The sequence below is a fragment of the Acartia tonsa genome, chromosome 6 (assembly GCF_053477335.1).
Source record: "Acartia tonsa isolate MP-2025a chromosome 6, ASM5347733v1, whole genome shotgun sequence".
NCBI classification, from domain to species: domain Eukaryota; kingdom Metazoa; phylum Arthropoda; class Copepoda; order Calanoida; family Acartiidae; genus Acartia; species Acartia tonsa.
Window position 1 is genome coordinate 35,892,880 of NC_137265.1, and position 1,153,433 is coordinate 37,046,312.

Sequence of the window (1,153,433 nt, forward strand, 5' to 3'; positions counted from 1 at the left end):
TAATCTTTGCTTTAATTTTATTCTAAATTGATAGATTTCTATGACATAAAAAGAAAGTTATCATTTACAAATAAGGCTAACGGGCATTAAAACTATTAAAGTAAAACCTTACTTGAAGTTTTTTAAAAGCGAAGCTTTTCTATAATTAGGGTCGGACGGATAGCTCTTTTCGTTAATTTAGGCATGTTAGAATTGTCCTATCGATTTCAAACTTTGCGTGATGATTCCTTTAGGAGTTAAGTACGATTTAGAAAGTGAAGCAACTCTATAATCGTTACCAGAAAGTACGTACGTTCATTTTAAACATGCTGCTTTTTAACTTTTTTAACAACAAATTTTTATGTGATAAAATTATCCGATTGTTCTGATTTTTTTAATACTGATTCCTATGACAACAAAGGACATTGTTATAAGGGAAGCATCTCTATAATTAAGTCCTAAAAATGTAAGTATGTCCTTAAACAATATCCTGTATTTAAACAGTTTTTCAACAGACTTACTTACAATTTTGTTTCGTTCGACTTTTATTCATTTTTATTCTGATTAATCAGTTCTGATACTCTACAAGTGTTAATGTTCTTTTGTCCTACTGTTTCAGAGCTTTGCTTTTATGGATGTTGTCATCCTTGTTTTTTCTGAAAATGCATAAAAATTTAGGAAGAACTTATGTACTTACAGGGATATTATTTCAATATTGTACGTTATTATACCAAGAATATTTAAGCTAAGTTTAAATCTGCGATGCTAGGACGATTCTAACTTGCTTAAATTTAGAGAAAGACTAAACTACATATCTTTTGTGTCACTTTTTAGGAAGACGATTCCTATATGACGTCATATTAAGGGAAAAGAAAAAGGGAAGGGGGGAAGAAAATCTCTTCAAAAAAGAGATGGGAGAAAAGGGAATCGTCTTCCTCAAAATTGACACAAAAGTTCCCTTAAATTTACTGTGAGAGCAGTGGCGTGCGAACCGAAGGGGGCGTTTGGGGCAATCGCCCCCCCCTAGCGACCAAAACGCCCCCCCCTGCCCCCCCCTAGCGACCGCCCCCCCTGCCCCCCCCTAAATGTTGAAAAATGCCCCGTTTTGCCCCCCCCTGGTAAACAAAAATGCCCCTTTTTGCCCCCTACCCTACAAAAAGCAAAACTCTCCCAACTTCCAAAAAAAAGATCAAGAAAAACTCAACAAAAAAAAATTTTTGGCGCTTCGCGCCAAACAGACAGTTACTATTCATTTAACCTTAATAGGAAGTATCTTTTTTTGTATAATATAAACTTTTTACCAAAGAAATTTTGTACATCCCCAATGATGATACACAAAATTACCCCTTATATAGATTACAATTAGTGGATGAAACATATGGAAACTCAACTTAATTAACCAACCAATCAATATTCCATTTAAGTCCCAAAAGATGTTGAGCTAACGAATAAGAAAATGTTTATATGAAATATTGGGGACTAGTGTAATAAATAGCCCAAAACACCTTCCCTCCTCCCTGCATATTTGAAGAAAAAAATTTGCGCTTCGCGCCCTTCCAATTGGTTTCTGCTTTTTATCACATTGTATAAAAACATTTGTAAAAATCAAATATTTAATCAAAAAGTTATTTAAATAAAAATGAAACAGCGTTGATATTTATCTAAGCCTTTTTTTCAACATTGTATGTCTGTCTAAATTAATAATTATATATGATGTCATATGACGTTCAGGATAAGTTTATAATTTTTTTGTGTACATACCCTTACAAAAAGACATGTTTTTTTTGGCAATTTTCATTAAAGAGCCTTAAAACTAACTACACTCTATATTCCTAACTTGTTAAAATACGTCACTCTTGTTGTAGTTAATTGATTTTAGTTCAAAGAGGAAATAAATATTTTTTTTCGGTGCGCTTTGCACACTGCCCTAATAAATCCTTGAAAACACCACTTCATGAAAAATTGACATATTGTTAAATTGCCATTTGAAGAGGGTAGGATATGTTGATATAACTTTTTATCTTCTCTATAATAACTATGGCTGTCAGTTTGTAATGCTAATGGGCAAATGTAATTTTCTTAACTGCAATTAAAGATAGAAGGCTAAAACTTAATGTTAACACTCCCAACATTATGGAGTATAATTAAATATTAGAAATTTCTGGAGGTCGGACTGCTTTTTAGGACGTTTTTGTCAATTTTGTATCTTTCACAATTCCCCCATTGTTTGGTCCAATTCACAAAATTTTTGTAGCTAAGGGTATCAAAATCAAATTTCGGGTATAGTCCCTTTTGTGACATTGCCTCTTAATTTCTTCATATTTTCACAGTAGCTTTTCCCCTATTTATAGCCCCTGTGGGGCCAATTGCCTAACCCTGCGGGAAAATCACCTAACCTAACTTAACCTATAATAAACTATTAAAAGCTACTATGAAAATATGACGAAATGCCCCTTAAGAGGCGTTGCCACAAAAGAGACTATACCCCAAAGTTTTCCATATTTCTAAGAGATTTTCATATCTGTAGATGAAAGGACAAGTATTTTTTTTTATTTTTTACAAAGTTCTTTATATCTTTGGATTTTATAGCACAATAAATTTTTTGTGGATTATAATATCAAAAAAATAAAATCTCTCGTTGTTTCGAGCATCTAGTATGTAATTTACTTTGACTGTCATCACACAACATACAAGAAAAAGGATATGTGACTTTTTCTACCTAAAATATATATTTATTTAAACTAATGCTCTTTAAATCTTCTTGTCTATATTATTATTAATGATTTTTTGTGCTTTGCTACTTATAGATGTTGTCATCCTTGTTGTCATACAATAAAGAAATATTTAAAATCAGTTCTACATATTAGGTTTATTTTTGGTAAATTATTTCCAAAATGAGTGTTTTTATCTCCCCCCTCAAAATTTTTTTTAATGGGGTTATTCATCCTTCCTGCTGAGATTTTATAACATCCCCTTCCTCCCATAAAAAATGTTTTGTGGTGGGGGGGGGGGGGGGGGTTGGAGGTTAAATTATCTTCTGTATTTTTTTTTCGAAGATGCTTTCTAGCTCCCTTCCCTTCGGTCATTGCAGGGTGGGGAGAAGGGATGGGGGAGAAGAGAGGGGGGAAGAGATGGGGGATATAAATGGGAAATAGGGATGGGGAAGAAGGGATAAGGACTAGAAGGCCCATAATCAAATAATCCCACCCCTTAAAACGCCCTTATTTAAAATTAGTATATATAATTAAAATGCCCCCCCCTAAAGCAAAGTGCCCCCCCGGGGCACTTTGATTTAGGGGGGGGCAAAATTTTACAAAATCTTCAAAATGCCCCCCCCTAGACAAAGTGCTTCGCACGCCACTGTGTGAGAGTAAGCCGCACAGATCCGGCCCTGACTATAGAGAAGCTGCGCTACTAGGAAACAAGATTTTGCTTCGGTAATTATCACCCCTCCCCCACCCCCTTAAAAAAGTTTTCCTGAAAAGCACAAGCTATTCAGAATATATCGATTATTTATTACATACGACCCTTATCTCTAAGCAAACAAGGATAGGTCTATAGAAGATAGATTAATCTTAAAGCTTTTAAAGATTAGAGGAAGATTAGTTTATCTCTCAGTATCTATTTTTGTAACCCTAAATTATGTTTCTTTATTTTCTTATTCATTTCTAAAGCGAAGCTTTTCTGTAATTAGGGTCTGTACGTTCGTAAATAGAGGCATATTAAAATTTTCCTATCGGTTATAGAATTTGGATGGTAATTCCTGTAACAGTTATGTATAATTTAGAAAGCGTAACAACTCTATAATCGTTTACAGAAAGTCTGTACGTCCATTAAAAACATGCTGATTTAAAATTTTTATATCCAACTTTTTGTATGATATAATTATTCTATTTAACCGATTTTTAAACTCATAGAACAACAAAGTAAAATATTTCTCTCTCTCTCTCTTTCTATCTCTTTCTCCTCTCTCTCTTTCTATCCCTATCTTTCTCTCTCTGTCTCTCTTTCTCTCCCCTTATCTCTCTCTTTTCCTTCTCTTTCTCTCTCTCACACTTTCTCTTTTCCTTTTCTCTCTCTATCTCTCTTCTCTCTTTACCATAAAAGTCCTTCCTTGCTGTGCTTCTGTCTTTTCTTCTTTCTTTAAACTGTTTGTAAAGTCTACTATCTAAGACTATATATGAAAACATTTTTATGCCTTTCCTCAAACTCGTAACAATGGACATTTTGTCCTTGTTTTCTTTAAATTTCAGAATCCCAAGCAGATACTCTTGGTTGAGTGAAGTGAAGCAACAATATATCGAGGTAGGTTTTATTAGGGAGGGAGGGGACATTTGGCTGTTTATTATATTAGTCCCCAAAGCTTTATGATAACTTTTCCTTATATATTCTTTGGCTTAAAAACTTTTAAGTGTAATTTTATTGAATTTTGATTGGTTGGTTAATTAAGTTGAGTGTTTAAACGTTTCAACTAATAAGTAGTTTACTACAGAAGGGGAAATTTTGTGTATCATCATTGGGGATGTACAATACATCTATTTATTGGCCATTTTCTTATCCCCTTAGATCCCTTGGTTTTATAACTTGTATGGCGATTCGGCGAAGCTATCCTATAGTTCTTCTTTGTTTGTCTTGGTTTTACAGCAAAGCTTTTCTACAATTCACTTTGTCTGTCCGTCTGTCAGTCTGTAACACTACATTATGGAAACGAAAACGGCTCTTATTCAAGATAGACAGTTGAATTTTTAGGGATTGAATAAGCAAGTTTACATATTTAAACAAAGTTTCATCGATCAAGTTGCCGATTAATGGGGGTGCTAGATCGACTTTTAGATTTTCAAGTTTTCTTTTTTCAACTCCTTTTCAGGAAGGGCTAAAATGTTAAGGGATGCTAGATTTTTAGGTTTCAGTGATTTTCTCAACTCCTCTACAAGATATACAGCTGAAATTTTCAGGAATTGAAAATGTTTACATTCTACATAAATATTTTAAATAAGTTTCATTAAGATTTGCTAATTGGTTGGGGCACAGTTTTGCAACAAATTTATTTACTTACAATTTTTTTAGACATATACATTTTCGTTCTGCTTTTTCAGGTCTGACACTCTACAAGTGATAATATTCGTTTATCATAGCGTTTTAGAGCATCGCTTTTATGGATGTTGTCATCCTTGTTTTTGTATAGATTTTCAAATTTGAAACCTATGCGTCCATTCTATATATAATATCTTGGAAGATTTTCCGCCCCTATGAAAATTAACAGCCTTGTTCTATTATTCATTCTAATTTTGCTCTCGTTTTAGTTATGTAATAATATTTTCTAAGAATCCCGTTTTCTTATTTTTCTCCTCACGAGAGTGAAGATGCGAGTTATCAAAATTAATTAATATTTTTCTCTTACATAACATAAATACGAAATTATCTAAATTTTTGAGAAAAATTTAATTTAAAAAAAAATACTTTTAATATAATAACAAACAAATTATGTAACACATTAACAAACATTTTTAAGTTTAAGGGCCAAAAGATTAATTTATATCAAAGTTAGAATTTTAATTTTAAAAAATCAAAAACTTATTCGTCGACATTATTTTACTGCTCCCAAAATGTAAGGTCTTACATATTCGTTATGCGAGCTTTCTATGTCTCTGCCAAAGGACTGTACAACTAAAAAATAAAAATAAGTTTAAATTGACTCGATATTAAAATAATTTTAATTGATTAAGGTTTCTTTTAGTTGGATTTGAAGATATTTTTGATAATGTTAATGAAATCTTTAGTAATAAAAATTTAAGATTGTACAGTCTTTCTAAATCCGCGGAAGATCCGCAACATGTCTCTGCTTGTCTGCTGAGAGATTATACAACCACAACACAACAAAACTATCTCTCTATCAACAACTGAATTTTTTCTCTGTTTTTTAATCGTCAGTTATTTTGTCTCTTATTTCAAATGATATTTTTTGTGAATCAAAACTTTTAAATATTGAAAGCAAGCATTTTAGGGAATAATTAACTAGCTAGCTTTTAGAAAATGACTGTTTTGTAGTAAAAAAAATGCTGGTATTTATATAACTCCAGTTTAAGTGATATTAGTTGCTTTTGCAGTCCAGAATTTAGTTATATTATGAACTTATGAATGTTCCTTACGGGCATTTATCAGCCAGTAAAAATAAAATAACATGTTTCAACCAAAGAATAGTTGTTGGTTTAAGTTAAAATGCTGTTAAAATCATCACAAAAAAGCTGTAGTTCAATATTGTTACGTAACTGTGATGTAAAAATTAAAAAAATAAACGTGAAGTGTTATTGAATAGTTATCACTAATGATTGCTGAGAAATTGAAGTACCTGAAATCTTAATGCTCAAATGAAATTACTCGAAGACTGCCCAAGAAATAAAGTAAACCAGCGTAGACCCTTAGATTGTATTTATTTTTACAATTATTTAAGCATTTATACTAGGTACGTAATTAATTTAATAGTTTTTAAAGCTAAGCTTTTCTATAATTTCAAACTTTGCATGATGATTCCTAGAACAGTTGGGTACTATTTAGAAAGCGTAGCAACTCTATAATATTTACTAAAATGTCCAACCGTCCATTTAAAACAGGTTGAGTTTTAAAATTTTTGACTACAACTATTTATGTGATAAAAATTAGGTATCCTAGGGTCCAGGGATCTGATTTTGGAATACTGATTCCGGCTCACATGAAGGAGACTAGCACCGGTGCTAGTTTCCTTCATTCTACACCATTTGGTTACGCCCCTAGAAGCCTTTAGGGGCACTGCACTGGTGGGAGAAGGAAAAGTCGACCTCATCCTATTTTAAATTTGAGTTTCCAAAAAGTTATAAAAATTATTTTTTGGGGGAGAGGGGGGTTAAGACACCCTCTCAAAAAATAGTTTAAAACCTTCCCAGGACCTATAAGAAGCTTTACTGTAAAGGAGAACAATATCGGTTCAGCGGTTAGCGAGATCCTTCGGGACAGACAAAAAACGCTTACTACTTTATATAATAGGATTAATACATAATACAATTAAGAAGGGTCAAAACATTAGGTACTAGCTTTCTTCACTTTAAGACATTTGGTGCTAGCTTTCTTCATTCTTCGATTTCGGTGCTAGTCTCCTTCATGTGAGCCCTGATTCCTATTACAACAAGTATAATGTTATAATCGAAGCATATCTATGATCAAGTCCTAATATGTTAATATTTCCTTAAGCAGAATCCTTTATTTAAGCAGGTTTGTTACATGCAAATTTAGTTACAATTTTGTTTAGACTTTTACATTTATAATTATATTATGCTTAATCAGATCTGACACTCTTCAAGTTTTAATGTCCGATTGTCCTACCATTTCAGAGCAGGTTGTTGTCATCCTTGTTTTTATATGATAACGTGAAATATATTATTTATTGGATGCGATAAACTTTAATTTCTTTTAAAAAAAATCCTTTTTGACTGTCTTTTCGTAAAAATCGGTAAATTGTTTTTAAACTCTCAATGTTGGCTCTGCCATAAAAGACGGGATTTCTGGAATAAGACAATGCAGGACGATAAATGAATGAACATCCTTATTGACTTGATTAACCAATGATGATTAACAGATACCTACAGTTATTTCTACTAAGGATAGTTTTTTTTTATAGAAATTTGACACTGTTACTGTTTATTAAGACACTGTTACTGTTTGAATGAAGACTTAACAAAAAAAGTACCCAAAGTTTTTAAGCCAACGTACATGTGACGTACTAATGTCCCTCCCCCTTCTTAACAGAGATAAAACTCTTTTTAGAGGATCCTAGCAAATCAACTTTTTACTTAAAATGACAAAAAAAGGTGAAGTTCTTAAGTGCTTTAAAACAGAGTTATAATTTATATTTGGCACTATCGAACAAAGTACCCGACTTATTTTGAAGAAATTAAAAAGGAGGGAAGGGTTTAATCACTATAAGTGCTTAACCGGCACTTTTTATAACCAAAGTATCATTTCAATATCTGTGAAAATTACGAGTTACGAATTGGGTGAAATATACCTAGGTATGCTAGCCAGATGTCATTATCATTGAATGAAGAGACCAAAAATACAAAATTAGAAAAAAGTTCATAAAAATCTTATTAATTGAATATTTTAGGTTGGCCAAAGAAAGACAAAGCAATACAGTAGTTGTGACCTGTTCTTGACAATGGAGTTGTATGTGAAGGCGGGGCCAGATGGCGAGTCCATCGGTGACTGCCCGTTTGCCCACTTTGTCAGGGCGGTTATTCATGCCAAGGGTCTGGAGTGCAAGGTGAATTTTATGTTTTTTTTCTTTTAATTTTATTCTGCACGTTGACAATATTTTAGCATAAGAAAAAAGGGATCATGGAAAGAAATCGAAGTAGCTGGTTTGGTCGTATTTTCACCGTAGCTTTTCTCCTATTTTCTATTTCTGAGGGTCCAATTTCCTAACACTGCGGCCCTGCGGGGCAATCATTAACGTTTACCTAACCTAAAACAACCTAGGTATTTAAAGCTACTATCAAAATATAACGATAATAATAATAATACCTAAAAAATTTAAATCTTTTACATTTATTTTACATTAATATTAGGTAGGTATTCTCTAATTGTTGTCAAAAACAAAAACTTAATATTTCTGATCTAGGTTATACCTCGAACGAAGGACAATAAACCCGACTGGTTAGTCAATGATTATGATGGAAAGATGCCTTGTCTAAAGTAAGTTTTGAAATTATTTTTACTCCATTCCAAATGAACATGTATCAAATATCTCATGAAAGCATGGTTGATTATAAATGTATTCAGCTTAGATTCTATGTATTATCAAAGAGTATCAGTCATTGAATTCAATGACCTTACTACAATTCATTAAATTGCACGTGTTGTTACTGACATTTTTATTTTCTAGTCATTGTCGCTAATAATTTTTACAGATTTTAACGTCTTTAGTTATGACGTGGTTTTGACCGAAAAAAACTCATCACCTTGTTAACACCTATCGGAACTATTTCGTACTAAAAATCACGTGATAGCTTTCCTTATTTTTAAGTAAATTTTTTAACACGTTTGTGCCGTTTTAAAGACTGTATCTTACAGGAATGGAGATACCATAGTAACTGAGAGCTCAACCATAGTCAACTACCTGGAGAATTCCTTCACTGATGTGCAGGTGGAGTGTGACCAGGACCAGTCTGTCCTTCACCTCACACAGGGATTCTTTCCCGCGTTTGCAGCTTTTATGAAGAAGGTAAAAATTAAAAAAGACAAATGCCATATATTATTACCTAGACTTTCTCAGGGAGGATTGGGACATTAGGGTTACCTATTAAACACAAAAAGTTTTATACAAAGTTTTATAACAACTTTTTCTTTTTTATTCATTGGCTTAACAAATTTGGTGACTTATTGAATTTTGATTGGTTGGTTCATTAAGTTGAGTGTCTAAATTTTTTAACCACTAACTACAAACTACTGAAGGGTTAATTTTGTGAATGATATTGATCAAAGGGGAGGTACATCGATTTATCGGTCATTGTCTAATCCATTTAGATCCCTTGTAAAAATTAAAGGGACGCATGCCATAAAATATTAAACTTTTTACAGTAAGACTTTTATTATTTTTTTTTAATGGAAACCTTTTATTGTTTTGTAATTGTTGCGCTACTTTTGGCAAAATAATCAACATAAAATTATTACTTAGGAAGAGTATGATCAGAAATTATGGAATTGTTTGAACGAGGAGCTGGGAAAACTTGACCGTCACATGGAAACCTCGGGAGGTACCTAAGTTTTGTAAATTAATTGATATTTAACTAGCGGCTACGCCCCTAGAGGCCTCTGGGGACACTTGAAGTTAAGGAGGCGGGATGAGTTGACCATTCCCTTTCAATTTTAGTTTTCAAAATGAAAAAGAAAGAATTTTTTTTCGGGGGGGGGGGAGGGGTGTTGGGGACAATTTCTCTTGGGAGGGTGGGGGTACCCCTCCTTCAAAATTGTATACTGGTGTCCGTCCTAAATTCTAACCGAAATCATGTTTTAGGTCCATTTTTGTGTAAGATGTTCCCAACCCTGGCAGATTTGAACCTTGGTCCTAAGCTCTATCACCTCAAGATTACTCTCGCACATTTCTATCCCAACAAAGTCAACCAGGTACCTTATACTAAATTATATACTAGCAGATATGCCTTTAGGCTTTAGGGGTACTTAAGGTGCGAGTTTGGGGGTTGTGTGGAAAGTCGACTTTGCTATTTTCATTTTTAGTTGAAAAAAATTGTTGCGGGTCAATTTTTTTCAAAGGCCGATTTCTCTTGGGACGGTTGTGGTACCCTACCCCTAAATAAATATTTACCTTCCCTGGACCTATGAGAAGTTACATTGTGAAGGAGAATCGTATCAGTTCAGGGGTTGACGAAATCCTTCACTACAAACACAAACAACTTAGAGACAGTCTCATAGACATCCTGTTACTTTTACACAAGAATTGTTTTTGCCGGTCAGTTTAATTTATAATGATGTGTGTAAATGACATTAAAAGATTATTACTAATCCCTTTGACTTTTGTACTGTTTAATACCTAATTATATAATTGAATCTTGACTTTGTAAGAAGTAACATCGTTTACAAATGATTTTTAAATCATTTAAGGAGTGATTTTTTTTATTATAATTTGGTGATAACTTGATAAGGTACACATATTTATCACCTATTAGATGCTGCCTCCGCGAGTCAAAGCTTACATGGAAGAGGTGCTAGCCTGCCCGCCCATTGCAGAGTGCTCTTATCCTGCTGAACACGTCATTGCCGGATGGACAGCCGCCAGAAAATAGGAACATTATTCATTAATTGTATAGAAGCTCATAATGGAAGGGGACAATGTGCCTAATCCCCAAAGTTTTATAATAACGTTTTCGTATTCGTTGGCATAACAACTTTGGGGACTTTTTATGAAATTGATTTATTAAATTGAGTGTCCAAACGTTTCAACCACTAATTATAATCTACAGAAGGGGTAATTTTGTGTTTCACCATTGGGGATGTTCATCAATTTATCAGCTATTGTCTTATCCCTCTAGATCCCTGATAGATGCTGCTTTTTAGGCCTAGTGAAACAGGATAGTTTTATTCATAAGTAGTTCGATAGTAACAAGATTAAAAACAGTAGACTGTAATGCAGAAATAATATGGTAATTGTGTCTCTATGTATCTAAATGTGAAACTACTTATCCAACGAATGTTTATTGACCATAATAGACAAACCAGCCTTACTTATAGAGTAGCTGTGTTTCTAAAAAAATTAACGCCTTAGATGCTTTTATTTCTAAGAAAATTAATGAATCATGTTTTAAAATAATAGGATACATTACTCATCATAAGCTCTCTCACACTACTGGAAAACCTCCCCAACTGTGCTACGAATAGGATTATGATTTAACCAAGAAATATAAAAAAAATATTGTAGGAGCCTGGCTCAAATAGTCCCCAGATTTTGTTGGTCAACTGGCTCTGTTTTTAAACCTGGCTAATCAATATTAAATTTGTCTATTTTGAGCCATGCTACTGACACGGCCTTCCAGTTAAACCTGAATTGGATGGCATGAACTGAGAATCCCCCAAAACCCCAAAAATCCTTCCTTTACACTAGAACTAGATCCTAAAGTCATTAAAATTGAAGTTTTACAGTTAAAATTTTCTGCTAGCCTCATAACTACTAATAAAAATAAATATCATCCCAAATTCCTTTCATAACCATGAATGCCTCAATAGAATAAGGCAATATGCACAAATGTTATAGGTATTTTGAAATAGGTTTTAATTTATTTTTCAATTTTCTTCATTTTGTACATAGAAAATTTATGGGTTTAATACTTAGCTTACCTATACATTTTTAAAATACTAAAGTTTAAATCATTCTGAAAAATTCTTTAAAAATCACAATTTTTATACACATTCATTATGTGATTTATATAAGAGCTTATATATTTTTTATCTGTCAAAATATTTATATGAATTTCTACTTTTTATCCTAATTTTTATGAATATTTTTCCTTATTATTGATTCTCATTAAAAAAAATGATTAACTCACAAACAACTGAGCTTTTTAATTGTGACTCAAACACAGTGAGGTATAGGACAATTAAAGATATATTAATCCTTCCCCACTTATTGTAAACAAGATTCTGCTTTTAGTAGCTTGAAAATGGTGGGGTAATGTTTAAGGAGTGGGAAAAAATATTTCTGTCTTCAAATATGTAAGTTGACATGTTCAAACAAGGCAGAATTAAATTATACTAATTGGGGGTGAAGTTTAATATATCTTGTATTGCCCCAGCCACCCAATAACAAAAAAAAAATGAATAATTTTTGCTACCAACCAAGTCTAAAATAATTAAAATGAAAATTATATCTTTTAAATGTTCTTTCTAAAAACAATTTAATTGTAAATATCAAATTTTTAAATCAATGTTAGATTTAATCTAAATTGTTTATTTGTCTTAGGATAATTACCTATGTATCTTAAGATTGCTAAAAGGGATATTTCCATGAAAGTAGAAAGTCTAGCTTTTCTAGACACATTAATGTTAGGTGTAGATTTGTAGCTAAATAACACACCTACAAGTGCTTTACAAAGGTGCAATTCTTTAATTTAACTGAAAAATTAAAAGTTATGATAAATCACTAAGTAACATTTTTGATATACTTCACCACATGGAACTTTCCCTTTTAAAAACTTCAGAGAAAATGTATAAAAAGCATTTTGAATAAGCTTCTCCTCCAAAACTAAATTAAAGAGGATGACATAAGTTTACAATTGAAGGATATTTTGAAATTAATATTGCTTTAATATCCAAACCTCTGAATATAAATGAACCTATTATCTCTAATCATTATAAATTTATTAGTAGCGAAGCTACTCTATAATTCACTATGTCCGTCCGTCCGTCTGTCCGTCCGTCCGTCCGTCTGTCCGTCTGTCCGTCCGTCTGTCCGTCTGTCCGTCCGTCCGTCCGTCTGTCCGTCCGTCTGTCCGTCCGTCCGTCCGTCTGTCCGTCCGTCCGTCCGTAATTAATGAATTGGGGGAAACGTGATTTTCTCGGCTCCTATAAAAGATAGAGAGCTGAAATTTTTTGACAACATTCCCATCATTAAGGAGCACAATTAACTATAAAACATAAATGGCGGTCGGACTGCTTTTTAGCAGGTTTTAGGCTATTTTTTATATTTTCTAAATTTTCCCCATATCTTTGGTGTTTATGGTCCGATTTTCAAATTTTTTTAAGTTAAAGATATCAAAATTAAATTTCCCATCATTTGAAGAAAACAAAAATGACGGTCAGACTGCCTTTTTGCAGGTTTTTGGCTATTTTTATATTTTTCACAATTTTCCCCATATCTTTGGTGTTTATGGTCCGATTTTCGAAATTTTTTCAGTTAAAGATATCAAAATTAAATTTCCTGTTGTTTGAAGAAAACAACAATGACAGTCAGACTGCCTTTTTGCAGGTTTTTTGGCTATTTTTATATTTTTCACATTTTTACCCATATCTTTGGTGTGTATGGTCCAATTTTAAAAAAATTTTCAGTTAAAGATATTAAAATTAAATTTCTGGCGTTTTAAGAAAAGAAACAATGGCAGCCAAAGTACCTTTTAGCAAGTTTTGGGCTATTTTTATATGTTTGACATATTTCCCCATATCTTTTTTGGTCCAATTGGTATTTTTGGTCCAATTTTAAAACTTTTTTGCATTAACAGTTTCAAAATATTTTTTCCCATTGTTATGTGCATCTAGTATGTAATTTATCATACATAATAATACAAGGTTTCGTGTTTATATTCTCCAATAAATCTATTCTTGATTTTAATAAATACACGTTAAATCTACTTCTACGTATTCCCATCCACAATTTTTGTGCTTCGCTACTTATGGATGTTGTCATTCTTGTTTTAATGAATATTTTATACATATGTTCATCCAGATGATTTTTATATTTATAATTATCTTTTTAAAAATTAATTTATTATAGATATGTCTTATTTATCTATTTTTGGCAGATTTTTTATTTGTAATGGATAAGTTTATTATAAAGATTTATTTTCAGAATTAAGAATGGATTAGAAATATATTTTTATATCTTTATTGAATTAGAATTAATCCAAAATATATTTATATATGTGAGTTTTAAATGGTGAAAAATCTTGATTTTGTGAATTTATTGAAATAAACTAGGTACCTTTTTTTTATGTGACAAATTGTTGGTGACTAATGAAAATGTTGGGTGACTGTTTACGCTGAAGTTGTCAGCTCGTGACAATGCTGCAAGTTCGTCCTATTGATAAGGGCTGACAATAGGCTGACTGCAAGTGCTGACAATTATCTAAATTTAGCTGACAAAAAATATTTACAACATCTGACTTCATTTTTATAGGTAGGTCTATTTATAGATTTTTAAGCACCTATATATGTCACTATGTACCTTACGACAACAATATCTTAATTTAAACTGCAAAACAGTTAGCTAGAAAGTAGAAAGAATATTTTTGACAATTACAATTTACTTTTATGTAAACTAGCGATTACGCCCTGAGTGGCATCTAGGGGCACTAAAGAAGGAGAGTTGGGGTGGGGGGGGGGGGGTGGGAGTGGTGTTTGGTCGACCACCCCTGCCCCCCCCCCCCCCCCAAACACTTTCAATTTTATTTTTCAAAAATATTCTCTCGTTTTTTTTTTTTTGGGGGGGGGGGTATTATTTTCTAGGTTTCATTTATTTTTCCAAAAATTTCTATAAACCTTCCCAGGATCTAAGAATAAGAGCATTCCACTGTAAAGGAGAATTATAACGTTTCAGGGATCTTTCGTGTTATATTAAGATGATGATTATCTTAATACTATTAGATACTTTTTTGATGCTCATAAAAAATTTATGTTTAGGACAAATTTACTGAAAGTGCGAATCCTGTGCAAAAGTACCAAATGTGGCGAAAAAGTAGTATGTCAGTGGATGGGACTATTGACGACGTGGATAATGACGAAAAGGAACAGATTTTTTTATTGTATTTCTAAAAATTGATTCTTATATTTATGGTATTTAAAGGCTAATAGCGGCTCTGCCCACTAGAGGCTTCTAGGGGCCCTTGTGTGTGTGTGTGTGGGGGGGGGGGGGGTAGTCGACCTTCCCCCCTTATAATTGTAGTTTTAAAAGAAAATGTGAAGAAATTTTTTTTAATAAATTATAAATTATTAATATTTATTTTGGCACAACGAAAATAAAAAAAATCTGGGCCATTAGGATGAATGTAAACGAAAGTCCCGAAATCTTTTGGAGAAGAAAAGGCGAGACCAGTTTAATACTCTTGTTACGGAACTGGGGGTTATGGTCAATCCTGCCAGTAACAGGTAACCAGATTAATAGAAGATACCTATAAAGACTAAATACTTTTTTGGCCGGATACCGGATATCCTGCTGATATATAATGCCGGATATCCAGTTCCGACCGGATATCTGGCCAACGTTCGATATCCAGCAAATTACCAGATATCCGGCCGGATAACCGGATATCCGGCGTCAAAAATCAGGCGGATATAATGTAACCTGATAGTTTTTATATCCGATATCCGGCCGGATATTGAAAATGACAGGATGGATATTGAAAATGACAGGATATCCGGCCGGATAACCTGCCAGACCGGATATCCGGCCCAACCCTAATAAAGACATCTAGATAGAAAGATAGTTAGATATCAAGTCTGATACTATTGTTTAAAAACTGGGCAATCAAGAAAAGGTTGATAGATAGGTAAAAGGATATCTAAATAGGTATTTATGGCAAGTTACAGGTGGGCAGATAAATAGATACCTATTCATTAATGGGTTTTAATAAACACATTCTTTTGTTACATCAGACAAATAACATGCCCTGGTCAATTAAAATTCGTCGAAACCTGTTGGGTATTATATTAATACTCGGGTCTTTAGGACAAAGGATGTACAATTAATGGGTTATTTAATTGTATAATAATACCTTGAACTTTGTTATGTTTAGGAAAATGGACAAAACGACCGTATTGAAGACAACTATATCATTTCTCAAACAACACAATGAACAAACAGCAAGATCTCAGGAACTGCAAAGAATTCACATTTTCAGTTTGTTTTTACAAGAGTTGAGCAGCTTCTCCAAATACATGTTTGTATAACTGTCCTTTCCCATTGAACGCATTTCCAAGTGCAAGAAGCTTTTTATTTTATTTAAGGAGAGGGAAGGGGGTTACACACATATTTTAGGAGTGAAATATAAAAAAAAATCCTTTTGGGTAGGTAACAATTTCTGGGGGGGGGGGGGTATTGTCAAATCTGAAATCTTTTAAAAATTTAGGGTTGCCTGAACTTTGAGGGGAGGGCAGGCATCCCTTTACTCCGCCACCCCCTCCCCATAGCCCCTTTTCCAAACATAATTGATAGCGGTTGAATTTGTGGTGGAATTTGTTCCACTGGCAAGAAATTTTGGTATTTTGATAACCCGTTTACCCCATCCCTTATCCTCCTTCCCCACTTTTGCTTTCATTACAAAATTCTTCCATCCAATCTTAACAATGCTACTCAATAACGCTACACCAAATTTAAACATGAGCTATTCGGCTATTCCTTGTCCGATTTAGGCTTTTAATTATATCCTGTCCAAGACAAATTTAGATCCGTTGACTAATCAAAAATCGTTTCAGTTAGAGGTGTACCCAACGTCTCATTTTATTGCTACCCAAAGTCTTATAACTACGTTGCAATTATATAAGAAACCCTAAATTAAGTTTAACAAAAGGAGTATACTACACATTTAAATCACGCCCCCACCGCGTGGTTTAGTTTGGCACTAGTTTGTTAACAACCGAATTTGTTCCACTGGCAAGAAATTTTGGTTTTTTGATAACCCGTTTTACCCCATCCCTTATCCTCTACCCCACTTTCGCTTTCATTACAAAATTCTTCCATCCTAACTTAACAACGCTACTCAATAATGTAGCTCACCAAATTTACACATAAGGTGACGTTAACATGGGAAATACATATAATTAATTATGAAAATAATATATCCAAGTGCGTCTGTCGATAAAAAGAGAAAGACGCAATCAATCATTTAGCTCTTTATTTTTAATTTTTTAAGTTTAAAAATATTGTACTCGGCTATTCCTTGGCCGATTTAGGCTTATAATCATATCCTGGCCGAGACAAATTTAGACCATTGACTAATCAAAAATCGGTTCAGTTATAGGGATACCCAACGTCTCATTTTATTGCTACCCAAGTCTTATAACTACGTTGTAATAATATGTAACCCCCTAAATTAAGTTAAGATAAATGTGTACTATATATATTTAAATCACGCCCCTACCGCGTGGGTTAGTTTGGCACTCCTTTGTCAACAACCTTGATAGCAAATGTACTTTAGATGTACTTTAGCAATTATTTTGAAAAAACCTTTACGAACTTCAACTTTTACGATAATAGTGAATGTTTGTATTGTGGTTGAAGGCTGAGGAAATCAAAGAGGACTGGAAGCCGCCGTTCCTAAGCAACGAGGAGTTCACCCACCTCATGTTGGAGTCTCTGGACGGGTTCATAATCGTCCTTGGGACGGACGGCCACATCCTGTACACCTCCGAGAGTCTTTCTAGCCTTCTGGGTTATATGCCATCCAGGTATTGTTGACTTTTGATAACAATTGAACAAAGGGGGTATATTTTCTTCCCCCACCCTTTGTATACCTTTCCTCAATTTATGTAGGTAGTAGAAATACGGGGGGGGGGGGGGGGATTTATGGAGAGTTTGAACCCCTCTAATTAAATAAAGTTGGATAATAATTAGGTATTTGATGGCAATAACAATAAGCTCAGAGCCGGTTTGGATTAATTTTGAAGATTTAACATCTTTTCTGTAATTGTAACTCCTCAATTTACATGAAAACTTTATTGTACGAAAATCGACTAACATCAACAGGGATTATGAATGGAAATATAATAGAAGTGGATATTATGACAGAGGAAAAATTGGCGTCAATTTAGGTTACTAACATGGACATCCCTTATTGGTCAGTTCGTTCATCTAGTAGGTCGGATGGGGTAAAATGGATAGAAGGAGGTATCGTAAATTTAGCCAGCTATAAGTTTTACTTTATTAGAGTACATGACAATCTGGTGTAAGAACAAGTAATATTAAATCCATTGTTTTATGACATTATATTACTATTTTTAAGAACAAACCAAAAAATCTTTATTGTCCTAACTAACTAAATAATTTACCTTTTTATCTGGAACATTTAAAACATTTCTTTGCGTTCAAGTTTTCTTGTTTTGGTAAAATGATGCAATACCTTGCTAAACAACTAAAATATTAGGTTAATATTATAGGATGACTGACTGATACAAATGGATTTTATAAACAATGAATAAACTAAGAGATAGTGGGGAATTCAAATAGTCAGAAAAAGTTATGACTTTAAAATTATGATTTCAATTACAGGGTCGGTTGTCTTAAGGTCGTAAAGGCGTTCGGTGGTCATTTGATTTTAATAACTGACCAGAGCTTGTTAATGACATCTTTTACATCTAGTTCTAGAGCAATCGAAAATAATGGAATCGCATAAAAGTTAAAACTATCTCTTATGGTAGGTATTTAATGCTATATAATGAAGGAATCATACCTTTTTGAATTAGAATTATAGGTAAACTAATATTAAGAAAGATTTACCTGCATATTTTAATATGATTCCAGCAAAATCACTGCTATGACTATATCCATAAAAAAAAACATATTGTATCCATTGTAGAATGTACTTTTATTTGTTTGTTGCACTCTATAACCTTCTCTTTTTCCTTTCACCCCCACCCAAAACACACCCACTAACCCCTTCTCCTACATAATGCACCGTTGCATTTCAAAATACAGGGTTTCTCAGGGAGGGAAGTAACACAAGTCCCCAAAGTTTTCATTTTCCAAATAACGTTGGCTTAATAACTTTGGGGACTTTTCATAAATATTGATTGGTTCATTAAGTTGTGTGTCCAAACGTTTCAACTACTAAATTTAATACACAAATGGGGGAATTTTGTGTATCATCATTGGGGATGTATATCAATTCATCGGCTATTGTCTTATACTTTTAGATCCCTGGAAATATTAGCTCACAGTTGAATGTACTTTGGGTTATGTAAACTTTTCCCTACGGAGTTAAATCTTCATTTAAGTTGGATGATTATTTATTTTACGGATGGACGATTTAATAACCTTAGCATGTTTATATATCATAGTCAGGAATTTAGATTTATTTCATAGTTGTAGATCTTTGAAATCAAAATTTATAAGATAATGAAAAATAAATTGATATAAATGCAGCCCCAATGATTATAAACAATATTACCCCATCTTCACATAAAAATTATTGACTAATAGTTTGAACTAACCAATCAATATTCAAGCACCCAAAGTTTTAAAGCCAACAAGTGATTTATTTTCAAAAAAATTAATAGCTTCGCAAACTTAGCCTAATATATGTTTTAATTTAGATTAACTTTTCTATATTTACTTACCATGTTGTACGTTTAAAATTAGTTTTATAAATTAAAATAATTGGATGTCAGTGTTTAAAAAGAAAATAAACGATTCTTAGTATGATAAGGTTTGATATATACGTTCTGTAATTTATGGAAAGGAAAATGTACTATTTTATAACTGTTGTCTGTTTGTTTGTATGTATGTGTGTTTGTTTGAGTCTTTGTCATTTTGAAACAGAAATGGATGCAGAATACGGGGATATTGTGATAAGGAAATTTTTTCCCCAATTTAGGTTGCTAATATATTCCTCAGATATTGGTAATTGCATGCCTCCATCGTCAAGGGAGGGAAGGTGGTGGTAAAATCATAAGGGGGGATTGGTAGTATAATTATATTAGCCAGCTGGAAAAACATTTTTTTCGGGGTATGCGAATATTCCTCACAATATCCACGTGTTCTATATCCATTGAAACAGCTTGGTCCTACACATAGACAGATAGTTTGCACAGTATCCTGGTAATTAATAGATAGATAGAAGATAGATGTAGAGAGGGAGGGGACATTGGGCTGATTATTATACAAGTCTCCAAAGTTTTATAATAGCGTCGTTTTCTTATTGGATGGCTTAACAACTTTTGGGACTTTTAAAAAAATTTTATTGGTTGGTCAATAATTTGAGTGTCCAAACGTTTCAACCACTTTTTGTAATCTACAGAAGGAAAATTTTGTGTATCATCAATGGAGATGTGCATCAATTCATCGGCCATTGTCGTATCCCTTTAGATTCCTGATATAGATGACAGCTGTCTAGAATGTACTTTGTGCAAATGCAGCCAGCTGTATAGTGCACTCAGCAGCATTAACAACTGTCCAGTGCTGCACACAGAAGCTGTTATGAACTTATATAACCTTTGTTGGGCAGTTGGGAGATTTTATTTCAATTCCTTTACAAATATTTTCTAACTTTTGTCAGCTAAGTTATTGAATTTTTAACTTAACACATAACTTTTATATTTCTATGTTTTAAATCACTTACCTATTAATATGACGGACGGACGTGTCATAGTTTTATATAATAACAGTGGTACTTAACATTAATATTAAAGTTTAATGATTTTAAACAGGGTGTCGGAGCCGTATAATTTTGATGCGGCTCCGGCTTCGTCTCCGGCTCCCGCTCCTACCTTTTTCATTATTGAATTTGGTAAAATAAAATAAATAATATAAAATATTTTGCTTCTATTTGATTAAAGCTATATAAAAGTAGAAGGATGTGTGTCTATTTGTTAAGTAACAATAGTTTTTCAGTTTATTATATGGAAATAGATCGTTGCCAAATTATAACATTACCTAAAAATCATTTTTAGCTAATCCGGAGCCGGAGCCGTTTTTAACGAAAAATACGGCTCCGGCTTCGGCTTCACCAAAAATGTTGCTTCTCCCGGCTCCCGGCTCCGGCTCCGAAACACTGATTTTAAAAGCTATAAGGTACAGAAACTCTAAGGTACGAAAAGTCATTTTTATTGACAAAATTCCATATATTGCAATTGAGCTATTCATGGGACATTGGGCTGTTTATTGCACTAGTCCCCAAACGTCTTCTTATAATGTTTTCTTATTTTTTGGCTCAACAATTTTGGGGACTATTATTGAATTTTAATTGGTTTATTCATTAAGTGAGTGTCCAAACTTTAAAATAACTAATTGTAATCTAATTGAAGGGTTAAATTGTATATCTGCATTGGGGATGTACTGTACATCAATTTATCGGCCATTTTCACATTTGTCTTAAGTTTCCTGTCTTTTATGTCCCCCTAATTTAAATTTTAAGTCAGACTACGTTTTAATTGAGAAAAGGAATATACAAATTTTTTGGGAGAGGGGGAAGGAGGCTTGAATTTATTTTCTTACTTTCAAAAAAATGAAATATTCTTAGAGACGTACTAGGTAACTTTTAAAATTAAAATATATATTAGTTTCTTGATTAGATCCTAAAATTAAAACAGTATAAAATTAAATACCTACCTAGTACAAAAATTTTATGAAAACCAAACTCATAAAAATTCAAAATTCAAAATCAATCATCAATATTGAATCCTTACTACTTTGCTTATTTTATGAAATATCACTAACCAAATGCCTCTGTAACCTAAATGTAAAGGCCTCTTATATCTAAGTCTTCAATTATTATATAATAATAATTAATATTTCCTTTTTTTCTGCAGCTTAAGATTTCAAGGTCTCCTAAACCGATTGATTTCTCCAGTTTATGGAAGCTTCACATATGTCTAGGGGTGGTTTTAGGCAATTTATTTATAGATAGTGTTTTCAAATGGTTTTAAGATATTTTTCTGCTTTTCCCTACTAATCCCTACTAAAGAGTCCCTAGATGCTAGGGGGCGCAACCCCTAGTATTATTGAAAGGGTTGTGTAGAGAGCAAAATATATTTTGTAGAGGTTATGAAATACAACTTTTATTTGCTGCTTCCCAAACGTACTTTGCAAAACAGCTGTTTGCAGAATATCTTACCAAACTGCAAAAATATACCTACAAAATATTAAAATATTATAAATTTAAAACTTCGGAAAATAGCAAACGTGAATTTTTGTAAAATTACATTTTGATACCTTAGATCTGTCAGGGATCTAAATTAATGTACATCCCCAATGGTAATACACAAAATTACCCCTTCTTTAGATTATAATCAGTGGTTGGAAAGTTTGGACACTCAACTAAATGAATCAGCCAATCAAAATTCAATGAAAGTCCCCAAGGTTGCTAAGCCAACGAATTAGACAACTTTTTGGACTAGTTTAATAAACGGCCCAAAGTCTCCTCCCTCTCTGGTTGTAAGCCTTCTTCAAATTGGGATAATACAGGATATCTTTCACTGTCCTATCCTTGTATCTCTTGTTTCATTGTTTGAGTCAGGTTTTGACCAATGTTCGAACCCTTACCTGATGAAAGGATGAGAGAACAATATAGATCCCTTAAAAGTAACTGTTTAGTATATGCCTAGACAGCTAAATATAAATATATAGCCTCAAAAATATATCTTTTAGAAAATTAATCAATATAAATAAAAATCTGATTTTTATCCTCAAATATCGTTATTTGTTATATTTTATTACTAATTTATAAACATCAAACGCTTTAGAAAGTCGCACAAATTTACATAAATATTGGGATAAACAAGGATGACAACATCCATAAAAGCGAAGCACTGAAACGGTAGGACAAACGGACATTAATACTTGTATAGTGTCTAAACTGAATAATCAGAATATAAAAGTATAAGAGTCAAAGCAAAATCGTAAGTAAATTTGTTGAAAAACTGCTTGATTCATGATAATGTTTATGGACATACTTACCTTTTTTGGACTTGATTATAGAGTTGCTTCGCTTATTATATTATACTTTGTTGTCCCAGGACTCAATATACCAAAAACCAGATCAAGTGTCGAAGCAAAATTGTAAGTAAAGGGGGGGTTTTTTAATGCAACCATCTCGTAATCAGTGAGCAAATGACACTTAGAATTCGAATTTCGATCTGAACTTTTGCATGAGTAATCCTTGGTAGGTCTATTTTCCCTAAATCGAACAAAAAGTTGGAAAAGTAACGGCTAGCGGCTCAGCCGTTCAGCCGTTTTTTGCCTATTTTTAGGGTAAATCCATCATCAATTACTTAGGAATCGACTTTTTAAAACATATTTTTGGTTTAATTCATGTTAAATGATAGCAATAACCAATTTTAACTTCTAGTACCAACAGTTACCGTCTAGAACCGTTTGATAGCGTTTTAGAGTAGAAAAGAGTATTGTGTTGAGAGAGGTTTCGTGACTAATTTGCAATATAGATATCAAAAAAATGGCGAAACAGCTGAGCCGCCAGCCGTTAGCTGTTACTTTTCCAACTTTTTGTTCGATTTAGGGAAAATAGACCTACCAAGGATTACTCATGCAAAATTATAAATGGAAATTCGAATTCTAAGTGCCATTTGCTCACTGATTACGAGATGGTTGCATTAAAAACCCCCCCCTTTGTTGAAAAACTGCTTGATACAGGATAATGTTTATGGACATACTTACATTTTTAGGACTTGATTGTAGAGTTGCTTTGCTTAAAATGTTGTTCTTTGTTGTCCCAGGAATCAATATACCAAAAATCAGATCAAAAGGATAATTAGATCACATAAAAATTTGTTGTTAAAAAAGTAGAAAAATCAACATGTTTAAAATGGATATACAGACATTCTGGTAATGATTATAGAGTTGCTACGCTTTCTAAATCGTACCTAACTACTACAGGAATCATCGTGCAAAGTTTGAAATTGATAGGACAATTCTAACATGCCTAAATTAATGAACAAAAGCTATCTATCTCGGACGGACGGACGTACGGACCGACCCTAATTATAGAAAAGCTTCGCTTTTAAAAATTATGAGTTTTGTTTTGATTTAAACCAATCTGGGTTTATCTGTTTTTCAACCATTCTTATATATTCATAAAAAAAACTTTAATTTAATAGATCAGATAATTAAAAAACTAACATTCTTTAGATTTTGCAAATTTTTGTATAGGAGCTCAGTTACAATTTTGCATGATTGTATGAAAATTGCAAATGATTCGCATAGCAACACAGCTTATATATATACAGGGTGGGGCAAATAAGACCGGACAAATTCTAACTTCTAAACAAATAAACATAAAATCGTCAATTTTAAAGATTTTATTGAATTTTAAAAACTGGCAAGCAAAATAGGTATATGACTAGTAGATAATTCAACAAAATCGCCGCCAGCCTCAATCACCGCCTCTACCGGCCTCCTCAACCGCCGGCAGGTCCAGGTCAAAATGTACCTGTCCAAGCTGGCGTAGTTCTCCTTGACAGTGGCAATGAGGGAGGTCTTTGTGGTATGGGCACGTCTATTGGTGCATGCTTCAAAGTAGCCCTAGGCCCAAGAGTCCATTGAATTAAGATCGGGCTGCTGGGAGGCCACATTTCCTTAGGAACATGAGTAACCGCAAAATTGACAAAATCCATGTTTTTGCTCTCATTTGGGCTAGGATTTAGCTACAGTGGACTTTAAGTAATCAAAATGCGTGTCTCGATGAGCTTAAGACACACAAAAAATTTTGGGTCAAATTTCCAACTCCTTCCCTGTCGGTCTCTACTGTTTGTGATTTCTTAAGGCTCAAAATCTTGAAAAATCGATCTCATTTCGGCTAGGATTGAGCTAAAATGGATTTAAACACGGCAAAATGTGTGTCTCAATGAGCCTAAGACACCCACAAAATTTGGGGTCAAGATTCCAACTCCTTCCCTATCGGACCCTACGTTATGTGATTTTGCGCATTAACCACCGGCGCATTTGGAATCTGCCTTGTTGAACATATGCGCGGCCAGCTCGGTGTACACGTCTATCTTCCTCCAAATTTTTTTTTGTGCTAAAAGGTCATTACCTAAGCTTTTTATAGTGTGGTTTAACGTCCTGATTGGTCAAGTAGTTTTGGCGCTATGGCCGTTTAAAGTTTGTCCGGTCTTATTTGCCCCACCCTGTATATACCAGTTGGCAAATCTCTATCTTATGGATTTGAGAAGTAGGAGAAAGGAGGAGTGGGGGAGATAAAATTAAGGAAGTGTAAAGAAGATAAAGTATATGTTGCCAGGGAAGAAGGGAGGGGACAAGTGGCTGTAAATTACACTAGTCCCCAAAGTCTTAAAATCGCGTTTTCTTATTCGTTGGATTAACAACCTTATGTACATTTATTGAATTTTGGTTAGCCGGTTCATATATTTCGGTGTCTAACTTTTCCAACCACTAATTGTAATCTACAGAAGGGGTATTTGGGAATGTACATTAATTTATCGGCGATTGTCTTATCCCTTTATTTCTTTAGATACCTGATAGGTTGCTCTGGGTAAGGTTTTGAGGGAGTATGATTTTAATTCTTAAACAAAAGTTCAAAATTTATATTTTACGGTTTACAACCTTTATCTATATTTATTATGGAGGGAGGGGACATTGGACTGTAACTTATACTGGTACCTAAAGTTTTATTTCCACATTTTCTTACATGTTGGTTCCAAACTTTTCAACAAATAATTTTAATCATCATTTGGTACATTAACTAAACGTCCATTGACTTATCCCTTCTGATCCCTGATATTTATACTCAATTTTTTTTTCAGTTTGCACAATACGACGTTGTACGAGATACTGGGAGATGGCGACAAAATTCCTCTTTACAATCATCTGAATATGAGCAATACTTGTGATACTAATAGTGATAATCAGGTGGGTAGATTGACGGATAGACAGACAGACATACAGAACGATGGACGGACAGACTGATGAACAGACAAAATTTCTCTATCTGGGTATACATACAACAATCTTACTATGAGCAATACATGTTTTTTTAATAATGATAAACTGAAGGGTGGGGGGTAAATAAACATATAGAAAGACGGACGGACAGACAGACAGAAAGACAGACGGATAGACGGACGGACAAACGGACAAACAGACGGACGGACAGACAGACAGTAAATAAAGTAATAAGGGTTTTCGTCTGAATTTTAAGATCTCAATCACTGAACTGATTGGGTTCTCTATTTTAGGTAATCTTCACATAGGTCCCGTGATGGTTTTAAGCTATTTAATTTTCTGATTTAAGTCTTTGTTTGATTATAAGCTGTTATTCTAGCCCCTCTACAGAGCAGCTAGAGAGACAGCCACTAAAAAGTTAAAAAGTGTTGGTTTTATAAAAAAATAAGATAATATAAAAGTTAAATAAATCCTAACTTTTAAACAAGTTTAAAAAAATTCTCACACGTGAAGCAACTCAACTATGACCAATCCATTTATGCAGTGGCCTTCAAACTTGTCTTATGATGTCATTCAAAATATTAAACTTAAAATGAACTTAATTTTCTAGCTGTTTTTTTCTGTCTTTCATGAAAGGATTTTTGATAGGGGTTGGATCAGTTGAGATACATTATTTGGGTCAACCTAAAGATTGCCTTATCCGCTGACCTGTTTTAATTGTATTTTTTTTCTTTTGTATATTAAAAAAGCACATATTTTTGGGTTTCTTTCTGGGGCGATATCTCTTTGGAGGGTTGTGAAAAATATTATAAATCTTTCCTGGAACTATAAGAAGATTTACTGTAAAGGAGAAATGTAACTGCCCAATGGTTACAGAGATGAAAAAAAAACAGGTTTTTTTAAAAAAAGAACAAACCAGTTTGTTTTTTTTGGTTTAAACCAGGTTTTTTTTTGTTTTTTTTTAAATAAAAACCAGGTTTTTTTTTGGTTTTTTCAATAATATCCAAATTATAGGCCTGCCCCCCCCGTTTTTTTACCCCCTCCCCCTTTTTCTCACCCCCGAAACGGGGGAGTGCCCAAAAGGACCCGAAAAAGGGCAGCCCAAAACCGCCCGCCCAAAAGCGCCCGCCCGATTTGACAACTCTGACTGACAGTTATTTACTGTATTATTTACGTTATGAAAAGATATAACTGGAAAGATAGGCCTTTGTATAAATATTTTTTTTAAAACCATTTAAACCATCCCACCTTGTTTTTTTTAAGCTTTTTGGTTTAAACCACGTGGTTTTTTATGCCATCTCTGAATGGTTAGCAAGATCTTACAGACAGACCTCATGTTACGTTTTTTAAGATGATTTGTTGCATTTTGTATTTTTTAGTTGCATATCCAGCTGCATATTCGGCGGAGTGCTCCAATAGAAAGATTAAGAGAAAATGAAGATGAGGTCCCGGTTCTAGAACTAGTGCAGCTTTCTGGATATTTCAGGTAGGTTCTAGAACTAGTACAGCTTTCTGGATATTTTTTTGGGTAGGTTCTAGAACTAGTCCAGATTTCTGGATATTTTTTAGGTAGGTTTTAGAACTAGTCCAGCTTTCTGGATATTTTGAGGTAGGTTCTAGAACTAATCCAGCTTTCTGGATATTTTAGGTAGGTTCTAGAACTAGTCCAGCTTTCTGGATATTTCAGGTAGGTTCTAGAACTAGTCCATTTTTCTGGATATTTCAGTTAGATAGATAGAAAGACAATAAATTTAGATAAATTTTAATCTACAGACGGGGTAATTTTGTGTATCACCATTGGGAATGTACATCAATTTATAGGCCATTGTCTTATCTTAACCCTATAGATTCCTGATTTTAAATTTTGTTTTAGGAAATGGGTAAATCCTGAGAGTTGTGGTGGAAGTGGACAAGAGGATTTATACAACAACTCAGACGACGACATTTCTGTACAATCCGGCTTTTCAGTACAAAGTAGTAAGGTCTCAGCATTTATCTATCTTTTCCACCAATCTTAAAAAAATAATGCTTTATAAAACTTTGGTCAACAGTTTGATTTACTGCCTAAAAACTACATCTTTAGAAAATAGGAAATCTAAAAGGCACAAATCAAGACCTAATTTAGAGTTGTATTTAATTATACCTTCTATTCTTTTAAATTCCTTGAACTAGCTGCTGTGTCCACATTTGTATATTATGTGGGGTAGAAAAATAGCCTTAAGCCATTCCAAGACTTAGATTTTAAAACATAATACCTAGCCTAAAACTATCACGGGACCTATATAGAACTCCCGTAAAATAGAGAACCCAATTGGTTTGAACATTAGAATAAAACAATTAAGTGGGGTGGGTTAAATAACTGTATGTCCCCTTCCCTAGGAAGGAATTAGGTCTTTGAAAATCAACCAATAGCGTCGGGAATATTAACAGCCAAGTCGCTACAAAAGAGCAGAAAGCTAGTTGCTAACAGACGAAAAAGGTCCTTGACAGGGGGATCCAGGTACCTACTACTTCATATAATTCTTATCATAATTTAATTTCATTTGTTCAGATGGTTAACCAGACCAGATCTAGATCCTTTCATTCAGACAAAACAGTTTTTGTGGCCACAGGTACAATATTTACCCTGCGGGGCTTTCATAATCCCTTATTAACCTAACTTAATGAAACCCTAGGGGAATTGAAATACGAAACAATTCAAGGATTGATGTGCGCAATGCTGACCTAGCGAATACTTTTAGTTCTGATATTATATTAATAACTATCGGCTACGCCCCTAGAGGCCTTTATGGGCACTTGAGGGGGGAGTTGTATTCGTTAAAAATTTTTATTCCGGGGGGATCACACCGCCCTCCCTTTTTTAGTTTTAGGTAAAAAACATAAATTTCTCTTTGGAAAGTGGTGGTACACTCCCCCTATGAGAATGTACCCTGTAAAGGAGAACCATATCGAACCAGCGGTTAGCGAGAACCTTCGATACAAACAAACAGACATCCTGTTACCTTATTATTCTTATTTTTAGTAGCGAAGCTACTCTATAATTCACTTTGTCCGTCCGTCCGTCAGTCCGTCAGTCCGTCAGTCCGTCAGTCCGTCAGTCCGTAACGCTATGGGGGAAATGGGATTTACTCAGCTCCTATAAAAGTTAGAATGCTGAAATTTTTTGACAACATTCCCACCATTAAGGAGCACAATTAACTATAAAACATCATTGGCGGTCGGACCGATTTTTAGCAGGTTTTAGGCTATTTTTATATTTTTCACATTTTTCTCCATATCTCCAGTGTTTATGGTCCGATTTTCAAAATTTTTTCAGTTACAGATATCAAAATTAAATTTCCCGTCGTTTAAAGACACAACCATGAAGGCCAGACTGACTTTTTAGCAGGTTTTAGGCTATTTTTATATATTTCACATTTTTCTCCATATCTTCAGTGTTTATGGTCCGATTTTCAAAATTTTTTCAGTTATAGATATCAAAATTAAATTTCCCGTCTTTTAAAGAAAACAACCATGATGGCAGGACTGCCTTTTTAGCAGGTTTTAGGCTGTTTTTTTTTATATTTTTAACATTTTTCTCCATATCTTCAGTGTTTATAGTCCGATTTTCAAAAATTTTTCAGTTATAGATATCAAAATTAAATTTCCTGTCTTTTAAAGAAAATAACCATGACAGCCAGACTACCTTTTTGGCAGGTTTTAGGCTATTTTTTTATATTTTACACTTTTTTCCATGTCTTCAGTATATATGGTCCAATTTTCTCAATTTTTTAAGTTAAGGATTTAAAAATTATTTTTTTTGTCGTTTTAAGTAAACAACCAGACTGCCTTTTATCAGGTTTTTGGCTATTTTTATATGTTTTACATATTTCCCCATATCTTTGTCTATTTTGATCCAATTTTCAAACTTTTATGGGATATCCGTATCAAAATAATTTTTCCCATTGTTATGAGCATCTTTAATATAATTTACTTTGACCATCGTCATCATACAAAATAAAACAAGGTTTCATGTTTATTTTATCCAATAAATCTTTTCTTGATTTTAGTAAAAACCTTTTAAATCTACCTGTACGTATTCCCATCTACGATTTGTTGTGCTTCGCTACTTATGGATGTTGTCATCCTTGTTTTCTCAGTATTTCAAAAGTTTATAATATAATTCGCCTGACATAGCAGCGGCACATGTATATTTTAACGTCTTTTATGTTACCCAGGTCGACTGTTGACACCTCAATTAATCCGTGAGTTACCTGTTGTTCATCAAAGAGATACAGGTATGCCAGGGATGCGGGGATAGGATAAAAGAAGGATCAAATATGATATAATACATACAAAGTGTTTTTTTTGTGTTTAACTTTAGATAACCAAAGAAACATGTTTGGATCTACTGCACTTCACGGTATAGTAGAATATTGCTGGTAAGCAATATTTCCAAAAATCTATGAATTTTAAAGGCTGCCAAACGGCTAAACGTACAAGATCATGCCCGCACACTGTTTTAAGCGGCATAAGAAGGCCTACAAATAATCTGGAATAGCCATAAATCAATAATGCATATTTATTTCGCAGTGCAGAGAAATGCGCGAAAAAGACCTATTTTACGCGTTTTTTCTTCAGTGAAGCTTTCCCTGTGCATAATTGAATCTTGGCTATTCCAGATTATTTGTAGGCCTTCTTATGCCGCTTAAAATGGTGTGCGGGTATGATCTGTACGATCAGCCGTTTGGCAGCTAGCAGCCTTTAAAATTCATAGATTTTTGGAAATATTGCTTACCAGCAATATTTTACCGTGAACTGCAGTAGATCCACATGTTTAAATTAATTTGTGTTGATCACTCTATATGATATCGATAAATGCTAAACATGTTTAAATTAATTTGTGTTGATCACTCTATATGATATCGATAAATGCTAAACATGTTTAAATTAATTTGTGTTGATCACTCTATATGATATCGATAAATGCTAAACAGATTCAGTTATAATTTAGACTGAAGCTGAATATAGGTCAAAGGATAGTTTTATTTCAGGTTTTGGCTATATTTCTGCCCTTTAACACATTATATAGGCCTTCTCCAAGATAGTTTTAATTTGTCTTGCGGAAAAGTTGGACGCAAAAAAATTTTTGTAAAATTTTTATTTTTATTTTAGAATTTACGTCACGGCACAGTTTAGAGTGGAAATTTTTATTCATTGACCACAGAGCACCTCCTATTATAGGTAGGTCTTGTTTTGGAGCATAGCTTACTACTCTATAACTAGGGCCACAATGTGTCCGTACGTCTGTCATTAAAATCACTATAAGGATAGGACAATGGCCGATAAATTGTTGTACATCCCTAAACGTTTAGACACTATACTTAATGAACCAACCAATCAAAATTCAATTCCCCAAATTTAATAATTCAACGAATAAAAAATACTTAACAGTTAGTATTAAATGTTAATGAACTATATCGTAAATTTTCTTGAAATGTAAAAAAATTCCATTTTGAACGAACGTCCATTTCTATCTATTATCTTTCTTATATAAGGACTTCATTTAAATAATTGTTATATAATATTTTATTTAATATTTATGAAATTCTTTATATAGAATTTAACGTCAAAATTCCTAAGTTTTTTTTGAAATATTAACATTTCACTATTAAAAAATTTGGCTTCCAATGATTAAGAAGAATTTTTGGTTTTAAAATGGTCGTTTATTTTTGTCTATGTTTCGTAATAAGGGGTGATTTATCTCAGGAGGTTGGTGGTACCCTCCCCAAAATAGTTACAAAACCTACCCAGGACCTATGAGTAGCTACACTCTTATAGCAGAATAATGATATCGGTTTAGCGGTTAGCAAGATCCTTCTGTACAGACAGACAGACATCCTGTTACTTTTATATAAGGATATTAATGTAAAATATTCTACAACGTAGTTTTATATTTATGATAAAGCATATATACTTACTAGCGGCTGCGCCCCTAGAAGCCTCTAGGGGCACTGCTAGGAAGGGGGAAAATCAACCTCATCCCATTTTAAATTTGAGTTTCAAAAGAGTTTAAAACCTTCCAATGACCTATAAGAAGCTTCACTGTAATGGAGATCAATATCGGTTTAGCGGTTAGCGAGATCCTTTGGGACAGACAAAAAACGCTTTAAAAAATTAAGTAAAAGAATCTCTGGCTGTGTGTCTGTTTGTGTACCACATCGCTAACTACTGAACCGATATGGTTTTCCTTTAAGTTTACAGGTTACTTCTCATAGGTCCTGGGAAGGTTTATAGATGTTTTAGGGGAGGGTAACATAATCTTCCTAAGATAAAGCGCAAAAAAAAAAAAAATAACTAACCCCATCTAGCACCGAAAAAATATTTTTTGGTAAACAGCTGATCTTAACATAGATTGAAAAGAAAACATTTTACATGGCCCTAGAGGCTTATAGGGGCATAGCGGCTAGTATATCAAACCTACCTCATTTCCTTAAATATGATCATTTTCTACCACGTAATTTTATATTTAGGATATTTATCTTTTGAACTACTTGGTACCTCTGGTTACGATTACTACCACGTAGATGATCTTGACCAAGTGGCGGCTTGCCATGAATCCCTCAGACAGGTCAGTCAGCTGTGGTTGTGTGTGTGTCTGTGTGTGTGTGTGTGGGTGTTAGGGTGGGTGCGTTTGTGTACGTGTGAGTTTGTGTGTGTGTGTAGAGCCTTAGCCATAGCTCTTTAGTAGGTCAGTCAGCTTATTTTAATTATTGCAATTGTTCTGCAAGCCAAACCATTGTGGACGATCAGTTATTTCAGCTTGTTACCACAAAGACAAATGTTTACGATTAGGTTAGGTGATGAAATATTGAAAGATTAAAGAGAGCCTCACGAGACGATTAAGTGTTCTGTCCCACTGCACTGGGGAGAAAGCTTTAAAATAAAAAAAGTCTCAAACGATTATGATTGATAATCTTGAATGGGAATGGGTCTCCTTGATCCCAAAAGATCTAGACCAGAGGTGGATTCTTTAAAAGAATTATGATCGCTGCCTCACCAAAATTATTTTTGTAAAAAATCCTCCAAAATCACACAAAAAATCTACAAAAATTAAATAAAACCATAGAGGAGTTATTAACACAAGGTATTATTTAATTTTTGTAGATTTTACATCTGATTTTGGAGGATTTTTCACAAAAACCATGTTGGTGATGGAGCGACCCTAATTTAAAAAAAAGAATCCACCTCAGATCACTATGATCGTACTCCACTAGGCGAGTGACCACCGTTTAACGTTGTATTTGTTACATACTTAGACTGCTTCTCATTTAAAAATATTTTATATAACACCATATAAGTAAATTGATACATCTATTAGTCAACTTTCTGATTATTTTCATTTAAACAAAATATTTATATTTAAGAGGTTTAACTTTATTTTCAATACCTTCTAATTACTTCTTATATTTCAATATTTATGTATAATATTATATAACAAAAATCTTATTTTTAAACAGAGTATAAATTTTGTACATTTCACCCATTTTCCATGATAAGTATCAAATTATCCATAAAAATAAAATAAAATCTGTAATTTACTCTAAAAATATGGATCATGGAAAGAAAACGAAGTAGCGGGTTTCGTTGTATTTTCACAGAAACGCTTGATAGGTTATTTAGGCAAGGGGCTAGAAATAGGTGAAAAGCTGCAGTGAAAATACGACGAAACCCGCTACTTAAAATTTATTATAGTCACACTTTTTCTAATAAATTTTGTGGATATAAAACTAATAGGATTAAATTTGTAATCTTACGGAGTTTTGAAAATATGGAGGGCTCAAGGTACCTTGTTTTTACCTCATTCTCGTCTCTGAGATCTTAAGTGACAAACATTGTATCGCCCCCCGCTAGGGCTGGAAATAGGAGAAAAGTTACTGTCAAAATAAGAGGCTTTGCTACGAAAGGGACTATACCCGTATGCTATGTTTAGACTGGTGAATGTACCTCCTGTTTTTATCGTTTCCTGACAAAAGGCCAACAGTGGATTTGGTTGCAATCTAGGTAACTTTTAAATTATCAGGGAGGAAAGGGACATTGGGCTGATTGTTGCACTGGTCCCCAAAGTTTTTAATTAACATTTGCTTATTTCTTTCAACATTTTTTGAGTATGATAAGCCAGAGAGAGAATGGACAATAGGCTGTTTATTACACTAGTCCCCAAATTTTTATAGTGACGTTTTCTTATTCGTTGGCTTAACAACTTTAGGGACATCTATTTAATTTTAATTGGTTGATTCCGTAACGTTTCAACCACTAATTGTAATCTACAAAAGGGGTAATTTTGTTTTTCATTATTAGTGTTTTACAAGGGGGGGGGGGGGGGGGGAAGTTTGTACACTTATAGGAAATGAAATTCAGTACCAAAGTTTGGGAGGGTCGTATGGGCTTGTTTTTAAAGTTATCAACCTAATTCTTTTTGTAGGCTCTCTTATATGACTTGATATACACGTATTTCTTTGAAAATTGAATTTCGGTACTTTCCTTTTAGGGGCTTGTGGAGCAAAAGACCCCCCAAAACACTAAAAATATGAGTTCTGACCTTATTTTTAAAGATATCGACCTGATTTTTTCTTTATAATACTTTTTTAACATACCCGAATCAACGAACCATTACAGATTTCATTTTGGGACTTTCCTTCTAGGGGCTTGTGGAGCAAGAGACCCCCAAAACACAAAAATATGAGTACTGGGCTTATTTTTGAAGATATCGACCTGATTTTTTTTATAATACTTTTTTAACTTAACCGAATTAACGAACCATTACAGATTTCATTTTAGGACTTTCCTCTTAGGGGCTTTTGGAGCAAGAGACCCCCAAAACACAAAAATATGAGTACTGGGCTTATTTTTGAAGATATCAACCTGCTTTTTTTATATAAAAATAATATTTAAACATAACCGAATCTACGAACCATTACAGATTTCATTTTAAGACTTTCCTTCTAGGGGCTTGTGGAGCAAGAGACCCCCAAAAATCATAAAAATATGAGTTGTGGGCTTCTTTTTTAAGATATCAACCTGATTTTTTATATAAAAATACTATTTTAATATAACCGAATCTACGAACCATTACAGATTTCATTTTGGGACTTTCCTTCTACGGGCTTGTGGAGCAAAAGACCCCAAAAACACTAAAAATATGAGTTCTGAGCTTCTGAGTTCAAACATGTGAAAAAAGTTTTCACGAAAAAAATCGGCTCAATATCTCTAAAAATATTTTTTGGGGGTCTTTTGCCCCACTAGCTTCTAGAAGGAAAGTCCCTAAATGAAATCTGTAATGGTTTCTTAGTTCGGTTATGTTAAAAAAGTGTTCCTAAAAAAATCAGGTTGATATATTTAAAAATAAGGTTAGAACTCATATTTTTAGTGTTTTTGGGGTCTTTTGCTCCACAAGCCCCTAGAAGGAAAGTCCCAAAATGAAATCTATAATGGTTCGTAGATTCGGTTATGTTAAAATAGTAATTTTATATAAAAAATCAGGTTGATATCTTTAAAAATAAGCTCAGAACTCATATTTTTAGTGTTTTTGGGGTCTTTTGCTCCACAAGCCCATAGAAGGAAAGTCCCAAAATGAAATCTGTAATGGTTCGTAGATTCGGTTATGTTAAAATAGTATTTTTTTATTATTTAAAACAATAAGGTTGATATCTTAAAAGAGAAGCCCACAACTCATATTTTTATGATTTTTGGGGGTCTCTTGCTCCACAAGCCCCTAGAAGGAAAGTCCCAAAATGAAATCTGTAATGGTTCGTAGATTCGGTTATGTTTAAATATTATTTTTATATAAAAAAAAAAGGCAGGTTGATATCTTCAAAAATAAGCCCAGTACTCATATTTTTGTGTTTTGGGGGTCTCTTGCTCCAAAAGCCCCTAAGAGGAAAGTCCCAAAATGAAATCTGTAATGGTTCGTTAATTCGGTTAAGTTAAAAAAGTATTATAAAAAAAATCAGGTCGATATCTTCAAAAATAAGCCCAGTACTCATATTTTTGTGTTTTGGGGGTCTCTTGCTCCACAAGCCCCTAGAAGGAAAGTCACAAAATGAAATCTGTAATGGTTCGTTGATTCGGGTATGTTAAAAAAGTATTATAAAGAAAAAATCAGGTCGATATCTTTAAAAATAAGGTCAGAACTCATATTTTTAGTGTTTTGGGGGGTCTTTTGCTCCACAAGCCCCTAAAAGGAAAGTACCGAAATTCAATTTTCAAAGAAATACGTGTATATCAAGTCATATAAGAGAGCCTACAAAAAGAATTAGGTTGATAACTTTAAAAACAAGCCCATACGACCCTCCCAAACATTGGTACTGAATTTCATTTCCTATAAGTGTACAAACTTCCCCCCCCCCCCCCCCCCTTACCTTATCCCTTTATATTCCAGAAATTACTATTTTTGACGGAAATACGGACGGACATTTGCATACCTATAGAGTATCTGCGCTACTAAAAAGCATCTTTTTTAGGTATTATATAACTTATCATCAGTGGAACTCGAAACCTGAATTTATAGTTGCAACCCACAAGGAAATTCCATTCATTTTTTTTACACGCGACGACTGCAGAAGTGTATCATAGTGTTTAATTAAGCTTAGATCTCGTCACACTAAAGATGTTAACATTTTATTAAGTGTAGATACTTCTGTACTTACTTACTTACTAGAGTCTTCTATGGGCGTATCTGCTAGTGTCAACTAAGACAATAAACAACTTTTGAATATCAAGTCAATAAATTCCTTCGATCTCTAACTGGATTGACAGAATTCAAGGAACTTTAGTTATTTATCGCATCGTATTAAAGACAGCTCTCATAGAATATTCTAATGAAAAATTACAAATCGAAGGCCCGGGCTAACAAAACGGGTGCTAAGTTTATGATTGTTATTTTGATATTCGTTGAAAATTGTCTGAAATACGATGCTATACATGATTTTTCAATATGGCTAAAAACTAGTACTAATTGGTTTCAAAGCCATACAGGAAGAAAATATTCCACTGTTAAAGTGAAAGATGAAAAACTATTGTTATTTAGATGAATTCTACAGGGTGCGCCACATAAATCCGGACTTTTTTTAAACGGCCATAGCGCCAAAACTACTTGACCAATCAGGACGTTTGACCCCACTATAAAAAACTTAGGTAATGACCTTTTTGCCCATGAAAATCTTTGGACGATGGAGGACGTGTTCGCCGAGCTGGCCGCGCATATGTTCAACATGGCAGATTCGAATCGCGCAGATAAATTACCGTGGATTTATGACTTGGGCCTACTAAATTTGACCCCAGCCAATCTGAAGATGAGATGGACTAATGAAACTTGCTGGAGATACTATCAGATACCTAGTGAAAACACTAGAAAAGACTAGAGCTCTCTATCCCAGCTGACTTGGCTGTAGTACTCCGACAAAGTGGATCGTGGTAGATTTTAAGATGTCAAAAACGTCAAAAATCTTGAAAATTTCTCGGTTCTTGACTTCATCGGCCCATATGGAACCTTGAAACTCGTTTTAGACTATGTATTGCGCTGATAACCCTATCTTAATCTTCATGCCATTTTTAAAAAGGTATAAAACGTTGTTCTAGCTTAACTGTGGCCCAAATGAGAGCCGCCGTGTCAAAGGGTAGCTTTAAAGATGGGTTAATTTGGATCCTGCTGTTACTCACTCCTTAAGGAGATGTGGCTTCCCAGCAGCCCCAATCTTAATCCAATGGACTTTTGGGCCTGGAGCGCAGTTAAAGCATGAACCAATAGACGCGCCCATATAAAAAAGACCTCTCTCATTGCTCCTATCATGGAGAACTTCGCCTGCTCGGACAGGGACATGGTAACCAGGGTCGGCGGGCGTTTCAGGGGGCGGGTAGAGGCGGTGATTGAGGCTGGTGGCGATTTTATTAAATAATCTAATAGTCATATACCTAGGTTACTTCCCAGTTTTTAAAATTCAATAAAATCTTTAAAATTGACGATTTTATGTTTATTTATTTAAAAATAAGAAAAAGTCCGGATTTATGTGGTGCACCCTGTACAATGTTGTGTTTTCATTAAGTTATAAATTAAGATTACATGAAGTTTACTCAGCAAATGTAAGCATGTATGGAATGGCAGAAATCTTTACAAATAAGAAATCGATAAAAAAAATTTTGAAACCGATTAAGATTTGTTGGATTATAACCGGTTCTGAGCCTTACTGAAATATTACGAATTAAGTATTAATAGTAATACAGAATCACTTAATAACCTTGGTTACGGAATGGAGCTAATCTAAATTAAAGCTATTGTTAAATGGGCCCAATTTTATGTTTAATAAGATGATCAAAATTATTAAATGTATTTAAGAAAATCCTCGGAACTTATTTGCTGTTTTATTTATCCCTAAATCAAAGATATAAAAAATAATCAGTGAAGATAGGTTACAAAAATACTCAGCATTTAAGATTAAAATTAGATTAATAGTAATTTATTATTTATAGAAATTAGGGGTGCTAAGATATAATAATTTATATTATAATATCAATGTTGAATATCTTTTATATTAATTGGACCCAATTAAAGTTTTTGCATTATGATGTTCTAATAGCTTAAAGTATGAACAAAAACTGAACTGGCCCCCAAAGTTTTATATAAAAAACCGGTTCTTTCTCTCATCCGTTGGCCTAAAAACTTTGGGCACTTTTATTAGATCTTGATAGCGTTGTGTCCAATTACAAGTGTCCAATCTTTTTAACTATAATTTTTACCAAGAGAAGGGGTACTTTTAATTCTTATCGTTTGTGAATTAAACAACAATTTATCGTCGATTGTCTTATCTCTTTAGATCTTTGGCTATAATAATGATTGTTGAAATTTCTTTCATGTTTTGTGTTTAGAAATAACTCATTTTAACATTTGGACACTAAAAATATCAACTTTTAAGATATTTGAACACCCTTAGTATGATTAAGCATTGCATTATAAAACTGTTTACCCTACATTTATATGCTATGAAATTATGTAATTGTATAAACTTTAGGCTATCCTAGAAAAATATGTCCGCTAGTTGTCTTGGATTCAAAGATTTTCATGGGAGAGGGAGGGTTGAATACCCCGACCCCATTAAAAAGCTTTGGCGTCCTTGTTTGGACATAATAGATTTCAGTCAAATTCATACTGAAAGTAATTTTTATTTGAGAGTGTCTGTTCCACCTCCCTAGAAAATAGCCCAAAACCATCGTATGACCAGTATTTTTATTGTCCGAAAAGAAATACTTAATGTGTACAGACGGACATAATTATTAATATTATTTGGCGAATCCCAAAAAAGCATGAATTTACAAACGGACTAAGACTGTGTGTGTGTGTGTCGCTGAACCGATATGAGTTTCCTTTTTAATGTAGCTTCTCATAGGTCAAGACAATGACCCCCCCCCCCCCACCCCACAAAAAATGTTTAAAACTAAAATTCCTTTTAATCTCAATTGCACTTAGAGGCCTCAAGGTAACAAAAAATAATGGAATCACATGGCACCAGGTTGTGAATTACAAAGAAGTTCAGGAAAATGCAGACAAACTGGAAAAGGTAAGAATAGTTATTTCTCGTATCGTATTATAAACGGTTTTCCGCGGATATAGAATGTACAATTATAAGCTTAAAACTAGTTTTTTTAGCCCCGTGGTGCCGAAGGCACCGGCTAAAAAAACTAGTTTTAATCTTATTATTGTACATTTCTATATTCGTAGAAAACTGGATATAATACGATGCTAGACATAGTTTTTTCGTATGGATGAGAACCGGTTCCTATCCACCGGATTCGAATGAATACGAGAAAACAAATTTTAAAACTAGTTGATAATACCTATTCGATTTATGAAATTTTATAAAGCTTAGTTTCTATCTACTAATAGATTTTTATGAAGACTATCTGTGAATGTATTGCATATTCGAAAAATAAAGTAACAGGTCCTGTGTCTATCGGTGTGAGAGTAACAAAAGATCTTGCTAACCACTGAATTGATATGGTTCTCCTTAACAATGTAGCTTCCAATTGGTCCTAAACTTTATCAATCTACTTGGGGAGCTAGGGTACAATAATCTCCCAAGAGAAATCGCCTTAGAAAATGAAATTAATAAGGGGTCTTAAATTAACCCCCTTACCTCCAGTGACCCTAGGGGCCTCTAGGGGCGTATCCGTTAGTACAACATATTATAAGAAAAAAAGTTTCATGGGTTAAAAAATGTAACTGACTAACATACTTAGTTATCAGGGAGGGGGCATTGGATATAAATAATATTGGTACCTTAAGTGTTTCAACCATGTTATCTTATTCGTTGGCTCAATACATTTTGCTATTTCTATTGACTTTTGATAGTTTGGTTTTAAATTTGTGGTATCCAAACTTTTCCACAAATAATTTCATCTGCAGAATGGGTAATTTCATCATTGGAGATGTACATATTGATTTATTGTCCATTGTCTAATCCTTTGAGATCACTTATAGATGTATTAGGCATTATGTTTTAACAGTAGTAAGATAGATGAAAGTTCGCTGAAAATATGTTAGAAATAATTCAACCCCGCTGATTTTTTTGTATTCAATAATCGTTTTATTGTATAGAAGTTTTCTAAAACTGTACAAAAATTATCATGTACTATCACATTTTACATATTTAGATAGGTATGTATTCTAAAAAGGTCGTTTTACACTGTTTTTTTTAGTAAACTACCACTGAGCTCTTTTATACCTAAAAAAATCTTTCTTTTAAGTAACAGGATGTATAATATATCTGCTTGTTTGTACCGAATGAGCTCGCTAACCATTGGACTGACATGGCTACCCTTTTCTAATATGTGTGGGGACTCGGGGAGTATACCACTCTCTTAACCCCCCCCCCCCTATTCCCAGAAGAATCCCATATATTCGCCACCCCCCCCCCCCTATAAAAAAAATTGTTTTGTCCAAACCAAAAAGATAGGTAATTGGTCGAAACAACTAGAAATTTAATTCTACATATATCTTTGTTTTTTTTTGTTTTTATTAAAAACATTCCCAATCTATTTTTGATCGTATCGCTTCACTGAAAGAAGGACAAAGCATTAAAGTATAAACGTAAAAAAATCATATTTAAATTGTACAGAAGAAAGTTTTGAAAACAAGGTTAAAATCTCCCGAAAAACCAAATGCTCCACATTTATTGTTGACTTGTTAGAGTAACACGATGCCTGTTGTCTGTCTGTATTGTAAATATGCCGGACCAATCAATCCACAATTTCATTAGGAAATTTTTTTATGAGTCCAAGGTATGTTTTATTGAGGATGTGTGCGCGATTTCTCCTTGCAGAGAAAAAAAATACCTTTATTTTTTCGGGTATAGTCCTTTCCACGACATCCCTCCATAAGGGGCGATTTGTCGTATTTTGAAAATGGCTTTTTATAGGTTATTTTAGGTTAGGTTAGGTTGTATTGGGTTAGGTGATTGCCCCACAGGGTTAGGTAATTGGCCCCGCAGGGTTAGAGCCCCCCGCAGGGGCTAGAAATAGGAGAAAACTTACTGTGAAAAATACGAAGAATCGCCCCTTATGGAGGGATGTCGTGGAAAGGACTATACCCATTTTTTCTTTTAAGTGGGGGTTCACAACCCAGGGAATTAAAGGGATAAGACAATTGCCGATGTAACCCCCAATAATGATAAACGAAATTATCCCTACAGTAGATTAATATTAGTGGTTGAAATGTTTAGACACTCAATTTGATGAACCAACTAATCAAATTTCAATAAAAGTCCCCAAAGTTATTAAAGCAAAGAATAAGAAAACGTTATTATAAAACTTTGTAGACTAGTGTATTAAGCAGTCCATTGTTCACTTCCTTCCTGGGACTTTAGGTTGGGTTGATATTTGTTAAAGCTTATCAAATTGGATACTATGATTAAAATTCTAGACTCGAACACAATTTTTCAACCTTCTATTTAAAATTCTATTATTTACGATTGTAATCAAGAAAATGTTGCTTCTTCCTTAGCCTTATGGGGTGGGGGATTTTCCCTTGATGATATTTTTTTTCTTTAAAATAGAACATCTTTTTCTGGAGAGGGGGGGGGGTTGATTTTAATATTTAATCCACATATTAAAAAGATAGCCAAAAACGTGCCAACGATAAATACAGAAGTTACCTTCAATGCACATAAACACAAAAATATAGGGAGGGGGGTGCAGGAATGGTGAAATTGCTACTTTAATGTAAAATTGAAATAAAAATGCAAAATTTGTATACTTAATTTAGCCAGACAAAAAAACTGCATTAAAACTTGACAAAAGCGTTTAGAACTTGTAGGCCGGTGAAAAAAAAGTATGATATTATATCTTTATCCTAAATCAAATAGTATTTACTTTCGGAGAATCATAAATTGTTTAACAATAGATGTGGATATTCTAAGAGATTTTCGCATATTTTGATAAAATGTTTCTCCTAGCTGGCTAATATAACGATACCCACACCCCTTCACATCGCATAACCATGGAGAAACGTATTGTCCAATATTTGAAGACTTGATTGTCTACCTAAATTGAGGACAAAATTCCCCTGTCACAATATCTACTTACTAACGGCTACGCCCCCTAGAGGCCTCTAGGGGCACTTGAGGAGGGGGAAGTCGAATTTGATAACCCAATTTCTTTTTTAGATTTTAAAAGGAAAGGTAAAAAAAAATATTTTAGGGGGTGGAAAATTTTTTTGTGGGGGGGTTGGTATTTTTCATTTTTAGGGGGGTTGTGGGTGTCCTACCCCCCCCCCAAGAAAATAGTTATAAACCTTCCCAGGACCTATGAGAAGCTACCCTGTTAAGGAGAACCCGATCGGTTCAGCGGTTAGCGAGATTCTTCGGTACAGACACACAGATACACAAACAGACAAAGATCCTGTTACTTTGGTATAAGGATTCTATATCCATTTGAACATAGATTTTCAGCAGTTTTGGTACAATGCAATGTAAGTGTTGATCTCAAATTTAAAATGATGTTTTCAGTCTACGTAAATTTAGAATTAGGATGCAAACATCATTTTTGACTCAAAATTTCTCGGCAAAATATATTTTTTAGATGAAGTAATCATAAAATTTATAAATATAAAACCGCATTGCAAAAGAGCAATAAAATAAAATATAACTCTTTACTTTTGGTGCCGTGCATCGGGCATGATTTCATATCATTGTTCACGGTAGAGATCAACTTAGTTTTTACAGACATAATAGTACATTTATAGTTTTTATTTGTTAGACAATTATAATTTAAGCTCATCTTTTTATTCAGAATTCCTAAATGTGTAGCATGTATAAAACTAAAATTGTAAAAAATCAAAGAATAGAATATAACTGTAATGTTTTATAATTTTATTTATTTTTAGATTAGCCCTAAAGAAACAACATTTAAAATATTTCCTTTTTAATTAATTGGGTCACAATTTATACGAATAAATGGGTAAAAAATCCCTGTCATTACAGAAAAAAATCATGTAAAGAACATGAAATCTGTCATGTTATTCTCACATGTTCTATCACCATCTAGTCTAACTATGAACATTCTCCCTTATTCTCTTCAATTCTCTTCTAGCAGATGGAAGTGGGGAGGAGGGGCATAATCCTCCATCCCCCTCCCTCAGTTTAACTATTGGACTACGCCTTATCAAGGGTGAATACAATTATTATTGTGATTCCTTATTCTAGCAAATTTTATTTTTAGCAAAGAGACAAAAAAAAAATTTTTATGGCAGAAAATAATGTTTTAAGGATGGAGGGGACATAATAATGTTTTCTTACTCGCTAACTTACCAATTTTGGGGACTTTGAGTAAATTTTGATTGGTTGATTTTTTAAGTTAACGTTTCAACCATTTATTTTATCTAGAGAAGGATTAATTATGTGTATCAGCATTGGGGATGTACATCATTTATCGCCCATTGTCTTATACATTTGGATTCCTGCTTAGATACAGAGAAAGCATCCGCCCCTATTTTTTTGGTTGGATTAAGGGAACTCCGCAAAGTATTCTCGAACCTTCCCGGTTTATCCCGAAGCTGACCCAACAGAGTATATATATACAGCCAGGGAGGGTTGCTTCACAGAGAAATAATATTATACGGACTCGGCGCAAATATTATGGACACAAAAGTCTACTGCAAAAGTTTTCCAAAATTTATTCACCAGTGATTGGAAAACTGCATTTGTGACCATTTCAGAGTAATTCCAGATCTTGAAAGATCTAGTTTAAAGTTTAAAACAGCAAAAAAAACAAATATGTGTGACACAAACTATCGTGATAACTTGGGGGTGATATCAAAAATAAAGCTGAAAAAAATGGTAAGAAGGTGACTTTATTTGCCGTTTTTTTTGGGCGGCTAACTGCGCAGCCGCTATGATATTTTTTGTCATTTATGTGCATAATAAGATGTGTGTGTGCCGGGGTTTTAATCTTTTCTTTAGTGGATTCCACGTTAAAGAGGTAAGTTACAGAGTAGCCGCGCTCCAAGATTTATGAAATTTGGAGGGGAAAGGTCTTTGAAGCTAGAAAATTACCGTAAAAAAATTGTATATTCTAAACCTGAAGAAAACTATTCTGTCAATTCTTTTTTGGGCCAAATGTACTGCTTTTCAAACGTTAGTTTTAGCTTTTTCCAGAATGTGATAAATTCACTGAGTGAAAAAGTCTTTGATACTTCTTAGTTATTTATTGAAATATATTTCGGTGGACATTGCACCCTCTTCAGTCTAAATGACATAAATCATATTAATTTAATTTACATATTAAAAGATAAGTAAAAATAAATTTGTAGAACTATAAAGGCAGAAAATGTTTTTCCAGGATGTTACTATGGGCTTTTCATGAAAAAAAATAGAGGCAAATTAGTTTTACTTTGTATAAAATATCCCAACTTTCAGAATCTAGGAAAATCTGCAATACGCATAAAAAGAGTAAAAATATTAGGAATATAAGAATAGACCTATCATTGCAATTTATGACAAAACAAAACTACCCTTTCTATAAATTAAAACTATTGGTAGAAAATTTTGGTCACTGCTATCTTGTATAACCTTATCAAGTAAGCTCATAAAGTTTTTAAGCTAATAAATGCGAAAACGTTTTTTTTAAACTTTGGGTTCAAGAATTATAAAATTATACGATAATTGATGAAACTTCGTCCTCAAGATTATATATTCCGTTTAATGGAAATTATATTTAAGTCTTATTCCAAACGGAACTTAAAATTAACAAAAAAAATATTGATCTTACATTATCTAGGTTTCGTGATTATTAATTTATTTAGTTAATATAAAGAGTTTCAAAATAAAAGTTTATTGAAATTTTAAAGTTGTTTTCTTCAAATAAAACAATATTTTTATAGTTCATATTGTTTTTAAGTTTATCTGGTAGATAAAGAATTACAAAACCCTTAGCAAAATATCCAATTGTGTAATATTATCAGGTATCTAAAGGGATAATACAAAGGTCGATAAATGGTTGTGCATCCCAATGATTATACAAAACATTATTCTTTCTATTGATTGCAAATAGTAGTTAAAACGTTTGGAAACTCAACCTAATGTACCAACCAATCAAATTCAATAAAAGTCCCCAAAGTTGTTGAGCCAACGAATAAGAAAACGTTATTTTAAAACTTTGGGGACTAGTGTTATTAACAGCCAAATGTCTCCTCCCTCCCTGATTATATTACTTGCTTTACTTAAGTGGATTCCTTCCTTAAAAGCATTATAGAAAAGGCATAGTTAGATTTTTAGTAGTGTCAATGGGATAGATACACGGACCGAGGGACACTTTACCTTAAATTACAACTTTCTGTCTCGTTTTAGTAAAAAATATTATCTTATTATAGGATGTAGTAAGATTCTTTTTCCTGTCGTAACATCTTACTAAACCAAGTTTAAACCGATTGAGTTTGCTAGAATGGGGTTTTTATACCCCTAGACTATTTCCTTATTGAAGCTTGACTCGTATATTAATATGTAATATATAAATCTTTTACAAGTATAGATTTCTGTATGTAAAAATAAAGGATATGGTACATACATTTCTATATCTCATTATATCTAGTTTTTTTAGAGAATCTCAAGGGGAAGATTGTTATTTATCTATCTTTCCAACTACAACCCAATATAATTATCTATCTTTTTTTTCTATTTTTAGATGGAATCCCAAAAGGGAGACGAGAGTAAATCTGGCAAAACTCATTCTTTCAGGTAAAACTTTTAAATTAATATACAACCCTTTTTTTCTCCCAATATTTACAAGCTATTTTTCCATAATAAATAGATGTAAATAAGAGCAGTACGGGAAACAGACGGACCAATTGTATAGAGAATATGCCCACTAATCATCTAAAAAATCACTGTCTATCTAGAATACAGCTGATTGTCAAAAAAACATAGAGGATTTTAGGTGTCTTCTCTTAAGTAATAGCAAAGAAATAATTCAGGAGGTTCCTTCAAAATTTAGAATGACAGGTTCGCAAAAGACAATTAGGTGTTATGCTTTCCACCCAGAAATAATCATTTACAATATAATAATAATTAAATTAAGCCTATAGCTTAAGCAGTTTAAGAGATCTATTGTTTCAGATCTGTTCTTCGTTGTTACCCTCAAAAACAATTCCTTGCGAAGCATTGTAAAGTTCCAGTATTATGATTATTTTTAAAACTATAACATATTGATGAAACCGTTTAAGAGATATATTTTTTATCAGATCTGGGACTCCAACCTGGTCGAGTAAATCCTCTGTGTGTGGCTCCACGGGAACAGGATTTGCCTCCTCCAGTAGAATGTCACAAGAAATAAATACAAATCAACAATTGGTAAGAGGAATATAGTTTTAAGTAATATGATTGTCCATAACAAGCGCAGCAATAACAGGCTACACATCAGTAGATCAAATTTATGCCCCAAATAGCATCTAGGAGCAATTAAGTTGAATATCTACACGCTTTAAATGGACTTACGGACATTCTGGTAGTGATCAAGATCATAGAATTACCATGCTTTCTAAATTGTACCTCCTGTTATAGGAATCATCATGCAAAGCTTGAAATCGATAGTGCAATTCTAACATGTCTAAATTAACAAAATTAGCTAACTGTTAGGTACGGACCGACCCTTATAACTGAAAAGCTTCGCTTTTAAAAGGAAACAAAGCATTACTAAATAGCAAATCCAAATCATCTTTAATGACGCATTTCTATTTTATATAAGTATGAACTATGGATTTTGAAATATTGCACTTTTGATATCTTGATTAATAGTTTGTTATTGATACTAATTAAGATAATTATGATAATAAAACATCTATATTTACATCCACGTGGATAAAAGCATGGCAAAAAATTATCATTTAAAATAAAACCAGTCCAAAGCCAGATTGAAAAAATATGTATAGTCTCATAGTATAGACGATTGTCTGCGGAAAAAGAAATTTTAATGTGCAGTAAGTATTACTTTTCAAATACTGAGATTAATAAAATCGTAGCAACTCGACAAAATAAGATTTACAGGTTTAACATTCTTATATGATAACAGTCTTTCTTGTTCTGTCTACATCTTTGTCTATAAATAAACTAAATGCACAAAATGAGCGACTTATTTATATATTTAGCAACTCTACAGTTGTTTTCTAATGCTTATTTTTCATCCCATTATTTAAATTACTACCTAATGTTTTGGTCTGAAGCTAAAGATCTGAGAAATAGTTGGTCCGATTAGTTTGTGCATCTTCGGGGTCATTCAGTTTTGTTGAAGTGTTAATGTTTGTTTGTCTTACCATCTAAGAGGCTAGCTTTTATGGATGTTGCCATCCTTGTTATTGTGATAAGAGTTGCTAATATGATAGTGCAAGATTTTCCAAGAAATATATAATTTATTTATTTATAGTCTGTTATTTTAGAAAATTAATCACATCTTAGCTTCTCTTAAATTTAATAATATCGTGTTTTTCAAAATTAGGTAAACAAATACCTCCCCCCTTCATTTATTTAATAAATTGAAAATAAGGGGGGGGGGTTCTTCGTTTGTTTATTATTATTTTAGGTGAGGTTAAGATAGGTTTTATTGGATTACGGGGTCGCCTTGCATGGCTAGGCCCACACGCAGGGGCTAGGCACAGGATAAAAACTACCTCCACTTATTTTTAATTCATTTTAAAATAGGGTTGACAATCCGAATCCGGGATCCGCCCAATTTTTGGCCAATTTTGGAATCCGAATCCGTAATCTGTTTTTTAATAGCGGATTCGGATTCTTAATTGGTAGGCTAAAATTAGCGTTTTTTTTTCTTTCAACTCCCCCTTTTTGAAGGCAAAGATTATCATCATTATATATAATATCTTCTAAAATCTGGTTCGATTATCGGAAGTGAAATATAGAGACCACCAAGAACATTAATTTTTGGACATATGTAGCACTTAAATTTTTAATAAAAGCTTTTTAAAATTTTGCTAGAATCCGGAATCCGCCAAAAATAAGAATCAGGAATCCGCGGGAATTTTGGACGGATTCTTGTAAGAATCTGAATCCGGTCCAAAAATTTGACGGATTGCCATCCCTATTTTAAAATGTCAGTGGGGGTGGGGGGGGGGGGGCTGGTTATCAGTTTAGATTGGTAAAACACATTCTGAAACCTACTTGGTACCAAAATAAAGCTTCACAGAAAAACACGCATCATCCTATTACATAAAGTAGTAAGCTTTTTGTCTGAAGCCAACCACTGAACCGATTTGGTTATCCTTTACAGTGAAGCTTCTTATAGGTCCCGAAATGGTTTTAGGCTACTATTTATACATAAGTCTGGGTATGGTTTTAGGTTATTTTTCTGTTCTCTCATATCCCTTCGAATATAGAGTCCTAATATGCTAGAGGCGCAGTCGTTGGTTTAGTTTTAAGTAGTAGTAAAAATACAGACACTGATTGAAAAAATTTCAATTTAAGATAAACTTTTATGAATATTGCTATTCTTGTAAAAATTACTAGGCCAGCGACAGATTTAATTTTTCAGGCTAATTTTGCGTATTACAGAAAATCCGTCAAAAAATTGCGTCACTTTTTTAGTTTCCTTGAGGAAGTGACATAAAGTATTTGTTTTTTTTTTCTAGTGTTCAAAGTAATAGATAATTTTGGTCAACAATAATATGTTTTGTAGCATCATTATAAATAATTATTTTAATTATATAATTTTCAAATCCTGAGCTGGATCTTTAAATCATTTTAGTTGTGAGCCAGATCGGGGTGAGCCAATTTTCCACCAATGAGAGCAAAGCATTTTAGGAAATGTCTTTTGTATCTATCTATCTGTCTATCTATCTATCTATCTATGTAACTATATGTCTATCTATCTATTCAGAGTAGTTACCGGAGCCTTTACTCCGGGAGCGAGGCTAGTATGAGCAACCAGGAAATGTCTTTTGTATCTATCTATCTGTCTATCTATATATCTATCTATCTATCTATCTATGTAACTATATGTCTATCTATATATTCAGAGTAGTTACCGGAGCCGTTACTCCGGGAGTGGAGCTAGTATGAGCAACCAGGAAATGTCTGGCCTACAAATCCAACAGGATCTTGCCATTTCTGAATCACTTTCAGGTAAACAGAATCAGCAGAATAGTGGAATAGGAAGGGATCTAAAGGGATAGGACAATTTCCGATAAATTGATCCCCAATGATAATACACAAAATTACGCCTTTTGTAGATCACAATTAGTGGTTGGAATAAACTAAGTGAACCAACCAATCAAAATTCAGTGAAACCCCCCCAAGGTTGTTAAGCCATATCATGATATTACACATGACATAAAATATTTGTTTACTTTTTTCAGTCTCTGGCATGGACGAGGGAAGCATAGAGAATTGTGTGGTGGGTGGCCTAGGTCCGGGAGGGGGCGGCGGGGGTGTCAACACTCAGGATGTTGTTCCCGGAGGTGTAGGAGATCTTGGGGCGGCGGAATCCCCCCTCGTTCTGACTCCAGCTCAACAGTTACTTCAAAGACAGCTCAGGTACGAGTAATAAGAAAGTAAAAAGATGCAACAAAAAAAATATAACATTTCTAGTGCAGTGGTTTAACTCCAAGCTGTAACCAACCACTTAATTATGTCTATATCTAGCAATGGTATTTTTTTTCTGGAGACAAAGATGACTGAAATTTCGGATTAAGTTTTTCTTTAGAAGTAAAATTCATAGTTTGCTAAGAATGGTTGGTATAAAGATATTTTTTTTTCAATGTCATCAGAAAAAAACCACAAGTACATGGGGTGGTCCCAATGATAATACTTAATATTTAAAAATATTTATGTAGGTAGTAAAACAACAACTTTTTTAACTTCAATTTTGTTTTTTAATAAATAGGCATTTTTTTTTATTTAGATCTAAACACCTGGAATTGAGCCGACGAATAGCAGAACAGCAGCGGGAACTAAACAGACTAGATCAACAGCTTCTACTCACCACTCAGGTATGTTGTTGTTGTTGTAGAACAACTGCTGGTATTAAACAGACTAGATCAACAGCTTTTACTAACCAACTCAGGTATGTTGTTGTTGTTGTTAAGTTGAATAACTGCTGGAATTGAACACGCTAGATCCTACTCACCACTCAGGTATGTTGTTGTTGTTGTTGTTGTTAGGTAGAACAACTGCTGGAATTAAACAGACTAGATCAACAGCTTCTACTCACCACTCAGGTATGTTGTTGTTGTTAGGTAGAACAACTGCTGGAGTTAAACAGACTAGATCAACAGCTTTTACTAACCAACTCAGGTATGTTGTTGTTGTTGTTAAGTTGAATAACTGCTGGAATTAAACACGCTAGATCAACAGCTTCTACTCACCACTCAGGTATGTTGTTGTTGTTAGGTAGAACAACTGCTGGAGTTAAACAGGCTAGGTCATTAGCTTCTTTTCACAACATTCTTCTGAATTCTACTAATCTAAGACTTAATTTTAGAATAAATTTATTTCTAAGTTATTTGTTTTAAGTTAAATTTATATTTTTTGTATCTTTTCAGCTATCTAAGAAATGTACCTAGTTGTTAGGCAAAAAAATACATTCTAATGAATATTAGATCTACAGGAATAAAGAAGAATTATTAAAATATTGTAATTATGTTAACACTTTGATTTAAACAAAGCATTTGATAAATATAAATAGTTTTAAATAAAAACAGTATGTCTTTTTCTGTGTGTATCGGAACTGAAAGATATCTCAAACCACTAGAACGATATGACTCTCATTTATATCTTAGGTAGGTTTTTTTTCGGGGGGAGTAAATTTACCCTCACTAGAATAAATTACTTCCCCCATTATGAAAGATTTTCTTTCATTGGCGTATGCCAGTATCCCTGTTTAGTGTGTACAGGTAGTGGTGTCACGTTGGTGTAACAACTTTGTTGTCCACCAAATTAACTCATTCCAAGGAGTGAATATCATTGAAATTTATCCGTCAAGAGACTCTCCTACATTTCAATTTTTCAATTCAATTTATCAGCAAAGCTTTTCCTACTTGTACATGTACAACCATCCATCCTACCCAGACAGAGAGGGGGGATAATAGGCTGTTATTACCCTAGTCCCCAAAGTTTTATAGTAACATTTTTTTATTGGTTGGCTTTACAATTTTGGGGACTTCTAATGAATTTTGATTGGTTTGTCCCTAAATTTAAGTGTCCAAACGTTCAACCACTAAATGTTATCTACAGTAGGGGTAATTTTGTGTATCATCACTGGGAATGTACCACTATCAGATGGATATTTTCTACCCATTGATTTCCTTCTGTCATATAAACAGAAGTGTTTACTGTATGATATTATATCTCACTTTTTTTATAGTTTGCCAAGAGTTTACAGTAACTGATAACTCTATTTAATCAACTCAACACCAGTAAACAAACAAACATTGAACATCATACGAATGATATGTCTTCAATAATTTCAATATCCAATAAAAGAAACTGATACACCCACTAATTTAAGTTCTACCAATCAAACATCAAATCCTAGCTATATATTACCTTATTAAATCACCTCGATTAAAATTTTACCTTTTACTCATATTATGCTTTCTTCATTTAAAAAATTCCGCTTTTTTAAAAATTCTTTAAGTTCAATCATGATTTTGTGCAAATATTTTGTAAGTCCAGTAAAAGAAAGCAAAATGTTATGAATGTAATTTAGATTTTATTGCTCCTATTTGTTAATCAGATTACATATAAGCATCTTTGTTGAATAAATTTTTTTGTTATGTCTTGTATTTTGTTAAATAAATGTTCTAAAATTAAATTATACTGTCTTAACATTTGAGTTGACTTTGATTCCAAATCCTCCTGTAGTGGTGAATGATAGTAATGTTGGAGTAATTATGTAATAAATTAAAAGTAGATCTAGTAATAACTTTGATTACTTGACAAACAAAATCATTTCAAGTTAAAGTGAATATAGAATAAGTTTAGAAAAATAGCACATTATTTCAAAGCGTGCAGAAGACAGAAACGTTTTCTTTACTGTATACGTCTATCTAAATTTGTCTCCTTTTTTATATCTATCTATTTATTGTAGCTCATACCGAAAAATATATAAAGTAGTAAGGTTATTTTGTCTGTAGCTCAAGGTTTTGATCACTACCGAAACGTTTTCGGAAATCTTGATATAGGTCATGGAGTAGTTTAAGGCTGTTTTATCTTTATAATAGAGTCTTGGAGTGGTTTTATGTCCATACCTACACATTCGAATACATAGTCCTTGTATGCTATGGGCGCAGCCGCCAGTATTATCACTATGCACGAAAACCCAACACAACAATAAATCTATCTTGCAAAAAATCTATTAGGTATACCTTTAGTTATCTTAATGTCTATATTAATATGTATATTTAGGTGACAGATGCGAGTCCGTACCTACTGCCATCCCACCTGCCCCCCACCCCCCGACGCCCCCAGCAGAGTATCGGTGGACCGGTAACTGTTGCAGTACCTACAGCTGCCATCATTGGCACCCACCAACAATCCATTATGTCACAACCAGGTACACAAATTGAATAATTAAATTATAATAATTTGTGTAAAATTAGCAGTTTAGGATAATGTTTTATCGATTACACAATGCGATGAAAAAAAACTTACTTTTATATTGACTAGCGGCTACGCCCCTAGAAGCCTTTAGTGGCACTTTAAATGTTTGGTTTTTTGTTGCGTTCAAGTTTCTACGATATGTTGCGTAAGAGTCTCTTTATACGATACCTCGCAATGTTACGTAAGAGTCTCTTTATACGATACCTCGCAATGTTACGTAGGAGTATCTATACTTAAAATAAAAATTTCGATTTATTATTATTTCTCTGGGGAGGGTTCTCTAGGGAGGGTGGTGGTACCCTCCCCCAAAAAGTTATAAACCTTCCCGGGACCTATGAGAAGCTATCCTGTTAAGGAGAACCGGATCGGTTCAGCGGTTAGCTAGATCCTTTGGTACAAACAAACACACAGACACACAAACATCCTGTTACTTATAAGGATTATAATTATTGGTGAAAATATTTGGACACTGCTAGTTAGCACAAACAATCTACATTTTAATAAATATTAAGTATTAATTTTACCTATTACTAAATATAAAAGCAGCCAAAAAGCTTCTTATGTGCTCTTCGTACGCCATGGATATTTCATAGTTTAGTATGCTCAATAATAATGGGAATGTTAAATAGAATTTTCAGCTGTCTATCTTGAATAACAGCCGAGAAAATCGCGATTCCCCATAAACGTGTATTGTATAAAGACTGACGTACATTTCGAATTATAGAGTAGCTTCGCTAATAAAAAGCTACACGAAGTTATCCTGCGAAAGAGAGAACGTCCTTTAAATCTATTTTTCCATCAATTATTTGGATCAAGATAAAAATAACTGTTATGATTTAGGTATTGGCGGGCTAGTGAACACCAGCAACACGCCTACCAGCCTCGTGGGACCCCGCATGGTGACGAGCATGGATCTGGACGCAGCCGCCAATGGTCTTGTCGGTGGTGGTGGTCCGGGAGACGGCGGGAACGGTGGGACTGGACATCTTGTGTCAGGGATGTTCATAACATGATTCTTGTTTTATGTTTATTGCAGCAAAACATTAGAAGGGAAAGGGTTTAGATGATTGTAAGTTCTTACCCCCGAGGAACCTGTGCCGACTTTCAATTGGGTCTTTGAAAATCAATAGCGTCAGGAATATTAATACAGCCAAGGCGCTACAACAGAACAGAAATCAATTTGTTAGCAGACGCAAAAGGTCCCCAACAGGGGATCCAGGTATTTGTCATGTTATACAACTATATTTATAGATTCATATCAGCAAAAACAAGCTAATGGCATCTCAAATGAAAATATTATAGTGTGTAGAACATACAGATTATTTTAATACTAACTAATTTATAAAAATTTTATGAACATTTTCTGTGTAGGGGTTCAGCTGCTAATGACCGATCTTAACCAGTTACAATGAAATTAAATTTATATATATATTGTACATAAATATATTAACTAATTTAATTAGTGAGTCAAATGGGTATAAACAATACAATGCAAGCTATATAAAAAAAAGTATAAAAATCATGCATATATTTATCAAAAAAGATCATTTCAAAAATACACAAAGCAATTTAAAGTGTATTTAAGAGCCAGAAAATGCATGTTTATAAAAGTAAGTACAAGAAAATAAGTTGAATTAAATATAAAAAGCAATTATAATCAAAAATAAAGAGCTTTGCAACAATAAGAAAATTATAATAGATAAAAAATAAACTTCTCAAAGTTGACTTTAAGTGCCAAGCCAGTCATTTTGGTAATTAAAAAGTGATGTGAAAGGGAGGGGTGATAGTTGTTTTAAGATCTCGTAATTAAGTTATGAAGAATACTGAAAAATAATAAATCTTTCACAGCTCTCTAGAAACAAATCTAAAAAATTCAGATATTTTAGGCAATTTGTTTCCTTTTTCTATAAAACATGATTTTTTGCCGCTAAACAGATATTTTTTCAGTGGGGCTTTTTCTTTGAAGCTATATATGAATTTTGGGGTTTATTACATATCGTCAAGTGTCCTTTATACCTTAAATACGAGATCTATACAACAATCCCCCTTCCTTTGTTAATAATAAAAATGTCCTTGTTTAATAATAATTTCTAGAGAATTCATTCAGAATCAATGATATGTTGTAGTAATGTATAATAATAATAAATGTCATCAGATTATTAAATGTTATTGTAAAATTTATCAACTATAAAGCTAAAATTAATTATTTAAAGAAAATATTTAATCATTTAAGTTGTTATTTTTGATTTCTAAATCTATTTTAACTAAAAATAAGGTGTGTTTTCAAGATTAAGTGGGACTCTATCTATGACACAGTTCCGTAATACTATGTACTTAGTTCATTTAAAAACATTCTGAAAAGCTTAAAATCAATTATAGTTAAACATAGAAAATCAGTTAAAATCAACACAATAATCGTAATTTCTTTTTCTAATGTTTACATTTTTTTTAACAACGTTTCTATGAAGTTCATAAAAGACTTAAGAAAACGACAAATTATGATATTTTAACGGTCAAAATGAGATTTTTATTGGTTTATATTCCTGATAAGATTTCTAACATCAGTATATTATAAAAAGATATCCTATAAATTTTGTTAGGTAATGTATATATAATATTTTCATAATATCTATATAAAAAAAATATTCAAAGACATATTTTTCAATTTCATGTCTCATCTAAAGTTTATTTTTTACCAAACTTAAAAATCAAAGTCAATTCAAATAAAATGATATAATAAATAGGTAGAATTATCAATTTAGGTTTTATAGGTTTAATGTTAAATGTTACTAGTTCAGGAAAAATATAATTAATGTAAAATACAAAATAGAAATACTTTCCATTCAAAATATATTAATACCTACCCATAAAAGATATTTTTTATAAAATACATAAAAAAAGTGCTAAATAACAGAATTATTAACTTCTAAATTACCTACAAAAAAATGATTTACTTCCTCAATGAAAAAAGACTTAATTATTTTTTATGTTAAATAAAGACTGATTCATAAATCTGGTTTATTCAAAAGTTAAATAGTATATTTCAGGGAGGGATATTTTATCTGAAGATTTTTGTTTTGTCTCCAAAATTTTACTATAGATTTGGTATAAACATTCATAACAAGTTGTACACTGAAATCATTATATTTCAGTATTTATTTTGGATGGTAGAAAAGTTGGAGCAAAAATATTTTTTTTTCAAATGAAATATCTCTCTTAATTTAAATTTGTCAATATATATTTTTAGATAAATTTAAAATCCCTCATTAGTTGAGATCATATATTTTTAATGTAAATCATTTTCTGAAATAAAAACAGTATATTTTTTCAATAAATAAACTTACATTTTTTGCTGGATCCCTAAAATCTGTAATATTTACTAAAGGAAACTTTCATTAACGATTCTAAGAGTGTAAGCAAATTAATTTAACGTTAGCTAAAGGAAGCCTGCAAGAAATACACCGTTCAAACTGCTTAAAGACTGTCCACAATGATTTCGAAGGTGCTTTGACTTTTGTGTCAGAACCTAAATTGGGACATAGTTCATTTCATTACCCTAGGTTAGGTAACTTCATTTCACTTTTCAATAAAATCTAAAATGCAGCGGTTTTTGAGAAAACTAGATTTGAAAATTTCAAGTTTAATTTTTATCCCCTAGGCATTATCGCATAATAATGACAAGAAAAGCAAAGATTTCATTATTTATTTAAAATTTTGAACAACTTTGCTTTTATAAAGTTCTTCATAAAACCACTCCTGAAGGGAGTTAATTAATGGCCATTTTTATCAGTTGCTTTGCTAAGGTCACGGAAATTCAGCCTTAAATAAATCATATATAAAGAGGTTTTATGAAAGACTTTATAAAAGCAAAGTTGTTAAAAATTTGAAATAAAAATCTTTGCTTTTCTTGTCATGATTATGCGATAACTCCTAGGGGATGAAAATTTAACTTGAAATTTTCAAATCTAATTTTCTTAAAATCCGCTGCATTTTAGATTTTATTGAAAAGTGAAATAAAGTTACCAAACCTAGGGCAATGAAATGCACTATGTCCCAATTTAGGTTCTGACACAAAAGTCAAAGCACCTTCGAAATCATTGTGTGTCACAAGTAGACCAAATACCCCAATTTTGAAGCCTTAACCTTTAATAACAAAAAAGTAATACATGGGCATTTTAAAATGACATTTATGTCGATGAAAAAGTTTTGAAAGTTTTCCAGCGCTCATGAAGTGGTGTATTTTTGTAGGATTAGTTTAATGTGAATTTCTCATTTAAATAATACTTTATTTATATACTAGTGTTCTTAGGTAAAATTATTTAGAACTCTTTCGTGAAAGTTGCCTTTTAAATATTTTTTTAATGTATTTTCTTTCTTGTTGTCTGTCGACTATAGTTGTTGTAACTTAGATAAGGCATAGAGAAGGAATTTTTAACTTAGAAAGAACAATGTCAATGTATTACGAGTTTCTAGGATTCATTTAAAGCAGAGGTAGTGGACATTGGACTTAAACTGGTATTAAAAGTCATCAGCTCAAAAGCATTAGTATTTTTAAAATTTTGATTGGTTAGTACAAACTTTTCCAACAATGATATTAATATTATGATTTACATCAATTTATCGTCCATTGTCTTATCCCTGAAAAATCCAGAAACTTCTTTTACGTAAGCATATTTCAATTTCTCTTAAAAAAATAATTATGTACATGTTTCTAAATAAACTTGTGTCTTAGTTTAAGAAATATAAATGGATGTAGAATATACGTGGATATTATGACAGGAGAAAAATTGTCTTCAATTTAGCTTGCGATTTCCCCTGTAATTTATTGGTCTGTTCGTTTATCCAGTAGGGGGGGAGGTGGTGGAAATGGAAATTGTTATTTTATATTATATGGATTGTGTGTCTCACATTAATAGAAAACATGAAAATCTGGTGTAAGATCCAAGTAATAATATATCCATTGAAATAGAATTTCCGATTAAATTATTAACAATCAAGGCTTATTCATAATTATAATAGAAATATCTGTTTAAAGGTTTATTTTATTAAGAATATCATATGTCTTTCTCTAGTCCATAGTTTAAAAGAATATCTTATTACAGACAACTTTCGACGGATATTGAAATGAAAAATTTTAAGATTAAAACCAGTTTAGTTAGTCCGACTAACAATTTCACGAATGATTGTTATTATAATAATCGCAGAAAATTGTCAGTGATACGATGCTATATATGATTTTTCAGCACAGCCGAGAACTGGTTCTAATCCAGCGGATATTAATCGGTTTGAAATCTACACTGGAAAAAGTTATTTTTCTTTGCACTTCTATATTTCCATAAAATTTAATCAAACTGAAAAGGAAATTATATAAACAAAATTATGTTTAAATGCCACGGTTTTATAATTAGAAAAAGTATTAATTGTGATAACCTCTTGTTTCAAAATATATACAAATATTATTTTTTTTTCTTGTTATGTTTTACTCAAATCACAATCGTCCTGAAATCAATCAAGACAAATTGAGTTCTCAAAAAAATGGCATGAAACCAACATCAATAAAATTTTCAGTCTTTCAATATTAATAATTTACTACAAAACTAGGCTATACTCAGAAATGGAGTGGACATAGGGATTATTATTTTTTAGATTTTTATTGGATGGTTAATTAAGTTGAGTGTCCTAGCGTTTCAACCACTAATTGTAATCTACTGAAGAGGTAATGTTGTGTATCTTCATTAATTTATCTGCCATTGTCTTATCCCTTTAGATACCTGTATTTACTAGATTTCTTGTAATATTTAAAAAACTAACAATGCTTCTTTAATAGTCCTAATGGAGCTTAAGGGTTACATCCCCAATTTATCTCTTATTTAATTTAAAGGTTTGGACACCTCAAGTTTGAACCAATCTATCAAGATTCAAGAATAAAAGATTTACAGTCCAATGGTCCTTAACTTTCCTTTGAGAATAATCGTCTAAATTATCTCATTTAAAAGTTTTTTTTTATGCTGGTTTGGTCCTCATTTATTAATCTCAATTTGTCTTGATTCAATTCAGGACTATCGTGTAAATGTTATAATTTACGTTTGTTTTATTAAAAAATATGTATAGTTATTTATCTTATCGTATTATAGACAGCTTTCCGTGGATTTTAAAATCAAAAAATAAGCTTAAAATCAGATTTGTTAGTCCGAGGGGTCAAAGACCAGGGCTAAAAAATCTGGTATTAATTTTATGATTTTTATGTTAATATTCGTGAGAAATTGTGTATTATACGATGCTATATGTCAGTGTGACTGAGAACCGGTTCTAATCCAGCGGATGTTAATCGGTTTCGAAGCCATACTGGGAACTTTATTCTCATTATGTTTGCCTAATTCTACCAGTTAAAGTCACCTATTATTAATTGTGGATTTGTTGTTATCAATAAAGAATCAAATATATAAAATAAAAATATCAAATAAAATAATACAATAAATATAGAAAGTATAGATGATTAACCCCTTTTTTTGGACTTATAGGAGTAAAGTGTAGGAAATTCCTATTTAGAGATAACCTAGAGATATATCAGCCAATAGGAGAATACTTGACGCTACTTTTAAGACATCTTATTGGTTGAAACATTTTTCAGACCTTGGTACTTAAGGCAATATTTTTTTCATTGCGTTCGCATTTTGAGTCAGGCCTCATTTGTAGCATATTTTAGGAGACGGCTTTTCTTAGGTAAATTGATTCGTGTATAAATTTCTTCCCTATTGTACTGTAAAACATATGACAAAACTTTAACCCTTAACGGTCGGGGGAAGGCGTTGTATCCCCCCCCCCCCCTCCAGTTTTTTATATCTTATGTTCTGTGTGTAAATGATAGAGGACCATATCTGAGTTACTTTTAAATATGGGTATGACACATAACTGAAAGTCGAAAATTATGGAATATCTCCATCCTGGCAGGCATAGTATGCCAGAAAACCTGGCATGGTCATCAGGGTAAAAGGCAAAAATATTTTTTGACTCAAACAAATCATTTTACTTTACCAAATACTAAGATATCCTATAATCGTACATCCTCATATAAAATATAGGTGTCAATTTCAGGTTCCAGGTATGATCCTTCAGGTCTCTAGAAATCTTTAAAAGGCTCCTGTGACCACAATTTTTGACTAAGATACTTCAAATTTTAAACCTAAGCTTTTCTAATGTCTTCATGGCATATTAAAATTTCTTCAAAAATCCGCCACAGTTAACGGCTGACAACTGCCGCCAACAAATGTTATGTTATGATATTTCTATTATAAATTATATACTTTTTTTGAAAAAATTGTTCTTCTAACTTAAAAAATAAAAAAAATACAGCCATGATTTTAAAAAGCAGGGGTTTTTGTTGTATGATTTAAAAGATTATATTGCTGGATGATATCCAGCTGAATAGTTTCAAAATCCGGTATCCGGCCAGATATTGGAAAAGGCCGGAATTGTTTATGGGAATACGTCTTATTTATGTATTTAATAGTATCTCCAGCAAGTCTTTTTTAAAGTCTATCCCACCTACAGATTGACTGTCATTTTTAGTGGGCCCAAGCAGAGAATCCAAGGTAAGCTTCGTGTACATTTTGATCTGCCTTGAAAAATAAGAAGGACCAAGGATATCTCATACAAAAAAAAATGGGGGGGGGGGGTTTGTTTTTGGGGGAGTTTGGGGTGTCCCAACCCCCAAGAAAATAGCTTAAAACAACCACAGGACCAAGAAGAGTACAAATCCTCCATCACCCTAAAAATTTTTTGTGCAAAAAGGACATAACATAAGCTTATTGTAGTGGGGTCAAACGTCCTGTTTAAAAAAGCCCGTTTTTATTTGGTGCACCGAAAGAAGAAAAAGTATCATCTTTGGGTGCACCCTGTAGGTCAGGAGAAGTATTAAAACAAATCAGCTATCCATCTGAGAAGGGCCTTTAACAAATGATTAATTTGAAATTATATACAAACAAATAAAAAAAAACAATTACAAAGTTAATTCAACACCTTTTAAGCTTTTTATCCTACAAGGTTAATCAAATACATAAATTAGAGGCATATACAGGAATTTTAAAGCAGTTACTTATGACTGTTAAAGCTGATAAATTAATAAGGGTGCTTTCCCTAAACGTGAGAAGAAAATTATTTATTTCTCAGCTGTTACAAAAGATAGTTATTTTGTTTTTAAGATTCTGCTGACCAATGAACACTGCTCCATAACTCACTTTTAATCGCGTTATTTTATCAGCGAAATATTTTGAATTATATGATTTGATTCTTATAGGGATGTTTTCTAAACTTGTACAGAGTATACATATAACAGACTCAGACAGCTCCTAAACGCGCCTCTGGCATAAATCCTTTGCAATTACAATGCCATGGGCACCACGTCATGGAGGTTGGGAACAATGTGTTTTAAATTATATTAAATATTTGGATCAAGTCAAGCTGAGTGTGCCAATGGCAACAGTTAAAACAGAGCGTGCCAATATTCCCCCTAGTCAAGTAGAGTATGCCAATATTCCCCCAAGTAAAACATAGTATGCCAATATTTCATCAAGTAAAGCATAGTATGCCAATAGTTTATCAAACAAAGCAACATGACAAAAAAAAGATGAATTTAATACAAAGTAGAACGATGTCTGTCTGTTTGTCTGTCTGTTTGTTTGTTTGTAGCAAAGGATCTCGCTAATCGATGGACTGTTATGGTTCTTCTTTCAATGAAGCTTCTTATTGGTCCTTTAAAATACTATGATTTTGTTACAATAGTTTTTCTTTTTAAAACTTAAATGTAAAACAGATTTTCAGCTCTCTCCTTCCCTCAAATTCCCCTAGAGATATCGAAGGGGGGGGGGGGCGGGGGTGGAGCCGCTATTATATATACATAAATTATTTCAAAATTTTAGAAAAAGCATATCTTGACAAGTAAAGCAGAGTATGCTAATATTACGCCAAGTAAAGCAGAGTGTGCCAATTTTCCCCCTAGTCAAGTATTGTATGCCAATATACCCCAAGTCAAGTAGCGTGTGCCAAAACAGGCTATTGGCATACTCAGCTTGACTTGATCCAAATATTTATTTCTTTGCCACTCCCCAAGAGGTTTTAAAATTCACTTTGACATCAAGGAGCGGGTGAGGTAGAGGGAGATCGACCAATATCCCTGTTTAAGTTTTAAAAAGAAAATCAAAATATTTTTTTGGGAGGTGGAATCAAATATGTTTCTTTGGAGGGTAAAAGTACTCTTTCTAAAATATAAATGGAACCTTCCCGAGGACTCTAAGAAGTCTCACTGTAAAGGAGAACCAAATCAGTCCAGTGGTTAGTGAGATAGTTCGGTAAAGGCACACAGAAAATAGTTTCTTTTAAATAAGGGTTGTTCTATCCCTATATTCCTGGCTTCATCTACAGAAGGAATTACCATTTTATATTTAGATTCAATTTGAGATAATTCAAGTTTTATTGTCGCCTCTTTATCCGACAACACCAAAAACTAGGGGGCCGCAAGTAACTATCATTTTTATTAGAACCTCTACTATTAAATAATAAAGGTACTAAGAAAGAGTGGTAATGTCTGATTGAGCCAATAGGAGAATCGCATTGGTACATACATTTAATCTCAATGGTTGAAATTATATACACATTTTGTTACGAACGCATGTTTTTTTTTTCATTTCATACATAGATAAAAGTCAGCTGTAAACAGTATATTTTCTTAGTAGAAAGCTTTGCGGAATCAGAATTAATTGCTCAAAAATTTCGTATTAAAGCTTCAAACAGAGGTGGATTCTTTAAAAAAGTTAGGCTGGCTACTCGTTGGTGAGGCAAAATTTTTTTTCTGAAAAATCCTCCAAAATCGAATAAAAAAATTAACAAAAATTAAATAAAATCTTAAAACGTTATTAACGTATGATTTTGTTTAATTTTTGTAGATTTTTAATGTGCTTTTGGATGATTTTTCACAAAAATAATTTTGCCTCACTATTGAGTAGCGAGTCTATCATTTTTTAAGAATCCACATTAGCTTGTGTCGAAAGTAAACAATACTTTTGTCTGCTAGAAATGTTCCTTCTTAGATTTGACGAAAAAAGGGTTCAGAATATGCTTCTATTCTTATATTTCTATTTATTAAATATTTCATGGGAACTGACGTCAATTATTGTCACTGTCAACTGCCCTGTCGAAACGTATTATTAAATCAACGTTTTTGTCTATTAAATAAACATTGACATTTATCATGAACATACTGCTTTGAAAATAAAATCAAATATACATAGTCATTAAGATGTAGAAGTTGGAAGGAATTTTAATGTTAGAGTGAGATTTGAAATCTGCATCAAATTTTAAGGATTTTTTTCTCATAAAATTCGTTTTTTGTATAATTCTTTATCTAAAAGCGGAAATACAATTTAAGTTTATAAATTTTGACCAATAGGATAGGTGGATTGGAAACTACCTGCGCTCTAATTGGTTAAATGATGTGCGACACTTAAGCTTCTCCAATCAGAGCGCAGATAATTTTCAATCCACCAATCACAGATGTCAAAATTAATTAACTTAAATTGTATTTCCGCTTTATATAAAGAATTATACAAAAAACGAATTTTATAAAAAAAATCCTAAAAATTTGATGCAGATTTTAAATCTCCCTCTAACATTAAAATTCTTTCCAACTTATATATCTTAGTTGTCATGGCTGACTCATTAACGACTTTCTAAGATGATGATTCAACTAGATGATGTTGACAGGAGTTGTCAACAAATCTTTTTTTTTGTTAGAGGAGAGTGATTTTTTTTTGGGGTGGGGGAATGTTATTTTTCTAAGAGTGATTGCTCGTTTGATGGTTTGAAGTATCCATCTGAAAATAGATAAACATTTCAAGGACTAACAAAAAGTTTCATTGAAAAGTGGAGTCATATTGATTCAGTGGTTAGCAATATCTTTCGGTACATAAATAAGTGCCTTTTTTTGTATGACACTTGACAAAGAAACATTTATTTTGTTGTTCTAACAGGGCTCCATATACACCTTACACTTGCGAATAAGACCGTGGATCTAAAGGGATAAGACAATGTCCGATAAATTAATGTACATCCCCAATGATTATACACAAATTTGCTCCTTATGTAATAGTGGTTGAAACGTTTGGACACTCCACTTAACGAACCTACCAATCAAAATTCGAGAAAAGTCCCAGACGTTGTTAAGTCAACGAATAAGCAAACACTTTTTTAAAACTTTGGGGACTAGTATAATAAATAGCCCAATGTCTCCTCTCACCCTGGAATCAGACAGACAGACGTATAAACGGTTCGTGTAAAGAAATGATTATGGAACGAATTAAATCAAATCTTTATTCTTTAGGGTAGGGCATATAGGGAAGATGTGTTAATATCCACGGATAACAAGGGATGGGATAATGGACGATAAATTAATGTACCATACCCCCTATCCTATCATATAAATTATTAGGCTTTTTTGTCTGTAGCGAAGGAAATGATATGGTTCTTCTTTACAGTGAAGCTGCTTACAGGTTCTGAGATAGTTTTAGGCTATATTATTACTATTAATAAGTCTTGGTATGGTTCGAGGGTATTTTTTGCATACCAAATTACCATATCCATTCGAATTTTGAGCTGCTAGTTTATGAAAAACAAAATTACCCCTTATCTAGATTAGAATTATTAGTGGAATAAATTGGATACTGATACTTTGTACAACCCAATCAAGACTCAATTCGTCCCCCCCTCCTCCTGAAATTTTTAGCTAACAAAGGGCATAACGAGTTCATAAACTTTTAAGTATAATTTATACAGTCCATCACAGCCCCTCCCTCCCGGCCCTGGTTAATATAAAAGTTTTAATGTTGTATGAATCATAGAATAATGTAGTGGAAGAATTGGGTAGCAAATTTTCCTAGGACAAATTGAATAAAGCAATGGAAGAGAATAATTATTCAATCGTTTATTTATTGTATTTTAATTCTTGTACAAGGAATTTTCATCGAATTTTTAAAAATACTTATATGCTTTATGTTCTTATCTTTTTTTATCTTGCAATAATGTTCTATGGTAATTGTATGTTACAAATGTTTAAAAATCATAATAATAACGGCTGCGCCCTTTGTAATCTAAAATATATCTCATACTGGGCAAGAAGGTAATTTAATATGTTTTTAAATTATTTCCTTGTTGTCTTAAATCCCATACTGAAAGCACATTTAGACTTCTTTTGACCTCTAAAAGCTTCCCTAAATATTACTATTTCAATATAGAGTGAGATTATTTGAGATTTGCATTGTTTAATAAAATAGTAAGTTTTTTTTGTCTGAAGCTAAAGATCAGAAAAATTCCTAGTCTGACTGGGTTGTACTTTTCAAGGAAGCTTTATAAACATCTTAGGTTGGTTTCAGACTATTTCCCTGATCTCCCCTACCCTCCCTTATAGGCTGGGGCGAAGCAGCTAATAAAATGCATAGTAAGACTTACTTAATTTTTTTTTTTACACGCAAAGCTTAGTTATTTAAAGCTCCGCAATCGGTTCAGCTGTTAAGAAATTAACGGAAAGATAAACAAACATCGTTCTAAATACTTTACATTAATTCGTCAATTATCATCAAGTTTTTCAAACTTTTATGTTACAACTTAATATGTAATAACAAATGTTGGTTATGTTATCAAGAATGAAATGAAGATATATTTAAAGTCAGAAGGACACCATGCTCCAAGTACCAGATACTTCTGGTGCCAGGAAAAACGGTCAACGATAATTGATAAATGTGTAAACTTTAATAACAAAATCTTTGAATTTTATGATCATATTTAAATTATTTCGAATATTTATTCATCCAAATAATGATTTGATACAAGTTTACAACTCTTATAATTATATGTTAGTCTGTCTGTATGTAATGCCCATTTGTTTGACGTATATTGATAACTTTTTTGACCAATGTTTCTTATAAAAAAAAGGGTAATATCCTCTTCGAAATTTTTTTTTCAATTTTGAAAAATTTTATTACCGATAAATTGATGTACATCCCCAGTGATAATGCACAAATTACTCCATCTGTAGATTACGATTAGTGGTTGAAACGTTTGGACACTCAACTTAACGAACCAACCAATCAAAATTAATTAAAGTCTCCAAATTTATTAAGCCAACTAATAAGAAACGTTATTAATTACCAAACTTTAGGGACTAGTGTAATAACCACCCCAATGTCCCCTCCCTCCCTGTATAGAGACACTATTTCATAAGGAAAAAGTTAAATATAGAGAAGCCACAAAACTGCAAACAACAGAGTGTCATTTTAATTCTATACAAAAAAACATTATGCAAATTTGGAAAGAAAGAATGGAAAGGTAAAACAACAGGGATCTAAAGGGATAAGACAATGGTCTATAAATTGAAGTACATTAAACTTCCAATGAAACTTACGCCTTCTGTAGATTAAAATTAGTGGTTTCAAAAGGTAACGTTATTGGAAAACTTTGGGGACTATCGTAATAAACAGCCCATTGTCCTCTCTGGTATAGCACACTATATTTATTGTTTTGTTACAATTTTTAGCTGCAATTTTTCAGTGTGATGAAACTGCAGTCGCCCCTGTAATGGCCAGGGCTCGGCAGCTGCACCACAGCCGTCCCTGTAATATTCAGGGCTCGGCAGCTGCACCACAAACACCCTGTAATAATTAGGGCTCGGCAGCTGCACCACAGCCGCCCCTGTAATAACCAGGGCTCGGCAGCTGCACCACAACCACCCCTGTAATAACCAGGGCTCGGCAGCTGCACCACAGTCGCCCCTCTATTAACCAGAACTCGGCAGCTGAACCACAGCCACGCATAAGCCTCAAATTGAAACTTAATTCAATTTAAAAAAAAATTCTGAAAAGATGAATTTCTGTTCAGGAACAGATTTAGCAACCAGCTAAATTTTAAAGTCTTACGCACCGGTTACCGAGTCCTGCAAATAACACTCTGCAGTTGATAATAAACATTAAAAAAATTAATGGGTGTTCTTGAAATCTTAATTAACCCTCAAACTAATTCAGACAAGTTTATCTCTTTCTCTCTGTTAAAAACTGTTTTAAAACATCTTTTGTTAAAGATTATGTATCTAATTATTTATCTAAAGCTATTATTCTAATTGTTTATTGAGATAGTGTTTTCCAGTATGGCTTCGAAACCGATAAATATCCGCTGGATTAGAACCGTTTCTCAGCCATACTGAAAAATTATTTTTAGCATCGTATTAAAGACAATTTTCATGTAATATTAAAATCATAAAATTAATACCAGTTTTTAACGTTAGCCCAGGCCATGGCCCCTTGGGGCTAACAGAGGTGGTTTAAATCTTAAATTTTTTCAATTTGATTTCCACGGAAAGCTGTCTATAATACGATGCAATAAATAATTAATATACAATAAAGTAATCAAGAAACTGCAATATACAATTTCATGCAAAAAATATCAGGCATAATCCCTTTAATCGGTAGTGGACAGTCAAAATGCAAGGGAGGAAGGGGATATTGGACTGTTTATTACACTGGCCCCCAAAGTTTTATTATAAAGTTTTCTTAGTTGGCTAAATAACTTTGGGGACTTCTATTGAATGTTGATTGGTTGGTGCATTAGTTATATTTCTATACGTTTCAACCACTATTTTTAATCAACAAACGGGGTAATTTTGTGCATCATCAGTGGGGATATACATACATTTATTAGCTCTTTTCTTATCCCTTTAGATCCCTACAAAAGAACCCTATTTTTTAAAACTCTGTACATATTGGTGATGCATTGTATACTGTTAAAAGTTAAGTAATTCTATAAGAGACCCCTTAGAGCCATAGCCTAAGAAAATAGATTTAGCTTCCTTGTTTATTTACAGATATTAAAAATTTATTTATTAGAAGAAATAAAATTACTAAAATAATCACAAAACCTTGTAAGGAACACAGTAATAGTGTCTGACTGATTATGACGTAACAAAAAAAATTAGCCAATGAGAGGCCGTTATTGACCAATGGTAAAATTTATAGTGGCCTCTCATTAGCTAATTTTTTTTTTTTACGTCATAATCAGTCAGACACTATTACTGTGTTCCCTTGTAAGGCACGACATACAGATTGACGGCTGGAATTGCGAATGTACCCTTATTACTTAGCAATTTTTAAAAGCAAAGTGTATCTATAATTATTAACTTATCAGTTTAGACATGTTAGAATTGTCCTATCGATTTCAAACTTTAGATTTCCCATTTTCGTTTTGACATAATTGCAATATGCATGTTTGGAATATATGTATGCAAATTTAAATTAATATTTTTATACAAATATTCTTTAAAATCATTCGTATGGACATATATATTTTCAAAAGTAGCAAAATTGCATAAAAATCAAGATCTGCTTACAATATTTACGCAAATTACCTGCTGCGATTCACGGAGGGAGGGGACATCGGGCTGTTTATTACACTAGTCCACAAAGTTTTATAATAACGTTTTCTAACAGTTTTAGGTTTGGATTGGTTGGTTCATTAAGTTAATTGTCCAATCGTTTCAACCACTAATGAAATCTACAGAAGGGAAAAAAATGTGTATCATCAATGCTTTTTTATATCAATTTGATGGCTATTGTCTTATCCCTTTAGATCCCTGCCTGCGATTACAGAGAAGTAAACTGCAAAGCCACAACTCTAAAAATATAAATCCATCAAGGGGCTTCTAGAGAGAGAGAGAGAGAGAAAGAGAGAGAGCCTAAAGGATTTATTATAACTTGGATGTTACACCAGATTTTTATGTACTACAACAATACAATGAAACTCAAACCGTCCACCCTCTTTATCCCATATCCTCCCTTCCTACTGGATGAAAAAACTGACCAATAAATGAGTTCCATGTTAGCAACCTAAATTGACTACAATTTTCCCCTATAATAATATCCACGTATATTCTATATCCATTGAGAGCCTTAATAAATAGGCGCGTCCAGGGAAGGAGGTAGGGGGGGGGGGGAGGGGGTGAAGGGGGTTTTCTTATAATATATTCCCTTCCCCCTTACGTCTTGTAACCACCTCTCTCTCTCGCGTCGTCGCTTCAAACCATTCGTCGACTACGTCTCTCCTCTCGTAACACTTCAGTAAGCGTAGATTCTTTGCATTAAGAGGATACACGTTGTTTTATTTTTCAAAATCAGTTACAAATAAGATATAGTGATTTTTTAAATTATAAAAGTGATTTTTAACGTTAAAAATAAATGGAAATTTGAATATTATTCATTTAAAATGATTTAGTCAAGTTTAAATAGTGATAAAACTGAAGATTATAAATTTAAATAGAATTATAGATATAGGGTGTTGTCCCTAATTTAGATTTAATTCCTCAAAATTAGTGAAAATTGGGGGAAATCTTCCAATCAACGATTGATAATAATAATTTATCTCTAAATTATATTCAATAAATACACTTTAATAAAGGTAAGACAATTTTATTTATAAACTTTTTTTTATAAAATATAAGCATTAAAATATTAAGATTAAGATTAAGAATAAAAGGCAGAACTGAAATTTTGAGATTAAATGTAAGTTATAAAAAGTGAACCAATTTTACATTAATTAGTTTGGGGTGACATGGAATATTTTGCCTAGCAAAAAGTTATTATTTTTTTATATTTGTATGATAAGATTCAATTATATTCAGGGATCTAAAGGGATAAGACAATTAAGCATATATATTGATATACATCCCCAATGATGATACGCAAAATTACCCATTCTGTAGATTTCAATTATTGTTTGCAACGTTTGGACACTCAGCTTAATAAAGCAACCGATCAAAATTCATTAAACGTCCCCAAAGTTGTTAAGCCAACGAATATGGCGTTGCTACAAAAGACCTACTCTACAAAAGACCTACTTTAAACTTTAGACTGGAAATAAACAGCCCAATGTCCCCTCCTTCCCTTAGTTTATATTATCAAAAATATTTGAAAAAATATATATACATATAGCCTAGTTAAAAAGAAAATGAAAGTAGTACTAGAGTAATTTTGTGTGAGAGATTTAAAATGCAGATAAATTACATCAAAATAAATCAATCATATAAAAATGGATACATTATTACTTGGATCTTACAAAAGATTTTCATGTTCTATAATAAAGTTAAACTTGCAGCGGGCTTAAATAACGACCCCCTTTCTATTTTCTCCACCTTAAATGGGTAAACGAACTGACCAATAAATGAGTTCCATGTTAGCAAGCTAAATTGACGACAATTTTTTCGGTGTCATAATATCCAAGTATATTCTACATCAATTCAAATGAATTATTTTCACTTTCGTTTAATAATAAAAATACATAGAAATCAATGATCTTTGAAATCACACGATCTTTATCTGAAAGTCCCTCTGTGCATGGTAATAAGTTGCGCCTATTTTGGGGAAAAGGTATTTCCTCTTACCCTAACTATTTATATCTTGGACCTGACACAGCAGAAGTAGGAACTGTTATTAGAGTCTTCAATTTTTTCCGGGCCAAGGTAGGGCCGAGATTCGAACCTATTTCTTTGCAATTATATGTACCTAATAATCAGGGGTCAAGACATCAAGAGTCCCTTAAGTTTTTTTTTAACAAAGAATTTGATATCGAGGTTATAAAACTTTGGGTACAAGTAAAAATAAATATTACAGTCACATGTCCCCTACCTCCCTGGCTGGCACAAAGTAGTAAGCTGTGTTGAGAATTATTACAGGCAAACTAAACTTGTACGGCAAATAAAATTACAATCCTTAGATTTCGCAAATCATTTTCAACAGCCGACAAGGACAATCATCTGTAGGCAGAGGGGACATTGGGCTGTTTATTACACTAGTCCCCAAAGTTTTATGATAACTTTTTCTTGTATCAATAACTTTGGAGACTTGCATTATTTTTTTTGGTTGGTTCACTAAGTTTAGTGTCTAATAGTTTCACCAACTAATTGTAACCTACAGAAAGGAAAACTTTGTGTATTATAATTGGAGATTTATATCAATTTATTGGCAATTGTATTATCCCTTTAAATCCCTGTGAAAAAACAAAACCATAATTTTTGGAAAAAGAAACTTTAAGGCAGTTTTTAGAAAATATTAGAACTAAAATCTTAATAAGATGATAAGTTAGCAAGTTATGTTTTCTTTAATAAACAAAGAACTCACATTCTGCTTAGATAACGGTTGGCCACAAGGACATTCGGACATACTTAGAATATAAAGTAGCTGCGCTACTACAAAAATTGCAAATTATAGCAACAACAAAAACCTAAAAGAAAATTGGTCAAATTTTATAAATTTATACCACCAATTTTAATTTACTTTTTGGCAAGAAAGCCAAAGAAAACAAGGTTGACAACATCCATAAAAGCGAAGCACTGAAACGGTAGGACAAACGGACATTAACACTTGTATAGTGTCATAACTGAATAATCATAATATAAATATATAAGAGTCAAAGCAAAATTGTAAGTAAATTTGTTGAAAAACTGCTTGATTCAGGATAATGTTTATGGACATACTTACATTTATAGGATTTGATTATAGAGTTGCTTCGCTTATTAAATTATACTTTGTTGTCCCAGGAATTAATATACCAAAAATCAGATCAATCGGATGATTAGATCACATAAAAATTTGTTGTTAAAAAAGTAAAAAAATCAACATGTTTAAAATGGACGTACGGACATTTTGGTGATGATTATAGAGTTGCTACGCTTTCTAAATCGTACCTAACTACTAAAGGAATCACCATGCAAAATTTGAAATCGATAGGACAATTCTAACATGCCAAAATTAACAAAAAAGCTATCCGTTACGGACGTACGGACGGACGTACGGACGGACCGACCCTAATTATAGAAAAGCTTCGCTTTTAAAAATGAGCTTGGGTTAGCCAGGGATATTTAGGGGTTAAGACACTAAACGATAAATTGATTAAAAATATACTGTAGGTTTTTACAACCCAATCAAGGATTAATAAAATTGCACAAAGTTATTAGGCCAACGAATGAGAGACCAACATAATTATCCAATATTCCCCCCATATCTGGTAAACAACCAAAAATAAACATTTGTATGACATTTTTTTCTAAAGATTTAAATAATTATTGAACCGATTGAGCTCTCTACTTTAAGTTACTCACATAGGTCCAGTGTTGTTTTTGGCTATTTTATTTCTAAGTCTTCGCATGGTTTTAAGCTACTTTTTGCCCCCACCCCCCCTTCCCCTTCAAATACAAAGTCCGTAGATGCTACGAACACAACCGCTGAAGAATTGAAGTAATAGTTTTTCTCCTAAAGAAGTATCCTCCCCTAAATAGAGGGGTTGATTTTGGCAAATTGTGCAGATAAATGATGAAAATATGGAGAAAAATAAATAAATTGAGGGGATAGGTTAATTTGTATGTAAGGTGTGCTTTCCCAGTAAATTTTGGCCCTGCCAGTAAAAAGATTATGGTAAATCGTAAAATCTTATCATTACTGGTGTTTCCATAAAACAAAACAGAAAAAATCTTCTATAAATATTATTTTCGTAACGCATCTATTCTTTATATATAGTATGTTCGTATGTATAGCTAACCGTCAAATTGTTGACAGATTTATAGAATTTAAATAATAACCAAGACAAATTTAAGCCATTCAATGAAAATTTTATTGGTTTGTGAACAATACCTTTCAAAAGTTAAATTAACGTATATGGCCTTGCTAATTGAAATACTTTTCTGCTATGTGATATCTGTATTTGAATTATAATTGCTCCAATGAATATAATCTGATAATCTGATTAAAAGTTTGGACAATACAACAATTCAAGATTTTATAAAAAAAATCCAAAGTTTTTGAGCCAACTAATGAGAGACAGTGTTTACAAATCTGTGGCCGATAAATTAATTCCATCCCCAATGATTACACATAAAATTCCACTTCTGTATATTAAAATTTGTGGTTGAAATGTTTTGACACTCAACCAATCAAAATTCAAGAAAGGTCCCCAAAGGTGTAAGGCCTACGAATAAGAAAACGTTATTATAATACTTTTGGAATTAGTATAATAAACAGCCGAATGTCCCCTCCATCCCTTTTCATCTTCCTCATTTTGAGAATACCTTTATACCAGCTGTAAACTTGTCAGGTTTTGAGTTATGTTTAACAGTCCAGCAGAAGCCTTCTTCCCCCATCTGTCTATCTTTCTATCTATTTTTATCTATAGGGATGTGGGTATAGGATAATGGACAAATAGTTTGTTTATTCCACCTGTTAACTTGTCAGGTTTTGAGTTATGTTTAACAGTCCAGCAGAAGCCTTCTTCCCCCATCTGTCTATCTTTCTATCTATTTTTATCTATAGGGATGTGGGTATAGGATAATGGACAAATAGTTTGTTTATTCCACCTGTTAACTTGTCAGGTTTTGAGTTATGTTTAACAGTCCAGCAAATGATTAAAAACCAGTTATCTTAGCCCGGTGGGCTTCGGCCTCTTAGGGTTAACAAAACTGGTTTAAATGTTATAATTTTTTATTTCAATATCTGCGGGGAAAGCTGTCTATAATACGATTTGATAAATGAATATTCTCTTCTCTTGGTATACAGGGATAGGAGAACGAAATTCATTTAGATAAAGTTACAGTATTTAAACGTTTAATATTTACATATCCCTAAATTTATGTTCATATGTGAGTACTCATGCTTTAAGGATAAGCTGAAATAATTTTATTACACATGCATACACCTACCTACACAATTACAATAAATATATTACAAAGTATAGATGAACAATCCATACACCTGCCTATACAATTACAATAAATATACACAGTCTAGATGAACAATCCCTAAATTGAATGAACACTTCAAACATATTATTGTACTAAAAGGCAATTTTTTTTCATATCATTCAAACACATAGTTTAATTTGTTAAGATTGAGCTTTGCTTTGGGGAAATTTAGATAAATGTTAAGAAATTTTAGCTCCATTAGTGAACAACAATGTGTTCTTGTAGCTTACTACTGACTCATGTATAAAGGTTTCCTTTTCAAGTTTCCCTTAATGGTTAAATCAAGGTTTCTTCTGAGATATGCAGGGATATTAAGGGATAAGACAATTCAAGATGTCTTCATTTACACCCTAAATTATGACAAACAAAATTGCCCGTTCTGTAGATTAAAATTATTGGTGGAAAAGTTGGAACACTTCTAGTTTTTTACCTACGAATCAGGATTTAATAGAAGCCTTCAAAGCTTTTACATGAACAAATGATATATGAAATATAAAACTTTGGGTACCACTGCAATTTACAGTCCAATATCTCCGGAAATATGTATAGGGATGTATTTTTGAGCTTTACTATGAGCAAAAATTAATTGCTCTGTTTAAATGTGTTAGATTAGCTGCGCTACACTATAATTTCCATCGGCTTTCTCAGCTGCTACAAAAGATAGAGGTCACATTTTTTATTATAAATCTATATGCATTCTATGAAATTGATTGCTACTTGTCTGCTTTGGCTGCTTTTCTCAGCTTAAAATAATAAAATTAAGTCAACAAATTAATTTAATTGTATTACCTTCAAAAACAAATACATATTAAATTTTACTGTTAGGCCATGTTATGAGTTAATAAATGTAATTTAAATGACCAGTATTAGTAAACTCATCAATCTGGGTAACCTATAATTACGGATGTTCATACAAATCCGCATATCTTTACATCTGCATAAGGAATCTATAGGGATAAGACAATAGCCGATGAATTGATGTACATCCCCAATGATTATGTACATAATTCTGTGGATTATAATTAGAAGTTGAAACGTTTGGACACTCAACTTACTAAACCAACCAATCAAAATTCCATAAAAGTCCCCAAGCTGTTAAGCCAACAAATAAGAAAAGGTTATTATTAACTTTGGGGACTAGTGTATTATATAGCCCAATGTCCACTCCCTCCCTGCATCTGCATAGCGTTTTATATTCGCAAAGACACACTAGCAAATAACATAAAAAGGGCTTTAGATTTTATGCTTGCTTTTAAAAATTCCTATTTTCATTGAATTTGTTGAAAATCTTTAGTTCATCTGTGTTGTTTTTGTTATTTTTCTATAATAATTTTTTTATTAATAATGAACAGATGAAACGTATTTTAAACATATTTGTATTTTCATTGAATTTTAGCCAAACTTTGGCAACATTGTTGAAACACTGGTCTAGTGTGTAATAAAGGGGGAGCTAAATTGTAGCCTGGTATAATTGAGTAGTTGCTAATTGGTTAATCAGTCTTATACGGGTGGTCAACCTTTCAGTATTTACTTAGGGATGGACCTTTAGACCATTCTCAATTCATGACAATAAAATTAAAGGGTTACATCATTTAAAATTGACCAAAAACTAGGAAGAAACAATAATTATACAGGTACCCAAAGTTTTAGAAACAAGTTTTATCATTTATTGGCTTTTAAACTTTGGGTACAGCTCCACCAATTTTCTGAATTTACCTAGGGATGAACTGTTGGACCATTCCTTATTCATGACAATAAAATTAAAGGGTTACATCATTTGAAATTGACCAGAACCAGGGCGAAACAATAATTATACAGGTACCCAAAGTTTTAGAAACAAGTTCTATATTTCATTGGCTTTAAAACCTTGAGGACTTTGATTTAATCTTGATTGATTGGTACAAACTAGCAGTGTCGAAACTTTTCGACCAATAACTTTTATCTACAAAAGGGGCATTTGTTATCATAATTGTTAGCGTTCATCAATTTATCGTTATTTTATGATTTAAAAAGTCAATGATTCGTCATCAGCGACTTTGACAGATGTACAAATAGACGTATAGACGATCCCTTGTTATAAAGTAGCTACGCTACTAAGAATCTAGGGTAGATGAAGAAATGGTTTGGTTCTAATAAACAACCCATTATTCAGATTACAATATTTCTTTGTTAAAAACATTTCTATCTTAAAGTTAAATAAAAGGACAGGTACTATTATACCAAAAAAGATTTATAAGTAAATATGATAGCCTCTGGGGGAGGGCGTGTAGGTCAGAAAAATAGCATAAAACCACGCCCAGTTATCTATAAAGCTTCCTTGAAAAGCAATTGTTGAGATATTTAGCTTTAGAAAAAAAACTTTATTACTTTATATGATAGGTAGTATATTAAGGTGTATTTATATAGTCTATAAAAATTGAAAATATTTTTTTTGAATCCTTATTACAACCCTTGAAAAACAGAACTCATAGCCTATCTTTAAGTTTGAAAAACACACCCCTTTTTAAAATAGCTTTTTAACATTTGATGACTTATATTGCCTTTTTGCAGGCCTAAAAACTTTGAAAGAAAATTAAAATGCAATAATTTTAAGAACAATGTTAGATAAAATTCAACTAGAACGAACAAACCTACGGACGTACGGACAGAGCCTAGTTGTATAGAAAGATGTAAAAAAATTAAATGCAGGGAGGGCTAATTCTATTTATCATAATTGGGGATGTACATCAATTTATCATTCATTGTCTTATCCCTTTAGCTCTCTGCTAGATATTATTCTTGATTTTGTACATTTTAACCAAGAAAAGTTATTTATCTTATCGTAGTATGAAAAATTATGAAGGGCTAAAGCCTTGGCTGACAAAACTAGTATAAATTTTATAATTTTAATTTAACATTCAATGAAAATTGTCTGTAATACGATGCTATACACGATTATTCATTATGACTAAGAACCGGTTCTAATCTAGCTGATATTAATCGGTTTTAAAGCCATACTGGAAAATTGTCTCACACCTGTTTTTAACTGAAACCTAAAATTATCTCAAAATTTGTGGAATAAAATTTGTGTAAACATTATAATATACATAAATACATGGATTAGAAAATCAACAAAAATGTTCATCATTGACGAAATATTTCTATTCTTGGCAATTTATTTAAAATTTTATATTTTAAGTAGCACATCTCATGGATCTGAAGGGATAAGACATTGGCCGATAAATTGATGTGCATTCGCAATGACGATACACAAAATTACCCCTTATGTTGATTTCAATTAGTGGTTGAAACGTTTGGACAATCAACCCAAATAACCAACCAATGAAATGTCAATAAAAGTCCCCAAAGTTGTTAAGCCGACGAATAAAAAAAAGTTATAATAAAAAATTGGGGATTAGTGTAAAAAACAGCCCAATGTCCCCTCCCTCCCCAAGCACTGCTACATTAAGACTAACGTATTTCACATAAAATGAAAACTACTTGATCTGAAGAAAAAAGACAATGGGCGGTTTTTTGATCTACACCCCCAAATATGATAAACTAAATTACCCCTTTTGTAGATGAAAATCATTGGTAAAAAAGTTTGGACAATGCTAGATTGTAAATCAAATCAAGATTTAGTAAAAGTACCCAGAGTTTCCAACAAGTAAAACTTTGGGTACCAGTACATTTTACAGACCGATGTCCCCTCCATCCCATTATTAGTGAATGGTATGACTAAGCTTAAAATGAGGTGTGTGCCTAGCTGTGCCTATCTATAAGAAAAATCGTGTTTACATATTCATGGCCCTTTTTTTCTACAAGATTTCTCTAAATTTGAGACCATTCGTGCAGGGAGGGTGATGTCAGTGACGATTAGATTGATATTTAACTCTTTTTTCCAAAAGACAAATTTAAAAAATTACCTAAAAGATAGGTATATTATTACTTGGATGATGCACCATATTTTCATATACTCTGATAAAGTGATGCTGCAGCTAGCTAAAATATCCCCCATACACTTCCTTTATCCTATCCTCTTCACGTCTATTGAATGAATGAACTGAACAATAAATGAGGTCCATATTAGCAAGCTAAGTTGACGATAATTTTCCACTGTCAATATATCTAGATCCACGTATATCCTAAATCAAGTTGGCTAATCCCTTTCATTTTTGATAAGATTTTTTTAGGATTTAAAAAAAAGTTTTACAAATTAAATGAAAAAAACAAAACAAGGATATTCATATCCATAAGAAGCGTAGAAACAATATGACAAAAAAGGAAAGCTCAGTAATGGGTTATACTTTAATAATATAATAGAAAAAAAAGGTAATATGCAATCAAAATGCGAAGGAAAATAAATCAAAAATTTGCCCTGGTAGTATTATCCTAATATATAAAGTAATAAGGGTTTTTGTTTTAAGCTTAAGACCTCATTAACTAAAGGAAAGATTAAGTTCTATTTTTTAGGTAAGCTTCATATAGATCCTGCGGTGGTTTTAGGCCATTCTTATTTCAGATTAAAGTCTTGGAATGTTTTAATGCTATTTTTAGAGCAACCCTAAACCTTTTTAAATACAGAGCCCCTAGAGGCTAGGGGCGTAGCCACTAGTCTATTTATAGAGTAGCTGCGCTACTTAAGATAAGTCTTTTTTGTAAGTGCATTTGGGTAGGACAAGTTTTTACGATAACCTTTTAAGCAATCTTTTATTGCATTTTACACATTTTTTTCTAAATTTGATTTTTATCACAAAATTGCTTCTTCAAATGGTGATCTTTCCTTTTTATAGAAATTTTATTTTCTATAGAAAACGGGAGGAATGGGACATTTGGCTGTTTATTATAATCTACAGAAGGGGTGATTTTGTGTAATATCATTGTCATCAATTTATCGGCCATTATTTTATCCCTTTAGATTAGATCCCCGACAAAAAATGTTTTTAATCCAAAAAAAGTCATAGATAAAGTTAAAAACGTGATTTTAAATTTAAAATGTATGTACTATTTATTTATAAAATTCTATAGTGTAGGAAGCCATACCTATATAATAACTAGTTTCTGAAACAAAAATTTTAAAATATACAAATCAACCCTAGCAAAAAAGATAGATGAAATTGAAATTGTACTTTAGTATTAAAATAAATATGAACCTAGGATCTTAAAAGTCGGTAGATTTATCAAACCCAAATATTATTTATTGTAAACTTCCACATAGTTACACCCAGTTTTTATTCCAGTATGGCTTCTATCCAATTAATATCCGTTGGATTAGAACCGGTTCCATGCCGTAATAGTGGCATCGTATTACAGACAATTTTCCACAAAAAAACATAGGATTAATACCACTTTTGTAGCCCCTCGAGGCTGTCAAAACTGGTTAAATCTTATTTTAATATCCGCGGAATATTGCATTTGATAGGGATTGCAATATTTACCAGAAATATTAATAAGCAAAATAAAACATTCTTTTATGAAATTAAAAAAAAAACAATATATGTATTGACAAAGAAGCCTTACAGTTGCAAGAATTTCAATTTATTTAGAATTAATTTCAATATTAAAGAATATCATCAAATAATATTATCCAATGACTTTGAAAATTGTCTAATATTTTATGAAAATAAAGTTTTATTTTGAGAATTATCTCTATTAATCAGCTTGTAATAGGATTTTAGGTTAAGTAACATCCAAAAGACAATCAACCCTTTAATTGCAAGACCGTGGTCTGAAAATCTTAACTGTGTATGGGTCATTGCATTTCACCTTCTTTGACTGTTAGTTTCACGTGCTAGACATAGCAGCAGAATTTACCATTTTATTACGTCTATATATGACGTGTTGTCTAGAAATCCAACCTGTGCATGGGTAAAGGCATTTCCCCTACTCTAAATTTTTAAAAGAATCTTTAAATCTGTAAATAAACAAGTAAGATAACGTTTTTTATATTAAAAAAATAAATTTAACACACAAGGATATGCATACGTACAGATCCTAGTTATATAGTAGCTGTGCTACTAAAATAACGATCTAAAAAATGAATTTAAACTATTGACGATGGTTTTGCATGTCTATTTGTATTTAACCTCTTCCAATACGCGCAGGGATATTAAGGGATAAGACAATGGACGATAAATTTATATACATCTCAAATGATACGCCATAAAACTATTTCTCGTATTCATTCGAATCCGGTGGATAGAAACCAGTTCTCATCCATTAAAAAAACTATGTCTAGCATTGTATTATATCCAGCTTTCTACAAATATAAAAATGTACAATCATAAGATGAAAACTAGTTTTTTAGCCGGTGCCTTCGGCACCTCGGGGTTTTAATATCATAATTGTACTTTCTATATCCGCGGAAAGCCGTTTATAATACGATGCAAGAAATAACTATTAACAGTTTCGAAACAACCAATGAAAATTCAATATAATTACCAAATGTGTGAGTCAACTAATAAGTACCTAATACTTATAAACTTTGGGTACCAGTGTAATTAGCTGTGCAATGTCCTCTCCCTCCCTGATTGCAAGCATCTCTTTCCTGTATTTCTAAACCAATCATTGTTAAGAAACATGAAAATAGATATTTTGCAATAGTTTTGAAAGCGTAGCGACTCTAGAATGTCGGTTAGAACGTCTTTGATAGGTCGGATTAAAAAACTATAAAGTCAATTATAGAGTTTTTGTCAATAAATTACATTATTTGATATAAGTGTGTTTTTAGTAGCGAAGCTACTCTATAACTTGCAATGTCCGTCTGTCTGTATGTCCGTATGTCCGTATGCCTTAGTTTGGGGGAAACGTGATTTTCTCGGCTCCTATAAAAGATAAAAGGCTGAAATTTTTTGACAACATTCCCATTATTAAGGAGCACAATTAACTATAAAACATCAATGGCGGTTGGACCGCTTTTTAGCAGGTTTTAGACTATTTTTGTATTTTTCACATTTTTGTCCATATCTTTGGTGTTTATGGTCCGATTTCCAAAGTTTTTTTCAGTTATAGTATCAAAATTACGTTTCCTGTTTTTTCAATTAAACAATTATGACAGTCAGACTGCCTTTAAGCAGGTTTTAGGCTATTTTTTTATTTTTTTTTATTTTTCTCCATACCTTTGGTGTTTATGGTCCGATTTCCAAAGTTTTTCAGTTTATCAAAATTTAATTTCCTGTTGTTTCAAGAAAACATCAATGGCGGTCAGACTGCCTTTTTGCAGGTTTTTGGCTATTTTCATATTTTTCACATTTTTCCTCACATCTTTGGTGTTTATGGTCCGATTTTTAAAATTTTTGTAGTTAAAAATATTAAAATTAAATTTCCCGTTGTTTTGAGCATCCATTTACTTTGACTGACAGTCTGTTAGTCATAGTACTGAAATATAAATATCAAGAAATTAAAAACAAATGTTAAAAAGGTTTCGTGATTTTTTTCCTAATATACATGCTTTTGGCAACTAATCTTTAAATTCTTATACATATTTTTTCTGCTTCGCTACTTATGGATGTTGTCATCCTTGTTTAAAGATTCAACCACACCATAATACCAGGCATACCATAATCATAGAATAGCCTCGCTACTAAAAACAATATGGGTTGATGTTCTAGATTTCTGATTTGAAATCTATCAAAATGAAATGTTTAAAATTAAAATATTGGGCAGTGGGAGAGAGTTTGAGAGAGAGAGAGAGATAGAGAGAGAGAGAGAGAGAGAGAGAGAGAGAGAGAGAGAGAGAGAGAGAGAGAGAGAGAGAGAGAGAGAGAGAGAGAGAGAGAGAGAGAGAGAGAGAGAGAGAGAGAGAGAGAGAGAGAGAGAGAGAGAGAGAGAGAGAGAGAGAGGGAGAGAGAGAGAGAGAGAGAGAGAGAGAGGCTGAGAAAGAGAGAGAGATGGGAAGAAACAAATTGAAAATTAAAATATCCAAGGTTGGGCCAATTTTATGCCAATCTTAAATTTTCTACCTCTGGGAACCTTGAATTTTTAAAATAGCTGAGCAGATACTCTATAACTAGGGCATATCCCTACCTCTGTTTGACTCTGTGTAACTCTGTAAAATTAAGAAACTAACATAAAATAGCATGAAACCCTCGTAAGGCTCAAATATAAAAACAAAATTGCCTAAAACTTTATGCTAACTCACTATGGAAAACCAATGGTTTCAATAGTTATCGAAAAGTCTTCCAAAGAAAACTAGTAATATCAAACTTTGTCCATATTTTAAATATTTAAAATTTCCTATTTTTTAAATCCTGACTTTTATGCTTTCTTTAGCCTTAGGTTTATAGGCGTTTACTTTTATTTCAAAATTATCTATAAAAAAAATATAAAATTTATATTTCTAAAAATCAAACAGAAAAATTTCATTATTATGACTATTAAAGTATTATAATGTATTAATTTAACCTAATCTATTAAAATTTCATTAAACACTCTGCACACTGGAATTAATTAAAGAAATAATTAAAGTTTCAACAGGGCTAAGGGGATGGGACAATGGATCTGAAATCACATTTTCTTGACTGTCTTGGGCTTTGGGTACTGGAACTAATGTATTGGGCTCTTGATTACACTAGTCCCCAAAGTTGAAAAATAACAATTTCTTATGCGTTGGCTTAACAAATTTGGGGGCTTATATTGAAAATTAATTGGTTAGTTCACTAATATTCACACATTTTTAACAATATTTATAATCAATAAATGGGGTAATTTTTTGTAATATCATTAGGATGAACATCGATGTACAGGCCATTGTCTTATCCCTTTTGCTAATTTTAAAGATTTTGGGGACTATCGCACATAATGCCGCTGATTGAAGAACTCTAAACTTGAATATATTGCCCAGTGTCCCATCCCTTTATCCCTGAGTTTCAGCCACATTCTTGACCTTCACAAGTTTAGCTGAAATATTTTCATAATATTGTTCAATGTTGATTTTAATTATACAAATATTAACATACTTTCAGAGAATCTTAATAATTTAATTAAAATATAAATCCTTTTAACTAAGGATCTCCCTAACCGCTAACAGTGTAGCTTCTAATTGGTTGAGGGAAGGTTTATAACTATTAAGGTGGAGGTTACAATCAAAGTAAAGAAGGTGTATCAACTTTTTTTTTATAGCTAGCCGGTTCTTTTAGTAAGTAGTAGATGTAAAATTTTTCATAGAATTCAGATATGCAATCGGTTTTTTTGTAGACCTCTTATTTTTTAAGTAATTTAAGTTTAAAAAAAAAAATTAAGTCGACTTTAAGGTACTAAAATGCAACAAAAAAAAGAAAGAAAATGGCCATTATGAACAAAAATAGTAAGATCTTTAATTTGACACCTTACTTTTTCAATTCTGTCAGGTAATTATTGAAAAAATCGATTTTTTTAAACCCACGAGAATAAAAACTTTGACATTAATTTTATTATTTCACAGGTAAAAAAATATGGGTTCATATATACCTTTAGAATCAGAAAAATATTACGAATTCATTGTAAGCAAAATTGAAAAAAAAAGTTTACAATATAGTATATAAACTACAATAAAAGGAATTATATGAAAATATCATATTATATTGTACAGGCAACGTCTTAATTCTTGAATTGAGTATAAAAATGGGAAGGGGGTAAAGAGGGGGTAAAAAAGGGAAGACGATAGTGTTGCCTGAACAAAAAATACAATTGGCCATTTGTTCAATTTTTAATTTTTTTACTTTTTTTCAATTTTGCTTACAATGGATTCGTAATATTTTTCTGATTCTAAAGGTATATATGAACCCATGTTTTTTATGTCTGTTTGAGAAAATATTTAGGTCTAAAGTTTTTATTAAACCGAGGTTAAAAAAATAGATTTTTTCAATAATTACACAACAGAATTTTAAAAGTAAGGTGTCAAATTAAAGATCTTACTATTTTTGTTCTTACTGGCCATTTTCTTCTTTTATTTTGTTGCGTTTTAGTACCTTAAAACCGACTTAATTATTTTTTTAAAAAACTTAAATTACTTAAAAAATAAGAGGTCTACAAAAAAACCGATTGCATATCTGAATTCTATGAAAAATTTTACATCTACTACTTACTAAAAGAACCGGATAGCTATAAAAAAAAAAGTTGATACACCTTCTTTGAAAATAGGCAGTGTTCGATTTTAAACCCCTTTACACAATACTTCATGTGCCCCTTTTTGTTAGTGGAACAGTTTGGACACTGCTGGTTTGTACAACCCAATCTATAATCCAAAAGTTTTTAAATGCTAAAAATGAGAAAACGTGTATATTAAACTTTGGGTACCAGAATAATTTGGAGTCCATTGTCCCCTTCCTCCCTGGGTACAAGGTAAGCGAAGGTTAATGGGATCGAGAATTATTACAAGAAATCAATAACTCTCAATCCTGTCAGGGATCTAAAGGAATAAGACAATGGCCGATACATTGATGTACATCCATATAATGATATAAAACAAAATTACACCTTCTATTGATTACAATTAGTTGGTAAAACATTTGGACAGTAAACTTAATGAACCAACCAATCAAAATTCAATAAAAGTCCGTAAAGTTGTTAAATTATAGAAGAAGCTATACAGATAAAAGTGTACAATCAAAGTTCTGCATGTAATTCTTCTTTTGGTAGCTAGACCATATTTGAGGAAAAGAAAGAGTTGTAGATTAATTCAACTGCCATTATCCTCGGCCTCCCTGATTTATATGGTACTGTAAACCATAGACATACTGGTACCCAAAGTTTTATAAACACGTTCTCTCATTTGCTGCCTCAAAACCTTGGGGGACTGTTCATTATATCTTGGTAGTAGTATTCAAACTTTTAAATTAAAAATCATATTTACATAAGGGATAATTTTGTTTATCATCATTGGCAGCGCGGGGTTGTACATCAATTTATCTTACATTGTTTTATTCATTAAGATCTTTGTGAATTCCTATTAGACTAATTATTAAATATTTTTTTTATTCTAAATAAGAGGGTAATTTTGTTTACATAATATTGGGTGTACAATTACACTGTCCTTTGTCTTCTCCATTGGTTCTTGCAGATTCCCAGCAGAAGTTGTATAGCAAATTGATTCGCGAAAATAAGTTGCCCGTGAAATCTCTTTTTAAACTTTCAGGGTTGCAAAAATACAAGAAAAAATTTGCACGGTAATAATTCATGTTTATTTATCCTCCTGGCGAATTCAGGGTTGTCACGAGTGCTCTAGTCATTTTGTTAAAACAGCAAATATAATTTTGATACAATTTTAGGTATGTAAGAATTGTATGATCTACTTGAAACTTAGTGAAATGCAGAATTACCTTTGTCAAATCAAAATCTATTTTGCATAGCAACTTTAATCAAATTAATACTTAATAGATATAGAGCCTAAAACCTGGCAAGGACCAAAGTAAGGTTCTTTGTAACTTGTTGATTATGAAATTCAGTAGTGTTTACTTTTAGTACATAAATTTAGTTACTTTTATATACAAGTAGCGGCTTTGCCCCTAGCATCTAAGGACTCTGTATTTAAAGAGGCAGAGATGATATAGAAAAATAGCTAAAAAGCATTCCAAGATTTAAATCTGCAGATGAATTTGTCTAAAACCATTACAGGAGAACCATATCGGTTCAACGGTCAACAGATCCTTTGCTACAGACATAAAAGCTTACTATATAAAATTGATATTTGAATTTTATTTAAAGGTTTTGTGAAAACACCAAGTTGTCACGTATACGTCTTAAGGATTACACTTCAACACTCGGCTAATATCACATTCACAACCTTACATTTTCATGTAGTTGTACTTTTGACATTTACTCCAGAGAAAGAGGGGACAATGGGCTGTTTATTACACTAGTCCCAAAACTTTTATTATAACGTTTTCTCATTCGTTGGCTTATCAACTTTGATGACTTTAGTGAATTTTTATTGGTTGATTCATTAAGTTGAGTGTTCAAACGTTGCAACCACTAATTTAATCTAAAGAAGGGAAAATTTTAAGAATCATTATTTGGAATTTTTCGTCCATTGTCAAATCCCGTTAGATCCATGCTGTTGTTTGCTGTTATTATGTAAATCGAGCAAATGCCATTGAAAATTGTCGATAATATGTCAGTCAATCGATTTATTGTGTTAAGATGTCAATATAATGCTTCTTACTTAACAGGGGCGAGTGCGCATAAAAATATTTATTCAAGCTAATTCAAAACCATAAATTTCGCCAATAATTTTGGCAGCTTAGGGAATAGTCTGCATATAAATTTTCTATATGTATGTGTGTGTGTGTCTGTGTATTAAGACTCAAGAGCCTACACAACGATTAAAAGGTCAAGAGCTAAAAGATTTCCAGAGACATAAGAATTAACAAAAAAATAGGCTCTAAAATTTCTCTAATTTGTGACATGCATAACAATTAATAAGTAACCCTACACATACAAAATTAAAGCACATTAAGTACCCAAAGTTTTATTCACATCATATATCATTTGTTGGCTTACTAATTTTTTTCTACTTTCATTGATTGGTTGGCATAAACTTTTCAGCCAATATTCTTAATCTACAAAATGGGCAATTTTGTTCATCATAATTAAATGTGTATATCAATTTGTTGTCCATTACCTCATCCCTAACTTTTTTTTTATACAATTACACCTATTTTTACTAAATGGATGTATTTTTAAACATGGAATTTTTGGCTGATCTACCAACGACCTTAGCCCTGAAAGTTGACAAACTCCCACCTCCTGTAATAGAAGCCTTTATATGGGAAATCAAATTTACCTTTTACCACCTTAAGTACTTAAAACGTATACGTCTACCAATGTTGCAAGGCTGCTCTATAATTTACTACATTTTTAAAGTTATTATTTGTTAAAGGAATTATCAATTCCAGAGTTGTTCTATCTTCGCATCGTATTATAGACTATGCTATACATGATTTTGCAGTTTGGCTGAGATCTGATTCCAATGCACCGGATATTAATAGGTTTCGATGCAATACCTGAAATATTTATATTAAAGCCATTCTTTTCTTTAAAGTTTGCTATGTTGTTTTCAAAAGTGTCATTCTTGTTTAAAAGTATTCATGATTGAATGAGTGAAAATTCGTCAAGGGGTTAATAAGTGACCATTATATGTTGACTAACATTACAACACTATTTTAAAGATATGTTGGAATGTTGAATCATTTTTCCAGTATGGCTTCAAAACCGCTTATTAACTGCTGGATTAGAAATGGTTCTCAGCCATACTAAAAAATTATGTATAGCATAGTATTTCAGACAATATTCCCCAAATGTTTAAAAAAACATAAATTTAATACTGGTTTTGTAAGCCCAGGGCTTTAGCCCCTCGGGTCTAACAAAGATAGTTTTAACTTTAAATCTTACAATTTTAAGTTTTGATATTCTCGGAAAGCTGTCTATTACATGATGCGATAAATAACTATTACAGCCAAGCTTTTTACAAGTAGGATTTATCCGTCTGTTTTTTAACTTTATGGCATAATGGACACCTTTTGTTAAAATTGTCTAATAAATTTCAAACCTTTCAAAAAGATCCATAATTTTCTATCTCTACTATTCCTTTTTTAAAGAAACAATTTTATATATAAATTGCAAAATATTGGCAAAACTAGCTGGTGTAAAAATTAGTTCTCCTGTTTACTTTTAGCTTCTGGGCTTTTTTAGACAAGATATTAGCACAGTTTTATTCTAATTTTCAAGGTTTCCTTAAACAATTTGCATTTTAGATGAAAAGGAAAGTTTTACAGAATTTTTAACAAATGTTGGAAAACATTAATTATAGAATAAATAACATTGGTGAAAAAGTATAGACACAGTTGGTTTGAACCAAGCAATCATTATTTAAAATTTTTAATTAAACAAAAAACATATCACTAAAACTTAAGGACAATTACATTTTAAAGGCTAATGTCCCCTCCCTCCAAGCAATATCCTGTTTTAGTAAAAACTTTGAAGTGAAGGTGTTTCAATTCTTTCTGTGTATGCAAAATTTATGGCCAAGAGTTTTAAACTGATTTTGAAAATTTTCATATTGAAGAAAAACAAAGCTGTACCCCTCCCCCCTCTCATTTAGTCAATTAATTTTTAAGTTTAGTATGTTATTTCTGTATGTATGTTCATCCGTCCGAAAATGTTAATTAAAAAAGGAATGGGGTATAGTAGAAAATACTTCTTGTTCGTAATACGTATTCAAATGCAATCTACATTTCCTTGCTATTTCGAATTTGCTCAGTTCATGTTACTTTCGAAATCTCCTACTTAGATCTTAAATATGTGATAATAGGGGGCGATTTCAAAGGCTTTTCAACTTGTAATTATTTTGCATATTTAAGCACATACTATTCGCGCACATTTTATGTATTTTCTCACTCATTTTCTATCAAAAAACGGCCATTTTTTTTGGCTTAAAATTGCATATCTTAGCTCAAGGATTAGGAATTTAGAAGTTTTGTTATTGATAATTATATCAACAAGTAGCGAAACACTGAAAAGTATCGTAAGTTTTTATGAGGTATCGTCAATAAATCACCAAACACGACATTTTTGTTACTTGATTGCCTGTCTGTACCAAATGATCTCGCTAGCGTCTAGTTTCAATATTTATCATTCACAGAGAAGCTTCTCATAAGTTTTATAGTTAAAATGGTAAATGAAAAATCTCCCCCATCCTATATAAAGCTTACAAATTTCTTAAGAACATTTTTTATGAAAAGTTGGTAATATTCCAAATACATATTTAATGATGAAAAATTTCACTGAAGAAAAATGAGCCCAAGGTCTCTGTTATGATTAAGCATTTCTTGGCATAATAAAAGTATTTTTTTCGTTAAAATGACTGTTAGCAAATTAAATTTTTATTTTAAAAATAATAAAAATCTCCAAGCAATTTCATTCTGAATTTGACAAGAAAAATTGCTGACAAAAAAATATTAATATGTTTACAGCAGTAAAATTTGTATTCATAATTTCTTTTATGCTTACAAATTGAAAATTCCTTTCTTGGAGGATTTTGTATTTTCTCCAAGTTCAATCAAGTTGAAGGATTATTTACTAAACAGTTGAATATAGTCTTGTTCAAATTATCGACAATGGACAATAAAATTATTTCCAATATTGCTTCGAAACCGAATAATAGCCGCTGGATTAAAACCAGTTCGAAGCCTTACATAAATATCATGTATCGTATCCTATTATATCCAGTTTTCTCCATATGTTAATCTTATAATTGTACATTTTTTATTTGCAGAAAGCTGTATGTAATACGATCTGATAAATAACTAAAACATCCCCAATTTTCTATATTAAAATTATTGGTTAAAAATACTGATTGATTTTAACCTCCAACTAAGTTTTAATAAAAGTAATAAAAGATATTAAATCCAAGGACTGAGAGAAGGTGTTTACCTTGAGTACCAGTAAAAATTTATAGTCCTATGTCCACTCCCTCCCTGGCTTAAAGGGAACTCCTGAAAAATTTAGTAAAATTCGCTTAAAGTTCAAAAGTCAGATCCTATAGGGTTAAAGATTATATTTTGGGGTTTATTTGACTTTGTGCGTGTGTGTGTATGTGTATGTGTGTGTTTGTGTGTGTGTGTGTGTGTGTGTGTATTGTGTATGGTAAGAAATTAAGACTAGGGTTAACAAAAGGAACAGCGCAACCAAAGAAAATTCAAATTTTAAGGCGGTTTCTTAAATCATTAGATTCACATAAGAATTGATATATCAGAAAAACAGAAATTGTATTGTAATGTTATGATATATTTAGTTATAAGAACCAGCTTATTAAAAGTTGTATCTTATACTGTGATTCCTCCTTCCCTTTAGAAACCATTATTATTATTGTTGTGAAACTTGAAAGGCCTATAAGTTATGCCTTCCCCCCCCCCCCCTCCCTCCGCTTAACCCAACATACTTTTGTATTTATTCATAAATTAACCAAGGGTGACTTAAAAAAATCTTTCCTTTAAATCAACAAATAAGTGTATTACATTTTTTTCAAAATAAGAAACTGACTTAAAATGACTGTAACGTACAACTTTTAAAAAAAATGTTTATAACAACTTGTTATTGAATTTTGATTGGTTGTCTCATTAAGTTGGGCGTCTAAACGTTTCGACCACTAATTGTAATCTTTAGCAAGGGTATTTTTGGGTATCATCATTGAGGATGTACATCAATTTATTGGCCATTGTCTTATCCCTTTAGACCCCTTGTTTATTAAAACATATATTGTTCTTGTTATTTATATAATTATAAAATATTTTTATGGTAAAAATTATTTTTGAAATCACCCTATGCATACCTACTCTATAACTTACGCTACATTTCTCTGGAATTCGCCAACACACATGCCTTCAAGGTTTGGGCTTCCACCAGGGATATTAAGGGATAAGACAATTGGACGATAAATTGATGTACATCCCCAATAATAATAAACAAAATTACAATTTATGTAGATTAAAATTATTGTTTTAAACATTTGGAGTTAATATTTTTGTAACCAAGCATTCAAAATTTGAGGACCCAACGTTTCTTAGCCAACGAATAAAATAACGTGATTATAAGACTTTGGGTACCAGTGTAATATTTAGTCCAAAGTCACTTCCCTCCCTGTGTTCCACATAGTAGGTGTCTGTGTCGACATACAGTAATATAGGGATTCATTTAAAAACTAAAAAAAAAATAATTGTTAAACTCTTTAACTTTGGTTTGTCTGTTCGATTGTCACTCTAAGAAAGATATAACAAAAAAACTGATGCTCTGTTCAATTAAAAAAAAAACTTTTTTAATGTTTTAACATTGTATTTAAATTATTATGCTAATTGATTTCTGTTTTTTACTGAATTATTATTAGAATTATTTTTTTTTACTAGAAAAATGTTTGAACTATATTTATGAAATTTTTACTTATCACTTAAAATTCTTACTGCAATGTGTATTATATGTGCATTTATTATTATGCATGTGTGTGTGTGTCTGTGTATGTGTATATGTGTGTGTGTGTGTGTGTGTATGTGTAAGTGGTTCTGTGATAAATTGAAATCTTAACCCTGTTTGGAAGTCAACCACAGCCCCCCCTCCCCCCTGCTGATGGGTAAATTATGTTGGCATAGAATCTGTGCATATTTTTGTGTGTGTATGTGTGTTTGTGTCTGTGTGTGTGTGTGTGAGTGTGTGTAGGCTAGAACAAGGTCAGGGTGGGAAGAGTTAAATAATAACACCCCCCCCCATCCCTCCCCCAAATATGATCTATAACATATTCTGAATTTTTGAAGGGTTAAATTAAGAATATGAAAATCAAAATATTTGTTTCAAGATATGCTTAATGAAATATATTATTTCGCCAATTTGACATTTTAAAAAAGATCATGGAAAACTAAATTCGCACCAACAATTTTAACCTAAAGAAGGGGATATTTTTTTAATCATAATTGATGATGTGTATCAATTATCGTTCATTGTCTCATCCCCGTATAACATAATTTATTTGCTTGATTTGATGAAACCTATATCTACATGTATATACTAAACTCTTATTTATATTTAGGTAAGTCTTTTTAAACAATCAGTTTGATATTCGTTATTATGAATGTTGTCTTTCTTGTTATTTTATAAAATAATTAAGAAAACAATTAAGTTAAAACTGCTGTATTTATTAAGACTAATTGTCCTACATTTTATAATTACACAGATGATTTAGTAATTAATAAAAAGTACAAAGTTATTGTCTTAGGTGTATTTATATACACTTGTAGCTTCTCTTTAAGTAGAACATACATTTTTGTTTTATAATGAACGTCAGAGAGAATTATTATTTCTTATTTGTTGGCGGATTCGAAAAAATACAAAGTTATATTTTATTTTAACTAGAGGCCTCTAGAGGCACTTGAAGAGAGCGACCTTTTACTTTTAATTTTACAAAGAAAGACTTTTTTAAAGAGGGAGGGCCATGAGAAGCTTTACCAAAAAAAAGAACCTAATTTGTTCAGCGGTTAGAGAGATTCTTCGGTACACACAGACAACCACATATCATGTTAATTTTGTATAGTAATATTTTAGCTAATTATGAACATTTTTGTTTTTGTGTTTTATAACTGTTTGTTGTAAATAAACCCATAAAGTTACACAATTTTAAAATTAATGGAACTACTCAAGGTTCTGATAAAGCAATATTTCGATTCAACTCATTTATTTGGTCGAAATTCTGCCTGTGGAAGCAAGTATTTAAGTGTTAGTGCCTCTCCCCTCCCTAGGAATTATCAGGGAGGGAGAGGACATTGGAGTGTAAATTTTACTGGTACCCAACGTTTTATTAACACGTTCTTCAGTTTTTTTTTGGCTTAACAACCATCATGATTGGGTTGTACAAACCAGCAGTTTCAACCAATAATTGTAAATGTCCCTTAAGATCCCTGGGAAAGGTAAGATAGACAGAAATCTAAAGCAATAAGACAATGGCCGATAAATTGATGTACAGTACATCCCCAACTTTGGGGACTAGTGTAACAAATAGTCTAATGTTAACTTCCTCCTTGTAAGATAGGTATAACTGTTTAGTAGATTAGTACACCTATAATTTTATGTGATCCATGCTTTAATACTTAATTAATATTATGTCATAGGTTAGGTATATATAATTATATCTTAATTGTTTAATTTTACAAGCTTTTTCCTTATAATTAATTGTAAAAAATAATAGATATTAATCTTAACGTTTTGAACTTTTTTACGGTTATATTAAATAAGGCATGATTTAAACAAAAAAGATATATAATATACGTGGATATTATGACAGATGAAAATTTTTCGTCAATTTAGCTTGCTGGCATGGAACTCGTTTATTGTTCGTTCATCCAGGAGGATAGGGGATCGGGTGATGGGGATGGATTAGGGGTATCATTATTTTAGCCCGCTGTAAGTTTTACTCTACTAGAGAACATAAAAATTTGGTATAACATCCAAGTAATAATATATAATTGGATAATATTTGACTAAATCAATAATTTTAGCGGGCACCTTAAATACTCAGATAACTTTGTTAACCTCAATTACGATGTTTGTTTGTTCATAGTTGAGCTCCCTAATACCATTTTACTTTAGAAACCCCTTTTCTTTAAATAAAATGGTTTAAAACCATCCTAAGTGATCTATGTAAAGCTTTCCTAATAATTAGGACATCAATGATTTATGAGATCTTAACGAACAAACAAAAAGAACCTACTTTTGCAATACTAGCGGAAACGCCCTAGAATTTAGGGGCTCTATATTCAAAGGGATATGGAAGGGTAGAAAAATAGCCTAAAACCATACCCATACCTATTTATAATAATAGAAAAGCTTTATACCATCTCAGGACCTACAAGAAGCTGTAAAGGAGAACCATATCCGTTCAGTGGTTAGCGAGATCCTTCGCTCCAGACAAAAAAAAGCTTGCAACTTAAAATAACAGGATAATAAATTTAATAATTATGTTATTCAATGTACTACAGATTGAAAAACAAAATAAGTTAGATGGATGTTAAAAATAAACTATTTATTTTATCCCGTTGTTTTGTGTTATATCATTGTGTTGGTTACAATGATAGTGTGTGATCAATCTTCCATATTCATTACAATATTTGTACACTATAGTAATTGTACTCAAGGATTAATATATTATTTATTGGAGTTCCAAGCCAGATGACTGTAAATTCAGCTGGTATCCAAAGATTTATATACACTTTCACTGATCCATTGGTTTAAAAACATTGGGGACTTTTATAAATCTTATTGGTTGATATATATCAGAACATTTCTACCAATAATTTTAATCTATTTGGGAATTAGATCAATTAATTGTCCATTGTCTTATCCCTTAATATTTCAGTGGCTCCTCCCATAGCTTTTATGGGATCTATATGCAAAGGGATAGAAGCAAATTATAGTTATTGATGGCATCGTATTACAGACATTTTGGCAGAGCTATTATAAAACTAACTATGTCCGTATTTCTTACAATTGTAATTTGCTATACTTTAATTGTGTTCTTTGTCTATTGACGGATTTTATTCAATCTGTACAAAACTTGGAATTAATCACTTTGAACCCCGAAGACCTCATATCCTTATATACTAAAATACTCAGCGGAGTTTTTATTGTCTTTTATATGCCTCAAATAAGATATTTAATTGTACCCAAAAAATAAGGTTCACTATAACAAGGATGACAGCTTGCATATGTAAAGATAACTTTTTAAAGAACTTTCCAAGCTTATGTAAGGGATAGCGGAAAGTGTCATGTGTGACGTCATAAAAATACGTTTAAAAGGGAAGGACGAGAAGAGAAGTGGGAAAAGAAACCCTAAAAAAGAGATGGATAATAGATGTATTTTTATGGCGTTAAACATGACACTTTCTGCTGTCCTCTGAATTAACCTCTAAATAATATTGACACTATACTATACATTGATACCATTTAAACAAAAATAATTTTTGTAGTTTTTAGTTAATATAAACATCATCAGACAGATAGACAGATGGAAGGACAGACATGCACAAATAACTGTAGAGTAGCTTCGCTACTAAAAAACCTTGGGTTTAGGTTGACATTACGGGTCTTATCAGGGAGGGAGGGGACATTGGACTTTAAATTACACTGGTAACCAAAGTTTTATAATCAAGTTTTCTTATTCATTGACTTAAAGACTTTGGTACTTTAATTTAATTTCGGTAGGTTAATTCCAAACTAGAAGTGCCCAAACTTTCAAATAATAATTTAAATCTACCAAAGGGTTAATTTTGTTTAATAATCTAGTGGATGTAAATCACTTTAACATCTGTTCTCTTATCCCTTAAGATCCCTGAGTTATTTAGGGTGAGCATCTAAATAACTGTCATACCAGACTAATTTTATGTGTAACCCAACTGTCTTTTTAATTGTCTATATCATTATATTTCAATTTATTTAGCTCATTAAATCCAGGGATCTAAAGGGATAAGACAATGACCGATAAATTCATGTACATCCTCAATGATGATACACAAAATTAACCCGTCTTTAGATTAAAATTATTGATTGAAACGTTTGAACCAGCAACGTAATGAATAAACCAATTAAAATTCACTGCAGTCTCAAAGTTGTTAACGAATAAGAAAACGCTATTTTAAACTTTTGGGAATAGCGTAATAAACAGTCTTTACCATCTTTATTTATTAGTTTGTAGCATGATGGGATGGACTCTAAAATTAAACTGGTCCCCAAAGTTTTTTTCATTTATAGTAATTGGGTGTGTGTATCAATTTATCGTCCATTGTCTTATCCCTTAAGAATCCTAACTTATAAACTAGTAGAATAGTATAGTATTAAAGCTTTTTTTGGCCATTGAGTAGATTGTTTGAATTCCATGACAACTAGCGGATACTTCTATTTGTTCCAGAGAGTGACAAGAAAGGTCTAAATATTACACGAAACAAGAAAAACATTGTCTTTTGGCAGCGCAACAACTACAAATCTCAAAAAAATCTGCAGCCAAAATGTATTTTAAAATGAGGGTTATAGATTATTTGATTAAAATCAAGCAACTAAATTTTAAAATCTGCCAATAGGCAAATTAATACAAATAAAGTAACTCGGTCATACGGACTGACAGACAGATCCTAGTTATAGAGTAGCTGCGTTACTCTCAAATCCTGGGATTTTAGGTAATTTTACAAGGAAGTTGGAAAGACGTACTGACATGCTAGCAGCTACACACATAGAATAGCTGCGCTTCTATCCGGGGATATTAGGTAGTTTTACAAGGAAGTTGGACAGACGTACAGACATGCTAGCAGCTACACAAATAGAGTAGCTGCGCTTCTTTCCTGGGATATTAGGTAATTTTACAAGGAAGTTGGAAAGACGTACAGACATGCTAGCTGCAAGCACACATGCATGGCACTCTTAAAAATATTTTCAATTTAAATTTTACAATTTTGTGGTTTTAAATCAGTATGGTTCTGTAGATTACAATTAGCAGTATAAACGTTTGGACACTCAACTGAATAAACCATCCAATCAAAATTCAATAACAGTTATGAAGCCAACGAATTAGAAAACGTTATTACAATACTTTTGGGACTAGTGTAATAAACAGCTCAATGTCGCCTTCCTCCCTGGTATTATTAAGTTTTTTGGTTATATAAGATCTGCAGATTTGAATTTAACTTTTTAGAGTGTTTACTTCACACACACATATTGCATAGAAAATCAGTTGTCATATTCAGTTAGATACACACACACACACACATACACGCATATTCACTCACACATACTCACACACACACCCACATACTCACACACACATACGCATACACACCCATTGACTCTTACATATGCATCTAGGCTATAGTTTCAGCAGGGATAAGACAATGAACTATAAGTATAGATTGATGTATATTATCAATAATAAACATTTGGGTACCAGTATAAATTACAGTCCAATATCCCCACCCTCCAAGGTTCAGTTTTAATCAGTCAAAAATAAGAACACAAACAAAAATTGAATTTTCGTCATTTATGGCATCAACTTATAGATTATTAGACTCAAAATAGATTATAGAGTTGCTACACTTTTTAAACTGTACCTAATTGTTACTGGAATCATCATACTAAGTTTTTTATTCATAGGAATATTCTTATATGACTAAATTAACAATCTAGCCGTTATGGTCGTACGGACAGACCTACCTTAATTAGAGAAAAGCTTCACATTGAAAATTATTTATTCGAGTCATCATCGATGTTGCTAGTTAAACTTTAATCATGTTAGATAATCATTTTTTATAACAGATGTCGAGGTTAAACCTTTAGCTTCAAATAAACCCGTGTTCAACTTTTTAGCTGTTATTATATCAACAAAAAGGACTGTTGTCATAATAACATCTTTTGTATGTTATCCAAAGTTTTATTTTTTTCTAACAGTGTCCAAACTTTTCAACCAATAATTTTGAATCTACAGATGGGGTAATTTTGAATTATATTTCATTTTCATACTTGATAGTTTTATAGGGAAACAAACCGTCTTTAATTCATTAATCATAGTTAATTAAGATTTTTTTTTGTAAAATCAAATTCTTTGATAAAAAAAATCGTATTATTTCAAGAATGCCCCAAAAGCAGAAATGTAAATTGAAAGATTATATTGAAGACACAAATAAAAATGTTAAAAATGCCTCAAAGACATGAATTTTATTCCAGTGCCCTTATTTTTGTTAATATATCACGCTTCGTTTTTTATTAAATGAATAAGTTGGGGTACAATGTTTGGCACTTTCGATATAAGTAAATGATAATAAAAAACCCATAGAATGCGATAATAACTTCAGAAAAATCGAAGAAAATAGTTTTCATACTTAATTAACGTTTTTAAGTTTTTCTTCAAAAAGTTTAGATAAGATGCCTTTAAAAGTCGTCTATGATTTTGTCAGGGATAAAAATGTAACTTTAAAATAAGAATTACAACATATTTTTTCAATTAGTACAACGTAAAATTTTGAACATTTTATTGATCAGTATATTTTTTTAAATGTGAAGTAGAAACCTGAATATTTTATCATGAAAATTGTGTTATGATTTGATTGTCTGCTAGATTACAAGAAAAAAGATACTGACAGTACTTGTTGGTTCTTTTAAAAAAATTAGGTAGATTACTTTCAGAACCCCTCTTTTTGCAACGTTATTTCATAAGAACAGAGCCGTAGTCTTAGTGTTCTCAATATCTAGACAGCCAACCATTGTTTTAGAATTGTTAAATTTTTTTAACTTCTGATAAAAACAGAATTAATGGTATTTTTGTAAATATTATACCTCCAAGAAATGGCTATACTTCCCAATCATATGTTGTGTGATATTTAAGAGGAATTATTTTGATATAATGTCATTAAAATATTCGTTGAAAAAAGTGCTATTCTAGCTTATACTTCACATTTTAATGTGTATGATAATTCAAATAAAAGATAATGAAGATTTATATTATATTTAATTGTTAAAATTATAAAGAAAAACCTGGAAACAGTAAAAAACTGACTTTATTTTATTGACGTAGGGAAAATTTTGTCAAATATTTGAATATAAAATCAATATAAAACAAAATAAATTATTTTTAATATAGTCACAAAAAGGCTTAATGAGTTTAGGAAATATTTCATTCACTAATCTTGTCATTTAAACTCTATTTCACAGAATACAGTGTAAAAAGATGTTCTCGTTTTAATTTTAAGTAATTTCAAATGCATTTTAATACCTTTTAATGATTTATTTTTTGAAACATCTTTTTATAAAATGTTATTGATTTTTGAAGTTATATGTTAGAATGTTTTTAAATTTTGTTAACATTTTGTTTTAAATGTAGAAAATTGGTAATTCTAAACATTCAAAAAATGATTTTATTAAATTTTCATCACTTAAATTGCATGTTTGATGAAATTTTCAACTGATAATTCAAGAAAAATCGTTTAAGTTTTATTATATTTTACTTTGAATTGTTAAAAAAATATATTATTGTCAAAAAAGGAGAAGTTATGTTTTCCTCAAAAAAAGACCTAAAACATGAAAATTAACACGTGTAATGAGAATTTTTTTCTTTCAGGTTTAATTTTAAGTAATTATTGATATTTTTTGTAAAAAGGATTTTATATAAAAAGTTTTAAAACTCGAGTTATGTAGTGGTTCTAAAAAAGGTTGCGAATTTATGCAATTTTCTTGCAAAAAAATTTTTCTAGGATTTTGAAAATAGCAAAGGGTGTTATTAGACGTACTTACAGATACAATTGCTAAGTCATTTTGGCCAAACACTAAAATAAAGTTTTGACATCTGAGGGCCCAACCGTGATATTCAAAACAATGCGGTCCAATAGGCTCATGACGCTCTAAAAAATCCGTTCAGTTTTGTTTATTAATCACCTTGGAGTAATATTAAAGAGGAGAAGATATGGTAATAATTTTTCAAATACCAAGTGTAGTAATTTTCATGGATCTGAAAAGACAATGGATGGTAAATTGATGAATATTTCAAATTATGATAAACAAATTTTCCCCAGTAGAATTAATATAGATTAGACACTAATAGTTTGTATCACCCAATTAAGATGTAATAATTGTCCTTTAAATGTGAAACTCATTTAAAAGTGTTGTAAAAAAACTAGTATTTCCAATAAAAAAATATAAAGATTTATATTCTGATCTTTAAAATTACTCCATGCTATTTTTATGCATAAAAATAACATAAAGCAATGAAAGATATGAAAAGTGTAGATGATCAATCCCTTAATTAGACCTAATGGTAATACAGTGAAAGAACAATGAGACCACATTATTGGTTAAAGTTTTGATAACAAAGGGTATCTTATCATAAGCCAGCTATTAGCTCATGAGGTTGAATCTTGTGTGACTAAATTTAAGAATAGCTTTCTACGTATATTAAAATGAAAAATGATAAGATTAAAACCTATTTTTTTGGATCCAAGGGGCCGAAGGCCTAGTCTAAGAGAACCTTTATCAATTTTATTTTTTTCTAATTTTAGTTATCGTGGAAAATTGTCTGTAATACTGATTTTTCAGTATGACTGAGAATCGGTTCTTATCCAGCGGATATTAGTCGGTTTCGAAGCCATAATGAGCTGGATCTTTGAATCATTTCAATGGTGCGCCAAATCGGGGTGCGCCGAATTTCAGCCAATCACAGCGCGGCATTTCGTAAAATGCTGTGCTCTCATTAGTGGAAAGTTGGCTCACCCCGATTTTGCGCACCATTGAAATGATTTAAAGATCCAGCTCTGGAAAAACATCTTCGCAAATTGAACATCTAGGATAATACATCTAATAACGTAACAACAGTTGAAGCTGTAGGGCTGTTGTAGTATGATGTAGCTGTTGACATTCAAAATATTATTCCATTGTTCTGATAATTATTCTACAGTTAGGGAGTTGAATCCATTTTTATAGAAGCAGAAATATAATCTATAATTATGGTTTGGACCCTCTAAAACTGTAATCTACCTTTCCACTTTCCCCTCTCTTGGTGAAGATATCTTCAACGCCGATACGATTTTTGAAATGTAAGATTCTACTTTCCCTTCTCTTGGTGAAGATATCTTCAACGCCGATACGATTTTTGAAATGTAAGATTCCACTTTCCCCTCTCTTGGTGAAGATATCTTCAACGCCGATACGATTTTTAAAATTTAAGATTCCACTTTTGCCTCTCTTGGTGAAGATATCTTCAACAAGAGAGACAAAAGTGGAATCTTATATATCAAAAATCGTATCGGCGTTGAAGATATCTTCACCAAGAGAGGGGAAAGTGGAAGGGTAGATTACAGTTTTAGAGGGTCCAAACCATAATCATAGATTATATTTCTGCTTCTATAAAAATGGATTCAACTCCCTAACTGTTCTAATAAAATATTTATACATATATTCGTATGTTATCAGGAATTTAAGGATAGGGATCTAGTATTCAAATGTTACAAAGACAAGTAGAGCAGTAATCCTTGTAGTAAAGTAACAGGATGTATGTTTGTTTGTCTGATGTTTGTACAGAATGATCTCGCTAATGGCTGAACCGATCGGGTTCTCCTTTACAAGGTAGCTTCTTTTTGGTCCCGGGAAGGTTTATAACTATTTTGGGGGAGGGTACCACCGGCCATCCTCCCAAGAGAAATCACACAAAAAAAACATTTAAATTGCCTAGTGGCGTAGCTGCTAGTACTATTATATAAAGAAGTAAGGTCTTTTTTTTGTCTGAAGGTTAGGATCTCGATATCTATAAAAACCGATTGAGTTAACTTTTTTTTAGATAAGATTTACTTAGGTCCGTTAAAAATTTAACGTCCATTTTAAGGAAATTTTTTTTTGTAGGAAGAGAGGAGATAATGATAATGATAATGAGACTTACATAAATAGCAGAGTCCAAACTTTTCCATCAATCATTTTTATCCACAGAATCAGTTTTGGTATTTTTTTACATCAATTTATTGACCATTGTCTTATCCCTTAAGAACCCTGACAATCTCCGTATTAAAAGTAGACATTGTTTATGTATTTACAATATAAATATCATTACATATGTACACATATAAGAATAGAATAATTTAGGATATAAACAAAAATAATAATTACACAGTCACGCGCAAATACTCTTTGTTTTTTTAGAAGCGAGGCTAGTGTACACTTGTGGTATGTCCATACGTCTGTCTTTTTGTCCTTCTTTATGATACACTTAATGATAGATTAATTTTACCAAATGTACTGTGCATAGTTTAAAATAAGTATAAAAAATCAAATTCTTTAAAAAGAACTTGAATTTGAAAGGCTAAAATTATATCTGGATTTGAATGATGACAAAATATTGTATCTCGTCAGTTTAAAACCCTGCCCCCCCCCCCCCCAATCCCCCTCTCTATACTTTTTTGCTAGATTAGGCTAAGATAGATTTGATTTAGATTTAGGTCTTTAAAAAGGTCCACTGGTAATAAAGGTTATTCTCCTTCAATGACCTTTGAAGCCTACATAATTGCACTTATCCTATTATTGTATATAATTTTAATCATTAAAGTACATTTGTTATATTAAACACATGTCCAATTTGGATAACCTATAATCAAACAAGAACGAAAATGTGCAAATGTTTATAAGTAGCGAAGCAAAAACCTAGATTACTGTCCAAAGTTTTTTTTAAACATCTTAAAACTTTTAATTTAGCTTAAAAACTTCGAAGTAATTGTATTAAATCTTGATTGGTTGGTTCAAACTAGTATTGTTTTATCTGTTCCGCCAATAATTTTATCTACTAAAGAGACTTTAATTTTAAATTCACATCGATTAATCTTCTATTGTCCTATCCCTTAGGATTCCAGAGTTTAAGAGGCCATAATATAATTAATATTAAGTATTGGTAAACCTTCATAATAGGTATACCTACCTTACACATTGGTCAACGAATACATAAGTAGATATGATTAACATTTATTGCAATTTATTTAAATCTTAAAAAGTTGGAAAATGACCTTTTCACCATTTATTGTTGAAATGATTTATATAAATTTTGGGGCAATGTTTTGGCCCTTCTGAAAGTTTGATAAATGTGAGATTAAAGCAGGAGAGAAGATATAGATGAGGTACTAGAAATAGAGGTTTCCAAAGCGAAGCTACATTTATTATTAGGGTCTGTCTGTTCATCACCAAATCATTCTGTAAGTTAAATATGATTAATAAATGTTCCTTTTGATAAAATTTGAAAAAAAACATCGTACAATGCTTATAATGACACTATGACCTTACATGTTTTCAAGGGTTTCTTGAAGTTACGATAAATGTTGGATATGATGTCGATGTAAATATAAGACACATTTTTTTTTTCATCAGAGCATATTGTCTCTATATCTAATATATCTTAATAATTTTGTATTATTTGGTTGTTGAATGTTGGCTACTCTGTGCCTCAGGCATTTTTGCACCCTTAGCAGGGTTACCAAACAGTTGAAATTCAAGTTTTAGAAAATTTTCTTTCAAATCTTGGTGGATTTTTGATAAAAGATAAACAAAACTGGCAAAACAAAACCTAGGATGTACCTTACTTTTTGTTTTTCTTCAATTGATTAAATGATTTTAATGAAAGCTTTCACGTAAAACTTCAAAGGTTAAAGTAATTATAAAATTGTGGTGGCAACCCTGTATAGCCACCCACACACATTTTCAAGATTCAAGGGCTAGGCAGATGTTGGATCAGTAATAGGCACTAAGCAATTACACATTTTGTTCACCTAACCAAAATAATTGTATATTCACAGAAAATGCAAACTTACAGCATTTTCGATAAAAAAGAGCAGTAAAATGTAATGTATTATTGAAATATGAAAGTGTAATGTTTAATTATATATATACTAGTTGCTTCGCACCTAGACTCCAGGGGAGGGTGGTGGAGACCTGGAAAATAGCCTAAACCAACACTTAGTCATTTACAACGTTTTCTTAAAAAGTATAATACATTTGCGCTAGAAATATGCCAGATCTTAAACTTCAGACAAAAAAAACTTATTGCTTTATGTAAGAGGATACAGAAAATGTGTCAAAACTGTTTTTATTCGGTTAGACTATGTGCATACTAATTGAAGAATAACTTCGCTTTTTTGGGGTGATTTCTTTAATTGAATGTTTTAAATCTTAATGTTCATTATTGTTCTTTTTTTAGGTAAGAACGACTACAAGTGGATAGAACCAGTGATATGACAATAGACATAAAATCAATCTTCCCCCAAAATTCAACTACAATAAATTTTACAATTGGTAGCTGATATATATTAGAGTGAACACAAGTTGTTTAATAAATTAACCGCCATTGTCCCCTCCCTTCCTGAATAATATAAGGTGATGGCATATTTAATCATTAATTTATTAACTTCGTCAAATTTAAATTCTGTTGGTATGTTGGTAAAATCGTTACAGAACTTGTTAAATGCGCAGCTTCTATATAACTAAGGTATGTCCGTCCGTTTGCCCGTATTTTTGTTTGGTTGAGCAACGTTTTAAGGAGCCTTTAGGTTCAAAAACGTACTTGTATAAGAGATAGACATCCTGTTACTTTTACAAGGATAACTGCAAAATTTGTAATGATTTTGCTGTACATTAAACACTATTAAATCTAAATACATTTTAAAACTGAACCAAAATTAGAATATTTAAGGACAGTTAGTGGCATAATTACATATAATATTCATCCCAAAATTGAAGATTATTAAAACTTGACCAAAAATGTGTTTAAAAACAGTTTTATCATTGCAAATCTAGTTGCGTAGCGAATAGCAAAGTATTTTGCCAATTTCCTTCTAATATACTATTGAAACATAGCACCCCACCCATCCCTGCTCCATTTTGGTTCTAGTTTTAGAAGTCTTACTCTAAAAACTACTTTACGTCGACATGAATTATTAGAATTATTAACAATATTCTATTTTTACCAGGGACCTAAAATGAAAAATTGGGGACAGTGCAATAAACAACCTATGTCTTCGTCCTCCATGATTATGACGCTTTCTCATTACAATATTAATCGTACAAAATATAAGCACAAAATATAAACAAGTAAGAATCTAACTCTCTCATTACAAATATGTTCTTTTTTAAAAATTGGAGAAATTAGGGGGGGGGGAGGGTTTTGCACACTGGAGGGATATTGTAAGAACTTTTTGCACTAACCAACTTCCCTGGTCCACTATTTACCCCTCCCCCAGACCCCTTCTACTTTTTTTTTGCCCCCGAACCATTTGCAATTTCCACCATCACTCCCCCTCCCCCCGCATTTTTTTAGCCTGTTGCTTCCTTCAAAAATAAAAATAAGACAAGAAGAAAAAGATTTTTAGTAAGTTTTTTTTCTGTAAGTCAAAATAAGTAAATCCTTAGGAAAAAAATAACTTACTGGGGATACTTAAATATAATTGTTGACCCTTTACTTTTGATGTTAAATTTAAAATTTTTTTCTACCCTCTCAAATATAAATAGAAAACTTTCCTTGGAAATTTAAGGAGAACTATATCGGTTCAGCGGATCTTAATCTACAGTCAGAGAAATACACAACATATAACTTTAAATAAGGATTTAGAAAATTATATATTTTTAACCACAAAATGTTAAAGAATAATAGCTTAAATGATAATGGTTGTATTGCTCTAAATTTTGTGTAAACATTAATGATTTATTACCTGTGAAATTATAAATGCCAAGCATTTAAAGGATTAGGGATCTTAAAAAACATTTACTGAAGTGGTCTATATCAGGGATCTATAGGGATAAGACAAAAGCCGATAAATCAATGTACATCCCCAAGGATTATAAACTTTCCCTTCTGTAGTTTACAATAAGAAGTTGAAACATTTGGACACTAAACTGAGAATGACTGAAATGCTGCTAAAATGTCACGTGTGACGTCATAAAAATCCATCTCTTTTTTGGATGTTTCCTTTCCCACTTCTCTTCTCATTCTTCCCTTTTTATGACGTCACACTTGACATTTTAGCAGCATTTTAGGCTTTCTCACTAAACTTAATGAACCAACCAATCACAAGTCAATAAATCCCCCTATGTTGTTAAACCAACGGAAAAGATCTTAATAACAATAACTCCAAAATGTTTTACAATAAAATACAAACTTAATAATGGTTTTTATGTTAAACAATCTAATATGTGGAAAGCAATATTTTTCTTCATATGAAATATCCCTCCATAAAGTTTTATGTCCTCTTCAGCATTGCACTTTTCTACTTTATTTTTTCTTTAATGCCTTGGGTTATAATTGATATATATCCTTTCTTCAATTATTATCACAAGTCGTGCTTTACAGGAGCGCAGCTACTATATAGTTTGTAGTTATTTGCAATATTTACCTCAAGAGATTGAAACTGAAAAATTTTAGAACGACCGGCCATGGAAGTTGTTTTGAAAAATGGGTCTTGCTACATTGCAAATTTATAAAAGGTGCTACTGCCAATAATTTCAATACAAGTGAATAAGAAAGTAACAACTACGTTTTTTTCCCAGCTCCTATCAACTTGCTCATTACGGCTTGATTTATATTAATTTGTATATATGGATTTATAGAATATACGTTGATATTATGACAGGGGGAAAATTGTCCTCAATTTAGGTTGTTAACATAGAAATCACGTATTGGTCAGTTGTTTCATCCAGTAGGAGAGGAAGGGTATGGGTGTGTGGGATCATTATTTTAGTCAGCTGCAAGTTTTACAAATATTTACAAAAAAAATCTTCGAAATTTAATTTGTTCGTTGTACCCAAACTGTCCTTGTCTGGCCCCCATACCAGGCATGGAAAGTGAAATTAAACAAAAAAGATTTATGTTTTTCTTTTCGTGTAACATAGCTGTCTAAGATCAAACCAAAGGATTGGTAAATTTTCTAAAGTCAGTAGCGCAGTTACTTTATAATAAGGATAGAATACCTGTCCGTCATTCAGAATTTGCGTTTATTGTATGTATCTTCCTTATTTATTGAATGATTTAAAAATAAGATACTCATAATACCGCTCTTTTTATTGTGATACTTATGGGCAAATTCGAAGCTTTTCTACATTTAGGGTCGGTCCGTCCATCTGGTTAGCACTGCTTCTATACATTGGTACAATTAACATCATTACAATAAAAAAAAAACATCTATATTTGGGCTATTTTGACTTATTTTTTGTATATGATAAAATTTTTTTTAGATATTAATTCCATGAAATTTTTTGTCTTGAAAATAATATTAAATTATTTATCCCTAATCCATGAATCTATACTATTGTGTCAACAAAAATAATAATGAAATGAAAGCAAATGTGTATTATAGTGTAAGCTTATGGCCAGTTTATTTAGGGGACTGGCATTCGCTGTTTGAATTAAACTGCTGGGGATAAGACAATGGGTGATAAATTGAGGTACACCCCAAAATATGATATTGTCATTTATCGCATCTTATTATTGACAGTTTTCTGCGGAAGGTAGAATAAAAAACTACAAGATTATTATATAAGTTTTGTTGACCCTGATGGGCTGAACAAGTTCTAAAACATGTTCCCTATTCGTTGGCTAAAAAAAGACGTGATTGTAATATTTAAACATTTCTAAGATTTAATAATTAAATAATCGTAAGTGAGTGTATTATCAATTTATCGTCCAATGGCTTATCCCTTAATACCCCTTCGATTTTATTATTACTTAAAAGAAACCATTATCTACCACACAACATTATTCTATAAATGATGACCAGCAATTAGACTGATTTTATAACAGCAAAGAAATTGCTAACGTCGGTTAACGATCCTTTTTAAAGTTGTATTAAATTGGTCATTTTTTTTATAAATTATTGTTTAGAAAGCTTTAATAACAACTATAAGCTATAAATTCTTGAGGCTGTGCGTTCACTTCCGCATGTGTATCACACCATTAAATTAGCATAACCCCATATTATTACAACAGTATAAAATTCCCTGTTCTATTCCTTCATTTTTACTTTTGTAAACATTTCCTTTTATTTACATCTTTTAAATGTGTCGTTTTTAGAACGAAGCCTTTCTATGATTAAGGTCGATCGTTCGTCCGTCCATAGCGGTTTTTGGGATGACAATTTCTAGGACATCAATGTTCGTTATTCTAAGCGAGACATCTCTATAATCGAATCCTAAATATCAAAGTATATCGTCTTACTCTATCCTATATTTAAGCAATTTCACAACAAATTTATTTACAATTTTGTTTAAAAATTAAAGTTCTGACACTTTACAAGAGTTTTTGTTCGTTTGTCCTTTCTTTTGGTTGTCGAGCTTTGATTTTAATGATGTTGTCATTTTTTTGCGAATATGAACCACCATGCGTATGTAATAATATCAAGGATATAAAGGGATAAGACATTGGCCGATTATTTCATGTACATTCCCAATGATGATTTACAAAATTACATTTTCTGTAGATTAAAACTATTGGTTGAAACGTTTGAACACACAACTAAATGAAACAATCAATTAAAATTAATAAAAGTCCCCATAGTTGCTAAACCATCAATAAGAAAACGTTAACATTAAACTTTGGAGACTAATGTAATGAACAGCCGAATGTCCCCTCCCTCCCTGAATATTATGCGGAGGTGAATGCACATAATTCTTGTTTGCTGAGTGAAAATTTTCTTAATGGTCGGACGGACAATAAGAACAATTTGTCAGGAAGGGAGAGGACAACTACATTCAGTTTTACGGCCCATTTTCACACATGTTATCTTAGCATTAAAAGCTACATGAAAAGAATTTTACTTAAGAGTTTGAGGGTAGAATTGTCATTTTTTTCCATTGCCCTATACCTAACACCCCGGAAGTTTGTCCACTTAAAAAGATTGTTATTTTAAATAAAAGAATTAAACGGTATAAAATGATTTGTTCTAAATCCGGAAAATAGCTAAAAACATAAAGTTTTAAAGCCAACGAATGAGTAAATTTTTTATTGGGTATAATTTACGTCCCTATAAATGGAAAGTGTTTGTGTGTGTGGGGGGGGGGCTGGTCGGGGGTATAACCAGCCCGCTCTTGGTGGTGAAGTCGATCTAGTGTACCTAAAAAAGCATTAAAAGCAATTATTTTAGAAAATGTGTTAAGGATATGGAAATGAAGTTGGATTAAAGGAAATTGTGAAATTTTCACTTCACTAATGTTTTTCTAGATTCATATACAGGGAGGGATAGGACAAATAAAGTTGAATTAATATATTACATATCTTTCTTTATCCTGTTTCAAGGTATTAAAAAAAGATTATTTTATTTTGTATGGTAAATTTTAGAACTGCCATTTCTATTCCTTGGACAAGGGCCTGGGATAGAAACATTGGACTTTGAATTACACTAACTCATTTATTGTTATGGAAACCTAGAAGCTTTTATTAAATCTTAATTGGTTGCTACAAACTACAATGTTCAAACTTTTTCACTAATATTCTTATTCTACAGAAGGCGAAAGTTTGTCTTTCACATTTGAAGTTTAAAATCAATTTATCGTTTTTGGTCATATCCCTTAAAATCCATGGAAACTTCTTGTCAGTTTGCATGATTTTCACTTAACCTTTTCAAAGCAACAAAAAAATACATTTATGTTCATCTTATGAAAATATTTTTTGGTTGAGGTACTTTTCAGATACCTGTCCAAATGGTGAATCAAAAAATTTGGGGGTGTAAATCAACATCTCATAAATTTTTTAAAATAAAAATATAAGAATTTTTAACCCCAAATAAATTAGTTTTTTCCATTTTATTAAAAAAAGGGCAAGAGGGCGCGGGTTTTGCAATAGTAATATCAATATGCAACATGTATTGTTTATAAAAACAGTTTTAAATATGTGTGCGCTCTCCCCCTTTTTTTTTTTTTTTTTGCATTATTGAGCATTTTATATCGTATGGTTTTAATAATTTCTTTCGTTCTTGTTAATTTCTAATTTTCTCTTGTTAGAGGGAAAATAGCATTTAGGAGCCAAAGATCCATGGTTTTGATACACAAATTAATGGCTATTGAAATATGGTTTCAACAAGGACAATTATTTTGATTAGTAGTGCAGCATTAACATAATATTATAAGAAATTCAAACATTAAAGATAATGTCAATAAATAGGTGTTTTTAAATGGGTTTTATTTTCTTTAAACTCTCACAATAATTAAGAAAGTTAAAGAATATACATGCTAACAAAGTGACGGATTGACAGACAGACGGACAGACATACCCTTGCAGTAGCAGTGCAACCAAAAAACTAGATGACTAATGCATGAAGCAGCAGCCATCACCTAATCTGCTTACTATCTTAAAAGTCATGCCCAAAATTTAATCAACAATAATAAAAAAGGAGTTAAGTTGAAGGGATAAAGGGATGAGACAATTAACGATAAATTGATGTACGTCCTCATTGATGACTCACAAATTTACAAATTCTGTAGATTATAATTAGTGGTTGAAAGGTTTGGACACTCAACTAAATGAACCAACCTATCAAAATTCAATAAAAGTCACCGAGGCTGTAAAACCAACGAATAAGAAAACGTTTTCATAAGACTTTTGGAACTAGTGTAATAAACAGCCCAATGTCCCCTCCCTCCTTGGTTAATTTGCTTGGTTAATTCAACAATTAGCTTTTCACTACAGTGTCTATACAATTTCTACGCAGTTTTTCCCTCTAAACACACAAAAACTTACTCGCAGAAGTAGGTGTTATTGGAAATTTCAATAAATCTTTGGGCATTATATACTATACCTTAAGTTTTCAAGCTTTTCCAATAATAATTTTAATCTTGATCTTGATAACAATATTAGAACTGCAATTAAAAATCTTTAAAATACATTTTGAAATCTTACTTAAATGTAGTCACCCTAACAATGTTGCCCTTGCCCAATTTATGTCTTATCAAATGTTTATTTCAACTTAATCGTTGTCATTCCTAACATAAAGAACTTAATTTAATAGAAAATTTGCTTATAATTCATTATCTGGCGTAAGCAACCTGTTAGTCCCAACATTACGTTGCAGATGTTACAATCAAGGATGAAAACATACATAAGTAGCGAAGCTCAATTAAGACAGTAGGACAAACGTACATAAACATTTGCACTTAATTTGTAATTTTAATCTTTAAATGATAATTTGAGAGATGCTTCGCTTAAAATATAGCATCTGATTGTCCTAGGAATCATCATTTAAAAATCATGAGATGAATAGGATAATTGGATCATATAAAAAGTTATTGTATAATTATGATTATGGAAAAGCTTCGCTTTTAACAAGATTTATTCTGATACTTAGCGAACCTTTTAGCGGCGCGTAGCTACTATTTAAATTATTTTCTAAATATTAATAAGCAATATGCTCTTATTTGTAGTAAAAGTCATGTAACATAGAGCCTAACCGTTTTAGAAATCTTCAAACATCAAATAAAAAAGTGATAATAAGACTCAAACGATCTTTAAAAAAACTAAATTCTGCCTTTTTTTGCCTGACTTTGGTCGTTCATGCTCTTGTTTTTATCTGTATGCGTTTATGTATAGTGGGGGTAAGTTTTGGTCATCTCTGCTTTTAGAGATGGCTACAAACACTGTTAAACCTGCAACAATTTGTTGATATTCGAATTCAATATCCAAAAACCGCGTCTTAACCTAAGACTTTGATAGTGGTAACTACTGCTGCTATGTCAGATGCTAGACATTGATAGTAAGATGATTGGGAAATGACTTGGCCATATACAGGCGCAACTCATGACCATGCAAAGTTTAGACTTCCAGTAAAGAGTTGGTTGTCTGCAATAGTTGAGATGTTAGAGCATTGGGACCTACTGTAAAGGCATGTCCTTCGTTGTTATTAACCTTTTCCCAGATTTTTTTAACGTCGACATCAAGTCGAAAATAAAACAATTGCATTTTCCATAAAACGTTATTCTAATAATGACACACTGACTACTACTAGGGTCTTAATTCTGTCGATATAGTTACAGCGACTTAGTAATACATAGCAGATTTCTGATTTAGCCATAGACTCAGGGAGAGAGGGGACATTGGGCTGTTTATTACACTAGTACCCATAGTTTTATAATAAGTTTTTCTTATTCGTTGAAGGATTTTGTTGAATTTTGATTGGTTGGGTCATTAAGTTGAGTGTCCAAACGTTTCAACTAATAATTGTAATTACAGAAGGTGTAGTTTTTATATCATCATTGGGAATGTTTAATGTTCATAAATTTATCGGTCATTGTCTTGTCCCTTTAGAAACTTGGATTTAGCCATAGACTTGAGTTGATTGGTTTATTATGTAAATTATTCTTGACCAAGGCTTCAAATGTTCTGAAACCATTTTTGATTATATTCAGGGACTTTAAGGGATAAGACAATTGATGATGAATTGACTTTCATCGATAAATATGATAACACAATGACATCTTCCGTAGATGAAAATTATTGATAAAATTCTTCGGACCCGACATATAACTTTGGGTACCAGTGTAATTTATAATTTCATCTGCTCTCCCTCTCTCTAGGTTAATTATAAACTCTAAACAGATGCAGTGCTAGACAGGGATGGAAAGGGAAATAGCAAATAAAATATATTGCCAAGATTAGAATTATTTGTAATTCCAACAGGGATCTTGAGGGGTGAGACAAATGGCGATTTATTATTGAGGTGAATTTAAGGCTCCTCCAATTTATCAACAGAATTGATAAATAAGAATAGTTGGAAAACTACATAAATCGACTGCTATATTTAGTTATTTATTTTCAATCTCATGTTTAATGTGCATTTAACATTTTTTTCTGTTAATCTTGCAAAAAAAGCTTTTATTTGATGATATAGTTTTTAACACTTTGTTTCAATGACAGTGGGGTATGTGAAACTTATTTTGTAGCGTTTAATTTTTGTTGCACAGTTGCTTAATAATTATGTACGTCCGACAGTTTAAAGTTTTAAATTTAAATCACCTTTAGGTCAATATTGCTGCGCTTATTATATTATGCTTATAAATATCACTTTTAATTTATCAATAATTATTTTTGTAGACCAAGTTGTCTTTTTTATATTTTGATTATAAAATAAACTGTGTGAGAACCATCTATTACACCGATTTTAAAGTGATAGTCTTTTAATCTAAGGCTTCAAGATATAATATTGCAGAAAGGGCGAGTATAGGGGTGTCAACACCACCCTAAAGATTGAAATCGAGGAGGCTTGCATTTCTCCTTTTTTATCCCATACGCCTCTGGTGAATCTTTATAAGATACACAATTTTAAACAAATCCAATAAATTGTTGGAAATTTCTTCAAATTATTAAAAGTAAAAGAAAATGATAATCATAAAGACTATATCATATGATTATAATTATAATTTATATGCATACTAAACACAATTTTTAAAATTATTAGGTTAGGTAAAAAAGTAAATTATCAGTTGCTTTATAATGCTGTTGTTTTGTATATATTGTTGTTAGAGGCAAGTGTAAATTCCGTTTAGCAAAAAATCTAAATATTTCTACATGTAGAAAAGAATAAAGCAATAATTTTAACTTTAGAATTGATTGGTTGGCACAAGCTTTTAGTGCCAAATTGTGGATATTGTGACATGGGAATTTTTGTCCTCAATCTAGGGATCTAAAGGGATAAGAAAATGGCAGACAAATTGTTGTACATCCCTAAAGATACATGAAATTACCTCTTTTGTAGATTACAATTAGTGGTTAAACCTTTTTTACACTCAGTTTAATCAATCAACCAAAATTCAATAAAAGTTCCCAAAGTTTTTAAGCCAACAAATAAGAAAACGTTATAATAAAACTTTGGGAACTAGTGTAATAAAGAGCCCATTGTCCCCTCCCCCCCTGTCGTGAAATAGTAATATGTTATGTTGGAATGACTGAACACCCTAGGTGCCTGCCTAGCTGCCTTCTATTTTATGCGGGAATGCATGACACCCCAGGTGCCTGCCTAGCTGCCAACTATTATATGCTGAATTTATACTCTATTGTATTCAAATAGAAAATTACATTCTCAAAAAAAAACTTCCTGGACTTTTTGATGTATCAAATATGATAAGATAAACATATAAAGTTGAGAATCATATTCATATACATACAATAACAAGTCAGAGACAAAGGGGACAATGGGCTGTTTATTACACTAGTCCCCAAAGTTTTATACAAACTTTGGGGATTTGTACTGAATTTGGATTTGTAAGTTTATTAATTTGAGTATTCAAAGGTTTCAACCACTAATTTTAATCTACAGAATTGGTAATTTTGTTCAGCATCATTGGGGATGTATATAAATTTATCGGTCATTGTCTTATCCATTTAAGTGCATCGATTTTTGTTTGTTGCCACTGCTGTATGAGTAAAATAACCCAGCTAATTTGCAGAAACACTTTTTAGCTCATAACTTAAAATTGTTTGCTATTACCCTTTTTAGATTAAACCCTCTGACCCGAGCTTAGCTTAATTTTGTATGGGATAATTTGCGAGCCACTTTGTAATTAAGTCTTTTTAAGATAGTTGGGTGTAGTTACTAGATATTTTCTTATAATTACAACAAAATAGCTTTATTTAGAGCATGGCAGCCAAAGCTGCTAGACTTTGGTCTGAGCCGCAATTCTATTGACCAGCTGCAACTAACCTAGTATATAAAGTAGTAAGGTTTTTCACGTTTGTCAGTTAAGATCTTGATTACCGTTAAACCAATCGCGTTCTCCATCTTAGGAAAGCTGCACACAAGCATGGTTTTAGGCTATTTTATTCCTTAATTTTGATCGTGGGATAGTTTTAAACTTTTAGGGAAGTAATGATTTTTTTCCTGCAAAATATACAGAATTCTCAAAAAATTTGCGGAAGATAAGCTTTGGTTTCATTTTACAATTTGTCCTTTTTAAACGAATTTTTAACAAAATCTTCAACGCACAATTATTATCTAAAAGTGTATTTTAGATTATTTTTTTTACAATTTTTGTTGGTAAAATTATCAAAAAATTTTACAAAGCAAATGTTTTATTTTTTTTTGTGAAATTTCACGCCTAATTTGTAGCAAAAAAATATGCATTTTTTGAGGAAAATAAACAACAATCCCGTCCACTATTTACAGATTAAAATTTGGTTTTGGAGGATTTTTAAAAATAATAATTTTGCTTTTGTTAAAAACTATCCAGCGTATTATCTGATACTGATATCTTAGTCCATTAAAAGTTAAAACAACAGCCTTTTTTATGCTAAATAAAATTAATAAAAAAGAAATTTTTACAATTTAAAAATAAAACTTTATGTTTCTTTATTTTAGGTAATTTTAAAGAAAATAATACGTGCTTCTTAATCAAAAAGGTAATATTAAACAATAAAAGAAACTGAAAGCATTTGACAAGGATGACAACATCCAAAAAAGAGAAGTTCTTAAACTAACTTTACCACTTGTATATTGTCAGAATTTAAACAGCAGAATATAAATTTATAAGTCTAAACAAAAATGCAAGAAAATTTATAGCAAAACTGCTTAGATATAGGATACTGTTTAATACAAACATAACAATGTGCTATCCGTTACAGTCGGACTTACGGACGGACCGACTCTCCTAATTATAAAAAGCAACAACAATGATTAAGATAATTATGTGGCACTTTTACTTGTTGACCTTTTTCCCATGGTTTCTTTTTTTTCTGATACAGTTTTGATAATTGCTTTTTCCTATATGATATATTGGCAGGGAGGATGGGGAACATTAATCTGTAATGGTCTTCAAGGTTTTATAAATACGTTCTTTTGTAGCTTAAAAACTTTGGGGACTTAAATCAAATCTTGATTGATTGGTTCAAAATAGCAGTGTCTCATCTCTTAAGATCCCTTATTATTAGGTACCCACAGATTATGCCATGTTAAACCAAAGAAACTAGAAGTACTTAAAATATATTTAAGGACTTTTAATTAGACATTATACTCTTATATCATTAAATTTAGTTTGACATAAAAAAGATATAAAGCTTCTAATTAAGAACACCTCAAATGTTCAAATTGATTTTTTAAAAAGGAAATTGTCTTGTTTCTTTACTTTTACACGCTAAATTCCGTGGCTCTCGTAATTATACTTATCTATATCTATAACACCTGTATTTCCTGTCTGAAAGCAAGTTGTCATTCAAACTTACCAACATAAATACATAAGCAAATAGGTGTTTATTTGATTATACTAAAATTAAGATTTGCCAGGGGTTGTGAGGCTTATTTATTATCGTCCATTGTCTCATCCTTTATGATATCTAAACTACAGAAACAAAAGGACAATTTAATTATGATTTGCTAAAATGAAAAAAGGTTCGAATATAACAATAACAATTTTATGATTTGCTTAAATGAAAGAACGTTCCAATATAAAACTAACAATTTTATGATTTGCTTAAATGAAAAAACGTTCCAATATAAAACTAACAATTTTATGATTTGCTTAAATGAAAAAACGTTCCAATATAAAGCTAACAATTTTATGATTTGCTTAAATGAAAAAACGTTCCAATATAAAACTAACAATTGACATATTATCTGCTTTTCAGTGGAAATCGTTGGGAAAATTAGGTTTCTCCCTTTCATATTGATATCTATATTTCCTTTTGAAGAACTTTCGCACGAATTGTATTGTTTCAAAAGTTTTATTTAAAGTGTTGCTTTTTTTATACTGCATGCATGTAACTCCAGTTTTCTTTTAATATTTCAAGAAAATCTTTATGGGGCATATAAAAAATGACGTTATAATACAATACAAATGATCAATAAAAGGCCAATACACAGAGTAAATTACCAATTGCAGACCATTAAACATTTTGATTGACCAGGGGTAGGCAAGTATGACGTCATTATTTATAGGCACTAATTATACTAAAAGCTTCATATTTCAGACTATGTAATTTTGTATTTGGACGTTATAGGTTCGAACCTAGCAAAATAAGATAATAAATGCAACAAACAAAATTATTTTCCTAAGAAGTGTAAGCGTTATAACCGAATAATATATTGTTTAAGCTGTAACTAATAATTTAAGTTTTTGATATATTAAGCTTGTTTACAGTTTTAAATAAGAGATGTATTTTTTGTTGAATCATGGTTATCAATAAGGCAATTCGTTAATGAATAAAAACTCAGAAGTTTTATTGAAAAGATTGAAAGCCCTGAGGCCGGTTAGCCTCGCCTTATTTTCATATATCACCAGGGAATAAGTCTTGTGTAAAATTAAATTTTTTAGTGGATTTTTATTGAAAATGGTGGTGGGGTTATCTATGATTGTATTTTTTATAATTATGCTGGGTTTCGAACACTAAACTTCATTGTAAAATATTTTTGCTGACCTATGATTGACCTGCTAATTTGCTGAATGTTGATAGTCCTTATATAGATTAAGATTATTGGTTGAAAAGTTTGGACACTACACTACTAGTTTGAAACCAACCAATCAAAATTTTAATAATAGGTTTTAAGCGAAATAATAATATGTCGCCGTTATAAAACTTTGGGTACCAGTGTAATTTACAGTTGAATGTTCCCACCCTACTAGACAAAAGTTTTACACATTTCAATCCCCCCCCCCCCAAAAAAAAAAAAAATATGTTTCAGCTATTCCTTTTAGTCCTGCTTTTCACAAAGACAAAGAAACATTCTTCATTTTAATCTATCAATAAAAATGATGTACGCCGTACATATTCTTATTTTGTGTAAAGAACTGTATAATATATAACTGTTGATTTAACACATTAGTTAGATAATCTGTCTATATATGTGTATTGGAGGTCCGGAGGAATTGGGTCTTGTTCGAGTACAATAACCTGACCATAGAATGATTCTCAGAATTTTGCCGTCCCAAAACAGGAATTACACTATTCCCCAAAGATTTATGATAACGTTTTCTTATATGTTGACTTAGTAACTTTGGGAAATTTCTTTGAATTTTGATTAGTTGGTTCATTAAGTTGATTGTCCGAGCCTTTCAACAACTAATTCATTAATGATCATTGAGAATGTACATGAAAATATCGGCCATTGTCTTATCCCTTTAGATCCCTAGCAGCCCAAAGCAATAACCAAAAAACACCCTAAGACTTTAATTAAAGAAATAAAATAGCCTAAAACTATCCCGTTACATGAGTAAAGCTTCCCTAAAATATAAAATCCAAATTAAAAGGGTACTTTTTTTATGTGCTGTTTTTTTTTACTCGACTATGGCCAAATGCCAAGATCCTCTAATGTGTATATGTTTATATGTATGTATGTATATAATATTAGCTTGACTGCCCTATATGGTGAAAATAGCCCCTCTTTATGTATATAGGCAGGCCGAGCCTTTTAGCGCAGTCAGAATACTTACTAACATTTTTTTCAACCAAGAAAATTTTTATCCTAATATATAAAGTGGCAGCTAGGGTTAGAAGCTTGAGATTTCGATAACTACTAAACCGATTCTTTCTTTCTTCATTTTATGGAAGCCTTACATAAGTCCTGGGATAGTTTTTAGGCAAATTTATTTTTAGATTTAAGTCTTGTGATGGTTCTACCCTAATTTCTGCCCACTCCCTACCCCTTCGAATACAGATCCCCAAGATGCTAAGGGAGCAACCGCTAGTATTTTAATAAGTAACTAAAATGAACATGTTATTTAAATGCTAAATTGTCTGATATTCATGTCTACATTACTTGTAAAAATATATATTGACCATATAACGCTATTCCTATAATGATGTTATGGCAGACTTGTAAAAACATAAGATTTAAAATCATATAAAAATGTACATTGCTTTTCCATCATTTCTGTATCTTGTTTAATAAGTCATTGAGTTATTTAGTTTAGAAGCGTGGCATCTCTACAATGCAATGGATGTAGAATTTACGTGGATATTATGACAGGGAAAAAATTGTCGTCAATTTAGATAGCAATTTACCCTGTCACTTATCGGTCAGTTCGTTTATCCAGTAAGAGGGGAGGGGATGGGGTAAAGGAAGGGGGATTGGGAATATTTTAGCCCGCTACAAGGTTCACTTTATTGAAGTACATGATAATCTGGTGTAAGATCCAAGTAATGATAAATCCATTAAAATATTACTATCAGAGAGGGAGTGGACATTGGACTGTTGATTATACTGGTACCCAAAGTTTTATAACCACTTTTTCTCATCCATCAGCTTGAACATCATTCACTCTTGAATTGGTTGTACAACAAGCGGTGTCCAAGCTTTCCCCCTAATAATTTTAATCTACAGAAGGGGGTAATTTTGTTTTTGATTATTGGGGATGTACATCATTTTATCGTCCATTGTCTTATCCCTTAAGACTCTGTACAGTTGAAATTAAATATAAACAAAACGCTTAGTTTTAAAATGATTTTAATATCTATCTTTTTATGGGATAGATGCTTCTACGGACGTTTTCATCCTTGTTTATTGTTATTTTTATTAGGAATCTAATTTCAAATTTTGGACATTTTCAATTTAAAAACTGATTTAGCAAAAAAGAAAAAAAAGGTGGGTTTTTATTTTTGATTCATCAGTCATTCTATCAAATGTTATAAAACAAATATGTTTTTTGTTGACTTAATTTTTATCTTTAAATAAAAATCTATAAAATAAAATTAAAATTATCATATTCAAAGGACAAAATAATGATTGAAACTGCTAGTATGCAAAACCCTAATAAGTTGTAATGAATTCCAAACGTTTTAGCTCTAGAATGTAGTTATAAAACTTTGGGTACCAGTATGCTTTACAGTCCAATGTTCCAAGGATCTAAAGGGATAAGACAATGGTCGAGGAATTGATGTACATCCCCAATGACGATACACAAAATTACCCCTTGTGTAGAATACAATCAATGGTTTAAACGTTTGGACACTCAACTAAATGAAACAAAAGCCCCCAAAGTTGGTAAGCCAACCAATAAGAAAATGTTCGGGGCCTAGTGTAATAAACAGCCCAATGTCCCATTCCCTCCCTGCTAATTAAGCACTGTACATAAAAAGAAACTTAAACCTAGCTCCATGATACAAGTCTCTTGTTATCTCGTAAATTATGGTACCCTTGAATTAAACACGAGCTTTTTAAACCACAGAGCTTCTACAAAAATGCATAATTTAATTAAAATCTATAAATTAAACTGGTACTTAAAGTTTTATTAACCCGTTCTCTAATTAGTTGGCTTAGAAATTTTAGTGCTTTAATCAAAACGTTATTTATTGGTAGAAACATAGAAACTAATCATTTAATCTACAGAAGGAGTAATTTGTTTTATCATCATTGGGTATATACATCAATTTACTAATATGACTTATAGAGTAGCTTTACAATGTAATAATTTTTCTACAAAATAACTTTTATTTTTAATTTTTTTATATGTTACAAAGCAATATTTTAGTTGCTTCATTTTGGCATGAGTCGCTATGTGTAGATGGATATATGTACACATACATATTCTTATTTCTCTTACAAGCCACCACCTTTGGGTGGGTTTAACCCCAGGGAGGGAGGGGACATTAAGCTGTTTGTTACACTGGTACACAAAGTTTTACAATAACGTTTTCTTATTCTTTGGCTCAACAACTTTGGGGACTATTTTATTTTTATTGGCTTGTTCATTAACTTGAGTGTTTCAACCACTAATTGTAATCTAAAGAAGAGGTATTGGATTTTAGTGTATCATCATTTTGAATGTACATAAATTATTGAGATCATTGTCTTTTGCCTTTAAATCCCTGGTTTAACTTGTTTAATTATATACATAGAGCCATTAGGCACGCACTTCAAAATACACACATACATCCCCTCTCTATAAATGAATTAAGATCATTATTTAGTTTAAAGATAAGGCGCTTTCACTTATAGTACCTTGTTAAGCATTGAACTGATAATTTGAAAATTAGGGGAGGGGGGGGTGGGTGTTAGGTTATTTTGGGTAATGGGTAGCTCTGCAAGTTGAGGGCCCCCTGCAAGAGTTAGGAATAGGGAAAAAATGAATATTTACTTATTTCAAGCAGTAAATGTGAAGGTAGTTTAATTAATTTTTTAAAAAGTTGAATACTTCTTTTAATTAATATCTTCACATTATAATATTCACTTAGAAACATTATTTTGATGAAATTCTTAGATCTTATTGTATGTTTTTTATTTAATACCATAAAAGAGTTAACCATTATTTTTGAAACCCCTTTGTTGTTAAGCAATGACAGCTCTCAAATTGGCATACAGCACGAAAATAAACAAAGAAAAACAATAGATGTATTATCCAAGATAGTCAATCACAATAATTCAATTGAACAAAACTTTTTATTGCTGACTTATTATAAGGATGAAAATAAAAAATCCTGCTTTTTGTTCCTTTAAATATTATCTAATAGCGTCGTAAATATTAACACAGCCAAGTCGCTACAAAAGAGCAGAAAGCAATTTGCCAGCCGGCGAAAAAGGTCCCCAAAACTGTATCCTAGTAGTTATCTGGATTATATATCTATACTTATGCATTTGTTTGCTTTCTAACCAATAATGTGGTCGAATTGTTCCTTCACTATGTTAATATGAGTCAAACTAAGAAAGTGTTCATCTAATCTTTCTATATATATTGGCAAAGCTTTCTTGAATTTCATTTTATGCGCTCATAAAACATTTATACTTGGAGCTACTTTGAGAAGTGTTTATACGTTTACGTGGAAAGCATTGTTGTAGAGTAGCTACTCTTCAATTATCTTGATATATATTGTATATGTTTATATTTTGTTGTGTATTTTAAGAGTAATATTGCTCTAAAATCCAAAATCATAAACTACAATTAAATTTTGACCGTTAAGTTCTCCATTTTATAGAAACTTTATATGGGCATTTTATTTTCAGACAAAATAATTGTAAAAACTCCTTTTCTTTAAATAGAGAATAAACAATATGTGCAAAAACATTGCTACTTTGTAAGGAATATTTTCAAGGATTTAAAGGACTAAGACAATGGCCGATAAATTAATGTGAATACCCCAATGATGATACACAAAATTATTGGTTTAAATTCTTGGATACTCAACTTAATAAACCAACCAATCAAATCTAATAAAAGTCCCCATAGTTGTTAAGTTAATAAATAAATTATAAAACTTTGGGGACTTGTGTAATGTAACATTCCATTATTCCCAAACTTTGAAAAGACAAATGCGGTTTCACTTATTTACACTCAAATCTTCTCTTCAAAATTTACAAGCTATCAAAGACAGAATTTTCCACATTAAGATTGGGGAAAGATTAATTTATTGTTCATTATTCTCTCCCTGTATCCCTGGCAAAGATATAACCATGACGAAGTGACTGACTCCATTTTACGACCAACGATAAAACAATACCAAAATTTTGATAGATTTTTATCAATGACATGCGAATTTTGGATCCGTTTTAGTACAGTACATATTCTGTACATTTGGTTTTTACAAAGTTTATCCTTTAATATAATGTAATAAGGATTTTTTTTCTACCTTTAAGCTTAAGATTGGGTTTTCTATTTTAGGTAAGTCCTGTGATGGTTAGATTTTTTCAGATGGTTCTAAGCTATTTTTGAGCCTCCTTGTCCTTTCGAATACAGAGCTTGTAGGTTGTTAAAAAGCGTACTTTCTCTGACTACTGGGTATTTGCCACCCTTCTTATCTTTAGCGATAATGTAGGGAGGGATATCTTTTTATTTAAAACTTGGGGTCTTGATTGGTTGATACATACTAGCAAAGGGTAATCTTTTCCATCAATAATTATAATCTACTAAGGCGTAAATTTCTTAATTTGGGATGTACTTAAATTTATCGCCTTTTGTCATAACCCTTAAGTAAGATGTTGTACCTCACACTAATGGTTAGTGAGAAATTCAAAATAAAAATAAGAATTTAATATGAAAGGCGTGACTGTAAAATAGTGAGATGCTACATGAAAAAGAGACAACAATATTGGGATGTGCAATCATTTCCGCATAGTTTCACATCCACAATTTTCAAGGGATCTAAAGGGCTCAATGTCCCCTCCTCCCCTGTGAATTAGTAGAATAAAGCAAGGAAGAAGGAAGAATTTGTGCTGTTGTACTAATATGCAGTTCTGATAATTTTTATAATATGATACATTTGCGTAAGGGATTGCAACAAATAAGCAAAGGCAGCAAATAAATTAGAATTTACCAATGTAGTTGTTTGCTTTTCTAGATAGAAAGAAATCATTTCATGCATTTGTGATACATATTCAATTTACATTTTATGGAATAAAGGTTAAAATTATCTGTTATACGATGCTATACATGATTTTTCAGTATGGCCGAGAACTAGTTCTAATCGAGCGAATAATAATCGGTTTGAAAGCCTTTCTGAAAAAAGCAAGAAAGAGAAATATCTTCACATTTAAAATAAACATGGTCACCTAGTAATACTGATATACGGACAGACAGACTGAAGGAATGACACTTGAAGAGTTGCTTCGCTTCCTAAAGGTACAAGCTATACAAGATTCCAATTTAAGAATTGATGGTCAAAATATAAGCATATAATATAAGTTCGTGTATCTTCATTTCAAAGATTAATTTATTGCTTACTTTGAAATAAAAGTCATAGTGAAAAAATAAAATATAAAAAGAGAGAAAGAAACAAAGAAAGAGAGAGAGATAGAGAGAGATAGAGAGAGATAGAGAGAGAGAGAGAGAGAGAGAGAGAGAGAGAGAGAGAGAGAGAGAGAGAGAGAGAGAGAGAGAGAGAGAGAGAGAGAGAGAGAGAGAGAGAGAGAGAGAGAGAGAGAGAGAGAGAGAGAAAGAGAGAGAGAGAGAGAGAGAGAGAGAGAGAGAGAGAGAGAGAGAGAGAGAGAGAGAGAGAGAGAGAGAGAATGAGAGAGATAATATAGATAGTGGGTATATGGGTAATAAGTTTGTCTACTTAATGACCTGTAACTTCGAAACTTATATCGTAAAACAGTTCTATGGCGCACGACCAAACCAAAGACAGGGCTCGACAGACGCGCGTAAGCAGCGCATAACCCGCATATTTTAACCTATTTAGGTGCTTAAAAAATACTTTAAAATCCCTGGAATTGCCATATTAGTATTACGAATAGGTTTAGACATCCAGCTGATTTTCCATCAATTTCCCTGCTACTTACAAGTCTTACAAGTGACTGGCGCGCGGCTGCCGAGCCCTGACCAAAAGGGGATAGTAGAAACATATTCATTTGTTTATCTTCCGGAAAACTCAGGGAGGAAGGAGACAATGGCAGTTAAATTAATCTACAATCCTTTCTTCCTCCAATAATTAAAATTTCGCATTATCCAAGTCCAATTTCTTAGATTAAATGCAGGGATATAAAGGGATAAGACAATGACCGATAAATTGGTGTACATCCCCAATGATGAAACACAAAAATTCACTTTTTGTAGATTAAAATTAGTGGTTGAAACGTTTGAACACGCAACTTATATATCTAACCAATCAATATTTACTAAGGTCCCCAAAGGTGTTTAGCCAACGAATAATGAACGTTATATATACTACAGTACACATACTTATCATATTCAATGATTTATTGACAATGAAACTAGCCTACTCTTGGATATCATTGCTCTGGTTGTTGATTATGTTTTTTCAAATTGCTTTTGCAGTTTAATGCAGAAAAAATAAGATCTAATTAATTCTACTTGTCTAAATTTTGACTTCCCTGTCTTCAGGGATATTAAGGCATAAGACAATGGACGATAAACTGGTTTTCCCAATGGTGATAGATATAATTACCCCTTTTCGTAGAATTCGTATTATTAGTAGAAAACTTTCACCTAACCCATCATAAATCAATTAAAGTATCTAATGTTTTTATAAAACTTTAGATACCAACCAGTAAAATTTGAAGTCCAATGGTCCCCTCCCTCCCTGACTAAACAAGGTGGTTTAATGTAACAAGGGCGGGGCCAGACTATTCTATATTAAACATACATTTCTTGTAATTAAATTAATTTCAAGTTCTTTCAGTTATATTTAGCATCAAGCTGATATGATTTGACTTTTGAAAAATAATTCTTTTTAATTATGATTTAAATTAACATTCGTCCTGAAAATAAATATTTTTTAAAATTTAAATGTTAAGAGTCCTATTATACCAAAAACATTAATTTTTTGATTACACGACCTTTGTCTTAAGGTTTTAATTGTTTTGGCTGATAGATTCAAAAGCAAAAATTTCAACATGAAGGACGGGAATCGAACTCTTTACATCCATAAAAAAAGAAAAAAATACAATTATTGTCAAGATTTAAGTTTTCTTAACAATAAAATATTCATAACCAAGCTTCTTCTTAAAACCATAACATACTTATTTTTTTTTATAAAAATAAAATAATGAGACCTTTAAAAATCTTTACAGCAATCTTGCACATTCTAAAAGTCCAAAACTGCCGCAAATGAAACCGCGCGACAGCACTTCCTAATTTTTTGGTGGCAACTGGCAACAAACCAATATGTGGCACCCTCCCTGTGGCATAGGATGACGGACACACAGTAGACAAAGAATGTACACAAGCTTAATAAGTTCAATGGCAAATAACTAATAAGATACTCAGGGATCTAAAGGCTGAAGGGATACGACAATGACCGATAATTTAATGTTCATCTCCAATGGTAATAGACAGAATTACCTCTTCTGAAAATTAGAATTAGCGGTTGAAACATATGGACATTCAACTTAATAAACCAACCAATCAAAGTTCATTAAAAATCCCCAAAGTTATTTAGCCAATGAATAAGAAAACGTTATTATAAAACTTTGGGGACTAGTGTAATAAAAAGCACACTGTCAATTAGATACTACTTCTAAAAGTCCTAAAATATTTTAGTTAAAATTTCGTTTGTTTTTATTATTTTAGTTTTAAAATATCAAAATCAAGGAAACCCATATGTACTGTACAAAATCAGACCCTTGATTATCCCTATATCTAGCCCTGCCCTGGTTAAACAGTTCAATTTTGGTTTGCTATGTTTTCGTTTATGGTTCTCTTTTAAGCAGGGGCTGGCTAATAATACAACCGTCCAAAGTTTGAATTTGAACTATTGTAATAACTTTATATTAGAACTCTTTAACCTATGAATTTAGTACTTGGCCATACATATCTTATTAAAGGGATACCTATTAAAAAGTAGAAAAAATCTATATAGGTTGTGAATGCAGCTTTAAAGTTTTGACTTAATTTTTTTCAACCAAAGAAGTAAATGTTGTCTTTTTGTCAGTTACAGTTGGATTGACACCCATTCTTTGATCTGTTAAGGTGTTCTTGCAGACTGTTATAAAAAGAATTAAGTTGGTATGGCTATTTTCAAAATTAAGTTTACTTATCTTTACAAGGGGTTTCTCTCAATTGATGTTAAACTTTTGATATAAATTAAGAGAGAGAGCGGATATTGAACTGTAGTTTGGTGTTCCTGAAACTCGTCTTCTTATTCGTTGGCTCATAATACAGAAGTGGTAATTAAGTTCATCATTATTGGAATGTAGTTCAATTAATCGTTCATTGTCTTATCCTCTAAGATCTCTAGCAAAAAAGATTTAATATTTTTTTTGCATTTTTACATGGTCACCGTTTGGCAGTGGCTTGGCTCCACCCTTTTGACGAATGTTCTTGTGTCCAAAGGGATCAAGGAAAAAATATATATAATGGTACCTCCCTCTTTTTATCTGGGGTGTATTCAGTAGTTCTAACGTTGGAATGATTCAATTAAGAAAGCCTAATATATTGTTTTATTTTCTTTGATGATTATAAAAATATTTTAAGAAAACAGAATATGACTGCCTTTCTTTTTTTTGTTTGAGGATTTTAAAATCACAATTGCCTAAATTTGAACTAATTATTAATTCAATATTTACAGAACTTGCTCGTCAAGAACAATATTTTAGGTGAAAAAGAAAATGTTTTTAATAATAAAAAAGGCCTTTTAAAACACCCCTCCATGTGCGCCAATGTATTCCTTTCAGGGGTTTATTCAGATTATAACGCTGCTTTTTCTAGATGTTTTGTTGAATCAAAATTGATTAAAATGTATAGTGAACTTTGTATAACATATATTTATTTATATACAATGAATGGTACAAGGGCACTTAAAGTCTAGGACAATGGACGGTAGTTTGATATTAACCCCCAATTTCGATAAACATATCAACCCATCTTTAGATTAGAATTACTGATGAAAAAGTTTTGATACTGAAGTAATTACAGAGAGAAGGTCAAGCAGGGTTAAAAATGGATTTTCCCACTGTGGTAGAAATTGTAAAATGTGTCACAATTCCCCCCGGTTTTGTAAAAGTGTCATAAACACTAAAACCAATGAAATCTTCCCTATTTTAAGCACTCTAGACTGTACTAGTAAAAACGTTATATATCTTATTACTTGTAGGAAAAACAGTGGATCCTGTGCAGTTAGGAGACCTCAGTATGTGGGCCAAACAAGTAGAATGATCTCCAGCCGTTTTAACGAGCACAGCCACACAATCAGCACTGGATCAACTACAGTTGGAAGTCATTTCAAGGCCCAAGGACACAATCTACAGGACTTGGAAATTGTCCCAATAGAGAAAATAAGAAGCACAGACCCCTGGATACGCCTAGCTAGGGAAAAACTTTTGATTAGGTCTTTTGATTCTGCTCTCAATAAAATTGTGTAATTTGCTTCACCCAACAAACATTTAATCATCAATCAAACAAAAAAATCCTGTTTTCAAACAAGACCCATCTTTCCAACAAATTTCTTTTTCAACACATAACATTTGTTTGCAGTTTCAGAGATCTACTAAAAAACCCTCATCATTTAGTTTGTAAAAAACATTTTATTTCTGAACATTTCTTGAAACTCAAATTAACTGTGTGCATTTGCAAATTTTTATAAAAAAAACTTTTAAAACACAGTTAACATTTCAAAGGATTAAGCTTCTTTGATATTCAGGTTATCTTTTAACTCAAATCAATTGTTTGCATCATCAAATTATACTTCCAAAATTCTCAAATAAGTCAACATTTTATACCATGTAGTTTTCATTTCATGTTTTATCAAAAAAATGTACACATTTTTTCACTTTTTTGGTTAATTCAAAAGAACACCAATTCTTCCTCCATCCTAAAATCTAAACAAAGCAGGATATCATAAAGATTAAAATTTTTCCCATCTCAGGAATAACTCCACCCATTTTTTTAACAGATTTCAAAATCCAAATCTCCTCCCATAAACAACCAAGGACAAAGATAAATCCACAACCTTTTCATAACCCCCCCACTCCTCCCACTTTTTTGTCTCCTCCCAGGTTTTTTTCTGTCTCCGCCTTCAACCAAACTCACCATCCAAAACTCCGCCTATTTCCTAACCATCAAAAAAATTCCTCTAATAAAAACTATGCCCCGCCCCATAACTCAAACAAGGCCAAGAATTATTCCCTACTCCTCCTTTTTAAAAAACTAATGTTTTAATCTTTTATTTCAAACTTTATCAGTAGTCATCTGTATTTTATGGTGATACCTAAGATTCAAAATAATTTGTGACATGTTCTATATAAATGTATGTTTAATATCTTTGATCATATTTGCTGTTATCTAATGTCTCATGCCTATATTTTTTAGACAAAATGAATTGAAAATGATTGCTAAAATCGAAATATATCTTCATGTCTTAGAATAGTGTAATTTTTTTAAAAATAGGTTGAAAAACATACTAACTTTAAAATATTAATTATAGCCCCCAAAGTTTTTATAAATTTTCGGGGATTCGTTAAATTCATATTTTTGTTTACAGAAGCACTGTTATTGTATAACTAGGATATGTCTGTACGTTCATTTAGTCTTTATTTTGATAAGGAACCCACCCACTGTCTCTTAAAGTATCATTTGATTAAAATCCTGTAATCAAATTATAAAAACTCCTTTCTTCAAATATCAAAGAACATTATAACATTAAACAAATAAAGAGCCCTTTCAAAAGCAAATGACCATTATCATAATCTTTATAAAAAAAAGAAAATACACAATAGCACTTAGAACTTTCTTTCAAGATGACTTTTTCAATTACTTTCATAGTAGTCGGTGGTTTATTGAATTTCATCTAGGATAAATCACTTTATAATTTACTGATTTGTACAAAGTTTTTTTTTAGATTTTCTGTAACTATTCTTGAAATTAGTTTGGTAGGGTTATTGAATGAAGGGTTTGGACACTCAGCTTAATGTTCCCCAATAAGTCCCACACGAATAAGAAAACATTATTATAAAACTTTGAAGATTTGTGAAAAAAAACGGCCCTCTTTGACGCTTATGGCTATGATTATCCTTAGTTTCACATTTAAGTAAAGTAAAAATGTTCCAATTGCATCTAAGCTCAAGCAATAAAGCCTTTGAGCATTGTTAACTGATTATGAACAAGGATGGGAATATTCATAGATTTCAAAAAATAAAAATATCTGGTTTTTTTATGGTCATCTGAAGAGAGCAAACAATTTGTAATATCTAAATAAATATGTAAAATTTATATTTGTTTGTGATTTAACCTCAATTAAATATCTGCAGGGATAAGGGATGGGAAACGTAGGAAAATATTATTTCAGGCCTATTTCAAGCCTAGGCCTATTTCTAGCCTAATAAACCAGTTTTGGGATGGCGCAGTGCTTCGTATAAAACGCTAATAAAAAAGCTGTGTGTGTGTGTGTAGATAAAGTATAGAATCAAATTCAGGTAGCTAGTTTAAAGTAAAAAACATAACTTTTTATAAACCTATATATTAATGGCTTTTGTTAAAATGAAGTTTTTTCTCTCCCAAATTTTTTTTATCTTTTACTTTGGTAATTTGAATTGTCAGAAAGCTATTGTTGGGTTTCCCTCAGACAGATTTTAGTTTGTATTATTTGCATTTTTATTAATGAGTAAAGATTTTATTTGAAAATTTCATTGCTAATTAAAATTCAAAATAAATAAATTAATATGCACTTGGGTAACATTCTATCAAGTATTCTTTGGATACTATATGTAGTGATATATTTGTACTGTGTTGTATTGTGTATTGTACATATATTAGGGTTAAAGTGTTGTATCAATTCCGTATTAAATTTTTAAAATTCAAAATACAACATCTAATTTATAAACTACCAAATGAAAATTCGTAGCTACCTCCTTTCCAAAAAATAATCCCGTTATTTTTGTTTTTTCTATATGGCCCTTTTTTAATGTTTAACTCTAAGCAGATTTAATAATTAAGCTAATGTGATCTAACACCATTTATATTTATTTTTTAGTAGCAGACGAAATCATTATTTTTTCAAGAATTGTCTGCTTCTAAAATTTTCGCCAATTGGTGATTGGTTGTTAAAAACAGGCCGATTCTTATTGGTTTAGAGCTATAGCTACTTGGGAGCGTCCGCCAGTTTGATAGTAATTTGTAATAGTTGCAATATCCCTTTAGAATCTAGGCCGGGACCTAATTAATGGCCAGGTTTCCTATCCCTTATCCCTGAATATCTGTATATATGTATATAATTCTAAGCATTTGATGTATTAAATTATAAGTTAGTATTTTTGATAACATTGAAACAAACTGTTGGCTTCGCATCTGGCATCTAGGGTATTAAATTCTATGCGTGGATAACCTAGACATAACCTGTAAATATGTGAAGCTTCCCTATAATGGAGAACTCAATTGGTTGAGTGAATCTTAATGAACAACAAAAACCTTACTACTTTACATAATAGTATACCAAACTACATGTACATCATCTATTGTAAAATGGCAGTGCTTCCTATAAAAAGATTGAATAAAATATTATCGAATAGAACAATTTTTGACATTTGTACCAATTTTTTTTATAAACTTGTACTAGTAAAAAATAAAAAAGTTTTGTATTATTTGACTTTGGAAGGTTAATAAAAGTTTTATACTTTGAGTCAACATTTATAGTTTTTTGTTGCTTCGCTCCTGACCTCTAGGAACTTCGCCCCATGAAAAGATAGAGGGATTCCCTCTCTTGCTAAAAAACCATTACAAGACCAGTGAATATATTTCTTGAAAAGAAGAGCTAAAACGTTTCTGTAGTTACCAAAACCTTAAGCTTTAAACGGATACATAGAAAACGTTTTACTTTGTATTATAGTTTATTACAGCTGTACAAATCTGTGAAATAATTTTGTGTCAGCAGCTTGATGAAATTTTCTCCGCCCCGTTTGTTAAGAATACTTGAGCAAAAACTTGACAACTTCTTTGCCAAAAACCATTTTTTCCCAGTGATCCACCCCTCACCCCTTTTATTTCATCTCATTTTTATTTCCAAACATTTATTCTTTTAACATCTAAATGATCCTTACATAAAAGTACAATGATGTTTGTTTGCCTATAGCGAAGGATCTTGCTAACCGCTGTAACGATATTGTAAAATTAAAAATCAGGAGGGATCGTCTTCCATGATCCATCCCTCAAGTTCCTCTAGAGGCGTTGCCGCTAGTCTAACACAAAGTAAAAGAACTTTTAAAAGGGACATGTAGTAGGGTGGGGGGAAGTAATAAATTGTTCTTTTCAAGGGATTTTACCACTTATTTTAATCTGAACAAAATTCTTTTCATTTTATAACACAGGCAGGCATCTTTATTATTTACTCACCATTGTGGGTTAGAATCAAGGGATCTTAAGGGATAAGACAACGGCAATAGATTAATTTACAACGCAAATGGCGATAAACAAAATAATCCCGTTTTAAGTTTGAACACTTGTAATCAAGATTTGTTAAAAGTTTTTATGTCAATTAAATATAATAAGTGTTTACATAACTTTGGATACTTTCTCATCCTAAAACTTTTAGAATTATCATCGCTGCGCTACTTTTGGATATACATAATTATCCTTGTTTTTAAAATGATTGAATTTTAAGGAATTTATAATTTTCTATAGGCCCAACTAGGTGCTTATTATCGCCTGGTTGTACATTTGAGATTTTATCAAATGATTAATATGCTATAATGGCCATTTTTCAAACATTAATTTATTCCAGAAAATAGGATAGTAAAAGTTTTAAGGAAAATTAAGAATTTATTTCAAGAACCTAAAAAATTATTTATTTAAATTATTATGTTTTTTGGTTTGCCTCTAAGAATACATTAACCACTGAACCGATTGAGGTCTTCAACCTAGGGAAATTTCACCGAGCTCTTTGAATAGTTTTAGGCTATTTAAAAAATAGCATATTTTAAGGGATAAGGAAGGGAAGAAAAATAGCCTAAAACCACCTAAGGACCTATAAGAAGCTTCACTGTAAAGGAGAACCATATTGATTTAGTGGTTAGCGAGATCCTCTGCTACAGACTTACTGCGCCATAGAATACTACTTTGTTACAAAGATATATTTCTAATACACAGCCCCCAGATGGCTGAGGCTAAGCCTCTAGTATGTAATAAGACACTGCATTTAAAGTTTAAAAGACCTTTAGTAATTTTAATGTATATTGTTTTATTCTTATTTTTCCCTTATTATTTTAGGTAAGAAAACTATTTTGTTTGATGGATTGCTTAACCCTTACAGCTCGGGCCCCAATTCCCACCTTAATAGATCGGGGGGGGGGGGGGCTCCAAGAGCCCCCCCCTCTATCTCGGCTCCTGTTACAGATAAAGACGTAAAATTTTTTTCTTGTGGTTCATGTGTATTTTTAGAGAAAATTACTTTTTCTAGTCATAGCAGCCAGGCCGCTCCTTAGCCGCTTTTTAGCGGCCAGCCGCTAAATTTTAAAACAGCTGTAGAGCGGCCAATTTTGCAGCTAGGATGACCAAATTTTAGGACGAACTTTTATTTTTCATAACAAAAAAATTACTTTTTCTGATCATCGCCAAAAAACGGCAAATAACGGAAACCGCCATTTTCGGCGGTTACGGCGGTAAAACGGCGGTTGGCGGCGCCGATTAATATTTTTATCTGTTTGATGTTGCTCAAGGATTTACCAAAAAAATTTATAGGACTCTAGCTGTAATAGAAGCCACGATATTCATGATATATGTCTGTAGTAAAAGCCGGACAAAAATCGGTCATAAAGTCGGTCAGGGAGCGGTCAAACGGTCATAACACATTTTTCTCAGAAGGTCATTGATATCTAAGTATTCACCAAAAAAATTTTAGGTTTCTCCTTATACACAAAAGTCATAATGTAGAAATTAAGATTTTTTTAGAATTTTTTTCTAATTTTGGTGCTACCCAACCGACTTTGACCGGACACCACGACCGACACAGACCAGATATCCTAATAAAATCAACTCTTGCCGACGTATAATTACTAAACTTAAAAAGTCATGAAGTCACAGCACTCCATCTTACCTACAAAAAAAATGAGATTGAAAAAACTAGAGGGGGGGGCTCTTGGAGCCCCCCCCCCCCGATCTGTAAGGGTTAAAAGAACTGACAAAGTAAGTAAAAAACTAGCCACACTTACCTTAAAATCAAGGATTTTAAGGGATACGTTAATAGATTAAAAATTGATTTACAACTCCATGATGGTTAAAAAAATTGCCTCTTCTGTAGATTAAAATTATCAGTAGAAAAGTTTGTATAGTGGATGCTGTGAGTATTGGTTTAAAAAATATGACGTAACAAAAAAAATTAGCCAATGAGAGTCCACTACGCATGCCGCCATTGGTCAATAACGGCCTCTCATTGGCAAATTTTTTTTGTTACGTCATATTTTTTAAACCAATACTCACAGCATCTGTATAGTGCCTTTTGGAACCAACCAATCAAAAATTAATCATTTAAACCAACGAATAAGAGATCTTGTTAGTAAAACTTTGGGTACCACTATGATTTAAAGTCCATTGTCCCTGGCTTGAAATCCTCAAAGTTTTAAATTGATTTTTAGGTTTTTAAATCTGAAAACGTGTATTATATAATGTAGTCAAAATTTTAACAATTGTTTTAAGAACAGTTTTATACTGAGGGGTCAACCAAGTGAATAATGAATTAGTATAGTAGGTATATTGTATTTTGCCCCAAAATATTCTAAATTATCTTAAAACATTTTTATTTAGACGGGCATACTATAAATAAAGAGTAGATGCGTTATTAACAAAATTTGCGGGAATATAAAAACGCCTGGCTGAAAATATCCCTAAAACACCAATCTGTCATCATTCATTTCTTATTATAATATTGAGAATTTACTGTCTCACTATAATTGATTTACATACAAGTTTTAACTTTAAATTGTTTCATATTTCTTTCACTTTTTCTTTTCACTATTTAAAATTGGTAGAAGAACCCTTTAACTTCAAAGTAACATTCTTTTTTTACCCTTCTATTTTAATCATCCCCTCCATATATCATCCATCCCCTGGCAAAAATCTGCTATGCAAATTTTGACAATATTATTAAATCTTGATTGAGTTGCACAAACTAGCAGCATCTAAGCATTTACACCAATAATATTCTTATCTACAAAATCGAATATTTTTATTGTGGGGGGGGGGGGGAGTGGTACATTAATTCAATATATAATGTCTTATCCCTCTGGATTTTTGCTACCAAATAAAAATATTTTGTATTAAAGGCTTTATTCCCAACCCTCAAAACACATTCCTTGGTTTGACCGCGAAATAAACAGCTGATTTTTTAGTTTGTGTGAGTGTGTGTGTTTGGGCACTCCTATTCATTAATTTTCATGAGAATTTTTTCTCCTTGTTTCCTTTTTTTGGGATGCATTGGGTTTGAATCATTCACTCATTTTGTATTTGTAGTGCAGCTATTCTATAAATGGCATATTAATTCTGCAGTAACTACTTTAATATATTGAAGAATAAGATATCAAAAATGAATCTTTACTGTCTACTTACTTTTTCTAACATGTAATAGTATGCTTTTCTAATATTAACTGTATAATACCTTACTGTTCCTTTTCCAGAAATATTGTCTTTTCTTGCTGCGCAACCTATGGACATAATTTTTGTATATTCTTTAATTTTCCATACCCTAATGGATTTATTATTACATGGATCTACACCAGATTATCATGTACTCTAATAAAATAAAACTTTAGAGGGCTGAATTAACGATCCCCTCCCCACCTACTTGATGAACCAACTGACCAATACATGACAGAGGAAATAACAATTTTTCCAATGTCATTATATCCACTTATATTCTACATCCATTTATACCCCATGATAACCTGGTTATGAACGCGTGGTCAGGCAGCAATATTTAAGGTTTGTGGGGGGTAATTACTGCCTAATTTAGGCCCCAGAGTGAACAAAATTAACTTGTCCCATAAATTCCGCCAAAATTTCAAGAGTGCAAATCGATAATAAAGCAAAAATCACACAAAGAGAGACATAGGACTACAGACTTTACTGGTATCCAAAAAATTGTGTACTTAATTATGTAATCTTAATTGGTCAGTGATACAAACTAGCAGTGTCCAAACTTTTCCACCAATTATTTTATTGTAATTATATCAATTATTGTCCATTGTCTTATCCTTTTAGATCATTGTTAATATCAAAATACCTAGAAACACAACTATTTCAGAATGCCTAATCTGATTTTAGCGGTTCTATTACTTGTTTTTTTTTTTTAGCGAAGATGAGGGGACACAAAATAATTTAGGCCTTCTTGTTTATGCATAATTTTTTAGGCCCTTGTTCATATACACCATATTTTTATGAGGTATTTACATGCATAACATAGGAAAGGAAATTCAAGATTAGGAAATAAGCATTAATGGCAATCAGGGATCTTAAGGGAAAAGACAACAAATTAATGTATAATACATCCCTAATTGACCATTTCTGTACATTTTAATCATTGGTGTAAAAGTTGGGACACTAAAGTTTTTACAGTAAAAATTTTTAAAGTTTTTGAGCCAGCGAATTAAATATCGTGAAACTTTAGGGGCCTCTCCCTCAAAGATATATAGCTTTTTTTGCAAGTATCATAAGTTTAACCTATCTTAGTATAACTATCAGCTAATAATTCTTTTTAAATTATGACTTATAATTGTCAATAGGTGGCTAATTAAATTATCTAGTTTTATTTCCCGTATTATGAATAGTTTGTAAGGGTGTGTACACTTTATAGTACACCTATAGTGCGATGTTATATGTGCACGATGGGGACATTGGTATGAAAATTATACTGGTCCCCAAAGTTTTTAAAATATGCTATCTCATTTGTTGACTTTAAATCATAGGGGATTTTATTAAAATCTTGATTGGTTGGTTCAAATTAGCAGGATTCGAACATTTAGACCAATGACTTGAACCTACATCATAATTGATGGTGTCTTTCGTTGTCTTATACCTTGAGATCCCTGTTTTTTGATGAAGACTATAGAACGGCCTTGGAAGGTGCATTTGCGCGCACATTCCATAACTTTTATTCAATACCAATAATTCCAGGGATATAGGCATATTTATCTTTTTATTAATGGCTGATAAATTAATGTACATCCCTAATGATGATACACAAATTAACCCTTCTGTAGATTACAATTAACTGTCGAAACTTTTAGACCCTCAACATAATGAATCAACCAATCAAAATTCAATAAAAGTCCCCAAAATTGTTAAGCGAACGAATAAGAAAATGTTATCATGAAACTTTGGGGACTAGTGTAATAAACAGTCCATTGTCCCCTCCCTCTCTGATTAAGAATAAGATTTACAATTGTATGTAAAAATTAAAGCATCCGATTAAAATTAAATAAAAGTCTCCAAAGTTTCAACGAATAAGAGATTATGAGTATGATACTTTGGGTACCAATATAAATTTACATTGAATTCTGGGAATATTGATATATCCTCCATTATCCTATCCCTGTAGTCCTGAGTATTATGCTTATTGTCAAAGTGCTGAAGGCGGGGCACGTATAAACCAATCAATTCTTTTTAAGTTTTTCATTCCATTATGTTGAATCACAGATATTTGTAAGTTAGGTGTACTTATCTACCCTATCTAGGTGCTAGATAGATAAACCTAATAAAAAGCTTTTCTGGAAATTTCAAAAATATGACAATGGATGATGAATTGATATATATCCCCAATTATGACAAACAAACTTCTTAATTGTTTGGAATTATGCAATCAAAATCTAATAATAGGTCTCAAAGTTTTCGAGGAAAAAAAATTAGAAAACTTTGGGTACCAGTGTAATTAACAGCAAAAACTTTAAAATATGTATGTATTATAATCGTATATGAATCTTTTTTTTGCTTCTAAGAGGGCTTTTTACGTTATGGTTGAATTCACTTACTACACACTGTTTGGAGTTTTTATAGCTGATGATCAATATTTAGGTATAAGGTTTTGTGCTTATTTTGCACTTATAATATAGACTTTATTCTTTAGCATTTTATTGAATTTTATGAAAGTTTCGTATTCTTTTTCAACAATTCCATTAAATGTACAAAACCTTAAAGTTGGCCATTATATTACTTTATCTCAAACTTATACATACATACAAAATCATAAAACTAATGTTGATCATCTATTTCATAGATATATAGATATTCCCTATGGCTTAAGAAAATGTACAAAATCCAAGTCCTAATGTTGGTCATCTAATCACTATTAATTCATCCCCAAAGCTTGATAAAATGTACAAAACCTGAAAACGGAAGTTGATCATCTAATTACTATTATTTCATACATATATAAATATCACTTTTAGCTTGAGGGAGAGGATACAGCTAGTTATATCTTTATCAAAATACAAACACTTATTTCCAGAAGTTGTACAGTCAAAAATTGTACTTTAACACAATTTTGCTGCTTAATGCAAAGAATTTTTACAAACAAAATTAATGATAATAAAAAAAACATATAGGATATTCTCATGGAGGGGTAGAGTAGTGCTAAGGAGGGATAAGACACTGGACTGTGAATTATACTGGTACCCAAAGTTTTACAAACACGTTTCTTATTTATTTGCTTCAAAACTTTGGGTACTTTTGTCTGAATTGTTTGGTACAAACTAGAAGTCTCTTTAACAAAGAATTCTGATAATTAGAAACAGTAATTTTGATTATTATAATTGGGGTTACATTAATTTTTCCGTCATTGTCTAATCCCTCAAGATCTAATCCTGGTGTTTATAAAAATATTATAGCCAACACAACAATAGTAATTTAAATAGTACATGTTTAGTCTATATACAAATATTGAAAGTTAAATCTTGAATTCTAGTTATAATGAAGCGCTTATTCATTAACAAAGAATCATTTATTCATGCTTATGCACACAGACATATACACACACACATATATACACATATACACTCACACACACACACACACACACACACACACACACACACACACACACACACACATACATAGATAGACAAGGATAACATGATTCATAAGTCGGCAGATGTAATCTAGAATCTGACTATCCTTTCATGCATGGTACTCATATAAGAAGGTTGACTGGCTACTTTAGAATTTTATAAACATAGTTTTCTAAACTTTGTTACTTTCTAGTTTTGCTAGTATGGTCATAGTTATCCTTGGTTATAAATTTTATAATGTATGCTTCATACAAAATAATAATAATCATAAAATAGTTTTGATAAAAAAATATCTTTTTTATTTAGTTATTAGTTTGTATTAGGTATAAATTTTATTATGATGCCTAAAATTTGTAATTTTTCAGGGAGGGAGAGGACATTTGACTGTAAAAAGTTACATGGCTTAAAACTTAGATTTTTTTCTCTGGCTGGTTCATACTTGCATTGTCCAAACTTTTCAACAAATAACTTTAATCTACAGAAGGGTTAATTTTGTTTATAAATTTTGAAATGTTCATCAATGTTCATCGTCAATTGTCTTATCCCTTAAGATCTCTGTAATTGGTTAAAAAAGTGTTTAAGAATCCACTCATAAATCACTTGGACCCAAATGTTGTAACAAATTCAATTAAAAAGACAATAGAATGAATAAAGATGAGCCTACAGCCACTAGCAGGGTACCAGCTAGGCAGGTATCTAAAGGGATAAGACAATGACCGATTAATTGATGTGCACCCCCAATGATGATTCACAAAACTATCACTTATGTTGATTACGATTAGTGTTTGAAACGTTTGGACACTTGCCTTAATGAACCAACAAATCAAAATTCAAAAGTCTTTAAAGTTGTTAAGCAAACAAATAAGGAAACGTTATTATAAATCTTTTGGGATTATAAATAGCCAAATGTCCCCTCCCTCCCTGCAACTAGGCCTTATTTTAAGGCAGCAGCAGGCTTTATTAAAAATATGTACTAAGGGGTGACAAATTAAGTGTGTTCAAAAAAATTTGTTATTTAAAGTGTATATGTTTATAATATGGTAGTCTTAATATTTCAATACATAATAAATGTATAAGTGTAGATAGATAATCCAGACAATACCAGCCTAAAGTGGCAGAGATCCATTTTGTCTGCAAGCAAATTACTTTTAATTCTTTTGTATGGATTTGGCTGTGTTTAAATTTCTGACGCTATTAGCTGATTTCAAAGACCCAATACAAAATCCCTGCCCTTTTATTTTACAAACGGCTGGCTGTCTGTTGGATTTTCTTTATGACACCTTAAATAAAACTATCCATGGATGGACATGGGGGGCAGCAGGCATGAAGCAAAATAATTGGGTAGATTAGTCAACAATACAAATTTAATTAAAAATTTATCATGCAAAATTGTGCACACACAAAAGAATAGCTACATGGAGACATTATAAGTAGCGTAGCTACTCTGTAATTTAAAATATATGTCTGTATGTGCATTTCTGTTCTATATTGTAGGTACAGGATTGAAGGTCTACTTGAAGGGCATCTAATCTAGAACTCAAATTGTCCGTACTTTCGACTAATATACTGTTGATATACAACTCAAATTATGATAAACAAAAATACCCCTCTGTAGTGACACCGATCAAGATTTGATAAAAGTCACCAAAGTCAATATTTTTTCAAAAACACAAAAGTAAAAATTCTATTTTTAGAAAGTTTTTTAAAATAAAAAAAAAATTTTAAAGATAAAAAGATTATAGTTTATCTTTGGTTATCAGTTATATGTATAGTTGGTTTTATGCTATTTTTAGTGGTTCCTTCAACTGTATGATCTTATTAAAAAAAGGTTAAAATATAAAGTAATAGTGTTTAAATTTATATCCTCAAGACCAGCCAAAGATCTGTATATGACACCATTATGATTGAAATGTAGGGTGGTGCCTTTTAAAAAAATATCTCACACACTTTAATATCTTTGAAAGATTTTATTTCTTCATATTTTCCTTAAAACCAAAAGTTTTGATGTTATTTGACATGCAAAGCTTAACTTTCACATGTCTGTTTGACTGTCCAAATGCTCGGTTTCTTTAACTGTCTTATTTTTTAGGTTGTTAGTTTTAAAACTGAAATCTAGAAATTTATTAATTAGTCAAAAATGTTCCTTTTTAATGGTTAGCAATACCTACCTTTTTAATCTTTCTGCCGCTTGTTATTGTTGTTGCTGCGCTTCTTATGGTCATACTTGTTCATGTTTATTGTTTAATGATAAAAAAGTAATGTTATTGTGTCTGTAATACGAGAAACCATGTTCTGTGGTTTGATAGTAACCATACAGGCATAAAATGAATAGTAAATTAAAACACCAAAATTTGCAGATAAATTAATATACATCTCCAATTATGGTGCACAAAATTAGATTACAATTAGTGTTTTAAGCGTTTGTAAACCCAATTTAATAAACCAAACAATTAAAATTCAATAAAGTCACCCAAGTTTATTAATAAGAAAACTTTACTATAAAACTTTGGGGACTAGCGTAATAAAAAGCCCAAGCTGAATTGATCTACAACACTTTCATCCCTCAAAATTTTATTATTTCTATAATTTATATGAAGATTAATTCATCATTCATTACATTATCTGTGTTTATTTTATTTAAATAATACTATTTTACTTAAAGTTTTCAACAAAAAGAATCATTATTTAGACAAAATGTCCGATTTTCTGGTGAAATAACATATTTCTTTATCCAGTGGTAACCGCATAAAATACTTGTATTATGTATTTTCTCCCAACCTAATGTTAATGTAAATGTTGGTGTGTGATTAATTCCACGCATTTTTAAATCATTTGTATTATTAGAAAAGTACAATAATATCTTTCAATTTTTCTTCACCCTAATCAATAAACAACATTTATTATTAGGGAAGCTACTCTATAATTCCAAATGTTCGTTAGTCAGTCTGTTCTTAAGCTATGGTCAATGACAAATATGATTATCACGACTGCTATTTAATATATTTAGAAGCATCCAGTGTATAATTAAATGGTCCAGTAATAGAATTTTCTCAGCTGCTATTTAGGGTAGACGGCTGATTTTTGTTGATACTCTAATCAACGAACATCTAATCTTCAACTAAAATTGTCTGTCTGTCCTTCGATAATCCAAAAATAGAAATAGGCGGTATTGAATGTGCACCAAATGTTGAATTTCATTAAATTTTCAATCATGGTCAAGGGTAACCAAGAAAGATGGTCAAACAAATCTGCACAGTTTAATTTAAAGCCTTGGAGGGAAGAGACATTGGACTATAAATTTTGATGGTACCAAATGTTTGAAAAACACGTTATCCCATTTGTTTGCTTTAAACCGTTAGGGATTAACACTTGATTTGTTGGTTTAAACGAGCAGATTCTACACTTTTTCACTATTAGTTTTAATCTACAAAAGGGATGATCTTGTTCATCATAATTGGGGGTATTTTTATGGTTCTATTTGATGCTGTAGCAATAGATTTGTGGTTCTGATTGTTGTGCATATATTCAGACAAAATTTGTTGGAAAACTAATGAATGAAAAATGTTTGATTACACAATTCTAAGATTTTTCTATGTAAAATGTATATATAGTCTGAGATGTTAAAAAGACACAAATTACAGATCTTCTTTGTTTTTAAACGGTTAGATTTCCTTCTTGGATCTTCATTGGTGGAAAAGTTTTTTAAGCCTAAGAATGAGAGAACGTGTTTTTTAAAACTTTGGGGACCAGTATAATATACAGAATAATGTCTTCTCCCTTCCTATATGCATTTGTAATTAAGTATGTATGTCTAGTATGATCTCTAAAAGTACAGGACTAATATTTTTTAAGGAAGCATAATTAATACTGAAAGTGCAAATAAATTAAACATTGCCAAAAAACACTTTTCAGTTTCAAAGAAATGAATAAAAAATCAGGGAAGCAGAGGATGGTGTCCAATAAATTAATAAAAATGATCAATTCCTTGTTTCTTTTGTCCATTGTCCAGTCCCGAAGTCAGGGGCGTCCAAGCTTTTTTTTTTTGGGGGGGGGGGAAGGTAAAATTTTGAGAATAAAAATTTTGGGGGGTTAATCTTTAATTGATATAGGCATTTTTTTTATTTTTTTGGGGGGGGTAATTACCCCTTTAACCCCCCCCCCTTGGACGTCCATGCCCTAAGTTACTAGAATTTAAGAGGAACTTGGTAAAATCAAAAGGATTAGATGAGATTATGAGAAAAAAGACAAGAAAGTCTAATAAACTCTTTCTCCCTCTCTTAGCCTTAAAAAATTTGGGTACTTGATTGGTTGAGATGTGAAAAATGGGTAATTTTAGGGTTATAGATTAATATATTGTCTATTGTCTTATGCCTTAAGATTCCTGGTGAAAAAAGGATTGGTTTAGATTGAGAGAGAGTAAGAAAGAAAGAGAAAAGATACATAAACGAAGGAAGAGAGAGACAGAGGGAAGTAAAGAGATAGTACAATGGACGATGAATGAGTATCATTTTAAAATTCTTGAATTGGTGAATTTTTTAGGGGAAGAATGGGTAGTGAGTTAAACCGGAATTGCTATGTTCCCTCATCCCTGCACTACCCAAAACTCAGGGAAGGAAGGGATATTGGACTGTAAATTAAACTAAAATTGTATAAACACAATCTCTTACTCGTTGGCCTAAAAACTTTAGGTACTTTTATTAATTCTTGATTGTTTTGCACAAACCTTTAGAGTTCAAACGTTTTCACCATTAATGTAGTTTTTAAGGGTAATATTGAATATCATATTTGGGAATGTACTCGATTGTCTTATCCCTTAATATCCCTGCCAGCTCTCCTTAATTATTGGTCTCTCTGCGCCTACATCAGTAATTAACTTGAAAAAATGCAATGATTAGAATTTTTATCTAAATTATTAGAATTCTCATGTAGTGCAAAATTTTTACAAGCGCAAAGTAACTCGAAATTTCATCTCATCATTTTATTATGCAGGTTTAAATTATTGGTTGAAAAGTTTGAGAACTAATCAGAATTCAACAAGGTACCCAAAGGTTTTGAGCCAACTAATAAGAGAACGTGGTTAGAAAACTTTGGGCACCATTGTAATTTTCAATCCAATGTGCCCTTCCTCCCTGACCAATATTGTGAATTTTGCCTCTTGGCTAGGGGGATCTACTCAAGAAATTTATTATTGTATTAATTTATGTATTAATTGTATATCTATGACGCGACGGACTAACAGGCAGATTTACAGATTGGTGTACAAACTTTAATCATAGAGTAGATTCGCTACATTATATAAATAAGCCTAAACAAATACCAAATTTAGAAAAGGGTCCGAAATAATCTTTGTTTAAATTCCTGAATACTTTTGTCCAAGTTTTTTTTGTGACAGCTTGGGAGATTTTTAGCCCCGTTTTTAGGGATTTTTAAACTTGTAAAACTTTTTGCAAGGTTTTTGCTGGGATTAGAATGATTAAGCAAAGAAAAATATTTTAGATTTTGTAGGGGTGTATAGAGTCTTAGGAGATTGAGCCTTGTGATGGTTTTAGGCTATTTTTTGTTCTTTTCTACCCTTTTAAATACAGAGCCCCTGGAGGTTGGGGGCACAAGCCGCTAGTTCTTAGATATAAAAAAGAATATTCGTTCTAAAAGAAATTATTCTAATTTGATTTTGCTTTTCAGGTAAGTGAGATGTAACTCAATTTATTGTCCATTGTCTTATCCATTTTGGACTCTGTTAATCAAGTAAACAATAGTGTGCACAAATTCCACACTGTTCAAGGTGCAAAAAGTCAACTTTGGCATTTGTTAAGCTTAACAGCAAAAAAGCATAAATTAAGTTGAGGAATATAACGGGGTAAAAAATTTGTCACGCTAACCAATGAATAAGTGCTTGGGCAGGGAGGGGACATTGGGCTGGATATCAAACTAGTCCCCTAAAGTTTCCTGTTTGTTTGCTTAACAATTTGAGGACCATTGAATTTTGATTGGTTTAGTTGATTGTCCAAACAGTTCAACCACTAATTGTAATCTACAGAAGGAATAATTTTGTGTTTCATCATTAGGAATGTACAGTACATCAATTTATTGGACATTGTCTTATCCCTTTAGATCCCTGGAATAAGGGCTTGGGCACTGGTTAGAGATGCTGAATAGTATTAGAATAGTTAATTATCGTATTATAGACACCCCTCTGCGGATATTAAAATGAAAAATTAAAAGATTAAACCGAGTTTTATTTGGTATTAATCTTATGATTTTTATTTTAGTATAGTCTGTAATATGATGCTGTACACGATTTTTCATGATGGCTGAGAACCAGTTCTACTCCAGCGGATAATAATCGGTTTGAAGCCAAAGTAGAAATCATTTTGTCGAAGAAGAGGTGATAACTTCTTTTGTACCGACAAGTTTATCAATAATAAGGTATGATTTTGTAATTATGAAAAAAATAAAAACTCAAGAAAAATAATCCTTTATTAATTTTAAAATTTTGATTCTGCTAAATACTTTTTGTATCCTATAATATGCATTTTAGTTTTGTCGAATAATTCATTAGAAATAATCGTATTTTAACTAATAACTCAATAAATGAAAACATATACATATGAATATGTGTTCTAAGGAAATGGGACCCTATAATTTTACTTGTCTCCTAGTCACCCTCCCGCCTCCTTCCCACCCCCCTTAAACTATTTTTTTGGTCTCCTGCTCATCCCCCCCCCCCTCCAATCCCTATCTCTCTTTAATTCATCTTTAGACTTGAAATAATTAGATAGGTAAATCAACAACAACTTCATACAGTAATACATCAATTTAAAATTTAGTAAATTTTAGTGGTTTCAATTTAAAGCAACAAGATTCATTCAACTAACCTAACCCAAGCAATTTATCAATTCTGTCTTTGAAAGCTGATGGTTTTTAGGGGAAAGAAGGGTTTGTAAATCAAGTAATCAATCTGACATTATCCCTCTTTGAGTGCTATCTATCCCATTAGGTTTAAATTGCAAGACCTCATATTTTTCTACTAAATTTACATGTCTTTTATTTCCATATTTTTTGACACCCTCCTAGAGCTTGGAGCAATGACCTCTTATATTAAGCAGGGATCTAAAGGGATAAGACAATGACCGATAAATTGATGTACATCCCTAATGATGATACACAAAATAAGCCCTTCTGTAGAGAACAATTAGGGGTTGAAACGTTTGGACACTCAACTTTATGAACCATCTAATCAAAATTCATTAAAAGTCCCCAAAGTTGTTGAGCCAACGAATAAGAAAACGTTATTATAAAACTTTGGGGATTAGTGTAATAAACAGCCAATTGTCCACTCCCTCCCTGCCTCATATACATAATTTTTACTACACATGTGAAGCAAATTTTTAAACCAACAAGGATGACAACATTTCAAGCTTACAATAATATTGGGCAGCCGTACAAACGAACATTAACATTTCAATTATATTAGAGTGGATACACTTAAAAGAAAAAGATTATTACTGAAAAGCCAGAAAAGAGTCCTATGTTGCATCAATGCTTTTTAAGGCTTCCAATTATCCGAGGAATTCCAAAGCATCAATAACGTTTTAAAAAAAAGAAGATAAAAGTTTTATAAAGGTCAACATACTAAAGTTATCAATAACTGACCTAATTTAGAATTATAATATAAATCTACATATATACAATTATATGACCTACGTGTATGAATTTATGTAAAATGTATGCATATTACATATATGTAGACATATTTCATATTAGAATGTGTTATTATGTATATATATATGCAAACCATGCTCCTTGGAAAAAGAAAAATTAAAGTGGACTAAAAAATAGTTTAAAAAATCTTAGTTTTGTTTAAGGGGGAATAGTAGTTTTCAGTATGGCTTCAAAACCGATTAATATCCGCTGGATTGTAACTGGTTCTCAACCATACTGAAAAACTATGTATAGCATTATACTACATTTTCAACGAACACAAAAAATCATAAGATTAACACCAGTTTTGTTAGACCATACCTTCTGCCCGTCGGTAGCCTTAATCTTATAATGTTTCATTTTTATATCCTTGGTAAGCTGTCTATAATACAATGCGATAAATAACTGTTCTACTTTTTTTCCCAGCACATTTGCCAATAATTTTCTCCCTAGATAATATGATAATCTTGTTAGCATATGATTAAGTAGAAACTTAAACCTAAAATTTAAGGCAATTTTTTGGCTTGTTATGAATAAGGCATAATCATTTTCTTCACAGTTATTTCATTAGTTTTATATAAAATGAATAGAAAAGGCCAGGTCAAATAAAATAAACTTTTATTAAAAAGCAACAAAATCCAAAGACTTAAAAAAAAAACATTTATTGAATTGGGTTGTTAAATTCAACGAGGAATTTTGATTGGATAGTTTAAACTAGCACAGTTCAAACTTTTCAACCGATAATTTTAATTTACAGAGGACCTTATCATGATTTGAGGAGTTCATCAATTTATCGTCCATTGTCTTATCCCTTGAGATCCCTGGAGTAAAACTAACCCACTCAGATAAAGCAAGGGCGTGTTTAGAAATCTGAATTAGACGATATAAAAACTTGTCCTGTGTGATTAAAGGCGGCAGTTTTTTTAGTGCTTATCTGATTGGTGTAATTTCTTATGTGTGTGTGTGTGTGTGTATTTGTGTATGGGTGTTTTTCTGTGAGTGTGTAAAAAGCCCTTCATTTAGACATACAGTTTTACACAAACAGAATAAATAAATCCAGAAGAAAAATTAAAAAATTACGTTAACTTAAAGATTTGTGAATTATAATACATTTATAATTGTCAATAAATCACAATATATGACATTTTAGCAATTCTGAATTGGAAACAAGGGATCTAAGGGGATAAGACAATGGCCAATGAATTGATGAACATCCCAATGATCATATACTAAATTACCCCTTCTGTAGATTACAGTTAGGGGCTGAAACGTGTAGACACTCAACTTAATGAACATACCAATCAAAATTAAATAAAAGTCCCTAAAGTTGTTACGCCAACGGACATACCCCAATTATATAGTTTTTAAAAAACTGATTCTGCATTCTTTGTTGATTAAGTTTAGTTTACTCATTATTTCTAGAATTTTTTTCTAAGCATATAAAAACACGCCTTTTTAAAAGGATTTTCTTGTTAAGTTTTTGGGAGAATCCTTAAAAGTGGCCAACGTACCAAAAATTCCCTCCTGCAGCGATTAAACTGTAAATTATCAGAGAGGGAGGGGACATTGGGCTGTTTATTACACTAGTCCCCAAAGTTTTATATTAAAATTTCTTATTTGGATTAACAACTTTGGAACTTAAATTTTTATTATTGGTTCTATAACTTGAGTGTCCAAACGTTTCAACCACTTATGTCTTCTACAGAAGGGGTAATTTTGTGAATCATTATGTGGGATATACATCATTTTTATCGGCCATTGTCTTATCCCTTTAGATCCCTGCATTAGTGTTCTACTGTTGATTATAAGGATGTTGCTTTTTTATTGTTTGTATATGTTAACAACCACGTTAATTAAACAACCCAACATAATTAAAACATTTGTTTGCAAAACACCCTTTTTCTCAAAGCGATTTTTTTCTATATATATATTTGTGTTCAGTACCTAAAACCATCACAACACTAAAAACATCTGCAAATAGAATTAGCCTAAATCCTTCCTGGGTCCCATGTAAAGCTTCAATAAACTGGAGAACTCGGTTTAGAAGTTTTCCAAATTTTAGGTAGGGAACATGGGACTGAAAATTATACTGGTACTTAGAGTTTTATAAACAAGATCTTTCATCCATTAGAAACTTTTAATACTTTTATTAAATCACACTTGGTTCGGTACTGTCAGGGATAATAGTGTATATCATAATTTGGGGTTTATATAAATTTATCATCCATTGTCTTATTCTTTAAGATTCTGGTGTTAAGCATTTATCCTAGTGAAAAAGGCAAGGGACAAATGTAAATTGAACTCTCCAAATTAGGTAAGATTACATTTCAATTTTTATTACTTTCTCTCCCTAATATTCAAATCAGGGAGGGAGGTGACATTGGGCTGCTTATTACACTGATCCCCAAAGTCTTATATTAACAACTTTGGGGAATATTTATAATTTTTTGGTTGGTTCATTAAATTGAGTGTCCAAACGTTTCAACCACTAATTGTGATCTATATAAGGGTTAATTTTGTGTATAATCATTGGGATGTATCTAAATATATCGACCATTGTCTTATCCCTTTAGATAAATTAAATATGGTAAATTTGTTCGACAAACAAAATTTATTTATTCTAAAATGGTGGTAAGGTATTTTTTTTAGAAATTCCTTACGGTTTATTTGATTATTTTATTTTTACAATGATAGTGCTTTTTGTTCATTTTTACCAGGGGGGAGTGGCAATTGGAATGTAGATTATATTGGTACCCAAATATTTATATACACGTTCTTTCATTCGGTGGATAAACATTTTTATTATATTTTAATTGGCCTTTACAAACAAACATTGTATATTGTATATACTATATTTAGATCTTCAAATGGGTAATTTTGTTAAGCATGTTGAATAATTTTATTGTCCATTGTCTTATTTCTTAAGACCCCCAAATAACATTGTTTTTATTTTCATAGGTAAGTCAAGATGAAAAACAGTCAAATATAAACAAAGATAAATGAATGAAGGATAATAGTTTTTCTTCCATTAATGTATCCCTTTTGATTATGATTAGTTGAGTATTATTGAGTTTCCTACTTTGAACGACTAATTACCCTGTTATTTGTCAATTTATGAGGAGAGTTGCAGGGAAGTGGGGGGGGGGGGGGCCATTAGACTGTTAATAGTACTCGTATCCAAATTTATATAATAACGTGTTCTTATTCGTTGGCTAAAAACTATGTATATTTTTAATTTTGATTTGTTTTTTCATTAGGTAAGTTAGGTGTCCAAACGTTTTAGTTAATAGTTTTAAACTACAGAAGGGATATTTATGTTTGTCATCATTGGGGATGTATTTAAATTTATCGTCCATTGTCTTATCCTTTTAGATCCCTGGGAGGGAAGGGTAATTACTACTTAATATCATTAAACTTTGGGGGAGCACTAGGAAACTTTCTCATTTTAGGAGTACAGCTTCTCTATAATTGAGTGTGATCGATTAATTTTATCAATTAATAAGGAGGGAAAGGTAATTAGTACTTATAATAATAAAACTAAGGTAGAACAAAGTGAAATTTCCAATTTTTAGTATTGCAGCTATGGATATAGAATATGCATGGATATTATGACAGGGGAAAAATTGTCGTCGACATTGAACTCATATATTGGTCATTTCGTTCATCCAGTAGGATGGTAAAGATAGGGTAAAATTGTGGATGGGGGTATCGTTATTTTAGCCCGCTGCGAGTTTCACTTAATTAGAGAAAGAAATTCTGGTGTAACATCCGAGAAATCCATTTTTTTCGTTTTAATATAATTCAAACGTAAGAGAGGAAGAATTTCTTTTAAAATATATTACTCATTGTCTTATCCCTGAATGATATGTTGGGTTTCTCCCATTGTAAAACCATTAATTTTCATCATTAAGACATTACTTTAAAGGGAAACTTTTTTTGATAAAAAAATAGTTAAAATAAGTAAGAAAAATAATAACTATTTTGTGATATATTTACAATTCCACCCATAAATTTTTTTTTCCTTCAAAAAATTAGTTTTTAATTTCGTGTATTTTTGTTGATGTATTTACATGCTTATTAATCCTATAAAAATCTTCTAAAACCCTGGAAGGTGACTTTGAACTGTAAATTACACTGGTACTCAAAGTTTTATAAACATTTTATAACATTAGTTGGCTTTAAATCTCTCCAAATTCTGATTGGGTGGTTCAAACTTTTCAACTAAAATTTTAAGATACAAAAGTATAATTTCATCCATTGTCTTATCCCATAAGTATCCATGCTTAAATCATGAACAAAAATAAATTGAGAGCTTCCCTTTAAAGCATTATTGTACGGGTATGGTTCACAGACTATTAGGCACACACACATAGTTATTATAGTTATTGGTTCCTATCAGGGAGGGAGGGTACATTGGGCTTTTTAGTGCACTAGTCCTCAAAGTTTTTTAATAACGTTCTTAATAGTCGGCTTACCAACTTTGGGGACGTAAATGAATATTAATTAGTTGGTTCTTTAAGTGTCCAAACGTTTCAACTACTAATTGTAATCTACAAAAGGTTTAATTTTGTGTATAATCATTGGGGATATACTTAAATTTTTTGGTCATTGTCTCATCCCTTTATATCCCTGGTTATTATAGTTATTGGTTCCTACACTTTAACTCAAACTTTACTACTTTCACCTTCTAAGCTTTTTTAAAGCGAAGCTTTTCTATAATTTAGGTCCGTCCATCCGTCTGTGAGCTCTTCAATATAGACATGTTTTGTATGATATAATTATCCTATTTATCTGATTTTTGTAATAATGATTCCTAGGACAAGAAACTATTTTTCATGGGTAGATTTCTCTTGGGTGTATAGAAACACTCTTACACAAAATAATAATAAACCTTCCCTGGACCTATAAAAAGCTTCACTGCAATGAATAGCCCTTTCAGTCCAGTGGTTACCGAGATCCTTTGGTAAAAACACACAGAACACCTTTCTTCTTTATATAATTCTACAAAGCTTAACCTACTTGTTTTAAAATCCTACAACAAAATCTTGAGCTTTTTATGCATTATTTTTCAAAGATACAGGGACAGAACAATGAAAGATAAAATAATGTGTTCCTCTAATTATTTTCTTGGGCCTTGGATACCTGTATATTTCTAATGGGGGGGGGGGGGTAGGAAGTGTTAGTTGTCCCCATTGTCCTATTCCTCTCTGATAATTTGCATGAGCATATTTGCAAACAAATTATAACTAAAACAAGAGAGTTTTTTTTTTTTTGGGGGGGGTATATTTAATATATGGGGTCTAATCAGGGATCTTAAGGGATAAGACAATGGACGAAAAATTGATGCACATCCGAAATTATGATATACAAAATTATTAGTCAAATTACTACTAAAAAATGTGTTAATAAAACTTTGGGGACAAATTTAATTTAAAATCTTATGTCCCCTCCTACCCTGGACCTAACAGTCTTTAGTCTGACACCTTAAGTGAGGGGGCTTGTATTATTTTTCAGGGAAGGGGGGAGGTTATAGAGGGTTAAAGGTGGCAAAAGTTGGGGCGGATGTTCAGATTTCTCCTATGCCTACTCAGGGATTAAAGGAAAGGCTAATAAAAATAAATGTCCATCAATTATTCTAGGGTTCTTGGATAAACGTATAATGTTAAGTTAATATAATAATTTTTATGTCGACTGCATGATATACAATAAAAAAGTGTCAATTGCTGACATATCATCGACATGACCTTTTCAATGTTAGATCTATTGTTTTGCATTAGTTAAAAGTGGTCCTTACTTTTTACTATCTAAAAATCTAATATTCGAATTAGTAAAAAAGGCAGCTCCGTTTTTTTAACCCATTTGCAAGGTGCTTTCACCCTTTGGTTACTACACAAGCACTGTTAGTGTTCACATGATATGCGAGATTATTGTTTAATACTTACACTGTGCATTCAATGTGTTAAAAGATTTTTTTTAGCAAATGTTCTCATTTTGTGTTTTTTTTGAGCAAAATTATTAGATTCTTGGGCATTTATGCCATGTCATAAGAATATACATAGATTCCTAGACGGTTTTAGGCTATTTCTTAAAATTTAAGCCTTGGGATGGTTTTAGCCTTTTTTTAGCCCCTCCTTCCCTTTATATTGAAGCTATATTCTAGGGGCGCGGCCGCTAGTTTACGATAAAGTCATTAAAACTATTGTTTATTATCTTTGAGTTAGTTTATATGATGAGCTGATTTCCTCACACTTCCTGTTAACCAAGATAATTCACCACCAAGTGTGTGTGTGTGTGTGTATGTGTGTGTGTGTGTGTATGTTTATGTGTGTGTGTATGTGTGTGTGTGTGTGTGTGTATGTTTATGTGTGTGTGTATGTGTGTATCATAATGGGTTACTTTATACCCTCTTAAGAAACCCACTCACTGCTATGAAACTTATAAAGAAAGAGTAAACACAAAGACAGTAAAATTAATCTAAAACCAGTTCTTTCTATCAATTTCTATTATTCTCTAAAGACAGAATTTTACTCATAAGAAGGGGTAGATTAATCTTCAAGTATTATATCACTGTATCTCCACATGAAATTTTAATTCTATCTCCTTTCAATTTGTCGATTTCTTCTAAACCTTAAATTTTGTAGTTTTTAGAAGTTTCATACAAAAAAATGGCATGACCATATATTAGAAGAACCTAATGTATTATTCAAACCCCCCTTAAACAATAAATATACATCCCTATTTTAGAGATAGATGAACCTACATATGTTTGATGAAATTATTCGTTGCTCGATTATTTAAACACTTCTTGATAAATTGAAACCTTAGACCTCTATTCATGAATTTAAGTTTTGTCCTACAAATCCTTAAAAACATTTTGTTGACTTACATTTTCATTAAATTTTATTGACTATATCCTATTTTACGTCGACATTGTGTCCAATAAAAATATTTCTTTATTGTAACAGTAAAAAACAATTTCTGGGAGGTAGGAACAAAGATTTGTAGATTGTACTGATACTCAAAGTTTTATTATCACGTTCTTTCATTCGTTGACTTAATAAGTTCCAGTGTTGCGGAGCCGGAGCCGGGAGCCGTGGAGCCGCCATATTTTGCTGGATCCGGAGCCGTAATTTTCGTTAAAAAACGGCTCCGGACTATATAAAGAGATTTTTTATAAATTATAATTTGGTAACTCTGTTTTGTCATGTGCAAAAAATGCTCCTATTAAGTTTTTAAAGTCCATTTTTATCAAAAGTTGAACTTTTTAAACCTTTAAAAGTCAAAAATAGACATGGGAAAAAAATATGTCGAGTTTTTTCTTGATTTTAGGTCGGCGCAGGAGCTGGAGCTGGATCCGGAGCCGCACCAAAATCAAACGGCTCCGCAACGCTGTTAATAACTTTAATCAAATCTTGATTTACTGATTGAAACTAACAGTGTCCAAACTTTTTGATTTAAAGAAGTTTAAACTTTGTTAATCATCATTGGGAATGTACATCATTTATCTTTAATTATCTTATCCCTTTAGACTTTTTAAGTAAAACTTTAGTCAAAGGCTGCTATAATATTAAGTACCTAAGTTCCTTCAAGCATAAACTGTTAAGCAGTTAAAACATTAATTTTAATTTTATATACCTACACACAAAAAATCTTTGAAACTTCAAGGACGGCAAATAATTTCTATTTACCGCAAATATGAAAGGGCCCATCAAATAAATATAGAAAGTCTAGGTAACCAATTAGAAGTAAGGCCAATACGAACACAGTGTAGGAACAACCCGACCAATTTATTAGCTAGAAAGTGTACTTATTTGGTTTTTAGCTATTAATAGTTAAATTTCGTAGGATAAAGCTTTGCTTGGGGAATTTTTACCGTCTTATAATAGAAATTTTAACAAAACAATCTTCGTCTACCAAAACTTTTTTTATTGGACGAAATATTTTGTCTGATTGACTGTCTATCGTATTAAATCTATTGCAAAAGGGCTTCTAAAATTTGCCTTTGTAAACAATACAGGGAATTGTATATGTCTTCAATTTAAACAACTAGGTTTTAGACACAAAACATCTTTTTAGTATCTTCCTATTTTCTTGAATAAAGTAAGGTAAAATCGCTTTATTACTAGTGAATTATTCAGAACCCCTACCTACTTTAATCTACCAAGGAGTATTACTTTTAGTAACACCCAATAGACAACCAATTATTTCAATGCATGTTTACAAGTTTTTTCATTAGTTGGGTTACACATTAGGAGATTCTTGATTGAAACATATTTTCAACCACTGATTGTAATAAACAGAATGTCTAATTTTGTGTATCATCATTGGGGATGTACATCAATTAATCTTCCATTGTCTTATCCCCTGTAATCCGTGGTAAATGTAACCCTTGTTGAATGCCTGGGAATTGAACACCCTTTACCTTTTATTCTTAGAATTGTAGTAGTAGCATAATGGATATAGAATACGTGGATATTGGGACAGATTCTCGCATACCCTGATAATATGCTTCTCCAAGCTTGCTAATATAATGATACCCCCCTCCTCTTATGAATTTACAACATTTTCTCACTTGACCATGGAGGAACATATTAACTAATATCTAAGAACTATATGAGCAATAAGATAAATAAGTTGGAAAGAATTTAAATGTTAGAGGGAGATTTGAAATCTGCATCAAATTTAAAGGATTTTTTATAAAATTCGTTTTTTGTATAATTCTTTATCTAAAAGCGGAAATACAATTTAAGTTAATTAATTTTGACATCTGTGATTGGTTGATGGAAAACTATCTGCGCTCTGATTGGAGAAGCTTAAGTGTCGTACATCATTCAACCATGCCAATTAGAGCGCATGTACTTTCCAATCCACCTATCCTATTAGTCAAAATTAATTAACTTAAATTGTATTTCCGTTTTTAGATAAAGAATCATACAAAAAACGAATTTTATAAAAAATCCTTAAAATTTAATGCAGATTTCAAATCTCCCTCTAACATTAATATTCCTTCCAACTTATTGTATATCTTAATCAGCAACCATAATGTTTGACAAAACTCCCCCTGTTACAATATCCACGTATTCTATATCCATTATTCTAAGAATTGTAGTAGTATCATGATATACGTGTACACTTCCTGCAGTAGAAGAATACAGGTTGCCAGGAATACGACAATTAACATCAAATTAATCTTCCCCAAAATTCTTATTCTGCTTTTGGCAGTTTTATGAATATTTTTATGGAGAATGAATTATGAAAGAGTTATTTTCTGATTTTATGACCTATAATACAAAGCATTAATACTGAACCCTTTTGCTTGATTTTAATCTTATATTTAAATATTTAAGAAAAAATTATATTTTAGAAATATTTATGTAAAACTCTGTTTTATAAAGTAGGTTAAATACTGTGGGGAGTTGTAGATCATATTATTTTCCATTGTACTCTCCTTCCCTGCACTAAGTTTGCAAATCTGAAACAAGTTAAGCCTTTTACATACAAAAACACACACACTCACACACAAAAAAACCCACAAAAATTAGTTAAAGGACACATCTGTTAAGTTATTGACCAACTCAAATCTTTACTTAATCTTTATTTTTATTAACGAAATTTTTCTAGAATTTAGGTCTCTACGACACAGTTTGTCTATTTATAGAATGGATTCAATTCTGTATGATTAGAACCGGTTCTTAGCCATACTGAATGTCCTGTATCGTATCTTATTACAGATTATTTTCAACGAATTTGCACTGTTAAAATTATGTATAACGCAAAAACCCAATTAGGTAACCTAAATAATAAACATATGCGCCTAAATTTACGATATCTCTATACCTATCGTTAAAGTCTCTTTTTATTGAGTTTCTAAGGATTAATTTATTAAATGTAATATGAATGTGAAAACTATTATCCAATAACAATTTGTTTAAAGATGGGGTATTTTTTGGTCGTGTCCCCATTTGCTCTTTAAGTCAACCCCCCCCCCTCTCCTCTCTTCATATGTGAAAGTTTGGGAGGGGGGGGGGGGGGTAAAGTATCCTTACTCTTCCCACCATGCTATCATCCTATCGCCTTTCTTATCTAATCCCCGTATCTCAGGCAGAAAGGGATAGAAGAATAGATAGATCTTCCTCCTTTTTACATAATAATATTTTAGTATTTTTAATATCAAAACTTCGTCCATTTATTTACCTCCCAATAATTATCATCTACCAAAAGCAAAATCCAAAATTAGAATAGGAATGTCGGAGAAGAAATATTTTCATTGTCTATTGTTCGATCCCTGACACCATATCCTACTCTCATATGACCCGTATAAGAATATTTATGTATATTTTATACCCCCCCCCCTTTCTCCTAGTTTTTTGGCCCATTCATTTCCCCTTCGCCATCTCTCTCGATCTCTATCTCTCTCTCTACCTCTCATTCTCTCCGTATCTTATCTATTTTTTCCCCTACTTTCTTTACCCAATATTTTTTATTCAAGCAAATAAACTTCAAATCTGAAGCTTTAACGAAGCTTCTATTTAAATAAGGAATTTGTCCAGATGTGTAAGTGACTTCATTAATTTTTAATGAATTTTTAGAATAACGAATTTTCGTCATTAAAAGATATTAGTGGTTTTTTTTCTGAAATATGTTTTAAAAATCCCTTTTTTTCGCTAGTTTTTTCGTGTTTATTAAGGAAATAATTGTCTTTTTTTAGCCTATAAAAACATTGAAACATTTCCTTACTTTTTCTTATGTTTTTTTGCTGTTTCGCTAGCACTTTTTTCTCCCCCATTTATTTGATTTTCTTAGCGTGCTTTATCTCTGTCCTTTTTTACCCATCCCGAATAGTGGGTCAAAAGTGGCCAAAAAATGAATTAACAAAGACAATTGTCACAAGTAGCGCAGCAATACCAGAAGTATAACATAAAGATGAACAAATTTAGAAAATGATAAAAATATGGCCTACCATCATGGCTAATACTATTGAGTAGGTGCACTAACAAAGAAGTTTTGTCCACTTTATATTTAGGATAGGCCAAAGTTAATGGGCATTTATGCATATAAGGCACACAATACAGTGTGCACTCACTTACGCATACTATCACAATTTGGCGTTCACAATGTTTAGCAGGGGGTTTTCCAGGCACACCTAGAAAATTTTGTCACCCCACTCAATCCAAAATCTAGGGGATGTAAGAAAAATGACAACATAATTATTTTATTGTCAAGGGGTGATTATACCTTTGTTAATGGGGGGTGTAGAGGTTCTGAAGATTGATAATGTGATATATATGCGGAAGTTAAAACACTTTACTGAATACTGCTGTGTACCTTTACTTTATCTACCAGAATTAATTACGGGCAATGTACAGCTTGCAATATGTGCCTGTTAAATTTAAAATATTGTTGTTGAAATATAATTTTATAAAGGAAATCTTATATCACATAAAGAATATCTTTTATGTCTTTGATTGATCATTGAAAGGACAAAATGTATTATTTATTTCAGATAATATAGTTTGTTTAGACTGTACAATAGTTGGAAATAATTCTTTAATTTATTTTACAGACTACATACATTCTTAACTTATCTTTTAGTAAAATAAGAGATATTGTTTTACCCCACACATACATACATACATAAATAGATATATAATTATAGATGTATAACCCATACAACTACCCGGATCTAGTATTGGGGAACTTTTTCGTCGGCTAGCAAATTACTTTCTGCTCTTTTCTAGCGACTTGGCGATAGTATGTATATAAATTAAGCAGTGTTTAATCACATATGCCGATAATTGTAAAACTAATTTATGAATTTTAAAAGAAAAAACAATTGTTACTAGCCCTTGTATGGTTATAACCCCACGGAGTTCTCCTTACCCTTACCCTTACTTAACTTAAGATATAAAAATTTTCGTATTTATAAAAAAAGGTACATTTATGATATTATAATAGGCAGAAATCCTTAAATCATCGCTATCAAAGCATTTGTATAAGATAATATATATATGTATTATGTATATTTGTATTTATAAGGAGATGGGACATGGAAATTTGTACGCTTGCGGTTTTTATATACGATAAAAACAGGCATTATATGATATGTAATTAGCCTCGAAAATTTATAGAAAATTTTGATTTTAAAGGATTTTTATCTAGATTTAGTAAGATTGGTATAAAAGCTGTCTCTACGCAGTTTAAGTTTCCTCGTAGTTTCTCTACAATTCACAGTCTAAAGTCCCAGAGTTAAGCTAGAAATTTGTGTAATTATCAAATTATTTTCTATTGTATATTTCAAATGCTTTTCTGCCTATTGAAATACTGTCAATAATTACATGTCTTTCTGTGTAAGAGTATATATTTTTATTTATAGTAAAAAAGTGTAAGAATGTCTTTGCTACGATATTTATGCAGAAACTTGACAATATGAATTGTACATAAAATCATTTTATTTAGATTTTATTAATTCCTTTTCCTCACTGAAAAGATTTAACATATTGCTTCCCAAAGTTACATCATAGCTTGGGGCATTTTCATAGAGAAATATGTATGACTTATTTTCATAGATAAAAAAAACCAAAACATTAGAAAAGGACAGATAAAGATTAAAAAATAGTTATTTATTGCATTGAGTTATCCGCGGAAATCAAGATAAAATTTATAAGATTTAAACCAATTTTATGATTTCCATTTTTATTCTCGTGGAAAATTGTCTCTAATACGATTCTATTTTTAGTATGTCTGACTTCCTAATCGAGCGGATATTAATCGGGTTTTTTAAAACATAAAAACATTTTAAAGAAAAATCGAACAAATTGTAGTTGTAAGTGGCTTTGATTGACAAGCTGACGTTCATACCTAAGAGCAGGGACAAACAGACAGACCTTAATGATATAGTAGCTAGCTTTATTTTAAAATGTGGAAAACTAACAAATAAATTAATTGAAATTAGTTTCGCTTGTGAACTCTCAGTTGATCTCTGGTTGTTCTGCTTTACAACTAAATTTTATCAAGTGATAAACCAATGGACGATAAATTGATATACATTTATAACAAAATTACTTACCCCTTATTACTAATCAAGATTTAATATAAAATGCCCAAAGTTTTTAACCAGCAAATAAAATGCCGTGTTTATAAAACTTTGGGTACCATTTTAGATTACAGCACTATTAGACATTAATCTACAAAGACTTCAAAAAAAAGGTCTTGCAAATGGTTGTTTGTCCGTATTGATTAGAATACTATTGAAAAAAACACTTTAACAGAGGCCAACATAACTTTGTAAAGAAAGTTTTTTGTTATAAATATATTTTCTCGCATTCATTCGAATCCGGTGGATAGGAACCGGTTCTCATCCATACGAAAAAACTATGTCTAGCATCGTATTATATCCAGTTTTCTACGAATATAGAAATGTACAATCAAATGATTAAAACCAGTTTTTTTAGCCGGTGCCTTCGGCACCACGGGGCTAAAAAAACTAGTTTTAATCTTATAACTGTACATTCTATATCCGCGGAAAGCCGTTTATAATACGATACGAGAAATAACTATTAGCGCATTTCTCGTGTTTGTGTCATTGCAAGCACACCAATCTAGAGATGCCTCAGTCAAAATTTTTATTTAAAAAAAACAGGAAAAATAACGTGTGTCAGGAGAGTACAAGAATTCACAGTGAAATAATCCTTTAGTTTACAAGTTATATGAATTTTATTATTTTTATTTTAATATTCGAACAAAATTATCTGTAATACGAGGCTATATATGATTTTTTAGTATGGATGAGAACCGGTTCTAATCCAGCGAATATTAATCTGTTTTGAAGCCATGCTGGAAAATGAGTTGAAATATTGTTTTTAAACGTCCATAATTTTATAAGTTTTTCACATTAAGATGCATTAGTTAAAAAATTAAAATGCATGTTTTATGGATATGATGTAAACCAGTAAATTTATGATAAAACCATTCTAATATATTATGTGATTTCACATCGTTATACAACTTTAAGATCAGCTTAAACTCAAAATGTAAAAGATATAAAACTTGGAGAGAAAGAGTTATTAAATTTCTATTTCATTTCACCCATAAAATAAGAATTAGGTTGCATTAGGGAATGCAGGGATTTGTTTTTGGAAGATAAATTCATTTTTACCTCAATGTTTAAAATTCTGAACTTTTAATCTTAAATTTAAATTTTAGGTAAGTAGAATAGAACTAGTTGTCCATGAAGCAGTGATGATAAACAAAAACAACCCTTAGGAAATTATTGGTTAAAAGATGGGACAGTTCTAGTTTGTACAAAACAATAAGGATTTAATAGAAGTACCTAAAAATTAAAACTTTGGGTACCATAATAATTTACAGTCCAATGTCTCCTCCTCCATGGCGTACTGATATACAAATTATAACTGTAGAAAATACTTGCTTTTTAAAAAAGCAATAAAGGGAGGATTTGCTTTTGGGTTGTCTTTGTGTATGTGTGTTTTGTGTGTATGTGTATGTGTGAGCGTATGGGGGCGTGTTTGTGTGTGTATGCAGGTTGGGAGGGGACATTGAACTGTCTATTACACTAGTCCCCAAAGTTTTAAAATATCGTTTTCTAATTTGTTGGTTGAATAACCTTGGTGACTTTTATGGAATTTGTTCATCGAGTTCAATCTCCAAACGTTTCAACCACTAATTTTAATCTATATTGGGGATTTACATCACTTTATTAACGATTGTCTGATCCCTTTGGAACCCTGACTTGTGTGTGATTATTTGATTGATCATTTTTTTTGAAAAATTGTGTCCAAAAATAGAAGTGCCACAAGATCGATCATAACTTTTCTTAACACACACTATATTCAAATGGTGTGCAGTCAATTCTGCAGATGCTTCTCATTATAAGACTGTCCAAAAGAAAAAATTGCCAATATCCCTTTGTTTACCTCTCAATATGATACATAACCAAAAATTTGTTATATTTTGGATTTTGCGATTATAAAACACTATACGAAAATACAGAAGGAAATGCACACCTTTCAATGCTAGAGAGGCATGACAATAACATGATAATAACATTAACACTCTTTCTTCCCCCCCCCCCCCCCCAATATATACATGATTCAGAGGGGCGGATATTTATCATCCATAGTCCTATCCATATACCCCTGATACAAACAAACAACTATTAACTGTTCATTGGAAAAAAGTTTTTATCTTAAATAAAAAAAAACTTTTAAAATTCTTTAAATGAATTTTAAAATTACTTATCACCTAAAAATCTTCATATTCATGTCCATAAAAATGTATTTTCTTATGATTTGTTAATGACGATTTTGTCAATAGTGGCGCATCTACAAACATAATTTAATTTTAAATTAAATAGTAATGTACGTACTTGCCTCAGGGTAGCTTCGCTAATGAACAAGGATGACAACGTCTTCAAGTAGCAAAGCACAAACATATCATGGATGGAAAAAGGACAAATTGAATTATAGATTTAATATTTAGACTGACGGACCAATTAGGTTTTATGTTGGATGCTCTCTGGTAAGTGGACGGACTTAATGTCGGACAAACAAAGTGAATTATAGATTAGCTTCGCTACAAAAAATTCTTATCGAATTTACAAATGAAGAAAGAATAATATAAAAATTGTTATATCATTCTCCATATACATTCATATCTGCAGTAAGGTATGCGAATGTATGTATGAACTGTACTATCTGAAAAGTTTTGACACTGCTATTGGGAACCACCCAATCAAGAATTTATAAAAGTACCCAATGATTTTAATCCAAGTCATGAGATAATGTGTTTACAAATCTTTGGGAACCAGGAAGATCTACAGTCCAATGTTCCCTCCTCCCTTATAAAGATAGAGTTTACAGCTATTATTTCTTGGATCTAACTGCTTTATACCGTATTTCCAAAATATCAAACATTAAATATTTTATGTTGATCGATAAAAACTAATAAAAAACGGTGAAACAAGAAAATCAATCAATTCTTTAGAATAAAATATAGAATTAGGTCAATTATGAGGAGGCTGAAGGAATCCCCAATTTTTTTTTTGAGGTGGGGGGGGGGAGGTGGGTTATATTTTGACCGGGATCAATGTAAAACTTCCCTGAAAATTATTATTGTTCCAGTCATTTGCAAGATAAAAGCCGATACACAAATAGATAGGCCTCCTGTTACTTTAATATATAGGACATAACTGGCGAGACGTCAGTACATGATGTTTAAAAAGCGATAGTTTTAATTGAAAGAATAACATTTGTTAGAGGAAGAATTTGGGTAGTTTTTTGTTTGAATGAGTTACACAAATTGGCTTTGTCTAAACTTTTCCACCAATGTTTTTTTTATCTACACAACGGATTTTTGTTTATTATAATTAGGAGTATACAGCAATTTATCGTTTATTGTCTTATCACTTATGATCCCTGCAATATGACCGATAGAAAGAAATGATCTAATGTATAAGATTTTTTTTCCTTCGCTACAATGTTAACAATAAACCTCATTCTTGATTATTAAATTGCTAAACAAGGCTTTTAACAGTTTCTAATTGAGAACACATGAGTTGACAAAATCAACAATTTTAACCAACAAAAGAATTTTAAAGAACCAGCTTATAGAACAATACATGCTTTAAAACCCTAAATTTATAGCATCAAAGCTATTCTACAAGTGTTGATGTTTGTCTGTTGGTGTTTTAGTCTAGCAAGAAATTAATAGAACAGGCGTATAGTACAATAAATCCAATTACAGCAAAGCCAAATCTACAAGTTTGCCTCTTTTAATTTAAAATTGTGCAAAATATATAAGAAAATGTATCTTCAAAATGCTAACATAGCCCATATGGGGATTTTCAACCCCAAAATGCCTGAAAGGGGTTATACATGTGGTCAACTGTCTATTTAATGGATTTTGCCGACCCCCTATATCTGTTGTAATTAATTGAAATTGTTAAATTGAATAACAAGACTGACTTACTTCCGTATACACAAAGCCATTGGGACAATTATGCTTAAAATAAAAAGGCCATAAAAGAATAAATTAGTTCTAAAATTAGATATGCTACGAAATAGTCGAAAATCTTCAAAGAATCTATAATAGGCTTCACTGTAAAGAAAAAAAGTAAAAAAAAATTTAGGGTGATTTTTTCTATGGTTGATTCCTCTTTTGGGGGTTGTGGCATCCTCCCCCAAAGTAGTTATCGACCCTCCCAGTACCTATGAGAAGCTATATTGTAAAGAAGAACCGACAGACTGACAAACAGACATCCTTTCACTTTTTAAAGTTACTATGTTTTACCTATATACAAGATTGTCCCAGTAATCACTATTTCAATTTTCACTCCAAATTAATTCAGGTATCTAAAGGGATAAGACAATGAACGATATATTTATGTACATCCCGAATAAAGATACACACCCCTTTTGTAGATTACAATTAGTGGTTGAAATGTTTGGATACTCAACTTAATGAACCAACCAATAAAAAGATAACCAATAAAAAAAAACTATATTATTCGACGTTGGGGACTAGTATAATGAACAGCCCAATGTCCCCTACCTCCCTGAGTTTAATTCTTTTGTAATAAAACCTGTCCATGGTCCTGATTTTAATTTGGTTGAAGGCGATTGTTTCTAATCAAAAGGATAAGTACCCATAATTATTTCAGTAGCTTGTAAACATTTATAAACAATCACCTCACATACAAGTGTTACAAGTTTAATCAATTATTTCAGAATGGCTTAGTAGGCTTAGGACCGATTTTAAAACAAAACGGATAAGAATCGGATTCGATGCCATTTCGCATTGTATTATAGACAAATTTTCGTGGATAAAAATCGGATTTGGAGCCAACCTGGAATAGTTATTTCTCGAATCGTATTATAAACGGCTTTCCGCGGATATAGAATGTACAATTTTAAGATTAAAACTATTTTTTTAGCCCCGAGGTTCCGAAGGCACCGGCTAAAAACTGGTTTTAATCTTTTGATTGTACATTTTTATATTCGTAGTAAGCTGGATATAATACGATGCTAGACATAGTTTTTTCGTATGGATGAGAACCGGTTTCTATCCACCGGATTCTAATGAATACGAGAAAAATAATTAATTTATTTATTTTTATTATTTAATTAAAAAGTTATAAAATAATCTTAAGTCGGCCTTGGGTAGATAATAAAGTTTGTTTACTTCTTAATAAACAATTTCAAAAGTTGTTTTTCTTGGCGAGTAAAAAAACAAGCTTAAAATTTGCTTTGTCTAGGGGCGCTTTATTATATTTGTAATTTTTTTGCAGTGTTTTTACGTACTCACTAAAATTTAGATTTAGTTTTATTGAAAAAAGAACAGTAAAGTTATTTTTGCAGTTATTTAAATAAATTTTATAAGATATAGTTATTTTTATAAAGTTACTGACAGATAAACAGACAAAAAGACAATCAGACAGATAGACAGACGTTCTATATTTATTAGCGGCTACGCCCCTAGTTTCGAGGGGCTCTATTTTGAAGGGGTAGATAGGCTGATAAAAATAACTTAAAATCAACCCAAGATAAAAGAGCCTAAAACCATCACAGGACCTATGTGAAAGTTATCTGAAATATATAACCCAATTGGTTCAGAAGTTATTTATATCTTTGTCTGCAGACAAAAAAATTTCACTACTTTATATAAGAATGCATTAAACTTTAACAAAAATTAAAATGGATACATTTTATTTACTGCTGATAAAAAAATGATAAAAAGATTTACTAATCTAAAAATCCTTGCAAGTCTACTTCCTCTTTTTGCAAATCAGGGAAAGCGGGAAAAAGATCGGTTTCTTTGATTTACAACCCTTTATTCCCCCATAAAGTTTACCATCTAACAAATGCAGAATTTCACCCATTTGACTTTGGAGGGAAGATTTTTTATCGGCCATTGTCCTTTCCCTGAATGTGAGATGTAAAATACAGGTTTGAAATACAACAAAAATGGATATAGAATATATGTGAATATTATGACAGGGGAAATATTGTGGTTAATTTAGTTTGCTAACATGGAACTTAATTAATTGGTCAGTTTTTCTTTATCCAGAAGGAGGGGATAGAATAGGGTAAAAAGGGTTGATGGCTGCGTGTTTCACTTTATTAGAAAACATGAGAATCTAGGGTAAGATCCATGTAATAATATATCCATTCAGCATATATAAAAAGTTTACTATATCTTAGGTTCCAACGAAAAATTCACATAGAAAAAAACAAGAATAATTATTTCCATAAAAGCTAATAATCCTTGTTTAAAAAAGAGAGAATTTCTGACAGTATTTTTGTTTGTAAAGAAAGATCTCTCTAACTGCTAACTTATCTCCTTTAAAACAAAGATTCTTAAACGAGTAGGTTTATATCTATTTTGGGTAAGGGTTTTTCAACGCATTTAGAAAATAATCTCCGCCCCTCCCTCCCCTCCCCCTCCTCCTTGAATTAAGCCCAGGGTTACATAGACCTTTTATATTTTTATGGTTTTTTTGCTGTTTCCATTTAATGGTAAGGAATCCTAGTGCAGAATAAGCTACTTTGCCATTGATCTAAATTATTCGATGGTAAGCTCTCATTGCATTAGCACAAATATGCGTAATGAGTATTTATATGCAACAAAAAAAACGGCTGGTCAAATTTTTTTTCGCGGCACAAAGCTACTCTTGAAGTTAATATTATATTAATATGTCTTTATTAAAGTTTAATATATTTGGTAGGTTGTGACCTTCCAAAAGGAGAAAAAAACCTGGCCTGGACCTATATAAAGAAATCTCTGGAATTAGTAGACGCTTTACTTACTGAGATTTTTAGAGAGAGAAAGAGGAGTTTTATGATAACGTTTTCTTATTCCTTGGCTTAACAACTTTGGGGATTTTATTGAATTTTGGTTGGTTGGTTAATTTATTTGGTTGTTCGAACATTTCAGCCATTAGCTTTAATCTACAGAACGGGTAATTTTGAGCATAATCAATAGGGCTGAACAATGAAAATCAATTTATCGACCATTGCCTTATCCCTTAAGATCCCTAGAGATCTTTGAGGACACTTAAAAACAGTCAGACAACTTGCTAATTAGGTTAATATAGTTTTTAAAAATCCGCAAATCTTGTACTTTGCATTGTAGCTCTAAAACAAAAATACATCCTAAATCCATTGTCATATTCCTAAAATGTAAAAATAAGTGTAAAAATAACATTACATTTATCTTTATTGTGCTATCCATGTATCCCTGACGGAAACATAAGTGTAAAAATAACATTACATTTATCCTGATTGTGCTATCCCTGTATCCCTAGTGCGTAAATATAAGTGTAAAAATAACATTACATTTATCCTTATTGTGCTATACCTGTATCCCTGAAACGTAAACATAAGTGTCAAAATAACATTACATTTATCCTCATTGTGCTATACCTGTATCCCTGGTACGTAAACATAAGTGTCAAAATAAAATTACATTTATCCTCATTGTGCTATCCCTGTATTCCTGAGACGTAAACATAAGTGTAAAAATAACATTACATTTATCTTCATTGTGCTATACCTGTATCCCTGGTACGTAAACATAAGTGTCAAAATAACATTACATTTATCTTCATTGTGCTATACCTGTATCCCTGGTACGTAAACATAAGTGTCAAAATAACATTACATTTATCCTCATTGTGCTATACCTGTATCCCTGGTACGTAAACATAAGTGTAAAAATAACATTACATTTATCTTCATTGTGCTATACCTGTATCCCTGGTACGTAAACATAAGTGTCAAAATAACATTACATTTATCCTCATTGTGCTATACCTGTATCCCTGAGACGTAAACATAAGTGTCAAAATAACATTACATTTATCCTCATTGTTCTATACCTGTATCTCTGGTACGTAAACATAAGGTTCAAAATAACATTACATTAATCCTCATTGTGCTATACCTGTATCCCTGGTACGTAAACATAAGTGTCAAAATAGCATTACATTTATCCTCATTGTGCTATACCTGTATCCCTGGTACGTAAACATAAGTGTAAAAATAACATTACATTTATCCTCATTGTTCTATACCTGTATCTCTGGTACGTAAACATAAGTGTCAAAATAACATTACATTTATCCTCATTGTGCTATACCTGTATCCCTGGTACGTAAACATAAGTGTAAAAATAACATTACATTTATCCTCATTGTTCTATACCTGTATCTCTGGTACGTAAACATAAGTGTCAAAATAACATTACATTTATCCTCATTGTTCTATACCTGTATCCCTGGTACGTAAACATAAGTGTCAAAATAACATTACATTTATCTTCATTGTGCTATCCCTGTATCCCTGGTACGTAAACATAAGTGTAAAAATAACATTACATTTATCCTCATTGTTCTATACCTGTATCCCTGGTACGTAAACATAAGTGTCAAAATAACATTACATTAATCCTCATTGTGCTATACCTGTATCCCAAGTACGTAAACATAAGTGTCAAAATAACATTACATTTATCCTCATTGTTCTATACCTGTATCCCTGGTACGTAAACATAAGTGTCAAAATAACATTACATTTATCCTCATTGTGCTATACCTGTATCCCTGGTACGTAAACATAAGTGTCAAAATAACATTACATTTATCCTCATTGTTCTATACCTGTATCCCTGGTACGTAAACATAAGTGTCAAAATAACATTACATTTATCCTCATTGTGCTATACCTGTATCCCTGGTACGTAAACATAAGTGTCAAAATAACATTACATTTATCCTCATTGTTCTATACCTGTATCCCTGGTACGTAAACATAAGTGTCAAAATAACATTACATTTATCCTCATTGTGCTATACCTGTATCCCTGGTACGTAAACATAAGTGTCAAAATAACATTACATTTATCCTCATTGTTCTATACCTGTATCCCTGGTACGTAAACATAAGTGTCAAAATAACATTACATTTATCCTCATTGTGCTATACCTGTATCCCTGGTACGTAAACATAAGTGTAAAAATAACATTACATTTATCCTCATTGTTCTATACCTGTATCTCTGGTACGTAAACATAAGTGTCAAAATAACATTACATTAATCCTCATTGTGCTATACCTGTATCCCTGGTACGTAAACATAAGTGTCAAAATAACATTACATTTATCTTCATTGTGCTATACCTGTATCCCTGGTACGTAAACATAAGTGTCAAAATAACATTACATTTATCTTCATTGTGCTATCCCTGTATCCCTGGTACGTAAACATAAGTGTCAAAATAACATTACATTTATCTTCATTGTGCTATACCTGTATCCCTGGTACGTAAACATAAGTGTCAAAATAACATTACATTTATCTTCATTGTGCTATCCCTGTATCCCTGGTACGTAAACATAAGTGTCAAAATAACATTACATTTATCGACATTAGATACCTTCTATTCTGAATACTTATAGGCCTTAAAGGGATACTATTTTTCATCAAAAGTATTCCAATATGAATACCTAGTGGCTGAACTCCTAGCATCTAGGAGCTATGTATTCCACAAAGTAAGGAAAGTAGGAAAATAGCCTAAAACCAAACTTACACATATGAATTAAATAGCCTAAAACCCTTCAGGGACCAATAAGAAGCTTCCATAGAATGGAGAACTTAATTGTAATCTTAAGTTACAGACAAAATAAAACTCTACTACTTTATATATTAGGATATGCAAGTAAATATTTGCTGTTGTTTACAGTAACACTTTCAAAAGATTGCCTTAAGAGAACTTTAAAACTCTTTAATATACAAAGAAATTTCTATTTTAGGGAATTTTCAAAAGCTATCTTGCGGGCGACTCAAGATTTTATCATAGTTTCAGAGTAGCTGCGTTATCAAAAATTAGATTCAGGTCAAAATAAAATATCTGAAGTTTTTATCTTTTATTAAAAGGTATTGGAGAAGATCCTTTTAAAGCAATAAAGTTAAGATATTCAAATAGCTGGGCTATCCCATGTGAAAGATACCGTAAATATTAAAGGCTATCTATTCGGGGATCCACGGAATTTACCATGTACCAGAATAGATACCGGACCACCAAATAATTATAGAAAATGAAACTCTTTAAAGTTGATGCCATAGTTTTGATAAGCAAGTTTAAGGAATAAGTGTTCGGAATTTTAACTCTAACACCACAAATTCCGTGGAACTCTAGATAAGATGCATTTTATAGATACTTGTCAGGGAAAGGATAAAGATTTCAAAAAAATTCTATAAATCCCAATGGCTTGAAAACTTTTATTTTACTTTGTTATTATATCAATATAAACCTTTAGTGCCCAAACTTTTCCACAAAACTTTTTTTTTATCTACATAAGTGGATATTTTGTTTATCATAATTGAGGATATACATCAATGTATCCGCTATTGTCTTATCCCTTAGGATCCCTGGAGCTAGTGCACTACACATAGTTTCCTTATTAGTTTATTGCATAATGAAGATGAGTTCAACAGTGGTCGTATTTTAAGTTCTGTCAGCTCACGGGAACCAGGGAGGGAGGGGATATTGGGATGTTTATTACACTGGTCCCAAAAGTTTTATAATAATATTCTTTAAGTCGTTGGTGCATCAAATTTGGGAACTATATTGAGTTTTGATTGGTTGGATTATTATTAAGTTGGGTGTTCAAACGTTTCAATTACTAAATTTAATATATAGACGGGGTAATTTTGTATATCATCGTTGGGGATGTGCATCAATTTTTCGGCCATAGTCTTGGCATACATTTTCACAAAATCATTGTCGACAAAATAAATGTTTCTACCAGAAAATAACGCAATTCTGATCAACAAAGGCCTAACTTCAACACGGAATTAATTTTAAAATATCTTTTTTAACATATGGGTTATGCTTTTAAATATATTAAAATTCTAAACCAAACCCAGTTCATTAAAAAGGATCTTTTATGGCAACTGGGTGAAGTTCAATGGAATATTTACTACAGGGATTTTTGGGGATAGGAAAATGGACGTTGAACTGATGTACAATTATATTTCCCAATTATAATAAACAAAATTAACATTTGTGTTGATTAAAATCAACTGGGTGAGGTTTAATGGAATATTTACACAGGCGATAATTTAATCTATAACCCTAATTATGATTAATAAAATTACTAATTTTTGTATGTAAAAACTATTGGTGCTAAAGTTTGAATACAACCCAATTAATATTGATTAATGAACTTAAAGTTTTTAATCGGACGAATAAAATAACGTATTTATAAAACTTTTGAAACAAATACAATTTGATGCCAAATGACCAATCCATCTCTTTTTAGCTTGATTCTGTATTTGTTTATTTGTTACTCTACTTGATGTTTGATAAATCTATTACTGGAATCAAATACAGGAGGGTGAAGCTGTCCAGTCCCTGGTAAACATGCAGATATTGTATTGACATACAATTTCAATTGTTTTTGTCGACATTATAGCATGAAAGAGATGGTTATTCTATCGATATAGGACTGTGTGTGTGTACATAATAACATTAGAATAATTAAATGTCGATGATATGTCAGTAAGTGGTAAAAACTGACAAAAGTAGTTATTTACTTGATATTAATTTCAGGTATCTTAGGGGCTAATATAATGGATGATTGTTTTACATCCCCAATTTTGATAAACAAAACTTATATTCTTAAAATTATTGGTAGAAAAGTCCTGACACTGAATGTTTGTTATTATTCTCTACAATTGAATATACAAGTAACGCCATTCTAAAAATGACGTAATACAAGCGGATAAGTTCAACTGGGAAGTCCCTGCAAGGGGTGGGCAAAATGATATTTCTATCATGCAATGTGTATTTAAATTGTATAAAAGGTTTATATCAGGGATACAGGGATAGGACAATGGCGATTGAATTATTCTACACCCCCTATCCATCTACACAATCGGATGTTTTCTACACTAGTTCCCAAAGTTTTACAATAATGTTTTCTTATTTGTTGGCTTTACAACTATGGGGACTTTAGTGAATTGTGATTGATTGCTTCATTAAGTTGAGTTTTCAAACGTTTCAACCACTAAATGTAATCTATAGTAGGGGTAATTTTGTTTATCATCATTAGAGATGTACATCAATTTATCGGCCATTGTCGAATCCCTTGAAATCAAGGGGAACAAATAGATTTATCATCCATTGTTCTACCCCTTTATCCCTGGGTTCTTACTGATCTTTCCTCAAGGTCTTATCTCCTCCCTTTCCTTCTTAACCACGGATAAAGAAATAAGTGTATCAACTTATTTGATTTGAATCCATCTAAAGCAGAATCTAAAGGGATAAGACAATAGATGAGGAATTGATGTACACCCGCAATTATGATATTATGAAATTACCCCCTTCTTTAGATTAAAATCATAGGTGGAAAAGTTTGAAAGTTGCTAGTTTTTACCAACCAATCAAGAAACAATAAGTCCGCAAGCGAATTAAAGATATCTTCGGATCTATATAAGTATTTGTATCATTTTTAATTTTTGTCATGACAGCAAATTTGCTTTTGCTTTTATCTCAGCCACCCTTACTTAAAGATCACAAACACACACACAGACAGACAAACAGTACTCACACACACAAACACACACACAGACAAACAGTACACACACACACACTGACACACAGACAAAATGTTGGTCAAATTTTCATGTATCAAACTCGCAAATCTTATATTGCACAATGGTCTGCAGTTTGGCAAATTGGCTAAAATTAAAAGATTTTTAAAAATAAGACAATTTTTTAAAAACTGTTAAGTGGAAAATAAACCCAAAAACTTTGGGTACCAAAATCCAAAAATTGGAATTCTTATTGATTTTTATGGAATTTTCACCCAGTCCTAAGCCAATGTGGACAATTGACCATTGCAAAAAAGGGGGCACTGATATGTACTACGTGTTGTTTTCAAAACTATGCACCTTGGGTCCTAGGTCTCTATTAAGGCGTCTCTTGACCTAAACCTTTTATAAACATGGTGAGGTGTGGCCATTTAAGAGCATTTAAATGCTAAACTATTGTATACCCTGGATTATAAATTATTGGAGGAATAAAGGATTTAATTTCAGCTCTATTGTCCTTTCTTTCTTAATAATTTTAAAGTAAAATGAGCTGGATGAATGTCTAAATCTCTGTTTTTCCCATAAGAACCATAAAACGGCAGTAAAGCTTATATATATATCACAAATTTTGGCTATTTTAAGAAGAACTCTTAAATAGAAGTAGCCAAAGGTTCGGAGCAGATTTTTATATGCCATCGAAGTGCCATACACAACTGATAGATTTATTCCAATCCTAATTTTGTCTTCCAAATACGAAGTGTACATCAAAACACAAACTAAAGTTGTATCAAATTCTAATTAAAAAATATAAAGATAAGTCAGCTATGACCACTTGTGTAAAACGTTACCTTCTCGACTTAAGTTCGAATGCCAACAAGTTAGCTGTTTGTCCAACAGGGGTAGTTAAAAATACCTGTACTTTACATATTCTAAATATGTATTGTTTTAAAACATATGATGGCGTAGTAGTGCACTTTCACTTCCGCATATCATCACATCCTCATAGTGTATCATATCAGGAAGAGAGGGGACATGGGGTTGTTTATTACACTAGTCCCTTAAGTTTTTTAATAACTTTTTCTTTTTCGTTGACATAACAACTTTGGTGACTTTTATTCAATTTGATTGGATGGTTCATTAAGTAAAGCTTCCAAATGTTTCAACCACTAATTACACTCGTTGTATCATCATTGAAGATGTACATCAATTCATCGGTTATTGTCTTATCCCTTTAGATCACTAGTTTCACTTTCGCTAAAAGACAAAATAGCAATTAGATTAGATGGGGTATTTAATGACGTAACTTAATATTTGTGCGGAAATGATTGAACACCAATGGCTTTGCATTTATTTGGTTTCCTCACATCACAGTAAGGTTATAAGTTCTTACTTTTATTGTTTTATCATAAGTAGCGCAGCTCCTCTATAGCTTTGCTGTATCCGTACGTCCTTGCGTCACTCAGTTAAACTTACTTGCCAATTCACAACATTTAGACATTGTGTAATAATCTTACAAAATGACTTAAAAGGGTTTGAATGGCAATACCTTTTAAAATTTTGCTATCATTTTGATTTTAATGATTTTACCGTTTACATTGCTATGCATTGCTAAGTATTGACTTTATTGTCCTTGTTTAATATTAATTATTTTCGTGCTATAAATATTACTTTTGACAATAATACGGAAATATTTATGAAAAATTAATTAAAATGATTTTAAAAAATAATATTTATAACTAGATTATTTATTATGTCATTTGTTGATTAAGATCTCTATAACAGCTGTTCAATAAACTTGTTCTGTTCGGGGCAGATTTATTTTTAAAAGATCTTAATAATAAAAAAGATTGTGACCACTTTAAAACAATTTTAAGATTACCGAAGATTTTGTTGAAAAAAGAACATTTAAGTAAAACTTAGTTGAGAATTAGTTATGAACGATTAATTGAATTACAATCCTAACTAAGGACAAATGAACAGAAATATACTTATTATAGATAAGCTGCACTACAAAAAAAAACAAAAAAAAACATTTCTTAAAATATTGGGGCAATTTTTCATTTCATTTTGGCTTCACATGTGTTTATATTTATATTTTTTTCTTTTATTCATTTTTTTGTGTTCTACAATAAAAATATAACCGTTTCTTTCTTTCTTGTTGTACTAAAACTAATCAGAAACTAATTTGTGTAGAATTTTTTGTTCAGGGTTAAATGGATTTATCCAATTTTTTAAAAAGTAGTATATATACTAAGTTAGATTATGATCATTGACAATATGAGGGGTTGGTAGTTTTACTTTAAATCGTGTTATATTAGGTACTGGGCAGCCCTATAAGGTAAGACCACATTAGGCCTAAGCCCCGTAGGGTAAGGGCCCTCTTTTGGGGTTTTGTACAGAGAAAAACACCCCTGCGTCACTTTGAGAGAAAGTCCCATTGATTAATATTTTGGGGTATAGTCCCTTTCGTAACATCGCTCCTTATGGGTCGATTCTTCGTATTTTCACAGTAGCTTTTCTACTATTTCTAGCCCCTGCGGGGCCAATCAACTAACCCTGTGGGGCAATCACCTAACCCAATATAACCTAACCTAACCTAAAGTAACCTATAAAAAGCCATTTAAAAATACAACGAATCGCCCCGTATGGGGCGATGTTATGAAAGGGACTATTCCCATATTTTGTCCTATATTTAACTTTAATCCCTGATAATTTTGCTTCGTTTTATAAAGAATCAACCAACAACTAGCAAACATGAATAAAGAGTTCTTACATTCTACCCTTTTTAAAATCTTACTATCAGTTATGTCCCTATTGGCCTCTAATGCGCCTGAGTTGACAAAGGCTTGAATTCGACCCCCCTCCCCCCCAACAAAAAAATAGCTATAAACCTTCTTATGACCTATGAGAAGCTACACCCTAAAGGAGAACCGTTTTGTTATAATTTTTGATGTTTTCTCATGTTTAATGAAATTGCTGGTTTGTTATGATACCAAAATAGAGCAATAGAAAAATGGCCTTTGGGCGTAAATTAGGACTTTTGAATGTAAATTACTTTGTAATAGAAACAAATCTGCAGGGATCTTAAGGGATAAGACAGTGGACGATAAATTAAGTTATATCTCCAATGATAAAAACAAAATCATTCCTTTTCTGATTTAAATTAGTGATAGACAATTCTCGACGTTGCTGGTTTGAATCAACCAATGAATATTCGATAAAAGTACCCAAAGTTTTTAAGCCCAAAAAAGAAAGAGTTTTAAAACTTTGGGTACCCTCCCTCCCTGTAAATGTAACATGTAGGAGTCTTTTTATTAGAAACGTAGCAACATTTATATGTGTAGTAACGGAGTGGTTAATTGTTTCTGAAAGTCAGGGAGGAAGGGGTTATCCTAATACTAAAGTAACAGGATGTTTGTCGATCGGGTTCTCCTTAACAGGGTAGCTTCTCATAGGCCCCGGGAAGGTTTATAACTATTCTTGGGGGGTGGGACACCCCAAACCTCCCCCCCCAAAAAATGAAAAATACCCTCCCCCCAAAAAAATTTTCAAATTTTTTAACTAAAATTATAATTTTTTTTTACTTTTTCTTTTAAAATCTAAAATAAGAAATTAGGTTATCAAATTCGACTCCCCCCTCCACAAGTGCCCCTAGAGGCCTCTAGGGGGCGTAGCCGCTAGTAGGATTATAAATTGTTCTGGTACCCAAAGTTTTATAAACACGTTGTCTTATTCGTGGTTTAAAAACTTTGGATACTTTTATTCAATCTTGATTAGTTGTTTTAAACGAGCAACGTATAAATTTTTCAACCAATAATTTCAATGTATAGAAGTGGCAATTTTCTTTATCATCAATTGAAATTCCCTTAATTTTTTGGTCTATTGTCTTATCCCCTAAGATCCCTGCTGAAATGTAACAGTAGAGTATTTTACATTGTGTAAAAATAAATGGATGTTTCATCACAATAAAATATTCAATTTAATTATCAACTGTTTTTGGTTCTAAATTCTTAATCTAAAACATTCTTTAGTTATTTGATACCATAGTCTTAGAGTAGCTTGATAATTTTGAAAACAACGATTTTAACAAAATCGAAGCTTATATTATTAAAGATATTTTGGTCTTAACCAAACCCAAATATTTAAAAATTAATAAGAAATTAAAGTCTCCCACGCATCTGTGTGCTGTTTGTATTTAAAACATTTTAAAGATGAAGAAAGGCAGAGATCTGAGGGATATGACAATGAACAAATGAATTATGTACACCTCAATTTCGATTAACAAAATTACCACTTATGTAGTTTAAAGTAATTTATATAAAAGTTTGGACACCGAGATTTTAACCAATTAAGATTTAATAAATTGCTAAGTAGTGTTTAAGCCAACAAATGAAAGACCATGTTTATAAATAATCAGAATAATTTATCCTAGATTTAATTGTCCCCTCCCTCCCTGAAAAAGAAGAAAATTATTCACAATTTTAAAAGCGCAGCAACTTCATTTTTTAGTAAATATGTATGTTGAAGATGATTAAAGTCCCTCCACAGATTATGAGTCATACGATAAAATGGCCTCTCATTGGCTATTCTATCGTATGACGTTATAATCTGTGGAAAGACTTTAATCATCTTCTGTATGTTGTTTATTGACGGGGGTTAATTTGTATTGAGAAACTTAAATTTATAAAATTTAATAAATGATTTTTTTATGTTTTAGATAATTATTGCTGCGCTACCTAAAAACTTGATTTTCTTGTTTTAAAGATGCTTTGATTTTATATTTAAATTGTAACCTTCAGAAACGAGAACCTTTTTTTCACACTTTAAAATGTAAAATATAGCCTTTGCTTGAAAGGATAAAAAGGCCAAACTACCATAACCATTTTGGAGGCCTAACAAAAATATTGCATGAAAGACAAGTAAATACTTTTAAAATTTTAATGTAGTTTTTTACAATTGTATGCCAGTTTTGTATTGAATTTCGTAAAATAGGAATAAAAACTAAATTTGCAATATATGCTGAAAAATATATCCCCTTGTATCCTACTGGATGAACGAACTGTCAAATAAATATGTACCATTTTAGCAAGCTAAATTGACGACAATTTTTCCACTATCATAATATCCTTGTATATTCTACATTGGATATTATAGTGAATAAATAACTGTTTATTTACCTTTTCCTTTATCCCCGGTGCAAAACGTTGTACCACCCACCCTGCAATTCATTGTTCTATGGATCTTTTAAATGTATTAATCACAATAAAACCCTTACTCGACTGAGTCCTATAATGTTATGTGATATTTATCACTTAAAAATCTTCCAAACTGCTCCCAATGCTCAATCTACTTGAAGCAAATAATAAAACAATATGCCTAATTTCTCAGGGAAAGGGATTACTTATCAAAGAAAATTGAAAAAAAAGATCCTAGACTTAATATGTATATTTACAAGATTTTAAATAAAACGGTCTACTTTATTGGTTAAGCTATTTTATTAGATAAGTATATGTACAATGTACATAACCTTTTTTTTATAATTCTTCAATTTTGTTCCAGGAAACGAATAAATCACAATACAGAAAAAGTTCAAGTATACTTTTTGTGTTAATTTACAAAAACGTTAGGTTTTTAAAAGCGAAGCTTTTCTATTATTGGGATTTGCACGTCCATACTTAACGGTTAGCTCTTTTGTTGATTTAGGCATGTAAACATTGTCCTAACTATTTCAAACTTAAAATAATGATTACTGTAATAATTCAGTACAGTTTCAAAAGCTTATATAAAATCAATTCCTAAAAATGTAAGTATGTACTTAAACAGCATCCTGTATTTACGCATTTTTGCAACAAGTTTATGTACAATTTAAATTATTCTTAATTAAAAGTCTGCTTATTAAGTTTTGACTTTTGACAATCTAAAGTATATAATAAAACTTCATTTAAGCCATTAACGTGTAATTAAATACAAAATTCTTTGTCTTTAACATAATAAATTTTGAATAAATTTATGGTTTATATGTAACTTACACAAAGAAAACTAAACATGTTAATAGGCGATTACATAAAGTGATGTCAATAATTTGAACACGATATTAAACATATTTTTGGCATACGCCACGTACAATTATTAGATAACTATTATGTGATGATAACGGGCCACCCTACGTCTAACAGTGCCTGCTAAACGTCGGTGCTGATATTTTGTCAACAAAGGAATAAAATGGTAGGAAAATAGCCTAAAACCATCCCAAGACTTAGATTTACAGCTACCATTAATTAATTTCCTTAATTGGTTAAGTGGTTATTAAGAACTGAAAAAAATCTTACTACTTTATATGATTGTACTAGTTGCTTCGCTTGAGGGGTTGGAGGTACCCCCCCCCCCCTCCCAAAGAAAATAGCCTAAAACCACCACAGGGCCAGTAGGTATATTCTCTAAAAAGTAGAAACCAATCGGTTTAGCGGTTACGAAGATCTTAAGCTTCAGACAGACGGACAGACATCATTATTTTAGATATCGAAAATATCTGTTTTTAAATCTTTATTCAACGACATACATTCGACACATAAACCAAGAGGATTAAATGTCAGTAAATGTCTCGAGTGTTAACTGGAATCGTCGTGCTGTCACACCTTTACAAAAATAGTTTTTTTTTCTAAAATGGAAAGCTAGAAAATACTCGGTGCCAATTTTTGGGTGTCCTACTTTTTGTACTTTTTCTGTTACGGTTTTTTTTGCTTCGGTGTGTTTCTTAAATTTGTATTTTAACTTCGGATTGCTTTAAATTAAGAGCGATATTTGATAAGAAGAGAAATTGATCTTTTTACAACTTTTCAAGTACATTCTAATTAAATTTTTACCCATTTTAAGTATTTGGGTTGTATAAACCTTCATGAGTGTTTAAATTTTGTAATCATTAACCTTAATTTACAAAAGAGGTAATTTTTCTATCTTAATTGGGATGTACATCAATTTATCCTCCGTTGTCTTATCCCCAAAAATCTTCGAATCCGACATTGTTTTATGAGGAAATTTTTTATAGAAAATCAAAAACATTTTTAACGCCGAAAAGAGGAAAGATAATTTTCACCTTTCCTAAGATAATTACAATTCTCTAGCTGCGATGCTAATGACTAATATTATACTTGTATAATATTATACTCCTAAAAGATATGATTTAGGTTATATGTGCTATATATGGCACATTTTAAAGATGGTATAATAGAACACTATAACAGTTTTTTTTCAGGCATAAAATTACTGTGCTGTGACTCTCATGGTTATTTCTAAAACCCTGCAATGGTGTTCAGGGATAGTAAGGGATAAGACAATGGACAATAATTTAAATACATCCAAATGATTAAAATTATTGATTGAGAATTTTGGACATCAATCAAAATTCAATAAAAGTACCCAATGTTTTTGAGCCAACGAAAATATTGGGCATCGGGGTATTTTACAGTCCAATATCCCATCCCTCCCTTACCGAGTTTAGCCATTGCCAAAAGTGAGCCCACGAACCAATTTGCTTTAACAAGATTAGATTATTTTTTCCAGGGCAGATATTTTTAAAATATATACCATTGATTGTTAATTATTTCTATTTAAAACTAGCGGCTGTGCTTAAATGGCTGAAAAAAAGCCTAAAACCATCCTAAGTTAAATCTAAAAAAATAGTAAAGTAAAGCATCATTAAAAAAAGGAAAACTGAATCAGTTCATTAATTATTGAGATCTTAAGCTTCAGACAAAAAACCTACTACTTTATATTATAGATTATTATTAATGAAAACCTACCTATGATTTCTTAGAAAATTCTTGTATAAAATCCATGAAAAAAAATGTTCCAAAATATTCACAATTAGTGGAAACTGTGCGCTAACACCTGATAATAATTTAGAAACAAACAGATCTAGAAAGTTGAAATAATCATCCAACCCTTGTAAAACATCTTCAGAACTAGAAAGAATAATCTCATTATAATTTTTGGGTATAGTCCCTTTCGTAACATCGCACCTTATGGGGCGATTATAAGTATTTTTCACAGTAGCTTTTCTCCTATTTCTAGCCCCTGCGGGGGGCTCTAACTCTGCGGGGCCAATTACCTAACCCTGTGGGGCAATCACCTAACCCAATATAACCTAACCTAAACTAAAATAACCTATAAAAAGCCATTTTAAAAATACGACTAATCGCCCCTTATGGGGCGATGTTACGGAAGGTACTATTCCCTAATTTTTTTAAAAAGACCATTTTCTTTTACTCGTTTTTGTATATTTGACCTGCGGATATTAATAATTAAGAATGGCATATATGAAATATATCATGCTAATTAATAATATTTTAACAAGACTCTCGTTACTCTAGCTGCTTAATTTTCAATTACAACTGCATGAAGTTAGGTACAACGATATAGTTCCTAAAAAATATCAATTTCCCATCAACCTTTTCGCAATTCAATATTGTTTTTGGTTTTAATGTAATATGATATGCTGTAACTGTAATTCAAGATCATTTTCCAAAAAAAAAACTGGTAGAAAAAGGTAAAATAGGTTTATTAAAAACTATTATGCCTTCACAGAATTTAAAGTTAAATTATCATACTTTTAATTGGTGGAAGGTCAGGGCCAAAATTGTTTTTATTCAGAGTAATTATCCACCCCCATATTGCAACAAAATTTATTGAAAATGTTCTAACTATTTTTTATTATATTTCAGGTATTTAGAAATCAAATATACGGAAGAAAACTCCTCTAAAGATGAATCTAGACCTTATTGAACAATTGTTGCATAACTGATAAAAAGTGACTGAGCCCATTATTATCTATTTCTTGCACACATTAATGGCACGATAGCAGTGACAGTAATATTGTAATCATTATGATGCACTCAGTTGATATCAGACATATAGATCATACCAGGGCTCGGCAGCCGCGCGTCAGCCGGGACAAACCTCAGACTTAAAGTCTTTTGGGTACTGTGAACAATTTATTGAAAAGAGGATTTTTCATATTTGTGACTGATTTATACTTCCAGCTGATTTTTATAATTGTTAAAGGTTGATTTCCCTGAGTCTTGCAGGCGGCTGACGCGCGTCTGCTGAGCCCTGGTTCATACTATCCTGGCCATTACACATATATCATACAGGATTTAGACGTTAAAACTAGGCATGTACTGGTTACATTTTAGTTTTTATTGTTGATTTATTATTAATTGGATCTTACATTAGATTTTCATGTATTCAATAGTGAAACTTGTAGCTGGCTAAAATAACGATCCCACATTCTACCCCTTTACCCAATCCCCTTCCCAATTCCTACTGGATGAACGAACTGACTTTTACTTTTAAGTAATTCCACTAAATTTCCTAAGTGCATCTACACTACAATTTCAAGCATTAATTGCCAGTACGTCTACTTTCTTTTTGATGCTCTGATGAACAGTATATTGGTCTTTTTGTTAATAATGTAAATGTACTAAATAAGATTCAGATAAACATTGCAAATCAACCTATATAATTATTTTTCAGAACCCTAAAAAAATGAGTGTATGAATCACGCGCATCAGTCAAGATAATGCCGCGTTTTATTTTGTTGCTGCACAGTACCGCCACCCCAACTAACAATTGCCCCATTCACCAATAATACAATTTAGATCAGAGATTAGGCAAAAAGGATACAAGAGGCTTTTTGTGCATTATACATATGTACATGCTTTAGAGTCCAGTGATTCAGTAATTTAAATAGTGCAATAAGTCTCTAGTGATAACATTCAACAGTGAAAGGTTTTATCAAAGCACTGTGCAGGACATGAGTTTAAAAAGTGGCGGATCATTTTAACAAGGAATTGATGTTGCAAAGATGCGGCGCCACGGCGGAGTTCCTTACTATGAGTATCATGGCAAGGAGACGTACTATGGCATTCCCATCAGATCTACGGTAAGTCATGATTTCTCTTAGTTTTTTCCAGGGCTCGGCAGTTGTTCATAGTCCGCCAATATAATTTAAACCAGTTTGAATGCTTAGAAATCTTTATGTGAACGTACGGATTGCCAAGAAAATGATTTGTATAGTTGTATGATTAGAGTTAATAGTTGGTAGATAATAATCTAGACATTGTCTTATCCCTCTATCCCTGACTATAAATTAGAGTTGATAGTTGGTAGATAACAATCTAGACATTGTCTTATCCATATATCCCTGACTATAAATTAGAGTTGATAGGTGGTAGATAATAATCTAGACAATGTCTTATCCCTCTATCCCTGACTATAAATTAGAGTTGATAGGTGGTAGATAATAATCTAGACAATGTCTTATCCCTCTATCCCTGACTATAAATTAGAGTTGATAGGTGGTAGATAATAATATGGATAATATCTTATCCCTATATTCCTGACTATAAATTAGAGTTGATAGTTGGTAGATAATTATCTGGACAAGTTGTGGAACATGGTAGGTACATGAATATTTTGTCAGACAACAAAATTCCGCCTTATTCACTAAATGATTGTCACATTTTTTTACTCTTTTGTACTTTTAAAAAAATGGATTTATATTAGCTAGATCTTAACTGTTAAAGCTTTAATGCTGATATTGCAATTAAGCCAAGAATATGTCTGTTGTGACATTCTTTAGAAAGACTCATATAGTCGACATAAATCATTGACATTGTATGTCATTACACACTTCCTAAGTCAACAGATGAATTTTCAACGTACAATCTAGAATTTTATGTACATAAAAGTAAATTTTTACTACTATCACGAATGAGACGTGTAAATGTCTTAGATTTTAATCTAATACAAAAATACAACCGTTTAAAAAAGTAAGGGTTATGTTCCTTAAATAATTTTTTATTAAAATTCTGTTCATTATTTTAAAGCTACATTATTGGATCTACAACTTTTTTTGATAATTTATGTCGAATTTAGATGATGACATAATGTATGTATTAAGGTAAAAGGTCTAATAGCAATGTCGACAAAATACAGGAAAAGACCATGGACGATAAATTTATATACATCCCAAATGATGATAAACAAATTTTAAATTACCTCATCTGTAGATTACAAATTATTGGGTTTAAGATAACTTTTAGTATTAATGTAATGTTGAGTAAATCATGCAATTAAAATAGAATTAAACGCGGGAGGATTTTCAAGAGAATCTTATGTAAGATATAATATTACAGCTTCCCTGAAAGTATTAAATTACAAGAAAATGAATGAATTATTAGCTTCACTAACTTACTGTAAATTTAGATGACGGGCACCCGGTAGACCAAGAATGTACATAAGTTTTAAAAGTACAAGGTCCAGTATACAAAATGTTTGTTGTACAAAATCGGATTATGATATATCCCCAAGAGAAAATGGGCTGTTTATTGCACTAGTCCCCAAAGTTTTATAATAAAGTTTTCTTATTTGTTGGACTAACAATTTTGGCGACTGTTATTAAATTTTGTAGGTTGGTTCATTAATTTGAGTATTCTAACGTTTTAGCCACTAATTGTAATATACAGAAATTTTGTGTATTTATTTGGGAAGGACGTCAATTTATCAGCTATTGTCTTATCCCTTTAGATCCCAGAGTCTGATGTCGATATAATGGCAGCAACAAAGCTGTACAGGGCAACCAACTTTATTGTTTCATATGCATATCTTTTCATGATAAAAAAGGTTTGAATCAATCATTCTAGAGAAAGTATCTAGGAAGGGATAGTTTGTCTGAATAAAAAAAGATAATTTTCCAAGAAGTTGTTTTAAAGGGGTTTAAGATATTTCTAATGTACGTACAACAGAGGTGGATTCTTGAAAAAATTGCCCCACTAATCGCTTAGTGGGGCAAAATTGTTTTCGTGAACAATCCACCAAAATCACATAAAAAATCTACAAAAATTAAATAAAATCTTATGTTAATAACTCTTCTATGATTTTGTTTAGGTAATTTTTGTAGATTTTTAATGTGATTTTGGTGGATTTTTCACGAAAATATTTTTCCCTACTAAGCGATTAGTGGGGCAAATTTTTTTAAAGAATCCACCTCAGGTCTAAAAAAGTGTGAATTAAAACATGCATTAAAAATGAAAGCTGAACTTAAATTACTTTGATCCCTTCTAGATAGAAGCAAAGCCTATCTTGAAAAAACTTTTTGGTGTAAAAACTGCTAAAAAAAACTACAAATGTCCGTCTGTCTATCTGTCATATTTTCCAGTTGAAAAGGAAATTTACTCGGAATCTATTAGATATAGAAAGCTTAAATGTCTCTTGACGGTTATCTTGATCAAATACTGAAGTTACTTGGGAATAAAATTATCATTTTTGTCTATGTTTCTCTTTACTTTGAGTAAGATTTCGCTACTTATGGATGTTGTCATCCTTGTTTTTTTTCTGATAGCAAGCAGACATATTATCATCTGAACGTAATGGATCCTTTCATAATCACACTTTTTGCCATTATACAATATCTAGCAAATTAATTTTATATTTGGAATGTTATAGGGGATGTGCCAATTATTTCAAACTTTTACTCCATAGGCAACTAATCGATTGATTGCAAGATCTTTTTCTGGAAGTTCTAACAAATTGCCCGTGTTTATGGTTCAATTTATTCAATCTATGTATTAACTATTATCATCATGAATCTGATTTAGCAGCAGTAGGAATTATCAGAAGTTTTTTTTTTATTGCACATATAGGGCTGGTAAAATTGAAAATGCCTTCCTCTCACTCATCCCCTTATGGCTTTACACACCCCTTAGACAATCGCTGTGCACGCCACTGTTTTTTAAGTATGTCAATCTATATGAGTGTGTGTGTGTGTCTGGCCGCCACATCTTTAGAAGAATCTAATCTTTGTACTGAAAATTGACCTTATACATCAAGATCATGCTATCTCTGTCTCTCTACACATCTTTTTTAGTAGCGCAGCTACTCTATAATTCCAAATATCCGTCTGTGTATTAATATATTAATTGGGCTTTAGGGGAAATGTCAAAGAGGGAGAGGACGATGAGCTGTTTATTGCACTAGTCCCCAAAGTTTAACTTAACACCTGTGGGGGCTTTTCTTGAATTTTGATTGGATGGCTGATATAGTTGAGTGTTCAAATGCTTTAACCACTATTCATAATCTACATAAAGGGGTTATTTTGTGTATCATCATTTGGGATGTACACCGATTTATCAGCCATTGTCCTATCCCTTTTCTTAGCTGATATATATGACAGTTAATATACTTAACAATTCATTATGACTGTCTGTCTTTTTTCTTCAACTTGCTTGGCTGTTATTCTAACTTTTATGTTCATGAGCTTCGCTACTAATTGATGTCGTCATCCATGTTTTCCTAAATTCTCACTTCTCACACTCTCATAAAACAAGGAAGAAAAAGTCACAAAAAGCCAATCAGGGAGGAGAAAATTATCTGTTAATTACACTGGTACCCAAAGTTTTAGAAATACTTGTAATTTTTCAAATGCTTCAAATTTTGATAGTGTTAGAGAATTTTCACTTTTTCACAAATAATTTCAACCTGCAGAGGGTTAATTTGTTTATCATAATAGGAAATTTACATCAATTTATCGTCCATTGTTTCATCCCTTCAAATAATTTTAAAGGAACAATTTAATTTTGACATAATTAATTTATTAATTTACAATGCTTTTAATATTTGAAAGATCATAATGATTTAGCTTAAAGAGATGCTACGCACCAAAATCGTTCCATAAAGAAACCATCTTAATATCATAACATAAGACATATGTTAATACTTCAAACCATTTATCATATTAGGGTGTTAAATTTTTTTGGTTTATATTCATGCTAAATATAATGAAGGATTTATTCTGTCTTATGAAGAACTGAAAAGTGTCATGTGTGACGTCATAAAAAATACGTTTAAAAAGAATTATGATTTGAAGATATTCAAAACTAGGTTAAATCATATTGCAAGAATTTTTATGTTCTCAAAAAGACTTTACATATTTGAAATAAATATTAAGTTTTAGTTTATAAAACCTACAATATCCAAAATTTGGCAACCAATAAGCTCAATGTAATTGAACAGAAAGGTAAATTTTGTTTATCATAACTACCCCCTGAGTAGACATAATTTATTTGTTCATTGTCTTATCTCCTAACATCCTTAATAAAACTGAAATAAAATATTGCTATATTTACCATTTGTTCTGCAATTTATGTAACAAGCTTAGAATTTTAAATGCTAGATGATTTATTTTTAGAATAGTGTTATAAAGCAAAGATATAGGCCTGACTAAATCTAGTACAAATTATTAAATTATTTGTGGAGTCATCTTAAAAACCATTCATAGCTTTTCATTGCAGTGAAACATCACTTCCGCAGTTACACAAATTATTACTAGAGCATAAACAGCTGTTCTTCATCATTGAACATTATGGACTTGTCATTTTGCCGATATAAAAACACTTCAGGGACCTTAATGAATAAAACATTGCACGATGAATTGATGCACACCCCCAATTGAAATAAATGAGATTCCCCCTTTTGTATATTAAATATAGTAGTGAAAAAGTTTAGACACTGCACACTGGTCTGCACTGCATTGCTCGTTTTACGACCCAACAGTAGATCCCAAAGTTTTTAAGCCAATGAATAATAAAACTTTGGGAACCAGTATAATAGGGACCTGTAGTCATGACACCCTAGCGGACGCCATGGCACACCTTTCATCACACAGCCTTCAATTCAATCAAATATCCACAACAATTATTGAGGCGCGAACACAAGAAATATAAAAAATTGAAAAAATGTGCCAAATCCGTTTTCTTGATGGACGGGCATGAAGGAGATCTTATTGTGTGTGTGTGTATGTGTGTTTTCTGTGTATTTGTTAGTGTGTGTGTGTGTGTTTTAAAAGATATATAATAATATAAAAAAAACTTTCATTAAAATGTAAATATAAATGTAGAGCTACTAAGATTGGTTTTAAGCTATTCTTATTTTTTATTTGTGTGTTTGGAAAGTTCTTAGCTATCCCAATTCAGTTACAGAGTTTTTAAAACCGTATCCACTAAAATATCATAAAAGGTGTACTTTTTGTTCTATAACTTGAAGGGAAGCTTTGTATAAGTCCATGACTTATATAGTCCCATAAAAACCACATTAATTTTTGGTATTTTTAAAAATTAAATATTTTGCTTAAAACCCTAGATTTTTTTATGAATGAATGTTTAAGTTAGATTTGAAATACATTAGCCATCAATCTTTATTTTCCATCATTTTTCAGTCTAGGCCTTTATACGCAGTTTTTGGACTTAAATCATCATCGATGATGGGGGTATTATATTTTATTGGTCTTTGTTGAACTTGAAGGCAGGGAGGATAGGGACATTGGAATGTTAATTTTAATGGTCCCATATTGGTATCCGTTTTTTCAATCGTTCGGTTTAAAACTTTGGGAACAATTATATATTTCAAAGAATCATAATTAGTACATCAATTTATCTTCGATTGTCTTATCCCTGATTAAATGTTATATTAATGTTGATCTAAAAATGGCAAATAATCATTTATAGTCTGCCAGTTATAATAGGTTATTATCAAATAAATTTATTTTGTATTCTTATGTGAATTATTTAAATTTATTGAAATAATGTTAATATAAGGCGACTGAAACGTATTAATGCACAATAGTCCCTTCTGTTGTAGACTAAATTATTGGTGGAAAAGTTTGAACACTGCTAGTTTAAACCAACCAATGAAAATTAATCCAAAGAATAATAGATCTTGTTCATAAAATTTTGGGTACCAGTATAATTGAGAGTGTAATGTCTGCTAGTTCCCAGATATTAAGAGACTTCAACGCAATAATGCAAATGTAGCGCAATTATAAAACACCGATTCATAAATTGATATACAATGGGACACATTAAGTTACACTGGTACCCAAAGTTTTAGAAACTCTTACTCTCATTCGTTGGCTATAAACTTTGATAATATCTTAGTTGGTCAAAATTTTCCACCATTAATTTTGACATGAAGAAAAATAATTTAGGGTGTACGTACATCAATTAACCATCCATTGTCTTATCCTTAATTTTCCTGTGTATTTAATGTCAACTCGAGTTCCTAAATTCAACAGGGAAAATAGCTACCATATCCATAAAAAAATTAAGCAGCATGAAAACTAAATGGACACTTTGGCCTCTCTCTTTTACTTCAAAGGAATCTTGGTGCAATATCTCAATATTTCAAGTATTTATAAAGAGATGTCTAAAAAATTTGGCGCGGCTGCACTTCCGCATATGTATTATATTATCAAATCATCAGAACTGCATATTATTGCAACAGTTCAAACTTACATATTAAACACCTCTACTAATTATTGAGCATCGTATATATTTGTGAATTTAAACACTATACGGATGCCTGTAGGGAGGGGACATTGGGGTGTTTATTACATTAGTCCCCAAAGTTTTATTAAAAACGTTAACTTATTCTTCGAATTTGATTGGATGATTCATTAAGTTAAGTTTCCAAACGTTTCAACCACTAATTGTAATATACAGACAAGGGGTTATTTTTGAATATCATTATTGGGGATCAATTTAACGACATTTTGTTATCCCTTTAGAACCCTGATATGCATGTGATAATATGCGGAAGTGGTTGACCACCATAAAAAAAAAATTACGGTTTACTTTGAAGATGGTCAAATTCCTTTAGATACGGGAGGTAATTTTAAACAGGGAGGGATGTAACACATGAAGAAAATGTTTTTCCATCAGCCATAAGATTATACCAATAATATTTGTATTTAGTTTCACTTGAGAAAAAGTTAATTAATGCTTTATTGTTTTTTGGCTTATTTAGCAATACCGACATATCATCACAAAAAAATCTGCAGTCTATCTTAAACAGTAGCCGAGAAAATCACATTGCTCACAAAGCTTTGCGGACAGACTTACGGATAGAGAGAAAAGTTAAATTATGTAGAAGTTTCGCTACAAAATAGGTGTAATGTATCACAAATAAGTGTACCTATCTATGAAATACGGAGGCTTATTCTACACCATATATTTTTGTAAATATACCTATGATATAACTCTTATTGACTAGTATTCCTAAATTATGCTCAAACCACAACCCCACAGCATTATTACAACAGCCAATATTGATTGCTGTTGTAACAGAAATCAGTGAAATCCATAAAAATCTTCAAGTTTTGGTCAAAACATTGATTTTTTTACGGCACCATAATTGGGTATCATGATTCTTGATTTCACAGATTTATTTCCAGTCAATGTACAGTTTAGAAAACGTACAATACTAAATAAATGATTACACCTACATTTATGTGCACAGTTATTCTAAAACAAGTAAAGGTTGTCCGTCAGATAGGGAGGGGCCAATGGACTGTTAATCACACTTATTTTGGCTTTAAAACCTGATCAATTTATTAAATTTTGAATGGTGGTTCATTTAGTATAGTATCCAAATATTTCAGCCAATAGTTTTACAGAAGGGGTAATTTTGTTTATCATCAATGGATAAGTACATTGATTTATCGTCACTTATCTTATCCTTTAAGATCCATTTGAAAAATTAAATTTTTAAGAACATACAGTACAAGTTTTGTATCTTTTTGGGTTTGTATCAAGTTTCCAAATGTCTTTCAAGAATGAAATCCATAAATCAGCGGCAACACAAAAATTACATAAAGAAACAAGGATGACATCATCCATAAAAGCAAAGGTTTCGGTTAGGTCACATTCTCTCATTTTTAGATTAAAACTTTGTGGACTATTATTAATTCTTGAATAGTTAGTACAAACCTATCAACCAATGATTTTAGTATGATTATTGGGAGTGTACGTCAATTTATCGTCCATTGTCTTATCCCTGAAGAATGATCCCTAAATTATAAAAATAGTGATGACTTACAGAGTTGCTATGCTTTCATATAATGGCGTGCACAGGCATATGCTAGGTTAAGTTATTTACAATTTAAAGGGGTGTTGACCCCTTCCGCACGCCTCTGCTTTCAAAGAAAGAGTAAATAAAAACGGCTGGAAGGAAAGGGGTAGAACACAACTTTTAACAAACAGCCTAATTTTCGTTTGTTTACTGTTTGCAATTTTTTATGGCTCGTAAAACAATAGGCATTTCTTTGCTTATCTAGAAACCAAAAATATAGTAATAGGTAAATGGAGTAAAAATTATGTTGATATGGGAGTCTTAAGGGATAACATCATGGCTGATAATTCATCATGATGAACAAAATTATTTCTCTAAGATTAAAGTTATTGTTTGAACAATGAACAAATTAATCAAGAATTAATATAAGTCCCAAAAGATTTTAAGTCCATGAATAAAGAAATATTTTTTTTGTAATTTTGAGTTTTATCAATGGGGATGTGCACCAATTTATCGGTCATTGTCTTATCCTTTTATGTCCCTGAATAGTATTTTGATAAAATAGCTTATTTACATATCCTATGATCCGTGTGTATTTTAAGGCCCATAGTAAAGTGACCATAGAACAATAAATTAGAAAGCAGATATAGGTATTCAAAATAAAGTTAACTTTTATAGAGGAACATCTTTGCGGTTGTTTCAGGCAGGGAGAGGGCATTTGACTGTAGATTACAATGGTACCTAAAGCTTTCCTCTCATTTTGGGTACTTTTATTATATCTTGAAGTAGCAGTTGCCAAACTTTTCAAGCTATTACTTTAATCTACAGAAGGGTTAATTTTGTTAATCATCGTTGGGGATGTACATAAATTTATCGGCCATTGTCTTATCCCTTAAAATCTCTAGGTTTTAAAACTTATAAAACAACTATAATTGTAATTTGAACGGTTATTTTGGACTAGTAGGTACCGGTCGCCCATTTTATGACATAAGAATGATATTTTAGACTTCTATTTTTAATACCTTAATTTTACAATCTTGACAAATGACATTTTCAGATTTGGGTAAGGGGAGAGGGGGAGGGTATTTGTTGTACCTTATTGTTTTTAGTAAAATTTCAAGCATAAATCTTGCGCTTTAAAACTTAATTAATCAGTATTAGTTTTCAAATTTCAAAGTTCATAAATTTTGACCAATAGGATAGGTGGATTGGAAACTACCTATGTTCTAATTGGTTGTATGATGTGCGACACTTAAGCTTCTCCAATCAGAGCGCAGATAATTTGCAATCCACCAATCACAGATGTCAAAATTAATTAACTTAAATTGTATTTCCGCTTTTAGATAAAGAATTATACAAAAAACGAATTTTATAAATAAAAAATCCTTAAAATTTGATGCAGATTTCAAATCTCCCTCTAACATTAAAATTCTTTCCAACTTATATATCTTAGTGTGTATCTTAAATGGTGTACTTTTGCCGTTGCTGCGCTCCTTATAGACATAATTGTCCTTGGTATTACCGTAATATATTTGTTATTTTATTTTTGCAATGCCAATTTAATATAATCCATCGGTATCGTGTGAAATCAGGGTCAATTAGATGCGTCAAAGCAGGGAGGGAGGAGATATTTGACAGTAAATTATAATGGTACCCAAAGTTTTGCAAACATGCCCTCTCATTCATTGGTTGAAGACTTTAGATATTTTTGTTAGATCATAATTTTTAGGTTGAAACTCTTCAAACCATATAATATTTAAATCTACAGAACGATTAATTTTGTTTACCATAATTGGGGATGTACTTTAATTTATTGTCCATTGTCTTATCCCTTAAGATCCCTGACGTCCAAGCCAAGTTTTCTATGTTTTTACCTCAATTTTTCATAAGTATGATATCATATCAAAGATTTATCAAATTTTCGACATAATTTGATGTATACTTCAAATAAGAGAAAATTTTAAATTTCTAAATAAGATTTGAAAAATTTAAACCTTAATGTCCTTTAAGATCCTAAAAACAGCTCAACAAACCATGAAACATTGCGTTTATTTGCTGAAGCTTAGGCTCTCTTCAATAACTTTTAAAAATGATTGGGTTCTCTTTTTTTTAGGTTTTTTATCGTCACATTAGTCCTCTAATGGTATTAAACTATTTAATTTTCAGTTTTAAGTCTTTGCGTTAAGCTATTCTTCTAAGTTCTAGCCCCTCTATGCCCCTTCAAATACAGAGCCCCTAGATACTGTTTCATACTGACGAAGTTGCAAACAGACATTGCATTGCTATATATTGTAATTCTGCATTTAGACATTTGTAATATATTACTTATTTTGATTTCTTTAAAATTTAGAAAATTTCGTAATGTCTGAAGATGACTTAATTATCAGGGTCAGGGGAATAGGGCGATTAAATAATCTTCTCCCCAATACTTAGGTGATATATTATGCCCTTTGTAGTCTTGTAGGTTGTGATATAGAGATATAAATTTATTTTTATACCCTTGTCCTCTTTCTCCCTGCTTGATTACGGATGAATTGTGAGAATTTTTTGGAAAAAAATATGCCATCATTCTTGAAATGTACATTTTGGATGGACGACAATTAACACCAATATTTGCACAGGATGTACTTTGATAAATACAATACCTGTTTAAATTAACACGAATTTGCTCTTTCTATCCTATTATATAAAGATTTTTCTTTGTATGACCCATAAGATATTGCTAGCCATTGAACCGATAGAGTTCTCTATTTTAAGAGAACCTTAACATAGCCCCTTGGATAGTCTAAGGTTTTAGGCTATTTTGTTTCTAAATTAAAGTCTTTTGGTGGTTTTAGGTTATTTTCTGCCCCTTCTGCTCCCCTATTAGAACAGAGCCTAGCTCTGAAATGTTTATAGAATCAGAGCATTAATGTATAAAATCTTTTAAAGGATAAAACCAGACCTTGATTACTAAAAGCTTACTAGCAAAACAATATTATATAAGAACTTAAAAGTAAACATATATGAATAGAGAGGGCATAATAATAAAGATAAAATCTTAAAACAATTGAAAGACAGGACAAAGGATGTTTTTATCATATGTACAGCTAATGAGTCATTTAAAAGCCTCTTGTTGACCTAACTCAAAAAAGACAATTTTAAATAAGGCGCCATAAAATTTTAGTTCACTAAAAACACGCTTTCAAAGGTAAATTTTTAAACAAAAAGTTAAGAATACCTATCTTAATCTACAAGTTTAGCAATGAAATTAATATTTATTTTAGAGCAATACTTCAATTTGCTTAAAAGACAATTTATGTTGCGCATTTTTTGAGATAGGCCTAGTTTTTTTCCCCGCTGATTATTGTGTATTGATTTGGTGAGACCACAAAAGATGCCCAAAGGTCTTTTTATTTGGTTTTGCACGTCCAAACGACACGGATATAGGGATTCGAGAATTTTTAATGGTTCACTAGTAGATTTTTAAATAATCATCTTTTAAATAATCATGATGTTATTAGTTACCTAATAAGCCCCTAAATTTTCTGCCATTTAAAAACATATAATTAATCTAAAATTAAACTTTATTGATGTTATTGTTAGGCAAACATGTCAGTTACAACAGTTTTGTTGTCTAAATAAACATTTTTTGTAGAATCCTTTTTTCCTGGAGTAAGTAATCACAAGTAGGGGGTTATTGTTTGTGTTTTTATTCAGGGATCTAGTATGGGCCAATGTCGATAAATCTATCTATCTTTCCCATCAATCAAGGATCTAGAGAGATAGGACAATAGCCGATAAATACAACCCTGATGATGATACACAAAATAACCCCTTCTGTAGATTACAATTAGTGTTTGTTAAATATTAAGTTGTTATATTTAATTCGTCAGTGATCTCTCAACCCTGGAATTTAATATTAATAGATTCTTTTGTTTTAAAACTGTGTAGATTATTTATCAACGTCGCAGTCAGACTAAGTACAATATTTGTTTTTAAGCTTTATTTCTTTAGTTTTTTAGAGAGGGAGGGGACATTGGCTTGTAAATTATACTGATACCTAAAGTTTTATTTATACGTTTTCTCATTCACTGCCTTAGACATTTTGGGAACTTTTATCAAATCTTTATTTCATTTTTAAAACTAGTAGGTAGTACTCAAACGTTTCCACCAATATTTTTAACCCAAAGAAGGGATAAATTTGATTAACATATTGAGGGTATACATCAATTTATAGTCCATTGCCCTAACCCTTAAGATTCCTAATCCATAGCTGAACCAAAAAGGATATTTTGAATGCACAAAATTAGTATCAGAATTTTTGGTGTTCCATAAAATCCGCTAAATTGCAAATTTTCAATTAAATAAATCCAAAAATGTCATATTATTAAAGTTTTATATATCCGCTAAAGCTCAAAATCATTTTGTTTATTCCAAGTTCATAGCTAGAAATTTAGAAATTTATTGTTTTGATTACTAAATTTCAGAATATCATCATTAATAAAACAGTGTTTTTGCGACGGTAATTGAGCACTTAAATATAAATTTTATAAGGATTGCTTTCTAACAAATTATCTAGAAAAAAGTGCAAAAATTTGGCTTCAGCAAAAAAAAGGTGCAGAACTTCTAATTCAAGCCTGACGCATAAATTCGTAGAAAAATAAGCTGGTAAAAATTAGGATTTTCTAGGCATTGTCGAGAAATCAATTGGTTGCATAAAGCAACAATATATTGAATATATCCCAAGCTCCTCTGCGGAGAGCGTCATTCATTACGGTGACTTAATTTGGGACACCTGCCATACTCGGCGAGGGTGAGGTAATAATGAGTAGCTCTCATGAGACAGCGGGTCAAGTCATAATGTGCTTGAACGTGGAGCTTGATAGCCCTAATGGCTATACAAAAGTGTCTCAGCTTACTCCATGACTACTTAGGTCCAAACCCTAAGAGACTTTGGCTAATCAATCAATCAATGAAGGCCTTATTTATCGCATTTTATTATAGATAACTTGCCACGGATACAAAACGATGAATTATAGGTTAATACCGGTTTTGTTAGTCCCGAGGGGCCGAAAAAGAGAGTATTACTCAGTTTCGAAGCAATACTTGAAATATTTTTTGAGTAGTATATATTCTGAAAATTTCATGCCTTAGAATTAAATGAAAAATTTTAGGTTGTACACCCTTTAAATTTGTGTGAATGTCTTTATGTTTCGAGTCATTCAAGTGTAAGAGTCGTGAATTAAATCTTTTTCTTAAACAGCCGCTGTAAAAGTTACACACTCTGCGCCATTTTAACTTCCAAAAGCCTGGGATAGAAGGGGGTAAGGTGCATGAATCTTAAGGGTTAAGATAATGGAGGATAAATTGATATAGATACCAAATGATGACCAAATTATCAATTATTGGTTGAAAAGTTTGTACACCAGCCAATTAAGATCTTGAAACTATTTAATTTTTTAAACCAACAAGAGAGTATGTTTTAAACTTTTGGGTATCATTCATAATCCAATATACCCTCCATACCTGGGTTCATGATCACTTGTCAAGGAATCCTCGGGAAGGGAATGGACTTTAGTCGAAGAGTTAGTCTTCAACCTGTCTTTTTTCAATTATTCCAAACTTTTAAAAGTCTTATTATCTTACAAAAGTTATAGTAGTAAAGATTAGTTCATAGGCTATTGTCCTATCTTTAATTCAATAAAAATCTTTAGAAAAAGCCTACAATTGCCCCAACTTACCCAACCAAAAGTTGTATTTTAGTACTTAATTTCCGCACAGATGTTGCAAAGCGTCAAATTTTTTAATGTATCCAAAACATGAAAATAAAGAATTAATTTAAATAATAATTTTGATTCATTTTAGAGTTTGTAAAATTTTTATAAAATGTTTTAGGCATTATTTCATTTTTATTTTATTTTCCTAATATCACCATATGAAATTTTGCAGATGTATTAATAATAGATTAACAAAAAAAGCAAAATATAAGAAAATATTCAACTTCTAAATTCAACAGAATAAACAGTCAGGGACTTAAAGGGATAATACAATGACTGACAAATTGATGTACATCCCCAATGATAATGCACAAAATTAGTTATCTGTAGATTAAAATTAATGGTTGAAACGTTTGAACACTTAACTTAATAAACCAACCAACTAAAAACTAAATAAAAGTCCCCAAAGTTGTTAAGCCAACGTTATTTTAAAATTTGGGGACTAGTGTCAGCCCAGTGTCCCCTCTCTCTCTCTCTCTCTCTCTCTCTCTCTCTAATAAATAGTACAGAATATTCCATAGAAGAAAAAGAAACACTTATTTATATTTATAGCACAAAAAAAATGCAAAATTGCCTTGTGCAGTGCATGTTAACTTACAATTCTTCATTTTAAATGTGCTGTAAAAGAAAGTTTATTCGTTTATGTATTTTTAAAGAAATTAGCAAAAAATCAAACAGTGTTTCAAAGTGCTTAGAATAAATGACGTCATACTGGCCTACCGTTGGTCAATTAAATGTATAATGGCCTTCCATTGGCCTATCACTGGTCATTTGTATTGTAAGACATAATTTTTTATAGGCACAATTAAGAGCTAAAATAGGCCAAAATAGAGAAAAATAAAGAAATGAAAACAATGTTATATGAAAGGGCATTTGTCAAAACTCTTTTTTGCTGCTTTACAAAAGCACCTCATAAATGCTTTTTTTCCAAAGGTGTTAGATTGTGTGCGTGCATGTTTGTGTGTGTGTGCAGGGATAAAGGGATAAGACAATGGCCGATTAAGTGATGTACATAAAAAAATTCCCCTTCTGTAGATTACAAATAGTGGCCGACACTCAACTAAATGAACCAACCAAAAAAATACAATGTAAGTCCCCAAGGTTGTTAAGCCAACAAATAAGAAAACGTTTGGGGATAGTGTAATAATCAATCCAATGTCCCACTGTTCCTTTTGTGTGTAAGTGTGTGTGTAAATATTTCAGTTTGCAATTATGTTTGACAGAATGTATGATTTATAGATGTACATACAAGCTATTATATCATTATCATAAAAGTTCACATCAGTGTTGATTAGTGATATTTTCTTCATTTACTCAGAGAAGGAGAGGACAATGGGCTGTTCATTGAAAAGTCCCCAAAGTTTTACAGTAACTTTGTCCCGTGACTTTTGTTGAGTTGTCATTGGTTGGTGTATTAATTTGAGTGTCCAAAAACGTTTCAATCACTAAATTTTATAGACAGAAGGGTTGATATTGTGTATCATCATTGGAGATGGACATCAATTCATACACCATTGTCTTATTCCTTTAGATCCCTGTCATTTACTACAAGCCTTGGTGACATTTTAATTGCTAAAAAAATAAATTCAAATCTAATTAGTGGATTTAGGAAGGCGGGGGATAATGAACTGTAAATTAGTCTTGGACCCAAGATTCTCTGATTAGTTTCTTAAATTCTTAAATATTTTGGGGACTTTTATAAATCTTAATTAGTTGGTACAAACAATCATTAATTTAATCTTCTTAAGGGTTAATTTTGTTTATCATCATTGGGAATGTACATCAATTTATCGGCCATTGTCTTATCCCTTTAGATCCCTGATAGTATTAAACTTCACTCTATCTAATTTTGAACCTAAAAAATAATGAAAGTAAAATCCAAGATAATTGTATTTTAAATAGGTTATTAAATCTAAACAACAAGAACCATTTTCTCCAAAAATGGCGCAAATAATTCAATTTAAATAAAAATTCTTTTTAAGCAGAAGAAAGAGAACTTCATTTTGCGTCACTTACTTGACGTACTGACGGACGTTTGTTTAAACCTATCCTAATTATAGAGTAGCTTCGCTACTAAAACAATACGAGGCCTATTTCACCATTTTAACTTTCTTTCTCACTTATAATTGTTATTTAAGAAGATTATAAACAAAGGTACATTATATGCTGGGTGTGAACTCAGTTCCGCAAATGTGTGAGAATATTAGAAATGCATTTTATTACAAGAGCACAAACTATACCCATCCCTTTTCCTCACTCTTATATTTAATTAGTCACAGTTACATATTATTTGTTACTTGCGGATACACCGTTAGAGGCCTCTAGGAGCACTTGAGCGGTAAGGAATTTATTTTTGAAGCGTCATATTTCTTGAGATGTTTGTGGTACCCTACCCCATTATTGTTGTAAACCTTCCTTGGACCTATACAGAGCTACATTGCAAGGATCAGCAGTTAGCGAGATTCTTCGTTACAGTCAGACAGACAAACAGAAAGACAGGTATCCTGTTACTTTTACATAAGGATCTTGCGAACATAAAACATTATGCTGATGTGACTATATGCGAAAGTGAAGCCACACCTAAGCTGAACTGGTTACTCCCTTCTAACTTTTCACTCTTTTTAGTAGCACAGCTACTCTATACTTAGGTTGTGTTAGTACGACTGTTCATAATATGATTTTAACTTCCTTGTTTGTTGCTCATATTTAAACAATCAAAATATAACTTGCTGAAAAAGTAATCCAATAAAATAAAATATAAATTATTAGCTGTTAATTAATTCTTTTTTAATTATTCTTTTAATTAAATCCATTTATTTTTTACTGTTATAATGGATATAGAATACGTGGATATTGTGAGAGGTTTTCGCATAACGGGATGATATATTTCTCTCAGCTGGCTAATATAACGATCCACAACTCACCTATACTTTACCCCTCCCCTGACCATAAATGTACGTATTGACTAATATCTAAGGACTATATTATCAACCTAAATTGAGGGGAAAAAATTCTATATCTATTACTGTTTTATTCTTTTTTATCCAAAATTATGCTGTTATACTTATTAACATAATTATCCTTGTTTTTACCTACATAAATCTTTTAAAAACAAGGTTACGAGTTTCATAATTATCCAATTACTGCTTTTTTTCTTCGTAAAATTAATAAATTCACGCCCCAAAATTTTTACAGAAAAAGTTCCTTTTTTAAAAGTTTAAAATTAAAAGTAATACAAAAATTGTCTTTTCGTGTTTAAATTGAAAGATTATTTTTCTCTCCAAATTTTAATTAAAATCTCCTTAACCTTATCAATGACCCCATAATTGTTAAAAATTTTCTCAATATAAATCCTGTTAAACTTAGTAACGTTGCATTGACGTATATTTAGAATAGTAAATGTTGACTAAATGCAGGAAGAGAGGGGACATTTGGATGTTAAATACATTAGTCCACAAAGTTCCATAATAGTTATTTCTCGTATCGTATTATAAACGGCTTTCCGCGGATATAGAATGTACAATTATAAGATTAAAACTAGTTTTAATCTTATGATTGTACATTTCTATATTCGTAGAAAACTGGATATAATACGATGCTAGACATAGTTTTTTCGTATGGATGAGAACCGGTTCCTATCCACCGGATTCGAATGAATACGAGAAAAACGTTTACTTATTCATTAGCTGAACAAAACTTTGTGTACTTGTATTGATCTCGATACAAACTAGCAGAGTCCAAACTTTTTTTCCATATAAATATCAATCTAAAGAAAGGGTAATTTATCGTCTATTGTCTTAAAATCTCTAAATTGTCTTAGATTATCTTATTCACTAAGTAATAGTACTAAAATAGAATATATCTACTGTAACAATTAACATTTAAAGTTCTGAATATCTCAATACATTCGATAATATAATATGCCATAAACTTAAACACATACACTTGAGTCGACATAAACCATTTTTGTTTTAAGTCAGCACGATATTTCCAAGTTTCACATGGTAAGCTTGAGCTATTTAGTATTTAACCTATAAAAAGTAATGATCTGTTAATGATGGTTAGAACAAGTATTTGCTTTTGTTGCAAAAGTGTTTAAATTTTGATTTATTGGTTTGTCGTGATCTTGGAGGGATCTCTTTGTTTTAATTTTTCAGGGATAAAGGAATAGGACAACAGACAAATGATTATTCTGTCTTGAAACCAGTGTTTCGGAGCCGGAGCCAGGAGCCGGGAGCAGCAACATTTTTGGTGGAGCCGGAGCCGGATCCGGAGCCGTATTTTTCGTTAAAAACGGCTCCGGTTCCAGATTGGCTAAAAATGATTTTTTAAAGTAATATTATAATTTGGCAACAGTCTATTTCCATATAGTAAACTGAAAAACTAATGTTACTTAACAAGTAGACACACATCCTTCTACTTTTATATAGCTTTAATCAAATAAAAGCAAAATATTTTATATTAATTATTTTACTTTATCAAATTCAATACTGAAAAAAAAATTTTAGGTAGGAGCCGGAGCCGTATTTCCAGATACGGCTCTGCGGAGCCGGAGCTGCATCAAAATTAAACGGCTCCGACACCCTGCTTAAAACAATTAATACTTTGATAGTTTATAACCTTGTGGGAAGATATGGGTGTAGATTAAATTGACTACCACTCTCCACTCTTAGTTAAAGAGTTGATTCAATTAAGCTATATTTTTTAATGACTTTAATGTACGAAATTTTACTTTTGGGAGTTAAAAATATTCTAGGCTTCTGTATTTCTTTAATACTATTTTCAATACAATATTTTTAAATACTTTTAAAAATAATGTTTCATATTTTCTTATTTTATCTCTTTAGTTTAATTGTAAAATTGCACTAATAAGCTCATGAATAATTTTGTTAATTGGCCATTTAGAATTTTTTTGCTGAAAAATTGATTTTCATGTTGTTAGAAGAAACTGTCTGTTATGCTTAATGCTTATAATTTATATCATTGGAACGCAGCTACTCTATAAGTAGATTATGACTAAAAGTATCAAAGCATGTTTCTACTACCTTGATTATTGACAGACTTTTTAATTAAAAATATCAATGTAAAGTTTCAAAAAATGGAGAATTCAATCGGTTCAGTGGTTAGCGACAAACAAACAAAAGGCCTACTACGTTATAGAAAAAGATTTTTAAAGGTTTTTTCTTTATACTGATATAAAGTACTCTCTTAACCATTTTCATTAAAATCTTATTAAACCTAAGTAAATTAAAGATTATTCGCTTGAATAGATATTGAATTAAAACATTTTAAATAATTTATAGTCAATACCGCACCGTGCCATTAAAGCTAAGAGACATTTTGTTGGCATAAAATGCTATTGGTTTATGTCGACTTTATATTGACTATGGTTGGCCAATTCTTATTCTTATATAAAAGTAGTAGTAGGGTGTCTGTCTGTGTGTGTAGCTATGTATAATGTATATAAAATAACAACAGTCAAGTTGGAAGGGTAATTTTCAGAATTTGAAACCTGCGCAATTGTGGGGTCATACTTACAATTTTCAAATGTGTTATGCTTATGCAAAATATCGTTGCCAAATTTATGAAAACTAGTTCTTTGGTCGTTATGCACGATTTCATTTTTTACTGCAAAAAAATTAGCAGATATATTTTAACAATGAATATTTTGTGTTTTGTCAAATTTGATAACTTTTTTTGTTGTACAAGTATATAACAAAGTAATTTTGTGTTCAATTTTATTTTATTCAATAAAGAATAAAAAAAAAATGTAATCAACTATGACCAAAATATTATTTGAACAAGGTCAGTGTTTTAAAGAAGCGCAGCAATAAAAAAAATTTAGGTTTACAAAATTGATTGCTTTTTTTATTAAGTAAAAAAATTGCTCATAGTAGTTCTAAATCTAATTTAAAAATTTAAAACACTGTTAGAATCAGGGATCTTAAGGGATAAGACAATAGACAATACATTGATGAAAATTCTCAATTATGACTGACAAAAGTATCACTTCTGTATATTTTAATAATTTGGACGGTTCTAGGACAAACCCAGGAGTCCCAAACGTCGGAGTGGACAAACGAAGGAGTGTTAAAATATTAATTTTATTAAGTATTTCTTAACAGATTAGGTTAGGTTAAGATTTGAATGAACAAATAAGCCCCCCGCAGGGGTTTAGCATTTGAAAAACCTCTAAGATGGTCTAAAATAGGTTAGGTTAGGTTAAGTGTCAACTCCGACGTTTGGGACTCCTGCGTTTGTCGAAGGACCGTTTGAAAACTGATTAAATCAACCAATTAACACTTCATATAAAATTTACTGCCCAGTGTACACTTCCTCCCTGGTTAGATTGAAAACAGTTTTTTTGTTCCATTTGAATAGAAAATTATGTTGAATACGAGGCTAAGATTTATAAATGATAATTTTTCATGAATATACATTTTACTTCTTTTTATTGAATAAAGGAATAAGTAACTAGAAATATATTGTATGTAGTGAACATTTTATTTTTAAATTACATTAATTTGCGGCCGGATACAAAATGACTCCAAAATATAAAAAATTATATATCTATTATTATTTTCAAAATTGCCCAAGGAAACGTAAATAAATATCATAGGATTTAGCACTTTTGGTTAGCATTATTATTTTAAAAAAGAAAAGATTAACTACTTTTTCTTTAATTCCTGCAATTTTTTTTACATTTTTTTTCAGATACCCTAACCCCCTATAACAGCCAGGGAGGGAGGGAATGTTTTCTTATTAATTGGCTTACCAACTCTGGGGACTTTTCTTGAATTTTGATTGGTTGGCGCATTAAGTTGAGTGTTCAAACGTTACAACTACTAATTTTAATTTACAGAAGTGAAATTCTGTGTATCATCATTGAGGATGTAAATCAATTTATCGGTCATTTTAATATCCCTGTATACCAGCAAAATTTTGCCAGCTCTGGCTGCCTGCCAGCTATTTAAAAGATTTAATTGAATAATTTCATGCAATTTTCTAATCTATATATTTCAAGGTCTTTTTTATAATTCCATTATTTTCATGTTTAAACACATGAAATCGAATTTGAAAAAAGTTGTTTTGGTTATAAATAATTGAAATTGATTTTGAAAGAAAAAGTACATATTGGTTCATATGTGAAATGGTTTTAATTTAATTTCAAACTCAAAAAGTGTTTTCCATTAGCTAATCCCTGATCACTAATTAAGCGGTCTGTAAATTATATTGGTACCCAAAGTTTTATCAAATCCAGTCTGGATAATCCTTACTTTATTTGGGTCTTTAAATAAATATTGATTGGTTGGTAAAAACTAACAATGTTCATATTTTTCTTTATTATTCAAATTTTTTAAACACTGGAATTCATTTCCATTGTCTTATCCTTTAAGATCCCTGTTATTATTTTTAAATTCCCTATTTAACAAGAAAATTATTTTGCAGGTGCAGCGAAGCTCCTTCATGTCAAAGCGCCCCAAGAAGAGCCTGACAGAGAAACTGTCGGATAAACTTGACAAGCTTGGAAATCAAAAATCTAAGGTAATTCATTTTTTCACAGATTTAGGGAGGTGAAGATTTGCAGAACACTAGCGGCTTCGCCCCTAGCCTCTAGGGGCTTTTCCCCAAGAGGTTTGATCAAACTAATTTTTTGTATTTTAGATTTAAAAAGAAAAAGTAAACAAAAAAAAAAATTTTTATTTGGGGGGGGGGGTATTTTTCATTTTTTGGGGGGGTTGGGGGTGTCCCACCCTCCAAGAAAATAGTTTAAAACCATCACAGGACCAGTAGGTACATTCCCTGAAGAGTAGAGCCCAATCGGTTCAGTGGTTACTGAGATCTTAAGCTTCAGACGGACAGACAGACGGACAGACGGACAGACAGACAGACAGACAGACATCGTTCTACTTTGTATTATAGATAGTTGAAATACTTTTTTTGTCTACAAAATTTTTGCGAATAACCTGGTAGATAGTATTGGACTGTAATCAAAGGTACCCAAAGTCTTAAAACCTTTGGGTACGATTTTCAAATATTGATTGGTTGGTACAAACTAGCAATGTGTAAACTTTCCATTTATAGTTCAATTTACAGAAGGGTTAATTTTGTTAATCATAATTGAGTGTGTGTATCAATATATTATTTGACCATTGTCTTATGCCTTAAGATTCCTAAAAAAAAGTTTTTTAACATACAATAAAAAATATATTTACTTATAATGGTTTTGGGACATGAAAGTAAATTGTTTTAATTTTTATTACTACATATATCATTAACTCTAATTAAAGTAAATTCAAATTATCTAAAAAAGATTGCCCTAATAACATTCTATAAAAAAAAGATAAAGGTATAATTCAGTTTTGTATTTGACTTAGCTGGTATGGTAGCCCCTTAAATTTCAATAATTGAAAATGTCACAAAACGTCATAGAATTAGAAGGTAAAAAAAATTCCTAAGATAAAATATGTCAATTTTCTTTTCTTTTTTTGCCTGGCACTAATCAATTATAGTCACCACCATATAGTGCCTATTTAAACAGCCATATTGTACGTGCCTTCTTGTCCACTAATTAAAATTTCTTTACTTTACTTTGGTATGGAAATGTTTTTTTTTCTCTTGTTTAAATCTGTTAAAATACTACTCCCCAAAGTTTTATAATTTCATTTTCTTTTCATTTGTTTAACAATGATTGGTTGGTTCCTTAAGTCGAGTGTTCAAACATTTTAACCACTAATTATAATCTACATAAGAGGTGATTTAATGTATCAATATTTGGGATGTACATTAATTTATCGGCCTTTACTTACCTCTTCAGATCCTGCCCTCTGTAGAGTAAAATTAATTGTCTCGATTTTTTGTTTGCACAATTTTAGCCCACAGTGGATCTACTTTAGATAAGCAACTGGTGAGAAATTATGTCATTTACACACTTTTTAAACGTTTGACAGGGCAGGGAATTAAATGGATAAGAAAATGGTCATTAAATTTATGTATATTGTACATCTTTAATGATGACAAACAAAATTACCTTACCCATATTGGATTATAATTAATGGTTTTAATGTTTAGTCACTGCTAGATTTAATTTTTGTATATTTTTTTTGTAATTGTAAATGATCAATATTGGGAAAAAATTTAAAGTTATTCTGCATCTATACTTTTGTTTTACTATAATTTTTAAAAGCGAAGCTTTTCTATAATTAGGGTCGGTCCGTCCGTACGTCCGTACGTCCGAACGTCCGTACGTCCGTCCGTCCGTAACGGATAGCTTTTTTCGTTAATTTAGGCATGTTAGAATTGTCCTATCGATTTCAAATTTTGCATGGTGATTCCTTTAGTAGTTAGGTACGATTTAGAAAGCGTAGCAATTCTATAATCATTACCAAAATGTCCGTACGTGCATCTTAAACATGTTGATTTTTTTACTTTTTCAACAATAAAGTTTTACGTGATCTAATCATCCGATTGATCTGATTTTTGGTATATTGATTCCTGGGACAACAAAGTATAATGTAATAAGCGAAGCAACTCTATAATCAAGTCCTTAAAGTATGTCCATAAACATTATCCTGTATCAAGCAGTTTTTCAACAAATTTACTTACAGTTTTGCTTTGACTCTTATACATTTATATTCTGATTATTCAGTTCTGACACTATACACGTGATAATGTCCGTTTGTCCTACCGTTTCAGTGCTTCGCTTTTATGGATGTTGTCATCCTTGTTATTCAAAAAATCCATGAAATTGTAAAATGAATGTCATATTATTGTAGGATAAGGACCGAAGTTACAACCGCGCATATCATGAGGTTTATAGAGACCATTATGGTAACATTCTTCTCCCAAGAATACAAGGCGGCAATTCTGGCAGTCCTGCCGAGGCGTGGAACCACCGCCTTCAACCATCCTCTGGCGGCGGCGGTCTAAACAATGCAAGCAGCTCATCACCGCCGGTGCCCCGCCGCCACTTTCAAAATGTTCTTCCGCGAAAGCCGCCTGGAATCGGCGGCCGTAGTAATTCCACTTCGGCGGCTTATTGGGATCCCGCGTATTCGCCGACAAGACAACCAGTTGGCGGCGAGCATTTGCTCTACGGCGAGATGATTCCCGGTGAGTTTGGCGAGCGGCTTATCGGTGGCGAGTTTGTGGAGCGCCTTGGCGGTGTTTCTGGCGGGGAATATCATAACTTTGCCATCAACAGCAACGTCTGCTTGTGTGAGGATAATGTTGGTAAGTAAATCAGGTTCTAAATCAGGACAGTTATGTTTATAAATAGCGTAATAAAAATAATCTAATTATATAATAATTACAAAATATTGTAGATCTTCATGTAAGATTTTAGGCTCTCTAAACTACTTTTCATACGATTTTGGTTAAAGCTTTAGAAAATAATCCCGTCGTTTTGTGAAAATGTCTATATGCCAAAGTAGTAGGATGTATGTATATGTGTCTAACATAATGTGTATCTTGGCGGTTTTTATAGAATTTTTAAATTTATTAGCTTAGCATTAGTATTTTCAAGACGTTCTTTTTGGTGTGTATGTCAGTATGAGAAGGACATTATTCTTGTTTTTAAAATAATGCGTTTTCATGAAAACTATTATTTTTTATTTGTTTAGCTGGTTCAAGCCGCGGTAAAAAGAGCGGAAAGCAGTGTAAAAAGTGCGGCTTCAACCGTCCCGGCTCCGAGACATACAGAAACAACCTGCGGAGATCTCTGTCGGAGGAGAGTCTTGGCGGTCAGATGGACAGGGGAGCCCCTTCTAGGTCCCAGGACCCCTATAGCTATATGAGAAAGAGAAGAGTCGTCTACCCAAAACCAGTTTTCTATGATGAACAGGTGAATTATTTCATTTTTTAACATTTTGCCTAACAATTTCCGCCGTAGTATAACATTGTATATGTGTGTACCATTTGATCTCACTAACCACTGGACCAATTAGGTTCTCCTTTTTAAGTCTTTCAAAGGGTCTTTGGTAGGCTTCCATCTATTTTTAAAAAAATATATTTAATATGATTTAGAGATGATATTAAAGCCGCTAGTAATCATTAAAAAATGTTTGAAAGCCACTGTTAGAAGAGAGCAAATTTAATTCCAAAAAGACCATTATATCTAACAAATGCTTTTAAATTGGGCTGAATTTAACAAATGTGTTCTCACCGCAATAAATATATGGATTATATCAGGACAATTTATAAATATTCCAAATTTGGAATCAAACGTCCCATTTAAAGGCCCCCGCTTTTAGGTGTGGGTAGAAAATAGCTTAATTGTTACTAGCACAATAACTGTATATATCCACTTGCGGTTACACTCCTAGAGACCTCTAGGTGTACTTGAGGGAAAAAGAAGGGGGTGGGGGAGTCGAACCTTCATTTTAAATTTATTTTTAAAAAGAAGAAGTAAAAACTTGGGAGATCTAGTGTGATATCTTTTGAGAGGGTTGAGATAACCTATGCCTATAAGGAGCTTTACTGTAAAGGAGAACCATATTAGTAAAGCGGAATGTTAATTTTATATAAGGATAACTACATGATATCTCATTATATTTATCCGTTTAGTGGTAAAAGTAAGGTATGAGGATTATTTTAATTTTTAAAAGTTAGAACTTTATAAAAAAAATGTTATTGATTTATTGACAATACCTACTACACTATAATATTAGCTTTCTTAATATTATTTTGAAAGAGAGGTATCAAAATATTGGGAAAGATTTCAGACGAATACAAATAAAAGTCGGCTTTTCTTACATTAAACAAAAGCATCCTTGACTATACGCTATTATTTTATTGTTATCATAGCTCCTAACCTTCATCTAGTTAAACAGCAATCTAGACTAAACCAGGGAGGGAGTGGACAATAACAATGAATTGATTTTTACATTTTCTTACTGCAAAACTTAAAGGAATACTACACTTGAAAGCAGGGGTAAAGATTAATTTATCGTCCATTGTCATATCCCTGTATCCATGGACTGAAGCCAAATCTACAATTTAACAGCTAAAATATTTTCAATCTGATTAATAGGATCATCAATTCTAAAGCAAAATAGTTTTTATCCAATTTGAATTAAAATTTTATGAAATATCATTTGATTTTTTTCTTAATTTATGTCAAATTTGTCAAAAATAATTTTCATTTTATTCAAACTGTAATAGAAAACAAGAAAGTCCAAATTAAACCTAATTTTATTTTCAAAAATTTTTATATTTATTTTATTTTAGCTAACTAGATGTAAAGATTATCACTTAATTTAAAATAATTTACTGTGGAATATAAAAGGAAGTTTTATCAAATTTTGTATGTCTTGATTAACTTAAATTTCATTTTATATAACTGTTATAAATAATTACATTTAAAGTAGGATCTAAAATAATTTTTCTTCAAATTCAATACCCATTTAACCTTAAAAACAACTTTTAAAACGCGTTATTTTGACATAACTTTTCCACAGTGATATGAATAAAGTCTGGTTTGGGTCATGTCCCATCAGATAAAGCTGAACTATGTTGGAAATGTGAGACTTAAATCTATTGTTTGTTGACAAATCTTTTAATTGGCAAAATGGCGCGGACAAACTTAGCAGCCAATAGATCTACAAGATATAGACGTCCATTACAACCATGTGTTCAAAAATCTGATTTTCTATTTATTTCTATTATTTCTAACTTGATGACCAATAGATATAATAGATATGACATGACAAACATGTGTTTTCTCTTTCTCCAAATAATGCAACCAAATTTAGCTGGCAATAAATATATGAAATATTTAAAATGCGCTCAATGTCTTATTAAAAGTAATTAAATAAAAATAAAGAAAGAGGGAAATCACATGATTGTTGTCATTTTATTCATTTAATATGTATAGGAATGAGATACCTTCATGTTAATAATTCCGGGATCCTAGATTGTTAATCTTTAGATATTATTCTTGTTTTTCTTAGTTAATAAATGCCATCTAACATAAATGAATTGTTAAAATATGACTTTTTTTGTTCAGGATGAGTATGAAGACATTATGTATGACATGTCCCACCTCCCCAGTGAATCAGGGGGTGGTCATCACTACCACAGAGAAAACAGGACTGAGGTCATTCATGATGATGATGACTTCTCCAATTCTGGCTTTCATAGGAAAATATGTGTTTTTGTCAGCAATTATTATGTTTTAAAAATTGTATGGCTTTTCATTTTTAATTATGGTTAATTTTATACTTACTTTTTACGTTAAGTTTCACCATTTCAAAATCTATTGAACATTTTACAAATATTATGAATAACATATTGTAACATATGAAATCCAAACACATTTTCCCCCCAGAACATTGAGTATGAATTTAAATACACGAAGAAAGCTTAGAACAAACAGTACCAAAGAAAGCAGCTACTCAAAGGAATGATAACTATTCTGTAAAAATTGATTGCAAAAACTTATTAACAGTCTTCATTTATATTTTTAGAATAAATTAATGATAGAGCGTTCCAAAATTATTTTTCTTGGAGTTGGTTAAGGAATGTAATTTGATTAGAATAGAAAATAAAGTTTCCTGAAAAGTATAAAGTCCAGCTAGTGAATAGTTAGAAACATCCAACTACTTTAAATGCCAAAAAAAAAAATTTTATATTTATCTCTTACAAATAATAAATTTCTGGTTTAAACCTCTACATCCTGTATCTCTATTTTATTATCATTTAAACACCTGCAATCAAATAATGGAATAGTAAACATTCTTCAAATTATAGGATGGGGGAAACATTATGATGACCAACAGTACAACAAGCCCAGTACGAAGTCAGTCTAACAGGACTAGCCCCTTGAGACCTGTTGTTCACCACCATAGCCCTGCGGGCTACCATCAACACCATAACAACAGAAATATTTCAAGAAACCACAGCTCTCCACATTCAATAGTGCCACAGCATGTTGTATCTAGCGGGGCTGGGTTAAGTTCGCCCCGCCGGGTTACCCCCTCGCGGCGTAACTCAACAAATGGTAACATGGATGTTGGCAACAATTCTTACAATAAAAATATTGTGGTTTCAAATCCTAGTTTGACGTCTCCCCGCACCTCGCCTAACCGTAATATAGTCACAGTTAACGGCAAGAATAACAGTTCAATAATATACTTAACGGCCGCGGCTAGTCCACTTGCCAACGATGGCAGTGGCCGGGATAGTTCGGCGTCCACGACAAACCGCCGCCAGCGGCGGTCAAACTCGCAAGAAGTGACAAAGAAAAATCATAGTATAACAATTTCTAACATGGCGGGAGGAGGCGCGGATAGCGAGTCTGGCGGTAGCGGCGGTAATTATTCTGTGAAAAGCTTTGCTACAAGTACACCTGTTAAGGGTGCAGCCACTCTTTCACCTTCTCTGTCTCAGGCAATTAAACAAGCATTATATTTTCTTTTAGCGGCTGTTACCCTAGAATTTAGAAGCCCTGTAATAAAATAAAGGTAAAAATAAGACCTTAACAATAGACTATAAAAGTTGGAAAGTTTTTTAATTAATATAATAGATTTGAAATCTGCATAAAATTTTAAGGTTTTTTTTATAAAATTCGTTTTTTATATAATTCTTTATTTAAAGGCGCAAATACAAATTAAGTTAAATAATTTTAAGATCTGTGATTGGTGGATTGAAAACTATCTGCGCTCTGATTGGAGAAGCTTAAGTGACGTACATCATTCAACCAATTAGAGCGTAGGTAGTTTCCAATCCAGCTATCCTATTGGTCAAAATTTATCAACTTAAATCATATTTGCGCCTTTAAATAAAGAATTATATAAAAAACGAATTTTATAAAAAATCCTTAAAATTTTATGCAGATTTCAAATCTATTATATTGATTAAAAATCTTTCCAACTTTTATAGTCTACTTAACAATGATATAGCTTTAAACTATGTTAACCTTCTCTAAATAAGTGGTAAGCGAGATCTTAACTGACCAGCATAAAACATTACTACTTTCGCTTCTTATCTCAAGGGAAATGCGTGGGAGGGGGGAGGGGTTGTCAGAAAAGTGGCCAAAACCATATCAATATATTTATAAGGCTTTCCTGAAAAGGGCAACTCATTCGGACCAGCAATTTCCAAGATCTTTAACTTCTGACTAAAACGATTTACTGCTTCATACAATTAATAGGATATTCTTAGTATTTTAAGGAAAATACTCATTTTATTTTTGGAAATATCAAACTTACACTTTAAAGATTGATTGAAAATAATAAAATACAAATATTTATTAAAATTCTACAGAAAATAATTATTTCCTTAATAACATCTCACCTCTTGTATATTAATTTTTAAACTTGATGTATGTGCACCTTTTTAAGTCTATTAAGATCTCTAAATCGGCTGAAAATGTAAGTTTCTGCTTTATTGCAGGGAGGGAGTGGACTTTCGGCTGATTATAGCACTAGTCCCCAAAGTTTTTTAATAACGTTTTCTTATTCGTTAGCCTACCAACTTTGTTTTTTTATTCAATCTTGATTGGTTGGTTCATTTAGTTAAGAGTAAACGTTTCAACTACTAATTGTAATATACAGAAGTGGTAATTATGTGTATGTGGATGTACATCATTTTATCTCCATTATCCCTTTAGATCCCTCTAACTCGACTCTCCAAGACCCCTTGAGGCTATATCTAAAGCCACTGGTGTTAGAAAGGTTGAAATTATTGTCATTCCTCAATACTATGTTTGTGCGTCTTCTGTTAGAACTGTCCAGAATTATAAAATTTTAAAAATATGCAGGGAGTGAGGACAGGAGTCCCCAAAATTTCAGAATAACGTTTCTTTTTGGTTGGCTTAACAAATTTGGGGACTTGTATTGACATTTGATGAGTTGATTCATTTAGTTAAGTGTTCAACCACTAATTGTAATTTACAAAAAGGATAATTTTGTGTATCATTATTGGGGGGTGTACATCAATTAATCTGCCATTGGCTTATCCCTTGAGATCCCTTAAAATTTCAAATTTGTAATATTGAACATGGCTATTATGAGTATAGTGTATTTGTGAAGTATATTTGTATGACTAATGATCATATTCCGGCACACCCGTACAGAATGGCCATACAATGCGCCCATTAAAATCTAAGGAATGGCTAAGACAAATGTTCTTTGATATAATGGAAAGCTTTATATACCTATACCACGACCATAACAAAATTTGATATTAGAAATTGATAAAAGAAATATAAATTAGAAATAAGTTTACCCAGCGCTAATAATTTTTATGAAATCTTTACATTTTAAAAGTAGCCTAAACCCTGCTCAATAAGATCAATAAGGCCACTTGATTTTGATAAACAATACACACACACATACGCACATCTATCTACTTAATATTAGAGTGAAACACTAGAGGGTGGAAGGGGTTAAATGACTGTTTTTGCCCATCCCGAGGACCTCGTGACGACTCTTAAGTGGGTCTTTGAAAATCAACCAATATTGTCGGGAAAATAAACAATTTTCTAGCAGACGAAAAAGGTCCTTGGAAAAGGGAGGCAGGTTGTTATATGTGTATACATCTATACTGATTTACTGATTACTTAATAGCTAAATGGTGTGGCTTGCTTATTTTTAGAATTATTTTTTGGGATTGTGAAAACACCACTCTTTTATTCCTCGTTGACCCTCTCCCCATTTTAAAATTGAACGAGAATAACTTTGTCCAATTCCATGTTTATCCGTAGAATTAAAATAACCAACTTTTTATAAATACTGGTACCCAAAGTTTTTTATCAAACACTCTCTCTCATTCGTTGAATTAATAACTTTGGGGGTCTTTTATGATATCTTGATTGGTTGGTATAAACTAGCAGTTTCTTACTTTTCCACTAAAAAAATTTATGAACAGAAAGGGAAATTTTGTTATTAAAATTGGGAATGTATGTATCGGCTTATTGTCTCTTGACAAAATGAAGGACCTACGTCTTAGATCATACCATAGTTAATGTTTTAGGGTAGCTGCGCTACCAGCAACACCGTCCAAAAAAGCATTTCCTACAACATTTAAATTCTAGGCAGGGAATTACAATTAGAATCAACACTGAACAGTACCCGTGCACCTTTTTTTGTCCATTTTGGTATTGACCAGGGTTACGGGACGTTTTTAACCATTTTTTCAAAGAAAAATCTTTAACCCTGCGGGATCCAATCCTTTTTTAATCTTAGTTTAGGTTTTCAAGAGAATATATTTAGATTTCAATGCTAAGAAGTTGTGTAAAAAGTTTATTTACTTATTTTTTACTTGGACTAATACTTATCATAGTTTTAAGGAATTAAAAATTTTGGTATAGCCCCTTTCGTGACATCGCACCTTTAGGGGTGATTCTTCGTATTTTTCACAGTAGGTTTTCTCCTTTTTCTGGCCCCTGCGGGGGCTCTAACCCTGCGGGGCCAATTACCTAACCATGTGGGGCAATCACCTAACCCAATATAACCTAACCGAACCTAAAATAATCTATAAAAAGCCATTTAAAAAAAAACCACAAATCGCCCCTTAAGGTGCGATGTCACAAAAGGGACTATTCCCAAAAATTTTAACCTATCCCCAAACCTGCGGATTCTCCGCTACCCTAAAGTAAATGCAGTCTTTGAGTTTTGTTGTCATTTATCAAGTGACTTTTTTTAATGATAAATTAATGTTAATTTTAGAGTTGCGTTAGATTTTTGTAGATTTGAATTTAATTCAAATTTAGTTTTTGCTTAGCACCGTTGTTTGTTATATACAAGTTATGTTTTATCCATAACTAGCAGCTACGACCCTAGAGGCCTCTAGGGACAACTTAAAATAGTAATAAACTTCACAGGACCTACGAGAGGATATAATGTAAAGGAGAATCATATCTGTCAAGCGGTTAGCGTGATCCTTTGGTACAGACAGACACACACATTCATTAAATTTTACATAACTTTTAGAAGAACCGTGAATTTGGAAATTGATTGTAATATTTTTATATATTTTCGAGAACTTTTTTACCAGGAACTACAAACTCACAAACAAGCAGTTGAATTTAAATTTATATTAAGATGGGGAGTTTATTTAGGGTCTGATTTTGTACAGTACATATTGTTTTGACCATGGAGGAAGGGGTCATTTGAATGTTTATTACACTAGTTTCCAAAGTTTTATATTAACGTTTTCTTATTAGTTAGCTTATCAACATTGAGGACTTTTATTGTATTTTGATTGGTTGGTTCAATAAGTGTCCAAACCTTTCAACCACTAGTTTTAATCTATTGGAGGGTTGTGTATTATCATTGGGGATGTATATCAGTTTATCGTCCATTGTCTTATCCCTTTATATCCCTGGTTTTTACAAATATCCCTTAAAAAGTTTTTTTTTATAAAATGAAAAAAAAGAGATTCATAGAGCTAAATTTTTGTCAAACTTATAAATGCAATATTTTGGTGAACATTTGCCCTTTTAAATTTTATTGTACAATATCGGTCTACTGGGTGGCTATTATCTATATTAAGATCCTGAGTTTGAACTAGGAATGGTAATCATATGTTTTGTTGGATAGTTCAATTGGTTAACTTTCATTTTAGTAAATTTTTTGCCATAATTTATTAAAGATATTGTGGTTGCAAAGATCTCGCAAATTGCTGGAATAATAAGGCTATTCTTTGTAAGGAATTTTCATTTAAGTCCCATTGATCATGTAATACTACTTTGGGGGTGGATAGGTAAACCCTATTCAGAAATATTGCCCCTGGAAATATTGTTTGCCCCCCCCCCCCCCCCCCCGCCATTATGATACTTTATATTACAGCTAATTTGGATTTTTTTGTAATTTTGTGGAAATCCTATATTTTTTGATAGTTTGATTCATATGCACATCAGGGGGGGTTGTTCTTCATGAATGTTATATTATTAGAGTATTTAAATGCCTGTATTTTATTTGTCCGCCTCCAATCTAACCCACCCTTAACTTAAGGGATAAGACAATGGAAGATAAATTGATGTACATACATAAAAAATGCCCCTTCTGTAGATTAAAATAATTAGTGGAAAGATTTAGACCCTGCTATTTTGTGCAACCAAATAAATGTCCTCAAAGTTAAGGAAAACGGAAGAGGGGAAGTGTTTATAAAACTTTGAGGACCAGTATAATTTTCAGTCCTTGTCTCTTCTCTCCCTATAATTATACTCTAAGAATTTTACCTAGTTTAAAACCATTTTTTCATTCATAATTATGATTTTCTGTTATTAATTCTCATATACGCACTAACATATAAAAGCTTTATATAGTTCCCTTGGTCAATTCAATCATTTTATTAAAGCAAAGCTACTCAATAATTTTATCTAGCAAAGTCAGGCAATTCATTTTACTTTTAAATTGATAGTGTAAAATAAAATAAAGCACCTTTAAAAAAACTGGAATTTTGCTCTAAAAGGCTTGTCAAGCACAGAAATCAACCATTGATTTAGAATCATTTGAAAATAAAGAGAGCGGAGTTTATCGTGTGTTTGTGTTTTCTTTAGATCAGATTAAGTTAAGTTATGGGGACTAGCCTAACAGGGGTCAGGCAGAAAGATGAAAAGTTTCCTTATTTTCAATATTATTCAAATATAAGTGGTAGAGGTTCTGTGGTCCCTGGGCACTTTAAAGTAAAGTCCTTCAAACTTTGATTTTTAAGCAAAACAAGAATGCCATTTAAGAAACAACACCCACACATTGTTTAACCAAAAGTTTGTACTGCTTTTAAGGACAATTAATTAAGGGCGCAAAAAAATCAAGGAAGATTTTTTGTAATTATGGCGGTGATTTTTAAAGAAATCTAGAAACAGCTGAAAAAATAACTGTGATACAAAGAGAAAATGTATTTCAGATGATCTCTTATTCATTGTCTTTTATTTTGAATACTTTTATTAAACACTAGTTTATTGGTACACGCTAGCAGTGTTTTAAATTATCTAGCAATAAATTAAATCTACAGATGTTTACCATAATTAGGAATGTACATCAATTTATCATCCATTGTCTTATCATTTAAGATCCTTACTTAAAATATTATTTTATTTTAACTTTGATATTAATTAAAAATAATGCTTGTGGTATGACCCTAGTCTGAGCAGCCCTACCACCCTCTCATTGAAGATGTTGATGACCAATACGTTGATCCTGACACTCTACATACCAGAGCAACAGTAGATACTCTGCACACGCGAGGCGGAGTTGTGGATAACACTGCTACAAGAAGCAGACGGAGGGGCGGGGTGACTAAATATTCCAGATCCAATTCCCTGTCCGATTCCAACTTATCCAGTGATGGGGTTCCTATTCTACAGGTCTGTATTTTGAGAAGAAGCCTACAGTCCCTTTTAAAAAATGACGTCATTCAATACAAATCACCATTGATAGGCAGTATACCTTTTGATTGACCAATGGTTGGCCAGTATGGCGTCATTTTTATGTGCACTATAAGCTGCTTCTAGTTTTATTTGTTGTCGCGTAGTCAATAAATATGTAGGGTCTGTTTGGACGTATGTATGAGAGATGCTATTTTTTAAGCATAAAGAAACTAAAATTTCTCTTGTATGCTGTCTAAATCCTGAGTTTTTCACATTTTTTTTGCTGCATTGCAGAATAAATATTTATTTTTTTATTGTCCCTTTTTTTAAAAAGAAGGCATCTAGTATTTACTTCCTCCACCAGTTCAAACAAATTTTCAATGCATCCTAGTCATTTCTATGGCCTTTGGGACTTCTGATTTGATGGTCCCCAATATGTTATTAAATATTGTTAGCAACTAAAATACATTTTATTTTTATTTGAAATATTAATAAATATGTGTATTACTTTATGTTGTTTAGGAGGACAACTTTTCCAAATCCGAGTCCGACCTAACTGACCTGGATTCTGATGCTGATGGCTCCAGCACAGGCGGACGACCGTCCGCGGCCAGGTACAACAGCTTTAAGATATCCGGCCAAAAGATCCAGATCTACAGTGACTGCAGTGTCCGCAGGGGTAGTAATAACAGCAGTGCTGGCACCAGAGAGGAGGGGGAGCTAAGTGATTCTAGTCGTGATAATCACGAGCAGGATAACATTTACAGTGATAAGAGTGATAAAAACAATGATGATGATGTTTACAGCACTTGTGAATCTAATAATGATGACAGAGACAATGATATATGTGAAAATAATGATAGTGATATTGACAGCAATTATTCCTATGATGCGGATTGTAGCGTCGTAGAATCCCCAAGATTCTCCGGCTACCCACGTGTCCCAGAACCCGTGCTGCCTCCGCAACGGCCGAAAAGTCCGTCCCCGCCGCAAAAGCCGCCGCGCCGTAAAAGCAGCTGCGAAAAGGAGATACGGCGTAGTGTAAGCATGCGCTATGATATACTCAGCAGCAATGTTATAGTTGGGGAGGATAATTCTACCACTATCAAAACCGGAACTGATGACAACACATCCAATACGGTTATTGTTAAAACTGGTTCTCATCAAAATGATGCAACAGGAGACAAAGGTCCCAAAAGAAAATCCCCAGCAAGAACAAAATCGTCTGCAGCTGCGTCGTCCATTGCAAGCAAAGGCGTTACGGTTGTCCCCCTTTCCCGCGAGGACAAACTCTCGCCACGTGTATTCCTGCCAAACCAAATAAAGCTTACCAATTCTAGTCAAGTAGTTGGGTCGAGAAACGCGGGAACTTTGGATGTGAAAATCCGCGGATTAACCACTGGAGGCATTGCCATGCGCAGCCAAAGCTTTTCAGATTCGCGTGACAGTTTACTCGGCTCATGTAGTGATTTTAGACATCATGCTATCAGCAAAGATTTCTCAAATGAGATTATCACCGAGCTCTATGGATCGAAAACGTCCTTGTTGGAGGAATTATTGCGACGTAAGAGCTCTGCTGAAAGTGATAGCAATAAATCTGGTGATGATTTAAAGATTCCTAAAGACAAGCCTATTGACAATGCTATTAAAATTACTAAAGGTGATAACAAGGAAGTTACTGCTGTAGAAGATGATCCTTTTAGTCCTATGGCCTCTCTGCAGGACGAATCTGAGGATTTCCAGCCAATTTCCAGACAGAAACTGGTAGAACGATGGCAAAACGATGCAGGTAGGATTGATTTGAATTTTTTACACATTTTTTAGAAGTCATTAGACGGATTTTTTTGCTGAAAAGAAATAGTTGTGAGTTTAAAGCCTAATGGCTCCTTTCGTTGTTCTACACTAACCCTAAAAATTCCATTACCTAATTTCCATTATTCATTTATGCTGTTACAATTTTATTTAAACGGTATGGATATATAGGAGGAGGGGTTTTTGTGCAACAAAAATATTTAAAGTTTGGTTTTGATTGTGTTATAAATGCAATTTTTATTATGATATACAAATATATAAATGCACAAACCACAGACAGATGTTCATGATAACATTCTAAACATACCGAGAAGATGTTTATTTTACAAAAAAATATATATATGTTAATAGAGAAATATGTTTTTTTAAATATAAAGTTTTTAATTGATACTACTGAACATTTTGTAACTCAAAAAATAAATTACTTAGTCTTCAAACAAATTATATCAATACCCGAACCTAGGTATATCTATCTATCACACTTGGGTTAAAGTATCTTATATGACAAATTTACTTTTTTTAATGTAATTCTGCTATGTAAAATTATTAGATCTCAGTTGATAGGATTCTATTTTGTATATGTTGATGATCTATAACTGTATTGTAAGGTTGGGATAGAGGGATAGATCAATGGAAAGAAATAACCTTCTACCATCTTTAAACCTATTGTGTGAATGGTTTCATTGGTTTGTGGTAAATTCTTGAAGAAAAAGATTTTGTAGATTAATTTAACCACCATGGTTGTTTACCTCCCAAGAATCAACGTTTCTGTCAAAGATGGTTGCATGGCATTTAAACTTTTTTTACAATCAGTACAACAATAGTAATGCTAAGAATAAACGTATTGAATTGAAAGGTACAACTGTAATAATTTACATAGGTTTTTATTGTACATTGTTTTTTGGACACCCTGTAAACTAAATATATTGTGAATAATCTTAGGACACCCTATATACAACAATAGTAATGCTAAAAGAATAAATTTATTGAATTTAAAGGTACAATTGTAATAATTAACATATGTTTTATTGTACGTTGTTTTTTGGGACACTCTGTCATATAAATGTATTATAAAAATTCTTGAGACACACAGTGTACAACAATAGTAATGCTAAAAGAATTGAATTGAAAGGTACAACTGTTATAATTTACATAGGTTTTTCTCATACATTGTTTTTTGGACACCCCTTAAAATAAATGTATTGTAAATACTCTTGAGACACCCTGTGTACAACAATAGTAATGCTAAAAGAATAAACGTATTGAATTGTGCTGTAGTACAACTGTAATAATTTACACAGGTTGTTGTGTAGTAAAATGTTTTGAATGAGAATGACCATCGAGAGGTCAACCATATACGTACGCAGAAAGAATTTAGTATATTAGTCATGGTGGTAAAGGAGAATTTTAGGCATATTTCTCCTACATATACACTAGTTGTTTCGCCCCTAGGGTAGGAGATATATTTTAAGCTTACCTGAAAAGTACCACAAATTCGGACTAGTAATTGTTTAGATCTTTAGCTTCAGACAAAAAAAAATTTCACTACTTTGTATAATAGGAGGATATTTAGTCAGACTTAGGTAAACTAATCTTAAAAGGTTTACCTGTAGACCTCATAGGTCATATAGGTATACTAACCTAATGATTTCCTCCTTTTAAATTTCCAAAAACTTTGTTAGGGGGATTGAGGTGCTTTTTTAGTATTGACATGTTGTCAGATTAAACTTCAAAGCCCTTTTTTTACGACTTTGTACTCTAAACTTGAAAAGTATATGTAAAAAGATCAACAGAAATTTACAGAATAGTTATTTATCGTATTGTATTATAAACAGCTTTCCGCGGAGATTGAAATAAAAATCATCAGATTAAAACTAGTTTTGTCAGCACTTAGGGCCGTAGTAATTAGCTGGTATTAATTTTATGATATTCATTTCAATATTCATGGAAAATTGTCTGTAATAAGATGCTATACTTGATTTTTCAGTTTGGAAGCTACACTGTAAATCTATTTTTAGTTAAAGCTTTTTATAGTTAACAATAAATCATTAAAATAGAATAGTAAAGTAATAATAATGATAGGCCACTCTCACTAACAAAGATTTCCATGAAATAAAAAAAAACATGATTGAAATGAGCATTAATAATTATCATGGATAATTTTGTTAAGCTACACTCCTTAAAAGTCGCTTAGAATAAGTTAAGCTACTTGTACAGTTTACTCTGATTGGTAGTACAAATCCAAAAGACCTAAACAAACATTATTTTAAACAACATGATAGTATTATCAATATTATTTTACGGTTTTATAGTAGCTAGGGGTCTCTAGATGTAATATTTAGAGTTAGTTATTAAGATGGTCAAGTCAGTCTTTCCAAAACTCAAACTGAGAATTGCAGTAAAACTTTTTTTTCACATGAATCTTACGGGATAAGACGTTGGACGATTAATTTATGTACATCACCAAGAATATTATAAACAAAATAACCCTTTCTTAAAGTTGATTTTATTGGTAAAAAACTTTGTACCACCTAATTAAGATTTATAATTTACAGTCCCCTCCCTCCATGATTTTAAGTCCTGGTAATATTGTAATGAATGTACAAATCTTGCAACAAATTTTGTTGATCAAATGTAACTGTTCTGTTATCCCGTACTAATTATAATTTTCATCTCAAGTGGTGGTGGGATTCAGATTTAATTACATATTTTTAGCTCATTTCTTTGGAGAACCTTTTAAAGTAAGCTATAAAAGGTGGTCATTTTAAAAATATGTTTTTCGATTAAAAAATGATAAAAATAACCAAGCAAAAATAGACAAGTTAGTTACTTTAAGAGACGCAATTTCATTGATTTCGACTACTCTTTTCGATAAAAGCAGACATTTTATTGATAATCTAGTATAAGAGTTATTTTTTTTTATTTATCAAATATTAATTGTGAAAATAAGAGGCAACATTACCCCTGTAGATTACAATTAGTGGTTGAAATCAAACAATCAAAATGCAATAAGAGTCCCCAAAATTGTTAAGCATACGTATAAGAAAACGTAATAATAAACTTTTGGGACAATTGTAATAAACTGCTCAATGTCCCCTCCCTCCCTGTTAATGACTGTAAGGTTTTATTTTGATATAATACCAGTACTAACGTTTAACTGGGTAACAAATGTATATTTGCATCCATTGGTTAGAATTATTTTGATCTAATTATACTTGTATTTCTCTCTTTTTAAACGATGACAGTTAAAAATATTTTGCAATTATTTTGGTGTGCCAATAATCCTCCAAAAATTATAGTTATGTGTCAGTTAGGGAGGGGACATTAGGCTGTTTATTACACTAGTCCTTAACGTATTATAATAACGTTTTCTTATTGGTTGACCTAACAACTTTGTGCACTTTTATTGAATTCTGATTTGTTAGTTCATTAAGTTGTGTGTCCACTCTTTTAAACCTTTAATTATATTCTACATAAGGGGTATTTTTTTATATCATCATTGGGGATGAACATCAATTTATTTGCCATTGTCTTATCCCTTTAGATCCCTGGTTATCTGTAACAAGCATGTTAAATCTTAGCGTTGTCATTTTATTAACATAAGAATGTAGACAAATTTCATAATAATCTCTCTTTAATGAAATTTCAATATAATATATCTAATTAAGTTCAATAGAGTTATAAGTTTGCTATATATCATTTTTTTAAATTGCGTAAATGGACAAACACACCAATTATTTCATTGAAATAGTATTCACAAAAGAACTTAGTGGTACTAATACTAAAATATTTGAAGGGATCTTTTGGTATAAGACAATGGACAATAAATTGATGTACACACTACACACCCAATGGTTTTTAATATATGTTGAAAAGTACCCAACGTTTTTAAGCTGCGAATGAGAGAACTTACTTATCAAACTGTTGGTACCAGAACACATTTACAGTCCAATGAAAATACACAATATTCGGTCTTTACCAAATTTAAGTGTTAAATTATATAGTTAATTTTTTTATGAATGCTTCTCTTTGAAAACTACATGTGATCATGCTGTTATAGGCAACAACGACAGTACACACAAACAAACAATACCTTTTATCATTAGAAATAGAAATACAGATAAGGATACTTAATAACTAGGAAGGGATGGGGCATTGGACTGTAAATTTATTGATAAAAAAAGTTCTGTTTTGGGTACTTATTTCAATTATGATTGGATGGTACAACTAGCAGTATCTTTAAATATTCGCCTATTAAAAAGACAGGCTTCCTAAATGATTGAAGCTCGCCACCAGTTTTGTCTTTCTTTATAAAGGATTCTTATGATATTTTAATTAAATTTGAACTGCTTAACATAAAAAAAAATATTTATTTTTCTATTTAATAAGTATTATCCAGCCCCTGTACATGAATGGCTCTGGCTAAGAAAAATAATTATAGGGGCCTTACTCTAGTTTGCCTTTAATTACTCACAACAAATAATTTACAAGGATCTAAAGGGTAATACAATGGCCAATAAATTTATGTACATCCCCAATGATGATAGACAGAATTACCCTTTCTGTAAAATACAACTAGTGGTTGAAACGTTCTCGAACACTCTACTTAATCAACCAACCAATCAAAATTCAATAAAAGTCTCCAAAGTTGTTAGGCCAACAAATAAGAAAACGTTGTTACAAAACTTTGGGGACTAGTTTAATAAACAGCCCAATGTCCCCTCCCTCCCTGAATAATTTGTTTCATTTAGTTAATTATAATTGAAAATACAAAAACACATTTCTTCTACATTGTTTGTTGGCAGGGAGGGAGAGGACATTTTGCTATTTATTAAACTAGTACCCAAAGTTTTATAATAACGGTTCCTTATTTATTGTCTTAAAAAACTTTGGGGACTTTTGATTTGCTGATTCATTAAGTTGAATAATTGAAATCTACGTAAGAGGTGTATTTGTGTATAATCATTGGGGATTTACATCAGTTTATCGGCCATTGTCTCATCCCTTTACATCCCGGATTTATTGGAATACAGTTGGAGTTTGACAAAATTGTAAAATTAATTATACCAGTTTTTTGTCTTCGTTTATCAAATTCATATATATATCATTTTGAAATATTTGCATTACAAGATCGAACAACAAATAGTTACTACATGTTGATTTTTCATCATGGCTTCGAAACCAATCAATATCTGCTGGATTAAACCAGGTTCTCAACTATTCTGAAAAATCAGGCCCAGCGGATTTTTTCGTTTTAATAACCGCGGAAAGCTGTCCTTAATACGAAGTGATAAATACCTATTATATTTTTCCTTATTGTTATTTTATTGCTGATATATTTATCAAACTATGATTTATCAATTATAAATCATAAGAAAGGACTTTTTTATTACTTCTTGTTTTGAAAACAATAAAAATAGTTTGATAATGCATGGAAATATTGGTAGATCTTAACAACCACTATTTTAATCTAAAACAGGGGTAATTCTGTTTATCATCATTAGTGACGTACTTCGATTTATCGTTCATTGTCTTATCACTCAAGATCGCTGTTTTATCTGTGAAGTATAAATGTAAGTAAACTCAGGGATCTAAAGGGATAAGGCAATGAACAATAAATCTATGTGCATCACCAATGATTACTGCACAAAATTATCCCTTCTGTTGATTACAGTTAGTGGCTGAAACGTTTGGACACTCAACCTTAATGAACCATCCAATCCAAATTAAATAACAGTCCCAAATGTTGTTATACAAAACTTTGGGGATTAATATAATAAACAGCTTAATGTCCCCTCCCTTCCTCCCTGAAGTAAAATAAATATGCGTCATCCTATTAAGTCTGTTCGTGCAAATTTCATTCCAAGCCTTCAATAATTGACCTTGCCAACTCAGAGAGGATGGGATTGGGGATTCCTGCCAATTTTCAGTGCTGTTTTTGTATCAAATTAATTTATTTGCTTTCTAGAAATGTTTAATTTTAAACAGCCCATTTAGATTCAATTTAGTATTTGGTGATGATAGCTACGTAGCTTTGGAGATTACCCTGAAGGTTTATAGTCAAACATAGACACCCCCCCCCCCCTCATTTTGAAATAAATTGAAAATGTAGGAAGTTTTGTTTATTACTTAAATCTGGTTAGGTTAGTTTATATTGGGTACTAGATGGTCCTTTAGGGTTTGAAAGCCTACGCAACGGTTAGATATAGGAAAAAACTAAACCCCCACCCCTAAATTTTTAGTAAGGTTTAAAATTTATTATTTTTTCTTCCTTTTGGTATCTCTGTATTCTGGTTTAGTTGTTTAAAACATAAATCAACGTTTCATCCTTCATTTACTCTGCAGCTAATTTGTTTCATCTCAAGCTACTCAGTAACTCACTTTGTATATTTGTCTTTAAGCATGTTCTTTCTCATGTCATTAATTCAGGGCGGGTAAGGGCATTAAACTTTGAATTACTCTGGTACTAAAATCACAATGTCTTATTCGTTGGTTCAAAACCTTTACTTTTTAAAATAATATATTATTGATTCCAAACTAGTAATGTTCAAACTTTTCAACCAATAATTTTAATCTACAGAAAGGGATTATTTTGAGTTGAAGATATTATGTTGTCCATTGTCTTATCCCTTAAGATTTTTGCATTCATTTGAGTTGAATGAGGGAGGGGGGGGGGACATTGGCTTGATGAATTGGTTCATCCTAAAAGGTCCAAACTTGTTAATAAATAATTTTAATCTACAGAAGGAATATTTTTTTTTTCATTATGACATTGGGTAAAAAGGTTCTTTAAATATATATATTCTTAATTTCTGCTTTAAGATTGTATCCTTTAATTTTGAAAGGTATAAAAGTCAATTGCTTTGATAGTTTTACTGTCTATAATATGCCTAAACTATCAAATATAATGTAAGATAGTAAAATGTAGTATATAAAATGTAAAATCATGGTTGTAAGATGTGTAAATAACATTGCATTACACAAAGTTGAAAAACAATTCAATGATTTTTATTATTTTTACAAGCACAATATACATTTCTATTTAAAATATGTTCTCTCAGTTCAGCATATTTTAAAATTTTTAGGATATCGTTACTTGGAAGATATAGGTTTTTAGCCTTAAAATTCTTGATTACCGTAATGATTGACCAAAGTGGGATCTAATAGATGTATATTCCAATGATTATAAACAAAATTACCCCTTCAGTAGATCCCAATTAGTTGTTAAACACATTTGGATACTCAACTTTATAAACCAACCAATCAAAAATCTGTCAAAAAAGTCCCCAAAGATGTTAAGCCAACGAATAAGAAAACATGACTATAAAACTTTGGGGACTAGTGTCATAAACAGCCCAATGTATATTTTGTTGGTTTTAAAGATTTTTTCCTTCTATAGATTAATTGAAACTTATAAATCTAAGAAACATAATTTTTCGAAGAAACTTCAATTTAATAAAAAATCACCTATGAAAAATCGTGGTTTTTATACTGCACTGTTTGTATAATACTTTCAACAATTTTGCTAATGGTTTTTATTAGTGTTTATATTTACTTCATGCAGATTTTCAGGGATCTTAAGGGATAGGACAATGGAAGATAAATATATATACATCCCAATGATGATAATAGAAATTAAACCTTTTGAAAATTAAAGTATTGGTTGAAAAGTTTGGAATTAACCATCAGAATTCAATGAAAGTACCCAAAGTTTTTTAGCCAACGAATGAGAAACTTTGTGCAATAGTGTAATTTACAGTCCAATGTCCCTTTTCTTCCTGCAGATTTTACAATCATTTTAATTTCACGAATTTCATTATTTTAATTTATTCTGAGATGTATGATAAATATTATTATCATAGCTCAACTTAAGTAAACTAAATTAGATTCGAAAGGAAACAGTATGAGTAAATTATTATGCAGTAATATATTATCCAGAAAATTATTTTTTTTATTAGTTCAAAACAAGAAACAAAAAATGACAAAAAAGCAGTCAATTACCAGTAAGGCAGTCATTTCTCAAAATGGCAAAAAAACTAGCTACTCTTAAAGATATTCTATCATATCAAGTAATAAAGTTTTTGCAATTAAGCTTAATATTTTATTAACTACTTTAAAATCGAGTTCTCCTTTTTAGGAAGGCTTCAAACACTTAGATCCCAATATGGCTTTAGGCTATTTTTCTGCTTCCTTTCTTCCCTTCGAATAGAGAGCCCATTGACACAAGAATGCCAAAAAAGCATTAAAAAAAAAGATGGTAATAGTAAAACAAAATATTAATCTTATACATAAGGAAGAATAAAAAGCTGACACACAGAGACACAGATAGAGAACTCAGCCAAGCATCCTATATACATATAACATGCAAATTTTTTACCAGAAGGGCAAAAAATTGTTTCTAGAGATTGCATGAAAAGCATGAAATTTTGTAGGATAACTGTAAATCGGGGATGCAGGGTTAGGACAATGGACCATGAAATAAATCTCCCGGAACCCTATTTCCTCTGATGTTAACATTTCCCTCCCTGGCAACAAATAAATATTATGTATTAAAAGGTAAAAATAAGGTTAATACATGGAGGGAGGAAATATTGGGCTGTTTATTACACCAGTCCCCAAAGTCTTATATTTACATTTTCTTATTTAATAACCTTTGGACTTTTATTAAATTTTCAGTGGTTGGTATTTAGTTAAGTATCCAAAAGTTTCAACAACTAATTGTAACTTACACAAGGGTTAAATTTGTGTATGAACATTGGGGATGTACATTAATTTTAGGCTTTTTCTAATTGAAATGTGATAAAGTTTAGGTACAGAAAACACCTAAATTTGGGTAAATATTAATTACTCATCTATTGCCCTATCCCCGTATCCCTGCAGAGATATAAACGCTTAAAGAAGCGAGCATATAGAATGATAAAAAATTTAAATTGGTTACGTTTTAATTACTGCTTCTAGGTTGTTCTAACATGAAAAGACCTCCCGGCAAGAATATTTTTATATACCAGATTATATTTACATCAGACTTACATACATACATCCTTGATTTCAAATAAACAAGGAAAAAAATTCATAAAATCGAAGCTGAACAAATAATTATAGCATAGATGTTTAGTTTTTTTTTAAACTTAAAAACTTTGGGTACTTTTTATTGAATCTTGATTTGGTTGTACTAAACTTTAGTGGTCAAACTTTCACACCAATTATTTTAATCTACATAAGGAGTAATTTTGGTTAATTGTAATTGGGTTTGTCATCAATTTATTGACCATTGTCTTATCACTTAAGATACCATATTAAGAGTGTAAGTTTCTTAATCTGAACGAACACTTTTCGTGAGATTCATTTTTATAGGCAATCGCAAAATCCATTTTTTGAATAATTCGTATGATTCTATTAACCTTAATAGCTCTAAGAAACTCTTAATGTAGAAAATATTGGCTTTAGAAGCATATTTATAATATCCTGTATATAAGTTGAAATTAATAACTACATTTCTTAAGATAAGAAGCCCTAGTTTTCAAATTATCAACCACTTCCTTTTAGATTGCATAACCCTTTGTCTTCAGGGATCTACAGGGATAAGACAATGGCCAATAAATTGATGTACATCCCTAATCATGATACAATAAATTACCTCTTCTGTGGATTACTATCAATGGTTGAAACCTTTGGACACTCAACTTAATAAACCAACCAATCAAAATTCAATAAAAGTTTCCAAAGTTGTTAAGCCAACTATTATAAAACTTTGGGGTCTAGTCTAATAAACAGCTCAATGTCCCCTCCCTCCCAGGTCTACTATAGTCGTATGTTGACATAATATCAGTATAAAAGTTTAATAGGGAACCTATTGCCTAGCAACTGATAAGTTTCTCATGATGACAACTAATCCAAGGTCTATTGCAGAGAAAATTGGATATTTTTCCTTTTATTTGTTTTGATCTATTTAAAAGCCCTCTTAGTCTATAATAGCTGTTATATCATGTTTGGAACTATGTAGTTAAAATATGCTTTTCTAAAATAGGTCTCTATAACTCTATTTCATTTGAATTTTTTAAATTTGGAAATCCGTCAAAATATAAGAAAGCCAAACGAGCAGGCCATAGACATTTAACCATTGGCGTGTATTTCTTAATAAGATGAAAAAAGGATGGTGTGTTTTTCCTATTTCAATTACAAGAAGGGCATTGACACACTCCTTCTACACTCTTATGTATTTTATAGTTGTGCCAATAATATAAAAAATTGAAAAGTAGGGTCGGTGATGAGGGGGGTTAAAATTAATCTTCCAGGGAAAATGCGCATAAAAATTTGGGCGGATGAGAGAATCAGAAAGACAAATTATTATTCAACATAAAAAATGGAAATTCTTTCGCTTGGATTTAGGAAATTCGCAGGGTTACATTGATATGAAAATAGCAAATAAATATACTTTCCTCCAATTGTAATTTCAAGTTACTGCCTTTATGTTAACTATTAAAACTACGGGAAGGTCATTGTACCGATTAATTTTTCTGCCAGTATCCCCAACATACCTGATGCATTTTCATGATTGTCCAGAACAAATTAAAATAATATTGGAGCAGTTTTGAAATTATAGATATTTTTAAAATATCTACTTGTCTATTTGGTCTTAAAAAGAAATATTTTAATGTATATTTGACTTTGTAAAAATCAGGGATCAAAAGGGATAAGACAACGGCTGATAGATTGTTGTACATCCCCAATTATGATACACAACACTACCCCTTCTGTAGATTACCATTAGTGGTTAAAAGTTTGGACACTCTTAATTAACCAACCAATTGAATAAAATTCATTAAAAGACCTTAAAGTTATTAAACCAACGAATAAGAAACCGTTATTATAAAACTTCGTGGACTAGTCTATCAAACGTCCCAATGTCCCCTCCCTCCAAAACTTTACAAAATGTAGTGTCTTAATGCATTATTTTTCGAAATAATAATATTTTTTTAAAGAGTACCTTAGTTTTGACTGGGGGAAAATTAATTTTCCCTGAGATAAAATATCCCTTCCTGAATCCTGTGTATATATTTCTTTGTATGCTTCCAAATATGGTCATACTCAGATAAAGACGAGGATGTAATTTCGCAATAATACCCAGGGAGGCAGGGGACAGTGGGCTGTTTATTTAACTAGTCCCCAAAATTTTATAATATAATTTTATTATTCGTTGGCCCAACTACATTAGGGACTTTATTTAATTTTTAATTTTAAGCTGAGTGTTTAAACGTTTCAACCACAAATTATGATATTAGAGGATAATTTTGTGTATTATCATTGGAGATGTTCATCAATTAATCGACCATATTGTCTTATCCATTTAGATCCCTGCAAATATCTTGTATAGATTGTAGTATAGTTCGCATACTTTTTAACTGACAGCGCTTTTAGAATAAAGCTGCTCTTTAGCTCATTTGCCACCAACTTTTCTGTTAGTAACGTTTTTTACATTACAATTACTGCATGCTATTCATACATTTTAAAGTAACATTGGTTAAATTAACACTAACAATTAATACTCACTAGTGAAGAAATTCGAGGCAAATGATTTTTTTCCAAGTTGTATATCCCCCCTTCTATGATATAGTTATTATTAAGTTTTTGAAAATGGTTAAGAAGCTATGAATAAGTTTTTCCTTGTTGTAATGTATGGGTCAAAGAAAATTAGGTTGGATTAAGTTATCATTCTTCATGTTTTCGTTTTATATTAAATTTCATTGTCATAACTCAGGGATGTAAAGGGATAAGACAATGAATGATAAATTAATGTACAACCCTAAGTTTAATAATTCTGTTAAACTATTAAAACTATTAATGGAAAAGTTTGGACACTGATGGTATGAACCAACCAATATAAAAGTACTCAAAGTTTTTTGGCCAACGAATGATATAACTGTGGGGACCATTATAATTTACAGTCTAAACTCACTTTCTATACCTTAAAGCATAAACTCGTTATGATAAAATCATCTTGTTGATTTCAAACTTTACTTCATGATTCTCAAGGATTGGTAATGACGTTATAAGCAAAGCAACCTTATAAAAATGATCTTAAAAGGCTCGTATGTAATTCATTGAAAATTTCTTTAATAAAATAATTTTTATTGTTATAATTTGTCAACCCTGTGTACGCAAAAAAATTGTCCATTGCCAAATTTGCGTAATTAAATCCGCAAAAGTAATTTTTAACACAGTGAATACATTTTTGTTACCGTTAATTTTACTAATTTACAGTAGTGGTTCCATGACTGTTGCCTTGTTACAATATAGAAACAGGACCATATTCATTGGAGTACAATAAAAAAGATATAAGATTATGTCCAAAAATGTAACTTCAAGGGCTTAAAGGGAGTCTTAATATCTAAAAAAAACTTTGGGGACTTTAATAAACCTTGGTTGGTTGATACAAACTGCCAGGGTTCAAACTTTTTCACCAATAAATTTAAAGTCAGGGTATTTCTGTTCATCATAATCGGGGGTGTACGTCAATTTATCGTGAATTGTCTTATCCCAAAAAATATTTGATGATTTATTGACTTATTTTCATATTATCTTTTTTGTATCTGTATTTTTTAACATAGCAAAATCCATGGGTTCCCTCCTATGTAGATTGTAGATTGTGAACAGAAATTGTCAATCAACATAATTTTTGTTGCAAGCCTTATCAATTAAATCTATTCAACGACTAAATTGCAAGAACAATTTGTGCATTGGTAGCGCAGCAATAACATATTAAAAATATTTCTGATCTTTTATACAATTGAAAAGGATTAATGATAAATCTTTATATAAAAGTAACAGGATTTCTATAGAATTATTACCCTCCTAAAACTTTATTTTTTTAAACGTGAGGTAGTCGACTTTCCATCCCCTCACTTTAAGTGCCACTAGAGACCTCTAGGGGCGTTACCGCTAGTAGTATATATATTATAGTAGTAAATAAATTTAAATTTTCGCATTCTTAAATCCTGCAATTTGTTAATTTTCATTAATGACCATGACGGACCTACCTAGGTTTTATAATAGCTACGCTACTAAAAAGTCCTAATCCGATTAGGAAGTACATTGTTACAGAAACATAAAAAAAACCTGCTAAATACAAAGCAGAAATTATTAACAAAGCAAAAATTCGGAGCTAATTTTTTCTTCTCTCTCTCTCGTACATTGTTCTTAATTCAAGCAATTATATGTGTGTGTGTGTTTGTGTGTGTGTGTATATATGTGTGTGTATTAAGGTCCTTAATAGAATTTTCGGGTATAGTCCTTTCCACGACATATCTCCATAAGGAGCGATTCTTCGTAATTTTAAAATGGCTTTTTATAGGTTATTTTAGGTTAGGTTAGGTTATATTGTGTTAGGTGATTGCCCCACAGGGTTAGGTAAATGGCCCCGCAGGGTTAGAGCCCCCCGCAGGGGCTAGAAATAGGAGAAAAGCTACTGTGAAAAATACGAAGAATCGCTCCTTATGGAGATATGTCGTGGAAAGGAATATACCCGAATTTTCTTTTTTCTTATTTGATTCTTTTAAAGGAGGTTTGTTACACTAGTCCCCAAAGTCTTATAATAACATTTTCTTTGGCTTAACGATCTTGGGAACTATTATTTGTTGGTTCATTTATTTGAATGTCCAAACTTTTCAACCACTAATTGTAATCTATTGAAGGGGTAATTTTGTGCAGCATCATTGGGATGTAAATTAATTTACTGGCCATTGTCTTATTCCTTTAGATTCCTGTGTATATATGAATGAATTTATTCTATTCTGTAAGGGCCCCTGTGTGCGGCAATTATGTCATTAGGTAATTGAAGATAATTTTTGTCAATCAAGACATAATGTGTGGTTCCTATAGATACGAAATATTAATGTATAACTAAGAAATTTATGCATTGTCAAGGTTGTAAGCGTTATGTAATACTAAAAAGGATCTAGTATAAGGAACAGCCTAATGAAAGAATGAACTGGTCGAATTTTACTAATGACCAGCGGACGTTGTATAACCCCACTTTTTTTTACCTATTACATGTCCTTATGTTAAACCTTAATCTACGGGGCCTTCCTGAAATTTACATAACCTAACCTATATCTGTATATATTTTATACTTTAGGAAACATCCCAAATTCGTGTAAAATTCAATTAGATTGAAGTAAGTCTTTTAAAGAACATTTCATATTCGTCTTTTTTATGAAGTCTGTAAAAAGTTTACTCTAGAATGCTTTACTTATTTATTCTAAAAAAACAGAATGTCTGCCTGACATGTGCTTCTTTTAGGTCCAGGGAAAGTTCATAACTATTTTGGGTAAGGGGGTACCTTATACACGATCTCAAAAGAAATCGCCGTTGGAATAATACAAGCACTCAAATACAAAATAGGGGGGGGGGGGGGGGGTTAGAGGGATTCCTCTTGCGTTTATTAGAATATTGCTGATTAGTTTGTGAAGCAGGCAACATGCTATGCTTATAGAATATTATATGTAAAATAAATTCTTTTCAACGTCTTATTATCTACCAGTAATTATATGCTTACCCTATCCCAGCAGGAAAAATACCTAATGTATTGTCATTTTATAGTCCAATCTAGGAACCTTTTTCTGTGTTTAAATATCTCAGAAACGGCTGAATCTTGTTTTCAGGAAATTATATTTTAATTAATAAAATGTAATTTGGTCCCAACTTTGCCACCAATGAATATTTAAAGTCATGTGAAGGAACAGTTTCTTTTATTGTTAAGATTTCTTAAACGGCTGTATAGTTGTTTTCATGGTAGCTAATATAGGAAAGAAGATATTAGCTAAAGATAAATAATTTTAGTTAAAACTTTATCCAATCGGATAGTTCAATAAACAGCTAGAATAAAAGTATGATGACATTCTGTTCTTCCAAATTTACTGGGATGAAATATTCAAATTCTGTCCCCCTTTCTAAAAATACCAAATGTGCCTTTGTTAATGAATAGTCATATCGTGATGTCCACTGCGTTCTAAATTAAATCATTTTGAAACAATTGAATTATAAACAAAATATCTATTTTGCTTTTTATAATTATTTTTTAATTCATATCAAATTTTAAATTGGCTTGTGTTATATGAAAACTAAAAGGATTTTTTAGGGACACTTAAAGTGGTAGGGGGTCGAATTTGACCCCCCCCCCCCCCCTCATTTTTAATTTTAGTTTTAAAGAGAAAAAGTAAATCACCCCTCCTCTAAAAAAATAGCTATAAACCTTCCTAAGCCCTATGAAAGGCTACATTGTAAAAGAGAACTATATCGGTTCAGCGGTTAGCGAGATCCTTTGGCACAAACACACAGAGATCCTGTTACTTTACACAAGGATAAGCGTTAAATATTTAATTGCAGTTATTTTATTTATGTAATATTTTAAATTAAATCTATAATTTCAGTGTTTTGTTAAGTTGATATTATGCAAATGAGAATAATGTTAGATGCTATGCTACTGATTGTTGGGTGGAGTACAGATACAATTGTAGTAGAATATGGGGTAGGGCGGGGAGGGTTTTTAGAGGTTTTTAGGCCTAGTAAATATTAAGGGGGGGGGGAGTTGACCTAAAAGACAGGTCATAACTCTGATCATCTTCCTTTTTTAGACACATAATAATTCATACAATTAAAACAAAATGCCTATGATAACAAAATACATTTATCAATAACTCAAAAAGTTTAAATCAAATCACAACAAGTAAGGCCAAGGCAATTTCTCTTAGCAGTTTTATAATTTTTCAATGATAAAATATCAAAAATCCTCACAGGAAGTTACTACTAAGGGACATAATCGTCCTTGTGTATATACATTTTTTTTGTACATCTGTAGCATCACTTGAACAATTTGATAGCGCAAAATTTCATAGTAAATTAAATAGTAAACTTTTGGTACTTTTACATCAAAAACTACAATATCAAACTAGCATTTTATATGTCCTACATTAAAAAAAATGTATTTTGTAATGGTTTTCGTGAATAATAAGTTTTCTTTTACATAAAAAGTGGTGGGTCAATAAAAGTGAAATCTGTGCACAATTTATATGTAAAAAAGTAGTGAAACTTTTGAATTCTGTGAAATTGGGACACCAAGCCTTTATTATTCTGAAAAACTAGTCTTCATTTTGTTTTTTGTCATTTAAAATATAGTAAATCAAAATTAAAGGTAAGTATAATTTTTACTTATCCTATTCTTTATTTAATTCATTGAAAATAAGGGGGGGGGAGTGGTAGTTTTTTTTCCCTTTGCCTAACCCTTGCGAAGGGTCCTAATAGTAAATTGGTGTTGTCATCCTTGTTTATATTATTTTTAAAAAAGCTTTGGAGGCTAAGGACGAAGCATCACAAGAAATCCTAATTTTAAAATTAAATTTCATTGAAAATATTTCAATTCGACCTTTTTTTATACTTTTGTACTTCATGGTTTAATTAAATAAATCTTAAATGTAATGAACCATAAAGACGTTAATTACAAAATTTCTGCTATACTTTAAAATGATAATTTATTATGGCAACTATTATTTTGGTATTTTTTTGCAATTCAAATATAATAATTCCTATTTAATACAAATTTATTTCTTTGTTGATAGCAATTAAAACATAATATTTACTTAAAATGTAGAAAATCTAAATATCAGATAGATTTCTAATAAGAGTGATGTTTTTGGGGTGAAAAAGGCATGCAAATTAAATGAATTTTTCCCCTATCTCCCTGGTAAATTGACCATTTAAAAAGTAACTTTGTTTACACCTATAATTGTCTAATCTTTTATTGCTTTCCCAGCCATAAATAACCAGATGTTACAAATAAAACATCAAGCAGGGGTTTAAATAATTTATTTCCCTTAAAAGTTTTGCAGTGTTTTGTTGTTTTGACTTTTGTGGTATTTTGCAAAGATGGAGGGGACATTGGACTGTAAATTATGCTGATCCCCAATATTGTTTCATCTACACAAAATCTCATTCTTTGTTATACAAGCTTTAAATAGTTTTTTATATCTTGATTTGTTACTTTATACTTTTAAATTTTCTAAAAGGCTAATTTAGTTTATCATCATTGGGCATTTTACATCAATTTATTATCGTCCATTGTCTTATTCCAAATGTTGGGTTTATCTTGTTTTTCTAGGGTGTACCTATCTTTTGCATAGATTAGTCTATTTTATTATAAAGGTACATCAATCATATTCGTTTGTAAATTTATTGATAACAATATCCTTTTTGGGCGCCTTTTAGAGTTTTAGCTAGAGTAGTACTGCATTTTACTAGTAAAAGTTTATTGTTTTTTTTTAAAGAAAGAAATTAGCGTAACTAGTCTAAACTATAAAGTCTATAAAATAGTTAATTAGTAATTAGCAAATTACCATCTCAATTAGCCATTAAAAAAAACTCCAGTAATGACCCCTTATAAAAATTACTTTTTGCATGAACGATTGTTAAATTCCTGTTATTCAAATTTTTCTTCAACGATCATATAATCAAAAGGCATTAAACAATAGAGGGAGAAAAAAAGTAAGAAGGGTGGGAGAGAGAGGGGAATTAAAGGTGTGTTTTTAGAAAGGGGGATTAGTACCTTAAGGGCACGGCAGCTGCAATCGTGATAAGGACGGCTAGCTGCGAATTATCAATTACTGGTGGCTGAAATTAAAGAATAGCTACAGCAAAAAAGGCAGAAGGGGGGATATTTTATTAAAAGTTGCGGCTTTGAGTTTAAATATTCAACAAATAAGCATGGTACGGCGGTTTTCTAAGGCACTATTGATGGCTGCGGCTCCATTAAAAGTGGCTGCGGCCGCTAAGCCCTAGTAAATGGAGAGGTGTGATAAAAAAATTAATTTTTGTAAATATTTTTTTTCTGAAATGCTGACTTGTAAATGCATTAAGCTGAATTATTCAACTATGTGGGAACCAGGAATAAAGGAATAAGCAGATTAGAATAAAAAATATTCTAGTCAAAGCTAAGGATTAAGGGAACATTGATATGTAATTTATACTAATACTTAAAACGTTCCGTCATTCTTTCGTTAAAAATCTTTGGATAGATTTATGAAATCTTGATTGGTTGGTACAAACTAGCTGTAGTTCAACATTTTTACCAATGATTTTTATCTACAGAAGGGGTAATTTTGTTTTTCATATTTGGGAATGTACCTCCCGAGTTAAAAAATTTTTTCGTATTCATTCGAATCCGGTGGATAGGAACCGGTTCTCATCCATACGAAAAAAACTATGTCTAGCCATATGTCTATAACCAGTTTTCTACGAATATAAAAATGTACAATCATAAGATTAAAACCAGTTTTTTTAGCCCGTGCCTTCGGCATCTCGGTGCTAAAAAACTGGTTTTAATCTTATAATTTTACATTTTATATCCGCGGAAAACCGTTTATAATACGATACGAGAAATAACTATTATCTTCCTTTTAAAAACTTACTACACCTTTTGAGTATAGCTACTCCTTGAGTAGAAAGTATGTTCAAATAGGTATGTCGTCTCCAATTATTTGAATATTCCTACATACTTAAAAATCAACGAGACGTATGTGGATTGTTGATACGTATATCATACCACCATAAATATGTTTAATATTTAACAAAAAATAAACTTTACAAGCGGAGCTATCGAGATGCTTCATTTATGAAAACATGTTGACCCTATAATTCTTAATAATTCTTAAATCATAATGTGCATACATAACTGTCAACCATGCGGGGGTAGTGTTCTTCAAATGTTGCTAAGGAATGTTAATAGCATAAAGTTAAACTTAGAGTATTGTATTAACCTACATTTATAGTTGTTTTGATGACCGAAAGTGTTTTAATAAAAGGAATAAATTTGTCATTGATTAAAACTAACAAGACAGTTAACAACATTCTAATAATGAATTTATTGATATAGTTTCTGTTGATATTTCAATTTGCAATTTTTCAGCGACATTAAAGGAACAGCATAAAAATATTATCTATAAATATATTTTGAAAATAGAACTTGGTACGGTCTAATTTTTTGAAAAGCATGACAAAAACTGTTTTGGTCCAGCAAAGTAAAAGGTTAAAAAGCTTGCTTTGTTGATAAAGAGCCGCGACAAAAATAGGATTTTAAAATGTTTAAACAGGATCAAGCAGCCGCCGCTATTAAGGAAGCAGCTGCAGCCAGCCCCCTTTGTTTTTTTGCATTAACCATTCCTATATTTTATACTATCGAATACGCCCCCTGGAGGCCTCTACTTAAGGGTGATTGTATGGGCAATTTTCTTGGGAGAGAGGTGGTATTCTCCCCCAAAATGTTTATAAACCCAACGATCTATGAAAAGCTACATAGTAATGGAGAACTATATCGGTTCAGCGGTTAGCGGGATTCTTAGCTACGGACAAAAAAAAACTTACTTCATTACATAGTAGGATTTATTTTTTCCCCTGTTTTAAAGTTAATGTCTAATGTTTTACGGAAATGTTTTTTGAGGATGAATCGTTTATTGTGTAAATGTATGCATAATTCATAACAACTAAATAATCACTAAAATTGTTTCTACAAAATCTGGCAAAAATTAGTAAGTTTCATATTACCCATGGATCTTAAGGGATAACAATGAATGATAAACTGATGTTCGCCCCCAATTACAATAAATAAAATGTGCATTTTTGAATGTCAAATTTATTGGTGGACAAGTTCGGACATTTCTGGCTCTAAAAACCCAATCAAGATTTAAGAGGCCATAAAATTAACAAAAACTTTCATTTTAAAAGCTTAAAAAGTATATATTTGGCTGAATTTGCTAACCAAATTGTTTTTTTCTTTTTTTTCAACGAATAAACACCTGAACAATTGTGAGGGAGTTGACCATTAGTAATAGTTAGGCATACCCGGAGAGCAACTACAAAACTACATTAGTAATAGTTAGACATACCCGGAGAGCAACTACAAAACTGCAAAATTATTTCATATAACTGTTCTGTATAGGTATGCAGGGGTCTACAGGGATAAGACAATGGCCAATTAAATGATGTACAGTACCATTGATGATACACAAAATTACACTTTTGTAGTGGTTGAAACGGTTGGTTACTCAACTTAATGAACAAACCAATGAAAGTCTTCAAGGTTGTTAAGCCAACAAATAAAAAAAGTTACTATAAGACTTTGGGGAGTAGTTAATAAACAGACCAATGTCCCCTCCCTCCCAGATAACTACGTATGTCTAATTGTATAAGGAAAAAAACATTTAATTTTCTATTGATGTATCCATGGTCAACTATTTTTAAAACTATGATATGTTTGATAATGTCGTCTTTTTTTCATCTGCTTAATTGGAGTTGCTTTTTTGTAGGTGGGGTTTATGCATGTTTAGTAAAAAGAAAAAAATACAGAAAAATATGTATGTTGGTGTTAAAATAAATGCATAATTCGTTAGAAGATAGTTATGCCCATATGGAAGATAGGTATACCTAATACATGTTTTTGTTATAAAAATGTAAGTAAACAATAGCATGTACAGTTTTGTAACTAATTTACTTACAATTTTGTTTAGACTTATAAATTTATTTTTCTGCTTTTTTAGTTCTGACACTCTATACGTGTTAATGTTTGTATGTCCTACTGTTTCAGAGCTTTGCTTTTATAAATGTTATCATCATTCTTTTATTTTACCCTTTTTTATCAAAAGTCTCTTACTATATCGCTTTTATATTATTTTTTTTTCGCTTGTTTAAAGCCATTTAAAAAGAATAATTATAGATATAAAATCTCCACCCCAAATTAATTGATACTAATTTATAACTAATCATGCAGTACTTAATATTTATGATTTAAAGCTTCTTATAACTCCTTATGTAATTGATTAAATGGTTTAGAAACGGTATTTGGCAGCTCAGATTTGCCAAGCCACTGGATTTGTGCACAGCTTAAAGGGATAGGCAAATTGGCGGGAATTGCATAAAATCTAAAAAGTATACTTATCATTTAGATTTTTATTTTTTAAAATCAAATTTAAAAACATTTCTACCCAGGGAGGGAGAGGACATAGCAAATTAAACTGGAACCCAAAGTTTTATAAACACTTTCTCTTAGTTGGCCTCAAAACTTTAGAATCTTTTAGATATGGAGGGGACATTGGACTGTAAATTACACTGGTACCCAAAGTTTATATTTTTTTTATTTTCTCGTTAGTTCAAAAAGTTTGGGTACTTTCATAAAATTTTGATTGGTTGCTCATCATCATTGGAAATATATACAAATTTATCTCATATTGTCTTATACCTCATTAAGATATCTGGTACAAAGTAAAATGTAGTATACATTACAGAAGGGAGGGAGGGGACTGTGGGCTGTTTATTACACTAGTACCCATTGTTTTATAATAACGTCTTCTTATGCATTGGATTAAAATCTTTGGGGACTTTAATGAGTTTTGATTGGTTCGTTTATTAAGTTGAGTGTCCTAACGTTTCAATCACTAATTGTTCTTTACAGAAGTGGTAATTTGGTGTATAATCTTTGGGTATGTCATTGTCTTATTCCTTTAGATCCCTGACATTACATAATTTTTGGTGAATATTACAAATTATAGAGTAGTTGCACTATTAATAAAATTTATATTTTAATTTAAGTCATTGGATTATTTATTCTCATGATAAGGAAAAATAATAAGGAAATAATAACAAACATTTGTTTTTGTTTTGTTATAGGATAGTTCGGGGTTATCATTAGATGCGCAGATAATTTATCAAAGGTCATGTTTAGGTGGCTATAATGTAACTTTAAAAACTTCTGATAAAGAAAATAATGTTTTGATATTTATAAGCTCCTGTATTTTTTTCCTCTGTTTTAAATTGACATCTGAAACAATTTGTAATGTTTAGTAAATATGTAAAATTCATAATTTGGTTGTAAGTTAAACTTTTATATTATAAGTATTTTTGGTCAACCCATTTTTTAAAATTTTGATGAAATATAATCTAGCCTTCAGAGCCCTATCCTTACGAGATACAATCCTTGCAGGCCTTACTTAACCTAATCTTACCTAAAATAAACGTCCATAAACGATGCAAGGAAAACCACCTTATTTTGATTGGTATAAGTTAGTTCCTTTCTTTCCTACCTATAATATAAAGTAATAAGGTTTTTTTGTCTTTAGCTTAAGATTTCGATAACTACTGAACCGATTGTGTTCTCCAGTTAAGGGAAGCTTCACAAAGATCTTGGGATGGTTTTAGGCTATTAAATATACTTATTATTTTTAAGTCAGGGAATTGATTATGCTATTTTTATCCTCTTTATCTATCCCTTCGAATTCAAAAATCCTAGATGCTAGGGGCATAGTCGCTAGTATAGTATAATTCATATTCCGGAATGAACATCAAAAGCAAATTAAGTTTGTTATTGCTGCGCTAATTATGGACATACTTGTCCCAGTAGAACTGTATGAAGTAAACTTTGACACTGTGATCAGAAGTGTATTGGTAATGACACACTTTAATAGGGAGGATTACAACTTAAATCATGCTCCAGTAATAAAAAATCAGAGCTCGGCAGCCGCGCGTCAGACGCGTGTAAGCTTCAGTGAAAACGCCGTATTATAACTTTAATATTCAGCTGGATGTCTAAACCTGTCCCTTAACAGGCAATGCACCTTTCCTGAATTTTATTTTTTGCACGCAAGCGGGTTTTATTTGAGGCTTATGCGCGGCTGCCGAGTCATGATCAAAATGTATGAATCATGGTTTGCCAGCCGTACATTTTCAATGCGACTTGGCTGCAGATTGTTAGCTGCTGCAGCTTCTTCTTTCATCGGCTGTGGAATACTGTATTATTGGCTTGCTTTTCACGAGAGATAAAAATGCAAATTAAAACCCCAAAACTATTAATGTTATAAAACTAATAACGAGGACCTTAACATTGCAACATTGACTCTAAAATGAAATAGCCTAAAACTATTCCCGGACCTTTATAAAGATTTCTTAAAAAGGTGAGTCCAATTGGTTCATTTGTTATTGAAATCTAAAACTTCAGACATAAAATACTTTATTTGTAAGGATTAAGATCTACGTTTAAATATATGAAAGCTTAAACAGTAAATCTACCAAACGCACACACATCCTTACACCCCCCCCCCCCCCCCTCTCACACACACATACACGCACACATGTTCATAACACTATCATCATTCTTTTTTTAATATAAAAAATGTAATCTAATGGTATTCTCATTTAAATGTGGGTTCCCTATTAACCTCTGAGACCTACGACTATGCTTTACCTCGTATAATACAGGCAACATGCCTTAGTTACAGATTAACAAACCCTTGAAAAAGACACAAGTCAAGTATAATTCTTATATAAAAGTAACAGGATGTGTGTGTGTATGTGTGTAATGAAGGATCTCGCTAACCGCTGATCCGATATGATTCTCCTTTACATTGTAGTTTCTCATTGGTTCTAGTAAGGTTTTTGGGGAGGGTACAACAATCCTCCAAAAAGAAACCACACTCAGAAAAAACGACATATTCCAATAAATAATTTTTTACTTTTTCTTTTTAAAACTAAATTAAAAATGGGGATTGGGGGTTTATCAACTAGATTAGTTAATTCTTTATCAATTTAGATAATTTATAATGAGTTGATTAGATATCTCTAAATTAAAAAATGTATGATTTAGGCGTCTATAAATAGTATGTTATTTATGAGGATGGCTTGGAATGTGTTTGACAATGCTTCCTTACTTATCTTATAATGCTCACATTTGATTTTTTAAAATAATTTTATCTATTTTTAGCAGGGAGAGATGACATTGGATTGTAAATTATACTTGTACCAAAATTTTATAAACTATCATTTGTTGACCTAAATACATTTTGTATTGTAATTATTTTAAATCTTGATTAATGGGGATATTTGGTTTATCATCATTGGTCATTTACTTTATACTAGCGTCTAATGTCTTAGCTATTTCATTTTAAAGCTTGTTTTAGTTCTTTAAGTGATAAACGATTTTGTTTATAATTTGAATTATTTAAAAACTAAACTTTTTCTGCATAAGATGATTGAATAACCTCAACATTGACTCACACTTATAAAACAAATATATAAAATAAAATTGCATAATGCATATTTCCATACAAGGTTGGATTGTCGAAATATGACCTTAATTTATGCTGGTACCCAAAGTTTTAAAAACAAGATCGTTGGCTTGAAAACTTTTATCAAATTTTAATTGGGTTGTATAAACCTGAGACATGGATTCTTTAAAACAAATTTTCCCCACTAATCGCTTAGTGGGGCAAAATTGTTTTCATGAAAAATCCACCAAAATCATTTAAAAATCTACAAAAATTAAACAAAATCATATGTTTAAAAATTTATTGCAAAAGAAAATATACAAAATAACTATTTTCCTTTACATTCTAATATTTGTTTTAAATTTCAAAATTATCAGATATAACTTTAATTAATCTGTATCATCTTTATATAAAAGTAGGAAGTATAAATGATATCTCCTTCAACCACAAATTTATTTATTATTGCTTCAATGATTTCAAATATTAATAAATTGTTGATACCCTGATTGTAAAATCAAACATGGCTCTTCAGGGATTAGACAATTGAAGATAATTTTGTGTACACTCCCATCTAATGACAACTAAGCTTTTTTTTAAAGAGCAGGTAGGTAAAATGAGGGGTTTCAAAGGTTTGGAGGGCGGAAAAATTACCCCTTTACCCCCAATTATGATAAACAATTCATTTCTTTAGTTTTTTATATGCTTTTTATTAGCGTGATTGGATAACAATTTGCATATAAATATCTAAAAATTGATATCTAATAATTGTAAACAACTATTTATTTATGGAATATTTATGGATAAAGGTCCCTGATAGATAAACATATCTTTAGAAATATAGGAATTTTTACTTCTTAAGGGATAAGACAATGGGTAACAAAATTATATACACTCCAAAATTACCTTTTAAGTACATTAGAAATATTGGTGTAAACGTGTGGACACTGCTATTTTGTACAACCTAATAAAGATATATTAAATGTTTTAAGCCAACAAAGAAATACTTTTTATAAAACATTGGGGACTAATAGAATATACAGTTAAATATTCCCACCCTTGTTGAATTATGTTAGATTTATTTAGAAGTTAGCCTAAATCAAAAGTTTAAAAATTTATGAGTAATGTTAGGGATCTTTAGGATATCTCTGTAGTAGCCCTACGGCTAAACTCATGGACATTCTGTGTTCTATACTTGATCTAGCGCCTAGAAGATATGTCAGGGACGCAGGGATGGGATGATGAAAGATAAATTAATCCCCAACTACCACCTCTCCATTTATGTACATCATATTTTGCTTTTGAAAGATTAAAATATTTCGGGAGAAATTCATATAACATTTTTTCATTCCTTATTAATCCCTCTCTCCGTGGAAGAATTGAAGGATGGGAATTTTTGTGTAAAACGCTCATCTTTTTAATCCTATGTAGTCACGCAAACAAGGAATTTTATTGGCGTATTTCAGCAGGGAATATATTTATTTGTTTTTACAAGAACTTTTCTGGTCCCCAAAGTTCACTTATTTGTTATTTTAAGAACTTTAGGGAAGGACATTAAATAAATGTTGATGTGGTATAAACTTTTCCACCAATTATTTGTACAATTAAAGATGTATATGAATTTATCATCCATTGTCTTTTCCCATTAGGTCCATAAGTTTAGGATGAAGATATCTCTTAGTCAGATTGTCTCTCTATACCTACTAAGACCTTTATTTAATCTTTTTAAAATTTGTATTAAATGATACTATTTTAATGATTTCAATTAAACTTAGAATTGGCACAGTCAAAAAAAAATTAGCATAAACATTGAGACGTCTTACACTTTACTATTATTTTCTAGACTATTTAGTATTATTTAATTCTCAGATTAGGTTAAGTGTGCCATTTCATCTTTGCAAACTTTCATTTCTTGAAGATTTAATTTTAGATATTTTTATTGGCCTCAATATGCCAATTTAAATTATTCAGGGTTAAGGTGGATTATGGGACAGTAGAAAAGCTAAAATGAACAAGACAGTGAAGTTGGTGTTCACTTTGAATTACATTAAACAAAATTACATTGTAAGAAATGTTTTACCACTGATAGTTAGTACAACCCAATCAATGTTTTTTAAAAAAATTTGGGGACCAGTATAATGTATAATTGGTACGTTCAGCTCTTGCAACGGCCAACCCAGAATATGAAAGTACCAAACTATGCATAAAATTATGTAAATATGTGTAATAATATTATTATCATTTTGTATGCTTATGTTGAAATACATTTCTAAATATCTAATGTAGAGTCCAATGTCCGAAATTTCAAACAAATGAAACTATTTTTTTTTATTTTCAAATGATATTCAGTTATCTCATCATTGTCGATACTTGAAATTCTTGAAACCTATTGCTTACAGGCCCAAGTCAGCTTGTATTCTAATTTTAGATAGTATTTATTGGGCCTTTGTGATTATTCACAGTGAAAGGGGAAAATTTTAAAAGCAAAGATGGGGACTTTACTTAATTTTGATTGGATGGTTCATTAACTTGAGTTCAGACGTTCCAACCACTAATTGTAATCTACAGAAGGGGTTACTTTGTGTATCACCATCGGGGTTGTACATCAATTTATCAGCCATTGTCTTATCCCATTAGATCCCCGGGTAAAATTATTAAGTAGAAGTTTTAAAGTTTCCTTATAACTTAGCCAATAAACAGAAAATATACTTCCGGTAGTAAAAATTAAGAAAAAGAATGAACAATTACTTTCAAAAGCAGTGAAACGCTTTTTAAGATATGCGTCTTCCTATAAAAACAGAGAGAGGAGAAGACACTGAACTGTAAATCAAATTGGTACCCAAAGTTTGCCTAAAAACTTTGGGTACTATTATTAGATATTGGTTGGTTAAATCTAGCAGCTTTTCAAACAGTATATTGATATACAGACTGGATAATTTTATATAATTTCCTCGGTTTAGTACATTAAATTATCCTCCATTGTCTTATCTCTTAAGATCCCTGAAAAGACTTATAGAATAGCTTTGCTACCTAAGATGCATCTTCCTCTCTTATATAGAATTAATACTTGCATGGCACGAAACAACAACATTAAACCCTTTCAAAGAGAGACTCTTTTATTTTTAAAATTAGTTTTAACTGTGGATTCCTCAAAAAGAACAATCTTAAGGAATAAGACAATGGTCGTTGAATTAATGTACTATTATACATCCTAAATGATTGTAAACAATATTACCTATGCAGTAATTATTGGTTGAAAACTTGTTACACTGCTAGTTTAAACCATTAAATCAAGTTTTAATAAGAAAATCCTGTATGGCTTCCAAACTAATTAATATCCGCTGGAATAGAACCGGTTCTCATCCATTATAAAAAATCATGTATAGCATCGCATTACAGACAATTTTCAACGTATATTAAAATAAAAATGCAAAAAAAAGTTATGTCAGCCCGAGACTTCGGACCCTCGGGTTTCAATCTTACAATTTTTTCATTTTAATATCCACAGAAAACTGTCTATAATACGATGCGATAGATAACTATTATCATTGAGGCATTCTATTTTAATCAAATTTAAACCAATATAAACTAAATACAATAGTTTTTCTCATAAAAAAACTATATTAAGAGTTTACTTTGAAAATGATTAAAATGGTGCATAATTTTAGTTTTTACCACAAGGACTAACCAAATGTTCACACACTAAACTCATTAAATATTTTCCAGGTGGAAATTATTCGGATTTAGAATAAATTAGCAAAGACATAGTTTATTTGGGTTTTTCAGTTCAATGTTCATATAAACATTAGGTCTAATGATTAAAATTATTGGTATGTTTGTAATTTACTAGTTTGTAATATTGTACTAAGTTTCCAAAGTTTTTAAGTAAACTAATTCAAAAATATTTTTGTAAAACTCAAGGAATTATAATCCAGTGTCCCCTCCCTCCCATAATTTGTATTTATTACTCCTTCAAATGTATTATATCAAATATAAATATTATTACTCCAGTTCACTAGATCTAGTGTATATTCAAAATTGTTGTTATAAGCTATTTTTTTCCATGAAATGAATATGCTGTCTAATATTATTATAGTTGTACATAACGAGTATGACATAAAACAAATTAGAAACAAAACTTTTAAACAATTTATTGCAATATTTGTTGCAAACATAAGTATGTGCAATAATAAATAAACGATAAATTGGCTAAACCCTCAATGATGATACAAAAATTTACTTTAGATTACTTTTAGTGGTTGAAACGTTTGGAAACTTAACTTATTGAACCAACCAATAAAAAATCAATAGAAGTCACCAAAGTTGTCAAGCCAGTGAATAAGAAAATTTTATTTTACAACATTGGGGACAAGTGTAATAAACAGCCCAATGCTCCCCCCCCCCTGACTTAATCCTCACTTCTTTGATTATTTTATACAAATAACACCCATGTAGAGGACTGAGGACTTCTTTTGTTTGTTTTTTAGTTTGTGTGTGGCCGATACACGAATGGATGTATTATTACTTGGATGTTACACCAGATTTTCATGTTCTTTAATGAAGTGATACTTGTAGCTGGCTAAAATAACTATCACCCCCATCCTACCCCTTTACCCCATCCCCTTCTATCATTCCTGACAGAACTGTCCAGTAAGTGATGTCCTTGTTAGCAACCTAAATTGACGACAATTTTTCCCCTGTCCCAGAATCCACGTATATTCTATATCCATTAATACACGACAATAGAATACCTAATCAGTATAACATGCAAACCTACCAAATATTGGCTATTATAAAATAGCATAATCCTTATAGAAAAGTAGTAGGATGTGTCTCTGCCTGTCTTTGATCCTTTGTTTCTTTCATGACCTCTGGTCTGATATGGCTTTCTTTTACAGTGGAGCTTCATTTATGTCCTTGGAAGGTTTTTATATATAAGATTATTTTTCCTTTTAAATCTTTGAAGTAAAATTTCCTTAGTGTAGATAATTCAAAGTTTATAAAGAATTCAGTTTTTTTGTAAATAGGAAAAACCTTAAGGATTCATTGTAAGTTTTTGCTGTTTTAGTGATACTAATTGAAGTAAGACTTTTATGTCTCCTCCGGGCACATACCATGATCTAAGTTATGTGTCTTTTTTGGAACTTGGAGGGCTTTTCTATCCTCACAGGGATAGTTGAATGGCTGCAAGAATCAAAATATAAGTTTATATTTATATTTCATAGTGCCTATATTAAAAAAGCATTGAATGCTGTACCTTATTTTGGAAGGGATCAAAAGGGACAAGACAATTGACTTTATCCCAATACACAAAATTACACCTTCAGTAACACCTTAGAATTAGTGGTTGAAACGTTTGAACACTAGCCAATCAAAATTCACTAAGTCCCCAAAGTTGTCAGCCAACAAATAAGGAAATGACTTTGGGGACCATTTACCAGCCCAGTGTTCCCTCTCACTTTCTGTAATTTTGGTCATAATGCTGAAGTAAAACATTTAAAAGTGTCTTTTAACCTAATATAATTTTTTTAAAACTTATTTAGCGCCATTTTTTCTTGACCATGAACACATCCTTTTATCCCTGTCCAATACAAAGGATTTAAAAATAGTTTGGCTTCCTTTATTCTAACTCTGCTATGCAGACAGGAATTTAACTTCCTAATTTTTGTACAAAATCTGAATAAAACAATGAGAATGAAAAAGAAACACGGGATTGTTAAATTCTATAAAAGTTTTAGGTTTGTATGCATAAGATCTTGTAAACGACCTTAGGTCTACAATTAAGCTAACATAGCTTTGAAGTGGTGATTTAAATCTTACATATAACTATTCCTCCCATTTTTTTTCATTTTTCAAAAAATCCTTTATTTATTTACCTTTTTAATCCCCATGTAGACTCTGCATTCAAATTGTCCGCGGATATTTAAATGAAAAATTATAAGATAAACACCAGCTTTGTTAGCCCTGAGGGGACGAATGGCCGGGCTAATATAATTGTCCATGATTCAATAATATCCAGGGTTCTTAAGTGATATGAAAATTGAAAATAAAATAATGTAAACCCCCAATCATGATAAATAAAATAAATGCTCGTTGTGTATTTGAAAAATTATTAGTTGTACAACCCAATCAATATTTATTAGGAGTCCCCAAAGTTTTTTAAGCTACGAATAAAACTATGGGTACCAATATGATTCACAGCTAAATGTCCCCCTTCTCTCTGGTAGGGCCTGAAAAATTAGATAATACTTATCTTTTCCCATCTTTAACTATATATGTACTTCCCCCTTTACTAAGTTAAGAATAGTGAAAAGAATCTATTTAAGGATATTCAAACCCAGGTATCTAGAGGGATAAGACAAGGGCCTATAATTTGATAACATGTTCAATGGTGATACACAAACCTATCCTTCTACATATTACAATTAGTGGTTAAAACGTTTGGACACTCAACTTAATGAACCAATCAAAATTCAACAAAAGTCAAAATAAATTTTTCTCAATAAAACTTATTTATATTATTTTGTTTCAGAAACGAACGGGGTTGCCGGCACTAAGAGTTCAAACAGGGATGACAACTTAGAAAATAACAAACAAGTTTCTAGAGAAAAGGTGAGTTCATCATATTTTTGAAAACATTTACGCATACGATGTTGTTCTAAAAGGCATTAAGCTCTTTTTATCATTTAAAAAAAATAACACTTTGAGATGATGACGGTTCAATATAGTATTTTTTTGTAAGACCTCGCTAATTAGTTAGCCGATTGAGTTTTCCATTTCAGGGAATCTTCAAAAAAGTCTTATGATGGTTTATTTTAATTTACGTCCCTGGATTACTTGAATACAAAACCCCTAGATGCTAGAGGCGTAGGATACAAAAAAAAACATTTCTATATATTATTTTGGTTTTCAAAATTTTTAAAAACATTTACAGTTAAATTCAATTGATTTAAAAAAAATGTATTTTTAAGGTTTGTTTCTAATTTTTATTCAATGCTTAACAATAGCTGCACCAATTGTTTAAAAATCAAAATATTGTGTCTCAGAGAAAACAGCAAATATTTCAATATAGAAATAGCCCATTTAAATTGTGATTAATGTTTTTTTAAACTTCGGGTACTTTAGTCGCTCTAGTGTTTCCTTTGTGTACTTTAGTGTTGACTTTGGGTACTTTAGTGTTTCCTTTGTTGGCTTTTGGTACTTAAGTGTTTGTTTGGGTATTTTAGTGTTTGTTTTGGATAATTTAGTGTTTTCTTTGGGTACTTTAGTGTTTGCTTTGGGTACTTTAGTATTTGCTTTTGCTTCTTTAGTGTTTGCTTTGGTTCCTTTACTGTTTGCTTTTGGTTCTTTAGTGTTTGCGTTTGGGTACTTTGGTGTTTTCTTTTTGTACTTTAGTGTTTGTTTTGGGTACTTTAGTGTTTGTTTTGGTATTTTAGTGTTTGTTTTTTTACCCAAATATTATGATGAATATATTCTTTTTTTGTGGGATCATATTAACACCAAGAACGCGTAGCGTAGTAAAAAAAATACATTTGTATTGATATATGTGTAACATATAACTGTAACCAGGGAGGGAGGGGACATTGGGCTGTTTATTATTCTAGTCCCCAAAGTTTTATAATTATATTTTCTCTTTCGTTAACTTAGCAACTTTGGGGACTTTAGGTGAATTTTGATCGGTTGGTTCAACTTACCGAAGGGTATTTTTGTGTATCATCATTGGGGATGTACAACAATCTATATGCCATTGTCATATCCCTTTATATCCCTGAACTGTAACAGAGTTCAAAATATGTTAAACATAACAATAACATCGCAGCATATTTATTAACATGACAAGGCAGCCGCTTATATTTGGATGACTCAGCCGCAGCTTGCAGAAAAAGGCTCGGATAATAAAAAAAGAACAAGTCGGCTGCAGATTGCTAAGTTTCTGTCGGCTGTGGGTAAACAAACATTTAGACTGCTACAATATTAAAGTTTCAGCAAATATATTTCTCAGTTGCGACAGTAAAAGAACAGTAAAATGCAGTTGGCCTGCGGCTGTGGATTGTCCAAAAGATCAGCAGCCGCCGATTTTTAGGCGGAAGCAGCTGCCAAACCATGCAATTACACATAACAGAACATTCTTTATGATGTTGTAGTGTTAGATAGGTTTAAACTATAATTAATTAAGGGAGAGAGAAGACAAAAATTAGCCAATGAGAGGCGATTATTGACCCATAGGCGTCCAAGGGGGGGGTAATGGGGCGATTACCCCCCCCCCCCCCCCATTTAAAATTTACCCCTACCCTGGGGGTGCCGTAGCCACCCCCAACCATTTAGGAGAGGGTATTTACCCTCCCCCAAAATAAAAAGCTTGGACGCCCCTGTATTGACCAATGGTAAAATTTATAGTGGCCTCTCATTGGCTAATTTTTTTTTACGTCATAGTCCGTCAGACACTTTTACTGTGTTCCTTTGTTTCCCAAAAAATTAATTAGCCACTAAAAGGCATATTTACCCAAATAAGAATTTTAGTAAAGGTTAGATTATTGTCATCTTTCCTATTCCTAACACGGTTGGACCCTCAGATGTCAAAACTTTATTTTAGTGTTTGGCCAAAATGACTTTGCAATTGTATCTGTAAGTACGTCTAATAACACCCTTTGCTATTTTTAAAATCCTAGAAATTTTTTTTGCAAGAAAATTGCATAAATTCGCAACCTTTTTTAGAACCACTACATAACTCGAGTTTTAAAACTTTTTATATAAAATCCTTTTTACAAAAAATATCAATAATTACTTAAAATTAAACCTGAAAGAAAAAAAATCTCATTACACGTGTTAATTTGCATGTTTTAGGTCTTTTTTTGAGGAAAGTATAACTTCCACATTTTTGACAATAATCATATTTTTTTAACATTTCATAGTAAAATATAATAAAACTTAAACGATTTTTCTTGAATTATCAGTTGAAAATTTCATCAAACATGCAATTTAAGTGATGAAAATTTAATAAAATCATTTTTTGAATGTTTAGAATTACCAATTTTCTACATTTAAAACAAAATGTTAACAAAATTTAAAAACATTTTAACATATAACTTCAAAAATCAATAACATTTTATAAAAAGATGTTTCAAAAAATAAATCATTAAAAGGTATTAAAATGCATTTCAAATTACTTAAAATTAAAACGAGAACATCTTTTTACACTGTATTCTGTGAAATAGAGTTTAAATGACATGATTAGAAAATGAAATATTTCCTAAACTCATTAAGCCTTTTTGTGACTATATTAAAAATAATTTATTTTGTTTTATATTGTTTTTTTATTCAAATATTTGACAAAATTTTCCCTACGTCAATAAAATAAAGTCAGTTTTTTACTGTTTCCAGGTTTTTCTTTATAATTATAACAATTAAATATAATTTAAATCTTCATTATCTTTTATTTGAATTATCATACACATTAAAATGTAAAGTATAAGCTAGAATAGCACTTTTTTTAACGAATATTTTAATGACATTATATCAAAATAATTCCTCTTAAATATCACACAACATATGATTGCGAAGTATAGCCATTTCTTGGAGGTATAATATTTACAAAAATACCATTAATTCTGTTTTTATCAGAAGTTAAAAAAATTGAACAATTCTAAAACAATGGTTGGCTGTCTAGATATTGAGTACACTAAGACTACGGCTCTGTTCTATTGAAATAACGTTGCAAAAAGAGGGGTTCTGAAAGTAATCTACCTAATTATTTTTAAAGGACCAACAAGTACTGTCAGTATCTTTTTTCTTGTAATCTAGCAGACAATCAAATCATAACACAATTTTCATGATAAAATATTCAGGTTTCTACTTCACATTTTAAAAAATATACTGATCAATAAAATGTTCAAAATTTTACTTTGTACTAATCGAAAAAATATGTTGTAATTCTTATTTTAAAGTTACATTTTTATCCCTGACAAAATCATAGACGACTTTTAAAGGCATCTTATCTAAACTTTTTGAAGAAAAACTTAAAAACGTTAATTAAGTATTAAAACTATTTTCTTCGATTTTTCTGAAGTTATTATCGCATTCTATGGGTTTTTTATTATCATTTACTTATATCGAAAGTGCCAAACATTGTACCCTAACTTATTCATTTAATAAAAAACCAAGCGTGCTAAATTAACGACAAATATATAAAACACACCTCTTTAAAATGGCCGATAAACTGTTACCCCAACGATGATTCACAAAATCACCCTTTTGTAGCTAGATTACAAATTGTGCTGAAAACGTTAGAAAACTCAACTTAAAGAACCAATAATCAAAATTCAACTAACGCCCCAAGAGTTGTGAAGCCGACGAAAAAGAAAATGTTATTATAAAACTTTGGGGACTAGTGTAATAAATAGCTCTATGTCCCCTCTCTCCCTTCGAATAGTAGAGATATTATATTATTATAGCAAGTGTAATGTTATAAACTTATTTTCAAACCGTGAAATAACCATTTCTTACCAAAATAACACAGTGGTCTAAAAATTTGTATTTTTGGTCGGATTTTAAACAATCATAATAATTTTTATTGAGTTACAAAAACTAGATTAAGAATATAATAGTTATTTATCGCATCGTAGTATAGACAGCCTTCCTTGGATATTAAAATAAAAAAAAAATTAAACTAGTTGTGAAATTTTTGTGAAATATAAAAAAAAAATTATTTTGTCCATATTTTGACTTTTTGTGTTTATGTTTATTTTTATGTTTGAAATTGCATTGCACTGGAACTGTTATAAAATTTGCATCATACAATTATTTACCTTTATATCTATCTATCTATCTTATATAGGCATTTAAATCTTTATTTTTACTAGAGGTTGCGCCCCTTCAGTATTTATTTTATGTTTTTAAAGGATCAAAAATTGGCAGAAAGATAGCCTAAAACCATCCTGGATCTTTTTGAAGCTACTCTAAAATTGTGAATTCAATCAGATTCAAACGGACAAACACACAAAAAAAACTTTTTAATGTTTATAGAAGGATTAATAAAAATTTATTGGTTTTTTTCAGATCTTAAGTGCGGCAGCCGCAGATTTCTTCTCCAGCCTAGAAACCAACCCTCCTTCCCTTCTACCTGAGGATCACCGAGCCCTGTTAACCCTGCGGGACTCCAGTGGCAACCATCGTCCATTCTTCCAGGATACCACACGTCTGCGGCAAATTTCTCGGCCATCCCTAAAGGATGCTTTTAATAACGGCCCGGGAGGGGCTGAAAATGGCGGTGATAATATTTTTGTCGGAGCGACTGGCGCAAAGTTAGGTCGGCTGGGCATGTCGCATTCTTTCAGAGAGCGACTCTCATCACCCCCACGGCCCCCGCTTGAACCGCCCCCACTTCCACCCTCCTTAATGCCTGGAGGGCTGCAATCGAACCCTGCAGGACCCCCATCCGAGACTTCAACCCGCTCGTTGACAAAACGAATTTTCTCCTTCAACAAAAGTGAGCTTAAAAAGATAAACAAGCTGCTGGGTATTGGCAAAAGTGATGCTAAAAAGGATGATAACCATAGTGAAAATATTTATGATATTGCTCAAGAACCGGAGGACGTTAAAAAGGTGAAAATAGTAGACAACTCCAGGTTTTACTCACAGGACGTTGTTGTCACGCCGTTGACAGCCTCGACGGTTAGCTTAACGGGAAGCGAGGCCACCAGCGGCTACAATAACGGTTATCCCGACCTTAAACTAAAAACAAGCAACGGTCAAGAAGCTAGCGGCAGCGGCGGTTGGAAAGACTATGTCAAACCATCGTCTAGCGCCAACGGTGGTGGTAAACCAAAACGGTCTCGGTCAAAATCATTCACACCACGAACACGCTCTCTCCACAAGTCATTCCTGTTCAACCGTTCCCTCGGTCAAATCCCAAAATTAGGCGGCGGTAATAGCAACGTTCATCGCTCAGAAAGCTGTAGAAAGTTTAGTTTCTACGGCGGCGGTTCCAATGCCTCTGGTTCGTCTGTTCAAATAAACGCAGGCGGTCACTCAACAAACTCGTCGGAGACAGACATTTCCAAGCCGCGCACTCTCTCCTCGTCAGATCTTGTCACAATATTCCCAGAGGAGGAGGAGATTCACCGCGGATTCAAGGACATCCGCAAGATCCTGTCATCTCCGTCAATTTCTGTGGGAAGCGGCGGCAGCCAGACTGGCGGCAACGGCGGTATATACCGTCCAAAGAGTCAGTTGTCGTCTTCCTCCTCTGTGATTAATGCTATTAAGGTAGGATTTATATTTTCCAATATGGCTTTGCAACTGATTAATATCCGTTGGATTAGAACCGGTTCGCAGCAATACTGAAAAAAAATATGTATAGCATCTAATTATAAACAATTTTTTCACGAATATTTATATAGATATAATAATTTCAATACCAGTTTTTTAGCCCGGGCCTACAGTCTCTAGGGGCTAACAAAACTGGTTATAATATTATAATATCCGCGGAAAGCTGCAATAAATAACTATTCCATTATTTTCTGGGAAGGATATTTCATTTGCAATTAAATCTTTTCTACTTCCACCAGGGAGGGATGGGACAATGGACTTTAAATCATAATGGTTACCAAAGTTTTATATACATACATGATCCTTTATTTATCAACTTTGAACTCGGGAGACTTATATTGAATCTTGATTGGGTAGCTCAACCCTGCAGTGTTAAAATTTTGTCACCAATAATTTTAATCTACAGAATGGGTAGTTTAGTTCAAAATTGGGGTTGTACATTAAATTATCATCCATTGCCTTATCTCATAAGATCCCTGAGCTGAAACAATACTTATCTTGTTTTCATAAATTAGGTTTTTCAAAAACTATCATTGTTTAGTTTTTCAAAATTTCTCTGAGAAAACATTTCAAGTGTTGCCTCTTATATTTTGCACTTTCTGTATTTGGTCAGGAATTATGAGTATTTTGAGTAATTTATATTGTAACAAGGATGACAAAATTCTAAAATAAATGGTGAACTTTATATCATTGCAAACATCCGTTGCAATTTTTTCACTAAAAAGGAACAGATAGGATTTTAGTTTTGACAGATTATGAATCTAGACCCATAATGACTTAAGAAAGTACTTGTTGTTGAAAGAAATTCAAAGTTAAATGGTACTACATCATATTGTGTCCAATGTCCCCTCCCTTCCTCATCTAAATATATCGGAAGTTCTGATAATTCTTTCAGTTGACCTTTTCACCTTATTAATTCTGGAAAATATTCTCTTTGATTGTTTAAAACTTTAAATCATTTATAATTAATTTAGGAGGAGCAGTTGGATAGCTTGCCAGGGACTCGAACCACAGCCGCTAGGGAAATGTCATGTGAACATATTTATGAAGAAATTAATAATCAGGTAAAGTATTAACTAATAAGTATATCCTATGATGCATTAAAAAATCTTCCAATTAATTTTGAAAAAATCCGCGAATTAAAAAATTTAGCATTAACTAATGTAAAACATATTTAGGATTTAAATTCTGGTCCATTGGCTACTTCCAGCCGACCTCTACCTCCTTTACCTGGCTCTTCCAGCGGTCAACAGCTTTCAACAAGCTCCAGTCAACCGCCACAGCAGTCACCAACCTCAACGTCGTCGAGGGTGCAACAGCACTCCCCTTCCAATTCATCAACAAGGTAATGTTTAATAATTGAATCCAAGGGGTTAATTATAAGATAAAAATTTCAAAATAATAGAAAAATGGATTAATTCATCTTTTGTAGTTTATTATGATAATTATATATCAAAACTATATTTTTGTTTTCCTTATATAGGCCACATACGAACTTCAAAAAGAGCGTATTTTTGATGGCTTCTTTAGGTTAGGCTAGGTTAAGTAAAGTTTATTGGAGTCCCGAAGGGATAGCACCTCATATAGTAAGAGCTCCACTATTTGATTGAGAGCACCCTATGTATTTGCAGAACCACGAGCTACCCGCACCGGCGGATAACTCCACCAACCACAACAACTGGAATAGTTTCCCGCAGAACCACGCCAACAGGTGGCAGCACTAGTGTCACCAGCTCATCAGAGAATAGCTCCCCGCAGAAAAGTATTTTTGAGGGGGCAACTAAATATGATATTCTCAACTATTTAGAAGATGCTAGGTAACATTTCACTTTTAAATATAAGTCAACCTACTCTATAACAAGTGTATTTCTTTGTCTAGTGTACGTCCATAAGTTCAGAAGTAAGTAAATAAACGTTAAACATTTCTAAAGATTCTTTACATCAACTGTATTATAATTTAATGTCATTTTCCCTCTAAATCTAGCCACTTCTAAAATGAATAGCGGATACGCCCCTAGAGGCCTCTAGGGCTGTTTGAGGCAAAGGGGGAGGGGTTAAGAAGATTAGTTTTTGTTTTAGATTTTAAAAGAAATAAGACAGGCATCCTGTTTTTTTTTATATGATAATTATTTTCACTGGATAAAACAATATAATAATGTTCAGGGAACGTGGGTTGACCGACTGTGACCTGGATGACCTGTCAGACGACCAGGACGTGGACGCAATTGATCCTGACCCACCAGAACCTCTGGTCATTGGCACACATAAATTATCCAATACTGGCAGCTTAACTAGCCGTAGCAGCACCACCAGGTAAACTCCGAAAGAGGATAGGCTCATACCACGTCATAACTAAAGACGTTTAAATAATTTACAAATATGCTATGAGGAAGGGGTATATCTTGGAAGGGTGGAGGTTCCCTCCTCAAAATAAAAATAAAACTTCCGGGGACCTATAAGAAGCTTCACTGTAAAGGTGAACAATATCTGTCCAGCAAGATCTTGAGTTACTAACACACAGATATACTGACATCCTGCTACTTGAATATAATCATTACAATATTTTTTTGTTCTCTGTACTAACGAATATTTCATGCTTATTAAATTCTCATATTCTCTTAGCACAAGCAGCAGCAGTTCTGGAAGTAGCAGCTGTGAGGACCAGCTGCCAACTGCTCATACCAGTAAGCAGTTATCTGGCGGTTCCTGTGATAAACAAGGCAGCTCTGTTGATATCGAGAGAAACGATAGCGGCTTAGGTAAGCCTATCTTAATTTCAACTAATATTTAGAAATGTAAATTGAAATGAATAGAAATTATAATATGTATAGGGGGGAGGTCGACCCGCAACTCTATATTTTAGTTTTATAAAAGAACAAGTTTTCAAAAATTTAATTGGAGGGATATTTTTTGCGGGGATGATTCTCTTGAGAGGTTAGTGGTACCCTCACCACATATACTTAAAAATCTTCCCTAGACCTAGACTTCCTTCGGCAGAAAGAGACTGATACACAAAAAGACACATATCCTGTTACTTTTATATAAGAATTCCATCCATTAATTTTGTTTCTAAATCATTTTATCTTTGATTAAAATTTTGAAATCAAGATTGGCGCCTTATAATTTGTATCAGCTGTGTTTGAATGCAATCTTTGGTGTGCATTTACTTCCGCATAATCGCAAATAGACAACTGGCTATAGCAAATAAACGTGAGGGGTCGTTTAATACAGGGAAATAGAAAGTTGGTAATCCAGGGGCTCTATCTTCAAAGAAGGGAGGGTGTAGAAAATAGCATAAAACCACTCCAATACTTAGATTTAATTTTAAAAATTATAGCATAAAAAAATGCCGAAACCTATGTGAAGCTTATCTAAAATTGAGAACCCAATTGGTTTTGTGGCTGGCGAGATCTTAATGGGTGAGCAAAGGGAACTTTATTCAATAAGATATGCGATAATGATAACTTAAATTTTGATAAATGCGCGGAAAAGTATTCACAACTCAACTTTGTAAGAAAGATTTACCGAAATCAATATCTTTAGATGCAAAAACATGATCAACTAACAAAAATTTTAAAAGGACATTCTTTTTTAATTTTTTAGGGAAGGAGGTGACATTAGACTGTCAAATGGTACCAAAATTTGTATTAACACGACCTCTCATTCATTGCCTTATAAACTTTCGGGTAATCAATAGGCTTTACTTAGGGATTCTAAGAGATAAGCCAATATATGATAATTGAATGTACAATTACAATAAACAAAATAACACCTTCTATATATTTGGAAGTAATTGGTTAAATAGTTTCAACCAACCAATCAAAGTTCATTTAAAGTTTACCAATTTGTTATCCAACAAATGATGATCCAATCAAACGAGTGCAGACTCGCCTAACCATTCATCAACCAAATCTCCAATTTAATTCGACTTTTAAAATTTTTAATTCGACTATTATTCAAGTACAAGATTGTCCTTTAAATGCTTTAAATGATTGCATTGTTGTCAGAAAGAGATGAATTATTTTTGCTTTCACATAAAATTTAGAAAGAATAAAAGAATTTAATCCCAAGCAATTTTTAGAAAAACTAATCATTACTCAGCCATTTTCCCTCTTTTTTAAACATGCAAAATAATAGGGATTTAAAATAGATTAATTTGCATTTAAATTTCCATCAAATATTTTCTAACGTCTTGTGTTTTTGGTTCTTACTTCATGGGTAAAAATTACAAAAAATAAAGGAATAAACAAAAACACAGCGTGTTTTTGTGCAGATGGCCAGTTATCATAACAAAGAAAAGAAAGAGAAATTTAAAAATAAGTTTATGTCTTTTGAAGCATTAAGAACAGGCTTACATAAAGAACTACTAGATGTGCATATGTCTTCACTAAATATTTTAATAGAAGCTTTATAGCGGTAGGGACTTACTGACTGACGAACAGACAAAGTGAATTATAGAGTACCTTCGTTATAAAAATGAAAGGTAAATTCAAAATGGAGACATTTTTTTAAATTTTTGTGCTGCTTCAATGAACATTTCAAATTGGCATATGTTTCTACATACCTAAATTACTAAATAATTTTAAAATCAACATTAATTGTTTAATTGTTTACATAGGTGAGATTGTACCCAGGGATGGAGGTGGCAATGGTCTTTTTATTACACTGGTCTCCAAAGTTTTTTAATAACGTTTTCTTATTGTTGGGGACTTCTGATTAATTTTGTTGGTTGGTTCATTCAGTTGAGTTTTCAAACGTTTCAACAACTATTTAACCCACGGAAGGGGTAATTTTGTGCATCACTTTTGGGGATGTGAACCAATTTATTGACCATTGTCTTATCCTTTAGGATCCCTGCATTGTACTAATGTGTCTAATTAAAGAAAGATTAATTAGAAAAGCCTTGGTATGCCTTTGGAATTTATCTATAATGTATATGACAACTTTTAAGTGAATCTTTAAAATTTGTCTGTAATTTTAAAAATGTCTTCTTCTAAATTCTTAAAACAATTTATTAAAACCATTTTAAAACAGTTATTTAATTTTCAATCAATTTTTTTCTTTCTTGTATTATTCTTTCTTAAAGTTTCGGTCTACTGAGATTTATTTAAATATCTAAAGATTTTTTTTAAATTGCTGGTTTAAACACATTAAAAACATTATTTACACCGGGGTATGATATAATTTCAAAGATCACCTTTTTTGATTTAGCTTTTTGGTCATTTACTAGTATTCTCTTCTTTTAAATAGTGTATAACAGCTAATCTAAATCAATACATACATAATGTCTCAATGTTATCATTTCTAAAAAGAGAATAAGTCAAATTTATTCTCAGAACTAGATAATTCAAAATAAACCTACAAAGATTTTTAACTTTTTTAAGCATGATAAAAGTAATCTCTTGATTGGTCGTTCATAGATATCCAATTACTCATTAAAACGGGATTAAAATCACCTTTGCAGAAGTTTATTTTAATCTAATTAAAATATATATTTAAAAAGATTTTGATTGTTGTGGAAAAAAATGCATACTATCGTTATGTAAATTTAATTCAAAACTGTTTGTGTCATTATAAGCAAGGATCTAAGGGGATAAGACAATGGCTGATAAATTGGTATTCATTCCATTTGATGATGCACAAAATTACTTCTACTGTAAATTGCAATTAGTGGTTGAAACGTTTGGACACTCAACTTAATCAACCAACCAGTCAAAATTATATAAATTCCTACAAAGTCTTAAAACAACAAATAAGAAAACGCTATCATAAAATTTTGGGGACTTTTGTCCCCTCCCTCCCTGCCTTATAGGAATCTTTACCAAACAAGGATGACAACATTTATAAAAGCTAAACTTGAAATAAGTAGTTGAATTGATAAATTATAATACAAACATTATAAGATTGTACCTAATCGTTTCAGTGATCACCTTAAATATTTTTAACAGGATTTTATTGTGTATTTTTTAAAATTCAAAATCAACCAGGTTTTAAATGAACCTATATATAAACTTTATCTAAATTGCTCTATATGTATCTATATTGAGGACAAAGTTACTGACAGACATGAACTTAACATTGAGAAGCATCGCAAATAAAAATGTATGCCAATGCATATACAAAACTTGCAGTAGCATATATTATTTTAGCAAGCTCATAGTTGGAGTTTTATTTATATGGGCGGGTGGGGCTGGAACTATTTAGATTTGGAGTTGCAACACCATTACAATTAATAGATTCGCACATTTATTTTTGCCAAAACAGTAGTTTGTGCAATGTGATTGTTTGAGTGGGTGTGTTCTCTGTGTATGTGTGTGTATGTAGGGATCTAAAGGGATAAGACAAATGGCCGATAAATTGATGTAAATCGCCAATGATAAAACACAAAATTATCCTTTCTGTAGATTACAATTAGTAGTTAAAACGTTTGAATAATCAACTATCAAACCTTCCAATCAAAATTTAATAAGTCCCCAAGGTTGTTACACCAACGAATAAGAAAACCTTATTTTAAGGATGTGTGGACTAGTGTAATAAACAGCCCAATGTCCCCTCCCTCCCTGGTGTGTATGTGTGCTATAAAAGTATTCTTTATGCTTTTTAGTTATTTATTTGTAATTTTTTTTATAATCGTTTACAAAATTTCCTTTTTTAATATTTGGACACGTAAATTATTTATATTCTTTACCCCTATATTTTTTTAAATAGGTTTTTACGGTTTTTTATTGGTTTATTTCCTGTTAATATAAAAGAATTTAATTAAAAGAGGATATTTATCGTAAATAATCTTTTGCATAACTTTACTTATTACTACTTAAAACCTATATCAACAATTGTTAATGTCATTACCAAGAGTTTAATAGCATGGGTCAGAGGTCGCGCATTAATACCTCAAATCGTAGAATATAGGAAAATCTAAATTTTGCATAAATACTGAAGAGTAATAATGGATATAGAATACGTGGATATTGTGAAAGATTCTTGCATACCAAGATAAAATGTTTCTCCCAACTGGCTAATATAACGTTACCCCTCACCACCCAACCCATATTATTTTACCCCATCCCCTCCCCTGACCATGGAGAACCGTATTGTCCAATAACTGAGGGTTATATTAGCAACCTAAAAATTCCCCCAGTACAATGTCCACATATTATATATCCATGAAGCTAGGGTAATACATCAATGTCATGTTGTTTTGCACCTTTCACAGAATCTTTAATTAACATTCAGCAGATTTTAACATTTAATTCAATAATCTTTAATTTCAACTAGTTTTTTTTAAGTTGCGCAGCGACTCTATCATCTTACAATTCTTACGCTTCCATTTTCTACCATTTCTTCTAACAATTTAAAGGGATAAGACAATTGACGATAAATTAACGTAGACCCCTATAATGGGAAACAAAATTCTGTAGATTAAAGATGTAGATTAAGATTTTGGGTGGAAAGGTTTTCCCCTTCATGTTTAAAACATTCAATTATAAAGTTCACAAAACTTTAATTTTCAGTCCAATGTCAATTTTTTTGGGCTCAACACTTATTATTTTAGAGTTTAACACTTTACTGTTCCTTACACCATGTAAAAACATAATAACCTTATATTGCTACAAAAGTTATGTACACGAAGGTCCTTGGTCAACACAAAAGAACTAGATTTTTTTCAATAGTCAATTTTAATTTAAAAAGTTAATTAATTAAATAACATTTATTAATTACTCAATCAACATTTTAAACGATTACAGATAATGATAATGGCTTTAGTTAAAAATGTGTAGGAATGACGGACGAAATGGACCTAGTTATTTTATATCTGCGATACTAAAACTCGGGGATATGAAGGGATAAGACAATGGCTGATAAATTTATTGGCATCCCCAATTATGATACATAAAATTAATCCTTCTGTAGATTATAATAAATGGTTGAGACGTTATTGAGCCAACGTTTAAAAAAACTCTATTCTAAAACTTTGGGGACTATAGTGTAATAAACAGCCAAATGTCTCCTCCCTTCCTGGGTACTAAAACTGGTGTCAATTGCATCCAATAAAATGTGCATACTTCATAGCCCGCAATTATTTTATCTATTGTAACATCTATATTGAGGGCTTTATGGATTTGGGGTTTCACTTTTTAGGAGCGCAGCTTCTTTCTAAAAAAATAAATACGTATGTTCTTATGTTTGTAGTATTTCATACAGTTCAGATATAGAGTACGCAAAGAATTATCATAAAAATAGACTTTATTTAGCTCTATTTATGGAGCTGCTCACTTTTACGTTGTCGATCATTGAACTTTTCTATCTTCTGTATTATAAATTACTATTCTTTTATGCTTTGCTACTCTTGGACAGAATTGACATTGTTAGCTTTTAGAATATATAAGATTTTGCTGATAGATTTTTAGATTTCTAAACAGTGGTGTTCCAGGGCATTTTATCCTTTGAGGGTCGAAAATAAGGCTTTGACACCCCCCAACAGCACGCCCATGTATGTAAATTCAGATTGATAAGATTTTTACAGTCGAAACAAAAGATAAATATTTGTAAAAACTTGCAGCAAAAACTTTGTAATTTAATCTTTGGACTGATATTTGTTCGAACAGCGCGGCTGTTTCATAATTTATGCCCGTCTGTCCGTCCGTCCAAAATTAGACTATTGTATATATTTAAACTCCAAACCCTAGTGAACACCCAAACTCAACTGTATAAAAACTTGCCTTTTTTCATCTACAATTCATTACACTTCTAAAATAGCTTATTGTAGGAATCTGAAGGGATAAGACAATGGCCGATAAATTGATATACATTATACATCCCCAATTATAATGCACAAAATTACCCTTCTGTAGTTTACACCTAGTGGTTGAAACGTTTGAACACTCAATTTATTGAACCAACCAATTAAAATTCACTGAAGTCCCCAAACTATATGAGCCATCTAATTAGAAAACGTGATTACAAAACTTTGGTGACTATTGTATTAAACAGCCTATTGTCCTCACGCTCTGTGGCTTCCAATGTAGATTATTGTCCTTGTTTTTGTGTGATGAGGCAAGATTACCCCCTTAATCCAACACCTTTTTTACTTACTAAGGGTACCCAATTATATTCATAGAAGGGTGTGGCGACAATCCAACAAATTATTTAGGATTTCAATTTAATCTTAATTCCTAATTTGATGTTGAATCTCAATTTTATAATACATACATAGGGATGGTCACAATTTGATCTTCAACCGTCCGTTTGACATTTAATCATATCGGTCATGGCCGACATAATATTATCTTTTTACCATATGGATTATGCCGTGCTAATTATTTCTTTGGGACAGAGAGAACCCAATTGTATCAATCGTTTGAATGGGGATGCGATATCAATACTCTAACGCCTAAATAGAAAACTAGGGTTAGTAACTTTCAACAGACAAACAACCCTTTTAGTAATATCTACGTTGATTTAAGAAATTGATCGACCATTTAACGGTTTATGCCATTATGAGAAAAGTTTCATGTCGATTTAAAAAAAAAAATTCATTTTTTGCTTTTTCCAAGCCACCCTGATCCCCCCAACTTTCACTTAGTTAGGAAATTTAGAATTTGTTTACACAAGAAAAGACTGGAAGGGTTTTTGTGGATGTTCCCTTACTTACACATTAAGGATCTTAAGGGATAAGACAATGGTCCATAAATTGATATAAACTCCCAATGATAATAATTAAATTACCCTTTTGTAGATGAAAGTTAATGGTTTTTAACAAACCAATCCAAATTCAATTAAAGTGTCCAAAGTTTTGATAAAGTGGTTATAAAACTTTGGGTACAAAAGTAATTTACTGCCAATGTCCCATCTCTCCCTTGCTATAATAGAACACTCGTAGTTATGAAATTTTGGTGGAAATTATGGGACACTTTTTTTGTGCCTCTCCTGACTAATTCCTAGGACTTGTCATTTGGCTAAACATTTTTTTTGAACATATTCGTTCTACAGCCATAATAGTTTAGTATAGTTTTGGTATGTATTTTATAAATGCTTTAGATAGCTCATTTGATTTCAAGTAAGTTATGTTTTTTTGTATTTTAAATCCTGCAATAAAGTAAGAAATACAATATTATTATAAGTATAGCTCATTGGTATATCAAGGAGATAATCATAATCTTTCTGAAATTAGTCCTGGTGGTCTTTTAATCAGCTCAGATACTCTACAAAATACTGGTCCTCGATGTTTTATAAAAACACTTCTCTCATTCGTTGGTTAAAAACTTTGGGGACTTTAATTGGCAATAAAATTAGAGGTGTCCCAATTTTTATTCCAATTAATCTTAATCTTCAAAAGGGTCAATTCTGTCTATCGTAATTTGATGTCCATTGTCTTATCCCTTAAGATTCCTGAGATATGTAGTACACTACTTTCTTTTTTGTCTACGGGAGGTATATTTGGCTTTGATAAATATGATAAGGATATTATATTGCCAATAAAATTTCTCATTACCATTCGCTTTCTAATACCCCCGTTTTAACAGCATGGCTTCTATATAGTAAGTTTTTACCCTACATACCCATATAGGACAGTTAACCTATATGAAGAAAAAATCCTTCGTTTGGAAATTTAACGAAATATAACTAAATTTCATTACTCTTTCATAAATAATCTTTCAGAATAGACATTTTAGAGATCTTTACAAACATACTGAATTATCTTTCTGTAAATGAAATTTATTGGTTAAATTGTTTATACATTTCTGGTACTTTGAACCAACAATGTATAATTCAATAAAAGCGCCCAAAGCCAACGAATAAGATAATGTGTTTTTTAAAACTTTGGGTACCAGTATAATTTACTTTCATATGTCCCCTCCCTCAGAGATAGTTCTATTATTTTCATGGAAGCTTTATATGTAAATTCAGCAGTTACATTGGTATACTTCTTTATGCAAGTGTGCATTCAGTTCTGCACGGTGTATTAATTTAGCAAATCTCCAGAGTCGTAATCAACAGCACAAACTATCCTATTCCAATTGGCTTCACTAAGAACTGTTCTTATCCAGAAAAGGGGGACATTGAGCTGTTTATTACACTAGTCCTAAAAGTTTTATAATAACGTTTTCTTATTAACAACTCCGGAGACTTTAAAAATTTGATTGATTTGTTCTTTAGTATCCAATCGTTTCAACAAATTACTGTAATCTACAGAAGGGGTTAATTTTGATTATCATCATTGGGGATGTACATAAATTTATTGACCATTGTCTTAATCCTTGAAATTTCTGGTTCTTAACAAAAACCTAATGTTTTTTTTGTTATTAATATGCAGAATGAAATGCACACCTTTCACGAGAGTGAAAGTTGCCTATAAAGTTTTTATGGCCTATAAAAGTAAGGTAAACCTCAATGGGATAACAAAGGAAGTAAGTTTTATATCATTTTTCTTTGTTAGTCACTTAGTTACATAAAGATAGGGTTTCTTTTTTACATTTAGGATACTTCAATATGAATCATGACTTATAGATTTTAGATGATTTTATCTTTAGATATTTTCATCCATAACAGAAAGTTATGGAAAATTTTAGAAATTTTAATTCTTTCTAGGAGCTAAAACGATTCTGCTCGATTTTAATAAACTTCTCTTTTGTGGTAATATGAATTTATGTTTTAATATTTTTAAATGTTAATCTAATTTCAACACGGTCTTTATGTTTTCACCTTCATAGCCACTATTCTTATCTTAAATCAATTTCTGACACACACACAAATATTATTAATAGAGAAGCTTTACTACTAAAAATTAAAGAAATATGGGCTGTTTCCCACAGCAATCCTCCTCCCATTCTCTTATTAAACACAAATTGAAAATGGGGAAAAGGGTATTTTTCGCATATTTTTTTTAGGTCAGTTTAGGTTAGGTTATATTGGGTGCAGGGTAACCCCGCCGAAAAAAATACCACTTCTTTATCTTTAATTTAATAAAGGGGGGGGGAGAAGAGTTCGATGGGCACTTTGAGGGAAAGCACCAAAATTTGGCTGTGGAATGAGATGAATGACCATAAATTAAAGTTGATAATGATCTGAACAATAATATTTTTTAATATTTTTCCATCACAGATTAAATTGTTTTTCTTCACTTTTAATTTGGCCACGCCCTCGCTGTTTCAGAGATAGAGGGATGTACAATTTTGCTATCCCTGTTGGTCTTAATGTATTATGTTGACCTTCCTTTTCTGTGTTATAGATCGGATACAAAGCACGTAATAAAAGTATTTATAACGGACTTAGGGTTATTTATTTATTTAATAACTTAAAGCTTTAGTTTTAAATGATTTTGAATGACTTCCAAGCTTTTTATTGGGGAAATGAAGGGGCTTAACTTCTTTGGAAACTTTTATTGAATTTTGATTGATTGAATTTTGATTGTTGAGTGTACAAAAGGGTGATTTTGTGTGTCATCATTAGGGATGAACGTTAATTTATCAGCCTTTGTCTTATCCCTTTAGATCCCTGACTTATTATCCTTTTTGCACTATTTACCTATATCCTAAATCCCTGGTTATCGATCTAATTTTATAAGTATTTATTGTTGTTTCATGATCGTTTAGTTCATTTAAAAATGAATCTATTGCCTAATAAATGGTCATAATGTATAGTAATTTCATGAAAACTTAATTAGTGGCTCTTATAGTTTATTAACAACTTACTTAGGCTTTGTTAAAAAAAATAAAGTTAGATAAAATATATTTCTTTGAAAACTAGGTTTCTTGGGAAAGGAATTACAGTAAAACACTAGAGCGAGAAAGGGTTAAATAACTTTATCTCCCCATCGCAACCACCTTGTGCATCTCTTCTATTGGGTCATTAAAAATCAACCAATGGTGTCGCTTATATTAACACAGCTAAGTAGCAGAAAACAATTTAGAAGCAGACGAAAGAGGTATAAAAAAAGAAAGGGAGGTAGTTGTCTGTATATACATCTATACTATAGATCTGTTGGAAAGGAAAAGCAATTTGATCCATGGACCTAAAGGGATAAGAGAATGACCGTTAGATTGATGTACATCTCCAGTGATGATATATAAATTCACTGTAGATTACAAATGGTGGTTGAAACGTTTGAACACTCAATTTAATGAACCAAACCAATCAAAATTTAATAAAAGTTCCCAAAGTTGTTAGGCCAACGATTAAGAAAACATTATCATAAATCTTTGGAGACTAGTGTAATTAACAGGCCAATGTCCTCTTCCTCCCTTGGTATTGGTCAGTAAAAGCAGGCATGTAGATGATATTTACACTTCTGATTTACAAACGGACAGACATAGTAAGTTATAGAGTAGCTTACCACTAAAAAATCTTGGTTTTGTTCATGCTAATTGTAAATGCATATTAATCAAATTTACATAGAATTTTATTTTGTCAGTCAGTCAACCATATATGTTATTATGTAAGACAATTTTTTATACAAAAATAGTTTAGGCAAAAACAAAGCATATTGCGACAGGGATCTAAAGGGATAAGACAATGGCCGAATTAATGTACATCCCAATGATGATACACAAAATTACCTTTTCTGTAAATTATAAATAGTGGTTAAAACATTTCGATACTCAATTTAATGAACCAACCAATCATAATTTAATAAAATCCCCCAAAGTTTTAAGCCAACAAATAAGAAAACGTTATTATAAAACTTTGGGGACTAATGCATCCAAAAACTCAATGTCCCCTCCGTCTCTGATATTGCAAACAAAAAGCTAAAATAGTTGACAGTCTAAAATTTAAAATTGTCCAGAAATATTTACGCCGTCATGAATATCAACTTAACCATAAAATTGGAGCAAAAATTTCGTACGCAAAATTATACGCATATTTTGCGACAAACAAAGGATTTTTTCATAAAGATATGGTTATGCCTACATAAAGAATTAAAAACTGTTTCTGTATTTTTTCAACATGCAAAGTTTGTTTTTCTATTTGATATAGATTTAACTTATATTTATAAAATATTTCAAGAAAACAATTCAAAAATGCAATTTTAATTGCAATGTTAAATTCTAGCAATAGTGTACAATGTAGGTCATTACGTCGACGTAAACATCTAGGTTTGAAAGGATCCTGCCGTTTTAGTGATCTTAACAGATATACAAACAGAAACCTTATAGACTAACCCCAACCACACTAAATTTTAGTTTTATAATAAATTTGTATCTGTCAAGAGCCGTTAATAAGATCTTAAGTAAGAAATTTAAATTAATATTTTTTTGTTTTTAGGGAGTGAGCGAGGCGTAGGTCGACGTGAAGGCGGGAAAATCTTGATACGGAAGCGTACCTCAGAACTTACAGACCTGGACACACTCTGTATTGACTGTGATCAAACTATTGAAACCAACTCAGAAAGGTATGTAAATAATAAGTTTCCAGTATTGCTTCGAAACCGATTAATATCCGCTGGATTAGAACTGGTTCTCAGTCATACTTAAAAATCATGTATATCATCGTATTACAGATAATTCTAAGAGTATTTTTTTAAAATCATAACATTAATACGTACCAGCTTTGTCTAAAATACGATGCATAAATAACTATTATTTTTTTAGCAGGGAAAAATGGGAAGGAAGGGGACACTGTTACCTACCCCAAGTTTATACTTATATTATCTCATTCGTCGATTAAAAAACTTTGGATACTTTTAAAGAAATTTGATTTTTGAGTGTCCAAACATTTCAACCAATAATTGTAACAGAAGGGGGCGGTTTTGTTTATAATAATTTGGGATGTACTCCATATCCTTGAAGTTCCCTGTGATGTTTTATTTGGTTTAAAATCTTATAAAAATTACATAATTTAAGTTCTATATTTTTGGGTCATAATTCTTTGAATAGAATTCATTCTTGTAAGAAATGCGTAACCAAGGATTTAAGAGGATAAGATAATGGCCGATAAATCTATGTACATCTCCAATGATTATATACAGATTTTTATTTCCTCTTTTGTAGATTAAAATTAGTCATTGAAACATTTTGACACTCAACTTATAGAACCAATTTATCAAAATTTCTTAAAAGTCCCTAACGAATAAGAAAACGTTATTATCAAACTTTGAAGGACTAGTGTAATAAACAGTCCATTGACCCCTTCCTTCCTGGTGTGTAACGGTTGGAATTATGAAATGAAAGCTTTTATAATTATAGTAATACTTGTATTACATGAGGTAGCAACATTATTCAAAGTCATCAGAATATAATACATAAATGTAAGTATTAATAAAAACACAAATAGGAATTCTTAAGAAAAAATAGCATTAATCTTGTCATAAGTGGCTGAACCCCTTGCATATAAAGGCGCTGTATTCGAAGGGGAGCCTTATACTTAATCTTAAATAAAATAAAACTCAATCGGTACACTGTTTAGCGAGACTCAATAAACCTCATTCCATTTCAATTTTTAATGGTCTTCTTTGACTCACAAAAATGTTTTTATCCAATGTTTTTTTTCAATTATTTTGAGCACAATCCATTTTTATCCCATTCATGCAAAAAGATGTAATATAAAATGTTTACAAAAAAATGTGAACTAAATTCTTTTTTAAAGATTATCATTTTGAATTGTATAGATGACATTGATTTTCCCTTTTACATAAGTTTACATTTTTAGTCTGGCTTGGTTACTTTTCTGTCTCTTTTCACACACTCGTTTTGCTAAAATTATATATTTGCTGACTGGAGGGAACACCTGCCATATTTTACTAGTCATTGATTTTGATGGTATTCATAATGCAGTCATATAGGCCCGAGTAATGCTTTCTGCAGATTTAAATCTCATACATTTTCCTATTAACAAAATTGAGGACTAGTTTTTATGCAAGTAGAGCTTGTCCGTATGTCCGTCACGAAATTCAATTACTTTACATGGAAAAGAAAATTGACGAAAATTTGACGAACACATACAAATATGAAAGATCATACTTTTACCTTATGTAAATCAATATTATTGCTGGAAAAGTTTGGACACTTCTAGTTTGATCAAGATTTAATCCAAGTTCCCAAAGTTTTATAACAAGGTGTTTGGGTACCAATTTTTTAAAACTGGGTGGGCTACAAAATGTAGACCTTACTTAAAGGATTACACCAAAAATTTAGCTTTCACCATTTCTCAGAGTTGATTGTATTTTCATTAAAATCATAATAAGGGTTTCTATTCAAATGTCACTTTATTTCTCCTTATATGGGAGGATATGGCACTCGAAGAAAACTATTTTTTTTTTTTTAAATTTCAATATTGAAAAAAAGGTATTATTTGGTTTTATGCATATGCATTTTGAAATTTTTTTTCAATATCAATTAATAACATCAAAATTAAAATATGTTACTTACGGGAAAAAGTATATGCTTCATATATTTAGCAAATTAAGTACCATTAATTGTTTTAAAAATGTGATTGATTGACTACTTGTGGATTTCATTGTTCCTGTCCACGATTTAAGATAACTTATTTTCCAGGGATTTTAAGGGATAAGACAATGGACGATAAATTGTTGTACAACCCATATTATGATAAACAAAATTACCGCTTTTATTGTAAACTGCTACTTTTCATCAACCAATCAAGATTAGAAACAAAATTTTGGGATTAACAAATGAAAGATCGTGCTTTTAAAACTTTGGAAACCAATATAAATTTAAAGTCCAATATTCCCACATCCCTGCATATTGTGCTAATTCTGCAACGATGAATGGTAAATTTTTACTTGTACAAAAGACAAAGGCACTGCCTTCATTTAAGGGATAAGGATATTGCAACTGAAAAAATTATTTCACCTCCAACATTTCCGCCAGTTTTACTTAGCATTTATTTTTAATGACTAAAATTCCATGGAGGGAGGGGACATTGGACTGTTTATTATATATGTATTTTATTATTAATATTTTATTATTCGTTTTCTTAACAATTTTTGGGGACTTTTATTGAATTTTAATTGATTGATTCATTAAGTTTAGTGTCTAAACATTTTAACCACTAATTGTAATCTACAACAGGGGTAATTTTGTGTATCATCGTTGTGGATGTAAATCAATTTATTGGCCATTGTCTTATCCCTTTAGATTCCTGCTAATATTCCCTTGTTAATCACAGAATTGTATTTTGCCCTTAATATCAAATTCAAAAGACAATAAAATTCTTCTTGTGCCCTACCCCTGTCCCTGTCTTTATTTCAATACAAAGCAAACTTGGAATGCGAGCAAATTTGTCCATGGATATAATAAAGGGATAATACAATGGCCGATAAAATGATGTACATTCCCAATGATGATACACCTCTTCTGCAGATTACAAATATTGAGTGAAAGCAACCAAAACGTTTTTATAAGACTTTGGGGACTAATGTAATAAACAGCTCGATGTCCTCTCCCTTCCTGAATTTGAGCACAATCTTTTATTACAACAAACAACATAACGTCTTTGTAAAACTTTGGACCTGTACAGAGGAGCTTCTCTTTATAAGAAAACTAAGCATATTTAAACTGTATGGTGGGGTATAATCTGTTTAAACCTCTGATCAGGAGCCAGTGAACAAGGGAAATAAACTCACGACCAACTCAATGACAAGGCAATGTGATCATTTACAGGAAACAAGGGTTTAGTAAATGATATTTCAAAAGTGATGGTTTTGATTAAGTGTTATCCAGGAGGGAGGGGAAACTGGATTATAAATAATACTCATTCTTAAAGTTTATTGAAAATGTTCCCTCATTCATTGGCATATGAACTTTAGAAGATTATGTTAAATCTTGGTATGTAAAAATCAGAAGTGATCAAACTTTTCAACCAATAATTTTAATCTACAGAAGCTGTAATTAGTAACTAGTAACATTGATTTGAATTTTAAAGTAGCAGGATTTATAGAATAACTCATCCCTAAATATGATAAATTAAAAATTGATTGCCTATTTCTTCCCTAATTTCCGAAGTTGTACAGCAGATAAAAATTGCAAAACCTATTTTCAGCTACTTTCAGAGAAATGCGATTTAATGTATAAAAAAAATTATACATTATACTTTAAAAATTATAATTTTTCAAATTTAGATTTTTTTGGAAGTTTTAAGCTTTTTTTTGCTAGCAGTAAATATTGAGATAGGATGAGGAAACTATGTACACAATCGGAAACTCAAATTCAGCTGACCCTAAATATTCCATGTCAATGTTTAAAGTTACCCTTTTAAAAAAAGATTCTGTTTTTTTTTTGTATTTGCAAAATTGACTTTTTAAAATTCTTAAAAAAAGACAATTTCTAAATTCCTTGATGCCTGAATAGAAACAACACCTTTTACTTAAACTTCAGCGTTTCCTTCTTAATTTTAGCCCTCGTCATACAAACAACAATTAGATACCTTTTAATTCAAATAACTCCTCGACCTTTGACTTTGAAAACTGACATGGATACAGCACCTCAACAAAAACTATTTATCACCAAATTTTACAGGTCCATCAAGTAATTTTTAAACTATAGAAAGCTGTAACTGATAATGTAAACATTTTTAACAGTATTCAAAATGTGCCATCATTTTGGCGGTGGACAAAATGCAACAGGCACAAAATATCACAGGACCAATATATAGCTTTACTGTAGATTTATCAGTCCAACTGTTCTAGTGATAATTGATAAAAAGAAACCCACAACCAACCTCTTCAGTATTTAACCTAAAATTGATAATTCTTTTTATTTCCTGCTTATGTTTGAATCTACTTTTTGGCCAGTTTTACAAATCTCTTGGGAATAGAAGGATAATGAAAAAGAAATCCCCCCCTTTTTTTTTTAAATGAACTGATTATGCATAGAGTAAGTATAAATTTGTATTTCATTGTGCTATCTCTGTGTTTTGTAGACATGTCTATGTTTATACTTCAGGAACTACATAGTTGTTTTTCTGACATCTTACTTGGCATTTGAAAACTTTTATACACAGCTTTTTTTTACAATTATTTGTAGTAAAGCTCCTCAATGACCAGTAGTTTCAGAATAATATGTAAAACATCATGATAGTAAATAGAGACGTTAAAATTTTGTAAGACATATAAAATAGATATTCCAGTATGGCTTCGAAAGCAATCAATATCCGCTGGATAAGAACTGATTCTCAGTCAGACTGGAGAATCATGAATAGCATCCTATTACAGACATTTTTCCACGAATATTAATACAGAAATTATAAAATTAATACCAGTTTTGTTACCCCAGGCCTTCGGCCATTTGGGGCTATCAAATATGGTTTTAATCTTATATTTTTTTATATAAATATCCGCTGAAAGCTGTTTATAATGCGATGCAATAAATAACTATTATATGAATAAGGTTAAGTTTGTTCAGTTATTGTTTTGCGGTTAAGCTTTCATTTAGGGTGCATACCCGCTAGAGTAAGGTACCCCGCATGGGCTTAGAGCTTTGATTAAACTTATTAAATAAAAACAACGTAAAAGATTTATGTTTAAGCAGTTTTAAAAATGAATAAACTCATGAATTATATAACTTTTTTGAGTACTCATTCATAATGTACATGAATTTAGAAATAAATGGATAAGACAATGCTTACAAATTTATATCTCCCCAATTGCTATGTTTAAAGTTATGCCTTTGATAGCTGATAATATTAGAGGGAAGAAAGGGTTGTATATTGGTTCAGCCGCCATTGTTCCCTCCCTCCCAAAGAAGAAGGTATAGTTGCTTTAAATATGTAGTCATGAAAATGAGTTGAAAATGCTTTGAAAAGGTTTTTGAAAGATCATGTAGCTATATTCTAGGGTGTGTATTCACTTCCGAATTTTATCTCATCTGTATAGTGTTTCATTTTAGCAAAATACACAATAGCAATAAAAAGGATGGTTTATAATCACAATCAGGGAGGGAAGGGACATTGGGATGTTTATTACACTAGTCCCCATAGTTTTATATTAATGTTTTCTTATTCGTTGGCTTAACAACTTTGGGGACATTTATGGAATTTTGATTGGTTGGTTTTTTTAAGTTGAGTTTCCAAACGTTTAAATCACTTATTCTAATCTACAAAAGGGGTAATTTTGTGAAATATCATTGGGGATGTAAGTACATCAATTATCCATGTTAATATTATGTAATTCGGATGGTTTTATGTTATGATTTATGTATTTATGTGGAAATGATTGCACAATCTTTATTCTATGTGGCTTAATACAGGAAGATATAATTCTTATCTACCCTTGCAACATTCTATGGGGGCGCGGCTTCTATTTAACATGTCTTAAAATTCATTTGACCAAGTAGAGAGGGGATTTTGGTCTATAAATTACACTGGTCCCCAAAGTTTTATCATTCGTTGGCTTAAAAACATTTGGGCTCTAAATTTTGAAGTGTCCAAACTTTATACAAATAATTTTAATCCACAAATTGGGCATTTTTGTTTATTATCATTGTCTTTCCCTTAAGATCCCTGCATGTATTTAATTTTTTACATAAAGGCAAATACATTCACAAAAAGCTATAAACATATTTTTTATATAAATAAATCAGTAAAGTATTATAGTATGAAAATCAGGACTATTGTAATCAAAATCATTAATTATTTGGTAGGTAATGTAAATAAATTGTAAAATGTAATATTTTTATCTGATAAGCTTTGCTTTTTATGAATTAGTTGTCCTTGTTTTCCATTTGTATATGACTAGTGAAAAAAAACTTGTAAAGGCTTTCTAGGAATTATTACAAAATATTAAAACAAGATCAAAACTTTAAAAACATGCCAAATTCTTTTAAAATCGATGAGGGAGGGGACATTGAGTTGTTTATTACACTAGTCTCCAAAGTTTTATAATTAGGTTTTCTTTGTTAACTTCCCAACTTTGGGGACTTTTATTTAATTTTGATTGCTTGGTTCATGAAGTAGAGTGTCCAAAAGTTTCAACCTCGAATTGTAATCAAAAAACCCTTTCTGGAAGTCAAAACAATAGTTCCTTATTTTGATTTTGATTACTGAAAAAAATAACAGTAAGCTAATAAATTAAGCCCAATAATAAAATATCAAAACAACAAGATATTAAATATTAATTTATGGCTGATTTAAATTGTTGTTTCTTAGAAGTAAGTTTAAAAATAAATCTAAGTATGCTGTATTTTATAAGTTGGGCGTTAATACAATTAAGCTTAAAGTTTAAATAGCACATTCATGTCTAAATTAATTAAAGAGATAACACGTAGTGTACTAGGTAAAGAAAAACTTGCTAGACATCCAACATCACAATTACATAGGAGTCTATGGGAAGGTAGAAAACATTGGACTGCAAATTAAACCAGTCCCCAAAGTTTTGTATATTTGGTCTTTCATTCGTTGGATTACAAACTTTTGGTACTTGATTGTTTGGTTTTCAACCTGTCCTATCTCTTAGATCATTTATGCGTCTTATTCTAGGAGTTCTAAACATTTTTTTCTGATAAATCACAGTAAAAATTATATTAATTTAAATTTCAAGAAAAAAAGAATTGTTATTATAAAAATGGAAAATACCAATATTTGTATGTTTTGTGAGTACATACCCTATCCAAGATGTATATGGCATGTCCAAATTCTAAACACATTACTGTAAAGGGACCTTTGTATTGTCAATACGGCAACTTCAAGCTCGCAGTAACCAGTTAGGGAACTCAATACTAGGCAACTTCAAGCCCGCAGTAACCAGTTAGGGAACTCAATACTAGGCAACTTCAAGCCCACAGTAACCAGTTAGGGAACTTAATACTAGGCGCCTGCAGTAACCAGTTAGGGAGCTTAATACTATGCAGCTTCAAGCACGCAGTATAGTAGGCAGTTAGGTATATGAATACTACATTCTGCAATTGATATATTATTACTTGGATGTTGCCCCAGATTCTCATGTTCTCTAATAAAGCAATACTCGCAGCTAACTAGAATAATGATTCTACCTATCCACCTCCTTTACCCCCTCCCCTTCCCCCCTAATTTGAATGAATCCTCTTTTAACAAAACAAACATCGAAGAACTTTGGTTTTTTTACTTAGGGATTAGAAGAAAATGGGAAAATGTAAGAAGTTAAATTGAAGTCCCTAACTGTTGCTAGGCAGAAAAGGAATAAGACGTATTTAAAAGGACACTTTATCATTACTTTTTTTTGATAAAAAAATCTGTTTAAAGTTCTGTTTTTGTATATTTTTAAAATTTTAAACAATTAGCTTTCTGAATTGTACCTAACTCATATACATATAATTTCGTGCTAAAATTTAAATCGATTAGACAATTCTAAATTTTCAATAAGTGCTTCCCGTTCAATGTAGAAAAGTTGTACAATATGATAAATAGACTTATTTAAGAGATGAATTTTTTTATCATTTTGGGATATTATTTTATGTAGTTATTTTTATTTCATTTTTGAAAGAACAATATTAAAGCTTGAAGTATCTTTTAAAGACTTATGTTTATAAGGATGGGCAGGATAGTTAAAGTAACTGAACAAGTATTAAATGATGATCAATAGTTATTACTAGCTGTTCTTACATTATTTGTGTAACTTGTGTAAACATACAGATACAAGTAGTTTATGTCTGGTAGATTACATCAAAACAATTGGCAATTGATTGCATATTATTAATTGACTTGCTTATAAGGGGTTATTTTTCTGAAAATTATGTCTACATAAAAACAAAAAATATTAATTCCAGATTACGTATTTTACACTTAACCTTTAAAATAAAATAGCCAAAAACCATCCCATGATCTATGTAAAGCTTCCCTAAAATGATGAACACAATCGGCTCAGTAATTCTAAAATCTTCAGACTAAAACAAAATGTACACAAAAAGTTATCAGTGTTGTTCACCCACATATGTGATTTATCATTAATTATTCGTTCTTTCAGTAAAAATAAAATACAGAATCGAGTAGATTATGTACATTTGATATTTAAATAGCAAGGATACTACACAATTCTTTTTGTTAGTAGTTCAGTTTTTACCTATCTTGGCCAGTTTTCTTGGTTCTGATTATAGAAAGATATCTTGTTTCTTAACTTCTTTGGTAATTTCCCCCTAAACACCTGACAAGCACTCCCCCCCTCCCCCCCCCCCCATCACATATTTTTTTTAATAAATTGAAATAATAGAGGTAGTTCTTAGTTTTTTCTCATTTGTCTGTTTAACAATGTTTACCAAGTACCCAATAAGACCTGACCTGACCTAAAGTAAGAAACAAACAAACGTTAACCCCCCCCCCCCTAATTTTTATTTTTTTTAACCGGGGAGGGGGGTAGATTTATGCCTTATGCCTAACAAGGCACTTTAAGGGAAAACATATAAACACACACAATATAATCTTCAGTATTCTTCTTTTACATAAAAATTTAAAGATTTTACCTTGGTATACCAAAATTTTATTTCAAAAATTAATTTTAAGCATAAAAATTATGCTTTTTGGGGGGCGGTAGGTATGTTTGAATAAGGACAGGAATTTTTAATCAGAAAAGCCAGTAGCATTTTTTAAATATATTTACAATATCCTAAATAGACTAAAATGACGTCTTGCCAAGTAATTCGATAAAATTTTTAACAAGATATTTTATTTAATATTGACAGTCTAAATTATCTCTAAAATAAGCATTCTTTTTAAAACAATTCAAAAGTAGTTTTTGGATATAGAGTACTTATAGATTATCATAAAAACAACAACTAAAGTATTCAAATATTTTTTTTTAATTCTGCACTTTTGTTTTCAAAGTATTTATCTATGTTCTTTTAATAGTATTTTTTTGAATAATTTGAAAACATGTATCTTGAATGTTGTTGTATTGAATGTACATAGTTTTGTGTTGTATTATCAGGGATCTAAAGGGATAAGGGAATGGTAGATTAATTGATGTGAATCCCCAATGATGATAGTCCTTCTTTAGATTACTATAAGTGGTTGAAAATTTAGATACTCAACTTAATAAACCAACCAATTAAAATTCAATATAAGACCCCAAAGTTTTTGAGCCAACGAGTAAGAAAACATCATCTTAAAACTTTAGGGTCCAGTGTAACTAACAGCCCAATGTCCCCTCCTTCCCTGGTTGTGTTGTATTATGCATATATTATTACAATCTCTTGTAGGTTTGAATAACTTTTAAAGGGCGGAAACGTATTTTTAAACAACTTTTGTTCTTGTTCGTTTGTGTGTGTGTTTTAAAATTGTGTGGGGGCGAAGATTTTTAGTTAAAGGGTGGGCCTAAGTTTTATTCTTAGCATTTAAAGTTTAATTTTAAGATTTAAAACCTCACAATATATGAGAAGCTTTTAATATTGCTTATAGAAAATGATGTCATAATGGCCTACCATTGGTCAATCAAAATGTATACTGAGCTGGATCTTTCAATTATTTCAATGATGCGCCAAATCGGAGTGCGCTGAATTTCAGCCAATCACAGCGCGGCATTTCGTAAAATGCTGTGCTCTCATTGGTGGAAAGTTGGCACACCCTATCATTGGTCATTTGTATTTATGGCGTCATATTTTTATAGGCACTATAAAGAGCTTCAATATGTGATCTTTACATATTTATTCCATATCTTTTCAAAACTTATTTATTTAAATATCAACAAGAAAAGATTTCAATGCGTTATGAACAAACATCGTTTTAAATGTTAAGATCTCTCTAACCAATAGGACCGATATGGTTCTCCTTTACAGTAAAGCATCTTACAAGTCCCGAAAAAGGGTTATACCTATCTAATGAATGTGTACATTCACCCCTCACTCCTTGATTTTTTTTACTTTTCCTTTTTAAAACTAAAAATAAATTTTTCTTGAATCCATATCCTCTAAAGGTGCAGTCGCTAGTTATACATGAAAATATTAATGATTTATGCCAAAATTTGAAATACAATTATAATAGTTACAGAGTTGCTTTGCCTAACATTGAACAAAATATCTCACACACAAAACCCATAAAAGAAATTTCTGGGCTAGATGAAAAGATAAATATTCATCAGAGAATAAAGAAATCAGCAAATTGTCTTTTATTTTACATTTCATATAAAAGTATGTAAATGTATCTGTCTTATAAGGAGAAGATTAATTAATCTGCTATTGTCCAATCTCTGAATTTCGAGAGATAGGAATTTATTTCTGAAAAGGAAAGGGAATATTAAATAATTAACATTGTCCTATCCCCTAAATTCCTGAAGAAAAGAAAAGAAAATAATTAACATTGCCCTATTCCCTCCTTCCCTGGAGAAAAGGAAAGAGAATCTCATTTAGGCAAATAATTAACATGCATTTCAAGGTGACTCAAATTCTTTCCCCCATTACCCAGGCCCATTTACTAGAGAATAATATATGTAGTTTTTAAAGTTTTATTTTGATTATTATTATTGTAACTTTTTCTGCTTCTATATCAGATGTATGACATTTACATTAAATATAGAGGGAATATCTTAGCGCCTAAACAGGCACAACTTCTTGCGGTGCACATTTTGTACATTCAAAAGGTTGCTTGCTTTGAAAATTTTAAATATTTGGATCTACTTAAGAATTTGGCTTTAAAATCTCTGAAAACTATAATGAATATTTTTATGTTACAATTAAATAAAAACAGTATGCTTTTAGATAACTATATAATACTAATACGTTTCTTTTAAAGTTTTACATTTTCTAAATATGTCTGAAAATTGTTCACTGTGGATGGTTTATCTGTTGTGCATACTTGAATATTCAGAGTTAGTGTGTAAGTGTAATTCAACACGGGTTTTAAACATTATTAATTACATAGAATAACATTAGAAATCCTACAATATTACTATTATGTTCTACTGGTATTGTGTTAACAAAGTAGTTCTTAGGAATGTTTATTAGAGTAAAGGGAGGAAATGTGAAAATGAGATCTCTCATGAGCTTAAAAGGGAATCAGAGATAGGTCACCCCAAAAAAGAAAAAAATTACTTAATAAAATTATTATAATTCTTGCTGACTTTTTAAAGACGTTTCCAGTATGGCATCTAAACATTATTATATCTGCTGGATTAAAACCGGTTCTGAGCCATACTAAAAAATCATGCTTCGCATCGTGGACAACGTTCTACGAATAATAAAATCAAAATCAAACAATTAATGGCAATTGGTTTTCACCAGCCTTCAGCTCTCGGGGCCAACAAACCTGGAATTATCGTATATACAATGACGTAGAAGTTGTAGCCGAATTTTGCTAATTTTGTGTTTTATTTTCAGTCGACTGGATGACTCGCTGTCTGTATGTGATGGCTGTGCAAACCGACGGTCAGAACGCAAGGAGATCATCACAGAGATCATTGAGACTGAGATGAAGTATGGCAGAGATCTCAGGATCATTGTGGATCAGTTCTACAGACCAATGCAGGTATACATTTACATTACCTAGTTAAATAATAGTAAGTAAATAGACCATCAAATCTGGGGTGAGTTCAAAAAGAGTATCGCTGATTCGGCTATGGGTAGCTAAATCACCAAATTATATTTTGTACAGATTTCAAAAATGTTCTATAATCAATAACGGAAGATATTGTATATTTTTAAATGATTTCCATATTATTTTGGAAGATTTTTTTTTGTTGATTTGCTACTCAGAACCTATTTAGCGTGGAGATAATTGCATTTAAAAGAACCCACATCTGATATTTACATCGACATTGTAAGCTTTAATAATAGAATCAGATATAACCTAAAATTCTTTTTATTGATTTCTTATATATATGGCTACAATAAAAGCTATCAAGATTACAGATTTACGATAAAAGAAATGAAAAACTTTATTTAAGAATATGTGTTGTGATAATTTGCATTTTAAAATTCTAATAATATTTAGAATTAGACAGGGACAAGGGATTGTTCATCTTAAGAAAAACTATTTTATTTCATACTCTAACACTAAAAAATAGCTACCATAATAAAGTTAAATTTAGAATTTAAAAGAAAATCGTACGTTTTCTTATGATTTCTCCCTTTATGGATTACAAGAAAAATGCAACTTAAATGATTAATGATAGAAAAATAAAAGTATGCATTAAATTAAGCCCTTTAAGATAAATTATACATCCTTTTATGTAACTTAAATGTTTTCTAAAATGATAATTACAAGCAAAAATTAATTTAAAATTAAATGCAGTATATATTGTATGGTTCCACGAATCCACAGGGATCTAAAGCGATAAGACAATGGACAATAAATTGATGTTCATACCAAATGATAAAAAAAAATCTTCTGTAGAGCAAAATTATTGATGGAAAAGTTTTGACACTGTTAGTTTATACTATCCTAAAGTTTTTAAGCCAACGGATAATATAACGCATTGATTTTTTAAATTCGAGAAAACTTATACATACAAAATATTCCCTGTATAAAATCGGATCCTGGATCAATGGATTTATTGAAATAATTTTACATTTTAAATAGAAAATTTAGCATCGCATATTTTCTAAACAAATGATCCTTCGATTAATAATCCATTATTATTTTTTATTAACAATGCAGGTTTAAATATTCAACAATTTTCTTTGAACCGTTGAAGCACTTTAAAAAGTTGCATATAACCGTTATATTGTTTTAATTAGTATCAATTACTATGCGCTGTGCCTAATCACTGGAAAGTAAAAGCTTGTTAGTATTAGCTTGTTAAATATTATAGCTACTCTGTGAAAAATAGACACATTGATATGTTCATTGTTTATTTTTAGAGTATAGTCGCGCCGAAAGGTTAGGGTGCCCCATATATAGACCCCGCAGTGGTTAGTCATAGCGAAAAGAACTCCTCCCTCCCCATTATTTTCAATTTATTTTACAAAGAGGGTGTTCTGTAACTATAAGGAAAATTCTCATTAGAGCAATAATTATATATGGTCTTACTAGTGTTTTTACTAGTGGAATATAAATATGAAGTAAAAATTGTTTTTCTTTTCTTGTGAAGTTTTTATTCTTGTTGCTTTTTTCGTTTGCATGAAAAGTTTTCCCAGAATTTTGAGAAGCAAATACAATAGAAATTGTCTTCTCTCTCTCTTTATACATCCTTATTTTTCTCTTTTTTCATTCGTCTCTCTCTCTCTCTTTTTATCTCCTTTTGAAAAGTCATGCTTCATTCATTTTTTGTTAAAGAAGTTGCTTTAAGCATATATTTAGATTTTTAGGGTACTCTCCAAAAAAGACAAAACTGTAAAAAATCCTTGTAAATTTCTTAAAAATTTGATTATGCTTTTAATTACAGGCAAAATAAGGGTCCGTACATATTCTAAAACTAATAAAGTTTTGAATTTAAAACCAATTTTAATTTATCTTTTTGAAGCAGTATTTTACTGGTTACTTGCTTTTGTATCATTAAAACCTACATACATTATCAGAATACTGAGTATTTATTACCAGCTTTACTGACGTATAGAACCTTCTTTCAAAATAGCATCGCTTCCAAAATATATTTTGGTTATTGAATTTTTTCTTCATAATTGTATATTAGTGATAAATATACAGTTTTGCCAGTTTTGGCACTGCAACCATTATAAATAGAAAAGTAAAAATAACCAAAAAACCGCAAATTTGGTTTTATAGTCAAAGTTAAGATATAACAGTCCTACTTTTTCACTCTTTAGAGAGGGAGGGACACTGGAATCTAAATATTTACAAACCCATTCTATCATTAACTCGCTAAAACTTAATTTTTTTGGTAGTAACTGAAAGTGCTCAAACCGTTCCACCAATTTTTTTAATCTTGAGAAGGGATGATTTTGTTAACCACATGTAAATTTAAAACTGCAACAGTTAATCTGTGTTACTAAAGAGGCTTTTTTACCTCTTTCCTTTGATGAAACATTCAGTAAAAGTCCCCAAAGTTTTTAGGCAAACAAATAAGAAAACTTTATTATAAAACTTTAAGGACGAGTTTTATAAATAGCCCAATGTCCACTCCCTCCCAGTCTAAAATGTCTAGACTTGAATTTCTACACAAATTTGGTTTTATTTTGATTGTAAACACATGAGCTGGTTAACAAGAAGGGGGGGGGGGTAGCAAGGGACAGAGAAAATAGCAGGGAGGGAGGAGACATTGGGCTGTTTATTACCCTAGTCCCCAAAGTTTTACAATAAAGTTTTCTTATTCGTTGCCTTAACAACTTTTATTGAATTTTGATTGGTTGGTTTATTAAGTTGAGTGTCCAAACGTTGCATGCACTAATTGTATTCTACTAATCTAATTAGAAATTTTTGTATATCATAATTGGAGATTTAAATTTTTCGGTTTTATCCCTTTAGATCCCTGGAAAATATGAAAATTTGGCATCCTCTGCACAAACACATTATTTCATGTCAACAAAGATTATAATTTCACTTTCATTTCTAAATATTTTCATCATTAAAATAAGGGAAATTATCTTATTTTTCCATATGTGATATCCCCCCCCTTCCCCCCAGAACTTTCTTTCTTTCTTTCGGCCTGTCTGTCTTATCTATTTATCTTTCCAGATGTCCTATTTATTAGTATAATTTTTTCTAACTATTTTTAAAATTTGTAACCAGGGGCGTGAAGGCGGGGGGTGTATCCACCCATACACCCACTAAAACAACCAAGTGGGTGTAAAGGTAAAAAAGTAAAAGGAGACTTTTCGACTTTTGACTATGATTATGTAGGGGGTGGACATCCCCTTCTTCCCACCCTCTAGCAGTCTACCTACCCCTTCACCCCCCCCCCCCACCCTATATTTTGATTTAATCAGGGGCTGTGATTCAGACAATTAATTCAGTTTGAAATTGCCGAAAATTAAATAATTTGTTGGCGTAAAACTTGTTTTTTGAAGTAACTGAAGGGAAGTAAGAAGGAAAGAAATAAGGGAAGGGGGAAGTGGGGAAATTTTTACTTAGAATTATTTGTCAGTATAGCATTCCCTAGTCCCCTTTTCAAGAGATTGTCAAAATTTTCTATTTATCTCTCTAACGCTATGCCAGTTTCAATTAAATAAAAAGGTATGATACGCGTATAATTTTTATGACATATAATTGGACTTTACAATTAAATTGATGATATATTAATTAAATACATTTGAAAATAGTAGTTACAACCAGAGATCTAAAGAGATAAGACAATGGCTAAATAATTGATGTATATACATAAAATTTTCCCTTCTGTGTATTTCAATTATTGGTTGAAACGTTAAAACACTCAACTTGAGAAATAACCAATCAAAATTCGAAAAAAGTGCCCAAATTTTTTCTCTTAGTAAAACTAAATAAATATACCCTATAAGCCTATTATTCATACAACATAGGTATACATACATATCAAAATAGAAGAATTGCTTAATTTCTTGGAATTTTACCAAATATCTACGCGTAAATGATTAATTCATAAACCAAATTAATGTTACATGTCTTAAGGTGTGCTATTCTTGTGTTATATAGATAAGATTTCGTAATCTTAACCTAGCAAATTTAAATTATGTAAGATTATAAGGTTTCTAATCTTTTTGCTTAAAAATTGAAAATTCTTTTTAATCAATTTTTATATATGGTAATCTGTCTATATAAGTATAGGGACATTGTACTAGCTTCCAAAGTGGTTTCTCTCATGTGTTGACTTTTAAACTTTGGGGACTGATTGAATCTTGATTGGGCAATACAAACTTGTAGTGTACAAACTTTTCCACCAATAACCAATCATAATTGGAGATGTGCATAAATTTAAAGAATCTCTGGGAAACTTTAATATAATAATTTATTTTTTTTAGATTGCTGGATTGTTAGCAGTTGATCAACTGGCGAATGTTTTCCTCAATGTGGAAGAGCTTGTTCAAGTTAATGAAAGGTGAGTATGTCATTTCATTTATATTTTGAAGCACAAGTAGAAAGCTTCACTGAAAGGTATAATTTAAAGAGGGTAGGGACATTGGCCTGTTTATTACACTAGTCTTTAAAGTTTTATAATTATATAGTCGAAAGCTTAACAACGATGGGGACTTCTATTGAATTTTGATTGGTTGGTTCATGAAGATGATTGTCCAAACGTTTATATCACTAATTCTAATCAACAAAAGTGGTGATTTTGTTAATCATCATTGGAGATGTAGTACATCAATTTATCGGCCATTGTCTTATCGCTTTATATTCCTGAGTATAATTGCTTTCTAAATTAGTTTGATACCTAATATAAATTATGATATTGTAAAAACAGGTCGTTTTGCATATGTGATAGAACACCTACTTACGCTCATAACTATATGGTTTACATTTAGTGTCTATGTAATAGGGGGTGTGTCTACAATTCCGTATATTATCGTAAATTCAAGTATTTAACATTCGTAAAAGTGGTATGCTTATAGATATCAAGGGATAAGACAATAGACGATAGATTGATTCACACCACCAATAATAAGAAACAAGATTAATCCTTCTGTAGTAAAAAATCATTGATTGAAAAGCTTTGACATTATTTTTTACCAACTAATCAAGATTTGATAAGAGTTCTAAAGTTTTAAGTCAACGAATAAGAGAACATGCGTATGATACGTTGGATGCCAATATAATTTACATTCCAATGTCCCCTCCCTTCTTGAGTTTCTAGCTAATATGACATTTTTATGTGGAACTTAAAACCCACCAATGTAATGGGCGGTTATGATAAATAATGCCTCCATTCTGAACTTCATGTACACTGTCAACTGCGTGACAAATGGACATGTATCATTAGTCCATGTGGATACAAGGATATGCCAATTGCAATTGTAATTAGCATAATAGATAAACAATGTATGATAAATGGATGTGCACCCAAATTATGATAATCAAAATTGCACCTTTTGTTATCAAAATTATTAGTGGAAAAGTCTGGAGTCTGCTTGTTTGTACAAACCAATCAAAATGTAATAAAAGTCTCCAAAGATTTTAAGTCATCGAATGAAAGAACGTGTTTATCAAATCGGTAAAATCCATAAGTTTTACTTTATCTCCAAAGCAATAAAAAAAATAATAGTATGTGATATAATTTTTAGCACCAACCTTAAAAAACTTGAAAATCATTCTTTAACCAAACTTTTGTAACTTATTATGACATACTAATATTTATTACATGTAAAATGAACATACAAGTTTCTTATCCAATAAAATATTACACAAAGCCCCAGAGAGGGAAAGGACATTTTAAATTTGTATTTATATTTTATACCTCGTTGGAAAAAAAACTTTGGGAACTTTTATTAACTCTGTTTTTTTTAGAAGTAGATTTTTTCCCATTAATAATGTTTATCTACGATTGTTTATTTACAATTGTCTTATCCCCTAAGATCCCTGCAGAGGCGCCCCCTGTCAAAGCCAAACCGACTTCATATATTTCCTATTCTATAAAATTAACCTCACATATATTTATTATTGACATCATTGGGAAAGTGAAATAAATGTCTTTTTCATTATCAAAACTCTCTCTCTATTTCTTAAATAATTTTGAAAATTTGTCATTTAAAATTTTGAAAGTTTTTCTCAATCAAGTTATTAAAGAAAGAGTTGTTTTGTTCGTTTGTCAATCATTTATTATTAAAAGAAAGGAAGGGAGAAGACAACTATTTTTTTCGTTTGAATTTCATATTAAATTTTCTAGCATGGCTTCGAAACAGATTAATATCCGCTGGATTAGAAGCGGTTCTCAGCCATACTGAAAAATCATATATAGCATCGTATTACAGACAATTTTACAATTTTCCAAGAATATCAAAATAAAATTATAAAAGTTTTTAGCCAGGGCCTTTGGCCCCTTAGCTCTAACAAAACTGGTTTTATTTTTTTATTTTTAATCCGCATAAAGCTTTCTATAATACGATGCGATAAATAACTATTATTGAATTTGTATTGAACTTTTTTTAGATTATAAGATTTTTTAAAAATCTGTCAATTCATAAATTTTCTATTGATTTTAATAGCTATTTATATGACAGGCTAATTATGATTTTTTTGTGGGAAATAAAAATAACAGATTTTCCTATTTTTTTAAAATTCTAAATATCACATAAAACACTTGAAATTGGAACAAAAATGCATTTTAACTGTAAGATAATAGGTTTTATAAAAAAAATACGTTAAGACAGATATGTTAAAAAGTCTTAATGTATGTAAATCATTTGTAACTTTCTCGTTTAATTATGGAAACTATTTGATATCAGGGAGGGAGGGGACATTATGCTGTTTATTTCACTAGTCCCCAATGTTTTATAATAACGTTTTCTTATTCGTTGGATTAACAACTTTGGGGACTTTTATTGAATTGTAATTAGTTGGTTCGTTTAGTTGGGTGTCAGAACGTAATCACTAATTGTAATCTACAGAAGGAGTAATTTAGTATATCATCATTTAGGATGTACACCAATTTATCGTTATTGTATCATCCCTTTAGATGCCTGATTTGATAAGAATTGTTAGCCTGGGGATATTGTAGTAGGAGTTGTCATTTCTCAAAATATTCATTTCTAAATTCAGAAACAATTATTCAAATTATTTCTTCTTCTCAGTCCAATACTTAAAAACATAATTGTGTTCTTTTGAATTATTTAATTTTGAACAAATTGTCTATTGTTTAATACTACAGTAGCGGCTATGTCTCTTGAGGCCTCCAGGGCACTTAAGGTGGGGGAGGGGGAAGTTAAATTTTTTTCCAAATTAGCTAGAAACCTTCTAAGTACCTAAGAGTAGCTACATTGTAAAGGAGACACATATCTGTTAAGCGGTTATCAAGATCCTTCGGTACAAAACAAACAGGCAGACTCATAGACATCATGTTACTTTTATAAAAGGATGATTGCTTTTTATAAATACCTAATTTTGTTTGGTTAAGAAAACAAAAAGAACTGGTGCCATTGGATTATTGATTTACCAAAGGATTAATTTTGTTTATCATAGTTTGGGAGATATTAAATCATTACCATTGTCTTATCCCTATACTTTATGTTCAAAATTAATCATATAGTAAAATTCAATCAGTAAATGTTATACGTAAAAATTATTTTTAAGTATCGGACTATTGTTTGACTTGACAGGGATAATGAGACCAAATTATCCATCAACTCAAAAAAAAAACATGATTTCAATATGGCTAACAGTTAATTTTAGAAAGCTATGGTAGAAAATAATTTCTTTTTTATTCATCAGAGAAATATTTAAATTTGTTTGATTGATTTCTATTTTAAATTGATGCGTTTTACTTTTATATTCAAATTTTATTTCTCACAGAAGAAATTACACTAAAATAATCTTCAATATTAGTCTCTCCTAGTATTAGGGACCTCTTCCACGTATAAAATTTATATAGGTTTGAAATCAGTGGCGTGAACAGGGTTTTGCTGGGGGGTTGCGCGAAGCTTCTTTGATTTTTTCACAACCCCTTAAATTTATGGATGTATGACTTTTTACCTTGACACCATCTTGGCTCTCGTATCAGAGGGTATAGAGGGGTGTAGCCACCTCCCCTTAATTTTTCAGGGGGTTTTATACACCCCTTCTTTGCATGCCTCGGGGTAAAATACTTTCTTGTCAAGAATAGTTATTTCTCGCATCGTATTATAAACGGCTTTCCGCGGATATAGAATGTACAATTATGAGATTAAAACTAGTTTTTTTTAGCCCCGTGGTGCCGAAGGCACCGGCTAAAAAAACTGGTTTTAATCTTATGATTGTACATTTTTATATTCGTAGAAAGCTGGATATAATACGATGCTAGACATAGTTTTTTCGTATAGATGAGAACCGGTTCCTATCCACCGGATTCGAATGAATACGAGAAATTTTCTTACGAATAGACAGACACACATCTTGATCCTTTAATAATAAAATAAATATATTTATTTCAGGTTTACAGAAAATTTACGGGACGCGATAGAGATAGCTCTGGACCAGGGTGATGAAGACTTGAGTACAGTCAGCATTGGAAAACTTTTCATACAAGCTTCATACATGCTCGGAGCTTTCAAATCATACTGTACCAGACAGGTATGGTTATTTATCGCATCGTATTATAGACAGTTTTCCGCGGATATTAAAATAAAAAATTCTAAGATTTGCACTAGTTTGGTTAGCCCCCTCGGGCCGAAGGTCCGGACTAACAAAACTGGTATCCATCTTATAATTTTTATTTAAATATTTGAGGAAAATTTTCAGTAATACGATGCTATACATGATTTTTCAGTATGGCTGAGAACAGGTTCTAATCTATTTCGAAGCCATACTAGTTAAAACATTCTTATTTTTGGGCGTCATACAGAAAAGGGAAAGAGAATTGCTTGTCCAATAAGCAGGTGCGGCGCATAACAAATCACACTAAACATGCAGATAAAGGTTGTGCAATAAAAGAAATGTTTTCTGCAGATTTATCACCTTTTATGCAAACAGTCGGACAGACATCAAAATACTTTAAGGTAGATATAAAATATTGAACAAGTTTAAAACATTTTAATTATCAAACTCTTAACCGATCCAAATATTTTTAGGGCTCGGCCTCTGCCTTGCTGGGAAGCTTAGAAAGAGAGAAGGAATTATTGAGAATCTTTCTGCGAGTTTCTCAGATGGAAAATACAATGCTTAGACGAATGAATCTCTCATCCTTTCTAATGGTAAGTCAATATTTAAAATAAATATTTTACCCCTAGAGGCTTTTAGGGGCACATTAGTAGGGAGGAAAGTATATGTTTTTTTGTTTTTAAATTTGGGTTTTTTCCAGGGGCGATTTCTAAAAAGGGTTTGAAGATACCCTCCCATGTTGATCCATTGGTTAGCGGGATCTTTCACTACAAACATAAAGAAAGACACACAAACATCGTGTTACTTTTAAATACGGATCACATACATACATTCAGCTACGCAAAGAAATAAATAACACAATAATAAATTAAAATGACCAAATTATTATATACCTTGTTTTTGAAAATAATAAGAGTATGAAAAATGGCATAATTTGTGTAAAAATATCTATGAAAGCGGAAATATAACTTGCAATACGTCTTAAATCAATCATCATTTTAGAAACATTTCACACGGTAAAAAATATATCTCCAAATTTCAACTTTTGATGTTAAAGTTTATTTTTATAGTTTGATATTTCATTATTGAAGGCAAAGGCTTAAAATTCGTTTATTAACAACTTAAAAATAGTGAAAATTTAATTTTTTATAAAAAGGCATCTAGTGTTCGGTTCTTCCACCAATTAAAAAAATTGTCAATGCTTTTTCTTAATTTTTATTGCATTGAGGACTTATTTTATATAGGTCCCCCAAAAAAACTGTCAGTATGTGTGTATCTTCTCAAAAAAATGTTCGTTACGACAATAGAGACACTAATCTGTACTAAAAATTATCTAGTTTTTAAAAGAAGATAAAATTTTTAGAGTGAACTCTACTTTCTCTGTCTCCAACGGTCACATATATAATGATAAATACAACAACAAAAATTGAAGGGGGGGGGGGGGCTATTTGTTTTAATAAAAATCTTTTAACTTCAATTTTATATTGGTAAAAAAAATCATAATTAAGGAATAATATTTCAAAGTTATGAATTAAGAAGTTGAATAAAAAAGTGATTTTTTCAAACTGACAATAATATACTCGTTTTATTTGTGGTTTCCTACAAATGGACTTGTCAATCACAGAAATACCACCCTCAAATACAAAGAAAAAAAACTACGACTCCCATTACTTTTAATTTAATTCTAAAATAAGCATGGAGGGGGATCTTTGCACATTAGATACTTTGAGGGAAAGCACCGTCTTACTTTCTCTTATGATTAACCCTTTCAGAGCCATGCCTTATAGTTTAAAATTAGGTATTTGAATATTGTGGTCAGCGGGTTCAATAGACGTCACACATATATATATAATCCTCGAAAATTAGGTTTTCTTAAAGAGTTTTCGGCTTTATGAGAAAAAAAAGTTTGGAAAGCTTTATCTTGGTCTATACACAAAATTTACCTTTCTGTAGTAGCAATTCATTGGTTGAAAAGTTTGATCAATTAAGGTTTGTGCTTCTTAATCAACATTTACTTAAAGTAACCAAAGTTTTTAAGCCAAAGAATAAGAGACAGTACAATAATCTCTCCATCACCGGACATTTATATTTTCCCTACTGCCTAAGAAACTAGCCTTCTAATAATAACATTATGAGTATAACATATGCCACTTTTTAGCATGCCAAAAATTTCCCCAAATTTACATACAAGTACACCTTCATACAAAGAATGGAGGGCAATTTATAAAAACCGAAAAATTGTTTTTCAAGCAGTATTTTTTAGTTTTTTCACATTTCAATAAAAAATATACAATCCAACAATCCCCATTTTTGGTTTTTGAGTATATTATCAAGATAGTACAAAATAAGTTTTTTTTCTATGGGAAACCAAAAAATTCTAAATATAGCTATTTTAGAAAAAAAATTTGTTACAGAGGTAATTTTTTTCTAGGGGTAAATGAGAAACATATCGGTTTAGGGGTTGGCGAGATCCTTCTGTACACATAGACACACATCCTGTTACTTTTATATAAGCATAGCATTACATTTTTTTCTTTGAGTACAATAAAATACAAAAAAAGATGCCAATTTAATAATAATTATGCTTTTTTATGAAAATAAGATGTATTAAAAAGTTGCAACTTGCAATAACACAATAGTATAATGTGTGGGTTATTATTTATTCAGAAGTCATGGTAGAAAATTATACTTCTTTTTGATATTGTCTACATACATCTATAATACAAACTTGAGCCACGTCTGACTGTCCGTCTGTCTATCTGAAGCTTAAGATCTCGGTAACCGCTGAACCGATTTGGCTCTACTCCTCAGGGAATATTGTTACTGGTCCTGCATTGTCCCCAAAAAAAAAAAAATCCTCTCCACCATATTTTTAAAAATAACAACTATCCTTGATTTCTCCTGTCTTGGGGACAAAGCCAATAGTATATTTATGATATAATATATTCTTACTATTGTTTAATTATCTTAACTTTTAGAAATAAGCCCAGACAAACATAAAAACTTACTATTTAATAGGATAAATTTCTAAATTTACAGGTATTTATATTTAATTTAGCTTACATTAAAGTTTAAAAGATTAACATGTTGCATTCATAATGGGATAAAAATTACATGAATAACATTTGCAAAAACAATTAGGAATTAGGTTAATATGCCCGTTGTTAAATTGGGTGTGCAATTACCTCCACAAATGTATCCAAGGAGTAAAAAAAGAAAGAAAAATAACAAAATCCTAAGACTTATATCTCGAAATAAAATAGCATAAAATCATTCTGGGACCAATGTGAAGCTTCCTTAAAATAAGATCCCATTGGTTCAGTAGTCAAAATCAAAATCTTGAGGTTTAGACCCTTACTATTTTATATAATAGGAGTATGAAATTATCAGAACTGCATATTATTACAAAGGCATTAACTTCCCCTTCCCTTTTCACTCTTATCATGTTTATTCCTTCTGATTTAAATGCTGTTATTTTTTTTGCAATATAGAACACTTAATGGATGTAATAATTAGCGGAAGTGAACGCACACCCTAAAATTGCAGTGCAATATATCTTTTGAGGCTTTCTTTACCATCATTATTATCAAGACATGTTTATTATAATAGGAATATACAGTTTGACCAGGGATCTAAAGGGATAGGACAATGGCCGATAAATTGATGTTTATCTTCAATGATGACACACAAAATTACCCATTATGTAGATTACTATCAGTGGTTGAAAAGTTTGGACACTCAACTTAATGAACTCAACCAATCGAATATAATAAAAGTCCCCAAAGTTGTTAAGCCAATGAAAAATAAAATGTATTATAAAACTTTTGGGACTATTGTAATAAACAGCCAATTGTCCATTTCCATCCTGCAGTTTGCATGTCTGTGTGTGTTTTATAGTGTGGCATTTAAATTGGTTTCTGTTTAATTAGGCTATCAAAATACCCATGGAGGGAAGGAACATTAAATTGTATCAATTTTTTTTCCTTTTCTGCCTTTATAGTTTTACAAATTTCTTTATTTTTACTTATCTTTTAATATGAAAGTTATATTAATATGATTTATGTCATTTAAAATGAAGAGGGTGCCATGCTCATCGAAATATATTTCAATAAATAACTAAGAAGTATCAGACTTTTTTCACACAGTGAATTTTCATTAAATTGTAAATTGAACTGGGTGCCAAAGTTTTTGATGCAACGAATAAAACTATTATTGAATATTATTGGGGTTTTAGGGAACCTTCAGTGTTTAAACTTTGCCACCAATAATTTAAATTTACAGAAGGAGTAATTAGTCATGTACATTAATTTATCTTCGATTGCCTTTCCTTAAAGAACTCTTTTGATGATGTTAAAATATGAAAATTAGGTATAAAGGTCGTGCAATCAAAGCGTTGCATACAGGACATATTTTTATTTTCATAACATAGTTATGAAAATGCTTTACTTATAAATATAGAATAGTTTCTTAGGAAAAACAGGAGTCCACTCAAATGCCATACTCTGTAATAATGTAGAAAAATGGGGCACCGCATCTAACAGATTGTTAGAGAATTTTTTTATCCACTTTAAAAAATATAACAACAAATAACATAATCAGAAGCTGAAAAAAGAGCCTCGTAAAAAAGTGGAAAAAAGACGACATATAAAAAGATAATATGACGTCAATCGGAATATTTCGGCCAAGGTTTTTTATTTGTCCCCTTATATACAAGGCACTTTTACTAGCTTTTATATCATTTTAATTTCAAATTTTAAAAAATTGAAGGCATTTTTAAGAGTACCTTAGCTGTCGCCTTGTTGGTGGTCTAACAGTAGTTTGGCATAATTTACCCAGACATGCCCCATCATACCCAGGGAGGGAGTGGGCATTGGACTGTAAATCATACTGGCACCCAATGTTTTATAAACATTTTCTCTCAATTGTTGACTTAAAAACTATAGCTGCTTTTACAAAAACTAATAGGTTGATATTTTCATTTCCATCTAAAATCTTAATCTGCAGAAGTGTCAATTTTGTTTATCATAATTGGGGCGTTATACCAATTTTTCGTTTATTTTCCTATACCTTATTTTCCTGGATCATATCATGCACTGTTAAGCCCATGTAATTATTTCCAAATATGATAAATTATCATAATATGCTTTTTCAGGCAAGTGAAAGCCTTTTTTTCTTTCTCTCTCTCTCCTTCTCTCTATCTTTATCATTTTCATCTTTCTCTCTCTCTCTCTCTCTCTCTCTCTCTCTCTCTCATTCTCTCTCTCTCTCATTCTCTCTCTCTCTCTCTCTCTCTCTCTCTCTCTCTCTCTCTCTCTCTCTCTCTCTCTCTCTCTCTCTCTCTCATTCTCTCTCTCTCTCATTCTCTCTCTCTCTCTCTCTCTCTCTCTCTCTCTCTCTCTCTCTCTCTCTCTCTCTCTCTCTCTCTCTCTCTCTCTCCTTCTCTCTATCTTTATCATTTTCATCTTTCTCTCTCTCTTGTATTTAAATTAATGTTCAGTCATCTTGCTAATTATTTTCAGTGGCATTTTTAATTTTTAATTTGGCAGATATTCTATAAATAGTGTTTTTCCGTTTGCATTTTTTTTGAGGCAAAGGAATAATACTTATTTATCTCATCGTATTACAAACAGCTTTCCGATGATTTTAAAATGAAAAATTTTAAGATTAGCCCCGAAGGGCCTAGCTCGGATAACAAAACTACCATTAGTATTATGATTTTTTTATTCTAGTATAGATGGAAAATTGTCTGTAATTCCATGTTATACATGATTTTTCAGTATATTTATGTATGTACATAACTGCAAGAAACATCTAACTACTCATCTCATAGGAAGCCTGCTGGTTTTCTTAAGCTTGGTGTAGCTTTAAAGCACTTTAAACTGTAACCCTGTAATTTTAACCTGGTCAACAGTAAGACTCCACTGATTGAAGCATATCATAGGAGGGTGTTGACCATGGTCTGCATGTTATATAAATTATAAATTTTTAAAAAATTGTAATCTTATTAAATGTAGATTCGAAAATATATATTTATTCATACTCTGTAACGATATTCTTTAAAAACATTGCTATGATGGTCTCAAATTGATACAATTCCAGTTAAATAAAATTTAAGAAACATTCTATATATAAAGTGAAGACATATATAAAGCTTTTCTAACAATTACAACCCATCAAAACAATCAATCATTCAATTCCAAACTTTTTTCTTGATGAAAATTGTTGACAAAGGTTGATAGGATGATAAATTTGGTTGGCAGCACTCAAATTATCTTATTTCTGAAGTCCTTAGAAATCAATAGAATCACAATACAAAATTATCCTTTACAACGCCTAAACTTTGCTGTAATCTTAATATTAAGGTATCAAAAGACCCAACTATTAGTATGCATGCCATAGTATACAATCAACAAATTAAGGGTCATTCATTTTAATGCTTTTTTGCCCTTTACAACACAGCCTTCTGATATATTCGTCTATGACAATATTTTTGGATAGGTAAAATAACCAGAAAATAGTTTATTTTTATCAAAAACTGAAGTTGGAATCTATAGGGATAAGACAATTGACATTTAATAGATGTACATTACCAATGATGATAAATTAATCAACCATTCTTTAGATTAAATTTATTGCTTAAGAAGTTGAAACACTGCTAATTAGCACCAACCAATTAAGATTTAACAAATATCCCAAAGATTTACTTTTATTTTATGTTAAGTAAACAAGGTTTAGGAGACCCTTATTATATTTCCTTCCATAGTATTTTACAGCAATTTTTACTAAAAAATGGATGGGGGTGGGTTTTATTCTAATCGAAAAACCGAGGAGTTTGCCCTATTGAAAATTATTCTATTTTGACCTATATACAGAGTGCATTAAATAAGCTTGGAAACATCCACCTATACAAATATTGAATGAAAGGATTCAAGAAAAAAGGTTTATACAATGAAAAGAGGGCTGGAAAAACACTTAACCTTACATTAAAATGAATTTTATTGAAAAATAGGCAACGACAAGAACAAATTTTACAAAGAAGAATAATATGAACAAAATATAAATCAAGTAAAAAAATTCAAGTTAAATTGACTGTAAATTATACTAGAACCCAAACGGTATAAGTTGCCTTACAAAGTATTGGTCTTTCTTTTTATTAAATCTATAAGATTGTAAATGTACAAACCTTCAGTGTCAAAACTTTAACAAAAAAATAATCTAAGGGAGGGTATTTTTGTTTATCGTAATTGGGATTTCACATCAATGTCTTGTCCTTTAAGATCCCCAATTAAATTAAAATAGGCTTTGATCTAACAAAGTAGGCGAGAAGGTATGATGGTTGGGTTGAGTAGGAAAAGGGTCAAAGAGGTTATTTTTGTAGGTAGTTAAACACAATAGTAGCTCTCCAAAATAAATTATTTGCTACAAATTGTAGAAAGGTCAAAACTGGGATTAACTGCAAAACAGTGGGGGGGGGGGGGCGTGATAACTGCAAAATGAGTGAGGGAGGGGGGGGGGGATGAGGTGTGTCCAACATTTTTCAATGCATAAGAAGTAAAAAGCCTTTGCATCATTATAGCAAACAAATAATAGTTACTTGTTTTATATGCAGGGAGGGAGTGCAGATATTAATTAATATTTGAGTAGTTGATTCGAAATAGAAATATTTGGCTAAAAAATTTAATCTGTACATAGAAGATGTAATTTTGTTTCATTATGCCTAAAACCAAAAAGTACGTAAAATGTATATTATTTTTAAAAGCGAAGCTTTTCTATAATTAGGGTCGGTCCGTCCTTACGTCCGTCCGTTACAGTTAGCTCTTTTCGTTAATTTAAACAGGTTAGAATTGTCCTATCGATTTCAAACTTTTCATGCTGATTTCTATTACAGTTAGGTACGACTTAGAAAGCGCAGCAACTCTATAATCGTTACAAGAAAGTCCGTACGTCCATTTAAAACAAGCTGATTTTTTTCCTTTTTTGACAACAAAATTTGAGTCAAAATCATCCTATTCATCTGGATTTTTTTAATACTGATTCCTATTACAACAAGGTAGAGCGTTATAAGCGAAGCATCTCTATAATCATCTCCTAAAAACGTCAGCATGTCTTTAAACAGTAACATGGATTTAATTAGTTTTGCAACAAATAACTTACAATTTTGTATAGTCATACGCATTAATATTTGTTCTGACACTCTATAAGTGTTAATGTTGGTTTGTCCTTCCATTTCAGAGCTTCGCTTTTATTGATGAGGTCATACTTGTTTTTGTAATAATTTGTAATATTATTAATGTTAGTTAAACGAATGGGCTTTATTTATAAATTATCAATTTTATGATACTTTTAAAGATGTTTAAATTTATGTTTTCTGAGACACATAATACTTATGTATACTAGAAATATATAGGGATTTAGAGATTAGTAGAACTTTTTTTAGCCTTAGAAACAATAAGATAATTCATACTATTACTAAAGTGAGTAACATAGCAAAATTGTATATTTTTACCTAACTTCTAAATAATTAAACCTATTTCTAAGCTAATAATCTTTTCCTTTACCCTGAGTTATATAATGAGGGTCCTTTAGAGTAATTATGTTTAGATTTAACCAAATTAAGTCATTAGCCTTAACCTTCGTGTCTCCAACTTTTCACAAATCCAACATTAGAACTTCTTCGTAGCATTACCGATAGCAGGACCTAAGTATTTGATCTTAAATGTAAAGAATATAGATTATTTTTTTTGTTATACTAGAGGGTATGCCCCTATCCTCATGGCTTGCTTAAAACTATCCCAATTTAATTTAATAATATAATAGCCCATAACCTTTCCTGGACCTAATAAAAGCTTCCCTAAAATTAAAAAAAACTCAATTGGTGTAGTGGTTCAAGCGAAATATTAATAGATAAACAAACAAAAAAACTAACAACTATATATGATAAGAAAGTTAAATGACCCCATAATCTACTCAAGCTAACTATCCCAAAATTAGCTTCATTCCTGGTTTTAAATAAAAATGTATAAATCAAAAGTGCCAATTCTAGGTCTTTTTCAAAGATATACCTATTACATAGCTTATTAACTGATAATACACAGATTATTACATTGTAGAAGCATGTATAGGTAGTATTTTAAGATAAGGTTTTTACAATAACAATATGAGACAACAAGTATAAAGTTGTTTTGATTTAAAAAGTCATACTTAAGTCAAAGACTTTTAAATTTTTATATGAATTCACCTTTATAATAGCACGTATTAAATTAGTCAGTCAAGGCGACTTTTACCACCTAATATAGTCGAAAAGACCATTTTAAATTAATATACACAAAATTTTAAAGTTTCATGTCATATCTAACATTTTTTTAGATATGCAATTACTATATTCAAATTTTGATTAAATTTTCTATCGTATTTTGGCTCTAAGTGATCAATAGTAGTTTATTGGAGTACCTAAAAAGACTTCTAGACAAATGTTCTATGTTTGTTAATGATATATTAGTTAGGTTGGCACATATTTAATACCTATAATATGATATCTACCAACCTTTTCAAAGGATATCACGAATGGTGGTTAGGGTAGGTTATTATTGGCTAATCTTTACTTTCATATTAATGTTGATATCATTAAATAATCGGCACACTCGATTTTATTGCCAGTGGGCCACTAAAAAAAGCCTTACAATTTTTTTCTAAAAAATGTTTCTTGCTTGTGTCAGGTTCTTTTTTCCCAACAAGCGTATACTTAACGTAACCTAAAAAAGGTGGTTCACACAAAACATAAAACATAAGGATTTAAGTATGCTCTTAAATAGTATCCTGTATTTAAGCACTTTTGCAACAAATGTACTTGCATTTTAGTTTGGGCCTTCTAATTTGTATTTAAGTATTAATGTTTATTTGTCCTACCAATTCAGAGCTTCGATTTTATGGATGTTGTCATCCTTGTTCTTTGATATTTACAACACCGAGGAATCCAATTTCAACTTGATCTAAAAAAGATTTAACAAGCAGAAAATTTACTTCCGTATTTTTTTCCATTTACAAGAGCAAAGCAACTATAAAACTTATAAAATTTTAGCTAGAGTGTTATATTTGGTTTGGAATAAAAAGTATGTTTCTAAAAGATAATAGGTATAAAAAAAGATAGTTGTCTTCAAATTTTCCGCCAGTATGAAATAATCATTGTTTAGACAAATGTATTATTTTTTTCTGCATATGTTATATTTTATATACTTACTTAAAAAGAAAATAATACATCATGTAGTAAGGCTGTCTTAGTCCGTTAACATTCAGTAACCACTGAACCGATTGAGTTCTGCATTAAATTGAAGTTTCTCATAGGATTTATGCACTCAATCCACCATCAAATACCACCCATTAGATGCTAAATGCCATAAATTGCACTGAAATAGTTTAAATCCGCTACTTTGGAACCGTGACAGCGATTCGTCCTTGTTCTCTGAGAATCCTAGTTGTTGTAAATACCTCATACCTTTTTTTTATTCGCTGCTTTAATCGAAATCAAATTGCCCCCTACTCTGCTAACTTATTTATTTGGTGTTCCCGTGTTTTCGCCATTGTGCTATAATAAAAACTTTGTTGTGTGGACAATAATCAAAGTTCAAATACCTAGTTACCGCTTTAACATTGTTATTATGTCAACATAACGCTATAGACATAAGGATGGTAATAGAATAGTCCAAATGGTTCTTAATGATATTTCGTTCCGAATGGATGGAATGTTGAAAAAAATATCAGGCAGTTTTGATAAAAAAAAAGATATTGCAACGTTTACTAAACATTATAGTCGACATATATCATTGAATTGTGAGTCAACTTAAAGCCCAGAGTTTAATAGGGTTGTCTTTAAAACAACTCAAAAATAAACTTTTATTTTCGACTAAAAAAATCTTTTTTTGTGGGGACACCATTAATTTTACTACTTGTACAAGTTTAATTGGTTTGATCTTCAGTCCTTGACTTTACCAGTCATCTAAAGGGATAAGACAATGGCCGATAAATTTATGTACATCCCCAATGATGATAGACAAAATAACCCCATCTGTAGATTACAACTAGTGGTTGAAACTTTTCAATTCTCGTCTTATTGAGCAACAAAAATTCAATTAAAGTCCCAAAAGTTTTTTAGTCAACTAAAAAAACGATATTACGAAACTTTGGGGACTAGTGTACTAAACAGCCCGATTTTCCCTAACTTTATCCTCCTTATCTTCTTTCCTTGTTAAACATAGATGTAGTACGTTGACATACGATTCACTTGAATATTATCTACAATACATCGGCGCAAATAATTTTAGCTTTCATTCTAATGCAATGAGTTTAAATCGATATTAACGTTAATCATTATTACACTTAAAAACCTATAGCTTCCATAATATATTATAACCTGGGAGGGTTTTCTTATTCGTTGGCTTAACAACTTTGGAGAGACTTATCAAATTTTGATTGGTTGTTTCATTAAGTGCCCAAACGTTTAAACCACTAACTTTATAAATTATCCTTGGGGGATATACATCAATTTATCGGCCATAGTCTTATCCCTTTAGATCCCTGATTATAATAGCGACATGTTTAACAGGGAACTAATTTTATCGATCCCATTTATTTGTCTAAAGATTTAGTCTAAACATTTTTTGTTATTTTGAACAGTAAGTAACTTTAATTAAAAGTAGAGAAGTATCGTAAACATAAATACGTTTTGTATGTTCTTGAAACACTTTTTAGGGATAAGACAATGGAAGACGATAAATTTATTTCTAATCCTAATTATGATAAACAAGATTACCCTTTCATTAAAAACATTACTTGAAAAAATTGGACACTGTAGATTGTGCAACCAAATCTTAATAGGTACCCAAACTTTTTAAGCCTTCGAATGAGAGTTCATGTATAATTTTTTGAAGAAAGAAAATGAAAATTCTCAATTTCACAGAAATTTTAGTTTTCGTGGCAACGCACCTTAAGAGGCGATTCTTCGTATTTTTCACAGTAGGTTTTCTCCTATTTCTAGCCCCTGCGGGGGGCTCTAACCCTGCGGAGCCAATTGCCAAACCCTGTGGGGCAATCACCTAACCTAATATAACCTAACCTAACCTAAAATAACCTATAAAAAGGCATTTAAAAAAAAACCGATGAATTGCACCTTCAGGGGCGTTGCCACGAAAGGGACTATTCCCTTAGTTTTTTTTTTATTATATTAAAATTGAGAGGGAAGAATGAAAAGAGAAAAATTAAAGGTTGATAATAGATTACAATAATTAGAAAGAACACAGAACTAAATGGCCGATTAATTAATGTACATCCCTAATAATGATACACAATATTATCCCTTCTATAGATTACAGTTGGCTTAATATAGAGTTGGCCAAAAAACTTTGGGCATGTACGTCAATTTATCGGCTATTGTCTTATCCCTTTAGATCGCTGAATTAACGTACTAATTTTTTTACTACTGTGTATAATGTATATACATAGATATTTTTCATGTGTATACCCCTCTATGATCATTCTACGTCAATAGAACTTCTGTTGGGTTAAACTTATTAAAAGACAATAGAGAGTAAATACCCAACTTTCACCAGTTGGTGTTTGTTTAAGATAAATCCGCAGGGGTAATTAGATAGGTAAAATAACTAAAAATAACACTAAATTACTTGGTGTTTATGTCTTTCTGTCTGTCGGGATCATATTATTACAGGGATCTTAAGGGATAAGACATTGAACGATACTTTGATACACAACGTATATTAAAACCAAAAGTAACCTTTCAATAAATTTCATGTAACCGAAGTTTTTATGCCTACAAATGAGAGAATTTGATTGTAAAACTTTAGGGAATAATATAATTTACAGCCCAATGTCTCTTCTCTCCATGGAATATTAGAGCAATGTATGAAAGAAAATTTCTATTTCATTTATCTATCTATTAAACTCTAGTTGCCTTAATTATAAAAAAAGATTTTATGCCTTTTAAACTAGCAAATTCATAATTGTGAAAAACAAGAAATTTACTAAAGCAGCGAAATTATTAGAAATCCTATTATATAAAGTAAAAAGGTTTTGTCTCAAGCTTAAGTTTTTAATGACTAATGAACTGATAACTTTTTAGGAAAGATTCAATTGGGTTCTGGAATTTATTTTTTAGGTTAATTAGTTTTTATATATAAGCCTTGGGTTGGTTCTAGGCTATTTTCTGCACCCTGAATACAAAGTCCTTAGATGCTAGGGGCGCAGCTGCTAGTGAGATAAATAGAATTAGGAAAAGTATTTTTTTGTAATTTGTCAATTGAATTTGAACTTCACATCTTTTAAGTTTTAACTTTCAAGAAAAAAATTAATTAATCATTTGATAATTATAGAGTAATTATTTGTTAATAAAGAAACAACTTATCATAAATTTTACCAATTTTCACGACAATTTAATCATTTTTGGAAGCTTAAAGGAAACTACCACTTTTTAAAAAGTATTACAATTAGCTTCTGATACAACTTTCTCCCAAACTTCTTAGCTACAAAAGATTTATTTAAAGTCTGTTGTTAACTTTTCCTCTATGGAGGGGGTAATTTTGTTAATTGTAATTGTAGGTGTATATCAAAATTACGCTCGTTGTATTATCTTTTGAGATGCCTCCTTTTTTAACTACATTTTTGCGAATGATTTCTATGTTTTACACTGTCTTTTATATATTTATATAAAAAACTAAGCTATTGTAGTGTCTCTTTAAAATTATTATGATGATGGGAGGTTAAATACTCATTACTGTAAGAGCTTGTCATTTTTATGAATTATTATTTTGATTCATTTTCACAAAACTAAGAAAATTTTTATGAATTAGTGCTTACTTTCTATCTAACTATTTCTCTTTCTTTCGTTTACTCAATAGTTTTTAAAAACTTTGATTGCACGTCCATTGTCTCAAAGTCCTAAATTGAAATTAAGCAAATTTAAGCCAATGTACTGATAAATAACAACAGTAGGCACAATTTAACTGTTTTTTTTTCATGACTCAGTTTGAGGCGAGACTCGAACCCAAAGAACATTTATTTTTATATACTCTTTTCAGAAACATGATTTAATTACAACATGCTATAGCATTGTTCAAATAGTGATGGAGGTAGGAGACATTGGGCTGTTTATTACACTAGACCCCAAACTTTTCTTATTTGTTAGCCCAACAACTTTGGGGACTTTTATTTATTTTTGATTTGTTGATTCATTAAGTTGAGTGTCCAAACGTTTGAACCAATAATTTTAATCTAATTAGGGATGTACATTAATTTATCGGCCATTGTCTTATCCCATTAGATCCCTTACATATAGTATAATTATATTGTTGTAGAGTTATGAAGATATTAATCTTATTAATCTTGCTATATTATCTATATTATTATAATCTATAATCACTCTTGCACCCAGGGAGGGAGGGAGGTGACATTGGACTGCAAATAGTACAGGTCCCCAAAGTTTTATAAACGCGTTATCTCATTCGATGGCTTAGAAACTTTGGGTTCTTTAAAGAATCTTGATTAATTGGTTCCAAACTAACAGTGTCAAATCTTAAATTATCATTGGGGCTTTTCATAAATATATCGTCCTTTGTCTTATCCCTGTAGATCCCTGATAATCATTATCTTGCAAGCATGTTGTTGTTGTTTCCATTACGCAAATGTACAATAGCAAAAGTTTATTAAGATTATTGGTAAAAAAGTTTGCAGTCTTATTTAAAAATTACCTACCAAAATTTAATAGAAGTCTTCTTACTTCTTAAGCCAACTATACCTAACTGTAACAGGAATGTTTATGCAAAATTTGAAATTTAGAGGGAGATTCTAACTTGTCTAAATTAAAGATAGGAGCTAACTGTTACGGACCGACCATGAACATAGAAACGCTTCTCTTTTAAAAACTAGGTGTAATAAATCTTCGATTATACTCTGGAAATATTACTCTATGTTGCTAAATTTATTAAACATTAGTTTGATAAAGCGAGACATTAATTTTATACTAATAATTATTCATCGACATAATCTCCAATCAATTCTTAACAATTAGTTCAGGGATCTTAAGGGATAAGACAATGGACAATAAATTAATGTAAACCACCTAAAGACTTATAACGAAATTGCCTCTTCTATAGATTACAATTATAATGGTGGAAAAAGTTTGAACACTGCTAATTTGTTTGCCAAAGTAGTCTAGCCAATGAATGAGAAATTTTTTTATTATTTTGGATACTGGTATGATTTAAATTCCAATGTCCCCTCCCTCCCTGAATTAAATGAAAGCAAGGTTAACAATATTGATTGTTCTAGCTACTCCATATATCATCAAATCCATGTAGTTTATTTTAAATAAAATCAAACTTAAATTATCGAAAATTAAAGCACTTTTGAGTATCTAATTTTTTTATTCATCTCTTTTAATGTCCTTATAATAAAGTAACAGGATCTGTGTGTGTCTATCTGTCTGTGTGTATCGAAATATCATGCTAACCGCTGAACCGATATGGTTCTCCTATACAATGTAGCTTTTCATAGGTCCTGTGGAGAAATTGTTTCTAGTTTTTTTTATATTTATCTTTTTGAAACTAAAGTGCCACTAGAGGCATTTAGGGGCGTAGCCGCTAGTGTATAGGTATATACTTCAGTTGTATACATTACATTAGTCTATTGTATTCTAAGTTTTGTACAGAATGTTACTTTGGTGTAATCAATTAAAATGAGTTTATAAAGTTTTTTTATAATTTATGTTTAAAATAAATCTTGGCTTTCAGCTGACACTATATATACAACTATGTTAGTTGTTCCGTGTTGCGCTTCAAGGATTTAAAGTATATATTTCGTGTTTCTTAAATAAAAAAAAATAAAAAAATATTGTTAGAATCAAAACTATCCTTTAATTTTGACTATTCTTTTGTCCGACTGTTCGTTAAATGAGGGATTTTCTTAATTGACTTAAAAGAAAGATGTCTGTAAATATGATAGTAAACAAGGATGACAACATCCATAAGTAGCGAAGCACAAAAAATCGTCGATGGGAATACGTACAGGTAGATTTAAAAGGTTTTTACTAAAATCAATTATAGATTTATTGGATAAAATAAACATGAAACCTTGTTTTATTTTGCATGATGACGATGGTCAAAGTAAATTATATTAACAATGGGAAAAATTATTTTCATACTGATATCCCATAAAAGTTTGAAAATTGCATCAAAATAAACAAAGATATGGGGAAATATGTAAAACATATAAAAATAGCCAAAAACCTGATAAAAGGCAGTCTGTCAGTCATGGTTGTTTTATTAAAACGACAAAAAAATTAATTTTTAAATCCTTAACTTAAAAAATTTGGAAAATCGGACCATATACACTGAAGATATGGAAAAAAGTGTTAAATATATAAAAATAGCCTAAAACCTGCCAAAAAGGCAGTCTGGCTGTCATGGTTACTTTGTTTACAAGACGGGAAATTTAATTTTGATATCTATAACTGAAAAATCTTGAAAATCAGACTATAAACACTGAAGATATGGAGAAAAATGTTAAATATATAAAAAACAGCCTAAAACCTGCTAAAAAGGCAGTCTGGCCGTCATGATTGTTTTCTTTAAAAGACGGGAAATTTTATTTTGATATCTATAACAAAGAAAATTTTGAAAATCGGACCATAAACACTGAAGATATGGAGAAAAATGTGAAAAATATAAAAATAGCCTAAAACCTGTTAAAAAGGCAGTCTGGCCTTCATGGTTGTTCCTTTAAACGACGGGAAATTTAATTTTGATATCTGTAACTGAAAAAATTTTGAAAATCGGACCATAAACACTGAAGATATTGAGAAAAATGTGAAAAATATAAAAATAGCCTAAAACCTGCTAAAAATCGGTCCGAACGCCAATGATGTTTTATAGTCAATTGTGCTCCTTAATGATGGGAATGTTGTCAAAAAATTTCAGCATTCTATCGTTTATTGGAGCTGAGTAAATCCCATTTCCCCCATAGCGTTACGGACTGACTGACTGACGGACGGACTGACTGACGGACTGACTGACGGACGGACAAAGTGAATTATAGAGTAGCTTCGCTACTAAAAATGAGATTCTGCTATAAGACATACAACGTCTTTGCTGCTCTTGATAAATTACTAAAAAAGACTTGAAGTGCTTCGTTACATAAATATGTTGTCATCCTTGTTAAATGGATTTCATTCATTTTCTAACTTTTCCACTATTTAAAATATTTTTCTTGTGTCAACTTATCCCTGCCTGACTGGAACTAATATAATATATAACAGTGGGGCCTATTGAGTTAAAATCAGATGGTCCAAAATATAAAGCTATGTCATGTTTCATTTAATTTACTAATGCCAGGCTCAATGGGTAAGTAAGTTTCCTCCCACACGCCCTATAAAAACAATAGCGCATCTACAAAAAAAAAATTTCAGGGAGTTGGACATGTTCTTATATTGCGATTTCTCTTGAGAGGATGGTGGTACCCTTTCCAGGACCTATGAGAAGCTGAACTGTAAAGAAAACCCCTATCGGTTGAGCGGTTATTGAGATCTTTCGGTACAGACAGACAGACATCCTATTACTTTTATACAAGGATAACTACAGTTATTCCTTATTCAAATGTAAAGCAAAATTACTTATTCCTTAAACTCTGAACTACAACATAACTCAAAATCAAATATAATCATCGAAAAATGGCTTTTTAAGCTTTACAGTTATGGACGTTGTATAGTTATATATAATACAAACTGTTTCTTACTAATAATTAGGTCTTATTTATTGAAATACTTAGGTACATTATATGATAATTGCTAAAAATCTATATCCAAAAATAATAACATATAATGTAATGGATGAGAAGATACGTGGATATTTTGGAATAGTCGTCAATTTAGGTTGCTAAAATAGATATCACTCATTGGTCAGTTCGTTCAACCAGTAGGAGAGGAGGGGATGGGCTAAAGGAGTTGGATGAGTGAGATCGTTATTTTAGCAAGCTACAAGTTCCACTTTATGAGAGTACATGGTAATCTGGTGTAAGATCCAAGTAGTAATAAATCCATTCATGGTGTAATATTTCAGGTTCCTGTGCAACGAGTGACCCGGTACCCGCTGCTGTTATCCCGGCTGTTGACAGTGACGCCAGGTCATCACACTGACCGTCAACACCTCCAGCTGGCCAGGGAAACCATTGAGTCCTCCCTGGAGACTATGAACCAAGAAACTACCAGGTACAAACATTGGTACTCTATATAACAAAGGGAGGGATGGGACATATTACACAAAGTTTTACAAACATGCTTTTTAGTTCATTAGCTCAAAACTTTGGGTACTTAAAAATTCTTATTGGCTGGTATCAACTAACAGTGTTCAAACTTTTCACCATTAATTTTGGATAACTTTTAATAGGTTATGTTAGGTTAGGTGATTGCCCCACAGAGTTAGGCAATTGGATCCTCAGGGGCTAGAAATATAAGAAAATTTACTGTAAAAATGCGAAGAAACGCACCTTAAGAGGCGTTGTCACGAAAGGAACTATACCCTTTCTTTATTATTACTATATAAAAGTATATTGTTCATAAATCATTAAGATATTTTAGTTTTATGATACTTAACTTATTTTAAACATTATCATCAGAGTATTTTTTAATGCAAGGTTTCGTGATTATTTTTCTATAATTAGTTACAACTATTTGTAAAACCATAAATCTTTTCTTTAATTGAAATTATTACATGTTTGTTGGTTTTTATTATTTACAAATTATCAATAGTAGACCACAAACTTTTAATTACAATATAATATATGAAAAGTAATGTCAATAATTATGTACATGCATATTAAAAAAGAATGGATAACTGTTATACAGTAATAAAATATGTAAAACTTCTTTAAATTGTTGACCACTTTTATGGAAGGACTAATTGGTTTACCCTAGTTATAGATACTGTGCTGCTTATGGGCATAATTGTCCTTGTAAGCAATGAGGATCCATATTATATAAGCTACTTCTTTATCGCTGCGTTAGATTCAATTGTCCTCGTTTCTATATAGGCTTTATATGATTTTATTGTACTCAGAGCTCGGCCACACGTCTATTCTTTGAGTAACAATAAGAATTCTTTTCTTATTCAGAACTGTGCGTTGTACAAATTAAAGGTGTTCGCTTGATTACGAGAAAACTAAGAAATACAAAAAATGATATCATTAACACCCATATTATAAATTAAGATATATAGAGAGGTCAAGAGTCATATGTAACTATGTCCCATTTTTGTAGACCCTGAGCTGTCCCGACTCATATATTGTTGTCAGCTATTTCAAGGGTTAAGAATATTTGGTAAATTGATGTACACCTTCAATTGTGACCACCAAAATAACACTTTTCTGTAGATTAAAATTCTTGGTTGAAATGTTTGGATGCTGCTAGTTGGAACCAACCAATCAATGACTTAAGTTAGATGAATGGATCTAAGGTTAATAATTATTGTTTTGCAGGGAAAACAGTTCGACTAAGTTATGGCGACGAATCAGCATGATGAATGCACCAGCTAGGAGACCTGAACAGCCCATGGATATGCTGGGTAGCACTACCTGGGGCGTAAGAAAGGTAAATATTGTAGCTTTAATATCTCTCTTTCCGTATGACTCTATTCTCAAAAAAGTAATTGTTTGATATTTGTTAGATATAACACAATATTTTGAATAAACTGTTGTTTTACTTGTGAAGATTCTTTTCAATGGAAAAGTCAATTGCTTCACTGTTTAGAAAGCCAAAAAAATCTTACACTTTATCTAATAAGATAAAACTGTTGAATTTTTGGAGTGAATATTTTTCATTGGCAAAAAATGTAAGGCAAAAATGCCTTTTTTTATCTGTGGATACTTTCGAACATAAAATAGTTTTTTACAAGATAAAATACTTTCAAATTTACATTATACATTTAGAACGGATTATGAAAATTATAGAAATACTACGTGTTATAAATTATCCGTCTAGACAGAGGTATAATAACAAGTACATAACAATTACAAACAATTTTACATATGGCAATTTTATGAGGGTTCATTTTACATTATTTATATAGTAAACACCAGAATAATACATAGAAAATAGTTTTAAAGAAATGTTTCAGAAGAAAAACTATTATTCTTCCAAATTTTTCAAGTATGAAAAGAACGAAAGGAAACCCCAATTATGATTACACAAGATTACCTTTTCTTTGTAGATTAAAATTATTAGTTATAGATTAGTTTTTCCAGCCAATAAGAGTCCTAAAGTTTTTAAGCCACAAATAAGAGAACTTAATTATAAAACGTTGGTGACCAGTGTAATTTACAGTTCTCTCCTTAAAGTCAAAATAGTTTTTTGTCATTTTAAAATATTCCTTTCTGGCATGCTTTTTGAAATTGATAATTTATTATAAATAGACCAATACGTTTCTATGTTATGTTGATTTTTTTAACAAAAAAATGTTACAAAATACTTAAAATTTGTATATAGTACCCAAATTGTCCGTGAATAACTAATAGGGCACGAATTCAAGACCACTAATTTTCTGGTCGCCAATAATTATTTATGTTATTTGTACTTCATTTATTAGTTGTCATAGAAGCTTATCTGACCGATACAATATTATATTATAAATAAAATTGGTTGCCTAGTATTTTTTTTATAAAACTTTACCAAACAGTTGCAAAGCTGGTATTATCTTATTCATAACTAATGTAAGGCTTATCTGATAATTGTCTTTAATTGGCTTTATCCTTTATTGAACTATTATTGACCTCTCAGACAAATATGTATATCCTAGTACAGTTTAGTGGGGGGTTTAACTTTTTTCTCGGGGTCATATTCTCTTTGTGGATGTCATAACCACCCATCCCCTTCCCTATAATAGCCTAAAACCTTCACTGGAGCAATAGAAAACTTCCCGGAAAATTATGAATCGGTTAGCCGTCTACGAGATCTTTGCTGTCATATATGCAGACATACATCCTGTTTTTTTTATGATTTGTTGTATAGTACGATGTTTAAGCTGTACAAATACCGAAATAAACTTGAATACTGAGTATGCACAAATTGGTCTTTTCACCAATTTTTATGTATCTTAATTTTGGTGTGTGTTTGATGTGGTATTATAATATTGGGCTGTTTATTACATTAGTCCCCAAAGTTTTATAATAACATTTTCTTTTTCGTTGCCTTAACAACTTTGTGGATTTTTGATTGGTTGGTTCATTAAGTTGAGTTTCCAAACGTTTCAACCATTAATTGTAATCTACAGAAGGGGTAATTTTGTGAATGATCACTGGAGATACACATCGATTTATCGGCCATTGTATTATCCCTTTAGATCCCGAAATGATATGCTTCATTTTACTATTTTATTTGAACACTCATATATATATTCTTATCAAAAATGTTTTGGGTTTAAAAAGGGCAGTTGATAAAAACACTCATCTTCAAAGAAACCAATTTGTATGTTGGGCTTTTTAGGGCTTAGTGTTTAATGTTTGCTTTTAGATGTATGACTATTCTTAAAGCCTTAACATCTGTATGTAATTCTTTCAATATGACATAATATAGCGGGGATCTTAATGTAAAAAACAACATAAAAAATTGTTATTTTGAGCCAACCAATCATGATAAAGGAAAAGTACCCTAAGTTTAGAAGCCAATGTGCATATAAAGGGCAAAAATATTCTTTTTTTTATGTTATTATGTTAATGGTAATTTTAGATAGTATTGTAAAGAAATTTGAAATACATTAACACATGTTGCAAAGCTATAATTCAAAATCAAATTAAAAGCTCATAAGAAGAGCGAGCTATTACTAAGTACCGCACTTCTAGCTCTAGGCATGTATAGCTTATATCTAGATAATGATTACACATAGCATTTTGACAATTTTAAACTTTAAGCAACTACAAATAATTGGAGAGGGCTAATGTTTAACAAATCTTTTTAAAAATTGAAAATAGAGGAGGAGTGGTTTTGTATGCCTGACCCCATCGGGGCTACCATGTACCCAATATAACCAAACCTAACCCAAAGTGAAACACTTAACACACGGTAAACTACTGAGTTATGTGCTCGATAAGGTATTTTAGGGTAAACCACAGATATTTCTAATTGTTATGCTATCATAAATTTCTAATAATAATATATATCGCGTATACAGATAGAATTTCAATTATACCATGAATGATTTTTACTTTTACTGATAATAGATTGCAAAATAGTTGTAGATTTCCAATTTTTGTAAAGAATTGAAAAGATGGTATTACTTCCCAAAAAGATATATCTAATCTATTCTTTTTCTTGATTCTTGGCAATTTTAAGTTACTTTTGTGGAAACAATTAAATTAAGATTTGGCATATTATCGCATCGTATTATAGACAGCGTTCTGCAGATATTAAAATAAACAATTATAACATTAAAACCATTTGTGTTAGAACCGAAGGGCCAATGAAGTGGGTTAACAAAACTGTTATTAATTTTAAGATTTTATATTCGTAAAATTATCGATGCTATACATGCTTTTTCTGTATGGCTGAGAACCAGTTGTTTCGAAGTCATTTCGGAAAACAACATTTATAATTTTGTTTTATCTGTTTTAAATTTGCTGACTATGTAAAATTTAGTCAAAGGTGATAGCTATGTGTAAGACGCCTAAAGTAATTTTGAATAACATAGATAATTGCAAAATATTTTAACCCTTAGTACTTGCAAATATACATTATACATTTCTAGTCTTAGGCTAGCGAAGAAAACTGCATGCCTTTTTAATTTTTTTTTACCTATGTACTTATGGACTGTCTGGTTATGATTTTAGATTAAATTTTAGTTTAAATTTTTATATGTATTGAACTAATTGAGTTCTTCATTTTAAAGGAAGCTTCACATAGGTCATGGGATGTTTTTATGCTATTTTTATGCCCATCCCTACCTTTTCAAAGCTCCTAGATGCTAGAAGCACAGCCGCTAGTTTTTAATATGGTACTAAAAATATACACACAAACACATAATATTAATCATCATAAAATTTTATCACTTTAAAAATTTGCAAATTAATAAGTTTTGGATATTTCTGTTTTTAAACCTAGAGATAAAATCAGGTATCTAAAGGGATAAGACAATGGACGATAAATTGATGAACATTCCCAATGATGATAAACAAAATTATCTCTTTCGTAATATCAAATAACTTAAACTTGCACCTACCAATCATGATTGAATTATAGTCACCAAAGTTTAAAGCAAATAACTGAGAAAACTTGGTGATAAAACTTTGGGGACCAATATGATTTATAGTCCAAATAGAGAATTATGGTAATAATATGAATAAAACAATAATTTTTATTGTAATTATTCTCTAAATATCACATAAAAAATTGCATATAATGCCTAAAAAAGAATGCAAAAATGAAATGGGCAATTTTCATATACCATTATTAGAAAACAATAACCATTTTAATATTTCAACCTTTTTAATACACACACACACACACATACACCAGGGGTGAGAGGACATTGGTCTCTTTATTACACTAGTACCCAAAGTTTTCTAATATGTTTTCTAATTCGTTGGCTTAACAACTTTCAAATTTGGATTAATTATTTCATTAAGTTCAGTGTCCAAACGTGTCAACCTTTAAGAAGGGGTAGAAGTTTTACCAGCATTTGGGATGAATATCAATTTATCAGCTATTGCCTTATCCCTTAATATCCTTGCTCACACACACACACACACACATCAAAATAGGCAAAGTGCATAGGAAAATTAATGCTTGTATGTTTTAAATCATAAATTAGCAACTAAAAGGTATTTTGGGTCTAAAGAAGGAGATGTAAAAAAACTTTTTTATTTGAAATACAATTTATTGATGAATCTTGAAATATAGTTCTAAAATTTATTTTTATGCACATTGTTTTTTTTAATATTTTGTCCTTTTTTACGGATTAAATTGTTTCTTCCAAAAACATTTGTTAGATATGACATTTTTCTTCTTATTTTAATATAAGATACTTGGTATTTATTATATATTATTTTATATTTACCTCATGGTCATATCATAATGAAGTCTATATAGATAGTTTAAATGGATCAGGAAACTTAAGGAATAAGACAATAGGCATCATAATAAACCCCCCAATTATAACAAAAAAATCACCCCATATGAAGATCAAGAATATTTGAAAATTTTGGACACTGTTCCGTATAATCATATCAATATTAGTCTACAAAGCCACCGAACTGTGGGGACCAGTATAATTTACAGTCCAATGTCCCCTTCCTCCCTGATATTTATTGAGTATAGGCATCTCGGCATAAATGCAGCATATATCATCCATTCTAATCAAAGGGGTCAGAATAATGGGGTGCAAAATTGGCCCACAACAATTCTATACATGTTTTATACAGTCCTATATACTAAAGTAGTAAGTTGTTTGTATGTATGCATATTCCTTAAGATCTTGTAAATGGCTGACTGATCGCTCCACATCCGTTTGTCAGTACCTGACATCTCTTATCCTAAAATTGTCCTCTCAATTTCAAACCTGGTATTTTGATTCCTGTAACAGTTAGGTACAAAACGTAGCAACTCCATAATCATTACCTAAGAGCCCGGATGTCCATTTTAAGCATGATTACCTTTTGATTTGCTGAACTTCACTTTTATGAATTTTGTCATCCTTATTTAAAAATTCTATGTAGAAAACTGTACAAAACCTTTTATAACACTATTTATGACCGCCCAAATTTCCTTAATGCAATTTTGAAGCACTAAAGGTGTGTTTTTATGATAGTATAAAAATCTAAACAATTTTTATATCATTCATTATCTTTACATTAAAGTTTATAGTTTATTATCTATATACATTTAAAATAACCGTTTATTAATACTATGCACATAAGACTTTAAATTTAAAAGCTATCCTAAAACTATCAAAAAGCATAAATTTAAATAGCATAAAACCAATTAAGGACCTATGTAAAGGTTCCCTAAAAAGGATAGCTCAATCAATTTATCCTTACTACTTTATATGATATGATTAGAGTCTTTATCTGGTTTTAGGCTGTTTTTGTCATATCCCTCAGAACAAAGAGAGCACAATAATTGTTAGAGTCGAAGCAACCAAAAACTTATCAAAGATTCTGTAAATGTTTTTTAGATTTTAACTTTTTATTTTAGATGGTTCTCGAATGTTTGGGCTGGAGTAAAGAGCCTCGAGAGGATATCAACTTTGTGTTGGAAGGGCGGCTACTCTACACTATGCCTACAGATACAAACTGGCGCAGCTTATTCCTAACAAAAATGGTTCCGGTCAATGTTATTCTAGTCACTCTGGGTTCTAATAAAGAGGTAAATATTTTTTGACAATAGAATTATCCTAAATGTTCAAGGTTTATTGTTTTTAGAAGCCTAAAATAAAACCAACCTGTTTGGATGCTTTGAAAATTTTAGGTCAGAAATTGACTTCTAGCTGATTTTTTGAAGAGTCGTGGTTTTTAGAAAAACCTTGAAATTTAATTTAGCATAATAATCCATACATTAAAGGGGGTTTCTCTATAAAGAGTATTTCACAAGTATACCAGGAAATATCAAAGTGCATAGAGCACAAAAAGTTACAAGAGGATTAATCTGTTATCTTTTGAAAACTACAAAGTAGAAGATTTTAAGAAAAACTGTTGGCAAAGGGTGCATTATTTTAGAAAAAATGCTTCTATCAGATCTTTTTGGTGGAACTCTCACCTTGTAAATGAAAACCACACAAAATTTAGATATATCATTTTATTGGTTGAATCAATCATAAAAAGAAATTATTATGCATTGCAATATTAACCTTCTACTCTTGTACCACATGAATAGCGATCCAAGTTCTGGAAAAAAATATGTTTTGTGTTTTATAAGCAATGGATGATAGAATTATGTACATCCTCAATTTTCACAAACATAATTATCCCTTTTGTGTATAAAAATTATTATTTGAAAAGTTTGGACAATGCCAGTTTTAACTAACCAATAAGATTTGACCAAAAATTTAATCGAACCATCTAACCTAGCAGTTTAAATACAAACTTCCTAAGAAGTAAAACATTAAAGCAGTCTTTTGCTCTAGATGAATAGACAGATGGACAGACAGACAGACATTAAAGTAATTTTTGGGATTTTTATCAATTTTTGTGTTAGAAACATGCGTGAAAATTGTAATTTATTCTTACAATGTCAAGAAACATTATTTATAAATGCAATTATTAACAAATACTATATATAAAAGCAGGGAGGAAGGGAACATTGGGCTGTTTATTACACTAGTCCCCAAAGTTTTATAATAACTTTTCTTATTCGCTGCCTCAAAAACTTCAGGAAGTTTAATTTGATTTTTATTGGTTGGTTCATTAAGTTGAATTTCCAAACGTTGCATCCACCAATTGTAATCTACAGAAGGGTTAATTTTGTGTATCATCATTTGGGATATAATCAATTTATCGGCTATTGTCTTATCCCTTTAGGTCCCAATACAATGGTCAGGATTAGGGTGGTGAAACATGAGATTATCAACATGAACTAAACTTTACATGACACTAATTCAAAATAAACTCCATAAATCAAAACAAAAATCTGCCAAAAATAACATATTTATGGTTATTTTGCAGAAACAATTATTTTAGTAGTTTATCATCTTCTCTGGTTGACATTGAATTTTCTTTTTTGTGTTCATACTTTGAAGTAAATATTTTACATAAAATATCTTTTACTTTGATAGATTTCCTTATTTAAAATTTGTCGCTAAATGAACAAATCAGGTTTATCCAATAATACGCTATTATTTGCCAAGAAGGCATAGAATTGGCTCATTTCCGCGGCAAATTACGATTGTTTAACTTCTTTCTGCATGAACATAACAAAGAATACAATGAAGGAGTTTTATTTAGATAAAATATGTTTGCATTTCTTCTTTTCATTATAAGGAAAGGTTTTAGGGCATAATAGTTTTATCAAATTAAATATATTCTTCAGTGTAATCTTACTATTTAGATTGGATTTATAATGTTATTTCGAATAAACACTTTCGAGAGGGAAAATATTAGTTTTGGTGAAAAAAAGTTCTGGTTTGGGGCTGGAAGGTGTATGATGCCAGGGAGGGAGGGGGCATTGGGCTGTTTATTACACTAGACCCCAAAGATTTCCTTTTCGTTGGCTCAAAAACTTTAGTGACTTTTATTGAATTTGATTTGTTGGGTCATTAAGTTGAGTGTCCGTCCAAACGGTTCAAGCACTAATTGTAATCTACAGAAGGGGTAATTTTGTGTATCGTCATTGAGAATATATATCAATAAATCGGCCATTGTCTTATCCCTTAAGAACCCTGGTATGATGGGGTGTTTGTAGGGGAAGCTAAAATTGTCAGGTTGTATAATTCGTGCTAAACTTTGCAATTCACCTTTAACCCGCGGGGTGCGAAATCTACACCTATTTGCAGGGCGTAGGGAGTCTAGAAATGTAAAACCTAATGGTTAGGGTGCATCAAAATCCACATCTACTTTCTATTTTTATATTTTTATGCCTTTTTGTGAAAAAGACATCTAGTGTTCTGTACTTTACTAATTCCAAAAAAAATTGATGCTTTCTCGTTTTTAATTTTAAGAATTAATTAGGATACTCGTAAACAAGGACATTCAAACCTTTTTAGGTACAAAATCTTTAAAAAGGGGTAATTAATAAATATGGGTAGATAAATTACCCTCATTATTTTTTTCATAGAGCAAAACTCCAATTTATTATATAAAATTCATCAGTTTTGTAAAACCTAAGGTCTTTAATCCATTGTGTAATGGGGGTAGAGATTTTTTTACTTTTAAAAATTTTTAAAAATGTTTGGAATGGCAATTAATTCATTATATATCTATGTAAGGCTAAGAAAACCATAGCTGCTAGACTAGCATAAGAAATTTTATAGGATTTCCCTTATATTTGTTAATTTCAAACAAGCTATAAGTTCAATTACTTTAGTTTAAGGCTCCCTATAGTATACGTTTGTACAATTACATGTACATAAAAGGTTTTATTTCTTTTAGCACTCAGACGTTTGGTGACTTTAATAACCTCATCTTGACAGACTTGCCAGGCTTTTGTTTTTAACTGAAAAAAAAAAATATATAAAATCTACAAAATTAAACAAAATTTATCGGCCTTTTTATAGAACAACGAGCTGCATACCTAGCATCTAGAGGCTCCCTTTAAAATGGGGCAAGGAAGGAAGATACAATTAGCTAAAAACTTTCCCAAGACTTTTATTTACAAATAAAATAACCTAAAACAACCAAACAACTCAATCAGTTCAGCTAAGGATAAAAAACTTACTAATTAATATAAAAGTAAAAAATGGCCTAAAACCTTTTTATTTCAAATTTACCCTGCGTTATCGTTTACTTTCTTTGATACTCCTTTATTACATGAGATTTTAAAAGATTTTTTTACAGTTTTAAAAAGATACTCATTTCATTTTTAAGCATTTTATTACTTTGTATTAAAAGCTACTAACCTTTAGTATATTAAAAGCATTTTTTACATTGTCAAAATCAACAAGATAAATTTAAAAAGAAATAATGTAATAATGTCAATATTAAATCATTTTATGTCAAGAATAAGGTATAACCAACAAGCAAAATAAATCTAAAATAATATTTTAGGGGGCAGATGTAAAGGTCGTCATTTCTTCTATGTGTTGATCCCCAACAACTGCTGTAAACACGTATAGGTTTCGTGATTTAAAAAAAATAATTTCGTTGTTGGTATAAGCTGAGCTTATGTAAGTGTAGAATAGAAATTACACGAATTTTATTGCATGATGTTATAAATATTTTTATATATAAAAGAAAATTTATATGGGTCATATTTCTAAAAAAAAAATGAAATATCTCTTAAGAAAAAAAAATATGCATGATATTTTTATTTGCAGGACCTGCAGATAAGCGAGCCAACCAGCAGCAGTGAGCTACCCCCTTGGAACCAGCCTAGCCCCATCTTCCAGCCTCAGGGTCAGGCCAGGTGCAGGGAGGCAGCTCTCATTCTCCTGAAGGAAAAGGGACTCCGCTACACTGTGGTGAGGGAGCCACTCATGTTGGATAAGTGTGTTGTCTGTTGGGAGCAGGACTGGCAGGACTGTTTTGAGGTTACAGAGTTCACCACTAAGGAGTCTTTCATCTTAAAGGTAATATTTTAAACTTTCCACATATTTATTGAGGGCGAAGAGACATTAGACTGCATTATACTGTTACCTAATGTTTTTTTAGCGCGTTCTTTAATTCGTGACTATGTCAATAATATAGCTGTTTTGAAAGATTTAATATATTTTCGACATAAACTATTGAAATTGGATACCGACAGATTGCTTCATGGTATTTTACAGGGCATATACGATATACGATAAAAAAAATGAAAATCGTAGGAAAATTTTATTAAATTATTGGTTGAATCTAGTTTGTAACCAACCAATCAAAATCCAATCAAAGTACCCAAAGATTTTTAGCCAACGAATAAGATATCGTGTTTACAAAACTTTGGGTACCAGAGTAATTTACAGTCTAATGTCTCCTACCTCTCTGATAACATCACAACATTTCTATGTTGTTTGGGGTGCATTAAAAAAAGGCGGGTAAGAATTGATCAATTTAGGCCACGCCCCACTCAAATATCTCTTTTTAAGGATTCAAGTATTGATTGTATGTCATATTAGGGATCTATAGGGATAATATAATGGCTGAAAAATTTATGTACATCCCCAATGATGATATAAAAATTCCCTCTTAATGAAACAACCGATGAAAATTCATTAAAGACCCAAAGTTGTTAGGCCAAGAAAACGTTATTAAAAAATTTTGGAACTAGTGTAATAATCAGCCCAATGTCGCCTCACTCCCTGAATTATATGTCATATAAATATTAGATCAACTTCAACACCATAAATAGGTTTTAACTAGGACAATTGTGAACAAAGTTGCGCAGCAATAACAGGTTTCTTCCAACAAATTTAAAGAATATACTGACAGACGGACGTACGAAACGACTTAGTTTTAGAAGAGCTGCGCAGTTTTTAAGCCAACGAATGAAGTTTGGGTAACAATCCAATTTCACCCCCCCCCCATCTAAATGATTAAACTAAAATGATAAGGAAATGGAAATGGTAACTTATGCTCTTTGTGTCATTTATATCAGGGATCTAAAGGGATAAGACAATTTCCAACAAATTTATGTATATCTTCAATGATGATACACAAAATTACCACTTTTGTACATTAAATTAGTGGTTAAAACGTTTAGACACTCGCAATGAACTAACCAATCACAATTTAATAATAGTTCCAAAAGTTGTTAGACCAACTAATAAAAAAAATATAAAACTTTGGGAACAAGTGTATTAAACACAAACAGCCCAATTTCCCCTTCCTCCTTGGTAACTTATGCTCTCTGTGTCATATAGAAAATGATCCAGAGTAATAATGAGTGGTAGGTTCACACTTTTGATGTTTAGACTATGTACAGTTTACTTTGTGGACCTTTCAGGGAGGTAGGGGATATTGGACTGTAGATAATTCAGACCCTAAGGTTTAAAAACACAGTCTGCCATTTGTTGGATTACAAATTTAGGGGAGTTGTTTGTTGATTTGATATTGGTTGGTACAAAATAAGTGTCTGAACATTTCTGCCAATAGTTTTAATTTAAATTAGAGGAATAATTTTGTTTAACATATTTGGGGGGGTTTTGTCCGTAACACTACTTTAATAAAATATTTTAATTGGCCAAAAAGTATTAAATAGCTTTCATGATTTAACATAGCTATAGTACACCAAACAATCTGTTCAAAAAATTACCATGCCTATAATCTACAGTACTACTCTACAGCATTTAGAAGGGATAATAACGGTATCGCTTACAATCAACCCATCCTCAATTTTTGGGCCACCATATAAAATAAAGGTTTCGTCTGTCCTCTTTCAGTCACTAAACTGGACGATGGATGGTTTCAAGCTATTTTTTTCCAGTCTTCTATAGGCTTTTCCCCATCCCCTCGAATGTTAATATAAATGCATATTAATTTGATTTAGGGTATGAACATTTAATGGTTATATTTTCATTATTATCGTTATATAAAAATAAGGATCTGGCTACCCGCTTAACCGATATAGTTCTCGTATACAATGTAGCTTTTAATTGGTCCTTGGAAGATTTTATTTTTTTTGTTAAGGAATTGTCCTAGCAAAAAGAAATTACCCCAGTCCATTTTTTTTAAAATAAAAATAAAAAATGAGGGGTGGTCGATCTTCCCATCCAAAAAAAATCTGGAAACTACTAAAATAAGAGGGGCAATTTATTTTATATGGGAAACTGTAAAAGATATGACAATTTAGCCCTGTTTCCTGTTTCTGTGAAAACTAATCACTTTTTTTTCAGCATACCATAACATTCATTAACCTCTCAGGGAGTGAGGTGACATTGGGCGGTTTATTACACTAGTTTCCAAAGATTTATAATAATATTCGTTGGCATCACAACTTTGGGAACTTTTATTGAATTTTTATTGGTTTGAGTATCCAAACGTTTTTTTTGTATCTACACAATGGGAAATATTGTGTATCATCATTGGGGATGTATATCAATTTATCAGCCATTGTCCTATCCCTTTAGATCCCTGTTAACCTCTGCATCAATCAACACGGGGAAAGGATTTGTAAAGTCAACACAAAGTCCATGGATCTTAAGGGATATGATAATGGATAATAAATTGATATACATCTCCAATGATCATAAACTAGAATAACCCCTATATTGCAATTGTTTTTTTGGCTAGGATCGAATAAACTTGTTATTTATCTCATAATTGTCTTAAGATAAGGGATTTTTAAGTAATTATATTTTCTTCTTATCATTTGCCTATCCATAAATCCCTGTTTAAATCAGTGATTTTATATTTTATAGTTTGTTCATTAAGGCATAAAAATATAAATATTATTGATCATTCGTTCCTTTTTTATACCATTTAAAAAAGTAGTTAATAGCTCAAGTCACACAAATAAAAGCGAAGCTCTGGAACGGTAGGACAAATGAACATTAACACTTGTAGAGTGTCAGAACTAAAAAAGCAGAATATAAATATATATATAAACAAAATTGTAGGTGAATTTGTTGTAAAACTAGTTAAATACTATGGAATAAAAGTACCCAAAGTTTGGAGCAAACAAATTAGATAATGTGGTTGTAAATCATTGGGTACCAGTGTAATTTACAGTCCAATGTCCCCTCCCTCCCTGCATGCATATGTCAATCCTTTAACTGTCCTACTACATGTTGTTAATGTCTTCTTTTCTAAGAAACTAAATTGGCATTAATTTTTGCTTTACATTATAAAGTTATTTTTTTAGAGGTTTGTTGAAATAAACATCTATGCATATCTACAAAATAGGATTCCTATTACCTGAGTCGAAACATCTCGGATATTTTTTAACAGAAGACTGTAATTTTCACGGAAGCTTTAACAAAACCTTAGGGGGATTTGACGCCATTTTTCTGACCACCCCCGTCCTAATTGTAATTCACCTATTACTTGATATTTCAACTCATAATTTTAAATAAATTTTTTCTTTATTTCACTTTGAATACCTTTTTTTAAAATTAATGCTAGATTATTGGCAATTTTTATTCCAATACCTTAGTTTCTTTGATACTCCAGCAAGAAACCGTAAAAATTATACATGTCTAGTGTTAAAAAAACAATTCAAAATTTTGATTAAACATGAAAATCAACATTACTCATTACCGCACAAAATACAGTATTTCAAATTATCATACCAGTATGCATCTATAGGCCTCTAAAAGATATAACTTAACATTAGAGAAGTAAGAGAAACTTTAATTTAGCCACCATTGTCTTTTCCCTGATTTAAAAAGCCACAATAATCATTAGAAAGTTGGTGCGTTTTTTTTAGTGTCCCCTCCCCCATATTCATTATATTTACATCACACATAAGGAGGGGATATTTTATCTCAAGATAAATTGTACAGCCTCCACTTTTTTCGCCAAAAAAAAAAGATCTATTTATTTAAAATTATGTATCCTTTTTATACAAGAAATCAATTTATTTCGTCTCAGTTGGAAAATATTTTTGACAAGGATATAGGTAAACTAATTTTTCTTTAGGTGAAATATCCCATTCCTAATCTACATACATGATGATAGGTTTAAAACACTATTTAGAACTCATTTTCATAACATTAGGCCATCTACAGAAAAAAGTTAAGTGTAAAAATCTGGCACCTAAAGAAAATCTATTTTGCTCACTGTCTATTTGAGTCTGACCAAATCTAATTGCTTTAACCATTGTGTCCCCTTACATAGCGAGTAGTTTGTTTTGCTAATTTGAAATAAGCCTCTTTTAGCTGATTTCTTATTAAAATGGTATAAAGCTGAACACAAAATGGTTCAAATCCAATAAAATTCGTAAGCTAGTCTAGAAGATAAATTTAAGTATTACATACTTCTTTATACCTAAATATTTAAGGCTAAGGAAAACTTCAAACAAATTTTATAGGATTTGGTCTATTATGTCATTTTTCTCGGATAAAACATGGATTTCTAGCTTATTTAAACATTAAAATTTTAATAATTTGTTGTGGTAAGTTAAAATTATTAATACACATCCCCTTGTTTTATAGAATACCCATATGTCCCCCACTTCCATTTCCCTCTCAGTGATGTCATGAATAGTATCATTTAAACCATATTATACCCAATATAGGCACGGGTATAATGAAAAGGAAAGTTATAATTATCACCAGAAAGTTATAGTGGTTAAAATAGGGGAGGGAGGCGACATTGGACTTTAAATTACATTGGTACACAAAGTATTCGTTGGCTCAAAACTTTGGATGATTTTATTGCATTTTAGGGGATAAGACAATGGACGATAAATTAATATATGTCCTCAATTATGATGAAAATAGCCACTTCTATAGATAAAAGTATTTAAGACAATAAATAATAGAACGACGTTTTAAAAACTTGGAATATAATTTGCGCTACTTACATACAGTCTTATCCTTGTCAAATAAGAGTATCTAGACAGAGAGAGAGGGACATTGGGCTGTTTATTACACTAGTCCCCAACGTTTTATAATAACGTTTTCTTATTCGTTGGTTCAACATTTTGGGACTTCTATTGAATTTTGATTGTGTTGTTCATTAAGTTGAGTGTCAAAACTTTTGACCACTAATTGTAATCTCTATAGAATAGGTAATTTTGTGTATCTTCATGGAGGATGTACAATAGGGTGGGTCGATTTTGGACATTTTTTTTCTGAGGCCAAAGCGGGGATCTGCACTCAATTTATATAGATATAATACACCTCTAGATGATTTAAAATTTATCCTAAGTCTTAAAACCGCTGACGACTAGACATTCAATTGTATAGCTATTTGTAAATGGGAGTCAAAAATTTATTGAATCAGAACTATGGCTTCATGGTGCTCCCTGGAAATGCCTTGAGGAGCTGAGTCAGAAACTTTTGTCCGTTTCAACAAATCTCGTTCCTAGCCTGAGAAAATCTAAAAAACCTCTACAAATTGGACAATTCTCAATAAACCTTAAAAAATTTTGGTTTTTCAGTGATTTCTAAGGCTAGGAACGAGATATTTTGAAACGGACAAAAGTTCCTGATTCAGCTCCTCAAGGCCTTTCCAGGGAGCACCACGAAGCCATAGTTCTGATTCAAAAAAAATTTTGAATGTCGTCTTTGCATACTAATAAGTAATGAATTATATTTTTAAGTGGTCGTGTTCTAAAACTCAATTTTTTAAAATTCTTTTTCGGTCAAAAATGTTTTTAAGGTTAATTTTATCTGTTGCATATCCCCGCTTTGTCTAATTCCGATATGAACCCACCCTAATGTACAATGTCCATTATTTTATTGGCCATTGCTTATCCCTTTACTTCCCTGGTAGCTAGAGCTACATGCACCAATGATTATAAATCAAAATTTTAAAAGCTTTCTTTCCACTTCGAATCATTCACGAAATATTTCATTTCAAAATTTTGATGTCTCTATCATAAAAAAGATTGTAATTTTGCATTAAAACTTAAAAGCTTTTGTTTTAAAACCAGCAACTTATTAGAACCTATTAGAGAATTATTTAGAACTTTATAAGACTTACTGACATGAAATTGTCAAATCTTTAATAATTTTTATTGTTAGGTATTTTTTAAAATGTAACTATTTTGAAGACGAAGAAAGTCCCTCAATGACGTCATAAAAATTAGGGATGAGGAGAGGAGGAGTGGAAAAGAAAACCCCTAAAAATGAGATCGATAATCCCTCGTCTTTATGACGTAACATGCTGATTTTTTGAGGGACTTTCTTCATCTTCACTATTTTTTTGTTAAATGATAAAACCCATTTAATGCCGTAAATAATTTGGATACCTTGGTGAGATTTAATTGGGTAATTTGGTAGGTGTCCAAATTTTTTCAACAATATTTTATATTTTGTTTCTATGCCGTTTTTTTCTCTTTGAGAGGGAGGGCTAACTCTACTTGATTACCAAGGACCCACTATAACCTATCTTAAGTAATAAACAAACAATCTTATAATAATTATCATATAAATCCTATAATTTATCATCCTTTGAATAATTTTCTTTTTCTTGCTTGCAACAATCCCATATGACATGACTATAAACTGCAGGGATCTAAAGGAATAAGACCATAGTAGATAAATTTATGTACATCCCTAAAGATGATACAAAAAATTACCCCTTCTATTGATTACAATTAGTTGTTGATCGGTTTGGCTACTCAACTTAATGAACTAACCAATCAAAATTTAGTAAAAGTTCCCGAAATTGATTAGCTAACTAATAATAAAACTTTGGGGACTAGTGTACCATATGTCCCCTCCCTGACTGGAGTGGATGGGCGCCAATCTATAATTTGATTCAAGGATTTGTACTTGACTTTGTCACACAGACACACCAAGGGATCAAATCAGAACAAGTTGGCCACATTCCAAAGTAACTAGAAATAAATCTCTAGAAAAAAAGCAACCTTTGCTAACATAGAGAGGTCTTCTAGAGGTCTCTAATGGCAATTAAGGGAATGGAAGGGGGGGAGGATAAGTCGACCCTCTAGTTTTCACTAGTTTTAAAAAGAAAAGAAAAATTAGGGGGGGGGAGGGATTTATTTCTTTCCATGCGCGATTTCTCTGCGCGGAAGAATTTGTTTTCCCACCTCCCCCCCCCCCCACAAAAAAAAGTTATAAATCTTCCCAAAAGCAATGAGAAGCTTAACTGTAAAGAAGAACATACTTTTTTTATATAAGAAATAATAATTGTAAATCAAAGAGTATCTTTGCTCTCCCATATAAAAAAGTTGTGAGAAATTTAGTTTGCCAAAAAAGGTTGTGTATGTTAGGCATATGGGTATGTATGTATGGGTATGCTTATAGTTGACATGTCACATACACATTTGATTGGAAAAATAAAGCTACCACAAATAGATTAACAATTAAGAATAGTTTTTTTCTCGTATTCATTCGAATCCGTTGGATAGGAACCGGTTCTCATCCATACGAAAAAAACTATGTCTAGCATCGTATTATATCAAGCTTTCTACGAATATAGAAATGTACAATCATAAGATTAAAACCAGTTTTTTTAGCCGGTGCCTTCGGCACCTCGGGGCTAACTTTCTATATCCGCGGAAAGCCGTTTATAATACGATGCGAAAATAACTATTATTGCATCCTATTATAGACAGCTTTCCGTGGATGTTAAAATTAGAAAAAATTTTTATATTTATATAAAATTGTCTGTAATACGTTTTAAACATGATTTTTCGGTATGGCTGAGAACCGTTTCTAATCCAGCGGATTTTAATCAGTTTTGAAGCCATACTGGATACAAAGATGAAAACATACATAAGTAGTAAAGCACCCAAAAATCATGAATAGACAGAGGTTATAAAAGAGTAAGGAAGAGGTAGAAGGACAATTTGTATGATATATGATCTTTGGTAAGGGGCATGACTATCTAAAACAGCAAACTATCTTAGAAGGCAACTGAAAAGTTCACATTTCCGCCCCAAAAGCATTACGGACTGACAAAAGGACAGACGGACATTTTAATTCCAGTTTTTAAAAAAAAACGAGGCGTCTCTCTATTTGTGTCTCAATTGTACGTATAAGCAACACTTTTATCACATGACAATTGTTACTTCCTTGAAGTGTTTATACCCCAGCTGGATCTAAAAGGATAAGATAATGGCCGATAGATCCCGATTACCCCTTTTGTAGATTAATATTAGTGGTTGAGAAGTTTGGACAATCAACTTTATGAGCCAACCAATCAAAATTCAATTAAAGTCCTCAAAGTTTTGAAGCCAACGAATGAGAAAACGTTATTTAAAAACATTGGTGACTATTGTCCTAAACAGGTCAATGTCCCCTCCCTCCCTGGTATATACCCGGTAATTTTATATTGGGTGGGGGGCGCAACATACTCATAGGGCAGAGGCCAACTCCCCCACAAGTTCAACACTTTGCTTTTATGGTCCTTGCTTCGGTTAGCCTTGACAATTTATATGCATTTATTGGTACACTTTTAAATTGATTTCATTCTAAAAGTGTAATAAAAAAATCATATTTTTATAGTTTGAAATGTTAAGTAAAACTTAATAAAAGTGGCCATTGCATGCATTCTCTTTTTTGAGTTAATTTGCAGGGAGGAAAAGGACATTGAGCTGTTTATTACAATAGTCTCAAAAGTTTTATAATAACGTTTTCTTATTCGCTGGCTTAACAGCTTTGATTGGTGGGTTCTTTTAGTTGAGTGTCCAAAGATTTTTACTACTAATTAAAATCTACGAAAGGGGTAAGGTCTCAACATATGCATATCCAACAATAATCATTGCTAGAAACCTATATCTACAAGTGAACAACAGCCATTTTAATAGGGATTTTAAGTAATTTTTTTGTTTCAGGGTGAAGATGTGCGACAGACAAGCCACTGGTTCCAGGCGATACAGCACTACTGCCTTGCACTCGGACAATGGCGGAGGCGGCGCAACGGCCTCGCCAACATTATGATCAACGGCATGGTTCGTACACACCACCAGGAGACACAGTCTACAATGGTGCGCAGCCACAGCATGGAAACAACGTCAATGATGCGCAATAGCAGCCATCACCTGAATGTCGCGGAAACAATTTCTCTGTCGGCCTCAGTCTCAACTATTACAGAGATGTCGGCGTCCAACTCGCCTTTCTTAACCTCATGATGAAGCTTTAAATGACGTATTTCTGTGGCTGGAAAAATTTGCACATTTTCAGCATTTATTAAGTGAAAACAAAACAAATTTATAGTCAAGATTTGATAAAAATCCAAAGATTAAAAAACTTATAGATATTAAAATTGCAAGATATTGTAAAAAAAAGTGATAATATCAAAAGAAAAATGACTTTCTAGGCATAACTCAATTGTGATAGAAAAAATGTGTCTTATATCGTTTTCTTTTAAAATTTCAATAGTTTACTAAATGAAAATGTACTAAAGTGAATAGAATTGCTGGAATCATATAAAAATATATGTATTTATGTTGCATACGATAGGTATTCCTTAAAAGTATGCGATTCTACTTAAAAACATTCAAATATATTATCATAGTTTATTATACATTCAGAGATTTTTCTTTTGGGTACTTGGCATTGTTACAACTAGCAGAAATACTGTTTATACAATTTTGACAAAATGTTTGTAATATATTAAATGTATTTATGACAGTTACCTTAAATTGACTAGAGGTTTTATACATTTTGACAAGAAAACATTCAGTTGTACTTCTACTGGTTGTAAATATGTCAGTATACCGTTTTTGTGTCTTAAATTTGCTTTTCCAATATGGCTTCGAAACCGATTAATATCCGCTGGATTAGAACTGGTTCTTAGCCATACTGAAAACTCATGTATAGCATTGTATTACAGACAATTTTCCACGAATATTAAAATCTTCACGGAAAGAAGCCTAAAATACAACGCAAAAAATAACAATTATTTAACTCGATTTATGTTATATTGATGATTAAATGTAAAAATTTCCAACTTGAACCCACTTGACTGTGGGGTTCGGCTGTGAAAGGTTTAAAACTGTGATATAAACTGTATTAATTTTTGCAAGAAATAAGTAAGAAACATAGTCTTTAATTTCAAATTATTTAAAGACCATTTTTTTTTCCTTTTTCTTATAGTGTTTGTAACCCTTTAAACGACTAACAATTCATTTCATCTGCTTTTTTTCGTTATTTAAGAATTTTTTTAATGACTTTTTAAACCGTAATTATGTAGAAGCTACGCTTGTTACAAGTATAGCCCCTCGTTTTAGAGAAGTAATATTAAGCAGAAACTTCAATTTTAATTGAAAATCAGCATTATTTGTCAAAACTATCCAGTGCATAATGTAACAATTAATTAAATTTATGATTATATCAATAATATGTATAAATTAGCATAAAAAATGTATAAATTATGTTTTATTCACCGTTTACAAATAAATATAAAAATATAAAATTTATTTTTTTCTATCTTTAATATTTCAACAAGGATGACAACATCCATAAGTAGCGAATCTCAAAAAAACATGGATGGAAATACGTACAAGTGTAGATTTAAAGTGCATTTGTTAAAATCAATGATGTATTTTAAAAAAAAAATACGAAACCTTTTTCACGTACTCTTATAGTTTTCATATTTATATTTAGTATGATTACTGCCGGTCGGACAGACATAGTGAATTGTAGAGTAGCTTCGCGAGCAAGTTCTGTTAAGCAATTTTTTTAGTAAATATACTTTTTTCTGTATGTTGTATAAACGATAAACATTAAGCAATTGAAAATATTTAAAAATATAAAAGGATGATATTTGTAATTATGAAATAATTTGATGTACTTCTGCCTTTTATAGCATTCAAGTGTATTTTTAAAAGCGAAGCTTTTCTATAATTAGGGTCGGTCCGTCCGTACGTACGTCCGTCCGTCCGTCCGTAACGGATAGCTTTTTTCGTTAATTTTGGCATGTTAGAATTGTCCTATTGATTTCAAATTTTTATGTGATCTAATAATCCGATTGGTCTGATTTTTAGTATACTGACTCCTGGGACAACAAAGTACAATATTATAAGCAAAGCAACTCTATAATCAAATCCTAAAAATGTAAGTATGTCATTGTCCATAACATTATTCTGTATCAAGCAGTTTTTCAACAAATTTATTTACAATTTCGACTCTTATACATTTATATTCTGATTATTCAGTTCTGAAACTATACAAGTGTTAATGTCCGTTTGTCTTACCGTTTCAGTGCTTCGCTTTTATGGATGTTGTCATCCTTGTTTTCTCACGATCTTTTAAATACACTTTGACCTTCGCAAAACATTTAATTCTAATTAGACAAAATAGCTTAAGAATTTTAGTTTCATTCCCTTTACACCCGTGAGGGAACTTTATATTTTTGCATTGATAGTATATTCACAACAAGGATGACAACATCCAAAAGCGAAGCTATGAAACGGTAGAACTCAATAAGCAGAATATTAAAATTTGTTGCAAAACTGAGGTGGATTCTAAAAAAAAAATTTCCCCACAAATCGCTTAGTGGGGCAAAATTGTTTTCATGAAAAATCCTCAAGCGATTAGTAGGGCAAATTTTTTTTAAGAATCTACCTCTGGTTAAACACAGAATACTGTTTAAGGACATACTTACATTTTTAGGACGCTTCGCTTATGACATATACCTTGGTGTAATAGGAATTAATATTCCAAATATCAAATGAATAGGATAATTTCATGATCAAAAATTGCCAAAAGAGTAAAAAATCAGCATGTTTTAAATGGACGTAAGGACTTTCTGGTAACAATTATAGAGTTGCTACGCTTCCTAAATCGTACCTAATTATTATAGGGATCATCATGCAGTTTAAAATTGGTGTGACAATTCTAACATGTTCAGTAGTGGCGTGCGAACCGAAGGGGGCATTTGGGGCAATCGCCCCCCCCCCCCTAGCGACCAAAACGCCCCAAGGGGCACTTTGATTTAGGGGGAGGCAAAATTTTGCAAAATCTTAAAAATGCCCCCCCCTAGACAAAGTGCTTCGTACGCCACTGAATGTTCAAATTAACGAAAAGAGCTAATCATTCCATACAAATGCAAATATTGTCTGAAAAGAAAAGTCCAATATCGGTCAAGCAGTTAGCGAGATCTAGGGCTATAAAACGCCCATCTCAATAAACGCCTCTCTCAGAAAACGCCTTTCTCAAAAAAACGCCCATCTCAGAAAATGATACACACTAGACCGTTTCATCGAAATACACTTTTTCGAATTTTAGTCTTCTGCTAACCTAAAAAGTTACTTTAGGAGCCTAGAAATAAGTGTACAAAATTTCAGCTCTCTATCTCTACTGGCGACCTAGCGCCAGGCATGTAAAATATCAACAGATAACGGTAGCACGGCGGTTTTAACAATATCTCAGCAATGTGCATGTTTTAGGCTCTCCTGCATATTTCAATTTAAACACATAAGGACAAAGATATATTATCCCAAAAATCTTTTGTCAAAGTCTACTCTACACCTAGCAACAGTCTGTTTTCTAAAATCATGCATTTTATACCTGTGAAAATAGAAATCGCCAGCGCTAGGTGTGTTGGCCTTATGTGTTGAAATATGCAGAACACCTAAATTCATCTCAAGCCATTCTCTAAGCATTTTAATTTTTTTTTATGAAATAACGGGATTTCAAAACTGCCCTTTGAAAAGGCCTAAAAACTGGCAGTTAAACTTCTGTGCCCCTTCTTGTCCCCCTCTTCGGCCAACAGTAGTTATCTCAAGAAGTAAAAGAGATATCAACACACAGAAAGAAAACTTTTTAAATAAAACTAAACTAAGTAACCATTACACATTTTATTTTATGACTTTCCTTCTATGTAGATTCCGATTAGTGGTTGAAACGTAATTGGACACTTAACTTAATTAACCTACTTAGCAATAATTCAAGTTGTTAATCCAACGAATAAGAAAACGTCATTATAAAACTTTTGGGACTAGTGCAATAAACAGCCTAATGTCCCCTCCCTCCCTACAAAATGATGAAAATATTGTTTGTTATGTAATAACAGCAGATACAAAAATACAACAAGGATGACAATGATATCATCTCATATAGTGATGAAGCATAAAAATAAAAACTATTAGTATTGAAATTCTAAGAAATTTGGTATAAAGCTTCTTAGTATTATTTCAACCAGTCAGTGAATATAGTGACGAAATTAATAGAAAATGTGTAATAAATAATAATGTTTGTAATCCTATTAAATAGTAAGATTTTTTTGTCTGAAGCGTATGATCTCAATAATATAATATGGATCTCCTTTGCAGGGTAGCTTCTCAAAGGTCCTGGGAAGCTTTATAAGTATTTTGGGGGAGGGTACTACCACCCTTCCAAGAGAAATCACCCCTAGAAAAAAATGACCAACCAACCAAATTTTTTTTTTAAATTTCAGATTAGTACAATATTATCCCAGAAGCAGCAGCATCGAGTTAATGTTAAAAACAAGGATGATAACATCCATAATAGCGAAGCACCGAAACGATAGACCAAACGAACATTTGTTGAGTGTCAAAACTAAATAATTAGAGTATAAATGTATAAGATTCAAAACAAAATTAAAAGTAAATTTGTTGAAAAACTGCTTAAATACAGGATAATGTTTATAAACATAGGGACAACTTACATTTTTGACTATAGAGAAAGCATTCTTATAACATTGTCCTTTGTTGTCCTAGGAATCAGTATTCCTAAAATCAGATCAATCGGATGTTTATATCACACAAAAGTTTGATGTCAATAAAGTTAAAATCAACAAGTTTAAAATGGACTCACGAACTTCTGTTAACGATTATAAAGTTGCAACGCGTTCTAAATTTTAACTAACTACTATACAGGAATTTCGAAATCGTCGCCCAAGGACGTCTAAGCTTTTTTTTTATTTGGAGGGGGTAAAAATAAAAATTGGTGGGGAGGGGGGGGGGGTAATCACCTTTTTACCCCCCCCCCTCCCTACCCCATTGGACGTCCCTGTAAGGATATTTTCAGATCAATAATAGAAATGTCGCTGTATCCTTCGCTTGAAGATATGCCTGAATATATTCCACAAATGAGGGTAAGAGATTTTTTATCAATGGCACGCTTTAAGAAAATGATATTAATCCACCACCAATTGTGTGTAATAATAATAGAAATATTAGAATAGAAAAATAATCTGAACCCTTTTCTCGTCAAATCTACGAAGGAACATATCTAGCAGACAGAAGAGTTTTTGACTTTCTACGTAAGCTGTAAACGTAAACTCCTCCAGCTGACAAAACACCTTAAAATTTTTCGAGTATATAATTTCTAGAAAGCTAACTTTATATTAAGGAATTCAACCATTCATAGCTGAGTTATCAAAAGATTTGTAATATGCTTTACACGTTACTAGACAATAAATATGTACACGATATAATTTACGTGAGAAAAGCTTTATCTTAAGAAATGCGACTATTTACAGCTGACTCTTTATATGAATAAAATGAAAAAATTAATGCCTTTCCCTTTACCCATATGTGTACAGTGTATACACAGTACAATGCTAGGTCCTGTTGAAAACGTAACGAACGTAATGTTGTATTGCTATTTGTTGGTATTTTATTTTTATATAATTTATTTTGAGGTAAACATGAAACAAACTATGAATTTATGTATTTTAAATGTTTATAATGGATACAAATTACAATTAAAGAATATAAATCATGTACATTTGAAGTCCGAGATATTATTTTTTTGTTTTAATAGAAACTCAAGAAAAAATTATGATTTTATTAACTTAAATTCATAAGGGGATTTTTATCATTTTAAAACGATTGCAATAGATAAAGCATATTTATTATTAATGCACAGATAAAACATAGATGTGAAACCACAATATGAAGGCAGTACTTCATGTGATGGACTTGATTCGAGTAAAAGTTGAAAGAACAGCTCTAAATAACTCTAATGTGTAAAACTAGAAAATTTCAGTTTAATTTAACCAATGACAAGTCATTAAAGTTCTGTCATCCTTATGAAGAATTTCACATTAGACAATATCTCTCTAGAGTGATATCTCTATTGTAATAATTTATCTTTCTTTTGTAGCTTTAATAATTGTTATTAGGTGACTGGGGTGTAAATTAATTGGCCTATTCAACGCAGGTCTTATTTGACTGGTCCCTTGAGATTTTTGATTATGAATAAATTCTTTATAATTAAGAAGTATATTTTATCTTGGTTTTGATATATGAAAGAGTTGTTTAATTGTTTTGAAACTGGACATAATTCATGTTAACCTGAGGTATTAATCTATGATATTACGTCAAGGAAAATGATTTTTCATGAGTATCGGGAAGGTTTTCCTTTACGTGGAGATTACTTGGCAAAATTGTCAAAAAACATCAATTTAATTAACAAAATTAATAGTTGACTACTCTGTTCAAAAAAGGAGAATCTTTGATAAAAAGTTGTTAACCTTGTCTATGATAATAAATGAAAAATGGTTTGGTGCGGCAATTTGTGTGTGTGTGTGTTTTGTTGGCTGCGTGTGTGGGTGTGTGTGTGTGTTGGCTACGTGTGGTGTGTGTGTGTGTGCTATGTCTGTAAAGGCGAGCTAAAGAAGCAACTTAACCATCCCTTCTTCTTCCTCTAACACACACACACAATTTTCTGTGTGGTGTTGTGTGTGTGTCTGTGCGTGAATGAACCTCTTATAGATTTTAATACTATTGGACAACATTGCTTTGGTTTGTTTTAGGATTTATTATGGCTTCTCTGATTATTATAAAATTCAACCTTTAAATTTAACAAGGATGACAACATCCATAAGTAGCGAAGCTACATAATATCATGGATAGAGACAAACGAACCTACTTTCAAATTGATTGTTATATAGCAGATGTTCAGTGGTGAAAAAAATAGACAGAATATGTGATTAATATTAGTAATTCAGGAAACCGGCCTTCATTAGTACATATATTTCTTTTGTATGATGACCGGCCGACGGACAAAGTAAGTTGTCAATAATTGGATGATCCTTATCGAACGGCCGGGATATCTTCACAAAAAATAGCTAGCAGGCTGTCTTATATAGCAGCTGATAAAATTGCACTTCCCCTGTAGTTTAGTTATTTAATGAATTAATTCTTTTTGGAAAACCGGTAATTAAATGATAATTTATATAATATAAATTCAACAATGGAAATTTCTTTAAGAACTTAATTGTAAACAATTAAATTGATAATAGAAGGGGTTTTTGGTTTATCGTAATTATGGGTGTACATTACACTTTATTATCCATTGACTCATCCGCGCATTAAGATCCCATCCTGACATCTATGGATTTTTGAAATAAATGGTCGATAGATTAACACGTTTAATGTTTTTTTTTTGTTAATCGATCAACGTCTTAATTTTTCATTCTTAATGATAAAAGTTTTATAGGGACCAAAGTTTAATCTCAATGTTGATTATTTTAACTGACAAAAATATATGGTTTTACTTCAGATGAAGCATTCCTGAATGTACTTAAACTTTAAGATAATATTGTTCTTTGAAAACAATACATTTTATCATAAAAATGATTATTGATTTTGTTTGCAGAGTGAGTGCACCATAACTTCAAAGAAAATGTCAGGGAAACGTGAACAGATTTTGATCATTGAGCCTCCAATGGAGCTATCTTTTAAAGGTAAATTACAAAAATAAATCCATTTCCCTTAGTTAGGTATATCATATTAGGGAGTTTAGTGTATTAGTGGTTACAACTCTGAATTCCCAATGATGATAAACAAAATTACCCCTTCTTTGGGAGTTTGTAAAGTGTATACAAATACATACTATATAGCGTTGAGCTATCCAATCACAATTCAATAAAAGTACCCTGAGTTTTTGAGCCAGCGAAGAAGATATGCTTCTAAAACTTTTGGGTACCAGTGTAATTTATTGTCCAATGCCCCTTCATTCCCTGACTAATAATATCTCAAAGATATGAAGTATAATTCATTAGGAGGGATAAAAATAGGACACCTGACATACTCAGGCCAGTGATAGGTAATGATAAATAAGCTCTGGTTAGGAATCTGAACACTACATCTGAATTTGAATTATTGACTGATATCAGGACTATAAGCTCACCTTAATTTACTTTTTCTATGATGGCATCTCATTAGTCATTCCTATACTTGTGAACCCTATAGGTAGTCAACTTAACAAAAACAAGCAAACATACCAAAGGATTCTCTTATCTTTTAGCTAAACTTCATCTTTCAATGTAAAAAAAGGAATGAAAATAGGCATGAGCTTCCCGTTTTGCTATTTTATGACTTATTCCCTTTAGATTTCAATGTAGGGAAGTGTCAATAGACTGCAAATTATACTCAATCTAAGGCTTTATAATCAAGTTTGCTTGAAAACGTTGGATACTGTTAGCAAATCTTGATATTAAAGTACATACTGAAATTTTTAATCTTGTTAACCATTTCAATTTTAATCCATGGAAGGCAGGCTCTTTATGCTTGGGAATTTACATCAACTCATTGTTCATTATCTCATATTTTTAGGTCCATTTACTCAACCTGTGACGTCCTCAATGAAGCTTAAGAACCCATCAGATAAATCAGTTTGCTTTAAGATCAAAACAACAGCACCCAGACGGTAAATATCTTGTGTCCTACTAGCGACTTCGTCCCTTGGATCTCGAATAAAAGCCTTAAAACTTCCTTAGATTTAAATACAAAAATTGTAATAGAAGCTTTCCTAAACGGAGAACCCAATTTGTAAAGTGGTTATCAAAATCTTTAGCCACAGACAAAAAAACTTACTACTTTAGACAAAAGTATTATGTCCTATAAGAGCCTATACGTTTTACCCTTTCGTCGATTAGTGTATGCCAGGTTTTCTGGATTCAATTTCCATAAAAAAAATACTGACTTAGCACTTGAGTCTGATATAAGAATTATTATATTGCTAGGTACCTATTCATTTTTAAACATTAAAGATATCGATCCTTAGTAAGCAATGCATATCCTCTCATATAAAAAGTATAATTTTTTTTTATGGCTGAAGCTCAAGATATCAATAACTACCAAACTGATTAATGTCTTCTTTTAAGGAAAGCTTCACATAGGTCTTGTGATGTTCTATAGCCATTATATTTTCATCAGATTTAAGACTAAAAATGTAAAGCTATTTTCTAGACTCTCTCTGTCCCTTTAAATACAGAGCCCCAAGATGCTGGGGATGTAGCCGCTAGTTTTTTTATGTATGTGTACTGTTCATTGATATTCACTCTTAGAATTACAAGTTTTTCTCCCATTTTCTGCATTATATTAATTTTGTTTTAGGTACTGCGTAAAGCCAAACTCCGGTGTTATAGAGCCTCAGGGAGAAATGGCTGTGGCGGTCAGCCTGCAGCCATTTGATTATGATCCTATGGATAAGAATAAACACAAGTTCATGGTGCAGAGCATGTTTGCTCCGGATGGAGAATATAACCAGGACCAGTTGGTGAGTGCTAGTAGTGTAACTATACAATAAATAAAGTATATCTTGCGTTCATTAGTGCGTTAAAGTAAAGGATTATAGTGCAGTGTTCATTTTTTTCTCTTAACGGAGCATAAAATTTTTTTCTACCTTACTTTTCTTTCTTTGAAAAAACCATTAACATCTACTTAATATTATGTTATACTATAATGCATAAATCCCTATAAAAAAAGTTAATTGAACAGAATCAAACGCTAAAAATGAGAAAGTTTTTCTATTGATTTTATGGAATACATACCTTTATAAAACATACTGCCAAATTTACATCATTTTTACTATTTTCATTAGTTTTTCATGAAATAGAAAGATATAAGATATTTCAAAACTGATTATATTGGCTTGTAAAAAAAAGTCGAAAAAGGCCTGTTTTTTATGCATTTTTGACAGAGTTATGGCCAAATACATGAAATATTATCATAGAACTTACATTATAAATTAACAGACTTTACATTAGGTACCTATACATATTGCTCAATGTACTTTGTATTTTTTTTACACGGCGGCTGTTGTTTGTGTGAAACCCTTTACATTCCAAATCAATAATTGTAATTCTATCTTCAAACATGGACTGATAAAACACAAGTGTTGTGTAATACATTCTCAGGGAGGGATGGGACATTGGGCTCATTATTGCACTAGTCACCAAAGTCTTATAATAACATTTTCTTATTCGTTTGCTTAACAACCTCGGGGACTTTCTATGAATTTTAATTGGTTGGTTCATTAAGTTGAGTGTCAAAACATTTCAACCACTAATTGTGATCTACATAAGGTGTAATTTCATATATCATTGGGGATGTACATTAATTCATCAGCCATTGTCTTATCTCTTTAGGTCCCTGATTTATTCTTGTAAATAAATTCCGAAGTTTTTTTGTTCGAATTTTTATTTGTTTTCCGGAAAGTCAAAAGAATTCCTTAGGCAATCCATTCAAATTAAAGATATACAAATTGCAGTATTTCGTTTGATAACATAATACTAGCGACTAATCTCCTAGAGGCCTCTAAGGGAACTTGAGGGGACATAGAGGGGGGGGGGTGGCCTAGAGGCCTCAAGGGGCACGTAGAATATTTTTTTTTCAATAAATGTGTACCAGATGTGTACCAAAAATAAGTAAATTTTAGATTTTCGGGCGATTTCTTTTAAGGGTTTTGGTAACCCCCCCCCCCCACACCACACCACCACCCTAAATAGCTATAAACCATGGCTAAGAATCTACTCTGAAAATTAGAACCATGCAAGTTTAGCGGTTAGTGAGATCCTTTGGTACACAGTACAAACACACACAGACGGAGATTCTGTCACTTAATTTTAAGGATATCAATTAAAGATAAAGATTTTACTTCTTAAACAAGACTTAAAACTTTTAAGTTGAAACAGGGATTCCAGGATAGAACAAACGACCATGAATAATTTTTATTGCTTGTTATTAGTAAAATTATAAATTTGGTAGCTGATTGGGGGGAGGAAAGGTTTGTAGATTCACCCGTTATTGTCTCTTCCCTCCTCCCTGAGGTTTGTGCTAGAAAAGCTATAAATTAGCCAAACTTGAGACAGTCAAATTTTGCACTAAAGACTTGCGCTTTTAAACATTCACAGATGAGGATGTGAATATACAAATATAGTTCTTTTAAAAAAGAGTATTTTTATCTTTTGCGGTTTCCCATTAAGTGCCTAGTCGAGCACAGACCCCCCCCCCTCAAAAAAAAAATAATTGCAAGGGCGTAGAAGTTTTTCGTATTTTTTAAATTTAATTCAGGTTAGGTTAGGTTATATCTGTTAATGGTGGCCCCTTTAGGGTTGGGTAATCCTAATACACAAACTTTGGGGTAGTTGCACGAAATGCATTTAAATATGAATTTAGTGAACTGCATGATTTTTCTTGTTCAATGGGGTAAACTATATTTATAGGGCGTATATTTGAAAGAATTTCAATTTTCTACCATGTAGTTTTAAAAATATCAGGACTTACACATCGTATTTTTTTATGTCTGCAATTTATCTGGCTGGCTATTTTTACAAGAACAGCATGACGACTAATTTAGCGATGTCTAAGGGGGGGGGGGGGGAAGTTTTGCCACTTTTGCGTAAACAGTGTTCTGTGGACTAGGTATTGATTTTAGATTATAGGTTATTTAGGATAAAAGTTTACTTTTGGGTATTAGTTCACGTATATTTAATCATTTTTTTTTCATTTTTACCTGTACAGAGACCACCTGGAGGCCTTGAGCTCCGGAACCTGGAGGCCTATTCAAAAAATGATTAAATATACGTGAACTAATACCCAAAAGTAAACTTTTATCCTAAATAACCTATAATCTAAAATCAATACCTAGTCCACAGAACACTGTTAACGCGAAAGTGGCAAAACTTCCCCCCCCCCCCCCCCTTGTTTGTTATTTAATGTAGAACAAAATTGTTTATGTTTGATTGTATACTTGTAACTTTTGCTTGAAATAATCTTTCTGAAATGCACTTTATTCAACTATACCTTTACCTCTCTGTATATTGGTTGAAACGTTTGGGCACTCCACTTAATGAACAAACCAAACAAAATTGAATGAAAGTCCCTAAGGTTGGTAAGCCAAAGAATAAGAAAACGTTATTATTAGACTTTGAGGACTAGTGTAATAAACAGGCCATTGTCCCCTACCTCCATGATTAAACTACAATCTGAACAAAAAATTCACTAATTGAGCTTTCTTTCTTTTTTTAGTGGAAGGAGGCAGATTCTAATGATTTGATGGACTCAAAATTAAGATGTGTATTCGTGCTCCCAGCTGGCACAGAACAAAGTAACGGCCCAGAGGTAAATTTTTTTCAGTATGGCTTCAAAACCGATTAATATCCGCTGGATTAGAACCGGTTCGTTCTCAGCCATACTGAAAAATCGGTATTATCCTCTTAGAATTTTTTTTTTCAATTTTGAAACTTTGAGAACCCCCCCCCCCCCCCCCTCACAGTGAACTATGAACCCTGGCCGCAGCGCTCGGCCCCCTTGTCTGCCTAGCCGCAGCGCTCGGCTCCCTAGTCTAAAACCTAACCTAAAATAGTTGTTCGTCGTTCAAAATTGAAAAAAAAAATTTCTTAGAGGATAACGCCGAAAAATCATGTATGGCATCGTAGTACAGACAATTTTTCACGAATATTGAAATAAAAAAAATCAGTTTTGGTAACCTTGGCCTTGGACTCAAGCCCTTTTTGGTTCACTTTGTTTTTGGTATCATTACCTAGCAATTTTTTTTTGTTATAAACAAAATTATCAAAATGTTCTGTTAATTCAGCTTAAAATTATTTATTAATTTTTAGGTAAAAGTCGAGCCCTCAGCCCCAGAGGCAAAATTAGAAGCCAAGTCAGAATCTATCAGAGTACGTTTTTTTTAAAAAGATAACTTAAATAAGATATGGCTTACCTTAAAATCGAGACTTTATTACCATGAACGTCTAAGGGTGGGGGTAGTTGGTTTTATATCCCACTTAAACTTTAAAAGCCATCATTCTCCCCCCCCCCCCCCACCTCAAAAGTTTAAAAAATACATTAGATTATCCCCCCCTCAAACCTTTGAAGCCTCTTATTTTACCCCCCCCCCCCCTCCTCAAATAAAAAGCTTGGACGTTTCTGCTCATTATTACTGTCTAAAGCATATTAAATAACACATCAAACTTTTAAACAATGATTATAAAAATGCAATGACTTTTATTGGGAGGTTAGTTTCTTTTATTCCCTGTTATGAAGAGAACAATTCAGGGATGTATGGATAAGACAATGGACATAGAGTTACATACATCAACTATGAATTCTGTCCTTGTTAGGCTGTAACTATTAGTGGAAGGAAAGGGGAGTTGATTAAATTAAGCGCCATTTTCTTTCCCTCCCTGGAAATATATACCTATCACATAAAATATTTTGAATGGAAACTACTTGACTTGAGGGAATATTCTATTTTGTTTTCATATTGTTTATTATTATATTATATTACAGGCAGGATTAAAGAAGGTAGAGAAATTGTTTTCCAGTATGGCTTCCAAACCGATTAATATCCGCTGGATTATATTCGGTTTTCAGGCATACTGAAAAATTATGTATATCATCGTATTGTAGTCTATTATCCACGAATATTAAAATAAAAATCATAAGATTAATACCAGTTTTGTTATCCTGGGCCTTCGTCCCCTCCGTGCTAACAAAACTGGTTTTAATTTTAAAATTCCTAATTTTAATATCCGTGGAAAGCAGTCTGTAATACTATTATGTCTTTCCATATTTCCCCTTCGTACTTTCATTTATTAAACGTACTTTTCAATATAATTTAGAATTTATTATCGCATGTTTTTCTAACTTATACTTTATCAAAAACTATGACTCTTAAAAATATACTTAACATTTATTTATTCAAAAAAAAACTAATGCTTCAACGTTATTTAAGCCATTTTTAAAAGCGAAGCTTTTCTATAATTAGGGTCGGTCCGTCCGTACGTCTGTCCGTAACGGATAGCTTTTTTCGCTAATTTAGGCATGTTAGAATTGTCCTAGTGATTTTAAACTTTGCATGGTGATTCCTGTAGTAGTTAGGTACGATTTAGAAAGCTTAGCAACTCTATAATCATTACCAAAATGTCCGTACGTCCATTTTAAACATGTTGATTTTTTTTACTTTTTTAACAACAAATTTTTATGTGATCTAATCATCCGATTGATCTGATTTTTGGTATATTGATTCCTGGGACAACAAAGTTATAATGTTGTAAGCGAAGCAACTCTATAATCAAGTCCTAAATATGTCCATAAACATTATCCTGTATAAAGGAGTTTTCAACAAATTTACTTACAATTTTGCTTCAACTCTTATACATTTATATTTTGATTATTCAGTTCTAACACTATATAAGTGTTCATGTCCGTTTGTCCTACCGTTTCAGTGCTTCGCTTTTATGGATGTTGTCATCCTTGTTTTCATCTGCAATTCTTTAATATTAACTTATTTAAAGATTATTTACTATTCTGAGAACTTTTAATGCTAAAGTATTTTTGTTTTGAAAATCTTTTAATTGTACTTCAATTCTTCTTTTTTTTCTCTGTTCTTATTTGGCTTTAATGTTACAGACATCCGTATATAAAGTATTACTTAAACGTTTGCTATTTTCTTTAAATCTTAATGATTTTATGTATAATATTTCACTAGGTAAATTACAATTGTTTTAGTTTTAATATACTAAAAGAATAGTTATTTCTCGCATCGTATTATAAACGGCTTTCCGCGGATATAGAAAGTACAATTATGAGATTAAAACTAGTTTTTTTAGCCCCGGGGTGCCAAAGGCACCGGCTAAAAAAACTGGTTTTAATCTTATGATTGTACATTTCTATATTCGTAAAAAGCTGGATATAATACGATGCTAGACATAGTTTTTTCGTATGGATGAGAACCGGTTCCTATCCACCGGATTCGAATGAATACGAGAAACCGTATTACATCATTTATAGAATTTCAATGTTTTGTGTTTTGTATCCTTTTGTTTATAAACAATCTCATTTATTTCTTGAAATTATCCCTTTTCAGGGTGAAAAACTCTAAAATACTGCTTCTAGTATAAGTATAATTCGATTTAAAAAGTCTCTTTGTATTGTACATTTTTGGTGTAAAACTTGTGAGAAAAAAAACCGAGAAAACCCCATATATGTACTAACAGTATACTGTACAAAACAATACCTAAATTTGCCTGTCATCCTTTTTTCTTTTAGTCCGGAGATGGTGATCAGATGGGCGCAGCTGTTCAAGAAATAAAGAAATTGAATGAAAATCTTTCACAGCTTAGACAAGAGAATCTACTACTTAAGGTATGGCAGATGCGCGCCCGCTAGTCACAGTGTTTCAAGCTTATATATATATGTGTAGTCATAATTTCTTAGTCGTCATGGAGCAGGACGAGACACTTTTGAATAAACTATAGGACTAGATGAAGCTCCACGTTCAAGCACATCATGACTTGAAGTTGACACTCTGTCTCATAGGAGCTCCTCAGTATTACTTAACTCTCGCCGTGTATGACTATTGTTCCAAATTAGAGTTGGATGTCACTATTAAGTATCCAAACTACCTACCTACTCAATTTCTTCCTTCATACACAGCTAGAGTAAAGTTGCGTATATGTATTGCAACTGAGTATTCACATAGGGACCTGAATTCCTACTCGGTGCGTTACCACTGAGCTACTTTGCCCCAAACTTTAAGACATAAGGCTATAACAGGCCTATTGCTGTTATATTAGACGCTTTTAGTACATTCTGTAAAAAAAATATTCGTTGTTGTGCAATTTTCTCTATAGTTGATTTTTGCTTAATAAATAATTATCCAATATTTCGATAATTGTTTCTTTGTGTAGGAAGAAACGATGAGATTGAAGCGTATAGCTGCTGCAAGTGAGAAACCAGATTCTAGCAGTTATTCAAGCACCACTATCACGTCTGTAAGTATCTGTTTTTTTATTCGGGGGGAACGGAGGAACAATGGAATTTAATGGACTTAAATTGTCTAACCAAAGAATAGAAAGATAGATAATATGCAAAAATTTAAAAAGGTTTATGTCTATTGAAGCATGACCGATAGACAGACGGACAAAATGACATATATAATAAATGCGCATATGCAAAAGGAATTATCACTAAAGATCTCACATGTCTATCTTCAAAAGCAGCCGAGAAAATCACATTACCCCAATTGCGTTACGGGCTGACTGGCGGAAGGACAGACAGACAAAGTGAATTATATTGTACCTTCGCTCTTGAAAAAATATATCTACTAGTATTTGTTAAAAGGTTGTCTGATTGAAAATTTTCTTCCTAGGTTGGACCAGGAGAAGGACTGTCCACTCTTTATATCTACGCTGCTTTGGCCATTATGATCATCGGAATTATTTTTGGAAAATTCTTTCTATAGGAATACATCTTCTTACAGTTCATATCTATCTATTTATGTCATTAAGACATTTCTGTACATTTTACTGGTACCCAAAGTTTTATAAAAGCACGTTCTGTCATATGTTAGCTTCAAAATTATGGGTATGTTTATTAAATCTTGATTAGATTAATTCGGTCTTCAAACTTTTCTTCTAGTAATTTCAATCTACAAAAGGGATAATTTTGTTTGCCTTAACTGGGGGTCTAAATCAATTTATCGACTATTGTCTTCCTAATAAATAAATCTTAATTTGAAATCTAAACCATTAAATCCTACTTCAAAGATATATAATTATATCCAGAAAGGACCAGAGGGGACATTAGGATGGATATATCCAGTTTCAAAACATTTTAACCAGTAATTGTAAGGGGCAATTTTGTTAATCACCATTTGAAGATGTACATTAATTTATCGGCCATTGCATTGTCTTATCCCGTAAGATCCCTGTATGAATTCTTATCTTTTCTTAAAGGTATGAGCTAATATTAATAAGATGTATAATAAATCAGATTTTTGATGTTATTGTCATGAGATGAACTTAACAGAGCTGTAATAAAAAAACGTCAAATTCACACGATGCTGTCATACAAATAAATATTAAAACATTGATTTTTTAAACAAATGATTTTGATTGTTTTTTTTTCTTTAAAAATTAACCAAGTGATAAATCTAGTGGTAAATTCAGAGATTTAAGAAATATTATTCTACAATTAAAATATTTATTCAAAAAAAATCTTCCAAAACGAAATATTTTTTGAGAAAATGATTTAATTATAGAATAGCCATCTCTCATCCCTGTGTAAAAAGTCACTCTGAAAATTGAGTCTTATTAATTATTGTTTCATGTTTTAATTAAACTGTATAGTTTGATTCCTCTCATTCACTAGTGGACCCAGGTAGGGAGGAGACAATGGACTTTAAATTAAACTAGTCCCTAAAGTATAGTACATAATATCACATTTGTGTGCCTAAATACTATGGGGACTTGTATTAACTTATTGTCCATTGTCTTATCCCCTAAGATCCCATTGGTAAATTGAGATATTTTGCCAGTTCTTCGTTAAAACTATGGCTGCACATAATCACTTCAAGCTTATATATCACAATCACACGTGACTTTAAACAAAGATTGGGTTATTTTAGGGTCTTCCGGACTTAAATAACACTAAAAAAAACCATTTAATCTCTTATTTTTTTGTGGATTTCCTAAAAATAAACAAAACTTTGTTAAAGTCATGTGTTCTTTAAAAGTCATAATTCGGTATTGATATAAATTCTTATCGAATTAGCCCTGTTAAGTGAGATTTAATTAATAGGTTTTATTGTTGTTAAATAGGTACTAGATAATAGTTATTTATCGCGTCGTATTATGGACAGTTTTACGCGGATATTAAAATAAAAATTATAAGATCTAAACTAGTTTTGTTTGCCCTGAGGAGCCGAAGGCCCGGGCTAACATAACTGGGTTTGACTTTGATCTTATGATTTTTATTCAAATATTCGTGGAAAATTGTCTGTAAAACGATACTGTACATGCTGGATGAGAACCGGTTCTTATTCAGCGGGTAGAAATCGGTTTCGAAGCCATACTGTTAAGTTTTTTTTTCTTCATTTATTAAGTTTTAAGTTTCTTTTGATGTAATGAGAAATATTTTCTAAACCTCATAATTAGTTTTTTAACGAACTTAACATTGATATAAAGTTACTCAAAAAAGCTTGAAATTTTACTGAAAAGTTTTTAACATTAAAATCCGTTTTCTTAGTATAAAGCTTATTTTAGTTTCAAATATCTTAAAAAGTGTATTAAGGCCAAAATAAGAAATAAAACTATGTCTCACAAACTTCTCTCTTATCTGAACCAACTTTTGAAAACTGTTAATAATTATGTATTTTTGTTCTAACCTCTTGGGTAAAAGGTAAATGCCAACATTATTAATGATTGTAAGGAGTAAGATTTTAATAGTTATCTATCGCTTCGTATTATGAACAGCTTTCCGCGGGTATAAAAATGTACGTTTAAAGATTTAAACCAGTTTTGTTAGGCCCGAGTTGCCGAAGGCACGGGCTAACAAAACTGGTTATGATATTATGATTGTACATTTTTACATTCGTAGAAAACTAGATATAGTAAGATACGATACATGATTTTTCAGTGTGGCTGAAAACCGGTTCTTATTTACCGGATATCAATCGGTTTCGAAGCCATATTGGAATTTGTATTCTTGTTATTCCTACCAAGGACCCTAGATTCATTTTTAATCACGATTTATTGACACAATTTTTATACCTCAACCTGTCACCCTTTTTTTGTTTTTACTACTTTTTGGTTATTTAATTTTATTTGGTGTAGATTTTATTTATAAATGGGGGAAAATTGTAATTAATCCCCGCCGATAAAGAAAGTTATAAAAGATTAGATATAAAAAAAAATAATTTATGTAATATCATTATTATATGTTGATTTATGGAACTACATTCCCTAAAACTAGATATTAGTTCTTTATATTTCTCTGTGAGGGATTCTACTTTTTGGAATGTGGGAGACAGGCAAAAAACAGTTTCTGAAGCAATATTTAGATTGTGTTAAAATATTAGGTACTTTAAAAATTTTGTGGATTTTTACTTAAAATTTCGGAGATTTAAAAAAATCTATCCAACCAAAATTTTGTGAAAGAAACTGCTTTTCAAATGTCCCTATTTTTATTTGTTGAAAATTGATCTTTTGTATTCTGCAGTCAAATAAGTGCCATAACATATTTTGAATTATAAATAATTTTTGCTTTTAAAAACTATTTGAACTGCAGATTCAAACCCTTGTCTCTAAGGATCCCTAACAGAGCAAACTTTTTAAATATTCTGCTTTATTTTCATCTCACTTTTAATAAAGAAAAGAAATAGAGAAAGATTTCCAAAACTTTGTTTAAATAATTCAAAACCAGGATTAAAAAAGAAATAGCATATTTAAAAAAAATCTAGCATTATGCCCTATTTCATTTATTCCTGGTTTTAAATAATAAAATTACCCATTTTCAAATCAGTATTCTAATTATTGGATGATATATGAATCTTTCTTTATTTCTTTGTCTGTGACTCAAATGATATGCTGTCCTTCTATGCAGTGAAGATATCTGATATTCCACAATAAAGACCAGTTAGGCATTAAGCTAGACATTCTAAAATAAACTAGACCTCTTCTTAGAGTAGACTATCAACTAAGCTAGATCTCCTTTTAAAAAAGACTACACACTAAGCTATACCTTCCTACCAACTTAACTAGATCTCCTTCTAGACTTCCTGATGAACTAGAATTTCTAATAAACTAGACCTCCTAATATTCCACCATCTAGACTAGACTACGAACTAAATTATAATTTCTTCTAAAATAGACTACTTACTTAACTAGAACTCATTCAAAACAAGAATTATTTGTAAAAATAAAGTCTAAATCAATTCCAAATTGATCATTTTTGTGACATGTCAAAAGCTTTTGACTGCTCTGAAGCGCAGCGCCAACTTATTCCCGTTGAAAAAAAAAACACATTTCAGTAAGAATAAATGACCAGCACATTCTTTATTAATTCAAACTGATAATGTATTAGTATGGCATATTTGTCTAAAATTATGTGTTATTATCATTAAAAATAAATATTAGATATAAAAATTATTGATGAAGGATGATCAGTAGAAAATCAATTAAATGTGGTTTCTTGAGAATTTTTTGAAAGTTTTGCCTAATGATAAGAATATATGTTCATCTAGGAATTGTCTTGTTATTGTTTAGAAGTTAAGCGGGGCTGCTCTATATTCAATTTGTTGTACGTAGTAGTAAGTTAATTGATTTATTATTACTTGGATCTTACACCAGGTTTTTATGTAATGTAATGAAGTGAAACATGTAGCGGGTTAAAATAACGATTTACCCCTTCCACACCCTCTCCTCCTACTGGATGAATCGACCATTATATCACAAGGGAAATAGCAACCTAATTTTACGAAAATTTGTCGACGTCATAATATCCACGTCTATTTTACATCCATATAATTTGCCAGTTCAATCTTAAGTGAATCTTGAGATATAAAACAGTGCAGGATAAAATGATGTTTATCTAAAATTACCTATGATAAACAACATTTCAGCAGATTGAAATTGTTTTTTAAATTGAAATATTCAAGCATGTTAGAATGGTCCCAATGATATCACTTTTAAAATGTATCTTGGTGGAGAAAAAGATACAAGTTTGAACGGGTAGCAAGTCTACAGGAAGATAGTTCAACTTGGCGAAACACGTTGCGCACCCGCTCATTTTTATAAAATTTTTTATTCTCTGACTAACACTAGGACTAAAGACGATACTGCTGCCAAGTCATTTGCTCAACATAAAATAAGAGATACACCGAGTATGTACGAGCCTAATCCTCAGGGAAATTAACCTTTTACAATTTTGAAATTCGCTGCAAGTTTAAATATGAAACCCCTTTTTAAGAAGCATGGTTTAAATTTAAGGCTTCGGCGCGGCTGCTGAGCCCTCTTAATTGAATTGAATTATATTTTGCTCATTATAAGTGTGATGCCATTCTTTAGGCGGCAATATTTGCATGTCCTGCTATCTGATTTGTTGGGCTTTGCCTTTATGGATGTTTTCATCCTTGTTGATTTTAAATAAAATTTTTAAATAGCAAATAAGTTCAATAATTTATTTAAGTTTACACCAGTAACATTTTAAATTATAATACATAAACAATAAATAAAACAAACAAAATGCAAGATGGCGAAAACTGAAAAATAAAGAATTAATGTTATTATATTAATTTTCATTAACTATTGTATTGCCTCGGGGATCCAAAGGGATAAGACAATGGCCGATAAATTGATGTACATCCCCAATTATGATACCCCAAATTTCCTTTTCTGTAAGTTTCAATTAGTGGTTAAAAAATTTTGTACACTCAACTTAATGAACCAAAAAATCAAAATTCAATAAAAATCACTTAAGTTGTTCAGTAAACGAATGAGAAAGCAGTATTATAAATTTTGGGGACTAGTTTAATAAACCGACCAATGTCTCTCATCCCTCCCTGGTATTGCCTAATGTTATAGTTTTGTGGTACATTATTACTATTAAGTCCATTAATTAATTTTAGTGTAATTAATAGGGTGAATTCTGTTTTCTACTAATACTTCTTATTTGAAAAGATTTGCCTATTATTTTTTTTATACAAAAAAAATATATATTGAAGATAATGAAAAATGAAGAGACTAAAATGCAGAAAAAGATATTTCATATGCAAAATAAAACTTTTTTGCCTATAACATATGTTAAAAAATAATCATTATTGACACAAAACGTGTATTTTACATTATTGCTTTTTAGACTGTAAGAAAAATTGGAGACAAAAAAGTTTTGATTTATGAAATATTCCTTACTGCTTAAATAAAAAACGTGAAAAAAATTATTGAAATGCATATTAATTAAAAATAATAATTTAATATGTACAATTTAAATAGGACTACAATTATAACGTGGACAAGATTTCTTTCTGTATTTACAATTATCACAATGAGTATTAAGTGTTTGTAAACAAACTAAATTATAGTGAATTTTCTTGGTCGTTCCAAATTGTCGATTTCCACCAAAAAAAAAGACCCCCCCCCCAAAAAAAAAAAATTAAGGGAACGACTCCCCACCTTAAGTGTGCCACTATATTCTTCAATGGGCGTCAAATGTGAATTGTCACACTCTTACCAGTATGACTTCGAAACCGATTGATATCCGCTGGATTAGGACCGGTTCTTAGTCATATTGATAAATCATTCAAAGCATCGTATTACAGATATTTTTCCACGAATATCAAAATAAAGATTATTACCTAATAGTTTTGTTAGCCCGGACCTTCGGTCCCTCTGGGCTAACAAAACTCGTTTTGATATCCGCGGAAAGCCGATGCTTAAATAACTATACCTACCAGAGATCATTTAAAATAAAATTACAATATTTTTTTCTTTTATAAAAACTAGAATTTTGACACAAATAATTAACCTACAAGGATGTCGCACCCGAAGAAAAACTATTTTTCAACTTTTCAGTCATTTATGCTACACAGAGTGGGGGGGGGGTGACATAATAAGTAAAGGGGAAAAATAAAGTTTACTGAAATTTTAAAAATCGGACCAAAAACACCAAAATAATGGGAAAATATTTTTTTAAAAATAGCAAAAAGCTACTTGTTCTCTCATCTACAGACACAAAAATCATTTAGCATTTTAGGAAATATAACTTTAACTAAGATGGAGGAGGGGAATCTTTTGCAGAATTTACACCCCTGCATTTATGGGCACTAGACCCTTTCTGATGTTGTCCGGTAAAACAAGAACGAAGGTAAATAAACTGGTAAGTAAAAAAAAGTTTTTCTTCAGAAGAAATATCCCTCAATCATAATTAAAACTCACTTTTCTTACAAAAAAAAATATTAAAAAAAGATTTGATATAACTTTTTTTTTTGATAACTGAGAACAACGACTTATTAGTGAATAATACATATTAGTGTGGTGAGATTAAGAATGTAAGGGTAAGATAAATAGATGTAAGATTGTTTCGTGAAAGCAGGAAATAAGATTACACTGGGCTGTTTATTACACTAGTCCCCAGAAATTTACGATAACGTTGGCTTAACAACTTTTATTGAGTTTATTAAGTTGAATGTCCAAACGGTTCAATTACTAACTGTAATGTATAGAAGGAGTAATTTTGTGAATCATCGAGAGAGAGAGAGCGTGTTTCTAAAACTTTGGGGACCAATGTCAATATTTTTATATTCCTTATTCCTGTAAATCGGCATCCCAATTGACAACAATTGCTACAACATCTATTCATCTTTCCCTCTGGATTCTTGGGTTAATAACATTTGTCTATGAGATGTTTATTTGGATTTCTTATCACCGGGATTCGAACTAGATGCTCGTGAGATTGGCTCCAACGTGTTGATTAGCATGTATCTAAACATGGAAAAATTAATATTAGACAGAATCACAAAAAGTTAACATATATTTCTAGAATTTACATAATATGCAAGATTTATAAATGTCCGTATTCTATCGAGAAATTATAGGCACAGCTCTTATTGTCCTATGGTGGTGTAATCTAGAGGATCGAGGGGCGGGAGGGTAACCTTTTCGCGGACAGAGTACAAGGATTACAACGACCACATTGCGTCTAACGTAGCATTGCAAAATGGGGATAGGAAAAAAAGCGTCACTATCCAATTATATAAAGTAGTAAGCGTTTTTTGTCTGTACCGAAGGATCTCGCTAACTGCTGAACAGATATTGTTCTCCTTTACAGTAAAGCTCCTTATAGGTCCTGGGAAAGTTTTAAACTATTTTTGAGAAGGGTGTCTTCACCCCCCTCCCCCCAAAAAAAATATTTTTTGTACTCTTTTGAAACTCAAATCTAAAATAGGACGAGGTCGACTTTTCCCCCTCCTACCTTAAGTGCCCCTAGAGGCTTCTAGGGGGCGTAGCCGCTAGTTTTAAAATAAGGAATCAAGCAATTCTGACTTCTAACTTTTTAGTTGTAATAACGAAAGTTCGGCCGAGGCACGAACCAATAACCTTCTTAGAAAACTAGCGGATATGAAGTGCTACATACCTGGAAAATGTAATATACAACCTTCTGTACCAGGTAACTTGACTACTATGAGCATGCATGGCCCGTCGCAACTAAAACAAAATTAGTTTACATGAAAACTGATGCATTTGTGAACTGAAAACGTTCGTAGTGTCCTAAATTAATTAGGCTCTGTTAGACGGTTAAAAACATAAAAGAACCATTCTTCTAGCCCTATTACCTATAGCATTAGCCAAAGTTATAGTATTTTATTTGCTAACTTAGTCGGATGGACGGACGGGCATGCAAATGACATAATTCGGACGCCGTAGTGTCATATTTTAAAATAAAAGACCCAAAAAATGCTAAATTAATGTTGTATTAACCTAGGAATTGAAGATCTTAGTTTAAAAATATCAAAATAAACGGAATATGAAGTCATATAGTGAATACGTTAAACCGTTTGGCCGTTACGGCCTTTAAAGTTTTAGATTTTGGAGATAACCGTTACCAGGAACATTTTACCATAAATGCAATAGAACCGTTCTTTTTATAAGAAGCAAATAATATTGTATCTGAACAAAAAAAACATACCTGTAGCCACTGAGCGGGGCCAGCCATGTAAACAATACTACACAACATATAACTCATTGGTATATCCACCAGAAAACTGTATTTTCTCATTAGGTTCACAGAGGTTAAGCAGTACACGGATCTGTACTCGTCCTAAAAAAGGTTACAGTAAAATAGGGAAAGTTCTGTTCCCTAGTAGCGCAGCTATAAACAGCCAATTATTGTAAATTAAACAGCAATATTTGGTTTGTATAGTCACCATAAAACTAATGACATTTAGCCTTACACCTTTTTTTATTAATAGGTAATTTTTTTCACTGATTTTCAATTCCTTCAACAAGCAGAGAAATTATCGTCACAAAGTCTGTTTGTTCCTACTTATCAGATATCTTAGGGGATAAGACAATGAACGAGAATTTACTGTACATCTCCAATTATGATAAACAAATTACCCCTTAAATAGATTGAAATCATTGGTAAAAAAGTTTGTACATCTATATTTTGTACAACACAATCAAGATTTAATGAAAGTCCTTTCTATAGAGTAGTTACTATAAAACCAAATTAATTGAGTTTTGTTTGCGTGTTTGTAAGATCTTGGAAACTGTTGGACTGGCTGGATTACATTAAATGAGCAATCTTTACACTTACTCTATTCAAGTTTGAGGCTATTATATTACTGTATTGTACAGGTCGATCTCCAGAGAGGGAGGAGACATCGGGCTGTTTATTCAATAGTCCCTAAAGTTTTGTAATAATGTTTCCATATTCGTTGGCCTTTGAGACTGAATTAAATTCAAATTGGTTGGTTCATTAAGTAACATATCCTTCACTTGTTGTAATCTACAGAAGGTTTAGTCTTGTGTATCATCATCATGGGGAATATACATCAATTTATTGGCAACTGTCTTATCCCTTTAGATGTTCCTCCTATTTATTTATGGTCTTGATTCCTTATAGTAATATTTACAAGTACTGACTTAACGTCAGTTTCAAATATAACACCACGTCCTGCTGAGTCCAAGACGTGGCCGATCACATGAATGGGAATTCATACGGCTCTTGTAATGAATCAACTGTTCTAATTTGGAGCAAGCACATCACGGCTGCCGAAAATGTTCACTCAGGCAACAAAATTCGGCGCACCATGATGCCAATGACAGCATGCCTCTTTTTCAGTCTTGATGTGATTTCAAATAAAACAAGAAAAAACGTTCATGACTCTTTAAAAAGTATGAATATGGTTAATCTATTTCATTTAATTTGGCTTTAATAAGAATCCAAAGAATAAAAAACTAATTCGATTAACGCTACCAATCCAACATCATAAGAAATAAACTTGAAAAATAAAAATGAGACGCCTAGCGGCAAATATTTGAACTACATTTAAATGATCTTTAGGTGGTTGTGTGCACGATGAATTTCTACAGCTACAACATTAGACGCGTAATAGTAGTTCATTACAGTCAGATTCTTCAGATTCAGTACTTTTATTTAATCTTGATTGGTTGTTTCAATCCAACAGAGCCAAATCTTAGAACCATTAATAGTACAAAAAGGGTAATTTTGCTAATCATCATTGGGAATGTAAGCTTCCTGTATGTCGTTACCTCCAGTGCAAGGCATGCCAAGGCATAGTAGAGGGAGATGTGGTTCTTGTGACTAGAAACTCCGTGTCTGTCGAATGTGATGACTGTATTGATGGACAGAGATGACACGTGGCGGGACACTATATCACTCACTAGCTCCTCACGCCATCTGAAAATTTAATATGTTAATTCATATGTTGAATTTGTAATGGTGTCATTTTAGTAGCAAAGCTACGATATGATTCGAAATGTCTGTTCACCTAAGAGAAACGATATGATTGAAACGTGATAACAACACTTTTGTTTGAAAATTTACCTTACAAAGCGCATTGTTGTTAGTACAATAGTCAATTGTTTTCAATTCATCATCTTCGCAACTGATGGATGTTGAAATCCTTGTTAAAGGTTTATCTACTTATTCCTGCTTCATTGAGATTACACACCTTTTTTTTTGCAGACAATAAAACTCCATCCTTCAAACAAAACCAAATGGCAGCCGCCGTTAGTAAAATGGCGCGGCGAGAAACACAGCAGTTTAATTTACCTGACGTTAGGATCATCCTTAAGGGATGTGTGATTCACTAGAATAATATTTTGCTCTTGGATTCCAAGAATCTTACAGCTAGCATACAATTCTTCTTTCCTAAAAAATAGTTTTAAGATTAAAAAAAGTTTTAAGATGAAAAAAATCCATTTTATGTATTTTGTGTATTGTGCAATTTTATATCTAAACAAACCTTATTCTATATGTAAGACTTTTTATTATGCTATTATACATATCTTAACAGCTTATTTTCGAAAGCACTGCTGCTATTGAAATGTTGCCCAAAAATCGATAATTTTTATCTTAATGTGAGCATAGAATATAAAATAAACGCCGTGCTTGTTAAATCGTTTGTTTACCGTCTAAAAATACCTTATTGCTTGGCTTCGCTTCTCTTGATATTGCTATCATTGTTTTAATAAAATATTACCTTAATTTTCCCTGCTTTCTGAAGTCACCAACTGACAGACAGAGCAGATAAACTTCGTTTGTCTACAAAAAAATATAGTTATTTAATATTATTATGTTCAAACCAGAATTAGGACATTTAAACATCGGAATGGCTCTTAAAATTTGGTGATAGAACATAATGTAATTATCCCAAAAGCTCTTATAATCAAATAAACTTTTGTCTTTGATGACATAATTTTGGGTTTGAAAAAGGAGCCGTGAATGAACTATTCAACTAGGTATCATCTTTTTTACTGGACGGTATTATGACAAAAATTGGCGGATTCAATGCAAGTTTCTACTATTCCCCATTTTTTTAAATTGTAAATATACAGGGTGTTTTTATTTAATAAGTTAAAAGTATTGCTTAATTTAACCCACTTGCCATTAACAGAAATTAATAATCTATATCTTAAATTCTTCATTGATATGGGACATTTTGTATGAGAAAAAAATATTTGGCGATTTTCAACAAATTCTGCCTTAAAAACCGGTTTTTTCAAAGTACCTATTTTTAGAAGATTTTTGGATCATGACTAATTTAAAGGGTTTACAAAAATGCGTACATTTTTAAAATCAAATTGCGCGGCTTGTGTTTATAGTAGAAAAATGTTACGCATATCGTTAGAATCGTCATAAACTCTAGTTTTTAGGTGTTTAAGAACTATTCCTGTGCTACGTATAGTTTAGGAGCTACGTGGTAAAATGTTCCAACTTACTTAAAATTTTCAACAATTCTCACATTTTCCAATGTAGCTTCTATACTACAAATAGCCTGTATGTGTTACATATATTTCCAAAAACTAGAGTAAATGACAATTCTAACGATATGCGTAACATTTTTCTACTATAAACACAAGCCGCGCAATTTGATTTTTAAAAATGTACGCATTTTTGCACACTCTTTAAATTAGTCAAGATCCAAAAATCTTCCAAAAGTAGGTACTTTGGTAAAACCGGTTTTTAAGGCAAAATTTGTTGAAAATCGCCAAATATTTTTTTCTCATACAAAATGTCCCACATCAATGAAGAATTTAAGATATAGATTATTAATTTCTGTCAATGGCAAGTGGGTTATATTAAGCAATACTTTTAACTTATTAAAAAAAACACCCTGTAGGAGGGGGGGGGGGGAGGTTCACGCGTTTTTCTTAACCTTAGGCTAGGTTATATAGGATACAGGGAGCCCTGCAGTAATAGTAAATTCACGGTGGTTAGGTATAGAGAAAAAATCCCCCCCCCCCCAAATTCAAGGGGGGGGTTTTTAATGCAACCATCTCGTAATCAATGTATAAATGGCACTTAGAATTCGAATTTCGATCTCAAATTTTGCATGAGTAATCCTTGGTAGGTCTATTTTCCCTAAATCGAACAAAAAGTTGGAAAAGTAACGGCTGGCAGCTGGCGGCTCAGCCGTTTAGCCGTTGTTTGCCTATTTTTAGGGCAAATTCATCATTAATTACGTAGGAATCAACTTTTAAAAACAGATTTTTGGTTTAATTCATGTTAAATGATAGCAATAACCATTTTTAAAATTTCTAGTACCAGCTGCTAAACGGCTAGAACCGGCTGAAAACGGCTGGGAGCTGCCAAGAGTATGAAGAGTTGATAGGGCATGTTACATGTCTAGGGGTAGGTTTTTATGGTTGCTGAGCTCAAAAATGCTACCAAAAATAGTGGCAGCCCATCCATATGGCAGCTGGGTAACAGCTGCAGCTCAGCTGGGAGCGGACAAGATTAGAATGAGTAGATAGGGCTTGTGACGTGTCTAGGGGTAGGTTTTCGGAGTGCTGAGCTCAAAAATACTACCAAAATAGTGGCGGCCCATCCACATGGCAGCTGGGTAACAGCTACAGCTCAGCTAGGAGGGGCCAATAGTAGAATAAGTAGATGGGGCTTGTGAGGTGTCTAGGGGTAGGCTTTTATGGTTGCTTAGCTCAAAAATACTACCAAAAATAGTGGCCGCCCATCCATATGGCAGCTGGGTAACAGCTGCAGCTCAGCTGGGAGTGGCCAAAAGTAGATGAGTAGATAGGGCTTCTGATGTGTCTAGGGGTAGGTTTTAATGGATGCTGAGCACAAAAATTAGTGCCGTCCCTCTTATATGGCAGCTGGGTAATGGCCACAGCTCAGCTGTTTTTTGAGGCTTAAAAAATTGATTATTTCAGTGGAATTAAACTTCTCCCTATTAACATTTTACCTTTTTTTCATGGATATACTATTACTAATAACTCTTTTTAATTACTAGATTTCACTGTTTCAAGAGCTGAAAACTACCAAAAAACGGCTGAAAAAAGCTAACAATAGCCAAAAGTACATAGCATGTGACGTGTCTAGGGGTAGGTTTTTATGGGTGTTGAGCTCTAAAATACTACCAATAAAAGTTCGGGCCTGTCTATATGGCAGCTGGGTAACAGCTACAGCTGAGCAGCAGCCCTTACCATGCTGCCATTTGGATGGGCTTTTCTATTTTTGGAAGTATTAATGAGCTTGGCACCTTACACCTCTTTTACACATCACAAGCTATATCTTTACTTGTTTACTTTTATCTGTTGGTAACTGTTCTCAGCCAATTTCAGCCGTTTTACAACTAAATCAATACATTGATAAGGTGTTGTTATTAATAATATAAAATGACAATAGTGTATTTATAATGAAATATTCAATATTTGGTTATCCTTCAATAGTCCCAATAGTCAATGAGTCTTAAATAACGGCTTACTGCTAAGCTTAGCTGTTACCCAGCTGCAATATGGATGGGCGGCCACTTTTTTTAGTAGTATTTTTGAGCTCAGCACCCATGAAAACCTACCCTTAAACACATCACAAGCCCTATGAACTCATTCTACTCTTGGCCACTCCCAGCTGAGCTGTAGCTTTTACTCAGCTGCCATGTGAATGGGCCGCCACTATTTTCGATAGCATTTTTGAGCTCAGCACCCATAAAAACCTACCCCTAGACATGTCACAAGCCCTATCTACCCATTCTACTCTTGGCCGCTACCAGCTGAGCTGCAGCTGTTACCCAGCTGCCATATTGATAGGCGGCCACTATTTTTGGTAGTATTTTTGAGCTCAGCACCCAATAAAACCTATCCCTAGACACCTCACAGGCGCTATGTACTCATTCTACTCTTGGCCGCTCCCAGCTGAGCTGTAGCTTTTACCCAGCTGCCATGTGGATGGGCCGCCACTATTTTTAATAGTATTTATGAGCTCAGCACCCCTAAAAACCTACCCCTAGACACGTCAAAAGCCCTATCTACTCATTCTACTCTTGGCTGCTCCCAGCTGAGCAGCGGCCGTTACCCAGCTGCCATATGGATGAGCTGCCACTATTTTTGATAGCATTTTTGAGCTCAGCACCCATAAAAACCTACCCCTAGACATGTCACAAGCCCTATCTACCCATTCTACTCTTGGCCGCTACCAGCTGAGCTGCAGCTGTTACCCAGCTGCCATATTGATGGGCTGCCACTATTTTTGGTAGCATTTTTGAGCTCAGCAACCATAAAAACCTACCCCTAGACATGTCACAAGCCCTATCTACACATTCAACTCTTGGCAGCTCCCAGCTCAGCAGCGGCCGTTACCCAGCTGCCATATGATTGAGCTGCCACTATTTTTGGTAGTATTTTTGAGCTCAGCAACCATAAAAACCTACCCCTAGACATGTCACATGCCCTATCAACTATTCATACTCTTGGCAGCTCCCAGCCGTTTTCAGCCGGTTCTAGCCGTTTAGCAGCTGGTACAAGAAATTTTAAAAATGGTTAATGCTATCATTTAACATGAATTAAACCAAAAATATGTTTTAAAAGTTGATTCCTACGTAATTAATGATGAATTTGCCCTGAAAATAGGCAAAAAACGGCTAAACGGCTGAGCCGCCAGCTGCCAGCCGTTACTTTTCCAACTTTTTGATCGATTTAGGGAAAATAGACCTACCAAGGATTACTCATGCAAAATTTGAGGTCGAAATTCGAATTCTAAGTGCCATTTATACATTGGTTACGAGATGGTTGCATTAAAAACCCCCCCCTTAGTAAAAAATCAGGGTGGAGGGGGAGGTTTTGTGCTCGCTAGACACTTCAAGGGAAGGCACCCTAAAATTACCTGAACTAAGCCTAGAATTGTAGGTCCAAAGAACATAACCTCGTCATCAGGATGACTGATAACCAGCATAACTCTCCTCCCACTGGATAACTGTTTGCCATGCTTCCAGCTTGTTCTGAACAAAACAAAAGATGATGTTCCTATATGCAACGAAATAAAAACTTAATAAATAATAAAAAGTTTAATTCCAAGGCCGTTTAGAGAGGGTGGGTACAATTCTATGTTGATCAAAATGTATAAAATAAGAGGAAATAACCTATTTTGCCTTAAACTTTATTACTGTAATATAAAATCATGATTGCGACATATTAGGTACGTATTGTTTTTCTTCTGCATATTTCCTATGGTACTATTTCTATGTTGCAAATGTTATAAGCTAACAAAATATTTTATATTTATGACTTATATTTTTACGAACTGAATAAAGATTATAAAGAATATCAATATTTTGTTAAAGGAAATATCATTGAATAAGAGAACACCTTACCTACAGTTTAAGCAGAAATATATTGCTGAACAGATGACCAAGATGATTAGTAATAAAGCCGTTAATTCCTCCATCTGTGTAAAATAAAAACATATTGTATATTTTAGCCATAGTTCTTTAATAATATATCGATGTCCGTCTGTCTGTTCTTTAAGATCTCGCCTACCGCTGAACTAAGGACTATATATTACTGGTTCCGTAACACGTTCTACCATTAAAATTTTGAAAATTATGTTATTTAATTCAATTTCAATGTTTGTTATATATACGAACATTAAATATAGACGTGTCTAAACGTTCCAACCAATGATTTTAATCGACACAGTTAAAAAAAAAAGAGGATAATAATAGACAATCTAATTTAGATCAAGGTTAAGAACACGCTAACCACTGAACCTATTGAATTCTCCATTCCTAGAGGAAAAATAAAATTGGCCCTGGAAGATTATATATAATTGAAGTGTGGGTGTTTGGATTGTTTTAGGCTATTTTTCTGTCATTGCTCTACATCCCCTTACGAAAACAGAGCCCCCGGATGATAGGGGTGCAGTCTTTAGATGTACAACCCCCGAAACAAATAAAATAAGGCTTCCCTTAGCCCTAATTGATCAGATTTGATATTAAATATTTGAAAATAAATTACCTTTATATCATATTCAAAATATTTTCCCATTTAAACGGCCGGCCTCTTCATTCCATTAAAATTACCATAAAGACTTATATTTATAATTTTTCAACATTTTTAATCACAAGGACTGTATTAGGAATTATTCTTTCTCAATAATTGAGATTCTTTCTTCTTGTCATTTGATTTGTTTGTGTATTGAATCCTTCCCCTCCTTTCTTTTCTGCAAACAGACAGGCTTATGGTAAAATGGAAAAATAAATATGAAATATTTTTAATAAAAAAAGTGGAAAGCCCAAATAAATCATTTATCCTTTGGGAATAGCATTAAATAATGTAAAAATAATATAAAAAAATAATCATTGTGTTTTTTTTAAAGATTTTATAAAAACAAAATAATATTAGCTATTTCAGTTTACAATAAGCCCAGGGTTGTCAAGTTGTAAATATGAGATTAGCATTTACTTTATTTATGAATCGGCGTCCATGGATTTTTTAAAAATGCACAATTATTGTTTTAAATGCATAAAACTCTTTTTTTTTAAGTTTAATCAGTTTAGAAAGGTTTGAAAATCTAAGCATTTTAGCAATTTAATTGCTTATAATTTTGAGATTTGTTTCAAATTGCAAATAATCAAATCTAAAAGTAGATTTTTTTTGTATAAAACAAAAAAACCTTGAAAATGGCTTTCCCGATGTTCATGCTTTAGGGAATTCCTTATTTATACCTTAAAATTGTGCTAAAGTTATTCTTTTCTGTGTTGTAAACGAATGTGGCTCGATAGGCCACCGCGGAAAAGCCGCACAATAAAAAAATGGAAAAAACTACAATTTTTTGTGCATATTTTTTATAATTATTAACCGCAACATATTTTCTCCTTTTTCTATTGTTCAACTTGTTGATGTTCGAAAGTCGTCGCAAATAACACTTTTTGCTGGCTTGATCAAGTAAAAAATTTCCTTACTCAAAAGAATGTCTGATCCATATCTACCAACTTGTTAACTAATGTCTCTCTTTTTGTTCCCATTTCCCCCTTATTGGGGATCAAGGGACACTTTTTGTTTATCTACCAACTTATAAAAAAATTAAATACCAACTAATAAAAGGTGTTTCATAAAAGAATTTAGATTTTTAAAAACCTAAGAAACAATTATATATTTTTAGGGTCAAAGGTTTAAGCATAATAAAAACATTTTTATGAATTAGTTATTATAAAAATAATCATTGTTTTTTTTCCAAAAAAATGGTATAATTATGTTTGTGTTGGCTTCTTTGTTTTACAGTGCAAAAACAACGACGCAACCATTTGCGCTTGCGCTAAGTTTGATTATTTGCGCATGCGTCAATGTTTATTATGGTGCGTATGCGTAGAAATTGCACTCCTGCGCATGCGTCAGATGCTAAACTTGTGCGCATGCGCCCTGGCCCAGCACCACAGAGGTAGCTCCACTAGTAATATACTAAGGCAAATGGCCGCCATTGTTTATGTATTGCCTAAACGCGAGAAAATGAATTTTTCCCGATGAAAATTGGCTGAATATTTACGGTAAGATCGCCGTTTAACGGCCGCGGAGTGTGAGAGCAAGTGTTGATGTGTTATTTAACGGTGTTTAACGTGAGAACGGCGGGGTTTGTGTGATGAAAACGCCGAATTTCTACCCCCCATTTGTTGAATATTTGTCAAACTAGGGCGAAGCTTGGAATTTGTCAAAAAGTGAAAAATGTTAAATTTTGGCCCAAAGTGCCTCAAATATGGCCAGTTAGAGCCGCAACTATCAGAAAGTGACTCTAAACGCCCTAAAAATGTGAAAAATTGTGCATTTTTTAAGTTTTAGTGTCTGATAGGTGAAATTTAAATTTTCAAATTTATAATAAAAAACTGTCAAAAATTATTGTTTAGTTTTACATTTAGTGTCTTTATAACATTATGTTATTAAAATTGAACGTTTATGCTTTTATTTTAGTCATTAAATGCCTCTTCTCCTAACCTAATTTTTGTCAACCCCACAAATTTTCAAATCGGTGATTAAGAATATTTCTTAAAGGGTTAATTCCACTTAATTCATTTGAATTAAATTTCACTGTTTTTCATGCTTTTTACTGATTTATGTAAAGAACTCTGATGTAAAGACATAATTGCACAAGAATTTTTAGTTTTCTATCAAATAAGTTTGAAATTAAAAGACCCGGTTTCATAGCTAGGGTATTTATTATCGAAAAATTAAATATTTTAGATTGGATTGGGTTTAATCATTTAAAGATTTTGTGTTGTTTTTTTCCCTAAAATTAATACATTAAGCTAAATATTTGCACTGTATTATCTGTTTTAAGGTTTAATTCATTAGGTACACCATCTAATAATTTAAACTGAAAACATGATTAATTTATGAAATCTAAGAACAATTAACTTATATTTCCTATTTGTTTTGATTTTAAGGACTAAAACTTTAAAAAATCCTTCATTTTCAAGAAATTTAATATATTTATATTTTTGTGCAGGAATGGGTCGAGGGTGCCTCGGTGGGAAGGTTGAAGCAGTTTTAACCTGCCAGGGAGATATAGATGACCCCGCTTTCCCATCCAAGTGTCAACAAATATTCAATAAGCTTCAATCGCTATTAGATAACAGTAAGTAGACATTATTATTATTTACTTAAAAAGATGAATTATTCGCTTTTTTGTGTAAATATTTTTTTAATACATCCATTTGAAATAAAAATTCATTGTCAGTCGAATAGCTAGTTATTATGTAGTGTATTCGACCGTTACTCACGATTCGGAAAAATAACATATTTTTTCTATGCTTAGCGAATTTACAATTTATTACAATGTCTTTTAAAACCAATATTTGGTGTGATTGATGTCGTTGCGCTACTTGCTTTGACAAATTGACACAATAGGACTTGTTTATTGCTTATTAAGACTCGTAAAAGGACTCAAAATATTTTTATGTTTTTTTTTTACAGAAGAGCTGGACGTTACAAAGTGTGAACCTTGGAATTCTGTTAAAGTTACCTTCAATATACCAAAGGTAGTTATTATTTTTATTTGAATTGGTGCTGTATTAATAAATAAATAGGCGTTTTTTCTTCCGTTTTCCTTGTTTTAAAAATAAATAAGTTAATAAATTCACGAAACCTTTTATTAGAAAAACCCTTTTAATTAAAAAAAATGGTTATTAATTACTATTATTATCAAAATGTGTTTTTATTTCGATTTCTATTAAATATTTTACCCCAATTTCAATATTTATTTGGAATCAATATAATGATACATTGCGAGATTGTTCTAAAAGATAAGAAATTATGTCAATGACACCTGTTAATACAATATTTACCCACGTATTATCTCAATCTAATGAAAATTAACAATTAAATTAGGCATATTATTGTAAAAAAACGGCTGCGGTACTAACTTTTAGGGGTGCAAACTTATTATTTTTCATGTTGGCACAATTCTCACATCTTGGCTTCACATAAACATAAATGCTATGGCTTTATTTAGAATTTTTTTTTGCTTTTGTTTTTCTAATGGTGTTATCTTTTGTTTCAGGATGCAGCTGAGAAACTTGCCCGCCTGGCCGAGGCTGGAGATCAAGTTCTTAAGGAACTTGGCATTCTCTCCATCCAGGTGGAAGGGGGACAGGTAATATATCTTAAAGAATAACAGAAATGACAATTTTGTCATAGAGTTGCACATCAATATCAAGCTTACAAGATTTTTAACTTATAAGATAATGTTAAATAGTTCATTTTAAAATGTAGATAATTAAGACAATATATTCGGCAAGAATGATGGACATACAGGCATAATCTTAATTGTAGAGCTGCTATTCGTCTAAATAGAAAAAAAATATCAGCAAGAGAAAATTATTAGGTATTTTTTAATAATCTTAATAAGTTTTTCTTATAAAAGTTAATTATCAATGTTTTATTTCAGGTCATATCCATGACAATGGTTGAAGACCATTCAGATGATGAAGTCGAATCAATAAGTACTCCAACCAAGTCCTCGCCCCATAAGGACACCCCCAGTAAGCGGGAGGATGGGCCAAGCAACGCCTTGCTCTCCCCGGCGGACGGGATTCCTGCCAGTTACAAGGGCACCAGTATCAGAAATTTTTCCTCGCCCGGCAGTCGGTTAAACCACGGGTCTAGAGACCTCCTCAACTCACCCAGCTCGTCGTTTTCCCTTAAATCCTCATCAGAGCTCACGCTCGGTGGGTCACAAACTACAAAAGATGGCTTGTTGGCCAGTCTAGTAGCCTCAAGGACAGCAGGCAAAAGTGATTTATTTAATGTGAAAGACAGTGATGAGCCCGTGGCCAAAAAGGCCAGAAAGGTTGATGGCATCAACAAATCAAGTGATAATAGTTTAGGTTATACTTTTAGCAAGTATGTTGGCAGCGGAAGTGGCTTTACAATTCTCCCCGTCAACAGTTCTACCTTGACTGCCGGCAGCGGCAGTAGTAGTAGTAGTAGTGCCGGCGGCAGCTCGAGAAGCAGCAGCAGCACTACAGCCTCTGGATCTCACAGTAGCAGCGCTAGCATAACAGCTGACCCCTTGAGCGGGTCGTCTGTGAAGCTGGCCAACTTACCCGGCGTCAGCCTTACCTCGGTCAGCCGGGCTAACATGGCCAGCAGCAGTGGTGGCAGGTCAACAAGCGGCGGCGGAGGACTCATGCCGCCCCCATCCTCAGTAACATTGAGCCCTGTGCCTAGACAAACCAATCCTAGTTTAGTTAATAGTCCCAATGAACGGTTAAGTGAAAGTGACTCATCATTGGGAGGTAGTGGCAAATCCACGGGCAGCCCCAGTAGTAGCAGTAGTAGTAATAAGTTATCTGCCTCAGACAGTTCAACCAAGTTATCATTGTTATCCAGTAAAGATACAAACAATAAACAAACCTTCCTTATAAACCCAATCACGGGTCAGTTTGAAATGGGACCACCGGAACCCGATCCGGACGCCGCCGCGGCTGCTGCTGCCAGTGGCGACCCTCAGGCTACCAAATCAACGGCGACAGTCTCTGTCGTAGGATCAGAGCCAAGTAAAATCAAAGTTGAAGCCGGCCAAACTAGCCCAGGCGGTGAGCATTCTCTTAAGCTGAAGCTTAAAGTTTCTGGTCCCAAAGTGAAGGAATCTTCGAGTAGCAGCAGTTCGAGTAGTAATACTAGTAGTAGTAGTAGCAGTCAGCAGCCACAAAGTGGCGGCAAACTGCCCAAGCTCAAGATAAAGCTTAAGGAGAAAAGTGTGGAGCTTGAACAAAGTTCGCCGCCGCCGTCTTTACACAATAACGAGGACAGCCTAGAGTCAACCAAAACCAGTGCCTTACCACCTCACCCGCCGTCAGCATCAAGTCTGGATGATGTAAACAGTAGCAGCAGTAGCAGCTCGAGCAGCACCAAATCGCCTCAAGATGAGTCTACGAGCAGTGCTGCGTCTGCAAATGTTTCATCACCACCGCCACAGCAGCAGCTGGAGGCTGTAACAGCTGCCTCAGCAGCCGGACATGTCCAAATTGATCTCAAGACGCGTGTACGGATTAAACCACTGCCGGAAAAAATGCGCATCCTGGAAAACTCCAAATCGCCGGACGGCCACCATTTTGGCAAGTTGAACAACAGCCAGATAAATCATATCTCCGTAGACACCACTCCAGATAAACAGAGGAGTAAGAAGAGTAATATGAAAGAGAAGAAGGGAGATAAGAACAGATTAAAGATATGGACGGATAGTTTAGCCAAGCACACGAAACGGGAAGACTCGGGTAGCAAGGAGACCAAACGATGGCCGGAAGTTTTGGAAAACCGGCTGTTTGTGCAAGGTTCCGGTCAACATTCCAACCAGAGCAATAAATTAGAAAATAATAAGAATTTAGAACAAGGTAAAATGTTTAACGTTATTTTTCATTTAAGAGAAAATCTTTTTGCTTCCTATTTTTACGTTGCATTTTAAAACGCTTGCTTATTTTGTTTAACCAATAGCAGTCTGTATTAGATAAAAACCTGTTATAAAAACAGTTTCTTTCGTTCTTTTTAAGTTAGAAGCAGAATAGATTTCCTCGAATTAAAATATTCTTCTAAAGCGGATGGGGGTCGGATGAGACACCTTTTAACCAAATATAAAATTGGCATAGAGAATTTATTTTTAAAACAAAATTACAGCAATCTGTTTTCACTTAATTTCACTTAAAGGCATTATGAATACTTTTCTAGGAGAAACATAGTTAAAATGAAAAGAGAGAGAGGGGGGGGGGGTAATGCAACCATCCCGTAATCAATGCGCAAATAGCACCTAGAATCCGTGTTTTGTTATGAAACTTGGCATGAGTAAACCTTGGCAAGTCTATCTCCCCAAAATCGAACAAAAAATAGCAAAAGTAACGGCTCATTCGTTCAGCCGTTTTTGTTGTTGTTGCTATTTTAGGGTAAATATATCATCAATTCCTAAGTACCAGCGGCTACCGGCTAGAACCGGTTTAAAACGTCTGGGAGCGGCAAAGATTATGATGTGTAGATAGGCCATTAACAGTTAACAGAATTTGCCCTGAAAAAAAGTTGATCCCTTTGGAATTATGATAAATTTACCCTAAAATAGCTACAATAAAAAAAAACGACTGAGTCGCCAGTCGGTACTTTTCAAACAAAAAGCCAAAAAATTTAATTATTTTTGTCTACATATTTATTTTTTATCTTTCATTTTATATTACTTCTAAATCTTAAAGGGGAGGAAGGGGTTGGGAGGTTTGTAGATTTAGAATAAAACATAGGAACAGTCCTTGGATTTGGAATGAAAGTTTGTGTCAGAATTGCTGTAACTGTCAAAAATTATCATCTTTTACTTCCCCTAAAATTCAGAGTTTTAAACAGAAAGTTCTATTTATCAAATTTCTAAATTTTTTTTTAGAGCATTTATTTTATATGTTTAAAAATCCGAATTGATAATACATATATATTTTTATCTTTAGATGAGAAAACACGAAGTGATCAAGATGATGAATCCAGCAATGATAATCATTTAAACTGGGCGGGGCCAGGGCGGGGGGAGGGGGTAGCGCTGCCTGGCCCTGGCCCCATCCACCCTCTATCGCCGCCCCAAGCGGCGGCGGCGAGCCTAGCTGCTAAATCTCCCCATTTGCAGCACCAGCCGCAGCCCGACGACTCGCCGCATTCCTCCTCCTCGCTTGCGGACAACAACAAAACCTCATCCAGTGGCGGCCTAAGCTCGGTGCTTGATATACTCGAGGGTCGGCGCGCGCTGGGCGAACCGGTCAGCCCGCTGACGGGCCACCATCACACCGACCAGTCCGGCCACCAGGGCGAGGATAGCGGCATCGAGTCCGGAGACACACTTTCAGAAAAGAGTCCCAACCAAGGAGAGAGTCCGTTTCATGCGAGCGCAGCCAGCGCCGAAAGTATGGAGAGAATGCCGACATACTCTAGTAGTGTAGTCGGCAGTGTCGTTTCCGGAAAGCTATCGCCGCCCGTCTCCGACAGCGGCAGCACAGACTCTTTAGTAACGGCCACACCGCCAGACAAATCGCCTCATACAACCGCCGGGGGAAATGGGGGAAAGCTTATACCTGAACAAAACTGTGCATCAAGTAATTCTGGACAGTCTCCGCCATCCTCTACCGACCAATCTTCTTCTTTAAACTGTGATTCTCATCCTTCAAATAATATCAGTCCAACTCTGACGGACAGTTGTAGCCTAGTAACTCAAACAAACAGTTGTAGCCCCTCTGATACTTGTTCAGATGATTCAAAAATAGTTTCTTCAGTTGATAGTTTGAATAGCAACAGTGTAATTATTAGTCGCAGCTCTGCTTTGACAACAGTATCCACTCCGTCCTTAGACACAACCTCAAATCAACAGCAAACAGCTTCAAGCAATCAAGAGCCACTAAACGAGGAAAATCTACCTTCTTCAAAGTCACCTTTGCCAATAGCGGAAAATGAAGTTGTTACTAAGCTTGTGAACCATACAGATTCTAGTAATACTGACAACATTCCTTTGACAAGTAGTTCAACAACTGAGTCGGCGTCTAATGTGGTCGCACAGACATCTTCGACGGGAGAAGCAGCTACTTCATCGACAAGTTTCCCGCTACAAACAACCTCATCGACAACAACATCCAGCAGCACTAGCCTTGTCTGCATACCAGCAAACCCGGTCCAGGTAACTTTATGTTTTGCTAGTAATGTATCATGGATATTAAGGGATGAGACAATTGACGATATATTGATATACATTATCATATGATGAAAACTAAAATTGATTGAAAAGTTTGGACACCACTGCTTTGCGTAGCACAAATAATATATAACCAGGGAATGTCTGTTTGCGTGTGTGAACATTTTTAGTAGCGAAGTCAGGGTGGGGGAAAACCCAGGATTTTTTTAAAAAGCCCAACCCAACCCGTAAAAACCCTTTAAAAAACCCTTAAACCCAGGGTTTTAAGGTTTTTTTTTTTTAAAACCTGGGTGGGTTTTTTGGGTGGTTTTTTTTGGATGGGTTTTTTGTATGCCCACCCTGAGCGAAGTAGAACATTTGTCTGCTTTTAATTATATGGGGTTACTGTTTTTTTTATATTAGACTGTTATTTACTTCCCATCACTTCAGCTCCCGGGCCCCATCCCTTTCCCCATACCTTTTAATTTCTTTACCCTCCACCTTTATTAACCCTTTACTGCATGATGTAAATAAATTAAGCATCACAAATAAATACTTTCTAACCAATTAAGGCAAATGGCAATCATTCACAAACAGTAGCATGTGATCATAGCAATCCGAATACTAGTTATCCTTATAACAGAATCTTTGTCTGTGTACCGAAGGATCTCGTTAACCGTTGAACCGCTTGTTAAAGTAAGGATAAACCGGTATTTGGTAATTAGCGCACCTTTATGAACACAGAACATCTGCGCTGCACAACCCTGTCATTTTCTAGGCATTATTGATATACTGAAATCAGTTATAAAAGCATATTTAAAACCTCACAAGATTCTGCAATGATAAACATAATCAAAGTGTGATCTTATTTTATTGAGATCATAATAGCACAAATATGATAAATGATAACATATACATTTAATAAAATAAGATGAACTCTTCATTGGAGGAATTGTGGGAGGTGCTTGGGCCAGTAAACCTGTAATAGTAGAATACAAATATTACTATTACTTTCTCTGCTTCTTCTCCTTTTTCTTTTGGCGGCGCTCTTTCTTTGAGATCTTCAGATCTTCGAGCTGCTCTTCCAACTGCTGGTTTTCATACAGCAATGTCTCCTTGACCTTGGCTAGGCGGTCGTAGGATGCGTCCTGCCACTTCTCATTATCCTTGAGCCTTCTCAGCTCTAAACGCAATTCATTGAGCTCTAATTCCTTGTCTCCTTCCCTCTTATCCTTCATGAGGTCCATTTGGAGCTTCAACGTCTCGACCTCCACCCTCAAGCTGACCACCTCTGCACACTTGTCCTGGTAGAGTGAGGATATCCTCCCTGCTACACGGCTCGCCTCTCTCTCTCTCGTGTACGGGTCTCTGGTCCTTCCACCCTTTGTTACCTGGTGGAGCAAGCGCTCCAAACAGCCGTTGGACATAGGACTGCGGCCGCCATTTGGCCTGGCTCCGGATACTTGGGAATCCGAGCGTTCGCGGCTGACTGTCCTGTGCGACGTCCTTCTTGGCGGGGCATGCCTTGAGGTACTTCTTGTTCTCCTCCCCCGGAACAGCCCTCTCGACTTCAACAGCCGGACCATGTACTCGTCCTCATACCAGGCCTTGGTCATCGATATTGGCAAGGGCATGGGCAACGGTGCTAGGATCCTCTTCTTGGGGCGTCTCTGGTGCACATAGGCGTGCTGATGGTGCTGAGTGATCCATCCAATGACAATCTGTACGCCTAGGTCCGACGGCGTCTTGCCTAGCGATGTTTTGCGGTAGAATTCTTCGTAGCACTGGGCAAAACACGCCAACACCCCGTTTTCTGGTGAGAGAAAGGCTTTATGCAAGCTCAAACTCTGCTCACCAATGAGCTGGGTGTAGCTGCGGATCTCGTTGTTGAGCTCTGAGAGGCTAAACCAGTGCCTTTCTCCATCCGGATTGTATCGCGCCGTGGAGAATGATATGCGATGCTTGCCTCCCTCTATCGCAGCTTCCGTCAAGCAACGGATTGTTGCCATCAGGTCTTCATTTTGCTCCTCCATGAAGAAGCAATGGACGATGTCCGCCGAGATGTGCATGGGGCGTTGCTCGTCTCTCATCCAATCCAGCGTCTCCTGGGTGAAGGTGCTCATCGACACGTCGCCTACAGTCTTGTAGACAATGGGGTAGTTGGTGGCCCTGGTTTCGACAATCTCGAAATCCGAGATGTGGACTCGCAGGGGTTGCTCCTCCTCCTGTTCCATGGACTCGACTCGGGCAGTCTCTACGGCATCTGCGGCCCAGTCATCAGCAGTTTTCGCCATTCTGAAATTTGGAAATCATTTTAGTGTTTTGTAAAACAATTAATTTTTTACTGTTTGTCAACGGCGAATTACGTGCGTATGTCTGTCTTGAAAAGCTCAATAAATAAAGCACCAATGATAAGAATTTGGAAAAAAATTATGAACTAATACAAATTTGTATAAAACACATATTATAATTTGAGAATAATGAACTTTATATAATTACTGTACAATATTTGATAAAAACACTTTTATGTACAAATGTTTGATGTTATAAAAAATATTTTTGTAAGATATCGAAATTACATGGTTGCTATTTTGATAAATTTACAGCATTTTTAGCGAATTTGAATAAGCGCCGTATTTTTAACTTTCGTTTGTTTGTTTCACCTAGTTTTTAAAGCTGTTCGAGTTTTGGAAAAAGAAATGTCGATAGATTAATTTTTGGAAAAAGAATCGTTGATAGATTAATTTTTGGAAAAAAATATATGATTTTTGAAAATAAAAACTACCTCTTATGCTGAACAAAAAGCTCCGGTGGACGTAAGCAGTTAAAATGCTGGTAAACAGATGAATATTGTCTAAAAATACACATAACTTAACAACTCGGTATAGGATGGTTCGCCAATGAAATCTTTACACGACTGGAAGAATTATTTCCGCTTTTCTGTATATATGAAACTTTAAAAGCGCGATGCCGCGTTTATTTGTCAATTGGCGTTGCGTAGTAGGTATTTAATTTTGTAAAATATATAACTAACTTCCGGTAAATTCTGTTGTACTACGCGACACTACTTTTGGAAAAGAGTTTGATAAGGTCGTCTTTTATTTTTGAACTTTTGTTTGTCTATAAGGAATAATGGAACTTTTATTAATGTTTGAAAACTTTATTTTCTTTTGATTTTTTTGGCTTTTTGTAAACTTGGGTTTTAAGAACGAATATTTCTGTGTTTTTTAAATTTGAAAAATGGTAAAAAAAAATATTGCAAAAATTGGAAAAATCTTTTGTGCGGGTTTGGGAACCTCTAAAAGTGTGGTTTCCCGTTTTGGTTTTGAAAATCAATTTTTGTCTTAGTTTTTGATAGCTCTGATATACTCGGAGCTGATCCTTCCTGCTTGTAGAATGACCATTATTTTCCTAGGGTTTACTCCCCTTTTGGTAAGGACGTCTGCTGCTTGTAGATCTCCAGGTACCCAGACCAGTTTCTGGATTTCCTTGCCCTCCAGCCATTGCTTCACCATGCCTATTTCTCTCCTTAATCTCCTCTCTCCCACATCTGTTGCACTATGTATGCTTACATAGGCGTCTCTGTTGTCAATGATGGCTGTGATTGGGAAGTCAAACTTGTCTCCCAAAACTTCTTTCAGAAACCATCTTGTTGCTATGGCTGCGTCAATACCTGTTGTCAGACTCATGGTTTCAGCCGCTAGTGTGGAGTTCGTGACTCTTTGGATTTTGTTGGCTTTCCATTCTATTGGAGCACAGTCTCCAGTGTCTGCATTGACTAAGAACATGATGTATCCTTGAGCACTGTCTACTCCTTCGTTCAGGTTGCCAAAGCTGGCGTCTGTGAACACCCAGATTTCAGCTTTCTTCAGATCTTTCAGATCTGCAATTCTCACTCTGGAGATATCTTTCATTTTTGTGAGAGTTTTCTTGGCTGCTTTCAGATCTGCTATGGTTCCACCTTGCATCTTTGTGGAAGCTTCTATCAACTCAAATGCAAGATCTGGTCTTGTAGCTCTTACCGTCCAGTTTATTGCTCCTGTCATCTGTCTGATCAGTGTTAGTTCTTCAGGAGTCATCTTCTCTGTTGTTTGGCTTAGTCTTTTGGCTTCAATTTTTGGAATTGTGACACCTTCTACATACTTCTCTTGATCCAAATTGATGCCATTGTCATCTTGTTTCAACATGAATCCTGTGTACATAAATGAGTTGGTCTCAGACTTGCCAATCTTGAAAGCACTGAGTACTTTGTTTAGGATTGTGTCATTGAAAAATTCTGTACCACAGTGAATGAAGTCATCAACGTGAATTCCAATCAGCCCTTCTAATTCTCCTTTGTCATTCAGTAGGTAGAATAGGCCTGAATCATAAGTAGATTTCTTGAAACCTAACTTTTCCAGGTTGTTTTTCACTTTTTCGTACCATTTCTTGCTTGCATCTCTTAACCCATACAAGCACTTCTTCAGTCTCCAAAGCTTCTTTAGCAGTTTTGCTTCCTTTGGAGGTTTCACAAGAACTATTCTGTCTAATTCATTGCCTTGAAGGAAGGCTGATTTCACATCACTTGCACTTATTTGCCATTTGTTTGCTGCAGCGATTGCTAGAATGATCCTGAGTGTGTGTTTGTGCATGGTAGGTGATTCCTTTGGAACATCCTGTAGTTCCTGGAATCCTTTGGCTGTGAGCCTTGCTCTCAATTCATCACCTTTTTTGGTTATGACCCAAAGAGTTGTGATGTATTCTTGTCCTTCATCCTCTATTACTTCATAGGTGTCAAACTCCTCCAGTTTGTCCAGTTCTTTTTGTTTAGCATCTAGTGCTTCTGGAGTGTTGGTTTCATCCTTGTCCACTAATACTGCTAGGATCTCTTCATGAAGGTTTCTGTCCGAGTTGTCCTCATTATCTTTTCTTTCAACTCTTGGCTCCTCAGTTTTCCTGAGTTCTATGTTTTCAACATCATCACTAATTATTTGACCATCATCAAGAACAAAATTGTACCAGTTAGGATATTTTCCTGTTCTTTTGCCGCTGCTAATTACTGTGGCGTTTTTCCATACTCCTTCTATTCTGATTTGCACTTTTTCAGCTCTTTTTAGGATGGCCACTTGTTTGGTGTTGTTCTTTTTTGTTGGTCTACCTGGTTTCTTTTTGTGTTGAGATGTCTCATTGTTTTGTTCATTCTGTGTTTCTGTTTCAATCTCTTCTGTGTCTTCTTCTGTGATCTCTTCAGTGATGTCATTGTTCACAGGAGTGATTGTCTCTGTCTGGATGCTAGTGGTTGTGACTGTATTTTCAGCTTCTTTCTGAGTGTTTGTATCTTTTGTATTCTTGTCCTTTTCATTTTTGGCACTTTCAGCCTTGTTGGTGTTGGCATTTTCAGCCTGGGCATCTTCAGCCTTGTTTTCTTCAGTTTTTATCTTATCAGCTAGTTCTGGTTTTACTGGATACAGTCTGTTTGCGTGTACTTGTCCGAAGTATCTCCCATGTCTCACACAAATCACTTTTCCATCCTGGTACACTACCTTTCCTGGACCTAACCACTTGTCATCTTTCTCTCTCCTGTAATAGACGTAGTCTCCATGATTGTAGACATGTTGAGCTGTTCTGATCTTAGTTCTGAGAGCTTGTTTAAGCTTTTCACAGTTTTGAGATTTCATGAATGCTGCTCTGCATTCATGCATGGATTTGAGTTGTTCTTCTAGAGCTTTGCTGTGAGTCTTAATCTCTATGGCATTTGGTGGTTCTTCAATTATGTTTGGTAGGTTTGGTTGTCTCCCATACACTAGTTGAAAAGGTGAGAATCCATAAACTGTAGACAAGGAGTTCTTGGCTACACATGCCCATGCCAGGGCTGTCTCCAGGTCCATGTCTGGGAAGTCCACCAGTACTCTGGTGAGAATGCTGTCTACTAGTGCATGATTTCTCTCACATAATCCATTGCTCCATGGACTATAAGCTGCTGTAGTGTGAATGATTATGTCCAGTTTGCTCATTGCCTCCATCATAATGGAGCCTGTAAACTCTAAACCTTGATCTGTGATGATCTCTCTTGGTTTTTGGAAATATCTTACCCAGTGAGTCATGAAAGCTTTGACAACTGCTTCTGGGGTCTTTGATTTTAATACTGTGCCTACTGTGAATCTTGTAAAACAGTCAATCATGTACAGTATGGGTATTCCCTTCCATATCTTTAAATCCATGGCTACACAGTTATTGAAATCATTTGCCAATGGTAGAGCTACTGAGGGTCTATCTGGTAATCGCTTTTTGAAAATGCATCCCTCACACCCATCTATAATTTTGTCAATCATTTCATCAAAGTGATCTCTCCACTTTTCTGCTCCTTTTAAAAGATCAACAAATTTAGTTTTGCTGCCATGGCCAAATTGCTTATGGAGCTTCTCTAACATTTGGTATTGTTGTCTTATGGATGCTTGTTCTAAGTCTATGAGCATTACGTGTTGCATGACCATTGAGTCTTCTTGGTCATCTTGGCCTAATAGATTGATAATATAATGGCCTGCACTTGTGGTATGGAGTTTAATGGGGTTTCCATTAGCTGTGGCTGTGTCATTGACTAGGTTGATAGCTATTCCTAGTTGTTTCATGTGTTGTTTGGACATGAGTAATGGGATGTCTGAGTCTATGACATCTAGACTTAGTTCATGTATTTCATTGGCAATAATTATAGGTATTTTGTAAATTCCTAGTGAGCATAGTGATTGCTGGTTGCCAAAAGTAAACGAGGTTTTACTATGGTGTGGTCCTGATAGTAAATGTTTTAGATGTTTGGGAATAGCCTGCATGTATATTTTTAGCCATTTCATGCCTGTGACACTGCTAGAACAGCAGGTATCAAGCGCTGCTGCGTTTAGCGTTTCAGCGGTGAATTTTGATAATTCATTTTTGTCTGTAGTAAAGAAAATGTGCTTTTGGTTATTATCATTCTCTTTATTCTCTGCCTCTTCAATTTCTTTGAGAATATGCTCCGGAATGTCGTCTTCCGTGTCTGAGGTCTGTCCTTCTATGACAAATGCTTGTTTGTATCTGTCCTGTCTTTGTCCGTCTTGCATTTTGTTATAGGGACATTCTCTTTGTAAATGTTTAATTGACAGACAGCTCCTACATTGTAAAATACGCCCCCTCGCGTCTTTAGGGTTGGTTTTATCCCCTTGTGCTAGGTTATTTTGGGAATGATTATTTTGGAAACTGTTACTGTTGCTTGGGGCATGCGTGCGATTACTATTGTTGTGACGGGAATTTTTATAGTTTTTATTATTTTGGAAATTTTTCTTCTTTGCCCACGCAACAAATGCGTCTTCATGTTGCGCCATGAAAGCGTCCGACAGTTTATCTGAGCTAGTCTCATTCTTTAACCCAAAAACGTTGGTTAGCATGTCAAACATTTTTATTTTGACATTTTCATAGAGCTTTTTATCGTCGGATAGATCTACCACGGAATTTAGTAGCTCTATTTGTTGTGCAGAGAGGTTAGCATTGTTCATAAGGAACCCTGCTTTTATGTCGCTTGATAATGTTGTCAACCCTGCATTTTCAGCTTTGGAAACTAAGTATTCAAAATGTTTTGCATACTCTGAAAATTCTTGACCTGTAGCTCTCTTATATTCAACTATTTCTCTTAGACATTGGAATTTTAAATGCTTGGAAGGTTTCCCAATATGTCCGTCAAGAAATTCTAGGATTTTATCCACAGAATTTTCTGCAGAACCTATTTCTTCGGGCCTATATTTTTGCAGTAATTGTCTTTGGATATTATCCCCAAAGTGGGGATGATCATTTTTGATCCCCGCTAAAAGAATGGCCCCCCTTTTTGCTTTGGGAATGTCTGTGATCATATTCCATAATGCCACATTGTCTTTGTAATCTGAGTAAAGCGAGTAATCGGAGAGCTTTGGCGCTTCCGTTGTTACCCTCACTTCTGCCATTTTTATTGAATCCGGTGAGGTTTCGTGATTTTGAAAATTATTGGCTTTATGGAAATTATATATGTCTTTAGCACTTGTACTTTTTTGTGCTTTATAGTTGAATCTAAAAGTTTTGCTTTGTAAATTATGCTTCTCTTTAATATGACGCGGGTTTGTCCTACCCATTAATAAGGTGACTTAATTCTCTTTCCTATTTGGAAAATGAAAGCTTGGAAATTGCGCTACTTTTGGAAATTTACATCCTTGGATTACGCTACTTATAGATTAGTTATTTATCCTCTGTTTTTACGAATAAATTAACACACAATTTATAAATTTTCTTTATTTTTGGATACTATATTTGAGAAAATAATTCTTCTTTATATTTATTTGGAAAAAAAATTACATATAATATATTTTGATAATATACTTTATATGACAGTTTTACACCGGCTGCTCCGAGCCTAATTTATTTGAAAATTAATCTTACAATTTTGTAAATACACCGGCTGCTACGAGCCTATCAATTTGTTCTACACCGGCTTCTACGAGCCTAACAATATATGTTTTACATATATATTACACACCAGCCTCCAACGGGCTTAACATTTTTAATTGATTTCAGCAATCTTCTCTTTTGAAAAAAAAAATATCACCAACCTCTACGGGTTTAATCATTTGTTAATTGGGCCTAATGAACAGAGTTGTGCATTGTGGAATTCCGTAGATCTTTTTGAAAAAAAATTGTGCCTTTTTTTTCTAACTGTAGCGCTGCTACTATTGTTAAAGTAAGGATAAACCGGTATTTGGTAATTAGCGCACCTTTATGAACACAGAACATCTGCGCTGCACAACCCTGTCATTTTCTAGGCATTATTGATATACTGAAATCAGTTATAAAAGCATATTTAAAACCTCACAAGATTCTGCAATGATAAACATAATCAAAGTGTGATCTTATTTTATTGAGATCATAATAGCACAAATATGATAAATGATAACATATACATTTAATAAAATAAGATGAACTCTTCATTGGAGGAATTGTGGGAGGTGCTTGGGCCAGTAAACCTGTAATAGTAGAATACAAATACCGCTGGTTCTTCTTTACAGGGTAGCTCTGTTTTTTCAACCACAAAAAAATTGTTTTACTTTTTCTTTTAATTCTAAAATGAAAATTTGCTTATTGAATTCATCACCCCCTCCCCCCTTTCAAGTGCGCCTAGAGGCCTCTAGGGACGTAGCAGCTATTTTAAATATAAACAAGGATGACAACATCCATAAGTAGCTAAGCTTAAAATTTATTGATAGACATCAGGAAAAAATAATCTTTTGAGTATGTTAAAAAAAACATACCTAAATGAAATAAATCGCGAAACCTTTTAAAATGTATAATATCTTTTGAAGCATTAAGCTAAGAAGAAAAACGTGAAATCTAGGAATCGATCTAGCACCCCAACCAATAGCAAGTCTTTAATAAACTTGGTGAAAATATGTATAATGTTGACTTAATTAATCCCTAAAAATTCAGCTGTTTATCTTGAACAGGAGTCGAAAAATCATGAAAAACTTAAAAACTAGGAATTGATCTAGAACCCCAACCAATTATCATATCCTATAAAAAACTTTATAGAAATGTGTAGAATGTTGACTTAATTAATCCCTAAAAATTCCAGCCGTTTATCTTGAACAGGAGTTGAGATAATCATGAAAACTTGAAAAACTAGGAATCGATCTAGCACCCCAATTAATATACAAATCTTAATGAAACTTAGTAAAAATATGTAGGGTGCTAATTGCAAATTTACTTAATCCCTGAAAATTACAGTCGTCTGTCTTGAAAAGGAGTCGAGAAAATTACAAAAACAAAAAAAAATCTAGGAATCGATCTAGCATCCTAATTTACAAACAGATGGACAAAATTATGTATAGATTAGATGCACATTGCGCATATGTCATGGGAATCTTCACTAAAAATTTCAGCTGTATCTTTGATATGAGCCGAGAAAATCTCGTTTCCCCCACTTTGTCTCAGACAGACGGACGGACATTTCGAATTATAGAGTAGCTTCGTTACTAAAAATAAACGAAAAATATCAATTCTAAATAATTTTTTTTTGTAGCAGGGGAGAATGACATTTGGTGATGTTTTACCATGACTTTCTTTAAAACAAATTGATAAGCATTTTATGAGTTTTAAGCAAGACTATGAAATTGTCATTCTTCCCACGAAAATAGCAGACATTAAGTTTTTTCCCTGAATATTTTTTTTAAGTAGGATATCTATAGATAAAAAGAACAAGAAATCAATGCTGTAGGGACATATTTTTATAATCAATTTTCATTTAGTATTTAACGTCAAACATTTAAATTTTATATGTTAAGGTGCAAGCAGATCCTCTGCTGGGAGCCAGTGGTGATGAACCTGTAGAAGAGCCAGACTCTGACCTCATACGCTCTTGTGACGGAGCTGACGACAAGGTGTCGCCAGACCTGTTAGACATGGAGACCAAGCATGAGTCAGCAGGATGTGTCGACGGTGTTATCAAGGATGACCCCAAAGCTACGGCTGCAGCAACTGAAACAGTTGAAATTAAGCCACAACAAATAATACAACAGCTACCGTTGACAACAATTACACCAACAGCTGTTGTTGCGAGCACAATGGGTAAAACAATAACCAGCACCATACTACTGACATCAGGCTCAGTTAGTAACAAAGTTGTGACCATAGCAACTCCTGCTTTCATCTCCTCACACCCTACCCTATTAACCACCAGCAACCCATCATCCACAATATCCACATCAATAACGGTGACCACGCTGTCGGCGGCAACGGCCGCCGGAGGCGGCACAACCCATCACCAACTGTCCACTATCCGGCCGGGCGCTAAAATGGTGCCGGTGAAGCTAGTGAGCGTGCCTGGTCATGGCGGGGCCATGCGAATGGTGCGCGTGTCCCCGGTGAAAGGGGCGGAAATCGCCGCCTCTTCTGCCTCCCTGCCGCCGCGAACTGTAGTGATAAAATCTAGCCTATTAAGACCTTTATCAAGTAGTGCTAATATTAATATCAGTGATACAAACAGCAGTGGGAATAATCGTAGTAGTAGTACAACCACAATTACAACAACAAATAGTATAAATAGCTCAAATCCTGCAGCAACAAATAGCACTGTACAGTTTCCTGCACCCTCTTCCAGCATCTGTGATAGTATTGTCCCTCCAGACTCCAGGCTAGCACCTCCAGTCACCGGGCCGGAGGCTCCAAGCACCGGGCCAGAGGCTACAACCTTAGACTCTGCTCCTGTGTCAGCACCACCGGCCCAAGAATCCAGTTCCCTAAAGCCCACGGTTTTAATTGTAGAACCTGGTGATGCGGCGAAACCGGAGCAAGTTAACACCTCCCTGCAGGACAATGTAGCGACTTCAGAGTTCAACTGTCTTTCGCCGCACCCCCCTCCTCCTGCCACAAATACTTCAACTAGTCAGTCAGCACCAGTCAAAGGACAGCAACAGCCACCACCTGAAGCCCCCTCACAGCCCCAGATCTCATTAGGCAACAACCAAGACAAACCTCAAGAATCTGTTGACGTCAATCATCAGAATGATACAAAATCAAAATCACCTCAAGAACCTGAACGGCGACTTGAACCGCCGCTTGAATCTCGGTTGGATGAGGTTGAAGAGGTTGTGAAGCCGCTGCCCCACCAGGGCCCGGCCGAGGTTGTTGCTCTGGACAGCACGGACAGCGGCCACTACCATCCTGTCCAGCCACAGCGCACAGTACCTGTTCTCACCAACGGTGACACCGCTAACGAAGAGATTACAGATCTGAAAACTCTTAGTTCGGCCCGCCGGTCCAGAAATATCGGTGGCGGTTCCAACATCAAATCTGCCACCGTTTTAGGTTCTAGCAACGGCTCGGATCTAAATGGCGATTCGACTGATTCCAACGGTTCACTGTTAAAGCCATTAATCTCATCATCTACAACAACCGTATCCACAGCAGTTGCTGATGGTGTCCTGGTTGATGCTGTTGTTGCCACACTTGTACCTGAAGTAGACACACCGCCGCGCGGTTCCAGTCCGCAAGAGCTTGAGCTTGTCACTCCGCCGTCAGGCGTCCAACCGCCTTCGGCATCTGCCGCGGCACACGGCAAGCGGTCGCGGCGCGACACAGGTTCATCAGTTCAGTCAGACAGATCGGATTTAAGCAGTGTTACGGGGGTGGTGGTCGCCGGCAATCAAGAGCCGGCTGCCAAGCGGCTAAAAGAGGAAAAAGGTGTTGGTCGCAGGGGCAGCACGAGTCCAGGGGCTAGGGAACCGAGCACGCGGATACAGGATCGTCGAAAACCGGAAGATCCATCGAATCCTGATGCCAAAACTGTTGGGTAAGTTTAATATCTTTAGAAGGAATTCAGTTTGCATATGGCCATTGGCCAAATTAAAGAAAACATAAAGGGGTTATCTGTTTCATGAAGCAAAAATTCTCCCTAATTAATGTTTTATTCTCGTTATTTTATTGCCCAAGGACCTTAAAAAATTAAGGTCTCAAAATAGTTTTTTTGTGTTTTATACTTCAATTGTCAGAAAATTATTTCTAAACATTCTATTGCGATTGCATGTCTAGACGAAAGGACAGCACTACCTTATCTTGATAATGTAAATAGGCATAAGTTTTCATGAAATCTGATTTTAATTAGTTACAGATATAATATATTAAAGTGCCCAACAGAACGCGTTTTAGAAATGATAAAATATCCCTCTAAGCATTGTTCATATTTTTTTTTCTTATGTAGGACTTTTGTTAAAAATAACATTTTATTTTAGTGTTAATAAGAAGAAACCTGTAACTAAGTCTGAGCCAGTAAAGAAAGGAGTGGCAGGTGGTGTCACAAATGGGACTAAGCACAACTCAAATACAGCGCTGAAACCAAAGTCAAATGCCGCGGCAGCTGACAACAAGACCAAAACAGCTGCAACAACAGCAGCAGCCAAAACCAAAAAGACTGTGGCAGCAGCCAAGACTGCCTTAACAACCAAGTCAGGCGGTGGCGGTGCAGCCGCAGCTGTTAACCAGCCTGCAAAAGCTGGCGGTAAAACGGCAACTGGCGGCGGTGGTGGTGCTAATGCAGCCGTAGGAAACAATGCGCTAGCTTCTGTGAAGACTGCAGCTGTTTCTGGCGTAAAAGCTGCGGCGGCTGACAAAGTGGCAGCACAGGATCCCGGAAGACGGGTCAGTGCCAGAGTTAAGAAGCCAGGTAAATATTTATTTTAGCAATTCTTTTTATGATTAGCATTACTGAATATTTTATTCAAATAACATACAAACCTACCGAATTACCCTACCAATTTTATATTTCAACAGGGATCTAAAGGGATAAGACAATGGTCGATAAATTGATGTTCATTTCCAATGATGATTCATAAAATTTTCCATTCTGTAGATTACAATTAGAGATTCCAACCAATCAAAATTGAATAAAAGTCCCCCAAAATTGTTAAACCAACGAGTAAGAAAACTTTATTATAAAACTTTGGGTACTAGTGTGATAAATAGCTGAATGTCCCCTACCTTCATAATTTTTCAATGTTATCAATTTAAACAACTTCATTTATTTCAGACGAGAAGCCTACTGCAGAAACAAAGAGGAAAAGATGAAACTAAAACAAAAGCATAATTTTTTTTTCAAATACCCAAAAAGTAAACCTGACCTTATCCTCAATCCTTCCTGGTGGGCTGGCTGGACCAGTGCAACAATCCTGTGCACGCCAGTCAGCCAAGAAAAAATATACAAAATAAATGCGATGAAACAAACCGTAAAGATGGTCTATTCACCCCCCCGACAATGGCCAGTGTTTCAAACCTCCAGTAATTAGAAATAATAAAACATGGAGATGACAACTTTATCTGTGCAATCCTTAACAAGAATATGTTATTATTATAATTATTACTATTATTATTATTATTATCATCATTACCCTAACTTACTACTGCTACACAAATTATACATACACATTTTTTTTACACCCTTTAAGCATTAATTTTGATAATACCAAGAATAGAAAATTTTGAACATGTTACGAAGTCGCAGTATCCTAATAATGTAATATTCTTTCTTTAACTTTAAAGGCTTTTAACCTACAAATGAAAGTACTCGATAGGAATTTACTAGCTAGGGTTCTCATAAATTTTCAAGGAGGGCGCAACAAAGTGAAACGTGCTAAGAAATAAATCTTTTTAACCGCCTTTAAAGTTGTTGAAAAAACAAACACGTAGAAGGATACTGAGACTTTTTAACATGATCCGAAAATTTTGTGTGATGTGAGCCGATCATTTAATTTTTATCTTATATAAACCTATCTCATAGCTAAAGTTGTATTTTTTGTTGTCTCTTGTTTGCCGTGATTCATTAATCATTAAACTGACCTAAGCAAAATATTCATTTATCTCACTCACACACATCTAAAGCGCGAATAAATGCGCCAAAAAAAGGAGAAAATATCGCGGCAACAATGAATTGTTTTTTATTTACTAGGAAAAATAATTGTATAATTTTTTTTATGTCCTGAATTGATTATATTTGTGTTCATATGTGGAGTTTTTTTATTAAACAAATTGAACAATTAGTTAAATGTGTATATAAAAATAATAAAGAGAAAATATTCAAAACATTGATTGACTGTTAAATGAAAACAAAATTTGTCTAGATCAATATCAAGACTTGCTGAAAAAAAGCAAGATTTTCATGCAAAAACTATCTTTCTGTTCTGAGTAAAGGAACAGTTTGAAACGCACCAATTATCATTGCTAATATTATTTAAGAAGAAAATAAATTGCCTGTAAGAGATTTTGCATGGGTCATATGTATATATGGTATATTTCATGTTATTTACATGCATTGTTATACAAGAAAACATTATTTAAAATGTTTCCAATAAATACAAATTATAAACATTCATATTTATGTTTTTAATAATTCGACGCTTTTCTATAATTATGGTATGTATGTTCGTGTAAGGAAATTAAAAAGTGCGTTAGATACTAATTAGGAATTTAAATGGACAAGCCAATCGACTATAAAATGATGTACAATTAATTATGTAAAACAATATTTAGCTTTTTATAGATGAAAAGGGGACAAAGCACGAACTAAAGTAAGGTTGATGTTAAGAAGCACCTTTCAGCTGTGTATCTCTTAGATTTCTCTTATCAGATTTATTCTGGCAAATTAAACTCGGAATACTTCTTCCCAAGAAAATAGCTTAATACCACCACAGGACCAGTAGGTATATTACCCGAATAGAAGAGACCAATTGGTTCAGCGGTTACAGAGATCTTCAGACAGACATTCTACTTTGTATTATAGATAGACAAATAAACGAAAAAAATAAATATTTTTTTCTCTCTATCTATTATCAAACGTTTTGTTGAGTTCCAAGTGTATTTAAAAAGCTCGGAAAAAATATAATCGGATATACTTTAATAGGCAGAAGTACCAGGTATCTAAAGGGACAAAACAATGGCTGATAAACTGATTTTCGTCCCCATTGATGAAACACAAAAAAATTTATTTTACAATTAGTGGTAGAAAGTCACTCAACGAAATGAACCAACAAATTAAAATGATAACATTATCATAAGCCTTTGGTAACTAGTTTGAGCCTTAACGCGACATGTCGAATAGGGTGGGTCGATTTTGGACATTTGTTTTCTGAGACCAAAGCTAGGATCTGCAAATGATTTGTATGAGTATAATACACCACTGGATGATTTAAAATTTATCCTAAGTCTATTTGTAAATGGGTGTCAAAATTTTATTGAATCAGAACTATGGCTTTATGGTGCTCCTCGGAAAGGCATTGAGGAGTAGAATCAGGAACTTTTGACCGTTTCAAAATCTCGTTCCTAGCCTGAGAAAATCTCAAAAAACCTCTACAAATTTGACAATTCTAAATAAACCTTAAAAAAATGATGTTTTTTTTAGTAATTTCTAAGGCTAGGAACGAGATATTTTAAAACGGACAAAAGATCCTGATTCTACTCCTCAAGGCCTTTCCTGGGAGTACCATGAAGCCATAGTTCTGATTCAATAAATTGACACCCTTATACAAATAGCTATACAATTGAATGTCTGGTCTTTGGTAAAAAGTTGGTAAATAAAGGGTAAGGACGCGAAATATCACTTTCACTGACTTATAGCCGGAAATTCATTATAAAACTGGGGAAATGCACAAAAAATATTAGCCCTCTAGCACTAATAGTAACTGAGATAATAAGTGAAGAGCACTTGAATGTCGTCTTTGCATATTTTTTATTTATAAAATACATATTTAAGTGGTATAGTTCTAAAACTAAATTTTTTAAAATTCTATTTCAGTCAGAAATTTCATTTAAGTTAGTTTTATCTGTTGCACATCCCCTCTTTGTCTAAATAATTCCGATATGAACCCGCCCTAATGTCGAACAGCCCAATGTCCCCTTCCTACCTGATGAAGTGCACTTTTATATTCCAAATTAGCCTCCCAGTTAAAATAAATTTATTTGTAAAACAAAGGTGACAACATCCAAAAATAGCGCTGTTCTTTAATGTAACAAGGATGACAACATCCATATAAGCGAAGCTCTGAAACGATAGGTCAAACGGACATTAACACTGGTATAGTGTCAGTATAAGAATATACACCTAAGCATAAGAGTCAAAGGAAAATTGTGAGTAAATTTGTTGAAAATCTTCTTGATACTGAATAATGTTTAAGGACATACTTACAGATTTAGAACCTGATTATAGAGTTGCTTTGCTTATAATATTGTACTTTTTTTGTCCCAGGAATCTGTATACCAAAAATCGGATTATTAGATCCCATAAAAATTTGTTGTTAAAAAAGTAAAAAAATCAACTTGTTTCAAATGGATGTACGGACATTCTGATAATGATTATAGAGTTGCTACGCTTTCTAAATCGTACCTAACTACTACAGGAATCACCATGCACAGATTGAAATCGATAGGACAATTCTAACATGCCTAAATTAACAAAAAAAAAAGCTATCCATCTCATACGTACGGACGGACCGACCCTAATTACAGAAAAGCTTTAAAAAAAATGGAAAGCATAGACAATGAGAGGGTAGCCAAACAGACGAATTTATAACGTACGTAATGATTTTTAGTGCCATACATACGAAATTTCAGAGATGGGTTTTTGAGAAAAGAATGCCGCGTTTTTTTGACATTTTTTAGACATGTCGAAAAAACAGAGTATACAACTATTTATTTAATTATTTCGCTTTTGTTGGTACGGCCTTCATAGAAGAAAAACAAATTATACTAAATCTATTTTTGCTGCATATTAATTAATGCACTTTTTATAGCTGTATTAGATATTATACAAATGGCTAAAATATTAATTTTAAAATTTTGAATTCTTTAGTTGTATACTCTGTTGAAATCCTACAGATTGAACGAAGACGATATCGTCTTCGTTCAATCAATCAATGTCTAAAAAATGCCGAAAAAACGCGGCATTCTTTCTCAAAAACCAATCTCAGTAGTTATACATTTGAAACCAGCTTAGAAAAATGCAATTTAGAGAATTACCGATATACCGGAATACCAAAAGAATTCTAGAGTGCATTAGTGAGCAAATTTTCACCATGAAAATAAGCCTTCCATCTTGAATAACAGAAGAGAAAAGAATATTTTTCAAAACGAAATTTGATGTCCTCTAGAGCAGTACAAACACACTGACGGACCAAGTGAGATATAGAGATGACATTAGATCAGGAAAATCTTCCTCAGAATAAAAACAGCCATCTATCTAGTAAATAAATGACCTGAGCATTATTAATTTAGGAAATATTCTTAAAAATTTTCAGTCGAGAAATTCCCGTTGCTTAGAGATGGACGGACATTGTTAATTATAGAGTAGCTTCGCTCCTAATAAAAGGTATAAAATAGGGTGGGTCGATTTAGAATTTCACATTAGTAGACATTGGCAAGGGTTACTGGGCCAATATAAAACCCTGTGAAACTTGAAAGAGGTTTTTTAATCCAAAAACAACGGGCGCGCGGGGGGTATAAAATGTGCCCGCCCACTTATAAAACCAAAAATTGAAATTCCTTCAAACACAGGCATGTTGCATATCAAAATGACTGCATTGAAATGCTGATTACAAATCTGAAAACCGCTTTGAAAAATATTAATTAAGTCTGAAATGCTTTTCAAATAACCTACCAAAATGAACATTTTTGACTAAATCAGCTGTTTAAGGTACTTAATGAGATCTTTTTCGAACTAGGAGCAATATTTTTTCAATACGGTTTTCAGATTCGTAATCAGCATTTCAATGCGGTCATTTTGATATGCACCATGCCTGTGTTTGAAGGAATTTAAATTTTTGGTTTTATTAGGGGGTGGGCACTTTTTATACCCCCCGCGCGCCGGCAGCCATCAGAGCCAAGTCACGTTTGAAACTTGAATGGGGCTATAATACATATATAATATATGACTTCCGCAACTTATGATAACAGTAAAATCTAAAAAAAGGGTTAAATGAACCCACCCTAGTATATAACTTGGTCTGTCGGTAACATAATATTACTTTGAATTTATATTCTATAGGCTTCTATTGGAGATAGAATGCTGAAATTTCTTGCACCTAATAATTAAAATTCAACAAGTCTCCAAAGATGTTGAGTCAACGAATAAGAAAACTTAAAACTTTTAGGAGTAGTATAGTAAACAGCACAATGTCTCCTTTCTCCTAGCGCTTAAAGGACACGTTTTGCAAGACAAAAATTAAAATAAATCAGCCGAAATTATAAATAAAAATACACAATTAAACTGTAGGAATTTATTTAAAAGATAATAAGCAAGCATACAATAATAATTTTATATTACATTTGTCTAATATAAAAGCATAATAAAAGTTTTTTTTTCTCTACATGTTTTATTTTATTTACATATTTTTACATTTTAAACTGCGATTTTAAATGAGCGAACACTGCACTAAGACTCTTTTCCATTATATGTATAGCATGTATCAGGCATAGAAGTTATCCACCTGTAGAAAAATGCCATTATTTAGCAGTATATGTTTTTGAAATCGATTTATTACCCTAGATGTTCAATCAGTTCCGAAATAAGTACACTTCCTAACCTATCACATGGCTGAATTGTTCCTACCCTTTGTTATTCCATTCATCTAGAATTTCTCTATTTTTGTAAAAAGTTTTTTTTCGGCTTTTGTTAGTTAACATGAATTGAATATACTGTAGTTTAAAAAAGAAATTCCTTAGATGAATCATCTATTTTATTGGAAAAAATCCGACTACATTAATGGTTAAAAAGTGTACATTCTAGTCATTTTTGCATTTCATCCATATAACTAATAATTCTATTGATAGGTAGCAAGTTTTAAAAAATGTTACATACAAATGACGCGCAATAAAAGAGGGGGATGGGGGCAAAAATCACCATCTTTATCAATTTTACACATTTGTGTTATTATCTGGGATCTTAAATGATCAGACAATAGGCTATAAATTGATGTTTACCCCAAAGTATTGACATTTACTGCTAATTTGTACCATCCAATCAAGATTTAATGTCAGTACCAAAAGATTTTTAACTGAACTAAACATAAAACCGGAGTAATTTGTCACTTAAAAGTAGACAAAGATGGTCAGAAATGCCCTACACACCCCTCCCATCAATTCTTTAATCGCCTACAACAACTAACAGGTATAAGGTAGTTTGGTAACTTTATGAGTGTATCTTGTGGTAGAATATACAATATTTCCCAGTATGGCTTCTAGACCGGTTAATATCCCCTGGATTAGATCCGGTTCTCAGCCAAGCTGAAAAATCAAATATAGCATTGTAATATAGACAATTTTCGACGAATACTAAAATAAATATCCCCGAGGGCTGGTTTTAATCTTATAATTTTTCATTATTATATCCGCGGAAAGCTGTCTATAATACGATGCGATAAATAACTAATCCTATTTTGTTGCTTCATACTTGCTTTTGCATCTAAAATATTGCCAGCTTTTGAAAGATTTGCAACATATTGTCCTTGTTATCAAACATTTATACGAAATCAGGGATTTTAGGTGATAAGACAATGGACGATAAATTAATGAAAACTTTTAATTATAATAAAAAATGTTACTTGAATAGATTAAATAATTCTTTAAAAAGTTTAGACTCTGCTGCAGCGTGGCGGAGCCGTTTGATTTTGGTGCGGCTCCGGCTCCCACCTAAAATCAATTATTTTTCCCCTTAATAAATATTTTTTATTTTTGACTTTTGAAGATTTTAAAAGTTAAATTTGATAAAAATGGACTTGAAAATCTTAAAAGGGCATTTGCACATGACAAAACAGAGTTACCAAATTATAATTTATAAAAAATCTCTTTATTTATCTAGTCCGGAGAGGTTTTTTAACAAAAATTACGGCTCCAGCAAAATATGGCAGCTCCACGGCTCCCGGTTCCGGCTCCGCAACGCTGCAAGTCTGCTGGTTAGTACAAACCAAAAATGATTGATAAAAGTCCCTAAAGTTTTAAAGTCAACTTTGAAGACTTTTATAATTATTAGTCCAATGTCCTCTTCCTCCCTGATACAAATTTGTTTATCGCTGAAGCAATAATATAAAAATTAATGATATATTTGCAAAAAAAATGGAATAATAAGATATATAACAAAATTATGTCCATAGTATAAAACACAGAATTTTCAACAAACTAATAAAACTTTACCTTAAAAAAAGCCAAAAAAAATCATTATTGCAGTAATTTTCAAAATTGAAAAAAAATCCTAAGAGGATAATACCATTATAGTTATATCAACTAAAAGAAGTTAAGTTTCACTTTGGATTTATATGAGAAAAAAAACTTTGTAATGTTAAGTATTTTTTTTGACGCAATGACATCAAATGTTTTGTTGTGTTAATAAGAAAAAATAAAGTAAAACAGTAAAATATCATCAAATGGTGTAAATTGTAAAAGTACAATAATTAAACTGTTTATAATTATACAAGTTACCAAACCTTTTCATAAATATACATTTTTCATCAAAAAAAATATACTTTTGTGTCAAAACTTTTGAAACAACAGTTTGAACTCATATCATCAATAGGTATAAAAATATATCACAAAGTAAAGTTCATTTTTTTGTAAAACATAAAACGGACCGAATATTTCTTACTTAACAGAATTTCATTGAATTTTTTTATTCAAATTACATAAGAAAACAAATAATTTTTTTTATTTTGATGACTTTAAAAAAAATATTTGTTCACCAGAAATAAGCTCTACAAACAAATATTTAGCAATGACAACAGTAATAAAGTAATGTTATCTAATAAATCTAAAAAAAATATGTGTAGGTAAGCAAAAATTAAGATCAAAATAAAAAAAAAACATTAATGCCATTTTTAAAGAAAGATAAATAAAACTCTACATAAAATATATACTTAATATGGTTCCAGGACAAACGCAGGAGTGACAAACGTCGGAGTGGACAAGCGCAAGAGTGTCTAAAATATTAAGTTGATTAAGTAGTTCTATACACGTCAGGTTAGGTTAAGATGTGAATATACAAATAAGCTTCCTGCAGGTGTTAGGCATTTAAAAAAACCTATAAGATGGTTTTAAATAGTTTAGGTTAGATTAAGTGTCCATTCCGATATTTGTTACTCCTGCCTTTGTCCTAGGACCCTCGATATAAAGCGAAACAATATTAATGATTTAAAAAAAAGTCAAAACATTTCAAAATTATAATTCTAACTTTAATCCAAAAAGCAAACAACTTTAATAATATAAAATAAGAAATATTACATTGTTAGGAAAAGATATTTCATCTGAAGAAAACTTTTTTGCCCGCAACTTTTCTGCAAGACATTACTAATGATCTCTTAAGTATGGAGTTAATGTGGACAAAAGAGTTGTTCTTCAGGTGAAATATCCCTTCCAATATAAAATACCCGTCTCACATAGGATCTAGTAACACCTATATTGAGGTGGAAGTGTTGTAAAAAAGACTTGAGCGTTACAAGAAAGGATATAGAATACGTGGATATTTTGTCAGATTTTCGTCAACCCTAGTAAAAAGTTTTTCGGTTAATATAACGACACACCCTCCCCCTCCCCCCCCTTACTTAAACCCATGTCCTCCCCCTGATCATGGAGGAACATCTAAGGGCTATATTAGCAACCAAACTTGACGACAAAAAATCCCAAATCAAATATCCATTATTACGAGATAGTTTGGTAAATCCGCGGCTGCCATTCTTCAAAATCGGCGGATTTAGGTCTGATTTTTATTGACTAATTTAGATTTTTAAAAGATGGTAACATTTTATAAAGGTACTAGCGGCTACGCCCCAAGAGGCCTCTAGTGGCACTTCAAATGTTTGTTATTTTTTTCAGATATCTAATTTGAGAAATAATTGTCTATTTTGCAGTAATATTTTAAAATTTCGATTTTTTGTGATTTCTCCTGGGAGGGTGGTGGTACCCTCCCCCAAAATAGTAATAAACCTTCCCGAGACCTAAGAGAAGCTACCCTGCAAAGGAGAATCAGCGGTTAGCAAAATACCTCGGTACAGATAAACAAACAAATAAACATCCTGTTACTTTGTTATAAGGATAAAAATGCATATTTTATGCAGGACTCAAAAACTTTCAGATTTGCCAAAATTCCAGTAACTGTAGACAATTAAAAGAATCAACATAAAAGGATTATTATATCTTTGTTTATCTTGCAGCCAGTAAAACCGGTTTGAATATGAATATATTTCATCTATTTTTTTGATGATAATTTTGACCTAAACAGGCGATCGGTATCCTTTGCTGTGTTATATTTTTTATGAAGCCGCCTAATACAGCCTGTGTACAGCCAGATGACTATGAAACGAGAAGATAACTCTTAAGACTTGACCAGACCCGAATCTGAATTCATGAGTTTATTTTCCTCCTCCTCCTGCTCTTGTTCCTCCAAAATTTGGGACATTTTCTTCACATCCTCACAACTATCCAATATCTGCACACAATTCTTCTTTAACCTGAAAATAATAATTGTAAGTGTTACCATTAAGATCTCTAAAACATCTTCTTATGTTAAATGAAAGATTGGAGGGAGAAATTTTACAAAAAAAACTTTAACATCAATAATGGATTTATTATTACTTGGATCTTACACCAGATTATCATGTACTCTAATAAAGTGAAACTTGTAGCTGGCTAAAATTTCGCATGTAGAATTGGTTGCTATTTTCTTAATTGTCACTTGTTGCTCGGGCCGTTTATCCAGTAGGGGGGAGGGGATGGGATGATGGGGGGGATAGAGTAAATACGTCCAAGGGGGAGGGGGGTAAAGGGGTGATAACCCCCATAAACCAATTTCCTATATTCTGATTTTTATATTCCTAGCAGCCTCCAATGATAAATATATGACAAGAACTTTAACTATCATTTAAAAACTACATTATTTACCTCATGAATTTGAGAGTTAAAAAATCATGAGTAATAAAGGACTTTTTTTCAAACAGTCCTAAAAATGATGTTACCTTAGTATGGCTAATCTTGAGGTAGGATTTTCAAACCAACATTCTTTCATCAATTTTACCATGGATTTTAATTTCTAAACAAAATTATTTTTAACAATTAAGAAGCATGATTTCAATCAAATTAAACTTATTACCTAAATAAAATTATAAATTTTGTTCTTTTGATTTTTATTTCAATCCAGGAAAATTATGCAGGGATCTAAAGGGATAAGACAATGACAGATAAATTGATGTATTGTACTGTACACCCCCAATGATAGTATACAAAATTACCAATCCTATAGATTACTTTAGTGGTTGAAAGCTTTTGACACTCAACTTGATGAACCAACCAATTAAAATTTAATTAAAGTCCTCAAACTTGTTAAACCAACGAATAATAAAAAAAAAACTTTAGTAACTAGTGTAATAAACAACCCAATGTCCCCAATGATAAAACGAAAGTTTATTGTCTGCAAAATTATAAAATTATTCACCTCATTTTCATTCCACTCATCTGGACAATCTGGCCGTAATCTTTTTATACAAACAACCTAAAATATTTATGTAATGTCATAGAAAAACTGTTGAAATTTCCTAAACAAACATAATAAAAGATCAGAAGTGAAGAAATAAATGGAGAAAAGTTTTATTTAATTTACGCACTCCAGCATTATATCTAAAATAGCAGCCGGAAAAATCAAATTTCTCCCATAGCGTTGATTGGCTCTCTTTAAAGTGTGAAAACTTTCTCAAAGCTACTAGAGGAGGTATCATTATCTTATGCAATACCTAAGTTTTAAATATAACAGGTGTCTTATCCTGCAGAAATGGTCCAGAAAAAAAATTAAAAGGGTCTACTGTGAAAGAGCATAATGAAAATTTATTTCACAACAATTTTAAATCGTAAAGGTTGTTTCTTATTTAAAGATTATTTCCTGAATTTATATTTCTTTTCTATTTTTAACTTTTTAAAAACATTAAGAAATAATCTTAAAAAACAAATATAGTTTAACTAGCAAAATAATTTATATTTGATAATGTTTTAGTGACTTCTAACGGAATTTATTTAAACTAAAATTACTGAACAGTTCGAAATAGGAGAGGTATTAAATTCATTATTTCTTGTCAATTAGGGTCGAAAATCAGGGGTTTAAGGGAAGGGGTTGGCGTTTAAATAAGGGAAAGCGGTGCATGTAGAATAAGAAAGGGATTAGGGGCCATAGTACAGCTCTGGGATAGGACAATTTACTGCCACGTCTCGCGGTCGTGCGTCATATTTGAAGGGTGACGCAAATTTTAGATCTCGTTTTTCGCTGATTTTTCTTCATAAGATAAAAGCGATGCTTGCAAGATTATTTAATTCGCTATAATATAAAGATAAATTTTTCTCAAATCGCAAAATGATAGATCTGAAATTTGCGTCACCCCCCCGTCACCGGTTATAATAATGTTTTGTTTTCTTGACTTTAAATTAAACTCTACCCAGCTCTGGATGGACAGAGGGGTTTTGAATTCTAGGGGATAGGTAGTATATAAATGGGAGGGAGGGGCAATAGGTGGGTATAAAAAGGGATGGATTGGTAAAATTTGGAGGAGAGATATAAAGAAGATATTTTAGTCTGAAGCTTTAGATTTCTATAATTACTGAACTAATTGAATTCTCCTTTTTAGGGATGCTTTATTTAGCTATTTTTATATTTAGGCCCTGGGTTGGTTTTATTTTTCTGCCCCTTTCTTACATATTATGAATACATGCTACTTAGCTCCTAAATGCTAGAGGCGCAACCGCTAGGGTAATATAAGATGTCAGATAAAAGCCCATTCCAAAAAGCCTAAAACCTCTTCTGGACCAAAGCCAAACCTTCTTGAAAATTGTTAAAAGATCTGTCTAGACATTAGCGCATTGAATTAAACAGACAGACACATCGTGTTAATTTAGAGCATTACCTCTTTCATTTCTTCAATACTTGGATCTGGACTGACAACGTCATAAAAAGGCATCTGAAATAAATACACAAGTTAAGTATAGAATTGCACAAAAAAAATATATTTTTGTCATTTTTGGGTATAATTTGAATAAGTAGCAACAAGGGCATTGTACCCATATAAAGCATAGCATTAAAATACATAGATAAAAAAAACACTAAAATATTATAAAAGAAATTGGTCAAATATTGAGAAAGTCACGCAACCATCTAAGCTAAATTAATTTTATGTTGTTACATTCGGACATACCTCCATACACTAGTTATATGTTGGGTAGCTGCGCTACTAAAAAAATATATTTAATACAACAAAATATAGAAAATCTTATGACGTATAAGGAAAATGTGTTACTACTTAATTATTTGTAATGAAAACTAGTAAAGTTTTGGAAAATATTTTCTAGGGTGCCTGGAGGCAAAGTAGAATAAAAATATGCATAGAGTGGAGACTGCATAGATATTGTATTCCTTATACTATTGACAAGGACACTTTTATCCAAAGTTATGTTAGCTTTAAGTAAAAGCACACCTGGTATTCCTAGTGAAGAGAGGATGCGCAACATCTGCGCACAATCTCCCAGTACACCAAAACGACACTGTACACATCTGCAGACATTCAATCAATCAATCATGCTTACCTGGTATTCCTGGTGAAGAGAGGAAGCGCGGCATCTGCGCACAATCTCCCAGTACACCAGGCCGACACTGTACACATCTGCACGCTTCCAAGAGTCAAAATGCTTCTCATTAATAGTTTCATTCAGCAGCTCTGGTGCCATGTACCGTTTTGTTCCAACCTTAACATTAAAATTTCTCAGGGATCTAAAGGGATAAGACAATGGCATATAAATTTATGTACATACATCCTTGATGATAACTACTCCTTTTGTAGATCTCAATTAGTGGTTGAAACGTAAGGACACTGAAGTCAATGAACCAACCGATTAAAATTGAATAAAAGTCCCTAAAGTTGTTAAACCAACGTATAAGAAAACGTCAAAATAAAACTTTGGGGACTAGTGTAATTAACAGCCCAATGTCCCCTCCCTCCTAGAATATTTTTTTTTATCTAACAAAGAAAAATATATTTTGTAGAAATACTTAAGTGTGTAACATGAAGAAAAAAGCAAAGGGGGGGAGGCCCGAGGGCGAAAGTGACACTTGTTGAAACCAAAACTAAAAGTCAAAGGAACTCAACTAAAAAAAGAGTTACAGGTCTGACATTTTGCATGGCAGTTGCTTTATAGGGGTACAATATGGAACTCTGAAAAAACGGCGGCGCAACCGCCGAAAACCGCCGAGAAAAGGCAAAACAAATTTCGGCGATAAAAGGCGGTTTTCGGCGGTTGCGCCGCCGTTTCTTCACAGTTTTATATTGTACCCCTATAAAGCAACTGCCATGCAAAATCTCCGACCTGTAACTCTTTTTTTAGTTGAGTTCCTTTGTTGTCTTGTAGTTTTGGTTACAAAAAGTGTCACTTTCGCCCCCCCCCCTCCCCCCTTTAAAGGGCTACAATTTTAAAACTTGATGGTAACTGACTAATTAAGAGTCGCGTGAAGCACAGTTTACGGTTATGTTGATTCGTTGAATCCCAAGAATTTTAATAGTTATATGTCACATCGTATTATAAGTATAGACAGACAACTTCCCGCTCATCCTTATAATAAAGTAACAGGATGTCTGTCTGTTTGTTTGTACCCAAGGATCTCGTTAACCGCTAAACTGATTGGGTTCTCCTTAGGTCCAGGAAAGGTTTATAACTATTTTGGAGGAGGGTACCACCACCCTCCCAAGAGAAATCACAAAAATCGAAAATTTCGTGGAGACTTGAACGCAACATAGACATGAAATAAAAAAAAAACATTTACTGTGTCACTAGAGGACTCTAGGGGCGTAGCCGCTAGTATTAAAAAAACTATAAGATTAAAATCAGTTTTGCTAGTTACATGGAATATTCGTGGAATATTTCTGTAATACGATGCTATGCATGATTTTTTTAGTATGGCTGAAAACTGGTTCTAATCCAGGAATATTATTCGATTTAAGTCCTACTGGATAATTTTTAACATGATTGTGTAAATTTATCTTACAAATCTACAAAGTTGTATTATATGTAGTTCAAAATTTTGCCGCTAGACATTGTTTACACAAATTTATAGTGTCAGAAGTTTAGTATATAAAAACATTTAAAAAAAAAAAAAAATACGTTTACTGATAAAACAAACAACTCAATTTATAATTATTAGCAAATTTAAGATTTAATATGAATGAAATGTTTAAGTAAACTATATATAGGTTATGATGCCAAAAGAAGTTTAAAAGAGCCATTAAACTGTACAGCTTGTTATTGTTGCGCTACTTATAGACATAGTTGTTCCTTACTTACATTTATAATGTAGTAACGCAGCTTACTCTATTTAATAGTAGTTCTTTATGTAGACCGTTAATCGCGGTTGATAAAAACATAAAATTCAACATCGTCATAATTAGTCAACATTGATTGGTAGTTTAATTAGGACTTTCGTCTTTCTTGCAAAGTGGAGAAATCAGACCTTTCATATTTCAATTAGAGTGGGGGATGTTGACACTACGGCATTTCACTAAATAATAAACAATACCTTGTTATTTATGGGTATATCAACTTCGTCTGTTACTGAATTGTGCCTAAAAATTACAATTTATTTGACTGTTATATATAAAAAACCTTATCAAGAGAAAGAACAAAAATGAAGAAAAACAAAGATAAAATAATCCGCCAACTGCCCAACCATTATCATTAACAAAATTATCTCTTCTGAGATATAAATTGCCGGAAAGGTTCGGACAATGTTAATTTCACCCTACTCCCCAAATTTTTAAGATTTAAACTCGACACCTACTTGACATCAATCTGACGACGATAAGCCCATGGATTTTAAAGGATTAGACATAAATTGGACGATAAATTAATAAACTACTGTACTACACACCCCAAATATTGTTAAACGAGATTACTCCTTTAATAGATTAAAATCATTGTGTAATTTATAGTCCAATGTCCCCTCCCTCACTACGCCTAAGTCACAGTCTATACAATAAAAAAAAACCTACTTGACACAAAGTCCGAGGTCAGCAATGGCACAGGAGAGGTCTCTCTTCACCAGAATATTTCTAGACTTCAGGTCACGGTGAGCTATACCTGGCTTTCCCTAAAATAATCAGTTTTTTATTTCAAAATTCTCAAATTGTCAAAAATACTATATTGTGCCAGGAATGTAAAGGGATAAGACAATGGCCGATAAATTTGTGTTCATCCCCAATGATGATGCACAAAATTACCCATTCTATAGATTACAATTATTGGTCTAAACTTTTGGACACTCAACCAACCTATCAAAATTCACTAAAGGTCCACAGAATTGTTAAACCAACGAATAAGAATAAGTGTAATAATCAGCCCAATGTCCCCTCCACTCAATTTGAAATGAATATGGTTCAGAACTAGTACTAATCCAGCGGATATTAATCGGTTTCGAAGCCATACTGGTAACAATCTTACCTGTGTTCCAATGATGTCCATGTGTAGATGCGCCAAGCCCGTAGCTATGGACAGGGCCATTCTTATACATTGTTCTTCACTTACAGTATGTCTAAATTAAACAGTTTTGCTTTTCAGGGATCTTCAGGGATAGGAAAATTGACGATTAACTTTTGCGTGTAAAGGGAGCATAGGCTCTGTCTTGGGAGATAGAGGATAGGTTATTTGGCAAAAAAAAAGTTTTTTTGGGATGTAGTTTACATATAATTTATAAAGAATTGAAGTATGCCTCCAGGTGGTCTCTGGGCAGGCAAAGATTCAAAAAAAATTTTCTAGAGTTAGAGGTCAACTAAAACAAAATATGCATCTTTTTGAATGTCATATACATATTTGAAAAAAAAATGCATATTGTAATGTACATCCCTAATAACAAAAAAAAATTACCCCCGAAGTAGATTGAATTTGTTTTTTAGAACTAAAAGATCATATATTGTAAACATTATAGAAATAACTTTAAAGTTTACCTTGAAAGATAATCATAAAGACTGCCATTCTCATAGAATTCTGTGACCAGCCACAACTGGGTCATAATTCCCTCGTCCTTGTTGTCCGAGGCTATGAATCCAAGAATATTTTCGTGCCTTAATTAATAAATTTATATTAAAGATGTATAACCGGACAACTACCTGGACCCCCCTGTTAAGGACCTTTTTTGTCTCGTAAATTGCTTTCTACTCTTTTGTAGCGACTTGGCTATGTTAATATTCGTTGATTTTCAAAGACCTAATTGAAAGTCGGCACAGGGTCCTTGGTAAGGGGACATACAGTTATTTAACCCCTCTGCCTCTAGTGTTTTATCCTTAATCTAATCCAGCGGCTATTAATCGGTTTCGAAACAATACTGAAAATTCTTTTACTTGGATATTTTTGCACCCAAAAGTTCTTACCTCAACATAACAGTTTGATAAATCTCGGATTCTCTGAACCAGGATTTTTCGTCTCTGCTTGAGAATATTTTGACCGCCACATACCCCCCTCTCCACATACCCTTCCATACCTCCCCATACCTTCCCTTACCCACACATTCCAGCAGAGATACCTGAATTTTAAGATAAATTTTATTTAGTTCTATATGGGTGATTGAATATTCTGACTTTTCATTTATTTTATTTTAAAAAAGGGATGACGGACCTTTCCAATTTTAATTTTAGGTGGGGGGGGGGGTGCTGACTCCCCTCTACAACCCCTCACTCACGCCACAGATAAAGTTTAATGTTCTATCTATCTATATTTAGTTTAATTAAAGAAAAATTAAAGGGGGGGGGGGGAATGTGGTGACTCGTCACACGACATACCAGCAATTTTATTTTGGGTGCTACTCCCTTAGTTTTAGAGATAATTGGATGAAATCTTTTGGGCTGGGTCATTAATTACCCAAACTATTGGTATCTTTAAAAAAAACGGCGGCGAGACCGCTGCTCCCGCCGCCCGCCGCCGTTTTCCGCCGCCACCAAAAAAAATTTTTTATTGCATTTCTCGCCGAATTAGGCAATTTGGAATCATTTGAGACCATGTTATTTTTTTCAAAAATTTTTCCCCTTACAAGCACCCCTGCGGGGGGACTTTTCAAATTCTCGTTTATCAAGGTATATCTTAAATTCAGTGCTACTCCTGTGCTTTTAAAGATATTGAAACAAAACGGCGGCGGACGGCGGGAGCGGCGGTGCTGCTGCCGTTTTTTTTGAAAGATACTAAAACTTGGGGTAATTAGTGACACAATCAAAAAGATTTCATCCAATTATCTTTAAAACTAAAGGAATAGCATACTGTATTTAAGATATACCTTCATAAACGAGAATTTGAAAAAAATGACTAAGTCCCCCCGCAGTTTTGCTTGTAAGTGGAAAAATTTTTGAAAAAAATAACATGGTCTCAAATGATTCCAAATTGCCTAATTCGTCGAGAAATGCAATAAAAAAATTTTTATGGTGGCGGCGGAAAACGGCGGCGGCCGGCGGGAGCGGCGGTCCCGCCGCTGTTTTTTTTTAAAGATACCAAAACTTGGGGTAATTAGTGACACAAACAAAAAGATTTCATCCAATTATCTCTAAAACTAAGGGAGTAGCATACTGTATTTAAGATATACCTTCATAAACGAGAATTTGAAAAAAAAATTTTTTTTGGTGGCGGCGGAAAACGGCGGTCTCGCCGCCGTTTTTTTTTAAAGATACCAATAGTTGGGGTAATTAGTGACCCAGCCCAAAAGATTTCATCCAATTATCTCTAAAACTAAGGGAGTAGCACCCAAAATAAAATTGCTGGTATGTCGTGTGACGAGTCACCACATTTCCCCCCCCCCTTTTATCATGTAGCTTTTAAATATTAAATACAAAAAGAATTATCTCATAAAAATCCTAAATTTATCCAAACAAAAAAATTATAATACTAGGTACCTAATATGCAAATAATAATTAATATAAAAAAGCTGATTTATTCACTTTTAACATGCTTTCCAAAAGAAAAGAATCTGATAGCAAAACCAAAAAATGAACCATACAATATTAAAAATTTCAATGTCAGTTATTTAAAAAAAAAATAACTTTGGCACTAGAAAAGCTTGAATCCGAAGTTTGCTCAGTCTAGCTCTAAGTGTTCTCGAGTAAACTCCCCCTGCACAAACCATTCAACTGATCATCCTCGTTTTATTATAATATTTACCTGTCTAGCAATGCTTCTCTGTACCAAGATTGGAAGACCAGCCCCAGAACCAGAGCAGGTGCTCTCCAACATTTCCTGAAATAATTATCAATAAAGTTATCAAATTACTGAAAATGACATTTTATTTAGTTAGGTACTTAAATTCAATGAGATATTTAAGTACATAGACATATCAATCAAATTGTTTCAGATAGTAAATAAAAAAATAGTCACGTACCTACTAGGTATAAACCTTTTTCGAAAGCGCCTCTGTGAAAAGCTTTGTTAATTATAGCGAACTATTTTGGGACACCTGTCATATGCAGCGTGGGTAAAGTATTGTAGAGGCGCTGCCATGAGACAACGGTTCTAGTATGAAAGTTCTTAAATATGGGAACGTGGCGCTAAATTGGCCCCGGTGGCTTTAGAAAAGTGTCTCATCTTACTCAATTACGACTTAGGTTCAAGAATTATGGCTATTTCAGCAAACCATTTTTAACTACTATGACGAATCGGACGCGTTACACTAGAAGCTAATGCCGAAAGTTACCTTGAGTGTGCTCTGGCTATCATCCACCATTTGGCTGCTGATACTACGACTATTGCCCAAGTCAATAATAACATTGTTCTGGATTGGCCGCGATACAACCTGATAGCCAAATCTAGAAATAAAAACAAGATTATTAGTAGCGCAACTATTCAAAAAACTATGGCCGTAGGTCTGTCCGTGTGTTCCTTCGTCTCACTTAAAAGCATAGTTTCTTTTATTCTACTATATTTTCTTTACCTTACCAACTGTTTTTACTTTTATAAACAACAGTTTTTTTGTGGTTAATTTTTCTTCACCTTCAAAACATCCGCCACATGGATAAGGTTGTCCATGTAAATTCAAAGGTACCTAACCCATTATCTCATCTCGTCAATATAACAAAAATGTCCCGGCTTGGCTACTTACAGATAAAGTTAATTATAAGGTAACTATGCTATCTTAAAGAAAGCCTGCAAGAAATACACCGCTCTATCTGCTAAAAGACTGCCACAAGTAGACCCAATACCCCAGTTGCATGAATAACAAAAAAAAGTTTAGGGCATTTTAGAATGACATTCTTCAAATTTTGGGTCTAATTGTTACAGTCTTTCAGCAGTTAAAGAGGTGTATTTCTTGCAGGCTTCCTTTAATACATACCTTGGCTGACACTGTTTGTAGATAAGGATTGATATAAGTGACACCAGTGTTAAGGTCACTATTGGAACAGAAATGGATAGGATTAATATCAATCTGTCCTGGTCACCAGAATCTAAAATATTTCAAAGATTAAACTAAGTACCTATACAACAGCTGTGATACTTTCTAAATTAAAGTATTAATTCTTAAAAATTCTTCAAAGTGGTATTTAGTATTTTTTGGTACAGCTTCTCGTTAACTAATGTTTGCATATTATCGAATGTGAAATAATTTCAAGTTGCCTAAATTATATTGATACATTGCATATATTTTTTATAATCCTTTATAGGTTTGATATGCTACTTATAAATCTATAAATCCTTGTCTTAAATAAAAATCAAACCATCTTTTTAAAAAAAATTTAAGATATTATATATAAAATCATACATTAAAACAAGCATCAAATTATTAAAAACATGCAAACACTAAAGTGTGATAAGAAAATTGTCTTTAAAAATAAAATGGCGTGCAACAACATTAAGTAAAGTATTAATACTAAGTAAGTGCCTATACAAATTACAAATTACATACATGGTGTATTCTAAGATTATTACATTTTCAAATTGGAATTCTCTGCATTCACATATAATAATGTGTTTTATTTATTTTAGACTTTCTTACTTTTGCTAACAATAGAATTATGAGACAAGAAGAATAATGTATAGTAAAACAATTTGTCACATTTAAAGAGGAACTTTTAGATAGTTTTTAAAAGGATTTATCATCGTTTATTCAGTATTGACTGAAACTATTTTATTAGATTCTTTTAGTAATTAAGATTTTTTTAAACATTACAAAAAAATATTGCACGTTACTTTATTATTATTATTTTTACTTTATATAAGAAAATTAAGACTACAACATTATCTTAAAAAAAGATACCGAATAATTGTTTTTTTAAAACTGGTAAATCATATGTTAACTACTGAGTATAAACTGTATTCCTTTAGTTTACAAAAGATACTTCTAAAAAATTAAATAGATTGTGCGTGGTATGTACTTTCAGATCTCGTCAACATCTAGAACAATTAATGCTTAATATTCGGATACAGGGTTTTGATTTTATTAGAGGGTATTATTGCGTCAACACCCTAAAATATATGAACCAACGAAATAAAAAATAAAAAAAAATGCACTTATAAAAATGGAAAGGGAATAGACTCGTATTTTATAATCTAAGTTCAATAGTATTTTTCATATTTTTTTCTATTTTCTAAATGTATAAAAATCTATAAAAAGTTAAGGAGTAGAGTCACTAACACCCGTCCGAACGAAATTTGAAAGCTATGGAAACTAATTGATCTATGGGTTTTAATTAAGAAATTCGACCGTTTATAGCCGACTTTTTTATTGGGAAGAAATTAAAAAAATAAGGCCTTTCATACCAAAATGTGTACAGTTTCTATCCAATAGCAGGTCTGCCGAGTTCTCCCAGGATATTTTTATTGGTGGAGCCTGATTACCCCTCTTTCTTAGTACCTTTATTTTGCTAACTTTTACTATTTTTCAGCCATGCGCCTTAAGTAGCATTACCATAAACAGTTTAGTTTAGTTTAGTCAATAACTCAAACCAATAGCCTTACCGACAACTAACAACAGACGCGTTAAACTATAAAACTCAGGAATAAAGCAATGTGCTTGTCCCCAAAGTTTTATAAAACCAGTTTTTATTCGTTAACCTAATAATTCTGGGAATTTTTACAAATTTTTCTTGGTTAGTTAATTAAGTTGAGTGTCCAAACGTTTCAACCATAAATTACAATCTACAGAAGGGGTAACTTTGTGCAACATCATTAGGGGATGTACAAAAATCTATTGGCCATTGTCTTATCCCTTTAGATCCCTGCTAGAACTTACCAGCCTTGACATAGGATCTGAAAAAGCTGTTAGTGTGGTGGTAAGATTTGTCAGTGATGTGCGTGGCATTGGGATGCTCAGTGCAGAAATCAGCTGGGCCAGAACAACATGTGTACCTAATCCCACAACAAATCCAAGCTGCTAACATTCAAAATTTGGACGACTCTCCTACAGAGATTCAGAGAACTTAATCAAGGAAAGTTTAACAAAAAGTGTCTTACTCCCAGAACGATTGCATGCTGTTGACGAAAAGGTATAAAAGGAGTTCAATAGTGAAAAAAGGGAAAAGGTTGGATGTGCTACTTTTAGAAACCAGGCCTTAAAACCCCCTAAAAAAATCAACCAAAAAGTGTTACGATGTGGAACTGTAAAGAAACGGATACTACTGAACAAAATAATCACAAGTTTCAAGTGCAAATATAAGAGATTTTCAAGGGGAAGAATGATTTAAACTTGTCTAAGTAATTTGGCAAGAAACGGCTCCTTTCAGGAACTAAGAATCTACTGCCGTTTCTACAACTAAAAAGTTTCATATTGGACCTAATTAATGCAACTACAATGCTAATACCCAGTGTTGTAACCCTTTTTATGTTGAGTTTCTTTGTATTTAACCCCCCTCGCCCCAATTTGTATAAAATGGCTATTTTGAATCTTAATTCTATAGTATAAAGTAGTAAAGCAATGTCCCAGCAGCAGAAAGCCTGGAGATATTTACATGATAGCGGCCTCCTCAACATCTCGACACATCCAAAAATCTGGGAAATGCGGCTCCAAGCAACTAAGAAAAAAAAAAGAATCTCCCTCTTTCATAATTGTTGATACTTCTTATGAAGAAATTTGTTTTGCCTCCAATGTGAATAGAAGAACAAGGACAAGTCTGATTCTAGAAGAAATGAAAGCAACAAAACAATGAAGATCCCATAAATATTAACTGTGGAGATAAACTATATCAAACTAACTACCAAGTACAAGATGGTTTTAATCTAATATGAAGCCAAGCTAGAGTTACAAAGCAAGCATAGGAATTTTTCTAATATTAAATGCAAGTATAATTTAGTACATATTTAATTTTAAAACTATTTTGCAATCTTTTTAGCCAGTCAACTAATAAAATCATCAAAAATTACTTAGCAAAAAGTGACTAGGTAGGTAATTAGATTAGATTAGATTTATTTTGACACACAAAGAAAGATAAAGGGGGGGGGGCGTAATGACATCTATTCTTAAACCGTGAGCAAAATGGTCTAAATATTAAGTAGACCCTTCAAACTTGGTATATAAGTCTAGTCCTATAGGTATTACATCTAAATGGCAAAAAAATCAAAAAAATTTTATTTTTAGGTTAGGTTAGGTAAGAAAAACCCTGCGGAAATGGGGTTTTAGGCTTTTTTTGGTCTATTTTGATGTGGAAACTTACCTTAAATTGTTTTTTTCTTAGGGTTTTAACTTAAATACACTGTGTCTATTCATAAGGACATTATTTAAGATGATGCAGCAAGTTTAGGACCGACCCCAGGGGGCTAGGTGGGTGTCCCGTAGGGGTTAAGTGCATTTTCCCCAATATATATGTTGTGATACTTCAAATGTAGGTTTTTTAGGTCAAGGAACTCAAATTCATAGCTAAAATAAGCATTAGACTAATCTGAAGCTAACCCCAGCGGGCTAGGTGGGTTGCCCACAGGGTTTAAGTGCATTTTACCTAACCTAACCTAGAAACTTACATTTAATATTTATTTTTTAGGTTTTTTTTTCTTAAATATACTGTCCATTCATGATGACCTTATTTCAGATGATCCAGCAAGTTGAAGACCGAACCCAGGGGGCTAGGTGGATGGCCTGTAGGGGTTAAGTGCATTTTCTCCAATATATATGTTGTGATACTTCAAATGATAGGTTTTTTAGGTCAAGGAATTCAAATTCAGAGCTAAAATAAGCATTAGACTAATCTGAAGCTAACCCCAGCGGGCTAGGTGGGTTGTCCACAGGGCTTAATTGCATTTTCTCCAATATATATGTTGTGATACTTCAAATGATAGGTTTTTTAGGTCAAGGAACTCAAATTCAGGTCTAAAATAAGCATTAGACTAATCTGAAGCTAACCCCTGCGGGCTAGGTGGGTTGCCCACAGGGCCGGGCTTAAGTGCATTTTACCTAACCTAACCTAGAAACTTACATTTAATATTTTTTTTATATATACTGTCCATTCATGAGGACCTTATTTCAGATGATCCAGCAAGTTGAAGACCGACCCCAGTGGGCTAGGTGGATGGCCCGTAGGGGTTAAGTGCATTTTCCCCAATATATATGTTGTGATACTTCAAATGATAGGTTTTTTAGGTCAAGGAACTTGAATTCAGAGCTAAAATAAGTATTAGACAAATCTGAAGCTAACCCCAGCGGGCTAGGTGGGTTGCCCACAGGGCTTAAGTGCATTTTACCTAACCTAACCTAGAAACTTATTTCAGATGATCCAGCAAGTCGAAGACCGACCCCAGGGGGCTAGGTGGGTGGCCCGTAGGGGTTAAGTGCATTTTCTCCAATATATATGTTGTGATACTTCAAATGATAGGTTTTTTAGGTCAAGGAATTCAAATTCAGAGCTAAAATAAGCATTAGACTAATCTGAAGCTAACCCCAGCGGGCTAGGTGGGTTGTCCACAGGGCTTAATTGCATTTTACCTAACCTAGAAACTTACATTTAATATTTTTTTTTTAGGTTTTTTTCTCAAATAAACTGTCTATTCATGAGAACCTTTTTCAGATGATCCAGCAAGTCGAAGACCGACCCCAGCTGGCTAGGTGGGTGTCCCCCAGGGGTTAAATGCATTTTTTTAAAAGTATGTGTTGTCATACATGAAATTATAGGTTTTGTAGGTCAAGAAACTCTAATTTACAGCTAATAAAAGCATCAGACTAATTTGAAGCTAGCCCCAGCGGGTTGCCTCCAAGTCTTAAGTGCATTTTACCTAACCTAACGTAGAACCTTACTTGTTTTTTTCTGGAATAAACTGTGTCTATTTATGAGCACATTTATAATTTATTGTATGACAACACATACTTTAGAAAAAATGCACTACACCCCTGTGGGCCACTCACCTAGTCCACTGGGTTCGGTCCCCAACTTGCTGGATTATCTAAAATAATGTCCTCATTAATAGACACATTTTATTCAAGGAAAAAACAAAAAAGAATAAGTAAGTTTCTAGGTTAGGTTAGGTAAAATGCACTTAAGCCCAACGGAAAATCTACCTAGCCCGCGGGGGTTAGCTTCAGGTAAGTCTTATGCCAATTTTAGCTCTGAATTTGAGTTTCTTGACCTTAAAAACTGGAAAAATGCACTTAACCCCTGCGGGCCACCCACGTAGCCCGCTGGGGTCGGTCCCCGACTTTCTGGATCATCTTAAATAAAGTCCTCATTAATAGACACAGTTTATTTAAGAAAAAACCTGTAAAAATATAAGTAAGTTTCTTAGTTAGGTGAGGTAAATACTCTTAAGCCCTGCAGAAAACCAACCTAGCCCGGGGGGGTTAGCTTCAGGTGAGTCTAATGCTAATTTTCGCCCAGAATTTGAGTTTCTTGACCTAAAAAACCTATATTTTGATATATAACAAGATATATATTGGAAAAAATGCACTTAACCCCTGCGGGCCACCCATCTAGCCCGCTGGGGTCGGTCCCCGACTTACTGGATCATCTTAAATAAAGTCCTCATTAATAGACACAGTTTATTCAAAAAAAACCTGTAAAAATATACCTAAGTAAGTTTCTAGGTTAGGTTAGTCTAATGCTAATTTTCGCTCAGAATTTGAGTTTCTTGACCTAAAAAACCTATATTTTGATATATAACAAGATATATATTGGAAAAAATGCACTTAACCCATGCGGGCCACCAAACTAGCCCACTGGGGCTAGCTTCAGATTAGTCTAATGCTTATTTTAGCTCTGAATTTGGGTTCCTTGACCTAAAAAAACCTATAATTTGATGTATCACAATATATACTGGGAATAAAGCACTTAACTCTTGCGGTCCCCGACTTGCTGAATTATCTTAAATAATGTCCATATGAATAGATACAGTGTATTAAAGTTAAAACCCTAAGAAAAAACAATTTAAGGTAAGTTTACACATCAAAATAGACCAAAAAAAAGCCTAAAAACCCCTTTTCCGCAGGGTTTTTCTTACCTAACCTAACCTAAAAATAAAAAATTTTGGATTTTTTTGCCATTTAGATGTAATACCTATAGGACTAGGCTTATATACCAAGTTTGAAGGGTCTAGCTCAATATTTAGACCATTTTGCTCACGGTTTAAGAATAGATGTCATTACGCCCCCCCCCCCCCCCCCTTAGCAACTAGTATAATTATATGTACAATTTTATAGATCTTCTTTCTTGTGTAGCCGGGAACTAGGTAGCCGACAGGGTGGTAATGTATCACCCCTTACAAGGTCAGCTGTGAGTTGCCGCAGATTTAGCAGCCATTTTTGATAGGCCGTAATATTTTTAACTGATGGAAAAGATAATGGCAAATAGTTTTTTTTATCAAATATCCTATGTACAATTGGTTAGATTTTACTATAATTGTTAGTGAAGAAAATATTTTAATGTTAGTAAATGTCCTATAACATAATCCCATAATATAAACTAGAAAGGTTATTTTGTCTGAAGCGAAATATCTCGAAATTAGTTGTAATTTTCAGGAAAGTTTTATAAATGTCTTGGGGTGGTTTTAGGCTATTTCTTTACCTCCCCATAATGCTAGGGGTAAAGCAACTAGTATTATATAACCAAAATAAAAAGTTGAAAGTTAAGTAAATATTTTAAGAACGTACCAACTGTCTTAAAATATAAAGTATTTCATAAAATGAATAGATGTGAAGAAATAGATGTAATTTTTATTTAAAAAAAAACTTTTAACATCAAAATTATCATTCATGCATGCACCGACAAAAAAACTCCATGCTTAACACTATGGGAAATTAAACCAACCTTTTGTTGGGGGAGAAAATGTTAGAGGTAGGTCACACAGTGTTGTGTTACAACACCCCAACTGAAAACTTTAGCACAAATGTTTACAGCCCATGTTTAAGATATGAAGAAGAAAGACTAGGGGGTGGGGGAATTTCTCAGAAAGTTTGCCAATTTTACCTTCTTAGTTTTTTTCTTTCGTTAGTTTGTTTATTAATTTAGGTTAGTTTAGGTTATACTGGTTAGCCCCCACAGGAGCTGAGCATAAGTAGAATAAAAACTCAACCTCAACCTTTTTTAAATTCATTTAAAAATTAATGGGGGACGGGGTAAGCTGTAATCAACATGCACTTTGAATGAAAGCTACAGTAAATTACAAATGGTAAGGATTCATTTATACCCTGATTTTCAATGTTATTTTATCACGTTAGTAATTTAGGCATCCTTGATGAGAAATTCCCCAACAAATTTTAAACTAGTCATCAATGTTAATATTAATACTAAATACTTTCTAAAGAACAAAGACAAATAATAGCCCATTAATACTCATAATATTTATATAGATACATGTAGCAAAAAATAGATTTTTAGACCAATCTGTGTTTTTTCTTTTAAAAATCTTTGAAAGTTGACCTCTTGAGGCCACGTTTGCAATTTGTACTAATAAAGCATAAATTTTAACGAAAAAAAGTTCCTTGTATGGATAAAAGGTTTTATTTGGTGAAAAATTGCAAGATTAAAATTTGCTTACAGATGGTGGTTTTAGCAGATGTCTCATTATTGTTAAATAAAGAAAGTTAGAAATAAAAAAAGCCTATAAATATATACCAATTCAAAATTAAAATTAAGTATAATGAGCTGTATGTTTATGCCTTGAGGTGACACCATCATGGACATGACAGTGCATAGGCTGACCCTCAGGCTTCAGCACACTCTTCGCCAAACACCTGAACTCCCAGAAAATTAAGTATTATTAAACAATTAAAGCGAATAGAGAGATATTTTAACTAAAAGAAAATCTTTAGGGTATAGTCCCTTTCGAGGCAACGCCTCTTAAGGGGCGTTTTGTCGTATTTTCACAATAGCATTTCCCCTATTTCTATCCCCTGCGGGGGGGCTCTAACTGAGGAGCCAATTGCCTAACCCTGCAGGGCAATCACCTAATCTAACCTGAAATAACCTATCAAAAGCTACTGTGAAAATACGACGAAACGCCCCTTAAGAGGCGTGACCACGAAAGGGACTATACTCAATCTTCCTTGTCAAAGTACAAAACTTCCATTTTTGAAAAAGAATATTTTATTTCATTTGTTAACCCCGAGTGGCCGAAGGCCTAAACTAACAAAACTGGTATTAAATTACGAATTTTATTTTAATATTCGTGGTAAATTGTTTTTAATAAGATGCAATACATGATTTTTCAGTAAGGCTCAGAACCGGTTCTAATCCAGCGTACATTAATCGGTTTCAAAGCAATACTAGAAAAATTCTATTAGGCCTGGACAGTGACACCCAATTGTATTCTCTAATATAAAAATATAAATTGAAGAATCCCAAATATGATTAGTAAGATAGATAGGTATTAAATTCCCAATTAAAAGCACTGATAAATAAATGCTAATAAAAAAATGTATAACTCGATGTTTTAAATGCATATTGATAATTTATAAGTCAACTACAACAAAAACAATTTCCTAAATTCTAATGCTACTTACCTAATAAAAATCTTTATACCTAATATTCTTGTAAAAAAGTTCAGATATATTAATAGCTTGGCGAAAAATATAGATAATGGAATATTTATGGCTTTTATTTTCTTTAAGAAACTTAGTTTATCAAATCACAAAAAATGTAGTAAACTTAAGGTTCATATGGAAAATTTTGAAATTCTTTAGAAGTATTAAAATTAAAATGAGACCTGTATATCCTTCTTATGATACCATCCTCTCTCTTAATAGATTTAAAACAGAATCCGTCTGTTTGACAGGTGCCATAACAGGCCCCATGCTCCACGCAGCCTTTCTTTTCGTTTTCAGGAATCTAAATTAAAGCTAAATTAATAATTCTATCCAATAAGAATAACCAGTGGCATGAGTCGTTATGTGTTGGATTCCTATCGGGGAGGTGTCGAGTTCGAACCACGCCACGTCATACTATAGAGGTACAATGCACATTTATGAGTTCTAGAAAAGGTCGTGCAATCAAGGGCTTAGTTGTCTAAAGGGCGAATGGACGCTTTATATTGCAGGTATCAGACGCGTTGTATGTTTCAAGGTGCATGAAGAAGTCTATAACAAAAAACGACACCAAGCCTCCAAGAGGTCATCATACCATAGGAATAAACATTTATGCCAGTTCTTGTTCTAACCTTCATTCAAGCTAAGGAAAAAGATATTATTTATTATTGTCTTGTCATATGCCTATATTCCTGGTATAACCAAAGCTTTACCTCACAATTATCTTTTTCTAATTTTTGTATATTGTATGGGTCTGTTACTGGCACTTCTGATATCCCACACAGACATTCCAAACCTAAATTTAACATATTTAGACATGGGTGTATATTCTGCACAAGATTCATTTTCCGATCCCCTGCTGCAACTTTTTAAAATCTTTCTTATAGTTGTAATTAAATTTCTCATCATTCTAAGGAACGTTTGTGTCTATAGATGAGAGGAAACGTAGCTTTTTTGCTGATTTTTGAAATATTTGTGTATCTTTTGGTTCGATTTTGAATTTTTTTCATGATATAATACCAGACTGCCAGTCACTTGAAACTATTAATATACACTATTGTTAAACAATTAATATACAACTAGCGGCTACACCCCTAGAAGCCTCTAGGGGCACTGGTAGGAGGGTGAAAAGTCGACCTCATCCCATTTTAAATTTGAGTTTCAAAAGAGTTAAAAATATTTTTTTGGGGGGAAGGGGGGTGAAGAAACCCTCTTCAAAAATAGTTTAAAACCTTCCCAGGACCTATAAGAAGCTTCACTGTAAAGTAGAACAATTTCGGTTCAGCGGTTAGCGAGATCCTTCGGGACAGACAAAAAACGTTTACTACTTTATATAATAGGATTAGAACTCAATTTTCTTTTATTAAATTGCTGTTATACAGTTTATCGTTTATTTTTGGAGTTAAGTGAATTATCGTTTGTGACCGTTATAATAGATAACAAGTAACCAAAAACCGCAAATACCGAGTTTTCTCATTTTTAGAACACATGATACTGACTAATTTAATTAAATGTGGTATTTTACGAAACTGCCATACAAAGTGATTGATAGACAATACCTAAATATACGTACCTAACGTTTCAAAATACTGTTTTATAACTGAGTTACTGTTGAATATCATTGTACTTGTTATTTTGCCATAAATATTACTTACTTTTTACAGTATATACATTTAATATGAAGACTAGAAGAAACACTGGGTCTATTATTTTCATTTTTACATTCTGAAAATAAGTAAATTATGTAGCATTATACTTAATGAGATTTTTTCATTTCATGTATTTGAAAATGTTATTATGTATGTTAAAGTTTCAGTTTAAAACCTGGAAATAGGGTAAGATTAGGTAATCAATATGTCTATTTTAAATTGAATAATGAGTGTGAATAATAATATCCACTAAAAAGCAACATCACATAGAAAATTATCTCTTTGTTTGTAGGATCTTTCCTGGAGCTCTTAACTGTAACTTTTAATGAGCTTTGTTTGTTTGTGGAACAATCCATTTCTTCTTTATGTCAAGCAACTGACATAGTTGCCAATTAATAAAAGTCTAATAGTAAAATACACAATGAAAAAGATTTTAACTTAGTACATATATATCTCAAAACTGCTACCTACGATATGTTAAATATTTGAAATGATAAGACTATACCCAAGGAATCTAGAAAAATACAGGGAGTGAGAGAAATATGGATCTAAAATTAATAATCTGCATCCCTTTCTTCTTCTAGCTCATAATAATATTCTACCAAGCATAGAACTTTACTCATCAAAATTTGAGAAAATATATATTTGTTGCTGATGTCCTATCCCTGAGGAACTATTCATTAATCCAATGGAATTGAGAGAGATAGAGAATATGTGATAAACTCTATGTAAACAAAGTTTATTTACTTTAATATACATCAGATTTATTGTATGAAATTTTTAATAAAATAAAGCAGTAAGTATAGTTGTATAACTCATATTTTTTTATGAGAACTAGTGGCTTTGCCCAAAGTTTGGTCTTAATTTCATAATTCTTTAGGCTTTAGATTTATAAAGGGAAATATAGTCTGTCCTTAAAGACAATAGCATCAATACCTAGCTTACCCCGTACACTACGATATTAATAATGGCCTAATACCTGATTGGATAATAGGATAAACATTATATATATAGTGGCAGTTTTTCATTTTGAGATTTATTTTCCACCAATCTACCTAATGGTTAATTTTCAGAGAACCTCCGTTGTAAATAATGATTGTACCAAAAATTTCTAAATACACGTTTTCTCAACCATTTGGTCTAAAATCTTTTTATCTTTAGTTGATTCTTGATTGTTTAGTACAATAAAACTAGCAGTTTTAAAACTTTCAGACCGATATTTTTTTCTATAATAATGAGGTAGTTATGTTAATCATAAATAAGAGTGTACATCGATTTATCCTCCATTGTCTTATCCCTTCAGATCCCTGATTTATCATGTGAAAGTGCACTGACAACTTGCATTTTTGCAACTAAATAATGAAAACCCGAAGGAGAGAGAAGAAAAAGAGATGGTACACCATAAAATAAAAAAATAATAACAATGCGCGTACAGCGGCATTTTTAATGTCGTCGTTTTTAAAAATTCATATAAGAACTTTAATAGCACTTTTTAAAGGTTTTTTTTATCTTTTCAACTCTTTTTTTAGAAAAAATATTTCTTGAAATAATGTTCTATTTGCTATATCACAATAAGTTCATTTTTGGTTTAAAATAACAACGGAAAAAAAATAAATTTCTTTTCCTTTTTATAGCCTAAAATACCGGTTTTTATAAGACTTAAAATAGTTTGCTATTTTAATTTTTTGATATCTTTTTGGCTATAAACAACATAAAAAGGTATTTTTAAGCATGTTTTATTGATAATAATTAGGTTGACTAATAAGATATGGACGACGACTTTTGAAAATACTAATATTATTTTCCTATTTATTGCTTTACAAGCCCTTTTTTATTACATTTTACTGTACTTAAGGAAGTAAAAAGAACTCTTTCATTACTTTAAGTCATAAAAATAGCATAAAACTATAAGATTATATATATTTTTATTAAAAATAATTGTTGAACACGCGGCTGACGTAGTGCGCAAAACCGCGGCATTTCAAACAAATATGGCCGGCTCGAAGAGTTGATCACAAACCCAAGCGCCGAAATTTTCCTTGTTTTTCTTTCAAATTTCGTTGGTGAAGGAGTTTTTTTGCTTTAAAGTGATGTATCAGCTTATAAATTGTTTATTTATTTATTATTACTAATGAATTTTAAAATTTGTGTTATGCTTTTATATAATTACAGTGTTGTAAACGATTGTGCGTTTTTTTCCCACCATGATTTTTTTACATTAAAAAATGTTTACTTTTAAGTATATGTATTTTAGTTATTAGAGAATCTACTCAATCATCCACTTTGTACCTCCGTCCCTTAAAGCTTTGAAAATTTTAATGTTATTCATAGTTCATCTGCCCTACAACATCAACGTCCGTTTGTCTTTCCATGATTTTTGTGTTTCGATATTTCTTAATAAAATTCTGTTAAAGTGTGAGATGAATATCAGCTCATATCAATTTTACTGCATCTATTGCTGCAATTATAATCTTATATTTCTAAACTAAATGTTTTTATTCAGACAAAAATGGCATCTAAAGCATCGAAGAGAGCCGTAGAGGAAGATCTCGCTAATGTCGAGTTTGAAACCAGCGAGGATGTCGAGGTATAGTAACTTTGTTAACAAAGTTATCAACATTATTTCTTATGTTTATTTTCTTTTGAAATGTTCTTCGGGACAACTACTTACTTGTTTTGAGCTAAACATTATATCTATCTATGAATTAATTTTGTTTCAGGTTGTTCCAACCTTCGACTCTATGAACCTGAGGGAAGACTTGTTGCGTGGTATTTATGCTTATGGATTTGAGAAACCTTCAGCTATCCAACAGAGAGCTATCAAGCCTATTGTCAAGGTATACAATTTTTGGATAAGAAGAGGACTGGACTGTTTTTTTTCAAGATTTGGTGAAGGGATGTTTAAAGCAGGGGTGTAAATTCTGCACGATTCATTTTTTCCCCTGCTGCAAAATTTTTATTTTCTTTCCTCCTGGTTTTTTACCCCAAAAGCGAAAACAATTTCAATTTTTTTTATTTTCCCCCCTCCCAAGGATGAGAGAAAAATGGAAAAACTGTTTTCATTTAACTTAATTTTTTCATTTTTTTCCCCCAAACAACATATTTTTATTTAGATCCCCCCCCCCCCCCCCCACGCTTAGCCGGGTCAATTTTGCAAAATATACACGTCTGGTTTTAATTCAAATAGAGAGGCTAGATTTTTTTTTCTTTAACTGCTTTTCTGTCGACTTTGGATTCATATTTTCGTGAAATGAAAAAAAATAGATTCAATGAGCAGATTATTTAATCTATAATGTTTAGAAATTGATATAAAATTAGAATAAATGATTTACATTCTATTATTTTAGGGAAGAGATGTGATTGCCCAGTCTCAGTCAGGTACCGGTAAAACCGCCACATTCTCCATCTCCATCCTGCAGAGCATTGACACAACAGTGAGGGAGACCCAGGTGCTGTGCCTGTCCCCAACTCGCGAGTTGGCCGTCCAGATTCAGAAGGTTGTGCTGGCCCTGGGAGATTACATGAACGTGCAGTGTCACTCCTGCATCGGAGGCACCAACCTCGGGGAGGATATCAGAAAGTTGGACTACGGACAGCATGTAGTTTCTGGTACACCTGGCAGAGTTTTTGATATGATCAGAAGAAGGTACTTATTTTATTAACAATAGTATTATCAAATCATTTTTACTCAGGTTAAATATTAATTCATGGACTATTTTTTCACTCCAAAATAGGCTTGTGTTTCAAAGATTATTTAAATGTAAACTAGTATGTCCTAGTCTATCGACATTTTAATTTTTAATACAGCCAAAGTAATTAAATTCATAAAATATAAACTCCTGTTGGTAAAGACATTCTTATAAGATGTTTGCTTGATAGGTGGGTCACGACGTTTCTAACGACAACCATCAAGATCTCAACAACGGAATTTAATTTTAGGACCCTGCGTACCAGATCAATCAAGATGTTGGTTCTTGACGAAGCTGATGAGATGTTGAACAAAGGTTTCAAGGAACAGATCTATGACGTTTACAGATACCTGCCTCCAGCAACACAGGTAAATTATTCTAATATAAATCTTATATAAACCCTAATGATGAGACTAAATTATCTCTTCTGCAGATTGCAATAAGTGGTTGAAACTTGTTTGGACACTCATAATTCAATAAAATTCCTTAAAGTTGTCAAGTTAACGAATAAGAAAACTTTTTAAAAATCTTTGTGGACTAGTGTAATAAACAGCACAATGATCCCTCTTTCCCTCCCTGGTAGCAAGAGCAAAAATAAATAAAAAATGTGTTTTTTTTTGCTATCAAATTGATGAACAATTTTGAACTTATTGATTTTTAAGCCTTGACTTATTTCTTAATTTTGTAGGTTTGCCTGATTTCTGCTACTCTGCCTCATGAAATCTTGGAGATGACCAGCAAGTTCATGTCAGATCCCATCAGGTTATAGACATTATTGACCCAGTAAGGGTGAAGTGTGATTTTACAATATTTACGTTTTATCTCCTTTTTGTGTCATTTAAGCCCTATATTTTTTTCAACTTGAAATGTGCAAAAATCATAAATTAAAAGAGTTGTTATTTTTTTTATCCAAGGTAATTACAATTAAGTAACTTTTGATTTTTTTTCGGCCAATAATAGTTTCAATCTCAAATTTCAGGATCTTGGTAAAACGTGACGAGTTGACTCTGGAAGGAATCAAGCAATTCTTTGTGGCCGTTGAGAGAGAGGAATGGAAGTTTGATACACTCTGTGACCTGTATGATACACTTACCATTACACAGGTGAGATAGATAAATAGATAGATAGGTTGAGAAGAGGAATAGAAGTTTGATACACTGTGACCTGTATGATACACTTACCATTACACAGGTGAGATAATAGATAGATAGGTTGAGAGAGAGGAATATAAGTTTGATACACTCTTTGACCTGTATGATACACTTACCATTACACAGGTGAGATAATAGATAGATTATTAGATAGATAGATAGATTGGTTGAGAGAGAGGAATAATAGATAGATTGGGAGAGAGGAATGGAAGTTTGATACTCTGTGACCTTTATGCCCTTTACTGTGACGATATATTTCAGAAATTACTGTAGTACAGTTCAAAGAATAACACATTCTTAAATTTTGTTTTGGCGGGTTCAAATATATATTTTTATTATCCAAATTTACTCCACCCTAGGGAGAGAGGGGGGGGGGTGGAGATGTACTAGATTGGAAAATATATACACCTGTAAACATGCCCAAATGTATTTCACATTTTTTGCAATTTTAGCAGGCTTTGGATTTCACATTTAATCAAGGGGGGGGGAAGTTTTGCCACTTTCGCTTACTCCGTGATTATTGGGCTAGGTATTTAAGTTAGACTATAGGTTATTTGGGATAAAAGTTTACTTTTGGGTAGTAGCTCACGTATTTTTAATCATTTTTTGGATAACCCCACCCCCTAGCCCCCCGGGGCTCTAAAACCCCCTAAAAATGAACCTAACCTTAATTTTCTCAGGAACAATTTGACCAATAGAGATGATTTTTTAAACTTAAGCTTTTATGCTTATAAACTAACTTTTAGTTTAGAAGTCACCCCCCTGCCGCCAACCCCTAGCCCTCCGGGGCTCCAAAAAAACCCTAAAAATGAACCTAACCTTATTTTCTCAGGAAACATTTGACCAATAGAGATGATTTTTAAACTTAAGCTTTTATGCTTATAAACTATCTTTTAGTTTAGAAGTCACCCCCCTGCCGCCAACCCCTAGCCCTCCGGGGCTCAAAAAAAACCCTAAAAATGAACCTAACCTTAATTTTCTCAGGAACAATTTGACCAATAGAGATGATTTTTTAAACTTAAGCTTTTATGCTTATAAACTAACTTTTAGTTTAGAAGTCACCCCCCTGCCGCCAACCCCTAGCCCTCCGGGGCTCCAAAAAAACCCTAAAAATGAACCTAACCTTATTTTCTCAGGAAACATTTGACCAATAGAGATGATTTTTAAACTTAAGCTTTTATGCTTATAAACTATCTTTTAGTTTAGAAGTCACCCCCCTGCCGCCAACCCCTAGCCCTCCGGGGCTCAAAAAAAACCCTAAAAATGAACCTAACCTTAATTTTCTCAGGAACCATTTGACCAATAGACATGATTTTTAAAACTTAAGCTTTTATGCTTATAAACTAACTTCTAGTTAAGAAGTCATCCCCCTGCCGCCAACCCCTAGCCCTCCGGTGCTCAAAAAAACCCTAAAAATGAACCTAACCTTGTTTTTCTCAGGAACCACTTGACTAATAGCGATGATTTATTAAACTTAGGCTTTTATGGTTATAAACTAACTTTAAGTTTAGAAGTCCCCCCTGCCAACCTCTAGCCCCCCGGGGCTCAAAAAACCCTAAAAATGAACCTAACCTTAATTAAAATTTCTTATTTGAAGAGTTAGATGTACACTTATTAAACCAAATATGCTCATTTATGGATGTTATTCACATATTTGCTGAAAAAATTTGAATCGGCCTCCAGGTTCAGGTGCTGAAGGCCTCCAGTCCACTCTGGAGACAGGTAAAATTAATGTTAATAACATACTTGAAGATAAAATTTAAATCGGACTCTAAGTTCAGGTGCTGCAGGACTCCAGTTCAACTCTAGACATGAAAAAATTTAAATTCTTAATTTAAGAGTTTGAGGTCAATTCACAAGAAAAAAAGCATCTTGTTGGATAATATTACCATATTTAAATAAAAAAAATAAAATCGGCCTCCAGGTACTGCAGGCTTCCAGATGGCTTTTTGGGGGTATTTTCAGATATTTTCGCTGTTTTTTTAGACATGTTAGGTATCATATTCATTGATACTTTTTGATATGGACACTTTTACCTGCGTCTTGGTGACCGCTGGTTGCAGCTGGTTAGGTGAATATCTGAACTTGGAGCCAATTTAATATTTTTCTCCAGAAATAGTAATAACAGCCAAAAGATCCATATTCTGTTTTATAAGTTGACCTCTAACTCTTCAAATAAGAATTTTCAATTTTTACCTGTCCAGAGTGGACCTGGAGGCCGAATTTATTATCTTCTTTAGGTTTGTTGATAGCAACCTAAAAGAGGCATATTTTGTTTCATAAGTTGACCTCTAACTCTTCAAATAAGAAATTTCAATTTTTACCTGTCCAGAATAGACCTGGAGGCCTGCAGCACCTGAAACTGGGAGCTGATTTTAAATTTTTCAGCAGTTTTGTCAATAACATCCAAAAAGATGCATATTTGGTTTTTATAAGTGTACATCTAACTCTTCAAATAAGAAATTTTAATTTTTACCTGTCTCCAGAGTGGACCTGGAGGCCTGCAGCACCTGAACCTGGAGGCTGATTCTAATTTTTTCTGCAAATATGTCAATAACATTCAAAAAGAAGCATATTTGGTTTAATAAGTGTACCTCTAACTCTTCAAATAAGAAATTTAAATTTTTACCTGTCTCCAGAGTGGACCTGGAGACCTGCTGCACCTGAACCTGGAGGCCAATTCTAATTTTTTCAGCAGATATGTCAATAACATCCAAAAAGAAGCAATTTTGTTTAATAAGAGTACCTCCAACTCTTCAAATAAGAAATTTTAATATTTACCTGTCTCCAGAGTGGACCTGGAGGCCTGCAGCACCTGAACTTGGAGGCAGATTCTAATTTCTTCAGAAAATATGTCAATAACATCCAAAAATAAGCATATTTGGTTTTATAAATGTAAATCTAACTCTTCAAATAAGAAATTTTAATTAAGGTTAGGTTCATTTTTAGGGGTTTTTTTTAGCCCCGGGGGGCCAAGGGTTGGCACAAGGGGGGTTGACTTCTAAACTTAAAGTTAGTTTATAACCATAAAAGCTTAAGTTTAAGAAATCATCTCTATTGGCCAAATGGTTCCTGAGAAAATTAAGGTTAGGTTCATATTTAGGGTTTTTTGGAGCCCCAGAGGGCTAGGGCTTGGCGGCAGGGGGGTGACTTCTAAACTAGAAGTTAGTTTATAACCATAAAAGCTTAAGTTTAAAAAATCATGTCTATTGGTCAAATGGTTCCTGAGAAAATTAAGGTTAGGTTCATTTTTAGGGTTTTTTGGAGCCCCGGAGGGCTAGGGGTTGGCGGCAGGGGGATGACTTCTAAACTAGAAGTTAGTTTACACGTATAAAAGCTTAAGTTTAAAAAATCATCTCTATTGGTCAAATTGTTCCTGAGAAAATTAAGGTTAGGTTAATTTTTAGGGGGTTTTTGAGCCCCGGGGGGCTAGGGGGTGGGGTTATCCAAAAAATGATTAAAAATTCGTGAGCTACTACCCAAAAGTAAACTTTTATCCCAAATAACCTATAGTGTAACTTTAATACCTAGCCCAATAATCACGGAGTAAGCGAAAGTGGCAAAACTTCCCCCCCCCCCCCCCCCCTTAACTTTCTTACTATTGCAATATTTAGGCCGTCATTTTCTGCAACACCAAGCGTAAGGTTGACTGGTTGACTGAGAAAATGCGCGAGGCTAACTTTACCGTCTCATCCATGCACGGTGACATGCCTCAGAAGGAGAGAGATGCCATCATGAAGGAATTTAGGTATTAATTTTATTTTTTAACTATATCTGATCTAGAGTGCAAAGCTTAATTTGAAGATATGAAGAAATAGATTAGAACCTAAATTCAATATTTATCATGATTTTATAGATTGTTTGTAAATTCGTTGGTATTCTTTTATTAAAACATTGAGTTTGATTTTCACAGGAATCCCTATTTTGAGTTTTAATGGAAGGAATTGGTTCGTATTGCTAAAATTCAACATATTATCGATAAATATATTAGCTGAATTATAATGATACAATTATAATTATGCATTACTAAAATATTCTGTAAATGCCGAAATAAGATATTGCATAAGCTTGTAAGTTACGGACACGCCATCAAAGTAGAAAAGCGTCGCTTTAAAAAAAAGCATGTATGCAATTTAGCTAGCTTGCTAACTCATTTTTTGGCCACTTCTTTCATCTAGTAGGAAGGGGGTAAAGGAAGTAAAAGGGGGGAATAGTTATTTTAGTCCGCTGGGAGTTTCACTTTATCAGAGAACATGAAAATCTGTTGTAAGATCCAAGTAATAATATATTCATTCTTGTAATAGATCCGGACAGAGCCGTGTGTTGATCACCACCGACGTGTGGGCACGTGGTATTGACGTTCAGCAGGTGTCTCTTGTCATCAACTATGACCTCCCCAACAACAGAGAGTTGTACATCCACAGGATCGGTAGATCTGGTAGATTCGGCAGGAAGGTCAGTAATATATTTTTATCCATTAATATAAAGTAGTAAGGTTTTTTTTAAGCTTAAGAATTAGGTTCAAATTGGTTATTTGTGCTGTTCCGGAAATCTTTATTAATGCCCTGGTTTGGTTTTAGGCTTTTTACCTGATAACCCCCACCCTCCTATAGTATTCTAAAATGAACACACACAAAAAAAATAAGATATGTCCATAGCTTTTAATTGTATTCTGTAAACAAAATAGTTGTGGCTTTGCCTATAGCCTGTAAGGAAAATAAAGTAGAAACTACGATTCTTGAAGCCTAGATCCTTTTCATAAAAATATCTCTTTTTTTTCAATTGTTTTATCAGATTATTTTGTGGAAAATTAATAATGTTTTAATTTGCTAGGGTGTTGCGATCAACTTTGTAAAGAACGATGACATCAGAATTCTGCGAGATATTGAGCAGTATTATTCTACACAGATCGATGAAATGCCAATGAACGGTAAGCTTTTACTTTTAATAAAAATGACAATTTTGTTCTGATCCTAGTAATATTTTTATGGAAAATTGAGATTTGATAGCCATAATATTATCCTATTATATAAAGTAGTAAGGATTTTTCGTTTAAAGCTCAACTGATTCGGTTCTCTCTTTATTTAAATGAGCTTCCCTTGGGTTCTGGGATGGTTTTAGGCTTTTTTTTAGTTGTAGGCCTTTGGTTGTTTTTTGCCATTTTGCTGCCTTCTTATATCTTTGAATAAAAAGTCCCTAAGGGCTAGGAGAACAGCAGTTGAACTTTGATTTTAAAACTAATTTGAAATGTTTTGTATTAACAATCTTTTTTTTATTTTCAGTTGCTGACTTGATCTAATCAGCTTGCAGCACCTGTCAACTGGGCTCCCCAGCATTTCCAAATAAAACAATCTTGTATTTGTGTACAAACTGATGATGTACCTCTGTGTACACACGTCTGTACACTACACGTGTGTACACAGATGTACAGAGAGCGTTCCTTCTCCTCTATATATCTCTGACTTTGTTGTATGTATGCGTGTTCGGAACAGTGCCTGCCGGGAGTCAACCTGAAAGTCCAGTTTGCACTGAGGCTGCTACGCACCACTTGTTTGGTGTGTGCACGTCCTTGGTGTAAACTGGACTTCCATCCCCGTCAGGTAAGATTAGAATTTTTATTTGAAGCGCAGCAATAAAGAATCATGGAAAGAAAACGAAGTAGCGGGTTTCGTCGTATTTTCAAAATAGCTTTTGAAGGTTTAGGTTAGATAAATGTTAATGATTGCCTCGAAGGGCTAGAGCTCCCCACAGGGGCTATAAATAGGAGAAAAACTACTTTGAAAGTACGACGAAACCTGCTACTTCGATTTCTTTCCATGATTCGCAATAATCCATAATAAATAATATTGAAGAACAGTAAACTTCTGCCAACAATTTATGTAATCCACATATTGAAGTAACAGGATGTCTCTTTGTATATCTGTGTTTGGACTAAAGGTCCTCACAAACCGCGCGCTGGATCGATATGGTTTTTATTTTACAGTAAAGCTTCTTAATTTTTTACGCCAGTCATTGACATTTTATTGCTTATATGAATTTCCTTTTATACAAAAATGGTTATTTTAATGAAGATTAAAACCTGTTAGTTTTGACTACCAGAAACGTTTTAGGCAAAGCAGTTTTTCTAGAGCTGAAAAGTATCTCCTTTTTGTATCTTTATAATACCTACAAATTGTTTATTTTTATTGAAGGTACTGAACTGTTCATAAGAAGATTTGTTTGTGTAAAAATATTCTACCTGTATAATCATAATAAACTACTCACAACCTGGATGCTACCACCTGAACCTGGATTTTGGTGGCCACACAAGACCTTACCGCCAGCCAGCAATGCTATAATAGTATCCAGAATATTGTAATTTCTAAAGCACTTGTAATAGATAAACTTGTTTTGTATTGAAAATATTACATTTTTTCCATGAATTAATTTCATTTATTTTTTTGCTTTGCGCATTTTTTCTCTTGTTTCAATATTTGTTTATGAAAATTTCAGGTATAAAATTATAAAAATGGCGCTGAATCCAAATTATGAGCAGATTGGGAAGGCCTTTACGCAGCAGTATTATGCGCTTTTTGATAACCCAGCTACAAGGTAAAAACATTATTCATAATTAGCATAAATGTTATGTCAACTGTAACTTTGTTTAAATCTAAGTCGTTTGAATTTAAATTCGATAGGTATCTTTTGCAAGTTGAAAGGTAGAATTTCTTGATTAGAATTGGCATAAAAAGGCAGGGATCTTCAGGAATAAGACAATGGACGATATATTGATGTACATGAATTCTCAATTGATGATAAACAAAGTTAACCTTTTTGAAGATTAAAAGTTTATAACATTTAATTTTATGAACCAACCAATCAAAATTCTAAAACTTTTTGAGTACTAGTGTTATTAAAATTCCAGTGCCCATTTCCTCCTTGTTAAAAGCACACTTTAGATATATTGGCGTTATAAATATAGAAGATACGTATAGATAATGTATATTTATTTGTTTAGAGGGCAATTGCAAGCACTGTACAATGCAGAACAATCTTTAATGTCTTTCGAAGGCCAACAAATGCAGGTATAACTAGAGCATTTTTGTAAAATAAAGCCACTCTACAAGTCGTGTCGATAAAAATTGTTCTATTAACGTTGCATCATTGTTTAGGGAAGTGTATATTAGTTTAATAATAAAATATTTATTTCTAATAAATAAAACTTATTTTATCTATAATACAAAGTAGAATGATGTCTGTCCGTCCGTCTGAAGCTTAAGATCTTGGTAACCACTGAAACGATTGGATTCTACTCTTCAGGGTATATACCTATCGGTCCTGTAGTGGTTTTAAGCTATTTTCTTGGGGGTGGGACACCCCCAACCCCCCCAAAAATGAAAATTCACCCCCAACAAAAAAAAATAATTTTCTTGAGAACACATTAGACTATGAGCAGCACCAGTAGTAATTTTCTTGAGAACACATTAGACTATTTTTTTTACGAATTTTGCGAATTCGTTATTTAATCGAGAAAATGTTTTCCTGCTGGGTAGGTGCAAAAATTTGCGATCCGTTCTGTAAGTAATAGAAGATGTAATTATACCTCTTGGGGCAAAGCCCATAGAGGCTAGGGGCGAAGCCGCTAGTGGGTATAAGTACTACTACATTATTATCTTACAGTATGTCTATTAAGATTTTGTAAAATGCTTGTACTACCGTTCCTAATTCCAAACAATCTGGGTGAATTTAATCAATATCTTGCTTCTAAACCTAGAGGTGTATTAAAAATACATTAATTTTCAGGGAGCCGCCAAAATTATGGAGAAGATTGCCTCCCTAACCTTCCAAAAGATCGCACATTTGATTACAGCTGTCGACTGTCAGCCCATGTTTGATGGCGGAATTCTTATCAACGTTCTCGGTCAACTTAAGGTAAAAGTTTAACCGGATTTAAAGACCTCTCAATACGATACTCAGTGACGCAAACAACTAGCCAGTAGATTTAAATGGCGGTACTGTGGCGTAACACGTAGCGTTTCCGCTCGTTGTAGGAAAAGTGATAGGTTCGAATCTCGACCAGACATCGCGTCATGATTAAAGCCGTTCAAAATGTTTCCTAGTGCTACTATGTCAGATGCTCAACATAAATAGTTGGAGTGTGGTTGGTGAATGTTTTGGCCCAAAACAGACAACTCATTACCATGCACAGTTAGGTCTTCCAGACAAAAATAAGATACCATGGTGTTTCTCTTCCTCATAGGCTAGGCTATTAACCTTTTCTTAGGGTTTACCTTCACCTAAACCAGCGGTTAAGGAGATTTAAAAACAATAAACAAAGACATAAATTAAAACTTTATAGAACTTTCATAAAAGTACTAAATGTTGCTTCCAGACGGATGAAGATCAGCCGCACGGCTTCACTCAGAGTTTTATATTACGTCCAACCGGCGAGTCCTGGTTTATCCAGCACGATATATTCCGACTGGCTCTGCATCACATAGCCGCATGAATTTTCCACCGCCGCCCTCCACGCCGCGACATTCATTTTTATTCATTCAGAGTAAGATAAATATTGAGATGAGGGTGGGGGGGGCATTTCTCATAGAAAATATTAGCTGGTTGTTATGTTAAATCAACTTTTGCTTGAAAAGGACATTAAATCTTCTTTTTACCAAGAACCCATAAAAAAAAGTATTTAGTTCAATTATTAACAGTCTAGAAAGCTAAGATGCGAACTATTCAAAATTTGTCAAGCCTTTTAATCAAATAATTGGGTGTTTTAACTGTAAAAAAATATCTTATTAGGTATTTATTTTAATGGAGCCTCTATTGATCTGTGTTAGGAAGGTGCAGCCTTTATTTTTTCAATTACATGGGTAATTTGGCACGATTTGTGAGAAATGTCTCCCCTACCCTCTTATTACAAATTACCATACACATTATACACCATGCATGTGCTTGAAAGGACTGGCACCCTACCCACCAAAGGAAATGTGTATGCTAAGATAACGTGTGAATAGTCTAGTTTGCTTGTTTTATTTCTATACTAAAGGTTTTATATTTTTCATTGACAGAAAAGTTGGGAGAAAAAGAAACTTCATTGTAGTTTTTTTTTTTAACAGAAAACCTTTATTTGTCCAATTTTTTCTGTAATAATGTTTGATTTAAAACTAATATGTATAAAGTGTAGGGTCTTAAGGGGTAAAACAATAGACGCTAAATTCGTGTACACACCTCGAATGATGACATGACTAACTCTGTAGATTAAGTTTTTAAGCCAACCAAAGAAAGATGATCTGTTTTAAACTTTGGGGACCAGTATATTATATATTTATGATTTACAGTCTTATGTCCCCATCCATTTACAGTGGAACTTAACTGAGTTGGATCTTTAAATCATTTCAATGGTGCGCTAAATTACCCTGCGCAGAATTTCAGCCAATCACAGCGTCCCATTTCGTAAAATGCGCCTCTGTGATTGGCTGAAATTCTGCACGGGGTGATTTAGCGCACCATTGAAATGATTTAAAGATCCAGCTTTGGTTGTTTCAGCTTAATATCTTTTTGTTTGTTAATTAACATACTAACATAAGCGATTGGTTTTTATTTCCAATTAACTATAAAAACAGGATTAGAACGCTAAAATTAGACATTGCAGTTGCTTTTAATGAGTTACAATGCGGAACTTTAAAGAAACAGCGGCGAAACCGCCGTTGTTGCCGAAATTCGATTTCTCTCGCCGATTTTTGGATATTTTTCTTGCCAAAACAGGCAAATCTTTCACAGATCTAAACTGTACCTCATACATGCAATTTTGAGCGTCCTAATCCTGTTTTCAATGGCTTAATAGTAATACACATAACGCCATATGCAGGGCGACCACTGCATACTATATATACTATTTATACTATATAGGATGAATGTGGATACTATATCATACTATATGACAAAAATTTACTATATAGGGTCAAGCGGGGCATTAACCGGTAAGGGGCATTACCGGTAATTTTTTACCCACCTTCAGAAAATGACATTTTTCTCCATGTTCTTATCGACTGACAGAAAAAAACATAAAAGCAAATTTGTTCCTTATTAAATTGCCTACAAAAAAGTATAAAATGAAATTTTTGTGAGATGAATTTTAAGAGTACTTTTTGGGTCTCAAAGTCGGACGAAAATTTTTTCTTTTCAAAAATTTTTTCACCTAGGTGTATAAAGATCGACCTATACAAAAATTGGTAAGACCTAGAACTGATCCGTAAAAACCTTTTGAACTAAGAATTGCCCGCTCTTTTCAAATCCGTTGAGAGCTTAAATGTAGAGTTAATATTTTTTTCAAAAATGACCAAAGTTCGCGCGGGGTATTTTTCGGTAACGTCGAAAAAAAATTCAAATTCGATTTTTTAAAACAAATTTTCAGGTTTTCTTTGGTAAAATCTAAAATTCAATATGGGCTTTTTAAGAATTAGGCCAAAAAGTGAGTAGAACAGGTTTTTTTATATATAAAAAAAATAAATTTATTTTTTAAGAAAATTTTTGTGGAAAAAAAATCGAAATTTCTCGTCTTTTAAAAAAAATGATTTTTGACATAGAAGGAATAGTCCGATCTTTATGAAAATTTTTGTGGATAATCCCTATAACCTATACTAGTTATGATTATTTATGTTTGACTGGCCGTTTGGCCGTTTTTCATCGATTTTTTTTAGGTTGAAAAGACGTTACCTACAATGCCCCACCGTGGGGCATTTATCGGTAATTTCTTTGAGTCCAATTATGACAAACTTCTAAAAGTCCTAGGATAACGTCCTATTAGGACCTGATAGTCGTTTCCGTAAGCTTTCTAATGGTCTTGGTCCCATTAAAAAATATTAATATTTACCCCATTTTTTTTTCAAAAAAACAAAAAAATTACCGGTAATGCCCCGCCTCACCCTATACTATATAATATTACCTTTTTTTGACCAAAATTTACTATATATACTATATGATATTACATTTATATAACAAAAAACGAATATTGTCAGTTTTGTGACAATGCCTCTTAAGGTGCGTTTTGTCTTATATTTTCACTGTAGGTTTTCTCCTATTTCTAGCCCCTGCGGGGCAATCATTAACCTTTATCTTACCTAACCTAACCTTCAATAACCTATAAAAAGTTAACTGAGATAGGTCAAAAATACATAAAGCTCTACAGGTAAAAGATTAAAATTTCTTATTTGAATAGTTAGAGTTCAGAATATGCATCTATTTAGATGATATTAAAATATCTGAAGGACAAATTAAAATCGGCCATCAAGTTTAGGTCCTGTAGGTCTCCAAGTCTTCTCTGGACAGAGTCCACATGGAGGCCTGCAGCACCTGAACCTGGAGAGCAATTGTATTTTTTCTTCAGATATGTAAAATTGTAAATAACATCTAAAAAGATGTTTATAAGAAATTTTGATTTTTACCTTACCAGAGTCCACCTGGAGGCCTGCAGTACCTTAACCTGGAGCTCAATTGTCATTTTTTCTTTAAATACATAAATAACATCTAAAGCTAAGCCTATGTTGTTTAATAAACTTACTTTTAACTTCTTAAATAAAAAATTTTGATTTTATACCTGTCCAGAGTCTACCTGGAGGGCAAGAACATCCAAGGTGGGGGAATAAAGAGGTGATTACGAATTTGGGGGTGCTGGCACCCCCAAAATTTTTTCCATTTTATTCCCCCACATATAAAAATTACCCAGAATGAATTATCCCTAAAAAGTTCTGGCGCGCTTCGTGCGCTTTTTTACTTCCACTTTCAAAATTTTTTACCACTGCCCAAAATCAAAAGACTAAATAGTTCCCTTTAATTAAACAATGCACTGGGTGTGTTCTATCAATGTCTTTTCAAAGAAGTAATATTTTCCCAATTATTAAGAAAAAAATGTTTAAATCAAAATTGATTGTCTACCTTCCATAAAATAGATCAATCAAACATTTCAATAATTATCAAAATATCAAATACCCTCTTCAAAACTAATTAAAAAACCTTACCAGGACATATTTGAAGCTACACTTTAAAGGAGAATCATATTGGTTCATCAGTTAGCAACGATGTGGGTTGATTATTTTGTTTTCATGTATAGGAATGAAATTGTTTTTAGTACTTTATTATTAGTTAGGTACTTATTTACATTATTAAATTACCCCGCCCCCCCCCAAAAAAAAAAAAAAAATTAAGCTTGGACGCCTCTGTTGGAGGCCAATTTTTTTCCTTCAAATATATAAATAACATCCAAATATATGCTCATTTTTTTAACAAATAAACCATTAACTGCTCAAATAAGAAGTTTGATTTTTACCTGTACAGAGTCCACCTGAGGGTCTGCAGCACATAAACCTGTAGGCTAAATGTCATTTTTTCTTCAAATATGTAAAATAATACCCAAAAAGATGCATAATTTGTTTTATAAAAGTTGACCTCTAACTCTTGAAACAAGAAATTTGAATTTTACCTGTCCAGAGTGGACCTGGAGGCCTGCAGGACCAGAACTTGAATGTCGATTTTAATTTTTCTTCATTAATGTTAATAACATCCAAAAAGATGCATATTCTGCTTTATAAGTTGACCTCTTACTCTTCAAATAAAAAATTTATTTATAACCTGTCCAGAGTGGACCGGGAGGCCTTCAAGGCCAGAACTTGGAGGCCTATTTAAATTTTTTCTTCAGATATGTTAATAACATCCAAAAAGATGCATATTCTGTTTAATAAGTTGATCTCTAACTCTTCAAACAGAAATTTGAATTTTTTTACTTGTCTAGAAACCACCTTCCAGCTAGCCTGCAGCACCTGAACCTGGAGACCTATCCAAAAATGATTTAATATACGTGAAATACTACCCAAAAGTAAACTTTTATCCCATATAACCTATAGTCTCACATTGATACCTAGCCTAATAATCACAGAGTAAGCGAAAGTGGCAAAACTCTTCCCCCCCCCCCCTTATATGTTAAATTGCTTTGATAACAACTTTGCTTTGAGTTATTATTGATGATGTATATACTATGTATTACTAAATAATTCAAAGTACGATACTATATCATACTATATGAGTAAAAAATAATATACTATATATACTATATGAATAAAAAAAATATACTATAAAAATACTATATTTTTTTGGTTTTGGAGTGGTCGCTCTGCATATGAGACAACCCCCCTTATTGTAATAATTTTTCAAACTTAACAATATCATTGGGTTTGCATGGATTTGGATTTTAAATTAATTGGACAAGGCATTATTAATATCAGTGTACCGGAGCCGTATAATTTTGATGCGGCTCCGGCTCCGCGGAGCCGTATTTGGAAATACGGCTCCCGGCTCCGGCTCCGGCTCCGGCTCCGGCTCCGGCTCCAGCTCCGGCTCCGGCTCCTACCTTAAAATTAATATATAAATTTTTTTTCATTATTGAATTTGATAAAATAAAATAAATAATATAAAATATTTTGCTTTTATTTGATTAAAGCTATATAAAAGTAGAAGGATGTGTGTCTATTTGTTAAGTAACAATAGTTTTTCAGTTTATTATATGCAAATAGACCGTTGCCAAATTATAATATTACTTTAAAAAATCATTTTTAGCTAGTCCGGAGCCGGAGCCGTTTTTAACGAAAAATACGGCTCCGGATCCGGCTCCGGCTCCACCAAAAATGTTGCTGCTCCCGGCTCCGGCTCCAGAACACTGATTAATATGTTTGCTTGTTTTTAATAGTCTTGCAAAAATAGAATAGGTTGAAATCCGCTTTAAATCAATGTTTTGAAAAGCAAATCAATGTCTTAAAACTCTTTAAAGTACTCTATGAAGATTATTTTTGCCTCAATTGCTCTTTTTAGCTATTCTTGAGCTTTACCTGTTATTGTAGCTATGTAAAGCTTCGTTTTAAATCTTCACTCCCTTCCCGCAATTTTTTCTTAAGAATTAACACAATTATGTTTTTTTTTAGACTGACGACGACCCTCCCCAATCCTTTATGCAGAACTTTGTGTTGAGACCTGGCGGTGACTCTTTCTACATTCAACACGACGTTTTCAGGTATATGCTGCGCTACTTTTTTTTTATTTGGTGCTTTCCCTTAATTTGCCTATCCAGCACTAAACCTCAAACCCTTAGTTCATGAAATTAAAAATTTATATTGGGTAGTTGCTTAGGTTCTTATTCTTTGCCTAACCCTGCGGGTCTAACCAGCTCTAAATCTCTCCTAACACGTTCCCTAATTCTTTGTCTTTAATCTTGATTGGCTGGTATAAACTAGTATTTATCATTTATGATAGAGGGTGTTTTATCTAGGAATATTGTATAACCAACAAGCGAAATAAATCTAAATTAATATTGGGGAGGGGGAGATAAACAATTGTCTGTACTACGAATCGTTGGCCCCCTAAATCACGAAAAAATCCGCTGAAATAACTATAAAATAATTCAGTTGTTATCTCTTTAGATCCTTAGATAACCCAGACTTTAATTTCAGACTTGTGCTACACAACGTTGCAGCTTAACTCCTCCATCCTCCCTGCTCCTATACTGTTCTACACCCAACCACAACTACTACTAGTGCGACATCTACCCGTGAACAATACAACTAAAATCAATATAAAACCAACTCTGTATTTCATTTTATGTAAGCTGGTACATTTTGGAGATTTTGAAAACGAAATTAAAGTCTTTTAATTACATTAGAAATTCAAGCTTTATGGTTACCTATTATTTTTCATACAAAAAATGTATTTGTTTTTGAAATGACTTCAAAATGATTAGCTTACTATCAACCGTAATAGTGTGATTTTCTCCCAGTTCAATTGAAACCTTTAATTTAACCTAATTCTACTTTACTCATTAAGCTCATTTTAAACCTAAATAATATTATTAGTTATTGATTTTTCTACTGTTAATGTTACTGCCTCAAAAAAAACCTTGCTTACAATTATGAAATTCTTGTGTAAGCGTGCTTATGATATAATGCGTGTGTGTGTATTTTAGGGGATCCATGGCTTTTGTCATGTTGATAGTGCTGAAACCAGACCATAAAATAAAACTAGTTTTCAGGTCCCTAAGGTAGCTTTTTAGGTCTAAGTATCTACTAATGGGGGATTTTCTATCTTTCATCGCCTGATTTCTATGGTCCAACATGGTAAAATTCGTGGAACCCTTAATGTGTTTGAATGTGAGTGCCACATCGTGATAATATATATTAAGTTATAATAATCTCTATGCTGTGAAAAATTAGTTTTACATTCAAGTTATTAAAAAAATTAAATATGTTATAAAAAAAAATACTTTACTCGCTGTGACTCGAGATATGAAATAAAACTTTTATGTTTCTTATATATTTCTTTGTCTGAATTAACAATGCATTTCTACATTTAGCGTATGTTCGTCCGTCACTGTGGGCTAGAATTGAATCAAGACAAAAGTAAGTGCCGAGCCCTGGGACCTATGTATGGTGAAAATAGACATAAAACCATGATGATTCCAGGTAAAACCAAAATATTTCAGCGGGGTCTTTTTGTTTTATTTCAATTTTAAGTTCTGAAAAAAAAATGAAAAAAATATGAAAATCTTTAATAAAAAACAAACAAAAACTGTTTTTCAAAATTTTTTTTCACTAAAAGATACAAACAACTTATATACATACTATAAGCTTTAAAAAAATCAAAATTTTCAAATTTAGGACTGCCTTTCCAAGGTTAGAAGAAAAATCCTAACAACGAATTCTAACATATTTCTGATCAACATAGCAATAAAACGTCTTTTGCTAAATCTTTAACATCAAAATTAAATAGCACTTACTAAAGACTTTTTTTCATTTAAACTTATACTTTTTACATTATTTAACTTTTAAGATTGTGTTTTTTTTAAAGAAAGGTTGCGTGATTTTTTTTCTCATAATTAATTTATCTTAATATGCTGCATTATAAGTGACTGACATTGTAGGCTGTGATGGCTTAGAAAACTCAATACCAGTTTTGTTAGCCCAGGCCATCGGCCCCTCGGGGCCTACAAAACTAGTTTTAATCTTTTTATTTTTATTTTACTATCTGCTAAAAGCTGTCTATAATCCCATACAATAAATAACTATTAAACATACCAATTAAAGTGAAACAGGGATCTTAAGGGATAAGACAAAGGATGATAAATTGATTACTCCTTCTGTAGATTAATATTATTGGTTAAAAAGTTTGGACTTTGCATGTTTGAACCATCAAATCATTAATCAATTCATAAATTATCAATAAAACATACCAAGACTAATAGTATAAACCAAACAATCAAGATGAAAAATAAAGTTCCAAAGTTTTTGAACCAATGAATGAGAAAATATTTATAAAGAACTTTGGGTACCAGCAAATTTTACATTCCAATGTCCCCTTGATCCATATTAAATCTACCATTTCATAAATTGAAGAATTTATTTATCAGTATAATTTAATTGTAAACAACAAAACAACAGGGAAGAAGGGGACATAAGAACTGTAAAGATTCTTAGAAATAGGAAAAGTTTTCTTTTGTGTGGACACTGCTAGTTTGAACCATCCAATTAAGATTTAATAAAAGACCAGTTAACTAATTAGATAACGTGTCTATAAAAACTTTTGGTACCAGTATAATTTATAGTCACATGCCATACTCGGCGAGGGTGAGGTAATAAAGAGTAGCTCACTTGTGACAGCGGGTCAAGGTATAATATACTTGAGCGTGGAGCTTAATAGCCCTAGTGGCTAAACAAAAGTGTTTCATCCTTCTTCATTACTACTTAGGTCCAAACACTAAGAAACAATGGCTACACAAACAAATAAACAGTCACATTTTTCCTCCCTTCTTGCCGATTTGCATGTATTTATCATGTATAAAATCAATTATTTATCATACATTGGAGGTAGGGGGCTTTGGACTGTTTATAACACTAGTCTAAAAAGTTCTATAATAATAATTTATTATTCGTTGGCTTATATTTTAGTAAAAATATTTTGTTTTGTTTATTCTAGGTTTTTTTAAAATGAAACTTATATGGAATGTGTCCCAGAAATAGAGAGGACAATTGACTGTTTAATAAACTAGTCTCTAAACTTTATAAAGACATTTCTTATTCTTTGACTTAACAACTATGGGTACTTTTGAATAGTTTTGTTTTTGTCTGTTTTCAGGGGAAATTTAATTTGTATAGCAGCTATTCAAGACAGACGGCTGCATTTTTTGTGAAGATTCCCTAAACAATTTACTTTGTATATCAGTCAAGGTCTATAAATATTAAAATTATAAAATACGCAAGAAAGGTTTCAAGATTTAAAGAAATTCTTTTTAAAACTGCTTGTCCATATTCCCATCTCATCCATGTTATTGATGTTGTCATCCTTGTTTCTTTCTTTCAGGGATCTTAAGGGATAAGACAAAGGACAATAAAGTGATACATGTAGATTTCCACAAATTATGACAAGGAAACTAACCATTTCTTATGTAAAATTATTGTTTGATTATATGTTTGTAAAATATTAGTTTGAAACCATTCCATTAATTTTAGTAAAAGTACACAATTTTTTTGAGCTAACGTGGGTACTGGTGTGATTTACATCCCAATGTCCCCTCCCTCTTATAATTAGCAAAATAAATTTTAAAACGGCATTCTCTTTTCAAAACAGGATATTTAAATAATTTGTATGATAGAACAAAATATCCTAAAACTCTAGACAAAAAGTAACAGGATGTCTTTCTGTCTATATATAAGTGTATGTTTAACGAAGGAGGGAGGGAGTGAACTGGACATAGAATTGTAAATCATATCCAAAGTTTTATAAACACATTTTCTCATCCTTTTGATAATTTATGAATTGATTAATGATTTGATGGTTCAAACATGCAAAGTCCAAACTTTTTAACCAATAATATTAATCTACAGAAGGAGTAATCAATTTATCATCCTTTGTCTTATCCCTTAAGATCCCTGTTTCACTTTAATTGGTATGTTTAATAGTTATTTATTGTATGGGATTATAGACAGCTTTTAGCAGATAGTAAAATAAAAATAAAAAGATTAAAACTAGTTTTGTAGGCCCCGAGGGGCCGATGGCCTGGGCTAACAAAACTGGTATTGAGTTTTCTAAGCCATCACAGCCTACAATGTCAGTCACTTATAATGCAGCATATTAAGATAAATTAATTATGAGAAAAAAAATCACGCAACCTTTCTTTAAAAAAAACACAATCTTAAAAGTTAAATAATGTAAAAAGTATAAGTTTAAATGAAAAAAAGTCTTTAGTAAGTGCTATTTAATTTTGATGTTAAAGATTTAGCAAAAGACGTTTTATTGCTATGTTGATCAGAAATATGTTAGAATTCGTTGTTAGGATTTTTCTTCTAACCTTGGAAAGGCAGTCCTAAATTTGAAAATTTTGATTTTTTTAAAGCTTATAGTATGTATATAAGTTGTTTGTATCTTTTAGTGAAAAAAAATTTTGAAAAACAGTTTTTGTTTGTTTTTTATTAAAGATTTTCATATTTTTTTCATTTTTTTTTCAGAACTTAAAATTGAAATAAAACAAAAAGACCCCGCTGAAATATTTTGGTTTTACCTGGAATCATCATGGTTTTATGTGTATTTTCACCATACATAGGTCCCAGGGCTCGGCACTTACTTTTGTCTTGATTCAATTCTAGCCCACAGTGCCGTATTAATGTACCTATAAAGTATGAAAATCCAAAATAAACCCAAATAAAGTTTAAAATTAATAGTTTAAATGTTTGTAAATGGTTACTTTATATGAATCAATCCCTTTCTATCTTCAAGTTCTCAATCCAACAAATGAAGTAACGTGTTTTTAAGGTAGGTATAATTTACCTTGTCAAATGTCCCCTCCCCGACAGTCCTTTTATTCTTTAAAAATAACTGCATTTAAAAACAATTATATGATATTTATCCACCACCATAAGAGTGTAAAATGAATTGAATTACAAGGAAGAAAACAACCGTAACAAAGCTAATAAGATTCATGAATTGCCCATTTTAGTTTGGCAAGAACTAAAGATAATTTTCTCTTATTTATTTTGATAATCCAAATGATAAAAACCTGACAATCAGATTGAAAAGGGGCTAAAGTTGCACAATTATCTCTCGGAGGTAAGGTGTCGCTTCGGTTTCTCACCTTCTCCATGCACCTTGGAATATACTCCGCGTCTGAGAATCGCGATAAAAGCGTCCATTTGCCTGAAAGGTATTGGGTTACCATACAGACAACTAACCCTTTGTCTGGAAGTTCTAAAGATATGGTAAAGATATGCGACTGTTTATGAGCCAAGGCATATACCCTACTCTTAATATTTCACGCCCCGAACATTGCAGCAGAAGGTTCTAATTTTAACGTAGTATGGTTATAAATTTGAACCCGAAAGTAAGATAACACATTAAAAATTACGCTGATGCTGGGGGGTTAAAATGAAATATGTCCAGGTAACAGATCTTAGTGTAGATGTATATACAGATAACTACCCCCCTCCCCTTTTCGTCTGCTACCAGATTGTTTTCTGCTACTTGGCTGTGTTAATAAAACCGACACCTTTGTTTGGATTTCAATGACACAATTGAGAGTCGGCTCAAGGACACTGCGATGTAGAGATACAGTTCACTGTGGGATAGAATTGAATCAAGACAAAAGTAAGTGCCGAGCCCTGGGACCTATGTATGGTGAAAATAGACATAAAACCATGATGATTCCAGGTAAAACCAAAATATTTCAGCGAGGGCTTTTTGAGAAAATTAGATTTAAAAATTTCAAGTTCAATCTTCACCCCCTAGGAGTTGCCGCATAATAATGACAAGAAAAGCAAATATTATCTATTTTAAATAATGAACAACTTTGCTTTTATGAAGTCCTTCTTAAAACCTCTATATATATGATTTTTTTTAGGCTGAATTTTCGTGACCTTTGCAAAGCAAGTGATAAAAATGGCCATTTATTAACTCCCTTCAGGAGTGGTTTTATGAAGAACTTTATAAAAGCAAAGTTGTTCAAAATTAAAAATAAATAATATTTGCTTTTCTTGTCATGATTATGCGGCAACTCCTAGGTGGTGAAAATTGAACTTGAAATTTTCAAATCTAATTTTCTCAAAAAGCCCCCGCTGAAATATTTTGGTTTTACCTGGAATCATCATGGTTTTATGTCTATTTTCACCATACATAGGTCCCAGGGCTCGGCACTTACTTTTGTCTTGATTCAATTCTAGCCCACAGTGAGTTATTTAACCCCTTCCCTGTTAGTGTTTTACTCTAGTGTCCAGTTTTTCAAACTATTAGACAATTTACAATGTCAATGAAATCTAATTGTTCCTTACACAGTACGTGATTTATTAACTTTATTCCAGATAGCTTCGCTTGTAACAAGGTTTGCTAAATACTCGTGCAATTATTTCTGTTTCATGCTAATTTAACTAAAAAGATTTGCCTTAATTTTACAAATTTGTAAATTCATTCTCAAATAATTTTGTATTGTGAAGATCTCGTTGTCCCAGGTATCTTAGGGGTTAAGACAATCGAAAATAAATCAACATGCCTCCCCAATGACCTCTTTCCCAGTTAAAAAGCAATGAAAAAATTCAAGAATGGACAAAGTAATTTACAGAGTAGATGTTCAGTTCAATGGTCATAAAAAAAGAGAAAAATATAATAATAGATGAATAGAAAATCACGAAACCTTTGTAGTGACAGACCAAGACATGATGTCCGGCTTCCTTTATCCCTGATACTTTAAACCCCGCACACCTGTACCAATGGATATAAAATACGTGGATATTATGACATGGTAATTTTTTTGGGTTGTTAATACAGTCCTCAGATATTGGCCAATACGTTCCTTCATAGGGAGGGGATTGGTGCATTGTTACAATAGTCAGCTGGGAGAAACATTTTACATCAGGGTATACAAGAATCTATCGCAATATCCACATAAACTATATCAATTCCTGCACCTCAAATTGCAACCTAGAAGCCCGTGCTATGTTTTAGAATGGACTTATTTTTCATTTCATTTGCATTGGAATAGTCATAAATTTCGCCCATAAAAAAAAGTGACTAAGTTAATTATTTTAATGTACAGTTAGGACTTCCACATAAGGGTAGTGCAATCAAAAGGTTGGTGTGATTGGAGAAGCTACTACTTAACTAGTTTGGTCGTCTGTCAAGTAACAGGATGTCTATTTGTCTGTCTTTCCATCAGTCATTTGCCAATGTGGATATATTTTATACTGAAGCTTTTTGAAGGTTCTGGTAAGCTTTTAGCTATTATGGGGAAGAGTTCTTCCAAACCTCTTAAGAGAAATCATCCCAAGAAAAACAGTTTCACCCCCCCCCCCCCTCCCCTCCCTCTATCTAAAGGGTCCCTAGAGGCTACTTTTTATAACCTATTATATAATATTTTAAGTAATTCGGGTTTATAAAGGTTCAGGGAAGGTTTTTAGCTATTTATTGAAAATCTATGCCTTGGTTATTTTTGGATATTTTATTGCCCTCACTTACCTAAATGCTGGTGGCGAAACCGCTAGTTTCAAATATTTTACTTAAAGTTTTCAACAGCAAAAAAAGTTGAAAATAAAGCCAATCTCCTACAGCTCGCCGTCTCGAGTTTGAGTGGGTTGCAAAAATACATGCAGACCTCAAATTTGCAAATTACCAAGAAAACTTTGCACATTGTTGTCAGTTGGACTTCAGGGATAGTCAATGTTTCAAGAAAAACAATTATGTCTAAAAGCTGTACAAAAAAACTAATAAATTATCCATCAGAAGAATAAATTTTTCTGTTAGGTTTCCACATTTAAAAAAATAATATTTCTTTTTGAAAATAAAATTTTGTGTTCCATTAACAAATAAAGCATAATAAATATATACAATAGAATTTTATAACCGGAAAAATTGGAGAAAAAAAAAACATTTTCAATCAAATGAAAAATCAAAAAATTCTAAGCTTTAATTCATTTTCATCAAAGAAATATTTTTTTGTTAATTGTCATTTGAGCTTAAAACATAGTTTTACTAGCTATAAAAAAAAAACATATTGTTTTATTGATTGCTAATGTACATATCAACGACCAAATATTATTTACACAAGTGTTTTGAAGAAGCGAATCTACTCTTTGATATAACTTAAGTTGTAAGTACTACAAAAGGAAATAGACGTAAGGACAGGTTTTGATGAAAAATAAGATATACGAATCATCTTCAGGGATCTAAAGGGATACAACAATGGCCGATAAATTAATGTACAACCCCAATGTTGATACACAAAATTACCTCTTCTGTAGAATTGGTGGTTGAAGCGTGTGGACAAAAGACACTCAACTAAATGAACCAACCAATCAATCTTTGGTTAAAATCATACATGTTATGATGATTTATTTCAGGGAGGGAGGGGACATTTGATGTTTATTACACTAGCCACCAAAGTTTTATAATAGCGATTTATTATTCATTGGCTTAAGAACTTTGGGGACTTTTATAGAATTTGATTGGTTCATTATGTTGAGTGTCCAAACGTTTTAACCACTAATTGTAATCTACGTAAAGGGTAATTTTGTGTATCATCATTGGGGATATAAATCATTTTATTGACAATTGTCTTATCCCTTTAGATCCCTGTGATTTATTAATATTGTTTGAACAGATGATTCTGTTAACCAAGAAAGAACTTGACACTGACAGTGTAGCATCAAAATATTCATTTCTTACATGGATTAGATTCATCGCAGAAAAGGATTTTTCTCGTATTGATTCGAATCCGGTGGATAGGAACCGGTTCTCATCGATACGAAAAAACTATGTCTAGCATCGTATTATATCCAACCTTCTACGAATATAAAAATGTACAATCATAAAATTAAAACCAGTTTTTTTAGGTCCCAGGTGCCGAAGGCCGTTTATAATACGATGCGAGAAATAATTATTATAAACAAGGCTTTTCTAAAATTAGGGACTGTACCACGTACGTACGGTTTGTCCTTTTCATTAATTTAGACAAGTTTTTGTATAATGATTCCTGTAACATTTATGTACGATTTAAATTGCGTTGCAACTCTATAATTATTATCAGAAAATTCATTTGAAACATGCATGCTGACTTTTAAGAATTTTTTTAATGATTTAAATATCCCATTCATTTGAGTTTTAAACAATAATTCCTAGGACAACAAGGTACAACATTTTATCGGTGTTGGCAACCCCGTTAAAAGCGAAGCTTTTCTATAATTAGGATCGGTCCGTCCGTAACGGATAGCTTTTTTCGTTAATTTAGGCACGTTAGAATTGTTCTATCGATTTCAAATTTTGCTTGGTGATTCCTTTAGTAGTTAGGTACGATTTAGAAACCGTAGCAACTCTATAATCATTACCAAAATTTCCGTACGTCCATTTTAAACATGTTGATTTTTTTAACTTTTTTAACAACAAATTTTTATGTGATCTAATCATCCGATTGATCTGATTTTTGGTATATTGATTCCTGGGACAACAAAGTATAATGTTATAAGCGAAGCAACTCTAAAGTCAAGTCCTAAATATGTAAGTATGTCCATAAACATTATCCTGTATAAAACAGTTTTTCAACAAATTTACTTACAATTTTGCTTCGACTCTTATACTTTTATATTCTGATTATTCAGTTCTGACACTATATAAGTGTCCATGTCCGTCTGCCTTACCGTTTCAGTGCTTTGCTTTTATGAATGTTGTCATCATTGTTTTTATTTTTAGTCTGATTGTATAAGCTTAGTACACATAATGTTATATAAAAGTGATTAAATATGAAGATTAAGAAACCTAAACAAATAGCAGGAAATTATTTGTATGGGTTGCTATGATATATCAAATACTCCTATGCATGTAAACTGTATATATTTTTTCAAAAAGTTGGCCGAATTCATGAAATGTGGCAGTTTTTCTTCTGATGTTAAAAAACGTAATTTTTATGATTATTATAGGTTTTGTATGGTTAAGTAAAGGCTGAAAGAGCAACACAGGGATAGTGCCTCCGCAGGGTTTCATCAATCTGCAGTAACTAGAAATGGATTTTTTTTGTTCAAAATTTGAAAATAAAAAGTATGAAAATGTAAGTATCAGACTGAAACAAAGCCGACAACGGCCATAACACGCCAGGCCGTCTTACCGTGCGTGGGGGAAGGGGGGGGGATCTTAACATGGGAAGGGTAACTGACTTGGGGAGAGAAATCAATCCCAAAAATAACTTAGGTGGATCGTAAAACTCACAATTAGGGTTTTGAATTGACAATAAAGAAGCCTGATTTTTTTAAAAATAAAAATAGGACTTAAAAAATTGCGCAAAGCGCCAAAAGAATATTATGATGGATTTAAAAGGTTTGTTCGGGTTATTCTTCTCCTAAAACTTTTGGGGTGCCTATGCCTTTTTACTATTTTTGCTTACTTTAATATGACAAGTACAGAAGTATTAGTAAGAAAATAATTACACAATATTTTGTGAATTTGACCTTTGAATAGATCAACAGTTATACAATGTGATTATTTGTGAAAATGATATATGTATTAGTTTTATGTAAAATATCTAAGATTATACAAGCTTATAAGATACTAACAGCTGCGCCCCAAGCCTATATGTTCCTTTCAATGTATAAGTAAAATGAATTATGATTGTGTTTGCAAGATCATAACGGACAGACAGACAGAGAACATAGACCGCCACGGATGGGGGTAAAGGGGTGTTTACATCCCTCAAACTTTTAAACCACTCACCTAGCCCCCTTAAAATTTTTAAAAAATTATCAGATTACCCCCTCAAACCTTTGAAATCCCTCAAAATAAAAAAAGCTTGGACATCTCTGTTCGTAATCAAGGAAGGATGTTGCAATTACAATTTTTTTTCTTTTTCTACAGGTAAAAGTTCACAATTGTGTTATTTCATGTAAAAATTGTTATAGGGTAAAATTGTGTATAATTCAAACAATAATTTCTTTATGAATTTGATGGCTATTTGTCTTAGAAAATGTGGATATATGGATAGAAAAGTTAAATAAAATGTAATATTTAACATTTTCTACCTAAATCACGTTAAAGACGTTAATAGTTATAACTACTGCTACTTTGTCAGATGCACGATATTAATAATAAAAGTTAGAGTGAATGCCATAACAAAAACAGACCAACTCATTACTATGAATAATGGTCGTGCAATCAAAGGGTTTGTTGTTAGTGCCATGTGACCTACTATAAATCATTTTTCAATCATTCCAAGGCGGTATTAATCAAAGGTATAATGTTGAAAAGTAACATAAAATGCAAGCAATATTTTTGATAAAAAAAGTAAAAAATTTACCATGGGTTTTGTCATTAAATCACAAATTATGAAATTAATTAATCTAGATATTAGATTTATAAGTTGACTTTGTATAACGCACTGACATACTAACATACTGATCTGTAGCTACCACCTTAAACAATTTTTGCTAAATTTGAATATTCCTTTTTTCACTGCTTTAGGTTTGTGAAGAGTTGAAGATAAAGTTTATTATTATTTGGGTATTGTTGTTGTCCATCTATGCATTTATAATTATATACTTTCATTCACCCACAAGTTATAGGACAAATAGCCCAAGAGTAAAAATCCTTTATTTTTAATTAAACACAGTCAATTACTTTGTATCCCGTGTGGTGTATTCTAATTCTAAATCATGAATTTATAACATTATGTTATATAATTTCAATCTCCCATAACAAACAGGACAAATAGCCCCAGAGGTAAAACTAAAAACCCTGTTTGAAATTGTAAATTCATAAATAAACTGTTATAAAACAGATAGCCTCAGAAATAAATTGAGAAAAAATTTAGAATAAATAACCTCTCTGCTTAAAATCTCTCTGCTTTTAAATTGGAAAAATAAGTTGAACTATTCTATTGTTGTCATTTTATACTATGATATGACTATCTGTTATACCCTAATTACTAGTTCCTTTGTAATGGTGATCATCCAAAAAATAATTCCTTTTTCGGTCCTAGGACAAATGCAGGAGTGATACTTTTTTTAATGCCTAATTTGTATATTCATATCTTTACCTAACCTAACCTGCATAGAAATACTTAATTCACTCAATATTTTAGACACTCCTGCGTATATCCTAAAAACCCTCTTTTCTCCAGTGAGGAATAGAACAACTTTTTTGATGGTTTTTGTCCAACACGGAATTTTACAAATTTAGGTATTTTTATAATGGGTTTTGTCCCACAAGGAATAGTTTTATCATGACATTAAGCAAGTCTGCAATTTCTATTCATTTGCTGCATGAATAATAATAATAATAATCAGGGAGGGAGGGGACATTGGGCTGTTTATTACCCTAGTCCTCAAAGTTTTATAATGACGTTTTCTTATTTGTTGGCTTAACAACTTGGGGACTTTTGATGAATTTTAATTGGATAATTCATTAAGTTGAGAATTCAAACGTTTCGACTACTAATTGTAATATAATGAAGGGGTTAATCTTGTGTATCTACATTGGGGATGTACTTCAATTTATCGGCCCATGTCTTATCCCTTGTGATCCCTGAATAATAATAGTATACATTAAACTTTCTCATTTTCATAACATTCAAATTATGCATCCCGTAATATGCATGTTGTCCTGAGTTTACAGATTTAATAAGCATCCATGTTTAGATTTCATTTCTGTACCAAAATTTATCCATCCTTCCCAATATTAGTAGACAAAATAAGAAATGCGGGGGCGGCCCCCTGAAAATCCTTATTTGTTTTGAGTGTGAGGGAAACAAAAAATACAACCCATATTATGATAAACAAATTATCCCTTCTGAAAATTAAAATAATTGGTGGAAATTGTACAATCCAATCAAGATCTACCTATTAATGTCTAAAAATGTTTCCAAACCAAATCATGGAATAAACATGATTTAAAGTCCAATGGCCCCTTCCCTTCCTAGAAAATATGTGACTTAGGTCTTGGCCCTACCAAGAGATTATTAAACAATCCTTATTTGAAGAAATTTAAAAAAAGCATGCATGTGCCCAAAAATTAGAAGAAAAAAACCTGTTAAATATCCTACACACGCGGACAATATACCACAGATAGGTAGAATATATAATTAGTAAATGTAAAAAGGGATAAAAACTAAAATAATTATAAATCCTATAAATGTAAAAAAATATTCGAATACAAGTTTTCTTTTAAAAAGGTATCTATCTATACATATATCTAACTTATTTATTTTGTTTTCCTTACACCTGGTGTATAAATAAAGCTTGTTTGTTGGCCTTATATTACGCTAATTCTACTGCAGAATTTTATATTTTAACTTCTTTTGTAAAATGCAGATATTTTAAGAAATCTAACCCGATTTTAATCTTTCTAATAAATTCCAAAAAGATAAAAGTCAGCTTATACCAATAAATAGATTAATTCGGGAAAAAATCACGAAACCTAAACGTGGTTTTCAGCTGTCGTTGGTGGGGGGCAACATATCGTAAAATTGACGACCTCTCCATTTGCCCCCCAAATATTATTTAAGATTTATTACACTTGATGGCAAACCTTATACCTGGATGAAAGGGGTAAAGTTAGGACACTGGCAGTGTGTACTAACCAAACACGTTTTAATAAAGTCCCCAAAGATTTAAGCTAACCTGAAACTTTGGAGACCATGATTTAAAGTCCAATGTCCCCTCTATGTCTGCATAATAATTGTCCTTTCTTCATATATTGTATAAATTGCAGTTACGGTTAAATATGTCCAGCTATTTAGGATTCAGGGATAAGACAATCAACGATGAATTTATCTTCCTTCTAATTCTTACAAACCAAATTTTATTTTAAGAAGCCTTTTGTGGGGAGTCGGACTAAATCGTGTTTTTTTTTTTTTGGAAGGAGGGTATTTTTTTAGGGGCGATTTCTCATGGAAGGGAAGTTATACTCCCCCAAAATATGAACAAACCTTTCCAGGACCTAAAGAATCTTCACTGTAAAGGAGAACCATATTGGTCTAGCGATTAACAAGATCCTTCGGTACAGATAAACACACACACAAACATCCAGTCACTTTTAAATAATGGTTATCATAGGTGGGAAAAAATGGGGTTAGATTTATTATACCTTATCCTATTGCTCCCTGGTGGCTAGCTGTATGTGATAATGTTGTCAAGTAGGAAAAAAATATAACACAGGAATAAAGAAATATGTATATTGTGTATAATGCCGTTTTTCAAATTAAATGAAAACATAGTACTATAAGATCTTACTTTGACAGCATTCAGTAAGAGACAACTTAAAAATCGTATCATATTATTAAGAATTTCCACAAAAAATTAAATGAAAATAATGAAATTGATTCCTGTTTTGATAGCCTGGTCATTCTGCCTCTCATGGCAACTAAACTGGAAAATTTTATTTAATATTTTACTATCCACGAATAAATGTCAATAATACGATGCATAAATAACTATTATAGAATATCTAATCTTTAATATATTACCTTTCCAGTTATCAATGTAAATAACAGTATAGGAATATTGTATTTTAGAGTTCATGTGCAGAGGTCAACTATATGTTGATAGTCTAACAGGGATATAGGTATAGGTAATTATTATATTTAGAGTTCATGTACAGAGGTCAACTATATGTTGATAGTCTAACAGGGATATAGGTATAGGTAAATATTATATTTAGAGTTCATGTACAGAGGTCAACTATATGTTGATAGTATAACAGGGATATAGGTATAGGTAAATATTATATTTAGAGTTCATGTACAGAGGTCAACTATATGTTGATAGACTAACTAGGGATATATGTATAGGTAAATATTATATTTAGAGTTCATGTACAGAGGTCAACTATATGTTGATAGTCTAACTAGGGATATAGGTATAGGTAAATATTATATTTAGAGTTCATGTACAGAGGTCAACTATATGTTGATAGTCTAACAGGGATATAGGTATAGGTAAATATTATATTTAGAGTTCATGTACAGAGGTCAACTATATGTTGATAGTCTAATAGGGATATAGGTATAGGTAAATATTATATTTAGAGTTCATGTACAGAGGTCAACTATATGTTGATAGACTAACTAGGGATATATGTATAGGTAAATATTATATTTAGAGTTCATGTACAGAGGTCAACTATATGTTGATAGTCTAACTAGGGATATAGGTATAGGTAAATATTATATTTAGAGTTCATGTACAGAGGTCAACTATATGTTGATAGTCTAACAGGGATATAGGTATAGGTAAATATTATATTTAGAGTTCATGTACAGAGGTCAACTATATGTTGATAGTCTAATAGGGATATAGGTATAGGTAAATATTATATTTAGAGTTCATGTACAGAGGTCAACTATATGTTGACAGTCTAACAGGGATATATGTATAGGTAAATATTATATTTAGAGTTCATGTACAGAGGTCAACTATATGTTGATAGACTAACTAGGGATATAGGTATAGGTAAATATTATATTTAGAGTTCATGTACAGAGGTCAACTATATGTTGATAGACTAACTAGGGATATAGGTATAGGTAAATATTATATTTAGAGTTCATGTACAGAGGTCAACTATATGTTGATAGTCTAACAGGGATATAGGTATAGGTAAATATTATATTTAGAGTTCATGTACAGAGGTCAACTATATGTTGATGGTCTAACACCGACATTGTCATACTAGGGTAGAAGAGAACACTTGACTGTAAAATATACTGATAAAAATGTTATATTATTACGATCTCTCATTCGCTGGCTTAAAAACTTTTCTAGTTATTCAGTGGATTTAGTGCTGGATAAAAACTTTAAGATAGAGCACCAATGACATAAATTTTCAAATAATATATTTTCAAAATCTGACACAAGTAAATGATTTTTGACATTGTAGCTTTTCTATAAGAAATTTATCTTTAATAAAGTGTACCCAACAAATGAGTCAATTTTAAAAGAAACTCAAGAAGGAAATATTCTCCCCCCAAAAATATATAAATATTGCTGTTTTTAACTTTTTTCTGCCACGTTGAATAATTGACTCCAAAAATAATCTACTCATTTTTTGGATGGTATCACTCTTTTTTTTTATGTTTTAAAGGTTAACATTGTTTTAAAAATTTGAACACAATTTCTTTTTTTGCAATTCATCTTTGTTTAATAATTTGACAACAAAACGCCTCCGCTTTTTGGAAATTTTAAAGTAACTTTTTATAAATAAACTAGCGGCATCTTCCCTATCATCTAGGGGCTCTGTATACAAAAACTCCGTAAAACCATCAAAAGACTAAAATATAAAAATTAAATAGCCTAAAACCATCCTTAGACTTATGTGAAGCTTCCCTAAAATAGGAACTCAAGCGGTCAAAGTGGACATCAAAATCTTAAGTTACAGACAAAATAACTTTACTACTTTATATAGTAGGACCAGTGGCTTCGCCCCTAGCCTCTAGGGGCTTTGTCTCAAGAGATAATTAAAAAAAAAGATTAAGTACCTGTGGTGCTGCGACAACTACATTTTAAATTAACTGCTTAAAAAAAATTAGGAGAGAATTTTTCATCTTTATTTGAGGGGGGGTGTCCCACGCCCCAAGAAAATAGCCTAAAACCACCACAGGACCAGTTGGTATATTCCCTGAAGAGTAGAATCCAATCGGTCCAGTGGTTACCGAGATCTTAAGGGACGGACGGACAGACATCAAGCTACTTTGTATTATAGATATCATTCATAAAAAGTTTAACAAGCCAGAAACATTATCAACAACAAGAGTAACAACGCATTTAATGATTAGTAGTTTGGACAAAATTTTCATCTGAAATATTTTTTTGGTGCTCTATAATTTACTTTATCTGACTGTGTTTCAGAGCGTATCGCTATGGTGAAAATGTGAGTTTCTCGGACGCAATGACAATTGGAGACCTGAAATTTTCAGTAAAGATGCCCATAACTGTTTCTCCTCATATAAATTGTTTTGTCCGTCTGTCTTCTTCTTAAGACATAAACCTTATTTTAAAAGGTTTTTGTGAATTTCTTTCTCTTTCTTTTCTTTGTTATAACAAATAAACCTCTGATCTATAACTGGCTTTTTTTCTGGTTGTACATTCCATATTTTTTGTGCTCATCGCTACTTATGGATGTTGTTATCCTTGTTCCTTTCTGAAAACAAAAGTGGGTTCAAATGTTTATAAACATGCAACATTATTTTTATTTTTAATAATTTTAAGATTTTTCTCTTTAAAGACACCTACGAAACATAGACTAGCCCTTAATATTTAAAATTTTTCATGATTTTTATTCTTAAACATTAAAGAATAGCATTATTGACCCCCTCCCCCCCCTCCTTCAAGTTTTTTTTAATGGATTCTTTCATGTTTTATAACTTGAGTATGTGTACGTCCTTCCGTGATCGGAGTAATGATATTCTATTGTTGTTTTACTTGTAGATGAGGTAGGGCCGGGGGGGATAAATTCATAGCTAATATTTCAAAAGAGGATAAAACCAAAATTTTACATTGAAAATAAATCAGAAAATGACAAAAAGCTTTCGACAACACAAAAAACTTGAAGATTGATTTACATTTGTCAAATTTATGTTGCTTTAATATTGTAAGAAATATATGTTTATAGTGGCTAGAAAATAGCTTAAAACAATCTCAAGACTTAAATCTGAAAATAAAATAGCTTAAAACCATCACGGGACCTATGTACAGATAACTTTAAATAAAACAAAACCAGACAATCGTTTTAGTAAATTTTTAGATCTTAAGCTGCTGTCTCGTATAAACTATTTGTCATTACCCCACCTTGCCGCACCAATTTAAGTCATATTCTTAGTAGCAAAGCTACTCTATAATTCACATTGTCTGTCTGTCTTTCCGTCAGTGTGTAACGCCATTGGGAAAATTTATTTTCTCGGCTGCTATTTAGGATAGATTGCTGATTGTATGTAAAGATTCTTCTTATCAAAGACTTACTTAATTATGCAGTCGATCTGTTGTAGGCAATGCTACAAAATACATATTTACATGATTTTATATTATTTATCATAACCTTCTCTTTCTCTTTTTTTATGGCCACTGAACATCTTGTCAACTTTGTTTGTTTGTCCATCCATGATTTTTTTGTGCTTTGCTTCTTATTGATATTTGTCATATGGACTATATACTGTTCAAAATCTGATCCTGGAATTTCCTGTAATCAAACCCTCACATCTAAAGAAAGCTATGTCTTTTCAAACTTATATGCCATTAAAAAGATTATAAACAATATATATAATTTCTTAATGTTATTTTGCTCTTAAAATAGATACATAAAATTTCTGATGAAATATATCTCTCTGAACCTTCTACTCGTTGTCCCAATCAGAAATTATATACTAAAGAACCTTAGGATTAGATCATGTTGGAGTATAGAAACCTGAAAATAAAACATAAGATATAGTGCTAAACTAATTATCCTTCAAAATTTGAAGCGTTAAATCTAGGGATCTTCAAAGATATGACAATGGACAATAAACTATTGTACACTCCAGATTATGATAAAACAAAATTAACCCTCCTGAAAATTGAAATTATTGGTAGAAAAATCTAGACGTTGCAAGTTTGTACTTCTAATAAAATAGACACTTAATTAAAAGTGTAATGTTTTAAGAGATAATAACTGCATAGATTTACAACTTTAAATTGTGGTCAGGTTTTTGTGCTCGAAGCTGACCCAATTCTGAGGTTCTCTATTGTATGTATCCAATTATAATATGGATGAAATTAAGTGACAATCCATTCTATCTTATCTATATTGCCTCAAGCCAAAATATATGTATGTATTTATTATTGAGAGTGGCGCAACTACCCTTTCAATAGGAAATACCGTCTGTTTCTCAAATAAAAAAAATACTAGAGGTTGAAGGAAGAGAAGTAATATAGCCTAAACCTATCCCAAGACCCAAAAATATAGCTTTAAACCTTCACAAATACTAAATGTCCGATATAGCAATTGTTCATATCTTCAAAAAAACTAGCCTTCTATATAAAATAGCAGATGACAAATTTACATGCAGACGAACTTGTGTAATGATAGAGTAGCTTCGCTATTAACAACTGCCTCTATATTTATGAAATGTTTATAATAATAATGGATATAGAAAAGGTGGATACTATGACAATGGAAATTTTGTCGTTAATTTAGGTTGCTACAATGGCCCTTCTTTTATTGGTCAGTTCATTCCTCCAGTAAGAGGGGAGGGGATGGAGTATGGGGGTAGATGCGGGGTATCGTTATATTAGGCATCTGGAAGTAGAATATTATCAGAGTATGCAAGAATCCCTCTTGCATACGCTATCCACGTATTAAACATCCATTATAATAATAATATGAATGTATAAAATTCATGACAGATGTAAAGCGTGTCCTTATGTAGATAGACAATACTATAAACATACATCTTATTATTATCACATTATTCTCTGATTTAGAAACAAGAATAGTTTTGTCCTTAAGTAGCGCAGCAAGAAATACACCAAGCCTGCATTTTAAAAATTTTTGAAAACGGCCCAAAATTCAAACGATTGTTATTTGATAAGCCACTATAAAGAATATACGTGGAAATATTGACAGGGGAATTTTTGTCGTCAATTGAGGTTGTTAATATGGATCTCATATTTTGTTCGTTCATCCATGAGGAGGGAGGGGATGGAGAAAAGGGCGTGAATATTGTGGGAGGTATCGTTGTTTAAGCCAGATGGGAGTATTTATGGTGCAACATCCAAGTAATTGTCAAAAGTAGTAAGTTTTAAGTCTGAAGCTTACGATTTCGGAACATATTAGTACTAATGGGTTTTGCTTTTTAGGAAATGTCTTAGTCAAAGAAGATAAACTTTATCTTCTTTGGTCTTAGTATGGCTTTATGCTTTCATTTTTCACCTGTTACACAAAATCTCGTGCAGTGTTTGAAATAGATAGGTCAATTTTAACATGCCTATATCTGATACGTCAGAAGGACGGATGGACGCAATTACGGACCGACCTTCAATGTAGAAAAGCTTCGCTTTTTATAATTTTGACATACAAGTACTTTTAGCTTATAGGAAGAAAAGGGTAATATTATATTATTTTTAAAGGCCTAAAATGAGGTATAATTGAATCGTAACTCACTTTTAAATCACCGAGAACGCCCTTATCGCTTTTGTAGCTATTTGGGGTTATTTTTAAAACAGCAAAAAAGGGCTCTGTTCAAAATGCAAAGTTCCAGCCTAAACATTTGTGCGTGAAACGATTTAACACTCAACTTAAGAAACCAACCAATCAAAAGTTCTTAAAGTTGTTAAGCTAGCGAATAAGAAAACGCTATTATAAGACTTCGAGAACTAGTATAATAAACATCCCAGTGTCCTCTCCCTCTTTCCCTCTGAGTAACACAACTAAAAATATTGATTTTGCGAAAACGTAAAAACACTAAAAAACTGCTGGTGCAATGAGTTTTAAATGGTGTAATCTTGCTGTCGTAATTTCATAATATACCACCGAGTTCTTTATTCTTAACTAGCAGATATGCCCCTTGAGGCCACTAGGGGCACTTGAGGGGCGAGTTGTCGTTGCACCCCCTTCCCTTTAATTATATATTAGTTTAAGAAATAAAGTTATAAAAAAAATGTTGGGGGTTATTTTTTTCTTGAGGCAAAAACGCTCAGGAGGGTGGAGGTACATTCCCCAAAATAGGACCCATGAGAAGCTTCACGGTTAAGAACCCATATCAGTCCAGCGGTTAGCAAGATCTTTTAGTACAGACAAACAGACACAGAGACATTGTGTTACTTTTATATAAGGATACAAAGCCAATTATTTCCATAAGTAGTACAGCAATAACAAGCTAAATATAAAATGGTGTAATAAGTAGTCATAATCTCATAATATTCAACAATTTATTTTGACATGTTAAACAAATTCAATTGTGGCCATAAGTAGCGCAGCAATAACAAGCTCAATATAAAACGGTGAAATCTAGAAATTTTACAATATTCGTTGAAATGTTAAATAAAGAAAATTGTGTCCATAAGTAGGACAAACTAATTATGAACCTAATTCAGTAGTTTTAATTTCATAATATCACACCCCAATGTTCTTTGATATCTATAATACAAAGTAGCTTGATGTCTGTCCGTCTGTCCCTTAAGATCTCGGTAACCACTGAACCGATCTGATTCTACTCTTCAGGGAATATACCTACTGGTCCTGTGGTGGTTTTAGGCTATTTTCCGCTGGGTAGAATAAAGTAGATGTAATTATACCTCTTGGGGAAAAGCCCCTAGAGGCTAGGGGCGAAACCGCTAGTGTTAAATAAAGACAATTTTGTTCATAACTAAAGCATCAATAAGAAGTTAACTCTAAAACGGTGTAATAATAATAGGTAGGCGTGATTTCATAATATTTATTTATTGCATTTGGCCCCTTGGAAATAACAAAGCTGGTTTTCGTTATTTTATTTTAATTTTAGTGGAAAATTGGTTTTGATTCGATGCTATACATAACTTTTCAATATTTTTCAGCTGAGAACCGGTTCTAATTCATCGGATTGGACTTACAGAACAAAGTTAAATCACCACTCTAGTGATTTGAGTTTAATATGAAAGAGGTTTGGTGGGGGGGGGGGGGAGGGTGTTTATTTTTTCTAGTGGCGTTTTCTCCTAGGAGAGTGGATATAATGGTACCCTCCCAAAAAAAGATAATAGTTATTTCTCGCATCGTATTATAAACGGCTTTCCGCGGATATAGAATGTACAATTATGAAATTAAAACTAGTTTTTTTAGCCCCGAGGTGACGAAGTCACCGGCTAAAAAACTAGTTTTAATCTTATGATTGTACATTTCTATATTCGTAGAAAGCTGGATATAATACGATGCTAGACATAGTTTTTTCGTATGGATGAGAACCGGTTCCTATCCACCGGATTCGAATGAATACGAGAAAAAATATTCCATGAATCTATAAGAAGGAGAGCATTATCAAGATCCTTCGGTACAAACACAGAGACAGAAAGACATCCTGCTACTTTTGAGTTTCATCTTATATATACACTAGCAGCTTCGCCCCTAGCCTCTAGGGGCTTTGTCCCAAGAGGTAATTAAAAAAAAATAAGTACCCCCACTACTTTCTGTTAAAAAAAAATTAAGTACCCCCACTAAGGTGCCTCACTACTTTCTAATTTAAAAAAAATGGGAGGGAATTTTTTTGTTTTTGGGGGGGGGTTGGAGGTGTTCAACCCCCTAAGAAAATAGCCTAAAACCACCACAGAACCAGTAGGTATATACCCTGAAGAATAGAATCCGATCGGTTCAGTGGTTACCGAGATCTTAAGGGACAGACAGACGGTCAGACGGACAGACAGATAGACATCAAGCTACTTTGTATTATAGATAATTGCATAATATTTAGAATTTTATATTGCAAACGTTTCTATGAATCATTTTCAATTTTTTGTTATGCTCATTGTGAGCAATATTGTCCTGGTTGTATATTGCACCATAGAGTTGTGTCATGTTACCAAATTTAGTTTTAGAAGCGCAGCTACTCTATAACTTAGTCCTTCAAATGTCCGTACAATAATGTTTTTATGTTTTATTTTTATTTGTTATTTGGATAAAAATATTTATATTTTGGTTATGTTTAAAGCATACTTCAGCATAAATCTTATAAATATAACAGATACAGATCTTTTGTGGGCTTTCCTTATTGAATAGTATTGTCCCTGTTTTTATAAATTTACTTTTTCTTTTAAATGCAGTTCATATTCATTCATGTCGTCCATATTACAAAAACGTATTATATAATTTTCACTCACAATTTTTTGTGAGGCTTACCTAAAATAAGATCCCAATCTGTTCAGTAGTTATTAAGATCGTTAGCTTCAGCCAACAAAACGCTTACTACTTTATATAATAGGACTGTGATCTCTAAAACATCGTCTGTACCTATATTTTATTTACAAACAAAAAAAAACACTATAATACTTTATCTAAAAGAATATTATGGATTAATGAACTCAATACAAAGCCTTAGAAGCAGCAAAATTGGTGTGCAATTACTTCTGCATTAGCAGATCGGCAAATCGCAAAACAGCATTTTTCCTTACCACACTTTTCTAGTATTTTCCAGCTCTTTTTTATTTGTATAGTTTCTAAATATAAAATTATTGGTTGGAACTTATAAACACTGCTAGTTAAAAACGAAAAATCAAGATTTTAAAAAGTCTCAAAATTTGTTTTTAACAACGAATGAGAGAGCGTCTTTATTAAACTTTGGGTCCCCTTCCGCCATAATATTATTTCCTTCTTTTACGATTATGAAATTTTTTTTGCGGATATAAGGAAATGCGGGAGTGATGGGACACTGTAAAAAAATTTCAAGCACAAAAAACTTGTGCAATGGCTAAGCCATGCTTAAACCAATTATATGGAAATAACTTCAATTTACAAGTCAATTTTTTACTTTTTTATTTTATTGATAGTTTACTAAAAAGTTTAAAAATAAAGTGGAATTTAGTTTTGACACCTTTAGTATTGTACTCTTGTTAAAAGTAAAGCATTTCTATAGTTAGGTCGGTCCGTCCGTAACGGATAGCACTTCTCCTTAATTTAAGATTTTTCTTATTGATTTAAAAGAATTAATGTTTTTATATTATCAAATTCATCTGATTTTTTGTAATAATTATTCCTAGGACAAAAAGGTATAATGTTACTTAAAAGCGAAGCATCTATAATATTTATAGCTGCAAATATTCCTGAAAATGGAATTATGTCCTAATTTTAAAGTTAGTATGTTTTTCAATCTATTTTTTAAAAAATACACTATTCTAAGGCATGAATCTAACATGAATTAAACAGTGTCTACATGTATTTTAGCAATATTGCAACAAATTTACATTCAATTTTGTTTAGACAAATAAATGCTTATCAAGTTCTAATACTCTAGAAGTGTCAATGTTTGTTTGTCCCTCCCTCTGATTTTCGAACTACGTTTTTATGGATGTTGTCATCCTTGTTTATTGCTGATATAAGCTAAAGGTTTATTTTTTAGCGCAGCTACTCTATAAATTGGGTATAACAATAAAAAATCTTAATTTCTAACTTTTAAATAATGCTTCCTTCTTAACTTTTGTACAGAATTTAAATAATTCTATTTAGCATACTCTATTAACATTTAAAATTATTTATTTCAACATTTTTAAATTGTAGGTCTAGATTCAGAAATTTTTGTAATAGCCTGGCGGTTGCGCCCTTAAAAAAAAAAACTTACTGTACTACTTTATATAAATTATCAGTTTTAATTTATTATTATATAGGATCAATTTTTAATCTAAGGATTTGTATAATTATTATTTATCAATTACCCCTTCTCCCCTTTATACAACGTAGACTTTTCTGTATACCCTTTTCTGCAGGGTAATTTATCATCAGCCAACATTTTATTCTGTACTGCATGCAAATAGCTATTCTGGTGTGACCGCTAAGATGTGGATATATCAAGGGATCTGAAGGGATAAGACAATTGCGGATATATTGATGTACATTAGTGGTTTAAAAGTTTGGACACTTAACTTATTGAGCCAACCAATCAAAATCAGTTAAAAGTCCAGTTTTTAGGTCACAAATAAGAAAACTTTATCATTAAACTTTTGGGACTAGTATAATAAACAGTTAAATGTCCCCTTCCTCCCTGGATATACCGCTATAAAGAACCAATTACTATTTCCTTTGCAAAATATGAAAGAATTATTGGATGTCTCCTGACATATGTGGTTGGTTCATTTTAGCGGCAATTTTGAATATTGAAATTCAAAATAATGTTTAAATTTCAAATTTTATTAGAATAAGAAAATTGGAAAAATATCTACTCTGTTTATTCTTTTTTACTAGGGTTAAAAAGGAGAAAGATAAAAACTATTTCTTTGAAAAAATCTGATGAAATAATGCAATAAAAATTTGATAAAAATGTCCGGCATTCAAAATCAATTTGTGTTGATGTATTACAAATTTTCTTTCCAAACGTTTATCATATAATTTTTTAAAAAATATTGCGTTTTAAATAATCTTTAAAATAATATTGCGTTTTAGAATAATCTTTATGATAACACGTAGAACATGACAATTTGTTTAGCGGCTCACGGCTGGTTTTTTATTAAATGAATAAGTTAGGGTACAATGTTTGGCACTTTCGATATAAGTAAATGATAATAAAAAACCCATAGAATGCGATAATAACTTCAGAAAAATCGAAGAAAATAGTTTTCATACTTAATTAACGTTTTTAAGTTTTTCTTCAAAAAGTTTAGATAAGATGCCTTTAAAAGTCGTCTATGATTTTGTCAGGGATAAAAATGTAACTTTAAAATAAGAATTACAACATATTTTGTCAATTAGTACAAAGTAAAATTTTGAACATTTTATTGATCAGTATATTTTTTAAAATGTGAAGTAGAAACCTGAATATTTTATCATGAAAATTGTGTTATGATTTGATTGTCTGCTAGATTACAAGAAAAAAGATACTGACAGTACTTGTTGGTTCTTTAAAAAAAATTAGGTAGATTACTTTCAGAACCCCTCTTTTTGCAACGTTATTTTAATAGAACAGAGACGTAATCTTAGTGTACTCAATATCTAGACAGCCAACCATTGTTTTAGAATTGTTCAATTTTTTTAACTTCTGATAAAAACAGAATTAATGGTATTTTTGTAAATATTATACCTCCAAGAAATGGCTATACTTCCCAATCATATGTTGTGTGATATTTAAGAGGAATTATTTTGATATAATGTCATTAAAATATTCGTTGAAAAAAGTGCTATTCTAGCTTATACTTTACATTTTAATGTGTATGATAATTCAAATAAAAGATAATGAAGATTTATATTATATTTAATTGTTATAATTATAAAGAAAAACCTGGAAACAGTAAAAAACTGACTTTATTTTATTGACGTAGGGAAAATTTTGTCAAATATTTGAATAAAAAAGCAATATAAAACAAAATAAATTATTTTTAATATAGTCACAAAAAGGCTTAATGAGTTTAGGAAATATTTCATTCACTAATCATGTCATTTAAACTCTATTACATAGAATACAGTGTAAAAAGATGTTCTCGTTTTAATTTTAAGTAATTTCAAATGCATTTTAATACCTTTTAATGATTTATTTTTTGAAACATCTTTTTATAAAATGTTAATGATTTTTGAAGTTATATGTTAAAATGTTTTTAAATTATGTTAACATTTTGTTTTAAATGTAGAAAATTGGTAATTCTAAACATTCTAAAAATGATTTTATTAAATTTTCATCACTTAAATTGCATGTTTGATGAAATTTTCAACTGATAATTCAAGAAAAATCGTTTAAGTTTTATTATATTTTACTTTGAAATGTTAAAAAAATATATTATTGTCAAAAATGTGGAAGTTATACTTTCCTCAAAAAAAGACCTAAAACATGCAAATTAACACGTGTAATGAGATTTTTTTTCTTTCAGGTTTAATTTTAAGTAATTATTGATATTTTTTGTAAAAAGGATTTTATATAAAAAGTTTTAAAACTCGAGTTATGTAGTGGTTCTAAAAAAGGTTGCGAATTTATGCAATTTTCTTGCAAAAAAAATTTTCTAGGATTTTAAAAATAGCAAAGGATGTTATTAGACGTACTTACAGATACAATTGCTAAGTCATTTTGGCCAAACACTAAAATAAAGTTTTGACATCTGAGGGCCCATACGTGGGCTTTGAATTGGCGTTGTGTGTGTGTGTGTGTGTGTGTGTGTATATTATCTGGGTGTCTTGTGTGCGGGTGTGTGTGTGTGCAACTAGACAAGAGTGGAAATTTCTATATACCTCTGGAAGCTGCGCAGAACGTATCAAAACTTGTCTCTACTGCGCATTGCACAAAGTATATTGCACCATCTTATGTAAAAATTCCGTACTTATTTTGAGTCATCATTGTATTAATACAAACCGGATATTTCCTAATATTTCTCAATAAATTACGTAGTAATTTCAATGAATTTAGTATAATAATCTTGGCTTATACTATTTTAACTTAGTTTAGGCCATGATTCAGTTAAAGTAACAACCTAAAAAAACTTATAAAAAAAAACATTTTTATTTAATTAAATTGTGAAATGTATACTACTTCTTTTTAAAGAATAAAAGTGATTTTATTTAAAGTTCAAACAAGTAAACAGGTACATAAATATTTTTCATAAATAAAATCTAACAAGAATAAAATATCACATTCATAGAAGCGAAGCGCATATACAATTTCAATACTTTCAGGGAGGAGGGGATAAACATCAATAAATCCAGAATCCCCTCAGAAATGCAAGCTTCTGAAAGCAGTATTACAAATATTTGGAGCTATATATTATTATTTTTCTCATCCATATTCCTATAACGGTTACACCTGCCCCTAATTTAAATGGAAGCAAAATTTTCCATATTTCAACATACTCTTAAAGGGGCCATTTCTAAACCCATTATAGCTTCCTAAAATCTCTTCTTTTAGGTAGGATCCCACCTAGCGAATATTTGACCATCTTTAATGCTACCCCCCCCCCGCAGGCCTCTCTTCTAATTTATAACAATATCACAAAACTGGAGGGTTTATAATTGTACTAGATTAATTTACTTTAAAACCCCCTCCACAATAATATTATTTTTAAACTTAATATAGATTTAGAGATATTAAATTCAAAGACCAAATTTCAGAGAAGCTTTTATAGGTCCTGAATTTGGATCGAAAGACGATTTTGACTCCCCCCTTCAATTAAATTAGTTATTTCTATTTTTGAATTTGACTTAGGGAGGCTTCACTCCAAGGCTATGCTATAGGGTGCGGCAACTCGTATAAGTATAATGAGAAGCTTTTTTTCTACCAGTTACTTTGTTCCATTGCATATCCTATTTAAATTGAATCAAAATTTTCCATATTTCAACATACATTTCAAGGGGCTATTTAAACCCATAGCCTCATAAAATCTTTTAAACCCATAGCCTCATAAAATCTTTTTCTTTTAGGTAGGATCCCACCTAAAATATTTGACCACCTTTAAAACTATACAACCCCCCTGCGGGCCTCTCTTCTAATTTTTAACAAATACGTTTTTTTAAACAATATCATAAAATTGGAAGCTTCTATAGTTATGCAACTAAATTAATTTGTAATAACTTAATTTAATTTAAAGGGGCCCTCTAACCCCCCCCCCCCTTCCATCAAATAATTAAAATATTTTTTCGCTTTTTGTCATATTTTGAGCATATAAAGTCTACAATTTTCTGAGACGCTTAAATAGGTCCATTTGAATTCAAAGAATCGAATGTAGGGGTTGTTCGACCCTTTTAACACCCCCTTTAATTATTTAATTTCTTTTTAAATTTGGCTTTTTGAGATTGAAACCCCCCCCCCCCTCCCCAACCCTCTTATTGGGTGCGGCAAAAAGTATAAGTAATGGAGAGCTTTTTTTTCTGCAAGTTACTTTATCAAAAAGTGATGCAATAAAAAGATTCGAAATTGCGTCATCTAGTAGAAAGCTTTTTTCACTATATACATACTTGTCTAATAAAGACTTTTCTTAGTCTTTCTTTTCTCATATTGTGATAAACGTTATTGTACATAGTTAGGTAAGAATAAAATCATAATAAAGACAATAAAAATATAAATAAATACTCTAGTAGTAAAATGAAAATGATTGTAACTTTTTAAAGCAATTAGGATTAATCAAGATATAGTGAGTATATCTACATCTTTTGATTTCAGCAGAACATTTTGATAAGTTATTTTTAGGTTAGGTTAGGTAAATGTTAATGATAGTCCGTAAGGTTAGAGTCCCCTGCAGGGAGAAATAGGAGAAAAGCTTCTGTGAAAGTACAACGACACCCTCTACTTCGTTTCCAAAACTACTCTATAACATAAAAACTTATTTGATATTATATTTAGACTAATTAATTTTTTCTTATTTAGATAACCCGCCGCTATGGGACGTGTAGAAGCTAATCACAATGCTGGCGGCAACCGCCACCTACCCGCCTCCCTCCTCCAACTACCCGCCCTAGTCTGCCGCCAGAATGCATCACCCAGAAAGTTGACCACCGCCGATTTGCATAGACCTGCCGCCGAAGTAAGTTTTGAAAATTTTAGGTCGGTTGGCCAGCAGTTTTTTCTACCCGGATCGCCCGGATCCAGCGGCATTTATTCGCCCAATTCCAGCTGTCAAAATTCACCATTGCCTCAACATGATAACAATGGCGATTTCGGCGGGAACGGCGATGATTCACCGTTTAGTTGGAACAGAGAAGATTTTGTGTGTAGTAGTCCAAAGCAGGAGGAGGATAATACGAGGAAGGCTCAACAAGAATCGGCCGTTTCCATCAAAACTGAAAACCCCATGGAAAACTCAAACTCTGTTACCACTTTTTCTGCGTACCTATCATTGCAGCAGCAAAACGGAGAACGTAAGGTCATGAAAGTGATTTTTAAAGAATTTGCGCAGCTACAAAGAATGATCTCAAACTGTGAGCAAACCTGCTCTGACCTGAACGTCTATATTGTCATACAAAATCAGAACTATTTATCAAATGAGTCTTTCATGACTAATATTAGAAAGTTATCCGCTAATGGAAATCTAAAACTTCATTTAATTAAAAACCCTGCACAGATGAACAAAAGTATTTTTTCTAGCGGTCAAAGTATGGTCTCAAAAAGGGCGCCAAAATCTTTGACAACACCTGAAGAATGCGCCAAAGTAAATCGCGCACTAAAAAATCTACAAGAGCATACCAATGAACTGAAGGAGCTAAATCTACACAAAAGATTTTTGCTTCTGAGAAACCTTATTAAGGTTCTCAGATTTAGCCTGACGGGTCTGGCCGCCAACGGCGGGGACCAAAGGCTGGCGGCGGAAAGGCGCCAACAGTTGGAGCGTGCAGAACGAGCCCTGGTGAAAATCAACACAAGAATTAATCAGCAACGTTGATCCATAGAGATTTTTATTTTCTCAAATTTTAATTTTGCTTTAATGATTATTTTTAATTATTTCATCACAAACTAATTCAAATTTGAAAATCCAATTATGAAGAAAAAAGAACAATATTATTTAGTTAGGTTAAAAAATTTTATTGCATTTTTTTCGAATTGTACCTAATAAATTATTTGTATATAAGTGTTTTTTACTTAGATTATAGCGAGTTACTCTATAATTTTAATGCAAGTTCGTCTGTTGACATTTGATACACGTCCTAAAAATGTGAATTTTTTGTTGCACGTTCAATTGCCAAAAAAGCAGATTAAGAGGGGAAATTTGGCTAAGTATTTTTCTGGTGTTTAAAATGTTATAAATGTTAGCTTAGAAAACTTGAGGACTATTTATTAATTCTAAAAAATTTGGAAGTCTTCAATAGGAAACTTATTATAATGATTACTAAACTATATTTTCCGAAGCTACGCTCCTAACAGAAAGGTGGTGGGGTTAAAAGTCGAATGCATAATGCTTTGGTGTTTGTACATTGTAACCTAAGTTATACAATGACTGTTTGGGGACATTCAATGAACTCTGTTTGGTTGGTTCATTAAGTCTAAACATTGCTACTACTATTTGTAATCTACTTAAGGGATAATTTTGTGTATCATTAATTTATCAGCTTATGTGTTCTCCCTGAATATCAGGGTATGTTAGTCGCAGCAATTTCTTTTTTGGTGGTTTTGTGATGACATCCTGACGTTGAAAAGTGAAGGATTAAAATCTGCCATATATTTTATAGGGTGTGCATTCACTTACACCAACTATCTCGGATTTTGACTAGTTAATTTTCACAAAAAGTATTTCAATTTTGAAGGTCTAGCTCTTTATCCCTGGACTGTTTGATATTTTTAAAAATGCAGGGAACTAAGGGCATAAGACAATGGCCGATAAATTAATGTACATCCCCAATGATGATACACAAAATCACCAATTCTGTAGATTAATATTAGTGGTTTAAGTGTTTCGAAACTCAACTAAATAAAAATTTGCAGGGATCAAAATGGATAGGACAATGAACACAGTAAAAGTGTCGGACTGAATATGACGTAAAAAAATAGCCAATGAGAGGCCATTATTGACCAATGGTAAAAGTTATAGTGGCCTTTCATTGGCTAATTTTTTTTACGTCATAATCAGTCCGACACTTTTACTGTGTTCTAGGACAATTGCCGATAAATTAAGTACATCCCCAATGATGATACACAAAATCACCAATTCTGTAGATTAAAATTAGTGGTTTAGGTGTTTCGAAACTCAACTAAATGAACCAACCAATGAGAATTCTATGCAAGCCATGGATGTTAAGAGCCAACTAATAAGAAAACGTTATTGTAAGACTTGGGGACTATAATAATAAACAGCCTAATTTCCCCCCTCCCTGAAGAAAATAAGGGTCTATGCTTTTTACATATGCTGAATTTAGTGCACACCACTTTGTAGCGGTAGTTCAGATTAACTTTTTTCTAGATTAACCCACCTTATAAACCAAGGTAATAACCAATCCTTATCAAACCCCTTAAAATAAATATTAGAATCTAGAATAAATGAAAGCGATAGTATAGATAAAGTTTGATATGATTGGAATTTCTCTACATTCATACTAGTGGCTGCACCTCTGGCATCCAGGGGCTCGATATTAGAGGATTGTAAAAAAGCCTAAAACAAACAACCCATGAAAACTTTCCTGCAATGGAGTATCGTTTCAGTAGTTAATGAAATCTTTAGTAGTTAATGAAATCTTAAAACAACTTTACTAAGTTATATAATAAAATTACATATCATATTTATTTTATTTAAACTTAAACAATGTCGTAGGAGAGGGGGGGGGGGAGGTATAGAATAATTTGTCCGGCCGTTCACGAAGTCTTACTCTACACACATTTATACTAGTGCTTATACTAAAGTAACAGGGTGTCTGGTGTCTGTGTGTTTGTACCGAAGGATCTCGCTAACCGCTGAACCGATCGGGTTCTCCTTAACAGGATAGTTTCTCATAGGCCCGGGAAGGTTTATAACTTTTTTTTTACGTTTCTCGATACAAAGAGAGTTCATCGAAACATAAACGTCAAACGCAACATAGACATAATTTATATATAAAAAAATCATTTAAAGTGACACTAGAGGCCTCTAGAGGCGTAGCCGCTATTATCAAAAAAAGGATTAATTCTCTCTGATTTGCGACCTAGGCTATCAACTTTTTATAGATGAGTTTTAACAATACGGTTACGTATTATGTTTGAGATTTGGGGCGGAAATTTAGAAATTGAATAACAAAGATTATAGCAGGTATAGTGATTGAACAGGAAGGGATGGGACATTAAGATATTTATTTCACTTGTCCCCAAAGTTTTATATTAACGTTTTCTAAATTGCTTGCTCAATATTTAATTTTTATGAGTTGGTTTATTAAGTTGTGTGTACTAACTATAATGTACTAAGGGGTAAACTTGTGTATCATTTTTGGGATGTACATCAATTTATCGGCCATTGTCTTATCTTTAGATCGCTGGTTAGTAACTGTATGTTAACCATTTACTCTAATTTTAGTTTTTAAGTAAGGGTGGGCCGCTGAGGTCGGAGGAATCTATTAGAAGCATCAATGTTAAGGAGAACAATATAAATGGAATATAGAATTTACGTGTATATATTGACAAGGAAAAATTTTCGTCAATTTGGGTTGCTAACATGGAGCTCTTTATTTGTCTGTTCGTTAATTCATTCAGGAAGGGATATGTGATAGAGTAAAGGGGGTAATAGTTATTTTAGCCAGCTTCACTTAATTAGAATTCATCAAAATCTGGTGCAACATCCAAGTAACATATCGATTATCCTTTGATACAAGACAAGCAAAATATCATATAATCATATATGTGTATTATTTTCGATTATAATCCTGCGTTAACAGGACTCAAGAAAATTCTACTTTATAGGGCGAAGCCGCTAGTATAATTGATTAAATTATATAAAGTAGCAGGATGTTTGTCTGTCGTTAAGATCTCGTGTACCTTCATTTAGCCATTTTAATGAATAGTTTATAAGAAAAACCAAACTTTCGTTACTTAGAGTAATATTGAAAATTTTTAAGATTAAAATATTCCATATAAATTTTATTTTATAAACTAAAAGTAATTTTTAAAGAAAATATTAATTTTGATTACTCATTAAAGCGTACACAACAAAAAAAAAAGTTTACTTAAGACGCCTAGCGGCAAAATTTTAAACTACATATAACACAATTTTCGAATCAAAATCTTATTTACCAACAAAAAACAATGAAAAATAAAAAAAATCCAGAGTAATTAGAGTCTGTATTTTGGGCCATTCAAGTGGCATTAGGAAGAGGTATGCTGCGGAGGGGGGGTATCAACACATCCCAAAGCAAGATCTTTTAAAGAATTGCTTTCTTCTTTCAAAGACATAAGTTTTTTATTTGGGGGGTGTTTACAATAAAGAGTTTCAAAGAATTTGGGGAGCGGGATAGGGAGGGGTAATATCCCTGTGCCCTTCCCCGTGTTTTCAACCCCTCAAGGCCCCTTCCCTGCAAATTGGTGTGCACGCCACTTGTTACATCTGATAAATAAAAGAGAGAGGGGACAATTGGCTGTTTAATAAACTATTCCTCAATAATAACGTTTTCTTATTCATCACCTTTTCAACTTTGGGGACTTTCAATGGGAATGGGATAATTCATGAACATCAATTTATCGTCCATTGTTATACCCCTTACTGTCCCTGCTAACTAAGGAGTCAGCACTTGTTCGACATAGGAACACTGAATAATCTTAAACTCAGTAAGTCTAAGCCGACTCTTAAAATTCAATTTTTTTATAGAAGATGCAGAGGATCTAGTAATTAGTTTAAACTAATTGTGCATACAATCATATATTTGTTTTTAAAGCAGTTTTATAATGCTTTACTTGCAAATATTTTTATTACTGAATAGTGATAAATAAAATTTAGTAAAAGTCTAATTATTATTTGATTAAACAAATGCCAAAGAACTTATAATAAAAATTTATAATGTTTTAATAAAAGTTATTATAAGCAGCAACCGCTAGCGTTTTAATTTAAAACTAAACATTGAAAATAAAGCAGTAAAATCCCCCTTGGCACTCATATAAGGCCAAAAATGTCTCACATTTCAAAAAAAAATCCCTAAGAAAACTGTTCTATATATCTTGCTACAAGGATATATAACAAAATGTAATGTGTTACGCTATGTTAAAAATTTCAAATTTTGCTTTAAAATGTGTTAAATTCCAAAATCCCCTACTGAGAGTGGGGTATGTTATTTATCCTGCTACAAAAGTATGATTTTAATAAGGTAATTATAACAGGTTAAATTTAAGAATTAGTGTATTAAACAGCCCAATGTCCCCTCCCTCCCTGAACTTTTAATAAATGTCTTTTGGATCAGAGGGGCCAGGGTTTTCCTATAAGTAATACATATAAGGGGTAATTTTGTATATCATCATATGGGATGTACATTAATTTATCGTCCATTATCTTATTCATTTAAATCCCTGATTTTAATCAGAAGTCATAAATTTTACAAAATAATTATTTTTATCAATCTCCAGGTATAAAACGGAGTTTTTCTGTTGGCTCCAAATCTCTGGTTGTTATTGTAGCGTATTAGTTATTTCTCGCATCGTATTATAAACGGCTTTCCGCGGATGAGAATGTACAATTATAAGATTAAAACCATTTTTTAGCCCCGAGGTGCCGAAGGCACGGGCTAAAAAAACTGGTTTTAATCTTATGATTGTACATTTTTATATTCGTAGAAAGTTGGATATAATACGATGCTAGACATAGTTTTTTCGTGTGGATGAGAACCGGTTCTTATCCACCGGATTCGAATGAATACGAAAAAATGTATGTATCGCGTATTCCAGGAAAATAGGGATAGGACAATGAAAGAAAAACATGCAAACACCGTATTAGTGTCTGACAAATTATCTTAGTGACGTAAAAAAAATAGGATGTGTCGATACTACTAGGATTTTTAAGAATTGTTAATAAAGGCCTGAAATCAAGATTTTTTGTGCTTTTAAAAAATATTAAAAATATTTCTAAAAATTCTTCATTATTTTTGCTCACTTTTAAAAAACAAAATCAACTTTTTTTTATTTTTTTTTTATAAAATTATCTTTCAAAATTGAAATAAGATCTATCAGCTGATATTGTACTTCTTACATAACTCAAGAGTTGACTTACAATGTGTAAATATTTTATAGATTATATAGCAAAATAATAAAAAACCTTTATGTAATTTCGTGATTAATAATTGGCTTAATCTTACATTAAACATTGAATGATTTTAAATAATTTTCAAATATTTGCTTTTATAATTATACTTATTGTATAAACCCCTCATAAGTTAGCGCAAAATGCTATATATTTTATCACATATGAGCTATTTTTTAAGCCAGCTTTTTAGTCAAAATTTCAAACCAATAACAATTAAATCAAAAGATATTAGGTTAAAACTATATATAACATATAAACGAGAGTAAAGAAATAAGATATTGCTATCAACAACAACAAAAAAGGGTTTTGTCTAGTTTTTGGTAAAAATAACGCATATTTATCATTTTAAATTAAAGCTATCTTTTCAAGATTACATCTATAAATTCGTCTGTATTTTGTAACTAATACCTGTTACCATGAAAAATCAATTGATTTTCCATAATAATTTTATTTCTATATTAAATTTAGAGACAGCTAATTTTTCTTTAAATATAATGAGATGTTTATCAGAAATTTTTAATTAAGCATAATAATGTATATATAATAAAGACAATTACGAATAAAAACAAAACAATCAATTATTAGATTATTTATATCAATAAATTTAACGGAATTTGAACATAATTGTTAAAAAAGCTAGCTTAAACAGTTTTGCCATTAAAAAATAACCTTCTTTATGAATGGTACATTCTAACAAGGGTAATGATATCCAGTAGAGCAACATATTTAACAAATATGTCTTTAAATAATCAGTCTATTTAACAAATATCTTTTTAAAATGCATAAGTTATATTACCTCTCACAAGATTGTTTAGTCCTTTGACACTGTACATAATTCTTATTTGATTGATCTATCCTTAATTTTTATTCATATTCAATTTTATTGTTTGTATATGAATATTTAATACCTGTATTATAATACGGTTATTATTTTTTTTTGCTATGTTTTTATAAAATAAATATCTAAGCAAATGTTACCAATTCTTATAATTATCTGGAATTGAAAAGAATTACTTTCATTCGGTTGCTAAAAAGAGGAGAAAAAGAAATGTATTGAGTCAGATAGTAGCCTTAACCTGTACAGCTTTACATTTATTTCATAGATAAATTGAAATTGAAATTAGATAAAATTATTAATTGATTTTAGATTATTAAACAAGACATGTTAGAATTATCCTATCAATTTCAAACTCTTCATGATGATTCCTATGACAATTAGGTATAATTTAGAAAGCAACTCTATCATTGTTAACAGAAAGTCAGTACATCCATTTAAAACATGCTTTGTGTATTTTTTTGGCTGCTATTGAAGAAAGACAACTGAAATTTTTAGTGAAAATGTCTTTTAAGAGGTGTTTTAATGTATTTTTTTTACAGTAGCTTTTGATGGATTATTTTAGGTTAGGTTAGGTGATTGCCCTGCAGGGTTAGGAAAATGGCCCCGCATGGATAGAGCCCCCCCCCCCCTGCAGTGGCTAGAAATAGGAGAAAATCTACTGTGAAAATACCAAGAAACTTCCCTTAAGAGGCATTGTCATGAAAGGGACTATACCCAAGATATATGTGTATCTACTTAACGACTTCCAAAATTTGAGGGTGCCCTCAAGTAATCCCCCCCCCCCCCTGCATCTACTCTATACATTATTTTGTCTGTCTGACTGTCGGTCATGCTTAAAAAACCTTATTGTTGGAGAAATGTTATTTTCACAACTGCTTTTTTAGATAGCCAGCTGTAAGTTTTAGTCAAGATACCTGATATTTATACAGATCTGCTCCATATATTTATTGTCTTTCTGTCTGACAGATATACTTAAAAGGACAATTTAGTTTTAAAAGAAAAAATTTAAAAAAATGTTGGTGGTTTTTTTAAGCGCGTGAGGGTGCAGGTACCCTATCCTAAAATAGTTATAAACCTTCCCATGACCTATGACCTATGTCCCTGCAAAGGAGAAGCATATTAGTTAGGAAGATCCTTCCATATAAATAGACACACACACACAAACATTCTTTTACTTTGATATAAGGATTAGCATTTTGTTACTGTATCCTATTACTAGCGGCTACGCCTTAGAGGCCTCTTGGGGCACTTGAGGAGGAGATAGTCCAATTTAATAAACCAATTTATTTGACTGTAGCAACGGATCTTGTTAACCGCTGAACCTAAAGGGTTCTTCTTTACAGTGAAGCTTATTATAGGTATAGAGAAGTTTATAACTATTTAGGAAGAGGGCTCTCCACTCTCCAAAAAAAATAACACCTAGAAAAAAGTACCATCTCCGCAATTTTACTTCTTTGTTTTAAAACTTAAATTGAAAATTGGAAGAGTGAACTTTCCCCCTTACCACCCTAAAAGCTTCTAGTGATGTGACTGCTAGTGATAATGTATTATAGTTTTTATCAGCATAATATGCGGATTTTAAGAAAAATTTAATCAAATATGCGGACTTTTTTCAACCTTTTTTTGACAACATTTATTAGACATATTAGAATTATAATATTGATTTCAAATTTTGCACGGAAGTATGTCCTTTTACTGTATGCTATATTTACGCAATTTTGCAACAAATTTATGTGCAATTTCATTTAGACTTCAAAATTAATATTCTGCTTATTAAGTTCTGACACTCTAGCTATTGTGCGTTTGTTCTACCTTCTGATTTTTGTGCTTCGTTTTTATGGATGTTGTCATCCTTGTCTAGAAAATACAAATTAATTAATCTATGGTAGAAAGTACAGAGAGTATAAATTATTTCCTACATTTTCTTTATCAATTATCAATTATCAATCACCTCTATTATCCATCTCTTTTTTAGGGGTTTCCTTTCCCACCTCCCCTCTAATCCCTCGTTTTTAGTTACGTCACTAAGATGATTTGTCCGACACTAATACGGTGTTCCAAAATAAGACTACTAATAGTAAAGGGAAAATAACCATTAAAATATATACTGCGTCCCAACAATAAATATTTATTTTAGAAATTATCTTGTTAAAAAACAAATCATTTTCATATGTACAGAATATATACAGTACAAAATCAGAACTAAATTTGTCTGGCACAAAAACATTAGTTGGGGTACTGCAAATGTGTTTGTTTTTATGTCAATCACAATAGAAAAACAGATTTTAATCCAACTAGGATATTTCTAATTGCTTTATTTTCCAGTTTAGATATCAATTTGAAATTTCTCGTGAAGATTCCCCTTAACAATGTGATTATAGTCACGATCATTTTGTCTTTTGTTTACAGTGTCCTGTGTTCTTTGCTTCTTATGAATGTTTTTTAGTTCTTGCAAATACGCAAATTTCAAAAAGAAACTTTTGCTGTAACTAAAAAGCGCAATTTTTTCCATGATCTAAAAGAGGGTGAAAACAGGAATAATTGGGTTTCCAAAAAATAACATGATAAGACACTGCACGATAAACTAATAATACATCCAAAATTATGTTAAACAATAGTATTGGTTGAAGAGTTTGCATACTACTATTTAGGAACCAACCAATCAAAATTAGATAATAAAAGTACCAAAGTTTTTGAGCCAACAAATATGGCTAGGGAAGGGACTTCAGTGAAGTAATTGAAGTAATTGCAGTGTACCTTTAGAGGTTGCAAGGGTTAAAAATAACGCCTCTATGGAGTATGAAACCATGTCAATCTTTAGTAGTGTGTCTATAATACTTCCCTCCTACAAGAGCCTAAGATAACCCCTCCCTTCATCCCTGACTTAGCCCTGGTAAAAACTAAATTTATTGTCTCGGTACAAATATTTCGTGCCACGATTTTTATTACATTTATCTTAGGGTGTCCATTCCCTACCGCATAATTAAAAATACCCAATATTATTTACGGTGTTTCTATCGTATTCAAAAAGTAACTGGATGTCTATCTGTTTGTATGTCCGTTAAGATCTAATAAAAGGCTGAACCAATCGTTAACAATTTTAGGGAAGTTACACTGGTACATACAGATGTTTTTTTACTATTTGGAGAGGGATTACGACATGTGTTCTTGAAGATATTCCTGAATTCAGCATCTAGGTTATTCTTTACATACTGATTACGGACATACCCAAAATATACTATTTTAATTACTCAGAATTTTCCTAAAATGTGTTCCCTTTCAGAGGTGGATTCTTAAAAAAAATTGCCCCACTAATCGCTTAGTGAGGCAAAATTGTTTTCGTGAAAAATCCTCCAAAATCACATAAAAAATCTACAAAAATTAAATAAAATCTTATAATAATAACCCTTATACGATTTTGTTTAATTTTTGTAGATTTTTAATGTGATTTTGGTGGATTTTTCACGAAAACAATTTTGCCCCACTAAGCGATTAGCGGGGCAAATTTTTTTTTAAGAATCCACCTCAGGATACAGAAAGTGAACACCAGGAATCTTAAGGGATAAGACAATGTTCGTTACATTCCCAATGATGGTAAACATAATATCCCCTTATAAAGATGAAATTTATTGTTTGAAAAGTTTGGAAACAGCTATATTAAATGAACCAATAAAATCTTATAAAAGTTTTTTTAAGCCAACGATTAATAGAAAGTGATTATAAAACCTTCACCGATGTAAAATTTTTAAAAATGTAACTAATTGTAGATCTAAAATCCGCCCTTCATTTATCTATGCCAAAATATAATGTGTCATTCAAGCCACGCAAGAATGGATTTCGTATTACTTGTAGCTGGCTAAAATAACGATCTCCCCATCCAACAATAAACTAATAAACTTAAACAATTGAAAATATATATCAACTTAATGCTTGTAGATTCGACAGGAGTAAGTTGGTTAGAATACAATTTTGATTTATCTAATATTCATTTTAAACTGCTTTAAATTGTGTCTTATAAACCCATACCCCCCCCCCCGTGCCTTACCCATTTTACAGGGATAACTGATTTTTCAAATGAAGAAATTGAAGCAAAATTTTCCCTGTGGGCCTAAGTCAACTTTTAACTTTTATGTTAGTTTTAACAAAAAGAATATTTTTTTGGTGAGGGGGGGGGGGGGATATTTGTTTACAAACAATATCTATTAGAAGGTTGGAGGTATTATTTTTCAAATTAGTTTTTAAAAAACGTTTTTTAGAACTATAAGGAGCTTTAGACAGACAAACAAAAGTCCTGTTACTTTTATATAAGGATAATTTTAATTATAACATGCTTTATGCTGAAATTCTTTAATTTGTTTGGCAAAAGAAAATGTAAAATATTTTTTCTCAATATGAATTATTCCTTTGCTCCTGATATTTTCTAGTACAATTCATTTAGTGAAATAAGATGATTATATTTCGGTAATGACTTTAATGCTTTAATATCTTTTGAGGTCGGGTCTATTCAATATACATTAGGGCCCTATGGATTTTACTATGTTAATGCAGAGAAACCATACCATGCTACAAGATCTTTTATTTTGTTATAAAAGTTTTGGTGTTGGATTCTACCTATCGATTTCAAATTTTACATGATGATTCCTGTAGCAGTTAGGTACAATTATAAAATTAAGTAACTCTATAATGATATTATGTTTTTTTTAATATTAAAAGTAGAGTAACCCTGTGTTTGGCAAGGTTTATTTGTTTGTATGATTTTGTGATCTTCCCTTTCATGAATGAATTCATCCTTATTAAATTTGTATCTTTTATAAGCCAAGTAGTAACCCTCTAGCTGAATTGGTAAACTTCGATTGCTACAATCTATAATAAATCTTTGAATCCTAAATTGTTTGGTTTTTGTTACCCACCAGGGTGCGATCCATGGCCCTAATAATAAATATGGTACATATTGACAAAAGGGAAAAGGGACAATGGTGTCCAAAATATATCCGTACCAACATTTTATAAACATTTTCTCACATCGTTGGATTAAATACTTAAGGTACTTTAATTATGTATATCCAAATTGGTTTGTTTAAATTAGCGGTATCTAAACCTAACATTCAATATTTTACATAGAGGATGCAATGTAAAACATTTTTCCATCCATTATCTTATCCCTTATAAGGATCCCTGATATTGTCCCAGTCAATAGAACACGATCCATAGAAAACAATAACAACAGTATACATGGTATATCCGAGGAAAAATTATTTTTTCCAAAACTTTTCAACAATTAAAAAATTATAGTCTATAATATAATGAACATTTGTATTATTGAAAACTAATTTAAAGCTGACTAATTGAGTACATTTGATGAAGCTTGATCCAACTAGGCATCTTTTTTTTTATTTTTGCTAGTTTTTAACGGTCTCACGGCGACAATATTGATTTTAATCTTTCTTAATTAAAACCTCAACAAGTTAGCTTTTTATTTTTTCTTGACACTTTTCAGTTAACGAGATAGCAGAGAGCGCTATTAATGCTTCCCCCGCCCTTAAAAATAAGGATTTTAGTCCGCCCCCCCCCCCTTAACTTAACGCAAAGCTCACTATAAATGAACAAACTACCTAAACCATCGTCTAAAGTAATATCTGAGAGTAAAGTGATAATATTATTGTTATGTAAGTATTCTAACATGGTCCATTTTTAAATAGATTTAGACTGGTTCATTTTAATTATCAATTCTAGTGAATAATATAAACGTGCTTCCATTAGTCAGTATTTTCTGTGAAGATTCCCTATAACAATAAGCATTGCTTTGCTTCTTATTGTTGTTGTAATCCTTGTTGAAAATAAGAAATGTATGGTAGTTACATATACAACCTAAGAGGGAAAGGGCAAAAATCCCCCATTTTACCCCACTTAAAACTTTTAAATACTAGCGGATACGCCCCCTAGAAGCCTCTAGGGGCACTTAAGGTTGGAGGGGGAAAAGTTAACATTATTTCATTTTAAATTTTAGTTTAAATTTTTATGGGGAGGGGGGTGAAGACACCCTCCCCAAAAATAGTTTAAAACCTTCCCCGGACCTATAAGAAGCTTCACTGTAACGGAGAACAATATCGGTTCAGCGGTTAGTTAGATCCTTCTGGACAGACAAAAAACGCTTACTACTTTATATAATAGGATATTAAATTACCCCCCCTCGAATCTTGGGTAGCAATTAAACTACACTTTAAAAACCAACAATTTTCTATTGAGTTAATAACAAATATAAAAGTAAATTTTGGAAAATGTTATTTTTTAAAAACAATAGCGGCTACTCTCCTAGAGGCCTTCAGGGGAACTTGAGGGCAGGGGTGGGGGAAGTTGATCTCACACTTACAATTTTAGAGCTTTTAATAGAAAAAGTGAAAATTTTTTTAGGGGGGTTTAAACGGTCATTTTCTTCTAAAGGCGATTTATCTTTGAAGGGTGGTGGTAACCTACCCAAGACCTATGGTTAGTTAACATGTAAATGAGAACCATATGGGTTCAGTGGTTAGCAAGAATTATCTGTACATGCATAAATAAAACATGACATCTACCTGTGTTTTTGGTTGGGAGATGCAGGGAGGAAAATGTGTTGATAACTCCCTTTTACAAAGTTTAAGAGGTATTTTATTGGAGTTTGTAGATTTTTCACCTGTTTGTAGATTTTTCACCTGTAAATCATTTTCATCCTATTATATAAAGCAGTGAGCCTTTTTTTGTCTGTACCGAAGGATCTTACTAACCACTGAACCGATATGGTTCTCCTTAACAGTGAAGCTCCTTTTAGGTCCAGGGAAGGTTTTTAAATATCTTTTTAACCGCCCCCCCCTCATATTTCCCTAGAGGCCTCTAGGGGCGTAGCCGCTAGTATAATATAAAGCATTCTTATTCTGTAGGGGCGAACACGAAGCCTCTCAAAGCCAGGGCTCAAATAAATATCTATTTTATGAGGAAGAAGGATAATGCTTACAAAATACAAGTTACAATCACCAACCATCAATAATGCAAATACAGAGGTAAACTCTGACAATAAATTATAATATTTTTCACAGGAACCAAATACTTTTACAGAAGCTACCTACTGGTCAACACATTAAAAATTAATTTATTTTAAATTAATATAAGAAATGGTTTTAAAAATAAGATTATAATGCTAACTTCTGTATTCGTGATATTGAGTTGAAATAAAATTAAAAACAGCAAAATTGTTTTTAAGTATATCTGTGTTTATACTATAAAATGAAAAGAGTTTTACAAAAGTTTTTATTACTCTAGCGGATATATGTAAAACTAAAATTTTGAGCATTTTCCTTTTTATATTACGCTGGTTTTTTCCGTATGGCCTACGAATCCAAGACATTTTCGGTTTATTTGAGCCGGTTGTTTTATTATTTTCCGCCGGAAAAATGTTTATAGTACGATAAAATGTATAACTTGCCCCACCTCAACTTTAAATGTTGTATTAAAGCCGCGAAAAAAATAAGTTTACAAAATACGCCGCTTGAAATCGAAAAAAGTATTGATTTCTAATAATCAAAGCTCAAAATTGAAAATAAATAACAATCTTTAATATTCTTTAAAACTTTTATAATCAACTGACAACACTAAGCGACAAAAACCAACCTTTCAATTAAGTAAACCTTAGAAGTCTTAAGTGTGCATGGATCTAATCGCGCCTGTTTGCGAGCTAAGACGGTACCTTCAAAATATCAAACCCGACTTCTTCTCCTTGATTCGTGCTAATATTTTCTATCAGACATTATTTTGCTATTTTGATAATCATTTTGTTGTTTGGGTCGCACTATGGGAAGAGTTATAACTACATTTTTGTCATCACTTTAATCTATGTATATTCCCCTCTTATTATTTTGACTTGAATTTCGTCCCAGGGGAGCGACAGTTCTAGATTTTCTCTGTTGCGTCCCTAGCATCTTGGGGCACTGTATTTGAAGTGAAAGCTATGGTATGAAAGATAGCATTAAATCATCCACGGACCTATATAATGCTTCCCTACAGTTCATAGCTCAATTGGTTTAGTAGTTATTGAAATCTTAAGCTTCAGACAAAAACACTTTATATATTAGGACTAGTAGCTGCTCCCCTGCATCTAAGGGCTCTGTATTTGAAGGGGAAGTGTAAGAGATCGGCAGATAATAGCCCAAAACAATACCAATACTTGAAAATAAAACTAAAGTAGCATAAAACCTTCTTAGGACCATTGTAAAGCTTCCCTAAAATGGAGGTGCCAATTGGTTCAGTAGTTATCATTATCTTAAGCTACAAATACAAAAATCTAACATGATTTGAGAACATAATAACATGAATAAATTTTGTATTGTTTTGTATTTTATAAGAATATTTAAAATTTATTTCCCTTTTCACAAAATAAAAATTTTTATTATTAAAACATTCTCCTAAAAAAATTTTTAAAAGCGAAGCTTTTCTATAATTAGGGTCGGTCCGTCCGTACGTCCGTTAATTTAGGCCTGTTAAAATTGTCCTATCGATTTCAAACTTTGCATGATGATTCCTGTAGTAGTTAGGTACGATTTAGAAAGCGTAGCAACTCTATAATCATTACCAGAATGTCCGTACGTCCATTTTAAACATGTTGATTTTTCTACTTTTGTAACAACAAATTTATATGTGATCTTATTATCCGTTTGATCTGATTTTTGGTCTATTGATTCCTGGGACAACAAAGAACAATAGTATAAGCGAAGCAACTCTATAATCAAGTCCGAAAAATGTAAGTATGTTCATAAACATTATCCTGTATCAAGCAGTTTTTCAACAAATTTACTTACAATTTTGCTTCGAATCTTTCGATACTTTTATATTCTGATTATTCAGTTCAATTATACAAGTGCCAATGTCCGTTTGCCCTACCGTTTCAGGGGTGGGGGGTAATTACCCCCCCTGAAATCTGTTGGCAGGGGTAAATTTAGTTTAACCCCCCAAAAATTCAGAGATTTTTTATTTTTGGGGGGGTATTTACCCCCCCAAAATTGTTTGGGGGGTTAAATACCCCCTCCTAAATGGTTGGGGGTACCTACGGCACCCCTAGGGTAGGGGTAAATTTTAAATGGGGGGGGGGGGTTAAAATGAAAAAATTAGATTTAAAATATTAATTGAAAAGTGTAGACACTGCTAGTTTGAACAGATAATAAAGATATAATATAAGTACCCAATGATTTAAGCAAACAAACATATTTATGATATTTGGGTACCAGTAATATTTGAACCAGTGCAGTGGCTGCTGCTAATGCTTAAATATGACTTTGACATATTTTTCAAAATAAGAATCTTTTTTTGATAATTTTAGGTTTGTGGAGAAAATATATAAAATGAATAAGGATAATATTAAAAAAAGAATAGAGGGTGAAGGTCTTTAATAACTGTATGTCCCTAACCCGTGGACCCTATGCCGACTTTCAATTGGATCTTTGAATATCAAATAATAGCGTCGGAAATATCAACACACCCAAGTCGCTACAAAAGAGCAGAAAGATATTTGCTAGCAGACGAAAAAAGTCCCCAACACTGGATCCTGGTAGTTGTCTAGGCTATATATCTATACTTATACATTTATTATGACAATAATAATTATAAACTTTCTATTTGAACCATAAGAGACCAGAGAATAACAAAAATAAGGATAAGTACATAAAACATAAATTTTACATAGGAAACCCATGACGGTCAAGTGGTAAGTGGACACTTAACTTATTGAACTTACCAATCAAAGTTCAATAAAAGTCTCCAAAGTTATTAAGCCGACGAAAAAGAATACGTTATTTTAAAACTTTGGGGACTATAGTAATAAACAGCACAATGTCTACTCCCTCCCTAAGATTTTATATGTTTAAAAATCAACTGCTCCCAACATCTCTGACATAACCTAAGTTCAAGGTTAATTATTAATAAAGGGGGGCGTAGGGGGCGCTTTGGGGGCTTGTTGGACGAGAGCAGGGGGTAGTTAATCAATCAACTAAGTAAATGAAATTTTGAAACAATTAATAAATCCTTGAGATATATATTTCAGGAAGGTTAGGATAATGGGGGATAATTTTATCTTTGCCGCCTTCTTTTCCCCAATAATAATAAAAAATACTACAACAAAATTGTTGATAGCAACTATGTATGAAGAGTTATAAATTTCTAATGTCTTATCCCTGTATATCCCTGAGTAAAGAATTAAAATGTCCTTGTAAGAATTAAACTATACCTAGATTAGCTGCATTGTCAATAAATATTTAAAAAAAAAACAATTGATTTTTTTGGAGTAAGGATGTTTCATATTTTAAAAATCTAATTAATAAAAGAAGTTTTTATCAATTATGAGTTTTTAGTAACGAAGCTGCTCGATAATTTACCTCAGAAGTAATAATAATAATAATAAGAACTTTTATTCAATAACTCTTTCAATCCTGTTATGAGATAATCACATAGACATTTTTAATTATTAAATCATATTACATGATAAAAAATTATATATTTAATATATTTATTAATAACTATAATGTTTTCGGGTGAACATCTTTGTTGGATTTAGTGAACTAGGTGTTTTTTCTTTGGCGGCCCAGGTGAGGCAGAGCCGCTTCTGGCTGGACTGTGGTTGATGTTGGTGCCACTTTCGCCTGCCGGTAACCGCCAAAAAATGGCAGATCAAAATAAGTTATCCGCATGTGGTGCCACCGCTTAAATCTGCTGCAAGCTCGCCTTCCCCTCTGCTTCCGCTATTCCTCCGTCTCCACAACTCTCCATAAACAACCTTTACAACAATGTTAATACGTGACCGGCCAACTAATTGGCCGGCTAGCGGTTAGTCAAGTAGTAATAATCAGGACTGTTTGGCTGTTTTAATTACGACCTGTGATCGATAGACATTCCATGTGACTACAAGAGAAAAGAAAATAGAAAGATAAGAAAATGAAATAGAATAAAACACTTTTCCGTTGTCCATGTTTTTGTGCTTCGCTGCTTAGGGTTGTTATCATCCTTTTTCCTGTTAGAAGCCTAGAGTATTTGTTTAAGTCACAAAATATTTGACTTTCTGTAAGTATGTTTGGCCATTAATGTCTCGTAAAGGGATTAACCGATCGAACCACAATTTCTATCCGTTAATATATAGGGTCAGGAGAGAAGTTTTAGGCCTTTTGGAACTTGGATACGTTACCCCCTTTTTTTACCTTATTCAAACATAAACCATGAAGATTGTAATCAACTAAATATGATTTTATAAAAATCGCCAAAGTTTTAAAGCTTGTGATGAATGTTAGATGATGGTAAGTTGGGTAACAATGTACGGTGTGTCTCAAATTGACCGACTCAAAAGTTGAGGGCAAATATGCTTCAGATGAAAAATTATGTGTTTTATACATTTATTGTGTTAGAGTCGAGTGTTTTTTTCGCCCACAAAAATCCTGTGTACGCCCATATAAACGCTCATAAAACAACACTAACCGAAAAATATGATCACAAACACCCAGTAGAACGACAATGTAGTCGAGTTTTAAAAGTACAAAGGCAAATAACCGCTAAAAGATAGCTTTTAAATTTGATATTAGTTTTAGTTTTAAAAATCACTTTGCTTTGTACATTTTAGTAAAATCTTGTAAAACTTGATTAAAACACATTCAACAAAGTATTCACTGTACAAAATCGGACACCAAATAAACCCCCATCAAGAATATTCATCAAATCGTTTTTTGATTATACCTGGCTTTCCTTATACTTGAGAAATGCTCACCCAAAATTTTTAACATTTCAAATTTTATGTGTATGCCTATACAAAGAATGAATAATATTAAAATCATAGCAACCCTATAATAAATACCAGAAATGCTGCTTGACTAGTTAAAAAAAGAGAAAATTAATATAATTTTATAGAATTGTCCTATCTTCTTTATTTTAGATTTAAATGATACATAATTAATGTTTATTTATTTATCTTTAATAATTTAGCGTAGTTTTACTACATAAATTTGATAAAAAGAGCTCTATAAGTTTTTAATTATTAAAAATTTTGGTCTAAAACGAACGAAAGTTGCCCATGTATCTTATGTGCTTTTTTGGGGTAAAAAGATATGCAAAAAGTGTCCCATCATGGGGTTTGAAAGTAGTACATCTCTCCGAAGCTCTTTATAGTGCCTAAAAAAAGGATAAATTATAGGCACTATAAAGAGCTTCAATTCCTCCCCCTTTTACGTAAATTTTAAATTGCGTTTATTTCATTTTACAAGAAATAGCCTGAATCCTACATATTGCCCTAAAGGTACATTTTCTAAAGACCAGAGGCCAATAAGTCCAGTGGTTAGCGTGATTCTAATAGAAAAAAACAGACAAACAGACAGAAGTAAATAATGAAATACTGACACCATACTTATAGCATATCTTCGCAACAAAAATTCCATTTTTCCTATCTCTCTTCCCCTGAATATGTATAGGCATACATTTTATTTTGAGTTTTTGGTCTCTATATTTGCTAAATGACGGCCTATTGGTGATTACATTTGGTTAGATTAGGGCTACACAACATTTTTGCTTCCGTAGGGGTTTATAGGAGCAAAGCATGTTTAATAATTTATTTTGTTCGTTAGTTTGTAACGCAGATTCATAGTGAACACGCAGGAATCTCAAGGGATAAGACAATGGGCGATAAATTTACACCAACAATTATGACAAACACAATAATAAATTATTGATTTTCTCGACTGCTATGTTGTTGCTGCACCCCTAACATGTAGTGGCTTTGTATTAGAAATAAAGGATAGAAAATAGTCTAAAACCACTAAAAGACTTAAGCCTGAAAATAAAGATGCATAAAACTTCCTGAGACCTGTGTGAAGCTTCCCTGAAATGAAGAATTCAATCGGTTTAGCAGTTATTAAAATATTCAACCAATTAAACCAACCACTTTACATAATAGGATGCAATTTAATATTACTGTTGAGATTCCCCTGACCAATGAGAATCAACTTTATCACTCATTTATTCAGTTAGTGTGATAATAAAAGGCTGAAGCTTAATATGTCATGAACTACTGAACCGATTGAGTGATTTTTGGCTTTTATATTTGAAGATTAAAGTCATGTGATGGTTCTAGGCTATTTTTTAATCTTTGATTATAGAGCCCCTATCTTTACTTCTCTGATTCACTAAATATTGATGTTGTCATCCTTGTTTTATGGTAGCCATTATATATTATTTTGTGTTGGATTCATATTATATGATGGATTATTTTAATATCATACTTAGCTTTATATATAACACCAGCGGCTACGCCCCTAGAAGCCTCTAGGGGCAATTGAGGGAAGGAAGGGAAAGTCGACCCTCTATTTTCAATTATAGTTTTAAAAAGAGACAGTAAAAAAAATCTGGGTGGATTTTTTTTAAAAGGCCATTTCTGTTGGGACAGTGGTATTACTATCCACATTCTCTGGTCGGATTTAAAAGAAGAACCATATCGGTTCAGCAGTTAGTAAGATATACATCAATACACACGGACAAATATCCTGTTACTTTAATATTAGGATTATACGCAAAATATAAATTAAATGTAATTTTAACTGTATTTTTTATTTTCTCATTTCCTTCGATTGTTAAATCATTTTTTTGACATTTTGATATTCATTAGGTTCATTCTGTGGCAAATTCAGAAATTCTGAAATTCAAAATAGTGTCATCATTTTCAGAATTCGTCTCACTGTGGTCTAATTTGTGATTCAATGGTTGCTTATTCAAATCCGCAAAGCTTTTCAACAGTTTCTTTGCAGATTTGCTCTAAGATTGTTGGTACCCCCTTTTTAACCAAAATTGAGGGGTTTGTAAGCATTAGTTAGTGAGTGTAATACAGACAACAAGAGAAGTGTAGTTTTATTTTTAGGGGGTAAATACACCCACCTTGGATGGCCATCCCGTTATATAATCAACTAGCGGCTTCACCCTAGCCTATAGAGGCTTTTCCCCAAGAGGTGATAAAAAAAATAAAGATGAAATTCGTAAAAGGACCAGGGAAATCTTCAGCAAAAAAAAAGAAGGACCAAGGATATTTCCTACAAAAAAAAAAAAAAAAAGGGGGGAGATTTTTTTGTTTTTGGGGGGGTTGGGGGTGGGACACCCCCCAAGAAAATAGCCTAAAACCACCACAGGACCAGTAGGTATATACCCTGAAGAGTAGAATCCAATCTGTTCAGTGGTTACCGAGATCTTAAGCTTCAGATGGACGGACGGACGGACAGACGGACAGACATCATTCCACTTTGTATTGTAGACGAGATCTTAAGCTTCAGACGGACGGACGGACGGAGAGACATCATTCTACTTTGTATTATAGATATACTGAAAGTGAATCCATTACTCTAAAATGACGTCATTTAGGATACTTCGGCTGAAAGTTTTTACATTATCCTCTTTTTTTCAAAGGCACTGTAAAGAGCTACGCTTATGCTACAATGGAAAAAAATAGGTCTTTTTGTAGATGTAGTTTTACATTGATTGAATGAATTCATTGTTTCATCAAAAAAACAACAATCAATTGTTTAAATGTTCATACAAAACAACAATTTAAAAATGAATAAGAAAATGGATAAGAAAACATGACAGGAGTGGACATTGGGCTGTTTATTACGGTAGTTCCCAAAGTTTATAACAACGTTGGGTTAACAACTTTGGGGACTTAAAACTAAAGTTTGATTGGTTGGTTAATTAAGTTAAGTGTCCAAAAGTTTCAACTTCTAATTGTAATCTACAGAATGGGAAATTTTGTATACCATAATTTGGGATGTACATTGTACATCAATTTATCGGTCATTGTCTTATCCCTTTAAATCCCCAATAAGACAACGAAAGATGAATTAATGTATACCTTTTTATGAAAAACAAAATAACTCGATCCTGCTGTAGATCAAAAACATTAATAAAAGATTTGTACACTGCTAGATTGAACCAAGGGTTAATAATTTTTTATACCAAATTTATTTATGATACATTTATCCTTGATATTCAAAAATCCTTTTTCTGCTGATAGACAAAATTGTCCTTTTTTTGAAGAAATATTTAGGCTTTTTTGTAGGAACATCTCATGTTGAAACTGAAATGATTATGATTATCTGTTCAATAGTTATCTCATTCTTAGTTATTTTTTTACAGGAATCTTAAGTAATAAGACAATGGGTGATTAAGTGAAACCCCAATTATGATAAACAAAATTACCCATTCTATAGATTTAAATTATTATTTAAAAAGTTTTTACACTGATAGTTTGAACCCAACAATTTCAAGGTTTAATAAAACTAAGATTTTAAGCCAACGAATACGTGTGTGTTTTTAGAACTTTGTGCAACAGTATATTTTATAGTCCAATGTCTTTTTCTTCCCTAGTATTTTTCTCCCTCGATCTAGTTAGCAGCAGAGCTACTCTATATTTGTCTTTTATTTACTCTAATTCACTTTGTCCGCCCAAACGCAATGCAAAGTAGGAAATATAATAATTTATGGTTAATTTCTGCTACTAGAAATATTTAGACGATTTTTTTGACGATTCTTCTGGCCAAGCTATCCAAAAAGCTATATGGTATATCTTGATTTGAAGAAGAAATTTAATTTTTTCAGCTACAATAATCTGAATAATTAAGCTGACTGCAGCTAGCTCTAAAGTCTAATTCATTAACTTTTGTAAGCTACACGTCTTATATTTAGACATCTGTAAACGAGGTGGCAACTGTGTCTGTGGCTGCCGAGCCCTGATTTTAATTCTCTATCTTTGTGTTATTCTGTTTGTTTTCTTTTAATTCTCCTGTTGAATATTCTAAGATATGAACATGGTTTATAAACAGAAACAGAGGAGAAAAAATACCATAAATTTTTTAATGACCCCCCCCCCCTTTCCTCCTACCTCGATTATTATTCAGGAGATATTTTTTTTGTCACTGCAGGACCCATTTTAAAACCTAATTAAATTTTTGACCTAACCTCTTAATGAATTATTCTAATAAGTTTTATAAAAAGAGGGGAAGGGAAATATAGGAAAAATATTGTATGATCCAAAAGCAATTAAAGGGATATTGCCATAAATAAAAGGTTCAAGCATCTTTAGTCAGTGACAGGTGCCTAGAAGTCCGAGAATGTATACATAAGTTTAAAAGTAAAATGGTAAATAACTGCTAAAATACTATATCTGGGAGTTGTGATAATGTTTAGTTATAAAAATCTCTATATTTTGAACATTTTCGTAAAAATATACTTTTTTCTTTAAATGCAAAATCTCACTGTACAAAATCAGACCCCAATTTGCCTATCACCCTTTAGTCTTTGTCATTTTACAGGAGTATTAGAAAAATCATCATCAAATTTTTATCCATTTGCTGCGCAGCAATAACATCATTGTTGGACTACCTTTTTGAGGAATAAAGAATACAAAAGTATCTTATAGCAATTTAAAAGAATTATTTGTACTTTTAAATTAAGTAAAATCAAATTTCATAAAGGTTTTATTAACAATTAAGTTGAAATTACTAAAATATTTTTTTTAATTTCTAACTTTTTAATGAACAGGAAGTTTTTTTAAGTTGGTTATTCTAGAAATGTTGATCACAAATCTGTGACTGAAGTTTTCATCAAATATGTAGTTTGTAATTTCATGGATATAATTTTTTTGTTTGTTGACCTATCTATATATCTCTGATTTTGTTGTTTATTGTTGCACTTATAAATTTCTTACAAATTCAACCATTTTCTGCTTCAAGGGTTACATTAGATAACCAGGGCTAGGACAATAAGTGAGAAATAAATCTAAACCTCATTCTTTCCCTTAAAGGGACTGTGAACGTAAATTTTTCTCATCTTAATATCAAATCTTAACATTATCTCATTCATAAAATAAATCCTTAACAGTAAGTAAATTGTTTCAACTATATATGACAAGTTAAATATCCCTACAAACATTATAAGAAACAAAAACGTTCAGATTTTCCCATTTTTTCCTTTTTCCCTCCCAAAATACCATAAAATCAAGGCATTATTCCTGGATATTTTTGTTAATAGGACGTTTTTGGTTGATCAGTGTAGTGAAATGTGCTCAGAAAATGTTAAGATTTGATAATCAGATGAGAAATTTTTACGTTCACACTCCCTTTAATTTACATATGTACAAAATAGCCAGAATTTCCTGATTAAGCAAACATTTTTGTAGTGTCATGATTATTTTTTTATAACATCTTGATTACTTGGTACAACGAACCTACCAATGTCCAAATTTTTCCACCAATAATTTCAATCTACAGAAGGGTTCATTTTTGATTAATGGGGATGTATAGTACATTGTACAATGCATACATCAATTTTTGGGTTCATCGTTATTCGTTTTATTACTTAGAATTAAACAATTCAAAGCCAAAAAGTCACGAAACCTAGCGATCCAATTCATATTTGATATTTGTTATGGATTTTCCGCCATCAATTCATGTTCTTTTAAACGAAATTGTAATCAAGGAAGATAAGAGGAGGGTGTAAACCCCTCATAATAAATTTAAAAAGTGGCTTCACCCCTAGTATAAAAGGGCTTTCAATTCGAAGGAGTGTTGGAGATGGTAGAAATATCCATTAAACTATCCCATTCCTAAGACTTTTGAAATACTACCACCTACAAATTATCAAAAAATCAAATTAGAGAAAAACCTCATGCCTAAAGTAAAGCTTCCCTTAAAAGCACAACCTATTTTAAAGTCATATTTTAGAGTAATATGAAACTTTAGGGCTTTATAGGGTGCGAAGCGTGCAAAAAATATACTATTACTCTTTAAATCAATAAAAATATATTAATGAAAAAGAAAGCAAAGGAATAGTTATTTATCGCATCATAGTCAGCCTTCCGTGGATAGTAAAATGAAAATGATAAGATCATAACCAGTTTTGTTACCCAAAGGCCCGGTTTAACAAAACTGGTATTAATTTTATGTTTTTTATTATATTATTTTTGAAAAATTGTCTGTAATCTATGCTATACATGATTTTTGCAGTAGGGCTGAGAACCAGTTCTAATCCAGCGGACATTAATCGGTTTCAAAGCCATGCTGAAATAAATATTTTCGTATGACTCACAGTGTTTTTGAATGTCTGAAGACGTTCTTGTTCATTAGTTTTCTTTTTAAATGTCATTCATAAAAACTAGTTTATTATATAAAATTAATTTTATAAGTGCATACATGATACAAAATAGAATATAAAAGTACCCTGTACAAATAGTTATAAGTAATGTTTTTCCTTTTATATAAAGAAAGCAAATATAAAAATGAATATATTTATAATTTTGCGTTGAAGAATTTTACACCTTTACCCTCTTACACAACACTAGCGCCTCGACACGGGCCTGCGGACAATTTGTGCAACTCGTATTTTCATTACATTGAGAGCTCACTTCAACTCAGTGGCAGTCAGTGCATTCCAGAGTGTCCAACGGTGCCAGATGTACACATTTTGCGCGTAATGTACGCATTTTTGACCTGATTTTTGACAAATGTACACATTGGGCAAAACCGATGAGGATGTACGCATTTTCAACATTTTTTCAAAAATGTACACGTGTACACACAAAAATTGAAATTTTCCTTCCAAAAATGGACTTTTTACCACCAAAAATTGGCTTCCTTCCTCGATTTTTTGTTTATAAACATTGAAGTTTAACTGAATATTTATATTTTTTGTAGTAACTTGTAAAATTACAACTGAAAGTGTGAGGTTGACTCCCTCTTCTCCCTTAAGAGCTCCTAGATGCCACTAGTGTAATTCCTATTAGGATAGCATAGCAAATCCCCCTCGTACCCCATCCCCTTCTCCCCATTCCCCCCTCCCCCCCCCAAATGTACACATTGGAGGTCCAATGTACACATTATTTGTACACTTTGATCTGAAAAATATCTGGCAACTATGAGAGTGTCGTACCGTGCGGTGCTACCTCGCTCACTTGGTTCTGTGAAGTTTATGCAATTTGACTTACTAGTTAGGCCTACTTTTACAAAATAGGCCTAGATATTTCCTAAAAAGTGTTAAATAAAGTGATTTATTAAATAATTTGGATTAATTCCAATTTGATAATATACAGTTTTAGTGCAAAACTGATTGAAAATAATGTGAGCTAGTATAAATATAGTAGTATTATACGCTGTGTATTTCAAGTTTATAGTGAATTGTAGTAGTATATAAGCAACTACAACAACTTTAAGTTGCAGTGAGAGAGAGAAAGAAAAGCAATATTGGGAAGCTCCCCCCTCTCTTTCTTCTAAATAACCACTCAAATATAACTGTCTTCATATAGGCATATATACCAGCGCATATAACTAGTTCTTTTTCTTTTTGACTCATTTTTATCAAACAGCTGATTTTTAAACAACAACTTTATATACATGCTAAAGTACAGCTGAATATTATAAAGTTTGTTTAAAGAAGTGATAAAAAATAGTTATAAATGAGTGATCAAATGGTGTGAAACGATGATAATGGCTAATTACGCGTCGTCCACGTCTAATATGATGGACAGACGGTGTACAGGTGTGACAAGTACAAGTGTGCTACGCTCCCCCCCGGATAGGAAGGAGTGGACAGTATGCTCCCTTCAGGAGGGCTGTCTCAACTTGGAACAAATTCTTAAAAGTTTCTCCGCCCCCATTTCGGAGGAGCATGCCTGGGCAGTGATTCATCAGGTAAGGAGGATTTATATTTACGTATCTGCGGACAATTCTTAAAGCAAGTGTTATTTAGATTTTGAATACCCTAAAACTTTTTATTAGGTAAACTTAAAAATTAGTCTTAGAAAATGAATAATGCCATCTTTTTCTTAAGATGGGGTTTAAACTCTACACATATTTGGTTGAAAGAGGGCCGTCATTCGTGAGATCTGGTAGGCTTCAAACTTATTACCGCAATTGTCATTTGTTAATTTAACTATTTTTCCAAACATGATAAATATACAAGTGCTTTTTTTATTGATAAAACTTGTTAGGTAGGTATTAAAACAAAAAATAAGAAATGCACAATTTTAACTGTATCTTATTATTTTTTTATTGATATTTAAAAATCCACATACCTATTAGATTAAAACTCTGCTAATATTGTTCCTGTTAGAAATATTTAGATGTTTAACACATATCACAAATTATAATGATTTGAAAATTACGTGGTAGAAAATGTTTTATTGTCTTGAATATTGAATCCGGGTGGCATGTGTGATGACTTGAGGCTGTTATAATTCTTGTTTTAGGGGGATGCTTATCCCCTTATCCCCCAAATCATAAAGTTAGAGAAAAAAGGAATTTGTTTTTTTTATTTAAACCCACTCCTTAAAACTATCCTTAAAGTTTTTTTAGTAAACTCCTACATATGCGTTGTTTGGGCATTAGATCATCATTTCAAAAATTCAAATTGTATAATTGTAATTTACGTTAAGAAATAAAGATTAAGGAAATAAGTTATGTTTTTCAGCTGTTTCAAGTTTTTATTGGAGAAAGATAAGAATTTGAAATTGATTTATTGGACAAATAACATAAAAAACATATTTATGTTTTATTAATAGCAAAGCTCTGCTTTCTAGAGAGAGTTTATCCCTACGTCTTTCATACAGGGAGAGAGGGAACATTAGGCTGTTAAATTTACTAGTCCTCACTCAAATTTTTATAATGACGTTTTCTTATTTGTTAGCTTTACAACTTAGGGGTATTTTATTGAAGTTAAGTATCAAACCGTTCCAACTAGTAATTGTAATCTACAGAAGGGGTAATTTTGTGTGTCATCATTAGGGGCGTTCATTAATTTATCGGTCATTGTCTTATCCATTAAAAACTATGTAATGTTATTTTGTTATTGCTGCGCTACTTATGGATTGTCAATGTGATTAAACCAATATTAACTACCTGCTTTCCTGGATTTTTAATTCATTTTTGGATTATACGTAGGGAGGGAGGGAACATTGGACTTTAAATTGCATTGGTCCCCAAACAGGATTTCAGATTCACACGAACTATTGGGAACCTTTATTAAATATTGATTTGGTTGTACAAACCTTCAGTGTACAAACTTTTCCACAAATAATTTTAATTTACGGAAGGGGAATTTTTTGGCATTAATTCACCCCTGTTAATTTTTGTTTATTCCCTTTTTAAACTGTTTTAACAAGAACATAATGTATATGCATATCAATTTTATTTCCAGAATATTCAGCTTTTGGCAGTTTTTATTCAATAATCTTTGAGAATTCCCCTTTTAATTTGAAGTAAATTAAGCATGAAAGTTGTAGTTATTTTGTGACGATCATGGACGTACATACGGACAAATTCTAGTTATAGAGTAACTGCGCTGCAAGAAATCAGCTATCAATGTTTTATAAGTTTTGAAATTAACAAACTTGATTTCTATCCTCTGTAAATGTTAATATCGTTTTCATTTATCTGCCCAGCCATGCGTATAATAGATGGTTGGAATTTATAATAGATTTACTACACTAGATGTACATGCGTATAATAGATTTACTACACAAGAAGGCCAATTGTCCATTTGGATTTCTAGCTAACGAAGATTTTAGATTTTATTTAATTAACTTGTAACACTAAACAACGATTTTTTTTTCTAATAAAAATTCCCTTAGTAAAGATTTATCGATATGCAACTATTTATAGCTAATTTATAATATATATATATGGATGAAATAAAAAAACTGCTCTTTTATGCTAATAAAATTTCAAACCAATAAAATGTTTATTTGTCTTACCTAGGTATTAGAAATTAAATTAGTTGAATATTTCATTGTATCTGACCCCCCCAAAAAAAAAAAAAAAATTTGGTTGAATTTCAAGTGTCTACTTTTTAGTAAAGCTTTGTACATGGATATTAGCTGTAGTTTAATGAATAATAAAAAAATTACCTTTTTAAAATGACTTTATTCCCCTCCCATTTAAAAAAAAATCTTTATCATGACAAAAAGTCAATTTGTTTTCCAAGCTTCTAGTGTTATTAAAAGTAAGTGTCATTATTGACAATTTTTATAAATAACTTTTTAATGCATTATTAATAACACATTAAGTGTCAATATATATAAAGCATTATAATCTATTTTTACATCTAACATTGAAGAAAATAAGATAGGAATCTAATAGTAATGGCAGGGAGGACGGTACCCAATGCTTGTTCTCTCATTCCTTACCTTTAATACTTTGGGTACTTTAATAAATAATTGTTTAATTTGTTTGTTTAATCTGGCATTGACAAAATTCCAACCAATAATTTCAATCCACAGAAACGTATTTTGTTGATCATCATTGAGAACCATAATTTTTTCCCCGTTGTCTTATCCCTTAGGATCCCTGAATAATAGTAGCTAGGACAATTATGTTCATAAGTAGCGCCGCTATTTAAGGTTAATAATATCATGTATGTACAGCAAAGTGCTATAAAGTAAGAACTATGAGAAGCTACCCTGTAAAGGAGAACCCGATCGGTTCATTTATTAACGAGATCCTTCGGTACAGACAAACTGACAAACAAACATCCTGTTACTTTATTATAGTAAAATAGAGAAACAGAAAATTTGTTTTTTAGCAGTTAAATGGGTATCAGTAAATTTCTCTTACGCGTTTCAATTTTGATTATTTCAAAGTGCTTAATAAAATATAAAAGCTAATTTGACGTAGATAAATAATGATAGTCGTGACGAACTACCCACTATCTATAGAGCATAGCTACGCTCTAAATAATAATAGAATTGTGAGAGGTTTATGGGAAAATTTTATTTCTTGTACTCGATGATAATTATTTGCTAACTGCACTATACCCTCACGAAAAGGGAAAATTATTGACAAAAATTTAGAATTAAATCTCTTTGATTTACCACCAAAATCTAGTTTAAAAATCCAGGGATCTAAAGGTATCAGGTAAAGACAATGGACGATAAGTTCATGTACAATTACATCACCAGTGATGATACACTAAATTACCTCTTCAGTAAATTACAATAAGTTGTTGTTTGACACGCAACTTTATGAACCAACTTATTAAAATTCAACAATAGTCCCCAAATTTGTTAAGCCAACGAATAAGAAAACGTTATTATCAAACTTTGGGGACTAGCATGGTATTTTTGTAATGTACAGAAAAACATAATTTTTTGCTTAAATACTGATAGATTTTAATCACGGAAAAGACTTTGGTGCATTTCCCCCCGCCCCCCCCCCCCCCCATTAAAATATTTTTGATAAAAATGTTCAAAATCTGTGTAAACGTGTAACCCTCGTTAATAGCCCCTAGCTATATCTATAACCCAGGGAGGGAGAGAACAATTAAGGCTTAAAGTAATCAACACCCATTTTTTCAACCAATAATTATACTTTCCAAAGCCAGATTTCATATGTAAGTTATGGGGGGAAGGTTTATTTATCGTCTATTGTCAAATCCATCGCTTATTTCATTGTATCCAAAAGGAAATCTTTATAAGTTTGGAATCGTTTTAATGTCAACAAAAGAACACACTAAAAATGTCATTTTTAGAATAGCGTTACTTTTTCACTTGTAAAAGTGTGTTATCTATTGTGGAAATCTCTTCAGAGAAAATATCCCTTCTTATAAATAGAAAGGGGGGAGGCGGATGTGCCACTTTTTGAAACCAAAACTTAAAGTCAAAGGAACTCAACTAAAAAAACTCCGCCTCCCCCCTTTGAAGAAAAAAATAGAATAAATAGATGACAAAGATATTTTATTGAAATAAATTTTGTATTTTTTCTCTCTACTTGTTTGTTAAAATATCCAGAGAATATCAATTATGTTGTCTAAATATATGAAAATAGATAAAAATGAAAGTGATAGGTGTATAATAAACAAGCACAATTAGGTCCATATAAGTAGCGAAGCAATACAGGGATCTAAAGGGATAAAACAATGGCCGATAAATTGATTAGATACACAAAATTACCCCTTTAGATTAAAATAATGGTTAAAACTTATTGATCCAACCAATCATATTTCACTAAGAGTCCCCATAGTTGTTAAACCATAAAATAAGAAAACGTTGGGGACTAGTGTAATAAACCGCCCAAAGTACTCCACCTCCCTGGCAGTAATAAAAATAATTAAGATCCTAAACTGGTAGCTAATATTATAAAGCTAATTATAAGAATATTTGTACCTAAATCAATATATTTGTAAAATAAAAATAAAGTTTGGTTGGATAAAATTTCAAGCAAGTTTCAACTTTTGGATTGCTAATATCGGCCAGTAAACAAAGAAGACACAGCTAGAAGGACGGTGGGACAAACGAACATATCCTATTTATAGAGTAGCTGCGCTACTAATCATATGATGTTGAAAATAAGGTATTGTTAGATTGGTATAGGAAGCAGGGATTTTAAGGGATAAGACAATGGAGGAGATATTAAAGTATACCCTCAATAATCGTAAAAATTACCCCCTCTGGAGAATAAAATTTTTTATGCAAAAGTTTGGACAAGAATCTACCTAAAAGCAAACAAATGAGAGAACTTGTTTATAAAACTTCCAGTCCAATGTCTCTCCCTCCCTGTATCAACAGTATTAGAGACGGGAAGGCATAATGAAAACATTTTTCTTTTCACCTTTCTAAACCATTAGAACCTAAGTTTAGCAATTACAGGTTGTCCACAAAAATTAAATAAAAAATTTGGGAGAAATATTTTATGTAAAGAAAACTATTTTCGCCAGCCAAAGAGAATCATTATTGAGATTTAGTTTACTGTAAAGGGTTTTAATCAAGAAAATAATATCAAATTAAAGTAAATAAGTATTATCTAAGACTATTGGAAAACAGGGAGTAAGGGAGGGGACAATGGATCGAATATTCAATTTTTAGGAGTCTCAGACTTTGGGGACTGGCTTAAAGGGAATGTGCAAGAATTTAGCAGTTTCTGACTGAGTTTGGGGACTTGCGCAGAGAATGCCGCTAACTCGTTTGTGAATTTTTGCAGACGGGGAGAAGGGATAAGGAAAGTGGGGTCAAGGGAAATAAACACTCGTTGTGTAAGTTTGGAATGTAGCAGACGGGGAGAAGGGAGGTGGGGGCAAGGGGCAAGGGACAAGGGATATAAACAGAATAAAAAGGGGCAGTCATATTCTTGCTAGCAGCTGGCCGGGTCCAATAATCTTTTAATAAAAAAATCACACCAAAAACCTAAATATATTTCATCAAAAACAAGTTGTGATTTCACTTTACATGACGCTATGGAAATCTATTATTCAATTAACAATCCCTTTATAATTTCTTACAAATTTATTAAATTAAACTGGATTTCATGCCCTTTCTTTGATAACTCTTATATTGAATTAATTGCCCATTGTCCCCTCCCTTACTCCCTGATTGGAAAAGTTACAAAAAAATGGGCTATGTATTCTAAAAGAAAGGAAAATCTAACATAAAATCAACTTGAGACTTTAATCTAAAAATGAAATAGCATAAAACCATCCCAGAGCCTATGTAAAGCTTACCCAATGGAAATCTCAATCGTTTTTATATTTATATAAATCTTGAACTATAACCAAATTAAACCTTACTTCTTATATTATATGATTCTTTAAAAGAAATTGTGTTAAAATAAAAAATATACCAATATTTGAAAACTATTTTGTGTGTCACCCAGTTGAATTGAGTATACATCCTTTGACAGTTAAAAATCCCCTACCTCCTATTCTCACCCTAGCTAGCTGTGGGAAAAATTATTTTATCAGAGAGCAAGGGGACTGCCATATATCCAGCTAAAATTTTTTTTATAAAAAAAATTAAGAAAAATGTTTCCTAGAATATGTTTTTTATTTGGTAGATGTATTGGCATTACAATATTTCTAAATTCTGAAAAATGATTATTTTGAGAAAATTTTGATATTTAATTCAAAATAGGTACCTTTTCTTTATATGTAATGTACCTTTATCCAGAGAGGGAATTGACACTGGGCTAAAAATGGTACTAGTTCACAAAGGTTTATAAACAGATCCGTTGTTCGTTGGCGTGATTTTTTTTTATTTTATTAAAACCGGATTAGTAGTTTCAATCTAGCATTGTTAATACTTATTAAAAAATGGTTTTAATCTATAGAATTGATAACTTTTCTATCATACTTATGATGTACAGCAATTACAATTTTTTTATGTTCAATACATCTATCCTTGATTCGTGGCAGGTACTAAAAGGAAACCACTTTTACATCATTTCATGTCTTTATGGCCAAGTAAAAATACCTAGCCTAGCAAAATTTCAAGTTTTTTTTAGCATTTCAGGAAATTCTTTACTAACCAAGGATAACGTTGTCTAAAGTAGCGCAGTAACATTAACTTATAACAACCTAGCGGATTTGCCCATAGCATCTAGGGGATTTGTATTAAAATAATCAGAGAGTTGTTAAAAATAGCTTAAAACCATCACAAGAATTAAATCTGAACATGAAATAGCCCTAAAACCATCTCAGAACCTATGTGAATCTTGCCTAAAATAAAGAAACTAATCCGATAAGTTGTTATTGAGATCTTAAGCTTAGACAACAAAACCCTTACTACTTTATGTAAAAAAATATGAGAAACATAGAAAAGTAACTTCAATCAACAAATAGGAAAGGTACTGTCATATTTCACAGGGATCTAAAGGGATAAAACAATGGCTGATAAATTGTTGTACATCCCCAATTATGATACACAAAATTACCCCTTATCTAGATTACAATTAGTGGTTGAAACATTTGGACACTGAACTTAATGAACCAACCAATCGGAATCTAAGTCCCAAAAGTTTTTTCGCCAACAAATATGAAAACTTTATTATAAAACTTTGGGGACTAGTGTAAAGAACAGCCCATTGTCCCCTTCCTCCAAGAATTTGACGTAATTGTTGGTCGCGACGGATGTAAGGACGGACATATCCTAATTATAGTGTTGCTGTGCTTTCCAATGGTCCCAATAACAGGAAGTTTGGTAAACTTTACGTTTTACATGTTGCTTTTAATTTAAATGCTTTTATTTTTCTAAATTGATTAAATGCCAGGGTTTGTCAGCTGCCAAAAAGCAGTTGATTAACTGTCTTAATCTAACAGAGGTTGGATGCCATATTTATACAATAGGCTTATATAGGCTTCCAGCTTTTTTGAAAGTTATAAAAAATCGCTTTGATGTCGGCCTGTTGACGGCTGGGCGGCGGCTTGTTGACGGCGGCGACGTGGTGGCTTAATTACGGCTTGTTGTCGGCTGGCGTGGCCTGTTAAATACCATTGAACTTAAGATTGTCACATGACCTATGCAATGCAAGTTACACAATGACTTCAAAATTGATAAAAAGCAAGGACGATAACGTCTAATATTTTGTCAAAATCATTAATTCTACGATATTTTACTTTGCTTTGAATTAGTTGTTTGTCTGTTATTTGAGGAGAAATTATTTTCTTCTCTTTTAAAATAATCAATATTGGATTTGGAACAAGACAAGACGAGGCAAAATTGTTTTTCTTCGTACATAAAATATCTTTAATTTTCACCCCTTTCTATGGCATAGTGAAACATTTTAATGACTTCTTTAAGTCGGTTAATGTTTTTTTCTCACAATTCCACGACCAGTTTCAGATGCTATAGAACTAGTTGCTTGTCAGAGCTGTGGATCCTGGTTAATATGCTACCAGCTTCAGATGCTATAGAACTAGTTGCTTGTCAGAGCTGTGGATCCTGGTTAATATGCTACCAGTTTCAGATGCTATAGGACTAGTTGCTTGTCAGAGCTGTGGATCCTGGTTAATATGCTACCAGTTTCAGATGCTATAGAACTAGTTGCTTGTCAGAGCTGTGGATCCTGGTTAATATGCTACCAGTTTCAGATGCTATAGAACTAGTAGCTTGTCAGAGCTGTGGATTCTAATTCTGACGTAAAACGTTGAATCAGTTTTTTCATTGAAATTATTGGAAGATTGTCGAATTAATAAATTATACTGGTACCCAAAATTCTCTAAACAGTAGGGGTAATTTAGTAAATTATCATTGTCTTATCCCATTAGATCCCTGATGTAACTTCTTTATTGGATCCGCACCACTGTTATAAAGCAGTCATTTTCATAAGAATTTAATCTTTAGATAATCATGTCAAACTTGTGTAGAGTTAAAACTCTCATTTCATTTTCGTTAGTAATTTTTTTATTAGAAAATATTTACCTACTAAAAACATTAGAAATCCATGTACAAAAGGGTTAATTGCAATTTCTAGTAATTTATTTTGGTAGTATTAAACTTAAAAAGTAATATACATATTTTGTCCCCTTTGGGAAATATTTCAAGTTAACATAAACTGCAAAAAATTGTGAAGTTTACAACGTAATTTTTCAGTTAATTGTCTTAATTTTAAGTTGCTTGATTATGTAATACATGACAAGAATTATTATGCTTTATTAGTAGCGTGGCTACTCTAGAATAGGGCAATTCTGTACCTACATTCAAGAACTAATTAACTTAATTCTTCATGGACGAATTTTAACAATTTGTTAACAATACTTACTTCAAATTAAATAGTTAAATGTAATATTTAGTGCTTTATTGACAACTAGCGGCTACGCCCCTAGAGGCCTCTAGGGGCACTTGAGGAGGAGAGAGTCGAATTTGATAATTCAATTTCTTATTTTAGATTTTAAAAGAAAAAGTTAAAAAAAAATTACGTTTGATGTTTATATTTTTCGTTGAACTCTCTTTCTAAAATTGATAAATTTAAAAAAAAATTTAATTTCTCTAGGGAGGGTGGTGGTACCCTCCCCCAAAATAGTTATAAACCTTCCCGGGACATATGAGAATCTACCCTGTTAAGGAGAACCCAATCGGTTCAGCGGTTAGCGAGATCCTTCGGTACACACAGACAGACACACAGACAGACAGACAGACAGACACACAGACAGACAAACATCCTGTTACTTTAGTATAAGGATATCTGCTATAATTGCTATATAATCTTTGTATAACACAGTGATCTTAAGGGATAAGACAATGCACTTTAAATTGATATACACTCCTCTTTATGATAAACAAAATTACCCCTTCTGCATGTAGATTACAATTAGTGATGAAAAATTGGACACTGATAATTTGAAAGCAACCAATAAAAATTTTCTAATTAAATATTCACCTTAAGTTTTAAGTCAATAAATGAGAAAACCAGTTTCTAAAACTTGAGTACTAATATGATTTACAGTCCAATGTCCCCTCCCTCCCTGATATAACTCTATCTACTTTGTTATTGCTGCGCTACTTACGGATATAATAGCCTTTGTTATATCCCCTTGTAAAAACAGTCTTTATTATTCCAAGGATATTAAATAATGTGTGTGAGTGTGTGTGTGTATGTGTAAGTGTGCAAATGTGTTGCACATGTTAAAGCTACTAGAAGGGTTATATTTCAGACATTCACATACAAGGATTGGACAATGGACGATATATCAAGTTCTATTTGGTAGTAAAAAAGGGATCTTACTACGATATGACAATGAACGATAAATTGATTTACCCCTCCAATTGCTATAAATAAAAATACCTCTTTTGTACTTTGAAATTAGTAGTAAAAAGGTTTTAACAACGCTATAAATATTTTAAGAAGTTAAGTTAAGTTATTAAGCCAACTAATAAGATATCGATATTATAACGTTGGAGACCAGTATAATTTACAGTCCAAAACCCCCTCCCCCCACCCCTTGCTGAAAAAAAACATTTAATTAAAATTTTTCTATTAAGATTCTAGTTTCTAAGCCGTTTTGTTAAGTAGGTATAATGCAAACTAATTTTGACACAATCACATTTTTGTCTAGCATTCATTTTTCACTATTAGGCGGATTAATATATAAAGGACGCTTCTCTATTAGATTTTATTTATTTATTTTGTTATGTAAAAAATAGCCAAACAAATTCCTTGGACCTATATAAAGCTTCTGTCGTGTCAGCTAGATCTTAATAGGCAGACTTTATATAATGTCTAGCGGATGCGGATTGTAAATAACACTAGTTTCCAAAATTTTATAAGAATCCTATCTCATTCTTAAGTAAAAAACTTTAAGTACTTTAAGTACAATTTTCAACTTTTCAAGTCTTGATATTTTAAAAACTATATGGTAAACAGTTTAAATTCTTTCATTCAGGTATATTTTTAATAAATGCATAAAGAATAGAATTTAAAAAGAAATTGATTAAATAATTTAAGTTCAAATACATTACGTGCAACTATCCCTTTAAACAGGTCCAAGTATAAGTAAGATTGTCCCTTCATTAATCCAGCCACTTTTTAAAGCTGGTAGTAATTTTTTCGAGCCCTCCGGTCCTCAGATTAAATAATTTCTTTGTGTCTAGAGCAATACATACAACATAAAAAGACAGTTTTGTACATAAGTAGCAAAGCAACAACCAGATAATAATATTTTAGATCAAACATAACAGTAAACTATAATACATCTTTTGACATATTTAGTGAATGTATAGTATAGAACTTTACCTTTTAAGCAAACCAAGGATCTGGTTGACAATGGACAATAAGTTATCCCTTCTATTGCTTACTATTGATTAGAATTAAAATTATTGGTCAAAAAGTTTGGACACCATTAGTGTGGAACAAAACTTTTCAAAATTTGTTAAAAGTTATAAGGTCAACGAATAAGACAATTTAGGTACCAGTGCAGTGTAATTTACAGTACAATGTCCCCTCCCTCCCAGATCTTAACTTATATTCGAGCAGAAGGGTGAACTGCAAAAGAGTTATAGAGTGGCTGTGCAGCTAACAAAATGAAAGAACTGAAGCATGAAAAATTATGAAATAAAACTGGTTATCAACATTCATAAAAAGAGCTGCAGTCTTTTATTATGTGACACAGATAATTATTCTTGAATACATTTTTTTGGAAAGGGATATTTCTATAAAAAGGACTTATTTTTTTAAGTATGAATAAATATTTTAGTGTCTAAAAAGTTAGTCCCAAATCCATCAATTTCTAAAATTACTAGGTATTAATCTGAAAGTTTATATTAATCGTTGAATTGTTTCAATATCATTAGGAATAAAGAAAAAAATATCGGTTCAACATATTTTTTTATGCGTTTACGTTTTTATATCGAGTTCAATGTCATTATCCAAATGTCTCACTTATGTACTTGATTACAGTTTTTCATATCTATATTATATTTCCAGGGAGGGAGTGGATAATGGTGAAAACCCTATCCTATTTTTAGCTACTAAAAGTACAGTTTCAATTACAAATTAAAGGAATACTAATTTATCTTCTATTATCCTATCCCTGTATCCTTGACTCTATATTCTCATGAATGATAACGAATTAAATATCACAATATCCCAGAAGTTTTAAATGGACATTTCCAAATCCCCATTACCACCTATTTGACAAGAGACGACAATAGTCGGTTGATTTTCTCATTGTCTTAGTTTTCATTTGAAATATTTCCCCAAAACACCAGAATATTCATTCTAATTTTAAGTCTTATTTAATCACATGAGCTATTTTGAAATACTTTATTGTAATGACCCCCCCCCCCCGCGCTTTAAAAAATGTGGAATTTAGAAATGCTCTTACAATAAATGAAGCTTGAGTAATATTTCTTATTGAAAAATATAAAATTAAATAAAAGGGTGTTTGTTATTTTCAATTTATTGTGATTTATGTTTGTGGCTCCACTATTTGCAAAAACTGTCTTGCTTTATCTTAACTTAAATAATTTAAACTCAAGATAAAAGAAGAATTATGAAAATAAAATGTAATCTTGTCAACTGCTTGACAAATCAAGGCAGGGATATTTAATCTGAAGAAATATATTATTTTTCTACATGTTAGAGTTCAATATTGTACTTTATGTACCCTTTGATTAATTAACCCTTGACTGAAAGTCCTAAAATACGCGTTTTTCATAATGATGAGTTACGCCTGTTTATTGTCCAAGGCATTCTCAATTCTTTTATCTACTTTTTAATTCAAGTATCATCTGACACAGAATCAGAACAATCATTCAGACATTTTTCAATATTAAATCATGGAAAAGTTAGAGGTGATACAGTTTCCTTCAGATTTCATATTTCCGTTGCCTATATGACGCATCCAGATTTATCTTTGCTTGCATTGATGCACCAACAATGATCTAGGGATCTAAAGGGATAAGACAATGGACGATAAATTGATGTACATCCCCAATGGTGATACACAATATTACCCTTCTGTAGATTACAATAAGTGGTTGAAACTTTTGGAAACTCTACTAAATGAACTAACCAATCAAATTTCACCTAAAATCCCAAAAGATGAAAAAGAAAACTTTATTATAAAACTTTGGGGACTAGTGTAATAAACAGCCCAATATCCCCTCCCTCCCTGACCAACAATGATCTGTAAACAAGACAAATCCTTTATTTATTTAATTTAAATTCAATTTTGTAACATGAAGAACTAAATCTTTCATTTCAAAACAAAGGAGCTTTGCACAGGGCCCGGCAACTGGACTCTCGTTCTGTCGCACTTTAATAGGACAAGTTAAAATCGCTCTCTAACCTCAAGGGATAAGACAACTGACGCTAAATTGATTTACACCCCCCAAATTTACAAAAATAAATGAATTACTAATGCTATCGATTGAAGTCTCCAATGTATCATCGTAATTTACGGTCAAATCTTCATTGACTGTCCATTTTCAGCCATTTTTCATTAATTTGCGGCCTATCTAAAAATGGACAGATGCCGAGCCTGTGCAGATTTTTGAATATTTCATTATTCTATTTGCATTTTAGCAGATGGCAGGGAATAGGTATAGGTTAATGAAAAACAAATGCAAGGATACTAAAAATATCTCAACATTTTTTCCCAGAGTTTAAGAGGTCTTTGCTTCATGATTTTTTTCGCTCTAATATTTTAATTTTGCAAAGACATAAGATTAGGGATAAGTATATTTTATCTTCTATTGTCTTATCCCAGCATCCCATGGATGGTTTGCACTGTGCTGCCTTGACTTTGCCCGTTTGTTCATCAAAATTTTTGTCCAGTTTCCAATTTTAACCAACCTATGGACCCCTTTTTAAACCCCTTTATCCTAAGATTTAAAAGAGTTCTAATAAAAAGAGTATTCTAATTTAGAATTTAAAATGTGTTACTAGCGGATGCTCCCTTAGCATCTAGTGGCTCCATATCCTATGGGGTAGAGAACAGAAAAAAGCCTTAAGCAATCACAAGAATTGAATATAAGAATGAAATAGTCTTAAACCAACATATGACCTATGTGAAGCTTCTCTAAAATCGAGATATAAAAGGGAAAACCAAATAACTTAACTTCAGGAAGGTGGGAGGGGTTTTAAACGTGCAAAACCAAGAAACAGGGAAACTGCTCCGCAAAGCATAGTGGTGCAGTTTTTCATTTTCCAACTTACAATGTTTCTCAAACATTTGCTTTGCATAAAAAATATGACGTGTTCTTTCAATTCTGCAAATTTTTTGCACAATGTCAGAACTGCAAAATGTAACTACTGCAAATAAACTGCAGAGATATTTAGTCCTCATTTATTGTTAAGCTATTGTGTTTTTTAGCCTCGAAATTATTATTTTCAATTTATTATTGGCAATTTGTAGACTACTAAAGGTATTGGAGAATGAATCAATTTATCATAAATTATCCTTTTCCTATTTCGCTGTTTAAGCATAAATATTATAAAAATTTTGATTAGCCTATCAATCTAAGTAATGTTTTTAAAAAGATTTACAATAATATTTTTACTTGTATAATATGTAGTTTTTTTTTATTTTTAAATATTATATAATGGTTTGTCTCTTTGTTTGATCATTAAAATCTCTGAAACGGATGGTATTAATCAGACAAAGAAAAGGGGATGTATTAATAGTGTTGCCCATACTTTCCTGCCAATCAAAAATAAGATCTCCTTTTGAATACCATAATAATATAATGTATTTTACTCAGTAATTTTTAGAAAACCATACATTTCGTCTCAATAATGATCATTAATGACTGTGGAAAACTTCTTTAGATGAAATGCCCCTCAGCACCCTCCCCCCCCCCTCCTTATTAATTTTTGTGTATTTTAATTAACCTCAAGTATGTTGATGAACGTGTTTATCTTGTAAATACTTTCAGGGATACAGGTATAGGACGATCGTTAAATATTTTTTAAAAAGTTACATTGCTTAAACCTTGGGGACTTTTAATGAATTTTGATTGGTTGGTTCATCTAGTTGATTGTCAAAACGTTTCAACCACTAAGGAGTAATTTTGTATATCATAATGTGGGATGTACATCAATATATAGGCCATTGTCTTGTCCCTTTAGATCCCTGGGAAGTAAGAGTTGTTGGTTTTTTATCGTCCATTGTCCTAAACCTATATCCCTGGTTTATCTTGTAAATGTTTAGCATTTTATTACCCTAATGGTTTGACATCATTAGTTTTACTCATGTCATGCGAGATCTATACATAATAGTCCCCCCCCCCCCCCCACTTTTCAGTGTAGCTATGTCACTTGGTCCATGGAGGGAGGAGATATTTAGCTGTTTATTATACTAGTCCCCAAAGTTTTATAATAACGCTTCGCAAATTTATTTGTTGGATTAACAAATTTGGAGACTTTTATTGAATTTTAATGGGTTGTTCATTAAGTTGAGTGTTCAAACGTTTCAACCACTAATTGTAATCTATAGAAGCGATACATTTGTGTATCACAATTGGGGGTGCACATCAATTTATCGGACATTCTTTTACTTCAGATTTCAAGTAATGACGAAAACAATAAATCGTGTCTTTATAATGATTATTTTTGCTGCTCAACTTAAATGAATGAATAACAAGTAAACTTGTGGTGGTGAGGTTTGAATTGTAAGATAAAGATTAGAAAGATTAACTTTTACAATGTATTATACACATTAAGAGATGTTAAAGCAATAAAATCATAAAACTAGGATCATACAGCCTATACAGGTATCTAAAGGGATATGACAAGACAATGGCCAATAAATTGAATATCTAATTTTTGATTGAATCCATTACAAAATAAGATAAATCTTTCCCATGACCTATAAGAATCTTCATTTTAATGAAGAGCCATATAGGTCCACTGGTTAGCGAGATCTTTCGGTACAGACAGACAGACAAAGAGATATCCTGTTACTTTATTATAAAGGATAGATTAAAATCTTCATAAAAATATAATAATAAAACGCATAGATCTAGAAATATATAAAGTTACATTTAACAATATGTCAATAATAAAATCTAATTGTCTTTTGTTAATGTTTTATTGGTTTTAAGTTACATGTGTTAAAATTATTATCAGAGCTTCACTTTAATTAACATTTTTATGTTTTAAAATGACGTTTCATATTAGGGATCTTAAGGGATAAGACTATAGAAGATTAATTGAAAAATGTACATTTCAATGATGGTAAACACAATAACCCCTATTGAAAATTAGAAGCCAACCTTCTAACAGCTTTAATGTTTACGGAAAGTAAGCTACTGACCGACGGACGGACAAAGTATATAATAGAGTATCTGTGAATCTTGTTTATAGCAAAAAATGTAATTTCTCGGACAACAGTTAAATGAAATTTATGAATAAAGATTCTACGCATTCTAAAAACCATCAGATTTTCATCTTAACTTTTGGTGGCCATTTAAAACTTTCATATTTTGTACATTTCTCCAATAATGACACACAAATTATCACTTCTGTAGTAAACAATTAGTGGTTGAAATGTTTTGACACTCAACTTAATAAACCAACCAATCAAAATTAATAACACCCTAAAGTTGTTAAGCCAAATAATAAGAAAACGTTATCATAAAACTTTGGGGACTGGTGTAATAAACAGCTTAATGTCCCCTCCCTCCCTGAAGCTTCATGCACTATAGATTTTTTTCTGGTAACAAAACCCTTTCCTTGCCAAATAGCCAAGGAACTGTTTTGGATATTGTGAACTTTTCTGGGAAGCTTTTGTATAGTCACAAAATTTGTTGTTCTGGTACTTCAGAACAAAAAACTTATCACATTCTTGGCCCACAAGTTTTAATAGTGTTCATTAATTTCCCCATATGTAAAATATACGTGGATATTCTGAGAGGGGAAAATTCCGTCAATTTATATTGCTAACATGACAATCACTTATTGGTCAGTTCGTTACCTCTGTGGGAGAGGAGAGGGGGATAAGGTAAAAAAGGTAGATTGGTTTTAAGCCAGCTACAAGTTTCACTTTATTAGAGTACATGATAAACTGATAATAGTTCAAAGTAATAATAATCTATTTTATTATCTTAAACTAGCTTATTTATTTGACACATAGGTAGCATCTTTTTAAAGCGAATATGAAACACTTATTCTATCGTTAGAATGAACGGAAATGAAATCACACCGTTTTAATATCAACTATTTGATCAAAACAAGTTTTTTTTTATTCTTTCATTTCATTTAGTTTAGCTCTCCACATCTCTCCCGTGGATGCAGGGATGGAGCAGTGGTATTTAAATTAATCTTTCATTAAATATTTTAAAGTGTAAACTACATACCTACTGACTTAAGGAAATGTTAATTTATCGTCTATTGTCCTATCCCTTTATCCCTGCATTTAGCTGTCTATCCCACGAATAAGGCATGGATATTCTCTGATAATTTTTGTTGCTGTTATAATGTTAACATAACACTATAGTAATAAATAATTTCAACTAAATCATTAGGCAAAATGTTATTTCAAAAATTTTAATTTTATGTTTATTTTCAGGTAATTTTGAAGATATTAAGAACCTAGAAATAAAAATTTGCTGGAAGGTAACCTACAATTTTTTTAAAAATTGGCTTAATTACTTTTCCTCTACATCTGATTATTGTTCATTTTTTTAAAGCGAAGCTTTTCTATAATTAGATCAGTCCGTCTGTCCGTACGTCTGAGACAGATAACGTTTTTCGTTAATTTTGACAAGTTAGAATTGTCCTATTGATTTCAAACTTTGCATGGTGATTCCTGTAGTAGTTAGGTATGATTTAGAAAAATTAGTTCATCTTAATTTTATTTATTACTAAATTCCTGATTTTCTCATATCATTTTGTTACATAATGGTAAATGTTACATATTTAAAAAAGCTTTTACTTAAGTTGTTTAACAACTTTTTTATACATCTGTCAAAAATAATGATTCTTAAAAAAAATATGAAAGCAATTTAAATTAAGTTCTTATTGAAAAAAAAGTATAATGATTCATTTTTTTTTATCTTAACAATTAAAGGAAGGTAAAGGACAGTAAAATAGCCTTAAACAATCCCGAGACTTAAATTAATAAGTAAAGTAGCCTAAAACCATACCAGTATTCATGTGAAGATTTCCTAAAAAGAAAAATTGTTCATTGGTTATTGATATCTAAATAAATTATCCTAATTGAATGTTGTTATTGCTGAGCTACTTATGGATGTTGTCATCCTTATTTTTTTTAGTATGACTCATATCATGGAGACAAAACTATGTTTAATTGTATGTATAATATAAATTCTTTTATATGCAAATAGCCCTAACGTTGCACTTCTTAATAGCGAAGCTACTCCATAACCAGGTCATGTCCTTACGTTCTAAAGGTATGTTCCATTAAAAGATAATTCATATTTCTTTGTTAACTGTTATTAAAATTTGAAAATTAAAACACACTTTAAAATGAATAATTCATTAGAAGGATTTCTAATTTTTCATGAAATTATCTTTTTCTTTACTACACAATACTTCATTACTTATTGATTATATCGTTAACTTATTATTGCTACTATTGCTTTGAAAATTACTATTCTTGTTTCGTACGTGTGCATGTCAGTGTGTGTGTGTGTACAGAGGAATGTAGGTTCGTGTAAGGGTGTGCTTGTGTGTGTGAGTTTGGGTGTCCATACGTGTGTGTGTCTGTGTTTGGGTGTGCATACATGTGTGTGTGTGTGTGTTTGTCAAAACTGATTTCCTGGTTTTTGTAATGTTTTATGTTTTGCCTGTTTTAAATTGCCATCATTAATTGAATAAAATTCAAATGATAAATATGTTTTTGTAGAAAAAATTTAAATTTTCAATAAAATGATGTATTAGCCTTAAAAATCTGCCCTTAAATGCATCAATAAGGTTAAATAACGATATAGGGGACAATGAAATGTTTTTTTTATTGTATCCAAAGTTTGATAAACACACTCTCTCATTCGCTGGCTTAAAATCGTAATTATTTGTTTAGACTATTAGTTTAGTATACATACATACTTTTTAATCATTATTTTTAATCTAAACAAGGGGTAATTATCAATCTATCGTCTTTTGGGATCACTGCTTATATTTGACACATGACAAATGAGGGAAGAATAATTTTGTATTTATAATCATATCCCTGTATCCCTGATATATACAGTGTACATACTTTTCAACCAATAATTTTTATCTACAGAATAAGTAATTTTGTTTATTATAATTAGGAATGCACATTAAATTTCCGCCAATTGTTTTATCCCCCCCAAAAAAACATCTGACAAGCGATGGTTTAGAGAAGATTTATTATTCATTGATTGTCCTCTCCCTGTATCCCTGATATGGTAATGACTCTGCAACTAAAGACTGAATAATAATAAGTATAAAGTTAACATTATGTCATAACAAATCAATTATCTTCAGAACCACCCACCCTCCCACCCCCTTCCAACATTTTTTTTAGGATCGAAAATAATATGAAGACTTTGATTATAACCCCTTCTCTGGATTAAAATTGTTGTTGAAAAATTTGAAGCCAACCAATCAAAATTATATTACTTACTACAACGATCCACAATGTCAAAGTAAAAGATTGAATGTATTAATTCATTGAAACTTGGAAGCAATTTTTGTCTTCTTGTAAATCAGTAAATAAACAAAAAAGATATGTTATTTTTCGTCTGACAAATGGCTAAACATACAAAATCTAGTGAAACAGTATCCTAAAAAAGTTCTTATATTCTTCTAGTCTCCTTTTTAATTATAAAAATATATTATTATTTTTCTTTAGAAATTTAGTACATGTATATATATGTGTTTAAAATAATGATTTTGCAAAATATTATTTTACTATGATAATGATATGTTAATTTTGGAAATATATCTATACATATGGGCTATGAAGTAATAAAGCGATGGTTTAAATAAAGAAATTATTATCTATCTAATATTTTTATTGTCTACTTTAAAAATGAGACGAATCAGAGCCGAAGAAATATTATTGTATCTTATGCTATTATAGACACTTATCCGCGGATAAGAAAATAATAAATTTAATAATCATTTCCTGTTATGTTGCCCCCAATGGTTTTCATCTAGAGGAAATTAACCGGATTTTAAAGCCTTATTGGAATCTTTTTAAAAGTCAGGCATCTTTATTTAGATATCATAGAGTTATTTGTTTTTTCTAAGATATGTTTTAATCTATTATTAATCTTTTATACATAAATTATGGTTTATGCCTATTTAAATTCACCCTTGAAAAATGTAAATGATAAGCTGGTATGGTATTAAAACCTACCCCCTATTATAAAAAATAATAAATATTCCATATTTTTCTTATATTTTTGTAGCCTTGGCTCCCATATGGGTAAATACTCGCGTAGATACGAAGTAACCATTATGCATATAATAACAAGGATGATAACATCCATAAAAACGTGACTTAGGTCAACATTTAATAGTAATTTTATACATGGGGAGAGGGGACATTGGCCTGTATATTACACTAGTCCCGAAGTTTTGTAACAACGTTTTCTTATTCTTTGGCTTTAGAAATTTGGGGACTCTTTTCATTGGTAGGAGTGTCCAAACGTTTCAAACGCTAATTGTAATCTAAAGGAGGGGTAATTTAGAGTATCATCATTGAGGATATACATCAATTTATCGACTATTGTCTTATCCCTTTAAATCCCTGAATTTTATCACAATGAAGGGAGGTGTTAATAGCCCCACATCCTATCCCAATTGAAAATTTCTGTGCACGCAAATTATTTAAATCAAAAGTTATAGAGTAGCTTTGCTCTCATAGTTTTAGTGAGGGGAGGAAGTTAAATGATCGAACTTAATTGATTCTAGCATATATAGCTTGCGGCATAAGCATAGTGGTTATGAATATCACAGGGAAAGCAAGAGATAAGACAATGGGATATAAATTAGTGTTCATTCCCAATTATGATAGACAAGATTACCCCTTTTGTAGATTAAATTATTGGTTATTAAGTTTGGACTCTGCCAGTTTGTAATAAAATTGATCAAAAGCTCTAATTTTTTTTGGATTTTAAAACACTGGCTTTCATTTTAATTTTAAGTCTACTGTCCCCTCCCTTCCTGAAATATCCATAAGATTTATAGGCGTATACAACTTTCATCCCCCCCTTACTTAACCATAGATACAGATTTAGAAAAATATTTTGAGAGACTTTAACGCTAAGTAGAAAGACGCGTTGATATTTAGTAAAGGAAGATATTCTTAGCCTAAAACAGGTTTAATTGATTTTTTTGTGGTGGGGGGAGGGGATTATCTATTCTAAGGGCGGTTTCTCCCCAAAAATATTTATAAATCTATGAGAAGCTTCATTGAAAAGGAGAACCACCATCACGGTTCAGGGTTTGGCGAGATTCTTCGGTACAGATAGATAGAACTTTTGTTAATTTTATTTAAGGATATGGCCTTATTTAATGCATATTTTCAAATAAAGCCTTTTTTTTCAGTTTATTTTACCCTGTCCCCATGCCTCTAGCTTTGTCGTGCCCAGTGTCCTAAATCCATGAAGGGATATTTTATTTGATGAAAAACTGTTTTTCCTCTAGATTATAGCAGAACAGTATTTCCAGAATGACTTTGAATCCGATTGATATCCGATAGATTATGGATTAGAGCCGGTTCTCAGCCATACTGAAACATCATATATAGCATCTTATTACAGACGATTTCCCGTGAATGTCAAAATAAAAATCATAAGATTATTAACAAAACTGGTTTTAATCCTACAATTTTTCAACTTTATATCTTTGGAAAGCTATCTGTAATAAAATGCATAAATAACTATTATCAACATGTTGGAACAATATAAGCTTGACGGGTAAAAAGTTGGATGCTCTTAGTATTTCTTTATAAACTTAAAACGCCTTAATTTATTAAAATGTGTTAGATCTTAAATTAATGTGAAACTTTTTAAAAGGTTTAAATAATCTCGTGTTAATAGTCTCTTTTGTGTTATAAAATGTTATAGGCGGTGTCAATATAAAACAACCTATAATTAAAATGATCATTTTATTATTATTTTTCAAATTTTTACATCGTTTTTTTTTCATTTTACAAGTCTTATAATTGATTTTGTTAGAAATATATGCATTTTATCGAAATATGTGTTAGCTGTTTTGTTAAAATGATTCAACATTTTTAATCAAAATGCTAAAAATTTGCTCAATTAATTGCACACTCCCTCTGTATGGTAGGTAATGAGATATAATTTGATAGTTTTGGGCGGCTTTTAAATTCACCCCCCCCCCCCAACCTCCTTGCTTTATTTAAAAAACTCTATGTAAAAATTTAAAAAAGGTTATCTATTCTCAGGGATGAAGGGGAAATTGTTTGTTACATCACTTCCCAAAGTTTTATAATAACGTTTTCTTGTTCGTTTGCTTAATAACTTTAAGGACTGTTCATGAATTTCAATTAGTTGTTTCATTAAGTTGAGTGTTCAAAGGTTTCAACCACTAATTTATTCTACAGAATGGATACTTTTGTTGATCACCATCGGGGATATACATCAATTTATCAACCATTGTCTTATCCCTTTAAATCCCTGATCTATTCTGTTCTATATAATATTAAGAAACTTAAAACAAAAGAATTCTGTATCAAAAGATTTAAAATTTACTCTCTATTTTTAACAGGAAGGGATAGAACACTGGACTGTAAATAATATTGTCCCCAAAGTTGAATAAATACAAATCTTTTAAAACAGTGTAGTGGGCAAATTTTTCCACCACTAATTTTAATATCTAGAAGTAAAAAGTAAAGTTTAATAATAATATTTTTCATTTGCTTAAAAACTTTGGGGGCTTTTATTGAATATTAATTGGTTGTTAATGTTATATTAAGTTGTATTTCCAAACGTTTCAACCACTCATTGTAATATAATGTAAGGGTAATTTTAATTATTATAATTTGGGATATATTTCAATTTATCGATCTTTTTCTTATCCCTTTTTATCCTTGCTCGTTACACAATGTTTGTGGCAATAAAATGCTGAAATAAAAAAAAATATGTATTTGGTAAAAAGTTTAACATTTAAAAGGTTAGTCTAAGCAATAATGCGCTATTGTATGAGTAGCTTCGCTACTAAAAGCCTATTTTATTAATTGGATTTATTATGAGAAACTTTATTAAGGTCGTTAATTTAATTAAATCACAGCTTGATCAATACATAATTAATGCCTATTTTTTATCACACATTTTTTTCTAAAGCGTAGGGGAGGGTAAGTTTGGGTTTAGGATTTGAATTTATATATACACGTTCAACTCAGGACTAGGGAATGGGCTCATAAAAAGAATTTTAATTAGACTAAAATAATTCAAATAAATATGTAGGAATCACTAGTTTAACATTTCAAAATGTGTTTTGATAATTTTTGTTGAATATTTTCTTCAGTATTTGTAGTTCTTCATTTTTGAAAGCTTTCATGATTGGGTTCGAGTTTAGGAATGTTATAATTGTCCTATCTATTTCATACTTGATATGATGATTCCTGTTTCAGTTCGGTACAATTTAGAAATTGTAGCCAATCTGTAATTATTTTTAATTTCATTACAATTTTTATATTTACCCGTGGCTATGCCCTTTAGAAGCCTCTAGTGGCACTTAAAGTGGGGCGGAAGGGGGTTTGGGGCCGACCCCCACCTCTATTTTTATGATTAATAGGATGATAATTCTATTTACTAGATGTTTGGAATAAAGATTTCTAGGTATAATGTTATATGCGAAGTTGTTACTCTGAATTTGTCAATGTCTTATCAGACTAATTTGTTAAACTTCGTTTTTATATGTATGTTGGTATTCTTGTTAATTTAGGCTTCACCCTTCACTTGGAATTGCCAACAAATTGCGTTGCGTATTTTACCAGGGATCTAAAAGGATAAGACAATGGCCGATAAATTATTGTACGTCCCCAATGATGATAGACAAAAATTGTTGTTCAGCCAACATAAGGAAAAAGGATAAGAGGATGAATACTCACCCCTTTTTCATGGTAAAATACTACTTCTCCATCCCTAAATTTAGAAGCAGACGAAAATCAAAAACCGCCCAGGGCTTTTTGTAAGTCAATCATAAATAATAATGTGAATAAAAAGAAAAGCGATATTTAGCAAACAGCCGTGGGCGGTCAGAATCAGCTGAATGTTCATTATGAAAAATATTTCCCCCTTTTTAGAAATAAAAGGATTCATCTTTCATGAACAAATTTTTTTAAATAAAAATAAAATTTTATGTAATTTTTAATTAAAACATTAAAACGAAAATATCTAATCTAATATTCTTGCCCTAAATATGGAAATAGTAAAAAGTAAAAAAATATTTTTTTAAATAATTTTTAATCCTCCCATTTGAAAAGTAGTGGAATAGCAATAAATTTTAGCGCGGCAGCAGCGCTGAGTAGGCCTCTAGGCCCACTGCCTATTTTCGTCTTCTAGTTGCTTCGATTCCTCTCTTTTATTTTTTTCTCTATGTCAGCCAACAAATAAGAAAACGTTATTAAAAAAACTTTGGAGACTAGAGTAATATACAGCCAAATGTCTCCTCCCTCCCTACAAAATTTTACTCAGTAGAATGGGATTAGATTTATTTATCCTTTATTGTTGTATCCCTATATCCATGGGGTTGTGTATAAGGAAGGGGTGGATTGATAATATATTATTTTGAAGGGTAGCCAAAACATAAACTATAAATAATGACTTTTCTGATTCATACACACACACACCCTCACACACAGACATACACACACACAAACAATTACACATACAATCAAAACTTAAGCGCATAATTTAATAAAAGCAACATAAATGCGCATATATCCTATCCTATAATATAGAATATTAATTCTTTATTAAAAACAAGTTTTATGGCGGGTTTTAAGCCATCTTTTCTCCAAAATTAGAAAATTTAAAATGTCCATGAAGGCAAAATACGCATCCCCTAGCACATAAATAAAGAACATCAACAAGCATAATTATATCAATAAGAAGCGTAGCATTTAGCAACAAAAAAATTGTTGAAAATAAGATTTTAATTCATAAACTTAGATAAACTTACAATACTGTAAATTCTGAAAAATAATCTCGAATCTGTTGTCTTAGGAACTTTTTCAAATCTTGATTGGTTGGTCCAAATATTATGCCAAAACTAATAAAACAAAATATTTAAATATACATTAGGGGTAATTATATTTATTATACTTGGGTCTGTACATCAATTTAGTCCATAGCTTTATCCCTAAAAATCCCTGTTGATATTACAGTTAGATAAAACATCATTATCTTAAAAGACTATGTCTTATATTCGTGTATATAATTAACAGACGAACAGTATCAAGTTATTTTAGCTGCGCTTCTTTCAACTCCTAGCGTAAACGTAGCAACACTCTGAGTTACACAACCACTTTGTAAAAGATTTCTTAAATTTTTGACATGGCTTAAAATCTTATATGTGTTAGCCAAGGCCTAGTTCCGCTGACAGGCTAATTCAAAGATTCATTTTTGTACAGTTTTTATTCTGAACATATGAGTTTGACTTATATTTTAGTTTTATTAGTTATAACATTTTGTTTTTGGTTGGCTTAACGACTTTGAGAATTTTTATTGAATTAAGATTGGTTTGTTCATTAAGTTAAATATCTAAACGATTCAACCACTAATTTTAATCTATAGAAGGGGTAATTTTGAGTATAATCATTGGGGATGTACATCTATTTATCGGCCCTTCTCTTATCCTTTAAGATCCCTTAGTATTTCAGTGATTATTTGCTCTTGTACTTTTAAACCTGTATACATTTACGAACAACTGGTTATCTATCACTCTAGTTTCATGTTATAAAGATTAGTTGTAAAGTTATTTAGAGTGTCTTAAACCTTAGAATAAATAATGCACATGTTTCTTAGGAGAGAGAGTACAACGGTTGGTTAATTAATCTACAACACAGTCTTTCCCCCATATATACCCTCTATAAAAGACATGATTTTATACTTCAGGGATGGAGGGGACTTTAGTCTTTTAAATTGTAGTGTTGTTCAAATTTTTTATTAACACGTTCTCTCATTCCTTGGCTCAAAAACTGCTTGACTATTAGTTTTTTTCAACCAATTACTTAAATTTACAAAAGGGGTTAATTTTGTCAAAAATCATTGGGGTTGTCCGTCAGTGTATCGTCCATTGTATTGTCTTTTTAAACTCAAATTATATTCAATGTACATGGATTTTTAAACTCTAATATCCCCTAGCATGCGATCTATTTTACTATCCTTACGAATATAGATCCTCTTGTCGATTCTAATCTAAATCATTTCAGATCACCAATTCTAACACAGTGGTCTATATAGAGACTTTTTGGGCGTAATTAGCAGAGATCTAAAAAGATTAGACAATGGCCGATAAATTGATGTACACATCCAATAATGATACACAAAATTACCCTGTATGTAGATTACAATTAGTAGTTGAAACGTTTGGACACTTAACCAATGAAAATGTAAAGTTACTTTGAAATATATTTTCATCTTTTCCTAATTTGTTTTCAAATTCCACTTTAGATCAAATAATCCCACTGTGTGAGGGCTGGTACAAATTCTTTAACGCCCCCCCCCCCCCCCATACAAACATTCACAAATAATCCCAACCCCCACGGAAACACGAATTCCTAATTAAATACGAAACGCTTTTTTCAATTTTCTTTCGTGTCACTGAGTTTGAATAATCGTTTCAGAATTTGCTTTTTTTTTGGGGGAAAAGTGAAGTTTTTTTATTATAGGATTTGTACGACAGATAGTTTATATCTGGAAGATTTTTCTCTTTGTTTTTGTTTTGTCAAAATTTATTTACTTAAGAATTTAGGCTCATTTTCTGCTTACTAACTCCCCCCTTTGAATGCAGAGCCTCTAGGCACTGTGGCTACATCATTAGTTTGCATACTAGGTGTAACTTTTTTATTACAGTCCATCATTTATTTGTTGTTTTATGCTTCTTTTAATGGAAATTCTCATCCTTGTTTGAGAAAAACATCTTATCTATAGAAAATTACTTTATAATATTAGTCTGCGTATCTTTTAATGAATTTTTCCTTTTTTAGAGCCATTTTAATTTGGAATATGTTTTTTTTTAATATATGCGGATTTTTATTCGATTAAAAGCCATTTCTATTAAATTGTGAACAAGGGTAATTATGTTCAATAATAGCGTAGCAACAACAATGAAATAAGAACAGTGTATTGTTATATAGTAAAAATACCAGAAACTTAAAGAGATAAGACAATGGCCGATGAATTGATGTACATTCATAATGATGACACACAAAACTACCCATTCTGTAGATTACAATTAGTAGTTGAAAAGTTTGAAAATTTTAATAAAAGTCCCCAAAGTTGTTAAACCAACGAATCAGAAAACGTTATTTTTAACTTTAAGGACAAGTGTACTAAACAGCTTAATGTCCCCTCCCTCCGTAAAAATACAAACTACTTATAGAGTAGCTTCACTTCTAAAAATACAATACACGCCTTAAAGACAACAATTACAAAAAAATCAAAAATTGAAATTCCACTGAAAATTGTTTCTTTGTGCATAATTATGAATCTATGACAATTGTATTATGATTCATGCATTAAACTAATAAAGTCATTGAACTGAAATCATAAACCCCTTTGTCCACAAGACAAATATTATTATTCAGGGATAAAGGCTTTGGCATTTTATTGAAAATTATATATAGGTACCCAAAGTTTTATAAACACATATTCTTATTCTTTGACTCGAAAACTTATTGTATTTTTATTGAATTTTAATTGTTAGGTTCCAAACTTGTAGTATGAATTTACACAAGGGTTAATTTTGTTTATCATCATTGGGGATAAGTTTATTGATTTAATACCCTTCATAAAAATAACCCTTATAAAGTTTTTATTTAATAACAAAGAAACCAAGTTTTACCATCCATTAACCATGGTTTTGTTGTCATAATTTGAGAGAAAATAATGTCCCGCGGCATTATTCTTACCTAACTCGCTCCAAATTGCCTTTTATTACACTAAATTTCAGATTATGATTATTTTTTTTAGTAGCAAAACTACTCTATAAATAGAGAATGTCTGTCCGACGAAAGAGCGTTGAATGTACAGTTTATACCTTAAAATACATAGACAATCTTGGCTCCATAAGATTTATATTGTCTAAGCTCAACAGCATCTACATAGTCTATACTCTACAATTAACAGCTTTTCTCCCTTTTTTTTCTCTCTCTCTTTCGTTCAATTTCTCTCTCCTTCTGTCTCTCTTTCTCTCTCTCTCTCTCTCTCTCTCTCTCTCTTTCTCTCTCCCTCTCTCTTTCTCTCTTTCTCTCTTTCTCTCTCCCTCTCTCTTTCTCTCTTTCTCTCTTTCTCTCTTTCTCTCTTCTCTCTCTCTCTCTCTCTCTCTCTCTCTCTCTCTCTCTCTCTCTCTCTCTCTCTCTCTCTCTCTCTCTCTCTCTTTCGTTCTATTTTTCTCTCCCTTTGTCTCTCTTTCTAACTCTTTCTCAGTTTTACTCCCCCTCCCACTCTCTAATGAAATTTTGTTATTTTGATATTGTTTCGCTACTTATGGACATAATAATCCTAGTTATTATTTTTACTTCGTATCAAAACAGTTATTTATTTCTTATTTGAATGGTGATTCATCAATCTTGGACGTTCTTTGTGTACTTTCAAAAACATTTATTGTTTTTGTTCATATTCATGAAATTAAAAAGTTTACGAATCCAAATCACTAGGTCACAAGAATCCTAAAGTAGTAAGGTTTTTTTGTCTGAATCTTTAGAATTCCGTAATTACTGGAACGATCAAGTTTTTCCTTTTAAGGAAGCTTTACATAGGTCCAGCGAAGGTTTTAGGCTAGTTTTTTTTAACTCCTTCCCATTCTTAAAGTACAGAGCTCTTGATTGATGAGGGCGCAGCTTCTAATCTATAATACAAAGTAGAACGATGTCTGTCTGTCTGTCCGTCTGTCCGTCTGAAGCTTAAGATCTCAGTAACCACTGAACCGATTGGGCTCTACTCTTCAGGGAATATACCTACTGGTTCTGTGATGGTTTTAAGCTATTTTTTTGGCAGGTGGGACACCCCCAACCCCCCCCCCAAAAAAAATAAAAAATACTCCCCCCCAAAAATTTTTTTTTACTTTTTCTTTTTAAATCTAAAATACGAAAAATTAGGTTGATCAAACCTCTTGGGACACAGCCCCTAGAGGCTAGGGGCGAAGCCGCTAGTAAAGTATAAAACATTGAAAAACTGATTTTTTTAGTCAAAATGTAATAAAAATGAAAGACAAAAAAACTGTCTATAAATTAATAAATAATATTTATTTTTAAGCTATTTAAACTTATAAAGATCAATTACCAAACAGAAAAGTCATTTTAAATTTAGCATACTTTAACGTATCGACGTATGGACTTAAAATGATAGATGTAGAAATTATTTACTTGAACTTTTAAATTTGAAGTACCCTTTCCAATAGAACAATTGTAATATTTGAAAAGCCCTAAACTTGAAGTACTTATTTGTTTGTATGCACCATTTAATATGCTTGACTTATGCTCACATAAAACCGTAAAAAAATATTTTTTAAAAGTAAAAACTGATTATTATTAAGGTAGGGATATTATACTTGAGAAAAAAATACTTTGCCTTTTTTTAGATAACTGATTTTTGTTAAATATTGTATTATTTTTTCTATTGATAATAATAGGATTCTTTGATTGACAGAAAAGATGGAGGCAAAATAATTTTTCTTGATTTTTTATTCTGTATTTTTATAATCAGAGAATAAAATATAATATTTGATTGGCGGAAAAGTAAGAACACTTGGTTAAGTGTCACTCAAAATAAATCTAAACATTGATCTAAATATTTGTCCACTAAACAAATTCAAAGGCATACTCAAATTTTACAACATTTAAAAACCAGCGACACATTAGGCTATTTCACTAACAGAAACTTTATCTGCACAACTACTCCGTTACTTGTTTATCCGTGCGTCTAAGTCACCCAGATAGATCTTAAGAGATAAGACAATGGACGTTAAATTAATGTACCATTGTACACCCCCCATTATGATAAATAAAATTCCTTCCTTCTGTAGATAAAACAATTCGTAGGAAAATTTTGACATTGAAGATTTGTACAACCCAACCATAATTTTAATTGTAGTACAACGAATGAGAGATAGTGTTTATAGTTATTTAAGTATCAGTACAATTTACTGATAAAATTTTTCTTAATCTTTGACGACTCTCATGTGAATATTTTTTTTTTCTTTTTAGGTAAGGCAAAGTTGTACTGATTAACCAGAGAGGATTAAAAGAAACTTTTTTTCAGGGAGAACAGCTACTCTAAAACTTTCATTTGTTCTTAGATTTTGTCACATCTTAAAGTAACATTTTCTTCGAGTTTTAATTACTGTAAGACAGTTTACTGTCTTATTAGCATTCTAAAGTGGGTTTTTACTCAGGTTGGGAGGAGATTTCAGCTGTTTACTACACTAGTCCCCTAACTTTTATAAAAAAGTATTCGCATTCGTATTCTTAAGAACTTTGGAGACTGATTGAATTTTGATTGTTTGTTTCACTAGTGAAGTGTCCAAACGTGCCCACCACTGATTGTAAATTTGTGTATCATCCTTGGGGATGTACACTAACTTATTGGCCAATTTTGTATTCCTTTAGATCCCAGCTTAATATGTGTGTTATTACTGCGCTACTAATGTACATAATTATCCTTGTTTGTAAAGGGATCATTGGTTTCTTAACAAACTATTTCAAGACTATTGATTTTCCCATTCCAATAATGCTGATACACACACAAACATTCACACACATACACACACTCACACACACACACACACATATCCATGCTCGCTGACAAATCAATGTTTTTAGTTGAATGCTTTTTCAAGGGCTATTTTAAGATTAGATTTTCTCACTCTTCTGTCTTTATGTATTTGCTAGCGGCTGTGCCCTTAGCATCTAGGGGCTCTGTATGAAAAGGGGTATGCAGGGGGGCAGAAAAATAGCCTAAAACCATCCGACGTGTTAAATCTAAATTTTAAAAAGTCTAAAATCTTCCATGTACATATAAATAGATTTACTGTGAAGGAGAACCATATCGGTTCAGCGGTTCTACAGACAAAAAAGCTTACTTCTTTATATAATAGGATTAAGGAAGGGAGAAGATATTGATGGTTAAAATAATCTACGACCCTTATTTTTACTGCAGAATTTTAAACAGGGGGGGAAGTTTGTACACTTATAGGAAATGAAATTCAGTACCAAAGATTGGGAGGGTACTGTGGGCTTGTTTTTAAAGTTATCAACCTAATTCTTTTTGTAGGCTCTCTTATATGACTGGATATACACGTATTTCTTTGAAAATTGAATTTCGGCACTTTCCTTCTAGGGGCTTGTGGAGCAATAGACCCCCCAAAACACTAAAAATATGAGTTCTGAACTTATTTTTAAAGATATCAACCTGATTTTTTTTTTATAATACTTTTTTAACATAACCGAATCAACGAACCATTACAGATTTCATTTTGGGACTTTCCTTCTAGGGCCTTGTGGAGCAAAAGACCCCAAAAAACACTAAAAATATGAGTTCTGTGCTTATTTTTAAAGATATCTACCTCATTTTTTAAAAATAATACTTTTTCAACATAACCGATTGAAGAAACCATTACGGATTTCATTTTGGGACTTTCCTTCTAGGGGCTTGTGGAGCAATAGACCCCCCAAAACACTAAAAATATGAGTTCTGACCTTATTTTTAAAGATATCAACCTGATTTTTTTTATAATACTTTTTTAACATAACCGAATCAACGAACCATTACAGATTTCATTTTGGGACTTTCCTTCTAGGGGCTTGTGGAGCAATAGACCCCCCAAAACACTAAAAAATATGATTTCTTACCTTATTTTTAAAGATATCAACCTGATTTTTTTCAATAATACTTTTTTAACATAACCGAATCAACAAACCATTACAGATTTCAGTTTGGGACTTTCCTTCTAGGGCCTTGTGGAGCAAAAGACCCCAAAAAACACTAAAAATATGAGTTCTGTGCTTATTTTTAAAGATATCTACCTGATTTTTTAAAAATAATACTTTTTCAACATAACCGATTGAAGAAACCATTACGGATTTCATTTTGGTACTTTCCTTCTAGGGGCTTGTGGAGCAAGACCCCCAAAATCTACGAACTATTACAGATTTCATTTTAGGACTCTCTTTCTAGGGGCTTGTGGAGCAAAAGACCCCAACACTAAAAATATGAGTTCTGAGCTTATTTTTAAATATATCAAACTGATTTTTTAAAAATAATACTTTTTTAACATAACCGAACTAAGAAACCATTACGGATTTCATTTTGGGACTTTCCTTCTAGGGGCTAGTGGAGCAAAGATCCCAAAAACACTAAAAATATGAGTTCTGAGCTTATTTTTAAAGATATTAACCCGATTTTTTTATAATACTTTTTTAACATAACCAAATCTACGAAACAATACAGATTTCATTTTGGGACTTTCCTTCTAGAGCTAGTGGAGCAAAAGACTCCAAAAAAACACTAAAAATAGGAGTTCTGAGCTTATTTTTAAAGATGTCAACCTGATTTTTTAAAGAAAACTTTTTTAACAACTGACTTAATGAACCATTACAGATTTTATTTTGGGACTTTACTTCTAGGGACTAGTGGAGCAAAAGACCCCCCAAAACACTAAACATATGAGTTCTGACCTTATTTTTAAAGATATCAACCTGATTTTTTTAAAACACTTTTTTAACATAACTGAACTTGGTAACTTTTACAGATTTAATTTTGGGACTTTCCTTCTAGAAGCTAGTGAAGCAAAAGATCCCCAAAACACTAAAAATATTTTTTTAATGTGAAATTTTTTCACATAAATGAACTAGGTAATCATTACAGATTTTGATTTCCTTCTAGGGTCCAATGAAAATGCGCTTGAATCAATTCACAGTCATATTCAAATATTATGTAGTATTCTGAAAAAAAATTACATTAAGACGACTAGATTAAGGTTTCATAATACTTGGTATAGAAATACTGTACAAAGACTAAAAATGATGATGTATCCTAACAAATTTTAAAAAATTTAAAAAAGTCAAAAACTATCTACATAATTGAAAAAAATTAAGTATTCAGTGTAAAAAAAGAAAACTATTAGTTATTGATTGGTTTTTCAATTGCAACAAATACAGCATGTCTTTTGCCCCACTAGCTTCTATTCTAGAAGGAAAGTCCCAAATGAAATCTGTAAAAGTTACCAAGTTCGGTTATGTTAAAAAAGTGTTAAAAAATCAGGTTGATATCTTTAAAAATAAGGTCAGAACTCATATTTTTAGTGTTTTAGGGGTCTTTTGCTCCACTACACCCTAGAAGGAAAGTCCGAAAATGAAATCTGTAATGGTTCTTTGATTCGGTTATGTTAAAAAAGTATTATAAAAAAATCAGGTTGATATCTTTAAAAATAAGGTCAGAACTCATATTTTTGGAGTGGATACAAAACCGCGACAAACAAAACCGCGACAGGGACAAAACCGCGACATAACAAAACCGCGACAATAACAAAACCGCAACAATAACAGAAATATAACTATGTAGGATTTTTTTGTAGAAATACATGGCCGCAGCGCTCGGCCCCCTGGCCTGCCTAGCCGCGGGCGCTCGGCACCCTTGCCCATAACCTAACCTAACCTAAATATTGTAAAAGAAAATATTAAAAATTTGAAAAAAATTATAAAGGGAGAGGTCATTTTCTAGTAAATCCCGTAAAGGTGTGTGTTATAAGGCCTAAAAATAGTAGTAGAACGATAAGGTGCTCTATATATTTGTATTTCCTATTGAATAGAACAATAGGGAAGAAATTTTTTTTTTTTTTTTTGATAACCGTACCTGGAATATCTGAAATTTCTATCAAACGCTTTGTTTGGCTCAAACTGACACAAATAAAAAAAAATATAATTATAATAAATCAACCTGTAAAGAATGACTTCCTCCTTTGTTTAATGGTATAGATTGTTCTTAACCTTTACCTTGTACCTATAGAAAACATTATTATTATAATTATATTTTTTTTTAATTTTTGTCAGTTTGAGCCAAACAAAGCGTTTGATAGAAATTTCGTATTTTTTTTAGATAATCCAGGTACGGTTATCAAAAAAAAAAAAAAAATTTCCCTATTGTTCTATTCAATAGGGAATACATATATCTAGAGCACCTTATCGTTCTACTACTATTTTTAGGCCTTATAACACACACCTTTACGGGATTTACTAGAAAATGACCTCTCCCTTAGTTAATGTACATTAAACATTCAAACATATAGGTTAGGTTAGGTTAGGTTATAGGCAAGGGGGCCGAGCGCCCGCGGCTAGGCATGCCAGGGGGCCGAGCTCTGCGGCCATGACCTTCTAGCATTAAGATTTTTTTATTATAGATTTTTTTGTAATGTCGCGGTTTTGTCACTGTCGCGGTTTTGTTATGTCGCGGTTTTGTTTGTCGCGGTTTTGTATCCACTCCCATATTTTTAGTGTTTTTGGGGGTCTTTTGCTCCACAAGCCCTAGAAGGAAAGTCCCAAAATGAAATCTGTAATGGTTTGTTGATTCGGTTATGTTAAAAAAGTATTATAAAAAAATCAGGTTGATATCTTTAAAAATAAGGTCAGAACTCATATTTTTAGTGTTTTGGGGGTTCTATTGCTCCACAAGCCCCTAGAAGGAAAGTCCCAAAATGAAATCTGTAATGGTTCGTTGATTCGGTTATGTTAAAAAAGTATTATTAAATAAAAATCAGGTTGATATCTTTAAAAATAAGGTCAGAACTCATATTTTTAGTGTTTTTGGGGGTCTATTGCTCCACAAGCCCCTAGAAGGAAAGTCCCAAAATGAAATCTGTAATGGTTTGTTGATTCGGTTATGTTAAAAAAGTATTATAAAAAAAAATCAGGTTGATATCTTTAAAAATAAGGTCAGAACTCATATTTTTAGTGTTTTGAGGGGTCTATTGCTCCACAAGCCCCTAGAAGGAAAGTCCCAAAATGAAATCTGTAATGGTTCGTTGATTCGATTATGTTAAAAAAAGTATTATAAAAAAAAATCAGGTTGATATCTTTAAAAATAAGTTCAGAACTCATATTTTTAGTGTTTTGGGGGGTCTATTGCTCCACAAGCCCCTAGAAGGAAAGTGCCGAAATTCAATTTTCAAAGAAATACGTGTATATCCAGTCATATAAGAGAGCCTACAAAAAGAATTAGGTTGATAACTTTAAAAACAAGCCCACAGTACCGTCCCAATCTTTGGTACTGAATTTCATTTCCTATAAGTGTACAAACTTCCCCCCCCCTTATCGGGCGTCCATTGTCTTTTCACTACTAATACCATTTCGGACGATTTAAAAATAATTTTTTAAAATATTGCGCCACTTTGGAATAACAAAGATATAATGTCAAAACTTTTTACTATCTATCTAGTTATCCACTGATCCATCCAGGATATATGATTGATGTCCAAACTCTGCATGGTATCAACATTTTGCTACACATTGTTTATCCTCTAGAAAATCATGACTTAAAAATCTTAAACTTTTTTGTATCTTGTTAAGAAGAATATACTTGAAATATCACGATAATGCTCAGCAAATTTCTGCTTAAACAATAACATGGACAATTATGTGTATAAGTAGCGCAGCAATAACAGGCTATATGTTAGGATATTACAGTATTACCACTTCTGTAGATTAAGATTATTAGTAAAAATTCTTTGGACACTGCTAGTTTGTGCTACCCAATCAAGATAAAACAAAGTTTTTGGAATTGCTTATAAAACTTTTGGGACAAGTAAAAATTACAGTCAAATCTACCCTCCCTCCCATTTATTAATATTTAAAATCCTCCAACAAACAAAGAAGATATATATCCTAGTTATTGAGTAGCTGCGCTACTTACAAGAAAAATATTGGACTAAAATGAAGGCTTGTCTTGGAAAGATATAATTTTATAAATACACAAATTATTTTTTAATGGCAAATGGAAAACAAGGAGGGTACATGTGACTGTTTATTACACTAGTCTCCAAAGTTTTAGATTAACGTTTTTTATTCGTCTGCTTAACAATTCTAATGTTTCAACCACTAATTTTAATACACAGGAGGGGTAATTTTGTGTATCATCATTGCGGATATACACAAATTTATCGGCCATTGTCTTATCTTTTAGGATCCCTGGCAGTTGTCTACGTCCATTTTGGAAAAAATTTTCCTTGCTTCTATTCAATAGCATAAATTATAAAATAGCTTCCGTATTTAAATTGAATTAATATCGAGTGTTAATCAAATACTATTTCTTTAAATTATATTTCCTTATTTAGAAAAAAGTGGTGACTAAATATTTAATATTGACTTATAAATATTAATTTTTATGAATAGGCTAGTTTTGAAAGCCTTTTCGATTTATTAAAATATTACTAAATTAAAATTTTTACGTCATATTATTTTGTTATATTTTACATATCTAAAGACTTTTGAAAGGGCCATAGGTAAACACGGATATGTCTTTAAGCAGTGTCGTGCACAGGGTTATTGTCTGGAAGGTGCAATTTCAATTGTAAGACACCCCTCTACACCACCCCTTTTCTACACGCTAATGTCCATAATTAGCGCAGCCACAATTTGCTGTTTTCTAAAAAAGAACAATAAATTGAAACACAGTTTGAATGTAAAATAACGTTTAACCTTAAAACAGTCACTATAAAAAAGGACAGTAAATTGTCATGCAGAAAGTATGTAGATAACATATATTTAGATGCAGCAAGTGCAATTATGTTAATAGAGTAGCAGTGTTATGAAAAAGTAAATACCTAGACAGGCAATATTCAAATTTAAAATGTTTAATTCATCAAATATGGTCAATTTTAATAAAGGCCAAGGGTGCCGTATTAAAGCTTAATTATTTTTTTTTGTTTAAAAGAATTGTCTGATTGTTTTGGAATTTTTTTTCAATTTTGTCATTCATCGAATATGTTTCATTTATATGAAGTTTTATATATACTGCTATTAAGTTGAAGAATCATCCTATTTTAAACCGCTCGCTAGAAATTAATTTAGAACTAATGGACATTTAATAACAACTTTATATTTAATGACCGTTTTTAAAAATTACAAACAAATTGGGTTATTTTCTCGATTATGAAAAAAATCTTAATTGTGCTTTTAAATAAACAAAAAATGCTAATATGTTATTGCTGCGCTTCATATGGACGTGAGTCATTTTTATCTTTACTTTTCATTGGGCAAAAAGTTAATGTTCGCTCCGTACATTCCTTAAATTGCTCAAGTAAAATAGATTACAATTGCCTTGAAAATTTACTTTTGTCTATCTGTTTAAATGCTGGCAGGGAACGGTTAATGACAGTTAAATTAATCTACAGTTATTTTTTTTCTTTCCAATATATTTTAGCTAAAAAATGTAGAAACTGCAAACAGTAATTTGAGGGTAATGGGGGAAATGATATTACCGTCCTATCCCTGCATCTCTGGCTTGTACATATGTGTTTAAATGTGTGGGATGTGTTAAAAGGATTTCAGCACACTTAGGGTGTGCATACAGTTAGGGTAAAACAAGAAAAACCCCGCAGGGTTTAACAAATAAACCTTTAGAATTAAAGTAGATCATTTATTAAAATACTTAATATTAAGTATATTAAGTTCTTAGATAGTAGATGTACTATTAGGCTATTTATATCTGCAAAATTACAAATTTGGCTAAAAAAAATCAAGAATTAAATTTGCTAAAAAGTAGGAACGACGACATTTAAAACTAAAGAATTATTGCCCTTCTAGTTAAAATGTATGTAATCACATTCTTTAAATACACCTTGGCAGGGAGAGGGGAGTTCTGCTGAAATTAATATGCACCCCATTTTCCCTCTTAATATTTATATGCTATAAAAGACAATTTATTAGGGACCAAAGAAACAGGGGAAGTTTTATAGTCTATTGTTCTATCCCCTCCTTTTTACACCATGGGTAACAAATCCTGGAAAAAAGTAAGATTGACAAAATTATAAGCTCATCAAAAAAAGCTTAGCAACTCCGGAATTATTTTTATTTTATTTCCTTTGGATTTAATCCTTCTTGTTATTGGCGGAGCTCCTCTCTATTTACAGAATGTCCGTCCGTCAGAATGACTAAAGATTTGTTTTTATATTTGCATTGTAAACTGGTTTACACTTGGCATACTCGCTCATCCATTAATGGACAACATTTTCCTTGTTTTAACATTTAAGTAGTATGAAAGAGTATATCATTAAAACCTAAACAGAAAGCTCTTTATCTAAATTCTGCAATAAACACATAGTCAAGTAACCAAGCCCAATGAGGTTAGAAAAAAATCAAAGACTTATTTGTTGATATTTAGCGCAGCAATAACAATATAAAAATAAAGTATCCATTGATCAGTTACATAGCAATAGTGCCAATATAAAGCTTCCTCCTATCTATTTAAGGACCAATATACAAAGTATTCTGCCATTTTTACAACCAGCAGAAATACAACTCCAATGTGTTTTTAGCAACTGTGTAAACCTCTGCCAAAAAAATATTTATAGTAACTGCCATAAATATTAAGTACATCTAATAAATATAATTGGTTTTATTACCAGTGTCAAAATTCCAATGAATATATTTCTGTTGGTTATAACAATGCCAGATACCCATATCATAGGAGTGTTAGTCTTTTATCCTTTTATCTTTCTAGATCTTAATATCTCCTTTTATTTTCTCTTTATATATGTTTAAAGTGCGAAGCTACTTTAAATTCATTCAATCCTTTTTTTTTTTATTTCATCCTTTCTTTCATTTAATTTGATTTACATCCCCTATGATAATAAGCATAATTACCCTTTTTGTCAAATGTACATAAAAGATATTGGTTGTAAAGTTTGGACACTTCTAGTTTGAAACAAACTAATCAAACTTTAATAAAGTACCCAAAGTTTTTAAGCCAATGAAAGAGATAACGAGGTTATAAAACTTTGGTTACAAATGTATTTAGAGTTCAATGTCCCCTGCCTCCCTATAAGATGTTACTTATGAATATAATTGTCCTTGTTATATCTAATGAATGGAACCATTGAATGTTATCATTTGGTAGATTTACACCATAAATAAACCTTGTTAAACTTATACTCAGGGAAATAGGGGTAGGAAAATAAACAATAATTTTTTTTAAAAATTGTAGTACAACCTGGCCCAATAAAGATTTTAAAAATTACCCCTTCTGTAGATCAAAACTTTTGGTTCAATTGTTCAAGATTTAATAAAGGTACTCAACGATTTTAAGTCAACGAATGAAAATGCGTGTTTATAAAAATTCTTTTTGTACTTCACAAAATAATATTTTTTATCCATTATCCCTGGCTTAAGAATTTAGCTAAGATGCCTATGCCATTTGGTATTGTCATTACCAAGGATGCGGCACAGCATTATGAGAAATAATTTACTTTGATGGACAACGTGTCATATACATCCATATACTAGGTATAAAGTAGGTATGTTACTAAATAGAATTTTGTCTTGTTTGAGAAACTTAATACAAAATACTTTTTGTTATAAATGTCTTTTAAGCATTAAAAATGTAAACAAATATTATTATTTGTTAGCTGTAAAACATTATAGGTACTCCCTTTTTTCCTGTTATTGCTGAGCTATTTTGATTGTTATATCAATCTATAATTATATAGCCACTTTATTTTATTCGTTGCTCAAAAACTTGAGTATTTTCATTGCTGAGGCCAAAACTAAACAAATAATTTTAATCTACAGTAGAGGAAAATTTTGTTAATCGCCATTGGTGGTGTATGCCAAATTCAATTTACCGTCCATTGTCTTATTCCTTAAGATTCCTGAATAATTTGAATGTTTGTCCTTGTTCATTGATCAATGATAAGTTCATGGTGGCACAAATTCTCTCCATAGAGTAAATATACATAGATTAACACAGATAATATCCATAGAGTAAATATATATAGGTTATCACAAATACTCTCAATAGAGTAAATATATATAGATAAGCACAAATACTCTCCATAGAGTAAATATATATAGATTAACAAAAACACTCTACATAGAGTAAATATATATAGATAAGCACAAATACTCTTCAAAGAATAAATATATATAGACAAATGTATATAGCTTAGCTAAATGCTCTCCATAAAGTAAGCATTCGTTAAGTATAAAAAAACATTGAATCTATTAAATAATTACTCTATGATAAAGGCCACCTAAATAGCTCGAGTTTTTATATAGATTTGTTTCTCCATATAGATTTAGTTGTTGTTGTTGTTGTTGTTGTAGCCATGATTCTCTGAAGTTAGGACTCAGATGCACACGGAGACTGGAAGTGAGAATCCTTTGGCCAATTTTAGATTGGTAAGCTTCGCGCACAGCTGATTGTATTCTATGTTACATTACAAGCTGACCCGCAAGTCTCGTGGAAGCTACTCAATTATTACATCACCCTGGCCTAGAGTTTTGGCAGGTGTTCCATATTAAGCCACCCTAATTAATGGCACTCTCATACGAGGAGCATGAATGAGGGAAAGCATGGTTAGAGCTGCTTGATTTGTAGAATCCTAACTTCCTACAAATCTCCCCCCTTACAACCCTAGGGCATCTTAGGGAAGGTTGCGTGATCATAATCTGACAAATTGCGACAGCATTTGTCAACCAAGTGCAAAGTCTATGTGGGGACTTGAACTCGGTTTCTCCCAACCACAGCGTAGTGTGCTAACCACTACACTATGGGACACTATATAGATTTAGTACTACCCCTATCTGATTATCTTTAATTCATCCTCTCTTAGTTAGATCCACGAAGGCATTATGGTTCATTAAAGAGATCATTAAGTACTTTTTATTGAACCTAAAGAGTTTTCCCTTAAAGTTTTTCTGTTGTTTTAAAACAAAATTAAAAATAAGGGTGGGTATAAGTTTTTCGTTTGTTTGGTACTTCAGGCCAGGTTAGATTGGGTAGGCCTACAGCGTTAGAGCATCGTAGTTATAGGCCCTGTAGGGTTAGTGGCCTTGCACGGGTATGGCATCGAAAAATCCCCCCCCCCTTATTTACAATTATTTAAAAAAAACGAGGGGGGGGGGAGTTATTAATACATTGATTTTTTTCAGAGAATTGAAATGTTTTCGTGGATCTTACTGTCTATTGAATGGTCTTCAGTATCTTAATGTTTAACTTCTTTTCTTATCTTTCCTTTTGGTTTCTTAGCATTGCCGCTCTTTCATATAGTTATGTATGTCTGTTTGTCTGTCTTACGGTCAGTTAGATGTTGATTTTTAATAGAAAAATCATTGTTTAGTCACTTATTGGTATGCTAAATATTATTTAACTGCTGCTAATTTGATTAGGAAGAATGCCTTGACTCATAAAGGAGGGACAGAAATAGCCTAATATAGCTATGAATTAGTAAACATCCTCCAAGGATCTATATTAAGTTTTCCTAAAAGGAAGAACTTAATCGGATCATTGGTAAGTCTGATCTTAACGGAAAACAAACAAACAAAAAACCTTACAACGTTATATGATAGACAACTTTTTAAAATTTTTGTTTAATATACATATAGTATTAGAGATATGCAATTTATTCGAGGAAAAAAGCAGATTTTTTACCATAAAAATTTGCAAAGAAATATTCAATAATATATTCATGGAGTTATCCAGTATTTTTCTTCCACAAATTTTCTTGAATGCATTCTTGATAGATTTTATATTTATAAAGGTTCAGCGCCCGCACAATGATAGAACAACTAGCTGCGGCTGTGGATTGCAAAGAAAAAGATTCGCTGACTACAAATATTTTTTAGGAATCTAAAGGGATAAGACAATGACCGATATATTAATGTACATCCCAAATGATGATACAAAAAATACCCCTTCTGTAGATAACAATTTATAGTTTTGACACTTAACATAATGAACCAACCAATCAAATAGCAATAAAAGTCCCCAAAGTTGCTGAGCCAAAGAATTATAAAACTTTTGGGACTCGAGTAATAAACAGGCCAATGTGCCCTCCCTAAATGCTAATCAGTAGCATAATGAGGATTGTATCTATTTGAAGCAGACGGCTGTGACAGTCTTAAAGATTATTTGATTTGATTATTTAATTAAATATTGCTGCGACTGTCGAACCACGATATTAATATTTGTGTGTGCATTTCAAAGATAAAAATATTTGTTTTGAATGAAAGAAAGTTGTTTTGGTTAATATTATATATTTGCCACAAATCCTAATTGATTGAATTGTCCCACAATTTTCAACCTTTAATAGCTTTAGAAAATTTTCAGAGAAAATGCCTTAGCCTGTAAACGGGCTCTTATTTTTTCCACTCAGAACTGGCAGGCAAAAGCTTCACTATTAAAGGGTTTATTGCAATAATTAACTAATATATTATGTTTTTGTAAGTCCTTTGTAAGTTAAACTTTGAATGTAACTCCATAAGCCATAATTAAAACGAAAGGCTTCAAAATGTTCGTTTGAAGCTAAAAGGAAACTACAATGTGTATCTGCCCACATACTGTAAACACATGTCAGAATCAGAGACAAATGAATCTGTAATCTTTGTTTGATTGTTTAAACTCTGAATCTTGTATGTATAGGGTTGAGATACAACAATAGATGTAGTATTACTTGGATATTACACCAGATTATCATGTACTCTAATAAATTAAAACTTGTAGGTGGCTAAAATAACGATTTCCTCATCCATCCTTTACCCTATCCCTCCCCAATGATTTTGAACAAAATTACCCATTCTGTAGATTAAAAGTATAGTTTAAACAAAAACTATAGTTTTCAGTATAATTTAATTTTACAGTCCAATGTCCCTTTTTTCCCTAATATACCCCAATAAATAAAAGAATAAGTATTAGGCATAATAATCACATATTTAACATCTAAAGAAAATAAAACAATCAAATTTTTTAATTAAAAATATTTCTTACTTTAACCACTGATTTTATTTATTTATTTCTTTATCCCAAGATTTTATTGGTTAAGGAAAAGTGTGAAAATCAAATGCATTGCATATTTTGATATTAATATTTTTATGAGTAATAAAAATTTCTGCATCTATCTTGTCCTTGACAAAGTACATGGATGCCCGTTTGTCTGTCTGACTGAAGAGAAAGATTTCATTTCTTGGAATCATTACGCTGGTTATGTGATGGTTTTAAGCTATTTTGTATATCCCAATATTATAGAGACATATTTATAATGGCAATAATATTTTTTTAACTTTTTTTCTCGATAAGGTTAAGCTAAAAAAATTTGCTTAGTAAAACCTTCCCGCAAAGGAGAACCTTATCGGTTCAGTGGTTAACAAGATTTATTGGTACAAACAGACACAAATACACACTAACAAACATCTTACGATATATGGATAAATATATTCTTGTTAATTAAGAATACATTTTCTCCTAAATCTTACAACCAATGACCGGGACCAATAAAAAGCTTTGCTGTGAAGAAAAGCTTTATCGATTCAGCGGATAATAAGATCTACTGGTACATACACACAGACAAACATCAAAACTATTCTTTATATGGAAAATTGTATCATTGTTAATTAAGAATGTATTTGCTACTTAATCTTGCCACCAATGACACTTTCTTTAAATTTTATCATCTTAACTATGCTGCAATCATCCTAAACCACACACAGACTCCTACTAGATACTGGCTATCTGGCTGGATATCTGGCCTTGCTATCCTACTCAAGATATCCAGATATTTTTAATCAAAACGTACAATTATACCAAGAATGATTATAATCAAGGTGCCATCACAGTAGTCAGTCATGAACTTAATAGACTAATCATTTTCTATTAAAGTACTCTAAACTGAGATTTGGGCCAATATCGAGCTACCCTGAAAATTCACAAGATCTATAGATATATTGATTTTAGAGAATAATAGCAATAAAAACTTCTTAAGCATTTTTGACTAACCTAGAACTAAAAAGGGACCAAAAAGGAAATAATTATTTTGATATTTGGTTTAGTTATCTAAATCTTTATCTCAAAACTTGACGGGATAATGCAAACGAACGAAAATGGCATTTGGAATAACATTGAAATGTAGCTTCCCTTAAATCGAACGGTGGACCACGGAACCCCCCCTTCCAACTTTGGTTGTATTCGGAAACTTATTCCCTACCCCCCAAGGTGCTCTAATTCTATTGAACACAAGCCCTATCCTGAACATTACCTATCCTAACCTATAGTAAACCAGAATCACAATAATATTTCTGAAAGACTAAAAAATCATTGAGGGGGTGGGGGTAGGGATGCTCCAATCACTGCTCGGGGGAAATTGCAACATAGAAAGAACAGAGGAATCAATTAAAGTAAAACTTTGCATTTGACGTTTAAGTGAATACCAAAACGGGGGGTGTAAATGGAATTAGAAATCATTTAGATTAGATTCTTTACATTTCAAAACAAGGACAAATAATTTTCATTTATAGCAAAGCCTTTTAGATATCTCTTTGTCTAAAGAAAAATTATGCTTGCAAACTAAAGAGTGGGGGGACATGGGAATGTAAATTATACTAGTCTCCAAAGATTCTCATTATCTGGACTAAAACTTTTGGCAATTTATAAAATCTTGAATGGGTTGTATATTTGCATTGTAAATTTTGTTTATACTTTTCTAGGTTGTACATTTATTTATCACCCATTGTCTGATCCCTTAACCCCTGGGGGGCCCTGATTACAGCAATATCAAACCCTGTAACTATTCTAAAGCTTAAAAAAAAGAACACGAAAAAGACATGAAAAAACACAAAAGCTTTCCTACCGACTTAACTTTTTATTAGCCCAAGCCAACGCCTTTATGCCCAAGAAAAAATAAGAAATTCTAATTTGAAATCAATCTTAATTTTTGTTGTTCCTTTATATTTTTACACGGTTTTTTAGTTGATATTAAAATTAAAAACATTACATCAAAAGATGTAGCTAAAACTTTTAAGGAACTATGTAAATTTAGGTAGAAAAATTAGAAAATGGTTAGGAAATTATTATTTAGCTTTCGATTATAATTCTAAGGGTATCTAAAGTATCTTGAAAATACCCCCCCCCCATTTAATTTTTGGAGACGGGAGCTTAATTTTTCATAAAGAAATAAAGAAAGTTTTATCTCTGGAAAAAAATCGTCTAAACTATTTTTTATAAATCCATGACGCATACGTATAAGCATATGCGTAATTGCGTATGTATATACCTATGAGGGATGGGGGTGCAATTAATCAAAAGCGCTGGAAATGTCAGACTTTTTTGGTGCTGGTTGCCGGATAAAGAAGAAAAATTTATTAGAAATTAGCTAAATATATCAAGGCTAAAGAATAACACATTGATTCGATTGACTTAACAATTTTTAGCTGATAAGCAGCCCCTTAATTGTACGCTAATTGTTTTGAAGTCCCGTCTGTACGAAAAAAGGAGATAAGAATTATTGTCACGCGCCAGACTTAGTAGCACTATGACTGCAAGTGCTGTTATTCTGTGAACAGAAGACTAGTCATATTCGCATTATTATAAACAGTAATTAACATCAGGAAGCCATAGCTACATTCATAAATTGAGTTTTGCAAGATTTCGGGATATTTTGACGCTATATTATTATTACTGTGGTATTGTAAGTTAACCTTTAGTGGCGTGTTCTCACTAACGAGCATCTTCTCTAAATATACCAGGCAAATAAATATTTATGTTTCTGCAAACTAGTGAAAAAATCATGATTATATATCCTATTATATAAAGTAGTAAGGTTTTTTGGCCTTAAAGTAAGATTTAAATAACTACTGAACCGATTAAGTTCTCCATCCTAGGGAGCTTCACATATGCCAAGAATGGTTTTAGGCTATTTTGTTTATACATAGATTTAAGTTTTTAGCTTGTTTTAAGATATTTTTCTGCCCTTCCCTGTCCTTCAAATACACTGACTCTAGATGGGCGCAAACGCTAGTTTTATTTAAATAATAACTATATTATCTTCAAAATTCCGCCAGCCCAAATTTTTCAATTGCAACAAAAAAAAATCCTAATGCAATAAAACAAGACATTTATCTTTATTATGATTTTTCGAAACTAATAGTAAAATATTTTTCTATATAAAATATATATTCATTCTAAGATGATTTTTGTTGTTGTTTATTTCTTAATTATTAAGAAAATTAGTTTTTTAATGATTGCCATAATGTTCATTATCTCATTTGCACACCCCTAGAAAAATATGTGTTGGGGTGTGTTCGCACACATGTTTTTTAGTTGTAGGGGGGGGAGGGGAGGTGTATTTAAATTATTTAAGGGTATGCTCAGGAATCTGAAAGGATATGCCAATGGACGATAAATTAATGTACACCCATATTAAAAGAAATGTTTGTGCAACTTAATCATGATTTCTTTAAAAGTTACCAAACTATTAAATCCAGCGAATGAAAGAACTTGTTAATAACGTTTAATGGACCAGTTTAATTTACTGTTCAATGTACCCAACTTTCCTGGGTATGTTAGTTATCAGGGTTGTAAATTAGTTCAGGGATAAAGTATACAGAAAAATAACAAAATAATAGCTTGAAGATTTCATTTTTATGTCTAAATATTTCTTGTTTAATGGAATAGTTTTGATTTTAGAAAAGTATAAATTGAAAAAATAAACCGCTTAAAACCATCCACAAACTTAAGGTCAACAACAAATGACCTAAAACCATCTATTGAAAGCCTCTCTAAATAAAAACTTTATTGAATTGGTTGTTTTTGACATCTCAAAACCTTACTACTTTATGTAATAAGATGATTTTATTTAATGTTTTCCCTTCCGCTTTATTCTTGAAATTAGTCAAGAAGGGTTAAAAGATCTCAGGGGTTGTTTTTTTTGCTGATTTATTATCCTACTATACATACATAATACATATGTAGTGTGCATTCATTTCCGCATAATATCACATTATCATATCATCAGAACCTAATATTATCGCAATGGCATAAACTGTCCCTTCCCCATTGCTTCTTTTTTTTGATTTTATACCTTTTGAGAATATGAAGGAAGGAGGGTGACTTTGGACTGTAATTTATACTGTTACCCAAAGTTTGAAAGTAGGATCTCTTATTTGTTGGCTAAACAACTTTGGGTAATTTGGTTAAAACTTGTGGTGTCCTACTTTTCAACTAATAATTTCAATCTACAGAAGAGGAATTTTATATATTATCATTGGGGTGTATATCAGTTAGTTGTCCATTGTCTTATCCCCTAGAACCCTGCGAATATGAAACACTGTACACAATAAGCGAAAGTGAATTGACACCAATATTTTTACATTTAACACAAAACAATTTAGCTTGGAGATAACTAATTTGTTTTTTACATAACTTCTGATGTTTCAGTTATTATCTCCTGGTTTTACTCATGCCAGGCAGCTGCCATTTTTTATGGGTAGAGGGTTTCTTTATTGAAACTTTGGCGTCTTGCTGTCGACGACTTGCAGTGATCTCTGACACTTTCCCTTCAATTCAAAGTCATGGTATACACTGCATAAGAAATCAGCACTGAAAAGCATTGATACCTGTCTATGTGGATCTTGTATAAAGTGTAAAAAGTGACAATAGTAAACTTCATTTAAAGCAAAGCAGACGATTTTCCTCCATCTTTATTCCCGTGGAATCTTGACTACATCAATTTGAAGAACATATCTACTTGAAGAATAACATAAATATTTTTAACTACAAATCTATTATCTTGTTGATTATCATTATTATTATCATATGTCTGCCCATGCAGAGTATCATGGGAATATTATTATTTGTTTTGGTATATGTTTACCATAAACATTATTATCCAGTATTTAATGAAAAAAAATACTGATGAATGCTATATATTTGTACACACTATAGCCCATTGTGAGTAGCCCCTTCACCCTACCCGAAGCCTAGCGGGTCCAATGTCATATATTTTGACAGTTTACTAATTACAATTTTTTAACTCTATTATTACTGTGTAGTTAGCTTAATGTTTTTATTTTTCTTTAAATTGTTTATGTTTTTTTTTTTAAATTTAAATGTATGATAGTTCCTTTAAATTAATATGTGATTTAATTATGTATAGTTTGTTCTTAAAAGAATAAATTATTAAATAAATATAAAAAAAAAAAAAAAAAAAAAACATATGTATATATTTCTTAGTATGTTAGCTAATTAACTTACAAGGACAATTTTATCCATAAATAATAAGGACCAATAACAAGTTTAAAAAATTAATTATTATGACAAATGACTACAGGATATAGGTGGATAAATTGACAGGGGGAAATTTGTCGTTAATTTAGCTTGCTAATATGGACCTCATTTATTGATAAGTTCTTCCATCTAGTAGGAGGTGAGGGTATTGGATATAGTAGGTGGTTTAAATCGTTATTTTAGCCAACTGCGAGCATCACTTTATCAGAGTACATGAAAATCTGGTGCAACATACAAGAATTAAAATATCGATTTTTTGACAGTAATAAATATGACATTTGCAATTAAAAAAGATTTCAGAAATATAAAATAAATCAATTAAAAACTTACATACATAAGTTATAGAGAAGCTGTGCTTCTTATCAATTAGAATATTAAATTATTATAAATCTTTTAAAATGTTAATTTTCTAAACCGAATTTCTTAAGAAAGTTTAATTTTTTTTAACTTTTAAAAAGAAAGAATGGGTATATAAATAAATATTGATTTATTTTCAAAATTTAACTTTCTTGAGGAGGTTAATAACTTTTATTTTTATTTTATTAAAGTAAGGGTGAGATACCTTCCCCTAAATTAGTTATAAATGAGACTATATAATTCATTATTTGTTAGAATTATCTTAAAAGATAAATTAGGCTACTTTGTTAAATTTGAAAAATCATATTTTAAAAATATGCGCGAACAGAATTCAGCCTTGGAATATTCTAGATAACGCAGGGATAGAGGGATAGGACAGTATTGTAACTATTTTTGGGTATAGTCCCTTTCGTGGTAACGCTCCTTAAGGGGCGATTTGTCGTATTTTTAAAATGGCTTTTAATAGGTTAGGTTAGGTTATATTGGGTTAGGTGATTGTCCCACGGGGTTAGAGCCCACCGCAGGGGCTATAAATAGGAGAAAAGCTACTGTGGAAAATACGAAGAATCGCCCCTTAAGGAGTGTTGCCATAAAAGGGACTATACCCCTATTTTCTTTAGTATCTTAAAACTATTGGGGGTACAAAAAGGATTTAGCTTTATCTAATCGCTATTTTCGTTTTCCTCCCTGGAAAAAGTGACGTGATGCCTACTACTTATAATTAGGTCCTGGAAGCTCAGCAACTCTTTAGTTACCTTTGCTACTTTTTGTTGTTTTATTACCACGGGGTATTGGACTGTAAATTAAATATGTAACCAAATTAAAATGTGGCTACTTTTATACAATTTTGATTGGTTGGTTCATCTAACTAGGAGTATCTAAATTCCCCCCCGAAAATTATAATAAACAGAAGGCTAATTTTGTAAATCATCATAGGAGGTGTATAATAATTTATCGTTATCTTTTAAGAATTCTAGGATTGCCTGAGTATTAGGTTATGGATTTGTGTTTCCTTGTGTTAAAAATATGTGCTTTGTATGCTAATTTTTGATATATTAAATTTTTAAAGAAAAAAGGGTTTCACATTATTCTAATTAAAAAGAATAAGGCTTGGTAGCGAAGCTACTTCATAAGAAGGATATGTCCCAAATTTGTTGATTTACCGACATTGTCTTACTATTGCTGTATTACTAACTAGCGGCTACGCCCCTAGAGGCCTCTAGGGGCACTTGAGGCAGAGAGAGTCGAATTTAATAACCCAATTTCTTATTTTAGATTTTAAAAAAAGTTTAAAAAATGTTTGGGGGGGGGGCAAATTTTTTGTTTTTGTTTGGGGGGGGAGGGGGTTGGGGGGTGTCCCACCCCCAAAAATAGTTATAAACCTTCCCGGGACCTATGAGAAGCTACCCTGTTAAGGAGAACCCGATCGTTTCAGCGGTTAGCGAGATCCTTCGGTACAAACAAACACACAGACACACAGACAGACAAACAAACATCCTGTTACTTTAGTATAAGGATTAAATAATCATTTTTTCCCTAGGAATTAACATGTCTCCAAAGAAAAAATCAAATCATTTTAAAACTAAAAAAAGTTTTATTCATTTTATTTTGACAAAACTGAATTAGCATTTAAAATTTCAAAGATAAAGGTTTTTAATTTTACCAGTATTTTTGGAGATAACATTATTTTTAGTTATTAAAAGTGTTTTCTCATAACCGCGATATTTAAACTTATAAATAGTAGAGTTACTCTATGACTATGGCTTGTCCGTGAGTGACTATCAAGTATGCCATTTATGTTATAAAAGCTGTACTGCATTAGAGTTAGCTGTAATTTTCCATTTATTAAGGTTGCTGCGCTACTTTTAGACAAAATTCTTTTGTTGTTTTATATAAACATCTTTATTTTTGTCCGTTGAGCCTTTGGATTAAAATTTCAAATATTGACAAATATATTAATACTTTTTTGACATTTCAGGTACGTTAACACCTTGGCTTTCAATGTTCAAAGATCAGCATTACATCATCATCTCATTATCTTAAGTATTAAGTTGTATGTGTGTGTATGCTGGCATCTAAAAGGATAAGACAATGGCCGATAAATTGGTGTACATCCCCAATGATGATACACAAAATTACCCCCTCCTGTGTATTAAAATCAGTGGTTGAAACACTATGAACCAACCAATTAAAATTGAATAAAAGTCCCCAAAGTTGTTAAGCCAACGAATAAGAAAACGTTATTATAAAACTTTGGGGACTAGTGTAATATACAGCCCAATGTCTTCTCCCTCCCTGGTGTGCATGTTCTCAAATTTTCTTAATAGATGACCCAAAATGGACCTATGGGTGCCCCCCCCCCCAAAAAAAAAAGACCCTATGTGCAAAGTAGAATATTTTTTCATTATTTTATTTTATGCGGCTTTAAATCGTTTTTAAAATCGGTAATCAATAAATTAAATGTTAATAGGACTTGAGTAATTATTATTTTGGGTTAGTGGTCGATTTAGAGGCGTAATAGTCGTTTTTGGTGTATTTTACTTTTTGTTTTTTAGTTTAGGTGCCTTTACAAAGAAAAATTACACTTTTATAGAAACTATTTTGGCTCTTTTCCTTTAAGATTAAAAGATATAAAGTAGAATACATTATTTCGCCAGTGTAACACCAATAATCCCTCCGCTTTAAATTAAAATTTTGTTTACAGCCCCGCGAGGAATTTCTACCACTCCTACCTATTCTACCATAAAATAAAATTAAGCATCAATATATGTTTAAATTAAGATAGTGTGTGTGTGTGTGTGTGGGGGGGGGGGGGGGTATTTAGTCGGTTTACAAAGATTTTACTCAGGATATTAACAATTTTTTGCAAAAGCATTGCAGAAAGGGAGAGAACAATAAATGAATCTTTCCCCCAAATATCTGCCTTTTGTAGCTGAATTATATGTGACTGAAGAAAAATTAGGAGAAATAATATTTACCTTACTTAATACACTAGTCCCCAAGGTTTTATAATAACTTTTTCTTATTTGATGGCTTATCATTATTGCCATTATTTATTTTATAAATTTTGGTTGGATGTTTCATTCATTTGAGTGTCCAAACGTTTCAACCAATAATTGTAATCTACAGAATAATTGTGTATCATCATTGAGGATGTACATCAATTTATCGGTCATTGTCATATCCCTGTATCCCTGATGAAGTATTGGCATGACTAGATTGCAAAATTAACAACTTTGCACAAATCTCTCTCAAATTTCTTCTTCACTTTGCTCAGCAGCGAAGCTTCTCGATATCTTTTTTTCTGTTTAAGTCTCTCTTTATGGATATTAAGATACTTACCCCTAGCCTCTAGGAGAGGGCGAAGGAGTTCATGAAAATAGCCTTAAACATAAAGACATTTACAAAGATTCCCTGAAAAGTACAATTAATTTGGACCAGCAGTTTCCGAGATCTTTAGCATGCAAATGTTTGTTTGACAGTGTTTATTGATTGTTGAATGATGTTTTGTGTGCAATTACGGTTATAGAGTAGCTGCGCTTAATTGAATATTATAAATAATATTATCTTTTTTTTTTGTAATTTTTGTCTTAATGAATTTTTTGATATGTTTGTTCTTGTATTTTTACATTTAGTAATGCAATGATTGTTGCAAAAAAAAGTTTTATTTTCTAAAAGCCATTCACTCAAAATGCCAAAATTAAGCTTAAAATTACTTTTTTTTACTCAAAATATTGTTGAATATAAAAAGTACTTTATTTGATAATTAACAATATTAAGGTCATGTTTATTAAAACATTAAAGGGGATTATTTTTTTTGTGATAAGAACATTATTTTAAAAATTAGCCGATGTATTTTATAGTTGTGGGTCTGTCTCAAAAACTATCTTATAAGTTTCTTAAATCTTTAAAGAAATCACTCATCGAAATTTTAGACCAATGCCCCCCCCCCCTGTCCAATTTTTACATGTCATATAAAAACGAAAATTATCCTCATTCCCTCTTCATCGCCATTAGCTTACAAATAACCATAAAGGATTCCTTTTTTGTATGTCAGATTTAAGCATGTTGCAAAATTGCCATGTACCCAAAGTGATACATTAAAGCTGTTTAAAATTTTTTAACAGTTTAATTTTGCCGATTTGAAAAAGCACAGAAAATGCGGAAATTGACAAAACACATCCTCGTAATGTCGAAAATGCTGTAGCTGTATTTTTGCTGGTTGTTTAAATAACAGAATCCATAAACACAGTGATCTAAAGGGATAAGACAATGGTAGGTAAATTTATGTTCATCTCCAATGATGATGCACAAAATTACCCCTTCTGTAGATTACAATTGGTGGTCGAAACTTTTAGACACTCAACTTAATTAACCAACCAATAAAAATTCAATATCCAATGTTGTTAAGCCAACGGATAGGAAAACGTTATTTTAAGACTTTAAGGACTAGTGAAATAAACAGCTCATTGTCCCCTCCTTCCTTGCCACACGTGTATAAAACTAACAGTATAATAATCTTGAAACAAAGCCCTCACAAGTGTTTTTCTAGGTTAACAACAATTTTAACTTGATACACATTTATTCGCATGCTTGAATATGATAATTTTGCATAGTACATACATACTTGCATTATTTAGCACATGTAAAAAAAATGCTTTAAATAGGTCTGATTGTGTTATTTCAAATGTAATGTATAAGCTATTAAAAGGAGCGCAGTTGCTCTTAATTTGAACTCATAAGTTTATCCGTTTTTTATCAGAAAATTTCTAAAAGTAACAATAGATAATTTTCTAATTTTTAGGCTTTGGGGACTTTATTAAATTTTGATTGGTTGGTACAAACTACCAGTGTTTTCTCCAATAATGCTAATCTACAAAAGGGATTATTTAGCTAATCACAATTGAGAGTGCACTATAATTTATTGCCCGTTGTCTTATCCCTCAAGATACTTAAAAGTCACTGTTTTTTGTAAACATTATTGGACAAATGGACAGACGGACATACATTATAATAGAGTAACTACTCTACTAAAAAATATGAACGAATCAGCAACTCTTTATTATCAACCTTATATTATAGATAATAAATTAATGTGGTGCCTTTATCTTTATGATTATATTACGGTAATTAATTGCTGACTTAATATCATATCATAAAACATGATATTAATATCAATATAGTAAAAGTTTTAATACATATGAAAAAAACTATTTCATTTCAATATTAGATTTTTTTTTTTAAAAGGGAGATGTCAATTTTTCTATGAGCGATTTTTCTTGGGAGGGTGGTATTACCCTCCCTCAAAATAGTTATATAATTTCCCAAATATGGTTATAAATCTTCCCAGGGCCCATGAGAAGCTACACTGTAAAGGAGAACCTAATCGGTTCAGCGGTTAGCGAGATCTTTCGTTACACACAGACAGACACAGATCTTGTTACATTTAAATAAGGATTAAACCGCTGTATGTAGATCAGCAAAAACATGAAATTATAAATGCAGAACAATTAAGTGACGTATTGACGGATGGACATACATTTCCTAATTATTGAGTAGCTTCGCTACTGTTAATAGCAAAATTTGACTTGCAAATGAAGTTGTAAAAATATTTGAAATGGTTTTCCTTTTGGGGAACTTCTTAATCTCATGTTTCAAATTATCAGGGACAAATGGATGGGACATTTGAAGTTTTATTTCATACTTTATTTTCAATCTACAGGAAGAAAGAATTTTAAAACTTAGCAGGGAAGCTTCTCTATTATTTACTGTCCGTATGTCCTTAACGCTGAATGGGGTATTGTGATTTTCTCGGCTGCTAATTAAGATAGACTTCTGCTTTTTATTGAAGATACCCCTTACTTATCCTGCTTACAATTTATTTGGTCCGTCAGTTTGTCGGTCATGCTACAAAAGCTTTTGCGATTTTCTGTTTTCTTATTTTATATCTTTTTCTGCCCCTCTCCCGTTTTTTTTATGGACACTGAACATCTGCTTTATAACTCACTTTATTTTATCTTCTTGTATACCCCTATATCTCTGAGAAATAAGAAACGGGTGGATACGTGAATGTTAAGAAAGTTTTATAAACTTTGGATTGTTTAGAAGTTAATTTTTTAAAACTTGTCTCATTTTTTGCATATTATTACCTCCTTCTAAGGTTGGAGGTAACATTTTAATGGGGAGGGAGGTGGTTAAAATCTCTATTTTTAAAATTTTGGGGGTATCATCGTTATTTGGGGGGTAAAAAGCCCATTGCTGCAATCCTAATAAGTACCTGACGTTGTTAAAAAAAGCAAGGTCTGAATTTTGGTTTTAATTCATAAAGAAATGGAGTTCTTTAGGAATTTGACAATTAACGACGAATAGATGGACATAATTAAATTAATGGTTCAAACTGTTTTGTACCATCCAATCAATATTTAATCAAAGTTTTTAAGCTAACAAATGGGAGGATCTGTTTTTAAGCGTCACTTAAATTCCAATGTCCCTTCCCTCCCGGCCTGGTTTACAGTGAATGGATTGTTGTTAATATTATAATATCATTTTGAAAACTATTTAGGCAAAGCAAAAATATTTTTTGTACTATATCACGTATGTATGTACCTACATACATATAAACTTTTAACCCAACAAAAAGATTGTTTATCAATTACAACGGAATTATCTACAATGTCTTTTAATTGGGGGGGTTTGATAGTTTAACCCCATTACAAGCAATGGCTCTATTTTTTTTGTTAAAATATCAATGCTAGTAAACAAAATATTGTAAGTGCTATTAGAGGCACTTACAATGTGGTTGTTTTGTGAGATCTCCTGCAAGAAAACAAGGGCATCTTGATCACGGTTTGAGTCTTGTTTGTGCAAAAGTCTTTCTTTCACAGGAGCGCAGCTGCTCTATAAAAACGTACATAACGTCAGTACGTCATCCTTTGTCAAAGTACCAGTGTGCATTGGTGGATTTTTAAAGTTTCAAATCCATTCCTGTTAAAATTTTTGCAGAAGTTCTTTCAAATTACTGCATAACTTGTTAGTCTGTTATCGCTGTGATACTTATGGAAAATATTTTCTTTTTTATAATAGTACTCGGTGAAAATGTACACGATAGAATTTATACAACTAAAGATAACTTCATAAATCCATAGAAAAAAAACATTTACGTCATTTGAATGTAAAATAATTGAACCTCCATAAAACTTAATTCTTAAGTTATAAATCATTAAAAATAAGTTGTTGATTTGTGTGTAGAAAATATAATAATAATCATAATAATAGCAAAAAACTTTAATAGTTTTATTTTGTAATTTACAATTCAGTTTAGTGGTTATGAGTTCGTATCTTACACAAAATGGTTCTACTGATTCTAATAATAGATATATATTAATTGGATGTTGCACCAGATTTTCATGTACTCTAATAAAGTGTTGCTCTCAACTGGCTAAAAAGACGATACCCCACATCCACCCTCTCCCCTTATCTCCTATTGGATGCACGAACTGACCAAAAAACGGGGTCCAATGAGCGAGCTGAATTAACGACAAGTTCTCCCCTGTCAATACATCAACGTATATCCTATATCCATTATAAAAAATTCCACTGTTTTATACGAACACCATTGATTTATAACTTTAAAAAAGCCAAAATGCGCAAAAAGGCTGTAAATCATTTTGCTTATAAATAGAAATAAAGATAATCATAATTTTTCTTTAGAATTTCCATAACTTAAATTTAACGGCTAAATTTCTCTTGCACACGTTAGAATGTAAAATAATTTTTGCTGTGCAGTCATTATTTTTATCTTGAAAGGAGGAAAATTTCACAAATATTAATATATTCATCTTTTTCCTCTAACATTCTCGATCTTTTAGAACTTGTCTTAGACTGATTTTAAACTGTTTCCTTTTTGATTGTGAATGTTTTACCTAAACCATTGTAAAAAACAGCCTAAAAACTATCCAGGACCATTACAAAGAATTTGATTTATAGACCTATAGGCATAGACGTCCAAGGATGGAGGTGTAGGGGTGTTACCCCCCCCCCCCCTTAGAAAACTTGCTGTTCAAACCATTAATTAATCCATTGAAGACACAGACTGTTTTATCAAATAATGGGTAGCGCGGATTTTTTTTAATCAGCCTGTGCTTAACAGATTAAAGATTACTTTTATACGAGCTACTTCGTCATTAATAAAGGGATTTAGAATTTTCATAAAAAATATTTGAAAAAACTATTTTTTTTTTGTAAAATCTCTATAAAAAAGAGATAGGATGGATGTCTGCCAGTCTGTATGGCTGTTAAGTTCTCGTAAACCACTGGGACTATAGAGTTATCTCTTACAGAAGCTTTAGGTCTTTGGAAGGTTTTAATCTACTTGTGGGGGATCACATTTTTTTGTTAACATGTCAAATCCATTAAATCTCTGAAAAGCCCTCCTTTTTTTACTTGTTAATTAACTACATTTTAATCAGACCTTAATGAGAGCTCGGATTGATTGGATTCTTTTTGGTACAATCAAAAGGGACACTCCGTTTTTTTAAAACTAGCCTACAGCTCACGTTGTTCGCTGGTCTGTAATGCTCTTGAGAATATTTAATATCCGTACTGGAAAGGTAGAAGGCTAATGCAATTATTTAGGTATAAAATCCGATCAGTTAAGAATTTGTAGAGGACCCGATCTTTCAACCGAAAACCACAGTTTGAGTCCCAGCAATAATTGAAAAATCAAGATTAAATAAATATGTATGTAGCAAAAAAAGCATACTGATGATTTTTTAATCTTTCATATTTATAAGATAGATTGAAGTATATGAATTTCCATTTAAACCTGTATATTTTCTTTGTGTAATATGGTCCATTTTTTTGCCAAGCTTTTTAAAAGCATATTTGATACCTAAGGTTTTTAAATATTAATTGACAGTTAAACTATGTGTTTTTAAAAATGAATGAATCTAAAAAATACTTTATTTTTTCTGGCCATAACAGTTGGTACATCTGATTAAGTAAATTTCAATGCTTACAAAAAAACAAAATGTAGATTTTTATGACAAAAATGTTTTTCTTCAGATATCATATCTCTCAATTAGTAATAGTTATTTTTTATATCCTATTATAATAGACAGATATCCGCTGATAGTAAAATGAAAAATTATAAGATTAATTCTAGTTTTGTTAGCCCTAATGCCATTGCTAACAAAACTGCTATACTATTAATACCTATTATTGATTGTATTTTATCATTCATAGAAAATTTGTGTAATATGTAACGATACATGATTTTTTACTATGGCTCTGAGTATGTTTTGAAAACATACTTGAATAATTTTCATGATGTTCAAAGACATATTTTAATATATTTATTAAATTTCAGAGCCTGGTTTGTTTGTCCCGACTACTGGAGGCATTGGAAGACGACCTATACCTTGTCACTTCAACCAAGCATATTTGGCTCAGGTAAACTTTTCTTTTTTTGTAGAATTTCCATAAGATTCTGGTTTTGGTAGCTTTAAAATTAGAGATAGTGTTAATTTATCTATCATTGGACATTTTTTACCTATAACGGCTAGAATCACAGAGAGCTGTTCATTTTTTGATTAACTTAAATTTATTCTAATAAATATCTGTCATTTTAATGTACAATAGCTACCAAAACAAAATATTTTTTTCTCCTTCGATTTTGAAATACTGAAAGCAATGGCATATTTTGATTTCCTTGATAAAAAAATGGGAGGGACAGGACAATGATGATGAAATTAATCTGCAGACTTATTTTATCACAATGTTTACAATTAATCAATGAATCATTCTAAACGAATTTGGATTAAGATTAATTTTTCAAACATTGTCATACCCACTTATCCTTTGATCGAAGCAGCACCAATACAAATTTGTTTCCTGACATTGCTTTTTTGCCTGTTAAATTCAGGGATAACAGGAAATTTAAAAATAATTATAGAGTTGCTACGCTTTGATTTGGAATCTAACAAGAAGAATATTTGAATACGAATGAAGTACTAAGATACACATGTAAAAGTGCCTACCAAGCGCTGAAACCCCCTCCTTTTATTTGAAATTAATTGCAAATCTGGAGGGGGGGCTATGCCTACCCTCTGCGGGAAGCTTTAAACCTGCGGGGCTACCTAGTACTCAATCTAACCTAATCTGACGTTTAAAGAAAACACTATTCCACCCATTATTTATAATTTATTTTAAAAAAATGGAAGAGGGGTTCTATGCTCAAATAGGCAGTTAGAGGTAAATTACCTATTACTCAACTCCTGGTTGCATCTATTGCTATTGCATTGAAAATGTAATCAAAATATTAATTGCGGACAATTAAATTTAAGATGGCCGAGCGAATATCAAAATAATGGGGTGCAGATAATTTTTTTTAGAAACTGGTTGGCAGAAAAAAAAAAATAAGTTTTCAGGGAGTGACGCTTTTCGTTAACTAACGCATGTCTGTTTATGTGATAAATAGACCGTTTAGCAAACCCGACATATATTGAGAAAAATTATAATTTTAGGATCTACTTATACAGTCTTTCAAATTTTAACAAAACGTGCCTCAGATTTATGTAATGTTTTCTTTATCCTAAAAGTTGTTCTCTGTGTACTTCTTGTGGACATAATCATGCTTGTTTTTATCTTTTATTGTTTCTGATATGTCTTTTCGACCATAAAACGGCAACGGCTGCTTTTACTTCTTATTTGTGTATATTCCACTTTATAATCAAACTTAAGTTGTAATTAGAACAAACTAATTATTGTTGTTTATAACAGGGATCTAAAGGGATAAGACAATTACTCCTCCCTTACTATGTTTACAATTTTATAAAAAGTTCCGCCTCCCTCTCTTGTTTACGCTTCTCATTACGGTTGCAATTTTACAAATTTGTTTGGGCCACTTTTTCATCAAAACTCACTTTCAGGCAGAAAGGGATCCCTAAGATAATTTTTAAATTAAATTTTAAGATAATTCAGTACTTTACACGTGTCTAAATGTTAAGATTGAGATATTTTGAACATTTTTTGTTAATTATGTTAAAAATCGTAATGAAATGCTACTCAAAAGATACCTAGCGAATTAAAGAATTCATTGACTAGAAGAAACGTTAGAGGAAAAATAGCTTTCTTTCAATGATAAATCCTTTACTTTATACCAGGAGAATTCCATCCATCAAAACTTTGCAGAAAAAAAGTTTGCACAATCTTTGCATTACACCAGTGTAAGAGCGTGCACATGAAGGGGGGATAATGGGTTATTACTTCCCCTTTACAATTTCTAGGAACGATGCATTGTATTATCCGCCCTCCCCTTAGAATTTTTTTTTTTTGGGGGGGGGGGCGTTAGCATTTACCCCTTCATAACAAATATCATGTGCACGCCATTGGCCAAGTTTGCAATTTTCATCACTTTATCTCAATTCTTTTTTTCTATTATTAGGCAAGGAAGTCCATAGCTTAATAAACATTAGCTCCTTATTTATTGACTTGGTGCAGATCAGAAATCTAAAGGGATATGACAAAGGACTATAAATTGATGTACATCCCCAATGATGATACACAAAACTACCCCTTCTGTTGATTAAGATTAAACACTCTACTTAATTAACCACCCAATCAAAATTTACTGTCCCCAAAGTTAAAATTAGTGGTTAATTCGTTTGAACACTTAACTTAATAAACAGACTAATTAAGATTCACCAAAGTCCCCAAAGTTGTTAAGCCAACGAATAATAAACCGTCATTATAGAGATGAGTGTAATATACAGCCCATTGTCCCCTCTCTCTCTCTCTGGGTGCAGCTACTCTTCAGTTAGGATCTGTCCGTCCATACGTCATTTATGGGATATATTGATGCTTTACCTTAAAGTACCTGTCGGACTTTGAAAACGTCCTCCTACCCCTTATTTTTTAAATAATTGAAAATGGGTAGTTTGTTATCCTCTTTGCCTATCTCCTGCCGGGATAACCTAAACTAAAGTAATGAACAAACAAACAAGGGTTTGTGAGGGGAAACACCGATTTATTTATATTTCACTAACCTATTCCCCCTTTTGGTGTATACATATATTATCAGTAATTTCGCAAGAACATTAATTTTTTAAGGGAACTGAGATTGAGGGCACTTAAAGGGGCAGTTGCAAACGTTTATTCGCAATAACAAAAATATTTAAAAATTACAAGGATAGTTATGTCCATTGATAGCACATCAATAAAAAATATTATTTGTTTTGGGTCATTTTAAAATGAATCTCTGATTGATGTATTGCCGTGAATGTAGGTCTATAAATTGAAACAATAAAATATTTAAAATCCGCCAATAAACAAGAAAGATAGGGTTTTGTTTAAAGAAACATACTAATTTAGGTTTTCTTAGTTTATAGACTTCATTATTAGGTAGGTATTGACTAAAAATATCGAGATACATTTTTTTCTGTTGTTTTATAGGTACACTTTAGTCGTGACTTTAAATTTAACGCCTTTATTCCCTTTAAAACTAGAGAGCTGAATCTGGTTCTAAGATTATTTACAATTGATAATTACAGCAGGTTTTAGTGGGTTTTCCTGATATAACTATGCTGTGATATGATTATAAGTGTAGCGTTAGGCCTGAAGAGAGGGGTTGATAAAAACTCTTGCCAAGGATTATTTCCGGACCAGGGTTCACTTAAAGGGACACTTAGGCACTTTATAATGTTATTGCATTTATTTTATGTTCTTTTTTTGCTTTCTCTTGGGCACTTTAATATTATTGCATTTATTTTATATTCCTTTTTTGCTTTCTTTCTATTGGTTATAGAGTATATTAGATTGAGACAATGTCGATGATATTAATCCACAGCCAATTCCCCCCCCCCCCTCCAAGGCAGAATTTCTCATGTTTTTTAAGGGAAAAGATTAATTCTTTGTCCATTGTTATAGCCCTAAATATGTGAATGATAAGACATTGAAAGATAAATTAATCTTCTATTAAATTTGAAATTTGATATTTTTAAACTAACTTCAATATATTGGAAGGGAGTCTAATTTGTCTTTCGTATAAATACAATTCTATGTCACTTTATTTAATTTTAATTAGTTATAAATGCAATTGCGTTTTTTTTATATTTTCAATGAAGCTTAATATTAGTCATTAGCATTTTTTACTGCTTTACAATAACATATTCTTTATAAGTTTATTTCTGAGTATCTTCCATTTTATCCGCCCGAATTATTCCAGGATCTTGACACTTTTTCACTTCGATGATAATCAGGAATAATGTGGTAATGCCTTGGCCCATAAAAACAACTATTAGCACTTCCCGATAAAGGTTTTTCAATCAACAAGTTGCATGTCTGTCTTAGTTATGCTTATATAAAAGTAACAGGCTGTTTGTCTGTGTGTACCGAAGTATCTTTTAAGGAAACGCATAACCGTATATTTCTCATTCACAGTGAAGCTGCTAATAGATCCTGGGAAGGTTTTTTAACTATTTTGGGGAATAGTGTCATCGCCCCTAATAAATGGCCTTCGTACCCCCTTTGTTTTCTAATTTAAAATTTTAAATTGAAATGGGGGTTGGGGGTCGACTTTTACCCTTCGTCCTAAGATCTCGAGGGGCATAGCTGCTAGTTTCACATATAATAAACAGTTACAGAATAATTATAGTTCATTTTTCTATCCCTATAACCCTATTGTATACACGGAAAATGGAAGGTGTAGCCAAAAAAAATGATAACATCGTATACAAAAAAGTAAGGTCATGTTGACATTTTTTCACACACAATGGTTTAATACTTCATAAAAATATTAATACCATTATATAAAGTAGTAAAGTTTTTTGTTTGTTTGTCAGTCAAGATCTCGTGAACCACTAAACCGATTTAGTTCTCCTTTACAGTGAAGCTTCTTGTAGGTCCTGGGAAGGCTTTAAACTATTTTTGGGGAGGGTGTCTTTACCCCCCTCCCCCCTCCCAAAAAAAATAATTTTCTTTACTTTTGAAACTCAAATATAAAATGGGATGAGGTCGACTTATCCCCCTCCTACCTTAAGTGCCCCTAGAGGCTTCTAGGGGGCGTAGCCGCTAGTTTTATTATATAAAGTAGTAAGATTTTTGTTTGTTTGTCAGTCAAGGTCTTGCTATCCACTAAACCGATTTAGTTCTCAATTTTAGGGAAGCTTCACATAGGTCCAGGGATAGTTTAAAGCTCTTGTGTTTCAAATTAAAGTATATTTTTCTCCCACACCGTAGCTTCCATCCCCTAATTGTAAGGGGTGAAGCCACTTGTGATATTAACACTAAAATATACATATTGTAAATAATATTTTTACTCAGCTTGGGTAGTTTAAAAAAATATTAATGACTTAAGCTATCTAAACTTTCGTGTTAACTTTGTCAACCATAAAGATAATCAAAGAAAAACTTTACCTCGTAGTTTAATTTAAAATATCTAAAACTACATGGTTAAAAATGAAGATTCTTAGGTTATAGGTAAAAAAATATCATTCGGTCAAAAATTCACTTGTCAGAAATTCCTAACCCTATTTGTTATTTCAGAACTGATGGTTGTGTGGACCCCCGGACATTTATTCCCCCTGGAGAGGAGGAAATATCCAGTTTTGAGGGAAAACGACGGATGTTCTCTGATAATGCCAGAGAGAAAACTGTCGAAGAAAATAAGGTAGGCTGTCGAGAATTTACTTTTATATATATAATTCTTCAACCTTTCATTCTACACTTTTTTTTCTCATCAATGATTATTTTCGACTGGAAGAATAGTTAAAAGCAAGTGTTTTTCTTTAGATGAAAAATCCCTCTTAATTATTTTTGATAAGAAAATCAGTGTGAAGGTAATTTAGAAAAATTTATTTCGCCCAAAATATCTTAGAATGATTAATTTTCTTTAAAATTTCCTATTACATCATAACCAACTAGTAAAGATTGATTAATTCTAAAATTGATTTTATTTTTGGTTAAACTCGATTTAGATTTAACTGGAACAGAATTAGTTTTTTTTTATTACCCTTGTTTTAATACTTATTATGACATTGACCTTTTGGTAATTAATTCTTAACATTTTAATAGCGCAGCTACGTTTGAATGTGAGGTATTTCTCCGTTTGTCGGTCTGGCTCTCTCTCATCAATCAACAAGAGTACAATTTCTTATGATATTACGCTACGCAGCCTCTCTATGCGTCGTTTTATGTGCTATATAAGAAAGCTTGCTTAATAATCATTACATTTACCAAATTCATTATAAGAGTTTCTTTACTTCATAGCTTAAATTTTGTGTTAGATTATTTGTCTAGCGAATGAGGAATTGGGATTACCGATTACTTGGACTTGACTTGCAAAAAGCGTTTATTTATTTTTAGTCATAATACGGAATGTTGACAAAACAAAGAAATAAAAATATCGCTTTAAAAAATTAAAATGTAGCTTTGCTACGAGCATAAACTTAAAGTAATGCAAAATTAGAAATTATCATTCACCATTTTAAAATGTAATAGATATATAAAATGATTTATTCAAAATGGTCATTTTTGCACCATATTTGAATGTGCAAAGACGTGCAAGGGTGGGGAATGGGATAAAGGGGTGTTTAGTCCTTCTCAATCTTTGAAATCCCGCATTTATTTACCTAATTTTTTACCCCTCATAACTTTGAAACTTCTCATTGTACACACCCTTGAAAAAAAAGCTTGGACGTCCCTATGAATGTGCTTAATTTATGAAAATTAATACTAAAAATGACAGTAATTTTCTTTTCTTATAAAAGGCATAATATATCAATTACTGCTTTTCCCATGTTTATATATTTTCAGGACACTTGAATTAGTGTACTATCTTCAATAGAAAAAAAGTTATCTAAGCCTCTATTGGCGTATGTAAAATCCAACCGAGCATTATATTTGAAATATGTAGATCTCTTATAAATAAAAGGATAAGTAATATAACCAAAATAATTATAAGTAATGTTTTATCATGTTTTTATGGAACTTAATGGATAAGACGATCGACTATAACTGCATGTACATCCCCAATAATAATGAACAAAATAATGCATTCTGTAGATTAAAATTATTGGTTGAATAGTTTAGTTAGTTTAAACCAACCAATCAAGATTCAATAATACTGTACTTTCAGATTTATTCATATTTTAAAAATTCATTAAATTGCAAATAAATTCTTAATTTACTGATCAGTTATTTGCTGTTATAGCTGAAACTAATTTGTTAAGCTAAACATCCTGTCTAGATCTGTAATACCGGCGGCCACCAACAATTCAGGGGTCTAAAGGGATAAGACAATGGCCGATAGATTGATGTACATATCCCAAATAATGATACTCAAAATTACCCCTTCTGTACCTAGATTGAAATTGGTGGCTGAAACGTTGGAACACTTAATTTAATGAATTAACCAATCAAAATTCACTCAAGTCTCCAAAGTTGTAAGCCAACGAATAGGAAAGCGTTATTATAAAACTTTGGGGAATTGTGTAATAATTAGCCTATTGTCCCCACTCTCTCTACCAAGAATTAAATTCTAGCACAGACCTTAAATGCACGAATGCATCGTATTATAGACAGCTTTCCGAGGATAGTAAAATGAAAATTATAAGATTAATTTAATTCGAATTAAGTTCGCCAAGAGATACCAAAGACCCGGGCCAACTAAACTGGTATTGATTTTAGGATATTTGTTTTATTATTCGTGGAAAATTGTTTGTATTAAGATATGATACTTAATTTTAATACCAAACTGAAAATGTTGGACTTAACCCATTTTAGATTATTATCTTTGTTTTTGTCTAATTTTAAAATTTCATTAATTGTACATTAAATATTTAAAAAGAATGATTGCTAATACATTGAAATTGAAGAGCTTCCCTTTGCAAAGCATTTTAAAGTTTTAAACTATTACTTATGTTAATATAATACAATATTTTACTGTACATTTTTTATAGAAAATTTCCAATGGATAATAGCTTTCATAATCAATTTATGCAATATTATATTTTGCTAAACATATTCAAATCTTTTAAAGTACAATTCAGAAGATATTTGCTTTCATATTTAAATCATATGAATCGTATGAATGATTTGTTTAGTAGCGCAGCTACTTTATACCTAGTGCATTACGTAAATACGTTCGTTATCAACATTTAGAAAATCATTTCTATCAAAAATTATCATTCTATTTTTTATAACTGTCTTGTCTGCTACTTATATACAAAATTGTCCTTGTTTAAAAAGCGTTTCATAGTGAAGAAGCACTTTCCCTTATTTATTTACATATTTTTATGGCTGAGTTTTCAAACCTCTTTTTTTAAGGTTCTCGTTTTCATATGTAGATCAAGCTTCGTCTGTGAGTTATGCAACTATTCTACATCCTCTCTTCCCCCCCGTTTAAAATTTAAACTCAAAAAGATTAATCTAAAATTTTTTTTTTCTCAAAAAAAGCAGTCTTTTCCTGTATTTTTTACTGTATGGCTTTAAAACCGATTAATATCCGCTGGATTTAAACCGGTTCTCAGTCATACTGAAGTATCATGTATAGCAACGCATTGCAGACAATTTTCCACGAGTTTTAAAATAAAAATCTTAATATTAATGCCAGTTTTGTTAGCCATGGCCTTCGGTCCCTCGGGTCTTACAAAACTGTTTTTAAACTCATAATTTTCATTTTATTATCCGCTGAAAGTTGTCTATAATACAATACAATAAATGATGTTATTTTATGATCCTGTTATTTTGATCGGCGGAAAAGATGTTTTTATCTGCCTAATATTTTGTATGAGAGTGACATAACATTGATTTATATTACTGCAAAATTGCATAATATAACTGATTTTATGCATAAAAAATGTGCAAATCTTATGATATACCCTCTTTTACAGTTTACAATTTTAACAAGGATAGGCATGTCCATGAAAATAGCAATCTAATAATATCATGAAGTTTTAGCAGACACGAATATATATCATGTAAAGCTTTTAAAGTTAAAAGGGGGGGGGGGGGCGAAAGTGACACTTTTTGAAACCAAAACTAAAAGTCAACAAAGGAACTCAACTAAAAAAAGAGTTACAGGTCTGAGATTTTGCATGGCAGTTGCTTTATAGGGGTACAATATGGAACTGTGAAGAAACGGCGGCGCAACCGCCGAAAACCGCCGTTTCCCGCCGAATTTTTTTTTGCCTTTTCTCGGCGGTTTTTGGCGGTTGCGCCGCCGTTTCTTCACAGTTTTATATTGTACCCCTATAAAGCAACTGCCATGCCAAATGCTAGACCTGTAACTCTTTTTTTAGTTGAGTTCCTTTGACTTTTAGTTTTGGTTTCAAAAAGTGTCACTTTCGCCCCCCCCCTCCCTTTTTCTATTATATACCTAATTATTTTATTCATAAGATTTTTGAAATACTGATTCAAATTACAACAAGGTACAATTTTATAAGCGAAGGCGAAGTCCTAAAAATAGTATCTTTATTTAGGCAGTTTTGCAAAAATTTACTTACAATTTTGTTTAGACTTATATCTTATATTCTGCTTATTCAGTTCTGACACTCTAATAGTGTTAAAGTTTGTTTTTATTACCGTTTCAAAGCTTTTATGGATGTTGTTATCCTTGTTCTAGATACAAAATAGGTAGACATATTATAGAGTAGCCTAGCGTGGAAAAAAAATGCAAGTACATAGTCGTGTTTTCATGTTTTCATATAATAGCAATAATTAAGATGAATTAATCCTACACAGCCCTCTTAAATCCTATCAAGATTTTTACATAATTTTTCTAGATACAATAGAAATAGAAGCATTTCTATGCTTTCGTTTGTTAGTCATTTATTTATAATTTTTTTTTTACAATTCGCAGCAGGGTGTCGGAGCCGTATAATTTTGATGCGGCTCCGGCTCCGGCTCCAGCTCCGGCTCCGGCTCCAGCTCCGGCTCCGGCTCCCACCTTAAAATTAATATATCAATTTTTTTTTCATTATTGAATTTGATAAAATAAAATAAATAATATAAAATATTTTGCTTTTATTTGATTAAAGCTATATAAAAGTAGAAGGATGTGTGTCTATTTGTTAAGTAACAATAGTTTTTCAGTTTATTATATGAAAATAGACCGTTGCCAAATTATAATATTACTTTAAAAAATCATTTTTAGCTAGTCCGGAGCCGTTGTTAACGAAAAATACGGCTCCGGATCCGGCTCTGGCTCCACTAAAAATGTTGCTGCTCCCGGCTCCGGAACCCTGATTCGCAGACAGATATACTCAAAACATGCGATTACTTGCTTATTGTCACTAATTACATTTACTGAGTATGCTATAAATTTCCTTTTTTACTGTTTATAAGTTAATTGTTTTAATTTAAACTAAAAGGCCATTAGAAACGAATTACATCAAGTGAAGAATATTATTGTAAATTTGATATTGAAAAACTAAATAGAAAAAAAACCCTGAATCTAATACTAATTAAGGAGTAGAGTGTTAAATATTACGGTAGATTTGCAGTCTGTATAAAAAATCAGGGAATGATTTTTCATCTGAAGAAAAGTTATTTTGCACATTACTTTTCAGCTGGATAATGTAATACATTATTAAATTTACATAAATAAAGGAACTGAGGTTTTAAAGTTGAAGGCAAAATAGTTTTTTCTTCAGATAAAGCATCCCTGCCTGCATTTGTCTCTATTATCATGACATTAATTTGACAAGTACACCGCTCAATCTTAACAAACGTTTTTTGTTAATATGCTTCCTTTTTATGCATTACTTGCATTTTTGTACATCATTATCTGTCGACATTTTAAATTTTCCAAGAATTTGTCAAAATGTATTAACAAGGACAATTGTGTTTATTATAAGTGATACAATAATTAACAGAATAATATCAATCTATAATACACAGTAGAATGATGTCTGTCTGTCTGTCCACCTGTCTGAAGTTTAAGATGTCAGTAACAGCTAAACCGATTGGGCTCTTCTTCAGGGAATATACCAACTGGGTATTTAATAGTTTTAAGCTAATTTTTGGAGGGTGGGACACCCCCAACCTTCCTAAAAAAAAGAAAAATACCCTCCTCCCCCTCAAAAAAATCTATACTATTTCTTACTCAAGTGCCCCTAGAGGCCTTATAGTATAAGTAATAATTTGTATATGAATCACTAAATTTGACATTTTCTTGTATTGTTTATTTAATGATAAGCCAGCAATTTATCGGTTATGATATCATTATCGGACCAAGCTATAGTAGCTTACATAGCCTAAAACCTGCCTATAACAAAGAAAAGCTTCTCTTAACATTTAAACAAATAGAATAAGCTGTTCAAGAGATATTAATGGAAATTATTAAGACATTTGATGAATAGGGGCTCATTGATCTTTTTAATGATCTTTCAGTTTCAACAGTTAATGGTGCAATTCTTTGTCACCCAATTAGACGTTCATTTAATGTAGCTAAAGTTTAGAAACTGATTGATATCCCCTGGATTAGAACTGTTTCTTAGCCATCCTGAAAAATTATGTATAGCATTATATTACACATAATTTTTCACAAAAAAATCATAAAAGTAATACTAGTTTTGTTAGCCCGGGCTCACAAAACTTGTTTCAATCTAAGTTTTCATTTTAACATCCGCGAAAAGCTTTTTATACAATAATAAAACGATGCAATGCGATAATGAACAATTCACATTCGTTGGCTTAAGAGCTGTAGGTATTTTGATTATATCTTGATTGTTTGGTTCAAATTAAACAATGTCAAAATATTTTAATCCATATTATTAATATACAGAAGTGGTAACCTTGTTCATTATCACTGGGAATGTACATCAATTTGTCATCCACTGTCTTATTATTTAAGATTCCTGGATATTCCGGCTATTTATATAATTAAGTTAGTTTGTAGAAACTGCACTAAACCAAATGAAGCTTTGTGACTCAATGAGTTGAATTCAAACTAATTATCTAATCAAAATACAGGTTAAACTTTGTGTGTGTGTGTGTGTGTGTGTGTAAGAGTGTGTGTGAGTGTTTGTGTATGTGTGGTGATTATAAGAGAGATATTACTTAATCTTAAGGATAGATATCATTGTTCTTAAAAAAATATTTCATTCGTTTGTTACTAAAAGATACCCCCCCCCCCCAGAAGTCTTTTAGCCAAAGAATAAGGGAACGTCCTTTTAAAACTTTGGGTACCAGAATAAATTACAGTCCAATGTCCTTTCCCTCTCTGATTATTGTTATTTTCTTAAAACCATACCATACCACTTAAGTACTCAAGAACTGTTATGTATATAATTGTTGAACAATCGCACAAAACCATAAAAGATTTTAACCAATTATCTAGTTTAAAAATAAGTTTTGATATAATATTTCCCTGTAATAAAGCAATAGGATGTCAGTCCGTATGTAAGGAATGATCTCGCTAACCGCTGAACCAATATGGTTCTCCTTTATATTGAAGCTTCTCGTTCTGTATACTGTGACATGCAAATTCTTACGTGCGAAATAAAACGTTTAAAATTGGGGATTCAGGTTTGGTTTGTTTAACATATCTTTCATCATTCATTCCCTCTAAAAGTTAAAATAATGGATCTTTAGGAATAAGACAATGGGCGATAAATTGATGTACAACTCCAATTAGGATAAACAAAAATACTTATTCTGTAGATTGAAATTATTAGTGGAAATTGCTGTTTTGTATAGGGTGAGATGGGCATAACCGGTAATTTTTTCGGTTTTTTGAAAAAAAAATGGGGTAAATATTAATATTTTTAAATGGGACCAAGACCATTAGAAAGCTTACGGAAAGTACTCTCAGGTCCTAATAGGACGTTATCCTAGGACTTTTAGAAGTTTGTCATAATTGGACTCAAAGAAATTACCGATAAATGCCCCATGGTGGGGCATTGTGGGTAACGTCTTTTCAACCTAAAAAAAATCGATGAAAAACGGCCAAACGGCCAGTCAAACAAAAATAATCATAATTAGTATAGGTTATAGGGATTATCCACAAAAAAATTCATAAAGATCGGACTATTCCTTCTATTTCAAAAATTATTTTTTTTAAAAGACGAGAAATTTCGATTTTTTTTTCACAAAAATTTTCTTGAAAAATAAAATTTAAATTTTTTTATATAAAAAAACACCTGTTCTATTCACTTTTTGGCCTAATTCTTAAAAAGCCCATATTAAATTTTAGATTTTACCAAAGAAAACCTGAAATTGATCTTAAAAATCGAATTTGAATTTTTTTTCGACGTTACCGAAAAATACCCCGCGCGAACTTTGGTCATTTTTGAAAAAAATATAAACTCTACATTTAAGCTCTCAACGGATTTGGAAAGAGCGGGCAATTCTTAGTTCAAAAGGTTTTTACGGATCAGTTCTAGTTCTTACCAATTTTTGTGTAGGTCGATCTTTATACACCTAGGTGAAAAAATTTTTGGAAAAAAAAAAATTTTCGTCCAACTTTGAGACCCAAAAAGTACCCTTAAGATTCACCTCACAAAAATTTCATTTTATACTTTTTTGTAGGCAATTTAATAAGAAACAAATTTGGTTTTATGTTTTTTTTCTGTCAGTCGATTAGAACATGGAGATAAATGTCATTTTCTGAAGGTGGATAAAAAATTACCGGTAATGCCCCTTACCGGTTAATGCCCCGCTTGACCCTAACCCAATCATTGTATAATAAAATTCCTAAAATATTTTTAAGACGAATGAGAGAATATGTTTATAAAACTTTGGGTACCAGTATAATTTACATTCCTCCCTCCCTCATTGGTTTAAAATAAATAGCACCTAGAGAAGGTCAAAAAGACTGTTAGGAACCCTAAACATAAGTCAATTAGTCTTGTGACGGACATACAGACAGACAGACAGACAGACAGACGGACTGACCTACGGACAGTACCCAAACCATAAGTCAATTAGTAAAATGCTACCGACACGCTAGAATTAACTTCCCTTATTCTACATAGACATAGTACAGGCATAGGTTTTATGAAGAATTTTTTTGCAATCGAAAAAGATTTTTTTGTTTCAGGGGGGGGGGTATCTGTTCTCTTTCTGTCTTTCTGCACGTGTAAGCCTTTACTAACCCTTCGTATTAACGTTTGTGATATTTTTTCCATAACTGTCTTTTTAACATAGATGTTACAGAATCTTTTTAAAAGTATCTCAATGTTTCTACACCTTTTTTAGTCATTGTTGTCCATATATAGTTTTTAGTAGATTTAAAAATCTATTTTTAGAATATTATTCTTTGTTATGTACTTCCCCTTCATTTAATGATGGCAGACAGACTTAGGGTCTGATCTTGTACTTTGTACTATTTCTGTACATACTGGCTTTCTCGAGTTTTACAAATATTTTTAAAGAAGTTTATTTATGAAAATGTTCAAACAAGTGATTTTAAAAACTAAATAGGTATACATTCTATTATATTATATAAAGTAGTGAGTTTTTTTTGTTTATAGCTTAAGATTTCGAACCTAACCGATTGCGTTCTTTATTTTAGGGAAGCTTCACATAGGTCCTGGGATGGAGGTTGTTTTATTTTTAGAATCATGCCTTGGGATGGTTTTGGGCTATTTTTCGCCAACTTCTTACCCCGTTGTGTAAATAGAGGCATTTACAGAATTTAGTTGTTGTATATTTTAAACTAGCGTACATTATCGGACTACTGTTCATCCTGTCATTCATTTAATGTTGTTGCAGGTCCTTACTACCCAGCGTATCCCCTCCCCCCCCAACACACACATACACACACAGCGTATCCCCAGGCCTCGGTCAAAACTTTTAAATTATTACAATTTCGTTTCAACATTAGAAATACAAATTATAAATTATCTGAAGCTTCCCTGTTAACATTGAAGGACCAATTTACATTTTATTTACAAGTTTTTTTTTTACAAGAACTATAGTAAAAATGTCATATTCAGTGAATTACTGTATAATACTTTACTTCTGCTATTAATGTTAGCTTGATTGCTTCACTACTTATAGTCTTTCCAATATGGCTTCAAACCTGATTTATATTCGCTGGATTAGAACCATTTTTGAGCAATACTGAAAAATCATATATTGTATCGTGTATTATAGACGATTTTCAAAAAATATTAAATCATAGATGTATTACCAGTTTTGTTGTACCCGAGGTTACAATTTTCCATTTACTATCCCCGAAAAGCTGAATACTAATACCTATTAAAACTATACAAGTTTATGAAAACATTGTACCTAAAACACAATTTTTATAATTGTATTTGTCATGTAATAAATGCAATGTTGACAGGGATTAGGTCTTTTTGTCCTAGGTAGCCCATTAAAAACGCCTGCAAGGGTCACACAAACATTTATAGAAAAATACGCATTTTTACACATTTCTGAAGAAAAAAACAAGGATTAATTTATTCATGACTAACACTGATAACTAGCACAGTTAGCCTAATATAAAAGTGACAGGATGTCGATATGTCTATCTGTGTGTACCGAATGATCTTGCCAACTGCTGGACCAATATTGTTTTTCCTTTTCAATGCAGCTTCTCATATGTCCAGGAAAGGTCTATAACTATTTTCCAAGAGAAATCGCACCTTGAAGAAAATTCTCCCACCCAATTTTTTTTTACTTTTACTTTTGAATCAAAAAGTAGGGAGTATGATTTGGAATTCTTAGAATCAGTCAATTAACAATAGACATTAAAGTAAGGTACATTTATCTAAACGATTTGAAAGTAAGGAATCGTCGAACGAACGTTGTGCAAAAAAAAGTTCATACTATAGGAAGCTACGCAACTAAAATTCAAATGCATCCTAAAAGTGTGAGCCTTTGTTATTTTATTAGGTAAATTTACTTCAGTATCCCACAAATCATCAAGTGGGCCATGAGTGCCCCCCTTCCCCTAATTTGAGATGATTGATTATATTAGGTTAGGTAAAGTAAGGTTTATTAGGAGAACCATGCGGATATAGATTACCCAACAAGTGCCAAAAAAGATTTATTAATAATAATAAAATCAATATTTGTGTGGGAGGGGGGGGGGGTGGCTACTGGAGATTGAGGGAAATTATTGCAACGTTAAGTGCACAATGGAGGTAAAACTGCCTAAATATTACCTTTTTTTGAGGTATTTTAGCATGCTTTTTCCATTTGGGGTTTTTTGATTTTAAGAAAGAGGTTTAGTTTCAGTAGCGATAGCATACAACTTAAGTCTGACTATCTAAGGTAAGAAAAATCACATATTTTATTTTTAATATTTTACCAATTTTACTAGCTTACCTATTTATTTGAAGAAAAAAAGATTTCTGGATTTCAAAAAGGCCTGAGTTGACTATCTTTGGTTTTAAGTTAAAAATTGACAGGGCCTTGGTGTGCTGCTAAATTGTTACTTTTACAGGGATAAAGAATATTTTAATTTTGTGGTTTGGGTTTTTATTTTGGGTGTGGTGAGGTTAGATTTTATTATTATTTTATTAGTTTGCTTTAAAACATAATACAAATAAATAATTGATGTATTATTTTTATTATTTTTTGGTTAAAACCCCTCTATTTTAAAGAAGATTTTATATCTCTATTCTTGTTCATGAATAAAATCATTCTTGATTAATATTTATAAGAAAACAAACATTATTTTGATTGCTAATGCTAATGTCGTATGGGTGAGTTGCACCTGGACTGAACAGTCAACTTGTCAACTCAAGGCCAGACTCTTGGTCCTTCACCTCATACCCGTGGTACAGTACATTACAGACAACCAACTCTCTGTGATGCACGACCTTTGTCTGAGAAGTCCTAACTGTGCATGGTAACGAGTTGCGCCTGTTTTGGGCCAAGGCATTCCCCCCACTCTAACTATTTACGTCGCGCATCTGACATAGTAGCAGTGGGAACCATTTTTAACGTCTTTAGTTATGACGCGGTGTCGGACCGAGATTCGAACCTAACACCTTCCCGACGACGAGCGGATGCGCTACGTGTTGAGCCACGGTCGCGGGTCTACATTATTTTGATTAGTGGAATAGTTAATTGCAAAAAAATTTGTGTTAAAAGTATTTTTAGCAGATTTTTGTTTCCTTTATCCATATTTGTTGTATAGGTGTGTAATTATTGTATTATGATCCCTCCGGGGTCTCTGCATCTTGTTTGTATGCCCGGCTAGCTGCCCAACTAAATTACCTTTAATTAAACATTACATTATTTTTATTTCCTTCACATTATTTCTAGAAAGAGAGAGGGGACACTGGGCTGTAAATTACACTAGTACCTAAAGTTCTGTGAATACTTTCTCTCATTTGTTGGATTAGAAATTTTGGATACTTCTATATGCTACATAAGTGATAATTTTGTTCATCATGATTGGGGATGTGTATCAATTAATGTCATTGTATTTACCTTTCAAATCTTTGATTATTTACCTTTTTATGGAAGCGAAGCTACTAGTATACATTTTGAGGTCAGGAATCTAACATGGAAAAATAATTAGATCAAAGCATGCCAATAGGCAATAAGAAGCTGGATTGATAGTTTTATTAGTCAATAAAGTATAAATCACCTTTAATTGCTGTTTTATGTTTTTTTTCAGGAGACAGCTATTTAACTTTGGCATAAATTAATCTACAAACCTTACTTCAACCAAATATATGTATATAAGAATATTTGACGCTTCCTAGCTCTTGTGAATAAGTATACTCTTGAAGAATTATAGCTATCTCAGGGAAAAAGGCACGGATCTAAAGGGATAAGACAATTGCAGATAAATTGATGTATATCCCCAATGATGATACAAAAAAATTACCTCTTCTGTAAAGTGCAATTAGTGTTTGGACATTCAACTAAATAAATGAACCCATCAAAATTTGTTAAAAGTCCCCAGGTTGTTATTCCAACAAATAAAAAACACTATTATAAAACTTTGGAGACTAGTGTTAGTAAAAAGCCCAATGTCTCCTTTCCCATGGAAAATAACAGGCTTTAAAAACAAATTTTCATAGAATTTGATGACGGATTTATCATCCATTGTTCTATCCCTATCTCCGTGGTAAATGGTAACCGCCAAAATTGGCATGAAATCACAAGTTGCAAAATTGTGTAGACATATGCAATTCTAAATGTGTATTTAACCACGGATTCCAGGGATAGGTTTGTGGAATATTAAAAAATCCTTCCCTTATTCTGGTTTAAGCCTGTTTTTGGGGCTTTGGCGAGAAGAAAGGGTTGTAAATTTTTTGGGGTGATTTTCTCCCTCCTTCCTGAGACATATCCAAGTCTAAATGTGAATGTACTTATTCATCAGGGCAAGAATCACAAATTCTGACAAATATTGAGGGAAAGAAAGAGTTGTAAATTACTTTTAACTGTCTACAACCTCTCTGTTGCTCAACAGCTTGTTTCTTAAGAGATATCTATCCTATACTCAGTCAAAAAGTGTCATTATTAAGACAAATTGTATTTTATTTTTTCACCTTACTAAATATTAATAATCTGTTATTGTTAAATAAGGAAATATTACCAGTAAAATAATTTTTCTTCGGGTAACCTATCCCCATCCATGGTTTAAGGCTAAGTAGACAACAATAATAATAATCCGCAACCCTTTATTCAACCTTTTTATTTCAACTCAGGGATCCAGGGATATAATTATGGAAGATAAATAAAGCGTCCTTAATTATTTTATTTGTTAAGTTTTTCATTTGGTAGCTTGGTATTAAATGTGGGGGGAGAAATACAAGTTGACAAATTTAAACGCTATTGACCGTTCCCTCTCTGTTTTTAACCGGATGTTATGTATTTAGTGTTTTTTGTGTGTATTTAGAAGCAAATTATGGTCACAATTTTGACATATTAGCTAATTTTTGCCAAAAATCTTAATTTCCTTATTCAAATAGATGACATTAATTTATCATTTAAGTACATTTGAGTTTGTTTAGGTAAAGGAAGATCTGTATAAGCCCCACAGGGTTAAAGAGCTTCCCAAAGGAAACATATCTATCTATAGCAATGATAAAATTGTCAACTTTTATTTTATTCCAATAAGCTGTAATATTGCAGAATAGAATTAGTAGTTGAAACATTGAATACTCGGCTTAATGAACGAACTAATTAAAATTCACTGAAGTCCCCAATCCCCAACGAACTAGAAAACGTTATTTTAAAACTTTGAGGACTAGTGTAATAAACAGCCCATTGTCCCCTTTCGCTCTGGCTAAATTCCTTTAAAAAATTGCAAAATATATTTGATCTTTGTTATTTACTTTTAACACGTTAAAATTGAATGGTTTTACTTTTATTGCCTTTTAAAACTTTAATATCTTACACACAAAAAAAAAATGTTTATTTTTGCAGGCGAATCTTTTTATCATCGCAGAAAGGGTCGGAAAAGGCAATTTTTGTTCGTCACGACTTCGGAGTCCCTCTAATAGATTTACTTGACAAGGGGCATTAAGTTTTGCGGGATGGCTGAATTTCACGCATTTTAGGACTTTTAAAGTTAAGTATTTTTTAAATTGGTTTCATGTCATTTTTGTGTCTTTGAATTACTTTTTCAGTATGGCTTTGAAACTGATTAATATTCACTGAATTAGAACCGGTTCTCAGCTATACTGAAAAATCATGTAGAGCTTCGTATTACAGACAATTTTCAACGAATATTAAAATTAAAATCATTATATTTCGGGGCTAACAAATCTGGTTTTATAATACAATGCGATATATAACTATTTTTGTATAACTTATTTAAAGTTATTGAGGTATATTAAAATTTAAATTTTTAACAGATCATACAAAATAGTAAAAAATTTATACTCTGTTGCATTGTCAGAGCGGTGACACCAACGGTAGACTACTAAGAATGCTTTTGATTAAATTAAATTAAGACTTCCCCGACAAAGGTTGTGGAATAAAATGGGTGCCATTCTTTTTATTCCTGATTCAGATTGTAAATAGTGTTGCAGAGATGGTAGAATATTAAGCAGATTTTAACATTTTTTATCACAGCGGAGATTGGCAGCCGCCTAATAGCCGCCAAACTGCCGCCTTTAAACGGCTTATGAAAAGATAATATAGGGATGGATGGATGGCCAGTTATCAGGTTGGGAGGTAAAATTGGTCTGAATATTTTACTAGATGTTGGACACGTTCTTTTATTCGTTAGTTTGAAAACTTAAGAGGACTTTAAATAATCCTTGATTGGTTAGTACAAAACTAACAATTTCCAAAAAATTCACTAATAATTTTATTCTATCGAAAGGGTTATGTTTGTTTATCATAATTGGCCGAATATTACATTTAATAGTCCTTGTTGGGGGATGTTGAACCTTTATTTACGGTGTGGATTTAAAGGGGGGGGGGGCGAAAGTGACACTTTTTGAAACCAAAACTAAAAGTCAAAGGAACTCAACTAAAAAAAGAGTTACAGGTCTGACATTTTGCATGGCAGTTGCTTTATAGGGGTACAATATGGAAATGTGAAGAAACGGCGGCGCAACCGCCGAAAACCGCCGAGAAAAGGCAACAAAAATTACGGCGGGAAACGGCGGTTTTCAGCGGTTGCGCCGCCGTTTCTTCACAGTTCCATATTGTACCCCTATAAAGCAACTGCCATGCAAAATCTCAGACCTGTAACCCTTTTTTTTAGTTGAGTTCCTTTGTTGACTCTTAGTTTTGGTTTCAAAAAGTGTCACTTTCGCCCCCCCCCCTTACTAAACTTAGATAAGATATTCAGCAGTGATAACCAATGCAAAGCTGATATCTTTCACAGATTTTAATTTAAAAACATAAAAAATAAAGAATATTTTTATACTAAGTATAAAGAGACTCAATATCACGAGGAAGCAAGTCTTTATCAAAAGATTTTCTTGTAATATTAGTAGTTTATGATTTATTTTCTTTTAGGTAGTAACTTTTATGATTACTTAAAAATGAATAGGTATATATTTTTATCATTTTCTAAAGTAAAAAACACCAGAAAATGAGGCTAATTTTTTTTAAATTCCCATAATTTAAACAACCCCTTTCATATTTTAGCTACAAATTAAAAGGTGAAATGGCATGAGACAGCCATTCAAGACTCGTGGGTCAGACACTGTGGGTAACAGAGAAGCTTAGATACAAAAATACTGGTGTGTATTCACTTCCGATGATTATTTCATTCACTCACAGTGTTTCATATTCGCAATTAGACACAGTTAATAAATTCAGGGATCTAAAGGGATAAGAAAATGGTCAATAAAATGATGTACGTTTCATACAAATTTAGGGGTTGAAATGTTTGAACACTCAACTTAATGAACCAACCAATCAAATTCCACTTAAGCCCTCAAAGTTGTTAAGCCAATGAATAGGAAACTGTTAATATAAAACTTTTGGGACTGGTGTAATAAACAGCCCATTGTTCCCCCTCTCTCTGCAGTAAATTAGAGAGGTGGGGTATTATTTGAATAGGGCAGGAAAGATTAAGGTGTATTTTGTGCTGTTGTAATAATATGCGGTTCTGATGTCAAAGTGATACAATTTTGGGTATTGAAGGCACATCTTAAAAAAACTTGTTGATAAATTACTTTCTCATTCACAAAGGGGTTGATAAGCTGGTACATGCAATGGAATAAGGTTTTGTTAAATTGAGTGATGCCTTGGCCTTAAACAGGGCCTTTTTTAAATTTTAGATTGTTCAACTTTTCAACTAGTCAAAGAATAAGTGTTACTTTCAAATTACTATAATTTTTTTTATTGAGTTCAAATGCAACATAACTCTTTTCTTTAATTTTTTGACTAGTGGCAAAACTGCAGTTTTTTTTTAGATTCATTACTCTTTTCTTCAATCCTTGAACTAAATGGTTGTGGTAGTTTAGTTTACTAAGTGTGCGAAAGTGTGTGTGTATATGTGTACCATTCAAGTAGTATGGCTACTCTATAATATGGGGTTTTCCGTCGGGCTGTATATTATTTTGATTTGTTGTTTCATTAATTTGAGTGTCCAAACCTTCAACCACTTATTTTAATCTACAATGGAGGGAATTTTATGTACCATCATTGGGGATATACACTAATTTGGCTAAAAACTGGCTTTAGAATAACTATAACTGCAATTCTCCCAGTAACAATAGTCTGTCCAAATCTCTTTAACTTTGATTCGATTCTAAGATTTCCTATGGTTATCTACATGATTTTAGTATAACAGTTTATTGTTCTTTTTCTCTTAGTTTTTTTGCTGTGCTTCTGATGAGCATAATTCATTGTCCTTGTTAGCGTATACATGCCGCGTTGTTCTACATTAATGTTGTTGTTTGTGCGCGCGCCTTTAGCATTATGAATGCCGCGCAATTTATGATTATCTCTTAAATGAATCGGTTGCAGTGCTGGAACAAATCTGAAATTGTAATGAGTTTTTAATGGACCCATTAGTTTTAGGATCAGATTTATATGATGTACATACTATATACTATTATAGAGGTTATAGGGGGTTATACTTGTTATTTATTGCAATGTTTTTTAGATGCGCAGCATCTCTATAATTCTACTTTACCTTTATTCATGTCTTTCTCTATAGCGTTTGTTAATAGATATTCTGGAAGACCTTATGAACCATATGAAGGGACGGAAGGGACATCTGACTGTAAATTATGTCCTATCTAAAGTTTTTTCATTTATTAACAGAAAACTAGGACTTGTTATTAGTTGGTACAAACAAGCAGTGTTTAAACTTAATTGGGGATGTACATTAATTTATCATCTTATCCCTTAGAATCCCTGAATAGATGCCTTATTTTCCTCCTATCACAGGAAGTAAGGGGACAAAGGGCTGTGTATTACTTTAGGCCCCAAAGTTTTCTCGTTTGCTTTCCAACTTTGGGGACTTTTATTGAATTTTGATTGGTTGGTTCATTATGTCCAAACACTAATTTTAATCTACAGAAGGGATAATATGTGTATCGCCATTTGGGGTGTACACAGTACATCAATAAACGGTCATTGTATTATCCCTTTATATTCTTTAGATTTTAGTTTCTCTTCTTTTTGTCTCTCTTAATTTTAAATTGTTTGTATACGTCTTAATAGTTTATATATTTATTGCTGCGCTTCTTATGGACAAAATTATCCTTGTTTTTATATGCATGAAATCAGTATCTTTCTTTCTCTGCATTTAGCATTCATTTGCAAATTTTATTTGCTGCGGGGCTGGTGCAATCTGCTTATGGGAAGATGCAAGTATTATTCTTCCTGTTCAAATCATTAATAGAAAAAATATGATATATAAATCATCATGACAGGCTGGATGACTTGATTCTTGGGCAGTGCACTTATACTTTGTGATTCAAGCTGGCCACATAATTTTTGGGTACTTTTACTTTGTGATTCAGGCTTGCGTCTTGATGCATACCTTATTGGTTTATTATGTGTTATACTTTTTTTCATGATTAATCCTAGGAAGGGAATTACTTGACTGGGAATTATACTAGTACCCAAAGTTTTACAGGTAAACATGTTTATCTTTCGTTTGCTTAAAAACTTTGGAAACATTTATTAAATCTTGATTGATTGGTTAAGAAGAGATAATACTAAATATTGTTAACCATCATTGGGAATGTACATCGATTTATTATTTATTGTCTTATCCCTTAAGATTCCTGTATCAATCCTCACATTCATGACAATAATATATATTGCAAGTTCAAGGGTAGCCCCCCCCCCCCCCAAATTTCTTATTTATTTACAGGGAATACAAGGATAGGACAATAGATCATAGTTCAATCTTTCTTGGGTGATGAGACAATTGACAATAAATTTATGCTTCTATCCAATGATGATGAACAAAATAACCCCTTTCTTAAATAATGTTTTGAGATTGCTTGTTTGTTTCCATTAATCAAGATTTCATAAAAGTACCCATACTTTTTATGGCAATGAAAGAGACAATGTGCCTATAAAAGTTTGGGTACCCGTAAAAAGTCCCCTTCCTCCCTGTTGTTTATTTTGCATTTCAACAATTTAATGGTTGTGAACTAAAACAATGTTGATCTCATACTTTTAAAAATGAATATTAAACCCCAATGTCCACTGATTGTCGGTGGTGTGATGGGTTTGAATCTCGCCTTATTATGCATTAATAAGTACTGCTGCTATGTTCGACGTTTGATATTTGAAGTATTGAATAGATATCATACTTTTCTTTTAAAAAGTCGAAGCATTTATATTTAGGACTTTTACTTAAAGGTTGTGCTATTAGTTGTACGGTCGTCTGTCTGTCTATAATTCAATTCATGTTTATTTGCATTTTAAGTAAAACCTTGTTATTAACTTACATATGGACATTTGACTCATAAATAACATTTCAAATGGATATAGAATGCAAGTGGATGTTATGACAGGGTAAAAATACGTCAATTTCTGTTGCTAGCTTGGAAATAACTTATTGGGCAGTTCGTTCATCCAATAGGAGGGGAGGGATCGTTGTTTAGCCAGTTACAAGTATATGAGACTCTGGTGTAATATCCAAGTAATAAAAATTCATTCATTTTTGTAATTCAATATAAAATTACAGAGATACAAACAGGCAATAATTGTCGTATGTCTCGCCTAGTAAATGAATGGTGGTGTGTTTATCTGTATTGAACACAGCATAATTGAATAATGTTTATTGGCATTGGGAAGATTAGATAATTTCAGACTAGATAAGTGTTTATCTATGTGTGTGTGTGTCTGTGTATATGTATGTGTGTGTGTGTGTGTGTGTGTTTGCCTATGTTTCTTGGTTCTCACACCTGTCTTAACCACACATTGGTCTGTTTGGGACAAAAATTCAATTGTATCTCAAAAAGAATGGTTTCAATAATCATTATCTTTGTTTTATACTGTTTTTACAAGATACTTCTAATATTTATTTATTGCTTATTATAATATGCATCGTTTGGTTGAGAACCGGTTCTAATCAAGCGGATATAAAATACTGACATTCTGCCATTATTACATGTAACTAGGTGATTTCTACCATTTTGAGGCCATTGTATGTTGTCCTCAGTAATTATAGGCCTCATATCTTGGTGTGCAATTACTTCCACTTATTGTCACATTTGCAGTGTTTCATATTCGCATAAAAACACAATGACTGATAAATAAAAGGGAGATTAAAGATGAGATTGAATCAAAGGGGCGCTTCTTTTTAAAGAGAGGGGATAATAATAACGTTGTCTTAACAACTTTGGGGACTTTACTGAATTTTGATTGGTTGGTTCATTAAGTTGTGAGTTTAAACGTTTCAAATACCAATTTTAATATACAGAAGAGGTAATTGTATAATCATTGGGGACGTACATCAATTTTTCGGCTATTGTCTTATCCCTTTAGATCCCTGCAGTTTCAGCTGTTGTAATAATACTCGGTTAAGATGATTTGATAATGTGATATACGTGCGTAAGTGAATGCCCAATACAGCCACATATCTTATACAATGATAACCACCCTTCTCCACTCTCTCTTTGAATACTCTCTCTCTCTTTCTCTATTTTTCCGCATTTTCTTTCTGTAGGCATTTTTCATTTTTAAATTTCTCAAAATTAAAATGTATTATTTTTATCACATTTTTGGGAAGGAATTATATTTCTTGCTGAGGGGAATACTATATGGAGCGATAGCTCATCATTTTTTTCTAGAAAAAGATATATAACAAGTATGATTAATTACGTATCTGTAGAAAATTGTTTATAAAACCAGAAGAGAAATAAGTATATTTTCAATTGTTAGAAATAAGAGGTAGAAAAAAGACTATCTTTTCATGCGATCATTGAAGTCACCCTCGATATTTTTTATAGAATTTACGATATATTCATATATTCTTGTTATAGCTAAAATTTAGTTTTATAAAGTCCATAATATGATTTCTATAGGCTAAACGACACGTTTAAATTGAAGTTATATCAATTTATAGTCCATTGTCAAATCCCTGTATCGCATACTGTGTATGTCCTATCTAAATTTTCACCTCAGGGCCCTCTGCAGTTGATTATAGGGCATGTTTAATTGGCATTCAAATAAGCCCCTTTCATACAGGAATCTAAAGGGATAAGACAATGGCCGATAAATTTATGTACATCCCAAATGATGATACACAAAATTACCCCTACTCTAGATTACAAATAGTGTTTGAAATGTTTGGACACTAAACTTTATTTACTAAATAATCAAAAATCACCGAAAGTCCCCCAAAGTTGATTATCCAACGAATAAGTAAACGTTATTATAAAAGTTTGGGGACTAGTGTAATAAACAGCCTAATGTCCCCTCCCTCCCTGCCTTTCCTATCCTATCCTATATATTAAGAGTTATGATCGCACTCTGACCTCTTAGTCATATTCAGCAATTTATTGACAATTCTCTTGCAGTATATATATATTCTTATGAACAATGAAAATGTATTATGCCCATTGATAGAGCAGCAACGTCTTGCTGACAACATTTTTATTAAAAATATGGTTTTTACCAATAGACAAAACACATATTATGTAATAACTTTGTCAAGATTTAATTTATTTACGAACATACAGACATGCCGTAGTCAAAGAAAAGCCTCGCTTATTGGAATAAAATAATATGTTATCTAAACAATTGTCCTATTACCGCCTTATTCAACCCTATGCTATATACAAACAATTAGACTGTGGGATCTTAAGGGATAAGACAATTGATGATGAGTTAATGTACATCCCCATAGATGATAAACAGTCCTATAAAGGGGGGAGGCGGATGTGCCACTTTTTGAAACCAAAACCAAAAGTCAACAAAGGAACTCATCTAAAAAAAGAGTTACAGGTCTGAGATTTTGCATGGCAGTTGCTTTAAAGGGGTACAATATGGAACTGTGAAGAAACGGCGGAACAACCGCCGAAAACCGTCGTTCCCCGCCGAATTTTTTTTGCCTTTTCTCGGCGGTTGCGCCGCCGTTTCTTTACAGTTCCATATTGTACCCCTATTAAGCAACTGCTATGCAAAATCTCAGACCTGTAACTCTTTTTTTAGTTGAGTTCCTTTGACTTTTAGTTTTGGTTTCAAAAAGTGGCACATCCGCCTCCCCCCTTTAGATTATTGGTTGATATTGAAATACTGCTGATTCGAACCACCCAATAAAGTTAACTTTCTCCAAATAGCCTAAAACATGAAAGGATCAATACCAAGCTTCCCAGTTCGTTGTTGAGCAATTGTACCGGCTGTTTAGGAGATCTTAAATACAAACACCTAAACACACTTTTGATTTGATATGTTTTGTTTATATACACTGTACAGATCTTAACTCTTATGCTGTATAAAGATTACAGTTTTATGTTGATGCATTCTGTTAAAATAAAACCAATTTATAAGTAGCATAACAATAAAAAAACTACTTTTTATAGTATAGATAAAGCAATAAAATGCAGAGAGATAGGAGATAATGGGCTGTTTATTACACTAGTCCCCAAAGTCTTAAAATAATGTTTTCTTATTCGTTGGCTTAACAACTTTGGGGACTTTTATCAATTTTCGATTAGTTAGCTCATTATGTTGAGTGTCTAAACGTTTCAACCACTAATTATATCTACAGAAGTGGTAATTTTGTGTATCATTAATGGGGATGTACATCAATTAATCCATGAACAATTCGCTGTTTTATCACAAAACACATTCTGTTAGTTTGTATGTTGCATAGATTAGCTAGTTTATGTCATGTTTTGATCCTGCAGGGTTTGATTGATCCACACCTAACTTGGGCAATATCTGATCATGGTGCGGCATCTGCGCACTTGTAACTTTCAGAATCTGTATAAATTGGACCATTTTTAACCCCTCCCGCCAAAATTTTTTCTCGTACATTTTTTATAAGAAGTATTAAAATCCTCCATCCCCCTTTAAAATAGCTTAAAACCTTCCCAGAACTAATATTAAAAAATTATGTAAGAACAGCCGTTGTAGAGATTTTAATTAACAATTAGACTTCACTTTGATATACAAAAATAAGAAGGGATAAGAAAATAGTATACAAATTAATTTAAATTGTAGAGCAAGGGGGTTGGATTAACCAGGGGCACTTATTGAAATAAATAGGATATTACTATTAGATTTGCAAAATATCATGTATTATTCCTATACAAACAGATACATCATTTTTAATGGCATTATCATTCAATACAATTCTTACAAATTCAATCCAATTTTGGCTAAAAGGTGATGAGTTAGGGTTGGCATTAACTACCGTATATGTAACAAATTATGAAATCGCATATTTTTACAAATGGACCTTTTATCTTAGGTTTCCTCTAATTATTAAACACCCATTCTACAAAATATCTTTGAATTCGTGTACTTTTAGTAGCAAAGCAGCTACTCTATAATTTTCTTTTTCTCTCTGTCCGTAGCGCTATGGGAAAAATGTGATTTTCATGGCTGCTATTTTAGAATGTGCAAAGATTCTTGATTTTCTATCTATTACACTGAACACTTGCTGTATAGGTATTTGTCTGTTTGCCCGCCTATCTTTGATTTTTTGTTTTTCGCCACTTAAAGATGTTGTCATCCTTGTTGCGATTATGAAACACAATACTTGCGGATGAAGTAATCTGCGGAAGTGAATATACACTGTTATGATGAAATGATAGAGATTTTAAGGAATTTGTTATTGTTCAGAGATTTCTGATTTCAAATCTAACTCTTCATACGTTTAAAATATTTAAATTCAATCAGGGAGGGGTGCTTCTTCTGAAGAAAATTATTTTCTCTCGCAATTTTTGTTATTAATGAGCTACTAAATTATTTACTTTAAGATGCGTGGCATCTTTATAAGTATCCCTGTCCCTTACTGACTGACTGACAACTTTAAAGAGATAAGTAGCGTTTAATATTTCAATCTGTGAAACTGTGCTAATACTCATTTTATTTTCTAAATTTTTTGATAATTTTTCTAATACTTCCTTGTTGTTTAGGTGATAGCCGAGTTGGGGGTGGTGATCTACAACGCCCTGGACTTTGGGAACAAGACTGAGGAGGAGAGACAGCTGAGTCCAGAGCTGGAGCATATCATTGATATCCTCACATCTGCAGGTAAATGTATTTTCCGCAACCATAGGCGTGCGGAAGGAAGGGGAGTGTCAACACCTCCCTTGAAAGATGAATTTGGGTAGATTTCCCTTTTTTTCATCCCCTAAAGAAGGACATCCCCCTGACAAAACCCAGTGCACGCCAAAGGCAGGGAGGGGACATTGGACTGTAAATAATACTGATACCTAAAGTTTTATAAACACGTTTTCTCATTCGTTGGCTTAAAAACTTTGGGTACTTAAAATCAATCTTTATAAGTTGGTAAAAACTAGCAAATTTTCTAACAATGACTTAAATTCACAGTCCTATTTCACAATAAGGAACATCGATTTATCGTCCAAAGTCTTATCCCTTTAGATCCATGCTATCAATTAAATTTCGGGTTTTCTTTGCCTTTGGTATGTGCGAACTTAAATTGGCTTTTAGATTAATTTGGCAAGTCTGCTACAAGGCAAGGTTGCTACAAGCAGTTACAAGGGATCTAAAGGGATAAGACAATTGGCGGATAAATTTATTTACATTCTCAATGATGAATCACACAATTATCCCTTTTGTAAATTACAATTAGTCGCTTAAACTTAATGAAACAACCAATAAATATTCGATAAAAGTCCCCAAAGTTGTTTAGCCAACGAATAAGAAAACATTGATATAGAACTTTAGGGACTAGTTTTAAAAGAGCTCAATGTCCCTTCCCTTACTTCATGAATCTTAGGGACTGGGCAGTAGATTATATATTTATAAACAGTACAACCCCCATAAAGATTAACAACATTTACATAACCCTTTAGTAAATTAAAATTCTTGCTAGAAATGTTTGGACACTGTTTATTTGTATAAACCAATAGATATTTAATTAAAGTCTCCAACGTTCGTTTTTAAGGCAACTAATAAGAAAACATGTTTATTAAACTTTGGGTACCAGTATAACTAACAGTCCAATGTCCCCACCTCTTCGCTGTTTTTTTCCCCAGAATATTTATCCCTACTTTATTAAAAAGATAAATTGCCCATGTTCGTTTATCATGTAAAAATTTCTTGCGTTTCAAATTTATTAATAATGTCCCTTTTCAAGTATAACTTATTTAAATTTTGTATACAGTATAAAGAGAACATTTTTTTCTTAAATAGCGAAGCAATAGCAAGCCAATTACCTTTCGTTTTTAACGAAAAAGAACGATAATCTGTCATACAGATTTATGAGAATTGTTGATATTATATCATAAAGACAAATACGGATTTAAAGTGAGTCGGCTCTTGCATCTTATAATTGTCGATAAATCTATACGAAAAATATGTATTTACTTAGAGATGGAAAGGTCGAATTATACTGTTAATAATACTATTACTTGTAGTGGTACCTTAAGTTTTATAACCACTTTTTATTCGTTGGCTGGTTACAAACTAGTAGCGGCCAAACTTTTTAACCAATAATTACAAACTATAGCTGGGGTAATTTGTTGACAATCATCGGGGATTTATATTAAAATATCCTACATTGTCTTATCCCTTAAGATCCATGGGCACAGGTCTCCTTAACAAAACCTTAGATTAAAAAAAATCTCCAAAGAAACGGACAATGGGGCCTTCAAATAGGGTACAGTGGTGGTCAGAATCTGTTGGAGATTAAATCTTAGCTGCTCCTTCTTGCCAGATATTGCAATTTGAAGTTTTGTGGTAAAAATGCCTAAAATTACATGGATTCCAAGGATATATGCATAAGTGAACACCTTAATTCATCAAATAAAAAGGGTGAGTTTGACATTTGAGGAGTTTAGATATCTCTTCATATGTAAACTACACACTACATCCCCATTCAAAACAATTTTTACTACTATAAATGATATTTTTAACTTAAATAAGAGTAATAAATATGGTACTATAAGCTTAAGGAGGTTTGTCCAATTTACAACTTTATCCTAAAGGCTATTACCCTTAAGTTTACATATGGCATAAGTTACTTTTAGTAATTCTGCCCCCTCCCCCCCCCCCCCAAACTCTCACAACCTACAAACTTTAGGGTGGAGAGGGGGGGGGAAGCTTAATGATACTATTATGTGTTTCTCAAAAACTAATTGAAGTATAGTGAGAAAAATTTTTATGTAAGGTTTTTAAGCCAAAAGTTTGTACAAATTATGTTGATCACCTTCTCCCCCCCCCCCCCTCCCCTTCTTCCTAACCTAATTGAGAGGGGAAGGGGGGTGGCAAAAGATCATTCCAATGTGTTTTAAAAGACTATTAGATATATATATAAGCTTTTGGATTTGTATTGTTGTAGGACCCAAAGCACTTTTTCATATATTGCTGACCTCTTCCCCTCCCCCAATAAATCAAAAACATAACATTTTGTAAAGAGAGAAAGGGGGAGGGTTGCAGTTGATAGGGTACTACTCTGTTGTGTTACTAGGAGACCGCTAGAATTATAGCAACAAAGCAAACCTTTGAGATATGCTTTGGTTGGCCAAAAGTAACTTTTACAAATTTTGTTGAAACCCCCCCTCCAAGCCCCCTTTCCCTCCATATTGCTTTACAATCTCCTTCCCCTCCCCCTCCAATTACGTAATAGAAGCGAGTATAGCAATACCCTTGTGATTTACTTGGAGATTACTCAAGATATAGTGTGCTTTTGGATTTAAACTTTAGTAAGTCCATAATTACTTCATACTTGAACAAATATTGCTGGCCTTTCCCCAACTTCAACCAACCCCAACCAGAAAAATTATATTGCTGCATACTCCACCCCCATAAAAAAATATTAAATTATTGCTTGCCCTCCCCTCCCTCTACAGCTACCTTCCATACAATCTCACCACCTGTGTTATACTCAGGAACCACTAAAGTAATAAGGAGCAAACTTTGGAATAAAGCTTTTAGATTTCCAAATTGATTTATATGTATTACTTATTCAATGTTTGGGAAAGGAGCAATGGGTTGACAATATTTCTTTTATAAGTCCAATAGGTTGGAGAACATTATGCAGAAAAATAATTGTACTAAATTGGGAGGGTTGTAGTTGGAATAGATATTTATAAAAGTAAATATTGGCCTATATAAGTTGAAATATCTCTAGAGATTTCTAAATGATACACAATATTATTTACCTATGCCACTAGTCACTATTTCCAACAGATGGGGGGGGGGATTCAGTAATGTTTGTAAAAGTAATATTTACAAGAGATTTTGATGCCTACTAAAGTTTAAGTACTAAAGATTATATATTTCTTTAGTGATATCTAAAGAACTCTGCCCCTTCACCCCCTTCCTATTAGATTTCTTAGGGGGAGGAGGGAGATGGGGGGTAGTCAACAATATTTACAGAAACTTTGGGCCTAAGAATCTTACATATAAATTTTTCTCACAATACTTCAAGTAGTTTTGAGTAAAACATAATACTATTACTTTGCCCCCCCCCCTGCCCCCTCCCTCTTTAAATTTATGGGCTGTAAGTGGTGGGGTTGTAGGGGGGGGGGGGAGGAGGTTGTGATTATTTTAAGAATTAACTTTAGCTATATGTAAACTTGAACTGAGGATTTTTCCTACTGTACCAGGGTAACAGCATCTAGCTTAAAGTTATAAACTGGACAGGACATTGTACCTTTTTCATTACTCTTGTTAAAATAATTTCTTAAAATTTTTAAAATTTTCTAAATGGGGAGGAACTGTGTAGTTTACATATACAGAGACATCTAAACTCCTCAAATTTTAAACTCACCTTTTTATTTGATGAAAAATGTATGCATATATCCTTGGAATTCTTGTAATTTTAGGCATTTTTACCACAAAATTTCAAATTGCAATATCTGGCAAGAAGGAGCAGCTAAGATTTAATCTCCAACGGATTCTGACCACCACTGTGCCCTATTTGAAGGCCCCGTTGTCCGTTTCTTTGGAGATTTTTTTTAATCTAAGGTTTTGTTAAGGAGACCTGTGTGGGATTAACTTAACCCTAAGTTTTCCGTTGCTCATTGCCCTTGGGGTGAAACCTACAGCGGTTTCTAGACTTTTCTTCCAATTATATATCACAGTAGATTTTTGGTCTTGCAGTTTAATCAATCTCTGGTGTGATACACATTTACTTAAGGACTGCAGAAATATTTCCTATTCTTATAACAGAAATGTTATATTATAATGTATATTTATTAAATAACGCTAATATGTATGCCTTAGTTTTCCACAGAAAATGAAATATTTAATATTGTCCTTATTATTTATTGGGCACTTTTATTAAATTTTGATTGTTTTTTTTATTAAGATGATTATTTGTTCAAACGTTTCAACAACTAATTTTAATTTACAGAAGGGTAATTTTGTGTAATATCATTGGAGATGCTGGTACATCAAATTATCGGCCATTGTGTTAGATCCTTGATTGTTGTTTTACAATAAGTTTACAAAGATGTAGATAGTAAAATTTTCTGCTGTTTTATAGAAACCCTACTAAGCATGTTGTTATATAACATTGGAAGGTCAATGGTTAATGGTGACAGATAACCAGTTGTCCAAAAATGTACTCAAGTTTTAAAAGTACATGGTCAAATAGTCACTAGAATACTGCTTCTAAAAGTTGAATTAATAGTTGATTTTAACAAGGTCTTTGTTTGGTACATTTTAATAATTAAACCCTTTAATAGATTTTTTTATAAACTGTACAAAATCGGACCTTATATTTGCCCGTCATCCAATGTTTAACTTAACCACAAAGCTCCTAGCTTAACTGTGGGAGGGAGGGGGGAGGTGGAGATTACAGAGATATACTACTTCCCTTAAGCCATTACATCCTTTCATCAGCGGTAAATGGGTTTGTAAATTGACCCCCTACACCCCCCCCCACCACAATACGCAAAATAGCCTAAAACTTTTCTGGGACTAACACAAGGCTTTCTTAGAAACTACAGACAAATTAATGAACAATCAAATAATATTATAACAATTTAATAATAGGTTTAATAGCTTCAAGGTGCAGTAGACCAATTCGTATTTATTTTCTTACTAACAAAATAGTTGTTCTTTAAATGAAAAATCCGTGAAAAGATGGATTTATTTATTCTATAACCCCTGATACAATCTATTGTACAAGGGTACAATACATGAATTGCTACTTATAGATAATTTAAAAGGACAGTCTATTACTTTCAACAAAAATAAGTAAAGATATTGTATAGCCTTTATATGACTATGTAACTAAGTTTTTTTTTCCTTTGAAACTATTAGAAACCAAAATAGATTTTTAAACCCAAATTATGTTTAAGCTAGAGTTTTTTCTAATAAATATAATTTTAAATTCCCGTGTTTTTAAAATTTACTTCAGATTTTTAGGCTTATTTTAAATTAAGAGAAAATTTAAAAAATAAGATGACATGCTAAAAAAAATTTTTTTTGCCAATATATTAAAAAGAATAGAATTTGTAGAATGTCCTTTTAAGTTGGGACTAGTTAGTTCATTTACTGCATGATTTAACCTTATTGCCCAAAAATAAATTAAAATTTAAGTACTGAGATAAGGTTAGGTCTGCGAATGGACTTCTGTGCTGAAGTACTGTATAGTGTTTCAGTTTGCAGTGTTTTGATTCCTGGATACTTTTTTAAACAAAAGAGTTTTAAAACCTTAGATTTCTATGCCCTTTAAAAATTAACCTATAATTTACTTTATTTTCCATAAAACTACATTTAAAGGTTACATATTTATTATCTTCAATCGACATTTAATCGACATTGGACTGCAAATTATACTGGTACCTTAAGCTAAAACGTTTGAGAGTACTATGAGTCTTGAGTCATGCACCTAACTTGAGCACCCTGAATTGTAGAGTCTTTCATGTACCAAACTGGAACACCATGAATAGATTATTCTTTCATGTACCTAATTGAAACACCATGAATAGTTTATTATTTCGTGGATCTTACTGGAGCAGAATAAATGGTTGATTCTTTCATGTACCTAACTGGAACACCATGAAAAGTTTATTCATCGTGTACCTCACTGGAATACCATGAATAGTTTATTCTTTCGTGTACCTTACTGGAGCAGCATGAATGGTTGAGTCTTTCATGTACCTAACTGGAACACCAAGAATGGTAGATTCTTTCGTGTACCTCACTGGAGCAGCATGAATAGTTGATGGATTGCGGGAAATTATAGATTTGCCAAGTTAATAAACATTTAGGTTCTCAGTTATCTTTATTTTAATTATTTTACTAGATAAATTCAGATAATTTTGACCTCATATGTAGTTTGCAAGATAGATAACATTTATTATCAGTAAAAAGAGGAATCTTATACAAATAAAAACCATTTTGCTTAAATCGTTTTGATGGCTTATAAAAAAGCTTTGATTAAACATTATTACTTGATTATTACAGTACACCAAAATACAGAAGAAAACACACCATTTTGTCCCAATTTATTCTTAAAATGTGTACATACCTAATAGATATTTTTTGTTGCAAAACCATATCAGTTTTAATCTTATAGATAGAAAGACTTTGAAAGAGATAAATTTGATTTGTACTTTGTTAGGCTACTGCCAATTGTTTCAAAGTACAGTGAATATAAAACAAGGATAAAAAAGGGCAAGAAATCAGTGAGGAGTATGTTTTTTTCTTGCGCATTTTTAAATCTGCCTTTTATTTATCATTTTAAATATCATTAAACCTTTTAGTTAAAAGTTAACTTATTTTAAGGGAGGATGGGACATTTGACGGTAAATCGTAACATTCTTCAAATTTGAATAATAACACGTTTTTTAATTCGTTTTTTATGTCCTGAATAACTGTAAAATCCTCTCATATAGAGTAGCAATACTCTTGTATATAAATATTAATAAAAAGTCATATCTGATTATGAATTCCTTCATGTAGTACCTATGCATACAGCGATCTTAAGGGATAAGACAATGATTGATAAATTGATGTACAACATAATTACCCCTTCTATAGAATAAACTTGTTGGTGAAACGTTTTCACAATCAAATAAAGACAATAAAAGTCCCCGAATTTTTTAGCAAACTAATGAGAGATCGTGTTATACATTTCTTCTTACAAGAATAATTTACAGTACATTGTCCTTTTCCTTCCTGAGTTCCTTTGCAAAAAAATAATAGCTGTACTTTGTTGGTAAGGAATGAGCAAAAAAGCCTCAAAATTTTGATAAACACTGAATCCTCCATTTTAAAAGATTGTTTTAGGCTATTTTGTTTTTCCATTGTTTAGTCAAGGGATGTTCTTTTGTGTCTTTCTCTACCACTAGACACCAGTTTTATATTAAAGAGAAAGGGTTGTTGAATACCGAAATTGAATCTTTTCATCTTGTTATTGCCGCGCTTCATATGGACATAATTGTTTTTGTTGTAGATGAGCAAGAGAAAGAGGATGAGTTGTTTGATACGGAAGATGAAGGAATAGAAAAGGATGAACAGCATTCTAATCATGGTAAGCTAAATTCTAATCATGGTAAGCTAAATTCTAATCATGGTAAGCTAAATTCTAATCATGGTAAGAACTACAACAAACACTTTTTTTGTGTGTAACATCACATCCGCATTTTGTATTGAAAAACACTTGCTTTCTACTATTCCTGAAACCTGTTTCTAGCTCTTGCTATAGAGTCCTACCCCTAAGGGGTACCATTCTTTCGAGTCCCTTCTATCTTTACTTAAACCTAAACTAAAAAAACGGATCTACTGCAGTTCACGGTAAAATATTGCTGGTTACGAATATTGCCAACAATTTTTGAATTTAAAAGGCTGCTAGCTGCCAAACGGCTGAACGTAGAGATCATGCCCGCACACTGTTCTAGGCGGCATAAGAAGGCCTACAAATAATCTGGAATAGCCATAAATCAATAATACATAATTATCTCGCAGTGCAGAGAAATGCGCGAAAAAGGCCTATTTTACGCGTTTTTTCTTCAGTGAAGCTTTCCCTTTGCATCATTGGATCTTGGCTATTCCAGATTATTTGTAGGCCTTCTTATACAACTTAAAATGTTGTGCGGGTATGATCTGTACGTTCAGCCGTTTGGCAGCTAGTAGCCTTTAAAATTCATAGATTTTTGGCAATATTCGTTACCAGCAATATTTTACCGTGAACTGCAGTAGATCCAAAAAAACACCAAAAAGCTTTTTTAGATAAAATTCTTTCATGTTCCAGATGGGAAACCGCCTATTAATTAGAGTGGGGTGCGGATGACGATTAATAAAAAGCGAATTAAAGGTGTGATATTGTAATAGTTGGAGGTTTTGACGATTTGATAATGTGATACATTACGAAAGTGGATGCCACTACTTTTGTACTAGGGCAGCAACTCTGTTGCTGATTATATCCTACTAACAACTACAAATACCATTCAACTTACAGGTCGGGAGTTTACAGAGCACTTTGGATTGGTTATAGATTGACTTTTGCCATTATATGGTGCGGGATTAGGTCTACCCTTAATGAGTAATATCATTTACTCCATTAAAGTGACATGGAAGTAAATTCAAACTTATTTGATAATAATACTTTAACATTTTGCTGCTTGTTTTTCATCTCAGGGAGGACTTTCAGAAAGCTTTTGCTTGTTGTATCCTGATATTATCAAGTATAAAATGTTAAGGTTTAATACTTAAAATATTCTTTAGAATCCCTTAAACTAAGAACTATATTTCTTTTTCATACAATTTTGATATCCGCTGCTATGCGTTCTCCTAATCTTTTCACTGCCCATTTTTTCCCGTAGCCAAATTCTTTTTTGTTGGTTTTTGTTTGTGTACACATGTTACATGGAATTATGACAAGCCATGTGAGGAAAAAACGCCAAGTAATTCGTATATGATGTGTATCTTATGTTTTGAAAAAAACTCTAAAAAATCAATATTTTTAGAGAAATAAGAATGATTATGGAGTAGAAACGCTTTTAATTAAGCTAGCTTTTAATTAGGCTAGCTTTTTTCAAATAGTGAACAAAATTCTATTATTCTAGATGTAAATAGGCATAACATTTTGTCTAATCAGTACAGAAATCTCCATTTTGAATTGCCAAACAGAATTGTATATGAAGAATCACTCATTTTCAAAATATCAATCCCCCTGACCCTAATGTAGGATTTAATTATGCTCTACATCATAAGTCTTTTTTCTAAATTAAAATCTAGTTTTCATTTAGTAATTTGTTGTTGAACATTTTGTTGCACGACCAAAATCACCTTCAATTTAAATGAAACTTTTAGATTAAAGATCCGGTGTTATTTCTTTTAATTTACTATTGAAAACCACGGATAAAGGGAGGCGTAACGTGAAAAATAGTTGCTTTATTTCTTGCATATTTTTTTAACAAGACAGATTAGAAGTGTTACATATAGCAGCCGATTAAATTCAGTAAGACTTATAGCAATACCGACAAACAGACTTGCTGGACTTACAATGTGAGCTATAGAGTCGCTTCTCAACTAAATTTTGAATAAATTTAGGGGGGGGGGGGGGGTTAGGGATGGAGGGAAAATATAATAATATAAACAAATATGTTAACCTTACCCCTGACACAAAAACACAAGAAATAATTCTAGTTAATTAGTAAATAGTTGTATTTGTATTCTAAATTAGATTCAAGTGGTTAAGCGGACAAATTGTATAAATAAATTAATTAAATGAGAAAAACAAGGATGATAAAATCTATAAAAAGGTAGCTCAACAAATCAGACAAAATTATCAAATAAAATTCACAAATTTCAAGGGGGCAATTTAAAGTAAAACAATAGATGGGGAAGGGGCTAAATAACTGGATGTCCCCACTATGCGGACCCTCTGCCGACTTTAATAAAGTCTCGGAATATTAGCTAATAGCGTTGCAAATATTATAAAGAGCAGAAAGCAATTTGCTAGCAGACGAAAAAGGTCCCAAACACTGGATCCAGGCAGTTGTCTAGTTTAGACATCTATACTTAATACATTTTTTGATTAAACCATAATTCGATGCAATTATGACTTAAATTCATTTCTTATTGAATTTAAATGTCCTGCTTTATGCTTGTTCGAGCTTCGCTTTTATGGATGTTATCCTCCTAGCTATATAAAGATATGGCCCTGAATTAATGTAAAACTAAATTAATCAACATGTCTAATTATGTTCTGAAGTTAATAATAAAGAAAATTTCATACAAACAGTACAAAGTAAAATTAAAATAACTGGTCGCTGAAAGTTTACATTGTTGGAGGATCACAGACTTTTTTTTGTTGATAACAATTACATCAAATATTTACATAAAAAAGGGATAATATTAGAGCCAAGGGGACATTACATTGAAGATTACACTGGTACCAAAAGTTGTATCTTTTATTCGTTGCTTAAAAACTTTTGGTAATTTTATCTTGGTGGGTTGAAACTGACAGTGATCAAACTCTTTCAACTTATAGTCTTCATAGTAGGTAATTTGGATTATCATCATTGGTGATGTACATCGATATATTGTCCAATGCCTTATTCCGTAAGATCCCGGAGAAAAATAATTTAACTAGTCACAAAAATAATTAACTATCCCTCCGACTTCAGGACTCAGATCTAAAGAATTTCAAGTGTGAGAGAATGCTTGCAGCAACGTAGTCATTACGTCATCATCACTATGGTATAGAACCACAAATCTTTAGGGGATAAGACAATGGATGATAAATTGATATGCACCCCTAATGGTGATGATTAAAATTACCCCTTCTATAGATTAAAAGGTCCAGACACTCCTAATCAAAACTCTATTGAAGTGCCTAAAGTTTTCAAACAATAAATAAGATATCGTGGTTACAAAACCTTGGGTACCAGTGTAATTAACAGTCCAGTATAGAACATAGAATAAGTGCGGATACTTTTCCCCGAATAAGGCTTACAGAATATGCCTTGTTTGCTGCTAAATTACTATGAAACGATAGAATGACTTTGTCATGTTTTGTCCCTTTGTGATTTCTTGCGGATAGATGTATAGAATTTCCCCCTGTTTTGCTAACCATATGGAACAGTTACAGCTAGGGTTTTTTGGGAGCTCACACAGAATTGATAAAATTTACTTTGGATTTTTTAGCTCAAATCCTTCAAGTTAATCATCATTTAACGTGTAATATGTAACGCTTTTTAATAAGTCTGTCTTAATTCAAAATAGAGATATTGAAAATAACTTAATGATACTATGTTAAGTAAGTGTTGGATTGTGATTATTCATGTACAAAAATCATAATGTATGAAAATTAAGGACTTCCCTACAAAGGTCTTGTAATGAAAGGTTTGGTTATCCTTCCATCAAGAATCATTCATCAGGATTTTTTTTGATAACAAAAAGAAAATTAAGTTATAAATTGACATTGTATTAAAATAGCTGGTTCTAATTAACACCAGTTATTTTTTTGTGTAAAGAAGTTTGACAGCCGTGCAATCAACATTATATCTCTTATAGTGTTCATACAAATCAACAGATTTCTAGTAAGATTCCTTAGGGATGTAGGGGATATTGGACTGTAAATAGTAATGGTCCCTAAAGATTAATTAACACTCTCTCTTAGTTGTTGGCTTAAACAATTTGTGCACTTTATTTTAATATCAATTGGTTGGTACTAACTACCACTGTCAATTTTCAACAAATTCTTCTGTAACATTTCAACCCTTGTATTGGAGTCATTCATATTTTTATTTATAGGCTGCTGACTATTATTGCACAGGCAGTTTTCTTTTCCTTAAACATAACTCGTCTTTCATAGCAACAGTATTTGCCAGTTTTCACGTCTCTAGTATGCCATGATTTTGGACAGACACACATACATCTACGCTAAATATTGATTTTCTGCCACATTAGATGAACACTTCACACCTTTTTGTTCACTTTAGAATTCATTTTTATCAAAATTTCTCGCCGTTTCATGGGAAATTTAATTTTTCCATAGAAAAGGTTAGTTTTATCCAGGGAGGGAGGGGACATTGGGCTTTTAGTACAATTGTCTCCAAGGTTTTATAATACGGTTTATTCATTAACTTTGCAACCTTGGGGATGTACATAGATTTATCGGCCATTGTCTTATCCCTTTGGATCCTTGGGTTTATCCAAGATTTTGTGTAGATTAAGGGTTATGCAACTATTTCTGCAATAATTAATTAATTCATACTTTCCCTCAAAGTGCCTAGCGAGCACATAAATCCCCCCCTCTTATTGTTGAAATAATTGCAAATAAGGGATGAGGGTCGTTGCGTTTTCATGTCTCACCCTGAGGGACAACCTGTACAAAATATAAACTAACTTAAGGTAAATTCAAACACACGAAAAACTACTCCCTTCTCTTATTTTAAATTTATTTCAAAGTAAGGAAACTTGCCGGGAAAAAATATATTTCAAATCCTAAAGAAAAATAACAAACTTTTCCCTTCTGTAGATCAAAACTATTGGTTGAAAAGTTTGGTTTCTAATTTTTTTTTTATATTTCAGTATCCACCGGATTGAAAGAACATGGAAACACATGTCTCCGGCTTATGCAGCTCTGCAGGTATGGTTAATACTGGTCCTTTTTTTTCTAAACACACATTTTAATTTGAGAATAAATTTTGGATTTGGAATATGTCAAGACATTATGTTAATGCAAATCATCATCTTTAATATGAAGTAGTAAGATTATTTGTCTAAATCTAAAAATCTCGTAAATTGCTGGTCCGATTAAGCTTTATAAATGTCTTGGTGTGGTCTTAGGTTATTTTCTGACCTCTACCGCCCTCCACTAGATTCTAGGCGCGGAGCAACTCATATTCAGATGAATTATTCGAATGGTATGTCAGTATGATGACTTTAGGTCTAACATAGCAGTTTTAACTTTTATGTATTATTTCTTTTCTGTTTAGGAATCATTTGGCAGTTGCTAGCGAAGCAGAGGCACATTTTAAGGTAAATTTATATAATATGCGCCGCTTATGGATGAAATTGCCCTTGTTTTCTATATCTAAATGTGTTTTAACTTGTTATACAAGATAAATTAAATGGTTGTCTATAAGTTGGATGTACTTTATGCTATTTCTTTATGGAATATTAAAGTTTCACACCTCGCCTGAGAAAAATTAAGATTCAATTTAAGAGAAAATTTATAAATTAAATTATAAGCATTGTTATGCAGGTATCTAAAGGGATAAGACAATGGACGATAAATTCATGATATTCCCAATGATTATACCTAAAATTACCATTTTGTAGATTACAATTAGTGGTTTAACCATTTGTACACCCCAACCAACCAATCAAATGCAATATAAGCCCCCAAAGTTGGTGAGGTAACAAAAAAAGGAAATAATAGTATAAAACTTTGGGGACTATTCAAATAAACGCCCCAATTGCCTCTCCCTCCCTGTAAATAGTATCATGCCCTCATTAAATGATAATATGAAATTTTGAAAATCTGCAGACATATTAAGTAAAACTAAAAGTAATTTTTTCTTGATTTGATTGAGAAGGTTGGTTGTCTGCTAGAACAAGGATTAGGCCTTTAGCTTATGAAATTTATATTAACCACGGATACATTTGATAGGCAAATGAAAAGAAAAAAAAACAGAATAAAACATTCGAAAGATTTTTAAACTAAAGAAACTTTTTATTACTATTACGGACAATCATTTTAATATCCGCGGAAAGCTGTCTATAATACGATTCGATAAAAAACTATTCCTTGTTTGTTGTCCAAAGTTATTCATTTTAATTTTTAAATGGGACTGTCTTGACAATTAAAAAAGCACATTAGATTACAAAAATTATTACTGTCAGACAAAGGTCGTGAAATCATTGGGTGTTAATTTATTTTAACCTATAATGCATTAATATTCTAATGAATTCTTTAAAATATTCCATTAAACTATCCTTAAAGCCCTGACTTGTACATAAGGCTTCACTATTCACATTAGTCCTAGCATATTAATCCAACAATATAAGGATAATATTAGATTAGCTCAGAGGTACCTCACCATTTACCTTTTTATAGGTGTGCAGATACTCTAGAATCATTTGTCCGTCAATTTAGAATTGGAGTTACGTTAATGAACGAGATGTCCTAAAGCAATGCTATTTCACTGACTTATTTACAATTTCTGTACCCCACTTTCAATTGTAGTTTTAAAATGAGAAATAAAATAAAAAATTTTTTGAAGGGGTAATTTTTCTTGGGATGTTGGTGGTACCCTCCCCGTAAAATAGCTATAAACCTTTCCAGGATATATAAGAAGCTACACTGTAAAGGAGAACCATATCGGTTCAGTGGTTAGCGAGATCTTCAGTACACACAGAAAGACAGACAGAGATCATGTTACTTTTGTCAGGACTTTAATTGACTTTTATTCATTTTTTGAACAAATTTGCAACGTTTTTTTTTATTTTTTTATTCTTGTTTTTTTGTTGTTGCATATATTGAACGTGATATAAGTTGCATTATTCTTTTTAAAGATATATATTAAGATATCATTTATTATTCCTAATTAAATAGTATTTTTAGTTCTCTTTGCTTGGTTATTCTCCTTTCGTTTTGAAGATTTTTCAAGGAAACTATTCGTAAGAGTCCGTTTTCAATAGAGAGAGGGGACATTTGGCTGTTTATTACACTACTTCCCAAAGTTTTATAATAGTGTTTTCTTAATCGTTGACTTAACAACATTGGGGACTTTAATCGAATTTTGATTAGTTGATTTATTGAGTTGAGGGTCCAAACGTTGCAAACACTAATTATATTCTACAGAAGGGGTATTTTTGTGTATCATCATTAATACATCGGTCATTGTTTTATCCCTTTAGATTCCTGAATACAGGCTGTAATTCTGAGAATAAACTTTGTATTATTATTTCCTTGTCATTTCCATTTGATATTTATTCATAATTTAATTTTAAATTGTGTAATCTGTCTTTACATAGATTATTTCATATAATAACTTTTATCGCCAGTATACACTAAGATATATAAGTTTTCCGGAATTTTAATGTAGGGAGGAGATTTGAAATCTGCATCAAATTTTAAGGATTTTTTATAAAATTCGTTTTTTGTATAATTCTTTATCTAAAAGCGGAAATACATATTAAGTTAATTAATTTTGACCAATAGGATAGGTGGATTTTAAACTACCTGCGCTCTAATTGGTTGAATGATGTACGTCATCCAATCAGAGCGCTGATTTTTTAAATCCACCAATCACGGATGCCAAAATTAATTAACTTAATTTGTATTTCCGCTTTTAGATAAAGAATTGTACAAAAAACGAATTTTATAAAAAATCCTTAAAATTTGATGCAGATTTCAAATCTCCTCCCTACATTAAAATTCCGGAAAACTTATATCTCTTAGTATACACCCTGTCCCCCCCATCCCACCCTCCTTTCCTATTTAGTAAATTTGGAATAGTTTGCTATTACTTGACTAAAAGTTTGAACATTTGTAGTGTGAAACCTATAATTAAATAAAGTAACCAAAGATTTGAAGACAACGAATAAGATTCAACAGGATTTAGATTTTTGGGTACCAATAGAATATACATTCCAATAACCCCTCCCTCCCCGAGTATTCATGATATTCGATCAACTGAAAATTGATTGCCTATTTCTTCCCTAATTTCCGAAGTTGTACAGCAGATAACCCAACTATTGCAAAACCTATTTTCAGCTACTCCGGTCAAAGGAAAAGTGTATGTATAAACGATTTACATTATACATTCAAAATTTTAATTTTCAAATTTTGATTTTTCAAAGTTTTAAGCTTTTTTAGCTAGTAGTTAATATTGAGATAGGATGAGAAAACTATGTACACAATCGGAAACTCAAATTCAGCTGACCTGATATTTATGTCTCTATATCTTACGGACACAGGGATAGGGTAATGAACATTCATTTGGTCTTCTCAAAATTCTAACTAAATGTTGCGGGTATTGTCCCTTTCTTGACAATGCCCCTCAAGGAGCGATTCTTCGTATTTTCACAGTAGTTTTTCTCCTATTTCTAGCCCCTGCGGGGCAATCACCTAACCCAATATAACCTAACATAACTTAAAACCTATTAGAAGCCATTATAAAAATACGACGAATCGCCCCTTAAGGGGCGTTGCCACGAAAGGGACTATACCTAATGTTGCTTTTGGTAAAGAGCAGATCTTAGGGAGGAAAGTGTGAAGATTAATTTAACCATAATTGTCCCTTCCTTCCCTGCTTGCCAGTGAAGCCTTTAGACTAAACTTAGTCTTAAGAAATATGATCTATTTTTTTTCTTTAGGAAACTTTGTCAAAGCAGAAGTGTAGTTACATAAGTTAAAATGCTCTAAAATGAATGATAATTTTGGATTTACTAACTATTCTACAATTTACTTTATTCGATTATATTGAAAAGTTAGACAATGATCGATAAATTAATGTATATTACCCAAATGATGATAAACAAAATTATTCCTTTTTAAGATTATAATGATTGGATTATCGGAGTTTTCAATAACCAATCAAAGTTAATAAAAGTAATAACGTTTTAAACAAGTGAATGAGAGGACTTGTTTAAAAAAATTGGGTAACAAAGTTATTTTTAGTTCATTTTTACTTATTCTTGTGTGTTTTTTACAATGATTTTAATGCTATAATTTATTTATTTTTAGGCTGTGTGTCGAGCCCTGGTTTCTGAGGCTTTGGAGCTCTCTTCTTTCATGGAAAAGGTTTGTACTTGTTTTTCGCTATTATTTGTCATTTTGATAGTCATCCTTGTTGGTTTCATAATAAGATAACGAAACATCCATAAATAGCGAAGCAAAAAAATCATTTTTGGTCACCTAAAAAAGTTAAAACAGATTCAAAGAAATCAAAACAATATTTCAGAAGCCTATCTTAAAAAGAATCTGTAAACTTTTGTGGCATATGTCCGATGGTCTTAAAACAGACATACAGACATATAAAGTAGCTTCGCTACTACAAAAGAAATAGGTTAAGTTTACTAATTTTGTTATTCATAATAAAACAAAGATTTTTATTTCCGCTCCGTAAAGGAATTCTTAATTGTATACACGTCTGTAAAATTAAGTATTTTATTAGTGTTTATTTCATTTAGCAAAAATCTACTTGTTAGCAGGGATCTAAAGGGATAAGACAATGGCCGATAAACTGATATACATCCCAATGATGACACATAAAATTACCCCTTCTGTTGATTACAATTAATGGTTGAAAAGTTTGGACACTCAACTTAATAATCCAACCACTCAAAGGATCTTAAAATTTCAAAGTTGTTAAGGCAACGAATAAGAAAACGTTGTTATAAAAATTTTGGGACTATTGTAATTAACAGCCCAAAAACTCTTGCCTTTCGCCATTTGACCTTAACTTTCTGGTAGTTTTGTCTAAACTCTCTTTGAATCATAATAAGCTAGACGTTCAAAGACTTCGGTGTAATTACTTTCTAGGTAATCAAAGTATGATAATTCATAAGTGGCTATTCTATTCGTTCGATAAACTTACCCACTTTTCGGTTTATTAGATGATTTTAAATCCATAAAAAGATACCGAATAACTAAAGCTTTAGAATTAAGATATTCTTTTTTAATTCTCAGGGTTCTCTGCATATTATTTTTTTTATAAAACTTTATAAAAACCTAGCGTTACCTTGCTATGGCTATGCAAATATTAATTAAGCATATGATTTTCTAAATTTTCCCAATTTTTTTTACTACAATCTGTTTTGTGTAAACGTTTAAACGCTTCGTATTACAGTTTTATGGCTTAAATGTTATGTTCTAGCCACGAATAAAGGGATGGGACAATAGATAATAAACATTTTACCTCTAACGATCAGCTATGCCCCTAGAGGCCTCAAAAGGCACACAGAATTTTTCTTTTCGATCTATGTTAAGATCAGCTGTTTACCCAAAAGTATCTGCCAGGCGGCGGTAGCTATATTTTTTAATTTTGGCCGTTTTTCTTGGTAGGATGGGGGTTACCCTCCCCCTAATTAGCTATATTCCTTCCCAGGTATGATAAGCTACACTGTAAAACGTTTGGGCGGTTAGCATACAGAGATCCTGTTACTTAATTATAAGGATTTGTATGTTTGGAGATGTTAAATATTGTTTCCAAAGAATTGTACGTAGATTTTTTATTGTCCTATACCTTCATCCCTGAAAATCTTTATTAAGGATGTTAGAAGGTTAAAAGCAATGAGTTATAAAAACTTATCATCTTTTTAAGCTTTTTAATGCGTTTTTCCTACGCTAAATGTTTTTTTGAAAGAATAGGAGCATGGAATCTAAAATTATGATTATTAAGGAATCTTTGTATAAAAGTATTTAATTGTGTTTGTACCTCTCGTAGGATCACGCTAACAGTCGGACCGATATGGTACTCTTTTTCAGTGAAGCTTCTCATTGGTCCAGGGAAGGATTATAACTACCTCCACCCTCCTAAGATAATGGCCCTGGGAAAAAACATACCTCCCCCACAATTTTTTTTATAACTAAACTGTAAATTGGAGGGTCGATAGTGGCGTAACCTAGTTACAAATAAAAAGTAATATATTGTCCAAAAAAATCCAAAATGTTTTTATTTCAATTCCTTTTCAATTACAGTCCTATTTATTTTAAATTGAAATAAATCTAAATAAAGCCTAGAGACATGTCCTTTTTAATCCATCATACACACCATATAAATAGATTTCAGAATTTTAGGGATAGGTATCCAAAAGTAGTTGATTGCTAAGCAATATTTACAGGTTGACCAAATAGGTCAGTTCTATTAAGGGTATTTTACAAGTAAGGCTATCTAGCTTTTAAAGTTTTATTTTGTATATCTTTTTTTATATAGTTATTAATTTTTATATATCAAAAGATTAATTTATTCTTTTTTATTTAAAATTCTAAATTTGGGTAATCCATGGTAAGTTATGGGTATTTCCATAGCTAGTAAAAATACAATATTGTATTTTTGGGCATTAAGTGGTGTGTTTTTGTCAATTTTAATAGTATTGTGTGTGTAATATTTGGAATTTTTTTCTAATCGGCAAAATTACACGTATAACAACTAAAACGATATTGTCAAAAACACATTAAATGTATTTTTGCTGGTTGTAAAAATGTCCTGTACTCGAGACATAATATAGGATATGTTTTATTGCCCAATTTTGAGACAAACAAAGCTTTATTGTGGTAAACAGGGTGCCCTAGAAGTTTAAAACTTGGGCAATTAATGGGATAAGACAATGGCCAATAAATTGATGTAAACCCCCAATGATCATACACAAATTTCTCTCTTATGTAGATTACAGTTATTGGTTGAAACATTTTGGCACTCAACTTAATGAAACAGCCAATAAGAATTAAAAGGTCATTATAAAACTTTGGGGTCTAGTGTAATAAACAGCCTAATGTCTCCACCCCCTCTCCCTGCCAAAAGGGCAGAATTAGACATAATTCAATTGTCCTTTGTCTTTTACCCTTACCACTAACCTATTAAAAACAAGGATGAAATCATCAATAAGAAGAGAGCGAAGCACTTTTTTTAATTATAAAGAAAAAGCCTTACATATCATGTTCATATGAAACTTAATATTTATGGATGGGACTTTGATAAAATTGTGATTGGGTTTTAAAGTCTTTACTCTGGTGATTTTGTTTTTTTTTATAATAAGTGTTGTATATCTATTTATCTTCCAATGTGCCATCATTGGATATATTTTTGTTGCTTTTACATAACCTCTCAATTTTTTGTTGCAGGTGTCCAAGTCTCGAGGTGGCAGAGAGTCAGACAACGAACTAAACGAATTGAACCTTCATGACTGGGTAAGTTTTACGATTATAGAGTTGTCTTATTATTTTTAAACTTTAGTTTAGGTCTTCATAATCAAATGTTTCTTAATGGCATTTATATCTGTCCAATCAAATCTTTAGTTAGTTTTTTCTCAAATGACATACCTAACGAAGCTACATTATATTTACAACGAATAGGCCTTTAAGTTAATTTTCATTGAATTGAAGCAATGTCTAGAATAAAAAGAAGAAAATTATGAATAAAATAATCATTTTTAAAAGTTTGAAAGAAACCCAAAAAGTGTCATGTATTGTGTTTTTGATTCTCCATGGCATTGGTGTCAAGATACTCAGGGTTACATGGATATAACAATTGAAATGATATTACAAAATACTTTTGCTTTAAAGCTGGCTGGCATTCTTTACTTATTAGGCGAAAGAAAGGAAGTAGATTAATTAATAGATCATTGTCATCTACATCCCTGGGAGAAGATACTTAGAATTTGGGTCGTTTTGAAACTGTTTTTGTAAAGTAACAAATTCTTCATTTTTTACTCAATATATATTTTATATTATAGTTTAGATATCTAATTAAAGAAAAACTATTTCACTTCAAATCTTTTTATGGTTCCTTTAATTTCTTTGGTCAAATCTCACTAACATGACTGTTAGCTATTATTGGTGATTTTTTCCTCTCGTGGTTGTAGGAACTCGGTGTGACCTAACCTAGAATCATGAAAAATATTGCTGTACGAATTGTTTACAGATAGGAGCAACTTATACAGTATGTACAGTACACTCTAGAAATAATACTGATATTGGCAATGTGTTGACTAAATAGATAAGTCAAATATATATTGGTTCCACTTTTAACCAACTTAATGGATTTTAAACACCTCGTATTGCCTAAAGTTTGAGGGAGGGGGGGGGGTACATACACCCTTCAATGATTTTTCAGCATCTTTTTTGGGCTTCCCACTCCCTAACCATTTTTAACATTATTTTTTTTTTGGGGGGGGGGGAGAATGTTTATAAAAATCATTGGATAGAGGTGTAACCATGTGTAATCTGTTGAATGTAAAAGTAAAGTTTTTGTGGGATGACCATTTGAAAGCATAAATCATAGCTGACAAATTATGTCCCTGTCTTCTTCAGACAATAGAGCTACATGTAATGGACTGGTCATTTTCTTATTTTCTCTAATGGATCGACTTTATAAAGTTCATCTTTATTCTCTTAACTAAGAGGACATTGTCAATTGATTTTGAACCTACACAGAGTGACATATTGGTGGAGAAATACAATCTAACTTTTGAGTACCATACCTACTCTACCAAAAGTTTGAAATTTATGGTTTTGAACAGTCCAAAATGTATCCGTCTTATGCTTGGATACAAAATAGGATCATCTTTTCAAAACTCAAAATTCAACACCATTATGGTTTTTGTAACGCTTTAAGTTCATTTTTTTATGGAACTTTGTTTCATTTTAAAAATAACGTCCTCAGCATTACTAGAGTCTGACTGTCTATCGGACTAAGTCAAAATGGTTTTCTTTATTTTATAATGGATTATAAAAATGTAGAAAAACAAATTAGTTTTAACCCTGTTAACAACGTTTTCACTACTCTTACTACATTTTAATTTTAGCGGATGCTGCGCCCCTAGCATCTAGGGGCTCTGAATGGAACGGGAAAGACAGAAAATAACCTTAAACAATCCTAAGACCTAATCTAAAAATTAACTCGGTCAGGAATTTATGTGATGATTCTCTAAAATGGAGAATTCAATCGGTTCAGTAGTTATTAGTCTTAAGCTACAGACAAAACAAACAAACAAATTTTTCATATTTCAAAAAAATAAAAGTGAGAAAATTTTTAAATTTTTTTACATACATTCATTTAAATGTGTTAAAATTGGTGTAACCTTTCCACAACTTTTACAACCTCTCCAAGTAAAATTTCATTTTAATTTTTTTCATATTTTTTCCCGTTTCCCAATGAATCAAATTTCATTTTCTATTAAGAATTTTTCCGGTCCAAAATTGGTGAAATATAAGGGATTAGTTTAATTGGAAATATTATTTTATTGGTATTCTGGTTTCCTTTCATAGTTACGTTGATCCTATAATGATTTATGTTTTTATGTGTAATATATCTTACTGTTCTTTGGTCAACGCTGTGTTACTTGTGAATATAATTTTCCTTATTACGAAGTTATCTTTAGAATAGTCTAGATGAAATTCAATCATATTTATTAAGAATAATCAATCCCGCATTTTCCTGTATATGGGAGCCCAATTAAGCATGGTTTAAATTTCAATTTTTCTCCAAGATACTATAATTGACCGAAAAGTGTAGAAGCTAGCGGTTTAGCATGCGTTTTTTAGATTATTAAGATGAATAGGGGGGGGGGGGGGGAGCTAATCCAGAAATCTCGCAATCCTAATATTAAGAACTCATAGAGCTAAAAAATTTACAGCAGTGTTTTGAAGACCATTGTCTAAATCCGAAAAGTGTATAAAATTTGGCTGGAAATAAAAAATATTTGTAAAAATAAATATTTTATTATTATTTAATTTTTTAGGCAAACTTATGGATCCAAGTTATGCACGAACTGAGAAATGGTTTGAAACTGAAGAAAATTGAATACACCAAGACACCTATTGGTAAGTTTTTAACATTTTTATGGGCCAAGGCATTACTCATCTTATTAACATCACATACCATGCAGTATTTTTTTTACATTTTCATATCTAGAAATGTTTTATACTTTATCTTAATATTTTTAAACCTTAACGAACAATTAAAAATGGTGAGTTTTTAGAAAAGTAAACAATAACTTTTACAAGTTCTTAAAAATTTCAATAAAAATTGCCATTTCTTCAACTAAGCTTAGTTAATTTTAGGCCCCAGGAGGTGTATTTCAGCAGGAACTTAACTGTAATACCTTTTAAAGTTTTTTTTAAAAATATTTTTTAAAAAAACCTTCCTGCTTAAATACGCGGCCTAAAAGACCTAATTATTATTTTGCAATAATCGCAAAGTTGTTATTACAGAGTATTTAATTTAGGTTTACCTATATATAGGTATATATTTATGTTATTGTTTAGTCTAAGGTCAAACTCATTACACAAAACTGTTTCAAACACGGGTGTCGTAGGATTTTTTTTATTTACGCAATTACGGGCGAGAAAAATAATATCTAAAGAGCAAAAAAGGAAGGTAAAGGAAAATAAAGTTAAGACAAATGCTATTTAGTTCATCTACCTAAATCGGACTAGATCTATCGGAAAATATTCAAACCTCCGAATGCGTTTATGATACCTGATAATGAATTTTGACACCCTTGCCAAATTCTTCCCAATGCAATACATATATATATATTAAGAGATATAAGTTTTCCGGAATTTTAATGTAGGGAGTAGATTTGAAATCTGCATCAAATTTTAAGGATTTTTTATAAAATTCGTTTTTTGTAAAATTCTTTATCTAAAAGCGAAAATACATTTTAAGTTAATTAATTTTGACCAATAGGATAGGTGGATTTTAAACTACCTGCGCTCTAATTGGTTGAATGATGTACGACATCCAATCAGAGCGCAGATTTTTTAAATCCACCAATCACAGATGCCAAAATTAATTAACTTAATTTGTATTTCCGCTTTTAGATAAAGAATTATACAAAAAACGAATTTTATAAAAAATCCTTAAAATTTGATGCAGATTTCAAATCTACTCCCTACATTACAATTCCGGAAAACTTATATCTCTTAATATATATGTATATTGTTATTATTAACTGGCTGGCCGCTAAGAATCATTTTCAATAGGTATTTATGTTATACTATAATTTTGAAGACACAGAAATGTTTAACTTCTCAAAGACTGATACTTACTACATATAATCATGAAATATTTTTTTGTGGGGGGTTGGGCTTATTTTCTTTTTCTTTTTTGGGGGGAAGGGGAGTTGGCCCGTGGGGGTACCCTACAATCCAACAAAATAGCTTAACTCCACAATAGTACCAGTCTCTATATTCCATAAAGAGTAGAGCCCAATTGGTTCAGCGATTACCAAGATCTTAAGCTTCAAACGGACGGACAGACATCGTTCTACTTTGTATTAAATTTAATATATATTGTTGCTGTACAAATTTTGGAACCAAATAAAAGCGTCCCTACACCAATATCATGAAGCCTCATTTAGACCTAACTCTCTCTCAACTCATATATGCAAAAGAGGCCAATTGAATAGAAATGGCCGTTTTGGAGATTTTTATGGTCGCTAGAAATTATTTTGTTAAAAAAAGAAATTTTTTATGAATTCTGAAATATTTCTTAGTAGCGCGTTACTCTATAAATAAGGAATGGCTCAAATATATATTATATTTGTAATATTCTTGTTTATTGTCACATATTGTAAATTTAAAAAATGACATATTGAATAGTTTTTTTTTATCACATCGTTATATAGACAGTATTCCGTGGATATTAAAATAAAAAAATAAAAGATTAATACCAGTTATGTTACATGGAAATTTGTCTGTAATTCAATACAATACATGATTTTTCAGTATGGCTCTAATCTATCGGAAAATAATCGGTTTCGATACCATACTGGAAAACTAAATAACATGATCAACTAAAATATCATATTAATGTCTTTTTTAAAAAGTTAGCTTGTTATTGCTGCGCTACTTATCAACAATTGCATAATTGTCCTTGTTTAATAATATTTTTAGAATTTGTTTGCATGCTAATGAATAAAACAAGGATCCAAAATTCCAGACCAGGCAAGGATCAAACTATAAAATTGTGTGATTTTCGTTAAAAAAAACTTTTATGCTTTTGCTTAATTTATTTATTTGATTTAATTTAGCTAATTTCTTCTTTAATTTTCTTTTTTTTCTATTTGCCTGATTTTTAAAACAATTTCTTTTTGTTTTAAAATACTTTCAGAGCCCATTTAGATCTTTTGCTTTTATTCATCTTTGCTGATTTTTGGCATATCACTTTATATGAGGGAACCAAAGCTTTAAAGAATATGATTTGCATTTAATATTTGTAATTCAAAGAAATTAGCTCCCCTCATTTATTTGTTTTCACCACCTATAAATAAAAATCTTCCAAATGTCATTTTAAAAAATCTTCTAAAATATTTTTTAAAAACTTTAAAATTATAATATTGTTTATTTCAGAATATGAACTGACGCCATATGAGATATTAATGGATGATATTCGCTCCAGAAGATATAAATTAAATAAGGTACGTTTAATTTTTTTTTACACATCTTTGACGTTAGAATCCTGATACTTATCCCTGAGAGAAAAAAATATGTTATATGGAGATTGCATGTCCAAATTTGGTGACAGATACCCTATAGCCTGAGAATGTACACAAATTTTAAAGTACAAAGGCAAATCATCATTAATAACTCTTCTATAAAAAAAGTACTATTATAAGGTTTTGTACATTTAGTAAATGTGTATTTATAAAACTCGTGCAAAAAAAACTTTGTACATAGTATGTAATGTACAAAATTGAACTGTGCACTTTCATGTAATCCCAAATTTTTATGAAAAATAATAAATTCAATAAGAATTTTCATGTAGTAGAAAATTTCTTTCATTGCAAATGCAATGTCCTTGTAGTTTTAGTAGCGTAATACTCAATATGTAGGGTTTATCCTGACGTTTGTCTCTAAAAGTTAGTTTAGAAGACTGACTCTATTCCAAGAAAATACGAAGTTTTAAAAATTGTAAATTTAGATTGCTTATGATAATTTGCAATTTCTAAAAAAATCATATTATATAAAGTAGTAAGGTTTTTTGTCTGTACCTTATTTCGACAATAACTCTGGACCTATTGTTTTTTTCTTCTCTTTTCTGTCGCTTCAAATACAATATACAAGTAGCGCTGGGTCAGTTTAGTAATATAAAATAATATCAAAACTTTTCAAAATGATGCTATTTTGTTCATAAAACTGATGTTAATCTGCTGTCTCTGAGGTACTTATGGACATAATCGTTCTTGTATTTTATTTTGTTGCGTGCAATTTAAGGTCAAGTTTTATGTTAGCAACATATTTAATAAACTTTTTAAAAAGAAACTCAGTCAACATAAAATATTTATTCATGTAAGGGAAAAGCTGCCTTCTTTGTTGAGACAATAACAGAATGATTCTTTTCTGAATTTTGTTTGTTAGAATTTTAAATCAGGGATCTAAAGGGATAAGGCAATGGCCGATAAATTGATGTACATCTCCAATGATAATACACAAAATTATTCATTCTGAAGAATACAATTAGGGGTTGAAATGTTTGGACATTCAACTTAATCCAATTAAAAAGTCCTCAAAGTCATAAAGCCAACAAATAAGAAAACGTTATTATAAAACTTTTGGGTATATTTCTGCTTGCTATTAGGAATTTTAATAAAAAATATGACTGTCCTTTGCTATAACTTTTTCATAAATATTAATAATAACTATCGAAGCTTGAAAATGTATAATATCACGCCTTTTTATACAAAGAATCTGATGAATTAATGTTTGTTATATTTATGTCAATCAATCTCAATTGTAAATAGTTACGGTATTTCTGAGATAAAAAAAACATAATCATTAATTATTTATTCTGATTATACGAGGGTTTCTAAATGATAATAGAAAAAAATCTTTAAGAGGGGAATACAACTTTTTTGGTATATATTTAAAATCTTTTACTAGCGGTTACGCCCCCTAGAAGCTTCTAGGGGCACTGCACTGGTAGGAGAAGGAAAAGTCGACCTCATCCTATTTAAATTTGAGTTTCAAAAGAGTTCTCAATTTTTTTTGTGGGAGAGGGGGGTGAAGACACCTTCTCGAAAAATAGTTTAAAACCTTTCCAGGACCTAAGAGAAACTTCACTGTAAAGGAGAACAATATCGGTTCAGCGGTTAGCGAGATCCTTCGGGACAGACAAAAAAAACGCTTACTACTTTATATAATAGGATGGTAAAATGTTATATTTATGTAAAATATTGTCCCTGTAATTTAGCACATAAAACCAGGGGGGAGGGAGTGGACATTACACTTGTACCCAAAGCTTTAAAAACTTTGGATACTTTAAGTGAAATATGATTGGTTAGTTACAAACTGGTAATGTTCTAAATTTTCTACCAATAGTTTTTATATTAACAAGGGGTTATTTTGATTTTCTTCATTGTGGATGTAATTGTACATTATGTTATCTTATCCCTTTAGATCCCTGGCACAAAACTAACTAATAGAACCACTTCTATTATTTAAATTCTTTAAATAGAAACTTCCCTTTTCATGGTTCTTTTAAATGGTTTTTAAAGCACTAAATACTAATAGTATTGGCATTTTCTATTCTTGTATGTAAAAACTCATTACACTCTTTTTTACAAGCTTTTCTCGTTGTATTTTGGCAGCTTATTTATATGTACATATATGTATTTGGTTCTCGTTCAGAACATGGGATAGGACAATGGACGATAATTCAATTTAATTACTGCCTACAGTGGGTAACAATCATTTGGAGGAAGAATGTGGCGTAGATTATTTTAAGCGCAATTATCCTTTCTCTCCCTTGCTTCATGAAAACTCAGTTTTTTAACCACTCTAAAGGATATTCAATTAGGTATATCTTTTTAAAGAAATTGTGGCTGCGCCTTAAACAATCCCCTTTTAAAATGTTTGTATAGAAGTATCTTGAATTATAAATTTCTTGGGTAAGCTTTTCATTAGTTTTATTTAGATTTTCAGTCAAATTGAATAAAAGGAGCTAAATATAACCCTGTTTTTTCATGGAGTAAAAAAGCATCACTATTAAGTGTACTTTTAGAACATTAACCATTTTTAACAAGGTGTGTTGGAAACCCAAAACTTATTTCTTCTTGTTTCTTGTAATGAATACATTCTTCCGCTTTACTTCACTTTAAACAAAGACGACAAATTACATTGAGCGAAAGCTAAAAAAAAATATTTAAGAAACAGAGAAAAATATGAAAAAATCACTGAAATTCCTCTGATATATTACTATTGTAAATTTCAGAAATACAAAATACTTCATTTTGTTGAATATACCCTTTGAGTCATAAAAAAGTTGCTTTAATTTGTGTTAAAAGTGGATCTATCCAACTTCTAGTACTGATTATATAGTTGCTTTGCCTCCAATATAATTATTATTTTTCCAACATATGTAGGCTATACTTCATACTGATAGACAGACAAAATCTAATTAAAGTTAAGCTTTACTTTGGAAATCCTATTTTTACGAATCATGATAAGGCAAAAATGTATTTCAAACATAGGCAAGCAGTTTTTGCTCCCTGTTTTTGTTGCGAGGGATAATTCTTTTTCGGCTTTAAATGGCTTTCAATGGGAAATTTTTTTTTCTTCCTTATTTAGGCAAATGGTTAAAAATAGTTTTCAATTTTAAAAATAGATTGCAAGAACTTATTGGTAATTTTTTCTGAAGGGGGAGCCAGCCATACCTTCATCCCCCCCCCCCCTTTATCTTTTCAGGAAAGCTTGGATTGTTTATTGATATATCATTAGGAATTTTTCCCTTGGTAAATATTGGGGGAAAAGGATTGTAGATCCAAAAAACCTCTTCCTTCTCCCTAAATTATTTGTTTCTTTAGGTTAGGTTACAATAGATTTAGGAGAGTTCAATTAGAGTTAGGTCTTGCAGGGTTCAGTGACCTCTAAGGGGCTAGAAACGGTCTTTTAAAAGGACGATTTCGTGTGTGTGTTGCGGGGGGGTAGGGGGGGGGGTTATAGATGGTATACTGACGAAAAAAGTTATTTTGCTTTAAAAATTTAAATACAAATGTAAATTGAATCCTATAGGCCAAACATTTTTGTGTAAAATCTTTTAGTTTACGACACTTTCACTTCTTACCCTTTGCCATTTATGTGTTTCTACACAGACAGGGATAATCCATCAGAAGAAAATCTTGTCAAATTCCAAAACTTTTGGGTGGGATTTCCAATCCATTAAAGAAAAATACTAAATCTGAAATCAATCGCCATAATTGGACTGTTCCCAAAGTTTTTTTAATAACGTTTCCTTATTTCTTAACTCAAAAACTTTGGGGACTTTATTTTATTTTTTATTACTTGGTTTATTAAGTTGAGTGTACAAACGTTTCAACTACTAATTATAATCTACAGAAGGGGTAATTTTGTAAATCATCACTGGGGATGTACATCAATTTATCGGCCATTGTCTATTACCAAGCTTCCTTGGAAAGAAAATGGTTAATCGTTAATTTTATTATTTTTCTGCAAATTGTTTTTGAGGATCTTAACTTCTGGTTTGTATATAGGCATAAAAACAAATCCCCTATCTAAGTAAAAAATCAAACATAACCAAATTTTAGGATTTTAAATGGTCTTAAAGATGGGAGTGAGAATGGGATTAAAGGATACGACAATGGAAGATAATATATATTGTTTAGGTTTCCCATGACGGCCGTGTCCCGCCGCGAGTTAAGAAAGACGCGCATGATATCATTCTGGAGTTTATCAGATCCAGGCCTCCACTTAAACCTGTAAGTACTTTTATATCACACTGTTTGGTAACAATCGTGGCTACTCTACAATTCATTCGTCTAATGTTTTTATGTTAACTCTATTCTAATAAGAAATATTTCCCAAATATCAAAATTTCATTTAAGAAAATTATAGTATTCCTTGAACGTTTTGCCAATTTAAATTAACATCAAGATATTTTCTGACTGGAGAAAAAGATGGAGACATAGAAGTTTTCTTGTTGTGTTATAATTATTGATAAATATATACATATTTTAACAAAAATGAAATTTTTTGACCATCCCAAAACAAAAAGAAACGCACACATGGATTAGTTTCACATGATTATCATATAAATACAATATTCAAAATTCATATACACTTCATACATTTTGTTATGGATGTGTCTTAAACATAAAAGATAAAGTTAAAAAGAAATATCTCTCTAATTTTCTATAATTCTTAAATAAACAGTTTTAATTTCTTGGTAGTATAATAGTTATTTCTCGCATCGTATTATAAACAGCTTTCCGCGGATATAAAATGTTTTTTTTTAGCCGAAAGCACGGGTTGAAAATACTGGTTTTAATCTTATGATTGTACTTTTTTATAGACGTAGAAAACTGGATATAATTCAATGCTATACATAATTTTCATTATGGCTGAGAACCGGTTCTAATCCACCGGATAGTAACCGGTTTCAAACGAAAACGAGAAAAAGTTATTTCTCGCATCGTATTATAAACGGCTTTCCGCGGATATAGAATGTACAATTATGAGAATAAAACTAGTTTTTTTAGCCCCGAGGTGCCAAAGGCACCGGCTAAAAAAACTGGTTTTAATCTTATGATTGTACATTTTTATATTCGTAGAAAGCTGGATATAATACGATGCTAGACATAGTTTTTTCGTATGGATGAGAACCGGTTCCTGTCCACCGGATTCGAATGAAAACGAGAAAAAGTTTTTTTATTTAAACCTTTTAAAGAATTGTAAATAAAGTGTTAACTTTTATATTGCCATGTTTATGAAAACATTAATAAATAAATAAAACATTGACGTGCGAAATTGTAATTAGCAATCAAATTAGCACAACTATTTATGAATTTATTACTTTAATGATTATTTTAGCAAATATTATTTTAAAACAAGTAAAAGTTTGATCAAAACTGAAAACATGTAATGTCAATATATTCAAAAATTAGACATTTTTAATGATATATCGAAATACCTACAAATATTAGTATATTTTGCTGTATTATAGTCAACTTTTAATATATTTGTATGAAGCGCTATTGATTTATATCCACCTACAAAACAGCAAAACAATTTGCATCATAGAAAAGCTATGCAATGCTGCAAATTCATTTATAGGATTAATATAATTAGCTTAGTCAATATTGTTAGCAATACAAGGACCATTTTGTCCATAATTAGAATTAATAAAAAGGTTAACGCTATATTGAAGTATCTAGGGCAGTAAATTAGAATGCAGGAAATGGATTAATTATGTTCTTGTTAATTTTCATTAATGGAAAGACGGACGGACATAAGGACATGCAAGTTATAGAGCAGCTGTTCTACCAATAATTAGCAAAGTCAATATTGCAAAAAGGTAAAAAAAACGAACTATTAAACTAATAAAGGTAAGAAATCTAAACCACGTTGTTTGAAAAATGTGCGGAATTTTTTTTCTCACCACTTTTCGTCTATTTTACATAAATATAGGAAAACTGGGATAATTGGGCCTGTAAGTAGCGAAGCAATATTAAGATAGATACATTTTAGTAAACAAATGATTTTAGCAGAATTACTCAGAGAAAAAAAAAATATTTTTTGTCTTACTATAACCTATTTTGGATTTGCGAAGAAAATATCATATCCCTCCCTTCTTTTAGTTAATTTTTCTGGAAAGCTTTAAATAATAATTTTCCTTACTCTGCAGTGCAATGGTCATATCTGAGACGATTTATATGCCACGATACTTTGTTTAAACCATAGACACAAAACAACTTTACAGATCTAGCACGTGTCTTCATAGATTTTTGATTGTTTGGAAATGAAATTGCTTTTCCCTTCTGGTGCAAGGTTGTCTTTGTGTGTCGTCTTTATTCAACTCTAATTCTATTTTATATGTTTATTGGTCTATTGGAAAGCTTCAAACTGATTAAACTCATTGAATTTAAATACAATTTTTATCTAGAAGACCCAACTGTTCTTTATAATAAGTTGTGCCTGTTCATCTGTCAATGCATTCCTTTTTTTTTAATAATTGTCACGTCACTCGGAAGATAAACAAGGGAAGAAACTTTTGCTTTTAACTTTTCCACTAGACAAAAATATTATTTTCTTTGATGAAATGTACAAAAAAGTAGAGTATAAAAGTTTTCTTTTTTTGATGGTTTGAAAATGCATGAAAAAGGACATTAGTGTCTCCTATATTGTCTTTCTTTTTCAATATTTTTACCAGGGGTTATTTTAGTTTCAACGCCTTTTTCCTTGCCCCCCCCCCAATTATCATTATTTATGAAAGTAATTTCTTTACTATTTTCCTTTGCAAAATGACTGAAACTTTCTTTTTTATTGACTGATTTAAACAGAGATACTATCAATGGATATAGAAAATATGTGGATATTATGACATAGGAAAAATTGTCGTCAATATAGGTTGCTAACATGGACATCGCTTATAGGCCAGTTCGATCGTTAAGTAGGAGGGGTTGGTATGGGGTGAAGGGAGTGGATTAAAAGGGCGAGGGGGGTCGTTATTTAAGTCTGCTACACGTTTCACTATATTAGAGTACATGATAATCTGGTGTAAGATATAAGTAATATTAAATCCATTATACTATCTAACGTTAAATTTTTTTATCAGAAAATATTAAAAACTGACTTTTCTTAGTATAGAAATAATTTGTCATTTTTTTCTCAAACTGTTATTACTGCGCTACTCTTAGACATAATTGTGCTTCTTACTGATAATTAATTATCTGCTAAGAAAATATTTAAATAAATCAGAAATAATAGGGTCAACAGTTAACCCTTTTAAAGCCAAAAAATCTTGGTAAAAATTGCTTAAAGTTTGCTTAACTTAATGATCAGATTAAGCATATAGCAACACGATGCCTGCATATTATTTAGATTAACATCGCTGTTTTAGAATTAACTAATTTTTTTTTATTTTTCTCATGGTAGGATAATTCATTTGAAGTTAATATTTTTACCTCCAAAAAAATTGGAAGTAGCAAGTATGGATTATTACTTAATTTATAAAGTTAAGGGGTGGAGAAGACAATGTTAGTTAAATTAATCAAAAACCCTTTAATTTTCAGCCAGCAAATTAAAAATTTGGGAAAACTTTAATTTATCCTCCTGTGAAAATAAAAATATTTTTCTGGCTGAATTTATTGAAAACAAATATGGTCATGTGCATCTAATATATTTGTCTGTAAACATTCAGGGGTACAAGGATAGGACATTGGATTTTAATATCATCTTCACTCCAGTTTTTATTAATAAAATACTATCTTTAATAACTGGTAACTTTCAGGGAGGCGAGGACATTGGAAAGTTTTGTAATAACGTTTTCTTATTCATTGGCTGAACAACCTTGGTGATCTTTATTTAATTTTGATTGGTTGGTTCTTTTACTTGAGTGTCAAAACGTTTCAACCACTATTTGTAACTTACAGAAGGTATGCTTTTGTATATCATCATTGGGGTTGTATATTTAGTTTTCGGCCAATGTCTTATCCCTTTAGATCCCTTCTAATTTTGTGTGGAAAACACTACCTTTATAACCCTCAAAATTTGTATATGTAAAGGGTTGTTCCCTTCCATCCTGGCAAAGCTTGCAAAATATTTCAATTAGAAATTTGGACCTGAAAATCTTGTTTTGAAAAGTAATTTATTTTAATGGGTAATTTATACATAAATAATATCTAAGGGATAGCTTTATGACAGGTATTTGTCTAGTTCAGCGATTTAATTATTTTTATTTAGTACATTGTTGATTTGTTTACATTTCCTTTAATTTATTTACAGATCCCCTAAATGCTAGATTGAAATTATTTAAGCAGTTATCAAAACAAGAATCACAACATGAAATATTATTATTGAAATTGAAAAAGCACCTATTTTAATGAAATGAAACCACAAGAAAATTTCATTATGGTTTGAAAGCTAAATGGTAAAACAATACATCTACATTATTTCGTTTTTATAAAAAAAAAACATTTTTATGCCAATATGAAATGAAATTGTTGATGTATAATATATTGAAATATGTTATTATTATACAAATAGGGCACACACAGAGAAAGTCAGGCAAATAGGAATAAGTAGGTGGACAAATTAACTGGGAAGAAACAAGTTTTTGGCCTACACGTTTTGCTCGTATTAGGATAGAACAATTATTTAATGTAAATTCCCAATGATGATAAACAAAATTACCCCTACTTATCTGTGGAAAAGTTTAGAGTTTGCTATAAAAGCACCAACATTGTTTAAGCCAACGAATGAGAGCCTAGAAAACTTTGTGAATCAGTATAATTTACTGTCAAATGCCCTCTTTTTTTTCTTTGGACATAACAAAATAAAAATTATGAACCCAAACACCTTTTCCTTTTTTCATGTTTCACTCCAATTGAAAGTTGGGCTCGGACCAAATTGATTTGTATGTATTATAATAATCAGGGATACAGGGATAGGACAATGGACAATATAAAATGTTTTATCCCCTAACATATACGTTAAAAATTTACCTTTCGTAGCTAACAAATCGAGGGCAATATTAAAGGTAATTTTAACGAGAGAAAAAAATGATGCCTATTACTTAAAACTTTAAATTGATCCTATAGCCCTGGTTTATACTGGTCTGTCAATTTTATGATTCATTATCCATATATTATTTGGATGAATTGTTCTCAGGCATTTCAGGCCAGCTCGATACTTAAATACATTACATTCAATACTAAAAAAATTATTGATTAAAGCAGAATTTCAAATATAGAAATAGTAGATTAATTTACCGAAATTACTTTTATTTTTTTAAAGTATTAACTCTCTTATATTTTATCTTAAATTGATATTATTGATTTTAGGGCATGGACTTAAATTAATTTTAGAATTGGGCCCATGCCTTAAATTTAACCCTCCCTATTATTTAATACCTATAATAGATTAATAGGATGCGCAAATTTCAATATATTAAATTATATATGGACAATTTATTTAAATTTTATCATTTTAGAAATATTCTCAGGCTATTTCAGGTGTTACTTTAGTTGTTAGAAAATGATAACTTTGATTGTATTGGTTGCTATTTAAGATAGATTGCTACTTTTTTTTGTGAAGATTCGCCTTTTATAAGATCATCCAGTATATTTGGTCTGTTTCGTGAATGGATTCTATTTTTTCTCTCGTTTTTTGACATTTGTTCTATAGCATCACTTTGCCCGTTTATCCCATCATGATTTCTTGGGCTATGTTTATTATGGATGTTGTCATCCTTGTTTGTATACAAAAATACATTTACTGCATAAAACCATTTATGCTTTGAGTTAGAGGGGAATATATCCTTATACTAAAGTAACAGGATGTCTGTGTGTTTGTTTGTACCGAAGGATCTCGCTAACCGCTGAACCGATCGGGTTCTCCTTAACTGACCACTAGAGGCCTCTAGAGGCGAATCCGCTAGTTTCATCTAAAGTAAAACTACCAACCCAATTATTTATATTAGGCTAACAAAATATTTTCTCGGTTTCTATTTTTATAAACATGCGATATTGATAAAGTTTGTCTTAAAATTAATTATTTTTATTGTAAATTAGTTACAGAGCAAACATGGGTTCCTCTTTCAATTTTTAAGGGAGGGAGGGGACATTTGACTTTTACTTACACTAGTGTTCAAAGTTTTATAATAACGGTTTATTATTAGTTAGCTTAGAAACAGTAGGTTATTTTATAAAATTTAATTGGTTCATATGGTTGAGTTTCTACATAATGGATACATTTGATTACCATCATTGAAGATGTATATCTATTTATCGTTTAATTTTTAGTTGTCTTAAAAAGTTTATATGATTTTATTAAATTTTAATTGGTTGGTTCATGTAGTTTCTACAGAATGAATACCTTTGATTATCATGATTGGGGATGTATATTTATTTATCGTCCATTGTCTTTTCCATAAAGATCCTGCATTTAGGAAAAGTTTTTCTTGGGGTGCAACCTCTCTGCCGCACATGTGGTATTGGTGTGTTATCTTAATTGAAATTCTGATAGATATCTCCCTAGCAGAATATTTACAAATTCAAGTTTACCCAGGGAGGGAGGGGACAATGATAGATATCTCCCTAGCAGAATATTTACAAATTCAAGTTTACCCAGGGAGGGAGGGGACAATGATAGATATCTCCCTAGCAGAATATTTACAAATTCAAGTTTACCCAGGGAGGGAGGGGACAATGATAGATATCTCCCTAGCAGAATATTTACAAATTCAAGTTTACCCAGGGAGGGAGGGGACAATTGATTTACCACCCTTTCTTTCTCATAATATATATACTACCTTCAAAAGACATTATTTGGACAAAAAAAATGGGGGGAAATAAATTATCTTCCCATGTTATATCCCTGTATCCTAAGATTATGCCTGCACCCTATAATATAACCCCCCCCCCCCTACAATCTCACAAAATTTAACCCCACCCCTCCCACACAACTATTCATGTGAAAGTTAGTGTAGCATAGCTACTCTACAATTAGAACACATCCTTGCGTCTGTTAGTCACTTTGTTGAAGAGAGCTTCTAAAAGGACGTAAAATATGTTTTATAAAATATCATACACACACACACCAAAAGATCATTCAACAGACCCATACACATTCGCCTGCAGCAAAGATTCTCTACAATTTATAAATAAATAAACTTTTTAGGCTTTACCCTTACTCATTAAATTCTTTTTATTTTTTGTTTCGCAAATATGATTATGGATTTTCTTTCAAATTGATTGTATTCGTTAATAGGAACGATTCTTAGCTTGTTTTTGCCGTGCTACCTTAGGATTTAACAGTCCTTGTTCGTTAGTTAAGTATAGGCTGCCCTACCCTTTAACCCTGACACTGTGGGTATGGTATGTTGGTTTGAGGGGGCGGGCCACGCGAGGGTGGGGGAGGGGTTGAGAAACAATAAACAAATTGTTTCCTTTAGGTTTAAGATTGATCTCATGTAGATTGTAGGGTTAAGTAATTTTAATATTCATTATACATAAATTTAGAATTTCTCCTTATAGTTATTGTAGTTTAGCTACTCTATAATTAAGGAAGCCGTATGTCCGTCAGTCTGACAATAATCAACGGTCGGGTCATAAATATCTGTGTTTAAATTAGCTTTATTAAAACTCAATAAAGTGATTTTTTTTAATAATATGAAAAATGAAAAAAATTGTTTTTTTTAATGTTTTTGGTGATTTCTTTACAGCTTCATCTTTGAAAAAAAAACAAATTCTTTAATTTTACTGTTTAATATTTAACTGTTCATAATTCATCAAGTATTTATTGTTGCTTAGGTTAACACCTAATTAGATTTCTTTTAACATATTAGTCATTAATCAATAAAAAAATATTTTTTCTGTAAGAAATCATGTTTTGCGTTCTATTCTCCTAACAACTGTTTAAATAAGTAAACATCTATTGTACATCAACTTTTTTGTTCAGATTTTTATATAAAAACTATAGATATTTATACAAATAAGCAAAAATTATATGTACTTATTATTTTTTAGCATGCTGTCTTACGTCAACAAAGAAAGAATTATGATGGAGGCAAAACAGTTTGTCTCCCTTTGAAATATTTTTCACTGTTCAAGACGACCTAAGCTTAGAGGTTAAGGAGTGTTTACCCCCCTTCAAAATTTTATAAATATATAGGATTACCCTCCTCAAACCTTTGAAACCCTTAATTTTACCCCCCCGTAAATAAAAAAAGCTTTGACGTCCTTGTCAATGTTGTTAGTTATTTAGGGTAAAAAAGTAATGAACATTAATTAAATAGCCATTGTCCTATCAGTCATTCGCCAAATACTTTTTTCTTCGTTTGCTTGATTGTAAAAATACTATAAAAGATGTCCTTTACAAAGAAATTGCTAATGTACACAGAAAAAAATATAATAACAAGGATGACAACATCCATCCATAAAAACAAGGCGAAACAATTTAAATAAAGTAAACTAATGTATAATAGATATTCATATACACACATGTGTTAGAAAACAAAATAAGAAAGAATATGAAAGTTTTTTCCTCGGTGACAACAAGTTTATAGTAGCAACGCTTTTTATGTTGAAACAATATTGGAACCTGACATTTTCAATGATTGGCGACAAACAGAAACACACAAAATTTAGAAAAGCTTCGCTTTTAGATAACATATGGTGATCACTATTCAGATATTTATTTTCAAAATTTGTGGAGATAAACGAATAGCTATTTAATTTTTAATTTAATAGGATAAGTATGTCAATTGTACTCGTAAAACAATTCAACAAAAATTAAAGAGAGAATAAAGAAAATATTTACAGATGAAATAGTCGTTTATTGCCTTGGGATTTAAATATTCATATATGCTAAATTTTGTTTGATTAAATAACTACTTTTGCTTAGCAGGGTTTAACCTAATGTCTGATATATCTAAGTTTTATTGTAGCTTTGATAACAAAAGACTAAGCTTGAAATGTAAGTAAAGTAGAAATAATAAAAATATATTTTTTTAAAAGTTATGTAAGCATTTAAAAACCATCATAGCAGAAAGATAAACAACTTTTTCTAAGAAATGATATTTATATTTTTTAATAGCGCAGCTACATAATAACTATATTTAGTCAGTCTGTCCGTCAGTAAGTCTTAGTAATACATACATAATACAGTACCTTTCTTGCTTTTTATTGGATTTTCAAAAAATGACTTATTCAGTGACTTTTCATTTAAATTAGGAAGGGAGGGGACATTAGACTATTCATTACACTGGTACCAACGTTTTCTTATCCGTTGGCCCAAAAACTTTTGTTTCATTAAAGTGTGTTTGGTTGGTTCAAATATAAGTTTCAAGACTTTTAACCAATAATTTAAATCTACAGGAGGGGTAATTTTGTTCATCATCATATGGAATATGCATCAATTTATCGTCCTGAGTTAATGCAGAACAAAGATATAGATTTTCTACTACAATTTTTGTTGTTATTCCTTGTTACAATATTTATTTTTATTTCTTAGTGACTGTAATGTTTCCGCTAGACTTCCTTTAGTTTCTAATGGAATGGGGGGGGGGGGGGGGGTTGCACAATCCAACCATGCACATGTACATTTAGATGTGTTTGATCATACTTTTTACATTTAGCAACTTAGATACAAAACTATACAATGCACGTTAAAAATGTTTGTCATTTTGAAAACTAGAGGAGATAAGCTTTTCATTGTTATGTCTAACATTTTTTTTATGAAAACTATGGGCTGAGCAATAACAGTTTTAAAAAGCCTACCATAACATTTTTTACCTTATTTTTAGAGGATTTTAGGCAAAAATGAAAAAAAATATATTATGCGAATTTTCTCAAAAAGCCCCCAAAATAAAATTTGATTTTTACCTTTTCCAGTATACCAAGACATGTGACTTTAAGGCTGTGCATTGTGCAATCCGCTTAAATGGGTAATTTTAAAAACCTGGATTTTTTTAGCCCACCCGTGTCTACTTTATCATTATTGTCGTTCGCGATGTCCCTCCAACTCTTAGTGGACTAGAAGGAACGTTTTTTGGATTAAGTTAGTACTAGAAAAGCCCCACATGGCTACTAGCTAGTTGTCTAAAAAGCACTGCAATTAAGTTTTCAGTTAAAATTAATATGGTGAGGTTTTGTTTTTGTTCATTAAGCAGTAAGAGAAATTTACTTGTTTTAAAGGGTACTTAAAGAAAAGATAAAAAATAAGATAACTAACTTTTCATCTACTGGTCTAAAAAGTTGATGGTTTCAAAAATTATTTTTTTATGTACAAAAGAATGTTGTTTTTGTTGTCAAAAAAGTAAATAGTTGATTTTTAAGTAGGTTTTATATTAAGATGAAGTTTCCCTCTCTCACAGTGGCTGTACTGTTTTTTAGCCTGTCAAAGTCTTTGCTCGTTTACTATAAACACGTATGTCCTTGATTCTTTATTAACACCAAAAATAGATTTCTGAAAAAGCCTTAATTCTGCAAAAAAATCCCAAAGTTATAAAATATTTTTGGAAGATGACAAAAATATTATTTTAGCGACTCCGCCCTTTTCTATGATGTTGATTTAATAAACATGATCCAGTGATGCGAATCCAAATTATTTCTCACCAGAAAAAATGATCATTATTGAGTCAAAATGTACGGGTTTTCTAGGAAGTTGAATAATTCAAAAGTGTTTGAAAATTGTTGTCAACTTGTATATCTTTTAGTCTGACGTGTATTTACGGCCACACCACAAATGTAGAAATGGTGCGATTTTGATAATATCCAAATACTTAATAGACAGGGAGGGAGAGGATATTGGAGTTTAACTATACTGGTCCCGAAAGTTCTCTCATTCGTTGGCTAAAAATATTTGGAATTTTTTTTAAAATCTTAATTTATTTATAGAAAAATAAATTCAAACCAGGAGTGTGAATAAAAAATTCTGTTAATCATAATTTTGGTATACATCAATTTATAGTCTATTGTCCTATCCCCTAAGATCCCCGAATTCTAATAATACCCACATGCATAATACATGGTGTTGACAATACATACACAAGAGAACATTAGTTAGGCCCGCTGACATTGCCAAAAAATATAAAAATTTGTTATCCACCACTAAGGTTTGAGGAATAGGTAAATTAACTGTAGAGTTAGACATCAAAGTTTTATTAATGCAGCTATTATTCAAAAAGTCCAAACTAGTAGACAGCTAAAAGATACAGTTTCCAAGCTAGCAGTGTTCAAACTATTCAACCTATAATGTTTCATCTAGTTTTGTTTATTATAGTCGTGAGTATTATTTTATCGCCATTGTCTTATCCCTTAAGATCCCTGCCTATTTTTACTAAAATAGATTTTCATATCACATTTAAATGTGAAAGCAAAATTCAAATTGAACCAAAGTAAAATATCTAATAATAAGGTAAAGTTAGGTATGCCCTGATAAGTGGTTAGACCCCAGTATGGCTAGTATAAGATTTATTTTTACCAACTTCTTTATCCATAATATAGCGTGCATGCGTGTGTGTGTGTGATTGGAATGTGATGAAAAGGTAATTTGCTTGGCTTTTCCTATCAAGGAAAATGCGTAGATCAGTGGTCTTTACTATGGAAGGGGGAGGTATTATAGGGAGGATGGGCCTTTAAAATTCACAGTGAAATAATGCGGCATAATCAAATCTTTTAAGAAGGAATTATGTTACAGAAGTTGTTTTTTTCTTTAACAATTACAGCATAAAGTCGTGTACTAAAAATTAATATAGTTTTCATGATATTGATTTTTTGGGCAAAAATATCATTTTACTTAGTAATTTTTTCCTTTTAAAACTCATAGTGAGGTGGTTTTTAAAAGATAGATGGAAGGTGTATTTGACATCCTTTTAGTTAGGAAGTTGACATTTCCGCCCAGGATGGAAACATTCTGGGGGGGGGGGGGGGTAGTGCCCCACCCCTATTTTAAGGATATGTAAAGGAAATATGAAGATTTGGGAAGCTGGTGGGAGGGGGTATTCAAAGAAAGGAAGGCCTAGTCAAGATTTTTTAACACATGGTTTAACAATAAATAACAATAAAACTAACAAAGTAACAAGATTTTTTATGAGAATTTGCTGTAGATAACTTTAGGAATAACAACTAACCAAATGATTGATTTTTTTTATGTACATAAACGCGGACAAATGTCAGAGAGATCATGCAAGAAATCTTCATTAAGTAGGATTCTTGCCTTTGAAATTAGTTGATTTGATGGAATCGACCTTTCTTTTTAAAACCTTGAAATGGTGATTCTTTGGTATTTGTTGAAAGGAAATAGGAAATATTTGATTAAAGATAAAAAAATCTCCGTGTCTTATTTTCAGGGATGCTACCCCCTTGTTCATATTTTTTAAAAGTTAGATAAATTTTATACTTGTATGGTCAAAAATTTTATACTTGTTTGGTCAAAAAATTTAAACTTCCAGGGATCTTAAGGGATAAAACAAAAGGCGATGAATTGATACAATACACACCCTGTAATGATAAAACTATTGGTTGAAAAGTTAGGGCATAGCTAGTAAGGGAAGTTTAAGACTCAAAAGATGGTTTGTGTACCAGGGTAATTTAGAGTCCAATGTCCACTTCCTCCCTGAAAAAAAATCATATTTTCAATTTAATATAAAACTGTATTCCTGTATAAAAAATTGTCTTATTAAATATATGTTAATTGCTTTGTTTCACCTGTCTCTTTAGATACTACTATGTAGTTTTGAAAGTTATTAGAAATATTTTGAACTTCTAAATATTATTTCTTATCATGAATTGTTTTTTGCTAACTAATTTTAATGATTCCCTTGTATTTTATGATGTAAAACTCTGTTTTGAAATGGTAATTTTACAATCAGTAGATTTGCATCTTTCAATATAAGATTTATGAAGTATCTGCCATATTAGTCAGGGATCTAAAAAGATAAGACAATGAATGAGAAATTAATATACATCCCCAATGATGATACACAAGAGCACTAAGTATAAATTACAATAAGTGGTTGAACTCAACTTAATAAATCAACCAATGAAAAATAAATAAAAGTACCCAACGTTGTTAAGCCAATTAATAGGTAACGTTTATCTTTATTATAAAACGTTGGGCCTAGTGTAATAGAAAGTCCAATGTCCACTCCTTCCCTGCATATTACTATGTGGAACTACATGCATAGAAATTGCATAGAAAGCTAGTTAAGAAGCAAAAAGTAGAAATCTTGCAAAAAAAGGATGCGAAATGCGGCATAGAACAGGGTCGCCAAATTTCAAATAATCATTAAGACTACTTTAAATACTAGATTAATGCTTAATGTTATATTTTGAAATGGCTAGACTAAACAAATTCCTGAAATTGAGGGCTAAGCGGAATATAAGATAGCTTTTGTAGTTCCCTCTAAACAAAATTTTTTGCCAATTTTTTGGCCACCCTGAGATGTGTTGCAATTATAAACATGAATACGTAGGACTTTCATCTACCCAATTTCAGGGAGGCAGAGAACAATAAAAGATAAATTAATCCCCCTTTTTTTTCTTGAAATTTTTTACAAAGGTATTATTTTTTAATGAAAGAATTGGGGGGAAGATTAAAATATTGGCCAGTATCCTATCCCTTTATTTCAGACCCAATTTATAAGTGCATCTTCCTTAGAACATTTTTATTCCAGCACAGCCTCTTTTCAGTTAACCCTTGTACATTAGTCCATACATGCTAAGTATTTACAAGAAGGCTGTCGTTCTCCATTTTAAGTTAAACTTATTAAAGTCAAGATTGAATTTATTTCTTTTATTGATAACAATTACAGATTATTTTGTACATTTTTGGCAAAAAAGCAATACATTTTTTTACAAATAAAAAGTATAGACTGGCAGAAAAGCTAAAGATTTTTTACTGAATGTAAAATGCTGTAATGACAATGACATCCAATATATAATATTTGTTTTTTTCTTCTTGTATACCCACTTTAAAAAAAAGTTGTCGTCCTTGTTTTTTTAACATACAAAAGGTCTTGATTGCATTCTAACTTAACAGAGAGTTACAACATTTTAGAAAGCGTAGCAACTCTATATTCTAACCTAACAGAGAGTTGCAATATTTTAGAGAGCGTAGCAACTCTATATTCTAGATTAACAGTGGGTTACAATATTTAGAGAGAGTAGTAACTATATATTCTAACTTAACAGAGAGTTACAACACTTTAGAGAGCGTAGCAACTATATATTCTAAATTAAGAGTGAGTTACAATCTTTTAGAGAGAGAAGCAACTCTATATTCTAACTTAACAGAGAGTTACAACGTTTTAGAGAGCGTAGGAACTCTGTACTCTAATTTAACAGAGAGTTACAACATTTTAGAGAGCGTAGCAAATCTATATTCTAACTTACCAGAGAGTTACAATATTTTAGAGAGCGTAGCAACTCTATATTCTAACTTAACAGAGAGTTTAATCATTTTAGAGAGCGTAGCAACTCTATATTCTAACTTAACAGAGAGTTACAACATTTTAGAGAGCGTAGCAACTCTATATTCTAACTTAACAGAGAGTTACAACATTTTAGAGAGCGTAGCAACTCTATATTCTAACTTAACAGAGAGTTACAACATTTTAGAGAGCGTAGCAACTCTATATTCTAACTTAACAGAGAGTTACAACATTTTAGAGAGCGTAGCAACTCTATATTCTAAATTAACAGTGAGTTACAATCTTTTAGAGAGCGTAGGAACTTTATATTCTAACTTAACCGAGTGTACCAACATTATGGAGAGCGTAGCAACTCTATATTCTAACTTAACAGAGAGTTACAACATTTTAGAGAGCGTAGCAACTCTATATTCTAGATTAACAGTGAGTTACAATCTTTTAGAGAGCGTAGCAACTCTATATTCTAACTTGACAGAGAGTTACAATATTTTAGAGAGCGTAGTAACTATATATTCTAACTTAACAGAGAGTAACAATATTTTAGAGAGCGTAGTAACTCTATATTCTAACTTAACAGAGAGTTACAATATTTTAGAGAGTGTAGCAACTCTATATTCTAACTTAACAGAGAGTTACAATATTTTAGAGAGCGTAGTAACTATATATTGTAACTTAACAGAGAGTTATAATATTTTAGAGAGCGTAGTAACTATATATTCTAACTTAACAGAGAGTTACAATATTTTAGAGAGTGTAGCAACTCTATATTCTAACTTAACAGAGAGTTACAATATTTTAGAGAGTGTAGCAACTCTATATTCTAACTTAACAGAGAGTTACAATATTTTAGAGAGCGTAGCAACTCTGTATTTAAACTTAACAGAGAGTTACATCATTTTATAGCGTAGCAACTCTGTATTCTAAGATGATAAATTCACTAAGTGAAAAAGTCTTTGATACTTCCCAGCTATTTATTGAAATATATTTCGGTGGACATTGCACCCTCATCAGTCTTGAGTTTAGTTGGATGTTAAAAGTAAACAGAGAGTTACAACATTTTAGAGAGTGTGGCTCTTTATTCCAACTAAACAGAGGCAAAGTGTTTTTTGTAACTAAAGTATCTCTCCCTATATTCTTGCATATATTGTCATATAAATGACTAGGAACCAATGTACAATTTTTTCCACCAAAAAAATCCCCGGAAGGGAGTTCACTGCTCTCTAAGTGAAACAAGAGAGAAACTTCTTGACAAAGGTGTGCGTGCATTAAAGTAGAATGAGATTACAGTCGCTAAAAAGCCGCCACTTTATACTCAAATAAGGAGATTACAATCTAAAAATTTTTTTTTCTAAAGCTTAAGATTGCAATGACTCTTGAAATGACTAAGATCTTCATTTAAGGAAAACTTCACATAGGTCCTGGCATGGTTCTAGGATATTTTATTTTCAGATTAAATTCTTTGGAAGGTTTAAGGCTATTTTTTTGCCTTTCCCTAACCTTTGGAATGCGCAACCTCTATTGAGCAATAAACAGCCACAATAAAGTAGTTACATTTAACAGTTTAATTTACTTTTTTTGATGCTATTGTCAACAACTCCCTTTTATGTAGAAATGAATGAATGCTAAAAATTTATTCAAGAGAAAGGGGATGTAAGGTGAAGTAAAAGGATGTGTGTAAACTTTCATACATTATATTTAATCATGTGAGCATAAAATATATACATATTTACTTTGTCTTTTTTTAGAAATGTTATAAACTGCTATTTAAACAATATTTACAAGCCATAAAGTTGATTATTAAAGGAATTTACAAGGTACTAATGTTTGACGGACAGACATAACATAGTTATAGAGTAGCTGCGCTATTGTTAAAAACCATAGCAAATTAGTTATATAAAAGCCAAGCTAGTTTATCCTGATTAGCTAAAATGGCGCGGTGTCATGATACACTGCGCAGGTTTAGCTCAATGAAAGATAAAAACAACCTAGTAATGATAAATTCTACAATCGGTGTCTGGTAAATTTGGAAAGAAGTTTGAATATTTATAGCTCCATTTTCTTCTCCATCCCAATGTAATATTAATAATGCGTCGCCGAACAGTTTTTTAGGCTAGGGATCTTAAGGGATAAGACAATGAACGATTACTTGCTGTTCACCCCAAATTAAATAAAACTTTCGGTAGATTGAACCATTGATTAAAACGTTTGGGCGCTGCTTCTTTGTACCAATCAATTGTAATTTAAGAAAAGTTTTAATTTTTTAAGCCAATGAATCAGATAGTGTGTCTACAAAACTTTGGGTACCAGTATAATTTACAGTTGCATGACCCCTCCATCCCTGCATGATTGTTATACTGCGTCACCAAACAGTTTTCTATGGCATTGTAGGTTAAAGGTTGGGAAAGGTGGAGGTGGGGGGTTACACGTATATTTAGTCAGTGTATGAGAGGGTTGAATTCAGTCATATTGGGAAATAGAATTTATTATTTATTAATAAAAACTAATTTGAAATTGTATAACTTTACTGGTTCCCAAAGTTTTACAACCACATTATCGTATTCGTTGTTTAAAAAACTTTGGGTACTTTTATTGAATTTAGTTAGCAAATTCAAACTAGTTTAAGTAATGTATGATCCTTTCAGCAAATAATTTTAATCTACAGAAATGATATTTTTTTTATATCATCATCACAAATGTGCGTCATGTTATCATTTATTGTTAGGCTTCCTAGATTAATCTATTTTTCCGACTTAAGGGAGAACTAATAACAATTAGAATGGAGAGGAAGGATTGTTTATTTTCCATTGTATTATCCCTGTGTCACTGTCTTAAATGAGCATGTATATTTCCATATTTCCTGTTTTGGTTTCTTTTTACACATAGTTACAAAAGTGGTGTGCCTCATTTCCACTGATTATCCATTCCACATACTTACCCCTCTATGGGCTCATTTTCAATTATAGTTAAATTAAATAATAAAAATTAAAATAAAATTGTTGGGTAGGTATAATTTTCTCTTGATAGGTTCAGTGTTCCCTTCCCTAAAATAGTTATAAAACTTCCCATGACCTATGAGGAGCTACATGGTAAAGGAGAATGATATTGGTTCAATGGTTATCAAGATGCTTCGGTACAGACAGACATATATTACTTTTTATAGGGTTTTGAATTCAGTTTCAGGAATATTTTTTTTCTAATTTGAAAACACAATTTTCTATAATAATTAATGTTAAAAATTTATATTTCAAATCTAATTTTATCTATTGTGAAGTAATAAGATTTAGTGACACAGGGATAGGGCTATTGACGATAAATTAATATTTCACTCTTGTTTTATTTGAAAAACACCCCCTTTTGTAGGTGGTTTAATAAGGGGGAGATGAAAGGGGTAAGAATGGGTAAGCCACCATTGTCCTATCCCTCCATGGCAAAGATGCAAAAAAAGAACAAGTTTTATTTTTAGAAACAAGAGGTTTTCTTTTTTGCAAAAATAATATTTGGCCAAGTTATTGGCCCGGGGCTAAAGGATGTGGAAAAGCTAAATTTTCAATAATTTATGACATAGATAATTCTTTTAATGGCTGGGAAATAAAGGTTTAACTACCACGACTGTGTTTTATGTAGAAAGCTAATTTAATCAAGGAATGATATTTAATCTGAAGAAATTGTGCTGCCTTCTATTACGATGTAAAGTGCTATTTTTTATTCTTTTAGTTTACATCTAAATGCTCAGTTTTAGGTTAGGTTATATTGGGTATTGGGAGGCCATGCAGAGTTAGACATAGGAAAAAAATTACCTCCCTTTCTCTTAATGTTTAATTTATTTAAAGATCTATGGGGGGGGGGGCGAATCAATGCTCAACCAGTACTTTGTGTGAAACCCCAAGTTTTTAAAATGAAGACGAAAGATGTATATGGATTTCTATTTTTTTAAATAAAGATAATTGATTGTTTTATTTAAACCACTGACTTGCCTCACCTTCTTTAAACATTCATATCAAATCTTTTTTATTTGAGTTTCTAATATTTATATATTTTTTTCTAAAATAAGATTTATCCTATTTTATGAAGAAGTTTTTTTGTTGTCAGTAGCTTAATTTTTCTCCAATTTGTGAAGCTTTGCATAGGTCCTGGGATGGTTACAGGCTTTTTTCCTATGATCAAGTTCTTGGTGTAGTTTTAGGCTTTTTTTCTGTACATCTTTCGTCGCTAGTAATTGTAAATAAGAATAAGTGTATAAAATAAATGTATAATAAGTAACACAAACGAAGGACAAAATATTATTAATTTCAATTACCACAGTCAAACATATAATGTAAAAAATAAGTTTTGTATTATATTTGAATACATTAGACTTTATATTTCATTGCCGAAAGACCGACCAAAGGCTCAACATAAGCAGTATTGCTCGAAAATGCTTTGGGCCGGGCAAGATCATAATAAAATTTGGTCGAGGGATGCATTTTAAAATCACACACCCTTGCATGAAAGGACACTCTGCTCGTTTTTTATTAAATAAAATAATCTTGAAGCTTTCTTTTGCATAAGGCTTTGCCTTTAATAATATTTTTATCGCATTTTAAAAGAGTTTTGTAGACAATACAAAAAGGTAATTTAGTTTTCACATACAGTTATGTAAAATTTCTTTATTGATTACTAATGTTATTTATTCTTCTTTTAATCCTAATATATAAAGTAGTAAGCGTTTTTTTTGTCTGTCCCGAAGGATCTCGCAAACCGCTGGTACGATATTGTTCTGCTTTACAGTGAAGCTTCTTATGGGTCCTGGGAAGGTTTTAAACTATTTTTGGGGAGGGTGTCTACACGCCCCTCCTCCCCCAAAAATATTTTTAATACTTACTCTTTTGAAACTCAAATTTAAAATGGGATGAGGTCCACTTTTCCCCCTTCTACCTTAAGTGCCTCTAGAGGCTTCTAGGGCGTAGCCACTAGTAACTTATATAAACTAAAATTATTCTATAGATGGAGAAAATTCATTAAATAAACCTTAAGGTCTTCTTTGAATTTTGTAAACAAATTAAAAATTGAAGTGTCCTATTAGGCTCGTGCCATTTACATATCTTTTATATCCAACGGAACAATATCAATAAAAATTCCACCGAAAATTGTTTTACTGCGCTTTCTGAAATGAGAAATGGGAATTTGGGGGGTATGATAAAAAAGACAGGTTTCTTTTATTAAAAGCGTAGCTCATATAAAATTGATCTGTTTAGTTATATTAACTATTTTTTTCTCCAAATATTAGTAACATAAAGTTAGATAGAAAATAATTCAATGGACAATCAAGGTATTACAGATTTCTATTTCTTTCTATAGCTACTGTAATTAAGGTGTTCTTAGTATTAAAGGGGTAGAAAAATAGCCTTAAGCCATCCTTAGACCTACGAAAACTGTAAAGCTTCAATAAAAAGAAGAACTCATCGGTTTAGTGAATAGTGAGGTCTTAACGGAAAAACATAAAAACCCCTATACTTTATATAGTAGGAGTAATCATTTAAAAAAGCAATATTATAGTCTTATTTTTCAGCGAGTTAATTTTATTTACTATATAAATACCGTGTTTTGAATAGTATTAATCTTGTAAATCTTGGCAAGATTTTTGAATGGTACTCATTTAATATCAACAAAATTATTAGCTAGAAAAATATTAAAATAAGTCATTCAAAGATTGTTATTTTTGTCATTTAGATATTTCATACTATAGATAATTTTATCTGAATGACGGACTGTTGGACAAACATATCTTTATATATCAGAGAAGGAGAGAGGGGACAATGAGCTGTTTATTACACTAGTCCCCAAAGTTTTATAATAACGTTTTCATATTAGTTAGCTTAATAACTTTGGAGACTTTAGTGAATTTTGATTGGTTGCTTCATTGAGTTGAGTGTTTAAATGTTTCACCCTCTAATTTTTATCTACATAAGGGTCGATTTGTGTATTATCATTTGGGATGTACATTAATTCATAGACCATTGTCTCGTCCCTTTAGATCCCTGTTTATGTATATTTTTTTTTAAATCTGCTTATTTGCAGTTATGAGTGAACTTGGCTGTTCGTCTAGACTTGGAACATTTTATTTTATTTGACCAACCACAAAAATTTAATCAAATCTTTTCCCTTATTAACTTTCTCATTATTATCTCACTTATATGTAATTATTTATTACTTAACTATGTATTTTTAATATTTATTAATTTTTTAGGTAAGTTTTTTTATTGATAAGAGATCTTTAAACAAAGTAATGTATAATCTATAAAAAAAAATATAAATGGGAGTTTTTTTACTGTGATGAAAGATGTAGGGAACGCATTTTTTATCTTGAGTAGAAATATCTTTCCAAACATTTTTATAAAACATAATTTAAAAATCTTGAGGATAAAAATAAATTGATATACCCCTTAAAATTACCCCTTGTGCAGTTAAGAAATATTTGTTTTAAAAAAAAGTTAGAAGTTTAGAACCAAAATATCAAGGAGTATAATTTATAGTCAATCTTATTTTTTCTGGATATTGATCGCCAGATGCACTGACGGGGGGCCATACCACCCCCATACCACTTTTCATTCAGATTATAAAGCCAACATCATATTTTTCTTTTCATTTTAATATATAATTTTAATGTGCAATTTTTAGAAAATCTTCTCTTTCTATTCTTAGAATTTATAGAAAGCAGGGCATGGCAGCTGCTTACCATTAATGCGATTGTAGATGTTTACTTGAAAATGCAGCTCAAATAACATTTTTGAAAAACTTAGAAAATTGTGAGTTTAAATAATATAATGTTAGATTTGGTTTAGACAACTGCCATCATTTTTGCAGCCGCTGCTCATTAGTTCGGCTAGCTTTATATCTGGATTTGACAGCTGGTTGCGGCTACCGAGCCCTGTTAGAAAGCCAGTGAACGAACACTGATATTTACGATGGAGCCATAGTTGCCGTTGAAGTCACCAGTAAAATTATTTTATTGATATTCAATTTGGGCTTCAATCTAAAGTTTATCTTAATATAAAATCTTTGAAAAAATTGTATGGAGCGAATTAGAAAATGTAGCAATTGCGTTGTAAAAATAAAACTTAGAATTTTTGTTGTCATATCTTTTAGATCTTTTAGCATTTGATGATTCCCACAGGGCTTTAATCCAGTTTAGGATAGCACACAAGTTTCCCCGATTTTTTAAAGGTTAAAAAGCTGTAGCAATAAGTTATAAATCTACTCTTACTTCTTTATCCCAATACTTACAAGTTCTTTGTCATTATGTTGGGGCATTAAAATATTTCCAGTATGGCTTTGAAACCTATTAATATCCGCTGGATTTAAACTGGTTCTCAGCCTTTTTGAAAAATCATGTATAGCATCGAATTACAGACAGTTTTCCACGAATATTAAAATACAAATCATAAAATTAATAGAAGTTTTGTTGGCCTCGGCATTCGGACCCTTAGGGCTCACTAAACTGGTTTTAATCTTAAAATTTTTCATTTTAATATCCATGGAAATCTGTCTATAATACGATAAATAACTTTTCTTCTGTTATTGTGAAAAAAAACAATTCTGCCTTAATAACAGTTTATTTTCATCATGTTTGATATTGGGGCTTTTTCTACTGGTATCTAGATTTACACCTACTCTCTAAATTTTTTAGATTTTACATTTAAGTTTCAAACAAAAGTCATAATGCACAATAATTTTAGGAGAAATAATTATAATTTTAGTTTTTGCTTACCCCAATCATTATAATTTTATAAAAAGTAAGAGTGGATTTTTCTTTTGGTTTTAACTTTCCATAACGTACCTACCTAACTCGTTAGAACCCTTTCATGAAACTATCCCTTACACCTTTCCAAATAAAGTCCTAATATAGCAGTTAGTATGCCAGACGTATGTTTAAAATTTAATCCTTAAAATGTCTATTTGTTAAGAAAACAAATTAAACCACCTACGTTAAAACTGATTCAGGTTTGTTAAAAAAAATTGATATATTTATTTTAGTTACAAAAAGTACTTAAAATTTTTGTATTCAAAGAAATATTTCTATTTATTTTTTTTTTGATAAAAAAAAAATTTGCTTACACTTTTCAGTCGATTGTGGTTTGATCCCAATTTATATTAATTTCTATGTGATAATATTTTTTGCCTGTTAAGATCTCAATTACCACTGAACCGAATGAGCTCTCAGATTTAGGGAACCCTTACATAGTTCTTAGTGAGGTTTTAGGCTTTAAATTGTGTCTAAGGATGGTTTAAGTCTATTTTTCTGACACTAAGTGGACCTAAAAATGTCGGCTTCTTATAATGCTAAATGTGTCTGCTATTTGAATTGAAAAATGGCCGCCACTTATTTATTATTTATTATTCATGGCCAATTTTAAATTGCAAAGAATATAATAATGGGTCATGCAGACAATTGTTACAAACATCCTATCATACAAGGACGTGTGTGTTATAAGTCAGGGATCTAAAGGGATAAGCCAATGGCCAATAAATTGATGTACATCCCCAATTAAATAATCAAAATTACCCCTTATGTTGAATACAATTAGTGGTTAAAAAGATTCGACACTCATAACTTAATAAACAAACCAATTAATATTCGAAAAAAGTCCCCAAAGTTGTTAAGCAAACGAATAACAAAATATTATAAAACTTTGTCCCCTCTCTCTCTGGTTATATAAGTAGATAGATAAAAAGCAATTTTTGTACCTATATGAAACTTTTCATATAAAAGGTGCAATTTTTTTAATTCATGTTAAAAAGTATGACATTCATTACCATATCAATAAAAATTCAATGAAGTATGTTGTAAATAGTATGGATTGAGATGAAGGTAAACACCTATTGGTGATACAGTCGTACGTACGCACTATAAGATAACATTATAGAGTAGATGCACTATATAGTAATAAATGTTGTAATATCCTTTGGAATGCCTTAATATGCTTGAGGCCTCTCACTTACTCTATACAAGTTCACTTCAAGTATATCTTCATGGTTCTAGGTATAGGTGAATGGAGGATGAATTTATCTCTAATGTCTAACTTTCCTAAGGCCTCTTTAATATAGGAATATGTTAGGAATTATTTAAACAGTTACTATTGTGGCGAAAGTTTACTTTGAATTGATACGAAAAATTATACCTATAGGAAATTCTGGAAAGATTAAATCACCGTCTATTTTTATATCCCTGTATCCCTGGCAGTTATTGAAAGGATTTCATGTAGAGTGGCACAAGAATAGACAATGATAAGTATGTTTAGATACAACGCATTACATACTCCAAATTTTTATTGACTCGAAGCTTCGCCCCTAGCCTTTAGAGGCTCCCCACCAATAATATTTTGATTTGTCATTGGGAAAGGAACACCATGAAAGGGTTAACCTCAGGGAAGGAGGGGATATTGGACTGTTTATTACACTAGTCCCCAAAGTTTTATAATATCGTTTTCTTCGTTGTTTAAACAGCTTTGGGGACTTATAATAAATTTTGATTGGTTTGTTAGTTAAGATGAGTGTTTAAGCGTTTTAACCATTTGTAATCTACAGAAGAGCAGGTTTGTGAATCATCAAAGGGTATGTACATTAATTTATGGGCCATTATCTTATTCCTTTAGATCACTGGGTAATCTCCAATGTAACTAGCCTTAATCCTGCCCATTATTTATAAAAATGTTGACTAATCTGTTAAACCGTATACAAGATCCTAATAGACACATACACAAAGTAAGAGTAGAGATATGTAGCTAAATTATTTCCTAGTGTCTCCTCCCTGAGAGATACATATTAAGTTCTAATGTAAACATAGCATGAATATTTAGTGAAATATTAAGTAAGAATAGACATACATACATAAAGTTGACATGTACATACCGTTGTATTGGGAGGAAGAAAGGGCTGTAGATTAAATTATCTGTCATTGTCCCCTCCCTGAGAGATACATATTAAGTTCTAATGTAAACATAGCATGAATATTTAGTGAAATATTAAGTAAGAATAGACATACATACATAAAGTTGACATGTACATACCTTTGTCTTATGCTTTTCAGGGGTAATTGTATAGGTAAATTTGTAAATTAGGAAAATAATTTTAATAAAGTAAAAAGAAGTCTTTGTTTGTGTACCGAAGGATCTCGCTAACCGCTGAACCGATATTGGTTTCCTTTAAATGTAACTTCTCAGAGGTTCTGGGAAGGTTTATTGCAATTTTTGGGGAGCCACCACCCTCCCAAGAGAATTCGCAAAAAAAACAGATATTTTTGTCAAACAACTAATCTTCACATAGATTAAAAATATAACATAATACGTGTCCCTAGAGGCCTCTAGGAGCGTAGCTGCTAGTAAACTTTATTGCAGTAAAAATACAGAAATACAATCATATAATTGTGAAAAAGGCCTTTTATTTTTCGATCTAATAATGACGATATTTTTAAAAGTAAATTGCTAATATATAGATCAAATGCAAATAAAGCGTAGATTTTTTAGATAATATACTTATTCCATTTTTGTTTAAAAATATGTACATTGTACATGTATGCCTGTTATCATACCAAGTCTTTGGAATTCTGAGACAAACTTGGAAATATAAACATAGGCTTGTCATAGAATGGAGATTCATAGAATTATTAGGTACGTGTACACAGCTGTCTTGGAAATGTAAACATGATTATAAAAACTGAAATGGTAATTCCTATGACATTGATAACATTTGCTTTAATTTCATCTAAAATCTTACTTAGATCTTAAAATTTATTTGTATGTGTAAATTAGGGGGATGGCCACATTCTCAGTGTTATACAGGGGGGAAGAAAGCCCCCCCCCCCCCCCACTGTAACCTTGATGTAAAATTAAGATAAATAGTCTAGAATCATTGAAATGAAGATAAGATAATATTCAATTACCCCACCCCCCCCCCCACCCCCCCACTTACCTTGTTTATAACAATTATAGAAAGGGTGGGTCGTGGGATTATGTTAACTTCAGATTAAGTATGTATTTAACTCAGGGAGGGAGAGGAGAATGGTAAATAAATCAATCTTAACTCAATCTTCCCCTCATACACTTACAGTATGATTAGATATATATAAAATGACTTAGAGAATAATTATTTAATTTCCACTATCGTATCACTGAATTGACTTAATACAAATGTGCATTAAAGATAAATGATGCTAATATAACCATTATTGGAAGAGAAGCTACTCTACAAATAGGTTTTGTCCAGCCGTACGTTCTTTTTTGAACAAGGTATACTTTAATGGAAATATGCAGTGTTAAATTCCCTGGCGTTCGGAAAGGAGATGGAGGAGGGTGTCAACACCCCATTAAAAAAAGATATTTTGGTGCCACTAGTTTCATTCGCAATTTTGTACATTTGACAAAAATTGTCTAATTTTTACTGTATAATACAATGCTGTTATTCTTCTACTAAAATATTATTATCTTGTTAAAATGATTAAGTTAATTATCCGAAATATGCCTAATGAATAAATACCCTTAGTGTTTATCAGTTAAAGGATATATGTAAAACAAAACTTTAGATGAGGGACCATTTGCCCCCTTGAAAGCAAGAGGCACCAAAATACATTATGGTTCTTATTGCATTTAGATATAAACATTATTAATTTAATTAAATTATTGGTGTAAAAGATTGGACACTTAATAAAGCATTATAAACAGCTCAATCAAGGTTTAATACAATTTTACAAAGTTTTTGAGCCAACGAATTAGAAAGCTTTTTTAAAAAAAACTTGGACCTGTATGAACAATATAATATACAATTCTATTTCTTGTTTTTTGCCTTCAAAATAGATTTATTTCTCCAACATAATTTCACTAAATTATATCGGGGCAAATATTGACCCACTTAACTCTTGCGACACATGGTTTTAGGTACATTGTACATTCTATGTAGATATGTATGGGGATACAGGGATACCACACTGGAGAATAAATCAATCTTCCCCCAAAATTTATGTGTAAAATATTACAGGGATCTAATGAAATAAGACAAAAACCTGTAAATTGGTGTACAAGCCCAATGATGATACCCAAAAGTTATCCCCTCTGTAGATTTTAACTAGTGGTTAAAACGTTTAAACACTCAGCTTAATAAACCAACCAATCGAAATTCAAAATTTGTCCCCAAAGTTGTTGAGCCAACGAATAAGAAAACGTTATTATAAAACTATGGGGACTAGTGTAATAAACAGCCCAATGTCCCCTCCCTCCAAGAAAATATTACCTTTTATTGTCAAAATAGGTAGGTAAATTTTGGTATAAATTGATTTATTTTCGATTGTTGTATCCACGAATCCCTGGTGGTGTAAAAGGATATTGTGATTGTTAGTATATGTTAACTTCCTACCTTTAACCTACAAGCCCTTCACAACCTACATGGTTACATAATACGGGTCTTAGTAAGATACATGAATAGATAATAGTGAAATGGAACCTTATTTTTAACATACAAGCCCTTCACAACCTACATGGTTACATAATATGTGTCCTAGTAAGATTCATGTATAGATTATAGTGAAATGGAACCTAATCTTTAACCTACAAGCCCTTAACAACCTACATGGTTACATAATACTGTCTTAGCCAGATGCATGAATAGATTATAGTGAAATGGAACCTTATTTTTAACATACAAGCCCTTCACAACCTACATGGTTACATAATACTGTCTTAGTCAGATACATGTATAGATTATAGAGAAATGGAACCTTAATTTTAACATACAAGCCCTACACAACCTACATGGTTACATGATACGTGTCTTAGTAAGATACATGAATAGATTAAAATGTTTTAGAACCTTATTTTGTGTTTTAGCCTAAAAGCCTTTAACTTTACAACTTACTAGGTTTCATTATACGTGGATTAGTAAGATTCACGAAATTACAGTGAATTGGGACCACCTTTTTAGAATTTACAGTATAATCTACATGGCTATATAGAAATATATTTTCACTCCGAATTCCTAGTATTTTTTTCGTGTACATTACCCTAAATCTAGTATCACTTAAGACTCACTATGCAGAATAATAACACCAGAAATAAGGATATTGTTACGACCTGTTAGAGAACCCTAGAACTACCAATGATGATACATTGGACTGTAGATGTTCCTAGCATTCGTTATTTAGGAACTTTGAGGTCTTGTATGAAATCTTGATGGTTGTTACAAACTGAAACTGTTTAACTTTTGCATTGTAATTTTATTGCTCAGAAAGGGTAATTTGGTTTATCATAATTAGGGCTACACATCTTTCTATCCTTGAAGAACCTTCTATATTATATTTAAAACTTTGAAACGAAGAATTATTTAACTTCAACATCAACTTTTCACCAAATTTTTAAGTTAGCAATCAAAATGATTTTTGTTTAAATTAAATATTCTTTCCTTACTTAAACCTAACATGACTTGAGAGTAGCTCCACTACCAAAATTTTAATGCCAAATGATATTTCTTGTAATGTAAAAGCTAAAGACAGACATTAGATTTCTTGTGAAAAGCCCCAACCCTGTTTTTATATGGTAATACAAAGCAGTAAAAAATAGAATTAATTGCAACTACATCCAACTGCATAAATTTATTTTATAGTTAGGTCATATTCTTGAGGGGCTAAAGGTCCCACAAGGTTTAGTGCAGTAGATGTAATCCGTTGTTTGTGAAATTTTAATTAAACCATTCTAGTCTTGTAAATAATAATTTTGTAGTTATTTTATTCTTTTCAAGTAGGAACTATTTTAAAATTCTTACTAACAAAGCTATTCTAAATCTTACTATGCTTGTCTGTCCGTCTGAAACGCTCCGAAAAAATATCAGTTTGTCATTTTTTATGAGAACACCCGCCATTTTTAAACTTGATATTGGAGGTGATTATTAACAGAGAAATCTTTCAGGGTTAGAGGAAAATTAGATAGCAAAAAACTAAATTTTTGTCGTTTTAAAAGTTTTTTTCTGGCATTCTAATATGATAGTTCTTTTGAATATTTACTTTGTTTATAACAATTAATTCTCCCTATATCCTTGAAAATCTGCACAGCTTTTGTCTGAAACATTTCTGCATTGTTAGATCATTTTGCAACATCACCTCGCATTTATTTAGACCCCCCGTGAAACTATTTTTGGAATGATCAGTGAGAAAGGAGACATTGGTCCGTAAATTGTAGTGGTACCAAAACTTTTAAAAACTTGTTCTCTCATTTATAGGCTCTAAGACTTTGGGTACTTTTTATCAAGTTTTGATTGGTTAAATCTAAATTCAGTGTCCAAGCTATTGTTTAGTTACCATCGTGGAGATATTTCTTAATTTATTGTCCATTGTCTTATCCCTTGAGACCTGTGTAGTGCGTATTGCTTATCTATTGACACAGTATGATATGATTATTTTAAAGCTTGTTTATTAAAGAATATGATTCTATTTGTTTGATTTTTAATTAATTCTATCTTTTTTAGGTAAGTTAATTATTGACAACAAAAAGTATTTTTTTTTATAAAAGTTATGGCTGCGCGCATTATGGACAATATTGAAGTTGATTATGAAAATGTTAATAAAGTATAATTTTAAATCTTCAAACGTGGGTTCGAAAATTGCAAAGGCAAAAAAATATTTTAAGTTTACCTCCTCCCTTTTCTTCTATATTTGGCTGTATGAAAATGTAATTATATCAACCTACCTTAGTCACTATGAATAGTCAGGGAGGGAGAGGACAATGGCGGTTAAATTATACTAATATTTAGAAACTAACAAAGGCTATTTTTTTCAAAAATGGGGGAAATTAATTTCTTCCATTGTTCTATCCGTGCTGTTAAGTCCTCTCCCACTTTTTGCCATTCTCAGATAAGCGTTTTTGTTAGTTGCAAATAAAGCTTCTGTTTTATTTTACAAGATGCTATATTTATATCTATTTATTTACAATTTCTTTATAAAATTGAAGTAAAAAAAAGCTTTTCCGCCTTTTAAATAATGAAAGTCGGGAGCAAAATAAAAATTTTCTTTTTTTACAAATCCTACTAATAGAAATTTTTCTAGCACTGTTATTATTTTGTCCCTAATCCCTGTAAACCTGAAAATTCCATAACAATTTTGTGCCATTGTCATATCCCTTTTCCCTGAAAATTTCGTAACAAAGGAGCTATAGTGCTAGTGCTGATATAATTTGCAACAAAAGAGATCAACTTAAACTGAACGTTACCACATAACAACAAGTAATTTTCATATAGCATAAGTTGAAAAATTGCATGTTTTCCTTACATTTTCAAAGGAATATTCCATTTTGAAAAAAAAATATATTAGATTATTCTTTAAGCATTTTTTTGTGCCTTAAAAGGTATAATTAGAAAAACAGCAAGTGTGTGTGAACTTTTAAAAACATTTTTAGCAAGGTTTGTTATTATTAGGGTGGTGGTTATGAAAGGGGGGGGGGAACGTCTAGGTCATTTTTGTTTGACGCAGTCCGCCTCTAGCATAAACTGTCGATGTCAGACACCCTAAATAAGTACTCGATGTATAAAAGTACTAAGTGGACAATATTGCTTTGAAAAGTTTATAGATTTTTGGTTTTAATATTTATTTTTTTTACTTTTTAAAAAAGATATTTAAAACACAAGAAAAATTTAAATGTACCTAAAATGTCATGTACAAAGTCGGACCCTGAATTAACATGCCATCAAACTGTCGGTTACTATAATAGTTTTGGAAGTAATTATTGATAGTAAACTTCAAGAAGTTTTTCTTAAAAGTTTATAATAGATAATATATAAAATATATAAATTACCTTTAAACTACAAGCAATATATAGATATGGTAATGGTAATTAATAGGAATTTTTGTTTTTATTTTGTTTTATATAAATAATTTATATACAAAATAGTAATTTATAAATAAATATTCACAAATATTAGAATAAGAATCATAAAATTATTCCGCGTAAAGCTGTCTATAATAAGATGCGATAAATAACAATCTTGAAAGACAAAATGTATTACATGGAAGTTTCCTATGATTCTTTAAGTAATTTTCTAACTTGTGATACAAAAAAGTTTGCCATTATATTTGGTGCGGAGAGGCCACTTATAAATGGAGTCATAAAAAAGAAGTCTTTATGAAAAAATAGCTCAGGGTTATTTTAGTAGCAAAGCTACTTTACTATTGACTATGCTAAGTCTGTACTTCCAGCAGACTCAATGACTAACCATAAGACTCTCTGTTATATTTTGAAAATACCCTAAATACTTAAATTTCTAAATTTTTAACAAATTATGTTAACTTTCTTTGCTATTTTTAAACACTAGCTGCTCTCCCCCTAGGTGCCTTTAGAGGCACTTAAGGTGGAAGGAAGAAAAGTCGCCCCCCCCCCCCCCTTTCCATTTTCAATTTAAGTTTTAAAGGATAATTTAAAAAAGAACCCCTCCCCCCCCCAAATAAATAAAATCTTCCCTGGATATTCACTGTAAAGGAGAACCATATTGGTTCAGCGTTAAGCGAGATCTTTCGTTCGCTAAAGACCAAAATAGCTTACTGCTTTATATATTGGGATATTTGTTCTTGTTAGTTTATTATTATTTTTAGAATTAGACTGTATAATTATAGAGTCTTTCTTTAGTTTTAAGATATGATTAAATTTTGGCGGTTTTTTTTCGTTTGTCCATCCATCCGTAAATATAAAGAAAAGACAGATAAAAGGGTCAGATTTTGTACAGAACATATCTGGAATAAATGATTTAATATATTATCAGAAGTTTCATGCTTTGGCCCTAGCATCTATGGGTCCTGAATTCTAAGGGCGAGAGGGTAGGTACATAAAAATTGTCTAAAACAATGCCAATTTAATTTTGAAGTAAAATGGTCTAAAATTTCCATGGGACATATATAAGGCTTCCATAAAAAGAACTTAATAAAAAGAACTAATAAAAAATATCTTCTTTTTGTAAGAGGATCAGTAACATTTTTACACAATAAAATTAGCTAAACTAAAAAAAATCTCAAATCCAGTTCTAAAAATCTTTTTAAAAAGGAGAGTAATTAAGGGTTATTATCTCAAAATTGGAAAATTTGTAAAGGGCACAAAAATGATGTTATGACTTTATATGGGGGGCACCTTGCTCCTCTTCAAATTTAGTAAAGGCTTCAGGGATCTATAAGGATAAGACAATGTCCGATACATGGTTGTACATCCCCAATGATGATACACAAAATTACCCCTGCTGTAGATTAAAATTAGTGGTTGAAACATTTGATCACTCAACTTAAAAAAAAACAATCAAAATTTTTTTAAAGTCTCCTAGGTTGTCAAGCCAACGAATAATAAATGTTATTATAAGACTTTGGGGACTAGTGTAATAAACAGTCCAATGTCCCCTCTTTCCCTGGCTTACAACAATGTGCACACTTAAAAATGTTAAAAAGCTTTCAGATATAAACACAATCAGAGTTTAATTTAATGGACAACATTGGGGACTTTTATTGAATTTTGATTGGTTCATTAAGTTGAATGTCGAAACATTTTAAACATCTATCACAGTCTACAGGAAGTGTAATTTTGTGAATCATCATTGGGGATGTACATCAATTTATCGTCCATTGTCTTATCCCTTTAGATTCCTGGATATAATAGTAAAGTGTAAATGAATAATCTTGACTAAGACAGGTGTACAAAAACTGTTAAGGCTGCAAAGGGCAGAAAAAATTGGATGAAAAAGGCAATTTGACAATGAAAATCTTGCCCTTCTAAAAGCATTATAAAATTTATTCTACTTTTATCCAGGGAGGGAGAGGACCTTGGATTGTAATTTAAATTGGACTTCAAAGTTTTATTTAATCTTGATTGGGTTGTACAAACCTGCAGTGTCCAAACATTTCCATGATTAGGTGTTATCTTCACAAGAAATGGTAATATTAAGTTTTAATAACTAGGGGTATTACATCAATTTATCATCCATTGTCTTATCCCTGTTTTTTTACACTTTCCAAAATTGTTTAAAATGGTCGTTTTTCATCATGCGGAGAATGTTGTTGCGGGGTGGTTGTCAGGGATATAGGGATAGGACAATGGAGTAGGATTTGTAATATTTCCTTCAATTCTTATTTGTATGTATGTAATGCTTTTTTATACAGTAAAATTTGGCTGAAAGAAAATCGCCATTGTCCTTTCTCCATCTCCTTGGGTTGTTGTGTTGTATTGTGCTGTTGTGTTGTTGTTTGAGTGATCAGCTGTTCTTTTCAAAGATTAGGGATGAGGTGGGACATCAATTCCGCACATTTTTACATATGCTAGTTTTTTTTGCACATCCAAAAAATATTTCATATTAGGATGGAAAGTTTTATAATAATGTTTTCTTACTTGTTGGCTTATCAAATTTGGGGACGTTTACTGAATTTTGTTTGGTTGGTTTATAAAGTTGAGTGTTCAGACGTTTCAACCAATAATTTTAATCTACAGATTGTGTTATTTGGAGAGTCATCATTGGAGTTGTACATCAAGTTATCGGCCATTGTCTTATCCCTTTAGATCCCGGCAAAAATTCTTATCAATTAGGTAGGTGGTATTAGGTTGAAGTTTAGAGTTGTTTCATTAGTTGTAAAAATATGTGGCCCATATGATATGCTACTGTTATTCATGTGCGGAATTGAAGACACATCTAGAGATGAATAAGAAAATGGAGAGGGTTCTAAATTTTAGAAAGGAACTCTAAAAGAGGGGAAAGGTTGTTTGGGAGTGAGGCAACATTCCACATTCCATTACCATAGAGAACACTCAAAGAGTAATGATAAAAAAAACTAAGAAAACATTTATGTTTTAAGTTGTTTTCTTAAAGAAAAGCAGTTTCTTAAAAATTAAATAAATCATTTCAACAAGAATACTAACATCCTTACGTAGTAACAATTAGTAAGTACAAAAATTTAACCCTCTTCAATATTTCTCTCCGACAAAGCTATTTGAGGCATTTTTGCATAGCATAGCATTCTGGTTAAAGATTTGCCAATGCCGTGCTAAATCAATATTGCCAAGGACAATTGAGTCCATATGTAGCGCAGAAAAAACAAATTGACAATAATCTAAAACAATGAGGTGTTACACACATAAACATAGACGTCCAAGGATGGGTGTAAGTGGTGTGTATACCCCCCTAAAACTTTGAAAGCCTTTATTTTACCCCCTCTACAAATTTTTAAAAATTCATTAGATTCATTCATTTGAAAATAAAAAGCTTGTATATGTAAACGAAAGCTTTATATTTCTCTTGTAGGTTTCCGGTCAATATTCTTAAATATAGAGTAGCTGCGCTACTTATAACTAAATAGCATTGTGGTAAAAATAAATCAGTTTCGGAAATTGTTTTAATTTCTATTGTTTGTTTATAACAAATTCAAGGAAAAATTATTAAAGAACAAGGATGACAACCTCCTTGGAATTTATTCACAAGATTGAATACAGATAAAATAAAGATGGTTAAAAACTTTAGGGAACTTTTTAAAATCTTGATTAAGTTTTAAACATTTTCACCGATAATTTGAAACTAACTAAAGATTTTTTTATCATTAGAGATAGAATACATCATTTTATCGTTTATTGTCTTATCCCCTCAGATTCCTAATTTAAATAGGCATTAAAGGTTGATGTAACTATTATATTATCAATGCCAATTCTAATGGTTTCTACAACTGATGGATTATCTCCCAAATATATTATTATTTGTAGCGCAGCAACTTTATACCCATGGTATGTACGTCCATCTGTCTGTCTGCATCTATTATCTTACAATTCTATTCTTGGAAGCGCTGCTACTTTAAAAATAGGTTTTGTCTGTAAAACTGTAATGAATAACACTTCAATATAAGTCATTCATTTTAAAATAATCCTATTCATTAAAAGTATTACACAATGATTTATTTAACTTAAATACAAAAATAAATAAAATTCAGGTATCGCAAGAGATAAGGCAATGGCCGATAAATTGATGATGATACCGGATGATGTACACAAAAATACCCCTTAAGTAGATTACAATTAGTATTTGAAACGATTGGACACTCAACTAAATTAACCAACTAATCAAATTCGAGCAGAGTCCCCAAAGTTGTCAAGCCAACGAATAAGAAAACGTTCTCATAAAACTTTAAGGACTAGAGTAATATACAGCTCAATGTCCCCTCTCTTTATGATAAAATTAGTCTCTAAAATTTCACTATTAATGATAAATGATAAATATTAGGTTTTTGTGGATGATGGCATCCTTGTTATTTAGCATCATTTATAAATAGGAAGAATAATACACCAATATACATAATTTTACTTGCTCGGTCCATCTTTGTTCAGAGATACAGGGATGGGACAATACAGGATAAATTGATCCTGTAACCTTTGGAAGGGATACAGTGAAAGGAGAATAAATTAATTGTCAATTTGGTAGCTCTTGATTATCCACTGAATGACAAGAAGGGGTGGTTAGGAGGTAGATGTACTCTCCCCCAAACTAGTTATAAACCTTCTCTGGATCTATAAGAAACTTCATTGTATACGGGAATCATATCAGTCCAGCGGTTAATGAGATCTTAATTTGCAGACACACATCCTGGTACTTTTATATAAGAATTAGATTTATAATTAGATTTTAAGGCCATCATCCTACCCCTAGACCCCTGATATAAATATAAGATATTTTAATGATACATTCATAATTAGGATGTATGTAAGTATATATACCAAGTATATACCCAACTTTATAGGACAATGGGCAATAGAAAACGGAATTTTTTTTTCATATTTTATCCAATTAATCATCACTCCAAACATGATACCTCAAAATGTTGGATTAAAGTTAAATTTGTTTGTTCCACATTTTCAAGCTAAAAACGCCCAATTAGTAATAATTATTTTAAGAGAATGTTATTTTAATTAAATTGGCCTTTCCCTCCCTGATGGCTATGTAATCAGGTAGATAGGGAACATTTGATTGTAAGATTCATTGGGACCCAACGTCTAATGAGCAAATATTCTCATTCATTGTCTTGATTGATTTTCCTTTTTCGTCAATTGTCCTATTCCTTGAGATCCCTGGTACATAATGTATACTAGTGGACACTTGGGTGAAAAATAAATGATCCGAAATGACCCATTGTGCCCATGCATTCAGGCATTTAGTGATATGCCATTGGATGATGGAAGAAATTTACATTTCTTTCATTCAACAATAATGTTTAAAAGCTAGTAAAGGTGATATTATAAAGATATGAACAAAGAAAGAAAGAGAGAGAGGAAAATGGGCTGTTTATTACCCTAGTCCCCAAACTCCCCCCTAATAACTTTTTATTCGTTGACTAAACTACTTTGGGTACTTTTACTGAATTTTTATTGGTTGGTTTATTAATTTAAGTGTTCAAACGTTTCAACCATTAATTTAAATCTAGAGGGGTAACTTTGTGTGTTATCGTTAGTTATGTACATAAATTTATCGGTCAGTGTCTTATCCCTTTAGAATTTAGATCCCTGTATATGAAACAGTGGAAAATTAATTTATCGTTCATTTTCCTATCCTTACATCCCCTGACCATGCATAAAATTTGGGGGGGTTGGTGGGAGATGTATAGATGGGCCTATATTTATCTGCATGTACATATTATATGCCATGCACACACACACACAACACACACACACAGAGACACACACACAGCCACACACACACACACATACACACACACACACACACACACACACACACACACACACACACACACACACAACCACCACACACACACACAGAAGGCCTATGGCTTAGTTGCCTGCAGCTAAGACCAAGAACCGGTTACTTCACACACAATCATAGAAATTCCTTTCTCTATCTCACTCACTCTCTCTCTCTCTCTCTCTCTCTCTCTCTCCTCTTTCTCTCTTTCCCTTAGGCGTAGTATTAGGGAGAAAAAATCGTAAAGGGTAGTAAGAAAAGACGCAAAAAATGTTCGTTTTTTATGCTTTTATGGAGTTGTATGTTTGGGGGCTAGAAAGATGAAAAAATACTTGACTTTTACATTTAGAACTTGTAACTGGTATTTTAATTTGGATCATGTAAGAATTGTAAGGTTTTTTGATTACAAGGGGTATTTCTAATAAAGATATTTTTATAGGACTCTTCTTCTTAAAAGATGTACCTTAAAGTTTGTAGAATCTTTTAAAATGTAAAAATGACCTTATTTTATGTATTTTTAATCTTTTTATTAATTTTTTTAATTTAAAAGTTTAATAATTAAGAAAAATTACAAATTATTATAATTATATAGTTAAAGTTAATGTTAAAATATCTTTTGAAGTTTCACATAGTTGATTATCACTGGTCTGTGCTATATATAATTAAAGGGTGTTATCATCCTTGTTATCTGATATCACCTAAAACGTCATAATTTCTTTAATATTGTTAGCTTTATACATGAGATATGCGGTGAAAATTACTTCTAAGCTGTGCTGTATATGATTAAGGAATGTTATCATCCTTGTTTTTTTGGGTAACAACAACATTCAACAGTTGTTGTTGTGGCTCCACCGCATTCCTTAGAATATACCAACAGCACAACCCCTATAATTTGTATTTACACACACACACACAAACATAGGTACATACACACACAAATGGATGGATTATTATTTTTGTACTTAACATTTAGTTTGTACTCAAAAACTTCCCTAGATTTTAGCCATAGATACATTTTAAACTAGCCATTTAAAGCTTTAAGCTATTGGTAGAATTGTTTTGTTTTTTCAGTAAAACTTTTTCCTACTTTTTATTTTAAATGAAAAAAAAAGTTTTATTTGTACTATATTTTCTTCAGATGATATATTCCTCAATAATTGGAAAAATTCAGAAAGAGTGGGGACAATGGGCTGTTTATTACACTAGTCCACAAAGTTTTATAATAAAATTTTCTTATTCGTTGGCGTTACGACTTTGGGGACTTTTATTTAATTTAAATTGGTTGATTCATTTAGTTGAGTGTCCAAACGGTTCACCTACTAATTGTAATCTATGGAAGGGGTAATTTTGTGCATCATCATTGGGGATGTGCATAAATCTATCGGCCATTGTTTTATCCCTTTAGATCCCTGCAACATTCCACACATATGGGAAGATGGTAAAGAGGATGGTACTAAACCCACTATCCGAATAATTCAGACCCTCAATACATGACTTTAATGTTATGTACAATTATTCTAACTTTTGCAATTGTAATCTTGGCCAGTAAGTTGATGCGTACATAGAGAAACAGCGTAGATCAGATCAACAATGTATTGGATATTGTTAGTTTGTATAACTCAATCTATATTTAATCAATGTACCCAAAGTTTTCAACCCAACGAAGGATAGGACGTCTTTATAAAACTATAGATACTATCATATTCTAAAGTCTATTGTCCCCTCCATCACTGAGCTTTTAGCATAATGAAATGTACCATACCTTAGCATACAAAAATGGTCATCAATAATTTGGGCCATCATTATAAGAATTATTTTTCAGCATATCATGTCCCCTTTTATCCACTTCCCCCCCCCCCCCCAAATACCGCATTCTTTTTCTCCTTAGAAGCAAATATGAAGTTCATATAAAACAGACAAAATATTTTGGTATTAGCTTATTTAGTCAACCATTCTAATTTAAGATCTAGGGACTTGGAGGGTGGGGACATTGAATTGTAAATTATACTGGTACCCTTAGTGTTATATTCATTATATCTCATTCATTTGCTTTAAAACATTGGGGACTTTCATTATATATTAGTTGGTTGGTAAAACTATCAGTGTTCAAACGTTTCCGCCAATAACTGTAATCTAAAGATTTCTAAGATCCTTTCATATTTCATAAGATTTTCTAAATTGAAAGAACATATCAAATGAATAATATACATATGTATAATGTACACTAGCATATATCATCTTCTTTTCTTTCTCAACTCTCTCTCTCTCTCTCTCTCTCACTCACACACACACTCTCTCTCTCTCTCACATACTCATCTTTCTTCGCCATCTTTATTATTCAAGTTCAAGGTTAATGTCAGAGTTGCCAACGTTTTGTGTTTTCATTTATTTTGTTAGCAGGGTTGCTGTCTTTTTGTATTTAGCATAATTTTTAGCGCAGGGTTTCCATATTTTACATTTTTACAGCAGTGTTTCTTTCATAATATTTGTTCTATTTTTAAAGCAGAGTTGCCAGCCTATATTTTTTGTAATATTTAATTAAAACCAAAAATTCGTAAGGTTAACTTTAAAGGAATAATATTATAATCCGCTAAATCCTGTTCAGAACTTGCACAAAGCTTCCCTGAAAAGTAATTCCAATACATCCTCCTAGTTTTATTACAAATGAATTTAAAAGTTTATTTAATCAGATTAACCTTAAAGCATTTTCCAATCATCAAATATGAACAGCTTTCATTTTCTATTTGTAGTTCTAAAACTACACGAATAAACTCATTTTTTCTTCTGATTTTTTTCATTCTTCATCAATAACCATTAACATTCTTGCAAAATATGTACCTAAAAATCTTAAATATATGTAACAACCACTGTGGTGGCTGTCATGTGATATCAAGTTAAAATAATATATTATCACGTTTCACCCACCAACCCTCTTGAAAATTATATACCATATAAGCTATAAAAATAAATATATCAGCTTGTTAAAATGTTCCTAGGTGATAAAATAATGGTTATGCGGGTTATAAGCCAATAGGTATAATAATATAGAGTGATCAAACTTATTAATAGGATATTTCAAAAAATTTCAGTTTTAGAAATTACAATGGTAACTAGGTAAAAATTATCCTAACATTCTTTTCAATGTTGAAAAATATAAAATTTTTTTTTACATATTTAGTGATTTATAGACAAAAGCAGCCAATAATACATGGATATATTTTTTTCTTTTTTAAAGTTTTTATTAATTTTTCCAACTTTCATTTTCTCATAAATCCCGAAAAATAGTCATTTTTTTCACAACCTAACATCTGAAATGTTTCTCTAAAAATTCTGAATTGGGAGGCATACTTGGGGGATGGGGGGGGGGGGTGCACAGGAAAGATAACATCTCATCATATTTTATATTGAGTATGAGTTGGGGGGGGGGGAGGAAAGGGGTGAAGATGAGAGGAGGATATCCTTCCTTTTGCATGTATATGTATGTATATTGGCTCCAAAAAATATCATGTGTGTGTTTCTTTGTCAGGGATGTAAGCATCCGCTAGTTGTCAGGCAGGTGATACACTATATTCTTTAAGCTGAAGACGAGTTAAATAAATTATTTTGCTGCTTTATCAGATGCGTGACATTGATATTAAGTAGGGTAAATGTAGTATCTTAAATAATAGCTCAATTCTTTATAATTTGGACTAGGGTTGGGCCGGATATCCGGCCGGATACCGGATATTGAAACTATCCGGCCGGATATCCGGCTCTATAATTTTTTATACTTTACACCAAAAATCTCTGCTTTTTAAAATCTTAAATGGCTATAATTTTCTTATTATTGAAGCTAGAAGAACATTTTTTCTGAATAAGTTTAACTTTATGTAAATTTATATAAGATTTCTGAAGAAATTTTTTTTTTACTACTTTAATATCTGGTAATTTGGCCGGTTATCCGGCCGGATATCCGGTAATTTGGCCGGATAACCGGATATTTGCCGGATATCCGGCGTTGGCCGGATATCCGGCCGGTTACCGGATATCCGGCATTTGAAATCAGCCGGATATCCGGTATCCGGCCAAAAAAGTATCCGGCCCAACCCTAATTTGGACAAATGTTGTGCTATCAAATGTTTAAAAATTGCCATTAAATGTGTATATTTTTTGAAATTTGTTTTTTATGCACAAGTATATATGTTCAAAAATTCCTAGCTCCTATTGGACCCTATTTAGGTATACCTATCTCTCTGTATACACATATATGTATATTGTATATACACAGTTATGCAATGGAATGTGAATGCATTTTCTGCGTACCTCTGACCAATGACGCAAAGAGTTGATTTTTTAATAACATTTTTCTTTTCATATAAACAATGCTTAAAAATAAAAAAATTAATTTTAAACCTTTTTTGCTATACTGAAACAGTGAAAACATTTCTGTAAGATACACTTTAATGTACAATTTTTGATTGCAAGTCTTAACTGTTCATGTTGATAAGTTAAGTATTATGGAGCCAAGGCATTTCGTGCTACACATCTAAAAGTTTTATATTATAGATGGGAAACTCCCCAACACACAAAACTAAACATGCAAAGTATTATAGTAACGTTTCCTTATTTAATGGCTTAACAACTTTGGGGACTTCTATTGAATTTTGATTAGTTGGTACATTGAGTTGAGCGTCCAAATGTTTCAACCACCAATTGTAATCTACAGAAGGGGTAATTTTTGTATCACTATTTGGGATATATATCAATTTTCGGCCATTGTCTTATCCCTTTAGATCTCTAAAAATTAGTGGTTGAAACGCTTGGACACTTAACTAAATTAACCAACCAATTAAAATGCAGTGAAATCCAAAGTTGGTAATGCAACGAATATAAAAACATTATTAAAAAACTTTGGGGACTAGAGTTATAAAGATTGTATTGTCGCCTCTCTATCTCTGATAAATTACTCTATGTGCTAGTAGTGTATGATGCCAAGGGAAGAAGAATAAGGGGTCATATCGATATTTGACTCCTCGGCAACTAAGGGCTAAATGGATAGGCAAATAGGCTAAATAACAAGGACAATTATGTTTATTATCAAGTATATACAAATAAAGAAGAAAGATGAGGGTTTTAATCAATAATTGATTAGTTAAAAAATGTTGAATTGTTCCTTAAAAAGTGTAGAAAAAACATATTAGCGGTCAGGGAGGTAAAACGCAAGGATGAATTATTCAAACACTTAATTAAGTCACTCTTAATTTGCCCACTACCAATCAAGGTTCCTAATATTCCTAATATTAGTCTCCCCTTAGGGCTAATCCACCTAAGTTTATATAAGAAACTTACCTATTCCTATATCCACTCAAATTTCAAGCAAATTTGCATCTCGCATTTTTCTTTGTATGTTGTGTTTGTGTGGTTGGTTGTCCGTGTGTGTTCAGGGACCTAGGGATCGTAAATACAGCCTCTTTAATTTAATAAACGAAGGTATTTTGTTTACTTTATGTAAAAAAGACTTAGAATTTAAAATAGATTTTAGGTACTCTCCTTAGTATGTTTATATTTTATCACATTTGGACAATAAACAAACCTGGTCTATATTTTACATTTTTGGTGGTTAGGTTAGGTTAAGTTATGATTATAAGAGACCCACTGGCAAAGTGTCCAGTTTTGATAAGGCCCCGTGGGGATTAGAGCCTTTACAGTGGCTAGAAACATATTTGTTCTCTGTTATAGTAAGAAATTCTTGCCATGTTGTTTTTGCAACTGACTTAAGATTCAAAAATACTTTGTTTGTGATCATTAAAGTTGCCATTATAAAATAATAATAGCATCCATATATCACAATACAAAAATAGAAATAAAGATAACATACATATATGCATGGTTTTAAGGAAAATAACTTTTATTTAAATTTTTTTTATTGTTGACCGGTAATGGCATATTTACTTTGAATTGCAGTTTTTCTTCAAAATATTTGGAGAAATTTTATTTTTTCACAAGTTTTATGTTTTCCTTGTATGTCCATATCAGATTTGACGATTTCATATTCAAATTTCAATATTGATTCTTGTATGTTGTACAATGTACATAGATTTATGTATATGTTGTTAGGAAGGAGGGGGGACAATGTGTGTTTATTACACTAGTCCCCAAAGTTTTTAATAACCTTATTTTATTCGTTGTCTTAACAACTATGGAGACTTTTATTGAATTTTGATTGGTTGTTTCATGAAGTTGAGTGTTTAAACTTTCAAACCACTAATTGTAATCTACAGAATGGCTTATTTTGTGTATCATCTTTAAGGATCTTCCTCAATTTATCGTCCATTGTCTTATATATAAAGATCCCTGGTATTTTGTAGAATTTATTGTTCTTTCGCTACTTTTGGACAAAATTATCTTTTTTAAATTAGGTATCTAATTTGTTATTTAAACACAATATTTATCAAATTATGCATTTTTAATTAAATCTGTTTTTTTACGCCAATTTTAAAGCTTTTAAAATGCGCATTATAAGCAACAAAGACGCAATTTATTTTAAAATCAGTTTATAATTTCAAGTAATGAACTTTTGTTAAAAGCATTCCTCAAATTTGAATGCAAAAAATGTATGCCAAAAAGAAACAAGAAAGACGTCTGGACTGCACCAGCAAAGTAAAAATATGCCAAAACGTCTGGACTATTAAATTAGGTTCAATTAATTTGACAGACAACCAACCTTTGAATGGATGACCTTTGTCTTAAAGTTCTACCTGTGCAATTATGGAATTTATTAGGACCAAAGCATTATTATAATTTTTGTAATTTTAAGAAAACATAAAGCAAATGATATTATTATTATTTTAATGGATGTAGAATATGTGTGGATATTATGACAGGGTAAAATTTATCTTCAATTTAGCATGCTAGCATGGAACTCTTTTATTGGTCAGTTCGTTCAGTAGGAGGGAAGAAGATTGGGAATGGGGGCTGGAGGGGGGAATCGTTATTTTAACCCGCTGTAATTTCCACTTTGTTATGGAAATCTGGTGTAAAATCCACGTAATACTACATCCATTATCATTTTATAGTTTGAAAGGTTTCGTGATTTTAATATTTATATTTTATTTTTACAGGCGAGTGAAAGAAAATTGACAGAGTGCAGAAAGCAGTCAACACCTATGGACCTTCTTCTAGAATCTATAAGGTAATATTAAAAATCTGGGAGATTGGAACAATGGAATGTAGTTCATACTGGTACCCAAAGTTTTATCTCTGTTTAAAGGCTCTTTTGGGTACTTTTATTAAATCTTGATTGGATTATATTAAATATTTCAATCTACAGTAGGGGGGTAATCAATATTATGTTCATCATAATTTGGGTGTGTGTACATGAACTTATTTTCCATTGTCTTATCCCTAGTGAAAATGCATATAAATGTTAAAATTTTCGTGGGGCTTAACCAAAAATCTCCTTTTGTAATCCTGTTATTGTATTTCATTCCTGTACACAAATGATAAACAAATATTTTTAAAAAAATAGTTTTTCTTCAGATAAAATGTCCCTTCAGGTTTATTTATTTTTTAGTATTTAAAAGCCATAGATTATTCATTGATTAGAAATTATTTTCATATAAAAATGGTATAATTGCTTTATTATTCATTTTCACTGCCTAAAGCTTTTTTTTATAAAAAGTAGCACAGCTGCTCTATAGATATGGGTTTTCTGTGTAATCAAAACCATTTTTTTCTAGGTATTAATCTCCAAAAAGAAAATTTGGGATGAACAATAATATTAATATACCTATACAATTTATTGTTTTATCCCTTAAGATGACACTGGCAGTTTTATTTACAATTTTTTGCCATGTTCCAAGGGCAGAAATTTATTTACATTGTCCTATCCCGGTGAAATCGACCTTTATAAGCGTTGCCTTACAGGCATCTCAGTGATGAAGTAATTAACAAAATTTTACTATTTATCATTATCTCCAGATAGTGGTCATACAATACAACCTTAAATATAGAGATGCGATTTGCTAGTTAAAATTCAAATTTGATAAATAAATAAAACCTAGCTTTAATCATTCAACAAAATTTAATTTTCTTAGATTTATGTCGATTTCTGTAAAATTGTCCTTGTTAATTAGAAAAATAATCATTTAACACTGTTTTTGTTGTTGTTTTGATAAAACACCCCCGCATTTAACTAACTGAAGATAATTTTGCTATTCTTTAGCTAGAAGCAAGGACTTTGCTATCTAGTGGATCTAATAATAAGTGATTAATCTTCACAGAATAAAGTTTTTTTTGTCCGTCCATTTTTCATTCAAAATTTATTTTGCTCGTTTTTGCTACGATACTCTTATGGTGATGATTGTCATTGATGAATTTGAGTTAAATTTTTAAAACATCATATTCATGATTATTAGATCTAATGTTTTTTTTATAAATAATGAAGTAAGTTTTTGCTACTATAGTTGTTGTGACGATTTAACAATAAGATTTAATTATTTCATTTTATCTTATTTAGACCCCTTTAAATTTAAGATAGTTTAAATTAAGCATTTCTTTAATTATTTTAGAGTATTTTTATCGTCTTAAATGTGTTTAGCTAGATTTGCTGCGTAATTAATGTCAATAATTCTTTTTTTATATAAAAAAAGAAACTCCGAATTTAACATACGACTATTAACAATTTTTGGTAGATACAGTTTCTGGTAGTAATACTTTATGTTAAGCATTCACGTTTGTCAAATATTCGACAGAATCATATTTATACTTTAATTTACTATAATGCTTGGTTAAATATAGAAGATTTTCATTGAAAAAATTTGCGGTCTATTTTCAATAGCAGCCGAGAAAATAATATTTTCCCCTTGGCGTTACGGATTTACAGACAAATCACAAAGTAGCCTCGAACCTAGTATGAACAAGAGCAAAAAAAGGGTTAAATAAAATGTATAAGATATTGTCTGAATGTCTTGATTATGCTATCAAAACATGTCTAACTACCACCCTACCCCTCAAATGGGCTAACATTCCCCATATGGGGGCTTACCATACCCCCAATTGCCTACACCATATATAACCCCCCGTGCCTGCAAAGTATCGCAATTAGATCGGAATGCTAATACGTGTTTGGACTCTTTAAAGTTCAGCTTTTTAAAAAGGAGCAATATTGAGTCAAATAAAAGATATATTAACCCATTATTTAAATGAAGGACATATATATGTCACCTAATAAAATGATTTCATATAATTTAGGGTCCTTCAATAAGTTCCTTAATTTTATCTCTTTTCAAAAAATTAGTCTGCCTTGAACGCATCGTAATTTTTCTCCTGTAGATCTTCAAATTTTCTTAATAATGCGCCCAGCATCTTAGTTATAGTGTGTCATCACTGCCGCAAAAGTTATACATTGTCAAACGCCATCAGGATTACATATTTTTACTACAGCGCAAAACTGCTTCAATCCCGTCATATTTGAACTTATTTTAATTGCTAATTTGTATCATTTTAAGTTTTGAAATTTTCGCGGAATCGATGTGACACCCACCTCAGTAAGATTAATATTGCAATCCCTCGTGGCAAAACAACAACTAACAAACTGACCAAAGGGTTGCTTACTGGGATTTACAGATAGTACAATGGACTATAATTTGCATACAAGGTCTTTCATATTAACTTGTTGATATTTTGTCTATCGGTGAAAGAAAGAATTGTGGATCAATTCAAAAGTAAACACAACTTACTATTAATTATAATGCTTCTTTTCTCAAAGTGCATATGAAGCGCTAAACCCCTGCCTTATTTTCTAAATAAATTGAAAATAATGAGGGGGAGGGAGGTATTTTTTTCCTTTCCCTAACAATTCCTTACCCTGGTTTGTTACCCAGTACCTATTATAATCTAATTTAGTCCAAAGTAATGACAAACAAATGATAAACTAACCCCCATCCCTGTTTGAATGATCTATTTGGACGTATGGACTTAAACAAGCTTGAGGTAGCTTTGATACGTAGTTTAATTTTTTGCTGTTTATTATTTTACTGTATTTGATGAATTTCAAATCTACAAGATATTGTATTTAGATAAAGGGTAAAATTATCATATAAAGGATAAAGTATAAACTTTATTAATATATGTAAATAGATAAAAACAAGAATGACAATATCCATTTGTAACGAAGCATAGAAATATTGAAAAATAAAATAATCAAAAAAGTTAGGTAATAAGCCAGTTACCAAAGGTTCGAATCTTGTATAACAGAGTAAAAACTGGGGAGGGAGAGAGCTGACATTCAATTGTCAATTTTCAAGTTCTAAAAGTTTTATAAACATTTTCTCCAATTCGTTAGCTTAAAAACTTACTGTTATCAAAACTTGATAAGTTTTTACGAACTAGCAGTTTCCAAACTTATCCTCTAAAAGTAACACAATATTTCTTAATTATAAAGATTTTCGAATAGTCTTAGATTGTTTGTTTTTCTGTTCGCAGCCGAGTATGTTGATTGGCATTTAGCCTCTGGACAGACGGACGAACAGACAAAGTTTGTTACCGAGTAGCGTGGCTATGTATAAATATATATATTATGCATTAAACTAATTTAAATATTGAAATTTCACCCTTAAATATAAATGCCCGCGACACCTGTTGGTTAATTTTAGAAAAAGATGTAAATGTCGCGTCTGTAAATAACCTTATATGTACCATTTTCAATTATAGCAAAAATTGTAAAACTTTTTTGTCATGTTTGAAAAAAAGTACAACTATGTATAAACCAAGCTATGTGAATTTGAAGAAGTACAACAAACCCCAAACTGTCCCAGTTTTGAGCAAGACGATTCCAGTTACGTCATATACGTTTCGGGAAAGAAAAAGGGAAGGGAAGAAGAAAATCTCTTCAAAAGAGATGGGAGCAAAGGGAAGAGATTTTCTTCCCCCCTTCCCTTTTTATATGACGTCACAGGAATCGTCTTGCTCAAAACTAGGACAGTTTGGGGTTTGTCAGAAGTACTAGTTTGTGCCCCTAGCATCTAAGTGCTCTGAATTAAAATGGATCAGACGATTACAAAAATAGAGCCTGATACCATCCCACAAAATATAAAAAAATAAAACAGCTTAAAACCATCCCGGGATCTATTTGAAGCTTCCCTAAAATGAAGAACTTAATCGGTTTCTTAACACAAAAAATCTTATTACTTTATATAGTAGGATTGTCTTATACCTGCTGTCCCCATGTTTGTGACCATTGAATAAACTAAATATATTAGCAAATTCAAGGCAGGGAATGGATAACAGCACTTGTTACTAATCTGCACCTCTTATTTCTCTCCAGACCATTTGAGCTACCAAAGTCAGAATTTGAAGCTAGAATTGGGGCAATAGTAATTTATTTTCCATTATCCTATCCTGGTATACCTGGCAAATGGCCACCCAAGTATTTTTCCAAGTTCCTTTTTTAGATGTCGCGTGGATTTAAATACAATAACCATTCAGAACAATCCTTTACTTCCGTCACAATTGTTTACATTTTTAAAAGATACCCTGGCAAAAAGCATAGTTTCTTGGTGGTTGTTGTGTATCTGTCTTGATAGATTTTTGACTGTGCAGAAGCATTTGCATTCCCTTTAGTGTGTTGTAGAAAATGAAAAATTTGTTCGTATTCTATATTATTTTTATCTGTAATAGACTGAAAAAATGTCCTTTCTTGCAAAATTGTTTACCTTTTTAACTTTCAAATTCTCCTTAGAATGAATACACAAAATTTAAAGTAACTATGCTTCATTTAAACTTAAAAGGTTATATTTTTAGTTGATTTTTACTTAAACCTAGTCCTAGGCCTCTTCAAAAATAATTTTTGACAGGGTAAACTCTGTAAATAGCAAACCACTGATCCCTTACTAACCATTCATTCATGGTATCACATCATTTCCGCTTTTATGTAAAATTCGCAAAGCATTTCGTATTTGTAAGTCTCAATATCAATTAACTAGCAGGGATCTAAAGGGATTAATGTACATTCTCAATGATGATACACAAAATCAACCCTTCTGATGATTACAATTAGTGGTTGAAACATTTGAAACACTCAACTAAATGAACCAACCAATCAAATTCATTAAAAAGTCCCAAAGGTTGTTAAGCCAACGAATATGATAACGTTTTTATAAGACTTTGGGGACTAGTGTAATAAACAGCCCATTGTCCCCTCTCACTCTGATTGTAAATAGCGATCAGAAGGTTTTTTTTTGTTTAAGAAGGAGGAGCAGTTAATGATTTAGAAATAATTTTCAGGTCAATTGGTAAATTTTTCTGAACTGAGGACACACTTTCATTTTTAGCAGCCATACAATAGACATGTAATTGGTCATGTATATGGCAGGATATTATATCTGAAGAAAAACTATACTGCTTTCAATTTTACGTCTGTCATAATAGTTTCTGTTGAATATCATTGTTTTTTTATTGATGATTACAATCACAGCATAATCATGATTATGTTATCAGCCATTGTCCTATTCCTTTATCCATTAAATATGTAGATTCACTTATTCTCAAATCCCTGATATTTTTAAAGTTTGCAAATGCCTTAATGGCTTTGAATTGGCTATTAGAGGTGAGACGGACTATAAAACTTTGCGGATTTTCTAAATTTTAAAATATTTTTAAAGGGATTTATGAATTAGTAAAAATAATTTTCCATCCTATTTTTTCTTTCTGCTAAATATTTAACATGCATAGGGAATATCGTAATTTAAAAAACAATACATTTTATTTGTAATAGTAAAGATTACTAATTTAATACAGAGAGGGAGTGGACATTGGGCTGTTTATTATACTAGTTCACAAAGTTTTATGATAAAGTTTTCGTATTCGTTGCCTTAATAACTTTCATTGATTTTGATTGTTTAATACATTAATTTGAGTATCCAAGCGCTCCAACTTAACCACTTATCTACAATAGGGATAATTTTGTGTATCATCTTTAGGGATGTACATCAATTTATAAGCCTTTATCTTATCCCTTTAAATCTCTGAATATAATATGTAACAAATAACAAAATAAACATTTCAGGTCTGAGTCTAGCAGAAAAAGTTTAAGAAAAACTACGGGACCTCCAGAGAAAAGACCGTTAGGTGAGTTTCATATAATATTTGTAATTTAGAACAACGAATTGGTACATTTTATTTTTTATGGATTTTTGTATGAAAATTAATTGACGGATTCAATTATATATTGCATTTGGACCAAAAGCACAAGAAATAAAATAAAAATATTTCAAGAGTAAGAAAAAAGGTCGTCCCTAATGCATAAACAAACCTCTAAATTTTTTATACTTCTTATATTTCAGGGATAAGGGATAGGAAACCTGGCCATTAATTAGGTCCCGGCCTAGATTCTAAAGGGATATTGCAACTATTACAAATTACTATCAAACTGGCGGACGCTCCCAAGTAGATATCACTCTAAACCAATAAGAATCAGCCTGTTTTTAACAACCAATCACCAATTGGCGAAAATTTTAGAAGCAGACAATTCTGGAAAAAATAATGATTTTGTCTGCTACGAAAAAATAATTATAAATGGTGTTAGATCACATTAGCTTAATTATTAAATCTGCTTAGAGTTAAACATTAAAAAAGGGCCATACAGAAAAAAACAAAAATAACGGGATTATTTTTTGGAAAGAAGGTAGCTACGAATTTTCATTTGATAGTTTATAAATTAGATGTTGTATTTTGAATTTTAAAAATTTAATACGGAATTGATAAAACACCTAAACCCTAATATATGTACAATACAACACAGTACAAATCTATCACTAATTAATAGTATCCAAAGAACTTGATAGAATGTTACCCAAGTGCATATTAATTTATTTATTTTGAATTTTAATTAGCAATGAAATTTTCAAATAAAATTTTTACTCATTAATAAAAATGCAAATAATACAAACTAAAATCTGTCTGAGGGAAACCCAACGATAGCTTTCTGACAGTTCAAATTACCAAAGTAAAAGATAAAAAAATTTTGGGAGAGAAAAAACTTCATTTTAACAAAAGCCCTTAATATATAGGTTTATAAAAAGTTATGTTTTTTACTTTAAACTAGCTACCTGAATTTGATTCTATACTTTATCTACACACACACACACAGCTTTTTTATTAGCGTTTTATACGAACCAATGCGCCATCCCAAAACTGGTTTATTAGGCTAGAAATAGGCCTAGGCTTGAAATAGGCCTGAAATAATATTTTCCTACGTTTCCCATCCCTTATCCCTGTTATATTTAAGTTTATGTCACTTGTCTGACATTGCAAAGTAAGTTTTCATATTAACAAATATTTACAGTTTGTTATCATTCTAACGTTTACTTTTCTATGCAGAAAAATTTAAAAAAAAACAGACTTTTTTTTGTATTGACGACATTGTTTTGTCATTGTCATTCAAACTATTTCACCCACTCACCTCTTAAGGTTTTTTTAGTAGCGAAGCTACTCTATTATTGATTTTGTCTGTCCGTCAGTTGGTCCGGAATGCGATTTTCTCGGTATCAATGATGATTAAAGACAGTTTTTTTCCCATGAAGATCCTATGACATGCATATACATAGATCATACATGTCTATGGGTCATGCTTCAATGACATAAAACTTATTTTTAAAGTTTTTGTGAATTTTTAAATATTTCTATTTTCATTTCTGATAAAATTCACTTTGACCTGTATTCCATTCCATGATTATTTGTGCTTCTCTACTCATGGATATTGTCATCCTTGTTTGTTTTTGTCTGTTTTTATTCATTATTATCTCATATTAACTGTTAACGGTGATTGCAATTTTAAAGTACTTTGGGATTTCTACCATTTAGCTGTGTTGATAAAACTTTCAGATTTACTTGATTTGATTTCATTAAATTCGAAGAGCAAAAGCTTACTTTTCAGACAACAATAAAAATTCCTCTTTAAACATGCAAGGGATGCTCTTTAAGGCTTATATTGTACATTACAAATAAAACGTAATTGCTGTCTCAATGATCTTTACGTGTTATAAACGTAATCGGTCTTGTTTCATTAAAAGTTTCAAATAAATATAAAAAAACAAGTTGGTAAGTTTTTAATCTTCCTGTAAAAATTTTAATTTTATGGCAACCATTACTAGACAATATGAAATTAATTTAGTTTTGAATATCTCAATAATCTGAACATTAGTGGTTGAAAATTTTTAACACTACTACTTTGAAACCAACCATTCATATTTAAATAAAAGTAACTTAATTTTTTGAGCCTTCAAATATATTAACGCGGCCGTAAAACTTTGGGTACTAGTCTAATTTATAGTCCAATGTCCCCTCCCTTACTGGATAATATGGTTATTACCCCGTCCCGTTTTAGAAAAGACCGTTTTTAAAGCTTTTGTTCCATCTCAATTTTAACGATTTTTACAAATTTTTAATTCTAGTGTGTCAATATAAACCTGAATACTTGATATCCAGCATTATAAATCAGCCGGATATCCGTATCTGTCCAATCCGGCCCAACCCTATTATTTATGTATGAAATTTGGCAATCTTTTACTATGGAAAATTACTTGCTACACTTTTGTCCTTTATATGTTATGAATTGAAATTTTATATAAAATCTTCAGAATTGAGATGGTACAAGAGCTTTAAAAACAGGTCTTTTTGCATATTTCAAAAATTTCGCAGTGCTTGTACCATCGCAATTTTTGCCTTACAGAAAAAATATTTTGCATGGGTCATTCTTTTGCATTAATCAACCATATTATTGCTGGGGGCAAAAATTTTAACAAAATATTTCTAAAACAGGACGGGGTAATGGTTATCACACACGTACACAAATATAACAATAAATAATATTGGTAACAAGACCCAAAACGTATTAAATATTTCGTGTCAAGAAATAATAATTTTATCCAATGTTTAAACTAAACTAGACTAAGATTAAAAGGTTGTGCAATGGCTTCTGCATGTGTGTTGTTTTATCAAAAGCCAACTGAATCGCGCAAACTGCCCTTTACTCAGTGAGGTAGGAGAAATTGGACTGTAAATTACAAGGGTACTCAAACTTTATATAACTAAGTTAAATTAATCGTTGGCTTAAAAACTTTTCGAACTTTTTTTTAATTTTGATAAGTTCATTTTAAAATATTAGTGTCCGAACTTTTTGATAATTAATTGAATCTACAAATGTTTTTTTTAAAATCATGTTTGGGGATTTATAACAATTTTTCGTCCATTGGCTTTTCCCTTAAGATCTCTAATCTTCACTTCACTATCATCCCTGTAATTTACCATTATAGTTTTGCTAACACGAAACACTTTGAAGGTATAATAATAATCGAAAGCGATGGCACACCCGGGCAACAACTTGTCTTTGTGTGCTTTTGCTCATTTTTTGCCATGCTAAACTTGTAAAATGCGGTCTCAATAAAAGGCGACAAAAATACTTTCTAAATTATAAATAATATAGATAGATGAACAGGATAAGTCACAACTTCACATTTATTTTTTATGAAATTCTATATTTTTTTTATGAGCCAAAATTATCATCGCGAAATTTGAGTTTTTTAGTTTATCATGCCCTTATTTCAAGCAGTTATTTATGATAGATTAGGTCTTTGTGGTCTCTTGGCTTTTTATGGTATTTCCAACACTTACGATACGATAGCAAACTTTTTGTTAATCATAACAGTTAAAAGTAGCTTAGATATCGATAACTAGGGTTTATACGTCAGTCTGATAGCTTTATTATAGCTGGCAAGATAATTGTTTAATTCAAGTAAATACTGTTTAGATAAACATAAAAATTACGTTTTGTGGGTTGGACATCATTTTATAGTTCATAGTCTATTCCTCTGTGATCTCTGATTTTCATTATTTATTAATATATTTTATTTTATTTTTCAGTCCTTACTGGTTTAGAGTCAAGTAGATGTAAATTAGATGACAGCTGGCAACCTAGTCCTAATTATAACAGGTAAATTAATAATATAGCTGGCAACCTAGTCCTTATTATAACAGGTAAATTATGATATAGCTGGCAACCAAGTCCTAATTATAACAGGTAAATTAAAATGTAGCTGGCAACCTAGTCCTAATTATAACAGGTAAATTATAATATAGCTGGCAACCTAGTCCTAATTTTAACAGGTAAATTAATAATATAGCTGGCAACCTAGTCCTAATTATAACAGGTAAATTAAAATGTAGCTGGCAACCTAGTCCTAATTATAACAGGTAAATTATAATATAGCTGGCAACCTAGTCCTAATTTTAACAGGTAAATTAATAATATAGCTGGCAACCTAGTCCTAATTATAACAGGTAAATTATAATATAGCTGGCAACCTAGTCCTAATTATGAAAATTAAATCATATTAAATCTGGCATCTACGATATCTTTCTTGGCCAACATACAGACGGACATCCTGTTACTTCCGTATATTGGATATTTAGCGTTATAAAACAAAAATGATTTTATATTAAATGCAATATCAATATGCTTTGTTAAAAATATACATATTATTTATAATTAATAAAGGTTAAATTGTGCTATTGTTCAATGAAAAGTTAATTAATAATAAAAAGCACATTTTTGTATATGAGTCATAATCTATTTATAATAAGTCAAAAATAATTAGTTAGTTGGTAATATTTTTATTCAAATTTTAAATCTGGTAGATATCAATGATTGACATGTATAACAAACGTATAGTCGTCGTCGGGAAGGTGATAGGTTCGAATCTCGGTCCGACACCGCGTCATAACTAAAGACGTTAAAAATGGTTCCTACTGCTGCTATGTCAGATGCGCGACATAAATAGTAAGAGTAGGGGGAATGCCTTGGCCCAAAACAGGCGCAACTCGTTACCATGCACAGTTGAGAATTCTCAGACAAAGGTCGTGCACCACAGAGAGTTGGTTGTCTGTTGGATGTTACTCAACCTAATATCCTTGGGTGTTTGGACAGAGAAGGGTGCGTAACAGTCATCCTTAGTTCTCCTGGATTGCTGGACCAGGACCTGGACAGTACATCAAGTCGATAAGGTCCTTGACTGCAATCCCGCCCGTACGAGGTAATTAAAAAGGGTAAAACATATAGAAGAAAAGCAGCTTGGAAAAGGACACTTGTATATTAAATCATACAGGTTTCCCTAAGTTTTATAACCATGTTCTCGTATTCGATGGGGGCTATAGCACTTACACATCCAGCAAATTTACAGTTAATGTATTTTTATCAAATATTGGATGCACATCAATTTATTGTCCATTGTCTTATCCCTTCAGATTCTTGAAACAAAGGACATTGTTGTTATATGCATAAAAGTTATATTAAATGATAAATCGAATATATCAGTGGTACATAAAATACAGCTATATACAAGAATATAAATATTCAAAATCGTATAATAAGAAATTTTGTGGGCTGAAGAACTATATGAAAATAATAAAGATTAATTAGATTCTACAAAACTTTAAAAAGTTCTAGTTAATATGAATATACCATTTAAGGAAGAACTATTTGCCTATAACTTTTCAGACAGTAAATTGAAAATGTAAAGCAATTTCATGTATGTACTATAAAGGTTAAGTTTTATTCATGAAGGTCGGGAAAGTTACTAATAACATGTATTTATTAATAATTAAAGAAGTATTAATTGCATTTTTTTACATTTAAAAAATTAAATTACTGTATATTAAAACTATTGGTTAAAAAGTTTGGACCCTACTGATTTCCAACCAATTAATCCAAATTCATTTCAAGTACCCAAAGTTTTTGAACTAATAAATAAGATAATGTGTTTATAAAACTTTGGGTACCAGTGTAATTTACAGTAAAATGTCACCTTTCAAAATTGATAATAGCGCAGTAACAATAAACGCTGATATACTAAAAAGACCAAACTGTTCCAATGTGACTGTGGCGAACTTACAGACCCTGCTTATTAAGTAGCTGCGCTTCCTAAACTTTTTTGTAACAAAAATTTGTCGCCAGAGTAGATAAAGGCATAAAAGGTTTTTTGTCACCTCAAGTCAAAAGTAAAAGTTGATTCTTGAAGTCATAAAAACCCCATTTTTACAGTAAAACTTTTGTCTATTCTAGCCCAATATCTTGCTGTTTTTCTCATGAATTTATTCCAGTGAAAGAATCGTCCTAAATAATTAAATTCTTCCAGTCAATTTAATTTAAACCCCATTGTTATCATAAACTAAATATAATGGTTATGTTGCTCTAAAATAGCTGGAATCTTTTTTCCAGAAAGAAAGTCCTTTGATTTTTGTAAATACAGATAAAAGTCATATTGAAATATTTCACTTATTTTTCTTCAGATTTATTTTCTATAAATAAAACATTGGCTTTCAAATAATATAGTGCAATTAATAGATGAGATTATTGTGATTTTATAGTAATTCAACCCTTGCAGTTTTTGAGCCACTCTCCCTTATGCTTGGGAAAGGTTAAAAAGAGTTGCAGAATGCTGTGCTAGCCACCACAATTGATATGAATACCACTTTTTGCCTTCTAATCTCCCTCCCATTATTCTTATTTAAAAATGGTTGTACAATGTCAGCGAGAATTTTAAAATGTTAGTTGAAAGAAAGTTGTGAACTACCTAAAACACGCTTTAATCGAGTAATTGTGTTATCATATATTCATAGAATTTTTATTTTACTTGACTCATTGAATTTAATTCCTACCTAATATAAGTTTCAATTTCCTCTATTATTTCTGCATTTTAGTTTATTGTTCTCTCGTTTATGTCAAATAATGAATGCTTGTTATTGCTTGGCTTCTTAGAAAATATTAATTGTTTCGTTGTTTCGTTTTAACACTCAGCTCTGCTCTAATAAAGACAACTAAAAATCTAGCAGTGTATTATTACATCCACAAAAAAAAAGCTATTTCACTGTGTCAAAATCTTTCAGAATAGCAAAATATTTTTTTTCCGAAGTAAGCTCTCTGCTTCTAACATTCTTCGTTATTAAACACCACATTTTATGTTAGTTGCTTTGCAAATATGTTCCCACTTTCGAATAGGTCTCATAACTGTAAAGTGGTTCATATTCGCCCAAAATATCAATAGTAAATTGATTATATAAATTGTAAAAAAAATGGGAAGGTGATGGGACACCCAAAAAAATGTAGCACAAAGAAATGGAATTGATATTTATTTGGCACCATGCTCCCAGTTATAATTTCTTATCATTAATACTCAATTTTACAGCTGGGATATTGAAATGTATTATCTCAACTTGTGCTATATGTATAGATTTAATTTTATCTTCATAGATTTATATTTTTTTATGTATGACTTTAATTTTTTTAAGCAAAAAATGTAATAGGAAAATTCTTAAAAGATTTGTTATAAACAAAATTATTTCTGCGTTAGAGCTCTTAGCCACTCAAGTTTACAATTGCTTATCCATATACCATACTGCTTTAATTGTGTAAGATTTCCATTAGTCATAGAAAGAAAGTATTTAGACGATTTTTACTTAAATTTTTGGAAGATTTGATCTCTAATTTTTAAAAGAAAAAACATCTAGGCTTTTACTTTCTATTTAAATATATCATTACTGAGGCTGCGCCATTATCATTTATGATACATGTATTCTAAAAGTAGTGTTAAAACATGTTAAAAATAAAAAAAAATTAATAACGTTCTCTCATTCGTTGGCTTAATCATTAGCTACTTTTTATGAAATCTGTATTGATTGGTTGAAAAAATAACAATATCCAAAGTTTTAATAATATATCATCATTCGAGATTTACATTAATTTATCTTTCTTTGTCCTATCCGATAAGACTTTTGGATATATACAAAGAATAGAACAAATAAATATGCCAGTATAAATAGCTATTAATACTCCTATATAAATATATGAAACCTATCACGACTGAATCAATCATATTATTAATCAAAAAAGGCTCGTTTTATATATCAAGATTTGCTAGCAAAAAATAACAGTTTTATTGCTTTACAAAATTTTAGTACTCCACGATTTCCGTATTTCATCCCATGTTGGTTATTTATCGCATCGTATTATAGACAGCTTTCTGCGGATATTAAAATAAAGAAGATTAAAACCAGGTTATTTAACACGATGCCATACATGATTTTTCAGTATGGCTGAGAACCGGTATTAATCTATCGGAAATCAATCAGTTTCGAAGCCATAAAACTTGAAAACAGCTTTTCTATTTTCAAGTATTAAATAGCAGAATATCTATGTGTCTGTCTATTCAATGTCTCACTTTCCGCTGTTTTACATTTGATTTGCAAGCTTATTGGAGTTGATTTTGGTGCTTTTTTATATTAAAATATCTTCTTTCTCTTTAGAAGATAAATGAATGTAATGATAAATAATGTTCTGGCTTGATGTCAATGTATTTTATCATTTATTAAGCAGAAAACAATGGGGTGGGGAACTAAAGGAAATGTGCTAAGGTTAAATTATACATTGATAAAAAACTATTTGAAACAGTACACAATCTAGAGGGAGAAGACAATAATCGATAAATTGATTACATCCGTAATGATGATATACAAACTTACCCCTTCTGTAAATTATAATCAATGGTTGAAATGTTTGAAAACTAGACAAAATGAACCCACCAATAAAAAAAAATTCTAAGAAAGTCCCCAAAGTTGTGCAGCTACTCTATAACTTGGATCTGTCCTTACGTCTGTCCTTCTGTCTGACCAAATTATACTATTTAACCAATAGAAATATTTTTTCAAAAAATTACAACATGCAGTTGTACATTTTGTCAAAAAAAAAAAACAATTAACTTTTTGGCAAAATATTAGACTAAACTGTTTTAACTTTTATTTGTAATTAAAATACAGTTTAGGGATTTTAATTATGACATTTTAAAGAGCGTGTTTTATAAAGCTTAGCGCCCCCCATTCTGTAATATTAGATTGCTATTTTAAAGATTTAAAAAATGCAAATATTTACATGTTAAAGATAATCTATCAGCTATATTATGGAACTTGACTTAAAAGGTTCTAAATGCCTATAAATTTTTTTTATACATTTTGTGTTAATTAACAAAAAATTGACAAAATATTTTATTTTAGACGAGTGATACAACCAGATCAAGAGCTCATGGACAACCTTCTCAACTTCAGCGGAGATGAGGTAACTATCCTAGCGGGATTATAATCCTTTTTAACCTAACCAAAACTTACCTATCAAAATTTCATCCATAAAAAAATGAAATATTAGTATAACTTCTCATTTTTTAAGAGCAGTTTTATTAGAATATAAAAAAAATATTGTTAAAAAAGTTTAAATTTAAAAATTATGTATGATAATGGGGGTGGGCGGCTATACGGATCTAATTAATGGGCTGGGCTCAACTAAGAATTTATCATATATGTTTTCAGATTTTAGCCACTCTTTAGGATCCCGTTTTTCAAGACATAATTATATGTAAAAAGGATAATTATGTCCATTAGTGGCAACGCAACAATAATAAGCAGTTACAATTTTTAATATTGATATAATCTTAATACCTATTGTCTTTCGATTTATGGGGGATTCAGAGCCTAGGGATAGGTGCTGCGTAGAGACTGTGTTTGAGTGTGTGCCTACGTAGATTTTCTGAATAGATTTAAAATAGCTTTATGACCTTTGACACTGAATCTCCGGACATACAGACATGAACATGCTTTAGTTAAAGAGTAGTTTCGCTACTTTTAAAAAATGAATTTAAGTTTTTGTAAAAGTAATTAAAATATATGACTGAAGATTTTTGTTGACTCGCTAATCTTAAATTCTTCAAACTTAGTGTTACAATGATTTTTAGATATTTGGAATTGTAAACAGAAAAAAGAAACCACCGGTTTTGCCAGTTATTGTGGTATGTTAATGTACATTGTGTACATTTGTGTACATTCTGTACAATATGGGGATTTTTTGTATTGTCTTTTCCATTTTAATAATCAAAATCTTTTAGGTTGTTATCTACTATTTGTATATGTTTTAGTATTTAGAATGGGATATAAAACGAGTAGTTCTTAGTTTAAAAAGAATATATAGAATTGTTTATGAATTGTCATAATTTAAATTGTCTAAAAAAATGTAAGCATAAACTACAATTCAGATCAAAAACAAGCATACCAAAGAAAAAAAGTAAACTATTTTATGCCATATATTATCATATTAAGATATCTTAAGATGATGACGGACATAAAAAGTCAAATAGTAGCTCCGCAGAAAAAAAATCGCGCATTTGTTTTATTAAGATTCTGATCACATACCTCTGGAATATCTTTAGAAGGTGTTGGACAATTCCTCAGGGATACAGGGATAGGACAATAGACGAAACTACCTTTCACTACCCCAATTTGTATGTGTAAAATTCTGCCTTTGAAATATGGGAAATATTAAGGAAAGAATGGGTTGTAGAATAATTAAGCCATCATTATCCTCCCTCTCACTCCTGGCCAAATGATGCAATTTTTCATGCCCATAATCAAACTTTAGCATTGTCCATTGGATTTTAGTTGGTCCCTTTGAACTACGTCATCGCCAAAGACGTTAAAATCATTTTTTGCTTTTGCCAGTTTAGGTTTTACATTATAGGGATGACAAAGCCCATTTTCGGGTGCAATTCATTAGCGAATACAGGCCAGACCTCTGGAAATTGTTTTGCAATTAAGGGGTATAAGGTCTGTAAAAGATTTTGCCTTGTCTTTTCACAGGTGATTTCAGCTACCCTTTAAAGGTTTTGATCAGACAGTAAAAATAAGTAAATAAAAAGTTTTTAACCAGATAGTAATCAATCTACATAAGAAATTATATTATTGTTTTGTTATTTGATTGACCGAAAATTTAGAGACAAAATAATTCTTCTTCAGATAAACTATCTCCGCTTGTTGGAGAACCAGATATTTTTTTGGCATAAAAAAGATTTCTTGGAGATATCATTCATAGAAATTTTCTTGATTTGCTACTTTAAAATTTTTTGGATTACCTAATTTTTATGATTCCATAGAAAATCTGCAAAAACCAAGGAAAAGGGCAAAAAATCCACAAAGTAATTTCTAACTGAAGGAATAGTTATTTATCGCATCGTATTATAGACAGCTTAACGCGTATATTAAAATAAAAAATTATAAGACTAAAACCAGAATTTTTAGCCCCTAGGGCTATCGAAACTGGTATTAATTTTACTATTTTTATTTTAATATTCGTGGAAAATTGTGTGGAATACGACACTACATAACATAAGATTTTTTAGTTCAGCTCTTATCCAGCGGATATAAATCGGTTTCGAAGCCATACTGGAAAAAATATAAAACTTATACAATAAAGTAAATTAGCAAAATTTTTGTTAACAGTAATACAGTATATGCAATCAAAGGAAAGTTACTTTCGAATTGAGACATTAATATTCATTTTTACGAATAGTCTTCCTTATTTACAACCACTCCCAGCTCTTTTATTAGATTTTTATGCAATTTATCTTCGATGAGTAATTTTATACTTTTAGTTTTTACCAATTTTAAATTATGTTAATCTAAATTAAGACATAATCGATGTAAAGGACTTATTATACTTTTTAAGGCTAGGTTATTATCGAAAAAAAAATAATTTTAATGACATTTATGTTGATAGATGGCTTCATGAAAATATTCTTTTTATTCTATATATATGTATTGGGTTATTTTTGTAGTATTTAGATCAAATTAGGTAAGAATGTCTTAAACTAGAATCAGAAATACAACTAATCTAAATTGTTACTTGGAGAGATATTTATACTGAAGAAAAAAACTTTACTAAAATTTCAACTAGTTGAGATACTAGTTAGTTTTGCTTTGTTGACATATCATGGTGTTATATTGAATATCCATATGTAAAGAAATAATACATTTGATTTCAATAATGATTATTTTGAAATGTTATCAACTAAATATTTTTTATGATTAAGAATTATACTGTAATTGTTATCATTAAAGGAATATAAAGATGAAAGCAGAAAAGATGGAGGGTAAATAGTTTATCTTTAGGTGTCTTCTCCTGTCTCTAATTTAATCTATTTTTTTAAAATTTTTACCATCTTTTGTATGATACTAACCTAATTAAATGGGATGAAATTAAACGCGGCATTTTGATTGAATTTAGGATGAAGATGAGGCTGAGGAGAATGAAGCTCCCCTGGAAATTTCTAGTCCTATGCATTCAGCAGCAGCTACTACACCGAGCAACAACAAACAAAATACAAAAACAAAGAAAGACTGGCATAAAACATGTAAGATTTTATTGTTTCTATATTTTTCAACACACAAATTAAACAATATAAGTAAGTATCTTTAAGAAGTTAACAAAACGGTATTTTCTTTTATAACCAATTATGAGTTTAGCTACTCTTTCAGAAAGATAAATCTAAGATTTAAGTACTGAATTTTAGGAAAGTTTTAATAGGGTGGTTTTAGGCTTTTATATTTATAGTGGAACGGTTTTAAGCTACTTTTTAAATCTTCGAATAGAGAGTCGCTAGATTCTAAGTCACCAGTAAATAGGTATATAATGTAATTTAAAGGCTTTTGATATACCGTCTGTTGTCTTATTTTCTTGAATCGTTGCAATACTTACATTTTCGATTTTTTATTAATTTATAAAAAAAAATTAATTTTAATTTTTTACTTTATTTTAGTGGCACTTGACTTGGTTATCCATGGTCCAACGAGGAAAGTGCAACGACGACATTCCGTGTCAGTTTGTCAGACCCCAGTTCATAAGAAAATTACAAAGAGAAATCAGCTGTTCCCTGATTCTAGGTAAACTTCGTTTGAAATATAAAATGTTAGGGAAGGACCTTTAGCTACGTCAAAACAAGAACCATTTTGTGATATTGTGGGAAATCCGCGCTTACCCAGATGAAATATTTCCAGAAGATGGCTAATATAACGATACAATCTCCCCCCCTTCCGTCCTTATAAATGTTCCCCGGACTATATTAACAACCTAAATTGACGACAAAAATTCCCCTGTAACAATGTCCTAGTAGTTTATTTTTACAATGGTTTATGTCAATTTTAAGACTTTAGATGTAACAAACACATAATAGACATTTCAAATAAAGCCTCTAATTCATAGAAATAGTAGACATACTGTTATTCTTTTCACGTTACGAAAACAGTCCAAACAGTTTGATTATTGAAATATATTTCAATACATTATTATTTTGATTGAAAAATAAATGAGAAAACATTAAATTTTAGAGAGAAGAAGGTGACCAACTGGAGAAATAGAAAGTTTGCCATGTCAGAACGGCGCAGTAACTCCAACAAGGTCATTGTTCAACTAGATCCGGACAATTCTTTCAGTCAAGACTCTCCACCTGATTCCATGGTATGCTATCAAATGTTATTCTTTTCAAAAGTTTTAAATCAATATATTTTCACTTCAAATTTAGTAATTATTTACAAAAATTCAAGGTTTTTTAGAATTTCGTAAAATAAAAGATAAATTGTGCTCTGCTAGATTATACCTTAAAGTTACCTACAGGAATCTTTATACATGGTTTAAAATTGATATGATGATTCTAACCTTTTAGCAAAATTATTTTTTGTTGACTGGATATGTAAATTAATGGTAAGTTCTCATTATTGTGAGAGTCAATGGGAGGTATTGTAATTAAATAGCTGTAATTTACCAATTACTGTATTTAAATATGTTTAATTATATTTTTTTAAATTTTGTATATTTTTTCATGTATAAATTGGGATATGAGACTTGATATTTTTGTCTATTAGTAGCGCAGCAATGACAAGTTAATTATATTACTAATGTTATTTGGTAATACAATGTGGGTGTACTGTATTATGCGAGCGTAGACTGCGAAGAACCTGTATTTTCAACCATTTCCTACGAATGTATGGATTTACTGAGAATGGACATTCTAGAGTAGCTGTACTAAGAAAAAATTCAATCGAAATAGAATTTGGATAATATTTAAAACCTAGTCTGTAAATTACATTTGTGTTATTTCTAGACATCTGCTGAAGACAATCTATGTTCTGTGATGGAGGAGGAGGAATGCCATAGCGGTGTCAAGGGTGGCGTGGGCTTGAGTCCCAGCAACCTTAACACACCCAATGGACTTACAAACCTTCATTCCGAGTTTATTAAATCGGTGAGTAATATTTTTTTGGGGGGTGGCTGGATTTTAGTTTAATTTTATTTGGATTGTACAAACCAACAGTGTCAAAACTATTCCACAAATAATTTTGATATACAAAAGGGGTAATTTTGTTTATCGCAAGTCAGTGTTTGCATTAATCTATCGTCCTTTTTCATCCCTGAAGATCACTGTATTTTGATTTATTAAAATTAATTTTGTCATATACAATGTTGCTATATTGTAATTGCTGCGCTATTTATAGACTTGCAAAATAAGTCATCTGACCCTTTTCTTGAGCACTATAACAATCTATTTGTTTTAATGACAAACATTTTTAGAATCTTAGTCCTCAATTAAGTAAGAACAAGAATGATATATTTATATCACTCAGTAATAAAAGATGTTTGAAACATTAATGGCCTTAGAGAATGGATCTTAAAAGTAGTCAATAAGCTATCTTACAGCTAAAACTCACAACAAAAAAAACAGTTGTCTATCTCACTTAGCAGCAGAGTAAATTCCAACCACTCTGACAGTCACCTAGATTTGTTGAATTGTAGAGTATCTCCGCTACTGAAAAAACTGTTGGTTAGTATAGTACAACATATTATGACTAAGGGGAGACTGTAGTATGATTCTCTAAATCGACCATTGCATGGGACAATATCCAACCCCCGGCCCACATATTTTATTTTTTTTCTCTCAAACGTTACTTACTTGTTACTTGAAGAAATTATTTCCTTTATTCCCAGGTTGGGACAAGTCGGAAATCTCTGAGCTTCTACTCGACTAATTCTCGTTCATCCACTTAACAATGCAGTTCTTGAATTTTTTAACATCCCTAGCTTTTTTTACTTCACTAGGTATTGAGTTCCATTTATCAACGACTCTGTCACTAAAGAAATGCCTTTTAATTTCTAGGTTGCTTCTCTGCTTAACCAGGTTTAAAGGTTCAGATCTATTTCTGGTGGTTCTGTTGGAGTTATTTAGGTCTCTGTTAAAAATCAAGCTTGACTGAACATTTCCAATCCTGTTAGCCATTTTATACACTTGTATCATATCAAACATTTCACGGCGTTTTTCTAATGTCCAAAGGTCAAGTTCAACAAGCCTTTCCTCATATACACTTGATCTGAGGCCAGAAATCATTCCAATGGCTTTCTTCTGTACATTTTCCAGAATTTGAACATCTGCCTGCTGCCAGGGACTCCACACAGAGGAAGAAAATTCCAGGTGAGTTCTGACATACTGTTTGTATAAACGAAGGAAAACAACTTTATCTCTGTAATGGAAACATCTGGTAATCTGTCCAAGTACTGATCTTGCTTTATTGGCAGCTTCCTGGCATTGTTGGGATGGCTTAAGGTTTGAAGTAAAACACACACCAATGTCTCTTTCACTCGATATTTTCTCCAAACTTACTCCATTTATGTTATAATCAAACTTTTTATTGTTATAACCACAGTGCATAATTTTACATTTTGCAACATTGAAATCCATATTCCAGACTTGTCCCCATTCATACAATTTGTTGAGACAATCTTGCATAATATCTGCATCCTCTTGATTTAGAACAACCTTAGCACCTTTGGTATCATCTGCAAACTTACGGAGAATATCAATGGCAAGTGCTTCAAGATCAATATCATCAATATAAATAATGAACAGGAGGGGGCCTAACACACTTCCTTGTGGTACTCCAGAGGTAACATCTCTCTCCTCAGATTGACAGCCATTGATACAAACCCACTGCTTTCTGTTGGTTAGCCATTCTTGAATCCAATTTTTAATCTTACCAGAAATTCCATACAATTCTAGTTTCTGGATTAGCTTATTGTGGCTAATTCTATCGAAGGCTTTAGCAAAGTCCAGGTAGAAAATATCAACAGGTTTTCCATCATCAATAAGTTGAAGTATTTTATCCATGAATTCAAGCAAGTTTGTCTGGCAGGAACGGTTTTTCATGAATCCATGTTGCGAGCCATTCAGGAGATTATGACGTAGTAGATGGTCAGTCAACTTTTCACGTATAATTCCTTCTAACAGTTTACATACAAGACTGGTTAATGAGACAGGTCTATAATTAGAAGCTTTACCTTTCGATCCTTTCTTGAAGATTGGAGTAACTTTTGCTCTTTTCCAATCATCTGGTACTTGACCTGTATCCAAAGATAACTGAAATAAAATCTGTAGAGGATCCAAGAGAGCATTTTTAAGATTTTTCAAGACTGCAGTACAGATTCCATCCGGGCCTGGTGCTTTCCCATTTTTCATATCATCTATTCTTTTACTAATATCGTTTTTTGTAACAACAAATTCAAACAGCTTCTCCTCTACCTCTGCTCGAGTCATAGGCTGAACATAATTCACATTAGGCTGATCTGTAGTAAATACTGAACTGAACTGATTGTTGAGAATATTTGCCATACCCAAGTCATCAGTTATAATTTTGTTGTTCTCCATTAATGGTCCTGTTCCAAAGTTGTTTCCAAGTTTTTTTTTAACATAAGCATTAAACTTTTTACGACCATCATTACCAGACTGTTTTGATATCTTTACCTCAACTTTTCTTTTGGCTCTTCTGACAGCTTTTCTGAGTTCCTTGGAAACAGCATCATAGTTCTGAATATTTTCATCACAATTATTGGCTTTCTTTTTTTTATAGAGTCGAGATTTTTTTCGCTGAAGTCTAACTATATAACTATTCATCCACAGTGGTTTTTGTGCGTCATTTTTAATTATCACTTTTGGCACATATTTTTCTGTTACATTATCAATAACACTTTTCAGTTTGTTCCAGCCATCATGAACATTATTTATTTCTCGCTCCCAATCAATATTTTTCATCTCATTTTCCATTTTTAAAAAGTCAGCATTTTTCCAATCATATCTAACATAGCTATTCACTTCATTTTTAACATAAAAATTTGTTGTTATTAAAAGCATTACATGGTCACTGTTACTGAGGGGTCCAAGATTTTCAACATTTACAATATTGTCATTGTTAGATAAAACAAGGTCTAAAATATTGTTACGACTATGTGTGGGAAAGTCAACATATTGGCTAAAATTTTTATCAATACAAGTGTTTAAAAAAGTCAAGCTTTTGTTATCAGAAGTAAGATTATCCCAATCAACACCAGGATAATTAAAATCTCCAATTAAAATACTGTTGTTAGGTGCATTTTCTAAAATCTCAATAAGTTTATCACAATTTTCTTTCAAACAATTAGGTGGTCGATATACTAAAAATACATTAATAATAGAATTATTACATGAAACTTTAAAACTAACATATTGGTTAAAATTGTTATATTTGTCACATGGTAAAACTTCAAGTCCTTTTCTTGAATAAACAAGCAGCCCTCCTCCAATACCATTTGTTGTGTCATGCCTGTCCTTTCTCAGTTCTGACACTAGTTCATAGTTGGAAATTTTTAAAACATTATCACTTATATTAGAATTACACCATGATTCTGTTACTAAAATTAAATCTGGTTTAATAATACTAGCCGTGGCTTCTAAGTCTGTAACTTTACTTAATATGCTTTGAGCATTAAGATAAATAAAGTTTAATCCTTTTGTATTGTCTCCTCCTCCTCCACCTCGATCTGGTTGTGGCCTGCCACCATCCTGTCCTCTGTCTCCTCCTCCTCTTCTACCTCCGATGGGCGTGTCCTTTTTTGGTATCTTGTTTCTGGATCTGGAGTCCTTACCCTTTTCATGCTCCTCACATTGGCTCCTCCTCATCCTCGGCCTCTCACTGTTGATCCTCGGGTCCTCTGGCCTCGACTCTGGCCCTGGCCCTGACCTCTGTAACTCTGGTTTCTCTCCTGAATCCTGCTCAAAACTAGCCGTTTTTCGCCTTTTAGGCCCACCAACCTCCATTCTGAGTTTAAATCACTATCTAATTCAGCATTTCTTTTGTGCATTTCTTTGGTTAATTCAGCCTCTTCCTCCCTCTGCTGCTTTGTCAGGTCAGGTACGATATGAATGCCGTCAAATTCGCCGTCTTTAAGGTATCTACTCTTGCTTACAAGATCACTTCTAGTTTGAGCATTTTTGAGACCAATCAAAATTGGCCGCGGATCTTGATTTTCATCTTTTTTCTCTCCAAGTCTTTTTAAGAATTTAACATCAGTATCTTTTAAGTTAACATTCATAGCATTGGCAACATCTTGGATCCATTCATGGTCAAACATCTTCCTATCCTTTCCCACAACATCTTCGCCAGCTTCTGGGACGCCATAAATGATAACATTTAACTTTCTTTCCTCTCTTTCTCTTATTTCGCTAAAAATGTCATTTTTTACAGATTTTGAGGAACTTGCAATCCTGCGACGATTTTCTTCACAATCAGTTTTCACACTAACAACGTCCTTTTTAAGATCACTATGATCATTTTTCAGTGTTTGCATTGTATTCTTCATTTCTTGAAACTCTTTGTTCAATGCCTTTACTTTGTTGTTCAGCACCAAGCCAACCTTCTTACAGTGTGCACAAGTCCAAGAGATACAATTTCCACTGTTTGTCTCATCCAGCAAGTATTTTAGCAGGTCCTTGCTTATACCAGAACAATCCGGGTGTGTATATTCTTCACACACCTGACACATGACACATGTGTCCTTTCTTTTAAAAGCTTCTTTACAGCCAAGGCAAAAATACTTCTGTTTTTCTGCCATCTTCCAACACAGCTAGTTTTGTCTGATTCACTCCAACAACAGAAAATCTCCCAACATAAACTTAAAATATACTCAACTCTCTCCCCTACCCTACCGAGACTTGATAGGTACGGGGCACCCTCGCGAGTGTGTGAGAGGGAATATATAAATAAATCACAATGAATAATTACAAAATATTACAGAGCTTGGGTGTCCAATTTTAAGTGCTTTTTTTATCTCATAATTTTTTTTTTCTTTCTTTAATTTAATGATCTTTTTTTTGTTTTCTTTTCTTTTTTTTTTGTTTTTTTTTTTTTTGTTTTTTTTTTTGGTTTCTTTTTTTGGTTTTCTTTTTTTGTTTACTTTTTTGTTATCTTTTTTTTTTTTTAGATCATTTTTTTTCTATTCTTTTATAAGCTAAGTTTTTTTTTCTATATATAAATATTTAAACTGGACAATCTTTTTATTGCTACAAATGCAATACTCTGTAATATTAGGTTTTAGGTTGTTAGTCAGGAATACATATATCCTGTGTTAAGGTTATAGATGTTAGTCTTGTTAGTAATTATTCAGTTTTAAACTTAATTATAATTTCAGAAATATCCAATTCACAAATATTATCTTAATTATAATTATCCTGGGTATTCTAGAACAGGAGGGTTATATATTCCGCCTCAACTGTATCTCCAACTCAAAAACTCAACATTTTTCCGGCAGCCGCCGGGGAAGACATTTTTATCTCTTAGTGAAGTGAATCAAGCAAATCTAGCCCGGTCAGTTTAGACGTATTTCTCAGCTTTAACTCTTAGATTAGATTAAAATTATTGGTTGAAAAGTTTAGACGCTGAAGGTTTAAACAATCAATACTTGATAAGATTCCCTAAAGCTTTTAAGAGTTTAGATCTTGGTTTTAAGATTTTAGGTACTAATATCTCCTCTCTCAAGGACTTCTAATGGGACGAGGTAATGGGGATAATGACCCTCCCCCCCACCCCTAAAAAATCTTTTAAGCCCCTCATTCACCCCCCTTCCCTAAATGAAAAGCTTGGACGTCCTTGCACCCTGGTATTTATGGCCCACTGACAGTTTAAGGGAAACTACAAAAGAGTCAGTTTAACAACTCTTACAACTTTTCTAAAAGTCATGAACAAACTCGAAAAGAATTTTAATTTTTGAGGATTTAATTAACCGACACAAACATGGATATATATATTTATAGTTTAGTTCTTACTTCCTATTACTTTTATTTTTTCATCACACAATAAAACCAGGGATTGAGGGGACATTGGGCTGTTTAAGACACTAGTCCTTAAAGTTTTATATTAATGTTCTTTTATTCGTTGGATTAACAACTTTGGGGACTTCTATTGAATTTTGATTGGTTGGTTTACACATTTTAACCACTAATTGTAATCTACAGATGGGTTAATTTTTGGAAGGATCATTGACTATGTACATTAATTTATAGGACCTTGTCTTATTCCTTTAGATCTCTGCAATATAACCATAAACTCTTTTTTATAATACACAGGGATAAAAAATATATTATTAAAATATTTAAATCAATTTCTATCATGTTTAGGAGGAGTGGATGTCTGCCCTTCAAACCCTAGAGCTTAGTTTAGATGAAGTCGTTCATATCAGGTAATTATTAGATCTTTGGTTAATTCAGGGTCAGATTTTGTACAGTAATTAATAAGTTTCTTGAATTTTACAAATATGTATTAAGGTTTATTTAATAAAATGTAAAAATATCAGGGAGTAAGGGAGGGGACAATGGGCAATTAATTCAATATAAGAGTTATCAAAGAAAGGGCATGAAATCCAGTTTAATCCAATAAATTTGTAGGAAATTATAAAGGGAGTGTTAATTGAATAATAGATTTCCATAGCGTCGTGTAAAGTGAAATCACAACTTGTTTTTGATGAAATATATTGAGGTTTTTTGGTGTGATTTTTATATTAAAAGATTATTGGACCCGGCCAGCTGCTAGCAAGAATATGACTGCCCCTTTTTATTCTGTTTATTTCCCTTGCCCCTTGTCCCCACCTCCCTTCTCCTATCTCCCCGTCTGCTACATTCCAAACTAACACAACGAGTGTTTATTTCCTTTCCCCCCACTTCCCTTATACCTTCTCCCCGTCTGCAATATTCAAAACATACATAACGAGTAGCGGCATTCTATGCGCAAGTCCCCAAACTCAGTCAGAAACTGCTAAATTCTTGCACATTCCCTTTAAGCCAGTCCCCAAAGTCTGAGACTCCTAAAAATTGAATATTCGATCCATTGTCCCCTCCCTTACTCCCTGAAAAATATGCATCAATTTAAATCAAGAAGTTAAATTTTATTGGCCATTTGCCTTTGTACTTTTCAGACTTTCGTGTATTTTCGGTCTAAGTTATATTCAACAAAATAAATGTTAATTGGAATAAAATCTATTATTGTTTAATTTAGGTCTGTGTTATCCCGAGCCGAGCTAGAGGCGCTTCCTTTGGACAACAACCTTAAAACGGACGTTGAAAAGGGAAAGGTATAGTTTTTGTTCTATCTATTACAGTGACATAAATATGGGATAGGACAAGGGTAAATTAATATCTGAATCTAAATATCCTATCTTGATTTTGGAATATATTTATACTTATAAATTGATCTTCCCTAATAGTTCTCAACTTGTATTTGCCAGCTACCCAAAGCAAAATTTATATGAAGGAAAGATTGATTAATTTTCCATTATCCAATCCCTATATTCGAATTATGAAGAGACACAAGGGAGAGATGGGACATTGGACTGTAAATTGTACTGGTACCCAAAGTTTTAAAAGGTTTTATAATTCGATTGCTTATAATCTTTATGTCCTTTTCGATCCGTCAGTGTTCAAACTTTTCAACCAATAAATTTAAATCTACAGAAGGAACATTTTTAATAATTTGGGATGTAAATCAATTTATCGTCCATTGTCTTATCCCTTTAAATCCCTGATAGACACTGAGACTGGCTCAAGTTTAATTGTTAAACAAACCCTTTTTTTGGTTAAAGATAAACAAATATTTATTTAAATGTTTAAGAATTTTATAAATAAACATAACTATCAACCATTCATGAAAGTAACAAAAGAGAAATTTAAAACTTTTGAAATAATTCAATAGGTATCTTTAAGCAGTAAATTTAAGAAAATAAATCTTCATTCCCAATTCTTTTGTGTATGATTTTGCTTTTTGTAGCTGCTAAATATTAGGTGAAAGAGTCTAGACATTGTATTTCAATGGATTTATTATTACTTGAATCTTAAACCAGATTATAATGTACTCTAATAAAATTAAACTTGTAGCTGGCTAAAAAAAACTACCCCCTCGCCTCCTACTGGATGAACGAACTGACAAATAAATGGCAAGGGGAATTGTAGCCTAAATTGACGAGAAATTTTCCCCTGGCATAATATCCACAATCCACATATATTATACATCCGTTGTCCCTTTACTCCATGGAAACTGTTCTACCATGTAGTTTTTATGATGGAATAAACTTTGTTATATTTTAGATATGCTTTATGTGCAAGAAGACCCGGTTCTCTTTGTTCAGCTGGGGAACCAGATGCTCACTATGCAACCAACAGGAATAGTTTCACACATACAAACTTCATTATAGAGTGGCTTAGCTTTTTTAAATTAAATATCATAGAAATATCTTATTAAAATAAATTATAGGAAAATATTTTGTGGGAGATAATTTAGGGTCCAATTTTGTACAGTACATCTTTGTACAAATGTTTTTTTAGTATGTTTGATAAGACTTATCTACTAAACATATATACATAAATCCAGATTTTAAATAAACCAGAATTTTAGTGATTATTAGTTCTTGCGTATATATTACGTCTACTTGTTGGTGACTGTCATCTAATATGTTTACCTGAAACTTGTGTGCTTGGAGCAGGTGTGCCACAAATGCGTCAGCAAGATGAGAATACCGCTGGAGCACTTTGCCTCCGTGCCTGTGTCGGCCCTGACACCCCACCACCACCCAAGCAGCGGGCAGTCCTCCTCTACGGCGTCCAACGGCTCCTCGCCGATGGCTTCGCTGTCCCCCATACCTCAGCTCGGCTCACTCAAGGTAGGCCTACATTTGACCATGGCAAACATAAGTCATAACCCAGTTGTGTAATAGTTACACTTAAAAAAATACGTGAATAATATTGCAATATTTCGCGATAAACCGTATTTATGATTATTCTGTTAGGTTAGGGTTCAGGAATGGTTGGATCGCTCCATAAGGATAGCTTTTTGGAATTATTTTTAGAAATCCTTATACTAAAGTAACAGGATGTCTGTGTGTTTGTGTGTCTGTGTGTTTGTGTGTTTGTACTGAAGGATCTCGCTTACCGCTGAACCGATCGGGTTCTCCTCAACAGGATAGGTTTATAACTATTTTGGGGGAGGGTACCACCACCCTATCAGGAGAAATCGCCCCTAGAAAAAAATCACCCCTCCCGAAAAAGAGACTCCAACGAAACATAAACCAATTATTTCTGTAATTAGATATTTTAAATAAAAAAAAAACATTCAAAGTGCCACTAGAGGCCTCTAGGGGCGTAGCCGCTAGTATCGTAAATAGAAATAATAGTTTTTTTTATAGTGGATCTTGAAAACCAATGGAGAATGGACAAAAATCTCCTTTACCATTTGATTTTTTTTCTTCATATTTCTATTTATTTTGTCTATTGCAAAAAAATGCTAGAAATAAAAATTACTTGTAGGCATTGTTTAACCTAGGTAAATGATATCATTTAAGTTAAACAAACAAAAAAGGGTTATTTACAAGTAATAAGGACAGTTATGGCAATATGTAGCGCAGCAATGACAATGACAAATAACTACAAGTAGTGAAAACGAATAACTTTTTTGCCAATGTGAAGTCATTAAAGATGGTATCTAAAACTTAAGGCCTTATTTTGCAGGTGATGTCAAAACCGCGGAACATGACATTTTTGGTAGATGGTACTTTACATTTTTTAGTCTTTATATTAGCAAGGAAGTACCAGTAATTTTTACATAACCTACTTTAAATTCCGAATGATGTAAAGACCGACAATGATTATAGAGTCGCTGCGTCTGTATAATTATGTTATGACAGGATAATAAAGTTGGAATAATGGATAATTTCACAAATTAGAAACAATTTATAAAACAAGTAAATAATAGAACAATACTAAATAGTTTCTTTATTGTACAAATTTTAAAAAGTTAAGCATTGCATAATTTTTGCCAGGGTTTAATATGTTCTATATATATAAAGGTTTGTGGGAACAGGGAGGGGTAAAATTCGATTTTTATTGACGGAAAAGTTGTGGGCAAAACAATTTTTTAGGCCATTTTGTGTAAAAGAATGATTTTCTGACTTTAATAAATTGTAATTAAAAATTTCCACACATTTAAAACTGAGGGCTAGTAAACAGGGTTCTAAAGGGATAAGATAATGGCCGAGAAATTGATGTACTTCCCCTTTAATGATACACAAAATTATCCCTTATGTAGATCAAATTAGTGGTTTAAACGTTTAAACACTAAGATTACTTGACTAACCAATTAAAATTCCCCAAAGTTATTATGCCAACGATTAATAAAACGTTACTATAAAATTTGGGGACTAGTGTAATAAACAGTTCAATGTCCCCTCCCTCCCTGCTAAGTTGGGGTGTAGCCGAAAAAGAAAATCTTTTGATTAATCAATTAAAATTTAGGCGGAGATAAGTTTCAAAATGTCTGAACACAAAAATTAAATCTCTTTAATAATTTAATTTTTAATAAGAAAATGTTTCGTAACTTCATACATTTTTAGTAGCGAAGATCTTAAAAATTAAAATTTGTCCGTCCGTCTATTTTTCATACTCACTAGCGGTATTATATGTGCATCTTTATTTATTTAAATGTATGTACTTTTTAACTTATACAGTTTTTTTCTTCTTAACTGCTTTTTTGTTTTTGTTTTCTAGTTGCGCTTCAAGTAGATTGGTTGGTTGAATCATTGAGTTGAGCGTCCAAATGTTTCAACCACTGATTGTAATATACAAAATGGGTAATTTGTGTATCATCATATTGAATGTACAACATGCATCAATTTATCGGCCAATGTCTTATCCCTTTAGATCTCTGTGTTAATTATCATTATGATTTTATCATAATACCTTTTTTGACCTTTTAAAATAAAAAGAACTTAGTTGCATAAGTTTTTTTAAAAATCAAATTTAATTAAAAGTCTGGAGATTGATAGGCATCGAAATTTTATCTTGAAAGGAATTTATGTCCAATTTCCACAAGAATTAATTTCAATAAAACCATCCTCCCCCCTCCCCACCTCCCAATATAATGTATCCTTATTTTGATTTTTTGAATCGTAGCTACTTTGCAAGTAGGTCGTTGGTTGTTCTTCTTTACACACAAAACAAACAAATACACGTTTTCAGCAGAGAAATGTTACTTTGTCAATAATTAATGTTTTATTTAACGTAATATTTAACAGTTAGAACTTTCAGACAAATTTCGTGCAATCAAAGGGTTGGTCGTCTAAAGAGCGTGTGGCCATATAATCATGCACAGCAATTAAGCAAGATTTGGTTCAGAGATGTACCAAAATAAGATCTTGTGGTGTATCCCGTCCTTATAGGCTAACTACTGTTTTGCTACAGTGTTAGCATTTAATTGATGCGTTATTTCTAAACAAAATTGTCCTTGTTATGGATATATTTACCTCTCAAACCCTCCCCTCATCCCTACTAATCTTTTCCTCAATATCAATTTCTTTACTTTATTTTAAGAATAAAAACTTGAAAGTTAGAAAATAAAAGTTGCCTTTTTAGGTATAACCTTAAGATCTCATAAATGGCTGAATGACTGGGTGTTGGGCTGAGAAAAAGTGCTTTGCCCAAATCTAAATGATCATTACTTAGACATAATGTACTGTTTTCCCTATGGTATTTATGAAATCTGATATATCATAATTGAGGATTTTGACTGACCTAAACTCAAATTTTTTCACCTTATAGAATATTAGCCTTGGATTAAAGAATTAGCTTTTTTTTAAATGTGGGGGGTTTATATTGAAGGCCTTTGATTCTGCGGTGGTGAATAAGCCCTTACACATGAATTCCCAATATTATTTATACTTCATTGAACCCAGTTTCATTCCTAAACTTGTCACACTATAATTGGGGTATGTCCGTATGTCAGTACGTCACATAAACTAAAACTTTCTAAGGATCTAAATTGATAAGACAATGGCCAATGAATGTTACACAAAATTTATCCTTTTGTAGATTACAATCAGTGGTTGAAACGTGAGGACATTCAACTTAATGAACAAACGAATCTAATTTTAATAAAAGTCACCAAAGTTGATAAGCTAACGAGTAAGAAAACGTCACTATAAAACTTAGAGACTAGTGTAATAAAGAGCCCTCCCTCCCTTGAAACTTTTCAGTTATTAGAGGACAGGTTTAGAAAATGACGAAAAAATCAAATTGACGCTCTGACGAAAATATATCATGCAGTATTTATTGAGAATGAACACCAAGAACTGCATGAACTTACTACATAATACTTTACTGTTCTTTTTTCTTAAATTTTAATCGCTTGACATTTTTACGCTACCTGTAGTCGTATTAGTCCTTGTTTATTTGTAAACTTGACTTTTCTTTACTTTTGCATTTTTATAGTAAAAGCGGTGACCTAAATGTGTCATTTCAGTTTTCAAGGTTTTTCTATTAACACAACTTCTTTATACTTGGGATATGTACGTAAAAAATTGTAAAAATCACGTAATTACAAGCAGTTTTTGTCATGCTGTCTGCTTGACTTTTCGTCTTTATTATACTTAATACGGAGAAATGTTGATATAATTGTACCAATATTCATAATTCGAATATAAACAAAGGTTTATTTTCTGATAATAGTTATTTATCGTATCGTATTATAAACAGTTTTTTCCGTGGGTATAAATATGTATAATTATAAGAATAAAACCATTTTTTTGCCCCAAATGGCGAAGGCACGGGCTTAAAAAACTGGTTTCAATCTTATGATTGTACTTTTTTATATTAATAGAAAACTGGATATAATACGATGCTATGCTTAATTTTTCAGTATGGCTGAGAACCTGTTTCGAAGCGATACTGGAAAAAGTCTTCCAAATATTTGACTTATTTTGAAACTTTATTTTATTTTCAGGAAAGAATGAGCTCCCCCAACCTAACCTTACCACGGGGCCTTAGCAGTGCTGGCTCTGCCCCAACCTCGCCAAATCCCCGCCGCCGATTCTCTGGATGCAGTAGTACAGCCAGCGGCGGCGGCGGACCCACTAGTCTACCAGTTTTCACAAGCCAAGGCATTACGACTGTTTCAGCAAGGTAATAATTAATTCAGGGATAGGGTAACACAAGATAAGAACTTATTTATTGCTATTATTGCTACATTTTAATAAGAGTTAAGACATTTGATGAGGGTTAAGACTAAAGACAATAAGTTAATGTACATTGTACATTATACATTCCTCATTATGTTAATTAAAACTACCCCTCCAGTAGTTTCAATTATTGGTTAAATATTTTGACACTGCTAGTTTGTCCAATCCAATCAAGATGTCATTAGTCCTCAAAGTTTTTAAGCCAACGAATAAAATTATATTTTTTTCTTACAATTTTAAGTCCCAGTATCCCTCTTGGAGCAAGAAATAAAAATGTTAACTGGTTATTGTTCCACTTACTACAGAGCTATGATATTTTAACATGTTAATTATGTTAGCAAAAGGTGTAAATTAGACAATTTAGAAATTATATTTTGCTGTTTTCATGATCTTAATTAGTATCTTTCGAGATTTGGCCCCTTTCACCTCTCCCCTAATATTTGGTGTTTATATGTTGTAGTTAAATTACAGGGATAGCAACATGAATTAAAATCAAAGCTAGTGGTCCCACTTTTTTATACCATTCACTTATACCATTATACAAAAAAACATAAAATACATTATTTACTCAAAAGTATATTACAAAGTTTTAAAAATGTAATGTATACAATTTGTTAAAAGTTTTTTTTCTTCATAATTTGGGCTTAAAAGTAAAAGAAGTAATCAATCTACTCGTATCTTGGTCGTTTGCTGCCAAATTACTACATATTTACAAATATATTTATACTAGCGGCTCCACAGCATCTGGAAGCCTAGTATATAAGAAGAGCTTAAGAATAGTCTAAAATCATCCCAAGACTTGAATCTGAAATTAAACTAGCCTAAAATCATTAACTATGGAAAGCTTAACTAAAACAGAAAACCCAATCGGTTCAGACAAAAACTTTACAACTTTATATATTAGGGTTTTTGTATAAATGCTGCCATTGTTAAATTATGTGATGAATGTTTTAAACTTTGTGCTCCTAGCTCTCACACAGGAAAGAGGAAACATTAACATTTCCTCCGCCTAGCGGAGTCACAACAAACTAACAAATCCTTAATAAAAGTAAAAGGATGTCTGTTTGTTTGTACCGAAGGGTCTAGATAACCGCTGAACCGTTGTGGTTCTTCTTGACAGGATAGCTACTCATATGTCTTGGGAAGGTTTATAGATATTTTGGAGGAGGGTACCATCACCCTCCCAAGAAAATCGCCATCAGAAAAAATGACTCTACCGCTTAATTTAAAAAAAACTAGAATTGAAAGTGTTGGGTTGACATCCCCTAGAGTTCTCAGGGGGGTATCCGCTTATATTTTCAAAGTAGCTATTAACGACAGACAAACAGGCATCGTTCAACATTGGAATTTTAATTTTAGTGAAAGCATAAGAAATTTAAAAGCACATACTGTTATAATGAAGCAGCTATGCCCCTTGCATCATGGGTCTTTGTATTCTAAAGGAACAGATAGGTGTAGAAAAATAGCTGAAAGCTCTAAAGACTTCAATCTGAAAAAGAAATAGCCTAAAACCATCACATGATATGTATGTTAAGCTTAACTAAAACAGAAAACCCAATCGGTTATAAATAAAAAAAACGGGTATAGTCCCTTTCGTAACATCGCACCTCATGGGCGATTCTTCGTATTTTTCACAGTAGCTTTTCTCCTATTTCTAGCCCCTGCGGGGGGCTCTAACCCTGCGTGGGCAATTACCTAACCCTGTGGGGCAATCACATAACCCAATATAACCTAACCTGGGGCGATGCTACAAAAGGGACTATTCCCAAAAAAAACCTTTCTTTTTTAGATATTAAGATTATGTATATTGATTACAACGTATGAACACCATCTCTTTCTTCTGAGCATATTTTGGTTCTCAAACATATAAATAATACCAGGGTGTTAGTATAATCAACCAAAACCAATTATAATCAAAAATCTACCAAAAAATATATATAATAGTTATTTATTACATCATATTATAGACAGCTTTCGGCGAATATTAAGATTAAAAATGATAAGATTAACACCAGTTTTGTTAGCTCCGAGAGGTCGAAGGCCAGAGTTATCAAAATTGGTATTAATTTTAAAATTTTTATTTTAATATTCGTGGAAAATTTCTGTACTACAATACTATATATGCTTTTTCAGTATGACTAATAACCGGTTCTAATCCACCGATTATTAATCGGTTTCGAAGCAATACTTGAAACTAAATTATATTTTGCTGTTTTCAAAGCACTCGGCCCATTGCTGTATGCCGTAAACAATAATAGAAAAGTTAACCGTTATAGTAATATTTATGCTCAAAATACGTATTCATATTTGATATTAGGATTATTATATTTATCTTTTTTACATAAAATTTAGGGTACTTGTTTTATTAAATTAATACTAAAATCATTATAATATCATTAAATTCTATTATGTGGTATATTTTAGAGAAATTTGACTGTAAAATTATACTAGTACCCAAAGTTTATAAAAAGTTTTTTCTCTTAGTAGGCTTAGAAACTTTGGGTCCATTAATTGAAACTTGATTGGTTGGTTCAAACTTTAAATTAAGGGTCCAAATATTCCAACCAATAATTTAAGCATAGCGAATGATAGTTTTGTTTATCATCATCTGGGATTTACATCAATTTATCATCAATTGTCTTATCCTTTAAGATCCCTGATTAAGCGTAATAATAAACATTACTTCATAATTTGATTTATATTTAGACTTGAAGATGGAAGGCGACATTCATTTTCCCGGGATACTGGCAGCCTCAGGTCAAGAAGAGAGTCAATACAGGTACACCAGCTTATTCTGTTACTCAGGGAGGGTTGTTTATTATAATAGTCCCCAAAGTCTTATGATAACGTTTTCCTATTCGTTGACTAAATAATCTTGAAACTTCTATTAAAATTTGATTGGTAGATTCATTTAGTTGAGTGTCTAAACGTTTTAACCACTAAATGTGATTGTCTTTTCCCTTTAGAGCTCTGATTTTGAATTATAAATATTCAGTAGTTTCTCAACAAACATACAAAATAATTTATTTTAATTGGACAAATTTTACTTTGATATGTAGAGTATCTCCTATTATTCTTTAAAAATATGTATAAACCATAAGATTGTTTGTTTTATATTCCAAATATCATATTTTAATTATTTTCAGGGCACCCCATTAACTGTTTGTCATGATTGTAAAGAAATGGTTTTGCAGGTATTGTACATATATCATTCGTGTTAACAGCGCAGTTGCTCTATAACTAGGGTATGTCCGTATTTCCGTGTGTTAAAATGTAAAAGTACTTAAGAATACAAAGTTTTGTGATTTTTTGTATTTTTTATACTTTACAGTTTATTCAATTGTTTAGTATATATTTTTTTACTCTTTCTCACAAGAGTTTACTATTCTTTTTTAATCCAAGCTATTGTTAACTGCCTTTGAATGCCACCTATTGACATTATTGTCCTTGTTCTGTATGAATCCTAATGATAAAGTGATAGAAAGTATGTATGCCTGCCTGTTCTTCTCTTCCTTTAGACCACAAGATTAATAACGGCGTTGTACAGACCAAAATAATCTGGTCAATGAAAAAGGAGGAAGGGAGAACTTTGAATCATAAATTATAGTTCATTTTCCCATCCCTATTTCCTGATTTAAAATGAAATATTTCATCTATATACAACGTTTTCAGGTTGTACGTTCACAAAGTACTTCAAGGCGGGGACAAATGACCAGGTCACTGTACCTCCAGCTGTCTCCAGGCTACACGCCAGAAATTTAGCCAGCTAGTTAAAGAGAAGCTGCACTTGATACTAAAAATAGACTTGTATAAATTCAGATCAAAATTTGCGTCAATCTTCCTTTCAATTTATAAAGGATTTTACACTTATATTCAAAGTCAAAGTAGTAAATTCTAATAATAAAAAATAAGAAAATATTTATATTTAACCTCTTAATTGTGATGTTTTATAATAAAATGTATCATTGTTGTATGTATCATTATTGTTAATATGCTTTCAATTAATAGACCAAAAATTATATTTTCCTTGTAAAAAAAATTACACCATAACTTTCGTTCATCGTCCCAAAGATTTGAAAATTATAATTTTTGTTATTATTCTTTTTTGTCGATATCTCTTTCTGAGACATGATAATTTTGTATTTGATAAAAGACTTTTGGGAGCTCAGCCCCTAATCTATTCCTCAAAACTGAACCTTTCTTCAAGTGCAGGGTGCTCTTTCAATCTATTTTTGTATTTCATTATATTTATGAGCTTTTAATGTATAAAATGTGTTGATTTAATAACATTAAACAGTTCTTGAATTATATTTTTATTTGTGTGTGGATAGTTTGTTAATTTTTATGTGTCTAACATTTTTATTTTAGTTAAAATTGCTAAGCATTTAGAAAAAAGTCTATTTTAATTTAATTTTTGTTTACAAAAATTTGTCAAATTTTCATTTTTCATGAATAAAAAATTATAAAAAAAACTGTCCATAATTTTTGTATACCATAAAATGTGCCATTATTCCCGTATTTAGAGTTATTTACAAGGCCCAGATGCCTAGACGTAGAATTGGTGCCACCGATTGTTTCATGTTGAGTTTTAAAAAACGGACCCTGATGTATTAAGTTGAGTTTTAGAAACAGATCCCTAAACCTTGATCAAAATAACGTTGTCCCTTATCAAGATTTCAACATGACCCAGATCCGTGGTTCCCAACGTACAGACAATGGCCAAAAATTATGGCTTTTTAAATTTGAGATCTCTGTCTAGGGTACTTTTTAATTAGGACTGCATGGCTATCAGGGATCAAAGGATAGGATAATAAAAATATTTTTTTTTCTCAATATATTTAAAGGAAAGTTTTGTTTTTTACTAGTAGACATTAAAATTGCACTAAAACGGGATCGTATCCTAAGAAGCGCACCTTTTAGCACTAGATAGGTTAGGTAAGGTTAGGTTAGATAAGTGAAAGGTTACTGTTGTTAGGATAAGTAAGCTAAGGTTTGGTTAGTTTTTTTCTAAGGATTGGCGAACTCTTTTGTAATCCCGTGTTGGTTTAGCATAACATTGATAAAAGTATTTTTGATTTTTGCGGGTAAGGCATTCCGCAGGGTTTTGAAGCAACTTTTTTATACTCAGTCCTTTATTTTCTGATATTCATGCATGTCTGAGGTGGGGTAATTAAAAGAATACAGGGTGCTCCATCAAAATTGTCCAAAACTTTAAAATAGAAAATTTAAATAAAATAAAAGCAAAGTAAAATATAATTAACTTTTTTGTCAGTTTCTAAGCCTTTTCTTTTCGTCAAACGTATGCAAGAAAATTTTAAATATGCAAACAAAATTCATCTAAAAGGCGCACTTTATTTTTTGAACATTTTTTGATGGGGAACCCAGTAAATTTTTTTTCTGCCCTTAATTAAAGGCCAGTTAGGTTGAAATTGCCTAGTTTAAATATAATTTAAGGTTGCGCTGGAACTAAAAGAATATTTTTTGATAATGAAAATGGCTCATTTTTATATTTTTAACAGTTTAGTAGTAATTAATGTCTTTAAGATTTAGATTAATTAGTTTCAAGAAAGCATTTATAAAGACTAAAAATTAACATTTTTTTGGTTTAGTTGTATTATCATGTGATTCAAATATTATATTGTTATTATTATAATAACTTCATATTGGAGACAGTAATTGATTGATTGAATTTTTGTATTTATTATATTAGAAAACCTAACTATTATTATTAAACTAAAAGTTGGCATGTCATTAATGATTACATTTAAACTAGTCTTAGGTATTTAGAATTATTTTTGGATGATTTTTTTTATTTTTGGTAGATTTTTAAATGAGATATTATTTAAGTTTGTGTATTTATAGTTCTAAAAGATAAAAATAGATTTTTTTATTTTTGATCTCATTTAAATATTTAGGAATGATCAAAAACATTTATTTTAAGTTTAAAAAGCAAAAAAATTAAGAATAAGCATTCTTAACAACATTTAAATCTACACTAAAAGAAAATAAGGCTTACATAAATAAGAATTACAAGTAAGCAAATTTGTTAAGAATTTGAAGAAAAAAAATGATTTGGTTAAATTACAAAAAGTTTAATTAAGAAGGAAGTTTAGTATTAGTACCTGACTGTGATAATTTTTTCTTAAATCTAGACAATTATTTTAAAAAAAATTTTAGGTCATGAAATTTCAAGGGATTCCAAGGAAAGCCTTGAACATTTTGTATTATTTGCCGTATTATTTTTAGCAAAAAAGGATTGTTCATTTATGTACCATAAGAAACATCCTTTTAAGATTTTAATGATTTTTATCTTTCTTTTACAGGATCTCTGAATAATTGAACACTCTCTTTTTATTTATATCAAAGATAAATGTCTAGATTGTTGATTAAGTTAAAATATTAAAAATCACATATGTATTATAATAATGTGATAGCAAACACTGTCGAACTATTTTAACCGCCAGTTTCAAAGTCGCGTCAATTTCATAAATATTAGAAACAGCTTTTCGCGGATAGTAACATGTAAAATTTTAAGATCGATTCCGGTTTTGAACATTGAAACAGTTTCGAACCTGGCGGTCAAATTAGTTTTCAGTGGTAATTATAAAGTGTAATCATATTTTCATGTTCAATCAATTCTTATATGACAATTAAAATATAACGACTAGAAAAAGTACCCTTTTTCATTTTTTTAACCCTTACAGATCGGGCCCCAATTCCCACCTTAATAGATCGGGGGGTGGGGGGGGGGCTCCAAGAGCCCCCCTCTATCTCGGCTCCTGGTACAGAGAAAGACGTATTTTTTTTCTGGTGGTTCATGTGTATTTTTAGAGAAAATTACTTTTTCTAGTCATAGCGGTCAGACCGCTCCTTAGCCGCTTTTTAGCGGCCAGCCGCTAAATTTTAAAACAGCTGTAGAGCGGCCAATTTTGCAGCTAGGATGACCAAATTTTAGGACGAACTTTTATTTTTCATAACAAAAACATTACTTTTTCTGATCATCGCCGAAAAACGGCAAATAACGGAAAATAACGGAAACCGCCATTTTCGGCGGTTACGGCGGTAAAACGGCGGTTGGCGGCGCAAATTAATATTTTTATCTGTTTATTATTGCTCAAGGATTTACCAAAAAAAATTATAGTTTTCTAGCTGTAATAGAAGCCAGGATATTCATGATATATGTCTGTAGTAAAAGCCGGACAAAAATCGGTCATAAAGTCGGTCAGGGAGCGGTCAAACGGTCATAACACCACTTTTCTCAGAAGGTCATTGATATCTAAGTATTCACCAAAAAAATTTTAGGATTCTACCTTATACACAAAAGTCATAATGTTAGAAATTAAGATTTATTTTGAATTTTTTCTAATTTTTTTTGCTACCCAACCGACTTTGACCGGACACCACGACCGACACAGACCAGATATCCTAATAAAATCAACTCTTGCCGACGTATAATTACTAAACTTAAAAAGTCATGAAGTTACAGCTCTCCATCTTACCTACAAAAAAATGAGATTGAAAAAACTAGAGGGGGGGGGGGGGCTCTTGAAGCCCCCCCCCCCCGATCTGTAATTATGGTCGGTCCATGCGTCCTTTCGTCCGTAGAATTTTCTATCAACATATCTATCGTATAGATGTATATACAGAGAACTACCTCCCTTCAGTTTTAAAAGACCTCTTTCGTTTGCTTCTAAATAATTTTCTGCTACTTAGCTGTGTTAATATAAGCGATTCCATTGGTTGATTTTCAATGACCCAATAGGAAGGTTGCACAAGACGATTGCGATGGGGAGATGCAGTTATTTGACCCATTCTTACTCTATGTAGTGTTTTACTTTAATTTCCTATCAATTTCAAACTTTTCATAATGATTCCCATTACAGTTGGGTATGATTTAGAAAGCGTAGTAACTCTAAAATTGTTACCAGAAAGTCCGTACGACCATTAAAAACATATTGATTTTTGACAACAATTTTTCATGTGATAAAATTAAAAAAATGTAATACTGATTCCTAGAACAATAAAGTAGAGTGTTATAAGCGAAGCATCTCTATATTAAACTCCTAAAATGTAAGTATGTCCTTAAAAAGTCTCCTGCTATTATATGCTTCTATTCAGTTCTTAGGCATTGTCCTATAAAGAAGTTGTATCAACTTTTTCACTTTTTATTTAAGATAGCTAGCCGGCTCTTTTAGTAAGTAGTAGATGTAAAATTTTTCATAGAATTCAGATATGCAATCAGTTTTTTTGTAGACCTCTTATTTTTTAAGTAATTTAAGTTTTTAAAAAAATAATTAAGTCAGTTTTAAGGTACTAAAACGCAACAAAATAAAAGAAGAAAATGGCCAGTATGAACAAAAATAGTAAGATCTTTAATTTGACACCTTACTTTTAAAATTCTGTTAAGTAATTATTGAAAAAATCTATTTTGTTAACCTCGGATTAATCAAAACTTTGAAATTAAAAATATCCTCTCACAGGCATAAAAAGTATGTGTTCATATATACTTTTAGAATGAGAAAAATAATACGAATCCAGTCTAAGCAAAATTGAAAAACTTTTATAAAACTAAAATAAAAAATATAAGTTTTTTTTAAGAATCATAATTTTCGGCTTTAAAGGGTTAGCTTGAATAAAACCTGAACAAAACCTAAACAAAAGACAGTGCAATGTAGCAGTTATTTTTTAAACACAAGAAACAATAATGTATTTTTAACTGCATTGTTTTGAAGTTTATAAACAGACTGATGCATATTTGTTCATAATTTTTCATTCTTTACATGTTCTGTAATATCACTATATTTATTGTAGTATCTATCTATAATACAAAGTAGAACGATGTCTGTCTGTCCGTCTGTCCGTCTGACCGTCTGTCCGTCCGTCTGTCTGTCTGTCCCTTAAGATCTCGGTAACCACTGAACCGATCGGATTCTACTCTTCAGGGTATCTACCTATTGGTCCTGTGGTGGTTTTAAGCTATTTTCTCGGGGGGTGGGACACCCCCAACCCCCCCAAAAACCAAAAAATCCCCCCCCATTTTTTTTTTTTTTTTTTTTTTTTTTTTTGAAGGAGTTTCCATGGTCCTTTATGGTCTCTCGCAATAATTTTTTTTTATCACCTCTTGGGCAAAGCCCCTAGAGGCTAGGGGCGAAGCCGCTAGTTGTATATATTGTATGAACGTTCTCCTTTTTTTTTAGGCAATTCTATTGGTTAACATTATAGATTAAGCTTTGCTATTCGTCAATATTCGCGATTTGTGATTGGCTAGTTTAGTAGTTACAATTCTTAAAATAAACTTTTTATTTTTTTGATTTTTTATTACAATTTTTTAAAACTTTTTCAATTTCGCTTAGAATGGATTCGTAATATTTTTCTGATTCTAAAGGTATATATGAACCCATATTTTTTATGTCTGTTTGATAAAATATTTAGGTTTAAAGTTTTTATTAAACCGAGATTAAAAAAATTGATTTTTTCAATAATTACTCAACAGAATTTTAAAAGTAAGGTGTCAAATTAAAGATCTTACTATTTTTGTTCATACTGGCCATTTTCTTCTTTTATTTTGTTGCGTTTTAGTACCTTAAAACCGACTTAATTATTTTTTTTTAAAACTTAAATTACTTAAAAAATAAGAGGTCTACAAAAAAACCGATTGCATATCTGAATTCTATGAAAAATTTTACATCTACTACTTACTAAAAGAGCCGGCTAGCTATCTTAAATAAAAAGTGAAAAAGTTGATACAACTTCTTTCAAACATTGTAAGATAATTACAGTAACAGTATAATTTTGAAAGCGCAGCAACTCTTTAGACATTACCAAAAAATAGGTATAAGAAATAGCCAACAAGCGATAAAATCTAAAGTAATATTTTGGGGGGGGGGGGGGGTAGATAAAAAGGTCACCAATTCTACTTAGCGTTACCTTCCAACGACACAGCTAAAAATCTGTCCTTATTAATTTCGTTGTTGGTATAAGTTGCCAGAAAGTAAGCAAATGTTAATCTTAGATTTTGTTTATTTTTTAAAGGCTGAAGCTTTACAATAATTGGCCCCGGTCCGTACGTTCACGAAAGATAGCTTTGATCATTAGAATTGGACATAAATAGTCATCCTATCCATTTCTAGCTTCTACCAATAACGAAATTAATTTGGAAATAAATCACGAAACCTATACGTGTTTTTCAGCTGTCGTTGGGGGGCAAAACATCGTAAAATTGACGACCTCTCCATTTGCCCCCCAAATATTATTTTAGATTTATTTTGCTTGTTGGTTATACCTTATTCCTGATCCATTTCAAACTTTTCATATGTTTGGCTCAAGTTCTTCAATCTACAAAACAAGATAATTTGAGAATGAATTTACAAGTTTGTAAAATTATGGCAAAACTTTTTAGTTAAATTAGCATGAAACAGAAATAATTGCACGAGTATTTACCAAACCTTGTTATATGCGAAGATACAAACGGGTTTGTACTTCACTACGTTAGGGACAGTTTGAAAAATATGGTTTTGACATGATAAAATTCTTCATTTGTTAGCTGAAAAAACTTTAGGCACTGTTAATAAATCTTAATTGGTTGGTACAAACTAGCAGCAGTGTCCAAACCTTTCCACCAAAAATATAATCTACAGAATGGTTAATGATAATTGTCTTTTTTAATGGATGTACAATGTTGAATTATTGTATATTGTCTTATACCTAAATTTAGTGGATAGTTCATTTATTAGTTTACTTTGCTATTCGGAAAGTATCATCCTTGTTATTTAATTCATTTAACACTCTTCATTCATGTTTGGTAAAACTTTAACAAGAATGACAACATCCATAAGTAGCGAAGCTCAAAAAAAATTATGAATGTATATCAAGAAAAACTACTATAAAGTAGTGTCATACAATAAACATTCATATTGATAAAATATGGAAATCAGGAAACCTTAAAAATCACGAAAATTTACAAATCTAGGAATCGATCTAGCACCGCAATTAATAGACAAATCTTAATGAAACAAATATGTTGAATATGAGCATATTCAATCCCTGATAATTTCAACCGCAAATCCTGAATAGGAATCGAGAAAACCATAGAAAACCATAGAAAACCTGAAAATCTAGGAATCGATCTAGCACCCCAATTAATAGAAAAATCGTATTTAAACTTAAGGAAATTATGTAGAATGTAAATCTAAGCAATCCCTGAAAATTTCAGCCCATTATCTTAAAAAGGAGTTGAGAAAATCACAAAAACTTGAAAATCTAGGAAACGATCTAGGACCCCAAATAACAGACAGATAAACAAAACAATGTATATATTAGATGGGCATATGTTATAAGAATCTTCACTAAAAATTTCAGCTGCCTATCTTTTATAGGAGCCGAGAAAATCACGTCTCCCCTACTTTGTCTCAGACGAACGGACATTTCGAATTATAGAGTGGCTTTGCTACTAAAAATATTATCTTTAAATGCAATGAATTTTCAAAAGTGTTTGTTTGGGAGGGTTAATTACCCCTCTTATCCCAAATTGTAAATTTTTCACTTGGGGTAAAACTAAAGTCACCCCCTTCACACTCGCAAAATTTGGACTCCCTCCGACAAAAATGTTTAAAAACTTTTTTTTAAAACCTAAATTTTAAAAAAAATAGGTTTTAAGATTCAACTTCCTCTAGTCCTATATCTATAATACAAAGTAGAACGATGTCTGTCTGTCTGTCTGTCTGTCTGTCTGTCCGTCTGTCCGTCTGTCTGTCCGTCTGAAGCTTAAGATCTCAGTAACCACTAAACCGATAGGGCTCTACTCTTCAGGGAATATACCTACTGGTCCTGTGATGGTTTTGAGCTATTTTCTTGGGGGGTGGGACACCCCCAACCCCCCCAAAAAATGAAAAACACCCCCCCCCCCAAAAAAAAAATATTTTTTTGCTTTTTCTTTTTAAATCTAAAATACGAAAAATTAGGTTGATCAAACCTCTTGGGGCACAGCCCCTAGAGGCTAGGGGCGAAGCCGCTAGTATTATATAAAGTACTAGGGTTTTTGTCTGAAGCTTAAGATTGCAATAACTACTGAACTGATTGAGTTCTCCTTTATAAGAAAGCTTCAAATAGGTCATGGGATGGTTTTAGACTATTTTAATTTTAAATTTAGGTCATCTTTTGATGATTTTAGGATTTTTGTCTTCCCTAGGCCTTCAAATACAGAGCACCTAGATGCTAGGGGCGCTTCTGCTGGTTATATTCAAAGAAATGATGTCAAATTTAATCCTCGTTATGCCTTTATATTTGATTACATGTTAGTTATTTTGTCAGACAGACACTAGTTATAGTGTAGCTATGATAACAAGAACTTAGTAAACTAAATAACAACACAGTATGCATACAGAAATTTAAAAGGAATAGACAAGGGCTGATAAATCAATGTACATCCCCAATAATGATACACAAAATTATCCCTTTTGTAGAAAAAATAAGTGGTTGAAACCAACCAATCCAAATTGACCCTAGAGTTGTTAATGTTAAGCCTACGAAAAAGAAAACGTTATTGTAAAACTTAAGGGACTAGTATAATAAACAGCCTAATGCCCCTTCCCTCCCTGGCATGCATGCCATTATTTAGATTTCATTACATGTTAGTTATAACAATTGCCTACCGCATACAATACTTTTATAAATCATAAAATAATTTTAAAAAGAATATAATAATTACGTAGAGAAATCATGCACTGTTTTCAATTTTTGTTTTTAAAAATCATTTACTAAAAAATTTGATATCAAGTTGTTTTCTGTTGCATGTGTGTGCCTGATCTTTTTAAAACTAAACCTATTATTATGATTATCTTTAGTCAGGTTAGGTTTAGAAAATGTTGGAAGAGTTTCGTAGGTATAGAGCTCTATTGGTATAAGTTTTCTTCTAATGAAATGTTCTTTTTTTATGAAATTATTGTTGACTCTAATGATAACTATTCTATTATAAATGCAAGGCATAAAAAGCCCAATAAATGTCATTGTTTTTTCCTCCATTGGTGCACTACTAATCACTGATTGCATATTATAAACACATTCTTCTTAAGGAAATAGGTGCTTTTTTAGGGATAGTTCAATTACAACCTTACATAGTTTCAAAGGACCTATATATACTAAAGTTGCAGTTGTCTTTGTGTGAATAGTCATTTGTTCAATAAAAATATTGGAAGCCAACGGAAAAAGCTGTAAACAACAATTAAATTAATTTGAAAACATTCAGTCATTTCGGCTGGTATGGGGCCGGGAAGTTTGGTTTAGAAGTAATGATGATCTTTATCTGTTCCCTTATTTTATTTTCAGAAGAACTTTATTCCTCACACATTAAAAATATTATGAATTATCCTAAATTGTCTACTTTATGTCCAAACTATTTGAGGAACTCCATTCCCTAGTCATAAAGATTATCATTTTATCATATAATGTCTACTTTACGTCCAAATAGCAGAGTTCAAAACAATATCCCTGAGGAACACAATATCCCTGAGGAACTCCATTCCTTACACATAAAGAAATAGATTATCCCATGTATCCATGTATCCCATTCCAAATAGCATTGTTCCAAACAATATCCTTAGGGGACTCCATTCCTCACACATAGGGATGGCAATCTGTCAAATTTTTTACTGTATCCGGATTCGGATTATACAAGAATCCGTCCAAAAAAAGGCGGATTCCCAAGGATTTTGGATTCTAGCAAAGTGCTATATATGTCCTAAAAATTAATGTTCTTGGTGTTTTTTTATAATTCACTTCCGAGAATAGAACCAAATTTTAAAAGATATTATTATATAATGATGGTAATCTTTGCCTTCAAAAGGCGGAGTTGAAAGAAAAAACTCAAGACGCTAATTTTAGCCTACCAATTAAGAATCCGAATCCGCTATTTAAAAATGGATTCCGGATTCGGATTCCAAAATTGGATAAAAATTGGGCGGATTCTGGATTCCAGAACCCGGATTCGGATACGGATTGCCAACCCTACTCACACATATAGAAATAGATTATCCCATGTCGTCTCCTTCCAAATAGCGGAGTCCCATACAATTTTCCTGAGGGACTCCATTTCCTACACATAAAGAAATAGAATATCCCATGTTGTCTCCTTCCATATAGCGGAGTTCCAAACAATATCCCTGAGGGACTCCATTCCTCACACATAAAGAATGAGCATTCAGATGATTAAAGCTTCAAGGTCCTAATTAGTGCATTCTAATAGGGAAAATGTTTTGTTTTTTAAGTACAGAACAAGCATCAAGGATGGGCACATATGTTCTAAAAAACAAATGGTAAAAATTTAAATCGTATAATAAAGTAACAGGATCTCTGTCTGTCTGTACCTCGAAGGATCTCTCTAACCGCTGAACCAATATGGTTCTCCTTTACAGGATAGCTTCTCATAGGTCATGGGAAGGTTTATAACTATTTATTCTCTGTTTACGGGTTTGTGTGTGGAAGTGTGTCTAGTTGCATGTCTGCGTGTTTGTGTGTCTGTTTGTGTCAGTGCATGTGTCTGGGTGCATGCATGTCTGTGTGTGTTTGTATGTGTCAGTGCTTGTTTGTGTGTGTTGTGCTTGTGTCTAGTTGCATTTCTGTGTGTGTGTGTGTTTGTGTATGTGTCGGTGCATGTGTCTAGTTGCTTGTCTGTGTGGGTGTGTCATTGTATTTGTCTAGTTGCATGTCTGTGTGTGTGTGTGTGTATGTGTCGGTGCATGTGTCTAGTTGCTTGTCTGTGTGGGTGTGTCATTGTATTTGTCTAGTTGCATGTCTGTGTGTGTGTGTGTGTATGTGTCGGTGCATGTGTCTAGTTGCTTGTCTGTGTGGGTGTGTCATTGTATTTGTCTAGTTGCATGTCTGTGTGTATGTCAGTGCATGTCCTTGTGTGTGTGTGTGTGTGTGTGGGTGGGTGTGTGTCAGTGCATGTCTGTTTGTGTGTGGGTGTGTGTATGTGCCAGTGCATGTGTCTAGTTACATGTCTGTGTGTGTGTGTGTGTGTGTGTGCAATTAGCACAAATTAAGATTTATTGTTGCATCAAGCCTTAATCACTTTTCTTCAGCTCAAACAAGCATCATTAAATCCATAGAATGCATATTATCCTTAATAGTTACAGAATCTCTGTCTGATATGTCTGTCTGTACCGAAGGTAAAAGGTAGGTAGGGCGCCTTGGCCAATAAATAGACGCAGCCTCCCTCCTTTTCTGTCCAAACACCTGGGGTATTTGGTTAAGTAAAATCCTATAGACAACCAACTCTTTAATCGCACGACCTTTGTCTGAAATTCCTAACTGTGCATGGTAATGAGTTGTGCCTGTTTTGGGCTAAGGCATTCCTCATACTCTAACTATTAATGCCACACATCTTATAATGTAGGAACCATTTTAACTGTTCTTGGATTTGATCTCATCACTTCCGTGACGACTAGTTACACTTCTCAGGTTAAAGAAGTTTTACTCCTTTATATGATAGACTTGATGAATTCTTTTGATTTGACATTGCTTTCAGGGATCTAAAGGGATAGGGCAATGGCCGATAAATTGAAGTGCAATGTACATCCCTTATAATGATACACAAAATTATCCCTTCTGTAGATTAGAATTAATGGTTGAAACGTTTGGAAACAACCAATTAGAAATCAAAATAAGTTAGTACAACGAATAAGACAACGTTATTATCAGGTTTTGGGGACTAGTGTAATAACCATCCCAATCTCCCCTGTATTGCCTTGCACCTTATAAAAATTTATATGCATATTAGAATAGGAAAATGGGTAATTAAGATTTCTAATCATATTCTTTCTCAACACTAATGAACAAACAATACAACATTCTTATACTTTTAACCAGGGATCTAAAGGGATAAGACAATGGCCGATAAATTGATATACATCCCCAATTATGATACACTTAATTACTATAGTTAGTGGTTGAAACGTTTGGACACTCAACTAAATAAACCATAAACAATCAAAATTCAATTGAATTCCCCATTGAGGCATTGTTAAGGCAACGAATAAGAAAACGTTATTATTAGACTTTGGGGACTAATGTAATAAACAGCCCTGACATTGTTTACATTCAAGAGTAAATAATAAGAATTAAAAAAAAAATACTTTTGAGCAGGGCTCGGCAGTCGCGCGTCAGTCTCAAATTTAAAACCGTTTGGATGCTTTGAAAGTTTGTTTTATGAAAAGGATTACCAAATTTGGGCCAAGTTTAGACTGTCAGCTTATAAGGAAAGGTAATATTAATCTAATTAGTGATGGAAATCCTTTCAAAAAATATAAAAACATCCCTAAAGCGAAGTTCAATAGATAGAAAATAAAATATATTACTTAATCTAAATAAAAAAAATAATAATAAAATCTGAAGAAAGGTTCTTTTTTCATTTATCTTAAAATTCTTTGGACCAAACTACATACTAAGACTATATCATAGATATGCTGGATTCACCAAATAAAATTCAAGATTATTATATCAATTATAGAAAAGCTTCGCTTTTAAAATTTATACTTTTAACCTAAATAGCATACAAGGACATCCAAAAGAGAAGAAGTGATAACTCAACTCCTGAAGTAAATTTAAGATTAGACAAGAGCCTAAGAGGCAACCCCGTCCCCCACAATAAATTAGATTTAATCCTCTTCCCCCGCAAAAAAGGTGTTTTTTGGTGGGTGATTAATTCCCTTCCCTCCAAAAAACATTAAATATTTACATAGAGGAGGTTCTATTTAACTGCTTGCAGACCAGTTTCTAAATTCCGAGAAATAGTCTAAGCAGACTTTCAAATTTTGTTAATAAATGATCCAAATTTCCTGTACATGCAACTCTTTACACAGGGATGTATTGTAAATTTAATAAAATATTATAATCTTTTGTGTAGTTTTCCTCATTTTACATTATATTTTTTATTTTTAAATGATAATAAACAAAACACAATACGTAAAAATTTGAAAAAAAATAAACGGCAAAAAACAGTAAGTAAGATTTTGAATATTTATATGAAAGTTATCAAAAGCAGCTACCTCTAGCGTTATAATTTAAAACTAAATATTGAAAATAAAGTAATAAAATACCCCTAAATACTAAAATAAACCAAATATGTCTCAAATTTCAAAATAGTTTCCCAAGAAAAATGTTCTCTTTATCTTGCTACAAGAATATATAACCAAATATACTGTGTTACGATATGTTAAAACTTCCAAATTTTGTTTTAAAAATGTGTTAAATTTCAAAATTCCCTACTGAGATTGGGGTATGTTATTTATCCTGCTACAAGTATATGATTTTAGTAAGGTAGTTATAACATGTTAAATATTTTATATGAGGGGGTTGTAAAATATTTAAACTGAATTCTTTGTAAATGGGAGCTACGTCTAGTTTAAATTTTACTTAATAGAGTACTCTTAGTAAAACTTGTTTTATAGCTTTTTTTTTGTAAAATAGAAAAATGTATATAATAATTTATATTCAATATGTTTATTTTGTTTAAAACTTAGAATTGGGTGATTTTTATAACTAATTATTGAAGTTTAATTTGAATGCTTTCATTTTTATAGAAAATAATATTCCTATATTTAAAGTTCAGTGCAAACCGCAGAACATTGTTTCTTTTTATTACTTTCTGCATTTAATAAAATATTTTGGGTGAACCTTACATCCTATAACACTTTAAATTTTGTGGATGAATTACATAACTTTTTGTGTAACCAAACCAAGGATGATAATATCCACAAGTACAGTAGCCTAAAGGGACTTTGACCATAAAAGAAGGTGGCGTGGGGCGGGATAAATTACCCGTATAATAAATAACACCTAGTTATTGTTTTTTTTTTATTTAAATGTTGGGGCGGTGGTAATTTTCTCTCGATGCTTTGTATATTTATATATAGGGGTGGTGTTGGTTCCCCTCCTCTTGTATAGAACTTTAAGTTCATATTACACTTACACGTTTTTTTACTGTAATTCTTTACTGTAATTTACTTTCTTTCTCCCAAACTAATGTTATTATTGCTGTGCTACTTCTAAACAAAATTGTCCTTTTTTACTCGGAGAGGGAGTGGACATTAGGCTGTTTATTACACTAACTCTAAAAGTTTTATGATTACGTTTACTTATTCGTTGGCTTGACAACTTTGGGGACAGTGGCGTGCGAAGCACTTTGTCTAGGGGGGGGGGGGTATTTTGAAGATTTTGTAAAATTTTGCCCCCCCCTAAAACAAAGTGCCCCGGGGGGGCACTTTGCTTTAGGGGGGGGCATTTTGATTATATATACTAATTTTAAATAAGGGCGTTTTAAGGGGTGGGATTATTTGATTATGGGCCTTCTAGTCCTTATCCCTTCTTCCCCATCCCTTCCCCCATCCCTATTTCCCATTTATACCCCCCATCTCTTCTCCCCCATCACTTCTCCCCACCCTGCAATGACCGAAGGGAAGGGAGCTAGAAAGCATCTTCGAAAAAAAAGTACAGAAGATAATTTAACCTTCCCCCCCCCCCCCCCCACCACAAAACATTTTTTATGGGTGGAAGGGGATGTTATAAAATCTCAGCAGGAAGGATGAATAACCCCATTAAAAAAATTTTTTTTGGGGGGGAGATAAAAACACTCATTTTGGAAATAATTTACCAAAAATTAACCTTCTATGTAAAACTGATTTTAAATATTTCTTTACTGTATGACAACAAGGATGACAACATCTTTAAGTAGCAAAGCACAAAAAATCATTAATAAGAATACAGACAAGTAGATTTAAAGAGCATCTGTTGAAATAAATATATATTTTAGGTAGAAAAAGTCACAAATCCTTTTTCCTGTATGTTGTGTGATGACAGTCAAAGTAAATTACAAATTGGATGCTCAAAACAGCGAGAAATTTTATTTTTTAAATATTATAATCCACAAAAAAATTATCGTACCATAAAAACTAAAGATATAAAGAACTATGTAAAAAATAAAAAAAATTACTTGTCATTTCATCTACAGATATAAAAATCTCTTAGAAATATGGAAAACTTTGGGGTATAGTCTCTTTTGTGGCAGCGCCTCTTAAGGGGCATTTCGTTGTATTTTCATAGTAGCTTTTAATAGGTTATTCTAGGTTAAGTTGGGTCAGGTGATTTTCCCGCAGGGTTAGGCAGGAGCTTTAAATAGGTGAAAAGCTACTGTGAAAATACGACGGAATGCACCTTAAGAGGCAATGTCACAAAAGGGACTATACCCGAAGTTTAAAAGATACAAAAATAGCCAAAAACGTTCTGAAAAGCAGTCCGACCTCCATAAATTTTTAATAGTTAATTATACTCCATAATGATGGGAATGTTAACATTAAGTTTTAAAATCACATTTCCCCCTTAGCATTACGTACTGACAGCCATAGTGAATTAAAGAGAAGCTAAAAAGTTATATCAACATATCCTACCCTCTTTAAATGGCACTTTAAAACTCTGTTAATTTTTCATTAAGTGGTGTTTCCAAGAATATATAAGGGTGGTGCGTGAAGCGCACCTAAAAATATTTACTCCCCCTTTGAACTAAAATCAATTAAAGACAACAAGAGTGGCGTATTTTATCAAGTTAGAAATATAGAGTGTAGTTAGTTTTAAGGGTTTTTAAGGAATATTGCCATAAAAAAAACATGTCTTTTTGTAAGGGTATGTACACAAAAAAAATTCTAAAATTATCCTAAAAATAATATGACATCATATATAGTTATTCATTTAGACAGACATACAGCATTGAGAAAAAGGCTTAGATAAATATCAATGCTGTTTATTTTTTACATAAAATAACTTTTTGATTAAATATTTGTTGATTACAAATGTTTTTATAGAAATAAAAACAAAATATACAATGTGATAAAAAGCAGAAACCATTTGGAAGGGCGCGAAGCGCAAATTTTTTTCTTCAAATATGCAGGGAGGGAGGGTTTTTTGGGCTATTTTTTACACTTGTCCACAATATTTCATATAAAATTTTCTTATTCGTTGGCTCAACAACTTTAGGGACTTTAATGGAATTTTTATTGGTTGGTTAATTAAGTTGAGTTTCCATACATTCCATCCACTAATTGTAATCTATATAAGGGGTAATTTTGTGTATCATCATTGGGGATGTACAAAATTTCTTTGGTAAAAAGTTTATATAATACAAAATAAAATACTTCCTATTACCTTGTTTGTTATGTTCAGTGAAAAAAGATTATAACCTAATTTCTACACTAATTAAAAAATTTGGTAAGGTTAAATGAATAGTAACTGTCTGTTTTTTTGAGTATTTCTTGATCTTTTTTTTGGGAAACTGGGATAGTTTTGCTTTTTGTGGGTAGGGGGCAAAAAGAGGCATTTTTCTTGACCAGGGGGGGGGGGCAAAATGGGGCATTTTTCAATATTTAGGGGGGGCAGGGGGGGGGGGGCGGTGGCTAGGGGGGGCAGGGGGGGGGCGTTTTGGTAGCTAGGGGGGGGGAGGGCGATTGCCCCAAATGCCCCCTTCGGTTCGCACGCCACTGTTTGGGGACTTTTAATGAATATTGATTGGTTAGTTTATTAAGTTTATTATTGAAACCTTCAGCCACTAATTATAATCTACAAAAGGGATAATTTTGTGTGTATTTATTAGGGATGTACACAGGGGCGTCCAAACTTTTTTATTTGGGGGAGGGGGGGTAAAATTTTAAAAATATTTTTTTTTTTTTGGGGGGGGGTAATCTTTTTTCTAGAGGCAATTTTTTTTATTTAGGGGGGGGTAATCACCCCTTTACCCCCCCTCATTGGACGTCTATGGATGTACATAAATCTAATTATCTTATCCAAGCCCTTTAGTTCACTGTTTTGGTTGGCAAGCAGTAATTATAAATTCCTAACAAATGTTCAATTTATATCATGAGTATAAATCCACTATTTCAATATTTATATCTACTAATATCTGGACTATCTGAAAAGTTTTGTTTACAAAAAAATAGAGGGTTTTTTTTTTTGGGGGGGGGGTATGGGTGTCCCAACCCCGCAAGAAAATAGCTGTAAACCACTGCAGGACCAATAGCTACATTCCCTGAAAAGTGGAGTCCAATCGGTTTAGTGGTTACAGAGATCTTAAGCTTCAAACAGACAGACGGACAGACACATGGACGGACAGTCAGAGAGACGAACAGACAGACAGAGGGAAAGACATCATTCTACTTTGTAAAGACAATAAAATTGGACCAACAAAAGGACATATATATAAATTTTTAAAGGACATACGTGTTTTTCTCGGCTGTTATCGAAGATGATTCCAATAACAGTTAGGTACAATCTAGAAAGTGTGGCAACTCTATAATCGTTACCAGAAAGTCCGTACGTCCATTTAAAACAAGCTGATTTTTTTACATTTTGACTATTTTTTGAATGATATGATTTTATGATATTTTGAATAATGAATCAATAGGAAAACATGGTAAAGTATTATACGCGAAGCAACAATATAATCAAAATCTAAAAAATAAAGTATGTCCTTTAACTGTAATCTATATTTGCACAATTTTGCAACAATATTATGTACAATTTCGTTTAGACTGAGAAATAAGTTCTGACAATGATATATGGTTTGTCTGTCTTTCTTTCTTTATTTGGAGCTTCGCTTTTCTGGATGTTGTCATCCTATTTTGAAACCAACAAATAATCAATAAATAAATATGATGAACAATTTAACAAAATATAAAAAAGTGTATAAAAAGTATACAAACTGTACAAATAATGGAATAATGAAAATACTCGCAAAGACGACATTTATTTTTAAAAATTACCGCGGCATTTGAGATTAGAGACGGTTTGAAATTTAAATCGCAACGGATTTGTTTACGCATCCGCCTACGTCCTACAGCTGTATATGTAGGCCGTTAAATTTATTATTTGACACGAAAATACGTTAGACATTAAAAAGGTAACGGGACAGTGTTTTATTATTTTTATATTATTATTACCTAGTATGTGAAAAATGTTAATTTATTTATGTACAATGAAAAAAATGTTTCTTTTACATTTTATTCATATTGAGATAAACTTCGTTAAATATTTTTTTAGTTTTTCCTTTTGCAATTCAAATTAATTAAATTAACAGTTTCTTTTAAATTCATTTTTTTATTGTTAAATAAAATGTACTTATATTTAGACTTTTTAAAGTATGATTTTAATTCATTGTTATTTTTATTTATAAACTGTCCCTTTATTTATGTTACTAATACCTTACTAAGATAAGAATATTTGTGTAGGTTTAAACCTGATCTATTCATGGAGTAGAGAGTTAAGAGTTGTTAAACAAACTTAAAAAGAAGTAAACAAGAAATTAAAATGGATCCAAACATTGCTAAAATCATATCAAGTCGAGTGCGTAGGAACCAGCCGTTGACTACTGGCGGCGAGACAACCGCCACGCCACAGAGAAGCCCATTGAAACAGCGTAATTTTGATTCGACCACGGTCACCCGCGGCGGGTCTCCCGTTAAATCCTCGCCCAAGAAAAATTTGGTGACGGATTCGCCGTCGGATACAATCAAGCGAATTTTGTCCCGGGAAAGTTTGGAGACAAATGTAAAGGTAGGATTTTATCCTTTTATTAAAAGTAGTAAGGTTTTATTGTGTCTGTAGCTCAAGAGTTTGATAACTACTGAACCGACTAAGTTCTTCATTTAGGGAAACTTCACATATGTTCTTTGATGGTTTTAGACTATTTTATTTACAGTAGGTTCTACAAAGTAACAACGATGATCTTTTGAATTAAATATTTACAATAACTCTAAATGCTTAGCTTTATATTTATTTAATAGTTGTTTTGTCCACCAAACAAGTTTTTTTTATTAATTGCTTGGCTATTTAAATGTATTATTCACCTAACATTTATGATTAATTAGCGTTTATATTAAGCCTAATGTTTTATTTATTAGAATGGAAAAATTTTCATTTCTACCTTCTTATTGTAACTAGAACATTTACTTTAAAACAAAGATTGAATATCGTATCATTCATCCATAATGTGCTGTTACATTAAAATTATACAAGTCTGTACTTTTAAATAGTTAAATCGTTTTCTCTAGGTACACTGGTGAGCATATCGGCTAGTTATTTTATATAGGGGAGGGGTTGTGTGCAGAGGGAAGTGTTAATGAATATATGATTTATAATGCAATTTACTTGAATCAATGAAATTAATCATCATTTCAAACTATAAGATAAGACATGTTTTAATGTAACTTTTGTTTAGGACCTTCTCGCGCGTGAAAGCCCCGGTAAGAGCATTAAGACCAGAACTTACACAAGCACCAGCTCGAGTCCAAGCAAAACAACTATTACCAAAACTGTTATCACTGAAAAGGAAGAGAAATATGAGAGAAAAGAGACAATTAGCTACTCTGGCAATAAGCCATTTATGAAGGTAGATATTTTTTTGTAAATATTTATGGATTCGTTTCAATGAGACAAAATTTCCTTTTTTCTTATTACCTACCGTACCTTTGGCGTATATTAGGGTTAATTATAATATCCTATATATATTTATATATAATATAATCACTGTAAAGGAGAACAATATCGGTTCAGCGGTTAGCGAGATCCTTCGGGACAGACAAAAAACGCTTACTACTTTATATAATAGGATAATGTCATGTGAACCAAAACGTTCTAATGTTAATGGATGAAATACAGCCATAGGGCGCAAACTAATATCATTTGTTTTGTATACTAATAGCCAAACGCCATGACATCAGATGGACAATTCACCAACATATGATATGCTAGACCTGCATGCCTAAGCTTACTTTATCACATAACCTTGATATAAATATTTCAAGTGTCTTACATTAAACTACACTATTGAGTGGAACATAAATTAACTGTACGACAATTATAGGGGAATTTTCATCCATATTTTGAAGAAAAATTTTAACCTAAATATCAAATAAAACTGTGTTTTAATATTTATTTTAATTATTTCCAGTCTGCTTTATAATTTATTTGTCAGTATTAAGACAAATATATTATAGGTACCTAAATAGCCTTTAACATTTTCATTTTATTTTCTTTCTGGAATATCCAAATGTGCCTATTCTATATTTTTACCTGTTTATTATTGAAGAAACTTCCCTTACTTTTACCATTTTCGTCCTGTTTATCTGACAAAACAACAGAAGGAACAATTTCAGCTTCTTGTTCGAAAAAATTAAGATAAAAAACACTTTAAAATCATCTTTTTGTTCTTTCAGGAAGTAGATTCTGGAAAAATTGACGAGTTGCTGAGTTCTGCAAGCAAAGAGAGGATTATTCCTATAGACAAGCCCTCTGGTACCACCTACTCCCCTAAGAAGCTGACCGCTACCCCTGGCATGGGAAGAAAGATGGGCGGACCTGGACACACCCCAGGACCCTTGGATCAGACCCCTGAAAATTCAAAGAATGAAAATGAACCTGAGGATTTTTTCTCTGCAAGGTACCTAAATACCTACTTTAATTTGGGAAATATTCACTGTGTGTTTAGGGGATATGTACTGTACATTTGACTTGTACCCAAATTTATTCATTAAATGAAATACTGATTGGTTGGTTCAGACTAGAAGTGTCCAAACCTTTCAAACAATGATTTCAATCTACCAAAGGATTAATTTTTGTTTGACGATTGCCTTATGCCTTAAGTCACCTTAAACTATTTTAGAAAACATTTTACACTCAAAAGAATATAAAATTGGGGCTACTGTTAATTTGTCTATAAAAATGATATCAAAGAAAAGAGGGGGGGTGGGGGGGGGGGGGGTGTAACAATCTTGTAAAACCAAATCATAATGTATAGATAGGTAACTAGTATATTTTGAAATGCCCCAGACAGACAAAAATTGACTTAAACATTTATTAGGAAGACAAATTGGGATTGTATTCGCCCATTTCTTCTATTATTTTTTTTGTTTAGGAAAGCAAAGTGGGCCAAGATCAAGAATATGTACCATGAGATGGATGATGACAGCATCCATGTTCCTAGCGATGACAATAGTGGCCAGGCTACTCCTGTTACAGGTGCTGGCAGTCCAGTTAAGACTAACAGCCCCTACAAAAATGGCAGTCCTTACAGAACCAGGAGTCCTATAAAGACCAATCCATCCTACACTACTAGTGCAAGCAATAGATTTATAAGCCCTGAAAAAAGAAACGATTCCTCATCTAATTTGTCCTCTCCCGCCAGGGTTGCAAATATTACTGCCAAGCCGTTCTCTGCTTCGCCCACACGCCCCAGGGGAATATCGCCCGTCAAAGCTCCAGTTTCTCCCGCTAAAAGCACATCAGTTTCTGACAACAAAAACAGAATTAAACCAAATCCTGATGATTCTCTAGTTTCCAGCCTGAAAGCTCAGGGCTTTACAGAGACTGATTCAACGTCTAAGCTGTGCTATGACTTTAAAGAAGGGGAAAATAGAAGACAATCTGTGTCCCCTGGTAAGGTACTTCATGTATCAGGACGTCAGCGCTCAGTTTCGCCTCTGAAGGGAACAAGATTTGATCATGGTAAAGGGCCAAGTGGAGACTCCCCTGTAAAGAATCAGGAAACACGAGGTCGGGCCCCGACTCGCTCTACAGGTAATGAATATACAATTTTTGGGTATAGTCCCTTTCATAACATCGCACCTTATGGGGCGATTCTTCGTTTTTTTCACTGTAGCTTTTCTCCAATTTCTAGCCTCTGCGGGGGGATCTAAGCCTGCGGGGCCAATTACCTCACCCTGTGGTGCAATCACCTAACCCAATATGACCTAACCTAAAATAACCTATAAAAAGCCATTTTAAAAATACGATGAATCGCCCAATATGGGGCTATGTTACGAAAGGGACTATACCTCAATTTTTTTACTATAAGATAATGTGGTTTCTATTTAAGTAAGGTCATTCATTCTAGAATCGATAAGCTAACAACAGAATAAAGGTACTAGTACTACCTATAAAACCATTTATAAAATAATGACAAAATAGAAGAATATCCTTTAAGTGGTAGTTGCATGACATGCATTTGAACCTAAATTGAGTAAACCACATATTTTTTCCTGGTTAATGCTTTATACTACATCTATTGGGCTTATACCTTTTTGAAAGAATTAAAATTGTTTATCACGCAGTTTAAAAAAATCTAGACTTGAAAATGGTATTCTTGTGATAAATGCAATTTTTATAGCTAGCTTATTTTCACAATAACAGCATTACGACGAATTTGTGGAGTCTAATTTCTTGTTATTATATATTTATTTTAATTCAAAATAATATTTGATTGGTGGTAGGTATATTTGTAACTTATGCTTGAAATCATTTTTCTGAAATGCACCTCATGCAACTATCTCTTTGTATAGATTAGGTACAGCTGTCTATACCAAATTTATTAGCTGCTTTATCCATCCATAGTTAAGGATCTTGGACAAAGTAGCTTCGGACAAAGTAGCTTCAGGACAAAGTAGCTTCCGGACAAAGTAGCTTCCGGACATTTACTTAAGAAAAGTAGCTTCTAATAGTAATAAAGGTTATGGCCGCAGCGCTCGGCACCCTGGCCTGCCTAGCCGCGGGCGCTCGGCCCCCTTGCCTATAACCTAACCTAACCTATGTATGAATGTTTAATGTACATTAACTTCTAATTTTATTGAAAGCAAACAAAACTTTAACAATTTTAACAAAAAGTGGATCGTGGATTTTACTAAAAATGGTTCGGCGATTTTTTTTATAATTTTTAATTCGTTTTAACATTTTTAAAAATTTTTACAATTTCTGTCCGCCTTTCTGTCTGTCATTTTGTCTGTCTTTTTGTCTGTCTTTATGTCTGTCTTTATACCTTTCTTTATGTCTCTCTTTCTGTGTAGACATTTTCCTATTTTTCTAAGGAAGCTACTTATCTTAAGTAAATGTCCGGAAGCTACTTTGTCCGGATGCTTCTTTGTCCTGAAGCTACTTTGTCCGAAGCTACTTTGTCCAAGATCCCATAGTTAATGCTACAATTTAAATCATAAATCCCTTATTATTTTGTAGTGCTGTCAAGTCCTACAAAGAATGCTGTAGAGGCGCGCAGTGTCTCTCCTCACAAGCCCCACCCTCTCCAGTTTGTCTCACCCCAAGTTGCTGCCAAGGTTGCTGCCCCACCCCCCAAACCCTCCAGAACCTTTGAGTTCGAGTCCAATGGTCCAAGTGAGCATCAAAACAAGAGTGAAAGTCCCTCTTGCAAGTCAGTGGCGCAGAAAAAGAACATGTTTGACCAAGAACAGGTTGACAGCGGAGCTGTCACTAAATATGCCACCAAGGCATTGCAACCGAAGGCTACAGCTGGTGGCAATGCTAAAGGTATCAACAGTTCATCTGCTTCGCAGGGTAAATCTGATAACTGGAGTGACACGCCAGTGCGAAGGTCTGTTGCGCAAAAGAAAAGTATGTTCGAGAGTATTACTCCTGAAGTAGATCCAGCCATGATGTCTATGTCAGACAGGTATTAATTATCCTTTTAATAAAGTAACAGGATGTCTGTTAGTCTGTATATATTAGTAGCGCAGCTACCAATAATTGTAGCATCTTGGCTAAGATTTCAAACCATAAACTCTAACTGATGTACCTATTGATTTAGTACCTAACAAAAAAGAATTCTTATTTAATCTAAAATATTGCTAGCTATTTATATATGTATCATAGTTGTTTCGTCCCTAGTCTTAGAAAGAGGGCAAGGACATCAGGAAAAGTTTTAAGCAATCCTAAGACATTTATAAAGCTTCCATGAAAAGTACTACCATTTCGTACAAAAAAAAACAGTACTTCATATTATATGATGGTCATCGTTGTCTTTGCAAAGAAATAAAATAGATTCGATATGGTAATTTTAAACTTTTATACCTATCTATTAATACTTTTTAGGCGTAAAATGTTTGAGAAAAATCAAAGCATCCCAACCCCAATCGCCAGATTTGGTGAATCAGTGACACCTGCCATGATTGCCAAATCCAAGCCGGTGGCAGCCCAACCAGTGAGTGAGCCTGCATGGAAGCGTAAACGTGAACCATCTCCTGTTAAGAACACAGTAGTTCCGTCCGCCAAGAAGTCGAGTCCTGACAGCTATATCCGCTCAGCCGCCAAGCCGTGCACCAGAGAAGCAGCGCCCTCGCAAATATCTTTGGTCCCTGCGGCGGCCCCAGTTGATAACCCTGTTACACCCAGAATTGGAAATAGGGTAAGTTAGCGTCTTGCATTAATTTAACCAGCGGATGCGTCCATAGTATCTAGTAGGGGCTCTGTATTTGAAGGTAGAAATGGCAGTAAAATATTTTTAAACCATTCTATCTAAGATCCTATAATAAAGATCATCATATTAAATTCTTTGTTGATTACAATTTCAGCAGCAGCACATTACATGCAGAAAAACAAAACGAAATGTCTCAATTGTGATTATTCTAGGCTGCTGAGATGCACAAGAAACTATTTGAGAAACCAGATTGGAGAGAAAATGACATTGCTCGCCAGGTAACTTCAAAGAAAGTAGAAAATAATTTGATAAAAGACAAAATAAGAAAAAAAACACCCACAAAACAAACAAAACGCATTTTGCGGATCCGGATCCTCAAAATTTGGTCAGTGCGGATTGGCTCTCATCAAGAGAATGCCTGAGATTGTATATAAATTTAGGTAGATTTTTCCATTTTTCCGCATTTTTTTGAGTCCAAGGATACGGATCCGCATTTTTATTTGCGGATCCGGATCCTTGGACTCGAAAATATGCGGATCCGGATCCGAAACCCTGGCTTTAATATTGGGAATGGGAAAGCGTTGATATAAAATTTTGGGGACTAGTGTAATAAACAGCCCAATGGCCCCTCTCTTTCTGATCTTAAATCCATTCCTCAATTTGTGTTGCAGGTTGAGGAGCAGAAGAAGAAAGATCTAGACTTGTTAATGAACAGATATAATCATATTAAGCCTCAAACAGAGGATCAGGACGATGACCACGAGGATGATTATGTTGATAATGATGAGGAGAATATGGATACTAATGTGCAACAACCACAGGATACTAAGGAAAATAAGGTAATATTATAATTAATAAGTCTTATTTGTCTTTATTGCTATTTGGTACTTGAAAATAAACCTTACCTACCCTCAAATATAAAGAAAAATTGAGGCTTTCTTTGATATAGTAAATTAATAATGCAATGATTACAAGACGATCATTTTTAAATATTTGGATGTCTAAATTGATACCTAGTGTTTTTACGTATTTCTTGTATGATAATTTGATTATCTTGGCTGTTTTAGGTTTCTAATTTATTTAATTTTGCGTATCTGAGACTTTTCATGTATGATTTGCAATTTGATTTTTCTAGGGACCCATCATCTAAAAAGATTTTCTATTTAAGGGGTCCCCAGAGAAGTATTACCCAGGGGTAAACTCTCTGAAAAAGCTGAAGGTATCCCCACCTAAACCCGGCGGTCTTTACCCAGAAATCTACGAATCCAGCACCATTTCATCGACCGACTCGCGGCCGGAATCTGTGGCCGACAGACACGCCCACGATACGCTGAACTCCAGCTACGAGTCGACCGTCACGGTAAACAGCGATGCACCCAGCCTTGGCATGGAGATTGTGGCACTTGCTAACAACCGGAAAACGGTACCTACTGCTGTTGCCGCCTTGTCTCATATGTATCCTAACACCTGCTTTGTAGTTAGTCATTTCTCTATAAAAAATAACCTTAATATCTTTCTTTCACTAATCGCTTTTTCTTCTAATAATAGTATTCTGTGATTAGGGAAGTGAAACATTAAATAGGCATAGCATGAAAAACGATACATTAATATTTCTCCCCAATTTTAAAAAACAAAATTATCCCCAATGTTAATAAAGTAGTTTAAACTTGATTGGCTGCTTTGTTCAAAATACAAACCAATCATGATCCAAACTTACCCCTAACTAAGACCTTTTAAGTTTGATAACAAATATCAGAACCAGATTTGGGGTTAATATCATTTGCAGTTCATTGTCTTTTCTCTTTCAAGTTTCAAGTAGACTTATAATATTAAGTGTGTTTCACATCCCTAATCCCTGAATATTAATGTAAATAATATTAATATATTAGTAAGGATAAGGGAAAGCTTTTAGATTTGAATGAATATCTTACAGTTAGGGTTCAACTACCTACAGTTTTTAAATATAATTTATGATTTTAAAGGGTCGTTTTACGAAAAAGAAACGGTTTTCAAATTTACTTGAATTGAACTGACACCTTATTTTCTATTGAGGTATTTCTATAAATGCATGATGCTATACCTAGTTAATCTTTAAATAACTGTATTAGAATAATAAGTGTTGGTTATGGTATTCTTTTAATGGGGTATAACGTGGATTTGTGAAGAAAAAAAACGGCCGCCGAAAACCACCGATTTTTTCTCTCCCGCGTTTTCTCGCCAAATTAGACAATTTTGAATCATTTGAGACAATTTTTTTTCTAAAAAATTTCCCCTATACCTATTTTCTCCTTACCTATCTTTCTATACCGGTTTTGTTGCCGTTTCGTCACAGTTCTATATTGTACCATGTTAGAGCAGGGTTCTTCTACTATTTTAAAGTCTGAAAACACACCTCTACGGAATATTGCGAAAAAATCACCTCTTTTTTAAAAATTCCTTGAAATAGGTTTTCTTGTGCTTTGAAAAGTTATTATGAGGCAGTAATGTTTTCCAAAATCCAAATAATACTAATGAAACGCCCAATTTTAATTTCTTTATTTTTTTTGCAGGGTGATGTTAATAATCTGGCCCCAATTCCTGAGTCCAATGACAGCATGGAGACTGAGGAAGAGATGTCTGAGTCAGGTAAACCTATAATTATTATTTTTTTCAGAAACTAATAGTTATTTATCACATCGTATTATAAACAGCTTCCTGCTGATATTTAAATGAAAAATTATAAGTTTAAACAAGATTTGTAAGCCGCAAGGGGACGAAGGCTCGGGCTAACAAAACTGGTATTAATCTTATGATTTTTATTTTAATATTCGGGGAAAATTTTCTGTTCTACAATGCTATACAGTATGGCCTAGAACCGGTTTTAATCCAGCGGATATTAATCGGTTGCGAAGCCCAACTAGAAAAACCCTTCTGCCTGTCAAAAAATTGAATGAAACATGGCCTATGGTGTAATATTACCTTTTTTAAAGACGATTAAAATGCTTTTCAATCCTTTAATACATAGCCATAGGTAAAACGACAACTCTATAATTTTAACTAATAATATTTTAGTTTGTGAAGAGATTGACGACATGCTTGATGAGGCCCTGGATGATAGTCAGGACAGTCAAGAGGATGATGGCAGTGTCATCATGTCTCCCAGTCTCAAGCCTAAAGGTAAGGGATAGATACATGAAAGATTGCATCTAGTTGACGTAAAAATATTCCGTCCCTCCATCAAACCTTAGACTAGTGACATTGATGTTAAGGGTAGTGGTAATGCTATGGCTCACAAACAGGATATCGATTGACGAAAGTTTGATGGTAGTGTTAATATGTGTTCATCAATCCATCTTTTTAAAAATAAAAATTCACATTTTGGATCTTTTTTTAGACATCAGAATAAAAGGAAAAGAGGGGTAAATATTACTTGATAACAGGTTTTACTTTGGGAAAAGGTGGCGAAACATGTTTTCTTTTTTACTACAATGAATTTTAATTCAATTGTTTAATAAACGTACATTTTTTTTATTTTAAATTTGTACTATATGTTTAGAAGGATCAACAAGTAGCTCCGCATCCAACGCTATGTCAAGATGTGAATCTAGCTCCAGCTGGGAATTCCATACTCCACAACCCAACAAGTAAGGTCTTATCCGTTATATACAAGGCAGTTTTAGAATTCCTTCCTTCTACAATACCAGAATAAGAATTTATGTCGATTTTTACACCAAAGGCTAAAAGAATGTTGAAATAAAATACCACCGGATCTTTACCTAGGAAGTATTAATTTTTAAATATTGGTGAAACTAGAACAATTTTGTCCATGAATAACAGAAAGATAACAATTTTACAAAATATATAACAGTCATTTATGATACACGATAAAAATTTTGCAAATAACGTAGTCTCCGTAGGGACTGTACTATTGATTCATCTTGAGGCAAAATGAAATAACCTTTAAAATAAATATTTTTAGTTTAGTTATTAAACAAGATTTTGTTATGTCTTTTTTTAATAAAAAAGCATAGGTTTCTATGTTCAACCAAGTCACTAAAAAAATATGCCTGTCATTTGGCTGAAGGACCTCTAAAACAATGGTCTATAAATGTTTATTTCTTCTTATTTTTAGGGTTCGTGATACTGACACAACCAGATTTAAGACTCCGCTTATTCTAATGGATAAATCTCCCAACAGAGCGGCTAAAGAAGAGGCCCCAGTCACACATACTGTCTCATTCTACAGGTATATTATAAAGTTTGGGGCGTGGCGCATATTCGGTAAACAAAGTATTAGGTATTTTGATAAACTACAACCTATATTAAGTAGTCTTGCCTGTCCGTTAAGATCCCTGGAGTTCTCCATTTTAGTAAGGCTTCGCACAGGTCCCATTTCCAGAATATTTTTAGGCCATAATACTTGTTAATTGAAGTCATGGGATTGTGTTAAGTTACTTTTATTACTTCGAATACTATGGGAGTAGCCATAGTTATGGGGAAAAATAATAATCCCAGCATTTGATTGGAATTAACCATATTTTAACCATTATTTTCTGCATTTAAAAATCCCCTCTTTATGTTTTTTGGAAAGATTTTTTTTTTAATCGTAGTACTCTCCTTGAAAACATGCTACTATACAATTTTCGTCTTAACAGTGCAGCTGTTTTCGAAACCTAACTTAAAACAACTGCTTTTAACTTCCATCTTAGAAGTAACCATCTTATTATTTTGTTAAGAAAGCAACGTCCTGCCCACGTGACACCTGTCCAGAGGATTGTTTTAAATCCTGTTCTGGAGCAAAGTATCATTGAGAATGCCCCCTCACCAAGAGCCACCATCTCTCAAAAGATTAAGGTAATGTCATTGTTAATGTAGCTTCTCTATAACTTTGGTATGTCAGTCAATAGTCTAGCTGTTATAAATCATTATGTAGGTCCTACGACAAACGCAGGAGTCCCAAACGTCGGAGTGGACAAACGCAGGAGTGGACATTTAACCTAACCTAGCCTATTTTAAACCATATTTTAGGTTTTTTAAATGCCTAACCCCTGCGGGGAGCTTATTTGTATATTCATATCTTAACCTAACCTAACCTGTACAGAAATACTTAAATTGATATTTTAACACTCCTGTGTTTGTCCACTCCGATGTTTGGGACTCCTGCGTTTGTCCTGGAACTCTTACCAAAAGCTTCAATTTCTCGTAAGATAAAGGTATTCTAACTATTTTTAGTCCTATCGTAGATAACTTTGGATTGTTCATTGCTATCTCTAGCTATTGAATCAAGTATTATTGAGAATCACGTGACTTACTATTTCTGAAAAATAAAGCTATTGATACACATTTGTCCACTAGTTTAATATTTCACCACTAAGAATTTAAGAAACTGGCTACACACACTTATTTAGCCGTTTTATTGACTTTAAGAACCTAATTTTTTACAGATTCTACAAAGTGAAGCTGAGTCCCAGATGTCTATAATCACACAGGCCAGCAACGCGCTTAGCCTGTGCAGGTCAACAAAGGAGTTCTATGGATCAGCCGAACAGGTCAGTCTCCCCCCCCCCCCCCCTCCCTATTTAGCAGCGGATTCCTTGCAGAATATATATACCCCTGAAAAAATGTAAGTGACGATTCAAAGCAAGTTGAAATTCCATGATAATTATTTTTTTGAGAATTATTCTACTCATAAGAACAATGCCGCGTTTTTTTGTTTAACAATTGATTATATTCAAGGTTGAAGGAGAACGCTTGTTGCTGGAGGCCACCCACAAGCACAATGCTGCGTTAAAAGAGATCAGCAGGCTCAAGACTGAAGGTGGACTCGGCGCTGATCCGGATACTGATACCAGTGTCAGGTATGGACGGACAGTCAAACTAGATATAAATTTATTTGGAATTGGAATTCCCTCCCCTGGGCCTTCATGGTATTCGGAAATACATGAATAGGGAAACAAATATCACAAATTTAAAGTTGTAAGTAACTTTTTAAAAAATGGAGGAAAAAGAGATTTCTTAGATGATTGATCTCCGCTTTGGGGGAGGGGGGGGAAGTACATTTGACTTTAAACTAAAAATATGTTAGTTTTTTTCATTCGTTTGGTTTAATACTTTGGTGACTTTTATTACATTTTGATTGGTTTATTCAAACTAGCAGTTAGGAAACTATTCAACCAACAATCTTGATCTCCATAAGGGGTGTAATTTGTTTATTTTAATTGGGGGTGCACATTATTAATATTTGTGTCTTATTCCTTAAGATCCAAGATTATAATTGTACTTGACCATTACCAAACGATTTCAGAGGAACAGTTTGCATCAACAGTATCAGCCTGAAGCTGAAGAAAGCTTTTCTGGAAGAGCTGAGATCTGGCGAGGCTGATGACCTTGTCCACTATTTCCTGTGCCTGGTCAAGTGTGCCGGTCAGGTTATTCCAACACAGGTAGCATTGATCTTACATGTAATAGTAAGTTTTTGTGTCTGTAGCTTAAGATCTCGCTAACCACCGAATTTACGTGGTTTCCTTTTTACTGTGAAGCTTTCTATAGCTCTACTAGAAAAGGGTTATAACTATTTAGACAGGTTCCTAAAAACCCTTCGAAGTTTAATCGATTACTTTACATTTAAAATTCAAATTCTTTACTTGATTGTTTTGTCAAACGTTTGACTTAAAAAACCTCCGAATATCCGACATCCCTCAAACATTATGAATATTACCCTGAAAATTTTGCAACAATCGATCCAGTCTTTGATCTTAGTGGACAAAGAGACGGATATACCTACAGATTGTATGAATTATATGGTATAACATTTTTTTTTTTAGATGTTATCAACCCTGCATGGCCTTGACTCCATTACGCTCGACTTCCCTAACCTGATCCGCCTGACCGACCTGCCCAAGAACTTCAGCATCCAGCTGGAGGTGTACGGGCTGCAGACCATGCGCGAATCTCTGGACCACGAGACAAAGTATCACATCAAGAAGGACAAGCCTGGCCTATTCGGACTGACTCCAAAATTGTTGATGGGCAAGCAAGAATCAAGGTATGTTATATCATTAGAGTAAAACACTAGAGGGAGAAGGGGTTAAATAACTGTAGTTCCATATCCCAATGACCTTGTGCCGACTCACAATTGGGTCTTTGAAAATGAACCAATGGTGTTGGGAATATTTTTATGGAATTTTCTAGCAGACTAGGGTCATTGGAAAAGGAGAGGTGTAGTTATCTGTATATACAATACATAAATACTATACATAGATATGTTATAACAATAGAATTGTTAATTTAGATGTTAAATCTGACACAATTATCCGTCCTATTTAAAATTAATTTTAGCATTCGAAGAGTATTGTTAAATTGCAGTCACAATTCTTTAGTACTGGCGGGGGGTGGAGGGATCGTCATAAATTTTAGCCATCTACAAGTTTCACTTTATTAAGAGTACATGATAATCTTGTGTAAGATCCAAGTAATAATACATCCATTATTTATTCAGGTTGACCCGTCCCGACGTAGGATCCCCCAAAGCTTCCCTGGCCGTCAGAACTTCTTCATTCAAAGTTGTTGGAAATACAACTATCACAATTGACAATCTTAAAAGGTAACTTTAGTTTAAAACCCGCGATTAAGGCGTTACACGTAGTGTATCCGCTCGTTCTCGGAAAGGTGACGTCATTATGAAATGTGTTAAAATTGGTTCTGTTGCTATGTCATTTGCGCAACTTAAATAGGTAAAGTATGGGAAATACCTTATCCCAAAACAGGTGCAATTCATTAGCAAGCCCATTTAGGATTACCAGACGAAGATTGATTACGAGATGGTTGCATTACCCCCCTCCCTTAGATCACAAGAGAGACTGGGTATAAGTAGATGTAAAAAAGTTAGATGAGTAAAACAGTGATTTTTCAAAAAAAAGTCTAGTGCTGTCTAGTTAAGTTTATGATCTTCGCTATTTAAGGATGTTTTCATTCTTGTTTATTAGCACTATATCTTCATACATTTTTATTTAGGAAAGACTGGAAGCTGGATAGTGTGCCACATGTCTCCCCTCTAGAGGGTGGTATTGTATTCCAGCTCAACTGCTACAGTGAGAGCCAGGTATTAATCCATTAGATATATTATTATTAGAAGCTGGATAGTGTGCCACATGTCTCCCCTCTAGAGGGTGGTATTGTATTCCAGCTCAACTGCTACAGTGAGAGCCAGGTATTAATCCATTAGATATATTATTATTAGAAGCTGGATAGTGTGCCACATGTCTCCCCTCTAGAGGGTGGTATTGTATTCCAGCTCAACTGCTACAGTGAGAGCCAGGTATTAATCCATTAGATATATTATTATTAGAAGCTGGATAGTGTGCCACATGTCTCCCCTCTAGAGGGTGGTATTGTATTCCAGCTCAACTGCTACAGTGAGAGCCAGGTATTAATCCATTAGATATATTATTATTAGAAGCTGGATAGTGTGCCACATGTCTCCCCTCTAGAGGGTGGTATTGTATTCCAGCTAAACTGCTACAGTGAGAGCCAGGTATTAATCCATTAGATATATTATTATATGGATAGTGTGCCACATGTCTCCCCTCTAGAGGGTGGTATTGTATTCCAGCTAAACTGCTACAGTGAGAGCCAGGTATTAATCCAATAGATACATTTTTACTTGGATCTTGCAACAGATTTTCATGTTCTCTCAAGAAATTATATAATGAAACACGGAGCGGGCTAAATAACTTACCCCCGGCCCCATCCTCCCCTTCTACTGGATGAACGAACTGACCAATAAACAAGTTAGCAACCTAATTTAACTACAATTTTTCCCTGTCATAATATCCACGTATATTCTACATCCATTATAACTGCCATGGATAGATTGGACCAGCAGTGGCGTGCACAGAAAATCATTTTAATATTATTATACATGTCTTTAACTTTTTATTTTGTAATTTCATTTCCCCTCCCTCCTCGGTGAAAAAAACAAAAAAAAATGTGTGGTAGGAGGGATAAAATAAATAAAATATAGAGTTCTTTAAATATTTTTCCATTTCCGGGTCCATTACAGGGGGGCTACTTGGTAAGAAAAAACTAGAGGGGGAAGAAAAATAAAAAAAATTTTAGCCGGGGAATAAATAAATCTTGTGCAGATTATACACCCCTGATGATTACCTAAGTCTTTTTTTATTACAATTACAAAAATTTTGCAGGTTAAATTTCGCGGATTTTTGACAATGTTCGATGACGTGTCCGGGTATGGAGCTTGGCACAGGCGCTGGATTGTTCTGGAGGGTAACAGGTTGTCATACTGGAAGTATCCGGAGAATCAGAAAACACAAGGTTGGTTCGGTTTTACCATACCTTGTACCCAATCTTTCATTGCAACTTCCCAGTGATTCAACACATTCTGGATGTTTTAGACGGTATTGTCAATGAATCACTGTCTTTAAAATTGTAAAAACATGGCAAAGGAGGATGTGCTTAAGGACCATTTGGGCAGGGGGGGGGGGGGTTTACTCGAGAACCCTTAGAGCTAGAGGGAGCTAATTTTGGATTTAAGCTTCTATGGGGCCAAAGTTACTTTTAAAATTATCGTCGACCCCCCACCCCCCCCAAAAAATTTTTTTTTTGGGGGGGGGGGGGTAAAAATTTTTTTTATTGCATTTCTCGCCGAATTAGGCAATTTGGAATCATTTGAGACCATGTTATTTTTTTCAAAAATTTTTCGCCTTACAAGCAACCCTGCGGGGGGACTTTGTCATTTTTTTCAAATTCTCGGTTATGAAGGTATATCTTAAATACAGTATGCTACTCTCTTTAGTTTTTTTGGGGGGGGGGCGGGTGGATTATACTATAGCATGTTTCTAAGAAACGACTTGAGATAAATGGAGCAAACCTTGGGATAACACTTTTGTAGGCCTATATTTGATTTTAAATTATCGCTGACCACCCACCCACCCCCAAACCCCTAATTAAGGGGGGGGGGGCGGGTGGATTATACTATAGGGTGTTTCTAAGAAACGACTTGAGATAAATGGAGCCGTTTTTTTAAAAAGATACCAATAGTTGGGGTAATTAGTGATCCAGCCCAAAAGATTTCATCCAATTATCTCTAAAACTAAGGGAGTAGCACCCAAAATAAAACACTTAGAATATTAGGTATTAGATAAGGGGGGGGGGGGGCAAATGTGGTGACTCGTCACACGACATACCAGCAATTTTATTGTGGGTGCTACTCCCTTAATATTAGAGATAATTTGATGAAATCTTTTGGGATGGGTCACTAATTACCCCAACTATTGGTATCTTTAAAAAAAACAGCGGCGGGACCGCCGCTCCCGCCGTCCGCCGCCGTTTTCCGCCGCTACAAAAAAAAAAAATTTATTGCATTTCTCGCCGAATTAGACAATTTGGAATCATTTGAGAGCATGTTATTTTTTTCAAAAATTTTTTTTTTTTAGATACCAATAGTTGGGGTAATTAGTGACCCAGCCCAAAAGATTTCATACAATTATCTCTAAAACTAAGGGAGTAGCACCCAAAATAAAATTGCTGGTTTGTCATGTGACGAGTCAACACATTTCCCCCCCCCCCCTTATCTAATACCTAATATTCTAAGTGTTTTATTTTGGGTGCTACTCCTTTAGTTTTAGAGATAATTGGATAAAATCTTTTGGGCTGGATCAATAATTACCCCAACTATTGGTATTGCTTGCAAGGGTGAAAATTTTTGAAAAAAATAACATGGTCTCAAATGATTCCAAATTGCCTAATTCAGCGAGAAATGCAATAAAAAATTTTTTTTGTGGCGGCGGAAAACGGCGGCGGGCGGCGGGAACGGCGGTCCAGTCGCCGTTTTTTTTTTAAGATACCAGTAGTTGGGGTAATTAGTGACCCAGCCCAAAAGATTTCATTCAATTATCTCTAAAACTAAGGGAGTAGCACCCAAAATAAAACATTTAGAATATTAGGTATTAGATAAGGGGGGGGGGGGGGGGGAAATGTGGTGACTCTTCACACGACATACCAACAATTTTATTTTGGGTGCTTCTCCCTTAGTTTTAGAGATAATTGGATGAAATCTTTTGGGATGGGTCACTAATTACCCCAACTATTGGTATCTTTAAAAAAACGGCGGTGGTACCGCCGCTCATGCCGTCCTCCGCCGTTTTCCGCCGCCACAAAAAAAAATTTTTTTATTGCATTTCTCGCCGAATTAGGCAATTTGGAATCATTTGAGACCATGTTATTTTTTTCAAAATTTTTTTTTAAAGATACCAATAGTTGGGGAAATTAGTGACCCATCCCAAAAGATTTCATCCAATTATCTCTAAAACTAAGGGAGTAGCACCCAAAATAAAATTGCTGGTTTGTCATGTGACGAGTCAACACATTTCCCCCCCCCCTTATCTAATACCTAATATTCTAAGTGTTTTATTTTGGGTGCTACTCCTTTAGTTTTAGAGATAATTGGATAAAATCTTTTGGGCTGGATCAATAATTACCCCAACTATTGGTATTGCTTGCAAGGGTAAAAATTTTTGAAAAAAATAACATGGTCTCAAATGATTCCAAATTGCCTAATTCAGCGAGAAATGCAATAAAATTTTTTTTTTTGGTGGCGGCGGAAAACGGCGGCGGGCGGCGGGAGCGGCGGTCCCGCCGCCGTCTTTTTTAAAAGATACCAATAGTTGGGGTAATTAGTGATCCAGCCCAAAAGATTTTATCCAATTATCTCTAAAACTAAGGGAGTAGCACCCAAAATAAAATATTTAGAATATTAGGTATTAGATAAGGGGGGGGGGAAATGTTGTGACTCATCATGTGGTATCTTTTAAAAAAGACGGCGGCGGGACCGCCGCTCCCGCCGCCCTTTTCCGCCGCCACCAAAAAAAAAATTTTATTGCATTTCTCGCCGAATTAGGCAATTTGGAATCATTTGAGACCATGTTATTTTTTTCAAATTTTTTTTTTAAAGATACCAATAGTTGGGGTAATTAGTGACCCAGCCCAAAAGATTTCATCCAATTATCTCTAAAACTAAGGGAGTAGCACCCAAAATAAAATTGCTGGTTTGTCGTGTGACGAGTCAACACATTTCCCCCCCCCCCCCCCCCCCTTATTTAATACCTAATATTCTAAGTGTTTTATTTTGGGTGCTACTCCTTTAGTTTTAGAGATAATTGGATAAAATGTTTTGGGCTGGATCAATAATTACCCTAACTATTGGTATTGCTTGCAAGGGTAAAAATTTTTGAAAAAAATAACATGGTCTCAAATGATTCCAAATTGCCTAATTCAGCAAGAAATGCAATAAAAAAATTTTTTGGTGGCGGCGGAAAACGGCGGCGGACGGCGGGAACGGCGGTCCCGTCGCCGTTTGTTTTTAAAAATACCAATAGTTGGGGTAATTATTGATCCAGCCCAAAAGATTTCATTTAATTATCTCTAAAACTAAGGGAGTAGCACCCAAAATAAAATATTTAGAATATTAGGTATTAGATAAGGGGGGGGGGGAAATGTTGTGACTCATCACACGACATACCAGCAATTTTATTTTGGGTGCTTCTCCCTTAGTTTTAGAGATAATTGGATGAAATCTTTTGGGATGGGTCACTAATTACCCCAACTATTGGTATCTTAAAAAAAAAAACGGCGGCGGGACCGCTGCTCCCACCGTCCGCCGCCGTTTTCCGCCGCCACAAAAAAAACTTTTATTGCATTTCTCGCCGAATTAGGCAATTTGGAATCATTTGAGACCATGTTATTTTTTTCAAATTTTTTTTTTAAAGATACCAATAGTTGGGGTAATTAGTGACCCATCCCAAAAGATTTCATCCAATTATCTCTAAAACTAAATGAGTAGCACCCAAAATAAAATTGCTGGTATGTCGTGTGAAGAGTCACCACATTCCCCCCCCCCCCTTATCTAATACCTAATATTCTAAGTGTTTTATTTTGGGTGCTACTCCTTTAGTTTTAGAGATAATTGGATAAAATCTTTTGGGCTGGATCAATAATTACCCCAACTATTGGTATTGCTTGCAAGGGTAAAAATTTTTGAAAAAAATAACATGGTCTCAAATGATTCCAAATTGCCTAATTCAGCGAGAAATGCAATAAAAAATTTTTTTGGTGGCGGCGGAAAACGGCGGCGGGCGGCGGGAACGGCGGTCCCGTCGCCGTTTTTTTTTAAAGATACCAGTAGTTGGGGTAATTAGTGACCCAGCCCAAAAGATTTCATTCAATTATCTCTAAAACTAAGGGAGTAGCACCCAAAATAAAACATTTAGAATATTAGGTATTAGATAAGGGGGGGGGGGGAAATGTGTTGACTCTTCACACGACATACCAGCAATTTTATTTTGGGTGCTTCTCCCTTAGTTTTAGAGATAATTGGATGAAATCTTTTGGGATGGGTCACTAATTACCCCAACTATTGGTATCTTTAAAAAAAACGGCGGTGGTACCGCCGCTCCCGCCGTCCTCTGCCGTTTTCCGCCGCCACCAAAAAAAAATTTTTTATTGCATTTCTCGCCGAATTAGGCAATTTGGAATCATTTGAGACCATGTTATTTTTTTCAAAATTTTTTTTTAAAGATACCAATAGTTGGGGAAATTAGTGACCCATCCCAAAAGATTTCATCCAATTATCTCTAAAACTAAGGGAGTAGCACCCAAAATAAAATTGCTGGTATGTCATGTGAAGAGTCACCACATTTCCCCCCCCCCCTTATCTAATACCTAATATTCTAAATGTTTTATTTTGGGTGCTACTCCCTTAGTTTTAGAGATAATAATTGGATGAAATCTTTTGGGCTGGGTCACTAATTTCCCCAACTATTGGTATCTTTAAAAAAAAAATTGAAAAAAAAAACATGGTCTCAAATGATTCCAATTTGCCTAATTCAGCGAGAAATGCAATAAAATTTTTTTTTTGGTGGCGGCGGAAAAGGGCGGCGGGCGGCGGGAGCGGCGGTCCCGCCGCCGTCTTTTTTAAAAGATACCAATAGTTAGGGTAATTAGTGATCCAGCCCAAAAGATTTTATCCAATTATCTCTAAAACTAAGGGAGTAGCACCCAAAATAAAATATTTAGAATATTAGGTATTAGATAAGGGGGGGGGGAAATGTTGTGACTCATCACACGACATACCAGCAATTTTATTTTGGGTGCTACTCCCTTAGTATTAGAGATAATTTGATGAAATCTTTTGGGATGGGTCACTAATTACTCCAACTATTGGTATCTTTAAAAAAAAAACGGCGGCGGGACCGCCGCTCCCGCCGTCCGCCGCCGTTTTCCGCCGCCACAAAAAAAAAATTTTATTGCATTTCTCGCCAAATTAGGCAATTTGGAATCATTTGAGACCATGTTATTTTTTTCAATTTTTTTTTTAAAGATACCAATAGTTGGGGTAATTAGTGACCCAGCCCAAATGATTTCATCCAATTTTCTCTAAAACTAAGGGAGTAGCACCCAAAATAAAATTGCTGGTTTGTCGTGTGACGAGTCAACACATTCCCCCCCCCCCCCCTTATCTAATACCTAATATTCTAAGTGTTTTATTTTGGGTGCTACTCCTTTAGTTTTAGAGATAATTGGATAAAATGTTTTGGGCTGGATCAATAATTACCCCAACTATTGGTATTGCTTGCAAGGGTAAAAATTTTTGAAAAAAATAACATGGTCTCAAATGATTCCAAATTGCCTAATTCAGCGAGAAATGCAATAAAAAAATTTTTTGGTGGCGGCGGAAAACGGCGGTGGACGGCGGGAACGGCGGTCCCGTCGCCGTTTGTTTTTAAAAATACCAATAGTTGGGGTAATTAATGATCCAGCCCAAAAGATTTCATTTAATTATCTCTAAAACTAAGGGAGTAGCACCCAAAATAAAATATTTAGAATATTAGGTATTAGATAAGGGGGGGGGAAATGTGGTGACTCCTCACACGACATACCAGCAATTTTATTTTGGGTGCTTCTCCCTTAGTTTTAGAGATAATTGGATGAAATCTTTTGGGATGGGTCACTAATTACCCCAACTATTGGTATCTTTAAAAAAAAACGGCGGCGGGACCGCTGCTCCTGCCGTCCGCCGCCGTTTTCCGCCGCCACAAAAAAAACTTTTATTGCATTTCTCGCCGAATTAGGCAATTTGGAATCATTTGAGACCATGTTATTTTTTTCAAATTTTTTTTTAAAGATACCAATAGTTGGGGTAATTAGTGACCCATCCCAAAAGATTTCATCCAATTATCTCTAAAACTAAATGAGTAGCACCCAAAATAAAATTGCTGGTATGTCGTGTGAAGAGTCACCACATTTCCCCCCCCCCCCCCTTTTCTAATACCTAATATTCTAAGTGTTTTATTTTGGGTGCTACTCCTTTAGTTTTAGAGATAATTGGATAAAATCTTTTGGGCTGGATCAATAATTACCCCAACTATTGGTATTGCTTGCAAGGGTAAAAATTTTTGAAAAAAATAACATGGTCTCAAATGATTCCAAATTGCCTAATTCAGCGAGAAATGCAATAAAAAATTTTTTTGGTGGCGGCGGAAAACGGCGGCGGGCGGCGGGAACGGCGGTCCCGTCGCCGTTTTTTTTTAAAGATACCAGTAGTTGGGGTAATTAGTGACCCAGCCCAAAAGATTTCATTCAATTATCTCTAAAACTAAGGGAGTAGCACCCAAAATAAAACATTTAGAATATTAGGTATTAGATAAGGGGGGGGGGGGGGAATGTGGTGACTCTTCACACGACATACCAGCAATTTTATTTTGGGTGCTTCTCCCTTAGTTTTAGAGATAATTGGATGAAATCTTTTGGGATGGGTCACTAATTACCCCAACTATTGGTATCTTTAAAAAAAACGGCGGTGGTACCGCCGCTCCCGCCGTTTTCCGCCGCCACCAAAAAAAATTTTTTTATTGCATTTCTCGCCGAATTAGGCAATTTGGAATCATTTGAGACCATGTTATTTTTTTCAAAATTTTTTTTTAAAGATACCAATAGTTGGGGAAATTAGTGACCCATCCCAAAAGATTTCATCCAATTATCTCTAAAACTAAGGGAGTAGCACCCAAAATAAAATTGCTGGTATGTCATGTGAAGAGTCACCACATTTCCCCCCCCCCCCTTATCTAATACCTAATATTCTAAATGTTTTATTTTGGGTGCTACTCCCTTAGTTTTAGAGATAATAATTGGATGAAATCTTTTGGGCTGGGTCACTAATTTCCCCAACTATTGGTATCTTTAAAAAAAAAAATTTGAAAAAAAAACATGGTCTCAAATGATTCCAATTTGCCTAATTCAGCGAGAAATGCAATAAAATTTTTTTTTTGGTGGCGGCGGAAAAGGGCGGCGGGAGCGGCAGTCCCGTCGCCGTCTTTTTTAAAAGATACCAATAGTTGGGGTAATTAGTGATCCAGCCCAAAAGATTTTATCCAATTATCTCTAAAACTAAGGGAGTAGCACCCAAAATAAAACACTTAGAATATTAGGTATTAGATAAGGGGGGGGGGAAATGTTGTGACTCATCACACGACATACCAGCAATTTTATTTTGGGTGCTACTCCCTTAGTATTAGAGATAATTTGATGAAATCTTTTGGGATGGGTCACTAATTACTCCAACTATTGGTATCTTTAAAAAAAAACGGCGGCGGGACCGCCGCTCCCGCCGTCCGCCGCCGTTTTCCGCCGCCACAAAAAAAAATGTTTATTGCATTTCTCGCCGAATTAGGCAATTTGGAATCATTTGAGACCATGTTATTTTTTTCAAATTTTTTTTTTAAAGATACCAATAGTTGGGGTAATTAGTGACCCAGCCCAAAAGATTTCATCCAATTTTCTCTAAAACTAAGGGAGTAGCACCCAAAATAAAATTGCTGGTTTGTCGTGTGACGAGTCAACATATTTCCCCCCCCCCCCCTTATCTAATACCTAATATTCTAAGTGTTTTATTTTGGGTGCTACTCCTTTAGTTTTAGAGATAATTGGATAAAATGTTTTGGGCTGGATCAATAATTACCCCAACTATTGGTATTGCTTGCAAGGGTAAAAATTTTTGAAAAAAATAACATGGTCTCAAATGATTCCAAATTGCCTAATTCAGCGAGAAATGCAATAAAAAAATTTTTTGGTGGCGGCGGAAAACGGCGGTGGACGGCGGGAACGGCGGTCCCGTCGCCGTTTGTTTTTAAAAATACCAATAGTTGGGGTAATTATTGATCCAGCCCAAAAGATTTCATTTAATTATCTCTAAAACTAAGGGAGTAGCACCCAAAATAAAATATTTAGAATATTAGGTATTAGATAAGGGGGGGGGAAATGTGGTGACTCATCACACGACATACCAGCAATTTTATTTTGGGTGCTTCTCCCTTAGTTTTAGAGATAATTGGATGAAATCTTTTGGGATGGGTCACTAATTACCCCAACTATTGGTATCTTTAAAAAAAAACGGCGGCGGGACCGCTGCTCCCGCCGTCCGCCGCCGTTTTCCGCCGCCACAAAAAAAACTTTTATTGCATTTCTCGCCGAATTAGGCAATTTGGAATCATTTGAGACCATGTTATTTTTTTCAAATTTTTTTTTAAAGATACCAATAGTTGGGGTAATTAGTGACCCATCCCAAAAGATTTCATCCAATTATCTCTAAAACTAAATGAGTAGCACCCAAAATAAAATTGCTGGTATGTCGTGTGAAGAGTCACCACATTTCCCCCCCCCCCCCCTTTTCTAATACCTAATATTCTAAGTGTTTTATTTTGGGTGCTACTCCTTTAGTTTTAGAGATAATTGGATAAAATCTTTTGGGCTGGATCAATAATTACCCCAACTATTGGTATTGCTTGCAAGGGTAAAAATTTTTGAAAAAAATAACATGGTCTCAAATGATTCCAAATTGCCTAATTCAGCGAGAAATGCAATAAAAAATTTTTTTGGTGGCGGCGGAAAACGGCGGCGGGCGGCGGGAACGGCGGTCCCGTCGCCGTTTTTTTTTAAAGATACCAGTAGTTGGGGTAATTAGTGACCCAGCCCAAAAGATTTCATTCAATTATCTCTAAAACTAAGGGAGTAGCACCCAAAATAAAACATTTAGAATATTAGGTATTAGATAAGGGGGGGGGGGAAATGTGGTGACTCTTCACACGACATACCAGCAATTTTATTTTGGGTGCTTCTCCCTTAGTTTTAGAGATAATTGGATGAAATCTTTTGGGATGGGTCACTAATTACCCCAACTATTGGTATCTTTAAAAAAAACGGCGGTGGTACCGCCGCTCCCGCCGTTTTCCGCCGCCACCAAAAAAAATTTTTTATTGCATTTCTCGCCGAATTAGGCAAATTGGAATCATTTGAGACCATGTTTTTTTTTCAAATTTTTTCACCCGATGGAATTATGACGTTGTAATTTTCGGCCCGCACAGCAAAGATTATAGGTCCGTTGGTGCGCGCGTGAGATAAAAAGTGATCAAAAGTAATGAAAACGATATAATTATAGCCAAATTATAAGAAAAGGCAGCCTGCGGCAGCCTGTAGCAGGGCAAAATAACATTTAATCATGAAAATAACAATGATTTATAGTAATTTAAATTCATTCCAACAAGAAAATATAGATAAAATAAGAGGAATATTAAAAATTAAAAAATCGCCCAATTTTGAAATTCAGCTGGAGCAAAACCGGTAAGGCGTACAAAAAATTTTACTTTACATGAAATTTAGCCTATGCAATTGCCTACAAAAAAGTATTTCAGCAGCAACTTGATTGGACAACTCCTTCCCCCCTTAAATGACCATTAAAACCTCGGGAACGGCAAAAATCGCCAAAAATCACGCCTTCGGCGGCAAATAACGGCCAAACGGTTCGCCGGAGGCGAATGAAACATAAGTAAAGAAATGTCCGCCTCAAAAAATTCTTCAATATCATAGAGATGCTTGAAGTCGATAAAACGACTCCTTCCCCCCCTAAAGGGGGTAAAACTGAAATTTTTTGAAAAAAATTGACAAGGCCACTTTGGGGGCGTGGGAGGGGTGGAACCCGACACCCCACGGTCACCAAACCAAAACTTTTGGCGCCCCGCAATGCTGAATTTTTGCCATGCGAAAGTCCCGTTCCATTATCTCTTATACAAAAAAAGTTATTCTTTGTGGGCAAAGTTGAAAAACAGGGTTTTTTTGATGGATTTTCATGACAAAATGGCAAGCTGGCCTTTTTTTTGGTCATTTTTTCGCGGTTTTTCTTCCGCCACGCCCAAACGGTTTGAGATAACCTCACGGGACCTTTTGCCCAATCTAAGTCTAGATATTGCTGAGGTCCATGAAAAAAAAAATCCGGAATCGGATGAAGCACGACGTCGCTACGCGCCGTTGAAAATCGCCGGTCGGCGATTTTTGCCCCCTCTAACCCCCCCTCGCGCCTTTTTTCTGAGCAAAGATTATAATTATAATCTTTTTGCTTACGCAAAAAGATTACAATTATTGAATTGGGTGGTCAATAATATTTAAAAAAGCAACTTTAGGTGTACAAAAGTTTTATCCTAAGGAAGGCTCCATTTATCTCAAGTGGTTACTGAGAAACACCCAATAGTATAATCCACGTACCATCCCTTCTCCTCTGAATTAAGGGTTTGGGGGTGGGTGTATGGTCAACAATATTTCTAAGAGCAACTATATGCCTAGTAAAGTTTTATCCTAAGGTTTGGTCCATTTATCTCAAGTGGTTACTGAAAAACACACAATAGTATAATCCACCCGCCCCCCCCCCCCCCTCCCTAAATTAGGGGTTTGGGGGTGGGTGGGTGGTCAACAATAATTCTGAAATCAAATATAGGCCTACAAAAGTTTTATCCTAAGGTTTGCTGCATTTATCTCAAGTCATTTCTGAGAAACACCCTATAGTATAATCCACCCGCCCCCCTCCCTAAATTAGGGGTATGGGGGGTGGGGTGGGTGATCAACGATAATTCTAAATTTAAATATACTGAAAAACACACAATAGTATAATCCACCCGCCCCCCCCCCCCTCCCTAAATTAGGGGTTTGGGGGTGGGTGGGTGGTCAACAATAATTCTGAAATCAAATATAGGCCTACAAAAGTTGTATCCTAAGGTTTGCTGCATTTATCTCAAGTCGTTTATGAGAAACACCCTATAGTATAATCCACCCGCCCCCCCCCCCCAAAAAAAATTAGGGGTTTGGGGGTGGGTGGGTGGTCAACGATAATTCTAAAATCAAATATAGGCCTACAAAACTTGTATCCTAAGGTTTGCTCCATTTATCTCAAGTCGTTTATGAGAAACACCCTATAGTATAATCCACCCGCCCCCCCCCCCAAATTAGGGGTTTGGGGGTGGGTGAGTGGTCAACGATAATTCTAAAATCAAATATAGGTCTACAAAACTTGTATCCTAAGGTTTGCTCCATTTATCTCAAGTCGTTTATGAGAAACACCCTATAGTATAATCCACCCGCCCCCCCCCCCCCAAATTAGGGGTTTGGGGGTGGGTGGGTGGTCAACGATAATTCTAAAATCAAATATAGGCCTACAAAACTTGTATCCTAAGGTTTGCTGCATTTATCTCAAGTCGTTTATGAGAAACACCCTATAGTATAATCCACCCGCCCCCCCCCCCCCCAAATTAGGGGTTTGGGGGTTGGGTGGGTGGTCACCGATAATTCTAAAATCAAATATAGGCCTACAAAACTTGTATCCTAAGGTTTGCTGCATTTATCTCAAGTCGTTTATGAGAAACACCCTATAGTATAATCCACCTGCCCCCCCCCCAAATTAGGGGTTTGGGGGTGGGTGGGTGGTCACCGATAATTCTAAAATCAAATATAGGCCTACAAAAGTTGTATCCTAAGGTTTGCTCCATTTATCTCAAGTCGTTTCTTAGAAACATCCTATAGTATAATCCACCCGCCCCCCCCCCAAAAAAAAAAAAATGGGGGGGGGTGGGGGGTCGACGATAATTTTAAAAGTAACTTTGGCCCTATAGAAGCTTAAATCCAAAATTAGCTCCCTCTAGCTCTAAGGGTTCTCGAGTAAACCATGTTATTTTTTTCAAAACGGAAAACGGCGGCGGACGGCGGGAGCGGCGGTCCCGCCGCCGTTTTTTTTTTAAAGATACCAAAACTTGGGGTAATAAGTGACACAATCAAAAAGATTTCATCCAATTATCTTTAAAACTAAGAGAGTAGCATACTGTATTTAAGATATACCTTCATAACCGAGAATTTGAAAAAAATGACTAAGTCCCCCCGCAGGGTTGCTTGTAAGGCGAAAAATTTTTGAAAAAAATAACATGGTCTCAAATGATTCCAAATTGCCTAATTCGGCGAGAAATGCAATAAAAAAAATTTTTACCCCCCCCCAAAAAAAAAAATTTTGGGGGGGGGGTGGGGGGTCGACGATAATTTTAAAAGTAACTTTGGCCCCATAGAAGCTTAAATCCAAAATTAGCTCCCTCTAGCTCTAAGGGTTCTCGAGTAAACCCCCCCCCCCCCCCCTGCCCAAATGGTCCTTAAGCACATCCTCCTTTTCCAAAGATTGTTTAGTGACGGACATACAGGGTGCGCCACATATCTAGGGACTTTTTTAAAACGGCCATAACGTCAAAACTACTTGACCAATCAGGACGTTTGACCCCACTATAAAAAGCTTAGGTAATGACCTTTTAGCACAAAAAAATCTTTGGGCGAAGATGGGATCGTACTCCGAGCTGGCCGCGCTGATGTTCAACAAGGCAGATTCGAAGTGCGCCGGTGGTATAATCTGGATTCTCAACTAGGGCCCACTAAATCGGACCTCAGCCCATCTGTAGATGAGCTAGAGTTATGCAACTTGCTGGGGATACTGTTAGATACATAAGTAAGACACTAGAAAAGACTACAGCTCTTTATCTTAAATGGCTTGGCTTAAGTACTCCGGCAAAGTGAAACGTGGCAGATTTAGAGATGCCAAAAACGTCAAAAATCGTGTAAAATCGTGAAAATTTCTCGTTTCTCGACGTCAGAGACCCATATGGAACTTGAAACTCATTTTAGACTATGAATTGCGCTGACAACCATAAAATTAATCTTCCTGTCATCTTCAAAAAGGTATAGAACGTCGTTCTAGCTCAACTGTGGTCCATATAAGAGCCTCCGTGTCAAAGGGTAGCTTGAAAGTTGGGTGAATTTGGATCCTGCGGTTACTCACATTCCTAAGGAAATGGGGCCTCCCAGCAGCCCGATCTTAATTCAATGGACTTTTGGACCTTGGGCTACTTTAAAGCATGCACCAATAGACGTACCCATACCATAAAGACCTCCCTCATTGCCACTATCAAGGAGAACTTCGCCAGCTTGGACAGTTACATTCTGACCTTGGCCTGCCGGCGGTTGAGGAGGCCGATAGAGCCGGTGATTGATGCTGGCGGCGATTTTATTCAATGATCTAATAGTCATATACCTAATTTGCTCCCCAATTTTTAAAATTTAATAAAATCTTTAAAATTGACGATTTTATGTTCATTTATTTACAATTTAGAAAAAGTCCCTAGATATGTGGCGCACCCTGTACATGTTTCTATTGTAGAGTAGCGATATTAAAAACCTAGAAACTTAATTGACCGAAAATGTATGCATCGCAAAAACTTTTGGTGTTAATATTTGGTTTTGCAATTCTTTTTTAGTACATTTTAACAACTTCATTAAAATGTATTTATTAGTTTCTCATTAAAAATATATATATATATATATATATATATTTATATTCTAGATCCAATTGGAAGCATTGATCTTGGTGGCTGTATCACTGAAAATGTTACAATTGCACCCAGGTATACAAATAATACAAAAATACATTGCATATAATAGCAAGGGGCAATATTGTATTACCTATTGGCTTGTTTATGAATTTATCATCCATTGTCTTATCCCTTTTGATTCCTTATTTCCCTTGAATTACATTTATTGATTCAATATTGTTTTGTTTAGGGAAATCTGTTCTCGCATGAATACCTTCTTGTTGGAGAGTAGAAGACCAGCCAAATCTTCAGACAGAGAAAGCTTGGTATTAGTCAGACAGGGGGCACACACTATATACAGGTAAACATGTGACAAGTGAAAACGCCTAATATATTGAAAGCCTAAACCCACTCACTAATAGACAAAAACACAGTGTTTGTATCATTGCTGGTGGTAAAAATGACAGCACCCAGTTAAAAACTTTAGAAAAATAGGAATTTTGTAGATAAGATACTAAAAATACAAAGTTTTATGAGTCGAAATAATGCAATAGTACCCAAGGTTTTCTTATTCGTTGGCTCAACTACTTTTGGGATTAAGGGGGGGGGGGAAGTTCTGCCACTTTCGCGTAAACAGTGTGCAGTGGACTAGGTATTGATTTTAGATTATAGGTTATTTAGGATAAAAGTTTACTTTTGGGTATTAGTTCACGTATATTTAATCATTTTTTGAATAGGTCTCCAGGTTCAGGTGCTGCAGGCTGGAAGGTCGTTTCTGGACAGGTAAAAAAATTAAAAAATTTTTGTTTGAAGAGTTAGAGAGCAACTTATAAAACAAAATATGCTTCTTTTTGAATGTTATTAACATATCTGCAGAAAAAATTAAATTCGGCCTCCAGGTTCAGGTGCTGCAGGCCTCCAGGTACACTCTGGACAGGTAAAAATAAAAAAAAATTATTTGAAGAGTTAGAGGTACACTTATTAAACCAAATATGCATCTTTTTGAATGTTATTACCATATTAGAAGAAAAAATGACAATCGGCCTCCAGGTTCAGGTGCTGCAGGCCTCCAGGTACACTCTGGACAGGTAAAAATTAAGTTTTCTTATTTGAAGAGTTAGAGGTACACTTATTTAACCAAATATGCATCTTTATGGATGTTATCATCATATTTGCAGAAAAATTTAAAATCGGCCTCCAGGTTCAGGTGCTGCAGGCCTCCAGGTACACTCTGGACAGGTAAAAATTAAAATTTCTTATTTGAAGAGTTTGATGTACACTTATTTAACCAAATATGCATCTTTTTGGATGTTATTACCATATTTGAAGAAAAAATGACAATCGGCCTCCAGGTTCAGGTGCTGCAGGCCTCCAGGTACACTCTGGACAGGTAGAAATTAAAATTTCTTATTTGAAGAGTTAGAGGTACACTTATAAAACAAAATATGCATCTTTTTGGATGTTATTACCATATTTGAAGGTAAATTGACAATCGGCCTCCAGGTTTAGGTGCTGCAGGCCTCCAGATACACTCTGGACAGGTAAAAATTTAAATTTCTTATTTAAAGAGTTAGAGATACACTTATTAAACCAAATATGCAACTTATTGGATGTTATTACCATATTTGAAGGTAAATTGACAATCGGCCTCCAGGTTCAGGTGCTGCAGGCCTCCAGGTACACTCTGGACAGGCAGTTATAATATTTTTTGATACTTTTTGATTTGGACACCTTACCTGGATCCTGGTGACCACTGGTGACTGCTTGTGGCCGCTGGCAAGGTAAATTCCAATAAAGGTAATATTTGATATTAGAGGAAAGGTTTCTAAATAGAAAATTATTAAAATATAATAATATGACAAAATTTATTAAGTAAGTCTATTATTTTTGTTCCAGGCAGGCTCTAGGTAGCCTCCAGGAGCCTGCTGGACAGGTTTAAAAAATCAATTTTATAATTTGTTTTATTTAGATGAAAGGTTTGAGTTGTGCTCCAGATAGGGTCAAGGTGGCCTCCAGGAGCCAGCTAGATAGATCTGTATTTATTACTTTTTGTTTATGTATGGTTTTCCACACATATGCAAAATATAATTCTGTCTAAGATATAATATTACAGATACTCTGAATGGGGAATGCAATTTCAATAGGATTCAGATTATAAAGTATAGATGCTAGTGAAATAATTTTAAAATTACTACTGAGAGAGGTTAATTTTTACCTGTCTAGAATGGATCTGGAGGCCTGCAGCACCTGTACCTGGAGGCCGAATATCAATTTACCTTCAAATATGATAATAACATCCAAAAATACGCATATTTGGTTTAATAAGTTTACCTCTAACTCTTTAGATAATGTTTTTAAAAATTTTTACCTGTCCAGAATGTACCTGGAGGCCTGCAGCACCTGAACCTGGAGGCCGATTGTCATTTTTTCTTCAAATATGGTAATAACATCCAAAAAGATGCATATTTTGTTTTATAAGTGTACCTCTAACTCTTCAAATAAGAAATTTTAATTTCTACCTGTCCAGAGTGTACCTGGAGGCCTGCAGCACCTGAACCTGGAGGCCGATTGTCATTTTTTCTTCAAATATGGTAATAACATCCAAAAAGATGCATATTTGGTTAAATAAGTGTACCTCTAACTCTTCAAATAAGAAATTTTAATTTTTACCTGTCCAGAGTGTACCTGGAGGCCTGCAGCACCTGAACCTGGAGGCCGATTTTAAATTTTTCTGCAAATATGATGATAACATCCATAAAGATGCATATTTGGTTAAATAAGTGTACCTCTAACTCTTCAAATAAGAAAACTTAATTTTTACCTGTCCAGAGTGTACCTGGAGGCCTGCAGCACCTGAACCTGGAGGCCGATTGTCATTTTTTCTTCTAATATGGTAATAACATTCAAAAAGATGCATATTTGGTTTAATAAGTGTACCTCTAACTCTTCAAATATTTTTTTTTAATTTTTACCTGTCCAGAGTGTACCTGGAGGCCTGCAGCACCTGAACCTGGAGGCCGAATTTAATTTTTTCTGCAGATATGTTAATAACATTCAAAAAGAAGCATATTTTGTTTTATAAGTTGCTCTCTAACTCTTCAAACAAAAATTTTTTATTTTTTTTACCTGTCCAGAAACGACCTTCCAGCCTGCAGCACCTGAACCTGGAGACCTATTCAAAAAATGATTAAATATACGTGAACTAATACCCAAAAGTAAACTTTTATCCTAAATAACCTATAATCTAAAATCAATACCTAGTCCACTGCACACTGTTTACGCGAAAGTGGCAGAACTTCCCCCCCCCCCCCTTGGTTTATTTAGTTGAGTGTCCAAACGTTTCAATCACTAATTGTAATCTACAGAAGGGTAATTTTGTGTATTATCATTGAGGATATACATCAATTTACCGGCCATTGTCTTATCAATTTAGATCCCTGTCTATTAGTAATCTATTTTATTTAGACACTTGCTATCAGCTGATTCCCGAGATGAGAGGTTAGAATGGTGTGCTATCCTCAATCAAGCCCTAGATAACCTCAGAGCATGGGATCCTAAAGAGGAAGAAAGGTATATTTTAGTTAGAATTATCCCAATAATTTGAAATTTTGCATAGATATTAATATAAGTTAGGTACAATATAAAGCGTAGCAACTTTCTAATCTTTACCAACAAAAAGTCTATTATATCAAATGTAAATGTTCAACAAATCGATGTTTCACATATGTATTTTGTTATACATTTTATTGTCCTAGGTATTTTATATTTAAAATGGTGATTTTTAAACCATGTAATTATTGTTTGTTGATACTTTTGGTTAAAATAAATTATCAACCCCCATAGAACTCCAAACAGTACCCACAGAACTTAACCTAACCTAATAATACATATTAAGGTCCGAGACAGTTGGCAGTACAGGCTCCGGCAGTACAGTTACCAGCTCAAACTCAACTGACATCTGGTAGAAGAATTTATCCAGGCTCACAAAACCTGGGACAAAAATGTGCAAGTCAAAGAAATCAGTTTTACTAGAGAATAAAACATTTTCTGTTAGTAACTCTGACATTATTATATTGTGCTAATATTCTTCTAAGCTCTTTCATTTCCTAACTTTGCATAGCCTTAAAAACTTCTTTCTGTTGTAAAATATTTCATTAAAAATATTAAAATAAATTCAGAAATATGCCGTTTTTCATCATTGCTGCTATTAAAAACGAGTGACAGATTTTTTGGTCGTTTACTTTGACCGTGCGATCATTTGCATAATTGAAAAATTCTGCTTATTTCCAATGATCATATATATGTTTTAATTACGCTTTAGTAAAATTTACGCTTAACAAAAGTACCTTATTAACGCTTAAACGTCATAATGTAATCTAAAGTACCTGTAAAATTAATATTTTATGAAAAAAATTATCTAGTATTATTTAAATGTAAATAAAAAGTGTATTAGTAAACCATGTATTTGTTACCATATTAAAATAACCAAAAATTAATTGGCCATAAAAAACTATGCTTCCTTTTTCAAAAAATATAAACATTTTTTACGACATTTTTTCTTAATTGACTATTCTGTAATAATTTGACTTGTCATAAAATATTTATAAAAATTATTATTTTGTGAAATTCTAGTTTTTTTTGTACATTAACCGTTGATTTTGATTAGTCCTGTAATAAGAAGAAAAAATGGGTGCTTATGATTTATTTTTTTTCTACAAGTTTTTGTTTATTTTGTAGGCGGATATGCTTTTTCATATTTTCAGCAAGGCTTGGAATAACTTTTATACAGGGGTGTATTTTCTACATGGGATCCCCTGCTCAGGGGGGGGGGGGGGGAAATAAAAAATAAGTGGTTGGAGGGGAAAAAAAATGTAAAAATTAAGAAAACTGAAAACATTTTTTCCATTTCCCCCCCCCCCCCCCCCCCTCCTTGGTGAAAAAAAACTATAAAAATGTGTGGTAGGAGGGATAAAAAAAATAAAATATAGAGTTCTTTAAATATTTTTCCATTTTCCCCCCTACTTGGTGAGAAAAAACTAGGAGGGGAAAAAAAATGAAAAATTTTGTAGCAGGGGAAAAAAAATAAATCTTGGGCAGAATATACACCCCTGCTTTTATATCCCCAAATCCCTTTTTAATAAAGTGCATATCCCCCTTAAATACAAAATTAATGTAAATTTTAGATTTTAGTAAGTAACAAAAAACGCCTAACATATTATAATAAAATGTATTAGTGTAAAAATTGCTAGTGTAAATCTAAGGTATAACATTAAGATAATATATATTATTATATCTACATTTTTCTTTATATTTTGATATTAACGTTTAGTTAGATTTTTCAGAAATGACGAAGATTCTTAAAGTAACTTCATAATTCAGACAAATTGTATTATTTTACTGCATTTTAGTTCACTTAAAAACATGATTTTGCTGTAAATAGTTTTACTTCAAATGAAATATCCAATTTCGAGTAAAATTTAGCGGACAATAATTGAATTTAGAACCACTAAACAGTAAACAAGTTATAATCTGTACTTATACATAACCGCCTTTTAATTTTAAGGGATTTTCAACTCCTAACAAAGCAGCTTTTTAAAATAAGGTTTTGTATTTTCAGAGGTCAAAATGCCAGCCGCTAAGAGGCCAAAGAAAACGGCCTCCGGCTATAAAATGCCAGAACATCTAGATGAGGGCACGGTAAGTGAAAGTCGCTGACAGGCAAATTCCTTGTCTAATTTTGTACAGACCATACTTTTCGTTTTACTTAGAATTAAAAGAAAATCTAAAAAAAACTTCTTATAGTAACCAATTTAGAGAAAATCCTGTAAATTGTTGGGTTTTCAATTTTCATGTATATCTGAGGCTAGAAAAAAAGATATTTGAAACTCGCTTTGGTTCCTTATCCTGGAAGAACCTTAAAGCCAAAGTTGAGGTTTAATTTTCTATGTCAAAATTAATCTCTTCCGAAAAACTTTTCTTAAGAAAACTTTTATTTATTTTCAGGCCTAATTCTTAAAAAGTCAATATTGAACTTTAGATTTGGCCAAAAAACATGAAAATTTATGGAAAAAATTACCTACCTCAAAAATTGAATTTGAATTTGTGTTAAAGAAATTCTACCGCATTTGCCCCACAGTATGGATTGCCCTGTTAATTCCAAGTCACTAGAAAACTGTTTGGCAATCAGGGGTGTATATTATGTTGGCAATATCTCCTATCAATTTGTTTTTAGTTAAATTGTATTATTGGCTACAGCTGCTTTTTATTATTTTCTTTGAAAGGGCCACTTTGTTTCTATCCCTTCAATCGAATTTTATAAAAAATCTAGGTAACAATTATTGGTTTAAAAGTTTAGCCATGGGTAGTTTGATATCAACCAAGATAAGGGTATCCAAAGTTTTTAAGCCATCGATTTTTAGGACTTCTTTAGAAAACTTAATGTCCCCTATTAACTCTTATTTTTTTTATTATTAATCATCTTAACTTGTTATTTTAAGATGTTGAAAGATCTGATGAAAAAAGAGTGGACCCTCGGCAGCTCTATTGGCATGGGTGGTTTTGGAGAAATATATTTGGCGGGAGAGGGTAATAATAAACCCAACAAAGATAATGCCAAGTAAGTATTACATTATATAGTAGGGATCTAAAGGGATAAGATAAATCGTTTTACATCCCCAATGATGATACTCTAAATTACCCCTTCTGTAGGGTAGAATTAGTGGTTGACACGTTTGAGCACTTAACTTTATAATCCAACCAATCAAAATTCACTTAAGTCTTCAAAGTTCTTAAGCTAACGTATAAGGAAACTTTATTTTAAAACTTTGGAGACTAGTGCAATAAACAGCCCATAGTCCCATCTCTCTGATTATATAGCCATCAGGAGTTAAAGAAATTCAAATATGTCCAAGGAGATGTTGGCAGTGACGTGCATGGGGTTTTGCAAGGGGTGTATTTTCTGAGAAAATTGAGAGGAAAGGTTGAACACTGAACAGGCCCTCCTACTCTCAATTTTGCACACTTAGTAATGGAAGTAGAAATTATTTTACCAAATAAAAATCAAGAGTGGGGGAAGTTTTGACACATTTGCGTAAACAGTGAGTATAGGCTTTATCTTTGGACTAGAGAATAGGTTATAAAAAAAAATCATTCTTTTATGATGAATTTTCCCAATTTTTAAGATTTTTTGGATAGGCTTCCAAGTTCTGGAGCTGCAGGCCTCCAGGTGGTCTCTGGACCGGTAAAAATAGTTTTTTTTTTTTTTTGAAGAGTTAGAGGTCAACTTTTTAAACAAAATATGTATCTTTTTTTTCAAATATGTAAATAACATTTAAAAATATGCATAATTTGTTATATAAAATGTCTTCTAACTCCACAAAAATTTTTTTTATAAATATTATTTTTTATTTTTACCGGACTAGAGCAATTGGAGGCCTGCAGCTCCTGAACCTAAAGGCATGCAGTTCCTAAACACGGATGCCTACTCAAAAAAATCTGAAACTTGGGAAACCGAAAATATATCATAAAGGAATGATTTTATCCCTAATAACCTATCCTCTCAGTCCAAAGATAAAGCCTATACTCACTCTTTACGTAAATGTGTCAAAACTCCCCCCCCCCCCCCCCCTCTTATCTTTAGTTTTAACGAAAGACATGGAAAAAATGAAATACGGACAATTTAAATGATTTGTAATGCGTGTACTAAAAGTTCTCCTGGTTATTTATTATACCATGCCTCATTTTTCAGTATGGCTCAAATCCTTTTTTAATCCAGTGGACATTAATCGGTTTCGAAATCCTACTGGATATAATTGTTTCTAACTTGCTAATTAGATTAACTACATTATAAATATATCCATTTTTCAGATACGTAGTAAAGATCGAACCCAAAGAAAACGGGCCTCTGTTTGTTGAAATGCATTTTTACATTCAGGTACATCTTTTTTTTACAACTCACATTTTCTGTAGGTAAACTACTTTACTTTGTATGATTTGATCTAAAAATTTCTATTGTTTAAATATGTTTTGCAAGGCTTCTATAACCTTATTTAACCTCTGTTTCAGGTAGGAACAGCTGATCAGATGATATGCCTCTAATAACTAACGGAACATCCATTTTATAGAATAGCAAGTTTCTATTATTAACCAATATAAAAGCTATTTTTTTTTGTGTCAGGTAGGAACAGCTGATCAGATGAAGGGCTGGAATGGCGGACAAGTGAACGTGCCTCTTATAACTGACGAACATCTAATTTATAAAATAGCTAATATTAACTGTTTTAACAAGTTGTTTTTATGTCAGGTAGGAACAGCTGATCAGATGAAGGGCTGGACTGGCGGTCAAGTGAACATGCCGCTAATGCGAGGACAGGGCAGCTATAAACACAAAGAAGATACATACAGATTTCTTGTTATTGACAGGTAGCTCCAGATATTATATATATTATTATTTACTTTGTTTGAACAATAACAGCATGCAATTTTAGAGTATTAGGCATAAAAACAATGAGGAGGAATCTACTAAAAGATCTCGTAAAGTTGTTTAGTTCATCTAGAAACATCCCAGAACACCAAAAATGCATGTTAAGATAGCTGCTTCCTAAAAAAAGGAATATGGATATAAGTTGAAATCAAGACATAACTTGTATGGTTGCTCCAAAAAGTGTTTGATTTCGATAAATGGATAAAAGAAAATATAACAGCCTAGCGGTAATGTATTCCAATTGAACTTTCAAATACCTTTTTTATTGGACGCTATGTAAAATGTATGAATTTGTAGCTTTCCAAAATTCTAATATACTACTGAATAGTTTGTTTTACGGGATTTCTTAAATAGATCCCCTACCTAATATTATTATTGATTGGAGGAAAAGTTTGATTTTAGATAACTAAAAATTACTATTATAAATAATTCAGGTTTGGTACAGATCTTGATAAAAACTTTATGCACGGGAAGAATCCCCTCTCTGAAGACACAATTGGGACAGCTGCCATTCAAATTATAAATACTCTTGAATACATACATTCTAAAGGATATACTCATAATGACGTCAAGGTTAGATTTATAATATTTTTCGAAGCTTTATGGACCATCCATCCGTAAAATATAACTAGGAAGATGATTTATGCTTGTTAGAATTGTCCTATTAATTTCAAACTTTGCATGCTAATTCATGTAAAAATTCAGAAAGCTTAGAAACTTCATAAGCCATACCAAACTGCCCATACTTCAAAAATATATATTAGTATCTGTAGTCGTTTACAAACCCACTTGTATTTTTTCAGGCAGCTAACTTGTTGTTTGGACTGGGTAAAGACAGTACAAATCTGTTTTTGGTAGATTTTGGCCTCTGTGTTAAATATATCAAGGTAAATTATGAAAGCATTTTTTTTACTTTTCTGGTGACCATATTAAAAGTAGGGTGTGAAACTTATACCAAACTCTTTCGTTGCTTTTCCTTAAAGTGCCTATCGAGCATTGAATTCCCCCTTACTTCTCCCTTTCCACCTTAAATTTTAACTAAATTGAAAATGGTGGAGTAAGTTTTTTTCTATGCACAAACCCCAGCGCAGCATTGAATCCCCCACCTCCCTTTTTACCTTAATTTTTTAACTAAATTGAAAATAAGGGAGTTATTTTTTTTCCTATGTATAACCCCAGCGCAGCGATTGGCAAGGCTAGCTTGTACCCAATATTAACATAACCTGACCTAACCAAAATTTACACTTTTCTTGTTATTCTTAATTTTTTTTGCAGACATATTACACTTTTGTTTTGTCTAAATAATAATTCTGAAAGTTGGGGTCAAATGTTTTTCATTACCAAATGTTTACATAAATCGATTCTTAAATTGATAGTTTTTTTTGAAGGTCAAAGACAATTTTTATATTTTTTAGCCTGATGGTCACAAGGAGTATAAAGCAGATCCAAGGAAAGCTCATGATGGAACTATTGAATACCTGTCCAGAGACGCTCATATTGGTAAGTTGATCCTCATTTAAAAGTAACATTATGTATTAGGGTTGGCAATCCGGATCCGGAATCCGCCCAATTTTTCGCCAATATTGGAATCCGGATCCGGAATCCGTTTTTTAATAACGGATTCCGGATTCTTATTTGGTAGGCTAAAATTAGCGTCTTGAGTTTTTTCTTTCAACTCCTCCTCTTTGAAGGCAAAGATTTTCATCATTATATATAATATCTTTTAAAATCTGGTTTGATTCTCGGAAGTGAATTATAGAGAACACCAAGAACATTGATTTTTAGGACATATGTAGCACTTAATTTTTTTCCAAAATTTTAAAATCCTTTTAAAATATTGCTAGAATCTGGAATCCGCAATGAAAGAGACGGAAATTACCTTTGTGATTGGTCCTTCACACGGGCATACTCCGTCAGCATATCGTAACTCTCTGAAACACAATAGAGATCAACAGTATTGATAACAAGTGTTAACCCTCCTGTTATAACTCTGTAAATAAAGAGAAATAAATGAACACAAGAATTTTGGTATGAATATATAAAAAATAAAAACATAGATATATTAGGAAAAAGGGTTACTGGGTGAGAGTGTGTCAACTCTCTAATGATTGTGAAACTGTTGCTTGTTTCTAAGATAAGTATATACTAAAATGTTTACAGGGTGAGAGTGTTTTCTTCTCTCTAAATAAAAGGAGACTGTTTCTTGTCTCTTAGATAGATAAAGTACAGGGTGAGAGTATTTTCTTCTCTCTAACTAAAAGAGACTGTTTCTTGTCTCTAGGATAGACAAGGCTGGATGATCTTGATCTAGTCTTCTTATCACAGTGAGTTTGGGTACTAGAGATATTTCTTTCTCTACATCTACAGGTGGTTCCTAAACATTGGTGTTGATTAATTGTCAGATTACAATTAATCAATTATTGGTTATACTTTTTTTTATTATTTTTTTTTTTTTTATTTATTTATTTATTTTTTTTATTTCAGCTGTTTCTCAAGAGCATCATTGATGTTTTCCACAATTTCTAGGCTTCTCTTTATTCTTTTGACTTGATCCTTCAATGTTTTGATTTCTTCTCTGTATTCTTCTCTTTCTAGTTCAAATTCATCTTGCTCTTCTCTAAGATCTTTTTGGAGCTTAAAAACCTTGTTTTCTAATCTTTCAATTTTTGCTTTGTCTTTACTATTTGAAGCAGGTTGTTCTTCTTCTTCTTTATCTTTTAGTTGTTTCCTTAGGTCAGCATTTTCTTGTTTGTATTTTTTGACTTTCTTTCCCAATTTCTCAGCTTCTTCTTCTTTTTCATTGAGTTGAACTCTTAGATTAGCATTTTCTTTGATGCATTTGTCAAATCTTTGCGCATCTTCAAGATAAACCTCTTCAAGTTCACTTCTATCAGATTCATGTTTAGCACACAAATTTTCAAGTTTTGTGACTTGTTTTTGCAGATCTGATATGATAGCTTCATGATTTGTAAGGTTAGGTGATTCTTCCTTGGAATTGTGGGTTTCATCAGCTGTTTCATTATCAAATAGTCCTTGTCTGTTCAGCTGTTCCTGGAGAACATCCTCTATGGCCAGTCTAACTTTTTGTCTGAATGCATCATGGTCTCTTTGGATGTTGTTAGCCAGTCTGACTTTTCCTTCCATTTCTCCCATGTGGTGATATAGCCACCTTTTCTTTGCAACCAGCTCTTTGTCACTGGAGTCTACATCAGGCAGTTTATGTCCAGCAGAGATGTTTAGATTGACTGGTGCTTGCTCCATGTTGAAATGCTGCCCTGTGATTTCACGGACTCCACTACAGTGATGCATCACGATACCTTTGGTTACTTTTTCTGCACCAAACATATTTAGGGATCTTCCTAAATTTTGCTTATTGACATATTCAGTAAAGCATTTGCCCATTACCTCTGTCCTTCTGGTGTTGAATATGTGAGGTTTTGTTGTCCATTTGTGTGTGTTCAGAGGGGCGCAGCCTAGGGTATGAGTAAGCTGTTTTAGAAAAAAGTTAGCTTCTTGGATTTCCGGCCACCTGTGTTTAATTGCTGGTGCATAGGTAATAGTCCCAAATGCCAAGCGGATTTTTGATGCTCCATGTTTGTCCATTGGAACATAGCCTGAAATTTTCTTGGCTATTGCTTTCACTCCATCTGTTCCTGTTTGCTCGAAATTCTTGTTGAAAATAGTGGCTGATATGTATGTTCTTTTATCAGCATGTTTTTGGGTGTTTATACAGTCAATCACTTTGTTTGCAATTTGTGTTATCGTGTCTTTGTGGCATTCTTCAAATATTATTCCTCCATGTTTGTTCTTTGCCTTGAGGATTTGTTGTTGGTTCAATGGAAAATCAACAAATGCTATGTGTTCTTCATTTTTGAAGTTTATCTTTTCTAAGGCTAGACAGTCCCAATCTGCTCTGTTTTCATTATTTTGATGCTCATTTGTTGTATAGTGGCTTTTGGTTGAGCTATTGGGTTGATATTCTCTTGAAGATCTCTGGCCAGTGGCCCTATGTCCAGAATTGGCTCTTTGTCTGGAGTTTGATCTTTGTCTTGACTTAGATCTTTGTCTTGAGTCAGATCTTTGCCTAGAGCCAGATCTTTGTCTTGATTCAGATCTATGCTTGGAGTTCAATCTTTGTCTAGAGTTAGATCTATATCAAATGTTTCGTCTTGAACTCGAGTTTTCCTCTTGGTTTGTTCCTCCCTTAGTATTCTTATGCTTTTCAGGGGAGGTTGCTCTTTTGTGCATGGACCTGCTTTGTCTTGCAGTTGTGTCCACTTGTTCCAGTGAGGAGCTGCGGGATCGTTTTGATTGATTTTCAATATCCTCAAAAGATACTTTCTTTCTTTTAGAGGTATTGTCATCTTTAACTTCTTTTCTTTCCATGGGTGTTTTATCACTTTTCTTAGAGGGCTTTTCTTCCTCTTCAAAGACAGTGTCACTTATATCATCAAGCTCATCTTGCCATTCCATGACAATATCACTATCAGACATGGTTAGTTGTTTTGTGGGTCTGAAAAAGAACAAAACATGTAATTTCCCCTTTTTTTTTTTTTTGAATAACCACAAAGGGTGGTGGTAAATTCTTTAACTAATTGATGAAAATATTTATTTAACACTAAAATAAAAAAACATACTATTTTCACTTTTATCATAATAATTGGCATGTTATTTAAAAACAAGAAAATTTTAATTAGTAGATTTTTACTTTGATTTACTCACTTCATAATAAAATTATCCACATGTTAGGTACTTTTTACTATGTTCACTTTGCAGGAAAATAATAAACATAATAGGTAATTTATTTTGTAAAAACGTCAATTTTTGTAATTCACTTTACTGTAGTCTTTCCCTCTTCTATTTAACCATTGTGCAATTTGGTTTGGTGCGGTATGCTTTTTCAGTGGGACGATTTTTCCTATGTAGGGAAAATCAATACCATTATTACGTTTGAAATTGCTTTAAATCTGGTTAAAACGGTTACTGTTTCATTAAGGCTGAAAAATAGGGTTTTATTTAGTGGAATGTGGTTCTTTATTCCTTAAAAATGTCATATTTCACTTATTTTTGCACTTGTCATGATTGGGGAGATTTTTGTTGAGAAGGAAATGTCCTCGCGCGTATGCCGCGCATTTTTTAGTTGGACCAATTCTTGTTGTGGATAAATAATCCCTTCTGAATAATGTTTAATAATGTGTTGAAAACAGTTGTAGTGTTTGAATTTTTGATAAAAGGACAACTGAATCGATTTTTATACTATAAGGTACTTGTGTTTCTTTGTGCCTTTTAGTTCTTTTAGAAAAAAAAACGATTTTTAGAGGCTGTGGGCATTTACGTCTGTGTAGTTTTTGTCCCAATTTTTGAGGCAAGGGGAAGGAGGTGATTTAAGGGTTGAGTGTTGATGAACAAGTTAAGTGATCCCAGATTGGTTCATTTGACACTACTATTTGTGCTTTCCATTGCAAGTGTTTCAGCTTCTAGGGTAGATAAGCAGGTCCTTTTTGGTTTTCCTGCTTTCCAGGCAATTGGTGCTGCCAGTTTTGTGTCTGTGTTGGCAGCAAAGATTATGTATGCAATGACTGATTCTTGCCGGTCATTGATATTTCCATGACTTGCATCTGAGAAGCACCAGAGTTCAATGTTGTTTGCATCCTCTAGGTTGGGGATATTGATGTATGCTTTGTTTCTTTGCATATTAGACATGGCCTTTGAGGCTTGTTTGATGTCTTCAATTGAGCCGTTATGGAATTTTGAGCTGATATGTACCATGTCATAGGCCATATCTGGCCTTGTGGCTCTTATGACCCAGTTTACCTTGCCCATAATTTGTCGTAATATAGTTGTTTCTTCTGGTTCAAGAGGACTAGATGTTTCTTTCATTCTTTTTGCATCTAAGGTGGGCAGCTCTATTGACTTTAGGTAATCGTGCTGGTCAAGTTTGATTCCATTTTCTTGCTGCTCTATGTGGAATCCTGTGTAAGTGAAATTATTTACTTCAGTTTTGCCTACTACTAGGTTTTCAAGTATTCTGGGTATGATTGTTCTTTCTAACTCCTCGTCTCCTGCATGTAGAAAGTCGTCTACATGTACAGCTATCATGCCTTTGAGCTCATCATTCTCTTTGTAGAGGTATAGTGCAGAATCTTGCCATGAGCTGGTGAGTCCCTGGTCTTCAAATTTGGTGTCTACTTCTTCATACCATTGTCTGGAAGCATCAGTCAGCCCATAAAGACATTTGTTTAGGAGCCATAATTTTCCTTTGGCGTCTGCTTCTTTAGGAGCTTTCTGTCAAGCATTTTTCCTTGGAGGAATGCACTTTTAATGTCTGTACAACAGACATTCCAATTGTTGAGAGCTGCTGTCATTAACAGAAATCTTAGTGATGTAGACTGTACTGTGGGTGAGTCAGATCTTACATTACTTTCTTCTTCGTAACCCCTTGCTGTAAGTCTTGCTCTGACTTGATTGCCTTTCTTGGTAAGTACCCAAGTTGTGGTGATTGCTTCTTGGCAACAGTCTGGTATCTCAGTGTATGTGCCAAAGTTTTTGAGCTTTTCAAGTTCTTCTTTCATTGCTTTCTTTCCTTCATCTGAATTTTTACAATCAGGTGTTGCAATTGTTGCAAAAATTTCTTCGTGCACCCACAATGCAAGGATGTTTTCTTCTGTAGTTCTTTTTGTTTCAACTATTTCTGTGTTTACTCCTACTGTGTCTTTTAGGTGTGGAAAAGTAATGTTGTACCAATGTTGATTAGTTTTGCCTACTTTTCCTCCGAGAGTGTGTACTTGACCCGGTTTCCATACACCATCTAGTTTGCATTCTACCAGATCACCTTTGTGTAGTTTTGGTGGAATGTAGGTGTTTGGTGTGGTAGTATCAAGATTTTTCCTCTTTTGTTTATTAGTGGCCTTTTTGTCTGTTGTTTCATTGATAGACGTTTCATCATTTAAGGTGTTGGCAGTGTTGTTCATTGGGGTATTTTCGTTCCCATTGACTGACCTGTGTAGGGGTTGCATTGAAATTTCACTGTTGTTATCGTTGTCTACTTGTGGGGTGTTCCTCGTTGTGTCATTGTGTGGCACTTGGGCTGTCAGAGAGGTTGTTGTTGTATTCATTGGGTTTTCTTTTTCTGGTGGATCCCTTGTTTCTTCAGGTTGGTTGTGTTGTGGAGCAGTCAATTCCTGAGTTGGTGTTGTTTGAGCTGCTGGTTCTGCAGGGTTTTCTTCCTGAGTTTCGGAGTCCTTGTTTGCTAGTTCAGAGTTAGCTTTGATGACTCTGTTTGCACTGCATTTGTAGAAGAAGTTGCCACAGCTGACCATTATGAGTTTGCCATCTTGGAATACAACTTTGCCAGAAAACCATTTTTTGTAGTTAGCTCTTTTAAAGTAGACTCTGTCTCCATGTTTGTAGGTTGTGTTGTTTGTTCTTACCTTAGTTTCTAGGGCTTTCTTGAGTTTCAAGGAGCTTTCCTGTTTTATAAACTCTTGTTGCGCTGCTTTCATTGCTTTAAGGTGGTTGAGTAATGCCCCTGATATGCCTTCGTCATCCCATGTTGGGAGTGGGTCTGTGATGATATTTGGTAGTTTTGGGTTTTTACCAAACACTAACTGGTAAGGGCTGAATCCTTGGACCATTAACAAGGAGTTCTTAGCCACCAGTGCCCAATTCAGTAGAGTTTCTTGTGGTACTTTAGGGTTGTCTTCCTCAAGTGCTTCATAAATATTGTCACAAGTTCCGTGGTTCTTTTCGCATGTTCCATTTTCCCAGGGGGACTCCGCTCCAGTGGTGTTGTGTTCTATGTTGAACTTGTTAGCAAGGAGGAGCATCTCCTCATTGCAGAATTCTCCCCCATTGTCCGTTAGTATCTTGCCTGGGATGCCAAATACGCTAATCCATTTATCCATCAGCCCATTGATTATTTCACCTGGCTTTTTGGTGTTCACAATTTTTGCCATGGTGAACCGAGAGAACATGTCTATTATGTAGAGAATGTGTTTTCCATTTTTAAGCTTTTTAAGGTCCATAGCTATAACATCATTTACATCTTTTGCCATAGGCATGGCAACTGATGGTTTTTCTGGATGTCTGCGTCGCATGATGCAGCCTTCACATGGATCTATGATCTTGTCGAGCATTTTGCTGAAAGATGGCATCCATGCATTGGCATGTTTTAGCAGATCAATAAATGCTTGTTTGGGTCTATGACCAAATTGGGCATGAAGTTTTCTCAAAGTTTTCAGTTGAGTCGCTTCATCTGCTGATTTTAAATCAACTACGGCAAAAATTTCATCAAACATATCTTCTGTTATGAAGATGTCATGCATTTCCTTGTCTTCGAGCAGATTGACAATGTAATGTCCGGCAGTGGTTGTGCTGAGGTCTACCATTTTTCCATTTATTTTTGCTTTGTCCTCTTTCATGTATAGAATTGCATCATTGGCCTGTAGATCGGATTTTGACATAAGCATAGGAATGTCAGATGGTATGATGTATACTGTGATAAAGGTTTGTCTGTCTCCTAGGAATACTGGCAGTTCCCATTTTTCTTTTGATGTAAGTAATTGATTGTTGCCAAATCTAAATTGCTTATCGGTTTCCTGAGGACCTATTGCCGCCTCTCTGAGGTCTTTAGGGAGGGATCGTAGGTAATACTGAAGCCATTGATATCCTGCTACTGTCTGTGAGCAGCAGGTGTCTAACGCTGCACAGTTCAGAGCTTCATTTGTAAATCTGCTAAGTTCTGGTCCTTTGATGTTGTCGGACAGGCAGATGCTTCCTGGTTGATCCATGTATCTTTGATCACCCTGAGACTCTGTTGATTGCCAGTCATTGTCTTGGATATCCAGGCCATTTAAGCTAAGATCATCCAATTGATTGTCATTCTCTTCATTTTGATCAGGTTGTTCTTCCTGTTCTTCTGTTGTGTAATTGACTTGGTATCCAGCAAATCTTCTATTGTTCAGGTATTGGGCTTTCATTTTCTTGTATGGGATACAGTCTTTAATGAAGTGTGTCTTAGATCTGCAAAAATTGCATCTCCTATCTTGTTGTCCTTGGACAGGTCTCGATTGGTTTTGTCTGCTCATTGTTGTTTGTTGTTGTTGCTGTGGTCTTGTGGTTGATGTTCCTTGGTTTGAGCTACTCCCTCTGAAGGGTCTATTTGTTCCTCTACTGTATTGTTGTCTGTTTTGGTTTTGTTGAAGCATTTGTTTCTTCTTCCATGCTTGCTTTTGGTAGAAGCTTGCAGCATATACATCATCAGCAATTTGCTCTTCAAGCTCTTCATTTGACAGTCTGTCTGTAAGAAAGGCTTGTTCTTGCCTAACTTCTTTCGATGAGTTCCCTTGAAGTTCACTAAGTCTGTCTGATAGGTGTACCATTATTGAATCTTTTATGTTCTTGTAGATTCCTGTAAGGTCATCTGATTTGTTGTTTACTGCAAGTATCAATTCATACTGCGTTTCAGATATGTTGGCTGTCCTTAGCAGATGTATTGCTTTGCCAAGCTCTGTTAGAGCACCTATGTGTTCTGTATAACCTTGACAGACTTTTTCAAACTGCGGTATGTATTGTTTAATTGGCTGGTCTGGTTTGCATTTGATATCCAGGAACTTGTCCCATGTATCAGCTGCTTTAGAGAGACCAGCTTTCTCAAGGTATTTGTCAAGCACTTTGAGAACTTTATCGAGCCCAGCTTCATGATTATTTAATGTTGAAGGTTCATATTCGGCATAGACATAGTCTTTAAGGTCATGTCCAAATTTGGAGTTGTTGGATAAGTTGTATGCAATAACTCCACCTTGTATTTTCTTTTCGACATGTGTCATTCCACTCCATGCTTGTACGTCTCTTGAATTCTGTATACGACTGACATTCTTCGAGATCAGGAGGGTTAACTATGGGTTTAAGAATTGACATTTTTGTCTTTGCAGATGTCTGCTTTTCACTTGATAAGGTTTTTCTTCCTTTTATTCACTTATGCAGATGACCGCTTAACCCTGTCAAGGGTTATATTTCACTTTTACGGATGACCGTTTTCACTTTCACAGTTAGCTGTTTTTCACTTATATTGTTTTTAGCTCTCTTTTGTATGGGTAACCATTTTCACTTGCACGGGTAACCTTCTAGATTAACGGATTGCCGTTATTCACTGGCCCTTCTTGCCACTTCTCCTTCTCATTTTTGATTTATTCACTTTTTAGAGAGTTTAGATAGCTTATGTCAACGTTAACAAAGCTTTGTTCTTTGCTCTGGTACCATTGAAAGAGACGGAAATTACCTTTGTGATTGGTCCTTCACACAGGCATACTCCGTCAGCATATCATAACTCTCTGAAACACAATAGAGATCAACAGTATTGATAACAAGTGTTAACCCTCCTGTTATAACTCTGTAAATAAAGAGAAATAAATGAACACAAGAATTTTGGTATGAATATATAAAAATTACAAACATAGATATATTAGGAAAAAGGGTTACTGGGTGAGAGTGTGTCAAATCTCTAATTCTTCTCTCTAAATAAAAGGAGACTGTTTCTTGTCTCTTAGATAGATAAAGTACAGGGTGAGAGTATTTTCTTCTCTCTAACTAAAAGAGACTGTTTCTTGTCTCTAGGATAGACAAGGCTGGATGATCTTGATCTAGTCTTCTTATCACAGTGAGTTTGGGTACTAGAGATATTTCTTTCTCTACATCTACAGGTGGTTCCTAAACATTGGTGTTGATTAATTGTCAGATTACAATTAATCAATTACGCAAGGAATCCGCCACTTTTTTTGACGGATTCTTTAAGAATCCGGAATCCGAATCAGGCCCAAAAATTCGACGGATTGCCATCACATGTATATACGTATGCAGCGATGGGTCTCGATAACAGTTGGACTAATATTATTCTACTTTACAGTAAAGTTTTTATAATTTATATGATTAGGGGTAATAAAAGTACCTACTACAATTCAAATTCTGATGTATATTGCTACCTACCTATATATTTGAATTTTATTTTTGAATTAGCGTAGCAACAATAATATTTTTATTTGTTTTAGGTTGTACATCCCGCAGAAGTGACCTGGAAGTTTTAGCCTTCAATATGTACCATTGGTTTACTGGACAAATACCATGGGCTAAAGTTTTAACAGAGTAAGTTTCATTATTGTGTTAAAATGTTAGTTGCTAGGTGGGTGAAAGATTCTTTAACACCCCTCCCCCCTCTCCTCTGTATTTTTAATTTAAATGCTTCCTGGGTTTGGGGGAAGGGTGTAATGGAATTTCTCTCCGTGTAATAAATTAAATATCAATATATTATTAAAATACAATTTTCTACAGACAAGAAAACCCAGAGAGATATGGGACAATGGGCTGTTCATTACACTAGTCCCCAAAATTATGTGATTATGATATCTTATTCGTTGGCTTGACAACTTTGGGTACTTTAGTAAATTTTGATTGATTGAATCATTAAGTTGAGTGTTCAAACGATGCAACCATTCATTCAAATCTACAGAATGGGTGATTTTGCGTATCATCATTGTGGAAATACATCAATTTATCGGCCATTGTCTTATCCCGTTAGATCCCTGTGAAAAAATTAAAACATATTTTTAGTCCACTGAAAGTAGAGGCTGAGAAGAAGAGGTTTATGTCCAACATACCTGAAAGTGTACAGGTTCTTCCTAAACCAATGCAAAAGTTTTTCCAGTATGTCAACAACCTTCAATTTGAGGTAAGGATCAAAAGGGGACTGTGAATATTGTAAACATCTCGTAATCAATGTATTAAGGATACTTGAAATCATCACAAAAAGCTTAAAGTTTGCACAATTTAATAAATACCTACCTATTGATAAACTAAACAATTCAATAACCAACGGGCGTATCAAAGTATTTTTGGTTTTGAATATGGAATTATTTATAAAACTTTGGTTTGGTAAAGGAGACTTTTTCCAACATATCTTCTTTATTTTCAGGAAGCTCCGAACTATGATTACTGCAGAGATTTATTTAAATCCTCTTGGAAATCCACAGGTGGAAAGGTTATTGTTGTCCAACCTGCTAAACCAAAGACTCCAAAATCCAGGTAAAATATTCTTTTATATCACTCAACAAGATGGCATTACAATTGTATCTCGTCCGCTTCTTTTCTGCAGGCAAACCACGATGAAAAAAAATTTGCATTTAAGTTTTTGTAATTGGCTGCATTCTGATTAAGATTGTCTGCAGCAAAATCACCATTAAGTTGGTTGATAAAAATGTGCACATACTTTGCGCTAGCATAGCGAGAGAGGTGACAATGGGCTGTTTTCTTATTCGTTGTGGACTTTACCTAGTGAATATTGATTGGTTTTATTAAGTTATGTGTTCAAACATTTCAACAACTAATTTTAATCTACAGAAGGGGTAATTTGTTTATCATTTGGAAGTATATCAATTTAGATCCATGTTGCTCTATACTGTAAAAAAAAACAATTAAAAAAAAACATTGTTTTTTAGGAAAAATTCTCTTGCGAAAGCATCTCCTGCGAAACAGCCCGCCAAAAGAACCAAAAAGCCCGCGAAATCAGCTGTTGAATCAGCTGACGAGGAGATTGATATTGATGAGGACAGTGATGGGGAGGACATCTTTGCCGCCACACCCCCTTCTAAACAAGCAAGAAATGGTGAGAAAACGTTTATATTAGGTTAAAAAAAAACATTCATAGGTATATGTAATATGATTGCAGGTATTTCACTTCCCCCCCAAAAAACATTATAATACCTATAGCCAAAGTATGACACAATCGGCTCAGAAATGTGTTATTCCCCTTGAACTACATACAGTGTCAATACTTTTATTTGCTGATGTAATGGATAGCGAATATGTATGGATATTATGACTGGGCAAAAATTGTCGTCAATTTAGGTTGCTAACATGGACGTCAGTTATTGAATAGTTCGTTCATCCAATAGAAGAGCAGGGGATGGGGTAAAGGGGATGGATGGAGGGTATCTTTATATTATTCCGCTGCGATTTTCACTTTATTAGAGAACATGGAAGTCTGGTGTAATAGTAAATCCATTGTTGTTGTACATATAAGTTGAATATAAATTCTGTTAAGGTACGCCTCGCCGAGCAGCAGCACTTGCGGTGGGGGCTCGCGGTACCCCCAAAAACGCAGCAGGTGCTCGTGCTTCCCCCATGAGCGCCAGACGAACACCTGGCTCCACCAGCAAGGTGAAGCCCGTGACAAAGTACAAAGACACAGGTTGCCAGACCAGTCCGGGATTTGTGAGGAGGGCTAAACATTGTAATGGTGATGTGAATGGTGTAGTGAATGGGGATAACAACGAGAATGAGCCAGCTAAAGCTAATGGTGTTAAGGTCAGGGCTAAAGACAATATGGAAATATACCAAATAATTTTCAGTAATAATTTTAAAAATATAGCAAGCCTAGAACCCCCATCAGCAGCGTTGCGGAGCCGTTTGATTTTGGTGCGGCTCTGCGGAGCCGACTATGAAAATAACGGCTCCGGCTCGAAATTTTTAAAATCCAATGTAAAAGATTTTAAACTTTTTAAATAAATAAATCATTAACTACAATATATGGTCTAATTTGCATTTCTTTAACCCCATGGAAAGGTTGTGAAGAAAAAAGCTGCCAAAGAACCCAAAGCAGTCCCTACAACTGCTAGTACAAAGAGAAAAGCTAAAGAATCACCAGACCAAAAGACAAAAGAACAAGGTACCAACCTATTTAATAGTTATTTATCGCATCGTATTATAGACAGCTTATTAAGAAGAAAACTTATAAGATTAACACCTGCTTTGTTATCCCCGAGGGACCGGCCTAACAAAACTGGTATTTTTTGTTTTATTTAAATTTTCGTGGAAAATTGTCTATAATACGATGCTATACATGATTTTTCAGTATAGGATGTACCATACCTGCTGGAAAATTAATTAAAACCTCGATGAAAAAAAAGTGAGATCAGAATTGAACTAAACTATTTTTAAAGCAACATAAAGGAACTTGAGAATTTATTTGGAGGGGGGTTGGCTTTTGATGCACCCACCCCAATCCGATAACACTTCCTTGATCATTACTAAAAGTTCCTGAAAATCGTTAAATGGTTTTAAACATACACAACTTACTTTATAGAAGATGATAATCATAAAAGGAAAGTTTATGAAAAATTATCACTTTTCATCGCATGAAAATATATTTCAGATGATTCCACAGCCAATATGACTCCTGCTATGCTTGAAGTTATCAGAAGGAAAAAAGAGGTACTTAGATCAAATTAGTTTTAGTTTAGGGAGGGGACTAGGGACGTCCAAGCTTTTTATTTTCATCATCATCGCCATTTATCTCTTCTTTCCAGAGCATAGGCCACGCACAATGGTTCTCCATTTATCTTTGAATTGGGCCTCAGTAGCTTTTTATTTTGAGGGGGATAAAATAAGGAGTTTTAAAGTTTTGAGGAGGGTAATCTAATGATTTTTCAATTCTCAGGAGATTTTATTTAAACATGCTTGATATCTTATTCGTTATACAAACCAGCTTTACCCAATATTTTCCACCAATAACTTTATTTTTTAAAATCAATTCGAACATGACTAATTAACAATATGATCTACAGATGGGCTTACGGACCAATCCTGATAGTAGAAAATATAAATTAATAAAATTTGAAATGAAAAAAAAGTAGAGATTAGGGAAAACAATATATTATATGATGAACGGCGCGTTATGGGCCAATTGTAATGAGATTATTTATATTTTAGAAAGAGGAGGAAAAAGCAGCGGCTAGAAAGCGCAAGAAGTGAACAAAACAAGTTGAAGAAAAGATCCGCTTCTGAAAATAGTTTTTTTTACCGACAAGATTTTTTAAATATCCGACCTTTAAAGTGCCTTTTTGTTAAGCTAAAGTATTTTTTTTTAAACGATCTTATTACTTTTAGTGCCATTTTTATATATTTTTGTACGAACATACAGAGTATTAGTAAATTAAAGTTATATTTCAAAATTATATATTTTTAGTTTTTCAACGATCCAAAAGCTAAATGTGATTTCTTTTAAAGTACCTATTAACATGAAGATTAATGACGAGAAACTCTAAATTGTTGTTAATTTATTTTTGTCAAGTGTTGACCGCCTGTTTAGTGAGTTTTTTGAGTGGATCACTGTTTATTTGTGCGACGAATCATTTATTCTTTTTTTATTAATAGCGACTGATTCTTTTTTATTTAGTTGTTCTGTATTAAAAAGGGGATGAAGGGGGAAGGAACTTGGCTAAAACCATCCTAAGAGAATAAAAAAATAATTGGGCTTAAATCATCCTCTAATCATGTAAAGCTAAAATCGAGATTATCTGATACGGAAAATGAAAGGTAAATATTGATATTTCTAACATTGCGTATTGTAAAGGGTGTGCCAAAAAAATGCGGACCATCTTAAAATTAAAATTGCGCGGCTTCTGTTAATAGTAGAAAAATTGTATGCATACCGTTAGAACCGCTATGAACTCTATTTTTGGATTATAAAAACAATTCCTGTGCTTCTTATAGTCAAGGAGCTACGTGATAAAATGTCCCATCGGACTTAAAACTTGACTTAAGAGTAGTTATTTTAAGTTCGAGCAATATTCATTCTTCTACAAAACTTTTAAAATTATGATTATCACTCTGGCATACAGTAATCCACTCATCTGCCCACATATTATTATGAACCAATGATGTAAGCATTTAATCATCTTATTAAATAAATAAATATCCCCTAAGAATTTAAAAGTTGTATTCTTAAAATACCAGCTATTTTTTTATTTTCAAAATCATTAGGTATATAATTTAACACCAGCTGTTACCTAAAACTGAATTAATTGAGAGAGAACAAATTCTGTGATTTCAGCTCTTTTTTGAGAGTCTTTCTTGTTAGCAATGACGACCTTTCTATCAGCCCCCCCCCCCCCTGTAAGTTAATTTTCGACTTATTTTGCTTCTTGGTTATACCTTATCCTGATCAAACACTCTTTAACCAATTTTGTATATATTATAGTATTCCCCACAACTTTTAACGTTCATGGACCGACCATCATATATGTACATTAAGAGATATAAGTTTTTCGGAATTGTAATGTAGGGAGTAGATTTGAAATCTGCATCAAATTTTAAGGATTTTTTATAAAATTAGTTTTTTGTATAATTCTTTATCTAAAAGCGGAAATACAAATTAAGTTAATTAATTTTGGCATCTGTGATTGGTGGATTTAAAAAATCTGCGCTCTGATTGGATGTCGAACATCATTCAACCAATTAGAGCGCAGGTAGTTTAAAATCCACCTATCCTATTGGTCAAAATTAATTAACTTAAAATGTATTTTCGCTTTTAGATAAAGAATTTTACAAAAAACGAATTTTATAAAAAATCCTTAAAATTTGATGCAGATTTCAAATCTACTCCCTACATTAAAATTCCGGAAAACTTATATCTCTTAATGTAAATATATTGTACAGAGAAGCCTTGCTATAACAGAATTATGTAACAGAGAGAAAGAGATTATTAAAATGTGAAACACGGACCACTGATTTTAAATACATTAGAATTTCTAAAGTTTTATAACTCATCGATATTGAATCATTGTGGTTTATTTTATTGTGGAATAGTGGCTTCGCCCTAAGAGACGGGGGTGGAATTATAATTGGTTGGTTTTCAACTACAAGTGTCCAAACTTTTTAATCAAAAATTGAATTCATAAAAGGGTTAATTTTGTTTATTATCATTGGAGAGTGTTTATTTTTTTTATCTATTTTCTATCCCTTAAGATCACAGACTTGCTACTCTTTTTAAAAATGCACGAAAAGTATAACTTGGTTTTATGCTCCATACTGAGGTTCTTTAAAATTAGGTTTTCTTCTATCAAATAGTGATGTAATGATAATTACAGCGAACAATAAATTAACAAGGATGACAACATCAAGAATAGCAAGAAATCGTGGATTTTACAAAGTTAGTTAATAAACAAATTAGTTGGAGAAATCTTTCCCAAAATATAAGCCGTCTATTTTAAATAGCGGCCGAGTACATCCAACTCCCCTTCTAGCACTACTGATTGTCGGACAGACAGACAAAGTGTGCTATAGAGAAGCTTCCATTCTAAATAACATCGATACAAATAGCACAGCAACAACAAGATAAAATAAACTGTAGTACAGTAATATTAAAGAAAATCTTATCACACATTAGAATTATTCACTTCATAACGCATATCTTGTAACGTATGGTCATACCGTAGCTACAGAGTAGCTGCACTACGAAGATTAGTTAGCGAGAAATTATATACATTTTAAGCTTTATTCGCAAATCATTTGGTAAATCCTTTATTATTCATAGTTAGTTATTTATAAAACCACCCCCCTAAGGGCTGTTTGTCTGTAGGGTTTGGCTGTTTTTTTCAAGCCCCCAATTTATTAAAATGACATTTTCTTATTTGTTGGCTTAAAAACTTTTATGAAATACTGATTGGTTGGTTCATTTAGTTGAGTGTCCATTGGTCCAATCGTTTCAACCACTAATTGTAATCCGCAATAGGGGTATCATTATCAAAGATGTACACCAATTTATAGGCCATTATCTTAAAAGGGGGCTACATATTATTCACTGACTGAATATAGGATCATTCAAAATATTAGGTTTGTTTCAGGGAGAGGGGCATTGGACTATAAATTACACTGGTATCCAAAGTTTTATATAAAGTTTTGACTAAAAAACTTTGGGTACTTTTATTCAATTTTTATTGATTCTAAACTAATAGTGTACAAACTTTTCAATCAATAACCGAAGGGGTAATTTTATTATGTACGTACATCAATTTTTCGTCAATTGACTTATCCCTTAAGTTCCCTGGTTTATATTTTTATCTTGCTTTTTTCCACATCAGAAGCAAAAAAAAACTTACAACATTTAAGTAATTTTCAAATTTTAATCCCGAAGTCCAAATTTTTAGCTATAATCCACTTTTAAAAGGCCATTTTATACTATTAACGAGGGTATTGGTTTCACGGCCCCTTGAAGATATCTTTGGTTTTTAAAATCTCTTAAACCCTATTAAAACTATTTATAAAATTCCACATGTACAAAATCGGACCCTGAATAATCTCCTGTCGATATTATTGTTTTTACTTCTGTTCGGATAAAAGATACAAATGTACCTTTAAAAACCAAACAATTAATTAATCAGTAAAACAATCAGACCAAAAAATTTGCATGCCTACTCCTCAAAAAATATATTTAAAATTGAAAGTAAGATGGATAGTCCCTTTAGAACATGTATTGCGTGTTGAAATAAAAAGTACATATATCCTCTATTGTATGAAATTATGATTATTTATGGCATCGTAATATAGATAGCTTTCCGCGGATATTAAAATGACAAACTATAAAATTGAAACCAGTTTTGTTAGCTTCGAGGGGTCGAAAGCCCAGGCTAACAAAATTATTTTATGATTTTTAAAAATTATTAGTGGAATATCGTCTAATACTACACATGCTTTTTAATATGGCTAAGAACCAGTTCTAATCCTGCGGATATTAATTGGTTTCGAAGCCATACTGGAAAATATTGGCTTTCCATGCATAAAAATTTGAAATGTACTATAATTTTGACTGAGATATACATAATTTTGTTCAAGTTTATCAAAATTTTGTGGCGCCACGAGAAAGTGTTAGCTCAACCCATACTACATTATCATATCTCTATAATACAAAATAGAACGAATTCTGTCGCTAACTGCTGGACTGATTGTGTTTTTTTTTTCATAAAATGTTTTCAAGAAATAACCCGCCAAATTTTTTTGTTTAACTTTACTAAAATAAACTGGGGGAAGGACACCCCATGAGATGAAAACCCTATCCATTTTTTCTTTGTATAATAATATAGTTGGATGTATGCAACGTAAGATCTCGAAAACAACTGAGCCGTTGAGTTTTTTTTCGTATCGGTAATGTTTTGTGTTATTTTAGGGGTCCTATGACAAACGCAGGAGTCCCAAACGTCGGAGTGGACAAACGTAGGAGTGGACAATTAACCTAACCTAACCTATTTTAAACCTGTGGGGGGCTTATTTGTATATTCAAATCTTAACCTAACCTAACTGTATAGAAATACTTAATTAAATTAATATTTTAACATTCCTCGTTTGTCCACTCCGACGTTTGGGACTCCTGCGTTTGGCCTGGAACCCTTTTAGGGAGAAAATTAAATCAATTTGAGAGGATAAACTTAAACAAATGTTCAATTTATTTAAGAACGAAGCCTTGAGATTATTTTATGAGTTTTTTGTGGGGAGGGGGCTTTTTTCTACTGTAATCTATAATCAAGTTATCCGTTTGACCAATGACTAAAATGAAGCTTCTTTCAAATCAGATTAAAACTTTTAACATATTTTGCATAAGACTTTAAGTTTTAAAGGATACATTTTTTTCTTCATAATGGCCTTAAACCTGGAATCTAAGCATACAAAGACTACCTAAAACGAATACAAAACAAGGATGACAACATCCATAAAAGCGAAGCTCTGAAACGGTAAGACAAACGGAAATTAACACTTGTATAATGTCAGAACTGAATAATCAGAATGCGAATGTATAAGAGTCAAAGCAAAATTGTAAGTAAATTTGTTGAAAAACTGCTTGATACAGGATAATGATTATGGACATACTTACATTTTTAGGACTTGATTATAGAGTTGCTTCGCTTATAGTTGTCTCAGGAATCAGTATACCAAAAATCACACCAATCGGATAATTAGGTCACATACAAATTTGTTGTTAAAAATGTAAAAAAAATCAACATGTTTAAAATGGACGTACGGACATTCTGGTAATGATTATAGAGTTGCTACGCTTTCTAACTCGTGCCTAACTACTAAAAGAATCACCATGCAAAATTTGAAATCGATAGGACAATTCTAACATGCCTAAATTAACGAAAAAAACTATTTAAAAAAGTAAAAAAATCGACATATTTAAAATGGACGTACGGACATTTTGGTAATGATTATAGAGTTGCTACGCTTTCTAAATCGTACCTAACTACTAAAGGAATCACCATGCAAAATTCAAAATCGATAGGACAATTCTAACATGCCTAAATTAACGAAAAAAACTAGGTAATTAAAATTTTTTTTAAAAATCAACATGTTTAAAATGGACGTACGGACATTTTGGTAATGATTATAGAGTTGCTACGCTTTCTAAATCGTACCTAACTACTAAAGGAATCACCATGCAAAATTTGAAATCGATAGGACAATTCTAACATGTCCAAATTAACGAAAAAAGCTATCCGTTACGGACGTACGGACGGACCGACCCTAATTATAGAAAAGCTTCGCTTTTAAAAAAATCTAAACGTTTAAAGGGCCATTTACTTTAGATAAAGAATACCTATTATTTCTAGTTTATGATTGTTTAAAAAACATTTATTTGCTGAAAAAAGGGCACATAACTAGAAAATTATATGTTTTTATCTATAGAAATTTTCTCTAGTAACATGCAATAGCTAACTTTAAGACCATGCTTTTTCTTATTTTCATTGGTGGGTTTCCTAAAAGTACTAATTCGATGACAGTAACCCCCCCACCCCCATATTGTAGTTTCTCGAGTTTTTATTAGTTAAGTTTAGCTCAGGTTAAGAAATGTAATATTAGGTACAGAGTAGCACCGCAGGGTTAGGGTCAACCGCAGGGGTTATGCACGAGAAGAAGAAAATATTTCTCGTTTTATTTCAAAATTGAGGGGTAAGGGTTCTTTGCACGTTGACACTTTGAGTCAACACACCTTTTTACTTCATAATGCTATTAGATACAGCCACCAATAATTTCAATCATCAGAAAGGGTAAGGTTTGTTCATCATACATGAATTTATCGCCCATTGTCTTAACATTTAAGATCCTTGCCATAGAGAAAAAAATAAAAGAGAGGAATCGAAGCAACTAGAAGACGAAAATAGGCAGTGGGCCTAGAGGCCTACTCAGCGCTGTTGCCGCGCTAAAATTTAATGCTATTCCACTACTTCTTAAATGGGAGGATTAAAAATTATTAAAAAAAATATTTTTTTACTTTTTACTATTTCCATATTTAGGGCAAGAATATTAGAATAGATATTTTCGTTTTAATGTTTTAATTAAAAATTACATAGAATTTTATTTTTATTTAAAAAAAATTGTTCATGAAAGATGAATCCTTCTATTTCTAAAAAGGGGGAAATTTTTTTCATAATGAACATTCAGCTGATTCTGACCGCCCACGGCTGTTTGCTAAATATCGCTTTTCTTTTTATTCACATTATTATTTATGATTGACTTACAAAAAGCCCTGGGCGGTTTTTGATTTTCGTCTGCTTCTAAATTTAGGGATGGGGAAGTAGTATTTTACCATGAAAAAGGGGTGAGTATTCATCCTCTTATCCTTTTTCCTTATGATCCTTGCTTTAAATAGTAAAGTTTTATATGCTTTATCAACATAGAAGATTCTTTTATTTAGCTTCGTTTTCTTTGGATATAATTCAATTGTCGAGCATTGTTTACAATTGATAAATAAAAGTTAGTCATACTAAAGCCAACCAAGCCTAAATATTTCCAAAATAATTATTATCAATTTAAAAAAGGAAAATTGTATCCATAAGTGGCGCAGTAATGTTATTAGCAATAACAAGCTCATAATTGTTTTACTTCAGTCATATTAAGTAAATATAACGTTGAATATTAATTTTATTTGTCAATATTTTCTGCAATAATACTAAAAAATAATATAGGTTACAGTTTTTTAAAATAATCAAAATAGGAAGGACACTACAATTTTATAGAGTAGCTTCGCTACAAAAAATAGTCATAATTGAGAAAATCATTGTGCACATTTTAGTCACTTAAAAGTTCTTTTGGACTTCCCTTTATTTACACTATGGATTTCACGGCTGTTAATGATGCAGCTGAGTAGAAAAAATTTCTTAAGCTTGTCTAGCACCGGTGTCCTGGATAAGAAACAGGTTTCTTTTGAGTTACTTATGACAAGACCTATATTTCTATGACCGGGCGTGTATGACAGTTCAGCACATAACTTTCATTAAATCACAGCTGATCATTTATGTGGATTTTTTTGAAAATTACTTTTTTACCCAAATTTTCATAGTTTTTCCAAAAAAACACAATGTTCTCATATTTACAGCTTATTTAATCTAAATTTATTTAAAGAAAAGTATAAAAGATGACAGCTGAACCAAAGATTTTGTTATCATCAATAACAAGATCTTTCAGAATCAATTGACTAATCTAAGATTTGTAGTCTAGAAGTTGGGTAAGAGTTATTTGAATTAATGTCTAAACAGTTAAACAAAACTTAAGTTTGTTTTGGTAGTCAACACAAAAAATACTTACTTTTCATGTCCCTCATGCATGCCTCATGAATTGTTATAGCATAGTTCCTGGCTGTAATAAGATGTCCCTCTGAGGTTCCACCAATGAAGTTTAAACTAACATGCTTCAGAATCAGCAATGATTCTGTATAAAGTTTTCATTGTAATATTGTCAAGTTATCTTGCTCAATATTGATTCCTTGCTGACTTGATGTCTAAATAGTTCCTCTGTTATTGTTTGTTGCTGCTCATCATGATTGGAAACAGTCAGTTTCAGTGGCTACTTTCGAAGGTCTCTAGGTGCTGATGGGTTGTGGTTGCAGTTGAAATGATGGTGGTTGTGTGAAATTCTTGCCAGTGTCAGACACAAACTGCACCTGATTCTTGTTTACTCTGGCCTTTAAGGTATTCAGGTAAACATTGTAACCTGGAAGTATTGGGCCAGGGGGGTTTTAGCTGTTCTGGGTAATGAGTTTTCATGTTTCTGATGGCTGGGGCTGGTATGTTTAGAACTTTATTGTCATTTTGGTTTCTGTTGGTATTTCTGACATATTCTGTGTCTTCTTGAGTCTGGATCTGTAGGTCTGTAGACAGATCTAGTTGGGAATTCCTGTTTTTTTTCTCTGCCTTAAAGTGTTTAGAGGGTGGTGGGACCAGATTTGTCATGTATAGGTGATTTTGTGTTATTGTTGACAGGATAAACATGCTTGCTAAGTATCTGTTAATGGTACATTACTGGCATAATCTTGGTTTTTGCATGCAGTTTTTCAATGATGGCAAATTGCTTTGTATGTATTTACTATGACTTACTTTTCTTTTCCTCTGTTGGAAAGAGCTTCAAGCATTTTGTTTTTAGAGTTTAGTTTGTTTCTAGGCTCCTTAACAAGATGGTCGATATAGAAAAGATTGTCACATAACATAAGAATTTAGGATGTGTGCCTTATGGTACTGTTTCAACATTGACCTTTACAATGACGACAGTGCCTGCTTCATTCTAAAAGGTGGTAAAGACTATTGTAAATGATATGGCTGGAGAAATAAATGGGTTCTGGCTTTTTAACCAATCATCAAGAACTGCTAAGTAAGCTTTTATGTCCTTGACATAAGGATCAATAAGGGGACCTATGCTGTTGGAGTTATCAGCACAGGGAACAAGATGTATTTAGAGTGAGGTGTTGGCATTGATGAAATTTACAGATTGAAGAGTACAGGGTATAGGACCCCTCCTTGTAGGACAGCCGTTTGGCAGATTTGTATGCAGATCTAGATCCTCTGATAACAACAAATTGTTGTCTACCTCTAAGGAATACACATGAAAACGTTTCAAGTACTCATTCATTTTAGTGTATAATATTATGCAGCAGAACTTCATTGTTTACAGTGTCAAAAGCCTTTGAAAGATGGTAACTGGCACTGTTCTGAAAACGGGTTTCTTATTGTTCAGGCTGTTGTTGATTAACCCATTAGTGCCGAGCGCCACTTTTATGGACCGATCAAGCTGAAAATTTCAGGGAAGCTTTGTTATGGTAAAAACGGAATTCCAATTTTTTTTTTTTGCTCTAGTGGCGTGCACAGGAAAGTTGCAATAAAACCCGGTTCGGCGTGAGTAAAGAAACCGTTCGGCATATATAACCACTTTTGGCGTTTTTGGTGCTTTCCCCCGGCATTCAAGCCCAGTTTTGTCCTAAATACCCGGTTATTTGGCCCAAAAAATTAGAAATGTAATTTTTGAATGTCCAAAGTGAGTTGTAGAGTAGCTAATACTACGATACAATCCGTAATTGAAAACTACATAACCTCATGTAATTGATAGAGCTACAAGTAAGATACAAAACGATTTATATCACATTTAGTGTTTTGGCTATAGTTGACACCCTTTTCAGTTAAAAAAGCCCGTTTCCTAGAAGTTTTAAAACTTTGATATTATATGTGGACGGGTATCTTTACTCGCGCCGAGCAGGGCAATAAAACTAGCGGGTATCTTTACTCACGTCGAGCCGGAGCTATATAGAACGTAAAAAAATGATAAAAAAATCATATAAAAAATAATAATTTGAATAAAACGAATTCACAAATGAATGTAGTTGCCAATAAACTTTAAATTTCACGAAAAAAATCACTAACTTTACTGTATAAACAAAAAAGTTAGGAGGGGTATTTTAAAATCACCTCGTTTTTCTTGGTTTTCAAATTTTGTTGAGCTGTACCGGCAAACGGAAGTAAGCAAAACTGCCTGCTCCAGGGGGAAATGAAAACCAGGGTAGTAGAGGGGGGATTCATACTGAGAATGATGCAATCCTAAAACTGAGAACCGTTTTTTTTGGCATTTTCTGGAACCGGGTGTTAAAAGCCGGTTCGTCACTAATGGGTTAAGGTATTATTACTCTGTAAGGCAGTGGTAGTGAACCTGCCTGTGTGAAAGCCATAATATTGGTCTGCAAGTTTAACAGCATCATTCAGGTTGGGACGAATCATGCAGGCAGGATAAAGAAGTAAGACAGGGCAGTAGCTGGAACCCTGATTGTCAGGTTTCCCTGGTTTAAGTAATGAAATAAATTTACCAATTCTCCACATGCTTGGTATCTAGAAGTGATTTACTTGTCAATACTGCAATGAAAACATTGTACAAAATCATTGCTGATTCTGATTTGTTTAAACTTCTTTGGTGGAACCTCAGAGGAACCTTTTATCACATCCAGGATCTATGTTTTACCTTCAAATCTTAGAATAGTCAATTGAGGTTATTGATCTTGTTATAGCTGTCATCTATTATACTTTTTTTCATGAATTTAGAATAACTAAGCTGAAAATGTGAGAATATAGTGATTTTTTGAGGGAAAAACTATGAAAATTTGGGTAAAAAAGTAATTTTCAAAAAAATCCACAAAAATGATCAGCTGTGATTTAATGAAAGTTATGTGCTGAATTGTCATACATGCCTGGTCATAGAAATATAGGTCTTGTCATACGTAACTCAAAAAAAACCTGTTTCCTATCCAGGACACCGGTGCTAGGAGCTAGGGTTTCCTTAGCCCTACATAGATATGAAGGAATGATAGGAAATCATAACTCCTAGTCTAGGTCCTAGGACAAACACAGAAGTGACTAACGTCGGAGTGGACACATAACCTAACCTATTTTAAACCTTTTTTTAAAATACCTTACCCCTAAACTAATAAATTTTATATGATTTAGCCCAATAACAATATGTTAGTTGTATTGGCATGTTCTTTCTAATCATATGTTTCATTTAACTATGAAGCTTTACAAAGTGTCTAAATAAATCAGCAATGTGACTTCATAAAAATGAGGGATTAGAGGAGATTTGGGAAAGAAAACCCCCAAAAAAGAGATGAATAATACCTCATATGACTGACCTCACATGGCTGATTTTTTAACACACTTTGTATAGCTCCATAACTATACTAATTATTCCATCCCCATCTATAATACAAAGTAGAACGATGTCTGTCCGTCCGTCTGTCCGTCAGAAGCTTAAGATCTCAGTAACCACTGAACCGATTGGGCTCTACTCTTCAGGGAATATACCTACTGGTCCTGTGATGGTTTTAAGCTATTTTCTTGGGGGGTGGGACACCCCCAACCCCCCCCAAAAATGAAAAATACCCCCCCTCCCCCCCAAAAAAATTTTTTTTTTTACTTTTTCTTTTTAAATCCAAAATACAAAAAATTAGGTTGATCAAACCTCATGGGGCAAAGCCCCTAGAGGCTAGGGGCGAAGCCGCTAGTAGTTTATAAAGGACAAAACGGCATGGTAAATTATAGCCCAATAATAATCTATCTTTTTTATTCATGGATTTCTGTGCTTTGGAGTCATTGTAAAATGGACAGGAAGGGGTTGAGTTTTAGAAAGAACAAGGATGACAACATCCATAAAAGCGAAGCACTGAAACGGTAGGACAAACGGACATTAATACTTAAATAGTGTCTGAACTGAATAATCAGAATATAAAAGTATAAGATTCGAAGCAAAATTGCAAGTAAATTTGTTGAAAAACTGCTTGATACAGGATAACGTTTATGGACATACTTACATCTTTAGGGCTTGATTATAGAGTTGCTTCGCTTAAAATATTGTTCTTTGTCGTCCCAGGAATCAATATACCAAATATCAGATCAAACGGATAATTAGATCATATAAAAATTCGTTGTTAAAAAAGTAGAAAAATCAACATGTTTAAAATGGACGTACGGACATTCTGGTAATGATTATAGAGTTGCTACGCTTTCTAAATCGTACCTAACTATTACAGGAATTACCATGCAAAATTTGAAATCGATAGGACAATTCTAACATGCTTAGATTAACGAATAAAAGCTATTTAAAAAAGTAAAAAAATCAACATGTTTAAAATGGACGTATGGACATTTGGGTAATGATTATAGAGTTGCTACGCTTTCTAAATCGTACCTAACTACTACAGAAATCACCATGCAAAGTTTGAAATCGATAGGACAATTCTAACATGCTTAAATTAACGAATAAAAGCTAACTATCTCGGACGGACGGACGGACGGACGTACGGACGGACGTACGGACGGACGGACGGACCGACCCTAATTATAGAAAAGCTTCGCTTTTAAAAATGGCTAAAATGGTTAGTTAGTACTGGGACAGAAAAAAAGCTTGACTGCGTTGTACAACTTTTTCTTAAAACTAGCAGCTTCGCTACTAGTATCTAGAAGTGAGGGCAAAAATATAGCCTAAATCTATCACAGTTGAAATCTAACAAGGATGACAACATCCATAAAAGCGAAGCACTGAAACGGTAGGACAAACGGACATTAAAACTTGTATAGTGTCTGAACTGAATAATAAGAATATAAAAGAAACGAAACAGTCGAAGCAAAATTGTAAGTAAATTTGCTCAAAAACTGCTTGATACAGGATAATGTTTATGGACATACTTACATTTTTCGGACTTGATTATAGAGTTGCTTCGCTTATACTATTGTTCTTTGTTGTCCCATGAATCAATATACAAAAAATCAGATCAAACGGATAACTAGATCACATAAAAATTTGTTGTTAAAAAAGTAGAAAAATCAACATGTTTAAAATGGACGTACGGACATTCTGGTAATGATTATAGAGTTGCTACGCTTTCTAAATCGTACCTAACTACTACAGGAATCATCATGCAAAATTTGAAATCGATAGGACAATTCTAACCTGCCTAAATTAACGAATAAAAGCTATCTATCTCGGACGGACGGACGGACGGACGTACGGACGGACGTACGGACGGACGGACCGACCCTAATTATAGAAAAGCTTCGCTTTTAAAAAGATAATAGCTTAAAGATTCATCGACTACATGATATATTATAATTCTTCTTATTTATATCAGTTATAAAAATTTACTAACAGATTATTTTTTGTTGATTAAGATTAAATCTATTGACCAAACATAATTTTTAAAGGCGAAGCTTTTCTATAATTAGGGTCGGTCCGTCCGTCCGTCCGTCCGTAACGGATAGCTTTTTCCGTTAATTTAGGCATGTTAGAATTGTCCTATCGATTTCAAATTTTGCATGGTGATTCCTGTAGTTGTTAGGTACGATTTAGAAAGCGTAGCAACTCTATAATCATTACTAGAATGTCCGTACGTCCATTTTAAACATGTTGATTTTTTTACTTTTCTAACAACAAATTGTTTATGTGATCTAATCATCGGATTGATCTGATTTTTGGTATATTGATTCCTGGGACAACAAAGTATAATGTATTAAGCGAAGCAACTCTATAATCAAGTCCTAAAAATGTAAGTATGTCCATTAAAATTTTCCTGTATCAAGCAGTTTTTCAACAAATTTACTTACAATTTTGCTTTGACTCTTATAAATTTATATTATGATAATCAAGTTCTAACACTATACAAGTGTTAATGTCCGTTTGTCCTACCGTTTCAGTGCTTCGCTTTTATGGATGTTGTCATCCTTGTTATATATGAAACTTGTCATATAAGTTAACCGATTTTCAAGAAATTGCTCTATAGGAATTCTGATTTTACTACATACATAATATTTACCTATTAATTTTTTTGTGTAAAATTTTGTTCCTTTGTTATTGCTGCGCTACTTTTGAACATAGTTGTATTTGATTTTAGATACATTCAAAATATGAAGATAAAAAGAAAGTTTTTATATTATGTAGATTTATTCGCATATAATTATAAATAAAAGGTCTGAATGAATTCTAAAGCAAGTGTAGAGAGAGATAATATACAATATTAACATACAAATAATTGAGAGGCAAGTAAGATCACATTTTCAGGCAAAAATAAATTACCATAAAAAATGTCTTTTTCTATGTAAAAGGTAGAAAAAGAAAGATATAAACTAATTGTTTATTCAATATACAGGTCCGGGTGCAGCTTCTTTGGCAGCTTCAACAATGACAGCGGCAACGCCGGCAGAATTGTTGCCATCAGCACCAGCGGCAGAATTGCTGCCATCACCACCAGCTGCAGAATAAGGACCAGCAACACTCTTCTCCGGAGAACCGTCAGAACTGCCGCCGAGACCGCTGTCAACGGCTCCAGCAACGGTACCTGAGTAGGCGCCATCACGTTCAAATCCACCAAGATCAACTCCGCCAAATTCCTCATTGTTGTTGTTGTTTGTTGTGCTGCCGCCATTGGTGTAGGGTCCAGATTCTGACTCAACAACAGCTGTCAACCAGTTGACGTTGCACTGGGTGTAGGCATTTCTCTGGGCCTGGAAGATTTTGGCAAATCTGGCGTTCTGTTCAATTTGCTGGTCAAGGGCAGACAGTCTTCCCTCCAACCAGGCACCACACTGTCCCTCCTCATAGCCCCAGTAGGAGTTGTAATCACCTGAAGAGCCTCCATAGTGGCAGGTCATGACCTGGTCAATCCAGCAGACAGCCTGGCTAACATCAGCATAAACACCGGGAACTCCATTCTCGCCGCAGCCAATACCCCAGGCAACAATACCAGCCTGTTCATAATGAGTAGGGTCGTTCTTGCGAGGACAAACCAGAGGGCTGCCACCATCTCCCTTGCAGGTATCCTTTCCCTTCTCACCGCCAGCGCACATGAAGGATTCATCCAGCTTGAACTTGCCACCCAGCCTAGTTCCTCTCAGCTTGCTCTGGCAAGTATCTCTGGGCACAACACCAAGGGCAATCTCCTTCAGAACAACTTGATATTCACCAGCAGCACCAAACTTGTCCTTACCCCAGCCAGTGGCAAAACAGGTATTATAGTCAAAGACGTCTCCAGGTTGGGGCAGACAGACAGTATCAACATGGAAGTCCAGGTTGTACTCCTCGGCCATAAAGATGAGAGCAAAGTCATTGGCCAAATTCTTGGGGTTGAACTCAGGGTGGATCTGGATGTCAGCACCATACCTGTCCTGGTGAGGGTAGGGTTCGATCTGGTTCTGTGTGTCCCACTCGCCACATCTCACCTTAACCTGCTCGGGATAGGGCTTCAGGTCATTGATACAGTGAGCAGCAGTTAGAATGACACCAGGAGCAATTAAAGATCCACCGCACTTGTACAAATTGTTGGTACCACCGTTGGCATCAGGCTTGTCATGGAGAACAGCGCACATATGAGGCCACTCAGCAAACTGAGACTCATCAGCCTTGAATCCCTGGATTCTGGCACCAACACCAGCAGTGTTGCGACGGCCACACCTTGGCTTGTACACCTGCTTGGGTGGGGGAGGAGGAATGAAGTCAGGATCCTTGCAGCACACATCCAGGAAGCCGGGGCACTTGCTGTCCTCAGCGTTCAGGGCTCCAAATCCATTTCTGATATCAATAAGACCGGCACCATCAGTGATAATAGTGCCATTGTGGCACTGATAGTAGGGCACACATTCATAACCAAACTGGTCAGTGTACTCGGCACATGTTTCAAAGTCAGCATTGATCTCAACAGTAGCTTTGTCAATGGGCTCACTGGCATAGGCAGCCTCGTTGTAGTCAGCAGGTCCTTCCTCCTTAACAATATTAACTACAACACCAATGTTATTATTTGAGGTTTGGCTTTGCTGAGCTGCTGCAGTATCCTCACCTCCACCATAACTTCCTCCAAAACCAGAGTTTCCAAAGATATCTTTAACAATATCAGCATCAACTCCAGCCGGCAGCTGTGGCGCGGCAGCCGCCAGAGATAATATAGTAACTCCTGCTACTAACTTGATAAGTTGTTTCATGTTCTGTTGTGTATTGTGAACTGATGGTTGGTTAGAGTGCGCGGCTCAAGATATACTCTCCTTCTCCTCTCAATGGCTGGGATTTCCTACCAACTCAAAAATTTTACACAGATACAAATTCACAAAAGCCTGGTTTCCCGGGCCATATATATCCCCCCCCCCCCCCCCCTCCTCTACCGTACCGCTCTCTTTCTTTCCCCCTCTCCTATCTTTTCTTTTTCTTACTTCCACTGTGTGTGTATGTACTTCGCTAAGCGCGCTCTTAACAAAAAAGTGCTACACTAAGCCAAACTTCCCAATTGATCAAATATTTTCAAACTTCCCGATTTAATAAATGTTTAAAATTTTAGTTAATTAATCAATTTCTTTCCAAATTTCTTAGTCTCAAATACTCTAGAATTTCGACATGGTTTTAGGCATTAATAATAAAGGGGGAAATTTAATAACATAATATTAATTTAATAAATGAGTAGAATAAGTTTTTTCAAATATTTAAAATTGTATTTAATGTTTTTTGTATCTTTCTTATTTATAGACTAGAGTTGGCTCGATATAATTATCTCCCTATTGGCTAGTTTTCTATATGCATATCTATTTCTCAATAAATCTATTTTCCTCACCCGGCATTACTATCTAAAAGAAAGTAAATATTTAATAATTTAAATGATTTTAAAAAGATTTTTCAAATTATATTTTTTCCTTTACATTACCATCACCAAAGGGTTAATGATGATGATTACAATTTTAGTTTAATATTTGACCACACAAAATGTCGCCACAATCGAATTCTTTTAAAACAGAGTTTTCTTAAATTTATTATATTATAAATTTAAATTTTCTTTTTTATGATTAGAAATTAAGTACATCAATATAAGGTAAATAGCAACATGAAATGAAAAAAAATGAATTTGTTTTTAATAAAGTAAAATAATGGGTCTTATCGTTCTGGGCAATGAGAGTTTATTATGGATTATTGGAGCACTATGAGTTTTAATCATATATTCCTTGGAAAACTTGAGCTCGTTTATAGACATTTATTTCCTATATAGATCTGACATGGATCTTGAAGCAATTAAGCAGGCCGTTTTGTACACGTTAAAAATTGGAAGATTTCATTAAATAAAAGTTATCGCAAATATACTTAGTAAATAATCGAAATGATACAAGTTTTATTTTTTCAACATGTGTGTTTTTTCACATTTAACGCTTTGATGTCAAGGACAATTAAAATGCAAAGTTATTGAAACAAATTTATTGCATGTAGAAATTATAATCTACCTTTTTATCTTTAGTACAGTTTAGTTATTTCTCGCATCGTATTATAAACAGCTTTCCTCGGATATAGAATGTACAATTATAAGATTAAATCTTATGATTGTACATTTTACTTTATTTAATGTCCTAGCGTCTGTATGTAAGATAAAAAAAGCTACTCTATATTTCGAAATGTCTGTCTGTTCGTCATCCAACTATGGTCAGTGATTTTATTGGCTGATATTCAAGATATACTTCTGAAGATTCCTCAAAACAATAAGCATGTGCTAATATTTCACCATTTTACTAAAATGCCATATGCGGTGATTTATTAACAATGCACTGCAGAAGAAAAACAAAAATTTTTGATGTGCAAATCTTAATTTTTTATTTCATCAAAAAGTTGCTCAAATGTTATTGACGTGCTACTTTATTAATACTTTTTATGATAAAGTTCTTATTTAGGCCTACATTTCTGATTGGATCTATTTTCGTAATTTACCAGAGCTGGATCTTTAAATGTGTAGCCGTTGCGCTGTCGTAGCCGTGGCCGTAATCGTAGCGGTAGCCGTCGCCACTGCTGTCAATAAAATATGGATTTTAAAAGATTTTACAGAGCAATGCCAGCTATCCTAGAAATATGGATCTCTAAAATCTTCTATGGCCCAACCAAAAAATAATTTTTTTTTTTATTTTTAAATTTTATTTTTATTTGGCCACGGTTACGCGTAGCCAATTTGATGTAAAGATAGATATTAGGTTAGCGACAACGGCTACACATTAAAAGATCCAGCTCAGAATAACTTTTTAGTGTCACCACCCCTGTAGAAAAAAACTTAGTTTCCAAGTTCCAACCACTTTTCTTCTCTTCCTATTTTTCCCTCCTCTGAATTAACACCCTAGAAATGTATTCACCCCCCAACCCTCCATAAGTTTCTTGGAGATTTTTTAATAGAGTTAAATAGTAGCAATCAACAGTTCATTTTAAAAGAATTCCATATATTTATATTTTTAAACAAAACTCATCATTACATGACTTACAGACAGACATACATACATATAGAAAGACGTACAATCATTCAGAAGGACAGACAAACACACAGACAGACATAAATACAGACAAACACACAGGCATTCATAGAGACAGAAATTCAGACAAACAGACATACAGATTAAAGATAGAGAGAGTGTGAGGGATCATAAGCTTTTTAGATGTTAAAAGTTATAATCAGCCTTATCACTATCGGAAATACTTTTTAGTTGGTTTTAATTAATTCTTTACTTCATTTTTTCATCTTCTGAGAGTCTAGTATGAATAAGTCTAATATTTTGAGCGCAGAGCTGACGCGTACCAGATTGGTTCAGAGTGGCCGACCCAGCGCGTAACGTGCACTAGCGTTTTAGGTGGACAAAACTTTCAAAAAATGATATAATAATATTTCCAGTTTGGCTTCGAAATCGAATGATATCCGTAAGGTCAGAAAAATCATGTTAGTCTGGCCTTCGGCCCCTCAGGGCTAACAAAACTGGTTTTAATCTTATAAGTTTTCATTTTAATATCCGCGGAAAGTTTTCAGTTTTGTACAAAAAGATTGTGGTTTTAAAAATCAGTACAGTGTGTGTGTAGTCTGCCTAGCTACAAAAATGCAGTGAAATCTAGTAATACTCATTTTTATATCCCATTCTGTTTGGACATTTTAAAAGCCTCCTTTAAAAGATGAAATATTTTTTATTACAGCTTTCTGAAGGCTTAACTTTTATATATTGTTCGTGTGTGTTTCTCAAATAAACATCCATTTATCGCTTCTTTCGCTATAGCCATGACTTTATTTTTTGTTAGAATTGTCCTATGTTTTTCAAAACTTACATGGTGATTATATTTAGGTTTGATTACTTTTATAGAAAACTATGTATGTCTGTCTATATAAACTCTTCCCTTTTAAGTTTGATAATTGCATCTAAGCCTCTAAGGCTTATATAGAAATGCCTAATTTCATAAATATTTCCCCTAATTTTATAAAAAAAAAAACAAGGATGGCAACATCCATAAAAGCGAAGCATTGAAACGGTAGGACAAACGGACACTAACACTTGTATAGTGTCAGAACTGAATAATCAGAATATAAATGTATAAATGCCGAAGCAAAATTTTAAGTATATATGTTGAAAAACTGCTGGATACAGGATGATGTTTATGGACATACTTACATTTTTAGGACTTGATTATAGAGTTGCTTCGCATATGATACTGTACTTTTTTGTCCCAGGAATCAGTATACCAAAAATCAGATCAATCTTATAATTAGATCACATAAAAATTTGTTGTTAAAATCGTAAAAAATTAACATGTTTAAAATGGACGTACGTAATCCTGAAGAAGGCTTAATTTAGCCAATAAGAAATAATGGTGAAAAAAGGTTCAAACGCAATAAATGTGTAAACTGCAAATCTCTACTATATAGTTGTCTAATATCCAGTTTTTATTGAAATTATACAAAATCTTAATATTCATAGATTTCTCTTAATAACAAGTATGGCATAGCCTAGGAATTACCATGTAAGGAAATTAAATTTTCATGGTACAGACTTTTAATGTTTTCTTACGCGCATTTCCTTGCTGTAGCTGCGCGTATTGCGTATTTGGGTTTTTATTTAGTTTAGACTTTCCGCGGTGGTGGACACCAAAGATAAAAGTACAACTAGGGAATTCTATTTCGCCACTATTTTAAGCTTTGACAGATACCCAGCAGTCCGAAAATGTACGCAAGAAAGTACAAAGGTACATAGGCGTCCTCTAAATTTCAGCTATTTATATTTCCCCCACAGAAATTATCAAATAGAAATACCGACAGACAGACAGTCAGAAAAAGTAAAATATATACAAGCTGTAAAGAATAGGAAATTTCGAGCCATCTATTTTAAAAAGCAGCCTAGAAAATCACGTTTTCGCGAATTTTTAGATGTTAATACCTCTGGGAGGAAGAGGACATTGGACTGAAAATTGTAATGGTACCCAAAGGTTTATAAAGACGTTCTCAGCTCATTACGTAGCTTTTATTAAACCATGATTGGTTTGTACAAACTAACAGTGTCTAAACATTTTCACCAATAATTTTAGTTTACAGAAAGGGGTCATATTGTTTATCATAATTAAGAGTATAAAAGAGAGGGAGGGGACATTGGGCTGTTAATTACACTTCTCCCAAAACTTTTAAAATAACGCTTTCTTTTTTGTTGACCCAACAACTTTGGGGACTTTTATTCAATTTTGTTTGGATATTGGTTGGTTTATTAAGTTCAGTGTCCAAATGTTTCAACCACTTATTGTAATCTACAAAAGGAGTAATTTTGTGTATCATCATTGGGGATATACAAAAAATTTTCGGCTATTGTCTTATCCCATTAGATCCCCAATGTAAACTAATTTATCCTCCTAATTTATCCTCCTTAAGATCCCCACACTGCTCTACTAAAAATGTGAAAGTGTGTATAACCTTGCAAATTCTATAGGGCAACCATTAGTTTTGCAACAATTTTGCAAGGCGAAAAAGTTCAAAATTTATTATAGAACCAGAGAAATAAAACTATTAAATTATGTTGATCAAATTGAGAATTATTTTAATCACAATGATATACTCAATTTTTCTTGTAGATCATACCAAAATTTATGTTTAAATATCGGACCATGGAAAGAAAACGAAGTAGCTGGTTTTGTCGTATTTTCACAGTAGCTTTTTATCTGTTATTTTAGGTTAGGAAATTGGCCCCGCTGGGTTAGTAGAGCCTCCCGCAGGTGCTAGAAATTGGAAAAAGGCCACTGTGAAAATACGAAGAAACCCCCTACTTTGTTTTCTTTCCATGATCCAAAATTTCTTTTTCAAAGAGAAAACACTAAATGTCTTACGTATTACCATTCATTAGTAACAAAGGACTAAAAATCATGGATTAACAAACAAATAAAGTGATTTAGAAAGCAAATGATCAGTGGTCATAAAAAAAAACGAAAGAATAGAAAATTGAACAATGATATTTTTACCTGAATATTACAAGAATCATCATGCTAAGTATTCAATGGATAAGAGTTATCCGTTACGGACAGTTCATAATTATAGAAAACCTTCGCTTTTAAAATTAAACTTTAATGAAAGGATTCAGGGAACATTGGGCTGTTAGTTACAATGGTACTTAAAGTTTTATAACCACTTTATCTTATTCGTTGGCTCAGAAACTTTGGATACTTTTACTGAATTTTAATTCGCTAGTTTACAACAAGTAGTGTCAAAATGTTTCAACCAATAATTTTGTTCTACAAAAGGAGTTATCTTGTTTAATATCATTGGAGATGTATATAAATTTATCGTCCATTGTCTTATCCCTAAGATCCCTAAAGAAAGGATAAGGTGTGTATAGTTGTTATCTTTCAACCTTACAGTCTCAAGTGACTTTGTATTTGACAAAAGGACAGTCCAAATAAAAAAAATCATAGCATTTTTTCGCATAAAATTATTTTTATTCATGCAATCATCTTTAGACTTTAAAAAAGCGTCCCTGAAAAGAAATCAACACTAAAAATATTCTTTAGTTAATCTTTTTTGAATTTTACTGTAGCTTAAAACCGGTCTTAATCCAGCTGATTTGAATCGGATTCGGAGCCTTATTGGTAATACTATGAATTTTTTTTTACAAAAACTACTTACTAATTAGTTTTACCTGTTTACGGGTCAAAGCATTACTCCCTCATTATTTATATTATTGTAAAGCCCCTATCTCATAATTACTACAAGGGTTTCTTAAACATAACAGGATAATAATTATTTATCACATAGTGTTATAAACAGCTTGCCGCGGAAATTAAAATATAAGAATAAAACCAGTTATCCCTAGTCCAGGGGCTAACAAAACTGGTATTAATTTTATTATTTTTATTTTAATATTCGTGAAAATTGTCTGTAATACGATGTTATACATGAATTTTCAGTATGGCAAAAAACCAGTTGTAATCAGCGAATATTAACCCTTAAATTTCTTAATTATTAAAAAAGAGTCTTTTAAATTTCACCACTGCCTTATTTGCCATTTGCCTTTTATAAAGTTACTTCTCATTCTTCAGTGTCTTGCAAAACTGCAAATAAGAATATTTGCCATTTTTAGTAGGGTAGGTCCGTCTGTCCGTAATGGTTAGCTCTTTTTATTAATTTGGCATGTTAGCATTGTCCTATCTATTTTAAACTTTCTAGGATGATTCCTGTATCATTTTCATTTAGGTGAAATTTATAAAGTAGAGCAACTCTATAATTGTTACCAGAAAGTCCGTACATCCATACTAAACTAAACATACTTATTTTTACTATTTTAACAACAATTTTTCATGTGAAATAATCATCCTATTCATCTGATTTTTGAAATGCTGATTCCTAGGAAAACATAGTACAATGTTATAAACGAAGCTTCTCTATAATCAAGTCCTAAAAATGTTAGTATGTCTTTTAACAGTATCCTGTATTTAATCAGTGTTTCAACAAAGTTACTTAAAATTTTATTTATTATTAGCAAACATTCAGTTTATTCAGTTTCGACACTTTACAAGTGTTAATGTTCGTTTGCTCTACCGTGTAAGAGCTTTGCTTTTATGGAGGTTGTCATCCTTGGTTAATGATTTTTTGCAACATTGGAAGAACATAATTAAACAAAAATATACATTTGTATATACATTGTAAATATTTGTATGTATAAATTATGACTATGAATAAATATAAAAAGTTATTCAGTATTTAAAATGAGTTCATCTCAACAGTTAATACCTGATAAGGAAAAGGTTATTTTTAAAAGTGTGATATTTTTTTTATATAATTATTTTATCTTCCAGCCGGCCGGTGCAAACGTTTTAGTGCCTTTCCACAGAGTGCAAGTAGAGCACTGACCTCTATCCCTATTTGTAGAATAAATTGAAAATTGTCCAATTTCTTTGGTGCCCTAACACAGCGGGGCTACCCAATACCAAATATAACCCTACCTAACCAGACCTAAAGTGATTAACATACAAACAAACAAAAAAATCTACCACTCCTTATCTTTAATTTTTCTTTTAAAATAAGAAGGGAAATTTGGTGCTCAACTAAGCAATATAAGAGAAAACGCCAACGTTTTTTTTTTATAACACAATATGAAACTAAAGTGTGTTATCTTTTTTTATGTTTTATTATTATTTGGCCACAACTTGGTAAAAAATGCTCACAAATCAGACCTTTTTCGACCAAAGATACTCAAATGGTTCCTTTACAAGCCCAATCAATCAGATTTAAGATATCTTTATATTTCAAGAAACATTTATGAAAATACCAAAAAACGGCAAATTTGGGTGTTACCTTTTATATGCACAGATACCATAAAATCAACAGAAAAAATACTTATTTTTACTTTTCTGTCATTTTTAAAGTTTGATTCTGTTAAATTGGCTATTCTTGAAGGGATTTATGCATTGATTATACTGAAACATAATATTGGACAGAAATTAATTTATTAAAGAGAGAAAATTTTGAAAATAGGAAATTCGACCTCTATCACTTCAGAGGACAGCTGCCAACCTCCAGTTGACAGGATGTAGTTAAATACTTGTTAGCAATAATAATTAGCCCAAAAAGTAAAACAAAAATTTTTTTAATATGGTAAAAAAATTAAAATCTAAATCTTAATTTTGGGGATGATGATCTTAAAGATGTTCTTGCTGTTGGTGATGATGACCCAGATGGTATCCAAATACATGATCATTATGACAAATTATCTATTAAACCATGGTCCTATTTTTGTATTTGTAGCATTCTCCAATCAAGAGAAATCCCAAAACATACAATAATGGTTTTTAAATTCTCCAATTCATAAGGTAAATATAGTAGTTTTTAAAAGATGGTTATATTTCTTGTTACAACTTTTAGTTGGAGGCTGCTACAAATACAAAAATTGGACCATAGTTCAATAAATGAGTTGTCATAACGCTCATGTACTTGGATACCATCTGGGTCATCATCACCACCAGTAAGAGCGTCTTTAAGATCATCATCCCCAAAATTAAGATTTAGATTATCATTTTTTTACCATATTAAAAAACTTTTTGTTTTTCTTTTTGGGCTAATTATTATTGCTAACAAGTATTTAACTACATCCTGTCAACTGGAGGTTGGCAGCTGTCCTCTGAAGTGATAGAGGTCGAATTTCTTATTTTCAAAATTTTCTTTCTTTGAAATACATTAATTATTGCCCAATATTATGTTTCAGTATATTTCAATGCATAAATCCCTTCAAGAATAGCCAATTTAACAGAATCAAACTTTAAAAATAAAAGAAAAGTAAAAATAAGTATTTTTTCTGTTGATTTTATGGTATCTGTGCATATAAAAGGTAACACCCAAATTTGCTGTTTTTTAGTATTTTCATAAATTTTTCTTGAAATATAAAGATATCTTAAATTTGATTGCTTGGGCTTGTAAAGGAACCATTTGAGTATCTTTGGTCGAAAAAGGTCTGATTTGTGAGCATTTTTTTTACCAAGTTGTGGCCAAATAATAATAAAACATAAAAAAGTTAACACACTTTATATTTTAACCTGTTTCATATTAATACGGATGCAAGCAGGCCCTAAGTACGTTGAAATGTAAAGACATTTCAAGCTAATTCACCGAAAACAATTTAAAATAAAGAAATTCATAGTTAAACCCTTTTCCGCTAATAAATAATTTTGGGGACAGTTGTTAACAATGAAGAGCCAGGTTCCAAAGAGCTATTTTAACAACAATTGCTGACAATTAACCCTTTATCTGGCAATTCCCCTTAATCCTATTTTAATATCACACATCTAAAATAGCAGCACCATAGTACAACTTTTAAAGTCTTTATTATGGGGTGGTTGGGGGCAGGATTCGAACCTATCATTTCCCATGAAAAATACTATATACTATTGACCCAACATGGGATCACAAATTATTTTTTTAGGGTGAAGGAGTGGAGCCACTATTAAAGTGTATGTATTGTAACAAGAAGGCGGCAGAAAGACAAGTATCTAGTGGGGAAAATGAAGGGAAAAAGTAAGGAAACTCTACTTTTTTTTTAGTGATTAGACAATTGATATAAATTGATGTAAATATCCCATGATGATTACTCTTTCTGTATATTAAATTTATTAGAACTTGGCTCATTATTTACGAAAAAAACATTTTTCTGTATTAGGTCTCAGATTTTGATAAAAACTTCCAGTCCCCTTCATTTGGTCATAAAACTAAGGGCTAGGTGATTTTTAACCTTTAGAGGCATTTTTTCATGAGTTTCAAGTTTAAAATTTTTACATTAATTTTCAACTTACATACATGTTTTTTTATATCAAATTTATCCCCCAGATGGGTACAATATAGAATTTGTCTTAAAAATCACAAAAATCATGAATTGCAGGGTGTCCCAAGAAAAATGTCAAAACAGGTTTTTTAAACTTTTGACACTGTCAGGAAACGAATTTTGCCCAATTTTTGCTTTTAGAGTGAATTTCATCCATTTTACAACACACATGAAGTAAATTTGGCGTGGTAACTCCAAATTTGGACACCTGAGAAATTTTTGAAAAACCCTGTTAAAGTGAAAAGTTTGTGAACTGCATTTTTGAACAGATCTTAAAGTTTTTGAGGCATCTAATGACAGAACGTGTTTTCCAAACTTAAAAATCATCGATAGCTAATATTTCGCTTACATTGCATTTCAATTCTATTTTATTTGTTTCAAAGCTAAGATAATTTCAATGGAGTGCTAACCGGAGGAGCGATTTTTGGGAAATTACCCCAACCCTCCCACTTTTTAACGCCTGAAACTCCTTAAACTGTTCAGTATTTGAACCTCTCCCTTTAAAATTTGGTAAAATGTTCAAATGCCACCCCCTCCCCATTAGACGAAGTGATCATGCCACTGCACTGGAGAGTTTCTTTGAAAAATTTATGCTAAAGGTTGGGTGATTAAAGATGACCTAAATCATATTTTACTCCAGGTATTTCAAATGTCCAGACCCAAAAGAGCCAAACTGTTACAAATTCTTCAAATGGGCGGAGCAACTGCAGGTAAATAAACTTCAGGATGGAATATTTTAACTATTTTGCCCCCAATCTTCCAGTAATTTTATCTGCAGGAAGGGAGGTTACACTGACCTGTTTTTTACACTAGTCCCCAAAAATTTTATAAAATCGCTGACTTTTATTAAATTTTGATTGGTCGGTTCCTTAAGTTGAGTGTGAAAACGTTTCAACCACTTTTTGTAATCTACAGAAGAGTTAATTTTGTGTGTTATCAATAGGGATGTACATAAATTTATCGGACATTGTCTTATCCCTTTAGATCCCTCATATAAATGCCATATGTGGTAGTATGACCAACGGACCAAGTAAATTATATAATTTGGGTGACTATCTTAAAAAGAAGTAAAACATTTAATTTTGTCTACTTATTTATCATTATGGGATGGCAGACATCAGACAGATAAACATCTCGAATCATGGAGAAGTTTCGCTACTTTAAAGTAAATCCTAATTCCTGCATTTTCAAATAATTAAGAAGTAAAACTTTTCTGAAATTATAGCTTGTTGTGTAGGTAGATGCTGGCGCGGATACTGTGCTCTGTAAGTGCGGCGATGTTGCTGTCAGACAAGTTGTTAAAAAAGAGGGGAAAAACAAAGGTTAAAATCATTTTTTTAAGCTAAGCTTTTTCACATTTGAGGCTGTATGTCATAAAAGTGCTTAGCGATAACAGAAACCATCCTACTTTAAAAAAAAAAATAATTAAAAAGGAGGAGGGGAGGGGGGAGTAGTTTTTTTGCGCGAGTTCGTTTTTTACTGTAGGCCAGGTTAGGTTAATTAAGAACAATATTCATCCAGATTAAACTTTACTCATGCTATAAAAAGGCTAATAGACATTTATATATCAAAAGGTTTCGTGATTTTAACTTTTCATGAATACATTTTGTCATGACACTGAGCATCTGCTCTATAACGGGCTCTTTTTTTCGCATCCGTTCATATTTTTGTAATTCTAATTATGTCAGCCTTCGTTTTTGTCAAGAGCACTTTTTAAATCCATGTAACGTTTTTGCTCAGGTCGTGTGTTTTATCAGTGTGGCCGTCTTAAAGCATTCCAATGCAAGTTTTGGGAGTGGCAACCTCAACCAAAGGAAACATACATATTCAATACTTAATTAATTTGTCATGAGAATGTTCACAAGAAAATCTAACTGAAAAGCATCCGAGAAAATTTTGACTGGTACGGTATCTACATTAAATGACAACAAACACACAGAAAAAATTGGAATAAGAGCTTTACTCTTTAAAAAATCATTATAAAGTCTTATTTTCATTTTGTTTGTGTTTAGGCGAAAAGTCATTGGTATTTTAAAATGTATAACATTTAATTTCATGCGAAACAATGATTTGATTTTTCAATTTTTAGAATTTAACTGTAGCTTTTTAGTGTTGTTATTTTTAAACGTAAAAATATTTTCTTATTTTTCAGATATAAATCAATAATTTTCAACCATTATACAATTTTATTGATTTGATTGGTGGAAGAGTTAAACACAAAGTGTTTCGAGAAACATATTTTCTCACTCTCGGCATTTGAAAAAATATTTGGGTATTGTAGGTTTCGTGACATCGACTCTTAAGGGGCTTTTCATCGTATTTTCACAGTAACTTTTAATAGGTTTGGTAAATGTTAATGATTGCTCCGCAGGGTCAGGAAATTGGCCCCGCAGGGTCAGAGCCCACCGCAGGGGCTAGAAATTGGAGAAAAGCTACTAGGAAAATACGACGAAACCGATAATACCCAAATATTTATTAATGGTTGAAAAATTTGGACACTGCTGGTTTGATCCAACACAAATAAAGATTCACAAAAGATCTCCAAGTTTTAGGCTATCAAGTGAGAAGGCGTGTGAATAAAACTTTTGGTTCCATAATAATTTACATTTCAATTTCCCCTCCCTTCCATAGTAAAATATGTATGTAAAATCAGGAGAATGAAAAGGACGAAGTTCAATGCAAGTGTGAGAAGCCGGCCAAAAAACAAGTTGTCAAGAAGGAAGGAAAAAATCAGGTCAAATAAAGCAGTTTCAAGTATGGTTTCGAAATCAATTAATACTATCTGGATTAGAACCGGTTCTAAGCCATACTGAAAAATCATGTATCGTATCATATCCAGTTTTCTACGAATATAAAAATGTACAATCATAAGATTGAAACCAGTTTTGTTAGCAAATGCCTAAGGCTACCAAAAATGGTTTTCTTTCAGTCAACCTGCCGAAGCTTTAAAGTTGTATTCAGCTACCCTGATATAATTAATTGAAAGAAGATGTATCAAATTTTTTGCTTTTTATTTAAGATAGCTAGCCGGTTCTTTCAGTAAGTAGTAGATGTAAAATTTTTCATAGAATTCAGATATGCAATCGGTTTTTTTTGTAGACCTCTTATTTTTTAAGTAATTTAAGTTTTAAAAAAAAATAATTAAGTCGGTTTTAAGGTACTAAAACGCAACAAAATAAAAGAAGAAAATGTCCAGTATGAACAAAAATAGTAAGATCTTTAATTTGACACCTTACTTTTAAAATTATGTTGAGTAATTATTGAAAAAATCAATTTTTTTAACCTCGGTTTAATCAAAACTTTGAAGTAAAATATAATCTTCCACAGGCATAAAAAATATGGGTTCATATATAACTTTAGAATCAGAAAATTATTATGAATCCTTTGTAAGCTAAATTGAAAAAGTTTTATAAAACTATAATAAAAAATATAAGTTTATTTTAAGAATCATAATTTTCGGCTTTAAAGGGTTGAACAACTTGAAAACTTGAAATAAACCTAAATAAATATACATACAATGTAACAGATATTTTTTAAACACAAGAAACAATAAAGCATTTTTAACTGCATTGTTTTGAAGTTTATACACAGATTGATGCATATTTGTTCATAATTTTTCGTTATTTACATGTTATGAAAGTATCACTATTTTCATTGTAGTATCTATTGTATATATTCTATGAACATTGTCCTTTTTTTTGTCAATTCTATTGGTTGAGGTTTTGAGGTTAAGCTTCCCGATTAGTCAATTTTTGAGACTTGTGATTGGCTAGTTTAATAGTTACAATTAAGTGTTACCTGTAAAAAATAATACGTTAGGCCATTTTTATTATTTTTATTTTTTTACTTTTTTCAATTTTGCTTACAATGGATTTGTAATATTTTTCTGATTCTAAAGGTATATATGAACCCATATTTTTAATGCCTGTGGGAGATTATATTTTACTTTAAAGTTTTGATTAAACCGAGGTTAAAAAAATTGATTTCTTCAATAATTACTCAACATAATTTTAAAAGTAAGGTGTCAAATTAAAGATCTTACTATTTTTGTTCATACTGGCCATTTTCTTCTTTTATTTTGCTGCGTTTTAGTACCTTAAAACCGACTTAATTATTTTTTTTTATACTTAAATTACTTAAAAAATAAGAGGTCTACAAAAAAACCTATTGCATATCTGAATTCTATGAAAAATTTTACATCTACTACTTACTAAAAGAACCGGCTAGCTATCTTAAATAAAAAGCAAAAATGTTTATACACCTTCTTTGCAAGAATTGTCTAGCAATTGTGGAAAGAACATAAAATCGGATCATGGAAAGAAAACGAAGTTGCCGGTTTCATCGTATTTTCACAGTAGCTTTTGAAGGGTTATTTTAGGTTAGGTTAGGTTAAGTAAATGTTAATGATTGCCCCGCAGGGTTAGAAAATATGCCCCGCAGGGCTAGAGCCCCCCGCAGGGGCTAGAAATATGAGAAAGGCTACTGTGAAAAAACGACGAAACCGGAAACTTCGTTTTCTTTCTGCTTAATCCAGTAACGAAATTAATTCAAAAAAATCACAAAACCTTTACGTGTTTTTCAGCTGTCGTTGGGGGGCAACACATAGTAAAATTGACGACTTCCCCATCTGCCCCGCAAATACTATTTTAGATTTTTTTGGTTGCTGGTTATACTTATATTTAGAAGGGTATACCTAGCTTTTATCTGATTTTTTTTATATTTTCAGGGACGCATCTTCTACCATTGTGCTGGAACCAAGCTGACCAAAAAATGCAACTTTTGGCGATGGGCCACTAAGGATGAAATGGAGCTCGAGAAGGCCAAAGAAAGCGAGGAAAATGGCGCCAAAAACGAAGACGACAAATCTTCATCAGAAGACGACAATGATAATTCAAACAATGATGTGAATACTGCTGTTAATGCTAAGAAAGGAGCTACAAAACGAGAGAGTTCTGAAACTAGTGGGAATGTATCAGCAAAGATCAAGAAAACAGAATAAATTCAACTTTAATTTTAACTGATTCACTAACACCTATATATTTGAATGAATATAATATATTTTGTTTTTGTTTATGTTAATAAACTTTTAATAAAAAACCTATTTATTTTTAATGATTACACATTGTTTTTTTTAAATATTCTTTTAAACAATCACTAAACCTTTATAATTTCCCATTTAAAAAAGATAACACATTACATTTTTAAAATAGAAATTACAACAGTTGAGTTAGTTTGTGAAAAAAGGGAAAGCTAGACCTTCTCTTAAAATATCTAAACTTGTTGTTCTAGAAATCATAACTCCAAAGATCAAGAAAAACCTGTTGTCAAAAAGTAAAAAATCAGTATGTTTAAATGGAGGTACTATCTGGTATGGATTATATTTTACGCTTCCAAAATCGTACCTAAATGTTGTAGGAATCATTATAGTTTGAAATAGTAGTTTGAAATCGTTAGAACAGTTCTAACAAGTCTGAAATAACGAAAAGAGCCAACCGTTACAGACGGACGGACAGACCGATCCGGATTAGAGAAAGCTTTGCTCTTAAAAATACAGAGAAACTATTTTTTTTAAAAATTTTATTCTATATTGGTAATAATAAATAATAATAATATAAAAATATGATTTTAAACATATATATCATTTACACACAAAAATGTGTAAAAAATGTGCAAACATAAAACAAACTTATTACATTATGATCACAATTTTAATTTCTTTAAAAGGATATTTCCAAGGCTTAGAAATAAGCAATTTAAGTCAAGGTAATATCCGATAAATTGATGTAAATCCCCAATGATGATATACCCCTCTATAAACTGCAATTAGTGGTTGAAACGTTTGGGCACTCAACTTATGAATCAACCAACCTAAATGCAATAAATGTTCCAAAAGTTGTTAAACCAACGAATGAGAAAACGTTATTTTAAAACTTTGGTGACTAGTATAATAAACAGCCCAATGTCTCCTCCCTACTTGCTATTTAGTTTATTTAAACTGGATAAATACCATCTATGGAACTATTCCTTCTATAAAATTTGCATATATTATATGTTCTCTACTATTAAAATTTGAATATTAGGTGGTGAAAGTGGTGAATTTAGTAATCAATATTTTTCCAGTATTGCTTCGAAACCGATTAATATCCACTGGATTAGAACCGGTTCTCAGCCATGTCATACTGAAAAATCGTGTATAGTTTCCTATTACAGACAATTTTACACAAATATTTAAAAACCATAAAATTAGCAACAGTTTAATCTTATAATTTTTCATTTTACTAACCACAGAAAGCTGTTTTTAATACGATGCGATAACTAATTTTTATGGAATTTTCAATTCATAACTAATAAACTGCAAAATCTATTACAATATCTCACTGTATTTTAAGTGCTCCTCTATTAATCTTTCTGAAAAAAATATGAAATTTTTTGATATATTTGACTTTATAGTTGATCTGAAAGGAAAATACACTAAAATTTTAAGAGAATTTTTGGATCAAGGAAAGAAAACAAAGTAGCGGGTTTATTCGTATTTTTACAGTATAGCTATTGTTTGGTTACTTTAGGTTAGGTTGGATTAGGTAAATGTTAATGATTGCCACGCAGGGTTAGAGGCCCCGGCAGGGGCTATAAATAGAAAAAGCAACGGTGAAAGTACGACGAAATCCGCTACTTCGTTTTCTTCCCATGTTCCGAATTTTTTATAGTATTCAATTTTCAACAGTATATTTTTATAATTCTTAAATGTAAAAGCTTTATAAAATTTGTTTTACTTTTAATGAACACTTTCTTAAAATTTGAAAACATATTTTTATCATACATTATACATTGCATAGCAATTATACATCAGTAAGCTTTGTTAAGAAATTTGAATGTATAGCAAAAATATTTGACATAGTTTATATATGCAATCCACCAAAACGAAAAATTCTCATTTATTGCACTATATTTCTTAGTTTGACTAATTCTTGTACCTATTTATAACTTTATTATGTGGAATAGACACAATTTAAGATAAAAATTTAACATAAGGTGATAGGCTTAAATAATGGATTTATAGAAATGATCATGAATACAGGGTTATGGTAATAGGCATAAATAATGGATTATAGAAATTATTATATATAGATACAGGGATAGAGTAATAGACTTAAATAATGGATTTATAGAAATGATTATTAATACAGGGATATGGTAATAGGATAAATAATGGATTTATAGAAATGATTATGGATACAAGGATATGGTAATAGGCTTAAATAATGGATTTATAGAAATGATTATGGATACAAGGATATGGTAATAGGCATAAATAATGGATTTATAGAAATGATTATGGATACAAGGATATGGTAATAGGCTTAAAAAATGGATTTATAGAAATGATTATGGATACAGGGACAGGGTAATAGGCTTAAAGAATGGATTTATAGAAATGATCATGGATACAGGGATAAGGTAATAGGCTTAAATAATGAATTTATGGAAATGATCATGAATACAGGGATATGGTAATAGGCATAAATAATGAATTTATATAAATGATCATGAATACAGGGATAAGGTAATAGGCTTAAATAATGAATTTATGGAAATGATCATGAATACAGGGATATGGTAATAGGCATAAATAATGAATTTATATAAATGATCATGAATACAGGGATAGGGTAATAGACTTGAATAATGGATTTATAGACATGATCAAGGATACAGAGATAGACTATGAAAATAAACATAATCCTTCTAAACAAATCAATATTTTTGCCAAGGTTTTAACCCAAGATACAAAGCTCTTTATATGGCTATAAGTATGACGTCATACAATATCAATGACCAATGATAGGCCAACACACAGACTTTATTACCAAAGGCAGGCCGGTATACATTTTTATTGACGAATGGTAGGCAAGTATGACGTAATTTTTATAGATAAGTTGTAATACATATCAAAACTATTAATATTGAAAGCAAAAAAAAGTTATTTATAACAGAAAACATTTATTACAGAAAGACAGACCTATGGAATAAGAGAAGCTAAGCTTGAGAGAACAAGCTTTGATTGTGTATGTTTTGCAGAACCTATGACGGATGTGATCTTGTATTGCTGGTTGGAGGATTATTATTATCTTTGCCAGGATACAGGCTGTCATAGGAGGGAAGGCCCATGTCAATATCCTCTGGTATGTAGATGGTGCTGTAGGGGGGCGGGGAGGAGGGCAGGGTGGTGGTGGGCACCAGCGCGTTAGGCGGCAGGTATTCATGCTCGTCCGGTACATCAGAAGCACCTAAAATTTCTCTAATTTTAATTTTGGAAGCTCATTCTAGACTTATAGGTATAAAAATATTTATTTAAGTTTCTTACTAATGTTGTTGAGTTACACTTTCAGGTAGGGAGGGGACATTTAGGCTAGTTATTTCATTTGTCCCCATAGTTTTATATTAAAGTTTTCTTATTCGTTAGCTTATCAACTTTAGGGAATTTTCTTGTATTTGATTGGTTGGTTCATTTAATTGAGTGTTCAAAGGTTTCAACCATTAATTGTAATCTACAGAAAGGTTAATTTTATTTATCATCATTGGGCATGTAAAATTTATCGTTAATTGTCTTATCCTTTTATATCCCTGGTTGACTATAGTTTCCACGTGGGTCTTACACTCCCCTACTGACATTTTTAAAGTGTGGTATGATATTACTTTCAGCTCTCCCCCAAAATCCAAAATCGTGTGCACGCCCTTGAAATAACAGGAGAACTTCAATTTATTGACTATACCTGTGTTGGGACGTGTAGAATTAATCAGGTCTCTGTGAGAGGGTGGCATGGGGGGTAGAGCGCCCCGGGACTCAAACACAGGGGGTAGGGAGGTCATAGCATCTCTGAATAACATAATAGAAATAAATAATGTTTTTATATACATAGCCATGATTTTTTAAGGTTATGATTCAGATGCACACAGAGATTGGAAGTAAGAATCCTTCAGCCAATTCTAGATTGGTAAGCTTCGTGCAGAGCTGAGTGTATTTGATTATTAATTACATCACACCCTAGCCTACAGATTTGTCAGGTATTCCATATTACTACATCTTAATTAATGGCATTCTCAGTGGAACAAAAAGCTTGGAGGAGGAAAATTTTGTATAAAAAAAATTCAAAATTGAAAAAAATTCAAAGTTGAAAAAATTCAAAAATGAAAAAAAAATTCAAAATTTGAAAAAAAATTCAAAATTGAAAAAAAAGATTTTGGGACTCCTGTGTTTGTCCACTCCGACGTTTATCCCAAAAATCCTGCGTTTGTCCACTCCGACGTTTGTCCCACTCCTGCGTTTGTCCCACTCCGACGTTTGGGACTCCTGCGTTTGTCCACTCCGATGTTTTTCCACTCCTACGTTTGGGACTCCTACGTTTGGCGTGGAACCCCAGTTATGTCATTAATTTAGACACATACACTTTATTGCATAGAATAAATAACGTATAAAAAATATATGCAAGTATTTTAATTTTTTTTCTGATAAAAAATGATAAATGTTACATATTTAAAGGTTATTGGTGTTGGTATTCTCCCGAACAAAGTTATCCTAAACCAGAGGAGTGCAGTAGAGATGTTTCGGGTGCGTTTTACACACCGCCCTGGCAAAATCCACGCCACTGTGCTAAACATATCAATCCAGATCATAATTGAATCTTTTATTTTTACTAGCTAAGCTATCAAATATAAATATCTACTTAGTGATTTATTGACTAAACCAGCAAAATTTTATTTCGTATTTGTCATGAAATTTAAGTGCTTTCCCTCAAAGTGCCTACCTAGCACTGAACCCCCCCCCCCCTTTGGTATTGAAAATTAGGGATATGTCTAACAACTGCAGGGGAAGGTGGTTGACCCTGCGGTCATTTAATTAATACAACGTTATAACACACGTTACAATTCTACCTACAATTCAAGAAATACTACCTTTCTGACGTCAGGTAAGATGGAAGGTTACTTCGTCCTCTCAGAGCGTTTATTCTGAAAAATGATAAAATTATTTTATAGAAATCATTTGGCGTAAATGGACTTTTTGTGAATGAGTATAGAGTTGCTACGCTTTTTTAATTGCAAAGAAATGTTTCTATTACTAACATCATCAAGACCTGTTAAAATCGATAAGATAATTCTTACATGCCTTTATCGTTAATAATCGTTACGTACGTATCTACCGATCCTAAATGTAATAAAGCTTCTTAAAATTAATTTTAAACAACATAATGGTACCTAGCATTTTGTCTACTAAAAAGATATTAACTTATCTTATGGTTTGATTTTATTCTTTAAAATATTAAAATCTATGAAATTTTTCATTTTTTAATAACGGAAAAACAAACCAACTGACCAACACAAAAGACTTGTATAATAGTTTTGCCAGTAAAATAGTTATTAAAGTTGTGTATACTTTTAAACTATAAGTTTTCACTGCATTAAAGTTATTTTTTTTATAAACAATTATGACAACATACATAAAAATAAAGCTACATAAATCAAACATAGAGTGACTTCCTAATATATATAGTAGTAAGCGTTTTTTGTCTGTCCCGAAGGATCTCGCTAACCGCTGAACCGATATTGATCTCCTTTACAGTGATGCTTCTTAGAGGTCCTGGGAAGGTTTTAAACTATTTTTGGGGAGGGTGTCTTCACCTCCCTCCCCCCAAAAAAATATTTTTTTTACTCTTTTGAAACTTAAATTTAAAATGGGATGAGGTCGACTTTTCCCCCTCCTACCTTAAGTGCACCTAGAGGATTCTAGGGGCGTAGCCGCTAGTTAACAATAAAGCAACTGAGTATTGTTTGGAAATCTGAGCAAATATTCATTGAAATATTCGTGATAACATTTTAGGGTAGATAATGAGGATATCTTTTTTACATAGTGCCTAATTCTCTCAGGAATAGCAACTCAAAATCATGGCAACTACATTATTTATAAAATTGTTGTAAAAATTATTATAGTTTTGCTACGCTTTCTAATTGTTCTACATAACTGTTTGCTAAATCAAAAGTCAAAACTCGATCTGACAACTTTAACATGCTCAAATTAACGATCCGAGCTATACGTTACGGATGTATGGTCGGACAGAGGAAGTTACCTTTCTTGAAGAAAATCTTTGCTTTTAAAAGTAGCAGAGCTATTCTATAAATAATACGGTAGTTTGTCTGTTTTATTTTCGTTCGGTTTATTTTTTATTTTCCTTATTAATATATATACCTTAAGTTCGAATTTTTGGGACTGGGCTAAAACTCATAATTATAAACAGTTTGACATAAGTAACGCATTCGATAACAAACGTCATACTACTTTATAATGTACTAGGACAGTTTGTCGACGTTTAACGAAAAATCTAAAGGAAAATCTGCGATATGTACGTACATACAAAGTGAGTTATAGAGTAGCTTTGCTACTACAAAACCTGAATATTACCTACTATTGCGGCTACAATCAAACCTAACAGGCCTCGTTTCCTTAAAAAATAATATAATTATTCATTGTGTATGTCCGAACGCCTGTCCGTCCGTCCATCCTTCCGTACGAAACAGTTGGCTCTTGTCGTAAGTTTAAGTATGTTTGAATTGTCTTATCGCCTTCAAACTTCGTTCATCCTAGAACAACAAGGTACAATATGACAAGCGAAACATCACCATTTGAAGGCCTAAAAATGTAGGTATGTCCTTAAACACTATCCTGCGTGTAAGTAATTTTTTTTATCACATTTATATACAATTTTGTTTAGAATTAAATCAATATTCTGCTTATTAAATTCAGACACTCTAAATGTGTTTATGTTTGTTTTCCATACCGAATAATTTTGGAGCTTTGCTTTTATTGATGCTGTCATCCTGTCATGCTGTTTTTATGATTTTTTAAGTATTGAATAACAAATAATATAAAATATCTAGGTAACTTTCTCGTATGAATTATTAAAAAGATATTTAATAATTGATTAAATAAAAAATGCCACAGAAACCTTTTCTCATATCAAGGAGGGGGGGGGGGGTTATTTGTTTGTTTATTACTTTAAGTCAGGCTAACGCCAGATTTTTATATTATCTAATAAAGTAAAACACGCAGCGGTATAAAATAACGATTCCTCCTTCAACCCAATATTACCCCAATCCCCTTCCCTCTACTGGATAAACGAGCTGACCAATAAACGAGTTCCATGTTAGCAATGTAAATGGACGACAAATTTTCCCCTGTTATAATATCAGCATATAAATCTACATCCATTTTCTAAATGGCAACAGTATAAACTTTTCGTGATACAGTCCTATTTATATTAGTATTACATATATTGCTAATTTATAGAAAATGTATACTGAGAAAATCCGATTTATTTCAGCTATATTTTTCAAGTTTCCACAAAAATAATAACCCCTGTTTTGTTAACCCTATGATGTAGATAACTGTTAATAATACGATGTGAAAAATAATCATAAAAAGCCTTGTCCCTGTTAGTGAACATATGCAACATATGATATTGTCAATCCATGATATTTTGTCCTTTGCTACTGTTTATGCTCGTTGTTATCCTCGTTAAGAGTGTTAATAGCACAAACAGAGAGATAGGTGACATGTACTGTTTATTACACTAGTACCCAAAGTTTTACAATAACGTTTTCTTAATCGACGGCTTAATTTGTTGGTTTATTAGGTTGAGTGTTCAAACGTTTCAACCACTATTTTAGTATACAGAAAGGGGTTGTTTTGTGTGTCATCATTGGGGATGTACATCAATTTATCGGCCACTGTCTTATCCCTTTAGGTCTCTGAAGACAAACCATATGATCAACCAACATTAACATTAAAACTTTGAAAGTAGTTTCGCTACTAATTACTTACTTGGTATGCTCTACTACGGGAAGGTTCACCATCTGTTAGGAGGGAAAGTCTAGAAAAAATAAAAATCTATTAATTTTTTTGATTTAGGAAATTAAAATAACAAACAATTATTTATGCTTTGTAGTCAAAATGTTTGTTTGATATTAGTTAACATTTCTAAGCAATTCAATTATACTTTCATTTTATTACTGATAATTTCATACTGATACTGTCATAATTTTTTTCTCTGCTTAATTTTCGAAAGTCATAATTCTTTGGCGCGTTTCTAGATTTTAAGATCTTTGTTGTTTAAATTAGTTTAGAATAAGAAAATAATAATAAAATCTTACAATAAAGTAACAGGATCTTTGATTATCTGTCTCTCTGTCTGTACCTAAGCATCTCGCTAACCACTGAACCGATATGGCTCTCCTTTACAGGTGATCTTCTCGTAGATCCTTGGAAGGTTTATAGCTATTTTCGGAGAGTGTATCTTCACCATCCAAAAAAAGCGCTACTTAAAAAAAATTAAAACTCCCAAATTTATTTATACTTTACTCTTTGATTAAATTGAAAATGTGGGGAGGTCGTACCCCCCCCCACAATACCGACTTAAATGCCTCTAAAAAAAATTATTATGAAATTAATATATAAAAGAAATATAAATATTATTACAATATTTATATTCAATTAATCTAAATCATGAAATTACTGTATAATTTTATTTTGTAATTCATACAAAACAAATGGCTTTGCCCGTAGCATCTAAGAAATTTTTATACACATTTATTTCAATAAATGTTAATGATAGACATTGTAATACTTAGTTACAGGGTTTAAATAACTGTGTGTTTAGTTTAGTTAAAGTAGTTTTTTCAATACCAGCCATCAGCGGCGGAAATATCAACACAGCAAAGTCCCTACACAAAAGGTCTCCAACACTGGAACCAGAAAAAAATTATACTTCACAGAATCATTTCTGTAGTATACATCCTTGGTTATACAACATCTGTACTTTTATTATTATTACATATATGACTATTTTATTATCAAAAGTTTGATTATTAAATTACTAATATGATTTTATAATTATGCAAGAAAAATATAATATAACATTTAATCTTTTGAAATGTTTTTCATGCAATAGAATTAATCTATAATATCAATCTTTTCTCTGAACTTTATAATATTTGTTTTCATATGCTGCCTTTTTTAGAAAAGAGTTAAATGAAACATTATTCTTTCTGGTCAATAGGGTGATGAGAGTAGGGGAGGGGGGGGGGGGGTATTCGACACTCTACATTCAATTTTAAAAATAAATGGTAAATTATTTTTTTCATATTTGGAGGGTTGATGTTCCTTCCGGAAAATAGTTATGAACCTTCCTTTGACATAATATAAAAGCACCATATCGATCTAGTGGTTAGCGAGATCCTAAGCACAGATAGATAGACATACATCCTGTTATTTTACATTAGAATTGTGAAATAATAACAGAATTCATAATTTTTAAGGACAAAAAATTGGGCAAAAATTTATACTTGACACCAGCTAAAAGCTAAATATGTAATTACGTTGTTTTTTAGTAGCGAAGCTACTCTATAATTTGAAATGTTCGTCTGAAACGTTTTGGGGGAAACGTGATTTTCTCGGCTCCTTTTCAAGATAGACGCCTGGAATTTTCAGGGATTAAATAAGTTTCCAGCCTTCATATTTTTACTAAGTTTCATCCAGATATGTCAATTAATTTGGGTGCTAGATCGATTCCTAGACTTTTAAGTTTTCATGATTTTCTCGAGTCCAATTCAATTCAGGGATTAGATAAGTTTGAATTCTGCATACTTCTATAAAGTTTCATTGAGATTAGCTTATTAGTTCGGGTGCTAGATCTATTCCTAGGTTTTAAAGTGTTTAATGTCTTTTTTAATTTCTAGTCCTGATAAACAGCTTAAATTTTAAGGGGTTGAATAAGGTTACATTTTACATATTTCCACAAAGTTTCATTAAGATATACTAATCGGTTGGGGTGCTAGATCGATTCATAAATTTCCACATTATAAATAATAAAAGGTTTCTTGATTTATTTTATTTCAATTTTTATTTTGTATTACACTGCTCTATAGTTCCATGTTCATCCTTGATTTTTGATCTTCGCTACTTATGGATGTTGTCATCCTTGTTTTATTCTAAATAGCAATAATGAACACTGAACTTTATCGTTTACTAGAAGAAACATGAACTTTAAATAAAATATCAATTACAAAGTTTATATCAAGTTTTATATGTGAAATGGAAAATTTTATAGTTTTTGATTGTATCATAAAAATATTATTCAATTAGATTTGTCAATGAAGCCATACAATTGAAAACAAGAACAGAAGTATTCTTATTAACATGGATGAAAACATCCATAACAAGGATGAAAACATCCATAAAAGCGAAGGACTGAAACGGTAGGACAAACTGACATTAACACTTGTATAGTGTCAGAACTGAATAATCAGAATATAAATGTATAAGAGTCGAAGCAAAATTGTAAGTAAATTTGTTGAAAAAAGCTTAATACATCATAATGTTTATGGACTTGGACATACTTACATTTTTAGGCCTTCATTATAGAGTTTCTTTGCTTATAATATTGTACTTTGTTGTCCCAGTAATCAATATGCTAAAATTCAGATCAATCGGATAATTAGACCACATAAAAATTTGTTGTTAAAAAAGTAGAAAAATCAACAAGTTTAAAATGGACGTACGGACATTCTGGTAATAATTATAGAGTTGCTACGCTTTCTAAATCGTACCCAACTACTACAGGAATCACCATGCAAAGTTTGAAATCGATAGGACAATTCTAACATGCCTAAATTAACGAAAAAAACTATCCGTCACGGACGTACGGAAGGACCGACCCTAAGTATAGGAAAGCTTCGCTTTTAAAAACAAAAAACTATGAGACAAAAGAACATTAAGAAATAACAAAGAGTAACGAGTAATTTGCTATTCCACATTATTTTAAAGCTTGAACCAAAAATAGAAATATCCCAAAATTATATAAAGACTTGATTATAGAGATGCAGTGCTTATAACATCTGATCGTCATTGAAATCAAATCGAGTAAAAAGTATAATTATATCATATAATTTTTTTCTAGAAAGCTAAAAAAATTAATATGCTTAAAATGAACTTAATAGCAATGAATATGAAAAACTAAGCTTTCCTAATTATACCTAAATGTTACAGGAATCACCATGCAAAATTCGAAAAATAGAAAGATTATTTTATGCCTAGTAAATGTTTTGGAGATTTTGACAAGGGGCTTAAAGATTAAATTAAAATAAACCACATATTAATATTTGCATCAAATAACTACAAGATTAATTCAACTAATTTATTTACAATATTAAAGTTTTACAAAACATATTAAACATTTAGAAATTATATAAATCACTAGGTAGAAACATTAGGTTTAACAGTCAGACGCAGTTTTTCTGAAATATTAGATATGTTAATTATAATTACTTAGTGAAGTGAATCAAACAAATATAGCTTGGTCAGTTTAGACAGATTTATTAACACTTAATTCGCTAAAGGCAAACAAAATGCTAATAAATATGATAAACAATAACAGATAATAAATAGATTCACTTAAACAATTTTAAATGACTGAAATTAAACATTCAAAACTAAGAAATAAAGATTATTTGCAAGATTTAATTTTGTTACTTAACTTGGCTAAATACTAATGAACTTGATTTAAACCTATACTTGTAACAACAATTAAAATAATACACAAATAACAAAACTATTCTTACCCTAAAATGAGTCCTTCCAGGTGAGAAATAGGTGTGAATGTATCATCTAGATATCCTAACTCAAAGTAAGCTGTAGCTAAAATCAGCAACTACAAAATTGTACCTAAATATCTAGAATTAGTAGCAAAAGATTGAGTATATCAAATACTACTTTTGATATACTCAACCAAAATACATATAAAAGAATCAATGTAATGGTTGAGAAAATGCTTATTAAGATAAAGAAATAAGCTTAGAGTAAAGAATAATCTAAAGCAGTACAATGAAAACTAGTAAAGCTTTTGGATTTATATCAAATGTTCTGGGGTAAATGAACATTAATCATAAACAATACTTTGGGTTCCATGCCTTATAATTAAAAGGACTTACCTAACCAAAGTAGAATGTGATAGCTGATTGCCTCTAATTACTTGTTACCTTGAGGACTTTACTTATCAGACTACAATTTTACCTCTAACAACCTGTGCTTTTATAGGAGTTTGAAGAATTAGTAACCGGTTTGAAATGTAAATAAAAACGTACAGCAATTTTATCTATTTATTTTATAGAATTTAACATAATTTGCAACGTAATTTTACTATAAAATCTGCATATTTTAAGCTAAAAATAAAATCTTTAATCAATAATTTCATATTTTCCCCTTTGATGACGATATGAAATAATTGTTAAAATAAAGTACTTTTTTTGTAAAACTATTGTGAAATCAAAACTAAAATGCAACGTTTTTTTGCAATTAGATAAATAGTGAATTTAATGTTCAATTTTACTCATGAATATCCTGAAATCTACAAAACACTGGGCAACAGCAGATGAGAAAAATTGAACATGTTTAGCTGATATAAACAGATAATTCCTGAAGTAATGAATTATGGCCAAGACTAAACAGTATCAGTTTGATTTGTCATCTTAAACTCAATTTGTTTTAAATATACTTATTAATGTATTAGACGATTGATTTGTCAGACTTTACACTTTTTATTACCTCTGTATATAACATCTTGAATGAATTATTGAACATCACAAAAATTCAATTCTTTAGAGAAAACTCTGAACTTACAGTTAAAATTTCATTGATGAGATATATTAAAGAATAGTTTTAAAAATCAAATGATCAGATAAACTATCAAAACAAACATTAGATCAATGGCTAAAATCTCAATGAAATCAATGATGAATAAATGCAAACAAATCAAAAATCATTTTTGTAGAAATTAAAATTTTGCAAACAATTCTCAAAAAATTAAAAGTGAAATTTGGTATCAGAAATCTCTTAAATAAGATAATGTAAGTATAAATACAAATACTGGAAACATAGATATTGATGGTACTAATACCAAAACAATATTAAAAATAGAATAATCAGAGATAAACACAATTTAACATGCTCTTTATGTGAATCAATCTAATGACCAGTAACAAACCAGCATCTACAAATGTTGGTACATCTCAATTCTGTAATACATTAAACATATAGAATACAAAATATCAACAATAAAGGCATTGAATAGATACAATATCAATATATGCGGCTAAAGACCACTAAAAGATTGGCTTACCCTTCACCTTGTTAGTGTTCAGGCTAAAGGCCATAAACATATTTGTTAGTGTTTAGGCTAAAGACCTTTAAAAATTTGTTAGTATTTAGGCTAAAGGCCATTAAAATTTGTTAGACCAATCTTCTATACAATATAAATAAGAAACATAATATACTAAGGATACAAGGAGAATAACCAAACTTTGTAAGATACATCTAATCTTATTTGAAAGAAATTGATTCTCATGGATCTTCAAAAAATTCAAATTAATTTTAATAAAATATCAAAATATTTTTAATATAAGCAAAAATAAAAGTCAAGTGACTGGAATACAAAAATCAGAGGTGTTTATATTACTTCTAAAAGTTCAAAATACAGAGAGTAATAAAGGATAAATTTAATCAGCTAAAAATCATTTGACATAAAAATTTTATTGATAAAAGATTAAATCATCTTTAAATGCTTTATGAAAAGATAATTAAACGATCTCTGATGCAGCAAAGTTTGAATTGCAGCAGCTTTATAGAAATGCTTTGCTAAATTTAAAAATAGATTTTACACAATAATATAATGGTTCAACACATGAAATTTAAAGTTGTTCATTTGGTTTTTTTATTTTATCAATTTAATCATTTGCAACACTTTCAGCAAGAGCTTAAACTTTGATAATTACAAAGTTATCAAGACCTTAAGGTGGTGGTTTATCAGTTGGTTCTGGTGTATGATTAATTACCAGTTTTGTACAAGATCCACCAATCATTTCATCAACAGTAACTTGCAAAGACTCAACATAATCAGTTCCTGTCTCAATATACCTTAAATCTTTATTAGACTTGTTATTGACAGGATGAACAAATATGTAATCTTATAGACAAGAATATATTCTGAGGAAATAATTTTCATCATTGGAAAAATTTGAGTATCTAGCAATCAAAATTAAATAAATTGTGCCTGTGTTTAATCAGCATTATCAATTTGCTTTATCAATTCCATCCATTAAGATAAAGCATACCACAAGATTAGGTGGTGGGGTATCAGTAGGTTGTGGGATTGCCAGAATAGGTATGTAGCATATAATCATCTTGCTAACATGATCAGACTTGGTTTCTGAGATATCTTCAGAATCAATAACCGAAACATCTTTGTAATGATTAACATAATTTTCTTCCAGTGAAGATATGTTAACAGCAATATCTTGAGTTTCATCAACAGGCTCAACAAGTTTATCAACAGATTTCATAGAATGTGAATTTGAAGTTTTGATTTGAACATCTGTTATAAGATCTGAACCTTCATTGGTTAGATGAATAGGATTCTCCTGGAAATAACTATACCAAGAGTTAAAATTGGCAAAATCAGTTTCTTGATCTGTAGATTGGACAGACAAAGTAAATTTATCCTCAATGTTTACTGGATGAATAAGTTTATCAACAGCTGTGTTGACTTTCATAATAGCAGCTTCATCATTATCTGCAAATAAAATTTCTAAGATAGAATTATAATTGTTGCTTGTAAGAACATGATTAGAATCAGTTTGAAAATCATCAAATTTAATCTTAATTGGAAATAACACAGAATCTTGTAAATCTGTAATATCAGTATTTGAACTTATCAAATCATTTGGTTGAAGAATTTGATTTGTAAGCATTTCCAACAATGGCCTCTGTTCTTGATTATCAACTGAAGCTTGAACATTGAAAGCATCTTTAGTTTCATTATTTATTGTAATATCAACAAGAAAAGTCCTATAAATAGATTCATTCTGTAGGAAATCATTTCTTGATTCAGCAGATTCATTCTCATCAGAATCTTCAGCAGGGTTGACATAAAATAATCTGTTAGCATTGTAATTTGTAAAACTAACAATATGATCAATAACATCACAAGCAGTAGGATGTTTGACTTCATCATCTTGAAGGAAAATAAAATCATTCAGTTCTTCCTTCTGTACATTCATCATGGGATTGTTGCAGTAATCTTCTTCTCTTGAAAAATTCTTTTGAGTTTCAGACATATCTTCCTCTTGAATAAAAGATATATCAGTGATGGGGAAATCATAAAAGTTACAATATTGGTTGCTTCTAATGCAACACTGATTAAGGTTGAAATTAAAAATTGAATTATCAAGAATTAATTGATAATAACCATTTAGATCCTTTCCAAAATAAACATCAGTAGCATCAGAATAACAGGAATCAGAGTCTTGTGCATCACCATCCTCATCTATTCCATAGGAATTATCACCAGACACATTGCTAATACTTGCAGAAACTTTATCATCTGTATCAGTAAGTTTGACATCAATAAGGAGTTTGTATTGGCACTCAAGAAAGCAAAACTTGTTTTCAATTTCAATCAGCTGTTGCTTAATGTCATCATTGGAAACATCAACCTCTTCTAGGAATTGAAGAGTTACAGAAATGTCATCAAGAATAGAAATTATATCATTCCTTGATTCAACAAGTTCATTAAAAGGTGAACTCTTATAGCAATCAAGACAGTTTGTTAAGATCTTAATTCTTTTTGCTTGACAAAAAAGAAAATCATTACAGTTTTCATTGAACTGTTGTTTCAAATGTGTTCTCCAAATCTTATGAATACTTGAACATTGTTGCTGTTGATCAGTATTGTCATTCTCAACAGACTTTATTTTTGAATCTTCATTAATCAAACTAGTAATACTATCATCTTTACTATCTTGATCAGTAAAAAATCCTGAATCATTTGTCCATTCTTCATTCTTCTTGGAATCCAAAGGATCCTCAACCAAAATTTCAGAAAAAAATTCAGGCGACTTCTCCATAATTAAAGGGTTTACTTTAAAATATTCTTCCCAAGAACTTGTAATTTCATCAGAATCATTTTTAGAACTTGAATCAGCTAACACAGATTTACAGAAGCCAAAACCATTGTCCTTTATGCTTGAAGTATCAGTATCTAAATCAATAAGATTATTGATCATTGTATCATCTAATTTTTCATCAGAACCATCTGTGCTAGATCCATAGTAGCCATCATTAACAGGTTTTGAAATTGCACAACACGAGTACTTTTTGCTTGAATCTATAATGCTATTAATTTCAGGTTTCATTCCTCCTGGATAGCTTGAACTTGATTCAACACAATTTATAGGTGTTGGAACTAAACACTCAATACCTGAATTAAATAAACTAACAAGTGATTCATTGTTAGAAGTTTGATTACAAATATCAATAACTCTTGTATTATCAACATCAATATCTATCAAAGGAACAAGTAAAGAATCCTTTAAATCAGTGCTATCAACATCAGTGTTCATTATTTCCTGATGAATTACTCTTCTTGAAATAATTTGATTTGTAGGTTTCTTGAACAGATCTTCAAGTACCTCACTTTCTGCAGTAATTTCCTTACCGCTAACAGTAAATTCATTGATGGTTACATTGTCATCAACAGAAACATATCCACTTTCTTCCATCTTCTTTCTAAGTCCATCAGAGATTTCATTACACAAACAATGTAAATGTCTAATTTCAGATTCCACTGTAAACATAGCATTTATTAAACAATCTGCTAAACCAGAGCAGGAATGGATGAAATTAGCCATTAATGAAAGATTACAACCAATCATAAGAACTTCTTTTCTTTGGCGCTCCAACAAAATTGATTGGACAGACTCTGATGAATTAATTTTGTTCTTATACTTTTTGCATTTTATTTTCATGTAGTTCAAAAACTTAAGTTGATCAGCTTGATATAGACTTTGAAGATTTTTAATCGTAAGAAGGTGAATAGTAGAAAATATATTAACATCTTCTACAGATTTTGAACCTGAACTCAAAAGTTTACTTAATATTGAATTATTAGTTGACATCTTGTTAGTTAATGATGCCAATATTAAATGCAATTAAATTTAATTTAATCCTTGAAACAAAAAAAATTCTTTTCCAGGGGTGACTTTGTTCCAAAACATTTTTCCTAAAACAAAGTCACCCCTGGAAAAGAATTTTTTTTGTTTCAAGGATTAAATTAAATTTAATTGCATTTAATATTGGCATCATTAACTAACAAGATGTCAACTAATAATTCAATATTAAGTAAACTTTTGAGTTCAGGTTCAAAATCTGTAGAAGATGTTAATATATTTTCTACTATTCACCTTCTTACGATTAAAAATCTTCAAAGTCTATATCAAGCTGATCAACTTAAGTTTTTGAACTACATGAAAATAAAATGCAAAAAGTATAAGAACAAAATTAATTCATCAGAGTCTGTCCAATCAATTTTGTTGGAGCGCCAAAGAAAAGAAGTTCTTATGATTGGTTGTAATCTTTCATTAATGGCTAATTTCATCCATTCCTGCTCTGGTTTAGCAGATTGTTTAATAAATGCTATGTTTACAGTGGAATCTGAAATTAGACATTTACATTGTTTGTGTAATGAAATCTCTGATGGACTTAGAAAGAAGATGGAAGAAAGTGGATATGTTTCTGTTGATGACAATGTAACCATCAATGAATTTACTGTTAGCGGTAAGGAAATTACTGCAGAAAGTGAGGTACTTGAAGATCTGTTCAAGAAACCTACAAATCAAATTATTTCAAGAAGAGTAATTCATCAGGAAATAATGAACACTGATGTTGATAGCACTGATTTAAAGGATTCTTTACTTGTTCCTTTGATAGATATTGATGTTGATAATACAAGAGTTATTGATATTTGTAATCAAACTTCTAACAATGAATCACTTGTTAGTTTATTTAATTCAGGTATTGAGTGTTTAGTTCCAACACCTATAAATTGTGTTGAATCAAGTTCAAGCTATCCAGGAGGAATGAAACCTGAAATTAATAGCATTATAGATTCAAGCAAAAAGTACTCGTGTTGTGCAATTTCAAAACCTGTTAATGATGGCTACTATGGATCTAGCACAGATGGTTCTGATGAAAAATTAGATGATACAATGATCAATAATCTTATTGATTTAGATACTGATACTTCAAGCATAAAGGACAATGGTTTTGGCTTCTGTAAATCTGTGTTAGCTGATTCAAGTTCTAAAAATGATTCTGATGAAATTACAAGTTCTTGGGAAGAATATTTTAAAGTAAACCCTTTAATTATGGAGAAGTCGCCTGAATTTTTTTCTGAAATTTTGGTTGAGGATCCTTTGGATTCCAAGAAGAATGAAGAATGGACAAATGATTCAGGATTTTTTACTGATCAAGATAGTAAAGATGATAGTATTACTAGTTTGATTAATGAAGATTCAAAAATAAAGTCTGTTGAGAATGACAATACTGATCAACAGCAACAATGTTCAAGTATTCATAAGATTTGGAGAACACATTTGAAACAACAGTTCAATGAAAACTGTAATGATTTTCTTTTTTGTCAAGCAAAAAGAATTAAGATCTTAACAAACTGTCTTGATTGCTATAAGAGTTCACCTTTTAATGAACTTGTTGAATCAAGGAATGATATAATTTCTATTCTTGATGACATTTCTGTAACTCTTCAATTCCTAGAAGAGGTTGATGTTTCCAATGATGACATTAAGCAACAGCTGATTGAAATTGAAAACAAGTTTTGCTTTCTTGAGTGCCAATACAAACTCCTTATTGATGTCAAACTTACTGATACAGATGATAAAGTTTCTGCAAGTATTAGCAATGTGTCTGGTGATAATTCCTATGGAATAGATGAGGATGGTGATGCACAAGACTCTGATTCCTGTTATTCTGATGCTACTGATGTTTATTTTGGAAAGGATCTAAATGGTTATTATCAATTAATTCTTGATAATTCAATTTTTAATTTCAACCTTAATCAGTGTTGCATTAGAAGCAACCAATATTGTAACTTTTATGATTTCCCCATCACTGATATATCTTTTATTCAAGAGGAAGATATGTCTGAAACTCAAAAGAATTTTTCAAGAGAAGAAGATTACTGCAACAATCCCATGATGAATGTACAGAAGGAAGAACTGAATGATTTTATTTTCCTTCAAGATGATGAAGTCAAACATCCTACTGCTTGTGATGTTATTGATCATATTGTTAGTTTTACAAATTACAATGCTAACAGATTATTTTATGTCAACCCTGCTGAAGATTCTGATGAGAATGAATCTGCTGAATCAAGAAATGATTTCCTACAGAATGAATCTATTTATAGGACTTTTCTTGTTGATATTACAATAAATAATGAAACTAAAGATGCTTTCAATGTTCAAGCTTCAGTTGATAATCAAGAACAGAGGCCATTGTTGGAAATGCTTACAAATCAAATTCTTCAACCAAATGATTTGATAAGTTCAAATACTGATATTACAGATTTACAAGATTCTGTGTTATTTCCAATTAAGATTAAATTTGATGATTTTCAAACTGATTCTAATCATGTTCTTACAAGCAACAATTATAATTCTATCTTAGAAATTTTATTTGCAGATAATGATGAAGCTGCTATTATGAAAGTCAACACAGCTGTTGATAAACTTATTCATCCAGTAAACATTGAGGATAAATTTACTTTGTCTGTCCAATCTACAGATCAAGAAACTGATTTTGCCAATTTTAACTCTTGGTATAGTTATTTCCAGGAGAATCCTATTCATCTAACCAATGAAGGTTCAGATCTTATAACAGATGTTCAAATCAAAACTTCAAATTCACATTCTATGAAATCTGTTGATAAACTTGTTGAGCCTGTTGATGAAACTCAAGATATTGCTGTTAACATATCTTCACTGGAAGAAAATTATGTTAATCATTACAAAGATGTTTCGGTTATTGATTCTGAAGATATCTCAGAAACCAAGTCTGATCATGTTAGCAAGATGATTATATGCTACATACCTATTCTGGCAATCCCACAACCTACTGATACCCCACCACCTAATCTTGTGGTATGCTTTATCTTAATGGATGGAATTGATAAAGCAAATTGATAATGCTGATTAAACACAGGCACAATTTATTTAATTTTGATTGCTAGATACTCAAATTTTTCCAATGATGAAAATTATTTCCTCAGAATATATTCTTGTCTATAAGATTACATATTTGTTCATCCTGTCAATAACAAGTCTAATAAAGATTTAAGGTATATTGAGACAGGAACTGATTATGTTGAGTCTTTGCAAGTTACTGTTGATGAAATGATTGGTGGATCTTGTACAAAACTGGTAATTAATCATACACCAGAACCAACTGATAAACCACCACCTTAAGGTCTTGATAACTTTGTAATTATCAAAGTTTAAGCTCTTGCTGAAAGTGTTGCAAATGATTAAATTGATAAAATAAAAAAACCAAATGAACAACTTTAAATTTCATGTGTTGAACCATTATATTATTGTGTAAAATCTATTTTTAAATTTAGCAAAGCATTTCTATAAAGCTGCTGCAATTCAAACTTTGCTGCATCAGTACAAATTCTAGATATTTAGGTACAATTTTGTAGTTGCTGATTTTAGCTACAGCTTACTTTGAGTTAGGATATCTAGATGATACATTCACACCTATTTCTCACCTGGAAGGACTCATTTTAGGGTAAGAATAGTTTTGTTATTTGTGTATTATTTTAATTGTTGTTACAAGTATAGGTTTAAATCAAGTTCATTAGTATTTAGCCAAGTTAAGTAACAAAATTAAATCTTGCAAATAATCTTTATTTCTTAGTTTTGAATGTTTAATTTCAGTCATTTAAAATTGTTTAAGTGAATCTATTTATTATCTGTTATTGTTTATCATATTTATTAGCATTTTGTTTGCCTTTAGCGAATTAAGTGTTAATAAATCTGTCTAAACTGACCAAGCTATATTTGTTTGATTCACTTCACTAAGTAATTATAATTAACATATCTAATATTTCAGAAAAACTGCGTCTGACTGTTAAACCTAATGTTTCTACCTAGTGATTTATATAATTTCTAAATGTTTAATATGTTTTGTAAAACTTTAATATTGTAAATAAATTAGTTGAATTAATCTTGTAGTTATTTGATGCAAATATTAATATGTGGTTTATTTTAATTTAATCTTTAAGCCCCTTGTCAAAATCTCCAAAACATTTTTCCTAAAACAAAGTCACCCCTGGAAAAGAATTTTTTTTGTTTCAAGGATTAAATTAAATTTAATTGCATTTAATATTGGCATCATTAACTAACAAGATGTCAACTAATAATTCAATATTAAGTAAACTTTTGAGTTCAGGTTCAAAATCTGTAGAAGATGTTAATATATTTTCTACTATTCACCTTCTTACGATTAAAAATCTTCAAAGTCTATATCAAGCTGATCAACTTAAGTTTTTGAACTACATGAAAATAAAATGCAAAAAGTATAAGAACAAAATTAATTCATCAGAGTCTGTCCAATCAATTTTGTTGGAGCGCCAAAGAAAAGAAGTTCTTATGATTGGTTGTAATCTTTCATTAATGGCTAATTTCATCCATTCCTGCTCTGGTTTAGCAGATTGTTTAATAAATGCTATGTTTACAGTGGAATCTGAAATTAGACATTTACATTGTTTGTGTAATGAAATCTCTGATGGACTTAGAAAGAAGATGGAAGAAAGTGGATATGTTTCTGTTGATGACAATGTAACCATCAATGAATTTACTGTTAGCGGTAAGGAAATTACTGCAGAAAGTGAGGTACTTGAAGATCTGTTCAAGAAACCTACAAATCAAATTATTTCAAGAAGAGTAATTCATCAGGAAATAATGAACACTGATGTTGATAGCACTGATTTAAAGGATTCTTTACTTGTTCCTTTGATAGATATTGATGTTGATAATACAAGAGTTATTGATATTTGTAATCAAACTTCTAACAATGAATCACTTGTTAGTTTATTTAATTCAGGTATTGAGTGTTTAGTTCCAACACCTATAAATTGTGTTGAATCAAGTTCAAGCTATCCAGGAGGAATGAAACCTGAAATTAATAGCATTATAGATTCAAGCAAAAAGTACTCGTGTTGTGCAATTTCAAAACCTGTTAATGATGGCTACTATGGATCTAGCACAGATGGTTCTGATGAAAAATTAGATGATACAATGATCAATAATCTTATTGATTTAGATACTGATACTTCAAGCATAAAGGACAATGGTTTTGGCTTCTGTAAATCTGTGTTAGCTGATTCAAGTTCTAAAAATGATTCTGATGAAATTACAAGTTCTTGGGAAGAATATTTTAAAGTAAACCCTTTAATTATGGAGAAGTCGCCTGAATTTTTTTCTGAAATTTTGGTTGAGGATCCTTTGGATTCCAAGAAGAATGAAGAATGGACAAATGATTCAGGATTTTTTACTGATCAAGATAGTAAAGATGATAGTATTACTAGTTTGATTAATGAAGATTCAAAAATAAAGTCTGTTGAGAATGACAATACTGATCAACAGCAACAATGTTCAAGTATTCATAAGATTTGGAGAACACATTTGAAACAACAGTTCAATGAAAACTGTAATGATTTTCTTTTTTGTCAAGCAAAAAGAATTAAGATCTTAACAAACTGTCTTGATTGCTATAAGAGTTCACCTTTTAATGAACTTGTTGAATCAAGGAATGATATAATTTCTATTCTTGATGACATTTCTGTAACTCTTCAATTCCTAGAAGAGGTTGATGTTTCCAATGATGACATTAAGCAACAGCTGATTGAAATTGAAAACAAGTTTTGCTTTCTTGAGTGCCAATACAAACTCCTTATTGATGTCAAACTTACTGATACAGATGATAAAGTTTCTGCAAGTATTAGCAATGTGTCTGGTGATAATTCCTATGGAATAGATGAGGATGGTGATGCACAAGACTCTGATTCCTGTTATTCTGATGCTACTGATGTTTATTTTGGAAAGGATCTAAATGGTTATTATCAATTAATTCTTGATAATTCAATTTTTAATTTCAACCTTAATCAGTGTTGCATTAGAAGCAACCAATATTGTAACTTTTATGATTTCCCCATCACTGATATATCTTTTATTCAAGAGGAAGATATGTCTGAAACTCAAAAGAATTTTTCAAGAGAAGAAGATTACTGCAACAATCCCATGATGAATGTACAGAAGGAAGAACTGAATGATTTTATTTTCCTTCAAGATGATGAAGTCAAACATCCTACTGCTTGTGATGTTATTGATCATATTGTTAGTTTTACAAATTACAATGCTAACAGATTATTTTATGTCAACCCTGCTGAAGATTCTGATGAGAATGAATCTGCTGAATCAAGAAATGATTTCCTACAGAATGAATCTATTTATAGGACTTTTCTTGTTGATATTACAATAAATAATGAAACTAAAGATGCTTTCAATGTTCAAGCTTCAGTTGATAATCAAGAACAGAGGCCATTGTTGGAAATGCTTACAAATCAAATTCTTCAACCAAATGATTTGATAAGTTCAAATACTGATATTACAGATTTACAAGATTCTGTGTTATTTCCAATTAAGATTAAATTTGATGATTTTCAAACTGATTCTAATCATGTTCTTACAAGCAACAATTATAATTCTATCTTAGAAATTTTATTTGCAGATAATGATGAAGCTTAACTTGGCTAAATACTAATGAACTTGATTTAAACCTATACTTGTAACAACAATTAAAATAATACACAAATAACAAAACTATTCTTACCCTAAAATGAGTCCTTCCAGGTGAGAAATAGGTGTGAATGTATCATCTAGATATCCTAACTCAAAGTAAGCTGTAGCTAAAATCAGCAACTACAAAATTGTACCTAAATATCTAGAATTAGTAGCAAAAGATTGAGTATATCAAATACTACTTTTGATATACTCAACCAAAATACATATAAAAGAATCAATGTAATGGTTGAGAAAATGCTTATTAAGATAAAGAAATAAGCTTAGAGTAAAGAATAATCTAAAGCAGTACAATGAAAACTAGTAAAGCTTTTGGATTTATATCAAATGTTCTGGGGTAAATGAACATTAATCATAAACAATACTTTGGGTTCCATGCCTTATAATTAAAAGGACTTACCTAACCAAAGTAGAATGTGATAGCTGATTGCCTCTAATTACTTGTTACCTTGAGGACTTTACTTATCAGACTACAATTTTACCTCTAACAACCTGTGCTTTTATAGGAGTTTGAAGAATTAGTAACCGGTTTGAAATGTAAATAAAAACGTACAGCAATTTTATCTATTTATTTTATAGAATTTAACATAATTTGCAACGTAATTTTACTATAAAATCTGCATATTTTAAGCTAAAAATAAAATCTTTAATCAATAATTTCATATTTTCCCCTTTGATGACGATATGAAATAATTGTTAAAATAAAGTACTTTTTTTGTAAAACTATTGTGAAATCAAAACTAAAATGCAACGTTTTTTTGCAATTAGATAAATAGTGAATTTAATGTTCAATTTTACTCATGAATATCCTGAAATCTACAAAACACTGGGCAACAGCAGATGAGAAAAATTGAACATGTTTAGCTGATATAAACAGATAATTCCTGAAGTAATGAATTATGGCCAAGACTAAACAGTATCAGTTTGATTTGTCATCTTAAACTCAATTTGTTTTAAATATACTTATTAATGTATTAGACGATTGATTTGTCAGATTTTTACACTTTTTATTTATTCTGTATATAACATCTTGAATGAATTATTGAACATCACAAAAATTCAATTCTTTAGAGAAAACTCTGAACTTACAGTTAAAATTTCATTGATGAGATATATTAAAGAATAGTTTTAAAAATCAAATGATCAGATAAACTATCAAAACAAACATTAGATCAATGGCTAAAATCTCAATGAAATCAATGATGAATAAATGCAAACAAATCAAAAATCATTTTTGTAGAAATTAAAATTTTGCAAACAATTCTCAAAAAATTAAAAGTGAAATTTGGTATCAGAAATCTCTTAAATAAGATAATGTAAGTATAAATACAAATACTGGAAACATAGATATTGATGGTACTAATACCAAAACAATATTTAAAACAGAATAATCAGAGATAAATACAATTTATTATGCTCTTTATGTGAATCAATCTAATGACCAGTAACAAACCTGTATCTACAAATGTTGGTACATCTCAATTATGTAATACATTAAACATATAAAATACAAAATATCAACAATAAAGGCATTGAATAGATACAATATCAATACATGCGGCTAAAGACCACTAAAAGATTGGCTTACCCTTCACCTTGTTAGTGTTTAGGCTAAAGGCCTTAAAAATTTGTTAGTATTTAGGCTAAAGGCCTTTAAAAATTTGTTAGACCAATCTTCTGTACAATACAAATAAGAAACATAATATAATAAGGATACAAGGAGAATAACCAAACTTTGTAAGATACATCTAATCTTATTTTAAAGAAATTGATTCTCATGGATCTTCAAAAAATTCAAATTATTTTCAATAAATTATCAAAAGGTTTTAAGATAAGCAATAAAAAAAGTCAAGTGACTTGAATACAAAAATCAGAGGTGTTTATATTACTTCTTATTAAGAATATATAATACGAATAAAGTAATATAATGTACAATTCAAAATACATAGAGTACAAAGGAAAAATTTAATCAGCTAAAATCTCATTTGACATAAAAATTTTATTGATAAAAGATTAAATCATCTTTAAATGCTTTATGAAAAGATAATTAAACGATCTCTGATGCAGCAAAGTTTGAATTGCAGCAGCTTTATAGAAATGCTTTGCTAAATTTAAAAATAGATTTTACACAATAATATAATGGTTCAACACATGAAATTTAAAGTTGTTCATTTGGTTTTTTTATTTTATCAATTTAATCATTTGCAACACTTTCAGCAAGAGCTTAAACTTTGATAATTACAAAGTTATCAAGACCTTAAGGTGGTGGTTTATCAGTTGGTTCTGGTGTATGATTAATTACCAGTTTTGTACAAGATCCACCAATCATTTCATCAACAGTAACTTGCAAAGACTCAACATAATCAGTTCCTGTCTCAATATACCTTAAATCTTTATTAGACTTGTTATTGACAGGATGAACAAATATGTAATCTTATAGACAAGAATATATTCTGAGGAAATAATTTTCATCATTGGAAAAATTTGAGTATCTAGCAATCAAAATTAAATAAATTGTGCCTGTGTTTAATCAGCATTATCAATTTGCTTTATCAATTCCATCCATTAAGATAAAGCATACCACAAGATTAGGTGGTGGGGTATCAGTAGGTTGTGGGATTGCCAGAATAGGTATGTAGCATATAATCATCTTGCTAACATGATCAGACTTGGTTTCTGAGATATCTTCAGAATCAATAACCGAAACATCTTTGTAATGATTAACATAATTTTCTTCCAGTGAAGATATGTTAACAGCAATATCTTGAGTTTCATCAACAGGCTCAACAAGTTTATCAACAGATTTCATAGAATGTGAATTTGAAGTTTTGATTTGAACATCTGTTATAAGATCTGAACCTTCATTGGTTAGATGAATAGGATTCTCCTGGAAATAACTATACCAAGAGTTAAAATTGGCAAAATCAGTTTCTTGATCTGTAGATTGGACAGACAAAGTAAATTTATCCTCAATGTTTACTGGATGAATAAGTTTATCAACAGCTGTGTTGACTTTCATAATAGCAGCTTCATCATTATCTGCAAATAAAATTTCTAAGATAGAATTATAATTGTTGCTTGTAAGAACATGATTAGAATCAGTTTGAAAATCATCAAATTTAATCTTAATTGGAAATAACACAGAATCTTGTAAATCTGTAATATCAGTATTTGAACTTATCAAATCATTTGGTTGAAGAATTTGATTTGTAAGCATTTCCAACAATGGCCTCTGTTCTTGATTATCAACTGAAGCTTGAACATTGAAAGCATCTTTAGTTTCATTATTTGTTGTAATATCAACAAGAACAGTCCTATAAATAGATTCATTCTGTAGGAAATTATTTTTAGATTCAGCAGATTCATTCTCATCAGAATCTTCAGCAGGGTTGACATAAAATAATCTGTTAGCATTGTAATTTGTAAAACTAACAATATGATCAATAACATCACAAGCAGTAGGATGTTTGACTTCATCATCTTGAAGGAAAATAAAATCATTCAGTTCTTCCTTCTGTACATTCATCATGGGATTGTTGCAGTAATCTTCTTCTCTTGAAAAATTCTTTTGAGTTTCAGACATATCTTCCTCTTGAATAAAAGATATATCAGTGATGGGGAAATCATAAAAGTTACAATATTGGTTGCTTCTAATGCAACACTGATTAAGGTTGAAATTAAAAATTGAATTATCAAGAATTAATTGATAATAACCATTTAGATCCTTTCCAAAATAAACATCAGTAGCATCAGAATAACAGGAATCAGAGTCTTGTGCATCACCATCCTCATCTATTCCATAGGAATTATCACCAGACACATTGCTAATACTTGCAGAAACTTTATCATCTGTATCAGTAAGTTTGACATCAATAAGGAGTTTGTATTGGCACTCAAGAAAGCAAAACTTGTTTTCAATTTCAATCAGCTGTTGCTTAATGTCATCATTGGAAACATCAACCTCTTCTAGGAATTGAAGAGTTACAGAAATGTCATCAAGAATAGAAATTATATCATTCCTTGATTCAACAAGTTCATTAAAAGGTGAACTCTTATAGCAATCAAGACAGTTTGTTAAGATCTTAATTCTTTTTGCTTGACAAAAAAGAAAATCATTACAGTTTTCATTGAACTGTTGTTTCAAATGTGTTCTCCAAATCTTATGAATACTTGAACATTGTTGCTGTTGATCAGTATTGTCATTCTCAACAGACTTTATTTTTGAATCTTCATTAATCAAACTAGTAATACTATCATCTTTACTATCTTGATCAGTAAAAAATCCTGAATCATTTGTCCATTCTTCATTCTTCTTGGAATCCAAAGGATCCTCAACCAAAATTTCAGAAAAAAATTCAGGCGACTTCTCCATAATTAAAGGGTTTACTTTAAAATATTCTTCCCAAGAACTTGTAATTTCATCAGAATCATTTTTAGAACTTGAATCAGCTAACACAGATTTACAGAAGCCAAAACCATTGTCCTTTATGCTTGAAGTATCAGTATCTAAATCAATAAGATTATTGATCATTGTATCATCTAATTTTTCATCAGAACCATCTGTGCTAGATCCATAGTAGCCATCATTAACAGGTTTTGAAATTGCACAACACGAGTACTTTTTGCTTGAATCTATAATGCTATTAATTTCAGGTTTCATTCCTCCTGGATAGCTTGAACTTGATTCAACACAATTTATAGGTGTTGGAACTAAACACTCAATACCTGAATTAAATAAACTAACAAGTGATTCATTGTTAGAAGTTTGATTACAAATATCAATAACTCTTGTATTATCAACATCAATATCTATCAAAGGAACAAGTAAAGAATCCTTTAAATCAGTGCTATCAACATCAGTGTTCATTATTTCCTGATGAATTACTCTTCTTGAAATAATTTGATTTGTAGGTTTCTTGAACAGATCTTCAAGTACCTCACTTTCTGCAGTAATTTCCTTACCGCTAACAGTAAATTCATTGATGGTTACATTGTCATCAACAGAAACATATCCACTTTCTTCCATCTTCTTTCTAAGTCCATCAGAGATTTCATTACACAAACAATGTAAATGTCTAATTTCAGATTCCACTGTAAACATAGCATTTATTAAACAATCTGCTAAACCAGAGCAGGAATGGATGAAATTAGCCATTAATGAAAGATTACAACCAATCATAAGAACTTCTTTTCTTTGGCGCTCCAACAAAATTGATTGGACAGAATCTGATGAATTAATTTTGTTCTCATACTTTTTGCATTTTATTTTCATGTAATTCAAAAACTGAAGTTGATCAGCTTGATATAGACTTTGAAGATTTTTAATCGTAAGAAGGTGAACAGTAGAAAATATATTAACATCTTCTACAGATTTTGAACCTGAACTCAAAAGTTTACTTAATATTGAATTATTAGTTGACATCTTGTTGGTTAGTGATGTCAATATTAAATGCAAGTAAATTTAATTTAATCTTTGAAACAAAAAAGAAAATTTCTTTTCCAGGGATGACTTCGTTTTAGGAAAAATGTTTTGGAGATTTTGACAAGGGGCTTAAAGATTAAATTAAAATAAACCACATATTAATATTTGCATCAAATAACTACAAGATTAATTCAACTAATTTATTTACAATATTAAAGTTTTACAAAACATATTAAACATTTAGAAATTATATAAATCACTAGGTAGAAACATTAGGTTTAACAGTCAGACGCAGTTTTTCTGAAATATTAGATATGTTAATTATAATTACTTAGTGAAGTGAATCAAACAAATATAGCTTGGTCAGTTTAGACAGATTTATTAACACTTAATTCGCTAAAGGCAAACAAAATGCTAATAAATATGATAAACAATAACAGATAATAAATAGATTCACTTAAACAATTTTAAATGACTGAAATTAAACATTCAAAACTAAGAAATAAAGATTATTTGCAAGATTTAATTTTGTTACTTAACTTGGCTAAATACTAATGAACTTGATTTAAACCTATACTTGTAACAACAATTAAAATAATACACAAATAACAAAACTATTCTTACCCTAAAATGAGTCCTTCCAGGTGAGAAATAGGTGTGAATGTATCATCTAGATATCCTAACTCAAAGTAAGCTGTAGCTAAAATCAGCAACTACAAAATTGTACCTAAATATCTAGAATTAGTAGCAAAAGATTGAGTATATCAAATACTACTTTTGATATACTCAACCAAAATACATATAAAAGAATCAATGTAATGGTTGAGAAAATGCTTATTAAGATAAAGAAATAAGCTTAGAGTAAAGAATAATCTAAAGCAGTACAATGAAAACTAGTAAAGCTTTTGGATTTATATCAAATGTTCTGGGGTAAATGAACATTAATCATAAACAATACTTTGGGTTCCATGCCTTATAATTAAAAGGACTTACCTAACCAAAGTAGAATGTGATAGCTGATTGCCTCTAATTACTTGTTACCTTGAGGACTTTACTTATCAGACTACAATTTTACCTCTAACAACCTGTGCTTTTATAGGAGTTTGAAGAATTAGTAACCGGTTTGAAATGTAAATAAAAACGTACAGCAATTTTATCTATTTATTTTATAGAATTTAACATAATTTGCAACGTAATTTTACTATAAAATCTGCATATTTTAAGCTAAAAATAAAATCTTTAATCAATAATTTCATATTTTCCCCTTTGATGATGATATGAAATAATTGTTAAAATAAAGTACTTTTTTTGTAAAACTATTGTGAAATCAAAACTAAAATGCAACGTTTTTTTGCAATTAGATAAATAGTGAATTTAATGTTCAATTTTACTCATGAATATCCTGAAATCTACAAAACAATTAATGTACATAAAGATGGCCGTATGTACCATCCCTAATTGTAGAAAAGCATTGTTCACAAAAAAATCAATTTACAGCAAAAAGAAACTCTTTTTTAAGTACATCAACCTTTTTGCCTATAGCTTTTAGCAAATCATCGGCAAACATATACAACTCTAAAACCAACCAATCAAAATTATACTTAAAAACTTTGGGTACATGCTTAATTTGCACTCCAATGTCCCTGCTAAGATTCAAAATTACTCACCCTTGATCTTTTATGCCGAGAATCAATGCTTTAATACACCTGAAATAATTGCACACTGTTAAAATTTATTTAATCAAATAAAACGATAGGTATTATGTATTTACAACTTTATTTAAATTTGTATTAAACTTTACTTATTTATGTAGATATCAAGTAATAGGATGCCTGTCTGTGTATGGAGCGGAAGATCTTGCAAACTGCTTAATAAATGTGGTTGTCCCTACTGATTCAAGGATAATTTACACAACTTTGAATGGGGATACATTCACCCTTCCACGAGATATCACTCCTGGACGAATACCTTCTATAATTTTTGTTTTATATTTTTTCTTTTAAAACAAAAAATGAAAGGCCGATTTTCTCCCCTCCCCACCTTTTTCTTTTAGTTTTGTGGTTCAAATTTTAACTAATCAAACTAAATGTAAATATTAATACATACATCTAGTTATAGAGTAACTGCTCTACTTTAAATATTTAATACTTGTAAAATATATAATCTACTAGGCTTACCTATAAAAACTGAGGCTTTTAAATAAAATATATTTTTTTTCATGAAACTTATGTGTTGAAAATTTTGAAATGTTTTATTGAAATTTTATTACTTAATTTTTACAATAATAATATGGTAGGTTTGAGGGCAATTTTTCTGGAGAAGGGACCAGTAAGAATAGAGTCCATGCGGTCCAAACTTAATCTAGATAGATAGACTGGCAGACGGACAGACATCGTTCCACTTCGTATTATAAATATACCTGAAAACGGCAAGCACAAAAACTATGGTGATAATCCATATAAGAAGTGAGAACCCTAGCCTCCACGATGCAAGGATAAACATCCCTCGACCTAGACAAAAACTATGGTCATGATCCATATAAGAAGTGAGAACCCTAGCCTCCACGATGCAAGGATAAACATCCCTCGACCTAGACAAAAACTATGGTCATGATCCATATAAGAAGTGAGAACCCTAGCCTCCACAATGCAAGGATAAACATCCCACGACCTAGACAAACACTATGGTCATGATCCATATAAGGAGTGAGAACCCTAGCCTCCACGATGCAAGGATAAACATCCCACGACCTAGACAAAAACTATGGTGATAATCCATATAAGAAGTAAGAACCCTAGCCTCCACGATGCAAGGATAAACATCCCACGACCTAGACAAAAACTATGGTGAAAATCCATATAAGGAGTAAGAACCCTAGCCTCCACGATGCAAGGATAAACATCCCTCGACCTATACAAAAGAATTACAGCGTTAAATTTTGTTATCAAACCTACTGTACAATTATATTATCTTAGTATGCTTGTTAGTCTGTGTACAACTTTTGAGTTTATTAATATCTTATATTAGCAGTGGGTTGCTTGTATGTGCCAAAAATGCTCAATTTTCTAAATAACAAGGATGACAACACCCATAAAAGCGAAGCACTGAAACGGTAGGACAAACGGACATTAACACTTGTATAGTGTCAGAACTGAATAATCAGAATATAAATGTATAAGAGTCGATGCAAAATTGTAAGTAAATTTGTTGAAAAACTACTTGATACAGAATGATGTTTTTAGACATACTTACATTTTTAGGACTTAATTATAGAGTTTGTTCGCTTAAAATATTGTACTTTTTTGTCCCAGGAATCAGTATACAAAAAATCAGATCAATCGGATAATTAGATCATATAAAAATTTGTTGTTAAAAAAGTAAAAAAATCAACATGTTTAAAATGGACGTACGGACATTTTGATAATGATTATAGAGTTGCTACGCTTTCCAATTCGTACCTAACTACTGCAGGAATCACCATGCAAAGTTTGAAATTAATAGGACAATTCTAACATGCCTAAATTAACGAAAAAAGCTATCCGTTACGGACGGACGGGCGGACGGACGTGCGGACGGACCGACCCTAATTATAGAAAAGCTTCGCTTTTAAAAAGCCTTTTGTAACATTATTGTTAAAACCGATTAATATCCGCTGGATTCGTACAGGTTTTCAGCCTTACAGAAAAATCATGTATAGCAACGTATTACTGACAATTGTTCACGAATTTTAAAATAATCATATAATTGATGCCAGTTTATTTAGCTCGGACCTTTGGCCCCTTGGGGCAAACAAAACTGGTTTTAATCTTATAATTTTTCATTTTAATATCCGTGGAAAGGTGTCCATGATATGCTGCAATAAATAGCCATTCTGACCTGTCATACTGGCTTCATAGTAGATATGTTCATCATCTCTTTGTTCCGCTCCTCTGTAACTTGCTATTCTTGAATTCAACTCTGAATTCATGGGATTTATGTACAAATTAATATCCTAACATTGTTTAATCTAAATAATGTATTTATTTGTGGGTTACAAATCCCAAGGAGGGAGAGGACATTGGACTGTTTATTACACTAGTACCCAAAGTTTTTTAATAACCTTTTCTTACTCGTAGGCTTAACAACGTTGGGTAATTTTATCGAATTTTGACTGGTTGGTTAATAAATCTGAGTGTCCAAAGTTCCAACCACTTATTGTAATCTACAGAAGGGGTAATTTTGTGCATCATCATTGGGAATGTCCATCAATTTGTTGGCCATTATTTTATTCCTTAAGATCCCTGACAAGAAAATATTTTCTGGACAACCAGCAGCTAAAATTTGCGACTGCAAGCAGAAAAACAACTGCAGTAACAGCCATATAGCCACACGAAACATAACAATCCAAAGATGAGCATCACTTTTTTAACCTAACCTAAATATCCTATCAAAAGCTACTATAAAAATACGACGAAACACGCTACTTCGTTTTCTTTCCATGATCCGCTTTTCTTAAATTGAAAATTTCAATTGTATACATATATTCGTTGTGTAATAGCCCATAATGTAGAAATGCTTTGTTATAGCATGATTCATAATACCATTGCATAAATTATTGTGCAAAATATTTTTGGATGATTTATTACAAAATTTATTAACATAATTATGTAACTATTCTAAATTTATCATTAATTATAATGTTTGTTTATTTAATAAATTCTACTAGCTTTAACTGAATAACTTTATTAAATATAATATATTTTCTTAGTTGAAAATTGTTTTCCCATAACAGAAATTCTTTGCTTTACAGCGAAGATGTTTAATATTACTGTAGAGTAAATACATACCAGAAATTTGGTAGTTTCCATTGGCGTTTGTTTGTGGGTCAGTAATAACACCCCCTCTTAAACTTTGTCATAATCAAAGTTAGAATTTTCCTATCGATTTCAAACTTTGCATGATTATTCCTGTTCAATAGGTACGATTCATTAAGCGTAGCAACTCTATAATCGTTACAGGAATACCCGTATGTCCATTTTAAACATGTTGCATTTTCAGTTCTGACACTCTACTCATTTTAATGTGCGTTTCTCCTACCATTTCCGAGTTTCGCTTTTATGGATGTTGTAATCCTTATTAATCTCTGGTGCTATAATCTATAATACCCACCAAAAAATAGTCAAAAACCTTACTCAGAACTATTATATCACTTTCCTTACAAGCAAAACTGTTTTGGTAATGTTGAAAATAGAAATGGTTTATGAATCAATGATGTAAAAGATACCCAGTAGTCTAAAAATGTACACAAGTTTTAAAAGCACTAGGGCAATGAACTACTAAAATACTGCAGCTTATAGTGCCTAATAAGAAATTATGTCACACAATACAAATGACCAATGATAGGCCAGTATACATTTTGTCATTGGTCAATTACAATGTATACTGGCCTATCATAGTTCATTCGTTTAATTATATTAATATTTGTTTCAAAACCATTAAAAAATATTTGAAATATTCGAGATTTTATTTACAGAACATATAATGTACAATATCGAACTCTGAATATGCCTGTCATCGTCACTTATTCATATGTTACATTTAAAATCCGCCAATAAACTAGAAAGATGGAGTAAATTTTCTAGGCAAACGTCGGACATCATGGGTAGATGTAGTAGGTATATATAGAAATAATCTCTATAAAGAAAAAATTAGATAAACGGTCCAATTCATAGTTTTATGGATATTACAGAAATATTTCCTTTCTCATTGGCTTTCTCTATTCTAACCTCCAATCCCTTTGTATCTCTCTTTCTCCTTCTTTCTCTTTTGCATTCTCTCTCTCTCTCTCTCTCTCTTCTCTCTCAGCATGTTTTGAAATAAAAGCCGCTAAATATAAGTCTTTTATAAGGCGCAACGATTGAGTTATTTGATCGAGTTGGTGTCATGGTGTTCATTAAAGTCTCTAAAACATCCTTTTGTAATACTGCCTGGCTAAATACTAAATTAGTTTTTTGGTTAATGGTGTTTACTAAAATCTTTAAAACATCTTGATGAAACATCTATGATTTTCAGGAATCAATATATTGGTTTCTGTCATCTGGTTTCTGAGTGTCAATAAATTTGCTAACCATATTTTTGAAGCTACAACTCTTTATTAACTTGATAATATTGAAAAGGAATAGATTTATCGCATCGTGTTATAGACAGTTTTCCGCGGAAAGTAAAATTAAGAATTAGAATGTTTTAGTTAAACACAAGTGATTAAGATTTTTTGTTTTATCATTTGTGAGAGATTATTACGATAAGATAATTTTCAGTATTGCTCTGAACTGGTTCTAATCAAGCGGAAATGAATAAAATTCGGAGCCATACTAAAACTGATATTCTACACACAACTACAAAAATCTGTAGTCTGCAGTGTAAATGAAATTGGTAATTTTTGCCTACTGCCAACTAACAACTGGCAGCTATGGGACATTGCCTAAATTAACGATAAATAACGGACTTACGGTATGATCACCTTTCCCTTAAATGACCCTAAAGGCCTTTAGTTGCGTAGCCGCTTGTAGTGACTGTAAATACGTGTCTATATTAAAATTGTCTACTTACAATAAAATGTTTAATTATTTATGGAAATAAATGTCGCTATTTATTATTTATGTTTCGTGGTACAATCCTCCAATATATGAGTGGACTATAGAACTTTTCCTCCCTCCCCCCTTCAATTCTTGCGGGGAGATCTAGTCGTGTTTCTTACTTAACCGAACTTAAACTAAATGAAGCTAAAATAAATAAATAACTTCCCTACAAAGCGCTTGTCGAGCACTAAAACTCCCTCCTCTTTATTTTTTAAATAATTTGAAAATAAAGCAGAGTTTTGATAAGGGAGGCACTAACCCTACGGGGCAAATACATGCAGTACTCTAATACTTAGGTGCTAGCCATTTCCCAATATAGTTTAATCTGACCTGTCCTAAATTAAAAGAAGAAAACTACTTACCCCTTTAGTTTCAATTTTATACAAAATATGAGTGGGGGCCAGTGATCAACAATGCTTTTTAAGGGAAAACACTAAAATACGTTTAGTTTTGGTCCAATTTCGGTTGGTGGGTATACGCGGTTCTTAGAAGAAGAATATGTATGTCAGAAAAAGTCAATTTAAACTATTTATTACCAATAAATTTATAAGTATAGATGTATAACTACCTGGCCCAAGTTGTGGGGACCATTTTCGTCTGCTAAGAAATTGCTTTCTGCTCTTTTGTAGCGACTTGGCTGTGTTTATTTTAACGACGCTATTGGCTGATATTCATTGATACCAATTAATAGTCGGCACTTGGTCCCCAATATGTATTGCCAATATCAATTGGATGATACAACTTTGAACTTATAATTTGCCGCTGAAATGTATCAAAAGAAAGCCTCCTTAGCCTAAAATGCATCCAATAATACGCCAGTATTTTGATAAGAAGACACGTGATTGGTTCATTTTTAGAGGCAATTTGGAAGCTTACAGTTGTGTCATCTTCAATTTTACTATCCGATTGAATTAAAACTATGTAGGAAAAGCTAGGAAACTCGTATCCATAGATTTAGTATAAAACGGAATGTAGGTTTGGTGAATATTTTATTATTATAAATTTAAACTATTTGGTGAGTTATATACCTGTATTGTTTTAGTAATTTTTTTTTAAGTTAGCAAGGCTAAGAAATTTTGTTTTTGCGGTAATACCTTGTGACCAAAGGAGTACACTTCAAAATTTAGTGAAGGAATGGCTACTATATATACTCTTTAAACTTGATATTTCCTTTTTGATAAATAATATTTTTAACGTTGATTTGATCAAAACATACAACAGATTATGAAATTATTAGAATTGTTTACAAATTTTTCAATGAACTTCGCATTGTAAATTCTCCATTGTTTTGCCCCTAGCATATAGGCAATTTGTAATCTATAACTATTCCTAAGACTTTCATTTATAAAAAAACCCACATCATATTATCTAAGTCACTGACAGACAAAAAAAACTTACTACTTAATACAAACTCTTAAAATGGTCTTTTAACAAATCAATTTTTGTATTGTGTACATAATTGTAAAATTATTATGAGACCACTTAAAAATTCTATTATGATACAATTGTGTTAGTTATTTATCAATTATGATAAAGTTAAAGTTAAAATGAATTATTTAAATTAAAAATGGAAGTAACAAATAGCCAGAATATTTTTAGTTATAAAGTGGCATTGTTTCTTTTTGGTCTATTCTTAGTTCAGGTAGAATAACATTTAATTTTTATCTAGTTTGCCTCCATCTTTTTTTTTTTTAAAGCGCTGCTTTTCTATAATTAGGGTAGGTCTGTCCGTCCGTAACGGATAGCTTTTTTCGTTAATTTAGGCATGTTAGAATTGTCCTATCGATTTCAAACTTTGCATGGTGATTCCTGTAGAAGTTAGGTACGAGTTAGAAAGCGTAGCAACTCTATAATCATTACCAGGATGTCTGTACGTACATTTTAAACATGTTGATTTTTTTTACATTTTTAACAACAAATTTGTATGTGACCTAATTATCCGTTTGGTCTGATTTTTGGTATACTGATTCATGGGACAACAAAGTACAATATTATAAGCGAAGCAACTCTATAATCAAGTCCTTAAAATGTAATATGTCCATAAACATTATCCTGTATCAAGCAGTTTTTTTTAACAAATTTACTTACAATTTTGCTTTGACCTTTATACATTTACATTCTGATTATTCAGTTCTGACATTATACAAGTGTTAATGTCCGTTTGTCCTACCGTTTCAGAGCTTCGCTTTTATGGATGTTGTCATCCTTGTTATTTAGCAGCTAAGCTACATTCTATGTTTCTGTCCTTCAGTCCGTTTGTAATGCGACGGTGATCCGATTGGCGATTTGTATTGAAGTGAATTCGATTTATCTTTTTTCACTTCCCTTCACGGGGTTACCTTCCTTCTCATAACCCTTTATTTTTCTTTTCTTCCCCTCATCTTAATATAAATATTCTTGTAAAGAAGAAGAAAATTAAGCAACTTTAGTCAAGTAAACACTACCACCCAGGGGTGTCCAAGCTTTTTTATTTTGGGGGGGGGGGGGGTAAAATTTTGAAAATCCAAAAAATTTTTTTTTTTGGGGGGGGTAATCACCCCTTTACCCCCCCCCCCCTAGACGTTTATGCTACCACCAGTGCCCGAAAAGCAGGCCTAGCTAGAGATAAGGGATCGAGGGTTCATATAAAGCTTATTGACCAATAAAATTTTAGATAATTATGATGATATACATTTTTTTGGTCTGTATAAAACAAAGAAAATAAAAAATAAAAGCAAGTAAATATAAATTTATAACGAAAATAAGGCAATATCAAAAAAATGTTAGATTTGACTCGTGAAAAATTTAAGTGTAAACATTTACTGCTATTATAAACATTATATCCTTTTCCTGTAAAATTGCTTGTAGTGATGGAATAAACAAATGCCTTCTCTCCTTCTATTTCTATCTTCCCTCTCTCTATGTATATGCTGATGTATGTTTAGATTATAAATAATTTCAAAAAGCTTGTTACTATTGAACAATGTCACCAATTAATTGTTAAAAAAAATTACAGCAAATTGTTATATTTTTCAAGTGTGTCTCTGGTAAAATTGGAGATGTAGATCAGCCCCCCTGCAGAAAAGGTAATGAAGGTTTGCCTCAAAGTGCCTAGTCGAGCAAAGGGACAATTTTAGAATTTAAATTTATAGGGGAGGGGGGGGGGCGGGGATTTCTTTCTGGTTCTTGGGTACAGCGAAGCACTGCATGTGTTAAGCAAAAAGTAAAATTTTTTTTATTTTTTTTTCAAAATAAGGCGTGGATAGGGGGATTTTGTGTTTGCTAGGCACTCTGAGTGAAAGCACCAGGATATTTCAGAGGCCTCTTTAAAACTAGGATTTTTTGGTACATCTGTTAATCACTCGTTTCTTTTCTTTCATTTTGATGGCAGCTTCTTACATCACCAAACACTTATAGTACACTTATTATAAATCAAGTTTGGACTTCATAGAATTTGAAGCCAAACTTCATGCAGGAGGACCATACCACTCTCCTCTTTTTTTCAAACTGATTTTTGATAAAGTAAATAATAATTATCTTAGGACATTTTGTGGTTCGTGGTGAGTGCCTGCAAATCAATTTAAGGTAGAAGCATTTTACTGGGAAGGGATGGATATGGCAATGGCAGGGGAATAGATGGCAGAGGTAGTTATGGGATGCGGAGTAAAGTGCTATACATGATTTTTCAGTATGGCTAAGATTCGGTTCTAATTCAGCAGATTTTAAATGGTTTCGAAAGTATACTGAAAAAAATAATTATCAACACAGTCAGGTCAGTCTACCATTACAGACCGTTAGACCGACACGAAACTTATAGAAAAGCCTTGATACTGAAAATAAACAAAAAAACACATCCTATTATATAAAGTATTTTTTTTGTCTTAAGCTTAAGATTTTGATAAGTACAGAATTGATTAAGTTCTCCCTTTTAGGGAAGCTTCTCATAGGTCCCGGGATTGTTTATGGCAATATATTTTTAGATTTTATCCTTGGAATGGTTTTAGGCTAATTTTCTACCCCCCATCTCTCCCCTTTGAACTGAAGACAAAATCTCTAAACGCTAGGGGCGCAGCTGCTTTATATAATAATGATTATTTAGACACAAGCTCAGACATAGAAAAGAAGAAAACAACAGTAAAATTAATGCAAAACAAACTGACAACGAAGAAGAAAATAATATGATATCTACGGACAATAAAAACGAAGTTAGTGATAATAAAAAACAAAGCACATCTTTTTCAAAAATTGACAATGAAATATATTCAGTAATACTACGAAGTTTTTATTATTTGAAAATTTATAAGAAACCAGAACAAATATATCAAAGAAAGAAACGAAAGTTTAAATACTTAAAACTTGTGATATTAAAGTTGAAATTCATCATCTAAATTGTAAATATACATTTAATATTTTTTATGAAATAACTGTGTTATAAATGCCAACGGCATAAGCGTAAATATATATAAAGTGATACAAAAAATGTTGAAAGTTTGACTTTAATGTATGTTATTTTAATCAATTGCATTGTAAAATTCTAAAAAAAGGTTCCAAAATATCATGTTTAGAGCATTTACTTTTGGGTAAAAATCTATAAAACACGATCAAGATAAATTCTAAAGGGACAATTTGTATATATTTTTTTTGACCAGTCTATATCTCCTAGGGAGGAAGGGAACATTAGGATGTACATTATATTGGTATTAAAAAGACGATATCTTATTTGTTGGCTCAAAAACGTTGGGTACTATTATTTAATATTTATTGGTCAGTTCACAACCAATTTGCTATTCTATTATTTGAATCTACAGAAAGAAATGTAAATCTATTTATCATCCATTGTCTTATCCCTTAAGATCCCTGATTACTCCGGACCTGAGAGAAAACGAACAATTTGAACGAAAGGAAATGGTCGAAAATATTTTCCTTTTGAAGGACCCGAAACCCCCCCCCCCCCCCATATTTAAATTAGAGGTTTAAAATGTTTGATTAAATTTTTATAAGCGATTGTAATAAATCTTTAGGTACCAGTATAATTTACAGTCCAATGTCTACTCCCTTCCTGGCTTTCTAAAATGGCGTGTCTTATATTATGCCAACTGCCCCTCAACCACAAATCAGAGAGGGAGGGGACATTGGGCTGTTTATCACACTAGTTCCTAAAGTTTTATAATAAAGTTGTCTTATTCCTTGGCTTAATAACTTTGGGGACTTTTATTGATTTTTGATTGGTTGGTTTATTAAGCTGATGTCCAAACGTTTCAACCACCATTTTGATCTTCAGAAAGGGTAATTTTGTGTTTCGTCATAGGGAGTGTATTTATTCTCTTAACCCTTCAGATACATAATCACAAATACTAAATGTTTCAACAATAGTTACAAAATAAAAGGAAGGGAAGGGGTTGGAAACAACTAGGTCCACTAGTATTCTACGGGGATATTACCAAATGGTCACATATTCAATTCTTACAGCCAATTCACAATGTAGAAAAAAAGGGGAATGACAAAAGGTTTTGGAATTGAGGATGAGAATATCATAAAAAGGCAGCTCTCAAATGGGTTCCACAATGTCCTACATGCTGGTCGTTTTTCATAAGATTTACACACAATAACATTGAAAACTCCCTGTCAAAACGGATGGTAATTCATTGATTTACAATTACAAGGGTTTTATGACGACTAAATGGCTTTTTGTAAATAATGGTCGTTGCTGATATAATTTTTAATATAAACATGTTATTTTCGAAATATTTTTTTGATAATATTTACATCATTTTAGTGGTTATGGCTCACATTTTATCGAAATTTCGAAATTATGACAACATACAACGACACAATTTCTTTTCAAGGGAAAGGTTTTAATTAAAAAATAATGTACTTCAATTTTTAAAAAAATTTATTTAGTTCTGAAAGGAAGGAGTGGAAGTGGGGGGAGGCCACTTTTCCCCCTGTTGATTTATCAAAATTATTAACATTACATTAACAAAATATTGAAAGTAATTATAATATGAAATTTTTCATGAAATTAAAGATTGCAATGTTCTAAGGTCTCCATGAAATTTTGCACGGCTTCTTAATTTTGTCTTGTAATTGCAAAAATTTTAAAATCAAGCTTTTTTTTTATATGTGTCTACTTGCCATATCGGATTCATTACTCGCAGGCAGAAGTTTTCTAATTTTCTGACCTCTAGTTGCAATAGGAGTCAAGCTATTAATTTTTAAATTAGATATTAAATCTATAATAAATTCTTTTGGGAAAGGGATTATAAGAAAAAACAATTATAAAAATAAAATTGTCTCTCAAGAGACCTTAGTGATTTGTGTAAAATTATCAAATGGGAGGGGACGAACATACAGGAATATGTATTACAATACAAAAAGGGGAGACCTCAAAATCAAGTGGCAAAAAAGATGTTCTTACAAAACCAAAAATGTTCTGCTTAGAAATCATGATAGCAATATAAATTATGTAATTTGCCACAAGTAGATAGAGGTTTCTAGTGGCAATGTTATAGAAGCATGTTGATAATAAGGCATCCATTGACACCTTTAAATAATGCTACAAAGTCGAAGTTTTTTTGAGATTGAAAACAAAGTTTTTAAAAATATGATAGGTAGGTTATAGGATATTAACAAAGATGACAACATCCATAAGTAGTGAAGCACAAAAAACTTTGGATATACTATCGGAAAAAAAGTTAAAAGCATTGTTCACTGTACTACAGTTGTCATAATCTGATGATAAATAAAAAAATCACGAAACCTTTATGTATAAATATATCTTTTGTTGCATACCCGCCGACATACCACCAAGTAAGTCACATACTAGAGAAACATTAATACGGCAAATGTTTACAAAGAATCAACCGTCTGTCTTAAATAGAACCTATAATATTCTTTAAAAACTAATTACTATTACTAATTTTTTTCTAATATTGAATAATCAAAACATATACTAATTTTTAAATTTCCTCAAATGAGAAAATACTATCAAGAAAAAGAAAATGGGGAAAGTGCCATAGAAACTAAAGAAAAAGAGACATGGTTGTATAAGATAAAGGGCGTAAAGAGGGAAGAGGGGGGGGGGGAAATTATGTTGTGCCATGTGGTCCTGTGCCAAATTGTGGCTCACCCCTTTTTGTGTAAGTATCATCATTACCGACCATTAACTCTAGTACCCAGACCAATAGACAAATTAATATAGACTAACATTTGCGTTGGGAGTGTATTTCAATGTCCCAAACGTCATTCCAAATTACAAGTATTTATGGTTAAAAGTTTACTGCTAAGATAGATTTACATATAAGAGAATCTTAATGAATAAGACAATGAAAGACAAATTGCTTTATATCTTACAAGATGAAAAACAAAATTAACCATTCTGTAATTCACAATTATTGGTTTAAAAGATTGGACATCAATAGTTAGAACCAATCAATCAAGCTTTGATAAAAATTACCTGAAGTTTTAAAGAATGAGAAAACGTGATTTTGGTACCAGTGTTTTTACAGTCCATAGCCCTCTACTCCCACGAAGAAAGGGGACAATAGGCAGTTAATTACACTAGTCCCCAAAGATTTTAATAACGTTTCCTCGTATTCATTCGAATCCGGTGGATGAGAACCGGTTCTCAACCATACGAAAAAACGATGTCTAGCATCGTATTATATCCAGCTTTCTACGAATAGAAAAATGTACAATTATAAGATTAAAACCAGTTTTTTAGCCCCGAGGTGCGTAAAGATGTTTATGATACGATGAGAGAAATAACTATTCTTGTTCGTTGGCTTGACAACTTTGTGGACTTTTAATGAATTTTGATCGGTTGGTTCATCACCTAAATGTTCAAACGTTTCAAACACTAATTGTAACTTTTGGAAGGGGTAATTTTGTGTATCGAAATTGGAGATTGTACATCAATTTATCGGCAATTGTCTTATCCCTTTAGATCCCTGCCCTTCTTCCCTATTATGTATAAGATAATAATGTAAAATATTAAATGCTGTCTATTGTCTATTTTATTACCAGGGATCTAAAGGGATAAGACAATGGCCAATAAATTGATGTACATCCCCAATGATGATAAACACATTACCCCTGCTTTAGATTAAAATGAGTGGTTGAAACGTTAGGACACTAAACTAAATATAGTAAACCAATCAAAATTCAATAATAGTGCCCACGGTTGTAAAGCCTACGAAAAAGGAAACGTTATTATAAAACTTTGTGGACTAGTGTAATAAACAGTCCAATGTCCCCATCCTCCCTGGTTATTACACAAACATACACACAAATGGTCACACAGATATCCACACTAAAAATGACCACAGGGATATGCAAAAATATAAATATCATTTTTTACTCCAGTAGGAAAAAACCCCTAAAATAATACATTTAATTAATCTTAATTAAAAAACAGCCTAGAACACTAGAACATACATACAAACACACACTCTAGCACTAGAACAGACAGACAAACACACACTCTAGCACTAGAACATACAGGCAAACAAACACTCTAGCACTAGAACATACAGGCAAACAAACACTCTAGCACTAGAACATACAGGCAAACAAACACTCTAGCACTAGAACATACAGGCAAACAAACACTCTAGCACTAGAACATACAGGCAAACAAACACTCTAGCACTAGAACATACAGGCAAACAAACACTCTAGCACTAGAACATACAGGCAAACAAACACTCTAGCACAAGAACATACAGGCAAACAAACACTCTAGCACAAGAACATACAGGCAAACAAACACTCTAGCACTAGAACATACAGGCAAACACACACCCTAGAACTAGAACATACAGGCAAACAAACACTCTAGCACTAGAACATACAGACAAACAAACACTCTAGCACTAGAACAGACAGACAAACACACACTCTAGCACTAGAAAAGACAGACAAACACACACCCTAGCACTAGAACATATGGACAAACACACACCTTAGCACTAGAACAGATTGACATAAAGTGATTATGTATGATATTGTCCATGGGAGCTTGCCATTTACAACAGGATACAAAAACTAAATTCAGAGGCCGCTTTCTCAAACACCATGAAATAAAAATTTGGAAGAAAAAAACTATTTTGCCTCAAACTTAGATATTCCAGTATGGCTTCGAAACCATTTGATATCAAAATCAGTTCTTATTCATACTCAACAATCATGTATAGCATCGTATTACAATAATTACATATTACATCGTATTATGCAGAAAAGGTATTATTATTTATTAGGTATAAAAGCTTTCTAAGAATATCAAAATAAAAAATCATTAAATTAATTCCAGTTTTGTTAGCCAGGACTAACAATAATGGATCAATCTTATATTTTTTGTTTAAATTTTTATATCCGCGGAAAGCTTTTATACCTAATAAATAATAATACCTTTTCTGCATTTATCTAAACTGCATAGTAAAGTTTACAGTTGAAGCTGATTGAGTGGCTGTGGCTTCCGAGCCCTGATAATTATGAAAAGATAGTCCATTTTATTGGGTTTATTATATGCATAGAGAAAATATGCATGATATTTATATTTTAAATTTTTTTTTTACAATATTATTTGTTTGTTTTGAACAAACAGACAATGGTGAAAAGCCCTTTCAAAGAATCTGTTTTAAAAAAACTAAAATATATGTAGGCTGGAAAAAAGTGACAGATTTTCTTGTCAAGAAAACTCTCTCTGGAGATTAATTTGTCTTAATGTCCTTCACACTGTTAATCTTTACATAAATAATATTAACAGCAAGGCTAATATTTTCCTAGTATTCGTAACAATTATGTACGTAGGGCCAAAATTATTATCAACAAAATTTCCCCTTTTGTAAATTGAAATTAAGTGTGGAATAATATGGAAGCTTTTATTTTGTGAAACCCAATCAAGATTTATTTAAAAAAGCCAATTTATAGAGAACAAGTATATCCAGGCCTAGCTATTCTAACAATCAATTCTACAAAAAATCACGAAACCTTTGGAAATAAGGTGGGTGTATATCTTGTTTTTTTTTATGTAACCGAAGAGGGGTGGGTAAGAAGTAGAGGAAAATGGGAAAGGGGTTGTGGGGAAATTTTCCCTTAGAATTGTTTGTCAGAATCTCATTCCATTTTTCCTACGTATATCTTTCTTCCTCGGGTATCTTCATAGGACCGAATCACTCATTAATTCTTAGGCTATCCCAAAGGAAACCCCAACTCCTAGGCTAGCGTAGAACGTCTTTTTAGGATTTGACTTTTTATTTTAACGTTTTATGGCCTGATTAATAAATAAAAGCAGGATTCAATAGAAAATAATGGCCCTAGGACAAACGCAGGAGTGACAAATGTCTAACTCCTGCAGGAGGCTTATTTGTAAATTCATATCTTAACCTAATCTGTATAGAAATACTGAATTAACCTAACATTTTAGACACTCCTACATTTGTCCCAGGGGCGTCCAAGCTTTTTATTTTGGGGGGGTTCAAATTTTTTTAAGGGGGGGGTAAAATGGCGCGCGAAGCGCGCCGCAAATTTTTTTTCCCCCCCCCAAAATTTTTACCCTGGGGGTAAAATTTGCTTGGGGGGGGGGGGTAATTACCCCCCCTGAAATCTGTCGGCAGGGGTAAAATTTGTTTACCCCCCCCAAAATTTACCCCCGGGGTAAAATTTTTGGGGGGAGGGTAATTTAAATTTTATCAAAAATTTAGTATTAAAAATTTTTTTTGTTAGAGATTTTCTATTTTGGGGGGAGTATTTACTATTTACCCCCCCAAAATTGTTAGGGGAGGGGTAAATACCCCCTTCTAAATGGTTGGGGGTGCCTACGGCACCCCCAGGGTAGGGGTAAATTTTAAATGGGGGGGGGGGGGTAAAATGAAAAAAATTTTGGGGGTGCCGGCAACCCCAAATTCGTTTGGGGGGGGGGGGGTAATCGCCCCATTACCCCCCCCCCTCTTGGACGCCTATGATTTGTCCACTGCGACGTTTGTCATTCCTTCGTTTGTCCTGGAACCAGATAAATAGAACAAATACGCTTATCTTAAACTTTATTATCACATTTATTTTTTGAGATAATAATGACTACTATAACATATTTTAAAGTACATATACATATAAATAAATAACAATTATTTTCATTATAATATTTAAAATATCTTTTTATACAAGAATCACAGCTTAACCTAAATATCTACATTTTATTCTCGACAGGGGTCATAAGACTTCTGAAGAAAAAAAATGCCTTCAACTTTTTCAAAGATTTGAAGGCTAAAATAGCTTCAAATTTATATTGCGACTTTTTCAAAACATTTGATCTGTCTTTAAAATAATTTTGAATAAACATTTCTCGTTTTGTATTATAGACAGCTTTCCCCGGAAATTAGAAAGAAACATATTAGATTAATTTACAATTTTATTTTAATATTCGTAAAAATTGTCTGTAATACAATACAATGCATTATTTTTCAGTGTGGCTCAGAACTGGTTTCGAAGCCATCCTGGAAAAGTAATCCCTATTTAATCTAGTATATATAATCTATGGCACTTATAAAAGCCAAAAATAAGCTCGGAATAATTCTAACTTTGGTCTCTTAAAATTAACAAACACAAAAATCTTTAGGAGGTGGAGATGTTTGATTTTAAGAAAAACTTTTACCTCCACTTTAATTATTTTGACATAAGTGTATTGTATTCCGAATATTGATAGATAATATTATGCTTTAAATATTATCAACAAAAGTTGGGGACTTGAAAGTTTTTCTTAAAAAATTACCCTTCTTTACTTTAGATTATAATAAATCATCCTTAATTTGCTTTTACAAATTTGGCTAAAAAAATTTTTAGTTTTGATTTTGAAAACTTATCATTAGCATGGCAAGAAAAAATGATAAATATTGCTTCATTGAAAAAAAGTTCACAAGGTAATATTTGAGCTGATTTTTATATTATTAAAGATGTAGTGGTACAAAGTGTCTCAAAAATCAGCCATGTGACGTCATAAATATGAGGGATTATCCATCTCTTTTTTAATTCTTTTTCCACACTTCTCCTCTTATATCCCTCATTTTTATGACGTCACATGGCTGACTTTTGAGACACTTTGTCCCACTACTTACTGTTTTACTGTTTACAGTTTAACATGTTCAAAACCAAAGTTATCAATGCCAGCATCTAGAACAATATCACCAGAAATATCAACATAATCATCAGCCAAGCCTCCCTCCTTCGCCAGGTACGCAGATAACACCTAAAATTGGAATAAGTAAACCTGTGTATAGTAGATAGGTATACCAAGTTGGGTTATAGGTCAATATAATAAACTTTGAAGTCATACAAAATATTCTGTTAAAGATTATCAAAACCAGGAATCTAAAGGGTTAAGACAAATGCTGACAAAATGATGTACATCCGCAATGTTAATACACAAAATAACACCTTCTGTAGATTACAATTGGTGGTTGAAACGTTTTGACACTTAATAAACCAACCAATCAAAATCCATGAAAAGTCCCCAAACTTGTTAAGCCAAGGAATAAGAAAGTGTTATTATTAACTTTGGGGACTAGTGTAATAAACAGCCCATTGTCCCCTCTCTCTATGGATAATACCCACAAGTTTAAGGAGAACCTATAAGGTAGAGTTATCAATTTAAATAGATAAACCTATATAAAAAAAAACCAAAAATAACACACTCGTCGTCGTGTACGTTGTGGGTTTAGATCTCAGCCCAAAAAAAGAGTTAAAGAATGGTTCCATCTGGTTTTATAAAAAAAAACACACGAAATTAATGATTAAAATAGGTAGAATACCTAACCAAAACTAGGGCGGGCAGCCGCGTATCAGCTGCGGCTAAGCACCTGTATGGAAGCTTTGAATTTTTTTAAAAAGGGGGATTGCCATGTTTAAGTCAGGCTAACACCAATTTTTTTTAAATTGTAAAAGGTTTAACTCCCTGGAATTTACAGGCGGCTGAAGCACAGCTGCCGAGCCCTGATAAAAACAACCACATTTCTACGCAATATTCAGACTTCAAGATAAGGGTCAAGCTTTTAAAGAGTTGGTTGACTGTAGATTTTTGGATAAATAAATATGTACTAGAATAAATAAGATCTTGTGTCGGTACATCTTGTCTTGGTGTATCTATCCCTACACATATCATTTTTGGAAAGTAAATACTTTCTTGAATCCAATCTTAACGAGAAAGGTATTTTTGGAAAGGGGAAAATGTGTAGAAAACACCCATGTAAATTAGAAAATCCGCAGAAATCATTTTTAAAAGTTATTGGCAAACATTTCCAATGTTAATTTGCAAAATTAATTTTATGCCCCAAATGACATATTCTGAAATAAATCTTTTATGAAAGTTTATTATCTATGAGTTTAGGACATGCTTAAGACATAAAAAATATTTTCAGTGTTACTTTTTTCGCCCTACATGTGAAAAAAGGCATTTCTCACATTTTATTATAGAAAATTGCATATAAACAAAATAATTATTTTTTTCTACAGTCAACACAATAATTGGCATAAAATCTTTCATTTTAAGTGTGAAAGTCAGATAAAGAATCCTTTTTAGAGCAAATATAGTGCAAAAAGTAACCAAGACGTTTTAGCAAAGTATGAATATCTAATGAAATAGATACTTTTAAATTTTGATATACATATCAGATAAAAATATATAAAAAAAGAGATCAAAAACTATAAAACAAGGTATATATTTTTTCACTCTGTCACTGAATAAGGAGCACTTTTAGGTTAGATTTTAACCAATGCAGCACTTAAACACTCATTTTTCAAGGTAAATTAACAAAATGAATGCAATTATACAATTAGGTCAGATTAATAATACAGTAAGCCTTTTTGTGGCAATTTTTTTTTGTTAAAATTATTCTTTATTTCTATAATAAACTGTATTAAAATCTAATGATTTGAAAATTCGTAATTAAAAACTTCATTTTTACACTGTTTAGACATATAAATTACAAAGAAAAAGATTAAATCCTTTAAGTTTGAATAATACTTTATATATCTACATATTAAAAACATTAAAATTGTTAAAGATTAAAAAAAAAGAAAAAAATAAGTAATTTTTAAAATCATTTTGTGTCGTCTTCATAAACTATTTCCCCTTTTATATTTTAGTCTGGTAGAATTCATAATTATAAATAACCTTTGTTGAGCATATTTATGTTTTATTGAAATTAATTATAAGAATGTAAAACATTTTTTGATTGATTTAATATTAACAATTCACCTAACATTTTGTTATTTTACTATTTTTTGAAACTCTTTTATTCTTATTAATAATTCTATTTAACACAAAAAGCTCATAGGGAGTTGATAACCTTTATTTCTTGCTTTGTATTCTAATCAGGTATTTTCTTTGACTACATTTTTTAAAACTATACAGCATGCATGTTTGTGTCAATAATGAAGACATTACGGGTTTTTATGTACAAAAAGTTGTTTTAAAGCAAGAAAAAAAATATAATCTTTCTAGTAACTAATATACAATTTCGTAGTTTTAAATATGTCTGTATTTTGGTTTCTAAAAAAAGTACAATACCAACAAACATGCATGCCTGAAAATTAGTTTCAATATTTGTATTAAACAGGAAAAAGAAACTAAGTCGTCGTTATAATTATTGTTTGTTATTTTTGGTGTAAGGTTTTTTTTAATGAAACTTTTTTGGAACTTGTTAATTCGATTTCTGCGGATTTTCTGGTTGCCAGAAATGAAATCTACGCATCCTTTTTAGCTAGATGGCATTTGTCTGGTTAAGATTGGATAAAAAAATCATTGGTTGGTTAAATTTAATAAGTGTGCCTATGAGGTCATCAGTGCAATCATGAAATGCCTATATTTATTTTACCTGATAAAGCAACGCATATTGTTCAAATGTTTGAACAAGTTTTGGCCTTTGGCTTCTCAATTTGAAAACAGTCTTCATAACATCAACCTCCTCCTCTTGTTTAGTCTGATGGATCAAGGATCTCAGTGCAAGATATGTACCTGAACATCAATATTCCATTCAAAAAAAGTGTTAGGTACAATATTGTACTAAAATCGATATATTATTACTTGGATTCTGCACCAGATTTTTATGTACTCTGATAAAGTAATACTTTCAGCTGGCTAAGATAACGATACCCCCCCATCCACCCTTTTTACCCTATCCCCTACCCTTCTAATGGAAGAACGATCTGACTATTCTACCTAAATGTTCTACCCACATAATCTATTTAAATGCTCTACCCAAATGTTCTACTTAAATGTTCAGCCCAAATGTTTTGCCTTCTGCCTTCTGTTCTACCTTTATTTTATCAACTTTTTCAACAAAAAAGTTCTGCCTACAGGTTCTATCTACAGGTTCTACATGTTGTGCTTACAAGCTCTCCACTCGCTCAAGTGTTTGCTACGCTTTCTAAATCGTACCTATTTGTTACATGAATAATCATGCAAAATTTGAAATCGATAGGACAATTCTAACAAGTCTAAAAATTACCTGTTCTGCCAACTCCAGCACTACAATGAACGACTGTGTAACCAGATTCTCCAAATCCTTCTGTTACTTTGATAAACTCTGAAACAAAAGAAATAATAATAGTTATTTATCGCATCGTATTGTAGACAACTTTCCGTGGATAATAAAATGAAAAAAATAGGATCAAAACCAGTTTTGTTATACCCGAGTGGCCGTAATATGATTCTATGCATGGATTTTCAGTATGGCTTAAATCCAATTCTAATACAGCGGATATTCATCGGTTTCGAAGCTAGTGAAGTTAAGTTTACTTTCACTGTGTGTTTATAGATTTCTAGTTTTCTCTAATCTTGACTTTGGAATTACAATGTTTTTTTTATAGTTTTTTTTGTGTATGATCATGAAACCTATGATACAACTTATCAAACTCCTTTAAAATCACTGTAGTTGCCTATATTTTATAGGAATTGGTCAGAAGTTTCATTTAGTAGAACCAGATATGAAGCTCATTAGAGCGTCTATGAAAAAGGAGATAAATTAGAAAACTTTTGGCAAAATTATCCCGATACTTTTTAAAAATTAATTCCCTTTTTTAGGAGCTTCAGATTTGTAATATATTTAGTGAAACTTATGCCTACCCAGAAGGTTTGCCAGGTTACTAGGAACACTATGATCTGGCCAGGTGGTCAGGTGCAGCTGTTCAATTGTTTCTGTATCACAGTCTTCTTCATCCCCCATCTGTACCTGGAATAATTTAATGATTATTTAAGATAAAATGTCCACTATTTTGATTCATTTTTTTGTTTGTCTGTTAAAATATAATATAAGTTTTTGGGAAGCTTTGGGCAGGTTTAAGGCTAGTTTATTTTCAATTTTAAGTACGGATTTTGGCTTATTTTCTGTCCCCTAATAAGTAATAAGTTTTTTTTAGTTTAAGACCGGAATATGTTTTTTAAGGAATTTTGATATGATTGAGTGGGGTTGTTGAAAAGCAGAGAGAGAGAGGGAACAACTTTGGGATATTTTGATTGGTGGTTGGTTAATTAAGTTGAGTGTTCAAACGTTTTAACCACAAATTTTCTACATAAGGGGTAAGTATGTGTATCATCATTAGGTATGTACATTGATTTATCGGCCACTGTCTTATCCCTTTAGATCCCTGAGGGTAAAGCCATTAGTTTATAATAAAACAGTATATTTAATTTTAAATGTATATTGTATATATTAACATACAATGGAAATATGCAAGTACACGTTTAAAAGTTTATATTGTAAATGCTTTTGAAATTTAATCGTTATGTTTAAGTTTCAAAATTTTGATGTCTGCCTTTTAAATTGTAAAAATATATAAAATTGTAAAAATATATACATGCTTAACTTAAAATGCAATGAAAACGAATTCAATATCAGCTATTAAGCCAGTTTTGTCAAAATAACAATAGGAGTAATAGTTATTTATCGTATCGTATTATAAACAGCTTTCTGCGGATTTAAAAATGTACAATTATAAGATTAAAACTAGTTTTGTTAGGCCCGAGATGCTAGATACAATACAATACGATGCATGATTTTCCAGTATGGCTTAGAACCGGTTCTAATCCATCGTATATTAACCAGTTTGGAGCCATACTAGAAAAAATTGTAGTTCAGAAAAAAGAATATAATAGCTTTGCTACTGAAAATAAAACAAAACAAAATGCATTAAAATTGTATTTTTTTGGGTAAAACCAGGTCGCATAGATATTTTTTCTATACTTTATTTACGTTGCATTATTGCAATAAACAGAAAAGAAATTAGACTTTACTTTTTTAATAGCGAAGCTACTCTATAATTTGAAATGTCCGTCTGTATGTATGTATGTTTGACATCTATAAAAGATGGAAAGATGAAACTTCTTGTCAACATTCCCAACAATATGAAGCATAATTAAGTATATAACATTTCTAGCGGCAGGACTGGTTTTAAGCAGCTTTTAGCCGCTTTTATTTTTCACAACTGATTTTCTCGGCTCCTGTAAAAGATAGAAGAAACTTCTTGTAAATATTCCCATATTTTCAGGAGATAGGCGTTTTTTGAGATGACCCATTAAAATTATTTTTTCTTTATTTTCAGAAAGGTAATTAAGGTAAAGTCTAAGTATGATCATCTAACCTTGTATTACACCACAAATTTAATTTCCATTGAAAAATATTTCCAATGCTTGCAAGCTGAAAGTAAGAAATACAGAAATAGACATACCATTGCAAAATAACCACTAAATTTTGCACATAACCTATTTTTTAACAAAACACATGTTTTTGGTAAGTATTTTATGATAATCTTTTCAGTCAACATTAGAGTACCTTGGGGTAGTAAATTTATCAATAAATTCACATTACATCATCAGTATGTAAAATGCCATTGCCCCCATAAAAAGCATACTACTATACAGATTTAAGACATCAAGCATAGTGAAATCAAACTGTTGGTTGTCTGATGGGTGTTACCCAAAGTTAGTTTCTTACCTCTATTTTTCTGAGGAAAAGTCCAGGATTAATTTCTATTTCTTCTTGTGTAAATAAACTGATGTCATCAAAATGTAACATCTGTCCGTTAGGAGGCCAATACTAAAAAAATAATAATGTTTATATGTAGAACATCAATAACAAGCTAACTAGCGGTTTCCCTCACAGTGACTAGTCGGGCACAGAAAGCCCTGAACTACAAAAAGAATGTGGTTAGTTTTTAGTTTGTTTGTTTATTACTTTAGGTCAAGTTAGGTAAGGTTTATTGGATACTGGGTAGACCCGCAGGGTTAAGGCCCCTCGCAATGGTTAGACATAAAATAAGGGTAGGGCTAGTTTTTAATTTGTTTTTTTTTATTTTAGGTCAGGTTGGGTTATTTCATATTAGGCACTCGGTTACCACGTAGGGTTAGGTTACCCCACAAGGGAAAACCTTCCCCACATAATTTCATATTAATTCAAAAGTAAGACTTTGGGGATTGAGTGCTCGATATGAACTTTGAGGGAAAGTACCAGCTAACTACTTTTAATGTAGGTAATACTTAAATCATATGCTTTTTATTTTTGAAACTTTAAGAATCTAGTAAATTAGTATCTTCTTACCGTAAAGAAATTGTTTCTTTGTGATTATGCATTTTTTTCCTTCCAAAACTTGGCAAATAATGAACTTTTTTGTTCTTGTTTAAAAGTGAATGCAATACCTGATAACATTTCACTCTTCCACCTTCCATGGTGTTGGTCAGGTTTATTATGTGTTTACATCCCTTCTCTAGTATCATTCTAAATATTGGTAACAGTCATTATACAGTGTGTTTTTTTTATGAGAACTTTTTTGAAAGCAATTTTACCCCACTTATAGTTATCAGAATTTAATGATTAATGGCTTATTTTTTTTGTTTTTTAAGGTAATTAATAGAACAAAAAAAAAATATTTCAGTTTTTATTTAAAAAGTACAGTAAAATCTAAATTTCAAAACTTAGGTGTCAACATATAAAAATGGTTTTAGCGCATTTTTCTTAAAAAAAATGGATTTTCTGTAGTCGACTTTGGGGGGCCAGTACTCCCTCCCTGGTTGAGATATGACTTTCAAACTTTGATATATTCTAGTACATGTCCCTAATAGTATCTGTATACATTTTTAGCTCTATATCTCAACTTTGAAGTGTTTAGCAGCCATTCTTGCAAAAGGTTGATTATTTGAGCATAAGAAAAATGCGCTAAAACCATTTTTAGATGTTGACACCTAAGTTTTGAATTTTAGATTTTACTGTACTTTTTAAATAAAAACTGAAGTATTTTTTTAAATCATTAAATTCTGATAACTATAAGTGGGGTAAAATTGCTTTCAAAAAAGTTCTCATAAAAAACACACTGTATTTTGCTGGTATTAGAACCTTTAATATCAAGTTAAAGAATATAAATTAATATCATTGATAGAAAACTAGTAAACTTTTTTGTTGGGGTAGTGTCATTTTTTAAAAGTGAAAATAATTTATTTCGGGTGTGGGGGGGGGGGGGGTTGAGAGCTCTAATTTCTATCCCGTGGCGATTTGATTTGGGAGGGTAGTGGTACCCTCCCCCAAAATAGTAATAAACCTCCCCATGTAAAGAAGAACCATATCGTTCCAGCGGTTAGCGAGATCCTTGGTAAAACAGACAGACACACAGACAGACAAAGAGACAGACAGACAGAAAGACAGATAAACAGGCAGACAAACAGGCAGGCAAACATACAGACAGACATAAGGATGTAAAATTAAAAATGTACCTCCAGAATTCGACCACAGTGTTTTGTTTTGGTCCTTGAGTTGCTATAACTTTACTGAAAAAAATATCTATCAATTTTTTAACTAAATTTTCTTATTTTATTAGTGTTTCCTTTTTTAAGACAATGGACAATAAATTAATGTACATCCCCAATGATGATTACCCCTCCTGTAGCTTACAATTAGTGGTTAAAAAGTTTGGACACTAAAATGGACCAACCAATAAAATTATCAAAAGTCCCCAAGGTTGTTGAGCCAAAAAATAAGAAAACGTTATTATAATACTTTGGGGACTAGTGCAATAAACAGACCAATGTCCCCTCTTTTCGTTGAGGTTTTCTTGTAATATTTTAAATTCAAAGGATAATTCTAAAACTTTAAATTATACAAGAAAATCTTTCAATGAACATTTGTGAATATATCAATGAAATCTTGCGTTAAAACAAGGAATATAACATCGAAAAGCAGTGGAGAAAATCAGTGCTTTAAAAAGTTACCTAATGCCCGGAACATCTTCAATATATGAAGCATTTATATAATTTGAGACGGGATGACCTTCTTCTTTACCTAAATATTTATACAAAATTTACAAAATTGCTTGCTACTTTAAATCCTATATACTAAATTCTTGTCATTTATTGGTTAGTTCGTTCATCTAGTAGGAGCAAAGGGTATTAGGCAAAGGAGGGGGATGGGATTGTTATTTTAGCCCGCTACAAGTTTCACTTTATTATAGTACATAATAATCTGGTGTAAGATCCAAGTTATAATAAATCCATTTACCTAATAGAACTAAGTTTTCATCGAATGGAATGATGTCAACAAATCTGTTTCTATTTCTATTCTTCTCATCTTGACCAATCTTTCGACTTTTGCTGGCATTGATCCTAAAATAAACAAATAACAATTAAAACATTTTACTTTCAAGCTGTTTAATGGCGAAAAAAATAATTTAATAATTTGACAGGTAATTAGCTATTAGCTGAAATTGACATCTAAGTTAAAAGAATTAGCAGAATTAAATTAACTCAAAAAACTAAATACGAGTTTTCATTCTTAAAATTTTGTAATTTGAAGAATTTTGAAACATTCTGAGAAATTGACGATTTTATAGTGAAGCGTAAACCATGGGCAAAAGAAATGGCAATTATGGATTTTTCGCAGATAGTTTCTTCTTTAATGTCGCGCGCATTTTTTTATAACAAGTCCATGTGATCAGCTGACAATATAACTAATTTAGCCCTACTTACATTTTTGTGTTTCTATGGCCTAAATCTACAAAACCGGATATTTAGACCATTTACAAATCCCTTTCTTCATGTTGTATAAGTTTAATGTGCATCATACTATTCCATCCCCCACAAACATGTCCATCCAGATGCATGGATAGGCCAATGAAGGATAAATTAAACTTAATAAAAAATCTAGTGAACACAAAATTCTAAATATAAGGAACATATTGGTGTAAAAAGGATTAATTTCGATTCCATTTTCCCTGAAGATTTAAAAATGAAAAACTAAGCACTGCACATATTTTTTTTACATGGAAAATTTCATCTAAGCCACTTAGATTCCCTAATTTTTATTTATAATCCTCAAATTTAGTAGCAAAGCTACTTTACAAGTAATCTGTGTAGGTATTTGATTCGTATAGTCTGACTGCATGTATTTTTATACTCTGTCTACATTTGGGTCAGCCTGATTGACAGCCTTTCAGTTTAATATTTAATTTTAGGTATACAGGATTTTTTATACAGGATATGGATGAGTTATGGTTCTACTTTACAAAGTAGATTCTTATGGGTTCTGGGCAGGTTTATAACTATTTCCGGGGAGGGTACTATCACCATCCCATGAGAAATTGCCCCTAGAATAAAATTACCCCCAAAATATGGGGCGGGGTAACTTACCCTAACCTATAGGTGCACCTAAAGGCCTCTGAGGTCGTAGTCACTAGTACCTTTATATAAAAGTATTAATATGTCAGCTGTAAAACTTTGAATTAAAACAAAACCCAATACAATTCTCATCAGAATACTTCAATATTTTGCAGGAAATAGGAATGGAAAAGTTATTCCTTGTTTTGATATGAAAATTGTGCTCAGAATGAAATGTCAAAGTTATTTATCTTTGTAACTTTGCACTCTACACATATCATACACCATGAATAAATGGAAAGGACAATGAACTATAAATTAATCTTACTAAAAAGTTTAAGTGGTCAATTTCTTGTTTGCAGCTCATGATTATTTTGTGAAAGAAAGAGTTTAAAGTAATTTAACCGTCTTACAACTCTGTATTAATTAGTGGATGTATAGATGGCTAAATAAATAGATAGATGGATATATGGAAAGAAGAGAAATGTCGATATAGAAGCTTAAGAAAAGGCAAGTATCTATAGGGATAAGGCAATGGCCTAGTAATTGATGTACATCCCCAATGATGATGCACAAAAATACCCTTTCTTAGATTATGATTAGTGTTTAAAAACGTTTGGACACTCAACCTAATACACCAACCAATCAAAATCAAAAAAAGTTGTCAAGACAACGAACGAAAAACTGTATATAAAACTTTGGGGACTAGTGTAATAAACAGCCAAATGTCCCCTTTCTCTCTGAGGAAATGAAACAACAATGGAGTTTAAATTATTTGCTAATTTGTTAAATTTACTACATTACGTGGATACTTTTCTTTGATGATGCATGGCGTAGTGACATCCACAAACTACACTCATTCATATAAAAGAAATGAAGAAAAAAGTTTTTCAAATTGCACTTTCAGGGTTAACCAAGGTTAGGTTATGAATCTTGCTTTAAGAAATACTCTGGTGATTTCCCTCTGCAGAGTAAAGAACCCTCCCCCCCCCCTCTTTTATGAAATACATTTAAAATAGGGAGAGGGGTCTTATGCATATTCATAACCTCTGATGGGGTCCTATTCCTATCAGACTACCCAGTATTCAATATGACTTAACCTAAAATTTCCTAACTATTCAAACGAAAAAAAAACCCTAATTTTCAATTTAATTATAAATAAGGGGAGAGGGATTTCCTGCGCTCAACAAGACTCTTTGAGAGCAAATGCCTTTATTGTTAATTGCATATCTACTTCATAGCATAAAAGGTTTGTTCAAAAAAACAATAAAAATCTAATATACAAATTAAACAATTGAAACCTTTGCTATTGCTTAACTAAGCTGTTCAAATATATCCTTATACTAAAGTAACAGGATGTCTGTTTGTCTGTTTGTGTGTTTCAAAAAAATTTCGACCCCCCCCAAATTTTTTAAAAAGATTTTTCCTTTTCAAATCTAAAATAATAAATTAGGTTATCAAATTCGACTCTCCCCTCTTCAAGTGCCACTAGAGGCTTCTAGAGGCGTAGCCGCTAGTCTCAGAATATAGCATTAAGTTTTTTTTATATCATAACAAGGTATTTTTGTTTCTTTCTATTTTATAATGCAGTAAGGTTTTTTGTCTGTCTGCTGTTTTTCAGTGAACCGAACAAGTTATCACTTTAAGGGAAGCTTCATGTGGATAATAAGTTTTATGTAATTTAGTCTTATTTTATTTCCACCATTTCGCTTCGAAAACAGATCCCCTAAATGCTAGGGGCAAAGCTATTTTTAAGAATTAAAAAAAAATTTCTACCTTGCAGAATGTTCCTGAACACGTTCAAATTCTTCATTGATGGCAAAATTTGATAATCGAATCTAAAAAAGATGATATTTGTAAAACAGGTGAACTAAGCTTTTTAAAAAAGTTTAGAATCAACCAATCAAATTCAATAAAAGTACCCTTCCAATAGTTTATGAGTTAAAGAATAAGTGTGGTTTACAGTCCAATATACCCCCTCCATGTTCTAATAGTCTTCAATATACATCTTAACATGAAATAATTTGAATTTACCTGGTATTCATTGTGGAATTCCTTGATTCTTATTGGCTGAGGACTCCTGAAATAATATTAATAAAACCAATAAGGACACAGTGTATGAAATTCCTTGATTCTTATTGGCTGAGAACTCCTAAAATCATATAGATTAGACCAATAAGAGCACAGTGCAGGAACAGTCAGAAAGTGTACACATTTTGGGCATTTTTTCTTTTTTTATTATACCGACATACGGACCAGAGGTGATTTGTAGAAAAGCTTTTAAAAAAATATATTGACACGCATCTGTGGCGTTGCGAATCCGCTCGTTGTCGGTTTGGTAATGGGTTCGAATCTTGTCCCATCACCATAACAAATTGTTCCTACTTATTCTATGTCAGGTGTGCAGCATAAGTAGGGGGAGTGCTTTGGACCAAAACAGGAGTAACTCAATACAATGCACAGTTAGAACAACCAGACAAATGTCGTGCAATACAATCAAAGGGTTGATTGTATGTTGAACATATAACCGCGTAATAATCATGCAGCGAGCTTTGGTTCAAATAATGAAAAATGAATAAAACCTGACTATGGTGGATTTTCGTAACATTGAAGTAATTGGTTTGGCCAAAGGTATTTGTCTCCGTCTACAAAAATTTAGAAAAAAATTAATTAAAATTTAAGATTTTGATAAACAATAATACGATAACATTAAGTTTCATAAAAATATGTTTTCGAGTTTAAAAGTCATATTTCGTCCAATAATCTAAAACCTTCCCATTGTCCTAACTATTACTAAGCTTTTGTGATAAGCGTAAATTGATCGGCCCAGCCTTTTACAAGATCTTTTGGGACATTCACATACACATACAATTTAATATTTTCTATAATACTAGTTGATGTGCCCCGCCTTTTAGGGGAGGTAAAATAGCCTTAAACCATGCCAGGATTTTTAAGGATGATAAAAGTTTTGCTACCTGTATTTAAGAAAAAAGAAGAAGAGTACAGAGATGAGGAGAGCAGCTATAGCTATTGATATCAGTGCATACGCCCAGCTTGGTAAGGGATGAGATCTGATACACACAGAGTAAACAAATCATCTTTCTATAAACAGGTTTTAAATAAAGAGTTCACCTGCAGCTGCCAGAAGATATAAAAAATATAAAGTCATTTTTTAGAAAAAAAGTAACGGATTTTTAAAATAAAAAAAAAACAAAAGCCTTTACGTTTATAATATGTATTAAGGTTCTAATGCTTTCCCCCAAAGTGCCTATAGAGGACTGAACCCCCCCCCCCCCTTCCCAACGTTATTTGAGGAATATTAAACCTACAGTTTTATTACCCAGTACCCAATATAACCTAACCTTACTTGACCCTTAAAGTAAACAAACAAACAAACAACTACCCCCGCTATTTTTATTTTTTAAAGATAGTAAGGGGCAGGGTTAGTATGCTTGACTAGAAAAACCATAAGACTTTGATAAAGAGTAGCTTTGCGAATAAAAAACTAGTGATTTGTTTAAATCATTCCTTTCATCATCGCCATTATCATTAGTGCTAACTGTGGTCGTAGTGTTATCATCAAAAGTAGTTGTTTCTTCAACAGTCGTTGTTGTTATGTCATCGACAGGTGAAGTTGTAATATCTTTGATAGCACTTGTGTTTTCTGATGTTTCCGCGGGTTTTCCAGTGATATTTGATGATTCTTTGAGGATTATAGCTTGGTCAGTTGTAGCTATTTCAGCAGTGCCTGTTTCTTCAACAGCAGTACTCGTAGTTGTATCTGTAGAGTTATCATTTGCATCACTATTATCATATGTTTCATTAGTATTATTCTCTGATGCTAAATTAATGTTGGCTTCTTCATTAGTTGTTAGGATTGCTGATGTGTCAGAAAAATCTAAAAAATAAAAAAATATTGAATTATCGCATCGTATTATAGACAGCTTTCCGCGGATATTAGAATGAAAAATTATAAGTTTAAAACCAGTTTTCTTAGCCACGAGGGGCCGAAGCCCAGGCTAGCAAAACTGGTATTTATTTTGATATTCGTGAAAAATTATCTGTAATACGATGCTATGCATGATTTTTCAGTATTGCCGCGTATAAAAACCAGTTATTAAGCCTTACTGGAAATAAATAACTCCAATTGTTCTAACTAGTTCTGAACCGTGCTTAAAGCACATGGGTGCTCTTAAATAAAGTGTCGGTTAAGCACTGACAACCCCCTCACATTTTGAAATAAATTGAAAATGAGAAGGAAGTTTTTTTTCTACACTATACCTTACCCATGCATGGGGCCTTTACCAGCAGTGCCCTAACCCAATATAACCTAACCTAACCTGAACTTTTAAATTTTTTTGATTTAACAAGAATGTAGGTATTTTTTACTATGAAATTATTATAAAATCATTAATTTACAACGTATAAGTTAATAAATGACAGCCATTATGAAAACCCCATTAACGAACTATTTATTTTATTCCAATTAATGGTTATACACGTTCATTAATGCCAAATCGATTTATATTTAACAAAATATTACTGTACTACTTATAATACAATTATATAAATTAAGTAAAAAAGCTTCTCTATAACTAACGTATATCCGTACGTTCCTTAAAAATAAAACTTGATTATCGCATCGTATTACAGACAGCATTCTGCAGTATTAAAATGAAAAGTTATAAGATTGAAATAAGTTTTGTATACCCCGAGTGGTCGAAAGCACCGGCTAACAAAACTGGTATTAATTTTATGATTTTGAAATAATTGGAAAATTGTCTATAATACGATGCTATAAATGATTTGTAGTATGGCTGTGAACCGGTTCTAATAAAGCGGATATCAATCGGTTTCGAAGCCGTACTGGAAATATAAATAATACCTTTACTAGCAGAACTATTATTATCTTCAACTAATTCTTCTTCTATAAATGCATTATCAGCTTGTTTGGTGAGGTCTTCATTTGTTTGATTGATCAAGTCTTTTTTAATTTGGTTCTTGGAGGCGTTTAGAGTTATTAAGTCTTCGTCTAATCCACTTACTAAACCTAATTCTAAAAAAAGAACGATCACATATTTTAACGGATGTAGAATATCCTTTGTATATTATCACATGAGAAAAATTGTACTTATTTAGGTTGCTATTTCCCCTGTCATTTATTTGACAGTTCGTTCATTCCATAGGCGCAACTCATGTATAGAAGCTTTGCTTTTTAATTAATTTACAACTTTATTAATTAATAAAAATTTTCTTCATTTTAACTTGATATGTAAACTTAAAAAGATGAATACAAATAATTATAATTTTAATCAAAAATATGAGATTTTAATTTACGATTTACGTACATTTTGTTCATAAATATATACAAATCATTGTTTTAAATTGATTTTATAATGATCTTTGTCATAATACGATTAGATCTGATTATTTATGATTAAACCAGGGATCTAAAGAGATAAAACAATTGCCGATGAATTGAAGAACATCCTCATTGATAATACACAAAAACCCCTTTTGTTGATTACAGTTAGTTGATACGCTGGGACAACGAAAACCAACCAATCAAAATCTTTTAGTTTCAATTCAATGCATTAAAAAATAGCGGGTGGGGGATAGGGTTTGCTGCTCACTTGACACTTAAAGGGAAACCGAAAAATGTGTTACCTTTCGAATCCTGCAGCAGCGGTTTTGATCCAAATATGTTTGGCTTGAGATCCGTGATTGGAGTTATAAACTCATTTTCCACGAGCAACAGTTTCTTTTCCACAGGTAAATTTCTTACTGTCAAGCATTTAACTGGTTGTCCTATTAGCATCAGGAATATGGGGATAAGCAAATGGAGAATAAATAAGCAAAAAAGACATTTAAAGTGCTGCGTTTGTGCATTTTTTTTTTGTGTTTTTTGGAAAATAATTATTTAGAAGTTTTCATCATTATGAAACAAGGATAACAACATCCATTAAATCAAAGCTCATACGGTAGGACAACAAATATTGACACTTTGTGTCAGCATTTACATCTCTAGACTGGATTATACCTTTGTAATTATACCTTTTTTATGATTCCTAGACAGGAATCATAATTCCAAAAATATCTAACAAAAATAGTTGTAAAAAAGTTTTAAAATAATTTCTGTTAGCCCCAAGGGGCCGAAGTATGGCTGGGAACCGGTTTTAATCCAGCGGATATTAATCGATTAAGGTTTCGAAGCCATAATGGAAAATATTTGACCCATTTACTGATTCTGAATATCCGTGCCTTTGAGGCTGAGTGTGAGGAACGCTGTTAACAACAGAGCTGGTAATGTGCAGACCATCCTGTAGCTGTGCCTGCTTTCTCATACAAAACATTATAACATTATTATACTCTGAAAATTTACTATTGTTACTTCCTAAGTTGTATAACAGGGTTTCTATAATAATTAATTCTCTTAAAAATCTTTAATCAAAAGCAATTTTGTACAAATTTTCTATTCAAGGTGGCAAAAGGCATTGAACTGTAAATTATACATGTATCTGAGGTATTTGTTAGCTTAAAAAATTGGGACACCTTTATCAAATTTTGCTTAATCGGCTAAAAATAGCAGTGTTCTAACTTTTCAACAAACAATTTCAATGAGGTGAAGGGTTTTATTTTGTTTATTGGGGTATAGCCCCTTTCGTAGCAACGCCTCTTAAGGGGCGTCGCGTCGTAATTTCACAGTAGCTTTTTTCCCTATTAACCCGCAGGAGCTAGTAATAGGGGACAATCTACTATGAAAATACGACGAAACGCCCCTTAAGAGGCGTTGCCACAAAAGGGGCTATACCTGTTTATTGTCCATTGTCTTGTCATTTTATGTCCCTGATTTTACTAAAATGTGTTTGTGTCTCACTCACCCCTCCCCCCCACAAAAAAAGTGTAAATTAAAAGGACGATCTAGCTAAATAAAAAGAGATTTGAAATAAAAAGATACAACAATAAATTATTTTCATTTTGTTGGACACCCTTTAATACAAAAGAAGTCATAGAAACTTAAATTTAAAACCTAGTACCACAACAAATGACCTTACGAATAAAATAATAAATCAAAGTAGTACATGCTTAAAGTAATTAAGGCGAAATTATATTGCAATTAAAAAGTCAGTTTTGCTTATTTTGTAGTATTTTTGTTATCAAAGCTACTCTATATTGTCTTATGTTCTTCCAGTAAATTTCGCTATTGAGAAAATGTGATTTTCTCAGCTGCTATCTTAGATAGAATGCGGAATTTATTACGCTATTTAACCGTTACACGAATTACTATGCAAAGTTTAAAATAGAAAGAATAATTCTAACATTTTTGAATTAATAAGAGCAACGTAAGGACCGACCCTGTTAAGGTAGAAAAGCTTCACTTTAAATAAATAAAGAAAAGATAAAAAAATTCTTATTTTTTTCAATAAAAATTTGTTAAAAGATTATGAATATTTGTATTAATAAAAATGTCACTTATTATATGAGTCAGCAATAATAATATATAAGTCAAAACGATAGTATTTTTTAAAAAAATTATGAACAAGTCATAAATGAAAAATTACTAATATTCTAGTTGAACGGACTGAGAACGAAACTCTTTTTCGGGCAGTCTTTTTGGAGGTTTGATTATAGCCAATCAAAACAGTATTTGTGGAAAATATAAAAAAAAGGAAATCCGCTGGATTAGAACCGGTTCCCAGCCATACTGAATATTCATGTATAGGATTGAATTACAGATAATGTTCCACGAATATTAACATAAAAATCATAAAATTAATAACAGATTTGTTAGCCCGGGACTTCGGCATCTCGGGTCTGACAAAACTGGTTATAATTTTCAATTCTAATAACCACAGAAAGCTGTCTATAATACGATGTGGTAATTAGTTACGTTGTTAAATCTTTAACAAGAACAAGAACTTTAATCATTCTGTAGGTTAAACAATAATAAGTTAAATCATATAAAATTTAAGAATTCTTTAGCCTTACATTGATATAAAGGAACACAGTAAAAGTGTCTGACTGATTATGACGTAACAAAAAAAAATAGCCAATGAAAGGCCTCTATAAATTTTACCATTATTCAATAATGGCCTCTCATTGGCTATTTTTTTTTGTTACGTCATCATCAGTCACACACTTTTACTGTGTTCGATATAAAGGAAAATACAAAAACTTTTATAGGATTTGGCCTAATGTTTTTATAATCAACCTTCGATGATAAAATTGTATCTAATATCTTTGTATAATACTTTGCAGAATTGACCTTTTTATGCTAATTATTTTTAGATAAACCCATACAAATTTTTGTCCAAATATATTGCTAATTGACCTTTTATCTCTACTAAAAGTTTGTATCAGTACACAAAAAACAAGCTAAATTTCATAATTCTTTTTTATTGATTTGACATTCTTAAGATAAGCCTATGTTTTATAATATAAAGTAGTAAGGTGTTTTTGTCTGTAGCGAAGGATCTCGCTAACCGCTGATACGATTGGGTTCTCCTTAGTACCCCTAGAGGCCTCTAGGGGCGTAACCGCTAGTAATGTACATAATATAATATATGCAGCCTATTTCTAAGTAATTACAATATTTGATTATAGCTGATGCACCCCTAGAAGCCTCACTTGGGGGAAGTGGGGAGGACCCCTCCCGGGGCCTCCCCCCACAATAAATTTCGGTTAAAGAAATTACAAATAATTTTTTTGTATGCGATAATTTTTGGATTATGTGAAGGTACCATACCTCAGAGTCGCTAAAAATCTTCTCTGGACCTGAAGGAAGCTTCATTGTAAAGAAGAACCATATCGGTTCGGTGGTTTGTAAGACTCTTCGCTACACACAGACAGACAATCAAAAAGGAAGAATTTATTACTTTGTCCGCTTGGATCACACTAAGCCCTGAACAGATTTAAAGATCTACATAGGTTCTAGTTAATAGACTGAAAAACAAATCAATCCCTTCCTAAAATTAAGTCTCCTCTTATTGATCTTTTTTTGGCCTTGAAAAAAATTTAATATCTTATTTGAATATTTAATATTATTATTAATATCAAATAATATTATGTTTAGAATATTTAAAAAGTGTATAATGTGCCAGAATTCATCCAGGGATTCACAACCAAAAAGATTATTATTTGCTAGAGAGGGAGGGGACATTGGGCTGTTTATTACACTAGTCTCCAAATTTTCATAATTATGATTCTTTTTGGTTGGGTTAATAACTTTGGGGACTTGAATTTTGATTTGCTGTCTCATTTAGTTCGTTGTCCAAACGTTTCAACCACTTATTGTAATCTACAGAATGGGTAATTTTGAGTACCATCTTTTGGGATGTTCATCAATTAATCGGCCATTGTCTTATCCCTGTAGATCACTGACTATTTGCTTGGCCAGCGTCCTCTAGCTAGCAAAGTTAAATTAAAGGGTCTTTAACATTAAGTTACTGGCATTGAACCTGTATCCCTATTCATAAGTAAGACAAATTATATAGTGGACCATTATGAAAACAAACACATTTCCCCACTATCTTTTTGTTGTAATTTACAGGATTTTTAATAAGTAAAAATTACTTTTTTACTCCTAAATTACTGCGAGGGGAAATAACCCCACGGGGCCTCTACCAACAGTATCCTAACCTGACCTAAAGTAAAAGTAAACAAAAAAGTATCTCCCCCTAGAGTATGTAATATTTATTTCAAAATGAATTTACCTATTTCTCTGTGATTTCACTTATTATCAAATAGAACGAGAATAGTTATTTCTCGCATCGTATTATAAACGGCGGAAATAGAATGTACAATTATGAGATTAAAACTAGTTTTATTAGCCCCGAGGTGCCGAAGTCACCGGCTAAAAAAACTGGTTTTAATCTTATGATTGTACATTTTTATATTCGTAGAAAGCTGGATATAATACGATGCTAGACATAGTTTTTTTTGTATGGATGAGAACCAGTTCTTATAACCGGATTCGAATGAATACGAGAAAAAAAGTTATGTTTCTTGACAAACACAATAGTCTTTTTTTTTACATTTTTCTCAAATTTGGCTAAAATTACGGCATGACATTAGGCGATCCCCGAGACTTGAAGTTTAATTCTTTGTAAGGTTTCAATCCGACATTAAAATATTAATTTCAATAATACTTTTCTAAAAAGTAGAAATTGTTCAAATTGTTCAAATTTCATATAATTTTTTGTTAAAATAACAGCATTATTCAATTACTAGAGGTTACGCCTCTAGAGGCCTACCTCGTACGGGCGGGATTGCAGTCCAGGACTTTGTCGACTTGATATACTGTCTTGGTCCTGGTCCAGCAATCCAGGCAGACTAAGGGTGACTGATACGCACCCTTCTATGTCCAAACACCCAAGGATATTAGGGGAAGTAACATCCATCAGACAACCACGACCTTTGTCTGAGAAGTCCTAACTGTGCATCATAACGAGTTGCGCCTGTTTTGGGCCAAGGCATTCCCCCCATTCTATCTATTTACGTCGCGCATCTAACATAGTAGCAGTGGGAACCATTTTTAACTTCTTTAGTTATGACGCAGTGTCGGACCAAGATTGGAACCTATCACCTTCCCGACGACGACCGGATTACTATTACTTTCACATAGAGATTATTCAGTACAGCTATTACATAAAAAATTTAATTCAACGCAGTAACAAATAATATACTATGTAAAATAAAAGATAACACATTTTACTTAAAAATAACAAAAAATTGTCACAATATAATACAGCAGCAAACACCAGATAGATGATAAAAAATTAAGTTTCTCTAAAATCGAAATAAATGTTAAAGTAATTTAATAAGTACAAGTTGCTTCGCTTCAGTGGACATGCTTATCTTTGTTAGATTACAAACAGGGATCAAAAGGGATAAGACAATAGCCGATAAATTGTTGTACATCCCCAATGATGATTCACAAATTTACCCCTACTGTAAATTACAATTTGTGATTGAAACGTTAGGACACTCAACTTCATGAACCAACCAATCAAAATTAAATAAGTGTCCCCAAAGTTTGTAAGCCAACTGTAAGAAAACGTTATAATAAAACTTTGGGGACTAGCATAACACAAAGCCCACTGTCCATTTACTCCCTGAGTTACAAACCTACGTTTAAGTTAGATAAAAAAGAATGACTCATTTATAAAAAAAACATGCATTATTCCAGTAATGTTCAGTTTGATACATGTATGTACTATTGTGTATTGGTAGAGCTATTTTATTTTTGTAAGATCTTGGTTTTGTAAATATATGTAAAATTAGAAAATCAAATTAACACATAACTTTTCTAAAGCACAGTTATGCATTCTTGAACCTAACTCTTATTATTTTTCACAAAACTATAAAAATTTATGACACTAAAAATTACGTATCAAACTAATAAAATAGTCATATTTTCTTATAAAATATGATTTTACTGTCTAAATTCGAAGGAAATATTGTTATTTCACAGTTAATTGGTTAACCAAATTAACTTTCACTCTGTTAGAATTGAATATAATGACTGTTCTGTGTCTCAATAAACTTATCGTGTTCAATGTAAACATAAAAGAAAGCCTCTTCCTTCCACTATGGTCTTGAAGTGGAAGCAGAAATAATTATTCCATTTAAAATTCAAGGAAGAAGGGGACATTGGGCGGTTTATTACACTAGTCACAAAAGTTTTATAATAACGTTTTCTTATTTGTTGGCTTAACAATTTTGGGTGAGTTTATTTAATTTAGATCGGTTAGTTTATTACGCTGAGTGTCCAAACGTTTCAAACACTTATTGTAACCTTCAGAGCGGGTAATTTTGTGTATCATAATGGGGGATGTACAACAATTTATAATTGATAATCTTATCCCTTGCATAAAATTAGTCTTTACAGGAAAAAATTTTATAATTTATGTGAGAATCAAAAAATCTTTAATATGGCATTTGTACAACAAACAAACATACTTTTAGTTGCGTATTATAGGTTAGGTTAGGGGAAGATTAGAGCCCCATATGGATGTTACCCGTGAGAATAGGCTCTTTTTTGAGACTGTAACTGTATTTATTCTTTGAAAATTTAATCTAAGGTTTTTAGATGGTTTTTAGGAAGAGAATTGAGAATTTGGGATATATTTTTTTTCTCAGCAATGACCAAACAAAATTATGAAATAATTTTTTCTAAACTAAATCTAATGAATATATTATTATTAAAACTAATTACATTTTATTTCAGTATACAATTCATAAAAGTTATCTAAGGCCTATTATCTGTATTATTAAAATTTCAACATCCGGTTGAACTCCACTGTGTGTTTGCCTGCCTCAATGGCATACCCCTTCCTGTCCCACTTCCTATCTACCTTCCCACATCATAGACAAGGACTTTAAAGTTAATTTCTTTTTGCATTCAAAATTTGGAGAAAAAGAGATAAGAAATTGACTAAAATAACATTTATTATTATTTTTAACAAAACTTTAATTTAACTTCTTATTTAAAAGTTTTCCTCGTAAAACTGTTTTTATTTTCTTCTATCTTTTTTGCTAGTCAAGAATAATCCTCATTAAAACAAAATGTATAATATGTAAGACTACATATAAATGACCGGTTATCTGTATTTGGGATTTGTAGAAAGGTTAAAGACACACATTTTTACTTTTTGTTTTGGATTAATATGTATCTTTGATTATTTCTAGAGGCCTTTATCCCTGAAATATATATAGAGAGAGGTTTGTTGTTTAGGTAACCATGGTTACATATCTTATTTATCTCTGGATGTGCCCCGCAGGGATAAAAGGGATAGGCAACCAGTAAACCAGGGATATTTCAATTCATGATCTTTTATTTAGGTAACCATGCATACAAATCTTATTTATCTCTGGATGTGCCCCGCAGGGATGAACGGGATAGACAACCAGTAAATCAGGGATATTTCATCCCAAGATAAACTAGAAAGATCTTTTATTTAGGTAACCACGGTTACAAATCTTATTTTTCTCTGAATATGTCCCGCAGGGATGAAAGGGATAGGCAACTAGTAAACCAGGGATGTTTTACCTGAAGATAAACTAGAAAGATCTTTTAATTTGGTAACCGCGGTTAAAAATCTTATTTATCTCTGGATGTGCCCTACAGGAATAAAAGGGATAGGCTACTAGTAAATGAGGGATATATTATCTGAAAATAAATTAGAAACGAATTTGCTTTCAGTAATCATAATTACAAATCTTCTTTTTCTCTCAATGTGCTCCACATTCCCACATTTACCACATAGACTGATGGACGAACAAACAAAGTAAATTATAGCGTAGATTCGATATTAAAAGCTCTAAACTAAAATACTTATGATGTAATTCATATGTTATGTGTAAAATACGAATTTTGAATCAATATCTTAATAAGAGACACCTACGTGGAAATAATTATAACTATTAAATACATATTTTAATAATTTTTATTTTTTTTACACATATGAACTGGAATTAGGAATTTATGAGTCAGATATAACATTGTACTTTTATAAAAAAAACTCACAGATAATTTCCTAGCATCTAGGGGCTCTGTATTCGAAGGGACACAGATGAGCTAGAAAAATGGTTAAACACCTTCTCAAAACATAATCCTGAAAACAAAACAGCCTAAAACCATCTAAGAACCCATGTAATGATTCCCTAAAATGAAGAACCCAATCGGTTCATTAGTAATTGAGATTTAAAGCTCTAGACAAAAAACCTTACTACTTTATGTATATAACTAGTCGCTAAGCCCCTAGCATCTATGGATTTTATAAGGGATGTGGAAGGGCAGAAAAATAGTCATAAACCATACCAAGATTTATTTATAAAGATAAAATAGCCTAAAACCCTCTCAGGACCTTAAAAAATCCTTCACTACAGACAAAAAAGCTTACTACTTTATATAATAGGACGGGATAAATTTTTTAAAATCTTTACAAAATTAATTTGTTTAATAAAATATTATGATTGTAATCAAGTTTTTCTAAGGGAAATCCCAAGCAAGGCAGACATATAATTTTTTGCAGTACATGATGTGTTTTTAAAATAAGTATTTTAAGTTTATATAAATTATTGTTCAAAGTTTTGGCTCAGAGACAGAGGGGCCAACGGACGGTTCATTACACTGGTCCCCAAAGTTTTAAAATAAAGTTTTCTTAATTGTTGGGTGAATAACTTTGAGACTTTAGTGAATTCTGATTGGTCCGTTCATTAAGTTGAGTGTTGAAACGTTTCAACAAATAATTTTAATCTACAGAAGGAATAATTTTGTGTATTATTATTGGGGATGTACATCAATTCAGCAGTTATTGCCTTATCCATTTAGATCCCTGGTTTAGGCCACACTATGTAAAAAAAAACACAGAATATATCCACATAAAAGGTCCTCGATCCGTCAGTTGGACCTTCTTCGTCCATCCTCTTTCAACTTGACAAGCCCTGATGGGGCCTCTAACCAAGCTGGGTTCTGTGTGAGGTTTTCATAACCTAACCTAATCTAAATTAACCTAAAATACACAACAAAAATGCTTTGTCACACATGCATTTGATACCTTCTAGCAATAACTTACGTTAAAAATAAATCAAAAGTTTTATTTTTTTTATTATGGATATTGTCAACCTTGTTTAAAATTGATGTAGTTTACCTCATTATATTGCGTCTTACCAAGAATAATTTTGTAAATAACACATAAGCAAAATGGTATATAAGACTAGATATAAGAATGGATTGTTCCAAGATATTGAAGAAAACAAATATATTACATATGTATAATATAGATATTTAACAGTTAGGGAGTTGAATCCATTTTTATAGAAGCAGAAATATAATCTATGATTATGGTTTGGACCCTCTAAAACTGTAATCTACCTTTCCACTTTCCCCTCTCTTGGTGAAGATATCTTCAACGTCGATACGATTTTTGAAATGTAAGATTCTACTTTCCCTTCTCTTGGTGAAGATATCTTCAACGCCGATACGATTTTTAAAATGTAAGATTCCACTTTCCTCTCTCTTGGTGAAGATATCTTCAACGCAGATACGATTTTTGAAATTTAAGATTCCACTTTTGCCTCTCTTGGTGAAGATATCTTCAACAAGAGAGACAAAAGTGGAATCTTATATTTAAAAAATCGTATCGGCGTTGAAGATATCTTCACCAAGAGAGGGGAAAGTGGAAGGGTAGATTACAGTATTATAGGGTCCAAACCATAATCATAGATTATATTTCTGCTTCTATAAAAGTGGATTCAACTCCCTAACTGTTTAATTAAAAAATAATAATTATGACATGCTACTATAAAATCTATAAATTTTATTCAGTTTTTGTTCTTATCTTTTTTTTGCAAATGCGTCATTCAGCAAATAAAGAAAACCATAAAAAAATTGTAAAAGCAATATTGGTTTTTAGCATAAAAAATATGCGTTATATAGTTTATAAATCCGACTATAAGCAGGGTTATAGTAAGTCTACCAAATCTAATATGTATTAGTACATCTAACATATTTATCTGATAAACAACCTGTACAAACCTTGAATTTTAACTCGGCTTTGTGATCTTATCTCATTTTTTTTTGCAAATGCGTCATTCAGCAGATAAAGAAAGAAAACCCATAAAAAAGTTGATCTTTAACAAATTATTAGCAGGTATAATATTGATATATTTTCCAACTAGGTATGTCTATTCACACTAAAACTTAGGCCTTATACAGTATACATTCATGATGATAGATAAATTCAGGGTCTGATTTTGTACAGTGAACATTTTTAAATTTTACAAATTTTTAAAAGAAATTTTATTTTCTAGAATGTAAAAAACAAAGATATTCTTAAAACTAAATATTAATTCAACTTTAAAGCAAAATTTTAATTGCTATTTGCTCTAGTATTTTTATAAAAATTGCGTCCTTTGTTGGACTATTGAGTATCAGTCACCTTATGTGACGCATCACATACGAGTAAAAAAACGGGAACCAAGTAAATTAAAGAGTATCTTTGCGACAATAATTTATGAGGAAAAAAGTTGTAAAATGAAATGCACAGTAAGGATAAATTATCAAGCGTCATTATGAACTCTCTGATTAAACAAGGAAGACAACATCCTTAATAGCAAAGCTCAACAATCAATCAACAATCGAACAGAAAGATTGCAAATACTATTTCGAAACCTAAGAAAAACATGTTTGAATATATTAGCTTAAATACAGGATATTTGATACTGACATACTAACGTTTTTATAATTTATTATAGAGATGCATTGCTTATGACATGGTTCCAGATAACCCTAGGAATCACCATTTAAAAATCGTATTGTACCTAACTGGTAGGGGGACAAAGTGTCTCAATAATCAGCCATGTGACGCCAAAATAATGAGGGATTATCCACATCTTTTTTAGGGGTTTTCTTACCCACCCAATTAGCATACAAGTTTAAAGTAGATCAGGCTTTTTAACTTGCCTCAATTAAAAATAAAAGCTATCCGTTTTGGACGAACGGACGGACCGAAACATAATATTTTAGAAAAAGCTTCGCTTAAAAAATTGTGAAAATTTGGTACAAAATAAATGAATCCTTATATTGAATTTCTATATAAAAACTTCATTTGTCACTTTTTGTTAGCAATCCATCGATAGGACAATTGTCGATAAATAAATTTTCCTCCTTTTCTTATGGAAAATCTGCCTTATGAGCCTTAAATACATTTTAAGAAGAAAGATTTGTAGATTAATTTGAATGAAATTTTTATGATATTTTAGTATTTGTTAACATATTTTCTTTCTTATTGATTTTTATTGGATGAATTGTTTAAATACACCTTTTTTTATGCAAACAATTTTTAAAAGCGAAGCTTTTCCATAAGTAGGGTCGGTCCGTCCGTACGTCCGTCCGTTGGCATGTTAGAATTGTCCTATCGATTTCAAATTTTGCATGGTGATTCCTTTAGTAGTTAGGTACGATTTAGAAAGCGTGCAACTCTATAATCATTACCAAAATGTCCGCACGTCCATTTTAACATGTTGATTTTTTTACTTTTTTAACAACAAATTTTTATGTGATCTAATCATCGAATTGATCTGATTTTTGGTATATTGATTCCTGGGACAAAAAAATATAATGCAATAAGCGATGCAACTCTATAATCAAGTCCTGAAAATGTAAGTATGTCCATAAACATTATCCTGTATCAAGCAGTTTTTTAACAAATTCACTTACAATTTTGCTTTGACTCTTATACATTTATATTATGATTATTCAGTTCTGACAACCTCCCTTCTGACACTATACAAGTGTTAATGTCCGTTTGTTCTACCGTTTCAGTGCTTCACTTTTATGGATATTGTCATCCTTGTTCATTTATTTTTACATATGTTAAAGAGAAATAAATCAATACGTATGAAAAGGAAAATATTATTTACATCTTTTTTATTTAAATGTTTTACTATGAAATTTTGCCTAGTTGGTATTCTGTAAGTCCTGGATGGACGTACAGACCAAGTAAGTCATAGAGCAGATGTTCAGATGTCAAAAAAGAGAAAGAATACGAAATGAATCATTGAGAATAACCAAACCTTTATATTCAATAAATTTTCATATTTTGTGATTGAAAGATGTATAGACTGACCGACCGACAGACTAAGTTACTTAAAGTGTAGCTTCGTTACTAAAAATCATTATGGGCCAAAAATGAGAGTTCAAATCTTTCTTTATAAAATACCTTACTTCTAGTGGGGGGCTCTAACCAGCCATACGGGGTTCATCCCTATTTAGTAACTCTAAGGAGATTTTATAGGTCCTTACTTAACCTAACTTATATTAGGCATGAAAAAAGTATTCACGTTGTCAAATGGCACATAATATTAGAACCGGCTCTTAAATACCAAGACTAGAATGGTACAGAAAACGCGCAAAAATCTAAATTGATTCTTTGAATAATATTTTAACTCACTTCTCTTCAATATTAAAAAAGATTATTTTAAATCCAGGGATCTTAAGGAATAAGACAATGGACGATAAATTGATATACATCTCCAATATTGATAAACAAAATTACCCCTTCTGTAGATAAAAGTTATTAGATAAAATAGAAGTCTCCACCTTCTAATGGAACGGTGTGGCCCCTTACCACAGCACCAATTAATCACAATTTTTAAAAAAGTACCCAAGTTTTTGAATAATAGAATGTGGTTGGGAACCAGTTTGGTTAACAGTCCAATAACCCCTCACTATTTTAAATCACTTATATTTCAACTTTATAAACTATGTAAAAATCACAAATGAAAAATGTTTAAAGCTGCACCTGTAAATGTAAAAGTCTTACTAATCTGATTCATAAAATACATAGTTCATGTATTTGTATATGGATTACTTTGATAATAGAATTTAATAACTAGAGCACCTAATTGGTATGTTTTAATATAACTACCCACCTAGCGTCGCATATTTATAGATTTTTGTATTCCAATTAAAAACAAAATTTCTAAAAATCTTTTGCGTTAACACTTAAAGCAAAATTGTTTAGATTCATTAATTTTTTTTACTATCTTAAAAAGCTGCTTTAAAAACTCGAAAAAGAGGATCTTTGAAAATTTATTTTTGATACAAATCTAAAATTAGAGGGGAGGGGGCCGTGAGTTTGTTCCCCCTTATGCCGAAACCCAGCAGTGGGCTTGCGATTCCCTAATTCTGCGGGGTTTTGGGGCTAATAAAGAAAATATATATACTAGCACCCTTAAATTTTAAATTTAATCAATCTATTAAGTGTTTCATTAATATACAACATTTAAGCACAAACAAAGAATGATATTTAATTGCCGGATTTTTAAACTAATAAATCAATGTTACAAAAGTGTACTTTTTTTTGCTCTTAAACTTTTAAAAAATATACTTAGTTATAGAAAATGAAATATAATGAATTATAACTTTAAATACATTGTTAAATACATAAATACATGAGATATTACATAACATGCTCTGATTTATGGTTTTATAAGTTCGGTGATTGTATGTTAATGGCGAACTTTTATTATAATTCACTGATTCTTAATTCTACTTTTTTTTTGCCATACTATATTATTTATGGTATTATAGACAGATTTCCTTGGATACTAATATGTAAAATCATGATATTAAAACCAGTTTTATTAGCCTCAAGGGGCCAAAGGATAGGGCTAACAAAATGTTAAGACTTATATTTTAATATTCGTGGAAAACTAACTGTAATACAATGCTATACATGTTTTTTTTAGTATAGACGAGAACCGGTTCTAATCCAGAGAATATTAATCAGTTTCTTAATCATACTAAAATATTAGTTCTTGAGTATTTAAAACAGTTTCCAAAAATGTTCGAGCTTGTAAGTGTAGGATTAATCAATGAGTCATATTTTTCTATACACGACCAACATTTGGAACTTATTGTCAGCACATTTAATCAAATACAATTTAATACAAATTAGAAGCACAAAACATTTTCCAAATAAACTTAGAAAACCTTTGTTGATAAAAAAAATGATTCGTTCACACAAAATACTAAACACTAAGTCCATGAATGGGTCATCTTATTGTGGCATTTACGCAATTATCAAGAATAAAATCCCCTATCAATGCGTATCAAAGTGAAACAAGATTTAAAATCCAGAAATAAGGTATAACCAACAAGCAGCGTTGCGGAGCCGTTTGATTTTGGTGTGGCTTCGGCTACAGCTCCAGCTCCGGCTACGGCTCAAGCTCCGGCTCCGACCTAAAATCAAGAAAAACTCGACATATTTTTTTTCCACGTCTATTTTTGACTTTTGATGGTATTAAAAGTTCAATTTTTGATAAAAATGGACTTGAAAAACTTGAAAAACTTGAAAAAGGGCACATGACAAAACAGAGATACCAAATTATAATTTATAAAATATCTCTTTATTAATCTAGTCCGGAGCCGGAGCCGTTTTTTAACGAAAATTACGGCTCCAGCTCCAGTTCCGGCTCCACGGCTCCCGGCTCCGGCTCCGCAACACTGCTAACAAGTGAAATAAATCTTAAATAATATTGGGGGGCAAATGTCCTTTCCACCCCCCCCCTCCCAAACGACAGCTGAAAACGTATAGGTTTCGTGATTTTTTCGAATTAATTTCGTTTTTGGTTTAAGCTGGGTTTATCTGAATACAAATTTTGGCCTAAAAATCATTTCATTTAATCACTCCAAACAATCAATTAATAAATCAATCCATCTATATCTATGAGATGTTTTATATATGATTTAAAACAAACCTAATTTGTTATTTTTAAAAGCTAAGCATTTCTATAATTAGGGTAGGTCTGTCCGTTCGTCCATAAAAGGTTAGTTCTTTTGTTAATTTAAACATTTAGTATTGTCCTATCGATTTCAAACTTTGTATGATGAATCCTTTAACAATTTTGTGGAATATTAATTCCTATAACCACAAGGAAAAAAGGTTGTAAGTGAAAATTCTCCATAATTAAGTCCTAAAAATAAAAGTTTGTCATTAAACACTATACCTAATGTGTTTAAGAAGTTTTGCAACAAATTTACTTATAATTTTGTATAGACTAATATTCTGCTTATTCAGTTCTAGCACTTTACAAGTGTTTATGTTTGTCTCACCGTTTCAAGGTTTCGCTTTTATGGATTTTGTCATTATTTTCTTCGTTATAAATTAAGTAGAGTTTCAAAATTATTAATTGATGTACTGGACAATCAACTTCCCTTCCCCTACTCTTAGTATTTGTAAGACATTGAAGCAGTAGGAACAAGTTTTAACTTATTACACGCATACGAACCTATCTCCTCCCGACAACGAGCTGATGCGCTTCTTTATAGGACAGACACAGTCGCGGTTTTGTTTCTTAGTTATGACTGCGATTGATACCGCAGTGTTAATAAATTCAATTTCTCTAACATATATTTTTACGCGTACAAGAATGAGCCCGGCAAATTATACTGATTTAAATTAAAGTCAAGTAAAAACAGACCATTAAAACATTAGATATTTCATTACACATTAACTTTGAAAATCTATTACATATACAATTTTAATGTTATTGATTTTTTTTATTTCCTATTGTTGATAAAAAAAATTATTTCTAAATATTTAAAGATAATTTGCAACGCCTAGCGGAAAAATTTTGAACTACATAAGATATAACTTTGGTAGTCGTAAGCAAATTAACTTGCCTTTAGGGCTATGATTTACAACAGACAGATAGAAAGATAGATTAGACAGATGATTTTTGATATGATATAATCATCCTCATCATCTGATTTTTGGGATAATGATTCTTAGGTTAACAAGGTACATTATTATGAGAAAGGCATCCCTATAATCAATTCCTAGATATGAAACTTAAGTATGTCCTTTTAATATCCTGTATTATGCACTTTTGAAACAAATTTATGTACAATTTCGTTTAAACTTAAAAACTAATGTCTTACTTATTAGGTACTAACACTCTACAAGAGTTATTATTAGTTTGTCCTCCCTTCAGATTTTAGAGCTTCACTTTAATCGATTGTAATCGGTGTTTTATATATTTGAACCTAATATGAAGGATACACTACACATTTAAGATGATAGAATAGTTATTTCTCGTATCGTATTATAAACGGCTTTCCGCGGATATAGAATGTACAATAAAAGATTAAAACTAGTTTTTTTAGCCCCGTGGTGCCGAAGGCACCAGCTAAAAAAACTAGTTTTATTTTATGCATGATTGTACATTTCTATATTCGTAGAAAAATGGATATAATACGATGCTAGACATAGTTTTTTCGTATTCATGAAAACCGGTTCCTATCCACCGGATTCAAATGAATACGAGAAAAGTTCTTATATACATATTTGGTGGTATCCCTCAAAGTTCTTAGTCAAGTATAGACCCCCCCCCCCCCTTTTTAATATACCAGAGGCTTCGCCCCTAGAGGCCTCTAGGGGCACTCGTGGAGGGGGCAGTTGAATACCAATACCCATTTTCTAAATTAAGATTTGGAAAACAGTAAAAGTGTCTGACTATGACGTCAGAAAAAATTAACAATGAACCAATGAGAAGCCAGTATTCACAATGGTAAAATATATAGCGGCCTCTCAATGGTTAATTGTTAATTTTTTCTGACGTCATAGTCAGACACTTTTACTGTTTTCAAGATTTGAAATAAAATAAATAAATTTACTTTTTTTTTTGGGGGGGGGGGGGGATGGGGGGGGTGTCCCCCCAAACCCCATTTTTTATTTAAGTTTTAAAAAATATTTTTTTTTGTGGTGGGGTGGAATTTTTTTCTGGGGGCGATTTCTCTTGGGAGGGTTATGGTACCCTCCCCCAAAATAGTTATAAACCTTCCCGGGACACATAAGAAGCTACCCTAAAGGGTGGAGAGGGGGATAAAGTTTTAGTGTGTTTCTTTTTACTTTAAATAAGGTTAGGTTAGGTTATATTGGGTTAGACGGTAACATCGCAAAGTTAAAAATAAAACGGTTTCTGTGCTTGCCCGATGATTTAAGGGAAGGTGTCAAATATGTTTTCCCCTTAGAAATGCCACTCCCTGTGTAATATAAAAGATTCAATAAGCATAGGGAAAATTACAGGGATCTAAAGGGATTATACAATGGTCGATAAATTTATGTACATCTCCAATTATGATACAAAAACTTTTAGAGTGCAATTAGAGGTTGAAACGTTTGGACACTCAACTTAATGAACCAACAAATCAAAATTTAAAAAAAGTCTCAAAAATTTGAGCAAATGAATAAGAAAACGTTATCATTAAACTTTGGGGACTAGTGTAATAAACAGCCCAATGTCCCCTCCCTCCCTGAGACAATTAAGACAAAAATAATAAAGCATTGTACATCAAGAAACATTGTGACCATACAGACAGGGAAACAAGGATTGGTCAGTGGATTACAAATTTGTTTCTTTTATAATTGTAGCTGTGTTTAGTGCCCTAGGAAAATAGGGATAGTTGTCAATGCTTTTGGCATACCTATTCTATCGACGTTAGGAAATACCCTACATCCCATCTCTTTTCTAGAGACTTTTCCCTTTACTCTTCTCTTTCCCTCTATTATGACGTCAATAGAATATGTAGGCTAAAAGCGGTAACATCTTTCCTTATTTTTCTAGGGCACTAAACACAGCTACGTAACCATGAATCCCTGTACGATAAAGAACCTTGAATTGATTATCTTATGTTATTCACCTGCCCTCTAAATGCCCAGTTTCATAACAAAAGACACATAGCATTGTTAATAATACCAGGTTTATAAAGGGATAAGACAATGTACGATTATTTGATATACATACCCAATGATGATAAAAAATATGACCACTGCTTTAAATCTAAGTTATTGGTTAAAAATTTTGTATCAGCAGAAACCAACAACTAAATCAAGCCAAGAAAAAAATCACAAAACCTTTTCATGACTTTTCAATAGATAGGGGGGGGGGGGGGGACTTATCGGAGTAATGACGACCTTTTTATATGTCCAAAAAGTATTTCAGATTTATTTCGCTTGATGGCTAAATAAGAGAACCCAGAGTTTTTAAGCCAACAAATAAGATAACGTGGTTCTACCTTTGGATACTAATGTGATTTATAGTCCAATTTCCCCTTCGTCCTATTAAGTAGAATTTAGTATTTTCCATTCCACCTCAAGAATTCCACCAGATGTAACTAAAAAGCACCAAAGGATGGGGGAGGGGGGTCGGATGATATATGTGCCAGTAACTTTTCCACCAACAATAAAAAGGCAAAATTTGTTTGATAGTGTACTATTATGCTATAAGTCAATCTTCCCATACTTCCATCAGTCTTTCATTAAGGCTATGAGGGAATTGTGCATTTCTCGGCAGATGTTTAAGTTAGATTGCTGTTTTTTTTTGTGAAGATAACACTTTCATAATATTCTTTATTGGGTCCGTTAGTCATTAAAGTAAGATACTTAAAATCTATTCGTTACTCCATCGGTCATGCTTTAAAATTCATATTTATAAAGATTTCACAATTTTATTCTTATTCTCCACTGAATAATTGCTCTAAAAATCAATTTTTCCGATTGTCCCTATATGATTTTTTGTGCTTCACTACTTATGGATGTTGATATCCATTTGAGATGAAAAACTAATTAGTCTGAATCAGAGATATATTCTTTCAAATAAGTGGCATAATAAAAGATGATAATAATAGGAGAGACACGAATACTAATAAAATTTCAGCGCTGAATAAAGTTCTGATTATACTGATTAGATGCATTGAGTAACATTCATTAGAAATGGCAATTACAAAAACAAAAACATGTTGTTGTTTGCCTCTTTTCTTGAGCAATGCAAATTCTTATATAATAGTATCAGTATCTCCGTATGTCTCTTTGTACCAAGGGATCTGAACTAATATGGTTCTCTTTTATAGTTTAGGTTCTCAAAGGCCCTGGAAAGGTTTATGGCTAATTTGAAAATGGGTTCCATATCCCTCCGTAAAGAAATCGCCAAAAATTACCAAAAAATATTTCTAAATTCCCGCTAGATGGCGCGCGTGACTGTATGACATACTGGTTTTTCCTTCCTAGAGGTTGTCTAAACTTTGAATATGATAACTATAATTGATAGTGGCCACAAAAATCCCTAAAGGCCTCTAGGGTTTGTAGCTGCTAGTTTTAGTTAAATAGCCTTTGCTTTTTGAATGCAATTGTTGCATCAAATAATAATTGATATGTTCTATATCATAAATCTGACCATTCTAATACTGCGTAAAATAATAGGGTTATGTTTATAATTATATTTCTTCTTAGCAATTTTAAAAATGCACCTTTTCTGATTAAAATATATTTTCTAAAATTATTGGGGTGACGTCAATTCTTGATCAATATGGCTGAAATTGAAAGCATCCCCTTTTTGAAAGATGGGTTCAGGGAACATAGAATATTGGGATCTACTGCAGTTCACGGTAAAATATTACTGGTAAGCAATATTTCCAAAAATCTATGAATTTTAAAGGCTGCTAGCTGCCAAACGGCTGAACCTACAGATCATACCTGCACACCATTTTAAGCGGCATAAAAAGGCCTACAAATAATCTGGAATAGCCAAGATCCAATTATGCACAGGGAAAGCTTCACTGAAGAAAAAACGCGTAAAATAGGTCTTTTTTGCGCATTTCTCTGCACTGCGAGATAATTATGCATTATTGATTTATGGCAATTCCAGATTATTTGTAGGCCTTCTTATGCCGCTTAAGACAGTGTGCGGGCATGATATGTACGTTCAGCCGTTTGGCAGCTACCCAGCAAGACATTTCGCCATGGAGTCGCCTTCGAGCTCGTGCAATATATGTACCGAGTCCTATGCTACCTCGAATCCCATTCGCCTTGAATTAACACCTAATTTTTGGGCGATAAACGTTGGAAAATCGTCCTTTCAAGCAAAAGGTAGCATGCGAGTTCGCCATTGATATCGTAGCAGAGTATGGGGCGAAGTCGCACAATAGTAGCATAAATTAAAATGCGTCAAAGGAGATCTCGACGGCGACTCAAAACATTTCTTATACGAACTCCTAAATGCTCCAAACTCAGGGGGAAGCTATAATCATAGAGAAAAGTGGAAGGCGCATGTAGGGAGGAAGGGCGAGAGAGAGAGAGACAGAGAGTGAAAGAGAGATAGATACAGAGAGAGAGAGAGGAAGATAGAAAGAATATGTCATTCTCATTCATGTCTCTCAATTTATTCATGTTTAAACTCATTGCTTAACTGAATAAATTTTCAACTTAGCAGAAATCAAACCATTCTCAGCTTAATATAATGATCATTAAGATATGTTTCTATAATTGCTGTTGTTTAAAAAAAAAGAATGCCTTTTAAAAATAACTTTTTTCACCAAAGACTATCAACACTCTATAACATTATGTATTACCATTTTTATTGTTTTCAGTTTGAAAACAGAAAGATTGATAGAGTCTTTAAAAAATTATTCGAGTCCCTAGTGGCAAATTTATAAACTATATTTTTTCCCTATCAATTTTGATCATGGGTTGATTTTGTGTTTGATGGATGTGTGTGTTAACACTGTAAAATGCTACGTTTGAGCAACATCGCGTTTTTTTCTTCTGCTAGTATTTTCGAGGTCGCCAAAGTTAGCAGAAAAGCTAATAATTTATGAGGTAGGAAGCTACTAAAGTAGGAGCTCTAAAATACTAGCTAGCTACCATCTTACGAGCTCACAAAAGTTCGCCAAAATGCTACTCTTAGAGATATCGAAAAAGGTAGCATGCTACCTTTTTTTTAAAAGGTTTCGCTGGGTAGCAGCCTTTAAAATTTATAGTTTTTTAGAAATATTGCTTACCAGTAATATTTTACCGTGACCTGCAGTAGATCTGAATATTGTACTTTACAGTGTTTACAGTGTACATTGTAAGATTTGAAGGTCAATTATTATGGGTCCTGCAATTAATAGTTTGTAGGGCCTATAAATGTAATTTCTTGGTTGAATTACTCTTTGTACGTGATAAGTATTCTCTCCTACAAATGGATGTAGAATATACGTGGATATTATGACAGGAGAAATTAAGGTTGCTGTTTTGCCTGTCATTTATTGGTCAGTTTGTTCATTCAGTAGAAGTGGAGGGAATGGGGGTAAAGAGGGTGGAATGCGGGAAGTTTGAAGGCCGCTTTTAGAGAACATGAAAATCTGGTGTAAGATCCAAGTAATGGTATATCCATTGTCCCCCACAATAGCTGACTACAAATCTCAGAGAGTGTGAGGGAATAGGCATCATAACAAGTTATTTTCTTATATCAAAACATTGTAAAAATATAACAGCAAGTCAAAATTAGAATTAGATAAAGCCATTAAATCTATTTAACCACTTAGAATAATATACATAAATAAGTATTAGAAGTTGCTTAATTCTAAATTCAAACCTTAAAAAATTGTTTTATACATTTTTCTCCTAAAATTGCTTAAAGTACAAGATAAAAAAAACATAAGTTCTTGAATGTCTTATTTCTTAATAACCTCCTACCCAGCTCTCCTTACATCTAATGGCCTAAAACCTTACTTTAACCAATGTAAAACTTCTCTAAACGTTGTTTAATGATCTGAATGGCTGTTTGCGAGATCTTAGAGAATACACACTTAATTTACTACTTTTTACAATGAGATAGACTAAGAAAATTTTGTCGAATCTGCCCTTATTCCGTACAAGCAGCAAAACACAGGCCTAAACAAACCAAGGTTTGCCAGCCTCAGTCTTTTCTATAGAGATGAGACAATAGACTATATATTAATATGATAAATTAACCCGGGTGTAGATTAAATTATTGGTAGAAAAGTTTTGACACTTATTGTTTGAATGGCTAAGACAAAAGTAAAGTAAAATTAAATTTCCAGTATTGCTTTAAAACTTATTAAAATCCGACGGATTAGAAACAAGTTCTTAGCCCTATGGAAAAATTATGTAAAGCATTGTATTACTTACAATTTTCAACGATAATTAAAACAAAACTGGCATAATCTTAGATTTCATTTTAATATCTGCGGAAAGTTTCTTATAATAGGATGTGAGAAATAACTACTATCAAGTCTAAAATTGTGTTGAAATTAATGATGATCAACATTGTTCAAAGAGAAATTTTATGGTTTTCAGATTACGAATTTATACCCGATTTGTGCTGCCTAATTGTTACAGGAATATGCAAGTAAGAATTGAACTTCACAGACGGACATACCATCATGGGGAAAAAGCTACGGACCTTTCACACAAAGTCTCGGTTGAGAACAGTTTTTTTGCCTATGCCTAACCCCTCCTGGGAGGCCTAGCCATGCAGGGCTACCCAGTACTCAATATAACCCAAATTAACTAAGAAAAATTACTCTTCCTTCCCCTTTTTAAAAATAAGGAGGGGAGTTAATCATTGCTCACCAGGATAACATGTGTGAAAAAGCCCAAGCTACCCTGAAAAGTGGCTGACACTCCCCCCGTGGTTCAAATTGTCTCCGGAATGAAGCGTCGTATCTTTAACAAGGAGAATAGACCTGGACACACACACAGACTTGATCAGAATACAAAACAGTGCCTCTGTTTGTCAAGTAATTCATACCACAAATATACAGACAACAATACTGGAACAGCATTGGGACAAAAGGCTCAAACACATAAGACCTTTTGGATAAAAGACGTAAAAACCTCATTGACAAAAGACCTATCATAATAAGTGTTAGTGTTTTACCTTAGGTTATAGGTTAGGTTATATTGGGAACAGAGTAGCCCTGCAATATGAGGACATCGCTTTTATATACCCTGCAGGGTTAGGTCAAACAGAGTAGCCCTGCAATATGAGGACATCGCTTTTATATACCCTGCAGGGTTAGGTCATTATATATTAGTTTTCATTAGGTCTTATGTCTTTAAGTCTTTTCCCAACGCCAATGGATCATGGATGAGGTACCTGAAGAAAAGTCATGAACTTTCAACTTTTCAAAATTTCCTGTACATTAGCTGGTATTGTTATCAATAAAGAAAAAAGAGCTTCTATAAAGGTAATTAGTTTGTCTTCTGTTGTCCTATCTATAAAAATCCAAATCTGAAGTCAATTTAAAATAGTTCAGTTTTATTGCTTTAAACCAAAAAAAATGTTATGTGAGGGGAATTACAATCACTTCTCGGTTTCTTTTAATTTACTCTTTGCGATTTATGATATGATTTAGTCCTGCTTTGAAATGATAAACATTTCCAAAAGAATATCTAAAAATAAATAAAAAATAAACCCTAACCCGCAACATGAGTAAAAATGACCATTTTTCATATCACAATTTTCAAAGCTTTTACCAGAGGACAAAATTATTTCCTTCACAAAAATATAACAAGGATGATAGGTATTTATAGGATGGGAAAATAATTATGTAGCACATTTCATAATAAATTTAAAGGGAAACATTATAACACAATCAAACACCTAAATTTCCAATTAAAAACCATGTGTAGCACTAAAACAGAACCACTTGTTTTTAAAATAAATTTTAATTAAAAAATAAGGAAGAGGGATTGCTTGATAGAAAATTTTAGTGAACGCACCTTTTTTTATTTATAAATTTTTCCATAGGCACCTTTATAGGAAAGTAAAGTAAATTCATCAAATTAGTCTTTTTAATCTTATTTATCTATTTTTCTCCCATTCCTACTGGATTGTAAATTATAATCGTACTCAAAGTTTTATAAACTCACCATGCTTCACTAATTCGTTGGCCTAAATACTTTTAGGCGTTACAAAAATTTCTCAATTGGATTAAGTTGCAGAATAGCTGCGTTTCCTAAAAAGAAATCTTAATGGAAGATTTGGTTTTGCTGAAATAAAACACATACAGACACACACCACTAAATCCTTACTTTCAATCAAGATAAATTTATCCTCATTTAAAAGAAACAGGATGTCTATCAGTCTGTGAATCTGTAGCTAAATATATCGATAACCGTTGAACCAATATGGTTCTCCTTTACAGTGAAGCTTCTTACAAGTCCAGGTAAGGTTTATGATTTTTGTTTTGGGGGTTAGTATTTTATGCTACCAAGAAATAAACTGGAAAAAATACCCTTTTACAAAATTTAAATTTATTTCTTTCAAATCTAAAAATGAAAAAAAGATGGTTGTCTCAACCCCCCCTTTCCCTCCCTCCCACTTCCTCAAGTGCCCCTAGAGTCCTCTAATTTAAAATAAAATAGTAACGCAGCTACTATATCACAATAATCAGTTCTTATATTAGTATTTACATACACAAACATATTACAAAATACTATACATCCACATAATAAGCCCAATATAAAATTCAAAAACTTTGCTTGCAAGTTTTTAACTAATTTGTTGATGAGACGATTGTAATGAAATTTATTGTTCTCTTTTGATCATATCTTATTTTAATGGCTATAAAAAATATCTTAATTTGTATGAGGGGTATCGTAACCCATATAAACATTGAATGTTGGGCTTAATTGACCATAGCATAGACATATGACCAGCTTTACCAGGGAAAAGGGTCAGATAAACTTTAATTAATCTACACTTCTTTCTTCTTTTTAATGCTTATGTGTTACCTTAAGCAGAACTTCACATGGATAATTTTGAAAAATCTTTAATTTGTCACTCAATGTCCTATCCCTGAGACCCTGTTGCCATACTCAGTCATAATATCTTTAGCTGGATTCAACTAAGAAAAAGCTATTTATATTTTTTTCATACACTTGATGTTTTGCTCATTGCAGTATTTGGTTTTCTATATTTTATTCATTTATCTATCTATCTACCAACTATTTATCCAAATACTAATTGTCTTTTTATCTATTTATCTGATTATTTATCTTATAAACTATCCATCGGGGTCTAAATAAATCGGGGATAATTGATGCACATCCTAATGATGATACACAATTAGTGGTTGAAACGTTTGAGCAATGAACTTAACGAATCAACCCATCAAAATTCACTAAAGTCCCCAAAGCTGTTAAGCCAGCGTATAAGAAAACGTTATCATAAACTTTGGGACTAGTGTAGTATACAGCTTCTCTCTCTCTGTCTATCTATCTATTTTTCTATCTAATCTTATCTATCTATTTTTCTATCTAATCTTTTTGATAATATATCTTTATATCTATCTATGAATGTGAAAACTTTCTTAATGTAAATAGCTATCTATCTAGAAAAGCATTTGGCACCTAAATGTAATTCCCCCAATTCAATATTTCTATTATTCTTTTTTTCCAGCATGGCTGTATTCAACCTGATAAATATTCACAAATAAAAGGATTATGCAGAATAAAATTTAAAAATATCATTTATAACTAATTTAAATTTTTTTTTTTACCGGGTGTAATGACCAAAAATTAATCATAATTTATATATATCTCTCTGAGCACAGTTACTGGCACCCATTTATAATTCATATATCCCTATCTCTCTGAGCACAGCTACTTGGCACTCCTTCAAAATTTACATATACCTATCTCCCTGAGCACAGCTACTTGAAATTTCTTCATAATTTAAATATCCCTATCTCCCTGAGCACAGCTACTTGACATTTCTTCATAATTTACTTATCCATATTTCCCTGAGCAACTACTTGGCACCCCTTCATAATTTACATATCCCTATCTCCCTGAGCACAGCTACTTGGCACCTCTTCATAATTTACATATCCCTATCTCCCTGAGCACAGCTACTTGGCACCTCTTCATAATTTACATATCCCTATCTCCCTGAGCACAGCTACTTGGCAGTGGCACCTCTCCATAAATTACATATCCCTATCTCCCCGAGCACAGCTACTTGGCACCCTTCGTAATTTACAAATCCTTATCTCCCTGAGCACAGCTAATTGGCACCCTTCATAATTTACAAATCCCTATCTCCCTGAGCACAGCTACTTGGCACCACTTCATAATTTATATATCACTATTTCCCTGAGCACAGCTACTTGGCACAATTTTAAAATTTACATATCCCTATCTCCCCGAGCACAGCTACTTGACACTCCTTCATAATTTACATATCCCTATCTCCCTGAGCACAGCTACTTGGCACCCTTCATAATTTACAAATCCCTATCTCCCTGAACACAGCTACTTTGCACCACTTTATAATTTACAAATCTCTATCTCCCTGAGCACAGCTGCTTGGCACCACTTCATAATTTATATATCCCTATCTCCCTGAGCACAGCTACTTGGCACAATTTTAAAATTTACATATCCCTATCTTCCTGAGCACAGCTGCTGGCACCTCTTCATAATTTACATATCCCTATCTCCCTGAGCACAGCTACTTGGCAGTGGCACCTCTCCATAAATTACATATCCCTATCTCCCCGAGCACAGCTACTTGGCACCCTTCATAATTTACAAATCCCCATCTCCCTGAGCACAGCTACTTGGCACCCTTCATAATTTACAAATCCCTATCTCCCTGAGCACAGCTACTTTGCACCACTTCATAATTTACATATCCCTATCTCCCTGAGTACAGCTACTTGGCACCCCTTCATAATTTACAAATCCCTATCTCCCTGAGCACAGATTCTTGGCACCACTTCACAATTTACAACAATGAATTCAAATTTTAAACATGAAAACTGAACACTTTTTTTCACTCTCATATGCTGGTCTAGTTTTATTGCATGATCCAATCAGATGTAAACAAGGTGTATGCCAAAATATTATTTCAAATTTATATAAAGCATTATAATTCAGCTGTAACTAAGATTTTTCAGATTCGAGGTAGTCATAGTGAAAAAGTATTTTTTTATGAATATCTTTAAATAGGAATAAAAATCAACTATCAAAATTAAAGGTTCTCTTTAAAGTTTTAGGCATGACAACATAGGTAAAAAATATCCTAATATACCAAAACGATCAGGAGCTTCTCTACAGACATAAGTTTTAATATCTCAGGGATGTAAAGGTATAAGACAATGGCTGATAAATTGATGTACATCCCCAATGATGATACACAAAATTAATCCTTTGAAGATTACAATTAGTGGTTGAAACGTTTGAACCAACCAAACAAATTCAATAAAATCCCCAAAGTTGTCAAGCCAACGAATAAGTAAACGCTATTATAATTTTTTTGGACTAGTGTAATAAGAAGCCCAAAGTCCCCTCCTTCCCTGCTTATTCTAGTTATGGTAACAAAATTAAATCTGAATTCTTTTTATGTTTTATGCTGGGCCATGAAGTTGGCCCAGACCATAGAAAAATTGATGCATAGACATTCTTAATTGAATAATTTATTTACACAGAATAACAACATGTAGAACATGTGCCAGGTAGTCTTGTAACTGAAATTGTGTTTCTGCAGTTTGCTAGGTTTACCAATTATTTCCTTTGGGTTTTCTTGTACTTAAATTCAATATTTAACTAGAAAGATAGAAAACAAAGTCAAAGAATACAAGTTGATTTTTTAAATTTGTTTCCAGTATGGCTTCGAAACTGGATAAGAACCGGTTCTCAGCAATACTGAAAAATGATGTATAGCATCGCATTACAAAAAATTTCCTACGAATATTAAAAAAACCCTGAAATTAAAACAAGTTTGCCTGGTGTTTGACCCTTTGGGGCAAACAAAACTGGTTTTAATCGTATAATTTTTAGATATTCAGGGAAAGCTTGTCTATAATGCGATCCGATAAATAAGGATTAAATGTTTTTTTTCTATGCTTTTTGTTTTACTTGTTTGCAGTTAGACTGACCTACATAAGGTAGTTATATAGAAGCTGCACTACTTGAAACAATTATGTAAAACATCTGAGGTATAAAGGAGGTAAAACCTAGTTTCATTGTGAAGAGTTGTGAACAAGAGTTTGGTCCCTTGGTCATTTTCTGCTACTGAAATCACATCAGAGTTTCATGATTGAATAAGAACAACGACAATGAGGGAAAACATTAACTCATTGAGACATAAAATCTGTTTCCGAGATTTCTTTACCAAATTCTAATTTTCCGTCTTGCTGAATGTACTTTCTAAATGTTGTTTGGGCTATCCTTCTGTATATCTTTCTGTATATCAATCTGTATATCCTTCTGTATATCAATCTGTATATCCTTCTGTATATCAATCTGTATATCCTTCTGTATATCAATCTGTATATCCTTCTGTATATCAATCTGTATATCAATCTGTATATCCTTCTGTATATCCTTCTGTATATCCTTCTGTATATCAATCTGTATATCCTTCTGTATATCAATCTGTATATCCTTCTGTATATCAATCTGTATATCAATCTGTATATCCTTCTGTATATCCTTCTGTATATCCTTCTGTATATCAATCTGTATATCCTTCTGTATATCAATCTGTATATCCTTCTGTATATCAATCTGTATATCCTTCTGTATATCAATCTGTATATCCTTCTGTATATCAATCTGTATATCAATCTGTATATCCTTCTGTATATCCTTCTGTATATCCTTCTGTATATCAATCTGTATATCCTTCTGTATATCAATCTGTATATCCTTCTGTATATCAATCTGTATATCAATCTGTATATCCTTCTGTATATCCTTCTGTATATCCTTCTGTATATCAATCTGTATATCCTTCTGTATATCAATCTGTATATCCTTCTGTATATCCTTCTGTATATCAATCTGTATATCCTTCTGTATATCAATCTGTATATCCTTCTGTATATCCTTCTGTATATCAATCGGTATATCCTTCTGTATATCAATCTGTATATCCTTCTGTATATCCTTCTGTATATCAATCTGTATATCCTTCTGTATATCCTTCTGTATATCCTTCTGTATATCCTTCTGTATATCAATCTGTATATCCCTCTGTATATCAATCTGTATATCCTTCTGTATATCAATCTGTATATCCTTCTGTATATCAATCTGTATATCCTTCTGTATATCAATCTGTATATCCTTCTGTATATCAATCTGTATATCCTTCTGTATATCCTTCTGTACATCCTTCTGGCTGTCCTTCTGACCCCTAGAAGGACATATAGTTTGACATCATAAGAAGAGATAGAAGGACATACAGAAGGAGAGACAGAAAAAAGACAGAAGAACATCTAGAAAGACAGATAGAAAAACAGTTAGAAAGACAGAAAGAATAGTAGAACCAAGGACAGCATGAAAGGCTAACAGAGAACAGACAGAAGGTCAGACAGAAGGACATATAGAAAGACAGACAGAAGGATAGACAAAAGGGCAGGAGATCAGACTAAGGACATACATAAGTACATTTTTAGCTACAAATGGACAAACATAACAACAAATAGAAGGACATAAAGAAGTACAGACAAACTTACAAATACAAGAATAATATCATTTCTAGAAGTGTAATGTGATCCCTAGATATTTCATAAATGTTTGAACCAGCGCCTGAGTCTTTAATCTGAACATGAAAGATGGATAAATGAGTATGAAATTATGGAAGCCTTGCAGTAGATTTAACAACACAGTGGAATAAAAATTACAATTTCAGAACAAAAATAATTGAAAAGTTAGGAACAAACAAGGTTTGGGAAAGGGAGTGAGGGGGGGGGGGGGGGGGTTCTTCACCTCTTACAAAAAAGATTGATCATTCGAACAGATAGAGAAACTTTGAAGTGGCTTGTTTTTTGTTTAATTTCTTTTAATTGTTAGAATTAGGCGTTTTCTTCTGAGAACTTAAAGGAGAACTTAGAGATTAAGACAATGGACGACAAAGTTTTGTACAATCTAATAATAAATAGTAAGGTAAATCACACATTCTATATATCAATATCATTGAAAAGCTTAGAAACTGATTATTCCAACCAATAAAGATTTAGTATATAAGTAAACTAAGTTTGAGGGCCACCGAATGAAAGAATGTGTTTATAATCTTTGAAAAGATTTTTAATGGTTAGTTTCCGAGATATTACTAGAAACATCCAGCAACTGTAGCATTTGACAATAACAAAAGTATAGTTATTTATCGCATCGTATTATAGACAGCTAACTGCGAATATTAAAATTATAAGATTAAAACCAATTTTGTTAGACCTGAAGGGCCGAAGGCACCGGCTAACCAAAAGGATATTGATTTTAAGATTTTTAAAAAATATTCGTGGAAATTTATCTATAATACGATGCTATATATGAATTTTTATTGTGGCATAGAACCGGTCCATAGAAGCTATCCTGGTAAAACAATTATTTCCACAGTGTCTGGTAAGTTGTGTAAGACATGAGAAGGAAAAGGTTAACATTCCCACTCAGGGAACTGAAGGGATAAGACAATTGTTGTACATATTCAATTATGATAAAGAAAATTAGGATGACAAGGATGACAACATCCATAGTTTTATTGAAGAAAATAACGAAGTCTCATTTCATTGATATTTATATTTTGTATGTTTTACGGACATAGGGATAAATGGACATTTCGAATTATTCAGTAGCTTCGCTAATAAAAAATATTGGTTGAAAAGTTAGAACAGTGCTGGTTACTGAAACAACCAATCAAAATTTTATTGGAGTAAAAAATAAAAAGCTTGGACGTCCGTGGAACAACCTCCCAAGAAAATTGCCCCTAGAAATAAATCAAAGTACCCCCAAGTATAGAATATTGCACAATAAAATGAAAGCAGTATTAGAATAATTTATTATAAAATTATTTTATCTACAAACCACAAGTTTGTAAATTGTGACCAGTATTTTAATAAAAATTACAAGCACAGCAACTATATGGGTTTGGGTTGTTTGTGCACTACTGAAACATGTCTCTTAAGTAGGTTATTAAAAAAAGGATCTAAAGAGATAAGACAATGGCTGATAAATTAATGTACATCCCCAATGGTGATACAAAAATTACCCCTGCTGTAGATTTAATTTGTAGTTAAAATGTTTGCACAGTCGACTTAATGAAACAACCAATCAGAATTCAACAAAAGTCCCCAAAGTTGTTATGCCAGCGAATAAGAACACGTTATTTTAAAACCTTGGGATCAATTTTAATAAACAGCCCAATGTCCCTTCCTCAAGCAAAATTATTTTTATTTTAGCAGCTAAGATTACTCTGAGGAGGGTTGGGTACCCTCCCCTAGATAAACCTTCCATATAAAGGAGAACCACATCTGTCCAGCAGTTGGCGAGATCCTTAGATACAAACACACTGGTAGACAACACGAGCATACTTTTATATAAGGATTTGAAAATGCAAAACCCTGTTTCATATAGCAGCCATTTCCAATTTAGAAATCAAACGAACATTGCAAGTCATAGAGTAGCTCAGTTAATGAAAAATTCTGCATTATCTTTTGTGAAAATCCACAATTTCACAATATTTTTCTACTGTACATATCAGGGCTCGGCATTAGCCTCAAATTTGAACCAGTGTGACAGAAGTCACTATTGTTTTTAATGTTAATTCATTTGTATACATTTTTGATAATAAGTATTTGATAAATAGTTAAATTATAAAAAAACAGATTTTCTATTCTTAAACTAAACTGAAAATTTAAATATATATTTTGAACTTTTCCTTAAAAAATATAAATATTTAAATCAGATGTGTACAATTTTATAATACTTTTTTTCATATATAATAGGGTGGGTCGATTTTGGACATTTTTTTTCTGAGGCCAAAGCGGGGATCTGCAAATGATTTGTATGAGTATAATACACCTCTGGATGATTTAAAATTTATCCTAAGTCTTAAAACCGCTGACAACCAGACATTCAATTGTATAGCTATTTGTAAATGGGAGTCAAAAAAATTCATGGTGCTCCCAGGAAAGGCATTGAGGAGTAGAATCAGGAACTTTTGACCGTTTCAAAAAATCTCGTTCCTATCCTGAGAAAATCTAAAAAACCTCTACAAATTGGACAATTCTCAATAAACATTTAAAAAATGTGTTTTTAGTGATTTCTAAGGCTAGGAACGAGATATTTTGAAACGGACAAAAGTTCCTGATTCAGCTTCTCAAGGCCTTTTCAGGGAGCACCATGAAGCCATAGTTCTGATTCATAATTTTTTGAATGTCGTCTTTGCATATTAATAAGTAATCAAATATATTTTTTAGTGGTCGCGTTCTAAAACTCAATTTTTTAAAATTCTTTTTCGGTCAGAAATGTTTTAAAGGTTAATTTTATCTGTTGCATACCCCCTCTTTGTCTAATTCCAAAATGAACCCGCCCTAATATATGATGTAAAATTTTTTAATATTATTTGTCAGTTTGTAATAAGAAATTAGTGAGAATAAAATCTAGCCTGCGATATTTTGAGTTTATTACTAAGTACTATCTATTTTTTTCCACACCAGCTTGTGTGCAAATAATTTTTTTTAGACATCCAGCTGAATTTTAAAGTCTTACAATCAGGTTATGCGCGGCTGACGAGCCCTGGTTTATTTTTGAAAGCGAAGCTTTTCTATAATTAACCGTAACGGTTATCAACTCTTTTCATTAATTTAAACATGCCAGAATTTTTCTATTGATTTTAAATTTTGCACTTTGATTCCTATAACAGTTAGGTACGATATAGGAGCGTAAACTCTATAATCGTTTACAGAAAGTCAGGACGTCCATTTTTAACATAATTATTTTACTTTTTTTGACAACAACTTTGTGTATGATATAAATATCCTATTTATCTGACTTTTGGAATAATGGTTTCTAGGACAACAATGTACAATATTATAAGCAAAGCATCTCTGAATTCAAATCCTAAAAGTGAAAGTAAGTCCTTTTCTCGTATTCATTTGAATCCGGTGGATAGGAACCGGTTCTCATGAATACGAAAAAACTATGTCTAGCATCGTATTATATCCAGTTTTCTACGAATATAGAAATGTACAATCATAAGATTAAAACTAGTTTTTTTAGCCGGTGCCTTCGGCACCACGGGGCTAAAAAAACTAGTTTTAATCTTATAATTGTACATTCTATATCCGCGGAAAGCCGTTTATAATACGATACGAGAAATAACTATTACAGTATCCTGTACTTACTAAATTTTGCAACAAATTTATGTACAATTTTGTTTGGACTTACAAATTGATATTCTTCCTTTTAAGTTCTAAAAATCTACAAGAGCAATTGTTTGTTTGTTCTTCGCTACAACTTTGCTTTCATGGATGTTGTCATCGTTTTATATATTCGTTTTATCATATGCATTTACATAGTAATTTGTTCATAATTTGTAATTAGTGATAAGAATTTTAATTTCTTTAGTAAAGTCATGTGTTATTTAGTTAATAGTAAGTATTGCGTTATCCTACGAGTGAAAAGCAATTAATGAAGAGGATTTTTTTTAATAAGTGTTATTTATTGGAGTTATCAAAGTATTGGAATGGCTTTTTTAACTAAAATTTTTTATTTAAAGCAGATTTTTTACTTTTATCTAGCCCATCCTAAATAATTACCTCTTATTATAATTTTTCATTTTACTAACCGTTCATTTCCAGTATGTCCTCGAAACCGATTAATATTCGTTGGATTAAAATCCACCACTAATTTTGTTACGTTTTAACAGCCCACTCTATCAAAACTAGAATAAATCCGCGGAAAGCCGTCTATAAAATGATGCAAAAAACATCTATTCCATACTTGGAAACCGAATGTTATCCAATAGATTAAAACCGGTTATCAGCCATACTAAAAATCATGTATAGCATTGTATTACAGACATTTTGCGAAAAAATAACTATTTCAGTATGGCTTTAAAACAGATTAATATCTTTTGGAATAGATCCGGTTCTCAGCAATACTGAAAAACCATGTATATCATCATATTACAGACAATTTTCCACGAATATTGAAATAAAAATCATAAAATTAAATTCAGATTTGTTAGCCTGGACCTTTGGCCCCTAGGGGCTAACAAGACTAGTTAAAATCTTATAATTTTTCAATTTAATATCCGCAGAAAGCTGTCTATAAAACCATGCGAAATTTAATGTTAAATGAATGTTGAATGAATGTTTGTATAGATGTGAAAATGTCTACTGAAGGGGATAGTTCTCCCTTTTGTGGAACACCATTCTGGGATACAAATCTGACATGGAACACAGACACACCAAAGGAATACTTTCTTACCAAGCTATTATCGGCCACGTCCCTAGAGGCCTTTAAGGGCCCTTAAAGGGGGTTGTAAGTCCCCACCCCCATTTTAAATTGTAGTTTTAAAAAGAAAAAGTTAAAAAAAATTCCAAAAATCAAATTGCAAACTAATCTAAATTAGTATTTGAGCACAGGGACGCCCAAGTTTTTTTATTTTAGGGAGTTAAAATGAGGGGTTCCAAAGGTTTTTAGTGGATAATTTAATGTATTTTAAACCTTTTGACGGGGTAAAATTAGCAGTTTAAAAGTTTGAAGGAGTTTGATTTCTTTTTCCCCCCAGCCCTTGAAGGTTAATGTTTGAGCTATAATAATTTTTCCATTTCTCATTTTTGGTCTCTAGCATGTAGATGAAGAAAGTCTATTTGTAATAGTTTACACGATGTTTTCAAAATACAGTGCTCAGTTATACTCCTTCCATCATCCTAATCTTGTTTTTACCCTGGGAAATATATAAATACAACAACAGTACTACCAGTAGTGTACCATGGGCATTCAGGTATATGATCTTGTTAATACCCTGGGAAATATATAAATACAACAACAGTACTACCAGCAGTGTACCGTGGGCATTCAGGTATATGATCTTGTTTCTACCCTGGGAAATATATAAATACAACAACAGTACTACCAGCAGTGTACCGTGGGCATTCAGGTATATGATCTTGTTAATACCATGGGAAATATATAAATACAACAACAGTACTACCAGCAGTGTACCGTGGGCATTCAGGTATATGATCTTGTTTCTACCCTGGGAAATATATAAATACAACAACAGTACTACCAGCAGTGTACCGTGGGCATTCAGGTATATGATCTTGTTTCTACCCTGGGAAATATATAAATACAACAACAGTACTACCAGCAGTGTACCGTGGGCATTCAGGTATATGATCTTGTTAATACCCTGGGAAATATATAAATACAACAACAGTACTACCAGCAGTGTACCGTGGGCATTCAGGTATATGATCTTGTTAATACCATGGGAAATATATAAATACAACAACAGTACTACCAGCAGTGTACCGTGGGCATTCAGGTATATGATCTTGTTAATACCCTGGGAAATATATAAATACAACAACAGTACTACCAGCAGTGTACCGTGGGCATTCAGGTATATGATCTTGTTAATACCCTGGGAAATATATAAATACAACAACAGTACTACCAGCAGTGTACCGTGGGCATTCAGGTATATGATCTTGTTAATACCATGGGAAATATATAAATACAACAATAGTACTACCAGCAGTGTACCGTGGGCATTCAGGTATATGATCTTGTTAATACCCTGGGAAATATATAAATACAACAACAGTACTACCAGCAGTGTACCGTGGGCATTCAGGTATATGATCTTGTTAATACCATGGGAAATATATAAATACAACAACAGTACTACCAGCAGTGTACCGTGGGCATTCAGGTATATGATCTTGTTTCTACCCTGGGAAATATATAAATACAACAACAGTACTACCAGCAGTGTACCGTGGGCATTCAGGTATATGATCTTGTTAATACCATGGGAAATATATAAATACAACAACAGTACTACCAGCAGTGTACCGTGGGCATTCAGGTATATGATCTTGTTAATACCATGGGAAATATATAAATACAACAATAGTACTACCAGCAGTGTACCGTGGGCATTCAGGTATATGATCTTGTTAATACCATGGGAAATATATAAATACAACAATAGTACTACCAGCAGTGTACCGTGGGCATTCGGGTATATGATCTTGTTAATACCATGGGAAATATATAAATACAACAACAGTACTACCAGCAGCGTACCATGGGCATTCAGGTACAGTGTTCACTCTTTTAGGTTTCAGGACAAATGCAATAGTGACAATCGTCGGATCAGTGGACAAACGCAGGAGTGTGAAAATATTAAGTTTATTAAGTATTTCTAAATACAGGTTAGGTTAGGTTAAGATATGATTATGCAAATAAGCCCCAGCAGAGGTTAGGCCTTTTGAATATCTTTAAGATGGTTTTAAATAGATTAGGTAACTCTTGCGTTTGTCCTATTTTGTAACTTTGTGAAACAAATTAGAGCTAGACTTTTCTGAAAAACTGGTTGGTAAATGTTTATTTTTTCTCTGAAATATCTTTACTACTAACTATCAAATGTTACACAAATAATTTTTAGGTTCATTTCTCAATCAAGTCATTAAATGCTGGTTCAATAAAAACAACTTTCGTACTCATTTTATAATTCTTGTACTACCACCAGAGCTGGATCTTTAAATCATTTTAGTGGTGTGCCAGATCGGGGTGAGCCGAATTTCAGCCAATTACATCGCAGCATTTCATAAAATGCTGTTCTCTCATTGGTGGAAAGTTGGCTTTATTTGGCTGATTTAAAGAACCAGCTCTGTTTTTATTCTTGACAATAGACTTAATATATCTAGATGGCCCATCTGACCCAAAATTACGACAAAATAGAAAATGGGATTTCATAGCACTTATTAACTCAAAGCTAGATTTTGTCATGTGCTTCACGGTATAATTTACCCAAGAAAAGCTTTATCTAAAAGAATGTGACTATTTATAGCTGACTCATTATGTGCAAGAAATGAAAAAAATTCTCCTCTCCTAACAAAAACTGTGCACAATATCAACCAACGACATTTCTGGAATATACATCCACTGTTCTACTGTTGTCTGATTTAGAGAACATGTCTCTAGATTATTTCTATTTTGTTGATTTAGAATAATATCTCGGACAGTGTTAACTGGAATCAGTTTTGCTGTGTCAATGTTCTTGTTCATAATGTTTCTTGCAAACAGACAGGGTGATTACTTTACATCTGATATAGGTATTTCATTTCAATTTTAACTTTTTGCGACATTTTTTTTCTCAAAATAGTGGCTGATGCCCCTAAGACTTTGTTTCTGCTGGAGGTGAATTCCATCGAGGGGTAGGTTTAGCGATGATAACCGCTCCCCCACCCCCCGTATTTAAAACAGGCTACACTGAACTAAGATAATAATAATAAAAATCTATTCATCATAATTCTAATTTGTTTCTAAATAAGAAAATAAAATCAGTGGTCAAGGGGAACCTTGTGTGACAGGGGGATTTTATTAATTTTCTACTGCAATTGACATAAAAGAAACTTACTTTTTTCCCAGGAAATAACAGAGTCATATCTCATAGAGCAGCCATGTAAAGGGCATATAAATTTGCTTGTAGCCCAAACTCTGCAGGGCTACACTACACTCAACCTAACCAATGCAGAGATAAATTCCTCCCGACCCCCATACCTTATTTTATTTTTTTTATCTATAGGAAGTGTATTTTAGCCTCATTTCTAGATTATTTCCGTAATATATAATGCAAATGTTTTTACTTTTCAGTTGGTCATTTTGTGATCATGTTTGGCCATTTCCTCAGCTTTTTACTCATTTTCATTGTCAGAAGATCTGGACAGGTTTCATCTGTTTCACAGGTTTTAACCTTTTTAGAGATCTTTACCAACACCCAGACAAAAAATCCGCGGCATTAGCGTGCCGGTTTGCTGTCAATGAGGTGTTAGGTTCGAGTCTAGCTCAAATTGCTCCATACCAGAGACGTCAAAATTGTACTTTCTGCTGCTATGTCTATATTACACTAATAGTGAGAGTGTTGGGAATGTCTTGGCTCAAAAACAGGCGCAACTCAATACCATTGACTATTAGTCAAAGAGTTGGTTGTTACAGTATACGTTACTAAAAATGACTGGTCTTTAAAATGGTCTAGCCCCCCCTGTAATGAAGTTATAACCCTATTTTTTTGTATGTGTGATCTTTATATACATGTATAATGGTGTTTGTTGCGGTAAATTAGATCAAAGAACATTTTCCGACATTCAGCAGGCTATAAAAGAAGAAATTCAAAATGAAAAAATTCAGACCCTTATTTTTTAAAGTAAATTTTACTTAAGCCGAAAAAGCACATAGTAAAATTGAATTAAGCATAGTGGTTGTGTCGAGTTTTATCTTCAGCATAAAATTCTGCTTCCATAGACACCTTACCCGACTTCCTAGCTCTCATACAAGTCATTTGAGCCCGAAAAGTATGTATCAAGACATCAAAATCTATGATTTTTCGGCTTAACCAAAATTCACTTAAAATACATAAGGGTCTGAATTTTTCATTTTAATTATTTTCTTTCATAGCCTGCTGAATGTCGGAAAATAATCTTTGAACTAATGTACCGCAACAAACACCATTATACATGTATATAAAGATCACACATACAAAAAATAGGGTTACAACTTCATTAAAGGGAGGTCTAGGCCATTTTAAAAACCGGTCATTTTTCGTAACGTATACTGTACTTAAACTAATATAATATGGTTGTTGGGTTAGAAACCTACTCTTTCTATGAAACTCTACTAAATAAATTTTAATTATCATACAAATAATGCTGATCAAAACAGTGTAAAAAATGACGTTAAAATAACGTTAAACAATAAAATGACCAATGAAAGGCCAGTATGAATTTTACCATTGATCAATCACAATGTATACTTGTTATTTAATTGTATGATGTCATTTTTTTTAGGCACTTCATGCTGTTTCATGCTGATCGGAAGTTTTTTTTAATTTAAAATTAATATTTTAGTTATTTTACTGGCTTGCTTATGTTACTTGTAGAACATTTAGGTTAGTTCAAAATTTATTAAACTCATATACTAAAGTAACAGGATGTTTGTCTTGTCTGTCAGTCAAGTAAAATAGTTTTCAGGGAAATAAATGAAATGTTTATTGACTTAGTATCCTATTATAAGAGATATTAAGATTTTTATTTCTGTAGCTTCAGATTTTGATAACTACTGAGTTCTTATTATGCAAGCGGCCCTTATAGGTCCCTGGATTATTTTAGGCTTTCCAATCTTTCAATTCTATCAAAGGAAGGAATATTAATTTATCGCATTATATCAAAGACAGCTTTTATCAGATATTAAAATGAGAAATTATGAGATAAAACCAGTTTTGTTAAAGCCGAGGGGCCAATGGCCCAGGCTAACAAAACTAGTATTAATTTATGATTTTTATTTTGATATTTGTGAAAATTTTCTGTAAAATGAGGCTATACATGATATTTCAGTATGGCGGAGAACAGGTTCTAATCCAGCGAATATCAATCGGTTTCGAAGCCATACTGGAATCTCAATCAAAACATTCATTCAAGTTCATTGAATTTTATAATAAAACCAAAAGGCAGCTTTCCTGTAAAAAATTAATATCTTTTATATAGTTTTGCGAGCACATTGTTGAAACGCGAGGAGAATGTTGGTATGTCAGAATCTGATGTGGTGCACTCCATCATTCTTGGCCTCAGCTATATTAACCTGATCCTCCAATTCTTACCAGACACTCCTCCTCTTTATACAGATTTGGAAAGTAAGAAATCTTTTAGAAGCAGCTTATAGTGCCTACAAAATTACGTCATACAAATAACCAATGGTAGACCAGTATACATTGTAAATGACTAATGGTAAAGTGTATAAGTCATTTGTATGTTATGAAGTCATTTTTTATAGGCACAATAATGACTGCAAAATCTTTTCACCATCTGCCAAAATTTTTTACCCACTCCCACCCACCCCAAAAAAAGATTGAATTTCTTATACACATACATGTTAATGGGAATAGCAGTGTTGGGAAAGTAAAGAATAGTAAATCATCAAAAAAATCTTGCAACCCTAGCGTTACAGACAAAAAGACAGACATAAACACTAATAAGTTAGCTAGCTATTAAAAACGTCCAATATTACACGGAGAACTAGAAAGATTAATTTAAACATTATTGTATGTTTTCAATGAGGTATTATTTTTATCAATGTTTTCCTATGTTTATTCATTGTTTTTTAGTTGGAAGATTTTTTTCTCTCATTGTTTTTTAATTCCAAGATTTTTTTCTTGAAGAATCTTATTATATATTAATTAATTTTTATTAAAAAATCTTTCATCTTTTTCTACAGAAATTTAAATTAAAAAAAACTTTGAAAAACATTGGAAACCAGATCTTAATGGGAATTGCTTACTTTCTAGTCTGTGTAAAAATGTTAATGTTTCTTGCTAATGAATGTTTTATTTTGGTTAATTTTCATACAATTTATTTGTCAAGGATCCTGTGAAAATCCTCCCCCAAGTGAAAGAACCTCATATATTTCTTTCTTTCTTCATAGGTTAGTAAATATTTATCAACATTTTAAAGAGAATTCTGGACCTATTGCTAAATTTAGATTTAATAATATTAAACACTTTCTTAAGATGGTTCAGTTTAGAAATATCCTGGATAAATAGTAAAAATATCAAAGTATGTCAGATTTTGAATATTCAAGAAACAGCTATTGACTGCATCAAGAGCATAGAATAGGGTGAACTAGAAAATGCTATTTAGCTAAACAAGTTTTGTAGATTAAATAATTTCTGTCATCCAGAAAATCCATAGAATTCTCATTTTTGAGAAGATTAAGTTTGAAAATAGAGTTTAATATTCATTCCTTAGGAGTTTTTCACAAAAAAATAAGTTCTGCATTTAACCAATCTTGAAGGGGATAAAGGGAGGAGTAGGTTGCGCTAAAAATCCGTAAAGGTGTGAGTTTTAAGGCTTAAAAATAGTAGTAGAACGATAATATTCACTAAATATGTGTATTTCTTATTGAAAAAAACTCTAGACAAATTTTTTAAAACGTCAACATAAATTTTTATCATTCTACTACTGTTTTTAACTTAAAACTCATAACCTTTACGGATTTTTAGCGCAACCTACTCCCCCCTTTGTTATTTCTATTAAATGCTTTGCTAAGGTCAAACAAATCAATTCTTAAATAATTCAAGTATAGGGGGGTTTTATGAAAAACTTATTAAAGCAAAATTGTATTGAACTCAAAAATAAGAATATTTGGTTTTTATCTTAAATTTTTGTTACCTCATAAGGGAAGTTGCACTTAAAATTATCAAACAGATTTTCTCCAAAATGAGAATTCTGTTCATTTCTTTATTGCCAAAAATAAAATCTCGGCATCTTATTTAGATAGATGGCGTTGGTCTAGTAAAGAATTGGAAATTTCATACTTAAGTTTTACAGTAATGAACTGTGGGGTAAGTAAAAGGCCGCATTCTTATGTAAATGATAAAGAAAACTATTCTTGTTCTTAGTTGGTTTGATAGTTTTGTAATGTCTGGTTGGAAGAAACCTGTAAACCAAAATGATCTGTGGGACCTCTCATACCAGAATAGCTATAAAGGCATCGTACAAAAGGTAAAAATAAAATTTTTTTTTTGTCAGAATAATAGTAAACAAAATGCCTATTTTGATAGTGGAATAATAATATTACTCTAACTTCAGTTGTAATACTTCCTTTAGGCCAGTTCAATAGTTTATAGTAAACTAGCGGCTACGCCCCTAGAGGCCTCTTGTGGCACTTTGAATGCTTTTTTGTTTTATTTCAAATGTGTAATTATTTCTATGATGCGTTTAAATTTCTAAGTAAATTTAATAAAATAGTTTTGTGAATTTGATTATTACAGAAAGGCCTTATCAAATTTAGTGTGCGGGCAGCTGTTTGCTATCACCATAAATTTCTCACCTACTAAAGATTTTTATAAATCTTTATAAACGTTGCTTAACAATTTTAGTGGGAGAAATGTTTGTATTCAAATGGAAAAGAAAATGTAACAGTCATTGGTCCACTTATCAAAAACTTTGGCATCTTCTTTTTGAGTGGAGCTATTTGCCAGTTTGTTTATATAGGGAAATATGTCACTGATTTAATTATGTGTTTTCTACAATCAGAGCTAATCTCAGTTTTTTTTTGGTCAAGAACCTATTCAAAACATGAGACATTTAAGTATCGCTGGAAACCAGGAGGATTAGGACCTGCAGGATCATATCATAAAAATGAATGAAACACTTATATTTCATATTGTTGTTATAGGATGTTTTAGTTATTTAGCAACATAAAACAATTTGTTAAGTCAAAAGAAAAAATATTTCTTTACCTGGATGACCCTGCCAGGTTTTCTGGCATCCTGGTTTGTGTGATACCAATATTAAAAAAGTCAGTTAGTCACAGCCTTTTATCTTTAACACAGAGAAAATTATTAAGAAAAAAACAAAGGGCGGTCAACACACCTTTCCCCTGAACTTTAAGGATTAAAGTGACATATTAATAAAAACCAGGATTGTTGTTTACAAACCCCCAGATATTAAATCTGTTGATTGCGTTTGTCCAAGGAGAGGAGGAAACATGGAAGGGATATCTGTATGTTGCTGTTCTTACTCTTGTCTCATTTTTAATTGGTAAGGATTTTTTCCTTTTGTTCAAGTAAATAAGTCCTTTTTACTTAATGATTATTTGCCTATTTAAGTGTTAACCTGGATACAATGCATGAAGTTAATTTTATTTTTTTATATCAGGTATATTTGACAGCTGGTACTGGAACCAAACTCGGCTGTTATCTATGAGAATATTCACTGCACTCTCAGCTATTGTTTACAAGAAGTCACTGAAACTGTCCTCAGCTGGTAGAAACAAATACACAACAGGAGAGGTTGTTAATCTGATAGCTGTGGACTGCTCAAAAGTTCAAGAGGCCACTATGTTCTTCAATTTCATCTTTACAACTCCATTACAAATAAGTCTGGCTATTTACTTCTTGTGGCAATATTTGAATTATTCTGTCCTTGTAGGTAAACACATTCTGTATTATCTAATAAGCTCTTACATAACATTACTTGACTTTTTTCCCCAAAAAAACACTCTGTTTAAGTCTAAAGTTTGAAAATTAGTTCCTTGTTTGCCACAATGCCCAACAAAATTGGAATTAATCTTAGAATCTTTAATGTTACTATCTGTGAAAAACTGTTCATAAAACAATGCCATAAAAATATTCTGTTACTAAAGTATTTTGATATGATTACTAATGCATCTTCATTAAATAGGCACTTTATCTTATATTCAATATCAAACCATAAAAATAGGTATTTGACATAAAAACAAACGCTTACAAAAAATAAAATCAATAAAGATTGTCTTTATTTTTAGGTTTTGGAGTAGTGTTATTCTTTCTTCCATTTAACAGCTTTGTGTGGCATTTCATGGAGAAATACAACACACAACAAATGCAATTCAAAGACGAAAGAGTAAATCTTATCACTGAAATTCTAAATGGAATCAAAGTTTTAAAGCTTTATGCTTGGGAGAAATCATTTATAGAAAAAATTGGGGAGATACGACACGAGGAGATAAACTTTATGAAACGGGCTCAATACTTGGAGGCTACACAGTTCCTTATGTGGAATTCTGCTCCATTTCTGATAGCCTTATCTTCATTTACATGCTACGTTCTTGTTGATCCTGTAAATAACATATTAGATCCACAAACTGCATTTGTTTCATTGACTCTATTTAACACACTAAAAGAACCTTTATTCTTATTGCCCTTTGGAATATCAAATATGATCAGAGGAAAAGTATCAATTGATAGAATTAAAGATTTTCTTAATGCTGATGAAACAGATCCTACTAGTGTTACTCATGATACCATGGAGGATGCTATTACAGTTGGTCATGCTTCATTTACATGGAATCTTAATAATCAAAAAGATACACTAAGGGACTTGTCATTTAATGTTAAACAAGGAAGTTTAGTTGCAGTGGTGGGGCATGTTGGGGCTGGGAAATCCTCTTTGGTTTCTTCTATTCTTGGAGAACTGAAAAAGACAAATGGTGTTCTGAATGTGAATGGAGAGGTAGCTTATGTTTCTCAACAAGCTTGGATGCGGAACATGACCTTAAAAGAAAACATTCTATTTTCTAAAAGATATAACAAAGTTCTATACGATAAAACAATTGAAAATTGTGCTCTTGTTAGTGATCTTGAGATGCTACCTGCTGGAGATACAACTGAAATAGGAGAAAAGGGTATCAACTTGAGTGGAGGACAAAAACAGAGAATAAATTTAGCCAGGGCTGTTTATTCAAAAAAGGATATTTATATATTTGATGATCCTTTATCAGCTGTTGATGCACATGTAGGCAAACATATATTTGAGAAAGTTATTGGTCCTAAAGGAATGCTCCAGCGTAAAACTCGGATTCTTGTAACACATGGAATTAGCTTTCTGCCAGACACTGATTATATACTTGTGATGAAGAATGGTAGAATAGCAGAACAGGGCAGCTATAGCCAATTGATTAAACAACAAGGAGAATTTTCAGCATTTATCTTAGAACAACTGAAAACAGCGGAGGATAGTGAAACAGAAACTGACAATGAGGCTATTTGGAAAGATCTTGAGGCAAGCCAAGGAAAAGAGTTTGTATCAAAGAAAAAAATTGAAAAGGCAGCCCATAGACGGCCAAAAACAAAGTCGGTTGGCTCAATATCTGTTCTGTCAGAATCAGATGAAAATAACCCTCCCCCATCATATTATTCCAAACAAACATCAGTAGCAGATAGATCATCATCAGAAACTGTTTACAAAACATTGGCTGGAAAAAGAGGTCTAATTGAAGAGGAACATGTTGAAGTTAAAGGAGTTAAACTGGAAATTTATATCTATTACATGAAATCTGGAGGGTTTTTACTTGGGATTGCTGCATTTTTTGCTTACTTCTTCTTTGAAAGCTTTCAAGTTGGAAATAATATTTGGCTGTCGGTGTGGTCAGATGATGAAAGGGCTGCTTATGACTTTGATGTTAGAAATATGTATTTGATTGTTTATGGATGTCTTGGACTTATGCAATCAGTGTTTATCTACACTGCAATTATGCTTGTTACGTTTGCTGCTGTCAATGCCTCCAAGTGTCTGCATTATGATTTATTAAAAAGTATTTTAAAATCACCAATGTCATTTTTTGATACCACTCCAGTTGGAAGAATTGTAAACAGATTTTCTAAAGATATGGATGAAGTTGATGTTATGGTGCCATTACACTTCAAAGACTGTTTCAGTCAGCTAGTTATTGCACTTGGAGCAGTTTTTGTTATCTGTTATTCAACACCAATAACTATCATAGCTGTTATTCCCTTAACAGCAATATTTTTATTGTACACAAGCTTCTACCTAAGAACATCAAGGCAATTAAAGAGAATAATTTCAATAAACAGATCTCCCATAAACAGTCATATTGAAGAAACACTCTCAGGTGCAGCTACTATCAGAGCTTATGGACTTGAGGACAAATTTGAGGATGAAAACGAGGCTAAAATTGAGGACTTACAGAAGGCTCAATATCCTGAGACTATTTCCAACAGTTGGCTGTTCCTGAGACTGCAAATGGTTGGAAATGTCTTAATATTTTTAACATCTTTGATAACTGTTATTAATAGAAAGTCTGTAGATGCTGGAACAGTAGGTTTATCACTGTCTTATGTATTGACCTGTAATATTGATATCTACATGCTTGTTCGAATATTTGCTGATCTAGACAAAACCATTGTTAGTGTTGAGAGAATCAAAGAATATCAGGAAATTCCCCAGGAGTCAGCAAGCAAAACAGACAGAGATCCATCAGCCAATTGGCCAATGTTTGGAAGCATTACTTTTGACAGCTATTCCACCCGTTACCGACCTGGGCTTGATCTAGTTTTGACAAATATCAATTGTAAGATTGAGAGTGGTGAAAAGGTCGGAATTGTAGGAAGAACAGGTGCTGGCAAATCCTCCATTACATTGGCTCTTTTCAGAATAATAGAAAAAGTATCTGGCAGGATTCTGATTGACAATGTAGATGTGTCTGAAATTGGCCTGACAAGGCTGAGATCAGCTCTGACTATTATTCCACAGGATCCAGTAATTTTTTCTGGAACTCTAAGGTCTAATCTTGACCCGTTCAACCTTTACACTGACAGGTTAATTTTCTTATATTGTTATGGTACTGATTTAATAATCCTTAATAATGATGTAAATAAAAATTTAATGATCTTCTTGCACTATTTGTCATAATATAATGTCACTAAAAAAGTTTAATGTAAGATTTAAGTCTGCATCACAATAAAAATAATCTAAATATTTGAACTTATAATTTCAATAATACTTTACTAATATTTGTTTATACTTTTAGCAAAATCCTAGGGTGTTCCATTAGTTGAGAAACTAATTTTTCTTTTATTATGATAGAGATATCTGGAAAGCTTTAGAGCAGGCTAGTTTGTCTCATGTTGCTAGAGGATTTAAAGGTTTCATTTATAGATTTGATAACAATTTTTAATCTACTTCATATTTATTTTTTTGATATTTTCTTTTAATATTTGCAATCACAAGAGAATAACTTCATGGTTATTTAAAATTTTTTGTTTTACCTTTACATAATGTATGAAAAGTAACATTGATATATTAATTTAGGTGGTCTTCACGAATACATTTCTGAAGGAGGAATGAACCTGTCAGTTGGTCAAAGACAGCTTCTTTGCATGGTCAGGTATGGTACTTTTACACAAGTTCAATTCACCTAAATATCTTTTATCTGGATACTTTTTATCGGATGTTTATGAATAAAAAAAAATAGTAACTTTATGATTAATTATTAGGGCTTTGTTGAGAAATACAAAGATTTTGGTGCTTGATGAGGCTACTGCTGCCATTGATCTTGAAACAGATGATCTCATTCAGAAAACTATTAGAGAAGAGTTCAAACACTGTACAGGTTGTTATATGTATTAATTGTATATTCAGTAGGTTAACAAGAATGAAAAATATCACAACATGTAAATTTGGCTTGTTTATCAGTTTTTGATTTTTAGTTGACTTATTATTTTCTGTCATGGCATTGAAGAGTATTAAAGACAATAAATATCTTATCTTATAATTAAATGCATGTTATTATACTTCAGTTTTGACCATTGCTCACAGATTGAAGACAGTGATAGATAGTGACAAAGTGATGGTCATGGACAAAGGAACAATTATAGAGTATGACACACCAGGTACAGTAATGAATATGACATGGTAAATGTCTTGAACAAAAGAACTATTGTAGAATAACAACTAGTCAAAGTTATGATATTGGACATTAGTGTGGCCCAAATGAAGGTCTAAATCGCTTTTCAATGTGCGGAATGTAAAAATAGGTTATGTATTGTTTGTAGATTTTAGCCCTTTAATTGATTTTAAGAAAAAATCTATTGCTATATCGTCAAATGCATTTTTATTTTCATTCTTTCTTCCCGAATTAATATAGCCTTACACCAGATATAAAGCAAAACATCAAATTTTCTGTCTGTTTGTTTACAAACATTGAAATAAAATATTAAAATCACCAGGAATAATCATATGAAGAAAGAAAGTATAAAAATTTATTTATGTAAAATTACAATAATTTGGGAAAGCTAATTCATACTGCAAAATTATTGAAGAAAAATAATTTAAGATAAGCCTTACTCTTTATTTCTGGTTTAATAAAAAACAATCAAATTATTTTTTGCAATATTAAATTTTTTATTAGTATGCTTTTTTAAAAAGTTAAATATGAGAATAAGTATATTACATATTTTTTTACCTTTATTTAATTTTTTATTTAAATAAATTGTTTCTTTATTGGCGACAATGTCTGTTGAGCCATGAAATTTATTTAAAACACTTTATTCTATTTTATGTCTTTAAAATGTATATTTTTTAGAGTTTTTCATCATTTTTCTTCTCATAAGACTAATAGCTACTGTTTTAGTTCAATTTCTTACACAAATTATCAGTTTAGATAAAACAATGTTTTTAGACGTTTTTTGGAATTATTGGGCAGGAATGGTGGTTCTGCCTACTTTTTATAGTTGCTTCATATTTGAACTCTTGTTACATTATTTTAGGTTGGCAGTTCTTTAATCATTTCTTGTTAAAATCATAAATAATATGAAGTTTTTGATAAAAAGCTTAAGATTGAAATTTTGAGATCAATTCTCATTGTAGAGAGGTCTAGTTTTCACTAAAAGGTCTACATTTGAGCCGGTAACAACTTCAAGGTATCTGCAAATTGATATGGTAAAGATTTAAAAATTCATGTTTTTTTTGGGCCAGTCTATTGGACATATTGTAGAATATAGATAGAAACACAACTTTTAAATCCAGTTAAGATTTTAAAAAAAAATTCATTATAAAACTTTGGGATAGACTGAATAAGAAGTAAAGAAAGTTTGTTTAAAATTCATTCCAACAATACAAAACAATACCCCTCAACCACATTAAATATTTGAAGTCTCTAACATTTTAAACAAAAATCTTATTAAATGGGGGGGGGGGGGGGTTAATGCAACCATCTCGTAATCAATGTAAATGGCAATTAGAATCAGAGTTTCGATCTGAAATTTTGCATTTTTCGTTGTATTTTCACAGTAGATTTTTTCTTATTTCTAGCCCTTGCGGGGGGCTCTAACCCTGTGGGGCAATCTCCTAACTTAACCTAAAATAACCTATCAAAAGCTACTGTGAAAATACGACGAAACGCCCAATAAGAGGTGTTGTCAGGAAAGGGACTATACCCCTAAAATCTTATAATTGTGGATTAATAATAATGTACTTTTTTTAGGAAAATTGTTGAAAAATCCCAATTCTTCCTTCTACTCTATGTGCAAAGATGCTGGAATGATCTGATATATTGTAACCAAGTTGCTGCACTATATGTGAACTAATTGTCCTTGTTAATTTTCATCTCACTTGTGATTTTTAATTTCTTCATATGAATAATTGTTATTATTATTATTTTTGATTTCAATACTTGTAGAATGTACATTTATGATTATTATTTTTTTATTTCAATATCCGCGGAAAGCTTTCTATAAAACAATGCAAAAGGTCTAGCATTAGTAGAAGCTGAGTAAATCACATTTCTCCCATAGCGTTTCGGACTGACTGAATGTCAGATAGACAAGGTGAATTATAGAGTAGCTTCGCCAACAAAAAAGATTATTTTGTAAGCGGTTATTTATTATAAATTATTTCGACTGCGAATCATATTTTATCTTATAATCTACGGATTTTAAAAAAAATTTTAGCAGCCAAATTTAAACTTTTTAAATCATGAATTATGAATTAATTCAGGGTAGGCACTGATTTTCAAAAATTAGTAACAACTTAGGTAAGTTTATAGTACATAACATTACACATTACTATTTCTTGTTAAATTTTTCTATTTTACATATTTCATTACATTGGTTTTAGAATTTATAATTATAATTAAGAAAAGGTCATAATCTAAAGCTATTTGATTGCACGACCCTCGCCTTAAATTCCCAAAGAATTGCGCCTGTTTACGGACAAAGTCAAGCACCCAGTGTAACCAAATATGTCCATCTTTAACGTCCCTAGTATGATGCGGTGTTGTCCATACTCGAACCTGTCAAGCTATTACAATTAAACACTCTAATGCCGCTGTTTTTGTAAAGAAAATGTTAAGTGCAAATAAAACTGTGTTTTAAAAGAATATTTAACCCCATTTACTATGGTTTATTTGGCTGGTGTGTAAACCTTCAGGGATCTTAGGGGATAAGACAATGGATGATAAATTGATGAACACCATTGTGACAAACAAAATTTCTCCTTTGGATTAAAATCATTGGTGAAAAAGTTTTTACCTACCAATCAAGATTTAATAAGATATTTTTTAAAATAAATGAAAGATCATATTTATAAACTTAGGGTACCAGTGTAATTTTCATATCAATGTCCCCTCCCTCCCTGGTAAACCTTGTAATCCCTGTCTTCTCGCAACCAGAGATTTATCTCCATTAAATTAAACCCCCCAAACATCAGGAATAAAGATATGCTGAGAGAGGGGGGACAATGGGCTGTTTATTGTACTAGTATACAAATTATTTGAATACAGCTTTCTTATTCGTTGGTTTAACAACTTTGGAGACTTCAGAGATTTGGGATTGGTTGGTTCATTTATTTGAAGTTGTAATTTTGTGCATAATCATTGGTTATGTATGAACACCAATCTATCTGCCATTGTCTAATCCCTTAAGATCCCTGAAAGATATGCATATATTACCTAGTATGGGAGAGGCTACTGACCATCCCGCTGTAACGTCAGGTGTGTCCATTTCTGTCCAAACATCCGAGTAAAGTAACACCCAAAAGACAACCAACCCTTCGATTTCACGACCATTTCCCGAAAGTTTTAACTGTGCATAGTTATGAGTTGTGCCTGTTTATGTTCCAAGGGGTTCCCCAAATAGAGCTACATATTAATGTTACAACCCTGGTTTGACGAGGCGTTGTCCAAACTTAAACCTAACACCTCCTTATGCAATTGAAATAGGACCATAATAGAGTTATCAAAATTTCCAGCACATAGAAGAACTAGGAATACCTTGGCCCATAAAAAGGTCATGCAAGGGCCATAATAGGAAAAAAGACGAAAATCAATTTAGTTGTAATTGGATGTTGCCAACGAATCATTGACAGCAACATCATTTCTTGGAAGTTAATTTAAATGAGTTATTGAAAAACTGTACCCGACTAATTTAAATTTGATGAAAATGGTCATTGCTGATTTCGAATTGACCCTTAAAAATTATTAACTGCCATTCTACGGAAGCAGCTTATAGCGCCTAATAAAAACATTGCCATTAGTCAATTACAATGTATACTGGCCTATCATTGGTCATTTGTATTGTAAGTCTACATTTTTATTGGGCACTATGAGCTGCTTCATTCTATGTTATTCTAAAAATTACATCCACAAAAGTAGAATGGAGACTTGCATATATTTTTTTCCAATTCTATTTATCCTTGGCAATCAGCCCCAATATCTTTTATTTTCGATGCCGACACAAATACATCAATTTACCCCAAGCAAGATAAATATTGGATATGTTACGATAATTCTTTTTACATCAGTCGCTTCTCTGAGCCAATTAAGTTATCCATTTTAGGAACGTTATTAGATTAGATGTAAGTTATTGGGTTGTTTTAGGCTATTTTTCTACTAGCTTCTTCTCCTTACAATAAAGGAGTTTTCGATTTTAGGGGCGCAGCGAATAGTGAAAATATTAACGATTTTGCCCCTAGCCTCTAGGGTTTTCCTTGTTACATGGGTTTTATGTTATAAGAGTAATGGTATATATACTATGTAATTCAATTTTTCCCCCAACTTTTTCACTTGTAAATAATTCTAGGAATATAAAAAATACGTTTGTAGAATCTATTTTTAAATATTTCTGGAGTTTGGTTTCAATTTTGCAATCTTTGAAGAAAAATGGTCCAAAATATATAATACTGTTTTACAAATCTACCACAGAATAAAGTTATTTACAAGTATCTTATTTGAAATTGCTGTTTTTAAGCAAAATCAATGCAAGAATATTCAAAACTACTTCTAAATAGGTAAAAATAAAACCATTGCAGTTAAAAAAAAACAGAAAAGAGTGTTGCTTCATATATAAAGGAAATATGAAATTTTGATTAGAAATAAACGTTAAAGCAAAATTTTTGACCCAAGAATTAATGTTCAAAACTTTGACACTATGAAGAGAATCATCTTTTTCAAACTTGTTCAATTTGTATCAGTTATACTGCGCTTACATTCGTCAATAAGTATTCTTCAATCAGTCTATCACTATTAGACACTATCGTCTATTTTTTTTTAGCATTTTTGTATCCTCCCTTTTCTCACCTCCGCGAAGCCGACACCCTTCAATGAGTATTCTCCGAAAATCTCAAGGAATTAGACCTAGTGAACCCACAAAACAGCTTACAGTAATTATTAAAATATTTGAAAGTTTTAAGGGGGGTTACCTGAAATTTTATTTGTTTGAAACTTTGGATACTTAAATTGTTTGTTTTTAGTTCAAGCTAACATTTTTAAATTTTTTAACCTTGATTACAATCTAAATGTGTGTTAATTTTGTTTATTTTCATTGGGGATGTACTTAAATTCATTGTTCATTGTCTTATCTTCAAGATTTTCTATGTTAAAGAGTAGCCACGAATTTACCAGTAGGATATTTGATCATGATAATGTTAGGGTTTTTCATTGTTGTTACTTTAGGTTAATTTTAATTAATATGACATAAAGCTAGTTTTTTGCTGTAATGTCTAATAACTATGATACCTTTCATTCCAAAAAATTTAAATTTACCTTCTTACTTCCCTAAAAAGATTCAGCAAATTATATTTTTGTCCTATTATGAAAAAATACTTAAGAGAAATCGTAAGGTTTAAGACTGTTTTTTGCAGGTAAATAAATATGCAGTACAATTCCGCTAAAAGAAATTACAATACAAATTATTTTCTTAAAATTCATCTGGATAAGTATTAGTCAGCTATTTGAAAATTAATTTAAAGTTATGTTTCAAATACATAGGGGTCAGATATACGTTTAGACTAGAAAATAAATTTTCGACCAAAACGGTTCCGACAGACGGACATTTAGAATATTAAAGAAGCTTCGGTACTAAAATCTTACCTTACCTTATACAGGAGTCTAGAGAAAAACATGAACATTATAGAGATTAACGCCGTCCATAGCCTTACCGACGCGACGGACAAAGTAACTAAAAATCTATATTTTTTAAAGGAATTTTTCATTCATGGCAGCCATGAAAATCATGTTTTGGACATATATTCTGTATTTATGTAGTTTTTCAAGAAATTTACTTACAATTTTGTTTCTACTTTTATACATACATTTATATTCTGATTATTTAGTTCTGATACTCTTCAAATATTAATGTTCGTTTGTCTTACCGTTTCAGAGCTTCGCTTTTATGGATGTTGTCATCCTTGTTTTCTCGTTGTTTCCTTGTCATTTGACCTATGTATTCTAATTAATTACTAAAGAAAGAGTTGTACAAAAAGGAGATTCTGATTTTAATTCTTCAAAATTTGTTTCAATTATACCACTGATATCATTATAAAAAATCATGCATGTGATTTAAGGTTTTCTATGAAAATATTAGTTCTAATTGCTAAAGAACTAAAAAAGACATTTCTACTATTTTTCCTTCAAGTATTCCACTAGCCAAACATATTTTTTACATAAAGATCTGTTGTTTTGCTCTAAATGCTTTTGCACCTCTAGCATCTAGTGGCTCCTTATTCATATGGGCTATAAAAATAGCTCAAAACCATCCCAAAAGACTGAAAGAAAAGACTTGAAAATGAAATAGGCCAAAAACATTACTAGACCTATGTGAAGTTTCCCTAGAATAGAGAACCTAATCAGTTTAGTAGTTATTGAGATCTTAAGCTTCAGACAAAAAAAAACAAATACTTTACATATGAACACATATGCATGTATGAAATATTTTGCCGTTTTCAGAAAAATGAAACCTTTAAGTGTCCTTTTGATGGGAAAGGTATAAAAGAAGGTGTTAAGTTGTTTTAATTAGTCAGTAGTGTGTAGAAGCTTGTAGTTGACACACCTCCCCACACAAACTATCCCCCACAAATATGATGGTAATATGTATAAGCTAGGCTTTTCTATAATTCGGGGTCAGTCTATTTATCTGTACATCAGTCCATTACGGTTTATCGATTTCAAACTTGGCACTGTGATCATAGTAATAGATAAGTACGATTTAGATAGCGTAGCAACTATATAATCGTTACCAGAATGTCCCTACGTCCATTTATAATGTGTTGATGATGTGTTTTTCTTTTTTTTATATGACTTTTGTAATGTTGATTTCGAAGTCAACAAAGTACAATGTTTTAAATGAAGCATATCTCTGTGATCAAGTCATAAAATGTTAGTATGTCCTTAAACAGAATCCCGTATGTAAGTATTTTTACACAAAATTTACTTACAATTTTCTTAGACTTTTACATTTATATTTTGATTATTCAGTTTTAACACTCTACAAGTGTTAATGTTCCTTTCTCCTACCGTTTCGGAGCTTCGCTTTTATGGATGTTTTCATCTTTTTCTCTCTAAAATTAAGTACGAAATAAAGTAATTAATTTGAGTGATTTGGATATTAAGAAAATGCTAAATTTGTGTTGGCGCTACTTAAAAAAAAACGTAAGGCGTTGCTTAATGTTTTTTATTTCTTTTTGACTTTACATTAAGTGATTATATTGGCCATACTAGCACTATTTATATTATGATTTGTTATTACAAAGTTAAATTATCATTATGACATCCTAAACGAAGCTTTAACTTTATTTTATTAATTTACTTTTGTTTTTAGAAACTAGTTTTGGCCTCAGTATTAGTCCTAGCAGACAGAGCGCTGTCAGGAAGTAAGGAGGCCAGGCACATAGATTCATTACCCTCCCTCCATAATATAGATACAGGTATACTAGATATGTATAGTAGGAGGCCAGGTACATAGATTCATCACCCTCCCTCCATAATATAGATACAGGTATACTAGATATGTATAGTAAGGAGGCCAGGCACATAGATTCATCACCCTCCCTCCATAATATAGATACAGGTATACTAGATATGTATAGTAAGGAGGCCAGGCACATAGATTCATCACCCTCCCTCCATAATATAGATACAGGTATACTAGATATTTATAGTAAGGAGGCCAGGCACATAGATTCATCACCCTCCCTCCATAATATAGATACAGGTATACTAGATATGTATAGTAAGGAGGCCAGGCACATAGATTCATCATCCTCCCTCCATAATATAGATACAGGTATACTAGATATGTATAGTAAGGAGGCCAGGTACATAGATTCATCACCCTCCCTCCATAATATAGATACAGGTATACTAGATATGTATAGTAAGGAGGCCAGGCACATAGATTCATCACCCTCCCTCCATAATATAGATACAGGTATACTAGATATGTATAGTAAGGAGGCCAGGTACATAGATTCATCACCCTCCCTCCATAATATAGATACAGGTATACTAGATATGTATAGTAAGGACAAGGAGGCCAGGTACATAGATTCATCACCCTCCTTCCATAATATAGATACAGGTATACTAGATATGTATAGTAAGTACAAGGAGGCCAGGTACATAGATTCATCACCCTCCTTCCATAATATAGATACAGGTATACTAGATATGTATAGTAAGGAGGCCAGGCACATAGATTCATCACCCTCCCTCCATAATATACATAGATACAGGTATACTAGATATGTATAGTAAGGAGGCCAGGCACATAGATTCATCACCCTCCCTCCATAATATACATAGATACAGGTATACTAGATATGTATAGTAAGGAGGCCAGGCACATAGATTCATCACCCTCCCTTCATAATATAGATACAGGTATAATGTATATAAATAGAAAGTTGTCTTTTGGCCTCCAACTACTATATTTTTCTTTTTAGCAAAACAAAGCAGTTTTTATAGTTTATAGCAAAGTATGTAATTAAACTAAAATCATATTTGCAGGTCACTTAGAGGGGGCCAGTAGCTTATCTGGAGGTGGGCTGTTCCCAGACAATGAAGAGGGCACTGATCAGAATGATATATCAGAAAGAGTGCTTCATCTTGGTCCAGATAGTCTTGGTGAATTTAAGGAGACATTTAAAAATGGATTTCAGGTGAGTGCAACTTTTTTTTTTCTAGGGGCGATCTCTCTTGAGAGGATACAAGTACTCTCCCCCAAAATATCTATAAACAATTCCTGTAAAGGAAAACCATAACAGTTCAGCGGTTTTAAGATCCTTCGTTGTTATAGACACACACACATAGAAAGAAATCCGGTTACTTTTAGATAAGAACTAGCGGCTACGCCCCTCACATTCAGGGGCATTGGATTTAAAGGGGAATTTAGGGGCTATGAAATAGCTTAAAACCATTCCAAGACTTAAAAATGAAAAAAAAATTTCTAAAACCATCACAGGAGCTATGTAAATCTAACCTAATATAGAAAACCCAATAGGTTCAGTAGTCATTGAGAACTTTAGCTTTATACAAAACAATTCTTACTATTTTATACAGAGACTTAAAAAAAACTCTTTGCTTATCAGGACCGTAGTGACTGGGTCCCAATACCTATCAAGAACCCCAACGAGACCGAGCCTCAGCATGAACAAATAAAAAGATATGATTCCTATGTCACTCCTGGAGGCGGCACTTATACTAACCACAACCTGGAGACTATCTACTACCAGAAACCTATAAATCCTTCCTACAAAGAAGATGTTCCTGTTTATATTCCTACTGATGGTGTTGCTAATAATCCTATTTATACAGGTATTATAAATATAAAATTGGATTTTATAAGAAATTCCATTATCAAGGCCAAAGAAAACTAAAAAATATCAAATATATGTAAAATGAAATGTTTTAAATGTGCTTGATTAAGTGACTGAACGTTCTTCATACAACAAACTTTTATTTTGGTAAACCTAACTGTGCAACTTTGCCTGTTTTATCTAAATCATTACTTTAATCTTTCTATTTATGCCATGCATAACATGTACAAATCACAAATAGAGCCATTTTAACAATCCACAATTGGGAAACCCCAGAGAGAGAGAGAGGGAAAAATGGGCTGTTTGTTACACTAGTCCCCCAAAGTTTGATAATAACATTTTCTTATTCGTGATCTTAACAAATTTTAATTGATTCATTCAATAAGTTGAGTGTTCAATCATTTCAACCACTAATTTTAACCTACAGAAGGGGTAATTTTGTGTATCATCATAGGGGATGTAAATCAATTTATTGGCGATTGTCTTATTCCTTTATATTACTATTTTTTTTGTCAGGAAACTATCAGGACCATGTACCTGCAGTTCCTCCACCAGTACATGTCCATGTTGAAGAGTACTGCCAGACCAAGGGGTCCTACTGTTTGTGCCATTACTGCAAATGTGAGAAGGGTCTCATCAACTGCAAGAACCCTGGATATGGTAAGTTTCATTTAATCTCTCCGAAAGGGGGGTGAGGAGGTTATAGAAAATATTCACCCCTGATAAGTTATTTTATTTCTTTTTGTATTAAATTAAATAGTCATAAAATTTAAATTTTGAAGGATAACTATTTTGAGTAATATAAGCTATTGTTTTTTTTTCTTATACAAAAATTGACATCTTTACATCCTTACATAAGAAAAATTTAGGTACATAAATTGTAGCCTTGAAAGTAATTTTCTCTATGGACAGGTGAACCTGCGTCCTTTACAGGAAGACTTATGTCAAGAATGGGCGACTTGTTCAATTCATTGACGGGCAATAGTGCTGGAGTAGGTAGGATTTATTATGTATGTCTTTAGTGCCCTAGGAAAATGGGGATACATGTCACTGGTTTTGGCCTACCTGTTCTATTGACGTCGGGAAATAATTTATATCCCATCACTTTTCTAGGGGCTTTCTTTTCCCCTTCCTTTTCTCTTTCCCTCTACTATGACTGCAACAAAATAGGTAGGCCAAAAGCAGTGACATCTATTCCCATTTTCCTAGGGCACTAAACACAGCTTCATTTGTTATATTTTTTTCTGAAAAGCAAAGATGTTTTTTAATATCACATATATTAACTTGCTTCAGCACTATTTCCTATTGCAGTTTTAAGTATTTTCAACGTATAAAAATTTAAGTTCTTTAATTCAATATTATTTCTAGTTGAATAGCTACTCTATAACTATGATCTGACCTCACGTCCAGCTAACAATTATGCAAATTCAACGAAATTAACATTAATTTATTTTGCATCGTGGCTCATGATTTTTGTTTTTGGTCTTTATTATCGTATCGTATTACAGACAGTTTTCTTATGATAGTAAAATTTAAAATCATTGGAACAAAATCTGTTTTATTGGTCTCGATGTGAAGAAGGTCCGTGCCAATGAAACAGTTCTTAATTCCATAATTTTCATTTATTTTTCATCGAAAATTGTGTTAATACGCATGGTTCATGATTTTTCATTATGTCTCAGAACCATATTCGATCCATCTGAATTTTTATTTTTGTTCAGGTAAAAAATACTGTTATGGAGATTCTGAGGGTGAGTTTTGTAGCTGTGACTTCTGCAAGTGCCAACATGGGTATGGTGTCAAAGGGTATGGAAAATGTGTTCATTAATTTCAGTCTTTTTTATAATAGCAGTCCAACATTATATAAAATTATATTATAAAATTAATTTTAATTATAAATTTATTTCAATTTATTACTTTTCAAAAATGCTTATTTTCTCTCTTATATTAAAAATTTTAAAACAAATTTTTTGGCTGAAGCACATATAATGCCTATGGACTATAAAATACAACTTCATCCCTTTTGCCTTATTTGAAACCTTTTCTTTTCTTTAAACTATAATTACCCTTTCCAATTTTTACAACAAATTTCATGTTTTTTTTACTTTCTTCATTAATGATAATTTACCTTAAAACTCCTAATATTTAAAGATAATTTCCTTTTTCTCCCTTTCCTTCCATCGTTTTCCATGATCTTAAACTATATTTGATTGTTAAGCTAAATACTATAAACTGATAACTGTTATTTTGTTGCTGTGATCATATTCATTCTTGTTAATAAATCTTATATAAGAATATCAATTTTCTTTATGTAATAACAGAGGCGTGCTCAGAGATTTGTCAGTGGGGTGCGCAAAGAGAATCCAAAAATTCATCCCCCTCTTCTGAACATGTATGTTCGGCTGATTTTTGGGTTTCACCTTTGAAAATGCTTAAAAAAATTATGCTATGTACATTTGAGTTATAAAGGAGCCACTCCAAAATAAAATATTAAGATAATAAATGTATAAGTAAAGATGTACAACCCAGACAAATATCTGGCTCCAGTGGAGGGGACCTTCTTCTTGTGCTAGCAAATTTCTTTCTGCCCTTTTTTTAGCGACTTGGTTATGTAGTCGATATTGGCTGATATTCAAAGACCCAATTGATAGTCGGCACAGGGTCCAAGTTATCTAACACCTGCTCCCTCTATTCTTTTACTTTAATATTAAGATTTGTTTATAAAAATTAAGGTTGTTTTTGCTTGGTATGATAAAGCTAGTTGTCAGCATAATTTAATAAAAACTGGATGAAAACATTTATTTGGCAATATCCCATGACTGTCAGTTGAGTATCCGTAACACATGTCCCACCCTTATTAAAAAAAGGCATTAAACAAAGTGTTAATTGGTGGAAGAATCGAATGCTTCATGTCTATTTTTCAAAAAGGCATAAAAATATGATAATGATTTTAAGTGATTTCAATCAAATTCCCAGTTTAGCACTTATATCCCCTTCCTTCTCTTATTTTTGAAATTGAAAATAAGAGGGGGGGGGGGGGCGGATAGTATTTTTTCATTATGCATAACCTTTTTGTGGCCTATACCTCCGATGTCCTGGTCCATCTGCGCTATATAATCCATTTACCTAACTAAAGTTGACCTTAAGGAATAAACAAACCAAAAATAATATCCACCCCACCTTCTAAATTTAATATAAAGGGGAGATGGGGGTTATCAGTGCTCAACAAGGTACTTTGCATGAAAGCGCCTTATATTAACATGCAAAGGAGTAAAGTTTAATAAAAAAGCGGGTAATTTTGAATATATATTCACTATTTATAGAAGCCAACAAATCTCTTCATGACAAGAAAAGCAAAGATTATTTATTTAAAATTTTAAACAACTTTGCTTTTAAAAAGTCAGTCATAAAACCTCTCTATATAAGATTTATTTAACGCTGAATTTCCGTGACCTTAGCAAAGCAATTGATAAAAATGGCCATTAATTTTCTCACTTCAGGAGTGGTTTTATGAAGAACTTTATAAAAGCAAAGTTGTTCAAAATTTTAAATAAATAATCTTTGCTTTTCTTGTCATGATTATGCGGTAACTCCTAGTGGGTGAAAATTGAACTTCAAATTTAATTTTCTGAAAAACCGCTGCATTTTAGATTTTATTGAAATGTGAAATGAAGTTACCTAACCTAGGGTAATGAAATGCACTATGTAACAATTTAGATTTGACACAAAAGTCAAAACACCTTCATTTGCACTATGAGAGGGGGTAGTCTTAAGTGGTCCAAAACTAATTCAAGGGACTGTACTCATTTTTTTTTGCAAAACACACAACACTTTGGTGGCCTTCACAAAAAAAATCTAGCCTGTTTTTTAGGATAAAAAATATCCATTTAAAAAATATAAAGTTAAGGCTTAATAATTATTATAAAGTGTTTTTTTTCTGCCTGAAGGAATAGAATCAGCAATAAATAAATGTAATCAGCAGATTTAAATTTCCTGTATTCGTAATTTAAAAATTTTACTATTCAAATTGCGTTTCATGAATGTCTTTTTGCATCCTAACGATATGTCATTTTAAAGGTTTATATTGACGATGTGGCTTTTATATGAAATAGTCGTGGTGACTGACATAATATCGACGTACATATATTATTTTAAAATTTATGTCGACTTTATGGCTGTAATAAAAAGCAGATATTAATGACAGAATATACTATAAATAATTTAACAAAATAATAATAGTCGTAAATCATCAAAGTTGATATTAAACAATCTGTCGTGTGAAAATATGACTTTTATCAAATCACAAAAATTCATAAATTTTTATGTCAACACAAAGATACATGTTTAACAGAGATTTGGGGCCTACACAATTATTAAATCTAAACAAAATTAAATAAGATTCTCATCTAAATATACCTGTTAAAATGAAATTAAACTACATCAAAAGAAATTTCACAGTCATGGAATGGAGATGAAATATAAAACTTTTTAAACATCTTTCTTTTGTTTTATAATTTAGTTGTGACACTCAGATAGGGCCAGGGAGGGAGGGGACATTGGGCTGTTGACTACACTAGTTCTCAAAGTTTTATTATTAAGCTTTCTGATTCGTTGGGTACTATTATTAAATTTTACACAAACGATTTGACCACTAATTGTAATCTACAGATGAGGTGATTTTGTGTATCATCATTGGGAATGTACATAAATTTATTGGTCAATGTCTTATTAGCTTAAAACTAATCTTCAACAGTCCCCCCCCCCCCCCCCCACTTCCTTATGTTTATTTGCTAAAGGCTAATAGAGATAGAGAAATTGGGTGGAGATTGACTTATCGTTGTTGTCCTCTCCATGAATTCCTGCTCTAAATGAGATGAGAGATGTGTTAACAAGGATGACAACATCCAGCGAAGCACAAACATAACAAATCCAGGACAAACAGAAAGTGATATAAGCAGATGTTACAGACTGACGAACTGACACATAAAAAGTAAATTAGGCAGAAGTTTCGCCACTAACATAATGTTCATTTAAGGTTATAAGTTGCTCATAGACCACCAAATATCTTATGTTATTTAAAAGCTTTATTAATTTATGTTCCAATATTTTTCAAATCCGTAAATTAACTAGACAGGTATACTCATTTTTCCTGATCTTTTGATAAACTTCAAAGTTTGACTTTAAATGAAAATAATTGAGTTAAATACAAGCTCTGCTCTTTACATTAATAAATATAACTAAATAAACTAAATATACATATAAATAGGAGAATACCGGGGCCTATTCTAAAACCAATTCAGAAACTAAATTCTAAAAGCAAATTAAAAACTTTAAATTCAATTTTACCCATCATTTCCACAAAAACTATAACACACAAAAAGTTTTGTGAGAGCCTAGAATGAAAAAAGTTTGTTTGGCCCACACCCCTACCCCTCTCCATCCTCCCTAAACATGGGCTAGTGGAGATATTTACCCTCAGGTCCTTTTAGGAGTAAAGCGCCTAGGTAAATAAAACAAGAACAGACAATTACGTTCATTAGTAGCACAGTCATACCCAACTAGATATACTTCTTGTATGAAGCAAATTTTCAGACATTTTAAAGAAATATAATTCTAACAATTTAATTTTGTTTATATGTATAGCAGAAATACAAATAAATAACATTTTAAACCATGAGAATAGATCGAGATATTAAAAGAGAAATGAATTCATAAAAGAATGTTTCAAAGGCAATGTCAAAGAAAAAATTAAAAATTTTAGAGTTTTACAAAAATTAATCACTTCAATCTAAAAAAGTATTTTTATTAATCAAATGTACAAAAAATTTCCTTTATCAATTTCGAAAAAAGTGGTTTTTTTTTCACACCATTAATGAAATATTGCATGATATTCAAGTGTATAAAACTTTGCATTAATGATTCCTTGTTTTATCAAGTTATATTTCCATCCTGCTTTTAAATAGAAACTATTTTTACTCTGTATACTATCTAGTGTGAAAATAACAAGGATAACTATCATCATTAGACATTAATAACGTAGCTCTATAAAAAAATGACGTCATACAATACAAATGAACAATGGCAGGCCAAATTACTAAATTACCAATGGCAGGCCAGTAAACATTTTAATTGACCAATGGTAGGCCAGTATGACGCCATTTTATAGGCACTATAAAAAGCTTTATTAATAACTTTTTATTTAAAGTGGTTAATGACTAAATCATTGTCCTAAAAATCAGGTATTTTAAGGGATAAGGTGATGGAGAATAATTTGATGTACATAGTACATACCCACTAATGATGAAATTTAAAATAGCCCATTCAGAAAACTAAACATCATTGGTGGAGAAGTTTGGACAACAAAGGCTTGTTTACTTTAATTAAGATTTTTTAAAAGTACCCAAAATTTTAAGCCAACATATTAAAGATCGTGTTTAAAACTTTGGTTACTAGTATAATTTCCAGTCTAACTTCCTCTCAATCCCTGATAAAGCTAAACTATGCTGGCACATTATATATGGAATTCTAGAGCAGCTTTGCAACAGCAGGTATGATATAACAGAAGTTGTAAGATCTGCAAAAATGAAAATCTGTGCAAAAAATCAATTTTTGATGCTCCAGGCGGAATATATTGATACTAAATATCAGGAATGTAGGGGTTTAATATATGCACTAGTTGTTGACTGTCTTAATTGCTTAGGCTTTATAATTCAAGCATAGTTGACTTCAAATATTGTTTTACCATTGTAGTAAATAGGTGTTTGTTCTCTCTTTTAGGATATAACGTTCATGTATTTTCAAGTATTGTTATTACAAAATTATTCTTATTAAAATTTCAATTATTTCCTCCCTTGTTAGTTTACATGACAATTCTATTAATTTGTCCCATTTAAGACTTTAAAACAATTTACCTATTCCTTTAATTATCATACAAAAACTTAATTATACAAAATATTGCTCGCATTCTCAATACATTTTTTTGTATTTATTATAAACAATTGATTTTACACCTCTATGTATGATGAACAAAATTACCCTTACTAGAGATTAAATTGTTGCTGAAAAGTTTAGACACAGCCAATTTGTACAACCGAAAAAAGATTCTATAAAAGCCAACGAATGGTAGAACAGGTTTATATAATATTATAATTAAGTACCAGTATAATATACAGTCCAATAAACACGTTAGGAGATCCAAGTAGGTGACATAAACCCAGTAGTCCGTTAATATACGCAAGTTTACAAGTGTAAAGATTTAAAAAAAATTGCAACTAAAATACTGCATACTCAAAGTTTAATTAGACTGTGGTTTTAAAAAATCACTAGGACCTGTACAGTTTATTAAATAACCTTTTAAAAGTATTTTAAATTCATGAGAAATCTTACATGTACAAAATCGATCCTTAATATACCAGTCATTAATGATTAAGTATAGTATCTAAAAAGTATAAAATAAAAACTCAAAATCATAATTAAGATATATATTTTAAAATATAAAAGTGCACAATGAAAACAGTTGATAAATATGTAGATAACAATAACAGCAATAATAATAATGCCCATAATCCCAAAACACAATAAATAGTTTAATGTTTAATAGATTATTTTCAAAATAAAATACATATATAAGAACTTTCATAGAAAGATTATTTGAGAATTATTTGGAGGAAAATTGAAAAAATTTGTACATACATTCCAAATTATATTCTTTAGGTTAAACAAACAAAAAGTTACAAAATTGAAAGGGAAAGTTTTAAAAAAGTGATTTATTTTAGTGAAAATGCATTCAGATTTCAGACAAACTTTTTATAAAACCATTCACACACACACAAGAAAAAAAACATTCTCAGCTTTAGAGAGAATCAATTTAATTTAGAAAAAAATGCTTAGATTATTAGAAAAAGTTAAGGTTAAATTTTTCTTCTGGAAGATTTAGGATATTAAGTGTTAAAATGCATTAATTTTTATTTTCTAATAAAAAATGTTTAAGTATTTTTAAAGTAAAATTTCAAAAAACATTTTAAGTTGATTTAAAATTGATTGTTTTATTTCATAATAAAAAATAAAAAAATAGGTAAAATATTCATTTGATCAAACATAAGATTCCTAATGCTTCTTTTCCTAAGCCAATCCTAACAAGGATTGCCCTAGCAAAATCTGGATATATGTCACTGTTTTTGGCCTACCTATTCTTTTGGCGTCAGGAAATACCCTATACCCCATCTCTTTTCTAAGGGGTTTATATCCTCCTTCCCTTTCTATTTCCCTCTACTATGACGTCAATAGCCAAAAGATGTGACATCTATCCCCATTTTTCTAGAGCACTAAACACAGCTACTAACAACGGAGATGATTGATTTAATGACAGGAAGCCCATCCTTCATGTCCATATCCATGTCTACACTTACAGTAGTCACAGTGGCAGTGTTCCCCTTCCATGCTTCCATAGCAGTATCTCTTACCTAAATAGTATATTAGTTGCAATTATGGGACAAATCATCTCCTGTTCAAAAAGTAGTTTCTAAGCTATGCCTAATACTGGTAAAAATTTCTCTAATAAAATTGTATCTTTTTGTTAATTCATTAAGTAACATGAACATTTATAGATTTTTAATTATAATGCGGTATACAAAGCTTAAAAAAAGACAAAAAAAACTCAATCAATGATTGTTGTTACTTTATTCGAAAGTTCTAAATATATTTTTTTAAATAGCTGAACTTGTAAAAAGACAAATGATATAACTCATACTTTTACTAATATCTTCATATATTAAAAAAGGAAAAGGAAGCATTTTATTTATGACTAGCGGCTTCGCCCCTAGCCTCTAGGGGCTTTGCCCCAAGAGATGGTAAAAAAAGTGTGGAAACCTTCCACAAAGGTAAAAAAAAAAAAAAAAAAAATGCAGCCTGCGGCAGCCTGTACCAGAGCAAAATAAAAAATAAGGGGGGGATTATTTTGTTTGGGGGGGGGGGGGTTAGGGGTGTCCCACCCCCCAAGAAAATAGCTTAAAACCACCACAGGACCAATAGGTATATACCCTCAAGAGTAGAATCCGATCGGTTCAGTGGTTACCGAGATCTTAAGCTTCAGACGAACGGACGGACGGACAGACAGACAGACAGACAGACAGACAGACAGACAGACATCGTACTACTTTGTATTATAGATTACAATTGTAAATCATACAAATAAAAGAAAGAGTTTTTTTTTTAAATTACCATATCCAGTCTTTTTCTTGGGGTCATCCTTGCAATGAAGCTGTCCCTTCTCACATCTGCAGTAGTGACACTGACAATAGCTACCCTTCACTATACAATTCTCGTTCTTGCTAAAATTGGATAAATTATATTTAAGAAGTAATCTTAACCTTATATAAAATTAATAGTATGATTTTCTATTTGTTTGTGTATAGCAGAGATTCGCGCCTTTGCAGGGAAGTTTTTATAAGTCTTAAAAAGGTGTAAAACTATTTTGGAGCACAGTATTTTACCTACAGATGCGTGACAAACGGAACCTTTGTGCAATCTAAGGCCAAAACTAGTGTAATAAACAGCGCAATGTTCCTTCCAACAAAAATCTCCCTCCCCCCCCCCCCCCATCTGAATAGCGTTAAATAAGATATCCCCCTTACAAATTGGCGGATGCCACTTCTACATACCCCAGCGGATGAGCTGCAGCTGGGTGAGGTGTATCTCTCCTCACAACTACATGGTCAAGATCTTCCTAAACATAAAACCCAAAATTATTTAAATTTTTGTTTAAAAATTAAACTTTAATTGATATTCTATGTATAAAATAAAAAGAACTATTTTTTTTGTCATAATGTGTTGTACTTTTCAGGAAAGCCTTGGGGGTGATATTTTGTTTATGAAATATAATCTCATGTTAACTATTTTGCCATCAACTTATCTGCCAATGTAAACGTATTTTTAACAATACACTTTTTCATTAATTATACAAAAACAACATCTTGATAGACAAAATAGTTTTTCTTCAGTTAAAATATCCCGCCCTGTTTAAACTTACCCCATACTGGTGTTGACATAATGTTAGAGTTGAAAAGGTGATGATGAGAAGAGAACAACAGCTGATCAGTCCCACGCAGTTCATAGTTTTATATCTTTATGAAATAATAGTTATTTCTTTCATCGTATTATAAACCGCTTTCCGCGGATATAGAATGTACAATAATAAGATTAAAACTAGTTTTTTTAGCCCCGAGTTGCCAAAGGCACGGGCTAAAAAAACTAATTTTAATCTTATGATTGTACATTTCTATATTTGTAGAAAGCTGGATATAATACGATGATAGACATAGTTTTTTCGTATGGATGAGAACCGGTTCCTATCCACCGGATTCGAATGAATACGAGAAAAATAATTATGTCCATAAATAGCGTAACTGTAACATGGTAACAAAAAGATAAGACCACTTATTTATAGGGAGGGAGGAAATCAACTTTAAATTACACTGGTATCCAAAATTTTATAACCATAATCTTTTTTTAGTTGGCTCAAAAACTTTTTAACAACTTTAATTTACCGAAGGGGTAATTTATTTCATCATTATTGGGAATGTACATCAATTTTAACATCCATGATTTTCTATAAGGTGTAATTTTGGAATTATTTTAGTTAGAAAGTCAAGAACTTGCATAAAATTGTAGACTAATTGACAATTGAACGTAAAAAACATTGTCCAATAATATAAAGTAGTATGGTTTTTGTTTGTTGTATGTAAAGATCTTGCTAACATCCAACCCTATTAAGTTATTCTTTTTAGAAAAATCTTACAAAAACATAAATGAAAAAGCAGCATTTCTCAATAAATTTTTTTTTAGCGAAGCTACTCTAAAACTTACAATTGCATATGAGCATAAAATGGTAAAAAAATTTTAAAATGCATTCATTGGCTAAAATAAGAAAAATACATAAATAGTGATTTATTGACTTTGCTCTCTAAAGGTTAGTTTATTACTACTACAAGGGCGTCCAAGCTTTTTCATTGGGGGGGGGGGGGTAGAAATTTATAATTAAAATTTTTTTTGCGGGGGTAATCCTTATATCATATAGGCAAGGACGTCCAAGCTTTTTTAATTTTTGGGGAGGTAAAAATTCAAACTAAAAAATTTGGGAAAGGGGGGGGGGGGTTAATCGCCCCTTTACTCCCCCATTGGACGTCCTTGCTAGTATTTAAAAAAATGTCGTGTTATTAATCACTTAACTTTAATGTAACTAATTAACTAGCTTAATACATCGATACAATGGTTTTTGTTGAACTAATGAATTAATCCTAATTTTGTCAATTTATAAACCTTCTTTAGTAACGGTTAAGGGAATACTTGGAAATGTGTAATTTATACCTTACATGAATTAATGAATAAGTAATAGAAACAACGAATATACTAGCGAAATTTTCAAAAAAGAAAGAAAAATATTGACAATTACCTTAAAGTGTCTAATCGAGCACGGAACCTTAACCCCCTTGATTTTTAAATCGATAGAAAATAATGAGAAAGGGGTTTAGGGGTAGTTTTTAGCCTGAGGTTGATTCTTAAAGAAAATTAGGGTCGCTGCCAGGGGCGTCCAAGTTTTTTTTTTTGGGGGGGGGGTAAATACCCCCTCCTAAATGGTTGGGGGTGCCTACGGCACCCCCAGGGTAGGGGTAAATTTTAAATGGGGGGGGGGGGGTATTCCTCACTTTACCCCCCCCCCTTGGACGTCTATGGTCGCTGCATCGCTGCCTCACTAAGTTTTTTTTTTTGTAAAATATCCTCCAAAAACACATAAAAATCTACAAAAATAAAATCTTATGTTAATAACACGTCTTTGATTTTATTTAGTTTTTGTAGTTTTTAATGTGATTTTGGAGTATTTTTAACAAAAACAATTTTGGTGAGGCAGCGATCCAGGGTCCCTAAAGGATAGGAAAAACTCCATTCCCCTAATTTATAATTTATTTCAAAGAAAATGGACAGGGGTTATCATCGCTCGATAGGCACCATGAGGGAAAGCACCAAAATATTATATTTCTGTATTATTTAGAAAGAATATATATTCCCGTATCCCTGGACCAATGAGATACCAGGAACGTATCTGGGAAAAACCTTGTACATGGTCAATGCTAATAGGAATAGGAAGTTACAAGATGCACATTTTGACATTTCCCTGTTAAATTTGGGTGCTGGTATTATATCTACTAACATCCCAACTATTGTAGACAACCAACCCTTTGTTCTAGGTAGTCATGACTCTAATTGTTAATGAGTTGCGGATCAAGGCATTCTCTCTTTTGGAATTAATTGTAAACCCGAGGGATATATCAATTCAGGTTAGGATAGGTCATATTGAGTAGAAGGTAGCCTAACAGGATTGGAGCACCGCTGGTGTAGGCCTGGCAGGATTAGTCCACCCCCCCCCCATCTTATTTTCAATTTATTTAAAAATTAGGGGGTTAGGATTGAGTGCACGTTTGATACATTGCATTGGAGGAATGGACAGTAAAGTCTAATAAATTTCATAATGTCTTTAAATTAACAAGGATGGCAACATCCATAAAAGCGAAGCACTGAAACAGTAGGACAAACGGACATTAACACTTGTATAGTGTCAGAACTGAATAATCATAATATAAATGTATAAGAGTCAAAGCAAAATTGTAAGTAAAATCGTTGAAAAACTGCTTGATTCAGGATAATATTTATGGACATACTTACATTTTTAGGACTTGATTATAGAGTTGCTTCGCTGATTACATTATACTTTATTGTCCCAGGAATCAATATACCAAAAATCAGATCAATCGGATAATTAAATCACATAAAAATTTATTGTTTAGAAAAGTAAAAAAATCAACATGTTTAAAATGGACGTACGGACATTTTGGTGATGATTATAGAGTTGCTACGCTTTCTAAATCGTACCTAACTATTAAAGGAATCACCATGCAAAATTTAAAATCGATGGGACAATTCTAACATGCCTAAATTAACGAAAAAAGCTATCCGTTACGGACGTACGGACGTACGGACGGACCTACCCTAATTATAGAAAAGCTTCGCTTTTAAAAAGAAACAAAATTATTTGCACATTATTCAATGCAAAATTGGGTCATATTTTGTCAGCTCTTAACTATAATAAGGAAAAATAAATCTAAATTAAAATGAATAATTTGTCCCCGCTCCAAGAATGCTCATTAACATGGTGTCCGGATATCTTAAACTAATTTTCACAAATTTGTAATTTGTACGTCTAAAATTATTATGTGTAAATTTAGGTGTGTAAGAATTGATCTACTGCTTTAAAACTCTTCATAATAAATTCTGTAAGGGTTTGGCATATGTAAAAAAAAAAACTCCATAAATCTATTAGATTACCCTCTCCGTCCAAAAATATCTCTAAGTTATGGGCGCCATATATGTACAATTAAGTGAATTTGGACTTTTTACAATAAAATTCGCGAAACTAAGCCTTTAGTAAACAAGGATGACAACGTTCATAAAATTAAAGCTCTGAAACGGTAGGACAAACGAACATTAACACTTGTAGAGTATCAGAACTAAATAGTCAGAATATTAAAGTATAAAAGTCAAAACAAAATTGTAATTAAATTTGTTGAAGAATTACTTAAATATGGGATAATGTTTAGGGACATACTTACATTTATAGGACTTGATTATAGAGATGCTTCGGTTATAAAATTGTATTTTGTTGTCCTAAGAATCAGTATTCAAAAAATTAGATCAATCAGACCGACCCTAATTATATAAAAGCTTCGCTTTTAATAAATAGAATTACCAAAATCTTTAAGATTTGATACCCCTGACCATTATAAATGTCTGCAAAAATGGGGGAAATGGCGATTTAATTGTCCCTACCATTCCAACACACACATGGATCTTTAGGGATAAGACATTGGACGATGATTTTATGTACCATTCCAATGATGAAAAACAAAATTATATATCTTGATTAAAATTATTAGATTTGAAACAACCAATCAAGAGTTAAAAGTTTTTAGGCCAACGAATGAGAGAATACTTTAGGTACCAGCATGATTTATAGTCCATTAACCTCTCCCTCCCTGAGCACATAAATGTAGCGTCACATTTACACACATATTAACCCAAGGGTTACTGTGATGGGATAATTGAAGATAAATATTCTCTACCACCCGCATTGGCTTTTGTTTGAAATCATTCTATTCCGATGATGTTTATTTTAGAGAAGAAAGACAGAGGGAGAGAGAGGTGACAATGGTCTGTTTATTATACTAGTCCCAAAAGTTTTGTTATAACCTTTTAATTATTCTTTGGCGTAACAACTTTGAGGACTTAAATAAATTTTAATTGTTTTATTCATTAAGTCATGCGTCTAAACATTTCAGCTACTAATTGTAATCTACAGAAGGAGTGATTTAGTGTATAATCATTAGGGATGTACATCAATTTATGAGCCATTGTCTTATACCTTTAGATTTTAGAAAAAATGTGTCCTTTCCCTGTATCTATGATACCAACCATAATCATAATAGTATTTACACATTATCTTAGAATGCCATCCTTGTTTTCTTAGGTTTTTTTGCAGCGCAGCTACCATACAATTATATTAGCAGCTACGATCCTAAAGCCCTCTTGAGGCACTTGTGGTTGGGAATTGGAATTGGAGAGGGGGGGGGGGGGAAGTGAAGTCTCCCCATTTTCAATTTTAGTTTTAGTTTTCTCTAGGTGTGATTTCTTTCTAAAAATAGTTATAAACATTTCTTGGACCTTCGAGAAGCTATTGTGTAAAAGAGAAACATAAAGGTTCAATGATTAGCGAGATACCTCGGTAAAAACGGAAAGTTCATAATTCTTTAAAACTTATAACAAAAATAAAGTTTATTAAGATATAAAAATCATCATTCAAATTTCAACATAAAAGTGATATTACGAAAATTTATAGAACACATTTAGTGGTATTTTGTATTTTTATCATGAATATGGGAAAAAAACATTTATCTTGATCTTAATATTAACTCCTAAGTAAGAAAAGTTGTTTACAAAATAAACCTCACTTTTGTCTCTTCAAATATTCATAGGAAAAAAGTTGTAAAATATACTTTTTATTGCCCTCATACATGGCTTGGCAGCTGCGCATTTTTATGGTGGCTGGTTGCGGCTGGGAATTGATTATCAGGGTAGCTGGTTGTGGCTGAAAATTGTCCAACTAACGTGGTTCGCAGGCGACTGCAGAAATTTCAAAGTTAGTTGCTTCTGTTAGTTGTTTAAAAGGTTGGCTTTGAAAAAAATTTGCTGAATAAAGGGAATTTTAGGGATAAGACAATGGACAATAAATTGATGTGCATTTCTACCCAATGATGAAAAATAAAATTGACTCTTTAAAATAATTGTTTTGCAGTTTTGACGCTGCTATTTTTAAACAACCAATTAAGATTTAATAAAAGTAGTCAAATTTCAAGAGCAAAAAATACAAAAAAAAACTATAAAAACTTTATCTAGCAGTATAATCCAGAATCAAATGAAAGCAAATGCGGCTGCTGAGCCATTAAGTCATAGATATATATTTATTATTCAGAGTACTGAGGCTTTTTCTAACTTTTTTTTATAAGACGTTTACCTAGAGAAACTTCTTAGAAGTAGTAGACTAAGGTAGGGAGGGGACAATGGACTTTTATACATACATTTTACTTACATTCGTTGGCTTCATAGTGCAGAGCACTTTATTAAATATAGATTGGTTTGTACAAATTAAAAAAGACCAAGCTTAGACTACTAAAGAACATTCCTTAAGATCCCTGTTTTTACTTCTTTTGAAGGGAACTATTATGGTTATGAACTTGGTGAGGTTTTGACCATTTGAAGGAAAGGAAAATGAAAGTGGGATGGAAATTGTTTTTTAGAATACCAGTCCCTTATATCTTTGGTTATTTCTTCGTCTTTTACTGTTGAAGTAAGTTCAGTTTACCTATTGATTTTGTCTCCAAAATTTGTTTTACGTGAGAACTTGATAGGTATGAGGTGTTCGCAGTCAAATCTTGACTATCTTTTTCAGGCAGGTATGCGGATCAGATACAAATCTTGGCTGTTTATTAGATGCAGGTAGGATGCAATTATGCATATATTTTGAAATAGTTATTTCTCGCATCGTATTATCGCATCGTATTTTCCGCGGATATAGAATGTACAATTATGAGATTAAAACCAGTTTTTTTAGCCCCGAGGTGCTGAAGGCACCGGCTAAAAAAAACTGGTTTTAATCTTATGATTGTACATTTTTATATTCGTAGTATTCGTATATCCTAGTATTCCGGTTCTTATCCACCGGATTCGAATGAATACGAGAAAATAAATTAAAGTTTTTTTTTCGAAATTAACAAAAAGAAGCAGCTCCTAGTGCCTTTAATTATGACGTCATACAATACACATGACAAATGATAGGCCAATATACATTTTAATTGACCAACTGCTTCAACAAAAAGTCTGCCAAATCTGCCTTGGGTCTATAATAATCACATTTAAAAGAACCACGCCCTTACAAAGTCAATTTTTCTATCATTGCAGTTGTCAAGATATCTAGGTTGTGGCCGAATTTAACAGTCTAGCACCACGACACTGTAAGGTCAGGTATGTTGTAGCTCCCAGGGGACAACATTACGCATAATATTAATGCTTTCACAACTTCAAGATGACTTTTAATTAAAAAAAAAAACTATTAAAAATGAAATTTTCATAATACATATTAATAAAAGCACATACCTATAAATTTTCGTGACATTTTAAACATATTTACACTTGCTCTTCATATCAATTAGTGGTCTAATAGCAAAAAGTTGCTATGCTTTCCAGAGAACCTAGTAAAAGTGTCTGACTCTGATTATGACGTAAAAAAATTAGCCAATAAGAGGCCAGTATACACTGTAATTGACCAATGGTAAAATTTATAGTGGCCTCTCATTGGCTTTTTTTTACGTCATAATCAGTCAGACACTTTTACTAGGTTCTTTCCAGATTATACCTATTTGTTACATCAATCTTCATGTACAATTTTAAATCGATAGGACTATTATGACATGCCATAATTAACCATTAGAGCTAAGCTTTACAGGCAGACGGACAGGCCCTAAATGTAAATATTTAAAAAGGATTATTAAAGAATTGTTAAGTGTTAGGGAGGGAGAGAACATTTGAATGTAAATTATACTACTTCCCAACATTTTATAACTATATTATCTTATTCGTCGTTGGCTAAAAAAATAGGGCAATTTTATTTAATTTCATTGGCTGGCTCTAAAAAGTATTGTCAAAACGTTACAACTAATAATTTTAATCTACAGAAGTAGTAGTTTTGTTTATTATCATTGGGCATGTACATATGTATATTATTATCCATTGTCTTATCCCCTAAAGATAAAAGTGTAGACTACTATAAGGATAATTTACTCATTACACTAGTCACACCTACCAAATTAGAGACCAAATAGAATGTCTGTCTGTCTGTCTGCGTGTATGTTTGTCTGTAGCGAAGATTCTCGTTTTAAAAGTGAAGCTTTTCTATAGTTATGGTCCGTCAATAACGGTTAGCTCTTATTGTTAATTTATTACATAGTAATTATCCTCTGATTTTAGGAAAAATAAAGTACAAGGTTAAAAACGAAGCATCTCTATAATCAAGTTCTAAAAATGTAAGTATTTCCTTAAATAGTATCCTGTATTTAATAGTATTGTAACATATTTACATACAATTTTGTTTAGTCATACATTTATATTTTGCTTATTCTGTTCTTACGCTCTACAAGTGTTAATGTATGTATATCGTAATGTTTCAGAGATTCGCTTTTATGGATGTTTTCATCTTTGTTAACCCTTAACGGTCGGGGGGGGGGGGGGGCGTTGAACGCCCCCCACCCGGTTTTTTCTATCTCATTTTCTGTGTGTGAAAGATAAAGAGCCCAAACTGTGTGACTTTTTAAGAATGGGTATGACACATAACTGAGAGTTGGAATTTTTTGAATATCTCCATCCTGGCGGGCACAGGATGCCAGCAAAATTAGTAGGGTCATCCAGGTAAAGAGCAAAAATATTTTTTTGACTAAAACAAAGCATTTTATCATACCAAAATACTAAAATATCCTCTAGTAGTACATCCTTATATAAAATACAGGTGTTCAAGTGACTTTCAGGTTCCAGGTATGATCCTGCAGGTCCTGATCCTCCAGGTCTCCAGAAATGTTTAAAAGGCTTCTGTGGCCGCAATTTTTGACTTAGAGACTTCAAATTTTAAACTTAAGCTTTTCTTACATGTCTACATAACGTATTAAAATTTCATAAAGATCCGACATTGTTTTCCTGCCGACCGCCGACTGCGGCGGCTGGCAGCTGCCAAATACAGCTGCGGCCGCTGAAATTTATATTTTGATATTTCTAAAGTAAAACTTACTTAAAGATAAACATTTTCTGGAAAAAAATGTTTTTCTAGCTTCAAAAATAAGAAAATTACAGCCGTTTGAAATTTTTGAGTTAAAAAAAGACCTAAAAACAAAGGTTGTTAAATAATAGGTTGAAGGAAGCGAAAATTGATTTAAACCTATAAAAGGTCAGAATTTCATTATCAAACAGGTATTTGCACAAAAAAAATTACCCCTCTAGCTCTAATAGGAACTGAGATAATAGGGTTGAACCCCCCCCCCCCCCCCCCCGACCGATTAAGGTGCGGCAAGGGGCCCGACTGTATAGGGTTAATAGTACACAGTGATGTTTTAAGATTCGTTGTAGCTGATAGCTGAAAGCTAGGTTGTTAAAAATACTCACATACAAACAGACAGTATTCAAGAGCAACCTATCACATTCAGAACTTCCCTTTATATTCAAAAATGTGAATTAGTTTTGCATTTAGTGTTTCTTTTTTTACTATATAATAATTAACAGTTTTGTGTCATTCAGGATATAATTGTCTTTGTGTGTGTGTGAGAGAGAGAATGGTATTAGAGAAGAATAGATAGATAAACCATATACATCGAATAGGGAGAAAATAGAGATATTTTTTCCGTCAAACCTCCGTCAGTTTACAATTCATACTCCCAGAGAAACCAACCTCACGGATTTTTATTTTGCCAATACTCCAGTTATTTTGAAACGTGCTAGTTAATATTTCTCATACAAGACTTTTTAATTATAATTTTGTTTATAAATGATAAATAGATTATATATTTCTATGTTTTTAAACAGTTTATGTAACAAGGTAAGCCAAAATATTGATAAAATTTATTGGAAGCTGGTTAAAAAGTTTTCTATGCATGCAAAAAAAATCTTTGTGAAATATTTAACTTAAAGTATGTCATATAATTTTGTACATACCAGGAGAATAATTTTCATAAGTTGCGCAGCAATAACAAGACGATAACAATGAAGAACAGGACGTCAAAATATTTAGTTTGATTTCATTTTAACCCTAACTAAGGATAGGATAAAGTCAATTTACTAACTATCAAGCATGATTACTCAGACCATTGCATTGGTAGAACGTATAAATATACCTATAGCTGTAGGGTCGCTGCGCTACTTTAGTAATATTAGTGCATTAAACTTTATACAGACAAGATTTTTCAAAATCTAATTTTCATAAATTCCTATCGAAGCTATACAGACACTGTAAATTATATTCTTTGAAATAAAGGTTAAGTGAACTTTACTGTATGTATTTTCTTTCTTATTTAATTTCTATAATAAGGGTCGTTCCATCATACTGTGGTATTCGGCAACCGTGAGCCATGTCTATGGCACCCCTGATCTGGGGTTCGGTGGAGGGTCAATGGCCCTCCCCCGAGTCCTGGGGAAGGGGTCTAGTGACCCCCTCCCTACGCTTAGAATTAATGATTGAATCTGTCATGTTTATTATGGTTAACTGTATTCTTAATTCTCCCCCACCCTTTCCAGGGATGGGGGAATCATTATTGCCCAAACTGACCATTGTATATGTATTATTTATGCTTTTATGTTATGATCATTTATTCCTATCCATGTAATTATTGTTTGTTGTATATAACTTCAGTATCTCTTAACCCTTCAATAAAGTGACAACTGAAAATAGATGTTGATCATTATCTAGTGAAAGCTAGAGAAGCGTAGCTTCTCTATAGTAAGGTGTCCACGTCTGTCACACTGCCGTAATCTAATTGAACTCCGGTGTCTGCCATTTATCCTCGGCGGATACCACAACTTTGGTGACAGCTGTGTGAGATTACGGCGAACCACAAGTGTAGAGCAGACGCGCATCTGAGGCTAAGGTACTCCCAGCAGTGAATCTGGCAAAACTGACGCAAGCAACCTGAATTACCCACCCTGGACAGCAAAGTTTAACTCTGCATCCGGCAGTTGTGGAAGCGAGACAGCGAAATCTGACGAATAACCGCGAGCAGCGCTGATATCTAACGGAGAATTGAGCGCCAAAAGGGCTGAAACAGGCCTGCGGACCGGCTGAAACAAGCCAAATAAGTGTAAACGGCTGGAAATAGGCCAACTTTACTGCAAGAAATAGCAGGATCCGAACCAGTGGCGCTAGCAGGACGGGACATTCCCTGCCGCCATCAGCCGGATTTGGATCAGCGGCGCTAGCAGGACGGGACATTCCCTGCCGCCGATAGGCTGAAACATGCCACATAGCTGCAAGCTGCGAGCTAACATACGAGTGTAGTGCACCAGAACAGAGAAAACTACGTCAACTCCGAGTATCCTGAGAAGCTACAACGCAGCCACCCATCTAGAAAGCAGATATTATATCACATTTGCAGGGATTACCACCCTAGTGTGATGGCCAAACAATAGATTTATGAGCAAAGCTTGGCAAACAAATTGTTGTGTTGTGATAAATCTAAGAATAGAACAGGCTTGGATTACTGTGTATTGTGATAACAGCTAAAAATAGAACAGAGTTGGTAAACAAATCTGTTATGCAATTGTGATAAGGACAAAAATAGAAGCTAGATGTAATATAATCAAAACAATCTCAAGCCCACAGCACAACAACAATACACCCCTTATTCCAAGGGAAAGGGAGGGGCCCCTATCCATTGAAGGCAAATACAATCAGGGTGATATAATAGATAAGCCTAAGATTAAGAAGAAAAGGCCCTATTACACCAGCACACAGTTACCCCCCTCCCTCACAGGGGGAACGGACGGAGTTACCCCCGTCCCCTCACGCGCTTCCCCCTTCCTACCCACACTAGACTAAGTCCGTCTGTAGTGTGGAGCTAGCGATCGGATACACAGAGCGCCATTCACGGGTAGCGCAACAGAGTGCGGAAAATATCATAAATCCAACGGACGAAGCGGACCAATGAGAGAGCGAGTTGAGGGGTGAGAGCGCGTTTTCCCCGTGTGCGCGGATTTGACGGCGCGAACGCGCGTTACAAGGACAGGAGATTTCACGCACACACACACACACACACACTCACACCAGAGCGGAGCTACTCCATAGCATTTAACAGGGGTATTTTTATCAAATAAAGAATTGCAAGTTTCTTTCCTTCTAGCTCTAGTGTGATAAGGGAAAACCCAATCAGTTACTGACAGCAGTTCAGACCCTCAACATCTATCTACCTCTACCAGCCTACCCTACAACCTCAACACCTAACTAGTGATAAGTACAGCTAAGTTATATCTTTGTAACTAAACTCCCAACCTAGTGATACAAACAGTGTTGGCTGTTAGGCTAGGAAGCCTCAAGTGACAAACCATTCAATTTTAGTACTGTATAACTTTGTGCCCGCCGTTTCACCGTTGACCCAATGGACCAGCATCAAGCCCCAGGAGGTGACCAAGCCCCAGGATGGCTCCAGGATGACCCTCAGCCGGCCCCAGCCGAGTACCGCAAGTTGATGCTGAGCAATCTGCCGGAGTTTAGAGGGCCGCCCAAGCAATCCTGGTCGGCACATATCCGCAGACTTGAGATGTCATGGGCGGCTTACCGCGTGCCACCTCATGATTCCCTCAACCGCCGCAACGCCCTACTACTGTCACTGGTAGGGCAAGCGGCGGAAATGGCGTCCCATCTGTTTGGTGAGGCAGGCCAAGCCTTGACCTACGAACAGGTCAAGACCGAGTGTGAGTTGCTATTTCGCCCTGCTTTTGAATCCCAAACGCTTAAACAAGCGTTTAGGGATTACAAGCAACACTCGACAGAACCTATACAAGCGTACATATCAACTAAGTGCGCCTTGTATAGGGACGCCTACAACCATGAGGATCTTGAGTTGTTGGTGGACGAATTAAATCGTGGAATTCGTAACGCCAACGTAAAACGCCTCATGATGAACCATGAAATTACGAGTGTACCTGAGTACACTCGTAAGGCCATGTTCACCGTGACCATGGTTACTAAGCAGCTGAAGGAAGGTGTGTGCTTAGTGGACTCGACCGACGGGCTGACTGGATCTGCCTGCATCCAGTTGCCCCAATATGACGAGTCGGAGCCAATGGAGATTGGCTCCTTGGCTCCGGGTCTCCACCAGATGGGGAAGGTCGCTCCAGATGACAAGGTTCCAGGCCGCTGCTACCGCTGCCAGGGGAGAGGCCACCGAGCTCGAGACTGCCCAACGCCTGTGGAAGTTAGCCTAGAGGAGAGACGCACCCAGCCACGCCGTGACCGTTCTGCCAAGTGTGAGCGTTGCCACTATGACGGTCACACCGCGGCCGATTGTAGAGCCGACTGGGCCCAGGTAGCCAGCCGCAGGCGCACCGCCGACAAGGGTGCCCCTCCAGGGAAGCCCAGCAGAGTGGCCCATATGGAAGGGAGCGCGCCCCCAGCACCACCACAGCAAGCAGCCGCCCCCAGAGCTGCGGACCGAGCCGATGGGATGCCGCAGTTTGGGACTGTCCCAGCTAGGATCAACGTACTGGGCGGCGCGGCTGAACCCAACCGGGTTGGCCTAGGCTTCAGTCTTAACCATCTGGGGCCAGAGCTGATACAGCCCAACAACATAGCCGAGCCAGAGGTGCTGAGGCCCCAGCCTTTTAGCCTCAACATGATGGAACCTGCCCGACTGAGCCTACCCAGCAAGAGTGGAGGGGCGCTGCCCAGCGTCCCTGAGACGGTGTATGGGGAGGCCCTGGCAGCCGCTGAACGAGAGAGGCAGGAGGTGCTAGCCAGCACCTCTGCATCGATGTATGGGACGCCACCCGGCGTCGCCACCTGGGATGATGGGGGGGTGCTATCCAGCGCCTCCCACCTGGTGCCTGGGGCGACAACCGTCGCCGCCACCGAGATACCTGGATCCTGGAACGAGCCAGCCTCCAACCTGATGTCTGGGGCGACAACCGTCGCCGCCACCGAGAGACCTGAGTCCTGGAACGAGCCAGCGGTCCCAGAGGAAGGGGTGACACCCGTCACCCCCAGTCAGCCAGCGCCACCAGCCTGCAGGGAGAGCCCAGCTACATGCCAGCCAGCGCCACCAGCCTGCAGGGAGAGTCCAGCTACATGCCATCCAGAGCCCCCTGCCAGCCAAGGGAACCCAGCTGCTCAACATCAGGATAAGTTGAATTTGTTAAATGTGTTGTATCCAAAATATGGTAAACACCCAGCCTTGCCTGTGCCCCCTGCACCTGAGGCTGGGGAGATTGAAATTTGGGAAAATAAGGACTTGCCTGTGCCACATGCACCTGAGTTCCTAGGGCAGGGGAGGGCAGTGAGTAAGGGCGAGCCTGTGCCACATGCACTTCAGCCCCATGCCACTGGGCATGCCTTGGACCAGGGAAGGGAGCACTTAGGGCTAGGGGAGCCGACACCCAGGCAAGTGCCAGTCGCTTGCCAGTCTGTCATTGGGGAGGGTATCGGGGTGCCTCGGCCGCATACAGATAACGCTCAATGGAAATTTGTATCTAGCCAGGAGCAGCCCAGCCGTGTCCAGCCCCAAGAAGCAGCCGTGACCAGAGCTGAAGATCCCCAGCCGCGTGTACGAGGAAGATGGTTACCTGGAAGCCTCTCCCATTGGTGGATGGTCCTGTGGGGCCTCCTGCTGGCAGCCGTGTGGCCTACAACCAGCTACGTCCTGGTGGGGTGGGACTGTGCCAACCCCACCCATGTCACGTCTTACAATAAAGAAAAGATGTGTGACACGGAGCCCCTACACCAGGAGGTGCCCCTGGGCCATGAAGTACACGTCCTGCAGCAAGTCAAGGTGAGGGAAACCACTGGGTTCAGCTGTCAGCTCACCGTGTCCCAGTGGACATTTAGGTGTGGGGTATGGGGTCACCTCAAGGTGACCTCGGTCCCCACCCTCATGAGGCCAACCAAGATAGACCCAGAAGCGTGCCGAGACCTGGCCAGGAACCGAGTATACACGTTGCCAGGCAAGACCCAGCCACTGACGTTCCAGCTGAACCACCCCCTGTTCTTCACCATCGACATGGTGGGCGCCCTCGTCAACAGCCCTGAGGGGGTGGGTTGCGAGGGGGAGGACGTCCACTTTGAGGGCCAGCTATACCGCAACGAATTAGTGCTCCAGGAGCGGCGGCTGCTGGTCAAGGAGGAGACCTATGTGGTGGAGGATGGACGGGTGGAGTCCCAGTCTGACCACCTGACCCTAGAGTGTCCCCATTCTGAGCTGTCCTGCATCACTGGGGAAGCAACCTACGTGTGGGACCACCTGGGGAGAGATTGCCCCTTGAGGCTGATCCGCAGCCTCCAGCCCAGCCTGGTGATGGATGCATATCTGGTTGACCATCAGGCCCAGTTTTTCATCAACATGACCAACCCCACCTCGATTGTGAACTGCGACTTCGAGGCCCATGCCACCAACCATCCAGCGTTGTTCGTGGCAGCTGACCCAGCCGCGGCTGCGCTGCCCAGAGTGTCGGCCAGGGATGTTGACGTTCCCCTTCAAGCACAGATCCATGCAGGTTATATTGGGTTTACCCTGGAAACGCGCATGAAAAGCACTGCAGCAGAAGAAGTAGCGGCCAACTGCTGGAAGCTCCAGCAACTAGATCCGGCCCACCCGGTGCGTGTCCAGGGGAGCACGTTCTCGGTACTGAGGGGAGACATCCTGCTGCAGCTGACCTGCCAAAGGCACAAGTACGTTGTCCGCGAACACAAGGAGTGTTGGGACAAAGTGCCAGTAGAGCCCACAGGTTTTGTAGACGCTGTGACACGGGTATACAGTGAGCACGCCACCAAGATCCCCTGCTCCTCCACTTACCCCCTGACTGTGCACGCGGAGGAAGGCTGGATAGAGTTAACCCCTGCTCCCAAGAAGAGGCCACCCCCGCTGGATACGCCTAAGCAGTTGTTGACAGAACCCTTAGATGACTTCAGTTCAGGTGGTTTGTATTCGCAGGCTGAGTTGAACGACTGGCAACAACTGCTGGCGTTCCCAGCATACAAGAGTGCCATGCTGACCGGCCTATCCTATGGCTCCTGCGTTCAGCAAGGCAGCTGTTCGGCCACAGGAGACCATGGGATAGTGTCCTACAACATTGACCGACTGGCGGAGGAAGGAGAGGCAGCCCTGGATGTCTGGGCAGGATTTAGACAAGCCATCCACGAGTGGGGAGATGGCGCAGCCATACTGTGCTTGCTGTTGTTGATCCTCAAACTGCTGGGGGACCTAACCATCATTTCTCTGGCAGCAGCACAGGGAGGAGTCCGGGCAGCCCTGAATGCGATATCACAAGTGTTCCTGTACCATCCAGCTTTATATAGGAAAGCGCTGGCTAGAGCCAGGCTCAACCATGCCAAGTCCCGGGACTTTTCAGTGGACTGGGATGCCATTCCCATCGGCAGGGAAGCAGCCGAGGAAATGGTGTCTATGAAATCAACTGACAGCGGGCATGACCGCCCAGGTAGGCCAGGACCACCCCCTGGCAGACCCCGCGGCCCCTCAGGAGGACAGGCCGCTGCTCAGACAATCAACCTGGCAGCCAGTGCCCCAGCCGCTGCCAACAACAACCAGCAGGCCCCACTGCTGACTGTTCCAGCAACAACTGTGCCACCAGCAAACCTGATACCTGCCGGCGCTGACCAACGTATCCAACCCAAGTCAGCCTCTGCCTTCTATCCCACATTGGGAGCCCACCAACCCTAAGAAGATACTCACCACTAGGATTCCATTGAATCATTATCGTTTGTATATATTTTAGCCCTAAGGAGCGGGCCGAAGGCCTCAACCACTGTCGGAAGTCTGGTAGGGAAACCACCTCCCAGCCTTCCGAGGGGAGAGTTGTGGTATTCGGCAACCGTGAGCCATGTCTATGGCACCCCTGATCTGGGGTTCGGTGGAGGGTCAATGGCCCTCCCCCGAGTCCTGGGGAAGGGGTCTAGTGACCCCCTCCCTACGCTTAGAATTAATGATTGAATCTGTCATGTTTATTATGGTTAACTGTATTCTTAATTCTCCCCCACCCTTTCCAGGGATGGGGGAATCATTATTGCCCAAACTGACCATTGTATATGTATTATTTATGCTTTTATGTTATGATCATTTATTCCTATCCATGTAATTATTGTTTGTTGTATATAACTTCAGTATCTCTTAACCCTTCAATAAAGTGACAACTGAAAATAGATGTTGATCATTATCTAGTGAAAGCTAGAGAAGCGTAGCTTCTCTATAGTAAGGTGTCCACGTCTGTCACACTGCCGTAATCTAATTGAACTCCGGTGTCTGCCATTTATCCTCGGCGGATACCACAATACTTCCATAATATAGAAAAATAGATGATTTTTTACTTATCTACATATATGGTAAAGTATCCTATTTATCTTACTAGTAGCATACTTATTCCTAGGACAACGAGGTACAAAGATATAGACGAAGCATTTCTAAATTCTATAATAATTTTTTTAATTGTATGTATATTCTCAAAAACTTTCCTGCATGTATCAATATTTCAAGAAATATATAAAATACTTATAAGTTTATATTATGCTTATTCAGTTCTGACACTCCACAAGTGTTAATGTTCGTTTGTCCTAACGTCTCATTTTAGAGCTTCGTTCTATAAGTGTTTTCTTCATTGTTTATTGCAGGTTCTAACTCACTAAAACTTAATAAACCAATGAATGTACCAATGTTAATGTTTTCTGTTTGTTATATTGAATTCATTGTAAACAAAAAAAAGTATTAATTGTCCAAATCCTGTTAAATTTCTTAGGCTGGCCCAGGAATTAGGTTTCTTAGTTCTAACATATTCCTTAATATTTAAGACTATAAACCCTATCTCATATGGAAGCTTAAGAAATTCTGTATTATTTGGCCCAATGTTGAACTGAAAAACTTGGCATTTTAAGTTTAGCAAGTATTAGGAAAGGTTTGTATTTATTCGACAAAATTTACTAGATACAGTTGTTAAATACCAATTACTATGTACTATATTTGCTATTACTATCCCTTTTCCCTGACTGTAAAAATTTATTTTAAATAAGATAAAAAGGTAAAATTAAATCCTTTTTATCATTAATTTACTAAAAATATATTTCTAAAGAACTTCTCTGATAAAAAAGCTTGAATTATAAACAATATGAAATAGATCTAAGTTCCAATAAAGTTGGAGCCATTATTTTTTCAGCATATGATAGTTATTTATCCCATCGTATTATAGAAAGCTTTCTGTGGTTGTTAAAATAAAAAATTAAAATTAAGGGTCGGGCTATCAGAACTGGTATTCATTTTATGATTCTAATATTCGTGGAAAATTGTTTGTAATATATCGAGTATGGATAAGATCCAGTTCTAATGCAGTGGATATTAATGGGTTTTGGAGCCATACTTGAAAATCTGAATTTTACTTCTATGATATTTAGTAAAAAGTATACGAAAAATGTGTTTTTTTTTACTGCTAAGATGAAAAGTACATTGTTGCAATTATTATTTTCCCTCAAGTCTAAAAGATTTAGGTTAATTTGTGAGCAAAAGTAAATGTTGTAAGTATCTGGGAGGGAAGGGATATTGGAGTGAAAATTTTACCTGTTGGTTCCTATAGTTTTATATATATCTCACATATCATTGGCTTAACAACTTTGGGAACTTTTTATTAAATCTTGATGTTTTTTTGAAACATGCATTGTCTAAACTTTTCATTTGATAATTTTTACCTAAAGAAAGGATGACTTACTAAAATTGGGATGTGCATCAGTTTATTGTCAATTATTTTACCTTGAAAAGATATGTCAAGTATTTGTCAAACGTTTTGTTGTATTCTAAAATACACTAAATTACTAAATTATAAACGATGCATAATGAATTTATCCCCAATTGGACTATATCTGTATTTATGTCTGTTACAATACACTTTGTCAAATTCATGATTCTCTGTGTGCTAAAATACCTTTCAAAAATAAGATATTCCATATAGTCCTCTCCCTACAGCTACAATACTTTTCAAAGATAAATATATACCCTATTGTTCTATCCATGTATTCCTGTCTGAACAATAACTATCAAAGATTATTATATCCCCCATTGTCTTATCCATATATCTCTGTCTGCTACTATATTTTTCAAAGATAGATTTATCCCACATTGTCCTCTCTCTGTACCTCTGTCTGCCACAATACCTTCCAAAGATAAATATATAACCCATTGTCCTACTCCTGTATCTCTGTCTGCTACAATACAAGATAAATTTCCCACTATTGTTCTATTCCTGGATCCTTGTCTGCTACAATACCTTTGAAAAAGAAGTATATCCCCCATTGTCCTATCTCCGTATCTCTGTCTGCTCAATTACCCTTCAAAAATAAATGAATCCCCCATAGGCCTTTCTCTGTATCTCTGTCTGCTACAATACCTTTCAAAGATATATTCCCCATTGTCCTATCTCTGTATTCCTGACAGCTACAATACCTTTCAAAGATAGATTTATACCCCATTGTCTTATACCTGTATTCCTGTTAACTACAATACCTTTCAAAGATAGATATATACCCCAGTGTCTTATACCTGTATCCCTGTTAACTACAATACCTTTCAAAGATAGATTTATCCCACATTGTCCTCTCTCTGTATCTTTGTCTGCAACAATACCTTCTAACGATAAATATATAACCCATTGTCCTATCTCTGTATTCCTGAGAGCTACAATACCTTTCAAAGATTGCAAAAAGTTGGTTGAACGAGAAATATGAATTCATGAGCTGAGAAAATACTTTTGATCATTTTTCATCATTTTACTGCAGTTAAGATACACGGCAGAGAGACCTCGTAATCAAAGAAAATTGGGCGCCTCAAATATTTTCATGTTTTAATATTTATAATTTGTACGTGTCACATTTAATTATTCTAATTTTACAATGCTTTGTTCATTGGGAGAGGAGGGGTTAATGACCTCCCCCCTTGATATAAATTTTTTCATCAAAGACAATTTTTTAATGAGCCTATTTACGCTTCTCGTATTGTGCCCCTCCCCCTCCTTTTCAAAAAAGCTGAGATATAAACTGTAATTCTTCTTTCACCGTAATTTTGAAAAATTGTCTTTAAAATTTCATGTCTATTCATTCTTAACACTCAGGGATTATACAGAGATAGGTCAATGAATAATAAATTATTTCTCAACCCAAATCTGAAAGTTAATTTTCTGCTATGGGTAGCTAGTTAAAGTAAAGTTTGCAGATAAATCAACCATTATCGTCAACCAGGTAGGGAGGGGACATTGGGTTGTTTATTACACTAGTCCCTAAAGTCTTATAATACATTTTTCTTATTTGTTGGCTTAACAACTTTGAGACTTCTATTAAATTTGAATTGGTTGGTTCATTTAGTTGGGTGTCCAATCCACTAGTTGTAATCTACAGAAGTGGTAATTATGTGTATCTCATTTATCAATTTATAGGCCATTTTTTATTCCTTTAGATTCCTGATCGTCAATTCTCTAACTACATAACCTTAGCTAGACTTTAATAGGGTTCTAAAGACTTTATAGTACAGATAGTTACTGTATAATGTTTCAATACTGAATATGTTAAAAATCAAACAGTTTCACATTTACCAAACATATGAGATTGTATTGATATAAAAATACTGGTTCATGTTGACTAAAAGTGGTCACTGACTTACTATCAACGTACCTTGATATGAGCATATGTGCTTTTTATTAACTCCTGTCAAAAATAACAAAAATGGGTCGACGAACAAAGCAATAAATACTAATATGCAATACTAGTAAAATACTAATAAAATACCTACTACAGACATATATTTTTAAGCAATTCTATGAGATACTATTCTGATAATTACATATTTTTTGTGTTAATATAATAACAGCACAGAAATTGACAGACCTTACCTTTTGAGCTCTTTCTAAAAAAATCAAGCAATAATATTACAACAGGCTTATAAAGCTAAAAATAAACTGTAATTCTACAGTATGAAAATTCCCCAAAAATGTACCAAAAGTGTCTACAGTAAAGACATCATATTTTGCCCAATTTATCCTGGAAAAATCTCTGCATTATAACAGGGATCTAAAGGGATAAGACAAAGGCCAATAAATTAATGTACACAAAATTAAGTCTATATAGATTGCATTAGTGGTTGAGGCGTTTGGACACTTAACTTAATGAACCAATTATCTAAAATTACACAAAAGTCTCTAAAGTTGATAGCTAACGAATAAGAAAACGTAATTATAAAACTTTGTAGACTAGCATAATAAACAGCTCACTGTCCCCTTCCCTAAATGATCAGTGGTGATTGAATTAATCCTCCAACATATATAATCAATCAAATAAAAAATTTAAGAGAAAGGAATTTGGGAATATTAATTTTCTGCCCATTGTAAATCCCTGAATTAAGAAAGAAAGTTAAAGAACAGCACTTGTTTGGGTTTACTTTTCATATATGAGGCAGTTTTATGTCATAAAAACATTCATTTTACAATTCTAAAGAAAATATAAATATAGTTTTTTTCTTTTATTTCATTTCACGTAAAGAAAAAAATATTGTTATGATTTCAACCTTTTCATAACCTTTTATATACTTGATTAAACAGAAATTATTTTAAAAATCGTGTTTAAAGGAAGAAATTCCTTAGATTTTAAAAAGGCTCGACCAATTACCACGCGATAAAAGGAGTTTTATTCAAAGGTTACACATTCAAAGGGTTAGTTGTCTGAATAATTTTGCTTTTCATTTATATCAATGTTTGACAATCATGTTTTTTTGTCGTGTCGTAATTTTATGTATTTCGATTTGGCGGATTTACGACAAAGCCCAAATTGTGTTAAAATTGTGTCAAAAATGGTCCATTTGACTAATAAAAATGAGGGATTATCCATTTCTTTTTAAGAGGGTTTCTTTCCCACTTCTCCTTTTATCTCCCTCATTATATTACGTCACATGGATCATTTTTGACACAATTTGTGCTTTGTCCGGATTTACGTACGGACATACCTTCGTTATAAATGTAAGATTTAACCCTAAAAACTAAAACTTCTAAACCAGGGCTTGGCAGCCGTGCACTATGCACTTTTTATAATTTTGACGATTTAAAATTTCAATACTGATTTGGTTGTCTAAACCTGTTTCTAATATTTCTGCTCAGAAAATTGATTTGGCGGTAATTTCACGCAACTGCCGAGGACTTGCATAAACCCCTTTTCGTAACCAAAAGCATGTATTTGACATGTTAAATAATTTTACTCAACTTTTATTCTAGGAAAAAAAATAATCTTCTAAACTATGTATATAATCCTAGGATATATAACTATTCCCCTACATTTATTCCGTCTAGTTTAAAATATATACTAGAGGTTTCGCCCCTAGCCTCTAGGGTATTTGCTCCAAGAGGTAATTAAGTACTACTGGAGCGGCCACCACTAATTTCAAATATTTAAAAAAAATACCTTAAAACCACCACAGGACCAGTAGATATATTCCCTGAAAAGTATAATCCAATCGGTTCAGTGTTTACCGAGATCTTAAGCATCAGACGGACGGACAGACAGACAGACATCGTTCTACTTTGTATTATAGATATATGTTTAATAACCATTGATCAAATTTTAAACTGTGCTTTATTTAACCACATGCCAAATTAAAAAAAAAGATTGATGATGCTCACTTTAGGTTGGGTCTTGTAAGGATTTGTTGAGCCCCGAGTGATTAAGCTACCCAAAAATAAAAGAACTATTTTTCAGTAGCTGTTCTAAAGGTTTTACAGATCAATTTAACTATTTTGATTTTGAGAGGAACTTTTTGTGTGTAGGTAACTATGAAATATAAACAATAGCTGGGGAATATACAGTTTGCTCTATGACGTTTTCTTTATGACGTATAGGTGTCCTTATCCACTGAGATGTATATATTGTAGACGTCTTTAAAGTTAACCCTTTAAAATTTCTTAATATAGACATCACGAAAAAGAAAAAAGTAAGAAATTCATAAACTTATGTATAGCTTGTATGTAGATATATTAAGTTCATAATAAATACGACCTAGACAACTAACTCGTTGGGACAGGGTTGTTTTTCGACTTCAAGACATCTTCTAGAGAATCCAAGGGCATCATTCGCTTGTAACGCCTACTATTGGAAATTAGGTTATGTATTATCCAACAGAAAACCAAATCTTTAATTGTAGGATCGTTGTTTTAAAGTCAAAACTGTGCATGTTATGAGTTGCGCCTGTTTACCCCTGTTTATTCTTCTCTACTCTTACTATCAGTGCCACGACCCAGACATAGCAGCAGTGCTAACTGGTTCCATTTTCAACATTTCTTGTATGATGTGTGTAGTCCAAACTCGAACCCGACAAGCAGGGATCGGAAGCCGCGCGTAAGCTGCATGTAAGCCTCAGTGAAAGCGTCATTTTATCACTGTAAAATTTAGCTGGATGTATAAAACTGTCTCTTTAGTAGACAATTCTTCTTTCAAAAATTTCTTTTTCTGCTCACAAGCAGGTTTAAAACTGAGGCTTATGCGCGGCTGAGGCGCGGCTTCCGAACCCTGCCGACAAGTCCCAGTCAAAACCTAAATATAAATTCCTTCATATAGATAAAAGATAGAACACATTATAAATAAAACTGATTAAGAAAATGGGTTGCATTAAATTAATTGAGAGCTCATTTTTCATTTCTATCTTTTTGTCTATCTTACATTTTAGATAGAATGCAACCATACAAAACTTTTTACATTTTAAAGTTAAAACGTTACACAACAAGGATAGTTATTTCTTTAAGTAGCGCTGTAATATTTTTGCTTATCTAATCTTCAGCTTTTAATGTTTTAACAACTTAGAATTTTGAAATTGTATAAGTATGACGAATATACGGGTCATATATACCCTGTATCTTACCTTCCTAAATACCTTTTATTTTAATAATTTAGCTGTGCCTTTAAAAATGTTATCATCCTTGTCACAAAAATTTAAAGTAGCTCTTTTCACATTTATTTTGTTTCTAAATTTACCATTTTGTTTTTATTTCTTCTAGCTTGTAAATGTGTATTGATAGAAATTTAACTCATTCATAAGTAACTTTACTGATCTGTACATAGCAAGTCGAGTCATGGAGTTAGGATATATTTAATTACACTGGTTCTCAAAGTTTATAACTACATTATCTTATTAATTTTCTTAAAAACATTGGATACTTTTATTGAATTTTAATTGGTTGGTGTTGTCCTTACTTTTCAACCAATATTTTTAAGCTACACCAACTTATCTTACATTGTTTCTTCCCTTAAGGGCCCTGTCATACTCAAACTCTTAACATTGTAAATAAATTTGTAGAATAAATGAAAGTATAAATTGGTAAATTGTGTCTGGTATAAGCCTAAATTGATGTTAAAAGAGTTGCGTAATGTTTGGGAAACTGCCTGCCAGCTTTTCAAGTGTATAGAAACAATACTAGCATCCTTAATACCTACCTTATTCCGACCCAAGCATTCCCCCTTTAATATATTAATATATTAAGTGATAATGTATTTATGGATACGTTACATATGCGCAACTCTATTTCAGTAATAATATGACAACTATTCCATTGTAAGAAGTTTTCCTGGAAGCAAAGAATTATTAAATTCAGTTTAACTTTATCACATTTAGGTATTAAATAGTAAATAAAACCTTTAAAATATTGTTTAAAAAAAAGGGATTATTTGTATGTCTATCTATACTTCTCATTATAAGTTATTGAAACCTAAAAGTTGTTGTCTTATTTATTTAAAACTTTGAATTAGTTGGTAACTTTTTCCAAATTGCATATATTTGAAATAACAAGTACCAATCTTTAGCAATAGAACATTTTGGCGAGAGGGTTAGTTAATTCTAAATACATACTAACTGGGAAATTGTGTAAAGCTAGTATTACAAACACCAATCTAAAGCCAATATAAAGTTTTCACAACTCTAGATGTAAAAACAAATTGAATTAGGCTCCTTTGTCAAGCATGGGCTAAAAACAAACTATTTTTATGTTATAGAAATAGTTATGAAAAAGGTTGTGGGGAGGAGGATTGGTATGAAAATTGGCCTTAAGACTTAAATTTGAAATAGATTAGCTATAAACTATTCTAAAAATTAGGAACTAAGACACAGTGGTCAGCGAGGTATTAATATACAAAAAAAAACTCAATACTTTGTATAAGAAGGCAGGGAAAAGGGAATATGATTCTGACAGACAATTCTAAAGGAAAATTTCCCCACAACCCCCTTCACCTTTTCCTCCCCTTCTTACCCACCCCTCTCAAACTACATGAAAAAAACAAAATATTCTTCCACCTTACTTTAAAAAGTTTCGTGATTATTTCTAGAATTGATTGTTAGAATAGCTACCCCTGATAAGAAGGTAATCGTCTCATTTCTGTTGTATTTTTTAAAAATGTTTGGGGAACGCTTTCCTTCCAATAAAAATAAATCTTATAACAATTATATTTATATTTTCATGGAAAATTTTTTTCGTGACAAAATTCATTATTTTGAAATTGTTTACTTGGCAACCTCCCCCTCCCCCTTCTTTTTTAAAAATTGACTCGACTGTTTTAGGTAGGTTATAAGCTTTAAATTTTATTAAAAGCCAGGGGGATAAGGCTGGTTTATTGGAGGTCGGCTGTAATTTTATGTGATTTTAACCTTTATTCTAATAAAGATATTATCAAAGTAGAAAACTTGGAAAAACTTTTTGACTTTGTTGTAAACAAATCTAGACAATACCGTGGTCGGTATCTTTCCATCCATCTCAAGTACTTTATTTATATCCAGTTTTTTCGTATAAAACAATGGATAATGTATATAAACGCAGGGATCTAAAGGGATAAGACAATTGCCGATAAATTGATGTAAATTTCCAATGCTGTTACACAAACATATCCCTTCTGTATGCAATTGGTGGTTGAAACGTTTGGACACTGACCTTAATGAATCAATCAATCAAAATTCAAGTCCCTAAAGTTGTGGAGCCAACTAATAAGGAAAAGTTAATATAAAACTTTGGGGACTAAGGTAATAAACAGTCCAATGTCCCCTCCCTCCCTGATATAAACGTATAAAAGATTAAAAGAAATTGTTTTTCGAAATAAAATAAGCGATTTCTCTTAAGTACTTAGTCGAACACATAATCCACCCACCCCACCCCCCCTCAAAATCTTATTCAAAATAAGGATAGGGGAAAGTTTTTCGCTTGTTTGTTAGGTTATGTGACATCGGGTGCGCTTTGTAGTCCGCAGGGCTTGGGTCCTCCAAAGGGGTTAGGCAAAACAAATTATTAATAAGGAAAGTTAGCGTTTTACTGCTCGTTAGGCACTTTAAGGCAACGCACTTGAATATGTTTAACGTTTGATTTCATTTTTATTGTATGTTGTAAAAAGTTAATATGTGACCCTTCCTTTGTAAAACTATCATCCAACTGAATTTGAAGATTTGAAAGCGTTGAAATATAAGTTTTCTTTATGATATGCTTAAAAATCCAGGAAAAAACGTGAAAATACTTTGATGATATATACAATGCATATGCATATTTTGCAATACTGTTTTTGCTGCTGTAAACATATATAAGTGAGGCTTTTGAGTGTACTATATGAAAATTGGATTTTTTTACCTAGAAAAAAGCATCTAAAATTAATTTTTGGTAATCCCACAAAACTGGGAAACTCAGCTTTATCTGAGACACCCTGAATACTTGAAATAACATTCTATAAATATGGCTCTCTATTTCAACGCTCAAATATACTATATTCCATCCATGTACCATGGTAATATAGAGGTATGGGGGTCTGGATATTATGCAATTCTTAATGATTATTATATGTGTGTGTTGTGTACAATTAGACACCATCCCAAGATTGTGTACAAAGGTAGATTTATTACTTTCAATCATATAAAATCACACCTGAAGGCATTTCTTAAATTTTGAATGTTTTGTCTATTATACAATGTAAGACAATGTCTGTTTGTGTGTGTCCAAAGAATAAAATTAAGTAGATGCTAGATAGTTTTAATCCCCCCCCCCCCTCCCCCTTTTTCTGATATATAAAGTAATTTGTAACTCTCCTACTTGTTTAGACAATCTTGAATCTCTGCAAATTTGCATTTATCATTAGCCATTAGTAAGATCTTACATACAATAGACTTATTATTTAGACTATTATTTATATTTTACATATAATGGACTTATTATTTAGAATGTTCATCATTAGCCATTAGTAAAACCTTACATACAAGAGACTTATTATGAGGTATATTTTGTTTTCATTTTTCAAATGAAAATCCAAACTAAAAGATTATTTTTTTTCATATAGTTTTCATAATATTGTTTTCCTTCCTTTTTTAGAATATCCTGGCTAGTTAAAAATTGAGGGAGGGGACATTGGAATGGAAATTACACTGGTATCCAAAGTTGTATAATCACATTATTTTATTCGTTGACTCTAAAACTTTCATTGAATTTGGTTGGTGGTGCAAATTAACAGTGACCAAACTTTTTAATGAATAAACTCATATTTTGTCAACATTAAGAATGATTTTTTGTGTCCATTGTCTTATCCCTTAAGATTCCTGGTTAAAAACAGATAAATACCTATAGAGAGTATTTATTGATGATTATTATCAGCATACAATGTTATACATACTGTTATGTTATACAGTCAAGGTTACTAAGGTTATTATACATTATGGGTCAGGTACATAATTATCTTTCATGTTAGATATACATTGTTCAATTAATAAAGGTTGAACTAGTCCTTAAATTTTCTTCATACTGGTTGCATTTTACCTATGATTCAAATTTTGATCTTAACAAAGCATTTGATACAAGGGCTGTTAGAACACACTTTTCTAACATTTACTTTTGAAAATTTTAAGCAGAAAATAAATTACGAACAAATAACAATTTTTATTTTTATTTTAAAAAGCAGTACACGAAACTTTAACGTCAGGTCCGACAACCTTGGATAACTAACGGGAGTCAACTCACCCAGGGATGTAACTAAGTTAAGTAACTCGTTTGTTGCAAGACCTTTTCCTGGAAGTCGTAATTATTTGTGGGCTAAGGCATTCCTTTCAACTCTGTCCATTACTATCATTTTAACATAGCAGCAATACGAACCATTTTTAACGTCTTTAGTATTGACGCGGTGCTGAGCCGATATTGAAACTTATCAACTACCTGATGCAAGCAGATGCGCCACGGTCACGGGTTTATATATTCTTTTATGATCAAATTAGCAGGAATATTTGTTGGGCTAATTTCAATAAATTTCTTGCAAAAATATCTCAAAGTTTGACACACAGCATAAAGTTAGGACCTAGTTTCATTCTGTTCAAATGTCTCAGTTCAAATCTCTACATCTTACAATATTATGCAATAACAAGGATAGTTATAACCAAAAGCTAATAGCGACATCAATAGAATTTTTATTTAATACTGCTCTTTGTTCATATATATCGCTTGTTTCATATACATAGATTAATGTATTCAATTGAAGTATTCGATTTTTATTCGTTTGCATAACAATTTTGGGGACTTTTACTGAGTTTTGATTGGTTGATACTTTAAGTTTAGTGTCCAAAAGATTCAACCACTAATTGTAATCAACAAAAGGAGCAATTTTGTGTATTATCATTGGAGATAAACATCAATATATCGGCAATTGTCTTATCCCTGTAGATCCTTTGATTTTTGTGCTTAATTTGTATTTCCTTATTAAAAATCTATTGCATTATGGGTATCTAACATTTTAGAAAAGGAAAATGTTAATTTTTGTTGCTGTTGCAAAAACTAGGCTGGAAAAAGGTATATTGTTTGTGTGTGTGTGTGTGCGTGTGTGTGTGTGTGTGGTGTTTGTTTGTTATATGCAATTTAATATGTGTGTGTGTGGGTGTGCTTGATAGTCAGGGATGTAGAAGATTTATTTGACAGTATTAAGAAAAACACTTTAGTGTTAGGTCCCTCCCATGAACTTAAAATGGGCTTAAACTTTTAGGTTTTAGTTCATTATTACTTACTAGCGGCTACGCCCCTAGAGGCCTCTAGGGGCACTTGAGGAGGAGAGAGTCGAATTTAATAATTCAATTTCTTATTTTAGATTTTAAAAGAAAAAGTAAAAAAAATTACGTTTGATGTTTGTTTTTCGTTGAACTCTCTTTCTAAAATTGAGAAATTTAAAAAAAATTTAATTTCTCTAGGGAGGGTGGTGGTACCCTCCCCCAAAATAGTTATAAACCTTCCCGGGACATATGAGAATCTACCCTGTTAAGGAGAACCCGATCGGTTCAGCGGTTAGCGAGATCCTTCGGTACAAACACACAGACACACAAACATCCTGTTACTTTATTATAAGGATAATTACATTACATTATAATATTTCTTTGTTTTAAATGCTTTGATAAAGTCAATGTTTACAATTTTTTATTGATATGTGGTGATATTACTTAAATTAAGGACAATACAAATATATCCCCAATGATTATAATAAAATTAATTTACTGTGGATTATATTATTAGTTGAAAAGTTTGGGCACTACTAGGTTGGAACCAACCAATCAAAATTCAATAAAAGAACCCAAAGTTATTAATCCAAAACTTTGGGTACCAGTGTAATTTTCTGGCAAAAATTACACTTCCAGTTGTGTAAAATTATTATATTTTTAAACGGGCTAATTTAAGAATACTATTCTATTCTCCCAACCCTATAAGGAATGGTAAGTTTAGTAATGTTGGGATAAATAATTAATTGTCCATTGTCATATCCTTGTATACCTGGGTTGAGAATGCCTAGAATTGGCGATGCATAAAGTTTTGTATTGGTCAATTTACACAAACAGAAGAAGTGAATTAAACCAAATGTTGATATCCTCATACAAACAAAGAGAAAGAGGAGAGATAAGGAAAGTGAGAGAGAAATAGATAGATGGATATCAAAAGGTTAAAAGGGATAGAAAAGTATAAGAATTGGTGGGATAAAAAGAAAGAAAAAGCAGGTTTGATTTTAAAGGTTAAGATATTATACATTTTATTAATTCATAATTGTACAGATAAAATTTCACTTTTTTCAATAAATAAATTTTTATGTAAAAAACACCTTCAAGTTAGTTTATAGATAAAAAAAATTATTATAGGTATAATTTTAGAAAATACACATTCATCAAAAACTAATATACTTATTACATATTAGTATCATAATAATATAATAATTCACACAACTCTTAGAAACAGGATAGGTTTTTAAGTACAAATAAAATAAGCATGAAAATTTTCTAAGTCGTCCAAAAATTATTTATCTTATAGACAGCAAATACTAGTTTAGTTGCTATATTATTGATTAACGGCTACGCCCCTAGAGGTCTTGAGGGCACTTGAGGAGGGGGGAGTCAAATTTGATAACCCAATTTCTTATTTTAGATTTTAAAAGAAAAAGTAATAAAATATTTTGGGGGGTGAAAATTTTTTTATTTTTGGGTGGGGGGGGGGGGGGTAGGTCCTTCCCCTTATCATTTTTAATTTTAAATAAAAAAAATATTTTTTTTTTTTGGGGGGGGAGGTATTTTTCCTTTTTTGGGGGGGTAGGGGGTGTCCCACACCTCAAGAAAATAGTTATAAACCTTCACGGGACCTTTGAGAAGCTACCCTTTTAAAGAGAACCCGATCGGTTCAGCGGTTAGCGAGATCCTTCGGTACAGACACACAGACAAACATCCTGTTACTTTAGTATAAGGATTATATCACTATTTAGGGTTTAGAAATCGTAAAATATTTATCATATAATGACATTTCATTTTCCTACTTGTCAATTCAGAAAACCATAAAACAAAAAGTTATTTAGATCAAATTCCCAATTTTACCTAATTTTACCTCAGGGAAGGTGTGTATTATATATTTATATATTAATTTCTGTGAATGATAAATTATAGAACATTTATTACTGATGTGTTACACTTCTGGACATCAACAGTGAGGAGATTCTATCACAGGTTAGAAAATAAGGAAATCTATTTAATATTGCCTGTGTTTCCATTACCTTAATCTTTTTTTAATGTTATAATAGAACAAATATGTTTAATGATAAAATAGTAAGTATTTTGATCTCAAAAATTCTCAGAATTCTCTTGTACTGTTTAAAGAAGTCTAATAATAAAGTTTTGTCCTTTCCTCATCTAGAGGCTAGATTGTGCTTGATAATAAAGTTGTAAGTTTTTTTTATGGTTTTTCAAGTTATAAGTAAAGATTAGGGGTGTAGCAGCAAGGTGTAAAAAAGTAGATTAAAAATAATAATGTACAAGTATAGATGTAAAACCCAGACAACTATTTGGTTTTAATAATGGTGATCTTTTTCGTCTGCTAGCAAATTGTATTCTGCTCTTTTACAGCGACTTGGCCGCCCCCTCTATTCTTTTACTTTACTTTATAAATATTTAAGAAATTGAGTACACAATCCATGAAAAACACTTTCTATTAATCATATTTCATCTCTTAATATAATTGCAAGAAAAGTATATTACTCCTTACATATTTTTCAGATATTTTTAAATATGCGCATTTCTATTTTTTTTTATATTTTTCATACAATCATTAAATTTATTTGTAGATAAATATATCTATCAAGTAAAAGAGCTGTTATCAAGTACGACAAAGTCAAAGTAAACTTTAGCCCTAGGCTGCATCCAAACAGACCAAAAGAGTAATTTGTAAGAATTTGGAAACTTGATGACATTATCTTCTAATTTATAAGATGTCAGAGGAAATCTCATATTATCAAAAAATAGCTATATTAAATTCAAGATTTATATTTTAACATTGGTGGAAAATTTTCTGTAATACGGTGATATGCATAATTTTTATGCATTACTGAGAACCTGTTCTTAATTAATCGGTTTCAAAGCCTTGCTGTTTTATGTTTTATAATCTGGCAAAACAGCTCTAGCTTCAAAGCTTAACGCAGTTTGACTTCGACGAAAAAGCCATACAAAAATAACGATTCAAAGTTATGAAAGTGAAAAAATCTGAATTACAAAATATTGGCTTATAATAATGCACACAACTCTCTCATGCTCTATCAGGGACATAGGAAAATAATAAGTAACAAACTTTAAATTTTTATGTTTTAAGAAATTAAATTGCAGTCCTTAATATCTTGAAAAGCCTAAAACACACAATATTTATTGGATCTGCGTGACTTCACAACAATATCTCAAAAAAAAACCTGAACGAACCTAACTTTAGGGAAGGGGATATATAAATTGAGATATCTAAAATTGTATAATTTTTACACTGTAAATTAATACACTTTTAACTTTCTACTGTGGGCATTTCAGATTAATTTCCTCTTAATATGTAAGTATTACTGACTGAAAGTATTCTTTTTTGACCAAAATTGCAGTTTCCCTTTTCCTGAATATTTGAACCAATATTCTATATCTTGCTGGATTAATTGAGGATTCCTAGTTCCACTAACTTCAACCAATATCATTTAAATCTGTTTAATTAGAAAGAAATCTAGAGTATTGCCAAGTATGTAATATCATGGCCAATGTCAAATGGTTATATTAAGTTAATTCAAACATAAAGTCATAACCTACAGAATTCCCTGGTCCAAAACAAGTGCAACTCATTACCATTTATGCACACTAAGGTCTAACAGACAAGGGTCGTGCAATCAAAAGGATGATAATCTTGAATTAGTTAGGATTTTATTGACTTGGAACCTATAAAGGTCTCGCTTTTGCTATCAACCTTCACAAGGGGTATTACCGACCCTAAAAAAAGAAAAGCTTTGGTTTAAATACTATGAATTGGGAGATTTTATAATAACCATAGTTTTAACTTTAGGTAACCAAAATAAAAAAAGTATTGAGAATTGATTTATCAAAGATTCAAAACATAATCAAAGACTTGCAGCTATAGAGTATCTGTGCTAAACATCAAGAATATATCTTTTTTTATTGAGCAAACAAGGCCTTATTATGCAATTTTATCTTTTTATAGAGTGCCAGAAGAGATTTTATGGTGGGGGTGATGACAGTTAATAGGGGGGAGGGAGGGGGGATTATACCAGAGTAGATTTTATGGAGGGGAGGATTTTAGTTGAGAATTGGGGGTGGGGGAGCTAAAATATGGGTAAATAGTGCAATGTAAAGTAGCTTGGTTAGAAAATTTGTGTTTTTTAAAAGCGAAGCTTTTCTATAATTAGGGTCGGTCCGTACGTCCGTCCGTCCGTCCATACGTCCGTCCGTCCGAGATAGATAGCTTTTATTCGTTAATTTAGGCATGTTAGAATTGTCCTACCGATTTCAAACTTTGCATGATGATTCCTGTAGTAGTTAGGTACGATTTAGAAAGCGTAGCAACTCTATAATCATTACCAGAATGTCCGTACGTCCATTTTAAACATGTTGATTTTTCTACTTTTTTAAAAGCAAATTTTTATGTGAACTAATTATCCGTTTGATCTGATTTTTGATATATTGATTCCTGTGACAACAAAGAACAATATTATAAGCGAAGCAACTCTATAATCAAGTCATAAAAATGTAAGTATGTCCATAAACATTATCCTGTATCAAGCAGTTTTTCAACAAATTTATATACAATTTTGCGTCGACTCTTATACTTTTATATTCTGATTATTCAGTTTAGACACTATACAGGTGTTAATGTCCGTTTGTCCTACCGTTTCAGTGCTTCGCTTTTATGGATGTTGTCATCCTTGTTTTACAGAAAAAAATACAGTTTTTTTTTAGGTTTCAAATATAGGAGTTAGTTTTTATTGAATAATGTTCTGATTGAGGGCCTTTACCTATTAATGTGGGCTGATCACGTGGACTTAATTTCGATGAAAATATCAGACAAAACAGATTATCCGTATTTTGAAATGAAGTACAGTCGTGATGAAAAATAGCTATAAGATGCAACAAGGATAACACATCTACATATTGAACTAAGCTACTATGCATGTAGTGCATGTGTATTAGAGGATCTCATGATTTTGCCATGTTCGAGTAAAGAAACCAGACATTTTAATATGAAATATAAAACTAATGCCTCCAATAAGTTGAAGTCTATAATTGAGAATTATGTCTTTAACAAAGCACGTGTATCTGAAAGTGTGGACTGAAATTTTAACGTCAATGGCAAAAGACAGGTTCATTACATGCATAGTTAGCTATCCTAAAAAAAAAGTTGAACAATACAAGAGTTGTGTTTTATTACATTATACCCATGGTGTTAGATTTCCAAGTTACAAAATGTCCCAACTCTAGGTCCACGGAAGTCAGACGTAGACAGCCAGCCAGTAAATTTTGGACCCTACTGGTATTTATTAGGATTCTATGGTCAGGTTTTCATACTTTAATATGACCCAATGCTGAGGTGCTCTAATATGTATGTGTAGTGCATGCATACATATTATTACATACCTCCTCACACATACACAACAATAATTATATCCAGAAGTAGCGCAGCAATACTAAGATACTCTAATATGTATGTGTAGTGCATGCATACATATTATTACATACCTCCTCACACATACACAACAATAATTTTGTCCAGAAGTAGCGCAGCAGCAGTTTGTACAAATATAGCAATTCAATAAAGATATAAATCTTGAGATTATTTCAGAAATTCAATGTTTGATATATCATATCCAAACGATTTTGATGCGTAGTATTTGCTCTTCAATTGACGCACCTTTGTAACTAGCTGCATAGAGTAAACAGAACTTTATTTTTGCATTGAGTGGCAGATACACAAACATACCATAGTTATAGAGTAGCTGCGCTTCAAGCAAGTATGCAGCACAATTCATACTAAATCAATGTACATCCTACCAGGGATAACGAGGGATAAGACAATGGAAGAAAAATTCATGTACACCAACAAAATTACCCTTTCAGTGGATTATAATTATTATTGGTGAAAAGTTTGTACAGTGCATTGCTAGCTTGAACCAACCAATCAAGATTTTGAAAAAGTCCCCAAAGGTACATAAATGCAAAACTTTGGGGACTGTACCCTTGCTCCCTGTGTACATTCTACTATGTACAGGTACAACACATATCTTTAAAGTTTATGCTTTTTGAAAAAAAAATCGCGGTACAAACAGAAGATACTTTTTTAACAAGAACATTGATGTTCATAAGTATCCCGTTGAATTATTATAAAAGTTTCATTTGGTTTGACAAACAAAAAGAATCGATCAATTTAGCTCATACGAGCGGAGATTCTGTTCATGCCACCCTTTCATTGCATGACCTTTGTCTGAGAAGTCCTAGCTGTGCATGGATTTGAGTTGCGCATTTTTTGGGCCATGGCATTCCCCCTACTCTAACTATCAATGTCACGCACCTGACGTAGTAGCAGTAGAAACCAATTTCAACATCTTCAGTTATGACGCGGTGTTAAGCCGAGATTCGAACCTATAACCTTCCCGATTACGAGCGAATGCCCTACGTATTAAGCTACGTTCGCGGGTTTAAGAAACGATCAATGTCTAATACGCATAAAAAAAGCACAATAAACGCCTTTTTGACTTTAGCATGGCCTGTGACGATTCTTAACAATTAAATTTATTCTTAGACTTAATTGGACTTTTCTGTTTATCAGATTGATTTATACATGTTTCTTGATTCATAACTTTGAGGATGTTTGATGAAAGCTTATTGACTGACTGTAACAGGTCCTAAAGAACTAACATACCATTCCAACTATTACAGCCAACTAACCTTAAGTCATAACTGTGAAATGTAATAAGTTTTCCCTGTTTTTGGGCCAAGTCATATCAATACTACTTCCTTTATCTCATCTAATACTATCTTACTATCAATATTTTGCCTTAACATAGCAGCAGTAGGTACATACTTTAAAGCGGCTAAAACGCTGTTTGGGTTGAGATTTGAACCTGTAAGATGATTGTTCTTGTCCTGTTGGATTTTTAAAAAAAGATTTTTATTAAAAGAGGAATAGCTCTGAAAATGTCTTTTTAAAAAATCATTTTACGTATCACATCCGGATTTTCTGTAATTTTATTTTTTTCATTAACTAATCTCAGCTTATCATGAAAAGATTTTTCTCTCTCTCTCTCTCAAAATGTCAAAGGTCTCCTCTACATATAATGATATTAAATCTAAATCTTTTTTTTTAGTAATGAATGATTCTATATTTAGTGTCTGTCTGTAAGTAGTTTTCTTTGTTCTACGCTATGTCTACTGTTTTCCTACTGTATAAAATAAAAGGTCTACACTTCAAATCTTTGGATGGTTTTGGCCTATGAGATGGTTTTGGGCCATTATTCTGCTTTGTCCTTTTACCTTAAGAAACGAAGGAGATTGACAAGCCCATAAAAAATGACGACATACAATACAAATGAATAATGATAAGCCAGTATGCTTTGTATTTGCATTTAATGGAAAAATGGGGAATAGTCCCTTTCGTAACATCGCCCCATAAGAGGCGATTCGTCGTATTTTTAAAATGGCTCTTTATAGGTTATTTTAGGTTAGGTTAGGTTACATTGGGTTAGGTAATTGCCCCACAGGGTTAGGTAATTGGCCCCGCAGGGTTTGAGTCCCCCCCAGGGGCTAGAAATAGGAAAAAAGCTACTGTGAAAAAGGTGCGATGTTACGAAAGGGACTATACCCAAAAAATGTATGTATACTGGCCTATTTGCTTCTTATGATACAGTTCCCCTATATTCTAGGGGCGCAGCTGCTGGTACCATAAGCGGAATAATAATCGGAGAGAGTAAAATTATAAAGTAAACAAGTGCAGCTAACTCAAAGTAAAAAATTCAACACTTTTATATCAATTATTTACACCAAATTTATAGGATTATATTTTTAATAAGGCTTGTGCTAAATATAAAATAGTTGCTTTTTAATAATTGGAGACCATATTTGGTTGTTTTATTTAATGCTTGTATCGCTTTAAAAAAAATGAAATCATCCTTGTTTTCTTTTCAGAGATAGTATACAATGTTCCTCTGTGTTAATTAAAATGTAGAATTTCCACCAGATTTCAAACAAAATAAAGTAAAATGATAATCAGAGATTTCAGTTTTGAGATGGTTTAAGTTCCTCTTTTTTTATATCATGTGGTAAGTCTGGAAATTTACATTATTTCGAGGGAGGGATATCCTACTATATGAAGTAGTAAGGTTTTTCTGTCTAAAGCATAAGTTTCAATAACTATTAAACCGATGTAATTCTCCATTTTAGGGAAGCTTTTCACAGTTCCGGGAAGGTTTCTGGCTATATTAATTTTATATTATATTCTTGGGATGGCTTCAGGCTATTTTTTAAATCTTAGAATAGAGAGCCTCTAGATACTAGGGACGCAATTTTATTTTTATTTTATTTTTATTTATAGGTAAACTTTTGTCTCTCTACTCTTGGATTATTTATTACTGTAATAATACTAATTTGACAGATTTTAAGTTTATTAGATATTAAAAATCAACGCACTTTTAGTCAAATTCAGTTTTAAAGTTGTATTATGTTATTAATTTTTTTGTTAGTACTAATATCGACTTTTAATTACTTGAATTGTTTTCTGAATTTTGGCAACTTATTTTTTAGATCTGCAACTGTATGGTAGTCTAACTGCCAACCAACAAAGGCGGCAGTGGTGGATAAGGCGTGGACGGCGTATAAGGCGGGGCTGATGAGATTAAAAATGGTCTGTCTCAAATACTTCACATTTCTACTCAACCTCATCTTTCTGGTAAGTAACCAATAACCCAAAATTTTCAATCATTTCAAAATAACTAGTTTCTAAGAAATATCAAATTGTGCATTTGAATCAATTGTTGATCAAACGTGACTTTTAAAAGATGAAGGGACAACGGAAAGTGTTATGTGTGACGTCTTAAAAATACGTCTAAAAAGAAAGGATGAAAGGAGAAGTGGAAAAGGAAACCCCTAAAAAAGAGATGGATAATAGACGTATTTTTATGACGTCACACATGACAAATTCCGCTGTCCCCAAAGATTAATCTTAGCACAATTAGGATTAGTCTTCGCTTTTACAAGTTTAATTAGTATATTTATCATTGTTTTAAATTAGGTAAGAATGAGCTGGAGCTTATGGATTGTCAATGAGATTTATAAGATTTTTTCCATTTACAAAAAAATGTGTTTAACAATTGAAAGAAAATTATCTTTTAAATCTATTCTTTTTGTTGGTGAAATTACAGCGACACAGCGGAAAGATAAGTACTGCTAAAAGATTTAGCACAAAATTTGTCCTTATAATAATTATCAGAAAAGTAATCTAAAAAAATTTCCTTTTATTTATTTGTTATAAATAGTTGTTGAATTTTAAATCAAATAGATCACAAAAAAAGAGAATATATTTTGCAATCTTAATAAATTGTTCCTAGTATCTTCCTCTCTCTAGAGTGCTTAACCACTAGTTTTAGTTCAAGCAATGAGACATGTGCAACAGTATCAAAGGCTTTTATGAGGTCATAAAAGTAAAGAATTGAGGGAAGACCATAAAATACCTTAAAAGAAGGCAACACGGTCATAAGATGTGTGGATTTTACTTTTAATAAAACAAGGATGATAACATCCTAAAGATAGAAAATTAACAAACCATATAGACAAATGAACATTTATTTTTCTCGTATATAAAGTATCAAGGTATTCAATATTCAACGATATCTTGAGGTTTAACAAAACTTTCCTTTTAAATCTGTCCCATAATTGCTTTAATACATACGTAAATTTTGATACTTGATCATAGAGTTACTTCACTCATAGCATAGAACCTAATCGACCTAGAAATCAATATTCCAAAGCTCTAGGGACGGACCTATCCTATTATATAAAGTAGTAAGCGTTTTTTGTCTGTCCCAAAGGATCTCGCTAACTGCTGGACCGATATTGTTCTCCTTTACAGTAAAGCTTTTTATAGGTCCTGGGAAGGTTTTAAACTATTTTTGGGGAGGCTGTCTTCACCCCTCTCCCCCCCAAAAAATATGTTTTTATCTACTCTTTTAAAACTCAAATTTAAAATTGGATGAGGTCGACTTTTCCCCCTCCTACCTTAAGTGCCCTAGAGGCTTCTAGGGGCGTAGCTGCTAGTATACATAAAAGAGTGGAGTAAAACTTTGAAACATCTTATTTTACTCGAATTTTTAAGAAATACAAAAGATTACCCCGCTTAAAGTTTTGAATCCACTTATTTTACCCCTCACAAAATAAAAAGCTTGAACGTCTCTGGAAGGAGCAATCAAAACATTATTTATCTAGAATTTATACAAAAAATCATATACAAATCATGTATATATTGTATTGTATATATGATTTTATTGGTTTTTAATATTCGTGATTTAACAATAATTATATTTTACATGTATTCTACTTTGATGTCTTAGAAAACAATAAAACTGATAAATAACATAAAAGATTCGGCATTATTCCGCACAGATTTTAAGTAAAAAAGTATGCAGATATGAACAATATTGCAGATGCGACCTTTTACGTTCAAGATATTAATTTGTTTATTACAATTTTTATCTATGGAAAAAAATTGTCCTGTTTTACAAATTGTAAATCTTTCCCAATCAAATATTTGGTTGAATATTTTCCTATTTTTATCCAATCTTTCCTTGCACTTTTATCTTATTTTTTATTGGAAAAATTACAGAAATGTGAAACTAATCCTCCTGAAAATTTGCCAATATGCAGAATTTGACTTATTGATTCATTAATAATCAAAAGTTGATTTTAGTAGCGCAGCAGATCTTTAACTTTTGTATGTTTGTTTGAAGGGGAAATTAGGGTTTTTATAATAGTCCCCAAAGCTTTATAATAAATTTTGGTTGGCACTTTAAAATTGAGAACTTTTTTATTGAATATTATTTGTAATACAATAGTCCCCAAAGTTTTGTAATAACATTTTCTTATTTGTTGGCTCTACATAATTATGGACTTATATTGCATGATTGTTTGGTTCATTAAGTTAAGGTCCAAACGTCAATAATAACAATGTTCGGACTGGGTAATTTTGTGTATTATAATCAGGGATATACATTAGTTTATTAGTTATTGTCTTATCCCATTATATCCCTGGCAATTTTTGGACTTCATTGTCTTTGTTTCAATATATAATTGGATATATTGTTTTATCACAATATTTATATCTGCATCTCAGGGATCTAAAGGGATAAGACAATGGCCGATAAATTGATGTAGATCCCTAATGAAGATAAACAAAACTTCCACATCTTTAGATTAAAATCAGTGGTTGAAACATTTGGACACTCAACCATACGAATTAACCAATCAAAACCAAAGTCCCAAAGGTTGTTAAATTAACGAATAAGAAAACATTATTATAAAACTTTAAGGACTGGTGTAATAAACAGCCCATTGTCCCCTTAATCTCTGCTGCAACTATACAATAGTGCTAAACAAATATGAGGTATTATTTGTATAAATAAACGCAGGGATGTAGTACAGTTTATGGTAAAATGTGGCTGGAATCGAGAATTTCTTAGAATCGAGAAGGTTAATAGCGGCTAAGCCTTTAGATATCCCTAGAGGCATATGTTAGTATGGGGATTCCCACTTTCAATTTAAGTTTTCAATTTGAAAAAGTAAGAAAAAAATCTAGGATCAATTTCTTGAGAGGGCGTTGATATCCTCCCCCTGAAGAGTTATAGACCTTTCAAGGACATATGATAAGCTACACTGTAAAGAATAAACATATTGGTTCAGCGGTTAGTGATACAGAGACATAGATATGCTGTTACTTTAGTAAAAAGATTGGCGATCATAAGGCTTTGCTTGCAATTCATGATTTGCGATCGTTAAAGGCTACACAAGAAGGTACACTGTAATCAAACTTGTTAATAAACAGTTCTACAACAGTGTATGTAAATGCGCGAAAATTCCTTTTTTTAATCCGTTTTTTTACGTGCAGTCTGCAAATTATTCTTCCTTAGAAACATATTACTGAGAACTGCACTAGATCCAATAAATGTAATGATAATATTAGGTCATTGTATCATTCACTATATATATATTTTTGAGATGGATATGTCATCTGAACAAAAATTATTTTGCCTCAATATAAATGAAGAGTCATTCTAAATGCCATTTTTGCCTGCTAGATGTGCAATAATAAACGTTCGGAAGGTGGCGTGGGTAATTAATATTATCCCTCTTACAGTTGTAATTGGGATGGCCTGTCTTTCCCTTATTTCGCTCCCTCAAGAAATACACCCCTCTGTGAAAACCCTGGGCACGCAGTTTTGTGCAAGATATTTTTAATGACAATTTTTGATAAATTAACCTACATTTTTATCATTGAAAAGAAAAAAATAATAATTTCATTTTTTGTTTGCTGTATTCTTATGTAGAATACAATATATAAACAACTTTATTTTCTACGCAAACATTGACAGAAAACTCTTAGTATATTCTTGGTATTATGCACGGATCTTAAGGGATAAGACAATGGACGATAATTTGATGAACATTCCTAAATAGGATATACAAAATAACTCTTCTAAGGATTAAAAAAAAATAGGGCAAAAAGGCCAGTTTGTACCATCTAATAAAGTTTTATTAATAGTCCATATATTTGAATAACATTTTAATCAATGGCGTATCCTTTAGGATCCTTTATAATAAACTAGGGATTTAAAGGGATTATACAATGACCGTTAAATTGATGTATAGATTATGATTATTGCTTGAAACGATTGGACACTTAACTTAATGAACTAATCATTAAGAGTTTTAAAAGTCCCTAAAGTTGAGATGCATCAATACCTTTAAAACTATCCCTAAACTTATTGAGCCAACGAATAAGAAAACGTTATTATAAAACTTTGGGGACTAGTGTAATAAACAGCCCAATGTCCCCTACCTCCCTGGATATTATAAACATTGTACATCAGGAGGGACTTTTATCATTTCTTTTTTTTTCTTTATTTTTCATCACGCTAATGCATAGCACCACTACTTTTTACAATCATTTATAATTCTAAAGTAAATGTGTACACATTAGAGTAAAACACTAGAGAGGGAAGGGGTTAAATAACTGATTCTCTCCATCGCAATGAACTTGTGCCGACTCATTGAAAATCAACCAATGGTGTCGGTGATTTTAACACAGCCAAGTAGCAGAAAATAATTTGCCAGCAGACGAAAATGGTTATTGGAAAAGGGAGGGAAGTAGTTATCTGTATATACATCAATACTATAGATTCGTTGTGTACACCTTGATAAACTTTTGAGCCATAATTATATCAACATAAAACATAAAACTAAAAACATCATGCCAATAATAAAAAAGCGGGGTATTTTAACTTTGGACAGGAAGGGAAGGGGAAATGGATTGTAAATTAATAATTTGTTAGCTCCTAAATGTTAACTATTTAACTTATGAAGCTGTTCGTCAAGCATAAAAAGTAAAAGAATAGAGGGTACAGGAGGTAATTGTATGTTCAATGAGAAATTTAAAATTAAAACCAATATAAATCTTATTATTTTTAAAAGCATCCCTATAAACAAGTCCCAAAAATGTAAGTATGTAGTATCCTCTATTTATGCAGTTTTGCAACAAATTTACTAAAAATATTGTTTGTACTGATGCATGAACTGCTAATTCAGTTCTGACAATCTACAAGTGTTAATGTTAATAATAATAATAATAATAGAACTTTTATTCAATAACTCTTCAATCCTGTTATGAGTAAATCACATAGACAATTAATTATTATATTGAAATTACATGTTAATATTTCATAATATATCGATAATAATTATATGTTTTTATTATTACTAGTAAACATAATTGCGGATTTTGATAAACTAGGTGATTTCTCTTGGCGGCCCAGGTGTGGCTGAGCCTACTTAGGGCTGGACTGTGGTTGGTGTCGGTACCACTTTCGCCGGCCGGTAACCGCCAAATAAATGCGGATCAGAAAGTTATCCGCTCGTGGTTCCACCGCTTTACCATCTGCGAGCTCGCCTTCACTTCAGCTTTGCCTGCAACCCCTTCTCCATAACCTCCATATGTCAACCTTTACAGCAATGTTAGTACGTGACCGGTCAACGAGTTGACCGGCTAGCGATTAGACAGATAGATAAATTTTGCGCCCGATATGGGAATATGAACCTAATCATGACATATAGACATTTCGTGTGACTACTATAGTAAAAAGTGAAAACAAAGAAAATTTGGAAAGAAAGAAACTGCGAAAAAAGAATTTTGATTAAAAAAGAATTTTGATTAAAAATAGGAGTTAAATTGGAATTAAATAAAAATTTGTGAGAATCTCAGCAGGTTTCTAGATGCGCTCCCCCGTAAAAGTAATTTATTAAGTTGAAAAATATGAAAGAAGGAAAAATGTAAATTGCTAAAATTAAAGTTAAATGTTTTTGTGAAAAAATATGTTGAGAAATAAAAATATTGAAAAGAAATTGCCAAAAAACTGTTAAAAACTGTAATGTAAGAAAAGAGAGGTTGTAAGAATTTTGTTGAATGAATTTAATTGCAGGGGTTAACATCTAGTAAGAATTCTATTTTGAACGACGACCCAACGACGGGGATGTAGGTACTTAGGTCGGACTCGAAGGACACAATGTACGCTCTCCAGGAGCTCCTGGTTGTACTGACCCGGACAAAGTAGTCTAAAATAAATTAGATAAATTAAAATTAAAATTAAGTTAAAATTTGAATTGAAATTGAATTTGAAATTGAAAAGTTAAAGTTAAGATTAAAGAAAAATTTCTATGTGTATTAAGTCCTAGGTAGCTAATTTAATATTAATTGGTCACTTGTATTTAACGTTCCCTGGCCATTCACAAAAACCCTGCCGTCCTCGAATTAAGTTTCAACCCTTGTTAAATTTCCAATGTATCCCTTAGTCCCTGAGACAACCATGTATAATCCCCATGAATGAAAAGAAGAGAAGAGAAAAACGTTGCTTGAAGGCTTCAAAATTTTGGTTGAAATTTAGGACAGAATGATCCGATGCCATAATTAAGTATGTCAAAACCGATGCGTGAAATATTTAAAAATGTACAAAAGAACTTCGTAACCGTATACTCATTTTAAATATGATAGGAATAAAGATTCCAAAAAAGGAATCCTTGTAAAAAATTTATACTTGAATCCAACTTAAACTGCTCTGGTGATTATGAGTATGAATATGATGTTATGATATATTGTTGCCTGCATAAAGTGTAAAAAAAATAAACTATTGATAAACTAAAAAATAAAAGATAAGAAAATACTATTGAAAATTAAGAATGAAAATTAAGAATGAAACCATTATATTGAGTTTAATACAAAGTAAAAAGCTTTTCGTTTAAATTCCAGGAATGTAGGTATAGTTTTTAAATTTTCAGGTAATGTATTCCAAAGTCTTGGGAAAAAATGTAATGGTGAATTAAAAATAAAATTTCTATTGGCTTGATCTACTACAAAATTATTTCTAAATCTGGTTTCATAATCGTGAATTGTATCACGTGTGTTCCAAACACCATCAAATACTCTTGGCTGCATATTGTTTTTATATTTGTACATAAATAAAAACACTTCGTATTCCATTTGTTTCCTGATTGGTAAAATTTCCAACTGTTTAAATAAAATATTTGATGGAAAACGGCGTGGTTTTTTTGCTATTAAGCGGCAGCACTCCTTTTGGAGCTTTAAGATTGGCTCCAATAAGATGTTTGGAACAGCAGTGAATACAATTAAACAGTAGTTGAGAACAGACTTTATGTAGGCAAAATAGAGCAATTTAAGATGTTGCGAGTCAAGTATATGACGCATTTGACGTAATGAGTATACGATTTTTAAAATTCTTTTGTGCATTACATTAAAATGGATTTTAAAGGACAATTTCTCATCGATTTGAATACCCAAGTGCCTTGCGGCTTGTTCCCCAGGGTTACTATTCGAGAAAGTTATGTGATCTAGCTTCTGGATTTTTTCTGGAAGGTTTTCTCCTTCATGGTTAGAATTAATAAAAACTGGAAACTGTTTTATAAGATTTTTTTCCTCTTCCGTGAAATTTTGCCTTGGCGATTGAAACAAAACAACCTTGGTTTTTTTGCTATTTATAATAAGTTTATTACTGTTGTACCATTCAGTAATTTGAGGAAGAGTATTTTCAATCTTAGTAAACAGATCCCTAATGTTGTCAGCTGTTAAAAGACAAAATGTGTCGTCTGCAAAAAGAGACAGCAATGCGTCTCTAGTGGCAGAGTCTAGATCATTAACTATGATAAGAAAGAGAAGTACACCGAGTGTACTTCCCTGGAGAACACCGATAAGGATAGATAGTACATCGGAAAATTCTCCCCCAAACGCAACCTGTTGTGACCGTCCTTCAAAGTAGCTTTTGAACCACCTCAGGACCACCCCACGGCAGCCATAATGCTCGAGTTTTTTCAACAAGATGTTTCGATCAACAAGATCGAAACACTTCTTGATATCAATTAATATCCCGGCTCACACTTTCTTTTCGGAAAGTGCCGCCGTGATACGATTGACAAGATCAAGAACATTATGTGCCGTGGAGAGTCCGGGGCGGAATCCGAATTGCCGCGTGGAGAAAAAGGATCTTTCATCTAAAAATTCATATAGTGTTTTATACATGATCTTCTCGAGCGGCTTCGAGAATGTGTTGATGATAGAAACCCCCCTCCAGCTATCTAAGCTGGTCAACGGCCCTGATTTATAAACGACTACATTCTTGCTCACTTTCATCCCTGAGGGGAAAATTCCCTGTGAAAAGCTAAGATTATATATGTGTGTCAACGGCCGCAGCAGGTTTGCGGCACATTGAATTAAGAGTTTACAACTTACATCGTTCACGTCCTTGGCCGTCTTGGGCCTGCAGCTCGTTATTATGTTAAATACCTGGAGCTCATCCAGGGGAGGAATGAATATACTATCATTAATGGGGGGGGTAAATAATCCCTAAAATCTTTTGATGTTTGGGGAATTTCAGGGGTAAGGTTCTCACCCAATTTTGCAAAGTGGGAATTAAAGGCGTTGGCTATTTCCTTTTTGTTCTCAATTTTTGCTCCATTAATTTCCAGATATTCAAGATCACTTGAATACTTGGATTTACCCATTACCTCCCTTAATACCTGCCATACTTTGCGGCCATCTTTGCCCGCTTTTTCAAGCTCAGATTGATAGTATATTCTCTTTCTCTCCCTGCAAGTTCTCTGGTAATTATTACAGTAAGTTGAGTACCTATCCTTATTTTCTTCTGTAGGATAACTCAAGGATTTCCTATACAACTTATCCCTAAATCTATTGCACAGTAGAAGGTGTTTAGACATCCATGGCGACTGCGGCATGGTCCTACGATTGTTGCGAATTTTGTCCTTGGGACAACAAGAGTTGTAAAGATTAAAGAAAATTGAAAAAAATTTCGCATAGGCTAAATCAACATCTTCTGTGCTTAAGACCTCATCCCAGTTTTGTATTGATAGTTCATAATTGAGGTTATCAATATTTGCTTCTTCCAAAAATCTTTTTTCAAAATATTGTGGTTTTTTTGGGGGTTTTGGAATAATATGTGAAAAAGAACTAGACAATACAAAATGGTCTGATAGGTCAGTGACAATTACATGTGAGTCAACAAAATTGTCCAGGAAATCCTTGCAAAAAATTGAATCAATCAATGAGTACGAAAAATTATGTACTCTGGTTGCTCTTAATGTTAAGGATAGATACCCATTACTTACCATTAAATTAAAAAAACGAGATGCAGGACCCAAGACGTCATAAGTCGTGAAGAGATTTAAGTTGTAGTCTCCCACAATGAATACAGGGAGGTTGCTATCATCAATCACATCTAAAAAGTCACCAAGTATGTTAAAAAATGATTCAAGGTCCTCAGGGTTTCTGTGTGGAGGTCTATAAACGTTAACTATCAATGCCTTAAAACTCCCTAATGTGACTTTAACACACATAGTTTCAAAAATATGTGGCACAAAAAAATTTGGAAATAAAACTTTTGTTTGATATTTGCTATGAACGAACAGCCCTACTCCCCCGCCCCTCCCTTCTGGTCGGGGGGTGGAGATAAAGTTGTAATTTATTAAACTTAAACTATCTGTGTTCGAGTCCTGTGACAACCAGGACTCCTGGACGGCAATGATCGATGGACCAACTCCCTCCAGGGAAGCCGTTTCAATTAGATTTCTTAACTGCTGGATTTTACTATTGAGACTTTGAATATTAATTGAAAAAATTTTAAAAAGTTGCTCATTTGTATTTTTAAATTTATTAAAAAGAGAATCTATGTCTATATAGTCACACTTAATGTTATAATCGCTCGAGTATTCTCTAAACGTATCGTCATAGAGAATGCTAGTGATATCATAGTTCACATTCTCATTCAGACACAAAATATCATCTACCTGACTAGAACCAGCTGTCTAAGGATGTGTCTGGAGGCCATGGATCTGGAGATGCAGGTTCTGCTTCCGGTTCAGCTATGCAGGCAGAAGTTATCGGCAGGTGTTCCACTAAAATAATAACATATATAATAATCATGGTAAAAAAATCTCTACTATTTCCCCCCCCCCCCCCCCTACCCGCATCCAACAAGTACAATGATTTAAGAAAATCAGTAAGAAAATTAGTAAAAAGAAATAAATCAGTAAATTAAGTTAATCTAAAAATTAATTTGTTAATTTGTTAATTACTAATTACCAATTACCAGTATATGTTTACACACAATTATCATTAATCAGTCTTTTCCATTGAATTTTACGATTATTTTACGATTATTGACAGATTATTGACAGATTATACAGATTATAATAATAATAATAGTTATAAAGACGGCTAAGCGTAATAAGTTTGAGCTTTGTTATTGGTGTGTACCTAGTAGTACCTAGTAATTGCTCAATTGAGGTGAAATCTGTACAAGATGTACACTACTAATATGACGACAACCTTTTCAAGGCTTAGATTTGACCCGATATCCATAGAGGAATGCTCGTGGCATTGTTCATGGTTTGGCAGCTGCTGACCTTGTCGATACCGAGGATGATGCTGCGTTAGTACCTGTGGTTGTAGAGCCTGGTGTTGTACCTGGGGCCGAGCCTGTCTTGGCGGGAATTGCGGCACCAGAATTCTCAATGGCAGGAAATTCGGTTGTGGAGATAGCATCAGGAGTGACACTATGATCTGGAGAATGTTGATCCTCATGGTCCTGCTCTGTTTGGGTTCCACGCAGCTTGTTGTCCTTCAGGTCCTGCAGTAGGCTCTTTATCTCTGATTCGAAACCTTGAAAGAAAAGGTTACGGTTAGATTGGCCATTTTCACGCATGAATTTTACAATCAAATTATCAGTGCTTAATATTTCCTGTAGGGGAGGCAGTGGAGAGATCAACCCGATGTGGCTTCGAGCCATAGGATTCTGCACTTTTATCCATTTAGGGGGGCCATCTTTAGGTTGAAAGGCGACGCTGGTACCCGACAGTTTGGTCCTAGACGCGATTCCTGCGCTGTGTAGGTAGGTCATCAGGCTTCTATTTGTGTCCGCAAGATCGTGGGCGCACTTAAGAAAACTCTTACCGTCGAAAGATACTGCAGCGGCGCTGGTCCAACCTGTCTTGTCGCGAGCCTTCTTGTCCAACAGTTGCAAATGCTTCTTTTTGTTGAGCATGAACTGAAAAAGCATATGGCGAGAGTAAAATCTGAAGATATAATTTCTGGGACCTTTAACCCTCTGGCTTAGGGGATGAGAGTACTCTATCGTATTAGAGTAATTGATGTTCGCGTCAGGGTCCTGTTCGATCAAGACAGGCTTGATGACAATGTCAAAAACCTCGCGACTTGTCGGCGTTTTATCAAGCCATGGGCACTGAACATTGTTTACCCGAATGCTCCACAGTCTATCCCTTTGCTCCCTGTGAGCAAGTTGGGACAAAAAATAATCATTGAGCGTGGATTGACATTTTTCTCTCGCATTCGCATTAACGACAAAGTTCTCAAAGTTTTTTGTTAACGACACCACTCGTACAGCAATTTGCTGTTCCGATGAAAGTTCATCACCTTCCATTAACGCACGAAGTTCGTTCATTTCGTCGCGGTGTTTAACATTTAAGATTTCAATAGAGTCACGCAAACCACGAATCTCAGATAAAAAAGTTTTACTAAGAGTGTCGCTGCTCACCTTTTGAAGTTTCTCATATGCTTGCACGCTCTCAGTTACCGCTTGACTGATGGCATCCTTTATGTCATTTTGTAAGAATGACCTTACTTGAGCTAAGGCATCCTGTGTTAGCAATTTCTTTGCCATTTTATAAAGCAGCAACACTTATATAATTGAGATGTATATTCGAGCGTGGTCAGATAAAAACTGGTGTAAAAACACGCGTGTTACACTAATCAATCTAGATTAGCCAATAGCCTGAGGTCATGTGACCGAATGAGTGTGTGTTGGTCCAATCAGATCTCTTATCTGTCGGTAGGAACTAATTCCTCCAATGAGAGGGCTTCGTTACCGGCACTTTGTGTCAGCTGATAGCCTGCCTAGAGAGAGTGTGTGTGTGGTGGGGGTAGGACAGCTGAGGGAGAGGGGTTGATGTGCGCCTTGCGAGTGTGTGTAGATGAGGGGTATGATGACTGGGGGATGGGGTATCCTTGGGGGGAGTCCAAAAGGGTAGAGTGTCTACTCAGTGGCTACCATAGATGTTGATAGCTGGAGGGTAGACTAAAGACTAAAGTTTGTCCTTCCATTTCAGAGCTTCGCTTTTATGGATGTTGTCATCCGTGTTATTATTTCAATATTTGTGGAGAATTGTTTTTATTGCGATGCTGTACATGATTTTTTAGTATGTTTTATAACTATTTCTACACCAGTGGATATCATTCGGTTTCATAGCCATACTGAAAAAGGTTATCTTGTTCAGATTAAAAAAGATGATTCAATAGGTTTAGCTTATAGAAATAAATTTCGCATAATAAAGAAAGAAGTATATGAAACTACATACATCTTTTTGAGAAATATATATTTTATACAGTCATTGGGGTTTTGATTAGGGGTGGGTGGGGGGGGGGGGGGTTGCGAAGCCTAAATAGTCTTTTAACACTACCCTAAACCAAAGTCAAGGAGTGTTTGGGCTTTAGGTGGGTGTAAAATCTATTGTACTATCACTATATCCCTGATTAATATATACATCTCCAGTATGGTAGGGTATTACTGGCATATGTTATAAATCTAGAGTTTAATTATTATCTATTGTACTATCACTATATCCATGATTAATATATACGTCTCTAGTATGGTAGGGTATTACTGGTATATGTTATAAATCTAGAGTATAATTATTATCTATTGTACTATCTCTATATCCATGATTAATATATACGTCTCTAGTATGGTAGGGTATTACTGGTATATGTTATAAATCTAGAGTATAATTATTATCTATTGTACTATCTCTATATCCATGATTAATATATACGTCTCTAGTATGGTAGGGTATTACTTGTATATGTTATAAATCTAGAGTATAATTATTATCTATTGTACTATCACTATATCCATGATTAATATATACGTCTCTAGTATGGTAGGGTATTACTGGCATATGTTATAAATCTAGAGTATAATTATTATCTATTGTACTATCACTATATCCATGATTAATATATACGTCTCTAGTATGGTAGGGTATTACTGGCATATGTTATAAATCTAGAGTATAATTATTATCTATTGTACTATCACTATATCCATGATTAATATATACGTCTCTATTATGGTAGGGTATTACTGGCATATGTTATAAATCTAGAGTATAATTATTATCTATTGTACTATCACTATATCCATGATTAATATATACGTCTCTAGTATGGTAGGGTATTACTGGCATATGTTATAAATCTAGAGTATAATTATTATCTATTTTACTATCACTATATTCATGATTAATATATACGTCTCTAGTATGGTAGGGTATTACTGGTATATGTTATACATCTAGAGTATAATTATTATCTATTTTACTATCACTATATTCATGATTAATATATACGTCTCTAGTATGGTAGGGTATTACTGGTATATGTTATACATCTAGAGTATAATTATTATCTATTTTACTATCACTATATTCATGATTAATATATACGTCTCTAGTATGGTAGGGTATTACTGGTATATGTTATAAATCTAGAGTATAATTATTATCTATTGTACTATCACTATATTCATGATTAATATATACGTCTCTAGTATGGTAGGGTATTACTGGTATATGTTATAAATCTAGAGTATAATTATTATCTATTGTACTATCACTATATTCATGATTAATATATACGTCTCTAGTATGGTAGGGTATTACTGGTATATGTTATAAATCTAGAGTATAATTATTATCTATTGTACTATCACTATATTCATGATTAATATATACGTCTCTAGTATGGTAGGGTATTACTGGTATATGTTATAAATCTAGAGTATAATTATTATCTATTGTACTATCACTATATTCATGATTAATATATACGTCTCTAGTATGGTAGGGTATTACTGGTATATGTTATACATCTAGAGTATAATTATTATCTATTTTACTATCACTATATCCATGATTAATATATACGTCTCTAGTATGGTAGGGTATTACTGGCATATGTTATAAATCTAGAGTATAATTATTATCTATTGTACTATCACTATATTCATGATTAATATATACGTCTCTAGTATGGTAGGGTATTACTGGCATATGTTATAAATCTAGAGTATAATTATTATCTATTGTACTATCACTATATCCATGATTAATATATACGTCTCTAGTATGGTAGGGTATTACTGGCATATGTTACAAATCTAGAGCATCAATCATAACAAATACAAATCTCAGCTTTATACTTTACCTCCATCCATAACTCCCTTGTTGAACTGAGAATTATATATTGACGCATAATTTAAATTCTAAAATCTATAGTTTAACAAACGTCATTCATACTTTTGGGGAATCCTTTTATTTTAACTTTAAATTAGCAAAATCTTATGATTCATATGTATACCTAATGGGGGGGGAGGGAGGGGGTTCTGAAAATCTTAATTTGTTGGGAGGGGGATTAAGTGTGAAAGGGAATTGAAACTTTAATTTAGTTAAATTGAGTTGTGAGGATGGTAAAAAACAGAAAAACACAAATAAACATTTATATTATGTAAGAGAAATCAGTAAATAATATTATTTGATTATTTGATTTTAAGGTTTTTTTTGTATTAATTACTCTAAGCCAAAAATTGACATTATTGGCTATCTATTACCCTGTCCCGTTTTAGAAAATTTTTTAGAAAAATTTAGAAAATTTTTTTGCTTCTATAAGGGCTAGGGGCTATCCATTTTTAAGGAAAAATATTAATAAGAAATACATTGATATAGAGAAGCTTTGCTCCAAAAGAAATAAGAAAAAACAATAAATAAATAAAGATAATAATAGTATGAATAAATAACGGGGGGACAATAATTTATCAATGTGTGGGTCTATATGACACAAACAATTATAAACATTAATATCCCATTATATTAATATGTTATTATATCAGACAGAAAAAAGAAAACAATAATCTTGTTGTCTGAGATTGCTATCTGATTTCTCAGAGTCAAGAGATAGTGATAAAGATTCAGATAAATAAGGGAGAGAGGGGACATTGGGCTGTTTATTTGACTAGTACCTAAACTTTTATTATAACGTTTTCTTATTCGGTGGCACCTTTAGTGACTTTTATCGATTTTTGTTTGGATGGTTAATTAAATTAAGCGTCCAAATGTTTCAACCACTAATTGTAATCTAAAGAAGGGGTAATTATGTGTATCATTATTGGAGATGTAAATAAAAAAAAAATACCTGAAAAAATGTAATAGCAGTTAAGCTAAGAGTAAGACTAGACATCCACAATGACAAGTTTATAATAAAATTAGATTATGATTCGAACCCATGGCTATTTGACTGTTCTCTAGATAATATAAAAACTGGAAAAAATATTATTCTGCCATTTAAGGACATCCAAACTTTTTTATATATGGATGGGTAAACGTAAAGGGGGGGGGGTTGATTTAAAAGAAAGGATAAAAACTTATATTTTCATATCGCTCCTATTTTCATATGTACATAAATGTCCTTGTATTTCTAACTTTTATTATTTAAAAAGATTATCCCTTTCTCAGTCTCTATCTGACCAATAATTTTGTTTCCTTAGCTTTTTTATATTCTTCGTGTTTCTCAAAGCAAATATTTTATAAATTAAGTTTCCTTCATACACAAAATAATGCAAGATAGAATAATTGAAAAAGTCAATAAAAATATTCTCAAAAATTTTTTTTAGAAAAGATATTTTTACGCGTATTATTAATGAACCAATGAATAAAACATTTTTAAAGATAATTAATATTATCTAAAGATAGTTATGCTTAAAATTTTTTAATTCGCATGAATAGAACATTGCAAATATAGTTGTGTAAATGCTATTGTAGTTGGGCAAGCTTTGTATGTATTTATCCTTGTATGGCCAAATATAAATTCAATCTTTGAAATCAACATTTTTTGTAGGTTGATGCCCTTGTAATTTTTTGATGGTGTACATTCCCGGACTACTAGGTATCTGCCACCGCATCTTGATGTATTAATCTGTAAAAGCGAATATGGATTTGTTATTGAGACTTACATTAATAGTCTATAACTCAGAGGTTTAGGAATGGTCATTTCAAGAATATAAAACAAATTTTCTCGAAAGTGAAGGCGTTTATGAATTCCTGTGTTAAATCAAAATCTAATCAGACAAGTTAGGTTCATATTATTTTCCATGATGTCAAATAAAATGATGGATTTATTATTACCAGATTATCATGTACTCTAATAAAGTTAAACTTATAGCGGGATTAGATTTCGTGTACCGTTGGATCGATAGAATCTGCTTTAAAGCAAAGATTATGTTAGGTCCCTGGAAGGAATTTCACTATTTTTGGGGAGAGGTAAAAACCCAAAAACCGATTTCGCCAAAAGAAAAAAATCCAATAATTTTTCCGATATATTAGCTAAAAAGGTTTTGCAAATTGTTAAAGTTTGTATAAAAAGAAATAAAATTTTCTTATTCTTTGTCCTTTGCTATGTATATAAATATTATGATATATGATGTATGTATATTTCTGTATTATAAGGCCTGTTTCTGCTTGGATGACCAGCTAAGATGTGACCAACCATTTTTTAATGGATTATTGTTTTTTTATCACAAAGGCTCTAGCTACTTATAAAAGCGGGAAGTTTGTAAATATTTTACTCAACACACTAAATCGTTACAATTTTCATGAGAAATACGCATTTTATAGGGCATAAAAAACGCTCTAATTTTCGTTCTATTTAACGTAATTTTGTAATTTTTTTTGCTGGTTATTTCATTTTACATATACTTTTATCATTTTATCAAAAAAAAAATTATCTTTTTTCATCATTTTTTGGAGAAATTAATGCTTAAACTAAGGGTATCTTTAAACGCAAAATTGACGCACTTAGAATTAATAATGCGTATTGAGTACAAAGGGGGGATAATTTCAAGACATGCATGTTCCAAAGATATCTTTTTTTCCATAAATTTTAATGTTTAGTCCACCGGAGATTACCCTGAAAATCATATATCAATTTAGGAAGATAATTTTTGTAGAATAGTTACTGAATTTACAACTTTATATACTCTAAAAGTATAGTTAAGATCAAAGGCGTGCAAAAGGTTGGTATAGGGGTTGTTTACACCACCCTTGTAAAATTAAGGGGGATGGATACACCTCCCTAGGTGTCCACCCATGTCCACCCTCTTGACAAGAGCCTACACCCTCAGATACACCCCTCTATAAATTCCAAGGGGGTATAAAGGAAATAAATTTACACCCCTTAAAATAAAGTGAGGTTGGGGGTGTTTAAGGAGGGTGTATTTAAGCAAGTCACTGATTCAGATAATTCTATGCTATCTATTTTTAGGTAAATTAATTACCAGACTTTACTAAAAAAATCTTGCAATATTCTGTACAACTGTACTGTACAACTTTTAATTAGTAAATTGAGACATGAGGAAACTCTCATACATATGTAGGGGGGGGGGGGAGTTAATGCAACCATCCCATAATCAATTAATCCAAATTTTGTTATGAAAATTGGCATGTTTAATCCTTAGTAGGTCTGTTTTTCAAAATTTAACAAAAAGTTAAGCTTAAGGGGGGGGGGGGGGGGTTAAGGCAACCATCATGTAATCAATGCACAAATGGCACCTAGAATTCGAATTTCATTACAAAACTTGGCATGAGTAATCCTTCGTAGATCTTTTTTCCCAAAATGGAACAAAAATTTGGAAAAGTAATGGCTAAGGGCTGTTTGCTCAGCTGTTTAGCCATTTTTGGGCTATTTTCAGGGCAAATCCAGCAATAATTATGTAGGAATCATCCATTAGGGATAGGTTTTAAGGGGTGTTGAGCTGAAAAATATTACCAAAAATAGTGGCAGCTGGGTAATGGCTTATAAGGATATTAAAAATTGAATATTTCCATGGAATTAAACTTTTCTTAACCCATTAGTGCCGAACCGGGTTTTAAAACCCGGTTTCAGAAAATGTAAAAAAAAAACGGTTTTCGGCTTCATAATTGCATCATTCTCAGTATGAATCCCCCCTCTACTACCCTGGCTTTCATTTCCCCCTGGAGCAGGTAGTTTTGCTTACTTCCGTTTGCCGGTATAGATCAACAAAGTTTGAAAATCATGAAAATTCAAAATACCCCATCTAACTTTTTTGTTTTTATAGTAAAGTCGCTGATTTTTTTCGTTAAATCTAAAGTTTATTGACAAGTACATCTATTTGTGAATTCGTTTTATTTGAATTATTATTTTTTATATGATTTTTTTATCGTTTTTTTACGCCCTATATAAGCCCGGTTCGGCATTTCCATTTGGAGTCTGAAATTTTTATTACCCGGTTTCACTAATAGATCTTTTTTGACAACAACAACAAAACAGGGTTTTTTTACCCGAAATCGCCGGCTAGATCACTAAATTTGAAATAAATCGCTTCATATTATACTTGTAGCTCTATAGATTACATGAGGTTGTGTAGTTTTCAATTTCAGATCGTATCAAAGTTCTAAAAAGTGTTCATCTCACTTTTGGCGTTCAAAAATTACATTTTTTGATTTTTGGTCGAAAAAACCGGGTTTTTACAGCAAAACCGGGTTTTAACGCCGGCGGAAACCGCCCAAAACGGGTAATAATGCCTGGTTGGTATTTATGGCCGAGCCGAACCGGGTTTTTTTGCAACTTTCCTGTGCACGCCACTAGAGCAAAACAAAAAAATATGAATTCCGTTTTGACCATTATAAAGCTTCCCTGAAACTTTCAGCTCGATTGGCCCATAAAAGTGGCGCTCGGCACTAATTGGTTAATTAACATTATAACTTTATGTCATGGACAAGGACATATTACTAAAAACAGTTTTTTAATTTCTAGATTTCGCTGTCATAACAGCTGAAAACTGCCAAAAATGGCTGAGAACAGCTGTCAACAGCCAAAAGTATATATTGTAGATTAAATCATCCCACCATGAAAAAATTTTGAAAATTTTTTTGCCCCCAGTAAAAATGTGGTTGATTTAAGCAAAAAGATGACCCATGCTAAATATTTTTTTCTGTGATGCAATAATTGTGACCTCACGAGCACTTCAAAGTTTTTGAAATCTGCAAAAAGAATGTTTTTTTAGTTCTTTTGTGTGATCTCAATTTTAAAGATTTTTACAAAATTTCAATTCTAGTATGTCAATATAAACCTGAAATTTACCAAAAAAATGGAGCAGTCTCGAATATAACATATGAAGGTGTATCAAGAAATCTGCAAAGTCAAATTCCATTTTTGCAGTTTTTCTTACCTAACTTAAAAAAAAATTTTAATTTTGTTTTTCTTTTAGATGCAGTAACTAGCTCAATATATATCAATTTTGCCCACCCTCCAGCACCAAACCCCCCTTTATTGATAAGAAGACCATTAATTTTATTTTTTTAATTTTTAAAATACCACAAAAAAATTCATTTGGCAGCTTGCTAATGGCCGCAGCACAGCTGGGAGCGGCCAAGAGTAGAATGAGTAGATAGGACTTATGACGTGTCTCTAGGTAGGTTTTTAACAGTCTGTGTAACAGCCCCAGCTGCCAAATGGATGGACCCCCACTATTTATAGTAGTATTTTTGAGCTCAGTACCAATAAAAACCTACCCCTAGACATGTCACAAGCCCTATATACTCTTCATACTCTTAGCCACTCCCAGCCATTTTCAGCCAGTTCTAGCAGCTGGTACAAGAAATTTTAAAAGTGGATATTTAAAGCAAAAATATGTTTCAAAAGTTGATTCCTATGCAATTAATGATAGTTTCGCCCTGAATATAGCCCAAAAATGGCTAAATGACTGAGCCGCCAGCTGTTAGCCGTCACTTTTGCAACTTTTTGTTCCATTTTGGGAAAATAGATGTACCAAGTTTTGTAACAAAATTCAAAATTCTAAGTGCAATTTGTGCATTGATTACGAGATGGTTGCATTAAGCACCACCCCCCTCAAACTTGAGTTAATTCCTTTAATGATCTTGATAGATATATGTTTATAACTTTTAATATATTTTACAATAGTTTTTAAAGTTAATGTTGGGAGGGAGATATATCCCAATCCTCTTTTTATAAAAAAAAATTTTAAAATGTAATAAATTTCTTATGTACAGTAGGTTTGGTAAAATCTTAATAAAATCACCCTTGATTTTAGTTAAAGGGGGCTGTTAAAAGTCATAAATGGGGTGTCAAAAAATTTAGTTGTTAATAAAATAATGGAATATAACCTGATATTATAAATTTGAAACATATTTTTGATGTACAAAGAGAATAAAGGAACATGTATTACACTTTTCTTCATAGAAGAAATTGAATTATATTTTATTTGTTTTTTTTCAACACAAGGTTATTTGTGTATCTCTTGGTACAAGATACCACCATATTATTAGTTAAATCTAATTTTTTATAAATTAAGTGAATAAGTCTGTTAGACCAAGGGTAGAAGCTCAGTAGATAGACAGACAGACGGGCAAGAAGAATTATCAAAATTTTACTAAAATAGACAATTAATTAGATAAAATCCAATAGAGAACCTGTGAATGATCAGACAGACAGAGGGACAGACAGACAGACAGAGGGACAGGTAAATAGTAACAGAGAGTCTTTGAGGCATTAACAAATTACAATTAGGCTATGCTAGATGATTCATTGAAATCCAAAAGAGAGGCAGTTAGACAGATAGACAGACAAGTGGTGGTACAGACAGACAAAAGGACAGACAGACAGAGGGACAGACAGACAAATGGGTATTGCCTAAAACAGTTTGGCTGCTATATGAATCATTAAAACCCACCGTAGAAAAGAAATTTACATTAGTTTCTTATTTCGATACTCAACGCCCCCCCCCCCTCCCCCACTCAAAGGGGTTTATTATTTCTTAATATCAATAAGTGACTTTTCAGCTTAATAAAATTGAATGTACTTTTTATTTCATCAATTTATCTTAAATAGAACGAAAGTTATAATCATTTTATTGTCTACAAGATATATGCTTTGAGTAAAAATCAACATAATTGTCAGTAAAAACGTCATATTTATGCATATTTACACAGTAAATAAATTTTAAAATTGTATTTTACTGTAATGAATAACTTAAGGGGGTTGTATGAAATATCAAAAACCTAAAAAAAAACCTAATTTGGTTAAATTAGTCCAAGTAATGATTGATTTAGTACAGTACGTATGAATAAGTTGTCAATTTCCTACCAGAGTCCTTGTGTTATCAGAACGAAAACAGTAATCCTAAAAGAATTTTTTTGTTGAAAAATCTCGCTACCTCGTAACAAAGTAACATGATGTCTACTTGTCTCTACCGAAGGATCTTACTAACTGCTGAACCGATATAGTTTTCCTTGGAAGGATAGCTTCTCATAGATCCTGGGAAGGTTTATAACTATTATGGGGGTCCGGGAGGGTACCACAACTCTCTCAGGAGAAAACGCCGGAAAATACCAAAAAATATTGAAATTTTCCCACAGGGCGGCGCCATTATCAGAGACACATGAATTGATCTAAACATAGACAAATTATTTATCAAATTAAATATTGGAAATAAAAAAAAACATTCAAAGGGCCACTAAAGGCCTCTAGGAGCGTTGCCGCTAGAGCATCTCATACAGTAGTATAGTACACTATAATATGTTTAATTATATTTAGGTTGTAGGATTGCTGCTGCTAGCCAGTGGGACTGTTCTTCAAGTTGTATACACAAATTACCTCAGGTTAGATCAATTATATAAAAATCAGCTACTCTATAACTTAAAGGTATGTCCGAATTGTAGGGGTGATTTATTTATGGAGGGAGGGGACTTTATTACACATTTATGACAATAGTCCACAAAGTTTCTTAATCATATTTTCTTAGTTTGGGGACTTTTATTGAGTTTTGATTGGTTGGTTATCAAGTTGAGTATGCAAACTTTCAATCACTAATTGTAATCTACATATGGATTAATTTTGTGTAGCATTATTGAGGATGTACATCAATTTACCGGCCATTGTCATATCCATTTAGATCCTTGAAATTATTAGATTACTAATAGGACGTCAGCAGTTAACAGTGTAAATTATCCTAAACAATGACCTTGTTGGTTTTTTAAATCAACTTTCGTATACTGGTAATAAATATAGAATCTACGTGTGCATTATGACAAAGGAAAAAATGTCGTCAATTTAGGTTACTAAAATGAACATTATTTATTGGTCAGTTCGTTCTTGAAGTAGTAGGGGAGGGGAAAAGGTAAAGGGGGGATGTTTATTTTAGCCAGCTACAAGTTTCACTTTCATAAAGTACATGATAATCTGGTGTAAGATCCAAGTATTAAAATATTCATTATTATGCTTTACTTTGTTGGTATTTTGTTACTTTTTTTTGTGGCATTTTATTATTACTTCAACCTTCTTTTTTATTGGTGAAATCTATTAATCTAGGGCTGGATTTAGGCTATTTTAATGAATTTCACATTCACCTCTTAGGTTGAATGTCCATATAAGCTTCATGCGTAGCCGTTAGAAAAAACTTCAAAGAGATTAGAACAGATAGGGTAATAAGTTATAAAAACTACATGACATTATTTTTAAAAGCGAAGCTTTTCTATAATTAGGGTCGGTCCGTCCGTACGTCCGTCCGTCACAGAGAGTTAGCTCTTTTCGTTAATTTAAACAGGTTAGAATTGTCCTTTTGATTCCAAACTTTGCATGATGATTTTTGTAGTAGTTAGGTACAATTTAGAAAGCGTAGCAACTCTATAATCAATACCAGAATGTCCGTACGTCTATTTGAAACATGTAGATTTTTAACTTTTTTGACAACAAATTTTTGTATGTTAAAATTTTCCGATTCTTCAGATTTTTTTAAAAATTGATTCCTATTACAACAAGGTACAATGTTATAAGCAAAGCATCTCTATAAACAAGTCCTAAAAATGTAAGTATGTCCTTAAACAGTATCATCTATTTATGCAGTTTTGCAACAAATTTACCAACAATATTGTTTGTACATTAATATGCATTAATATTCTGCTAATTCAGTTCTGACAATCTACAAGTGTTAATGTTCGTTTGTCCTTCCATTTCAGAGCTTCGCTTTTATGGATGTTGTCATACTTGTTTACTCAAAATTTTACCTTAGACATTTTCACATTTTCGTGCAAATTTTACACTCTATGACATTCAACTAGACAATGTTAATTTCTAAATTTAAATTGCCTAGAATAGAAATGAATATCTCTCTTTTTCACTGAGTTAATTTAGTTATCTCCACTCCCCCTTTAACATGAACTTTACCTCTAAAACTTTTTTGCTTAATATTCAAAAAGAGAGATCAAAAATATAAATACCAGGATCGCATATAAAAGCTGGGCAAACGTAGTAATAGAACAGATGATGAGTGGTAAAAACAAATACTATCACAAAACCTTTAAGCATAAATTTATATCTATGTATGTATTTTTCGCATGACAGTTTGACTAACCAGCTAAATGATAAACTAATTGGTAAAGGGAATCTTATCAAAAACTTATAGCCGTCAATCTGATTATAGGAGCTGAGAAAATAACGTTTTTCACACTTTTTGAAAGCGAAGCTTTTCTATAAATAAGGTCCGTCCGTCCGTCCGTAAGTAACGGATAACTTTTTTTCGTTCATTTAGGCATGTTAGAGTTGTCCTATCGATTTTAAACTTTGCATGATGATTTCTGTAGTAGTTAGGTACTACTTAGAAAGCGTAGCAACTATATAATCGTTACCAGAATGTCCGTACGTTTTAAACAAGTTGATTTTTACCTTTTCTAACAACAGTTTTTTATGTGATATAATTATCCGATTGATCTGATTTTTGGAGTACTGATTATAATAAGGTACAATATTATTAAAGAAGCATCTCAATAATCAAGTCCAAAAAATGTCAATATGTCCAGTTTTGACACTCTACAAGATTTAATGTTCGTCTGTCATACCGTGTCATCATTGTTCAACACAGAAATACATACAAACATACAAACAAATGAACGTTACAAATTATATAGGGGACCATAAATGTTTTGAAAGCTTTAGATAAAATCTTCTTTGGATAAGAAAAATTAAAATTTGCTTGTTATGGTTGCGCTACTCCTATACATATCTATACTTGTATTTTAGTGATATATTACTATACATAGTTGACCTTTCCCTCTATTGATGTCAGTCTAAACTCTGCAAATTAATTAGAATCGGTCCAATATATGCTTTTATCAAACAGTAAAACATTACACTTTTTTAAACGAACACTCTATGATTACTTTTGGTTTTATATCATAGAGGGGGGAGGGGGTGTTTTTGGCCATATCTTTTTAAAGACAACTACTCCCCCCCCCCCCCCATCTTCTCCAGCCAACATTACAAATTCTTAAGATAGCTTGAAACCTGCCCTAAAACAATAAAAAGATCTTCGCACTTAGTTTAGTATATATTTAATGGATTCAAGAAAGAAAAAGAAAATAACTCTTTGTGTATTGTAGAAACATACTTTAACACTAGACCTAAAACACATACATACATTTTCCAGCTACTGTAAATTTAATTTAAATTCTAATTTAATTAGCATGAAAAAGTATACATCACTATCACTTTTTTAATACAAGAGTAGCAGCTAATTAAAATTGAGAAAAGTACATTAGTTTTTATAAGAATATATTTCTGTTTTTTTATATTTTAAATTTAATTTTAAATTTACATTGACCACCTAGAAAACCTTTATTGATCACCATAGTAAAAGCATAAATTCCTAATTTTAATTTAATAAACCACTTAAAATTAAGAATTATCTTTCTAATATAATAAGAACATGGAAAATAAACGAAGTAACTGGTTACGTCATATTTGCATAGTAGCTTTTCTTCTGTTTCTAGCACCTTCGGGGGGCTCTAACCCTGCAGGGCAATCATTACCATTCAATTATGACTGTAGTTTTGGAAGAGATTTTACATTTTGACAAAAAACATCTAGCTATATTTCTGCCAGTTGTAGAAACGCCATGTACTCCTAGAGACTTCTATGGGGGGGGGGGGGGGGGGCGGGGTCTTCTCTCCCACACATTCAATTCTAGTTTTTAGAAAAAAGAAAAGAAAAAAAATGGTTGGCGTGTCATTTTTGCCTACGGATGATTTTTGATGGGCGGATAGTGGTACTGCCAGACCAATGAAAAGATGCACTGTAAAGGAGACCCATATCGATTTAGCGGTTAGCGAGATCCTTCGGTACACACGGACAGACAGTCATCCTTTTACTTTAATATAAATATTAACCTTAACTAAAGTTATATGTATAGCAACATCAACCTAAAAAAACACTTTGTTTTTGTTTATTTTGTAAGTTTGTGAAAAAAATGTGTAAACTAAGTAACTAAGTGTAACTCTGGACAAATTTAGTTTCCATTCACACGAATTTCTTTCAAAGTAATCGAATTTTTTTTAGCCAAGGCTTTTTCTTCTGGGTAAAATAAAAACAAGATTCTGTGTGTAGATTTGCACCGAGGCACAGTGGGGTAGAGGCAGGACTAAATAATGTTTCAAGTATGGCTTCAAATTAATATGAGTTTTGTTAGCCAGGGCCTTAGGCAAGTCGGGTCTAACAAAACTGGTTTTAATTTTAATATTTTTCATTTTAAAATAAGCGAAAAGCTGTCTATAATATGAAGCGATAAATAACTCTTCTTAGATCTTAGCCGCTGGCATGGAATTTTAATTATTGGTTTATGATGTAACATAATCGCAAGTTCAAGTCTTAATGTCTTTTCAATTCTAGTGTCTAGGTTTTCTATCTGTATAACCACTGAACCTATTAGGTTCTGATTAGAAGCAGGGATGGTTTTAGGCTATATTTTTTGTCTTCCCTTTCTGTTCTAATACTGAGCCCCTAGCTCATGATCATATAAAGTGGTTTTAAGAGGAGCTTTAAATCTTTAAATTCATGATATGCTTCTAAAAACCCTAAAATAGACCATAAAAATAGTTTAATCCTCTAATTTTTTATTTGCCTCACAGTGCAATGAAAAATTTGTATTTATTTTTCTTATAAATGAGTTACACATCAGGCATGTGTTCATTTTTTAATGGACATTATTTTTAGAAATAAAATAAGCAATTTTTTATCTTTTATATATGTCCTATATTTTTTAAACCTTACAAAGATTTTATTAAAAATAAAGTAAAAATATCTTCAAATGAAAGGTAATTGTCTAAACTTTTGATAATGATTCCTAGGACAACTATGCAAGCAACGTTAAAAATAACTTCATTCATTTTAAGTAAATTGCACTTAGAGCAATTATTTTTTATAAAAATCTTAAAATTAATAATTGTTACCACCTAACCCCTATTGAAATGATATTGTATTTTCGTAAAGCAAAAAAAATAAAGATCCATTTTATATTTCTATGTAGTAAGGTTTGTGAAGGTATTACCATAGGTAAATGGATAGTAAAATAATAGAAAACATGTCTTGGCAGCTGCACGTAAACCGTTCATTAACCCTCTAGGGGGATAAACATAATAGGGGACAAACATACCAGGGGGGGGGGGGGTGGACATTTCTCAATTGAAATGCTTTGAGATTTTTTCTCATAATTAAGTGTAAGGTAATGGTCGATTTTTGTCATGCAAGGTTGTATCGGGTTCGAAGCCCTTCTTTTGGGTAGCCAGTATTGATATTGGTATAACTGTCGGACGGATTTTTAAAGTTCAGCCTTTGGACAAAAATATTGAAGAAATAAAATTTAAATTTGAATTATCCTAAAATTTAACATCTACATTTAGCGGTATTATTAGCTTTAAATTGCCTTTCTTGCAAATTTTCGCCATAACTGATGAGACCAACTATTTTCAGGCAGGAAATTACTTATTCCTTTATCTATAATATACGGGTAACAAATGAGATCTATCGCCTGATTTGAGAACATTTTATAGAAGGAGGGAATTAGCCACAGTCCATAACATTTACATTATTCCACCAATATAAAACCTTTCTACTTTTTGCTAATTAGGACGTCATTATTTAAAGTACATAATTTATTTACTTTTCTTGATACAAGAGCGTATTCTCTATAATTACAGTATGTCATTGTCTATCCCTCCTAAAAAAACTTAAACTCAACACGAAATAACAATGAATCACATAAATCAATTAACCCGCGATGATTGCTCAACACGTAGCGCATCCTCTTGGCGTCGTAGAGGTGATAGGTTCGGAGCTCTGCTTAACACCGCGTTATAACTAAAGACGTTAAAAAAGTGGCTACTGCTGCTTCTATGTCAGGTGGGCGACATTTATAGTTAGAGTTGGGGAATGCCTTGGCCAAAAACAGGGGCAACACATTACTATATACAGTTAGGACTTCTAGACTAAGGTCGTGTAGTCAAAGAGTTGGTTGTCTGATGGACGTTAATTAACTTAATACCACGGATGTTTTGGACAGAATAGGAGATATTTAACTCTCCTTAGTTATCCTGGGATGTTAGACCTGATGTTAGATTGTCATGGAAAGCAGCCTTGCCCGTATGAGGTACCATCCCTTTATCATATCACCAATCTGAAACAATGATATAATTTTTTTTTACAGTTATCTTGGAGAAGAATTAAACCTGCCTTTGGTGTTATTACTCAGTGGAATAGTAATCTCCATACTTGCTTGGCTAGGATGTTGGGGTAGTTTCAGGTTAATATTGTTATTTCTTAGTAGAATAGTATTCTCCATAATTGCCTGGCTCGGATGTTGGGATAGTTTCAGGTAAATATTATTATTACTCTGTATAATAGTAATCTATATTCTTGCCTGGCTAGGATGTTGGGGTAGTTTCAGGTAAATATTATTATTACCCTGTGGAATAGTAATCTCCATACTTGCCTGGCTAGGATGTTGGGGTAGTTTCAGGTAAATATTATTATTACCCTGTGGAATAGTAATCTCCATACTTGCCTGGCTAGGATGTTGGGGTAGTTTCAGGTAAATATTATTATTACTCTGTGGAATAGTAATCACCATACTTGCCTGACTAGGATGTTGGGGTAGTTTCAGGTAATTATTATTATTACTCTGTGGAATAATAATCTCTATACTTGCCTGGCAAGGATGTTAGGGTAGTTTCAGGTAAATATTATTATTACTCTGTGAAATAGTAATCTCTATAATTGCCTGGCTATGATGTTGGGGTAGTTTCAGGTAATTATTATTATTACTCTGTGGAATAATAATCTCTATACTTGCCTGGCAAGGGTGTTAGGGTAGTTTCAGGTAAATATTATTATTACTCTGTGGAATAGTAATCTCTATATTTGCCTGGCTATGATGTTAGGGTAGTTTCAGGTAAATATTATTATTACTCTGTAGAATAGTAATTACTATACTTGCAAAAGAAAACCAGCCCGAAAAAATTATGATAGAAAAAGTTTTTGATGCATTTTATAGTGCCTATAAAAAATGACGTCGTACTAGTCTACCATTGCACACTGGTCCGGAGGGGTCAACAATTCAATTTTTCCTACCCATCAATTTAGACAAAAGTTGACCTGCCAGCCTTCAAAGACATCCTGGGCCACCTATATTTTAAATATCAACCCATGTTAATAATATGTTTTTTGAAATAATTTGGGGCCAAAGCTGCAGAACTCTAAAATCTAAGAACGTATTATTGACATTGTTAAATTGGCTATACTTGCTTAAATCTGATAAAATCAAATATCTGCATGTTGGAAATTGTCCAACTAAAATAAGTCCTACATAAGTTCAAAAATTATTTATAACACAAAAAATGGTACAAAATGCAAAAATGTGTTTTTTTTCCTCAGTTTTTAAGATAAGGGTAAGTTTGGCAAAATTTTCTTATTGAGTACTCTCTGAGCTTTTCGCATGTTTATTAAAGAGAATTTGTTGGTATTGCAATTAGCTTAATATTTCACGATATATATGGCATCCGGTTTTGTTCGTTTTTTGCATTATCTTAAAAACTAATAGATCGATTAAATTTCATCGATGTTGTAATTTAGAATTATTCCGACGCACGTAGAGGGGGGAAGGATCTATTTTTGCGGAGTAATATCTAATAAACAAAATGAAAACATACGAAATAGCTAAATAGTATAAAAATCTGTTATATTTCATGTAGGTTAGTTAAAATAAATTTTTAAATGTCAATTTTATTGTTTTATATTCATATAATTGATATTATTCTTTCAGCCTACTCTTTATGTTTCTTCATGTGTGTGTGTGTGTTTCGCGCCTTGTTATTTCGTAGCATAGAGTGAGGAGAAACAAGAATACACACACACACATTCAAACACACAAACAAATGCATATCCTTATAAAAATATGCCATAATTTTATAAGCCTCTAGTAAGATGAAATAACAATGATTTAAAATATTTTCTAAATGGATAAAATCAAGAAAATTTAGATAAAATAATCAAGATATTAAAAATTAAAAACGCGCAAATTTGAAATTTGCAGCTGGTGAAAAACTGGTTATACTTACAAAAATTTTTACTTCACATGATATTTAGCCAATGCAATTGTCTACAAAAAAGTATTTCAGAGTCTTCTTGATTGGACAACTCCTTCCCGCCCTAAATGTCCAATAAAACCTCGGGAACGGCAAAAATCAGACTTTAAAGGTCATTTTAACGGTCTTTGACCTTCGAGGTCATGTATTTTTTTTTTCATAAATGGACTCCCCGACCCATAAAACCCCTAATTTGCTGTATTGGGCATTAAAATCGGCCAAAAGACGGCTGAAAACGAATTGTTGACCCAAAACTGCGTTTTCAGACCAGTGTGCATTGGTCATTTGAAACGAATACTCGCCTGTCATTGTTAATTTAGTCTGTACGTCCTCTCATTGGTCACTTTTATTGTATGACGTAATTTTTTTTTATATGCACTATAAAGAGCTTAAAAATTTTTTTAATCATCCCAACTTTCCATAATGTATGGGTATTATTTTTGTTAACTTTAGGGAGGAGCCGACGATAACCTGTGTGTATACTGGTCTCCTAACAGTTATCTTTTCTCTGGAGGTTGTTATTGGTCTTGTTGCATATCATGCCAAAGAATCAGTAAGTATTATCTGTTTAAACCTCCTTACATCCTTAATTTTTATGTTAGCTGTCTGAAAATGAACAGCTATCAGATATTTTACAGGGTTGTGTGATGTTTTCCAAATGTTTCAAAGACAAAAATTTTATTAAAAGTACGAAAAAAAAATCCCTTATGATAATTCACAAAATTACCCCTTCTGTATATTACAATTAGTTGTTGAAATGCCTAGACACTCAACATGAAAATCCAATCAATCAAAATTCATCAAGTTCCCCAAAGTTATTAAGCCAGCGAATAAGAAAATGCTATTGTCAAACTTTGGGGACTATAGGAATAAACACCCCCAATGACCCCAACCTCACTGGAAGAATATAATCGTGTTTCATTATGTTTTCATGCTCAAATTTGGGGGTTAATGACCTTATAATGACAATATCTATTACCTAGATCTGTATCTGTAGCATAATAATTGTAATGATACTTTCTGTATTGATAATGATTACTAAATACAGTTTATGAATGTTTTTATTAGATTATTTTCCAACATTAATTGTCACACAAGAGAGGGAAATAATTCAGAGATAAAAGAAAAGATTTTTTTAGAAGTTTCTACTCCTGTAAATTTAAATGAAATTGCTTAAGAACAGCATATAAAGGGACCTTAAAGAAAAACCTTCTTTATATAGCTCTATAACTTATACTTCATGCCAAATTTTTAATGTTTGCCTTAGCCTCACATAGATAAAAATATAATTTAATAAGATCAAGTCTAGGCATTTTAAAAGAATTTGGTTCATTATCTGTAAAGGAACTTTTTCTTTGATTTACTTATTCTTTTATTTATGTGAAGAATAAAGGATTAAACTATCATGTTACTAATTAACCAAAGTTTGGCTATGGGGGTAAAATTACTACAACATAAACCAATTTACAGAATTTGTATTCTATTATATAGAAAAAGTTCTTAAATTTTTTTTACTATTCTTACTTCAATTATCATGTATTTATTTTTTGAATGTAATTCAAAGGATTATTTTCATTAAATTTATTCTAGAGGCAAAAATATTCAATTATATAAAGTGTAAAAACTTTGGGTACTTTTATTAAAACTTGATTGGTTGTTTCCAACTAGCATAGTCCAAACTTTCCCACTAGCAGTTTTAATCTACAGGAGGGGTAATTTTGTGTAATAATGATTCTGCAAATTAGAATTATTGGTTGAAAGTTTAGACAATGCTAGTTTGATAAGATTTAATAGAAGTACCCAAAGTTTTTATGCAGTATATTAATGAGTTTATAAAATATTGGTTACCAATATAATTTGCAGTCCTCCCTCCCTGGTGTTAATGCATAATTAAAGGAAAATTAGTATAAGTAGAATACACGGTGGATCAAACATAAATAGTTTCAAGCACACAATAAACATACTACAGTAAGCCATAGAATCATAATATATAGAATACAAGGTAGATCAAACATAAATAGTTTCAAGCACACAATAAACACAATACATAAGGCCATAGAATCATACTATATAGAATACAAGGTGGATCAAACATAAATAGTTTCAAGGACACAATAAACATACTACATTTAGCCATAGAATCATAATATATAGAATACAAGGTGGATTAAACATAAATAGTTTCAAGCACACAATAAACATAATACATAAAACCATGGAATCATAATATATAGAATACAAGGTGGATCAAACATAAATAGTTTCAAGCACACAATAACCATACTACAGTAAGCCATAGAATAATAATATATAGAATACAAGGTGGATCAAACATAAATAGTTTCAAGCACACAATAAACATACTACATATAGCCATAGAATCATACTATATAGAATACAAGGTGGATCAAACATAAATAGTTTCAAGCACACAATAAACATTATACATATAGCCATAGAATCATACTATATAGAATACAAGGTTGAACAAACATAAATAGTTTCAAGCACACAATAAACATACTACATATAGCCATAGAATCATACTATATAGAATACAAGGTGGATCAAACATAAATAGTTTCAAGCACACAATAAATACAATACATATTTCCATAGAATCATAATATATAGAATACAAAGTGGATCAAACATAAATAGTTTCAAGCACACAATAAACATAATACATATATCCATAAAATCATAATATATAGAATACAAAGTGGATCAAACATGAATAGTTTCAAGCACACAATAAACATAATACATATATCCATAAAATCATAATATATAGAATACAAAGTGGATCAAACATGAATGGTTTCAAGCACACAATAAATACAATACATATAGCCATAGAATCATAATATATGATTATAGAATACAAGGTTGAACAAACATGAATAGTTTCAAGCACACAATAAACATACTACATAAAGCCATAGAATCATGATATTTAGAATATACGGTGGGATTAAAAATAAATAGTTTCAAGCACACAATAAACATAATACATATAGCCATAGAATCATACTATATAGAATACAAGGTGGATCAAACATAAATAGTTTCAAGCACACAATAAATACAATACATATTTCCATAGAATCATAATATATAGAATACAAAGTGGATCAAACATAAATAGTTTCAAGCACACAATAAACATAATACATATATCCATAAAATCATAATATATAGAATACAAAGTGGATCAAACATGAATAGTTTCAAGCACACAATAAACATAATACATATATCCATAAAATCATAATATATAGAATACAAAGTGGATCAAACATGAATAGTTTCAAGCACACAATAAATACAATACATATAGCCATAGAATCATAATATATGATTATAGAATACAAGGTTGAACAAACATGAATAGTTTCAAGCACACAATAAACATACTACATAAAGCCATAGAATCATGATATTTAGAATATACGGTGGGATTAAAAATAAATAGTTTCAAGCACACAATAAACATAATACATATAGCCATAGAATCATACTATATAGAATACAAGGTGGATCAAACATAAATAGTTTCAAGCACACAATAAACATTATACATATAGCCATAGAATCATACTATATAGAATACAAGGTTGAACAAACATAAATAGTTTCAAGCACACAATAAACATACTACATATAGCCATAGAATCATACTATATAGAATACAAGGTGGATCAAACATAAATAGTTTCAAGCACACAATAAATACAATACATATTTCCATAGAATCATAATATATAGAATACAAAGTGGATCAAACATAAATAGTTTCAAGCACACAATAAACATAATACATATATCCATAAAATCATAATATATAGAATACAAAGTGGATCAAACATGAATAGTTTCAAGCACACAATAAACATAATACATATATCCATAAAATCATAATATATAGAATACAAAGTGGATCAAACATGAATGGTTTCAAGCACACAATAAATACAATACATATAGCCATAGAATCATAATATATGATTATAGAATACAAGGTTGAACAAACATGAATAGTTTCAAGCACACAATAAACATACTACATAAAGCCATAGAATCATGATATTTAGAATATACGGTGGGATTAAAAATAAATAGTTTCAAGCACACAATAAACATAATACATATAGCCATAGAATCATACTATATAGAATACAAGGTGGATCAAACATAAATAGTTTCAAGCACCCAATAAACATAATACATATAGCCATAGAATCATACTATATAGAATACAAGGTGGATCAAACATAAATAGTTTCAAGCACACAATAAACATAATACATATAGTAATAGAATCAAAATATATAGAATACAAGTTGGATCAAGCATAAATATTTTCAAGCACACAATAAATATAATACATATAGCAATAGAATCATAATATATAGAATACAAGGTGGATCAAGCATAAATAGTTTCAAGCACACAATAACAATACTAGATATAGCCATAGAATCATAATATATAGAATACAAAGTGAATTAAATATAAATAGTTTTAAGCACACAATAAACATACTACACGAAGCCATAGAATAAACATAATACATATAGACATAGAATCATAATATATAGAAAACAAGGTGGATCAAACATAAATAGTTTCAAGCACACAATAAACATAATACATATAGCCATAGAATCAAAATACATAGAATCAATATTATTATAATAGGGGGAAAAGGTGTTTTTTGGTCTGTTAAAGACTGCTAACAAATTTTAAATATTTTTTTTTAAATTGAGGGTAAAGATTCAACGTACTCTTATTTTCTCCTTCTCTCTCTCTCTTTTCTTTAACTATTTCTATGAGTCTATCTATCTGTCCTTTATTCTCTCTCTCTCTCTCTCTCTCTCTCTCTCTCTCTCTCTCTCTCTCTCTCTCTCTCTCTCTCTCTCTCTCTCTCTCTCTCTTTCTCTCTCTCTCTGTCTCTTTCTTAATAGTACATCCTCTTATATTTAATCATTCTGTTTCTTATTTGATTTATGTTATATTTGGCTTATAATTTAAATAGCTTCGATACTATTGCACCAAGTCCTTGTTTTTATTTTTTCTGTTCTATTATCTGATTCTATGGGTTTTTGTTACCTAATTATCAGGATAAGACAATGGACGATAAATTGATGTGCATCCTTAATACAATATTACCCCAACAGTTAATTGAAATAATTAGTTAAAAAGTTTAGACATCACTAGTTTGGAACCTGCTAATCAAAGTTCAATACGCAAAGTAATTGAGTCAACGAATAGGATAATGTGGTTTTCTCGTATTCATTCGAATCTGGTGGACAGGAACCGGTTCTCATCCATACGAAAAAACTATGTCTAGCATTGTAATAAATCCAGCTTTCTACGAATATAAAAATGTACAATCATAAGATTAAAACCATTTTTTTAGCCCGTGCCATCGGCACCACGGGGCTAAAAAACTGGTTTTAATCTTATAATTGTACATTCTATATCCGCGGAAAGCTGTTTATAATACGATGCGAGAAATAACTATTAAAACTTTGAATACAAGTTTAATTTAATGTGCAATGTCCCGTCCCTCCCTGCTAATCATATAGATAAATATTAGATATCTTCAATATGAATATTTCAATACTATAATCAATTTCATTATTGGAGAAAAAGTTTAACTTTTCCATCCATAATTAAGTAGTAGGGTAAATTCTGACGTATTTTTTGATAAAATTTTTAATAAAGTAACAGGATGTTTGTCTGTCTGTTTGTTTTTACAATCTCGCTTACCGATGCATTTAAAACTAAAATAAAAGATGTGTTGACGCGCGGGTTGGTCGATCCCTCCCCTCCATTTTTTCTTCTTTTTTAATCTGAAATAAAAATTGGGTTATCAAATTCAACTCCCACCTCTTCAAGTGCCCCTAGAGGCTTCTAGAGAGCGTCGCTAGCATAAAATATATTAAAACATATGTACTCATGTTTTTGAATCAATGAAATAAATTTCAAAACCGATAGGCATTTGAAAACATAAAGCATAAATGTCAGAAATTAAAATTATTTTTCATAATAACTTTGAAGACCGATTACGACCCAATTTCTGCCATAAAGCTATCAATAGAAACAGTCCATCAAGTAAAACATATAAAATATCCCAGAATAAAAAATGCACAGCTAGAAATAAAACCCATACAAAATTGTTTTTTGGGCTCTCGATCTCTCACTCCATTTTTTGAGTTTTAAGTGGCTTATTTCATATCAGTTATATATTTGCCTTCTTGTTAGCTTCAAACAGTCTTTTAAAACTACAGAAAGGAGTTATTTAATAGTTTTAAAATTTCTTAAGTTTTAACCAATTTTTAGCATTAAAAGTTTCTCTGGTGCGAGACAGAAAACTTTATAGATATAAGAATTTACATTTCTCTCTCACTTTAGAGATGGATAAGTATAATTTTCAGGATTTGCACTTATTGTACATTACTCTCTTACTTACATTCTTTTACTTTCTTACTAGTTCCTTCGCCCTCTAGGGGAAGTCAGGAAAATACCCTAATAAGAGATCCAATTGCAGCTTTCCTAAAAATTACAATCCTGTTAGAACAGGCATTTTCAAGATCTTATTCTTTCGGCATAAAAAAGACAAGTCCGTCCGTCCGATACAGATAGCTTTTTTCGTTAATTTAGGCATGTTAGAATTTTCCTATCGATTTCAAACTTTGCATGGTGATTTCTGTAGTAGTTGGGTACGAATTAGAAAGCGTAGCAACTCTATAATCATTACCAGAATGTCCGTACGTCCATTTTAAACATGTTGATTTTTACTTTTTTAACAACAAATTTTTATGTGATTTAATTATCCGATTGTTCTGATTTTTGTTATACTGATTCCTGGGACAACAAAGTACAATGTTATTAGCAAAGCAACTCTATAATCAAGTCCTAAAAATGTTTGTATGTCCATTAATTTATCCTGTGTCAAGAAGTTTTTCAACAAATTTACTCACAATTTTGCTTTGACTTCATTTATATTATGATTATTCAGTTCTGACACTATACAAGTGTTAATGTCCGTTTGTACTACCGTTTCATATCTTCACTTTTATTAATGTTGTCATCCTTGTTAAAAGCGGTGTTTGTTTGATGTGTATAATACACTGTATATCGTTAATCTAAAAGTCTTACTAATTTTAGACGTAATCCCCCTTATTTTTAGTTAAATCGAAAGTGAGAGAAGGGGGAGGGAGGTATCAGCACTTAAAAGGCTTAAAGAACCAAACATGCTATACAAGTTTTGCAAACAACTACAAATGTTTGTTACATATAAAATGAATATTCTAGACAAAAATATAAATATGCACTTTAAGTTTATTTACATATTTTGTCTACTCTATAGATTCGTGCATTCAATTTGTGTTACAATTTGAAATGGGACTCTTTAAAAAACTCTGCTTAACCACTTTAAAATTATTTCCTAATGGTGGTCGTTTTAAGGCAAACCTTAGTTTTTGAAATCTTTAATAATATAAGGTACAGATAAATACTAATCTTTCAGTGATATAATAATAGATTTGTTACTGTAGATGGCCAATCAGACGCAATGATTCGTTCAGCTTAAACGGAAGATTTTTGTTTATATTTAGTAATATAAACTTTAACCTAAGTATAAGAGTATTGATTTTTTTACCGACATAATATTCCTGACAACGCTTTATCAAGATAAATTACACTATTTATAGCTAAATTAAAATTAATGGAATAAAAAAATATCTGTATATTATTATCAAAACATGCACATTTTCTATCCAATAATGTGGTTTGTTAGTTCCTACACTGTTTTCCTATTAGTCCAATTAATTGCTAAGGGATCTAGATTTTTATACCTATTGCAAGAGTAATGATTATAAGATAAATAAAACTGTCTTGTAATATAGCTAAGGTAGAAAATAAAGCTACGATGTAGAGCCCTGCAACTTCAAAAGCATCGGCTCCGCTCTGGCTCCAGCGTTTGCTGACAATAATTGAAAATACTAGCTTACTTCTACATGATTTTTAAAAACGTGTGCATATAAATGTGTTGTTAATTCTGAACTATTTGATAGAGTCTTGATAGTCTGATCTTTTGCTGTGTCAAGTTTTTAAAACTTATGTTTAGATAGCTTCTCATACAAAACAGTTAATTAAAATGCGTACTTTTAGCTCCAAATGATGAAGTAAAACAGTTTTCTTACAGAACAGACTTTTGTAAAATTACTTTTTTCTAATTTTCTATATGTCTTAAGCTAATTATAAAAGGTTGATTTATTTAATTTGATGAAATATAATTTTGATTTTTAAGGTTTTTTTGTTGAATTGTATTCTCACCGTTTATATTTTATCCGGATGAACAAATTTAACTTTGTTACTCAAATTTGCTATGCCAGCTTAAAATCTCAATTTTATATCTATCTATCTATCTATCTATCTATCTATCTATCTATCTATCTATCTATCTATCTATCTATCTATCTATCTATCTATCTATCTATCTATCTATCTATCTATCTATCTATCTATCTATCTATCTATCTATCTATCTATCTATCTATCTATCTATCTATCTATCTATCTATCTATCTATCTATCTATCTATCTATCTATCTATCTATCTATCTATCTATCTATCTATCTATCTATCTATCTATCTATCTATCTATCTATCTATCTATCTATCTATCTATTTATCTATCTATTTATCTATTTATCTATCTATCTATCTATCCATCTATCTATCTATCTATCTATCTATCTATCTATCTATCTATCTATCTATCTATCTATCTATCTATCTTTCTATCTATCTATCCATCTATCTATCTATCTATCTATCTATCTATCTATCTATCTATCTATCTATCTATCTATCTATCTATCTTTCTATCTATCTATCTATCTATCTATCTATCTATCTATCTATCTATCTATCTATCTATCTATCTATCTATTTATCTATCTATCTAGTTGAAGTCCTGGTTTGAGGAGCGTCTGATAGTTGGTATGGAGAACTTCCAGAAGTCTGGATTTGGAGGTGTCACTGAAACTTGGAACGTTGTTCAACATGAGGCAAGTAGACATATGAATAAGGTTTAAATACAACAATTGAAAAAAAGTTTTATCCTTATAAATGTGTAACAGGATATCTTTGTGTCGGTCTGTCCGTGTGTATAAATGACACGCGAACCGCTGAACTGATATGGTTCTCCTTTGAAGTATTGGTTCTCATTGGTCTAGGGTGGAATTGGATCATAACTATTTTGGGGGTGGGTGCATTCAACTTTCCAAAATAAACCGCACCTATAAAAAATATTGTACTCTCAAAAATATATGTTCTACTTTTTCTTTTATGAACTAAAATTAAAAGTGGAGGTTGCCCCCCACTTTCTGCCCCTAATGCTACTTATACTATATGGGTACAAGGCATTTTTACGACTAGGAAAAATACAATCAACCTACTTGTCATAAAAACATTGTCATAAACACAGTTTGCTTGTCAATTCTCCTGAATTTTGAATAAAACAAATTTTTAGTTGAGATGCTGTGGAGTTCAAGATTATAGAGATTGGGAAAACACAGTTCTTTTACAGGTAAATGATTAAAACAAATAAACATTTTCAATGGAAAGTGAACTTCTCTTTCCTTCAACAAAAATCTTCAAACCAATTTATTTTTTATTTGAAAAAATATCTTTTAGCCTTTGTATACAGATGAGCAAGTTTTTTCGGGTATAGTCCCTTTCGTGGCAACGCCTCTAAAGGGGCGTTTTGTCGTATTTTTACAATAGCTTTTCTCCTATTTCTGGCCCCTGCGGGGTGCTCTAAAACTGCGGGGCCAACTGTCTAACCCTGCGAGGCAATCATTTAACCCAACTTAACCTAACCTAACCTAATTATTATTAGTTTCAACAAATACTTTAAATATATATTGTTTTCATTGTAGAGAGCAAGTGTTCCCGATTCGTGTTGTCTGTCGGATGTTGTAGGATGCGGAACTGGTATTCTTAACCTGTCCCCAGATCAGGTAAAGTAACAACTGGCAGACAACCATCCCATGTCTGTTGGTTGTTGTAGGATGTGATATTGGTATTCTTAACCTGTCCCCAGATCAGGTAAAGTAACAACTGGCAGACAACCAACCCTTGTCTGTCGTATGTTAAAATTTTCTTTCTCTTTTTAACGATGATGTAAATAAAAATTTGCCTAAGATAAATTAAAAGGTTTTTAGTAGTTAAATCACTTCATAACGAATTTTGTCCATTTATCATATTATTTTTTACCTGCAATTTATTAAATAAGATTTTTTTAAAAGCTTTGCTCTTTTAAAAAGTTGATTCCTGTTTAATGCGTAACACCTAAGCTAAAAGCTGTGATATTGTAACATTATAAAGGTTATAATCTAATTTGAAAGAAATTTTGGCGTTCAACCATTGTAGAACACCTTCTCCACACACGGAATCTAATTTTTACAAAATCAAAATTTATCTCAGATAAAAACTTTTTTCTCCATTAAATATTGATACAGTGTGAGAGAGAGAAATGAGGGAGATTTGGAGTGGAGGGTTAATACGAGGGGAATAAGAGCAGTTTTTATAAAGCAAGAGCCAAAATAAATGTTTGAAAAAGGAGAGGAAGGGTGGGGGAACATAGATAGATAAATATATAGATTGGAAATATGATAGAAATTGTAATTTATCAAAGACACAAGGTAGAAGGACAAGTACAATACATTACAATAAGATTTTATAACTACTAAACCGATTAAGTTCTCCATTTAAAAAAGGAACATATATGTTTTAGGGTGGGTTTGGACTATTTTAGATTTAAATCTTAGAATAGTTTTAAGCTATTGTTTTGCTTCCTTTATACCTCTTTGAATACAGATACCCTAGATGCTAAGGGTACAACCGCTTGTATTAATAATATTCCTTTGCTAATGTATCACCTTCCGTTGTTATTAATTGTATAAGTGTCAAGAAACTAAATAGTACGAAATATTTTACAAGTTTGTCTATGGAATCATAAATATGACTACTTGACTATATGACTAGTATATATATATGTAACTTTAACTTTGTCAATTCAACCAAAACTTATGAATATCAAATGTAAGTTGGCGGTAGGATGCTGCAGCCGCTATTCCAAGTTTGAATGACTAAATAGCAATAAATGGATAGACCTTTATAGTATGTCCTAAGGCACTAACAACTCAGCTATTGCAGACAATTAATCCTTTGATTTAATTAACTTTGTCTTGAAGTCTTAAGTGTGTTTGGTATTGGTCATTTTTTCCAACTATGTAATATTCTAAAGACAAAAAAATCTTCAGTTTGCATATACCTTTCAAGGTTCAGCCGATAGCTGGCATGACAGTTGATTTGCAACTGAAAATCTCTGTTGATGGCAAATAACCTAGCTAAATAAATTTCATAACTTTAAGAATTGTATCTTACCTCTTGACACTACAATTTTAACATTACTTTAGGTTTGTAATTAAACGTAAAGGATGCTTATTTTCTCATTACTTTCTAAATCATCTTAGTTCACTCCTAGAATCCGGAGGGTCCTTAATCGAATGTGCAGGGAGAAGATAGAAAAATGGCTAAAAATCATACCAAGACTACCATTTGGAAATTAAATACCCTCAAACCATCACAGAACTTATGCAAGGCTTTTCTAAATCAGAGAACCCTAATGATTCAGTATTTCTTGAGATATTAAGCTTCAGTCAAAAAAATCTCTAATACTTTATATATAAGAACTAGCGGCTACGCCCCTAGAGGCCTCTAGGGGCACTTGAGGAGGGGAGAGTCGAATTTGATAACCCAATTTCTTATTTTAGATTTTAAAAGAAAAAGTAAAAAAAAAATTTCGGGGGGGGGGAAATTTTTTTTAGTGGGGGGAGGTGCCACCCCCCCGCTAATTTTTAATTTTAGATAAAAAATTTTAAAAAAAATTTCTTCGGAGGCGGATTTTTCATTTTTGGGGGGGTTGGGGGTGTCCCACCCCCCAAGAAAATAGTTATAAACCTTCCCAGGACCTATGAGAAGCTACTCTGTTAAGGAGAACCCGATCGGTTCAGCGGTTAGCGAGATCCTTTGGTACAAACAAACACACACACAGACACACATCCTGTTACTTTAGTATAAGGATATGATTAGATTAGCTCTTTTATTAACTTTAGGCAAGTGCCCGGATCCATACCATTGGTTGTATATCTCCTCTGTACAAGATGTTTGAAGAAAACAATATTCTAATAATTTTAGGCAAGCGCCCGAATCCATACTATTGGTTGTATATCTCCTCTGTACAGGATGTTTGAAGAAAATAATATGTACATGTTCACTCTCATCACCATTCTTTTCTCAATTCAGGTACAGCCATTTTGTCTTAATAATGATTATGTTGGAATTACAGAAAAGATAAGATAAATTAGATATTTTCTAGTAAAATAAACAGTCAAACATAAAAAAAAATGAAAGTTGACCTTTAATTAATTTAAAACATGTTATCTACTCTCTTTAAAATCAATATTTTACAACATTAATATGATCTTCAACACTTAGTTGAAATATTTAATTTAATTTCAACTTGAATTATCCCAACACTAAACCTAATTTTTTTTCCATCCCTTTCATTGTTTAAGATATTAAGTTGCATCAGATTTTTAATATTTTTTATTATCCAAGCAATGAAGGGGTTATATCTCTAACGTCCAATCAAATATAACACCTCTTTAAAAAATTGCAAAAAATAACAAAAAAAAGCTCTGTCTGAACAAAATACAAAAGAATTAAACACATAATAAATTGCCATAAATAAAGAAAATGATTTATTTTCAATATTTCAGATATTTGCAATAATATTCGCCATTTGTTTTGGTAACACGGTAAAGAAAGGGATGGAGCATGTGTAAATGTGTAAATCAAAAGAAAAATTGGTTCAATAACCAACTCAAAATAATACAATATATACAAGAATACATGGAAGAACTGTTGTGAACTTTAAAATGTGTATCAAATGCTGCTCTAAAGTCAAACTAACATAAAATAAGTGAAAATTTTGTTGGTGCATATACTTCAGCTGTTTTTAGATATGGAATTGAAAACTAATATTGGGTAAAGTCCCTTTCGTGGCCACGCCTCTTAAGGGGCGTTCCGTAAAATTTCCTCTATTTACCGTTTCCCTGCTTCAGGCCCCTGTGTGGGGCTCTAATCCTGCGGGGCCAATTGCCTAACCCTGCGGGGCAAGTACCTAATCCAACTTAATATAACCTAATCTAAAATAGCCTATAAAAGAGACTGTGAAAACACATTGAAACGTCCCGTAAGAGGTGTTGCCACGAAATGGACTAAACCCTGAATATTTTATTTTTTAGTGAAGCTTCTCTATAATCAGTGCATGTCCGTTTAGAGTATTTTAAGTAAATTGTTTGTAACTTATTTTTTTGTATTAATGAACACAAATTATATGTAAATTATTTATTTACTAAATTAACTAAGCAACCTTTAGCTGCATTGATAGCTGACTTTAAAACCCTTTTGAACAATTAAAAAAGTGGGTAATATTTGAAATTATCTTTTATTTGATGAATATATGAAGAAAATAAATTGTTTCAGTTTCTTGTAATATTATTTGGAAATAAAATATTTTTACATAATAAAAGGCAAATTGCCCTTAAACTACATCAATGAAAATATTTAATTAATTTTTAACATACCTAAATCTTTGAATAATTAAATTTAGAGTAATAAATATTAATTCAAGATTTCAAAGCTTGTAAGATCAGAATATTTATTTTAAAAGCTCATAGTGTAATTATTAAAATGTTTATAATGAAATTTTATACCAAATGTTATGTTTATGATGCTAAAAATTAAGATACTTAAAAATGTTATAAAAAGGCATATCTATTAAAAGTAATACCTAATGTTATTTTTTACCTGTTATAAGTTTTTGTAAAAGCAAGACTCAACAGCTGCAAGTAAGCAGTCAATTAATAGCTGTCAAGAGACTAATTAAAATAGTTGCAGTACATAGTTGGCGACTGTCATGTTTTAAAAGGCCTTTTGTAGAATAAATATCCTTTTTTAATTATTTTAAAAAATAACCATAAAGAAAAATTTTGCCCTTTTTTTTCACAAAACCTACCAAATTAAAACTTTTAAAAAGAAATAAACTCGGTGATCTAATAATATGTGTATATATAAAAGAAAGGCATTTTATGAAGTTAATTAAAGTTTAAGAACAACTAATTTAATTTGGACAAAATAAATTTTGGCTTGTTTCTGTTAATATTAAAAATTATGCATTTGTTTTTTAAGAAGAAAAACACTATTTATCCATTTTTATTTGTTATAGAAAATATATTATGATTAATTGTTTAATTATGTTAAATATACTTTTGATGATAAATAAAAGATGAATTATTAAAGATGTTGTTAATTTACAGAAAACAAAATTTATATTATATTTTTAAAGACTGTATAAAATGCAATAAATGCAAAGTTTAATCAATAGTAAATCATATATGTTTGGAAGCGGAGCCTTTTTGTAACTATGGCCGGTCAGTCCGTCCGGACGCAAACGCAATATCGATGGTTGAGTGGCTTTGATGATCGATTATACACTGTATAAATAGGTGTCATGATTTAAATTGCCATAAGATACTTCTGCTTGCTGTCGGGGAGGTGTCGGGTTCGAATCTGGTCCACACCACATCATACTAGAGACGTTAATGGTACCTTCTGCTTTCAAATCAGGTGCGTAGCACTTATATTTAGATTATTCGGAATACCTTCGCTTGGATATTGGCAACTGTACGTCCTATTAGAATGCACAGTTTAAAGAGTTGGTTGTTTGTTGTGTATCACCTAACCTAATATCCTGTAGTGGCATTAGAATATTTTATCCCATTACAAAGAATTATGCTCTTAGGTTCTCTAGATGATCACTGGAAATCGTAGTAAAATCCCGCCCCGACGAGGTAATTATTATTAGGGCGAAGTTCATACCAAATACATTCTACAATGAAAAATGTGTGGTGTACAATAAAGGTTTATATTACGTTTGTTTTCTTAATGTACGAATAATCAGTCTGATAGACATACGTAAATACTTTAGTTATAGAGATGCAGCGCTAATAAAATTTACTCAAATAATAAACGGAGCACCTTATAGTGTCTATATTAAAAATGACGTCATACAATACAAATGACCAATGATAGGCCATTATACATTTTAATTACCAATGGTATTTATAGTAGAGTGGAATGAATCTAAGAGAATGTAAGAAATTGCATGAATAAGTATGAGTGCCAACTCTAATATCTAAAATATGATAACAATTCACATTTCAAGATATTGCATTTTTAAGAGTACAAACAGTACATACAGCTACAAAGAATTTTTTTTTATATAGTTTAAAATAGGCAAATTAAACTTTACTAAAGAGGCAATATGTATGTTATGGGATTGAAAAATATCCAAAAGCCATTCAAAATCCCTAAAATAAAGAACATAATCGATATAGTGGTTTTGAGATCTTAACGGAAAAACAAACAAAACACACTGCTTTATATAATAAGATATTCTTAAATATGTATTTATTTTCATGAAACTAATCATCACCCCTTATTTTTATCTTACAAAATATTGCATAAGGTTCAAAATTATTATTGTGGAAAATTTGCCATATTTCTCTCTCTCTCCATATTTTACTACTTTTTCATGAAATTAAAAAAATATAACTTTTGAATTTTGTTTTAAAATTTAAATTTTTATAAAGTTTGTCGTTTTCCTGGAGAAAACCTTAATATAAATTGTAGGAAAAAGTGTTAAAACTTTGAAATGATTTATTCTCTGTAAATTGAATTTGGAAATGGTGTCCATCCATTTCCGCTAAGTGTTTTATATCGCAAACAATCTAGTGCAAGGATGACAACATCCATAAAGCGAAGCTCAGAAACTTGTAGGAAAAACGAACATCGAGACATGTATATAGAGTGTCAGAACTGAATAAGCGAATAAGTCTAAACAAAATTATAAGTAAATTTGTTGCAAAACTGCTTGAATAAGGGATGTCGATTAAGGACAGATTTACGTTTTTAGGAATTGATTTAAAAATCAGATGAATAGGATAATTAAATCACATAAATAATTGTTTTCAAAATCCACATTGTTAAAATTAACGTACGGACATTCTTGTAGCGATTATAAGAAAGCTTCGCCTTAAAAAAGTACTTAAATTAAGGTTAGAAGGAGTGTTAAAGAAGAGTAAAAGGGGCAGTTTTCGTAATAGTGATGATATTCAATTTTGATGGGTTTTAATTAAAACGGAAAATTATTTTTTGTGTGGAAAAGTAGGCTCAACTTTAGAAATACGCATATAAATCAGAGCAAAATATAATATAAATCTTTACATGAAATATTTATTGAAAGTTTCAGGATGTTTTCTCCGCTTTTTTACGGGTCGCAGTTAGAAAAAAAAATAATTTTATAAAAATTTACTATTGGTTTCTTAAGAAACTAAATGTTAAGTCAAATACAATAAGCTTTATGTGTTTTACAGTTTATTGCCTTTAATTTTTTTGCGTTTCTTAATTTTTTTTATAAAACCGAAAAATTGAAGCTAAAATTGAGGCAAGTTAACTGCCGCATTGTGTATTTGATGCATCAGTGACTGCGGGCTACGGCAGCTATACCCTTCATACATTTTCCCCCACAATTGAATTGTTTACTAATAAAACTTTCAGCATAAATTTTGTCAGGTTTTATTTCAATATTATTGTATTGATTATCAAATAAAAGTAAAATTTGTTTTCATTTTTCAAAACTTTTTTATTTGTTATTTATACTTTTATTAAATAATAATTTTTTTAACGTTTCAATTCCAAGTTAGATACAATTTTTAAGGTGTAAAAATAGTAAAATAGTAAAACTTGGTCGTTTTTATTTTCTTGATCACTGAACCTCATAATAAATTGCTAGAAATTATTTATTTTTATTATTGTAGTTTACTTTGCCCCTGGCCTCGAGAGACTTTACTCAAGAGTAGATTGGGGTTCCCCATACTTTATTGTTTGTTAGAAATAACTGCCACATCAGCATCCTCCTTTTTTATATGAAGGGAGAAATAGCGTAAACCCATCCCAAGGCCAAAATGTAAAAATAAAATGGTCTTAAACCATTCCGGGACGTATGTAAGCATTCCTAAAATGAGAACTAAGTTCAACGGTTAATAAAATCTTAAGCTTTAGAAAAAAAGAACCTTCATACTTTATATAATAGGTATAAATATAAATGTAGATGAATACTTGTTGTAATACATTAATACATATTAATACATCAACAAAGTCTAAAATGCTAATCAAGCTCCACTCGTTCCTTACAAGATCAAGTATGTCCAAAAAAGGGTAGCTGTGTTTAGTGCCCTAGGAAAATGGGGATAGATGTCACCGCTTTTGGCCTACCTATTCTATTAATGTAATAATAAAGTAAAAGAAAAAAAAGAAGTGGGAAAGAAATCCCACTAGAAAAGAAGTGGGGTATATGGTATTTCATGAAGTCAATAGAATAGGTAGGCCAAAAACAATGACATATATCCCCATTTTGCTAGGGCACTAAAAACAACTGCTCCCAAAGGGTAAAAACAGGGATAGAGAACTACGAGATAATAAATTAGATTCAAACGAGATTAGAGGTATACGGAAATAAATTAAGGCGGGAAGATTTACAAGTGATTTAAAAGGGGCATTATACACTCCCAGACTGACATTTTAATTTTTAACACACAGACGAACATACAAACTATACAGACATTATATAAAAGATTTGCTGACAAAAATCAGCATTTTTTTCACTGATTATTCCTTTTATATATATAAACAAGTATAAAGATTTTCATTGCTTGCATAAATATATCAAACTGTTAATAGAAAGAATTTTTCAATAAGTTACAGAAAGTCTCATATTTTTAAAACTCTCAATTAGTGTTAAATTATGGTACAGTTAAACAGTTATATTCAATTTCGTCGCTTGTAGTTCACGGTCGGCCGTATTGACATTGACATTGTTACTGTAGCATGGAGTAGCTGCGCTACTAAAAATGTTAGCCCCAATCCTTATTATTGTGTTGAGTAAGTATGTCTGATCATTAATGGTAAGAAGGCAACTCTTTACAAACTATGTTATATCATTATTCAGAGGGTGTACACTAGTAAAATTTCCCTGAAAGAGCCTAGCCAACATAGAACCCCTGATCCCTTCCTCTTTTTAAAATAAATTGAAAATAATGTAATACTGTAGGTATGTTTATTCCTGTTCCTAACCCTTGCAGGGTACCCTAACCCTGCTGATACTATACCTGAGAAGCCCTAAACCTGCAGGGTTAATTGTATACAACCTAACTTGATCTAAGATAATAAACGAACAATTAAAAACTATCCCATCCCCCTTTTCATTTGAATTTATTTATTAAGCCGCACATAATAAAAGCCTTACCATTCAGCCACAGCAACAAATTTATAATCAGCCTTCGATTGTATTTTATTAGATTCAAATAATATATCTCCCTTCTTCCTGCGAATATATACATCGTTTCTGGGATTATTTCTCTTATATACATATGTAGACAAATATGTACATATGTTCTTATAAATAGGGTAATCAATTTTATACAATCAAACTTTTTATTATGAGGCTTGCTTATTTATGTGTTTATACATTTTTATACAGCTGTTAAAAACATGTTATTTATGTTTTGTATTAAAGAATACTAGCGAATACGCCCCTAGCATCTTTGGGCTCTGTATTCAAAGGGGCAGAAAGGGGTTTGAAAAATATCTTAAAAGAATTCAAATTAAACCTGAAAATAAATAAGCCTAAAACCATCACTGGACCTATGTGAAGCTTGCATAAAAAAGAAAAACAAATCGGTTAAGGTGTTATGAAGATCATAATCTTCAAATAAAAAAGAATGTAGATTTAAGGAGTACTTGAAGTAGGGGGGTAAATTTCGACCTACTTCTCTCCCCCCCCCCCCCGTCATATTTCATATTTTAGTTAAAAAAAGAAAAAGAATAAAAACAATTCCACCTTCCAACAGATATCCTTCGGTACAAACACACAGATATCCTATTACTTTTAAATAATGACAATGTATTTACAAAAGCACTTGATTTTAGTGGTTTATTTTCTATTATTTATTGTTAACTATGGAAAGTTTTTTTTATAAATTAGAGATTTTTTAGCCGCTTTATTGAGTTAAATTACATGCAAGTCACTCACTGGTATAAAGATTAATATTTTTGTTTATCATATTTAAGTGCAAATGTTTATTTCTCATTCATAAGTTGGAAGAATGGAAACAAGTTTGTTTGCTTCAAAAAAAATGTTAATAACCTTTTTTGAACAACCATCTTTGTAAATAGCGTAGCAATATAATACACACAATATTTTGTATAAAAAAATCTAGTATTGAATGATTTTATAAATGTTATTGAAGTTCATTAATATAGAGCCCTTCCCCCGAATAAAGGGGTTTATTTCATCCCTATGATATTTACAGGATTTACGAAATGGGAAATTCTATCCCTGTCTTCTCGCTTATTGGTCAGTTTATTCATCCAGTAGGAGGTAAGGGGATGGAGTAAAATAGGGAAGGAGACTGGTGTTATTGTTATCTTAGCCAACTGCGTGTTTAACTTTATTAGAGAACATGAAAATCCGATGTAATATCTAAGTTATAATATATTCATTGGGAAATAATTGCTATCTGCCCTACTATAGCCTGCTGAGAACAAAGATAAGAACCCAAGTACAAAATGATAAAGCAGTTTCTTTTTCAATAAAATAACAAAATGAGAAAAAATGTGTTCTTATTTCTATGGAAAATATCAGGGTTTAACAAATATTATTTACATATTACACACTATTTTACACACTATTTATTACAACAGTTTATTAATAATTTTAAATGTAAAATTATTCAGTTAAAAGATTAAAAATGTAGCTAGAAAAAAAAGAATTATTTAAGTTTCTAGATCCCCCCTATAAAATATAGAATAAATTCCCTTATTTTCCTAGCGGGAACTTTTACATCCTCCATTTTAAACTAATAAATGCTTCTTTTAGTTTAGGTTGAGTTAGGTAGTAACTAGAAAGTCTTGAATGGTTAGATTTTGTAACACAAGGATGTAACCGAACAAAGTGTCATAAAAATAAGTGATTATCCATCTCGTTTTTAAGGATTCTCTTTCCCACTTCTCTTCTCATCTCCCTCATTTTTATGACGTCACATGGCTGATTTTTGAGACCCTTTGTCCGTTTACCACAAAAACCCACAAGGGACATTGGTCAAGATTAGAATAGTTGTGGTGATAGGTTAGAGGGAGAGGGGGGTGATAGAGTTACTCACAAAATAAATATATGATTCTGACAAATAAAGCATTTGGCCCATATCCTAGAATTTTTCAGATTTGTATGCATAACTGAGCTAAGATCTATTCTTAGTAATAGGAAACATACATCCTACACATTTTATGACTTTTCAAAAAATGTAAATATTTTTTTTTTCTTCAAAAATGTGTGAATGTAACCAAATATAAACAAAGAAGTTGCACTTTTAAGGAACCTAGTAATAGTGTCTAACTTTTTATCTTTTTGATGTAACAAAAATCGAAGGATGAGAGGGGAGGTGGGAAAGGAAACCCCTAAAAAGGAGATTTATTTTTGTTACGTCGCAAAGATAAAAAGTTAGACACTGTTACAAGGTTCCTTATAAGTTAATTCAAATATATTTTGTATGCTACTCATTTAGGGATCATAGGAGATAACACCATGGACTATAAATTTAAGTACATCACAAATGATGATAAACAAAATGACCCCTTCTTTGGATAAAAGTAATTAGTTTGGACACGATAAGTCTGGAACTAACCAATTGCAATTAAATAAAAGTACCCAAAGTTTTGAAACCAACGAATAAGATAACAAGTTAGTTAGAAACTTTGGGTATCAGGGTAATTTACAGTCCAATGCCCCCTCCTTCCCGTTCAAATGCCTTAAATTAATATTAAGATTGTAGGAAGAATGCCCTGGTCCAAAACAGCCAAAAACCATTAAGAATTATACAGTTAGAATAACGAAAATCACCCTCAATACGCCTTATATTTTTTTTTGTTTTGTACAAGTATGTATGATATAAAGTTATATGATACAAAGACTTAATGATGTGTGCTAATAAATAACATTCTTTCAGTCAATAGTTTTGGGGTTTTGAAGATTTTTTATACTTCAGTTTCACAATACAATTTCTATATTAGTCTTGTATATTGAAATGTTATTCAGTTTTAAGATACTTTAGGAACAGCTATACATGTGCAGTGCAATACAACTTTTTGTGTATTTATATCAATGAACTAATATATCCAACCAAAAGGATGACCCCCCCCCCGCCCCCCCCCCCCCCCATTGAGATCCTTGTATACAATTATCAATAGAAATGTTTTCTGGTTGACAATAAATTCCATGTGTTTTAAGAATATATTAGTTTTTTAAAAGTACAATTTTGGTTTTGGTTAATTCCATTCATGATCAAGCAATGACAATAAGAAAACAATATTGAAATGAAAATCTACTCGCCTTTCCACAGCACGACAAATCAAGACATAGCACATATTGTGAATTTTGCACTACCAGGGGAGTGCATATTTTATTAAAAATCAAGACGGTTTTCACTTTTTTCAATTATTGTTAATCTAGGCATTTTATAGATTACAAACTTGGCATGGTGATTTCTTGTAACATTTAACATCGACGTTCAATTTGTCAATTAATTATGTAAACAGATTAGACTTTTAACTTGTAAAGGACAAAAATGCAAAATTACATTCTGCATTATCCTTGTATATTTTTGTTAAATCAGCAAACTTTGAAAATTTTATTTGATACTTTTTAATACTCAGCAATTGAAACTTATTGGAGCATGTACATTGTTTAATAACAAAATGCAAAAATATATTCTTACTATCAATATGGGCGAGGGTTTAACAATTTAACTACTTTTGTATCATTCATAATGTTTTTAAAAGCGAAGCTTTTCTATAATTAGGGTCGGTCCGTCCGTCTGTCCGTCACAGATAGCTTTTTTCGTTAATTTAGACATGTTAGAATTGTCCTATCGATTTCAAATTTTGCATGGTGATTCCTTTAGTAGTTTGGTACGATTTAGAAAGTGTAGCAACTCTATAATCATTACTAAAAATGTCCGTACGTCCATTTTAAACATGTTGATTTTTTTTACTTTTTTAAATAGCTTTTTTCGTTAATTTAGGCATGTTAGAATTGTCCTATCGATTTCAAATTTTGCTTGGTGATTCCTGTAATAGTTAGGTACGATTTAGAAAGCGTAGCAACTCTATAATCATTACCAGAATGTCCGTACGTCCATTTAAAACATGTTGATTTTTTTTACATTTTTAACAACAAATTTGTATGTGACCTAATTATCCGATTGGTCTGATTTTTGGTATACTGATTCCTGGGACAACAAAGTACAATATTATAATGAAGCAACTCTATAATCAAGTCCTAAAAATGTAAGTATGTCCATTATCATTATCCTGTATCAAGCAGATTTTCAACAAATTTACTTACAATTTTGTTTGACTCTTATACATTCGCATTCTGATTATTCAGTTCTAACATTATACAAGTTTAATGTCCGTTTGTCCTACCGTTTCAGAGCTTCGCTTTTATGGATGTTGTCATCCTTGTTTTTTAATATATCAATGTTGTTGTTTTCTTATACATATGCGATTGATAATGAAGATTTTTTCTTTGAAATATATCTATAATACAAAGTAGCTTGATGTCTGTCCGTCTGTCCGTCTGACCGTCTGTCCGTCTGTCCGTCTGTCTGTCCGTCTGTCTGTCTGTCCCTTAAGATCTCAGTAACCACTGAACCGATCGGATTCTACTCTTCAGGGAATATACCTACTGGTCCTGTGGTGGTTTTAGGCTATTTTCTTGGGGGGTGGGACACCCCCAACCCCCCCAAAAATAAAAAAATTCCAACCCCCAAAATTTTTTTTTACATTTTTTGTAAAATCTCAGTAACTGCTGATCAAATTGGGCTCTACCCTTCTGGGAATATACCTACTGGTCCTCTGGTGGTTTTAAGCTATTTTCTTGGGGGGTGGGACACCCCAACCCCCCCCAAAAATAAAAAAATTCCCACTTCCAAATTTTTTTTTTTTTTTTTTTTTTTAAACAAAAACCAGTAATTGGGGTGGGGGAACCCCACTGCAACATGGGGCGAAGCCCCCATGAATCCCTCCCCCTGAAAAAAAAATCAAAATATTTTTTTTTAATTTTAATTTTTGTGTATGCGAACAACCTAGGTCTAATTTTTACGAATTGAAATTTTTGTGTATACGGCAAACAACCTGGGTTTAATTTGTACAAATTAAAATTTTTGTGCTTAAAGCGCACAACCTGGGTTTAATTTTACCACAGAGTAATTAAACAAAGAATAATTTTTTGAATATTTCTATTAAGGAGGGTTGACTTCCCAAAACTATATAGGGCGAAGCCCCTAGAGGCTAGGGGCGAAGCCGCTAGTTTCGTTATAAAGCAGCAGAAGTTAATAATTCTAAATGCTATAGTTTAGATAAATTTATAACTATTAAAAGTAACCTTGTTAAGTTTTTCTCAATAAGTAGAAAATAAACCTCTAATGTTCCTTAAACATTCAAACTTGCAAAATATCAGAACAAGAAACAACTTTATCATAGAAGTGTTAGACCTATCCCTATCAAGTTTAATATTTCAATAAACAGTATTTATTTGTCTTAAATATTCGAGAGGCCAGAGGATGCCAGCAAACCTTTTTGGGTCATCAATGTAAAGAATTAAATACCAATTTGACTTTATCAAAGCATTAAAGATTTTGGGTGGCAGTCTCAGTAAATAGCCTCTCAAATAAATATTTTTTTAAATTGTCGGTTATATCTAATGCTAATAACAGTAGGAGATATGAAACCTGGTAGAAAATGAAATATCTGTCCAATTGAAAATGTTGGCTAGGTGGCCAGATTAAAGAGATTTGCGTGATTACATAAGATTATTCACATTCACTTTTTTAGTACAGTACTACTCCACAAGACTCTCGTGTTGGTCTGTTTATTTGAAGAGTTCACATTCTTTATCTTTAATGTTTAAGTAATAGTGGGACAACTTGACTAAAAAATCAGCCATGTGACGTCATAAAAATGAGGGATTGTCCATCTCTATTTTAGGAATTTTCTTCCCCACTTCTCCTCTCTTCTAAGTCATTTTTATGACGTCATATGGCTGATTTTGAGTCCCATTGTCCCACTTCTTTAAGTACTACAATAATATTTGTTAAACTTTTTTACTTTACAGAATTTAAAAATAATTGTCTTAAAAAAAATGTAAGTTATGCCTGTTGTCTTTAGAGCTAACTGATTTTAACGTTTTCATTGAGACCACATTTAAGCATTGTTAATAGAAACGACTAATTAGTTATAATGCCAATTAAACCAGAACTTTTTAGTTATTTTTATTTTTCATAAATGTAAGCTTCGTTTGTTTTTAATGTTTTGTTTCTTGTTTTATCTCAAATTGTCTGAATGAACAGGACTTTTACATTTCAAGAATAAAGGATTTATGAACTAAACAAAAGTTAAAAAACTATATTAATCCTGTTACCATGATTTGATCCTAATAAATGGCCAAAGTTTTTTAATTATCTATTTCAACCTACTACCGTAAAAAGTACACTAAAGTAAGCAATATTTATTGATTAACAAATTCATTGAAAGTACTTTAAGTATCTGATCAAGGTTTGCGCATGTTTTTAAGGGCCAATGAAACAGTTATGAAAAAAAATATGACATAAGAAAAAATTCATGAAAGCCTTTTTTATTACTTTTCTATGCTTCATATTCTTGAATGCCATAGGAAACATGGAAACATGTTAATTGACCATTTACTCTTTTCATTTCTTATATACAGCGTTTTCGCCTCTAGAATTTAGTGAAATGAGTGCAGTAAAATGGCCTAAAACCATTTCAATACTTTAATTCGAAAAAGGAAAACCTAAATCCACCCTTAAACCGATTATAGGCTTTCCTATATTGAAAAACTCAATCGTTTCAGTGGAAAGCAAAATTTAGAAGATCATGCAAAAAAAACTGTACTACTTTATAAGATAGGATTAAGACTTATATTCATTGTAGTGTAAACCAAAAATGTTGGTTTATTAATACACCAGCGGCTATTATTCATATATCAACTAATGTTTCTGGTTTGAAGAGAAGAAAAAGTGACAAAAAAGGGAAGCTTCAGTAAAATAGAGAAATCAATAGGTTCATTAAGACCTTAACAGGCAACATAAAAATCCTTACTTCTTTACAAAATATAATATGTCACAATTCTAGAAGAAATAATATATATCCCTTTAAAAGGCGGAAAATTTGGAGAAACTTCTTTTTTGTTCAGATGAAATATTCCTGCCTTAAGATTTTTCCTACATTTACACTTCAAACATATTAAATTTTATATTTTATTCAAATCAATCCTTTAAATCGTCCTAATTCTCTAAGATATAAAGTATAAATTCTGGACAAAGTCTAAATTTAGTATATGGAGAATAGTAAATCCTTGGGATGGTATTTGACCCAGGGATCTAAAGGGATACGACAATTGCCGAAAAATTGATGTTTATCCCAATGAGGATACACAAAATTACCCTTTCAGTAGATTAAAATTAGTGGTTGAAAAGTTCATAAACTAAACTTAATGATCTAACAAATCAAAATTAACTAAAGTCCCCAAAGTTTTGAGCCAACGAATAAGAAAACGTCGTTACAAAACTTTGGGGACTAGTGTAATAAACAGCCCATTGTCCCTTCTCTCTCTAAGTATAACCTGGTCGCATTTATTATCAATATAGAAATATATTTGATTCATCTTTTCCGTCTACGGAGATTTAATAGGGATAAACCCATATATATGTTGGTAGCAAAGCTCCTCAATAGCTGAGATATTTTAGTTGGGACACATTTGACTTAAAATTCAATTTCTAATTTTTCTTTTTAAGAATAAAAACAAGCATATTTGTATAGGCAAGGACGTACAAGCTTTTTATTTATTAGGGGGGGGGATAATTTAATGTATTTGGTTTGGTGGGGGAGGGGGATGGAGTAAACACTCTTTTACCCCCTCCCCTTGAACGTCTTAGTATGTAGGAAAGCCCATTATTTAAACTATATGCATACCTCTTTGGATAACTATAACTTTTTATTAATTTACCCAATAGCTACCTATATTCAATTCGTAGATTTTCTATCTTGCCTTGTTTAAAGGCTACGCTACGAAATTTACATAATTATTCTTGTTGGCTCTTTAATATATTTAAACACGATTTTATCTAAATCTTAAAATTAAAACCTTTCGTATGTAGGTTTAATTTAAAAGTCTCGTGTAAAACTCAAATCATATTATTTATGCCAAAAGTATAAATTACAGTCTTACTCCTACAAAAAGTAGCGTTGTTTAGTGCCCTAGGAAAATGGATATAAATGTCACCACTTTTCGCCTTCCTATTCTATTGACGTCATAGTAGAGGGAAAGAGAAAGGTAAGGGAGAAAGAAACCCCCAAGAAAAGAGATGGGGTAAAGGGTATTTCCTGACGTCAATAGAAGAGGTAGGCAAAAAACAGTGACAACTATCCCCATTTTTCTAGGGCATTATAGACAGCAACCTACAAACTAATTTATTTTACCACTCTTATAAAACACAATGGCTGTTAACCGTCGGCTATTCTATAAAATGTTGTAAATGTACATATAATATGATATGTTAATATATAGATATAAATTTATATTATATTCAGTACAGGATGTCAACAAATAACAATAACAATTTACTTATACTGTGAAGGGTTCCAAGCGTAAACTGTTTTTATAAAAAAAAACTGAGTTTTAACAACAATGTATGAAGAATTAAATAGGTACAGCACTTAGTTGAATAAGATATTTAAAAAGAGTGAGTTTAGGTACAAAATTATATTGCTTGAATGATTAAACAAATACCACCCTGTAGCTAAAAATAATCTACAGATTAATATGACTTCAATTTGAGACACACTGTAAACAAAACAATACTTATGAGGGGGTAACTGCAGAATAATAATATGCCTTGATTGATAAAACAAATTAGTTATGAAAGTAACTACAAAAATAAGTGTTGGGGGTACCTGCAGTTTAATATTGCTAGAATAATGGTACAAAAATAGTTTGAGACACCCTGTTTTCATAAAAAATAATGGTGAGGGGGTAACTGCAGAGTAATATTCCTTGAATGGTAATTCAAATTAGCTATGAGACACCCAGTTAAATATTTTTAAAGGCGGTAATAAGCTTGCTTAATTGATAATACAAAATAGTTATTAGACACCCTGTTACCAAATAAAGCAACGGGGTAGCTGTAGTGTAATATTGCTGAAATGATAACACAAAATATTTATGAGACACCCTGTTACAAAAAAAATAATGGCGAGGGAGTAACTGTAGAGTAATATTCCATGAATTAAGGTTAATTCAAATTAGTTATGAGACACCCTGTTAATTATATTTGAAGGTGGTAATAAGCTTGCTTGTTGGATAATACAAAATAGTTATTAGACACCCTTTTACCAAATAAAGCAATAGGGTAGCTGTAGTGTAATATTGCTTAAATGATAACACAAAATATTTATGAGACACCCTGTTACAAAAAAAAAATAATGGTGAGGGGGTAACTGTAGAGTAATATTCCTTGAATGGTAATTCAAATTAGCTATGAGACAACCTGTTAATTATATTTGAAGGTGGTAATAAGCTTGCTTGATTGATAATACAAAATAGTTATTAGACACCCTGTTACCCAATAAAGCAATAGGGTAGCTGTAGTGTAATATTGCTTAAATGATAACACAAAATATTTATGAGACACCCTGTTACAAAAAAAAAATAATGGTGAGGGGGTAACTGTAGAGTAATATTCCTTGAATGGTAATTCAAATTAGCTATGAGACAACCTGTTAATTATATTTGAAGGTGGTAATAAGCTTGCTTGATTGATAAATCAAAATATTTATGAGACACCCTGTTACCAAAAAAAATAATGGTGAGGGGGTAACTGTAGAGTGATATTCCTTGGATGGTAATTTAAAGTAGTTATGAGACACCCAGTTCAATATTTTTAAAGGGGGTAATAAGCTTGCTTGATTGATAATACAAAAAAGTTATTAGACACCCTGTTACCAAATAAAGCAATAAAGTAATATTGCTTATATGATAACACTAAATATTTATGAGACACCCTGTTACCAAAAAAAATAATGGTGAGGGGGTAACTGCAGAATAATCTTGCTTGATTGATAACACTCACTTTTATTCAGCCATTGATTAGGCCAACTTTTTTATTCTTCTTTGTATTAGTTATGCTTTACTATACGGAGGGGGAACATATTCACTCATACAGAAACAGAAAATATCAGGGATCTAAAGGGATAAGACAATGGCTGATAAATTGATTTATATACCCTATGATGATACACAAAATTACTAATTTTGTAGATTGAAATTGGCGGTTGAAACGTTTGACCACTCAACTTAATGAACCAGCCAATGACACAATTCAAATTCAAAGTCCCCAAAGTTGTTAAACAAATTAATAAGAAAACGTTAATATAAAACTTTGGGGACTAGTGTAATAAACAGCCCATTGTCCCCTATATCTATCTCTGGTGAAATATAAGCTTTACCAAAGCTGTAGTTGAAGCCGCAACAAACTTAGCAGTTAAGAGGAAGAAACAGCTACTTTAAGCCGCCAAACATTGACCATGCAGATCTTAATCGCAGTCACAATAAACCTACTTTACTCTCAGCAGAAGCTAACAATTCTTTATTTAGCCTCACTGAGTTTAGGACACCTTAGCAGCATTCTCTCTAAGCAACACTCAATCGCAGCTTTTCTCAACTGCAGCTGCTAAAATTTTATTCATCTTTAGTATTCAATGCCGACTCCTTTTTTCCAAGTAGTTTTGACTAGAAATAAATATTATCTCAAACAATAATGCAAAAAAATCAACTTTTATATAACTATTTGTAACTTTTTCCTATTTTTTATAATTCTTATTCCATAATATCTATGTGTAAAAATACATCTAAAATATATGTTGGGGATAAGAAGTAGTGGGTGAAGAGGGGGGGAGGGGGGGTAGCAATAGTTTGAAATGTAATACAGACATAACGGTCACTTTTATAACATTATGTCAAGAATTATACCACTTTTAAATGGAATCTTAGAAGAAACAACCATTCACATCTCTCTCTCTCTCCTCTCTCTCTCTCTCTCTCTCTCTCTCTCTCTCTCTCTCTCTCTCTCTCTCTCTCTCTCTCTCTCTCTCTCTCTCTCTCTCTCTCTCTCTCTCTCTCTTCTCTCTCTCATAACCCCCCTTCTTTTCTTTACTCTCTTTAATTCTTTTAATCTATCTATCATTTACACAATTTTTATACCAATTCCTATTATGTGGTTTGTATGAATTTGATATATATTTTCTTTTTTTGTAACTATTTTAATAACGAAGCTACTATATCATTATAATTGTAGATTCCTCTGACCGTTGAAATATTCTGAAATAATGATTGGAGCCAGACCGACCGCCATGATTGGTTTTATTATTGGTTTTTATCAGTAATTTTATGTAAAAGTACAGGGTGCGCCACATAAATCCGGACTTTTTAAACGGCCATAGCGACAAAGCTACATATAAGACACTAGAAAAGGCTAGAGATCTCTATCTGAAATGGCTTGGCCGTAGTACTCCATCAAAGTGTAACGTGCCAGATTTAGAGTTGTCATAAACGTCAAAAATCCTCATTTCCACTATCAAGGAGAACTTCGCCAGCTTTGACAGGACATTTTGACCTGGACCTGCCGGCGGTTCAGCGGTTGAGTAGAAGCGGTGATTGAGACTGGCGGCCAATTGTTTTAATAATCTAATAGTCATATACCTATTCTGCCTCCAAGTTTTTAAAATTTGATAAAATCTTTAAAATTACCGATTTTATGTTCATTTGTTTAAAAATTTGAAAAAGTCCGGATTTATGTGGCGCACCCTGTAATATTATAATGTATGTCCTTCTATGTGTCTCTAAGAATATCAAAAACTGCTGATCCGATAAGGTTTCTCCTACATATACAGTAAAGCTTTTTGAAAGAAGTCTATAGCTATTTTCGAGAAGGATATATAGAGTTATAGACTCTAGTGGGCTAGGTGTCGCTTCGGGTACTAGACCTCTCTCCACGCACCTTGGAACATACATACAATACTTATGATTGCGGTGTAAAGCGTCCAATCACCCTTCAGACAACCAACTCTCTGAGATGCACGATCTTTGTCTGAGAAGTTCCAACTGTGCATGGTAGCGAGTTGCGCCTGTTTTGGGCCAAGGCATTTCCCCCACTCTAACTATTTACGTCGCGCATCTGATTCGAACCCATCACCTTCCCGACGACGAGCGGATGCGCTACGTGTTGAGCCACGGTCGCGGTTTAATTGAAAGTGATAGTCAACGCCCCCCAGTTTAACCTAGAGGCCTGTAGGGGCGTAGTCACTTTTATTCATAAATAAACATTATTAAGACTATAATTTTATTTTCAACAAAAAAAACAAAAGTCAAAATGATATATTTCACATATTAACAGTGATAAATATATTCTTATTAGCAAAGCTACTCTACTGATTGTTTATGGCAGCTGGCTGTAAATTTCTCTGATGGCTGTGATGTGGAAGGCCCAGACTTCCTCAGCGGTGGGGATGATCTGATCGGGGGGTAGGATGAATCCATAGGAACCTGAAGATATGAATATCATTATAATTTTATAGTCATACTAAAAGTTCCCCAAAGCCATAAAAGGGAAGACAAAGGACGTATCTCAGTCAGACAAAAATCAGCATGTGACGTCATAAAAACGAGGGATTATCCATCACTTTTTAGGGATTTTCTTTCCCTCTCCTCCTCTCTTAATCCTTCATTTTTATGACGTCAGAATATTTTTTGGAGAGATTTTCTTCGTCTTCATGAAAGGACATATACACTACTAGCGTTTCAACCCCCAAAATATACGGATACGCTTTGAAAAAGGAGTTGAACGTTGTTTTTAATTCATGAACTTTTTAAACTCTCACTGGATCTTCCAAAATTTATTAGAACCAGTTTTGTTAGCCCAGAAGGCACGGGCTATCAAAACGGATATTAATCTTGTGATATATTCTAATATTTTTTTTAATTGTCTGAAATACAATGGTATACACAATTTTTCAGTATGGCTGCGAAGCGGTTTTAATATAGCTAATATAAATTGGTTTCGAAGCCATACTGGAAACTGTCTTATCATACCTGTATCTCTAAGTTCCATAGAGATGGAGAACTGGATGCCAGCAGCTCCCAAAGCCCAATCAGCGGAGCTACCACTGGCAATGTACAACATGCAGGGGATACAACCAGTCTAAAATTAAATACATCAATTGATAATGCTTTAACAAAACAGATACTTTTAAAAGCTGTAAATCAAATAAATTTTAAAATAATTTTTAAAGCAGTATATATAAGCAACTAGAAATTGATATGGTTTCCCCGAAAATACCCTCTTCCTCAATCTTTTTAGCTAGTAAAATATTATTACAAAAAGACTAACAAAACAGTACAAATATGAAAACTTGAAATACCTCGTAGAATTTTCCATGAACAGCGGTCAGAGCATCAGAGCCCTTGAGAGCAATGGCCTCCATGTAGTCATAGTTGTCAGGAGGGTTGCTGGTGTAGCCCCAAGGCAACAGGATCAGCTGGCTGTAGCTGTGGATGGAGTTGTAGAACACAAGCTGGTCCTTCACTGACAGAACAAAGTCTCTGAAATTAATAAAATCTATGAAACGCGTTTTACAGGAAGTGCTTTTCTATAATTTGGGTCCACATGTTCGTCTGTTTGTAATTAATTTGGGCATGTTAGAATTGCCCTATTAATTTTAAACTATGCATGGCCATTCCTGTAACAGTTTACGAATATTTTGTCGTCAGCATCAAATTCATTTATTGCAAGATTAGATTTTGTACTTAGGAGTTAAGGGCTTGAAATAAGCAAATTTCTTGAGTGATTCTAAGCTGTTTAGTTATCAAATTTGCCTTTCAATTATTGTAACTCGACCTTCACCTGAGCCTTTTTTTTAAACTTAACCTTTACCTGACATTAGTGTTCTCAACCTCAGAGAAAGCCTCGGGGCCGTGGTAGGTATCACTGCACTTGTCATTGGAGCTACCTCCAGTGTTGAACTGATAACCCCAGTTTCTATTAGCATCTACTCCCTAGAATATTATAAATATCAAAAAAACAATATATCAGAAAACTCCTATCTCAAAAAAATCTCAGAAAACGCCTACCTTTGATAATGCCTATTATATTTATTTTAAACCTGTTTCATTTTGTTTGATTAATATATTAATAATTATGTATCTTATAAGAAGGTATCATAAAACAACTATTTTACAATTCTTACTATAATTATTATAGCCATTTTGGGAAAAATATACAAAAGGTAATTTCTGAGATAAGCGTTTTTTGAGATGACCCAATATTCCAATATGCCTACCATGCATCCAAAGATGGAGCCATGATCTGATCTTGTCTTTCTCCACATTCTGTTTTCTTCTCTGGAGAAGGCATATCCGTCGGGGTTGTGGGAGGGAAGGAAATACCTAAATAAATTGTTTTATTATTATTTTTATAAAGTAAAAGGAAGCCACTCAATTATTACATCACCCTGGCCTAGAGTTTTGGCAGGTATTCCATATTAAGCCACCCTAATTAATAGCACTCTCATTCGAGGAGCATGGACGAGCGAAAGCATGGTTAAAGCTGCTTGATTGGTAGAATCCTAACTTCCTACAAATCTCCCTCCTTACAATCTTAGGGCATCTAAGGGGAAGGTTGCGGTATTATAATCTGACAAATTGCGACAGCATTTGTCAACTAAGTGCAAAGTCTATGGAGGGACTTGTACTCCGTTTCTCCCAACCACAGCGTAGTGCACTAACCATTACACTATGGGAAGAAAACTTATTAGTCCATATTCTCAGTGAGGTCAGGCTACACTGGCAGGACAGATGTACGGGCATACCCTTGCTATAAAGTAGGTGTGCTACAAGGAAACTTACCAGTCCATATTCTCAGTGAGGTCAGGATGGTCAGCATCATTCTCAACCAGCTCCTTCAACATCCAGGTAACTGTAGCAGGGGAGATCCATTCTCTAAATGTTAAAGCTTAATCAATCGTCATTTTTAAAAAACAAAGCTTCATCAGCTGTAAGTCAAGTACGGTTAGCTCTTTTCATAGATTTAGTCGTGTTAAAATTTTCTTATCAATTTCAAACTTTGCAAGGTGATTCCTGATTTTAGGAATACTGATTCCTAGGACAACAATGTTATTAGCGAAAAATCAGTTTAATTCAGTTGTGACACACTACAAGTGTTAATGTTTTCTTAGTCCTACCGTTTCAGAGCTTTGCTTTTATGGATGTTGTCATTCTTGTGTAAAGGACATTTATATCTAGCATAATCCTTTACAAAAAATTCGCTTTAGAGGAAGAGTTAAAAAGTGCTAGGGCATGTAGCTATTTTCTAGTTTAAAATCTTTGCTCAAAACCTTAATTTTTATATTATTTTTATATTAAAGTAACAGGATGTCTGTCTTTGTCTGTAGCTTAAAATCTACCTAACCACTGGACATGGTTTCACTTTACAGCAAAGCTTCTTATGATCCTTATATCTACAGAGAAGGTTTTCAACTATTTTAGAAAAGGGTACTTTAACCCTCCAAAGAGAAATTACCGCTTATCTCATATGACCTTAGAGGCCTCTTGTTGCGTAATTTTAAATATAGTATATAACTATTTTATGCTAAAAATCTATGAATATTGAAATAACTGTGTCAATTAGAAATTTTTATAGCAAATAAATCTTCGAAAAAAAGAATTTTGGAGCAGAAGTTAAAAAATGAAATAAGAAATTGAACAGTAAAAATATCTCAATAAATGTTTCTTTTATCGAATAATGGAAAGAATACATCGGTTGGATGAAATATTCATGTGTTTTTTTTGAAAACAACATTTATACATATGCTTCGATTTTATCTATTTCCAAATATATTTGTTTAATAATGGTACTTTAAAACTAATTGTGCTCTTTTACTTTAAGTTAATCTATTAGCATGAAGGGAGGGGGGGGGGGGGATTTTCGCAGAAGATTTTTTTTTCAAGATAATCACTTTTAAGATAAAATGCATTTGTTGTGTTAAAAATTTAGTATACAAAATTATGCATTTATCGTGTTCTAAACTGTTACATGCGCTAAATTTTGAAAAAAAATATGTAAGCAGCTTATAGTGCCTTTAATAAAATGGCGTCTTAAAATACAAATGACCAATGATAGGCTATTATACATTGAAAATTACCAATAGTAATATGTATACTGGCCTATCATTGATCATTTTTATTGTAAGACGTCATCTTTTATAGACTCTATAAGCTAATTGAAAAACATGCCATTCTTTAGACGATTACCCCATAATATTTTGTTTACCTGGCGTGAATACCACCATCAATCCAGATGGCAGGCTTGTTTCCACACTCTCCACTCTTACAGATCTTTGCAATCCTCATGTCACGACCTTCACCACTCTTACCAATGGACTGAGTGGTCACCCATTCAAAGTTGGCCTCCAGATGATCCAGGTATGAGTACATATCCTCCAGAGGATGGTATTCAGTCCAGGTCATGTCATGGTCGCCGCCCTTCACTCCAAGCTTGGATTGCGCCTTTTCCAGATCAATCAGGGCCTGCACGTTGGGGATCATGACCTCGTGTCTGACCCCGCGCTCTGTCAGCTGTCTGGTGAAGGTTGCCTGTGAAGATGGGGGAACCATGATATCAACAGGCTTGCCCTTTCTTACCTCAGTCCAGAAATCATAGACGCCATTGTTCTCAAACTTGCGCATGAAATCCAGATCCTGATCCTCAGGGAAGGCCCTGTAAACCTTGAATCCATCAAATGATTCTACACTGATGACACGGTCATGTACAGCGGCTGCAAGAGCCAGACAGGTGGCGGCCACCACCAACAATTTCATCCTGGGAACTAATCAAGTTTCCAGTTATCACACAAGTATTAAAACAAACTTTTATCTTATTTTTCATTTACATACGTCAATTAAATTGTTTTTGTTTTGTTTATCTTTCTGTTATCTTCTGGGATTTTATATTTTTTCTTTTATGGGTTATAATGTTCATAATTTATTATCACAGCATGTATAATATTGAAAGCAATTTACCCAGATTTATGAAATACTCCAGCAGGTATATAGTTGTTGAGGCGCACAATATACTAACAAATGTCCTGAGGCACTAACTTTATTATACCAACATCCTAATAAAAAGAGAAAAAGTTGAAAAGTGATGGAAAACTAAAAAAAGGTGAGAAAACAAGGAAGAAAAATCTAAAGAAGGAGACAGCGTAAAGTGACATAAAAAATAACGTCATACGATAAAATAACTAATGAGAGGTCAGAATAAATCTTATCATTGGTCAATTACAGTGTTTGATGGCCTCTCTCATTGGTCAACTTTATCGTATGACGTAATTTTTTGGTACCACTTTACGCTGTCTCCTACAGAAGGGGTTGACTTTTGTATTATCATTGGGGATGTTCATTAATTTATTGGACATTGTCCACATCCTTTCCCAGCATATACTTTTATCGCATCATTTTAAGAAACATGTCGCATTAATACGTCCTTAATGACGTAACTTTTTTATTACTATACAAATGACGTTTCATATTTTTAAAATTTTTTTAAAGGACGTGTTGTGTACCAAAAACACGTCGTTATCTTTAAAAAAACGTCACCAAAAAAATATAAATAATAACAATATTTTGAATTTAATTAATGACATTTTATCTTAAATAACGGCGCATTAAAACGTCAATTTTTCCTTTAAAACGTCCAGAAAAACAAGATGGCCGCCAAACTTTCAAAATTGTATTATAATTTTTTATTATTTGTGGTAAATAAAATGATTAAATTTTATTCAATTTAAATCATTTAAGGCTGTATTAAGACGTCAAATTTTTATAAAACGTCAAAAAAAACAATATGGCTACTAAATTTGGTAATGTATTATTTATTTACAAACAAAATAGTTCAGGGTTAAAATTAATCTAATAATTTTGAATCAAACACATAATATTTTTCTATTATTTCATCGCTTACTGAAAAGTTTCATGACCTATATATATGGTTCTATTCTTTCTAGAAGGTCTCACCAAAAAAATTAGTTTTCATAATATACATGCATAAAGGAAATAAAATATAAATTCATAGTGGTGTCTGTAGTACTAATATCCTTCATTTCATTACAAAATAATAATTGTCAAACTAAAAATAAGGTCAAAACATTGAGAAAACAAAGCTAAACAATGAGTGATTTCAACTGCCATCTAGTGTCAATATCAGTAACTATTTGATCCATTTCCTTTTTAAATTTATATAAGATCATTTTAATGCGTCCTTATTTATCAATACGTCATTTAAATTATTTAATTAATAAAGATGACTTATTACAAATAAAGGACGTTTTGACTCCACATTATTTATTTTATTTACTGTCACATTAATATGTATTCTATAACATATATTAATATGTGGAAAAAATAGAATATGACGTATTGAAACAACCTTAAATTTTATATTTAATCAGGCATTAATTTGTAATTTCTTTTTTTAAGAAAAATAATGGCAAATAAAAAACAATTAAGGCCATATTAATAAGTCATTTTCTTTAAATACGTCACAAAAAAGACGTATTGAAAATTAACGACATGTCAATGCAACATTTATAAAGAAACAAAACCACTTTAGTAGATGCTGGGTTTAGATCCCTGAAAAGTAATGTTAAAAAAGTTGACAAGTAAAATCAGAATTGTCAATTAAGAAGTTAACAAAAAAAGGATTAAAATGCTATTTTTCACAATGTGTTTAATGTGTTTACCAGGGTTCTAAAGGGATAAGACAATGATCGCTAAATGATGAAACATAAAATTAACCTTTCTATAGATTACAATTGGTGGTTGAAACAATCAAATTTCAAGAAAATTCCCCAAAGTTGTTCAGCCAACAAATAAGAAAATGTTATTATAAAACATTGGGGCCTAGTATAATAAACAGCCCAATGTCCCCTCCTTCACTGTGTTCTACACTTATCCGTGGGTGAATTTGGTGTATTCAGAGTAGAGTCTGTGTATTTGTGTGTATTTATGTGTGAATAATTATTCATATTCCCCTCCCCATGACAAGATTTATCTTGTTATAATGTCAATTATCATATCTTATTCTTAACAAATGAACAATACTGCTCTAATGAATGAATATATGTGGATATTATGACAAGGGAAAAATCGTCGTATTTAGCTTACTTACATGGAACTAATCTATTAGTCAGTTCGTCTATCCAGTAGAAAAGGAAGGTGTAAAGGGGATAGAAGGGAGGAATTGTTATTTTAGCCCACTGCAAGTTTCACTTTTTTAGAGAACATGAAAATCTGGTGTAAGATCCAAGTAATAATATATCCATTACTGCACCACAAATATTTCAGAATATTAAATAAATCTTTTTTTTCAGAATGGCTTCGAACCTAGGATTTAAAGGTAGAAGACAATTGCTGATAAATTGATGTTCATCCCAAATGATGATACACAAAAAAACTCCTTCTGCAGCTTGCAATTAGCGGTTGAAACGTTGTGATACTTAACTTAATGGAGCAACCAATCAAAATTTATTGAAATCCCCTAAAGTTGTTTAGCCAACGATTAAGAAAACGTTATCATAAACCTTTGGAACTATTTTAAAACAACCCAATGTCCCCTCCCTCCCTCCTTCGAACCCGATAAATATCCTCTGGATTAAAACCGGATTGAGCCATACTGGAAAACCGTGTATCGTATTGTACTATACAATATTTTTGCGAATAATAAAATTAAAGTAATAAAATAATATTTTTTACTACTCGCAGAAAGCTGTCTATATATAAATCGATCCCAGGAATACACTAATGTGACCTGCACTAGATCCAACTTTTAGAACCATATTCAATCTAATCTAACAAACATCCAACTACTTTACATAATAACACATAAAAAATATTGTACTTACATTCAGTTTTGTTTCAATCATCTCTATAATTTATTTCCTAATAATTTGATTTTTATAACTTTAAACATTTGAAATATCATAAATGTTTAAATTACCTAGAAGATATTGCATTAAAATCATTTGTATAAACAAATATTTCCATTGAATTTTTCAAAATTTCTTTAATTTCAACGTCATCTCAGTACTGAGAAAATAATATCACTTATCATTAATCCTGATTTTTACTGATAAATTTGATTTACTAAACTTTGAAAATATTTAGAATTGTGTGATTGTTGATATTTGATAAACAATCAAAATTTCCAGGGCTCGGCAGCTGCGCCTCAGCCGCGCAATATTCAACCTGTGTGTGTGCAAAAAAAAATAAAAAGATGGATTGTCTGTTTAAGAACAGGTTCAGACATCCAGCTGAATTTTAAAGTTATAAAATGACGATTTCACTGAGGCTTACACGCGGCTGAGCCCTTAGAATTTCACACATTTGACCAAAACAAATAAAATTAAATTAAACTAAAGAGTACATTCAAGCAATGACTATAATGCATTTATATTAAATGTGCGGAAATATTGCGGGTTTCCCATAAAGTGCCTAGTCGAGCAAATAACCTCTCCCTCTTGTTTTAAATATACATATGAAAGAGAGGAAAGTGGGAGAATTTTTTCGTGTGTTTGTATTTTACTTTAGGTCAGGTTAGGTTTAGTATTGGGGTGGCATAAGGAAAAAATCTGCTCTTGTGTGTATTTCCAATAAATTTATCTTTAAAACAAGCCTGGAAAAGACATTGAGGAAAAATAACAATAATAGCTTTTCTCGTATTCATTCGAATCCGGTGGATAGGAACCGGTTCTCATCCACACGAAAAAACTATGTCTAGCATCGTATTATATCCAGCTTTCTACGAATATAAAAATGTACAATCATTAGATTAAAACCAGTTTTTTTAGCCGATGCCTTCGGCACCTCTAGGCTAAAAAAAACTAATTTTAATTTTATAATTGTACATTCCATATCCGCGGAAAGCCGTTTATAATACGATGCGAGAAATAACTATTAAAATTTCCTGTCAGCATTACTCGATTTAGTTTTCTCGCAAGGTTATGGTATTACAATAGGTATAGGCCTTACAGGGTTAGGGCCAACTGCAGAGGTTACGCAAAAAAAAACCTCCCCCTGTACTTCAATTTCTTCGTAAAAATAAGAGTAAGATTTCTCTGCTGATTACTCACCATGAAAATATATTTCTAATATAAATTATTGTTCTTCCCCAAATAAATAAAATAATAGATCCAAATATGATGTTTTAATGTCATCTTTTATCTTACATTATTTTATGTTACACACTCTAAAAAAATAACTTAAAAATTTGATAAGAAACAAAAATAATGCAAATTTTATAAATATTTGGAAAAGTATAGGTTTTTACCCATTTGAGGGTCCAGAGAGAAAAACAAGAACAATTACGTCATATAAAAGTAATACTATGTACATTTTATTAGAAGAAAGTGAGGAAACTAAAGAAGAATCAACATAGGGAAAAGCTGTTTATAGTGCCTTTACGTCTTACAATACAAAGGACCAATGATAGGCCAATTCACAGACTAAATTACTAATGGCAGGCCAGTATACATTTAAATTGACCAATGGTAGGCCAGTTAATGTTATTTTTATAAGCACTATAAACAGCTTCCACTAGAACTTCTTTTAACCGAAACCGTAATTTCCTCGTCATACACTATTAATACACATATATGTCAATTACCCCGAGACTTGGTTAGATAGGTAATCACTCCTTTACACCCCCCCCCCCCCCCCCTCCTACTTGAACGTCACTCATTGACCTAAGATAAGAGGATATTAGCGAAACCACCTATTTATATAAATATTTTTTTAGAGTGAATGTAGAAGAAAGGGAGATAAGTCTTGCTGGCATGCTCTGATATATTAAATATTATCCTCACCTCTGTTCACATTAGGAGATAACAAGGGGATAAGCAGATAAACTGTCAATAGTTGGTAGTAATAACCGCTGTTCAACTTACACATATTGTAAAAAATTTCAAAACACTAATCCATAAGAAAAAGTTTTAACTTAAATACAATACAATTGGTTTAGCAGTTTACAAGAACAGACGTTCATACAAACGTTCTTCTTTACAATATACTAGTGAAGACTCCTCTACAGACCAAAAGTAAACTTTTGATGGGGGAGAGGGGTAGTAGTCGAACTCGAACCCCTCCATAGACGTCTAAGTTTTTTTGGGGGGGGGGATAAAATTTTGTTAAGGGGGGGGTAATTCGTTTTTGGGGGTGGTAAAATGGCGCGCGAAGCGCGCCGCAAATTTTTTTTACCCCACCCAAAATTTTTACCCCGGGGGTAAAATTTGCTTGGGGGGGGAAATACCCCCCCCCCCCTTGGACGTCTATGAACCCCTCCACATTCAATTTCAGTTTTTAAAGTAACTTTTTTTTTGGGGGGGGGGGGGCCGGGCATTTTGTTTCAAGTGGCGATTTCTCTTGGGGGTATAATGCTACCCTACCAAAAAAAAGTTATAAACCTTTCCAAGCCCTATTCAGTTCAGTTCAGTGGTTAGCGAGATCCTTTGGGACAGATATACAGACACAAATCCTGTTACTTTTATAAGTGGATTTTTTTCTGTTATTTTTCTAGTTTTGATGTTTTTTATTTTATATTTAGTGTTAGATTAGACAGGCCTAGAGCTAAAGTTCAATTCTGGAAATAAATAATTTATCCTACAATATTTCTAGTAAAGAAGATAAGTAAACGTCAAATCTTTATCTCTAGAAATTCAATAAAAACTTTAATTCATTTTGATAAACAAAAATTGACTTGTATAGTATAATTGCAAAGGCAGAGATTTATATTTTTAGTTTCAAAAAAAAAAAAAAATGCAATAACTAGAGATTACGCAAGAACGTCCAAGCTTTTTATTTATTTTTTGGTATGGAGTATTTTATTAGAGATGGTCATTCAGCTATAGGTGTGCTTTACATTTATCATTATTCATACTTTGAAAAGAAATTGGAATATTATTACTCCTATTATCCCCCTCCCTCCCCCCCACTGAAAATTTTTGAGTTAAAAAACAACCAAATCTGGCACAGCGCGTGATAATAGAAGGTCTCTACACTCATAGCTAAAAGACAAAGGTTTTGTAATTGAAGGGTTGTTAGCCAATAATAATAAATCTAAATGATGTAACATATCTTTAAAGGTCTGGCGTTAAAAAGTTAATAAAACTAGTTATCCTTTTAGATATTGGCTTGCTTTTCTGTTAAATTCCAAGTAATGTTTGAAATGAATCTAAATAAATAATCTGTAAATGTTATATCTGATATCTGTATCTTATTCATTAACTATCTCTCATCTAGATCATTTTCAATAATACTCTTCATTCTATCTCTATCTCTCTCTCTCTCTCTCTCTCTCTCTCTCTCTCTCTCTCTCTCTCTCTATCTCTCTCTCTCTCTCTCTCTCTCTTTCTCTCTCTTTACAGAAAGTCCAATGCAGTGAGTAAATGTTTTGAACAGTTTAGATGCTTTGCCTATGTTATCACATGTTTACTTTACTAAGATGTTTTATTATATCAAACAATTAAATTTGAGTAGATTTTAAATTTGCTTTCCCTCAAAGTGTTTATTGAACATTGAACACATTTCCCAATTTAAAAAAAATTAAGGGATGTTGTATTTTTTTCCATATGCCTTGCCACTGCTGGTTTTCCCAACCCTGCGTGCTACCCATTACCCATTATAACCAACAAAACAACAAACAAAAAACAAAAATCCCTAACTTTTTTTAAAAATAGGGGAAGGATTTTTTGCTTGACTAAGCACTTTAGGGTAAACCACATGTAAATATCATTCCAATACTTTATAACAAATTTTGTATTAACAAAGTATCCCAGAAATGTCCAAACATCTCACTACTTTACTATGCCCTGTATGTTATGTAACACCTTTACACTTCTACAAATTTCTTGATTCTATTTTTATTAAAAGAGCTAAAAGTAACCGGATGTGTGTTAGACTGTCTATCTGTCACCTTAGAAACAACTAGCGGACATGTAGTCGGCAAAAATTAGGGGTTTATCATTTCAGGAAAGTGGTCGTGTTTTATGCCTAGTTGGTGGGGCTCTCTTTGGATATTTGAAAGTTTAATTAATTCAGTTTAGTTATTGACTGGGCTTACAATCATGGCAAATGGATCAGCATTTTGTAAACTTGAAATCTATACCCTATTTAAATTCAAAGCATTTTGTTATTCCTATATAAAAGTAACAGGATGTCTGTATGTAGCTTAACCAGAATGATTGTCCTGTACAATGAATCTTTTTATAGGTCAAGGTAAGGTTTATAACTATTTTAGAGAAGGGTATCCTACCCTCTCATGCACAATTAAGTCTTATTGAAAAAGTTCTTGGATCAAAGAGATTGTTGTCTGCCAGTTGTTAGACTTTAGGAGGCCCACAAACCCTTGTTCCACAAATCGTGTTGGATATGATAGTTGGATTTGTAATTTATAATTACACTAACGGCTGCCTTAAACCATCCCAGGACATAAAGGAGAAATATATCTTTTCAGCGGTTAGCGAGATCCTTCGCTACAGATTCATAAAGTTAATAATTTATAAAATAGGATATTCCTTATCCCTGGAAAAAGCTGGACTTTCAGGGCCTTGGGTTGGAGGGGTACTGCAGGCAAGAAGAACAGGAGAGGATATCTTTCAGGAAGGGGGAGAAGACAATGGATGATAATTTGATCTAAACCACAATCTTTCACCCATCATTTTAAACCTGGAATGACATATATATTTATTTTTAAAGGAAGATTTGTATTGCCCATTGTCTTATCCCCGTTTCCCTGAATATGTTTAAACTTGGCTGCTATTGTTTTACCAGATTTCCTAAACATTCATTAGAGATAGATCAAATTTGCGCAAATAATTTTTTTTCTTCGTCGCTTTTTTGGCTTGAAAAAAATTCATCCTATTGTATCTTATTTGTATTTCATTGTAATTAGCTGCAAATGCTACAAAACCAATTGATGGGTTTTAATTTGGGAGGACAAGAGACCAAGATTCTGGCAATCAAGTCTAAGTTAAAAATAATCCAACTTCCTTTCTTAATATCTATTAATTACCCTGAGATACCCTGACGAATTCATAAAGAAACGTTTTAGATTTCGATTAAATGGCCAAATCACAACCTCTTATTTATTGGAAAGTACAGCCGCGCCTAAGGGTGGCTGTGGCTAAGGGAGACTTCGGCCAGTCAAGCGGGGAGAGATGCTTCGATTAACACAGAGTGTGGCTTTGGCTGAGGTTGGCTGATTCTTCCTCCAAGCTGCATAACTTTCTTGAATTCGCGCGGCTACTTCAGTCTTTTCTTGTTTTATGAGTATTACAGCGGTTACAGCAATTTAAAGCCGCTTGGTTGGTGAGGATGGTTGTAGCTAAGGTTCTAAACGAGACTGGGGGTAAAGGATTTAGCTTCGGCTTGCGCTGTTGAGCCGTTATAATAATTGCCTTCTACTGAAGGTTTATGTTTCGCCGCATTATAGACGTCATTTATGATTTCAGCTTTATCAATAAATAGCTCTTAAACAGGTTTAATCAACAAATTAAATACCCATAATACTCGATCTATGATTATTCTCGTATTTAACCTTAAACTAAAGCAAGCAGAAAATTTAAATATACTTCAAAACTATAATTAAAGATTTGTACTGCTCTGGAAATTTTTAAAACGCATAATTATTCTTCTCATTACTTGAGAATCGTTGTTTCATTGTATATCAAAAAAGCTTTTAAAAAGTCTGTGCTTATTAATAAATCTTTGTATATTCATATAAGAGAAATATAACTTGTGGGTGAAACTTGCTGAAATGAAATCTAGAGATTATTCAAACTACAGGTAACATGAATTAAACAATTTACATCATATTTATAAGCACACCCCACCCGAAGGCTTGTTAGGTTAGCCTCATGAAAATGGTTTACACAGGATGTACTGGGACCTTATGGTGAGTTTAAAATTACTTTTGGTGATCAAATTTTACTTTCATTTCACCTAACCTCCTTTTATTGTCTTATTTTGACTTTCATGTTCATCAAGCAAATTCGTTTATATTACAGTAGAACAAACAGATATAGGAGCTTTCTAAAAAGGTCTCTATCATTTTTCTTTCTCTAATACTTTTTGAGATATCTTATTTTAAGTATTGCTGTAAGATCATCTTTTCCACAACAAAAAAGTAAAATGACCAAATTGGACAGTTAAGGTGCCTAGAACTATCTACATTCTACATGAAATTGACAATCCAAATATATACTTTTTAAGACTATATAAGTCAACAGGAGGATGCTAAAATGTAATATCAAAATAACAAATGTAATTTAATTTTAATTTAAGCGTCTTTTTTTTTCTCTAGCCCCAACGTCAGCAGCGTAGCTAAAGCTACTAATCTCTTCATAGTTTAACACGAGAACCACCTATCTAAGATAAACATTACGCTAACTTCAGAAGTAGTTAGAGAATCTAAGCTTTATTAAAATTCAATATTATGTAGAAGTCAAAACCAATTAAATATGTACATGGGCCATGGCTACATTTAAAACATGATTATAGAGATGCTTTGCATAAAACATTGTATCCAATCGTCCTCGATAATTATATCAAATAATAAAATATAATCATAAATCTAAAAATCAATCTTTAAAATGAACATTGACTTCTAAATCCTAATATTGATAATAGATTGATGGAATACGGATGAACGGACGTTCCCAAAATGTAGATTGGTTAGTTACACGAAGTACATTTAAACTTGAATTTAGTGAATTGCATATTTTTTTTTCTGTTGAATAGTTTAAAACACATCTATAGGACATGTATTTGAAAGAATTTAGACTTTTTATCAGGTAGTTTTTAAAATATCAAGACTTGAAAATCATATTTTTTAAATTAAAATGTGCTGTCCAGTTTTCACAAAAAAAAACAGCATGATGACTATTTTGGTTGGGCCTAATAGATTGCAGCTTATACCAATAACGAAATTAATTCGGAAAAAAATCACAAAAACTATACGTGTTTTTCAGCTGTCGTTGGGTGGCAACACATCGTAAAATTGACGACCTCTCCATGTGCCCCCCAACTATTATTTTAGATTTTTTTTCGCTTGTTGGTTATACCTTATACCTGAATAGATTGCATTTTATTGTAATACATAATTATATATTATAGCTTATCAATCAATCTTGTTAAATGCACTACATGCAACTATACCTTTGCTTTTAATAATGATAAAATATTCCTATTCCTGACAAATGTTATGATAAAGATAGAAAAGAAAAACAAATAAAGAAGTTACTTGTGCAAATAAATGTCACTTGTATTATACATCTTATTTGTATAAAAACAAGGATGACAATATGAATAGCGAAGCTCTACAATCTGAAGGAAGGATTAACGAACAATAACTCTTGTAAAGAGTCATTACTTAATAAGCAGAACAGTAATGAAGCTGTTTTTATTGCCTATAAAAAATTACTTCATACAATACAAAGGACCAATGATAGGCCAATACACAGATTAGATTACCAATGGCAGGCCAGTATATATTATAATTGACCAATGGTAGGCAAAATTGACGTTTTTTTTATAGACACTATAAAAAGCTTCAACTTTGTTGCAAAATTGAAAAAATACAGCATAGGGACATACTTCCATTTTTAGGATTGTATTATAGAGATGTTTCACTCATGTTGTTCAAGGAATCATTGTTCCAAAAATCAGACGAATAGAATAATTATATCAAACAAAGTAATAGTAAAAAAGTAAAAAAAAACAGCTTGTTTAAAATGAAACTACGGATTTTCTGGTAATGATTCTAGAGTTGCCACGCTTTCTAAATCGTGCCTAACTGAGATAGGAATCATCATGCAAAGTTTGAAATGGAAAGGGCAGTTCTAATATGACATAATTAACAAAAAGAGCTAACCGTTACATACGTACGGACAGACTGACCTACCGACCCTAATTATTGAAAAGCTACGACAATTGTGTTCATAAGTAGTGCAGCAACAATTAGCTAAAAATATTGGTATCTTTTTCCTGGATTTTTTTCAGTTGATTTTATTCATTATTTTAGTCCTTAAGAAGACCTAAAAAACTTTAGTCATGCCTTTCTATTTCAGTAAGCATAAGACAATGGCCAAAAAAATGTGTATATCCCCAAAGATGATACACAAATTTACCTCTTCTGTAGATTACAATTATTGGTTGAAACGTTTGGACACTCAACTTAATGAAGTAACCAATCAAAATTCAATAAAAATGCCCAAAGTTATATCGTCAGCCATTATAGCGGCTGTTTCACTCATTTTTCTTTATTTTTAGTTTAGTTCTTTTATCACCATTTGCTGAAAAGCTACAATCTGCAGTCACGCTACCCGTTCCTCGACTGTTTTGTAATCATCCTCAATTTATAAAATATGAATTATTTTGATATTCAAAAATTAATTTACTTTATTATAGAACTGTACATCTTTTTAAAATTAATTAATTCTTCATCTTTCTTAATTTGCAAAATAATTGACATATACTTCATAAACAAAAATAGTTAATTAGGTTTCTTTCGAGGAAAGGTTAATATTTGAATAATACGTATTTATAATATAAAATAATATAGTTAGAGAAAGGCCTTGGTCCATAGAAAGGTAATGTAGATAGTTGTTAAATTGGGTACTTTTATTTAATCTTGATTGATTGGTTAAAACCAGAAGTGTCCAATCTATTCCACTTTTCAAAGGGGTAAATCTGTTCATAACCATTAGGGATGTGCAATACATCAATATATCGTCCATTGTCGTATCCCTTAAGATCCCTGATTTATTTGGGACTTTGATTTTAGCCACAGTATAGAAATATTGTACATTAGTTTTTTGACATATTGCCAGGATTAAAATGGCCTGAATCGACACTGTTCTATCAATATGAGATAATTGGATAACAATTTCCAGTATGGCTTCAAAACCGATTAATATCCGCTGGATTCTCAGGCATACTGAAAAATCAGACCATTTTGCACGATTATTTAATTAAAAGACATAAAATTAATGCCAGTTTTGTTAGCACAGGTCTTCTGTATCTCAGGGCTTACAAAATTGGGTTTATCTTACAATCTTTTATTTCAATATCCGCGAAATTATGTCTATAATACGATGCAATAAGTAACTATTTATTATTATATGTTTTATGTATTATTTTCTGCATTGGGTAAATTATATATATTACAATTGTTTTAGTATAAAACAATTGTTAAATATGTACAATTATTAAACAATATATAAATAAATTATTGAAAAATATCTAATTATCTGATGATGTATAAAAAAACACACTTGTTATTTTATCAATAATTATCTGACATAAAAAATCAATAGAGATCATAATAGAATTCTAGGGTTAAATATGAATGATTGTAAAATTTTCTACTGCTGCTATGTCAGATGCATAAAATCAAAACTAAAAGAAGAAAGATTTTTTTGGACATAAACAGTGGAGATTTTCAGGGATAAGACATTGAAATTAGTGTAGATTTCCAACATTGAATGTGTTCATAATATATTGTCCAACATAACTTATGAAGAACAATTATTACTACCAGATAAAGGTCGTGTAATCAAAGAGATGATTAGTTGGATGACAGAGGAAATACCAGTTATATTGCAAAGATCCTTGGAAAAATTCTTTTATATATACATATAAAGTTTAAAAGGATGAAAAAATAAAATTAATCGCGAAAGCAGCATACATTTTTTAGCATAACTGTCTATTATTGCCCTAAATATTCAGCCCTGGTGTGGTTGCCTATGTGTTAGATCAACCAATTTCTTAAACCTAAATCTTTTAAAAATAACAGCTATATTTTAGTTTCTAACTTCTAGAAATGAAAAGTGATGATTTTGTATTAAATATTATTGAAACCGGCTGATACGAGTAGAGGTCACACTTGTGTATTATTAGAAAAAAAGCTACTCTATCCTCTTATAACAATAAAGGATGAATGTTATTTTCTCGGCTGTTTTTTTGGTGATGATTACCCAAATTAACAAACAAAATAAAAAAAAACACTAAGAAATCTTTAGTGATTTCAATTTCTTTTTGTATAAAATAACACAGAACATCTGCTTTATGACACCGTTTGTCCATCCATGATTGCCTTGTGCTTCGCTACTTATGGCCATAGTCATTCTTGTTATACAACACACAGAGGTTGGGATAGAGGCCGCCAATCTTCTAGGCCTTTCCAACTAACTGCCTGTGTCAACAGGGAGAATAATAAGGATAAATTAAAATCTAACAGCCAAAGATTTTAAAACAGATTTAATAAATGTAAAGTTTTAATTTAAGTTACACCTTTATAAGAGTAAGCAACCAAAAAATGTTTTGCAATTTTTCTCAAAATGCCTAGTCGATCTAGCCTCCCCCCCCCCCCTCCATGTTATATTAAAATAATTGTAAATATAAATATTCTTAATTACATATTTTTCAAAAAGGGGGGAGGAGGTTCGGTGCTCTCTACACAATTTGAGGAAAAGCACCAAAAACATTTCTGCTAGTCAAAAGATTAGTTCCATTATCATTTTAAAATCCAGTTTTTTTTTACATTTTCTTAGCCATAAAAAAAAACACTTTTCTAGCATAAACGTATTTTATGTTACATGTTGTACATTTGTTTTACCGAATCTTTGTCTTAGCATCTGGCAGTGTATGTGGTGCGCCGCCTGCCTGCCTCTGCCTGAAGCCCTCCAGCCCTGCAGACTAGCATCCGAGACTGACACGTGGATAAGGCAGATTCTTTGTTTAGTCATTTTTGGTTAAGGTTAAAGGTATGTATGTGTAATTATTATTTTTTTAATAAAAACGTATAATGCAATGTATAAAAGATAGATATAGGGAATCAAATTAGATAATGGGTAGCCTATTTTCATTTAGTACTATACATGCTAATTTTTGTACATTATTAAAAAGCTATTACTTTGACTGTCATCTAATTTTCTTCAGATTGATCTTATGTTAATTGCTGTAATTTGCTTTTGTTTGAAAGATATTAAAGAGGTTTTCACAACAAAAATAAAATTTTTTCTATCTTTTATTTGTATTAAATTTCTTTTCCAAAATTAATGTTCCCAAGGTTCAAATTGCATCCTTAACCTTTAACCCTTTACTGTTACATTTTATTTTTATTTTAAAATGGCAGCTTTATTTCATTTGTCAATTAGGCTGCCCGTCCGTCCAAAACGGATAGCCCTTATCTGTATTTTAGCGTAGCAACTCTATAATCATTACCAGAAAGTTATGGGATTATACGTCTAGAAAAGACCAGTAGAGATTTTATAAAAAAAAATTTAATGAAACAAGAAAGGGTTAATTAATATATCTTTGGAAAGATATCAGAAATGGATTACATGTTTTTAAACTTAATCCTATCGATCAATGTATTTTTTTATTTTTCACCATATTCTGCACATTCTCTATATAGGAAAGCATCTATATCTAAAAACCTTGCCAACCTATATTTAAAGAAAAAATAAACTTTAAACATAGTTAGCAAAAACAAAACTTGGATTAATGTATATTAAATAGCCAAAGAACAACATCAAAAATATCCATAAGTAGTGAAACTATAAAAAAAAGTATGCAAGGACGGACGGACGTCCAAGCTTTTATTTTGCAAGGAGAGTGTTAAAATATCTTAATTTATTTAAAGAAAAATTATGATTATTTTTTTCTAAATCATTAATTTATCAGAAGATAATATGATTTTACATTGTTTTACATGTCGGACGTAAAAACATACATTTAATAGAGAAGCTGCGCTTTTAAAAAAGGGAGATTTTGATATTGCAAGTTTTTGTTTCTCTGTGATGTAGCTACAATTCCTTCCTTATACTCCCTAGGGAGTTGCGTACAATAGTTTATTTCTACGCAAAAGTACGCTAAAAATAGGTGGTTTCCATCAAAGTGCCTAGCTGATAACAAAACTCCTCCATATCTGAAGATAAAGATAATGGGAATAAGGGTGTTTTTTTTTCTCATTATTTCAGTTATTAAGCATTACTTTAAGGAACCTATAAAAACATCTGTGTCGGATATATTCTGAGTCTACAGATATTGGGAGTTCAAATCATATAAAGTTAATGTAATTCGAATTTAAAATTCATACTTGCTTTTGGAAAGATAATTAACAATACAATGGATGCAGATTATAAAGGGATATTATGACAGGGGGAAAATCTGGTGTAAGTTCCAAGTAATAATATATCCATTAACAATACATATTGAATTATAGTTAAGCTCTACTTCGGGAAGATCCTAAACCTTCCAGGGGAGGGGGGAGGGGGTTGTGATGGGTATTACGCACCGATGTCCTAACATTTAGAGCCTATTCAACCCAGGGGCGTCCAAGCTTTTTTTTTTGGGGGGGGGGGTTATCTTTATTTCATAGAGGCATTTTTTTTTTATTTAGGGGGGGGGGGTAAAAATTGAAAATCCAAAATTTTGGGGGTACCCACCCTTGGACGTCTATGATTCAACCCTTAACGTTTAAAGAAGACGTGCACAGGAATATTATTGATGTTAAACCTGAAGGGAGATACAGCTCTACAGTTTTTACAAAGTGCAATAAAGTTAGAACACAACACAGTTATAAATGTAGTATAAAAATAGCAAAGTATATTGCAAAACCTTTAAAATTTTATAATAGAGTAACCAGAGGCGTGTATGTGCTAAATCTATAATGATGCTATTCCTGCAATAAGGCATGTAAAATGGTATTTAGATAAATTTTGGAAAGAAACACTTGTAAAAAATTACAAAAAATAGATCTAACAAATTAAAAATGAACAATTGTTATACAATTAAATGAATTATTTTCTTTGTAAATATGGCCTTACTATAATCATTAAACGATCTATTTAAAATTTGCTGTTTTGATGCTAACCCAACTTCCAATAAATACATATATACCGTATATATATTATTATATATATTTTAAACAGATAAACAAACTTTTCTCAAAAAAATTACTTTTCATGAAAATACTCATATGCAATGCATGAATTTTTATTAGCGAGGTCAATCTATGTATTAGTCTGTCTGTCCTTAATATTAGAGCTGTTTGATTTTCATCTTTAATTAATTATTAATCCTTTTTACAGGGTAATATCACGCTCACTACCCTAACGAGCTTATGCTTGATAAATGACAATCGGGACTTGGAAAACAAAATACAGTTATGCATTTACAGTTTCGCTACTATTTAAAGTAACTGTTCCTGTTTTACATTCAATATAGTCATGACTAAAAGGCCAACGCTACACTTTAAATATTAATTTATAGTAAGGTTGGTCAAGGGTAAGTTTTTGTCCTCCCTGATCATCCTCTTGAAGGAAGTACATAATATCCGAAGATTCTTCCTCTATAATCATCTTTGTTGTACTAGGCCTGAAGATGGAGACTAGCATGAGATGTATCAAGTATCTACTTTTCCTATTCAACCTACTTTTTACGGTAAGTGTTGATCTCTAGGGGGCTTGGTGTTGCTTCGGGTTATAGACCTTGAAACATAACAGTGTGAGGCGTTGATAGACAACCAATTATTTGATAACACTTCCTTTGTCTTGAAGTTCTAAGTTTGCACAATAATGAGTTGCGCCTGATTAAGTTCCATTAATTCCATTTGAAATTGCCAAAAACTAAATATTTTGTTGGTGTAGAGTTGGCATAAAACTTCTTTTTTGATGTAACTGTAAGGAAGTGGGTAAGAAGGGGGGGGGGAGAGATAAGGGAAGGGGATTATAGGGAAATTTTTCACTTAAAATTGTTTGTCAGAATCACATTCCCTTTTCCCTGATTTCATTAAAAACCCACATCAAAACTCAGTCATATGTACAAAATCGGACTCTTGCTTAATCCCCCACCTAGCAGCTACTCTATGACTAATAGAGTATACAAAAAAATCAAAAAAAAATTTTATTCAAATAGAAGAGTTATTTTTTACCATATTCATAGTTGTAATATTCATCAAATACGAGTTCATTAATCGTCAATACGCCCGTCCTTTTATAAATTGGATTTACTCAACTGCTATGTAAGATAATCGTCTAATTCATTTTCTAAAGATATCCACGGCTTTGACAAATAGCTTGTTATAAAGCTATTGACAATTTTTTTCTTTCTTTTTGTGCTAATTAAAATATTATAATATATGTAAAGTTAATTTCATAGATGTTTTTTAACTTTTTTTATCAAAGCCAAGTAAAAAACACATAATTTGGATGTAGTGCAGTTGACGGTAAAATGTTCCTGTTAACGATTATCTCCAAAAATCTATGAACTTTAAAGGCTGCTAAAGAAAAAGTGCGCGAAATAAGTCTTTTTCGTGCATTTATGTGGACTGCGAGATAACTGTACTTTAATAAATAATGACTTAATGATAGCCTTCTTTTGTCGATTATAATTTTGTGCCAGTATAATCTATACGTTCCACTGTTAAGCCATTAGCAGCCTTTAAAGTTCATAGATCATTTTTGGATATAATCATTACCAGGGTCATTTTACCGTGAATTGCATTGGATACCATAATTATAACCTACAAACACTAACTGACCAACAAATGAGACTTGTAGAGCAAATTAGCTAATTAAAACAACAACATTTTCTAATAAACCCTGCCTTGGGCATATTTGTACACACAACATACATATATATAACATGTATGAATGTATATAGAGAGCCCGCATAAAATATGGAATATGTATCAAAAACTTTTAGAATATGTGTTTAGACACAGGATGGGAGATGACATTGACGATGGCAACTAAATTAATCTTTTTAAAACCCAATATTGAAAATGACTTATAAAGCAGTATTTTCAAGATATTATAATGAGGTGAAATATTATCTAAATTGTCCCATCCCCGTTTCCCTGGTTTAGATAGACATGAATGTGTTGGGTAACAAAATATATTTTATACCAATTTTATATCCCATAGGAGACATTTTATATTGGGTAGAAGCTACTCTTTTAAAGGGTATGTATGTATGTTCGTTGGACTTTTCTGTTAAAGAATACATTAGAAGCTTTAGATAACTGAAATGGTAGCAGCAGTGCATAATTCATAGAAAAGCTGGAAGTATTTTAAATTGACAACTGCCAAGCATGGATGAAAAAAAATAATATTTGTATTTTAGTTTATAGTTTCAACTAGCGGCTACGCCCATAGAGGCCTTAAAGGGCACTTGAGGGCCCCAACATATTTTTAATATTTTCTGGATCTTATGACAAGCCTCACAAGGAGAACCATATCTGTTCAGCAGTCAGCAAGATATTTAGTTACAGACAGAGACACATTCTGTTACTTTAATATAAGGATAAGGCCGCGTATAAGATCATAGCATAACATAGCAAATTACCTGTTATAATATTGTTAAATTAGGAATGCTAAGATACAACATGTTCAAAATGTTTGTTGATATCATTATATAGACCGATGACGTAAATATATTATGCATAACTACTCTTTTCAATGTATAATGTCGCATAAAGGAAAATTTCATCATAAACTTCACACAAAATTATTTAAAAATTATAAATTTATGAATCCTTACAATAAAGTAAAAGGATGTTTGTCTGTCTGTGTGTAAGGAAGAATATCGCTAACTGCTTAACCGATATAGTTCTCCCTTAATGTAGCTTCTTATAGATCTTGGAAAGGGTTATAACTGTTTGGAAGGAGGGTACTCCCCTTCGATTTCGTTTGGAGGAGGAAATTTTTTCACTTTTTCTTGAAACTAAAATAAAAATCATCCCATCATTTCAAGTACCAATAGAGACCACGCCCACTAGGGGCGTTTCCGCTAGTAAAAAATATATTTTAAAAGCCCAACAATATATTATTTTTTTTATTCTAACTTTTTTGTTTTAGTTATCCGGGTTATTGTTGATTGTTACCGGTGGAGTTATCCAAGCTGCTTATAGGTTAGACAAATTACTAGGATAATTATCTCCATAAGTGGCATAGCAATAACAATATTCAGTTAATTGTTAGCGGCTTAGTTAAGATGTATGCTTAGATTGAAATGTTATTAAACAAGAATAACTTTGTCCATAAGTAGTGTAGCAATGCCTATAATTGTTATTTTTTATTGATATAGTCATTCCGATTACCTGGATGTGCTGCTAAAAGTCTCACAGACAATTAATTTATGATTGCTCGGCCTTTGTCTGGAAGTTTTAAGTGTGAATATTGATGCATTGCGCCTGTCATGGGCCTTTGCATCAACCCTTATTTATATATGAGGGTGAACTTTAAATCTGCTTTTTCCCCATACACGGTAGGCTACAGAAGGCATAATATTTCTCTTTAAATTGGGGGTTGAACCGGGACTAAGCCTCAAATTTAAATTAATTTTATAATTAATTTTAGAATGTTTTTTAAAATTTAAATTTCCTTATTTGGGTCAGGTTTAGACTTCCAGCTAATTTTAAAATTGTAAAAGGTTGATTTCCTTGGGGTTTACAGGTGGCTTGCGCGCGGCTGCCAAGCCATTTACTTATATGTTTTCATTTTAGTGACTACCTGGATTTCCTTGGAGATGATTTCTTCAACACTCCTGTCTTCCTCATCATTGTTGGTTGTATCATCTTCTTTGTTGCTTTCTTTGGATGCTGCGGGGCCATCAAGGTAATATTTCTATCTATCTGTCTATCATTGTTGCTTGTATCATCTTCTTTGTTGCTTTCTTTGGATGCTGCGGCGCTATCAAGGTATTACATCTGTCTGTCTGTCTTTCTGTTTGTCCTTCATTGTTGGATGTATCATCTTCTTTGTCGCTTTCTTTGGTTGCTGCGGCGCTATCAAGGTGTTTCATCTGTCTGTCTGTCTTTCTGTTTGTCCTTCATTGTTGGATGTATCCATCTTCTTTGTCGCTTTCTTTGGATGCTGCGGGGCTTTCAAGGTAATCCAGGGAGGGAGGGAACATGGTACGTTTATTACACTAGTCCCGAAAGTTTTTATATTAATGTTTTCTTATTCGTTAGCTCATCAACTTTAGGAACTTTTATTGAATTTTAATTGGTTGGTTCATTAAGTTGAGTATCCATTCTTTTCAACAACCTAATTATTTTACTATTCATATTAAATTGTCTGTTATACCTTACGATAAATAATTTTTCAGTATGGCCGAGAAATATTTATATTAATTTATATTAATTTTAATCTAAATAGGAAAACAGATGTATGACCCTGACCTTCGCCCTCCTTCTTGGGGTCATCTTCCTGATGGAGGTTGGGGCTGGTATTGCTGCCTACCAGCTCAGAGGAAAGGTAAACAAATTTTAAGATAGTTTCCCTAAAAGTGCTTAGTTCAGCACTAAAACACTTACCCTTCTTGTAAAGAAAAAAAATACCCCCATAATTTTCATAACAATTTTAAAACATGGGATGGGGTTAGTGCTTAATAGGCATTTTGAGAGAAAGCATGGATTTAGGCAGTTAACAGTGAGAACATAGTTTAAGGTTGATTATTTGTAAGAAAAATAATTCCATGAGCGATTGGTTGAATAAATAAACTTGATTCCAAACAATCAATACAAAATATATATATAAAATTGAAAAATGGATACATAACTTTTGTGGTACTAATCTTATTGACTTCGCATCTGAATGCTGTTAAAACATTGTTTTAGGTGAACCTGTTGATTGAGAAGAACATGGAGAAGGGAATGAAGAACTACAATCAAACTGGTTATGAAGGAGTCACTAAGGCTTGGGATATTATTCAGAGAGAGGTAAGAGTTTTAGTTATAGAGTGGCTTTACTACTAACAAATAAACAATAAAATTTAAAGCCATGAGAATCATATCTATAACAGTTAAAGCTAATATTATTGTATAATACATAAAATGTAGGCTCGTAGAAAAATCTTTTTATCTTATTATATAAGTATACCATACCAAGTTTTTTGTCTGTAGTTTATATAAGATATTGCTAAACTGATTGAGTTCTCTATTTCATGCAAGCTTCACATAAGTCCTTGCGTGGTTTTAGTCTATTCAGTTTTATATTCAAGATTTTTAAAGTTTTCTCCTTCGAATATGAATCACCCAGATGCTAGGCACAGGCACTATCAATGTAAAATGCGATCATCTTCTACTAAAAAAATATAATTATTTTTCCACTTAATTTTAGATTCAATGCTGCGGTGCCCAAGAATTCAGGTAAATAAAAGTTGAACTTAAAAAACGGTTTGTCTTTATAATATTTGTATAATAATCGCTAGTTCTTGTGTAGTGAGCCAGGGAGGGAGGCTGTTTATTAGACAGGTCCCCAAAGTTTTATAAAAACGTTTTCTAATTCGTTGGCGAACCAACTTTGGGGATTTTTATTGAATTTTAATCGGTTAGTTTTGTAAGCTGAGTGACCTAACGTTTCAACTTCTAATTGTAATCTACAGGAGGAGTAAATTAATGCATCATAATTGGGGATGTATATAAATTTTTCGGCTATCGTCTTATCCCCGCAGATCCCTAGTAGTGGGCAGATTTACCTATATAAAAAAAATATTATCCCTGTTGGAAGCGCAGCTACTCTATATTATGTTCCAGGGACTGGTCCAACACAACCTTCTCTGAGAAGAGTAATGTGCCGGACTCCTGCTGCCTGTCAGATGTGGTTGGCTGTGGAAAGAATGTTCTCACAGAAAATGATGAAAATGTAAATTATGATGTTGATTTTAGTCAGGGTTTGGTCAAACAGTATGCGGTAATGTTTCACGAAGTACCTTTTTTAGCATAGAACCCTACCCGCATAATCTCCCTACTTATTTTTAATTCATTTTAAAAATAAAAGAAGGTTGAGGGAAGTTTTCAGGATTGATAGGTAATTTAAGGGATAGCACTACTCTTGTTGTATTGTCAGATCTTGTAATCTGTTGTAAGAAAATTAATGATAAAATAAATAATTGGAGGGGGGGGGGGGATGACATGGGCAAGATCTCTAAGGTGAGGGAAGATTTTAAACTACCAGTTCATAAATTAGATAAAAAAGTTTCTAAAACTCAAATGAAGCTTTCATGAAAAGATTTCTCAGGGACCCTTCAAACGGATTGACTTACATTGGCATACAATAAGGATTACATAACATAATTGAAATAAAACTTAAACATTAATATTAATGCATTCTTTAAAAGATTGAGGAAGAAATGAGTCTGTATTAAGCTATGCAGGGACACACAGCCAAATTTAAACAGTAAATCTATAAATATAGATTTTTAAGTAACTGGTTCCCCCTGTTGGGGACATTTTTAGTCTGCTAGCAAATTGCTTTTTGCTCTTTTTTTTAGAGACTTGGCTGTGATAATATTACCTACGCTATTAGTTGATTTACAAAGAACCAATTGAAAGTCGTTATAGGGTCCTCGGGGTGGGGACATACAGTTATTCACCCCATCCCATCCACTTCTATTGTTTTACTCTAATGTTTAAACAAATATGGACAATTATGTCCATGAGTAGCGCCGCAAGAATAAACTAACGTTACTTTCATCATAAAACAATCGATGTAATGAAATTAAAATAATGAAATATTCACTAAACCTTTTATTTACTTGTCATTGAGAGACTATTACCTTTTTGATTGACATTCTACCAATATTTACTGCGAAGCTGCTCTAAACAGGTTCTTGTTTGGTAGTGCTTCTGTCTCTTTAATGATAACCTGGCCAATAATTAAAATTACCTCTAATTCATATCTTTTGCTTCCTTATTTCTACACCTCTCTTAACTTGCCATAACATTACCCTCGATATTCCTATTTTTACCCTTCAACAAATAACCCTCCAACATATAAATTTTATATGAAAACTAATCTATTTAAAAAAAAGTCTCTGGAAAATGGTCATTATAAAGAAAATTGGTTAATAGTCCCTTTCGTAACATCGCCCTATAAGTGGCGATTCGTCGTAATTTTAAAATGGCTTTTTATAGGTTATTTTAGGTTAGGTTAGGCTATATTTGGTTGGGTGATTGACACACAGGGTTAGGCAATTGGCCCCGCAGGGTTAGAGTCCCCGCAGGGGCTAGAAATAGAAGAAAAGCAACTGTGAAAAATACGAAGAATCGCCCCATAAGGTGCGATGTTACGAAAGGGACTATACCCGAAAACTCCCAAACTTAACTCTTCATAAAGCTTCGCTTTTATTGGACAAAGTTATTGTACTAGTTAATCTGGTGGTTATGGTGGTTATATTATGCAGTCTTATTTTTTTCTGTATTGAATACCTATTTTGTAATACAGGGCTGCAACTCCCTTCTCCCTGGGTGTAAGATTAAATTAGGTTAATTAACAGTAATGGCCTCCGTATTTAATTAGCACTTGAAATCCAGAATGGACCATTTACATTTTAACAATGTTTAAGGCAAAATATTATTTATATGTTTATTAGAACTACTTTATGTTTATCTAGCAGCTGCGCCCCTAGCATCCTAAGGCTCTAAATTTGTATGAAATGGCAGAAAAATAGCCATCTCAGGACCTATAAAAAGCTTCAATGTAAAAAAGAACCATATCGGTGACGCGTTTAGCTAGATCCTTCGCGAAATTTTAAAAAAGCTACATCTTAATTGGAACTGATGATCTATTTAGTAGTGAAACAATTGTCTTCCATCAATAAATGTTTAAAAAAATACTTTATATTAAAATATTTAATGTATTATTAAGTGTAGATCATTAAACGTAATTTTTTGTATTATTAAGTGTAGATCATTAAACGTAATTTTTGGTTGGCTACTTTCTTTCGGCATCAATGACTTCATCTATGCAGCTGCAGTGAATGTTTCTGGCTGCGGCTAATGGTGCCTGAGATTAGGCTGAATGCAGTGACTAAATAAAAATTTAATGGCAGCGGCTGGTGTTGACTGAGGCTGTTTGATGCTTTAGGCGTCTTGATCTGCTTGGTTAGCAGAGTGGCTGCTATTTCAGTTTTTTTTATAATTACATTGGCTAAATCAGTTAGAAAGCTACTTTGTGAGTGTGGAGGATGCGGGTGATGGTGTCTGTGACTGCTTTAGGCTTGTGCTGCTGAGAGTGGCCTATAGAAGTACCTGTTTTGAATAAGTTTACAGTTTTAAAATGTAATGTTTTTATTTTTTCATTCTTGATATTTTTTAGGCACGTATGAAAATCCACACCCATGGTTGTTTCGCCATCTTCTCTGAGCAAATCCGTGGCAACATTGGCATCGTCGGTGGGGTTGGCATCGGCATTGGTCTTATTCAGGTATACTTTAGTGGCAATATTGGCATCGGCATTGGTCTAATTCAGGTATACATTAGTGCCTATATTGGCATTGGCATTGGTCTTATTCAGGTATACATTAGTGCCTATATTGGCATTAACATTGGTCTAATTCAGGTATACATAAGTGCCTATATTGGCATTGGTCTTATTCAGGTATACATTAGTGCCTATATTGGCATTAACATTGGTCTAATTCAGGTATACATTAGTGCCTATATTGGCATTGGCATTGGTCTTATTCAGGTATACATTAGTGCCTATATTGGCATTAACATTGGTCTAATTCAGGTATACATTAGTGCCTATATTGGCATTGGCATTGGTCTTATTCAGGTATACATTAGTGCCTATATTGGCATTAACATTGGTCTTATTCAGGTATACATTAGTGCCTATATTGGCATTGGCATTGGTCTTATTCAGGTATACATTAGTGCCTATATTGGCATTAACATTGGTCTTATTCAGGTATACATTAGTGCCTATATTGGCATTAACATTGGTCTTATTCAGGTATACATTAGTACCTATATTGGTCTAATTCAGGTATACATAAGGGGCAATATTGGCATTAGCATTGGCATCGGCCTTGGTAAGGTATACATTAGTGCCTATATTGTCATTGTGGACAGTGGCGTGCGAACCGAAGGGGGCAGTTGGGGCAATCGCCCCCCCCTAGCGACCAAAACGCCCCCCCCTGCCCCCCCCTAGCAACCGCCCCCCCTGCCCCCCCCTAAATGTTAAAAAATGCCCCATTTTGCCCCCCCCTGGTCAACAAAAATGCCCCTTTTTGCCCCCTACCCTACAAAAAGCAAAACTATCCCAGTTTCCAAAACAAAGATCAAAGATCAAGAAATACTCCAAAAAAAATTTTTGGCGCTTCGCGCCAAACAGACAGTTACTATTCATTTAACCTTACCAATCTTTTTAATTAGTGTAGAAATTAGGTTATAATCTTTTTTCACTGAACATAACAAACCAGGTTATAGGAAGTATTTTATTTTGTATAATATAAACTTTTTACCAAAGAAATTTGTACATCCCCAATGATGATACACAAAATTACCCCTTATATAGATTACAATTAGTGGATGAAATGTAGGGAAACTCGACTTAATTAACCAACCAATCAAAATTCCATTAAAGTCCCTAAAGTTGTTGAGCCAACGAATAAGTTAATTTTATATGAAATATTGGGGTCTAGTGTAATAAATAGCCCAAAAACCCCTCCCTCCCTGCATATTTGAAGAAAAAAATTTGCGCTTCGCGCCCTTCTAAATGGTTTCTGCTATGAAATATTGGGGACTAGTGTAATAAATAGCCCAAAAACCCCTCCCTCCCTGCATATTTAAAGAAAAAAATTTGCGCTTCGCGCCCTTCCAAATGGTTTCTGCTATGAAATATTGGGGACTAGTGTAATAAATAGCCCAAAAACCCATCCCTCCCTGCATATTTAAAGAAAAAAATATGCGCTTCGCGCCCTTCTAAATGGTTTCTGCTATGAAATATTGGGGACTAGTGTAATAAATAGCCTAAAAACGTCTCCCTCCCTGCATATTTGAAGAAAAAAATTTGCGCTTCGCGCCCTTCCAAATGGTTTCTGCTATGAAATATTGGGGACTAGTGTAATAAATAGCCCAAAAACCCCTTCCTTCCTGCATATTTGAAGAAAAAAATTTGCGCTTCGCACCCTTCCAAATGGTTTCTGCTATGAAATATTGGGGACTAGTGTAATAAATAGCCCAAAAACCCCTCCCTCCCTGCATATTTGAAAAAAAAAATTTGCGCTTCGCGCCCTTCCAAATGGTTTCTGCTATGAAATATTGGGGACTAGTGTAATAAATAGCCCAAAAACCCCTTCCTTCCTGCATATTTGAAGAAAAAAATTTGCGTTTCGCGCCCTTCCAAATGGTTTCTGCTATGAAATATTGGGGACTAGTGTAATAAATAGCCCAAAAACCCATCCCTCCCTGCATATTTGAAGAAAAAAATTTGCGCTTCGCGCCCTTCCAAATGGTTTCTGCTATGAAATATTGGGGACTAGTGTAATAAATAGCCCAAAAACCCCTCCCTCCCTGCATATTTGAAGAAAAAAATTTTTGCTTCACGCCCTTCCAAATGGTTTCTGCTATGAAATATTGGGGACTAGTGTAATAAATAGCCCAAAAACCCCTTCCTCCCTGCATATTTGAAGAAAAAAATTTGCGCTTCGCGCCCTTCCAAATGGTTTCTGCTTTTTATCATAATGAAAGGACAAGTAATTTTTTTTTATTTTTTGCATTATATCTTTGGTTTTTATGGTATGATAAATTTTTTTGTGGATTATAATATTAAAAAAAATAAAATTTCTTGCTGTTTCGAGCATCCAGTATGTAATTTACTTTGACTGTCATCACACAACATACATGAAAAAGGATTTGTGAGTTTTTCTACCTAAAATATATATTTATTTCAACAGATGCTCTTTAAATCTACTTGTCTGTATTCTTATTAATGATTTTTGTGCTTTGCTACTTAAAGATGTTGTCATCCTTGTTGTCAAACAATAAAGAAATATTTAATATCATTTTTTCATATTAGGTTAATTTTTGGTAAATTATTTCCAAAATGAGTGTTTTTATCTCCCCCCCCCCAATTTTTTTTAATGGGGTTATTCGTCCTTCCTGCTGAGATTTTATAACATCCCCTTCCACCCATTAAAAATGTTTTGTGGTGGAGGGGGGGGGGGGGGAAAGGTTAATTTATCTTCTGTACTATTTTTTCGAAGATGCCTTCTAGCTCCCTTTCCTTTGGTCATCGCAGGGTGGGGAGAAGGAATGGGGGAGAAGAGATGGGGGGGGGGGGAGGTGGGGGATATAAATGGGAAATAGGGATGGGGGAAGGGATGGGGAAGAAGGGATAAGGACTAGGAGGCCCATAATCAAATAATCCCACCCCTTAAAACGCCCTTATTTAAAATTAGTATATATAATCAAAATGCCCCCCCCTAAAGCAAAGTGCCCCCCCGGGGCACTTTGATTTAGGGGGGGGCAAAATTTTACAAATTCTTCAAAATGCCCCCCCCTAGACAAAGTGCTTCGCACGCCACTGATTGTGGATATGGTCGGCATTGTAGCTTTGTTCATGTATAGAGAGAGACATATAGACATTTATAAATATATACAGATAGACTATTAGACATATAGAAATATAGACAGATAGACAGATTGATAGACACACAAAAATACTGATAGACAGATGGACAGATAGACAGATAGACAGATAGACAGATGGACAGATAGACAGGTAGACAGGTAGACAGATGGACAGATAGACATATAGAAATATGGAGTATAGTCCTTTCCACGACATCCCTCCATAAGGAGCGATTAGTCTTATTTTTAAAATGGCTTTTTTATAGGTTATTTTAGGTTAGGTTAGGTTATATTGTGTTAGGTGATTGCCCCACAGGGTTAGGTAATCGGCCCCGCAGGGTTAGAGCCCCACGCAGGGGCTAGAAATAGGAGAAAAACTACTGTGAAAAATACGAAGAATCGCCCCTTATGGAGGGATGTCGTGGAAAGGACTATACCCGAAATATGGACAGATAAAAATATAGACAGATAGCCAGTTTGATAGAGAAACAGAGTAATAGATAAACAGATAGAAAGATAAACAAAAAGACAAATAGAAAAACAGACATATAGACAGACATTTAGACAGGAGGTTACTTGAAATGTATTTTTGTCTTAATTAGTAGTAGTAATAGTCAGAAAGACAAATTGACCGTCTAACGACAGGCAGACAAAAAGTTCTGACATTCTAATTTTTCAGTTGTTTGGAATGATTTTCTCCTTTATCCTCTCCAAAGCACTGGCCAAAGAATATGAGACTGTTTAAAAAATTCAGGAACAATTTTTTCTGTTTTGTTAATTTCATTATTCCATTTAAAATTAATATGTTTTGATATATTTTTAAACGTTTTTTTTCTAGATATTTCATTCTTCAAATTTATATAAAAAAAAAATTTCATAGTTTAAAAAGAATATAGTTTAGATAATTTGTTTTATTTTATGAGTACCTTTTTGTTTTATTTTTATTCTTTGGCAATCAATTATATTTTTATTATTTATGAAACATAACAGATTTTAATAGTAGCTTTGTAATTTTAATATTTTATAAAAACAGAAAAATAAATCATAAAAGATAAAAAATTTTATGTTTTATGTTGTTTTGCTTTTTTCGATAAAATCAAAAGTATGACGACTTTCTACAAGGATTCAATGGAAAAAAGTCTATATATTTAACAATCCCTTAATTGCACCAAAAGTAGCATTCTGTTTGAACAATCCGACCACATTATTGGTTAGAAAGTGTTAGAATTTTGTATGAAAGGACAACCTACTCATGACCAAAGTTGCTTAATCGTTTTAATTATGATATGAAATTTTATAAATTGTGTCATTCTTTACATTTTCTATGATTGTTAGAAAATTTGCAAGGAGGGAATAGACATTGGACTGTAAATTATACTGAACCCTAATTTTGTTGACACGTTGTTCCATTCGTTGCCTTAAAATGTGTTGGACTTTTAAAGATTTTAATTGGGTTGTATAAATTAGCATTGCATAAACTTTTCTACTAATAATTTCAATTAATAAAAGGTTTAATTTCATCAATTTATAGCTACTATAGAGATACATGTATAAGACAATGATAGATAATAAAAGTGCCGTTTTTAAAAATTTTGACAGAGCGAAATTATATGCGGGTTTCTATCTGTCTGATAGAATTTAAAAGATAGAATTTTAAACCGCAAAACTTGTTTAAAGACATCGTAATAACAAAATCAATGACAAAGTTTGTTTTAAAATGCCCTGCCAAGTTAATTTATATTACAAAAAAAAACCTTTTTACATTTATTACATATAAGTTACATTAATCAACATCTTTGGTAATTGCATTGTATAATCTACATCTACTTGAAATTGTATACGTTTTTGAATAACATACCAAACTTACGCAAGTTTTGAATTACATAAACTTTAAAAAAAACTTGTTTTGAAAAGGATCTTTCTAGATATTCTATAAATGTAAGTTAAGTTATAGAAGCGAAGCTTTCATCATACATTTAGGTTGTCTTTGTACTTCTGTACGTCCGTACGGACATACTCTATTTGTATAGTAGCTTATCTAATAGCAACTCTTTTAGTAAAATTCGGGGATTAGCAGCCGCAGTCACATTCACTATATTTAAATTCTCTCACCCTTTGTCGCAGCTAGCTATAGTCCCCCATAGCCACATTCACCCTTAGCCACCCTCAGCCGCGGCCCTGGGGCTGAAGGTGCGGTTACCGACCCCTGGTAAAAATTAAACAATTATGATTGTAAAATTTTCTTTGGTGCTGACCACTCCTTTACTGTCTAAGTAAATAAAAATTACTTAAGGTTTTTAAACAATAACGATTATTATCAGAATTAGCGCAGCAATAACAAGAAAATTAAATTTTTGATAGAAAAAAAACTGAAAAAATTGGGAAATTGCTATGTACAATTAATTTTCTTTTGTAGCAGGTATCATCGAGACGCTGATAAAGTGTCAGAACTGATGAATAATCAGAATATAAATGTATGAAAGTCGAAACAAAATTGTAAGTAATCTCTTGAAAAACTTATTTAATACAGGATATTGTTTAAAGACATACTTACATTTTTAGGAATTCATCAAATAGATGCTTCGCTTATAACATTTTACCATGCAAAGTTTGGAATCGATAGGACAATTCTAACCTGTTTAAATTAACAAAAAGAGCTAACTGTCTGTGATGTACGGATGGACTGACGGACCGACCATAATTATAAAAAAGCTTCGCTTTTAAAAATATCATAAATTAACTTTAAAGTCATTTTCACTAGAGTTATATGGCTTACAGATTGACATAATTTATTGTAGAGTAGCTGAACACTACAATTACTCAAGTTTTTTATCAAAAGAATTTGCTTTGAATACAAAAGACAATAAAATGTGAAACTATGATTCTCATCTCTCAAATAAATAAAAGGGTAGTCAACAACTTTAAAATATTTGTTTTCAAACTTTTCATGAAAAAAAATTGTAACAATCAATTTCCTTTCATCCCAAGGAATAAGACAATGGAAGTTGATGTATTTTCTTTAAAATTATAATTAAATTATCCATGAAAGATTAAAACAAATCAGTTTTCAAACGACAAATCAAGATTTAATTGCCCAAATATTCAAAGCCAACAATCAACTATAGATCGTGTTTATAAAATTTTAATAATTTATATGATTTATGGTCCAATGCTCCTTCCCTCCCTGAGATTAGAAAGGAGTGATTAACTTACATATGATATATATGGGTGAAGATTGATTTCCTTGATGCTATCTATCATGAAAAGGTTCACGCAAAAATAAAACAAGAATGATATAAGATAATAGAAAATCTATAAATAAAGAATAGGAACTTGTAATATTACGTTTAACAGAAGTACAGGATTTGACTGACCAAAAACTAGATGAGGGTAAAGTCATTGAAAATTACTTGTGAAAAATTGTGTAAGCTTTACAAACAAATTGACATGCAGTGGTAACTTCTAGAGTTTATCTGGTTCTAAATATAAAGTACTAGTGATTTTCTTCAAAGTGTATATGGAGCACTGACCCCCCCCCCATTCCCTCCCCCTTTATTTTATAAATAAATTGCAAAATAATAGGTTATTTTTTTAATGTTTCTAACCTCACGGGGCCTATAACTGCGGTGATCTAACCCTACGGGCATATCGAGTAAAATATATAACCTGACATAAATTAATAAAAAAAATTAAGGAAAAACTAACCCATTTCCCCCCACCTTCCATCCCCAATTGAGTGTTCCTTGCTCCACTACGCGCTTTGAGGGAAACTGCTAAAACACATACATACATCATACATGCATGCATCAGATAAAACTAACCCATACTCATTTTTGTTGTCGTTAACCTTGACATCAAACCAATTCATTAATTATAAATCAATGCACAAACAAGCAAATTATTAAAAGTGATTTTATAAATAAAGTACACCTTTAAACAATAGATGTATTACTATTGATGACAAATCAGATACAAATATCCGTCCACCTTAAATAGGAACTTCTACCAGTCGATTGTTTTACTTTATATTCACCGATATATAATTTAATGCAAAAAATGACAAATTTTTAAGATAAATTTTCAAAAATAAAAAAAAAATTTCCCCAATGAAAGCTTTATATTAAGAAAATTGATAAATAACAGTCCTGACGTTCTTTGGTTTTTTTTTATGAGCCGCAGTTAAATTAAACAAACGTTTTATCTTTTTAGCTAAAAGTCAACTGTATATAACTACAATATATGGATTTTAAGACCAACCGATCAAACTGACAGGCCCAATAATAAAGTAGTTGCGCTACTTAAATGGTCAACAACACTTAAGAAATTTCTTAGGAAAACTAAAAATTAGGGTGTGCCCTTCTAATTTACACAATTAAGCACTTAGCAGGTTGTCCAACAAATTTTTTTAAAAAAAGCCAACTTAACGCCTTCCTCCTCCCTCCCCCCTATTTTCCTCAAGTGCCCATAGCCTCTAGGGTCGTATTCACTAGTTTTAGATAGAGTAGCTATTTTAAAAGGATTTAAAAACGTTGTCATATTCTGATTAAACTCATTTCAGGATTAAAACACATTTATCTTGCTTCCTCCTTGCCCTTCATCCCCTGTAGTTAATGGTTCTAAAAAGAGTAGATAAAAAGTGGTCTAAAATGCGCATGTATCTAAAGGGATAATACCATGGCCGATAAATTAATAAACATCCCAATGATGATGCACAAACTTACCCCTTCTGTAGAGATTGAAAAGTCTAGTTACCAAACTTAATAAACCAAATAATTAAAATTCAATAAAAATCCCTAAAGTTATAAAACTTTGAGGACTAGTGTAAAAAAACTGCCCAATGTTCACTACTTCCCTGAAAATGCGCCACACTACTGCTGTGGTTGTTGTTATTGTCACTCGTAGAAACTTCTGGCATTGTGCGGCTCTCTTTAATAAATTTTAAAGTTTTCTTTTTTTAAACTTTGATCAACTTTTAAGACAGGGATGCAACATTAGACTATACATTAAATCTAAATTGGCTTTTAACCACGTATCCTTATTGGCTAGCTTAAAGACTTTGATCATTCATATTGAATTTTGATTGGTTGTTTCTAAACTAGTAGTGTCCAAACTTTTTAACCTGTAATTAATATATAATTTTGTTTATCGTCATTGGAGATGTATATCAATTTATCTTCAATTGTATTACTCTAAGATTCTTGACTATAGCTTAAGCTAAAATTCATTTAATATTAGAAATTTATTCTTTTGCAATAAATTGATTTTACATGAACTGTATAACGCAAAACAAAAAAAAATAAAAAGACTCAAATCTTAAAAGACAATTCTACATAATTCCTTATTCATAGCTGGAAAACGGCTTTTTTTCTTAATTTAGGTAAATTAATGTCTTGTATGGATTTACACAAATATTAAAATAATTTGAATCTTATCTAAATTCAAGAATGTGGTGAAAATTATCTGACGGACTGAGCAAGAAGCGATTTTTCCTTGCTCTGGGATCTATCTATCTATCTATGTACCATAAATATAACAAGCAAGGAGGGAGGGGACAACACAAGTTAAATCAATTTACAACCCTTTCTTTCTTCCTATATTTTACTACTTATAGAAGCACAAATGTTGATATATAGAAAATTGGGGCGAGATTGATTTATCGTCCATTGACGTATCCCTGTATCCCTGGTGACAAGCCTAAAAGTCTGGAAAGTCTAATTGGTAGTTGTCAGTTCAAACTTGGAAGTTGTTGTGCGTAGTTGCCACGGTGTACGCGCACAGCTTCGGTTGTTGTTGTTGTTTTTGTGTTTTATGATTTCCCAGATTTTTTCTTCGTTTTTACTAGAGTTGTGAAATTTTTAGTTTTTCCCTCAATTACAAATTCTGCTACCAATTCCTCAATACTAATAAATACTTATAGAGCTGGTATTTATATTCAGTAAATCTTTAACTTTTTCAACAGTCAAAAATACTTTTTATTGTAACAAAATAAGTGCTGATTTACTGCATATTAATAAAAAATATTTTCCTATTATTATAAACGAATTTACAAAACAAAATCTAAAAGATTCTTTTTTTTCATGTTGGTGTAAAAATAGATAATTTCTTATAAGAGATTTCTCATAACATTAAAATCAATTCCATAAATTTTCATTCTTTTATTTTCTTTTAAAAATATTTTTTAATTAGTAATTCGAAAGTATCATTTGATCATAGTTAATTATAAAATATCATAATTGATTAGTTTAAAAAGTATTTTTGACAGCATGTATTTTATTTCCTGTTGTTTAAAATTAAAATACAAGCAGAGGGGTTCCTAACAAAATGGTAATTTACATATCAAATGAAGCAAGGTAATATACCTATTAGAGGAATTATTTTTTGGTCCAAAAAAGATTCACAGATATTAATTTTTTTATATTTTAGATAAGATGCGAGAATTATTAACTTTAGCTGTAGTTTTTAATCTTTATGTTATTTCAAAATGTCAGGTAAAGTAATTTTTTTTCTTAGATGAAAATATAATTCGATTTGTCTGTCGGTTTATTCGTCTGTAAAACAGATCTATAGTATAGATGTATATACAGACAACTACCTCCCTTCTTTTTTCTTTTGTTTCTTCTGTTTCTAAATAATTTTCTGCTACTAGCTGTGTTAATATAAGCGATACCATCGGTTGATTTTCAATGACCTAATAGGAAGGTTGCACAAGACGATTGCGATGGGGAGATACAATTATTTAACTCTTTCTCTCTCTAGTGTTTTACTCTAATGTCTGTAATAAACTGAAAGGGGGGAACGTAGACAGTTTATTTTTTTTTGTGAAGATTCCCTTAGGAAAGCGCATATATTTATTTCTTATGGCACTAAATCTGCTCTATAACTGACATTGTTCGTTTGTCGAATTATAATTTTTTAGTGCTTTGCTTTGTCGTTCCTTTAAACGATAATCGTATGTTATATTTCTGCTTCGACAAAAATGGATTCAATCTCCTAATTGTATTCAATATTTAATAAATCTGACAATTAACAACAATACTTTTTTTTAAGAATTAGTTCACCTACTTTATAATATTCAATATTTGTCTGTTAATTTCTTTTGATAAGTTTAGAATTATTGTTGTGTAGATTAATTTATTTATATAGGTGTATTTTTGCAGGGAGTAAGGGAGGGGACAATGGGCAATTAATTCAATTTAAGAGTTTTTGAAGAAAGGCCATGAAAACCAGAATAATCCCGAAAATATGGTGGAAATTGTAAAGTGATTGTTGATTAAATCTAGAAAACCATAAACTAAGAAAAAAGTTCCAAGAAAAAAAGCAATCATTTGAAAATAAGATTACCAGTATTACAGACTGACATAACCATTCTGTAATTAATTACTAGAAATATCTTCCTGGAACTCGACAGATGACAGGGAAAGTGAAAAGATATTTAGGGGCAAGTGATGTGAACACAAAAAAAAGGGGCAGGCAGGCGTGTAGCTGGATGGGCAAGTATATGACCCGCACGCCTTCGTGCCCCTTTTTATCCTGTTTATTTCCCCCACCTTCCTTCTCCATTTCCCTTTCTCGTCTACTTTTAAAAAGGAGGTGGGGATGAAGGGAGTGAAATATAGTATGGGAGGGGGGCCGTTTATTTATATTTGAAGTACTCTCTGTCTGCAAAACTATACATATTCAAAACTAACATAGCGAGTAACGGCATTCCTTGCACAAGTCCCCAAACTCAGTCAGAAACTGCTAAATTCTTGCACATTCCCTTTAAGCCAGTCCCCAAAGTCTGAGACTCCTAAAGATTGAATATTCGATCCATTGTCCCCTCCCTTACTCCCTGGTATTTTTGTCATCAAAATTTGCTTGGGGGTAGGTAATATACATCTATATATCTGTTGTTCAAACAACTTTGCATTTATAGGTGCTTGATATGAAATTATGCAGAGAAGCTGAATCTCATTTTACCTTTGGTGGGAAGAATTATGTCTATTCAGAATGGGCATCTGATAATGTCGATGTGGTGAGTATTTTATAGTATTATACTTTTTAAAAGCGAAGCTTTTCTATAATTAGGATCGTAACGGATAGATTTTTTCGTTAATTTATGCATGTTAGAAATTTCCTTTCAATTTTATGATGATTCTTGTAGTAGTTAGGTACGATTTAGAAAGCTTAGCAACTCTATAATCGTTACTAGAATGTCTGTACATTTATTTTAAACATGTTGATTTTTAACTTTTTAACAACAATTTTTATGTGATATACTCATCTGTTTGATCTGATTTTTAGAGTACTATTCCTACCACAATAAGGTACAATGTTATAAGCGAAGCATTCCTATTATCATATCCTTAAAATGTCAGCATGTCCATAAACATTATTCTGTATTTAAGAAGTTTTGTAACAAATTTACGTATAATTTTGTCAAAACTTATAAATTCATATTTGTATTTTCACTTCTGACACTTTACAAGCTGTTAATGGTTGTCTCTCATACCGTTTCAGAGCTTCGCTTTTATGGATGTTGTCATCCTTGTTTTAAATATGTGGAAGTTGGTTTGGGCTAGGTGGTTATGCAATAACAAATTAATTGCCCATAATTAGTTTCCCTTAAAGTTGCACCAGTTTACAGAATTTTACTGGATATACTACTTCCAACTAATCAAGGATGTCAAAGCTTTTAGGGGTGGGGAGTAATACAAGTTTTGAATTTTAAATTGGCTCGAAAAACCACCACCCCCCCCCCCTTCTCTATACCTCCTTGTTGTAAGTACATAAAAGGACTACAATCAACAGCTATGCTACATTTCTACAATTACATACTCGTTCTTGTTAATTTAGAAAAAGAAGACACAAACTATAAAGGCAAACATAACCTATACAGCCGTGGTTCATGATTTTGGAAAAGCTGTCGAACATTGCAGGTGATTATTAAAAGCATGTTTTTAATTTTCATATCGATTTCAAACAAGGTATGATGAGATGATTCCTGTAACAATTAGGTACCATTTTGAAAACATAGCAAATTTATAGCTTTGATCAGAGGTCCATACTCATTACTCATAGGTCTATTTAACACATGTTGATTTTTGAAACTGCTTTGTTTACTGTCTGATTTGTCATCCTTGTTTTCTTTGAATTGGAGAGGACATAGACTTAGAGCTAGGGTTACCTAATCCTTATTATTAATCTTTATATCTATGTAAGACTGAGGAAACCTATAAATTCTTAGGGAAGCTTAGGTAATTTATAGGATTTGGAATAAATTTTGATAAATTCCATTATACACCTGAAAATAAATCAATATACTGCGCCCTTTTTATGGTCAAGGCATTTCCCCCAAATATTAATGTCACGCGTCTGATATAGCAGAGATAGAGAGGAAACGAGAAAGAAGGGGTGTGAGGGAAGGTTTTAGAGTAGTTTGTTAATAATATTAATGTCTGAAACTTTATTATGATTTACCTTTATTTTATTTTAGTAAGAGATGTATGGGATTGTTATCCTTAGAAACAGAGGAGGAGTGGAATTTTATCAAGTAAGAAATTCTTAAGATTAGAAAGATTGATTTATGTAGAGAAAAATAGTTTTTTTATGGTGTAGAAGAGCTAGCCCAGCAGGATTAGAGATCCCTGCAGTTGCTAGGAACAAGTTTGTTTAGAAAGGGTTTGGTCGGCCTTTGTTTGGATTATTGGAAGGGATGGCCCTGCAGCGTTATGGCACTGCAGTGCACTGGCCCCCGCAGGAGTTAGGCATAGGAAAGAAAAACTACCTAACTTTTTTTCAATTTATTTTTTTGAAAAATGGAAAGAGTGGGGTCAATGCTTGATAGTCATTCGAGGGAAAGCACCGATTAATTTGATTAAAATGGACACAATACAATCTGTCCCGATTTTGGTTTACTTTTGCGGAACATGATTTCAGTTACGTCATATTTTTCTTTCCCGAAAAAGGGAAGGGGGGAAGAAAATCTCTTCAAAAGAGATGGGGAAAACCCCCTTTTCTCCCATCTCTTTTTTCTTCCCCCTTCCCTTTTTTTCTTTCCCCCTTCCCTTTTTCGGGAAAGAAAAATATGACGTAACTGAAATCATGTTCCGCAAAAGTAATACAAAATCGGGACAGATTGTATTGTGTCATTAAAATGTGACAAGCTTTTTTTCTTGTAGAGAAAAGATGGAGGCAAATGGAATTCCTTTTGTGTGGACTAGTGGTCACAAGTGCGATAAATCTGTAGATCCCAAGTAAGTTTCAAGTAGTAGCGCAGCTATTACAAGATTATGTTAAAAGTTTTTATTTCTCGCATCGTATTATAAACGGCTTTCCTCGGTTATAGCTTAGCCCGTGCAGCTGGGGGCTAAGAAAACTGATTTTAATCTCATGATTGTACATTTTTCAACTCGTAGAAAACTTGTGCTAGACATAGTTTATGGATGAGAACCGGTTCTAATCAACAGGATATTAATCGGTTTCGAATGAACACGAAAAATATATCTTATGTTTTTCCCTGAGTAGCTTTGTAATTGTTCAAGAACAAACATATCGGGTAGAAGCTCGGCCATGACAAGATAAAAATATTCCTTTAAACTTGGTTAAATAACACAAGTGCCAATAATCTTCGGCTCATAAAAAAGTTTAATAATTAATTATTTGCAATAGTAGTGCAATAATAACAAGCTTCTAATATTGGTCTATACAAAAAGTCAAAAATTCTTGTAAAATTTAAAAAGAACAATAAAATTTTTAATGTACGTACAGAACGTGACTACCATCAGATACCCCAACCATATCTTGTACTTTTGAAGGACTGACCTTACCAGAAATAATTTTATATCTATGATTATTTTATTTCATTAACTATCCAAATAATCACGAAACCTTTCTAACAAGTTTTGGCAGAAAACAAAATTTTTGTTTCGGGATTTTTAGATACTTTTGATGAGCCCAGGTTCTACGAAATACCAGAAAAAAAAATTCTTTTACCAGAAAAGTGGTAAAGCTGGTCAACCTGGTAAAATTTACCAGTTTCGTGGTAAATTTTACCAGCAAAAATTTTAGCCAAAAAATTAGTAAAATTTTACCATTTTTTTTGTAAAATTTAACGAAACAAAAAACCCCGTTTTTTGTGTTTTAAATTAAAAACAGCTCTTCATAATCAGTTGTAGTACTTTAAAATAATGACTTCTATACAATGAAGCCTAAATTTAAAATTTTTTTTTTTTTTTTAAATTTTACCACATTTGGAAGTTTTACCAAAAATGTGGTCAATTTTACAACTCTATTTTTCAGGTTAAGTCCGAATTTTCGTTGACGATAGAATTTCAAACAGAGTATATAACATAAAAATACTGAATTTTAAATTATTTTTTTAGCAATTTTTCTAATGTCTAACACAGCTCTAAAAAGATGCATTAATTAATATGCAGCAAAAATGGATTGAAGATAATCTTTTTTTTTCTATGAAGGCCGTACCATCAAAAGCGAAATAATTAAATAAATCATTGTATACTCTTTTAGATTTCGCGAATGTCGCGCTTGTTATTCATAGCGTAAAAAATGTCGAAAAAACGCGGCAATATCTTTTAAGAACCCGGCCGGAAATAGATTCATATATGGTTAACAACTATATATATTTAAATATTTTTTTTTAATATTGAATGCACTATATTTTTTTATATTCTATCGAATATATATTTTATATGTCATTACAAAACTATATTACATTTAATATTAACATTAAAAAAAAAAACATCAATTTAAACTTTCGTAACCCTGTAATTAGGTATTGGCTTCAGAAGTACAGTTCACCACGGTCCACGCTTGAGCTAGCATCACCAGCATGGCTCTGCCTAGGCTTATAATTAGAAAGGCCAGGGTATTATTATTACAGGTATTGTGTCTTTAAAGGGACTGTGAACGTAAATTTTTCTCATCTTAATATCAAATCTTAACATTATCTTATTCATAATATCTCACAGATAGAGCAAAACGCGCTTTTGTTTGCTTAAAAAACAGCTTTTTCCGACGATTTTTATAAGGTACAGGGAAAGGAAGAAATTTTCCGTATTATATAAAATGTCCATTAAATTGATTTTTTGGTATTATCCTCTTAGAAATTTTTTTTTCAATATTGAAAATTTGAGTACCCCCCCCCCCCCCCCCCCCCGACAGCGAACTATGAACTCTGGCCGCAGCGCTCGGCTCCCTAGCCTGCCTAGCCGCAGCGCTCTGCCCCCTTGCCTGCCTAGCCGCAGCGCTCGGCCCACTTGCCTGCCTAGCCGCAGCGCTTGGCTCCCTAGCCTAAAACCTAACCTAACCTAAAATAGTTGTTCGTCGGTATCCGGGGGGGGGAGGGGGGGGTGGGGGACAAAATTGAAAAAAATTGAAAAAAAATTTATAATTATAAAGATGTAATTTTGTTAATAATCATTGGTGATGTGGATCAATTTATCGGGGATTGCCTTATCCCTTTAAATCCTTGAAGTTTTACCCACAAAATTCCGTTTGTCCCACTGTCTTATTTGAGAGCTTTACTCTCATAAACGTTATCATTGTTATTTTGTGGAAGGGAATTATGTTTTTTGTAAACGCGAAGCTTTTCTATAATTAGTGTTGGATGGCCGGTCTGTATGGATGAAACTCATAGCTATTATCATTAATTCAAGCATGTAGGAATTGTCCTATCTATTTCAAACTTGTTACCTACTGATTATTTTGGTCTAGCTAAAAAGTATAAGGTTTCTACTTTTGTCGTATTTTTTTAGTTTCATACTATAGTTTTTGATTATAACAAATTCTTTTATTTAGATTGTAAAGAAACAAGACCTCAGATCAGCATTTGAAACATAGGGGGCAGTTGAAGAAGTAAGTTACAGAAAAGTTTCGCAGCTTATATTTATCTTTGTAGATCTGTATAATAATACAAACAATATTTTGGTTTCTTTACAACAAAATGGCTGGGTGTTGCCACCCCCTTAAAAGTCAAGGCTTGCCTTCACCTTTTCATTACTTGAAAGCTGACACCATTCTAATAAATGTACGGTCTCTGTACCTAGTTTTATTGATATTACTATTTTTAAATTCAATAACATTTCATTATAATGCCAAAAATTTAATGTTTAATAACTTCGACGTTGATAAAAGTATTTTTGTAGGTATTTATTGGTGAAGGTTATGGTTTTATAACTTTATATCATCCCGACGGAGCTGACAAAGCAGTTCAGGTACCATTCTTTTGATACTTTGGGTACCCAGAATATTCCACAAGGGTAGGAGGTATTTTTAAGTTATAGGGAATTGTTTTGATTTATTTTTACCTTATTGTTATTAAACAAACTTCAGGTCTTGAAGTTATTTTCACTTCACTTTATTTTTTAAGGAAATGAACGGTACATTATATGCCGGTGAACGGCTGAGAGTGGAAATATCCCGGGGACGAGGCAGGGGACGTGGAGGCGGTGATAGAGGACGCGGAGGTGATAGGGGGCGCAGTTCTTACAGAGGTAGAGGCCGGGGTGGGGGCGGGGATAGGTATGAAAGACGCAGCCCCCCACGTTACTCTAGGAAAGTTTTTGTTTTAAAAAGTAAAAGTTAGAAAATCTTTAGGTAGGCTTATTTATTAAATGTAACGTTTAAAAGCAATGCATTTTTTGTAATTTCGCCATGGACTGACGTACAGTTTTGTTATAAAGTTGCTGCGCTAATAAAACAGCAGTACCTAAGATAAAAAAATTTAAAATTAATCTTCCAAAATACTTACTAAAAATCATCGAATTTTTTTTTTCAAAATGAAAACATTTAAAAATAACAGAGGTGGCTCTAGAGGAAGGGGAGGTGATAAGGGTGGCTTTAGAGGCAGAGGCCGTGGAGGGGACAGGGGTGGTTTCAGAGGACGTGGTGGCAGAGGGGGTGGTAGATCCCCTCCACCAAGGTAAAATTTTAAATTTTAAGATTAGTTTAGATATTGCTAGCGGCTGCGGCCCTAGCATTTAGGGGCTCTGTATTAAAAAGGATAGATAGGGGACAGAAATATAGTCTAAAACCATTCCGTGTCATATGAGAAGCTTTCCTACCTATAAAGGAGAACTCAATCGGTTTAGTAGTTATCGAAATCTTAAGCTAAAGACAAAGAACCTTTTTACTTTAAACAATTTAGTATATAAACAAAATATATTAGTGTAATTTCCAAATTTGCTAACTTTAAATGCCTACCATCTCTTTTATTGCTTTATTAAAGATTTTCTAAAATTACAATAACTTTCCTACCTAGATATGCTCTTTTTTATTAGTTCTTCCCTTTTCTACCAATCAAAAAATTTTAAAAACCTTTTTTTTAATGAATTTTAACTTTTTAAGTAAATTATTTTTATTTTTTCAGGTATGAGAGGAGAGATGGCTACGGACCCCCCTCACATTACTTCACAAGGGAGGCACACCCCAGGGGCGACTACTCCCCTCCACAACAACGTTACAGAGGCCCCCCACCGCCAATGAGGGATATGTCGCCACGAGGACCCCCCCATGGACCTCCTCCCCCCCACCACAGAGAATATTCCCCGTCACCCAGGAGGGGACCTCCCGGTAGGGGCCCACCACCCAGGGATTACTCACCTGAACCAAGAGGTCGGCCACCCCCAAGGTAAAATCAAATTTATATCAGGGATGTAAAGGGATAAGTCAATGGCCGATAAACTGATGAACATCAACATCGATGATACATAAAATTAGTGGTTAAAAAACGTTTGAACACTCAACTTATTGAAACAATAAATCAAAATTTAATTAACTCCCCAAAGTAGTTACCTAAGCCAATGAATAAGAAAACGTTATAATAAAACTTTTGGGACTGATGAAATTAACAGTTCATTGTCTCCTCTCAATAATGACATAAAGTACCTAGTTTTTTTACCTAATTTGATTTTTAATAGGTATTTTTTAGAATTTTGATGATATATGTTATTTTTAATAGATAACGACATAACATTTACTTATTATAAACTAATCTGAATATTCAAGGTACATGTCACCACCCCCATCCAAAGGGCCACCAGGTGACTATTCTCCAGGACGCAGGGGACCTCCACCCTCCCCGGGTAGACGTGGACCAGGGACCAAGGCTATTCAGGAATGGGTTATTAAATGATTTAAGACGAAGTAAAATATTGTTTAAGTTTAAAAAAAGATTGTACTAAAATAATTTACGTTTCTGTAGACACAACGGGAAACATGGTTCTTATGGGATAGGACAAAAGACGAAGTATTGAAATTAAATCAAGATTTACCTAATAAAAATTAGGTACTCAAAGTTTTTGAGTTGACGAATAAGTAAACTTGTTTCTGAAACTTTGGATACCATTATGATATTTACACCATATTTTACCCTCCCTGCCTGGGGTTTAGGTCTAAATTTATCTAATATTAGTACTTGTTTGGGACAGGGATCTAAAGGGACAAGACAATGGCGGATAAATTGATGTACATCAGCAATGATGATACACAAAATTACCCCTTCTGTGGAGTATAATTAGTTGTTGAAAGCTTTAGACACTTATCTTGATTAATCAACCATTCAAAATTCAATAAAAGTCCCTAGAGTTGTTAAAGCAACAAAGAAGAAAATAAAGCTTTGGGGACTAGTGTAATAAACAGTCCACTTCCTTCCTTCATTTAATCCTCCATAACTTAGGACCCCGCGTTCCACGACTCCATACGCCACGTGAAGCATATAATCAGTAATGCCGAGTACTATGGCCCCAGCCTGTTCTTGTTAGCCACGGATGTTGTTACTGCTTATGTTTTCCAGGTAAGCTTTCCCTTTATTTTTTCTCGTTCTGCGTTTTCAAAGATGTTTAGTTAGATAAGTTTGCTGATTTTTTTGCCACGTGTCAAGATGCCTGTAGGAAATGAATGAGGGGGGAGAGGGGGAGTCGAACCTACACACTTTTATTTTTGCTTTCAAAAGAAAAAATTTAGGTGTGAGAGTAAGGGGGGGGGGGGAGTTCTGACACATTTGCGTAAACAGCGAGTATAGGCTTTATCTTTGGGACGGACGGACGGACGGACAGACATCGTTCTACTTTGTATTATAGATTAGATATTTAGTAGGGAGGGATGGGACATTGGGCTGTAAATTACACTAGCCCCCAAAGTTTTCAAATAACATTTTCTTATTCTTTGGCCTAACAACCTTGGGTACTTTTATTGATTTTTTATTGGTTGGTTCATTAAGTTGAGTGTCCTAACATTTCAATCACTTATTGTAATCTACAGAAGGGGTAACGATGTGTATCATCATTAGAGATGAACATCAATTTATCAGCCATTGTCTTATCCCTTTATATCCCTGTAATTATCTAATTAACTAATGAGCAATTTTATTCCAGGTTGAATATCAGTGATACGAGGTCGAATGGGGCCGGTGCCCAGCAAATCCAGGAGGTTGCGCAACAGTTTTCGGCCAGAGCAGTAGAATCAAGAAAAATATGTTTAAGTGTTGTTTCAATCAATAAAGATAAAAATGAAAACAATTTATTTTTATTTTTGCGATTTATGTACAAGCGATGTTTTTCTATAATTAAGGTCAGTCGTTTTTTACCACTTTCTCGTGATTTTTACCACCCGTTTTTACCACAATTTTTGGTCAATTTTTACCATATTTACCCTATTTCCGGTAAAATTTTACCAATTTAGGGCAAAAATATTACCAGGTGTTGAACAGTTTTACCACTTTTTCGGTAAAATCTTACAGAAATTTGCGGTAAGATTTTACCAAAAAAGTGGTAAAAATTGGTCAAAATCTGGTATAAATTTGCGTCCTAAAATGGTAATATTTTACCGGAAATCTGGTAAAATTTTACCGATAATTGTGGTAAAAATCGCTGGTAAAAAGCGTGAGAAAATACCACAAAAAGTGTTTTTACCACGGTTACGGTAAAATTTTACCACCTTTTAAATCGTATAGGCTGGTAAAATTTTACCATAAAAGTGGTAAAAACTAGGTTTTTTTATGGTATTAATTCTGTCCTGGGAGTATAAATTGGAAAATTAAAATAAAATATATTGAATGTATAAAAATTGTACTGTTTCAAAAGTTAAAAAAATGAGATTTTAGTCTAAATAATCTTCTAAATAAACCTCTTTTATGGGAAGCTATGTGTGATTTTTAGCCTTTAATGATGTTTTTTAAATGCACTTTTTTACTGGGATCTATAAACCCCCCTCCCTTTTTAATATTTGTATACCTAATTATTTTAGATGCTTCACAACGCCTTCTCTTCAACCAAGAATTGTTAAGGTAAGACAGTGTTTTAGACGAAGCCCATTTTGTTCCGAATTTGTATCACTTTTGAATTGTGCGACTCCAGTTACGTCATATTTTTCTTTCCCGAAAAAGGGAAGGGGGAAAGAAAAAAAAGGGAATGGGGGAAGAAAAAAGAGATGAGAGAAAAGGGGGTTTTCCCCATCTCTTTTGAAGAGATTTTCTTCCCCCCTTCCCTTTTTCGGGAAAGAAAAATATGACGTAACTGGAGTCGCACTTTTCAAAAGTGATACAAATTCTGAACAAAATGGGCTTCGTCAGTGTTTTACATTCCATCATCTCTAACTTGAGAGCAAAAACTTAATTTTGATACCCATTTTAAGTATCAACCTAAATGTTTATATTTTTGTTCTCCTTTGCTTGTCAAATTGTCAGTGAGGTAGAGGACTTTCGACTGTATATTATACTTGTGCCCAAAGTTTTATAAGCCCGTTCTCTCATTCGCTTGCTTCAATCTTTGGGTATTGTTATTAAATTTTTACTGGTTGGTTCAAACTAATAGTGTTAACTTTTCAACCAATTATTACTAATATGGTAGTTTTGTTTGTTATTATTGGGGATGTACAACAATTTTTCGTCCATTGTCTCATCTACCAAGATCTAATTATAATTTTTGTTCAGGGATGGTTTTGGTCCGGATCAGGAGCCAAAATTCCAGACACAGACAGGACCCCTCCTGGTTGGTCTACAAATCCCTGGGGAACTACAGGTACAGATACAGATAAGTACAGATACAGAAAGGTAAAAATACAGACAGGTACAGATACAGAGAGGTACAGATACAGAGAGGTACAGATACAGACAGGTATAGATACAGACCTGTACAGATACAGATCGGTACAGATACAGACAGGTAAAGATATAGACAGGTACAGATACAGACAGGTACGGATACAGACAGGTACAGATACAGACAGGTACAAATACAGACAGGTACAGATACATTCAGGTACAGTTACAGACAGGTACAGATACATTCAGGTACAGTTACAGACAGGTACAGATACAGACAGGTACAGATACAGACAGGTACAGATACAGACAGGTACAGATACAGACAGGTAAAGATACGTACAGGTACAAATACAGACAGGTACAGATAGGGACAGGTACAGATACAGACAGGTACAGATACATAGAGGTACATATACAGACAGATACAGACAAGACCCCTCCTGGATGGTCTACAAATCCCTAGGGAACTACAGGTAAAGACAGGTACAGATGCAGACAGGTGTAGATACAGACAGGTACAGATAGAGACAGGTACAGATACAGACCGGTACAGATACAGACAGGACCCCACCAGGATGGTCTACAAGACCCTAGGGAACTACAGGTATTTTTAAAGAAGCAACTAAATCTAAATAAGTTTCAGAATTGGAAATGATCAGGTGCGAGCTTAGGGTTTTAGATATTCACAACCCCCAACCCCCCCTCCACAATTTTTAAAGTGTGTATGAGTATTTTAGCTTAAGGGTGTTGTAATACAGGCAAAATTACAATCATGAGGGTGTAGGTGTAAGTTGTAAATTTAGTGTGGTGTAAAACAGATTAGCCACTTTACTATCAAGAAAAATCTACTGTAGAGAAGTTTGGTAATGGTATGTTTAAGGATATTATTTGGTGCGGAGCGTGATTAAGGGATATCAGCATACTTATTATGAAAATAAGCTCCCCTTCCTGAGATAAACATAAAAGCTTTTTAAAGAGGGTTTTTTTGTCATGTAGAAATGATATTTGCACAATTTTTCAGGAATCTATACTCTTTTGGCCAGACAGAAGGACCCCAACGCGGCTTCTGTGCCTCAGCCAGATAACGCTGAACAAGACCTCCAACTTTTGAAAAAGGAGGTAAAACTAACTTTGTTTTAGCTAGTTAGATGTCAGCTGTAACCAACAACTTAATTAAACCGAGAAAAAAAATACTTTTAAAGGTTTCGTTATTTTGAGCAATTCTGACCGGAGGGCAAAGCTTATTCTGGGTATACCTTATTTCTAGATAGATGTCAGTTTATTAGGGGTTCACGGCTATTTGCAGGGGAATGTGACCCCTCTTTAGATAATAAATATATCCCCGCATTTTTCAAAACAAAATTAAATGAGATGTTTAAAATGTGTAATATTCAATACGGTATCAAAATTAAATCGGGAAAAAATACGAGATTTGCATTTATTTTTTATTCATTTTGAAAAAAGGCAAAATTCAATTCCTTGCACACTTTAAACTTTCCTATTGCATTAGTTAATTGTGCAAAAACAAAAATATGTGCTAATAAACTTTTTCCTTTCGCAAATAAATAAATATTTTATTAATGTAGATCATATAAAACTTGGGCGATAAATAATTAATAAGGTTAAAATTAAATATGATTAAATTATTTTTAAAATACTTTTTGCACAAGCATTAATACTTGACTTCATGACATATCAATTTCTTTGTATTTTCTTGGTGGTCATAGTTTGCATACAATATTAAATGGAAAAAGACATTTTGATCATGGAAAGAAAACGAAGTTGTGGGTTTCGTCGAATTTTTACAGTTGCTTTTTATGGGTTATTTTAGGTTAGGTTAGGTTAAGTAAATGCTAATGATTAATGATTGGGTGGTTAAGAGGTTGGCCCACAGGGTTAGAGCCCCCCGCAGGGGCTAGAAATAAGAGAAAACATACTGTGAAAATACGACAAAACCCGCAACTTCGTTTTCTTACCATGATCCAAAAATTTTTAAAACTGAAAACTTGAGGATTTGCTTAATTATGTTTTTTAATGGATTTAACAGAAAGAAAACTTTAATCTACCTTATAAATCCTTTATAAGCTAAACAAACTCACCCTTTTCTTCATAGTATTTTAGAAACTAAATTTGTCATAATTAAGAGATAGAATTACACAACTATTTAAAGTTATTACGAAACTCACTTAAACTAACCTAATCTAACATTAAGTATTCTATTTATACTGGAGGAACAAAAATCTTTGTTTTGCCAATGACTTCCATGTTTGGAAGAATATTGCTTATTTCGCCATCACCTGGGAGGGCTTTCGAGTAAACCTTGCTTATAACTTCTATGACCATCGCAGGGCTTAATCATGCACGTTACTTAACCTAACCTAACCTAGAATTATATATGATTATCAGGAGGAAAGCTGTCTAGCCCTTGCTAGTGACTTCCATGAACCTGGAACTGTCTGGAATGATATTGCTTGCTATCACGAGAAGGTACAATTTTGTAAATCTCATGAAGGGGGAGGGGTTATTTGACTGCAAATTAAACTGGTATACAAACTTTGGCTAAAAACATTGGGTACTTATATTAAACCTTGATTGGTTGGTACAAACTAGTCTAAACTTTTACCACAAACATTTTATAATAAAGAATGGTTAATTTTGTTTAACATATATGGGGATGATCAACAAATTATCATTATTTTGCTTCGTATTACAGACAGCTTTCTACGGATTTTAAAATGGAAAATTATAAGATTAAAACCAGTTTTGTTTGCCTCAAGGAAAATTTGTGGAAATTTGTGCATGATTATTCATTATGGCTCAGAAACGGTTCTAATCTCGCGGATATTAATCGGTTTTGAAGTCATACTGGAACTATTTTTACTTTTTTCAGCCATGGATCTGTGAGGATAACTTTGACCTGCAGAAGCGTGCTGGATTAATATAAATAGTGCTTTTTTAATATTCAAAAAGTTTAATATAGTCAGTACTGTAAAAAAAGGAATGCAATAGAAAAAAAACAATTTTGCCACAAAGTAGCGTAGCAATTAAAAGGACAACCCCCAAACTGTCCCAGTTTTGAGCAAGACGATTCCTGTGACGTCATATAAAAAGGGAAGGGGGAAGAAAATCTCTTCCCTTTTCTCCCATCTCTTTTGAAGAGATTTTCTTCCCCCCTTCCCTTTTTCTTTCCCGAAACGTATATGACGTAACTGGAATCGTCTTGCTCAAAACTGGGACAGTTTGGGGTTTGTCATAACAAGCTTACAATAGTTTTAATAATAACAGTAAAATAATGAAGACACTAAAATGTAGAGAACTTTTAAGACAATGAATTCTTTGCTTTATTTAATTTTGCAAAATTATGCGTTTTAAAATTATCAAATCTGACGATAAACAGAACTAACGCTCTCTGACAAAGTGACGTTGTTGTGAAACCAAGTAATAAAGTAGCTGCGCTGCTTATAATAAATGAAGATATATTAATTTCATTTTGGTTAAAAACTTAAAATTCACTTGTCTAGACGCCTGTTTTATATTGCATAGTTTTCAATCATTTAAATTTTTTTAATGGTATCAATTTTGATAAAAAGGACCAAACGACAAAAATCTCGATGTGTATCAAAATATGCTTTAAGTGTAATATTTTTACTGCCAATTAATTCCTTTTTACCATCTTCAAAAGTACATTTAAAAATTCTTAATGGTGTCCAGTCCAATCACTTTTACAAAAAAAAGGTTGTTTTTAACTTTATAAAACTGAAAGTTATTACTACAGCAGCTAAACTAACTACGCCATTCTCATCATTATGCATCGTCATTAAGATAATATATTTGCTATTGTGCTTTTTGCGAATATGTAACACTTTGAAATTGCAAATATGTTATATGCAGATTTGATAAAACACTTTAATTCCAATGTGACATTAAACAGTTGAAAATGCACAGTACGTTCTTTTTCTATTCAATTATATAAAATATGCCAAAAATTAATAAATTAAGTATTATATTTGTTTGTTATTTCATGTAATAAGCTATTTTCATATTAGTTTTTCCAAGGATATTAAAGGAGAAGATAATGAACGATAAATTGATGCACATCCTCAATGATGATACACAAAATTAGCCCTTCTGTAGATTAAAATTATTGGTTGGGAAGTATGGACACTATTAGTTTGGATAAACCAATCAAGATCTTGTAAAATCAGAACTTCTGGAGTCAGGTATACCTGTCAACGGCCTTTCTAAGGTCAAAAAGTGGCTCTCTGACGAAGATGATTAATTAGATAACCAGCATAATTTTTACCATTGGTCAATTACTGTGTATACTGGCCTCTCATTGGCTATTCTATCGTATGACGTCATAATCTGTTGAGGGACTTCAATCATTTTCTCTCTGACACTCGTTAACTTGTTAATGTCTTTTTAAATGATTGGCTCAAATTTGCCTTTATGGATTGTAATACATGATAATTATATTTATTTTAGGAAACACAAATAAGTAAAAATAAAGGAAAAAATGTTTGAGCATTAATGGTTTATTCCAACAATTAATTATGTTTTATATTTACATAAAAATAAAACCTACAAAACCAAAATTAATATTGAATCATTTTTCATTTTAATGCATTTATTTATTACTTTTATTGGAAAAACAATAAATATTTATTGGTAAAAAAATTATTTTGTCAAATAATAAAGACACACAAAATTTTATATATACTATAAGTATCGAAGCAATAATTAAAGTAAAAAAGAGTAAACTGTTAATAAATGCACAGATCAAAATAAAATTACTGAGCAAGGATTTACAAAGGGTGTAGTAAAGGGGTGATTACCCCTCTCAATAAGAATTTTGGCTTTCAAATTTGTTTGAAAGATAATGGATTTCCCCCTCTCCCTACTAATTTACACTTAAGCTTTTGGAGCTACCACCCCCCCCCCCCCCCCTAAGGTTAAATATCTCCTATTGGCTAAAGTAAAGCTTGGCCGTCCTTGGTACGGACAGTGCCTAGTTATAAGATAGTAGCGATACCAATAAATTTGCAAATATTTTAAAATAATAAATTGGCCACTATGACGCCACATGTAGAATTGGCACTGTGCAAATAATTTGCAAAATTAATTATGCTTTTTAAAGAAAACTATTAATATTGATGAAATTAAAACATGATGAAATGCAAAATTCTATAAAGAGTGTTAGGGTTTGCTTAGAACGATCTAAAGGGATAATGCAATGGCCGATAAATTGATCTACATCACCAATACTGCTACACAAAATTACCCCTTCTGTAATTTACTATTAGTGGTTGATATGTTTGGATAATTAAAACCAGACATTAAAAAATCAATAAAAGTCTCCAAAGTAGTTGAGCCAACAAATAAAAAAAAGTTATAATAAAATTTTGGGGCTATTGTAATAAACAGTTTAATGTCTCCTCCCACCCTGGTTTCCTTGGCTTTACATAGATTTTAAGGGAATTGAAAGACTCAAGAAATATGTTAGGATTTTATCCAATATTTTTTTTTAAATGTATAAAGCTAGGTGGAATCCATATTGATAATCATCTATATGTACATAGTTAAGAATATTTATATACAGATTATGGATTTAACTGCAATAATGTAGTCAAATTTGACACTTCAAAAACTTTTTAAAATATCAAATGACATTATATTATATTGTTTTCTTCTTTGGCCAAATTATAATTTAGGCAATGATTTGTTTTGGCGTCAACAAAGGACTCACGTCGCCTTCATCTAAAATAAATGAAGTTTGATAGCTCCGTCAAAAAGCGGCGTTATTATGTTAACATAAGTACTGTCGATATTCGTATGCCAAACATGGCAACTTTTTATTGAAGCTTTATAGTCGACGTAAACCCTTGAAATTGCATATCGATAGGTTTAACAGTTTTAATTATAGCATACATACTACTCACTAAAACAAATTTTGCAAATGATAATCTTAAAGTCTGAATTTATTGAAATAGTTTTTTACTAGTGAAATAATTGAAATTTTGTAAATGAAAAGTGCACCAAATATTTGTTGATATAAAACAAATAATAAAATTAAGAACATTATTACCTGTGTCGCTTAAATTTGTTTCTACCATATCAAGATTTTGCCTAAAAGTAAATAAATTGATCCAAAATTGTCGTTGTTCTAAATGCCCTTTTCTAATAATATTATAATTAATAGATGTGTATGTTTGTCCGTCTACTTGTCTTAAAACTCTGCAATTGCTTGACCAATTAATTGTATTTTCCTTTTCACTAAGCTTAAAATTCAATCCTTGTAATCAATTCAATATAGAATACCTTTTAAGCTACAAAAGGGGGTGGGGGTAAGATAATGGCAGATGAATTAATCTTAACACTTTAATCTTCTCCAATAAATTCAAAATTACAAAGTAATAGTTATCACCTTGTAATTCAGAAAATAATTAATTACTCGGGCGTTTTCCTTAGAGGACCTTGTTGACCACAGAAACTCCAACCCCCAATGTTTTTAAAATAAATTTAATAACTACTTAAGGTCAGGTTAGGTTAGTTTATATTCGGTAGCCCCATAAGCTTAGAGCACTGCACGTATAGGCCCTTTTAGGTTAGGGTCCCATTCCAGGGGTTAGTCACAGGAGAAAAAATTAACCCCCCATACCTATAATGAAAAAAAAGGGGGGGGGGAGTCAAAGCTCAAGGAGAGCATTATTTCATGTATATCGTCCTATCCCAGGTTATAAAAAGAACTTACGAAGCGGGCATGTACTCATGAATATGGTATCTACTCTCACTCATATAAACAAGAATTCCTAAAATAAAGATTAATATACTTTACTAAGAAATAATAATAACTAGTATACTGTTCACCCTAGATACACTTATATAAAAGTAACAGGATGTAGGTATGTCTATCTTTATGTCGATAGGTCTGTCTGTAACAAAGAATCTTGCTAACCACTGAACCGATTATGGGTCTCCTTGCAGTGAAGATTTTTTAGGATGATATCTCCACCCTTTTAGAAAAAAACAACATTCAACCTTTTCCACAAAATTTTATTTCTCTTTTCTTTTAAAAGCTATATTTGAAAATTTAGGATCAACTTTCAATGGGCGTACCGAGAGCTTTACGGGGGCATAGGCGTGTGGAAACGGGTTATATTATAGGGTTATTAACTTGATACCCACTTTTCAAGCCTGCCTTTTCTTTTTTTGAACCTTCATTGCAAAACACCCCACTGATGAAGGTAATATGGCTATAATAATTACCTATAGCAAACATAACAGCCAAAGCTGCCGCTATATGCCATGCAAACGCCATTGTAGCAATCATCATCGACATATGATCATTTCCAATATTGTTTCCCTAGATAAAGAAATTTAGAAATACACCATGGTAGTTATAAAGCCTATAAAATCCGGCCCTAGTTGTGCAAAGAAACCTGAAAAATAAGGGAGTGAGGTAGTTTTTCTTATGCTATGTGTTATACTTTTGGTTAAATTGGGTACATGGTAGCCCCACGGGCCCACAGGTATATGGCATCCTTGGTAGCTCCCTCCCTTTTTGTTATATATAAGAGGGAGGAGAGGATGGTATGTAGGTGGTCGCTTTCAGGGAAAAGAATTTTCTTCTGAATAAATAGTTTTGATTAAAAGCTTGAATGTCTGTTCATTTTTCTGTCTTAAAGACCTGCCTGCTCATCCTAATTCAAAATACTCAGCATTTAGATACAAAACAATTTATCATCAACAAACCGACAGGAGTTCCTCGTAAAGAAGATTGACTACTAAAAAAACCTACCATGGGATTATATATATATATACCAACTTGAATGAACCAAGTCCCCTGTACAAAAGTAATAAAACTTACCATGGGATTATATAGATATATACCAACTTGAATGAACCAGGTCCCCTGTACAAAAGTAATAAAACTTACCATGGGATTATATAGATATATACCAACTTGAATGAACCAAGTCCCCTGTACAAAAGTAATAAAACTTACCATGGGATTATATAGATATATACCAACTTGAATGAACCAGGACCCCTGTACAAAAGTAATCAAACTTACCATGGGATTATATAGATATATACCAACTTGAATGAACCAAGTCCCCTGTAAAAAATAATAAAACTTACCATGGGATTATATAGATATATACCAACTTGAATGAACCAGGTCCCCTGTACAAAAGTAATAAAACTTACCATGGGATTATATAGATATATACCAACTTGAATGAACCAAGTCCCCTGTACAAAAGTAATAAAACTTACCATGGGATTATATAGATATATACCAACTTGAATGAACCAGGACCCCTGTACAAAAGTAATCAAACTTACCATGGGATTATATAGATATTTACCAACTTGAATGAACCAAGTCCCCTGTACAAAAGTTATAAAACTTACCATGGGATTTTATAGATATATACCAACTTGAATGAACCAAGTCCCCTGTACAAAAGTAATAAAACTTACCATAGGATTATATAGATATATACCAACTTGAATGAACCAGGTCCCCTGTACAAAAGTAATAAAACTTACCATAGGATTATATAGATATATACCAACTTGAATGAACCAGGTCCCCTGTACAAAAGTAATAAAACTTACCATAGGATTATATAGATATATACCAACTTGAATGAACCAGGTCCCCTGTACAAAAGTAATAAAACTTACCATAGGATTATATAGATATATACCAACTTGAATGAACCAGGTCCCCTGTACAAAAGTAATAAAACTTACCATAGGATTATATAGATATATACCAACTTGAATGAACCAGGTCCCCTGTACAAAAGTAATAAAACTTACCATAGGATTATATAGATATATACCAACTTGAATGAACCAGGTCCCCTGTACAAAAGTAATAAAACTTACCATGGGATTATATAGATATATACCAACTTGAATGAACCAAGTCCCCTGTACAAAAGTAATAAAACTTACCATGGGATTATATAGATATATACCAACTTGAATGAACCAGGTCCCCTGTACAAAAGTACCCAAACACCGACACAAACCAAAAACAACTTTGTGTCTAAATAAAAGGTTTAGATTCATATGTATTAAAATTTTAATTAATAAAGCTTGTCCCAAGTTTACTATTTAGATCAGTCAAATGAAGATAAATAAATGTACACCTTCAATTATGATGTACAAAATTACCCCTTTTATAGATTAAAATTGTTGGTTGAAAAAGTTAAGAAGTTTGAACCAACCAACCATGATTTAATAAAATGCCTAAAGTTTTTAAGCCAATGAATAGGACATTATGTTGTAATCTTAAGATGTCAGTAAGATTTACAGTCCAATGTCCCCTTCCTCCCAAGGAAAACATGATTTTCTGGAGTTTTTTCATTGTTAGAAGAATAGACACCATCAAAATAACAAATTTTATTGCCGCTTTTAGTCCTATTCATTATATAGGTAATTTCTGATTTATTATTTTATCTAATCAATAACACAATATGAAATTTTATAAGATTAAATTTACCTGTAGATAAGCTCTAGAACTAAAGAAATAACTGTGAATGCCACGGCTATCAGTAAAAAGTGGTGCAACTGAATAATAAAAAGAATGTTATAGTCGTTGTAAAAAAGGATGTGAGTCTGTTTATTTGTGTGTTTGTACCGAAGGATCTCCCTAGCCCCTTGGCCAATATTGCTCTACTTTTAAGTAAAGATTCTTTAAAATGTTTATAATCTATTTTCTAGATGGTAGCCACATCCTCCCAAGTAAAATTTGACCCCAAAAAATACTTAAATAACGACAAAGTTTTAGTTAAAGGGGGAAAGAACTCTGACTTGGGCCAAACCCCCTATGGAGGCGAGAGGAGAAATGTAACATTCTTTTGCAAATTATGAATTAAATTAGGACAATAAAAATCTAGATTGTTCGAAAGAACTAGCAAATCCCAAGCTATAGAGTTTCTGCGTTTGTAAAATAAAGTACCAACCTTGACATCTATTTCTGTTCTACCATGGAGATGTTGGCTGAAGAGGAAACCTTCTATTGAAAATGCAAGAATAGCAGATAGGTACTCCATGTCGGGTGGCAACAATTTGGGTCTAGCATTTAAAAATATAATTAAACAAATGTTGCATTAAAGCAAGGATGACAACAACCATAAGTAGCGAAGCTCATATATAATAAAAAGCAGTTAACAGACATACAAACAAAGAAAGCTATTAAGTAGCTGTTCAAATCATTGGTCAACGAATCTTTACAGTAAAATTGCTGTCTACGTCTCATACTTTTTGCGAAAACCACATTCTACTTATAGAATTCCAATTTTCCTTAAAGCATGACCATGACCGACATAACAGTAGTATAATGGATGTGCATTTTGTCGTTTTGGACTGACTGACGGACGGACGGATAGACAGACAAAGTGTTCTTTAGTATGTAAGCTATTGATGGATAGACAGAAGAATGGACTAACAATAATTTTTAGACCGACTCAAAATGCAAAAATTTTTGGCGCGCAATTCTATCCCATTTTTTTATGATATAATAACTATTGATACCAAAAAAAGTATTCTTGTAGCTTTTTTCAGCAATATGTCAATTTCGATTTTTATGAAAAAGGAGAAGATCCCCCCTGGGGGAGAAATTTTTATTTCTTTTAAACCATGGCTTTATGTACTTGAAGAGTACATTACGGATCAAAAAGCGATTTTTAAAAATATTGACCCTAGCAAAAGTTATCCTCAAAAGACTGACAATTTTGGCCATTTTAGCAAAACCAGCTGATTTTGACAGTTAGTTAAGGATAACTTTTGCCAGGGTCAATATTTTCAAAAATCGTTTTTTGATCCTTAATCTACTCTTCAAGACGAATTCAGTAAGATATATAAAGCCATGCTTTGATAGAAAAAAAATTCTCCTCCAGGGGGGAACCTTCCCCTTTTTATGAAAATCGAAATTGACATATTGCTGAAAAAAGCTACCAGAACACTATTTTTGGTATCAATTGTCATTATATCATAAAAGGAATGGAATGGAATAGCGCGCCCATTAAATTTAAAAATAAGTGGTAAGTCGATGTACTAATTATAGTGTAGCTTTATATATAGAAATTTCACCTGTAGAAATTAATAAGATCAATGCAAGCATTGAAGGAGAAGAAAGCGAACATTGTAATATGTTGCCCATTACCAATGTTGACAAACTTCCCACCCCTGAAGGCTGTATATGTCTCTCCAACTATGCCAATACTAAAATAGATGTTAACTTGATGCATGGTAATTTTATAGCAGACTTTCGTAATCTTAACCTGAAAAGCATTCTTGTAGATTTGACAGACATTTGACATTTTTAAACTGACAAACCAACATTTTATAAATAGCAGCTTCGTTGTTTACTAAAGTTAACAATTGAATTAATTTATTTGCTACTAGTGGTCTCGGCCTTTGAAACATCTACTGGGGAGGGGGGAGTCGACCAAATCCCAATTTTTAATTCTAGTAAAAAAATGTTGGAGGGGGGTAATTTTTTTAGGGTGATTTTTCCTATAAGGTGGTGGTACCCTCCGCAAAAATAGTTATAAACCCTCCCATAACCTATTAGAGGATACATTGTAAAGGAGAACCATATCGGTTCAGCGGTATGAGATAGTACAGACAGACTCATAGAAAAAAATTTATTCTCAAACTGCAATGCTCTACTATTTTTATCATTTTTGGATGTACATCAATTGTCCTATTCCTAAAAATTTCTGGTTGCAATATACTTCGTGGCTCTAATAACTTAAAAGAAGCATCCAAAATTTTTAATTTTTTGTGGGGGGGACTAACTGAATGGTCTACTGATGAATATTAAAGATTACCTGATAAGTATAAGTTTAATTAAAGCTTCTATTGGTATATTTGGCATACAGTTACAACTTTAAACAATAAAAATTTAAATTATTAACATTGTTTTATTCAATCATTAATAATTAACAAGCGGTTTGCATAGTAAAAAAGTCATTACATTAACATTTTAAATTGAGTTCTTTACAACGTAAAAGTTTTTATTAATTGTGAAACTTTTCTATAACATATAATCTACTTTGTCCGTCAATCCGTAACGCTATGGGGGAACTACAATTATCTCTGCTAATATTAGGGAAGTTTCATTGTCTTGGGGGTGATTTTAGGTTATTTCCCTGAAATCATCCGCCCACCTCTTAGAGGCTAGGGGTGCTATTATTAGTCTAATATAAAAAGTATGATAAATTTTCCTACCTAAATGAAGTTAAATTGTGAAATCTTCTCTTTTTATATCGACTCTGGAAAAAGTGCCTGAAAATAACAACGTTCATATTATTTATTTTAAAAGTTTTTATTTCAAATTCGTATTTATTCGGTATTAGATGCAGGTCTTAACGATAACAGGGATTACAGGGAGCATTGAGTATCCATTCTTTCTTGCGATAATGCAGAGAAAGTCATCAGATTTCTATAGGATAGCATTGTATTTTCTCTACAACTACTTTGGTTTTGGTTGCTTTCCCTCGAAACTGTCGAGCGCAGAAACCTCTCATCTCTTTTTTTGAAATTTTAATTAAATTGTAAGTAAAGGTGTAGAAGGAAGGAAGCATGGACCCAATCAAATATAACCTAACTAACCTGACCTAAAGTAAACACTACCCTCAAATATTTTCATTTTTAAAATAATGGTGGGTGGGGGGGGGGGAGGGGGGAGTTGCTCGACTAGACTTTTAAAAGGTTCATTTAAAAAATGCTTATCCAAAAAAACTTAACTTTTTTAAAAGACGTATTTTATATCTACCAATTTTAGAGATTTTTTTTCTGACCCTTTACAAAATCATTGACTCTACCTGTAAGTACCAAACATCCACCAGGTGGAGAATGCCAGGAAAAAGCTGCCTGGAATCACGTGACCAAGAAAAGTTCCCATTTTACAAGTGTCCTATTTACCCCCCGCAATTAAAAAGAACCCATTTCTGAAATTCATTTTAGGTGAAAAAAGATTTCCGCGTAAACTAAAATGAAAAATTATAAGGTATAAATAAATATATTATGATTTTATTTTAATTTTCGTGGAAAATTGTCTGTAATACAAAGCTATACATTATATTTCAGTATGGCTGATAACCGATCCTAATCCTGAGGATATTAATGGGTATCGAAGCCATACTGAAATTTTAAGTAATACTTACACACAATCTAGAGAAAATATGAATTTGCCCCAGTGCCTGTGAAAAATTGCGCTCTAAATTCTTTTTACCCCCCCCCCCCCAAAAAAAAAAAAAAAAATTTACCCCCCCTGAAATCTGTTGGCAGGGGTAAATTTTGTTTGTCTGTAAGTTAATTTTTCAATAACTAGGGAATTGATTAAGTTCTAATTTTATAGAAGTTATTTAAAGGTTCCTGAATAGTTTTGGCTGTTTAATTTGCAAAATCTGCATATTTTCACTATTTTTTAAGGATATGATTTTTTGAATATTTTCAGTGCAAAGAAAAGCAAATTCAGAAACAAATGAAATTCACTTCAAATAATCTTCTAATCACATGAATAAAACGATGAATAATTTGTGCAAATAAAAACTAAACTATGTGATATTATGCTATAATAAAGTAAAAACTCTTATCTTTTAATGTAAAAATACTGATTAATTAGGCGTATATTGATATATTGGAATGTGTTTACATTTCGGGGATTATCATTATAAAAGCAAGCAATTTTTTTCTGTTTGATGAATTAATGTACTTTAATTGACGGAAAAGTTGTTGGCATTATAGTTTGTTAAGTCAAAATATTCTTTTACAACAAACTTAATAATTCAATTATATATTAGTTATTTACCGCATTGTATTATAGACAGCTTTCCGTGAATGATAAAATATAAAGTTATAAGATAAAAACTAATTTTGTTAGCTACAAGAGAACCGATTTAATTAATCAATTGATATTTATAAATTTCAAAGCAGTACTTGAAAAGACATTACAACATTTCAAAACTACACACTAAAGAATCAGTCTTTGTGTTAGTCAAAAGTAAAACTACATAATATTAAACTATACAGGTGTTATTCATAACTAGTATTAAAAGTTTAATATATACTCTGCTTTATATTTTAATATATCATCAAATATTTATACATTAAAGATGATATTGAAAGTTGGTTTATCTATTTAAAGGTTAGTATTATTATTTTAAATCATTACATAATTACATGTAGGAAATAAATATTAAGTAGAATTTACATATAAAAATCCGAGGTGCAAAATCTATTAATCCGATCTTTGCAAGGAATTAAATTAAAGTTGGGCTATACGTTTTGAGATGTTTAGATAAATTGATGATGTTTGAAATCTAAATCCTTCACGGCTCGGCAGCTGCGCGTAAGCCTCAACTTTAAACTCTTCTGGTTCTTAGAGAAAATCATTGAATTGGCAGCTGTCCATATTAGGAACAGGTTTAGACATCTAATAGATTTTTTAGATCATAAAAGTTTTCTTTTACTTAGGGTTATGCACAATTGAGGCCTGAAATTCTCTACAATAAAAAGAAAATCTATTTTCTTGTATTCATTGAAAACCTATTAATATCCGGTGGATTATGACCGGTTCTAAGCAACACAAAAAAATTATGTCTTATGATTGTTCATTTTATATCCGTGGAAAGCCTTTTATAATACGCTGCAAAAAATAACCATTATACTTTAATCTATTTTATTCTATTAAAAATAAAATAGAATATGACTATTCATCTTCTTGTTGTTGAAGAGCTCCTGCTTGCTCTAGCATAGCGCCAAGAGTTTTATTCTTGTGTGCGGCTACAGTTTCATCTCCACCTCCTATACAATGTAAAAAAATCACCAGTGATTTGTCAAACCCTATATTAAATACTATAAGTTACACCACTAGAGCCCCAGTCCGCACTTTCAATTTCAGGTTTTTAAAAAAGTTTTAATCTTTTTAAACCTCCCAAAGATTTATGACAAGCTTTACTGTGAAGGTTAACCATATTGGTCCAGCCTTTAGCATGATCCTTTAATATATACAGACAGAAAGATATGATGTTACTTTTATAAAAGTGTAAATGAATTGCATAGACTATGGACAGGGTACACCATTAGGTCTAATTATGATGTATCTCTGAACAAAATCTTGCTTAATTATGAACATGATTATATGGCCAAACACCCTTCAGGCAACCAACAAAAGTCCTAACTGGCCATTGTTATGAGTTGCAACTATTTTGAGCAAAGGTATTCCCTTTATTCTAACTATTTATGTTGTGCACCTGACATTAGCAGCATTAGGAATCATTTCAATGTCATTAGTTATAATGTGGTGTTGGGCATATCTAGGGTTATCAACTCTTTAATTGCAAAATCTTTGTCTGGAAGTCCCTTATTGTGCACACTGCTTTAAGTTACACGGCAGTTCAAATACTATCAACTCATTTATTAATCAAAATATTCCTACCTATACATTTTCCACCTATGAATACTCTGGGCATGCTTCTAGCTCCGGTTAACCTTTGCATATAGTTCTGTAAGAATCAAATATTTATTTTAATCTATGAATAAGGTACCAGGTGTGTATGAAGGTAGTTGTAGACATTTCAAAAAGAAAACAGTATGAAATTTTCTGCTTTCATTTATTTACACATCCTCAAGACTTACAAACCCTTAAGGTACAGTAATGGATATAATATACTTGGATCTTATGACAGGGTAATATTGTCGTCAATTTAGCTTGCTTCTTTAGTCCTAATTTATTGGTCAGTGTTTTTTTCCAATATCTGTCAAGACCGTTTAATTACAGTAGATGAAAATATGGTGCAACTTCAAAGTAAATATATAGTGATTGGTACAGTTTATTATTGACAAATAATAAATAATATTCCTGAATCTCATCCATATCAGGCCTTCCATCAATCTCCAGAATTTCATAATCCTCTGGGTTTAATTTGTACAGTTTCAACACAGATTTTGCTTTTGCACAGTATGGGCAGTACGATTTGGACACCATCAATACCTATCACAAAATATCAGGTTGAAAATAGAATCATATTGAAAAGGTTGTGTCAAAAAAGGACATTAACTGCAAGTTGTCATGGTATCATCATGTAAGGTTGACTAGAGTCTGATTTTATTATAGTAACAGAACAAAGGTTATTATGATAATATCAGGGATAAGGGATAGGAAACCTGGCCATTAATTAGGTCCCGGCCTAGATTCTAAAGGGATATTGCAACTATTACAAATTACTATCAAACTGGCGGACGCTCCAAAGTAGCTATTGCTCTAAACCAATAAGAATCAGCCTGTTTTTAACAACCAATCACCAATTGGTGGTAATTTTAGAAGCAGACAATTCTAGAAAAAATAATGATTTCGTCTGCTACTAAAAAATAAATATAAATGGTGTTAGATCACATTAGCTTAATTATTAAATCTGCTTAGAGTTAAACATTAAAAAAGGGCCATATAGAAAAAACAAAAATAACGGGATTATTTTTTGGAAAGAAGGTAGCTACGAATTTTCATTTGGTAGTTTATAAATTAGATGTTGTATTTTGAATTTTAAAAATTTAATACGGAATTGATACAACACCTTAACCCTAATATATGTACAATACAACACAGTACAAATATATCACTACATAATAGTATCCAAAGAACTTGATAGAATGTTACCCAAGTGCATATTAATTTATTTATTTTGAATTTTAATTAGCAATGAAATTTTCAAATATACTTTTTACTCATTAATAAAAATGCAAATAATACAAACTAAAATCTGTCTGAGGGAAACCCAACGATAGCTTTCTGACAGTTCAAATTACCAAAGTAAAAGATAAAAAAATTTTGGGAGAGAAAAAACTTCATTTTAACAAAAGCCATTAATATATAGGTTTATAAAAAGTTATGTTTTTTACTTTAAACTAGCTACCTGAATTTGATTCTATACTTTATCTACACACACACACACAGCTTTTTCATTAGCATTTTATACGAACCACTGCGCTATCCCAAAACTGGTTTATTAGGCTAGAAATAGGCCTAGGCTTGAAATAGGCCTGAAATAATATTTTCCTACGTTTCCCATCCCTTATCCCTGGATAATATAAACTTTATTTTTTTTTAAAGTTTATTTATGAATGTTTCAAAAGATTCACTTATGACATATGAACTGCTTTTCTCTGGTTAAGTTAAATCAACCGTTTTGGTAAGTTCTTTAAGGTCTAAAAATCTAGGAGGGAAATCTCACCTTTTTTGTTTTGATAAGCTCTGACACTAATGCTTTGCCTTTTGCCATTTTAAACTATTAACACAAACCTAAACATAAATTTCATTAATTTATTCTTCATATGAAAATAATTTTGAAATGACATCATGTTGTTAAATCAGTGCTTTGTAAATCCCTAATCATGTGGTGTCAAATATAACCTGACCTAAAGTAATAAACAAACAAACATAAATATGCACCTTCCTTTCATATCATATATTTTAGATAATAAAGTGGGGGGGGGGGTGTAGGTTTCTGTGCTCTAAAATAATTTTTCTTAAAGGTCAGAAACAACCTGTTGAACTAACAGACATACATAGTTATATAGTTGTAGAGTGATTGTGCCAACAGTTTCAAAAAAAAAATAAAACACAACAAGAATATAATAGAAACTAAATATACACAAAAATAACTAGATGATATTAAAAAAAGTAAACTAACTGATAAAAAAAACTGATATTGTAATAACCATTTGGAATTGAACAGGAAATTTACACCCAATATGTTGAGGAGGAGGTAAGTATAGAGGGAGCTATGGGTAACCGAGGACAATATGTATACACCCACAAACTCGACCACACACCTGCAAACACCCACACCTATTAATAACAAATTATTGTATTTACATATTATTCGAAGCAAAGAATTTCTACATTTTTGAATATTGTATTTTCTTTTTTGTATTGTATTATTTTTATAACGTCACATGGCTGATTTTGAGACACTTTGTCCAGCTACTCTTTTTTAATCTTCATCCATGCCCTGTATTTAATCATTATAGGAATAAACCTTAAAAAATAGGACAATTCTAACATTCCTAAATTGCTAGATTTGTTGAACAGACAGATGGTAGACTTTTAAAAACCTTTAAAAAATGTATTGTTTTTTTGAAAAATGTCTTTCCTGTAATATATGATAAATAGAACCACATATTATAATAACCTTAAAGGGAAACTTTTTATTACTAAATGTAAATTAGACAGTTTGATATGCATGTACCTCAAGATTTTTTTAACAGATGGACTGATGTAATCCTTCTTTAGGGTCCAAAATAAGTTTTTTGAGGAAAGGTTTACCTCGAAAGATGAATATTTCCTTGAAAAGTTGTACCTCTCCCGCCAAAAAATTCATTTCATTTATTTAAGATAAAATTGTGGGACTGAACCCACTAACAACTCTTAGGAAAAAGTCCCTAAAAGCGGAGGGAAAAGCCATTAGCTAGATGTTAATAAACTCAGAGAGAGAGGGGACAATGGGCTGTTTATTTCACTAGTCCCCAAAGTTTTTACGATAGCGTTTTCTCATTTGTTGGCCTAACAACTTTGGGAACTTCAGTGAATTCTGTTTGGTTAGATTATTACGTTGAGTGTCCAAACGTTTCAACCATTAATTGAAATCTATAGAAGGGTAATTTTATATATGATTGGAGAAGAACATCAATTTATCGGCCAATGTCTTATCCCTTTAGATCCCTGCAATAAACCAATAAAAACAAGTGTCCATTTAAGTGGGTATTGATGTAACTATGGCTTTGTGCACTGACTCTTTTGTGTACATACCAGTTACACCTTTAATTGGTCACCAACTTATAGCACCAATTCATTGTACTTTTGTGTACATACCATCGACAGTTACACCTCTAATTGGTAACCAACTACAAGCACTAATTGAATTTACTTTTGTGTACATACCATTTACACCTTTAATTGGTCACCAACTTCTAGCATCAATTCAATGTACTTTTGTGTACACACCAGTTACACCTTTAATTGATCACCAACTTCTAGCACCTATTTAATGTACTTTTGCGTACGTCACCAACTTGAAGGAACAATTTAATGTACTTTTGGTTGAGCCAAACATATATATAAGTATAAAGTAAACTATGAAAAGACTTTGATATGCATACCTAGACATAGGAAAGTCTGGTCTTTGCAAAAAGAAACCGAAAATGAAAACATTGCTGTCAGGTAGGAAAGGGACATTGGATTGTAAATAATACATGTGTACTTAGTTTATTTCCTTCGTTCACTAAAAAAAACTTTGAGTACTTTAATTAATTCTAGATTCATAGCATTTTTTCGTAGTACAAATGTGCAGCTATATAAGAAATAGATATTAACCTACAAAGAAGTATTGCTCATTATTGAATATGTTTTAATTATGTATGGTTAATGTTTTTTTATTTCTCTATTATTTGCTCACAGCTTTCTTATTATTAATTTATTAACATGGACAAGTATATTTATAGTAATTTATTACAAGTATTTTATTTAAATACTAGTAGCTGCACCCCTAGCATGAGGCCCAATTTGTATTCGAACTGCTACAAAAAGACAGAAATAGCCTAAAACTATCAAAGATCTAAATGAAGCTTCCCTAAAACGGTTCAGTAGTTATCGAAGTCTTAAGCTACATACAAAGAAGATGTCTTTCTGGACTACTTAGTACTGACTGACGAACCGACCGACCTAGAACAACTGTTTTTGTTATTGGCAATTTTCAAAATTGAATTGAATTGCCTAGTTATGACTACTGTACTTTTTTTATCGAAGTGTTTGCTTTCTTAAAACTAAACCTCTACAATAATACATATTTTTGTTTATTGTACAAAGTAATTATTTTTTAAATATAGGTGGTATGTTTCAAACAAATATAAGTATATTCTTTGGTCTGTACGTCTATCTGTTGGTCTGTCCAAGTCATAAACAGAAGGAGATTTTATTCAAAGTAGCTAGAAAACAGATTGAGGTCAGCTTTTATTGTGTCATCTGCTTGTGTCTTCGACATTCAGCTAAATTTAAATGACGAAGCCCAATCTGTCCCACTTTTGAGCAAGACGATTCCCTTTTCTCCCATCTCTTTTGAAGAGAATTTCTTTCCCCCCCCCCTTCCCTTTTTCTTTTCCCTTTATATGACGTCATATAGGAATCGGCTTGCTCAAAAGTGGGACAGATTGGGCTTCGTCAATTTAAATGTTAAAATATGACGATTTAACGGAGGCTGACCCGCAGCTGCCGAGCCCTAACACAAAACCTATTAGCCTGAGAATTTGCGCAAGTTTAAAAAGTATTAGGGTAACTTATAATTGAAATAATGCTTTAAAGTTGAATTTTTGTACAAATTCCGACCATAAATTAACGCCACATTCAATATTGAACAATACTACAGAAAGGAACTTTCTTCTAATTTTATATAATTGTATTTTAATAAAATGAATAAAAAACTTTCAAGCTTGTCTAGTACGTCGCGATAATTTTAGCATTTATTATTTTAGACAAGGACATGTTTATACATAGGCAACAAAAAAGGAAATAAATATTATTATTTTTATTTTTCATATTCTATTATATAAAGTATCAGTTTATTTTGTCAGTAGCTTAAGATTTGATAATTACTTAACCGATTTACTTGTTCCTATAAGGGAAGCTTTACACAGATCCAGGGATAATTTTTACTTTTATTCTGCCTTCCCTTTAAAATACAAAGCCTCTAAAAGCTGTTGCACAACCGTTATTTTTAACCCTTAACGGTCAGGGGGGGGGGGCATTGAACGCCTCCCCTCCGGTTTTTTCTATCTCATTTTCTGCAGGGAGTAAGGGAGGGGACAATGGATCGAATATTCAATCTTTAGGAGTCTCAGACTTTGGGGACTGGCTTAAAGGGAATGTGCAAGAATTTAGCAGTTTCTGACTGAGTTTGGGGACTTGCGCAAGAAATGCCATTACTCGCCATGTTAGTTTTGAATATATATAGTTTTGCAGACAGAGAGTAGTTCAAATATAAATACACGGCCCCCCTCCCATACTATATTTCACTCCCTTCATCCCCACCTCCTTTTTAAAAGTAGATGAGAAAGGGAAATGGAGAAGGGAGGTGGGGGAAATAAACAAGATAAAAAGGGGCAGGAAGGCGTGCGGGTCATATACTTGCCCATTCAGCTACACGCCTGCCTGCCCCTTTTTTCCGTGTTTACATCACTTGCCCCCAAATCTCTTTTCTCTTTCCCTGTCATCTGAAGAGATCCAGGGAGATATTTCTAGTAATTTCTGTAATACTGGTAATCTTATTTTCAAATGATTGGTTTTTTTCTTGGAACTTTTTTCTTAGTTTATGGTTTTCTAGCTTTAATCAACAATCACTTTACAATTTCCACCATATTTTCGGGATTATTCTGGTTTTCATGGCCTTTCTTCAAAAACTCTCAAATTGAATTAATTGCCCATTGTCCCCTCCCTTACTCCCTGCATTTTCTGTGTGTAAAAGATAAAGAGCCCAAACTGCGTGACTTTTTAAGTTTGGGTATGACACATAACTGAGAGTTGGAAGTTTTAATATCTCCATCCTGGCGGGCACAAGATTCCAGCAAACCTGGCAGGGTCATCCAGGTAAAAAGCAAAATTATTTTTTTGACTTAAACAAAGCATTTTATCTTAATAAAATACTAAAATATCCTTTAGTATTATATTCTTATATGAAATACAGGTGTTCAAGTCAATTTCAGGTTCCAGGTATGATCCCGCAGGTCCAGATCCTCCAGGTCTCCAGAAATCTTTAAAAGGCTCTGTGCCCCCCCCCCCCCCCTCCGACCGATTAAGGTGCGGCAAGGGACCCATCTGTTAAGGGTTAAAATAGTGTGTATAGAGTAGAACACTAGAGGGAGAAACTGTATCTCCCCATCGCAACCGTCTTGTTCAACCTTCCTATTGGGTCATTAAAAATCAACCAATGGTGTCGCTTATATCAACACAGCCAAGTAGCAGAAAATTATTTAGAAGCAGACGAAAGAGGTCTTTGAAAAATGAAGGGAGTTAGTTGTCTGTATATACATGTATACTATAGATCTGTTGTGTGTACTGCATTAAAGTCGATAAATATTAAGTCCCTTTTTAAAGTCAAGAATACAATAATTATTTCCACAATTTCAAACCACTCAACAATTATGGACATTATAACCGACTAATTCTATGGGCGAAGACTTGACGGATCATACAAAATTAAAGAATTTCTAAAATATTAAACAAACAAGAATATTGGTTAACCATAAATTTAGTCGGAATTTGCAGTATAGCAGAGAGGGAGGCGACATTGGCCTGTTTATTACACTAGTCCCCAAAGTTTTACAATAACATTTTTTTATTCGATGCTTAACAACGATGGAGACTTTTGGGGAATTTTTATTGGTTGGTTCATTTAGTTGAATAACCATTCGTTTCAACCCCTAATTGTAATCTACAGAAGGGGTAATCCTGTTTATCAACATTAGGAAAGTACATCAATTTATCGGACATTGTCTTATCTCTTAAGATCCCTGGCAGTATAGAGTGAACATGTTCAAAATTAACAAAAAAAAACAGTTAAATTTCCGACTAATCATTCAATCAAACAGTTAGGGTTATTAAATATCAACCAAAATAACATCGTGCAAATCGGAAACTTAAAAATTGAATATGGAAAATAAACCCAGCTAACTACTTTATTACTCAACCAAAACATTTCCTTTACGACAACCGTCTGATATGGTAGGATTTTAAAATTGATTAAAGCCTTATGCCATTTCAAACGGGTGACTTTTTGAAATTGTTTTAGCGTTAGTAATTATTTAGTGTTTGAATTAAAGTCACAGGTTAAAGAGTACTACTTTCTGATATAACTGTGGATGCAATAGCCTAAAACCATCATGAGAATCCGAGGACTTGATCTGTTCAGTAAACGACAATAAACAAATCTACTTACCCTAACTGAATAAATAGCCGGCTATTTCGTTTAAATTTATTTGAATGCACTTTCCAAGCAAATATGGACAGTACGTGAATTATTTATTTTAAGGCTCGGCAACTGCAATTATATTTGTGGTCGGCTGCTGCTCCTAAATGTCGGTTAGATACTTGACATTTAAAATTGGCATTTCAGATGCTAAAATTTTATAAATTGCATATTGCTCAAGAAAATTTTCGTATCAGTTGTTTACGTTTGTCCTATATAATATAAAGTAGTAAGCTTTTTTGTCTGTACCGAAGGATCTCGCTTACTGCTGTACCGATGTGGTTCTCCTTTACAGTGAAGCTTCTTATATGACAAGGGACGCTAGTTGTGAATAAAATGAGGGTTATTTTAGGAGTCGCAGATTTATTTTTCATTTTTCGGCATTTGATTATTTTGAGAGGTCAACTTGCTTATGACATTTTTTGGCGATAGATGCGATCGATTTCGGCTGACACGCTTTGATTTATAGAAAACTTTAATTTTAATCGCCTTGGCAGTGCACCAAGGTACAATATTTGGCATTTAATTGCTTTGATAAATTTAACTTTTAAAGAATTAGTTTCCAATCGCACGTTGTTCTATCACATTAATAAAATAATTAAATTAAAAACAAGTTATAATTTCTTTTTTGTTATTTTACATCTAATTTATTTAATTTCTGATGTTTTAAACACAAAAAAATGTAAAAGCAAAAATGAAGTACATATTAAGGTATGTATTAGAAGTGTAACTACTCTTTAATGAGAGTGTGTCTGTACTTCATACTTTATTCTGTATACAGTATGCAGTAAGATATAGGGTTTGTATTGTGCAATACTAAACATAAATACTTTACAAAGCTTTTTTCTTTTGCAGGAAGACGGGAATGAGTTAAAAATACAAATGGGGGGCAAATGAGAGTACTCCCTTCCCTTAAAATTTTCTTTTGGGAGGGAAAGGGTTGAAATGTCTCTTATTTACCTGATTTGTAAAAACTAAGGGAAATAAAAACTGGTGTGAGGTGCCAAAAATATTTTTTGGGTGGTCTCAAACAAACCCAAACTATGTATATCAATAACTTAAATAATTAATTTTCAGATTTTTGTTTCTACACCTTCTTTTGGAGTATAAGGTAGATAATACTTTTTGGGTTTTGTTTTTTTAAATATTAAACTAAAAGAAGAAATACTTTACTACAATATTTAAGTATTAATAAAAATTTCGCAAATTGATAAACATATATTAACTGTTTTATTTAACAGGCATTAGCTCAGATTGAAGGTAATATTTCTATCAAAAATATTATATTTGCAACTATATTTATTTTTTGTAAGTGTTGAAATCAAAATACATAGACAATCAAGAAGGTTTAGCTATTTTAGTTTGCCGTGCACCTTAGACAGTTTGTTTCATGCCTAGATTGGTCTAAACTAATCATAGTTTGTGATAACAATTAATAACTAATTAACGTTTTCATTATTAGATTGTAATTATCAGATAAATCATTTTGATGAAACTACCCATCCTGAAATATCTTTTAGTAGAGTAAGTATACTGTTTTAAGTTTGTTTTATGTTAGTTAAACAAAAGACCATTCAATCAACGGATTTATGCTACAATAAACTAGAAAAAAGACCATCAACTGACATCCAATGGTATATGATATAAAACTTTCTTGTTTATGGACTTGTTTTTGAATTTTAAGAATAAAAAGTAACTTTTTTGAAGAAAAAAAAACCCACCTGTTTCATTTTCATATAATTCAAATTATTGATATCTGGTAAAAATAACCTCATTTTTAAATCTTAATTTGGCTTTGCTAGTCAAGTCAATTAAATAATCATCCTTGTTTTTAAGTCTGAACCTTTGGTGTACCCAGGCTCATTTCCTGGCAACTCGTATTCTTATTCTGTTGATATTAAATTACCCACTCTACCAGGTATTACTTTCATTTGCAAATGTATTTTAAACAGCAAAACTTTTTATACTTATTTATGATAACTTCTGAAAATATATATATAGACTAGAGGTTAATTCTTTAAAAACTTTTTGGCTCACTGCCTCACTAAAATCAGTGAGGCTCGCTGAAAATTTAGAGGGGATAATTTTGCCTTCATAATTTTCCTTAATATTTTAGTGAGGCAGTGTGAGCCCAAAAAGTTTTTTTTAAGAATTCACCTTAGGTTACGAAATAATAGGATATAAAAGAAATCGGTCCAACTTTTTTATATTTGGAGATTTTTAATAAATCATAATTCGAGAAAAGGCGTTTTAACTCTAATAGGAGCCTAATCTTTATAGATTCAAAAAATAATTTCAAAAAACCAAGTTAGGTTTGGTGTGTCTTCTATGAATAGATATTTGATTTAGAATCATGTGAGCACCAAGTTAGGTTTGATGTGTCATCTATTGCCCCCTTAAATTGTAAGTATGTTTAAAACTTTCATCTTAATAAATAAAAAATTTGCAACCAATTAAAAGAGAAGATGTGACTTCTGTTCAAGTGCCCTTTGTACCATGAAATCAGCTTGTATCAATAACGAAATATTCATTTCACTTGTTGGATATACCTTATATACGTGCCATGAAATAAATCAGTGTAATAGAATTTTTACGCTTAATTATGAAGGATTGACTGAGCATGCCAATAAGTTGCGCGCAAAAAAAATAGTGTTTTCTCTTTTCTTTCTATATGGATGTAAAGCTCCTGACAAAGCAGATTTAGATGCTAACCATTATGCTATTATCTACAGCATATTTATGTACTATTTCAAGTCAGATGATCTATATTATTAATTTAGTGCCCTGTCTTCACTTTGACATGAAGTACTCAAGTTCCAACCCCCATATTTTGAAGGAGAAAGTCGGTACTACCAGCTCATATGGTGCTTTTACAATGTAATCATTTTTTGTATAGAAGAATTCCAACTTATTTAGGATCATTGCAGACATTTAAGTCAATATATTGTAGCTTTACTAAGTGTCTAAAAGATCAGCAATGTAAATGATAAAAAAATGAGGGAGATGAGAGGAGACTTGGGAAAGAAAACCCCTATATAAGAGATGGATAATCCCTCATTTCTTTGACGTCAAATAGCTGATTTTTGAGACACTTTGTAAAGTTAAAATATTTTTATTTTCATAATGAAATAAACGTTAATTATGTTATTGAAATAAATTGATTATTAGTCCTGTATAAAAAAAAAACTTCTCAGAATTGTGTTAATGTTGAATTATATTTTAGATGTCAAAACAGGTGTACTAATAACACAGAATGTGTTGCTTTCTCCACAGAACCTTATATTTTTGATGCATTGAGGTCTGATACATGGGTATGTTTGAATTAAATAATCTATAATCTATTCGTCTGTCTGTCCCTTAAGCTCTCAGTGACCACTGATTTGATTGAATTCTACTCTTAAGGGAATATACCTGGTGTTCCTGTTGTGTTTTAGGCTATTTGCGGGATGGGACACCCCAAACCCCCCAAAAACCAAAAAAATCGCCCTTCCATTTTTTTGGCTGATGCATCTAATTAAAACATTGGTACTGCACCACCACTTTTTTAAAATTACCTCTTGGGGCAAGCCCCTAGAGGCTAGGGGCGAAGCCGCTAGTAATTAAAATTTGGATAATTTGGCCAGTGGTAGACCTGGCTAATTATCAATCTTGATAAGTTGATTTTATATTCCAATACGAATAAGAATACTTATTGGTGACAATAGTATAGATAAATACTAGTGCTGCTATTAAAAAAAAATAATAAAAGTTATGCCCTAAGGAAAAAAAATAGCTATGTATTAATATGTATCTCCCATCTGGTAAAGAAACCTTCAGTTATTGTTAAAAGATAAAATCTGTCAACACTTAACTACAGCTTCGCATTATTGACTTTCAGTTTTAGTTTCGCAGTTAAGTTATGACAATTGTTTTAAGGAAATATCATTATTATAAGATACATCTTTTCATTTAAAAAAAAGACTAGCCAATTGATCAATTTCTATTGTTCTTTTTATTTAGTTGCAGATTATTAAAACTTTTTTTCAAAAGAATAACTGGACTTTTCAACCAAGTGTATGTTATTTTAGTGCTATCTGTATGAGACTGTGGACTCTTTTGATGTTGACTATGATTTTGATTCTGGCTACAAGTATTGCACCAATGAAATAGGTATACTTATTAATATTTCATCAAATTAAAAATCATTTTTTGCTCTCTGTTCATCAGTTTAATTTTCATATTAGGTATTTATGTAGTAAAAAACTACAATGGATTTAATAATGAAAAACATACAAATAGTATTTTGTTAAATATGAAAGCTTGATTTTTAAACTAAAGTCTAATGGTATCAAACGAAGGTTGCTTCTTCTTGAGGCTATGGGCGAAGGCATATGTAATAATGTAATAATAAAACTTTTAGAAACTAGAGGGTTTTCTCAGTATCCTGGTGTTTATGGGACCTCATCTATTCATTTTTATGATCCTAAGTATTCCAATCAACCTATCAATCAAACTAAATATAGGAAGTATACAAATCCTAACGTGGTAAGTATTTTTTCCTTTTTAGAGGTGCACCTACGCTTAAACTAAAGTATGCCTTTCAGTAAATTATGAATAATAACTACATTTGAAAAAAATACAGAAAATTGCAGTAGAACTCAAAACTTATAGCATTGTATTAACCAGAGGTATGGGTCATACAGGAATATTGGCAAGGGTAATGGAATATGAAGCTGAATAAATAAAAAAATGTATTCCTTAATATTACAGAAGAAAAGACACATTATTTTTAGTAACTGCGCTACTTAATTGTTATTACTGAAAATTCAAACCTTTTTATTAATATTCTGTAATTTTCAGTAAATTTTGAGACAACAACAACCACTACTAAAATATAGGTTTTTTAGCCAAAAAGTCGAATACTCTGGAAATTCGACCAGATATCATTTATTTATACCTATATAGAGAGCTCCACGTCTTTATTTAAATCATAAGTGCATAGCCTAAAGAATAAATTGCATTTGAACTTGAGTTTATTTTTTCTTGAAAAAAAGCTGTAAAAATGTGTTTTTAACCTAACAAATTGATTTTAAAAAATCCGTAAGTTAAAATATGAAAAATCCGGGAAGCTTTTCAGTAATAAAATTCATGTTTAGTGTGATTATTTCATAAATAACAAACATACCATATTTTGCAATAGATCATTTAAAAGCTCTAAAACAATTAGTTTTGCTTGTGAAAGAAAAGGCAAGAATTGCCAAGATTAAGAGAAAAATAAAACAGTGTTTGTTCTTGAAAATCTTGTGCAAATGAAGGAACTAACAGGTCTTTGTAATACTTGTAAAACATGTTTATAAAACATATTTGTAATTATGAATTATAAATTCAAAGTGATGTGTCTATTAAAAGCAAAACTGTTCTAAAAATATTGACGGTCCGTTCGCCCATCCATATAGTTTCTTCCCTGTTAACTTAGGCATGTTAGAATTGTCTTATTGATTTCAAACTTTGCATGGTGATTCCTTTAGTAGTTAAGTATTCATTTAGAAAGCGTAGCAACTGTATAATTGTTACCAGAATGTCCGTACTCAGTTTTTCAACAAATTTACTCCAATTTTGTTTTGACATTTAAAATATTTACATATATTATAATTATTCTCTAAGTGTTGATGTTCGTTCGTCCTAGTGACCTATTCCAGTATGAGAATCTGAATTGCTATAATAATTCTTTTGAAATCTTTATATACTTTGAAAATTTATTTTAAATTTTGAATGCCATCTAAGTTAATTAAATGTATTTCTATACAAAAAAAAACAAATATTATTGTGGATTTAAAATAACTTCATATAAAATAAATGAATAAAACTTGTTGAAATGATGTTAGATTTTTTGGAAAATATAGGGTTTTATTAGGTACAAAATATGAAAATATGAAAAAAATTAGGCTATGCACTTATGATTTAAATAAAGACGTGGGGCTCTCTATTTAGATATAAATAAATGATAACAGGTAGAATTTCCAGAGTATTCCTCTTTTTGGCTAAAAAACCTACATTTTACTAGTGACATTTCTTATTTATTTTAGATTGATAGATTATCATCACACTTGAATGTAACAGATGAAATGACAGTGTCTTTTAAAAGCATTATAGCTAAAACAGCAGACCTTGCAGTAAGTATACTATTTAGTATATTTCAATCATTAAAGGAAATTCTTAATTTGTAATAAAATATAGATACTAGTTTTTGAAAGGCGCTCTAGGCCAAATATAGTAAAAAGAATTTTGGGAATGTCTAGGAGGTTTCCTATCTTTAGTAAGGCTAAGAAAAACTCTAAGCCATGGGCTAGCATAGAAAATCTGATAGGATTTGGCTCAGTAGTAAACTAGCCCTACGAAATCATAGTACTTCATTAATAAATATATTGGATTGTTAATTATAGAATGATGAAGATAATGATTTGCGCTCGAATCCAAATTTATTGGTTACTGTTGGACTTAAAATCACAGGGTTTTATCTCTCTAATAACAAGTGCAATCCTGTCTGAAACGTGGATAAAACTATAAGAACCCAAATTAGGGCAAATATTTATTGTGGTCTTATTGTGATAAAAGATCTGAAAAAAGTTGTAGCTCCTACTAAAATATTTGAGTTTGTAGTAAAATTTGAGTAACCTAAAAATAATGTTTCTTGTAATTGTGTTAAAGCAGACTTGTTTTATATTATAAAAAATACATGTATTTATTTGTCTATAAAAAAGACATGTATTTATTTGTCTATAAATAAAATAAAGTTTATTTTTACAAACTTGAATTTCTCCCAAGCAAAACTCTGGTTCTTTTCAAGTTTCCAAAAGTGCTTATTTTTCTATAAGTATCCAAATAAGATGAATCTGAGAAAAGCAATTTCAAAATCTAGCCTGCTGAAATTAAGGTCTAAGTTTCAGTACCTAATTCATCTTGAATTACCTCTGAAGTATGCTCATGTGTGGTCAGAGACTCCTTAGAGTAATGAAATTAGAATAAGCATATAAATTCGAGGGATAACCAAATTACAGAAGATCTAGTTTGGGTGGCTCTGGATGATATTAATACTGCAAGAATTAGTAATGAGCAAGAAATTAGATACGCAGAAGTTCCCAAACCTTACGCAGTGGTAATTAACATAGACATTATTATGTCCAATAAATGTGTAGCAATAACATTAAAAGTATTTTTTTTTATTAACCTTTGTATAAAAATAGATATATACGAAATATTTGTCTGACTTCTATTAAATATTCAACTTCAGCAGTTAAAAAAGTTTTTTTTATATCTTAATATTGGAATTTATTGTATACTATTACTGATTTCCATCAACATTATTGTTTGAAGGGTGTAAGGCGTGAATTTGATTCATCTCAGCAAAAATGGACAACAGGTAATTTATCTTTACATATTTTACTTTGTTTATTCTTATATAGAAGTAACAGGATTTGAATCTGTCTGTCTGTCTGTACCAAAACATATTCATACTTGCTTGACCAATATGATCCTCCTTTACAATGTAGCTTTTCTTAGGTCATGGGAATGTTTATAACTATTTTTCGGCAGGTTGCTACCACCCTCCCAAGTAAAAAATACCTAAAAATATTTTAAAGTACCACTAGACATTTGCCAACGGAATAGAAAACATTATAAACCAATTTTTGAAATGGCCACTAGAGGAATTCCCTGACTTAAGAATTTTTTAATGGCTGCTAGAGGCCTCTAGCATAGCTGCTAGTTAGTTATATGGTACATAATGTATATTATAAAAAAATTTAATCTTAAAATTTTTCAAAATTTAATAAAAAAAGTGGATACTTTGGGTTTAAATCAAAAAGCAGCTTTTCTTTGTATTTATGTAGCATTCTATAAGGATATAATGAATAAAATTGATCATATGTATAAAAGCCATGGTGTTAAGTAATTTCAACATTTCTACATATTCCAAAACTAAAAGGTGTTGGAGGAAGTCAATTATTTACATATTCATCTTCCACAATAAAACCCTGGTGTACCATGTGGGTGTGGGTGAGGCAAGATTCTATACCTGATCTAGGATTGGTAAGTTAAAGTTAATAGTTTACTATGAGTTTCAGAAGTATTGTGACAAAATTATGCTTTGATAAAAAAAATATTTCAATTTATTAGACTTTGTTTACTATATATTACTGTGTTTTAGGATTTATTTTACTTTGGAAAACCAATTATAAAATTATATGGAAGTTTTGCACTGAATGATCCTGAGTTACTATCATATGAGAGGGGAACTGTTAGAGGTAATTCATGTTTACATGGGAGGTAATGTCAAGGCAATCTGTCATTGACCCGCGATACGACTAAGAGTAAGCATCCTAACAATGTACCTGTATCGTAGGTAAAACAACCATTTCCAAACTCAACATCATTTTTATTCATACAAAAACCATCTGAATAATAGGACCTGAAAAATTCATAATACAAATTAATTTTTACATATAACATACATGAAATAATATCAGTCACGGGCCTACTTCAAATAAATATAATATTTCTCTGACGCTCGGAAACTTGATACCGAAGGGTCAATATTTCTGAGATATTCCATTATCTATTAACGGGTCAACTTCGCTTGATAACACATTGGAAAGGGGTTAAAACAAAAATATTGAAAACTTTAATAAATTTTTATGATGTGGACAGCTAGCTAATAAATACTGATATTCCCCAATATATTTTTTCCCTCCGTCAAAATTTAACAAATTTGACAATTCGACAATAATATTTTTGTCTAGAAAGAACACGAAACCTTTACACCTAATGTTTTCAATGTTTTTATTTAAATTAAATACTAATGAGTTTTTTATTGAATATAATTGAAATAGGTCCTAGGTCCCCCTCCCCCCCCCCAAATTTTTTTTTTAACTCTTTTTGAAATTCAAATTTAAACTATTTTTGGAGAGGGTGTCTTCACAATTCAATAAATATGAAAACCATTTAGATATAAAATTTGTATAATAGATAAGACTTTTAAATAATTGATTCTCCCCTTTCTTTATTCCAAAAATCTCTATTTTTCTTTCATTGTCATATCCTAGTATTTATTATGTGTATTTGTATTGTGTGAGTATGTGTGGGGGAGGGGGTTGTAAACAACTTAGGAGATAAGACAATGGATGATAATCTTGTTATCCTTGTTTTATTTAGATTACATTTAATAGATGCCTATTGAGTATAGGACATGTCAAAACATAAATACAAGGATATTTTAATTGGTTGGTTAAAACTAGCAGTGTCTTCACTTTTTAACCAAGTGAAAATTTTAAATATTACCATTGGGTATATCTAACATTGGCTCAAATAAAAGTAAAATTTAATTTTTGTTTCTATAAATGCTCATATTTAAACTTCCTATTGCAAAGGATTATGGGGGTGGGGTGTTCACAGAGATTTTACCCCCCCCCCCCATATTCAATTAAATATGATTTACTTTACTACCATTCTCCGACAAAATAAAAATAGAAGGTGAAACAAGGACTATAAAATCTAAAATAATACATTTAGATAGTTCTTAGAAGCGAAGCTCCTCTATATAAGACAATGAGCAAAAAATTTATTTACATCCCCAAAGATAATAAACTAAATCACCCCTTCTGCAGATTAAATTTTGAAGTCAAGTCAAGATTTAATAAAAGTCCCCAAAGTTTTTGAACCCCCCCCCCCCCCCCTACGGGGAAATGCTAATAATTAGGACAATTCTAACATGCCTAAATTAATGAAAAAAGCTATCCATCTCATTCGTACGGAAAAACCTAGCTTTTAAAAAGGGAAAATAAAGGAAACCTCCAAATAACACCTTTATACAATTACTATATTATTACGGGATAAGACAATGGACGATAAATTGATTTAATATTTTATTTTTAATTGTAGAATTTCTTTGCTGTTTACAATGAGCAAAAATTTAAATTAGATAAAAGAATAGTTATTTCTCGCATCGTATTATAAACGCCTTGCCGCGGATATCTTATGATTGTATATTTTTATATTCGTAGAAAGCTGGATATAATACGATGATAGACATAGTTTTTTCGTATTGATGAGAACCGGTGCCTAACCACTGCACCGGATTTAAATGAATACGAGAAATAATTTTAAAATACTTAAATTATTAAATAGAAGTATATATATTGGCGTTTTCACTCGAAGTACCCAATTGTGCAGATAAACTCCCCTTCTCCCATAAAATTGAAAACAAGGGGTAGCGAAGCTTTTCTGTAATTAGGGTCGGTCCGTCCATACGTCCGTCCGTCCGTAACGGATAGCTTTTTTCGTTAATTTATGCATGTTAGAATTGATTTTTGGTTTTCTGATTCATGGGACAACAAAGTACAATATTATAAGCGAAGCAACTCTATAATCAAGTCCTAAAAATATAAGTATGTACATAAATATTATCCTGTATCAAGCAGTTTTTCAACAAATTTACTTACAATTTTGCTTTGACTCTTATACATTTACACTCTGATTATTCAGTTCTGACATTATACAAGTGTTAATGTCCGTTTGTTCTACCGTTTCAGAGCTTCGCTTTTATGGATGTTGTCATCCTTGTTTTACTATAAATATATTTTTTATGGAATAGGAATCAGTATTTTAAGAATAAGATAAAGAGGATTATTATATCTATTAAAAAATTTATGTTATAAAGGGTAAAAGGCAAAGCTTTGATACTAATATTATGCAAGGTTAAAAAGTTAGATATTTTAATAGCTTTATTCAGTGGTCTGTTTATTTATATGTCCATAAAATTTTGTCTTGTAAAAAATCTGGATCAGTTTTAAATCCAATGGCCGGCTCTTATGGTTTAAAATAAAAATACTCTAATTTTGATTTAGCAACAAAGCTTCGTTAGTACTTGACGTCATCGTTCTTGTCTATATAACAAGAATGGTTATATTTTGACTAGCAGCTAAATTTGTTTAATAAAATTTAAAGCTGTAATTAACGCTGTTTGATACTACCATTTAAGCTATAAAACAGGGATGACATAAACTCCCTAAACTCGAAGGTCTGGGACGGTAGGATAAACGAATATTAACACTTGTAGAGTGTCAGAACTGAATAATCAGAATTTAAATGTATAAAAGTAGAGACAAAATTGTTAGTAAATTTGTTGAAATACAGGATAATGTTGAAGTACATACTTACATTTTTAGGAATCAATTTTAGAGATGCTTTGCTTATGACATTGTACTTTGTTGATATGATAATAATTTGGGGAGGGGGAAGAGTTGTGAAATATTAACTTTATGAAAACAGAAATATATTTTAAATTAAAATTTTCCATGACTCTATGAGTCTATACGGTCGATGACAAATTAATTCCACGCTGTATCACGGGATGGGGGCGTGATTGAAATATGTAGTATACTCCTTTGATTAAACTCAATTTACGGGTTTTTATATAATTGCAACGTAGTTATAAGACTTTTGGTAGCAATAAATTGAGACGTTGGGTATCCCTCTAACTGAACCGATTTTTGATTAGTCAACGGTCTAAATTTGTCTCGGCCAGGATATGATTAAAAGCCTAAATCGGCCAAGGAATAGCCGAGTACAATATTTTTAAACTTAAAAAATTCAAAATAAAGAGCTAAATGATTTATTGTGTCTTTCTCTTTTTATCGACAGACGCACTTGGATATATTATTTTCATAATTAATTATATGTATTTCCCATGTTAACGTCACCTTATGTGTAAATTTGGTGAGCCACAGTATTGAGTAGCGTTGTTAAGTTAGGATGGAAGAATTTTGTAATGAAAGCAAAAGTGGGGTAGAGGATAAGGGATGGGGTAAAACGGGTTATCATAATGTTTTATTTTCTTGACTTTAAGTTAAACTCTATCGTCTATACATGTTTGGCGTGGGGGGGGGGGGGTAATATTATAAGAGATTAAGGAAAAGCTTTTAGTTATCTATCCAATAGGGGTAGGTAGAGGGGGGAAGGGTCATATCATACATGTAAGATGATATGGGAAGGGGTGTTAATTATATCTACTGCTGTTAAAAACAAAGCTTTTCTATAATTGGGGTTGGTTTCACGTCCGTCCGTCTGTACATCTAGAACAGAATACAGATAGATTAAGAAAGTGGAACAACTTTATAATATTAACTTATAATTCTGTTTATACTTATACATTTATATTCTGATTATTCAGTTCTGACAATCTACAAGTGTTACTGTTTGTTTGTACTACTGATTCACTTTTATGGATGTTGTCATCCTTGTTGATAAACCCTCCGATTTCCTTTATTTGGCTAAAGTTAAACAGAGTTGCCCCCCCCCCATATTCAATTGAATATGATTTACTACTATTTTCTGCCAAAATAAAGGTAAAAGGTAAAACATGGACAATAATAGTTATTTCTTTCATTGTATTATAAACGGCTTTCCGCGGATATAGAATGTACAATTATAAGATTAAAACCAGTTTTTTTAGCCCTGAGGTGCCGAAGAAAAAAACTAATTCTATATTCTAATCTCCCTCTCCCCCCCCCCCAAAAAAAAAGTTGCTCTTAAGAATTCATTTGTAGTTCAGGAAGGGAGCAGAGAAAATAAGAACGGCTTGCTTTTTTCCTATGCCTTGTAAAGTAAATCATATTCAATTGAATATGGGGGGGGGGGGGGGTTAAAAAACCCTGTGATCACACCCCACCCCCCATAATCCTATACAATAGGAAGTTTAAATATGAGCATTTATAGAAACAACAAGGATGACAACATCCATAAAAGCGAAGCGCTGAACTGGTAGGACAAACGGACATTAACACTTGTATAGTGTCAAAATTGAATAATCAGATTATAAATGTATAAGAGTTGATGCAAAATTGATTATAGAGTTGCTACGCTTTCTAAATCTTACCTAATCACTGCAGGAATCACCATGCAAAGTTTGAAATCGATAGGACAATTCTAACATGCCTAAATTAACGAAAAAAGCTATCCGTTATGGACGGACGTACGGAGTGACGGACGGACGTACGGACGGACGTATGGACGGACCGACCCTAATTATAGAAAAGCTTCGCTTTTAGACAAATCACTCAAATTAAGCAAAGAAGACTGTATTTCAAATTGGAATAAAAACAACCTGCATGCCCATACAATTCTCCTAACCCAATTTTCCTTCAAACTGTTACAAAATGCAGGGCAAGAAACTAATTTTATCTCTGATTTTCTTGAGTTTTTAATAACACAGTGATTCCTGTTTTTCTGATTAATTTCTAGCTACTAAGCTATGTTGATGTAAATAAAAGTCTCGTACTATAATATGTAATTCTGTATGTATATGTCTTTTCTTTATGAAATACATATCTTTAAAACAAAACAAACTTTCATGTGAGACAATGTTAGATATACCTTTGTAAGAATGTGTTTCTAAGGACCAATTTTTAAAAGCGAAGCTTTTCTATAATCAAGGCCGCTCCGTCCTTTACTGATATCTCTTATCATAATTTTCTTTTCTATAATTGGGGTTGGTTGCACGTCCGTCCGTCTGTACATCTGGAACAGATAGATTTTTTAGAATTTTTAGAATTTAGGCTTGTTAGTATTGTTCTATTGTACAATTTAGAAAACATAGCAACTCTATAATATTCACTTATAATTTTGATTTTACTTAAACATTTATATTCTGATTATTCAGTTATAACAACAGACAAAACACAAGTGTTAATGTTTGTTTGTACTACCATTTTGCTTTTAAGGAAGTTGTCATCCTTGTTTTTTTATCTCTCATTTTATTCTTAATCCTCTCCCTCCCCCAAAGAAAATATATGATGTTGTTGACCCGTTTAAGATGACCCCTTCTTAAGTTACAAACCCCTTCCCCCCTATAATCCTATAGTCAATTTCATCATCGATTCGTGGGATAACTGTTAAAGAGGGGGGGGGGGGGGGGGGGGTGGAGTATTATCATGAGAACTTCATAAAAAGAAGGGAAATTTTAACTGAAGATAAATTTTTTTTTCTGCAGTGCCGCTACTTTATACGAACTGTAAAATTACAAGTCAAACAAGATAAAGTGGTTCTTTGCCAATCACTATTTAATCTGGACAACATTTTGCTTCAGTAAACAATGTTTATACTTTATAATGACGTGCATATTAAGTAAATATTAAGTAAAAAAACCTTTCAGTGTTAAAAATCTTATCTATTATACAAATTTTATATCTATTTAAATTTTTTTCATATATCGTATTGTATTAATTAGGTATTTGTTAAAAATAGATTGCATGATTTATTTAAGAAATAAAAATATACATGGTAAAAAAATATTAAATTCCAAATCTAAGTATTAATGAACGAAGTAGACCGTAAAAAAATATTAAGACTTTGAATATTTTTCAAAGAAAGAAATATAGTAGTTTCTGTAAACATGAAAAGAGGACTATTAATATGATATTTGTGAAATATAATACTTCTCACGTATAAATATATTCCCCCATTCCCTTATTTTAAGTTTCAAACTTTTGATATAATTTTTCAACGAAATCCAACAACGTTAAGGGAATATTAATAGTATATATTTTAAATATCTAGTAGGCCCGTGACTGAATAATATAATTGAATATATCTTAAATGAATGGTCGAAAAGTTAATGGACATGGAGTTAATTTTTCATATAAGAATTTCATGATTATCAATAAATTGCAAACAATAAGACGACATATAATTAAACATTTCCTTTCGTTACTATAAAAAATGTGACGGACAATTATACATAAAAATTGACTGAGAAATATTTTAAACAATAGCTCTATGTATTACATTTTTACCATAATACAAAGACCATAATAGACCAATTATAATAAATGCTTATTCCGAGAGATGCCTGTACTAGATACTCAATTTAAAGAAAATCAAAAGTGTAAGACAATCTGTTTTTTATGCTTAATTATAAAAAAAAAATCAAAGAATCTTTTACCTCATTGAGCTTTACAAGGAAGAGCTCTTTACTCTTTAAGGAATTTTGATTGAATGAATAGATTTTATTTAAAGCACCTTTCTCAGAAAATATTAGTGGGCTAAAACAAAAGGACGCCAATATTTTGGGACGGTGTAAATCTCGCCTATTATATCTTGGTGGAATCATGCTTTAAGGGGTGATGTGTGTCATGAGGTGAGCACAAAGTACAGGTGAATTGCATGTTCACAGACTTAAAATAACTACTGCCTTTACAGGTATTTGCCTGAGCAGTAATATAAATCTCCTACCTATGGTTGAATGTATCTTTTGATAATGCTCAGGAGAGTACTACATTAGAATAGGGAGTTTTAGACTATTTAAAAGGGGTTTCACCACTCTAACCCTAATATTTCCTTACAACATCAGTTTGTATTGTTTTACAATTTATTTCTTTCAAAAAACTAATGGAATTGCCTTAAATTAACTTTCCCAAGATAATTTATAATCATAAGCTTTATTGATCATCAGGTATTGGTGGAAATGGATTTTGGAAGATTATGTCTTCTGACAACATGTTTTGTAGTAAAGAATGTCTAAATATGGTAAGAATATTAGAGTATCAGTGGAGAATATTTATTACATCATATTACAAACAGCTTTATAAACAGCAAAATTAAATTTTGAGATTAATTCTAGTTTATTTGTATATCAAAAGGTTACAAAATTAAACTGAAAAGATTTACATATACAACTTATTGTTTCAGGAATGTAGTATGGATGATATTGATCTTAGCATTGATGGTGTAACAGTTGAGGTTCCAGTCACTTATTTAGGAGTAGGGCCTAATCAACCAAGGGTCAAGGTATAATTATTTTTAAAGCTTTAATTTCATCCACAATTTCTATCTCAATGTAATGCACAAACTAATGAATTAATATAACTTATTTCAGCCAAAGTTTGTGATATCCATTGATTTTGGACAGGCATATTTTGGATCAGGTTGGTTGTATGAGGTTGAAGAGACAGAGGATGAATTGCCTGAAGGTTTACCACCAATAATTCTTCAAGTAGGTTATTATTCATTAATGATTTGTAGATTATGACTTAATGCATTTATTAGCTAATTTTTGTATCTAGGTAGAGGAACCAGAAAATGGAACAGTATCTTTTGCTGGAGGTTCTGCAGTTTTTACTGCTTACCTGGAGTGTCCAGAAGGTCCAATCAGGATCAATCTGAATCTGCAATGTGATTCAGGTATCAACATATCAATATGATTTTGAAATATAGTTTTCCATTAGAATATATCAAATGACTTGAACTTTGTATGATTTTTACTGTTTTGGAAATCTATCAAGTTTTAAATCTTGAACTCTAGTTAATTATCAAACTAAAGTAGTTGTAGAAAAAATCCTTTGTGGTTTGCAATATTTGAATTTTATTACATGATGCAATTAACAGATATCATTAAAAATACTCTAAGCGGTTAATTCTTGTGCTAATACCTTTTTTTAGATTGATAAAGAAGGCCATAAAAAGACAGCAATGTTAAATTTTAACTTTGTAACACTATCAACCACACATTGCAAGGAACTCTATTAATCCTAAATATTTTCAGAGCTGCAACCAATTAATATCTACATACCAGCAATGGATAGAGAATATTTTGCTTTCATACCCCAACCAAACATTTCCAAAGAAGAAAATTCATTTACTGCTGATTTTGGAACAATATATAACTTTAAGGTAAATTGTGCTGAACACTTGATTACAACCCTTCCACTCTTAAGCACTGAAGTTTTTGTTCATCCATGTACAGAGGGGGGAGGGGTGTGACTTAGAGGTTATTATGATTTGTAAAGGTTACTCTGTATAAAAAATTTATGTCTAAAATGTTCTTTCTTAAAGAAAACTTTTAATATTACCTGAAACTAAAATACAGGGTTTCTAGAAAATTAGACACCATGGAATCTGTCCCGATTATGTATAACTTTTGCGGAATATGTTCCAGTTACGTCATATTTTTCTTTCTCAAAAAAGGGAAGGGGGGATCTCTTTAAAAGAGATGGGGAAAACCCCCTTTTCTCCCATCTCTTTTTTTCTTCCCCCCTTCCCTTTTTTTTCTTTCCCCCTTCCCTTTTTCAGGAAAGAAAAATATGACGTAACTGGAACATGTTCCGCAAAAGTTATACAAAATCGGGACAGATTCCATGGTGTCAGAAAATTACTATATTTATAATTTGACCTTTTCATTATCATATAATTATATAGTTTTATAAATTTTTATTTGCTTCAATGTGCATGGTTCATATGAACATATATTTGAATGTTATTTCATTAAATGCTATTTTTCAGAGAGATAATATATTAGATGTTAAATTAGCATTAATAATTGGTAAAGAGACCTTGGAGGGAGAATATAAATGTCAAGTATCACTGGAAAATGGAGAAGCATTTGAATTTACCACCATTATTCAGGAACAGGTGGGTGCTTAAAAATATTACATCTTCTTCCTTACCCATGAATTTGTAGCTGCTATTTGATATTCATAAATTATTAAGAGAAGTATTGTGAAGAAGCCATTAATGAGATTTAATTATAATAGATAAATGATGAAGAGGTGGATTTAAGTGTTTATTTTTCTGGAAATGTTGATACCCTGCATTTTGGTGAAGAAACTGCTTTGGAATACACAATAACTGTTCCTTATCAATCTTGGCAACAAAATCTGACCCTTTCTTCATTCTACATAAACCAAAAGGTAAATTTTTATCTACAGTACACAAAAGGACAATCTATGGAAAAAAGAACATGTATAACATAAAAAAAAATTTGTAGTTTGAAATGAGGATGTGTCAATTGGACATTGTTCACATTGGAAAGGATATTGTTTGTTCTGTGAAACCTACCATATCTTATTTTATGGATAATTATGTTCCATATACCTATGGGGGAGAGATGTTATTTAATCAAATGTGCACAGCTAATGTTGACTCTACTGCTGATGATTATGCAAATAAAATAGGTAATCAATTGATTTGAAAATTAATTTATAAATTAAATTTTGAAAACATAACTAAATTTTTTTATAGTTTTGAGAGCTATCTATCAGAATAACCTTCCAGATGAGTGGTATGATCTCGGAAAAGGTATTATTATTGAGATAAATTTTACTATACTTCTTTATTTATTAATCCTACAGACAACGGTTAGAATATATATATCCGTTGGAATGTTTTCCTTTGAAATGTAGCTTCTCTTGGGTCCTGGGAGGGTATCACCACTTGTTTTTTAAAGTTAAATTGAAAGGGAGGGAGCAATTTCCCCAAACTTAAGTGCCCCTAGAGGCTAGGAACCTCCAGGGTCATGGACAATCATGTTTAAAACTCTACTAATATTTTAGAACCTAAAATCAAAAGTATATTGAATTCAAATTCTCAAGCTATCAAAACAAGAGGTGACAATTACATGGTGTCCAAAGAAAACAGAAGTTCAGTAAGTTTGCTTTATTTTTGTATATTTTACTTTTACTTGTTCCTACAATATGAAATAAAAATTTTTGTTACAAAATGTTATAACTTAATTTTGTTAAGCAGAATCCAAATTTGACAAATGTTGCTTAGATATTAGCTTTAGACAAATAAATGGATAATAGTTATTTCTCGCATCGTATTATAAACGGCTTTCCGCGGATATAGAATGTACAATTATAAGATTAAAACTAGTTTTTTTGCCCCGTGGTGCCAAAGGCACCAGCTAAAAAAACTGGTTTTAATCTTATGATTGTACATTTCTACCCTACTCATTTGAATTTAGAAATTTAGTAGAATACTTTAACAATAATCTTTAAAGATGAAAATAGTCATCAAGTTTCAGAAATTTACTAGTCATTTTTTATAATATTACCCCGATGTAGTATAAGACGTTTAATTCAGAGATCAGCAGGGTGCCAAATATCCCCAATGTCAGTCTATTAAAGGGAATATCATTGCATTTTATTATAAACATAGTGTTCTCAAATTTCTATTTACTTTCTTTATGCCAAAATTTTATAATAGTAATATAAGTTTCCTCCCCAGACAAAAATTCACCCCTTCCATTTTGCTTGCACCTAATTTTTACCCTTGCAATCCCCCCCCCCCCCACCTTATTTTTCCTTTTCTTTTTCTTCTCCCCCCTACTAATCTCCCTTCATAAATCATCCCTTTTTCTCAGGAAAATATTCCCCCTCCTTTATCCTGATTAGCTGCATTGGTGACACCCCCGCCCCCCCCCCCCCAATGACATGAACGCCTCCTAAAAGCTCACCTACCCCTAACCAATCTATGCACGCTTCTGTTTGTCATCTTGCCTTTGGTTCCCTCTTTTTCATTTTATATTTTACCCCTTTTATAAGCTTACCCTCTCCCTTTTCCTCTTACTCCACCTTTAAAAAACAATATCTTTCAACAAAAATTTATTTAAGAATTATTTTAATAAAGATGTAAATTTCATAAAAATAAAGTTTTAGCAATAATAATTAACAACAACAAAAAACATTAACATGTACTATCAGAAACAATTGGAATTCTTAATTTTGATTGACATCATTGAAGTTATTTTTTGAGCTATAATATTTATTTTAAACAGCTATGTTTGTTTAATAGTTTCATTTTCACTCTAATATAGTTAATTTATTACCAATAAAGATGATAATAAACAGATACTTATTTCAGAACATACACAAGTTCTATAATAAGGAAATGTTCAAGTTTTTTATTGGTTTTTGTTTTTATTAACGTATATCAGAAAAATGTGCAGAATTGTAGAGATTCAAAAGCATGAACAATTATAAATTTTATCCTAATAATTACATATGTATAAGGAAAAAAATTTACACTGTTCAGACTTTTGAACAAGTTTAAAGAGTTTCTTTTTTCTTTGTTTGTTTCTATGTAAATCTTGAATGCATTCTTCTTTAACCTTTCATGTCTAACAATAAACTAAACTTACAGCGCCCGCCTAAATATTCACACAAAGGGTTAAAGTGTTTTTCTAAAGAAGCAAATTATTGGAGAGCAAATACTATATTTACCATGAAATTGTATAAAAGAATTTATCTTTTCTTTAATATCCCAAATAAAATTTATCAGAAAAATTAGTAATATTTTAATCACTTTAATCAGTCCACATACCTCTTAGAGGCTGTGAAGCTTCCCAAAAAATGTATTCAGTTCAGTTGTTAGTTTGATGATAACATAAACAAAAAATATTATTTGTCTAAAGAGAGAGTAAACCCCATACTTAGCATTTGTTGTAGAAAAAGTCAGTTTACATCAACTAGACTGACCATCCCTAAATAATTACTTTTTTAATTCAAAGTTTTTTAAGAACACCACACATTGGAAATATAATAAATGCGTCCGTAGGTGTAGTAAAAAAAAGGGTTAGTTAGTTTACCAATAGGTCAACTGGCCCACCCCTCCCCCCAAGCGCACACACACACACACACACCCTCTAGCATCTTTAGACTGTAGTAATAAGAAGTTAATGTTCAGGGAATGGGGGGTATTGATATATAAATTATTATGGTACCTAAAGTTTTATTATTTGGCTCTCTCATTGACAGTATTAATTTTTTTAGTCAATAATTTTAAAATACAATGGAGTATTTTTGTTATTCTCATTAAGGATGTTCATTGTCTTATCCCTTAAGATCCCTGCATATACATATGAAGATACTACAAATCTATAAATAGTATATGTAAACAAATATGCAGGCGTGGGGTTGCTCTGTAATGTAATAAAAAATTAAAATAGAAAAAAGTAACTAAAGTTACTGTGAACATCATATTAATTCTTTGTGATGATATCACAAAAAAATTATAATTAATTTTGAGAAAGATGCTTAAGTTCAGATGATTAGAATTTCCACAGTTACAGTTGACTAACCACTCATATTATCATAATAAATATCCTTGCTCACAAAAAAAGAATTATTAATATCCATTATTCCATCGTATTAAATTATCTAAAAAAATTTATTCATTTTGGGGATGTCCTTGTGTACATTTCTTTGTTTATTTATTTCAATAAGTTAAAAAACAATTTCTACTGCAGTTTTTGGGAAACACTCAAGCATGTGTTATTAATGATTGCATATTCAAATTTCTTGACCCTATTGAAATATTTGGACCCCTGCTAATCTTTTTTTCCATTTTTCCCTGTTAAGAAGTTCAGACAAAACTAAGGTTATTAGAACATCAAAAGTTAACTATTTTTATATCAAAAACCAAAAGTAATTTTTAATTTTTGTTTTAAATATTTGATTCTTTTAAGGAATCTAAAGATTTTTTTATAGAAGTTTTTTCTTCTAAAGTCAACTACCTAACAGTTTATACGTTAGAAATACTCCTAACTTGATTACTATAGAGATTTTCTAATGGTGATTTTCCATGCATTATGCAATTATAATAATCAAGTTTAAGAGTGAACAACTAGGGTATATTCATGGAAAAATGGATATAATACGATGCTAGACATAGTTTTTTCGTATGGATGAGAACCGGTTCCTATCCACCGGATTCGAATGAATACGAGAAACATTATTATGCTTTGCAGATATAATTAACAACAATCTCTAATCATATTAGTTAATTATGGATGAGAGGAAGGAAAAACTGTGTTGGAAAAACCATTATGAAAATACTGAAGGTGGAAGATCCTGGTGCTTGGTGCAGACAGATTCCAGTGATATAAATGTTTGGCAATCAAAGGTGCCAATAACTAGAAAATTAACATTACTTCTAAATGGATTTGTTTTAACAAAAGTTGCATTTCATAACTGATCTATAAATTCAAATGCTTTACTATCATCAAGAAGATAGAAATTAGAAATCGTTATATTAAAGTAACAGGATGTTTGTTTGTCTGTGTGTCTGTACCAAAGGATCTCGCTAACCGCTGAACCAATCGGGTTCTCCTTAACAGGGTAGATTCTCATAGGTCCCGAGAAGGTTTATAACTATTTTGGGGGAGGGTACCAACACCCTCCCAAGAGAAATGACAAAATTATCAAAAAAAAAATTTTAATATATGGGAGACTTCAATGTAACATAAAGAGGTATCGTACATAAAGAATTATTGTAGAAACTTTAACAAACAAAAACATTTAAAGTGCCACTAGAGGCCACTAGGGGCGTAGCCGCTAGTAATCTAATATAGACATATGGCAAAAAAATTGTTTAAAATCAAAACTTAAAGGGTAGTTGCATGAAGTACATTTTTACTTGAATTTAGTGAACTAAATATTTTTAATAGTTTAAAGAAGCATCTATAAGACATATATTTAAAAGAATTTAAATTTTCTACCAGGTAGTTTTAAAAGTATCAGTACTTGAAAATCATATTTTTTGACATATGCAACTTATATGGCTGATGATTATTTTGGTGGTTTCTAATTGTAGCTGTTTATTGCAATACAAAATTATATGTGATAGATATAATCAAACTTGTTAAATGCACTTTATGAAACTATCCCTTTATTTTTTTCTAAATTATTCCTTGATACAAAACTATACTTTACTTTATTATTGCATAGTGCCGTGAAACTGGAGGACAACTGGCAGATATAAGACCATATGAATGGCGACAGATAAATACAATTCTTGGAAAATGGATTGGCGGTCTCCAGTCAGTTGATTTAATTGCAACTTCAGGTTTAAAATATTTTAGTAGTTTTCACAAGAGTTTATTTTAGACAACTTACTGTTAAAATTACTTGACATATACACAGAGGATTTTGCATAACTAAAGGTTGATTTTTAATACCTAATTCATTTTTTACCTTAAAACAAACAGATGTTGGAATATTTCAGAAAGTAAGATAAGACTTATTTATGAATCAGAATGAAATTAAAACATATTATTGTCATATTGATGATTAAGTAATTTAGGGTGAAAATTAGAAAACAAGAAAAAAGTACCTTTTCTCATTTATCTCTTGATCATTCTGTTTAAGGTATCAAAGAAGGAAACAACTATTTTTGGGAAATGACTAGAGAATCCCTAAACATTGGAGTTGATGAGGTTCTAATTATGCACAGAAATGATAACTCTAAAGAATTATTACAGGTAATAATTTATTTATTGACCAAAATAGGATCTAATAAATAAACAATGCTATCAAATTTTGATCATGATAAAATCATTGCAGTGCAGTGAGTTGAAAAAGTAACCGATCAAAATAAATAAATTAAGTTGAATCAAAATATTATTTTGCCACATATGATATATGACTAATTATTTTTTCATTTAATTTTACTTTTTATTCGTTTGGGGATCCAAAAAGAAGCTCTTTATAGTGCCTTTAAAATTTGTAAACTTTTGGCCGAAACATCCCCAACTATGTTATATTAGAATAGTCCCTAATTCTAATACTAGAGGTGGCGGGCTATGACTATCCCGCTTTTAGCTAAATTTATTTACTTTTTTTGGTTTTACAAAATAAAAAAAAAACTATGTTACTGTAAAATCTTTTCTAAAACCGTATTTTGCATCATAATACCTGTATATTTTTACTTATTATCAGAGATAAAAACTCTTTTTTCAATGCTCTTGCTTTTTCCCTTACAAATGTTATTCTCTTTTTCTTCAATTAAATGTTTCTCTTTCAATTGCTTATTCACATTTCTCTCAATTTTAATTTTTGATTAATATATGAAGAAGCTGTTTTGTTTATTTAATACATATATTGCAATTTTCTATTTTGTGTAAATTGTGATAACTTATGTTTTTACAATTTTTCTAATTTGATATTTTCTTCCCCAAAGGGTTAAATTGTTTTAAATTTTTAGTTTCTGCATCTGCCACAAAAGACTTGTGTCACTCTGGTCTAATTCTTCAAAATATCCGTTTCTAATAACAACATTATTTACTCATACATTTTTTCAAAATAGTCAAAATTATATTCTTGAGGACATTTACAATGTTAACCTAAAAATTAAAAACTTTTTACAGTCTGTGAAAAATAGTATAATTGGATTTAACTAAGAGTTATTACAGAATGATTTAAACACTATGAGTTTGAAACACTTATTGTCTGGAAAGCTTGAGCTAATTTATAGTCATTCATTTTCTATATAGATCGGACATGGATCTTGAAGCAGGCCGTTTAGTAAATGTTAAAAATTGGAAGATTCTATAAAACAAAAGTAGTCACAAATATAGGTATTAAATGATATCATTCAGGTTGTTTTGATCAAAAGTTTTAAATTTATCCCCTTTTCGTTAGGCACTGGAAAAGGCTTTGCAATTTAAATTTTAGTGGTCTGATGGATACGTGTTACTTTACTTATTTTTAAAAGCGAAGCTTTTCTATAATTATTAAAAGCGAGGCTTTTCTATATTAGGGTTGGTCCGTTCGTCACAGATAGCTTTTTTATGCATGTTAGAATTGTCCTATCGATTTCAAATTTTGCATGGTAATTCCTTTAGTAGTTAGGTACGATGTAGAAAGCGTAACAACTCTATAACCATTACCAAAATGTCCGTACGTCCATTTTAAACATGTTGATTTTTTTACTTTTTTAACAACAAATTTTTATGTGATCTAATCATCCGATTGATCTGATTTTTAGTATAGTGATTCCTAGGACAACAAAGTATAATGTTTTAAGCGAAGCAACTCTATAATCAAGTCCTAAAAATGTAAGTATGTCCATAAACATTATTCTGTATAAAGCAGTTTTTCAACAAATTTACTTACAATTTTGCTTCGACTCTTATACATTTATATTCTGATTATTCAGTTCTGACACTATATAGGTGTTAATGTCCGTTTGTCCTACCGTTTCAGTGCTTCGCTTTTATGGATGTTGTCATCATTGTTCTGTTAAAATTTAGAATGGAAGAATTGGATTCTGGTTTGATTTCTCCCATATGAGGACAGAAAATACAGAACCTGATGAACCTAAGGCATTTTTCACAGTTTTTCCTGATGAAACCACAGCTACCATGGCTCTGTGTATTAGAGATGGTATTAGTTATTTCACGGGGATATAAAATGTACAGTTATGATATTAAAACCGGTTTTTTCTATGAATGAGAACCAGTTCTATTTCACCAGATAGTAATCGGTTAAAAAAAATGAATACAAGAAAAATATTTTTTTTTTTAAATTTGCACTTAGCTTCCTAATTTTAGCATAGTGGCTAGTTGGCTGCTCTTCATAATTTTTCTAAAAATGGCTGTTATTAACAAGTGTTGATTAAATTAAGTTGTTAATTGTGTGACAGAAATTGCTTCAGTAGAATTTTATTTTAAAAAGTGACTTCCTACTCCCCCTTTTAATACTAATACTATCCTAACTTCTGAGATGGGGTTTTATAAAAAATGGCGTGTCTTTTTGACATTTTTTAGACATTGATTGATTGAACAAAGACGATGGGATTTCAACAGAGTATACAACTTAAGAATTCAAAATTTTAAAATTATTTTTTTAGCCATTTGTATAATGTCTAATACAACTTAAATCCATTTTCGCTGCTAAAATAATAATCTTAAATTTTGAATTCTTAAGTTGGATACTCTGTTAAAATCCTTATCGGATCGTTCAAGATCAATGCCCTGTACGATTTCAACAGAGTATACAACTTAAGAATTCAAAATTTTAAAGTTATCATTTTAGCCATTTGTATAATGTCTAATACAGCTCTAAAAAGAGGCATTAAATAATATGCAGCAAAAATGGATTTATGATCATTTGTTTTTTTTCTATGAAAATAGTTGTATACTCTGTTTAGTCAATCAATCAATCAAGAAACGCGGCATTCATCTTTCAAAAACCCATCTCCGTATATAAAGAAATCAGGGAGAGGAACAAATGATCAAAAAAGTTTAGATTTTCATACAACATATCTAAAACCTACCATGTACTCTTATATTATCATATTTTTATGTGTAGACTACAATATGAATTATTATAAACTAATTTAAGAATATCGATGGCATGGTAAGAACATGGTGCACCATGGTCTATCAACACTGAAACGTGGTCAAATACATGCTTATCCTGTTACCTTCACTTTAGAACAAACAAGAACTCTTCAAACTGATTTTAAACTGAAGTTTAGCTTAGGTATTTTATTTGCTACTAGTACTTTTATAATTACATGTTGTTCATAAATGACAATTGTGCTTATTTTTTGTTTCTTTCTATGATAACAGGTACCTTGGTTATTTTCATACTAATATAGCACTTCTCTGAATGGAATCCTGCAGGAAATTATACACTGTTTTAACTGCTGAAAGACTGACTCAAGTAGACCCAATAACCTAAAATTGAAGCCTCCAGCTTCAATAACAAAAAAGTGGTAGCGTTTTAAAATGACTTTTTAAGGAGTTGAAAATTATTTTGAATTTTCTAACCTTCATACAATAAGATTTAGAACTAGAAGCAAATACGAGCTTCAATTTTGTGGTATTGGGTCTACTTATTTCAGTCTTTCAGCAGTTAGAGTGATGTATTTCCTGCAGCAGGCTTTCTTTAACAAATCAACTTTATTTCTGTAGAACGTGACGAAAATGGTCCTAGAATTTGTAAAATACGGATGAATCATGTTGGTAAAAACTATGCATGCCTTCAAAATACTTATAGGTATATTTTTATTGGCTCACTACCTTTAAGTAAAAGAATTTAAAAAAGGGAATAGTAGCTCTTATTAATTCTAACTGTTCTTAATGTTGACCAAACGCGTAGCATAATTAAACACATATTTAAAAACAGTTTGATGTAATAAGCATATTTGATGGAAATCTTAGTCACAACTTTATGGAATTTAGCGAAAGCTACTATTCCCTTTATACTTAGATTTACATTTACTAAAATTTTTATCTCAATTTTACCAGGGGTATCAAAAGTGGTCGGAATACCACCCACTATGATTACACAACAAATGATACAACATCAACTGGTACAATTTCCATCAACAAATTAGTTAATTGGGGTAAGTAGGGTATTTTTGGTATTAAAAATCCGATTCTTACATTGGCACTGCCAAAAAAGCTAAACAAATATTAGAGAAGACTGCATAGATGCTGTAATAATAGACTCTGTATTAATAACAATATGTTTATGTACTTTCAGTAGAAATTACAATTTGCGCTTGATATAATACCAGCAAACCACTTGAGACTTTAAAGCCTTCGTGCTATCTATATGTCTCAACTTTAAGTTTATGTTAGGTTCAGTAAGGTTCAAGTTGCATAAAAAAAAATAAGAAAATGAAAATTTCTTTTTTTTTGTCGCAGGATCCCAGTTGTTCACAAAAGGCATGGGTGGTGCTCTGACTGAAAACTCTATTCAATTCCAAGCCATCATCGACACATCTCTAACTCACCTGGAACTGCTTAAATTGAAAATTGAACTAACTACATTTGATGGCCAATTTCAGAGTTGGGGTAAGAATTATTAACCAGTAGTACACACACCTTACAAAACAAAAGATCACAGTAAATCCTACTTGTTTTCATATAGGATGTTTCTAACCTAATATTTATTCTTTCAACACAAGTATGTCCAATTTGCATAGTATTTATGGACGATTAGATATGTATTAACTTATTATATGTCACATCTAATATTGTCTAATAAAAGTAAAAATAAGGTACAACCAACATTACACTACTTTGATATGGTTCTTATTTAAGTTAAGATCATACAATGCCAATGCTTATGCTAAGCTTCAATGGATAGATATGTGACATAAATGACATACTTAAAAGTTTGTTACAATTAAAAACCTTTTTTTTAACCGTTTGTCTATATTATTATGACTACTATAATTTCTTATTATTTATAGCAAACTTTCTCATGATTAAAAATCTATGCTTGTCTTGTTTTTACCTGTTTTTTTTCTCTAATATTGAGGGAGAGGAACAAATAAATGAATTGGGACTGGTTGCTATTAAAACATTTCCAGATAATTAGTAAACTTGCATTATTTTATTTTTTAGATAGGACAGCAACAATAATGTCAAGCTATTATCAGGTTTTAATTATTTTCATTATTCATAATCTAACTCTCAACCTGGATGACCCAACAGGGTATACTGCCTTTCAGAGTCCGCCAGGGTTTTAAATCCTTGATACACCAAAATGTCAATAAAGTTGCTAATTCTAAAAATACTGTTTCTGGTGCCATAGCCATGGCAGGGTTAGGTAATAATGATTTAGCTTAATTAAGAAATGTTGGTATAAAATCTAATAGTAATACTTATTAATTAGTCTATATCACAACACAATAACCAAGTGAGAGAGAGCATATTGGACTGCAAATGATTTGATCTCTTGTACATACACATTTCTATTTAATTTACCTTGAAAACTTTGGGAACTTTTATTTGGTTGGTCTTCCTAAACAATTTGACAATTAATTCTAATCTGCTGAAGTGGTAATTTTGTTTATTATAACTAGTGGGGTAATTAATTTATATTCTATTAACTTTTTTCTGAAGAACCCTGGAACAACTTATACATGTGATTAGGTGTGGAACAAGGATGTGAACAGAATAACCTTTGAAGTGACCTCACTGGACGGTCATATGAAGCTTGTTAAAGGAATGTTTGATTATGTCGCAGTTTCATAACTTGTAGGATGTAACTCTGAATTTTTGGCTCTAAACTTGGCTATAAAAACAACACGCAATTCCTGACATGGGTTGGACAAGTTGATTCATGTAATAACTGGCGGATACGCCCCTAGAGGCCTATAGGGAACCCAGAGGTAGTGGGGGTTAAATTTGACCCCCCCCCCCCCCTCCCTGTTTTATTTTATATTCAAAAAGAAAAACTAAATGAAAATTAGGAGGGGGGGATATTTTTTTCTAGGGTGGTGTTACCCTTGCCCAAAATAGTTTTAAACCTTCCTAGAACCTATAAAAAGCTATATTAAGAAGGAGAACCATATCAGCGGTTTGCGAGATCCTTTGGTACACACCCACACACAAATCCTGTAACTTTATATAAGGATATATATATTCAATGACGTAATTTAACACTGCTAAAAGGTGGTTGTAAACGGCTGTTGATATCCTTTGCCACGGTAAATTCCCTTCACGTTTGGCCACAGCTGGAAAACCTTGGATTTGATAATGGCAGCTATGTTATTTTCTGTGGTTTCTATGTTTCTAAGGTATTTTTAATGTAGCTGGACAAAGTTTCTCAAAAATTAGCCATGTGACGTCATAAAAATGAGTAAGATGAGAGGAGAAGTGGGAAACCCGAAAAAAGATATGGATGATTAATCCCACAAATTTATGACGTCACAAGGCTGAATTTTTTAGACACTATATCCAGCTACATTTTTAATAGATTCACTAGCACTACCTTAGATGAACTGACAGACACAATAATTCGTCCAACTTAAAAAAAGGAATTCCCATTGAATTTTTTTTTTTTTGGGGGGGGGGGGTGGGTAAAAATTCAAACTTCAACTTTAACCTACGGCACCCCCAAATTCATTTTGGGGGTGGTGGCAATCAGCCTTTTACCCTCACCCTCCCCCATTGGGCGTTCTTGCAGAATAGACAAAGTTTTTTTGTTTTTAGTAAGCTTTAAGCATATCAAAGTAAAACAATAGAGGTGGAAGGGGTGTAATAACTGTATGTTCACACCCCGAGAACCCTGTGCCGACTCATAATTGTAATATTCGTAATTGTAACATAAGTATTAGCTTATAGCGTTGGAAATGTTAATATAACTCATGTTTCAAAACAACAAATCTTTTGTTTAAAATTAAATAAACTTTTAAATGAAAAAAGTGTATTTGATTATTTTTTATACAAAATTTAGACAAAATTTATCACAATTAGCTTAACAAATAAAAGTTATGACAAATAGGTTGGAGAAAATTTCCCCTGTTTTAATGGAACAACCGCTGGACCCATGAAGATATGCCAAGATGACGAAAAAGCTTGCTTCAACAAAGATTCTGCAGGGTATTAATAGTAACAGTAGCACAGCTGCTTTATTAATTGGGATATGCCTTTTATTACGTCCGTTTTTCGGTATGTGCTGTAAATACGACCAATGCACACAAAAAAACACATACACACACTAAATCCCATTTATTACTGCTTAAACAAAACAGGTTATATTATTTTTTTAAATTTAATTTTCCTATCCGTGGACAACTGTCTGTAATACCATTTGTTTTTTTTATAGAATAATAAGTTTTATTTTATTTTTTAGTACCAAGTTGTATTGGAGGACTGTATACATGCGACAAATTTATCTTCAACAATACACAATTTTAAATCTAGAGCAAGAAAATAAGGTAAATACAATAAACATAGTTGATCTAGATATCGGCTCAGTAAATTGGACCAATAAGAACACAGTGAAGAAAAATAGTTGAATTCTAAAGAAATGATGTCGTCAAAATCACGCAACCTCTACTGTAAAAAAAATTTACATTCTTTGAATTTTTTTGAGAGGTTAATAATTCTTATTTAGAAAATGTAAAAGACGCACTTAATGTTTTTGGTAAACATAATAATATATTAATTTTCATGGGCATCAAAAATAATTTCATGTAAATCCTGTAATGCAATTATGTGCAAATATAAAAGAAAATACATTTCAAAATCAAAATTGTTGTATACCAAATAATAAGATGAAAGCACTGCAACATATATTTCCCTTAACATTATTTTTTTAATTAATTTTTTTTTCAATTAGGTTGAGATAGAAATATCAGTACGAGCAGCAGAAACTCTACCAGCAAGTACCACTATACCATTCAAGTTTACTTTGTGTGGCATAGAAACAGGAATAGTTTTATTAGCTTTAAACAATTCTAGTCGCTACTCCCCTAGAGGCATGGGAGGGAAGTCAATTTTAAATGGAAATTTTTTTTTTATTTGGGGGGAGGTCATTTTTTTCTATGGGTGATTATTCTTGGGAAGGTGGTACTACCCTTCCCCCAAAAACTTAAAAACCTTCCCAGGACCTATTAGAAGCTACCTTGTAAAGGGAAAGCATATCGATTAGATGGTTAGCGAGATACTTCAGTACACACACATAGAACTTGTTACTTTTTTTTAAGGATAAAAAAAAGTTTGCCTATTATATATTCTGAACCTAGTAATAGTGTCTAACTTTTTATCTTTGTGACGTAACAAAAATCGAAGGATGAGAGGGGAGGTGGGAAAGGAAACCCCTAAAAAGAGATGGATTTTTGTTACGTCACAAAAGTTAGACACTATTACTAGGTTCATTATTCTTTATTAAATAGTAAATTTCCAAGATCGACTATTTTTATTTTTAAGATAAATCCCAATAGGGTTTGTTTTCTAAAATAGTTTCAAACTAGCGGATATGCCCAATCGAGGCCTCTAGAGGCACTTGTGGGATGGGAGGTGGCCAAAAGACGACTTTAGTAAAAATGTAGAAAAGGAGATATTTCTCTTGGGAGAGTGCGGGAACCCTACCATAAAATAGTTGTAAACCTTCCCTGGACCTATGGAATGCTTCACTGTAAAGGAAAACCATATAGGTTCTGTGGTTGGCGAGAAATATCACTAAAAACACACACACACACAGACAAACACATCCTGCTATTTTTATATTTAATGATATACATATTACAAAGGGCAGTTTTAGGGTCAGCTAATATAAACATATTAAACAGATGAATATTTGAATCCTGGTACGTCCTGTTCTCTTCCCCTAAATTCTGTACAGTTTGAGTTACAGGTAAAATCGTGTTTTAGTAATGCTACACTATATGTATAATGTATATGTACTGTGATGGATGACGTAAGCTGCGGACGCGACAGACTGGCTATCTTGATTTCCAGTTTGTAAAGAAGCCTCGCTTCTACCCCAAAATCAACAGAAAGTTCTATGTAATTGTACAGTTTATTGAGCTAATATAAAGTTACTAGAGTTGGCTCGATATATTTATCTCCCTATTGGCTAGTTTTCTATATGCATATCTATTTCTCAATAAATCTATTTTCCTCACCCGGCATTACTATCTAAAAGAAAGTAAATATTTAATAATTTAAATGATTTTTAAAAGATTTTTTTAAATTATATTTTTTTCTTTACATTACCATCACCAAAGGGTTAATGATGATGATTACAATTTTAGTTTAATATTTGAACACACAAAATGTCGCCACAATCGAATTCTTTTAAAACATAGTTTTCTTAAATTTATCATATTATAAATTTAAATTTTCTTTTTTATGATTAGAAATTAAATACATCAATATAAGGTAAATAGCAACATGAAATGAAAAAAATGAATTTATTTTTAATAAAGTAAAATAATGGGTCTTATCGTTCTGGGCAATGAGAGTTTATTATGGATTATTGGAGCACTATGAGTTTTAATCATATATTCCTTGGAAAACTTGAGCTCGTTTATAGACATTTATTTCCTATATAGATCTGACATGGATCTTGAAGCAATTAAGCAGGCCGTTTTGTACATGTTAAAAATTGGAAGATTTCATTAAATAAAAGTAATCGCAAATATACTTGGTAAATAACAATACCAACATAAATATATGTAAATCAAATTTGGCTAAAAGTAGATTCTTCTCCTTTTTTTATTTGAGTAAGAACATAGCTACATCTATATTTACAGAGTTAGGACGGGTTAAGTATAATAACAGTAGATTCCTTCCCTTTATGTAATAGGAGCGTAGCCATTCTTTGTTTTAGGTCTGTCCGCTACTTATACAAGGAAAATCGATTCGAGATGATTCATTCTCATAAATTCAGTAAAGTTTGTGATACTGATAATATACTTTTCGTCTACCAATCCAAAGACGTCCAAGTTTTTTTTGAGAATTGTAAAATTTGAAGAGGGAGGAGGGGGTTATTGAATATTTTTATCAAATAATAAAGAGAGATAGGGCATAATAATGGAAAGTAAACTGGATGTAGATTTAATATGTAAGACAAAATGAATGATACTACGCAAACAAAAGGTTATACAAACGCTTTTTTTGTCTGGCCTCCCACCACCTCCTAGTTTATTTTAATTTGTTGACAAAAAAATTGATCATTTATAATTTTAAGGAAAAAAAGTAATTTTGTTTGGGTAAATTCAAAATTTTTGAATTACTCCTCTTTAAAGCTCATAGTAAATCACAAAAAAAAATAACATTACATAATCAGATTATAACATTTTGAAATTACGTATTAGGGTAAGCCTGTCTCCAAATATTTAAAGCAAAATACCTAATAAAAAATGACGGAATACAATAAAAATGACCAAAAAAAGGCCAGTATGCATTGTATTTGACTAATGGTAAAATGTATACTGGCCTATCATTGATCATTTGTATTGCAATTGTATGAGAAAAATAAACAAAATGTTTGAGTAATTTTTTTAAAAAGTTATCACAAAAAAATAAAATCAGAATATCACATTTTAAAATTACATATCAGAGTAAGCTATCCTCACACCGACTGACCAGGCGAATCACTCATTTCTAAATTTTTGGTATATTTTTTTCAGTATGGCTTCGAAACCGATTGATATCCACTGAATTAGAACTGGTTATGTATATTAAAGTTTCCAATCACCAATGCATAATCATATAATAGATGATTTAAATTTCTTCACAAGAACTGAAAACGTTCTCTTTATTTTTAGTTTCCTTGACACTAGAATCATCGTTTCTAACTTTTTTATGTAGCTGTGTTTAGTGCCCTAGGAAAATGGGGATAGATATCACAGCTTTTGGCCTGCCTATTCTATTGACGTCATAGTAGAGTGAAGAAGAAAGGGAAGGGGGAAAGACACATTCCAGAAAAGAGATGGGATATAGAATAGGTAGGACAAAAGCAGTAACATCTATCCCCATTTTGCTAGGGCACTACAGACAGCTACCTATTTTATATCAATTAAAAGAACCCCAATTCTTGTAAACGCCTTATGATATCGTCAGCAATGACGATATCATAAGGTGGTGGCGATTCAGTAGGATAATTAGAGCTGGAACCTATTGTATAAATTCTACTGTTTTCTACATCTTGTTCTTCTGAGCGCCCAGTTGAATTACTTGCTTTGCTGCATAATGCATAAAGTATAAAAAATGCCAATATAAGTAGAATTGCACATGCCAAAGCCACCAGCGAAGCTGTTACTGTAATGTCTACAAATTTTATTGTTGCTACGATTATTAACCACAAGCATAGCACAAGTATTACTAACAGAACCAATAAAATATTAAGCATATTCTTTAGGTTCATTTTCGTCTTACTTTGTTGGATGACAATTGTATACTATATTTATGTTAAAATTTTGTTATTCATTTGTGTGTTTTACTTACCAAACTTCAACTATTTCGCAATGATTTAATGAATTGAGTTAAACCAAATTTTATATTTGTTATTTACATTTTGCGCGCAGCTTAAAAAATATTTTACACACGATTTTTTTAGGGAGGTATATTATCTAGAGGCGATTTCTCTTTAAACAATGGAAGTACCTCCTCCCCCCCCCCCCCACTCTAAAATAATTAAGTTCTGGGCATAAGATTCACTATAAAAAAGTCAGTCCATCGGGTAGCGGGATCTAATACAGAAACACGTCCTATTACCTTATATAAAAGTTGTTCATGGGGATAAAAACACCAAGCAGTTGCGTGGCACAAAAATATGAAAAAAATATCCAGAAAACAAAGAGCAAAATAATAGTTATTTCTCGCATCGTATTATAAACAGCTTTCCGCGGATGTAGAATGTACAATTCTAATATTAAAACCAGTTTTTTTAGCCCCGAGGTTCCGAAGGCACGGGATTAAAAACCTAGTTTTTATCTTATGATTATACATTTTTATATTCGTAGAAAGCTGGATGTAATACGATGCTAGACATAGTTTTTTAGTATGGAGGAGAACCGGATTCGAATGAATACGAGAAATTAACATTATGCCCTTTTATCTAAAAGTAAAGAAGGACTAGAAATGAGTTATGGTATTTATATTAATTGCTTATATATTTTTTAATTACACACAAAAAAAGGCAAAGAAATTACTTTTTTTTAAACTACTTGTATTAAAAATTTAGTCCATCAAATCTCTTTAAATTCTTTTAAACATGAAAAGATAATTTGGGTATAGTCCCTTTCGTGGCAACGAACCTTAAGGGGCGATTCTTCGTATTTTTCTCAGTAGTTTTTCTCCTATCTCTAGCCCCTGCGGGAGGCTCTAACCCAGCGGGGGCCAATTGTCTAACCCTGTGGGGCAATCACCTAACCCAATATAACCTAACCTAACCTATTATAGCCTATAAAAAGCCATTTTAAAAATATGACAAATCGCCCTTTATGGTGGGGCGTTGCCACGAAAGGGACTATTCTCGATAATTTTTAAATACCAATTAAAGCAGTCAAAAAAGTTTCTTTAAAGCAGTTCGACTGCCATAGATATATAAATCAGACCAATCGGATAATTTTATCACATAAAATTTTTTTGTTAAAAAAGTTAAAAAGCAACATGTTTAAAATGGACGTACGGACTTTCTGGTAACGATTATAGAGTTGCTTTCTAACTCGTACCTAACTCCTATTGGAATCATTATGCAAAAGTTTGGGATCAATAAGACAATATAGAACCAATATATTGTACTAAAAACAAGGATGACAACATCCATAAAAGCGAAGCACTGAAACGGTAGGACAAACGGACATTAACACTTGTATAGTATCTGAACTGAATAATCAGAATTTAAAAGTATAAAAGCCGAAGCAAAAGTGTAAGTAAATTTGTTGAAAAACTGCTTGAAGCAGGATAATGTTTATGGACATACTTACATTTTTGGACTTGATTATAGAGTTGCTTCGCTTATAATATTGTTCTTTGTTGTCCCAGGAATCAATATACCAAAAATCAGATCAAACGGATAATTAGAACACTTGAAAATTTGTTGTTAAAAAAGTAGAAAAATCAACATGTTTAAAATGGACGTACGGACATTCTGGTAATGATTATAGAGTTGCTACGCTTTCTAAATCGTACCCAACTACTTCAGGAATCATCATGCAAAGTTTGAAATCGATAGGACAATTCTAACATGCCTAAATTAACGAATAAAAGCTATCTATCTCGGACGGACGGACGTACGGACGGACGGACGGACGTACGGACGGACCGACCCTAATTATAGAAAAACTTCGCTTTTAAAAATCACAAATTGTATAAATAATGATGCAAAATTGTTGAAAACTTGATTGACTATTAAAGTTACGCAACCAAAAAAAGAGTATTGTTAAGATTATATTTTTAGAGAGTTTGTTCGAATTTTCTTATCATTTTCAAAGAGTTAGGTACAATATAACCTCTACCAAAAAGATGCTAGAGGCTAGTGGCGAAGCCGCTAGTAATTTCAAAACGTAGTAATTATTTTTTGTCTGTAGCGAAGGATCTCGCGTCTTATAGATCCTGAGATGGTTTTAGTCTATTTAATTTTTATAAATAAGTCTGGGTATGTTTTTAGGCTATTTTTCGGACTTTCAATGTCCCTTAGAATATGCTAGGGGCGCAACCGTTAGTTATCTCAAAAGTACATACATACATTTTGGTTTAAATGAGTAATAGCTTTAGTACATTAAAAAAGGTAAAAAATTCCAGTTTGTCATTAAAAATTAAGTAACGTAATAATAAATCCGGGTTTTAACAAAAATGTTTAAATTTTTTTTATATAATATGAATAATAGCAATGCTACAAAAAAAAGCCATTCGCATGTGTCATAAGGACATACGGACAGACATTACGCTGGTAATAGAGTAGCATCTCTATCATAAACAGATACATAATATTCTATTTGAAAGCGACGCTTTTGTATAATTAGGGTCGGTCCGACTGTACGTCCGTCACGAACAAATAGCTCGTTTTGTGAATATAAACACTGTTTAGTAAACTGGTTTGAATTACCCTTACAAACTGTTCATGGTGATTTCTGTTACAATTAGGTATGATTTAGGAATCGTTAACAGAAAGTCTGTACGACCATTTAAAACGTGCTAATTTTTCACTTTTTGACAAAAAAAATTGTATGTTATAATTATCATATTTACTATTTTTGGAATACCAAAAACCACAAAGTACAATGTGAATATGTAAATATGTAAAGCATCTGTATAATCAAGTCCTAAAAATGTAAGTATGACCTTAAAGAGTATCCTGCAGTAAATTTGCTTACAATTTTGTCTGTACATTTATATTGAGATTATTCAGTTCTGACACTCAACAAGTTTTAATGTTCGTTTGTCCTACAGTTTCAGAGCTTCGCTTTTGTGGATGTTGTCATTCTGTTTAAGGTTGAAGAAGATGACCCTACCAATTCATCATATGAACAAGAAATAAATATTGAACATAAGAAATGGTTGGAACATCTGGGTCAACCAGCTATTAAGTGTAAGTCAAACCAGAAAGTTTAAGTCAAATAATAGTTATTTCTCGCATCGTATTATAAATTTAAAACAACTTTCCGCCGATAAAATATGTATAATTATAAGATTAAAACAAGTTTTTTAGCCCCGAGATGCCGAAGAAAACTGGATATAATACGATGCTAGAATTTTTTTTCCGATAACCGGATCTAATCCACCGGTTATTAATCGGTTTGGAATGATTGTATGTCATTATATTTTATTATATTTCAAAAAGGCATCAGTTTTCATGAAACTATTCTTGTTTCCAATCAATTTTAAAATAGGGAAGGGGTTTATTAGTTCTCAACAGGGAACTTTGTGTAAAACAGGCACTTTTTAATTCAAAATCAAAGCACAATGTGTTACCTTAGCTGCCTGTGGCTGGTGCCCTTGCAAAATGGGGATAGATGTCACTGCTTTTAGCCTACCTATTATATTGACGTCAAATATACCTATACCCCATCTCTTTTCTAAGGGTCTTCTTTCACCCTTCCCTTTATCGTTCCCTATACTATGACGTCAATAGGCCAAAAGCTGTGACATCTAATATCCCCATTTTCCTAGGACACTAAACACAGCTACAGTGTTACGGACAGATAGAGTAGCAGAAGTTGAGGTTCATAATTTTAAAAAATCAAAAAATTAATTGAATATTTATGTTAAACTCTTGTCTAGGTCCCACTGTAGCAGTTCCTTTGAAAGTGAGAGATAAAGCTTGGATAGATTTTACAGTAGAGTTTCCTTTCCAAACAACTTTACCTTTCCAGGCAAGATTTAATACTAGCACAGCTACTCTTTAACTTGGATCTCAGAGAGATTTTATGGATTTTCCAGTATGGCTTCGAAACAAATAAACATCCGCTGGATTAGAACTCGTTCTAAGCCATTATTAAAAATCATGTATCGTATTGTACTACACCCAGTTCTCATGGGCATGTCTTTACTACTTGAATCGATTTTTCTTTTAGTATGTCAGAGGGTAGAAAATATTATGAATGAGCTCGAGCTGCAATAATTGGATGCTTTTGATTTTTTGACCTCTGCTATTCTCCCTCTCTATCTATTTTCTTAGTAAAAAAATACTTATAACCCCTGCAGTGGTCTAAACGCTACCTAATCTACCCAAACTAAAATATATTTTTTCAACAAAAAAATCGTTTGTGGTCCATATGCAATGTGAAAATAATTACTATATGTATTAAATTCATGATTTAATAAATACCTATTTAAGATATTTGTAAGCTCAGATGCAGATCTGGGACGAACATTTTTGGATATTCTTGATATTAAATTTTATAACAACAATAACGAGGTAAGCTTCATCATTTCTTAATTCTAAAAATTGGAGCCAAATTCCCCTTTTACGATCTTCTTTATGAACACAGAAAGAGGATTTGACGTCAATCCATTGCCGAATTTTTCCAAAAGAAAATACAAAAGTTATTTTTCCTCAATAAACAAGGATGGCAACACTCAAAAGAAGCAAATAATACAAATTTTGTGGTTGGACAATCAGGCAAAATCAGTTTTTAAAAAGTGTATAAAAAGTAGAAAAACGCATCTTTTCTTTATAAACTTTGCATAAGACGGCGTAGTCGTCTATATTGAATAACATCTGAGAAAGTCACGTTTCCCGTTTCTAGGAGACGAACGGACGGAAATTCTAAATAAAGGTCATATATGTAATAATTTCCAACAAGTATTGCAAAACATAAAATTGTTAATATGTCGGCTTCCTTTAATTGTTGTTTTAATGTAGACTACCTTGCAACTTACTTTTCTGCCAACCAAGACAGTCATGTTAATGGAGGCAATTCATAAAAAAATTACTTTGGCTAAACTTAGATTTCCTTAATAGACTTACATAGATTAATAGAATTAGAAATACAGGGTGCGGCACATAAATCCGGACTTTTTTAAATTTGTAAACAAATGAACATAAAATCGTCAATTTTAAAGAATTTATTAAATTTTAAAAACTGAGGGGCAAAATAGTTATATGACTATTAGATCGATTATTCAAAAAAATCGCCGCCGCCTCAATTACCCAGATTGTCATGTACTCTGATAAAGTGATCATCCAGCTTGCTAAAATAACAGTACCCCCATTCACCCTCTTTTTCCCATATCCTACTCTACTACTGAATAAACGAACTGACCAATAAATGAAGTCCATATTAGCAATCTCAATTAACGACCAATTTTCTCCTGTCAATATATCCACATATTTCATTACATTACTGAAATTCTGTTACATAAACAGTATAAACATAGTATAGATGTATATACAGACAGCTACATCCCTTTCTTTTTCAATGACCTGTTTCGTCTGCTTCTAAATTATTTTCTACTTCTTGGCTGTGTTTATATAAGTGAATTCATTGGTTGATTTTCAATAGGTTGCAAAAGGTTGATGCAATGGGCAGATACAGTTATTTAACCCTTTCCCCCTCTAGTTTTTTACTCTAATGTTACAAAGGAACGGTATGCTAACGTGATGGGCTTCAACGACTTGATCGACATCCGCACTGTGTACAACGCTTCTTTCTTTCAATCAGAACACTTGGACAATGTGAATCAAGTGGATTCTTTATTAATTGATTTTGGATATGTAACTACTCCTGCTGTTACTAGGTTAGTTCTAGTAAAAGTTATTTACCAGATCGTATTATAGACTATTAAAAAAAATTAAAGGATTAAAACCAGTTTTGTTACAACTGAGGGGCCAAAGTCCTGGGCTACCAAAACTGGAATTATTCTTCAGATTTTTATTTTGTTGTTCATTGAAAATTGTCTGATGAGTTTAGACTAATGAATTTCTAAGTGTGTTTTGGTAATATTAGACTATTTTAAATTAAACTACAGTGCAAAAGTACCTGCCACCAAAAGATGCTTTTCAAATAAAAATATTATTTACAGTAATTGGTATGGCTTTGAAAAGAAACACAGTGTTGTGGAGTTCAGAATTGAGGTAAACATTTTCATTTTGAAGATGATTAAAGTCCACAGGTTCACAGGTTATGACGTCATACGATGTAATAGCTAATGAGAGGCCAGTATTGCACTGTAATTGACCAATGGTAAAGATTGATGCTGGTTATTCTATCGTATGACGTCATAATCTATGGAGGGGCTTTAATAGTCTTCTTTTATTTTAAGATTAAGGTCAACGGATTTATTGTTACTTAGATCTAACACCAGATTATTATGTACTCTAATAAAGTGAAATTTGTAGCTGGCTAAAATAACAATCTTCCCTAGCATCTGACTTTACCCCATCTCCTCCCTTTCTACTGGATAAACGAACCGACCAATAAGTAATGTCCATGTTAGTAAGCTAAATCCTCGACAATTTTTCCCCTGACATAATATCCAAGTATATTCTATATTTATTGTGAAGTAGTTTTCAAACTAATAAAAAAATTCAAGTCTTACAAATTTTATATTACATTGTTGAAAGCTATTATATCCTTGTTTATTACAAAGTATTTAATATAGATTCAACTGACTGATCATCCGCTGTTTGAAAACAATCAAGAACTTGATTTGGATATCGAAATAGAGCTAGGGGAATGGACACTTTCATGTGAGTTAAACCATAAAATAGTTTAGTTATATAGTATGGGATATTTTTAGTTTCTAAATCTACATTTTCTAAAGCTTATATTTTTCTACAAACTTCTTTTTTTTATGTAAGTTGTTTATATTAAATTATGAACACTTTTATGAAAGTCAAACCATAAAATGGTGTAGTTATGTAGTTAAGGATGTTTTTGAATTCTAATTTACACGATTTCTACTTTTTCTGAATCTTTGATTTTTCTATAAATTTATTTTCTACCAATCCTAAACATTTTTATTTAAGTTATTGATATTGATTAAATGTATGTTGCTTGACTACATTACCATATGATATACTAGCAGCTACGTCCCTAGTGTCTAGGGGCTCTATATACAAAGTAGAAAAATAGCCTAATACCATACTCAAATATATTTATAGAAATAAAATAGCCTTAAACCATCTCAGGACCTATAAGAAACCTTACTGTAAAGGAGAACCAAATCGGTTCAGCAGTTAGCGAGATCCTTTGCTACAGACAAGAAAAGCTTACTACTTTACATAATAGAATAGAATGCAGAGGCAATCCTGGGAATACCTATCTAACAGTACATTTATGTCGAACTTTTTAACTTTGCAGGTGCAGTTCCAGTGAGGGTGATTAAATCTGAAAGTTTTGAAGACAGAGCAACTCATTGGAGGCCAGACCTACAGGAATACTTATAATTTATTTGTTTCAATTACTTATGGAATTTTACCCAATAATCATATGATTAATTATCATTGTATCTCGGATTTGGAGCAACAATGGAATAATATTTTCTTTTCTGGGAACATTTCCTATAATACTAAAACTTGCCCACCTAAAACTTAATTTAAAAAACTGACCCAGAAGTTAGAACCAATTAGAAAAGATTCCTTGAAAAGGATAATCCCATTCTATAAATTGTTACAATGAGATGTAATAATCCTCTTTTTCAGTATAGATCAGACCTTTAACTCTGTCCATTTTATTTTTCTAGAAAAAATAGGATGCAGAAACTATATTTATAAATTATCTGTACAGATTGATATGTTTGATAACAATTATGATGGAGAAATGAAAGATCAGAAATACCCAAACAAGTAAGTGTTACTTAAGGTTTTTTATCAAAATCATTTTTAAAGATTTGTATAGCTGTATCATTGAAAAACAAGAAAAATTAAATTTGAAAATTGCCACCTTAGATTTTGATCAAGTATTGGGCAAGTTAGATAATTTTAATTTAATAATCAATTTCTAAAATCCACCCAATATACCATCTTTAAAAAAAATTTCAAATTTTTCAACTGATCTTATTTACAAAAAATAAATGATTTTATAAAATAAAAAAATCTTATCTTTTTAGTGCTTTGATACCTATATCTGGAATGGTTTATCATAGAAATAATTCTAGAGGGGAAGGTACTCCCACAATTATCAGGTACTCACCCCCTGAAAGGGTTTATTCTTGATAATCAGACTATGATACATAGTACCTGGATTTTTTAAAAATGAAAAAATCAGTAATTGACAGACTATCCAACATACTCTGCTTATCAGTTAAACATTTTTTTAGAGCAAAGAAATAAATATTATTAGGGCAAAGATAAACTTCACAAATTATGACAGTAAATACTTCTCTAAAACTTTACCCTTATGATAGTTTTTACATAGATTTATGGTTGATACCTTCACAACTGTGGATATGTCAAGTTTAAATACAAATTATACCAAAAATGTGACTTGGGATTTTGAAGATGTTAAAAAAGGAATGAGCTCTTTCTGGATCAAGGTAAATATATTTAAGGATTAGTCCCATAAAAGGGATAATTATAAGTTAAGCTACTTAACACAAAGAAAAATTTATCCTTCTAACTTTTAACTAAGGTTAGCAAAATGACTTTGTGAACTGCTTTGTTTAAAATCTCTTATTCTAAATATTTTACTAATTATGCATCCATTGAAATTATTTCTAATGAAAAATATTTGTTATTTTAGTTTGAGCAGGGGATATTATTTAATGACAAGACTACTTTTAATTTCACCCTGCATATGGATTTTAACAACCAAAGACCACCAAATAAAAATACAGTGAGTATATTTTTCCTAGTTATTTTCTAATCTTATTTGAGAGAAGTAGAATGACAGCATAATTTTCATAACCATGATATATAAATCAAGTGGTTAATCAAATATTGGGGTTGGAAGATGATATGATTTTCAAACCCCTGATAGAGAAATCAACACTCATTTAAAACTAAAATTTTTGTATTCTCTTCATTTCAAACTAAAGTCAATGTGGATTCATGTCTAGGTGTGGCTGTTAGAACTTTGTTTAATTATCATTCTGGTTTTCAAAGTAAACATTTAACAGCCTGTAAATATTGTCTATGATTTATAGCTGTCAGTAATCAAAGAGTGAATCAACTAAGTGAAAGTACTTGTGTATGTCTACAAAAATACAATTATTCAGGATACAAGACTTGTAGCTCTCAGTTCTTGTGGGTTTAGTGGTTATTCTGGATATCCAAATGTACCTATGACCACATGTTCTGCTATACAGGATTTACCCTTATTTCTTTTTGCATCTAAAACAGGTATTTATAACAAAAATGTTATTATTATCCTATTATATAAAGTTCTAAGGTTTTTTGTTCGTAGCTTAAGATTTCAATAACAACTGAACCGATTGATTTCTCCATTATAGAGGAGCTTCACATTGGTCCCAGGGGGGTTTTAGGGAATTTTATTATTTCAATTGAAGTCACGGGATGGGTTTTGGCTATTATTCTACCCATCTAATTTCCTTCGAATACAAAGCCCCTAGATGCTATAGTCTAATATAAAATACCAACTTTTATCTAAAAATTATACAACTTTTCAAGGATTAGAATAATGGCTTGTAACTCACCTTTCAACTTTTCTATTGCAGGTTGTGAGCAGGACCTTGCCATCCTACATCCAGAGTTCCAAATCCAAGCAGAGTTTAGCAGATCTGAGAGCTACCCCACAACAAATATATTGAGTACAACCAAATTCTGGTCACCACCAATTAGAACTGGAACCAGGTATAGTTACCAATTTGATTTAACCCAGTAAACATTCTTGGTTCAATGTTACCAGAATCAACCCTCTTTTGAAGACAGTGATGTTTCCTCAGGAGTAGTCAGGACTATATTTACTAAAATCATCATCATCATGAGAGGCCAGAATGAATTTTACAATTGGTCAATTACAATGTATACTGGCCTATCATTGGTCATTTAATTACGCCATTTTTTGGAGGCAATTTACGCTGTTTCATGGATTTGCAATAATGTGTACATGGTCAAAATAAGATATTATTTGATTTAGATGGGAGCCATCTATAATAGTTGAATTCTTGACTATTATGTCCATAGTCAAGATCAAGATTGATTTTCCAGCCAATAACAGAGGCCCAACACAGGTACAATGATGCTTTTTATAGTGCCTATAAAAATGACGTCATACTGGCCCAGCATTGGTCAATCAAAATGTACACTGGCTTACATTTGGTAATTTAGTCTGTAGAGTGGCCTATCATTTGTCATTTGTATTGTATGATGTCATTTTGTATATACACTATAAACAGCTTCAGGTAGCATTTACTAGTTTTTCATGACAAGCAGATAGTACCTGAATGATAAACTCAGCAACTCAAAAATTCCAAACACCAAAATAAAATATAAAAATAATTTTGGAAGGTTTACCATATGATGAGGGAAAGAATAATGGATATATTATTATATTTTCATGTTCTAAAATAAAGTGAAACTTGCAGGGGGCTGAAATAATGATACCCCCCCATCAACTCCCATTACTATATCCTCTTCCCTCCTACTGGATGAAAGAACTTACTAATAAATGAATTACACGTTAGAAACCTAAATTGACAATTTTTCCCATGTCATGATATCCATGTATATTCTTTATCCATTGGAGGAAGCCGAAGGGAGATCTCATTAAAACTATTTATTCAGCTCAAAACGCAACACATTTTAATTACGATTTATTATAAATGTTTATTTAGGTTCGAGTGGATTCAAGTGTAAATGGAGAATCATTTATGAGAGGAGAATCTGTTAGAGTATCTTTTGATAAATTTGTTAAATTTAATGAGGTACAATTTTTTAACAAATTTGAAAATTACAATACATTTTTGTTTGTAAAGTAAAAGTTTGAGTAAAAAACATTAGTCTGTCTGTTTTATGCTTTGCTGTTTGATATTTAAAAAAAAGGCAAGAGGGTTTGTATTACAGAGAATTATAATAAAGAAGCTAAAACCTTGGTTGAGAAAATTTTCACCTGTGTAATTTTAATATTTATTCATAGTTAAAATTTAATAGATTCATCATTTTACCAAATTTTGGCTTTGCTTTATCAATCTTTAATATTCTGGCCTTAATTGGCCAATCAGTAAAGCTGTATTTGTGTAAACCAATGGTGTCTTACCAATTAGTAATATCAATTATATCCTAGCCAATAATTGGTCGAGCGATAAAGCTTGTAGTTGTAGAAACCAATGGTGTCATACCAAAAACTAATATTAATTATATTCTAGTCTTTTATTGTTTAATCAATGAAGCTGTAGTTGTGTAAACCAATGGTGTCTTACCAATTAATAATATCAATTATATCCTAGCCAATAATTGGTCGAGCAATGAAGCTTGTAATTGTAGAAACCAATGGTGTCTCACCAATTGCAAACATTAAAAATGTTCTAGCCAGTGATTGGTCAAGCAATGAAGCTGTATTTGTGTAAACCAATGGTGTCTCACCAATTACTATTATTAATTATATCGTAGCCTGTGATTGGTCGCGCAATGAAGCTTGTAGTTGTAGAAACCAATGATGTGACACCAACATTGAAAGCAATTGCTTTAAATGGGTACATAAATTTTTTATGGACTTCTAACGTTGTGCCTAAATTAATCTAGCTGACGTAATCAAATATTAAAATTTCTATTATGAGTGCTGGAAAAAATTTCTAAATTTTCATCTACCTATAATGTCATTTTAAATGCCTCTATTTTTTTTTTTATTGAATCTGAAGGCTTCAAATTTGGATATTGATTCTACTTGTGGCAGTCTTTCAGCAGTTAGAATGAAGTTCTTGCAGGCTTCCCTTAACCATTAACCAGAATATTCATGAGTGTTCCATCTTTTTAATTATCTATTTGGATTGCTTCCACTAAGCAACCTATGAAACTGTGTACCCTTTGTAACCTAGTGTTACTCTTTGTAAAGAAGTATATATAATTTTTCTTTAGGGTTAAATTTTATGGATGCAAATATACAAAGTCTGAGAACATAACTTCTGATTTTCCACAGTAAGTTATAATCTAAAATCAAAACTGTAACTCCAAAAGACAAGTCTTGCTTGTTGGTCAAATTTTTGCAATAAAGGGCTTTATAAATCTCTTGTAAAGGTAAAGAAAACAGTTAACCCAGGGAGGAAGGGGATATTGGGTTGTTAATAATATTGGTCTCTAAAATTATAACTTTTCTGGAACTTTAACCGGTTTGTTCATAAAATTTAGTGTCTAAATATTTTTCAACCACTAATTGTAATTTAAGAAAGGGGCAATTTTGTGTATAAATATTGAGGATGTACATCAACTTATAGTCTATATCCTTTTAGATACTTTATTATTATTGGTTGTATGCATTAGTAAAGAAATCATTTTAACCCCATGACTTCCCTCCCTCCTCATCCATAAGCCACTTTGCCTTTCAAAAACAAGAAAGTATTCAAAAACGTGCCCTAAGATCTTTTAATCTTCAACATTTGAGGGGCAAAATACTTTTTGTGATAAAATCTTAAAGACAGTATGTTTTTATGCAATATTTATCACTGAAATACAGTTTTTATAGTTTTTGGTTAATTATGTTTGGTATTATTAGGTTGATATTTTCAGTTGGCGTCTTTTATTCTTAGATTTTCAATTTTTTACTAATGTTTGGTTGTTTTTCCAATATCATTAAAATTTCACAATATAATAAAATTTTGCTTAACAAGGATGGATGTTATGCCAGAAAGGAAACAGATATCTGACTATCTCTTACGAAATAAGGGAGCTTATTCTAATAATGAAAAATCATACAGGTTAGTCTTTTAAAAATTACAACATGATATGCTAAGCAGTACCATAATGAAAAACAATATATAAAGGTAGCAAGCTCTGAGTCTGTCAATATTTTTTTTTACTTTTTCTTTTTAAAACAAAAATTGGTTGTAGGTGTGGTTGACTTCTCTTCCCCCCCCCCCCCCAAACACACACCCACCCTAAATCATTTGCCCCTAGATCCCCCTAGGGGCCTAATGATATTAATTATTTTGCTTTAACATTTCAGTTACTTTTAAAGATAGAAGTTGTTCTTTAGAAAAAAAATTAACACACTTTCTAACATTTTTCTTATTTGAATGCTTCATAAAATAAAAAGTAAAGGAACAGTTTTAATAAATGCTTTGTTTATATCAAGGTGACATTAATATTTAATCTGAGCAAAATGGGCTAAAAATTGAGCTAGAATCATGAAATTTTGTACATATGTCTTTTCCAATGTGTACTACATATAAATGCCAAAAAAGTCCATTTTTTAGGTTAGGTAAGATTTGAAAAAAAAACATGCGGTAATGGGGTTTTTAGGCCTATTTTGGTATTTTTTGTTGTAGAAACATACTTTTGATTGTTTTTGTTTTTTCGTACATTTTTTTCCTTGAATACACTATGTCTATTCATAAGGACATTATTGAAAATGCAAACCTAATGGACTAGGATTATGTACCAAATTTCGGAATTCTAGCCCAATATTTACCCAGTATTTTTTAAAAATTCCATAAGGTGAAATTAAATTTCTCTTTATCCCTCCTAGCTATTCTGTCAGCTATTATATTAACGAGATCATTGTTTAATAATTCTATTGTTTTTTTTATCAATGGAATTTTTTTCCAGTTATTTAATGAAATCGATAAGATAGGAATTTTACAGATTATAAAATTGATCTAGATAACTACTTAGTTACTAACAATTTAGACAATTAAAAAAAAAATTATTGTTTTACGTAAATACCATTAACAAACAATTAGTAACAAAACTTATTTAAAAAGGAGTTTTGTAAAAGTAAAACCCAAATAATTTTCTAAAATTGTTAATTCAGTCAATAAAAGTAAAGTAATTGCTGCTTTTTGTATGTATGATTTTAAATTATTTATTACAGACATTTTGTGGTGAACCCGGTTGAAAACCTTGTTTTTACATGTGATCCTAGTGGACAGTATAGAGACAAAACTAATTGTTATGTGTACAATATGAACACCAGGATATGGACAGGTATACTATGTACAGTGTACAACATGTACACCAGAGTACGGACAGGTATACTATGTACAATGTACAACATGTACTCCAGAGTATGGACAGGTATACTATGTACAGTGTACAACATGTACACCAGAATATGGACAGGTATACTATGTACAGTGTACAACATGTACACCAGAATATGGACAGGTATGCTATGTACAGTGTACAACATGTACACCAGAATATGGACAGGTATACTATGTACAGTGTACAACATCTACACAAGAATATGGACAGGTATACTATGTACAGTGTACAACATGTACACCAGAATATTAACAGGTATACTATGTACAGTGTGCAACATGTACACCAGAATATGGACAGGTGTACTATGTACAGTGTTCAACATGTACACCAGAATATGGACAGGTATACTATGTACAGTGTACAACATCTACACCATAATATGGACAGGTATACTATGTATAGTGTACAATATGAGTTTATCTTCTTTAGTCATATCCCCCCATATTTAACCTTGGGGGGCATACATATTTAATGTTATAAAGCACAAGATTAGCTTATTTAACTTAGAAGAAAAAATTATATAAAAATGTAGTCTAGTTGATCAAATTATAAAGTTTGTGCTTTGAAACTGTTATGGGTTCAAAAAAAAATTTTTTTAACTCAAAGTTTATTAAACTTTAAATCTAATTTATAATACACTTACAAATAAAAAGTAACTATTATGTATATAAGTTCTAACATCACATAAATAATAAGTTGCAGACAATACACAGTGTTTCATACATTGCATTGTGTTTATTTTACCATATAAGTTCTTTACAACTAATATAAAAACAGAGGCTTATCTATGATAATGGTTGGTCTGTACGTTCGTAAAGTTTAGCTATTTTTTAAGCATGTTAGAATTATCCTAGCCATTCCAAACTTTGCATGATGATTCCTGTTTACGATTTAGAAAGTGTAGCAACTCTGCAATCGCTCTACCAGTAAGTTCATTAAAAAATTTTATCAACTTTTTTGACAACAACTTTTTGTATGATATTCTATTAATTTAATTTTTGAATAATGACTACAAGGTATAAACCAAGTATCTATATAATTAAATCCTAAAAGTTAAAGTATGTCCTTATACAGTACAATGTTTAGACTTACAACTTAAAGTTTTGTTTATTAAATACTAACACTCTACAAAATTATTATTAGTTTGTCCTTCCCTCTGATTTTAGAGCTTCGCTTTTATAAATGTTGTCATCATTGTTTTACAAATACGTTGCTGATGTTATATGTTTGTACTTGTTTCCAAATAAATCTGTTTAGGTTTGCCCCTGTATATAAGATCAGTGATGGGGTATAGTAAAGAGAGAAACAGAGTATACTTCACTGATTTTCACAGAGAGGTAAAATAAAAATCAAATTAAAGATATATTTTCTCTTAGCAAAGTTACTCTATAAATGGTTGTGTCTGTCTGTAATGTGATAGGATTCATAGGCGTCCAAGGGGGGGGGGTAATGGGGCGATTACCCCCCCCCCCCCCCAAACGAATTTGGGGGTGCCGTAGGCACCCCCAAAATTTTTTTCATTTTACCCCTCCATTTAAAATTTACCCCTACCCTGGGGGTGCCGTAGGCACCCCCAACCATTTAGGAGGGGGTATTTACCCCCCCCAAACAATTTTGGGGGGGTAAATACCCCCCCAAAATAGAAAATCTCTAACAAAAAAAATTTTTGCGCGCTTCACGCGCGTTTTTAATACTAAATTTTTGATAAAATTTAACTTACCCCTCCCAAAAATTTTACCCCGGGGGTAAATTTTGGGAGGGGTAAACAAATTTTACCCCTGCCAACAGATATTTACCCCCCCCAAACAATTTTGGGGGGGTAAATACCCCCCCCAAAATAGAAAATCTCTAACAAAAAAAATTTTTGCGCGCTTCACGCGCATTTTTAATACTAAATTTTTGATAAAATTTAACTTACCCCTCCCAAAAATTTTACCCCGGGGGTAAATTTTGGGGGGGGTAAACAAATTTTACCCCTGCCAACAGATTTCAGGGGGGGTAATTACCCCTCCCAAGCAAATTTTACCCCCGGGGTAAAAATTTTGGGGGGGGGTAAAAAAAATTTGCGGCGCCATTTTACCCCCCCCCCCCCAAAACCGAATTACCCCCCCTAAAATAAAAAGCTTGGACGCCCCTGATAGGATTGTCGATTTTTATCTTTAAAGGTTTCAATAACTCACTGCCCTCCCCCCGTCCCCCCCCCCCCCCCACATACCCTGCACGTCCTTATCTTCCTTGCAACATGTCTAAACAAGGAAGAAAGTTGCTAATTTCTTCTTTATTCTTTCTTTCTACATCTGGTTCATTTTAAATCTCATATGTATTGTATGTAGTGTATAGGTATTTTAATTTATCACTCTAAAAATGTTATTTTAGAGCTTACTTTCAAGCTTGGATGGTAAGAGGATTGAAGTTACAAGCTGGATAGCTGCAGGTTACAAACATTTCTTGATTCTTAAATAATTAAATTGATTTTTTTTCTCTATGATTGAATTACATTGTTCATTTTTACACATTTTATAGAGGTAAAAAATTTGAATTTTCTTTAAGTACATTCTTACAAAATTATGCATACATATGTAAAGAAATAAGAAGAAAACAATATAATTTAGGTAATATAACTTCTCTGGCAGGCTGGAACCCTGCCCTGGCTGTGCCTGGAGAGCCTGTCACTAAGGAACCTGTCCCCTGGGTCCCAACTTTGGTTTCAGGTAGATCTTTATAAGTTTTGTATTAGTATGAGTCTGCTCCATCAACAGGCACTTATATGCCTAATTTAGACGCATTTTAATTTTTCAAGCTTCAGTGCATTATAAATTATGTTGCTTGTCTGTTTGTATGTTAACTGATATATCTAAAACGGCTTAGGCTAATTGTTCCAGATTTTTCAGGGAAGTCTTACATAAGTCCAGGAATAGTTATTTCTTTCATCGTATTATAAACGGCTTTCCGCGGATATAGAATGTACAATTATAAAATTAAAACTAGGTTTTTTAGCCCCTAGGTGCCGAAGGCACGGGCTAAAAAACTGGTTTTAATCTTATGACTGTACATTTTTATATTCGAAGAAAGCTGGATATAATACGAAGCTAGACATAGTTTTTTCGTATGGATGAGAACCGGTTCCTATCCACCGGATTCGAATGAATACGAGAAAAGGTTTTTATGTTATTTATGGAGCTATAGCCACTAGAAGAAAAAAAACAAATAAAAAATACTATTTTTATGGTAGCGAAGGTCACAAAATATAGGGCTGATCCAATAATCCTTTTACTAAAGTAACAGGATGTTTGTCTGTGTGTCTGTGTATCTGTGTGTCTCGAAGGATATCGCTAACCGCTGAACCGATCGGATTCTCCTTAACAGGGTAGCTTCTCATAAGTCCCGGGAAGGTTTATAACTATTTTATTGTGGGGTGGGACACCCCCAACCCCCCCAAAAATGAAAAAAAAACAAAACAAAAATAAATAAAAAATTTTACATTTTTTAACTAAAAAAATATTTCCACCCCCCAAAATATTTTTTTTTACTTTTTCTTTTAAAATCTAAATTAAGAAATTGGGTTATCAAATTCGACTCCCCCCTCCTCAAGTGCCCCTAGAGGCCTCTAGGGGCGTAGCCGCTAGTTGCAAATATACTGACATCGTTGTTTTAACAATCCGCTGCCAATCAGCCTTAAGATAAGGGCTATGAAGCAGCTTATCGTGCCTGCAAAACATTAATTCATACAATACAAATGACCAAGATAGGCCAGTTCGCATTATACCATTAAGCAATTACATACTGGCCTATTATTGTTTATTAGTATTGTTTGATGACATTTTTTCATAGGCTTTTTAACCTGCTTCTACGGCTATTCAACGCTTTTTCGGAGTTATTCCCCAAAAAGGGTACGGATATGAATCATTATTATATCATTACATCAATATTTCAGGTGATTTCTATGGTCTGAGTGTGGCCGGAAAGAAAATACTAAACTGGCAGAGTTGCTGTCTTTGAGTTAATTAAATTATAGTTATTTATTTCATCGTATTATAGACAGTTTTCCGCAGATAGAAAATGAAAAAAAATTATGAGATTAATTCCAGACTTGTTAGCCTCAAGGGATGACCCAACAAACAGATATTATTTTATTTTATTTGACGTGGAAAATTTTCTATAACATAATTTTTGAGTTTTGCTATAAACTGGTTTTCATACAGTGGAAATAAATATTTAAACAATAGAAATAGAAGAATAGAAGCATATTCTGAACCCTTTTTTCGTCAAATCTAAGAAGGAACATTTCTAGCAGACAAATGTATTGTTTACTTTCGACTCAAGCTGATGTGGATTCTTAAAAAATGATAGACTCGCTACTCGATAGTGAGGCAAAATTATTTTTATTAAAAATCATCCAAAAGCACATTAAAAATCTACAAAAATTAAACAAAATCATATGTTAATAACCCTTTTAAGATTTTATTTAATTTTTGTAAATTTTTTTATTTGATTTTGGAGGATTCGTCACAAAAAAATTTTGCCTCACCAGCGAGTAGCCAGCCTAACTTTTTTTAAGAATGCACCTCGTTTCGAAGCTTTCAAATTTAAACGAAATTTTTAGGCAATTAATTCTGATTCCGCAAAGCTTTCTACTAAGAAAATATACTGTTTACAGCTGACTTTTATATATGTATGAAATGAAAAAAAACATGCATTCGTAACAAGATGTGTACAAAATTTCAACCAATGAAATTAAATGTATGTACCGATGCGATTCTCTTATTGGCTCAATCAGACATTCCCTCTCTTTCTTAGTACCTTTATTATTTAAACAGCATAAACAATTATTTTTCTGACAATTGTAATAATGAATTACTGAATTATGTTAGCTGTAGTAGATATAAAATATGAGATAAAGTTTAAATAAAAAGAAAATTAATTGGATATAAAGCCTTTTTCAGTGATTAATTAACAATACCTGCAAATTAATATCTCAATATCTTTTTCTTGCAATGCTAGGCTGATTATCCAAATAATTGTCAAGGGCGATTTCTCGAGGGAGGTTGGAGATGCAACAATAGTTATGAACCTTTCATTTACATAAAAGAGCGTCATGCAAAGTAGAAGCATATCGATCTAGTAGTTATCGAGATGGTATTTTGAATGTGGTCTTAAGTTATATTTAATGAATTTAAAAAATAAATTTTCATAGATAAATATATTTAATATTTACAATACATAAATGATAAATATTACAACAGAGTATTAAAGGGAGTGTGAACGTAAAAATTTCTCATCTGATTATCAAATCTTAACATTTACTAAGCACATTTCACTACACTGATCAACCAAAAATGTCCTATTCACAAAAATATCCAGAAATAATGCCTTGATTTTATGGTATTTTGAGAAGGAAAAAGGAAAAAACAGGGAAAATCTGAACGTTTTTGTTTCTTATAATGTTTGTAGGGATATTTAACTTGTCATATATAGTTGAAACAATTTACTTACTGTTAAGGATTTATTTTATGCTATAAAATTGCCAATTCGTTTTTTTATAACGTAGTAATTAGGTAATAAAGACATATTTTAAATTCGTATTATTGACAAAAAAAATACCTCACTGTCTACAAAGGGTTGAATCTCATAGGTTATATAAAATAATAATATCCTTTTTTATTGTGTTGAACAATAAATAACCCACTTTGGAGAATTAGTTTACACTTTTATCAGACTGTTTATAAAGAAATATTGCGTGTTTATTATTTACAAATTTGTAATTAAAGGTGGGCGAGAGATGGGCCATTTAAAGTTAATTGGATACTAATAAAAAACCTGTTTCTGGCTTTGTTATTGTATTTGGTTTTCAATAAAAAAATATTGCTTATTTTATCAATTTCTAAGTAACTATACATTGGATTAAAGCAAGGATTATGTTAAAAGTCATCTTAACTGTTAGGAAAAATCTAGAACTATGTGAAAAAGTTTAATTTTAGCTATAATGGGAGAAAAAAGCAATTTAATGCACATTTTATATAATACGGAAAATTTCTTCCTTTCCCCGTACCTTATAAAAATCGTCGGAAAAAGCCGTTTTTTAAGCAAACAAAAGCGCGTTTTGCTCTATCTGTGAGATATTATGAATGAGATAATGTTAAGATTTGATATTAAGATGAGAAAAATTTACGTTCACAGTCCCTTTAATAATAATAATAGGATGCATTGGTTTAAAAGATGCTGCTAAATCTTCCCTTAATCAATTTTAATGGTCACTTAGTATGACGTCATATATTCTCTGTATGCTTTCAGTGATTTTAATAGTTTAAGTAAATTATATGACATGCCATTACATAAATGTGAGCAGCTTATAGTCTATAAAAAATGACGTCATATGATACAAAACCAATGATATGCCAGTATATATTTATATTGACCAAGGAAAAAAGTATACTGGCCTATCATTGGTCATTTGTATTGTAAGACGCCATTTTTATACTTTAACCTGCTTCAATAAATGTAATTAAGGCTCACATAAAAGTAAAATTTCGACCAGCAATGTCAAAGTAACGATATTCTTGTTATAAATATTCTTATGATAACTCATTTTTATGGGGAAGATTTCAGCGGCATCGTACAATAGTTTTATTTTTCTTCAGATGAGAAATACTTAAGAGTTGCTTCATTCTGATGTTCCACGAATCTAAAATAAATAAGATCATAAGCAAAGATGATAACATTCATTGGAAGCAAATCAAAAAAAAGCAAACTTGGAATAAGGGAAAAAGTAATTTTAAGAGCAGATGGTCAATGGTCATAAATCAATTGTAATAAAAAATCACAAAACCTCTCAAATAAGTTATAATTTTGATAGGGTTAAAAAAAAGAGGGAAAAGAAGTCCTTTTCAATTTCCCGCAAGCCAATTAATTTACATAATCTAATAGAGAAGAGGTGCTACTAAAAATTCAAACCCTAAACTTTAAAAATAAATGCTTTTGTTGTTGTGAAATGTTTTCCTTGTACAATGATTAAAAACAAGATATTTCCGGAGTAATTTTTTTTAACAAAAAATTTCATTAAATTAGAGTTAGGATTAAATAATCTAACAAATTCTATTTATAAATATTTTTATTACCAACATAAGACACTTTTAAAATACTTAATTCAGAAATTTTCAAAAAAAGGCCCTTCATTACTTTCCAATTCAAAAAGATCTCTTAATCTTATTCTCTAACATGTTATATCGAACTTTATTTGATACTAGGGGCTACGTCCCTAGAGGCCTCTAGGGTCCCTTAAGGGAGGAGGGGGAGTCGACGCCACCACTTTCGATTTTAGTTTTTTTTTTGAAGGTGTATCATTTATTCATGGGAGGGTGGTGATACCAACCACCAACATACTTATAAACTTTCCTATGACCTATGAGAAGCTATATTGTAAAGAATAACCATATAGGTTAAGGGGTTAGCGAGATCCTTTGGTACACTTACACCCACAGATCCTGTTACTTTATTTTAAGTACTAGCGGCCACGCCCCTAGAAGATTCTTGGGGCACTTAAGGTTGGGGTGAAGATACGCTCCTTCAAAATAGTTTAAAACCTTTACTGGACCTTTAATAAGCTACACTGTAAAGGAGGATCATATCGGTTCAGTGATTAGTTAGATCCTTCGCTACAGAGAAAAAAGTTTACTCCTTTATACAGTGTGTTTTTTTTATGAGAACTTTTTTGAAAGCAATTTTAACCCACTTATAGTTATCAGAATTTAATAATAACTATTTTTTTCGTTTTTTATAACCATTTTCAGAACATAAGAAAAATATTTCAGTTTTTATTTAAAAAGTACAGTAAAATCAAAAATTCTAAACTTAGGTGTCAACATCTAAAAAAGGTTTTAGCTCATTTTTCTTAAGCTCAAAACTTCTACCCTTAGCAAAAAAAAAATTGGATTTTCAGTACTCCACTTTAGGGGGCCAGTACTTCCTCCCTGGTTGAGATATATCCTTCAAACTTTAATATGTTCTAGTACTTGTCCCCAAAAGTATCTGTATCAATTTTTAACTCTGTATCTCAACTTTGAAGCGTTTTGCAGCCATTCTTGCTAAGGGTAGAAGATTTGAGCATGAGAAAAATGCGCTAAAACCATTTTTAGATGTTGACACCTAGGTTTTGAATTTTTTATTTTACTCTACTTTTTTAATTAAAACTGAAATATTTTTTTGATGTTCTCTAAATGATTATAAAAACGAAGAAAATAAGCCATTAATCATTAAATTCTGATAACTATAAGTGGGGTAAAATTGCTTTCAAAAAAGTTCTCATAAAAAAAACCACACTGTATAATAAGATTATGCCTAAATATAGTTTCAGAAATATAAGCACTTTATTATTGTTATATGGCAACAGCAATAAATTTAACCAGTTTGCCTATCCCTCATCTCTGAATTAATGTTATAAAAAAACTAAGGATGCAATCTTCACGCTAATTTTAACGCAATGATTAATTTTTTTGCCAAAATAGTTGACATGTTTTCCTTATTAAACACATTACAAAGTATTATAACATTCATTTTTTTGTACTCCATAATTCAACTTGTCTGTTCGTTTGTCCGGCATTCTGTTACGCTATTGAAGGAAATATTATTTTCTCGGCTGATGTTTAAGATAGACAACTGAATTTTAGTGAAGATACCCCCTACCACAGAGATTACATTGCACAAATTACTTAGTCCGTCAGTCTATCGGTAATGATACAAAAGAAATTGAAATATAGATATGTAAAGTTTTTGTGATTTAAATTATTTATATTGCCCTTCTCTTTTTAATATCTGGTGCCTTTCTGCGATTTAAAAATTTATTGCTCTTTAAGCATCTTTCGAAATGATGTGAAGTGGGGGGGGGGGGGCTGTCTATATGACCTTACCTCCAAGAATAGGGCTAAGACAAGCATCTTAAAATGCCATTTAAATATATTTTTTGTGTGTGGAATAAAATTTACCTTTTGTGCATATGGGTCAGGTCTGTACTTATGAAGCTTGGGCTTGTAAAATCTAAACAAAACAAAATTAATTTTTTATCAAAACTCGGGTGTTTTTAGGTTTCAATTAAAAAAAGTAATTAACAATGCAACATTAGTTTTAACACACAATCTTGTAAGTGACATTAGGTTGATATGGTAACGTTACATAAGATTACAAAGATAAATATTTTTGAAGTTCATAGTCAGATTTTGTACAGCACAAAAAAAACGTAGTATGTTTTCACAGTTTCAAAATTATTCTAAATGTTTTGTTACCAAACCAAGAGATTTTAGGAACCAAATATTGATTCAACCATTTAAAGCAGTATTTTGGAAGTTAATTTGCTCTTTACTTTTTCAAAAAAATACAAGTTAACTAACGCCATCAAAACCGATTAATATCCGAAGGATTAGAACAATTTTTCAAGAATAATTAAGATAAAATTAAAAGCTAAATACACTATACCGGAATGCTGTCTATAATACGATGCGATGCATAGTTATTCTTTACCTGGTTTCAGTTGTGGAGAACTGTGTACAGGGACGGCTGGGGTCAAATCTAAACAAAGTTTAACATTAAAATTATCGACCCCAAAAAGATATTTCAAATTAAAAAAAGTTACGGAAAGTACATTATTAATGCACTATACAATAATATTCAATTTGAAGAAAGAAAGAAAAATATTTCTCACAACAAAAGAATATTCTTTCTCCAAGCAGTGGCGTACAGCATAGGGATTTAGGGAGGTGTCAACACCCCCTCACCCTCTCCTTAAAATGGAAATTTGAAAGGCCCTTCGTCCCCCTTTTTCTCCCCAAAAAGTTTCACATTCCCTTGTGAATCACTTTGCACGCTATTGTTTATACGACAAGATGTATTGTTATTGCACAAGATACATTTCGAATTTATAACAAAGATGTAAGTTGTATGTATGTAAGTATGTGTGTGGTTGTCTGCTAAAGTTTCGTAAACAATTGGATTTTTCGTTCCTTTTATCAAGTTTTGTATTGGTTTAGGTCATGTTTCAGGTTACTTTGCGGAAATAAATAAATACCCACCTCCCATCAACCCCTTTAGACAGAAGCTTTTTATAGCGCCTATAATAAAAAATGACGTAATTCTGGCCTACCATTGGCCAATTAAAATGTATACTGGCCTGCCATTGGTAATTTAGTCTGTGTATTGGACTATTATTGGTCATTTGTTTTGTATGGCGTTAATTTTATAGGCATTATAAACTGCTTTCTTTAGACCATGCAGTTTGAGGCTAAGGACGAAGCTAGCTACTTTTATTTCTCCTAAGATCTATCTTAAATTCATTTGCGAGAAGTTAGGAAAATATAGATTTCCCTCAGATAAAAAATACTTTTATTTTCAATTTTTATGAATGGAAAAGTCTAAACTAATAACACATAAACAACCAGGGATCTAAAGGGATAAGACAATGTCAATACATTGATACACAAAATTTTCCCTTCTGTAGATTAGGATTAATGATTGAAACGTTTGAACACTTAACTTAACAAACTCCCTTATTTTCTAAAGTTGTTAACCAACGAATAATAATACGTTATTATAAAATTTTGGGGACCAGTGTAATAAACAGCCCATTGTCCTCTCTTTCTTTGATAAACACCTCGTACTGTATTGTACTATTATCAATATTTTTCAAAATATTTTCATTATTACACATGCAAAACTTATTCATCATTGCTTAGAATAACAAACTCATTTGTGTGTACTTTTTTAATTTGAAAAATTGTTATTTTTAACACATAAGAAAACCCAGGAACAAGTGGACGGGATTTTTTACTGGCAAAATTATTTCTCCGTCTCTCACTATCAATGTAAAAGAGTAATATATTGACAAAAGATACTGTTTTAATGTCTCATGTATGACGCAATAAGTCCGTGACTCGAACCCAACACCTTTCCATTTATGCTAATGCCACGGGTTTAAACTAATTTAAATATAAAACTTCAGAGTTTGTATTGGTTGGAAAAATTATATTTACCCAAGGATCTAAAAAGATAAGACAATGGTCGATAAATTGATGTACATCTCCAATGGTGATACACAAAATTAACCCTTATGTAGATTACAATTATTGATTAAAATATTTGGACACTCAACTTAATGAACCAACCAATCGAAATTCATCGAAAGTCCCCAAAGTTATTAAGCCAACAAATAAGAAAACGTTATTATAAAACTTTGGGGACTAGCTTACCCTACCTGATATTCACCACTTTACTAAAGTTGTGGATATATAGAATCTTGTTTAGTAAATATTGTTTACCTGAGCCAAACTTTATCTCCCTTATCATTGATGTACCAGGTTGTGTGCAGAGAGGAACCAGTCTATACAAAAATTACACAATATCAAAAAATAGCCTCGGACGGAGCTATTAAGGACGGGATACATCTTATTTTGGTCATTTTCTAAATGAGGTGCATGGATATATAGTAAAATGCTCCTTAAACAGCCAACTCTTTGATTGCACAACCTTTCTCTGGAAGTCCTATCTGTGCTATTGCATTATAATGAGATGCACTTGTATTGGGCCGAAGCATTCCCTCTACCTTAATTAATTATGTCACGCTACTGACACAGCAGTCCATGAACCATTACTAACGTTTCATAAAAATATTAGAGACTCACGAAACCTTTATAAAATATTTACAGTGTCTTTTGTAGAATGACGTACGACGGATCGGGTTAAGTTGTTTACAGGACGCTTTTTGGAAAGATGTATCTTCTCAACAAAATCATTCAGATCTCACTGTGTACGTTTGTTTATACATGATTTTGTGTGCTTCACTACTTATGGATGTTGTCATCCTTGTTTTCATTTAATTTAAATCTTAGCTGAATGTAATAAACAATTACCTCGTGTTCAAATACATATTTTGAAGTAGAAACCTCTTTAGCTTTGCTTTCTGAGTATCTTGTTTTAAACACTAAAAAAGTTCACAAAAAGTATTAAGGTTTTTGTTTGTCCGTTTATATCATCTGTACGGCTGAAAATTCACATAGTATCCAAGATGGTTTTAGGATATTTATATCAAAACTTAAGTCTTATGATGGTTTTTTACTATTATCAGAATCTACAGGGGTATGACAGTGGCCGATAGATTCATCCTTAATACAATAAATTGCCCCGTCTGTAAATTACAATTAGTTGTTGAAACGTTGGGACAATCAACTTAATAAACTAACTAATCTTAATCTATTAAAAGTCTTCAAATTTGTTAAGCCAGCGAATAAGCGAACGTTATTATAGAACTTTGGGGACTAGTGTAATGAACAGCTTATTGTCCCCTCTTTCTCTGACTAATATACTGCCATCCATTTTATAGAAGTTAGGGACACATCCGATATTAAAAAAGAGAAAATTGCAACATTCCAAAGGCAAGCTCAACAAACGGACATTCTTAACAAATCAGTCTTGCAACCTAATTATAAAGATTAGCTTTGTCGTCTTAGGAATTAAAATTTATGATAGACATATTAATATGATTTTATGACAAATACTGATGTCGAATTATTGATATTGATGGATTGCTTTTTGATAATTCATTAACTTTTTTAAAAGCTTTTCTTTTAAAAATTGAGACTCGTTTTTTGTTTAAAGTGTACTTTTAATAGCTTTAAAAATACAGTAAAACGTGAATCAAATTGTAACCAAACATAATTATAACAAGAACAATTATACATAAGCAGCAATGATACAATATTTTAAGTGTACTAATTATTTATCGTATTATAGACAGCTTTTCGCGAATATTAAGATTATCTGTACTACGATTTCAGTATGGCTGATAACCGGTTCTAATCTAACGGAAATTATTCGCTTTTGAAGCCATACAGGTAAAAAAAAAAAAAATTTCATTAAAATGAGCAATTTTTTGTCCGTAGCTTATTATTTAGAAAACCTCATTGAGTTCTTCATTTTATTAAAGCTTCACATATGTCCCGGGTTGGTTTTAGGCTTTTATATTTCTAGTTGTTTACAAACAAACAGACATAAGATATAACAAGATAGCTTCAACTTGAATATCATCCAATTAATCTAGTTCACAAACAATATTTAATTGGTTCGAGTGACGATCTTGGCGGAATATTTCTCTAATCTGTAATAATAAATCTATTTAATTTTTGCGTTTTAAAACGAAAAATGATTTTATGACAACATCCTATTATTTGCCAATTTAACCTCCCTTTCCCCTATTTTCTGGAAAAATGATGTTCTTTAAGAAGTTTACTATAGTTAAGAATGGCCAGTAGGTTTTTTTGAGGGGGGGGGGGTTATTGTCAACTTGAAAAAATTGTGGGATAAAACAAAAAAATATCTTTTTTTCTTTAAACGTAAAGAGTAAATAGTTTACATTCTTTAAAGGATTATATTATATTTAACTCTTTGTTCATGGTATTTAATGTAAAATAAATTTTCAATATAATGTTATTAAATATCACTTTTTATACTGTTTTATCAAGTTAATAATAACAGCATTCTGCGAATTTGAAATTTAGTTTTTTAGGTCAACTATTTTGGATCTAATATAAGGCTGTTTATTACACTAGTCCCAAAAGTTTTATAAAAACGTTATCGTATTCATCGGCTTCTATTGAATTTTTATTGTTTTTTTTTCATTATATTGAGTGCCCAAACGTTTCAACCACTAATTGTAATCTACAGAAGGGGTAATATTGGGTTTATCATAATAGGGGATGTACATCAATTTAACTAGTATTGTCTTATCCCTTTAGATACCTGTCATGAATAATATATTATCGACACAATGACATTGTGACATGCTTTCATTAGTGTCATTACAGCAAAAAAGAAATCTTGTCTGTACCTGGAAGACCTGGAGGCCTGATGATCCTTCTGGAGAGTGCACCAGGATAATCTAAGTCGGAGGATAAACTGCTGCGGCTGAAGCTAACAGTCGACATTTTGTTCTGAAATAATGATATAGAATTTAATAAGAACCTGTCCAATCTTTACTTGTATGTCCGTTTGTCCGTTTAACAAAATACTAATATTGAACGTGCTAGGAGGAGATGGGAAGGAGGGGTGTCTACCCCTTTTGTACCTCTTTAGTCTTACACCCCCTGACAAGATTCATGCACGCCACTTCAATTTTACTTTTGATAGTATAATACTAAAGACGTTATCTACTGTATCTGTAAAAATAACTTAAACTTAGCACAATTATATTATTTTTATAAAAAAAAATGTAGGCTTTTTCATTGGCGAAATAAGTGATTTTTATATTTTATCTCGTGCATTTCTTGTTATCAAATTAAAGAATCTCATTGACGACAAGAAAATAAGTGGAATTTAACTTTATCACATTAACATTTTTCATACCCCTTTACATATCAAATAAATGGATAGATAAAATATTTTTTTTATTTTTCTTGTCGATATCAATTGTTTTTCAACAAAAAATTCAATAGAAACTGATCTTATTATTTTTTTATTTACTTTCTACGGATGAATGTCCATAATAAGATGCGATTGATAACTATTTCTGTATCCTGTTAATCTTTAATCACTAAAACAGACTTAACTAACTATCCAAACATTCCTACATAAACATTCTTTTATCAGAGGTGCTTTAAAATATCAATTTAAATTAAAGAGTATATCAGCAATATATCTGACTTTTAATAAATTAAATCTATGTCTAAATAAGTTATAACTTCACAAATTAGGTTAATTCATGAATATTTGCTTATATTTTGCTCATATATGATTAGGGACATCTCATAATATTTTCCCCCAATTATGATAAACAAAATAAATTTATTGGGGGAAATTTCAAAAATATTTGCCTTGTTTTAACTAATTATCATTATATACAGTTTGAACTTAGCAAAGCATTTGATGCCGGAAGAAACTAATTATCATTTTGTAGACCTGCCCAACAAATTCTTTCATTTTTTAAACACCTTTCAGTGGTCAAAACTAGAATTAGAGTTGAAATATTTTATCATGGATGGTTAGAATGACGCTTTTCCGTGTTAGCCTGGTCAGAAATTATAAAAAGGTATACAAACTAGAAAATTCTAGATAAACATTAGTTAAACCCTCTTTCCTAATTAGACTAATAATGTCCTATATCCTAATTCAAATAATCTAAAAAAAAAAAGTTTTATTATAAAGAAGCAAGGATGATAAAATTCATAAACAGAGAAGTGCAACAATATAGAATAACACAAATAGTAAAAAAAGATTATTTAAAATCCTATTTCTTTAATAATACAGCTATATCTAATATTATATTTTGAAAAAAAACTAATTGTCTTTCTCTGATAGCAGCTATTTAAATAACTTTTTATTTTAAGTAAGAAAGGCCGAACAAAATTTTCGTATAAGTGATGAAGACATTCTTTTTAATTTGAAGCCAAGCTACATTAAACAAACAAAAACTAGATGGACAGATAATTGTAATGAGATAGCTAGACATTAGACAAATTCATATATATCTAGATACAAAGATAACAAGTAATTAAGAGGTGACAGAAAAAGATGAATGAATTAGTTAAATGTGAGATATTAAAATTTCTAATGCCAGTGTTGTTTGAAATATTTAGCAAATTTTTAGGAGACAGCGTAAAGTGCCACCAAAAAATGACGTCATACGATAAAAATGACCTATGAGAGGCCTGTATAAATTTAACCGTTGGTCAATTACAGTGCATATTGGCCTCTCATTGGTCAATTTTATTTTATGTCGCCATTTTTTTTGGTGGCACTATACGATGTCTCAATTTTCAGAATATATATAAATGTTCCTACATTTTACACGGAGCATTATAAAAATTATCTTAAATATTATTGGATGTTTTAATCGGAGGGTTTTTTTCTCAATTTTTTTCAGTTAGAATATTTTAACCAATTGAAAATTTTTATAATTCTGCCTAAATTGACAAATGTACGCTATTTGAAAGAAGGTGTCTTAATTTTTATTTTTATAGCTAGTCGGTGTTTTTAGTAAGTAGTAGATGTAAAATTTTCCATAGAATTTAGATATGCAATCGTTTTTTTGTGGACCTCTTATTTTTTAAGTAATTTTTCAGTTTTTAAAAAAAAATTAAGTCTGTTTTAAGGTACTAAAACGCAACAAAACAAGGATGACAACATCCATAAAAGTGAAGCTCTGAAACGGTAGGACAAACGGACATTAACACTTGTATAATGTCAGAACTGAATAATCAGAATGCGAATGTATAAGGGTCAAAGCAAAATTGTAAGTAAATTTGTTGAAAAACTGCTTGATACAGGATAATGATTATGGACATACTTACATTTTTAGGACTTGAATATAGAGTTGCTTCGCTTATAATATTGTACTTTGTTGTCCCAGAAATCAGAATACCAAAAATCAGACCAATCGGATAATTAGGTCACATACAAATTTGTTGTTAAAAATGTAAAAAAAATCAACATGTTTACAATGGACGTACGGAAATTTTGGTAATGATTATAGAGTTGCTACGCTTTCTAACTCGTACCTAACTACTAAAGGAATCACCATGCAAAATTTGAAATCGATAGGACAATTCTAACATGCCTAAATTAACGAAAAAAACTATTTTAAAAAGTAAAAAAATCAACATGTTTAAAATGGACGTACAGACATTTTGGTAGTGATTATAGAGTTGCTACGCTTTCTAAATCGTACCCAACTACTAAAGGAATCACCATGCAAAATTTGAAATTGATAGGACAATTCTAACATGTCTAAATTAACGAAAAAAGCTATCCGTTACGGACGTACGGACGGACCGACCCTAATTATAGAAAAGCTTCGCTTTTAAAAAAGAAGAAAATTACCATAATTTTTTTTTATAAAAACTGAAATTACTTTAACGTTTTGGTTAGGTCGTTTCAAGAATCTTATGTCAAGCATAGAGTTTAATTAGTACCATTTTAGAGATCTTGTGTTACAACATCAAAATACAATTATTAAGTGTAATTTATGATTGTTGGCATCTTGATATTTTCATATGAAATCACAAAATGGAAAATAAAGTCCTCGAAAATCAATCTTAGTCCTTCCAGGTTTCAAAGAAAAGGTAGACTAAGGATAGTAAAACTACCACACTGCATTCCACTCGGCATACACAAGACATTCCAACAAAATATTAAAACTGCGCACATAAGAATGTGTCTCTTGTGTGTAGCGCCTTCTTTTTGTACCCACTCACGTCTTTGTTTTTCTTGTATGCAATCCCCTTTTGTGTCCACTCCCCTTTTTCTTTCTCTCATGTGTTGTCTTATGTCTACCTTAAGTTGAACGGCAAAGCTAGGCTCTAAAAACGCATTATTATTACAGCAGAGTAGGGGAACAATGGGATAAAGATGAACCTGAAATACGTCTGTGTGTTTGTAGGTGTGTATTTGTGTGTGCATGTGTGCGTGTGTGTGTGTGTAATCCCCTGCAGAAAAAAGGTACATTATATAAATTTATATCTCAGCCTGTGTGCGTGCACCCATGATTTTTTAGGAGCGCAGCTTCTTCATAACAAGGTTAATCTTGTAAGTTACTTTTATCCTCTGACAATCATTATAAGATTTATTTGTGCACGTAATTTTCGTTCAACAGACCAGGGTAAACACACAAACATTTAAAAGCAAAAAGGATCCAAAAGGTTATGTATTTCTATGTTCAAAAAGATGTTTTTCTGCTGCTTAACTATGAATAATCTTATTATTGTTTTTTTTGCTTTTTGGATGGATAATACCTCATCTTTATGACGTCACTAGGCTGATTCTTTTAGACACTTTGTCCAGCAATATTTAAATTCATATATCCTTTAAGTAACAGGATGTCTGTTTAGCATCTAGAGACTCTGTATTCTAGGGAGGAAAAAGGGGCATAAAAAAATTAAATCTAGGTTGAAATAGCCTAAAACTTTCTAAAGTCCTTTATGTAGCTTCCATAAACTAGGTAACTAAATCGGTTCAGTGGTTAGCGAGTTAAAATATGAACAGAGCATGAATGTATCGGTAGCTTGGTAAACTCTTAAAATCATGGATCTAAAGGGATAAGACAATGGCCGATAAATTGATGTACATCCCCAATGAAGATGCATGAAATTACTCCTTCTGTAGAGTAAAAATAAGTTTGAACACTCAACTTAATTTACCAGCCAATTAAAATCCTCCCCCAAAATGTCCCCAAAGTTGTTAAGCCAACAAATAAGAAAATGTTATTGTAAAACTTTGGGGACTAGTGTAATAAACAGCCCGTTGTCACCTCCTTTTCTGTATTAAATACTATTACGAATAAACAAACAAACCATTAAATACAGTAGCTTTGCTAATTTAAACAACAATGTTTTAAAGCCACAGATTAAAGTGTAAGTGTTGTTAAAATAATTGTGAATGCACTTTTGCGCCTCAGTTTAATTGTTAACGCAATGAATGAATGCCGCGCTTTTTTTTGTTCTGCCAAATTTTTTTACAGTATTTAATAGCAGGGAAGAAGATATAGAGGCTAATCAATCAGTGCTTTTCCTCAACGTAACAAACAAGCACAAAACCCTCCCTATTTTTAAGTTTAAATCTGGGGGGGGGGTGTATTTTTTGTTTGTTTATGTCGATCTTCTACTAGCCCCAAAACCCAGGGTTCCCGTATCCCTATAAATGTACATTTTTCAGATATCTTAATGGATAAGACGATTAATTGAACCAACCAATCAAGATTTTATAAAAGTACCCAAGTTTTTAGGCAAACAAATGAGGGAGCATGTTTCTAAAGCATTGGGAACAAGCATAATTCACAGTTCAATATTATCTCCCTAGCTCCATGACATTTTCTCGTAATTTAAGATTACATATTTAAATTTATATTTCCTTCATGTTGAGTGTTTTAACTAATTTTAGGTAAAATTTTTAATAGTACTGCAACTCTATAATAAGGTTCTTCTGTATAGACATTCGTCCTTCTATCTTGAGTAACTGATTGTAACTTTTTATAATTCTTGGCAGGATCATATTGTGGTCTGTGTCAGTCACTTTGTTTTCAATAACTACGTGCAGACAACTGTGGACTGTCAAGATTCTACTGTGTCGTCACACTCTCTACAGTAGCTATGCAGTAATATCCTCTCCTGTATATACAACATCTACACAATCAATATATTATAGTACCTATGCAATCTATACTCTACAGTTTTTAATATTTTATTACTCTGTTTTGGTTGACTGTTTTATAAAATGCTAGCACTGTGCCCCTTGCATTTAAGGGCTCTATTTTCAAAGGGCAGTAAAAGGCAAAAAAGAAGTCTGAAACCATACAAAGACTTGAACCTTAAAATGAAAAAGTATCCAAACACATATGTAAACCATCACTAATATAGAGAACTCAATCAGTTTAGTAGTTATCGCGACCTTAATCTTCAGACAAAAAAATAAGTTACTATTTTTGTAGTGTTAACTCGCTACTTTTGAAAATAATTTTCCTTGTACATAATACGGCTCATTAATATAGAAAGCACCTTAGATTAAATATTTGCCGTTAAACTTAAAAACACAAATTTGCCAATTTTTGTGAAGAAATTGTACTTTTGTGATTACGCAATCCATTACGCAATTTAATCTTAGGTGTGATTAGATTAATTTATAGCAATATTTCAACCTCAAGAATTTAATAAAAACAAGGATGACAACATTAATAAAAGCTAAGCTCGATAATCAGAAAAATGAAACCAAATATAATAATTTATAGATGTGCCAGCAAAACAGCAAATCTTATTTTTAGTTAGTTGCTTATTCGCTTTTTAGATGATATATTATAGTATAATACTTTTTGAACATAATTTTACTTACAGTCAAACCTAACCAAGAAGGTTGGAAGAACTGACATACACTTTGTCATGTAGAAAATTTTCTTCAGATATTTAAATAAATCATTAAACAGATTTTAACTTTGAGTTGAGTACGAGACGCCAAAAAGGAAGGTGTTCTGTACACCTCTCCTGTCTTTGCGCAGTCTCGTACAAACTGGTTTATGCCCTGTTGGATCACCAACACGCATTTTATAAGCGGACACCGTCTTGTTAGGTTGTACAAATTATTTGTGTGTGTGTGTTAATAATTATAGTTATCTCTTTATAAAGTTTTGTCGCCTATTTTGTCTTCATCATTTAATCAATTCTTATCGTGTTTATTTTTCATTTACCTACGTAGTTTATTAATTTTGTCCGCAGGTGGTTTTTGTACGGAATATGTTTTGTATGGAGTTATGAAACAATTCCTTAACTTATACTTGTTTTTGATTGATCCAACATGTAAATAAGGTGTCATCGTGATTTCTATCAATTTTAATGTTTTGCTTCTAACCCAAAATTTACATTTTTATCCCCCCCCCCCCCCCTCTTCATATTTCAAGTTGAATAACCAGCTACAAAATGTATTTTTTATTCGATACCCACGTGTATGCGTCATCTTATACTAATGTTATTCGTGTTTTTACTGGATTTTTCTCGAATTTTTAAAGTTTTGATTGATTTTTTAATAATCTATGCTGAATTACCAGCTGTTTTTAGATGAAAAATTTGAGTGGATTACCACGTGTGTAAATTAAAGATTCATTATAGACGGATTTTTATTAATAATCGGTCATGTTTTTTATTTGATAAGTTTTCTAAGTTACTTAATTTAAAACAATTATAATATTACTGTTATAAATTGAGACCAAATATTTTCATTCTTCTAAGAGGTGCTACAAATATTGCTAAAGTTTGCTATAGTAAATTTGTGAAATTATGTGTTATTTTAAACTCTTACATAAAAAAGTTATCATTTTGGTCATACTCTTACGCTGTTAAGAATAATCATTAACTTATATCGTAATATCATTTATTTGTTGTATCTACAAGAGTGAGCAATTTAATGATTATTTTTAAAAGCTAGCACATAAAATTATTTTAGCTTCGAATGAGGTACTTCTAACAAAGAAAACAAATGATTTTATATAAATTAGGCAATGTTATTTTTGTTTTTATTTTGTAGCACTGCAATCGTGTGTGTGTGTGTGTGTTTCGGTATTTTCATTTCTTTAAATCTAATAAGTTAGGTTTCGAACTTTAGTAACATTGATTCGATGAAAGTTATGGACCACCATTTGTTAAATAAAACACACATCTTATTAGTAAAAAAATGAAAATTTACCATTTTGTTGATATGTTCAGTAAACATCCTTAACTTACTTTCATTTTAGGCCTTAAATTAAAATCTCTCTTCTGTAATCTTATTTTAGCTAAGAGTTTTCTTTTTTATTAACCTTGTTTCAAATTAGCCTTTAATTCACTTTAGAAAGGGCATTCATACTTTTTAACGTAATCGTTTTAGTTTTAAAAATATAGGTATCTAAATTAGAACTCTATTTTTTACTTTGTCCTGTCGAGAAAAGGTGAATTTAAATCACTGGATATCATAAATTTAGATAGTTTTGGAATGTGAAACAAAATGTCATTAATATTTGGTCACATAGGCCTTCTCTCATTTTTGTTTTTTGTTTCGCGAGTCTATTTAGACTATAAATTCGGCCAATTACAGTTAGGGAGTTGAATCCATTTTTATAGAAGCAGAACTATAATCTATGATTATGGTTTGGACCCTCTAAAACTGTTATCTACCCTTCCACTTTCCCCTCTCTTGGTGAAGATATCTTCAACGCCGATACGATTTTTGAAATGTAAGATTCCACTTTTGCCTCTCTTGGTGAAGATATCTTCAACGCCGATACGATTTTTGAAATGTAAGATTCCACTTTCAATAGAGGCGAAACTGGAATCATGGTTTACATTTTTAATATCTATGTTTCTGTAATCTTCCATTCCTTTTTTAACATCGACATAATAGAAATGTACCATACTATTTCAAAATTATGTCAATTGTGAAAAAAAGCATAGATTTATATATAATTTAAACATTGTTGTATATTCTTAATTAAATAAACAAAACATACAAAGAGCGTATATAAAAGATGTTTTGTTTATTTTAAAAGAATACTTTAAAAAGGGTATCAAATGAGTATTCAAAATTTAAAAGTCGTTTAATAATAAATTCAATTGTATATATTTGTAATTTTTTTGTTCAATTTATTTCATCTTAATATTTCCCTAGTAATCTCTCACCGTGTAAGTAAGCACTAAGAGATTAATTGCTTATTTAATTGTGCATTTTTGTGGTAAATTACTGAACAATTTGGTCTGATTTGTGAGTTAAAAGTGGATGGAGTAAATAAATCCTTAGACATTTATAGTAAAAGTTGCTTGTATCAGTTGTATCATCTCTGGCCACAGCGCTCGGCTCCCTAGCCTATAACCTAACCTAACCTAACCTAAAATAGTTTTTTGAAATTTTGAAAATTTGAGTAACCACGACAACAAACATTTCTTGCTGCAGCGCTCGGCTCCCTGGCCTATAACCTAACCTAACCTAAAATAGTTTTTTGAAAGAAGGTGTCTTAACTTTTTTGCTTATTATTTAAGATAGCTAGCCGGTTCTTTTAGTAAGTAATAGATGTAAAATAGAATTCAAATATGCAATCGTTTTTTTTAGTAGACCTTTTATTTTTGAAGTAATTTAAGTTTTTTAAACAAATAATTAACCCATTAGTGCTGAGCGCCACTTTTATGGACCGATCGAGCTGAAAATCTCAGGGAAGCTTTATAATGGTAAAAACGGAATTCCAATTTTTTTGTTTTGCTCTAGTGGCGTGCACAGGAAAGTTGCAGGAAACCCGGTTCGGCGCGAGTAAAGAAACCGTTTGGCATAGGTAACCGCTTTTGGTGTTTTTTGGTGCTTTCCCCCGGCATTAAAGCCCGTTTTCGACCTAAATACCCGGTTATTTGGCCCAAAAAATTAAAAATGTAATTTTTGAACGCCCAAAGTGATTTGAACACTTTTTAAAACTACGATACGATCCGTAATTGAAAACTACATAACCTCATGTAATTGATAGAGCTACATCTAACATACAAAACAATTTATATCACATTTAAGATTTTGGCTATAGGTACCGCCCTTTTCGGTTAAAAAAGCCCAGAACCGGTTTTTTACGGCATTTTCTGGAACCGGGCGTTAAAAGCCGGTTCGTTACTAATGGGTTAAGTCAGTTTTAAGGTACTAAAACGCAACAAAATAAAAGAAGAAAATTGCCAGTATGAACAAAAATAGTAAGATCTTTCATTTGACACCTTACTTTTAAAATTCTGTTGAGTAATTATTGAAAAAATCTATTTTTTTAACTTCGGTTTAATAAAAACTTTAAACCTAAATATTTTCTCAAACAGACATAAAAAATATGGGTTCATATATACCTTTAGAATCAGAAAAATATTACGAATCCATTCTAAGCAAAATTGAAAAAGTTTTATAAAACTATAATAAAAAATATAAGTTTATTTTAAGAATCATAATTTTTGGCTTTAAAGGGCTGACTTGAACAGATATTTTTTTAACACAAGAAACAATAATGCATTTTTAACTGCATTGTTTTGAAGTTTATAAACAGACGGAAGCATATTTGTTCATACTTTTTCATTCTTACATGTTATGTAAGTATCAATATTTTTTTGTAGTATCTATTGTATATGTTGTATGAACATTATCCTTTTTTTTTGTCAATTCTATTGGTTAAGTTTTGAGGTGAAGCTTCCTGATACGTCAATTTTTGAGATTTTTGATTGGCTAGTTTAATAGTTAAAATTAAGTGTTTCCTGTAAAAATATAATATTTTAGGCCATTTTTATTTTTTTAAGTTTTTAATTTTTTTCAATTTTGCTTAGAATGGATTCGTAATATTTTTCTGATATATGAACCCATATTGTTTGTGTCTGTTTAAGAAAATATTTAGGTTTAAAGTTTTTATTAAACTGAGGTTAAAAAAATAGATTTTTTCAATAATTACTCAACAGAATTTTAAAAGTAAGGTGTCAAATTAAAGATCTTACTATTTTTGTTCATACTGGCAATTTTCTTCTTTTATTTTGTTGCGTTTTAGTACCTTAAAACCGACTTAATTATTTTTTTTTTTTAACTTAAATTACTTAAAAAATACGAGGTCTACTTAAAAACCGATTGCATATCTAAATTCTATGGACCATTTTACATCTATTACTTACTAAAAGAACCGGCTAGCTATCTTAATTAAATAAAAAGCAAAAAAGTTAAGACGCCTTCTTTTGAAAATTTGAGTACCCCCCAACAACGAACATCTCTGGCCGCAGTGCTCGGCTGCCTAGCCTATAACCTAATCTAACCTAACTTAAAATATTTTTTTTGAAATTTTGAGTACCCACCCGACAACGAACATCTCTGGCCACAGTACTTGAAATTTAAACATTTTCCGCCTCCCCCTTTTCTTCCCCTTTACACTCAATCCCCCCCTAC

The 1,153,433-nt window shown here is 32.1% G+C and overlaps 33 protein-coding genes and 5 long non-coding RNA genes across 114 annotated transcripts; 25 read left to right on the plus strand and 13 right to left on the minus strand.

The window, feature by feature from the left end:
- The first annotated feature begins 3,275 nt into the window (after positions 1–3,275).
- On the plus strand, positions 3,276–14,085 carry LOC145322518 (uncharacterized). Its single transcript, XM_080164561.1, has 9 exons — positions 3,276–3,416; positions 4,233–4,284; positions 8,117–8,272; positions 8,630–8,703; positions 9,082–9,232; positions 9,686–9,764; positions 10,025–10,134; positions 10,695–10,806; positions 11,334–14,085. Exons 3-9 carry the CDS (start codon positions 8,168–8,170, stop codon positions 11,336–11,338), a joined length of 636 nt encoding a protein of 211 aa, XP_080020687.1. The 5' UTR covers positions 3,276–3,416; positions 4,233–4,284; positions 8,117–8,167; the 3' UTR covers positions 11,339–14,085.
- Positions 14,082–59,480, plus strand: LOC145322516 (circadian locomoter output cycles protein kaput-like). Of its 4 annotated transcripts, none has more exons than XR_013880743.1 (24): positions 14,082–14,410; positions 14,914–15,016; positions 15,270–15,378; positions 16,026–16,102; positions 17,508–17,676; positions 25,723–25,828; positions 27,241–27,347; positions 27,735–27,843; positions 28,413–28,473; positions 30,079–30,138; positions 31,016–31,084; positions 32,374–32,471; positions 33,834–33,904; positions 36,364–36,422; positions 39,404–39,453; positions 46,070–46,122; positions 46,626–46,734; positions 49,407–49,512; positions 49,746–49,923; positions 50,291–50,378; positions 52,795–52,942; positions 53,830–53,983; positions 54,359–58,485; positions 59,047–59,480. XR_013880743.1 is itself a non-coding variant. In XM_080164559.1 (24 exons), the coding sequence occupies exons 2-24, from the start codon at positions 14,956–14,958 to the stop codon at positions 54,399–54,401; spliced, it is 2,085 nt and encodes a 694-aa protein (XP_080020685.1). In that variant the 5' UTR covers positions 14,082–14,410; positions 14,914–14,955; the 3' UTR covers positions 54,402–59,480. The 4 variants fall into 4 exon arrangements, 3 of the variants coding, with proteins under 3 accessions (XP_080020685.1, XP_080020684.1, XP_080020686.1); XM_080164559.1 differs by adding an exon at positions 27,514–27,548 and having other exon boundaries at positions 27,241–27,312; positions 54,359–59,480; XM_080164558.1 differs by having other exon boundaries at positions 54,359–59,480.
- A 120,494-nt stretch (positions 59,481–179,974) lies between these two features.
- Positions 179,975–207,505, plus strand: LOC145323088 (uncharacterized). The gene is made up of 6 exons (XM_080165469.1): positions 179,975–180,379; positions 201,549–201,644; positions 203,876–204,332; positions 204,722–204,942; positions 207,106–207,237; positions 207,425–207,505. Exons 1-6 carry the CDS (start codon positions 180,302–180,304, stop codon positions 207,503–207,505), a joined length of 1,065 nt encoding a protein of 354 aa, XP_080021595.1. The 5' UTR covers positions 179,975–180,301.
- Positions 207,506–207,866: 361 nt separating this feature from the next.
- Positions 207,867–327,293, plus strand: LOC145323089 (uncharacterized). Its single transcript, XM_080165471.1, has 20 exons — positions 207,867–208,487; positions 214,189–214,410; positions 214,936–216,202; positions 246,832–246,911; positions 251,355–252,563; positions 253,601–253,690; positions 253,805–253,971; positions 254,258–254,443; positions 254,790–254,939; positions 255,249–255,385; positions 266,889–267,015; positions 278,858–279,005; positions 283,370–283,446; positions 287,471–287,609; positions 288,107–288,229; positions 305,753–305,901; positions 307,167–307,278; positions 312,871–313,041; positions 316,643–316,894; positions 325,711–327,293. The coding sequence occupies exons 1-20, from the start codon at positions 207,867–207,869 to the stop codon at positions 326,005–326,007; spliced, it is 5,724 nt and encodes a 1,907-aa protein (XP_080021597.1). The 3' UTR covers positions 326,008–327,293.
- A 5,261-nt stretch (positions 327,294–332,554) lies between these two features.
- Positions 332,555–346,111, plus strand: LOC145322519 (vesicle-associated membrane protein-associated protein B/C-like). Of its 50 annotated transcripts, none has more exons than XM_080164606.1 (12): positions 332,555–333,536; positions 334,408–334,501; positions 335,191–335,353; positions 338,107–338,199; positions 338,700–338,759; positions 341,134–341,229; positions 341,775–341,858; positions 342,236–342,326; positions 342,857–343,024; positions 343,127–343,482; positions 343,583–343,685; positions 345,175–346,111. In XM_080164606.1, coding segments are annotated over exons 1-9 (744 nt in total). In that variant the 5' UTR covers positions 332,555–333,475; the 3' UTR covers positions 342,859–343,024; positions 343,127–343,482; positions 343,583–343,685; positions 345,175–346,111. The 50 variants fall into 50 exon arrangements, with proteins under 50 accessions (XP_080020732.1, XP_080020712.1, XP_080020717.1 ...); XM_080164586.1 differs by having other exon boundaries at positions 343,127–343,245; positions 343,372–343,482; positions 343,583–346,111; XM_080164591.1 differs by having other exon boundaries at positions 343,127–343,245; positions 343,372–343,482; positions 343,601–346,111.
- Positions 346,112–348,342: 2,231 nt separating this feature from the next.
- PIG-L (phosphatidylinositol glycan anchor biosynthesis class L) lies at positions 348,343–358,570 on the minus strand. 2 transcript variants are annotated; one of them, XR_013880745.1, is made up of 10 exons: positions 358,356–358,570; positions 357,713–357,786; positions 357,226–357,340; positions 353,090–353,151; positions 352,660–352,758; positions 352,137–352,284; positions 350,548–350,679; positions 349,996–350,066; positions 349,214–349,343; positions 348,804–348,916 (listed from the first exon to the last, which is right to left on the minus strand). XR_013880745.1 is itself a non-coding variant. In XM_080164631.1 (9 exons), exons 1-9 carry the CDS (start codon positions 358,383–358,385, stop codon positions 349,268–349,270), a joined length of 807 nt encoding a protein of 268 aa, XP_080020757.1. In that variant the 5' UTR covers positions 358,386–358,570; the 3' UTR covers positions 348,343–349,267. The 2 variants fall into 2 exon arrangements, 1 of the variants encoding a protein (XP_080020757.1); XM_080164631.1 differs by having other exon boundaries at positions 348,343–349,343.
- Positions 358,571–359,750: 1,180 nt separating this feature from the next.
- Positions 359,751–381,400, plus strand: LOC145322523 (uncharacterized). 2 transcript variants are annotated; one of them, XM_080164615.1, is made up of 10 exons: positions 359,751–359,884; positions 360,838–360,966; positions 361,305–361,369; positions 361,891–361,983; positions 362,278–364,225; positions 365,309–366,519; positions 376,824–378,829; positions 379,269–379,699; positions 380,063–380,545; positions 380,722–381,400. In XM_080164615.1, exons 2-9 carry the CDS (start codon positions 360,840–360,842, stop codon positions 380,098–380,100), a joined length of 5,919 nt encoding a protein of 1,972 aa, XP_080020741.1. In that variant the 5' UTR covers positions 359,751–359,884; positions 360,838–360,839; the 3' UTR covers positions 380,101–380,545; positions 380,722–381,400. The 2 variants fall into 2 exon arrangements, with proteins under 2 accessions (XP_080020741.1, XP_080020743.1); XM_080164617.1 differs by lacking the exon at positions 359,751–359,884 and adding an exon at positions 359,896–360,183.
- A 7,138-nt stretch (positions 381,401–388,538) lies between these two features.
- On the minus strand, positions 388,539–668,483 carry LOC145322525 (activin receptor type-1B-like). Of its 3 annotated transcripts, none has more exons than XM_080164624.1 (19): positions 668,454–668,483; positions 409,642–409,710; positions 408,700–408,782; positions 408,169–408,290; positions 401,997–402,059; positions 401,282–401,397; positions 399,386–399,497; positions 398,750–398,861; positions 398,221–398,295; positions 396,450–396,601; positions 396,027–396,143; positions 395,524–395,614; positions 395,076–395,173; positions 394,604–394,649; positions 392,623–392,781; positions 391,947–392,000; positions 390,494–390,550; positions 390,018–390,091; positions 388,539–389,513 (listed from the first exon to the last, which is right to left on the minus strand). In XM_080164624.1, exons 2-19 carry the CDS (start codon positions 409,700–409,702, stop codon positions 389,378–389,380), a joined length of 1,728 nt encoding a protein of 575 aa, XP_080020750.1. In that variant the 5' UTR covers positions 409,703–409,710; positions 668,454–668,483; the 3' UTR covers positions 388,539–389,377. The 3 variants fall into 3 exon arrangements, with proteins under 3 accessions (XP_080020750.1, XP_080020752.1, XP_080020751.1); XM_080164625.1 differs by lacking the exons at positions 401,282–401,397; positions 401,997–402,059 and adding exons at positions 406,272–406,339; positions 407,123–407,197 and having other exon boundaries at positions 389,240–389,513; XM_080164626.1 differs by lacking the exons at positions 408,169–408,290; positions 408,700–408,782; positions 409,642–409,710; positions 668,454–668,483 and adding an exon at positions 406,272–406,341 and having other exon boundaries at positions 389,158–389,513.
- Positions 412,111–420,967, plus strand: LOC145322527 (eukaryotic initiation factor 4A-III). The gene is made up of 11 exons (XM_080164627.1): positions 412,111–412,222; positions 412,356–412,472; positions 412,983–413,281; positions 413,575–413,692; positions 414,013–414,086; positions 414,304–414,427; positions 418,090–418,223; positions 418,780–418,930; positions 419,309–419,405; positions 419,758–420,075; positions 420,667–420,967. The coding sequence occupies exons 1-10, from the start codon at positions 412,145–412,147 to the stop codon at positions 419,772–419,774; spliced, it is 1,209 nt and encodes a 402-aa protein (XP_080020753.1). The 5' UTR covers positions 412,111–412,144; the 3' UTR covers positions 419,775–420,075; positions 420,667–420,967.
- On the plus strand, positions 420,921–429,809 carry Ntf-2 (nuclear transport factor-2). 6 transcript variants are annotated; one of them, XR_013880746.1, is made up of 6 exons: positions 420,921–421,066; positions 421,473–421,539; positions 422,258–422,386; positions 428,431–428,519; positions 428,956–429,113; positions 429,243–429,809. XR_013880746.1 is itself a non-coding variant. In XM_080164632.1 (5 exons), the coding sequence occupies exons 1-5, from the start codon at positions 420,984–420,986 to the stop codon at positions 428,981–428,983; spliced, it is 396 nt and encodes a 131-aa protein (XP_080020758.1). In that variant the 5' UTR covers positions 420,921–420,983; the 3' UTR covers positions 428,984–429,809. The 6 variants fall into 6 exon arrangements, 1 of the variants encoding a protein (XP_080020758.1); XR_013880749.1 differs by having other exon boundaries at positions 429,263–429,809; XR_013880747.1 differs by having other exon boundaries at positions 428,956–429,105.
- Positions 455,300–458,691, plus strand: LOC145322528 (uncharacterized). Of its 2 annotated transcripts, none has more exons than XM_080164628.1 (2): positions 455,300–455,718; positions 457,494–458,691. In XM_080164628.1, the coding sequence occupies exon 2, from the start codon at positions 457,507–457,509 to the stop codon at positions 458,503–458,505; it is 999 nt and encodes a 332-aa protein (XP_080020754.1). In that variant the 5' UTR covers positions 455,300–455,718; positions 457,494–457,506; the 3' UTR covers positions 458,506–458,691. The 2 variants fall into 2 exon arrangements, with proteins under 2 accessions (XP_080020754.1, XP_080020755.1); XM_080164629.1 differs by lacking the exon at positions 455,300–455,718 and adding an exon at positions 457,071–457,153.
- On the plus strand, positions 483,590–682,845 carry LOC145322524 (protein spire homolog 1-like). Of its 6 annotated transcripts, XM_080164618.1 has the most exons (30): positions 483,590–484,359; positions 542,050–542,132; positions 547,224–547,347; positions 570,620–570,737; positions 578,086–578,163; positions 583,173–583,230; positions 583,580–583,622; positions 587,338–587,394; positions 590,437–590,502; positions 593,055–593,136; positions 595,213–595,263; positions 595,669–595,736; positions 599,940–600,032; positions 643,021–643,091; positions 648,966–649,027; positions 652,820–652,889; positions 658,001–658,061; positions 658,732–658,785; positions 661,053–661,179; positions 661,585–661,708; positions 662,153–662,282; positions 662,926–663,066; positions 669,298–669,359; positions 670,172–670,247; positions 671,257–671,328; positions 671,649–671,828; positions 675,938–676,116; positions 678,879–678,951; positions 679,319–679,366; positions 679,845–682,845. In XM_080164618.1, exons 1-30 carry the CDS (start codon positions 484,150–484,152, stop codon positions 679,932–679,934), a joined length of 2,751 nt encoding a protein of 916 aa, XP_080020744.1. In that variant the 5' UTR covers positions 483,590–484,149; the 3' UTR covers positions 679,935–682,845. The 6 variants fall into 6 exon arrangements, with proteins under 6 accessions (XP_080020744.1, XP_080020746.1, XP_080020745.1 ...); XM_080164620.1 differs by lacking the exon at positions 658,732–658,785; XM_080164619.1 differs by lacking the exon at positions 595,213–595,263.
- Positions 682,846–697,924: 15,079 nt separating this feature from the next.
- LOC145322568 (uncharacterized) lies at positions 697,925–731,305 on the plus strand. Of its 6 annotated transcripts, none has more exons than XM_080164677.1 (26): positions 697,925–698,109; positions 698,438–698,762; positions 699,427–699,597; positions 700,424–700,647; positions 701,122–701,783; positions 703,212–703,662; positions 704,082–704,394; positions 704,619–704,684; positions 705,078–705,245; positions 705,575–705,883; positions 706,956–707,031; positions 707,458–707,562; positions 707,942–708,029; positions 708,518–708,631; positions 709,122–709,239; positions 709,830–709,934; positions 710,122–710,243; positions 710,690–710,828; positions 711,210–711,430; positions 711,884–711,988; positions 712,399–712,486; positions 713,589–713,718; positions 727,154–727,214; positions 727,372–727,482; positions 730,587–730,691; positions 731,017–731,305. In XM_080164677.1, exons 2-26 carry the CDS (start codon positions 698,517–698,519, stop codon positions 731,084–731,086), a joined length of 4,368 nt encoding a protein of 1,455 aa, XP_080020803.1. In that variant the 5' UTR covers positions 697,925–698,109; positions 698,438–698,516; the 3' UTR covers positions 731,087–731,305. The 6 variants fall into 6 exon arrangements, with proteins under 6 accessions (XP_080020803.1, XP_080020804.1, XP_080020805.1 ...); XM_080164678.1 differs by having other exon boundaries at positions 705,575–705,829; XM_080164679.1 differs by having other exon boundaries at positions 705,575–705,766.
- Positions 731,306–732,727: 1,422 nt separating this feature from the next.
- LOC145322570 (serine/threonine-protein kinase VRK1-like) lies at positions 732,728–750,515 on the plus strand. The gene is made up of 15 exons (XM_080164683.1): positions 732,728–732,818; positions 733,619–733,737; positions 734,988–735,054; positions 735,424–735,542; positions 736,038–736,176; positions 736,407–736,490; positions 737,019–737,103; positions 746,649–746,742; positions 747,208–747,325; positions 747,569–747,678; positions 748,092–748,258; positions 748,697–748,959; positions 749,218–749,320; positions 749,807–749,865; positions 750,364–750,515. Exons 1-15 carry the CDS (start codon positions 732,747–732,749, stop codon positions 750,403–750,405), a joined length of 1,641 nt encoding a protein of 546 aa, XP_080020809.1. The 5' UTR covers positions 732,728–732,746; the 3' UTR covers positions 750,406–750,515.
- Positions 750,516–764,150: 13,635 nt separating this feature from the next.
- On the minus strand, positions 764,151–766,333 carry LOC145322531 (phenoloxidase-activating factor 2-like). Its single transcript, XM_080164633.1, has one exon. It carries the CDS (start codon positions 766,197–766,199, stop codon positions 764,364–764,366), a length of 1,836 nt encoding a protein of 611 aa, XP_080020759.1. The 5' UTR covers positions 766,200–766,333; the 3' UTR covers positions 764,151–764,363.
- A 6,856-nt stretch (positions 766,334–773,189) lies between these two features.
- On the plus strand, positions 773,190–780,879 carry LOC145323356 (DNA topoisomerase 3-alpha-like). The gene is made up of 7 exons (XM_080165783.1): positions 773,190–773,268; positions 775,440–775,531; positions 776,476–776,545; positions 777,073–777,157; positions 777,576–777,647; positions 778,487–778,569; positions 780,562–780,879. The coding sequence occupies exons 1-7, from the start codon at positions 773,230–773,232 to the stop codon at positions 780,832–780,834; spliced, it is 714 nt and encodes a 237-aa protein (XP_080021909.1). The 5' UTR covers positions 773,190–773,229; the 3' UTR covers positions 780,835–780,879.
- A 1,338-nt stretch (positions 780,880–782,217) lies between these two features.
- Positions 782,218–814,074, minus strand: LOC145322536 (uncharacterized). The gene is made up of 8 exons (XM_080164634.1): positions 813,949–814,074; positions 812,492–812,582; positions 811,740–811,778; positions 788,710–788,758; positions 787,291–787,331; positions 785,790–785,843; positions 784,610–784,713; positions 782,218–784,123 (listed from the first exon to the last, which is right to left on the minus strand). Exons 1-8 carry the CDS (start codon positions 814,037–814,039, stop codon positions 783,918–783,920), a joined length of 675 nt encoding a protein of 224 aa, XP_080020760.1. The 5' UTR covers positions 814,040–814,074; the 3' UTR covers positions 782,218–783,917.
- LOC145322532 (uncharacterized) lies at positions 792,065–792,947 on the minus strand. Its single transcript, XR_013880751.1, has 3 exons — positions 792,873–792,947; positions 792,504–792,606; positions 792,065–792,179 (listed from the first exon to the last, which is right to left on the minus strand). It is a non-coding gene; the product is annotated as an uncharacterized LOC145322532 (long non-coding RNA).
- Positions 801,467–802,014, plus strand: LOC145322533 (uncharacterized). The gene is made up of 2 exons (XR_013880752.1): positions 801,467–801,576; positions 801,901–802,014. It is a non-coding gene; the product is annotated as an uncharacterized LOC145322533 (long non-coding RNA).
- LOC145323357 (uncharacterized) lies at positions 804,682–805,320 on the minus strand. Its single transcript, XR_013880928.1, has 2 exons — positions 805,051–805,320; positions 804,682–804,784 (listed from the first exon to the last, which is right to left on the minus strand). It is a non-coding gene; the product is annotated as an uncharacterized LOC145323357 (long non-coding RNA).
- Positions 810,258–811,140, minus strand: LOC145322535 (uncharacterized). Its single transcript, XR_013880753.1, has 3 exons — positions 811,066–811,140; positions 810,697–810,799; positions 810,258–810,372 (listed from the first exon to the last, which is right to left on the minus strand). It is a non-coding gene; the product is annotated as an uncharacterized LOC145322535 (long non-coding RNA).
- Positions 814,075–818,201: 4,127 nt separating the features above from the next.
- LOC145323358 (uncharacterized) lies at positions 818,202–821,089 on the plus strand. The gene is made up of 4 exons (XR_013880929.1): positions 818,202–818,331; positions 819,706–819,754; positions 820,211–820,253; positions 820,768–821,089. It is a non-coding gene; the product is annotated as an uncharacterized LOC145323358 (long non-coding RNA).
- A 7,569-nt stretch (positions 821,090–828,658) lies between these two features.
- LOC145322537 (uncharacterized) lies at positions 828,659–844,668 on the minus strand. Its single transcript, XM_080164635.1, has 17 exons — positions 844,558–844,668; positions 843,964–844,104; positions 843,182–843,352; positions 841,825–842,194; positions 841,272–841,367; positions 840,879–840,941; positions 840,331–840,376; positions 840,073–840,134; positions 837,203–837,306; positions 836,917–836,986; positions 836,422–836,475; positions 835,354–835,432; positions 834,653–834,754; positions 832,786–832,891; positions 832,169–832,246; positions 831,536–831,675; positions 828,659–828,909 (listed from the first exon to the last, which is right to left on the minus strand). The coding sequence occupies exons 1-17, from the start codon at positions 844,613–844,615 to the stop codon at positions 828,790–828,792; spliced, it is 1,860 nt and encodes a 619-aa protein (XP_080020761.1). The 5' UTR covers positions 844,616–844,668; the 3' UTR covers positions 828,659–828,789.
- Positions 844,669–878,257: 33,589 nt separating this feature from the next.
- Positions 878,258–892,656, plus strand: LOC145322538 (multidrug resistance-associated protein 1-like). 2 transcript variants are annotated; one of them, XM_080164636.1, is made up of 16 exons: positions 878,258–878,394; positions 880,632–880,738; positions 881,280–881,371; positions 882,530–882,570; positions 883,166–883,311; positions 884,039–884,099; positions 885,076–885,178; positions 885,556–885,668; positions 886,098–886,219; positions 886,337–886,609; positions 886,965–889,776; positions 890,045–890,103; positions 890,270–890,345; positions 890,455–890,570; positions 890,758–890,850; positions 892,443–892,656. In XM_080164636.1, the coding sequence occupies exons 2-16, from the start codon at positions 880,678–880,680 to the stop codon at positions 892,505–892,507; spliced, it is 4,233 nt and encodes a 1,410-aa protein (XP_080020762.1). In that variant the 5' UTR covers positions 878,258–878,394; positions 880,632–880,677; the 3' UTR covers positions 892,508–892,656. The 2 variants fall into 2 exon arrangements, with proteins under 2 accessions (XP_080020762.1, XP_080020764.1); XM_080164638.1 differs by lacking the exon at positions 878,258–878,394 and adding an exon at positions 879,672–879,720.
- A 4,529-nt stretch (positions 892,657–897,185) lies between these two features.
- On the plus strand, positions 897,186–902,343 carry LOC145323359 (uncharacterized). Of its 4 annotated transcripts, XM_080165787.1 has the most exons (7): positions 897,186–897,316; positions 898,051–898,156; positions 899,238–899,389; positions 899,819–900,044; positions 900,563–900,706; positions 900,959–901,042; positions 901,768–902,343. In XM_080165787.1, the coding sequence occupies exons 1-7, from the start codon at positions 897,311–897,313 to the stop codon at positions 901,872–901,874; spliced, it is 825 nt and encodes a 274-aa protein (XP_080021913.1). In that variant the 5' UTR covers positions 897,186–897,310; the 3' UTR covers positions 901,875–902,343. The 4 variants fall into 4 exon arrangements, with proteins under 4 accessions (XP_080021913.1, XP_080021914.1, XP_080021911.1 ...); XM_080165788.1 differs by lacking the exon at positions 900,959–901,042; XM_080165785.1 differs by lacking the exons at positions 897,186–897,316; positions 898,051–898,156 and adding an exon at positions 898,584–898,659.
- Positions 902,344–907,515: 5,172 nt separating this feature from the next.
- LOC145323360 (uncharacterized) lies at positions 907,516–910,424 on the minus strand. Its single transcript, XM_080165789.1, has 4 exons — positions 910,074–910,424; positions 909,706–909,770; positions 909,266–909,375; positions 907,516–908,508 (listed from the first exon to the last, which is right to left on the minus strand). Exons 1-4 carry the CDS (start codon positions 910,155–910,157, stop codon positions 908,405–908,407), a joined length of 363 nt encoding a protein of 120 aa, XP_080021915.1. The 5' UTR covers positions 910,158–910,424; the 3' UTR covers positions 907,516–908,404.
- Positions 910,425–946,426: 36,002 nt separating this feature from the next.
- LOC145323361 (CD151 antigen-like) lies at positions 946,427–990,359 on the plus strand. The gene is made up of 10 exons (XM_080165790.1): positions 946,427–946,562; positions 947,044–947,188; positions 968,783–968,847; positions 974,721–974,816; positions 977,110–977,209; positions 985,639–985,740; positions 986,205–986,261; positions 986,614–986,694; positions 988,937–989,044; positions 989,521–990,359. The coding sequence occupies exons 2-10, from the start codon at positions 947,129–947,131 to the stop codon at positions 989,584–989,586; spliced, it is 735 nt and encodes a 244-aa protein (XP_080021916.1). The 5' UTR covers positions 946,427–946,562; positions 947,044–947,128; the 3' UTR covers positions 989,587–990,359.
- A 17,057-nt stretch (positions 990,360–1,007,416) lies between these two features.
- Positions 1,007,417–1,015,241, minus strand: LOC145322540 (carboxypeptidase B-like). The gene is made up of 8 exons (XM_080164639.1): positions 1,015,105–1,015,241; positions 1,011,382–1,012,225; positions 1,009,959–1,010,051; positions 1,009,394–1,009,499; positions 1,008,988–1,009,109; positions 1,008,476–1,008,656; positions 1,008,147–1,008,255; positions 1,007,417–1,007,600 (listed from the first exon to the last, which is right to left on the minus strand). The coding sequence occupies exons 2-8, from the start codon at positions 1,011,927–1,011,929 to the stop codon at positions 1,007,494–1,007,496; spliced, it is 1,266 nt and encodes a 421-aa protein (XP_080020765.1). The 5' UTR covers positions 1,011,930–1,012,225; positions 1,015,105–1,015,241; the 3' UTR covers positions 1,007,417–1,007,493.
- Positions 1,015,242–1,025,828: 10,587 nt separating this feature from the next.
- On the plus strand, positions 1,025,829–1,040,592 carry LOC145322541 (CD63 antigen-like). The gene is made up of 10 exons (XM_080164640.1): positions 1,025,829–1,025,923; positions 1,028,539–1,028,606; positions 1,031,024–1,031,076; positions 1,031,671–1,031,782; positions 1,032,326–1,032,424; positions 1,032,787–1,032,888; positions 1,033,289–1,033,317; positions 1,033,705–1,033,813; positions 1,036,268–1,036,375; positions 1,040,210–1,040,592. The coding sequence occupies exons 2-10, from the start codon at positions 1,028,547–1,028,549 to the stop codon at positions 1,040,273–1,040,275; spliced, it is 738 nt and encodes a 245-aa protein (XP_080020766.1). The 5' UTR covers positions 1,025,829–1,025,923; positions 1,028,539–1,028,546; the 3' UTR covers positions 1,040,276–1,040,592.
- A 5,306-nt stretch (positions 1,040,593–1,045,898) lies between these two features.
- Positions 1,045,899–1,060,666, plus strand: LOC145322543 (uncharacterized). Its single transcript, XM_080164642.1, has 10 exons — positions 1,045,899–1,046,018; positions 1,047,446–1,047,544; positions 1,048,366–1,048,448; positions 1,049,006–1,049,062; positions 1,049,691–1,049,765; positions 1,056,775–1,056,814; positions 1,057,460–1,057,547; positions 1,058,595–1,058,692; positions 1,059,980–1,060,060; positions 1,060,464–1,060,666. Exons 1-10 carry the CDS (start codon positions 1,045,959–1,045,961, stop codon positions 1,060,515–1,060,517), a joined length of 735 nt encoding a protein of 244 aa, XP_080020768.1. The 5' UTR covers positions 1,045,899–1,045,958; the 3' UTR covers positions 1,060,518–1,060,666.
- Positions 1,051,361–1,053,115, plus strand: LOC145323455 (uncharacterized). Its single transcript, XM_080165857.1, has 3 exons — positions 1,051,361–1,051,411; positions 1,052,676–1,052,744; positions 1,052,900–1,053,115. The coding sequence occupies exons 1-3, from the start codon at positions 1,051,361–1,051,363 to the stop codon at positions 1,053,113–1,053,115; spliced, it is 336 nt and encodes a 111-aa protein (XP_080021983.1).
- LOC145322542 (uncharacterized) lies at positions 1,053,110–1,056,044 on the plus strand. The gene is made up of 5 exons (XM_080164641.1): positions 1,053,110–1,053,451; positions 1,053,899–1,054,159; positions 1,054,537–1,054,643; positions 1,055,205–1,055,323; positions 1,055,904–1,056,044. The coding sequence occupies exons 1-5, from the start codon at positions 1,053,309–1,053,311 to the stop codon at positions 1,055,916–1,055,918; spliced, it is 645 nt and encodes a 214-aa protein (XP_080020767.1). The 5' UTR covers positions 1,053,110–1,053,308; the 3' UTR covers positions 1,055,919–1,056,044.
- Positions 1,060,667–1,062,098: 1,432 nt separating the features above from the next.
- On the minus strand, positions 1,062,099–1,070,848 carry LOC145322544 (transmembrane protein 45B-like). Its single transcript, XM_080164643.1, has 11 exons — positions 1,070,425–1,070,848; positions 1,069,829–1,069,885; positions 1,069,429–1,069,485; positions 1,068,686–1,068,817; positions 1,067,557–1,067,668; positions 1,067,094–1,067,161; positions 1,066,544–1,066,637; positions 1,064,840–1,064,936; positions 1,064,325–1,064,382; positions 1,063,659–1,063,699; positions 1,062,099–1,063,330 (listed from the first exon to the last, which is right to left on the minus strand). The coding sequence occupies exons 1-11, from the start codon at positions 1,070,502–1,070,504 to the stop codon at positions 1,063,281–1,063,283; spliced, it is 846 nt and encodes a 281-aa protein (XP_080020769.1). The 5' UTR covers positions 1,070,505–1,070,848; the 3' UTR covers positions 1,062,099–1,063,280.
- Positions 1,070,849–1,070,966: 118 nt separating this feature from the next.
- LOC145322545 (glutaredoxin-1-like) lies at positions 1,070,967–1,074,914 on the minus strand. The gene is made up of 4 exons (XM_080164644.1): positions 1,074,835–1,074,914; positions 1,073,466–1,073,597; positions 1,073,043–1,073,109; positions 1,070,967–1,072,408 (listed from the first exon to the last, which is right to left on the minus strand). The coding sequence occupies exons 1-4, from the start codon at positions 1,074,880–1,074,882 to the stop codon at positions 1,072,314–1,072,316; spliced, it is 342 nt and encodes a 113-aa protein (XP_080020770.1). The 5' UTR covers positions 1,074,883–1,074,914; the 3' UTR covers positions 1,070,967–1,072,313.
- Positions 1,074,915–1,081,224: 6,310 nt separating this feature from the next.
- On the plus strand, positions 1,081,225–1,087,145 carry LOC145323090 (uncharacterized). Its single transcript, XM_080165472.1, has 12 exons — positions 1,081,225–1,081,329; positions 1,081,696–1,081,729; positions 1,081,860–1,081,878; positions 1,082,081–1,082,142; positions 1,082,455–1,082,536; positions 1,082,968–1,083,021; positions 1,083,399–1,083,495; positions 1,083,842–1,083,929; positions 1,084,686–1,084,767; positions 1,085,018–1,085,142; positions 1,086,684–1,086,770; positions 1,087,041–1,087,145. Exons 1-12 carry the CDS (start codon positions 1,081,313–1,081,315, stop codon positions 1,087,143–1,087,145), a joined length of 852 nt encoding a protein of 283 aa, XP_080021598.1. The 5' UTR covers positions 1,081,225–1,081,312.
- A 505-nt stretch (positions 1,087,146–1,087,650) lies between these two features.
- LOC145323091 (uncharacterized) lies at positions 1,087,651–1,122,296 on the plus strand. Its single transcript, XM_080165473.1, has 36 exons — positions 1,087,651–1,087,753; positions 1,087,972–1,088,017; positions 1,088,582–1,088,685; positions 1,088,804–1,088,900; positions 1,096,103–1,096,176; positions 1,096,339–1,096,437; positions 1,096,526–1,096,642; positions 1,096,713–1,096,830; positions 1,097,192–1,097,319; positions 1,097,929–1,098,057; positions 1,098,180–1,098,335; positions 1,098,413–1,098,599; positions 1,098,667–1,098,723; positions 1,098,978–1,099,069; positions 1,102,207–1,102,329; positions 1,103,154–1,103,271; positions 1,103,574–1,103,686; positions 1,105,457–1,105,589; positions 1,106,550–1,106,690; positions 1,107,125–1,107,209; positions 1,107,461–1,107,558; positions 1,107,863–1,108,012; positions 1,108,568–1,108,602; positions 1,109,099–1,109,167; positions 1,109,617–1,109,745; positions 1,110,453–1,110,550; positions 1,110,804–1,110,888; positions 1,111,293–1,111,377; positions 1,112,239–1,112,309; positions 1,117,898–1,117,994; positions 1,118,687–1,118,778; positions 1,119,243–1,119,323; positions 1,120,491–1,120,645; positions 1,120,931–1,120,982; positions 1,121,510–1,121,597; positions 1,122,211–1,122,296. Exons 3-36 carry the CDS (start codon positions 1,088,641–1,088,643, stop codon positions 1,122,294–1,122,296), a joined length of 3,483 nt encoding a protein of 1,160 aa, XP_080021599.1. The 5' UTR covers positions 1,087,651–1,087,753; positions 1,087,972–1,088,017; positions 1,088,582–1,088,640.
- Positions 1,122,297–1,122,637: 341 nt separating this feature from the next.
- On the plus strand, positions 1,122,638–1,133,239 carry LOC145322548 (uncharacterized). Its single transcript, XM_080164646.1, has 16 exons — positions 1,122,638–1,122,695; positions 1,122,959–1,123,033; positions 1,123,267–1,123,384; positions 1,123,591–1,123,683; positions 1,124,066–1,124,189; positions 1,124,525–1,124,660; positions 1,124,947–1,125,040; positions 1,125,644–1,125,733; positions 1,126,419–1,126,501; positions 1,126,884–1,126,943; positions 1,127,633–1,127,719; positions 1,128,835–1,128,947; positions 1,130,268–1,130,347; positions 1,131,387–1,131,444; positions 1,131,623–1,131,721; positions 1,132,945–1,133,239. The coding sequence occupies exons 1-16, from the start codon at positions 1,122,643–1,122,645 to the stop codon at positions 1,133,007–1,133,009; spliced, it is 1,428 nt and encodes a 475-aa protein (XP_080020772.1). The 5' UTR covers positions 1,122,638–1,122,642; the 3' UTR covers positions 1,133,010–1,133,239.
- Positions 1,133,240–1,135,185: 1,946 nt separating this feature from the next.
- Positions 1,135,186–1,142,974, minus strand: LOC145322549 (uncharacterized). The gene is made up of 6 exons (XM_080164647.1): positions 1,142,875–1,142,974; positions 1,140,902–1,140,972; positions 1,140,311–1,140,372; positions 1,138,521–1,138,568; positions 1,137,989–1,138,040; positions 1,135,186–1,135,692 (listed from the first exon to the last, which is right to left on the minus strand). The coding sequence occupies exons 1-6, from the start codon at positions 1,142,969–1,142,971 to the stop codon at positions 1,135,672–1,135,674; spliced, it is 351 nt and encodes a 116-aa protein (XP_080020773.1). The 5' UTR covers positions 1,142,972–1,142,974; the 3' UTR covers positions 1,135,186–1,135,671.
- Between the last annotated feature and the right edge of the window lie 10,459 nt (positions 1,142,975–1,153,433).

Bases quoted from the DNA above. Each gene is read 5' to 3' on its own strand.
- LOC145323356 (XM_080165783.1), top strand. From the start codon at position 773,230: ATGAGTTCATCTCAACAGTTAATACCTGATAAGGAAAAG. The intron at 776,546-777,072 runs GTAAATAAACTT...CTTGTTGTGTAG, and splicing joins AATGGGCGGAGCAACTGCAG to GTAGATGCTGGCGCGGATAC. The intron at 777,648-778,486 runs AGGAAACATACA...GTATGTAAAATC, and splicing joins GGAGTGGCAACCTCAACCAA to AGGAGAATGAAAAGGACGAA.
- LOC145323455 (XM_080165857.1), top strand. From the start codon at position 1,051,361: ATGGCTCTGCCTAGGCTTATAATTAGAAAGGCCAGGGTATTATTATTA. The intron at 1,051,412-1,052,675 runs GTATTGTGTCTT...GTATTTTTGTAG, and splicing joins CCAGGGTATTATTATTACAG to GTATTTATTGGTGAAGGTTA. The intron at 1,052,745-1,052,899 runs GTACCATTCTTT...TTATTTTTTAAG, and splicing joins GAGCTGACAAAGCAGTTCAG to GAAATGAACGGTACATTATA.
- LOC145322568 (XM_080164677.1), top strand. From the start codon at position 698,517: ATGGATCCAAACATTGCTAAAATCATATCAAGTCGAGTGCGTAGGAAC. The intron at 703,663-704,081 runs GTATTAATTATC...AATACTTTTTAG, and splicing joins ATGATGTCTATGTCAGACAG to GCGTAAAATGTTTGAGAAAA. The intron at 727,483-730,586 runs GTAAACATGTGA...TATTTTATTTAG, and splicing joins GGGGCACACACTATATACAG to ACACTTGCTATCAGCTGATT.
- LOC145322525 (XM_080164624.1), bottom strand. From the start codon at position 409,702: ATGAAAATAATAGACCCAGTGTTTCTTCTAGTCTTCATATTAAATGTA. The intron at 396,144-396,449 runs GTAAGAACTTTT...TTATTAATTAAG, and splicing joins TATCAAACTGTTATGTTGAG to GCACGAAAATATTCTTGGAT. The intron at 392,001-392,622 runs GTAAGCATGATT...TATTTATTTCAG, and splicing joins CTCTTCACCAGGAATACCAG to ATGCCTTTTTATGACGTTGT.
- LOC145322519 (XM_080164562.1), top strand. From the start codon at position 333,476: ATGTCAGGGAAACGTGAACAGATTTTGATCATTGAGCCTCCAATGGAG. The intron at 338,200-338,699 runs GTAAATTTTTTT...ATTAATTTTTAG, and splicing joins AACAAAGTAACGGCCCAGAG to GTAAAAGTCGAGCCCTCAGC. The intron at 341,859-342,235 runs GTAAGTATCTGT...TTTTCTTCCTAG, and splicing joins CAAGCACCACTATCACGTCT to GTTGGACCAGGAGAAGGACT.
- LOC145322541 (XM_080164640.1), top strand. From the start codon at position 1,028,547: ATGGAGACTAGCATGAGATGTATCAAGTATCTACTTTTCCTATTCAAC. The intron at 1,032,889-1,033,288 runs GTAAGAGTTTTA...ACTTAATTTTAG, and splicing joins GGGATATTATTCAGAGAGAG to ATTCAATGCTGCGGTGCCCA. The intron at 1,036,376-1,040,209 runs GTATACTTTAGT...CTAATTTTTCAG, and splicing joins TCGGCATTGGTCTTATTCAG to TTGTTTGGAATGATTTTCTC.
- LOC145322523 (XM_080164615.1), top strand. From the start codon at position 360,840: ATGGGTCGAGGGTGCCTCGGTGGGAAGGTTGAAGCAGTTTTAACCTGC. The intron at 361,984-362,277 runs GTAATATATCTT...GTTTTATTTCAG, and splicing joins TCCAGGTGGAAGGGGGACAG to GTCATATCCATGACAATGGT. The intron at 379,700-380,062 runs GTAAATATTTAT...CATTTATTTCAG, and splicing joins TGCCAGAGTTAAGAAGCCAG to ACGAGAAGCCTACTGCAGAA.
- LOC145322538 (XM_080164636.1), top strand. From the start codon at position 880,678: ATGTTCTTGTTCATAATGTTTCTTGCAAACAGACAGGGTGATTACTTT. The intron at 886,220-886,336 runs GTAAGGATTTTT...TTTTTATATCAG, and splicing joins TCTTGTCTCATTTTTAATTG to GTATATTTGACAGCTGGTAC. The intron at 890,571-890,757 runs GTTGTTATATGT...ATTATACTTCAG, and splicing joins AGAGTTCAAACACTGTACAG to TTTTGACCATTGCTCACAGA.
- LOC145322528 (XM_080164628.1), top strand. From the start codon at position 457,507: ATGGGACGTGTAGAAGCTAATCACAATGCTGGCGGCAACCGCCACCTA.
- LOC145322545 (XM_080164644.1), bottom strand. From the start codon at position 1,074,882: ATGGCAAAAGGCAAAGCATTAGTGTCAGAGCTTATCAAAACAAAAAAG. The intron at 1,073,598-1,074,834 runs GTGAGATTTCCC...ATTTTGTGATAG, and splicing joins AGCTTATCAAAACAAAAAAG to GTATTGATGGTGTCCAAATC. The intron at 1,073,110-1,073,465 runs GAATATTATTTA...TGATTCTTACAG, and splicing joins CTGATATGGATGAGATTCAG to AACTATATGCAAAGGTTAAC.
- LOC145322543 (XM_080164642.1), top strand. From the start codon at position 1,045,959: ATGCGAGAATTATTAACTTTAGCTGTAGTTTTTAATCTTTATGTTATT. The intron at 1,048,449-1,049,005 runs GTGATTATTAAA...ATTTTATTTTAG, and splicing joins AAAGCTGTCGAACATTGCAG to TAAGAGATGTATGGGATTGT. The intron at 1,060,061-1,060,463 runs GTACAATTTTGT...TACTTTTTTCAG, and splicing joins TTGCTTGCTATCACGAGAAG to CCATGGATCTGTGAGGATAA.
- LOC145323359 (XM_080165787.1), top strand. The intron at 900,045-900,562 runs GTATTATAAATA...TTTTTTTGTCAG, and splicing joins TAATAATCCTATTTATACAG to GAAACTATCAGGACCATGTA. The intron at 900,707-900,958 runs GTAAGTTTCATT...CTCTATGGACAG, and splicing joins CTGCAAGAACCCTGGATATG to GTGAACCTGCGTCCTTTACA.
- LOC145322527 (XM_080164627.1), top strand. From the start codon at position 412,145: ATGGCATCTAAAGCATCGAAGAGAGCCGTAGAGGAAGATCTCGCTAAT. The intron at 412,223-412,355 runs GTATAGTAACTT...ATTTTGTTTCAG, and splicing joins AAACCAGCGAGGATGTCGAG to GTTGTTCCAACCTTCGACTC. The intron at 413,693-414,012 runs GTAAATTATTCT...TTAATTTTGTAG, and splicing joins ACCTGCCTCCAGCAACACAG to GTTTGCCTGATTTCTGCTAC.
- LOC145323090 (XM_080165472.1), top strand. The intron at 1,083,022-1,083,398 runs GTAAGTATGTTT...TTATTAATTTAG, and splicing joins ATCTATTGCCCCCTTAAATT to TGCCCTGTCTTCACTTTGAC. The intron at 1,083,496-1,083,841 runs GTAATCATTTTT...ATTATATTTTAG, and splicing joins TCATATGGTGCTTTTACAAT to ATGTCAAAACAGGTGTACTA.
- LOC145322537 (XM_080164635.1), bottom strand. From the start codon at position 844,615: ATGGTCTGCACATTACCAGCTCTGTTGTTAACAGCGTTCCTCACACTC. The intron at 837,307-840,072 runs GTAGAAATTTTT...TGTTTATTTTAG, and splicing joins GTTCAGGAACATTCTGCAAG to GATCAATGCCAGCAAAAGTC. The intron at 836,476-836,916 runs GTAACTTTTTAA...TATTTTTTTCAG, and splicing joins GAAGATGTTCCGGGCATTAG to TAAAGTTATAGCAACTCAAG.
- LOC145323088 (XM_080165469.1), top strand. From the start codon at position 180,302: ATGCGGCGCCACGGCGGAGTTCCTTACTATGAGTATCATGGCAAGGAG. The intron at 204,333-204,721 runs GTAAGTAAATCA...TTATTTGTTTAG, and splicing joins CTTGTGTGAGGATAATGTTG to CTGGTTCAAGCCGCGGTAAA. The intron at 204,943-207,105 runs GTGAATTATTTC...TTTTTTGTTCAG, and splicing joins CAGTTTTCTATGATGAACAG to GATGAGTATGAAGACATTAT.
- LOC145322542 (XM_080164641.1), top strand. From the start codon at position 1,053,309: ATGAAAACATTTAAAAATAACAGAGGTGGCTCTAGAGGAAGGGGAGGT. The intron at 1,053,452-1,053,898 runs GTAAAATTTTAA...TTATTTTTTCAG, and splicing joins GGTAGATCCCCTCCACCAAG to GTATGAGAGGAGAGATGGCT. The intron at 1,054,644-1,055,204 runs AGGAATGGGTTA...CCTCCATAACTT, and splicing joins ACCAGGGACCAAGGCTATTC to AGGACCCCGCGTTCCACGAC.
- LOC145322549 (XM_080164647.1), bottom strand. From the start codon at position 1,142,971: ATGTCGACTGTTAGCTTCAGCCGCAGCAGTTTATCCTCCGACTTAGAT. The intron at 1,138,041-1,138,520 runs GTAAAGAATAAC...TGTTTTGTTTAG, and splicing joins TTCTCCACAACTGAAACCAG to ATTTTACAAGCCCAAGCTTC. The intron at 1,135,693-1,137,988 runs GTAAATTTTATT...TATTTATTTTAG, and splicing joins CTGACCCATATGCACAAAAG to ATTCGTGGAACATCAGAATG.
- LOC145323089 (XM_080165471.1), top strand. From the start codon at position 207,867: ATGACCAACAGTACAACAAGCCCAGTACGAAGTCAGTCTAACAGGACT. The intron at 313,042-316,642 runs GTAAATATTTTT...TTTTATTTGCAG, and splicing joins CTCTGGGTTCTAATAAAGAG to GACCTGCAGATAAGCGAGCC. The intron at 316,895-325,710 runs GTAATATTTTAA...TTTTTGTTTCAG, and splicing joins AGGAGTCTTTCATCTTAAAG to GGTGAAGATGTGCGACAGAC.
- LOC145322536 (XM_080164634.1), bottom strand. From the start codon at position 814,039: ATGAATTCAGAGTTGAATTCAAGAATAGCAAGTTACAGAGGAGCGGAA. The intron at 811,779-812,491 runs GTATATTTATAA...CAATTATTTCAG, and splicing joins TTTGTGCTTGCCGTTTTCAG to GTGTATTAAAGCATTGATTC. The intron at 784,714-785,789 runs GTAGTATTTCTT...TATGTTATTCAG, and splicing joins TCTTACCTGACGTCAGAAAG to AGATGCTATGACCTCCCTAC.
- PIG-L (XM_080164631.1), bottom strand. From the start codon at position 358,385: ATGGGAAAATATTTTGAATATGATATAAAG. The intron at 357,787-358,355 runs GTAATTTATTTT...TATTTTACACAG, and splicing joins ATTTTGAATATGATATAAAG to ATGGAGGAATTAACGGCTTT. The intron at 352,285-352,659 runs GTAAATTAAACT...TTAAATTTTCAG, and splicing joins AAGGATGATCCTAACGTCAG to ATGGCGTGAGGAGCTAGTGA.
- LOC145323091 (XM_080165473.1), top strand. From the start codon at position 1,088,641: ATGTGGGTGTGGGTGAGGCAAGATTCTATACCTGATCTAGGATTG. The intron at 1,103,687-1,105,456 runs GTAATAATTTAT...GTTAAAATTTAG, and splicing joins ACTCTAAAGAATTATTACAG to AATGGAAGAATTGGATTCTG. The intron at 1,110,889-1,111,292 runs GTAAATACAATA...TTTTTCAATTAG, and splicing joins ATCTAGAGCAAGAAAATAAG to GTTGAGATAGAAATATCAGT.
- LOC145323360 (XM_080165789.1), bottom strand. From the start codon at position 910,157: ATGAACTGCGTGGGACTGATCAGCTGTTGTTCTCTTCTCATCATCACC. The intron at 909,771-910,073 runs GTAAGTTTAAAC...TTTTATGTTTAG, and splicing joins TATGTCAACACCAGTATGGG to GAAGATCTTGACCATGTAGT. The intron at 908,509-909,265 runs GTAATTTAAAAA...TATACTATTTAG, and splicing joins CAAGAAAAAGACTGGATATG to GTAAGAGATACTGCTATGGA.
- LOC145322540 (XM_080164639.1), bottom strand. From the start codon at position 1,011,929: ATGAAATTGTTGGTGGTGGCCGCCACCTGTCTGGCTCTTGCAGCCGCT. The intron at 1,008,256-1,008,475 runs GTATTTCAAGTT...ATTTAATTTTAG, and splicing joins TTCATGGAAAATTCTACGAG to ACTGGTTGTATCCCCTGCAT. The intron at 1,007,601-1,008,146 runs GTATGATAAGAC...TCATATCTTCAG, and splicing joins TATGGAACTTAGAGATACAG to GTTCCTATGGATTCATCCTA.
- LOC145322548 (XM_080164646.1), top strand. From the start codon at position 1,122,643: ATGTTTGATAACAATTATGATGGAGAAATGAAAGATCAGAAATACCCA. The intron at 1,122,696-1,122,958 runs GTAAGTGTTACT...TTATCTTTTTAG, and splicing joins GATCAGAAATACCCAAACAA to TGCTTTGATACCTATATCTG. The intron at 1,131,722-1,132,944 runs GTAGATCTTTAT...TCAATATTTCAG, and splicing joins GGTCCCAACTTTGGTTTCAG to GTGATTTCTATGGTCTGAGT.
- Ntf-2 (XM_080164632.1), top strand. From the start codon at position 420,984: ATGGCGCTGAATCCAAATTATGAGCAGATTGGGAAGGCCTTTACGCAG. The intron at 421,540-422,257 runs GTATAACTAGAG...ATTAATTTTCAG, and splicing joins TCGAAGGCCAACAAATGCAG to GGAGCCGCCAAAATTATGGA. The intron at 428,520-428,955 runs GTATATGCTGCG...CTTTAATTTCAG, and splicing joins ATTCAACACGACGTTTTCAG to ACTTGTGCTACACAACGTTG.
- LOC145323361 (XM_080165790.1), top strand. From the start codon at position 947,129: ATGAGATTAAAAATGGTCTGTCTCAAATACTTCACATTTCTACTCAAC. The intron at 974,817-977,109 runs GTTAATATTGTT...TGTTAACTTTAG, and splicing joins GGATGTTGGGGTAGTTTCAG to GGAGGAGCCGACGATAACCT. The intron at 986,262-986,613 runs GTAAATGATTAA...TTTTCATTGTAG, and splicing joins AAAACACAGTTCTTTTACAG to AGAGCAAGTGTTCCCGATTC.
- LOC145322524 (XM_080164618.1), top strand. From the start codon at position 484,150: ATGATAATGGCTAATTACGCGTCGTCCACGTCTAATATGATGGACAGA. The intron at 484,360-542,049 runs GTAAGGAGGATT...ATTAAATTTCAG, and splicing joins CCTGGGCAGTGATTCATCAG to AGCCTGGTTTGTTTGTCCCG. The intron at 578,164-583,172 runs GTAAGCTAAATT...TTTATATTTCAG, and splicing joins TGAACAGCATTCTAATCATG to TATCCACCGGATTGAAAGAA.
- LOC145322518 (XM_080164561.1), top strand. From the start codon at position 8,168: ATGGAGTTGTATGTGAAGGCGGGGCCAGATGGCGAGTCCATCGGTGAC. The intron at 8,704-9,081 runs GTAAGTTTTGAA...TGTATCTTACAG, and splicing joins GGAAAGATGCCTTGTCTAAA to GAATGGAGATACCATAGTAA. The intron at 9,765-10,024 runs GTACCTAAGTTT...ATCATGTTTTAG, and splicing joins TCACATGGAAACCTCGGGAG to GTCCATTTTTGTGTAAGATG.
- LOC145322516 (XM_080164558.1), top strand. From the start codon at position 14,956: ATGTGGCGAAAAAGTAGTATGTCAGTGGATGGGACTATTGACGACGTG. The intron at 49,924-50,290 runs GTACGAGTAATA...TTTTTTATTTAG, and splicing joins TTACTTCAAAGACAGCTCAG to ATCTAAACACCTGGAATTGA. The intron at 53,984-54,358 runs AGGGATGTTCAT...CATTTTCTGTGT, and splicing joins GGGACTGGACATCTTGTGTC to AGGGGTTCAGCTGCTAATGA.
- LOC145322570 (XM_080164683.1), top strand. From the start codon at position 732,747: ATGCCAGCCGCTAAGAGGCCAAAGAAAACGGCCTCCGGCTATAAAATG. The intron at 735,055-735,423 runs GTACATCTTTTT...TTTTTATGTCAG, and splicing joins AAATGCATTTTTACATTCAG to GTAGGAACAGCTGATCAGAT. The intron at 736,491-737,018 runs GTAAATTATGAA...TATATTTTTTAG, and splicing joins TCTGTGTTAAATATATCAAG to CCTGATGGTCACAAGGAGTA.
- LOC145322531 (XM_080164633.1), bottom strand. From the start codon at position 766,199: ATGAAACAACTTATCAAGTTAGTAGCAGGAGTTACTATATTATCTCTG.
- LOC145322544 (XM_080164643.1), bottom strand. From the start codon at position 1,070,504: ATGGGAACTTTTCTTGGTCACGTGATTCCAGGCAGCTTTTTCCTGGCA. The intron at 1,067,162-1,067,556 runs GTTGGTACTTTA...TTTATTATTCAG, and splicing joins GAACAGAAATAGATGTCAAG to TTGCACCACTTTTTACTGAT. The intron at 1,064,937-1,066,543 runs GTAAGTTTTATT...TTCTTTATCTAG, and splicing joins TATATCTATATAATCCCATG to GGAAACAATATTGGAAATGA.